At 41.3% G+C, this 1,153,433-nt stretch overlaps 3 protein-coding genes and 1 non-coding gene across 13 annotated transcripts in view; 3 read left to right on the top strand and 1 right to left on the bottom strand.

Annotated features, from left to right (window-relative positions):
• Positions 1 to 48,084: 48,084 nt before the first annotated feature.
• On the bottom strand, positions 48,085 to 48,159 carry Trnas-cga (transfer RNA serine (anticodon CGA)). Its single transcript has one exon. It is a non-coding gene; the product is annotated as a tRNA-Ser (tRNA).
• Positions 48,160 to 235,110: 186,951 nt separating this feature from the next.
• LOC126419675 (otoferlin-like) lies at positions 235,111 to 703,670 on the top strand. Its single transcript, XM_050086891.1, has 36 exons — positions 235,111 to 235,298; positions 235,413 to 235,614; positions 344,799 to 344,990; positions 379,826 to 380,148; positions 404,274 to 404,514; positions 415,420 to 415,632; positions 418,837 to 418,899; positions 426,479 to 426,563; positions 443,507 to 443,663; positions 460,842 to 461,028; positions 461,109 to 461,295; positions 471,637 to 471,851; positions 477,516 to 477,702; positions 477,795 to 477,985; positions 484,139 to 484,336; positions 490,579 to 490,695; positions 495,800 to 495,952; positions 504,936 to 505,136; positions 507,878 to 508,129; positions 508,225 to 508,386; positions 514,857 to 514,993; positions 543,991 to 544,159; positions 554,267 to 554,453; positions 578,111 to 578,226; positions 583,068 to 583,211; positions 591,858 to 592,106; positions 592,652 to 592,786; positions 593,336 to 593,607; positions 598,891 to 599,061; positions 601,426 to 601,595; positions 611,223 to 611,353; positions 645,085 to 645,272; positions 645,349 to 645,587; positions 653,060 to 653,238; positions 671,238 to 671,338; positions 703,490 to 703,670. The coding sequence occupies exons 1-36, from the start codon at positions 235,111 to 235,113 to the stop codon at positions 703,668 to 703,670; spliced, it is 6,483 nt and encodes a 2,160-aa protein (XP_049942848.1).
• Positions 703,671 to 741,009: 37,339 nt separating this feature from the next.
• On the top strand, positions 741,010 to 896,895 carry LOC126457958 (ATP-sensitive inward rectifier potassium channel 12-like). The gene is made up of 7 exons (XM_050094696.1): positions 741,010 to 741,059; positions 805,794 to 805,929; positions 854,688 to 854,858; positions 866,023 to 866,324; positions 871,239 to 871,455; positions 886,125 to 886,356; positions 895,590 to 896,895. Exons 1-7 carry the CDS (start codon positions 741,031 to 741,033, stop codon positions 895,661 to 895,663), a joined length of 1,161 nt encoding a protein of 386 aa, XP_049950653.1. The 5' UTR covers positions 741,010 to 741,030; the 3' UTR covers positions 895,664 to 896,895.
• A 98,539-nt stretch (positions 896,896 to 995,434) lies between these two features.
• The window catches only part of LOC126478532 (broad-complex core protein isoforms 1/2/3/4/5-like), a 352,226-nt gene continuing 194,227 nt past the window's right edge, over positions 995,435 to 1,153,433 (top strand). For all 10 annotated transcript variants that reach the window (XR_007587442.1, XM_050103717.1, XM_050103708.1 and 7 more), the window contains exons 1-5: positions 995,435 to 995,600; positions 1,051,519 to 1,051,719; positions 1,051,805 to 1,051,984; positions 1,079,076 to 1,079,562; positions 1,134,068 to 1,134,139. Coding sequence is in view for 9 of the 10 variants with exons in the window: in XM_050103717.1 (XP_049959674.1) it covers positions 1,051,528 to 1,051,719; positions 1,051,805 to 1,051,984; positions 1,079,076 to 1,079,562; positions 1,134,068 to 1,134,139 (931 nt within the window). In the remaining variant the exon portion in view is untranslated. The remainder of the gene's footprint in view (positions 995,601 to 1,051,518; positions 1,051,720 to 1,051,804; positions 1,051,985 to 1,079,075; positions 1,079,563 to 1,134,067; positions 1,134,140 to 1,153,433) is intronic.

Raw genomic sequence — 1,153,433 nt, forward strand, 5'->3', positions numbered from 1 at the left:
TTTATAAAATTTTGAACGATCTCTCTTATGAGTGCTACCTGAGGGGGCGTACACGTTAACAATCTGCACACCATTCACTCGAAGAGAAATGCCACGACCACTAGGCAGTCGCTGCACATCCGTAAATGGGATACCGTCGCGCAGAAGTATGGCAGTGCCTACAGCATCCTGGAGATTGATGTTATCAATGAGAACGTAACCGGGCACTTCTAAGACTGTGACTACCTCCTGTAGGAGGGCAATGTCAACGCTGGTACCATACATGAAATCAGTTAGCGAACGGAGTTTCACCGCACTTTGAATTCTATTGACGTTAAGTGTGGTAACGTTGTAGGTTTGGCTATCGCACATGATGGTTCAGAGGACATGGAGCTCTGAGTGTTGGATCGTCCTTCTCGACGGCTTTGAAAAAGAACTCGTCGGGAAAGTCTGGAGTACGAAACGAAATGTCAAAACCAATAACGGGTCAGTGAGTGGAAATGTCGCAGCGCGATGGTCATGCGCGAGAGCAGCTACTGCTGCATCTCCTCGTTCTGCTGCCACCACGGCTCATTGCTGTCGGGATGCTTCGTGGTGCGCGCGCCGCCCTGCCCGCCACCGCCGACTGAGTCTGTCAACGTGGTCGCGTCCGCCTGGCCACCACGCGGGGCTGCGAGGCCAACGAGAAATTCTCGTTGGCCTCGGCGGGGCTGCGACTGACGTCATGGAGTTCCTGCGGGAGCGCTGCTGCAGCTGCTCGCTACTCTGTTCGCTCTTCCTCTTAGCCGTTACGGTGCTCTGTTCCCTCTCAGCGCTCAGTAGTGCCTTCAGGTGTTTGGTTTGTTCACGGATGTGTTCTTGCCTCGCGGTGTCCTCGCAGCGCACGGAGCAAGAAGATTGAGATTCAGTCTCGCTGCCGCTTTCTGACATGTGTACGGGTCTCAAATCATTCGACTTTTCCTTTTTGCTAGTATTCCCTTTTCTTCTCCTTCGGCGGCCTTTCTTCGTTTCTGCTGCAGTTTCTACCGATAGGGGTGGTTCAAGCAAACTGATCTGCACCCGCTCCTGTATCTCACACGGCTCAGTTTCAGAGGTGGCTGGCGCATCGTTGCTATCCAGCGGTAACTGCCCCGGTGAGGATGACGGTGCCGAATCGACGTCCGTCCTACCGCGAATGTCTTTGGCACTGCATTCCACCTGAACTGGCATCTCCGCCTCGCTAACACGTTCCGGCTGCCGGGGTGGTGGTACACTCCCCGCGACTACCTCACTCAATAGCGGAACAAGCTTTTCACTACCGTCTGCAGGACGTTCCCGTGGAAGTTGAAATGGACGTCGACGTGTACAGTTCATCCGCAGATGTTCTGTTGAATGGCAGATCGAACAGGTAGGGGGCTGTCCAATGTAAGTTACCTGTGCACGACAGCCGCCAATGGCAACATACGAAGGTACATGCTTTTTTAAGTCTACACGTACACTTCGCACCCCGCTGTTAACTTGGTAGCGATATGCACTCGACCATTTTTCATTTGTAACTGACAAAACAGCGCCGTACAGTGACAGAGAACGTGCAATCAGGTCATTAGGGCACTCAGGTGGCACATTAAATACCCTGACGGTTCTCACTCCGTATCCCGAAGGCACGATTTGGACATTACTAATACTGCCATCATTATGACGAAATGGTCTCACACCAGCATGCTCCTCAACGAATTTCTCATAAGTGTCACTCGAAATAAATTTGATAAATAACGAGTACTGCACAAAGTCAAACTGGAACGTGTCGACTATATCTTCAGGCAATTTCAGATCCTCAAAGATCCACTCATGAATTTCAAAAGCCGTCGGTCGCAAGGCAGTGCGATTGAAAACACACTGAACGCTGTTCGCTCTGTTAATTGTCGACATCTTACTTACGATAGTTATACAGAAACAAACGTCAACAGCGCTCGCACACGCTGCTCAGCTCTCCACCTCAGCACTGCTCGCGACGTAAACACTGGCCCGCGCTACCGCCCGTCACCGCGCGATGTGCACTGGCCGAGTGCCTGAACACGACTGTGCCTTTCGGGGGCAAGTGCTCTGCCAACTGAGCTACCCAAGCACGACTCACGCCCCGTCCACACAGCTTCACTTCTGCCAGTACCTCGTCTCCTACCTTCCAAAAGGCAAAGGCCCAAAGTTCGAGTCTCGGTCCGGCACACAGTTTTAATCTGCCAGGAAGTTTCATATCAGCGCACACTCCGCTGCAGAATGAAAATCTCATTCTGGAATAGAGGGCCTGTGAACCTTCCTTGCGTAACACCGGATATTACTTCTGTTTTACTCGATAACTTTTCGCCTGTTACTACGAACTGTGACCTTTCTGACAGGAAATCACGGATCTAGTCGCACAACCGAGGCAATGTTCCGTAGGCACGCAGTTTCGTTAGAAGACGCTTGTGAGGAACGGTGTCAAAAGCCTTCTGGAAATCTAAGAACATGGAATCAATCTGACATCCCCAGTCGAGTATAAATGGCTAGTTGTGTTCCACAAGAATGTTATTTCTGAATCAGTGCTGACTAAGTCTCAATAAATCGTTTTCTTCGAGGTACTTCATAACGTTCGAACACAGTTGACGTTCCAATACCCTATCGCATATCGACGTTACTGATATGGGCCTGTAATTCAGCGGATTATTCCTACATCCCTTTTTGGGTATTGGTGTGACTTGAGCAATTTTCCAGTCTTCAGATACGGATCTTTCTTCATGGATCGTATCGTCAACTACTCTCAAACGATCTAACGTATCTTGCTGTCTCGTCTGACAGTAATTAGTCTGTATCTTTGCTGGTCTCTCCTACGTCAATTGCCGTACATAACCGTGTTATAAGTCTCCTTTATGTGATTCGTTTCTGTTGTGTCGGTATCTGGGCCGACACCGTGAAGTTGAGATGGCTAAAAAGGCAAGCTAGACTAACGCTGTAGCCGATAGGGCACGCAAGGCTAACGCAGACGGGCGTGAAGTCTGGAACATGAGAACTTATAAATGAATAAGAAGAAAAGTATGTAGATGCTTATTACTTATCTTTTTATTAGTCCTTGGAATACATCTCTCTTGAATACTCGTAAGCTATAGGCACTGATACAAATGGCGCCTTGCTAGTTCGTAGCCATTAACTTAGCTGATGGCTATTCTGTCTCTCGGCTAATGAGAGAGAAAGGCTTCGTACATCTGGTCGGTAGCTAGGTTCTCGTACAACTGGGCGGTAGCTAGGTTCTCGTACAACTGGGGCGAGTGCTCTCTCGTATCACGAGACCTGCCTTGGTGGTGGCGCTAGGTCTGCGATTACACAGTGGCGACACGCGGGTCCGACATGTACTAAATGGACCGCGGCCGATTTAAGCTACCACCTAGCAAGTGTGGTGTCTGGCGGTGACACCACAGTTTCCTTTTCAAATTTCGAAGAATTATTTCTGTATCTGTCTCATGTCGGCCACGTACCTTTAATTACTGTCACACCCGAACAATCAAAGAAAGTAGTACTAAGAGGTCAGTAGATGGCACTGTCTCAAATTACCATTACGTGGGAACGGTCAAAGAATGTAGTACTATAAACAAACAATAGACGCCGCTGATTGCGGTTCAGTTTTTTTTATAACATTAAAACGTAATTTCAATTAATGATATACCACAACAGCAACATTACTGTCTGCTCTGGCTGTGCATGAATTTCACAGTATTTGCAAAGTTTATTTATTCAATATGCATTTGCGTAATAATAAAGTGCACTAGTTAACTGCTGCTCCAACGTTACATTACTAAAGAATGCATTGCTATAACATGCTGTCTCCGCTCTTACCTCGATTCGAGAAGTCGTATCGTTTTTCGTCTTGCAGCTTCACTTCCATCCACCGCGTCGAAAATTTTCCGTTTATGGCACTAGTGTGTTGTCTAGCAACTTTATTACTCCTGCAGTCAAAGATTTTAAACTACAGAAATAAATATTAAACAGAGTATTTATTTACAATCAACAGCAGAAAAAATTAATTTTGCCGTAGTACATAATGCATTAACAATCGTGGTACCAATAATCGTTTACTACGGTCGCTTTGAGTTGGTAATCGACTTTCATACTCAGGAATTTGATTTTAGAATATATCGGCTGCAAAGGCTTAATTTTTAAATTTCATTATGCCGGATAAGTATCGGGTCACGTTCAAGTCTTCTTCGGCACACTGTAAGTATCATTATTTTAAGACATGCCCTAGAAATCATTCCGCCGCTGAAGTTGGCCACGTGGTCCGAGAACAGGCCAGCACAACAAAAGTTTAACATTAAATTCTACAAATATGAGGCCGATATTGGCTTTAATTAAATTCCTGAGTTTCGTGCAAGCTACAGAACACTATGTCTATAAAAAAATTTCCATACTAGTTACTCATGAACGTGACAATCGGCAATATAACTGACATCATACTCCCATAGATCAAATGTAAAAGCTATATGAAGTTATAACGAATGGAAATGCTGTTACGGTTGTTACCAGAACGAATGGACGGATATAGATCTGAAGGTAACTAATTATCAGGCGTAACCGGGTGTAAAAAGTAATTATTCCGATCAGGACATTTAAATTTGGTACGCAATTGCAAAGCCTTATCCCACTGTTTCTGATAGATATTACAATTTACTCCTACTGTATGAATTATCCTTTTAATAAGAAGTCAGGCAAAACACATCTAAAGATTTAATGAACAGAACACCGAAAGAGGTCGTCAGCACGAATTAAGTGAGGCATGTATAGTGTGAGCTGTGGATAATTTTCATACTTTCGTTCATATGCCGATAGTTCTATGACTAAAACTGACAGACTGTCCTCTTCTTCATGTTTATTTTTATGTATATTGAAAAAAAAATTTCCAGTAGTCTCGGTAGTGAACACACACAATGCAGCTGAACGAATCTTACGGTGTCGGACATTATTAACTGGTTTGATGCGGACCGCCATTAATTCCTCTCTTACGCCATCCTCTCCATTACAGAGTAGCATTTGCACCCTACGTCCTCCATTATTTGTCGGTTCTGTTCCACTCTCTGTCTTCCCCTATTGTTTTTACCCTCTATAGTTCTCTCTAGTACCGTGAGGTTATTACCTTATCCGGTAACACATGTCCTAGCATCCTGACCCTTCTTCTTGTCATTATTTTCCCTATATTCTTTTCTTCTTTGATTCTGCGGAGAACCTCATCATTCTTTAACTTAACATTCCACACGATTTTCCACAGTCTTCTGTAGCACCTGTAAACCCCCCTACAATATTTTTTTGTGTATGAAATTGTGTTTGCTTATGTAAAGGAACGTATAACTGATGCATCGATGAAGATGGTTGAAATGGCTCTGAGCACTATGCGACTTAACTTCTAAGGTCATCAGTCACCTAGAACTTAGAACTAATTAAACCTAACTAACCTAAGGACATCACACACATCCATGCCCGAGGCAGGATTCGAACCTGCGACCGTAGCGGTCGCTCGGCTCCAGACTGTAGCGCTTAGAACCGCACGGCCACTCCGGCCGGCATCGATGAAGAACTAGAGTATATATGACAATGCTTATACTATATGTACAAATACTGAGGGCGTGGATTTCAATTCTTTCTTCGAGGGCAGCTAGGAGACGTCTGGCTGTTTGCTTTTGTCCTTTGCCACTCGCGACATGTAAGCATCGTTGTCTGTAGCTCTGAATAATTTCTAACATATTGAGCTAACTTTCATTCATAATGTGTTTGAATACTTTATTACAATACCTGTCCACATTTTTATATCGATAATCATTGTGCTTCTAGCTTCATTTTCAGCTTTTTTATGGAGGAGATGCAACACTTCGACGTGGCACCTTCCGCCAGTGGCGTGACTTTGTTACTAATATTCAGTATCCTTTTTCTCTTACCGTACAACCTGATCCTGTAGTCATTCGAAGTGGTACTCCGAGAATTTTAACCACACAGCATATAGCTGTTATCAGATCGTGATATGCAATTTGTATTTTCAAATTCCATCGGTCCACATCTTTAGTTGGGCTCCTCCCATCACCAGGCTGGGATAATTACAACGTGCACTCATTTACTTCTTCAGTATTTCACTTAATGGTTGAGCGGTTCTAGGCACTTCAGTCTGGAACCGCGCGACTGCTACGGTCGCAGGTTCGAATCCTGCCTCGGGCATGGATGTGTGTGATGTCCTTAGATTAGTTAGGTTTAAGTAGTTCTAAGTTCTAGGGGACTGATGATCTCAGATGTTAAGTCCCATAGTGCTCAGAGCCATTTGAACAATTTGATCACTTAATGAGCAGAGGCGGATGCCAGCTCACTAACACATCTCAAACGCTTCTATTCTTTCAATTTCCCGTTTTCTGTCCATAGTTCACTACCGTACAAGACTGTGCTCCACAACGTACATTCTCAAGAGTTTCTTCCTCAAATTAGGGCCCGTGTTTGATTTCAGTAGAATACTCTTGACCAGGAATGCGCTCTTTGCTTGTGTTAGCCTATTTCTTATGCCCACGTTGCTTCGTCTGTCTTGGGTTATTTCGCTTCCAAGGTAGCAGAATTCCTTAACATCGTCCTCTTCATCACCACCGATTTTGTGTAAAGTTTCTCGTTATTCATATTTCTACTGTTTTTCATTACTTTTGTCTTTTTCCAGTTTACTCCCAATCCATACATCTTGCGCATTTGATTGTTCATTCAATTCGACAGAGCCTGTAATTCTTCTTTGTTTTCACTGAAGATAGCAACATCATCAGCAAATCTTACCATCGATATTCTTTCACCATTAATTTTAATCCCACTCTTGAACCTTTGTTTTATTTCCGCATTGTTTGTTCAATGTATAGATTGAACAGTGGTGAAAGACTGCACCCCTGTCTTACATCCTTTTTAATCCGTGCACTTCGTTCTTGGTCTTACACTCCCTAATGGTTCTTGTACATATTGTGTATCACCCATCTTTCCCTGTAGCTTACTCTTATTTTTCTCAGAATTTCGAACAGCTTGCGCCATATCACAATGCCGACCGCATTTTCTAGGTCAATAAATCCTATGAGAGTGTCTTGAGTTTTATTCAGTCTCGCTTATCAGAACTTCTTCTTGTGTCTATACACTTCCTAAAGCCAAACTATTCGTCATTTAACAGTTCCTCGAATTTCCTTTACACCGTTCTAGTCAGCAGCTTAGATGCATGAAATGCTATTGTGCCGTAGTTTTAGCTATCTCCGAATCTGTGTGGATGATATTTTTCCAGAAGTTTGATGGTACTTTGCCTGTCTCAGAGATTATATACACGACTCGAATAGTTGTTTTATTGCCATTTCCCTCAATGATTTTAGAAATTTTAAGTCGTTAGGTAAGTCGCCTCACCCACAGAGATCTTCAAAGTATTCTTTCCACCTACCCGCTCTGTCCTCTGCATTTAACAGTGGAATTCCTATTCCACTTCTAACGTTACCACATTTGCCTTTAACTTCACCGAAAATTATTTCGACGTTTCTATATGCTGAGACAGTCCTTCCTACGATCAGTCAAGTTTCGATTTCTTCTCATTTTTCCTGCAGTCATTTAGCTTTGGTTGCCTTCTATTTCCTATTTGTTTCATTCCTAAGTGATTTATATTGCTGTATTCCTTTCTTTTGCAGAACATTTTTGTAATTCCTCCTTTCGTCAATCAGTTTCTTCTCTTACCCAGTGTTTCTTCACAGTTATCTTCCTTGTGGCTATGACTGACAATCCAACATCTGTGATTGCCCGTCTTACAGACGTTTACTCCTCTTTAATTGAAATGCCCACCGTGATATTCCTTATCCCAGTAACCACATCCTTAGTGAACTTCAAACGCGTGTCGTCATTTCTCAGCAAATCAGTATGCCAGTTCCTTCCACACGGGTTCTTCACTAAGATTCTTTTAAACTTCAGCCTTCTCTTCATCATTACTTAATTGTGATCTGATTCTATATCTTCTCCTGGGTACGCCTTATAACCCATCATCTGATTTCGGAATCTCTGTCTGACTATGATATAATCTTCCTGGAATTTTCGCGTATTTCTGGGTCTTTTCCAACTTTACCTATTCGCTATTACCGTCTGCAATTTATTGCAGAAGTCAATTAACATTTCTCTTCTCTCAGCGCTACTGCTTAGATCATTTTCTCCTTTAATTCTTTCCTTTATTTCTTGCCCTTAAACCGCTTTCCAATCTCCCAGATTATTACGTTTTCATCACTTTTTCCATACTGAATTACCCGTTCAGCATCCTTATATACTACCTCTGTCTCTTCATCTTATGCTTGTGACGTTGGCGTGTAATCTGAACTATCGTTGTCGGCGTTGGACTGCTGTCGAATCTCAAGAGAATAACACTACCATTGAACTGTTCACAATAGCTCACTCTCTGCCCTCCTTTCGTATTCATAAGAAATCCTAGTCCACTTACACAAGTAATCTGCTACTGCTGATATTACTTCATATTCGTCTGGCTAGAAATCCTTGTCTTCCCTCCATTTCACTTCGCTGAAATCCACTATATGTACACTGAGCCTTTGCATTTCCCTGTTCAGATTTTCTAGCTTTCCTACTACCTTCAAACTTCTGACAGTCCATGCTCCGACACGTATAATGATACCCCTTCATTGGTTATTCCATCTTTTTCTCATGGCCACGTCCCGCTTGGAGTCTTGTCCCGTAGATCAGAATGAGAGACAAATCAAAAATCATTTGGCAATGGAGAGATCGTTATGACACTTTTTTCACTTAAAGGCAACGTGTACTGTGGATCCAGACCATACTCATGCCACTGATCATTGTTAATTCTTCCGCCTTTTAGGATCAGTTCCCCATCCCAAGGGAAAGAAAGTGCCCTTAACCTCTGTCCGGACCTCCGCCCTCTTTGACAGGGCCGTCGACATAAAATGGTGACTTTTTATGCCGGAAGTCTTCGGCTGCCATTGTTGGTGATTTTTATTCGCGATTTAAGCAGTGGCTGGGTTCGGAAACGGGATCCATGTCGGTTTGATTACTAGTCATAGACGCTACCCAAGACCAACGGGTTCATTGTGAATGCCCGTACGTTATACGAGGACGTGCTGAAAGTAATGCCCCGGACTTTATATGTAAAAATTCTTAAAGCTTTTTAAAGAAAAAAAGTGTTAACATTCTATGACTTTATTTTTCATGCCTACATGTTTCCGACCGTATGCAGCTAGAGGGTTCCGAACCGTAGCATATAACATGGCGACGAGTAATGCAACTACGCCGGTGCTTGAAAAACAACGTGCCTTAAATAGTTTGGAAATCCAACAGTTTGTTCAGACATGGAGCACCTTCTCCTTCAGCAAGACATGGTCAGGCTTACACAATAAATGCGACATCTGCAACAAGCCTTGGGTTCAGTACTATCGATCATTCTCCATGCAGTAACGACTTGACCCCATCTGATTTTCATCCATTTCCACAACTTAAAGATCTAAAGATCACCTTCGAGGACTTCACTTTCACAATGATGAAGCGGTGCAAGCAGAAGTGAGCTTGCGGCTCCGTCAGGAAAGTCAGACATCCTAGAGTGACGGTATCAACAAACTGGCCTCTCGTTGGGAGAAATGTATTCGTCGCCAGGGTGACTATGTTGAGAAATAAATATGTACACGTAAAGAATAAAGATGTAGAATATTCAAAACACTTGTTTTATTAAAAGGTTTTAAGGGTCTTTACTCAAATAATTCGAAGGTACTACTTTTCAGCAAGCCCTCGTGGATATGCGGTAGATATACAGTTCACTACGTCAGACTTCCCCATGAACCATGAACCTTGCCGTTGGTGGGGAGGCTTGCGTGCCTCAGCGATGCAGATGGCCGTACCGTGGGTGCAACCACAACGGAGGGGTATCTGTTGAGAGGCCAGACAAACGTGTGGTTCCTGAAGAGGGGCAGCAGCCTTTTCAGTAGTTGCAGGGGCAACAGTCTGAATGATTGACTCACCTGGCCTTGCAACATTAACCAAAACGGCCTTGCTGTGCTGGTACTGCGAACGGCTGAAAGCAAGGGGACACTACGGCCGTAATTTTTCCCGAGGGCATGCAGCTTCACTGTATGGCTAAATGATGATGGCGTCCTCTTGGGTAAAATATTACGGAGGTAAAATAGTCCCCCATTCGGATCTCCGGGCGGGGACAACTCAGGAGGACGTCGTTATCAGGAAAAAGAAAACTGGCGTTCTACGGATCGGAGCGTGGAACGTCAGATCCCTTAACCGGGCAGGTAGATTAGAAAATTTAAAAAGGGAAATGGATAGGTTAAAGTTAGATGTAGTGGGAATTAGAGAAGTTCGGTGGCAGGAGGAACAAGACTTTTGATCAGGTGAATACAGGGTTATAAACACAAAATCAAATAGCGGTAACGCAGGAGTAGGATTAATAATGAATAAAAAATATGTTTGCGGGTAAGCTACCACAAACAGCATAGTGAACGCATTATTGTGGCCAAGATAGACACGAAGCCCACGCCTACTACAGTAGTAGAAGTTTATATGCCAACTAGCTCTGCAGATGATGAAGAAATTGAAGAAATGTATGATGAGATAAAAGAAATTAATCAGGTAGTGAAGGAAGACGAAAATTTAATAGTCATGGGTGACTGGAATTCGAGAGTAGGAAAAGGGAGAGAAGGAAACATAGTAGATGAATATGGATTGGGGCTAAGAAATGAAAGAGGAAGTCGCCTGGTAGGGTTCGCAGAGCATAACTTAATCATAGCTAACACTTGGTTCAAGAATCATGAGAGAAGGTTGTATACATGGAAGAATCCTGGAGATACTAGAAGGTATCAGATAGGTTATATAATGGTAAGACAGAGATTTAGGAACCAGGTTTTAAATTGTAAGACATTTCCAGAGGCAGATGTGGACTCTGACCACAATCTATTGGTTATGATCTGCAGATTAAAACAGAAGAAACTGCTAAAAGGTGGGAATTTAAGGAGATGGGACCTGGATAAACTGAAAGAACCAGAGGTTGTACAGAGTTTCAGGGAAAGCATAAGGGAACAATTGACAGGAATGGGGGAAAGAAGTACAGTAGAAGAAGAATGGGTAGCTCTCAGGGATGAAGTAGTGAAGGCAGCAGAGGATCAAGTAGGTAAAAAGACGAGGGCTAGTTGAACTCCTTCGGTAACAGAAGAAATATTGAATTTAATTGATGAAAGGAAAAAATATATAAATGTAGTAAATGAAGCAGGCAAAAAGGAATACAGACGTCTCAAAAATGAGATAGACAGGAAGTGCAAAATGGCTAAGCAGGGATGGCTAGAGGACAAATGTAAGGATGTAGAGGCTTATCTCACTAGGGGTAAGATAGATACTGCCCACAGGAAAATTAAAGAGACCTTTGGAGAAAAGAGAACCACTTGTATGAATATCAAGAGCTCAGATGGAAACCCAGTTCTAAGCAAGGAAGGGAAAGCAGAGAGGTGGAAGGAGTATATAGAGGGTCTATACAAGGGCGATGTACTTGAGGACAATATTGTGGAAATGGAAGAGGATGTAGATGAAGACGAAATGGGAGATACGATACTGCGTGAAGAGTTTGACAGGGCACGGAAAGACCTGAGTCGAAACAAGGCCCCGGTAATAGACAACATTCCATTAGAACTACTGACGGCCTTGGGAGAGCCAGTCCTGACAAAACTTTACCATCTGGTGAGCAAGATGTATGAGACAGGCGAAATACCCTCAGACTTCAAGAAGAATATATTAATTCTAATCCCAAAGAAAGCAGGTGTTGACAGATGTGAAAATTACCGAACTATCAGTTTAATAAGTCACAGCTGCAAAATACTAACGCGAATTCTTTACAGACGAATGGAAAAACTGGTGGAAGCCGACCTCGGGGAAGATCAGTTTGCATTCCGTCGAAATGTTGGAACACGTGAGGCAATACTGACCTTACGACTTATCTTAGAAGAAAGTTTAAGGAAAGGCTAACCTACATTTCTAGCATTTTTAGACTTAGAGAAAGCTTTTGACAATGTTGACTGGAATACTCTATTTCAAATTCTAAAGGTGGCAGGGGTAAAACGTAGGGAGCTAAAGGCTATTTACAATTTGTACAGAAACCAGGTGGCAGTTATAAGAGTCGAGGGGCATGAAAGGCAGGCAGTGGTTGGGGAGGGAGTGAGACAGTGTTGTAGCCTCTTCCCGATGTTATTCAATCTGTATATTGAGCAAGCAGTAAAGGAAACAAAAGAAAAACTCGGAGTAGGTTTTAAAATCCATGGAGAAGAAATAAAAACTTTGAGGTTCGCCGATGACATTGTAATTCTGTCAGAGACAGCAAAGGACTTGGAAGAGCAGTTGAATGGAATGGACAGTGTCTTGAAAGGAGGATATAAGATGAACATCAACAAAAGCAAAACGAGGATAATGGAATGTAGTCGAATTAAGTCGGGTGATGCTGAGGGAATTAGATTAGGAAATGAGACACTTAAAGTAGTAAAGGGGATTTTCTATTTGGGGAGCAAAATAACTGATGATGGTAGAAGTAGAGAAGATATAAAATGTAGACTGGCAATGGCAAGGAAAGCGTTTCTGAAGAAGAGAAATTTGTTAACATCGAGTATAGATGTAAGTGTCAGGAAGTCGTTTCTGAAAGTATTTGTATGGGGTGTAGCCATGTATGGAAGTGAAACATGGACGATAAATAGTTTGGACAAGAAGAGAATAGAAGGTTTCGAAATGTGGTGCTACAGAAGAATGGGCAGATCACATAACTAATGATGAAGTATTGAATAGAATTGGGGAGAAGAGGAGTATGTGGCAGAACTTGACAAAAAGAAGGGACCTATTAGTAGGACATGTTCTGAAGCATCAAGGGATCACAAATTTAGCATTGGAGGGCAGCGTGGAGGGTAAAAATCGTAGAGGTAGACCAAGAGATGAATACACTAAGCAGATTCAGAAGGATGTGGGTTGCAGTAAGTACTGGGAGATGAAGGAGCTTGCACAGGATAGGGTAGCATGGAGAGCTGCATCAAACCAGTCTCAGGACTGAAGACCACAACAACAACAACGTCAGACTGTGGGTGGAATAACAGAACCTCTAGGGATTATAAAGACAATTCAAAACAAGTCAATTGGAGTGTGTTATTCGAGATGAACGTGATCATTGCTACGAGTATATTCTGCGTTTTTCAAGAAGAATTCTATCAACAGTAACCAAAAATTATTGATTCACTACTTATAAGGAGAATGCAACTAACGTATCATTCAGTAGGGACTGGAAAGTGTACTCAGCAGTGGCGGGTTATGGAGCCCCTCAGGAAAATAGCGGGTAGGTCGGGGAAGAATGCCAGTGTGCACTCGGTGTGCTTGCCGGGGGGTCTCGTCCGTAATGTGGAGGAGGCCCTTCCGGCAGCTATTGAACGCACTGGGTGTGACCGGCTGCAGATAGTAGCACATGTCGGAACGAATGACGCCTGCCGCTTGGGTTCTGAGGCCATCCTTGGTTCCTTCCGGCGGCTGGCTGATTTGGTGAAGACAACCAGCATCGCACGCGGAGTGCAAGCTGAGCTTAATATCTGCAGCATAGTGCCCAGAGTCGATCGCGGTCCTCTGGTTTGGAGCCGTGTGGAGGGTCTAAACCAGAGGCTCAGACGACTCTGCGACTATAATGGTTGCAAATTCATCGACCTCCGTTGTTGGGTGGAGAACTGTAGGGCCCCCCTAGACAGGTCAGGCGTGCTCTACACACCGGAAGCAGCTACTAGGGTAGCAGAGTACGTGTGGCGTGCACACGGGGGTTTTTTAGGTTAGAGGGACCACCCCTTGGGCGAAACGATAAAATACCTGACGGCTTACCAGAGAGGACATTATCATCGTTGATAAAGAACGTCCGTCCTCAGAGACCAAAAACAGGAAAAGTTAACGTAATATTGGTAAACTGCAGGAGTATCCAGGGCAAGGTTCCTGAATTAGTATCTCTTATTGAAGGAAATAGTGCGCATATAGTATTAGGAACGGAAAGTTAGTTAAAACCGGAAGTGAACAGTAACGAAATCCTAGACACAGAATGGAATATATACCGCAAGGATAGGATAAACGCCAATGGTGGAGGAGTATTTATAGCAGTAAAGAATTCAATAATATCCAGTGAAGTTATTAGCGAATGCGAATGTGAAATAATCTGGGTTAAGTTAAGTATCAAAGGTGGGACAGATATGATAGTCGGATGCTTCTATAGACCACCTGCATCAGCAACCGTAGTAGTTGAGCGCCTCAGAGAGAACCTGCAGAACGTCGTGAAGAAGTTTCGTGATCATACTATTGTAATAGGGGGAGACTTCAATCTACCAGGTATAGAATGGGATAGTCACACAATCAGAACTGGAGCCAGGGACAGAGACTCTTGTGACATTATCCTGACTGCCTTGTCCGAGAATTACTTCGAGCAGATAGTTAGAGAACCAACTCGTGAAGCTAACGTTTTAGACCTCATAGGAACAAATAGACCGGAACTTTTCGACTCCGTGAATGTAGAAGAGGGTATCAGTGATCATAAGTCAGTGGTTGCATTAATGACTACAAGTGTAATAAGAAATGCCAAGAAAGGAAGGAAAATATATTTGCTTAACAAGAGTGATAGGGCACAAATCGCAGAATATCTGAGTGACCACCATCAAACGTTCATTTCTGAGGAAGAGGATGTGGAACAAAAATGGAAAAAATTCAGAAACGTCGTCCAGTACGCCTTAGATAAGTTCGTACCGACTAAGGTCCAAAGCGAGGGGAAAGATCCACCGTGGTATAACAATCATGTACGAAAGGTACTACGGAAACAAAGAAAGCTTCATCATAGGTTTAAGAGTAGTCGAATCATAGCTGATAAGGAAAAGCTGAACGAAGCGAAAAAGAGCGTAAAGAGAGCAATGAGAGAAGCATTCAACGAATTCGAACATAAAACATTGGCAAACAATCTAAACAAGAACCCTAAAAAGTTTTGGTCATATGTAAAATCGGTAAGCGGATCTAAATCCCCTATTCAGTCACTCGTTGACCACGATGGCACCGAAACAGAGGACGACCGAAGAAAGGCAGAAATACTGAATTCAGTGTTCCGAAACTGTTTCACTGCGGAAAATCGTAACACGGTCCCTGACTTCAGCCGTCGCACGGACGCCAAAATGGAAAATATTGAAATAAACGATATCGGAATTGAAAAACAACTGCTATCACTTAGTAGCGGAAAAGCATCCGGACCAGACGAGATACCCTTAAGATTCTACAGTGATTATGCTAAAGAACTTGCCCCCTTTCTATCAGCAGTTTATCGTAGATCGCTGGAAGAACGTAAAGTACCTAGCGACTGGAAGAAAGCGCAGGTCGTTCCCATTTTCAAGAAGGGTCATAAATCAGATGCGAATAATTATAGGCCTATTTCGCTTACGTCCATCTGTTGTAGAATAATGGAACATGTTTTGTGTTCTCGTATTATGACGTTCTTAGATAATACAAATCTCCTTCATCATAACCAACATGGATTCCGCAAACAGAGATCATGTGAAACTCAGCTCGCCCTATTTGCCCAAGAAATTCACAGTGCCGTAGACACTGGCGAGCAGATTGATGCCGTATTCCTGGACTTCAGGAAGGCATTTGATACGGTTCCGCACTTACGTTTAGTGAAAAAAATACGAGCTTACGGAATATCGGACCAGGTTTGTGATTGGATTCAGGATTTCCTAGAAGAAAGAACATAACATGTCATTCTTAACGGTTCAAAATCTGCAGATGTAGAGGTAATTTCGGGAGTACCGCAGGGAAGCGTGATAGGACCTTTATTGTTTACAATATACATAAATGACTTAGTTGACAACATCGGTAGCTCCGTGAGGCTATTTGCAGATGACACGGTTGTCTACAAGAAAGTAGCAACATCAGAAGACTCGTACGTACTCCAGGAGGACCTGCAGAGGATTAATGCATGGTGCGACAGCTGGCAGCTTTCCCTAAACGTAGATAAATGTAATATAATGCGCATACATAGGGGCAGAAATCCATTCCAGTACGATTATGCCATAGGTGGTAAATCATTGGAAGCGGTAACGACCGTAAAATACTTAGGAGTTACTATCCGGAGCGATCTGAAGTGGAATGATCACATAAAACAAATAGTGGGAAAAGCAGGCGCCAGGTTGAGATTCATAGGAAGAATTCTAAGAAAATGTGACTCATCGACGAAAGAAGTAGCTTACAAAACGCTTGTTCGTCCGATTCTTGAGTATTGCTCATCAGTATGGGACCCTTACCAGGTTGGATTAATAGAAGAGATAGACATGATCCAGCGAAAAGCAGCGCGATTCGTCATGGGGACATTTAGTCAGCGCGAGAGCGTTACGGAGATGCTGAACAAGCTCCAGTGGCGGACACTTCAAGAAAGGCGTTACGCAATACGGAGAGGTTTATTATCGAAATTACGAGAGAGCACATTCCGGGAAGAGATGGGCAACATATTACTACCGCCCACATATATCTCGCGTAATGATCACAACGAAAAGATCCGAGAAATTAGAGCAAATACGGAGACTTACAAGCAGTCGTTCTTCCCACGCACAATTCGTGAATGGAACAGGGAAGGGGGGATCAGATAGTGGTACAATAAGTACCCTCCGCCACACACCGTAAGGTGGCTCGCGGAGTGTAGATGTAGATGTAGATGTACAATAAAGGGACTTAGAACGGGTACATCAGTTTAGCAATAGAAAGAAGCACATGGCATTAGCGAGAAAATGATCAAGTCTTCTGGAAAACTGTGGCTTACGTAGGATCAAAAGAAATTTTCGCTTATTTAAATCTAATTAGATGTATATAGTATTGTGTGAGATGGACATAGAACCCAACAAGTTATTTCGAAATGGGAAGGACATTTTCTTCAAGAAGGACGAAGGTGGAAAGGGAAGAGAGAGGCTCGAAATAAGTGAAGTTCGTGTCCCTGTATGAAAAGGGCCTACTAATATCAACGTGACGTAATAAAACTACACTTGCGCCAAATACAAAGTAATATTTTCGAACAGGATAATGATCAGCAACATATACTTAGAAAAATTGGAAGTTCTTTCCATTCAGTGTGCCATGGCAACCGAAGAGACCTCCATGATCAATTGACCAGAGTCAGTTGTAATTTAATAGAGTACATATGTAGTTCGTCAGTTGCAGTGACAAGAAGTTGAAGAAATATCGAATAAATATATTGAAACTCGCAGAATCAGTGACTAAACGCTCACAGCCGTAGTCATTACGCGTTATGATTCTATAATAGCAGCAGCTACATTAGTCAGCAATTTGTTACCCACGTTTTTATTCATTTCTCCTTTACTGCACGTTCAGAAAGTTGGTATTAACACAACAATACTTTTCTAGGCACGGTCCGATTCAGATGTATACCCTTTCCTTTCTGTAATGTTAAAAATAAGACTTGGTCAATACAAGAAGGAACTCAGGTTCGACGTAGACTCTAAACAAAGCCTCCATGTTGCATACACAAATCATTTGTAACGACGGAAGGAGAAATAAGTGAAACAGAGAAAGACTGTCTGCAGACTGAAGCTATAAAGTCTGGAACTGCGCAATGACTTATCGCAAATGAGTTTATGACTTAACTCCAACATTTTGATGTTAGAAATTTTAGCTTGTGGCACTAGCATAGGAGCGTCAGTAGTACGTACTCTGCGTTGTCCTGCATGAAATAACCGAAGGTCTTTTCATTCAAATGGTTCAAATGGCTCTGAGCACTATGGGACTTAACAGCTGTGGTCATCAGTCCCCTAGAACTTAGAACTACTTAAACCTAACTAACCTAAGGACATCACACACATCCATGCCCGAGGCCGGATTCGAAGCTGCGACCGTAGCAGTCGCACAGTTCCGGACTGCGCGCCTAGAACTGCGAGACCACCGCGGCCGGCGTCTTTTCATTAGTTGCTCGCTTAAAGTAGACTGCAGTTTCAGGAGTTTACATTTGCTGGAAAAAGATTGGTTGAGTAAATTATATTACACAAATTGCGCACCACATCCAAGTTTCAGATCAGATCACACAAAGGCTCTTGATATAACTAAGATTTTCAGATCTCCACAGTCAACGTGAAACTTACTCGCAGATTACAGTTGTGTTCTGAATCAGGGCTCGTATCCGAAATATTAGCCTTTCACGGGCAAACGCTCTACTGACTGAGCTATCCCAGCATCAAACACGAGCCACCCTCACAGCTTTACATTAGCTAGAACCCATTTCCCACCTTTCAAACATCACGTCAGTTCTCCTGCATATTATATGACATGTGGGACTAGCAATCCCGCAGCTGGTGCAAGTGAAGCTGTACGGGCGATTAGAGAATCGTGCTTGGATCGCCCAGTCGGTGGTACACTTTCTCGCGAGAGGCTAAGTTCCCAGTTTCGAGCCTCTGTTTCGACCCACATCTAATCAACCAGGAAGTTTCAAATCATCGCTCATTCCGCTGCAGAGTGAAAATTTATTCTGCGTCCAAAGTCGATTTTTCTGCAAGTTTACATATTCCCATAAATGCGGCCATGCTTCATCAGAGAAAGAGCACTTCAAGATCTCCATAGCGCACAGAATGCAACAGCCATTACCTGTAATTGGGTAGAGGAACAGTATATGAACTGGTCAACAACAGCTGTGTGCTGTACTGAGGTTAAACAATAGTATCTGCGTTGGCCGGTCGATGCACTACCGTCGCTTGTAAGGTATCAGCTTAAGTCTGTGCACAGTTCTGCAGCCGACACGCCAGTCTGTAGTGCTCAACGAATCAACCATTATGTCATCGCACCTCTCGCGATATGTGGTTACATAATGCACCCAAGAACATTGGCGAACATGATCGTTTCGGCAATCCAGGTGTTATGGTGTGGGGAGACAGGTTGTTGCATGAGTTTACTAACCTCCAAGTCTTTGAACACGGTATAGTCTCCGGTCATTGTTTTTGTGACAAGCTATACTTCTTCCTCACGTGTGTCTTTTTAAGGGTGCAGTCCCTGACTTCATTCTTTTGTACAACAATGCGCGACCGCATGTGGAGGAGCTTTTGGGAAGAGAGGATATTCAGCGAATAGACTGCCCTCACCGTTCCCCCACTTATATCCCAACGAGCAAGTGTGAGATGTGTTGGAGAGGCGTACTGCAGTACGTCCAATGCATCAACGACCATCCAACAACAGTCAATCGCTCTGGTGAAGAAATGGAACGTCCTGCCACAAGAACTCCTTACCAACCTTGTGTCTAGCACTGGAGCACGTAGCAGAGCATGCATTGCCGTCTGTGGTGGTCACACACCCTATTAAGAACCATGTCCCATCTTCTGTAATGGCATTGAGACCATCATGAAGCGTGGGGACTTCACTGTAGTTATTATCTTGTATAAAAGTGTCATTTCTGTTTGTCTTATTTTATATTTCTTTCAGGTACCTTCAGCACTGTGCTGTAGCAGCTGTTTTTACTTATGATTCGATTTTCATCGAACTATGTTATTTCGCACTGGCACAGCAAATGATAGTTACTTCCACATTTAAATTTTGCTCACCAGTATATTTTGACTTATTTACACTTAAGTATTGTACACTGAAGAGCCAAAGAAACTGGTACACCTGCCTAATATAGTGTAGGGCCCCGGCAAGCACACAGAATTGCCGCAGCACGACTTGGCATGACTAATGTCTGAAGTAGTGCTGGACGGAGATGACACCATGAATCCTGCAGAGCTATCGTAGATCCCTGAGAATACTCTGAACAGTACGTTGAAAGGCATCCCAGATATTCTCAATAATGTTCATGTCTGGGGAGTTTGGCGTCCATCTAAAGTGTTTAAACTCAGAAGAGTGTTCCTGGAGCCACTCTGTAGCAGTTCTGGACATCTGGGTGTCGCGTGTCCTGCTGGAATTGCCCAAGTCCTTCGCAATACACAATGGAAATGAATGGATGCAGGTGATGTACGTGTCACCTATCATAGTCGTTTCTAGACGTATCACGGAGCCCATATCACTCCTACTGCACACGCCCCACATCGTTACAGAGCCTTCACCAACTTGAACAGTCCCCTGCTGATATGCAGGTTCCATGGATTCATGAGATTGTCTCCATACCCGTACACGTCCATCCACTCGATACAATATGAAACAAGACTCGTCCGACCAGGCAACATGTTTCCAGTCATCGGCAGTCCAATGTCGATGTTGACGGGTATAGGCGTGACTTAAAGCCTTGTGTCGTGCAGTCATCAGGGGTACACGAGTGGGCGTTCGGTTCCGAAAGCCCATATCGATGAGGTTTCGTTGAATGGTTCGCTCGCTGACACTTGTTGATGGTCCAGCATTGAAATCTGCAGCAATTTGCGAAAGGGCTGCAGTAATAAGGAGAGGTGGTTCTGCTTTGAACACACACACTTTTTCTTCAGTGAACATCACACAAACTGTGAAACAGTGTGTGTTAGAAATCCTGCAGAAACACAAAAATGCGAAATGCACAAAAACTGAGATACTGGAAGGCAATAATTGTAGCTGCGCTGAAAATTCCAAACAGACTTGTGAACACCAACATGTAATAATAAGATAATAAATAATATCCACGAAGATGGAGAGAGTTTCTCGAAACATGTATGGATAATAAAACAAGAAAAATGTGTTTGCTCAAGGCAGAATCACATTTCCTTATTACATATTAGGAAGCAAACGCGGTCAAGAAAGGAGCTTCGACCAAAAAAGACTATATTAAAGACATTTGGAAAACATTGTTAATTGCTCAGTAATTGAATTTTGTATCTAGTTTTAATACTAGTTTCATGACATGTGAACAGGTAAGCCGTTCTTCGTCAGTCGTGCACCAATTAGTACCATGGGACATGTAATATTTGCAAATGAACTGAGTTTCTTTAAAGTCTTAACAATTATACCTATCTTGAAAATGGAAAATTGTCTTAGCCTCTAGTAGTTTCTATTTCAAAATGTATTTAACTTGTAGCTCGTGTCTGATAATACTTCTGCTTAATCTGGTTTCATTTACTGATTGTTCATGTGTGGTAGGGTAATAACGAAACAGACAGAATATTAAATAATAAATAAATTAATAAATTACGACAGACTCTATTTCAACACTTTTAAATTTCAGTATAGTACTTGTTGTTAGGTACATTACTTTGTTGCACTTCGCAACGTCTTTTCACATTTTGGGGAGGGCAGAGTGGGCAGGAGTCACCCGAGACCTGGCCACAGTTTCCTTCTCGCCCGTCGAGGTACTAGGAATGGTAAGTGGAAATCAGCAGTGGGAACAGTGGGAAAATTCCTGTTTGTTAAAGGTTTATTTATTTATTTTCATTTTTTAATTTTTTGTTTTTGTTTTTTATTATTTTAAATATATTTTTAATTTGTGTTTTCTTTGCACCACACTGAAAATACATGTACCTAGAACCGCATCGTGCACTAAGTAACCAAAACGAATATCTCAGTACGTTCCTAAACCGAGGTAATATATATGGGACAACGAAAAATATGCTTCGACACGATGCAGAAGGTTGCGTCGCTACTCTCCTTACGCTTCATCATCCAGGTATATTTTCAAGCATGTCGTATGTTATTCGAGCGATAATCGGACATGTTCTTGTCAGCTCAATCAGTGGATATCTTCTCCTACCTGTTGATGATCCAGCTGCTTGGAGGGTCGCATAGAGCACTCCCTAAGTAATTAGAAAAATATTGTCCATATTTTGGGTTTCGTACAACCTTGCAATGTTCTTGTAGGTAGTTCCAAAAGTCCAGTACATCTTTGGGTCCATCGTGAAATAACTAGTGTACCGCATGTCCACGGAAATACTGTTCATCTGGAAAAAGTAGAAGCCGATGTGTGATGTCTTCGAGGTCAATCATAGAAAATACGACAAAATTTGTCGCATCAAGTGCCATACGTTTTCTTCCGCGCCACATCTGAGACGGTGCTCGTCCGTGTCCGGTACCCTGCAGTCTGCACATAGAGGCGAGACGGCCATATTTATCTTATGGAGGCGTGATTGGGTGATCTGTTTACCGTTGACTGTGATGTACCATGTTGATCGAACGTCTATATCCAGTGTAACCTTATATATCGGCCGCCACATCACCTTCCAACTAACATGAGCGTGTTTGGCCTCAACGACGTTTCGTGGACGCCTCTGTTGTAGGATGCGATATATATCCCACGCCGCCTCCTGTTTCGTCGGCGGTTCTGCGACACTGACTTAACTGTGTTCATTGTAAAAGTGCCCGAAGTAGTATGTCTTGCGTCATCAGTAGGGGCGTAAGGGAGGACTGAGCTAAGGACTGCAGCAGCAAACCGGTCAAACTTTCCGAGTTGTGGCGCCACAGCTTGATGTGCGAGCTGACAAACAGGGCCACCGCTCTGTCGCGGACATGGGCTAGGCCAAGACCTCCCCCTTCTGGGGGAAGTGTCAGCCACTCATAACTGACTTCGAAGAGCATGCCTGTACTGACGTAGGCTCCGAATGCCGCTAATATACGTCGAGCCATCAGTAACGGTATTGGAAAGACACGCGATATGTGTGGAAGGCGTGATGGTAGGTAAACACTGACGAAGTGTGTCCTTTGAAGAATGTCGAGCGCCCTCAGACGATGGTTGGGGATCTATATCCGAAGTTGTTGCAATGATCAGCGGTAATTAAGGTCCGCAGTTCGCCGTATGTCGTCGTGTAACTCTACTCTGAGACATTTGATAGTACCACTATGTTGCAAGGGGTGGACACACTCAGGGGTCAACCTATTTCCTATGGGCATGGCGACCGATTTCGTGACGTTGAGACAGCTGCCTGAAGGCACACCGAATGTGGCAATCCATTCTAGTGCGCTGGTTACATCGTTACGACTGCAGGACCACGAGAACCAGGTCGTCTGCATATGTTGTACAGCGAAATGTGACGTCACGTATGGTGAGTCCGGTTAGGCATTGACGGAGGCCACAGAGGAGCGGTTCCAGTGCCAGAGCGTAGAGTAAGGTCGATAGAGGGCAGACCTGACGCACCGATCTAAAAATCGGGAAGGACTGGGCGAGACGCCCGTTAACGAGCACCTTGGAGGTCGCCCCTCGGAGGAGGCGCATCACGACTTCTATGAAGTGTTTTGGGTACTGCATGTGCCGGAGAACGGACGTCAGCTACACGTGATCCACTCGATCGAAAGCTTCGTTAAAATCTAGTGATGCCAGCGCTCCTGGGAGGCGGCGTGCTCTCGAAAAATGGTTCAAATGGTTCTGAGCACTATGCGACTTAACTTCTGAGGTCATCAGTCGCCTAGAACTTAGAACTAATTAAACCTAGCTAACCTAAGGACATCACACACATCCATGCCCGAGGCAGGATTCGAACCTGCGACCGTAGCAGTCGCGCGGCTCCGGACTGAAGCGCCTTTAACCGCACGGCCACACCGGCCGGCTGGCGTGCTCTCGCTAGGGGCATTATGTAACCAAATGGGCACAGTGCTGTGTGGATGTTATTGATAGCCCCTAGGGAAGATGACGTAAGGCAGGGTCGGTCGTATACGGTTTGCTAATAGTCTGGTGAATATCTTCATGTCGCAGCTGACGAGTGTCACCGGGCAGTAATCGTGTATTCGAGAGCCACCTTTCGATTTGTAAACCTCTATAATCATTCCTTCTACGAAGACTGCGGGGGGCGGCACCGCGCGGGACATAAGCTCCCGACAAATGTCTGACAGCTTGGGAGCCAGTAAATACTGGACTTGTTCACCGCTCCTTTACCCGTGGCGTCGATAGCTTCGTCTTCCGTAATGTCGTTCAGTAATTCAGTATGTAATTCCTGTGGGGCACTGCCATAAACCAATAGTGAGACTCCTGTCACGATAGTTGGGTCGGAACATTGAGCAAAATGAAGTCGTGCTTAATGGTTGAAAAAGGTTGCACCAATACTGCGTTGTGTCGTGTGGCGACAGCCACCCGCAGTGGTAATGGCTTGTATTAGCGCCCGTCTTCGCAGTTTACGTTCTCGAATGACGTGGTACATGATGCGTCGTCCCGTTGGTGGTTTGTCACGTGTTCGGGCTCGGGCGATCGTCCCTTCGAGATGTTGGCGCATATGGGCTACGATCTGTGCCTTCGCACGCTGTACTGTCATCTGTCGTTCCGATGTTGGTGGCAAGGAGGCACATTCGCGAGGATGGTGAAACAAAAATCGAGGGTCTGCCGTCTCCAAGCAGCGGTCTTACGACCATACGTAATCAAGGTTCTCTGTATGATCGGCTTGGCGCAGTTTAACCACCAACTGATCATTGTAGGATACGTTGGAAGGTGGCGGAAGCACGAACTCCACGGGGCCTCGATAGCGCGTCGACAATCCGGAGAAGCTAGATGAGCAAAGCTTAACTTCCAGGGATGTCGGCTGCGCCACACCCGTTGGCGGCGAAAGGTGACGCACACATATAGGCCACGTGATCAGAAAAGGCTACTGGCCACACCCCCGCGTCGCGCACTGTTGCTGCGATGAATGGGAGCTGTAAATCCTACCAAAGCGACTAGACGAGTGACTCGTGAAATCCTGGTCGAATTCCTTAGACAAGTTCCCATTGAAACGTCCCCTTTTGAACAATTATACATGACTGTGCTTAAACTGACATAAAATATTTTTAGCGCAACGCAATCTGACTATCAAAGATCCCTGCAAAAGAATGGCCCTGACTAACATTAACCTATACCTTTCACAAATCACTTACCTCACAAAAATCTTCGCTACTCAAGCTACTGCAATACAGCGAGCGCCACTACTGCCAGCTAAATAAAAGATTCAAACTACTGAAGGCACTAACTACTGATAGGGATAGTTAGCAAATGAAAGATATTAATAGAGAACAAACAATGTATTTACCTTAATATCATCACAAGTCATAATATATATATCAGTTCATGACAAATTACAAACCTCCGCCATCTCTCTCCCCACATCCACCACTGCTGGCGGCTCACCTCCAACTGCACAACGCTACGCACTGTTCACATCCAGCTGCCGCTGCCCAACACTACAATGGCAGACAACAATGCAAACTAGCCACAGACTGCACACAGCACAGCCAGTGATTTCCATATTGAGCGCTATGTAACGTTGCCAATAAGAAAACATAAACAGCCTACTTACATAGAGAAAACATAAACAGCCTACTTACATAGCCCCCATGCTCCCCACAAAAAATTTTACAAAATTTTTTTTTTTTGGGCAGTGGCCAATAATGATTTGATAAAATTTTTCATAATTACAATAACAAAGAAATCAAATGCACACACTTATTGATACAATGTTGGTCAAAAGCTAAAATTTTCTCACAGTCCATAAAGATAGTCCTGATCATTCATCATAATAGTAATTACAGGTTTTTTTTCACAAAGTCTCATTAGTAAAAGAAATTGCACACAGAAGTAGTGGATTTCCATGCAGTCTTGAAGAAGTAGTGTTGTCCTTCCAACGGAAAGACAGTGCTGACTCTTGACATGCTGACAGGTAATGGGCCACAATGGAGCAAACCCACAGCAGAGTCATTCGAAGTTTTGAAGAGTATTGGTAGGTAGGTCATCACAGAGCAGACCCACTGGAGTCCTGGTAGAGATAACGGTAGTGGTGGGCCACCACAGGTGCAGACCCACTGCAGTCCTTGTAGAAATAATGGTATTGATGGATCATCAAAGATGTAGACCCACTGTAGTCCTTGTAGAGATAATGGTACTGGTGGGTCATCAAAGATGAAGACCCACTGTAGTCCTTGTAGAGACGGCCAGCAGCCATCTGTTGCAAATGTGCAGGTGCACAATCACCATCGAAGAGTCTTGCGGACAATATAGCAAGTCCATAAACCACCACTTGTGCACTCACAAAGTTTCTGGAATTGTCCTTAGATCCAGCAATGCTGTTATCCAGTCCCTTGCTGAATCATTAACACACATGCAAACACTATCAGTCCCTACTTCTCACATATTGTCCATATAATATGACCAATGGAAACGTGTGCAGTGAAATGTAACTAACAAGTTAATAATATCATGAACTGGTGACAATTACAATTTTATAACATAAGAATACAATAAAGGTACAAAATACATCATTAAAACATAACAATATAGATAACATTTGTAGTACAGGCTTTACAAAAGAATAGAAATAGACATATACGTCAGTGTTACAGGAATTATGACATGAGTACATACATAGAAGATCAGAATAACTTGCGAAACATCAACTTCACCCATGAGCATTTAAACAGAATGAATAATGTCTAACATCTTTACAAAGTAAATAACATATTATTAATGACAATTATATTTGAGGATAACAGTATTCCTCATCATAGTGAATGTAGCTTAATATTAAAAGAGGAAAAAATTCTATGAAACTACACAGAGACAGGAAGAAAACAACTACACAAGGGTACACAAACACATAGGGGGATAACACAATGGAAAGGACAGGGTCCGTTTTCAGTGTAACTTTTGGTACTGCAGTATTTTGCGAACAAAACCTTTTTTGTTCTTGAAGATCTCCCTTCGTTCATCATTATTCCCAAAAAGTCCTATCTGTACCTCTTTTCTGTATTCTAACCATATTTCTTTCAAAAGAAATATGGCTCATTGTACAATACTCATTTAGGCCCAAATCGTTTTCATATAACTTTCAAAGCATTCTTTCCCTATTCTCCATAGTTAGGTTCTTATATAGTCTACCCCCTCTTAAGCTAACTTAAATCTACTGAGCTCAGATGCTAAACTAAGGGACGAGGCAATGCAGCAGCACATAAAACAATTAATATAAACAGCAATGAAAAAAATGGAAAATCGCAAAGCAAGCTACAGTAAATCTAAATTACCAAGCAATTCAACATTACAACTAATATGAGGCAATGCACAGCAAACAAAAAAATAAATCTGGCTTAGCAGAGTAACACAAATTAAAGTTCAGTAGCACTACGCCTGGCAAACAGCAGTAACTTATACCTAAACATGACATAGCTCAAACAGAAAAAATATTACAGTAAAAACAACAATGCAGATAAGGGAAATGTATATTCACATCTTAATGTCTAAGTAATTAAAGTGGTGCACCACAACAACTTATTGTAAAAGAAATATTACCATGTACTTGAAAAGAATATTATGTATGCAGTTACTGTTACTAGTCCCTTCTTCTTGTTCTTTCCTTTCCAAGTGCTCATTTTTTGAAGAATGTGGATCACAAAATTATTATTTAATAGATCTGTTGACAGAAAGTGTTCACATTAGCAAATGCATTTAATTTTATTTTATGAAACCAATGCTGCAACACAGCTGAAAAACAGATGTCAAATGAAATAAGCAATTACGCAAACCAAAGCATAAAAACATCATTCAATAGTCATGTGGCATTTCGTAAGTCAGTAGCTCTCAACTCTCATAGAAAGACACTTGTCATAATCAGGTGTGCAGATGTACGAATATTTCCCATCAATTCATAAGCATTGCAGTAATTAGCACAAAGTACGAGTAATCATATGTTTTCAGGTAATGAGCGTGTAATATTTGCGATGCTTTCTACAAAGGAATGTCAATAGCAAGGTTAATGGAAGTAATGAGGGTGTCGCATTTGCAATATTTTCTCTAAAGGAATGTCAATGGCGAGGATAAGGCCTGCCTTTTTTTTTTTTTTTTTTTTTACCTGTGCTTCCGGAAAGGCACACCCTAATGGCTTGTTCTCCAGGTGTTTGACACAGCTGCGTGCCCACAACGCATTACGTGCAGGTGGTCACTTAACTTTCTTACGGAAATATTTACGACACCAGTTTCCGCTACAGTGACAGTCTCACATAAAAATGTTTCACAGGTCAAGAATTAGCGTTGCAAATCTGTAGAAAGAAAATCCTATAAATATAAGTGTCCAAATAAAATATTCGTCAGCATTCTGATACAGTCACGCATTTACGCACATTTCATAACTCTTAAAGTACGATTCTTGGTTTCCAACATACTTCTTATTCCTCATATACGGTAGCATCATCTTATTGATCATAAACATATCTCAACAGCATAGTACACATCGTTGTCGTAATAATAACATCATAACACCTCAGTCAAATCTCAAAAACGTCGTAGCATTCTGCAATAATTTCAAAACCTAAAAAAAATTCTCTGCTCATTTCAATAGTGTCATCTACCTCAAACGTACTTTAAAATCATGCTCCCTTACCAAATATATCATTCAAAGCTCTCATAGTATCACAATGGTTCTGAAAAAATATGAACAGATCACACAGTACAGACAAAATACAATTTCGTAAGTGTGAAGTAATCCAACTCTGTAATTGCGTAAACATATGTCACTGATGTAATAAAAAAAGTTTATCTCTCAGTTACATGATCAGATAGCTGTGTAATTTGTGTGTTAGAGAAATATGGTACCGATGTGTAAAGTTGTATAAGCAAATACCATATTAGCTAGGGTTCCTTGTGGTTGCCACACACATGGTACACAAAGTAAGTGTGTACCCCCTGAGGATAAATGTAATTATACTCCCAGGTGTTACAAATTACAGCAATGGAATGAAATGTATCACGGAAAACTTTCTTTGTAATTAAAAAAAATCTTTAAAAATAAGTGTTTTAAGTATAAGATTAATCACTCAAATGCGTGTACTGTAGCGCTAAACTGTGCATCTTGTCGCAACATAATCTCTGTGGAAGTGTCGTAGTTATCGTCCTCCAAAAGCTGAGTTCTGCAGAAGGCAATGTACTTACCTCATGATAAACAAAAGTGAAATGCTTTGCGTATAGATATCGTAGTTATTATGCTTATTGGCGTGATGAAGAAAGTACTGTACAGTAACGTATTGTTGTGCTACGGAAAACCCTGTCTCATTGTAGCTATACTACAAAAGTTACTACTAAAACATGTTTTTCTTCCTAGAAGAATTCAGAAAACTGTGCAGATATAAAACAGATACACTGCAAAAGCAACATTGTGAATTGTCACTCATTAGTAGCATCATGATAAAATCGTGTAGCTGTCACATAAACTAACCACTGTGTCATCTGGTATCTCACAGAAAGTACTTTAAATTCAGAATGTATTTTCAAATTAACCAAAATTTGCATTAAAATCTCATTAGCAGTACCAGTATGTGTCCTAAGTATGTAAGCCTGATAGTCGTTACGTAATCGTGCAACTAACAAGCAAGAATGTACAATTAACAACACTGTGTCGTCTGTTCATTATAACAATGCATTCGTAATTTCTGTTTAAATAAGTTCTCTTGGTTCTTGACGGGATATTTCACTTCAAACATTGTTACATGTTAACAGATTCTAAATCTGACAAAGCATACTAGAAATGTGAAGTGAAAAGTTTTATGGCAAAGACGAAGTTAAAAAGCAGATTATCTCTCAATAAATGGTTTTACATGTGAAATGTGGTGTAAACCTTTACTCTTCCTAGTACTCAGAGTTTGAACTTGAATGCAATTATCATGTTGTATACATCGGTAAAGAATGCTAAAATTTTTCTCAAGGCTAGAGTCTTATGTTATTTTTCTCGGAGCCAGCGGGCGCACGCGGCTGCCTGCTGTGCGAGTCATTGTCTGTCTCTTTGTTGGCGCGCGTTGTTATTGGGATTAGGAGACCTAACTTCTACAAATTCGCCTTGCCGAGAGGGCCCAGCTCTGTTAGAATCCCGCCAGTTCTGATGAAATTCAGGTCTGTCGTTACGATCACATCGTCTGTCGTCATGTTGGTAGTTCCTGTAGTTTCTTTCTTGTCGGTTAAGTGGTGGAGAATTTCTCCCTGAATCGTAACTGCGCGCTGGACCGTTGCGTCTAAAGTTATTCTGTCTCCCGTAGTAATAATTATTTTGGTTCCCATATTGTCTGTTTCTCTGATTGTCTCTGTAATAGTCATTACCGCGGAGAGGTGATCTTTCCCTGTAATTATTACTACTCTGCCAATGGTTGTCATACGGGTGGTGTCTGTTTTGGTCACAATTTGTGTTGTGAGAATAGCCTTGTCGTGTCAAGTTATTACTTCTTTCATCGCATAATTGCGACGGATGTGACCTGTAATTGTTGTGTTCCTGGTTTCGCGTTCCGCGATTGTCAGTGTCAATTTCTAATTCTTGTAAGAGTCCCTGAAATGCTTCAATGTCGTCTTTGCAACGTCCTGCCAAAATAATATGTCGTAAATGTTCAGGCAGTTTGATTAAGCAAATGCGGATGAGTTCTGAGGGGCTGTATGGGTTTGAAAGATACTGATTCTTATGCAACATGTCTTCAAAATATTTCATAAAACTGGAAAATTCAGATTGTTCGAAACGTTTCATCATTATGATGCTATGTTTTACTCGGTCTTGTGTGGCTTGAGACCAATATGCTGAGAGGAAGGCATGGTAAAACTCTCCTTCACTGTGGCAATCGTGAATTACCGATCGCATTCTTACAGCTGGTTCATTCTCCAAGTAGCCACACATAAATTCTAATCTGTGTTCTAACGACCAGTTGGGAGGAAAACAATGAGAGAATTGATGGAGCCATGCATGTGGATGAATGTCGTTGCCAGAATTCTTAAATGTTTTGAATTTACGTGTAGTAATGAACAGCTTATAGTCAAAATCATCATGTCGGCGAGTCGCATATCGGTCATTGTTAGGTCGTGTCGGCCGTTCCATATCAAAATTCGGTGCACATTGCCAATTTCTTTCATAACTTCCGAAATGCCCTGTGTTATTATTTTGTGGCTGTTCCGTATTTCTGTGTCCCTCTTCCCGTATTGGGGCGCGAGTATCCTCTGAAATACGTAATTCTTGAATTACCTGTGTCAGCTGATCTTGTACTTCCCGGATTTCTCTTTTGTACTGTGTATTGATTTGATTTTGATTCTGTTTGAATTTTCTAATTTGTTCATACTCTTCTGTGTCACTGAAGGCTACAGGTCTTGTGTCATTCAGATCATCATCTACCTTTGTAGATAAGTTAGTGACCTGATCCGAAAGTTCGGCTACTTTCTCTGATAGTGTACTTATTTCCTCAGTGTGTTTTTCTGAACCAAGTTTCAGAGTATCTACTGTGTCCTTTAAGTTTTCCTGAGTTTTTGCAAGTTGCGTAACCGAATCGGTAGATGCAACTGAGTCAAATTTAGCTTGCAAGGTCTCATGATTTTCATGAACAATAATTTGCAGTTCTTTTATGGCTGGTTCATGATTCTGTAATGCATTTTCATGCCGCGAAAAAATAGGTTGAAAATGCTCACAAATTTGTGTTTTTACGTCATTACAGACTTTTTGACATTTCGATTCAATGTTATGTAACTCAGTAGTTAAATCCTCACGTGTTTGTTCAATAGTTTGCTTCAATGAGTCTAACTTTCGAAGATTTTGTTCCATTGTGTCTAACTTTTTAAGATTTTGTTCCATTGTGTCTAACTTTTCAGCTTTTGCTGTGTTTGTCTCTGATTTTGTTCCATTTGTTGCATTAGTTGTAATAACAATGCATTAGTGTCTGGAATCTGTTCCTCTACTCTTTTCGGCAGTGCATTTGCACCGGCAACATTCACATTTTGACAAGCTGAAAATGAGTCTTGACTTATTTGAGAAAACGGTGAGGACGCAAAACCTGAATCTACAGTATTTGTAAAATTGTGTCCTGTCATTTCGGATTCCTGAGGCGAGCTGTTGCCGACCGATCGATCGATAATGCTTCCCTGTTCACTACCTGTTTCACTGTCTACACCATTATTTACCGCCCGCTCCATTTCCCTATGCACAGTTACCAAATTACTACTTGGAACGTCTGTTAATTCACTACACAGTGGTGCTGATAAGCCACGCTCGTCGTCACTATTATTTCTCAGTTTACTTTGGAGCCTAGTGTTACGTTTTTCACACGCCATTATTGTCACAGTATTTCACACGACAACACAGAAGAACACAATTTGAAGAGCAAAAATAGGGGAACACATTAACATAGCACTGAAAATAATATCTAGTTAATTGCAGCTGCGAAATACTTAGTGCAAATCTACATGCATGCCACAACTGTTTTACTGTACAACAATGAAAGACTGCAGCTACAAAGGAGATTTTCTCTACAATTACGCGCTAGCAATAAACAAAATCTACACTAATTACACAAACTACAAGAAAAAAAAAATCAGAAGATTCCAGTGAGGTATCCTCGGCTAAGGGTCGACATATGAAACGTCCCCTTTTGAACAATTATACATGACTGTGCTTAAACTGACATAAAATATTTTTAGCGCAACGCAATCTGACTATCAAAGATCCCTGCAAAAGAATGGCCCTGACTAACATTAACCTATACCTTTCACAAATCACTTACCTCACAAAAATCTTCGCTACTCAAGCTACTGCAATACAGCGAGCGCCACTACTGCCAGCTAAATAAAAGATTCAAACTACTGAAGGCACTAACTACTGATAGGGATAGTTAGCAAATGAAAGATATTAATAGAGAACAAACAATGTATTTACCTTAATATCATCACAAGTCATAATATATATATCAGTTCATGACAAATTACAAACCTCCGCCATCTCTCTCCCCACATCCACCATTGCTGGCGGCTCACCTCCAACTGCGCAACGCTACGCGCTGTTCACATCCAGCTGCCGCTGCCCAACACTACAATGGCAGACAACAATGCAAACTAGCCACAGACTGCACACAGCACAACCAGTGATTTTCATATTGAGCGCTATGTAACGTTGCCAATAAGAAAACATAAACAGCCTACTTACATAGAGAAAACATAAACAGCCTACTTACACCATGTATCTACCAGTTAGAGATCGCTGATGAGTGTCCCAAGTTCGGGGCACGGTAAATAGTGTGGCAGCTGTTTGGTGCTATTGAAATCGCCCCCTAAGACCGCGTCATCGCGCCTGCCCTGAAAAAGCGGTGCTACTCCTTCCGCGAAGAAAAGCGATCGGTGGCGACGGCGATTCATTCCTGAAGGGGCGTACTCATTGATCAACTGGACGCCTAGCACTGTTACGGCCATTGCTCTAGTGTCGGGGAGATATCGTATTTCGTCTGCCTTGAGGCCCTATCTGAGGAGAACTGCGACTGCACTGTTAGTTGGCGAGGCGTGGGATACGTCAGCCGTATAACCATACGTACCCTAGAAATCGTCGACGAAGACTCTTTGGAGGAATACGATGTTAGCGTCTGCTGCATTGAGCATGTCTTGGAGCAGCGACAACTTCGTACAGTCCGAATAGTGTTAACGTTGATGGTCGCTAAGCGACAGGTCTGTAGATCGTCTCCTGCACAGGGGGCCGCCGTCAACGTCGCCGTGAATGTTAGGGCCTGTAATCTGCAGGCCGCGCCCGCGCCGTCATCTGTTGCTTCTCGGGAAGGGCCGATGTGTGGGAGAAGAGACCCCTCTCCTCATCCGCCACAGCGGGCCTAGAATTGTCTTCAATGTCGTCCGCCCAAGGTCTGCAAGTTAACCGGGGCTGCGGTAGAACACTTGCGATCTGAGTGACTAAGGGTGAATCCACATTTGTTCCGGGCTGCGTACCAGTGGCGGGCGCTGTGCTTGTAATCTGTTTGCCCGAGAGGAAAGTAACAGGTGACGGCGATCCTGTGTCATCCATTTTCCCCGTCTCGTCGGCCGTCCAGTCGTCAACAGGAGGCAATCGTCTGAGGGTGCACGACGCTTTTTATGTTTCTTCGGTGACCTCTGTTTGCGGACGTGAGTTTCTGTGTCCGAAAGAGTGTGTGATTTCTGCACCGCACCCCCCTCAAGAAGAAAAGCTGAGGTCGGTATAACCCTACCATCGAATTTCATTCTTTCGTCCGAATCTTCCTGTGGAGTCAATGGGTAGCTTTGTCCAATCTCTGAGGACTCTGTAATGGTTTTGATGTGCGTTCTAACGCTTCCTGTCTTCCTAGTGGTGTTTCGTCGTCTGCCACGACGGTCGACCGTGTCACCCCTGCGTAATTGGGGGGGGGGGGGGGGGGGGTGGCGTTAGCGTAGGAGGTGGCGCCATGTCACCTGGGGATTTCTGTAACCCGACGTTGAATACATGCCGAGCGCACGTGACCCTCCTGGCCGCAACCAGAACAAGTACGAGGCCGTCCATCGTACATTACGAGTGCTCGACATCCGGCTATGACTAAGTAGAGTGGCACATGTTTCGTTAATTCAATTTTGACTTGTCAGACACCACTGAGGACCGGGTACGTCTCGAAGGTGTTCCATTTTTCGGCCACGTGGGTAATTACCGTCTCATACGGTCGGTAAGCTGCGGTAACAACGTCCGGCGTCACTTCGAATCTGCTGTGGTGGTATTTGAACTTCGTCGCGGATGAGTAGTTCGATTTCATACGCTCGTGGTCTTGCGTGGTCGGGCTGGAAGCTGATCTTGATGGTCGCTTTTCTTTATGAATGAGCCATAGCGACTAGATGCCAACGGACGCAAGTACTAGATGCAGCGAGGAAGTAAACAAACCACGCGCGCTCGCTACTCTGTGGACGGTACGCAAACAAGATGTCCTCGCCTCTTACCTGCCGAAAGCAGACTCTTACAAAGCAGAAATTCTGACCATTACACCACCGCAGCACTATGGCCAACATTGCTGCACGAACTACCTAATTCGAATGCCTTCCCCATCACAAAATTCAATTCGTATCTTTACCTTATTTTCCCCCTAAACTGACAGAATTGTCAGGGCTCTCCGGCATTGGAATAGCTCCCCAGCGTTGGACGTAATGGGGAAGTCCTGTACCACAGGTGATCTTGTAGATCTTATAATAAAAATTCTCCCAGAAACATTTAAGTCTCATCTTTATCTACGATAATGATGGAAGCTGAAGAAATGAATTAAAATTTGTGCCACAGCCGGACTTCGAGTCCCGGCCGTGGCAATAATGACCATAGTGCTGTGGTGGTGTAATGGTCAGCATTTCTACATAGTGAGCAAGCAGACCCCTGTTCGAGTCTCGGCGATGACACAAATTTTAATTCATTTCTTCAGCTTCCATCATTATCGTAGATAAAGGTGAGACTTAAATCTCTCGGGGAAATTTAATTATAAGATCTACAATTCCGCTAGTTTTAATACGTGTCGGATAAATTTCTGTACACCTGAAAAAAAAAGTTCTGAGCTTCGTTCAAATTGGTCACCGATTGCTCCCGATAAATAGGAATATTTAAGAGTTTGTTACGTTTTACATGTGCTCATCGTGTATTGGTATATGAAATCTGAATGAGGTGAAATAGGAGGAGCACTCACCGTTAATAACGACGCTTAGCCGGTCAGACTGGCCTACCCGCACGTCCGTTGCGCCCTAAATCGCCCCACGGCGTGAGCACACCTGGATCAGACGGCGGCTTTCCAAGCGAATACCGGCACGGCACGACGGGCCGCCGGCCTGGACGCGATTACACGCGCCCCGCGGCTGACGGCGGGCAATCTCGGAGCCGCTGTGTCCCGGCTCGTGCACACCCGATACGTATAATCCACAACGCCAGTTTGATTACGCTAGAGCTACGAGGGATAGCTGCTCATATTGCCTCAAATGACGGAGTACGTACCTGGAATTCCATTCCCGGGGATGAACACAGACACGTAAATGCTCATTTCATTTAACAAAGCCAAATGCACGCATATCTGTTGCACTGCCCGCCGGGATATTCAAAGGAAACAAAATCTCTAGCAATTTTTACTCCTAACCAAATAACTGTTAAGCTTGTTGTACTGTCTATGTCAGAGTACTTATTTTTTGACTTCGTTGATTTTAATTTTAGCATCTGCAATGATGAGCCAAAACAATTTGACTACAGCCCATCTCGAGATTGAGTGACTCCTGGTGGTGTTACGGGCACGTGATGCAGCAAGAAAACAATGTAAGCGGAACAGAGACGAATAGGCAGTCATTATATTGAAAAAAAATGGCTCTGAGCACTATGGGACTTTACATCTGAGGTCATCAGTCCCCTAGAACTTAGAACTACTTAAACCTAACTAACCTAAGGACATCACACACATCCATGCCCGAGGCAGGATTCGAACCTGCTACCGTAGTGGTCGCGCGGTTCCAGACTGAAGCGCCTAGAACCGCTCGACCATCATTATATTGAAGATACGGGCCGCAAATGCGAAAATCCACTGATATAAGCCGTTTTGACAAAGGGCACGTTGTTGTGGCTCTGCGGCTGGAAACGAGAATATCTGAAACGGCGAAGATGATCGTTTGTTGGCGTACTACTGTCGTGAGCACCTATGGAAAATGGTTGAAGGATGGCGAAATAACGAGCAGGCCGTATGGTATTGCACGGCCACGCCTAATCACAAAACGTACAGGTCGGAGGATCCCCACTGTGTAATCAAGGATAGGCACCGATCTGTGGCAGATCTGACAACATGGTACAATGCTGGTGCAGGCACAAGTGTTTCGGAGCACTCCGTTGAAAGGCCAATGTTGAACATGGAGCTCCACACCACACGACCCCTACGTGGTCCTGTGTTGACCCAACGACATCGCCAGTTACGATTTCAATGGGCGCAGTATCACTGAGTTTTCACCGTGGATCAACAGAAACGTGTCGCCTGTTGAATGAATCGCATTTGTTGTTACACAAGGTCGATGGTTGGGTCCTTAGACGCCGTTATCAAGGCGAATGTCTGAGCGAAACATCCACCGCGGCACAGATGCAGGCCGGTGAGGGCAGAATTATGGTATGCGGTACATTGAGTTGGGCTTCCGTGGTCTGTGTGCTGGTGATCGAACGCATCATCACAGCACTGAACTACGTGGACATTATTGCGGACCACCTGCATCGCTTCATGTTTGAAGTCTCCCCCTACGGCGATGACGTCGTCCAGCACAGTAACTCTCCAAGTTTGCACGGTCAGAATCGTGGTGCAGTGGTTTGAGGGGTATTATAGTGAACTCATATTGATATCTTGGTCGGCAAATGCGCCTGACTTGTATCCATTGGAATACATATTGGGCGCCGGCTGCGTGCCCGTAAACCACCATCCAGTAATTTTCGGGATTTGCTTAACCTGTGCGTTGACGTCTGATGCCACATACTTCTGGAATCCTGTCAAGGGTTTGTAGAATCTATGCCAATTAGAATCTCTGTTGCACTGTGTTTTAAAAGTGGAATAACACGCTGTTGAAGAGGTGATCACAAACGAATGGCTCATCGGTGTATGTGAGGAACTGAAAAGTTTAAACTTTCTCACAATCAGAAATATTTCAGTCACTTCGACATTTGTTTTTTAATCTGGGATCTGGAGATGTCTTAGTGAGCTTTGCAATAGCTAAATTCACTCCTAAAATACGAGAAGTTATCGACGGTGGATTCGTATAAACTGACTAAGGAACATCACATCCAACATTGATCCATAATTTTGTGTGTGTGATTTTTGTTTGCTGTTTTTGAGTTCAATGAAATTTTCTCGGTTTATCAGCTCGATAAGAGCTTCGTCTTGAAGCCGATAGCTGTTCCCAGTCGTCAACTTCGGAGTGCTTCCTTTCTTCTGAAGAACTGAAGATGGAAAATACATTAAGGTGAATAGCATGATCCGTGTTCGCCTGAAGTGATGTCACGGAGAACCTTGTAGATGTATTTGTATCCTACTCCTGCCGAGTCAGAGCCCAGCCTATGATAGTTCATCATTAAACTCACTCCTCAGAGTTCAGATACCTCCGTTTCATTGTTATTCGCTTATTTGGTTTACAAATGATCACTTTCATCTCTAGCTCGTAACTGGCAATTATTATGTGAAATTTAAAAGCTTCGTAAAGTGGTTTGCGATATACAAATGGATCGATGTAAATACACTGCACAACAAACGTTCTGTGAACACCGCAGACGAGTCTCATTTATGTATTGTGGCAATAACTTGATACGTTGTGCACCCACTTCGCAAAAAAGAAATTTAAATATTGTTAGCCCCTATTGTTGGGAGCTAGCATGAGTTTTACTATTTATAAATATTTTTTTTGTATCTCTCAGAATACTCGGGCGTGATACGATTTGTACGAGAAATACATGACGACAAATGCTGATTGTACTTCAAGCATAATAATTTTATTTTCGTGGTTTTATTTCGTGCGATAAGCGGGAATAAAGTGCTCATGAACTGTTCTTCAGCCGCTCAATACCATTTCCCATTTCCACTCAGCGCAAACAGTGCTTTGGAAGATTTTTCTATTTTTTGAAAAGGGAAAATTAAAACAATATAGCTAGCGAGGAGCTGGAAGCGGTAAGCTCCCGGGTAAATAATCCAATAATATCTGTACTGAAGAAGACATTTCTTCATAAATACCAGACATGTACTTTATTCCTTAAAACTTTCTTAGCAAGTAAAAGAGCTTCAACACACAAAATGAAACAGGCAACAAAATTTTGCAATTTGAAATTGTACAGTGTAACATCAGTTGATTTTAAGCTCTCCAGTGGTTTTGTTCCACCTGTACGGGACAAACACACGTGAACTAAAATGAAGAAAACGTATTCATTAGCGAAATCACCTATTAGTAAAGCTAACACAAACGGCCTTTGGTCATCAGGTTTGACCAGACAGTTAGCTACAATGATAAACATTATAAGAACAGTGAGGAATTATTAAAACCAGTACAAGTAAAATTCACGACACAACACGAAACTGATTTCAATAATAATTCATGGGCACTAATAAGTAACTTAAAACAGAATGCTCACACTATAAGAGAAGTGGGAAATGATAAAAATATATGCAAGTGGGCATTAATAGTTAACTGGAACCAGAACGCCTACATCAACGCCGATCTGGTCTGGAACAGCAAATAATGAGTAACTGCAATTACTCTAACCCGAATCCCACACAGTTCCAATTAAAAAAAGAACAGCTTTAAATAAAGTGGGCAACGTTAAAAGATATGCCAATAAATGCAAAAACGCCCAAATCCACTTCCACTCACCGAATATTTGTAAAATAAACAGATAAAACTCTTAGTAAAGTATACGACTTGCACGCTTCGAAATTAATTAAAAATTATAAATAAAAGTAGAACATAACACCGCAGTGGGCTCAATATTGAGACAAGAAAATAGAATTTGTCTGCTCACTGGGCACATGTTAGAGGTACAACTCGCACTATTCGCGAATTATCCACAATGCACAAGCCTCAAAGGCCAGAGATGCACATAAGCGTAAGGTAAAATTCACTTCAGGAACGCCATCCGGGTTGGCCGAGCGGTTCTAGGCGCTACAGTCTGGAACCGCGCGACCGCTACGGTCGCAGGTTCGAATCCTGCCTCGGGCATGGATGTGTGTGATGTCCTTAGGTTAGTTAGGTTTAAGTAGTTCTAAGGTTTAGGGGACTGATGACCTCATAAGTTAAGTCCCATAGTGCTCAGAGCCATTTGAACCATTTTTTAACTTCACGAACGTAAATACCACTAAACAGTCCTTAGCAAGTGGGTCAACTGAAGCACAGAGTACAATCCACCTTCAGTACAGAATAAGATGTTCACCGAATAAGTTCATGTAATTCTGCCGCACCACTCTGCCAGTGTAACTGCAAGTAACAAACAGCATAGTGAAACCAAAGTCGTGTGCAATTCGAGTGCCATATTTCCCGACCAAGAAAATTTGGCAATCCAGACTTCCACTCAGAAAACGACCCTATTCCGGCAGGGCTTCCAGCCACGGGGTCCCACATAACTGCCAGTCGGAGCTGCTCGATGGCCTTCCTCCTACTAGTGGTAAGCAACATTGAGGCCAAACCGATCCTGAAGTCAGCGCATCAGACGGCGCCCGCGCGAGATGGCGGGAACGGTTCTTGGTGAACGGCAGAGAGGCTACACTGTCCTCTCGAAAGGAAGGAAGGAATGAATACTGGGTTGTGACTTCCCGTCGACATCTAAGTCATTGGATACGGAGCACAAGCTCCGATTGTTTCAAGGATGGGGAACGAAATCGGCCGTACCCTGTCAAAGGAATCATCCCGGCATTTGCTTGGAACGATTTAGGGAAATCACGAAGGTTTGTACCATCGTCCTCCAGAATGCGGGTCCAGTGCACTAAACACTTCGCAACCTCGCTCAAATTGTCCTTTCGATTAGATATCGAAAGCGCTCACGGTTCAAAAATTTCTTTCTAGCAACAGTTATATTAATATTGGATATTTGACAAATTTCAGTGGCATTTCTAGTGCAGCCTCAGAGGTAAACCAACCGTTTCGGTGCAAAAACCGATTACCCATAAATTGCCTCCCTGTCGATGTAGTAAAAGTAAAGTTAAGATATTCACACTTAACTTTATGCAAAATAGTTTATCGAATTCTAAGTTTTGTACTTATGTTAAGCAGAAATAAAGTCGGCTGCATGGAATCTACGGCTGCTCCAGTGCTCTATATTCGTATGACACTCCTAAGAAAACTTTCTTGTTAGAGCCGGCCGTTGTGGCCGAGCGGTTCTAGGCGCTTCGGTCTGGAACCGCGCGAACACTACAGTCGCAGGTTAGAATCCTGCCTCGGGAATGGTTGTTCGGTTAGTTGGGTTTAAGTAGTTCTAAGTTCTAGGGGACTGATGACCTCAGATGTTAAGTCCCATGGTGCTCAGAGCCATTTCAACCATTTTTTTTTTTTCCTTGTTAGAGGCTCGTCTCGAAGTCGACGATTTTTATTACACTTGTTTCATCCGTTGCTCATGCGTTAAAAAATTCTGGACGATTGTATCGTTCACGCACTACACTAAGTTACTATGTAATGTTCAAAATAACACCAGTTAGTTATTGTGTTGACATTTCCCTTACTTCATGCCCCTTACTTCATGCAGGTATCGCGAGGTGAACACCAACTGGAAGTGTTCGTTTCTTACGTAATGACTTGTATTATGACATTCTATTGCACGTTAATAGAAACATATGTGATTTACAGATACTAAATGATAACTGTTCGTTTCAATCCCGTATTAAAACAGAACCACAGTACAAACCTTTTCATTCATGGCAAATTCCTAATGAAAGTGTATGAATGTGTGGTCTCGCGGCCATATGAGTGAACCAATCTTCCCGGGTTTCCAGCCGTGTCAAGTAGTACATTTATTGAGCTGTAGGCTGAGTTTTCGTCGACGATTTACCACCTGGCAAAGGTCGCGGAGCCCTCGGCTGAAAGCGCGGCTGAAATGGCAGCTGGTAGCTCGACAAAATTTTGGAGTAATACTGTCGTAGTAATATTGTAATAAAGTATTGTTATAATCTTCTCAAGATCTTTAAAAGTCATAAAAAATTAAGCAGCAAGTCTGCATACAATAAAATATTGTCAACTTGTCAGTGGTATATGTCACACGAATTTCTTAAATGAGCTCTTAGCTGTAAACAGTTGGCCAAAAGAAGTCTCTTGATGCGATTTCTCGTTCAGTTCTGCGCATGTGCTTCAAGAATACGAGTTAAGAGTCAAGTTAACACAGTCGCTGACAACAAGTAAATGAGTTTCCTAACGTCGCCAAGCGAATAGCCTACAGCAGTAGCAAGAGGGAAATTAAGCACTGAAAACAGGAAAGTCGTAAATTAAATTTTCTCTAGTCTGTCAGAACGCAATAATTCTATGTCTTGTGAATTTCGATTTGTATAAGAAAAATACCGGCTTCAGCTGAGAGTCGAAATATGTGGCAAGAAAATGTTGAAATAAGCTACGAGAATCATATCTAGTGCTGCAAAAAAAATTATAAAATAACAGATAGTAAGTTATCAAATAATCTGTTCCAAATGAGTAATTTTGACCCATTTTAAAAGCATTTAATTTTTCTTAAGACGTTAACAAAACACTGAGTGTTTTCTGCTTTCTTTTCTGCATGATGTTGAGCATAATAAAGACGTGTTGTTACTTTTACCAACATAGAACGCTGAGGAAGCCACCGTCTTCTTGTAAAAGTCGAAACTAAAACAACTACTTACAGTTATTTAAGTGCCTTGGACAACAAAGTAAAAATTATAATGGGTGGAGTCTCAGGCCCATTCGTCATTAGAAGTCTTTAAAATCTTGAATTCAGTTTAATCGTAAAGGTAATGCTGTTACAGCTGCGCAGGCGTCCGTTCTCATGTTAATTATTCCACGTTGGCTCATAAATATGGAAAGTACGTATCTGAAAGCTATTAGCGAACGCTACGTCATAAATTGACGTTACTGTAGCGTACCAATAATATTTTGACACAATTTATGAAATAGCCATTCCGGCCCCTGAAAGCTATATAAACGTAGATAACGACAAACCTTTGATTACCCTTTCATTAATTTATTTTATTGAGTGGTTGAATGGTTTCAGGTAACGGCATATACAGGGTTATTACAAATGATTGAAGCGATTTCACAGCTCTACAATAACTTTATTATTTGAGATATTTTCACAATGCTTTGCACACACATACAAAAACTCAAAAAGTTTTTTTAGGCATTCACAAATGTTCGATATGTGCCCCTTTAGTGATTCGGTAGACATCAAGCCGATAATCAAGTTCCTCCCACACTCGGCGCAGCATGTCCCTGTCAATACGTTCGAAAGCATCGTTGATGCGATCTCGCAGTTCTGGCACGTTTCTTGGCAGAGGAGGTTTAAACACTGAATCTTTCACGTAACCCCACAGAAAGAAATCGCATGGGGTTAAGTCGGGAGGGTTTTCCAATCTCCTGTTTAAGAAATGCCGAACATCATGATGGAAGTGCGGTGGAGCACCATCCTGTTGAAAGATGAAGTCGGCGCTCTCGGTCTCCAGTTGTGGCATGAGCCAATTTTCCAGCATGTCCAGATACACGTGTCCTGTAACGTTTTTTTCGCAGAAGAAAAAGGGGCCGCAAACTTTAAACCGTGAGATTGCACAAAACACGTTAACTTTTGGTGAATTGCGTATTTTCTGCACGAATGCGTGAGGATTCTCTACCGCCCAGATTCGCACACTGTGTCTGTTCACTTCACCATTAAGAAAAAATGTTGCTTCATCACTGAAAACAAGTTTCGCACTGAACGCATCCTCTTCCATGAGCTGTTGCAACCGCGCCGAAAATTCAAAGCGTTTGACTTTGTCATCGGGTGTCAGGGCTTGCAGCAATTGTAAACGGTAAGGCTTCTGCTTTAGCCTTTTCCGTAAGATTTTCCAAACCGTCGACTGTGGTACGTTTAGCTCCCTGCTTGCTTTATTCGTCGACTTCCACGGGCTACGTGTGAAACTTGCCCGCACGCGTTCAACCGTTTCTTCGCTCACTGCAGGCCGACCCGTTGATTTCCCCTTACAGAGGCATCCAGAAGCTTTAAACTGCGCATACCATCGCCGAATGGAGTTAGCAATTGGTGGATCTTTGTTGAACTTCGTCCTGAAGTGTCGTTGCACTGTTATGACTGACTGATGTGAGTGCATTTCAAGCACGACATACGCTTTCTCGGCTCCTGTTGCCATTTTGTCTCACTGCGCTCTCGAGCGCTCTGGCGGCAGAAACCTGAAGTGCGGCTTCAGCCGAACAAAACTTTTTGAGTTTTTCTACGTATCTGTAGTGTGTCGTGACCATATGTCAATGAATGGAGCTACAGTGAATTTATGAAATCGCTTCAATCATTTGTAATAGCCCTGTACATGCAAAAACGAAAGTCAGGAAACATTTGACCACATTAAATTAACGCTGGTTCCTACTCAAACACAATTGAAAAGTTTCAGCTTAATGGCTGTACACACAGACTATTTTAACGAGAGTAACCAGCCAACGTGGTAGACTCATTGAAAGAGAAGTGAAGTTCAAAAGCTCCTCGTGTACTGGGTAAAAGTAGGGTGTAATTAACTTTCTGAGGGAGAACTAAGCAGTCAGTCGCGTAGGCGGCCAGACGTTCAAGACCATGTGGTTCAGTGTTTTCTTTACATATCCAGAAAGGATACGCTAGTCAGACAAAAGGGACTATATGTGTACTTCCATTCTCTAAGTAATATTATTTGGACAGGAAAGTGCGAACTACTCATTGAAGTTGCAAATGGAATTATCAAACCAATAATTATAGCAGCCCGAGGATAACCGAGGTATCAGTACAAAACGCCTCTGTCCTTTCTTTTTCTGGCAATCGATACAGTCGTCTCATCATTGCGGCTGAAGCACCCAGCGTGTGACTGCTGAGCTCGATTCCTCGTTCTGCCTCTGACGCCTGCTCCTGACCTCCAGTAAATGAGTCTTCTTGGCCTGATCCACACTGAGGAGACAAAAGTCATAGGATGCCTCCTAATACCGTGTCAGACCTAATTTTGTCAGGCGTAGTGCAGTAACTCGACGTTAAACTTCGGTTACACGATAAGTCAATCTAATCTCAACGCCGTAAATGCAACTAAATACCTAGGTATTACAATTACGGACAACTTAAATTGGAAATAACACATAGAAAATGTTGTGGGGAAGGCTAACCAAAGGCTGCGTTTCATTGGCAGGACATTTTGAAAATGTAACATACCTACTAAGGAGACTGCCTACTCTACGCTTGTCCGTCCTCTTTTAGAATACTGACTGAGTACATCGAAAAAGTTCAAAGAGAGGTAGCACGTTTTGTATTATCGCGAAATATGGGAGAGAGTGTCACAGAAATGGTATAGTATTTGGGCTGGAAATCATTAAAAGAAAGACTTTTTCGTTGCGACGGAATCTTCTCACAAAATTCTAATCACCAACTTTCTCCTTCGAATGCGAAAATATTTTGTTGACACCGACCTACATAGGGTAGAACGATCACCATGATAAAATACGGGAAATCAGAGCTCGTACGGAAAGATATAGGTGTTCATTCTTTCTGCGCGCTGTACGGGATTGGAATAATAAAGAATTGTGAAGGTGGTTCGATGAACCCTCTCCAGGCACTTAAATGTGATTTGCAGAGTATCCATGTAGATGTAGATGTAGTCATGGACTCAACAAGTCGTTGCAAGTCCCCTGCAGAAATACTGAGCAATGCTGCCTCTATAGCTGTCCATAACTGCGGAAGTATTGCCGGTGCAGAGTTTTATGCACGAACTGACCTCTCAATTATGTCTCATAACTGTTCGATGACTGACCAGATCATTTTCTCGAACTGTCCAGGATGTTCTTCAAACCAATCATGAACAATTGTGGCCTGGTGCCATGGCGCATTGCCAGCCACAAAATTTCTGTCTTGTTTGGGAACATGAAGTCCATGAATGGCTGCAAATAATCTCCAAGTAGGGAAACATAACCATTTCCAGTCAATGATGGGTGGAGTTGGACCAAATGACCCAGTTCATTCCATGTAAACATAGCCCACACCATTATGGAGCCACCACCAGCTTGCACAGTGCCTTTTTGACTACTTAGGTCCATGTCTTCGTGGGGTCTGCGCCAGACTCGGATCCCGCCATCAGCTGTTGCCAACGGAAATTGGCTCTCACCTCACCATACCATGGTTTTCCAGTCATCTAAGGTCCAATCGACATGGTCACGAGCGCAGGAGAGGCACTGCAGGCTATGTCGTGTTGTTAGCAAAGGCACTTGCGTCGGTCGTCAGCTGCCGTAGCTCATTAACGCCAAATTTAGCCGTACTGTCCTAACGGATACGTTCGTAGTATGTACCACATTGATTTTTGCGGTTATTTCATGCAATATAGCTTTTCTGTTAGCGCAGACAACTACGAAAACGCCGCTCCTTTCGGTCACTAAGTGAAATGTTCGAAATCGAATGACCCATGTGTCTAGCTCCAGTACGATTCGGCGTTCTGAGACTATTAATTCCCGTTGTGCGGCCATAACCACGTCGGAAACCTTTTCACATGAATGACCTGAGTACAAATAACAGCTTCCGCCAATGTATTGCTCTTTTATGCCTTGTGTATGCGATACTACCGCCACGAGTGTATGTGCATATCGATATTGCATATCGATATTCCATGACTTTTGTCAGTGTAAATGGTCTGTTAAACAACTGCTCTGGATCCGTAGGAGCCGCTAAGCAAAAATCTAATAAAGGGTGTTGTAGGCTATTGCTATCCTACCTGTGCTACTCCAAAGAGTAGTTACGCTTCTGAAATTCTTTATGGATTCAGTGGGTAGTGCTACTATAAGGAACTGCGTATTAGACAGTACAATATCAGCAATTAACAGTGAAGGGCATGAATAATATTACTTAACACGTTACTCAGCATTTACCATGATCATCCAGTCAGGTTGCTCACATGCGACGGAGGTAGTTAACGTCTTCTAGTAACGGTTGGAACACATTTCCTCAGCACTGCCGATACAGCAACGGAGATTAGCGAGTCGAAACTGCTACAGCCATTCAATTTATTTAGATACATTTCCTCTTTGTTAAAGCTATTAAAATAGATGGTAATATTTATCTCATATTTTATCGTCGAAGAGGATTGTTTTGTTCCAATTCAGTTGTGCAAATTACCCTAGGTATTACGTAACAATGTAATTCAGCATATGAAATACCCATAAAATTTTATTAGTAGTATCTGGAATATTCTGACAAATCTGATATGCTGTGACCCTCTTTGCAAAACAAAGTGACAAAGAAGTCCGAAAATTCATCAAAGCTCGTAAGAAGAGCTACGTTTAGTTGTGCGAGACAGGGGGCGAGTCAGACCCGAACGAATCCTCGAGACGTCTCGATTAAATTGCCTGACGTCTGTGTCAATAACAGGGAATTCCAGCAACGAATTTAAAACAAAAAAAATCGAATGTAACTCTTCATGAGACTAGCGGAACCCCATTCGACAGGGTAAGCACAAGGTTCAAAATGGTTTAAATGGCTATGAGCACTATGGGACTTAACTGCTGTGGTCATCAGTCCCCTAGAACTTAGAACTACTTAAACCTAACTAACCTAAGGACATCACACACATCCATGCCCGAGGCAGGATTCGAACCTGCGACGTAGCAGACGAGCGGTTCCGGACTGAAGCGCCTAGAACCACTCGCCCACTCCGGCCAGCTAAGCGCAGGGTAAGCGAGAGTTGTTATCCCACAACATTTTTACAAACAAGCCTGTATATCATTTTCAATAACATTTGAAACGTCCCCTTAGAAAAATCAATGAATTATTGTGCTGGTAAACCCCTTACGTTATTTGATTTTCAAACAGCTGAGCAAAACTGAACGTACTCAGACATTTCTCTCTTTACTTATTCTGATCATCACTAAACTCACACACAATGTTTTTAGCGCAACGCAATATGACTTTCTATAATCCCTACAAAAGAATGGCTCTGACATACAATAACCTACACCTTTCATGAATCACTTACCTCACAAAAATTTTTGTTACTCGAACTACTGCAATACAGCGAGCGCCAATACTGCCATCTAAATAAAAGATTCTAACTACTGAAGGCACTAATTACTCATAGGCATAGTTAGCAAATGAAATATTTTGATAGAGAACAAACAATGTATTTACCTTAATAATGTTCAAAAGTCATCATATATGTATCTATCAATTCATGACATTCATCTCTACAAATTTCCTTTTTCTGGCGGGCACACATCCAGATCGTCCGTTCTCAATACTCTGGCATCTCTCTCTCTCTCTCTCCACATATACCACTGCTGGCCGCTCACTGCCCAACACAACAATAGCGAAAATTACAACAATGCCAACCAGCCACAGACTGCAGACAGCACAGCCAGTGATTTTCATACAGAGCGCTACGTGGTGTTACCAATATAAAAACCTCAACAGCCTACTTATATATTGCTACATCAGTTGCTACCATTACATCATGAAGCATAGAAACTAGCCATTTTTCGGTTTAATTTCTCCTTGATGCGTTGTGGAATTTCATTTGACTTCAGATGGCGTCATGTAGCTACACATTTACGATAGGCACTAACTGTAAAAAGTAAGTTGACCACAAGCCCAAGTTGTACCGTTCTAAACAGTGTTTTTGAGATGAATATTTGTTTAATGACTGAGGAGTATTTTACTGACAGCAATACTAAGAATAGTTGCCGAATTCAAAATACAATCAACGTAAGAACAGTAACTATGTTGAAACTTCCTGGCAGATTAAAACTGTGTGCCCGACCGAGACTCGAACTCGGGACCTTTGCCTTTCGCGGGCAAGTGCTCTACCAACTGAGCTATCGAAGCACGACTCACGCCCGGTACTCACAGCTTTACTTCTGCCAGTACCTCGTCTCCTACCTTCCAAACATTACAGAAGCTCTCCTGCGAACCTTGCAGAACTAGCACTCCTGAAAGAAAGGATATTGCGGAGACATGGCTTAGCCACAGCCTGGGGGATGTTTCCAGAATGAGATTTTCACTCTGCAGCGGAGTGTGCGCTGATATGAAACTTCCTGGCAGATTAAAACTGTGTGCCCGACCGAGACTCGAACTCGGGACCTTTGCCTTTCGCGGGCAAGTGCTCTACCAACTGAGCTACCGAAGCACGACTCACGCCCGGTACTCACAGCTTTACTTCTGGCAGAAGTGTTGTGAGCAGATTGCTAGCAATAGCAAGCTGAGCTTCTGTTGAAGATAACTGTGAAACAAGGCTCGATTGTTGTGTTGGAGTTGGCAACAGTCCTGCTAAGCCACCACCTCCCCTTGGGTTCCCAGGTACAAGACCACCTTCCCATGGATTTACATTCATTTGGGATGGTCGGTTACCACCAAAGCCACCACCTGGGGCATTCATCTGGTAAGACTGCCTATCATTCCGGCGATAGTTACGATTCTGCGACATCTTTAAAATACCTCCTCGCTTTTTCAGTATCAGCACCGCAAAGCCAACCTGCCGGGTACGCGGGTACTTCTGGCAGAAGTAAAGCTGTGAGTACCGGGCGTGAGTCGTGCTTCGGTAGCTCAGTTGGTAGAGCACTTGCCCGCGAAAGGCAAAGGTCCCGAGTTCGAGTCTCGGTCGGGCACACAGTTTTAATCTGCCAGGAAGTTTCATATCAGCGCACACTCCGCTGCAGAGTGAAAATCTCATTCTAGTAACTATGTTACCACAATAGACCTTCTGATGAAGTCTGCAAACCCAAAATGAGTCATAGGGAAATAAAGTACAAAAATATGGTTGGCTGCAGTTTGTACAAGAAAATGCAAGGTCTAGTTCTTCTTCAAGATCCTATCGGTCACGAAATTAAAACCACCGTGAAAATCTGATGAAGTTTTGCGTAGATGTCGATCGCGTAGCGCCATACTTGTCCGTTCTGAGTGCACAGTGAACACGCGAAGATGTCCAGAAAAATAATGTCTCCCAGCAACTGTGAAGTGCGTGCTGTTATTCGATTTATTCATACTCAGGGAGCTCCACCTGATTTCATACATCACACATATCACAATTTTCCCTGTCATGCATGACAGCATAGTGCGGCAACAACTGAGGCAAAGCTTTGAAGCACAACTGAGGCAACGTTTTCCCAGCTGCGGGAATTTCCCGAAACGTTCCGCGCAAAACGTATGCGAGGCCGCGCTCCCCACTCGCACATTGCAAACATGCCAGACCGTTTTCCCAGGTGTGAACAACGCAGTGCCGCTGCGGGCTCCACCTGCGGGAAACGCTTGCGTGCTTCGGGGGGAGTTGTCCCACACATCGCAGTGATCTGCTTGGTGTAGTAGGAGAAGGGGAAGTCGAACTGAGAAGCAGCAAACTAGTAGGCGGCAGTTGCAGTAATTGTTGCACGCGTGCGGGTAGCATCAGGGAAGCTAATTCTTGCCGTCTAATTATTGAAACATTCACCAGACATGTGGGCTGACCGCTTCTCTGCCTTGGAGGATGAGTATCGAGCTGGCATCCGACCAACGTATTTTGTCGGACGTGGCTGACGCCGAGTTGAAAAACTAGATGCAAAAGGAGTTAATTTGGACAGAAATCGGAAGAAAAAAGAATTACACATGTAATAAAGAAATGTCTTTTATTATGTCCAATGCAATACTGTTGCAAATATATTTATACTGGGCCTTTAAACACGGTTACAATGAGTTGGGTGTTGGTATTTCGATCACTACTGTGATCGACTAATATATTTCGGCCCGTTGAAGCAATCAGTGAACCCGCTCCTCACAATGAATCCCTCAGTTTGGCGTAACTGCCGACACTTAACAAGGCTGTCATGTTGTCCTTGGACAGTTCATTAATTTCTGGTACGACTGCGTTATAAGTCGGTATGAAATGGCGTTCCTCCACATCGTCGAGCAACAGTTTTGCTACTAAAATGTTATACCCTCGTTCTTCTTCACGATGTAAGAACATTTGTGTGAGTGCTTTGGGCTTCCAATTCTCTCCCCAATAATATACAGTCTTCCTCCTCTTACCTGACTTCCATGTTCTTTCGGTTTTTAGATCGATCACTGTGCTGCATTTTTTGCCTTCGCTGCATCGGCTGCTACTGTCGCCCCACACTGCACTGCACCTATAATAGCAAAATATTCCTCGCAACGTGCTGGAACTCGCGTCACGACTATCAACCACACAGCAGTGTTCTCGTCTAGGCGAAACTGCCGTACCCACCGACTTCAAACAAACTGCGAAAACAAATTCAAACCTTTCTGGAACAAAAAGTGCAAAGGGAAAATGTTTTCCCTTACTATATTTCGGATGTTGGTTTGCTGAAAATTCCAAGTCATATGTCACATTTCAGTTCATTGCTTCACTGTTACTGACTCTACGGGCCAGAAAATTTGCACACGTTATCGACATGTACTACAGAAGCAAACTATAAAATTACGTTGTCGTAAAATAGTGAGTAGTGCGAAAAAACATCTTTTCGTAAAAACTTAAGTATTTCTCTTTTTCAGTAGCACAAAATTTTCATTACATTGAAAAAGCGTGTCAGGAAGTAGTTCCCGTATCACTCTATCATGTACAGTTGTCAAATTATATTAAAAAGCATTTTCAATTTTTACGTTCTGACGCGTACCGCCCCCGCGCCTAGGAAAACGTTCACGCAGCGTCCTGTGGCCCGCATCGTGCAGCGAATGACGCAAGCGTATACCGCAGCACTCTGCGATGAAATTCCACACATAGGAAACGGTCTCGACGCAGGCGGTCAGGAAAGGAAGCGAGTGTCAACCAGTGGATCACGCGATTCGTGAAAATCCTCTACGGAGGGCAGTTCAGAACAAGCGGAAAGGAATGTCCTTCTTCACGACAATATTCGGCCTCACGCTGCAGCTGCAACAAAGACGCTTCTGCAGCGTTATCTTTGAGACGTGTTTGATCATCCACCACACAGTCCGGACTTTGTTCCCACTGACTTCCATCCCTTTGCTCATATGAACCGCTGGCTGTAAGAGAGCGTTTTCGCATGCACAACTTGCTGCAGACCAGGGAAGAGAATTGGCGGAAAGCACAGACATTTGCGCGGTCTACGGGTTCTCGACAGAGCACGGCAAGAAAATAGCTTCCTCCTTTTAAGCAGGATCGTTTTGGCATTAGTGACTCTTCACGTTCAAGAAAACCTTCCGGGTTTGAAGAAGATCATGTAAACGCATTAATCCACAATTATCCACGCCAATGTACCCGGAACGGGAAAATTTGATGAACTGTGATCATTTCACCATCGTGTGACATTTGTTTGCAATGGGGAAGGTTCAAAATTCGGTCGTATGGGTACCGCATGCTCTAAGCCAAAATCACAATAATCAGCGCGTGGTCATATGTGCATGTCTACTTGCTCGTCATCAGTTGGCTCGTGACAGTAAAGACCATCCCTATCCTGCATCGTTCGGGGTAACGAGAAATCGTATCCTTACGCTAAGATAAGGAAAAACAAAACAAAGAAGCAACTCACCGTACAAAAAGACCTCCGCGCATCCACAAATGAAGTTATACAGAGTGAGACAAACAGAAGTAGCTTTGACGAATGGCAGCATTAACGGAGGAGGAAAAGAACTACATTTACTTCCAAAACGATGGAGCAACTGCACATTCAGCCGGCCGAACGTTGGAATACACTTACACAGTATTCACGCCTGACAGAGCTGTTATCAGAGATCAGTCTGGTCGCGGCCCTAGCTGGCCATCCAGGTCACCTGGACTGTCAGTGTACGATTACTTTATTTGGGGAGCCCTCGAGACTAAGTTGTATCGCAAAAACCCTCATAGTCTTCAAGATTTCTGATGAGACTGAATCAACACCAGCAGTCCAGCTTCGATCTGACTTCAGTAACTTGCTGACCAGGGCCCAAAACTGCGAAGAGATGATGGCGGTCTCTTCCGACATCTACTATAATCAGGTTAGTACTGTATTTCCTTTCCTCTGCTGTGTTTCTTTGTATCCTCGAACTCTGTGCCCCACCTGGATCTCTGATGAAAAAGCGACGGTGCAGTGTACTACGAATTGCTTCCCTGAGGTGTAATAATCACTGCTGACATTTATTGTCAACAAGTGAGACGTCTCGCAGACTCAGTGCAAGAACAACAACAAGGACGACTGCGTGAAGTGATGCTACTCCACGATAATACCTGCCCGCATTCTGCTAGACTGACAAGCACCACTATACAGAATTTGGGTTACGAAGTCATTCCTCACCTACCTTTTTCACCTGATCTTGCGTCCTCAGATTTTCACCTTTTCCGCTCTCTATCGAACAACCTTCAAGGAACTCCCTTTCCTGATGAAAATTTTCTACGAACATGTCTCGATGAGTTCTTCGCCTCAGAACCACATGATTTCTACAGTCGTGGAATCGAAAAGTTATCCCAGCGTTGACAGACTCTTGTAAACAGTGAAGGAAAGTATATTATCAATGGATAAAGTCTCTGTTATATGTTTTTGTGTTTATTTAACTTACAGAGAAACGTTACGAACCTACGAACCAACCCAATAAACTACCATAGATACACATTTGCTTAGATGCAAATCCTCAATCAATCTTGGAGGTGAGGAATCAGGATCACTTCATTATCAGAGTATGGGGAGGTACAGTCGATGACAGATTCATAAGGCCATACAGTTTACCAGACAGGTAAACTGGATGGCCTTATCGCAGGACAACAATTTTGATTTGTGCACGACAGGGTACCGCTCCGTATTCTATGGACTGCGCGACAATACCTCCCCAAAGCGTTTTATGAGGGATGGATTAGTCCAGAAGGTCCGGTAGAATGGCCGTCTCGTTCACTGGCCTGCAAAATCCATTGGATTTCTGGTTATGGTAAGATTTAAAAGCATTGTTGAATGCCCAAGCAATCGACAACATGCAGACTTTATAGGAGCCAGTGACCAATGCATGGGGCGCAATCCGAATGGAGCAAGGCGTGTTTGAAAAAAACGTGGTTCACTGTGAAGAAGGGTTGAAAGATATTTCTGGTCATGTGGTAACCACAACCAGCACTACGTATAGTGTCTGCTTCTGTGTAAGAGGGTGGTAGGAATGACAGCTTGGACCGTAGCTTAAGAGATATTGTTTTCCGGTCATATGACATTTTCTTCTAGTTTTGACTAATACCACTTTCTGAAGGAGACTTTGTTAAACAGTTATTTCTGCCATTAGTGATTCTTCAACTTTTCCTGGAGTAATGAGTACGCCAAAAGGTTTCAGGTAAAGTGGTCTGTGGATGTAGGACCACTTCTGTGCAGGGTTGGACCGTGGTGGTGCAGCCAGGTCGTCAGAAAAGGCCGACAGTACCTTTGTCAGATACCATCAAATGTCAAAATATTTTGTTAGCACACATTCGACTACACTGGTAACATGTCGGTGAAGGCAGCCATGCCCCTTCGCAGCAAGTGATGAGAACAGTGCGTGGCAGCAGCGAGCTTACAGCTACCGCGCGGTAACACCTCGCATTAGCTTATGCAGGCGCGCGTGGCCCTGTAAGAGGGTGGGACTCGGCCACCCGACGTCGGCGCCAGTGCTGCTGAAGACTGCCAAGTTACTTGCAGGGGATGTCAGACTCCGATGGTGGAGCTAGCCCCAGGCAGTGACGGTGCATGGCGCCTAGGTGCCCGCACTAGCATGGAAGGACTGGTTGGTGCACTGCCCGATCTCGTTCCACTGCACTCTTGGACACAAGTCTGGCAGCTGCTGCACTAGGCCAGGAGGCATCCCCCACACCCCCAACTCCCATACAGAGTAGTACCACGTCCAAACAGGAGGATTTGGCACTACCAAATGGTTCAAATGGCTCTGAGCACTATTGGACTTAACATCTGAGGTCATCAGTCCCCTAGAACATAGATCTAACCTAAGGACATCACACACATCCATGCCCGAGGCAGGATTGGAACCTGCGACCGTAGCGATCGCGCGGTTCCAGACTGAAGCGCCTAGAGCCGCTCGGCCACTCCGGCCGGCTTGGCACTACCAGAAGATATGGTGGTGGAAGCTACAACACCCTCTTTGGCATTTTAGCGAGAAGGAAGTACTTCTCTGGGCAGTATCACTAACCTGGTGTCTTGCTGTTTCGGTAAGTCCCTCGTAGCACAGTAGTAGCCCTCAGTCGCCAGGTTCCATGTAGGTTGCGATCCTGCTGAAGTGGAGTGTTTAGGGATGCCAGTTGTTAATTGTCAATAACGTTTGAACTATACTTGTTTTAATCCAGAAATTGCTTTGTCACACATGTCACAGAATCAGCTTTTGCAATATGGTGGCTCTGGACTACGCCGTTATATTCGACCCTTTACAAACATTAACACAATTTTCTGACTTTACATAATGATAGACACTGCCCACGACACGTGGCGTTCTTATAACTAATAATTTCACTTTATATCTTGCTTAACATCTGAAATATGCACTCGCGACCGTTCTTTTATAGCCGCCCCGGTTACTCGTCCGTGCGTTTTGCGTGGCTCTTCGCTACTTACTCGCCCTGTCTTCCCGAAGGACAAGAGAGACTACTCCACCTTTCTCTCTCAGCCAATGAGGACACTTCTCTCGCCGGCCGCGGTGGTCTAGCGGTTCAGGCGCTCAGTCCGGAACCGCGCAACTGCTACGGTCGCAGGTTCGAATCCTGCCTCGGGCATGGATGTGTGTGATGTCCTTAGGTTAGTTAGGTTTACGTAGTTCTAAGTTCTAGGGGACTGATGACCGCAGATGTTAAGTCCCATAGTGCTCAGAACCCTTTGAACCCCTTTGAACACTTCTCTCGTTTCATATACACTCCTGGAAATGGAAAAAAGAACACATTGACACCGGTGTGTCAGACCCACCATACTTGCTCCGGACACTGCGAGAGGGCTGTACAAGCAATGATCACACGCACGGCACAGCGGATACACCAGGAACCGCGGTGTTGGCCGTCGAATGGCGCTAGCTGCGCAGCATTTGTGCACCGCCGCCGTCAGTGTCAGCCAGTTTGCCGTGGCATACGGAGCTCCATCGCAGTCTTTAACACTGGTAGCATGCCGCGACAGCGTGGACGTGAACCGTATGTGCAGTTGACGGACTTTGAGCGAGGGCGTATAGTGGGCATGCGGGAGGCCGGGTGGACGTACCGCCGAATTGCTCAACACGTGGGGCGTGAGGTCTCCACAGTACATCGATGTTGTCGCCAGTGGTCGGCGGAAGGTGCACGTGCCCGTCGACCTGGGACCGGACCGCAGCGACGCACGGATGCACGCCAAGACCGTAGGATCCTACGCAGTGCCGTAGGGGACCGCACCGCCACTTCCCAGCAAATTAGGGACACTGTTGCTCCTGGGGTATCGGCGAGGACCATTCGCAACCGTCTCCATGAAGCTGGGCTACGGTCCCGCACACCGTTAGGCCGTCTTCCGCTCACACCCCAACATCGTGCAGCGCGTGTCGCGACAGGCGTGAATGGAGGGACGAATGGAGACGTGTCGTCTTCAGCGATGAGAGTCGCTTCTGCCTTGGTGCCAATGATGGTCGTATGCGTGTTTGGCGCCATGCAGGTGAGCGCCACAATCAGGACTGCATACGACTGAGGCACACAGGGCCAACACCCGGCATCATGGTGTGGGGAGCGATCTCCTACACTGGCCGTACACCACTGGTGATCGTCGAGGGGACACTGAATAGTGCACGGTACATCCAAACCGTCATCGAACCCATCGTTCTACCATTCCTAGACCGGCAAGGGAACTTGCTGTTCCAACAGGACAATGCACGTCTGAGTGTATCCCGTGCCACCCAATGTGCTCTAGAAGGTGTAAGTCAACTACCCTGGCCAGCAAGATCTCCTGATCTGTTCCCCACTGAGCATGTTTGGGACTGGATGAAGCGTCGTCTCACGCGGTCTGCACGTCCAGCACGAACGCTGCTCCAACTGAGGCGCCAGGTGGAAATGGCATGGCAAGCCGTTCCACAGGACTACATCCAGCATCTCTACGATCGTCTCCATGGGAGAATAGCAGCCTGCATTGCTGCGAAAGGTGGATATACACTGTACTAGTGCCGACATTGTGCATGCTCTGTTGCCTGTGTCTATGTGCCTGTGGTTCTGTCAGTGTGATCATGTGATGTATCTGACCCCAGGAATGTGTCAATAAAGTTTCCCCTTCCTGGGACAATGAATTCACGGTGTTCTTATTTCAATTTCCAGGAGTATATATATATATATATATATATATATATATATATATATATATATATATATATATATATATATATATATAAAACCTTCAGCCAATGACCGTTCAGATCGCTGTTGCTAGGCGGATCTGACGTCACATTTGCGGACATTGTGACAGAAGTTTGTCTCGGAACACTATCTCAAATTGTAAGATCATACTCCCGAATAGTCGGATCCTGTCCCTACTAAGGTTGCACAACATTGCCTCCTATTATTTCATCACTAATGTTCTTGCTGACGCTTAATTGTTAAATGTACATGTAGCCAGGCTGCTACTGAGCATTCCCGATCGCATAAATATGCATAATACTTGGTTTAAACAAGCGAAGGGAATGCACATATGCATTACAAAGCCTGAACTCGTAGTAGTTGCGTACTATCCCGTGTCGCTTAATTGTTCAGTGTGGCCCTGTTGTTCCTGTAGGCACTGCTGGACTGCTAATCACTATGCGAAATTAATGATTTTTTAGCTGTTCGCGGCCCACTTTTTCCAGTAGTGCTCGGTACACCAAATCCATGGTCTGAGAGTGTGACAACGGCTTGCCTCTCCCTGCGAAGCTCCATTTTCCTGCTGCAGTTGCAGTATTTCGGTGCTTGGCCACGTGCGACCCGTGCTGAGCAAACAAAAACGATGCTGTAATGGGGGTGCCTGCATGTTAGCGCCCACCGGCTGCCTTTCACTACGGTGGCTGAACTGCTAATTTCTGAGGTAACGCTCAAAAAATAGTGGCGGTTTTACACAGGGCTGCATCTGAATGATGTCGAAATCATCTTCAGGTGAGTGTTCTGGCTGTCAACCAAAATATTGTGACAAAATGTCGGCGTTATCCGTCTGCAATTGCGAAACGACATAGAATCTTCCATTACTGCTCATTGTATCTTTGTATCACGGACATATGAATCTTTAGAAGCAGTAGAACTAGTTGGAGTTAGGGCGACTGCACAGCGGCACAGGTACACTGCACATGTCAAGCATGTGTACTCTGTGCGTACATACTACAGTGGTATCATCATGAAAATGGATGGTTCAGGATCACACCCACTGCGTGACGGTCTTCAGGCGCGAAGCACCGTGAATTTGTCACTTCACAGCTTTGTTTCCGAGGTCTTTGGTTGCCACATACACACTATAGCAGCCAAGTGGTTCAGCGCCAGATAAATGATTAGAAAGAGCCTACGCGTAGTAACACAGTGGTCAGACTAAATAAAGAACTAGACTTCCGAAAACAATCTACAATTGTCATATCGAACATACTGACTGTTTTAAATCGTCTGTCCCATATTTAAGAAGAAAGGAATAACATAAATTCTTTAGAAATTCATGAACTGACACCAAAAACGGCCGTCCACTGTGGCCGAGCTGTTCTAGGCGCTTCAGTCCGGAACAACGCTACTGCTACGGTCGCAGGTTCGAATCCTGCCTCAAGCATGGATGTGTGTGATGTTCTTAGTCCAGTTAGGTTTAAGTAGTTCTCAGTCTAGGGGACTGATGACCTCAGATGTTAAGTCTCATAGTGCTTAGAGCCATTTGAACATTTTTTTTTTTTTTTAACACCAAAAGCTTGCGATATTTGTGAATCAATTGCATGCCGTATTACTGGTACAGTAATATCGACAGACTCTCCAGATGTGAGCTCGTGTTTTGATTCTCCGAGAAAAAGATGTAAACAAGAACAGAAACCAACGGATTTGATTATTCTATCAGAAAATTAAGCATACAACTTCACTTGGTTTCTACGATAGAGGAGAGCGTCCGACGGCTAGAGAAACAAACGCGGACATGCGTGGAAAAATTAATTATTCTGGTTCAGAGAATTCCTTTCTTTATCTTCTCTGCTCGTGATTCTCGATTGAGAAAGTGTAATGAAGGACGAAAAGTTTTAATGAAATGCAGAGACACCACAAAGGAAGACCGAAGTTTCTGCATATAATGTAGTTATTGCGTGCTGACGACGATAAACCTATAATACACTTAGAAATAACTTGGAATTCACAAAATCATACGAACAAATATACGAGGGTTGGAATTTTAATAGTGGCAACTATTTATTTACAGCTTGTACAAAATAGATACGTGTTTCAAAGTCTCACTGATCTTCAGAGTACTCACCAGCATTGTGTATAGCCCGTTGCCAGCGATGTGGAAGTCGTAGGATACTCTTAGCAGTGCCAATAGTGTTCACAGTTCGAGCGGCGCGGTCTATTGCCCAACGAATTTGTAGCAGTTCTGAAGCGAATGCCGTGGAGTGTTTCCTTCAGTTTAGAAATCAAGTTGAACTCACGAGGGCTTAAGTCAGGGGAGTGCAGTAGGTGGTATAGCACTTAGCAGCCCCATCAGTGAAACAAATCAGTAACAGCTTGCACAGTACGTGCTTGAGCATTGACCTGCAAAACGATGGTCGGGTCTAGCAGAATGTGTCATCACTTCTGCCTCTATGCTGTTCATTTTTGGAATACAACCTGCGATCAGTTTAGAGACAAAAAATATGACACTTTCGGCAAGACCTGACCATCATTTTGCAGGACAATGCTCAAGCACGTACTGTCAAGCTGTTAGTGATTTGTTTGACTGCTAAGTGCTATACCACTTACTGCACTCCCTTGACTTAAGCCCTCGTGAGTTCGCCGGTCGGTGTGGCCGTGCAGTTCTAGGCGCTTCAGCCTGGAACCGCGTGACCGCTACGGTCGCAGGTTCGAATCCTGCCTCGGGCATGGATGTGTGTGATGTCCTTAGGTTAGTTAGGTTTAAGTAGTTCTAAGTTCTAGAGGACTGATGACCACAGATGTTAAGTCCCATAGTGCTCAGAGTCATTTGCACCATTTGAACCTCGTGAGTTCAACTCGATTTCTGAACTGAAGGAAACACTTCACGGCATTCGCTTCAGAACTGCTACAAATTCGTTAGGCAATAGACCGCGCCGCTCGAACTGTCAACACTATTGGCACTGCTAAGAGTATCCTACGACTTCCACATCGCTGGCAACGGGTTACACGAAATGCTGGTGAGTACTCTGAAGGTCAGTGAGACTTTGAAACACGTATCTATTTTGTACGAGCTGTAAATAAATAGTTGCCACTATTAAAATTCCAACCCTCGTATTTTGCTCGACTTGATCGAAAATAGTCGTCTAAAAGTGCGTACAGCTATTTTTGTGTAGCGTATATCGGTGTTTCTGGTGATAGGTTGCAGTGATGAAGTGTCTGCAACAGCTGCAAATAAAAAATTTTCAGAAGGTAGGAAATATTCTCTTGCAGAGTATGTATGTAGACGTAGTTGTATGTAGATCTATAAACTCTGAGGCTGTTCATGTATTTTCTTCAGTCCAAATATGTTAGTGCTTTTGTTTATTCCTAAAGGTTGAAGTAAAAAATTATTTTTCTTGCAACGTTAGATTTTTTCCTTAGTGAGAAGCAAAACTTTAGTTTTGCAAAGCACTCCATGATATTGTACACTAAAAATAGAGGTGTGTAATTTTTACTGACATTTGAAATTATCAGTTATTGAGAATGGGATAAGTATACGAGATGATCCTGCCCCACCTAGTTTCTTGACGGCGACTATAACAAATACTCATACACTAGGACTGTCCCACAATTAAATTAATAATAGTACCTATCTCTCGTTTCCTTTCGTTGTATGTTCCCAATTGCGACACACACTGCCCCACTACGAGCACATCTCGTCTATCCGAAAAGTCCCTGACTCTTCGGTGGGACATTCCCTCCAGCCTGCTCAACATAGAGAATAAAAAGTATATAAAATATTGTTAAGATAGGACATCACGCAACGAAACTTTTCATTTATTTTTTAGTCTAACTGATTAACGTATTATTAATAACATTTATGATATGTTTAAAATCAGAATTCTGGTGAAATTCTCCTGCATCGAGCGTAAATAGATGTCCCCATGTCATTTGTACAAATACTTTGCCTGTAGTGGGCAGTTGAGAACATAAAACCATACCAAACATCTCGAAAACCTTGATCAGAACCGAGTGATGAGTACTATTTTTTAATTTAATTCTGGGGCAGTCCTAATGTCCGTGCAAGAATGTTTGTCATTGTGCTCGTCACGAAAGTAAACTGGTGACTGCTTTAAGGATGTGACGTAAAGGGTGCATTCGTCGCTGCGTCAGTTGGGAGCAGGGAAATATAGGTGCGAACCTGACCCCTCAGACCATTAAGCTAATGCGCTGGGCCTGCTGGCGACGTGGAGTGGGTAGAGTGGGATATACGGCGTACATTAAGAGCTCTGCACAGCTCCGTCCAGCCCGCGGAAACAAGACACCGGCTACTGGGCCACAGCTGGTGGACCCAGCACTGGGAAGGAGACGGGCTGCGTGGCTGAGGTACTGAGCCGTGGTGGAGCGTGTGTGGCCGCGGTATGCGTGAGATGGTCCCCCGAGGCGGGCAGACTTGAGAAATGGCTGCCAGCGCTTAGCGGAACTCCGCTCTAGCGGGCTCGGCCGCGCGGCTAACATCCCTATTCTCCTGGCACCCATTCTTCCCCGTGCCGCCTTCGCAACTTCCTTTTTTTTCGTCGCGTAGAGTCAGTGGCAAAATACTGGTTAAATAATGTAGCGCCGGCTGTTGTGCTATTAAAGTTAGCCAGCAACTTCAAACTGCATGCAACATGTATGCTTTAATCACCGCTTAATCCGAACACTCTGCTACTTGTCGGTGGATCTGTCTGAGTACCAGCCAGTTCCTGTAAGTCTGTACAGCTTGCTCGTGTGGTGTTTACAGGGCACCAACATGTTTGATAGACAGGCAGGTGTCGTGGCGAAAACGAGTGCCGAAGTTAACAAACAACGGTGTGCCATTAGTCTGAAACACGTGGTAGGCTGCCGAATATGAAGTAGCCAAGGAGCCGTCTCACTACCCTTCTCTCTGCGTACGTGCTAAAAGTCAATGCACTTTCAGTACGATAAGTGTCGGACCACAAACGTTTCTGAAATTAGACCCCATTCATTTTTCAATTAAAATGTGACCTTTGCAACTGCGAACCATTTCTTTGACAACAGTGTTCCACAATGAAGATGTAACAGCGAGAATCTTTCTATTGGACTGTAGTCTTTGCTACGACCAATGTACTTGTGTACAGGCGGTGCTCGGCAGCGCTCGTGTTCCCAGAAACGCCATTACCTTGGCCGCAGCAGACGGCTGTGGCAAGGGTTGTAGCAGTGGCGGATTTACCAGCAGGCTGCCTAGGCAGTAGCCTAGAGCGGCAGATTTAGGAGCGGCAAAAAAAGATTCATATTTATATACCTAATTGTCATCAGGTACACACAAGCAGTTCAACACATAATGTGGATCACCAATTAGGTAATTGTTTTTACAGTTTGCATAGTCATGTTCGTAGTTGCGGCGGGGGAACAAGTGACACGATCATTCGCTAAGTGTGTCTGGTCGAACTGAGTGCACGAGCCGAAACGTGTTCGCGCTGTTGTTGGAGTACGGCGCGTGGTGGCACTGCGTTCGAGAGAAATAGCTTTAGAGCGGTGATACGGGACAGTCCCGTCAAGTATTTCATTCAAAAACAAAAAAGCCGCCTCGGTTGATTGCGTCCTGCAATTTCTAAGACTATTTTGTCACGAAAACTTGACGATTCGCGTGATGGCCGCTGTGAATGGCCTTGCCTCAGCACTGAAGCTGTCGAAGGGATAGGAATGGTGGAGGGAAGGCTGCGTCTGCTGCTTGCAAGAGTGCTAACACCATTCAGATGGTTCAAATGGCTCTGAGCACTATGGGCTCTGAGCACTATGGGACTTAACATCGATGGTCATCAGTCCCCTAGAACTTAGAACTACTTAAACCTAACTAACCTAAGGACAGCACACACATCCATGCCCGAGGCAGGATTCGAACCTGCGACCGTAGCAGTCGCGCGGGTCGAGACTGAAGCGCCTAGAACCGCTCGGCCACTTCGGCCGGCGCTAACACCATTACCCTTAACAATGTGTACAGTACCACTTTGCGTCTGCGGGCAGCTTAACGTTGGCATCGCTCGGAGACAAATGACTGTCTTTCAACCAGTGCCGATTTTCTCTGCTTGTGCCAGCACAAGCGCAATCGCCAAGTTGTCGTGACTAAATAATACTCATGAATATTTCTCTGGCACATTTTTCCCGTTGTACGCTGTAATTTTTCGAAGTGTTTCGTGGATTGTATGAATAATTTCATAACATAACATCGCCGGTGCGTACAAACTTACAGTAGGAAAGAAATCATAATATACTACAATAAACCACCCGTAACTAACCAGTAAACGTAATTTAACTTGATAAACAGCTTTATCGGAAGTGAAGCAAATAAATTTTGATTTCTTCGTTATATCATACTTAAATAAATTTCTTGTGCTTATATTTGGTAATTATTTAATGTCTGAAGACTGAACAAAAGATACTGCTAATTACATACGAGGAATAAAACTACCAGTCTTTTTTACTCCAGTTCTTGGGTTATGAATTGTTAGAATGAATGATGAGGTAAAGCGACGTAGTGGAGCTGCGTATAAAAAGAAGGCCAAAATGAAAAAAAGAACAAGATTATCCGTAAAAAAAGCCAAAGTGGAAGTAGTGCTGAAAGACCGCTTCAACAACATGCACTGACACAATAGAATCTGGCAAAGGTGAAACGGATTTGAACTATGCGACCCAACAACAGTCATCTGTTGAATCATCTACTTTTGAAAAAAACGGATATTTATGTTTTTGACGAACAGGTGGTAGACAAATCATAAGTAACAATTGAAGATGCGTCTCAGTATCAGACGTTAAGTAATGACCAAGTACAAACAAGAGTAAAAGTAAACAAAGATGCAGATCTATGGGAAATCAACTATACCTTAAGGGAGAAGAAAAGCTAAACGCCTTAGCTCTTTTGCGTATAGAGTCAGAATTAATGAACGAGATTTCATATGACGATAAACCTGATGATTTTGCGAATAGAAAATCGTGCGAAAAGATATTGTAAAACTTTCATCACTTAATTTAATTTCATCGTCATCATCAACCGCATTGTTATCGGATAATTGAATATATTGTTTTTAAACTGTAAGTAAGTACCATAAGAATTATACAATTACGTTTACATCATTATGTATATCGTTGTGCTAGTAGTATTAAGGCATACCTTACCCCACTTAATTAGTACTATGTGATTGAGCTTTTGTTAACTCAGAAATATACCTAAAAGTTATTGCTTGTTCAATCTCAACTAAATGGTTGGTTGTAAAAATAATCTAGGAACCGACATATCAATCGCCTACTTCACAATCATATTACTTACGGAAAAAGGTGGTGTGATTGGGACGACAGCGTACAAATCATGAAGTTACAATTTCATTTTAAAAATTGTAATTAATATGATTGTGAAGTAGGAATCGAATGGCCGGGATCGGTACGGGCGTCAAAATTTGAATAGCCTAGCGGCGGCAAATGTGTAAATCCGCCACTGGGTTGTAGGGATATTGGGGTTATGTAGAGTGCACGTGGCTACCAGAATAGTAAAGCGTGAACACGTCAAAAACTGCCGTAGCTAAATATTAGCGCACGATATCTCCCTAAACTACGAAACATGTATTTTTTTTTTTTTTTCGTGCAGTTCGGATATATCGGATATCCATAGCACTTGCACCTGCAATGTATTTTTAGTTGTTTTGGTGTGTATCTCATGCATGAATAATCAATTTCGAAACAATATTGTATCATTTTCAAGCACAAACACAACATACATCTCATTTCGCACCTACAGATATTAGTCAAGTATGCATCACTTAACATATGTACATGCAAAACGCGACATAGAGTTTTCTGTGCGTAGAAGTCGTTTAGTAAATTTCGTGCTTTTGTTTTCAGCTGACGTTTCTTATTTTTTCTAGTGAAATATTTCAGTAAAATTTTCATTCAGTGTTTGAACTTCGTTGAGTGTTCCAGTGGCCGCTGGAATTTTTGGTTTTGGTATTAGTTGTGGTTTAGCAGTATTAGTAGTTGCTTCCTTAGTAGAGAGAGAATTTTGAGACCGCTATTGTTAGTTTTATAAATAGTTCTACTGTTGTAACTGAACTTCGGGAACGCAGTCGTATAGTTTTTTTAAGTAACTGTAAAATTTTACCGTGAGTGAGAAGTGTGGGCTCTGTAGTAGGTTTGTGAGTAGTGGGTTACGGTATGGGATTTGTTGAAAGTATTTTCATTGGGGGGAATGCAGTGCGGAAGACGGTGGGCATTTTAGCGACATCCTCTCCTGGGAATGCAGAATCTGTAGTATAAATAAGTTGATAGAGGAGCAGGAGTGTAAGATCTGTGGTCTTCAGGTGCAGTTACAACGCGCAAACGAGGAACTAGATAGGTTGAGGAGGATGAAGGGTGCTGGGGAATGGCCACTGGCAGTTGGCAAGAGGGCACCTAGGAGGAGGAGGTTTTCAGACAGTTATACTTTGTGTACATGCAATATAGATTTGACCAACAGTCAGACTTGAGTGGAGAGGAGTCTCTTGTAGCTGTAGGTGTATGGAACATGTAGCAGTCCTCAGCATTAGGAGGCCTAGGTCAGTTGCAAAGTTTGACAGAAAGAAGAAGGTTCTGCTGCTAGGTAGTGCGCATTGTAGAGGTGTGGGCCAGCAGTTGCAGGAAGTGTTGGGAAGTGAGTACCAGGTCACCAGCATTGTGAAGCCTAGTGCAGGTTTGGCTCAGGTAACTGACAGCATAGGGGCGTTATGTAGGAATTTTACGAAGGAGGATCAGATAGTGATAGTGGGTTGAGCAGGGAACAGTCTTGATAGGGACGGGGAATATGGTGCAAGTGGTGACCTGGTAAAGATAGCTGCTCAAACTGGTGGCACTAATGTGCACTCCGTGCAACTGTTTAAGCGTCATGATCGGCCTCATCTTATTGTGGGTGGTAGGCGCGTTAACATGGGGATGGACAGGGCGCTGATGGCAGAGGGCATGGGTCACATTTCACTGCTACCAGATGAGTCTGTCAGTAGATCGGGTCTCACTAGGCATGGCCAGCATCTCAATAGGTATGGGAAGGGGAGCCTGGCAAAGCTTATAGGTGACAGTGTAGTGGGTGTTGGTGGGACCACTCATGAAAAATTCCTGTAGTAGTTGGTGTTAGAGCTGCACCTTTTTAAGACTGAAGTCACCTGAGCTGTATACCTGATTAAAGGAATCAGCTTCAGAGGACATTATGTTTCGAATAGAGAAGGAATTACAATATTTGATCAGAATATAAGAAGTATTAGAGAGATAAAGTTAGTGAACTGCTTAGAGATTTTGACTCTGAAAATATTGGTATATCTGAGCACCACTTAAATAATTTGACAGATTAGCTGGCTGTTTCTCAAGGAGTTCCTTGCGGGGTGGAGGCGTGGCCATGTACGTAAAAAACAGTATTCCATTTCAGTCGATAGACGTATCACGGCACTGCACCGAACAGATATTTGAATGTTACTCAGGGGCAGCTGAATTTAGTGAAATTAAACTTCTAATTGTTGTTGTTTATATGTCCCCTAATCTTAACTTCAGAGCATATCTGCTCAAGCTAGAGAGGGTTCTTGATTCACTTTATAAGAAGTACCAGAAATTAGTTATATGTGGTGACTTCAGTATAAATATTGTATATGATGGCGCAAGAAAAAGGATGTTGGTAGATCTCCTAAATTCATATGGTCTGATGCAGATTGTGATTTTTCCAACTAGGGTGCAGGGGAACAGTATCACAGCCATAGACAATATTTTTATTCGTTCTTCGTTACTAGATGGGCATTCTGTTTGTAAAAGGGTGAATGGCCTTTCACACAATGATGCACGAATTTAAACACTAAAAGGCTTTTGTATTCTAACAAATGTCACATACAATTACAAACTATGTAGGAAAGTTAATCCAACAGCAATAAAGAGTTTTTTAAACCTCGTCAAGGAACAAGAGTGGCAGGGTGTTTAGAGTGCCGATAACGTAGGTGCCAAATATAATGCTTTCCTTAATACATTTCTCGTGCTCTTCGAGAATTGCTTTCCATTAGAACGTTCTAAACGGTCACTAGCAGTAAAAGGCAGCCCAGGTGGCTGACTATTGGGATAAGGATATCATGTAAAACAAAGCAAGAATTATATCAAAATGTTAGAAGTAGTCACAATCAAGCTACAGTAGCCCTTTACAAACGGTACAGTAAGGTGCCTAAAACCATATGGTCAGTTGTGAAGGAAGTGTCTGGTCAGCAGCACTTGGTCGACGATATAAAGCCAGTTAGCAGTAAAAATATTTCTGTTACTTATAAATCAGATATATGTAAAGCATTTAACAATCATTTTCTGATCACTGGTGGTGAATTAAATAAAAATTTAGTTTCTACGCGTAATCATATAACTCTCTTGGCAAATACCTTTCCGAGATTGATGTCTGAAATACTCCTCTATGACACAGACAATGGGGAGGTTCAGTCAATAATTAAATCACTGAAGACTAAAGACTCTCATGGACATGATGAAGTGACTAGTAGAATATTAAAGTACTGCGTTGCACATGTTAGCCCTATATTTAGCCATATCTGTAATTTTTCCTTTAGGAATGGTCAGTTTCCTGGACGATTAAAGTACTCAGCAGTAAAGCCGCTTTATAAAAAGGGAGAAAGGCATAATGTAGATAACTTTAGACCTATTTCTATGCCATCAGTGTTTGAAAACGTTATTGAAAAGACTGTGTATGCAAGGATAACTGATCATTTTATATCACACGATTTGCTATCAAATGTACAATTCGGCTTTAGAAGTTGTTTAACAACTGAAATTGCTATATTCCCTTTTCTCTGTGAGATACTGGATGGGTTAAACAAAAAGTTTCGAACGCTAGGCATATTTTTTTATTTAACTAAGGCGTTTGATTTTGTTTCACAAAATATTGCTCCATAAGTTGGATCATTATGGAATATGGGGAGTAGCTCACAATTGCCTTACCTCTTACTTTAGCAATAGACAGCAAAAGGTCATTATTCACAGTGTTGAGAATGGCTGTGATGTGGGGTCTGAGTGGGGTACAGTCAAGAGGGGAGTGTCCCAGGGATCAGTGTTGGGGCCACTCCTGTTCCTTATTTACATAAATGATATGCCCTCTAGAATTACAGGTAACTTTAAAATATTTCTGTTTGCTGATGACACTAGCTTGGTAGTAAAGGATGTTGTGTGCAACATTTGCTCGGTTTCAAATAGTGCAGCTCATGACATAAGTTCATGGCTTGTATAAAATAAACTAACGCTGAATTACAGTAAGAATCAGTTTTCACAGTTTCTAACACGCAATTCAACAAAACCTGACGTTTTAACACCATTTTGTTTGTGTGTGTGGGGGGGGGGGGGGGCAGGGGGGCGTCGCGTGTGATCTAGCGATGAAATGTTTCTATGGTAGTTACTGAAGCTTCACGCGTTACTCTTCTGGCAGCCACCAGCCACGTACACCTCGCTTATCCCTGCAATCCTTCCAGTACTATTTGCTGTGCTCAACATAACGGCGCTACTGGGAACATAAGCGGTTACCGAGCGCCAACTGTACCCTGGTTGTTCATGAAAATAAAATAGAAAATATGACTATAAGAAAACTGACTTTCATTGTAACTGAAATTAGGTTATATATAAAGACAGTCAAAGGCAAAAATAATATACAGAAACTTTTGGCACAGATAGGTACGAAAGTATAAAATATCAGAAGTAATGCTGAAATACTGAATCCGTCTTCTAATTGTCCTACACAATAACAAGTCAAGGGCTACTGCCACAATAGTGTTCAAATCAGCTTAAATCGCTAAAATTCAATAAGGAGATACGGTCCGGTCGAGTCTCTATGAAGTTCTGTAGAGAATTTTCAAGTGAATTAATTCTTCTCTTGCCCACACTTTATCTCAGGTCCCTCTACCAAGCATATTTTCCCCATGATTTGGAAAGAGCACAAGTCATTACACACACATAAAAACCGAAGTCTACTTGCTCCACAAAAATTTCACTCACATCCATCTAGAACATATTCTGAGTTCGGATATTATGGCCTATTGGAGCAAAATTATTATATCCTCCATGAAAAATATCATGCGTTGCTAAAACATTAGACACCAGCTACAAGTCCCAGGCGACGTAGGTGTTTCAGAGCAACGCTGCGCCGTGTGAGTTCAGCCGCTGCAGGAGCGTTACAAAGAACAGGACCCAGCACTCGTACGGTCTGTCACAGCGGCAATCTGTTTTCCATTACGCAGGAAATAGCATTCAGGATGGGTGAATTACATCTCGATTAAACCTGGCTTAACTACTTTCCAAAACAAATTAACTGATTTTCCAGTGGTTGCTGCAGTCCTGTTTTAAAAAGTCGAATGTCACAAAATGTGTAACTTAACGACCAAAGTGTCGAAAGTTCTCTTCTGAGCTAAATTTGTTCTGGGTGTCCTATGTGATCTATATTTTAAATTACTAGTATACTCAGTGGAAATATATATCTTGATACCCACAATGATCGACCGATAGAAAGACAAGAAACACATTGCGTAGTTTTTCTATATTAATAAAAACGACTTATGACATCTAAGCCTTTAGCCTTTATTTTTAATTCACAATCAGCACTGTAAATAGTAACCAACATTAGTATCTTCTGCCCAATAACATATTCCGATTTTAGATACAGCATTAAGTCGTTACGAATAACGTGAAGTAAATTTTAATGCCTGGTGTTATTGTTGATGCAAATTAACAGTGTTTTCGTTTAAGAGACCTACGGTATCCACATGCATTATCAGTTAATTTGATATCGACAATATCTATTTTAGGTTATTATGCACCAATGACAATGATAAACCAATTATTGTGTGTGCAAACATCAACTACGCGTTTGCGAAACAGCGTAGAAAATTTGATGTTTTAATTACAACGTAACAATTGGCAAATATAACGGCATAGATCCTCTATATCGAAAGTCCCTTAGAGACCGGGAAATAATTGTATACGAAACCAGCCCAAAAACTATGTGACAATTGAAAATTCCTTAAGAAAGGTTGCAGTGTTATTTATAAGCGACGGAAGCAGCGGAGGCGCACTCTTACTTTACATACAAATGTCGGATGTCGTTAACTAAACAAGTTTACTTTATGCACTGACTCACATATGAATCATGCTAGTATGACGTAAACGAAGTAGGAACGAGGAAACGAGAACCTGTGACGAGAATAAAAATATAAGACTTTGCACGAAAATGAGAAAAATAACATTCTAAATTAAATCCTAAAGAAAGAGCTCTAGTCGCTTGGTCCGCATCATCGTGTTCCGTGGAAGACCAAGGAAGACAGCGTTAAATGGTCTTACAACGCGCGACGCGTCTGATTGGAAACCGCTTGCTGACGTCACAAGGCCGCCCGTCGTTGCCGCGCAACGGAGGGTGTCACCTGGGAATTAGGCTGACGCAGCTGCCGACGCCAGTTTGCTCGTGCTGCAGAAGTCGGCAAGTACGACTGATACCGTCATTCTGCGCTCTCTTAATGTCGCTTCTTGTTCTGTAATCTATTTGTGAGACGCGTAAAATTACATGCTTAGAATTTCAAACCATTTGACAGTAACATCACTCCAAACCTTTAATAACACGTAATTAAATTACATTAATGCATAAAGTAAATGTTACGGATGTTTAGCGTGTTGTCTCGCTAAAAACGATAGGTTCCCTCATTTGTCGGCACATCAACGAAATTTTTGTTCAACATTGTTTAAAACCTGTTTATTTATACTAACTGTAAGTTGATTTTTTGATGTTGTATGTTACTCGTAAATGATTGCAAGTGCGTTCACAGCCGTCCACCTGTGGATCGTTAACTTACGAACTTCCCTTTTTTGGCATACACGTAGATCTTAAATGATTCAGAATGTAGAAGCAGATGATCAGTCAGCATATTCATGTTGAATGATGACTTCATAGCGAAATTTCGTATCTTTGCTAATAACCATCCACGAACAGCATGTTCCAATTGCGCCAGGACGCACACAAACCGAACTATGAGTAAACCACGGTAATTAATGTGATTAAATTTTAGTGTTCCGTTTTTCAACTTAAATATATTTTTGTTCCGACGTTTTAATTTATTTATTATTTGTTTCTTACTGCAAATTACGTTCTTTCTTTACAAGACAATAAATTATAATTATGTACACCAAGTCAACGTCGTTGTTAGATGGAAAAGAAATTCCCCTAATGATAAACAACCATATAAATTTGATCTCGAAGATTTTCGAAGCGGTATCATTTGCTGATAAGTCCCGAAATGCCCAAAGAACACTGTAGGCTGCGGCAACGACAGACTGTTGAGATAGCTTTAAATACAGAACACCGAAGGTGAAAAATTAGTTTTTACCCTTTATACCAAAGTACCTAATAAAAGTAGTCCGAAGTGGCCACTGTGAGGACATTTCCACAACTAAGTTTGGTAGTTGAAGAAGAATTTATTCCTGTCCTGCCTCCATTACGATGACACAGAGGAATTCAAGTACTTTTTCGAGGAGCTATTTTCCTCTGAACACATTCTGTGAATAATTTTGAATGATCTGTTTCCATTACTTTTTCTCCAAATTTAATCCTTCCTAATAGAAAACCACTGTTTCCTCGACTCCTCTCTTTCTTGATACCTCGACCATTCGCACCTCATGAGGTACTAATTTCGGAATGTCACTAACTTCATTTTCAGCTGTCTGTGTTTTTTATTCATATCTCTAGCTATACAAACAACCAAGGAAAAATTAGATTGCTTGCAGAATTTTCCTTCTGTTGTTAGTAAATGTGCCATTTTTCATCTTAACTGATGAAACATGGTGTCTCCTCAACATGGTTCTCTTTGTTCTTTTTTCTTTTATTGTTTTAATTTTTTTCACTTATCAGTGTTTCATTGTGGCTCCTCACAGCCTCTCCAACACACTATCGAACATTGTTATTTAGTTAAGGAAATCTATCATTTTATTACTATGCTTTGCTTGAATCGCATACATTTCCCGAAATAGTTACCTGCGCTGTTTAAAATTTTCATTTTCCTTGCCTTCTCAATACATACAATATATTTGACTCTTTACTTCTTCTTTTTCTTTTATCTTTTACTTTTATCAAGCAGTTACTCAACATCCATATAATTTGCATGTTTCTGATTGTTATTAAAAGAATTTTAGCAGTGAGAAAGGAGTATTTGAATAAACCCAAATGACCTACTTAACAACGGACTAAACTTAGCAATTTTTTCATGGTATTCTTTTTTAAAATTGTGTGGCTTCACATTAAATACTAATATTCGACAGAGAATTGTAAACAAGTTGTAACTGAATCAGATCGGGCCCTAACCCGTATCCTATCTCAGTCAAGAAACAATGCAGCATATAATCCGCAAACAATTAAGGAATTCATTCTTAGTTTATTTTTGTATGCAAGGCATACACAACGGTGACGTTCCTTCTGTTCGCTAATCTCCATTGGAAAGTATTTCAGCAGTTTCTAACTGGAAATACTGAGTAAAACAGAGATCGAAGAAAAGCGAGTTATGACTAGACCTATTTCTACAATATACTGTCTAAAATATTCCAAAGAATTATTTATTTCAATAATAATTTGTGAGACTAATAACATAATATTGTAAAATATTTAGTATTTGGTGGATACAAACTTGTAACAGTACTATGGTAAGCTCCAGTCAGCAACATTTCTGGTATCAAAAGTGTTGTTGAACACTGTACCCTCTCTATCGATTCCCCTTTCAGATTACTTGAGAATGTAGCTTACGGGTTAAGAAAACGCATTCCGAATGTGCTACCGCTATCCGCAGACGACTGTTTTGTGGTCTGGCCGTTTCGTTTCATCTCATCTTCGTTTCAACTGAATATCCTTTACCTAAAGGCATTTGACGATGTTAGCGACTCCATATGAAACTGAATTGGCATCGCCAATAGGGATAACATTTTAACACAGCTTGTAATTAAAACTGGGTGCACTCCCTTGCAGCATTCAAATTACGCATAAGACACTTTAGTGAACAGAACGTTGCCATTTTTTTTTCCATAGCGTCACTTGCTTCAAATAGAGAGTTCAACGCCCGATGGAACCCTATCATATCCCATCATAAGCAGACATCGATACGAAATTCACCCAGATGCTGGTCGATTCTGAATTACGTTTTGGTAGTTTTCAGGGTTTTTTAAGCAGCAAAATAACAATGAAACCTCCTGGTTGTAAAGGAATTTTAGTTGTTCAACAAATGCACACAGCTTAGTCGCAAAATTATGACCATCGTTCTACAGTAACAATGAGCACGCCTAAACCATCTAGAGTGCACGAACTACGAAAGAGACAATAAAAAAATGTCTGACTGCTATGAAAACAAATTTAATGTTCCTGCGTACGCTTCTCTGTGTAATGATTCGTGATTATTTTGACGGGTTTACTTAATGATCGTAAGACTAACGCACTTTTATACTTCAGCGGACCACTCACCCTTATTTTTCAGATGAGAGGTTATTGCTGTTTTCAAATCTCTTCGCTATTACTTGTGACAGTTGTGTAAATGAGTCGTGTTTTTGGACGTCTAAAAATGCAGTATCAATATAAAGAGAGTAATATTAGGCTACGGGGTATGCATTTGGATCAGTCGGTAATGTACATACTAATGATCAAGTGGTTAGCGTACTCGATTCGCAGATGACCGTTCAAACCCACGTCTGATATGTTTACCGTGATTTCCCTGAATCGCTTCAGGCAAACGCCGGGATGGTTCCTTAGAAAGGGCACGGGCAACTTCCTTCCCCATCCTTCCCTAATACGATGGGACCGATGACCACGCTGTCTGATCCCCTCTCGCCAAATCAACCAACCAAAGGACCAACTGGCCCAACACTTCGGGCTATAATGAATCTTCCACCTCCATCTGCTAAAACAGACAAGTACCCTGAAGTGATGGGAGGCTCTGTTTAGACTGTAGCAGATTTATCTATGAAAGGTGCTGCCAGTTAAGACACGTTTGTAAATGAAGGAAACCCAGATATTCCAGTTGATTTTGATGTAATATAGCACAAAAAGGGTCACACATCAAAAAGTGTTACCATTACTAGTTTGTAGAGAGCAAAGTTTTGGATTATGAAGTACTCATTAAGCATTGTTACCATTGTGCTTCTAATAAGGAAGACGAAGCTCATATCTGCGACAAGAATTATGAAGCTACAAGTGGAGGCATGGATATTGTAGCTGCTGTGACAATTTTTAACAGGTCTGAAAAGGAATGGTGAATATTTTGTTTCAAAGTCCTTGAGTATGGTAACCCCAACGCTCACTAAAGTGTGACTGAATCTATATTATACGTCAGTAACGCAGTAACTCAACTGGAATGCGTAGGTCAAGTTCGAAAAAGAAGGCACCCGTCTAAGGAAACTGAAGCTGAATCTAATGCGTAGAAGTCACTCATCAGATAAAATTACAAAATAATTAACTTCATCAATATTGTACTAAGTACAGTGGTAATAAGAAATGATATAAATGATTTGTAGGAAATGAGGCAAGGTGTATGGGCAACGTATTTACACCGAGCATCGACTGATGAAAATCCTCTTCATTTTGATTGCTCACGCGATCCTCCGTCATGGTGCAAATACATAAAAGCTCAGTGGCGGCTGTTGTGTAAGAGAACAACGAAACGTGAACACACCAACTCTTGACACCTTGCGAATTTATTGGTTATTTTTCTTTGAAGGCTTTTATACGTAATGTAGATGCGGTAACCTGAAATCACTGCACTAAATCTAACGCGCTGTGCTACATTGCTCTTCTACAGTCGGCGAAACTGGGCATCGGGGTCGCGAGCACACCTTCAGTTGTGCACGTTCTAAGGGGCTTTTGTGCATACACACATGGCGTGAGTTAATTGCTTTGTGGGTTGAATACATGCGGATTTGTAAACACCTTGCACGGTTCACGGCGTTCACAGATAGCCGTTACCACAAAACTACAAGTTTAAGTCAGTGTGACTAGGTAGAGGCACACCGCAGCAGATTTTTATCCTTGTTCACTTGGCATAGATCCCGTTAGACGGTAGCGCATTCCTCAGATACGCCAGTGCACTCACTATACAGAGTGGTCCTTGATAGTGACCGGCCCAAATATCTCACGAAATAAGTGTCAAACGAAAAAACTACAAAGAACGAAACATGTCTAGTTTGAAGGGGGAAACCAGGTGGCGCTGACTGGCCCGCTATATGGCGCTGCCATAGGTCAAACGGATAAAACTGCGTTTTTAAATAGGAACGCCCATTTTTATTACATATTCGTGTAGTAGGTAAAGAAATATGAATGTTTTAGTTAACCACTTTTTTCGCTTTGTGATAGATGGCGCTGTAATAGTCACAAACATATGGCTCACAATTTTAGACGAACAGTTGGTAACAGGTAGGTTTTCTTAAATTAAAATACAGAACGTAGGTACGTTTGAACATTTTATTTCGGTTGTTCCAATGTGATACATGTACCTTTGTGAACTTATCATTTCTGAGAAAGCATGCAGTTACAGCGTGATTACCTGTAAATACCACATTAATGCAATAAATGCTCAAAATGATGTCCGTCATCAGTCTGGAACCGCGTGACCGCTACGGTCGCAGGTTCGAATCCTGCCTCGGGTAGGGATGTGTGTGATGTCCTTAGGTTAGTTAGGTTTAAGTAGTTCTAAGTTCTAGGGGACTCATGACCACATATGTTAAGTTCCATAGTGCTCAGAGCCATTTGAATCATTTGATGTCCGTCAGCCTCAATGCATTTGGCAATACGTGTAACGACATTCCTCTCGACAGCGAGTAGTTCGCCTTCCGTAACGTTCGCACATGCACTGACAATGCGCTGACGCATGTTGTCAGGCGTTGCCGGTGGATCACGATGGCAAATATCCTTCAACTTTCCCCACAGAAAGAAATCCGGGGACGTCAGATCCTGTGAACTTGCGGGCCATGGTATGGTGCTTCGACGACCAATCCACCCGTCATGAAATATGATATTCAATACGCTTCAACCGCACGCGAGCTATGTGCCGGACATCCATCATGTTGGAAGCACATCGCCATTCTGTCATGCAGTGAAATATCTTGTAGTAACATCGATAGAACGTTATGTAGGAAATCAGCGTACACTGCACCATTTAGATTGCCATCGATAAAATGGGGGCCAATTATCCTTCCTCCCATAATGCCGCACCATACATTAACCCGTCAGGGTCGCTGATGTTCCACTTGTCGCAGCCATCGTGGATCTTCCGTTGCCCAATAGTGCATGTTATGCCGGTTTACGTTACCGCTGTTGGTGAATAACGCTTCGTCGCTAAATGGAACGCATGCAAAGAATCTGTCATCGTCCAGTAATTTCTCTTGTGCCCAGTGGCAGAACTATACACGACGTTCAAAGTCGTCGCCATGCAATTCCTGGTGCATAAAAATATGGTACGGGTGCAATCGATGTTGATTCACGCATTCTCAACACCTACGATTTTGAGATTCCCGATTCTCGCGCAATTTGTCTGCTACTGATGTGCGGATTAGCCGCGACAGCAGCTAAAACACCTACTTGGGCATCATCATTTGTTGCAGGTCCTCGTTGACGTTTCACATGTGGCTGAACACTTCCTGTTTCCTTAAATAACGTAACTATCCGGCGAACGGTCCGGACACTTGGATGATGTCGTCCAGGATACCGAGCAGCATACATAGCACACGCCCGTTGGGCATTTTGATCACAATAGCCATACATCAACACGATATCGACCTTTTCCGCAATTGGTAAACGGTCCATTTTAAAATGGGGAAGTATCACGGAGCAAATACCGTCCGCACTGACGGAATGTTGCGTGATACCACATAGCTATACGTTTGTGATTATTACAGCGCCATCTATCACAAAGCGAAAAAAGTGGTCCAACTTTAATATTCATTTTTCTTTACGGTTACACGAATATGTAATAAAAATGGGGGTTCCTATTTTAAAAAACGCAGTTGATATCTGTTTGACCTATGGCAGCGCAATCTAGCGGGCCAACCATAGCGCCATCTGGTTTCCCCCTTCAAGCTAGACGAGTTTCGTTTCTTGTAGTTTTTTTCGTTTCATGCTTATTTCGTGAGATATTTGGCCCGGTCACTATGAATGGACCATCCTGTATAGTAAAATTAGATCGGGCATCAGTATATGTCATAGTTATACTGATAGAAAAACCTATTTCGTGGGATCCTGAATGAGATATAATGTATTAAATTTCACACAGTAACCCATTTGAGGTGCTGATAAGCATAAAGCACATCATCATCGATTGTGAGGCTTCAGCATTTGTTCATGCTTCTGTAGTCTGTTGATCTTATGGTAGGTCAGGTTTATCTGTGCTGTAGGCCCACATTATGTATATGAACATCCAGGGAAAAGCTATCTCACTGGTTTGTCTGATGTTCACTTAAATGTTGGGTTGTAGACGGTGTGCTTTTGGCCCTTATTGTTCAGCGCCTCATTTGTATTCTAGTCAGGTGACCTTTGCTGGTAGATAGTGCTACTTGAATTTAATCATTTCTGCAAACGGCAGTTTGTGTTCGGAGTTCATCTACATCTACATTTATACTCCGCAAGCTACCCAACGCTGTGTGGCGGAGGGCACTTTACGTGCCACTGTCATGACCTCCCTTTTCTGTTCCAGTCGCGTATGGTTCGCTGGAAGAACCACTGTCCGAAAGCCTCCGTGCGCGCTCGAATCTCTCTAATTTTACATTCGTGATCTCCTCTGAAGGTATAAGTAGGGGGAAGCAATATATTGGTTGTTTAGCGTGCAGGAATAAGCCTTCCTGAGCTGTGTCAATGTAAACTCTGTTGAATCCGTTTTAACTGATGGCAGAAATGAAAGTTACAGGAAAAGTTAGCAACAAAGAAATTAGTGTCACCCACACCAGATCCGTTGTCTGCAAAGAAGTGTATAACAAGCGTAAGTTGTTGTGTGGTTACAACGTAAGAATGTCTGATTTTCAGCTCGGAAGTTAATTCGTTAATTAATATATCTGTAATGGATCTTGTACATTTGTCCAACAAAATAAACAAGCACGAAAACACCCACTTACACAAAAATGCGAAACGAAGAGTAGTGAAAGCTTAAACATTATTTCGTTCTTACCATAAATTGCACTTTATCATGTACAAAAGAACAAAATTCCACAACTACTCTTTTTTCAGACAAGTTATGCATATTATTATTATTATTATTATTATTATTATTATTATTGATAGCGGCTGAAATTGTATAAATATGCTTATAAGCATAATTCTTATACAGTAGACTCTATTAATTTCACAGTCTCATATTTAAGTGAATTTAAAAATGTGTGAACATGCAGAACGTATACGTCGATCCTTCACTGTAACAACTCAAGCTGTTGAAGTTCCTTTTCATCATAAAAATTCTATCTCAATGGATTTTATAGAAGCAATGAAGCTAATATATAGAGACATGTGGCACCCTGATCTTCTAAGTGGTTGTACCCAGAAACAAGTCGTTCAACAATATCATATTGTCAAGCGTGCCTAAGAATGTTTGAAATGGAGAGATGCTGTTGTTTTATTCAGTAGTGGTCATCTAGGTACATTAAAGGTCATGGAAAGGCTTGGCGTTGTTCCTGGCGTTAACATCGTCAAGGATCTTCAACTTCTGGACAGAGTGCTTGTAAACAAGGAACAGTAGGCAGCTGAATATAGTACAAAGAAAGCAATGGCAGCAAGAAGAAGAAAGCTCTTAGCTGAAGGAGAAGAACCACAAGATAACCCTGATAATTAAGCAGGACACTATTGATAATAAAATAAGAGGTATTTTTGAATTTCAGAATAAATTACTTTAACCGCATTTTCTAGCATTTGACATTTTCAGTGTTGTATGTGCCCTTATCTCACAAATCACTAAACCAATGCCATTCACATTTTCAGAAATGTTATAAAATAGTTAAAAGGTTCCACTGAACTAAAATCAAACTGGCTTATTCTCTGAGTCAGGGAGACCTACATGTAATTTCCTCCAATTAAAAATGGCATAAAGGTAAAAAGCTCATGAACATTATACCAACAAAAAAGAAACATTGATTAAGTTCAGTGAGCTAACAATACAGAAAAAAAGTTTAGCAGATTTAACATTGGCGAGATGGGGCGTTCCGACTCCGCTTAGGACTCTGGGGCAGAAATTTGCGTGTTATTACCTTTCATCGACAGAATTATTTTTTCTGGGAAATGAAGTACAAGCAGTAGCAATTACTGCGGCGGAGATTCCCTCGCGCTTGGCGAGAACAGTGATGACTGCGTCCGCTAAGAGCTTCTCTGCAGACTGCAAGCTGAATGACAACGTTGCTCATTAGTGTTAGCACACAATAGCGCTCCCACTGCAATGACGGCTGTTGTAGAGGTATTCGAATGCTGTAACAAAAAAAATCTGCTTCTCAAGCCCTTCAAATGCAGGTAACGAATGAGAGAAGCAAACTCAGTAACGAGTACATTAACACAGCATATGCGGCAGTACGCTACAATAGAGGTCTGTTCCTACAGCTCGATAATAAATGTGGCGTCGTTCAGTTTCAAAAAGCTGTCATTGTTCTGTCAAATTTCGTTGAGTCTTTATAATTGTCACGCCCAAGAAAAATACTTTTTTTTTTTTTTGGACGAATATAGCTGACTTTTGAAAGGGAAAGAAATACATACGGGTTTCCGTTTCAAAGCCTGATAAGTGATAAAAATCTTAGATTCTCTTTAAGACAGCACAACAGAATGCACACACACACACACACACACACACACACACACACACGTAAACATACATGCAGACACTCGCCCACTCAAGCACACAGAACGAGAAAGAGAGAGACGGATAGAGGACGTTTATTCACCTCGAGAACGTATCGATAAATACGGGTACGTTCGTTTTAGTTGACATCGAAGTGAGTACATGGCTACAAGACAGAGGAATGGATTCAGCAGTATTTTCGTTTGGGGAATCACTATGCCGTTTCCCTAAAAAGATACCGAGAAAACGCGAAGAATAAATCAACATGTTTGGATGGGGAAAAATCCATATTGTTTTATGATTTGGAAGTGTATAATCTCTGTCGTTCCCGTCTTAACTCTGGAACGGAACTGAAGTAGTTATTAATGCAACTATACATACTGTCGTTTATAATAGAAATATACAAGAGAGATCAATGACTCTTCGGATAAACACTTCTGACGGGAAGTTCTAAAGGTTCAAATGGCTCTGAGCACTATGGGACTTAACTTCTGAGGCCATCAGTCCCCTAGAACTTAGAACTACTTAAACCTAACTAACCTAAGGACATCACACACATCCATTCCCGAGGCAGGACTCGAACCTGCGACCGTAGCGGTCGCGCGGTTCCAGACTGTAACGCCTAGAACAGCTCGGCCACCCCGGCCGCCTGACGGGGAGTAACTGCTTCTGGAACGGACTGTATGATTCAGCGCTACTTGTTGACGCAGCACGCAGAAGTTTTCTATCCAGCGTCTAATCTGCGTTTTACGTATAGCAACTTGAGAAAAAATAAATTAAACTTATTTAATGGCAAAAATATCTGTTGTTGTTGTTGTTGTTGTGGTCTTCAGTCCTGAGACTGGTTTGATGCAGCTCTCCATGCTACTCTATCCTGTGCAAGATTCTTCATCTCCCAGTACCTACTGCAGTCTACATCCTTCTGAATCTGCTTGGTGTTTTCATCTCTTGGTCTTCCTCTACGATTTTTACCCTCCACGCTGCCCTCCAATACTAAATTGGTGATCCCTTGATGCCTCAGAACATGTCCTACCAACCGATCCCTTCTTCTAGTCAAGTTGTGCCACAAACTTCTCTTCTCCCCAATCCTATTCAGCACCTCTTCATTAGTTATATGATCTACCCATCTAATCTTCAGCATTCTTCTGTAGCACCACATTTCAAAAGCTTCTATTCTCTTCTTGTCTAAACTCTTTATCGTCCATGTTTCACTTCCATACATGGCTACACTCCATACAAATACTTTCAGAAACGACTTCCTGACACTTAAATCTATACTCGATGTTAACAAATTTCTCTCCTTCAGAAACGCTTTCCTTCCCATTGCCAGTCTACATTTTATATTCTCTCTACTTCGACCATCATCAGTTATTTTGTTCCCCAAATAGCAAAACTCATGTACTATTTTAAGTGTCTCATTTCCTAAGTGTCTAATGCCCTCAGCATCACCCGACTTAAATCGACTACATTCCATTATCCTCGTTTTGCTTTTGTTGATGTTCATCTTACATCCTCCTTTCAAGACACTATCCATTCCGTTCAACTGCTCTTCCAAGTCCTTTGCTGTCTCTGACAGAATTACAATGTCATCGGCGAACTTCAAAGTTTTTATTTCTTCTCCATCGATTTTATACCTACTCCGAATTTTTCTTTTGTTTCCTTCACTGCTTGCTCAATATACAGATTGAATAACATCGGGGAGAGGCTACAAACCTGTCTCACTCCCTTCCCAACTACTGCTTCCCTTTCATGCCGCTCAACTCATAACTGCCATTTGGTTTCTGTACAAATTGTAAATAGCCTTTCGTTCCCTGTATTTTACCCCTGCCACCTTCAGAATTTGAAAGAGAGTATTCCAGTCAACATTGTCAAAAGCTTTCTTTAAGTCTACAAATGCTAGAAACGTAGGTTTGCCTTTCTTTAATCTAGCTTCTAAGATACGTCGTAGGGTCAGTATTGCCTCACGTGTTCCAATATTTCTACGGAATCCAAACTGATCTTCCCCTAGGTCGGCTTCTACTAGTTTTTCCATTCGTCTATAAAGAATTCGCGTTAGTATTTTGCAGCCGTGACTTATTAAGCTGATAGTTCGGTAATTTTCACATCTGTCAACACCTGCTTTCTTTCGGGTTGGAATTATTATATTCTTCTTGAAGTCTGAGGGTATTTCGCCTGTCTCATACATCTTGCTCACCAGATGGTAGAGTTTTGTCTGGACTGGCTCTACCAAGGCCATCAGTAGTTCTAATGGAATGTTGTCTACTCGGGGGGCCTAGTTTCGACTTAAGTCTTTCAGTGCTCTGTCAAACTCTTCACGCAGTATCGTATCTCCCATTTCATCTTCATCTACATCCTCTTCCCTTTCTATAATATTGTCCTCAAGTACATCGCCTTTGTATAGACCCTCTATATACTCCTTCCACCTGTCTGCTTTCCCTTCTTTGCTTAGAACTGGGTTTCCATCTGAGCTCTTAATATTCATACAAGTGGTTCTCTTTTCTCCAAAGGTCTCTTTAATTTTCCTGTAGGCAGTATCTATCTTACCCCTAGTGAGATAAGCCTCTACATCCTTACATTTATCCTCTAGCCATCCCTGCTTAGCCATTTTGCACTTCCTGTCGATCTCATTTTTGGGACGTTTGTATTCCTTTTTGCCTGCTTCATTTACTGCATTTTTATATTTTCTCCTTTCATCAATTAAATTCAATATTTCTTCTGTCACCCAAGGATTTCTATTAGCCCTCGTATTTTTACCTACTTGATCCTATGCTGCCTTCACTACTTTATCTCTCAAAGCTACCCATTCTTCTTCTACTGTATTTCTTTCCCTCATTCCTGCCATTTGTTCCCTTACTCTCTCCCTTACACTCTGTACAACCTCTGGTTTAGTCAGTTTATCCAGGTCCCATCTCCTTAAATTCCCACCTTTTTGCAGTTTCTTCAGTTTTAATCTACAGTTCATAACCAATAGATAGTGGTCAGAGTCCACATCTGCCCCTGGAAATGTCTTAGAATTTAAAACCTGGTTCCTTAATCTCTGTCTTACCATTATATAATCTATCTGAAACCTGTCAGTATCTCCAGGCTTCTTCCATGTATACAACCTTCTTTTATGATCTATTGATAAAAAATGCTAAGCTCCTTTTATTACCAATATTCGCGAATTTTCGTAGACTTTTTTCGTAGACAGATGATACGAAGAAATCATATGCCGATAGCAGTCGTACCGTTGCTTCTTACTGTAATTATAGTGTCTCTAAAACTGCACGATTAAAATAAGCTATCTGAATGTACATGACTGCACTGAGGTGGATCAATAAAGTGAAGTATGATTAGATTTAGCAGATAGTGTTGCTATTTTTCTCACGACTACATAATCAGACACTCAATATTAGTTGAATTTTGTAAATTTCTGTCTTTACTATATGCGGCCCAAACTCGCAACTTCGTAATTCATAAAAAGCCACAAAGATTATTTGATTGTTTTCACCTCAGCGTAAAATCAGAAGTATTAGTATTTCATTGTATGTGGGTATTAAGGATGGTAAATGTAAAGTAGACTTATCACAGAGCAGTAATAAATCAGTACGCACAAAGTAATGAGGGAACAAGTGATATGCAAGTTTTCCGTAATTTACCGTCTAACGATGAGTTGGATGATGTAATCTGGGCGTATATCTTCAATCAATTCGCTCTTCATTAATGATAATCTCTTCTTTTGATTGTTCTCTACTTCATTTGACGTACTCCAAAAATCTTCAGCGAATGATAACGCAATATAAAAAAGTGTTAACGAAATACGTTTATGTCTTTCAAAACAGTCTCAATTTCATTTTAGCAACGTTCAGAAATCAGTCGGTAACTTACAGTGAAGTTGCCTTTTGCAATCGATTGATGTACTCACCTCACTAGTCAATGGATCTTAACAAAAATACTATTCGACAGCTATGGGTATACCTATCCCGCTCCAGATCCAGCTCGTTGCATCAGATCTAATTCCCTGTGATAATGGTTTGCAGAAAGAATGAATTTCGTTCGTGCATGTAAATGAAACCTTCAGCAGAATGAACCTTTAACTCTGCAGCGAAGTGTGCGCTGTTTTCAAACTTCCTGGCAGATTAAAACTATGTGCCAGATCGGGACTTGATCCTGGAACCTTCCGTTTCGCAGAAAATGGGGCACTTCTCAGGCCTCGCCCTCGTACCCAATACCTTTAAATTTCTCTGGAGCTCTGGTACATACATGCCGGGATTAGCACTCCTGGAAGATCTTCCGTTTACCGAAACATTCGTGAATGATGATAACACTGTGCGAAAGTGTACAGCAGCAGATGATTCTGCTTCAAGCTAGTGCTTTCGACAATACATTGAGCTTTTGGAAGCATTCCTTTATGTTCATTTGCATGAGCGTGCACGTATGTCGAAACATGTAAAACAGAGATTCAGGGACACAGACCCAAGCGCTCGCGCGCCCAGACACTCACATAAGTGAGGACATGTCATTCCCATCACTTCAAAAAAAAATTATCTGACACCCTCTCACTCAGCTGCACAATGCAAGACATATCACCTCGCCCCTAACCCGTATTTAATACACAGGGTGTCCCAGGACGAACGGTCAGGCATGTGACAGGAACGCCCATTGGAAGCCAAAGAGTCTGGTAAACAAGGGCTCTAAAATAAATACCTAAAGAGCGATGAGCACTTCTTCATCTTTGATACAGTGAAGCAAATCTCTTCAACTGCAAGCTCTTTGCTTTCCATGTTTTGGGAGGAGGTAGTATGGAACATAAGAGAAAAAAATTTCCGGTAAACATGGATCTAAAATGCATACTTTAAGAAGTATGAACAAGTATACTAGATTTCTGTTTTGTTTTTAATACCAACTCCCAAAGAGCTCGCAGTAGAAAAGATTTGTTTCATACTGTCGAAGGTGAAAAAGTGCTCATAGTTCCATATTTACTATACTTTTTTTCTAGTACGCACTGTACCATGCAGCCACAGTTACAGTATGTATTGAAAATGGTTTCCGTGTGCCTCAAAGCATGTGCGTGCGCGCCGTAGCATGTTCTGCCTCACACGTTCACATCGGCCAGGCTGCATCCGGACAGTGTCAAAGGCAGCATGAATACGCTGCTCCACTGTCTCCAGTGTGTCCAGTGTGTCCACATCTGTAACTGGCTCTGCACACACGATACTTTGAGACGGCCAAATAACCATAAATCACAAGGGTTGAGCAGGGGAACATTAGCACAGCCATAGGCAATATTTTTAATCATTCTTCATTACTAGATGGGCATTCTGTTAGTAAATGAGTGCATGACCTTTCAGACCATGACGCATCAATTTTAACACAAAGGCTTTTTTACTCAACTAAATGTCACATAATTACAAACTAAGTAGGAAAACATTCCAAATGACAATAGATAGCTTTTTAAACCTCGTTAAGGTACAAGAGTAGCAGGATGTTTATAGTGCCGACAACAGATGACAAATACAATGCTTCCTTAACACATTTCTCATGCTCTTTGAGAGTTGCTTTCCATTGGAACGTTCTAAAATGGGGTACTAACAGTAGAAGGCAGCCTGGGTGGCTGACTGGTGGGAGAAGAATATCATGTAGAACAAAGTGGGAATTGGTTCAAATGGCTCTGAGCACTATGGGACATAACATCCGAGGTCATCAGTCCCCTAGAACTTAGAACTACTTAAACCTAACTAACCTAAGGACATCACACACATCCATGCCTGATGCAGGATTCTAACCTGCGACCGTAGCAGCCGCGCGGTTCCGGGCTGAGCGCCTAGAACCGCTCGGCCACCACGGCCGGCTAAAATTCGAATTATATCAAAATGTTAGAAGTAGTCACAATCAAGCTACAGTAGCCCATTATAAACTGTATAAGGTGCTTAAAAATGTTATTAGGAAGGCAATGAGTATGTGGTACGCAAACAGAATAGCTAATTCAGGTCATGCAACTAGACCCACCCGTCCGCTCCATCGACCACGGACCCCACGACTGAGATGCGTCCGGGCTTTAAGAGCGAAGAGGGCCGGAGCACCATCATGTAGCAGCCACATAACCCTTCTAATCATCAATGGCACTCCCTCAAGCAGGGCAGACAAAGTCACCCGCAAGAAATGCCGACAATTCCGGCCTGTTAGGAGACGTGGAAGGAAGACTGGTCCCAAAATAGGGTCGCCAATTATCCCGGCCCACACATTCCGGCTGCACCGATGTTGATGCCTCACTGTCAGAGTACCATGGGGGTTCTGCATACTATTCCACAAATGACTGTTATGAAAGTTGAAGACACCGCTCCAGGTATAGGTGGCCTCATCTGTGAATAGGATGGATGAACAAATCCCGGAATCGTGGTTGCCCGTTGCTGAAACTAGTGAACTGCCTGGTACTGACACATCGGTCGCCTTCCACAGTATTAATCACATTTTCCTTCAAGTCTGGTGTCTGAACATTTCGGATACGTCCTTCATCATTTCCTGCTTCTTGAAACGACCCTGTCTCAGACAATGGCCAAAACACTGCTGCAGACATTGAATGCTGTGATCATTGTTGGCGGGGATAGGTCTCCTGTTACAACCCTGCTGGACGCCGCCCGTTGCCATTTGCCTTCCCGTAAGTAAACATCATGTTGGCAAGTTCACAACTCGAGTACGGAACGATTGTGCACAACGCTCTATCACATCCAATAACAAGGTGAGTCAGCAAGAGAAGTGAATCGGACGCAAGATTACCAATTACTATGGCAGGAGAGGACGTTAGGGCATGACGTATTAGGAAGAGTACCACACTCTAGAAGGAAACCATGCATACTGTAACCATGGCTGCTTGGTACAGAGCGTATTAGACTGCAGTCTCTGTAACAAAGTATGATTGAATAAATGGCCTCTAGCATGAAAATCATGCATTTCCGAACATAAGTTCATTAGACTTTTTTAAAAAAAACGTGCCTACACGGAGATCCGTACGCTATGGCTGCTCAGAGGGAACTGTGTTCGGTCGCGGCGGCGGCCGATTTAAATACCCCCGCCCGCGGCGCGCTCCCTCCGCTGTCCGTCAGTTCAACTGATGATGGCGACATGTATGATCGCCGAAATATTGTGCCCGTTGGACACTGTAGACCGGCAGTACACCCGTGGATATTTTGATTATCAAATATGCCGGGAGAAACTCAAGAATCACAGACTTTTTTTTGTTCAGTATCCTCTAGTCGATCAATCCCTGGAGTTTGTACACGGTGAAAAAAAAAAACAAAAACAAAAACACCTTGTCTGTATACTGAATGAAAATTCGCTTAATAGTGGTGTTAGGAGCACCATTATGGGGATGCAAATCAGATTTGCTTTAAATATATGCTGTAACGGTCGTGAGCGTCAGTTACCTTGAGACTGGACGTGGTGCATTGATGTTAGTAAAGAATGCCTTTAAGGCGACAAAGACTGTGAGTGTTGGTTGCCTTTGAGATTGGACGTGGTGAGTTGACGTTAGTGAAAAATTCCTTTGAGGCGACAAAGACGCCATTATCTACACGTCACTGAGTTTGAATGAGGTCGTGAATTAGAGATACGAGACGTTGGACGTTCCTTCTGCCATACTGCAGAAAGACTTGGCAGGAATGTAGCTAATGTGCATGATCGCTGGCAGCGGTGGTCACGAGAAGATCGGACTGCGGATGGCCACGTGACAGGACCGAGAGGGAAGACCATCCTGTTCGGCGTATGGCTCTGGCGCATCGAACGACATTTGCAGCAGTAATCGAGCAGCAGTCGGCACCACAGTGACATAACTAACTGTTACAAATCTGTGACTACAAGGACAGCTGCGACAACACATCCTCTAGCGTGCATTCCACTGGCCCAAAACCATCGTCATTTGCGACTTCAGTGGCGTCAATCGAGAGCTCATTGGAGGAAGGGTTGAGATCTGTTGTGTTTTCTGACGGAAGCTAGTTCTGCTTCGGTACCAGTGGGGCCGTGTGTTAGTTAGGATGAGCCTAGCTGAGGACCTGCAACCAACCTGTCTGCGTGCTACACACACTGGACCTACACCCTTAGTTACTGTCTGGGGTGCGATTTCGTATGACAGCAGGAGCACTCTCGTGGTTACCCCACGTACCCTGACTGCAAATATGTACGTCGATCTGGTGACTCGACCTGTTGCGCTGCCATTCATGAATAGCATTCCAGGGGGTTTTTTCTAACAGTATAACGCGCGACCACATACTGCTATTGTAACCCAACACGCTCTTCAGAGCGTCGACATGTTGCCTTGGCCTGATCGATCACCAGATCACTCTCCATTCGAGCACATGTGGACATCATCGGACGTCAACGCCAGTGTCAGCCACGAAAGGTATTAACCGGCCCTGAACTGACCGACCAGAGTACCCCATCTCACAAATTGACATTCGGCACCCGTGCAACACAATGCATGCACGTTTGCATGCTTACATTCAACATTCTAGAGGTTACAAGGGTTGTTAACATACCAGCGTTTAATATTTACAATGGATTACCTCACGCTTACATTAGTCTGTGATCTTATTGTTTGATGGGTCGATTTTTATCCGTCAGTCAGTGCATTGCACTTCGCCTCCTAAACCACTTCGTCGATTTCAACCAGTCTTAGTACCTCCTGATCATAGAGGCCACCACACACACACACACACACACACACACACACACACACACACACATATATATATATATATATATATATATATATATATATATATATATATATATATATATAATGATATGCATTGGTACCCCCATTAATTATTTACTATCCTAATCATAGAGGCCACCGTGATATGCACTGGCAGCATATTTTCATTGGACAGATGTCAGATCACTTCATTATTTGACGTTTTTCCCATATGAAGTTTTCTAAGTATTAGTTTTTATTCGTTTTGTTATGTTTTGTGATGTTTGTGATATTCGCAATCTTTTGTGGGGATCTAGTCTCTGTATGGCGCCAACGGCCTTGTCACAGTGGTAACAGCGGTTCTCGTCAGAACTGGGGAGAGGAGGAAATGGACCAAGTGAGGGGAGGAGGAATTGGAATAAGAAGGGGCAGCCATGTAATGCTGTTCACGAATGGCAGCACAACAGGCCGAGTCACCAGATAGACGTACACATTTGCAGTCAGGCTGCGTAGGATAATCACACGAGTGCTCCGGCTCTCATACGAAATCGCAGTGAGATGTTGATAAAGGCATCTTTGTTACCTCAAAGGCATTCTAGACTAACATCAGATCACCACGTCCAGTCTGAAAGTTACGTAACGCTCACGACCGTTGTAGCGCGTGTTTAAGGCAAATCTGATTTGCATCCTCATAGATGCGCTACTAGAGCCGATCTTAAGCAGCTGGCGCGAAATATGAATTGACATCATATTTCAGATGCAGAACCACGCCTACCAACTTACACACACGCACACACACACACACACACACACACACACACACACACACACACACACACACACGCACAACCACTATGTGATCAAGACTATCCGGACACCCCCAAAAACATACGTTTTTCACATTAGGAGCATTGTGCTGCCACCCACTGCCAGGTACTCCATATGAGCGACATTAGACATAGTGAGAGCGCAGAACGGGAGCTCCGCGGATCTGACGGACTTTTTTTTTGTTTTTTTTTTATTTTCTTTTTTATAAAAAAAACCTAAGTGCCACCGCCACTTGTCATTCTATAACAAAAAAAATATGATCCACTTCAGGCGTTGGCTCCTGAGTAAACCCACCCCAGAGAGCTGCCTATAGACCAGGGGAAGTATGGGAATCAAGGTTAGGGCTATTCGTTGCCACTTTTTCTTATTTTTTTATATGATTACATTTAGGGATCGTGTACAAATGAGAATTCTAGTAACTAAGTGTTACAAGTAAGTGTTACAACAACAAAGGTGGCATAAAAGAGTAATCAAAAAAATAAAAATATAAACCACTGATGTAATTCTAACTAAAAGGTTCTTCAATAATGTAACTGGTTCCACTTGGAGCCTTGCCATCGTTATCTGAAATCTCCAATAGCGCCTTTGAAGGGCATCTGCAACGGAGGCATTCTGCTTCGCTAGTGCCTCAAGCAAAACAGTATCCTTGCAGCAGCTTGTCTCTTCCTTTGGTCATGGCTGACAAGGCAGAACGTTGAGCCGTTAGTGTGATGCGGCACAGCACATTAACCACAGCCTGGCACTCCCCAGCTCAGTGGGGGGTTAACGAAAACGCTGCGTAAATAATTTGCGAAGAGCGTACGGTATTTTGGTGTGCGTTCGAGGGCACTGTGAGCATTTTGTAGGAACCACCAGTAATCAAGCTGCTCTTTCTCTCCGTCGCTAAAGATGTAGGCGACGGTAACTCCCTTGAACCATGTAAGCGCATGATATTTTGCAGCCGGAAAGTAAGTTTCATCGGGACAGAGTAGGGTCTGCGGGTCAATCATATCAGGTGTGACCCGGAGGTAACAAGCCAGTATCTTCTGTGTTAGTCGCCAAACTCCGAACGATGATGCGCAAGTAAAACGATGTTCATCGGTATCCAAAAGGTGACAATCTGGGCAATAAGGGGAGTCTGCCAGTCCAATAGTGTGAAGTCGCTGGCGTGTGGCATATTTTTTGTTGGCGATCTGATACCACTTCGAACGCACCGTGGATGACAGAAAGTGGTGGTGTATCGTTTTCCACACTCTTGGCCAGTGAACCGTAGGGTACTTGTTTTCCACCACGTTATGGTGAACAGCCCGCAGAAGGTTGGTATAAAAATCTTTCGCCTTCGGTGGACGTGTGGCGGAGAGGTTCAAGCTGACATAGCTGTAATCAAGAATGAAGGTCGACACATGGGAGAGCTGTGGTGCGACGTGCGCAACCGACACCGGCGGGACGTTAGAGGCTGGCATCAGAACCTGTAGTAAACGACCCGTGAGAGAGGTATATTGACTTTTCCATCGTTTCCTCATGTTGCTCATGTAAAGGGCAGCTGCTCTCGCCCTGACGTTGACCAATCCCAGCCCTCCTTTGTGCACTGGGAGGGTATCGTACTTTAAAGATATGACCTGCGGAAACGTAGTAACTGAAGGCCGCCTGAAGCCGGCGACCTATCTGCAGCGGTAGTGGGAGGACCTGTGCCACGTGGTTGAGTTTGGATGCTACGTGGAGGTTCAAGTATTCAACACGTTGTAGCTGATTCAAGTCCCGGAGCAGGTTCTGTCGCACCATTGCGCGTATGATCTGTAATAACCGTCGGTAGTTTGCTGCAGCTGTTTTACGTACATCTTTCTTGAACGTGATGCCCAAATATCGCAGATCAGAAACTGGTGGGAGGGGAGCGAGGGCTTCCGGTCCGAGACCACGCCCAATGTCCAACGCCGCCGACTTGTTGATGTTCAGAAGACTGCCTGCGGCCTGTCCGTATCGCTCAATACAGGTTAGTACGCTTTGAACTTCGTCATTGGAACGAACCAGCAGTAGCAGGTCGTCAGCGTATGTCCTATAGCGAAAGGTGACGTCCCGCAGCGTGATACCAGGTAGGCGGTGGTTAAGGCCCCCTAGGAGTGGCTCGACTGCGATTGCATAAAGGTAGGTAGAAAGGGGACAACCCTGTCGTAGAGACCTCGTAATGGGTACTGGTCCTACCGTCCTTCCATTGACCTGGACGTGTGAGCTGGCTGCGGTCCAAAGACGCCGTAGGGTGTCGATGAGGCCCGGGGGGAATCCCATACAGTCCATCACTCGTAGGAGGAAGTTTTGGTGCACTCTATCAAAGGCGCGGTTGAAATCGACGGAGACGATCGCCGCTCTCAGACGGCACGCAGAAGCGATCGCTATTAAGTCCCTGGAGTCACCGGTGGCCATGTGTATGTTGGCTTCTCCCCCCTGCGACGTCTGTTCTGGAGCGAGGATCATCGGCAAAGTCGTCTTAATACGGCTCGCCATAATCCTGGTGAAAATCTTGTAATCGGCGTTCAACATTGTAAGCGGCCGATAGTCGTTAATCGATAGCCCTCCACCTCGCTTGTGTACTGGTATGAGGAGACCTTCTACAAACGCTGGCGGCACAACACAGTCTGGAGACATAAGTTCGCGGAACATTATAACCCAGCGAGGCATCATGATGTCACGGAAAGTCCGTTAGAATTCGATGGGCAATCCATCAGGTCCAGGAGATTTATTGGCCGCACCTTTGTCCACGGCGTCTTCGACTTCTTCGAGTGAGATTTCCTCTGTTAGTGCATTCACGGTAGCCTCGTCGATAGTACGTGTTATCTGCTGTAACACTTCAGTAGCGGCCTCGTCAATGACGGTTCTTTCCTTGTAAAGATGACGAAAATGATCCTCCACCGCCTTTACTATGGTTGCTTGGGTCGTACATAAGCGACCGTCGTGTGTCCTGAGTTGTGTGATTAAATGTTGACGTTGTCGGCGCTTATCCGCCACAACGTGGTGCATAGTGGGTTCCTCTGCAACCGTTTGGTCGCGCCGTCGCGAGCGGACTACTGCACCTTCTAGTCGGCGCTTCGTCAACGATAGTATGTGAGCCTTGATTCAGCTTTGGTCATGTTGTCTCTCCGGGGAAGGGGGTAAGGCGTCGAGGTCCCTGAGTGCCGCGTAGTAAAAATCGAGGGTCTGTCGATGCCACGCAGTCACGTCCTTGCCATATCGCATAAGTGTCCTACGGATTGCTGGTTTGGCACAGAGGAGCCACCACTCCAGGGTCGAGGTGTATCGTGGGTGGCGGCGTTCACAGTCAGTCCACGTTGCTGCAACTTGCCGACGGCAATCCAGGTCCTGGAGATGAATTATGTTGAGCTTCCAAAAGCCATTGCTGTGCCAGACTTGTTGGGGGCGTAGGTGTATAGTGCAGATATAGGCACTGTGATCGGAATAGGCTTGAGGCCATAATTCGGCGTCCACCACACCTTGTGTGAGATCTTGTGACACATATATGCGGTCAAGTCGGCTGGCCGAATGACTGGTAAGATGAGTGTGGCCAGAGCGGTTACCGTGGACTTTTTCCCACGTGTCGCACAAGTGAAGTTCTTGGATCATCGCACCCAGTTCCGGACAAGGCATGTAATGTGGGATTTGGTCCTTGGGGTGAAGTACGCAATTAAAATCGCCGGCGAAGACGCTGTGGTCGTATCGTCCAAGGAAAAGGGGAGCGACATCTGTGGAGTAGAATCTGGCGCGGTCGTGACGTCTTGTGGTACCGGACGGCGCGTAAACATTAATGAATCGGGTGTTGAGTGCCGTAAATGCTATTCCTCGCGCGGAGGGAAGAAACGTGACGTCGGTAACTTCAATACCTTCACGCACTAATATCGCCACTCCGGTGTCTGCAGGGCTACCGGGCGTCACATGTGTGGCGTAACCGTAAAAGTGCGGGAGTGCAGTCGTTTCCACTTCTTGTAGGAAAGCAAAGTCAACTCCCATGGCTCGTATGGTTTCTTTCAAAAGTTGGATCTTGACAGGAGAACTGATCATGTTGATATTCATTGTCGCCAGGCGGTAAGCCTGGCAACGCGTTGTTTGGGCGAGGTTATCCATGTTGAAGTTGGAGCGAAGCGAACATCGGAAGTAATGTCACCCCCCGCCAAACGCGGTCCTCCCTGTGCTGCTTATGCTGCATGATCCGGCGGCGCCTCAGCTGGCCGCGGGTCGGGATCTTGTGTCTCGACGTAATCGGCCCACGAAGCGGGCGCGGATGTCTGTTCATGTTCCATAGCCTCGGAATGTTTGGTAGTAAGGGACCGGGCGACTTCGCTGCCTGCACTGGTACCTTCCCGCTGCTCACTGTTTCTGTCAATGGGCTGATGTTCGAAAGCTGCATGTTTTTCTGTCTGTTCTGCAAGGTTGGAGTCAGTGGAAACAGCCCCAGCTTCGCGGCTGGCTTCTTGAGGGGTCAGTTGTTCTTCCCCGGCCGAATGCGAACCGCTGTGTTCCGACACGGTCCGACGACGGCGCTTTCGGCGTTTCGGTGATCGCTGTTTCCGTACATGGCCTTCATTGTCAGAAGACGGCACTGACTCACGCTCCGCCGGAACAAACGCTTCGGTCGGTACAATAAGGGGATCAATTGCCATCTTGCCGGCGTCAATGTCTGTCGCGTTCGGTAGCTCCAGAGTCGTAGTACTATTTTCCACCACTGGCCAGGTCGGCGGATCATCCAGGTTTTTGTCCGTGGAAAGTGATTCTTGTACCGCTGAAGCGGTCGGCCGTGTCTGTTGTGTGGAGAACGTCGTGAGCGCCGCCGCGTAAGTCACGGGTAGAACAGTCTTCGCCGCTGGTGGTGCAGCGTCCTTCGGTGGGAGTTGTGTGATCCGACGCTGGAGGCACTCGGAACGAAGGTGTCCTTCTTTGCCGCATCCGGAACGCGTCTTCGGCTGGCCGTCGTAAATAACTATGGCCCGGCATCCTCCTATCTGTAGATAGGATGGCACGTGTCGTTGGAGATCTATGCGCACTTGGCGTACTCCATTGAGTACGGGATACGTCTTAAACTGGGTCCATTTTTCAGCCACGTGTTCATGTACCGTGCCGTAGGGGCGGAGCGCCGCTACAACTTCTGCCGCCGGGAGTTCAAATGGAAGTTCGAATATGCGGCATGGCCAACCTCGACGTTGCCAACATTGCCATCTGCGTGGCAGAAGCGGAGCTCTTGTTTCATCTCACGAAGCACCTTGTCGCATGTAGTTTCGTTTATGAGCTTTACATAGACCGTGCTACTGACGATCGAAAAGTGAATGCCGACAATATCGGCAGCCGGGATCTTGGCTTCCTCTTTTAAAAAGCGTTCGAGATCGAGCGCCTTTGGTCGGGTAAAGTCGTTCCGAAATGTGAATTTCAAGGTTGATCTTCTGTATTGGTTTGCCATGGTCTTGTAGCGCTACGGCGTCACGTTAGTGCCGGCCGAAGAAAGTAAACAAGGCGCGCGGGCTCTCTCTGACAGCGGAGAGCACACACCGCACGTCTGCTTCGCTCGGCTGCGAGAGCCGCACTGACTTCGAATGTGGTCAGGCGATTGGGTGTGACTTCTGTCATACGTCTGTTCGCGAGATTTCCACTCTCCTAACCATCCCTAGGTCCACTGTTTCCAATGTGATAGTGAAGTGGAAACGTGAAGGGACACGTACAGCACGAAAGCGTGCAGGCCGAACTCATCTGTTGACTGGCACAGACCGCCGACAGTTAAAGAGGGTCGTAATGTGTAACAGGCAGACATCTATCCAGACCATCACACAAGACTTCCAAACTGCATCAGATCCACTGCAAATTCAAATGTTCAAATGTGTGTGAAATCTTATGGGACTTAACAGCTAACCTTAGCCGGCCAGAGAGGCCAAGCGGTTCTAGGCCTTACAGTCTGGAAACTCGCGACCGCTACGGTCGCAGGTTCGAATCCTGCCTCAGGCATGGATGTGTGTGATGTCCTTAGGTTAGTTAGGTTTAAGTAGTTCTAAGTTCTAGTGGACTGATGACCTCAGCAGTTATGTCCCATAGTGCTCAGAGCCATTTTGAACCTTAAGCTTACACACTACTTAACCTAAATTAACCTAAGGACAAACACACACACACCCCTGCCCGAGGGAGGACTGGAACCTCCGCCGGGATCAGCCGCACAGTCCATGACTGCAGCGCTTGAGACCGCTCGGCTAATCCCGCGCGGCCTACTGCAAGTACTGTGACAGTTAGACGGGAGGTGGGAAAACTTGGATTTCATGGTCGAGTGGCTGCTCATAAGCCACACATTCCTCCGCTAAATGCCAATCGGCGCCTCGCTTGGTGTAAGGAGCGTGAACATTGGACGATTGAACAGTGTAAAAACTTTGTGTGGAGTGACGAATCACGCTACACAATGTGGTGATGCAATGGCAGGGTGTGGGTATGACGAATGTCCGGTGAACGTCATCTGCCAGTGTGTGTAGTTCGAATGTTCAAATGTGTGTGAATACCTATGAAACCAAACAGCTGAGGTCATCGGTCCCTAGACTTACACACTACTCAAACTAATTTAAACTAACTTACGCTAAGGACAACACACGCACCCATACCCGAGAGAGGACTCGAACCTCCGACGAGAGTGGGCGCCCGATTCGTGACACGGATCCTCTAGCCGCTCGGCAACTCCGCGAGGCAAAAAGCGTGTGTAGTGCCAACAGTAAAATTCGGAGGCGGTGATGTTATGGTGTGGTCGTGTTTTTCACGGAGGGGGCTTGCACCCCTTGTTGTTTTGCGTGACACTATCACAGCACAGGCCTACATTGATGTTTTAAGCACCTTCTTGCTTCCCACTGTTGAAGAACAATTCGGGGATGGCGCTTGCATCTTTCAACACGGTCGGGCATCTTTTCATATGGTTTCACGACAATAACATCCCTATAATGGACTGGCCTGCACAGAGTCCTGACCTGAATCCTGTAGAACACCTTCGGGATGTTTTGGAACGTCGACCTCGTGCCAGGCCTCACCGACCAACATCGATACCTCTCCTCAGTGCAGTACTCCGTGAAGAATGGGTTGTCATTCCCCAAGAAACCTTCCAGCAGCCGTTTGAACATATGCTTCCGAGAGTGGAAGCTGTCATCAAGGCTAATGGTGAGTCAACACCATATTGAATTCCAGCGTTACCGTTGGAGGGTGCCACGAACTTGAAAGTGATTTTCAGCCAGGTGTCTGGGTATTTTTGATCACATAGTCCATATATACGCTGGCACACACAGAGGACTAATATATGCGGGCCGATGTGGCCGAGCGGTTCTAGGCGCTTCAGTCTGGAACCGCGCGACCGCTAGGTCGCAGGTTCGAATCCTGCCTCGGGCATGGCTGTGTGTGATGTCCTTAGGCTAGTTAGGTTTAAGTAGTAGTAAGTTCTAGGGGACTGATGACCTCAGATGTTAAGTCCCACAGTGCTCAGAGCCATTTGAACCATTTGACTAATATTTCTACAGCTAGAAAACAAAAGAAAGTCGAAAGCATCCTGCAACGTTGAAAAAAAGTACACGAGTCGTAAGTGGATCTACAACAAGGAAAGGAAAATATATTCAGTGTCGGTGAAGGGCAGTGTGCTAAAAATCGAACAGCTATATGCAAAAGAACATTATGGATTAAGTAGGAAACTAAAAAATCGTGAGCAATAATAGTGTTCGAGCGTAGTAATTCAGAACATGAGAAGTGTTTACGATCTTGGCAAAGAGATTTGTAAGAAAATTTACATTGTTAAAGTGACCACAGAAGATGCTATGAAATGAAGTAAAACACTTATTGTCTAAATAAGATGTTTATTACAGGTTGGTTGGTTGTTTGGGGAAGGAATCCAGACAGCGTGGTCATCGGTCTCATCGGATTAGGGAAGGATGGGGAAGGAAGTCGGCCGTGCCCTTTCAGAGGAACCATCCCGGCATTTGCCTGGAGTGATTTAGGGAAATCACGGAAAACCTAAATCAGGATGGCCGGAGACGGGATTGAACCGTCGTCCTCCCGAATGCGAGTCCAGTGTGCTAACCACTGCGCCACCTCGCTCGGTGTTTATTACAGTCCCAAAAGACTGTACATAACCTGTTTTACTTGCATAACTGCGACTGCAGAAAACAGCATGAAAACAAAAAAGACGACATGTTTAATACCAGTCTTCAGAAATACTACGGCTATTCTGGGTGCCAATAACAGCATTTAGACTGATTCATGCAATTTCAGTATTGTCGTGATAGTCTTACAACAGCCACTTAGGGAATACCTACTGCTTCAGTTTATAAGGGCTGCACGAAGAGTATCTTGCAGACCTGTTTCACATACTTTCTCCCACAACACAGTATTCTCTTTTTCACTTTTTGACATTTGTTTGAACCTATTCGTACGGGTGTTCATCTCCTTTACGGTACAGGTTAATGCAGCAAGCACTTGGACAATTGTACAAGAGAATAATTCGAATGCTAGTACGTTGCAGGTAGAATGGAAATTTGTGGTAAGGTCTTATGGGACCAAATTGCTGAGGTCATCGGTCCCTAAGCGTACACACTACTTAAACTAACTTACGCTAAGGACGACACACACACACACACACACACTCATGCTCGAGGGAGGACTCGATTCTCCTACGGAGGGAGCCACGCGAACCGTGAGAAGACGCCTTAGACCGCGCGGCCGTATAATGGAAACTACGCTTCAACGGGGGACAGGTATTTTGGACCAGGTAATTAGTACGTTATATGTTAGAGCAAGCGTGGGACACGCTGCATGTCGTGCGGTCGCAGAGAGCCCCGGGACAATGCGTCATGCAACGGCCGGCGGCCGCGGCGCGACGTTCGATAAGCGGCGGGAGGCCGCCGCTGGCTGGCCGTGCGTGCTGTGCTGGGCGGCCCGCGACGCAGCGCAGTTGTCAACAAAGTTCACCAATTCCTGACGCAGCGGTTGACAGCGCCCGCCGGCCCGCGGTCGAATATTCATGAACCCAGACCGGGTCACTCGACAAGTTCCAGCGGATATCGCAAAACCACATCACTGTTATCACCGCGTCCTCCAGGGACGTTAACATTTCCTTGTTTCATTTATGATGTGCTCCAGTGATGATCTCAGTTACGGAATAAGCATAGCTTTCGAAACTATTTTACTTTTCCACATCAGTGGGAATGTCTCTCTTGCTAAGAATAATACTTTTGTATTGGAAAAACGTGTACTACTTGGTGAATAAGCTGACTCCTATGGACGGTAGGCTGATCGGTAAATACCAGTTATTTAAAAGAAGATTTGTACTACGGAAATGCCACAGGAAACCATGTGCTTTAACTACACTATGTAATCAAAAGTATCCGGACACCGGGCTGAAAATGACTTACAAATTCGTGGCGCCCTCCAACGGTAATGCTGGAATTCAGTATGGTGTTGTCTTAGACTTGATGACAGCTTCCACTCTCGCGGGCATACGTTCAATCAGGTGCTGGAAGGTTTCTTGGGGAATGGCAGCCCATTCTTCACGGAGTGCTGCACTGAGGAGAGGTATCGATGTCAGGTGCCGGCCGGGGTGACCGAGCGGTTCTAGGCGCTACAGTCTGGAACCGCGCAACCGCTACGGTGGCAGGTTCGAATCCTGCCTCGGGTATGGATGTGTGTGATGACCTTAGGTTAGTTAGGTTTAAGTAGTTCTAAGTTCTAGGGGACTGATGATCTCAGAAGTTAAGTCCCATAGTGCTCAGAGCCATTGGAACCATTTTTGTTTTTTTTAGGTCTGGCACGAAGTCGGCGTTTCAAAACATCCCAAAAGTGTTCAGTAGGATTCAGTTCGGGACTCTGTGCAGGCCACTCCATTACAGGGATGCTATTTTCGTGTAACCACTCCCCCACACGGTGTCCATTATCAACAGGTTATCGATCGTTTTGATAGATTCAGTCGCCATCCCCGAATTGCTCTTCAACAGTGGGAAGCAAGAAGGTGCTTAAAACATCAGTGTAGGCCTGTGCTGTGATAGTGCCACGCGGAACAACAAGAGGTGCAAGCCCCTCCATGAAAAACACGACCACAACATAACACTAATGCCTCCTATTTTTATGTTAGCACTACACACGCTGACAGATGACGTTCACTGGGCATAACCATACCCTGACATCGGATCGCCACATTGTGTACCGTGATTAGTCACTCCGCACAACATTTTTCCACTGTTCAATCGTCCAATGTTTACCCTCCTTACACCAAGTGAGGCGTCGATTGGCATTTACCGCGTGATGTGTGGCTTATGAGCAGCTGCTCCACCATGAAATCCAAGTTTTCTCACACTCCACCTAACTGCCATAGTACTTGCAGTGGATCCTGATGCAGTTTGGAATTCCTGTGTGATGGTCTGGATAGATATCTACCTATTACACCTTACGACCCTCTTCAACTGTCGGCGGTCTCTGTCAGTCAACAGACGAGGTCAGCCTGTATGCTTTTGTACTGTGCGTGTCCCTTCACGTTTCGACTTCACCATCACATCAGAAACAGCGGACCTAGGGCTGGGTTGTGTTGTTTGGGGGAAGAGGCCAGACAGCGAGCTCGTAGGTCTCATCGGATTAGGGAAGGACAGGGAAGGAAGTCGGCCGTGCCCTTTCGAAGGAACCATCCCGACATTTGCCGGGAGCAATTTAGGGAAATCACGAAAAACCTAAATCAGGACGGCAGGACGCGGGATTGAGGACCTAAGGATGTTTAGCAGTATAGAAATCAAGCGTACAGTCGTATGACACAAGTGACACCCAATCACCTGACCATGTTCAAAATTCGTGAGTTTCGCGGAGCTCCCCGTTCTGCTCTCTCACGATGCATAATGACTACTGAGGTCGCTGACATGAACTACCTGTCAGTAGGTGGCAGCACAATGCACCTAATATGGAAAAAAGTATGTTTTGGGTGGTGTCTGGATACTTTTGATCACATAGCGAAAACATATGTCTAATGGTCTTGATTAATCCATATTCAAGGGACATGGGCTTAAATAATTATCGATTACTGCATGTTTATTTCACAAAGGGTCTATATACATGGGAAAACTAAACGTGACGAACATCTTCGTTCAACAAATCAGCCGGCCGTGATGGCCGAGCGGTTCTAGGCGCTTCAGTCCGGAACCGCGGTACTGCTATGGTCGCAGGTTCGAATCCTGCCTCGAGCATGGATGTGTGTGAGTCCTTAGGTTAGTTAAGGTTAGTTAGGTTTAAGTAGCTCTAAGTTCTAGGAGACTGATGACCTCAGATGGTAAGTCCCATAGTTCGCAGAGCCATTTGAACCAATTTTTTCAATAAATCAAGAAACACGTGAAGTGTTAAAAAGTCTCAGTTGCAAGTAAAACGTGTATGGTGGGTCCGCAAAGTACTGGGAAACACAATATAAGAGATAGATCGCGACTGTATCGACTTTAAATCACATGGCAGAAATAACTGCTTTACGAATTGTTAAGGAGAGGTTAGAATGCACCGGAATTAATACAAACACTTTACAAGTTAAGTAGCAAGTCATAGTACCTCAAGAGTGTCTCTAATAAACTGAGCCCCGAATAGCGAAAGGACTGAAATGATAAAATTAAGACTGATGACTGTCCCTGTAAAAGGACTCTAACTTGATCGTAAAGTACCTAAACTTCACATAATGCTAACCCCGTACTGCAGAGAGCACACTTACCGTTCTGTGGCAATCTCTCTCGGTGCCTGAAAACTATTGTCCTCCATCGTTCTCGGAACCAGAGTGATCTCGCCACCAATCCCCGGAACAGAATCCCCTTGTAATTTATGATTCCCTAACTCTGGCGACCCATCAAAGATAATTCCCCTAAAATCCTGCGTCAGCCAACCAGGGATCGAGATTATTACCTGCCCTATCGAGAAAGGAACTTCTGGACTCAACTCCACTCCTCTTTTTTCTTACGAGCCTCAGAAAGATCCACACCACGCACCAGCTGCTAATGAGAGCTCTTGTCTCGACATTAGCCTATGACACATAATCAACTGCTCGCTTCTTGCTCTATCGTTCAGACTATTTTAGGAAGCATTTTAACTTCACCACGAAAATTCTCACGGTTCTCGCACGCACCTCTGGTGACTCTAAGTCTGGTGGAGACGTAACTTCATACTCAATCGGCATACTGTCATCTCTCAGCCGGCGGCGGCAAGTTTATTGGCGACATATCCCATCGTCTGTTACTAAGCTGCCTCCTCGCAGCTGGTGCTAGTGCATCTGGAGGAGGTGAGACTCCACCGTTAATCAGGTGGCTGTCCACCACAGTGCGTTCCATCAAAATCCCACTGTGCCGAACCCTTGGCACACTTGATAAGAACTCGTAAGGAACCATCCAGAACAGTGTGTCCTGTACTCAGTGCGTGAGGATCTCCATTGACTGAGAGATGGTTTGCTTCGCCCTTAGCACCTGAGTGAAGTCAGAAACTGGTCAGACGCAAAAATTAAATCAAACGGAAAAATACCGTTATTTCTATAAAATCTGACTTGCCCTGTTAAGAGGAGTATCGAATTATCTGTCTAGATTCTACTGAAAGGAGATAGCTACTAGGCAGGCTGATTGCAATTTTTTTTCCTCTGCTTATGCTCACACTTAAATTGCTGTTGGAAATCAAACTTAACGGAGCTTTATTTACAGCAGGTGGATGTCTCGCTCAAAGTGCAAGTAATGAGATATACGCCAACTTCTTCCTATACTTCCTTTGCTAATTTTGTTCTTTCACATCCATTTTCGGATTTGATTTTCATATAAGTTGGATTAGGAAAGGAATCAGTAGTGCAGAGCCAGATTATCATTTGTCAAACATGAAAATGTAAATGATAATTGACACACTTGTTTCCGCGAAGTTGATTATATTCGCAAACAGTTAGCAAGTGACAAAAGCAAATTAGAAGTTTAGAAGGCAAAAAGATGTGGGAGGGATCTGACATATCTCTCAATACGATCTGCGTAACATAGATTTTAATACCAGATGCCATAATAAAAATAAATGAACTCATGTAAATGCTATTAAAACCTATGCACCACAAAATCTATATACGTAAGTTCATTATGTCCTACTGTGTAATGGCCCAAATCTGTGGATTTAAACTAAGTTATGCCTACATGTAATACCCGATCCTCAGCTCCAGTCATCTAGATCCATAACTTCTAACGCCGCTTCAAGTGTGCCGTATGTATTCAGAACTTGAACATCACACTGCGCGCCACGTTTGCGACTACTGTGGGGCAAAATGTGAGCAACTGCCACTATTACTACTATATAAAGACAAGTTGTGTTTTAATGTTGTTAACAAAACACTCGAAAACGTCTGGACCGATGCTCTTAAGGTGGACCATTTATGATGATGATGATGTCCTCCTCGCCGTGTCCGGCGACAGCGACTCCGTCAGTCTTCTCTGTCCTTGTTGTGGTAGGCTCGGATGTGGCTCGCGAATCCGAATTTCTCTTTGAATATCCTGTTGCATGAAGCACAGTGAAGTTGACCAGCAGAGTTGTAAGTATACGTGTAGACAGGCTTGAGCTGAGATTTTCGGAGCTCTCTTTTAGCATCCAGGTTCATTAGACGCTTTTGCTCGAATTGTTCGATGCTCTTATGTACAGTTGATCGCCACTCCGATCGGCGCAATGCTAGCTCCTCCCAACGGTTGCTTGGAATGCCACAGGCTGCAAGGTGGCGTTTAATGGTGTCTTTATATCGCAGGTGTTGACCACCTTTCCTCCTCTTCCCGCACGAGAGCTGCGAGTAGAACACCGCTTTAGGTAGCCTACTGTCATCCATGCGTACTATGTGACCACTCCATCTCAGTTGATGTTTCATTATTAAAGCTTCAATACCAGCCAGTTTCACGCGGCGCAAAATCTCCGTGTTTGGGACACGGTCTTCCCATTTGATGCGCAGAATAGATCTCAGACATCGAAGATGAAATTTGTTTAGCTTCTTAATGTCAGCTTTGTAACAGCACCAGGTTTCCGAGGCATAGAGTAAGGTGGATAATACTACTGCTTTGTAGACTGCAATTTTTGTTTGTAGTTTGAGATCATGTGATTTCCATACTCGGTCATTAAGCTTACCGAAGGCTGAGGCTGCGCTGCCTATACGCGCTGCGATTTCCGTTATCAGGCTGTTGTTACTTCTAATTTGGCTTCCCAGGTATTTGAAATTTGGCACATTTTGCAAGGGTTTGTTATTTATCTCAATACTGGAGTCATCTGCATTAAGACCTCTAAGTGGCTGTTTGAGAACTTGCGTCTTAGTGATCCTAATGACTAAGCCAAATCTTCTGCAGGAGGCATTTAGCAGATTTATGTAAGTCTGAAGAGTTTCGCAAGAATTAGCCATCATGCATACATCATCCGCGTAGAGAATCTCTAAGATGGATAGTTTGGTTACGCGACTTTTTGTTCTGAGGCGAGAGATGTTGAAGACACTTTTGTCTGTCCTTGTGTCGAGACTAATTTGATTACTACAGGCTTTGGTCGCGTCTCTCATAACAACTGCGAAGTAAAGTGAGAAGAGTGTGGGAGCCAGAACATAGCCTTGTTTTACACCACATGTCACGCGAAACTGTTCTGAGAGCTTGTCCTCATGGCGGATTTTTGCCATCATGTTTTCATGAAACTGCCGAATCAAACTGACAATTTTGTCAGGGCACCCAGTTTTCTTTAGTATGATCCGGAGAGCTTCCCGTGGGACACGATCAAAAGCTTTTTCCAGGTCTACAAAGCACATGAACAAAGGCCGATGTTGCTCTAAGCTTTTCTCTTGCATTTGTTTGACAACAAATATGGCATCCACTGTGCCTCTGTTTGGGCGAAAGCCACACTTGGTCTCTGGTAGCAGTTTTTCTGCAAAGTGTGTTAACCGGGTGTTAATTACGTGGGCAAGGACTTTTCCCGCTGCTGAGAGAAGAGAAATGCCCCTGTGGGAGCTGCAGTCTGATATGTCACCCTTGCCTTTATAGATCTTGGAAATACAAGCATCTTTCCAGTCTTGTGGAATCATTTCATATTTCCAAATCCTTAAGATCAGAGCAAACAATGGTTTCTTGATGTTTGGCCTCCCATATTTATATAGCTCTGATGGCAAGTTATCTAATCCTGCTGGTTTGTCATTTTTCAGCTTAGCCAGTGCTGAAATGAATTCATCGTAGGAAGGGGCATCCGCAAGTTGTTCCTCAACTGGCAGGTCTTCAAGTGCTTCTATGTATGGAATATCGGTTGTCTGATGGTCGGGATTAAGAACGTCATTAAAATGTTCCGCCCACCGAGACAGGATGTCACTCTGTTGCGTCAGCCGACAGCTTTTATCTTTGTTATAGACTGGTGCTTTCTTCCCAACTCTTGGACCAAAGATAGTTTTCAGGGACTCAAAGAATCTGCCCGTTTGGTGTGTGTCGGCATATAACTGTATTTCATTTGCTTTATTTGCCCACCAACTGTCTTTGAGAGCACGTACCTTCACTTTCAGATTGTAATGCGCTGCTCTACGCTTGTTATCATCAGGGGTGCGAAGAGAGGTTCTGAAATCATTAATCAGCTTTCTGATCTCTGGATCTGAGTCGTCAAACCAGTCCTGGTGCTTCTTCTGAGGTTTTCCCAAGACTTCCGAAGCACAGCCACGCAGTCTGCTAGCGTATGCACTCCACTGTTCATCTACAGGGGCAGATTCAGATATCAAAAGGCCATCGACACCAAATTTTTCATCCAGTTTTGCTCTCATAGCCTGATAATTGGCCAAGATTTTGCAGTACAATTTTGTTGGTATTTTGTGTGAAGCTCGGCGTGGTGCCTTCAAAGTTATCTTTAATTTGGACCTCACGAGTCGATGGTCTGTCCATCCCTGAGCGCCTCTCATTGCACGTGTGACCAGTACGTCACCAAGATCTATCACATAATCCAGAAGGTGCCAGTTTTTAGATCGCGGATGCATCCATGTCGTTTTATATTTTTCAGGCAGACGAAAATTTGTATTTGTCACACAGAGTTCAAACTCGGCACATAGAGTTAGAAGATCCAAACCATTCGAGTTGCATTTTCCAATCCCATGGCGACCGAGGACTCCATTCCAAGCACTGAAATCATTCCCAACACGAGCATTAAAATCACCAAGTAACAGAAGTTTATCTGCAGAAGGAATATCCCTAAAGACATGTCGGAGGTCTTGGTAGAACTTGTTCTTCTCTTCATCCGGAGATGGCAATGTAGGTGCGTATACATTGATCAAGTGAAGATATTTCTTGGATGCCAGGTGAAGTCTGAGTGTTATTATTCTGTCACTGATACCTTTTGGGAGTTCTGTTAGTGAACATGCCAATTTATTGCGTATGGCAAAGCCTACCCCACTTTCCGCCCTTTCAGTGGATGATTTTCCGCTCCAGTAGTAGGTATAACCTCCGAGCGGTTCACATAACTGTCCAGAGTCACTAAGATGTGTTTCACTTATGGCGGTAATGTCGATGTTATATCTACCCAATTCCCTTGCGATAAGTCCTGTCTTTCTCTCTGGGCACTGATTATGGTCGTTATCCTGTAAAGTACGGATATTTAAGGTAACTGTTTATTTTATTACTTTTTTGACCGCATGTGTTAGTGAACAAGTGACCGCAGTTTGCCACTTGTGCTGGGTTGAGACGGGCTATGTTTAGGCCACCTTTTCTAGGCCCCTCCCTGGATTAGGGAAAGCAGAGCGATCCTAAATAGGGCTGCTTTGTCGTCTGACGAGCTGCCGAACCAGTCCTCCCGTCTCTCACGAGTACCAGAACGACCATCACCGTCTGACCGACTAACGTGCAGAGCACCAACTAAGGTTCAGGTACACCAAACCCTTGCCTCACCATCAGTACTCCATCGCCGCAGGACTTTCAAAGCTCATAGTCCATTGAAACTTTGCCGGAGTCATCTGCGCGTGAAGGTATTTAAAGTGGACAAGCAGTTGCGCAGATGCAGATGGGCTCTCTCGTCCTCTGCCTCTGGTTGGCAGTGGATCGTAGGGCCGATACGACTGGCAAGAGGCAGGGGATGCAGTGAATGGCCATATGCCACTGGAAGTATCCTGACATACGCCCTTAAGGCACATCACAGGTGCCTTGCTCCGTCGGTACAGAAGCCGTGAGTGTTTACCTATTGATATTACCCGCCTCCACCGATGAAGAGACTGACAGAAGGGAAGAAGGAAAGGGAAGGGACTGGAAGGGAAAGGGAGGAAAGGACGGTAGGTCGTTGTGAGGCACACTTCGTCTGGCTCCTCTGCTGAGACCTGACCGGCTACGTTGAACCTGCCAGTAGCTACGATACCACCGGTATAGCTCTCAGCATCACAGGAACACGCAAACTCTCCCACCCGCACGGACAGTGCTACGATAAGGTGGTGCCTCCAGGGGTCCATCTATAAACAAGGCACAATGTCTGAGAAAAGAGGAGATGGACAGAAAGAAGCGGGGAAGGAGGGGAGGAGAACAACAGAGAGAGGAAGGAGGAGATGCAGGGCAGAGGAGGGCAGAGGGGGGGGGGGAGGAGGGGGAGGAGGGGAGGAGGAGGAGGTGGACAGAGAGAGTCGGAGGCGGAGATTAGGACGTACGTCCAACTCCCACATATATTTAAGAATTTCGAATCATTGCTGGGTTCACTTCGTTCGCTAGCCAGCCAGATCATCATATTTCACGATGTTGTGCATCATACCAATAAACTTCTTAACGAGATTCCAGTCCACACTTACGTGGAAATGGTTGATGATGGTGGCCTCCAACATGATGTCCATATCGACGGTATGCTATAAATTTTTATTTATGTTCGATGTATTACTGTAAATGCCACATTTGCTGAGACATTTCATGAAGCACATATCAACATCCAGGTACATGGAAAATTTTTGGAAATTTGTGGTAAGTTCTATGGGACCAAACTGCTGAGGCCATCGGTCCCTAAGCTTACACATTACTTAATCTAACCTTAACTTACGCTAAGGACAAAACACATTCTCATGCCCGTGGGAGTACTCGAACCTCCGATGGGGAGAGCTGCGCGAACCATGGCAAGGCGCCTTAGACAACGCAGCTAGAATACTAGCTGTTCCCGACCACGCGTTGCCATGGCCCAGCCTGGTTAAATGAAGAAAAAGAAAAGAGAAAATACACGTTTCCAATACGTACAGGAATTAGGGTATACTCATCCTAATCTCCTTCTCTCCCCTATCCCAATTCATCTCCTTCTCTCCTTTGTCTCTGTTCATCTCCTCCTTCCCCCTGCCTCTCTCCATCACCTCCCCCCTCCCTCTGTCACCATCTCCTCAAACCCCCTCCCTATCACCAACTCTCTCTGTTCATTACCTCATCCCCCTTTCTACGTCCATCTTCTCCTACCCCTCTCAAAATCTTCTCTCGTCCGCTCTCTCGGTCCACCCCCTCCTTTCCGCTTTCTATCTACAGTTCCTCCCATCTCTCTGTCCATCTCCTCGTTTCCCCTTCTCTGACATTGAGCCTTATTTATTGTTATTGCATATTCATATTCTGTAGTAGTATTCTAACCATAACCCAATAATACAAAAACACAAATTTCATGTTTGCTGACAACATTTCACAATCGTATATTTTATGTATATTTACGTATTATACATCTTAAAAATATATAGCCCATATGTGACCAAATAATTATTACAGTAATATGTAAAAAATGAAGTAAATTGGTCGTTTGCTTTTGGAGACATTTTGTAACTAGTTTTCCTTTCACATATTACATATATATTTATATATTGTATTATTAAAATGCAATCTATGTTTGTCCAAATGTTCATTAGCCTGTTCTGTAAAAGACTGAAGTAACTCGGTGAAGAATTTTTCGACATATTTGGTAATAAACTTTGCTCTTTATCTATTCCATATTTATTTCTCTATGACATACAGCATTAAAACACAGATACATAAAAACAAGCGCGTATTCGAATGCAACGTTGTGTCAAAATTTCGAAGAAATCGGTGAAGAAACTTGGACATATAAAATTTTGAACATAGAAACTTGAGGCTCTTGTTTACAATGTATTCTCTTTATTACACGAGGGCTGTTCAATAAACAATGATAATTTTTTTTGGCAACATACCTTTACTCATCCTCATGATTTTCATCGTCCTTCTCAAAGTAGTCTTCAATGAATGCGATGCACTTGTCCCAGCGCCGGCCGGAGTGGCAGAGCGGTTCTAGGCGCTAAAATCTGGAACCACGCGACCGCTACGGTCAGAGGTTCGAATCCTGCCTCGGGCATGGATGTGTGTGATGTCCTTCGGTCAGTTAGGTTTAAGTAGCTCTACGTTCTAGGGGACTGATGACCTCAGATATTAAGTCCCGTAGTGCTCAGAGCCATTTGAACCATTTGTCCCAGCGTTTCTGTCAGTATTCAAATACATGCTGGAAACCATTTTTTTGAGAGGTCCTTCAGAATCGCCTCCGCAGCCTTCACCACTCCTTCTGATGACTGATAATGCCTTTCACGAAGGCGTTTCTTCATGTTAGGGAATAGAAAAAAGTCATATGGGGCTAAATCCGGACTATAGGGAGGGTGAGGGATGCACTTCGCGTTGATGTTTGCAAGATATTCAGCAACAACATTGGCAATATGCGTATTATCGTGGTGCAACATCCAGCATGCTTCACGAAAATCTGGACTTTTGCGCCTGATATGGACTCGCAATGTTTTTAGGACATCCCTGTAGTATTGTCCAGTTACAGATGTGTGTGCAGGTGCAACATGCTGATAAACCATTCCATGAATATTAAAGAATGAGATGACCATAACTTTCCCAGCAGAAGCAACCAATTTTGCTTTTTTGGTGGTTGTTGATGAAGGAGATTTCCACACTGAGCGTTGCTGTTTGCTCTCAGGATAAAAATGATGTAGCCTAGTTTCATCAACAGTGATTACATTTGAAAGAAACTCGGGATCCTCCTCTAACATCAGCTTTAACTGCATGCAGACCTGCACTCGAATGTCCTTTTGTTCGAAAATCAACAGTCTTGGAAACCATTGCGCACAAACACGTGTCATGTGTAATTTTTTGTCACCATCGTGTGGGTGGCACCCAATGAAATGTTCAGTATTTCAGAAAATCATCTTAAGGTAATTCGTCGATCCTCTCTCACAATGACAGCAGAAGTGTTGATGTTTTCTTCCGTAAGAGCAGTAACTGGAGCACCGGGTCCACCTTCCTTTGAAATTGATTATCTCCCCTCTTTAAACAGCTGTGCTGTAGGGGAGAACAGACTCTCCATAGGCCTCCTGTAACATTGTGTAGGCCTCAGCTGAAGATTATTCAGACGAAAACAGAATTTCAAAGCCGCATATTGTTCCTCGTGTGTTACCTCCATAGCAGCGGTAGGCGATACTGAACATGTCTGACCTTGCCCGCCTCTCACAGACGGGAACCAGGAGTCCCAACAATGGAACTACTACACCGTGTTTGTTGCACATAAAGCTAACAAAATATCATAAGATTAAATTTTAGCGCGAGAAATTATGACCATAAAAAAAATATGACCATTCTTGAATGAGATGTTTCCAGAATGAGGTAGGAGACGAGGTACTGGCAGAAGTAAAGCTGTGAGTACCGGGCGTGAGTCGTGCTTCGGTAGCTCAGTTGGTAGAGCACTTGCCCGCGAAAGGCAAAGGTCCCGAGTTCGAGTCTCGGTCGAGCACACAGTTTTAATCTGCCAGGAAGTTTCATGACCATTCTTTATTTCACAGCCCTCGTATATACAGGATCAACATTAATAAACCCAACAAACTGCAGGGACGTATTCCTGAATGGAAATGGAGGAAAAAAGGTCCTATTAACATAGTTCCGCAAATGTATCATTGCCACGGCAGATGGCACTGACCAATGACAGTTCCTATGACCAAATGCTGTGTGTTCCTTGTGTGTTGCAGGCTTTTTGATTGACGCAGCGTGCTGTAAGCAGCAGAATAGTCCGATATTCATGTCGGGTAACAAGCCAACATGGTGTTTGCGCACGACCAAGCAGAACTAAACGCTCGAGAAGTTGCACGACCGTACCAAAACAAATACTCTCACAGACACCAACCACATCAACATTTCAAATTCTTGTTGGCGTTTGTATGATCCTGGCTCCTTTCAGTGAGACGAACGTGTAGGGAGACAGTGGACACTGGACATGGAGCTTGTACTAGGGTTAGTACAACATCCTCTAGAACTCGGTCCACCAAATTTGGTGTACGCACAATCCGCCGCCTCCCTACACATTCGTCTGCCTGAAAGGACCCATGATCACACAAACGCCCACAAAGCTCTTGAATGTGTTGTGATGTGGTTGGTGTCTTTGAGGATACTTGCTTTAATATAGCCGTACTGCCTCTCGACCGTTTCTATCTGCTTGGCCGTACACATACACCATCTCGACTTATTCCCGACATAAATACCGAACCATTCCGCTGCTTACAGTACGCTGCCTCAGTCACACAGTCACGCGACACGTGGTTAGACTAAATGTTATTCATCAGCGCTATGTATCGTGGCAACGATGCACTTGCGGCCACATGCTCATAGGACCCTTTTTCCTCCATTTCTAGTCAGAAATCCGTCCCTGAATTTTGTCGGTTTTATTAGTGTTCATAACAATGTGGTAGATGTTTAAAAACATGCTCGTATTCCAGTACAAAACTCTGACAACATTTGAAAGCAGTCGGTGAAGAACTTTACGAGATTTACATAGATATTACCATACAGACTTTTTAGAGAACGTTTTCATCATAGTGGAAGCAATTAGTGTGAATGAGTGCACATATGGCAACTCAGTTTATGTCTTGCATTACCTACATTGGTTCTCCGAGAAGGATAATAAAAACGGTAACCTGTACATCTACGTACATATTCTGCAAAACCACTACATAGTGCATGGGGGAGAGTTAAGTTGTACCATTACTAGACATTTCCTCTTTTTTTCCACTTGCAAATGAAGCGTGAGAGAAACGACTGTGTAAAAGTATGTCTACGACCCTTAATTGCGCGTATATTATCTTCATGGTTCTTACTCTAAATGTACGTTGGCGACATAAGAATCGTTTTGATATCCCATCAGATGCCGGTTTTCTAAATTTACGCAACTGCGTCATGCGAATAGAGCATTGTCTTTCCTCCGAGTAGTTCCCCAGATTTCTCCAAATAAAATAAAAACGAGATTTCGCCTTGCCCGCTACCAACCTAGCACCTTGAGAAGATAAGAGAATTTTTACCTTAGGTACTGTTTCTGTGGCGACCCTACATAATATTGACTCACACCATATTTACTTAGCAAACATCCGATTGTCATAATGTAAACGGTTAAGACAGATTAATCTTTTAAACGACATTAAATGTTCCTTCATAAGATATTTGGAATTATAAATTCCATACAACCTTTAATACACTGTTATGAAGGAGACTTTACGTAAATCTAGCGAGGAGGTCTTTTTTAGTCAGTGCCACGTCTGTACTAAATTAAATAATTAAAATATGCAGTCGAGAGACCACAGATTTAACAGATAAAGGACCTATCGAACTGTATATCAGGGGGAAAAAACTCAGTGGAGTTGTTGACAAACGATGGGAATATCGATTCTGCATCTACATCTACATGTTTACTCTGCAATTCAAAATTAAGTGCCTCACAGAAGATTTATCAAATCTCCTTTAGACCTTTCCACTCTCGAGCAGCGCCCGAGAATAACGAACACCTATATCTTTCGGTGCGACGCCTGATTTCTATTTTTTTATTACAATGATCATTTCTCCGTATGTAGATGGGTGGCAACAAAATATTTTCTCATTCTGAGGAGACAGTTGGTGATTGAAATTTCATGAGAAGGTCCTGCAGCAACGAAAATGCCACTCCAGTTCGTGTATAATATCTGTGACACTCTCTTTCCTCTGTCACGATAACACAAAACGAGCTGCACTTCTTTGAACTTTTTCGATATCCTCCGTCATTCCTAGCTTATGTGCATCGCACACCGCACAGCAATACTCCACAAGAGGGCGGACAAGCATAGTGTAAGCAGTCTCTTTAATAAACCTGTTACATTTTGTAAGTGTTCTGGCAGTAAATCGCTGTCTTGGGTTTGCTTTTCCCACAACATTATCTCTCTGATGGTTCCAATTTAAGTTTTAGTAATTTTAATCTCTAAGTACTTATTAAGTTTAAGGCCTTTATATTTGTGCGATTTATCGTGTAACTGGAATTAAGCGGATTCTTTTTAGTGCTCACGTGGATGAGTTCACACTTTGTATTATTTAGTGTCAGTTGCCATTTTGTATACTGTAATCTCCCCTCTCCTTCCTACTTCCATCTATTGTTCTCATTAAACAATGACCAGTCCAAGTAATTAATAACCATAGTCTTTTACGAAGATTTGAAAGGAGTGAAGATTACAATAAACTTTCTAGTTTACTCAGCTTGTCATGTTGAGTTCGCTCCAGTTCTTCTTGTCCACGGGTCTGATCCTTGAAGCTGAAAAGCCACATCAGACCTTTACGGTTGGTTTGAGCTAAATAAATCTGAAGATTGTTGTAGCAGCAATTTTTTTACGTAAATATATTTTCTCACATGTTAGTATATTATTTTCCACATTAACAAAGGCGAAATTACATTGTTCGCACAAAAATACAAAAATACGTCCGATCACATCAGAGGCATGCTTACGACTCCCACACTCGGCGGAAATAACAATATTCCAAGGGGTTTATGATTTTTCTCGACAAATGAATTTCTACTGTTTCCGTAACATTATTGATTTCGATTATTATTTCATAAATGAACCCAGAATTAAACATAGTAAACAGTACAGGAATGCGCAATTAATAATAGAAGTTTTAAGTGTGCCAATACTTCGTAATTTTAAATGTTTCGAAACGTATGATTTCAACTGTACAATCAGAACAAGAACTAATCGATTGTAATTTCGAGATTAAATATTTTATAAAGTATTTGGTTCAAATGGCTCTGAGCACTGTGGGACTTAACATCTGAGGTCATCAGTCCCCTAGAACTTAGAACTACTTAAACCTAACTAACCTGACATCACACACATCCATGCACGAGGCAGGATTCGAACCTGCGACTGTAGCGGTCGCGCGGTTCCAGACTATAGCGCCTAGAACCGCTCGGACACTCCGGCCGGCTATAAAGTAGTTCCTTTTCATAAATTTTAGCTTGAAATATAACATACTGTGTATAAAATTATATGAAAGTTTTGAGAAAAGCAAATGAGATAATACCGACCTGCCCAAAATTCGAAAAATAGCACTAATATAGACAACTACTGTTGAGGAAAGGTAATGCTAGAGCAGGATGTCCCATTACAGTTCCTTACAGGTATCTTGTCTAAATCATATTGCAATTCGTTTCAATGATGTGATGACATCACAAGACGGTAAATGACAGCATCGTCTGCAAACTGTCGAAGAGGACTGCTCAGATTATCTTCTAAATCGGTTATGTAGATCAGCAACAACTGATGGCCTATAAACACTTCCTCGGGGAACGCCAGATATTACTTCCGTTTTGCTCGATGATATTCCGTCAGTTATTATGAACTGTGAACTTTCTGACAGAAAATAACGAATCCAACCTCAGAAATGACGCGATACTGCACAAGCACGCAATTTAATTAAAAGTCACTTGTGAGAAACGGTGTCAAAAGTTTTCTGGCAATCTAAAAAGTATGGAATCAGTCTGAGGTCCCCTGGCGCTAGCACTCATTACTACGTGAGAATAACGAGCTAATTGTGTTTCACAAGAACGATATTTTCTGAATACGAGTTGACCATTTGTCAATAAATCGTTTTCTTTGAGGTGATTTGAGAAAAGGTGACATTTAAAGCCGTGGAACAGCCAGTATCAGTTTTCAACGGGAGACAAGTGCCGGGAAAATATAATGTCAGCTGTTGTTATTTCATTAACCGAATGAATATTTACAGCCATATCGTTGTATTCATGTTTCATGTAGCATATGCATGAGAATTGTAAAGAGAAAGGAAGGGAGGTTAACGCCCCGTCGACAACGAGGCCATTAGAGACGGATTGTTTCATTGATGGAGGAGGAAATCAGTTGCGCCCTTTCAAAGGCACCTTCTCGGCACTTGCCTTCAGCGATTTAGGGAAATCAAGGAATACCTAAGTCTGTATGCCCGGATGCGGATTTGAAACGTCGCCCTAACGAATACGAGCCCATAGTGCTAACCACTGTTCTACGTCGCTCGACGGTCTGCATTATACTACCGCTTGTAGGCCCGAGACGAATCTACAAACAGTTTCATTGGACTGCGATTGCTCACCAACACGTTAGCGGAAATGATGTGCGTGAGAAAAATTAATTCCTTGACATGAGCGATAAGTTAAACACTTTAGCGGATCCTCATTGTGAATGTTCCTTCGCCAGCTTTTAACATCCCAGTAACATTACAGATCTAAAAAAGTGAAAATGAGTGTCTTCGCCGGCCGGGGTGGCCGTGCGGTTCTAGGCGCTACAGTCTGAAACCGAGCGACCGCTACGGTCGCAGGTTCGAATCCTGCCTCGGGCATGGATGTGTGTTATGTCCTTAGGTTCGTTAGGTTTAATTAGTTCTAAGTTCTAGCCGACTGATGACCTCAGAAGCTAAGTCGCATAGTGCTCAGAGCCATTTTTTTCATTTTTTTTAGTGTCTTCGTTAAACAAAATGTCTTCATTTTTTCCAGGAATAATGTACGTTATGTGGCGCAGTGTGTATGGTCTTCGTAGTACATGCACTTTGTGTACACATTTGAATAACGATCTCACAACAGAAGACGTGCAGCAGATAGTAATACGTACTATACTAAATTGGTGTGAGTTCTAAGAGACACCTCGATTTGAGTAATTTAGTACAAAACACACCACTGGCCATTAAAAGTGCTGCACCACGAAGATGATGTGCTACAGAAGCGAAATTTTACCGACAGGAAGAAGATGCTATGATATGCAAATGATTGGCTTTTCAGAGCATTCACACAAGGCTGGCGCCAGTGGCGACACCTACAACGTGCTGACATGAGGAAAGTTTCGAACCGATTTCTCATACACAAACAGCAGGTGACAGGCGTTGCCTGGCGGAACGTTGTTGTGATGCCTCGTGTAAGAAGGAGAAATGCGTACCATCCGTTTCCGACTTTGATAAAGGTCGGTTTGTAGCCTATCGCGATTGCGGTTCTACATCTACATCCATACTCCACAAGCCACCTGACGGCTTGTGGCGGAGGGTACTTTCAGTACCTCTATCGGTTCTCCCTTCTATTCCATTCTCGTATTGTGCATGGAAAGAAAGATTGACGGTATGCCTCTAAGTGGGCTCTAATCTCTCTGATTTTGTCCTCATGGTCTCTTCGTGAGGTATACGTAGGAGCGAGCAATATACTGCTTGACTCCTCGGTGAAGGTATGTTCTCGAAACCTCAACAAAAGCCCGTACCGAGCTACTGAGCGTCTCTCCTGCAAAGTCTTCCACTGGAGTTTATCTATCATCTCCGTAACGCTTTCGCGATTACTAAATGATCCTGTAACGAAGCGCGCTGCTCTCCGTTGGATCTTCTCTATCTCTTCTATCAAACCTATCAGGTACGGATCCCACACTGGTGAGCAATATTCAAGCAGTGGGCGAACAAGTGTACTGTAACCTACTTCCTTTGTTTTCGGATTGCATTTCCTTAGGATTCTTCCAATGAATCTCAGTCTGGCATCTGCTTTACCGACGATCAACTTTATATGATCATTCCATTTTAAATCACTCCTAATGCCTACTCCCAGATAATTTGTGGAATTAACTGCTTCCAGTTGCTGACCTGCTATATTGTAGCTAAATGATAAAGGATCTTTCTTTCTATGTATTCGCAGCACATTACACTTGTCTACTTTCCCTGCACCATGCGTCAATTCGTTGCAGATCCTCCTGCATTTCAGTACAATTTTCCATTGTTACAACCTCTCGATATACCACAGCATCATCCGCAAGAAGCCTCAGTGACTTCCGATGTTATCCTCAAGGTCATTTATGTATATTGTGAATAGCAACGGTCCTACAACGGTTTATCGTATCGCGACATTGCGGCTCGTGTTGGTCAAGATCCAATGACTGTTAGCAGAATATGGAATCGGTGGGTTCAGGAGGGTAATACGGAACGCCGTGTTGGATCCCAACGGCCTCGTATCACTAGCAGTCGAGATGACAGGCATCTTATCCGCATGGCTGTAACGGATCGTGCAGCCACGTCTCGATCCCTGAGTCAACAGATGGGGACGTTTGCAAGACAACAACCATCTGCACGAACAGTTCGACGACGTTTGAAGAAGCACGAACTATCAGCTCGAAGACCATGGCTGCGGTTACCCTTGACGCTGCATCACAGACAGGAGGGCCTGCGGTGGTGTGCTCAACGACGAACCTGTGTGCACGAATGGCAAAACGTCATTTTTTCGGATGAATCCAGGTTCTGTTTACAGCATCATGATGGTCGCATCCGTGTTTGGCGACATCATGGTGAACGCACATTGGAAGGTTGTATTCGTCATCGACCCCCCCCCCCCCCCCCCCCCATGAACCATGGACCTTGCCGTTGGTGGGGAGGCTTGAGTGCCTCAGCGATACAGATAGCCGTACCGTAGGTGCAACCACAATGGAGGGGTATCTGTTGAGAGGCCAGACAAACGTGTGGTTCCTGAAGAGGGGCAGCAGCCTTTTCAGTAGTTGCAAGGGCAACAGTCTGGATGATTGACTGATCTGGCCTTGTAACAATAACCAAAACGGCCTTGCTGTGCTGGTACTGCGAACGGCTGAAAGCAAGGGGAAACTACAGCCGTAATTTTTTCCGAGGGCATGCAGCTTTACTGTATGATTACATGATGATGGCGTCCTCTTGGGTAAAATATTCCGGAGGTAAAATAGTCCCCCATTCGGATCTCCGGGCGGGGACTACTCAAGAGGATGTCGTTATCAGGAGAAAGAAAACTGGCGTTCTACGGATCGGAGCGTGGAATGTCAGATCCCTTAATCGGGCAGGTAGGTTAGAAAATTTAAAAAGGGAAATGGATAGGTTGAAGTTAGATATAGTGGGAATTAGTGAAGTTCGGTGGCAGGAGGAACAAGACTTCTGGTCAGGTGACTACAGGGTTATAAACACAAAATCAAATAGGGGTAATGCAGGAGTAGGTTTAATAATGAATAGGAAAATAGGAATGCGGGTAAGCTACTACAAACAGCATAGTGAACGCATTATTGTGGCCAAGATAGATACGAAGCCCACACCTACTACAGTAGTACAAGTTTATATGCCAACTAGCTCTGCAGATGACGAAGAAATAGAAGAAATGTATGATGAAATAAAAGAAATTATTCAGATTGTGAAGGGAGACGAAAATTTAATAGTCATGGGTGACTGGAATTCGAGTGTAGGAAAAGGGAGAGAAGGAAACATAGTAGGTGAATATGGATTGGGGGACAGAAATGAAAGAGGAAGCCGCCTGGTAGAATTTTGCACAGAGCACAACATAATCATAACTAATACTTGGTTTAAGAATCATGAAAGAAGGTTGTATACATGGAAGAACCCTGGAGATACTAAAAGGTATCAGATAGATTATATAATGGTAAGACAGAGATTTAGGAACCAGGTTTTAAATTGTAAGACATTTCCAGGGGCAGATGTGGACTCTGACCACAATCTATTGGTTATGACCTGTAGATTAAAACTGAAGAAACTGCAAAAAGGTGGGAATTTAAGGAGATGGGACCTGGATAAACTAAAAGAACCAGAGGTTGTACAGAGATTCAGGGAGAGCATAAGGGAGCAATTGACAGGAATGGGGGAAATAAATACAGTAGAAGAAGAATGGGTAGCTTTGAGGGATGAAGTAGTGAAGGCAGCAGAGGATCAAGTAGGTAAAAAGACGAGGGCTAGTAGAAATCCTTGGGTAACAGAAGAAATATTGAATTTAATTGATGAAAGGAGAAAATATAAAAATGCAGTAAGTGAAACAGGCAAAAAGGAATACAAACGTCTCAAAAATGATATCGACAGGAAGTGCAAAATGGCTAAGCAGGGATGGCTAGAGGACAAATGTAAGGATGTAGAGGCCTATCTCACTAGGGGTAAGATAGATACCGCCTACAGGAAAATTAAAGAGACCTTTGGATATAAGAGAACGACTTGTATGAATATCAAGAGCTCAGATGGAAACCCAGTTCTAAGCAAAGAAGGGAACGCAGAAAGGTGGAAGGAGTATATAGAAGGTCTATACAAGGGCGATGTACTTGAGGACAATATTATGGAAATGGAAGAGGATGTAGATGAAGATGAAATGGGAGATACGATACTGCGTGAAGAGTTTGACAGAGCACTGAAAGACCTGAGTCGAAATAAGGCCCCCGGAGTAGACAATATTCCATTGGAACTACTGACGGCCATGGGAGAGCCAGTCCTGACAAAACTCTACCATCTGGTGAGCAAGATGTATGAAACAGGCGAAATACCCTCAGACTTCAAGAAGAATATAATAATTCCAATCCCAAAGAAAGCAGGTGTTGACAGATGTGAAAATTACCGAACTATCAGCTTAATAAGTCACAGCTGCAAAATACTAACACGAATTCTTTACAGACGAATGGAAAAACTAGTAGAAGCCAACCTCGGGGAAGATCAGTTTGGATTCCGTAGAAACACTGGAACACGTGAGGCAATACTGACCTTACGACTTATCTTAGAAGAAAGATTAAGGAAAGGCAAACCTACGTTTCTAGCATTTGTAGACTTAGAGAAAGCTTTTGACAATGTTGACTGGAATACTCTCTTTCAAATTCTAAAGGTGGCAGGGGTAAAATACAGGGAGCGAAAGGCTATTTACAATTTGTACAGAAACCAGATGGCAGTTATAAGAGTCGAGGGACATGAAAGGGAAGCAGTGGTTGGGAAGGGAGTAAGACAGGGTTGTAGCCTGTCCCCGATGTTGTTCAATCTGTATATTGAGCAAGCAGTAAAGGAAACAAAAGAAAAATTCGGAGTGGGTATTAAAATTCATGGAGAAGAAATAAAAACTTTGAGGTTCGCCGATGACATTGTAATTCTGTCAGAGACAGCAAAGGACTTGGAAGAGCAGTTGAATGGAATGGACAGTGTCTTGAAAGGAGGATATAAGATGAACATCAACAAAAGCAAAACAAGGATAATGGAATGTAGTCTAATTAAGTCGGGTGATGCTGAGGGCATTAGACACTTAGGAAATGAGGCACTTGAAGTAGTGAAGGAGTTTTGCTATTTGGGGAGCAAAATAACTGATGATGGTCGAAGTAGAGAGGATATAAAATGTAGGCTGGCAATGGCAAGGAAAGCGTTTCTGAAGAAGAGAAATTTGTTAACATCCTGTATTGATTTAAGTGTCAGGAAGTCATTTCTGAAAGTATTCGTATGGAGTGTAGCCATGTATGGAAGTGAAACATGGACGATAAATAGTTTGGACAAGAAGAGAATAGAAGCTTTCGAAATGTGGTGCTACAGAAGAATGCTGAAGATTAGATGGGTAGATCACATAACTAATGAAGAAGTATTGAATAGGATTGGGGAGAAGAGAAGTTTGTGGCACAACTTGACCAGAAGAAGGGATCGGTTGGTAGGACATGTTCTGAGGCATCAAGGGATCACCAATTTAGTATTGGAGGGCAGCGTGGAGGGTAAAAATCGTAGAGGAAGACCAAGAGATGAATACACTAAGCAGATTCAGAAGGATGTAGGTTGCAGTAGGTACTGGGAGATGAAAAAGCTTGCACAGGATAGAGTAGCGTGGAGAGCTGCATCAAACCAGTCTCAGGACTGAAGACCACAACAACAACAATTCGTCATCGCCATACTGGCGTATCACCTGGCGTGATGGTATGGGGTGCCATTGGTTACACCTCTCGGTCACCTCTTATTCGCATTGACGGCACTTTGAACAGTGGACGTTACATTTCAGATGTGTTACGACCCGTGGCTCTACCCTTCATTCGATCCCTGCGAAACCCTACATTTCAGCAGGATAACGTACGACCGCATGTTGCAGGTCCTGTACGGGCCTTTCTGGATACTGAAAATGTTCGACTGCTGCCCTGGCCAGCATATTCTCCAGATCTCTCACCAACTGAAAACGTCTGGTCAATGGTGACCGACCAACTGGCTCGTCACAATACGCCAGTCACTACTCTTGGTGAACTGTGGTAACGCGTTGAAGCTGCATGGGCAGCTGTACCTGTACACGCCATCCAAGCTCTGTTTGACTCAATGCCCAGGCGTATCAAGGCCGTTATTACGGCCAGTGGTGGTGGTTCTGGGTACTGATTTCTCAGGATCTATGCACCAAATTGCGTGAAAATGTAATCACATGTCAGTTATAGTAAAATATATTTGTCCAATGAATACTCATTTACCATCTGCATTTCCTCTTGGTTTAGCAATTTTAATGGCCAGTAGTTTATTTCATCAGAACTCCTAGGAGTCGCACGTAGTGTTTCAATCAGCGGCCGTCCTCGCTGGCCCTTCTGCCGCCGGCGTGTCTGCAGAGAACAGAGCGGGGGACAAAGTGGCCCGCAGTTCCGCCGTCGCATCGCGCACACAGCAGACGCCTCCGTCGCACCCACACACACGGCCTGCCCGCTGGCATCACACGGACTCCTCGTCCCAGGCCTGTCTTTTACGTTCCGGACTGCAGAGAGCATCTCGCCCTAACTCGTGCTTCCGGACTGCAGAGCACATCTCGCCGGAACTCGTGTAGTGTAAACCACTTTTGCAGGAGCCGCGATAGGACACTCTTTCCACGTCCTTTGTGTCCGTGCAAACTCGTGTCTATTGAGTTTGGAGGAGATACCGGTTCCAGCTATAGAGCACTGCATATCCACTCTACAAATTTCTTCCGTCGCCGAGCTCCTAGATAAAAATGGATCACAGATTACCTTTGAGAATTGAACAAGTCGGATATCTCACAGGAAAAAAAAATACCGTCTTCTGCAGAACCAAGCGGGACTCTCCCACGATATACCTCTTTGAACATATTTGTAGATGTACCAGTAACAAACACAGAAAATCCGATGTGAATACGGTTCTACACGATTCGCTCAATCCATTCACGAACATCAAAAGTATTTCTATGGCACTGGTATCGTTGTGGCAAAGGTACTAGGATGGACTTAATAGACTGTAGACATACTGGCACGTGAAGAAAAATTAATGTAACCATATATTTATTAGGCATAACATATCTGTAAAACATAACATTAAATAGGAACTAGTAGCAATTAAAACTTTTAATCCGTTAGTAAATATTGCTCAGGCAACGGAATTGATAGCAATCTACAAGTGAATGGCACGAATCTCAGTTCTTTTATCACTTCCATGCACAGCTATAACTTGTCACAAGAGTTTGCTAAAAGCCCTTGGCTACAATATTTCATGTGATTACATCCGGCAATGGATATAACATTTATGAAACTAACTTCTGTAATAGCATGTGGAAGTAACTCAGATATCATCCCGATAGTTCTTTTGAATACCGTTTTCTTACTCACTGCCGTAATGCTGGAGGTTTGCACTTACCTTCCTCCGAGATGGTAACTAATGAACCTAGCGACTTACGAAGCGATTCTACGCTTTAACATCCAATCATAATGGCATTCAACGCTGCTTGTTAGACATATACTGTACGAACAACTTCAAGAGAGGAACGCTCTGCATAGTACTAGAAGAACCGTTCGACCGACAGAATATGAGACTATCGATCTTCTGTTTTAGTTGCTTTATCTGTCCACGCAGCCACGATACACTCTCCCAAGCACCAAAAAGATTAATAATCACAAAAATTCATATTTATGCTATATAGAATTTGCAGTATCTGACAAAGATTTACAACAGAATTTTGTGCTACCACAAACCAAATGTTATTCAGGAACGTCTTTTGTAGCTGCAAAGTTTCGTAAATTCTGATAACCACATTTGCAACTTTTTAAATTATGTTTGCAGTGAGATTCAGCAACAATTGTTGATTGTTGGCACTACACTGCATCTTCTTGAGAAATGAAACACTATAGCAAGCGAGTATCTGAGTCTTGACAGGCGTCACGTCAGGAAAACATATCACTTAAACCACAAAAAACAATTTTATTTTTAAAGGAGTACTCCAAATAGTCATTATGTATTTCTTTAACTTGTAAAATCTGAAAAACTCAGATGACTGTAAGCAAATGAACAACAAAATTTTAAAACGGCATGGAAAATCTGAGAAACTCCGATGACTGTGAGAAAATGAACAATAAAATTTTAAAAGTAGAAAGGGGCCATTTATACCTCAGATATTAAACCGTTGAGTTTCAACCTACTCCTTTGATTCTTCTTCAACATATAAACGAAATTCAATGTAAACTAAAGCAGAGAGATAAATATTTCGATTTTCAAGTGTTTTATAATGACATATCCAACATTAATAAACATTTAGTTATCAGATTAGAACCCGCAATAAGTCACTATAAAAAAGGAAACACTGCGAAACAAATGGGCTACCATAAAACGCGTATAAATAAAATTTATAGAACAACAAACCGGTTGACGTATTTCCTTTTCCCTGTTCAGTAGGAGGCAATAGTGCCTTGAAACACGCCTGGGTATGGCTACGCTAACTCCCTCTCTAAACTCGTGTTCATTTCAAGGTGTGCGTCCTCCAGTCGTGCAGGGGCTTCAGACACAAACTGCTCTTCCAAACACTTGATTAAGGCGACGCATTGAACAAAGCAATGAATCTCGCGCTCTTATTTCACGCCGCTCGAGTTTCGTCCGTCAGTCGCGTGTGTTTTCCTTGTGCAGCGTCTGCGGTTACATTTTTAGAGTGTGTTGTCGGTTAATTTGGAATTTTTGATGGTCATACTGGGTGATATTGCGAACAATTTTTAAACTGTAAAATACGATGGAGACAATGATAGCTAACAACGTAAAGTTTGATGCTCTTTATCTTATGAAGGTGATCACGACGCAAAGTGTAGTTACTTCTTTGAAAAAAATCCGGAGTGAATTCAAATCAATTGCATTATGACGAGATCTTATTCACAGCAGATACGATATGATTTTAGAAAAGTATATAACTTTCATCTTTCGCAACGAAACAAAAAAAAAACAAAAAAACAAAGATAAAAAGTAAAGCGCGAGTAGAAACTTTAATTGTAAAGCAAATATAGGAATCTAGATTGTAAAAGTAACTAAGCGTATCTTAAACTGTCATCACTAATGAGACGGGGATTGAATGCCGTAAAAGAGATCAACTATAATCGTTCCCATCGAGTTAATGTCGCTCAAATATTGAGCCTGCTTCGTTGTTCTAAAGCCGCTATAAAACAATTTCAATCGCATATTGAAGTGATATGACAGCTGCAGCAGCCAAATTACATCATGACATGGCTGTCATTGAGGAATATGAGAGAAACATTTCCATTACGTTATGTAATGCGCAAAACAATCTACTTGACCGTCAAATTACGTATGTATGTGAATAACAGCGTCATCGAAACTGTGGGACGCGAAACAGCAGTGATGTTATCGACGTTTCAAAGCAGAAGAAGATGAAGTTATCCAACATGAATGTACGTAATTTTATCAAAGAGGAGCCGACTGTGTGCGTTATAATGACACTTATTATACAAAGAGGCAAAGAGTGTTTATAGCTGGTTTGACTAAGGAAATAGTACTTAATGATAAAAGCGGATCCTGTGATCAAACAAATACCTGTATTACATTTATATTTGCTGCACCGCAAATTGGTACTTCGCCTGTTGTTGTCATTTTGCACATAAGTCAGTCTCATGAAAATTACATATATGCCTTTCAGTCCGCAAAAGATTATTTAGAAGAGACCTGCCAGAAGGTCTCTCACCCAAAAATACTTATGACGGATGAGAGCAGCGCAGAAAGAAATGCCTTGCGAGCTGCACTTACAAATACTTTGTATCTTCTCTGCATATCTCATGTCAATTAAAACCTTCGGCGTTGGTTGTGGGAAAGTGAACATGACGTTAGTAAAGACGATCGACAAGCAGTTATAAGGAAATTCCTAACTGTAATGTATGGCAATACGATACAAGAAGCCGAAATCAGTATTTCTGATTTATTAAAAGTGGAGAAAGTGAAGAAAAATAAAAAACTGGAAAACTACGTAACACATTTGTGCGGACAGCATGAGGAGTTGTTTTTAGCGTATCGTAGCAATATTTTAACACGGGAGAATAACACAAATAATTACAGAGAATCCTCAATATGAATTTCTGAAAACGTAGTACTGCAGCGCTATACAGCTTTTAATACGTGCGCATTTGAAGCATATCACAAGAAAAGTTTAATTCAGTTTGCCAATAGGAAAACGAGAAATCTTAGGTTAGCATATGAAAAACTTTACCAAGCAAGTAGCAATACTGAAGATAATGGCCTGTCAGAGTGGCCAAGCGTTTCTAGATGCTTCAGTCTGGAACCGCGCGACTGATACGGTCGCAGGTTCGAATCCTGCTTCGGGCATGGATGTGTGTGATGTCCTTAGGTTAGTTAGGTTTAAGTAGTTCTAAGTTCTAGGGGACTGATGACCTCAGATGTTAAGTCCCATATTGCTCAGAGCCAGTTTTTGAAGGTAATGAATGACAACACTTACTTCATCAAAGAGAAGACTAATCTTACATGTTGGTTGTGAAATGGCAACGTGTGTTTGTCTAAATGGAGCTGAGGGCTGATTCTGTAAACATCTCTGTGCTGTAACAAAAAAATAAAAAATAAAAATAAAAAAAAGAACTGTCTCCGTTATACCAGGTGAAGTACGAGAAACATTTAAATTTCCAGTAAACCAAAAACAAAGCAGAATAACTATCAGTAATGGGAACGTTGACAGTATTGTGCAAAATATTGAAGCCCAGTGGCTGCGAGTTACTGATATCTTGAAAAGGAATTCAAATACCCAACATACAAAAATTCTCTCAAAGTTTGGATCTGATTTGTCGAAGATACAGACTGCATCGAGCATTATATTATTTATTGCCGAAAAAATAACCGATGAAGAGCTCGAAAAATTAATTTATAACCCACAGCGATCACTCGCTGCAAAGAAAGGGGTCTTCCACGTGGCAACGGAAAGACATTCAGAACGACTAGCCAAGTGGAAACTGATGAAGAGAAAATGTCATCACAAAATTGCGTCGAATATTGATAATAATTAATCTCGTGCTAAAAACACTGATTTTATATAAATACATTATTATATGTTTATACGTATCCAGTCACGTTGAATGCCTTATGTAATGTACACGTCTTTGAACATAGTTTTATTTTTATCCTACATAATAAAAATACTTGAAGTCTTGTGTTTTACTGCCAGTTTATCACATACAAACATGCCCCAAAAGAAACACGGATTTGTAGCGTTCGATCCGCGTAGATGGTAATTGTAAACCCGTGCCCGATTGGAGCACGCGCGTCTTAAACTGAACATGAGTTGAAAAAGGAAATTAGCGGTACAAATCTGAGCGTGTTTCTAGACACCGCTGCTTCCTATTGTACCGGGAAAGAAAATACGCAACCCGGAATACCACAAAAAAAATGGCTCTGAGCACTATGGGACTCAACTGCTGTGGTCATAAGTCCCCTAGAACTTAGAACTACTTAAACCTAACTAATCTAAAGACATCACACACATCCATGCCCGAGGCAGGATTCGAACCTGCGACCGTAGCAGTCGCACGGTTCCGGACTGCGCGCCTAGAACCGCGAGACCACCGCGGCCGGCGGAATACCACAGCCAGTACAATTAATAACATATGTTATGATCTTAATGTGTGTCTTCGTGGCTCATGTGAGCCGTCTGCTGTTCGGCAGTAGTGCGTGCAAGCTACCTGCCGCAATCGTGGACTCGAAACACGATTAATTCTACCAGCTATTCGACACCTTGTAGGTTAACCACACCACAGAACGACACTGTTAGTGATAACCATTCACGCTGCTCAATGCAGATGCAGGTTAATTTAATTATCCATAATTAAACCCCCAAAAATTCACAAACAAACGGAATGAAACAGTTATCTTTCCTGGTTAACGAAAAATATGCCAGATAATGGTGCCTTTTTTACACCGGAACGTCAATACAGTGACTGTACAGTTCAGGAATATAGATCCGTATAATCATACATATTTAGGGAAAAGGGTCGCCTCATTGAATGATTGTAGAGTTGTGAGTAACATATTATACCGGCTTGCAAGTCTCCTTAAGAAGCATGATGTGAGAATCTCTTATTCCACCCGAGATACTGAGCGACTTGGGGTCTACAAATTAAGGTGCTTACAAAACAAGTCCATAAGGCTCTGCAATCCCACTCTGCCCATGATTTCTGTATATACGAACAGCAGAGTCAGTATGAAGGCCATCTTCCACCAAACCCGATTGACGTGTTTCTGAAACATGTAAATTAGCAAAACACATCCTCCCTCAAAGTGATATTATGTTCCGGCAGTTGCTTACAGCGTCCATGTCCCACGTAACTGCCAGCACTTGCCAATGAATGTGCATCCTGCAGTTATCGGCAGTCAGCGACCAAGAGTGAGCTGACCTGGGCCGCCGTTAAGTAGGCGTGACAGGGAGTGCCTGTCCCCTTGCGGAACGTGAAAGAGATAGTTGCTTAGCTACGGGAAAAGAGGTTACTTCGCTCTTTCGATTTCATATCGAAATAGCGCACGAGCCAATAATCTACTGTGCACTTTGATAACAAAATTTTGACACTAATACTACTGAATAAATAAAACCATTTAGATTAAAACCAACTTAGAGAAATATTCATATAAAAACAAAAAGTAAAAATAGAAACAAAGTTAGAAAATACGAGGCAAGAAAACAGAGATAAATAGAAGAATCATCCCCCAACGTCAAACCACATGGTCGTAGTAGTAGTAGTAGTAGTAGTAGTAGCTTTATTCATCCGTAGATCTCTTTTTACGAGGATATAGGACATGTCAAAGTATTGACAAATTTAGATCAATTTAAAATAAGGTAATTCTTATACACATATTTACAGACTTCTAGTTAGAGACAATCATTAGATTTACTCCTGATATACAATACTTTTTTTTACAAATAACTTATTAAATAATGTAATGCCACATTGTTTACTATATCTCACTATCAGTCACTGCACACACTATACACACATTGTTTCATAACACTTCACTCACTAAACAAACAAACACACACACACACACACACAAACACACACACACACACACACACACACACACACTGGTACTGGCAACGGAGTAATCTTAAAATGAAATGGCGGCTTCTTGGCGGTTCCTTAACTGTTGTATGGTACAGTTTTACCACTACATGTGATGGTTCAAATGGCTCTGAGTACTATGGGACTTAACTTCTGAGGTCATCAGTCCCCTAGAACTTAGAACTACTTAAACCTAACTAACCTAAGGACAGCACACACACCCATGCCCGAGGCAGGATTCGAACCTGCGACCGTAGCGGTCGCGCGGTTTCAGACTGTAGCGCCTACAATCGCTCGGCCACAGCGACCGGCTACATGCGATGAACATCCTTAGTTGCATATTGAAACCCAACATAAAAGATAACAATCGTCTAAGTATTAGTCTTGGTATTAGTGTCTAAAGCGACAGTAGTACGTGTAGTGTAGTGCTCCATTGGAATAGCGGTGTTGCATGATTGTGATCCGCGACCGCCTGGGTCTTTGGAATGGCTATGGCGATAAGAGAGGCCGCGGTACAGAACGTTGATTATACACTTGAGCTTCGAGCTTAAATTGGCGCCACATCACCACACACTTAGAACTTTGGCGATTGGGTATTTCCTGCGCCAACATCTCTAATCGAGTGAACAATACTGGAAGACTGTCGTATATCGGTGAAGTCAATAGCATTTTTTCATGTACTGGAAACGATCGTGCCATGTTACCATTGCGGACTGTAGGACCCTGCTGCTTCCGCGTGGCTAGGGTCTGTACACGTCCTCTGGAGACCTGGAGTGGGACGTTCTTCCGCTAGCCGCTGGGGCCGTGTCAAGAGGCGGCGGCTAACGAGCCACACCAAGCCCATTGTGGTCCCCGCCGCGTAATGGCCGCCGCACGAACACACAAGGGCGTTATTTACTCGCGCGACCAGCTAATCACGACCCTTTCTCGCGCCGCCATTATACTCAGGATACTTGCGTGCAAAGTAAAGAACACCTCAGACCCTCCTGGTCAACGTTCCGTGTTCCACCGGATATAAGATACTGCTCTATCTTCTTCAAAGAGCAGAACGTAATAAAGGCATCAGTGATTACATTTGCATCCTACATCCCTGTCAGTATGTATACTTCGGTCCGTGTACAACGTGAACATTAATAAAACCGACAAACTGCAGCGACGGGTTCCTGACTGGAAAAGGAGGAAAAATGTCCTATGAAAATATGTCCGGAAATGGTCGGTGAACGTGCAACGACAACAAATCGTGCCGGAACACAGTACAGAGCTACTTCGCATCAGCATCACAACATATCTTCAAAGTAGCCTCCATGGGATTGCAGGCCATTGGGATAGTAGCAGTTGTCATGCAGGATATTCATAATCGTACTTTGCTTATACTATATCGGCGGGCCACTTGCCTGGAACTTTGACTGTGGCTCCTCTCAACATCTGTAGAACCGGTTGTTCAGATCTGGTGTACGCACAGTCAGCGCCTCCCTGCATGCTCATTTGTTTTAAAGGACTCATGATCATACAGACACGCCCAAAAAGGACTTCAAATGTTGTGTGATGTGGCTGGTGGCTGTGACGGTTCTCGTTTTGCTATAACCGTACTTCCTCTCGACCGTTTCCATCTGCTTGACCATACACAAACACGATCTCGGCTTGTTCCCGACATGAATACCGGACTTTCTGCTGATTACAGTACGCTGCGTCAATCACACAGACTGCAATACAGATAGGATACACGGCACGTGGTAAGATGAACTATCATTTATCAGCGTCATCTACCGTTCCAACGATGCAGTTCCAGACACATGTTCATAGGAACTTTCTTTCCCTGCATTTCCAGTCAGGAATCCGTCCCTTCAGTTTGTCGATTTTATTAATGTTCAGCTTGTATATTGAATGTTGTAAACTGCTTCGGAAGTTGCTTTGGAAATATTTTTCAATAGTTATGTAGGAAAGCATTTTTTTTACCTAAAATGATGTAATTTACCAACATTTCGCGCAGTGCTTGCCCACACGAAAACCCGTGGTAAACACGATTAACGGAGCACTCTGGAGCCGCAACTAGTTCCTGAAATACACTCCTGGAAATTGAAATAAGAACACCGTGAATTCATTGTCCCAGGAAGGGGAAACTTTATTGACACATTCCTGGGGTCAGATACATCACATGATCACACTGACAGAACCACAGGCACATAGACACAGGCAACAGAGCATGCACAATGTCGGCACTAGTACACAGTGTATATCCACCTTTCGCAGCAATGCAGGCTGCTATTCTCCCATGGAGACGATCGTAGAGATGCTGGATGTAGTCCTGTGGAACGGCTTGCCATGCCATTTCCACCTGGCGCCTCAGTTGGACCAGCGTTCGTGCTGGACGTGCAGACCGCGTGAGACGACGCTTCATCCAGTCCCAAACATACTCAATGGGGGACAGATCCGGAGATCTTGCTGGCCAGGGTAGTTGACTTACACCTTCTAGAGCACGTTGGGTGCACGGGATACATGCGGACGTGCATTGTCCTGTTGGAACAGCAAGTTCCCTTGCCGGTCTAGGAATGGTAGAACGATGGGTTCGATGACGGTTTGGATGTACCGTGCACTATTCAGTGTCCCCTCGACGATCACCAGTGGTGTACGGCCAGTGTAGGAGATCGCTCCCCACACCATGATGCCGGGTGTTGGCCCTGTGTGCCTCGGTCGTATGCAGTCCTGATTGTGGCGCTCACCTGCACGGCGCCAAACACGCATACGACCATCATTGGCACCAAGGCAGAAGCGACTCTCATCGCTGAAGACGACACGTCTCCATTCGTCCCTCCATTCACGCCTGTCGCGACACCACTGGAGGCGGGCTGCACGATGTTGGGGCGTGAGCGGAAGACGGCCTAACGGTGTGCGGGACCGTAGCCCAGCTTCATGGAGACGGTTGCGAATGGTCCTCGCCGATACCCCAGGAGCAACAGTGTCCCTAATTTGCTGGGAAGTGGCGGTGCGGTCCCCTACGGCACTGCGTAGGATCCTACGGTCTTGGCGTGCATCCGTGCGTCGCTGCGGTCCGGTCCCAGGTCGACGGGCACGTGCACCTTCCGCCGACCACTGGCGACAACATCGATGTACTGTGGAGACCTCACGCCCCACGTGTTGAGCAATTCAGCGGTACGTCCACCCGGCCTCCCGCATGCCCACTATACGCCCTCGCTCAAAGTCCGTCAAGTGCACATACGGTTCACGTCCACGCTGTCGCGGCATGCTACCATTGTTAAAGACTGCGATGGAGCTCCGTATGCCACGGCAAACTGGCTGACACTGACGGCGGCGGTGCACAAATGCTGCGCAGCTAGCGCCATTCGACGGCCAACACCGCGGTTCCTGGTGTGTCCGCTGTGCCGTGCGTGTGATCATTGCTTGTACAGCCCTCTCGCAGTGTCCGGAGCAAGTATGGTGGGTCTGACACACCGGTGTCAATGTGTTCTTTTTTCCATTTCCAGGAGTGTATGTCTGTAGTTCAGTCACACGTAACTGAAACGCTGTAAACCGTTACTTAAAGAATTGATCGGAAGCTTCAAAAAATGGAAAATGCGAGATGTAGTGTTAGAGTATTTATTAAAACATTTGAGTGCATTTGTATTAACATGTAGTTGCTAAATAGATCGTAGACAGCCGGCTGGAGTGGCCGAGCGGTTCTAGGTGCTTCAGTCTGGAACTGCGCGACCGCTACGGTCGCAGGTTCGAATGCTGCCTCGGGCATGGCTGTGTGTGATGTCCTTAGGTTAGTTAGGTTTAAGTAGTTCTAAGTTCTAGGGGACTGATGACCACAGATGTTAAGTCCCGTGGTGCTCAGAGCCATTTTTAGATTGTAGACAACGGAGCGTATAGTTACATTTTACTTCCATTCTCGTATACCTCGCGAAGTGACTACGACAAGAAAATCCGATAAATGTGAGCTCATACAGCAATTTACCGACAGTCATTCTTCCCATGTACCATTCGCGAATGGAAAATGTGAAAAAGAGAACGACAGCAGAATTATCCTACGGTTTACGTGAAGGAAGCTTCCCGAGTACAGATCTGGCTGTGCTAGGTCGAGAAAGTTTGTCTTTGATATAATACTTTCATCACTGCTACAGTTGAGCACTTTTTATTTACATAAAGCTATCTGACAGCTTTTAGATTTTTTCGTTTTTCGTGTTTGCACATCTCCTATCTCAGCGATACAGACGTGGCAAGTCATGCATAGTTTTGCAGATAACAAACGTTTCCTTAAATCAAAAGTAATAGTTATATTCTACGACAAGTACTGCTATGGTAGAATGGTCCCTGTACATACGTTTACAAGGGCGCATTCAGCGAGCGACAGCGAAGGGCGCATGCCTCCCACCCCCTCAGCTGAAAATAAAACCATGCTGGCGTCCTGCACAGCCGGACAGACAGTTCAGTATCAGTTTGAAGCAGTCCAGAATGCCCAACAAATGCCGATTATTAGCGAGAGCACCCAGAGCCATTTGACGTTAAATCTCAAAACTATCTCGGCATTCATGGCGAAACAAACAAGAGTTAAAGCGCCCGCTCCCCCCTCCCCGCCCCTCCCCCAAAAAAGAAGAAAAAAAGCAACGCTCTACTCTAGCTTGGGCCCTGTGTACGCTCTTGCAGCTTCGTATTAAATTTTGTATCCACTTAACCGTGGGGTAGTGAGTGTATGATCGAGTAGATTTCATTTGAAGTGAATCACTGGCCTGAAGAGTATTATGCAGATTCATTTCACTTCTGCGACTGCCACTGTTACTACAAAATATTGCATCTCGTGTAGGATTGCGTCACAGTGCACAAATACAAAAAACGGTATTAACATTCTTTTTTAAGCATACGGTACCCATGTCACAGTTCTAGTGATTCGGAAAGTAGTGTGCTAGTTGAATGTGCCTATGTGTAAAGAGACTACAGTTCATTAAAAAAAGGGGGAAAGGGAAATACTGTGTCAAAATATATGCAGTAGGAAAGTAGATTGTCACAAAATGTACTGGTCTATAACTGATGTCACTCATCTGTCTCTTCCATTAAACTCTGCTGTATAAATTACTTGTCTAAAACCTGATAAATTGTTTCATAAGTATTTATCTTACATATTTGTCTTTCGTACATTTATGTCCTTAAACACAACACTTAGCACAGCAATGTATGTAATATAGAGTTATCATACACCATTCTCTCCTTTGCACGAAAAACATATTCTACAGTGGTAATTTATGCATCGTCACTCGTTTCACCTTTTTATCTTATGATTGGAGAGCAGTAAGTCTGTTACAATGTTATATGTGCTAACCATGAAATACGGTAAATACATTGCCCCCATATGACTACATGATCGTGTTAAGATTCAGATGGAAAATAGCAATAGAAACATATTAACATTCTTATATATTGTGAAACTCGGTTTTTGTTTTCCCACGTAAAAACTCATTTCTTAATTAAAATCATAACAAAATCGCTTGCTCAAAGACTTTTCCTAAGGAGGCCAAACGGAAACGAAATCTGTATATGTTTGGTTGTAAAACAAATGATATGGCATTTCATTTCTTCTCACCAGTCTGTGGTGTCTTTTCTTGCGTGGCTGTTACAGAGTAAGCACACATTTCTTTGTACCTTGCCTTTAGCTAAAATATAAGATTTTTTTTTAAATGTGCATGTGGGATTTAGTTGTAGTATGAAACCTGATAATACCCCATCATAATATTCATAACTTTGGATGAATATTTGCATCTTTCTTTCTAGAGGCTGTAAAGAAAGGATTGGCGACGAATTTCTCGAGAGTAGAACGAGCGAAAAACATTACGAGTTCTTTCGTTACCTATTCCATATCGCTAAGCAGGATCACCATGAGATGGAGTTGCCGATCATTTCTTTCCATTCCTTACATATATCATGTTAGGTTGATCGGTCAGTTACCGTATAGAAATGTCGTCGTCAGTCGCTTCACGGGCTTGATGTATAGTGCCTCACGATATTGGTAGACACTAAACTCGTAATTACGTGAATACGTGATTAACTTCATTTATCTATGCTTTTTGCTCAAGTTTGCCAACTTTGAACGTTTCTCTTGCCCGTCATGCAATGCAGTTGCACAATAATCAGTACCTTTCTTTTCCGTGACGTACTGGGAGAAGTTTCCATAACAGTAATATCCCATACCTTTCTCTTGCACTACAAATTACAGAGGGAAACGTTTCAGTGTAAGCCCGAGGCTTTTAAAAACACAGAGAAAACTGGTATTTTCTTCAGGTAATACTTAGCTTCTGCTTATTTACTGCGTCGTTAGATGTGGCATAGTTACCAAGATTCAGCAGCGTTTATAAAGTTTTAAGGCGGTAGAAGTGATGGTCTCTAAAACAGACATTAATGTTCCAACAACTGCCTAATGTCTTGTAGGTCCTTGCCTGTCGACAAAACAGTTACTGCTGGCTGTAGAAAAAGTTTTTCTCGTTTTGGTGTTTCTCTGGTGGATTTACTTTTCTTGTCCGTGGACAGCCGTACATATATATATCTGTATACATATGTGTGTGTGTGTGTGTGTGTGTGTGTGTGTGTGTGTGTGTGTGAGTTGGAGGAGGAGGCAAGCTTCATTTTATCTGAATCGCTGAACTGAGCATTCACACGGTGTTAACCCAATTGCTCTCTTGTTGACAATAGGGACTGTCCATTCAGACCGCACAATGTGTCATTCAGCTGTGGATACAGCCCTGCCGGATTGCGCACATGGTACGGTACCATAATTCGCCAAGCCGTTTAAACGCCAACATTGAATGTCATTATTCTCCTGCACCGCGCGGAAACAACTGTGTGACGTTTTCGTTCAGGGATATTTGTGTTTCAGAGAGTAGTGACATGCGGACGTCAGCGGCCAGAATTCAGTTCGTACTCTGCTCTCTGAGGATCGAATATCAGAACACGACTAAAACCAACACCTCGACGGCATGGGGCTGCCCTGAGTGACCTTTCGGCGCAGTCCTGTAAATGTGCACAGACTATGTATGACGTTATATGATTTCCAAAGCGAGTTCTTTTTCTGTCTTATTTTTGACAATTACATGCTTTGTTTCACTGGCCGAATGTTGTTCCCTACAGTAAGGTACACCATATTACACTGGTGCTGTAATTCTGACGTAATACCTGAGACCTTATATTCGTATCCCAGACTCAGAGTAAATAGTAGTTTTTACTTAATAATTCTTCCCTGTTCTTGCCACAAGAAACAGACATCTGCCTGTCTTAGTGCTACTCTTCGTTTTAATTTACCAGCAGAGTTTTCTGCCACTTACGAAATGCTGTTCAAGTTTTTTTCTTGTACTTTTAGTATATTTTTAGCATCGTCCATAGAACTGGTTGTGGTCTACTGATTTGGAACTGGGTGGAAGGCTTTAACCACAGGCCTTGTTCATTTCAATATCATCTCGGATGCAAAATGCTTCGCCTGCGCAATCACATGGCGAAATGTAGAATACTTCTTCAGAGGTAAGGCGTGCGTTACATTCCAGGAGCACTTACTCTGATAACAGAGAACTACAAACGTTCGTACAGGGGATTTCAGACAACAGAAAACCCTCGGTTTATTTGATAGTCAAAAATGGTTCAAGTGGCTCTGAGCACAATGGGACTTAACTGCTGTGGTCATCAGTCCCCTAGAACTTAGAACTACTTAAACCTAACTAACCTAAGGACGTCACACACATCCATGCCCGAGGCAGGATTCGAATCTGCCACCGTAGCGGTCGCGCGGTTCCAGACTGTAGCGCCTAGAACCGCTCGGCCACTCCGGCCAGCTTATCTGATTGTCAATTGTAGTTCGCCCCAGAGTCATGAATGGGTCACTTGCAGTGGTTATGAAGATTTCAGGTCCTAAAATGAAAATGAATATTTAAAATTACTTTACTATGAGGAAACTTTCGAGGCAGAGTCGAAGGTCGCAGGATTAATCTCGCTCGTTAGTAGAACATGAACTTAAACCAGAAACAAATAATCTCTTAATGGAATACATACTGGAAGGATGAACCGGACACTGACGTCGCAGTCTTGTTAATTGGCTCAAAAATGTCGCATTGTCTAATGAGATAAATACAACATTAGAATGAGAAGTTAACAGTCAAAGCACGCCCAAAGGTCTCTATCGTCCCGCTACATAAAGTACTGAAGTGGCGGAATGCTTCAGAAAATGTTTGAAAAATATCTCGCGTAATTTGTACTCGTCAACATCAAAGTTATTACAGCAACACTGAGCACTGATGTTGAGCAAAAGGATTAAAAAGGTAAAAAGATGATTCCACTTAACAAGAAAAGGTAGCAGTAAACCGTCAGATATAGGGTGCAAAAACTGGAAAACATTTGGGCCAAATTCTCACGTGTTGTGTGCCCTGATAATAATTGTGTACTTGACGCAAAGGAACATTCATTTAAGCTGATATAATGTTGCTTTGACTTGAAGACGGCCCTTTGCCTAGAACCCGTTGTCCGATGAACAAATACACAGTTACTGCAGCTCTTGGTAGGTCGTGATGCCGTTCTTTAAATACACTGAAGTGAAGTACTGTTTAGGGAAAACATTTTGCACACTGTAGCATCAATAATGGCTCCAGTAAAAAAGCAGAGGAATGCACGTGACAATAAACGCTGCGGGTCCTTTCTTCACATGGTGTCGGAACATATTTCCCAGACGCCACATGTTTGTTTTAATATATTCATCACATCTAGAGTCTAATGCCTGGATAGCAAAACAATTGCTGAAGCAATTGGCAGCCTCGTACCTAGGTGAACTTTTGAACTTCACAAGCTTCTACAACACATCTCTCTCTCTCTCTCTCTCTCTCTCTCTCTCTCTCTCTCTCTCTCTCTTACACACTTGGAGACACACGCACTAAATTGTAATTATTCTTACCACTTAGCTGTTAGTATTAGGCTTTTTCGATCTACTTGAATTCTGAGCTTCTGAATTTGCAAGTAATCTTTCACCAGTTGTTTCATTTTAGAACATTTTTTATTAGTTTGAAAGTTGAAATGCAAATTTCGGTATGACCCTAAGATATTGTTATAAGACTCTTACTGTTTACGAAAGTAGCGTACAAAATTTTTTCGACCGATTCTGAAATACCATATGTCATTATGGAACCTTTACCAGGTAGGGTTACTACAGTAGAAAAGGTCTGCAGCAGAGCGGCGTGTTTCGGAATAGGCTGGTTTACTAAGCGCTCGGGCATTACGCTGATATCAACTGCAGTCGCAAACGCCACAAGAAACATCAAGCAACAAGTTATTTCGCCAAAAGTATACTTCATAAATTGACTATGACCACAAATCAGAGTTCATACCGGCATTGTTTCCCGCGCACCCTTCGAGAATTGAATAGTAAAAATTGAATAGTAGAGATAGTAAACAGAGTTATACCAAACTAACCTTCGTCCATATCGTGAGAGGTGGACTGTGGGTTACATAGGTAGGAGACTAACAACTATTTAGATACAACTGCAGATAAAAGGTAGTGAAGCAATTCCTTTTACCTACACATTATTGAACTGACCTGTACAACTTCATTCGCAAGGAAATTATCATTGATTTCAGATTCTGTCTTCCAAGACATTTCCAGAATTTATGAAAGAGGCAATAATCCAAAGTGGTCAGACGTAAGAGAGGGACCTAATCTGGTCAGACTAAAACGTAATAAGTAAATCAATATATACTACTAAAATGAGAATTACGGAAGTGCAAATGAACATCCGCTGAGTTGGAATATTCTGTGCAAAGACTGCACTTTTGTTTTATCTATGGCGAGGGAACTTGCTATTACTTTTCTTCTTCATTTGCCGTGAGTTATGTATATTTGCCTCACAAAGGCTGATATTTTTCGTAGGTAACCACAGTAGTAAATAAGTGTCCTAAATCTCTGGCCGGCGTAAATCATGTCATATCCCTGCATTTATATTCATTCTACATTTAAAACACTAATTTGATAATGTCATTCGTGTGTAGTTACAGTTTGACTCAATAAAATATTTGATTACTGAACAGCATATCTGAACTTCTAAAAAATGTTGTTGTTTGGAGTGATTAAGACAACAAGCAGTGTGCAATATCCGCGCTTTATCTTTCAATAAACAGCAGTTTTCCGTGCTGGCCAACAGAATATATTATTTAAAATTAGCCGCAGTGAAGTGATGATATTTTCTTACTGTGTGTATAAAGTACAATTTATACACTCAGGTGACAAGTCATGGGATAGCGATATGCACATATACAGATGGCGGTAGCATCACGTAGACAAGGTATAAACGTGCAGTGCATTGGCGGTGCTGTCATTTGTACTCAGGTAAGTCATGTGGAAAGGTTTCCGACGTGATTGTGGCCCCATGACGGGCATTGACAGACTTTCAATACGGGATGGTAGTTGGAGCTGAAGGCATGGGTCATTCCGTTTCTGAAATCGTAAGGGATTCAATATTTGCAGACCCACAGTGTCAAGACTGTACCGAGAATACCACATTTCAGGCATTACCTCTCAACACGGTTAACGCTGTCGCCGACAGCCCTCACTTAACGACCGAGAGCAGCGTAGTAGTCACTACAACAGACAAGCAACACTGCGTGAAATAACCGCAGAAATCAATGTATGGAGTACACGAACATATCCGTTAGGACAGTGAGGCGATATTTGGCCTTGGCCTGGTCAGATGAGTCCCGATTTCAGCTGGTAAGACATGACGGTGGGGTTAGAGTGTGGCGCGGACGCCATTGACCAAGTTGTCAACAAGGCCCTGTGCAAGCTGGTGGTGTCTCCGTAATGGAATGGACTGGGTCCTCTGGTCCAGTTGAAACCATCATTGACTGGAAATGGTTATGTTCGGTTTCTTGGAGTCCATTCGCAGCCTTGTATGGACTTCATGTTCCCAAATAACGATGTAATTCTAATCGATGGCAGTCCGCCATGTCATCGGGCCACAGTTGCTCGCGATTGGTTTGAAGAACATTCTAACATCCTGCAGTATTCGAGCGAGTGATTTGGCCACCCAGTTCGCCCGACATGGATCACGTCGAACATTTATGGTTCAAATGGATCTGAGCACTATGGGACTCAACTTCTAAGGTCATCAGTCCCATAGAGAACTACTTAAACGTAACTATCCTAAGGACATCACACACGTCCATGCCCGAGGCAGATTCGAACCTGCGACCGTAGCTGTCGCGCGGTTCCAGACTGTAGCGCCTAGAACCGCTCGGCTACCCCGGCCGGCGAACATTTATGAAACGTAATCGAGACGTCAGTTCGTGCACAAAATCGTGCACGGGCAACACTTCTGCAGTTGTGGGCGGCTGTAGAGGAAGCATGTTAGCCATGCATTCTTTCTGCAGAGGACTTCCAACGATTTGTTGAGTCTATGGCACGTCCAGATGCTGCACTAAGCTGGGCAAAAGAAGGTCCGGCATGAAATTAAGAGGTCTCCCACCACTTTTGTTATCTCAGTGCATTCCAGACAATGCTGTTATTTAGTGTTCACAATTTTAAACTAGCTACTGGCAAATAGGCATGTTAAAAATGTCTCAAAACTGATTGAATAGCTAATAAGCGTGCTATTTAACGACTTGAGAAACTGGCAGTCTGATTGTCTTCGTAATGGAAAGTGTAAAGAAACAGCTGACTGGTAACATTATGAAACATCCCCTTAGAAAAAAATTTATAAATGACAGTGCTGGAAAACCTCTACGCTATTTGACCTTCAAACGGCTGAGCAAAACTGAACGTACTCAGACATTTCTCTCATTATCTCTAAACTGACACACAATATTTTTAGCGCAACGCAATCTGACTTTCAATGATCCCCACAAAAGAATGGCCCTGAGTAACAATAATCTATACCTTTCATGGATCACTTACCTCACAAAAACCTTCGTTACTCGAACTACTGCAATACAGCGAGCGCCAATACTGCCAGCTAAATAAAAGATTCTAACTACTGCAGGCACTAACTACTGATAGGCATAGTTAGCAAATGGTAGAGAACAAACAATGTATTTACCTTAATAGTGTTCAAAAGTCATTATATATATATATATATATATATATATATATATATATATATATCAGTCTTACTAATTTCCTTTTCCTGACGGACACACGTCCAGATCGTCCGCTCAAAATTCTGCCATCTCTCTCCCTACGTCCACCACCGCTGGTGGCTCACCTCCAACTGCCCAGCGCTACGCGCTGTTCACATCCAGCTGCCCAACGCTACAATAGCGAATATTCCAACAATGCCAACCAGCTACAGACTTCACACAGCACATGCAGTGATTTTCATTCAGATCACTACGTGACGTTACCAACACAAAAACCTACACAGCCTACTTACAATTGTAACAGTCATAACGCGGCACATCCTCGATGTGTATATGAGGCACATATCCGAGAAGAATCAGGCGGTACACGTTGGATTTTTAGACCTGGACCTTCGTAGTAAGATGACCATGTAATTATGATTACACACAGTGTGCAATTTGTTAAATAAAGACTAAAAGTGCGGTACTATGGTCTCAACGTTTTTTTCTTCATTTCGCTCTACAGTGATTAATCTCTGTTGATTAACAGAACACATCGTAAGTTGAGAGGCTATAACACACGGGAGTTGGCCTGCCCCTGGCGGCAGCGAACGTCAAATTCAGGGTTGCTCTGAGTCTTAGCGGCGAAACGTTGGATAGCCGTCTGTAGGAGGTATGAAACACGTCGTGCTTGGAACTGCTGTTTTATACTTACTTGTTGTGTCGTTAGCCATTCTTTTTCTTCTGCCTTTACATCCTGTAGCTACACACAGTCGGCATGGCTATTATCGGATCGGGTACTATTAATATTAGGGGGTGGTAGTCTGCCCTTCCGGTCGTCATCTCTATACCCCCCCCCCCTCTTCCGCCCCCCCGCCCCCTCCCTGACGGACTTTGTGTACCCCAAGTGTCTACGTAGTGTTGTCCAAGAGAAATTGTACGTTCGTTTCCTAAACGTTTGCTAATCGTATAACTTGAAGCGGAACGTTTGTACCGTCCCCGTATTCTCATAGTCGGATGTGGCGAACCGCCGGGCGTATTCGATTCCGGGAAACCGACGTGCTGACACTCGCGGCTTCCCGCACGGGTTGAAAACGTTGAATATTGCTTATGGAGAACAAAACAATTGAAAGAACCAAATTACGAAGGAACTTGGAGATATCCTGATACAAAGTTCTTTTTAAAGCAAGTGTACCAGTTTGACAGCATCTTCTTTATTATTTACTGATGCTTAACTAAAGTGCGTGTCATTTATGTTGGCGGCCGAGTTTAGGTTCGTTCTGCGCATCTGATGTCACAAAACACAGTCAGCCAATGAACAGAGAACGACGTTGCCAGATCTCGACTGCAGTGCAGAGCATGGACGAGTGTCTTCAGTTTTAGAAACGTTCAGTCATAAATAAAGTAATAGAACAAAAGCAATGTCTTGATAGCAGACTTTCTTTTATAGAAAGTTTGGAAAAAGCATTCTTTATACCAATTGCTTCATATTCCATTAAGTAATTAAACCAAACAAGCAATAAGACTCCTAATTCAGGCGATAGCAAGGAAAGGTGTTTGTATCAATCTCAGGAACCGCTATTTCGCAATAAAGAACAGCGGTAATTGTTTATTTCCTATTGTACTTCGACGAAGCATGAGTAATTCATGGTCATACCAACAGCGTTTGTCAGTATTTTGCGTGACGTATTAGAAGCCTCAATGCATTCTGTAATCACATGGTTTGCGATAGCGTAACGGTTAAGGTGTTGGGTTTCTACGTGAAAGGTTACGAATTCAAACCTTGAGTGGTGCTTAATATTTTCATTATTTAAAAACAATATCGAAGTGCCATTCTTCACGAATTATATACGTTTGAAAGCAATTTTTTGAAATTTCTAGTGCTTTGTCTCTTCATTAACCCTTTCGCTGCTGCAGACACGTGCTGTCCGCATTCCGCGCTGTGTGTGATTTTGTCATCACTGCACCGCTCGCCTGTGCAGACACATGGTGTTCCCACTGCTTTGACACACTTGTCATTCGATTTCACAAAAACTATTTGGCCCAAAAATTTGATTTTTACGCGTCTTCTTTACTGATACCTTTCCCCCATAAATGACTTAATTTTGTTTCGATGTTCAACGCAGTTATTATGCAACATTAAATATAGTAAACCATTGCACGAGATTTTGAAGAGTTTGCAGAGGTATAAGTCCATAGCGTATACTTTCCATATGGTCGATTTTAGTTGCCACAATGTTGAGAGTGAAATGTGGACAAGATACCTAAATATCATGTAAAATTTACTGTATAACAATATCTCATTTAATTTAAGTACCACATAGGTGTCGTATGTAATATTGACAAATATTCCGTATTTCGCGACTGTAATAAAAGTTTTATTTACACCAGACGCGTTTGGCTTTATTTTAAAGCACTTCAATCAATAAAAGGTATGGCACATACACAATGGTACTCATGTTCTCTTTCTTGTTTTTGTTCCACAGTCGCAGTTTTACCAATGGTACTGAAATATATTCCTCTTCTGCAACTGTAATAAGAGACTTATTTAGACCAGACGCGTTTCTCTCTTTTGAAGCATCTTCAGTGGACAGTATTTTGTTTCCTCCATTGCCAAGTCACCTTTCGTAGTTTTGTGCTGTGGTAACACAATATTCAACGTTTGTGTTGGCTGATCAGTGTTTTAGCAAATAAATGATGTTTGTGTGTGCCACACACAAAAATTATATTTCACATAGCTCAGAGCACTTCACTGATAGACGGGATATTCAAGTCCTAATGTTTTTGTAAGGCCACAGTTTTGTTTAATGTATTTTGTCTACTTCCTTTTGATTGATTGAAGTGCTTTAAAATAAAGCCAAACGTGCTCAGTGTAAATAAAACTTTTGTTACAGTCGCGAAAGACGGATTATTTCTCAATATTACATACGACACCTATGTGGTACTTAAATGAGATATTGTTATACAGTAAATTTTTTTATGAAATTTAGGTATCTTGTCCACATTTCCTTCTCAACATTGTGGCAACTAAAATCGATCATACGGAAAGTATACTCTATGGACTTTTACCTCTGCAAACTCTTCAAAATTTCGTGCAATGGTTTACTATATTTAATGCTGCATAATAACTGCGTTGAACATCGAAACAAAATTAAGTCATTTATGGGGGGAAGGTATCAGTCAAGAAGATGTGTAAAAATGTAATTTTTGGGCCAAATAGTTTTTGTGGAATCGAATGATAAGAGTGTCAAAGCAGTCGGAACACGATGTGTCTGCACAGGCGAGCAGTGCAGTGACAAAATCGGGCACAGCGCGGAATGCAGGGAGCACGTCTTTGTAGCAGCGAAAGGGTTAATGCGGTCGTGGTGGCTTTACTTCATGAACTGCCCCCCCCCCCCCCCTAAACGTAAGCTTGCGAACTATGCTATACTATGGCGCTGCTTCTATTGGCGCGTGCGTCGTGTGCAACTGGAAACGCGGCAATCTCCCGCGTCTGGGCGGGCATGCGCGAGCCGCCAAGATAAAAGAATTGAACTATAGTGTAACACATGGAAAATTTATAGGAGCGCCTGACAGACAGCTACAATGGGAAACGATGTATCAGCTGTTACCCATACAGGAATACTAACAAATGATTTGCATCCCAACAATGAACGATCGCTTCTAGAGCCGTTAAAGCTGTTTCAGTTAATAACTTAGGCTGAAAACTTGTAAACGATGTTGATAACAGTAATGCAGTACCATGTAAAAGAGAACACCAAATGCCATAAGGATGACTGACGTCTCTATTGTACGTTGATATATTATTTCTAAAAGTTGCCATCTTTTCAATATGGATAATGTAGTGAATTGTGAATTTGTAATTATATCACAGAGCATACAAATTAAGAGTAAGATCGCCTCACGTTTGGCGCAAAAATGTAGTGAATTGAGAATCTTTGATCTAAAAAAATGGTTCAAATGGCTCTGAGCACTATGGGACTTACCATCTGAGGTCATCAGTCCCCTAGAACTTAGAACTACTTAAACCTAACTAACCTAAGGACATCACAAACAGCCATGCCCGGGGCAGGATTCGAACCTGCGACTATAGCGGTCGTGCGGTTCCAGACTGAAGCGCCTAGAACCGCTCGCGGCCGGCCATCTTTGATCTCTCGCTTAAATTGACATGCGTGTTACTATTTATACTGCCCTTTGTTGGGAGTCTATAATTGACATCAATAATTGAGTGAAATAAAGAAAAACAAAAGGTTATAAGATTAAGGGATTGATAAGTGAATGGAATAGAGTGTATCGGTAAATAAAACATGAAATGACTGCATTTATTTCAGTAACGTTTACACACAAAATAAAATGAAAGAAAAATTACAAATCTCTGGACCGATTTGACTGGGTGTGGACACGACTCAGCTATTAAGTGGACTTAGGGGTGGGATGAATCATCTCGCCATTTTTTTATGGTTATCTGCCGTGAGGCGCCAGACGTCGGCGCAGCCCGTCGCCTCGCAGCAGCGGCGACAGTGGGATGGATGGAGGAGCCCCCACGTCCTCTTGCTTCCGTGCTGACTCACCGACTACTCTCTTCGGTCTTCATTCATCTCTTACACCCAACAAACTGCGTGGGCTGGTGTGTGACACGGGAACTGGCGCCTCTCTCACGATTTCAGCGTCAAGACTGTTCCCAGCGTTGGTCACACATTTTTTTTATGTTTTCCTGCATTCCTAAATTGCTATAAAAGCAAACACACAACACTTCTTTCTAATGGTTATCTCTGCGTGAGGCGTGGACTGTCTCATGATGTGCTTCGACTAGAAGTCTGCTGGCGTTCGTTATTTATAAGCAATGTCCTTGTCTAAGCTCCGTTTATGAATGCAGGATCATTGAATTTTCAACACGTTCTCGGTTTTTCAGGCGGGTAAGAGAAACTGCTGCTAGGCCAGAAGACTCATACGCCTCCACTGGACATTCTTGAGGCATTTGTGTCTGCAGGAGTCCATCAGTTTTCGGCACGCTTCTCATTGTCCGCCAGGCTCTTTGCAAGGTGTCCATTGTTAAGCAACAAGAGGGCATCTGCCCGGCTACCCACTACGTGTTTGCAGAATGATTTCAGTGTCCGCCGCATGGGATCTAGCTTTCTCTTGGGCTGCTGGCGTCGTGAGTCGGCGAAGGTGACCCCTGGCGGGTGTATCATAATATGTTTATGGACAGATTATTGAGTGTTATGTATAGCTGACACGCAGGTATGAAAAGTCTGACGAACGACGAGAAAAGTCAAAGGACGATATCGAACAAGCCTACAGCCACACGATTCTAATAAAAATTGCTACAATTTGACTTAATGAGCCAAATGTTATCAGATAAACAGTAACGCAATCTCTAACATTTTTATAGTTTAAACTCATTTTGAGATAACAAATTTTTAGATGTATACAAGAATTATGTTCCTAGTTTCAGCTTATAGCTCTTTTATCCAGGCAGTTCTGAGAATAATTCTTCGCGGATCCTACCTTCTGCTAGTTGACCAAGAAATAAAGTGGCCTCCAAAGCATGCTGCTAATAGTGATTTCTTATGTTGTCGAGATCTGTAATTATGAGTGTTTATTTTTTTTTAAAGTTTCATACAGTTAAGAAGGCTTTTCACAGTATATCGCCGGAACTTATCAACACTTCTATCTAGCACATGATCATCATCCTCGTGAATCAGCAGCACCATATGAAAATGACGAGAAAGTGAGCTGTCGAAATATTCCAGAGCTTTAGCGACAGCAAGCAAAGGAACGTCCGAGACCGTCAGTAGCGGTTGCAACATCGGGTAAACGTTTAACATCGCAAAGGACGACGCCTTGTAGGCAGTTCCTGTGATAATAAAACAGAGATTCCGGGATGATGGAAAAGGGAAAATATATCGATTTAGAATAGGGAGCTCCTGTACAGTAATGATTTCATACAGTGGTATGATTTAGCAGCATTGGCAATGGAGTGGAACTGATTGCGAATATATATATATATATATATATATATATATATATATATATATATATATATATTCAGGCGCGGCTCGTGGTTTCTATACTGGGGAAGGCTGCGGCATTTATCAGTCGGAGCCAATATAGACCTCTGGTTACGTTAGAGATTAGTCTGACATAAACAACTAAGAATTCAGGGGGAAGGGGGGTGGGCAGATCACTCTCTACCCATAATTTTACGTACTGTGTCTTCTATAATCAGGTATTTATTAAATATCATTAGAGGCTAACTTCGAGTTAAAATCTTTGGTTAGTGTTTTTATACGTCATCATTACATTTTCTGACACTTTGCAGCAAATCATATGAAAAGATGCGTTTCGGAGAGATCTTTAATGCGATGAATGTTAACTTTGCGGCTGCTTAATATTTTTGGTGTTTTCAGTTCTAAATTTAAGGCGTTTATTGTAGTTTACCTCCAAAGCTCGAAGTTAAATGTTTTTCGCTGGAATTATGTTTTTTCACCTTTGCGGGAAAATTCTTTAAGTCAGTGATACCAGTTTCAGTCCAGGCACTGTCAGTACTATTTGTACGAAGACAGGTGAAACAGAAAAATGCATTTTTCACTTCACAACCACACAACCACTCGGCTGCATCGTACATTGCTCTATTAAAACTGCGGTTGTATCCTTGCCTAGATTTGCACTGTTTCTGTTCTTGATTGATCGTTAGATCGGGTCTGGGTGCACCAAGTTCTTTCACTTGTATCCTATGGCCGTGTTCCAAGTTTTTACCTATTAAATTGCACACTGAATTCATATTGCGCTGGTTTCACAAGCAAGTAAAACTCACTAAAATCTTGCAAAATACACTCCGAAACAGAAACTTGCTAATATCACACGATATCAACAAAAGCAGTCGGCATCAGCAAGCAAGGAAAGTAAAGTCACGGGACAAACTTCGCGCGCTTTGTCCTCTAATCACTTATGAAACTCTCGCTAGATGGCAGTACTGTTACGGTTAGAGAGCCTGTAGTTACGGTAGTCTAGTGCACTTTGGCGGGATATTTGCAAACTTATTCTAAATGTGGATAAAATAGCCAATGGTAGAAACAAAACAACAATGTAAAACATTGTCAAAACAATAATACTAAACGTCGATTAATAACGCATCGAAGCGTAGTAGAGATGTGCAGAGACAGAGATTGCATAGCGAAGTTTCGGCCACTCTGCATTCCTTTATTACATAGATAGTGGAACGTGAAAAACGTGTGGTGGTTGGTATGACACCCTTAGGCTGCAAGCTCTGAGCCTTGGGGTCGCCCATAAAGAGCGGTACTATGTAGAAGCCACGCCCCCAAACCGCTACTACATGCAGCTTACGAACGTTCCAAGGCGCAGCCTAAACACTACTAACCGTTCCGAAAACATCTATCGATACAAACAGTTCCAAAAACGTTGACCGTCGTTATTTTAATAGGAATGGGAAATGTGCGAAATTCTTCCTGATAATTTAAATTTTGTAATATGTTCTTGCGAAATATACTTTAACATATATTTTGGGGCGGCTCCGCCTCAGAGCCTTTAATTACGAGCCGCGCCTGTATATATTATTTGTGTTTTGCCCTTAAAGAGCGCATTTGCACTAAACTACATGGCCAGTTCCTTTTGCTGCCTTCCTTGCTGCCCAAACTTCCCTCATTCGCTCGCTGTGTTTCTGTTTCCGGTCCTCTGTCCATGCTTCTTGTCGGCTTTGTGTCTTCGGCTTCATCTTGATTGCCTTTTTGGTTGCCCATATTTCTTTCATCTTCTGGCTGTGATCTTGCTTGCGTTCTTCGGTCCATTTTATGCCTGTTCGTTTGTCGCATTGTATCTCATGTAGTTTACTTTTCTTAATGATGTTTCTGAACTTTATTCTGTCGTTTACTGTGTCTGCTGTTATGTTGAGCTGGTTCAGGTCGTTTTCTACCTCTGCCACCCATTTGTTGTTTCTAGTGGTTACCCAGTCAAAGATCTGTTTGGTCAGCCTGTGTGATGGCATTCTGTATAGGTGTCCATAGAATTGTAGTCTGCGTTTTCTAATCTTTTCTGTGATTGTCTCCGTATGTTTGTACAGTTCCTCTGTAGGTTTCTTGATCCATATTCCATTGTTGTTAGTTGCGCCAAATATTTTCCTAAGTATTTTCCTTTCTACTTTTTCTAATTGTCTGATACGTGTATGCCCTAGGATTAGTGTGGTCTCTGCTGCATATAGTGCCTCGAGGAGCACCACCGTGTCGTAATGGCGTAATTTGGCTTTTTGTGAGATAGACTTCTTGTTGTAATGATTCCACACTACTTTGTATGCCTTGTCCAGTTTAGTCTTTCTTTCTTCGTTTGAGTCTCTGTTATGTCCACTCATTTGTAGTGTTTCACCGAGGTACTTGAAGTTTGCCGTTTTGTAAATCGTGCCATACTTTGTGTTCAGAGATGAGAGTTTCTTTGTGCTCATAAACTGTGTCTTTTCGTAAGAGATCTGTAGTCCAGTTTTGGAAGCGATTTCGTGCAGTTTTTCAGTAGCGTCTTTTGTTTCCTTTATACCTTTCGTGACAATCGCCAAATCGTCTGCAAAAGCCAGGCATTTAATCTATAGGTTTCCTAAGGTTATCCCCTGTTGTGATGTTTCCCATTCTTTTATGACCTTATCTAACACCAGATTGAAAAGGAGAGGTGAGAGGCCATCGCCTTGTCGGACACCTGTGCGAATTTCAAAGGGCTCTGATAGCTCCCCACAGAACTTTACTTTGGAGGTCGTGTTGGTTAAAGTTTGCTCTATGATAGCCCCTGTTTTGTTGTCTACTTTGTATTCTGCTAGAATTTTGAAGAGAGTTTTCCGGTCGATAGAGTCGTACGCCTTTTTGAAGTCAACAAAGGTAATGATCAGGTTCTGTTTGTGTTGTAAAATCATTTTCAGGTTCCAAATTTGTTCCGCACAAGACCGCCCTTTACGGAAGCCTGCTTGGTATTCCCCAATCAAGTGGTCGGTTTGGCATTCTAGTCTGTTCAGTAAAGCTTTAGAGAGGATCTTGTATGTGACCGGTAGTAGGGATATTCCTCTGTAGTTGTTCGGGTCAGTCCTGTCACCTTTTTTGTGTAGTGGGTGTATCAGGGCAGTTTTCCAGTCGCCAGGAATTTTCATGGTCTTCCAGATGTCTTCCAAGATCCTGTGGATGTCTTTGGTGAGTTCTGGGTCTTGCAACTTCCAGATTTCCGCGATGATGCCATCTTCTCCTGGTGCTCTACGATTCTTGAGTGACTTTATTATATCTTTAACTTCTTCTAGAGTTGGAGGTTCACTATCTGGATTGTATGTGCTCGTTTCTGTCATCATTTCTTCCGTGGGGGGGTCCGTGTTGAGCAATTTTTCAAAGTACTTTGCCAGAATGTCACAATTGTTTTTGGTATTGGTTTCTAGGGTTCCATCCGGTCTTCTGAAGCACAAGTTGGGTGGTTGATATCCAGTTATATTTTCTCTGAACGTTCTGTAGAAGTTTCTTGTATTGTTCTTCATGAAGTCCGATTCGATCTCTGTCAGTCGCCGTTTGTCATACTGTCGTTTTTCACTGCGAATGATTTTGCTTGATTGCTTCTGTGTTTTCAAGAAGTTCATCCAATTCTCTTGGGATTTATGGCTACTAAATTTTTTCCATGCACAGATTCGTTGGTCAATAGCTTGGTCACATGTGTGGTTCCACCAACGGTGTTTCCGTGTTCGTGGCGCTTGTGCTAGTTTCATGGCCTCTCGGATTCTTCGTGAAAGTTGTGTCCAGTCTGTCGTTTTCTCCATTTTAATTTTGTGTAATATTTGTGTCTGGTTTAAAGTAACGTATTCTGGATCTGGTCTAACAATTTTGTTCTTCTGGAGCTTTTTCTTGGGCAAAAGACGAATCCTGATCTGTAGTAGGTGGTGGTCTGAGTCGAAGTAGCCTTTACGGGTGTCTATGTTCAAAATTTCTTTTTGTGAGTCTTTCTGCACTATTACGTGGTCGATTTGTAGTTCTTGCTTTCCACTGGGGAATTTCCATGTGGTAAGTTTTCGTGTTGGTTTCTTGAATTTTGTTGACATAATGGCGAGGTCGTGGCTTTTGCAAAAGTCTATCAGATGTTTTCCGTTTTTGTTGGTGTCCTTGTGTGTAGTATGTTTTCCTGTGATATGTCTGTATATCTTTTCTTTTCCGAGTTTGGCGTTGAAGTCTCCCAGTATTATTTTGACTCTATGTGCAGGAATTTTTCTGATTGTTTCTTCCATTGTCGTCCAGAAGTCATCAATTTCGTCCGGGTTTTTCCTGTTGTAGTCATTAGTCGGTGCATGTGCGTTGATTATTGTGTAGGATTTATTGGCTGATTTCACTGAGATGGTGCTGATTCTTTCGTTTGGTGACGAAAAGTCGATTATGCTGTCCGTGATGGACCTGTGTACTGCAAATCCTGTGCCAAAAAGCCTTAGGTTTTTCAGTTGTCTCGATGGTTTTCCTTTATATATTCTGAAATTCTCCGTGTTGAAATGGTCTTCGTCTGTGAATCGTGTTTCTTGCAGTGCACATATTTTGATTTGAAATTTTTCGAGAGTGTCTGTCAGTTGTTTCATCTTTCCTGTCTTCATCAGTGTGTTCACGTTGAGTGTGCCGATGTAGTGTTTGCGTTTGGTCTTGAGGGAGTTTGAGAAGCTCCGATTCTTCTCATGATGTCCGTGAGCCCCCGGAATCCGATGCTCACGACAATCCCAGTCTATTGACTGGGGCCCGGGGTAATGAGATTTTTCTCGTTGTACCATCATGATGTTTAGTAGTTGGATGTATGGCATGCTGCCGAGTACAACCTGACTTTCCAGATCAGGAGGTTGGTTGAGGCCGCCACTGACATGTGGAGCAGACGCCTTTTGTAGCCGCCCACTGTGGGAACAGACGCTACTAGTAGTTTTGGTCCGCCCCGAGTATTTCATTTCCTCGGTACCACCTATATCTAGGAGGCATTCCCCTATCCGCCACCTGGGGAGGCGCTCGGTTGCGGGTCTATTAACCGCCCCGAGATATATATATATATATATATATATATATATATATATATATATATATTCACTTTATTCGCAACGAGAAGAAATAGAACTCTTTTATAAACAAGAATGTGCCTGTTACTGAGATACAATCTGTATAAATATCTAAATAAATGTTCCTTTGTTCAAAATCATACACCTCCGAAAGTTTAGCACCGATTGCTTTGAAATTTATACACAACGTTGCATTCGAATACTAGCGTGCTTTCTATACACGTTTCTAATATACGTAATATGTAAGTAAATATGTAATATATAAAGGGGAAATATTATGACCGAAAATCTTAAAACTTTCTTGAACGATTTAGACGATTTACTTCAAATTTTTACACAGTTCTCTAAGGAACATTCGGACTGACTTGGAATAAAGGGGAAACATTGTTACCAAAAATCTCTGTGAGTATTCGACAGATTTACTTCAAAGTTCTACACGTAACTGTAATAAACGTTTGGATTATAATAAACTTTGTTGCCGAACAGGAAACTTGTGTTTATGGCTTACTGGGCTATGATTAGAATACTGCTACAGGACTCATTGTCAGAGAGAGGGAGGAAGAGGATAATGGACATAGGGGTGCTAGGATATGTACATAGAAAACGAAAAGGTGGAGATGGACAGAAAGAGGAGGCAGGAGGAGATGGAAAGAGGGGGAAGAAGATGAATAGAGAGAGGGGGAGGAGGTAGTGGACAGAGAGAAGGGGTGAGAGGGTAGGCAGGAAGAAATGGGGAGAGAGGAGAAGATGAACAGAGAAGGGGGGAGGAGGGGATTGATGGAAACATTGGGGGTGGGGGGGAGGAGAGAGATTAGGGTGTAACGGTATATCCAATTGCCATATGTATTAGAAATAGGTTCTTTCTCTTTTCTTTCTTTGCCATTTTCCCAAATTAAGCTACAGTAATGTGTGGTCGGGACACCTAGTAATAAAACAAAAATTAAATATGCACAAACATTTATACACAAGCTAAGTGACTGATATTAACAGCTATAATACAATAAAAAGAAAATATCCTCAGAGACCTATACATAAGAAACGCTATAAAAAAACCAGTAATAATATAAGAAGAATTAGGTATATACACAAGCAAAATTTCAGGCAACAATATCTTCAAAAATGAAGCATAAATAGAAGCACCGAATTCCGTAACTTCAACAAGAAATCAGAACTACTCTACGAATGTGGGTTGTAGTATCTAACATTCCACACGCACTGGCAGTAAAGTAGAAGAGTGTTTCACTCGGAGACTCATGTGCAGGGCACAGTCACAGGCACAGGCACTGCATGTGCATTCCAACAACAAGACTCCGCATGCAGCAGGTTCCAAACAGACCGACACGCTTCCATCGGCAATGTTGCGTGCGACGGGAACCGCTGTCCCTGTGCTTGTTCCTCCCTGTCCACGGCGCTGCCCCCCTGCTGCCTCGAAAGCCGCCAGCCAGCGGGCGTCTTCCTGTCGCCACTGCCTCGGTGAGCCACTCCTTCCGCCTCCTCCGACAGACAACAAACACACTGTCGCTCCGGTCGCCAGTTCAGTGACACCGGCGGCGCTAGCTGCGCAGTCCTCTGATGCTTCCAGTGCCCTCTCCCTCGCAGCGAGAAGACTTCCAACACCTCTGGCGCCACCTGCTGAACGGTGCAGGACCTCAGCTGTGCCGTAACAATCGTGGCATAGACTGAATCGACAGTTACAAACGAAGTAAGGAAATTTCACATATACATCTGGTCTGCCTGCGATAATAAGAAACCAAATAGAAACATTTCTGCTATCGTCACATTTATCTGCAAAATTTGTAAAAGTCCCTCCTTGTGCAATAGTTGGTCAAAGCAGCGGCCTGCTGATTCTATGCAGACATCGTATTGTGTTCCATCATACTCATTTGAACAATTATGTTGTTGACCAAACAAAGTAACAGGCAGTGGTAATTCTTACCACAAGACCGTCATTACTCTCGAGAGCCATTCCATACACAAAACTTTTTTTAAGAATCCACCAGAAGAACTGACGTAGTTTCAAGTAAAGTGAACGAGTTGGTCACAAAACATGACCCTCACTGACTGCCTACCCTCCATTAAGAGAACGTCTGATATAGATGTTGGTGAAAAAAATTTGCAGACTTGGCTGGGGTTCCATATTGGATCACGTATCTACACGAAGATAAAGTGGGATATCATGCAACGGTACGGCAGCATAAACTTATGTGTCTTCTATTCCTGCAGAATCCTTCTCCACTTTCTTATCCTCAATGCAAACTTATTGGAGTAACTCAAGTTTATTACAACGAGGAACCGAGAATTTCCATGTAACAAACAGATTTATTGCCATATTTCAGATACGTAGCGCTTTTCAACTTTAGACTTTCTCTTCTGCCCAAAATACATTCTTTTTATGTATAACACTGTTAACATTTCTCCAAGGAACGCCTTTGGTTGAAGTATTCCGTGAAATGACGTACAGCGTTGGGGTCTTTGCTGCACTTGTCCTGACGTCACAGCAACCTTCATTGTGTCCGCAACACAGCACGAAGAACAACGTATACTTCAAACAGAAATTATGAAATACAAGCAAATGCTTACTTTAGTACATGTTAGTTAAATGAATCATTGATTATCAAAAGTGAAACCTTTTTAATGGTTATTCATACTACATCAAAGTTATAATATATAACGTTTACTCTTTCTTGTTTAGTACCAAGCGTACAGGAATATTAAATTACAACCGTCTCCTACTAAAACTTATAAATTTCTGTACCCTCATAATCTTTGTGTGGAATGTCCCTTGGGAACACAGTGTACACTGTGGCAGTTAGGCACATGGACAACACGTATGGCCCTATTCACTAATTATTGAATATGCTGGGTCGTGAGTGGGGATTCTCGAAGGCCCATAATGACTATAGTGACTACTAGTCACTCCATATGTTGAAAAACAAGTTCCGTGCAAGAAAATTACATACGTAGTGAAGTGAGACCAATCACATAGCGTCGCGACTTCCGTCGTCTAAAAGAAACGAGGCTGAATTCGACAGCATATAAAAAGTGCACTTTCTATGAATAATAATGAAGATGTTGTTGCCCTATTAGTGTCCACACGCTGCTATGTACAACACCCATTCCAGTTCACCGAGTGCTAATGAAAGGGTCCTCGGCCTAGTGAACAAGCACTTATTCTTCTACGTTGGGAGTCCATGAAGTTCGTTCGTTGTAATACAGTCGGAACAGCCGTGTAAATATGTGCGTCGTATGTCTCCTACTTCGTTACTTGGTGTAAAAGAACATGTTAAATTACCACAATCAATTCAGTTCTGCAACCATGTACACTGCCATACCACTAAGCCTAATGATCGGTACACTTTATCTTGCAAACTCGAACCGCAGCATTACAGAGCGTTACAATAGGACTGGTCATGTCAGTATTCGCATTACTCCATGCATTCGTGGAGCTTCCTGTTTCTACCTTTAACTATGTACGCAGACGTGTGGGTTGGATTTGCCTACAACACTGTTCACGAGTATACAACCAACCACTTTACTACAGCGTGGAAACAACGAGTCCTAAGATCCCGCAGAATGTCTTGAAACGTCCCCTTAGAACAATTACAAATGACTGTGCTTAAACTGACACACAATATTTTGTTAGCGCAACGCAATCTGACTTTCAATAATCCCTACAAAAGAATGGGCCCTGACTAACATTAAACTATACCTTTCAGAAATCACTTACCTCACAAAAATCTTCATTACTCGAACTACTGCAATACAGCGAGCGCCACTACTGCCAGCTAAATAAAAGATTCAAACTACTGAAGGCACTAACTACTGATAGGGATAGTTAGCAAATGAAAGATATTAATAGAGAACAAACAATGTATTTACCTTGATATCATCATATATAAATATAGCAGTTCATGACAAATTTCAAAACTCCGCCATCTCTCTCCCCACATCCACCACTGCTGGCGGCTCACCTCCAACTGCGCAACGCTACGCGCTGTTCACATCCAGCTGCCGCTGCCCAACACTACAATGGCGAGTATTACAACAATGCAAAGCAGACACAGACTGCACACAGCACAGCCAGTGATTTTTATACAGAGGTGGCGTTACCAATAAAAAAACCTAAACAGCCTACTTACGTAGCCCCCATGCTCCCCACAAAAAATTTTACAAATTGGATTGGGCAGTGGCCAATACAAATTTGAAAAAATTTTTCATAATTACAATAACAAAGAAATCAAATGCACACACTTATTGATACAATGTTGGTCAAAAGCTAAAATTTTCTCACAGTCCATAAAGACAGTCCTCATCATTCGTCACAGTAAAATTGCAGTGTTTTTCTCAAAGTCTGAGCAGTAAAAGAAAATGCACACGGAAGTAGTGGATTTCCATGCAGTCTTGAAGAAGTAGTGTTGTCCTTCCAATGGAAAGACAGTGCTGACTCTTGACATGCTGACAGATAATGGGCCACAACAGAGCAAACCCACAGCAGAGTCATTCGACGTTTTGAAGAGTATTGGTAGGTAGTTCATCACAGAGTAGACCCACTGTAGTCCTGGTAGAGAGTATGGTATTGGTGGGCCACCAGAGGTGCAGACCCACTGTAGTCCTGGTAGAGATTACGGTATTGGTGGGTCATCAAAGGTGCAGACCCACTGCAGTCCTTGTAGAAATAATGGTATTGATGGATCATCAAAGAGGTAGACCCACTGTAGTCCTTGAAGAGATGGCCAGCAGCCATCTGTTGTGACTGTGCAGGTGCACAATCACCACTGAAGAGTCTTGCGGATAATGTAGCAAGTCCATAAACCACCACTTGTGCACTCACAAAGTTTTTGGAATTGTCCTTAGAACCAGCAATGCTGTTATCCAGTCCCTTGCTGAATCATTAACACACGTGCAAACACTATCAGTCCCTACTTCTCACATATTGTCCGTATACTATGACGAACAGAAACGTGTGCAGTGAAATGTAACTTACATGTTAATAATAAGATGAACTGGTGTCAATTACAATTTTATAACATGAGAATACAATTACAAAGGTACAAAATACATCATTAAAGAACATAACAATACAGATAACATTTGTAGTAAAACAGGCATTACAAAAGAATAGAAATAGACATATACGTCAGTGTTACAGGAATTATGACATGAGTACATACATAAAAGATCAGAATAACTTTCGAAACATCAACTTCACACATGAGCATTAACACAAAACAGAATAAATAATGTCTAAACATCTTTACAAAGTAAATAACACATTATTAATGCCAATTGTATATGAGGATAACAGTATTCCTCATCATAGTGAATGTAACTTAGTATTAGAAGAGAAAAAAGTTCTATGAAACAGTACACAGAGACAGGAATAAAAACAAATACACAAGGGTACACAAACATATAGTGGGATAACACAAAAGGGAAAGGACAGGGTTTGTTTTACTGCAGTATTTTGCATGGAGATCTCCCTTTGTTCATCATTATTCCCAAAAAGTCCTATCTAAGCCTGCTTTCTGTATTCTGTTCATATTTCTTTCAAAATAATTATTTCTGATTGTACAATACTCATTTGGGCCCAAATCTTTTTCATATAACTTCGCAATGCATTCTTTACCTATTCTCCATAGTCAGTTTCTTATATAGTCTACCCCCCTCTTAAGCTAACTTAAATCTACTGAGCTCAGATGCTAAACTAAGGGACGAGGCAATGCAGCAGCACATAAAACAATTAATATAAACAGCAATGAAAAAAAAAATGGAAAATCGCAAAGCAAGCTACAGTAAATCTAAATTACCAAGCAATTCAACATTACAACTAATATGAGGCAATGTGCAGCAAACAAAAAAATAAATCTGGCTTAGCAGAGTAACACAAATTAAAGTTCAGTAGCACTATGCCTGGCAAACAGCAGCTTATATCTAAACATGACATAGCTCAAGCAGAAAAAATAGTACACTAAAGATAACAATGCAGATAAGGGAAATGTATAATCACATCTTAATGTCTAAGTAATTAAAGTGGTGCACCACAAATTATTCTACAAAAGAAATTACCAAGTACTTGAAAAGAAAATTATAGATGCAGTTACTGTTATTAGTCCCTTTTTATTGTTCTCTCCATTCCAAGAGCTCCTTTTTCGAAGAATGTGGATCAGAAAATAATTATTTAATAAATCTGTTGACAGAAAGTGTTCACATTATCGGATGCATTTAAGTTTATTTTATAAAACCAATGCTGCAACACAGCTGGAAACCAGATATTAAACAAAATGAGCAATCTCTTAACTACAAAGACAATAGATGTAAAATGTTTCTAAACATTTCATTAGGCATTTTAGTAAATATCATAAATTACGAGCTCCACAGTATGCTTTCAACAAGGAAATGTCAATAGCGAGGACAATGGCCTCCCCTTTCTTTTTTTCTACCTGTGCTTCTGATGAGGCACTCACTAATGACTTGTTCTCCCGGCGTCTGACACAGCTGCGTGCCCACGACGCATTACGTGCAGGTGGTCACTTAACTTTCTTACGGAAATATTTACGACAGCATTTTCCGCTACTGTGACAGTCTCATATACAAAATTTCACGGGTCGAGAATTTGCGTTGCAAATGTGTAGAAACAAAACCCTATAAATATAACAGTGTCCAAAAAAATTTCGCCGGCATTGTGATATATTCACGCATTTACACACATTTCATAACTCTTAAAGTACGAATCTTGGTTTCCAACAACCTTTTTCACAAACCAGAGTCCCTAAACACTACTCATTATTCCTTACCTTATTCGTCAACACTTCTTCAGTATTTCATCATAAGAAATACGTAGCATAATCAAACTCCTCATACACAGTATCATCATCTTATTAATCATAAACATACCTCAACAGTATAATACACATCGTCGTCGTAATAATATCATAACATCTTAGTCAAATCTCAAAAACCTCGTAGTTTTCTGCAATAATTTCAAACCCTAAAAAATATTCTCTGCTCATTTCAATAATGTCATCTACCTCAAACGTACTTTAAAAATCATGTTCTCATACCAAATTCATCATTCAAAGCTCTCGTAGTATCACAATGGTTCCGAAAAATATGAGCATTTCTCAAAGTACAGACAAAATACAATTTCGTAAGTGTGAAGTTATCCAACTGTGTAATTACGTAAACATCTGTCACTGATGTAGTAAAAAAAATGTTTATCTCTCAGTTAAATGATCAGATAGCTGTGTAATTCTGTGTTAGAGAAATATGGTACCGATGTGTAAAGTTGTAAGCAAATACCATATTAGCTAGGGCTCCTTGTGCTTGCCAAACACATGATACACAAAGTAAGCGTGTACCCCCCTGAGGATTAATGTAATTATACCCTCAGGTGTTACAGATTACAGCAATGGAATGAAATATATCACAGAAAACTTTCTTTGTAATTCAAAAATCTTGAAAAATAAATGGCTTAAGTACAAAATCTCTCAAATGCATGTCCTGTAGCGCTAAATGTGCGTCTTGCTGTAAGATAATTCTGTGGAAGTGTCGTAGTTATCGTCCACCGAAACTTAAGTTCTGCAGAAGCCAATGTACTTACCTCATGATAAACAAAAGTGAAATGCTTTGCGTATAGATATCTTAGTTATTACGCTTTTTACCGTGATGAAGAAAGTACTGTGCTGTAACGCATTGTTGTGCTACAGAAAAGGCAGTCTCATTGTAGCTATACCACAAAAGTTACTACTAAACCTGTTTTACTTTCCAGAATAAAACAGAAAACTGTGCAGATATAAAACAGAAACTTTAGATTAAAGTTCAGTCTTGATCACGTTATGTCTGTTTTAATGAGTAACCGGTTTCCGTTTTTTCTATAAAACCATCATCAGACCCATTGGCTCCCTTGGGTTGGTAGGTGGAGCTCTCCTTGCTGCTGTGCAGTCAACTGATCAGTTGACTGCACAGCAGCAAGGAGAGCTCCACCTACCAACCCAAGGGAGCCAATGGGTCTGATGATGGTTTTATAGAAAAAACCGAAACCGGTTACTCATTAAAACAGACATAACGTGATCAAGACTGAACTTTAATCTAAATATAACAATTGATCACTGTATTCCAAAAATGTTTACCAAAATTGTAAAACAGAAACACTGCAAAAGCAACATTGTAAATTGTCACTCATTAGTAGCGTCGTGATAAAATCGTGTAGCTGTCACATAAACTAACCACTGTGCCATCTGGTATCACACTGAAAGTACTTTAAATCCAGAATATATTTTCAAGTAAACCAAAATGTTGCATTAAAATCTCATTAGCAGTACTGGTAAATGTTCTAAGTATGTGAGCCTTATAGTCGTTACGTAAAAGTGCAACTAACAAGCAAGAATGTACACACACAATAACACTGTGTCGTCTGTTCGCAATAACAATGCATTCGTAATTTCTGTTTAAAAATGTTCCCTAGGTTCTAGACTGGATATTTAAATTCAAACATTGTTGCATATTAACAGTTTCTTAAGTCTGACAAAGCATACTAGAAATGTGAAGTGAAAAGTTATATGGCAAAGACAAAGTTAAAAAGCAGATTATCTTTCAATAAACGGTTTTACATGTGAAATCTGATGTAAACCTTTACTCTTCATAGTACTCAGAGTTTGAACTTGAATGCAATTGTCATGCGGTATACATCGGTAAAGAATACTGGAATTTTTCTCAAGGTTAGCGTCTATGTTATTTTTCTCTGAGCCAGCCGGCGCACGTGGGTGCCTGCGGCGCGAGTCATTGTCTGTCTCTTTGTTGGCGCGCGTTGTTATTGGGATTAGGAGACCTAACTTCTATACATTCACGTTGTCGAAAGTGCCCTGCTCTGTTTGAATCCCGCCAGTTCTGATGCAATTCAGGTCTGTCGTTACGAATATATCGTCTGTTGCCATGTCGGTAGATTCCGTAGTTTCTTCCTTGTCCGTCACGTGGTGGAGAGTTTCTCCCTGAATCGTAACTGTGCACCGAACTGTTGCGTCTGAAGTTATTCTGCCTCCCTTGATAATAATTGTTTTGGTTCCCATATTGTCTGTTTCTCTGATTGTCTCTGTGATAGTCATTACTACGGAAATGCGATCTTTCTCTGTAACTATTATTACTCTGCCAGCGGTTGTCATATGGGTGGTGTCTGTTTTGGTCACGATTTGCGTTGTAAGAATAGCCTTTTCGTGTCCAGTTATTGTTTCTGTCATCACGGAATTGTGACGTATGTGACCTGTAGTGATTGTTTTCCTGTTTTCGCATCCGGCGACTGTCTGTGTCAATTTCTAATTCTTGTAGGAGTCCCTGAAAAGCTTCAATGTCGTCTTTGCAACGTCCTGCCAAAATAATATGTCGTAAATGTTCAGGCAATTTGATTAAGCAAATGCGGATGAGTTCTGAGGGGCTGTATGGGTTTGTCAGGTATTGATTCTTGTGCAACATGTCTTCAAAATATTTGACAAGACTGGAAAATTCAGATTGTTCAAAGTGTTTCATCATCATGATGCTATGTTTTACTCGGTCTTGTGTAGCTTGTGACCAATATGCTGAGAGGAACGCATGGTAAAATTCTCCTTCACTGTGGCAATCGTGAATGACCGATCGCATTCTTACAGCTGGTTCATTCTCCAAGTAGCCACACATAAATTCTAATCTGTGTTCTAACGACTAGTTGGGAGGAAAACAATGCGAGAATTGATGGAGCCATGCTTGTGGATGAATGTCGTTGCCAGAATTCTTAAATGTTTTGAATTTACGTGTAGTAATGAACAGCTTATAGTCAAAATCATCATGTCGGCGAGTCGCATGTCGGTCATTGTTACGTCGTGTCGGCTGTTCAATCTCAAAATTCGGTGCACATTGCCAATTTCTTTCATAATTTCCGAAATGCGCTGTGTTATTATTTTGTGGCTGTTCCGTATTTCTATGTCCCTCTTCCCGTATTGGGGCGTGAGTGTCCTCTGAAATACGTAATTCTTGTACTACTTGTGCCAACTGATCTTGCACTTCCCGGATTTCTCTTTTGTACTGTGTATTGATTTGATTTTGATTTCGTTTGAATTTTCTAATTTCTACATACTCTTCAGTGTCAGTGAAGGCTACAGGTGTTGTGTTATTCAGATCATCATCTACCTTTGTAGATAAGTTAGTGAACTGATCTGAAAGTTCGGCTACTTTATCCAATAGTGAAATTATTTCCTCTGTACGTTTTTCTGAACCAAGTTTCAGAGTATCTACTGTGTCCTTTAAGTTTTCCTCAGTTTTTGCAAGTTGCGTAACCGAATCGGTAGATGCAACTGAGTCAATTTTAGCTTGCAAGGTGTCGTGATTTTCATGAACAATGGTTTGCAGTTCTTTTATGGCTGCTTCGTAATTCTGTAATACATTTTCATGCCGCAAAAAAATGGGTTGAAAATGCTCACAAATTTGTGTTTTTACGTCATTACAGACTTTTTGACATTTCGATTCAATGTTATGTAACTCACTAGTTAAATCTTCACGTGTTTGTTCAAGTGTGGTGTCTAACTTTTGAAGATTTTGTCCCATTGCGTCTAACTGTTGCTGTGTTTGTCTCTGGTGTTGTTCCATTGTGCCTAACTTTTGAAGATTTCGTTCCACTGTGTCTAACTTTTGCTGTGTTTGTCTCTGATTTTGTTCCATTTTGTCTGACTTTTCAAGCTTTTGTCCCATTTGTTGCATTAATTGTAATAACAATGCACTGGTGTCTGAAACATGTTCCTCAGTGCTTTTCGGCAGTGAATTTGCACCGGCAACATTCACATTTTGACAAGCGGCAAATGTGTCTTGACTCATTTGAGAAAACGGTGAGGACGCAAAACCCGAATCTACAATATTTGCAAAATTGTGTCCTGTCATTTCGGATTCCTGAGGAGAGCTGTTGCCGACCGATCGATCGATAATGCTTCCCTCTTCACTAATTGTTTCACTGTCCACGCCATTGTTTGCCGCCCGCTCCATTTCCCTATGCACAATTACCAAATTACTACTTTGAACATCAGTTAATTCATTACTCGGTGGTGCTAACACACTGCTTTCATTTTCACTGTCATTTCTCAGTTTACTTTGGAGCCTAGTATTACGTTTTTCACACGCCATTATTGTCACAGTATTTCACAAGACAACACAGAAAAACACAATTTGAAGATCAAAAATAAGAGAACACATTAACATAGCACTGAAAATAATATCTAGTTAATTGCAGCTGCGAAATACTTGGTGCAAATCTACATGCATGCCACAACTGTTTTACTGTACGACAATGAAAGTCTGCAACTACAAAGGAGATTTTCTCTACAGTTACGCACTAGCAATAAACAAAATCTACACTAATTACACAAACTACAACAAAAAATCAGAAGATTCCAGTGAGGTATCCTCGGCTAAGGGTCGACATATGAAACGTCCCCTTAGAACAATTACAAATGACTGTGCTTAAACTGACACACAATATTTTGTTAGCGCAACGCAATCTGACTTTCAATAATCCCTACAAAAGAATGGGCCCTGACTAACATTAAACTATACCTTTCAGAAATCACTTACCTCACAAAAATCTTCATTACTCGAACTACTGCAATACAGCGAGCGCCACTACTGCCAGCTAAATAAAAGATTCAAACTACTGAAGGCACTAACTACTGATAGGAATAGTTAGCAAATGAAAGATATTAATAGAGAACAAACAATGTATTTACCTTGATATCATCATATATAAATATAGCAGTTCATGACAAATTTCAAAACTCCGCCATCTCTCTCCCCACATCCACCACTGCTGGCGGCTCACCTCCAACTGCGCAACGCTACGCGCTGTTCACATCCAGCTGCCGCTGCCCAACACTACAATGGCGAGTATTACAACAATGCAAAGCAGACACAGACTGCACACAGCACAGCCAGTGATTTTTATACAGAGGTGGCGTTACCAATAAAAAAACCTAAATAGCCTACGTACAGTCTGACTTCGTAAATTTAGACTCATTCATTTAAGGACTAAAATTTAAAATCTGCGTTTTATAAACTTGCACTTCTCCCAAAGCTCCGAAACTTTATCACCATGGAACATCCTATACACTTCCATCAGTAGCTGCCAAAATTTTTAAAGTGCTAAAGTAAGATTACTTCTAATTTGTCAGTTTATTGTATAATTTATCCATGTATGTCAGTTTGTGGATTTAACTACTTTCTTTGTTTGTTCCAGGCGTTTCTCATTATTCGAAAGTCTTTGAGGACAACGCAGAAACAGTCGCCTTAGATCAGGTAAGGTTCACTGCTTAAATTAAGCCTATTGTTTCCCTTAAATCACTGTCAAGAGTAATTGTCAATGTCAGTTTTTCGAAAATTTCATTCTTACATTTGCTTGAAGCCATGTATAAAATTTTTATTTTTAATATGAGAAGTTGATAATTTGGCAACGAAGCTACATATCGTACGAGAAAAAAAATTTAATAATTCACTAAAATGAATCTGATAATGTTAAAGAAATGTTAGAGTCCTAAGAAAATAAAAATGCTTCTAGAAATTTATTAAAAGCCGGCAACAACATAAGTGTTGCTTCATTCCCGGTGCTGGGAAAAATCTTATTGCATCAGTCTTGGACGAATCTGGCAAAGTTTCATTTCATACAATAATATGTTCTAGGTGATCCAAAGTTCGATTTTTCTAAATTTGCAGTTACATCGTGGATCCACAATGCACTAAGAAGTCTGTCCAGTACACCACTCTGGTGTCTCCAGGTGTGTTGCGCTATTAAAATGTCGTCAACACACCATGTTACCCGGCCACTCAAAGATTCCTCAATGGTACTATTCAAACCGCGAATAAAAGCTGCCGAAGATACAGTTGGTAGCAGTGTCCAAATACTAGGAAAGCTGTGTAATTTTCGGCAGGATGGTTCTAGTTCAGACTGCCAATACCCTGACCTCAAATCGACAGATGAGAAAACATGTACTCTCTTAAACTTTCGAAGTACCTCTTCCAGGCTCTCAGGACGTTCTCCCTCCACTTCATAACGCTGCTAATTTGGCATTAGTCCAAAACAAGCCTAATTTTACCATATTTCTTCGGGACTGTCAATAAGGGGCTGTTATAAGACGATACCATTGCTACAGTTATCCCTTGATCGATCCTGACCCAGATTTCTTCAAATACATTTTTTTTTCTTGCCAATAATATGGCATAATGGCGTGAGAAAAATTTAGTTGCTCCTTTACTTTAAATTTACATTGAAAGCTTTTAATTAACCCCAGTAAAGCCGAAAATACTCCCCAATTTTTTTTCCATAATCGTCAGTAGCTCCTTTTTATCTTCTTCTTTGATGCCCCGTATTCCAGTAACTATATCCCTAATTCTCGTTTCAGTATTTTTAGAGTCTTCGGAATCACATCTTATTCCTCCTCATGCCTACACAATCAGTATCCTCCCTTCTTCTGTGTCTACATCACTGACCTCAATAGAAGAATTCAGACAGTCTGAAGCGATCTGCACCCAAGTTGCCTGTTCTTCAGATCATATTGTCATAAATTCCCATTTTCTCAGAGTATTTTCACTACGTCCCAAGTTCAAGAAAGCCTCGTGTTCCCACATAAATCCATTCCAAATACTGGTATTACACTTACTAACAACTTTGAAAATACTCAGAAATTTTTTTCAGTGTTTGTCACTGACAAACTCCAACCAGACCTGATGATTCACCTCTGTACTATTTCCTGCTGTCGTCCCTTTAACTTCAATTTTCTGTAGAAGTAACACGGGGCAGCCCTTTTCCAGCAATCAACAGTTGAAAGCTTCTTCTGAGATCGCTGAAAGCTGACTCACTGCCCCTTTTATTGGAATAATAATGGCGTGATGCAGGTTCTGCATTCCCTCACTCTTTTTAGCCGGCCTCTGTGACCGAGCGGTTCTAGTCGATTCAGTCCGGAACCGCGCTGCTGCTACAGTCGCAGGTTGAAATCCTGCCTCGTGCATGGATGTGTATGATGTCCTTAGGTTAATTAAGTTTAAGTAGTTCTACGTCTAGGGGACTGATGACCTCAGATGTTAAGTTCCATAGTGCTTAGAGACATTTGAACCATTTTGAACCTCACTCTCTTTCTCCTCTAATAATTCATCTGTAGTATGGTCATATCCCAGCCAGTCCATGTTGCCGACCGCAAAACTATCGACAACTCCGCGTTGTTCCCTCGTCCCCATGGTATTTTCCCGTCATTGTTGACTTGCGTGACCTGACTATTAGGAGATCAAATCTCGACCACCTACGCCCTTTGCCTCTCTCCACCATGTCCATCATCTCATTTCTACCTTGTTACTCCCATTTCCCTTGAAATCACCGCAGGTTTTTATATTAGGTTGATTTACTGATTATGGCCTGCTCCCACGAGATCGATTAAAAAATGGTTCAAATGGCTCTGAGCACTATGGGACTTAACATCTGTGGTCATCAGTCCCCTAGAACTTAGAACTACTTAAACCTAACTAACCTAAGGACATCACACACATCCAAGCCCGAGGCAGGATTCGAACCTGCGACCGTAGCAGTCTCGCGGTTCCGGACTGAGCGCCTAGAACCGCTAGACCACCGCGGCCGGCAAGAGATCGATTACCCTCATTCTCCTATCATGGAGAATCTGTGGTGACGCGGTGCACCGCTGATTAACTCTCAGCCATGCGCCGGTATTACTTTCACTATTGACGCGCTATAACCCTTGTAGCAAGGACTTAGAGGTCTCTTCCCTGTCTGTGCACCGCGTACCAGTGTTTGTTGATAGTGTGGTAGCTACGTCATTCAGCACAACCGTATCAGTGCTGCAAGGCTTAACGGTGTGTCTAAATCTTGATTCTTACGTGACATTTGTTCAAATTACTTTACAGGCCACATATTTCAAAGCTCACAAAATTCCACGTCATCATTATTCCCTCCTTCACCCTTTTGTGCCTCCACAGACCTGCCGCTTGACAGAAATGCATCTCTGAATTCTTGATACATCTTACATCTACAGGCTACCTTTCGCATCCTTCCTGCAATTTCTCCTTCTAAATAACTGCAGATCTATTCAAATTGGTGGCGTAAGGGAAATATGGGAGGTAATGAGAAGCCTAATTGTTCAGTTGTTCTCCCTCAAGATCTGCAAATTTCTGACTATGAAACAGTGCTTATAATCGAAGGGTTCTGCTTCCGATGACTTCGTTGCGCTACAGGTCCCAGGATGCAGATCGGCATATGAGACGCCTGAAACGTAGTCCGCTCTAACCTCTGATGAATCAAAGATTGAGATGGCTCTGCCCCAGCTGCATAATCTACACATGATTGTGGGCCGGAACTCAATTCAGCCATAGTGCCTGCTGCCCCTAACACATGCCTTTGATTAATTGTTCCTTGCTGTTCCTTGAACCGTAAGAACTTCTTTATTTCTTCCGTTTACACATCGGAATTGGACATTTACCCTCGCAAGCTTCATGAACATTATCTACCGCCTCTGTCACCAGCTCAGGTTCGAATCATGCCTCGGGCATGGATGGTGTGATGTCCTTAGGTTAGTCAGGTTTAAGCAGTTCTAAGTTCTAGGGGACTGATGACCTCAGATGTTAAGTCCCAGAGTGCTCAGAGCCATTTGACCATATGAAATCTGACATTAATTCCGTCCCTAATCTCTCGCAGGACCTGCCTACTGTCCTATGAAGCACATTGATGGAATCACGCCCTTGTACGTCTAAGAACGCCGAAACAAAACAATGTGGTTAGACGAAACACACAAGCTGAAATAAAACCACAAATTAGGAAAAAATTGTGCTGGACCGTTCTATCACATGAAGGACAATTTGCCTGTAAAATTCTCACTTTTGCCATTGAAATCAGCAGTTCCGCCAAAATAATCTTGGTAATGACTCTAACGTTTGCTTGCCTATAAAATTTCTATACACGTTTCGAAAGAGCCTACAATTCTCATTAAAAATATCCAGGCAGGGATTCGCCTTTTATGTTAGTATGCCCTCTCGAGTTGTACATAACTTAATGTTCGCACCAGTTCTTGACATGCTGCAAGGGCCCCCATGAACTTCAGCGCTCACTAAATTTGTGAGCATTAGGGAAGCGGTATTAAGATGTTACTTGGAATTCAATATGCAATTCATAGTGGGCGGAATGCTACGTTGTGGTTGAAGGATCATATTAACATCAGTTGCTAGTAACTTAGGTAACTACTCAACCAGTAAATGGTTTTATTAATTAAGAAGCAATAGAAAATTCAGGTCACGACAAGCGGCTCATAGGGCTTGAAACACATTTTGTCATGTTCGATCTTTCATGGAAGAGAAAATAAGACTACATCAGTGTCGAATTACTCTGAAAAAAACTATGAAATATGACATGTAATTCGGAATAAGGAGGCAAGACTATGGTTGAATTTATAACCCTGGAATCGGTGTGAGATGGCGGTGGGGTGGGTGGACTGATTTCAGTTCGCTGCAGATTCCTTGAAAATATTCTCAGTTCAAAAATAATAAACTTTTTTTGAGACTGAGACGCTTATGTCCACGAATCAGCATGGTTTTAGAAAGCACAGCTCGTGCGAAACTCTGTTTTCCATTTTCTCACATGATAAACTGCGAACCGTGGATAAAGAGCAACAGGCTGGTTCCATATATCTAGATTTCCGAAAATCATTTGACACAATTCCATTGCAGTCTGGTAACGAAGAGATATGTGAGTGGCCTGAATACTTCTTACGTAATAGAACGCACATTGTTGTCCTCGACGGTGGGTGTTCACCAGAGACAAGGTTCAAATGGTTCGAATGGCTCTGAGCACTATGGGACTTAACATCTGAGGTCATCAGTCCCCTAGAACTTAGAACTACTTAAACCTAACTAACCTAAGGACATCACACACATCCATGCCCGAGGCAGTCGAACCTGCGACTGCAGCGGTCACGCGGTTCCAAACTGAAGCGCTTAGAACCGCACGGCCACAGCGGCCGGCCCAGAGACAAGAGTATCGTTAGGCTTGCCCCAGGGAAGTGTGATAGGACCGCTTTTGTTCTCTATATACATAAATGATTTGGTCGACCGGATGGGCAGCAATCTGCTGTTGTTTGCTGATGATGCTGGAGAGTACGGTAAGGTGTGGAAGTTGAGCGACTGTAGGAAGGCATAAGACGATTTAGAGAAAATTTATAGTCGGTGTGATGAGTGGCAGCTCGTGCTAAATGTGGAAAAATGTATGATAATGCGGATGCGTAGGAAGACCAAACCTATAATGCTCGGATACATTATTACCAGTGTCCTGCTTGACACTGTCGGGTTGTATAAATATCTGGGCCTAACGTTGCAAAGCGACATGAAATGGAACGAACATGTGAGAGCTGTGGTATGGAAATCGAATGGTTTACTTCGGTTTAATGGGAGAATTTTAGGAAAGTGCGATTCACATGTAAAGAAGACCGCATTTAGGACGCTGGTGCGATCCATTTTTGAGTACCGCTCGAGTGTTTGGCATCCGTACCAAGTCAGATTGATGGAAGACATCGAAGCAATTCCGAGGGGGACTGCTAGATTTGTTACCAGTAGGATCGAACAACACCTAAGCGTCACGTAGATGCTTCGGGTACTTAAATGGGAATCCCTGGAGGAACACTACTGAAAAAATTTAGAGTTCCGGAATCTGAAGCTGACTTTCGAACGATTCTAATGCCACCAACTTACACTGCGATTAAGTACCGTGAAGATAAGAGACGAGAAATTAGGGCTTCTGCGGAGGCATACAGAGTCGTTTTTCCCTCGCTCTATTTGTGAGTGGAACAAGGGAGGGAATGACTAATAATGGTACATAGAACCCTCCTTCATACACCGTACGGTGGCTTGCGGAGTATCTATGTAGATGTAGATGCCAAATATGGCTCCCAACCAAAATCTCCGTAACAATTTTGTGATCTCCCTCCAGTGCGACTACCAAAAAAGGGTTGGATGCACACCTAAAATTTTCCACTACTCCATTTACATACCTAGACACTAGCACTTTTTACCTCCCCCACACGAAAGCGAGCTAAAACAGAACATGTAGCTCCAAGTGGCATGAGGCTGGGAATGATTTTATCTCGGCCGAGAGCTCTGTTTCCTACATTCTTCGTTCATAAAAGCTTTTACGAGACTACATCTACATCTACATTTATACTCCGCAAGCCACCCAACGGTGTGTGGCGGAGGGCACTTTACGTGCCACTGTCATTACCCCCCTTTTCTGTTCCAGTCGCGTACGGTTCGCGGGAACAACGACTCTCTGAAAGTCTCCGTGCGCGCTCGAATCTCTCTAATTTTACATTCGTGATCTCCTCGGGAGGTATAAGTAGGGGGAAGCAATATATTCGATACCTCACTCAGAAACGCACCCTCTCGAAACCTTGCGAGCAAGCTACACCGCGATGCAGAGCGCCTCTCTTGCAGAGTCTGCCACTTGAGTTTATTAAACATCTCCGTAACGCTATCACGGTTACCAAATAACCCTGTGACGAAACGCGCCGCTCTTCTTTGGATCTTCTCTATCTCCTCCGTCAACCCGATCTGGTACGGATCCCACACTGATGAGCAATACTCAAGTATAGGACGAACGAGTGTTTTGTAAGCCACCTCCTTTGTTGACGGACTACATTTTCTAAGGACTCTCCCAATGAATCTCAACCTGGTACCCGCCTTACCAACAATTAATTTTATATGATCATTCCACTTCAAATCGCTCCGCACGCATACTCCAAGATATTTTACAGAAGTAACTGCTACCAGTGTTTGTTCCGCTATCATATAATCATACAGTAAAGGATCCTCTTTCTATGTATTCGCAATACATTACATTTGTCTATGTTAAGGGTCAGTCGCCACTCCCTGCACCAAGTGCCTATCCGCTGCAGATCTTCCTGCATTTCGCTACAATTTTTTAATGCTGCAACTTCTCTGAATACTACAGCATCATCCGCGAAAAGCCGCATGGAACTTCCGACACTATCTACTAGGTCATTTATATATATTGTGAAAAGCAATGGTCCCATAACACTCCCCTGTGGCACGCCAGAGGTTACTTTAACGTCTGTAGACGTCTCTCCATTGATAACAACAGGCTGTGTTCTGTTTGCTAAAAATTCTTCAATCCAGCCACACAGCTTCTCTGATATTCCGTAGGCTCTTACTTTGTTTATCAGGCGACAGTGCGGAAGTGTATCTAACGCCTTCCGGAAGTCAAGGAAAATAGCATCTACCTGGGAGCCTGTATCTAATATTTTCTGGGTCTCATGAACAAATGAAGCGAGTTGGGTCTCACACGATCGCTGTTTCCGGAATCCATGTTGATTCCTACAGAGTAGATTCTGGGTTTCCAAAAACGACATGATACTCGAGCTAAAAACATGTTCTAAAATTCTACAACAGATCGATGTCAGCGATATAGGTCTATAGTTTTGCGCATCTGCTCGACGACCCTTCTTGAAGACTGGGACTTCCTGTACTCTTTTCCAATCATTTGGAACCTTCCGTTCCTCTAGAGACTTGCGGTACACGGCTGTTAGAAGGGGGGCAAGTTCTTTCGCGTACTCTGTGTAGAATCGATTTGGTATCCCGTCAGGTCCAGTGGACTTTCCTCTGTTGAGTGATTCCAGTTGCTTTTCTATTCCTTGGACACTTATTTCGATGTCAGCCATTTTTTCGTTTGTGCGAGGATTTAGAGAAGGAACTGCAGTGCTGTCTTCTTCTGTGAAACAGCTTTGGAAAAAGGTGTTTAGTATTTCAGCTTTACGCGTGTCATCCTCTGTTTCAATGCCATCATCAACCCGGAGTGTCTGGATATGCTGTTTCGAGCCACTTACTGATTTAACGTAAGACCAGAACTTGCTAGGATTTTCTGTCAAGTCGGTACATAGAATTTTACTTTCGAATTCACTGAACGCTTCACGCATAGCCCTCCTTACGCTAACTTTGACATCGTTTAGCTTCTGCTTGTCTAAGAGGTTTTGGCTGCGTTTAAACTTGGAGTGAAGCTCTCTTTGATTTCGCAGTAGTTTCCTAACTTTGTTGTTGAACCACGGTGGGTTTTTCCCGTCCCTCACAGTTTTACTCGGAACGTACCTGTATAAAACGCATTTTACGATTGCCTTGAACTTTTTCCATAAACACTCAACATTGTCAGTATCGGAACAGAAATTTTCGTTTTGATCGGTTATGTAGTCTGAAATCTGCCTTCTGTTACTCTTGCTAAACAGATAAACCTTCCTCCCTTTTTTTATATTCCTATTAACTTCCATATTCAGGGATGCTGCAACGGCCTTATGATCACTGATTCCCTATTCTGCACTTACAGAGTCGAAAAGTTCGGGTCTGTTTGTTATCAGTAGGTCTAAGATGTTATTTCCACGAGTCGGTTCTCTGTTTAATTGCTCGAGGTAATTTTCGGATAGTGTACTCAGTATAATGTCACTCGATGCTCTGTCCCTACCACCCGTCCTAAACATCTGAGTGTCCCAGTCTATATCTGGTAAATTGAAATCTCCACCTAAGACTATAACATGCTGAGAAAATTTATGTGAAATGTATTCCAAATTTTCTCTCAGTTGTTCTGCCACTAATGCTGCTGAGTCGGGAGGTCGGTAAAAGGAGCCAATTATTAACCTAGCTCGGTTGTTGAGTGTAACCTCCACCCATAATAATTCACAGGAACTATCCACTTCTACTTCACTACAGGATAAACTACTACTAACAGCGACAAACACGCCACCACCGGTTGCATGCAATCTATCCTTTCTAAACACCGTCTGAGCCTTTGTAAAAATTTCGGCAGAATTTATCTCTGGCTTCGGCCAGCTTTCTGTACCTATAACGATTTCAGCTTCGGTGCTTTCTATCAGCGCTTGAAGTTCCGATACTTTACCAATGCAGCTTCGACAGTTTACAATTACAATACCGATTGCTGCTTGGTCCCCGCATGTCCTGACTTTGGCCAACACCCTTTGAGGCTGTTGCCCTTTCTGTACTTGCCCGAGGCCATCTAACCTAAAAAACTGCCCAGTCCACGCCACACAACCCCTGCTACCCGTGTAGCCGCTTGCTGCGTGCAGTGGACTGCTGACTGACTGCGACCACTGGCGCCAGGCTGCCAGTCGTATCTCAGTTAGGACCCCCTTGTGCTTAACTCGCGGTCAGCGCTCCATTGCACCCTACTTCCACTACTCCCTACTGTCTTCCAAACGCTAACGCCTGAGTCGGCGATCGGACCCTTCTATGAGATCCTCACAGTGCCAGCAAAACCAGACCGTGACTCCCTATTCGCACAGGTCTACCCGCCTGTCTTTCAGGCCCCGCTCGCCGGACAGTCCTCCCAGCAGGGTCTCGCAACAACTTTCCGTTTATTCTAGAGCAAGAGACGAAGAGAATTCTGCCCAGTTCCCAGGAACTCTTGCATCTCAGTAAATTCTAGAAGTTAAAGGCAGAAAGAAAAGAACTAAATTAATATCCCACTACTTGGATTTGTTGGACACTCATTGCGAGATACTGTAAAATAATCAGCTTAGTATAAAAGTTAACTCGTAACTCGTAATTATAATTTAGTATCGTATTAGTAGAAGTAGTAGAAATGACAACAGCGAGAAACTTAACATCAGGATTGATGGTCACGAAGTCAATGAAGTTAAGGAATTCTGCTACCTAGGCAGTAAAATAACCAATGACGGACGGAGCAAGGAGGACATCAAAAGCAGACTCGCTATGGCAAAAAAGGCATTTCTGGACAAGAGAAGTCTACTAATATCAAATACCGGCCTCAGTTTGAGGAAGAAATTTCTGAGGATGTACGTCTGGAGTACAGCATTGTATGGTAGTGAAACATGGACTGTGGGAAAACCGGAACAGAAGAGAATCGAAGCATTTGAGATGTGGTGCTATAGACGAATGTTGAAAATTAGGTGGACTGATAAGGTAAGGAATGAGGGGGTTCTACGCAGAATCGGAGAGGAAAGGAATATGTGGAAAACACTGATAAGGAGAAGGGACAGGATGATAGGACATCTGCTAAGACATTAGGGAATGACTTCCATGGTACTAGAGGGAGCTGTAGAGGGCAAAAACTGTAGAGGAAGACAGAGATTGGAATACGTCAAGCAAATAATTGAGGACGTAGGTTGCAAGTGCTACTCTGAGATGAAGAGGTTAGCACAGGAAAAGAATTCGTGGCGGGCCGCATCAAACCAGTCAGTAGACTGCTGACCAAAAAAAAAATCATATTGTAAGGGAGGAGGAGAAGCTCTCAGATGGACCGAAACCTGACATCATTGTACGAGAAACGTAATTTAATAATTCATTGACATTAACAGCATTTAATATAGATGTAGTAAAGCTGATAATTTACATGAAGTGTTGGATACGTCACTTCTACAATTTATTTAGCGATAGTTCTATGTTCCTCAGTTCGATCAATACAAAAATCATATTACTAAAGTCATTCTTGTCCGAGTTGGGCCGAGTATTTACTACCATGACAATAACTTTAAGCTTGTCTAAATCAGATATTTACACGTCTATGGACACACTATGAAGCGACACGCGAATAATCCAGCTAGTGCTACAGCTTCGTCAACAGGTGCACAGGCTCTCGTAGAATCACGACTAAAAGGTGAATTTTCTCATACCTTTAATTTCATGCGTACGTACATCAGGCGAGGCTGAACAACTCCTCACCTGTTATCACGGCCGTTTCTACCATTAGGCAAGACTAGGAGGCCGCCTAGGGCGGAAAAATTTACGGGCGGCAAAAGAAAGGGGAAGAGCCAGATCTTTTCGACAAGCACAATATCCATGTGTCACCGGGCATCGAAACCGGACTCATCTCGTAAGAATGATCAGAGGGAAATTGCTTGAACCACTTTGTCACGGGGGAGACTAATAAACGTTTCACAGCTCTCAATTTAAAATGAAAACAAGGCATCTTTTATTTATTTAATCGCAAGAAAGTGGATGCTGGAAAAGGTGAGGTTTACTCCTCATTCTACAAATATTTCAATTAAAACAGAAATGAAATAATACTAAGATAATCCTGATGACTTAGGTTGATGGTTTGACATGTCTCCATCAGGACAGCATAATTTCTAAATTCAAGGAAAAATTCGTTCACATCAGAAAATAGTTCCGCACTCTTATTGGTCCATTTTCTTGCAGTTAAATAAAGTAAATAATTCATACCAAATTTGATTGCACTGTTATATTCAGTTGAGTTCTAGCTTATAATGTTCAGCACATTATCCCAGTTTCAGTTATTTTGGATCATATCAAAAACTGAGGCTAAAAAACGAGAAATAGAGGACATTCGTTGTCCTCAATCGGTTTTAAAGGAATTGAGAGCAAAGCACGAAAACGGAGGACTGTCCCCAGAAAATGACACCATTGGTCCCTTAGGTAAATGGTTAAAAGTATAACAGGAGAGTTACATTGTTGTGCCGTTGGATGTTGTTGATGGAGGAAAGGGGGGGGGGGGGGGGGAAGGAGTATAGGGGTGGCCGATAGTAGGAAAACAGAGAGGGCGACATTTTTCAGTTCTCACCTTGGGCGGCAAAACACCTACCAACGGTACTGCCTGTTTCTGAGCACAATGTCTGAGCAGGAGCGCCCCTCCGCAAGAGCCGAGTCAACGGAGCCTGCAAGGTCCGGCTGTCTCCGACTACACAGTGCTGGTAGCGTGGTGCTGCCCTGCCGTGCGAGATGAAAGGCGCGCCACCGCTTCACTCACTACACACACAAAAGCGCCGAAACGTCAACCTGCCCTCCGACGGCGAGCCGAGCGGCAGCGTCATAAGAGCAGCCCGCATCCGAGACTCAAAGCGCATTCACGTCACTTGCGTTCGGAAGGAACCGTCGCGGTCGGAGGGTCAATATTGCCCCTCCCTCTGCCACTCAACGTTCCGAAGCATTTCCTCTCTTTTTTTCTCCGTCCGTCAACTCAGCGGCTGTTTCGTTACCCGCTCATACACCGTCTAAGAAGATAAAATGGTGGTGTTGAAAGGGACCTCCCACTGATGCTGCAACCACTCAGTTCTTGCCAGCCTTAGCGATAGTTTCAGTAGCATCCGTTCATTCTCCTGGACGTCGAGGCTGCTAACTCCGTTTCCGACAATCCCCGTGATTCAGCAATGTGAAACAGTACGACCAAACGATTTTCGTCCGTATTCTTGACATTTTGTAGTAATTAGTCGCCAACGTATGTAAAAAATATTTACTATAACCTATTTTGTCCTGGTGTATCAATCATCATCATTTACTTGCATAACGGATATACAAAGGAATGTGGATTTCAAAATACAAATATCTAAAAGTGTAACCGTCACAAGCAGAAAGCAGACCAAGTTCCGAGATTTGATAAACACTTAACAAACATTACGAAAGATAATCCATGAATACCTAAGCTTCACAAAATTTTTACGGATGCCCGCAGGTCAGTGCGACTGCACAAAAACACTTTTGGCAGCACAATAACAAACCTTTCACAGCTGACGACCAGCCAAGTACTACAATGGTAAGGCCAAAACAAGGCACATTCCTCGATTTTTACCTGAACGTACTTTTTGAGATGGGATTATAAACAAAAATTCTGTGCAGACGTTATCCTAACACCCCTCATGGTTGCTCATGACATGGTGAGATTATTTAGAACCGGGGCCAGTTTCGGTTGGCAGCCAGTGAAGACACACAACGTAAAATAGAAGGTAAAGTACATATATAATTCCAATAACAACAAAATACGATGTAACATATTTCCTAATCTAAACATTACCTCTATGTATGTTTTCAGAAAAACAAAAGAAAAAACCCACTGAAGCTGTCACAACTGTGATAAACATGTTTGAGTGTTAAGACAATAATTTGTGTACTTGCAAATAGCCGGACCCATCCTTAATTGATTAATATTACTATTGTTACCAGGCTTCTATTTCGGTTTACTAATTACAGCAGTATTCCTAGTGCTGCGAGTGACGTCTGTACCATTCCACTGGGTGTTCCCTACAGATAGTCTGCTTGAGTGTTTCATGAGACGTTCGTATGCGTGTGCTGACGACTCATCTATATTTGGTTATTCGGCGGTGGGGAACTTGGATCCGTCTTTTAGTTGTAAAAGGTTACTGAATAATGATATACATTTATTTTTTTATTTCTCATTCTTGCCTTAAGTGGAACACAAATTTCGGCAATCGGTTTTAAAAAATGGCTCCAGCTTAAATTTACCTGCAGCAGTGACAACTGCACATACAGCCTACAGCTGCCAGCACTTTGGTTATTGTTTCATTCACACCTTCATTTCGACCTACTACGTATTGTTCCCTATCACCTCCGTTCATTTATTACAAAATCACGTCAAATAGGCAGTTATATCATTACACAAGTGAACGTAGATCTGTTCTGACCAGCATTCACTAGTCCCTCCTGACCATACATAAACAACTCATAAAAAAAATGCTCTTGTATTTCTATGGGAGAAGATTGTGGAGACATTGGCATCCTGGTCGTCAGAGCTCATCGACAGAAACAGTAAAGTGAATAACATGTTCCAGTGTTGACTCATGACTATAAAAGCCTGTATGTGTAGGTGAAATAATTTCAAGTTCGTTCTTACACAGTTTTGCGATCTCTAATTTTTGTCCCGTTGATCGACATCGAAACGCGAATTTGTTGATCAGCGCCAGATTCAATACCTGTTATTAGGATTTAGTGCTCTTCTCCCGACGGTTACTGCGTGAATTCGTGATGCCCTCTTCGATTCTTGCAAATTTTTAAAGATGTCAGCTGCTTTGTATGTGTGCTACTGATTAATTTAATAACTTATATTTCCTGAGAACCACTAGCTAGTTACTGAATTTAGGAAGTGTGTTTATTGTTAATGAATCATATGAAATTTTATCTATTGTAGTAATGTATACCTTCTGGATGCTAAGATAATGTCGTCGTGGATGTGCTGCTCTTTCAAGTATTACAAATTATCTAGTTCAACCGCTTTAATTTCATACTGGCTTCTGGCATTCTAATTTTTTTAGTTCTGAGAAAAATGTTAACATTTTTTTTGAGACATCAGCCTTCTGACCGGTACCAACATCTCCATCTGAGAGTAGCACTTGCAACCTACGTCCTCAATTATTTGCTGGATTTATTTATCTGTCATTAAAGCTTAATAACAAGACCCGAAGTGTTGTAAATATTTGGTACCGGAATGAGCGATACAGTACGTCTCTTTCCAATAAAGTGTAGCTGTTTGAGGGGAAGTAGTTAAAGGTACATATTCGCAGTCACATGTGATTGTTCGATTAGTTTGTTTATTCTGACAGCTGGCAAGAGCGCAACAATAGTTGCAAGAGCAAGAAAATTTTCTTTTTGGAAAAGATTTTTAGTTCCACTTTGAATAAACCTGTGCCTCCCGACATGCTACAGCGAAACCATCGACTAGTATTAAGACAACTGTTAGGCTTTCATAACCATTTTACAGAGACAGCGCACTACAATTATGAGTAAAATTTATATTTGTAAGACCATAAAATTGTACGCGTTGTGTAAAAAAATAAACTGACGGAAAAAATTGCAACTCCAAAAAATAATGTAACGTATTAATAAGTTTACGACGTTTCGCACGAGCTATATACGTTATCTCGCATTTCTAGCTGCTTCTCTCACACAAATAATGATAAAAATTCAGAAATTCAGGGTCGCCACCAGCCCAAGCCCTTCCTAACCATTTAGAAAAAAAAAAACAGAGCAGGGAAAATTATTAGTTTAATTACTTTAATAATTTAGTTACAAGTATGCAAATATCTTTAAGTAGCCAGATAAATAGCACTCCATATCATGCATGAAGCAACTTGATTAATTCAGGCCTGCCGGGGTGGCCGAGCGGTTCTAGGCGCTACAGTCTGGAACCGCGCGACCGGTACGGTCGCAGGTTCGAATCCTGCCTCGCGCATGGGTGTGTGTGATGTCTTTAGGTTAGTTAGGTTTAAGTAGTTCTAAGTTCTAGCGGACTGATGACCTTAGAAGTTAAATCCCATAGTGCTCAGAGCCATTTGAACCATTTGATTAATTCAGGATTGGAAATCGGAGTAAGTGTGTAAGATCAACACCACAGAATTTATCTTTCACGTAGATTATTTATTGTATCTGAGTATTTGGTTGCACATCCTAACTACACATAACTGGTACCTGACTAGAAATATTTAAGTAAGAATTACGTGAGAATGTAACAGAGCACAATTTAACTACGGCAAGAAGAAACACAGAAAAAGGGGTGGGAGACAATGATACTATTATCTCCTTTGCATTCATACCATAAAAATATCTCAGTGAGATTCGCATTACGACTCTAAGCAAGTACCATTCTGAACAGAGGTTTAACCAATGCACGAGGTTGTGCGATAATTATTCAACATACTAACTGCGTCTGCTGCTTGCAAACGGCCGAACTAGAGCACGCGGTGCCTTCCGATTCAAACTGTTGTGCTGCTTTGTAGAAAGCGCACGAAAGAACAGATATTCTTGCAGAAATTATAGCTCATTAATCAAGCAAACTGTTAAAATAAAGCCTATTGCGGTGCCGTGGTGGACCAGAAGTGTCATTGACTACCAAAAACGTGGCACAAAATAGGGACAGAAAGAGAAAAGCAACTTCCACAAAATATAAAATTAAAAATCATACTCGCTTCCACACAGTATTACACTCACGTACGGTTGAAGTGATCCTAACCAGCTTTTCCTAATCAGCTTCACCGTTTGAAATTCTACTTCATCGTTGTTCAAAATGAACAAAGTTACTTCAACACTTTTAACTCAAACAACCAAAAATCGCCTATTTAAAGCAATATAATGATGGCACATTCGGAAAAATAACTCGCTTCACACGCTTCAGTTAAGATGAACTTCCTAAGTATTTCAACAGTTACACATAACGAAGTCCCAACTCAACCTGCTTCCTATCACCTGAAATCCCCCTTAAGAGCTACGATCCGTACTCACTAAGCGTTCACCGAAGAGTGCCGCTTTCTCTTTCGAGATTACCTAGCTCCCCATGCAGCTGTTTAGGAGCACTTCAACCGTATGTGAGTGTAATACTGTGTCTAAGGGAGTATGATTTTTAGTGATTTTTAATCTTATATTTTGTGGAAGTTGCTCCGTCACCAATTTCACACACAAAAACAGCCTTCGACACAGCTTTCAACACAGCCTTCGACTAAGATGGGTAACCCTCTCTGTTCAGGTATTGGAAACCTGAGTTGGTCATCCTGTGCTCTCCTTAGAACGAGAAGCAACATCGTCTGATCCCAGCACACGATGACCAACTCAGCATTTCCTACAAAACAAAACCGAAACCCCACATTAAAACACACATATAATATTCAACAGGCCTTATCTGAACAGGCCTTATCTGAGTGCTCAGTCTTTCTGGAAGAGTTCATGAATTGAGCTAAAATGAAGTAGTAAAGTGAATAAGTTGTACCGAATTCGAATAGCGTCTTATGAAACGACTTCACAGAGACGTTTCAATGAATGCAGAGTAATGCAACTCCTCAGATTGCTGCTGCATATGCCGTACGATGGTCCAGAGCCATACACCGAATACAGTGATTTTCCTCCTCGACAGTTCCATGTGGCCGTCTGGAGCCCGGTCCTCTTGAGACAGTACGTTCTCGTGACCACCGCCGGCAGCAATCATGTAAGGGTGGCTACATACCTGGCTAGAGTCTCTGCAGTGTCGCAGAAGGAACATCCAGCTTCTCGTAGTCCTATAATACACCCCCGTTCAAACTCGGTGAGGCGTTGATAATGGCGTCTTTGTATTTTTAAAGGCATTCTTGGCTAATATCAATTCGACACGTCTCATCCCAACGGTAACTAACGCCAACAACCGTTACGGCACGTATTTAAAGCAAGCCTGAATTTCGTCCCCGTAGTGGCGTTACCGGCGTCGCTCTTATGCGACTGGGACGAAATTTGAATAGACATCATCTCTCAGATGTATAAACAAGCCTACCAACATTCGTTTATGTCGCACAACTCTTTCCTGGTGTGGTGATTTTTCCGTCGGTACATTTATAAGTGTCACACTCAGGTAATTACTTCTTATATAATTTGAAAATGGACTGAAATCGGTTGTAAATAAGGAATAAGTCCAGCTGTGTAATTATAAGACGATGTTTGTTCAATACATAAAAGCTGTAGACCACCTCCTACAGAAAAATCTGCAAATCAGTTTACTAAGTAGGGTAAGGTGGGGTAAATCCGACCTAGTAGTTTATTGCAGCTATAAAACGCTTATCCAAGGTCGTATCTTAACGTTAAATACGTTGAATTATAGGTAATATAAAGGATCAACTGGTTGCAAAATATGTTTGTTATACCATCAACAGTTTTTGAGATGTCTGTATTTTAAGAAACGCCCATTTTTGCCATTTGCAAAAATGGCGGGGTAAATCCGACCTCCTATTTGTTTGGCTGATTTTGCACAGAAATAGTTCCAAATTAATGGTTTTTTTGGGAAATAATTATATGCAAATATGTTTTTTACATAAATGAACAAAAAGTATTCAAAAAATAACAATGTTTAGAGTACTAAATGTACTGAAAGTTAAATGAATGTAAATTTTAATTGAAAAAAGATTAGATTAGAGATTAGATTAGATTAGATTAATACTTGTTCCATAGATCATGAATACGACACTTCGTAATGATGTGGAACGTGTCAGGTAAATAAAAGATGTCTGTACAAGCTATTACATTATACAAAATATTGCATGACACTAATGTTTAAGTTTTTTTTATTTTGTATTTTTCCCCCCTTAATTTATATCTAAAAATTGAACCAATGAGTAGAAGGAGTTGTCATCTAGAAATTCTTTTAATTTATTTTTAAATGTTAGTTGGCTATCTGTCAGGCTTTTGATGCTGTTTGGTAGGTGACCAAAGACTTTTGTGGCAGCATAATGTACCCCTTTCTGTGCCAAAGTCAGATTTAACCCTGCATAGTGAAGATCATCCTTTCTCCTAGTGCTATAACTATGCACACTGCTATTACTTTTGAACTGGGTTGGATTATTTACAACAAATTTCGTAAGTGAATATATATACTGTGAGGTTACTGTGAGGATCCCTAGATCCTTAAATAGATGTCTGCAGGATGACCGTGGGTGGGCTCCAGCAATTATTCTGGTTACACGTTTTTGAGCAATGAATACTCTTCTACTCAACGATGAATTACCCCAGAATATGATGACATACGTAAGCAGTGAATGAAAGTAGGCATAGTAAGCTAATTTACTGAGATTCTTATCACCAAAATTTGCAATAACCCTAATAGCATACGTAGCTGAACTCAGACGTTTCAGCAGACCATCAATGCGTTGCTGCCAGTTTAACCTCTCATCAATGGACACACCTAAAAATTTTGAAAATTCTACCTTAGCTACAGACTTCTGTTCAAAGTCTATATATATCACTGGAGTTGTGCCATTTACTGTACGGAACTGTATATACTGTGTTTTATCAAAATTTAAAGAGAGTCCGTTTGCTGAGAACCACTAAATAATTTTGTGAAAAAGTCATTTACAATTACATCACTTAGTTCTTGGTTTTTGGATGTTATTACTATACTTGTATCATCAGCAAAAAGAACTAACTTTGCATCTTCATCAATGTGGAATGGTAAGGCATTAATGTATATCAAGAACAGTAAAAGACCTAAGACCGAACCCTGTGGGACCCCGTACTTGATTGCCCCCCCCCCTCCCAGTTTGAAGAATCAGCTGTTGTTTTAACATTACACGAACCGCTTATTTCAACTTTCTGCATTCTTCTAGTTAAGTATGAATTAAACCATTTGTGCCCTGCCCCCCTAAAACCATAATGATTTAGCTTATCTAAAAGAATTCCATGATTTACACAATCAAAGGCCTTTGAGAGATCACAAAAAATTCCAATGGGAGATGTCCGGTTATTCAGAGCATTTAATATTTGATCAGTGACAGCGTATATAGCATTTTCTGTTGAAAAGCCTTTATGAAAACCAAACTGACATTTTGGTAGTACTTTATTTTTACAAATATGGGAGGCTACTCTTGAATACATTACTTTCTCAAAAATTTTTTATAGAGCTGTCAGAAGAGAGGTTGGGCGGTAGTTGTTGACATCCGACGTATCCCCCTTTTTATGCAATGGTTTTACAATGGCATATTTCAGTCTATCGGGGAAAACACCCTTCTGCAAAGAGCTATTAAATACCTGGCTGAGAATCCTACTTATCTGTGGGGAACAAGCTTTAAGTACCTTGCTGGAAATGCCATCAATTTCATTGCACGGCGGTGCAACAGCAATGTCGAGCTCGGAATGTTAAAATCACGAGCGACAGCTCTTAAAGACATTCCCATTTGCACTGCCGCAACTACTCGGCGAATATCGTTCTGATTGCGTTTTGTTGTTTTTCGTTCGTAATTTCGTACCATTTTTACAAAATAAAAAAATTCACTTTGTTTCCGTAAATAGAAAATTCCGTAGATATAAACGATAAAAAATATGCGATCGGATTTACCCCACCATTTAGCAGTCGTATTTACCCCACCATGCCATTTTTCATTTAACACACATAGAAACAATTTACACGAAATTTCCAAACAAATTGATACATACACTGAACAGGTCACTAAATGTGCTATAAATCACTTACCGTTTGTTTTGATATAGTTCTATTTAATAAGGTAAATCTATTGATGCAATTTGCACAAAAATTAAATTCAAACAATCGAAAACACACTTGTTGTCTTTTGAGTGTCTAAATGTCAAATTCGGCAAAGCTGTCAAGGTGACATTTCGAATGCTCTATATGGTAACACTAATGCAAAATCGCTCCGCTTTGCCGTTTCTCACAATAGAGGGCGGTCGGGTTTACCCACCTGGTCGGAATTACCCTACCTTACCCTATATATACTTCCTTTTTTTACTTTAAAGAGAAAGCTTTACAGCACAAATGAGGAATAGTGAAGTGTATGATGTTTCTCGTTGCATAGAGACCTGCACAATAACGCAGTCTCCTGTTGCAGTTTTAAATGCGAATACAGATATACATTTTATACTTAAGCCATAAGGCATCAAACTGTAATCAAATTGGCGCTTGTGCCTCCAGTAAGTCAATGTTATAGCGAAGGCATTGCATTGGAAACGTAACTTGTTATGTTCTGAAGCAGGCAGCCAGGATGTGGTCCCGTACTGAAGACGCGTTAATTACCTAAGCCTCTGAAGCTCTGAGCTATGCTGCGCCCTCCGGCGGTTTCGCTTTGGCTGGCGCCACTGCCAAACTCTGTGCCACTCTCGCGTGTCCGAAACGGCACTGTTGTTCTGCTCTACGTTAAAGGGAACTCACGATCGCTCTCATACACAGAAAACACCCAATCAAAACAGCTCCATTATCAAGTTTACATTCCATAACTTTTATTTCAATTCCTTTAAAAATGTTGATTATTTGTAAATACTAATGCAGGTCTATATCAAATGACTTTCCCGTATCTGCTGTACTTTCAAACGACGGAACTGTTAATCTCATTTTCTGACGGGATAGCGAAGTCCATATAATATTTAAATATAACAGAAGTAAATAATCATATTTTGTGAATACGCAAATCATTTTCATTCACATATTAACTAAAAGTGGCGAGGCAAGTGAAGGACACCTCTTATGATTTAAAGTAGTGAATTGATGGTAGTTTATCTTGTGTGGAGGAATTAGACAAAGTGAGTCACATAATGGTCAGTGATTTCTGGGGCATAAGAACTGTGTCAGAATCTATAATCAAGAGGATCAGCAGTATCTGCGGAGAAGGTAGAGTCTGCGAAAAGACTGACAAACGTGTAAATAAAATTAATACAGTGATGAATAAATGAATCAAATATAAACGATATATCAGTACGCTTGAAGCAAGTCAGAATGTAAATTGCGCTCATTTATCGATCACGTAATGTCAAAAAAAGAAAAAGTAATAGAGCTGCGAGATTATTCACTGTCATCACCTATTGCTGATGAGAATTTACCTTGTGCCTCGATGAAGGACTGAAATTTATAAAACTGAACATGGCAAGGCGAGACACAGCTTGGAAAGCGCACAAAAATATTACAGAGGCATTTAATAATGATCAATTAGCAACATAGTTGCAAAACGCTGAAGTAATTTGTAATACGCGGATAAGAAGACACATGAAGCACATTTTGAAGTATCTGAGGAGGTAAACGAGCAATAGTAGATTAAGATCACAAGGAAGCCTATAAAAGAAGGCGGTATGCAACAAATCGTTTAAGACAAAAACAGGTGATATTAATTAGTCCATTTTTCGGGTTTTGAGCTCCGTGACTGTGGATTATACTACTTGAAGATGTACAGCAACCAGACACATTTTATGTATTTTTACTTATCCAAATGCCTGTTTCGGGCATTACCCATTTTCCCTGGGCTTCATACATATTTATATCTTCATTAGCACATCATTAACACGCCGACTGCATTTTGCATACTGCAGTTGCCTCTGTGTTCTGCATGTTATTGCTCCTGTTTCCCACATTTATAAGCGTGGCACAAACACGTTTTCTTTGTCTGATTCACAAAATCATCGAATTATTTGCCATGTTGCTAACTGACACATCCGTTTACGTCGGATAAACGGTTCCCCTGCAGCTTTAGAAGCGCCGGAAATTCAACGTAATAACAATCCTGACTTGTGACATCAAAGGACATACATGCATACGTCTCTTCAGTTGGGATTCGGCAGATAGCGCCTTATTTACTTAAGTTCACTCTTTCTGACTCTGGTATGCCCACGAGTGGATGAATGAGATTCAGTTTTTGCGCCTTTTGTCTGTTCCGTCATTGGACTCCAGTAATCAAGTTTTTCGTTAGGGCAATTCTCGCGTTATTACTAGGATGACATCAGAAAAACATTCAGTGACAAATTGGGCTATAGCGTAACGATAACATGTAAATGACGGCACAGTTCATTTTGTGAATAAGTCTATCTATTCTGCCTTCTATGAGTTACAGATCACAATTATTGCTTCGTGAATATTAAGAAACATGACGATTATCATGTAGTTACATGTAACAATTTATTGGTTCTGAACTGTAGTTTAAAACTGAAGAAACTGTAAAAAAGTGGGAAATTGAGGAGATGGGACCCGGATAAACTGAAAGAACCAGCGGCTGTAGAGAGCTTCAGGGAGAGCATTAGGGAACGATTGACAAGAATGGGGGAAAGAAATACAGTAGGAGAGGAATGGGTAGCTTTGAGGGACGAAATAGTAAAGGTAGCAGAGGATCCAGTAGGCAAAAAGACGAGGGCTAATAGAAATCCTTGGGTAACAGAAGAGATATTGAATTTAATTGATAATAGAAGAAAATATAAAAATGCACTAAATGAAGCAGACAAAAAGGAATACAAACGTCTCAAGAATGAGATCGACAGGAAGTGAAAAATGGCTATCAGGGATGGCTAGAGGACAAATGTAAGGATGTAGCGCCCACATATCACTAGGGGTAAGATAGGTACTGCCTACAGGAAAATTAAAGAGACCTTTCGAGAAAAGAGAACCACTTGCATGAATATCAAGAGCTCAGATGGAAACCCAATTCTAAGCAAAGAAGGGAAAGCAGAAAGATGGAAGGAGTATACAGAAGGTCTACACAAGAGCGATGATCTTAAGGACAATATTATAGAAATGGAAGAGAATGTAGATGATGAAATAGGAGATACGATACTACGTGAAGAGTTTGACAGAGCACTGAAAGACATAAGTCGAAACAAGGCCCTGGGAGTAGACAACATTCCATTAGAACTACTGACAGCCTTGGGAGAGCCAGGCCTAACAAAACTCTACCATCTGGTGAGCAAGATGTATGAGACAGGCGAAATACCCTCAGACTTCAAGAAGAATATAATAATTCCAATCCCAAAGAAAGCAGGTGTTGTCAGATGTGAAAATTACCGAACTATCCGTTTAATAAGCCAATGCTGCAAAATACTAACACGAATTCTTTACAGACGAATGGAAGAACTGGTAGAAGCCGACCTCGGAGAAGATCTGTTGTGATTCCGTAGAAATGTTGGAACACGTGAGGCAATATTGACCCTACGACTTACCTTAGAAAATAGATTAAGCATTTGTAGACTTAGAGAAAGCTTTGGACAATGTTGACTGGAATACTCTCTTTCAAATTCTGAAGGTGGCAGGGGTAAAATACAGGGAGCGAAAGGCTATTTACAATTTGTACAGAAAGCAGATGGCAGTTATAAGAGTGGAGGGGCATGAAAGGGAAGCAGGGGTTGGGAAGGGAGAGAGACAGGCTTGTAGCCTCTCCCCGATGTTATTCAATCTGTATGTTGAGCAAGCAGTAAAGGAAACAAAAGAAAATTTGGAGTAAGAATTAAAATCTATGGAGAATAAATAATAAGTTTGAGGTTCGCCGATGACATTGTAATTCTGTCAGAGACGGCAAAGGACTGGGAAGAGCAGCTGAACGGAATGGACAGGGTCTTGAAAGGAGGATATAAGATGAACATCAACAAAAGCAAAACGAGAATAATGGAATGTAGTCGAATTAAATCGGGTGATGCTGCAGGAATTAGATTAGGAAATGAGACGCTTACAGTAGTAAATGAGTTTTGCTATTTGGGGAGCGAAATAACTGATGATGGTCGAAGTAGAGGATATAAAATGTAGACTAGCAATGGCAAGGAAAGCAATTCTGAAGAAGAGAAATTTGTTAACATCGAGTATAGATTTAAGTGCCAGGAAGTCGTTTCTGAAAGTATTTTGTGGATTGTAGCCATTTATGGAATGAAACGTGGACGATAAATAGTTTAGACAAGAAGAGAATGGAAGCTTTCGAAATGTGGTGCTACAGAAGAATGCTGAAGATGAGATCACATAACTAATGAGCAGTTATTGTATAGAATTGGGGAGAAGAGAAATTTGTGGCACAAATTGAGTAGAAGAAGGGATCGGTTGGTAGGGCATATTCTGAGGCATCAAGGGATCATCAGTTTAGTATTGGAGGGCAGCGAGGAGGATAAAAGTCATAGAGGGATACCAAGAGATGAATACACTAAACAGATTCAGAAGGATGTATGTTGCAGTAGGTATGAACTAATAGGCGAAGTAATGGTGCTAAACTGTTCACTTTGACCCTGTGCGCGTAGTCATGTTGTACAAATGGAGAAGATGTCTCAATTATTGACGTCGCCTTTGGCACAATTGTTTTATTAATCTCCATTGCATGATGTAATTTTAGATTTTTTACTTCTCATGAAGGTATATTTATATGTACCGAAACCTTGGTCAGGAATTTTAATAAATTTTTATCCTGCAACTGTTTTTGGCTGTCATCCTTTATCGTGAAGAACTTCTAAGTTTCCCACAAGAGTCCGAGGTAGCAAAAAAATGGTTCAAATGGCTCTGAGCACTATGGGACTTAACATCTGAGGTCATCAGTCCCCTAGAATTCAGACCTACTTAAACCTAACTAACCTAAGGACATCACACACATCCATGCCCGAGGCAGGATTCGAACCTGCGACCGTAGCAGTCGCGCGGTTCCGGACTGAGCGCCTAGAACCGCTAGACCACCGCGGCCGGCTCCGAGGTAACACACACACACACTTAATTCCAAGTCCCATTCCGTTGGCGAAGACGTAGTCTTCCGTGGAGACGTCCTGAAGGTCGGTATTCGGCGTGAACTGTTTTTTTTTTTAATTTTTTCCTGTATTGGATTTCGATTCCCCCCAAAGGGGGCGGGCTGGCAGCAGCTTAGTATGCCAGATACCCGGTTCTGGTACTAGCCTTTAAATAGTACTGGCCAGCCAATCAGACGTTGGTGTAGTAATACTTCCTGCGGGCCATCCAGAACTCCCTCTGCAGGAAGTAGTACGCGGAATGTCTATTTCCAAAACAGACGATGTTTACCATTGCTTACGGCTTGGGCTTAGACAACCTCGGTCTTGTGTGGTGTTAGATGTGTTGCCGGCCCGCAGGGGCTACCTTGGCGAACGCGTGACAGCAACGAAGGACCATCGGTGTGGAAATGGCGCGTTACGAGGCGTTGTGACAATTTTTTGACGAGCATTGTTACAGGCGACGAAACGTTGGTGCGTCACTTCGGAAATGAAACGGCAGTCCATGGAGTCCTCGGAAGAAAAAGTTCAAAGCCGCACCGTCAGTAAAGTCGTGGCGATGGTCTTCTGGGACTCTGTTGCACTGATTCTGTTTGATGTCCTACCTCATGGTGCAATGATAGACTGTGTAGTGTAGTGTACCACATGAAGGAAACTGAAGAAACGACTTCAGCGTCTTCGTCGCCAAAAACGTGCAAACGAACTTATGCTTACCCATGACAACTCAAGGCCTCAGACGAGCCTGGGCACCCTAGAGGAGCTTTCAAAACTTCATCGGACTGTTCTTCCCCTTTCACCTACAGCCCGCTTCTCGCACCTTCCGACTTTCGCCAGTCTGGCACAACGAAGTATGCACTCCGCGGGAAGTAGTATGTGGATGATGCACAGATTATTGATGCAGCAATACGTTGGCTCCAGCGTCGACCATTAGAACGGTATCATGCGGGCATACAAGCCCTCCCGGGAAGGTCGCGTAAGGCCGTTGCATTGAAGTATGTTCAAAAATAGGGTTTTGTAGGCAGAAGACTGGGGAATAATATGGTGTATTGGGACCCTGAATAAAATCGACCTGTTTCCAGAAAAAAATATTGCGTTACGTATTGAACGCACCACGTATTTTGTAGAGCGGCAACAATGCCTATGATCATGGACAGTGAAAAATGCTCAGTAGAACGAAAATTTAATATAAGGTATGGAATTCTGATTCAAGATTGCAGAGATCGTAATTTTGTTGCCAATCATTAAAAAAGCATCGAAAAAAGTGTTCATAGCGCTGACCGTGGAACTATGCTAGGAATGAAGATTAAGTGCCAGTTTTCTTCCAAGACAAATTTCAACCACGTGCTGTTCAGTTTAACCGCATGTACTTGAAATGAAAGTGAAAGTGGTTTTAAATTCACTTTAGTCTCACCGGAGCTCTATACGTCTGCTTCGATACACAAGCGATGCTACATAAAACAGGTGTGACTCGTTACAGGACGAAATAGAATAAATGTCAGCGATATTGCTACAAGTCCGATTGCTATCAGTAAGACAGAGTAAGAAGGAAACGTTAAAAACAAATATCAGACATAGAAAAATTCACGAAGTATCATGGCAACAAAATATTAATTTTTAATATCACAAAAAATGGATTTAGAACGCGCTAATTGGTGGGAGAATGCGAAAAGGTGACAGCAGCTTCCTGTGTCCACACTGAGAGAGAAGCCTTTAACGACAGTGACGAACTAATGGTGACTTTGCTGGATCGAAGACGTTTGCTATTTATGTGTTGATCTCGAGTTTCATGTCGATTATTTCTGTAGCGTTAGCTAGTTAGTGAGCGTCTCAGTGAGAATGGGTCACAGTGGAACGGCGGCGGGCACAGGACGGTAGCGACAGCACCTGGCCGCTTCGCCTGCGGATGCGCCCACGAGGAGCTGCCCAGGAAGATGAGACCTCTGACGTCAGCGGTCGAGTTGTCACCTCGAGTGGCGGCGGCGCTGGGCGACTGCGGACTGGCCGGCCGGCCGGCGAGGGCCTCATTAGCGACGCCGTAATGAAGAGAGAGGGCGGGTCGCCGCCGTGAGGCCACGGCGGGCAGCACAGCGCCGGACGCCGCCGCCCTGCCGCTTCCTAATTGGACGTGCTTGCCGGCCCGACACCTCCGACATATGCAGCTGGAAATAGCGCTGCCAATTGGGACAGCTCTGCACCGTCTTCCCGAAATCAGGCATATTTGTGATTCATTTGCTCTGAAGATATTCGAGGGCAGCATTGCTTCCATAAGCTTCAACCCCATAAGATGGACAGTTATGTGAGAAAGTAGAAAAACGACGTTCTTGTCGACGCGGCACACTAGCACCAACGGACACTGCAACACTGTCACCATAGCGGACAACAAACGTCAGACGGGATGAAGTGTACCACATGATTAGCAATAGAAATGATTACTGTTTCACGGGAACTGCACGAAGTAGGCATCAGAAACGCCATCTAGACTACTGGCCATTAAAATTGCTATAGCAAGAAGAAATGTAGATGGACAGATATATTATACTAGAACTGACATGTGATTACATTTTCGTGCAATTTGGATGCATAGATCCTAAGAAAACAGTACCCAGAACAACCACCTCTGGCCTTAATAACGGCCTTGATACGCCTGGGCATTGAGTCAAACAGAGCTTGGATGGCGTGCACAGATACACCTGCCCATGCAGCTTCAACACGATACCACAGTTCATTAAGAGTAGTGACTGGCGTATTGTGACGAGCCAGTTGCCTGGTCACCATTGACCAGACGTTTTCAATTGGTGAGAGATCTCGAGAATGTGCTGGCGAGGGCACCAGTCGAACATTTTCTGTATCCAGAAGGGCCCGTACAGGACCTGCAACATGCGGTCGTACATTATCCTGCTGAAATGCAGTGTTTCGCAGGGATCGAATGAAGGGTACAGCCATGGGTCGTAACACATCTGAAATGTAACGTCCACTGTTCAAAGTGCCGCCAGTGTGAACAAGAGGTGACCGAGATGTGTAACCAATGACATCCCATACCATCACACAGGGTGATACACCAGTATTGCGATGACGAATACACGCTTCCAATGTGCGTTCACCGCGATGTCGCCAAACACGGATGCGACCATCATGATGCTGTAAACAGAACCTGGATTCATCCGAAAAAATGACGTTTTGCCATTCGTGCACCCAGGTTCGTCGTTGAGTACACCATCGGAGGCGCTCCTGTCTGTGATGCAGCGTCACGGGTAACCGCAGCCATGGTCTCCGAGCTGATAGTCCATGCTGCTGCAAACGTCGTCGAACTGTTCGTGCAGATGGTTGTTGTCTTGCAAACGTCCCCATCTGTTGACTCAGGGATCGAGACGTGGCTGCACGATCCGTTACAGCCATGCGGATAAGATGCCTGTCATCTCGACTGCTAGTGATACGAGGCCGTTGGGATCCAGCACGGCGTTCCGCATTACCCTCCTGAACCCACTGATTCCATATTCTGCTAACAGTCATTGGATCTTGACCAACGCGAGCAGCATTGTCGCGATACGATAAACTGCAATCGCGATAGGCTGCAATCCGACTTTTATCAAAGGCATCACAACAACGTTTCACCAGGCAACGGCGGTCAACTGCTGTTTGTGTATGAGAAATCGGTTGGAAACATTCCTCATGTCAGAACGTTGTAGGTGTCGCCACCGACGCCAGCCTTGTTTGAATGCTCTGAAAAGCTAATCATTTGTATATCACAGCATCTTCTTCCTGTCGGTTAAATTTCGCGCCTGTAGTACGCCATCTTCGTGGGGTTAGCAATTTTAATGCCCAGTGGTGTACATTTTATGTAATGGAAGATTACTCAGCGGGTTTCGTATGAGAACTAGCACTTGAATGTTGGTTGCTTGGCAGAACTGCTTGAGAGAACGTGTCATGTGTCGTATAAGAAGGAGAAAGATGTACCAGCACTTGCCGGATCCCGACAGCGGTAGGATAGCGGCCTACGGAGAGTTCCGCGATACTGCTGCTTGTGTTGGTTGATATCTCTCGATCGCCATGTAAATATCGATTCGCTGGCTTCGGGAGGATCACACTCAGTGCCATGCAAGATATCAACGGCTCTGAGAGGACATATTGTTTGCCCGGCCGTGAAAGGTGGCACTGCTACATCACATACCATGAGTCAAAAAATGGGCAATAACTCTACACACACAGACAGTGTAAGGACTATATCTGGAGCACCCCGGACTTCCAGCACTACAATGATTATTTCGATTTCCATTTGCGGCTGTCCGTTTTGTATAAGGTACAGTAGTTTATAAAAGGTTCATAACTGAGTCGGCAATGCAAGAAGCGACTATTGAATGACTGTTTGGTACACTAGACTCAATAGAATCACGTTAAAGAGATAACCAACTGAAATGGCGGAATACTAACAATGGTGACTATCGGACTTGCAGCACTAACTGTTAACTGGCTCCCGCCATCTACAGGTAACCCGAAATGTCATCGTGTGTCTTTGACCGTGGCAGCACCGGAGAACGGAATCTATATCAGGTGATTAAGCTGGAATCTCTCAAACACCGGAAATACAGATAAAATACCTTCTGCATCATCCAAAGTTTTTCAGCGTTTAATAGCCGTTGATAACTTGTACTGTACTTCTAATTCTGAGTCTGAAAGCTTTATTAAAGAAACTATATTTAAGATGCGAAGGATGTAACAATGTATTTACCTGTGAATGTGGATAATTGATTGTAATTATAATGCAAATATTGCAAATTTAATGTATCGACAGCAACGACGAAATGGTAGTAGCTGTGCCGTTGTTTATCTTTGCTTATGGAGAGTGTCTGTCGCACTGTGAGCGGAGAGAAAGCAGAACAGCGTGAGTCATGAAAGAGGGGGGCGCTCCTGCAGACGGTGTGTGAAGCTATGCTCGTGCCTGTCTAGGCGCGTCTAATTCGTTAACACGCGAGTACTGAGGGGACGGTAGAAGAGACAGACAGAGGAAGCTGCAGTTCTAACTACTGCCTGTCCCATAATTATCCATGGCTCTGGACATGACTCGTGGATCACAGCCAGTAGTCGCCAACAGTAGCAGCTCGACACTGTCGTCGTCTACATTCTTCGTCTTTGCACAGCTACTATAACGGAAGATTAGGGGACAGATATAATACAGGGTGTCCGAAAAGTCTTTCCCTGATTACATAAATTGATAACTAAGGCTAGATGTAAGATACAAATATGAAACTGGTGTCTAATTGTTTACAAACTATCAAAGTTTTTTTCACACATCAGTAAACTTCCACATGAGCACCCTTGGTAGCACGTAGCACATCTAGGCGATATTCAGTTTCCGTCCACACATTAGCCAACATCACTGGAGGGATCGATTCAACGACTGTGGCTATCCGTTGCCGCAGGGTTTCAAGATCTGGTACACGTGTTCGGTAGACCTCGTCCTTGACATAACCCCATAAAAAGAAGTCTAATGGGGTTATGTCAGGAGAGCGTGGAGGCCAAACCGTTGGCCTATCACGGCCAATCCATCGCCCGGGAAAGGTCATATCGAGATAGGCACGGACGTGCAAACCCCAATGAGGTGGTGCACCGTTTTGCTCAAACAAGACATCGGGGTGATACTGAAGTAGCTGAGGAGAGGCATACAGTTGCAACATGTCCAGATACACTGCAGATGTGATGGTAGCCTCAGCGAAGAAGAATGGCCCGATAATTCGATCGTGCAATAGCGCGCACCAAACATTCACCTGGACTGTCTCTGGTGCACTCCGTGATCTCGCCAGGGGGTTGTGAACCCCAAATGCGCACATTATGGCGATTCACTACTCCACTGACGAAAAAAGGTAGCTTCGTCGGAAAGGCAATTCGTCTGAGATAACCATCATCGTCCTCAATACGTGATAGCATTTCGACCGCAAAGTCATATCGACGTGTACTGTCATTGGGCAACAAGGCCTCAACGATTTGCACTTTGTATGCACGAAACAATAAACGTGTGTGTAAAATGTCATGGAGAGAGCTTTTTGGCATCTTTAATTCACGTGAGGCCCTGCGCATCGATTTCTTCGGACTTCGCAGAAAAGACTGTCTTACAGCTTGCACCCTGTCTGCTGAGGTTCTTGGTCGACCAGACCTCGGAAGGTCAGCAACCGATCCTGTGTTCTTGAACTTCTCATACCAGGCTTTAATGCTCTTGACATTAGGTGGATTCCTTCCAAATATTGTCTGGAAGTTTCTCTGCACTGTGGTTGTTAAAACAACAACGTTACCGCAGGCTCCATTACAGTGTGATTCGCCGGCAACATTAAAGAAGGCGATCTCCGATACAACTTCCATCACTGCGCAGGGCAACGCAGAATGTGAAGATGTGTGGATGGGTCAATTCGGTCGTATATGCAACGAACTAAACAATTAGAGACGATTGTATGGGAGATATGCTAATGGGGAGAGCGGACAGTACTTGGCGCTTCTGAACACGCATGAAATTATCGTTTATGACGAGACGAAAAGCTCTGTACCGAAGAGGCAGGTTTGCCCAAATGTCGCTGTAATTGAAGTAGCTAACCCCAAGAACTGGTCCTAAAGAAAACGGAGGCAATATTTCTGAAGAGGGGAAAGACGAGTTTGCCGATGATGACAGGGTACGACTAATTGAAAGCCACGTAGAATGTAACACTGCGAGGTTAAGGCTGACGTCATGCAGTCAGACGAGAGAGGTATGGGTTGCGTGAGCTCGGCAGAAGAATTAGAAGCAAAAACAGAGGACATTTCTCCAAGAAATTGGGAAGATGATAGCCATCTTTCCGAAGGAAATTTCCCTTACTTGACAGTTAGCGAATCGTTGGTAACACAAGGTGCGTTAATCGAAGAAATTTATAAAAAGATTACAGTATTGGTGTCAAAAAGGCTTCAACAACCGTAGAACAGGTAGACAGAAATTGAGAATGTCCAAGAACAGAAAATTAAGAAATCACCAAATAAACCGCTATCGGTATGAGAGCCTGACGGATTTTTTTTGGGTTGACCTTGATGTGGATGAGAACTTGTTAGGCAATATGAAGCCGAAGGTGTTCTGAAATTGTTCTACTTTCAAGACGTAGAAGGACGAAAGAAGATACAGAGTGCTTGTAAAAATATGCGTCGTTATCAAAGTGAGAACGAATGTTTGAAAGTAGTGAAGACAAAGTATGATGAAAAGAATAAATACGGAGAAAAGTGACAAAGTATTACAGGATTTACAACAACATATTGTATATACCCAAAGATGAGAATAGCGACACTTGGCGGGTGTGTTGGCGCAACAAGTACATCACCGAAATAGTAGAATATTATCACTTAGCCTATGGTCATTGCGGATCAAAGAAATGTACAGAGAAAATGGCTGAAGTTGTGAATTTTAACAACATGTTGAAGCGAATAACAGACAGCATAAAGACTTTCGATAAGTGTCAGAGGGCGAAAATGACCAAGTGCACAAATCGTGGTCCAGTGCAGAGAGTTAATGTGTACGGACCTCTGTGGCCCCTTGCCTAAGACCTCAGGTAATTTTGCCTACATATTAGTAGTGCTGGAAGCCTTTTCGAAGTTCATTAAGTTATTCCCGATAAGAAAAGCAACATCTAACAAACTTGCAAACGATCAATTTGTGCATATCCGCAAATGAAAAGCAATTTTGTCCGATAATGGGGAACAGTTTACCTCAAAATTATGGAACGAAGGTATGGAAAGCAGTGGGGTTGAAGTGATTCACTTAGCGACCTATTTTCCGGCCGGAAATCCAGCGCAACGATACGTACGTGAGCTGGGGCGACATTGCCGAACGCATTGGCACCACAATTACAGGGCTTAGGGCAAATACATAAAATATTTTGAAAAGTTATGAATGCTCTGACACACGAATCTACAGGATTCACTCCAAAAATGGTCCAAATGGCTTTGAGTGCTATGGGGCTTCACATCTGAGGTCATCAGTCCCTTAGAACTTTGAACTACTTAAACCTAACTAATCTAAGGACAACACACGCATCCCTGCCCGAGGCAGGATTCGAACCTGCGACCGTAGTGGTCGCGCGGTTCCAGACTGAAGCGCCTAGAACCGCTCGGCTACAACGGCCGGCGGATTCACTCCGTAGAAAAATTCTATTACACCATAAGTCTAAGAGTTTGTCGGAAGAGAGAATTTATTTTCCTCCGCGAGTTAGTATTGACATTGAAGTGATGAAAGAACGTTTACGAGAGTAATGAAAAAGAAAGCCGAGGCGCAAATACAGTGTCATGATGCGAAAGCGCGGTTTGCTAAATTTGCAATTGGTAACCTCGTTCTCGTCAAAGCGAACGAGATTTCAAAGTCTAAATTCATTTATAATGAAACATTTAAGATTGTCAGTGTACCTCACAGTAACGCTTTCTGTTTACCTTTTCCTAATTCTGCCAAACTGTCAGGTATAAGTAACATTGTTCACTTGAAGTTGTATCAATCAAGAACTGATTAATTTGAGAAATAATTTCCAGTAAAAAACTTAATTATTATTTTAATTTGAAATATGTATTCCAAATTTATTTCTTATACCTGACGGGCATCAACGAATTTGCAAAAAGGATAATGAGAAATTTAGTTTATAGAGTAGGCCTTCTGCAAGCAACTGAAATGAAAGGAAAACGCAAGCCATGACCGATGTGTATAGATGTCACTCTGGTCTGTGTATTATTTGTAATTTTGTAAATAAAATGTTGTAAAAATTCTTTTATACCATATTCCCATGTATTGTGTAAGCGAATACCGCTGCACTCAGACAGTGTATAAGTTTTAGGTCCGTGTATGACTGTGTATATAGACAATGTTGAGTTATCCACTGTGATAGAAACATATGAATTCCTTGAGGTTTCTAGGGAGTGAGTTTTCAAAGAATGCAATCAGCACACCAGCGTAAAGCTTTGTTGTAAACATATATGTTTTGTCCGAACGTTTGCTTGAAACACACAAACTCTCATAATGAGAAATGCAGTCTGTTTAGGATTATGATTTTTACGAAAAACTATGTAAAGTAAACTTTATAACCAGTGATTTGTCATCAAGTTTCTAATCCATTTACTCATTCTTTTGTATACCTTTAACTATGTTGCTTACGTTTTCTTGTACAGTACTAACATGAAATATTTATTTCAAACGCAATGATTTTTTGAAGTATGTGATTTTGTTGTACAAAATAGGTTATGGTATACAATGATGTTTTGAGCTCTAATGACAGTGTTATCATGCTAATTAAATGCAGCACATAATTCTGATAATTAATAAGAATTTAATGAGTGATTAACAGAATTTATGTAGACAAAATTGAATGCATTTACTCATCTGAATTTCCGTTTTTATTCCTTCAGACATACCCTGACTCTGTTTACCTTCAAGCAAAAGTTCATCGAGTGTGGGGCACATTAAGTAGTAGGAAGATGGGACTATGAGGGCACTTTTGATATCAAAATGATATGCAAATTAACAAGTTTGTTTGTGTCGCCATCTTCCGCAGCAAGCATATAAATACTTGTTTTGTAAATAAAACTGTCTTTTCCTGCTGCTAATTAATTTATGTATCCCATACGCGTTTCGCGTTTCGCCTGACTTTGTTCTAAGGCACCATCAGTGGGATTTGTAACTATACTCTTTTGTTAGTTTTAGATTATTAGACAGTTAACGTCTCGATTTTTTTGTAAAAGAGTAATTACTTACGATTTGCTGATTTGTGTTTCCTCACATCTGGTCTGGAGGTGGCACTACCACTTTTCTCACTGCCATATAATCTCATCTTTGTGTTCCGACCGTTCTGGTCAGACCATTGGCTCACGTGTCGGAAGAAACGCATTCATTTTACGTTCAACAACAAGAAGTTATAATCCAAGAGAATGTGGTTGTTTTTACACTATGGCAGGTCTCGTTTTACCAGTGTGATGCTATGACCTACCAGCATTTACGAAATAAATCATGAGCGCCTATCTTGTGCTGTGTCTCTGCGATACATGTACAGTCATCCAGGAAATAGAGTAAACGCACTGCATCTGTAGAATATGTGGTTGGCTGTGACTGGATGCATTCGAGAACGGTGCTGTACTATGCCGTCCAGTTAGAAAAACAGAGCATTCGCACTAGGTATTGACATCTGTACTACATTTACAAGCAATGTTAGAATACGTGGCAAGAAGTTATGTCACGATCCTATGGGCAGAAGTGACATATAAATTGATAAATGAAAATATGCCAAAATGCAGGAGAGGGGAGGGGGGGGGGGGAGGGGAGAGTTAAAGGTATGAGTGGGTAGATGTATGACTTCTACTTGGTGCAGCAAAGTTTTTCTCCATTGGAACGAGTATGTGTCAACAAGAGGAATAAGAAAAAAAAAAGACATGGAAGCACCAGGAACCAGGGAAACAGTAATTTCTTCATTAACAGTAATAAGACGGTTGAGATAGAATGTTTAACAAGGATGACCATCAAACGTAGAGTAATAAATTTATATATGTTGGGTCACAAGCCCAGGTGTGAACCCAAAGTTATTGGAAGCCGCCTTATAAATTTTTTGTAAGGTGTTCTTAGTTAAAGAGCGTTATATTGCCAGCTGGGGTGACTGCAATATACAAACGCAGAATGAATCATGTGTTTGACCCTATGCAGGTCCGTTTACGTTTTTTAATCTCTAGCAAACCATATTTGCTTCTGTGTTCTTCACGAATCATAGTCATGCTATGTGAGCTAACAAAAACCTTACAAGCAGTTGCTGCGTGGCTTCTTTTTTTTTAGCAAACTTCTACTGCCTGTCTATTGAGGTAATAGTGATACATGGAAGTTGACTGCTGTCTTTGATGTTTTCCTGGAAAAAAGAGCCATGTGTCTAAACTGACATAGATCTGCATGAAAGGATGATACAAAGTGGATGGAGTAGTAGGTTGAGAGGGGTTGTAGTGAGGTATGATTTAATGGTAGACTGATTATGCGCACTAGGGAAAGGGTGATGTTGCTGCATGCCGCTTATCATGTACTTAACCATTTTTTCCGTTGTTCTCTTGGGGTGTATCAGTTGTGTGGAAGACCCTGCGATCAACTATTAGACAATTGCTTGTTCTGTATGGGACTTAGAGCTCTGAGTAACTGCGGTCGTTAACAGTAAATATCTCCATTCCACAGTCATCAGAGGGCTTCCAATGCATGTATGACGATAAACATATCCGTGAATGGGAAACCTGTCTTGGTGCCCTCGTCTATACGAACGAAGATGTATCGATGTACTCCATTTCTCTGTCACATCTCGGACATAAATCGAGTCTTCAGTTTCGTTTAGGTTCGAAGTGACTTTTACTATACTTTTGATGTTCATCCTATCCAAAATGCATTCAAGTGGATCATTGGGGAGGTGGCAGAACTTTTTAGTAGGCTGGTGTATAAGATGCACAAATATTCTCGTAGAAAATCAAACAGCACATGGGAATGTCAGCAATATTATCATATACACATACGGAAAATTGTGGAAAATGATATATGAAATGACATAAAATCGGTAAAATTCGAGGACAACCAGGTGCAATCACGAAAAATTGATGTGAGATACGTAAAAATTGAGGTAAATAGCATGAAATATGTAAAATCGCCAAAAACCCCTTAAATTATGGAAACTGTTAGAGAATACATACAATTAGAGACAAATACCATCAAAAGAGTACTGAGAAAAACCAATAAAACTGCTTTTTCTGGAGGAGGAGAGTGGACTGATGTTACATATACACACCTTACTAGTGGAGAGAGGAAGCATTCTAGAGATGTGATGTCAAGGCGAAACGGCAATATTATCCTGCACATGAGCAACACAACCTAACATCAGGCCATAACTTCTGTGTGCAAGAGGAAGGTTATTAGGGGCGGTGGTAAACTGCAGTAAGACTACTAAGTCTCCTTTGGCTACTGACTGTGGTGTCTATAGGGCTGTTGTGAGCGTATCATAATTTCCGAACCATAATAGGACTTGAAATTCGTAAATGACAGGCGTCATATACCTCTGGAAAGCTATGTAGTGTTTTTGTTTCAAAGAATCGATGTTTTCTTTGACGTGCGAGACAGTAACTTTATACATTATAGTTTATCAACATATCCAACCATCTGCTATATCATCACAGCACTCACATATATGCTATACACCGATAATGGGTGTTAACCTCCTCGAAATGCGTGCATCTGAAGAGATCTTGTACACTTGGGTGGACACTGTGATTACTATATCAGATGACAGGGGCATGGTGATATCGAGTTCTCTGACAGATGACATTAGCGGAGTATTTATGGTTCGTAGTTTATTTCTGTTGGGTTGTACAAAATACCAAGGTGAAAGAGAATGTTTGGGTGACAGACATGAATGCACCCTGAAAGACGCAAATCTCCTTCAGAGTGCAGTACCTGTATGTAGTCTGGAGATGTACTGCAAAGCAGTAGCAAAATCCTCGTCCTTCTTCCGTGCCCTGTACGATGTGGAGTTCTCCTAATTTTCCCAATAAAAAACACTACCGTAACTGCTCGTACCATCTTACCTACTACCTTGTGTTGCAGGGGAAGCTTCATTTGACGCTGGCCTTACACAATGTAGACGGTTGGCGGAGTTATGACAACATGTTCCCATTTCCACCAAGTGCTCAAAACACGCTACTGTCGCATTAACTCAGCTCGCCCTGTTTCTCCATGAGATGCAGAATATCTTAGATATCGCTCTTTCCGACTTCCGTTCAGGTCCGATTTAAATTGGGACGATCACATGGATGTAGCTGCATGGAGGGTAGGGCAGAGACTGTCTAAAAGCAGCGCTGGAGTTTTTCTGTATGGGATCCTTAGCAGATAGGTTCGAAAAAGGTGACTCGTTTCGAGATATGAGAATGGCACGAATATGATTCACACATTCTGCGGATATTCTGCGGATATTTTTCCCTGATTTTACACAGGGTAGACATGTCTCTGAGGATCAGTTGTGATTGGTGGCAATGCACTTCATTTCACGTCACAAAATAATGAGATGCAAATTGTATCCCGCAGTCTAATGAAAAAAAAACACGATTTTCCTGATAAAATTAAAGGAAAATGAACTGCGCCTGCTGCGCCTGTTTTAGTGGAAAGAGGATATCTAGTATAGTCGCAGTTGTGTTCTCCTTTTTTAATAGATGTTTGATTGTAAGAGACGTGTTGATGCCAAATACAATTCTTCTCCATAGCAGAGTCGAATCTACTGTGAGTGGTCACCGGCCACAGCCGCGCTCCAACTAGGGGTGGCGCGGTGCTGTTAAATTCTGCTTTTGTGTTGGCAAAGGGCCATCGCCTCAAGGCAGGACGCATACCGCAAGCGGCCGCGGAGGATGGCGGAAGGCTAGTGAGGCCAGCGGTTGCAGGGGGATGGCAATGAGGCCGCAGAAAAACAGCAAAGTCCTGGGCAGAGCAGTTATCCGTTTGAAAAAGTGATCTGGAGCATTCTCCGGAATTTCGTAGTTGTTCCAGAGGGGTCCGCCATCTTGGACTTAGGTTATGTTTTTCAAATTGGAAGAGAATGTTGTGGCACATCATTTTGAATTACCTTTTGCTCAGGAATACACATGTGAAATCTGTTTGACCTGTTATACTTTAGAACACTTGTCAGAGTCAGCATTACAGCATATGCTCAACAAGACCTCCATTGCGCTGGACACACAATCGGAGCCTCTTTTGCCAGTCTTGCTGCACACATCGCAGAATCTGTGGGTCAACAAAGGCACCCACCTTCTCAACATGCCAGCAAAGATGGGTTACACTGTTGATTTTCGTCTCATACATTATTCGTTCCAAATTCCCCACAGATAAAAGTAAAGAGGTGTTAGATCAGAGAACCGTGGTGGCTATTCGATAGGACAACACCTACCTGTCCAATGACGTCAAAACTGCTGATCCAGAAACTTTCTGACTTCAGTAGCATGGTGGGAAAGTGCACTGTCTTCTTGGAAGAAGGTTGGGCAATCACCCTGCAGATTAAACAGCGTTAGAAGGACATAATCACGGGTCATGTTAAGATATCTCTCCCCATTCAAGGTTCCATCAGTAAACTCTGGATCCACGATTCTTGTGTCCCAAATCTCACACCAAGCCATCAATTTTTCACCAGCAGCATCCTAATTGGGATCCACCCACGAGGGATTTGCATCTGACCAGAAAAGATGACTGTTTGCTTACTTCTCCTTGTATATAAAAATTAGCTTCGTCACTCAACAACACCTGTTGTATGTAGTTTAGATTGCCGTTTGACTAATCCAATTGTAACCTGTACAGTTGCCATTTGTGTGTTTGCAACACAAGCGGAACTGAATGCTGACTGACAACAAATATTGCTTATGACCAGTTCATACTGCTATGTGAACTTTTCACAAACGAGGCCGCAGCTGCTGTTGCAGTCTCCTCGTCGGTGGCTGTTCTTGGACGTCCTCTGAGTGACTTGTCCGCAACAGAACCTGTTGGACGTAATTTGTTCAGTGACTTGGATACTGTCATATTGGAAATGTCGTTTCTCTCAGGATGCCGGACGTTAAAGTCAACAGCAATCACTCTGGCACTTCGTCAACCACTCATTAACACAATTTCAGTGCAATACTGCTGAGTAAGTTGCATTGTGGATCACCTGCAACAATAAACAGAGTTGATCATCTCCTCACAATTTCAAACTTTAACAGGTCATAACTCTTAAACAAATAAAGATATCTTAAAACAGATTTCACATGTGCATTCCTGAGAAAGAGGCAGTTCAAAATGATGTGCATCATGAGCCCCTTCCCATTTTAAACACTTATCCAAATCCAATATGGCGGATTGCAAGATGGCCGCCGCTGTCCCCATAGCTCCTATACATTGCCAACCTTCCCTCCCCCCCCTCCATACCTACGTTTACCCCATATCAGACGTTGTTATAATTCCTCGCACCGTTAGACTTTTAAAGGGGTGTATCCAGATTTTTGCCTCACTCAGTATAACCAACGTGGCGCTACAAAATTGTGTGGTCAGCTTCGCAAAACCGCTACTTTGACACACACACACACACACACTATTCTGATCAAAACTATATGCTTAGCCCTATTTCATATGGAAGTGACCACTAGATGTCACGAAAGTTGGGCCCACCATTATACTTGTAAAAGGAGGCGGGGAGTTTTGCGATGTCAGTTAAGAAGCAATAACACCAGAATGGGTCCGTCGGGGGAGTTCACTGACTTCGAACGTGGACTAGTCACTGCATGCCCCTCGAGTAACAAATCCATCAGGGATATTTGAAATCTTCTAAAGCTGCCGAAGTCGACTGTTGGTGAATTGATTGTGAACTTGAAACGGAGGGAACAACCACATCTAAACCAATACCAACCAAACCTCATGCACTGGCACACGGACACAGTCGAGTATTCCAGAGAATAGTTGTAAAATATCGCAAGAAATCAGCGGAAAGAATCACTCGAGAATTCCAAAACGCTACCGGCACCCCAACTGGAACAATAACTGTGCGCAGGGAGGTAAGAGGAATGGGGCACAACGGTCGAGCAGATCCTCATAAGCCTCGTATTTCATAGTCAATGCTAAGCGACAGTTGAGGTGGTGTAACGAGGAACGACTTGACAGTGGATGACTGGAAACGAGTGATTTCGTGTTATGAATCACGTTATATCCTGTGGCATGCGATGGAAGGGTTTGAGTCTGACGAATGTTGTCACCTGCAGTGCGAACAGTCAACTACAGAGGAGTGGGGATGTTTTCCGTGGTTAGAGTATAGACTCCCTTTGGCGCTTAAGAATACGCTTAATATTGAAGGATATAAGTACAACTCTTCCCTCCTCCTTTCAGCAATATTGTGTACTGCTTGCAGTAGAGGAACCGTTTGTTGACTATGTTTGTATCAGCATGACACTGCAGCCTGTCAAAACGCAGCCTTTCAGAGGCATTATTTTGTGGACAGTAACATTCCTGAAATGGACTGGCTCAGAGGCCCAAATTGGGAAGAGTTTGAAAGTGAACTTCATTCCAGACTCCAAAGTTCAACATCGTTACCTTCCCTGTTTTCGACTCTTGGGGAAGAACGCGCTCCCATTCCTTCAGAGATCTTCAGGCACCCCACTGAAAGTATCCCCAACAGAGTAAAGCTATCATAAATGCGAGGGGTGGACACGCCTTATATTAATGTCCACTAATAAGGGTTCAGGCACCTTTTTATCAGGTAGTGCATGAAATGGTATAAAAGGAGCTGTAGAGAACAACTTTTCAAATGAAATGTGTCCTCTTTAGTAGGTCCAGAATGTACGCCTCCAGGGCAAATTGTCAGTCAAACTTTTAGTTGGGAAAGAGTCAGGAAAAAGATGGCACGTGTGTGATCAGATATCGCTTGCAGCGGGATGCCACCACTAGATTTTTGGCAAAATTAGCATTTACAATGATTTTTTGTTTTCCGACACAATGACAAGCTACAAGCTCAATGACAGGATACTGGAACAGAATGACATCTGCAAGAGACGGTAGTCGATGTATAAATAATAGATAAGGACCCTGCAAACGTAAGAATGATGAGAACAAAAGAATAAATTCTGAGAGGTGACAAAGAAAGCACAAATTACGAAGAATCTATCAATGGTCACACCGAGATCGTAAGAAAATTAGAAGAACCGATTTCCGTTGATATCTGCGAGGTGTCCGAGAAGTCTCTAACTATTTCTGGGAAGGAGCTCATTAATTCAAATTAAACGTTTACGATATTAAAGAATGTAATTATAACATGGATGAAGACACCATGATTGAATGAAATCACTCCATTCGGCGTTATTGCCTTCCGTATCCAAGTAGAGTTCCCATCTCTCGTTGATGGTGCACCTGAACACACGTTGCAACATTCTGACGCAATTGCACGCACTGCTGCCGAAATGTGTTCACGTTGGTCCTGCAAATCCCTAATCTTCACCTTGTACACCTGACCGTTGAAGTGACCCCCTTGCAAATAAGTCCACAGCCATCAGTTCAGGCGAACGTGCTGCCTAGTAAAGTGGGGAGCCTCATCCAATCGGGCGTCCTCGTTGAGGTAATTACGCACAATGTGCGCGAAATGTGCTGAGGCGCCTTCTTGTTGGAACACTACCGAATCCAAAGTTTTGCTGCCAAACGACTGTGGTAGCAGGAATTGCTCAGACATGCCCAGGTACGATGACGATGTGATTGCTGATTTAACAAAAATAATTGACTTAAATGCTCTGTAGGGAAACGCCGAGTCACACATTTAGCTTCAGAGTGATTCGTTCCAATTGCATGGCGTTGTGTGATTGTTGATCAGCCCATATTCCTATTGTTGTGGACACTCAGGAGGCCATAGACCACTCAGAACGTTTGTCGTCACAAACTTTTCCATTTCGCTCGAACGTGTTGAACAAACCTCTAATGGTTGTTCCCATTGAGTTTTCTGGACGGTAATGTCGACGAACCGTTCCTGAACCTCAGCAAAGTGTGTCCACTGAGTCTCCAACTGACGATGCTGATTCGTTGCACAGTGGTCAACATCTTCCACACTACCTGCAATAAAGAGACAAAAATTAGCGTTGTCTCAGAAATGGATAAGGACCTCTCGGGTACCATTTATGATTCAGAAACTTGAATTTCTAGTTTCGTACAGAAAGAAACCACACCGTTGAGTCATACACAAATACCCTTCTCTCCGCTGATTATATTGAGCGTTTACACTTCCGAAACAGAATTTATACATGTCTTCCCAATTTTTTCTCTCTCGATACGCAAAATCACACGGTTGTATGAGGCTGATGCGCCAGAAATTGCTCTTCTCTGTCTCTCCTTTTAAACTTCACATGCACAGTTTAATCACATTAATGTGAGCACCACCTACGTTCAACGTCAACGTGCAATAACCAATCACATACGGCCGGTGCAGCGCTATAGTGGAGGGTATACAAGGTGTTACAAAAAGGTACGGCCAAACTTTCAGGAAACATTCCTCACACACAAAGAAAGTAAATATGTTATGTGGACATGTGTCCGGAAACGCTTACTTTCCAATTTAGAGCTCATTTTATTACTTCTCTTCAAATCACATTAATCATGGAATAGAAACACACAGCAACAGAACGTACCAGCGTGACTTCAAACACTTTGTTACAGGAAATGTTCAAAATGTCCTCCGTTAGCGAGGATACATGCCTCCACCCTCCGTCGCATGGAATCCCTGATGCGCTGATGCAGCCCTGGAGGATGGCGTATTGTATCACAGCCGTCCACAATACGGGCACGCAGAGTCTCTACATTTGGTACCGGGGTTGCGTAGACAAGAGCTTTCAAATGCTCCCATAAATGCAAGTCAAGAGGGTTGAGGTCAGGAGAGCGTGGAGGCCATGGAATTGGTCCGCCTCTACCAATCCATCGGTCACCGAATCTGTTGTTGAGAAGCGTACGAACACTTCGACTGAAATGTGCAGGAGCTCCATCGTGCATGAACCACATGTTGTGTCGTACTTGTAAAGGCACATGTTCTAGCAGCACAGGTAGAGTATCCCGTATGAAATCATGATAACGTGCTCCATTGAGCGTAGGTGGAAGAACATGGGGCCCAATCAAGACATCACCAACAATGCCTGCCCAAATGCTCACAGAAAATCTGTGTTGATGACGTGATTGCACAATTTCGGGCGGATTCTCGTCAGCCCACACATGTTGATTGTGAAAATTTACAATTTGATCACGTTGGAATGAAGCCTCATCTGTAAAGAGAACATTTGCACTGAAATGAGTATTGACTCATTGTTGGATGAACCATTCGCAGAAGTGTACCCGTGGAGGCCAATCAGCTGCTGATAGTGCCTGCACACGCTGTACATGGTACGGAAACAACTGGTTCTCCCGTAGCACTCTCCATACAGTGACGTGGTCAACGTTACCTTGTACAGCAACAACTTCTCTGACGCTGACATTGGGGTATGGTCAACTGCACGAAGAATTGCCTCGACCATTACAGGTGTCCTCGTCGTTCTAGGTCTTCCCCAGTCATAGGCTGGAATGTTCCGTGCTCCATAAGACGCCGATCGATTGCTTCGAACGTCTTCCTGTCGGGACACCTTCGTTCTGGAAATCTGTCTCGATACAAACGTACCGCGCCACGGCTAATGCCCCGTGCTATTCCATACATCAAATGGGCATCTGCCAACTCCGCATTTGTAAACATTGCACTGACTGCAAAACCACGTTCGTGATTAACACTAACCTGTTGATGCTACGTACTGAAGTGCTTGATGCTAGTACTGTAGAGCAACGAGTCGCACCGAAGTCAACATTACCTTCCTTCAATTGGGCCAACTGGCGGTGAATCGAGGAAGTACAGTACATACTGACAAAACTAAAATGAGCTCTAACATGGAAATTAAGCGTTTCTGGACACATGTCCAAATAACGTCTTTTCTTTATTTGTGTGTGAGGAATGTTTCCTGAAAGTTTGGCCGTACCTTTTTGTAACACCCTGTATAAAACGTTTCAGGGGGACATGGAAAACAGTGCAGTCGTTGTAATGCGAAAACAGGGCGATTCATCTGACGTCCAAAAGGGAATGATCATTGGCTTTTGACCGAGGGTGGAAATAATTTCGAAACGATTAAGCTTGTAAAGTGTTCGTGCGCTGCACATTGCAAGACGTACTCAGCTCTTAAGCAAATATGCTTCAGCACGGGCCATGAATGGCAGGGGTGAACGATGGCTGAGGAGATGTGTACAGGAGAGTAGACATGCAATTGTTGAGCAGCTGGCCGTCCAGATGATCCAAGGAACTACCAACAATGTCTCCTCAACAAGTCATCGAACATTGCTCCGTGTGGGACTCCACAGCAGATAACTTGTCTATGAAACCTTGCCAACTGCTATTCATCGGCGACGAAAACTGGAATTATCACGCCAGTACCGCAACTGGAGGTCCACTGAGTGGCGACAAGTGGCCTTTTCAGAAGAATCACGTTTCATGCAGCTTCACACAGATGGCCGTTGGCGTGTGTCGCGAGAAACGCCAGAAAGGAAATGCCCTACAACCAAGAGGGAGCGTTACGATCTTGGGAATGTTTTCGTGGAATTCCCTGGGTGATGTCTTCATTCTGGAAGGCACAACCAACCTAGAAAAGTATGCATCTCTCCTCGTGGACTCTGCCCTCCCCTACATGCATATTTTTAACCACAGCGGAATGGAAACTATCAGCAGGACAGAGCAACGTGTCACACAAGTCGTAGCGTTTGTGCTTGGTCTGAAGAGCACCCCAAATTCAAACCCAGTCGAAGTTCTGTGCCCTGTCGGTACCTTCCAGTCTTCCAGTCTTCCTATATGTCTCACGCTGCAAAAAGTGGTTGCTCAGGCTTCTGACACGTGGTCACATCAAAGTGACTGGATAGAGTAGCTGAGCGGGCTGTTTTGAGACCCACCCCAATAAAGCCACCTTTCGTACCAGCCAATTACCTGGTGAGCTGGCTGCAGTACAGAGGGGTTCCCAACTGGCAGTACACGAGAGGAGATTCCACTGCCGGCATTTGCCTTATTACCAACGGGAGAACAAAAAATAATGTGTGTGTGTGTGTGTCTGTGTGTGTGTGTGTGTGTATATATAGAGAGAGAGAGAGAGCACATACCTTCTTTCGTTGTGGCCACACTCTCGTTCGCCTGTGTCCAGGCAGGCAGGCAGGCAGGCAGGTGCGCTGAACCGCCAGAGGGCGCTGTGGCGTGTTCTCTTTGTGCCCCCTCGGCAGCGCTCTGTGCCGTGTCCGCCTTTGTCACTGCAGTGCGGAAGCGATTAAAGTTGTTGGCGACAGGAAGGCCGGCGTTCTGCGGTGTCGGCAAACCCGCCCTACCGCGCTCAGCTCTCTCAGCCTCGGCGGAAGCTTTGTCTCCCATTTTCTCGCCCTGACGCCACCACCAACTTCGTTACCTCGTACAGCCTGCACCAGTCTGGAAATCCAGCGTGTCCTTGTATGCCGTTTCAGTTTAGTTGTCTATGACAAAAATGAAACAAGGAACCAATTAAATATTAGGATTGGGCACTGTAAGTACTCCAACTCTGGCACGTGCAAAATTAATTGCAGCGACTGTGAGCAATAAGCGGACCTGCGTTGCAGCAAGCATGTGTGACCACAAAATAAGTAAGACTGCAATTTACATCTACACACATACACCAGAAGCTACCGCACGGTGCGCGGCGGAGGGTAAGTTGTACCATTACTAATTATTTCCCTTCTTGTTCCACTGGCAAATAGAGCAGGGGAAAAACGACTGTCTATATGCCTCTGGCTTGCAGAATCGTTCTAGATTCAGCTTCAGATGTTGGTTCTCTAAATTTTCTCAGCACCGTTCCTCGAAATAAAGTCGCCTTTCCTTCAGGGATTCCCACTTGAGTTCCCGAAGCATCTTCCTAAAGCGTGTTCAAAAATGGCTCTGAGCACTATGCGACTTAACTTTGGAGGTCATCAGTCGCCTAGAACGTAGAACTAATTAAACCTAACTAACCTAAGGACATCACACACATCCATGCCCGAGGCAGGAGGCGAACCTGCGACCGTAGTGGTCGCTCGGCTCCAGACTGTAGCGCCCAGAACCGCACGGCCACTCCGGCCGGCTCTAAAGCGTGTTGATCGAACCTACAGCAACAAATCTAGCGTCCCGCCTCTGAACTGCCTCGACGACCATCTTCAGTCCTACCTGCCGGGGATCCCATACACTCGAGCAAAACTCAAGAATGGTTATCACCAGTATTCCACTTGCGGTCTCCTTTATGCATGAACCACACTTTCCTCAAACTAGCCCAATAAACCGGAGTATGTGGCAAAAGCTGGTCACGCCGTTTATGATATCGAGAGCAATTTGCACATTCACAAGTCGTTCCCTCATGGAAAGGAATCAGATATCTATGAACTCAGGAGGAAAGAGTGTAAAAGAATTACCAATTTACAGACTGAATTTTTTCCTAATTCTCATTTTTCCCTATACGACAATGTACATTTAACATCCACCTTCTTCATCTGATTCCTGCTGACAAGCGAACGATGGTGACGTCGCTGTGTTGGTGTAATTTTATTTTTGCACTTCTTGCACCTTCAATTCGGGTCTGAAGATGGCATCAGAAACGGAAAATAATAATAAATTGATGTATTTTTGTAATCAAGCACTTGGATTAAAGACATTTCATAACAAAATTTCCCGCATCGCTTTTTTTTCTGCACTGCGAAGATGTAGGAACTCAGTAACACTAAAAATAAATTGCAGCCAGCTGATTAATTACTGATGGAATACAAGTGCGATTTCAGAAAAGAAAAATCATTCGTAGATGCCTGCCCGCAATGAAACAGGTATTAAATACAGAGTAACCTGCCCATCTATGTACCAATTTTGTACTGTGAAAATCTCATGACAGAACAACGATTTTGCGGAATATAAAATATTGTTCAAGTTCATGAACGATATCAAATCCTTATATGGACAGAGAGGCATAGTATTTAGAAAAAAACTGGAATGTTCTAAGAAGTCAATGAAGGATTAAGGCAAGGCTGTGTTCTGGCATCTTTATTGTTGTTCGTGGTAAGAGGCGAACCCAAAACGAATATTGTATTAAGTAAACGAAACATTTTTTAGCCATGTATCACAAACCTTGTTATTACTATCAAGACGAATATCTTCTGGAAATAATTATGATATTACGACGATCCGGTTCGCCGGCGACTTGATGCTTCTACCAGAACTTGCAAGGAAATGTAAAAAAAAAAAAACTGTCTAAAATAATACGTACATAACTATTACCGATTTATTAAAATATGGACCAAAAAATCAATAACAATGAATCTGCAAGGTAATAATTTGGCAGAGAGCGAAAATAGTAGTTAATGACGTAATAAAACAGCGGAAACTTTATTTACATACCTGGCTTTCCATCTAGAGTATTTTAACGTATCTAAAGTTGCCATAGAAGACAATATTCAGAAATGGATATATTAGTAGACTCATTCAGACACACACGCGTAAATATCACTCCAGTGGTCGCGTGTGATCTCTCAGATACAAAGCTACGTATTCTCGTACTAGTTGGCCCGCGCGTGTGCGGACCAAGCTCCCCATCTCCTATGCCTCTACGTAGTTGCGTATGGCCCAGATTCAATCTTCTTGTTTTATCAAAAACCAGAAACCTGTACTGTGTGAGATTCCAGCAATCGCCGCATTTGGTTATAAAGTCATTGAATGCTATGTACGTTCCTACATGTGCTTGACAAATGTGTTTAAAATTCATATTGTCTTGCTTGAAATCTGTTATAACGTTTTTTATTGTACTTCAACTGCTCAAGAAATGTTCAAATGTGTGTGACTGCTGAGGTCATCGGTCCCTATACTTACACACACTTAAACTAACTTATGCTAAGAACAACACACACACACACACACACACACCCATGCCCGACGGAGGACTCGAACCTGCGGCGGGAGGGATCGTGTAGTCCGTGATATAGCGCCTCAAACTGCGCGGCCACTCAACGCGACCCAACTGCTTCAGAGACCTATATGTTTGACTCAGATAAAGGATATCAACCCCAGTACGACGACTGAAACAGAAATATTTCGGTATGTGATCCTAGTTTTCCACAGCAACAACACCAAATACAAGCACAATGTTTAGCTTTACTCTTTCTGGTGTGATACGTCAGTGCTTTTTCTGAGGCTCACGTGTGTTACACAGCAACTACCTAACAATATCTCCTGTAATAGCTGGTATTTGGCTTGAAAGAGAGGTTTTGGAATCACTTTGAGATATGTTAAAAAATTACGTTACAACATTTATCTTGTCACAAATGGACATACAACAATCACTCTAGTGTTATTGGTAAGGAGTGTCCCATTTTTATCCTTCTCCTTCTTCTTCTTCTTCTACTTCTTCTTCTTCTTCATGGCTTCAGTAGTATTGCGGAACCAGTTAATTAGCATGAAGTCCTTCTGATGACGATGTTGCGTCCTCTCAGCCTTGGTAATGACTATATGTGCTACTTAGCGTACTAGGGATTTTATGGAGGAAAAATAAACTCAAAAATACGGCTCCTACAACTTTTTATTTATAGTCTCTTGCATATATCTGACTGTACGTACATCTTATATAAGAAAGTATTTCTCTGTCTACTTCAGGCATGGCTGGTACAAAAATATTCCACATACCAATGCACATCATGTATCGTGAAGTTCAGCAATGATATGATGTGTGCAGAATTTGGTGCACAAATTGCATCAAATTGGTCTATATTTTCTTAAAGAATTTGTGCCCTTATGGCTGTCAGTCGTTTGTCTAGAACATGCTGGAGCATGTAAGTGGCATACATTAAATTTTTAAATGAATTCTCATAGAGGAACGTGCTCTTTTCATCGTTAAAATGCTTAACCATTTGTGAGAAGTCCTTTGTGGGGTTTGTGTGACCGTCTCAGATCATTGAGTGAAATGAGCACTTCCAGTGAACACGGCGGTAATTTGCATTATATCACTTAGACGGTCATCCAAGAACAAAGTCACTTCAGTTTCACTGCATCCAAGAACATTGGGCAGAAGCCAAGATAGAACATCATTCCAATAATAACGATTTTAATGCCACTGCTCTTTCAACTGTATGTTGACTGAAACAGTATTAATTTCACATCAGATGGTTGCGACTGTTTTATCTCACCTGAACGAAAAAAATACTAATGACGAGATAGGTATATCGATATATATCCAGCCAGGGACTCCCAAGTACTAACAGAAATCAAGATTGTTATACACGGTGCTAAAGTGCAGTTTATGGAGATGGAGAGCGACTAGTTACGTGATAGGATTGAATACATCAGTGCTCAGTTGACGATGTAGCGTAATCCGTCTAATCTTCTTCCTAACGTCTTCTTCTTTAGCATGAAGATATCCACCATTGAGATGTATGGGCATGTAACACTGAAGGTAATATCTGCAGACTTCATTTGTTTACATCATTCAGCTGTTGTCAACTTTTGTGGCCTAAACTGTATATTATCGATTGTAGGAGACGTGCTGATATGTCAAAGCACTATTTGATAACTGATATATTTTTGTGAGCATGGCGTACATATGAATGATATACGAAATTGTATAAATTCATGTACTGATGGAGTCACAAAGTCTGCTGCTATTACATCTATAAGTATTAATCCATAAAAGCAGAGCTTACAGATGGATACTTAGGCATAATGCTGTTCCTATTGGTTTGGATTCAATACAGGGTGAATTTAAGGCATGTAAGAAATAGTTATTTTGGGAATACTGCAGTGTGTTTGATGTAGGAAAGAAAAATGATCCAAGTTTTAACGTTAGTGATTAGCAATGTATGAAAATATATATAATGCAATAATAGTTCTTACGAAAGTGTTTAATCTCATCCCACTTCAATCTGTCATTTAAGTTAATTTAAAAGTTTATGAAGATGTGCAATCATTTTACTCAGTCAGTGATGTCATTGCACTAAAATGATCTCATTGCTATCTGCCCCCAACTCACATTTTTGAAGGGGTTTTAAGAAGACCATGTATAATAGATTTCAAAACTTGCTTTATATCTTCCAGTTTGTAACCCTCATATAGCAGTTTAAATCCAAATGAAAATGCTTATCACAAGAATCAAACATCACTCTGAAGCAGTTGAGATAACTTACGAAATCAGTGTGAAATATTAGGCCCTACGTAAGGAGGGCATTCTTTTCTTAGGAAACAAGTAATAGTTCATTGTATCCAAATTATGGCACTCTTCCGTAAGAAGCAGTGAGGTGTGGCGCCTTATATGTCTCCTGTCTAGAGCCTGTGTATCGGGAGAATGACTCATTCGTGCGCACTGCAGATGGTCTGAAGCGGGTTCAGTAGATTACGTAGTTCAGATTTTCATTTGCTAGAGGACAGTAGCGGACAAGTCTAAACAGAAGGAACTATAATGTAATTAACAATTTTGACCACCAGACTCCAGTAGACATTCAAGTAACAGGTCAAGAGAATCCAGAATGAGATTTTCATTCAGCAGCGGAGTGTGCGCTGATATGAAACTTCCTGGCAGATTAAAACTGTGTGTCGGTCCGAGACTCGAACTCCGGACCTATGCCTTTCGCGGGCATGTGCTCTACCATCTGAGCTATCCAAGCACGACTCACTCCCCGTCCTCACAGCTTTACTTCTGCCAGTTCATATCAGCGCACACTCCGCTGCAGAGTGAAAATCTAATTCTGGAAACATCCCCCAGCTGTGGCTAAGCCATGTCTCCGCAATATCCTTTCTTTCAGGAGTGCTAGTTCTGCAAGGTTCGCAGGAGAGCTTCTGTAAAGTTTGGAAGGTAGGAGACGAGGTACTGGCAGAAGTACAGCTGTGAGGACGGGGCGTGAGTCGTGCTTGGGTAGCTCAGATGGTAGAGCACTTGCTCAGTCCGCAGCCCGTGGTCGTGCGGTAGCGTTCTCGCTTCCCGCGCCCGGGTTCCCGGGTTCGATTCCCGGCGGGTTCAGGGATTTTCTCTGCCTCGTGATGACTGGGTGTTGTGTGATGTCCTTAGGTTAGTTAGGTTTAAGTAGTTCTAAGTTATAAAAAGACAGTCAGCCTTCGGCGGCGCAGCGGTTCGGACGGTGTTGACGTCCCTGCCGCACGTCTGCGCGAGAGGTGTTTACGTTAAGTGTGTAGCGGTGTGTCGCGGTATACATAGAACGAATCATGGCCTTGTCGTTCCGCAAATCGACACTGAAATTTAGTTTTGTTAACGAATATGCTCGACCGAAGGCTTACGAGATCGAACGTTATTTACGGGACGAGGTGAACATCGAACCTGACGTTCTAGTTGGAATACACTTATCTATAGTCAGCAGCGTGGTTTATGTCAAGCTTATAAATGAAGCGGCATGTGACGAACTACTACTTCCACACCGACAAGGACTTCGTTTCTGTCATTCGGACGGGAATGTTGGAGCGGTAACAGTTGAACACGCCGGCATGGGCCTCCGAACGATCCGCGTCTTTGAGCTTCCATTTGAAGTGCCAGAAGAATTGGTGACAGACGCCCTGCGTCCTTACGGAACGGTCCTATCCCACGTGGCTGAAAAATGGGCGAGTTTCAAGATATATCCTGTCCTCAATGGCGTCAGACAAATACCGATCGAACTCCGAAAACACGTCCCGTCATACTTGTACATCGCCGGTTGTAGGGCGATTGTCATTTACGACGGACAACCAAGGACGTGCTCTGGATGTGGGAAGGAGGGACACATACGTTCTGAGTGTGCTCAACGAAGGTTATTACAGCTGCCACGGGATGATCCACCCCTCACGCCGCATCCGACTGTGCTCCCCATGACTTACGTCGCCGCATTACGCGATGACGTGGGCCGCGAGACAGACGCGTACCAGAACACACAGACAGCGGCGGATCTTCGCGAGCCATAGAAAGACGAAGTTGCGCTGGACCGCCTGCAGCAGTCACAGGACGCCCTCTCTTCGGTTCCGCTTGCGGCCCCTTCAGATAAGGCACTTGGAGACGTCGATAATACGACGGCGCACGATTCCGACGTCCCCCACGAACAACTGGAGACCATGCTGACCTCTGATTCCGAGGCCCGGCAACGAAAACAGCGATCACCAAAACGCCGGAAGAAGCGCCGCCTCACAGAGGAGGACGACCACTCTGATCTAACAGACAATTCTGAGAAGTTTACGGGTACAGAACAGACGACCATGGATACAGAAGAACTGACTAGCGTGGATGCACCGGTGGCCAGCGGGACGGCGTCACGACCGACCGCTGACGATGCGAGGAGCTCGGTAGACGGCAACAGGCTACTGAGGAGGCTACGGCGCCTACACCGCACGACAACGGTGGGACACTAGGGGACTGGTCAGAAGAGCCACCCCGTGGGGAACAGATGATGCCGGAGGAACCGCTCCCACGCACTCTCCCAGTGTAAGACCGGCAGAGTGCACGGAATAATGGCAGACCATATGAGGGACGGCGGGGGACGTTAGTCCGACAGCAGCCTATGTACGGCAAAATTAGCGACCGTACGGTACCCTATCTACGTTGACCGCCATGCAACAAGCTTATCGGATAGGGTCTGTTAACATCAATAGCATTGGGACGCCGGTAAAAATCAAGATGCTCAGTGAATGATAAAGGCTGCGGATTTAGACATCGCACTATTACAAGAAGTTCGGGTACTTCCCCCCTCGGACTTTTACGGTTACGACATTCACTGTTCCCCGTGTGACGAGAGGGGGTTGGCACAGCTATACTATTAAAGGAAGGGATACGTGCAGACGAAGTAGAGTATTTGCCTTCTGCCCGTGGTACGGCCGTGACCATAGGAGGAATACGTTTGATCAACATATACGCACCGTCAGGCTCGGATAAGAGAAGGGACAGAGCAGATTTTTACGCCCATGAGGTTGCACCGTTGTTCCAGGGACGATACGATGGTTGCATACTCGGCGGAGATTTTAATTGTGTGCTCGACAGAAAGGACCAACAACCTAACTATACTACTAGCCAAGAACTTAGGGAGCTGGTCAACGGGATGGAATTAGTCGATACATGGGACCTGAAGTATCGCAACCAACCAGGATATACATTTTTTACTAGCCACTCCGCGGGCCGTTTGGACCGAATCTACGTTTCAAGGGCGTTAGCAATGTCGACGGTGGACGCAGAAATATGGCCGACAGCGTTTACAGACCACGAGGCATATATTTGTGCGGTTAACCTTGATAGACAGCAGGTATGGAGACGGAGGGGTAATTGGAAGATGAACGTCTCCCACCTGCCAGATGCAGAATGCCGACGCATGGTGGAGGACGCGTGGCGTGGCTGCCTCCGTCGACGAAATTCTTTCGGTTCTATCATGCAGTGGTGGATCGAGTGCGCGAAGCCAGCTATACGGAGGACGTTAATAGGTTACGGGAAGGAGGTTTCTCAATGGCAGCGCACGACCACTGAGTTTTACTTTACGGCTCTCCGGGAACTGTTAGCTCAACCACCTACACCAGAACGCCAGACGGCCGTCCACCGAGTTAAGGCGAAGCTGGTACAACTTGCGACGCAGAGGATGGCAGGATTTCCTGCCCAACGAGGTTCCCTCTATGCATTACGTGATAAAGGAAAGACGAAGAAGACGCAGGAATTTAATACATGAGATCGATCTCGGCGATAGCCGTCGTTTTACAACACAAAGGGGCATCGCACAGGCGTTCACGGATCATTTTAGCAGATTCTATGCGAGCAACGGGGAGGGTCAGAGGGAGCTGGGTAACGTCCTGGAAGAGATCCCAGACGCGACGAGTGTGAACGGGGAAGCAGACGGGTTATCTGAAATTTCGTGGGAAGAGCTGGAGGAAGCGATTACACGAGGTGCTTGCAACAAGTCCCCAGGTCCAGATGGATTCCAGTTGGAATTTTACCGTGTCTTTGTGACCATTATGAGACCGATGTGGCTATGTATGTTTAATGAGCTTCTGCGGCAAGAAGTACCGGTTCACATTCAATTCACGGAAGGGCTCATGATACCGATACCGAAGCCCCGTGGTGGCAAACGGCCTTGTGATTATCGCCCCTTGACCCTCCTTAATATTGACTACAAGATCTTCATGCGCATCCTGGGAAGTCGTATCAAAAAGTCGCTGGAGAATCGAATACATGCCGATCAGACTTGTCTTGGCGGCATCAGTAATATCCACACAGCCTTGGGAGACTATCGAGACGTCGTCGCCCTCGCGGCTGCATGCCGCCTCCGGGGGGCGATGGTTGCAGTAGATTTCGATCATGCTTTTGATCGCGTGGATCATGTGTACCTCGCGGCGGTGATGAACAGGATGGGTGTCTCGCCATTATTGACCAATGCTGTGATGCGGCTGTTGCACGGCGCCAGATCAGCGATGGTGGTCAACGGAGGGAGAACTGAGTATTTTAAGATCTTAAGATCAGTGAGACAGGGTTGCCCCTCGTCGATCCTCCTTTATGCGATCGCCTTAGAACCGTGTCTCGCAGGCCTTCGCCGCCGTCTTACCGGGATCTCCCTACGGCATTTATCATTCAAATGCAGAGCATACGCGGATGATATTGTGTTCCTCGTACGGAATGAGAGGGAGACTCAAACAGCACTGGATTGGCTACAGACGTATGGGATAGCAGCTGGAAGTGTGGTCAACTACCGAAAATCACAATTCATGCATGTGGGGCGTGGAGTAGAACCAGGAACGGAAGGACCCTTACCGGCGGTGGAAACCCTCCGCTGTTTGGGTATCACCTTTCATAAAGAGACAGCGAGAACGGCTGCGGACAACTACCGAAGACTGTTACTCAGAGTCCGCACGGCAGTACGACTAAACGCTCTACGGTCGATGGATATGCTGCAGCGAGTGTTACTCGTCAACCTTTATCTCGAGCCCATGATGTGCCACATGACACACCTTCTCCCCTTGACGCGCACGATGGCTATGAGGATTCAGGCGGCTTTTGGGTGCTATGTGTGCCTGGGACAACTCTTTAAGGTACAGTACAACACGCTTACCCTTCCAGCGCGAGGGGGGGGGGGGGGGGGGTGTTGGTTTAGTGAACGTGCACGAGAAGGCGCGTGTCATGTATATTAATACTATGCTCAAACGGTGACGCAACAGGAATCACTCGCTTACGGGAACGATCATCGAAGAACTCGTTCCAACATCGCATCTTCCTCCAGTCAGTGTCGGTCATATATCGCCCCCTTTAACGTATGTGCGCACGTTCATCGTGGAACACAGTTACGTTCGAGAGCGTTTACCGACGACCCGACAGTCGATATCGAAAGGACGTGTACCATCTGCTTCTTCGACAGATCGCCCGGAATAGGGTGGAACGCAAACATCCAGCTGTTAATTGGCACGTGGTGTGGCGCACAGTCCACCACTCCCACCTACCTACATCAGTCAGATCAACATGGTACATTGTCGTCAACCAAAAATACCCTACAAATGATAAAAAGTACGCAATACATTTGGCGGATTTGCCCTTGTGTCAGCAATGCGGCGTGCTGGATACGGACGACCATCGGCTGGTCTGCGGCGAGGCATTGACTGTCTGGACTCTCGCAAGAAAGATAATTGCATTCATGCGGCGCACTATCTATACAGCAGTCTGTTCTGACATATTATTTTTTCCAAAGGAAACGTATTTTCCGCGTCTTAAGACGAACGCAGTGGCGTGGATCACAGGTATGACGTCCATTACATCTACAGAGGCACACGTCAGAACGTACTGAACGTCCTGGATTACTGGCAATACTTGCAAGATGGACACACAACACTATTACAGCTACAAAAGTACAATGATTGGTATGCCAATTTCCTAGTAACGGTTTTTGCGGACCCGCCATATACTTGGGGTGTGCCGGGTGCGCAAAGATGAGCGGCGGTGCTTTCGTCGTGAAACCGACCAAGTAAAGTGATCGACTAAGAATACTATGCAAGTATGCGACCTACGAAAAACTCACGCTTGAACAGTTAGCAAATGGATGTACTTCAAATTTTGTTTTCATATCCAAAATACTTTTCTTTAGGGCGCCGGAGGTGGCCACACTTCGATTTTGTTGTTATTTCATGCTGCATGGTAGGACGGCAGCGGGGTTCCTTCCAGAACAGTTTTCATGTGTCAGGACGTACTACGTTTATTTTGTGAATAATAAAGGTTTCTGTTTCTCCTACCTTCCTTCATATAAAATAAATAAATACAAACCCTCACTGCAGACATTTTTAATTTGCCAGTAAGTTTCAAATCAGCGCACACTCCGCTGCAGAGTGAAAATCTAACTTTATCTACATACGTGGCTTTCAATCTCGAGTGTTTTAACGTATTTAAAGTTGCAGTAGAAGACAATATTCAGAAATGGACATATTAATAGACTGATTCGGAAACACACGCGTAAATAACACTCCAGTGGTTGCATGTGATCTCTCAGATACAAAGCTACGTATACTCGTACTAGGGGGCCCGCGCGTGTGCGGACCAAGCTCCCCATCTCTCCTGTTCCTCTACCTAGTTGCGGGACGACTGCCAGTCGTGCGGTGACCTTGTCCGCTTCAGTTTGATGGGTGTGAGGCCGTTTTGTATCGCAGAGACACCACACAGCTATATTATCAAGTAAGTGCACTGTGTCTGCTTTCCGATTTTCGTGCTCGATGTAAGTTGTTTACATAGTGATGTCTCTAATTTGTAGTTATTTACTCGCCGATAAAATACCGTAGCCAAATAAGAACGCATATATCACAGATACAACGCGACCACATATGTTACACGTGATATATGTACTGTCTTTACGGCTATCTATGGTTCAAATGGCTCTGAGCACTATGGGACCCAACTGCTGAGGTCATTAGTCCCCTAGAACTTAGAACTAGTTAAACCTAACTAACCTAAGGACATCACAAACATCCATGCCCGAGGCAGGATTCGAACCTGCGACCGTAGCGGTCTTGCGGTTCCAGACTGCAGCGCCTTTAACCGCACGGCCACTTCGGCCGGCTACGGCTATCTATGAATGTTTCTGGATGGCAATATACTATCGTCGACTTGTGACAGGTCAACATGGACACTGGACCAAAATATGATCTCAATAATCCTTCCGAACTCGAAAACATACACCAACTCCTTTTTGACGGATGTGACATGAGTCCTAATGACATTTAGAGTTTCTCGGGTTCCGCACCAGGTCCTTCAGGCCTGGTACCAAGCCTACGGCACACAGTGAGCGATGTACCAGAAGAAAACTGACACGGATGCGAAGGAAATAATCGACGAACGTCAGGACAGTTCCGAAACGGAGCAAAGCGACACGAATGTTTCATCTGAGGGCGAAGAGGACGATGAATTCTATGTTTGCCATAAAAAGAAGAGCATGAAAGTCATCGACTCCATTTCCTGGAAAAAAAACTCCTTATCGTTCGTCGAAAAGGGGGAAACATAGCCTACTTAGGAAAATCCCGGGTCCAATCGGTAGAGCTCGGGACGTACACACAATTTTAGACACGTGGGCATGTTTATTTGATGGCAACATGTTTTACATCATTGTACGTTCCACAAATCAATATATCGATTCCGTGAAGGATCATTAGTCACGGGAAACAGACGTCAGTCCTACTGGTCAAACAGAGTTGAAAGCATTTGTTGGGCTTTTATACACTCCTGGAAATGGAAAAAAGAACACATTGACACCGGTGTGTCAGACCCACCATACTTGCTCCGGACACTGCGAGAGGGCTGTACAAGCAATGATCACACGCACGGCACAGCGGACACACCAGGAACCGCGGTGTTGGCCGTCGAATGGCGCTAGCTGCGCAGCATTTGTGCACCGCCGCCGTCAGTGTCAGCCAGTTTGCCGTGGCATACGGAGCTCCATCGCAGTCTTTAACACTGGTAGCATGCCGCGACAGCGTGGACGTGAACCGTATGTGCAGTTGACGGACTTTGAGCGAGGGCGTATAGTGGGCATGCGGGAGGCCGGGTGGACGTACCGCCGAATTGCTCTACACGTGGGGCGTGAGGTCTCCACAGTACATCGATGTTGTCGCCAGTGGTCGGCGGAAGGTGCACGTGCCCGTCGACCTGGGACCGGACCGCAGCGACGCACGGATGCACGCCAAGACCGTAGGATCCTACGCAGTGCCGTAGGGGACCGCACCGCCACTTCCCAGCAAATTAGGGACACTGTTGCTCCTGGGGTATCGGCGAGGACCATTCGCAACCGTCTCCATGAAGCTGGGCTTCGGTCCCGCACACCGTTAGGCCGTCTTCCGCTTACGCCCCAACATCATGCAGCCCGCCTCCAGTGGTGTCGCGACAGGCGTGAATGGAGGGACGAATGGAGACGTGTCGTCTTCAGCGATGAGAGTCGCTTCTGCCTTGGTGCCAATGATGGTCGTATGCGTGTTTGGCGCCGTGCAGGTGAGCGCCACAATCAGGACTGCATACGACCGAGGCACACAGGGCCAACACCCGGCATCATGGTGTGGGGAGCGATCTCCTACACTGGCCGTACACCACTGGTGATCGTCGAGGGGACACTGAATAGTGCACGGTACATCCAAACCGTCATCGAACCCATCGTTCTACCTTTCCTAGACCGGCAAGGGAACTTGCTGTTCCAACAGGACAATGCACGTCCGCATGTATCCCGTGCCACCCAACGTGCTCTAGAAGGTGTAAGTCAACTACCCTGGCCAGCAAGATCTCCGGATCTGTCCCCCATTGAGCATGTTTGGGACTGGATGAAGCGTCGTCTCACGCGGTCTGCACGTCCAGCACGAACGCTGGTCCAACTGAGGCGCCAGGTGGAAATGGCATGGCAAGCCGTTCCACAGGACTACATCCAGCATCTCTACGATCGTCTCCATGGGAGAATAGCAGCCTGCATTGCTGCGAAAGGTGGATATACACTGTACTAGTGCCGACATTGTGCATGCTCTGTTGCCTGTGTCTATGTGCCTGTGGTTCTGTCAGTGTGATCATGTGATGTATCTGACCCCAGGAATGTGTCAATAAAGTTTCCCCTTCCTGGGACAATGAATTCACGGTGTTCTTATTTCAATTTCCAGGAGTATATATTGCTGGATTGCTGGACTCTACAAAGCTGGGAAACTAAACCTCGAAGATTTATGAGCTGACGACGGATTCGGGATTGAGATTTTCCGACTCACCATGACTCTCGTGCGGTTCCGTTTCTTACTTCAGGTTCTGAGGTTTGACAACAGAGAAACAAGAGAACAGAAAAACGCTCTATATCGCCTTGCCCCTATTCGGGACATTTTTCATAAGTTTATACTGAACTGCAAAAAATGTTATTGTGTAGGTGAATATGTTACAATAGACGAAAAGTTAGAGGCCTTCAGAGGCAGGTGCAATTTCATCCGGTATATATACCGTCAAAGCCCGCAAAATACGTGTTGGTGATACTAGCTGCAATAGACTCAGTTGTATACTATACATGGAACATGGAAATTTATGAAGGAAGGCAACCCGACGATCCTTTCTAGGTTAGCAACAAACCCGTAGACGTGGTTGAACGTCTGGTTACTCGTGGACGTGGTCGATAAAATATCCTTTGTGTACAATGTTCAATGAGGCACAAGACATTGGCCAATGGTTATTTTTTACGCGATGTTGAATGTTGCTGACATAAATAGTCAGATCATATGTCTAGGAAACGGAATCGAAATGCCGGCCCGCCGAATCTTCCTCTGTAATCTGGGAAAAGAACTAATAAGAGGCCAGATGCTAAAGCGTTCGCTGCTGCCCCTCTTGCCACGGACTACTTCATTCCGGCTTCGAGAACTTCTTCCCCAAAACGAAGCACCCGCGACACTCAATAGCACAACTGCCGAGGGCACCAAAAGCGATGCCAAATATGTTGGGCGAACAAGACTACAAGAGTCACTCAGTACAAGTGCAAAGAGTGTGGTCAATATTTATGTCCGCACTCCGCAGCACTGAGCAATGTTTTGTCCCAATAGTTGTGACGTTGATGAAGACATCGAAATCGGTGACTGATGATATATCTTCCACTTTTATTTTACTTTCTCTGAAAGGGACGTTATTTTGTATTAATTTCCCACCTATTTCATTACTACATTCTAGATACAAGTACTGTATACTGAGTGAAGTTTCTAAATGTTAATACATAAAGATTCTCTTTCTAATTTTCATAAATTAATTTTCTGTTGTTAACATTAATATATACATGGTTTGTTCTGTACGACTGCGCAAAGTACCGAGCTTACAAGCGATCACACACATAGAAAACTTCATATTAATAAATGACTGCCAAAATAAAGAAACGGTTGTCACATTTACAAAGTATGACTCAAGACCATTTCCTGTGACAAGCATATTTTTGTAAAGGGAAGACTGAAGTACTTTGGAAGGAACAAGCTATGAGTTTTGAACCACGGTTCCCACTACTTTCAACATAGCACGGAAATTTTTATACATGTCCGCTTTTTAATGCGGACGTATTGCCAACAAGAACCCGAGCTCACACAGTCGTTCGACTGTTGCAGAATACATCCCAATTTGTACAATATATTTCTATTACAAGGAGTTTTGTGAGTTAGTGTTCCACTAAGCTCTCATGGTTCGCTTTTCTTGATCCGTCTGAAAAACTTCAGTGTCGTAACCTAGACAAAAACATTACACTTTCACAGTTACAGAGTTTACTGGTCATCAAGCGTCGATACACCTTAAAACGGCGCGTCCTTGTATCCGAAAACAATGTCCACAAGAACGTAAACGAATGAGAAGCAGCCGACAACTGAAATTCCTGAAGTTTAGCATCTACTGCAGGATGCTGTCATTGACACATTATAATAAAACGAGCAGATTTTATTTGTGTTCCAGAGGGCTGATAAGACGAAAAAGAAAGAGACAAATAGAAACACAAAGAGTAAAGTATGACATCAGACAGCAAAAAAAAGAGAAGAGGAGGCTGACGTGCACAAGAGGAAAAGACAAATACAGAAATATAATGATCATGACAAAACATAAAGGCTTATTCGAAATAATGGACCCACTTATATACACAGGAAGATATATTGTTTACAAACACAAGTTGTAAATGTTCAGTGTGCCCAGCCGTTGCTGCACGGCACACATCTAAACGGCAGATCAGCAAGATGTCGCAGTCGGCACGCGCTTCATCAATTGCAGTGACTAAAATTGCTTACACCTATGGTTTATGCTTCTCGTAGTTGGTGGTTCAATACAGAATTGGAGACGAAATATCCTCTGTACAGAAATTGTCGCTCACTTCTTCCGCCGCTACGGTCGCAAAAATGGTTCAAATGGCTCTGAGCACTATGGGACTTAACAGCTGAGGTCATTAGTCCCCTATAACTTAGAACTACTTAAACCTAACTAACCTAAGGACATCACACACATCCATGCCCGAGGCAGGATTCGAACCTGCGACCGTAGCGGTCGCGCAGCTCCAGACTGAAGCGCCTAGAACCTCTCGGCCACCAGCGGCCGGCCTACGGTCACAGGTTCGAATCCTGCCTCGGGAATGGAATTTGCAATTACAGGAAACAAAAGAAAAGTTCGGAGTAGGTATTAAAATCCATGGAGAAGAAATAAAAACTTTAAGGTTCGCCGATGACATTGTAATTCTGTCAGGGACAGCAAAGGACTTGGAAGAGCAACTGAACGGAATGGGCAGTGTCTTGAAAGGATGGTATAAGATGAACGTCAACAAAAGCAAAACGAGGATAATGGAATGTAGTCGAATTAAGTCGGGTAATGCTGAGGGAATTAGATTAGGGAATGAGACACTTAAAGTAGTAAAGGAGTTTTGCTATTTGGGGAGCAAAATAACTGATGATGGTCGAAGTAGAGAGGATATAAAGTGTAAAATGGCAACGGCAAGGAAAGCGTTTCTGAAGAAGAAAAATTTGTTAACATCGAGTATATCTTTAAATGTCAGGAAGTCGTTTCTGAAAGTATTTGTATGGAGTGTAGCCATGTATGGAAGTGGAACGTGGACGATAAACAGTTTAGACAAGAAGAGAATAGAAGCTTTTGAAATGTGGTGCTACAGAAGAATGCTGAAGATTAGATGGGTAGATCACATAACTAATGAGGAGGTATTGAATAGAATTGGGGAGAAGAGGAGCTTGTGGCACAACTCGACTAGAAGAAAAGATCGGTTGGTAGGACATGTTCTGAGACATGGAGGGATCACCAATTTAGTATTGTAGGGCAGCGTGGAGGGTAAAAATCGTAGAGGGAAATCAAGAGATGAATACACTAAGCAGATTCAGAAGGATGTTGGCTGCAGTAGGTACTGGGAGATGAAGAAGCTTGCACAGGATAGAGTAGCATGGAGAGCTGCATCAAACCAGTCTCAGGACTGAAGACCACAACAGCAACAACATCTGAATAAATAAAAATTAATTAAATTGGGTCCATTTTTTTTAATAATCCTTTATTTTAAGCGACCTAAGAAAGCAGAAACACTGCCTTTCGATAACTATAAATTGAGAGGAGTCATCACCGGCCTCATAGAGAAGCTACATCAGCTGTGAGGAAACATTGGAAATAAGTTGCCTTAGGAACCCAGCTGTTCATGACCTACAAAATGCGTGATCTGACAGCTGCAGATAGAACTCAGGCAATTATAAATGATATATTTTGCGTCGAAATCGAAAGTCATTCATCATGATAATTTAAAAAGATATTCATATCACCAACGATGCTTTCCTAGCCACTGACCATTATTTTATAACAAAAGTGAAAGGTGCCTGGCGTTTCATTGAGACTCATTTCTCGTCACTCTTCACTGATTAATAATATATCACCGTTTCCTTATACGGAATTAGCAAGTCACATACAGCAGAAACGCCAGTTTCTCACTGAAACTCATTCATGAAGGTGGAGTGATGACATTATTGATTGAAACCCCTCGCCTTTATTGTAAATGTCACAAAAATAATGTGACCTCCGACAACTACATAGAAAAATCATTATTTGCAAATCACTATTTATGAACATAGAATATCTACATTTTATCAGGTGTCTACTTGAAAAATATGTAGGACTGACATACTATGAGCATGTGAAGAAAACTGATTTCCTATAATATCACTAAATAATTTTTTCCACCATTTTTCGTTCCTGGTTTTCGTACTATTATATCTACTATCCATTTTTTATCCATCTGCCGCATCACTCACTCACGAGAGGGCACGTTTTCCTATCTTCTGCCACACATATTTGTGAGATTTTTTCCCCCACGTCCTTACCCCCAAAATATTGACTCCCTGTGGGTTTTCCAAAGATTTTAATACGCCTGAATTTCAATATTTCTACCCTTTTGATTAGACAGACTGATCTAAAATGTGAGAAGATGTATACTCATTAACATGAATGCTCTGAGAAAATTGAGCACAACAGTAAAGGGTATAACCGACACAGGTTTAAGCAACCATAACGAAACACAGTAAGGATCGAGGAACGCCAATCGCCGCAGAAATCAGTTAAAATATAATAGAAGATGAACTGTGCTTCAAGTTGCTGTTTCTGCCTTAGTCTGTTCCAGAAAAGTGTAAGTGGAGTTCATGAGCAAATCTTCTTGTCGTGTACCGTTGTCGCACGATAAGAGAATAGGAATGTCCTTGTTTTTTTTTTTTTTTATGCCGTTGCTCAAAATACGTCTGCGGTATACATCGAATTCGGATTACTGAAAAATTTTTCAATGTAGTAATATCATAATCATTCCGGGCGGGAAGGAGCGCCTGGTCCCCGGCACGAATCCGCCCGGTGGATTTGTGTCGAGGTCCGGTGAACCGGCCAGTCTGTGGATGGTTTTTACGCGGTTTTCCATCTACCTCGGCGAATGCGGGCTGGTTCCCCTTATTCCGCCTCAGTTACACTGTGTCGGCGATTGCTGCACAGACAAGTTCTCCACGTACGCGTACACCACCATTACTCTACCACGCAAACATAGGGGTTACACTCGCCTGGTGTGAGACGTTCCCTGGGGGGTCCACCGGCGGCCGAACCGCACAATAACCTTGGGTTCGGTGTGGGGCGGCGGAGGGGTGAAGTGGACTGCAGTAGTCGTCGTGGGGTTGTGGACCACTGCGGCTGAGGTGGGGACAGAGTCTCTTCGTCGTTTCTAGATCCCTGGTTAACATACAATACAATACAATACAATTTCATAATCAAATATATTATTACAACTCTCTGCATTATAGTACAAGGAATACGATAATGTTGGATAATGCTGAAAACTTTTTCTACACTCGCAAATACAAATACGTATCCGAGTTATATGAGGGTCGCCCAGAAAGTGATGCACCACACTTTTTTTTTTGTCACCCAACAACTGCGGTACGAATGCGAAACTTTAGGTATGCATTATTTCAAGTTTCCGGAGTGCACGCCGAAATTTTACGTTAGTTTAGCTGAAGCAGTGTTTCAAAATGGCGTCTGTAAGTGATGTATGTTACACGAAGCGTGTCGTCATTGAATTTCTCATTGCGGAGAAGAACCTGTTGGGAACATTCACAAACGTTTGTGAAGAGTTTACGGAGCATCTACACTCGACAGAAGCACAGTCTATCGCTGTGCAGAGAGGGCCAGGCAGTCAGAATGCGGTTCGGAGCTCTGTGATTTGCAGCGAGCGGAGGGACCGCCCACGACTGTCACACCTGACACGATGCAGCCTGCTGGTGTGCTTCCTCGCGAGCACTGAAGCATGACGACCCGGCCGGCCGTGGTGGCCGAGCGGTTATAGGCGCTACAGTCTGGAACCGCGCGACCGCTACGGTCGCAGGTTCGAATCCTGCCTCGAGCATGGATGTGTGTGATGTCTTTAGGTTAGTTAGGTTCAAGTAGTTCTAAGTTCTAGGGGACTGATGGCCTTAGAAGTTAAGTCCGATAGTGCTCAGAGCCACTTGAACCATGACGACCCGGCAGTTGGGTCTGAAGCTGTCAGTCAGCAAAGGAAGTGTGGATGCAATCAGCTCCTCTTGATTACTCAAAAGTGTGTGCACAGTAGATTCCGCACAGGCTTACGGTGGAATACACACCTCTCAGAATAAAATATTTCCTCTGAGTTTCTGCAAAGTTTTGAAGCCTTCTTGTCCCGGATTTTGACAAGTGATGAAAACTAAATTCACCATTTTGAGCCCGGAAGAAAACGATATAGATGGAATGGCGTCATCCTTACTCCCCTTAGAAGAAAAAAATCAAAGCAACTGCTTCTGCCACCGTGTTCGGGGACTGTGAGGGTGTGATAGTTATTGATGTGATTCCAAGATTCAGCACCGTATGTGAACACTTTAATCAAACTCAAGAAGCGTCCCCAGTGATTTAGACAACCCAGGTGTTAACTCGATTCATCATGACAGCGCTCGGCCTCCCCGAAGTTACGGAACTTCGGAACAAATCATTAAACAATATTGGACAATGTTACTCCATCCACCCAACAGCCCCGACCTAGCTCCCACTGACTTTTACTTGTCTGGGTCATTAAAGGCTGCCAGTCATGGAAGATGTTTTAGGATGACGAAGAGATGATTTGCACAATGAAGAAACAGCTTCGTGATGAGAACAACGAGTGGTACCAACAGGGCATACAGGCCCTTCTGTCTCGCTGGAGGAAGCTCATAGAACGAGGAGGAGATTACGTGGAAGAGTACACCGTGTAGAACAAGCATCGGTTTTCTGGTATTACATTTTATTGTGTTCAATAAATAATTATTCAAGAAAAAAAATGTGGTGTGCTACTTTCTACGCGACCCTCGTAGATTCCATACTCAGGTTACAAAAAAATCTTTAGTAAGATATAAACTATGGAAAATTAAAAAAAAAACTAAAATGGTTGTCCTGGGCTTATTCTAAACGTTCAGCTACTCACTTATGTCAAATCGCACTCACACCACACACTATAAACCAATTTAACTTTTCACTTTGTAATTAATATTAGTTTCTTACCAATGACTATCGCATTTTTCCAATAACATTGTGTATAATTTAGAACTAACCACAAAGTGTCTGTTGTGGTTGTTTACTATTATTTCTCTCCTCGTTCACCTTAGAGCAGTATAAAGTTTTGTTGAGGACTGTCACTCTACTGCCAAACGAGACAGTAACACAAAATCTTCCGCACGTTAATATAAGAATTTCGTGGAAGAAGCGTTGTAGAAATGTATCTGTCTGTGTGGTTTCCTGAATTCAAACTAAATATTTAACTCAAAAACTACTCTCACAAAAAAATGTTAAAAAATTCGATGACGCAAAAATTAATTACATATAAAACTGAGGAAAGTAGTTCTGGTAAATAGCAGGCAAATTCTGCAGACCTAAAGATCTGTAACACATTGTGTTAGTTAGTTAATCTCACGTTCCATGGCTCATTTTGCGTGGTAAACAGTAATGATGTCCAACAAGTCATTTTACATTCACGTCGCAAATTAATTTATACGTATGGTTACATGCTGAACATTTCTAAGGCTTTTTTTTATTTTTTAAGACAAAAGATATACATTTGTGTATTAGTAATTCCTATCCACCACCTTTTACACGCTAAACTAGTAGAAGTTCTTCTACGGAATAGAACGAGTTGCCAAAGAGAAACTTCCTCAGTTTGTTTTCAAATGTTACTTTGGCGTCTGTCAGACATTTTATATCACGGGTAAGTGATAAAAAAATTTTGTTGCAGTATTGTGTAGCCCTTTTTGTGTTAAAAACAACCTGCATGAGGAGTAATGAATATCGTTTTTTCTTTCTAGTACTGTAATTACGTACATCACTGTTTCTTCTAAACAATAGTGGATTATTTACAATAAACTTCATGAGGGAATAAATATACTGTGAAACAGTAGTCAGAATGCCCAAATCATTAAACAGATTTCTACAAGATGATCGTGGGTGGGCACCACAAATTATTCTTACAGAGCGTTTTTGAGCAACGAACAGTTTCTTTCTTAAAGACGAGTTACCCCCGAATATTATTTCATACGACATTATTGAATGAAAATATGCAAAATATGTCAACTTACTGATTTGTCTCTCCCCAAGATTTGCAACGATTCTAAGTGCAAATGCGGCTGAACTAAATTGTTTTAAGAGCTCCAAACGTACTTTTTTCCAATTTAAATTCTCATCGATATAGACATCGTAGAATTTTGAAGTTCCCATCCCGTTTATTATTTCCTCAGTGTAGTTCCTATTGGATGTGCAGAAGTGAATATGTTGTGTCTTTTTAAAATTAAGGTTGAGACCATTCGCAGAAAACCCGTGAAAGGTACTTTTAAATGGACTGTTTACCATGTCTTGTGTTTCTTTCAGTATGCTTGAATTGATTACAATACTACTGTCAACCTCCAAAAGAATTAGTTTTGTTTGTTGTATATTAGCCGAAAGATCTTTTACATATGTGAGAAACATTAGTGTCCTAAAACTGAGTCTTGGGCACCGTCATACATGATTTCTCCCCAGTCAGAATTATATTCCCAATCCATATTAGTTGAATTACTAAATACAGCTTTCTGTATTCTTTTGATTAGCTACGACATCATCCATTGGTTAACTAAATCATCAAATGCATAAAACGTCGATTTATCTAGGAGAATAATGTGATTTACACAGACAGATGCAGAACACACCAAACGGCGCTATTTTACTGTTTAATACTTATAAAATTTGGTGAGTGGACATGTGAATGGCATTCTCAGTAGAGGAACTCTTCTGAAACCTAAACTGTGGTTTGGTGGGGATATTATTGTTCATTAGGTGAGATACTATTCTAGAATGCATCACTTTCTCAGAAATTTTGGAAAATGATGTCGACAGTGAAACGGGTCTGTAGTTATCTATGTGTCTGTTGTCACCTTTGTTAAAGAGAGGTTTAAGAATGGCATATTTCAGTTAAATTTAGTTTGACTTGGATGCTTAATCCCAGTAGTAGCGACTCTTTAGTATTCACTTACTTCAATGTTGTGATGTTGAACGTGTCAGTTGAACAAAAAATTGAAGTAATACGTAAACACTATTTCTGTCCGACAGATACTGTATTTCAATGGGCAGATTATCAAAGAGTTTTATATGCAGAAGAGCCAAAGAAACTGATACTCCTGCCTTATATCGTGTAGAGCCCCCGAGAGCAAGCAGAAGTGCCGCAATACAACGTGGCAAGAACTCGACTAACGTCTGAAGTAGTGCTGGAAGGAATTGACACGATGAATCCTGCAGGGCTGTCCATAAATCCGGAATAGTACGAGGGTGTGGAGATTTCTTCTGAACAGCACGTTGCAAGGTATGCCAGATACGCTCAATAATGTTCATGTCTGTGGAGTTTGGTGGCCAGCGGAAGTTTTTAAATTCAAAAGAGTGTTCCTGGAGCCACTCTGTGGCAATTCTAGACGTGTGGGGTGTCGCTTTGTCCTGCTGGAATTGCCCAAATCCGACGGAATGCACAATGGACATGAATGGATGCAGGTGATCAGACAGGATGCTTACGTACGTGTTACTTGTCAGAGTCGTATCTAGACGTGTCAGGGGTCCAACATCACTCCAACTCAACACGCCCCACACCATTACAGAGCCTCCAATACTTGAAAAGTTCCCTGCTGACATGCAGGGTCCATGGATTCATGAGGTTGTCTCCATACCCGTACACTTCCATCCGCTCAATACAATTTGGAACGAGACTCGTCCGAGCAGGCAACATGTTTCCAGTCATCAACAGTCCAACGTCGGTGTTGATGGGCTCAGGCGAGGCGTAAAGCTTTGTTTCGTGCAGTGATCAAGTGCACACCAGTGGTTCTTCGCCCCCGAAAGCCCGTATCGATGATCACAAGGTCGTTGTAGCTAGACTCAATACCGTTTCTTCCAAATCCACCAGAAACAAACGCAAAATAATTGTATTTAAAAAAGCGGATAGAGTGTCACTAGAAGCCTTCCTAAGAGACAACCTCCATTCCTTCCGAACTGACTATGCAAATGTAGACGAGATGTGGCTCAAATTCAAAGATATAGTAGCAACAGCAATTGAGAGATTCATACCTCATAAATTGGTGATAGATGGAACTGATCCCCCGTGGTACACAAAAGGTCCGAACGCTGTTGCAGAGGCAACGCAAAAAGCATGCGAAGTTCAGAAGAACGCGAAATCCCGAAGATTGGCTAAAATTTACAGACGCGCGAAATTTGGCACGAACTTCAATGCGAGATGGCTTTAATAGGTTCCACAACGAAACATTGTCTCGAAATTTGGTAGAAAATCCGAAGAAATTGTGGTCGTATGTAAAGTACACAAGCGGCAAGACGCAGTCAATACCGTCGCTGCGTAGTGCCGATGGTACTGTTACCGACGACTGTGCCGGTAAAGCGGAGTTATTGAACGCAGTTTTCCGAAATTCCTTCACCAGTGAAGGCGAATGGAATATTCCAGAATTTGAAACACGAACAGCTGCTAGCATGAGTTTCTTAGAAGTAGATACCTTAGGGGTTCCGAAGCAACTCAAATCGCTTGATACGGGCAAGTCTTCAGGTCCAGATTGTATACCGATTAGGTTCCTTTCAGATTACGCTGATACAATAGCTCCCTACTTAGCACTCGTATACAACCGCTCGCTCACCGATAGATCTGTACCTACAGATTGGAAAATTGCGCTGGTCACACAAGTGTTTAAGAAGGGTAGCAGGACTAATCCATCGAACTACAGACCTTTATCATTGACGTCGGTTTGCAGTAGGGTTTTGGAGCATATACTGTATTCAAACATTATGAATCACCTCGAAGGGAACGATCTATTGATACGTAATCAGCATGGTTTCAGAAAACATCGTTCTTGTGCAACGCAGCTAGCTCTGTATTCGCACGAAGTAATGGCCGCTATCGACAGGGGGAACTCAGGTTGATTCCGTATTTCTAGATTTCCGGAAAGCTTTTGACACCGTTCCTCACAAGCGACTTCTAATCAAGCTGCGGGCCTATGGGGTATCGTCTCAGTTGTGCGACTGGATTCGTGATTTCCTGTTAAGAAGGTCGCAGTTCTTAGTAATAGACGGCAAATCATCGAGTAAAACTTAAGTGATATTAGGTGTTCCCCAGGGAAGCGTCCTGGGACCTCTACTGTTCCTGATCTATATAAATGACTTGGGCGACAATGTGAGCAGTTCTCTTAGGTTGTTCAGGGATGATGCTGTAATTTACCGTATATTAAGGTCATCCGAAGACCAGTATCAGTTGCAAAGCGATTTAGAAAAGACTGCTGTATGGTGTGGCAGGTGGCAGTTGTCGCTAAATAACGAAAAGTGTGAGGTGATCCACATGAGTTCCAAAAGAAATCCGTTGGAATTCGATTACTCGATAAATAGTACAATTCTCAAGGCTGTCAATTCAACTTCAGTTGGAAAGACAACATAGATAACATTGTGGGGAAGGCGAGCCAAAGGTTGCGTTTCATTGGCAGGACACTTAGAAGATGCAACAAGTCCACTAAAGAGACAGTTTACACTACACTCGTTCTTCCTGTGTTACAATATTGCTGCGCGGTGTGGGATCCTTACCAGGTGGGATTGACGGAGGACACCGAAAGGGTGCAAAAAAGGGCAGCTCATTTTGTATTATCACGTAATAGGGGGGAAAGTGTGGCAGATATGATACGCGAGTTGGGATGGAAGTCATTAAAGCAAAGACGTTTTTCGTCGAGGCGAGATCTATTTACGAAATTTCAGTCACCAACTGTCTCTTCCGAATGCGAAAATATTTTGTTGAGTCCAACCTACATAGGTAGGAATGATCATCAAAATAAAATAAGAGAAATCAGAGCTCGAACAGAAAGGTTTAGTTGTTTGTTTTTCCCGCGCGCTGTTCGGGAGTGGAATGGTAGGGAGACAGTATGATTGTGGTTCGATGAACCCTCTGCCAAGCACTTAAATGTGAATTGCAGAGTAATCATGTAGATGTAGATGTTTCGTTGAATGGTAGGCACACCGACACTTGTTGATGGCCCAGCATTGAAATCTGCAGCAACTTGCAGAAGGGCTGCACTTCGGTCACGCTGAGCAATTCTCTTCGGTCGTCATTGGTCCCGTTCTTGCGGGATCTTTTCCCGGCCGTAACGACGTCGGAGATTTGATGTTTTACCGGATTCCTGATATTCACGGTACACTCGTGAAATTGTCATACGGGACAATCTCCACTTCATCGCTACCTCCAGATGCTGTGTCCCTTCGCTCGTGTGCCGAGTATAACACCACGTTGAAACTCACTCAAATCTTGATAACCTGCTATTGTAGCAGCAATACCAGCTCTAACAACTGCACCGGACACTTGTTGTCTTATATAGCCGTTGCCGATCCGCGCCGTATTCTGCCTGTTTACATATCTCTGTGGCCGGCCGCGGTGGCCGTGCGGTTGTAGGCGCTTCAGTCCGGAACCGCGAGACTGCTACGGTCGCAGGTTCGAATCCTGCCTCGGGCATGGTGTAAGTAGGCTGTTTAGGTTTTCTTATTGGTAACGCCACGTAGCGCCCTGTGTGAGAATCACTGGCTGTGCTGTGTGCAGTCTGTGGCTAGTTTGCATTGTTGTCTGCCATTGTAGTGTTAGGCAGCTGGCTGTGAACAGCGCGTAACGTTGCGCAGTTGGAGGTGAGCCTCCAGCAGTGGTGGATGTGGGGAGAGAGATGGCGGAGTTTTGTAATTTGTCATGAACTGCTACATATATTATGACTATTAAGGTAAATACATTGTTTGTTCTCTATTAATATCTTTCATTTGCTAACTATCCCTATCAGTAGTTAGTGCCTTCCGTAGTTTGAATCTTTTATTTAGCCGGCAGTAGTGGCGCTCGCTGTATTGCAGTAGTTCGTGTAATGAAGATTTTTGTGAGGGAAGTGATTTCTGAAAGGTATAGTTTAATGTTAGTCAGGGCCATTCTTTTGTAGGGATTTTTGAAAGTCAGATTGCGTTGCGCTAAAAATATTGTATGTCAGTTTAAGCACAGTCTTGTATGAATTCTTCAAAAAGGGGACGTTTCAATGGATGTGTGTGATGTCCTTAGGTTAGTTAGGTTTAAGTAGTTCTAAGTTGTAGGGGACTGATGACCTCAGATGATAAGTCCCATAGTGCTCAAAGCCATTTGAACCATTTGAACCATATCTCTGTATGTGAATAAGTACGCCTATACCAGTTTCTTCAGTGTAGATGAGTATTGCACTCCTTTCTGTGGCTAAATTAGATTCACCAGAGGGAGTTAGTTTGTCGTTCTGATATTGTACTGGTGAACACTCTGTTACTTTCATGCTGCAGAGGATTGTTGGTAATAAATATCGTAATGGTTGGTCCTTAATTACAGGCATGTATAGCCGTTTTACGTAAATACTCATCAAACAAGTAACTGTAAAAGGTTTCGAACAGTAAAGTGACCCGAATGTTTTTGCTATTAGCATCACTATCAATGTAAGTGACTGTAGTGTACGAGAGGATGAGGAGACGCTGTAAAGGCGGCGAAGCAGCTGCTCCTCGTCTGCGGAGTGACCCGTCTGGCACTGGAAAGTGGGTGCTGAAGGTGCGAGTGCCGCGCGCCGGCAGCGCTCGCTCGTCTTTACGGCAACACAGCACAGCACAGCACCCCACTGCAGGTAATGAAACCCAGCAGGCAGTGCCGCGGTCGTGCTGCGACCCTTCACACTTTGTCGCTGCTGCACGTCGACAGCCGCGATGTTGCAGTGCCACGTGCCGGAGCGCGCACCCTGGCACCCTGCGCGCGGCCGCTTAATATTTCAGCGCCGCCGCAAGCTGTCTCGGCTGGGCCGCCGCGCTGTTGACTCTGCAGAGCAGCCGCGCCGCGTCTGCAAATATTTTGTCCGCCGCAGCCTCGCTGGGCGGAGCGCCCGCCTACGAGAAGCAGCAGCTACTCAATACCTACACCGGTCAGCTTAACTCGAGGTTCAGCCCCACTGCCGCAGAGGCTTCTTACGACGTCGATGTGGGTAGAATAGCAGTGCAGTGCCGCGGGAGGAGAAGGCAGAACGGAGATTATACTTGAACGCTCTGTCGAGGGTAATTTTATCAGAATCAGAGGTGAGGAACGAGTTTGGCTTCTTATAAAGACTATCGCTAACTTAGAAAAACGACGGATGACTGGGTCGGAAGAAGATTGCTGCACTATGCTGGCTTTTTTTATCAGTCTTATAACTAGTTTGATGAGGTCCACCATGACCATCTAATGTTCGACACCATTCTAACAGGTGTACCGGTGTGAAATGAGCGTTTATTTGTGAAAATGAAACACTAAATTTGAATTGAAAAGTAAAAACATTTTATTCAAAGTACTGACCATTGCTTTCTATACATTTTGACCACCTTTCTGGCAATTTGTAGACACCACGCCATTAGAAATGTTCGTCTTTTGAAGCAAACCAATCAGACACCCAATTTTCGACTTCTTCGTAGGAATCGAAGAGTTCCCGAGCCAATGTGTGTCCCATTGATGAAAACAAATGGTAGTCGGAAGGGGCCAAGTCTGGTGAATACGGCGGGTGAGGCAGCAGCTCCCCGCCAAGTGTTTTGATTGTATCCTGAACCAGTTTTGCTTTGTGTGCAGGTGCATTGTCGTGTAAAAAATTACTTTGCCATGTCTTCTGACCCATTCTGGTCTTTTTTCGATCAATGCATAGTTCAAATTGATCATTTGTTGTCTATAGCGATTAGTATTCACAGTTTCACCGGGTTTTAGAAGCTCATGATAAACCACACCTTTCTGATCCCACCAAACACGGAGCATTGTCTTCTTGCCGAATCGATCTGGTTGATGGTTGTCCCGGATTAACCCATGATTTTTCCCGTTTAGGATTCTTAAAATAAATCCATTTTTCATCGCCAGTAACAACTCGATGCAAAATTGATTTTCTTTCATGTCTTTGAAGCAAAATTTGACAAATGGTTTTTCGGTTTTCTATCTGTCTTTTATTCAATTCATGTGGCACCCATTTTCCACACTTTTGGATCTTTCCCATAGCTTTCAAATGGTCAGAAATTGTTTGTTGTGCAACATTTAGCATTGCTGCCATTTTCTTCTGACTCAAGTATCATCTTCATCCAATATTGCTTGCAATTCGGCGTCTTCGAACTTTTCTGGTGGTCTTCCACGTTCTTCATTTCTTACATCAAAATCATTATTTCTGAACCGTTGAAACCATCTTTTGCAAGTTGCTTCTGATAGAGCATGATCACCATATGCCTCCACAAGCATTTGATGCGACTCTGCAGCACTTTTTTTTTCAAATGAAAACAAAAAATTAATGCTTTCCGCAAATCATCACTTTCTGGTACAAAATTCCACATTGTTAACACGATGAAAACATATGATGTTGTTTGTTCCATGACTTGATGTATACTAAATATCTTTGACAGATGTCATACCAACCAAACAAAAAGAAAATAAAATAAAGGCTCGTTCACAACAAATGTTCCCTATCGACACATTTGTATCTTAACGCTCATTTCATACCGGTACACCTGGTATCTGCGGCTGATCCCGGCGGAGGTTCGAGTCCTCCCTCGGGCATGGGTGTGTGTGTTTGTCCCTACGATAATTTAGGTTAAGTAGTGTGTAAGCTTAGGGACTGATGACCTTAGCAGTTAAGTCCCACAAGATTTCACACACATTTAAACATTTAAACATCGTTCTATCAAACAATATCGCAAACGAAACGTTTATATACAATGCTACATTGCAGGGAAAAAAATTACCAGCCTACGCTTTTTTAGCGATTTCCAATTCAGTCAGGATTTATCGCTGCAACAGAGCATAAGGAGTACATGAAATGGTTATATTTACAGATTAATATCACAAGCGGTTCTGAGGTACCAGGTACCGACCCATGCTAAAACATTCTTATCGCTACGTTGTGTGGCCTCTATGGACAACAATTCAGGCGCTGCCTCTGGCATCCAGTCGATCCGCAGATAGTGAATACTGTCCCGGTATAAGTTAGGCACGGCTGCTCGACATGTTCATATGGTTCTGTAAGAGTTGTTAGTTGATGAGTCACATGAGTCACTTCTCGACTGGAGACAAGTCCGGAGATCGTGCTGGACAGGGAAGTTGCTACACATTGAGTTTCACGGGCAGTGTGTAGACGAGCATTATCCTCTGTTGGAACAACGCATCACCATCCCGTTGCAAGAATGGCAAAAGAATGGGTCTAACAACATTCTCCACCTACCGAGCGGTGGTTAGTGTCCTCACCAAATGGTTCAAGTGGCTCTAAGCACTATGGGACTTAACATCTGTGGTCATCAGTCCCCTAGACTTAGAACTACTTAAACCTAACTAAGCTAAGGACATCACACACATCCAGGCCCGAGGCAGAATTCGAACCGCCGGCCGCTGTGGCCGTTGTGACTGAACGGTTCTAGGCGCTTCAGTCCGGAACCGCGCTGCTGCTAAGGTCGCAGGTTCGAATCCTGCCTCGGGAAAGGATGTGTGTGAAGTCCTTAGGTTAGTTAGGTTTAAGTAGTTCTAAGCCTAGGGAACTGATGACCTCAGATGTCAAGTGCCATAGTGCCTCGAGCCATTTGAACCATTTGAAGGATTCGAACCTGCGACCGTAGCAGCATCGCGATTCGGGAATGAAACACCTAGAACCGCTCAGTCACAACGGCCGGCTAGTGTCCTTTCCAGAAACACCAATGGTGAACGAGAGTTGTAGCTTATCACCCCCCTGACCATAAGGCTTTAGAAGGATGCATTCTACGAGACGGCCGAGCGGTTCTAGGCGCTTCAGTCTGGAAGCGCGCGACCGCTACGGTTGCAGGTTCGAATCCTACCTCGGGCATGGATGTGTGTGTTGTCCTTAGGTTACTTAGGTTTAAGTAGTTCTAAGTTCTATGGGACTCATGACCTCAGATGTTAAGTGCCATAGCGCTCAGAGCCATTTGAACCATTTTTTAACTCTACGAGACAGCTCACGCTAGGACTATGTCGTAAGGGCAAACGACTATCACTTGCGTGCGGGCACTATCACCTTTCATCGCTGAAGACCACGGCGCGCCACTCCAACCCTCTGAAGGCACCAGTCGAACAGCCAACGTCGATTCTGTTGCGTGACTGGAAGACAAGTTAGAGGTGTGTGTGCCCACAATCCCACTGCTGGTAACTGGTTCGCGACGGTTTATGTTGAAGCGTTCGGGCTCACAAGCTCTCTTATCTGTACTGTGGTATTTGTACAACCTACCACTCCTGCCATTACAATATGACGAACCTGGCTGGCGTCTGTGCTGCTTGAACGTCCCGAACTTCGTCTGCGGATGTAATAATGTTCCTGACCACCAACACCAGCGTCAGTGCACAACGATGCAGAACGTCCAACTTGTGTGGCAATTCTCCCAAAAAGACCATCCCGCCGCTCGGAAAGCCACAATTTGACCCCTTTCAAAGTGACTTATTTGACTGCAAGGAAGCACTAGTGCGTTCCCGTGGCGTGGTTTATCATTTGCTACACACGTTCGCATCACACTGACCCTTCTGGCTGCGAGCTTTCTCTGTGAAAGGGTAGACACAGATGCCGCCTAGAAGCTATGCCACTACGCTATCTGTTGTTGGACGACGGTGAAACCATTATCAGTACATTTACTAACCCCCCCCCCCCTCCCCCCCAGCAGTGTATGTTGCAAACGTACATCCTCAGAAATTTCTCCCTCAATTTAAAGCCCATGTTGATGCTAGTAGGTTCCTTTTGGGCAGAATGGCCTCTTCCCCTGGGCGAGTCTGCTTTCTGTATCATCCTTCCTCCGTGCATCTTCCTCTTCCTTCGCTTCGTCTACTTCGTGGTCCCTAATTTCGATGGTAAGTTTATCCGCTAATCTCATTTCTGTTTCTCCTCATTAGTATAATCTTTCTTAGGCTTACTCTCAATCCATATTGCTTGCTCGTTAGGCTGTTTATTCTATTCAACAGGCAGTGCAATACTTTTTCACGTTAACTGAGGGTGACAATGCTATCAGCAAGTCTTTATCATTGACGTCGTTTCACCCACAATTTTAATCCCACTCTTCAACCTTCCTTCCATGTCCGTCTTTGCTTCTTCGATGTGCATGTAGAACAGTAGAGGCGAAAGACTACATTCATGTCTTACAAAATTCTTAATTCCAGCACTTTTATTGTGGTCTTCCATTATTACATTTTTAGACATTATACAGGGGAGTCACTAACTATTGCCACCTAGAATAACTCCGAAAGTATGATAGTAGCTGAAACGTTTGTGGGACAAATGCTGCATGGGACAATGGGGACCATAATATGACGTTGATTTTTTGTTGCTAGGTGGGGTCGCGTCAGAGATATGAAGACCGACTTTGTTTCTTTTTTTTATGAGATGCTATAGTTTGAGTCTTATTTTCTGATAGCGGCTATCGATACGAATCCAATGATGTGAAACAGTAAAGTCTTTGAAGGTCAACGATGGTAACAAAGGTGGCATGAACGTCCATTTACTGTTGGTGTTCGAAGTGATGACCATTGATATCAATGCAGTTCTGCAATCTTCTTATCATGGATTGAGTGGTATCCCTTATCACTTCGGCACTTATCGAAGCACATGCTCTGACAATTCTCTGTCGTAAATCGTGCATATAATAAATATTCGCCGAATACGGCGTATCCATCTAACGTGCCATTGACATGTAAACACCATTCGACCGTTTGGCAATACAACACTAATAGGAACAGTGAGACTAGTGTCGTCGAATCAAGCGAATGTGAATGATGTATTCCTTCGAAGAACAAGTCGATATGCTTCTTATTTATGGAGAATGCCCACGAAATTCAGTGACAACTAGAGACTTATATGCTGAAAGATATCCTCAACATTCACTACACGTCGTACATTTAAATTTGTGTATGATAAATTGAGAACAACTGGATCTTTAACGCTTCGGAAACATATCCAGCAAAGGAAAGTTACTAACGAGGAAACGGAAATTGGTACTCTTGCCACTGTGATTCGAGACCTTTGTGTTACTTTGCATCAAATCGCAAGGGAATCTGGCATCAGCCAGAATAGTGTTGTTCGTGTTGTGCATCGCCATAAATATCGTCCTTACCATATCCGTCTCCACCAAGAATTAACTGGTAGGGATTGTATGAGTCATATTGAATTCTGACGATGGGCTCAAATTCACGTTCAGAGGGATGACACATTTATTAATTTGATTTTATTTACTGACGAGGCTACATTCACGAACCATGGAAATGTTAATTTGCATAACATGCGTTATTGGGCAGCTGAAAATCCACGTTGGCTGCGGCAAGTTACACACCAAAAACCATGTTTGGTGAATCTGTGGTGTGGGATTCTGGAGAACAGAATTATAGGCCTCTATTTCATAGAAGGAAATTTTAATGTACGAATTACTACACATTCCTGCAAGTAACATTAGATCTGTTATTGGAAGAAATACCTTTAGGAATGTGGTATCAACACGATGGGTGTCCGGCACATTTTTCGCTGATGACCAGAAATGATTGCACAGACAATTCCCAAATCGTTGGATTGGACGCGCAGGAGATGTGTCTTGGCCGGCTCGTTCGCCAGACTTGACGCCTCAGGATTTTTTCTAATGAGGATTCGTAAAAGACGTTGTTTATAAAGACGTTCCAACTACACCTGAATACATGCGAGAGAGAATTGTCAGAGCATGTGCTTCGGTAAGTGCCGCTGTGATAAGGAACACCATTCAGTCCATGATAAGAAGATTGCAGCACTACATTGGTACCAATGGTTATCACTTCGAACACTTTCTGTAAATGGACGTTCATGCCACCTTTGAGACCTTCGTTGACCTTAAAACATCTTATTGTTACACACAAATTGATTCGTCTCGATAACCGCTACCAGAAAATAAGTACCAAACGATAGCATTCCATTTATAAAAACAAAGTCGACCTTCATATCTCTGAAGCGACCTCGACCGAGCAACAAAAAACCAACGTCATATTATGGCTCCCGTTGTCCCATGCAACTTTTGTCCCACAAACTTTTCAGCTCCTATAATACTTTGGGAGTTATTCTTGGTGGCAATAGTTAGTGACTCACCCTGGATATTACCCGTATTTTCCTATGTCTTAAACCTTTTTCCTGTAAATTTCGAACACTCTTTCAATTTTACATTATCGAACGCTTTCTCTAGGCCGACAAATCCTGTAACTGTGAACTGTGACTTGATTCGTCTTTGTATTGTATTGATTTGTATGGAATTGATGATCTAGTAACGACGGAGAGGCTTCGTCCCCGCCGTAGCCCGCAGTGGTACACAACCCCACACCAGGCTACAGCAGTCCACTCACCCCACCACCCCCCACACCGAGCCCAGGGTTATTGTGCGGTACGGCTCCCAGTGGAATCCCCCTCTCCCCTCCCACCTCGGGGACGTCTCACACCAGACCAGTGTAGCCCCAACGTTTGCGTGGTAGAGTACTTACGCTGTACGCCTACGTGGAAGAAGTGTTTGCGCAGCAATCGCCGACATAGTGTAACTGAAGCAGAATAAGGGGAACTAGCTCGCGGCCGGCCGAAGTGGCCTTGCGGTTAAAGGCGCTGCAGTCTGGAACCGCAAGACCGCTACGGTCGCAGGTTCGAATCCTGCCTCGGGCATGGATGTTTGTGATGTCCTTAGGTTAGTTAGGTTTAACTAGTTCTAAGTTCTAGGGGACTAATGACCTCAGCAGTTGAGTCCCATAGTGCTCAGAGCCATTTGAACCATTTGAACTAGCTCGCATTCACCGAGTCAGATGAAAAACCGCCTTAAGCCTGTGGTGCATGAATTTCACTGCAGTGGACAACTGTTAATGGTGAATTCTCTGGCGTTTTCATCAGTCATGAGGCTGCAAATACATGAAGGACACAACACCAGAAGGGGTGCCCACTGCCGTGAACTGTGCGCATTTGCAGCCTCAGGACTGACAGAAAATGCCAAAGAAGCGACCATTAACAGCTGTCCACTGTAGTGGACGCTATGTGCCACAGGGTTAAAAGGTGTCCACAGATTAGCCGGGCAGATTCGAGCCGGGGACCGGCACACCTTCTGGCTGACCGGAGTGGCCATGCGGTTCTAGGCGCTGCAGTCTGGAGCCGAGCGACCGCTACGCTCGCAGGTTCGAATCCTGACTCGGGCATGGATGTGTGTGATGTCCTTAGGTTAGTTAGGTTTAATTAGTTCTACGTTCTAGGCGACTGATGACCTCAGAAGTTAAGTCGCATAGTGCTCAGAGCCATTTGAACCACTTTTGGCACGCCTTCTCGCCCAAAAAGCAGTGCGTCAGACCGTACGGCTAATCGGGCGGGCTTGATTCTTCTTTACTCTTCCTTCCATCATCAGTCACAATGTCAGAATAGTCTCTCTCGTACCTTTACATTTCCTAAGGCCAAATCGATCGTCTAACAGATCCTTAATTCTCTTGCCCATTCTTATGTTATTATCGTTGTTAGAAACTGCTGATTGTATGAATACGTGGTGTCCGTCCTTTCGGACATGTCTGAATGGGCAATGAATCTACCATCTTCAGTGCCGATGCACAATTACCTACGACCTCCTGCGGGAGTCTCAAAGTAGTGAACATAGAGGACATGGAGCTCAGATCGCCCACAGTAAAAACAGTCTCCGTATGGCGCAGTGGTTCACGTACTGCCTAGTACGTAGGAGTCATTGAGTTCGAGTCTCGGTCCGGCACACATTGTCACTCGTCGCCGCTGATTCCGCGTCTTGTCATAATGTTGCTGACACCAGTAACTCTTTCTCTTTCCTTTCCTTTCTCCCCCTCCACTTTCAGTTTACATAATAAACTGTTACACTGATTTTGCTATAATTCTTGGTCTTGTCTCCTCTTGCTATCTTCGGGACTGTGTGGTCGTATTTTTCCGGAAGTCCGATGGTACGTTTCCAGCCTCGGCCCTTGTTCTCCCGTAACTCTGTCCTCTGTTCCTTCCCCTGCTACATTGCTCATTCACTAATTAGTATTAGATATTTATGTTTCTTTACATACTGACATACACACGCAATGTATCTATCCTTAAATACTTTTATTTTCCCTATCTCTTCTGCTTATGCTTGTGCCATTGGCATGTATACGGAACTATTATTGCTGGCGTTGGTTTGCTGCCGATTCTGAAGAAAATTGTCCACAATAATTCACACTCTGCCCTACTTTCCTATTCGCGACGAATTCAACTTCTGTTTCACTAGTTTCTGCTGCTGTTGACACTAACTTGTATTCGTCTGATCAGGGATCCGCATCTTTCTATTTCACCTCACTGACCACATCCAGATTAAGCCTTTGCATTTTCGTTAATCTATTTCCTAGTCTCACTATCATATTCAGATTCACGGCATTCCACAGCCCGACTCCTACAACGTTAACCTTTACTTGGTTATTCAGTCTTCTTTGGCCGTCCCCTCCAGAAGATCTGAATTCGGGACTGATCCGGAATCTTTTCCCATTTCGTTTTTCAATTACCGAGCCACAAGTTCTGTGAGTACACACTACATGTCTTCAATGCACTGATTTCCATTTCGTTCTACATCCACACACCGTTGAGCATTGCTGATTCTCACGTCTTTTAGGGGCAGTTTCAGATCCCAAGAGTATGGCTCTGAGCACTATGGGACTTAACATCTGAGGTCATCAGTCCCCTAGGGCTTAGAACTACTTAAACCTAACTAACCTAAGGACATCACACACATCCATGCCCGAGGCAGGATTCGAACATGTGACCGTAGCGGTCACGTGGTTCCAGACTGAAGCGTCTAGAACCGCACGGCCACACCGGCCGGCGGAAAGGAAATTGCCGAGTTCTGTCCAAGGTCATTATTCCCCATATATGGTGCTAATGTTTCTGGCTGTTTCCGTTGCTATAACCTCTCTACTGAACTCAAACAGAAGAATACGTCGTAAATGTTCCGAATTCTCCACGTGGCACTCCATTTTCTAGTGTCCTCAGCTCCACTCATTATCTCCAAATTATAAAACGACAATTAGTAAACTCAAACAGCACCAGTGAACTACAAATAAATATGAGAATCTATAAATAAACTTACAGCAAGCGGAATACCAACATGCAAAACAAAAACGCTACGAACTTATGCACAAACCTAATATATGCAGCATAATGCGGGACAGGCCACACAAAGTAGACATTTCATATACACTGATCAGCCAGAACATCATGAAGACCGATCTACTATCGCTATAAACCCGTCCAGGCGATAGCAGCATAAGTGCGCTAGGTATGACTGCTGGTCAGACACACGCATGGGGCATGTAGTATTAGTGAGCGTGCCGTCCTGGTATAGAATGGGGAAGACACGCGATCCGTCTGAGTTCGACCAAGGGCAGATTGTAATGGCTCGGAGGCTCAGCACGAGCATTTCGGAAACTGCACAACTTGTCGGGCGTTCGAGGAGTGCTAAGGCGAGTGTCTGAAACCACGTCCATACGTCGTGGGATTGTGCAGCCACGCTTCACTATAGCTGTCGGACGTCTTTGGCCGTGCAGACTGGTAAAACAGGACCGGCGGCGAACTGTGGCGCAACTAGTATCAGACATTAATGCTGGGCAGAGTACAAGTGTGCCTGAACACACAGTGCACCAAATACTCCTTACGATGGGCCTCCACAGCTGACGACCCATGCACATGCCAATGTTAACACCCTGACATCGGCAACTACGACTGAAATCGGCAAGTGACCATCGGCGTTGGACGTTGTCGGAGTGGCAGAGCGTTGCATGGTCTCAGAAATCCCGATACCTTCTTCGTCATAGCGATGGGTGGGCGCGAATCCGACGTCATACAAGGAAACAGCTTTCAGCCTGTATTACGGGCCGGAGACTCTGGGGAACATTCAAGTGGGCATCTATGGATCCAGTGGAGCATTGCAAGGCACCATGACGGCCAAGCGTTATCCTACACTGGTTGCAGACCACAAATACCCTTTCTTGATGATCATGTTCACCGACGGCAGTGGCATTTTTCAACAAGATAATGCGCCATGTCATAAGGCCAGGAGTTTAATGGAGTGGTTCGAGGAACACAGTGGCGAGTTCCATTTGATCTGCTGGTCCTCCAACATGCGAGATCTGAACCCGATCGAACAAGTCGGGGATGTGATTGATCGTGGAGTCAGAGCTTATCGCCCCCTCCCAGGAATTTACGGGAATTAGGTGACTTGTGTGTGGAGGTGTGGTGCCAACTCCCTCCAGCGACCTACCAGGGCCTCATTGCTTCCACGCCACGACGTGTCGCCGCCGTTATCCGTGGGAAAAGTGGACACAGCGGCTGTTAGGTAGGTAGTCACAATGTTCTGGTTGGTCAGTGTATTTGCAGATACAATATACGGTATAATTTCTCAGCTATATGAGTGACACGGAGACGTTTTGAGTAAGAGAAACAATTACGTTCTTGTGGACGGTGAGAGTTCATTAGAGACAAAGGTAATGTCGAGAGTGTCCCACGGATATATGATCAGGCCGCTCAGTTCCCCATGTACATAAACGATCTGTGCGATAGGGTGGGCATTAATCTAAGACTGTTTGCTGAAGACGCTGTTGTGTACGGAAAAGCTTTGTCACCTAGTGACTTCATAGGACTTCTTATTGACAGAATTAATATTCGATGCTATGGATGGCAGATCGCTTTAAATACGAATTAATTTAATGCGGATGGGTAGGAAAAACATCTCTGTAACGTTCACATACAGCAATAATGATGCAATCCTTGACACAGATCTAAAATTCTTAAACTGCGTGTAATGGAAAGAGCACATGAGAGCGATTGTAGGGAAGACGAATGACCGACTATGGTTTACCAAGGAAATTCTGATAAAGTGTAGCGCATCTATAAAGGAAGAGGTTGAGAGAAACAGTCTAGAATACTACTCAAAGGTGTGAGATCTCCATCACGCATTCTTATAAGAGGACATCGAAGCAGTTCCCCGGGTTCGATTCCCGGCGGGATCAGGGATTTTCTCTGCCTCATGATGACTGGGTGTTGTGTGCTGTCCTTAAGTTAGTTAGGTTTAAGTAGTTCTAAGTTCTAGGGGACTGATGACCACAGATGTTAAGTCCCATAGTGCTCAGAGCCATTTGAACCATTTTTTTTTTTTTTTGAAGCAGTTCAGAAGTGCGGTGCTAGATTCGTTACTCGTAAGCATCCTCGGTGCAAGAGTGTTACGGAAATATTTTTCGTGAGCTTAGGTAAAGATCCGAGGGAAGACGACGATCTTTTCGCCAAAGGCTGCTGATAAAACCTGCATTAGCATTTCAAATCGTATTAGGACGGTGAGGACTAGTGATGCTATAAGAAGGACGACCCTCCTTCTTATACGGTCGATACTCGAAACTTATCTACCATTGGTTTATTAGATGGAACTCCGTCAGTTTTATTAGTACTTTACAGCATATGGAAACAGAAGATTAGTAACTAGAAGATTAGTAACTAGACACACTGAGACACCACATGGCTTGGGATCTTTTTCTCTACTCTGCGGATCGGCTAAGACGAGAGCCACGAAAGGAGATTCAGTCTTGACCCTTCGTAGACAGTTGACTGATGTCGTCTACATCTACACCTATATCTACATGGATACTCTGCAAATCACATTTAAGTGTCTGGCAGAGGGTTCATCGAGCCACCTTCACAATTCTCTATTATTCCAATCTCGTATAGCACGCGGAAAGAACGAACACCTATATCTTTCCGTACGAGCTCTGATTTCCCTTATTTTATCGTGGTGATCGTTTCTCCCTATGTAGGTCGATGTTAACAAAACATTTTCGCATTCGGAGGAGAAAACCGGTGATTGGAATTTCGTGAGAAGATTCCGTCGCAACGATAAACGCCTTTCTTTTAATGATGTCCAGCCCAAATCCTGTATCTTTTCAGTGACACTCTCTCCCATATTTCGCGATAATACAAAACGTGCTGTCCTCCTTTGAACTTTTTGATGTACTCCGTCGGTCCTATCTGATAAGGATCCCACACAGCGCAGCAGGATTCTAAAAGAGGACGGACAAACGTAGTGCAGGCAGTCTCCTTAGTAGATCTGTTATATTTTCTAAGTGTCCTGCCAATAAAACGCAGTCTTAGGTTAGCCTTCACCACAACATTTTCTATGTGTTCCTTCCAATGGCCGAAATGGAGGAATTAGGATTAATTTAGTAGCTGCAGTTGAAAAAATAAAACTGTGACCGTGATGGTGATTAACAGGAAAGGGCAGCGAGCACAAATAATATATTGCAAGATTCCAACAAATACATTCCACAGCAGTGGAAGCACGCAGTGATACTCCCTATATTCAAGAAGTGAGACCGGTCAGAATTCGAAAACTGTCGAGGTATAAGCGTATTGAACACAGTCTGCAAAATATATTGCTAAACCATTATAAGAAAAATCAGTAAGTTTGCTGAAGTCAAAAGAAGAGCAATCAAGAGTCAGAAGAGGAAGGAGATGTATTGGTAACACAACTAGTTTCAATTTATTGAAAAACGTAGGAAATCTATTAAAGCTTTTGATCGTATCAAAAGAGGCTAGTTCTTCCACTTTCTTAAACATTAAAAAGTCGTAGAAAGTGAGTATGAAGAGTCGCATATATCTATCTTATTCAAAAGCAATCGAGATAAAGAGAGCATCCACCTAGATCTAAGAGGAGGGTGCAGTTTATCACCTGTGTTTCTGAACCCCTATTTAATCGAAATTCATTTGTGATGGATAAATAAACTCCCTTTTCATTACTTTAATCATAAAATTGCAGACTATGCACTGGACGCTGTTATTTGCAAATAACAAAATAATTACTGCTATCACTGCGTAAATCTACAAAGAGCAGCATATCAACCACAAATAATCTATGCTTAACACAACTGCGGATATCTGATAACGAAAGAAAAATCATGGCATTTTATGGGAATAACCAAATAAGTCCGAAATGAGAAAATAGTAGAGCAAGTGATACATTTCAAACACTGGGATGTAAAACATCTCTTGACTTTCAACATAACACAGAGAAGCTTAACTTAATGAATAGTATTGTTAGACAAAGGAAAGTGATGAATGAGAACTATTCTGAAATTTCACAAAGTGCTTTCATTTCCAGTTATAATGTACGGAAGCGAAACACGGCTAACAAAAAAAGAAGAACACACTAAGACTAAAGAGTGCGGAAACAAGACTTCTCGGACATGTAGCAGGATACACAAGATAGAAAGCAAAATACAAAAATACGAGCCGGCTTAATATTAATGTCTTTAAATGAAAAAATAGAGTACAAAAGCACACGGAAAGAGCACAGCAGTAGCATGAGAGGAAGACAGACTAGTAAAAATGTTATGAAATACTGTGAAAATACAAAAAAAAGAAAATAGGACAACCAAATATCGGGAGGCCAAAACCAGTTATGTGTGCGTAACAGGCACAGTAAAACATATATAGAAGATAATGATGATGGTTCCAAATTCAAATGGCTCTAAGCATTATGGAACTTAACGTCTGAGGTCATCAGTCCCCTAGACTTAGAACTGTTGAAACCTAACTAACATAAGGACGTCACACACATTCATGCCCGAGGCAGGAGTCGAACCTGCGACCGTAGTAGCCGCGTGGTTCCGGACTGAAGAGCCTAGAACAGCTCGACCACAGCGGCCGGCGATGATGGTTCCAACTTGAACTCAATGAGGAACTGCCAAATACAATGACGGAAAATAATCGCAACACCAAAAAATAATTAATGTAGAGGGATGAAATTTCGGGTTTCCATTGGTCTAGGTACATATTTAAGCGATTAACATTGCAAGATCACCGGTTAATGTAAGCGTGAAATAAGCCACTGCAAATGTGAAATGCTGGTACATTAAAAACCGGTGTAATGGACAGAATTGCCGGTCGGAGTGGCCGAGCGGTTCTAGGCGCTACAGTCTGGAGCCGCGCGACCGCTACGGTCGCAGGTTCGAATCCTGCCTCGGGCATGGATGTGTGTGATGTCATTAGGTCAGTTAGGTTTAAGTAGTTCTAAGTTATAGGGGACTGATGACAGAAGTTAAGTCCCATAGTGGTCAGAGCCATTTGAACCATTTGAACAGAATGTTGAATGCAAGAATAGCTGGTATAGGATGTTAGTTTGCAGAAGGAAATCCATGCTTGTTGCACTTGATCGGTCAGGGACGTTTGTTGTTGCATGTGGATGACACTGGAATTGTAGGCCTATGATGTCCAATATGTGCTCGATGGAGACAGATCTGGTAATCGAGTAAGCCAAGGCAACATGTCGACTCTCGGTAGAGCATGTTGGGTTACAACAGCGGTATGTGGGCGAGCGTTGTCTTATTCAAAAATATCCCCTGGAATACGGTTCAAGAATGAGAGCAAAACGGGTCGTACCACCAGACTGTCGTACAAATTTGCAGTCATGGTGCGTGAGGTAACCGTCATACGAAATCTCACGCCATACCACAACTCCAGATGTAGGTGAAGTGTGTCTAGCGCGCAGACGGGTTGGTTACAGAGCATCAACTCGTCTCCTTCTAACCAACTCATGGCCATTACTCGCCCTAGAGAGATCCAGCTTCCATCAGAAAACACAACAGACCTCCACCTTGCCCTCCAATGAGCTCTCGCTTGACACCACTGAAGTCGCAAATGGCGGTGGTTTTGGACCAGTGGAATGCACGCTAGAGAGTGTCTGTCTCGGAGCTGCCCTTGAAGTAACCGATTTGTAACAGTTAGTTGTGTCACTGTGGTGCCGACTGCTGCTCATATTTCGGATTGATACCGAGTAGCTGAAATTACCAAAATTACTTCCTAATTATATCTAATATCTTCCACAATTCGTTTCACATATTGTAACCTTCGTCGCCGCGCATTACAATATTTCATCTCTACCGCACTTGTATATCAAGTTCGCATTAGCTGGGTGTCGCAGCAGATATTCTGCTGTGCCATTCTTTCTTTTACTCAAGGTTTTCATGAGTCAGTTGTTTTTAACACCATTACCTTTCTTCCTTATTCATCCACTAAGTATCTGACGCTATTTCGTATCAGCACATCTCAAATTTTCCACTTTCTTCTTCACCGGATACCCAACAGCCCACGATTCAGCCATGCACAATACTGTTGAAGAAAGCCTTCTCTACTTCTCATATATTCCTTCCTTTTGCCACCCTTTGTTGTATTGCTTCCACCACAACATCATTTTATGGCAAAATACTTTAAAGCTAACGCCGAGTTGGTTTCTTTGAAAATGCACGGCCATTTGCTTTCAGTACTATAGTGAAAATTATTCCTAATTGGTTCTGGTCTGTAATTAAGTCGTCGTCATCGTCATCGTCGTCACCGTCGGGACTTTAAACCCCAATATTTCTTCCTTTCTGTCTATGACACATTAAACTAATATCTCCTCGAGGAGAACAGTTCTTTTTGCCAGAATAACAGAGCTCTACATACTAACGGCTTGGGAAGACGTACACCGTATCAGAGAAGCGAACGTAAGAGCTACAGGTGAATAAGCATTGGCGAAGCAAGAATATTTTGACATTAGCGAACGTTTGGAATTATTTAAGGCGGCACACGCATGGGAACATAAATGCAACTAAATGTAACAGTAAACAATACAGCTCAGTGGTACGCAGATGACCTATCTGCCACACCAAACCGGAAAACTGAAAGCGTTTTTCCGAAAAAAAAAAAGCGCTGTGTTTAGTGTGCAAACAAAGAGCGCGGCAGCCCAGCAGCGGAAACGACCTGGTCTGCTGCAGTCGTGTGTGTGTATCCGCGCTAATTACTGTTTTTTCTGCATGGTCCACCAAGTTCCTCCCAGACCCATCGACAACACAGAGCACTGCAGAGACCAAGTGCACAAAGCACTACCTCAGCTATCGTAGCAAAATAGAACAATAAGCTTTCTTAAAAAAAACACACATATAGAGTACTAATCGATTAACAAAAAAGAAACTACAGATTTGTGATAATGAGAATTTGGCTCTATATGAAAGTACACCCTTTCAGTCAAAATGGTAATGTACAGAATTTTAATTGAGTGCCTGTGGAATCATTAATTCAAGTGTGGCTGCCGGAACAGATACAATTATATCTTGCATTAATCTAGGAAATAACAAAGTCGGGCAAAAATACTCATTTGTTTTTATCTATCTGTGTCAAAATTTGAATTTGTTGCTTCATTAAATACAAGGATTCTAAAAATATTAACAAATTTTGGCGATGTACTAATATGCTACAGAATCCGAGCCGGGAGTTAATGATCTTTTGCTTACGTTGACAGAGTGTATTATCAGTTTACGTAGAATTATTGATAAACTTAAATACTTGCACCGTGTCACGCACCTAACTATATTCTGTTTCGAGCTTTCCGCGCCAGCTAGATTATGTTAGATCCGACAGCATAACCAGTTTCCACCATCTTTTATACAAATGGTCCAAATCACAACCTTCTGCCAAGTAAAAAATGTCATTTATTTGTAGAGGAAACATTTAATCCGTATGGGGTACGTACTTTGAGGAGGACATGCAACAAGTCCTATCCAAAAGTGCACGATTAAGGGAACTGTTCAGCGCAATTGTGACGTCCACCCTGAAACGTGGTGATACATCGTCTCTTTTCATTGCAACGTAATCATTTTCTTCCCGAATATGTGGGGAAGCTACATATCTAGATAGTTGAGACTTCAGGTAACGTCGTATAAAGCTTACGTAACTTACCCCACAGCCCACGGAACAACGTAACTACCTACAGGTACTTTCAGACCAAAATACAACCCCTGTGTCGATTTACAGAAATAAAAGATTAAGGTTTTTCCGTTGTCATCCATATTCACAGTGTAACGTTCGTTAAGGTAACGATTAGTGTCTTCGATTTCAGTACGTAACTGTGTTTCGTAGGCGTCCGGCCGCATCACACTGTGGACAGACGTTATCGGAATAGCAACCTGCAAAGAAGGTCGGATACAAAATTCTTTGCTCTTCTAACTGCTCGGAACTAGTCGAAATGCTTGCCGTTCCCATCGCTTCTGCATACTTCAACCACAAATTTGTAGTCTTCATGTTGCTCTGTATATGCAGACGCATAATTTTCAGTCGCATTTCCATATCGAAAACTATTACTGAATATGCAAAATCCACAGAGCGAGGTGTCGCAGTGATCAGCACACAGGACTCGCATTCGGGAGGACGACGGTTCAAACTTGAGTCTGGCAATCGTGATTTCAGTTTCCCGTGATTTCCCTAAATCGCTTCAGGTTAATTCCGGGATGCTTCCTGTGAGAGGGCACGGCCGACTTCCTTCCCCACCCTTCCCTAAACCGATGGGGCCGACGACGTCGCTGTTTGGTCCCCTCCCCCGAATCAACCAACCAATCCATGCTAAACTCATAACTTACCTTAACGATACCAAGTTGCAGACACATTTCAACGCGTTTCTAATTAAACGTTACAACTGCGCTATGTCTTGACGTTTGTTTACTGAAAATGTTTATCTAATTGACAACTTAGAGTAAAGGAATTCGATGTCGTAGAAATTGTTATGAAGTTTCGAATTGAACGAGCCAGAGACATCGATTATGTTCTATTCCAAAATGCTTCTTGTATCTAATAGAAAGATGTGTTTGCTCGAAAAAAAACTCGCTCAGCTTAATTAACTCATTAAAGGAAGTTCTAAATAACCATTTTCGGTTCTGAAACCACTCGCTGACTTTCATTTCAAAACAACGTACTATCCGTAAATAAAATACTACACTTCCAGTAACTTCATTATTGTTCATGTGACATATGATTCTTTTCGGCGTGTTAGAGCGTGTTTGATGATTCTCTCGCACAAATTTATGAATTGGTGGAGCGGATGTATGTTTCTATTCGTACATTTCTTCTTTTATTTTCCGTCACAGTCGCTCTAACAGATCATGTAGATAGCCGATTTCACGTATTCACTCATTATTATATTGAAAGGCTGCCAGACATGGCATAACTGCAAGTCACTTAGCATTCCACAGTGCCAAAAAATACAATTAGAACTGCCATGAAGCCAAAGACATGCTTTTCAAGAAATGTAGCAAAACCTTAATAGATGTTTCTCAGTAACAACAATAGGGGATACTGTTAACCATTGCTGCTACACTTGCGGGGCGGGACGTGACACTGGCTTCTTGGCGGTTTCAAGTGCGCTAGGCCCGACAAAGTACTGTGCAGAGTGTTGGCTGACGGGCTGCAGCTCCTCCTCCCAGAGCCTCCCACACATACTCCACAGTATTCAGATCAGAAGACCCCGCTGGTCGGCCCATGCAGTGGATGTCCTCACTGAGACATATGTTCACCAGAGCAGCTCGTCTTGAAGGGATTATCGTCCATGAAGAGAATTTGCAGACGACCTGTATATACGAGTGGTGTTCCGAATTTATGCGAAAACTCATAAAACTTTTCAATAAAAATAATGTTATTAACATTCTACGTTTTTATTCTTCATATCTAAACATTCATTTCTCGACACAATACCCCGGCGACGAACGCATTTTTCCAACGAGAGGCCGGTTTGTTGATAACGTCACTGTCGAAAGTCTGACTTTGTTATCGGAGCCACAACTTCAGCACTGCTTGCACCGCTTCATCATTATCAAAGTGAAGTTCTGGAAGGTGTTTTTCATGTTCTAGAAACAGATGAAAATCAGATGGGGCCAAGTTGGAACTGTATGGAGTATGATCAATGGCAGTGTACCCCAGGCATCCGTTTGTTGCAAATGTCGCAGCACTCGTGTGTAGTTCGGCATTGTCGTGCTGAAGGAGGGGGTGTTCCATGTGAGGACGCACTCTTCCAATTCGAAATTCGGTTACAGCACGCAGTTTGTCACGCACCGACATAGTCACGTTACACACCGCCATGTTACACGCTACAACTCGGAATTCTATAGCGGCAGAGGGCTGCAAATGTGCAGACATAAAGAATAAAGATATGGAATCTTAATAATATTTGTTTTCTTTAAAAATTTTGATGAGTTTTCACGTAAAAATTCATAAGTATTACTTTAAGCTCGCCCTCCTATGCAAAGTCGGACAGGTTGTTGCACTGTTTTATTTTCTTTTACCTAGGCGTTGACTTTATGCCTGAGTTCACGAAAAACTGACGTGAAATCCCATACGCTCATTAAACAAGACACCTTTCCATGTAATAACTCCGACACAACTTGTGAATTGATTCCTTTTCCACGATGTACCTGAAACTGTTCGGGATAGCATATTCGGCTGTTCCGTACCTTCCAAAGTGCTGGGCACACACCGTGGGACGTCTGCCAAAAAAGTAGTCTACTCCGATCATTCATAAACAGTTTTTTTGCGAAACTACCACTCTTGAGGAACTTGTCATGCTAATGTAGTCAAAGAATATGTTTTGGTCTCGGGACCGTCCAATAAGACCTCAAAATGACTCACTCGTGTCCCGTTACCAGAGGTTATCGTCTGTAACTGATTGGTTTCCGAGGTTTTCCCTGTGCGTCCTCGTGATATTTTTGTTCCATTACGCAGTAAAATTTTCTGAGAGACTACAGGCTGTTCGCAACTGAAGTACAAACATGACTGAGGCATTGTGTGTCATGCAATTCTTTTCCGTTACCTTTGGTAGTTCCCTTTTCTTAAACAAGTAGCATTATTTCGGTAAGCGGAAAAATCTTAGCTTTAACTGGCCTTTTTCTTTCCATTTTTTTTCTTTTCCCTCTCACACTTAATTTTTGAACAGTAATGTAACGTATTTCCTGATACCAGAAGGATCACTTGCATATACGAGGTATGTCAAAAAGCAATACTTTCTACTTTAGTCTCCTTCATTGATATGGTTAAGTACGAGGATCGTTCAATAAGTAATGCCCCATATTTTTTTTTAAGCCGTTAAAGAACATAGACACATTTGACGTTTGTTCTGAGCACCGGTGAAGTTTCGAACCGTTCTGGTAATGGCAGAGCCGTAGTACAGCGTCAAAACGACGTCTACATACGACTCACGTTACAATCAACGTGCTGTTAGCGAATTCTTATGTGCAGAAAAAGAAACCTTGATGAACACCCATAAACATTTGTGTGCAGTGTATGGCGATGCTGCAGTTGATAGGAGTACAGTTGGGAGATGGGTAAAAGAAGTTACAGCCTCAGGTAATGCATAAACAGAGCTCCATGATTAGCCACGCTCGGGACGTCCTGTCACAGCCACTGATCTAGACGTACTGAATCGTGCGCATGCCATTATTCGTGCCGACCGGCGCTTTAAAACTCAACAATTGGCTCTACAATTGTCGGTCAGCATTGGAAGAGCATCTGCAATGATCGAAACTCTCGGATATTCAAAGAGGTGCTCACGATAGGTTCCACGAACGTTCAAAGCGGACCACAAGATTCAAAGAAAGGCCATTTCATCTCAATTGTTGGACCGTTTTGAGACCGGCGAGAGGCCTTTCTGTCACGGATCGTTACGTGGGACGAAAGCTGTGTGCACCACTTTGCACCGGAAACAAAAAGGCAGTCCATGTAGTAGCATCATCCTCATACACCATAAAAGAAGAAATTCAAGACAACCCCTTCTGCCGGAAAAGTCATGGTGACAGTCTTCTGGGATTGTAATGGTGTCATTCTCGTGGATGTGATACCAAGACGGTCAACCATCAATTCAGAGGCGTACGTGAATACTCTGAATAAACTCAAGAACCGTTTCCGATGTGTTCGATCGGACAAGAATCCAGCAGAAATCTTGCTCCAACAGGATAATGCAAGCCCATACACAAGTCTGGGAACCCTGGAACACATCGCCAAATTGGGTTGGACATCATTGCCTGATTCACCCTGCAGTCCAGACCTGGCACTCTCGGACTTAACTTCTCTTTGGACCGCATAAAGTGTAACAACTATAACGGCTTTTGACACTAAATGTATCAACTATAACGGCTTCTGACATCAAATGTAACAGTTGTGTTACTAAATGTGACAGTTCTGTCACTCAATGTAACTGGGTTTTCTCTTTTGATGCTGTCAGTTGTCAGGATGAGCATTCTAAAGCATTCTGTCAAGGTGAAAATATTAAATAAATTAACTTTTCCCTCTTACAACATGTGGGCAGGGTGGGTTCTTCCTTGGCTCGGGTATGAGGTCGAATGAAACATCATTTTTACATAAGATAACTTTTATTGAAAGTTTCGTACAACTGTATCTTACTGGGACGTTCTGGTTCGGAGAGCGGCAGCCGTGTCGTTTGCGTAGCCTTCTGCTACGGCAGCGGCGGCGGCGGCGGCGGCGTCTGATTACGCGTAGCGGTGTGTATCTCGTGTCGCCGTCTCGCCCAGCTGACCGGAGACGCGCAGCGCGAGGTGGCCCGTTTAATTATTGCGAGCGACGTCGTGCATCGGATGGTGATACCTTGAACGTGACGTCCCAGTGTTTCTCTTCCCTAAGCGGCCGCGTGTGTTGTGCGTCGACCAGCGGAGCGGCGCGGCGAGGCAAGGCCAGTGTCCCGAACTCGAACCACGGACTCCCGCTTGCCAGTCTTCGGCTGTCAGGTCTTCATCCCAGCTCACAGGTGACTACTGATGTGAGGCCGTCTCCTTCCCGTCCTCACGAGTCACCCGGGTATGTAAAAACCAGACTTCAAATACCTTTTAACTTCTGTCTTCTGGCGTCGCGGCTGCTGCTTGCTATTCCATTACAGCGGCGGACTTGGTGTGTCTGTGTATGAAGCAGTCTCTTCTTGCATGACGGTCTTCAGCACCGAAACTGACTGAAAACTACTGCTGCTCTTCTTTTCTTCCTTCGTCTCTCGTCTTCGTCTCCGTCCCCGTCTCCGTCTTCGTCTTCGTCCCCGTCTTCATCTGCCTTCCTCTGTCTTCATCTCCCTTCATCTGTCTTCAACTGTCTTCATCTGTCTTCAACTCCCGGGGCCACCGCGTCTCGTGTATTTATTCACTTCAGTTCACTGGAGGTGAACGACTTCACGGCCATTGCCTCTTCTGTCACGTTGAAAAGCTTCTCGAAGAATCTTCTTGACCTGGGTCATTGGCTCTTGGAATGTAGGCGGGGGCCTCTGATCGCATGTGACGACTGAGAAACACGTGAGCCGGTCATTGCCTCTTCCGTCACGTTGAAAAGCTTCTCGAAGAATCTTCTTGACGTCGGTCATTGGCTCTTGGAATGTAGGCGAGGGCCTTTGCTCACATGCGACAACTGAGAAACACGTGAGCCGGTCGGGCGATGCCCTGACGGCTGAATCGACAGCGCCCGCTTATGTGGAACTGCTGACTTCATGGTCATTGTCTCTTCTGTTCTGTAGAATATCTATTCTACAGTATTGTTTATTTTAACAAGAGACTGTTTAATAAAGAATGAAGTACAATAAAAAAAATTAATACACTAATGCTCAAAAGTAACTACTGAAGTACACCAGTTAAGAATGTGGTATCCATTTAACAGGGATTTGATGAAGTGGTATATTATTATTTGGCTTATTTTTTCGTCTTAAATAAAAGAAAACTGTACAAAGCAGAAACACCAACACAAAGGTTCCAGATATTCCCGTTCCTAGCATTATAATTTTAGTTTTGCGTTCACCTTTTAATTTTAAGACATGTTGCATCATAACATTGGCATCAATTTTGCCTTGCTGTGAGTTTATGAACATATCTAATGACTTCAGAAGGGAACTGTCAAGGGAGTCATTGAGGTAGGACAGGTTTTGTGTAGGAAATGCTTGCATGGCGTTTTCTGAAAAAAGCAAACATGGTTATAGACCTACGAACCTAGTAAAAACAACAATAAAGAAAAGAGGAAATACTTTGTTAACTACAAGATCTACCTGTTTCTACGTTCAACTTTTTTTCTTAAAAAATAAACCATTATCATTTATTAATTATTTACATATGTATACTACAGTCTACTAAGATTCAACTAGGACATTCGCACCCTTGAACGAAGATTGTATGGTGCCATGTCTGTATGTTGTGCTGGCGTGGCCACTCCTTTTCCTTTACGGGAACTTCCTCCACCCTTCGGAAAAGCAGACACTATTGTTGAAGGTATTACATCTGGAGCGCCCTTAAAAGGTTTTAAACGACTTGCATGGACAATGGTAGTTCGGGTGGGCAGTTGCAATTTAACGTTGACTGGTGACGTGATCTCAATAATTTGAAAAGGACCTCTGTAGTTTGTTACAAATTTCTTCGTTTTTCCTTTGGCTATATAAGGAGTTGAAAGCATAACCCACTGACCGATTTTGTAATTTGGATATTTAGCTTGGGTATTACCTAATCTTTCCTGTCGTTCCAAAGCCTTTGTATTAGATTTTTGAACCTTTTTCCATACATCCTTCATCATTCGACTGAAATCTCTTACTGTTTCTCCGACTGTTCCGTTTTTCTGCCTGATTACATCAAAAGGGGACGGCATTTTTCTCCCATAGACCACTTCATAAGGTGACATGCCAGTGGCTTCATGCGTTTTGGCGTTGTATACCGACACGATTATTGGTAAATACGTATCCCAATTAGAATGTTGTTCGTTAATATAATAACTAAGCATCTTGCCAATTGTCCGATGAACTCTTTCTGTGCGCCCGTTGCACTGAGGGTGTAACGGAGTTGTGCGTAATTTGCGTATTTTTAATAAGTGGCATAGCTGTTTCATTAATTCAGACATAAAATTAGATCCCTGATCTGTGATAATAGCTTCAGGTACTCCAAATTTAAGTATCCAGTTGTTAACTAAAGCTTGGGCAACTGTATTTGCTTGCTGATCTGGGAGACTCACCATAGCTAGATAGCGTGAAAAGTGATCGATAATTGTAAGAACATACATATTACCAGCAGGTGTTTTATGAAAAGGCCCGTAGAGATCCACTCCGCAGATTTGAAACGGACATGAAGCCTCGGGGAGCCTCTGTAAGGGTATTTTTGAACGAGAAAGTTCAGCTCTTTGTGCGCACGCAATGCAATTACGAACGTACTGCGCAACATCCTGCTTTCTGGTTTGCCACCAAAATCGCTCTGCTACTCGTCTTTCGGTTGTCCGCTGTCCACTGTGTCCTGCAAGGATATGATCGTGGGCCTCTGCCATTATTTCTTGTCTAAGGTGTTGGTGAACAACAATTCGCGGTCCAAGTTTTGTTTTACGGCATAATACACCATCTTCAAAGCAAAATTGTTTTTGAGTTGCGTATTTTTTACATTCTGTATCCTCATCTTGTGCCTTTTTCCAGTCCTCAGTATCTCGGCCTGTTGCTTCCAAAAGTGCTATTTTCCGACTTAGGCAATCTGCATTCGTGTGTTTTTTGCCTGGTTTATGGATAACTTCGAAATCCATTTCGGAAAGACATAGGGCCCAACGGGTAAGACGACTAGATGGATCCTTTAATCCAAGCAACCATTTTAAAGCTGCGTGGTCTGTAATGACCTTGAATTTTCTACCATACAAGTAGCATTTAAAGTATTTGATACCATAAATAACACTTAACAATTCTTTCTCCGTTGTGGAATAATTTCTTTCTGCCGTTGTTAGTTGTCTCGAAGCGTAGGCTATGGGGTGTTCGGCGCCATTAATATTCTGACTCAAAACAACTCCTACTGAATGACCACTTGCGTCACAGGATAAAATAAATTCTTTATTATAATCTGGGTAGGCTAATACTGGACTGTGTGTTAACTTATCTTTAAGGGTTTGAAATGCAGATTCACAATCTTCAGACCAATGAAATTTTGCACCCTTTTTTAATAATTGGGTTAAGGGTCGGGCAATTTCAGCAAAATTTTGAACGTATTTTCGGTTATACGAGGCGAGACCAATGAAACTTTGTACCTCCTTAACGCGTTGTGGTGTTGGGAAGTCCTTAACTGCCGAAATTAATCGAGGATCTGTTTTAATTCCTTTTTCACTAATGACATGCCCTAGGTATGTAACCTCTGTCAATGCAAAACTACATTTTTCCATATTTAATGTTAATTTAGCTTTTCTAAGTCTCTGAAAAACATTACGCAGACGTACAGCATGTTCATTAATGTCTCTGGAGAATACAATAATATCGTCTAGATATACACAACATTGCTGAGTTTTCAGTCCTCGCAATACTCCATCGAGTAGTCTTTGAAAAGTTGCTGGTGCATTTTTCAAACCGAAAGGCATTCTTTTAAATTGCCAGTGGCCTCCAGGGGTAGAAAATGCTGTTTTATGCCTATCTTCAGGCGCGACTTCCAATTGATGATATTCGCTACGTAAATCGATTGTTGAAAAGTATTTACTGTTACCCAAACTGTCAATGATATCTGTAATGTTTGGAAGAGGATAAACATCTGAGATAGTTTGTTTGTTAAGGTGTCTGTAGTCACAACAAAATCTATATCGTTTCGTACCGTCGGGAGACTTCTTTGGAATAATTACGATATTTGAATTATAAGGCGAATCAGAATATTCTATAATTCCATCTTTTAGATGCTGTTCTATAAATTCATCCAGTACTGGCTGTAAGTGCTGCGGAACTCTATAAGGCTTCCTATAAACTGGGGGGCTATTTCCTGTTGGGATCCTATGCTGTATGATGTCTGTTGCTGGCAATGGACCTTCTGCATTAAATAAATCTTGGAACTCAACTAAAACTGCTTCTATCATGTCTCTATCCTTTCCTTTCAAATGCTCAATCTTCTGGCGCAATGCGTTTTTATAGGCGTCTGGTTTCTGACCATCATTAATATCTGACCAAATGAAATCTTCCTCTTCAAAAGTACTGACTGTAGCTACTAATATTCCCTTATGCAACTCTTTGTCTTCCACTCCGAAATTGTCAATATGTACCGGTACTTTTCTTTCTCCCTCAACGTCTTGAACCCGTACAACACTCCTACGTACAAAACAATGTGATACATCTAATTCCTCATTTTCCTCTAAAGGCTCTATTAGACACACTGTATCTGTAGGTACTTCGTGGTCAACGGTCATCCAGAGAAGTTTTCCTGAGCCAGATGGTATCTGATCCCGCGAATCAACCTTCAAGGACGTTGCACGCAGTATAGTTGATTTCGCCTTCCGGTTAGGGAAATCTTGCGGCAGAGGGCCCTTTGCAGCGGTGTCACCTAGCCGAAACACTATTCCGCTAAGTTCTACAGTTTGCTGTCTGAGGTCGATTTTAGCGTGATGTTTATTCAGGAAATCCAACCCTAGGATCGCGTCGTACCCGTCAGTTACCTTTGTTACCACTTCGACATCTTCCTGAAATTGTACACCGTGAATATAGAAAATCAGTGATGTACATCCTAATGACTTCACTGTACCTCCTCCTACTCCACTCAATCTATACCTTGGAGGGTCATATTTCTTTTCTCCAATACATTCATTACTTACTATTGATACGTTTGCGCCTGTATCCACCAGTATCCTTGCCTCTTTATCCTGTATGGTAGCAGATAACCAGCATTCCGCCTTCACATTCGCCTTAATGGCATGAAATTTTATTGGGAACGCCTGGCGGCGGCTCCGACATTCCCGTTTGTGTTTAACTGATTTCTATTTCCAAAAACTTTCTTAGACCTGCATTCCTTGAATGTGTGACCTATTCTTTGACAATTAGTGCATTGAGGCTGTCTGCAATTTTTTGCTATATGTCCGTGTCGATCGCACCTAAAACATCGTACTCCTGCTGAAAATATATTTCGCTTCTCCTTGTATCTGGTGGCAATGTCAATTTCTTCAAAAGCTGTCGCCACAGATACAGCTTCTGCTAAATTTTTAGGAAACTCTGCCCTGACACGACGGGACGTTTCAGGAGGTAACCCACGTAAAAATGTATCTAGAGCTCTATTTTCTGCCTCGTGTAAAATAACCTTATTTGCTTCATCACTAGTTGTCAACTGATAGGTGTTAATATTAACTTTTCTAATCCTATCTACAAAGCTTTCTAACGACTCGTTTTGCCTCTGAGTGATAGTGTGTAATTTTTCCCTATAAAATCTACAGCTGTTCTGTTTTTGAAAACGTTTAAGCAATCCTTTCTTCAATTCCTCAAATGTTGGAGCATTCCGTAATATTTCATGGTATAATACGTGTGCTTTAGCCTCTCCTGTCAATCTTAACTTTGTCATTTGTAAGAGCTGTTCATCTGACCATGATCCTAACTTTGCAGCTGCTACTAAATCATCAAAAAACGCTGTTATGTCCTCGCCAGGTTTACCTGAAAAAGGAGTTACTAAGGCTGCTGCTGAGGAATCTAGGGTGGGAGGGATTGAATTGGTTTGCCTAACCTCACTCAACTGTTTAAATAATGTATTATTATCATCTTTAAGCTGTTCTATCTGATTAACTAAGATCTGAATAGCTTCATCAGTAGAAACCGCTTGTGGTGCTGACTCTGACTTTGTACGATTTCGTGTCATCATTTTACAAACTGTTATTTACACAATCTTCCTATACTGAATTTAAAAGATGTTTAAACATTTCCGACAAACTCTTAAAATCATGAGAGAAAATACACTTCTAAATAAAGAAAATATTACGACTGCTATGCAAACCTCTATTCTTTCACACATTAAACAATACTAACTGTGGACCTTTAGTGACTGTCATTCACACCTCATATTGAGCCAAGGGTTTTTTCTCTGACACCAAGTGTAACAACTGAAACGGCTTCTGGCACTAAATGTATCAACTATAACGGCTTCTGACATCAAATGTAACAGTTGTGTTACTAAATGTGACAGTTCTGTCACTCAATGTAACTGGGTTTTCTCTTTTGATGCTGTCAGTTGTCAGGATGAGCATTCTAAAGCATTCTGTCAAGGTGAAAATATTAAATAAATTAACTTTTCCCTCTTACAACATGTGGGCAGGGTGGGTTCTTCCTTGGCTCGGGTATGAGGTCGAATGAAACATCATTTTTACATAAGATAACTTTTATTGAAAGTTTCGTACAACTGTATCTTACTGGGACGTTCTGGTTCGGAGAGCGGCAGCCGTGTCGTTTGCGTAGCCTTCTGCTACGGCAGCGGCGGCGGCGGCGGCGGCGTCTGATTACGCGTAGCGGTGTGTATCTCGTGTCGCCGTCTCGCCCAGCTGACCGGAGACGCGCAGCGCGAGGTGGCCCGTTTAATTATTGCGAGCGACGTCGTGCATCGGATGGTGATACCTTGAACGTGACGTCCCAGTGTTTCTCTTCCCTAAGCGGCCGCGTGTGTTGTGCGTCGACCAGCGGAGCGGCGCGGCGAGGCAAGGCCAGTGTCCCGAACTCGAACCACGGACTCCCGCTTGCCAGTCTTCGGCTGTCAGGTCTTCATCCCAGCTCACAGGTGACTACTGATGTGAGGCCGTCTCCTTCCCGTCCTCACGAGTCACCCGGGTATGTAAAAACCAGACTTCAAATACCTTTTAACTTCTGTCTTCTGGCGTCGCGGCTGCTGCTTGCTATTCCATTACAGCGGCGGACTTGGTGTGTCTGTGTATGAAGCAGTCTCTTCTTGCATGACGGTCTTCAGCACCGAAACTGACTGAAAACTACTGCTGCTCTTCTTTTCTTCCTTCGTCTCTCGTCTTCGTCTCCGTCCCCGTCTCCGTCTTCGTCTTCGTCCCCGTCTTCATCTGCCTTCCTCTGTCTTCATCTCCCTTCATCTGTCTTCAACTGTCTTCATCTGTCTTCAACTCCCGGGGCCACCGCGTCTCGTGTATTTATTCACTTCAGTTCACTGGAGGTGAACGACTTCACGGCCATTGCCTCTTCTGTCACGTTGAAAAGCTTCTCGAAGAATCTTCTTGACCTGGGTCATTGGCTCTTGGAATGTAGGCGGGGGCCTCTGATCGCATGTGACGACTGAGAAACACGTGAGCCGGTCATTGCCTCTTCCGTCACGTTGAAAAGCTTCTCGAAGAATCTTCTTGACGTCGGTCATTGGCTCTTGGAATGTAGGCGAGGGCCTTTGCTCACATGCGACAACTGAGAAACACGTGAGCCGGTCGGGCGATGCCCTGACGGCTGAATCGACAGCGCCCGCTTATGTGGAACTGCTGACTTCATGGTCATTGTCTCTTCTGTTCTGCTGTTCTGCACGCTGAATGCCAGTATGTAACTCTATAAACTAAACCAAGTTTTCCATTTATATTCTAATTTCTAGTTCACTTTGATTTCACTAATTTATTTACTTAAGTACCACTCAACAAAAGATTTGCTACGGGGAACACATTTTGACGATGACGAGAGTGTCAATCATGCAGTGAAAACATGGATACAGGACAAGAGCTATTACCAGCAGGGAATACATGCTCTTCCACAACGTTGGCGTACGGCCGTAGAACGTGATGGAGACTACGTAGAAAAATAGGACATGTACAAGACATATTGATGTACATTGTTACCAAATTCTGCCTCTTAACAATAAATATGTTCTGAGAAAAAAAAGTGTGGAGCATTACTTATCGAATGACTCTCGTAGTAATCCTCAATTTGGAGCACTTCGCAAACCTTGTTCTACAGCCTCTCCAGTAACAGCGTCCTATGTCAACAGATGGCAGCACTGTATAAATTTAAAAAATGGTCGGCAACGAAGTGCATATAGGTCGCCGTTCTTTGATTGAATTCCTTACTGCAGAAGGTGAAACACTCAGTTGCACTCATGAAAGGCTGAAGAGGTATGGAGACGCTACAGTGGAAGACAACCCCGCTGGACGATGGGTTCTTTGCTACAAAGAATCTGTAAGGCAAACACAGCTGGCCGATACAACGTGAAGCGACCGACCAGCGACTGCACTATCTTGATAAAACGTCCACTGTGTCGAATAAATCAAGCCTGATGACCACTGGGTAAACACATACGAACTGTGTCGCCAATTATTCATCAGCAGAGGCAATGTGATCGTCATTGTTGAAAAACTGGGCTACTAAATGGTTTGTGCAAGCTGGGTGCCGAAAATGTTTACTTACTACACTGGTGTCCAAAATTAAAGCAACAAACGGAAATTTTGCAAGGTTGCGTTTATTTTGCCACAGAATAGTATACCAAGTGATAGTTGAGTAGAATAAAGAATACGGAACGTAAACAACTGCAACATGTATAAAGGTAGACAACAATATGCTTCATTTCTTAAAACTTGACGGTTTACACCTGCATTCCGACAATTGCTTAATGCGCTCATTAGGGGGTGTGACCTCCTCGCATCCTGACAAACGACTGGGCAAGCTCTGAGTGATGTCATCAATATCATGTTGAGGCAATAACGCCCATTCTTCCTGCAGCGCTGCTCGGAAGTGTTGGAGCGTGATTGCTGGATGCTGACGTCATGCAGCCCGTGTCCCTAGTGCATCCCACATGTGCTCTAAGGGATTTAGGTCGGGTAAGTGATCAGGTAAACATACGTGCAGTACCTTCCGTTTCCAAGAAAACATTAACCACGCGTGCTCTATGAGGTGTTCGAGCGTCCAGAACAAATTGGGACTCATCTGTCAAAAGAACACTAGCCCACAGTTCGGCCGTCCAGGTGGCATGTTGCCGGTTCGACTCCAGACGTTCCCTTCTGTTAAGGCTCGTCAGACGTACACATATAGCAGGTCTTCAACAATAAAGGCCACTCTGCTGAAGCCTTCCGTACACCGTTTGTCTCGATACAACACAGTGGATGCTGCGAGGTCAGATGCCAATTGCCGTGCAGTACTAAGGCGGCACCGTCCAGTCTTTGCAGCCATATAACGGTTCTCTCTCTCTCTCTCTCTCTGATGTAGCATGTAGTCGGCTGCGCCCTGGTCTTCGGGATACAGTTTCGGTCTCCATAAACTGTCGCCATATCCGAGAAACAACAGAGCGATTCACATTAAGCCGGCGGGCCACATCAGTTTGCGACTGTTCTGCTTGCATTCTTCCCGTGGCCCACCAAAGCACAGAGCCTGGTAGGCTCTTCTCTGCGCCATATTGCACCGTTCGTGACTCTGTACACAGCTTGTGGATGTGGGACTACCCGGCAAACACCATCCCGTTTGATAGGTGCCATGACGTCATCGATGGCGTGGTTGAACATTGACCAGAATGCGATCTTGCGTGCAGGACACGATCGTACGGACATCTGTTGACAGTTTGTTCATTATATCGTGAATTAGACACTGGACGGGGAAATAGTGATTTGTTGCTTTAATTTTGGACACAAACGTGGAATAAAGATGCAAGGAAAACAGCTGGATCAAGTCCGTTGCAGCGCTTCAAAAATGGTTCAAATGGCTCTGAGCACTATGGGACTTAACTTCTGAGGTCATCAGTCCCCTTGAACTTAAAACTACTTAAACCTAACTAACCTAAGGACAACACACACATCCATGACCGTGGCAGGATTCGAACCTGCGACCGTAGCGGTCGCGCGGTTCCAGACTGTAGCGCCTAGAACCGCTCGGCCACTCTGGCCGGCGGCAGCGCTTTAGTTTTTGGCAAAATCTGTGATTATAGACGAGATGTGCCGCAGTGGCTGAGGCAGCAGGACCATAATATTTACCGCACTGGTATGCAAGCTCTTGTTTCAAAGTGGGAAATAAACCGTGGGAAAAAATTGCAATTTTTTTTAAAAAGTGACTAATTGTATACGGCGTTTGTTTTTCTTGTGAAATAAAAATTGAAAAAAATTGAGTCTCTGTCTTCTGACTAACACTTGTAGTTTGAATTTTTAAGAAATGGAAAGATATGCAGCCCGGACTTGCGTACGCAGCAGAGTCAGAATGTCAGCTGAAAATGAAGAAGTCGCAACGCTGGCAGCAGATGGAGAGCGACTCGCTCAGAATCCCCAGCTAACCTGATTGCCTGTTGCCCTTAAGTGCGAGTCTTCCAGCTAAAAACCCGGGACCACTTGCCCGCCGCAGCCGGAGTGGTGACTGGAATCGATATTGAGCGCGGGTCGCGGCCAGATTACTTGCAGAAAGCGGCGGAGCCCGTGGCGGCTGCTCTGGGCCGCATTACCCCGCATCGTTTCCCCGCGCAAGGCCTCCGCCCCTGCCATATCTCTGCTCACGCGCTTTTCCTTTCTTTCCCCATCCAACCCCTCTGCCACTTCCTGTCATTAGTCTGCCTTGCACGTTCTTTCCGCAGCTACTGTATTGCATGAACAGCGCCGTGAAAATTCACAAGCAAGTCATTTGTAGTCCACACTGGCAATTCAGACCTATTTACTCAATAACAGATATGTTTTGCTAAGCTCTAAAATCATTTCTACGTATTTACTACTGTACCCTGAACGCCAGAGGTGGTGTTCTGTGTACCAAAATAATTTTCCGTTTACTGGTTCGTTCGTGGCTGTTACACGTGTAGGAGGACTGTAGCCTAAATTTCTGTAACTCTTACCTCGTGGTTAGTATGGGACGTATAACTTCTAGGAAGTAATGTTTCTTGACTCTTACTGGTGGATTGACTAAGAGAATTTAGTAAGAATCTCCATCAGTATAGCGCCCATGTTTATGCTGTGTTCCTTGACTTCACAGTGACTTCACAGAGGCATGTGATAAAGTTCGGCGCTGTTGTTCAGTGAGCAAAATACAAGCTTACGGAGAATCGGAACAAATTCACAACTGAATGCCTTGCAGATATAACGCAACACGTCGCTCTTAACAAAATATACTCAGCAAATGCACAGGTTAATTTCGGAAGCACCCCAAGCAAGGTGTGACAGCAGCGTTACTGTTTACTATATACTGAGGTGACAAAAATCGTGGAGTAGCGATACGCACATATACATGTGGCGGTACTATCGCGTACACAACATGAGTCATGTGAAAAGGTTTCCGACTTCATTATGACCGCACAACGTGAATTAACAGACTTTGAACGTGGAATGGTAGTTGGGGCTATATTCAATATTCCAAGAACCACAGTGTCAAGTGTGTACCGAGAATGCCAAATTCAGGCATTACCTCTCACCACGGCCAACGCAGCGACGTCTGTGTAGAGCTGTCAGTGCTAACAGACAAGCAACACTGCATGAAATAACAGAAGAATTCAATGTGGAAGGTATGACGGACGTACCTGTTAGGACAATGCGGCGAATTGTGAAATTAATGGGCTGTGACAGCAGACGACCGACGTTTCGAGTGTGGCGAATTCTACACAAAGCCATGAACCCAATTTGTCAACAAGGCACTACGCAAGCTGGTGGCGGATCCATAATGGTGAGACCTGTGTTTACATGGAACGGGCAGGATCCTCCGGTCCAACTAAACCGATCATTGTCCGGAAATGGTTATGTTCGGCTACTTAGAGACCATTTGTAGCCATTCATGACAACGATGTCATGTCATCGCATCACGATTATTCGCGATTGGTTTGAAGAACATTAAGAACAATTCGAGCGAACGATTTGGTTATCCAGATCACCCCGACATGAATCCCATCGAACATTTAAGGACATAATTGAGAAGCGAAATGTCAATTCGTACACAAAGTTTTACACCTACAACAGTTTCGCAATTATGGACGGCTACAGAGACAGCATGGGCCCACATTTGTGCAAGGGACTTCCAACGACTTGTTGAGTTCATACAACGTCGAGTTTCTGCACTACACCGGGCAAAAGGATGTCCTAAACGATCGACACGATATTAGGAGGTATTCTTCGACGTTTGAAAACTCCTCTCACTAGTGCTATTAAACTGTACCTTGAGGAAGCCGTAAAGGGAATCAAGAAGGAATTTGGAAAGGGAATTGAAGTACAGATTTAAGAAATTAAACATCGAACTTTACCCATAACATTTGTTGAATGGAATGAGTAATATCTTGAAAAGGCATTCTAACATTAACATCAACGACATTAAAACGAAAGTAATGGAATTTAGTCGAACTGAAGTAGAAGATGCTGATAGAATTTGATTACGAAATGGGACACTAAAAGCAGCTGAAGAGTACCGCAGCAAAATGGCGATGACCCATGAGAGACGATATATTTACAGATACCAACAGCAAGGAAAGCGTTTCTGAAAAAAAAAAATTTTCAACATCCAATAAAAAATGAAATCTTACGAAGTATTTTCTGAAAATGTTTCTATGGCGTGACTCCTTGTACGGATAGAGAACGCAAACAAGAACAGAGCAGAAGTTTTCGAAATGTGGTGCAGAGACTGTTGAAGAATGTCGAATATCAGTTGGGTAGATCGAATAACTAACGAGAAGGTACTGAGTTGAATTGCAGAAAAATAAAATTTTGGTTGGCTCTGAGCACTATAGGACTTAACTTCTGAGGTCATCAGTCCCCTAGAACTTAGAACTACTTAAACCTAACTAACCTAAGGACAGCACACAACACCCAGCCATCACGAGGCAGAGAAAATCCCTGACCCCGCCGGGAATCGAACCCGGGAATAAAATTTTGGCACAGCGTGACTAATACCAGCTGATTGGACACATATTGAAGTGTCTTGCATTCGTCAATTTGCTGATGGAAATGAAGTGTAGATTTGGGGGAGAAGGGTGGGAGGTTGCAGATGGAGACCAAGACTTGAGCAAAGCAGGTTCAACTTGATATAGGTTGCAGCATTTATGCAGAGACGAAGAGGCTTGCACAGAATAGACCATTGTGGAGACCACCGTCAAACCAGTCTTGACTGAAGACCACAATGACATATTTGTAAATGATCCAGTACAAAACGTCAGCTGCTCGATGAAGCTTTTCGCAGACGAAACAGCTGTCTGTAAAAGAGTGGCACCGCCGCAAGACTGTAGTGGGCTGCAGGATGTCCTGCAGAAGATCGATGCCTGGTGCGGAGCAAGTATCAGATCAGACTGTTCTAAAGTAGAATGACTACTTAAAAGAAACTGTATGTTTTCATTGACAGAATCTTAAGGAAATGTAATTCATCCACGAAATAAAACACTTTTCTGACCGGACTTTTAGTATGGCTCATGAGTCTCGGACCCTTACCAAGTATGATTAATAGAAAACACAAAGAAGATCCAATGAAGAGCAGCATGTTTAGTCTTGGGATCTTTTAGTCGATGCGAGAGTGTTACAGAGAAGCTCAAAAAATTCCAGTGGTAAACGCTATGACAGAGGCTTTGCGTACCACGGAGATGTTTACTATTCAAATTTAGACAGAGAACGTCCCAGGAAAAGTTGGGCAACATATTACTACCTCCCAAATACGACTCGTGAAATGACTACAACGATGAAATCGGCGAAATTAGAGCTAACTTGCGAAAGGAACCGTGAATAGAGGATCAGTTAGTGGCACCAGAAATATCCTCCAACATACATCCTAAGATGTGTCTCAGAACGTAGATGTAGATGTAGAGCGACTTCCCTGTAGCGTTAACTATTGCAGTTTGTTTCGATAGCGTACACTCCATCTCGCTTTCCAGATCTACCTATCTTGCTCCTCCCGAAGCCTGTGTGTACCTGTTAATTTCTCCTCTTTGTTCTCCTACGCTGAACATCTTCGGACTTCCTGCACTTCCACCAAACTTGACACTAACTATCCTACTGTTTCATTTCTCTTTATCAACCATCATATTATATTCGACACCACTTACACCAAACAACCCCAACATTACGCCGACACACTGTCCATACCCTAACCCAACGAAACTTTAACTACTCCATGAAATCTGCTCAAAGAGCTATGCATACATCCAGCTTTAAAAGAATATTCCTTCCCCTGTCTATATTTGGGCTACTCCTTTTCTTCTTTCCTCCCATTCGAATAATGTTGGAAAGGAGAACATTTTAGTGACTGGGAAGAAAACACGAAAGGAATCTTACAGGGTTCAATTTTGGGTCCATTCCTATTCCTTATATACGACAATGTGCATTCCTCCTTAACATTCATCAAGCAGAACTGGTACATTTTTGCAGACGATATAAATGTTGTAATACATTCCATTAGAAGGAAAGCAACAGAAGAGAGTGTTAGTTATATTTTTCAAAGAATTATTTAGTGATCATCTGAAAATTAACAGTCACAAATTTTTGAAAAACGAAAAACGCACTATGTTGTTCTGTACGACAAAGAGAGTCGTACCAACCATTCCTGAAGCACAATTGATGAAAATTTGAACTGGCTAAAGCATCTCTGAGCCACTCAAATAATCAAGTTCAGCTACTTTTGCAACTGGCCAGTTGCAAAAATGACTGTGTGGACGATGTGGCCTATTCTACGCCTTATTTTAGATCTATGTGACGGTGTTGTACTGAGTATATTTATATATTTTCGCGATGCCATTACGGCCTTATCACATTAGGACATGGTATAGAGCAGATCTGAGGATGGTCGTTACGGACTGAAACCGGTCATCGTCAAAATAAATGATATTGTGATCAAAGACTAGAATAAAAAACATTTGACAGCATTGGATCACTGTTCATACTCGCGACTATGTCGCAACTGGTGAGTGTTCTCTTCTATGCTCTTAGGTGAGACAATACCTACACACAGTGGAGATACTATCAGTCAATGTTTATTTATATCTACCTATCACAGTTTGAATACATTTACACGAAACACCCACATAATACGTAAAGGAACTCCACGTGGTCTCTCCCAACAATCTCAGCAGCTTATGACTTCCGTTAAACAGAGGTACTCGTAGAACAACATGACTGTCCACTCACTGTCGAATTGACTACCAACATACACTATCCGCGCAACGGACAGACGCATTAAAATCCACCTTAGAGCTCAGGTTTCACCCCTCGACAGTCAGTGGCTATAGGCTTGGCGTAAAGTTAAATAGCTTTAAACATTTTCTGTGGTAGTGCACCGTAATATCATAATTTGACATCAACATGATGCACTATGCAGTGAAGTTTACAAACCACAATGCCATATTGCAGTGAATGGAAACATAATCAAATGGCTCTGAGCACTATGAGACTTAACATCTTAGGTCATCAGTCCTCTAGAACTTAGAACTACTTAAACCTAACTAACCTAAGGACATCACACACATCCATGCTCGAGGCAGGATTCGAACCTGCGACCGGAGCGGTCGCGCGGTTCCAGACTGAAGCGCCTAGAAGCGCTCGGCCACACCGGCCGGCTGAAACGTAATCGATCGATACGCAAGCTTCATCGTGTTTAATGCAGCCTGATTTATGGCGGCTGCATCAGTGTCAGACTTCCTATCGACATGTTTCTCCCTTAAAACTCGCTGACACGTGAGATGAACCGCTGCCAACGACCTGTCGAATAAAGTAGCACATCGAAAGTGCATTTCATCACTCGAGGCGTCAAACAAATGAAGCTCTGAACTATTATTCTAGTTGCACGACAAAGGCTTTCGACGTCTTCGCTACAGTGGGAATGTCAGCCTGATGAGATTCACGTATTTTATGGCAGGCTCGAGTTGAGGGCAGAGTTAAGATTTGTTCAGTTTTTCCTACTTGTTACAGTATTAAAAGAAATTTGTCAGAAAAATAATCTGGATGATAGTAAAGTGGTTCGAAGAACTAAGACTAACGACTAAACATAACTCCAGCAAACACATTAGATATCAGTTTCAGAAACAAAAAATGAAAAATTATTAAGTCCGACGACAATACATCTAAACAAGGTAAGAGAAATAATGTACAATCTGCATTATTTGAAACGTCATTGTATTGTAGAAAAAGTCACCTGATTTACCACAGAAATGAAGTATGGTAAGATTATGTAACAGTAAATGGAACAGAGGAGTGAGAAACAATAATCTCGAATAGTAGATTCGTTTGTTAATCAAATTTTAGCTTTAGTAAACGTTCACAAACATGTCATATTTGCCTTGTAACAACGTTCTGTATTTTAAAAAAAAAGTAAATATGTGATATTAAGAGGCAGATATTTTGTATAGAATCCGTGCTTTCTTTGCGTTACAGATAACTAAAACACGAGGATTGGAAATTTAACAATTGCAATTATTTATTTGCAGCTTATAAAAAATAGATGCATGTCACAAAGTTTTATTGTCCTTGAGAGTAGACGCCAGCATTGTTTATAGCCAGTGATTTGGAGCTCGTAAGATGTGTAAGTGTCAGACGTCTTGTACACTGAGTTGGCTAGTAATAATACAGTTAATCAATTCATTCTGAGTAGGTAATACTTTATTAATTACAACAAAATTATCTGTAACTGTGGAACTGCACACGCGGACTTGCGGTTCAGGGCACACTAAATAAGAACCGATTAATGAGTGGCGAATTGTACAAATTCAGAATGGCCGTAGTGTGGCTTCATTACTAGAAAAGCCAGCTCGTACACACTTGTTGACAGTGTTCTGACAGCGCTGGCGCGTAGGCACTGTTCACAGGAGACGGAAGTCTCTTCACTCGGCTACGACTGACACTGGCTGTGTCACGTGAGTAGACAGTGCAACGACGTTACTCCGACAGGAACTTCCTGGAAGTCGGCAGGGTCCGTGTTGTGTTGGCTGAAGAGCCAACACCGTGTTACTAGAGGAGGCCGAAATGTACCCGTTTTAGCTCACGCTGGCTGGCGTGAGGAGGGAAGAACTATATTGACGTGATGTCCGGAACATGACAAGGAATTAGAATTCAGAAAGCGGACGTAATTAGTTTGGTACTTAACTTCAATCCATTAATGACGAACGTCGCTCTTGACGGTACATGATTCACAATATTGTCTGTTCAGAATTCATTCTAATTACTGAATATGGCACCTTGCTAGGTCGCAGCAAATGACGTAGCTGAAGGCTATGCTACACTATCGTCTCTGCAAATGAGAGCGTATGTAGGCAGTGAACCGTCGCTAGCAAAGTCGACTGTACAACTGGGGCGAGTGCTAGGGAGTCTTTCTAGACCTGCCGTGTGGCGGCGCTCGGTCTGCAATCACTGATAGTGGCGACACGCGGGTCCGACGTATACTAACGGACCGTGGCCGATTTAAAGGCTACCACCTAGCAAGTGTGGTGTCTGGCGGTGACACCACAGTCCGCCCTCGAACAGAACTGGCCTCTGGGGACAGGACAGAGGCGCGGCGGTGTCGCCTCGAACAATGAGACGAATGACTTCTCCCTAGCATCTCAAAAATGGCTCTGAGCACTAAGGGACTCAACTGCTGAGGTCATTAGTCCACTAGAACTTAGAACTAGGTAAACCTAACTAACCTAAGGACATCACAAACATCCATGCCCGAGGCAGGATTCGAACCTGCGACCGTAGCGGTCTTGCGGTTCCAGACTGAAGCGCCTTTAACCGCACGGCCACTTCGGCCGGCCTTAGCATCTCATTAGCGCCTCGTGATACTACAGTCATGCTCATAAATTAAGGATAATTGCAGAATGTGGTGCCACACAACGTGGCACTACACAAAACTGGCGCTAATAGCATAACCACATAGGGAACACACACGACACAGATCTCTAAGTCCACGGTATTGGTGATATGTTGAGAAAACCGTCCCGAAACACATGTGTTACAAAACGCCACTGTTTCCTGCGCATGTACCCCGACATCAATATGGGATTTGATCACCATGCACACGTACACAGCCCGCACAACGGGTTGACATACTCTGGATCAGGTGGTCCAGCAGCTGCTGGGGAATAGCCTCCCAGTCTTGCACCAGTGCCTGTCGGGGCTCCTAAAGTGTCCTAAGGGTTTGAAGACGTGCAGCGATACTTCGACTGAGTGCATCCCGGATGTGCTCGATGGGGTTTAAGTCTGGGAAACGGGCAGGCCACTTCATTCGCCTGATATCTTCTGTTTCAAGGTACACTTCCACGATGGCAGCTCTGTGGGGCTGTGCGTTATCATCCATCAGGAGAAAGGTGGAACCCACTGTCCCCCGAAAATGACGTCCCGATACCCCTGACCTGTTACAGTTCCTCTGTCAAAAACATACAGGGGTGCACGAGCACCAATCATAATCCCACCCCACATCATCAAACCATGACCTCCATACAGGTCCCTTTCAAGGACATTAAGGGGTTGGTATCTGGTTCCTGGTTCACGCCAGATGAAAACCCGGCGAGAATCACTTTTCAGACTATACGTGGACTCGTACGTGAACATAACCTGGGACCACTGTTCGAATGACCATGTATTGTGTTCTTGACACCAGGTTTTACAGGCTCTCCTGTCGCCAGGGATTAGTGGAACGCACCTTGCAGGTCTTCGGGCGAATAAACCATATCTGTTAAGTCGTCTGTAGACTGTGTGTCTGGAGACAACTGTTCCAGTGGCTGCGGTAAGGTCCCGAGCAAGGCTACCTGTAGTACTCCGTGGCCGTCTGCGGACACTGATGGTGAGATATCGGTCTTCTTCTTGTGTTGTACACTGTGGACGTCCCGTACTGTAGCGCCTGGACACGTTTCATGTCTGCTGGAATCGTTGCCATAATCTTGAGATCACACTTTGTGGCAAACGGAGGGCCCGTGCAACGACCTACTGTCTCTGACCAGCCTCCAGTCGCCCTAGTATTCTACCCCTCATAAGGTCATCAATATGTGTTCTTTGAGCCATTTTCAACACACAGTCACCATTAGCACGTCTGAAAACGTCTGCACAATCACTCGCTTTACCGTACTCTTTCATGCACCAACACGCCTCTGCGTGTGTGGACTGCTGCCAGCGCCACTGTGCGACGACCGCAAGTCAAATGCACCTCGTGGACATACCCCGAGGTGATTTAAACCGGCAAACCGCCCACCAGAGAGTTGTTTCACCATGTATCAGCATTATCCTTAATTTATGAGCATGAGTGTACTTTGCTGTGGAGCATCTTATGCGGTGGTCGATGCTTCCTGCTCCCGTACTCGACGAGACCGCAGGATACCCGTAGCAGGGTACCCTAGTGTTGATGTTCGGGAGTAGTTGTCTATTGCCCTACGAATCTCTTTAACAATTCTAATGCGAGTGCGATGAAGGGCTTCCTTTAACTTAGAAATCAAGCTGAAGTCACAAGAGCTAAGTATGCGAAGTGTGGTAGGTGTTAGAGCACTTTCCAGCCCCATCTTCCGAACAAATCTGTCGCAGCTTGCGTCATATGCCCCAGAATAATGTCCTTCCGAATGATTGACGGGTTCTGCAGAAAGTGTCGCAGCTTCGTTCATTTATAGAACACAACCTGCGACCAACTTAGAGAAAGAAGAGGTAACACTTCAAAACATGTAAAACAACTATCAGACTTCAAACAACTGAATATGGTGAACAATCACTTGGCATTATAATTTTGTGTCCCAGTACACCAATAACAAAAAGTCCGACTGTTCACTTACGAAACTGAGCAACGACAGAGTTGAGACAGGTTCGTCTCTTATCTCCACAGGTTAGATCACTTTTATTGCTGCTGCGTATCAGAAATGCACAAGTTCCAAAAAAGCACCTTTGTTTTCAGTATTGATGCATAACTGGAAAAAAACATTAGTAATCAATTATTATTGGTTTCTCCATCTGAAGCTTAGTGCAATTAATTAAAGAGAATTTTACATCAGATGCGTTTTGATTTAATTTAGAAAGCATTTTCTGTGGTCATTCTGGAAATATGGATACATTTGCTTGTACATTTTGGCTGTTACCGATTAAAATCAGTATTTCTTTATAAAGTCGGTTTCCGTTCTTTACGGTGTTTATACCTCTTGTTCACTTATCCTGCAAACCACCGCTTTCTTTCCTTCTCTGCTAACAATGAAGAAAAAAATGTTGTGTCTATACAAGACAGCCTAGACACAATGAGAGGAAGCCGAAAGGTACGCGCTAAGTTAAAGCAGGATGGCGTGAGGTCTGAAACAGGATACGTAATGAATGCTATAAAGAAAAGTACGTAGCTTCTGGAATACTTAACTTTAATCCATCCTTTTGGTACATCTGGAGATTGTGGCGATACAAGTGACACTCTTTAGATACATGCAATGTTACTAATGGCGCCTTGCTAAGTCGTAGCCATTGACTTAGCTGAAGGCTATTCTAACTATCTGCTCTGCAAATAAGCGAGGCTTCGTCAGTATAGTCGCTAGCTACGTCGTCCGTACAACTGGGGCGAGTGCTAGTCAGTCTCTCAAGACCTGCCTTGTGGTGGCGCTCGGTCTGCGATCACACAGTGGCGACACGCGGGTCCGACATGTACTAATGGACCGCGGCCGATTTAAAGCTACTACCTAGCAAGTGTGGTGTCTGGCGGTGACACCACAAAAAGTAGTGGTTTCCAGAATATGTGAACTACAGGCAGAAACACCGTAAGTAAACCGAACACCTACTTCATAAACATATATTGTTTTTAATCTATAACAACCATAATTTACAAAAAGATGTATCCATATTCCAAAATGAACACAGAAGATGCGTAGTAAATAAAAGCGAAACGCGTCTGGTATAAAATTCTCTTTAATTAATTGCAGCAAACTAAAGACTGAGACACCAACAATAATTGATTATAATAGCTGCTGCGGGAGATGGCCTTGCAAACTCTGATGTTATTATTCAAAACCAATTCGTTTCTTATTCTTACATAAGCTTCTCAATGACAATGTTACGTGCAAGGTCATGGTAGAAAAAAACGCTATGTGCTGAAACGGAACTCAAAGCTAGGACATTTGCATTTCGCCGGCAAGCACTTTGCCGACTGAGCTATCCGAAGACGACTCAGGATCCATCGTTACAGCTTTGCATCCGCCAGTACCTCAAGGCAAAAGAGAAATGTTCTAGTCTCGGTCCGGCACAGAGTTTTAATCTGCCAGCAAGTTTCAGATCAGCACACAGTCCACTGCAGAGTGAAAAATCATTCTGGACAACCCCCTACTTCCACCCACCCCCCCACCACATTGTAGCAAAGCCTTGTCTCCACTGTATCCTATATCCTTTCTTCTAGGAGTGAAAGCTCCAAAAAATATGCAGGAGAACTTCTGTGAAGTTTTGAATGTAGGAGATGAGGTACTGTCGGAAGTAAAGGTGTGAGGGCGGATCGTTCATCTTGCTCGGATAGCTCAGTCGCTAAAGTACTTGTCCACGAAATGCAAAATCCACAGGTTCGATTCTTGAACCTGCACACAGTTTTAATCTGCTAGGTAGTTTCAAATCAGCGCACACTTGACTACAGAGTAAAATTCATCCTGGAATGTTACACAGCTTGGAGATGCTATTTCGACGTGCAAATGTGTGGTGCTATTATTTCTAATCGAAGCTAATTCTCTTCATCTCGAAAATACAATGCGAATTGTAAGGATAGCGTTATTTAGGCGAACCTTACTAAATAATCGATCATAACCACCTACTTATGGTGGATACCATATCGCTGGCCTTTTAGAAGCTTTCAGAAAGCAACAGCTCGCGCCAACAGGCGGTGATTCCAGTCTCATGAATCGCGCAAACTTGGCCAGACGCTGGAGAAGCAGTTGAATCTGGGATGAGCGGCCATTGACGATGGTCTGAGTGCGGCCCTAGTGTCGGAACGGTTTTTGTTAGTAGAAGAAATATTCGGAGGATTAACATTTTGAGGAGTTCAGTGAATGGAGGAAGTAAATCTGTAACTGCGAAAGGAGTTTTGTCAATATATTTGCTAGGAATCAGAAGTAATAAGCGGAAGTAAGCTCCCCAAATATTACGTGTGTTGCCGCCATTAATATCCATGTTGGCGTTTCAACACTAATAAGATGACTTCATATCAAAGGATAATGGAATAAGTTATACTGTGTGCAAGTGTGTCTGTTTCACCCTCCAGAACGTAATTTTGAAGTTAAATTTTACGTTGTGGTTAGACGGAGTGAGTGCTATGAGTTTGCGCATCAGACGGATTGGGAATCATTTACTATCTCAAGAAATAATAAACGTTGTTTCTATATAGTGACAAATCATTTCAAAAGCAAAGTTAAATATAGATCCTTATGTTCTCAGGAAGCAGTGGGCAGATTTCAGGCACAGGGCAGAATACAGTAACCCTCTACGTGTCTGGATGCAACCGTCAATCCTCTTTTCTCATTTGTGCGAAAGCCAAGAGAACTTTTAAATAACAAAGGGGCCAGTTGCGGCCTCTATAGTTCTCAGCAGACATGAACATGTGAAGCATATGCTCGCTTGGAATGAGATGTTCTAAACACTGTTACATTTATTCCTCACACAGCCGCAGATGCTGTTTTACCTTATTGTAGTGTGAAGATGTCACTCAGAGTGAGTGATTTGGTACCTGAAATCCTACACTATCTTGCAATACTACTAAAATTGAGATACTTTCATAAAATTTTGCATCTAATGCAGTTAAACCAGTTAAGGTTGTCTGCTAAAAATGACTAACACCTGAGGAGATAATCCCATCAACGTGAACGCTACGTATATATTTTTGTATACTTCATTTCTATTCGATCGCCCAAAATTTTCGGGCTTCATATACACTGAACAATGTTTCTCGGAAACCATTTCTTGAAGATTTATTGCCTTCTTTTCTATTTTTCTAAGGTCTTCTGATAAATATGTAGTTATAGTTGCGAATGTTACGTTGAGCTTTCACGTACATATACACTGAAAGTTCTCATTAAATCATTATGTTCACAGCTTAATATTGGATGCACGTTGACATTTACGCAGGAAGCCAAAGGATTTAAGTGGCGCCTTCATACTTTTAATCTTGAAGAGGGGAAACAGGCTATGTAACATGGAAACGAAATGTTAACTCTAAAGTACTCCGAATGCATTTGCCAAGCTAGGCAACTCACAATAAGCACTAAGCCGGGAAGAAGTTGCCGGCCTGAGTGGCCGTGCGGTTCTAGGCGCTACAGTCTGGAACTGAGTGACCGCTACGGTCGCAGGTTCGAATCCTGCCTCGGGCATGGATCTGTGTAATGTCCTTAGGTTAGTTAGGTTTAATTAGTTCTAAGTTCTAGGCGACTGATGACCTCAGAAGTTAAGTCGCATAGTGCTCAGAGCCATTTGAACCATTTTGAACCGGAAGAAGTTCTTTGTATAGTAGTAGTAACAGTTTCAGTCAACTGTGGATCACTTTTGTTGGGCCTCGTATTATAAACTATTCCGGAATTTGCTTGAAACATTTTAGAGAAATCGCGAAAAGCTAAAATCCGGATGGCTTGATAGGCATTAGAGCTTCCATCCTGGTGTTTTTGAAACAGCGAAGCCTCTTTCGATTTATTTCTTCTTAGTTTCATAATCGAAAATGCTAGTGCCACACATTTCACTCATTTCTCAACATCGGTTACGGCACACTATTTATTACAACAAAGGCGAAAACTTTAAAACTTGACGGTCGTGTTTCAAGAACGTTCTACGGCTCCACCTTTGGTTGCTATCAAACGCAAGGGGGCGCCATGTTTACGCCAGTCGAGTAGCATTCAAAAATAGTTTTATTCAAATCCCCGCCTGACCAGGCAGCATAAGTTTTAAAACCAGGCTTACTAATTAGCCTATGTGATACAACTACAAAGTGAGCAATGCGTCTCTCCCTCTCGTTGGGCACTTCAAGCGAAAACCGGAGTGGTGGCGTGCATGGAAATGAGGCGGCGCCTCTCTCCGCTATTGCGGTCAAGTTGTCCGCGTCTGGACGTGTCAGCGATAGTCCTGTGATGTGCGCCTGTAACGACGCCACCGCGGAGCGACTCGGTTGTTAATCACAGTTCTAGAGGTGAGCATAGAGGGGGTGGGGGAGGGGAGATGATTGATGGTGGCTCGCTGCTTTCTTGCATGTCGCAGTCTAAAAGCCATTCTGAGGTCAGAGGAAAGTGGGAAAGCCCTTCCGTCACGCTGAATGTTCTTATTAAGGTCTTTCCGAAAGCTGTTATTTGCGACTTGATATCTAATTGCAGTCTTATCCTGAAATCGGCCTATTGTGTCTATCTTTACGTAAATATGCTAATTTAGTGCAGTGAGAAGTTGGTAGATTTTGATTTTCAGTTGACCTACACCAGTCTTTCAAATTCTGGAGGTCGCAGGGGTAAAATACAGGGAGCGAAAGGCTATTTACAATTTGTACAGAAACCAGATGGCAGTTATAAGAGTCGAGGGGTATGAAAGGGAAGCAGTGGTTGGGAAGGGAGTGAGACAGGGTTGTAGCCTATCCCCGTTGTTATTCAATCTGTATATTGAGCAAGCAGTAAAGGAAACAAAAGAAAAGTTTGGAGTAGGTATTAAAATCCATGGAGAAGAAATAAAAAGTTTGAGGTTCGCCGATGACATTGTAATTCTGTCAGAGACAGCAAAGACTTGGAAGAGCAGTTGAACGGAATGGACAGTGTCTTGAAAGGTGGGTATAAGATGAACATCAACAAAAGCAAAACGAGGATAATGGAATGTAGTCGAATTAAGTCGGGTGATGCTGCGGGAATTAGATTAGGAAATGAAACACTTAAAGTAGTAAAGGAGTTTTGCTATTTGGGGAGAAAAATAACTGATGATGGTCGACGTAGACAGGATATAAAATGTAGATTGGCAATGGCAAGGAAAGCGCTTCTGAAGAAGAGAAATTTGTTAACATCGAATATAGATTTAAGTGTCAGGAAGTCGTTTCTGAAAGTATTTGTATGGGGTGCAGCCATGTATGGAAGTGAAACATGGACGATAAATAGTTTGGACAAGAAGAGAATAGAAGCTCTCGAAATGTGGTACTACAGAAGAATGCTGAAGATTAGATGGGTAGATCACATAACTAATGAGGAGGTATTGAATAGAATTGGGGAGAAGAGGAGTTTGTGGCACAACTTGACTAGAAGAAGGGATCGGTTGGTAGGACATGTTCTGAGGCATCAAGGGATCACCAATTTAGTACTGGAGGGCAGCGTGGAGGGTAAAAATCGTAGAGGGGGACCAAGAGATGAATATACTAATCAGATTCAGAAGGATATAGGTTGCAGTAGGTACTGGGAGATGAAGAAGCTTGCACAGGATAGAGTAGCATGGAGAGCTGCATCAAACCAGTCTCAGGACAGAAGACCACAACAACATACACCAATAACAAAGTTTATGCACTGATTTCCACAAACGATGAGACTTGTTGCCGAATAGCAACTACGTGTCAATAATGAAATATAGCTACTGTGTGGCGACATCGGCTAGTTCCCGGAGTTTTCACTTTTCTGTATGGCTACTCAGAACTTGGAAACTCAATTTTCTAATGTTAATTACAAGAATACTACCACAGCACAAAAGAAACAACGCTGCTCACATGAATAAGGAACCATTTGTCTTGGTGAATTAGTTATCAACCGGTCTCTTACATTTAACTGTGTCGCTACGCTGCCACTACTTTCATTATAATCGACAAACCCGCTGACTGTGGAATACCAGTTTGTAACAGAAAAGTCCTTGCATTTCATCGAAAGATATAGTAACCGAGGGATGCCACGAAAGAAACGAGAGTTGTCCATCAAATTTATGTACTCACACCAAACGCTCAATTAGAGCGGTCTTCAAATTGTCTTCAAATTGTCACCCAATTGGGCCCCCACACATCTGCATTTGTTCCTTCCACTGCTCAAACTATTTCTACATTTCATTTACCGTAAGTCAGAGCTGGAGCACAATTGTTTTAGCCTTCTCGGTAGTGCGAGCAGTCCATACTTTTTTTATTCTTTTTTGAAAGAACCTTCCTGGCGCTTGCGGGCTTTCAAAAATGAAAATGTGAAATTATGTTAAAATGAAAATGAGGTGGTCCTCAACTATGTACCCTCCGACTCAGAGTTGCAATATTAATAATTTGGGCTGGTTTCGTTGTCTAGGGGCTGGGATACGTAGTTGCTGCATTACAGGCCAAATACTGCTGAGTCTACAGTATATGATAAGAATACACACATGAATCGAATGGTCGAAGGTTTCTATCACTCGGCAATTGCGAATTATGAATGTAACATATGAATTTATAAATGAAAGACTGCAATAAAATAAAATCTGCAGTTACTATCTTAACGACTTTAAATGATGAGTACGATAGTAGAGGTACTTTTGAGAATGCGGTATATTTCTGCAAAACACTTATTGGTGTCGATGGGAAAGAAATTAAATAAAATATAAGTTGAATAACAGAGAAGCAATAAATTCCTACTTCACGTAATTAGTTATGAAGAACAACATAGCTCAGGAGATATTCACTTCTGAATGCATACTATGTCTTCACTGCAGAAGCCACGGAAATCACACAAGAGCACAGGTCGGCCCTCCGAAATATTTCTATCCTCCGCGACCACGCGCAAACTGCTCCACTGTCCAAGTCTTTCCGCCGACTGTGCGTCCATCGCGCCGTCGCGTCCAGCCCTCTCCGTGTCCTGTGCCACTGTCCCGGACTCTCCCGTGTCCTCTCCCGTACTGCCCCGCACGCTTCTCCCGCTTCCATCTAATCTCCCCATTCACGAGCGCTATGATTGGCTAGAGCGCTCGCGCCATGTCTTCAAGCCAACGAACCCACACAAACATAATGAAACACTTCCGAAATACTTAATTTACATTTAAATAACTTGAAATTAAATAAATATTCCTACGGCTGGACCATAAACACGCTCTAACACACATTATTAAATACATAAATAAATTAAATAGGCATATATCAAAGGAATAGCAAGCAAAAGTAGGTCAGTAGCCTAATGTCTCTGTGCTTTCTAAAACACAGTAAATAATTGACCAATTTCTTCATGAATAGTATATATCGCATATAAACAAAGACATAGGTGAATAAATAAATTTATAAGCATGCTGCTACCGTTTTTTCATGTAACTGTGGAGTACTTATGGCCTGACGCGATCGAAAGTAATCGGCCACTTTGACCTCCAACAACTCATGTACTATTAAAGTTACATGCCTGTAATTTACACCAGTTTAGGTTTATACTAATAGCTTTCTAAAGACATGTCGATCGACGAAATCGGATGAAGCGTTTACATTTTGGAAATTCGTTGCTGGGTGTTACTTGTATAACTTACAGTCAGATACTAAACTTTAAACTAATAAAGATATTGAAAATCTGATTACACTATCAGAATCGTCGTGCAAATAATGGTAACGTTTCTTTTTGAGGTATCATCATTCAGCTGGCTCCTGTTATTATCTATACGAACTGTGAAATGTCTGCCGTTATGGTTTCACAAAGTCCTCCATCTTGGGCTCTTCCGGCGTACAAGTCTCTTTCATCGACACAGTGTCACCAAGGAATTCTCAGCCACGTGCTCGCTGGACCAAGCGCTGGGGCTACCCCTGTTGCTCAGCTAACCGTCGGCACCACGTGGCCGCTGCCGGGACCCGGGCTGCCGCCATGCGGCCCTGCCAACTCCGAACTTAGAATATTTCCAGGGCGCCACAACTCGCCCCAGGGGAGGGATGGGCAAAGTGAACAGTGTTCGCAACTCGAGGCCTAGCCACCATGTACTCGCCTCCACCACCCCCCTCCCCCGCCCCCCAGGAACCATGGACAGTGTAGGGAACGTTGACTAGAGGTGCAAAGAATATCAATGATTTATTTATTTATTAATTTTCATTTTTTATTTTATTTTTGTAATTTTTACTAACGCTTCCGAGAACACCAGGAAACCGGCGTCGCTAGAGCCTGCGGGACTATCGACGCTCAGTTTTTCGGAGAAGAACATTCCGATAACCAGAGAACAACTGGTTGTAAGAGTGGTAAAAGCGTCGACCAGCTCCTCATTGCAGGAACACCCCAAATCTAGGGTGGGTTAAGAAAGACTCTAGAAAGGATACTGGAGAAAAATTGTGTGTATCTGGGACTCCAGACAACTGCACGATGGCGTTCATTAATAAAGTGCCAAAACTCAAGGACATTTTTCTCGCTGTCTGCGCAACGTTGGTGAACTGCGTGTCCACAAATCCACTTCACGGAGTTCGTCTTCTTTTGTGCGAGGCACCCCGAGTCCGGAAAGAGGAGCAGACGAGGAGGTAACTGATGAAAAGTCATTCGGGTAATTAGGGCCAATATCTGTCGCACCAAGAACCAGACAACTTATCGCCGGACCACACGATAGGCGGTGCTCGTCCGTTTCCAAAACATCACAGGTGACACGCAACGGATTGTCTGCAAGGGGAATCCCATGAAGGCGTGACCGGCTTATTTGCTTTCCATAGACCATAACGTACCATGCAGACTGGACGTCAGTGGCAAGATGAGGTGCGCACACTGATCGCTAGTCGTTGGGGCGATGCTTCCCCTCAAACCATATTCAGTGACCTGTGCTTCTGAAGAAAGCCACAGATCGCCTTCGTGGATGCCATCTGCGTTGGCAGTATCCGAGTACTGACACAGCTCAGTTTGAGGAAAAAAATGGTGGAAATAAAATAAGAGGGTGGGATGCCCGAAAGCTGGATAGGGGCTGAGAGAGAACGTAGTGCAAGGGCATCCAGCAACCAGCTGGTAAGGTACGTGAGACAACGGCCCACAGCACCATTTGAGAGCTAACGAAAAGGGCTGTCACTCTGTCAGCTGCATGACGCAGGCCTAAATTGCCCCTGCACCCGGGAGGGTGAAGGTCTCGTTGGTTATCTCGAAAAGCAAGCTGTGGCAGACATATGAACCTAACGCCGCTAGCATGCGGCAGGCCTTGGACGGTGAAATAGGAAATGTCTGTGCCACGTGTGGGTTTACATTACGCCAAATAGACATTTACATAGCGTGTCCGTTGCAAGAAGATCGAGATCTCGTAAATGATGATATAGGAGCCCAGCTCGTAGTTGGGACGGTAGGCGTCGGCAGTTGGGGGAGGGGGAGGGGGCAATCTTGCGTCACAGATCACTTGCGCAATCGAGTTCTAAACATCGGAGAGTAGCAGCTGTACACTGTGGAGCGGTGCTGAGCGCAGATAGCCCCGATCGTACAACCATGGCGCTCGATTTGCTTACTTTAAGGCAGCTACCAGAATCATCGCCATAGGTGGTAACCCACGCCAGTGACTCCATGACCTCATCACCGCCACGGGAAATGACGTCGCGATCGTCCGCATTAGCAGTTCAGCTCAATACATGGCCACTGCGAGTCATCCCAAACAGACGTTGACGGAGGCCACAGAGCAACGGTTCTAGTACGAAAGCATACACCAGTGCAGAGGGCGGACAGCCTTGACGCGACGGACGATGGATCAAGATAGGAGGAGGGAGACGGCCGTTGTAGAATACACGGCCGTAGCTCCACGAAGAAGACGGTAGTATGAAGGTAGCCCAAACTGCGGAGGAACCGTTCCAGGTAATCGTGATCGACCCGATCGAAAGCCTGTCTGAACTATAAGGCTACCCGAACACGTGTCACGAGCAGACTCAGATTTCCATATGTCGTCACTCATGTGTCTAAAACCTTCACTGGTATAGCCATTATGTAGATCCCCGTACAAGGGAGACATTGTAATTGATAGTCGTGTGGCCGCTATCGGGGGAAGGAATGACGACAGTCAAAATCTTTGCTGGACAAGGACTCGAGCTCGGATTTCTGCTTATCGCATTTGTTGTCAACCGTGATTGATGGCATATGGAAGCTTGAGTCTGGCCGTGACACGTGCACGGTTAGCCTAATGGTAAGGTGACCGCTCACTATCAGCGGGAAATCCGTAGGACATCTGCAATCTTCTGTGTAGTCCGACACCATTGGTCTAAATCTGGCAGAAGCTGAACTGGGGAATTACCGTACCATACATTGGCTGCCGATAACACAAACGGCTACGTTTGGAATTTTGGCACGACGAGAAGCTTCGACGACTGATAAATGGCGTCGCATGTGTTCAGTGAGGAATCGCGGATCTGCGTTATCCAGATCCATACTCGATAGCTCATGTGTGGGACCATCTCGGACGTCAATACCGTCCCACTGCCAGTATCCAGGATATCAACGACCACTTGCAACAATTGTAGGCCAGGTCGCCCCAGGAGAGGATACAACGGCTTTAGACAGCTTTCGAAAGGAATCAGTGCATGCTAGAGTGCGTGCAACGTCGTAGTGATAAGTGGGTTCATACTGCCAAGTTCTTTGTAAATCACTGCAGTAGCACCACATACCCTCTCAAACTCGTTTCGTTTCTCCTCTTCACTCGAGAAGGTGTACTGGCATGGTGTACAGCCAGAAACTGTCCGCTTCCATTTGAATTTTGACAGACTACAGGAGGATCGAACACAGACACCTTGGAGAGAGCCGTGATCTTGGGAAATTAAAAAATATATATATATAATTTGCTGAACGATATAACGTTAAATGTAATGCACGTATTACATACACTCGTGATAGTTGTGCTCTGTTGACAGAAGCACTACAAAGTAAGCAGCAGGAAGTATATGTGGAAAGGGCTTGGAGATACGAAAAGATTTCATCTGGCTTACATCACTGTCAGACAGAGCTTCCAAAATAAAATATTAGATTAGTTAGATCTCAGTTTAACAATAATGAAGAGTAGAGTGAGGCTTCACAGACTTATTCGGAAGAAACAAAGTAGATAGAAGTGGAATATTGAAGTACTGAGGAATTATGACATGCGTTTGAAGTACTCTGAGGCTATACATACTACGATAATAAATACCACAACAAGCAGTTCAGTTGAAGAGGAATGGACATCTCTGAGAAGGGCAATCACGAAGTTGGACAAACATAGGTACAGGGAAGATAACTGCGAAAAAACTTGGTTAACAGAAAAAATGCTTGTATTGCTCGAAGTACAAAACTGTTCAGGGAAATTCAGAAATGCAGAAATATAAGTCGCTTAGGAATGAAATAAATAGGAAGCGCAGCAAGTCAGGGCGAAATGTCTGCAGGGAAAGGTGAAGCAATAGGAAAAGAAATGGTGGTCGGAACGACTGATTCAGCATATACTAAAACTAAAACAATCTTCGGTGGGATCAGTCAAAGGCATCAACATTAAGAGTTCCATGGGAATTCTACTGTTAAACGCAGAGGGGAGAGCGGATGGGTGGGAAGAGAGTGAGTACACTGAAGGCCTCTACCAGGGGTAGGACTTGTCTGATGACGTGACTCAGGAAGAAATAGAACTGGATATGCGAGACATAGGGGATCGAGTATTATAGTCGAAGTTTAATAGATGTTTCGAAAGCTTGCGATCGAATAAGGCACAATGGGGAAATAACATACCTTCAAAATTTCTGAAATCATTGGGGGGATGTGTCAACTAAGCGACTAATCAAGTTGGTGTGCAGAATCTATGATATCCCGAAGATAGCAGCGGCAGGTAATGGAAGAACTATCACACAAACAGGTTAAAGGCGCTTTACCCACGTTCCTGACAATAATAATACAGAATATAGAAGAAAGGAAGAGAAAAGAAAGAAGATACTTTAGATGACAATACATCTGGCTTATGGAAAAATGCACAAAAGAGGCTCTTCTGGCATTGTGATTGATAGTGGAAGCAAGACTTAAGAAAAATGAGAAAACGTTTATAGGATTTGCTGACCTGGAAAAAACGTTCAGCACTGTAGAATGAAACAATGTGTTCGGAATTCTGAGAAAAATACGAGTAATCCAAATCGGGATACGGATAACATACAACATGTGCAAGGTTTAAAGCACAGCACTCCGTCTTCAAGCCACAAGGCCCATCGGAACCATCCTACCGCCGTGTCATCCACAGCTGAGGGTGCGGATAGAAGGGGCGTGTGGTTAGCACACCGCTCTCCCCGTCGTTATGATGGTTTTCTTTGAACGGAGCCGCTACTATTCGATCGAGAAGCTCCGCAATTGGCATCACGAGGCTGAGTGCACCCCGAAAAATGGCCACAGCGCATGGCTGCCCGTATGGTCACCCATCCAAGTGCTGGCCACGCCCGAAGCGCTTAACTTCGGTATGAAATGAAACGTCGTGTGGCTAGGGCCTCCCGTCGGGTAGACGGTTCGCCTGGTGCAAGTCTTTCGATTTGGCGCCACTTCGGCGACTTGGGCGTCGATGGGGATAAAATGATGATGATTAGGACAACACAACACCCAGTCCCTGAGCGGAGAAAATCTCCGACCCAGCCGGGAATCGAACCCGGGCCCTTAGGATTGACATTCTGTCGCGTTGACCACTCAGCTACCGGGGGCGGACTTAACTTCAGTGATCCGACGGGAACCGGTGTATCCACTGCGGTAAGGCCGTTCAAGGATTAAAGGGACTAATAAAAATGGAAGACCAAGAACGAAGTGCTCGGATTAAAAAGGATGTAACACAGTAATGTAGTCTTTCACCTCTGTTGTTCGATCTATACATTTGAGAACCAACGACGGAAAGAAAAGAAAAGTTCATGAGTTAGTTTAAAATTCAGGGTAAAGGATTTCCAATAATAATATTCACTGTCGACACTGCTATTCTCACTAGAAAATAAGAAGAATGACAGGATGTGTTGATTGGAATGAACAGTCTAATGAGTACATGATACGGATTAAGAGTAAACCTAAGAAAGGCCGAAATGGAAATCTAAGCCCTTGTCAGCTTGCTTTGCTTTTTCTTCACCCTCCTTCTCGTCATATCACAACGATTTTGGCAACTATCATGATTTTGAGGGTGCAGTACAACCAATCTCAACAATTCAAAGAACCCAAGCACATCTGTTAAGGAAAGGAAAACGTTAGAGAGCATTTTCATAGGAGCTTCAGGAATATTATGTGAGTTCATTTGTATGCTAGCAAATGGGCGTATTTATAAATGTTCATAAATTTTTGATTGCCATAAGAAAGTAGTTTTTAACCGAGAATTTCTCGTTGTCAGATCATCTGCATACATTCTCTGTCATAGATTGCCTCTTCGAATATTCTCCATTATAGAATGCCGCGTCGATTGCTTACATTCAAGCACGTACACCAGGTTCTCATTCACTTTTTAAGGGCTACACTCACCTGCTATCGGAAACTGTTACACGATCCTAAACTGTTACAAGAAAAATGTAGTCTGGATAGACGTATACAAAACACAGCAGTATACAGTAACTAATGCCATTGCCTGGCAGCCATCAAGAGAACACTTGTGTCATCCAGCGTCAAAATATTTACGTATTCATTCCTGGTTTTATTCATCTTAGTGATCATTGTTTTCTTGGGTGTGAGAGTCTGGTAAGCTTTCCACTCAAACCCAAGACGTCAGATGAGAAACAGCTCGATTTAATTAGAAGTGATACTAACGCATGAGTCGTCTAAGTAGCGTCAAATCAATAGGCATGCACCACGTAACATTTGCTTGCAAACAGGCTGTAATCTATCAATGAAACCAGCTACTTTTAGATAATTGGAAGATATCTGTACCGTCCCTGACGGACCCACCTTTTTTTCTCCACCGCTCGCCATCTGCCCTCCAACAAGGCCTCCGCCCAACCCGCTGGAAGATTTTAAAAATGTTTCTAGCCACCTCCAGCCTCCAATATTTACTGACCACACCAAAGATGTAGTGCATTCGCTGGTATCACAGCACTCTGGTCAGAGAATCGTTTGAGAATGTTTGCCTTCGAAGTTTTTCTGAAGGGTGAATTACTCCATCGCATCAACCCTCAGCATGGAGGACCAGTCTTTGTAATCGTGCTTACATTTCCCAGGAAGAAGATTGGCTTCACTTCATCTCAAGAGCCCATCTTCCACTTGACAGCCGCTCACTGTGGAACCGACGCTGCAATGTTGTAGATTGCATTTCGGTTCACTCACCATTTACCAGTCGGCAAGCTAATGCAAAGTTCCCCGGTTGATCGTCTGTTTCTTTGCTACTGTATCCCTCTACCAGCGACAAAGTTACCTCCAGTTTTCTTACCTCAGCTTGTACCAACATAAAAAAATTATTTTTGCTCTCGTATTTTCTTCGTCAAGACAACACATTTGATTCATTCACAACGTTAGGGCACACTAAGTCATTAGGAAGTAATATTGGTCCATCACGTCTAAAAAGTAGATATTTTAAGTAATAGACCGCAGTACGCTGTCCTGGACAGCGAGCGTGCATGAGAGACAAAGGTATCGTCAGGAGTACTCCCGGGGTGTTTGATATCACCTCTCTTGTTCTCTACATAAATGAACAATCTGATGGATAGACAGCAATCTGATGCTCTTTGTTGATGACGCTCTACGATACGTCTAAGTGTCGTCGTTGAATTACTGGAGGGGGGTAGAGGATGACTTGGACAGAGTTCCTATTTGGTGTGATAAATGAAAGCTTGCTCTAGGTGTGGAAAAAATGTAAGTTAATGCAGAAGAGTAGCTAAACTACCCTATAATGGCTCTGAGTACTATGGGACTCAACTGCTGAGGTCATTAGTCCCCTAGAACTTAGAACTAGTTAAACCTAACTAACCTAAGGACATCACAAACATCCATGCCCGAGGCAGGATTCGAACCTGCGACCGTAGCGGTCTTGCGGTTCCAGACTGCAGCGCCTTTAACCGCACGGCCACTTCGGCCGGCCTACCCTATAATGTTCGAATACAATGTTAGTGGTGTGCTTCTTGATACAGTCAAATCGACTACATATTTAGGAATAATGTCTCAAAGCGATATGTAATGTGCGCTTAAGGTCGGTACCAGGGAAGGCTTCGGTATACTGCGAAAATTCTTGCAAAGGGTAGCTCATCTATGAAGGAGATCGCTTACAGAACACTTGTGCGATCCATTCTTCAGGACTGCAGGAGTTGTTGGGATTCCAACTGGATAAGATTCAAGGAAGATATAGAAGCAATTCACAGGTGTGCTGCTAGATTTATTACCGATAAGTTTAACATCCTAGTATTACGGTACTTCTCCGTGAAAAATGGGAATCTCTGGAGGGAAGCTGACATTTTCGTGAAACACAACTAAGTTTAGAGGACTGGCATTTCTGACAGATTGCAGATCGAATCTGCGGCCACCAACATAAAATGATCAGCCAGAACATTATGACCGCCGACCTACTATCGATATAAGCCCGTCCAGACGATAGCAGCGTCACCTGGCGAGGAATGACTACACGCACGTTGCATGTAGTATCGGTGAGCGTGTTGTCCGTGTGTAGATGGGGAAAGGTGAGTGATCTATCAGAGTTTGACCGAGGCAGACTGTAATGGCCCGGAGGCTCGGGACGAGCATTTCGGAAACAGCACGACTTGTCGGGTGTTCGAGGAGTGCTGTGGTGAGTGTCTTCAATACGTGGAGAAAGTAAGTTGAAACCACAACCGGACGTCGTGGAGTAGGGCGGCCACCCGTCATTACAGGTTTCGGACATCGTAAGCCGGACAGATTCGTAAAACAGGACAGGAGGCGAACTCTGGCGGAACCAAGACTTCAATTCTGGGCACAATACAAATGTGTCTGAAAACACAGTGCACCCGAAAAATCCTAACAATGGGCCTCCACTGCCGACGACCCATGCATGTGCCAATTTCAACACCATGACATTGGCAACTGCAGTTGAAATAGGTACCTGACCATCGGCACTGGATGTTGGCGCAGTGGCAGATCGTTGCGTGGCCTGATGAATCTTGATACCTACTTCGTCATACCCATGGGAGGGCGCGAATCCGTCGTCTTCCAGGGGAACAGCTCCTTGACACCTGTCCTGTGGAACGGAGATAAGCTCACAGCGGCTTCGTTATACTCCGGGGAACATTCACGTGGGCATCTGTGGGTCCAGTGGAATGTGTGCAAGGCACCATGACAGCCAAGGGGTATCGTACAGTAGTTGCAAAATACGCACACCTCTTCATGATGATCATGTTTTCCGAAGGTAGTGGCATTTTTCAGCAATATCTTGCAGCAATATCTGCTGCTTATGAGCCGTGTCACGAGGCCAGAAGTGTGAAGAAGTGATTCGAGAAACACAGTGGCGAATTTCAATTGATGTTCTGCCCCCGCCCCCAACTCGCCAGATCTGAACCAGTTTGGTTGGGATTTGATTGAACGTGGCGTCAGAGCTCATCGACCCCTCCCCGGAATTTACGTAGATTAGGTGACTTGCGTGTGCAGATGTGGTGCCATCTCCCCCCATCGATCTACCAGTGCCTCATTGCTTCCATTCCATAAGGATTTGCCGCTGTTATCAGTGTCAAAAATGACATACCAACTATTAGGTAGGTGGTCTTCAAGTTCTGGCTGATCACTGTATATCTGCATAAGGGCCGTGGAGACAAGAGAAATTAGGCATCCTAGGGAAGCATACAGACAGTTTTTCCCTCCCATTTGCCCATTTGCGTGCGGAACAGGCGAGGGAATAACTAGCAATGGTACAAGATAACCTCCAACATGCAGAAATGGAGTCGTAGATGCAGATGTAGATAACAGCAGATGTCACATTCGATCCAGGGGCATCAGCGTCTCCATGCCGACGTTTTTGTAGAGCTAGTTCGGGCGATGTCTCTGAACAACGGTCATTAATCCGGCGGGCAGATTTGGATCAGTTCCTGCTCTATCTCCCCCCCCCCCCCCCTGCCACTCTCCCCTACACCTTGAAAGCTAGTGGCAGTTAGTGTGTAGCACTACCTGTTTCCTCAACGTGACAACCTGATATCGACAGTAAAACTTATTCTAACTATTATAACTCGTTTTTACAGGTTCGTCTAACTTGGAACGCTGCTGCAGGTGAATAATACTTGGAAAGAGATTTTCTTTTTGTAGCACTCCATGTCAAAAAGTAATACCATGTAGCGGTTCTAGCAAAATGGTTCAAATGGCTCTGAGCACTATGGGACTTAACATACATGGTCATCCGTCCCCTAGAACTTAGAACTACTTAAACCTAACTAACCTAAGGACATCGCACAACACCCAGTCATCACGAGGCAGAGAAAATCCCTGACCCCGCCGGGAATCGAACCCGGGAACCCTGGCGTGGGAACCGAGAACGCTACCGCACGACCACGAGCTGCGGACGCGGTTCTAGCAACAAGTGCACAACAGGCCTTCAATTTTCACAGAGTTGTTGGAACTGTGGTCAAGGAGTAGCAATACTTGCGAAACCGATCGTCTTCAGGTCTGGTGCAGATTTCCCGAGGGTCCGCCTGACCCCTGAACTTCTATTATAGCGCGATGGTACGCGCCTCACGTGGTTCAGACGGGACCGCTATTGAGGTAGGCGGGTCTCGGCAGCTGCCCGAGGTAACAGTGTGTCCGTGATTCCAGCTCTGTGCCACAATATTCCGCTCGCGACTTCTTAATGTACCTCCACCGTCAAATGGATATAACTGTGGCGGTTAGTTTTACTGTTAGTGATATTTTTCCTCATCAGCATCGACGTCCATATCTTCATTTTTAGAGGACTAACTACACCCTAACTTATTAGAGCTTGTAATTAACCTCAAAAGCTACAAAAGTTATGAATATTGGTTGATGTTTGGACACCAAGGATAAAGTATTATATATCAAAATTTCAGAGTTATTTTATATTCCGTTCACATTTTTAAAACAGTTTCGTTCGTTACGCTATGCGGCGCACGTATTTGAGAATTAATTCTCGTTGTTAAATGATAATAATTTACTGTGTTGCATCAAACTGCAGATTTTATTTTCATTTATGTATAAATTCAAAAATACCAGGAACGTCTTAGGCCAACATATGTATCTGCCAGTGTGACGACATGATTTTTGAAATAGGAATAAATAACAATAAAAATTTGACAGCGAACAACGATGCCTTACTCATTCCTTCCTGAAATTTCATTTATAATTAGCTACAGCCATTTATTTCAATTACAAGATAAGTTGCGTACCTATTTTTCACCTGCAGCATGCTGCAAGTTCGTAGATATGATTTTTCTTGGTACTGCTGACAAACATCACCAATTTTATGTAATCCAAGAAAAAAGTTAACTGCGGACAATGGTACCTTACTCCTTCCTACCTGAAATTTCGTTTATAGTTAACGTGGTAGATAGTGAAAGAAATCAAGTTTATAGTACTGTAAACTGATTGCGTACTTCCTAACCGTCTTCACGGAGAGAAATGGTGGGATGGACAAGTACCTTCGGCACCTAGTGCTGAGTGGCTAGTGTGTGACGATTCCCTTTCGCGATGTATACACTAACGTATGTCAACATACAGAGAGGATAGTTCGAATGAACTTTAAGAATGAGTCTTAACAGTGAACCAACAAAAGTGATTAAGTTTTTAGAACGATTGGTGCTTGTACAACCACGCGGGATTAGCCGAGCGGTCTGAGGCGCTGCAGTCATGGACTGTGCGGCTGATCCCAGCGGAGGTTCGAGTCCTCCCTCGGGCATGGGTGTGTGTGTTTGTCCTTAGGATAATTTAGGTTAAGCAGTGTGTAAGCTTAGGGACTGATGACATTAGCAGTTAAGTGCCATAAAATTTCACCCACATTTGAACACCTTTTTTTTGTGCTTGTACGGTGAGTTGCACTCTGCCTTGTGAAAAAGGTCAATCATACAGCAGTGTTGGAAACGAAGAGTCATCAAACATGAAAGCTAATGCCAGAGTGCCTGGTTGGAGTCAAAGGGTGCAAATTCAGTATGTAAATCAGTACGGAAACAGCAACAGTTCTTTGGGAAAACGGTGTTCCACACCGTAACATTCTGAACCATTCAGGACATGCCTATTCGCGTTGATCATAGAACCACTGTGTACAAGAAGTTTGCATGCAGTTATGTGGGGGTACTGAACCGTTCATTGTGACAACCGCTGTGTCCCCATGACTACTATGGTTCCGTAAAGATTCAAACACAGCACTATCTGAGAAAGTCGAGCTATCCGACAGATATGGGCCTGTTTGCGTCGGCATTTTGACGCAGTTTTCTGCGGGCTGTACAAGTAGCACGTACGCTCTCGCTTCAGTAACCAAAAGCTCCTCACACCGTAATAGCCACGTGAACGCCGTCGCTGGTGCATTGAGTCGGAAACGTAGCATTTTCAGGCGAGTCTCACTTTAACATTCCCCACAGCGACGTTTATGTAGGCGACAAGATCTAAAATGGTACGTGCAGTCTACAAGCCTGTGTTATTGAGCGGGGTGGTGAACAGCCAGTAAAGGAAGATTGATTGAAAGTTCACTATACATAACGTGCTCTTCCGATACCTACGCACTGAGCTCAGTTTGGGAAATTTTATATTCCTATGTACTGTCCCTCTCTCAGAGAAAGTTACATGTTATATTACAGCAGAAAAATATGTAGTTACATGCGGAGTGAGAACTGTAAACCTCCTACGAAGCTAGACGGGTACCACTGCTCCCTGACCCGAACGTTCTCCTGACTCTCACCCACATAACATAGTAGGGTTTCGTTGGATGGCAACATATTCGTAATACTCCTTGAGCAACCACTAAAGACGCTATTTGGACTCTCACAGGAACCACATGGCGAGAGAATCCTCAGGAACAAACGGAGAAATTTGAAACCATGTGATGACATTTAGAAGCTTACGTCGTAGCTTCACGTAATGGCTCAGTTTTCAAAGATCATGTGCCGCAGTTCTAAGGATTTGTACAAAGGGCGTTCAAAAAGTTTTGTACAGTCGTCTCCAATTCTTTCTTTATTTTTTGCAGGAGAAGAATGAAATTTTTTGTGAACATACTTGGAACATTAGCTATAAATTGGTATATAAAGTATTTTCTTTTATTTACAGGTGACCCATAATGGACCGTGAAGTAGATGTCAGGTTGCGACAACGGTTGGTGATGGAGTTCCTCTTCAAGACCGGCGATGACTCTGCCACATCCATTCACAGGAAATTGCTCCCTGTTTATGGGGGGGACACAGTGGATCGCAGCAATATCCAGCGGTGGTCGCAGAGGTTTAAAGGTGATTTCTCTCTACTGGACAATCCACGACGGCAGTGAGTGATGTAAGTAAGGAGACCATTGATCAAATCATTCAAAATGACAGATGTGTGACGACACGACAGTTTGCTGAAATGACTCGTTTGTCATTGAATAGTGTGGTATCACTGGTACAATCACTAGGGTACAGAAAAATCAGTGCACGTTGGGTGCCTATATTATTGACAAGAGAAATGAAAACGATGAGGAAGAATGTGTGCGAGGGTCTACCGCATCGTGGATTGTCCAATAGAGAGAAATCACTTTCTTTAAACCTCTGCAACCACCGCTGGATACTGCTGCGATCACTGTGTCCTTCCCATGAACAGGGAGCAACTTCCTGTGAATCTATGTGGCAGAGTCATCGTCGGTCTTGAAGAGAAACTCCATCACCGACAGTTGTCGCAACCTGATATCTACTTCCTGACATCTACTTCAGGTTCCATTATGGCTTACCTGTAAATAAAAGAAAATGCTTTTATACACCAACTTATAGCTAAATGATCCAAGCATGTTCACAAAAAAAATCATTCTCCTCCTATAAAAAATACAAAAAAAAAGAGACGACTGTGCAAAACCTTTTGAACGCCCTTTGTATATTGTCATGTAGTAAATCCATAACGTACAGTTGTTTCTGCTGTTTCGTTTTTGATGTTCCAATTTTCACAAACATTGGTTGTACGAGCCTGCTATCCTGTTACACTATTAAATAGCTGAATTAGGAGAACAACACAGACTTTTTTGGATGCCGCATACTTAGCTGGGCGTTCATATAATTTTGTCCAGTATATGTGGAGTAACCCAGGGAAGGGATAGTCATCACTTCCAACTGACCGACATTTTTAGAGGTGAATACTTACCGTATTCAGGAAAATAGATCATATCGAGTAGTGGTTGTGGAAACGTTGTTAGCATTAAGTAAACGACACAGCATCTGACGCTTAATGAGGATGGAACGAATTACAGGTTGAGCCGATGAATCTTGCAGAGTGTGTGACTGAACTGAAACTGAGGTAAAATCCTTCATTGAAAATCCTCCACTCGTCTGTCTTATGCGAGATCTTGGTTCACGAAACAATGATCATATTAATGGCAGTTTTTTCAGGTAGAAAACTTATATCTTTCGGTAGAATCACACAGTTCATTCGGATTTCATGACATCGAGTGAGTATTTGTTCTAGTTCTATCTTTCCAAGAATTTAGAAATCATAGTTTCCTAAGGAGATTGGTTAATTATATTGCTTCTCCTGTAGGTTCACCGATCCCCACGGACCAGTTCCGATTGATTGTAATCTAGAATGACATGAACTGGCAAAAAAATTTAAAATATTTGGCACCAATATGACGTCCATTGCCCAAAATAAAATGGGACACGTAACTAATTGTATCCTTGTAAAATACTTGCTGTATTTAATTCCTAAATTCCATTGTCATCTCCCAGTACTAATTGTAATCTAACGGTTGCCAATTCTGCAACTTTAATGTTAAAATATACATACTTAATCCAGTAACATCAAAATTTTGTACGTATAGAAACGCTATCCTTTTAGAACAGGGATTTCCAACACGTGGCCCGCAAGCTGCATGCAGCCCAACACAAGTATCAGTGCGGCACAAGAAGTGATCATAAAAAAGAAATCCGATGAAATTTCATTTATATAATGCTATGGTAAACTTTCAGCAGTTATGTTAATAATGTTAAGTATATTAAGTGCTGTCATCTCCCAGTGTGACCCAGGTAAGTTATACAGTTTGGCACCACTGTTATAAAGGATAGTTCAGTTCGACCTCTAGTCGTGTTACGTTCACGTAATGAACGATTTCAGCGTTGAATATTGGCTTTCATTGACGACCCTGTTTTCGAAATTGTTAAGTCGGTCGAATTACCATATGATAATAGCCCGTTATGTCTAAACAGGGTAAACTAGAACTGCACCGACAAAATTTCTGCGTTTCCTAAGGATTATTTTCTGAGTATTTTGGTATATGTGACCTGTAGTCTTCGATAGTTCGTTACAGAGTAATAGACCTAACGTAATTATGATTTATTAGATTTGCTATCCCAGTTACTTTTGTTTATGTGAAAATACCTTCACAACAGAAAAAAAGCACGGCCATCGACTTTCATTCAGACGTGGAAGAACCTAGTTTTTCGTAGGGGCCTGTGTAGAGATGCAAAAGTACTGAGATGTGTTTACCTTTGTTGCTTTGAAATACCTCTCTTCTACACAACCAGTGCTCATAGCTCTTAAGGTATGCATTTTAGAGGCCACGTTTTTTTTCTGCGTTTGCCCATACTATCGCCTCTAAAAGTTTGACGGAGGAGCTCTGTTTATAAATTTTATTTACATTTTCACACAACAACTCTCATTTTTACACGTGCACCAAAATCACAGTTAACTTATCAGCCTACATTTTCATTTGGAAAGCAGATATTTTTTTTTTATGAAAAACATAAAATTTCTTTAATTGTTCAGCAATAAGCTCCATTCCGCTCATTGACGGATAATAGGAAATCTTGCAAGTGACAGTAGCACCATCACTGTTCTGACAGGTTCACTCAGAAATCATTGGTTCGTATTTATCAGCACACATTTTCGATCTGAGTGCAGGAAATGAAGGCAAACTCTTGTGTTCAATATTCGTCACGCCAAATACTGGTAGCCGTGGTCCGGGTGTAGTGTCTTTGACTAGTAATCAAAGGTTACGGGTTAGAACCAGTTCTAACCAGATTTTGAAAAACAAAAAAAAACAAAAACAGCAATGATGGCCAAAGACTTCTGGCAGCAGAAGTCACCCTCGTTCTGCCAATGGCCTTATCAAAGATGGCGGAGAAGCAGACAGAGATTCAGAGCACACTCTTGCCCCTGGAGTGGAAAACTACTCCTAAAACATGGAAGAATCAGCAGTGACCAACGGTATGAAGATGCGAAAGGCAATGGGAACCACTTCAATAAAGACACATAAAGTGTATCCACAGGAGATGTGGTATGTAATTGAAAAATTGTCATGATGTTTTTTCTATTGGCAAAATACTCCGGATTAGTCCCCAAGCCGGATCTCCGGGGGGAGGGGAGGCGGATTGCGAAGGGGAGGTGGGCATGAGAAGAAGATGCAATAACAAACGAAAGGGTAACGTTCTTTGAGTCACGGCGTGAAATGTCACAGGTCTGAACGTGGTAGAGAAGCAAAAAACCTGAAAACAGAAAATCAAAAGCTTAAACTAAATACAGTGAGTATCAGTGAAGAGAAATGGAAGAAGGTATATGATAGATAGAAGGCAGGTAAATGATTAGGTGCCTGGAATAATTATGCCCAGGATATTAGCAAAAACGTTTATTTAGCTTAGTCTTCTACCAAAATAACAAACATACGATTTACCAACATTTACTCAGTTCAAAAACTAAACAATCTCCGTGAGATTAATAAGAAGAAAGCTTCTGACTCACAAAATTAGTTAAACTACTTTTACTTTTACTTTTACATACGTCTGGTACACATAAGCCCACTGGAGCCTTGGGATAATAATAACATTTATTCAGGATCAGTAATAACGCAGAACTATAAAAGAGAGGAAGAAACACAACTAAAAAGTTGAATTCAGGTCGTTAAAGCACCAATTCAATCAAGACCTCGAAATATTTGAAGGTTGCACAGAATATTAATAAGAGACCATTGTGGTTAAGCGCTGCAAAAACAACGTTCTGCTAAAGCACTCCCGAGTTTATCATATAACTTCAGAAACACAAACAATGGCTGCAACAACTCCTCAGCAGAAATAATAAAAATATTTAATACACTACTGGCCAATAAAATTGCTACACCAAGAAGAAATGCAGATGATAAACGGGTATTCATTGGACAAATATATTATACTATAACTGACATGTGATTACATTTTCACGCAATTTGGGTGCATAGATCCTGAAAAATCAACCACCTCTGGCCGTAATAACGGCCCTGATACGCCTGGCCATTGAGTCAAACAGAGCTTGGATGGCGTGTACAGATACAGCTGCCCATGCAGCTTCAACACGATACCACAGTTCATCAAGAGTAGCGACCAGGGTATTGCGACGAGCCAGTTGCTCGGCCGCCATTGACCAGACGTTTACAATTGGTGAGAGATCTGGAGAATGTGCTGGCCATGGCAGCAGTCGAACATTTTCTGTATCCAGAAAGGCCCGTACAGGACCTGCAACATGTGGTCGTGCATTATCCTGCGGAAAGGTAGGGTTTCGCAGGGATCGAATGAAGGGTAGAGCCACGGGTCATAACACATCTGAAATGTAGCGTCCACTGTTCAAAGTGCCGTCAATGCGAACAAGAGGTGACCGAGACGTGTAACCAATAACACCCCAGACCATCACGCCGGTGATACGCCAGTATGGCGATGACGAATACACGCTTCCAATGTGCGCTCACCGCGATGTCGCCAAACACGAATGCGACCATCATGATTCTGTAAACAGGACCTGGATTCATCCGAAAAAATGACGTTTTGCCATTCTTGCACCAAGGTTCGTCGTTGAGTACACCATAGCAGGCGCTCCTGTCTGTGATGCAGCCTCACGGGTAACCGCAGCCATGGTCTCCTAGCTGATAGTCCATGCTGCTGCAAACGTCGTCGAACTGTTCGTGCAGATGGTTGTTGTCTTGCAAGCGTCCCCATCTTTTGACTCAGGGATCGAGACGTGGCTGCACGATCCGTTACAGCCATGCGGATAAGATGCCTGTCATCTCGACTGCTAGTGATACGAGGCCATTGGGATCCAGCACGGCGTTCCGTATTACCCTCCTAAACCCACCGATTCCATATTCTGCTAACAGTCATTGGATCTCGACCAACGCGAGCAGCATTGTCGCGATACGATATACCGCGATCGCGATAGGCTACAATCTGACCTTTATCAAAGTTGGAAGCGTGATGGTACGCATTTCTTCTCCTTATACGAGGCATCACAACAACGTTTCACCAGGCAACGCCGGTCAGCTGCTGTTTGTGTATGAGAAATCGGGCAGCCCGGTGTGGCCGTGCGGTTCTAAGCGCTTCAGTCTGGAACCGCGTGACCGCTACGATCGCAGGTTCGAACCCTGCCTCGGGCATGGATGTGTGTGATGTCCTTAGGTCAGTTAGGTTGAAGTAGTTCTAAGTCTAGGGGACTGATAACCACAGATGTTAAGTCCCATAGTGGTCAGAGCCATTTGAACCATTTTTTGAGAAATCGGTTCGAAACTTTCCTCGTGTCAGCACGTTGTAGTTGTCGCCACCGGCGCCAACCTTGTGTGAATGCTCTGAAAAGCTAATCATTTGCATATCACAGAATCTTCTTCCTGTCGGCTAAATTTCGCGTCTGTAGCACATCATCTTCGTGGTGTAGCAATTTTAATGGCCAGTTGTGTAGTACTGTCCTGTTGTCATTGCACCCAGAGGGAAATACGGTAAATGTCATAAGACACAATAAATGATACTGATAAGCTGAAAAACTAAAACTCCCTCCAAACAAGCCTCGGAATATCCACCGGTACCGACCGACCGCCGTGATAGCCGATAGGCGTCAGTGGATGCAGATATGGAGGGGTATGTGGTTAGCACACCGCTCTCGCGGCCCTTGTCAGATTTCATGACCGGAGCCCCAACTTCTCAATCAAGCAGCTCCTCAATTGGACTCACAAGAGCCGAATCCATCCCGCTTGCCAACAGCGGTCGGCAGACACGAACGGTCACCCATTCAAATACTACTAAACATAATAGTGTAATACCGGCCTTAACCATTATTTCGTCAAGCATTAGTTCCATAATTAATCCATAATATGATTGTTGATTACGAAAAGTAACGGGCTGCTGTTATAACACCCAACAAATAGTTTGGACACTTTTGATCATAACGCCAGTTTACGTAAAATGCAGATCGCTTGGATGGTTTTAAACATGACGGAAAATTCAGGTGCTTTTGAACATGAATACTTACGAGCAGCAGCGGTAGTCATCGTACCTGAGTGTTTCACCGCGCGCAGCGTGAGCTGTGCGTCTGTCAGCTCTCTCGTTTGATAGACGCCACGTGCGCCTTCAGCTGTCTTCCACATCCAGTGAGAGTGCTGCATATTTTTTCTCGAGAGCACCTTATTTCTATCTGCAGGTCCCCCACCGTACTGGTTCCAAATGTCGCCGTATAGTCGATGTGCCTCATCCATTATGCAAACAACATCTTCTACATTTGCGCCTTACAATGCATATACCATCAGCTGCGAGACTCATCGATTTCCTGTCTTTCAGAATTTCGCAGCAAATGTTCCTCGTCACCTCTTATGGGAGCTATAAATGTCACCATATTTCGCAAACTGCCTTAAAGACGGAAAAATACAACCAACTGAAACCATTACGCGAGAATCAACAGCGTTACAGCGTTGTCTTTGCGGCACCAACAATGAATAATTCTCACGACAATTTGCTGCTATTGGTAAACGGATGTTTAATCAAAATGCGTACATATGCAGATTATTCAGTAATTCCATCCACACTTATTTCGATATTCTCTTTGCTCCCATTCGTGCAATATCTTAAAACGTTCGCATTTTGTGACACGATGCAACATATTATTAAATCCTTCAAAGTTTTGCTCTCGCTATGTTAATGACATACGAAAAAAATAGAAATGTGTTTTACCAAAGATCTATCATGAGCAATGACAGCTCTTATTCAGTCAGCAAGCAAATTATGCAAGGCAAGCGCCTAAACATTGGTCAATTGAATGTATTCTCGTAACAGAATATAAATGTTGATAATTTAGTCAAATTTTGTGATCGATTGGTCGTGACATAATTTTCATTAGAGCGAAACGAAATATTTGCCTCTTTGAAGGGCCGGCCGGTGTGGCCGTGCGGTTAAAGGCGCTTCAGTCTGGAACCGCGTGACCGCTACGGTCGCAGGTTCGAATCCTGCCTCGGGCATGGATGTGTGTGATGTCCTTAGGTTAGTTAGGTTTAAATAGTTCTAAGTTCTAGGGAACTGATGACCACAGCAGTTAAGTCCCATAGTGCTCAGAGCCATTTGATTTGAACCTCTTTGAAGGTACGCGAGCGCGCGAAAGAGAGAGAGAGAGAGAGAGAGAGAGAGAGAGAGAGAGAGAGAGAGTTAGAGAGAGAGAGAGATTTCTGGCACTGAATAACATCGGTTTTTATATAAATCGCCAATTTATACAATTTACGGAAGAAACTTTCATTTTTCTTTTGTCTATAGTGTTACTGATGATGATGCAGTGCACTCATGAGGCAGAATTTTAAGTGATTGCGTATTTTGATAAATAATGCGGATTTGTCAATGTGTGTATGTGTATGTGTGTGCTGAGGTCACTTTTGATAAATCGTGGTGAAGACACTTTTGAACATGGTCGGCTTTTGGCAAAAATTATAATTAGCGCACTGTGATGGACTGTTTATTTTTTAATGGACGCTAAAAAAAATTTCCACGACCATGTTTTCGCATTTTTTTAAACCTACTGCCAACCGAGATGTTTGATTTTTAAATTAACTGCCGTCTCTCGTCTTTAATTTTTAGATTTACCGCCGTCACCATTTTTAATTTTTTGCCATCTAGGATTTTTAAATTCCATGCCTTCCGCCATACTGATGACGTCATTGAAACGGGGTGTTGTTCCTGAAGTCACAATGGTGACGTCTTAGATAATAGGTCTGACGTCAAGGGTATAGCACTGACCTGGAGAAGATGACCTCACAAATGTAAGCAAACTTGTCCAAAGAGGTGGTAGCCATAATACTGCATGGCACAAGCAAAGAGCCATTCGTTTAGTTACACAGACAGACCTCATCTACAAGAGAGCTACATTTATCGCTCAAGGCTTTCCATATTTTCTTCTGTACCAGAGATCCGAATTTTAGCATACTGCACTGTACTAACGCTCAATATTTTCGTGCTTGTATGTTTTTATATAAACACATTAACATCGTGTACGATGTTTTGTTTGCGCGGAATGCGATTTTTTATTTTGTTTTTGTGGCTTGACATCACTGCTATTCCGCTGAGTGTTTCTCTCTCTTTCTCTCTCTCTCTCTCTCTCTCTCTCTCCCTCCCTCCCTCCCTCTCTTTAACATTAATAAAACCGACAAAATGCAGGGACCGGTTCGAAAATGGAAATGGAGGGAAAAAGTCGTATTAACGTGTCCGGAAGTGCATTGTTGCTTAAATAGATGGCGCTGATGAATGGAAGTTCTGACCACGGGCCGTGTGTTCTTTGTGTATTGCAGGCAATGTTATTGACGCAGCGTACTGTAAACAGCAGAATGGTACGGTATTCGTGTCGGTAATATGCCGGGATGATGTTTGTGTACAGCCAAGCAGATGGAAACGGTTGAGAGTCAACACGGCTATACCAGAACAAGCACTCCCAGAGACACCAACCACATCACACAATATTTCAAGTATTTTTTGGACGTTTGTGTTATTATGGGTCCTTTCAGAGAGACGAACGTGCAGTGAGGCGGCTGGCTGTTCATTCTCCAGATTTGGAGGACCAGATTCTACAGGATATTGAGACGAACCTTAGTACAAGATCCAGGCAAGGGGCCCACCAACATAGTGTAAGCCAAAGTACGATTCTGTATATCCTGCATGAGTACCCCTATCACCTGCAGAGAGTGCAAGAATTATCGGCAACGGCTTTCCCTATACGGGAAGGATTTTGTCGACGGTTTTTGTACCAGACCGTGACAGTTAAGGGATTTCCGTCATCAGTCCTCTTCACTAAAGCAGCGTCATTTACCGGAACTGGCATCATCTGTCTGCGTAATCGTCATAGGTGGGCTACATACAATTCCTGCGGAATGGTTGGGGCATTGCATCAGCATCGGTTCAGCAATAGTGTGTGGGCAGGGATTCTTGGCGACCACATACTTGGACCGGCTATTATTCCAAACGCCTCTACCGACGAACGTATCTGGACTTCCTGCGGAATACTGAGTCTGGACTGCTTGAGAATGTGCCGTTGGCAGTACGACAGGTTATGTGGATGGGCATGATGGAGCACCACACCAATTTCGCATTACAGTTCGCCGATACCTCAACACATCAAAAAAATGGTTCAAATGGCTCTGAGCACTATGCGACTTAACTTCTGAGGTCAGCAGTCGCCTAGAACTTAGAACTAATTAAACCTAACTAACCTAAGGACATCACACACATCCATGCCCGAGGCAGGATTCGAACCTGCGACCGTAGCGGTCGCTCGGTTCCAGACTGTAGCGTCTAGAACCGCACGGCCCTCAACACATCTTCCTCAGACGTTGTATGGGAAGCGAACGCCCTACAGCACGGCCTGCTAGATCACTGGACTTAAAGCCGCTGGATTTTTACCTCTGGAGGCATCTGAATAGCGTTCTGTATGGTGAACCAGTTCCTGCTATGCAGACCCTTCAACTGCGTGTTCACAACGCCTACGACGCTACTTGTAGGGCGACCGGAGCGTGCGAAAGAGTGCGCCAGTCCATGATGCGACGCGTGAACGCGTGCATTGGTGCATTGCATCCCAAGGAGGCCACTTTGAACATGTGTTGTGACTCGGATGCGATGCTGCTCTGTACTGTGTTCTGGGACGATCTGTTGTGGTCGCTCGCATGCCGCCCATTTCCGGACACATGTTCACGAGACCTTTTTTCCTCCATTTCCAGTCTGGAATCCGTCCCTGCAGTTTGTCGGTTTCATTCATGTTCACCCTATATCAAAATAACTTTTTCCATCGTGTGCAAACTTCAGGGAATGATTGATGGGAGGGTACGGAATAAAAAAGGTCTAATGGACTTATGCCCGGAAACGCATGGTTTACATACTAGAGACTGTTTATTCAACCATATATTGTTACAGAGCTGCGGTATAATCGCGCTACACCATGCAGCCACATTTACAGTATGTGTTGAAAACTGTTTCCATATGGCTCAACGTATGCTTGTACGCGCCTTAGCCTGTTCTGTCTTACACATCCAAATCGGCCAGGCTGCATCCGAACAGTGTCAAAGGCAGCAAGAATACGCTGCTCCATGTCTCGATATCTGGAATGGGCTCTGCATACAAGATAGTTTTCAGATGACCCCATAACCAGAAATCGCACGGTTGAGATCCGGTGAACGAGCAGACCATGCAACTGAACCCCCTCGTCCGATCCATCGACCAGGGAAGACACGACTGAGATGCGTCCGGATGTTAACCGCGAAGTGGGCTGGAGGACCATCATGTAGCAGCAACATACCCCTTCGAATCAGCATGGGATACAAAGTCACCCGCAAGAAACGCCGATAGCTCCGGCCTGTTAGGCGATGTGGAAGACAGGTCCCAAATTACGCCCGCCAATTACCCCTCCCCATACAATCCGGCTGCACCGATGCTGATGGTTCGCACACTAGCCCACAAATGATTTTTATGGAAGTTGAAGATACTACTCTGCGTAAAGGTGGCCTCATCTGTGAATAGGATGGATGACACAAACCCCAGAATCGTGGTTGCTTGGTGAAGAAACCAGTAACAAAATTTGAAAGTTTGTCGTTAGTTAGCCCTGCAAGCGCTGTAAGTGACAAGGGTAGTAACAATTGTCATGGAGAATGTTCCATATCGTCGTCTGGTTTACCCTGCACTGGCGGGCCAACTGCCCGGTACTGACACTGCGGTCGCCTTCCGCAGTGTTAATCACATTTTCCTCCAAGTCTGCTGTCTGAACATTTCGGGTACGTCATTCATGATATCCTGCTTCCTGAGACGACATTGTGCCAGACAAACGGTGAAACACTGTTGCAAACGCTGAATGCTGTGGTTAGTGTCGGCGGAGATAGCTCACCTGATACAACCGTGCCGCCCGCCGCCCGTTGCCATTTGCTTTTCCGAAAGTAAACACTATGTCGGCAAGCCCTCTGTTTGGATACGGAACCATTGTGTACAAGGTGAGTCAGCAAGAGAAGTGAATCAGACACAACATTACCAATTACTATGACAGGAGAGGGCTGACGTATGAGGAACAGTACCCTCCTCTAGGAGGAAACCATGCATATTGTAACTGTGGCTGCAAGATACAGCGCGTGTTAGACCGCTGTCTCTCTAACAAAGTACGATCGAATAAATGGTCTCTAGCATGGAAACCATACAATTCCGGACATAAGTTCATTAGACCTTTTTTGTTCCGTTTTCTCTCATCGATCATTCCCTGGACTTTGTACACGGTGGAAAAGTCACCCTGTATAGATACACTGAAGAGCCAAAGAAACTTGTACACCTGACTAATATCGTGTAGGGCCCCCGAGAGCACACAGAAGTGCCCCAACACAACGTGGCATGGACTCGACTAAGGTCTGAAGTAGTGTTGGGGGGGGGGGGGGGGGGGGAAGTGACACCATGAATCCTACAGGGCTGTCCACAAATTCATAAGAGTACGATGGATTGGAGATCTCCTCTGAACAGCACGTTGCAAGGCATCCCAGATATGCTCAATAATGTTCGTGTCCGGGGCGTTTGGTGGCGAGCGAAAGCGTTTAAACTCAGAAGAGTGTTCCTGGAGCCACTCTGAAGCTCCTCTGGATGTTTGGGGTGTCGCATTGTCCTGCTGGAATTGTCCGAGTCCGTCGGAATGCACAATGGACATGAATGGATGCAGGTTATCGGACAGGATACTTACGTATGTGCACCTGTCAGAGTGATCTAAATGTATCAGGGGTCCCATATCGCTGCAACTGCACACGCCCCACACCATTACAGAGCCTCCACCAACTTGAACAGTTCCCAGCTGACTTGCAGGGTCCATAGATTCATGACGTTGTCGCCATACCCTTACTCGTCCATCCGCTCGATACAATTTGAAACGAGACTCGTCCGAGCAGGCAACATGTTTCCAGTCATTAACAGTCCAAGGTCGGTGTTTATGGGCCCAGGCGAGGCGTAAAGCTTTGTGTCGTGCACTCATCTAGCACACAACAGCGGGCCTTCGGCCCCGATAGCCCGTATCGATGACGTGTCGTTGAATGGTTTGCACGCTGACACTTGTTGATGGCCCAGCATTGAAGTCTGCAGCAATTTTCGCAAGGATTGCACTCCTGTCACGTTGAATGATTCTCTTCAGTTGTCGTTGGTCTTGTTCTTGCAATATCTTTTCTCGGCCGCAGCGACGTCGGAGATTTGATGTTTCACGGGATTCCTGATATTCACGATGCAGTCGTGAAATTGTCGTATGGGAAAATCCCCACTCCATCGCTGCCTCGGAGACGCTGTGTCCCATCGCTCGTGCGTCGACTGTAAGAGACCCTTGTTGTCTTATGTAGACGTTGCCGACCGCAGTGCCGTAGCCTGCCTGTTTGCATATCTCTGTATTTGAATAGGATGCCTATACCAGTTTCTTTAGCGCTTCAGTGTATTATTATTATTTTCCATTATTCTCTTTCAAGAGAGCGATTGAACTTTAGTAGTCATGGTTTCTTCTTCTTTCTTCATTCTTCCCAAATCGTCTTCATACGTTCACTGAGTTCTCTCTTGCGTTCTTCCGACCATCTTTTTCCCATTCTGTTCTCCATGTGTTCTTGTTTAAGTGCGCGTTTCTTTATGATATTTCTAAACTGATCTCTATTGTTTATGTTATCATGTGTGAGTCCCAGTTCTTTAATTACTCCTTCTGTTTCAGTGATCCACTTTATCTTGTTTTTGCTCTTGTTTACTGTCTCGAAGATTTGCCTTGTGAGCCTGGTTTTATTCATCCTGCTGTTATGTCCATAAAATTTCATCCTTCTCTTTCTAATGGTGTCTGTTATTGTCTCTATGTCTTTGTAATCTCTCCAGTTGGCCTCTTCATTTAAATTCCTTCCCGAAACACTGGTCCATATATTTTCCTCAAATTTTTTCTTTCCTGTTTTTCAGTCTCTCCTATCTTCGTATGCCCATGAATCACTGTAGTTTCTGTAGCATAATGTGCTTCTGGTAGGACTACTGTGTTGTAATGCCTTAGTTTCACACTGACAGAAATAGATTTCTTATTATAGTGATTCCAAGTGATCTTATATGCTTTTTGTAATCTGGGGATTCTATATTTACTGGATGCTGAGTTCAGTCCTGATGGTTGTATTGTCTCTCCCGGATATCTGAAGTGGGCAATTTGTGCCACTTTCCTGTATTGAGTAGTAATGGAGAGGTTATCTACAGGTTTGTTTTCCATGTACTGTGTTTTCTCGTAGAAGATTTGTAGCCCAGTTTTCTGTGAGATTTCGTGTAGTCCTTCCAATGCAAGTTTGGCTTCCTCTCTATTGTTCGTTAGAATGGCAAGATTGTCCACGTAAGCCAGACACTTCACCCTGTTTCTCTGCTCTTTTTCAATCCCAAGCTGAATTCCGTTTATTTCCTTTTCCCATGTCCTCACAATTTTTTCCAGAAGCATTTTAAATAGAAGGGGGGGGGGGGGGGCGCTCCATCTCCTTGGCGACCACCAGTATGGATATGAAATGCTTCTGATGTTTCTCCCGTGAATTTCACTTTGGACGTTGTATCTGTTAATGCCTGTGGAATAACTGACCTTCTTTTCCTGTCAATCCTGAACTCCTCTAAATTGTGGAATAATGTTTGCCTATCTATTGAATCTTAAGCCTTTTTAAAATCGACGAAAGTTACCACAGTATTTCTACATCTTCTCATTCGCAAAATTGTTGTTAAGTTCCATATCTGTTCGATGCAAGATCGACCTTTGCGAAGCCCTGTCTGATAATCCCCTATTAACTGGTCCGCTTGTTCTTCTACTCTGTTTAATAGGGCCTTTGAAAAAATTTGTATATTACAGGGAACAGTGAAATTCTCCTGTAATTATTTGGATCGGTTTTTGCACCTTTTTTGTGGAAAGGGTGAATTAATGCACATTTCCACCCTGCAGGTATTTGTTCAGTTTCCCAAATGTTTGATATAATTCTGTGGGTTGCTTGTGTGAGATTATTGCCATTTAGTTTCCATACTTCTGCTTTGATTCCGTCTTCCCCTGGAGACTTGTTGTTCTTCAAAGAATTGATTATTTCCTTTACCTCTTTAAGTGATGGTGGATTTTAATCGGGACTGGATGTGGGTTTTTCGAAATCTAGTTGTTCTGTCGGAGGCTTGTAGTTGAAAAGTGAGTGAAAATATTTAGCTAAAATTTGACAGTTCTTTTTTGGGGTTGATTTCCAGTGGTCCATCGGGCCGGCGAAAGCCTGTTACGTTTCTTTCAAAATTTTGTAAAAATTTCTGGAGTTGTTCTTGATAAATTCTTGTTCAATTTCTTTAATCCGGCTTATATTATATCTACGTTTTTCTCTTCGTATTGCATTGGATGAGTTCTTCTGTATTCTCAAAAATTCCTGCCTTTTTCTGTAGTTTTGTTCCTACTGAAAGTTTTCCAAGCTTGTATTCTTTCCTTCATAGCGTGATCTCATGCGCTGTTCCATCATCTGTGTTTTCTCTTTCTTGGGAGTTTGCCAAATTTCATAGTGTTTTTCAGTACTTCTGCTACTTCCTTCCAGTTCGTTGCGTTTGATTGCCCAATTTCCTAGAGAATTTCCCTCTTGTTAAGTTTAAGGTATTCTGGATCAATTCTGACTGTATTGTTCATTCGTGGTTTCTTTCTGTTAGGTTGAAATCTAATCTCTAATTGCAGCAGATATTGGTCTGACTCAAAAAATCTCTTTCTTGTTCGTACGTTGAGTATTTATATGGTATTCTTATTAGATAAGGTAACATGGTCTCTGAAATTCACCCGAATTTGAATTTGATGATTTCCATGTTGTAAGTTAGTTTACAGGTTCAAGGAATTGTGTAGACATGATTTTAAGATCAAAATTTTCGCTGAAGTTTATCAGTCTTCGCCGTTTTTATTTGTTCTCTTGTGAGCTGTACGATTTCCCGTTGTTTTCCTGTATTTTTTCTCTTTGCCGAGATGTCCATTGAAATCTCCTAACATAATTTTCACTTGTTGACTAGGCATTTTATTTGAGGTTTCCTCCAATAGTTCCCAGAAGTCGTCTATTACATGTGAATCTCTTCTATTGTAATCAGTTGTGGGGGCATGTGCATTTATCAGTGTATATGCCTTGTTTCCAGATTTTACTGAGATGGTGGAGATTTTTTCTGATGCTGAATGAAAGTTTATTATTGAATCTATAATTGATTCGAGCACAACAAAAGTTGTGCCAAATTGTATGGATCCCTTGTTCAGCTGGACTGCAGGTTTTCCTTTGTAGATTATGAAGTTTCCTGAATCAAAATTATTTTTGTCAGTAAATCGTGTTTCTTGAATCGCAAGGATTTTTATGTGGAATTTTTCCATAGTATTTGTGAGTTGTTTGAGTTTGCCTACTTTGGAGAGTGTGTCTGTGTTGAGAGTTCCTATGAAGTTCTTCTGTTTTGATCTTAGTGATTTTGAGAAGCTCCAACTCTTTTGTGCATGACGTTTCTGGTCCTCCAGAATCCGATGACCAGGAAAATTCAGTCTAGAGACTGATGTCTAGGGAAGTGGATTTTTTCCTTTTGTTTCATCATGCTTATTCAAGATGAAACTTGTTTTGTGGTGATCTTCTATGAAGGTCACATGTTTACGACTTGATTGCTGAGATCAAGAAGAGCATGGAGCACCCGCACCAACTAGGTGAATGGACGCTGACCACTACCCGCTGGATTCCAGAACAGACGGTAGTGGATTTGGGCTGCCTATTCCGCCAGTTCCACCGTACCGATGATTTTCATCTCCGCCTTCACTGACGTTGAGGTCTTCACCGTATCCTTGGCAAGGGGCCCTCACTGGGCACTATCACCTGGGCAAGGTGAACCAATTTTCTTTAACGAGGTGTTACTCCTCCCCCTCCTCCTTTTTCAACCAGGTTTGGGACCGGCTTTGCCGGAGTTGCTTCAGTATATATATACAGGTTGGTCCGTTGATCGTGACCGGGCCAAATACCTCACGAAATTAGCGTCAAACGAAGAAACTACAAAGAACGAAACTGGTCTAGCTTGAAGGGAGAAACCAGATGGCTCTATGGTTGGCCCGCTAGATGGCGCTGCCATAGGACAAACGGATATCAACTGCGCTTTTTTAAATAGGAACCCCCCCCCCCCGCCCTATTTTATTACATATTTCAAAAAATGGTTCAAATGGCGCTGAGCACTATGGGACTTAACATCTATGGTCATCAGTCCCCTAGAACTTAGAACTACTTAAACCTAACTAACCTAAGGACAGCACACAACACCCAGCCATCACGAGGCAGAGAAAATCCCTGACCCCGCCGGGAATCTAACCCGGGAACCCGGGCGTCGGAAGCGAGAATGCTACCGCACGACCACGAGATGCGTGCTATTACATATTTGGGTAGTATGTTAAGGAATATGAATGTTTTAGTTGGACCACTTTTTTCGCTTTGAACATTTTATTTCGGTTGTTCCAATGTGATACACGTACCTTTGTGAACTTATCATTTCTGAGAACGCATGCTGTTACAGCGTGATTACCTGTAAATACCACATTAATAAAATAAATGTTCAAAATTATGTCCGTCAACCTCAGTGCATTTGACAATACGTGTAACGACATTCCTCTCAACAGCGAGTAGTTCGCCTTCCGTAATATTCGCACATGCATTGACAATGCGCTGACGCATGTTGTCAGGCGTTGTCGGTGGATCACGATAGCAAATATCTTTCAACTTTCCCCACAGAAAGAAATCCGGGGTCGTCAGATCCGGCGAAAGTGCGGGCCATGGTATGGCACTTAGACGACCAATTCACCTGTCATTAAATATGCTATTCAATAGCGCTTCAACCGCATGCGAGCTATGTACCGGACATCCATCATGTTGGAAGTACATCGCCATTCTGTCATGCAGTGAAACATCTTGTAGTAACATCGGTAGAACATTACGTAGGAAATCACCATACATTGCATCATTTAGATAGCCATCGATAAAATGGAGGTCAATTATCCTTCCTCCCACAATGCCGTACCATACATTAACCCTCCAAGGTCGCTGATGTTCCACTTGTCGCAGCCATCGTGGATTTTCCGTTGCCCTATAGTGCATATTATGCCGGTTTACGTTACCGCTGTAGGTGAATGACGCTTCGTCGCTAAATAGAACGCGTACAAAAAATCTGTCATCGTCCCATAATTTCTCTTGTGCCCCGTGGCAGAAAATACACGACGTTCAACGTCGTCGCCATGCAACTCCTGGTGCATAGTACTATGGTACGGGTGCAATCGATGTTCATGTAGCATCGTCAACACCGACGTTTTTGAGATTCCCGATTCTCGCGCAATTTGTCTGCTACTGATGTGCGGATTAGCCGCGACAGCAGCTAACACACCTACTTGGGCATCATCATTTGTTGCAGGTCGTCGCTGACGTTTCACATGTGGCTGAACACTTCCTGTTTCCTTAAATAACGTAACTATCCGGCGAACGGTCCGGACGCTTGGATGATGTCCAGGATACCGAGCAACATACATAGCACACGCCCGTTGGACATTTTGATCACAATAGCCATACATCAACACGATATCGACCTTTTCCGCAATTGGTAAACGATCCATTTTAACACGGGTAATGTATCACGAAGCAAATACGTCCGCACTGACGGAATGTTACGTGATACCACGTTCTTATACGTTTGTGACAATTACAGCGCCATCTGTCACAAAGCGAAAAAAGTGGTCCAACTAAAACATTCATATTTCATTACGTACTACACGAATATGTAATAAAATATGGGGGTTCCTATTTAAAGAAAACGCAGTTGACACCCGTTTGACCTATGGCAGTGCCATCTAGCGGGGCCAACCATAGCGCCATCTGGTTTCCCCCATCAAGCTAGACGAGTTTCGCTCTTTGTAGTTCTTTTGTTTGATGCTTATTTCGTGAGATATTTGGCCCGGTCACTATCAATGTACCATCCTATATATATATATATATATATATATATATATATATATATATATATAATTTTTGTTGGTGTTTGGAAAATGGGGAGAGAGTGGAATGTGCCCTAACTTGTGCCTGCACGTGAGTACTTGTGTTTTCTATTTGGAAACTAGACACCTGCGTTAAAAACATACATTCAGTTTTTAACTAATATAATGCGCTTATGAAACTCACAAGAACATTTAACCAGGCTTATTTTTTTTATTTTTTTAAAGTTACATCTCAGCAAGGTATTGATGAGCATCATGGCAAGTTTTGAGAAAATACAGTTCCTGTTTTATGTGAAAGACAATGTTAAACATTATTAATAGTTTTCAATAGGTTTTTCTACTGCCGTTCCCATTGGTGTACATGCCAATGACGGATGCACTACTTATATACTTATATCAAATATTATCTCGTATTATCTGATGAAAATATTAATTTAAAGTTGAATTTAGTATACAAGTAGATAAGATTATGAAATGTTTATGTAAATACCAACGGAGCTGTTGAAGAACAGGCTGTGACGTAAGAGGTCGCAAACGACAGACACTAAGAGAGAGTCTCTTTCCTCTGAACATAGAATCTATGTTGGACACAATTTCATTCATCAGCTCTGTGAGTAAAGAGAAAAGCGGACATACACTTGACCCCAAAAGCACTCACGGGGGTACAAAGACCGCAAAATAAATTCAGTTAACTGTCCAAAAAAATTACATAACGTCGCAGAAGACGAGGAAATAATCTGGAGATGTCGAAGTTCTGGGTGGAAACTCCTTGCTGATACATAGGTGGATTTTGTAGGGCGGATGAGGAAACCCCAGCTACGCGTCAGTGCTTTTCATTTGCATTCTGGTCTTCCGCTTCCATTCATTTCCTTTCCACGCCCTCTTTTATTTTTTCGCTGTGCGCGCTGCATCTGGTGGCCGGCCCTGAGGGGAAGGTCAGGGGTCGCCCTACACTGCTGATGTTGCAGTAGAGGCCCCACCCCCGCCGCCGCCCCCCCTCCCCCCCTCCCCGTGTCTCCTCTTCCACCTACCCCTTTCTCCATTGCCGTGACCCCTGCCATCTCACTGCACAATGCATCCTGGCCGTAATTAGTGCAAATCATTTAGAAGCCAGCGAGGTCTACTAGCTGCTACCGAATACTTTCTACTAGAAATTGGGCGAAACTTAAACCATCGCGGAAGCGGATAACGTCTCACTAAAAATGAGGGATGTTTCTCGTTTGCTTTTCAGTCACTCACGCAGGTTGCTATTATTGTTCCCCAAAATGTCGCATACTGTAAATCGAGAACAATTTAACCCGAATTATCTTAAAGCAATGTTAACGACTCTTCTTTCCCAAGTGATATTCATACAAAGAAATGTCGCTGTTGTATACCTTACCACAGAGACATATCTTTGTATGAATCTCACTTGGGAAAGAAAAGTCGTTAACATTGCTGAAGATTTCGCGCAATGCCAATAATTTCGCGGCAAACTACACAGTATAGATCATTTTTTCGAAATCAGGCGCTTGCACAATGCTCATAGTGTTCAAAATATCTCTGTTTCGAATATTTATACGAACAGTATTATCCAGGTAAATGCACCAAATCCCAAATCTTTCTGAAGAATAAAGGTACGAATAAAATGTAAAAATTAATATAAGAATTGACATAAGAATAAAATATAAGAGTATGAGAATGTATAAATGTTGTAACGCTTGAAAATACTGTATACACAAATACAATAAATGTATAACACCGTGAAACGCAGTTGTAATTTCACAGTAAATATAACTGTCTTGTGTCCTCCAATTTGATATGAAACATTTGTATAGTTACCTTTCCTCAAACATGGGTAGATAAAAGAAATGAAATAATATACAATCTTAAAAAAAAAACGTGTTAAGAACACGGGGTGCGAAAGTGTGAATCCGCCACGGTAGCCACCGCACCACTTCCGGTGTGGCTAAAGACATAGAAATAACGGCGAAAACTTTGGTCGTTGTTTTCTCGAGACTTTTGAGTATCTACAGATTAGCCGAGAAACGGGTTCGATTATTTTGACCTCTCTTCCACTGGGCAAAGTTTCTGGAAAATCGGGTTATGGCACTTGTCGTTTTCTCCTCGTGAGGCATGCTACTGAAATAAGACTCTGGCCGCGAAAGCCTATTCGAGCATGTTACACTTTATTATCTTACCACGTACCATACCACCCACTCGAACAATTAAAAAATTATGTTATATATGACGGTAGTATCTGTACCCGAAAGAACAGTTACCGTTGATGACCTTGCAGCTTTGCTATAAATGAAATGATAAGTAAATGGACACCCTAGCTGCAAACAGGCGTTGATATCCTTCATTGGGGACATGTTGAAAATGTGTGAGGCCGGCCGGAGTGGCCGTGCGGTTCTGGGCGCTACAGTCTGGAACCGAGCGGCCGCTACAGTCGCAGGTTCGAATCCTGCCTCGGGCATGGATGTGTGTGCTGTCCTTAGGTTAGTTAGGTTTAATTAGTTCTAAGTTCTAGGCGACTGATGACCTCAGAAGTTAAGTCGCATAGTGCTCAGAGCCAAAATGTGTGCCCTGACCGGGACTCGAACCCGGGATCTCCTACTTACATGGCAGACGCTCTATCCATCTTTTTTTTATGATCTCGTTTTGTTCGTTTTCGTTCTTTGTATCTACTCATGGCGGACGCTTCAAGACACCCGTTTCAGTTCGTCGTTGATCCATTAACTCAGTTTTTTTATTACAGAGGGCAGCTAAGCCTCTTTTTTTTTTTTTTTTTTTTTTTTTTTTTTTTTTTTTTTTTTTTTTTAGAACAAATTGTGAGGAATAATAAGGAAAAGTTTTTTTTTTCGAAAGAAAACAAAGACTCCGATTATATACTGGTTTCTCCTTCCAGTAAACAAAAATGAAAAAAATGAGTCTCCTTCGTCTTGTTGGCGAAGAAGCAATCCTTTGGAACAAAAAAAGTTTCTCAAAGTCAAAATCAAATTTCTTTTTCCTTTAAGAACAAACTATGAGGAAGAAATAAGGAAAAGCTTTTTAAGTCGTTATGGGACTTGTAGTTAAAGTGCAGTTCTTACAGGAGCTCCTGAAGTGTATCCGCCTACAGCATGCCAGCTCGTCCAAACGTGTCTTCTCATGGCGTAGGCGTGAGTTCTGGGTAGCAGATCAGTTCGGATCGGTTAATACAGTTTTCAGCTTCTCAGGGCTTGGACGTTCCAGCTACGAGGCGGGTCATCGAAAGCGCTCCGTAAGAAATTAGAAAAATATTGTCTATAGCGTGGGTTGCGTATCAGGACGCAGTGTCGTTCGTTGAGATAAGTCCAATATCCTAGCGTAGACTTGTCGCCTGAAGTAAAAAGATAGCGGATCGTGTGGCCACAGATCCAATTCACAGAGTTAGTTTTGGCGGAGGGGTAGAAAGTCTTATCGGGGTACAAAAGCATGTGGACGTCGATCTGAGCCGGTGTCTGGCGACTAAGAAACGCCAAAATTCGCCGCGCAAGTGTCCAGACTTCTAGCGCTGTGCCACAGTGGAACCGGTGGACATCCGTGTCATCCACGCCACAGTGGGTGCAGAGGGATGAATCGGCGAGATGGATGCGGTGCAGACGATCTCGGTTAACATGTTTGCCATTCACGGTGATGTACCACGCTGATTGAACGTCGGATTCGAGAAAACGCGCATGGATCGCCTTCCATATGTGTCGCCACACGTACTGTGGATACTTACGTTCGATAGGGTTGGACAGGCGGCACTGTTGTAACAATTCGGAGACTGTTTTCGTGAGGTACAATCGTGTAAGTGGTAAGGACCGGTAGATATAACTGAACTCCAGGAAAAATCGTTGGATGTAATAAAAGGGGGTTGGAATGGTCGATATCAGTACTGGGGCGGACAAGGAGGCCGGTGCAAAGTTGTGAAGCAGGAGGCTAGTAAGGCTCTGCGGGCAACGATGCCAAAGTGTGAGTTGGGAGCTGACGTATAGTGCCTTGACACGAGTCGGCACGTGGATGAGTCCCACCCCGCCACGATCTCGTGGCAGTGCAAGGGATTCATACTGCACCTTGAATAACATCCCCGAGCTGACGAAGGAGCCGAAAGCCATCAACAGTCGTCGCGCCAGGAGATTTGGGACTGGTAGTACTTGAGCCACGTGTGGTATACGGGAAGCATGATACATGTTCACGTATTGCGCGCGTTGGATAACGTCGAGAGCTCGTAGCCGGTGATCTGCAAGATTTGCTCTGATTGTCTGTAGCAAGCGTCTACCATTGATAGCCGCTGAGCGGCGCAGGTCTGCTGTGAAATGAAGTCCAAGACACCGTACGGTGGCGGCGACACTAAGGGGGGCAGCGCATCTCTCCGGCAAGCCCTCACCAATGAGCAGGACCTTGGATTTTGACACGTTGAGGCAGCTCCCCGACGCTTCGCCGTAAGTCGCCACCCATGTCAGTGCTGCTCGTACTTCATCTTCACTGCGCAGATATAGTACTATGTCGTCTGCGTAGGCTGTACAACAAAATCGGTGGCCTTGCACAGCCATGCGTTCCAAACGTTGGCGCATGCCCTGGAGCAGGGGTTCCAAGGCGAAAGCATACAAAATCGTGGAAAGAGGGCATCCTTGCCGTACAGATCGTGCGATGACCAGGGACGGTGTGAGGCGACCATTGTACATGATTTTAGAGGTTGCACTACTCAACAGGCGCATAACCACTGTTAAAATACCGCCAGGAAAACCCATATGCTGAAGAACTGTCCGTAAATAGAAGTGGTCAACACGGTCGAAAGCCTGGCTAAAGTCCAGTGAATCCAAGGCGCCAGGGAGACGCTGATGATGCGCTAATGCTATCATGTCTCTGTAACGGCAAAGGGCCGTACGGATGTTGTTGTCGCCTCCTAGGGAAGTCTGGTCGCAGGATGTGACGTAACGTGCGACCTTCTTGAGTCGCGATGCCAATAGCCGTGTGAATATTTTCATGTCGCTGTTGAGCAAAGTAATGGGTCGACAGTCCTGGACCCTCGATAACCCGCGCGGTTTATGTACGGGGATAATAATTCCTTCTAGAAAGGCGCTCGGAACCACTGTCCTCGGTGACATCAGCTCTTGTGCGATTGCCGTCCACGTGGAAGCCAACAAATACTGAAAACTTTTATAAAATTCGATGGGTATACCGTCAGGTCCAGGAGACCTGTTATCGGAACCCGCCTTGATAGCATCTACCACTTCATCTGTGGTTACGTCGTCTTGGAGGTCATGCACTGCATCCACCGGAAGAGTGTTCGTAGTGAGCTGAGCGACTTCTGTGATCAGTGCTGCAGAATGCGGTACGGCTGCGTATAGCCCGGCAAAATGAGCATGGAGAGCACGACCGATGCTTTGTTGGGTGTCGTGCCGGCGCCCTTCCACATCAGTGAGGACTTGGATCAGAGCTCGTCGTCGTCGTTGTCTTTCCTGAAGGAGGTGGTACATCGACGGACGTTCTTGAGGGATTCGATTAGAAGCTCGAGAACGGACTACAGTGCCTTCCAAGTTACGCCGCATGATCAAGGAGATCTGCGCCTTCGTGCGATGGACCATCGACTGCCGGGCTGGCGAGAAAGGCATCGTCGCACAGTCACGTAGAATGGTGTAGTAGAAGTGCAGGGTATTAGTTTGCCACGCCTTTAATTCCTTCCCAAAACTCATCAGAGTCTTCCTGAGGGTCGGCTTTGCACAGGAGAGCCACCATGATAAGGTGGAGTCATAGGCTGCTCGACGATGGTGGCAGCGTGCCCACGCTTCTTCGACCATACGGCGACAGTCTGAGGAGGTCAGGTGAGCGACATTGAGTTTCCACAGACCACGACTATGCCACACTTGCTGTCGGGCGAGAGTGACGTCACAGAGGTATGCATCATGGTCTGAAAAGGCCAAGGGCCAGACTTCCGCATGACGTGTGCCATCAGCAAGGGAGCGGGTAACGTAGATGCGATCTATGCGGCTTGACGAGTGAGAGGTGTAGAATGTATAGCCCGGTTGAATTCCGTGGAGCTTCTTCCATGTGTCAACAAGTCGGAGACGGTCGATGACCACTGAGAGAGATGCACAAGGGGAATGTCGCGGGAGTTGGTCCGCGGGCTCTTGTGTCGAGTTAAAATCCCCACCGAGTACCAAATCGTCCTGCGGACCGGTGAAGAGGGGTGTGACGCTTTCGGCAAAAAAAGTTTGTCGGTCATGACGGCGGCCAGTGCCGGACGGAGCGTAGATATTAATAATACGCACGCCGAACAGTGTGAGGGCCATACCTCGCGCAGTGGGGAGGTAGATGACGTCCTCTGCAGGGAGTCCGTCGCGTAGCAGGATGGCGACGCCGCTACCGGTATCGGATGCGGGGGAAACATGGGCGTTGTATCCGGTGAGAACTACGAAATCAGCCACAAACACCTCTTGTAAGAGTGCTATATCCACATCCGCAGAGTAAATAATGTCTCTGAACATGGCCAGTTTGTGGGGGGCACGAATGGTGGCAAGATTCATCGTGGCGATACGATATTGCTGTGTGCGTCCATCCTCAGTATTTGCAGAACGTGCGGTAGAAGTAGCCGGCAGGTGGAGACCCGCCGGTGGTCCCGCAGTGGTGATAATTACTGGCGGGGCGCCAGCCCCAGTGTCGCCGAGGTGGACTCCTGTGCAGACAAGCTGGCAGTCTGTTCCTCTTCTTCTTCAACGTCATCGGCCCAGGAAGCTGACGACGTGGACATGTGACGGTCACGTAGTTCCGGAATGGGTGTTGTAGTTTCCGCAACATGAGTGGCAGGGGGACCGCCGTCATCATTCGTTGACAACGGCGAGGACACGTCCCTGGCTGGGAGAGTAGGCGTCACAGGAGGGGCTCCTGTTGCTGCCACATCGCGTGACTGGACGCAATGTGGGAGATCACCGTCAGACATCAGGTCGACATCTCGTGGGGCCGTCTGAGAAAGGGCGTCATCGGAAGGCGTTCGTCGTCGTTTCCTGTGTTTGCGAGGCGACCGCTGTTTTCTGATGTGGCCTTCTGAATCAGAATGTGCTCGCCCGTCGTCTGACGCCGAACCCGTCTGGACAAAGGCAGACGTCGGCACGACACCGAGGTCGACGTCCATGGTTCCAACAGGAACATCGGTTTCGGTCTGCAAACCGGACGGTCCTGAAGCGAGCACTGGAGGTGACGCCGTGCTTGTGTCCTCGGCGCGTTGTGCTGCGGCGGGTGGCGTTGACGATGCTGCTGGCGCAATCGAGATTGGTACGACGGGGTCCTGTGCAACCTTGGCGTAGGTGATGGGTAAGGACGTGACCGTCGAAGCCTGGGTCTCTTCACGTAACGGCGTCAGTATTAAACGTCGGTGTAAGCATTCGGAACGTACATGTCCCTCCTGGCCACATCCTGCGCACGTTCGTGGCTGTCCATCATACATGACGATGGCCCTCACACCGCCAATCAGCAGGTACGATGGGACATGTTTCGTCAGCTCAATTTTTATTTGCCTGACGCCATTTAATACGGGGTAGGTCGTAAATGTTTGCCACTTCTCCGCGACGTGACCCAAGACGGTGCCATATGGTAGGAAAGCGGCAATGACCACATCCTGAGGCACCTCGAACGGGAGTTCAAACACCCGCAATGTCCGGAGACCGAATCCAGCATGGGCGACTGTCACAGCACCCATATGTCCATCAGAGTGTTTAAATTTCAGTCCGGTGGCATGACGGTGAATTATGTCATTGCAAATTTCCTCCGTCGACATCTTGATGTAGACAACACTTCCAGTGATGGAAAAATGTATGCCGATTACGTCCTGGGGGTTCAAACGTAGATCCTCACGTATGAACTGTTCGACTTCGAAAGCTCTGGGTCGTGGATGTTCGGCCTGAAACGTTACTTTGATCGTTGCACGGCGGTACGAGTGCGCCATGGTGTACGTTAGGACGGGACTCGATAGACACAAACACCGCGACGCGGAAGTAAACACCGCCGAGAGCGGAGCGTCACACGGCGCGCGGAGCAGCTCCGCACGCTAGCACGGCTGCGAGCCGACTGTCTCTGACCGAACACGCTGAGTTACCGTGCCGGCTTCCATCCGAGCCACCGAGATTAATATGCCACGAGTAATGAGTATGATGGGCAAACATCTATTAGGCGCACTATGAATGCAGTGGTGTGGACATGTTGTGAATGTGGGTCTCACGGGGAGCGTGCAAGGCATAAGTCCCTGCAGGCGCACTGTCCTCTGTGCCCTCGGACCTAGTCGGCTCTCAGCCGTGGCAGCGTGCGGACGGCCCCGCGCGCCGGCCAGTGCTCCGCTGCCGGCGTTGTTTACTTCCGCGTCGTAGCTTTAAGGCTTGGTCCGTCCGCCGTGAACATGTCGAGCGCTTACCGCCGTGCGACCCTTAAAGTTTCCTTCCCAGCTGAACATAAGCGACCACGTGCACATGAAGTTGAAACGTTCCTACGTGAAGAAGTTCGTTTAGACCCTCACCACACCGAGGTGTGTGAAGATGTTATTCGCCGACGTGCCAATGGACTTAAGTTCAAATACTCTGATGGTCACGTCGGAGCTGTAACACTTGAACTCGCAGAGTAAGGTCAACGCATGATTAGGGTGTTTGAACTACCTTTTGAAGTGCCGAAGGACGACTCTCTGCGTTACAACCATACGGTAGCGTCATCGGTTACGTAGAGGAAAAACGGCAAACCTTCACCACCTACCGTGTCCTTAATGGTGTGCGTCAGATCAAAATTGAACTAAAAAAACATATACCGTCATACCTGACAGTTGGCGGGGTGCGAGCCATTGTCATGGACGACGGCCAACCCCGAACACGTGCGGGTTGTGGACAAGAAGGCCACCTCAGATCCGCCTGCATGGAAGCCGCCTGATCCAGACGCCGGTCGGCGAGGAAGCGTCCCCAGCGGTGATCACTCAGATACCTGTCACATATGCCAAGGTTGCCCAGGCAGGTAGAACCTCTACACAGGGTTTTCCTGCTCCGTTGACGTCGTCTGATCAGATAAATGCAACCGCTACTGAGATTCCTTCCGAGGTGCCACAGAAGCCAGATCCTGACCTGCCGAATCTTCGCAGCACGGTGACTGAAAATGCTACTGAGATGAACGTTGATCCGGGAGTGGTACCTACTTTTGCTTTCCTTCAGACTGGTCCGGAGTCAGACGAAAGCCACCCGCAATCGGACTCTGAACGACATGTTCGAAAACAAGGATCGACACGAAAGAGAAACAAACGTAGCCGTACACCCGCTGATGAATCTATTCTACGGATGGATAACAGGGATGCAGACCCGAAGATGGATGACAAACCGATCTTTGATGACCAAAAGTCTGCTGCGAACGACCCGCCACAGGCGATCACTGGCAACGAACACCCCTCCTTACTGGCGCCGTCGCCCCCCCACAGGTCGACATTGAAGAGAGCCTAACCGCTGAGCCGAAAACTACGTCTCCTCTCCACGTGGATGATGAGCACAGCCGATGCCCTACCGCAGTATCAGTCTCCTGGGCGGACGACGTGGAGATCGAAGGGACTGGGATGGACGGTGCTGATGATGGAGCGCCCCCATCGGTTGCGCCCGCGCCCGCAAACTCTCCACAATAGCAGCCTCTTCAGCGGACCGGCAAGATCGACGACCTCTCGCTCCTGAAGAAGGAGCCCCTCCTGTGCCTGTGGGACTCCAACACCAGCATTATCGTGTCGCAACGATTAACCTCGCGACCATTCGTGCGCCCCACAAACTAGCGCTGCTCCGCGATATGATTTATGATGCGGACATAGATATTGCGCTTTTTCAGGAAGTGCATGTCGCCTATTTTTCACCACCGCAGGGCTTCACGGCGCATCTTTCTCTCGATTCAGACACCGGTAGTGGTGTGGCCATCATCGTACGAGAAGGTCTTTCTGCCGAAGATGTCCTATACCTCCGCAACGGCAGAGGTATGGCCCTTATTCTCTTTGGTGTCCGCATAGTCAATATTTATGCGCCGTCGGGCTCCAACTACCGTCGTGAACGCAATGTCTTCTTCGCGAATGAAGTTACGCCCCTTTTTATGGGACCACATGACGACTGGGTCATGGGTGGAGACTTCAACTGCACCCAGCGACCTCAGGATCAATTGCCGCGTCACTCACCATGCGCAGCTCTGGAAACAGTCGTCACGCGACTACAATTTGTCGACACGTGGAAACATGTTCACGGTGATCTTTTGGGCTTTACGCACTACACTGCGCACTGCTCTAGCCGACTGGATCCCATCTACATCTCGCGATCCCTAATTCAACGTACTCGACAGGCTGAAATCTGGCCTGTTGCTTTCTCAGATCATGAGGCTTACTTCTGTGATGTTGTTCTCACAAGACAGGCAGTATGGCACGGACATGGTTTATGGAAACGGAACACGGCACTTCTTAATTCACCTGACTGTCGACTTCTAATAGAAGACACTTGGATCACATGTAACAGACGCCGTCCCACGTGTCCGTCTACCATATCCTGGTGAATCCAGTGTGCAGAACCTGCTTTCGAAAAACTTTGATCCGGTATGGCAAAGATGTTGTCGCCTGGAGGAAGAGCACTATGGACTTTTACAACAGGATCCTACGAGAATGCTCCACGATGGCAGCCTCCCCTGAGCGCCGTACAAGGATGAACCATGCTAAGGCCCAAATCTCCAATCTCATGCGAAGGCATTTGGAAGGAGCCATAGTACGATCTCGTACTGCTGATCGAATGCCTCATGAACATCCCTCGATGTACCATATCATCCAAGAACGCCAAAATCGACGCCGAAAATTGATTCACGTCCTAACAGACCAAGAAGGGCGTCGCTACGTAACCCAATCTGCAATAGGGAATGTGCTTCACGCCCACTACCAGCAGCTCTACGCCGCGATTCCACATTCCCAAGAGTTAATCGAGGAAGTCTCACAGCTCACCTTCGGTGGTCTCCCAGGAGATGCGGCGATTGACTTGATGTCCGAGGTCACTGATGATGAAGTCCGCGATGCGATCCGAGCAGGAACCTTCAATCGCTCCACAGGACCCGACGGTCTTCCCCTCGAATTTTATCGCACCTTCCGTGATTTGTTAGAGTCCACCTTCACCTCCATCTGTCGGGAACTGATGTATCCGGAAGTACCTGTGCCGGACGCTTTCATGGAAGGAATTATTATTCCTGTACATAAACCGCATGGTGGCAACAATATCAGTGATTATCGGCCCAGCACCCTCCTTAACAGTGATATGAAAATCTTCACGCGCCTTTTGGCGGCACGACTTAAAAATGTTGCCCAATATTTTGTGTCGCCAGACCAAGCATCTTTGGGAGGGGATAGTAATATCCGCACGGCTTTATGCCGCTACAGGGATCTGATCGCCGTTAGCCAGGCACAACGCCTCTCTGGGGCACTTATGTCTTTGGATTTTAGTCACGCTTTTGATAGGGTTGACCATTCGTTCCTTACGGCCGTTCTCCACCATATGGGTTTCCCAGCCGCCGTTATCACGGTAGTGATGCGCCTTCTTCGGGGCGCCTAATCCGAGATTATGTACAGTCATGCTCAAAAGTATCCAAACGACCTGAATTGCATTTCGCCTAATTCGCATACAACCCACATAACGCAGCTGTCTATCAGGTCCTCTAATCGCTCCTTGGTACAGTCGTTTGACTATTGAAAATGGTTCCAACAAGTCACCACTAGAAAACACTACTCTGTATCGCAATAACTCTAGATGTAAAGTAATATTACGATACTACAAATATCAGGGAACACCTTATCACAGGTAAGACTGTCCTTAAGGCTTGTAAGCTCATATTTATTACAATAAATGACATACCTGAAATGTTACCACTCTCATTATTACGTCAGATAGGTAATGCAAGTAGTAAGTTCGTCGTATTCATGATTTCCTCTTCAAAGTAACATACCGTACTTATTATTTAACCCAAAATGACATTAAAAATTTAAGTTATTCACGAGCAGCTAGTTGAGAATATGTATGAACTTCAAATGACACGACGAACCGTTTCGTTCTGCATATGGATTCAAACCCAGGTCAGGCAGATTAAGCAAAGATTTCGTGACTGACGTCATTCCTGATTAGACATACAGAGAGTGATATACCTCGATTTTAGACAGTATCAATTAGCAAATACCAACTTTAAATTACATTACGCAAACATTTTAAACGGACCCGAATTCCTACCCAGCTCCTATTGTCCCTGTTAGCGAACTACAAAAGATGTTAAATATTGCTTCTTAACGAGTAACTTATTTGAAATGCCGTGAGGTAAAGCTTTTTGTTGGACAGGGATTCGAACCCAGAACCTAATCGGATAGATACCGAAGCACAATCAACTGTGACATTTCGCATTTTCTGAGCAGTAGCTGGATGTTTTAACTGAAATGACGAGACGAAACATTAATTTTTTCCTTCCCAGGACTCCAGCCCGGCACCTATCGCTGTTATATTCCAGAGAAAACGAACGTTAAGTATGGGTTTGTTGCACCAGCAGCGACATGTGAGCATGTTTGAACTAGAAATAATATGACGAAGAGTTCAGTGCTGACTGGGAATAGAGCCCCAAACATATCGTTGGTGACTACACGCCAAGAGACGTCAGCTACCGATTTTTTCTCCACCAGCAGCTCGGAATAACATCTTGTTGAACTTACAGTGACCTCGCAAATAGTTCTGCGTCTCACTGGGAGTTAAAAACGTCAAATATCGTTGGTGTTGACAACAAATGAAAATACATAAAAAATCGAAATTATTATCCACCAGCAGATAGGTGTTCTCATGCTAGATCTTGATAATACATAATGAAATCTTCAGTGCCGGGCCAGGATTCGAACCCATTCACGCGCAGTATGTGGAGATGTTGAGGAATCTGCAGTTTTGAACAAACAACAAATTGTAGTCGAGCTGTATTGCCACGAAGGGAACAAATTCCGCGTTAAGGGCGGTCTGAGTTGCATTCCCAGTTCAGAAACAATTCTATCGACATACAGAAGCTCAAATCAAATATGGAATAAGTGTCCTGTGAGCCTACATAGCGTTTGTTTCGTCACTAGAAATAAATAACTAGTATAAGAAAGGTTACTGGTGATAGAGTTTCTACATGTCGCCACTCCAGGCTTTACTGTGGCTGAACCTAACGTCTACTTGGTAGAGAAGGAATATCATTTGTAATGTGAATTTCAGACCACAATGCCATTATATCTTCTTCACTTGGTGTAGCCAGAAGAGAATGGAATCTGTCTCTCCCTATATAAAATCACTGACCGAAGTTGGAATCGAACCCAGACCATAGATATATGAATCTCTCATCAGCCCAACTGACCACCAAACCCTCTTCTGAGGGTCTAATTTTTCTGTCATAACGCCGTTGTGCCACACTGGTTCAGAATTCTGACACACAGGCTCCCTGTATCAATTTGCAGCATGTTCAGTAAATTCATTTACTGGGTTGACCGAATCACCATGAACTAGCTGCCTCGGCTACCCAGTACATACATTCAACTTTATTTTGTAATCACCAAAATAAAATCACGTAACTGCCACCAACACAGAACTGCCAACAGTGTAGGATGCAGAAAATTAAATGGGAAGTGTTCCTTTCCACTTGAGCTACTCTATTGCGCTATCTGTTTGTTGAAAACGTCGTGCAGTGCAAAAGAAAAGGTATAACTGTTTGTCTCTCATAAGTATTGACCTGGCCACATGCATTACCCCACAGCGCTGTGGACTGCAGAAGTTCTGGAGGAATTGGTTTTGACTTCTGGAGCTGTTACAGCTATGTGTCGGCTAGTAGCGTAATGTCAAGTATCGCGCACGGTAGGTAAGATGTCGCGAGTTGGAGTACATTCACTGCTGTATTTTTTAAAACGCAATTCTGCTGTCTGCTAAAGTTATCCATCTAATGGAACTAGTAACATAATTACCTTCACTTATCAACCCAAAATAGTCGTATTGGAAAAAGGGCTAACTTCTGCGACATTTTGTTCTTTTCAGGTTTAACAGACAGCCAGAGAGTAGATGCATCTCGAAACTTTTGTATTATGTATGGGTAGAGCGCATCGTGCCAAAATACGTCGGAAAAGTATTTTCTATATCAGCTGTCACCTGGTAGTGGCATTTTATTCTTCTTCAAACCTTGTTTGAGAGCTTTAACGCAGAACAAGTTCTCTACATGCATGTAATCAATAAACTGCATGTGCATTTTCAGGCTGTTATAGATAACATCAGAGAATTCGCATATATCGTTGATGATTAATATCTCTCTCATGTTTACTATTGTTTTAACAACATTAACGGAAACCTTACGAAAATTGTGAACTGCATTATAAAAAATGAAATAAAACTACCCACGATAAACTTACGACGAAAGTCTGTTATAATACAACTGAGTATCTGTACACAAGCGTGCCTCTATCGACATGAATTGGTATAATACTACTCACTTAGATTTTGATTGGGTTAGAGTTTAATTGGTATGCTGTGTCATACTCAAGATGTATGCAAATGTGGCATTTCATAACTAAAGTTATGTATTCCTAGAAACCCAAAATTTGCTTGTCATCAGCAGAAAGAGGCGTTACCTGTTGTGCAGCATTGTAAGTTTTTCACCATTGCACTATGAGCCGAAAGTATTTTCTTGCGATTTCCTTATCGATGTTTGATCTGACTGTTTGTAGCTCTTTCATAGAAGGGATAAAAACGCTATACTCACTGAGACTGGAACTGTGCACCATAACAGACGCTGTTTCACAGGTCAGCACATTACCACAGAGCTGGCGACGAAGTATGTGTCTCAACTTCCTCTCACGAGACCAATAGTGGCTACAACTCGTGAACCGCTATTTGAAGGACGAGATTAGTTGCGATTTCCACGTGCAACGACTTTCCTGGGCTGAAAACCGTAAATTTACAATATTTTGTTACACCTCAAGCGATAACAAGTCAGATTTTTCAATGGAAATAACAAGTAAAATCAAGTGAACTTTGAGGCTTAATTCCGTGCACACCAGGAAGTAACTCGTCGATCACAGAGTTGCCAAACATACATTGCCTTGTTGCCAAATCTCAGTTACAATACCAGCAGGAAGAAGACGAACCGATGTGATCTGACAGCGGGCTGGGAAGTGACCATAGCTGGTGTCTCCAAGTCGCAGCTGCAACGGCTTGGAATACGTAATGCGTCTGATTCGCATCTCTGTAGCTAGGTTTAGGGACTGGAGCGTAGTTACTAATAATACTCAGAACTGACTGCAAACTATGCATCATGAATCAGTAACTCTCGTAGTTGTTTTTATATTTCTTTCGTTAGTGTACTCAAAACTAAGAAATTAATTTACAGACGTTTTCGTGCCTCGCCGATAGTCGAGCGCAACAAACAAATAAAAATAAAAAAAAGAATGTGTGTGTGTGTGTGTGTGTGTGTGTGTGTGTGTGTGTGTGTGTGTGTGTGTGTGACAGAGAGAGAGAGAGAGAGAGAGAGAGAGAGAGAGAGAGAGAGAGAGATAAAAATCAAAAAGAATGAGAGAGAGTAAAAAATTGTAAAGAAATTGAATCATGGAATCCAAAGAACTCTTTCATTAAAATGACACGTTCCACATCATTACGATAATCGTGTTCATGATCTATGAAACAAGAATTAATCTAATGTAATCTAATCTAATCATATCGTATTGATGACTAGCCATGAAGAGTCATGAATTACCGAAGTTTTTGCCAATACCAGTAACCAAATTTAACCTTGAAAATAAAAGACGACAATTTTTGTAATAAACCGGGACTTCTGTCAAGACCCTTTCGTCCCTGTTAATTAACCACGAAAAATGTCTGATATACCTCTATTCTGAAGTAACAAAGTGTGCATTCATTTAAAGATGAAGTGCATGATGTGAAGTTCCGTGACAGAGATACGAACCCATCATGGTTCCTTCCCTGTCTACGGAATACTTTTCAGCTTAATAACAAACATCAGTAATTACTCGTAGATTACATTAAAACTAAAGTAGTTGATGAAGACGTTACTTGATAACAAAAACGCGGTGCCTTTCTTCATTTACTTGCGCCTAGAAATGGCTATCGAGTACTGCCAAACCCAAAGGCAAGAGATCTTACTGCCTTCCGACATACGTCGCTGTCAGTTCTTCCATATGATTTGGTCGACATAACCTGTTTCAGGTTGTGTATGACAGACAATGTTTTAGAAAGTCAGTTGTTTTCCTTTGCAATAAACAGAAAGATTTTCATTCTAAGTGTCCAAGTACAAAATTTTCGCAATATTAGTTCATATTTAATATTCGCTTCTATAATGTAGGAAAGTATTTCACAATTGCAAAACTGGCATCCGACTCATTGACCTTACACTTCGTCGCTGACCATAAATTCTGGCTCAGAGTGACACCAGATTAAGTAACCTAATGTAGCGAAGACTATTTGCCAGTTCTCTTTCTCACCGGAAAATATGCAATTCACTCATTGGGCTCCATAAGTACACTGTAACAGTAATTTCTGTGTATATGCAATGCATACGGGTTAGAATTTAGTGGTGGTCTCTCTTCCACTTCTGTATACAATATGCCTGACCTGAACGGGCCCCTTATCATTACAGGCCCTGGGCAGTGCAACATCATGCTGACAACAGTAATGTGCTTATACTGACAACCTGACTCATCGTTTTATCTGATTTTGTAATCATTTAAATAAAACAACATGACCTTCCAGTGGGAGACATTTCGTCCCTCTTTTCCTTTTGTGAAATTTGTCAGTAAGCTTTTTGCCTTTCAATCAGTGAAATGCGGCAGAATTCGTCCGGTAAATGATTCACAAACGACGATTTAGTGCCGTTAAGACGATTTCTTTAAACGTCAGAAGCCTGCACATAGGTGCAATCGATTTTGAGGAGCAAAGTGTTTGTTATCGTACTTTTGTGACAGGTGGGCATACGTGATTTCAAAGGACTTTTTATTGTACTGAAATAATATTTTGTCGCAGAGCAACAAGGTAAGTGTTTTTTCCGTATATATTTTGTAGGAAACTGTAATCGTGATGGAAGATTATACACCTGAATGTTTGACACAACTCGTAGGAGAAAACTCTGCATATTAAACGAACCCCGCGCCTCCTCTCCATATCCTCCTATGACACGAGCACGTGATTCTCCTCGCATACCGCTACAGAGCTGTTCCTAGCACAGCTGAGAATTGGCAACATCGTCACAATCATTAGGCAAAACTGTGACAGTGCAATCACTTCCGCGTATGGTACTGATGTGACTCGCTAAATTCACTTGATATCCCCTTTCCTTTTGAATGACTCATGCTATATAATCCTCGTGTAAACTAAGACACTGAGACAGAAAATTCACTTTTTGTGCCTAAAGAAATACTATTCTTCACATAAGTGACAAGTGATTGAAAGTAAGGGGGGAAACGCAATGGAAATAAATGAAAGGTGCAGAAAAGCAGGGCAGTTCTACAAATGCATTAGGGGGCTTATTTGGAGCAAGGAGGTGCCACAGAAATCCAAGGGAATTATATACCGAACCTACTTTGTCCCCATATTGGCATACGGAAGTGAGACATGGGTAATGCACAAAAGCGACAAAAGTAGAATACAGGCTAGTGAAATGAAGTTCCAGAGGAGCAGGTTGGGTGTAACAAGACGAGACAGATTGCGAAATGTGTATGTGAGGGAAAGACTAAAGGAGGAACCAGTACAGGACAGTATAGAAAAATCAAGACTGCAGTGGTATGGACACATGAAGAGAATGGATGAGGGAAGAATTCCAAAGAGGATGTTTGATCTGCAACTGGAGGGGAAGAGGCCCAGAGGAAGACCAAGAGATAGATGGGTGAAGGGAGTGAAGGAATGTGTGACGAGAAGAGGAGAGAACTGGACGAAGGTGGAAGAGGAGGAATGGTGGAAAGACAGAACACGATGGAGAGGCTTGTGTTCCCGACAGACCCAGCCAGTGGCTGGAAACTGTCCAAGATGATGATGATGATGCGTTATGAGACTGAACGGCAAATACCAAGATGAGTGTGGCGTACAGGCAGCAGTGTGTCCGTAGCCCGGTCGTACCGCCCGTGTCTTTGGTCAGAACGGCTCAATCAGTCGTCAGTTGTAGCCTTGGTAGGGGCCAGCGTATGCGAGCTTTTTTTTCTGGTATATTTTATGGAGCTGCGAATTTCCAGAAAAAATTCTGTATCGAAATCGGAAGAAAACCTTTAGACATCAAATCCTCTTGGTAGCTCGACTCAGTAAGAACAAATGGTCATAAATCCTGGCTTTCTGACTGACAAGGTGCTTCACAATCCCAGCGTCTCTGAAGAAATTCGAATCGACCATCAGCGATACGAATTTCAATATTGTTCTTCACTTAAGACTCACATGCCAGGGTGATAAGTATGAAGGAAATGAACCTCTTGATTACTATAGGGCCTCTATGCTAAATTTCCACAGAAGCAATTAGGAACTCCCTGCAGACATTTGCTAACAGTGGCTCTAGCAACTTACTTTTTCTCTGGGTAGCTTCAAATATGGGCAATTTTGTCGCCTTAAATTCAATTGAATATTTTAAATATCACTTGTGAACAGCGTTCACTTCTCCATTGATTAAGGTATAGACCTCAAAACAAGCAATTTGCCTGAGTAGCTATAGAGCAGGTTCTAATAGGTATTGACACAATCTTTTGCATCCATTTACCATAGAGAATCAAAGAAAGAAATCAAACACATTACATCGCATTTACTCTCTGTGCCTTGACTAACACATATGAATCCATGACAATAATAAATTATTTGAGGAACCTCTCGTGAAAGGAAAAGAACTGAATGTGACGCTTTAACTGTAGTGCACTGGATCAGAAACAACGAAATTAATTCTGTGCCACATTGATGTATTGCATTCTAGTATAATAAAATAATCATCAAATAAAAACGGTTTTGTGCCTCCTTTGCTATCAAGAGTGAAACACAAATCGAAGGCCCTTCAGTCTGGAACCGCGTGACCGCTACGGTCGCAGGTTCGAATCCTGCCTTGGGCATGGATGTGTGTGATGTCCTTTGGTTAGTTAGGTTTAAGTAGTTCTAAGTTCTAGGGGACTGATGACCACAGATGTTAAGTCCCGTAGTGCTCAGAGCCATTTGAACAAATCGTAGACAGATTTTATGGGTCACCACTCAACAACATTGAAGCATTTTACATGGTCGAGAGTGCGGAGTGGAGCAGACGTTGTCGGCAGAAGGCGAGACAATGCAGTGTCTCAGCCCCCGCCGGTAGGCAGCAAACGGGTCCCAGAGAACTCAGACACATGCGGTGTTCAGAGGCAGATGGTCGGCAAAGAAATCTTTCACTAAAACGTTGTTGGACCAAACTGTTATTACCAGTGTGACAGAAAGCGAAATCTATTGTAGATTCGCTTGAATTACACTCATAGCTTCAGTACCGAGAGGAAAGGGGCGATAAAAACTTTGTAGACGTGTGCTTTTAGTTACCAGACGTCGTATCAGCTAGTCTCGCGTTTTACCTCAAGACTACCGTCGTAGTCAAGAATAAAGTACTAAGACTGAAGTCAAGACTTCCTCTGGGAAGTGCCGCAGTCTACAGTGTTGCCAGATCGAGCATATTGCCGGACATAGGATTCTGAGAGGAGCACGACTGTATTGCCCACTTTACGTGAACGACTCGGCGGTCAGCTTTTTGCTCTAAGACTGTATCTGCAACACATATTGCACGCTGAAGACCCAGAAGAATTAAAAAACAAAAGTAGTTTATGAGAGCAACGTTAACTATAGCGTTCATGGTATTCATAGTATTGGATACGTGTGTGCAAACGCCTTCCAATGCCCACTAAAGGAAGACAAGGATACACAGTCTAGCTTCGATATTATAAATTCGCGTCAGTTTTCGGATAAACTCAGACTTAGGTTCATAATCATTTAGAATATTTAGCAGTACTGTACCCATTGGGGTTAAACTCGTTTGCAACCAATGATTCTCACAGCTACAGGAACACTACTTGTGATACCTCATAGACCAAATACTTAAGCAGTGCTATCAGACGAAAAGATCAACCTGACACAAACTGTGGGAAGTTTCTTTTACAACCTTCGTACCTGGATAATGAGCTTTTTCCTATTTGAGATGTCTGTGAACATTGCTGATTGAGACGATTTAAGACGAAACTAAATTCCTTCAGCTACGACAATGTTTCAAGAAATCGTCTTAACGGCACTAAATCGTGGTTTGTGAATCGTTTACCGGCCGTACTCTGCCGCATTTCGCTGGCTGGAAGGCAAAAGGCTTACTGACAAATTTCACAAAAGGAAAAGAGGGACGAAATGTCTCCCACTGGAGGGTCATGTTGTTTTATTTAAATGATTACAAATTCAGGTAAAACGAAGAGTGCCGGCCGAAGTGGCCGAGCGGTTAAAGGCGCTACAGTCTGGAACCGCACGACCGCTACGGTCGCAGGTTCGAATCCTGCCTCGGGCATGGATGTGTGTGATGTCCTTAGGTTAGTTAGGTTTAAGTAGTTCTAAGTTCTAGGGGACTTATGACCACAGCCGTTGAGTCCCATAGTGCTCAGAGCCATTTTTGAAAACGAAGAGTCAGGTTGTCAGTATAAGCACATTACTGTTGTCAGTATGATGTTGCACTGCCCAGGGCCTGTAATGATAAGGGGCCCGTTTAGGTCAGGCATATTGTATACAGAAGTGGAAGAGAGACCACCACTAAATTCTAACCTGTATGCATTGCATACACACAGAAATTACTGTTACAGTGTACTTATGGAGCCCAATGAGTGAATTGCGTATTTTCCGATGAGAAAGAGAACTGGTAAACAGTCTTCGCTACATTAGGTTACTTAATCTGGTGTCACTCTGAGCCAGAATTTATGGTCAGCGAAGAAGTGTAAGGTCAATGAGTCGGATGCCAGTTTTGCAATTGTGAAATACTTTCCTACATTATAGAAGCGAATATTAAATATGAACTAATATTGCGAAAATTTTGTACTTGGATACTTAGAATGAAAATCTTTCCGTTTATTGCAAAGGAAAACAATTGATTTTCTAAAACATTGTCTGTCATACACAACTTGAAACAGGTTATGTCGACCAAATCATATGGAAGAACTGACAGCGACGTATGTCGGAAGGCAGTAAGATCTCTTGCCTTTGGGTTTGGCAGTACTCGATAGCCATTTCTAGGCGCAAGTAAATGAAGAAAGGCACCGCGTTTTTGTTATCAAGTAACGTCTTCATCAACTACTTTAGTTTTAAAGTAATCTACGAGTAATTACTGATGTTTGATATTAACCTGAAAAGTATTCTGTAGACAGAGAAGGAACTGTGATGGGTTCGTATCTCTGTCACGGAACTTCACATCATGCACTTCATCTTTAAATGCATGCACACTTTGTTACTTCAGAATAGAGGTATATCAGACATTTTTCGTGGTTAATTAACAGGGACGAAAGGGTCTTGACAGAAGTCCCGGTTTATTACAAAAATTGTCGTCTTTTATTTTCAAGGTTAAATTTGGTTACTGGTATTGGCAAAAACTTCGGTAATTCATGACTCTTCATGGCTAGTCATCAATACGATATGATTAGATTAGATTACATTAGATTAATTCTTGTTTCATAGATCATGAACACGATTATCGTAATGATGTGGAACGTGTCATTTTAATGAAAGAGTTCTTTGGATTCCATGATTCAATTTCTTTACAATTTTTTACTCTCTCTCATTCTTTTTGATTTTTATCTCTCTCTCTCTCTCTCTCTCTCTCTCTCTCTCTCTCTCTCTCTCTCTCTCTCTGTCACACACACACACACACACACACACACACACACACACACATTCTTTTTTTTATTTTTATTTGTTTGTTGCGCTCGACTATCGGCGAGGCACGAAAACGTCTGTAAATTAATTTCTTAGTTTTGAGTACACTAACGAAAGAAATATAAAAACAAATACGAGAGTTACTGATTCATGATGCATAGTTTGCAGTCAGTTCTGAGTATTATTAGTAACTACGCTCCAGTCCCTAAACCTAGCTACAGAGATGCGAATCAGACGCATTACGTATTCCAAGCCGTTGCAGCTGCGACTTGGAGACACCAGCTATGGTCACTTCCCAGCCCGCTGTCAGATCACATCGGTTCGTCTTCTTCCTGCTGGTATTGTAACTGAGATTTGGCAACAAGGCAATGTATGTTTGGCAACTCTGTGATCGACGAGTTACTTCCTGGTGTGCACGGAATTAAGCCTCAAAGTTCACTTGATTTTACTTGTTATTTCCATTGAAAAATCTGACTTGTTATCGCTTGAGGTGTAACAAAATATTGTAAATTTACGGTTTTCAGCCCAGGAAAGTCGTTGCACGTGGAAATCGCAACTAATCTCGTCCTTCAAATAGCGGTTTACGAGTTGTAGCCACTATCGGTCTCGTAAGAGGAAGATAAGACACATACTTCTTCGCCAGCTCTGTGGTAAGGTACTGACCCGTCTGTTATGGTTCACAGTTCCAGTCTCAGTGAGTGTAGCGTTTTCATTCCTTCTATGAAAGAGCTACAAACAGTCAGATCAAATATCGATAAGGAAATCGCAAGAAAATACTTTCGGCTCATAGTGCAATGGTGAAAAACTTACTAAGCTGAACAACAAGTAACGCCTCTTTCCGCTGCTGACAAGCAAATTTTGGGTTTCTAGGAATACATAACTTTATTTATGAAATGCCACATTTGCATACCTGTTGAGTATGACAGCATACCAATTAAACACAGACCCAATCGAAATCAAAGTGAGTAGTATTTTACTAATTCGTACCGACAGAGACATGCTTCTGCACAGATACTCAGTTTTATCAAAACAGACTTTCGTCGTAAGGTTATCGAGGGTAGTTTTATTACATTTCTTATAATAAAGTGCACAATTTTCGTAAGGTTTCTTTTAGTGTTGTTAAAACAGTAATAAACATGAGAGAGAAATTCATCATCAACGATATATGCAAATTCTCTGATGTTATCTCTAACATTCTGACAATGCACATCCAGTTTATTGATTACATGCATGTAGAAAACTTGTTCTGAGTTAAAGCTGTCAAACAAGGTTTGAAGAAGAATAAAATGCCTCTAGCAGACGACAGTTAATGTAGAAATACGGTTGTGACTATTTTGGCACGATGCGCTCTCCCCACACATAATACAAAAGCTTCGAGATGCATCTGCGGCCTGGCCGTCTAATAAACTTGAAAAGAACAAAATGTCGCAGAAGTTAGCCATTTTTCCACATGAGGCTATTTTGGGTTGAGAAGTGAAGGGAATTATGTTCAAAGTTCCATTAAATTGGTAACTTCAGCAGACAGCAGAATTGCGTTGTAAAAAATGTAGAAGCGAATGTAATAGAACCCACCACTTTTTATCTACAGTGCGCGACACTTACCGTGACGCTACTAGCTGTCGTCTAACTGCAGCACCTCCAGAAGTCAAGAAGAGTTTCTCCAGAACTTGCGCGTTCCACAGTGCTGTGGTATAATGCATATGGCCGGATCTAGACTTCTGAGAGACAGACAGTTACAGCTTTTCTTTTGCACTGCAGGACGTTTTCAACAAACACATAGCGCAATAGAGTAGCTCAAATGGAACGGAACACTTCCTATTAAAATTTCTGCATCCTACACTATTAGCAGTTCGGTGTAGGTGGCAGTTACGTGATTTTATTTCGGTGATTACAAAATAGTCGAATGTATGCACTGGGCAGCCGAGGCAGCTAGTTCATGGCGATATGGTCAACCAAGTAAATGATTGTACTGAACATGCTGCAAACCACTACAGGGAGCCTGTGGGTCAGAATTCTCATCGAGTGTGCCGCATGGTTGTTATGATAGATAAATGAGTTGTATGGCAGAGGAGTTGGTGGTCCGTTGGATTGATGCCGGGTACCTGTGCTGCTGGTGTGGGTTCGATTCCAGCTTCTACCGACGATTTTTAATAGGAATAGATAGACTCTGTTCTCTTCTGGCTACTCAAAGTGAAGAAGATATAATGGCATAGTGATCTGAAATTCACATTAAACATGATATTCCTTCTCTACCATGTAGACGTTAGGTTGAACCACAATAAGTCAGGATTGGCGAAATGTGGGAACTCTATCACCAGTAACCTTTCTTATACTAGTTATTTATTTCTAATAACGAAACAAACGCTATGTAGGGTCACAGGACCCTTATTCCATCTTTTATTTGAGCTTTTGTATGTCGATAAAATTGGTTCTGAACTTGGAATGCAACTCAGACCGCCCTTAACGCGGAATTTGTTCCCTTCGTGACAATACAGCTCGACTACAATTTGTTGTTTGTTCAAAACTGCAGATTCCTCATCTCCACATATTGCGCGTGAATGGGTTCGAATGCTGGCCCGGTACTAAAGTTTTCATTATGTATTATCAAGCTCTAGCATGAGAACACTTATCTGCTGGTGGATAATAATTTTGATTTTTAATGCATTTTCATTCGTTGTCAACACTAACGACATCTGACGTTTTTGACTCTCAGTCAGACACACAACTAGTTGAGAGATCACTGTAAGTTCAAGGATGTTATTCCGAGTGGAGAAAAAATTCGGTAGCTGACGTCTCTCTGTGTGTAGTCAACAACGATATTTGTGGGGTTCGATTCCCAGTCAGCACTGAACTCTTCGTCATATTATTTCTAGTTCAAACATGCTCACATGTCGCTGCTGATGTAACAAACCCATATTTAACGTTCGTTTTGTCTAGAATATAACAGCGATAGGTTCCGGGTTGGAGTCCTGGGATGGAAAAAAATAATGTTTCGTCTCGTCATTTCCATTAAAACATCTAGCTACTGCCGCGAATATCCGATATGTCACAGTTGATTGAGCTTCGATAACAATCCGATTAGTTTCTGGGTTCGAATCCCTGTCCAACACAAAGCTTTACCTCACGGCGTTTCAAGTAAGTTACTTGTGAAGAAGCAATATTTAACATGCTGGGTAAGAATTCGCGTCCTTAAAAATGTTTACGTTATGTAATTTAAAGTTGATATTTGCTAACTGATACTGTCTTAAATCGAGGTATATCACTCTCTGTATGCCTAGTCATGAATGACTGCTAGTTTCCGTCAGTCACGAAATCTTAGTCTGCGTGACCTGGGATTGAATCCATATGCAGAACGAGACGGTTCGTCGTGTCATTTGAAGTTCATACAAATTCTCAACTAGCTGCTCGTGAATTACTTAATTTTTAATGTCATTTTGTGTTAAATAACAAGTACGGTATGTTACTTTGAAGAGGAAATCATGGATACGACGAACTTACTACGTAATAATGAGAGTGGTAACATTTCAGGTATGTCATTTATTGTAATAAATGTGAGCTTACAAGCCTTAAGGACAGTCTTATCTGTGATAAGGTGTTCCCTGATATTTGTGGTATCATGGTATTACCTTACATCTTGAGTTATTGCGATATAGAGCAGAGTTTTCTAGTGGTGACTTGTTGGAGCCATTTTCAATAGTCAAACGACTGTACCAAGGACCGATTAGAGGACCTGCTACACAGCTACGTTATGAGGGTTGCATGCGAATCAGGCGAAATGCAATTCAGGTCATTTGGATACTTTTGAGCATTATTGTACAATGGCAGACTCACTCCTCCGATAAAAATAGGTCGATCCGTACGTCAAGGTTCCCTCTATCAACGATTTTGTACGCCTTTTAGAATCCTTGCTATGTGGACTAAGACAACGTTTCGTAGGGTTGTCCATAGATCGCTACCGATTCTGTTGCACGGCCTATGCTGACGATGTAGTCATCTGTTTACGTAATGCCGACGATGTTCGAGCTGTTATGACGTGGGTAGCGACTTATGGTGAGGCGTCGGGTAGCGCTTTAAACGTACGTAAGTCACAAGTTATGTTCATTGGCACGGGACTTCCCGTGGAGTGCGTTACACCTCTCACCACTGTTGATACCATTCGCTGTTTGGGAATAGATTTTTCATCTGATCTCCGGCGTTCAGCCACCATCAACTGCCGACGCCTCCTTTTAATGATCAGAGCAGGTCTTATGGACCATCGCCGTCGCTCCCTAGACATTCTCCAACGAACCCGGTATGTCAATATACACTCCTGGAAATGGAAAAAAGAACACATTGACACCGGTGTGTCAGACCCACCATACTTGCTCCGGACACTGCGACAGGGCTGTACAAGCAATGATCACACGCACGGCACAGCGGACACACCAGGAACCGCAGCATTTGTGCACCGCCGCCGTCAGTGTCAGCCAGTTTGCCGTGGCATACGGAGCTCCATCGCAGTCTTTAACACTGGTAGCATGCCGCGACAGCGTGGACGTGAACCGTATGTGCAGTTGACGGACTTTGAGCGAGGGCGTATAGTGGGCATGCGGGAGGCCGGGTGGACGTACCGCCGAATTGCTCAACACGTGGGGCGTGAAGTCTCCACAGTACATCGATGTTGTCGCCAGTGGTCGGCGGAAGGTGCACGTGCCCGTCGACCTGGGACCGGACCGCAGCGACGCACGGATGCACGCCAAGACCGTAGGATCCTACGCAGTGCCGTAGGGGACCGCACCACCACTTCCCAGCAAATTAGGGACACTGTTGCTCCTGGAGTATCGGCGAGGATCATTCGCAACCGTCTCCATGAAGCTGGGCTACGGTCCCGCACACCGTTAGGCCGTCTTCCGCTCACGCCCCAACATCGTGCAGCCCGCCTCCAGTGGTGTCGCGACAGGCGTGAATGAAGGGACGAATGGAGACGTGTCGTCTTCAGCGATGACACTCGCTTCTGCCTTGGTGCCAATGATGGTCGTATGCGTGTTTGGTGCCGTGCAGGTGAGCGCCACAATCAGGACTGCATACGACCGAGGCACACAGGGCCAACACCCGGCATCATGGTGTGGGGAGCGATCTCCTACACTGGCCGTACACCACTGGTGATCGTCGAGGGGACACTGAATAGTGCACGGTACATCCAAACCGTCATCGAACCCATCGTTCTACCATTCCTAGACCGGCAAGGGAACTTGCTGTTCCAACAGGACAATGCACGTCCGCATGTATCCCGTGCCATCCAACGTGCTCTAGAAGGTGTAAGTCAACTACCCTGGCCAGCAAGATCTCCGGATCTGTCCCCCATTGAGCATGTTTGGGACTGGATGAAGCGTCGTCTCACGCGGTCTGCACGTCCAGCACGAACGCTGGTCCAACTGAGGCGCCAGGTGGAAATGGCATGGCAAGCCGTTCCACATGACTACATCCAGCATCTCTACGATCGTCTCCATGGGAGAATAGCAGCCTGCATTGCTGCGAAAGGTGGATATACACTGTACTAGTGCCGATATTGTGCATGCTCTGTTGCCTGTGTCTATGTGCCTGTGGTTCTGTCAGTGTGATCATGTGATGTATCTGACCCCAGGAATGTGTCAATAAAGTTTCCCCTTCCTGGGACAATGAATTCACAGTGTTCTTATTTCAATTTCCAGGAGTGTATGTATCGCATCCCGAGTTTCCCATGTAGCTCAAGTTTTGCCTTTCCCGCTTACTGTGGCACGTTGCATGTTGGCAGCTCTGGGCTGTTGTTCAAAGTTAACTATGCAACCCTTACTCTTCCCCGTGAACGAGGTGGGATAGGTCTGTTTCACGTGCCGGATAGAGCTCGCGCCCTTTTTGTTAGCTCCCAGATGACGGTATGGACACGTTGCCCTACGAGCCTCACTGGTCTCCTCCTGTCGGCATATACGCCGGTCTCACTGTCAGCCCCAGTGATGATCTCGGATGTTCCGGACCAGTTCCATTATATAAGATACTTCTTTCTTGAACTCAGTTATCTACGCCTCATCTTACCAAGACAGCTTTTACTCAAGACAAAGGCAGTACACAATGTCCTCCAATTAGGTCGTCCACCAATCTCCATTGAACAAAAGTTCCCCCAGGTTGACTGGCGTCATATATGGAGCGCGGTGTTCGCCTGTTACCTTGACACGAATGTTCAATCTGTCTGGTACATAACTGTCAATGGTAAGCCTACCAACCAATCTCCCCTTCATCGTATCCATCTCGCCCAATCACCTCTATGTTCCAGGTGTGGAGTGCCAGACAATGACGAACATCGGTTTGTTTGCGGACCGGCGGCGGAGGTTTGGCAATTGATTCGTCGTATTGTTGGTTTTCTAACGCGGGTCATTCCGCATCGGATTACTCCCCTTTCATTATTATTTCCGAAACGTGACTATTTTCCTCGGACAAAGACCAGTGCTGTGAATTGGATTCGCGGGAATGCCATTCACTACCTATTTGGACAAACTGTAGACTCTGTACTCGATTTTTGGACATACCTCAATGACCGTCATTATGTCGTTGTCCGTCACACAAAATACAGAGAATTTTTCTTGAACTTCCTTTGGAGTGCTTTCCATGACCCGCCTCGCAACTGGAATGTGTTAAGCCAAGAGAGAAGAAGGTTTCCTGTTTCTGAACAACTGAACGGAACACATCAATTTCGAGAAGACGTGACTCAGCATATTACCAGCGGGGCGTAGATGGCCTCTGATCAACTACACAACAAAAATAAACAAAAAATAAATAAATAAAAATAAAAATAAATTTCAGAAAAAGGAAGATTTTGTTTTGTTTGTAAGGATAGCCCTAACCTTGATTTCCCATATTTCCCCTGGTATATAGGCAGCTCTCTGAGGTAGGTTTAGTCAGGAGCCAACGCCTGAAGTGCACCAGATTTTTTTGTTATAGGATGAAAATTGGCGGTGGCACTTGGTTTTTTTTAAGTTCCATTTTCTAAGGGGCTTTAAAATAAGAGAGAAAAAAGCGGTAAAAAACAAAAAAATAAAAACAAAAAAGTTAAAAAAGATGGATAGAGCGTCTGCCATGTAAGCAGGAGATCCCGGATTCGAGTCCCAGTCGGGGTACACATTTTCAACATGTCTCCAATGAAGTATATCAACGACTGTTTGCAGCTAGGGTGTCCATTTCCATATCGTTTCAAAAATTAATGTGGCTATTCTTTAGCACATTATAGTGTTCCGTTTCAGTAGCCAGTATCTGAGAACTGCAGACTTCATCAAATTCTTCCCTCTGCTTAGCAGATAGAAATGTTTGTTTTTTTGTAAACATCAAGTGGATGGTGCTGTGTAATGGAGGCAGACGCTATTTTAGCTCGGCAGAGTTGGTACTTAGAAAATGCCAACCTGATGAGGCGTTTCTCCATCCTTACAAGTCAGTGCACGTTGCTTGTTACAGCCCTTGCAGTGGCTTGTAGCTCACGCAGCATAGGCTGGCCAGTCAGTGATGCTAATCCGCTGCAGCTGAGTTGGAAAGTACTTCACGCATTAAGCGCTGCTACTCATTACGAGCAAGTATTGGTTGCAGCAATTCATGTAGCCAGTGGGGGGGAAGAGGAGGCTGATGAGAGAGTGAGCTTCCACCACAATGTCATCGCGGGCTTCACCAGACGCCACAAGTGAAGAGAACTTTTTTTGGCGGTTGTTGCAGCACTTCGAGTGGCCGCTAGCGCGGGCGGCGGAGGCGGGCGAGGCGGTGACTCTGACGCTGCTGCAGCACAGCCGCTACTTCGGCCGCGAGCGCGCGCTCGGCGCCTACAGCCTGCTGCTGCAGCAGGTGCTGCGCGACGGCCGCCTCGCGCTCTGCGACACCATGCTCGACTCCAACAACAAGCCGCTGCCCGTGAGTACATTCAACCACTCTAATAGTACTTCAGCAATTCAGCTATGCGTTTCGAGAGACAATGACTTTTCAGCATCTCGCCAACCGGCGACGTTATTGTGTTCAGTGTAGTGTGTGTGTGTGTGTGTGTGTGTGTGTGTGTGTGTGTGTGTGTGGCCTGACAGCAAATGAGTCGTAGCTGTCAAGCAACTTCCGCGCCAACCGCCAGCGGCGCTGTGTATCATAATAAACACATATCAAAAAAAGTTTTACGTCACCTCGGTTCCGAGAGTACCGGAACCAGTACAGAAAATTGGAATAGAGGTCAACATAAACAACATTTCCACCGTTTTTATTGCTCATGAAAACCACACATTCCATGTTGTACCACAACACAGCGAGATCTTCAGAGATGGTGGTCCAGATTGCAGTACACACACGTGCTTCTAATACCCAGGAGCACGTCCTCTTGAACTGATGCATGACTGTATTCGTCGTAGAATACTATCCACAAGTTCATCAATCTACTGTTGGTCCAGATTGTCCCACTCCTCAACGGCGATTCGGCGTAGATCCCTGAGAGCCGTTGGTGGGTCACGTCATCCATAAACAGTCCTTTTCAATATATCCCAGGCATGTTCGATAGGGTTCATGTCTGCAGAACATGCCTACCACTCTAGTCGAGCGACGTCGTTATCCTGAAGGAAGTCATTCACAATATGTGCACGATGGGGGCTCTAATTGTCGTCCATGTAGACGAATGCCTCGCCAATATGCTGCCGATATGGTTGTACCATCGGTCGGAGGATGATATTCACGTATTGTACAGCCTTTACGGCGCCTTCCTGACCACCAGCTGCGTACGTGGTCCCCAACAGATTGCCACGCCAAAACAGCAGGGAGCCACCTTGCTGCACCTGCTGGACAGTGTGTCTAAAGCGTTCAGCCTGACTGGGTTGCCTCTAAACACGTCTCCGACGACTGTCTGGTTGAAGGTACATGCGACACTCATCGGTGAAGAGAACGTCATGCCAATCCTAAGCGGTTCATTTGGCATGTTGTCGGGCCCATGTATACCGCGCTGCATGGTGTCGTGGTAGCAAAGATGGATCTCTCCATAGACGTCGCGAGTGAAGTTGCCCACAATGCAGCCAATTGCGCACATTTTGAGTCGTAACACGACGTACTGTGTCTGCAAGAAAAGCATTATTCAACGTGGTGGCGTTGCTGTCAGTGGCCATCTAATGCACCCTTGGGTGGCTTGAGCGAGGCAAGTCATCAACAGTTCCTGTCTCTCTGTATCTCCTCCATGTCCGAACAACATGGCTTTGGTTCTCTCCGACACGCCTGGACATTTCCCTTGTTGAGAGCCCTTCCTGGCACAAAGTAACAATGCGGACGCTATCGAACCGCGGTATTGACCGTCCACACGAGCCGTGTACCTCCTTCCAGGTGGAATGACTGGAACTGATCGACTGTCATACCTCCTCCGTCTAGTAGGCGCTACTCATGCATGGTTGTTTACATCTTTGGACGGGTTTAGTGACATCTCTGAACAGTCGAAGTGACTGTGTCTGTGATACAATACACACAGTCAACGCCTATCTTCAGGAGTTCCGGGAACCGGGGTGATGCAGAACTGTTTTGATGTGTGTATTTTTACATTCTCTCGTACTGTTTAGTCTTTGGCATCTGAATGTTCATATGATTTTGTATATTCTATGTTTTTAGATTGTGTGATCATTTATGTCACTCCAGAATACAGTGTCAAGACCGTTCTTCCGACTTGCTTCTTTCTTATGAAAAGAATAGATTGCTACTGATCATACGGTGGAGATGTTGGAGACAGGCACAGCAAGAGGGCTGCTAAACAAGTAAGCTTTCACCCAAAAGACATTCTGAACTAGACAACATTCACTCACGCAAGCGCAACTCTCTCACACACACATAACCATTATCTCTAACTGCCGAATGTGTGGGAGTGTGCGTTGCGACATACACTCGCGCGAGCGCAACTCCCACACACATACTCATACACACAGACACACACACACACACACACACACACACATGACCACTGTTCTGGCAGCTGAATGTGTGCGTGTCTCCGAATGTGTGGGGGGTACTATCGAATGCTACCATTATTTTAACTTACTACACCATTGTTAAAGTTTTTTTTTTTTTTTTTTGTAATATGTTACAATACAGCATCACCGGTCTACTACGGTCTAACTGTGTTGGTGAGGCAGTAAATTTCCACAGGGCAGTGACTGCGTCACTGCAATTCACTTTGGAGGTGTGGCGGTGGGACTTGTAGTCCCGTACCACCCTCTGACGGTGACAGTACTACATGAGTCAGGCAGAAAAATTTAGCCTAACATGGACAGGTATGATTGGAAAGTATTGGACGTAGAATGGGGGCTAGTCCCGCCAAAGGATGCGTCCGTGGTGGGCGTGCCAGACCTATCGTTAGCCATGGTCGGAATCCGTTTCCTCTAGGATGGTTAGGGGAACCGGATGTCGATGCCAGCGGCGTGGAAGTGTGGTCCCAACGTGGCGTAACCCATGGACAGTGTCCCGCAAGGCATCCACTTTCTCATAGAGCCGCCGCGCGTTGTTGCGTATGGTCGTCTTTAGGGGGATGATATCCGCTTCCTCGTGGAGAGTGACAATTCTCGTGAGTGGCGGGGCGTGCAGGCTCTACCTGAGAACTTTGTTCTGCAGGCGCTGCAACGTCCGCATCCTGGTGACACTAATCGTGGCCCATGCAGCAGATCCATACGTGAGGGCAGGCAGGATAACTGTTCGGTAAATGCGGAGCTTGGTATGCAGGTTAAGTTCCCTACTGCGAAAGAGCGGGTACAAAGCCCTGGTTAGCTTTTGCCCCTTGTTGGTGACATACTCCGCATGACAGTGGAAGAGCAACTTGTGGTCCATCTGGACCCCGAGATAGGTGGTTGTCGGGGACCAGGGCACCTGCACACCTGCAATCGAGATATTGCGGAGGAGGACTGGGCGCCGTTTCGTGAAGTAAACTGCCGTAGTTTTGGCGGCATTGAGAGCTATTTTGTTTGTCCGGCACCAGGTGACAGTGGCGTCCACCTGTCGCTGGAGGCGGGCGACGACGGCGTCAGTAATGCGGCCAGTGGTGTATAGCGCTGTGTCGTCAGCGTATTGTGCAAGGTGGCACTCGGGGATGACCGGCATATCATTGACATAGATATTAAATAGGATGGGAGATAGCACCGATCCTTGCGGAGTGCCTACCGACAACTCAGCAGACACTGTTACCATAATAAAGAATTTTGTTCCGTTGAACCCTCCTTTAAAAAAATTCAAGACGTATTCATGGGATCTGCCGACCCACAAAAAGAGTTTCACAGTGAAAAATGATGCAAAATGTTCGAAATTCTCAGGATAACAAGTATAAGATATAGTGGAGATCGGGTAATACACATCGTGTACAAGAACCAACAATATGAATGGAAGATCAAGAACGAAAGCCTCGGATTAAATAGAGTGTGAGACAGTGCAGTCTTTTGCCTCTGCTGTTCAATTATTACATCGAAGAAGCAACGATGGAAGTAAAAGAAAAGATGATAGTTTGGCTTAAAATTCTTCTGTTAACCGATATTTTGGTGGTGATTGACCTGTCTGTATCATAATAAAATAAGAAGACGTGGGCCTTAATCCAAGCCTCTTGAACTGATCATGACAGCGAGGCAACTCGTCACCGAAGTCCCGGTAACACTAAGAATTTATGGAGTACATGAGATCTATAACGAAAGCAGTCCGCTCAAGGGATCGACTCCTCAAACTAGCCACCTCATGGGTGTGATTCCTCAAACTACAGTCTGGTGAAATATCTCGCTAGGAAACTACATCCCACCGAGGAACACACAGAATTGTATGAGAAGGATCAAATAATTTGTTCGACTTATACAAGGTCAGCAGTTCATATGTTTATCAGCTTTTGCATAATGTCTCTCTTGAACGTAACAATAGGACGGTTGTCATAATTAAGTGCCAATACTACCTGGTGCAGTTATGTTTATCATCTCCCTGCTTAAGCTAGTTTGGTAAATATTATGAACAAACAGACAGAGTGGCAATGGCATCCCGTCTTTCTGCACGAATTAGAGGCTTTGCGCAATTCCGCCTACGCTCCACGCTGTAGACTGCGACACGTAGACGAAGCATTGATCATTTAGCCGCTTTGGCTGAATGGAAAAGAAGACCTGCATAAGTTTCATCACCATATAACAGCTTGCATAAGAACATCCAGTTCAAGATACAACAAAAAAGGAACTGTGCTATTCCGATCCTGGACGTGAAGGATTAAAGAACTCCTTAAGGGACAACTGGAAGACGAGGTTGGCGGAAACTTATCCACAAAATCCGATATCTACACTTCCAATTCCGTCATAATTCGGCTCAGAAAAGTTCCATCCTACACCTGCTGAACGCTCGAGCCCACCTCACAGTGCTAAAAACATTCTGAAACAAGAACTGAGAAACCTGCATGACACCTTCCAAGCTGCCAATGAAACAGTGAGAGGAGACTTAAAGTTCAGTAAAAAGCTGGATACACAAAATGTAAGAAACGAACAGCTCTCGTGCTTCACTGGAGAGGCATCAAACCAGTTTTCCGAAGTGTCCGGAAGATTAATGATTTATAAACGCTCTCAAAATCACATATACAAACGACATACCGTGTGAATGTGATGCCACCTACTTTGGAGAAACCAGAAGTAGTCGTATAGCAGAGCATGAACGCAATGTTCAGTCGTGGTAGCAGAACGGAATGGCACTAGAAGAGCAGACTATTTTGTTTCAAGAAGCACGAATACTTGCTGTGGATGTGCATACGCAAAATAAGAGAGGCAATCGAAATCACGAAGCAGCCTGCCAACATCAGAAGGGAGGACGGCTACAGGCTCCCAGCTTCCTTGCTGCCAGCAATCCCGGTATGACGGGCCGCGTGTGGACACCGTGTAGCGGCCTCATAGCACACTGCGCCGATCGGCTAAACTAAAAGCCTGTGTAAAACAGAGTCGCTTCTCCGCAACTAACGGAAGGAAATGCGGACCCCATGAGTTGATCGCTGATTCGTAGCGGGTTACGAACTACCAGCAAGCCATGTAGCTCAGAAATAGTCAGTCACGTACCCCCTCCCTAATACCCTACAACTTATTTTAAGCACAATAAAAACTAGTAAATGCGACGTCGGTGGTCTAGCGTTGATATAAAAGCGATATACTGAAGCACCCACTTCTCATATAATTACTCTTTGTCCTGAGGAAGGCCAACCTAACTTTGGTGACCAGTCAGTTTATTATAGCACTTCAAGTATTTCGGAAGATGACACGTGACAGTACATCCATAATAATTTTAATGAGACAGATACCGGTCGCAGAAACCTATGTGTTTTAGCTCTTGGTAGCTTTCCCAGATGTCTACTCACAGGTCACGTAATGCCCGTACATTATGGCACGGTTGTTTGTGGACGTGGATGAGTTCGTGTTCACAATGAGCGAATTTGGTGGCTAAGACATCAAGTCACTGTAGTATGATTCTGGCTTAGTGATACGGACAGTTATCCTTCTGAAACATGCCATCGCCATCGGGGATAACGTCAAACAGGAAGAGATGTAGATGGTCTGCAATAATGGTCACGCATTCCACTGCTGTCACTTGCCTTCGATTAGTGCGGCAGGTCCCATGGAAGGCCAGGTGACAGCCCCTCACAGCATTATACTGCCACCATAGAACGGTTTGCCCCGAAACTCTTGTGTCTGCAGCAGCTCTGTACTCTGTCGTTAGATCTGCCACAGCTCGCTGCCTATCCTGTATTACAGTACACACAAGCCTCCGACCACAGCGTTCTGTGATGACGCGTGATGTCTAACATCGGGTCGACTGCTCGTGTTTAATATAGTAGAAGCACACGACTGGAGCTCGCGGACAACCGACCAGTTTCGCCGCTTTTGAGGCGCTTGTTCTTATGCGCCGTGCGCTAACAGTCTTCCCTTTGTCTCACCCTCGCTTAAACGCTTTCCTTATCTCATTATATGCCAGCAACGCCAGTAGGCGGCATTCAGCCTCGCTGTGGGCGACGGTCGTAATGCTTTGGGTGGTCAGTGTATTTACATTAAGCTAAATTTAGAGATCGCGTAGCGGGGAAGAGTAGATTGAATACCTCTCTGATGGGGAGGACTTGTCCGATGACATGACAGAAGAAGCTGCAGTCGGTACGGAAGACATAGGAGAACCAGCATTTGGAGTCAGAATATAAAGGGGCTCTGGAAGACATTAGATCAAATAAGGTTTGAAGGAATAGGCGACATTTCATCTGAATTTTTAAAATAATTGGGAGAAGTGGCAACCAGACAACTACTCTCCTTGGCGTGTAGAATCTACGAGCCTGGCGACGTACCATTAGACTTCCGAAAAAATACCATCCAGACAATTCCGCAAGTATATAGGAGGGGTAGGCGAGAGAATTAGCGCACAATCAGCCTAACATATCAAGCATCCAAGCTGATTGTGTTAGATGACGAACTGTTTGCTTTTAGGAACGGTAAAGGCACCAGAGAGGCAGTTCTGACGTTGTGCTTGATAATGGAAACAAGATGATGAAAACTTAAGACACACTCATAGGATTTATCGACCTAGAAAAAGCGTTCGACAATGTCGGATGGTGCAAGATATTCGAAATTCTGAGGAGAATAGGGGTAAGTTATGGGGAAAGACGAGTAACATACAACATGTACAAGAACCACGAGGAAACAATATGAGTGGAAAAAGATACAATCTCTCACCCCTACTGTTCAATCTATACATCGAAGAAGCAAGACTGGAAACTAAGGAAAACTCAAGTGTGGGATTAAAATTCAGAGTGAAAAGACGTCAACGATAATATTCGCTGAAGGCACTGACGTCCTCAGAGGAGGTGAAGAAGAAATATAGGATCTGTTGAATGGAATAAACAGTCTAATGACTAAGAATATGGACTGAGGATAAAACGGAGAAAGACAAAAGTAATGAGAAGCAGCATAAATGAGAATAGTGAGATCCTTAACAGCAAAACTGATGATCAAGAAGTAGACGAAGTTAAGTAATTCTGCTACCTTGGTAGCAAAATAATCCTTGATAGACGAAGCAAGGAGGATATAAAAACGAAACTAGTCCATGAGAAGTTTGCTGGTATCAAACATAAGCCTTAATTTGAGGAAGAAATTTCTGAGAATATACGTTTAGAGCACAGCAGTGTATGGTAGTGAATCGTAGGCAGTGGAACACCGAAACATGGCAGAACGCAGCGTCTGAGATGTGCTGCAACAGGAGAGTGTTCAAAATTGATAAATAAGGTATGAGGAGGCTCTCCGCAGAATCAGCGAAGAAGGGATCATATGGAAAACACTGACAATAAAACGGGACAGGACGATAGTACATCTTTTAAGACATGAAGGAATGACTTCCATGCCACTAGACAGAGCTGCAGAGGCCAAAAACTGTAGGAGAAACAGAGATTGGAGTACATCTAACAAATAATTTATGACGTATGGCGCAAGTGCTACACGTATGGTGCAAGTGGTACTCCAAGATGAAGAGGTTAGAGCAGCAGAGGAACTCACGGCGGTTCGCACCAAACCAGTCACAACACTGATGGCTAGAAACAGCTACGACAGCTATGAAGAAGGTGGTGTGTATAAAACATATATCATTTCACTCATCTCCCTGTGTTTCATCGTCACTTTCTAACGTCTATTCACGCATTTATTTATGGTCACTCTATTGCGTATCGTATCACGACACTTACTGTCTCACATCGAAACTACTGACGCACTCACATCTCCCCGTCATTGACACCCGCGCCTTCAGTCAATGCTTCTCTTTTGCTCACTTCGCTTAGATACGTGCTACTGTCTCTGTTGTTATATATTCTGTATTTGTTTAGTTCAATCCTAGAGTTGTTGGTTATTACAACGTTCAGTAACGTAAATGCAGGCCCGTCCGGTTGGCCGTGCGGTCTAACGCACGGCTTTCCGGGCGGGAAGGAGCGCCTGGTCCCCGGCACGAATCCGCCCGGCGGATTTGTGTCGAGGTCCGGTGAACCGGCCAGCCTATGGATGGTTTTTATGCGGTTTTCCATCTGCCTCGGCGAATGCGGGCTGGTTCCCCTTATTCCGCCTCAATTACACTATGTTGGCGATTGCTGCGCAAACAAGTTCTTCACGTACGCGCACACCACCATTACTCTACCACGCAAACATAGGGGTAACGCTCGTCTGGTGTGAGATGTTCCCGGGGGAGGGGGGGGGGGGGGGCGTTTCCAACGAACCCTGGGTTCGGTGTGGGGCGGCGGAGGGGTGAAGTGGACTACGGTAGTAGTCGTGGGGTTGTGGACCACTGCGGCTACGGCGAGGACGGAGCCTCTCCGTCGTTTCTAGGTCCCCGGTTAACATACAATACAGTACAATACAATACAATAATATAATATCAACCCTCGACTTCCACATGGAAGGACACCGCCAGGGAAACAGCAGTGTGATTATGGACAACGATAAGACATTTGCAATAGACTGTCTAACGTGGTTAAGCTCCAACTGTAAAAATAATAGCAAATTTATATGTCAAATCACAAGTCCATGAGTGAACAAAGATATTGGTAACCACATTACGGATTTTATAAAGTGTACAGACATGGAACTATGAGGAACTTTTAGATCTTCCTTGGCTAAGCAGCACGGTATTACCTAGGTTGGAGGCTACAATATGCAACTACAGGATGGATCGTGTATTCGACCCTGTGCAAGAGTGTTTACGTGTATCAGTCACCAACAAGCTGTATTTACAATGTGTTCCACATTACACTGTGCCACTTGTTTCCATGTGGCGTCAGTTAACGGATAACGTACAGAACAACTGTTGTGTTTGATACCGTTCTGCAGTTTGTCTACTGGGGTAATATGAATACCCGATAATTGACTGGCGTGTAAGTAAGTAGCCGGCCGTTGTGGCCGAGCGGTTCTAGGCGCTTCAGTCCGGAACCACGCGGCTGCTATGGTCGCAGGTTCGAATCCTGCCTTGGGCATGGATGTGTGTGATGTCCTTAGGTTAGTTAGGTTTAAATACTTCTAAGTCTAGGGGACTGATGACCTCAGATGTTAAGTCCAATAGTGCTTAGAGCCAATTTAAGCATTTTGCAAGTAAGTCTGCCGGACTCTCAAGACCAAGGAAAGCTTATAAGTTATGCTCTCTCTGCAAACAGTTTTAAATATCTACCTATAAACTACATGGAGATTCTTAACTCTGACTCTAACAGAGACAATATAAGTGTTACACAAAAGCGTTCTGTTACAGGAGGAGAAACTTATTTTTCTTAGTCCAGAACTTTTTTCTTCGCACTACCGTCCGATATAGATATCGCCAATTTGGGACTGGTTCCCACAAATAATGTTGTATCACAATTCTTAAGCAAAAGACCCAATGTATGAAACAGACACAAACCATACCCTATTTAAGAAACTACTCCTTTAAGTGCAGGTAACGTACTAAGTGTACGGAAAAGAAAACTGGAAATGGAGGACCTCAAAGAAAAGAAGAGAAAACTGGAGTATATGGAGAAAACAATCGCCATAAAAAAAGAATATAAGCTGCAATTGGAAAAGGAAGAAGCTGTAGCGGATGTGCAGGCCAGTTTTACATATGGATTTAAACACACTGTGTGGAGAAATCTGGCTACGAAGGGGCAATATAAAATATTGGCATTTGCAGTGATCATCAATGGAAAGTGGTTACGTGTTGGAATACTGGCCAAAATCAGTGGAATCGAGAATGTTTACTATATTAACGGGTACAAGAAAAATGTGTTTATTAAGCTATATTCCGATTTGGATTGGCTTAAAAAGGATCTAAGTGTAGCCAGCTGGATTTTGTCCACCTAGCAACAGAATAGACATTTTACGAGTTTAAAACTGGCGGAATAACTACTTTAATAGACACCCGTTTGCAGAAATTGTAAAATCAAAAGTTCTATACAGAAACTGCTCAAGAATATGGGGCAGAAGAGTTGCCGAAGATGTGGAATTCTTTACAATAGCGTCATCGTGGAGATAAGAGGAAAATAAAATCCCTGTGTGCTCTCGCCTAGAAGAACTGCAGGAAGAAACTGAGCTTATAGTTAAACCCATAAAACATGTATTTTACAGGAAGAATATTAGATATGTATTAGAATTCGGGAATATTCCATCTCTCTATTTGTCAAATTATTTGTTGGAGAAAGAAGTAGATGATTCAGAAGAGGCTTAAGTTACAATTAAAAATTAAATTGGACATTACTAAAATTACACCTAAAAATGAGGAAAGAGTTGTTTTCTGTGTGTAAATATATATGCAAAAGTTAATAAACATTTTGTACTAGAATATTCACGTCTTACTCATTAACGTACCAAAAATCCTAAGGTTTTCCTATACACAACGATATAAGTGCATGTGTTTCGGTTGTGGGAAGTCGGTGGTTATATTACCCTGAAAAGTAATTGAAACTAGGTAGCTGAAAGCGTAGCGACCCACTTTTCTTACCTATATGAAGTGATCTTCCACACAAATACCACGAAACTGAATACAGATGGTGATCATTGTGATTCATATTAACAGACAGAATCGAGGACACACGTCGCTGGCGGTGTAGGCACGTAATAAAATCACCAAATTTAGAAAGTGATTTGGTTAAGGAACATGATATTAAGGCGTTAGTTGCAACTCCCTCATGCCGCTGCTAGATATTTCTTATGCTAACAAACAGCATTTGTAACGCATTCTATCCCAACGCCATCTCAGAGGTTTTGCAATACATCCACTGGGTTATAGGTTAGGGAGGTTAATGGTTAATTGAGAATGATCACATACAGTAGACGGGAAACTATGGGATGAATCACTTTAAAAAAATGCAACGCTAGATCACGGTCATAAAAAATGTACAAAATACACTGGCTCTTCAGGTCCGTAGTGTTATGCTTTCTGGTAGAAATGCTGTCTGCGATTTGGAATCAAGTCTTCCCATTCAACCACACCTGCACTGGACATGTATTTTAATGATTACAGCTATTGGTTAATCATATTTGTAGCACTCTAAACAAGTCACCCTTTTCGAACCTAACTGCTACAGTAAAACTCCAGCGTGGTTTAAGACAGCCCCTGTGCATCTTGTAACTGTTCCTCAGTTTCTACCCTGCCCTCCCTCTCAGCTTTATCGATGTGATCATCCCAATTTAAGTCCGAACTGGGTAGAAGTTGGAGAGCACTATGTCTAAGACCTTCAGCAACCCGTGGAGGAACAGGGTGAGCTAAGTTAATGCAACAGAACCATGTTTTTTGATCACTCGGTGGAAATGGGAGCATGTCGTTGTAGCTCCGCAAACTGTGTACGATGTGTAAGGCCAACATCAACGAAATTTTCTCCTGCAACACAAGATAGTAGAAAAGACAGTACATGCAGCTATGGGAACTGGGAGAAGGTCGAGGTTTTTGCTACTGCATTGCGATGCACCTCCAAACTACATACAGGTATTGAAGTCTAAGGAGATCTGCATCCCTCAGGCTGCATTCCCATCTGTCACCCAAATGTTCTCTCTGTCATCGTTATTTTGTACCATCCAACAGAGAAAAAAATCTACAAACTACAGAAACCCCACCAACATCATCCAGCAGAGAACTTGATAAAACTTTACCGCTTCCCTTCTTCCGATATACAGGGCGTTTCAAAAAGAAAGAGCAGATTTCAAACATTTATTTCTCAAAAACTACAAATGATAGAAACACAATTCAAACGTTTCTTGTCAGAGAAAGGTTCAAAGTTTTTCAATGGTCCGCGCAGAAGTTCCATGCAAATCCGCAGTGGCGCTGGCGTTTGTTTGTAGGAAAATGGCGACGACACCACAGGAACGATCATTTTGTGTGCTGCAATTTGCAAAGTTAGAGTCCATTGTTGGTGTGCAACGTGCATTCCGCCGTCAATTCAACAAACAGCCGCCTCGTCATAAGCAAATTTATGAGTGGCATCACAGATTCGTAGAAGATGGTTGCATCTGCAAGCGAAAAAGCACGGGTCGTCCACGCACATCGGATGAAAATGTCGAGCGTGTCCGTGCAGCTTACGAAAGGAGCCCTAGAAAATCCACGACACGGGCAAGTCACGAACTAAACATGTCTAAAACAACGGTATGGCGCGTTCTGAGTAAGCGTCTGCACATGAAGCCGTACAAACTGCAGTTATTGCAAGCATTGCGTCCTGACGACCACAACAAAAGGTTCGAATTTTCAACTGCAATTCTACAGGACATGGAAGAGGACAATTTTGCCGAACGATTAATTTTTTCAGATGAATCAACGTTTCACATTTCTGGTAAAGTTAATCGGCATAACGTACGAATTTGGGCGAGTGAAACTCCGAGGGACGTTATTCAACATGAAAGAGACTCACCAAAGGTTAACGTCTTTTGTGCAATTTCGGTAAACAAAGTTTATGGACCTTTCTTTTTCATGGAGAAAACTATCACAGGAACCATTTACCTGGACATGTTAGAAAACTGGCTATTTCCTCAACTTCAGGAAGATTCAAATCACTTCATCTTCATGCAAGATGGCGCCCCACCACACTTCTCTGAACCTGTACGACGGTACCTAAATAACACCATTCCAGGACGGTGGATTGGAAGAGCAGGAGCACAAGATCAATGTCATCGTCTGTGGCCTCCCAGGTCACCAGACCTTACTCCCTGCGATTTTTATTTGTGGGGGTACATAAAGGACTGTGTTTATGTCCCACCTATGCCCGCTACTCTTCAAGAGGTACGACATCGAATTGTTGCGGCCGTGAATTCGGTAACTAAAGACCAGTTGCGTCGTGTGTGGCAAGAAATGAGATACCGGTTTGATATTTGTCGTGTAACAAATGGTGCTCATATTGAGGTACAGTTTTGATATTTGTTGTGTAACATTTGGTACTCATATTGAGTGAAGGACCGTTGGAATTGTGTTTCTATCATTTGTAGTTTTTGAGAAATAAATGTTTGAAATCTGCTCTTTCTTTTTGAAACGCCCTGTATATGTATATCAAAAACAAATACTGTCTGTGCCCTGGTATCCAGCATATATGGAGATCCTATTAAATATACAGGTTTGATCCATTGTAGCAGGTGACCAGTGATCGAAGTCACCTGCACAAACAAGTGAAATGTTTCATCACCTGTACCGTAGGAGAACCATGTCCCACAGACTATCAGTCGCAAGAGAGGGTCCCCATTTTGTTGTTTGCTACATTGTTTTTTCTGCTATAGCATGTCAAAGCAGTGTATGACTACAGCTTTGTACACTGCCATACATTTTGCTTCTTCCACCATGACTTTGAGGTCTGTCTCAGGTTTTAAAGTGACATGAACATGTTTCGATCGTTTGGCTCTCACAGTAAACTGGACATCGGACGGTGTAAATTATGCTGTTGCTCCCACAACACACATCCAGGATGACTGAAATAAAAGACAGAAGCGATGTCTCTTATTGAGAAAAATGCAGAAGATATCACAGCATATGGAAACTGGAAGAGTTCTTTGGCATTGCGGAGCACTTCCAAACAGCTGTCCGAAGATGATGGATGAGCTTTACATTTAAACTCATCTTTGACAGTGATGAGGTAGCAGATGGCTTGGTGTTCTGTTTTGACTGAATTCTCCTATTGCGGCCATGTATCTGAGCACTGTTTCAGTGCTAGCCGTCCCCAAAAGGTGTTGCCACTCCACTAAGACTCTTTCTCCATCTCAAACAGGTGATATTGGTCAGTAATTATGTGGTAATCCACATGTACCAGTGGATGGATGGGTTGGAAAAAACACTGTCGATGTACTGTAGCAAGCATCAAAGTTGATAGTGCGATCAATTTTAGCAATTTTACCAATTTTTTTCTGTAATTTCAGCGCTGACCAATGAATAAGCAGCATGTTTCCCAGTTTCTGTATCATTGCCATACCACCGCTCCTCTACTTTGTGAGGACCATATACTAGATTGCGAATGTAGATAGAATGACTTTGCAGTACACCCATTCATTGTTAATTATAGAACGTAAATATATATTCACCAAAGTATAACAGACAGTACTCTACATATTTCTAGCACTTCAATCATAGTGCATAATTTACGATTGCCCATCTTTCGCTAAGTGGATGGGAGTCACAGAGCTTTCTCGCATTCTTCGAAAAAAGTTAGAGACTGAAAGATCTCCTTGCAGTGTCTTTGTCCAACTCTCCCTGCAACACTGTCACCAATTTAATCTGCAGCTTAAATCTTATGAAGGAACAGAGCGAGCCAAGTCCATAACTGCTGTTCTGCACCAATCTTACTAATGGCACCTATCCAAGTGCATAAAATCTCTCCAGATGCGCGGTGTCAAGGATTTTAGCACCCCTTATCGGTGTATAGCAGATATGAAAGTGTTGTGATGATATGACAGACGGTTAAGAAGAAGAAAATGTGGGGTTTTATGCATGATGGAGCTCCAGACGAACGGAGTTTGAAACATTCTACATAAATCAATCGTGCTATCAATGCCAAAGTATTGTTCTAGTGTCTGGTATCAGTACCAAAAAGGTATTGGTAAGAGAGAAATGATCATAGAACGTAAACAGAGGACATAAAGTCCAGCAATTGACATACATCCGTTGTGCAAGTTTTCTATCCGACTCACTATGGTGACAAACTTTAAGAAGATAGAACTACTTCCTTGAAACATAGAGTATTTGTGATACAAGCATAATATAGCTTTCCAGAGGTGCATAGCCTCGACTATTCTCATCCGATCATGGTTGAGAGATTATACTATGCTCACATCAGTCCAATAAAAAAGAGAGTTAGAAGTGGCGAATGCCTCTTCCAAGGAAACAGACAAATGCAGCGGTGTTTGACATCTGAAATTACACATCATGTTGCCACTAACTCCGTAAACAGGAAATTGTCAAGCAGGTGTTTTCACGGGGATTGCAGTACCTCACAATCACGTATCACTAACTATAGCCGTAGCCTTCCATGGCTATTGTCACATTCAATAAAAAATGTTCTGGGTTTGTGACCGCATTGTCAATATATATAAAACTACTGCCGTTTCGGTCCCTGTTGCAAGCAACCTTCTTCAGGGTGTTTTCCATTCGCCGATTTCCACCAATCACAAGTAGTAACACCAATCAAAACGTCGGGTTTCCACCAATGAAAAGAATTAATGAAAACACCAATAGAGACTTTTAACATCCCACCCCTTCATCCTAAGCAGCCTATCAGAATTAGATACCAGCCATGTCTGCAGGTATATAAGAAACAAAGTTTTCTCATTCATCAGCAAACAAATGAAGGAGGTCGCTTGCAGCGTTGGTGGTTTTATACATTTTGACAATATGGTCACAAACCCAAAAAATTTAATTGAACCTATCACAAACTTAGAATCACCGTAGTTATGAAACTGAAGACTCGATTTTGTGCCCCAGGATGCGGCAGGGAAATTGAGTACGTCACATAAATCTTCATTTGTCTAGAGGAGGGTGCCGAAATAGGATGGACTTGTTTCATCATCATCATACATGAGTTGGAAGTCCTCTGATGACTGTGGTATGGAGAGGTTTGCTGTTAACGATCGCAGGTAGGTAGTGCTCTAAGTCACTCACAGAACATGCAGAAGTATACGAGTCGAATGCAGGCTATGCCACGCAGCTGATACACCCTGACAGAAAAACTGAAAAAAATGGGTTAAATGCGAAATAAATGCCCTGCAGCGACATCTCTCTCTTTCTTTCTCTCTCTCTCTCTCTCTCTCTCTCTCTCTCTCTCTCTCTCTCTCTCTCTAGAGTGCACCATCAGTCTACCATTAACTCATACCTTATTACAAGCCCATCTCAACCGATCACTCCATCTACTTTCTGTACTTTCTGTCACCTTTTAAGGCAGATGCAGATCAATTTAGAGGCAGACGATTCTCTTCTTTCCAGGAAAGTATCAGAGACAAGAGTCAACTAACGTGTATCATTATTATCTCAATAGACATACAGTAGAATACTGTCATGCAGCAACTCTTTGTTAGCTGACACCGCAAGGTTGTGATTGGAGGAGAGGACAGACAAGCACATTCTAAATACTGTTTGTTAAGATTTAAAACACCAGATCAGTCCAGCACAGGGTCAAACACGCGATCCATTCTGTGGTTGTATATTGCAGTCCCACAGCAAGTACTACAACGTTCTTTAACCAAGGACACTTTAAAAAAATGTATAAGGTGTTTGCTGATAACTGTGGCGCCACATCTGGGCTTGTAGTCCGACATATACATAAATTTATTACTCTACAACTGGTGCTCAATCACTTTAAACATTCTGTTCCAATTGTCATAACGCTGTCGACGAAAAAATTACTGTTTCCCTAGTTCCCAGTGCTTCCATGTCAACTTTTTTTCGTATTCCTGTTGTTGCCACACCCAAGAATTGTCCTGCACCTAGCAGAAGACATCAAGTACTCCTGCATTTCGGCGTATTTTTCCCCCAATTTATACGTATTTTTCCGTCAATTTTTTTATAATTTTATTGATTTTACTTCACTTCTGCTCACGCCATCATGACATCACTTCTTGCCATGTATTCTAAAATTTTTTTTTAAATAAGCACAGTGCTATTTGACTGTACTGTTGTTTATTTAATTACATCCCAGGTTTCTGCCTTTTAAGCCATTTTGACATGATTGAGTTTATGTCATTAACATATATTGCAGGACATCAAACTTAAAATTAGCCATAATGAGAAAGACATTCACTTCTTACGATATGTCAGATGTAAAATCATCGTCTTGTAAAAGGATTAGTAAATAATAGTGGGGAAACGTCATAGTTAATAAAAAAGAAAAAAAACATGCTCCAATTTCCATCCAGTCGTCAAAAAAGACGGTCCTGTTGGATTAACTCAGCTCAGCCTGTTCCTCCACGGGTTTCTGAAGGTCTTAGATACAGCGCTCTCCGGCTTCTGCTCAGTTCTGACTTAAATTGGGGGGGCGGGGAAGAGACAGAGGAACAGTTACAAGACGCATAGGGGCTGTCTAAAATCACGCTGGAGTTTTACCGTAGCAGATAGATTCAAAAAGGGTGACTCGTTTCGAGATAGGAGAGTGCTACGAATATGATTAACCAGTGACTGTAGTCATTGAAAGACATCTCCATAGGACGCAACACTGGTATGTGGTTGAATGGAAAGACTTGATTTCAAATCACAGAGAGTATTTCTACCAGAAACAGTAACAGTACGGACCTGAAAACTCAGTGTACTTTGTACATTTCTTATGATCTCAATCTAGCGTTGTAGTTTTTTATGTGATTCGTCGCATAGCCTACTGTCTACGGTATGTTATCATTCTCAATCAACCATCATCCTTCCTAGCCTGTAACGCAGAGGATGTATCACAAAACCTCTGACATGGCATCGAGATAGAATGTGTTACAAACACTGTTTGTTAGCGTGAGAAACACCTAGCGGTGGTGTGAGAGAGTGTTAACCGAGTCGCTTTCTAAATTCGGTGATTTTATTACGAGCTTGCACTGCTAGTGACGTGCATCCACGCTTTCGGTCTGTTAATACACACTCCGCGATCACCGTCCATATAGGTATTTGTGTGGAAGACCACTTCAGAAGCAATACCGTAACTCGACTTATAAAGCTTGTCTAGTTTTTAACATGGATATCGTTAGTGACACTTGTCGGCACCTGTAGGACCAAGACCGCCTTTTATGCAGGGCAATAGTAATATAACCGTTGCTACCGTGTTTTTAACATCTGGTGGCTTGTAAGACGATTACATCACTCTTTCTAAGACACAGTGGTACCACTCGCAAGAAAAACAAATGGGGCATATCCATTGATCGCAGATCTTCGCTCAGTATTGTTTGTTTCCGCTAGCATTCAGTTATCGACGAAGTATTATATTTAGTAGGGGATGTGCCGTTATGGATTCGCTATGATCAGCGGACTTCAAATGGTTCAAATGGCTCTGAGCACTATGGGACTCAACTGCTGAGGTCATTAGTCCCCTAGAACTTAGAACTAGTTAAACCTAACTAACCTAAGGACATCACACACACCCATGCCCGAGGCAGGATTCGAACCTGCGACCGTAGCGGTCTCGCGGTTCCAGACTGCAGCGCCGAGAACCGCACGGCCACTTCGGTCGGCGATCAGCGGACTTATAAACTATATGTACTATTGTCTGTGTTCCAACAAGTGCAAAGAAAATTACTATGTCCTGTCGTAAGGGGAGGTATGGATCTGATGTGGAAAACTGCGATAGCCATAAGAGGAATGAAATCGTTTTTAAGTGAAAAAATTTGTCCAGTCATAAGAAGGATATAGATTTTTATATTTCCACAGCCACAGCCCTCAGGAGGTGGTATTTCTGATGCTTCGCTCATTGTCAAATGTCGTCAGATTGAGACTGCAATCTTAATATTTATTTATAAGTACAGTGCTAAATATGTGACTGGTTTCCTAGGATGATTTTGCCTAGCACTTGTGTAAACATACCTCTACAATGCCTGTGCGACGTGGTTATCGTCGCCGTTGACGGCGCAGTGTTCCTTTGTATAAGTCTTTGAAAGTAATAGACATTGACCTTGCTGGCCAATTCAATAAGGAGCAGCTTATTGGTGGTGCTAATGTCTTTCGTGGACTAAGGATGCAGTTTAAATGTGATATCAGGGCTGTCTTTGGGTGCTGTACATGGTTGACCTTGGCTGTTGTATGGGGTAACCATGCAGATTATGGTGGCCTTGAAGCTTTCCCTGATGCACACATTTGGCTTGGAAGACGTGGAGTATAGCGGATAGTAGAGACCTACTAGCTAAGGCTCCCTTTGGTACATTGGTTCCAGACAAGCCCTTTACTTTGTCTACAAGAAGAAAGAAGAAGCTAAATGCTGACATATAGCTCTTTATTTGGGCCAAAGTGGGCAATAACAATTGTAAAATAAATATTTCTGGTGACTGTATGTTGTATTATAGACCATAAAAATTCCTCCTTTCCTAATTCCTTATCTTTCCAAAAAACAAAAATACATTCACTTACGTACGCTTTCAGCACATGATTATGCGCTAGGCGTAGTGTGACCTTGAGGCAGCTGATGTGTTTTGTCTGGTGACGAGGCACCAGAGCGGACTTACCCTTTGGCACGGCCTGGGCGGGGAGTGCCTATGGCCGGAACAACTGACATTTACAGCTTACAGCAGCACCCATCTGAACTAGCTGGGCTGGAGTATAAGAATGTAGCTGACCTAACCACGTCTCCCTCTAGGCGTGCGAACAGCGAACTAATTCTCATCCTGTGCTGGCCAGCCTTCGTGATCGCATGTGTACTCCATGGAAATTTGAGAAGATGTAATATGGACATGCGTTTGTGCTGGACAGTTATCCCCTCTTTTGTAGATTGAACGGTTGACTTCTTCTGCACATTTCTTTTGTTTATTTGGTTGAGAGAACATCGATTGTAATGTGTGTTGTGTACATCTAGATCAGGGCCGGCCAAACGCTGCACAGTGTGCAGACGTGCGGAAGTGCTGCACATGTGCGCACGTGTGCGACAGCGTGCGACAGCGTGCGACAGCGACATCTGTTTTTAGACATGTGTCCTAAATGAACGGCGGCGGCTCCACTTCCCTGTTTATGTGGTACAAGCAAGAGCGCAACATACCCAGTCTCGTTTATCCCTGGTAACCGTAAACTTAACAGAGAAGTACTGAGAAATGGTAGGTACTGTGAAAAAGCAAAGGACAAGAGATCTATGTTCTCAGTCGTTTAAAAATGACTGGAAAACACAATGTTTGCTATGCCGCCGAATAATAGGCGGCCAGCGTAAGTTTTCAATTGAAAGACACTACAATACATACCACAAAGACGAGTGTAGTGTACTCAAGAGTGAAGAACGGCAAGTAAAATTAAATGTCCTTAAGAAAATGGATGAGACACATCAACTCGATATCATTTCTCATGACCAGTGATAAACGTGTTTTGATTTATTCCTTTCATAATTAAAAATTATTATTTAGTAACTGTGCATTAGTGGTTCATTCTGTTCCATGTTACATTATTATTAGGAAAATTGGTCATTAAACCGATTGTTCCAATGTATACTTCCATTTAAGGTTTTTTTTTAATGTGTGAAGGGCTACGCTCAGCTGAACTCGATAAAACGTGACATTCATCTAATTGTCGGTTATTATGCAGATTTCAGACGGAGTTGATGAAAGATGTAGCAATAATGGTATTGAAATAACAGGTGATCATCGACAGGTCTGCGGTTATCGTTCTGTTCAGAGGTCAGTGAGACAGAAATTATATGGGTGTAACTGAGGGCACCGAGAATTAGTTATAGGAAACCTTGAATTAGTTTAATGTTATTTGAAATCATGAATAAGGTTCATTGGAAGTCGCTAAGTGCTCTCTCTCTTAAATAGATCAAAAACATTACTCGTATTTACGTGCCGTCAGTCAAGCTGCCTTAATAAAATCCCACGGTTGTTAACTGTATTACTTGTCTTACTGGGTTAAACTGTTAACATAAAAGTAGACGTCTCAATGAGTAGACTGTGACAGTATTTTAAATGTTTAATACGCGAAATACCTTCCCATCGTTGGCTTGCAATCTGTGGAAAGAGCACTAGAATGCGCCGGTACAGAGTATCCCAGCAAGTGGATAAAGCGACATCTGTGGGTAGAAACACTACATGAACGCTGACGGCTGCGGCGTGCACGCTGTGACCCGGAAGTTGCACATGTGCAGGAGCACCGCACGCGTCCAGAATTTCTGGCCAGCCCTGATCTAGATGGTGAGAAACAGATGGAAGCGAAGTTTCCTGCTTCTCTAGACATGATAAATACCTTAGTTGACTTTGTAAGGTACAAGGATGATTTGCAATATGTTGTATCATTGGAACAAGTATTCATTAAAAAATACGCGTGGAACTATTGGTTTCCTCTATTTTCTCGTGTTTTTGCGTGAAGATTTTCACAAACGAAGTAAGTTTATACTTACTCAGTGGTTTGCAGGGCATCCACCTCGCTGCATCTCGTTAAAGTTTCAGACTTCTAGAGATACAATTCCCACTCTTTATCTTCGGAATTATAATGTGCAAGCGATCAGTAGCATACTGCTATGTGGCTGATATCGAGAACTATCGCGCAAATGATATGATCTTCTGGCAAACCATGTGAAAATACATATGTTCTTGTACTCCCAGGGTCTGGACATAGCTGTAGAAAGCACAGCAGCAAGCAAGCAAGCAGGCCAGGGCCAGAAACAAAAATCCCTTTGAGCCGGGGGAACCAGCCAAGCCTTTGTACATAAGTTCAGAGAGTGACTATAGCAGAGCAGTATAATTGAGGAAGTGTCTGGCTGTAGTTTCCATATTTCGAGATTTGTAGATCGCGTTTGCAGGGTTTAGCTCTCAGTGCAATAAGGCTACTGTGTGTGGTTTTTTTTTTCGATCTGTACAAAATAATTTTGCTCATGGAAATCTCGTGATTTGTCTGTATGCGAAATGGCGGATGGTGCTCCCGCATTGGCAGCAGCAGTTTGGCTGGTAAATTCAGAAAAAACCAATCAGAATGCTCCATTCACAAGAAGTTCCAGGACAACATAGTGTCACCAGAAATCCTTTGTGTGTGATGTAGGACTAGGTTGAACAAGATGGCGGCAATGTATTTACAGAAAGTTCTATGACGTCTGAGAGTCACGTGATGTGTTCTTTCTTTGAGTGTTCAGAGACAAGTCCAAGCAGACCATCCTCCTCTGTTTCAGACAGGCGGGATGCTGCCCCAAACCCGTCATTGTGGCTTTAGAGCATCTCCAGGCCAGCAGCTGTCGGACATCGAAAATTCACCAAAAATTCCAGCCTTGTCCTCATCTGTAAGACAGTGCCTCGAATTCTGTTTGTCTGATTGTGCTGTTAGTGGAGGTAGCCTGATTGATCTGATTGTCTGCCATAATTTGAACTTCGCACCATGAAGTCACTGCGACATTTCCACATCTATGGCCGCCATCTTGGATCTACGATTTTGAATAAATTTGGCAGCATTACAGAGAGGGGTGATGCTCTCTTTGCCCTACTGCTTAATACTGAACTTCTGAAACGATTAAATTCAGTTACTTTAGTTCTTCATTGAATTGCTAAGTTTGGAAACAAACGTATCAACCTCCTGACATATTTTGCTTATTTCACACTCAGTAATGTCACACTGAATAATTTTCTGGAATAATTCATCACTTAGAGAGCGAAAATTGATTGCAAAAATGCGAGCAGTAAAAATGATATGTGGTGTTCACTCACAGACGACATATAGGTATCTCTTCGAGGAGTCAGACATCACAATAAATATATTCGCTAATTAAATTCGTTATTAATAATCTATCATAATTTGAAAAGAACAGTGATGTTTGTACCTGCAACACAAGAGGAAAATATGAGCTTTATTATCCTTTACATAGCTCTCAGTGACTCAGAAAGGAGATCAATATACAGCAACAGAAATTTCTGACCGTTTTCCCAATAACATAACGTCTGACAGGTAGGAAAGCAAGTTTTAAATCTGATCTAAACTCATGTTTCATGAATAATTCCTATCTCATGGACGAATCTGTTTGAAAACTGGTAGGCTGCCAAAAAAATTAAATAAACAAGAAAACCCTGGTTTTTAAGAGTGATTGAATGAGTAGGACTAAATAATTATTTGTTCATTAATGTTAACATTAATCAGGTATGCATATCCTGTAAACTGACTTGTTCCGCATCATTTCAGTAAAATAATCGCTCAAATGGTCTGTGGAATATTTAACTACCTACCTAACTAAGTAATTAAAAAAACGGTTTATGTTCTGAATATGGCTAATAATAATTATGGGTATTTAAGAATATAAAATTATACGAACAGATTATTATCAACACACTGAAAATAAAAATTGGATTTTCCTTTTACATTATTAAATCCACTTATGATTTTGTGTCATAGTTTGCAACGATACTGGTGTCGGACGTTGCCAACAATGCTCCAACTGCTAACATTTTGCTAAGAAATTGCTATCATAATGCAGCTCGTGGAATGTTGCTGTGTCACGATGTCTCTTGGTATACGAATAGTGTTCTATTCACTAAATCGTGTGTACAAGCTTTTCAGTCCCTCACGTTATTGTCATGTTGGTTCATGTTACCCTGACTGAACTAGCAAATGATGACAACGAAGAGGCAGCGATCCTTAACACTCAGAAGACATTAGAATCATAACTTATTCAGACGAGGTACATGGCTCCCAAGATATCTAGAACAGACATGACACAGTGTTATGAATATTATAAAAACTATAACAAACCGGACACAATATTGAAACTGTTAAAACTTATCGAATGTCATTTACAGCCTGCATGCTGACTTACATATGAAAATCAGTTATTTCCAGAAACCGTGATTTATAATAAAAATTAAGAAATATATGGTGTTTATTAATATCCATCTTGCGACATTATATTCAGGAAACTAGCAAACTCGATATCATGTGGAAAATTCCTAACTCATGCATGATGTGGCCCTGCGAGTATAAGCGTTTGTGTTGGACTACAAATACTAGAATCGCTCCGACTGACGTAAAGAAGTTATCATCCTTAACGGTCTAAATGGCCTGTAAATTTTTACAATGGGTGTACTGACGTGGAAAACTTACCGCCCTCATGTTACGATCCAATAAGGCAGTACGAGCCTTCCGCTTCTCCCCGTGCGACCGATCCTCCTGTTCCACACGCGACCGTAACATCCCAGGGCTGTTATTTCCCGCTGCGCGCTGCGGTTCATCCATTTTACGTCTGTGAGGTCTCTAGATGGTACCACAGAAGTGAGAGTACTAGAGACTTTAAAAGATAGTAAGCGTCCAGGAATTTCCTTGGTGTATTCGATAATGTGAGCGGAGCTTCAAGCTGAACATCTCATGGTATTGCTCAGTGTGTATGTTAGTGTTTGTAAATAAACGAAAAATATATTTGTATTAAAAACCTGTTTTGAGTAACTGTGGTGTCCTTATACATTATTTAACACGGCTTATCGGCAGAGTTATCAACTGACTGAAGAAAATAGGTATCACAAAAAACAAAACAAAAAACGGTAAATGATGAGGTCATTATCAATGCATTCTGCAAGTATTTTATTAAAGGGAACACTCTAAAAAATGTTCAAATATGTGTGAAATCTTATGGGACTTAACTGCGAAGGTCATTAGTTCCTAAGCTTACACACTACTTAACCTAAATTATCCTAAGGACAAACACACACACCCATGCCCGAGGGAGGACTCGAACCTCCGCCGGGACCAGCCGCACAGTCCAGGACTGCAGCGCCTAAGACCGCTCGGCTAATCCCGCGCGGCGGAACACTCTAAAACAAGTAATGAATCACCGAGGATGAAGTGTTGAGATTTTATATATATACATGGATTTTGCTCTGTAGATACTGACTTTGTTGTAAGCAGTGTACATGTTTCATTCTGCAGAATACGTACAAATGCCTTCTTGAGAAGGCGTCCGATCGTTTTTATGAACATTAGAAAACAAACGCGAGGAATAGAAAATGTAAGTGATCTGAAGTCACGTCGAAATACTGTGCATAAAAATGAAATCGTTCAGTCGTTTGTTCGTCCGTGTGCACAACTATCAATCAGGCTGGCAAAATTTCAGCACCATCTCTCTGTACCGTGAGCCGTCAGCTGCTGTGGCTAGGTTATGTGGCAAATTGCTGTTTCGCCCCGCCTCTTGTTATTTAATTGCTCATTTCATTGGTAGCCACATATCAAAAGATGTAATGGGTTATCATACGTCATAGCACTATGATGGAAAATGTATCTATATGATCTGTAAATGCAAGCAGTTAACTTTATTTTGACATTCGCCTGTTTAGGGAGCGCCTGCATGAGCAACAGTGAGCGTAAAAAATAAAATTGCAAGCAACCATAAATGTCGTACAACTTATTATAATTTGTTTCTACATTAAATGTTCCCGGCTGGGTACAGCACCGCCGTCTGACGTTTATATGCTATACATATTTTATTCATCAGTTTTTTGTGAAGCTGTTCTTACATTTTCATCATAAACAGGATTGTTTTTACTCATATGTTCATATGTGCATTTCACCACCTGAATAGTAGGACTAAGTACATTATCAAAATCAGTTACAATTATTTCATGTGACAAAGGAATAACAGTGTCAACTTGAAGTATTTGTAGGGTATACATACAAGCCGTTGTCTTACTCTTCGATGACAGCTGTTTTACAATATTATTTTTTTAAAATAACTGAATCATGTTTGCCGGTTAATGTCACCTAAAAACAGCTGAATATATTCAAAAGTCGGTCCTACTGACATTTTCTGTTGTGACGGCTGCAAGCCGATAGAAACTTGTCATCATGAGAGGGATTATTTCAGTTACATCCGGAGTCGTTGATGCACATGAATCTTTACATAAACTTGAGGATAGCTTGTACTCTGGTCGCTGACAGAAGGAGTTGGAGTCATTGCTGTAAATAATAAACGGTAAGGAAGGAGGATACATGCATGGCTTCGAAAATAAATGATACATTTCTGATGTCTATGCAACATTGTAATGCACTCTTGAGTACGTATTAGATGTGTTGATACATCTTCCAAACATGTCAACTTAAATGCAGCGATGGCAATGGTTAGAGTTCTGAGTGGTGAATTTATGCTTAAGGACTGCTATTATTTCCGAACGCTATTTTTTATTTTGTGCCTATTTCGAAACTTTTTCAGTTAGATCAGAGTAATATACCTCGGCGAATGTTATTCAACCGTCTATATGCTATGCGTATTAAGAGATCTGCGGTCATGAAACGCACATCGCCCTCGAATTATCGTTGATCCAGCTTCCTGAACAATATTACTCTATGTTCTCACAGTAAAGGACACTTTATTCGAACAAAAATTGAAACAAATCTGACTTTGCTAGGTCGGGGGTAACAGTAGAAGTGTCCTTTAGTAACTTACAGATGTCATTGAAGTCTTTCATTTACAATGAATGACTTTTTTGATCTCTAACGGAACCTACATTATATTTTGCAACCATTCTAAGGCGTAGAAAAACCTGTTACCACGAAAATGTGGATTATTCTACACTCGAGCGAGGTTTAACCAGCACCGAAAACTAGTATTAAACTAGCGTGAGGCTTCGACAGCGCTCTGCTGTTGTTTGGCATAGATAGTTAATTCATTCAGTTGTGACTTAATCTTGTTTGCAGCATGTGATGGTTATCAAATTAAAGAAAATATACTCAGAGGATTTCCATTGGTTCTTGTCCTTGGCAACTGCTGCTATTTATTAGTAATTAACAGTAATCGTTCTTAGTTTTGGCGTCCAAATATAGTTATCTCCTCGTACTGTGTTCCAACGCCGGCCGGAGTAGCCGAGCGGTTCTAGGCACTACAATCTGGACCGCGCGACCGCTACGGTTGCAGGTTCGAATCCTGCCTCGGGCATGGATGTGTGTGATGTCCTTAGGTTAGTTAGGTTTAATTAGTTCTCAGTTCTAGGGGACTGATGACCTCAGAAGTTAAGTCCCATAGTGCTGAGAGCCATTTTTTTGTATTCAAACGTACGACCTCCTGTTCACATTATGTTCGACTTCCCTGCCCTTCTGTCTGGAAGCTACACCAAAAGGTGCAAAGGATAGTTCACAATCGTAGTCGACTGGCGCGTAGCTGGCCTATCATAGGGGAGTTAGCCCAAGCTTCAAACTCGAGGGCATTTGAGTTGTGGTTTGTATGAACATGTTTGAGTGTAAATGCCCTTATTGTCATCGTCTTTTACACTGTAACCTACGGATATTTGATCTCCCGTTCCCAACAAACCATGCCTGACATGATATCGCTAACTTAGTATCTTCAGTCATCGTAAACGTTCCTGCGCTAGCTAATTCTGAATATGCAGAGTACGCTAGGATCGACAATAGCAGCATCGAAGATCACTTAAAGAAGTTCCCGATGCAACATCTAGGTGAACCACACCGACATTCCACCTGAGCAGGGAAACCTCCGTCCGTGACGCACTGACTTCGTCAGTTATTCCGTCCGTCAATGGTGTTACCGAATTCGGAATCAGTCACATCACTCTCATGTCGACGTAGTCGGATGATAATGAATGCTGCAAATATAGTGAGCATAACTGTTATTCATTACAGTAAAGGAAATAAACGCGGCTGCATTCATCATAAACGTGACTGGTGCAACAGCAGTAACCAATAGTAATATGCATATGTGAGGGGCGTTCAATAAGTAATGCAACACATTTTTTCTCGGCTAATTTCAGTTAAAATAACGCGGAATTTGTTGTGGGACATAGGGGAATATTTCTGCTGCAGCCCCTATAGATTCATGAGGTTCCGATAGATGGTAGCGCTATACGTAGTCTTCAAAATGGCGTCGGTGACGGAGTTGCGCTCCAAGCAGAAAGATATCATTCTTTTGGTGGAAAATCAGAGCATTGCAGATATTCATAGGCGCTCGCAGAATATCGACGAGGACCTGGCAGTGAACAAAAGCACGGCGAGTCGTTGGGCGAGACGTCTGTCATCTCGCAACAAGTTCGCGCAAACCTGTCCGATCTCCCGTGTATCGGCCGTCCGCACACACTCTCGGGAAATTGAGGAAACGACTTCAGCGAATTCATCGCCACAAAAATGCAAACGAACTTCTCCATGACAACGCAAAGCCTCACACTAGTCTGCACACTCGAGAGGAGCTCAAAAAACTTCACTGGACTGTTCTTCCTCATCCATTCAACAGTCGGTATCTCGCACCTTCGGACTTCCATCTCTTTGGCCCAATGAAGAATGTACTCCACGGGAAGCAGTACGTGGTTATTGATGCAGCAAGACGTTGAGTCTCATGTCAACCAGTAGAGTGGTACCATGCGGACATACAGGCACTCCCAGTAAGGAGGTATAAGGTGAAGCGTATTGAATGGAGACTATATGAAAAAATGGTTACTGGAATCCTGAATAAAATCGACCTGCTTTCAGAAAAGAATGTGTTGCATAACTTGCTGAATGCTCTTCATTTATGAGGGTTGAAGGAAAAGTAATGCCTCCACCTTCGTTAATTGGGTTTGGATGGGAATATTTTAATAAATCAGACGCAGAGATAATCCTTAGAATGTGATCTTTAATTACCAATATTCATTTTTCCTTCATAATCACCAGCCAACTGGATGCATTTCTGCCAACAATGAACAAGTTTTCTGAAGCTGTCACGAAAGAATTCGATACTCTGTTTACACAATCACATTCTCACAGTTCTCTCAAAATTTTCATCAGAAGCATAATGATGTCCCCGCAGATCGTCTTTCATTATTAGGAACAGATGAAAGTCAGACGGTGCTAAATCTAGACTGTATGGAGGATGCCGTACGTTGGTGAAATTCAGTCTCTAAAACTTTGCTGTGGTGGCGCGTGAAGTGAGTGGTTTGGCATTGTCATGCTGCATGAAAATGTGTGACCCACACGTTCTTGTGAAATGCCTATTGTGCTTGCAATTTCTCTCTGAGTGATGCGACGATCGTCCTGTATCAATCTGTCAACATTTTGCTTCTGAAACTCGGTAGTTGCTGTCACTGGACGTCCAACTCTCTGTTTGTCTCCCAGGTCAGATGTTTCCGCCTCAGCATCTTTAAACTTACTCACCCGACAACGCACAATACTCACATCAACACAGTCACCATAACTGCCTTCATTCTCTGATGAATCTCCATGGGGTGACACCTTCTGCTGTCAAGAATTCAAACTGTACGTTGGTTAAATCGCATTGACCGACCGTCTGCGCAGGGTTCCATACTTTACACTGTAACAACTCAATCGTTCAATGCTAAGGCTTCCCGTCAACTGAAGCTGTAGAGAAGAGACTACGGAACAAGCCAGTACATGCCGCATACCAATGCTGTCAACTGTTGAAGAGATACGAAGGTGGAGGCATTACTTTTCAGTCAACCCTCGTATAAAGACAAAACAGTACAACATATTGCAGAACATGAATATGCAGAAACATATCTGAGAACATTATGGGCCGTTCAGAATCTGGCAGTGAAGAAGAGTTGTTAGGAAGTAATGGAAGCTCAGTGAAGATGAAGAAGGGGTACTGGTATTTCACTAAAATTCAGGGACAAGTTTGTGGTTTACAGACGACATTGTATGCTGCAAGGCATACATCATCTATGATATTTGTGTCCCTTGATTGAGAAGTGAGAGAAAGACAAGTGCACAAAACTTCATGTATTTGAAGTAGTAGAAAAATTGAAGTGTGCAAGAAATTCTCTAGGCGCAGAAGTTCTAGTAAGGGATATTCGTTCTTGGCATTTGGAAAAGATCCGTGAAGTAGGACTTACTGTATTCAATGGATCTATCCATAGATAGGTTACCAGGTTTAAAACATTGACTACCGCACTCCTAGTGATGGATCTTTCATCACTAGGCCACTGCGTTAGGTGTAAGGCTCTGCTGTGACCGCCACAGTAAGGTAAATCCCTTAATGAACAACATGACATGTATGCAAATACGTAATAACAATCAAAGTGTTATACAGAAAGAAGTTCACTTACCACGAACTCTACATTTGAAGAGAGAGAAGTTGGTAACAAGTACGGTGAGAAGACAGTATGCAACAACAACTCATTCTCACACCATCCAATGTGCTATGACAGAAAGTGCATACGTGTTTCCAAAAATGATGATAATTTACCAAGAACCAACAAGTCTGTTTGAAGTGTGATTAGTGCAACACAATCTGAAATCACAAAATATATTTCAAGTAATCTCAAAGTCTGACATAATTACGAAACAAATCCTGATGAAATTCTTTCAAGACCTCTGCTTCCATCATTAGGAGTGTCCAGTGTACTGTGTGTACACCGGAGTGGCAGGTTCAACAGCTGATACTAGTTTAGTATTCACTGTAGTCGATTGCATTGCTCCAATGCATATGAACATGCATCGAAATTGTATGGTATGAAGCCTGTGAAGTGGACATTTCGAAGCATGTAATTTAAAAAGCATCCATAATCAGTGAATGGGCAGATGAGGCACTTGTACATTTGAAAGCTGTTTGTCTCTCCATTAAGAGAGCATCAGTTGTCCTCTGTGGCAGTGATGTGCTAGTCCTCATACTATAATGATTTGTATAATTTACTTATAAGGTCCAAGAAAGATTATTAACGATATCTGATTTGAAATGAGTGGACACACAATGCACCTATCATATTACGTGGAACAGATAATAAAGGGCCAGCATATCTTATTGCAGAATATACACTCCTGGAAATTGAAATAAGAACACCGTGAATTCATTGTCCCAGGAAGGGGAAACTTTATTGACACATTCCTGGGGTCAGATACATCACATGATCACACTGACAGAACCACAGACACATAGACACAGGCAACAGAGCATGAACAATGTCGGCACTAGTACAGTGTATATCCACCTTTCGCAGCAATGCAGGCTGCTATTCTCCCATGGAGACGATCGTAGAGATGCTGGATGTAGTCCTGTGGAACGGCTTGCCATGCCATTTCCACCTGGCGCCTCAGTTGGACCAGCGTTCGTGCTGGACGTGCAGACCGCGTGAGACGACGCTTCATCCAGTCCCAAACATGCTCAATGGGGGACAGATCCGGAGATCTTGCTGGCCAGGGTAGTTGACTTACACCTTCTAGAGCACGTTGGGTGGCACGGGATACATGCGGACGTGCATTGTCCTGTTGGAACAGCAAGTTCCCTTGCCGGTCTAGGAATGGTAGAACGATGGGTTCGATGACGGTTTGGATGTACCGTGCACTATTCAGTGTCCCCTCTACGATCACCAGTGGTGTACGGCCAGTGTAGGAGATCGCTCCCCACACCATGATGCCGGTTGTTGGCCCTGTGTGCCTCGGTCGTATGCAGTCCTGATTGTGGCGCTCACCTGCACGGCGCCAAACACGCATACGACCATCATTGGCACCAAGGCAGAAGCGACTCTCATCGCTGAAGACGACACGTCTCCATTCGTCCCTCCATTCACGCCTGTCGCGACACCACTGGAGGCGGGCTGCACGATGTTGGGGCGTGAGCGGAAGACGGCCTAACGGTGTGCGGGACCGTAGCCCAGCTTCATGGAGACGGTTGCGAATGGTCCTCGCCGATACCCCAGGAGCAACAGTGTCCCTAATTTGCTGGGAAGTGGCGGTGCGGTCCCCTACGGCACTGCGTAGGATCCTACGGTCTTGGCGTGCATCCGTGCGTCGCTGCGGTCCGGTCCCAGGTCGACGGGCACGTGCACCTTCCGCCGACCACTGGCGACAACATCGATGTACTGTGGAGACCTCACGCCCCACGTGTTGAGCAATTCGGCGGTACGTCCACCCGGCCTCCCGCATGCCCACTATACGCCCTCGCTCAAAGTCCGTCAACTGCACATACGGTTCACGTCCACGCTGTCGCGGCATGCTACCAGTGTTAAAGACTGCGATGGAGCTCCGTATGCCACGGCAAACTGGCTGACACTGACGGCGGCGGTGCACAAATGCTGCGCAGCTAGCGCCATTCGACGGCCAACACCGCGGCTCCTGGTGTGTCCGCTGTGCCGTGCGTGTGATCATTGCTTGTACAGCCCTCTCGCAGTGTCCGGAGCAAGTATGGTGGGTCTGACACACCGGTGTCAATGTGTTCTTTTTTCCATTTCCAGGAGTGTATTTTGTAAGTAAACAGATTTAGAAAAGTAGCTGGTGTGACTGTCTTGTGTTAGCTTCATGCTTGTATTGATACACACTGCAATGGGAATGTTGCCATTCACAGCAGTCCTATGTTCAGCAACATTAACCGATGCAGCCTCACCATACTTGATGGCTGAAAATAATTAACTGCTGTACAGATAAAGTATGGTACATTATATTATCTGATCCGCTCTTGTCTCGTGACACAGTCTTCAGATCATCAACCTCACCTCATTTTTTCTAATGTCTATCTAATTTTAGTTCAGCAAGATGGCTGCCGTCTCCGTTCCATGCATTTAAGTATAAATGTAAGTTATAATTGGTTATTCAGCACGACACTTTGAATCAAGTGAACATATTGTTCTTCATCATTTGAAAACACACGATTACAAATTCATAATGAGAATTGTGACTAGGTTTGAGTTTACAGAACAATCTTAAAACTCAGAAGCATAACCTGGGCTTCTGAACAAAGTACATTTTCTCTTTAACATATAACTTAGTATGGATAAATCTAATACAAAACAGAATCAAATGATGCAGTAACCTGTTTCTCGATACCTGAAGATTCGTAGTCTCTCATAACTTGTACCACTGTGTATACACATCAAAAAAAGTTTTGCATCACCTCGGTTCTGAAAGTTCCGGAACCTGTACCGAAAATTGGAATAGAGATCAACATAAAAGTCATTTCCGCCCTTCTTATTGGTCATGAAAACCACACATTGAATGTTGTACCACCATACAGCGAAACCTTCAGAGGTGGTGGGCCAGGCTGCTGTACACACAAGTACCTCTAATACCCAGTAGCACGTCCTCTTGCATTGATGCATGCCTGTATTCGTCGTGACATACTATCCACAAGTTCATCAAGGCACTGTTGGTCAAGATTGTCCCACTCTCCAACGTAGATTCCTCAGAGTGGTTGGTGGGTCACGTCGTCAATAAATAGCCCTTTTCAATATATCCCAGGCATGTTCGACCGGGCAGCATGCGGACAGATGCGCGCGCACTTTAGCAACGGCTGCTGCTTCGTTCACATGTAGTTATGCTTATAATTTCCTTAATGAAACTTAGTATGGTACTTTAAATTAGTAACTTTAAAACTAGTATGACAGAAAATGACACAAAATACTGTACGTTACATTAACAGCTGATCATGCATGTTAAATTGTCTCTATCTAAATACAAAACTTAAACTAAAGATAAATCAATACGTAACAATAACAATGATTTACTCCTAGTTATAGAGCTGTGTGTAATTCATGTGCTCGAGAGGGGAAACATCAAAATAAACTGCACACGATGAGAAGAAAATTGTATTTCTACCGCTTAGTCTACCCAGAAAGATTCAGATTTCACAATTAGATCTCTTCTTCTCGAATGAAAATAGTAAGTTAGAGTAGACCTTAATCTACGTATATGACTGCAAAGTTTTTATGTTCAAAAGAATTCTCCGATTTTACAAGAGTATTTTGCAAAGACGCACATAATACGTTGGGGTACTTTTTACAATTACGTTTAGGACCAAAGTTTCATTTACTTTGCATCGGATGCATGACATGCATCGAGACGATAGTCAAACTCCTCACACACTTTTGCAAACATGTCTGGAGTTACTGAGCTCACTACTGTCGCTACACTGCGTACAGTTCTCTCTAAGTAAGGCACAAACCCCCACCATAAAAACGGCAGTCTGTTGCTAAGGTAGAATACTCAAGATTGATGGTTGTGTGCATTGATGAGAATTTGAACTGGAAGAAACACATCGATGATCTGCTGAAACAGTTAGGTACAGCTACTTATGCTATTAGGGTTATTGCAAATTTTGGTGATAAACATATCAGTAAATTAGCCTACCGTACCTATTTTCAATCACTGCTTTCATATGGCATCATATTTTGGGGCAATTCGTCATTATGAGAGAAAGTATTCATTGGACAAAAGCGTGTAGTCAGAATAATAGCTGGAGCCCACCCAAGATCACCTTGTAGACATTTATTTAAGGAACTCGGGATATTCACAGTACTTTCGCAATGTATATATTCACTTATGAAATTTGTCATTAATAACCCATCCCAATTCAAAAGTAACAGCGAAGTGCAAAGCTACAACACTAGAAGAAAGGATGATATTCACTATTCTGGATTAAATCTCACTTTGGCACAGAAAGGGGTGAATTATGCTGCCACAAAAATTTTCGTTCATTTGCCAAATAGTATTAAAAGTCTGACAGATAGTCATCCAACATTTAAAATCAAATTAAAAGAATTTCTGAATGACAACTCCTTGTACTCAATAGATGAATTCTTAGATATGAAGTAGCAACTGGAAAAAAAATTAATTAATTAATTATTTTGTGTAAAGAAAACTTATGTTGAAGTGACACGTTCCACATCATTACGAAATGTCGTATTCATGATCTATGGAACAAGGATTAATATATGTATGTATGTATCACGTTCTGTGAGATCAAGGTCATCTCTGAGGCCATTGGTGCAAAATGACGGACGGTGGACGCATCGTTGAGACAGCTCATTGTTAAAATCACATAGTATAGTTGTTACTGAAGTGCACCTGTTGAATCGGAGAAGGCAAATAACTTTTGGTGTTGTGTTGACGTCGTCTCCACACGAAGTGCGATGTGTACTGAACGACGGATCGAGCGAGATTGTTCCACCAGAGAGACCTCTACCATCAACTACCTGAAGCGGCAACTGGCACCAAGGTAAACGTTTAGTTCTGATGCACAAATTAAAATTTATCTCAATATCCTCACTTGATTTATGCAAAAGATATAGTCTTGCAAACTCGGATGAGTCCTCTTGAAACACCCTGTATTTCCAGCTCTTCCTACTAAACTGACAGCCCGAGATTTGGTCACACTTTTTTCTGTCCGTATTCTTTACAAAATTTGTATATTCCGTCTTTGTACGGCAGCTTGAGTTTAGGATGGAGATCATTGTCGCAACATTTTGCCTTTGTGTCCACAGACCCGCATCTCGTTCGAAATCGCGTACACGCCGCCAGGTGGCGCGGAAGTGGCAGGAGACGCAGTATTCGACGCGCTAGACGACGACCAGCAGATGCTAATCGACATCGAGCAGAACATCGCCAACCTGGAGCGCAACCTTCAGCTGGTCGGCCGGCGCGGCTCCTGGCAGTCAGACGACGGCGGCGGGGGCGGCGGAGGCGGTGGGGCCGGCTGCGGAGGCGGCAGGGGCGCGCGCGCCATGCGCGTGCTGCGCCGCGGCACCTCGCTCACCAGCCCCACGGCCGCAGCACCCGACAAGTCCCCGGCGCCAGAGCGCAAGAGGTAAGCCACGGTACCTGCTGCATTCATCGATGGGTCACTTTACTCACTGGAGGCGAACGCTTCCACTCGTTAGAGACTTTCCAGATGAGTTTATTAATATTATGTAGCGGCGCTGACCAGCACAAGTCACTGCTGGCATAACTGCGCTGGTCGCAGCAATTAGCTGGCGCAGCATTTCACCGTCACGGTTGGCCTAAGTACGTTGGCACAACCACCCGTTTAGCAGCCATTAGTGGTGATTTCTCAAACTGGGGAACAATCAAGAATGGGGTGCCGTAAGGTTCGGTCTTGGGTCCTCTGCTGTTCTTAATATATATTAATGACTTGCCATTCTATATTCACGAAGATGCAAAGCTGGTACTTTTTGCCGATGATACAAGTATAGCTATCACAGACAGACAAGAATTAACTGGTGAAATTGTAAACGATGTTTTTCAGAAAATCATTAAGTGGTTCTCTGCAAATGGGCTCTCATTAAACTTTGACAAAGCACAGTACATTCAGTTCCTCACAGTAAATGGAATGACACCATTAATAAATATAGACTTCAATCAGAAACCGGTAGCTAAGGTAGAATATTCAAAGTTTCTAGGTGTATGTATTGATCAGGGGTTGAACTGGAAAAAACACACTGAGGATCTGCTGAAACGTTTGAGTTTAGCTATTTATGCTATTAGGGTCATTGCAAATTTTGGCGATATACATCTGAGTAAATTAGCTTACCACGCCTATTTTCATTCTCATCTTTCGTATGGCATCATATTCTGGGGTAACTCATCATTGAGTAAAAGAGTGTTCATTGCACAAAAGCATCTAATCAGAATAATTGCTGGAGTTCATCCACGATCATCCTCCAGACACTTATTCAAAGAGCTAGAAATCTTCACTGTAGCCTCAAAATATACAGGGTGAGTCACCTAACGTTACCGCTGGTTATATTTCGTAAACCAAATCAAATACTGACGAATCGATTCCACAGACCGAACGTGAGGAGAGGGGCTAGTGTAATTGGTTAATACAAACCATAAAAAAATGCACGGAAGTATGTTTTTAACACAAACCTACGTTTTTTTTAAATGGAACCCCGTTAGTTTTGTTAGCACATCTGAACATATAAACAAATACGTAATCAGTGCCGTTTGTTGCATTGTAAAATGTTAATTACATCCGGAGATATTGTAACCTAAAGTTGACGCTTGAGTACCACTCCTCCGCTGTTCGATCGTGTGTATCGGAGAGCACCGAATTACGTAAGGATCCAAAGGTAACGGTGATGGACCTTAGGTACAGAAGAGAAGAGACTGGAACAGCACATTACGTCCACATGCTAACACCTTTTTATTGGTCTTTTTCACTGACGCACATGTACATTACCATGAGGGGTGAGGTACACGTACTCACGTGGTTTCCGTTTTCAATTACGGAGTGGAATAGAGTGTGTCCCGACATGTCAGACCAATAGATGTTCAATGTGGTGGCCATCATTTGCTACACACAATTGCAATCTCTAGCGTAATGAATGTCGTACACGTCGCAGTACATCTGGTGTAATGTCGTCGCAGGCTGCCACAATAGATTGTTTCATATCCTCTGGGGTTGTAGGCACATGACGGTACACATTCTCCTTTAACGTACCACACAGAAAGAAGTCCAGAGGTGTAAGATCAGGAGAACGGGCTGGCCAATTTATGCGTCCTCCACGTCCTATGAAACGCCCGTCGATCGTGTACCTCACCCCTCATGGTAATGTACATGTGCGTCAGTGAAAAAGACCAACAAAAAGGTGTTAGCATGTGGACGTAATGTGCTGTTCCAGTCTCTTCTGTACCTAAGGTCCATCACCGTTCCCTTTGGATCCCTACGTAATTCGGTGCTCTCCGATACACACGATCGAACAGCGGAGGAGTGGTACTCAAGCGTCAACTTTAGGTAACAATATCTCCGGATGTAATTAACATTTTACAATGCAACAAACGGCACTGATTACGTATTTGTTTATATGTTCAGATGTGCTAACAAAACTAACGGGGTTCCATTTCAAAAAACGTAGGTTTGTGTTAAAAAACATACTTCCGTGCATTTTTTTATGGTTTGTATTAACCAATTACACTAGCCCCTCTCCTCACGTTCGGTCTGTGGAATCGATTCGTCAGTATTTGATGTGGTTTACGAAATATATCCAGCGGTAATGTTAGGTGACTCACCCTGTATATATTCACTTACGAAATTTGTTATTAACAATCCGAACGAATTCAAAAGTAATAGCAGTGTACATGGCTACAACGCTAGGAGAAAGGATGATCTTCACTACTCAAGGTTAAATCTGACTTTGGCTCAGAAGGGGGTAAATTATGCGGCCAGAAAAGTCTTTGGTCACTTACCTAATAGCATTAAAACTCTGACAGATAGCCATATAGCATTTAAAAGGAAATTAAAAGAATTTCTTAATGGCAGCTCCTTCCACTCATTAGATGAATTTTTGGATATAGGAAGTGGGTAATTTCCCCCCTCCCAAAAAATTTAAAAATATTGAGTGTCATGTAATATTTTGTCTAATGTAATATCTTGTATAGACAACTTTTATTAACCTGACACGTTCCACATCATTACGAAGTGTCGTATTCATGATCTATGGAACAAGTACTAATCTAATCTAATCTAAAAGAAATCTAGTCCAATTCTGCATCGTTGCAACAGACGAACTACGCGGCCGCTGGGAATTTACATGTTAACACATCTGGCCCTGTTGCTTATAAATACTGTCCACGCAGTCGGTAAAAGGCATCTAACTCAGTGACAGCGCTGTGCAGCATGCTACCGCCATGTGAGCCACAGAAGCAACGTCACTCTACCGCCATCTGCTGGTGTACTCACTCATGTCAGTCACTCTACAGGAACCCCACTGTGCACTCCAGCATCAGGTTCGATGGGTCTGGACTCGAATTAGGACCCCTCTTGTCACAGACGCATTTACTGACTACCAGCGAAAGTTCGTCACCATCTAGACTTCGAGAACTGGGGTTCACTCCTTGGATGACACAAGCCAGCTTGAAAGCCATCACATGGTCAGATAGCAGCATCACTCAGACCCCACAGACCGTGAAGCACGACTGCGTAACTAACATAACTATCACTAACTCAGCACCAGCAGTGCCAGGTGCCTTCCTAACAAGCACACATCTCTCCAAGCCCCACTGCCTGTTTATGTAAGCTGTGGCTGGAATCCTCATAGGACAATGCTGCCATGGACCATGGATTCGACAACCACACCCCACTTGCTGGACGCTGCCATGGACACTCTGATATATGCTGTACCAAAGAAGTAAATCAGTTAGTTTCAACCTGACTCTGATTGAATCTGCTCCTGCTCCCATTAGAGAAACCACACACATGTGGCGAGGTGGACATCCACACATCTTCACAGGTATGCTCCTCAGCCTCCAACAGGATCAATGCTATCCAGCACTCTTGACTTTGCTACAGCTATTATCACCTGTAGACAACCATTTCGAATTGTGGTGGAGGAATAAACTTTATTACCAGTATAGTGCCAACAACAGGCAGCTGCTATGGAGTTCGTCACAGCATTGTGTGCCAATGACTAGGATTTATTTCAAATTTTTTTCGCATAAGACAGTTATGATTATTATTCCTTGAAATGGGGATGTTAAATCAAATTTCCACATGCGTTATAATACTCCACAGGCATACTACCATCGTGAACTTTCTGCATTCTTACCAAACAGGGCGTATCCTGCTGTCTGTTTGGCGTTACTCTCGGAAAAGTCAGAGCCGCTTGTTCATTTCATTTACCTCACTACCGACTACTGGCTTCAACTGCTGCCAGTAGGTGGCGCCATAAGTAGCTCATTCATTCATTTAGTCCTTCGTTTCCTTCCTTTTTATTTGCTTTATTCCCTGAATGAGATAAAACATGGCGGTATGATATATGAAACTGAATCAGATTTTTCAATTTATAATTAGCACAGCACAGTGCAGGACTTCAGAGGGACTAGAGTTTGGCTGGGGGGGGGGGGGGGGAGGGGGAGGGGTTCTTCAGCAACTTTAATTTAACTTTATTAACAGGCTGGGGGGGCCTCTTCAACAACCTTAATTTAAATTTATTAACAGTATGAGTCATACAATTACCAGAGCACATGCCACAGGCAAAACAAACAAGCAATTTGCAACCAGTTTTCTTGGATTCACACATAGTATAGTAAAACAATTCAGGAAAATAAGCTCTCACTCCACAACAATAATAAAAACCTTAAGGTGATGGAAATGAATATATTATCTGATAATCTTATCCAAACAATCATATATCATCCAAAGTAAACACTTCACCACACTGAGATTAACTTTACAACAGAGGCACTCAGAATAACTTACAGCGACACATGATAGTCAACAAGGTGCAGAAGGGCACCCCAGTACAACCAACACCTTAAGGCATACAACATGGACAACATAAACATTCTACAGTGACACAATAATCAAATGTACATCAACTACCAAGGTACATAGAAAAACAACTACAGTCACCAAAACCTTATCACTAAAATGCAATTCCTCAGATAATTCATTGCTTTACAATATTCAGGCCCACACAATCAGAGTATGTCTCATCAAAATATTGTATGTACACTTGAGGAAATTACGGGCCCAATAGCAGCCCCGCCATTTCATTGATTCAAAATCTTGCCAATACATTAATATCATCACAGCCTCAAAGACCAGCACAACAAAATGGTGCAAATCACTCTTATGCACAGCCTTCCATTAATAATAATGGAAACCTTTCTACCACAAACACTTCCTTGTTCCTAGGTGCTGAATCCTCCAGACGTATGGAGGCAAAACCATCTGCTGCTCCAGCCGAATGATGCATCACATTAGCAGCAGGCCTCTCACAGTGTTAACAGCCCACATCTCCCTGTCCTGATGCTTGCATCTGGCTCCATGTGGCACTGTCAAACTTCCTACAGCATGTCTTCACTTTCACCATCAGATTCCAGCTCTGTTCCCCTGCAATTGCCTCACACTGACCTGTGATCACCAAACCTCCATCGCACATAACCATGCAAGTACTGGCACATCCGGGGCTGACCCTGCCAATACCAAGCGAACTTGGCCATCTTGCAAATGCCTAGGCCCAGCAGACTAGTCCATTGCTTCCTACAGCAATCTCTCGCTCGTTCCCAGAAGGTATAGCTGTTTACATTCTAATCATGCAAATCGTCTACACCGAATAGTGTTCACTGCACCAGGTCCATGAGCCAACCACACTGATGCAAAGCAAGCTTGGCTATCATGTACTGTGAGGCCTGCCGCATTGCATCAAGGCTTTTCAGGGCCTTCCATAGTAGTCAGGCCCATGCTCCCAGTACCAGTTTTCACTACAGTTTCATACTTCAGACTGCCGTTACCTGCCCCACATCGCCATAGCAAACTTCAATATGGTGCTGTGTCAGCCAACTTGCTGATACCTGCACACTCTAGCATTACTGAAGCACCTTAAATCACTGGTCAAAGGGAATTCAAGTATGCTGTGAACAAAATATTTTACAGCACTAACCCCACCCCCACCTCCAAAGGTGATCAACACCCTCATCTCATAAGAGGAAATGACACAGACTGAACAGCCATTGCAATAAAAATACAATTTCACAAACATGACTAGAATACAAAGCAGTGTCCACCACCAAGGCACCAAATAAGATAAGCATGCACAGATAAGTCAACTTGGGTGAGTGCTTCGGCCTGGCACTCACTTAGCACCCGATATAACAACATAAAAATTCATAAAATAAGCTCAAGCCCCACAATAATAATTAAAACTGTAAGGGGCATAAATGAATGTACAATCTGACAATCATAAACAAATATTCATACATGATCCAAAATAAACACTGCACCACACTGATCAACTTTACAAAGAAGGTACTAAAGTGTAACCTACAACAAAACACGTTAGTCAACAAGGTAGCACTATGGGCCCCACTATGCCAGCACCTTAAGCAACTACAGACAGACAACACAGACTACTTACACAATTTAGAGTGAAACAATAAAGAAACATACATCAGTGATCGTGGCATATAGGAAGGTAACATGAATCACTAAAAGCTTACCACTAAAACACAATTCGTCAGATAATTCATTGCTTTACAATAGATAGTTAAAATACAAAACATTCATGTAAGGCACTGCTCCTCAAATTATAGGTCCGATTGTGGACCCTCCATTTCATCGATTCAAAATCTTGCCATACACTAATGCTACTACAGGCTCAAAGCCCAGCACAACACAATGGCACATATCACTTATGCACAGCCTTCCAAACATCATAACGGAAATATTTCTTCTGCAAACACTTCCTGGCTCCCAGCTGTCATATCTTCTGGATGTACAGACGCAAATGCTGTCAGCTGATCCAGCCAAACAACGCCTCACATTATTAACAGGCCATGTCCAGTGTTGACTATCCACAACCTCACTTCCTTGCCCCTTGCTGTCTCCACGCTATCCACTCTAAAGCCGCCCATTCACAAGCCTTCCCCTGACGAGCTAGTCTGCCGTGACACGTTTGCCTTTCTGTTGTATGATTTTATAGCGGTCGGGTCCAGGGTCTGGGTGTGTCAGCTCTACCAGCACACCACTACCTGCCACCCCACACCAGTCTTCTCTCTTCTGTTCTGGCACGGTGTAAACTGCGTTGCGTCTGGGCGCAGGTAGGGTCCACCACACAGTGGTCGGAGGGAGGGACGGGGGAAGGGGGGACAGAGGGGATTGGCCGACTTATCGGCCTGTGAATGGGCAGTTTAAGTCGAGTGTGAGGAGTGTGTTCACTTTCACTGTCGGATTCCAACTCTTGTCCACTGTGGCTGATACACGCCGACCAGTTGTCGCCCATCTTCCATCACATATACCTGTACAGCCACCAGAATATCCTGGGCTAGCCTAGCGAGTACCAAACAAGTTCGGCCTTCACGCTAATGTTTACCGTCAGGGACGCACTGCAGACTCGTCCGTCACTTTCCGTGGCGAGCTAGCGCTGGCTCGCAGGAGATGTGGCCGATTCCGTAACAGTCGTGTAACTCATGTACACTGAACTGTGTTCACTGTGACAACTCCATGAAACAGCCTTGCGTGTGTACAGGAAGCTCAGCCAACCTGCACTTCAAATCCCCGGCTGCACTGAGATTTGTCAGCTGCTGCCAACAGCAGTCAGGCATAGCCCCCCAGTCCCACTTACCACTCCATTTTCGTACTTTGGACTGCCCTTCGATGCCCGTTATCGGTACGGCGCAGCTTGGGCGCAAATCGCCCACTAGGAGCGGAGTGGCGCGCCTTACCTGCATTGGTACAAACTGGTGGCTGAGGTCCCATTTTAAGCATGCTGTGAAATAGCCATTTCACAGCGCGTGTATGACGAACTTATTTCTCTTTTGCCTATTGGAGATCCAAACATCATCCCTTTCAATTATGTACACACATCTTTTAACCAGTTTTATACTGGACTGCAATACGTCTCTTGTATAAAATGCACTGCACATTACAAGTTTACCAAGGAAAAGACGGCTGCAGAATCTAAGCTGTATTGAAACTGGGGGGTATCGCATAGACTCTATTCAAAAGTAATAAATTTTTTTTACATAACGGTATATGGCGTGAAAGCTTGCTGGATAAAGATTGTCAAACACTAAGCAAGTGAATTTGTAACGTATTACGTTATTATCAGCTGCTCCATATCTACCACTGTTGAAAAACAGTGTGTATCTGGTGCTGTACTTGTTGCTGTCAGAGGTGATAGCTGAGAATGAGGGACTAAAGCAGACCATATATTAATGTTCCCTCCAAAATATATGCACCGTAGACTCACATAGCCAAAAACGTTTTGCAAAGGAGTTTAGATGGGCTTCATTTTAATGTGGCAGCAGTCTTCAGTAATTTTTTAAGTGCCTATAATTAATTAGACTTGAACGTTAGTTGATTACTACTTTTAGTGTGTATACCCTCAACGAAATACGAGTAGGCTACCAGGAGCTGTCATCGGTATTTGGGTATCTACATCTCACAGTATACGTGAGAAGACATGTGACTAAATTAACACCGCAATTGTGTAGCCATGGAGTTCAACAGCTGATACTCGGTCTAATCATGGCCAGCTGCAATTTACTTCTTACATTAGTACCTATTTGAATAGCGTAAAATACAGGAAAAACTCTTTCCAAATTTCCATAAGTCACACGAAAAAACACGACTTAGAAGCAGATATCAACAATGGCTATGAGAGATTTTACATACTAATTACAACGATTTACTTCACGGGTATTTTCGCTTAATTTGTCGTGTATAGACTGCAACATATGTTTCGGCAGCCGCAAAAACTGCAACATATGTTTCGGCAGTCGCAAACTAGATTTGTGAACATATCAATAGAATCGTAGAACTAATACTATTCTTTAATACGACAATTAGGCAGAATCTGAGAGTGCAATGTGGCTTATCGGTTAAGTAATGAGAAGTATTTAAAGCAAGTAACTGCACAGCAATGCAGTATAAAAATAATTAAAAGAAGTTAAACGCTTTGTTGCACCCCAAAATGAATTCAGTGCTCATACTTAGATTTTTTTAACTTTTCACTCGACGAGCTTCGAGCCAAGCATGTCAGTACCAAACTGGTGCGGCAGTCAGTGTGCCAACACAGCGTACTTCCAATGCAGCACAAGGCGAGTCACTAGTTGAGCTTTGCTACGGAACCTCCGAGCGAGGGAAGCAAAAGACCAAACACCACAATACATGCTAACAGAGCGGTATGAAGAGCTCACCGACATAACCAGTCATGTCACTATTCTGTCCGTGCTACCAGTACCAGAGGGAATGACAGACTTTTGAGTATCATTGAAACCGCAACAAGCTGATCGAAGATGGTCTGCCTGCTACTTGCTTGCTGGCTTCGACGCCGAGATACAGCCATTCTGATGCAAGCCACAGTTGTGGCTTGCTACTGCAGTTTCCTCGGACAATGTGGATGAAGACAACATTGCTGTGCCAGTATCCCTCACTACCGAAACTCGCTCGTGGATGATCTGCAAGCTGTCATCCTCAAACCGTCCATGCATGGAGGTGGACACTGCGTGAGCATCTGCTGCTGTCTTGGTCGTTCCATGGTGGGAGACCAAGGTCTATCCTTCAACGACAACGGCAGCCACCTGATGCCTCAGAAGGGTTGGAATAAATTTAAGAAAAAACATCTGGAAGGTGGACCCACATATTTCGTCATTTCTCATGTCATGGAATACACTTTATTGCTTAACAACAATTATTATGATTAAAAATTAAAAACCTTGTAAAAAAATGAATGACATTGCCTGCAGTAATTTAAAGAACATAAACAGGATCAATTCCTCAGTAAAACACTTTAACAATTTGTACCATTAAGAACACGGCTTAAAACCAGGAATATACGAAATACAAGTAAGAAGTCACACCAACTAGACGTGACTGCAGGATGGTTCAATAAACTGACTTTTACCGGTAAAATGAATTGCAAATGACTGCCACTAAAAGTATAACATTTCCCAAGCATGGATACAGCTTGAAAAAAAGAAATAACGCACACCCAGAGTATAGAAAGGATAACAAGTCACGCCACTGACTGTGGATGTTGGAAAGCCCATAAAATTTATAAACCTTAGTAAAACCCCTTAAGCAATAAAATACAATCCCCAAAATACACGAAAAGCGGGAAGACATACAATTTAAATGTGACTCCCGACTGGAACACACCAGAAGAAACATTAATAATGACCCTTAAATCAATATACAATCCCTAAAACCACAAGAAAAGTGACAAATCACAGCAACCAGTTATCCCAGCAAACTGGCAGCAACCACGCAAGTTTGACAATGAATGGAGTGAGCTAACGACTGCAGACAAAAAAACTCAACAGTTCATACTCAAAGTAAAAGTCGTTAAAACTTAATTCGCCCCAGAACTAGCAAAATGGGGACTGCAGGATTTAAACATGTTGTTAATGGGGAAATATAATCAAAAGGGGCTTTGGACTTGCAGAACACACCTTAAGGCTTGTCTGATTGCGCAACTATCAACATCTGAGTAGATCATTAGTTCCGGAATTTAGTGGGCGATACTCCGGCATGACATGTACCAAAACAATCAAATTTACTTAACCTGAGCTAACACGAGGTGTCTGGCTGTGGGCAAACCTAGCCGTCGAGGGACGGAAGTGTCGCCACAGCAGAGAGTATTCATACACTTGCAGTGAATACGATATGAAACAAGCAGATTGAAATCCGCACACTGATCGGTTACCATCCACACAATCACTCGCAGGCATAAGGAACATGACGAGTCCAGTTCAACATTAACACAGAAGTGGGCTCATGATAACATGTATCAATAAAAGATCAACATTTGACTTCATTCAGGGGCAAAGGAGCCTTGAGTTGCAGGATTCCAAGCAAGGGTGTTCTTACTTCTAACCCGTGCACATGATCGACAGGTGTCGTAATGTTTAAGCCTCCAGGGTTGGCCCAGTGCTTGCTGACAAGGTGGCACGCGGCGTCAGTTGTAAACTGACATTGTCACCACTTCACGAGCTCCAAGCCCGGGCAGTACGACTGCTGCAAAAACCAACTCGCTAGCCACGTGGCCTCCCACTAACTGCCGGTGCCACGGCCCCCCAAACCCAACAACACATTCCTTGACTAAAAATCCTTGCTCTGGAAATACGACAAGTTCGATATCGGCTGTACAAGTAGTTAGTGGCGCCAGCGCAGTGGCCTGCCCGCCAAAATTAAAGCCACCACGGCTCATCACTTAAGAGCACACTGCGATGCACACGAGAGCGATGTGGTGTGGAGTCGCCCTGTGCTGCACAAACGTCTGGAACAGTCAACACCTACTCATCTTCCCTGCTGCATCCTGCATGGCGACTCGCCCACGCCGCTCACTGACCTATGGCACTAGCGCCACTACTAGTTAGACAGTCCACGTGCAATGGAAATATTTTAGATCTTGTAGCTGCAAACAGGCCTGACGTTATCGATGGCGTCAGTAAAGGGACAGGAATTAGTGACCATGATGTCATCATAGCGGCTACAGTTACTAAAGTTAATAAAACAGGAAGGTTAAGTAAGTACGCTGGGGTGACAAAGTCATGGGATAGCGATATGCACATATACAGATGGCGGAAGTATCGCTTACACTAGGTAAAAAAGGGCAATTCATTGGCGGAGCTGTCATTTCTGCTCAGGTGATTCATGTGAAAAGGTTGCCGACGTGATTGTGGCCGCACGACGGGAATAAACAGACTTTGAACGCGGAATGGTATTTGCGGTTGGACACATAGAAAATTCCATTTCGGGAATCGTTAGGCAGTTCAACATTTCGAGATCCACAGTGTCAATAGTGTGCTGAGAATACCAAATTTGAGGCATTACCTCTTACCACGGACAACGTAGTGGCCGACGGCCTTCACTTAACGACGAAGAGCAACGGCATTTGCGTAGAGTTGTCAGTGCCAACAGACAAGCAACACTGCGCAAAATAATCTTAGAAATCAATGTGGGACGTACGGCATGGCGAACATATTTCTTAGGACAGTTCAGCGAAATTACGCGTTAATGGACTTGGGTAGTGGAAGGCCGACGCGAGCGCCTTTGCTAACAGCAAGACATCGCCTGCAGCCTCTTTTCTGGGCTCGTGACCCTATCGGTTGGATCCTAGACCCCACAAAGCGATGGACTCAAGTTGTCAACAAGGCACTGCGTAACCTAGTGGTCGCTTCCTGATACTGTGGGCTGTGTTTACATGGAATGTACTGGGTCCTCTGGTCCAACTGAACCGATCATTGAATGGAAGTGTTTATGTACGGATATTTGGAGACTATTTCCAGCCGAACAACTATAGAATTTTTGTAAATGACAATGCGCCATGTCACCGGGCCCCATTAGTTCGCGATCACTTTGAAGAATATTCTGGATAATTCGAGAAAATTGTTTGGCACCCAGATCGCCCGAGATGAATTCCATCGAACATTTATGGGACGTAATCGGGAGGTCGGTTTGTGTACAAAACTCTGCATCGACAACACTTTTGCAATTATTGTTGTCTGAAGGGGACTTGCAACGACTTGTTGAGCCCATGCCACGTCGAGTTACCGCACTACGCCGAGAAAAGGAAGTCCCACGCGTTGGTAGGAGATATCCTGAGACCTTTCTAACCTCAGTGTATTTTTGACAGAGAGAGCACAGAAGCAATTGTTAGAATTCCACTTAGACAATGAATTGACGTCTTTTAGTTCCAATATGACGAACGTTGAGGAATTATAGGTAAAGTTTGAGCGGATTGTAAATCGCGCACTGGAGAAGTATGTGCCAAGTAAGTGGATTAAGGGCGGAAAAGGCCCCATCGAGGTTTAACAACGGAATTCAGAAATACTGAGGAAGCAAAGGCTGTTGCATTCTCGGTTAAAAAGAGAATGCATGAATGACGGTAGCCAAATGCTGGCAGAAACTTGAGCGCTGTCAAAAGATTAACGCGCGAATCATAGTAATACCACCTGAATGACTTAGCAAAAGATCTTGCTGAGAACCCCAGAAAATTCTGGTCCCGTGTTAAATCGTTAAGCGGGTCTAAGGCTTCTTTCTATCCAATAATTTGTTGACCAGTCTGATGTAGCAGTAGAAGACTGCAAAAGGAAAGACAAAGTTTTAAATTTTGCATTTAAGAAATCGTTCACGCAAGGGAATCGTACAAACATACCGTTTCACCATCGCACAAGCCGGTTGCTGTGGCCGAGCGGTTCTAAGCGCTTCAGTCTGGAACCACACTGTTGCTACGGTCGCAGGTTCGAATCCTGCCTCGGGCATGGATGTGTGTGATGTTCTTAGGTTAGTTAGGTTTAAGTAGTTCTAAGTCTAGGGACCTGATGACCTCAGATGTTAAGTCGCATAGTGCTTAGAGCCATTTGAACCATTTGAACCTTCGCACACACTCCCGTATGGAGGACGTAGCAATGAGCATTCCTAGCTTAGAGAAACAACTGAAAGAGTTGAAAGCAAATAAGTGACCAGGTCCAGACCGAATCCCAGTTCGGTTTTGCAAAAAGTGCACTATGGTAGTGGTCCCTTACTTAGCTTGCATTTATCGTGAATCTCCCGCCAAGCGCAAAGTCCCAACCGACTGGAAAAAAGCGCAGGTGACTCCTATGTATAAGAAACTAAAAGAACAGCCTCCCAGAATTACAGACAGTATCCTCAACATCGGTTTCTGTAGAATTCTTGAACATATTCTCCTTTCGAATATAATAAATTTCCTTGAGACGAAAAAGTTTATGACCACGAATCAGCACGGTTTTAGAAAGCATCACACGTGTGAAACTCAGCTTGTCCTTTTCTTACATCATGTCTCGCGAACCATGGATGAGAGGCAAGAGGCATTCCATATTCCAGATTCAATAATGCTAGATTTCGGAAAAATATTTGACTTAGTGCTCCAGTACAGACTGTTAACAAAGGTGTGAGCATAAATTCCCAGTTATGTCAGTTGCTCGAAGACTTCGTGAGTAATAGAACCCATTAAGTTGTCCTCGATTGCAAGTGCTCATCAGAGACAATGATATCGTCAGGAGTGGCTCAGGTAAGTGTGATAATACCGCATATGCATAAATGATCTGGTGGATAGGGTAAACCACAATCTGCGTCTATTTGCTGATGGTGCCGTGGTGTACCACATACCATAGCACCTCCAGTCTTCAGTGGAGGATTTCATAGATCAGCATTTGTCACAAGCGATAACAGATCATTCCGACAGTCCATTGGACGCAGCAATGATCATTGTAAAAAATAAATCACCAGATGATACAAATAAATACAGATTTTGTTGTGGTTGCAGGTACCTCAACTCTAAGACAGCGACTAGCACATACCTGATTCCAAACATTACAGAAACGTTGGACAATTTAGGAGAGTGCAAGTACTTTATAGTGATGGATCTAAGAAACGGATGTCACCAGGCAGATGTAGGCCTGGAGGAGAGACTAAAGACAGCATTCGCAGTACCATTGGGTCTTTACCAATACCATAGGATGCTGTTTCGGCTCAAAAACACACCAGCCTCTTTCCGGATGTTATTAGATGGAGGGCTACATGGACTGAAGCCTAAAAAATGCCTGGACTATTTGGACAATGTCATTGTATTATCAGTAGATATGCTGGAACATGCGAAACGCTTGGAACACACGTTCAGCAGACTAAAATCAACATGTCTGATGCTTAGCACAGGTAAATACCATTCTGTGCCGAAACAGGTGAATTACCTTGGACATGTGTCTAGCGAGAAAGGTGTTCAAGCTGATACTTGCCTAATAGAGGCAATTTGGAACTTTACAACACCACAGTCCTCAAAGGAGCTGCCCTTGTTTCTGGGCTTATGATAAATATTATCGACAATTTGTAAAAACTTTTACACAAATTGCAGGACTATTGAATCAGTTATTAAGGAAGGATGTAGGAAGGATGTGAATATCCAGTGGTCAGCTGAATGTAAAATTGCGTTTGAATCGGTGAGGATAGCATTAGTTTCTGATCCAGTATTGATCATTCCTGATTCTGAGAATGAATTTATCCTCTCATGCAACGACAGTAACGGGATGGTTGGTTCTACTTTGGCCAAAATATCGATGGAAAGGAACATCCAGTAGCATATGCATAAGGACAGCTGAACAAAGCTGAGTGCAGCTCCTCCACTGCAGAGAAGAAAATGCTAGCCGTTATAAATGGAATAGCATATTTTTAATATTATTTATATGAATAGAAATTGAAGGTAATAAAAGATCATGTTTTTTGGTTCAAATGGCCCTGAGCACTATGGGACTTAACTTCTGAGGTCATCAGTCCCCTAGAACGTAGAACTACTTAAACCTAACTAACCTAAGGACATCACACACATCCATGCCCGAGGCAGGATTCGAACCTGCGACCGTAGCGGTCACGCGGTTACAAACTGAAGCGCTTAGAACCGCACGGCCACACTGGCCGGCGATCATGTTTTTTGTTATTATTTATAGGAACAGAAATTGAATGTAATAAAAGATCATTAATCCTTGAAATAGCTGTTAGGGCTGAAAGATCCTTTGAGTTGATTAATAAGATGTACACTCACACTCAGTGAGTTCGATTATGAGGTTTTCATAAAATAAACATGATGATTGTAACGTACCTACACCAAATAAAACCTATATTCTTCTGTGAAAATGGACGCGATAAGCAACCTGAGCTATCAGTAATCGTAATCTAACCTGCATAACACTGTGAGCGTGTTGTATGAGTGTCGGTTTCACTGTCATTTAAGCCCTCAACAAATCGTTACATGAAAAAGTTAAAACTAACATTTGGATAAGCTATCTCAGTGCGTATTTGAATAAGAATTTACAAGTCAAAAAAATTTGCTTCTGCAACGGAATTTACTGGATTGGAGTACATAACATGTTGTGGTGTGCCAGTGTCACTGGTTTGGCCCTAAGTTTTGCACTCACATCTTTAGATGACTGCCTTTTTCCAAGTGGTTTACATCAATTCGCAGCACATGCAGCAGCAGTGCTAAAGCTTATTGTTACTAAGAATGAATTTAATAAAAAGGGGTTTGCTTGGGACTTGTTAACTACTACATAACTTCTAAGAAGGGTTTTCATAAATTAAGTGTATTCAAAAACTTCAGAAATCATCAAGACCAATAATAGTTTGACAAGTATTAATAATGACGAAATGTCTGACAATGACCTTACAAGTATCAATAATGGCTGAGTGGCAGTTTAAAAATTTATTTCAGTTTCAAAGTTACATTAACATTTAGTAACCACAGCATATTTATGAATTAGACGTGGAGAATAATTATTATTATTTTGAGGATAAGGAGTCTTCTTTAACTGGCAAGCAAAACATGGGATTATTTCAAACTCGGACTAACAATCACGAGCCTAACCCTGCAATTGCTCTTTAAGCTATGCTTGCGAATTTCACCTTGAATTTCATCTTCAAGCATAGTTAAGCCACCTAAATCTGTCCTGGCCATATAAATTATATCAGGCCTTGAGTTTGGTAAGGTCTGCCATCACCGACGTGAGAGCATCTTGACACGTCTTTTGTCTCTGAGCTCTCTACCAACACCACTGAAATTTTACTCTCTTAGACAGACCTCGTCTCACAACAACGCTTTCAGTCGCGTTCCCACGTTTTGCTATCAAATTGTTACTATCGATATCAGAGTGATTATTTATTTCCGAGGACTATCACCAATCAGAGCTGTGTACAGCAGGAAAATGCTGTTCCCCTATGGCATGATCTAACTGTGAATCAGAGAAAAGATACGTGAAGAGGATAAGTGTGGTGTCGCAGAAAGCGAAGTGAACCAACACTAAAGCCTTGGAACAATAAGAGCAGTTGGATTATCATGTAGGACAACTACCTCAATACTGAGCGTGTGAATGGGTGTTAGTCACTATTTCTTACATGACTAAGGGAAGGATAAAGAAGTTCTTGACAAAGTTGAAGTGTCATTATGAAGTCACTGAGATTACTTCACAGTGAATCTTAAACTGAAGTTTCCAACAAAGGCGTCTACTATCCATGTTGAGTTAAACCTTTTAAAGGAGTGGTGGATCTATTTCTACAAATTCTAGCAACCTAGTCAGTGCATATGAAAACGACCAAGAAAGTCAAGAAGCATTTACCAGTAGATAAACATCATACATATAGGGTATCTTATATGTTGAGCTCACATGACAATTAGTAATATCCAAGTTTTATTACGTCCAGATCTATTCAATATAACTTCCATTTTTTTTAAATTCTTGTTCAAGTGCTGTTGTGATTTTATATTTATCTTAGTTACCACGGGTCGTTGAGTTTGTGTTTTTAATAAGTGTTATTTCATAGTTGATTTGTTTTGTATATGCGTTTTCGAAGGAGAGAGGGAATGATTAAAGTTGCTCTCCTCAGGTGGCAGACTAAGAGATGGTTTGTTGCAGTCCTACATATCACCAGCGGACGAATGATGCATACAGTTCACAATTAGCCATAAGAGTCAGGTGTGCTGTTCGCCAGACAGATGTATGTGCTGCTAACCAATCACCAGTGGACACTAAACTTGACTTTTTATTTGTGGGAAATGAGGAACAACGTTCACAGGTTAAAAGAAGCATTCGTAGAGCTACAGAAAGAAGAACAAAAGGACAAAGTTTTCACCAAGATACAGGGCGAATCCAAGAACTGAGGCTGTCACATCGCAAATTCAGAGTTCACCTTGCGAAAATAATTGACGTTGTACCACAGAGGCTAATTCATTAAGAAAAAGAGAGTGATTGGAAGCAGGAGGAAGTGTATTGGAGAAAGTATTCGAAACAGCGGATGACGAAGATACATTGAAGTTGAATGACATGGCTGGGCAAGTACACTGATGGCACGCATCACTAAAACTGCAGTGCGCAGAATGGCATACTACGCAACTGTCGAGTTTAGAACAGAGTATTCTAAACAGCACCAAGCCGGTACGTGAGCTAACACTGAGTTAGCGCTGAACACACAGGGTGCAATGAAACAGTAAAGAGCAGTTTGGGAAAAATACAGAATTGGCTGAGCATACTAGACAGTAGCTGGATTTTACGAGCATTAGCAGATAGACTCAGTGGTGCAAGAACGAGGGTAGCGTTATTACAAGAAGCAGTTTGCCTTGTGGTAAACAGGCATCCGAGTTCGGCACTATTGCCGCCTCAACAGTTCTTGACTGAGTTGAACCTAGCGAAAAAAGAGTTTCCTGCAGAACTGCAGCATGTGACGGAGACGACAGAAAAGAACTTGGAACTATTTTAGTACATAGCAACTGTAGAACTGAGTATGGACACAGCAAGATTGTATGTATTGAACCGATTGTTGGTAGCAGGAATGAATGCAAGGTACCAGTGTTATGCAATTCATCCTTATCCAGGAAGATGGACTAATGTTGTGAAGATGGGACGCGTGTTGCACCCTCGAATGAGTTCTGCATTCAGTCCTAAACGTGTTCAAATTTTTACTGGGTGAGTTCAGAGGCAAGCGGGCCAGCTCAGAACCGGTATGTCAATTAGGATGTCAACTTGGTTTTCCGATAATGTAGCAGAAGGCAAGGCATTAGCCGAACGTTGCCACGCAACCTCGCAGCGAGGGAAGCAAATGAGCAAAAATGTATCTCCAATCACCACAGCGCCACTGCAACACTAAAATGTTGAAGAAAGACCTGATCTCAGCAGCCAAGAACAGTTACTGAGCCACCACAATAAATCCCAGAACGCTGACAAGTCCAGTAACCCAGGGCAAATTCGCTCTTTCAGCTAGAGCCTCTGTGTCAAAGGTGAGAGTTCTGCTTCTTAAACAAATGCTCAGAGCTCACAGACGCATTCGGTCAGGCTACCATTCTGTCGCTATCGCCAGTAACAGAGAGAATGACAGTCTCTTGAGTTTCAGTGAAACTACGACAAGCCAGCCGATGATGGTCTGTCTGGTACCTGCTTGCTGACTTCGACACCGAGACACAGCCATTCCAATGCAAGCCACAGCTATGGCCTACCACTGCAGCTTACTTGGTTTTCGCAGATGAGGAGATGATTAATATGCTGCCAGCCCTGCACCACTGAAGACCGTTCGTGAATGTTCTGCAAGCTGTCATCCCCACACTGTCCAGGCGTGGCACGTCCACACAGGCCCTGGGCATTCCGTGAGGATCTGCTGCAATCTTTTGTTTGTTTCACGGCAGGAGACCAGGGCCTGTCCTTCATGACAACCGTCGTACTGGATCCCGCAGTCGGCTACATTCACATAAGCGCACAAAGGGCTCTCCACGAGAGGTGTAGAGCCACCCTGTGCTACAAAAACATTAAATAACAGACAAGAGCTACTGATCTTCCCCGCTGCAATGCGCCAACGCCACTTACTGACCTGCAGCACCAGCATTACGTCTCAGTGATGAGGTGCATCAGGGGTTCACCACAGCATGCCGATGAGACTGGACGCCCGATAACACTACGAAGCACCAACTTTACTCTGTGCCTTCATCCTGACAATAAAATTCCATTGCAGATATCATAGTGCTACTGACGCTCCGGAGTTAGTATCTTACCACTGCCACGCCACCACTCGGCTCCCTGACCCACAGTGGCCGTGGACAACCCGGTTTGCTGCAGCTTATAAAAGACAGGACTGGTACTGTTAATACTTCCACACTAAAGATGAGTTTAGTTATGTTTAATCACTGAACACGGAGGAAATGAATTGTGATTCTCTTCACATAAAAGGTGTTTATCGCATTATTAAGAGAAATTGCAATGTAACATTCGATTTCATTTCAGTTTGTATGAGTAGTTCGGGCTTGCACAACCTAACATAGCCGTAGCAACAGCATTTACTAGCGCAAATTTTGTTGTCAGCGGAATTAGGCACACGGTTAATTGGTAATCATTGGCACATGTTCATCAGGACAGACTTCATTACAGATCAATTATCGCAGATGTTATGCTCATCGCAGCTTTTTGTTCAGCTGCAGGCATATACTTCCGTACAGTTTGAAGGTTACTAGAGAACTCTCTCGCGCACAGCGATCAGCTGTACTGTTTTCTATGTAAAAAAAATTTCTTGTAGTAAAAAATTCCTATCCGACGACAAATATGAAGTCAACACGTTTATCACTATTTCTTACTGACTATGTAGTTTCTGACTTTATCATTTTGTTGACTATGTTTCCACAGTAAAGATGTTGCATACATTTTGTAGTTCACTACTTGGTGACAGAGACCACTAAGCTATATCGAACAGCACTACACACCTGATACGTAGGAAATATTTGTAACTGCTGTTTCATTAATTTTTTAGGTGTTGAATGTTAATACGAGGTAATTTAGGGTGTTAGTTGATTAGAAACAACGGTCGTAAGTGATTGGATAAACCACGTGCAGACGAGTGCTGCAGATAGTTCATGCAATAATTATTGCCTTTGTTCTGGCAGTGTTTACCTCAAGAATCAAGAAGCAATGATTATATGAGGAAGTAAAATAATTGAGGTACAGATGCAGGGGGGATTTTGTATTACGCTCGAGCTTTTAAATTGCTCACAAATATTTTTGCACCACCATCATGACTTGCGTACTTTGTTTGAGTAGAGCACATTTTTTTTCTTCAATAGTGCACGGGGTCATGCAGTTTGTGTAAACTACCCAAGATGAGAACACGGCTAGTGCCATATGGCGATTTCCCAGAAACTTCGCTCAGTGGAAAGAGAGTCAAAATATGCGAACACGTACCTCAGGTTATCCAAAGATACTCGATCGTTTATGAGAAAAGTAAGGTAAAGGTTTTCTTCGTAATTTAGATGCCTTTTAGAGCGCGACAGCTTCAGCCGAAGTTGTAGCACAGTGACTAGCGTCGCGACCTCTGACTTTTGCTCCCCATGTTCGAAAAACTATTTTTATTTTATTTTATTATATTTTATTCAGTTATCTACCCATGTCCGTAAAAGGTTTCTACACGAATGTTTCTTATGAACTCTGGGGATGCAAGATCTTTATTTTAATTGTAAAATTACAACTGGTTTCACAATAAATGTCTTACATTTGTTACATGACATATGTATGTATTGTATTTTCAGGGATTACAATATTTTTCAGTTCTCGTGCTCTTATATTTCATTCTTATAGCAGTTCTTACATAATTATTATGTTTATTCTTCAGGAAGATTTGGTGCATTCCCTTGAATGATAGAAACCAATTGTAGAAAAATTCGAACATAGAAATTTCGAACATCACGAGCATGGCGCCAAGGCACGTTTTCTTCGTGGGGATCTCACTCGGGAAAGAAACTTCGTTAACATTTCTGAAGATTTCACGTTTTGGCAATAATTTCTCAGAAAATCACTGGTAACGGATCACTTTAGCCAAAACTGGTGTTTGCAATTGATCATGAATCAACATACAGTACAGGAAGTTCACCGAACACGATTAACAAATTGTTTTCTCTTTCGTTTATTTTATACAGGAAGTTCACCGAACACGATTAACAAATTGTTTTCTCTTTCGTTTATTTTATTATAGGAATGCGTGGTGTCTGTCCTTTCGAACATGAATCCACAACCTTCAGTGCGGACCCACATTTACGTTTGGTCTTCTAGGGAACCTAAAATCAGTGAACATGGAGAAAATGGACGTGAACTATGGGAGTGTGGGTCGGCCAGGGAGCCGGCCTTCGCAAAAACACTGTGTTCAGGTGGTGCAGTGGTTAATGTAACTGCCTAGTATGCAGGAGATCCCCAGCCGGGCACATTTTTTCATTAGTCGTCACTGATTCCGCATAAAGTTTTGATGCAGCTGGTATAATTAGTTCCTTTCCTTTCCTTTCTTTTCTCCCGCTCCACCGTCAAATTACGTAATATTTATTTGTTTTTACTCTTTAAATTCGTTCACCAGAGACACCATCACTAAAAGAATGAGGACAACGTTATTTCAAAATACAGTGGAAAACATTCGCGTAGTCATCTTCAACGGACAAGGGTAGATAAATGAGAAAGGAAAATAAAAACCATAATCGGATTTCGAGCATTGGACGCTAAAGTGTGAAGATACGATGCTACGCACTGTGCCACTGCTCCAGTTGAACTACACTCATGCTCATAAATTAAGGATAATGCTGATACATGGTGAAACAACGCTCTGGTGGGCGGTTTGCGGGTTTAAATCACCTCGGGGTATGTCCATGCGGTGCATTTGACCTGCAATCGTCGCACGATGGCGTTGGCAGCAGTCCACATACGCAGAGGTGTGTTAGTGCACGTCAGAGTACGGTGTAGCGAGTAAGTGTGCAGACGTTCTCAGACATGCTAATGATGACTGTGTGTTGAAAATGGCTAAAAGAACACATATTGATGACGCTATGAGGGGTAGAATACTAGGGCGACTACAGGCTGGTCAAAGACAGCAGGTCGTACCACGGGCCCTCCGTGTGCCACAAAGTGTGAGCTCACGATTATGGCAACGATTCCAGCAGACAGGAAACGTGTCCAGGCGCTACAGTACGGGACGTACACAGTGTGCAACACCACAAGAAGACCGATATCTCACCATCAGTGCATGCAGACGGCCACGGAGTACTGCAGGTAGTCTTGCTCGGGACCTTACCACAGCCACTGCAACAGTTGTCTCCAGACACACAGTCTACAGACGACTGAACAGACATGGTTTATTCGCCTGGAGACCTGCAAGGTGCATTCCACTGACCCCTGGTCACAGGAGAGCCCATAATCCCTAGTGTCAAGAATACAGTACATGGTCATTGGAACAGGGGTCCCAGATTATGTTCACGGACGAGTCCAGGTATAGCCTGAACAGTGATTCTCGCCGGGTTTTCATCTGGCTTGAACCAGGAACCAGATACTAACCCCTTATGTCCTTGAAAGGGACCTGAATGGTGGTCGTGGTTTGAAGGCGTGGGGTGGGATTATGATTGGTGGACGTACACCCCTGCATGTCTTTTACAGAGAAACTGTAACAGGTCAGGTGTATCGGGACGTTCTTTTGCACCAGTATGTCCGCCTTTTCAGGTGTGCAGTGGGTCGCACCTTCCTCCTGTTGGATGATAACGCACGGCCCCTCTGATCTGCCAACGTGAAACAGAAGGTATCAGGCGAATGGAGTGGCCTGCCTGTTCTCCAAACCTAAACCCCACGAGCACGTCTGGGATGCTCTCGGTCAACGTGTCGCTGCACGTCTTGAAACTCCTGCGACACTTCAGGAGCTCAGACAGGCACTGGAGCAAGAATGGGAGGCTATACCCCAGCAGCTGCTCGACCACCTGATCCAGAGTATGCCAACCCGTTGTGCTGCCTGTGTACGTGTGCACGGTGATCATATCCCATACTGATGTTGGGGTACATGTGCAGGAGACAATAGGGTTTTGTAGCGCATATGTTTCAGGACGGTTTTCTCAATTTATCAACAATACCGTGGACTTACAGATCTGTGTCGTTTGTGTTCCCTATGTGCCTATGCTATTAGTAGTTTTGTGTAGTATTGTATTCTATTGTATGTTAACCGGGGACCTAGAAACGACGGAGAGGCTCCATCCCAGCCCCAGCCGCAGTGGTCCATAACCCCACGACGACTGCCACAGTCCACTTCACCCCTCCGCCGCCCCACACCGAACCCAGGGTTATTGTGCGGTTTGGCCCCCGGTGGACCCCCCAGGAAACGTCTCACACCAGACGAGTGTAACTCCTACGTTTGCGTGGTAGAGTAATGGTGGTGTACGTGTACGCGGAGAAGTTGTTTGTGCAGCAATCGCCGACATAGTGTAACTGAGGCGGAATAAGGGGAACCAGCCAGCATTCGCCGAGGCAGAAAACCGCCTAAAAACCACCCACAGACTGGGGGATTCGTGCCGGGGACCAGGCGCACCTTCCCGCCCGGAAAGCCGTGCGTTAGACCGCACGGGCAACCGGGAGGGTCAGTTTTGTGTAGTGCCACGTTGTGTAGCACCACATTCTAGCCGGCCGGGGTGGTCTCGCGGTTCTAGGCGCGCAGTCCGGAACCGTGCGACTGCGACGGTCGCAGGTTCGAATCCTGCCTCGGGCATGGATGTGTGTGATGTCCTTAGGTTAGTTAGGTTTAAGTAGTTCTAAGTTATAGGGGACTGATGACCACAGCAGTTGAGTCTCATAGTGCTCAGAGCCATTTGAACCACATTCTACAATTATCTTTAATTTATGAGCATGAGAGTATATACACACTAAAAGACACGTACAGCACTTCGAAATTTTTGACAGTCGTTTTCTCACAGCCTGTCGAGTACCTACGGACAAGTCGAGACACCGTGTTCACTTATTTTGACCCCTCCTACACTGAGCGAAGTTTCGGCTTATGGCACTTGCCGTGTTCTCCTCGTCACTCTGTCAGTACGTAGGACGGTTTCGCTGTGGGCGCATTGTCGTATTACGGTAAGATGTGTAGAGAGAACAGTTGGGAACGCCGTCGAGGCGGGCAGCTGCAGGCGGATAACACATGACCGCGCGGTGCCGCAGGAGCTCGACGCTGAAGAGCGTGCGCAGCCTGATGCGGCTGGGCAAGCAGCGGCCGTCGCGGCACGACTCTGACGGCGAGGAGGGCGGCGAGGCGCGCCAGCGGCTGCTGTCGGGCGGCGACTCTGCGGGCGACGCGCGCTCCCTGGGCGGCCTGTCGCGGTCGCGCTCGCGGCCCGGCAGCCAGACCTCGCTGTCCTCGGGGCCCGCAGATGCAGACGCCGACGCGCCCACCAGCCCCGCCGCGCCGCCGCCGGACCAACGCCGGCCCTCCCTCTCCGCAGTGGGCTCCCCCACCCAGGTACTGCCAGCAGCCTCTCTCCACACTGTACCTTCCCTAACGAATTTCAATCCTCCGTCGCTTCCCACATCTCTTGAGAAGCACACCTGACAAAAAAAATTTGAGAAAATGAAACGTCTACAGCCGTCCTTATATTGTAGCAACCAGTTTCGGCGCTTCAGTAGCTACGGAAACCATCTGAAAACATTCGTGTCAGCATTCCAACCATTGAGTGATTGGAATGATGATACCAAAGTTTTCAGATAGCCTGCCTAACCAGGTATGTTGGCCACTGATGCGCCATATATACAGGATGGTCCCTTGATCGTGACCGGCCCAAAAATCTCGCGAAATAAGCGTCAAACGAAGAAACTACAAAGGCGAAACTTGTCTAGCTTGTAAGGGGAAACCAGATGGCGCTATGGTTGGCCCGCTAGATGGCGCTGCCATAGGTCAAACGGAAGCCAACTGCATTTTTTAAAATAGGAATCCCCAGTTTTTATTACATATTCGTGTAGTACGTAAAGAATATGAATGTTTTAGTTGGACCACTTTTTTTGCTTCGTGATAGATGGTGCTGTTATAGTCACAAACATATGGCTCACAATTTTAGACGAACAGTTGGTAACAGGTAGGTTTTTTAAATTAAAATACAGAACGTAGATACGTTTGAACATTTTATTTCGGTTGTTCCAACGTGATACATGTACCTTTGTGAACTTATCATTTCTGAGAACGCACGCTGTTACAGCGTGATTACCTGTAAATACCACATTAATGCAATAAATGCTCAAAATGATGTCCGTCAACCTCAGTGCATTTTGCAGTACGTGTAACGACATTCCTCTCAACAGCGAGTAGTTCTCCTTCCGTAATATTCGCACATGCATTGACAATGCGCTGACGCATGTTGTCAGCCGTTGTCGGTGGATCACGATACCAAATATCCTTCAACTTTCCCCACAGAAAGAAATCCGGCGACGTCAGCTCCGGTGAATGTGTGTGCCATGGTATGTTGCTTCGACGACCAATCCACCTGTCATGAAATATTCTCTTCAATACCGCTTCAACCGCACGCGAGCTATGTGCCGGACATCATGTTGGAAGTACATCGCTATAACCCGCCAAGGTCGCTGATGTTCCACTTGTCGCAGCCATCGTGGATTTTCCGTTGTCCATTAGCGCATATTATGGGGGTTTACGTTACCACTGTTGGTGAATGACGCTTCGTCGCTAAATAGAACGAGTGCAAAAAATCTGTCATAGTCCCGTAATTTCTTTTGTGCCCAGTGGCAGAAATGTACACGACGTTCAAAGTCGTCGCCATGCAATTCCTGGTGCATAGAAATATGGTACGGGTGCAATCGATGTTGTGTAGCATTCTCAACACCGACGTTTTTGAGATACCCGATTCTCACGCAATTTGTCTGCTGCTGATGTGCGGATTAGCCGCGGCGGCAGCTAAAACACCTACTTGGGCATCATCATTTGTTGCAGGTCGTGGTTGACGTTTCACATGTGGCTGAACACTTCCTGTTTCCTTAAATAACCTACTATCCAGCGAACGGTCCGGACACTTGGATGATCTCGTCCAGGATACCGAGCAGCACACATAGCACACGCCCGTTGGGCATTTTGATCACAATAGCCATACATCAACACGATATCGACCTTTTCCGCAATTGGTAAACGGTCCATTTGAACACGGGTAATGTATCACGAAGCAAATACCGTCGGCACTGGCGGAATGTTACGTGATACCACGTACTTACACGTTTGTGACTATTACAGCGCCAACTATCACAAAGCGAAAAAAGTGGTAAAACTAAAACATTCATTTTTCTTTACGTACTACACGAATATGTAATAAAAAATGGGGGTTCCAATTTAAAAAACGCAGTTGATATCCGTTTGACCTATGGCAGCGCCATCTAGAGGGCCAACCATAGTGCCATCTGGTTTCCCTCTTCGAGCTAGACAAGTTTTGTTCTTTGTAGTTTTTTCGTTTGATGCTTATTTCTTGAGATATTTGGCCTGGTCACTATCAATGGACCACCCTGTATAGGGTTCGTGTCAGCCTCTTCAGCATCAACTACAGTCTGAAGATGACGCATTGAAACCCCGAAACTAGTTGCTACAAAATAAATAAAGTCATAAGGTCGGCTGTAAGCTTTCCGTTTTCTCTCCTGTCAAAATGGTGGACATACAGAAACTCGATAAAAAAATTGTCACCTCCAAGAGACATCTCACTAACACCGTGTAAGACCACCTCTACCCTTGAAAATGACCTCAGTTTGGCGAGGAAGAGAGTCTACACGTTTCTTCGCACATCCCATATCCTCCTGAACCCACTCACTGTTGAACAGATATTGTACTGCTATTGAATTGTGCGCATACTGAGTCCTACGTTGCACACGCTGTTCCTGGTAGTTCCAGACTTTTTCCTTGGGACTACACAGTGTGTCCCAGTCCCGTTAGGACTGCTTTTGTGAAAATCCAAACTGAAATGCAATGTTGTGGTGAGATGCAGCGTTACGATCCTTGAAGTTGCAGCAGCACCTGTGTAGAAGCTCAGAGAGCAGCAGGCGTCCTGGCCGCGAATGTAACAGTGCGTGTCTGACACTCGTCGGAAAATGACGATGGAGCAACCAGGCAACATCAAATTTCGTGTTAAGTAAGGTAAGTCATCCAATGAAACATTTGATATGATGAATAGTGTTCGTGGTACCTCTTGTTTAAGTCATTCAAATGTTTTCCGGTGGTATGCTGTATTTCGTGACGGCAGGGGGAACGTTAAGGAGACACGACGAGCGTCAAAGGTACGAAACCGTGCAAAAAAATAGCTGAAGTCATGGCATCAGCTACACGTGTTTCTGCACGACTCATCGAGGAAGTGTCAGGAACACCGGAAATAATAGTGTACAGAATTTTGACCGAGAATTTGGACAACACGAAAAGTCTGAATGCGGTTAGGGCCGCACGCACTTTCAGGCGACGACAAACATGGCAGAGTCCAACATTGCAAAGACAGCTTAAAGGCAACCCAAAGTGATAGTAATTTGACGAAATCGATTGTAACTGACAATGAGACATTGCGTTTCTAATACGTGCCCCTTACAAAACGGCTGAGTGCAGCCTGGCTGAGCCCACAGAAGCCGGAGCCAAAGCAAAGGCGCCCGCAGAAGAGTCGTGCTAACCGTTTTCTTCTATTCCAAAGGTACCATTCACAAGAATTTTGTACCAGAAGGTCAAACCGTTAATTCTAAGTATTATCTCGGGGTCCTCCATCGTTTGTGTGCGAGAATTCCCCGAATTCGAGCCGAATACCGAGAGGTCGGCTCCTGATCGCTCCACCACGACAGCGCCCAGCCCACAAAGTGAAGATCATGCGCGAGATTTTGGTTATGGAACGGATCACACACCTGTATTACCCACCTTATTCACCCCGTTTTCCCCAGACGACTTCTGCTTCTTCCCTATATTGATGCTGGCAATGAAAGAGGGTTGTCCAGAAAGTAAGTTCCGATAGGTCGCGAAATGGAAACCACAGTGAAAACCAGAAACGTTTTATTTGCAACAGTTAGGTACACTATCCACCAACTTTCTACATAGTCGCCACTCCAACATCGAGTTTTGTCGTAGTGTTGCATAAACTTTCCAATATCTTCATCTTAGAAAGCAGCCACCTGTACTTTCGGCAAGTTATCTGCATTGGTCTGCAACTCGTTGTCTGTGAAAAAATTTTGTCTTCATAGCCAGCGGTTTTGTGAGCAGAGATAAGACTCAGGGGGAGCCAATTACGGACGGTATTGTGGGTGGTCAAACACTTCTCATCGGAAATGCTGAAGCAGCATCTTCATTGCCCCTCCAGTGTGCGCCAGAGAATTGGCGTGAAGAAGGAACTGCTCGACAGTTGTGATATGTGGGCTGCATGACACAGGCGAATTCTCTAACCAGGCCCGCATACTTGTTCGGGAGACGCTATACCCTACGCATCTTTACGTGCTCACTGTTCACTCAAAACTGAAAAGAGCGACGCAACACGATCGACGGGCATACTAGAGACATTGCCCAGCACATCTGTGCAAAGCTTAACCGGATTTTCCCAGTGGTTTCCATTTCGCGAGCGATCGGAACTTACTTTCTGGACAACCCTCGTTTACTAAAAGGCAAGCGAGATTAGGTTTTAAAGGCCCGTCTTACTAGAGACGGAGCGAAAGCTTGGAATGCTTCAGGGATGGGAAACGAAATCGGCCGTGCCCTTCCAAAGTAACATTCCAGAATTTGCCTGGAGCGATTTAGGAAAATCACGGGAAACTTAAATCTGGATGGCCAGATGCGAATTCGAAATTATATACTCTACAGATATTACGAAAAGAAAACCACACCTCTGTCAGCTCAGCATTTTGGCACTTTGAGCTCGCTCCGACCCATGTTTGATATGTAAAGACGAACTCAGTCACGCATATTGTTTGCAGCAATCAAATATCGAAAACCAGAGTGAGAAGCATAACGCACAAATGCAAAATTAGGCATAAAATGGAACTTGTACTTTTAAATTCGAGTAATGATTCTCAAATACACCAAATATTGACTTAATTGTACCAAGCTAAATTTAATTTACTTTTGTTGACTTCATAACTGGAGTTAGTTTCTTAAATGCGGATTTAAGTTTTCGGAGCTACGCAAAAGTTTTTATTTTACTGAAAATTACGTGCAGACATCAAATTCGCTCCTTCCATTCAACAATGAGATAGGCTGACGTTTTTTCTTCGTTCCTTTCTAGTGAAATAGGACCCTGGGCAGACTAGATGTAATACTTGTTTACCGACCACCCAGTAAGTTACATTCGTTCCTTTCTAGTGAAATAGGACCCTGGGCAGACTAGATGTAATACTTGTTTACCGACCACCCAGTAAGTTACATGCTGAACATAGTGCGGACCTCAGAGTCCGTAGAATTATCGTCATTGCTTAGTATACAAACATCTCCAATACATTCATCATATTGCTTTGACTACATTTAAGAAAGTTAACAACATTTAGACCACATGCATGGTGCAATATGACCTGCTATGTAGCATGACACTGTGTAACTTAATCGAAGAACAGAGAAAAAAGCAATCAGGGCCGGTTCGAGAACGTATTCCCACACAAGTGACGTGTCACTTGGCTCTTTCCCCACCTACCTCTTCTCGTGTGCTTTCCTATGTGTTAATTTTCGCCACTGAAGCGCCAAAGAAACTGGTATAGGCAAGCGTATTCAAATACAGAGATATGTAAACAGGCAGAATACGGCACTGCGTTCGGCATCTCATACGTAAGACAACAAGTGTCTGGCGCAGTTGTTAGGTCAGTTACTGCTGCTACAGTGGCAGGCTATCAAGATTTAAGTGAGTTTGAACGTGGTGGTTTAGTCGGTGCACGAGTGATGGGACACAGCATCTCCAAAGTAGCGATGAAGTGGGGATTTTCCCGTACGACATTTCACGAATGTACCGTGAATATCAAAAATTAGGTAAAACATCAAATCTCCGACATCGCAGCGACCGGAAAAAGATCCTGCAAGAACGGGACCAACGACGACTGAAGAGAATCATTCAACTTGACAGAAGTGCAACCCTTCCGCAGTTTGTTGCAGATTTCAATGCTGGGCCATCATCGAGCGTCAGCATGCGAACCATTTAACGAAACGTCATCAATATGGGCTTCTGGAATCGAAGGCTCACTCGTGTACCCTTGATGATTGCACGACACAGAGCTTTACGCCTCGCCTGGGATCGTCAACATCAACACTGGACTGTTGATGATTCTAAACATGTTGCCTCGTCGGACGAGTCTCCTTCGAACGTATGGACGCGGACGGGTATGGAGACAACCTCATGAATCCATGGACCCTGGATGTCAGCGGAGGACTGTTCAAGCTGGTGGAGGCTCTGTGAAGTTATGTGGCTTGTGCATTTGGAGTGATATGGGACCCCTGATACGTCTAGACACAACTCTGACAGTACGCACGTAAGCATCCTGTCTGATCATTTGCATCCATTCATGTCCATTGTGCATTCCGACGGACTCCGGCAATTACAGCAAGACGATGCTATACATCACACGTCCAGAATTGCTGCAGAGTGGCTCCAGGAACAATCTTCTGAGTTTAAACACTTCCGCTGGCCACCAAACTCCGTAGACATGAACATTATTGGGCATATCTGGGATGAGTTGCAACGTGCTGTTCAGAAGAGACCTCCGCCCCCTCGTACTCTTACGGATTTATGGACAGCCCTGCAGGATTCATGTTGTCAATTCCCTCCGACACTATTTCAGACATTATTCGAGTCCGTGCCACGTTGTGTTGCGGCACTTCTGCATGCTCGAGGGGTCCTACACGATATTAGGCAGGTGTACCAGTTTCTTTGTCTCTTCAGTGTATGACACACCTTGTACACAAATTTAGCGCTTCAGTACAGAATCGGTTACAGTAAACAGTAACTGTAAGATAAAATTATTTGTACTTTATATCACTACCAATAAATCCCACCTCTCCTCACTCACACTGAACGTCTCCGAAGAACTTAGCCGCGCGGAGTAGCCGAGCGGTCGGAGACGCCTTTTCACATTCCGCGCGGCTGCCCCCGTCAGAGGTTCGAGTCCTCCTTCGGGCATGCGTGTGTGTGTTGTTCTCAGGGTAAGTTGGTTTGAGTTAGATTAAGTAGTGTGGACGCTTAGGGACCGATGATCTCAATAGTTTGGTCCCCTAAGACCTTACCACAAATTTCCAGTTTTCCGAAGAACTTACACCAATCGCAAACGTGACTCCGATAACCTTATAGTTTCCTCTCAAATTTTGGATACTGGTAAGCTGCCGTGCATCTATCTACACACCCCACAAACCTTGCACGTGCATACCCTCCACATTCTCTGCCAAAGAAATTTCAACCAGCTCTCCCTCCCAGAGAATGAAGTCCGTCCCGACACTTGCCCACCCTACCAACCCTAAACCAACCCCAGCCATCCCACCTCATCAGGCTCGCTTTCCCTCCCCTTCCTACATTTCCCTAACTCTTTTTCCCTTGCACTTTTTTTCCTAACCCCTTTTCCCCATCATATTATACCCTCACCGATATGTCCATCCACTCCTCCCTTCTTGTTCCTGAACAGTCACTCCTACCAGTCGTCCATCCTTATACCGCTATCCTCCTGCACCTCTCAACGACCAGCCTTTTCTTCTTCGACAACCGTCTACCCATCCCAGGGAATGTATTTCAGGTTTTAGTGACAGTGAAGGGTTTCTCATAAAGATCATTGTTTTATATATCGTGCTTTAGATGTACTCTTGCTGCTTTTCATTTTACCCTGTTATTATTACTGTTTTCAAATTAAACATGAAGAAAGCTATTTTTCTTACATAAGAGAGGTAATCGGAAAGTAAAGTCTGACTGGGTGCGGAATGGAAACCAAAGTGACAATCCGATGAAGCTTTGCACAGATGTGTTGGGCAGCGCCTGTAGTATGCCAATTCATCGCGTCACATCGCTCTTTTCAGTTCTGACCGCACAGTGAGCACGTAAAGATGCCTAGAAAATTGTGTCTCCCGCCAAGTACACTAGTGCCCAAAATTAAAGCAACAAACCAAAATTTTGCAAGATTGTTTTATTTTTCCACAAAACAGTATAAACAGTTATAACAAAGTAGAAACAATATAAAGAATATGGAACGTAAACTTTACGCACAAATTCCGACAACTGGTTACTGCGCTTAGTATGGGGTGTGACCACCTCTGGCAGCACTTCAGGCTTGCCAAACGACGGGGCATGCTGTGAATGATGCCATCAATCTCATGTTGAGGCAATAATGCCCATTCTTCCTGCAGCGCTGCTCGCAAGTCCAGGCGCGTGATTGGTGGATGCTGATGTGATGCAACCCGTCACCCTAGTGCGTTCCAAATGGGCTCTATGCAATTCAAATCGGGAGAGCGAGCACATCATACCATGCGTGCAATATCTTCCGTTTCCAGGAAAACATCAACCACCCGTGCTCTATAAGATCGAGCAATATCGTGCAGCAATACGCAGTCTGGGCCCACAGACATTGCAACAACCGCACGTGAGGTCTCAAGATCTCGTCACGGTACCTGACAGCAGTTAAACCTTGCCGATTTAACCGTACACGTTCATGAAGAGGTGTTCGAATGGTCAACAAAATCCCTGCCCACAACGTTAGGAATCCTCCCCGATATGGGTCTCTCTCCACAATGTTTGAGTCCCGAAATCGTGTTTCACGTTACCTCCAGATGCTGTCCAGACCAAATCGGGACTCACCTGTGAAAAGAACATTGGCCCACTCTTCCAATCGCCCATGTGGCATGTTGACGGCACCACTCTAGACGGTATCTTCTGTGAAGACTCATCAGAGGTCTGCGACAGTAAAGGTCACTCTGTGAAAGCCTTCTGCACACTGTTTGCCTCGATACAACACGTCCAGTGGATGCTGCGAGGTCAGATGCCAGTTGCTGTGCAGTACTAAGGCGGTACCGTCGTGCTCTTACGGCTAGATAACGGTCCTCTCTTTCTGGTGTTCCTCGTAGTCGGTCCCGCCCTGGTCTTCGGGATATAGTTTCGGTCTCCATAAAGTGTCACCATATCGAAAAAACAACAGAACGATTCACATTAAGCCATTGGGCCACATCAGATTGCGACTGTTCTGCTTGCATTGTTCCCGTGGCCCTCCATCACAGAGAGCCTGGCAGGCGTCTTCTCTGTCCCCTATTGCACCGTCCGTGACTGTCTACATAGCGACTCCGTTTGACAGGTGCCCTGACGCCATCGATGGCTTGGTTTTCCGTTGATCGGAATGGCATCTTCCATTCAGGACACGATCATAAGGACATCTGTTGACTTGAAACTTTCCTAGCAAATTAAAACTGTGTGCCGAGGCGAGACTCGAGCTCTGGACCTTTGCCTGTCACGGGCAAGTACTCTACCAACTGAGCCACACAAGCAAGATTTAATTCCGCCACTACCTCGTTCCTACCTTCCAAACTTCGCTCAGTTAGTACACGTGCCCGCGAAAGGCAAAGGGCCCGAGTTCGAGTCTCGATCCGGCACACAGTTTTAATCTGCCAGGTAAGTTTCATGTCAGCGCACACTCCGCTGCAGAGTGAAAATTTCATTCTGGAAACATCCCCCAGGCATTCTGGAAACATCCCCCAGGCTAAGCCATGTCTCCACAGTATCCTTTCTTCCAGGAGTGCTAGTTCTGCAAGGTATGGAGGAGAGCTTCTGCGAAGTTTGGAAGCTAGGAGACGAGGTACTGGCGGAATTAAATCTGTGAGGACGGGTCGTGAGTCGTGCTTGAGTAGCTCAGTTGGTAGAGCACTTGCCCGTGAAAGGCAAAGGTCCCGAGTTCGAGTCTCGGTCCGGCACACAGTTTTAATCTGCCAGGAAAGTTTCATATCAGCGCACACTCCGCTGCAGTGTGAAAATTTCATTCTGGAAACATGTGTTGACAATTTGTACGATTATATCGTGAATTAGACACAGGACGGGGAAATAGTGGTATCTTGCTTTAATTTTGGTCACCATTTTATAAGGACCTGGCGAGAGACTTCGCCTGATGTCCTGTAGCCCACATAACGTAATTATCATGCGTTTTCTTGTTCATGACAATCTCTGACTCACTATGTAGGGGCAAAGAAGAAGTTCCTGCAGCGTTTTACGTGGAAAGTGTGTGGCCAATGCAGCCCGTAATTGGCTTCCCCTGAGTTTCATCTCTGCTCACATGATCCGCTGGTTATGAAGACAACACTTTGGCACAGACAGCGGGCTGTAGACCAGCGTAGATAATTAGCGGAAAGCACAGGCGGCTGCCTTCTATGATGAGGATACGGGAAAGTTAGTACAACGCTATGACAAGTGTGTAAGTCACAAAGGCGACTATGTAGAGAAGTAGCTGGGAGATGTAGCTAACTGATGCAAATAGCCGGCCGGGGTGGCCGAGCGGTTCTCGGCGCTACAGTCTGGAACCGCGCGACCGCTAAGGTCTCAGGTTCGATTCCTGCCTCTGGCATGGATGTGTGTGATGTCCTTAGGTTAGTTAGGTTTAAGTAGTTCTAAGTTCTAGGGGACTGATGACCTCAGAAATTAAGTCCCATAGTGCTCAGAGCCATTTGATTTTGTTGCGAATAAAACATTTTTTATTTTCACAGTGGTTCCCATTTCGCGACTAATCGGACCTTACTTTCCGAAGAGCCCTCGTATATAAAAAACATCCACAACTATCACCTTTACAAAAATTTTTAAATCGCTTGTAAATATCTCACCTTTATGTTAGTGTTTTTTCATCTCAGCTAGTTTCACTTGTCATTTGTCTGAAGAGCGGGTTTAATGTACCGCTAACAGCCTCCCACCTCCCTGCCTAGCCTATAGGGAGTGAGAGTGATGAAATAACAATAAAGGAAAAACAACCAATAAACCAGCATCTGTCCCGCCTGTTTCAGTATTTTGTGTTCGACTTCCACTAATCTCCAATGAAGCTCTCCTATAACTTGCTTGCCCTGCGTCTAATTGTAGCTCAGAGGCGTTAGTTGTCAACTGAGAGCGGCTCCACTTGGACGTTTCTTTTTACTCGGCGCTTTTTTGTACAAAAAGGAAGTGCGAGTAGTAAGAAATGGTCAAGTGGAGTGTCTCCGGTCCCACATCTTTGCACTAAGAGCAGACGGGAGTCGGGATGAAAGGACAATCACAGACGGAGACACTGTCAAAGGAAGAGGATCTCGGGAGAGAATAGGGCCGCCGCAGCGGCAACTGAGGCGGGACTTTAGTGCTGGCGCGGCGCGGCGGTAAGCTGGTGTGACGTACGGTTTGTGGCGCAGGGTGCGGCCAGGTCCCGGCCTCGGACGCCGCTGGTCAGCGCGTCGCCGCACGCGGCCGCGCTCAAGGCGCAGGACTTCCAGCTGTGCGTCACCGTCATAGAGGCCCGCCAGCTCGCCGGCCTCAACATGGACCCCGTCGTCTGCGTGCAGGTCGGCGACCAGCGCAAGTACACCAGCGTCAAGGAATCCACCAACTGCCCCTACTACAATGAGGTACGTCGCTTCTCCACCAGTTTCTTTTCTTCTGTGGTGACTCTCATCACCCTTCCAGATTAGCACCTTCAATCCTTCTCTTACATCGGCTCACGAACTATACTCACCAGTAGTTATACAGCGTAGGCCTCACCCGTAAAACACCAACAATAATAACTTTATAGTTCGATTTAACAGGTTCGCGCCGGAGCTGGGAATTGAGTTTCTCGTTGCGGAGCAGCAAGCGTGTTCATGCTTTCCTCCATGTGGCAGGAATGCTTTTTCTGTTTCTCACCTTAGCATAACGAACGTACTCAAACGCCCTAGGCTACTATTTCAATATTAAGTTCGTGCATACCTTCATAGCATTCTTCCGTAAGTTTAATAAACACAAAAGATACACATAACAGAGACTTCAGTCATCAACAACATACACTACTGGCCATTAAAATTGCTACACCAAGAAGAAATGCAAATGATAAACGGGTATTCATTGGACAAATATATTATACTAGAACTGACATGTGGTTACAGTTTCACGCAATTTGGATGCATAGATCCTGAGTAATCAGTACCCAGAATAACCACCTCTAGCCGTAATAACGGCCTTGATACGCCTGGGCATTGAGTCAAACAGAGCTTGGATGGCGTGTACAGATACAGCTGCCCATGCAGCTTCAACACGATACCACAGTTCATCAAGAGTAGTGACTGGAGTATTGTGACGAGCCAGTTGCTCGGCCTCCATTGACCAGACCTTTTCAGTTGGTGAGAGATCTGGAGAATATGCTGGCCAAGGCAGCAGTCGAACTTTTTCTGTGTCCAGAAAGGCCTGTACAGGACCCGCAACATGCGGTCGTGCATTATCCTGCTGAAATGTAGGGTTTCGCAGGGATCGAATGAAGGGTAGAGCCACGGATCGTAACACATCTGAAATGTAATGTCCACTGTTCAAAGTGCCGTCAATGCGAACAAGAGGTGACCGAGACGTGTAACCAATGGCACCCCATACCATCACGCCGGGTGATACGCCAGTATGGCGATGACGAATGCACGCTTCCTATATGCGTTCACCGCGATGTCTCCAAACACGGATGCGACCATCATGATGCTGTAAACAGAACCTGGATTCATCCGAAAAAATGACGTTCTGCCATCCGTGCACCCAGGTTCGTCGTTGAGTACACCATCGCAGGAGCTCCTGTCTATAAAGCAGCGTCAAGGGTAACCGCAGCCATGATCTCCGAGCTGATAGTCCACGCCGCTGCAAACGTCGTCGAACCGTTCGTGCAGCCGGCCGGTGTGGCCAAGCGGTTCTAGTCGATTCAGTCTGGAACTCCGCGACCGCTACGGTGGCAGGTTCGAATCCTGCCTCGGGCACGGATGTGTGTGATGTCTTTAGGCTGGTTAGGTTTAAGTAGTTCTAAGTTCTAGGGGACTGATGACCTAAGATGTTAAATCCCATAGTGCTCAGAGCCATTTTTTTTTTTGAACGTTCGTACAGATGATTGTTGTCTTGCAAACGTCCCCATCTGTTGACTCAGGGATCCGTTACAGCCACGCGGATAAGATGCCTGTCATCTCGACTACTAGTGATACGAGGCCGTTGGGATCTAGCACGGCGTTCCGTCTAACCATCCTGAAACCACCGATTCTATATTCTGCTAACAGTCATTGGATCTCGACCAACGCGAGCAGCAATGTCGCGATACGATATACCGCAATCGCGATAGGCTACAATGTAACCTTAAACAAAGTCGGAAACGTGATGGTACGCATTTCTCCTCCTTACACGAGGTATTTTGGCAATCAATGAAAAAGATATTCCATTTAATTAACTAGTTATAGAGATATGACGTATTAGGTTTATGCAGTAGCGCTCAAAAGTACTTTATATCAAGCCTTAGTTGCAGTTACATAAAGGTAAGCGTGTAATAGAAAAAAAAACTGCCAGTAGATTATTGAAAAGTATGTAATTATAATTCATCTAGCACAAAACTACATTTAGTTTATACAAAATTAATTTACATCAAAACAGAAATTACAATCTGCCTAGCTCAAAAGTAATTTGTATCTTTCATTATGTAAGTTGGTGATTGTAATTTCGTGAAAAGATTCCGCCGCAACGAAAAACTCCTTCGTTTTAATGGTGTCCATCCCAAATCCTGCCTCATGGCCGTGACACCCTCAACCCTATTTCGCGATAATACAAAACGTGCTGTTCTTTTTTGAACTTTCTCGATGTACTCCATCAATCCTATCTGGTAAGGATCCCAGATCGCTCAGCAGTACTCCGAGAGTGTACTCATGGCCTGCAGAACATCTTGTCTCACATCAAGCGAGTATGCTTTGTGTTTTGGCATGCTTCTAGTTGTTTCTACAAATAAACAAACACTGAATGCCTAATTTATATTTGTTAATGAACTCCGCTCCGCCAAAGTAAATTACAAAGTACTTTTGAGCTAAAAGAATATGTACTTATTTTTTTATTTTATGACGTTGCTTCTTTACTAGACATGTAACCACAGCGGGTGATGGAGTGACACAGTTAATACGCGTTACCCTGTTGTGACTGTATGCAAACAGCACTAACAACATAACACCGCAACCACAAAATACTTTAGAGCGCTACTGTAACTGTTTCCTTGGAGGGGAAAAATTTCAACTGTTTCAAGAAAATATAACTTTGAATCTAATTACAATTAAGAACAGACTTTTGAAATGCTTAGAGACATTACAGAACTGTACATACCGTACTTGAATTACAGTTTTTTACGTGATTTTTTTTAGGACACAGAGACTTGAAAGTGATTTTCTATCGCCGAGGGCACCGAAGCTCAGCGATGTTTTCCTGCAGTCTGACTTTTTGAGCTAGATCGCACAAGCCTCTCCTACATGACCGATTCTTCATTGACTTTACAAACCATCCTTAGATTTCCTTAATAATTACATTATGTGATATTTAAGAAAAACTACCGATTATAAAATTAGTTTACTACTACCGTTCTGAGGGTTTATCCCACTGATGTGTAGTCTACTAGCATGCGCTAGTTTTTCAGGATGTGCATTGAATGGTTCAAAAACTTATAAAAATCTCTTTCATATTTTCTCGGCAGCAAATCTTAGGATTCAATTAAGTATTCGTAACACAAAAAAGTAACTCTAAAATAAAACTGTTTGAACATCCTATTGTCAAAAAACTAACTTGTGTCTTGCTTGTTCCAGTATTTTGTGTTCGACTTCCACATGCCTCCAATCATGCTCTTCGATAAAATCATAACACTTTCAGTAAGTATACAGTCATGATTTTGCTCTAAATTTAATATTCAGTTATACTTTGGTACGAAAATTCAAGAAGCACATTACTTATATTGCTTTGTAAAATGAAATTGATTCTGCTCGATTATCTTTCATTAAATTCGATAATGAAAATTCATCTGAAGTATGACACAGAATTTTCTCACTCTATCTTTGTTATAGATTACGATAATAAAGCTTTAGACGCAAAATCCAGATGTGCGCGTAGCTGTTGATCTACTCCAATATTAACAAGGGGTATGTCTGAGTCAGACACGTCGAATCGATTCGGCTCATATTTGGCAGATGGATTGTGTACAACATAAAATGAAAGACTATAAGATATTTTGTCTCTATGTCACTCCAGTTTCTGAGAAAACCACACCTAAAGTTCATGACTCGTAATCGACTCAAAACTGACGGTATCGTTGGTAATTGAAAGTTGAGCATTTTTCATCATCATATGGAGGGTCCGCAAACGCGTAATTTCCTCGAAATCGAGGAAAAAAATCTTTTATGACCGGCGATTAGCTACCCATAAGAAAAACTCTGTTTAATGAAAGCGCCCCTGATGTAGAATGAGGAGATCAGTGTTTAACGTCCCTTCGACAGCGAGATCATTAGAGATGAAGCACAAGCTCGGATTAGGGAAGGATGGGAAGGAAATCGGCCTCACCCTTCCGAAGGAACCATCTGACATTTGCTTGATGTGATTTAAGGAAATCATGGAAAACTTAAATCAGGATGGCCGGACGCGGGTTTGAACAGTCATCCTACCGAATGCGAGTCCAATATGCTAAACACTACTCTACCTAGCTACTCCTTGGTGTAGGAACCAATGCATCTGGCTGGGGAGTAGACAATCTGTGTTCGATTCCCACATTCATTCTGCAGATTTTTTTTTCTGTATCGGCATTGGTAAGGTAATTAATCAGGAATAACAACAAGGTAGGTAAACAAATTTTTCAAACGACTTGGATTACTAACGAATCAAAATTTTAATCCTGGTTGCCTCACAACAGTGGTAGTTAACATTGTCTCTGCCGCCTACTAGTGGACGCTCCAGATTCCATGGTGGTGGTAGGCGGTAGGAGTTTTAAAAACCATTTTCCTTAGGTTGTCATAAATTTTGACATTAAGTATTTGGTAAGTAATTATTATTATTACATGCCTTAACTTGCTACAACTGTACTTTACAAATTTTATAAAATAAAATTACTTCTCTACTTCATCAATCACCATTACTGTGGAACGCGTGGGCGGTTAGAAAAATTTACTGGCAACAGAGATACTCGTAAAAATAGTGGGTGGTGTGTAAAAAAGGTTGATTACCCCTGTCTCAAAGTGACTCTTTTACTCATTCTATTACGTGTCCTCACTTTCTTTCGGACAATTACATGGATGTTATATTATCATCCTACTCGTGGCACGAAGGAAATCTAATGAATGCAGTCTTCGTGCAACAACACCGTTGTTTCTGGAAATTTGGCGGATATTGACTTGGTTTACATTTTAAAATACTTCTTTCTCGAGATTTAGTTTTAATGCATACAATAAAACCATCTGAATAAATGGTTCTTGGTATTTTAATTCTTTGTTAATCCGAGTCATTGAGAAAATTATTTGCCTACCTTGTTACTATTCTATATTGATTAGCTTATTAACTCTTCTGTTTCTATGAATATCGATAGGGAAAAATACACAAATTTAAAAAAAATTGCAGAATGTGTTTGCGAATCGAACACAGGTTATCTGCTTCCCAGCCACAGGCCGTGATAGCTACGCCAGCGGCGCTTTCGGTGACCAGCATTTATCTTACACATACATAAGCGACAGTCGTAGCAGCTTCTTTCCTCGATATCGAGGAAAATATTCATTTGCGGACCCCCAATGTTGTGTTGTTGTGGTCTCCAGTCCTGAGACTGGTTTGATGCAGCCCTCCATGCTACTCTATCCCGTGCAAGCTTCTTCATCTCCCAATACGTACTGCAGCCTACATCCTTCTGAATCTGTTTAGTGTATTCATCTCTTGGTCTCCCTCTACGATTTTTACCCTCCACACAGCCCTCCAATACTAATTTGGTGATCCCTTGATGCCTCAGAACATGTCCTACCAACCGGTCCCTTCTTCTAGTCAAGTTGTGCCACAAACTCCTCTTCTCCCCAATCCTATTCAATAATTCCTCATTAGTTACGTGATCTACCCATCTAATCTTCAGCATTCTTCTGTAGCACCACATTTCAAAGGCTTGTATTCTCTTCTTGTCCAAACTATTTATCGTCCATATTTCACTTCCATACATGGCTACACTCCATACAAATACTTTCAGAAACGATTTCCTGACATTTAAATCTATACTCGATGTTAACAAATTCATCTTCTTCAGAAACACTTTTCTTGCCATTGCCAGTCTACATTTTATATCCTCTCTACTTCGACCATCATCAGTTACTTTGCTCCCCAAAAAGCAAAACTCCTTTACTACTTTAAGTGTCTCATTTCCTAATCTAATTCCCTCAGCATCGCCCGACTTAATTCGACTACATTCCATTATCCTCGTTTTGCTTTTGTTGATGTTCATCTTATATCCTCCCTTCAAGACACTGTCCATTCCGTTCAACTGCTCTTCCAAGTCCTTTGCTGTCTCCGACAGAATTACAATGTCATCGGCGAACCTTAAAGTTTTTATTTCTTCTCCATGGATTTTAATACCTACTCCGAATTTTTCTTTTGTTTCCTTTACTGCTTGCTCAATATACAGATTGAATAACATCAGGGAGAGGCTACAACCCTGTCTCACTCCCTTCCCAACCACTGCTTCCCTTTCATGTCCCTCGACTCTTATAACTGCCATCTGGTTTCTGTACAAATTGTAAATAGCCTTTCGCTCCCTGTATTTTACCCCTGCCACCTTCAGAATTTGAAAGAGATTATTCCAGTCAACAGTGTCAAAAGCTTCCTCCAAGTCTACAAATGCTAGAAACGTAGGTTTGCCTTTTCTTAATCTAGCTTCTAAGATAAGTCGTAGGGTCATTATTGCCTCACGTGTTCCCATATTTCTACGGAATCCCAACTGATCTTCCCCGAGGTCGGCTTCTACCAGATTTTCCGTTCGTCTGCACAGAATTCGCGTTAGCATTTTGCAGCCGTGACTTATTAAACTGATAGTTCGGGAATTGTCACATCTGTCAACGCCTGCTTTCTTTGGGATTGGAATTATTATTTTCTGCTTGAAGTCTGAGGGTATTACACCTGTCTTATACATCTTGCTCACCAGATGGTAGAGTTTTGTCAGGACTGGCTCTCCCAAGGCTATCAGTAGTTCTAATGGAATGTTGTCTACTCCCGGGCCCTTGTTTCGACTTAGGTCTTTCAGTGCTCTATCAAATTCTTCACGCAGTATCATATCCCCCATTTCATCTTCAGCTACATCCTCTTCCATTTCCATAGTATTGTCCTCAAGAACATCGCCCTTGTATAGTCCCTCTATATACTCCTTCCACCTTTCTGCTTTCCCTTCTTTGCTTAGAACTGGGTTTCCATTTGAGCCCTTGATATTCATACAAGTGGCTCTCTTTTCTCCAAAGGTCTCTTTAATTTTCCTGTAGGCAGTATCTATCTTACCCCTAGTGAGATAAGCCTCTACATCCTTACATTTGTCCTCTAGCCATGCCTGCTTAGCCATTTTGCACTTCCTGTCGATCTCATTTTTGAGACGTTTGTATTCCTTTTTGCCTGCTTCATTTACGGTATTTTTATATTTTCTCCTATCATCAATTAAATTCAGTATTTCTTCTGTCACCCAAGTATTTCTACTAGCCCTCGTCTTTTTACCTACTTGATCCTTTGCTGCCTTCACCACTTCATCCCTCAAAGCTACCCATTCTTCTTCTACTGTATTTCTTTCCCCCATTCTTGTCAATTGTTCCTTTATGTTCTTCCTGAAACTCTCTACAACCTCTGGTTCTTTCAGTTTATCCAGGTTCCATCTCCTTAAATTCCCACCTTTTTGCAATTTCTTCAGTTTTAACCTACAGTTCATAACCAACAGATTGTGATCAGAGTCCACATCTGCCCCTGGAAATGTCTTACAATTTAAAACCTGGTTCCTAAATCTCTGTCTTACCATTATATAATCTATCTGAAACCTGTCAGTATCTCCAGGCTTCTTCCATGTATACAACCTCCTTTTATGAATCTTGAACCAAGTGTTAGCTATGATTAAGTTGTGCTCTGTGCAAAATTCTACCACGTGGCTTCCTCTTTCATTTCTTAGCCCCAATCCATATTCACCTACTACGTTTCCTTCTCTCCCTTTTCCTACTACCGAATTCCAGTCACCCATGACTATTAAATTTTCATCTCCCTTCACTATCTGAATAATTTCTTCGTCATCTGCAGAGCTAGTTGGCATATAGACTTGTACTACTGTTGTAGCGTGGGCTTCGTGTCTATCTTGGCCACAATAATGCGTTCACTATGTTGTTTGTAGTAGCTTACCCGAACTCCTATTTTTTTTATTCATTATTAAACCCATTCCTGCATTGCATTTGTATTTATAACCCTGTATTCACCTGACCAAAAGTCTTGTTCCTCCTGCCACCGAACTTCACTAATTCCCACTATATCTAACTTTAACCTATCCATTTCCCTTTTTAAATTTTCGAATCTACCTGCCCGATCAAGGGATCTGGTATTCCACGCTCCGATCTGTAGAACGCGTTTTCTTTCTCCTGATAACGACGTCCTCCTGAGTAGTCCCCTCCCGGAGATCCGAATGGGGGACTATTTTACCTCCGGAATATTTTACCCAAGAGGGAGCCATCATCATTTATCCATACAGTAAAGCTGCATGCCCTCGGGAAAAATTACGGCCGTAGTTTCCCCTTGCTTTCAGCCGTTCGCAGTACCAGCACAGCAAGGCCGTTTTGGTTAATGTTACAAGGCCACATCAGTCAATCATCCCGACTGTTGCCCCTGCAACTACTGAAAAGGCTGCTGCCCCTTTTCAGGAACCATACGTTTGTCTGGCCTCTCAACAGATACCCCTCCGGTACGGCTATCTGTGTCGCTGAGGCACGCAAGCCTCCCCACCAACGGCAAGGTCCATGGTTCATGGGGGGGGGGGGGGGGGGGACCCCCAATATGATGACCCCCAATATGATGACCCCCAATATGATGACGAAAAGAATGGTCGATTTTCAATTATCTGGCGACTCTCAATTTTGAGTCCATTGCGCGGTATGAACTTTAGAGGTGCTTTCTTCAAACAGGAGGGATGTTGAAACGAAATATCTAAGAGTGTTTCGTTTTAATTTGCACACAAGCGACCTGCCGTATATGAGCCGACTCGGTTGACCGTGTCTGAGGATTCCCCCTTGTATTTTCAGGGACATATCCAACCTTGTTTGTTATCCAGTACTATATTTCGTACTTAAGAAAGGAATTATTACCTAGAATACTCACCCGCCCCCATAAAATTTCTTTTTGGTCTAAGGTGGTGCCTTACAGTATCTGAAAGTCCTATGATATTCTGCCAGCTACACCATATTGCATTAGTCCCTCATCTCATATAATAAGAAGTACAATTTAGTACTTACGGAGCAAGTTTAGAATTGCAGGCGACTTTGATTAGTGTTTGGTGTTACATGCATTTGTTATGAAGTAACAATCTTAGTCTGAACAATAATATTTCTCAAAATATAAGTAGCTTGTTATTTTGTTTCCTTAAAGTTTGTAAAACTATACTCATATTTACAGGTCAGCACAAATTATGTATACGTGAAAAGGTATATTTATGTTAGATATAGCCAAAGGGAATATGTTAGGTAATTAAGATGCCAGAGTGAACTTCAGCCTAATGTTCACTGCAACAATCATCACTTCTCCAATGCATTTAAATGTATGAATACAAGATATTATGCTTTTTATGTACAATAAACAGGGTGATTTCGTGACGATGTTACAAACTTCCAGGGATGACGGACAAGGGTAAATGTAACAATTTGAGATAAAAGACTCCGGTCCAGAAACAACCGAGTCAAAACTTGCAAGCAAAAATGGTTCTCATACCTCTCGCAGTGAATCTATTTTACTGCAAGCTTTTTGCGTTCCATATTTTGGGAGGAGGTAGTATGGACCAGAACAAGAAAAAACTGCCGGTAAACATGGGCTCTAAAATGTATACTTTAAGAGCTATGAGTACTTGTTCAGTAGAAGAGGTGTGCTTCTCCAGAGTAGCCAAGATGAACAACTGTTCATTGCTCCTAAGGTGTGCTCGTTAGAGCCCTTATTTACTCTACATTTTTTCTTGTAATAGTCCATACTTCCTCCTCCCAAAATCTGGACAACAAAGAGCTTGAAGCAGAAAATGTTCACTGTCAGAGGTAGCAGAACGATTTTAGCTTGTAACTTTCGACTCAGTCGTTTCCTCACCACGGTCATTTACTTCAAATTCATACAGTTACCCTTTCCTATCATCCCTGTAAGCCTCTAACATCACCACGGAATCACCCTATATATAATAATGATATAATCAAGCAAATTTTATATCCTTAGTTCTTATCTGAACTTTTAAAAAGTTAAACTGTTATCTCAGGCCTCAACTGATGTTAACTTCCGATTACACACGCCTGTGGTTGGAAAATGAACTTTTGGAAACTTAGCATCCTTATTGTTTCAATCCTCAGAGAAAACTGTTTACTAAATTAACTTCTGTTACATTCGATGTTCAGATGTAGTTCGAGGCCAGCAGTAATTAAGATAACTCTCTTACGTGAAATCGAAATTTACAGAAACTATATTTCTATGCATAAGCGTTTTTTATACTGCTAAAGGGAAAAAGAGACTTGAAATTATGTATCTACTAATGAATTCATTCTACGAGTGATAACGATGAAAATTTTTCAAAGTCACACATCACCTTAATGTAGTATTCATCGCAAAATATATATTTTCTACTACTACATACAAAAAGAAAGTAGTTTGCAGTGCTTGTAGAGAACAGTGCTCATCTAAATATCGTGTATTTCAGAGCATCTTTGGAGCATTAACGGAGCTAGTAAAGTCACAGCAAAAATTAATTTTAAAATATGCATAACATCATGTTATATGTGCATTCACATATGTTTTATGTTTCTTTTTTAGGTATTGCATTCTAGAAAATTATTGTGCTCAGGAACAGTTGTGGGTGCTTTCAAGATTGATGTGAAGACAGTCTATGATGCACCTGGTATACCAAGAAGCCAATATATTGAAAATGTGACAACAGAGACGAAATGAATGTGGGAAAACCAGTTTTATCTTCTGTCACACAACTTAATAATAACTGCAGCAACTGATTCACAATTTATGAACTTAAATAACCTGGCATTATCTATACTTACTGATACGTCACTGGAATGTTACTTTAGACTTATCCCACAGTCAGAATTCTCTGTTGTCACATTTGAAATTACTCTTTTTTATTCAGGAATTGTGCACTTTCATTTTTATTTTCGAACTTTTTACTATTTTGTTTTTTATTCTTTTCCTCCCACATTTTAAGGTATAATTTTCTAACTATCACAGGTTCTACAATCAAGGAACATTCTCAGATCCAACAAAATGTTGGGAAGCTTTAAGTTAGATGTGGCGACCGTATGGGCACAGCCAGGTAGGCATGCTGCTGTGCATTGCTACATCTTCGCCATGTGCATAACAAGAAAGGAACAATTTGTATTCTCTGCTTCCAGAAATATTTTTTGAAAAAACGGAGACTAATCAAAATTAACTCCCCAGATTCATTTTAAAATTTCTTCGTGTTATGTAAAAGTTGAAACGGAATTCAAGCCTACCGCCTCCACTGAAGTAAATCCACCAAGAAATAAAACTTGCTGCTGTCAAACTCATTAAACCAAAGACTTACAACAACTGTAATAAAATGTTTACACGCAGCGTAAACAGCTGTTAGTTCAGTATTTACTTCAAATAACGTTAATTATGAAAGCTACACAATCAAAAAACGTAAGACATTTTTTACAATGTTTAAGAAGTCTAAGTTCACAATTTTTTTCTACTGCTTGACATATTTTTTGCACCATGAGCGTAGGAAACGAGTGACGTGACTGACCACAAACTTCATTACAGTAAACCAAAGCCTTTTGAGTATATTAAAATGTTTACACACAGCATAAACAGCAGTTGGTTCAGTATTTGCTTCAAATAACGTTAATTATGAAAACTACACAATCAAAAAATATCAGTCATTATTTTTATGAAGTTTAAGAAGCCGAAGATCATGATTTTTTTTCCACTGCTTGGCACTAGCTTGACACATTTTTTGCACAATGAACATAGGAAACGAATGACATGACTGAGCACGAACTTCAATTTAGTGTCTTTTAATGATTTTTCGTTAAAATCCCTTTGCTTTATTGACTTTGCTGTAAAAATAACCCATTAATCCAAATTAGCTAAAATCCCACAAAAATTTTCTCGTGTACTTTAAGTCGCCATCGTAGTTTCAATTTCATAATTAAAAATTGTTCATAAAACTGATAGAATATTGTGTCAAATACCCTGAAAGAGAAATGAAATACATGATATTATGGTTCAACATTTGGTTATAAAAGTTTCGAACTACCTGTGCATTTCTGAGATGAAACATTTAGCTTTGAAAGCAGGGAATATAATTGATCCATATTGCCAGTCACAATGTAGTGATGGCATGCAGTTAGACTACTAGAATAACCAGTAGTAAAGTTGCTTACTCCCTGCGTATTGTAAATAGTTTTTGCTACCTGGATAGCTGTCATCAAGTATATTGATTTACAACAACCACATATAAGCATATTTAGTAAATGATTAGTATTTTCTTATCGGACAATCGCTTTAAATGAAATATTCAGCCTAAATGAAACTCTGTACATATTTCATTACTGCTGATGTAAGACTGCACCAAACATCTTATGTAAAATAAATGTTAATGTGCTAGAAATAGGCACTATGGCAAATGTCTGCCGTCTTGGAGGCAAAGGTTCGAAGTTGGAGTCTCGGTCCGGCACACAGTTCTAATCAGGCAGGATGTTTCATATCAGCGCACACTCCGCTGCAGAGTGAATATTCTGGAAACATCACCCCCCAGGTTGTGGCTAAGCCATATCTCCGCAATATCCTTTCTTCCAGTAATGCTAGTCCAGCAAGTTTTTCCGGAGAACATCTGAGAAGTTTGGAAGGTAGTAGACGATATACTGGCAGAAGCAAAGCTGTGAGGAGAAGTTCTGCGTCGTGTTTTGAGAGCTTAGTTGATAGAGCCCTTACGAGCGCAAGGCAAAGGTCCCGAGTTCTAGTCTCGATCAAGTACACAGTTTTAATCTTCCAGAAAGTTTCAACTTCGCTACTGTTTTAGACAGCTCTCTACTTGGAAAAGAATTGAGTGTGATGTGTTCAGACACAGTTTTGGAACGATTAATAAATCCTCAGTGACGGCGAATGGGTTCACCCAGAGCCATAGACGAAACTATCTATTACACAATACTTTGTGAAAAAAGGAGTTTGGAGGTTACAGAAAAAAAAAATCGACGAAGTGCTACCTGTTGTCGACCTAAGAAATTGAACATCCCGAGGACTCTGCCAACGTTTGAAAAAGAGCGAACTTGGTCACAATGGCCACAGAATTCTACTTCCGATGGCATTAACCCCAACCCTGAAGCGACGATCCTCACTCCTCCTTCTGAAATTGGACACGAAACATCCAGCATGTTATTTTAATGTATTGTACATATGCAACAGACCATTAACATCGACAAGATTATATAAGCTGCTAAAGAAAGGAACCGTAATCATGAATGCCGAAAAGCGTGAGCAGAAGATAAGCAAGCTTTTGCATTCGAGAAGGAGCGGTCAACTTAACGCAGGTCTATCAAGCTAGATAATACAAAACAGAAATGAGCTGAACAAGGAGTCTTGCCTCTGTGGGACACAAAGAACATGCGTAACACAAATATTCTGCCATCTCCCTTATATAAGAGACCACAAGCCCACAATTATGACATTGCATTACATCTGCATCTACACCTACGTAGACTATCCGCAAGCCACATTCCGGTGCGTGGTGGAGGGTACCCTGTACCACTACTAGTCGTTTCCTTTCCTCTTCACTCGCAAGAAGAGCGAGGGAAACCGCTATCTATGCCTCCATATGAGCCCTAATTTCTTGTATCTCATCTTCGTGGTCCTTATGCGAAATGTACTTTATCGGCAGTGGGCTCCAAATGATGGTTCTCTAAATTTTCTCAATATTACTCCTCTAAAGAACGTCATCTTCCCTCCAGGCATTCCAATTTGAGTCCTTGAAGCATCTCCGTAACATTTGCACCTTGTTCAAACCCACTGGTAACAAGTGTAGCAGCCCGCCTCTGAATTGCTTCGATGTCTTCCTTCAGTCAGATCTGGTGCAGTTGCCAAACACTCGAAAATTATCCAAGAATAGATCACAATAGTGTCCTATATGTGACCTGCTTTACAGATGAACCACGCTTTTCTAAAATTCTTCCGATAAACCTTCCCTACCACAGTTCTCACATGCTTGTTCCATTTCATATGGCTTTGCGACGTTACGCTCAGATATTTAAACGACTTGACTCTTCGTTAACGACGCTAGTAATACTGTAGAACTGTAGACGAACATTACATGTTCGTCTTCCTACTCATCCGCATTAACTTACATTTTCCCACATTTAGAGCTACCTGTCATTTGTCGTACTATCTAGAAATTTTGTTTACGTCGTTATGTATCTTCCTGCAGTCACTCAACTTCGACACGGCACCGTACACCACAGCATTATCATCAAACAACCGCAGATTGCCGCCCACCCTGTCCGCCATCATTTATGTATATAGAGAACAACAACGGTCCTATCCCACTTCCCTGGGGCACTCCTGACGGTATCCTCGTCTCTGATGAATACTCGTCATCGAGTACAACATATTGGGATCTACTACTTAAGAAGCCTTCGAGCCACTCACATATCTGTGAACTTATTCTGTATGCTCGTATCTTCGTTGACAGCCTGCAATGGGGCACCGTCTCAAATGCTTTCCGGAATTCTAGAAATATGGAGTCTTTCAGCCATATTTCGCAGAATATCACCTGAGAAACGGGCAAACTGAGTTTCGCACGAGAGATGCTTTCTAAAACAGCGCTGATTTGTGGACATAAGCTTCTCAGTCTCAAGAAAGTTTATTATATTTGAGCTGAGAATATGTTCAAGGATTCTGCAGCAAACCGAAGTTAAGGGTATTGGCTGTAATTTTGCGGGTTTGTTTTTTTATCCTTCTTATACATTGGAATCAACTGCGCTTTTTTCCAGTCACTTGGGACTTTGAACAGAGAGAGAGATTCATGATAAATGCAGGCTAGCTAAAGGGGCCAATGTGTAAGGTACTCTTTGTAAAATCGAATTCGGATTCCATCCGGACCTCACGATTTATTTGCTTTCAAATCTTTCAGTTGTTTCCCTACGCCAGGGATTCTCATTACTATGTCGTCCATTCGGGAGTCTATCTGATGCTCAAATGACGGTACGTGTGCACGTTAGTCCTGTGTGAAGGACCATTTTAACGAAATTTAAAACTTCGGCTTTCGTTTTGCTACCTTCAACTGCCAGAAGGGTCTGGTCAACAAGGGACTGAATGGAACCATTAGATCATCTTAGCACTTTTACATAGGACCGAAATTTTTTCAGGTTCTCTGCCAGATATTTTGCTAAGGTGTGACGGTGGCAGTTGTTGTATGCATCGCACATACATCTTTTCACAGATGCGCGAATCTCTTCTAATCTCCGCTTGTCGTCATTTTTGCGTTTCCTTTTGACTCGAGAGTGCGTCAGTCTCTACTTTCTCAGCATCTTCCAAATTCAGCTATTAAACCATGATGGATCTTTCCCATCCTTTATCCACTTACTATGCACTTAACTCTCCAGACCACGATTTACAATCTGCTTAAACTCTGCCAATAATTCCTCTACGTCCGTGTTACTGGAAGTAAGTGATGTCAATCCACTGACTAAGTGAGATGCTAACAACTGATTATCTGCTGTATCTAGCAGAAACACTCTTATTGACTGATTTATTAACTTTCGTAACCATAGTTGCTATAATGACATCATGATCGCTAATCCCCGTTTCTATACTGACATTGCTGATAACGTCCGGTCTATTTGTAGCTACAAGGTTCAAGATATTTCCAATGTGTGTAGGCTGCCGAACTAGCTGCTCAAGACAGTTTTCAAAAAACGTATTCAAGAATATGTCGCATGACTGTCTTAACCCCCGCAATGAACCCATAGACATCCCAGTCTATACCAGGTAGGTTAAAGTCGTCTCCAACTAGTATTGCATGATCTGGATATTTACGCGCTACTGACCGTAAACTTTTTTGGGTGACTCTAGTTCCAGTACCACTGGCAAGCGCTCCCGGTTCGCCGCTGGATATACAACAAAAACCATATGGCCACCTATTATGGCTGCCTATGCGAGAGACACGATGAAACGGGAAAATTCACAGATAACGAGGAAAACTGATCGCTATCGCACATGAAAACCTAATCAGTTTTGATAACATTTCTTTATTCTCGACAGTGCCACTAATAGACTGTCTGTAGCATATTGGCTCCGTTCACAATAATATCAGAATACGAATAGCAGCTACCTTTCCTGGGCGTGCTCATCACGAGCAAAGTTGACATTCCAATCTACAATGGACTGCAACGTTTGTCTGCTCGTATAGCGCAACGCGCAGCCCGATTGACTGCGATATGGGGAAGTGAGTGAACCCGGATCGAATCTGCGTGCCGGCTTAGAGAGTATTACGTGGTACCCAAGTAGCCTGAGTGTGGTTTTTAGGCGGTTTCCCACGCTCGTTTAGGTAAATGCTGGCATGATCCCCAAATTCCGCCTCAGAGAATGCGATGCGCCAGTACCTGGGACTATTTAAGGAACAGTTCCTTAACTCAGATTGGCCTACTCTCAGCCAAATTCTATACTATTTTAGGTATGTAGATGATAACCTCATGTTGTTAGATGACAGCCACGCAGATATCGAAAACATCCACCAAAAATTCAACCAACTGCACCCTAAAATTAAATTCACAATGGAAACAGAAAGACAACACAATTAACTTTCTAGATCTCAGAATTGGCAAAAATAATAATCGTCATACATTTGATATCTATAGAAAGAACACCACTTCTGACAATATTATAAATGCCAATTCCTGTTACCCAGTGTCTCATAAACTAGCATTTTTCCGTTCAATGATTAGTAGATTAAGTAACCTCCCATTATAAAAACCAGCAATTCAAAAAGAACTTAACACACTTTGTTATATAACCTATACAAATGATTTTGACCCCAACATAATCACAAAATTGTATTAGAAATGTAAAATACCAAAGCACAACACAATACATAACGAGATACGCCTAACTTGGGAAACGTAACCGACACAGAAAATAAGAAACGTACCAACAGTCTACGTTGGCAGAATCTCCAACAGAATTAATGCACGTTTTAAAGCCGTAAATATTCAACTAAGTTTCGGACCAATAATAACCTATCAGTTAAATTACGTTCTGCCATCATTAGAACATCGAAATAAGATAACCCAAGCATATATAAAATCACATGTGGCAGCTGTAATAGCTCTTACATTGGCCAAACATGAAGAAATTTCAACGTAGGATATAAAGAACACACTAGAAAGAGCGAATATAATCAGTCGAGCTTCTTTCTACATTTGAAAAATCAAAATCACACTGCTGATACAATCGAAAATACACTACAGATTCTGCACAGAATACCGAAAGGTTTTGCAATGAACGTTCTTGAGGAATTAGAAATTTATATCTACACGAGAAAATACCCAAAAAAAACGAACATACGAAATTTAGACACAAGTACTATCTTAAAAACGTTATTGAACTTTTAGCACAAAACAATGGATAAATTGGAAGTAACATACGCAACAACCAAAGATAATCGTAATAATTTTTAGTTAATCGAATAAGATCGTTGTTCATCAGCACAACCTTGTAAACATACAGCGTCATAAGAGTGGAACTGTCAAACTGCTGTCACGCCGTACTTAACATTTAATTTCAACATCTAGAAGCCATTTACGATCTTATAAATGCAGCCACAGTTACAAAACGGTCCACTAACGACGCAATATGGACGTCCAATCAATCTAGATGTGAGTACAAGACAGATACTTTCATATGAATGACAATGTGTATGTTCAAATGTGTGAAATCTTATGGGACTTAACTGCTAAGGTCATCAGTCCCTAAGCCTACACACTACTTAACCTAAATTATCCTAAGGACAAACACACACACCCATGCCTGAGGGAGGAGTCGAACCTCCGCCAGGATCAGCCGCACAGACCGCTCGGCTAATCCCGCGCGGCAATGACAATTGAATCCATACCTGTTCTCACCAATATTGTAACTGCAGGTACTTGAAAATGTCAACCAAGCCGAAACAGTCTGTCGTAAATAAGGGCTACTTACTATAAGCAGCTATTTGGTGTACCTACTATAACAATATTTATGGAACACTTTGAATGCTTTCCGGGGAACAGTGGGTACTCCACTGAACAAGTCGAAAGGGACACCAAATTTAATCCCAGACAAAGTGATGCACTCATGAGGAAATGTTGAGAATGGCGGACATTCACTACATACGGTAGAGAGAGACTCTGTAAGCGAAACGACTCGCATTGTTAAGAAGCTACTTATCATGACGTATGATTGCACAAATTTTTCTCAAAATCAGTTTAGAACATCACGACAAACAATTCCTGAGTTACGCAAGCAGCCTCGCTTCTTTTGTGTTGAGGTAATAAGAGCTGTGTTCCAGTCCTAAGGTCTCCGATTTTCTTTTTAGGACTGGAAGTAGACAGGAAAATGCGATCTGACTTAAAATATGTGAGCATTGTGTGTATGCGTGGCATAGCTGGCAGCATTATGTGGTACACCGAACTCGAGCAGCTGCAATGAGAGTGAGAAATGATTATGGTAATAGAAATAGCGGCTTTTTCATTACAAGAACGGTATACAATCACTCGTTTTCGCCACTTGCTTGATGACACACACTGAAATTCATCACCAGCTGAGTGAGACGTGTTGGTTATGTCATGAAAGAGAAGAAGGAAGAATGTGCATTCGGGGTTGTGACAGTTCAAAGATAGTCGAACGTCGCGTGACCAAAACAATTTGGGACTAGCACCAGCCCGTCTGGTAACACGGTGACGTGAGTAGAGACAGTTGTTTTGGAAGATCGCCGATTGAGTGTGAAAGATATCGCTCCCGTAGTTGACATTTTTGTGGTATCTGGGCACGCAGTCATGTACGGTGACCTGAAAATGTGAAAATGTCCTCTTGGTGAGTGCTACAAACGCTGTCAGGCGGCCTCAAGTTGCTCGTCTGACAATTTTCCAGATGCAATTGACCCATGACGAAGGCACAAATGGAGCTTTCTTTTCGACGGCTGTGACAATGAATAAGACACAGACGCCGTTTCTGAACCCTGAAACATAGCGCCAGTCTGCTCATTGGAAACACACACATTCGCCGCCCCAAAAAACATTTCAGAAGTAAATTTAGGCACACACGAGACCGTGCATACGGATACCTATTCCCTGGTCCATCTGCGAATGCAACCGGCAAAAATTACGATTTGCATGGATAGTAGCAAAAATTTCACGTTTAACAGCGGAAAACATGGGAAGTTATAAGAAAAAGAACAACTGAAATAGGAGTAAATTACGAAACGCAAATAATTATTACGCACATAATTTACGTAGAACTGAAATAAAAAACGGAGACATGTGTAATAACGAAACTTCCTGGCAGATTAAAACTGTGTGCCGGACCGAGACTCGAACTCGGGACCTTTGCCTTTTGCGGGCAAGTGTTCCACCATCTGACCTACCCATGCACGACTCACGGCCCATCTCCGCAGCCTTGCTTCCGCCATTATCTCGTCTCCTACTTTCCAAACTTCACAGAAGCTCTCGAAACATCCCCCAGGCTGCGGCTAAGCCATGTCTCCGCAATATCCTTTCTTCCGGGGGTGCTAGTTCTGCAAGGTTCGCAGGAGAGCTTCTGTGAAGTTTGGAAAGTAGGAGACGAGGTACTGGCGGAAGTAAAGCTGTGAGGACGGGGCGTGAGTCTTGCTTGGGTAGCTCAGATGGTAGGGCACTTGCCCGCGAAAGGCAAAGGTCCAGAGTTCGAGTCTCGGTCTGGCACACAGCTTTAATCTGCTAGGAAGTTTCATATCAGCGCACACTCCGCTGCAGAGTGAAAATCTCATTCTGGATGTGTAATAACGTTTATTCTGGGGAAACATTATTCTAACAAACTAACACGTTGGGGTACATATTTAATAGCTAAATTAAACTGTCCACTCATAAGAACAAATTTAATCGCCCCAGAAACGATTCAAGACTCACAAAAACCTCGCAGTCTAACGTGAAGCAGTCGGTATTTCCACCAAATGCTTCCGGTGGATACTTCGTTTACCAGATAACAATGAAAGTTCGTAGTTCTTGTCAGCAGCTAGACGTGTTCTATGAGAACTACTTTTATCGTAGTTGTAGAATGAGTCTCGACGTTTCAGGTGTCATCTGTGGAAATGGCTGGCTGCTATTGCTAGCCGATGCAATCCAAACGTTCGCTGACCCTTTGGACATCCCTCTTCTGTAACATTTGGAATACTATACATACACACGTCACTAATTTCCTGTCGCACTCGTCTCCTGGCCTTGTAAGAGACTACGGGCCGTATTAGCAATAGCACTTCGCAAGTGATAGCCGTAACATATTTCAACGAACATGTCATGTTTTATTCTTCCAGTTCTCAAATGTCAGATAAGATGCCTTCGAAATATTTAAAATCAATAGGGGAAGTGGCAAATAAACGACTATTGAAGATGGAATGTAGAATTAGTGAGGTTGGAGACATACCATCGGACTTTCAAACAAATATCATCCACACAATTTCAGGAACAACAACAACAGATAAACAACAAATAATCACCTTGACAGATCATGCAAACAAACTGCTTTCAGGAACACTATACACAAAACTGGAAAACAAAATCGAGTATCTATTAGATGACGATCAGTTTGACTTTCAGAAAGGTAAGGCACAAGACAGGCAGTTCTGGAATTGTGATTGTTAATGGAAGAAAACCTTAAGAAAGGTTCGCTCATAGAATTTTTCAACCTGGTAAGAGCGTTCGACAATGTAAAATAATGGTTATATTCAATATTCTGGGAAAAACTGGAGAAGCTCTAGGTAAAGCCAGGCAATACACAAATTGTATAAGAACCAAGAGGGAACAATACGACTAGAAGACCAAAAACAGTTTTCGGATTTAAACGTATGTACCACCGGGATCTAGTCTTTCACCCTATTCGCTTAAGTTACGAAGAAGCCATGACAGAAATAAAAGAAAGATTCGGGAATGGGATCAGATTTAGTGTGGGATATATAAGAGACAAGATTCGCTGATGATATAGTTATCCTAAGTGGAAGTGAAGAAGATAACGAGTACAGAATAAAAACTGATGGTAAACTGATGAAAGACGAAAGCGGTAAGGAGTAGCGGAAATGAGATTAGCGCCGGCCGGGGTGGCAGAGCGGTTCTAAGCGCTACAGTCTGGAACCGCGCAACCGTTACGGTCGCAGGTTCGAATCCTGCCTCGGGCATGGATGTGTGTGATGTCCTTAGGTTAGTTAGGTTCAAGTAGTTCTAAGTTATAGGGGACTGATGACCACAGAAGTTAAGTCCCATAGTGCTCAGAACCATTTGAAATGAGATTAGCGATAAGCGTAACATCAAAATTTACAAACCGAAGAAATACTGCTACCTTGGAAAGAAAATAACAAGAGACGGAAAAAGTAGGGAACCCATAAAAAGAAGACTAGCACAGGCAAAGGGCGCATTCGTGGCCAAAAGAAGTGTACTAACATCAAACATCAGCTTTAACACGAAGAATGAATTTCTGAAAATGTAACTTCGGAGCACAGCATCGTATGGTAGTGAAACATGGACTGTTGTGCTACAGAAGAATGTTGAAAATTAGGTAGATTGATAAGGGTTATGATGATAAGGCTTGTGTTAGGACATGAGGGAATGAGTTTCATAGTGCTAGAGGGAACACTAGAGGAAGACTTGAGATTGGAGTAGGCGGAGACTAAGATTGGAATACACTCAATAAATAACTGAGGATGTAGCGTGCAAATACTACTCTGCAATGAAGAAGCTGGCACAAGAGTGGAATTCGGGGCATCAAACTAGTCAGAAGTCTGATGACCAAAATAAAAAATTTCGTTTTTGATCCTCAAGTACACTATTTCGGTCTGAAATGTCCGAAGCTATTCACGTTCAGTCTCTTATCTAATGGCACAAAGCATTTTCCACTACCTTCCTCTTATTCACGAAGGAAGGTTATCGAGCCAAGTTGCAATGTCGTCCTTCTTGTTTCGAATCCTACAATTCTACGTCACTTCGGATCACCGCCTGCTAACAAGTTGGTGGATACCATTCGTCAGCGCGCTGCACAATTTACTCTATCACAGTTTTAAGTTATATACGACTGCCGTTAGAGGTGCAATGATCTTACACGAATTAATTTAATAGTGTATACAAACGGGAAAATGATCAGTAACAGATCTGCTACCAAAATCAAGAGGAAAAAACGGGACACTAAGTCCTGCGAATCTCAAAATTGCCAAATACAATTTAAGGGGCAGTATAGGTGAAAGTGATAATTTTCTTATTGTATCTGTGCATTGGTATTGAACTCACACACACACACACACACACACACACACACAGACACTACATAACACTTAGAAAGCCTAGTCATTTGGAATATTATTTTCGATAAATTTTGATAACTGTATGTACAGATAAACAACCGCATCAAACAAATCACTCTCAGTCATTTGTGAACAGTCGCCGAAAAACGTCTGTAAACTGCATGCACAGTAAAATTTATTTTGTGTATATCATATGCTCACCTACTGTGTACTGGTATTGTCTGATGTATATATTTATTTAATCAGACATAAGCAAAAGATATGAAGTCATAATAAGCTAAATTGATTCAAAGTTTCTCAAACAAGTGTTCATTTTCATATTTCCGATAGACACTTAATATTTAAGAACTCTTTCTCATTTTTGATTAATTTTAGAAAATTAAATTTCACATAGACAGGAGAAAAACTGACTTTAAAGATCTAAACGCAGCGAAAAAATAATGGTGACGTGATAGGTAAAACAAGACGAGCTCTTAATAGGGCCTTAGAAGATGAAAATCTAAAAAATTCGAGAATGTTAACACATGTTTTTCACCGTGTGATATAATTACATTCATATTTATCACTTTTGCAGGCAGATCAGACGTATTTGACAACTACTGATGTGCGGTACACGGAAGAAACATGTAGCCTTTCTGTCACTCTCAGTTGCGGAACGTTAAGTTTAGATAGTATGAAATAAATTACCGATATGGGCTATCCCACGTAAATTACGTCTACAGGAAAAACTAGAAGTCAAAAATGTGTTGACATAGAAGTTTTCTGGGTATGGTACCGCGTCACATTGTATAAAACTACTGCTGGAGAAAACCACGGTTGCAGACCCAGAAGAGGACCGCTGCAACCGTGGCCGAAACGTTGGTTTTCACCAGCAGTAGTTTTATACAATATGACGCCCAGAAAACTTCTATGTCGACTCTGGCCGCGGAAGCCTACGCAATTACAAAAATTTGTTGTTTAATTCTTTCGTCGTCAACTTTCTTCCCAGAAATGTTTCAGCCAACGAGGGAGCAATCTCAGTCGCATATGGTTTGTTGTACACTCATATGATTTACCACTGTTCCCCCTTTACATGGCTTCAGCAGACAGAACAACAATATCTTTAGAATTATATATTAATACCTTCAGCTGCTGACGGCGTTGATATATGTCAACGGGGACAGGTGAAAACGTGTGCCCTGACCGTGACTCGAACACGGGATCTCCTGCTTACATGGCAGACGCTCTATCCATCAGAGCCACCGAGAGCACAGAGGACAGTGCGACTGCAGGGACTGTCTCGCGCACACCTACCGCTAGATCCACATTCTCACCTGGTATGTCCACACATTACATTCGTAGTGTCCCTACCCAACACACTGATTACTCGTGGAAGACATTCTTACCAAGTCCCGTAAGAGTTCGGGTAATATGTGTGCATCCACACAGAAGAGGAAGGTCATGGCCGGTATTGCCAGATTTATTTGCTTATATGGATATGTCAGAAAGAACAGACATCATATCGATGTAAGGCATATCTTTGGTATTCTGGTTGGTTGGTCGGTTTGAGGCAGGGGTCCGACAGCGAGGTAATCGGTCCCATCGGATTGGGGAAGGATGGGGAAGAAAATCGGCCGTGCTCTTTCAAAGGAACTATCCCGGCATTTTAGGTATTCTGGCCTTGCCCTTGTGACACTTTCGACACATTGGCAAACTAACTTAATCACGTTTGTTGGCGTTTACAATGATTCGAGTGACAGCGGCAGAATACGGTCGGAAGTTGCACGCCACCAATGCATGGTAAACGAAATCTTTCACGAAGTGGGTAACGGAATTGGTACTGAGATGGCAGCTTCCCAAAAAGAAAGCCTTCTCTCCTATCACAAAGCTGGGTCAAACCTCGCATTGAGTGTATCTAATTACTTCTACGTCGTGCTTCTGCCTTTAGTACGGTCAGTCTGGTCATTTGTTACAAAACAATGTTGTGTGCCATGATTTCCAATACCAACAGCAAAATCTATACTTTACGTTTGCCAACGGCCTTGCTGCAGTGGTAACACCGGTTCCCGCCAGATCACCGAAAATAAGCGCTGTCGAGCTGGGCTAGCACTTGGATGGGTGACCATCCAGTTTGCCGAGCGCTGTTGGCAAGCGGGGTGCACTCAGCTCTTGTGAGGCAAACTGAGGAGCTACTTGATTGAGAAGTAGCGGCTCTGGTCTCGGAAACTGCAATAAGGCCGGGAGAGCGGTGTGCTGACCAGTTGCCCCTCCAATCCGCATCCAGATCCGCCTATGGGATGAGGATGACACGGCGGCTGGTCGGTACCTTTGAGTCTTCACGGCCTGTTCGGGAGGAGTTTAGAGTTTAGTTTTTTTTGTATTTGACGTTTTACTAAATATTAGGCATTTCGTATAACCCAGGACGTAACCATAGCCAATGGTTGTGACACGAGTAAGTGCACTGATGACTATAAAAACTTTAGCACCAGAAAGGATAGCAAATAACGAAATTTTAATTCTTGTGTGTATACAGTGCGATAGAAAGAATGCATTTATAAATGATTTACGGATATACTGGGCCCAAGATTTTGCATGTAGGTCTTCCACTACTGGCAGCAGCAATAGCTCTGACCCGGTTGAGTATCGAGTGGAACTGAGTTTGTATGACGGGTACGGGTACATCATTCAGTGTTGCCACAGCCGGCGAGAGGTGGCGCGCGCGTCTCTCGGCAGCCCGTGATCAATTGTTTTCAACGAGTCGGAGATACGGAGAAAATCCTGGCCGGGACAACAATCTAAGAACCTCTGAATCGAGCTAGGATAGCAAAGTACGGGTAACATGCGGTCTTGCTTTATCTTGTTGAAAGTTAACGTCACGGAGACCTATAAGACAGAGCTCAGCCACAACTGTTAACACCTCACAAATTATCGACAATGCGAAGCAGCGATAATCATCTTTTGTACCCACTGGTATCCCATAGCATCATGTGAGGTGCTGGGCGTCTGTGACAATGACGAATGCAGTCCACCAACGTCTGTCTGTTGTCCACGGAGGCTCCGCACACGGATTCGTGTATGGTGATACTGTGCATAGAACTGAGATTCGTCTGAAGAGACGACATGCTATTTACTCCTGCTCCCGGTGTTATTTTGGGCTCACCACTGTTGGCGCGCCTTTCTCTGCTGATGAAGGGAAACCGCAACAATGTTAGCCGCACTGACAGTCCGTGATCCCCCACATATTCCTGCACTCTCGGTGCGGACACTTGTCTTGGCTGTAAACAAGCCCATTTCCTGACTCAAGTTATGTGACGTGGCTGTACGATTCTGCATTGCCAAGCGAACAATAAGTCCGCCCTCTCGGGCGCTTGTTCGAATGGGGGCATTGAGATATCCTGGATGGTGTTAGTACGGTCCTCCTGAACCCATCGATTTCATATTTCCATGACACTTGTGGGATCCCGACAAACGAACGCAGTAATATGGTGGAACAATAACTATCTTGAGAGGCTACAATTCTACTGTTGTATAATTTCGACACGTGCTGATGAACTTTTCTCCTTATTACACGAGGCACAACACGATCTTTTCATAAACAAACAACATTCAAATGCAATTTATCAATGAAAAACCCACTGTGTAACGGTTCATTATGTACAGAATGTACATGGTGTTACTCTTTATGCGGTTGTGCTGAAGTGCTAATCATTCGCATATCCAAGCATGTAGTACGATTCATGAAAATTTCCCGTGCATTGCATGCCGTCAGTGCTCAGTAATTTTGATGCCCAGCAGTGTAGTTCGATGGTACACGGGTGACAAGAGAGTATTTATTGTGCTGACAAAAACATCCAATAGTTACTGTCAAATTTTCTTTTTTTTCATGTTGAACCGAAATCTATCATACAGTTTGTAAGATGTATTACTGGCAGAATGAGTTTTTAGGCTTTTAGGTAATTAATTTTCACGTTCCCTACAATACGTTGGTGCTAATGTACGTCAAAAGACAGTAACCTCTTGCTCTCGCCAGTTGCTTAATGTTGTTCCCACAGCTGAAAGTTGTTCTGGGAGGAACTTCATAATAATCTGCCTGCACGTAGCCCTTCATGGACATCCAAGTTCGTCGTAAACACAATGAGTGTATTAACCTCAGCGTATGTAAGAAACCTACACATGGAGATCTTTATGTCCATGCTTTCACCACCATTCGCAACAGACAAGCAATACTCAGAGGTCCATAGCACAAGAAGCTGTAACCATTTCAAGAACCGAGAATCTAAGTACTTACTGGCCTAGGGAAAGTATTCAAAGAATATAGTTACAATGATCTGCTGGCTTCTCTCGTAATTTAGGACAGCACCAGCAAGACTAACACTGACGAGGGCCGCGGTTAAGCGTTCCTATCGTTCTGTGGGCCAGTGATTGCATAGATAAGCCTTTCTCAACAGACAAAATATCAAAACTATCTCTGAGTCTTCGTTCAAATGTCCTGTTATCTCCAGAGGCCATTAAAGGATGCTATGACCTAAAAACGTATACAAAATTTCGTGCGACTGCGTGGTTGGTTCCGACGGATAAACAGAGCGCATAGCTACAGAATACTGAAACGAACAAGGTACGCCTAGAAATAAGCCATAGTAGAACACGCCCCAGAAAACATCATCGGTCGTTTTTGATCGTACCTCTGTCGCCAGACATTCAAGCGTCTTTTGGGACAGTATCACGTGCAAAAATTTTAAATATCAGAAAACGGCTGTAAGCGATAATGACGCAAGCAAGACCCAGCTGTCGCGAGGTAAGCATTCATAGCACTTTACTCGTGTATGGCAATGCTCTGAATGCCAATAAACTCGCGATAATGCGTCAGCTGTGCAGGTACGTGCAGTAAGCAATTATTACTTGGCAACGGTTAGAGAGTATCTCGTCGAAAGTTCTTGCTGTTTCAGGATTATAGGCGTCTCGGTGTCAGAAGGAAATTTATTAGAGCAATTATTATTTGTAAAACTTACACCGCCGGATCCAGTATTCAGACGAAGCAGAAAAACAGACTAATTAAGTGGCAGTTTCTAGGTGTCATTGACGGAAGATGCATAGTAACAGAGTTGAGGAACATATGCATTTTAGTTTTCTGTTGAGTCTAGTATCCTCAGTTCACGCGATTACATTTTTACTGTATGGAGAGAAAACGGATGTTGAACAAAATGTCCGTGAGAAAAGGAGTTGGTGTGATGCAAACTGCGATTAAGTACCTGGAGTACTGTAACTGCCACCTCTCCTTCAAGAAAGACGTCAGCTTGGCTTCCTGACAGACATTTGTTATTACAAGGTAGAGCAAACAGAATTGGAGACAGCAACTGCATATACAAAAAAAAAGACCTCACCTTTTGTTTCCGTTTTCTGTAAGAGCACAATGAGCACTTTCACTGCATGTTAGTGCACCTATTTGCACACATTTATTTCTCGCATGATCTCTGGCTCCTAAGTGCATTTTGTTTTCTTAATTCCTAACCCATTTCACATACAGGAGATATATTAGTTTTAAATTTGTATATATTAGTATTAAATTTGTATAAAAATGATGTAAAGGTACGCCCTGAATCGCATCTGCACGTTTCCTTGTGACATACAGTTTCTGTATTGTTTCATAAGAAAGTCTAATTCCTATGATGCTTGCATGAGTCATGACCACTGACTGTAACGGGTACTAGAAACAGCGATAAACAAAAGAAATTCACATGTTTCAGATCATCAGTTCTACCACAAGTGGGCGCTGTTGACTGACCCCGATGACATTGCTGGCGGGCCTAAAGGATATCTAAAATGTGATATTGCTGTCATCGGCAAGGGTGACAGCATCAAGGTTCCACCGAAGAGTGAGAAAGACGAAGATGACATTGAAGCGTAAGCAGTTTCTGCCGTGACATATAAGGGCTGTCGAATGAAAACGAGACAAATGGAAAAATGTTAGTAAATTTTCATTATTTCAAAAGTAATCGCCATAACTGTTAATAAAGGCTGACAATTATTGAACTATATGAAAAAAGGTAAATTAGTTACAAACTACGGCGAGCACACACTTTATTCAACATGTAAACGTCACTACAGATATTCGGATTTAAGTTATGACATGTTCGATGTACCTGCCATCATTGGCGATGACGTGGCCCAGATTCTGCATGACACGCTGAAGTGTCGGAACATCGATGCTGTCGATGACCTCCGGAACGGCTGTTTTCAGCTGAGCAATGGTTTTGGAGTTATTGCTGTACACCTTCTCTTTAATATAGCCCCACAAAAAGGAGTCACATGTATTCAGATCCGGAGAATATGGCGGCCAACCGAGGCCTATGCCAGTGGCCTCTGGGTACCGCAGAGCCAGAATGAGGTCCCCAAAATGCTTCTCCAGGACATGAAACATTCTTCTGCTACAATGGGGTCGAGCTCCGTCTTGCATGAACCACATCTCGTCGAAATCAGGCTCACTTTGGATAATGGGGTTGAAATCATCTTCCAAAACCTTCATGTACCGTTTGGAAGTCACCGGGCCATCCAGGAATATCGCATCGATTATTCCGTGACTGGACACTGCATAACACACAGTCACTCGTTGAGGTTGAAGAGACATTTGGATCGCGAAATGTGGATTATCTGTCCCCCAAATGCACCAGTTTTGATTATTGACGAACCCATCCAAATGAAAGTGGGCTTCGTCGCTAAACCAAACCATGAATGCACATATTAATTCCCATCATGCCCCGCGGCCAACAGTGCCGTTTGAATGTCCTAACGCAAACCGTTTAGAAGTTATAACGATTTTATTTCATACAGTTCAATAATTGTCACCCAGTACATTTATCCCACTGTGAGATAAGACGGCCAATGCCTTCATGGAAAAATGTTTGCGGTTGCCTACGGAACCATGATTGTACCCAGGTGTGCAGCATTTCGTTAAAGCAAATCGCGCCCATGAATGTTTTTCTTCATGGCTTCAAAGATATGGAGACCCTTTGGGGAGAGATCGAGACTGTTTGGAGGATGTGTAAGGGCTTCCTAGAGAAACTTTTTCAGTGTAGTCGAAACAACCTTGGCTACACGTCGTCCCGCTACTTTTGAAATTATGAACAGTTTACTTACTGGTTTCCCATCTGTCTCGTTTCCATTTGACTGCCCATTATACCTACGTTCGCTATACAGTAAAAGTTAAATAACTGAAATATATAATGTTATCATCAACAAACAGATGTTTATACACCTGCTTCAAATGCGTCTGATCTAGCTCCATTTACAACGTAGGAGGCATCCAGGTAATAATCTACTTTTCTCTCAGCCCTCTCCAGGTGATCTCATGTGGCGTTCTCGATGCTCAAACCACAAGGGAAGAGTCATGCAATGGAACACGGGGACGTGGTGACCACTTACTGCCGGGAACAGAATTCGACAGACCCTCGTCTTTTGTTTATGCTCAACTGCAAAGCTTTGCTGCCCGTTACGCAGCATGACAGGCAAGGAGACCAACATACTGTCAACTCATATGTGTTGCTAATGTGCGTTGCAGGAAACAAAAAATGGTATTCCAAGTGACGGAAGTTAGGAGATAACCAAAGATGAAATTTAAGAAAAAGTGCTTTAGCAAAAGGGTGCATTTTTTCTGTTATAAAACGAGAATGGGAAATAGTTCTCTAACAGCATCAGAACCAGTAATAACGACATTCTTCATGATATATACCTTTTTATATGACAGATTGTAGATCTCTGCAATTTTGCTTTCACTATAGCGTCTAAGCTCTTCACTACCGACATGTGCACGCTTTTTACATTCTTATCATTGCCGTTTCAGTGAATGGAGACAGCAACAGACCTGAGATGCCGCTGTTCGGATATATTAGCTAGACATTTCTTACACATTAGAATTGCTGCTCACATTACATGAAATTCCGTGAATTAGATAGTGCAGAAAACTATCGACAGTAGCCAATAATCCTAAGTTTCTGTCACGTTGATCACAGCACACGAAGGAGATGGACGTGCGGTGTGTCGCTAAGGAGCCAATAGTGACAGCTTTAGAGAAGTATGAGACGAAACACGTATTTATCAGTATTAATGTGATTTTATGTCAATATGCGAACCATGTTGTGTGTTAATATAGTCCTCGTTTTTGCACTGAATTCATGATAAATTTTTCCTGTTGTTCCTGTCAAACTTTTAAGAAAATGAAATCAGCTAAACAGCTGCACTAGTGCTAAGAGCACTTATTCGTTGGCGGTAAAGACACAAGGGATCCATCCGTAACGAATCGCTACAGGCCTCAGAACCACACCATTACTAGACCGGCCGCGTGCCAGTTTCCAATTACCGGATAGGATGATAGGAAGGCGACAACTTTTTGGCATAGCGGTCTCTGATTGTTTTCTCAAAAGAGAAGGTTCCATTATAATTGACGTCTCCACTAGTTTTAACGCTTGCGCAAGACGTATTGGCTAAAATATTAACGCAAATGTAACACAAATATAAACTAACTGTGATGACATTGCTGACAGTTTCCTTTATACTAACATTACTAATACAATAACTCACACGCGGTGTCCCGAATCAATATAGCACCCAAAGAAAAACAAACTTTTGGGAGTCATATTACATCGGTTACTAGTTTTATTAATAGCTCGACTACAAAGTGTGGGTAACAGAGAAACGAATTTCTAGTTTCCGAAATTAGAGCGGCAAACTTAGCTCGCTTCCTGTTTACAATTCCCATACATTAATACCCGTAACTTAAGATTAAGAGTCTTGACAGCTGCAGATAATTGATCAAAAATCGACATTTTATAAAAATAATTAATGACAACTGTGTGATATCATTTTGGGACGAAATGCTAACATATACGATTATTTTAAATGACAATTCATAGAAGCGAGTTTTGCTAAACAGATAAACTTACTTGTTTACTCTTATCAGCTGACATAACACTCATCAGCAAACACAGACACCAGCGGTTCATTTCCTGCTCATATGGTTTTGTTCATTTCTGTGTACTGCTCAATATGATTTTACCATCTCAAACAAAACCGCGTATTTAATTTTCATAATGCTGAGTATCGCAAGCGCTGTGAAGAAACTATAGAGGTCACCCACAGTCTTGTTCTATAATCTCGAAAAAACAGAGAACTGTGTAGGACCAAACGAATTTCTAGAAGCAATCAGATGGCAAAAAAATAACAGTTTTTTCAATAAGACACAAAAGCTAAATTACGTGTGTACCGGTAAACAACTTCAGAGTTATTACCTGCGACATCCAATTCTCCAATTCTGTCACGGTATAAACCGGCTTCATCCTACTTGTTGGCGAGACACAGGATGTTAAAATAATGAGATGTGAGAATCAATAACTCAAATGAGAAACGTAAAGACATTCTTTTGGAGGAATATGCAAAAACCAAACCAATCCACCAGGCCACCTGAGAAAAAAGAAAGAAAGAAAAGTAAAGAAAAAAAAGAAACCGAAATCGACCATCTACTTATATTGAAATTAGACGAGAGTTAAACCCCACTGCTTCCTTTACTTTCTAAACGGCATTTCATCTGCTTAAAGTGTCAGTGTGATGGAACTGAAAATACGCTGAAGAGCCAAAGAAACTGATACACCTGCCTAATATCGTGCGAGCACACAGAAGTGCCCCAAGACGACGCGGTAAGGACTCGACTAATGTCTGAAGTAGCGCTGGAGGGAATTGATACCATGAATCCTGCAGGGCTGTCCACAAACGCGTAAGAGTACGAGGGTGTGGAGATCTCTTCTGAACAACACGTTGCAAGACATCCCAGATATACTCAATAATATTCATTTCTGGGGAGTTTGATGGCCGCCAGAAGTGCTTAAACTCAGAAGAGTGTTCCTGGAGTTACTCTGTAGCAACTCTGGACGTGTGAGGTGCTGCATTGTCCTGCTGGACTTGCCAAGTCCATCGGAATGCACAATGGACATGAATGGATGCGGGTGATAGAACAGGATACTTACGTACGTGTTACCTACCGGAGTCGTATCTAGACGCATCAGGGGTGTCATATCACTCCAACTGCACACGCCTCACACCATTACAGAGCCTCCACCAGCTTGAACAGTCCCCTGTTGACAGGAAGATCCTTGCATTCATGAGGTTGTCTCCTTTCCCGTACACGTCCACCCGCTCGATACAATTTGAAACGAGACTCGTTCTACCAGGTAACATGTTTCCTGTCATCAATAGTGCAGTGTTGGTGCTGACGGCCCGTAGCAAGGGGTAAAGCTACATGTCGTACAGTCATCAAGGGTACACGAGTGGGCCTTCGGCTCCGAAAGCCCATATCGATTATATTCCGTTGAATGGTTGGCACGCTGGCACTTTTTGATCGTCCAGCATTGAAATCTGCAGCAGTTTGCGGAAGGGTTGCACTTCTGTCACGTTGAACGATTATCTTGTATCGTCGTTGGTCCCGTTCTTGCAGAATCACTTTCCGGCCTCAACGGTGTCGGAGATTTGATGTTTTACCGGTTTCCTAATATTCACGCTACACTCGTGAAATGGTCGTACTGGAGAATCGCCACTTCATCGCTACTTCGGAGATGCTGTGTCCCATTACTCGTGCGCCTACTATAACAGCACGTTCAAAGCCACTTATATCTTATTAGCGTGCGATTGTAGCAGTAGTAACCGATCCAACAACTGCTCCAGACACTTAGGCGTTGCCGATCTCAGCGCCATATTCTGCCTGTTTACATATCCCTGTATTTGAATACGCATGCCTATACCAGTTTCATTGGCGCTTCAACGTATAATTTACTGTGCTTCCTAAACCGCCAATACTAACCACAATTTCCAGAAACATTTCCTCCAAAGACCTCGTGGCTGCTTGACAGTTTCTTCTCGACGCAGCGGACGACAGCCAGCCGGCGCTCACCCAGACGATCGCCACGATTCGCACCTTGCGCCAGTGACATGACGTACAGCGCAGTTTGCTGCTCTTGCATTGAAAAACGTGAAATCATTTTTTATTGTGTTTAATTTTCCGAGCTGAATGCCTGCTACAATCAGAGTGCAACATCAATGGTTTGACCATTGCTGTTGCAGGATATGACGCAACAGTTTTGTGATCGACCATTACCGAAAATTTTACCTGAAATAAATAGGTTGGTGAATAATGTCGTGGCGTTTTTGATTGGCTTGTTGTCACGCAGGTTGCTATAAGTGTATTTATCATCTGTTCTTTTCTATTTTAGGTTCTAGTATCATTCTTGTATCTTGCATACTTGAAAGTTATGGACAGTGTCGCTTAAGCGTTAGGAAACGGAGCGTCAAATAAAGACTCTCTAACTTTTTCAGCATTACGTTCACTTTGATTATTGTTAGACGAAGAGGGAAGGAATGTTGTACGGTGGACATGGCTCGTAACTTTTGTTCGCTTCAAGTACGATCATATTCTTATGAATTATTCGTCATATTCGGTAGGAAAGGTTCAAAAGTAGAGGAAAAAATAAATATTTGCATTATCATCCCGTAGTACTTGCCTTATGCAGCTTAGGGGAATCTAAATCAGGATAGCCAGACACTGATTTCTGCCATTGTACTCCTTAACAAAGTGTAAGAGAACTGCGTTCTCTAATTGGAAACAACAATGTGCTATAAATGCGTTCTTGCAGAAACGTTGTCAGCTGCTTCATCGGGCTTACCTATCGAATATCTTATGATGACGAGATATGGTGCCGTATGTTAAGTGCATTGAAAGAAATTGTTGGCTGAGACCTTACAAAAGACACCTCATGTTGTGACCTGTGTGAGCCTACGACGATAATGTTATGCATCTTGCACGAAAATTTGTTGCTTACTGTGAAGTCCTTCCAGAGGTATTTCCATCGCAGTTAGCCATTATTGTCAATAACTGAGACCCTTTGCGGTTCAGTATTACGAAAATGCATCGGTGGCGCAACTTCTGATTTTACAGAGGAGCTATCCAGGAGCTCTCTAAGTAAGCTATGTCGCACCACTCTTATTCTTCTGATCTTACACCCTCAAATATTTACCTTTTGTGCTCCTTATCGAACAAGCATAACACAAATGAGGTTAAATTTCGCCTTGACGATAGCTTCAACTGAAAAGTTACAGGTTGCTAAAGGCGCAAAACCGAAAAACTATCCCAGCATTGTCAGACTTGTACATACACAGATCAAAAAAAGTTTTGCATCGCCTTGCTCCCGGGAGTTCAGGAACCTGTACAGAAAATTGGAACAGAGATCAACATAAACGTCATTTCCGCCCTTTTTATTGCTCATGAAAGCCACACATTGCATGATGTACCACCAGACAGCGAGACCTTCACAGATGGTGCGCCAGATTTCTGCGCACGCCGGTACCTTTAATAACGAGTAGGATGCCCTCTTGTATCGATGCATGCCTGTATTCGTCGTGGCATACTATCCACAAGTTCATAAGGGCACTATAGGTCCAGATTGTCCCATTCCCCAACGGCGATTCAACGTAGAGCCCTCAGAGTGGTTGGTGGGTCACGTCGTCCATAAACAGCTCTTTTCAATATATCCCAGGCATATTAGATAGGGTGCATGTCTGGAGAACATGCTGGCCACTCTAGTCCATCGATGTTGTTATCCTGAAGGAAGTCATTCACAAGATGTGCACGATGGGGGCGCGAATTGTCGTCCAAGAAGACGAATGCCTCGCCAATACGCTGCCGATATGGTTGCACTATCGGTCGGAGGACGGCGTATCGTATTCACGTATCGTACAGCCGTTACGGAGCCTTCCATGACCGCCAGCGGCGTACGTCTGCCCCACATAATGCCACTCCATAACAGCAGGAAACCTCCACCTTGCTGCACTCGCTGGACAGTGTGTCTAAGGCGTTCAGCCTGACCGGGTTGCCTCCAATCACGCCGCCGACGATTGTCTGGTTGAAGGCATATGGACACTCATCGGTGAAGAGAACGTGATGCCAGTCCTGAGCGATCTGTTCGGCATGTTGTCGGGCCCATCTGCTCCGTGCTGCATGGTGTCGTTGTTGCGAAGATGGACTTCGCCATGGGCGTCGGGAGTGAAGTTGCGCATCATGCAGTCTATTGCGCACATTATGAGTCGTAACACGACGTCCTGTGGCTGCATGAAAAGCATTATTCTACATGGTGGCGCTGTTGTCAAGGTTCCTCCGAGCCATAATCCGTAGGTAGCGGTCAACCACTGCAGTAGTAGCCCATGGGCGGCCTGAGCGAGGCATGTCATCGACAGTTCCTGTCTCTCTGTATCTCCTCCATGTCCGAACAACATCGCTTTGGTTCTCTCCGAGACGCCTGGACACTTCCCTTGTTGAGTGCCCTTCCTGGCACAAAAGTAACAATGCGGACAGGATCGAACCGCGCTATTGACCGTCTAGGCATGGTTGGGCTAGAGACAACACGAGCCGTGTACCTCTTTCCTGGTGGAATGACTGGAACTGATCGGCTGTCGGACCCCGTCCACCTAATAGGTGCTGCTCATGCATGGTTGTTTACATCTTTGGGCGGGTTTAGTGACATCTGTGAACAGTCAAAGGGACTGTGTCTGTGATACAATATCCACTGTCAACGTCTATCTTCGGGAGTTTTGGGAACCGGGGTGATGAAAAACTTTTTTTGGTATGTGTTAATATGTAGTAATACTTCTCTTTTACGTTTATCTGTTATTCTCAATAAACTAAACAGAAAACGTTTTTCAGTATACCGTACACCATAATAATATTATTAATGATTTACAATTCATCATGATAACTTTTCGGCGAAAGCTTCCATCAATAAAACAAAATATCCCTAACATATATGTACTCATATCTTCATGAATCAGAAAGAAATTATGCACTGTTGACCCCAAAACTTTCTGTGTCTACATGCAGTCCCAGTCATACTGAATTAACACTGCAGGACTACCACGAAAATCTGAAACTGTAGCGGTTTGAGTAGACTATAACTAAATCCAGTTAATCAGTTAGTCAGCGTCGCAATTTAATCAACAAAATTGCGCATTCACAAAAATCTAAAAGTTATCTTTGCAGAAGTTGAATAGTGTAGGCATTAACAATTAACAATTTTTCACTTTTAGATATACAGTGTGTAAACTTTTAGATGGCAGACCTCTCCCTAGTCCTGAATCGGTAGAAGTCGGTAAACGTCGGGAGGCTTCGGTAGGCACGCAGTTTCGACTGCTGCCAACATTACGTAGCTGACTGTGTTGTACAAGGTAGCCATTGTAGTCTGCTTCGTTATTGTTTTGCGCTGTACTGTTCTGCGTGTCTTTATTGTACAGTTGTGCTAAACATTATCAAAATGAGTGAAGAGGCAGTTGCTGGCCCATCTCGGGAGTCGCCAAGAACCCCTACCGGTAGGCCTACGGTTAGAAGGAAACCAGTATTACGTAGTGATGCTCGCAAAATTATATTGCGTGTGATTGAATGCTGCGAAAAGGAAAGGGAGCAGAAAAAATTGCTTCACCCCATTTACAAATCTTCAGTGAGAGATGCTACATACACAGAACAAAGCATGCGTAGCACTGGAAGATTCAAACAGTTTTCCAAGAATCATCCTGGCGTATCACCACAAACGCCTGGCAAGAAAAGGTGAGTTTCCATTTCAGATATTTTGTTCGCGATCACTTTGAAGGAGCCCCCTATTTCGTCCGAATTACCTTATATTTCATTTTTCCTTGCTGCTGAATTGCTTTGTATGGAAACACCACTGGTTACTGTATTATTTCGAAATACATTCATATTACAGTACATTTCCAAATTCCAAAAAATACATGCAGTGCAGAAGGCATTTTCTTATAAATCTTTCTCTCTCTTTTGACTTAGTAAAAGAAATGGAGAAATCGAAGTAATGATCGATGATTTCAACCAGCGTGTCATTCGCGACGCGATAGCGGAATTTTATTCAGTGCGGAAGATTGTGCCGAGCCTGCGAACACTGCTTCCAGTTTTGCACGACAAAATAGGCTGGAAATAGAGTATTGACTCGTTGAGAAAAGTACTTTTGTCTATGGGATTCATATGGCGTAAGGTGGAAAAGAAGAGGAATGTGTTGTTAGAACGTCCAGACATTGTGCACTGTCGATCTCGTTTCATTGTTGACATGAAGAACTTCAGGGAAGCAGGCAGAGAAATATTTTATCTCGATGAATCGTGGATCGATAATAACTTAACGTTTAATAAATGTTGGCAGAGGAAAGGTGACTTACGTGAAGAGAGTGTCGTTGGTGTCACTACATGGGGGAGCGCATAGTAGACAAACATACATACATTCATTTTTATATATAAAGATTTTAATGTACATGACGATTTCAGTTTCGTTTACGAACAACATTTAAAGCGAGTTTTACTTCCAAGCCTTTCGTCTGCTTTCGTGTAAGCATGACACGTAATTTGTAGTGCCAGCACTGCAACTGGTAGGCGTGCCTTGTCCCCTCCTCGACGGCTCCTCTCACCTCGCCAGCCAATGCTTGCTTCCTCCTCTCCCCGCACTCCCTTCGCAACTCTGCCGTCTTACAGTTAACACACTGTACATGGCACTGAATCATGGTAGCCTGGAGACTTATGAGGAAGAAATTTTCTTAAAATTTCCTTACTCATTGTTGATCTGGCTGGTTGCAGCTCTATCACAAAAGAGGTATAATTCTCGTCTTCAGCGAGAACAGAACCGCTACTACTACAAACTTCACTCTGAGGTACCTCAAAAAAAAATTAACAGTGGCCAACGAACAACTGCTGTACAGTGCTCCCACATAACGTTAGTGAGGGCTAAGACAGATAATTCAGAATGTAAAAGACTTGATCAGCTGTAGTTGTTGCTTGGAGTGAGCTTGCTGGACTCAGAACCATAAATTTACTCTCGTGATGTCACCCCTTAAGTCAGACTCATTCAGAATATTTCAACAAATTGACAAGAAAATATAAAGTGAACATTGCAGAATAATTTTTAGGCACTCCAGGAAGTAAGCTGACGATCGCAGAGTTGCCAAACATGTACTGGGATGTTGCCACGGCTTAAGGTAGCGGCAGGAAGTAAACGGTTTCGACAGCTGAGCTGTCTTCTGGGCGTCTCGAACTTCTGTTACAAAAACGCAGAGCAGGCAACTGCCAGGATGATCAAATGAATAGGCCAATGAGTTTTATTCGGATATCTGCAACCAGAGTTTGGAAACTAACATGTGATTATGAATGATATTCATAGTCATCGACTGCAACCTGAGTATCATAACTTAAGAGCGGTAGGATTGATTTGGGAGGTCCTCTTCAGTAGCTGTCGTATGCATTTTTGTTTTTTCTGCCTTAAGAGTCCAGAAGACCGAAAACTCATTAGCCAGATGTAATTCAATAGCGGCCATTTGTTGCATCATTATAAACCAAACTTAAACGCTGTCTGGTCGACTGGGCGTCATCTACTGCATCGAGAAGAAACTCTCAAGCAGAAGTTGTGGTGCACAGGCTGATCAGGCAGCCGCAATCTCTTTGGTGCGAATGTTTCCGGAAGATTTTGCTATTACTGGCTATTTAGCAAAAAAAGAAAAAGGCAAATCATATCTGCAGATCCACTGGGCTGATACTTTTAGCAGACAACACGCAGTTTAAAATATAAAAAGAGTAGTGGGCCTGTATTGTTGGCTGATTTCAATATAAATCTATCGTCGATAAGTCTGTGTTTCTCCGCATGGTTTTTTTCCGTAACCAAGTGGGTTGAAGCCGATTTAGACCATGACGGAGATGAATATCGCAGCTAATGAAAACTCTGAATGTTACTTAGACACAAAATTTAGTTTTGTGTCGTTATTGAAAAATGTGAAATAAACAAAGTCATTATTCGTTTGCGACTAGACTGCATCAAAATATTCGTTTAGTGTTACACAGTTTTCTGTTTCTCTGTATACCACCCAAGTTTTTTCAGGCAGACAGAATAAGACTGTGAGTGACTACAATAATTTTCTCGTAGTGTTTACGAGTCTCAGTATTATTAAAATTCCATATGCGTTTTTCTTTGGATGGCAATCACAAATTATAGAAATGAGCAAAAACATATGAGCAGGACACGAGCTACTGACGTTTTTTCGTTATTTGATCAATGTCATAGACCATAGAAAACATGGACTGCGCGTGGCGTCATTACACTGAAACCAACACTAAGTCATATGACTCGGGGCAGGACGCCGAGTTTCTGTTATTACGCACTGTGTTGAGTGGAGTTGACAGTCACAGTTTGTCTCATTTATAGCTGAAATCAAGCATTGATTCTGATAAGAAAACAATTTGCCTTGTTGCTGTTGCACTTCTAGTAGTGCAGATAACCTGATTTCTCCCAAATTCCTAATATTAATGTGATGATTTTAGTTTTTACTGGCGGTCAGGTGAAACGTACTAAGAGTTCTGCTTACAAGCTATAGAATTACAGGTCTTCAGTGAATACTTGTGAATACTTGTTTTTGTTGCACAGACAGCCTTTTAGTACACCGTTTTCCCAGGAATGGAACACAAAATATCAGTTTGGCAGACAACATTACTTTCCTGGTGGTTTTTCAACAAAACGTGTGAAATATTTAGTTATGCTTTTATAAGAACTGAAATCCGTTTACAAGTATAACGTCCGGTTTTTTCGTAAAATAAGCGTTTATATTTTATGAAGTTTGCACTTACGGATGCCGTTATGTAAAGCAGTTTATATTAAAAGAATGTCCTGAGGGAACTTAACTGGTTCACTCAAGAAGAACAGATTTTATAGGTATAATTAACAGTCTACATTCATCTTTAGTTGTGTATGACGCTGTCAGAAGTAGATCTGCACCACGGAGATCTTTCTCACTGGCATATAAACCCACAAAAGACCTGCTGGTAGTGTTTATCTTAATGCTGTAATAAATCGTGGAAGAGCAAAATATCAATCCAGCAGTCTAAAACTGCTTCCAAGACATTTCTGGTACACTTTCAGGTTGGTACATCTACTAGTGCTGATTACTCTGCCATTTTATAAATAACGACTATGATTACATACATCATCCAGCTTCTTACACTTCGTAGCTGCGAAACTGAACAAAAAAAAATTGGAGTGCCACATGTAGCAAATTTCACCGTTTTCTAAAATTTCTATTACCAGTATCTTGAACTGAAAAAATAGTGGTGGCTTATCTATTATATCGAATGATCATGTTTATCCGTGCAAAAAGGGCCAGAAAGTATTAGACAAATTTCTGTTTTTAATGTGAAAAAACCCTTTTCAAGAAATTAGTTACCTCAGCTTTGCAGGACATACGGGATAACGTTTTCCTTCAGCTAAATAAACATGTTTCAAACAGTCCTCCTCTTGATAATCACATACATCAACAGAAAAATAGCTCTATTGCTTGAGTACTGTAAAATAAAGCTACATGATGAAGACTACACAACAAGAAGCGTCACTATTCTCTAATCAGAGGTGTCTACACAAAATGGTTCTGCTTAATAGTCAGTGATTTTGTGATTGTTTTGAAAACAGTTACATACACAAGTGGTGACCACTACAACTGCAGAAATCAGTCCACCTGCAGCTGAAATGTAGTTTTTGAGTCTGTGTGAAGTAAATTAATGAAATTTACTCCCATTCTGTGAACTTCTTTATTTTTCTTGTTGCCTAAGTCAGAAATTAATGCCTTATATTTGTTTCAGTGTGTAATTCAGAGTATCAGTTTACAAATTTCTACGCCATAAAACTGCGTTATCGTGTTAATTTTTCTTTTCTTTTTCCCCATCTTACAGAGTTCCCATTGCAACAAAAACTGGATTAAATAAAGCTGAGTCTAAAAGATCTACTTTAAATGATACAGTAGTACAAGGATATAAGTTATGCAAAAGTGCTGTTTTTCTGAAATATATTAAGAACTTGTATTAGTGTGTGTGTGTGTGTGTGTGTGTGTGTGTGATAGAAAGAGAGAGAGAGAGGTATGGTATTCAGCAAGCTCCAATCTAACATAAAGCAAGAAATTGAGAATTTCTACTTATTCAAAAGAAAATTGTACTTAAATTAGCTACCCTTTTCATTATTTGACGATCTAGAGTCAATAGAGTCAATAATTAAAAATTTCTGTTGGTTACTTGGTAGGTACGAATGTGTGTTGTAAAGCTATATACTAAATAGCAATGCACTGTGAGCAAAACTCAGTTTTTTTCAAATATAAGTAACTATTTTGTTTGAAAAATTCAAGTGTAATCAAGTTAGTATTAAGCTACCAATGGGAGGCAAACAGCAAGTATTTGGTGTACTGTGGATGCACCAGTTTTTTTCAAACTAGCAACTTTCTTTTTACTTTAATTAATTAGCTGCTGTAGGTATGAACATAACTGTGCAATGTAGAGATAGGTACATTAATGTTAATACAGATTGTCTACGATTTTCTTGCTGTTATTGTAGATCTTTACTCATTCCACATCTCTGAGGGTTCTCCATCTATAGTTATTTTTGTTACAGATCAGATCTTGTGCTTTGTATCAGCAGCATAATTAATAACCTTCATATCTGTCCAGAGAAGTCTTCTTTTGACCCTAATACTTTACAAACGGATGAAAATCTCAATTGTGAAAGGAACCTGTTTCAAAATCCTTGCAGAGGCATTTCCATGAGTTGAAAGTTAGGATGTATAATGATCCTTGGATGTAAAACTTGATAAATGACTAAGATTTTGAGACGACATGTTGTTAATGTCTGGCACACTACACATGTACAATCAGTATATTTTGCTTCCCATCTTGAAATTCGTACTGGATTAAGCGAAAGTCAGAAAATATATGCGCTTATTTTCTGTAAGTGCCTGATATTATGCACATAAATGAATTTCCTTTCTTACAGAAGCATACTAAAACATTTCACGCATATTCTTGTGGAATCGTTAGAAAACTAACGCTGCAGGCGCAATTGTTATTAAGCGGCGAACTACAAGAATTCACAGTGGAAAAAAGAACAAATATTCACTACAGAACAGTGATTCAGTCGCTTGTTAAAAAGAGCTGTCAATACGTTTCAATTTGACCACATGTAATACGATAACCATTGCTTTGTTATCAGGAATTTCGGAGAAACTAGGTTAACTGCACTACTTCATGTGTAACAGTAGTACAACAGTTCGCTGAATTGTCAAAATCAATGCTTGATTTTATCTATAAATGAGAAAAACTGTAACCGTCAGCTCCACTTCATACAGCGCGTAATGACATTATCTCGGCTTTCTGCCCCGAATCTTAGATAATGGTTTCAAGCCTTAACACGACAAAAACAGGGACATGCGCGGTCAATGTTACATATAGTCTATGATGAAGGTTATGACACTTGATCAGAGTTGACAAGTAAGTTTACCTTTTTAGCTGTCATTTAAAATAATCACGTGTTAGTATTAGGTTCCAATATGCTATCGCACGATTATCACTAATTATTTTAACAAAATACCGATTTTGCGACAACTAGCTGCAGTTTTAAAGGTTCACAGTCGATTGTCAACAATTTTAGTTGCGGGTATTAATGTATGCAAATTGTAAACAAGCTATATATACTTGAAGGAAACTGTCACCAATGTCATCACAGTTACTTTATTATTGTATATATTTAAACTAATATTTTAGTTCGGTGAAATTGTATCTCATTTTTTTGTTTGCTATAATGTACAGAGGAATGAAATAAATAGGAAGTGCTGAGCAACCAAGGTGAAATGGAGCCGGAGAAACGTGAACAAATGGGAAAAGTAAGTATGACTCAGTACATAGGAAAGTCAAAACAGCTTTCGGTAAAATTAAAAGCAAGGATGGTTACATTAAGAGTGCAATATGAATTCCACTGTTTACAGCGAAGTAGAGAGCGGATTGATGGAAAAAGTAAATTGAAGGGTTATTTAATGGGAAAACTAGTCTGATGACTTGACAGAAGAAGAAACTGGAGTCGATGTGGAAGACATAGGGGATCCAGCACTATAGTCAACATTAAAAGAACTCTGCAAGACTTGAGATCAACTAAATCAGCATTTCATAGGAATTCCTAAAATTAGTAGAGGAAATGGCACCTAATGACTAATGGTTGGTCTGTAGAATCTGTGAGATGGCAATGTACCATCAACTTTCGGAATAATATCATTTACACAATTATGACGATAGCAAGGGCAAAGAGTTGCGGTAACTATTGCACAATCAGCTTAAGAATTCGTGCATCCAAGCTGCTGACAAGAACAAAATACAGAAGAATGGAAAAGAGAATTGCGGTTCTGTCAGGTGACGATCAGTGTGGCTTTAGGAAAAGTAAATGCACCAGAAAGTCAGTTCTCAATTTGCTCTTGCTCATGGAAGCGTTCGGCAGTGTGAAATGGTAAAAGATGTTCGAAATTCTGAGAAAAGTAGGAGCAAGCTACAGGGAAAGATGGGTGATACACAATATATACAAGAACCAAGAAGGAACAATAAGACTGGAACACCAAGAACGAAGTAGTCGGATTAAGAAGAGTGTAAGACAAGAATGCAGTCTTTCGCCCCTATTGATCAATCTATGCATCGAGAAGCAATGACGGAAATGATAGAAATGTTCAAGAGTAGGATTAAAATTCTGTGTCAGAGGATATCAGTGATAAGATTCGTTGATGACATTGGCATTCTCAATGAATATGGAGAATTGAAGTATCTGTTGGATGGAATGACCGGTCTAATGAGTGCACAATATGGATTGAGAGTAAGCCGGAAAATAGACAAAAGTAATTTACCTGTACCAGAAATGATAATAGTGATAAACTTAATATCTGAAATGGGGATCACAAAGTAGATGACGTTGAGGAATTCTGCTACCTCGTTAGCAAAATAACCCATGATGGACGAAACAAGGAGGACTTAAAAAGAAGATTAGCTTAGGCAAAGAGGGTATTCCTTGACAAGATAAGTTTAATGTGTCAAACATAGGCTTTAATCTGTGAAAGGAATTTCTGAGACTGTATATTTGTAGCACAGCATTGTATGGTAGTGAAAAATGGTCAGAGGGAAAAACGGAACAGAAGAAAATTGACGCGTGTGACGTATGGTGCTGCACGAGAATGTCGAAGATCAGGTGAACTGATAGGGAGTGAGGTTCTTCGAAAAATTGTTGAAGAAAACTCTTACGAGAAGAAGGAAGCAGCCGATAGAGCATGTGTTAAGGCATCGGGGAAGAACTTCCACGATGCTAGAGGGAACTGTAAAGGGTAAACGCAGTAAGGAAAGACAAGAGATTGGAATACATCCAGCAAATAATTGAGGACGTGGGTTGCAAGTGATGCTCTGAGATGAAGAGGTTGGCACAGGAATGGGATTCGTGGTGGGCAGCATCAAACCAGTGAGAAGATCGATGACTAGCATAAGGATACCGCAGAGGCACATGAGAGTTGACTCTATGTATAGAGCACTGAGTCTCCTTACTGTTGTACTGTGCAGTAGAGTGTAAAGTTCTGCAGTGGAGCATAAGGAACTGATGAGAGGCCTCGCGACTTCCGTTTCCGGCTGTCCAAAAGATGTACGACCAGCTCAACGCAGTGTCGCTAGCGGCACAACTGGAAGTTCATAATCAAATGAAATGGACGCCAGTGTTGCTGCAAAATATCATGCCGTAGCCTTACCTTCCTCCTGAGTAATAGCAGTAATTTGTATTGTAGTAAATACTAAATAACAAGTATTTGATAATGATCGTAGATTCGAAAGGATTGGTGTTCTAAATCTGTAACTTTCTTCAATAATTTTACTCTAACCGAGCCTGTGCTCACGCTTTAATAATTCATTGTCGACGAAAAGATAAACCAAAACTTCCTTCCTGTACGTAACTTACCGTTGTATTACGTCTGTTACTTTAGGGCTTTCAATTTTTATCCACAAATGATTTTAGTGTCATCATATTGCCAAAAATTTAATGCAACTATGTTTCCCCAACATTTACTTATCGGAAGCGATAACGTAATTCAGTTTCAGTTCCGTTTTTACGTATTTGTGGCTTGGATAGTTTTCTCTTATAGTACGAAAAGAAAGTTTAATAGAGAAAAGATTTTTTTTTCTTTTAGGAATCTTCTGTTACCAGACGGGGTACCAGTTGAAAGACAAAGAGCACGCTTCATAGTACGGATCTACAGGGCGGACGGCCTTCCGAAGATGAACTCATCTATTGTGGCTAATGTCAAGAAGGCGTTCACAGGAGAATTCAAGGACTTGGTGGATCCGTATGTCCAAGTGTCATTCGCAGGCCTGACTGTGAGTATTTCAGTAGTTACACTTCTACCTTAATAACACTGTACTGTAATAAACACTGAGCTTTCTGCTTACATTTCTAGGGAAAAACAAGCGTAAAAAAGCACAGCTACGCGCCTGTGTGGAACGAGCAGATAGTCTTCACAGAAATGTTTCCACCACTGTGCCAGAGGATAAAGATTCAGCTCCGAGATAATGATCCAGTAAACAACACTGTGATTGGAACACACTTTATTGACCTGAAGACCATCTCCAATGATGGAGAGAAGGGTGAGGCATCTCAGGTAGTTCAAACACGACGATCTGAATGTTGCCGTCGCACAATTGCGCCGTTTTCAATATTCAGAATAAGAAGCAAACAAACGAATATTTTTTCTATGAATATAAACACGTATTTGTTAACATAGGGTAAAGAAAACAAATGAAGAGAAAAAGTTATGAAAAGGCATGGATGGAATTTGAGTCGAATTATTCGAAATAAATTAGTTTAAATCCAGCCCTCTCTCCAACGAAAAACCTTCCATTATAACAGGAATCCAGACCAGGTCCTATGCGTTGCACTTACACACACTGATTTGTTCAGGGAGACAGGACGACGGGGAGCTGATGACACATATGAAGCGGATGAAAAATTCATAGGCCGACTCGACAGCAGTGCATGATCAAAGAAAGAAACGCTTAATTAATGGAGAATATGCACTGAGGGAGGATGGCACCAGGGATTATGACTTCTGTAGCTCTGTGATAAATTTCCATCACTTGTAGCGAAAATCATCTTCCGAAAAAACAAGACTAATGTGAGAAATAACCTGGAAAAATGGGTAACATGGACTGAACAAAGTTATGATTAGAGTAAAAACAAAATACTAGGTTGTAAAGCGCACCAGTATACAGATATGGATCCAAATCTTTTCACAGTAGATTTAAACTGGAAACAATAAAGAAAGCAGAGCACGCCAGGAAGTGGAATATAGTACATTCGGTGAAGAATGAACCGAAATACAAACCTGACGATGTGACTAAGTAAATGCGTTGATTGGTGTTAATTAAAGATGAGCAGAAAGGAACATAGAAGGGAATAATTAAAGTTGGACAAGTCGCGTTAGGTACAGTAAAATCTAACGCTAAAAATACAGGCAATATTCTAACATCTGTACCCAGTATGCATTCGTACGACGTGAAAAAAGAAAATGAAGCATACAAAGACTGAATAAGAAGCGAGTGGTATGGGTTTCTTGGAAAAGAAACTAACAGGAATGGCATACATTTACACTCAATAAATGAAATGCTGCTTACAAAAGATTAAACATAAATTTTGATATGTAAAATTAACAGTCGTCAGCCTAAAGTATTTCAAACGCATATCCTCTTTTAACTGAAGAAGAAATCGCAGATAGATGCCAAAAGTATATCAAAGGCCCATACAGTGAAGAAGTACTGTCCCAAAGTGTGGTGGATAACATGGTCAAGTGTGGAAGAGCACTGACTGCTCTGACATCAAACATGTAAGTAGCAGTCGATGAGATGCCTTCGGATTTACTAAAATCAGTTGTATTTATCGCGTATTAAAAATTATTGTATCTAGTATCAAAAATTTGTAGAGCATTACATCACACTACAGAAATAGGAATGAGTAGGCAAACTGAAATTTCAGGCGATAATGTGACAGAAGTAGAAAGGAAAACATTGGAGAAGACGGTGTAAACTGAAAAGAAAATAATCTATCTATGAAGTATTATTGCACAACATGGTCGAAGCAGATGACTTACTAGAAATAGACTGAAGATGGCGAAGAAAAGTTTCTACAATGGAAGAGGTGTACTAGTATCAAATATTGACATGAAATTGAGGAGTAAATTATGTATCTGTAGCACATTATTGTGTGGATGTGAAACGTGGGTCACAGGAAGATAGGAGCTAAATAAAGTAGAGGCATCTGAAATGTATTGCTATATACTGATGTCAACAAACACGCAGACAAGTACTAAAGTAAGAATGTTTGGAATGGTACATTAGGAAAGAATTTTCTTATGAACTCTCGCCGGAAGAACGTCTCCACCGCCTTCCAGGAACGGCAAATTTGACGCTAGAAGGATCAGTAGTGGGAAAATTGTGATGGAAAACATAGATTAGAAGATTTAAAACGGGTTGTCATGGTTACTGGGTATATTAACTAAGATACAAGACAGGCATAGAACAGGAAGATAGCATCAAACCGGTCGAAACACTGATGACTTAAAAACAAGAGAATCACTAAACCAACACAGGAGGTATCACACTCTCCACCCATGACTTAAAGGGAACATTCGTTTCTTTGCTGACCAAAACTTTTCCATTGTATTTGGAAAATTATGTTGGGCATCTGAATTAATTCCCACTGTTTGTTGGACAGTAAACTCTGTCTATTTTAATAGAATGATATAATTTACTGAAAGTAGTGTCCTTCGGTGGCTACCAACTTTTCCCACATTTCGGGTAACAAATAGATTCAACAATAAAAAAAATCAGGTTCTTTTCAGGTGATCCACTCATGGAGCCAATTTTAGAGATCGTTAAAAGATGTGAGATGTTGTTCAGAAAGGCCATGCTGCATGGACCGAAGCAAATGGTTCTCGAAAGGGTCGAAGTATGGTGATTGTGGCTGGTAAGGTAAGACATCCCCTCAAAGCCCCTTCAAGGCTTCCCTCAGTCGGTTTAGAACATATGGTTTGGAACTGATATGAAGCAGAACGACTTTCTCATTTCTCTGAGCATACTGCGAAGGTTCGACTTTAACTTGTGCCAATCAAATTGAGCAATTATGCTTCACAGCGTGCAGCACTCACCGTTCCACCCGGTTGCAGAAGCTCACGGTACATCACACTGACCAGAACACATTTTGCCATTCATTACAAAATCGTTGTCTTTGAATCTCTGCATGTTGTTTCCGGCAGAGCATGTTCTCCACGCGCTACCATTAACAAACGATGATTTTCCGCAGCAGATTTCTTGAGAAGAAAGCAGGAGAGTAATACTTCCCGCAAATGCTACTTTGTAGGTTCAAAACCCGACATTTTCAAGGCATTGAATAGGTATGTTACTTCACTCCACTCGAAACTCATGTGAAAATATGAAAGCCTAACGTAGCCTAATGTTTCTACAGTTAAATAGGTCTCGTGTCACTGTCCACTATGCTGCACTGGTACAAGTACTGCCCACACTTTGACTATGGCGGGAATTAATTCAATCTCCCAGTATGAATCAGCTGTGTTACTAGTATTCAACGAAAAATTTTGCGTATAGAACTTCATGAAGAAGATTTCCTTGAATCCATCGTAGATACTGAGTGAGATGTCAGTGCTTAAGACTAGATTCTTGAACAGAAAAAGTGGATTTTAAACCCAGTGCGCCATCCTCATATTGGTTTTAAGTGGTTTACCCAAATCATTTCACGTGAATGCCTCGATAGTTCACGAAACAAGCCCAAGGTATGTTTCCTTTCCAATCCTTGTCGAATCCGTATTACTACCACGTCCCCAAACAAGTAGCCGTTGACACGATGTTAAAATTTCATTTTCCTTATGTCTTTTGTCGTGGATTAGGCTTCAAACACTTCTGACTCTCCCTCTCTGTTTCTCCTTGTTGCTGAATAGCTATGCCTCTGTCCTGTGTCTCAACACTGGCAAGCTAAACACCAGTTATATATAAGTATATGAAGATACTGAAATCATCACATACAGTACTGAATTTCAATTTGTAAATGGAGAATTCCTGCTGTTCGTGTTCACGCTTCTATAGCGTCCACGGCGCTTGACAGTACTATTTCGAATTCCTCGGGTTGATTTTGAAACATTGTGTCATGTGTGGTCTACAAAGACTCAGTAGTTAGCGAGAATTACAAGAGGGCTAAAATCAGCATTTTTTTCCATTTTCGGGATCAATAAAATCTTTCTGAAATCCATTGTTGTCAAATCTGAGGAGCTAGGTGGCCATGCAATTGGCTCTTCATGGCGAATCCACCGACCTCAAAAGTGATTTTAGAGGAAAACTTGAACTGCTCCAAGGAAATGATGTGGTGCACCGTCTTGCTGGTAGTAAACGATCCCATCTCAGTCATCTTCATCAATACGTGGAATTGAAACGTTTCATGAAACAAAAGCAGCGAGCACGTTACGACGGTACTGGTCACTACTGCTAGCCCAAAAAGGACTAATTTGTATTGATAGGTCCTGCATTCAAACACGAACATGGCATGCTTTCTGCTTTCCTCTGTTAAAAGCACCTGCCAAAACCCAAATATCAAATCCATAGCTGTTAATAATTTTACGTTTCTGAATCCTAAAATCAATTCATCCATATTCTCATGGTGGTCAGTTTCCCTTACAATTATTTTGTTCAACCACCTAGCATGTAGAACCAAGCGCACCTATTTCTCCTTCTTCTTGACACTACTACTGGTTTGCAATATTCACTTCTGCACTGTACCACGATTCCCCATTCTAACATATGTTGTAGTTCTCCTCTAACTGTCTCCCTCTCTGCCAATGATATAGGGTATGGCCTGACCTTAATGGGTTCATGTGGATCCGCCCTGAGTGAATACTCAAAATCAGTCACCTTCCCTAGATTTTCAGAAAACACATCTTTGTTTTTACTCAATAATTGATATAATTCTGCCTTCTCATCCTCAGAAATCCCCTTTGTACCATTTACATTACTCCTTATATCTTTCTCAGCCTCCATCTCATCCATCAAGCACTGTGGTACATGTGAACTAGCCACCAAATCTTCATCATAGAGTGCATCTTTGAATTTAATCCTTTTTCTTTCCTCAAAAATATTCAGTTCCACCATCTGGTCCTTAAAATCTCCATATGCCTCACATTTACTCAGGAAATCAATCCCCAAAAACGTCATGCTTAAATATTGGACCACCAAAAATGGGTGACTAAATACTTCACCTCCAATGTTTACACCTAAAACTATCTTCTTTCTCACTGGTTTACTGAAAGTTCTTGTAACATTTTTAATTCTCACCACCTGTGACTGGAAATTCCACTGTTTCCCTGTTCTTAATATGATCATAGAAGGTCTCTGCCAACCCAGACACACAGAACTTCCAGTATCGACCAAACCAGTTTCAAAGACCGCTGCCACAACAACAATTATTATCAGCTGCAACCTTTCAGTAAAATCATGCTTCAATTCTGTTTCAGCCAACAAGTCCTCCTATATCTCATGTATGCAATCTTAAGTCATGGTGCACACCTTCCCTTCACTAAAAGATTTAATATCCTTATCCCCTGAAAACATTAAATCAAAGGCCTCTTTAATTGCAGAGTTTCTTAAACTCATTGCCTCTAGCTCTCTCCCTGGTCTCCGGCATCAACTGCTGCTGCAACTTTGCAAAATTAACCCAGCCATCAGCATCATAATCCCACTCATCTTTCCCCATCCATTCAGTATTTAGCTCCTCATACATGGCTACCTGTTGGTCATCATTATACACTATGAAATTTTGGATTTCGTCAACATCCTCACTAACTGTATCACTATTCACAGTATTATCATCACCTATACCATCTTTTTCCCATCATAAATAAACAATCTACATGCGATGATTTAACATCTTTATGCCCATTAACTATTTCCTTGTAAGCATGTTTGAGCACTTCACTTTCCCTACATAAATCCCTGATTTGCCTGGCATAATCATGCTTGCTAATCTCCCAACCCTCAGGTGCCCACTTCGAAACCATTTTGCTCTGGCTATCCAATCATCACAATCAAAATCACTTTCTGCCTTATTCTTGCATGCTTCCTTGAAGAAATGTGTCTGCCCAGCTTCTTCACTCATACCATTAGCAGCAGACATAAATTCACTTGAATCAACAGAATCCCTCAGTGTTTCAACCACAATACCAACACCTGCAGCTCCATTCTTCACATTAAAAACTTCACCTACAACTACTGCTTGTTGATTGGCTACAGGAACTATAGCCTGCTCACTAGCACATTCCCTATCATTACTGGGGTGAGTGCCTCCACATACATTAACAACACATGCAGCCTTGTGCCACTTATCAGCATCATTACCCATGACAACATCTGACACAGGATCTGATGAATGCTCACTATTTAATACATTCACATTGCTGGAGCACACACCTTCCTGTATATTTCCATCTACAACAACTTTTGACTCAGGCACTGTGGCCTCCATACAATTAATATCTTGTACCACTGGTGAAAGTTCCATTGAATTCAACACATTGCTATTTCTGCTTTCAGTCACATACGCACTCGCAACATCACAGCACACACTTTCTCCCACAGGTTGCACAGCTGATATATGCTCATTACTTAACATGATTACGAAGCCAATATTATTTTCATCATTATCCCCCACATCCATTTTATATAACAGACCCTAACATTTATTTCTCCCTCCCAATTCCAGCATTTCCTATTATTTTTACTTCTAAAGGCCCTTCTCTTATCATGCTGACTAAACCAGTCTCCAAACATCTCATCATTACCATTACACAAATCCTTTCTTCCCTCCCTTGTTTATTTTCATCATGATCAACAGACCACTTGTTAGTTTGCCTGTAAATCTTATTCTGTACTTTCTCTTCCCTTCTCCCACTGCTTTTGCTTTCATTAAAAATCTCCCATTATTTTACCAGAAACTATTAAAAGATCCACCACTATTTCTCCCAAAATTATTTACCCATCTCATGGTCCTATTTCCTGCATGGTTTATTGTCCCAAATTGGACCCTATTTGGAACAAATCTCGGTTTAAAGAATTTTGTACCTGTGGTGCCCTTGCATTAATTTCTCCTCTCCCATCTCTCTGTTCCTGCATTGGCCTTTGATCACTCCTGTTTCCGTTTCCTGTGCACCTCTCTGGTACCTTAAATCATCATTAAATATTTCCCTGTTATCCCTACAAGTTTCATTATTAATTCTATCTCTGTTTCCTCTCCAATTACCATTCTGATTTCCTTCCCTGCTTGATTTATGGTGGTTATTACCCCAACTCACATTATTTCTTCTCTCTTCATTATTCCTCTGATTATACCCTGAATCATTACCCCCTGAGTTTGGCTTATAGCACAATGCCTGGTCCATCCTCTCAATAAAATCCCAGAAATTTTCTATAGAATCTGTTGGACGATGTATCAATTCCACTGTACATTTTCAGGTATCCTTCTCCTTAAGGTAGAAATCTGTCAGAATTCTCAAAGGCCTATCCAGATGTACCAACTTACTTAATTCCTCCTAACAAAATTCTCTCATAGTTTGCCTACCTTCTCTGTAAATTGGCCCATTCAGAAAATCATTCTGTAATCTGAATTGTTTTGCTTGGCTCCAATATCTATTTAGAAACTTCTGTTCAAATATACTATATGATCTTTATTGTTCACTACATTGATTCGCCCATGTCTGAGCAGAATCCTCCTCAATAAAATAATTCTTGCATGCTGCCAGAAAATCTACAGCATGGTACTTGCTTTCCCCTGAAAAAGTCTTACCACTGGGTAGTTGTGCCATAGGACACCCCATACTTCCATTAGCCCCAAATAATTCTTCATTACTTAATCTACTATTAACTTTGTCAGTTTCTACATTACTCTTTGCAGTAACAGCAACCACATTTTTAGTTTCCTTTCTTAGGTCGCTAGCTGTCTCTGTCAGTTGACCCAGTAATAAAGTTTTGATTTTATCACAACTAGTCACAATCTTCTGATCCACATCAATCAGAGCTTGCCTTGTCAACATTCCTTGTGTCCCACAACTGACTGCCTGAATCAATTCTACCCCTGATGACCTCAGCTGTTAAGTCCCATAGTGCTCAGAGCCATTTAAACCATCTACCCCTGAATTAAACAGCAACTGCATCAATCTTAGCATTGAAATTTCCTTCTACCTCCTCAAATTTTTCTTATAATCCCCCAGTTGATCATTTAATTCTCTGATTTTTGCCCCCAAAGAACTTTCCGTATCCCACATATCAGTTTTTAACTCAATATTGAAATTCCTCATATCAGTTTTAAATTCAGTTCTGAATTACCCCATTTGGCTCATTAATGATCTAAGCATAGCCACTACACTAGCTTCTGCTTCTTCATCCTGTCTGTGTGGGCTCAGAGGCTCACTCCCACTCCCCATAGACTCAGCATCACTAGCTGACTTCTTTATTACCGTCTCACTAAATTCGGACTCCATAGCTAAACTGGCTATGAGACAGAAAACTGAGAAACTAATGTGCCTGCTGCCAACACTTAGCTTTGTTGGGACTATTGCTGTGTGAGGACTGCTGCCTGATGCTGTCAGCTGCCATTCGGTGAGGTGCCGTGTGATGTGAAACGGCTGGTGTCGGAAGCGGCAACGACGCCAGCGGGTCGATGTTTGACAGCCAGTGACGCTTCAACTCCCACTTTGGTGGCGACGTCGGACTCAGTATACTGCTCGGCGATTGGTATTGTGTTTCTCCCAATCTTCTTCACTTTCAAACTTAATCCTGCACTGCGTACCCAACATGTTCAGGTAAGACAATCCCGGCTGAGAAACCCCATATTACGACGGTACTGGGGAATATGCACTGCAAAAATTCGCTGAAAATGATGAAAATGTTTATATAGTTGCTGTTGATGCTGTTCGCCGATTTTTGATAAAAAAAGTTACTTTATATTCAATAGTTAGCTCGGGCCCCCACGTGCTATGGCACGAAAATATATATATTTGTTATACTCAACACTCAGTTTAATTGAGCGGCCTGAAGAGATGTAGCTGGTCTGAATGTCTGGCTACGTTTTTCGTCATTTTGTGCCAGCTCACATCTATCGTAAACTCAGTTTTCAAACTGAAATAAAAATATATTAAAAACAAACAATGCAGGCAGGTATTGTGGTGAAAGTTAAAATATTGAGTCACTCACGTAGATTTATAATTTGAACAAGTAGTTTATTTTGTAATTTTCAACGAATAGTCTTCAATATATTGACTAAATACTTAAAATGCAGTCTGAGGGACTTTTATGTAAACACGACCATTAATAACTGATGCTACAACACTTCACTATAAAATTCACATGTCGCGATCACAGCACTCAACAGTCTGTTCACAGTTCACAAAATACACTGTTGTCTGCTCTCCTAAGTCACTATATTGCGCTCAACTTGATTGTTTTCGAGCGTCACTACATACATACTTGTCTCCGATCGTGGCTATACCCAATAGTACCCCCAGATGGGCGGCACGTCCGACCCTTTGCGTCACTCAAACACTACTCCCCCAACGATGGCCGCCCTATACAACCTCGAAACGACTGCCCAACTCAAACAATGTTTGACAAAAAAAATACGACTATTCTAAAACTAAACACAAAAACACATGTAATACATTGAAAAATATGGAAATTTTCCGGGTGATAACACTTTAAAGTCCAATTTTTTGTATCTGCAACCGTTTTTTCACAGATAATGTTCTTGTGGCGTGATTTTGGTTTTCCCGGATTTTTTATAGTAAACATAAATAAATAAAAATACATACTTAATTACTCATCTACCTCTTTAAACTTTAGAATGCTGCCGCTAGTTTCACCTCTTTAAATTTGTTTATTACCAAAAACACAGTTTCTCTCTGTCAAGTCCCATATTCCGCCCTCTCATTCAAAAATGGTACATATTCTGCTAAATCGGCTATGATTACTCGATGCAGCTCTACTAGCCGCATCCATAGTCAATTGTGTTCGTATTAATCGACCAAAGCATTGCCGAGATATTAGCTTTTGAACTTTCATAAATTTACAATTTTTAAGGCAACAATAACTTTTAAAATATTATTTATTTTTGTGGCGCGTCTAGATAATTTAGCTTTAAGTATTTTTCTGTCAATGAGTGCCAACTCGCTCCTCACTGTCACTCTTAGTTCTATTTTTATTAACTCTTCTCTGGCATATAAATTCCTCCAAGCGCGTAAACAGGGCCATACGTTCGTTCGTTTTCCCAAGGCTGCGTAATCGCTAGCCGCTCGCCAAGGTCCCGTAGAAACTGCCTGCCACGTGCTCTGCGTCTCAGAAAACTGCTGCTCTATCTCATCCCACAGCTTGTACGCTCACAACGTTCCGCACCACTGAAAGTAGCCATTTTAACTGTACACTACACTAGAGCTCCTGGTGGTGGTATGGGGTACCGATGCACTATGTGAATCAAACTTGCGATTGTTTGCTACAGAATGACACATCTACCGATTCTGTAAGTTATATCACAGTAAATTTCTGTATCATTCCAAAGCCGTAAACTCCTTTTTGAATCACCCTGTATATTTCATAATTGCTTAACTGTTTTAAGTGAGAAGATGTAAATATACAAATTAGGAATCACATCGGCTAGAGGCAAATTATCAAATTTTCACTTAGCAAAGAACACAAAGAAAACCATACTCTTGCAAGGTTCTGAGTCCTGTCTTTCCATAACTTCAATCTTAATTTGATTAGTTGAAATCAAACTTCGTCTTGGCACCAGGGAATTTGATACCATTCAGGTTACTGCTGTTTGTTTTTTAGTCCCATCATCTTGAAAATGTATACTCATCTTTGAAACTTTTGTTTCTCTCTTTTCAGGTTTCCTTCCAACATTTGGACCAACATTCATCCATTTATATGGCTCGACAAGAGATTACAGTCTCATAGACGAACATTCAAATCTAAATTCAGGCCTAGGAGAAGGGGTGTCATACCGTGCGCGATTGCTGGTAGCCATACGCACAGAAATCACAGACACTATCGATCTCGCCCCTTCTGAGGTAGAAGTCGAACCAACGTTCCCCATTAATGAAGTAAGTATTTCGAAGTTGACACCTCAGTTTTTTTTTAATTTATTTTGACAGAATGTATGCTTTTGCGCCAGAGACTATTTCAATAAAATTTTGTTGAGTGTGTGAGAGGTTCCATCGGTTCTTGTGGCAGCTGATGGTCATCCAATGGGCCGAGTTTAGTTGCGACTCTACCGCATCGTGTGTCGTTCTAAGCTCCATACTAGAATTTTTTTCTTTTTTTTTCAGACATCAATCTTATGACTCGTTCGATGTTGCCTGCCTAGAATTCCTCTCTTGTGCCAACTTTTCCACCTCAGAGTAGCACTTTCAACCTACGTCGTCAATTACACTTGTGTGGAAAACTAAATAACGAAAGTAGCTTTCGCGTGATGTGTCACTTCCAAGCAACATAGCTCGATGGAATTTGGACCATACATAGAAAGAACTGTTGCAGTGTATCGCAGAAGGTAGGAAGTATGCAGTGAGACGAACAGAAATGATACTTTGACTCAAAGACAATTATTACCCTGAAGTTACCACGATTCATGATGGTCTGCTGGACATTAGAAAAGGCAGCACATGATTCTCAATTCGATGTGTGATACCACGGATGGCTATGCATACTTTGCAGTGTGATCCCATGATATATATACAATGCTGGTAAGGAGTTCTCGTGGTAGGGCGTTCCATTCCTCCGTCTGTGTTGTCGACAGATGGTCGTCGCTACTAGTGGTCGTGCTGCAGTACGCCTCCCCAATGCATCTCTCACATGCTCAGTGGGATAAAAGTCGGGGGAATGGGGAGGCTAGTCCATTCGCCGAATATCTTCTCGCTCCAAGAGCCCCTCTGCCTGCACTCTTTGATGCAGTCGTGCATTGTCATCCATAAAGAGTAAGGGCCGAATGCAACGCTGAAAAAATGCGATGTCACAATAACGTTGACTGATGATTGTACTGTAAAACGATCATTTTCGACCATTTTTGTGGGTGCATTATGTGTTACCATCTTTCGCTATGAGGGTACGTCCAGCACTGTCACACGATCGTTCAGGTGTTCTGTGTGTTACGTTGTGGGAAAGCATGATGTTGTATGGGCGTACTGACCTCCACACCTTTGAATACGGTACAGTCACCTCTCAACGTTATTCCCCATATGCGTCTTTCGAGGGGTGCTTTCGGCACTGACATTATTTTCGTGGATGACAATGCGCTACCGTATCGAACAGTGCAGGTAGAGAAGCTCTCGGAAAGAGAGGATATTCGGCGAACAGACGGGGCCTGTCCGTTCCCTCGACTTAAATCCAATCCAGTGAGTGAGGGAAGCGTTTGAGAGACGTACTGTAACACGTCCACATGCTCCTACGACCATCCAACAGTTGTCAACCACATTGGTGGAACGCCCTACGACAAGAAGTCGTTATCAACTTGTGACCGGGATGGGAATACGTTTCAGAACGTTCGTTGCGATCTAACACCCTATTAACGACCGTGTCCCGCTTTTTATCTTTCCCAGGGACCACCATAAGTAGCGGCGGCGAGTTCAATGTAATTTTTGTCTTTCAATGAAAGTGTGATTTCTGTTCATCCTATTGCGCACAGATGGTGGACAAAAATATGGAAACACTAAAAACACATCACCGATGTAGTAAAAACTTCGGCATTCAAAACGGCTACCAGTTGTTTCAGAAAGGATAAACACGTGTCCTGTACGGTTTTCATGGGAATCTTACACCATTCTTCCCGCAAAATATTAGAAATTTCCGTAACGATGAAATGAAATGTCATGTGGCTAGGGCCTCCCGTCGGGCAGACCGGTCGCCTGGTGTAAGTCTTTTAGTTGACGCCACTTCGGTGACTTGCGTGTCGATGGGGGTGAGACGATGATGATGAAGACAACGCAACAGCCCATCCCTGAGCGAAGGAAATCTCCGACCCAGACTGGAATCGAACCCGGGCCGCTTAGCATGGCATTCTTTCGCGCTGAACACTCAGCTATCGAGACGGACTCCGGCAACCATGATGAAGATGGATAGCGACTGCACTCCCTGCTCTCCAAGAAGGCCACAAAAGCTCAATAATATTGAGATCTGGTGACTGTGGTGGCCATGGAGATGCGATTATTGATCCTAAGCTTGCAAAATCAGGCCTGGACGAAGCAAGCTGTGTGAATAAGGGCCCTGTCAGTTTGGAACATAGCATCATCGTTGGGCAACAAACATTGTACCGTGGGATGAACTTGATCAGCCAAAACGGTCACGTATTCCTTGGCAGTAATGCGACCTTGAGAGGTAACTGTGGGGCCCATGGAACACTACGATATGGCTGCCTACATTATCACCGAACCCCGCCATGTTTCATTCGTGTGACGTAAACTCGGGGAGAAGTTGGAAGCAGTGTGAATTAAGGCTCATCCAACCAAATGTCAGTCTTCCATTGCTCCATAGGTCCAGTTTTATGGCTTCGGCACAACGGTTTCCTGTTACCGGTTCGAGCATTTGCATCACTGATGAATGGTTTTGGAATTCCAGCTCGCCCACCTTAAGGAATTCCCTTCATCTTAATTTCGTGCGGACAGCAGGGTTCACGAATGCGACAGTCTGCGCTGCAGTGACTTTAGTAGCTGCCGTCCTCTTATTTTTTGTCACAGTCCTCTTCAGTGACTGTCCCTCACGATCACACAACAACCCTCGTCCACATTGAGATGTAGCGGATGATGTTTTTCGGCTTTTCCTGTATGCGGTCTTTTGACACACCAAGCACTTCGGCCACCTTAGTTACGAAGGCATCCACCACAAAAGAACCAACAATTTGCCCACGGCACGAATGTACTTGAGCTCCGACACAATGTACTCAGAACTACACAGACCACTGTTCTCGCGTTGACTGACACTTGCAAAGTATTGAGGACATTTCACAGGTGCCACTCGTGATCATTTACAACTGGACAATCTGCAGGTTTGGCTAGCATCTGCATTTATGTTCAACAATACATTTCTCTCGATGTTTCCATATTTTTGTCCACCACCCTATCTTTTTGCAGTTACCTACTCTACTTACACCATAGCAGTTCTTTCTATGTATGGTCCAAGCTTCAGAGCTATGTTACTTGTCAGTGACACATCATGCGAAGTTACCTTGGTCTTGAAGTTTTTCACACCAGTGTCTTTGTTGGATGTACAGCAATTTCTGTCTTCCCCTCAGCTTTCACCCTCTACAGCTCCCTCTAGTACCATGGAAGCTATTCCCTGATGTCTACACATATCCTGTCATCCTGCCCTTTCTTCTTGACAGGGTTTCTCACACATTCCTTACTTAGCTGATTCTGTAAATGACGTTCTCATTCTTTATCTTATCAGTAAACCTAATTCCCAACATTCGCCTGCAACACATCTCAAACGCTTAGATTCTCTTCTTTTCTGATTTTCCTACGCTCCATGATTCACTATCATATAATGTCGTGCTCCAGAATACACGTCCTGAAAAATTTCTTCTTACGAGGTGCATTCAAGTTCTAAGGCCTCCGATTTTTTTTCTAATTAACTACTCACCCGAAATCGATGAAACTGGCGTTACTTCTCGACGTAATCGTCCTGCAGACGTACACATTTTTCACAACGCTGACGCCATGATTCCATGGCAGCGGCGAAGGCTTCTTTAGGAGTCTGTTTTTACCACTGGAAAATCGCCGAGGCAATAGCAGCACGGCTGGTGAATGTGCGGCCACGGAGAGTGTCTTTCATTGTTGGAAAAAGCCAAAAGTCACTAGGAGCCACGTCAGGTGAGTAGGGAGCATGAGGAATCACTACAAAGTTGTTATCACGAAGAAACTGTTGCGTAACGTTAGCTCGATGTGTGGGTGCGTTGTCTTGGTGAAACAGCACACGCGCAGCCGTTCCCAGACGTTTTTGTTGCAGTGCAGGAAGGAATTTGTTCTTCAAAGCATTTTCGTAGGATGCACCTGTTACCGTAGTGACCTTTGGAACGCAGTGGGTAAGGATTACGCCCTCGCTGTCCCAGAACATGGACACCATCATTTTTTCAGCACTGGCGGTTACCCGAAATTTTTTTGGCGGCGGTGAATCTGTGTGCTTCCATTGAGCTGACTGGCGCTTTGTTTCTGGATTGAAAAATGGCATCCACGTCTCATCCATTGTCACAACCGACGAAAAGAAAGTCCCATTCATGCTGTCGTTGCACGTCAACATTGCTTGGCAACATGCCACACGGGCAACCATGTGGTCGTCCGTCAGCATTCGTGGCACCCATCTGGATGACACTTTTCGCATTTTCAGGTCGTCATGCAGGATTGTGTGCACAGAAATGCCAACTCTGGAGGCGATCTGTTCAACAGTCATTCGGCGATCCCCCAAAACAATTCTCTCCACTTTCTCGAACATGTCGTCAGACCAGCTTGTGCGAGCCCGAGGTTGTTTCGGTTTGTTGTCACACAATGTTCTGCCTTCATTAAACTGTCGCACCCACAAACGCATTTTCGACACATCCATAACTCCATCACCACATGTCTCCTTCAACTGTCGATGAATTTCAATTGGTTTCACACCACGCAAATTCAGAAACCGAATGATTGCACGCTGTTCAAGTAAGGAAAACGTCGCCATTTTAAGTATTTAAAACAGTTCTCATTCTCGCCACTGGTTGTAAAATTCCATCTGTCATACGGTGCTGCCATCTCTGGGACGTATTGACAATGAACGCGGCCTCATTTTAATACAATGCGCTTGTTTCTATCTCTTTCCAGTAAGGTGAAAAAAAATTGGAGGCCTTAGAACTTGAATGCACCTCGTAAAATTAAGTCCTGTGTTTGACGTTAGCATACTTCTTTTGGCAAGAAGTGCCTTTTTTGCCCATGCTAGCTTACTTTTTATGTCCCCTTTGCTTCTTCCACTATGTGTTTTTTGCTTCTAAAGTATGAGGATTCCCTAACTTCGTCCACTTCGTAATCCCCAGGTTTGATACTAAGTTTATCGCCAATATCATTTTTGTTACTCCTCATTACTTTCGTCTTTCTTCGATTTACACTCGGTCCATATTCTGCACTCATTTAGACTGTTCATTCCCTTCACATGTCAGGTAATTCTTCACTTTCACAAAGGATAGCAATGTGATCAGAATATCTTGTCATTAAATTCATCCTGAATTTTAACCACACTGTTGTACCTTTCTTTAATTTCCAGAATAAGAATCACTAAGCGTACTATGGTGCTGATATCTGTTTCTTACTTATTTCTTCTTCTTTCTTTCTTTCTTCGTTTGGGTCATCTAAGGACCACACACCCATTTCAGAGCTTCCTTCTTTGTTGTTCTTTCTTTTTCCTCCAGTATTCTTTCATCTTTTCACTATGTATTCTTTTTCTCTCCTCGGACCATTTTGACCCTGTCTTCTTCTCCCTCTTTCCTTGGAATCCTTCCATTTTTAACACTTTCCTCTTGAAACTCTCTCTTTCTGTTGCATCTTTTTCACTCATGTTGTTTCTTTCCAAATCTTTCCTAACTTCTTGTATCCAGGTTATTGTTGATTTTTTGTTCCAAAGATATTTAAAAAATCTGTTTGGTTAACCTGTTGCTGTTCATTCCGTATAAGTGTCCATTGTACATATTATAACACCAAACCCATTCTAAAGCAAAAGTAAAGACGATAGTCACTAACGACAATGATTTGTTGCAGTCATCATATGCAAAAAATGAAGAATTTTTTCTGTTTGCGACAATCCTGGAAGCGACAATGATCGACAAAAAATTGGGAGACAAACCAGTATATTTTGAACTTAGCATTGGAAACGCAGGTAACTCAATTGACGGTCACAATGAAACGGCGAAAGATTTCGCTGACTCCGACAGCGATGACAATTTAGGTAAGTGAACGATTGTTTATTTTTTTTCAGTTTACTTTCTTTACTCAAAAACAGTTTACTGACATAGTGCCTAAAATGTTTCTGTTTTTTAGAAGTGGTAACATCAGAACTACCTTCCTGGCAGAGCACCACGCCGCCAGCCAAACCAATGACCCATGACCGCATCTATTACTTCCTCCCATACTGGGACGACAAACCATGTATGCATGTGTACTCGATATGGCCGGACCACAGAAGGCGAATGTACAACTCGAATATCATTGCAAAAATTATTGACAAACTGGTGAGGAAGAGTTTCACTTGAAAAATTCTAAGTAGGCCTTTTTTCATTAAAGCTACATTAAGTTGGTCCGGCACTTTCTCAGAATTCGTCATTAGTGTAATGATGACATCCAGAGACTGTAAGTCAATATTAGGAGGAGACAAGTAAGAAATATTACACACAATTGATGGCTTGAAGTAAATAGGGGTCTAACTGCCATTTTTTTCAAAAAAGTGTAGTTTTACCAAAAATGGGATCTATGTACCAACGCCAACAATTTAAATGGCGATTTAAGTGCCAATATGGCTCCTATTAGTTACAGCGATGATTAACAGAATGCACTGGGTGTATGCTCCACAAGATCGAACGTATAAAGAGACAGTCGGAATAAAATAAGAAGCTGAGAAATGGTGGCAACTGCTGCTAACACTATAGTAACGGCGAAGGCTGTCCCATCCCAACAAACTTTTATATGTAAATACAAATACAAGTGCAAATGTATACCCGACGACCAAAAACTTTTACTCTTTGATGAGTTTTATAAATTGTAAACAAAACAAAAAAAACATCTTCTTGACCTAATGCAAGATAAACGTTTTGCAAGACGCAGACATGGTACATATGCACCAAGCAGATGTCAAACAACGGTGATGTACACTGTGCTAAATGGCGAAGAGAAAATTGTGCAAGTTTTTAAGAATATTTTCTGCGATATTTTTGCTACCTCTGGTAATAGGTGCCAGCTTTTAATGAAAATCAAGCAGACTACTAACTCAGTGTATGTTGTAAAAAGGAGTAATGAGAAAATTTATCGAAAATATACTCATGACGACAAGGCTTTTGTCTATGTGAGCACATACGATCATTCCCAAGACATGTAAGCCACTATAGGAGGCAGGATTCAGGGAAGGAATATCTTTCACGGGTTTTGAACAAATCAATGTTTTATGAGGCTTTTAAGAAACAATATCCTGACAGCACTGCGTCGTACCGTTTTTATTATGTGGTGTTTAATAAACGTTTCAAAAATAAACTATCGTTCCAGCAATCTAGAACATACAAGTGTACAACATGTGATTTGTTAGTTTCTCAAATCGCAACATCCTCTGGTAGAGTGAAAACAGATACCAGAAATAAACTAAAACTTCATCATTTGAAAGCTGCAAAACCAAGAACAAAAATGATAAATGATTTCAACGAATCTGAAATTCCTAGTTGCTGTAGTGTGACATTTGCATTTGATTTAGAAAAATTATTATCATTACTGGCTTTGACCCATATTAACATTACAGAAGATAAGAAGACTGATTTAAAAAAAAAAATGATTGAATTACTATCATTGAATTGGTAAAACCTGAAGACAAACTATTTAATGGAAGCATCATATCTTTAAATTCAAGTCATGTTCAAAAGGTTTTTATTATTCCAATATTATTGTAATAATGGATTTCAATATAGTTGTATTAATAAACTTGAAGATTATTTAAAAAGATGTAAGTTTTTGTATTACGGTAACAGTTTCTTTCTGTTATCATCACAGCCAAGAATAGGGAGCAAATAGCTATTCTATGATTAGGTATTATCCGGTGAAATATTTGTATAAAGGGATGTAACTGCCTGAGGCACTTACGTTCTATTTTAGGTCAAATATTGTGGACGTAGGATTGATTGCATGTTATGGCTTTTGCATTTTTTACTGTCCTTGATTAATTTCTGTTTTTTAATGACTGAGCACAGTGTAATATGTCTTCAGTTAAATATAAAAACCTATTTTGAATTAGAAAATTAAAAGACAAAAGGCATTTCCTGTAAAATGTTGAGAATGGCACTTAGGTACCCATTTACTCCAAGCTTTCAGTTGTTAAACCTTTTATTAGAGCAGCTGTCCTGCAGTTTTTGTACAATAGTTGACCGGCAAAATTTTTCGGACTGTAGTTGTATTATCTTAGATGTATCGGCATGTTAATTGATTTTCCTCTATTGTTTACAACTTTTTCCTGTGGTTCTATCTTCCTCATAGCACAGACAAGTATGATATAGTCCGACATTCATCTTTGCTGTGTTTGTGTAAAGTGATTCACCTCTACCATAGTTCTCATAGTAATGTTTCGTTTTATGAAGAAGTGAAAAACATTAACTGCTTCAGCCAAAGACCATCCCGAGCACATTTTTTTCCCCCTTGAAACACATATTTTCAACTTTTTTTCCTTCGAACGTTTCATAGACATCAATCATAGTTTCATTTTTTTTGCTTCACCGTCCATCTATGTTAGGATATTTGCTACACAAGAACGTTATTTACATTCTTTAATACCCGCCGAGCAGCGTTGGCTACCTTCCAGTATTGGCACTCACATTTTGGTAAGTGTTAGACGTTCCAATGTTTCCACTCGCATTTTAGTAGGTCTTCTTCTTCTTTAGTATTCAGCGGTGAGTCTGGTTTGCAGCAGTACGCTGTTCCATTCTTCTTTCTGCCTTCCTGTTCATTTCCGCGTACTCACATACATAGCACACTGCACTTCGTAATTTGCTGCAAGTATGACATCCTGGGTTGTCTCTAGGAATTTTTTTCCATCAACAGTACTAACTGTTCCAATGATCTTATTATACCTCAGAATGTGTCCTACCAGTTTGTCTCTTTTTGTTCGGATGTGCCTCCAGAGAGGCCAGGTCTCCTGTGATCTTATCAACATCTCTTAATTGGTAACTCTGTTTCCCCGGCTGATCATCACCCTTCTGTAGCACCAAAACTCCAGGGCTTCTAGACGTCTTCTTTCATGTTTTCCTACTGTCCAAGTTTCGCTGTACTCCTAAGAAATGCTTCCATGATGCGCCTCCACATTTCCAGGTTGATGTTTTTGCATTTGAATAAGTTCTTTCCCAAATGAAATGCATTTATGGTGTGCCGTATTCTGCGCACAATTTCTTTCCGTCTTTACCATATCTTGTGATATTTCTGCTCCAATAGAACTCCTCTATCACTTCTAACTCCTCTCTTCAAGTTTTCGTTCTTAGAGGTTCACAACCCTCTTCATTACTGCATACCATCACTCACATCTTCCTCTTCCTTATTCTCACAACGTACCGATTACAGAAAATCCTTTTCCGTTGTGCTGCGGATCTTCTCTAGATCTTCTTTCGCCTCAGTGACCACAGCAATGTCGTGTGGGTAATGCGGTATGTCTGTCTTCTGTCCATTAAATTTGATCCCCACTTCAGTTGTTTCGCGAATTTGGCCTACAGCTTCCGTGGTGTAAGTAGTGTATACAGGGTGGTCCATTGATGGTGACCGGGCCAAATATCTCACGAAATAAGCGTCAAGCGAAAAAACTACAAAGAACGAAGCTTGGCTAGTTTGAAGGGGGAAATCAGATGGCGCTATGGTTGGTCCGCTAGATGGCGCTCCCATAGGTCAAACGGATATTAAATGCGTTTTTTTTAAATATTAACCCCCATTTTTTATTAGATATTCGTGTAGTACGTATTTTTTCGCTTTGTGTTAGAAGGCGTTGTAATAGTCACAAACATATGGCTCACAATTTTAGACGAACAGTTGGTAAAAGGTAGGTTTTTTAAATTAAAATACAGAACGTAGGTACATTTGAACATTTTATTTCGGTTGTTCCAGTGTGATACATGTACCTTTATGAACTTATAATTTCCGAGAACGCACGCTGTTGCAGTGTGATCACCTGTAAATACCACATTAATGCAATAAATGCACAAAATGATGTCCGTCAATCTCAATGCATTTGGCAATAAGTGTAACGACATCACTCTCAACAGCGAGTGGTTCTCCTTCCGTAATGTTCGCACATGTATTGACAATGCGCTGACGCATGTTGTCAGGCGTTGTCGGTGGATCACGATACCAAATATCCTTCAACTTCCCCACAGAAAGAAATCCGAGGACGTCAGATCCGGTGAACGTGCGGGCCATGGTATGGTGCTTTGACGACCAATGCACCAGTAGTAACATCGGTAGAACATTACGTAGGAATTCAGCATACATTGCACCATTTAGATTGCCATCAATAAAATGGGGGCCAATTATTCTTCCTCACATAATGCCGCACCATGCATTAACCCGCCAAGGTCGCTGATGTTCCACTTATCGCAGCCATCGTGGATTTTCCGTTGCCCAACAGTGCATATTATGCCGGTTTGTGTTACCGCTGTTGGTGAATGACGCTTCGTTGCTAAATAGAACGCGTACAAAAAATCTGTCGTCATCCCGTAAGTTCTCTTGTGTCCAGTGGCAGAACTGTAGACGACGTTCAAAATCGTCGCCGTGCAATTCCTGGTGCATAGAAATATGATACGGGAGCAATCGATGTTGATGTAGCATTCTCAACACCGACGTTTTTGAGATACCCGATTCTCGCGCAATTTGTCTGCTGCTGATGTGCGGATTAGCCGCGGCAGCAGCTAAAACACCTACTTGGGCATCATCATTTGTTGCAGGTCGTGGTTGACGTTTCACACGTGGCTGAACACTTCCTGTTTCCTTAAATAACGTAACTATCCGGCGAATGGTCCGGACACTTGGATGATGTCGTCCAGGATACCGAGCAGCATACATAGCACACGCCAGTTGGGCATTTTGATCACAATAGCCATACATCAACACGATATCGACCTTTCCCGCAATTAGTAAACGGTCCATTTTAAAACGAGTAATGTATCACGAAGCAAATACCGTCCGCACTGGCGGAATGTTACGTGATACCACGTTCTTATACGTTTGTGACTATTACAGCGCCACCTGACATAAAGCGAAAAAGTGTCCAACTAAAACATTCATATTTCTTTGCGTACTACACGAATATGGAATAAAAAATGGGGGTTCCTATTTAAAAAGACGCAGTTGATATCCGTTTGACCTATGGCAGCGCCATCTAGCGGGCCAACCATAGCGCCATCTAGTTCCCCCTTCAGGATAGACGAGTTTCGATGTTTGTAGTTTTTTGTTTGATGCTTATTTCGTGAGATATTTGGCCCGATAACTATCAACGGACCATCCTGTATGGGAGGAGATAGGGTATCACTCGCATATCTTTCCACTTTAGAGCTGCTTCCTTCTGCACTCTGAACGTCTATTGCCAGATAATATTTTCAAATCCGTTTTCCAGATCTATAAAGGCTCCTCGAACGTATCTGCGTACTCTCCACTTTCCCACTGTCTGGATCCCCCTCACCCCATGGTTGCTCCTCTCCTCTCCTCTCCCATCCCCGTCCCCTGCCACATCTTCACTGTTGTGTCCCCCCTACCCTCCACCTCTACACCCTTCATCTCCTTTCCCAAGGTGGCTTCCACCAACTCCCCCTCCCGGATGATGCCCTCTCTCCCTCCATTTATCCCTCCTATCTACTCTGATCCTCACCCTCCCTCCTTTCCTCCGTCTTTTCCCTTGGGCTCCCTCTTCCCCCCCTTCCATCCGGTTTTTCCCCATCTAACCTCTCCCTATCTCCCTTCTCCCTCCCCCCCGAGTCCTTTTGTATTCCCCTTCTCTGCCTTCCCCACTCCCTGTCGTGTCTGCTCGCACCCCCTACCCCTCTTATGGTTCCTCATCCTCCATCAGCTTCTTTCCCCCTCCCCCCCTTCGTTTTTCCTCTCCTTCCCCCTTTTTATTTTCCCATCATCTGTCCAATTTCCCATCACCTGCTCTTGGCTGTGGTATGTCATATTTGCCAACTTTTTAGTGCAGTGTTCAAGTGAATGTTCAGTGTTGTTCGTCTTTCCAAAGTGTTGCGAACAGAAACCATGCTGTCGCTGGGTGTGAATTTTATGTCTTTTTGCGAACATAAACCAGACTGTCGCCGTGTTTTTTTAATTGTCTGTGTATTATTTTACCTGTCTGCTTCATATGTATTTTATTAGCATCATCATCCCTTTGTTCTATGTTTTAAGTTCCACGATTTTTTCGCCATGTTACCATTTAAGTCTCCGATTTTATCGCCTGTTTTTATTATTTATTATCTTCATCTCTTTAAAACAAAGTCTGTAGGCTGAAGAGCGGCATACTAAGCTGCTGCCAGCCCGCCCCCTTCGAGAGGAATCGAAACTCAATAAAGAAAAAAAAATCTATAAAGGCAATATAAGTTGGTTTATTCTTCTGCAAGCTTTATAATTAGAAAGGGGTCGGGCCGCACTAGCGCCGTCTATGTTCCCAGGAAGAAGGCCTGTCCGAGGTGCAGCTGCTGACGGAGCAGGAGGACGGCGCGGCAGAGCGGCGGCTGCGCGCCGTGCTGGAGGAGCTGTCGGCCGCGTGCGCCAGATACGTGTCCATCGCGCGCAGCAACAGCGCCACCGCCGGCATGGGCAAGACCAAGCTCGACAAGGAGCGCATCAAGCTCTGCCAGCGAGACGTCGTACGTAGCAGCCGGCCTTCCCGCCTCTCTAGTCATAGTTCACTGATGATGGCAGTGAAGGTCGTACTATAACAGCACAACAATGATGAATGCCTTGATTCTCTCCACTGCAGAGTAACTGTGTGCACCAGCTAACTGATCGTATGTGTGACAAATGCGTTACTTTCTTTATTGAATTTTTGTAGAGCAACAATTTCTGGGACCGAAATTCTTAAGACACATAAAACATGCCTAGTTGTTTTCACGATAACATACACAAGGGACAAAAAGCTAGTCACCCCCAGGAGACACGATCTCGGTAGCGCGTAACTGCCTCTAGAACTGGCGACTCATGAGTATACATTTTGGATGTCCACAAATTCTTTAAGTCAGATAAAGTTGAAAGTATCCAACAGCATCTGTTGTAAACAGTCATCATTATTCACAAATTTGTACAACTGCGTCAACTACCAATCATAGCAATAATAAGAATAGTAATAATATGGTAATAATGACGTCTGATCTAATTTTACTACATAGGGTGTCCCTTTTATCTTCACTACCCTAAATAACTGTTTGTCCAGATGCAAATTACAAAATGTTTCAAGCAAATATTCTTTAGCTGTCAGGGCGACATCAATCAGCATGATTGTCTTCGTTGTAGCTTTGTTTTTTACAAAGATGTGAACAGTAGTATGACTTTTTTAAATGGGACTCTGTATTTTTTATTCGGTAATTCATTTCCTCTCGTACAGATCTATTCAAAAATGTATCACAGTATACCATCCACTGAAACTCAACGTCATTAATTACATAACACAACATTGACTTTGAACCAGGCATCACAACTCGTCCACTTGCTGCAGGTGTCAGAAAACAAATGAAAACCAAGTAAAAACATAACACAAAATTGACTTTGACTCTCCTGTACTATTGCCCAGGAGTAGAACATTCAAAGGTGTTCAAAGTGGTGACCTGGTCACCAATACACTGGTGCACTCGTTGAATGAAAGAATTATTTACTGCTTACAGTGTTGCTTGCTGAAGAGAATTACTACCAAGCACAATACGTTCCTGCATGTCCTCTGGAGTTGTTGGAATATCGCGACAGACAACGTCTTTAATGCATCCCCAAAGAAAAAAGTCCAGAGGATTTAAATCATGAGACCTAGCAGGCCAAGTAACTGTTCATCCTCGACCAATCCATCTGGCAGGATACCTTCAGTTCAGAACACGACGTGCACGAAAAGCATTATGTGTTGGACATCCATCGTGTTGATACAACATAAGCATACTGGTTCTTAGCGGCACTTCATCCAGAAGAGGAGGAAGAATTCGTCTGAGGAAGTTGGCATACGCTGTGCCTTTTAGACTACCATTGATGAAATAAGGGCCAACAATTGTAGTACCAAACATCCCACACCAGACGTTAACTCACCATTGACGCTGATGTTCCACCTGTCTAAGCCATCGTGGGTTGTCGCTCGACCAATAAAGCATGTTCCTTGTATTTACCTGTCCTTTGTTTGAGAAGGAACATACATCGGTAAATAGAACATTGGAGAAGAAGTTCGGCTTGGCGATGATTTGCTGCTGTGTCCACTGACAGAACTGTACACGATTCTGGAAATCATTCTCATGCAATTCTTGACGTAGGTGTACGTGGTAAGGATGGAACCGGTGACGTGTAAGAATACGATGCCAACCTCGTAACCTCGTGTTCAAGCTGTCGTGTGCTCCCGTGTGGATTCATAGCAACGGAAGCGAGAACAGTAACTTCGGCAGCTTTGTCTGTGCTTGTGCTACGACGATTGCGTTGTCGTGGGTTGAAACTTCCCGTTTCCTGAACCCTCGCAACAAGACGAGAAAACACCCGTCGGGAAGGTGGTTCTTGTCAGGATATCGCTCTCCGTACAGTTCTGCTGCCTGCGTAGCATTTCGCCTACCTTCAACAACAATGAAAGAAACGTTACGTCGATGCAGTTTGTAGGAAGGACAACCTTTACTGTATGCCTACTCAACACAATAGTATTTAAAAGGACTAAACTACTGTACTAAATGTACCCATACATAAGAAAACAGTAGAATTTTTGCTGCAAAAGGAAAAACAAAAGGTTGGTGCTATAGCGAGTTCTGAGCGTCGAATTCATGTGACTGTCGTAGCGCGTTGTAGTTCCAGTGGACAGTACTTTCCACCTGCATTAATATTTCTCAAAAGTAGCTGAATCCAAAGCTTTACGATGAAGCTCCACTGAGCACCCTGCGTCTGTACAATGAAACTGGTTACATAACTGCAGAGTTATTCGTGGAATGGCTGCAACACTTCATTTCCACAGTGAAGCCAACAAAAAAAGAAAAAATACTGCCAATAATAGATGGCCATAGTAGCCATAAGAGCATACATGCCCTTGAACTGGCCAAATTAAATGGGGTTGTTTTGTTGTGTCTTCCGCCACATTGCACCCATAGGCTTCAGCCCCCAGACTTGACATTCTTTGAAACCACTTGACACATACTTCAACAAGGAAGTGAGGAAGTGAACCCAGGAAGAGTAGTTTCAGTTTACCAAATTGCCAAGCTTTTCCACGAAGCCTGTTTGCTAGCAGAAACTCCAAAAAATGTTTCTGGAGTATTTCCATTTAATCCATATTTATTTCCGGAACATTTGTATGCACCCAGTAGAACAACAAATCAGCTACCTCCTATAATAGATCAATTCACCTTATCAACAACTGAGCTTTCTTTCATTCATGGGATCTAGTGAAGCAGGGGATGCAACCCGTCGGCTTTGACCAATGACGTCATACATTACTCATAGATAATAATGTCTCCACTTTCAGCCACAAATAATACAACAGTTCTGTGTTCCGGATAAGCGCTATCGTTGTACATTAAAATAATTGAGTGTGATTTTAAAAGAGATCGCTACATATTGCTCACAATATTCTTCGTGTGCATTTATTTAAATAATTGGGTTGTTTGCAATTCATTCCGTACTTACTTTCAATCTTAGTTATATTGAGGTAATTTGGACTATTATTTTCTAATTTTAGGACGACTTTTACTATCTCATTTTCGTTTGTAGTTATGGATTTATATGTTGCTAAGAACCTGGATGAATTGAGAGAGGCTATGGGCGTAGAAATGTTTACCACGATTTGTTTCTTACAAATGTGTGGTCCCGTTGCCGAGTATGTTCGATGTCGTGAGTGCGGCGAACATATGCGCCCCACAAGTGTATCTCGGCGCCGTGCTAACGACTTATTCGTATGGCGCTGTAGCAGAGATCGGTTGTGGCGGTCCATTAGACGAGGGACGTGGTTCGAAAAATCTAAGTTCGCCGACAGAGACATTATGAAAGCTAATTGAAGATCACGTTGCAGAGGGTTCCATTACAATTTCAGATGGTTTTTCTTCATATAGGGATTTAAGGGAGAGGGGTTATCAGCATCTCGTAGTTAATCACAATATTGAGTTCAGATCATTATCCACAGGGGCTTGCACAAATAGCATAGAGGGTTATTGGTCAGCTGTGAAATCTCTTGTAGGGAAGGGGAAGCGCCGGCTTTCGACACTTCGAACACTTCAAAGTCGTCCGCAGCTTGTGGTCGTGCGGTAGCGTTCTCGCTTCTCACGCCCGGGTTCCCGGCTTCGACTCCCGGCGGGGTCAGGGATTTTCTCTGCCTCGTGATGACTGGGTGTTGTGTGATGTCCATATGTTAGTTAGGTTTAAGTAGTTCTAAGTTCTAGGGGACTGATGACCATTGATGTCAAGTCCCATAGTGCTCAGAGCCATTTTTTTTTTAACTTCAAAGTCACTTGGACGAATATTCACGGAGGCGTAGTAATCCCCAAACAAATTTCCCTTTTAAATGTTTTGTTAAACGTGTTGGCCAAATGTACCGTCCGAAATACGTTAGCTAATTTCACATTAGGATGGTGGGGGGGGGGGGGGGGGGGTGAGTGTGTGTGTGTGTGTGCGTGCGTGTGTGTGTGTGTGTGTGTGTGTGTTTTCGTAATGTTTGGTTTGTTGTGTATGTGGGAATGTGATTTTTGTTGATGTCTTTCTAGGCGAGCTTCGGTTCTCTCTAGAAGTTCCCACGTTGTAAGTTCAGTTTTCCATTTTTTTTTTTTTTTTTTGTTACTGCATTTGACTATTTTGACGTATTTCGTTGTTGTATTACACTATTACGTGTTTTTGTGTACTCCAGTACGTCACAGCTGTCGTTCTTCTTTCGTTTCCCAGCATGATTTGCAGTATGATTTTGTCGAATCTGTACTAGGAATATTAACGGCGAAACTCCCGACACAAAATTTGCATCCTGTCCTTCAACTGACCTTTATACTGACACTACCTATTCGAAAAGAACGACAGATGCAACATTGATTAGATTTACTTATATATGTCAACTCGAGAGCGGGATACAAATGTTGTATATAGCTCAACCAAAGAGTGGGATACTATTGTCACTGCTGTGATGAAAACCATAACTCTCAGTCGATATTATTAGCAGCGAAGGCGAAAAAAAAAAACCGTACCTCATAGTGAAGTACAGGATACAAATTGTATGTGTGTCGTCTTATTGCCTCTTCGCGTAGTTCAAATGAGATACAGGTTGCAAATGTAACGTGCGTCCATTTCCACGTTTTCGTTAGCAGTGTACATATGTATAGGTCAACTGAAGTATGGGATACAGATATTATGTACGTAGCTCCTTCTGCCATCGGTAGTACTACTATCTACGCAAGAACAGACTGTTAGTGGCTGCGAAGGCGAAAGAAACAACGCATGTAAAATTTGTGTCCCGTGCTTCAGTTGACCTACATAGTTGAACTGAACAACAGGATACTAATGCTAACGAAAACGAAGAAATCGACGTACGCTAAACTTGTATCCCATACTGCAGTTAACCAATACAGTTCGAATTAGGTTGGACATACAACCCATATACATGTGACGTGAGGTATTCTGTGCTACCAATATTTCCATCCTTTTTTCCCCTTCATTTTCCACAGAAATATTACGATACAAACACGCGATATCCTTAACGTGAAAATACTACTTGCCTTAATATATATGTCAACCATATTTTTCGTGTTTCGTATTCCTTTGTTTCTGAACAGTCTTGTCAGCTCTTTCATCTGTGTAATAAATGCTATCTGGCCAATTCTGACGTCATTGGTCAAAGCCGACGGGTTGTACCCCCTGCTTCACTAGACTCCATTCATGGCATCAATGAGTCAGTCACAGAGAGTGCAGAGACAATCCTCCACGAGATTTCTCAAACTTCTTCCAGTTCGGTACGCCTAAGGAACGCAGAGCTGGTGAAGGCTGCCAGGAGCTCACTGCAACACCATATCTGCAAGTTCTGAAGGAAAAGTAGCTCCAGAAAAGGGAAAAGGAAAAGAAGCTGAGAAAATCAAACCGGCTACTGTGAAGCGACATTTGGCCAGGGCTTCCCTCTCGCCCCTCCCCCCTCCCCCCAGATGAAGAAGTAGCAGACATAAACGTCAGTACTGATGAAGAAGAGGACGCAGCTTGTATTTACTGTTGTGATTTATACAGGCGATCAAAAGAAACTGTATGAGCTGCTCAAAATGGATCTGTGCTGATTGTTCTGGACTTCCCAAGCGTACAAAAAAGTTTGTGCGTGAGTTGTGGCAATAACATATTTTTTTCTAACTAATTGAATTGAAAATATCATCCATCGGTTGAATACTCTTCAAATTTTAAATGTGATTTGTAAGATTCTGAGTTCCTGGAAACAAATTGCAGTATATTTTGGTACATTTTACTAATGCACATCCTTAATTTGGTAGGATTACATTTCTAAGACTTAATTAAACTATAATATATGTTTATGCTATAATTTATGCATATGCTAGCAATTTATTAGTAATAATTGAGGAATTATCCTGCTAAGAGAAAAGGTGTGTCATTTTGCCCTACCGGGTAGCCCAGAATGAAACGTTGACAACGTTTTTCAAATTGTGAATTCATAGCAAAATGAATTATTTTATACTGAATTCCTTATGCATATGCTACTGTAGAAATCCCAGTGAAATTTAAAATTGTATTTATATAATTTTAATAGGCAAATATGAGCCGTGAAAGACAATTAACTTTATTGTATGTCGTTTTGGGCCACTTTCCCCTACTTAACCGACACTCATAAATTTTATTCATCTTTTGGTTTTCTAATTACACAGTTCATTTCTGATTATAGTAATTGTTTTCTTACATTACGACTGCTCTTTTCCAGGAACACATAGGTGTCATGTCAAGGAATCTCAAGGCCTTGGTCACAAAAAACTCCCTTAAGGAAAGATACAAAACTGCTCACACATATTTACAGAAGCTCAAGTTCCTTGTGGAAGATGTAAGTACCAGCGAAACAAGTTAAACCTAGTGTAAATTTTCGTAGAATCACGACAATTCACGACTAATGGAAATTGCAATTCGGATGTAGAAGCACTGACGAAACCTTACGAACTACAAAAAACTGTAGTGGCCATGTGCCGACAAGCACAATACTATCTATCATATCCTGTGTTTGTTCTTCTCGACCGTTGCACTCCCTCTTATTTATCTCCAACTCTTACACTATACCTGAAAAGCACAGCAGAAATACTCGTTCTCAACAAAGTAAAACCACTACATAACACAACAATCTTCTCAAAAGTTATTTTCTGCACAGGAACCGGACTCTGAACGTTCTTCGTCTGATTATAAGAGAAATTAAATTCCTTCCAGACTTCAAAAGATGGCTAATGGTCAACTTTTTATTATAATAGATTTCTTCTGCATACACTTACTTGTCTGCAGCTCACTCTGGTCAACCCTCCTCCACCATCACTTTTCCTTCCCCCATAGTGCGGAGTGCTCTATTAAAAAAAAAGAAAAAAATGTAAATTTATGGTAAGATCTTATGAGACCAAACTGCTTAAGTCATCGGTCCCTAAGCTTACACACTACTTAATCTAACATAAAACTAACTTATTCTAAGGACAACACACATACCCATGCCCGAGGGAGGACTCGAACCTCCGACGTTGTCTTTGACAATTCAGTCTTCTTCTCTTTCATTATACCTTCCGTTTCTGATGATACTAAACGTTAAGGTTATCAGTATTATTCTTATTCTTAGAATTATTCACTGTTATTATTTGCATTGCTAATTATAATTGATCCTGTAATAATTTCACAGAGGTACGTAATTGAGAATGTTTCGTAAATTTTTTTGAAATGTGTTGTTCCTGGTCCCTTATGGCCCTCATCTCATCAGACTGAATAAATAGATCATGACTGCCAGTTTCTTCGCTCAGAATGTCTACAATCTGGCTTTCATTGTTTCGTAACGATATTGTCTATTGGGTCTGATGTGCAGTGTGGAACAACTTTGCCAGTTTTTGAAAGCAACTATATAATTATGGTGTTCTGCTAATTTCCTGAATCGCACGCACAAGACATTTAATTATTACCATTTTGCGTGTTTTTTGCATTGTTATGTGTTTACAGAACGAATCGATGTTTTTGGTTTCGTGTTGGGCGAAATTATTTTTTTATACCTGTAGTCTAAAACTTAGTGTCACTCCCTGCCCTTTCATATCGTGTAAAAACTACTTTTTTGACTTAATAATGCATATATTTATCTTTCAGAATTATTTTTGTATTAAATTTTAGCTTGCTTTTAGGTTAAATAATATCAGGATAGCTTTCGTCACGAAAATAGGCACCTCAAGCTCATCCCATAGTCCTACAGTATTACCAATTAATGTTTGTTTCAAATATTAGTAGAAATTTCGAAAAAAGTTAGGCATCTCTATTGTTGTAATGGAGTATTTTCCAAAATAAAATTCTTCTTAGATGCTACGAAAAAACGTAAAAATAAACACTACAAGAAATTTTGAAGAAAAGCATTTTATTACTTCAGACTGTGGAAAATTAGAATCACAAACATATTTGTACTGAAAATAATATATGAACATTCTTGAAGTTTATCGATGCATGTGCTACATATTTCATGTGAAAACATTAAAGTATTCCGAGATAAAAAATAAAATATCTGAAGAGGTCTGACACTGTTCTGCCTGTGTAACGAAAAATGTCGTCGTTGGACCTTGTAGAAACCGCCAGCGAGAAAGTTGATACGAAATCCACGACATTAAAATTGATAACATCTGAGACATCATTATTGTATTGTGTCACGTATGAACGAATTTAATTTACGAGGATCCGTGCTCAACAGCGCCCGATTATGCCGCCGCCAGGATTTTAATTCCGACGGCTCGCCTCAGTACGACTGAAAGCAGCCTTTCCTACTTCCTGAAACATTTTTGGTTGCCGCTCTTACTAATCCTTCGTCATTGCATCCATCACCCAAATCGCCCATATAGCTACACAAAAGTCACTGTAGGTTCTTTCATGTCAACATTTCCGTTGAAGTCGAGGAAAATAATTTTTGCGTGTAATTTTGTGAAACCCAAGTTTTATCGAGGTGTACTAGAAGTATATTTCATCAGCATGCAGCAAGTGCATGTTACACAAAGCTTCTTCCTTGCTGCTGCAATGTCTTGGCATTCCATTAAAATTTTGTATCTATCACTATACTTCCTGACTCGGAAACCAAGTGAACGGAGAAGACAAAGAACGGAAGTCTCTGAGCCAGAATAATTAGTTTTTCCACAGAGATTCCTCTGCATTTTCCTAGCCGTCTGATACTCTCCTCCGTCATAGTATCAAATCACAGGTAGACGCTCTAATATTTTGCCAAAATCTTCTAATTTCCGTTTTTATTTACATCCCTTTCTTGGAGGGTGAATACACATCTTAAAATTAGAGAGTCAGCCGGTGTTACTACCCTGTTAATACGGTATATCGTAGGTTCGGAAATACTACAAGGTTTTCTTGTCATTTTATGAACTTGTGCGAAATTTGTAATATTCCTGGTTTCTTTTTAGATCTGCAAAAAATCTTCAGTACGTTCAATACGACGATTATAGATTGTTTCCGGATGTCATTTCACCCTTCATGCACAGCGATCTGAGTAGCGCTAATTGTAGGCCCTTGCTCCTGAATTTCGCTCACTACCAGACACACGTCAATACACCGTTCCACAGCAGCCGGAAACCACACGTGAACACACGAAATCACAAAAGAAACAAAACATTCAGCTGGCGCTAACATACTGCGCTGTTAACAGTGTACATGCTGTAACAAAGCTATGAGACGCACGAGTGACTTTGAGACGTATAATTTATTGTACCATGAAGCTTGATGAAAACGTTACCGTACAACTTTGTCAACGTAGACTTTCGTAAATTTCTTACATTTTTCCGCTATTGTTCAGATCTTGCGTTTTTCGTTTTGTTTTTCAAAATGCCAAGACCCTTTAGGAATAAGCTAAGAGGTCGTAAGTAGTTCTGCGAAAGCTATGATGATATTAATCTGCTACTTGCTACCTCCACAGTGGTAAGGAAATAAGCAGTGGGAAACGAGATGTAAAATGCTTCCATTCAAAACATGATGACCGCAGACTGCGTTGATTAGTGATGAGAAAGAAGAGAGCAGAACGAGTTTTTGTGGGTTATGTGGAGACGGATACGTCGAGTTTCCATTTCGTAATTACATATCTTAGAACAACTGACAGAGGGAAACGTTTTTATTTCCCAAATATACTATGCTTTTGTGTAATTCATTAAATTAACTCCTCTTACAATGGAATATGGGAAATTTTACATTTTCTGATAAAAATTTAAGAATTTTCTTTGAAATGTGTGACACTGGTTTTAATGTTTTGAATACTTACATCTACCGTAATATGTATTTCCTACAAAAAGTTTTCATAATTTAAATAATCTTTTCACTCTTAATTTTTTGGCATTTTTCCTTGCCCAACACCGTTGGTAAAGATGCCCCGTTTCTGAAGTAACTTTGCCATTGTTGTTTGCACTTTTCTGATGTACGAGGTGCATTCAAGTTCTAAGGCCTCCGATTTTTTTTCTAATTAACTACTCACCCGAAATCGATGAAACTGGCGTTACTTCTCGACGTAATCGCCCTGCAGACGTACACATTTTTCACAACGCTGACGCCATAATTCCATGGCAGCGGCGAAGGCTTGTTTAGGAGTCTGTTTTTACCACTGGAAAATCGCTGAGACAATAGCAGCACGGCTGGTGAATGTGCCGCCACGGAGAGTGTCTTTCATTGTTGGAAAAAGCCAAAGGTCACTAGGAGCCAGGTCAGGTGAGTAGGGAGCATGAGGAATCACTTCAAAGTTGTCATCACGAAGAAACTGTTGCGTAACGTTAACTTGATATGCGGGTGCGTTGTCTTGGTGAAACAGCACACGCGCAGCCCTTCCCGGACGTTTTTGTTGCAGTGCAGGAAGGAATTTGTTCTTCAAAACATTTTCGTAGGATGCACCTGTTACCGTAGTGCCCTTTGGAACGCAATGGGTAAGGATTACACCCTCGCTGTCCCAGAACATGGACACCATCATTTTTTCAGCACTGGCGGTTACCCGAAATTTTTTTGGTAGCGGTGAATCTGTGTGCTTCCATTGAGCTGACTGGCGCTTTGTTTCTGGATTGAAAAATGGCATCCACATCTCATCCATTGTCACAACCGACGATAAAAAAAAGTTCCATTCATGCTGTCATTGCGCGTCAACATTGTTCGGCAACATGCCACACGGGCAGCCGTGTGGTCGTCCGTCAGCATTCGTGGCACCCATCTGGATGACACTTTTCGCATTTTCAGGTCGTCATGCAGGATTGTGTGCACAGAACCCACAGAAATGCCAACTCTGGAGGCGATCTGTTCAACAGTCATTCGGCGATTCCCCAAAACAATTCTCTCCATTTTCTCGATCATGTCGTCAGACCGGCTTGTGCGAGCCCGAGGTTGTTTCGGTTTGTTATCACACGATGTTCTGCCTTCATTAAACTGTCGCACCCACGAACGCACTTTCGACACATGTCTCCTTCAACTGTCGATGAATTTAAATTGGTTTCACACACGCAAATTCAGAAACTGAATGATTGCTCACTGTTCAAGTAAGGAAAACGTCGCCATTTTAAGTATTTAAAACAGTTCTCATTCTCGCCGCTGGTGGTAAAATTCCATCCGTCTTATGGTGCTGCCATCTCTGGGACGTATTGACAATGAACGCGGCCTCATTTTAAAACAATGCGCATGTTTCTATTTCTTTCCAGTCTGGAGAAAAAAAAATCTGAGGCCTTAGAACTTTAATGCAACTCGTATAAATATTTTCTTAACTTGCCATATTTCTGCAAACGGTGAAAGAAGAGTTAATGATGGTTTCGTTTTCGTACATAGACCTATTAGTTAACATAGCAATTGAAAGAACGGAAAAAAGTGGCAAAGTTGTCCCAGTTGATGTTACTGGTGCTTCAGTTATTCTAGTTAATGTGTATTTACTCTGTTGTAACCAATTTCATCAGATTTTATTTTTACAGCCGCAGCATTCAATGCCTGATATTTTCGTATGGATTATTAGTGGAGGCAAGAGGATTGCGTACCAAAGGATTCAGTCACGAAACTTGATCCATTCCATCGTCGATGAAGAATGTGGACGCGACTGCGGCAAAGTTCAAACACTTTTTCTCAGGGTGATTCATTTACTGACAGCATGTCTTTTCGTCAAATATCAGCATGAAATAACTGTTAAAGAAGTCGTAGTTATATGTAATACAGTACCCGGAAAATTTCAGGCGCGGATCCTCCTCTGCAGGGAGTGGGAGGTCATAGTTTGTTATTGCCTGCTTCCCCCTCCGCCCCCTACCTCAACATCTTACCATAGCAGTCATGCGCCCTTTTAATATACTGCAGATGCCTACATTTTTAATTGTATATAATTTTCTACTGACGTTGTGCATACTATGGTATAGATCTCCTACCTAGGTAATAACCACTGCTGATTTAACTTCCAGTTTTTCAAACAATTTTGCATTCGATCAGAGAGCTATTGTTTCTAAACTTATGACCACTTTGTTCCAGCTCTCTTTTTTGTTTTCTCTGGAGATGGGAATCAAAAACCGTTTCTTGGAACATATTTCAGAATTTCATTTTATTCAATTTTGATTCCATATCATTACTGACATGTTAGGTCCACTCCAGAGAGACTTCCCCTGTTGATATGTTCAAAAATTCACTGGGCATACGTTGTTTTCATTCAGTGAAAACAGATGACCAAAAAACATCATTCTACTTTACGTTTTCTGAATTTTACATTTAGTTGTTCATTTGTCTCATGTAAAAAAATGGTTCAAATGGTTCTAAGCACTATGGGAATTAACATCTGAGGTCATCAGTCCCCTAGACTTAAACCTAATTAAACTAAGGACATCACACACATCCCTGCCCGAGGCAGGATTAGAACCTGCGACCGTAGTAGCAGCATGGTTCCAGACTGACCACTACACAGCGGCCGGCTGTCTCATGTAGATCTTCATTATTTCTGTTTGTGTAATTACCATTGTGTTCCATTGGCTCCAGAATTTTTCATTGTATTTTCCTTTTTCTTTTCCATGTCTTCTATTTCGTATGTCTTAATTCATATTAACAATCTGGCTTCATTCTTGTAACATAATGCTGTGACTTTGCTTCAGGGGAGATGATCTGTTATTGAAATTTGGAGTATATTTATATTTGCTGTTTTTTTATGCAGTTTTCTTCCAAGTGCTGATTTTTCTTGTTGCAATTGCAAAGTCTCATGGCAGTATTGCATGACTGTTAGCACAAACAAGTAAGGTAGTTTTGTCCATCTGTATATCACTTTTATAAGGACATGGCTTGATATTACCATTTACAAACAACAAAAATAACATAATACATATATACAGGCACTGACATATTCACACATCTGTCAGACAAGGATAGGACAGGTAGTTGGACATAGCCTTAGCGTAGGATCCATCACAGCATTTGCCTGAAGTAATTTAGGGAAACCTTGGAAACTCAAATCAGAATGGCCTGATAAGAATGGAACCTCCATCCTTTTGCATACAATGCCAGTCTGTTTAAAACAGTCCTACTTCATTTGCTTTTTCCGTATTGCACATTTCTGTTTTTCAAGCAAGTTATTTAATTATGTAAAAGGGTAGTGCTACACTTTTCATTAATTTCTCACTCTCAGACACTGCAAACACTACACATACAATACACCCATTGTTTCATAATTAACACTAAACATATTATCAGGACCATAGCGATGATGTCTGGTTTTCATTTTGTGTTCTGCAACTTTCCACTTGACAAACTGGAAAACTGAGTCAGCATCCCCCTAAAGTGCGTGAGATGTTCAACTCACCAAGAGAATAAGGTGTTAGCATTATCCATTGCATATCTTTGAGAGTAAGCTTCCCCTGAAAAAGAAAAAAAGAAGGAAATAACATAGTGTGACAGTGTTATTTGAAATAATAATGTTTTATTATCATTTTTATTGTTTGTATATACTACATTTTTTACCGAACCTGTACTCTGTATTATTTATCTCCTTCAATGTTTAAATGGATTGCTTAACAGATACTTTTTGGCTACCTTTTTTAAAGGAGTGTGTTTTAGTTATCCCTCCAGTCTCCTTGGGCAGTTTGTTGTACAGTTTTATTCATTGGCAGAAAATGCTGTTTTGAGTTTTATTTCTATTCTTACCAGAACATATAAGTTCAGTCTGGCTAGTGCTCTATGGTCTAGCACAGAGATGTGTGTGCAGTAATTATGAATGTTATTTTTCATGTGTACAACTGATTGAGTAATTAACTCATGTGGTATAGTTAAAATCCCCGGTATTTTGAACATGTCTTTACAATGTTCTTGACTACTGTTTGTCGCTATTACTCTTATGACACTTTTCTATAATTTGAAAACTGTGTTCATATTGTTTACATTTGTTCCACAGAAAAGAATTCCACAGCTAAGAACTGAGTGTACATATGAACAGTATGTAACTAAAAGACACTGGTTGTTACACACTGATGGCAGAACATACTAATGACATTCTGTTTGCAAGTATCATTTTGTGTTCACATCATTGCAACTGATAATAAATATTCATTCATAGAAATTCTGTGTTTATTATATTTTGTGTTTATTATATTTATTTAATAATGCCATTTTCCCTCTTTGACCTGAAATACATATAATTTGTTTTCTTCATATTAATTGTCACTTTATTGCATATTGACCAATTGTAAACTTCTTTGTTGGTGTCATTTGCTTTCTCTGCAAAGAGCACTGTTGTTTTGCCAGTGATTATAGTATTGCTGTCATCGCCAAGGAGAAATGTTGCCCCTTGACTAATGCTACTGAGAAAATCATGGATGTATACCAGGAACAGTAGTGGCTGCCCTGAGGAACTCCTTGATATTTATGTATTTTTAATCTAAGCATTTTATTAAAATTTTGGACTTATTTGAGTACTGGTATATGTTATCTGTATTCTTTGTATCCTATCTGTAAGATATATTTGGAACCAGTCATTACCTACATCTCTTACTCCTAATGCTTCTAGCTTATTTAGTAGAATATCACAGCTAACAGTACCAAAAGCCTCAGAAAGATCTAAAAAGATTCCTGTGACACATTAATATTTTTCAAGAGCATCAAGTACAGCTTTTGTGAACTATGTTCTACCACTTCAGCAACCAAACAGTGATTCATTTAAAAGGTTATATTTATACATTAATTTGCCTCTCATAATTGCGTCTCTTATTTTTGAGAATGGTGACAACAGGGAAAATGAGCCAATAGTTTTCTATGTCTTCTGCATCACTTTTCTTTAGCAGAGGTACAACTCTTATCTGGAAATTTCTCAAATGTGTGTTATTCATTTATTATGCTTCTTAAAGGAGCTTACATTGTTTCAGCACATACCTTGGTATTTCATCTATTATGTTTTGTACAGTTTTACTGACTTAGTAGTGACATCATTGTTCTTAGTGCGCAATTATTTACAGGGGATAAATTTTTTTGGGAGTTTTTGTTGTAATTTCTCTGTAGGCTGCTTGAAAAGTAATTAGTCACATATTTTGATAAGTGGTGTGGATCATTAAGGCCTATTATTTTATGCCACACCCTTATCATTTTGTTATTGTGCCTTGTTTTGTCTCTCCCTGTTTCCTTTTTAAAGACTGTTCACACTGTTTTGCATTTGTTTTCTGAATTGTGTGTTATTTTCTCATGAAACAACTTTTTTTTGCATCAGTCAGCAATTCATCATAATACTCTTTGTACCTGTAATAGAAATTTAGGAATATTCGCTCATTATGACTCTTTTTCAAGGAACTGGCATATGTAGGGACTTGGGAGGATTTCTTAATACCAGCTGTTAGCCAGCTGTTTTTGTGAGAGATTGATACTGATGTTGGTAATTTTGGAAGTTTTTTTTTTCAAAATTCTGTTTAAATAATGTCGAGAACTTACAAGGAGAGGACGCCTACTTATCATTGCCAAATTCGTCCAAATTTATGGTACTACTTATCAATTGTATCTTTGAGATTGTGATTAGGAAGGGATGTTTGAATCAGTGGTAAAAGATCAGATTCATTTTGAAAAGGTCGCAGGTTTGACTCTTCCCGATGGCAAATATTTTTGTGCTCCTTGGTAGTGCATACACTGCTGACATCACCATTAAGTGCAACATTATATAGATTATTTTATTAATTTATAAAAGCACAAAAAGTATAGGCATAGGATGAAATGCGGGTTAGTTGTGATGTCAGTATTGTACGCATTGCCAAAGAGCACAAAAATACACTCCTGGAAATTGAAATAAGAACACCGTGAATTCATTGTCCCAGGAAGGGGAAACTTTATTGACACATTCCTGGGGTCAGATACATCACATGATCACACTGACAGAACCACAGGCACATAGACACAGGCAACAGAGCATGCACAATGTCGGCACTAGTACAGTGTATATCCACCTTTCGCAGCAATGCAGGCTGCTATTCTCCCATTGAGACGATTGTAGAGATGCTGGATGTAGTCCTGTGGAACGGCTTGCCATGCCATTTCCACCTGGCGCCTCAGTTGGACCAGCGTTCGTGCTGGACGTGCAGACCGCGTGAGACGACGCTTCATCCAGTCCCAAACATGCTCAATGGGGGACAGATCCGGAGATCTTGCTGGCCAGGGTAGTTGACTTACACCTTCTAGAGCACGTTGGGTGGCACGGGATACATGCGGACTTGCATTGTCCTGTTGGAACAGCAAGTTCCCTTGCCGGTCTAGGAATGGTAGAACGATGGGTTCGATGACGGTTTGGATGTACCGTGCACTATTCAGTGTCCCCTCGACGATCACCAGTGGTGTACGGCCAGTGTAGGAGATCGCTCCCCGCACCATGATGCCGGGTGTTGGCCCTGTGTGCCTCGGTCGTATGCAGTCCTGATTGTGGCGCTCACCTGCACGGCGCCAAACACGCATACGACCATCATTGGCACCAAGGCAGAAGCGACTCTCATCGCTGAAGACGACACGTCTCCATTCGTCCCTCCATTCACGCCTGTCGCGACACCACTGGAGGCGGGCTGCACGATGTTGGGGCGTGAGCGGAAGACGGCCTAACGGTGTGCGAGACCGTAGCCCAGCTTCATGGAGATGGTTGCGAATGGTCCTCGCCGATACCCCAGGACCAAAAGTGTCCCTAATTTGCTGGGAAGTGGCGGTGCGGTCCCCTACGGCACTGCGTAGGATCCTACGGTCTTGGCGTGCATCCGTGCGTCGCTGCGGTCCGGTCCCAGGTCGACGGGCACGTGCACCTTCCGCCGACCACTGGCGACAACATCGATGTACTGTGGAGACCTCACGCCCCACGTGTTGAGCAATTCGGCGGTATGTCCACCCTGCCTCCCGCATGCCCACTATACACCCTCGCTCAAAGTCCGTCAACTGCACATACGGTTCACGTCCACGCTGTCGCGGCATGATGCCAGTGTTAAAGACTGCGATGGAGCTCCGTATGCCATGGCAAACTGGCTGACACTGACGGCGGCGGTGCACAAATGCTGCGCAGCTAGCGCCATTCGACGGCCAACACCGCGGTTCCTGGTGTGTCCGCTGTGCCATGCGTGTGATCATTGCTTGTACAGCCCACTCGCAGTGTCCGGAGCAAGTATGGTGGGTCTGACACACCGGTGTCAATGTGTTCTTTTTTCCATTTCCAGGAGTGTATTTGCCGATGGGGGGGAGTCGAATCCGCATACCTTTCAATACCAATTCGTTCTCTTACTTCTGAGCCAGACACCATTTTATGAACATATTGTCACAGGGACAATTGATAAGTTGCACATGGTGACGGATCCGTGTCAAAATTCCTTTCATTTCCTAAACACTTGGCCATCTGAAGTTCCCACTTGGGGCACTTTCATGCGCCACATGTTGCATGAATTTGGACGAATTCAGCGACTATGATTAGGCACCCGCTCCTTGTTAGAAAATTTTGAAATGACATTGTACACTTCATCACAAATACAATTTGCTAGTTTTCTTGAGAAATCTTGAATCTTGGTTTTTGACAAATGTTTTTTGTATGCCTGAAGTTTAGGTTTCTTTTTCCATACCTGATTTTACTGTTATTGTTCGAGAGAAATGGTCTGAAAGCCCAAGCTCTTTTACAGTTACACCAAACTTTTCCCTGTGTGTATTTGTGGCTACATGGTCATTTACTAATGCAGCCCCATTGCACTATTGACCAACAGTGACATACCAAAATTTTTAAGGTTGTTTTTTGAGGGTGATGGTGCTACTAGTTTCATTTATGATATGTGTTTATGTTTGTCTCCATACAAAATTATGTTGACTTTTATACTTGAGACTTGACCTTGAACTTTTGTTAATTTATTGGAAAAAGTGTCAATTTCCACTGGGTGATTGATATGCACAAAATTTCATTTCTTGGTGATATAAAGTCCTGCTAGTTCAATAGCTAATATTTCTTTGTGTTTGTGTTCACTGACTATGCTAAGGTCACATCTTGATTTAAATTGTGTTCTTTCTGACATAAGGGTATGATCCCCCACTTTCTGAAGTGGTCCTAGAGTAAGAGCCTATCATTTCATACAACAATAATGCTACATGTTGGATTTCTGGGTCTCTAAACCAGTGCTCAGTGATGTAAACTACAGTGCAGTTCAAAGTCTGGAGCTTTATTTTTTATTGCTTGGTATGTTTTAATGTAAGATTGTTAAATCAATGAAAAGTCCCAGGCTAATTTTTCCAATAGTTTCTTTTGTTATGACAGTGTGTGTGTCTTGTGAGAAATTATTTCAGAATGTTTTGGAGTGCTGCAGACTTTAGTCATGGGATGTCTGGATTTATCCTAAAGAAGATCTCACCTTTGACAACAGATATTTGACAATGCATGCCTTGAGATCATCCATCACTAGTTAAATACTAAATTCTAAAAATTCTTCGTATAGCCCATCTGCAGCTGATCATTTATTCCACATATTTTGAGTTCTTCTTGGCATTCTTGTATCACCTTTCCAAAGACACAATGGAGCAAAATAGGCCACAGATCATCTCCCTGTCTAACATCTCTTTGTACCTCAAAAACATTAGATGTCTCCATTAATAAGTTTTAAAATAATGATAATAGAGCCCAATTTGTTTACATCAGTACTTTCCTAACATAATAATAATTTGTTCACAGTATTACCCGGTAAATATCCTGTATTAAATTTATCTTGTAATTTATTGTATTCTTTAGCATTTTCGAGACTCTTAGTTTCCATATGGAAAATTCTATGAAAATTACCTGTAAAATTTTAGAGATTGATAAATGTAAAAATGTAAACACTTCTACTGAAGTGTCTTTTTAGGGACATGGGACATAACCTCCGCCCCCACCGAGACCCCCCCCCCCCCCTCGATCTACGCCTGCTTTCGGCTCCTTCTTCTAAATTGTTACAAATAAAAGCTTTGTGTTGGTAGTGTTTTGCCTGTGACCACTGTGGAAACTACGAACAGTAGCCAAGATCAAGGACTGTAGCATTGTAGAAGTTATTAGCAAGAATCCTGAATTCAAAGTCTTACATGATTTTTCCACAGCAAAAAACTTCAGTGCCTACTATCACTTATGATTACATGAAACATATTAATATTCATTGCTTTCTTTGCATTACTCCTATTTCTTGGACACTCTTTGTGCTGGAGGGAGCTTGCTTCACCCACTCAGTATAGCAATCAGTTTCTATCAGTGCCCAAGCAAAGGCTTACCAGTATCACAACATTATAATATTTCATTGTTAGTAACATAGTTATCCAAAAATTCCTGCTCAGTACTATCATTAAAACAAAGTGAGTGAATCACTTACTAGGCAACCGTACAGTAAAAAATAGTAAGGGTATTTCAAAACCTAAACTGGTCTACAAGTGAAATGGTTTGTATAACAATTTGGATTATTGTTCCTTGAAAATGATTAATCAACTATAGAGACTAAATTAAGTGGTCAATCTGCTCTACATTTTCACAATTGCCAATACTTTTGAAATAATAGTTCTAATTTGGTTTCATAGCCCATGTCATTTTGCAGACAAATGTTGCATCATCTCTCTCTCTCTCTCTCTCTCTCTCTCTCTCTCTCTCTCTCTCTCTCTCTCTCTCTCTCTTTCTCTCTCTCTCTCCCTCTCTTAAAAAGAAGTCTGATAATTATTACAGAAGCATTGAACATAAGCAGAAGAAAACTGAAGTGTGCTAAGACTTCGGACAACTATTGTTTTCTGTCCAGCCACTGGCAATCAAATGAAAATTTTGCACAGTAGCAGCAGCATAGTAGTCATTGTTAACTGCTGTATTGCAGTTCACTGTGCTGCATACAATCCTTTTGTGCTAGAATGAATGTGTCCTGACTGTGACTGTTTCTCAGAACAGAAAATTCATTACCCACAGTAAGGACACATGCATAGTTTAAGAACACTCTCAGGCACTAGCGTGAGCATTTGATGAAGGATCTTACACATCAATTTGATCACAAGTGCCTCCAGCACTAAGAATCATAGGCAGAAGTGCAGGTTCTGATCCACCAATAAAGAGGCAAGGATCACTTTATCCCACCGATCTGTTTTGACCATGTATGTTGACATTCCATTTGCTTGCCCACAATACACCACACTTGTGGATTTTAGTATGTGTCAGGATTAATATTCAGATGGATTTTTTTTTTGCTGGTGCTGGAACTTTTGCTTGGGATTTGGATTTTGTTAATATTAACTTTTAATATCTTGTAACCTACCTGATGAAACACACCATATACTCAGTATAAATGCTAGACACAGATCGCTTTTTTCGCTGCTTGTACCCATACTTGTCACAGAGCACAAGACAAAGTTTAGACTCTACTTAGAATTGTGATAGAAAACAACAAGAAATATACTGCATTTAATTATGAATTCCTCATTTCCTATAATGATGTGAGACCCATCATACTGTAAAGAAATTACACACAGTAAAGAAGTAATGTAGAGAGACATGTGAATCAAGAATGTGTGTATCTGCTATGTGCTAATATTTTTAATATTATATTCTTAATGACATCTCCATTAATGAAGTTAAATATATTTATTTCAAAACCTTGTTTGTTTTTCCAGCTCCCTGGAAAGAAGGGTGTTGGTCCTAGTGGATGGGCTATTCAATCAAAATTGCAAATGTATATGTGGTTGGGAATTCTTAAGCACAAGAAAAATTGTTTCAATGGGCTTCCAAAAGGCTATGAAATATCACATGAAATTCGAAATGCTGAGAGACCAAGAGCACTCCCACCGTCTGTCATACATTATTTAGAGAAATATGTAAGTGGATTATTACTTCCTATTTTTAAATCCTAATGTTGTCCAAAGTGGATATAGTACTTAGAAATGCCACCTCACATCTTCAGACTAACTCTTAAAGTGGGGTAATTTCTCTCATATGTCAGCTTACAGTAATTGTTTTAGTTGTCAGTTGTTCCAAGAATCATGACACACAGTAATGGATTATTATGTGGAATGAGACAGTATATTACAAAGACAGTGTTCTGGATACATCTTCCAAGCATTTCAGTGGCAGGCAAAACATGTTGTTGATCTTAGACCTATTTTTCCCACAATTATAAAAAATTAAATAAATTCCTCATTTAACATTTCAGTATAAATCACACACAGTTCTGTATGGTATCACTAGTTATGAAGTTGTGGTGTGGAGTAAAATGAGTTAGAAAGGTATGATTTGAATTTGTTCTAACTGAAGAATACTGAAACTTATTGCTCAAACAGTACACACACATGGAAGACAGGGTACAATACAATTAGCAACACACGAGTGGCTGGTGTATCCTTGACCTCTGACCTATACAGACATTAGTTCCAATAGAAGGCATATCTGACAGGCTGCAAGTGCAACTGCTGTTGTATTAACAGGCATGGTGGCATCTAGTGACCAAACCAAGCACAAAATTCACGTGTGAACTATGAAGTGGTACATGTACATGACTGGTAACTACAGCAGATTTTATTATTAAAATGTTTTTATTATTTGTTACACCATTTATATATCAGATGTCACCAGACTTGAGCGACAAAAGTTGACAGCAATATCCTGTGCATGACAAAGTTATACAATTGGCATCCAGAAATCTTTTCCTGGAGAAGATTTCTTTCACTTTTTCTCTGTTGGTCACTGTTGTTTAGTGCCACAGAGCCCATCACATTTTAAAGAAGTTACAAGTAGTAAGCGTGTAGGCCTTTGCGGCAGCAGTCAGATATGGAGAACTTCTTTTGGGTTTGTTACTGTATCAGGCTGCAATAAGAACTGACATTTCAACTGTGGTGCTATTGTAATTGACAATTTACAAACACTGATTTGTATTAAAATAAAACAAGGTCACAAAAACGAAAGTAATCAGTTTATTCTACTTCTCATCTTATCCTTAGTTAGAATGTTTAAAAAGGAGGAAATCAAATATCTTTTTAATTCTATGTGTTTTCTTCATATATGTGCAGTTCATTTGTCACCTGCACATGTCCAGTAAGTATCTAGAGGAAGTAACAGAAGGAAGAAATACTGTTCTTTGTACTGTGTGACTCTGTTTGATTATTTCATGTTGATAAATCTATACAGATTTCTGTATCAGTGATCATTGCTGCAATAGGTATCACAGGTTTTAAAATTTTTGTATTACACAGTGTTTTCAGAATCCATAGTATTGTGTAAAAAGTGCTGATTTTACACCCATGTAACTGTAGCAGATATAATGGAACTTGAAAAGTAGGAGAGCATTTACAGGAGTGAAGCAGAAAAAGTTGCATAAGATCCTGTACAGAATGAGTAATGCACTTGTACTCTGTGAGTTAAAAGGTGGGAGTTTAGAAAGATTTTACCTGTGCAACATTAACGTTTAAACACATGGAAATAGTACACCAACAAGTAAGAAAATTGAAGGCATGTAACAGACAACATATGGGGTACACTCTTTCTTTGATGAGTGCTGTAGCTCCTCAATGCATTGGACTCAACAAAAACCAAAAGTACTGGTCATCCATGCTGATCATCGAAAGCACAAAGGCTACTCACAGGTATTGACCAAAGTAGGATCCTACCTACTTGCAATACCTTTCAATAGCACTGTGTGTATGCTCAATATTCAGTTGACGTCAGGGACTAAGTAGGTAGCCCCCTGCACAAAAAGAATTCATCAAATAATCTTGCTTTCGTTCAACAGAAACTAGCTGGCACATTCTCTCAGTAAATAAATGTGTCTTTAAGTGTGTGTTCTCAGTTAGGAAATAGGTGAACATTGTCTAGTAATGGATCTCTGTATCTTACATTTGGCAACTGGACCAAGTCCTACTGGTAAAAAACAGCTGCCCATATGGACTGAAGTCCACAAACCAGAGCTGTACTATGGCAACAAGAGGCATTCCATGTGCTTTCTGACACACCATACTTTAGGATCAGTGTGTACAAAATCTTTCATGGTACATCGGCCAAAGTTTCCACACTTTGAGCAGTCTATAGAAGCAATTCTGTGCCCATGCTCAAGTGATGTCATTTCTCAGCATTCTCAAATGATCTGGTTATTCGTGATTAAACTGACAGATATTTTGCTGCACTGTTACAAACTGGACCAGCCAGTGACGGTGCTTTCTACTCATATAGCTCTGACTATTGTAAGAGATCCTTGTCATTGCTGTTCTACCAAAATCACTGTATTTATTGTAGACTCGACATGACTTCAGAGATTGAGAGCCCATGCAACAGGCTCCTGTGTTCTGGTGTTGATCAACAGTGCTGGTCTCTAGGATTTTTTAGCATCTTGTGCACATTTGTTGTACAGAGTGAGTTCAGGAATGAAAATGATAACAGAGGCATGAACTTTCCAATATAACAACTGTCAGATTATTTTAATTCAATGCATAAATTATCTTTTATGAAATAATACTTTTTATTGATATTAATTAATGGTGTGAATATAATTTGTAATATTATTTTAGCTACTATCAGCTACAAAAAAACTCATCAACATAAAACTGACATTTGAATTTTTATCCCACAGTCCTTCCAACTTCGGGCACATATGTATCAAGCTCGCTCTTTAATTGGATCAGATGCATCTGGACTGTCAGACCCATTTGCAAGAGTAGTGATTGGAGAATACTGTAAAGTGACTCAAGTTATTGATGAAACTCTCAGTCCAACATGGGATGAGCTTCTTGTCTTTAATGAAATATTAGTATTTGGTACAAAAGAAGAGATAAAAAATGATCCACCTTCTATCATTATTGAGATATTTGACCAGGATAAAGTGGTATGTAAATGTGACTTAATCAGAAAATCAGAAAAATAATTCTCAAAACTAATTATAACTGCACACCCAATGCTAAATATTCTCTAAATTTGCAGGGAAAATCTGAATTTATTGGAAGAACTGTTGCTAGACCACATGTGAAACTTGTGGATGAACCTTACTCTAAGCCTAATTTCCCACCCTCATTGGAATGGTATGAACTAATGAGAGGCCCTGATCATGCTGGCGAGCTATTAGCAACATTTGAGTTACTAGAGGTACTGTTATACTAAATTATGGTCTTTGTTAATGTAGAGTTTCCTGTGTATAGTGCTGATGAAATTAATCAGTTTTCCAGCAGGATGTCAGTGTAAAAATACATGATGTTTCAATGAGTTTCATACTCATCATCTTCTGGTAAACTGTCAAATACTTTGGATTTACCATTGTTTATAAGCCCTCCCCCCTGGCTGTGAATGATCCAGGTCATGTGCAGCCAGTGGCTGATGGGGCATGGAGTGGATGGAGCAATGTGGATGGGCCTTGTACAAGTGCTGCATTGAATCTCCTTGGGGCATCCTTGAGCTACTTTGCATACTGCCCACTGATGAGTACACTCTTATTACATAACCACTAGCTCACAATATTTACTAAGCTAAGCTGATAGCCATCATCCCTGTTGATGAAATTCTCATGTTTTCTTACTTCTTTTGATTCTTTTGTGATGCTCTCCCAGTAGCCTTTGTCTTGGCAAAAAGACTTGGTGTTCTCAAAATGAAATCTATGTTCAACAGTGGAAAATTTAGGATAGAATAATGACAACATTATGAAAAGGATAGTTGCTACTCACCATATAGTGGAGATGTTGAGTTGCAGATAGGCACAAGAAAAAGACTGTCAAACAAAGCTTTCAGCCAGACAGGCCTTCATCAGAATTAGACAACACACACCCACCCACCCACCCACTCACCTACCCACCCACACACACACACACACACACACACACACACACACACACACACACACACACACACACACACACACATATACACAAACACAAACACAACTAACTCACACACAAATGTGTGTGTGTTGAGTTGCATTTACGTGTGTGTGTTTGTGTGTGTGTGTGTGTGTGTGTGTGTGTGTGTGTGTGTGTGTGTGTGTGCGCGCGCACACACGTTGTCTAATTCTGATGAAGGCCTGTTTGGCTGAAAGCTTTGTTTGGCAGTCTTTTTGTTGTGCTTATCTGTGAATGAGCATATCTGCTAATGGTGAGTAGCAACCATCCTTTTCAAAATATTGAAATCTGTGTGCTTCACTTAGACTGTGCCCAGCCCTCATTGATTTATCTGTGTGTAATGCAGACATACACACCTAATATGTTCCTTGCAGAACTTTGAAATACAGCACCATATTTGCCCAGTATATTGGCCATCACATTCAGTGCTGTATATGCTTCTCTTAGGAGTGTGTGACGTATGGGTGAATGTGTTTCTGTTGCCCTATCCATTTCTATTGTTTGATCCTTCTCTCTTCTTCCTCAAAGTCTTGTCTATGTGTGAATATTCTAACAGAATTTCAGTCGTGTGAATTTGGTGATCCTAATTCATTAAGGCCTTTTTCTGTTTGTTTTTACTGGTTAGATTATTAATCTTGTTTTCAAGAATTTGTTAATCTGTTAAGGTCCATTTTTTCAAGGTGTCATATGAGCAGGAATCTTCACATACACTTTGCAGTGGTAATCTTAAGGATTTTCCTATAGATTTCAGCATTGGATTTTGGGTGATATATGATCAACTTATTTTTCGCAAAATTTTATGTTATTCATGTTGGACAGACCATAGCTCTGATGCATAGAGTGCTTCTAATGTGATCACTGTTGTGTAGTGTTAGATTTCATAATTCCAGAAAAGGCAATTACTGCTACAAATATTCTTTCCAATCTGTAAAGCAGTTTCTACCTTCTGAAGACTGGATTCTGTATCCTTCTTTTTGTTACACTTTTCAGTGATCAGCTCACCTACGTATTTAAATTCTTTATGGTAATGGAAATTTCTGGTAGAATTTAATTACTTTAATATTAAGGTTACAACTCACCAAACAGAAGAGACAGTGCTTGATTTCTGACACTATGCATTGGTAATCTGTACCGGTACATCTGACCAAAAAAATCAGAACTGCAGAGTTTAAGAAGTGTTACAGTAGAACTTTATTTTTTACTAGGAAAATGTTATATCTACACTTACAAAATGTGGAGGAAAGTATTAAGATAATGTTTTAAGAAATCTAAATTTCAAAAACCATGCTGATATTTTGAGATGTGGTTGCACCCACCAACACAAGGAACAAAATTCCAATAAACATGGGCTCTAAAATGCTTACTTTAAGAGCTGTAAGCCCTTACTCATATTTGATATTGTGAAACACATCTCTGCTGTTGCAGTTTCTTTGCTTTCCATGTTTTGGGAGGAGTTAGCATGGACAAAAACAAGAAAGAAATGTTCAGTTGACATAGGCCCTAAAATGCATAACTTAAGAGCTATGAGCTCTCGTTCCATAGAAGAAGTACGTTACACAGCAGTAAAGATGAAAAAGTATGTGTTTTAGAGCCGATATTTATTGGAAGAGCTTGCAATAGAAGAGATATGTTTCACGGTATTGAATGTGAACAAGTACTCATAGCTGTTAAGGTAGACATATTAGAGCTCTTGTTTATTGGACTTTTTTCCTTGTTTTGGTTCGTATGTCCACCTCTCTAAACATTTGACACATCTTTTTCACACCTTATATACAAAGCAGTATCCATCATTTGATTCAGTACCTGTTTCCTTCAAGCATTCCACCCTCTTATTACCAGTTATAACATAATTTTATGTTCTTAAAATTTACTCTGCTCCTGTGAGTTTACTTTATCCACAGAAGTATTAATTTGATTTAAACTATGTTGATAATACAAAATATTCAGGCACTATCTCATGAATTTATATCTCAGTTAATTGTAGCCAAATTATTGGATACATAACTTGAGGGTACTGTGTTCTAGTGCTCCAAGTGGGACTCATTTTTATCGTCTTGAAATTAATTGCAGCTGAGATCAAAATGTGGAAAACTATGTATCTGCTTCTGATTTTCACACATACAAACTCATATGTTGGGTGTAATGATCGCGCAGTTGAGTGCCCCACAAACCATACATCATCAACATCATCATCACACTCATGTTGTTGTTTGTTGTGGTCTTCAGTCCTGAGACTGGTTTGATGCAGCTCTCCATGCTACTCTATCCTGTGCAAGCTTTTTCATCTCCCAGTACCTACTGCAACCTACATCCTTCTGAATCTGCTTAGTGTATTCATCTCTTGGTCTCCCCCTACGATTTTTACCCTCCACGCTGCCCTCCAATACTAAATTGGTGATCCCTTGATGCCTCAGAACATGTCCTACCAACCGATCCCTTCTTCTGGTCAAGTTGTGCCACAAACTTCTCTTCTCCCCAATCCTATTCAATACTTCCTCATTAGTTATGTGATCTACCCATCTAATCTTCAGCATTCTTCTGTAGCACCACATTTCGAAAGCTTCTATTCTCTTCTTGTCCAAACTATTTATCGTCCATGTTTCACTTCCATACATGGCCACACTCCATACGAATACTTTCAGAAATGACTTCCTGACACTTAAATCAATACTGGATGTTAACAAATTTCTCTTCTTCAGAAACGCTTTCCTTGCCATTGCCAGCCTACATTTTATATCCTCTCTACTTCGACCATCATCAGTTATTTTGCTCCCCAAATAGCAAAACTCCTTTACTACTTTAAGTGCCTCATTTCCTAATCTAATTCCGTCAGCATCACCCGACTTAATTAGACTACACTCCATTATCCTTGTTTTGCTTTTGTTGATGTTCATCTTATATCCTCCTTTCAAGACACTGTCCATTCCATTCAACTGCTCTTCCAAGTCCTTTGCTGTCTCTGACAGAATTACAATGTCATCGGCGAACCTCAAAGTTTTTATTTCTTCTCCATGAATTTTAATACCTACTCCGAATTTTTCTTTTGTTTCCTTTACTGCTTGCTCAATATACAGATTGAACAACATCGGGGAGAGGCTACAACCCTGTCTTACTCCCTTCCCAACCACTGCTTCCCTTTCATGTCCCTCGACTCTTATAACTGCCATCTGGTTTCTGTACAAATTGTAAATAGCCTTTCGCTCCCTGTATTTTACCCCTGCCACCTTTAGAATTTGAAAGAGAGTATTCCAGTCAACATTGTCAAAAGCTTTCTCTAAGTCTACAAATCCTAGAAACGTAGGTTTGCCTTTCCTTAATCTTTCTTCTAAGATAAGTCGTAAGGTCAGTATTGCCTCACGTGTTCCAGTGTTTCTACGGAATCCAAACTGATCTTCCCCGAGGTTGGCTTCTACTAGTTTTTCCATTCGTCTGTAAAGAATTCGTGTTAGTATTTTGCAGCTGTGACTTATTAAGCTGATAGTTCGGTAATTTTCACATCTGTCAACACCTGCTTTCTTTGGGATTGGAATTATTATATTCTTCTTGAAGTCTGAGGGTATTTCGCCTGTTTCATACATCTTGCTCACCAGATGGTAGAGTTTTGTCAGGACTGGCTCTCCCACGGCCGTCAGTAGTTCCAATGGAATATTGTCTACTCCGGGGGCCTTGTTTCGACTCAGGTCTTTGAGTGCTCTGTCAAATTCTTCACGCAGTATCGTATCTCCCATTTCATCTTCATCTACATCCTCTTCCATTTCCATAATATTGTCCTCAAGTACATCGCCCTTGTATAGACCCTCTATATACTCCTTCCACCTTTCTGCTTTCCCTTCTTTGCTTAGAACTGGGTTTCCATCTGAGCTCTTGATATTCATACAAGTCGTTCTCTTATCTCCAAAGGTCTCTTTAATTTTCCTGTAGGCGGTATCTATCTTACCCCTAGTGAGATAGGCCTCTACATCCTTACATTTGTCCTCTAGCCATCTCTGCTTAGCCATTTTGCACTTCCTGTCGATCTCATTTTTGAGACGTTTGTATTCCTTTTTGCCTGTTTCACTTACTGCATTTTTATATTTTCTCCTTTCATCAATTAAATTCAATATTTCTTCTGTTACCCAAGGATTTCTACTAGCCCTCGTCTTTTTACCTACTTGATCCTCTGCTGCCTTCACTACTTCATCCCTCAAAGCTACCCATTCTTCTTCTACTGTATTTATTTCCCCCATTCCTGTCAATTGCTCCCTTATGCTCTCCCTGAATCTCTGTACAACCTCTGGTTCTTTTAGTTTATCCAGGTCCCATCTCCTTAAATTCCCACCTTTTTGCAGTTTCTTCAGTTTTAATCTACAGGTCATAACCAATAGATTGTGGTCAGAGGCCACATCTGCCCCTGGAAATGTCTTACAATTTAAAACCTGGTTCCTAAATCTCTGTCTTACCATTATATAATCTATCTGATACCTTTTAGTATCTCCAGGGTTCTTCCATGTATACAACCTTCTTTCATGATTCTTAAACCAAGTGTTAGTTATGATTATGTTGTGCTCTGTGCAAAATTCTACCAGGCGGCTTCCTCTTTCATTTCTGTCCCCCAATCCATATTCACCTACTATGTTTCCTTCTCTCCCTTTTCCTACACTCGAATTCCAGTCACCCATGACTATTAAATTTTCGTCTCCCTTCACAATCTGAATAATTTCTTTTATTTCATCATACATTTCTTCAATTTCTTCGTCATCTGCAGAGCTAGTTGGCATATAAACTTGTACTACTGTAGTAGGTGTGGGCTTCGTATCTATCTTGGCCACAATAATGCGTTCACTATGCTGTTTGTAGTAGCTTACCCGCATTCCTATTTTCCTATTCATTATTAAACCTACTCCTGCATTACCCCTATTTGATTTTGTGTTTATAACCCTGTAGTCACCTGACCAGAAGTCTTGTTCCTCCTGCCACCGAACTTCACTAATTCCCACTATATCTAACTTCAACCTATCCATTTCCCTTTTTAAATTTTCTAACCTACCTGCCCGATTAAGGGATCTGACATTCCACGCTCCGATCCGTAGAACACCAGTTTTCTTTCTCCTGATAACGACATCCTCTTGAGTAGTCCCCGCCCGGAGATCCGAATGGGGGACTATTTTACCTCCGGAATATTTTACCCAAGAGGACGCCATCATCATGTAATCATACAGTAAAGCTGCATGCCCTCGGGAAAAATTACGGCTGTAGTTTCCCCTTGCTTTCAGCCGTTCGCAGTACCAGCACAGCAAGGCCGTTTTGGTTATTGTTACAAGGCCAGATCAGTCAATCATCCAGACTGTTGCCCTTGCAACTACTGAAAAGGCTGCTGCCCCTCTTCAGGAACCACACGTTTGTCTGGCCTCTCAACAGATACCCCTCCATTGTGGTTGCACCTACGGTACGGCTATCTGTATCGCTGAGGCACGCAAGCCTCCCCACCAACGGCAAGGTCCATGGTTCATGGGGGGGATCACACTCATATGTTTCATTAATTACCATATGCTTTTTTTAGAGTTACAGTGCAACAGAGCTGAATATCTTGCAATAGTCTGCCTAAGAAACCACCTCCAGAATTCTAATTTATCAGTACTGAGAGCTACCTTGTTACCACCCTTCCAAATTTTGCATGTGTCAGTAAAGATTACCTAAAATGTTTGTATACAAGCTAATGTTCATTTTCGAATTCTGTTTCATAAATAGCTGGGAAATATGACTGACCCATCTGTACTGCCACAACTCCCTGAACCCAAAGAAGCAACAGAGATTCTAGGAGACTCAGACACAGGTCCCATGTTACCTGTGCCCAGAGGAATACGTCCTACACTCGCAAAATACAGGTAATATCACAGACAAATATTTCATGGACTACATCACTATCAGTTTGTTTTGACTAGTTTCTAAATTTTGACACTCAAGTGTATATAACTACAGGATGGTACATTCATTGATTATTGAGTTATGTATGGAGGTCCTAAGTAACAAGGTACAGTAGTCTCAAATTATTATTGCACTGATATCTTCAGACATTTTTAGTGTTTTGTTATTATCTCATTTATTTTGACCTTGACAATATGAGCTTCTTTCAGTAGCTTGCCATTTAAGTTCCATATTGTCAGAAGCTGTACACCTGGATGTTAATGTATTTGGGAACAACCATTGATCTTATGTAACAAATAACGTGATTCATGCAACTTGATGATATGTTTCCATTGACTTATCATCCAATCTTGGTTATCCTGGCCCATATGCAAATGTAACACACAGTGTTATTTAGTCACCATAGGAACATGTAAGGCTCATCTGTTGTGATGCACCATGGTCAACAATATTCACTGAATAGTGTTTTCCAAAACACTTGTGCGTGCGCCACCTGTCATCAGATTTGCCACAGGTTACCACGTATCCTGCTTCACAGAGTGGACAAGCATCTGACCACCACATTTTGTGATGAGGCATGGACATCCAAGATCTTGACTCATACTCATGGTTTCATCTTCCTCGAACTGACCAGCATCACCCATTGCAAGATGCTCATTCCCAGGCACTAGGCCATAATGAGCTGCCGTTTGTCAGTCACTTATGTCACTAGATTTCCTCTTTTGCTGTCCATATCATTGGTGGAATGTTTTCCCATTCATATCTGCTCTGCTTATATTCTTTCCTTATCAGAGCACATGTCCATAATGCTGCTAGCTCATTAGTCTATTGTCCCAGTCACCATCTCCCCTTTCAGGGAGTCAATGACTATCTAAAAAACAGTCATAGGTTGCACAGTGTTCCTTATTAGGTTACAAATAATGCATTTTGCCTGGATAGGGCATCATCACAATATCTGAAAATGTAAGGGGACAGCGAATAAATTCAGTTTGGTCCTACTCTGGACCACTATAAAAGCAAAACAAGCTTCAAAAACTGACCAAATAAAATTATATAGAGAAATGCAGTGTCATTCACATTAAAAAATTAGAAATTTTCTGCCAAAAAGCAACCATCAAGAAGAGATGATACTGAGTAAAACGTACTAAAGTAAATGTTCACTAAGAAAGGACACGTTAAGCATAATTCCACCTTCACTGAGCGTTTTAAACCCAGTGACCACATGTATACTTCGGAACTTAAGGGCTCTGCACCGTGTTCGCAAAGGAAAGAGGCTCAGTCTGCTTGAAGAGATTGAAGGTGTTGAATATTCATATGCCAAGAAGGATATGTTACTCAGTAATCAGTTGTCAGGCAAAAATTAATTTTTCTATGATTGCATGTTTCCCATTTTTAAATAATGTGTTAGCTTTTAGCTTTTTATTATCTGGGCATTGGTCACTTGTCATGCAAATGTAGCTGTATTTTATCTTCATGGCATTCTTCCCTTTTAGCCATGTATTTGAAATCTAATCTTTATTTTATTGCTATATGTATTTTACTTCATTATTCATTTGCACTACTTTTGAGCACAAGGGTTTTCTATGTCTCTGTGCATAGCTTTTGATCTAGAATGTACTGCATTGTATATATTCGCATTTGCTCTATTATTTTTTTATTTGTTTCTTAATTTATCCATTACCATTTGAATTTAATGCCTGCTGTTATCACACTGTACACCCAGTGGCAATGCCGCATGTCATCCGTCATTACTATTAGCCCAATGTTTTGCATGAGCTCATGTCATTCATATGTATGAACTATGTGAGTACAGATGGGACTCTTGGGTTGTTGTTGTGTATGGCTGTGTTCATGGTTTGCATCTGAGGTCCTGTTCTGTGCTGCTGTTGCCATTGTGAGGTAAACATATTGTTCTCTACTCATGCCTGATCCCAGTGATTTTATTTCATTAATTTTTGATATTTTTTCTGTATAAGTTGCCTTTTAGTATATTTTATTTGGTATTATGTATTCTTGATGGATGCTTTATGGCATAAAATTTCTGATCTTTTAAGATGAGTATCATTACATGTCCCTCTGTAATTTTATTCGGTCAGTTTTTGAAGCTCATTTTTCTTTACAGTAGTTCTGGAGAGGACTACTTTGAATTTATTGTAATATCATCTTCCCCTATATTTTCAGGTAACCTGATGATGCCCTATCCAGGTGAAACACGTTGTTTGTGAATTAATAAAGAACATTGTGCAACCTATGACTGTTTTTTAAATAGTACCAATAGAAGGCTGCTGTACCATAAAACTAAGATGCAATGGAATAATTTTTAATCATTGACTCTTTTAAAGACAGGTCTCATCCTGAGTAATACACTTGACACATTCTGTAGTGAAAATAATTTAGTATAGTTGTTACTTATAAAATTGATCATCTGGTTTCAGGTGTCCTGGCTGTGGATTTTTAAGAAACTTTACTGAGCATAAGATTATCATATGTTTGCCTTTACTCATACTTGTTACTATTCCTCTCTTTTTAGTGAGTGGATCTTTCTTAATTGGAAGAATTTCAGTGCTGCCAATATGCAGTGAAATTCCAAAGAAGATACACATTTCTTTTATACTACAGTTTTGCAGCTGAAATCCATGACTCATTCTTTTTATTTTCACTCTGAAATATATTTAACCACAAAATGAATAGTGTTATTTATAAACAGTAGCCCAAAGAAATCCATTGGTGTACTGCTAGTGCGCTCTGTGTGTAATTTTTTTTAAGACAAAATATGTAGTTGCTACTGTGTGTCATGTGGTTCATTATGCCAAGTTCTTGCTTGATCTATTTAGTTTTGTCAGAGTGAGTTCTTGGTCATGACTGATTTCATCCCGACCATTGCCCATTGCTCTGCAGTGTCATGAGACATACATGAGAGTTATGTTACCACACTACCCAAGTTTATGCATTCTCGAGAGTCCAATCAACCATTTCTGATTTGTTATCTCTGAGTTCATAATGATTATCTTCTAATACAGTCCTTAACTTCTTGTCAGCAAATTTTTCATTCGTCCTTCTAGTTTTCACATTGGAAGATCCAGGCATCAGCTAATTAGTCACCATTTCAAACAACATATGTCAAAGTCAGATAAGCACAAAAAGTGATACTGTTGGCAGAAAACCCCACTCTGAGATTTTTTTGCTAGTTCACAGCTGCAGAACTAGAATGAATATTACACTTGTGAATATGCATGGGTATGAGCACCTGCTACATAGACTCACTGGTCATGGAAATGGCTATAAGTGTCATCTGCACTGAAATCCTGACTTGCATTGACATTTATGAATGTCAGCCACAGTAAATGTGTTGACACCTAAACTGATACATGATGATAAGTGTGGTACTAATAATAGGTTTTGGGTCATTTTTTAAAAAATGGAACAAAATAAGAACAATCTTCAGTACAGGGAACACTAGAACAAAAAAGTGAATACACATGTCTGCCTGATCAATAAACTATTAATGAATGAGCTAGTCATTCTGCAACAAACACAAATTTCCCATCTAAAAGTTTAGGCAGGAGTTCAGACAATACACAAAATTTTAAACTCTGTACAACACTTACCTTGTTTGCTGAAACAGAGAATAGAACTTCACACTTGTGTACCAATGCCCAGTGAAAAATTCATTAATATATGACATACCTTAGAAAATATGTCACAAGCATAAGAAGGTGGGTGCTGTTACCGTGCATGTAAAACATCATGTGTCAAATAAATGCCTTACTGGATAAGCTTTCTAACCTCTTTATTACTGGAAGGAGAAATGACACTGCCAGACAGTTAACTTCAAGTCACAGTTTATAAGTCTGTCACTTTGTGCTGCTCTGTCTCTCACTGGTGCATGAATTTTTGGCTCACAGCAAGCCAATAGATTGCAGGGAAACTGCACAATATCCAGCTTTCTTGATGAATATGCCAGCTTTCTCATTACATGTGGATTTTGACACAGTCTTACTTTTGTTTTAGGAGAGGGTGAATACTGTGTCATTTGTATCATTTTCACTGCTAAGTAACTCCAGCAAATTGATTGATTCACAACAAAGTGCAGGGATCTGGAGCACTCATAAACACATAAAACTATGCACAGAAAGGTAGCTAAAATCTGAAATTGACAGTAGTGATATCTTTTGGATGAATTGAAATGTGTATCAAAAGTATAGACTAATGGGAGACTGAGGTTATGTATTTGTCACAGTAGACAAGAAAGTCAAGTTCCCTGAGACAGAAATTGGAAACTGCCTGGGAGATCATAAGAGCAAGAGTGAGTTTCAAGGATGAGCAAAATCGTATAGTTGGATCATTCTATTAACCATTAGCTCCATCCCCAGTAAACTTGACAGACAACCTCATCTCTCTGCTACATATGTTCCTCAATCATACGGTCATCACTGGAGGTGATGCAACAATTGATTGTGATAACTGCACATTTTTAACTTGTGAGGGTGGCTTCACTTTTTACAAAACAACACTAAATGAATTTTCATGAAACTACTTAAAATGATACTTCAGAAGGTTCACTCATAGTGAAAATATATTAGATAACAAAGAGACATGAGCACTTTTCGGATGCACCCATGTAAACTGATATCGGGTAACAATGAAGCACTTAAGCAACAATGAACATCAAAGCACAAAGGGTAACTAAAACAATTAGTAACACAGGAGTACAGCATTATACACCACTTAGGAATGAAATAAACACAAAGTAGAGGGAAGCCAAGATGATACAGCTGTGGGGAAAATTGTGAAAAAATTGGAAAAGATGAAGTCTTCAGCAGGACTGGTTCAGCATGTAGGTAAGTTATGGTATGGTACAAAAGCATTCAGTGAATTTTAAAGCAAGAGTGTCAACATTATGATTGTAATGGAAATTCCACTCTTTAAGTGCAGAGGGGAGAATGGGAAGAGTATTTTGAAGGAATCTATGAGGAGGAGACACTGTCTTATGATGTGATAGAAGATTTAATGAGAATCAATATGGAAAACATAAAAAAGCCTGTATTAGAGTCAGAGTTTAACAGAGATTTTGCTGCCCTGCAATCAAATAAAATGGAACACATAGATATTTCTTCAGAAATGCTTATATCATTTGGGAAGGTGGCAAACAAACCACTTTCCAATTGGTGTGTGGAATCTATGAGTGTGAAGTCATACTATCAGACTTTCAGAAAAATATCATACACACCATCCTGAAGATAGAAAGGGCACCTCAAGCAGCCAAGTTGCTGATGAGAATAGTACACATAAAAGTGGAAAGGAAAATTTAGGATGTCTTCAGTGATGATCAGTTTGACCTTCAGAAAGTAAATGGTACCAGAAAGGCAGTTGTGACATTGTGCTTGATAATTGAAGCAAGACACAAGAAAAATCAAGACACATTTATAGGAATTGTCAAGCTAGAAAGTATTCAGCAATGTAAGATGGCGCAAATCTTCAAAATTCTCAAGAAAACAGGTCTAAGCTATAGGAAAATATGGATAATATAAAATATGTACCAGAACTAAGAGGGAAAAGTAGGAATGGGAGACCAAGAATGAAGTGTGTGGGTTAGAAAGGATGTAAGACAGGGATGTAGTCTTTCATCCCACAGTTCAATCTATACTATACCAGAGTAGCAATGATAGAAATAAAAGTTTAAGAATGGGATTAAAATTAAGGGTGAAAGAATATCAGTGATAAGGTTTGCTGATATCATTACTATCCCCAGTGAAAGTGGGGAAGAAATGAGCATGCTGTTGACTGAAAGCAAGCTGAAGAAAGACAAAAGTAATGTGGGGTAGCCAGAATGAGCTTAGTGATAAACTTAATATTACATCTCATGTAACAAGATAATAGCATTCCTGAAGAAATGCCTGAGATGTGCATGTTCTTTTCAGCAACATGTGAAGCCTATGGAAAAATTGGATGTCAACCTAACATGGGAACTGTAAGATTATCACAGCTTGAAGAATCCGTAACACTTATGCAAGGTAAGTGTAGGCTGATCAAACAAAATCCAGGCTCATGCTAGCATGTGACTGACATTGGAGTCCACACGGCACTGCCCAACACATGAAATACCATGCCACTGATGGATGACATGCAGATCACTCTGACTCTCAACCACAAAAGACTCCTTGTCTAATATACACAAGTTTGGTGGAGATAACAAATCTCTCTGCCCTTAATCCTCTTTAAGGGGCATGTAAGCCCGAAAATACCCAGGCTTGTGCTGGAGTCACCAAGTGAAGAGACGAGAGGCAACAGGGATCTCTGCCAGCAGTTCCACCTGCACATCATGGGTGACACTTGGGATGGTTATTGGCTGAAGATCAGTGGTCAAGCACTGTTGAGGACTTGAACTGAGGTGGGGAGAGGGGATGGAGGAGCAACTTCTGATGGCTGTGGCTAAGATGGATTGGGGTACTTCACCTTCATCAGATTCTCTCCCCCTCCCCGCTCCAGCAAACAGCTCAGTGGACGGTTACTCCAGGCAAGGGTGTAAACTATATGGTAAATGGTGCATGGATGATGAGAATGTCTTCAGGTGCCATTTAGTGCTTGGAGTGATGGCTGTTTGGTTCCTCCCACCTTTACTGTCTCCTGTTTGTCTAACTTGCGGTGTCCATTGTTCAGTTTACAGAGAGTATGTGTTTAGTGTGGTGGGGTCAGATGTTGCTGAACTGCAAATATATATCATTGTCAGCCCTTACATCCCAGCATGCTGCCTTCACCCACTCAGGTGTCTGTCTGAATATTTGTGCCTAAATGGCAGAACCTTGCCAATGCCATGACATGGCTATTAAGTCAGGGGTGCATGGTGCTGATGCTATAGGTTGAATAGACCATTTGGCTGACCACCATGTAGTACCTCAACCAGACCCTGCGTATTTACTGGAGTTTCTCAGTAAGTCACCAAAAAAGTGGACAGGATATTGTCAAAACTGATTTCTTTAGTTTCAGTTTAAATGTCCTGACCAACTACTTGAGCTCTGTCTTTGGTGCCTGATAACCCAAAAAAGAAACCTGGCACCTGACAAGAGTAATTTTAGAGGGCTTGATGGTTAACCCAGTGTTATGAATCTTTGACAACACTTGTCCAAGATGGAAAAGGTGCTCCACAAATCAACTGCTCTAAATGACACATATTGAGGTAGTTAAATACACAGACGAACTTCAAATCCACCAAGATGGATCCAACAAACAAGAGAGGACAGCATTTCCAGTGGTCAACCCAAAGAGCATCCTGTTGAACTCTAGGTGTTCCAGTTGGTGTAAAATGCTGTGATGTGCTTAGATTTTTTGGTAAGAGGGATTTGATAATAGGCTTGATTTAAATCAAGCACAGTGAACTACTTAGCCCCAGAGAACCACATAAAACAGTTGTGAAGATCAGGCAAGGGGACTGACTCTAAAACAACCTTTTTTTTCAGCAGCCTATAATCCACAACCATCCTATAGTCCTCACCTTGAGCCTTGGGGCAAGAAAAATGGGCAAAGCATAAGGAGAAGCACAAGGCCTGATCACCCCATCGTACAACATATTAGTTAACTTATGCTTCAAGATTTTCATTTTAGGGGGCGAAAGTCAATAGGGTGACTGCCGAACCAGAACATCATCAATGAGACTTCTGTCATGGTCGATTGCAGTAGTTACTCCTAACTTATTACATAAAACATCAAGAAACTCCCAAAAACCAAATGCAGCCTGGTCTGATTGAAGATGAGCCACGTCGAATTCCCCCCGTCTTGCAAATTATAAGATCAGTCACACTTGGACGGTGACAAGAACAGAGGGCTACCTTGTCACCTGGTGAGAATTTAAAGAAGATGGCACGACTAGGAAAATCAATGACCAGTCCAGTTCTTTGAATAAAATTGCATCCAACTAACAGATTAACTACTGGGTCCTTTGCAACCAGGTGAGTAACTGGCCAAGAGAAATAGCAAATGGACAAGCTGCAACGCACCTCCCCAATCAGAGGCAACGCTTTCCCATTGGCCACATGACATCTCTGAGGGCAGGGGCATGTGGGAATAATTTACACAAATGGCTGAACTCCAAATACAACTTATTGTCAAGGAACGAGACAGAACTACCGGAGTCAAATAATGTGCACAGAGGTTTCTGTCCGACATGGGTGCAAACATAAGGGAGGGATGATCTTGTCACAGCATGAATACTTGCATACCAAGTGGTTGACCTTCTCTGACAAGTACAAACCCTCTCCGCCCCATGGCGCCAGCCATTATACCTAGGAGCCCTCGCAATTGGACTCTCGCACTCAAGATGGTGGTACATGCCAAAATGCCTGCATGCAAGTGAATCAAATTGAGAGTGGCTTTGTCACCCCTGGAAACTGAAAGCACCAGTGCTGAACCCATACCTACTCTACACTGCTCATCAGCAAAAGTGAGAGCCTCAGTAGAATCTACTAATTCATGCAATTCACCAAATTTGGTGGGACAGCAAGCAAGTACCAAAAGTGACTGATCCTCAGGGTGCATGCCCTCTAATATGTTACAAAAGCTATCAGACTCAGTGACGGATGTATTGAGAGCTAGTATGGCCATCGGCACTCACTCTACATATAGGCCCAAAGTCTCAAAGAACCCCTATACCTGCCAATAATACTTTCGACCAAGATGTTTGCGCTTACCTGCTTACAACATTCTGCCTATAAAAAGAGCCCTGAGCTGCCCTATAGAGTCATGATGTCTCAAGATTGCCAAGACCAAAGTACCCAATGTCCCTTTTGCTAAAGGATAAAGCAAGGATAGAATCATGTGGTGTGGTATGCGTAAAGCATCAGCATGAAACCCAAACCGCACAAGCAGCCACAAGATTTGCTCCACTTGATTTAAACTATTAACAGACAATTCAGAAATACTGGACAGAAAGCACATAATCAGATTGCGTAACATAGCAAAGTGATCAGAGGGTGAACTACCTACACTTTGGGCCTTGGAACACTTATCATCCTTCCTTTCTAAACTAACGAATCCTACCCTAATGTAAGTCCCTTGCCTGGTCACTCAACTGCTTAACTAATGGGGATAAACCAAGACCCTTCAGTTTCTCATTATGGTTAAGCTAAGATGACTGAAATCCAACAAGGGATTCCCTAAATGCACCACATATGCTTGAATCCCAGTGACCTGCCTAGTTGCAAGTTGGCTATCCTCCAGAAAGGAGAGATTTGGCCTTATGTCATCTAACCCATCTGAAATGTTATGAAAAGAGGCACCTACCTCCCCAATGATGTCCACCGAAATTCTAATCGGCTTGTTCAGTGCTGCACACAACCTGTTCACTGATTCCAGGATGCTACCTTTGGTTGGAAGTTGACATATTTGGAGTTCATACTGAAAATACTCCTTTTTCAAATATAAAATTTTGGGACACCCTCTGGAATCCATGATAAGTAATGGCTCCCTGAAAACAATGAAACAACATATGAGTACAGTACCTTGAAAAGGAGAAATATGTTACCACAATAATCACAAGAAACAACAAGTGACATCAAATGGTAGACAACTCTAACCCTTCCTCCCACTAACCAGAACGTAACCACACCCTGCCTATACCAACGGATACCTCAAACTAGGTTTGGGATAGCCTTAAGGGAAAAACATGGAAGGTGGACCCAAATATTTGTCATTTCTTGTTTCACATAATACATTGTATTACCTTAACACAATGTTAACATCACAATTTAAAACTTATTACAAGAATCAAAACTGTTACCAAAACTTGAACAGGCTCAAATCTAAAAATTAATATACATAAAAAAAAACACTTAACAATTGCACCATTAAGAGAAGGGTATGAAAATCAGAAGTACAGAGTTCCCAAAACAGGAAAAGTCACATCTACTGGGCGTGGCTGCAAACAGGTTCAACAAACAATCTTACCAACCAAATCAATTACAATAACAGCTGTTAAATGTACTAACAAATTGCAACCTTGGGTAAATGTTACGCAATCAGACAACATTCATCCAAATATGGGAATGATCACAAGACACTCCACTGATTGTAGTTGTTGGAAGGCTGCTTGACCATGCATAACCCTTAATATGAAAATCCCTTAAACAATAAAATACACAGTCCCTCAAACAGACCAACTACAAAGGTATAAATTTTAAACACAAATGGCTAACTGTATTTTGCAACTGAACATTAACAACAACCCTTAATAAATATACAATTGCCCAACATTCATGATAAGTTGATGTACATGCAATTTAAATGTACTTCAACTGGTACACACCAGAAGAAACTTTGACACAACCTTTAATAATGGCACAATTGCCCAAAATTCAAGATAAGTCAAAGTACATGCAATTGAAATGCACTTCAACTGGTACACACCAGCAGAAACTTTGACACAACCTTTAATAATGGTACAATTGCCCAAAATTCAAGATATGTCAAAGTATGTGCAATTGAAATGTACTTCAACTGGTGCGTACCAGCAAAAACTTTAATAACTATACAATTGCCCAAAATTCAAAGTAAACTGAGAGTACAGCAGATGGGTATCACACCCAACAAGGAACAAACAGCCAAATTTCACAGCAAGTTTAGTGGCTAAAGACTGTTGATCACGGTAAGGTTCGCTTTATGCTGATAAGTAACAGTCTTAAACTTAATGGGCTGAAAAGTAGCAATAAGAGTGCCAGCTTTAAAAGAACAGTTACAGAGGTATAATGAGGAAGAACACCAGGCTTGCCAAACATGCTTTAACCTCCTGAGCTTTTTAAATTCACCAAACAGATGCAACTACTGATTCCCACATAAATGGTGACACTCTGCTGTACATACATGAAATGATCAAGTTTACTTAAGCTGAGCCACCATGACACAAATGGAAGGGGTAGCAGACTGCCAGTCAACCAGGACACCGTGCGACGATGGGGGTGCCACCACATCAACAAACAAACATGCCTTTGCTTGGGGCCCAGGAAACAAGAATGTGTCATTTGGTGCCAAAGCTGCCCTGCAAACACACATGAAAAGGAACAGTAATCTGCACAAATAAAGCTTCACGCAAGAATGGCCAGAAAAAATTAATGGCAAAAGATGGTTAAACTTAACGTTCCTTAAAAATTACTGGTATTCACAAGCAATCATATCAGCATCTTCTGGTACAATAACACAGACATGCACATATACCACCTTGCCTTCCACACAGATCTAGCCACAATTTATTCCCTTCATGAAACCTATCACTAACACTGAATGATGGTCATGCACTCAAACACTAATAGATGTGTAAATATAGCAGGTCCAATTCTGTGTAACACAGGCATGACCTTACAGTATCAAGTACCCAGAATATGAAAACAACACTTAACTCCAATCAGGTGTGAAGAAGCCACTACTTGATCATTCCAGCCAGGGTGTTATTGCCTCCAAACCACACAGGTGGTAGTCTAGGTGCTGTAAACCTTAAGTTTGCAGAGTAAGCCGCGAACCTGATGACTAGGTTGCACACAATGTCTGCTTGCCACTACTGATTCTTAAGTGAGCCAGCCAGGCTTGCCCCTGAGCAATTTAACCTTATGCCACTTCTCGAGAGCTGCACCAGACAGCCAGAGCCCCCAACGGTCACAACTTGCGAGTCATGTGCCCCTCAGCCAGCTTATTCTCCATACCCCACCAAACCCACCACACACACACATCAACCAAAAGACCATAGCTAGTGACATGCAATAGAATCAATATTGGCAACCTAAGTCTTAGTGGCACCAGTGGAATGTCATAATGCCAAGGTTAGAGCTGCCAAGGCTCAACATGCTTTCGTCAAAAATAATTTTAAGCAATTAGTTCAGGAGCCCATTGGAAGTGTAAATGATTGCAGAAACATACTTGACTTCTTATCAACAAATAATCCTTAGCATATAAGGAGCTTCATGATGGATACAGAGAGTAGTGTCACAAGCTCATTATAGCAAGAGTGAATATGTAACACCAAAACCTACCAAGAATAAATGTAAAATGTAACTATTTAAAAAAGCAGATAAAAATTCCCCTGACACCTTCTAACTGATAGTCTCCATTCCTTCTGAACTAGCTGTGTAGACATAGACCAGATGTGGCTTGAATTCAGAAAAATAGTATTGACAGCAATTGAGAGACTTATACCAAATAAATTAATAAGAGATAACCCCTGTGATATGCAAAACAGGACAGAACAATGTTTCAGAAACAGTGAGAAAAACATGCCAAATTTAAAAGAATGCAAAGTCTCCAAGATATGAAATTTTTACAGAAGCTCAAAATTTAGTTCAGACTTCAATGCGAGATGCTTTTAATAATTTCCAGTCAAACTCTGTCTCAAAATCTGGCAGAAAATCCAAAGAGATTCTCGTCAGACATAAGTACACCAGTGACAAGATGCAATAGCTTCAATTCACAATAGTGATGGTAATGTTACCAGTTACAGTGCACTAAAATGGAGTTGCTGAATATGATTTCAAATATTTCTTCATCAAAGAAGATGAAGTAATGTTACAGAATTTGAATGATAAGCAGTACTAGCATGAGCAACTTAGAAGCAGATATTGTCGATGTGGTGAAGCAACTCAAATCACTTAATAAAGATAAGTCATCCTGTCCATATTATACACCAGTTATGTTCCTCTCAAAATACTTTGCTATAATAGCTCCATACTCAACAATCATGTACAACTGCTTACTCAATGAAAGATCTGAACCTGACGACTGGAAAGTTGCACAGCTCACACTATTGCTCAAGAAAAGAAGTAGCAGTAATCTGATGAGTTACAGATCCATATCACTGACATCTATTTGCATTAGGATTTTGGAAGATATGCTATGTTTCAAAATTATGAATTACCTTGAAGGAAATGATCTATTGATACATAGACCACAAAGGTTCAGAAAATATTGCTCTTCTGCAACACAATGAGATCTGTATTCTCATGAGGTAATGAATGCTGTTGACAGTGAATCTCATAGATTTCAAGAAGGCTTTTGATTACCATTCCTCACAAGAGACTTCTAATTGGGTTGTGTGCCTATGGAGTATCATCTCAGATGTGAGACTGGATTCATGAATTCCTATCAGAAAGGTTATGATTCATATTAACTGACAGAAAGTCAATGAGTAAAAAGTAAAACATAAGTGATGTCTGGCATTCCACAAAGAATCTATATAAATGATTTAGGAGACAATCCAAGCAGCCCTGTAAGACTGTTTGCAGATGATGCTATCATTTACTGTCTAGTAGTCATATCAGAAGATTAAAACCAATTACAAAATGATTTATACAAGATATCTATATGGTGCAAAAAGTGGAAATTGGCCCTAAATAACAAAAAGTATGAGGTTATCCACAAGAATACTAAAAGGAACCCATTAAAAATTTTTACATAGTAAATCACACAAATCTACAGGCTATCAATTCAACCAAATACCTAGGTATTACAGTTACAAACAACTGAAATAAAATGATCACATAGATAATATTAGAGGGAAGATGAACCAAAGACTGTGTTTTATCAGCAGAACACTTAGAAGATGCAACAAATCCACTAAAATGATTACATTTGTCCATCTTCTGCTAGAGTACTGTTGTATGGTGTGGGATCCTTAACAGGTAGGATCAGTGGAGGACATCAAAAAACTTGAAGAAGGGCAGCTCATTTTGTACTGTCATAAAATAGGAGAGAGAGTGTCATGGATATGATAACATGAGTTGGGGTGGCATCCATTAAAACAAACGTGTTTCCCATTGTAGTGAGATTATTTCATGAAATTGTAATCACCAGTTGTCTGCTATGAATGTGAAAGTATTCTGTTGATGCACACCTACTTACAGAGAAGTGATCATTGTAATAAAATAAGAGAAATCAGAGCTCGTGCGAAAATATTTTAGTATTCTTTTTTCTGCTCTCTGTTTGAGAGTGGAACGGTAGAGAAGTGGTGTGAAAGTGGTTCCATGAACCCTCTGCCAGGCACATAAGTTTGAACTGATGAGTAGTCACGTAGATGTAGATATAGATCTTGGACCAGGGACCAAGTAGTAGGATGAGTAACCTATGGTCTGTATGGTGGCGAAACTTTGTGCCACACAAGAGCACATGGAACTTCTTTACTAAATATATGATCATAATTGCCTCTTTCTCAACCTGAGAATAATTTCTCATTGCTGACAACAAGGTCTTGTTAGAAATAACTGCAGTACACTGCTCCAAGCCATCAGGAATTCTATCAGAGAGCATGGTACCAATGCCATATTGAGATGTGTCAGTGCCCAGAGTCAAAGGCTTACTGGGTTGAACATGGTCAGAGCTATTGCTTCAGTTTCTGGAATGTCAACTGACACTTCTTCAACCACACAAACTTTACACCTTTCTTGTGATGCTGGTTTAATGGATGATAAAAGTGGGCAGCCCATGGAATGAATTTTGCATAGTAATTTATCTTCCCTTAAAATGACTGTAGCTCCTTAATATACTTAGGAGCTGACAAATTTTTAGTCATGGTAATGTGTTTTGCTTTTGATTTGATATTGTTCCTAGATAGCACATTCCTTAAGTACTGCATTTGAGAAGCAAAAATACTATACTTATTAAGCTTGCAGTGCAACGTGTTTTCTATCAGTGAAAAACTACCTATAAATTTTGCAAACCTGCAATTTTGGAAACAATAACCCAAATGTTGCCTAAATAGTTGATAAAGCAAGGAATATCTTCCAAAAGTTGTCAATCAAATTCTGAAATATTCCTGGACCAAAAGCCATGCCAGATGGCAAATGGTTAAACTAGTACATCCTGAAATGAGTATCTAATACAAAAATCTGTCAAGACTCACCTTCCAATGGCAACTGCAAGTATGCATCTCTGAAGTCAATTTTGAAAAAATACTGATCACCAGCTAACTTAGCCAGCAGCTCCTCAGAACATGGTTTGAGATAATCATGTATAGTATTTCACCTTGTGCATTGATCGTGTGTTTGAAATCTTCGCAAAGTCCAATTGCCATTGGATTTCTTGATCAGAACCATGGGGGGTATCCCACTGGCTTGATGAAACCAGTAACACCACTTTTGAGATTTTACCATCTGTTGTGTTCTGCATTCATTTTATCTCCCTTAACAAATGGTACGGAGCAGGCTTGACAAAAATTAGGAGCTACCAATTGCTTCAGTGTTATGTGGGATTCAAAACTGATGGCCCTAACCAGAACCTTACTAAAATGTTAATGGAATGATGACAGTGATACATCCTAGTCTGAAATGGTACTCCCTGAGAGGCAAGGTTAGATTTATCGACTACTTCAAATCCAAAAACAGTGGAAGCATCAACCCTGAAAATGTTTCCTGACAACTGTGAATTTACAACCAAAAGTGTGAGAAAGTGTTCCATATTTTTGTATATGGCTGTGACAAGTAGTTGTCCTGCAAGGGACTCCACTGCCCATTATAAAATACTACTTAGTACTGAGAGTGCTGTAAGGGGGAGGGAGCATCCCATATGTTGATAAGTATCTAAATTTATCATACTGACTGATGTTCCTGTGTCACTGAAACTTGTCCAACTCCCAGCTATCCCCAACTCTCTAATGATAAGGTGCAGCCATAGGCCCACTGACGTACACAGGGGTTGATTGTGAACATGGGAATTTTGTCTCATGACAATGCTCTTTGTTGTTTCCTTCACACAGCTACTAAGACAGACTCAATAAGTTGCAAAGAAATAAAGGCATTGTCTCCTCTTGTGTAAGGACCAGCAATCTGGGCAAGACACTTTACCTATGGGGGTAAGTCCGATGCTGTGGAGGGTTGGCACTCAGCACCTGCCGTGGACTCAGTGGGTGAGTCTAGAGCCAGAGACTGAGAGTGTTCCAGGGCAGCCACCACCTTCGTAGCCAAGTGGTACTGAGTTGCAGGAGAATGGTTGATTGACCATCTCGAGAACACAACCACTAAAAATTGGACAGCCATTAAAGGCGTCCTGTCCTGCTGGCATGACTCATCAAGTTTTGTCATCTCCAATCATCTGAAAACACATTTTGCACTGCAGCAGTCAACTCCTCTGACTCTGCAATTGGTGTTACCTTGTCTAACGTCAGTTACAGATGTGCTTCTGCTTTAGTCTGTACTGCTTTGTCTACTGCTGGCCATACCACTGCATCACAAATGGGGGAGTCTGCAGAGGAAGTGCTACATTGTTTACACTCAAAATTACATCTACATGTTAACCCCTGTAAATCAGCCATCCACACTGTGTATGACTGCCTGGGACACTTACGGCGTTGACTGAGCTGTAAGCAAGTAGCTACCATGTGTGTTTGTCTACCATAGTAGTTTACACAACTAGTAATTTACATAACTCTGCAAGTCTTCTTTTGCAGGGTTTGTAAGGAGCTGCAATTTCTGAATGATCTCATACAAACTATTACTACTAGGCAGCAACAAAGTTTTCTGATCTACAGACTCAGTGATGTGCCTTACCTGGTAGTACAGCTTAAAGTGTCATAAGCAGTTTTCTCATCTTTCCACAGTGTCATCAAAACCAGTGGAAAAGGCTGCTCCACTGGTGTCACTGGCTGTTGGTCAACAAACAGATGAGTTCCTGCATTTGATCCTGCTGCTGTTGTTGCATCTGTTGTTGTCATTGTTCCTATTTCAGCTCCTCCTCTTGCAGCTGCATTTGTTGCCTCCAACACTCCAAAACTGGTGACTACAATATACAACTCTAACACCATTGTAAACATGCTCGCAAGACCAAGGTATCATCACCAATGGTCATATCTTGCATAGTGAGATGGTATCATCCACAAAAAAAAACCACTCAGGATGAGCGGAGCATACCACAATATGTGACTTCTGCAAAAACACCTGGAGTCAATCAAGCAACTGACCAAAGATTTTGTAGATGCAATCAGGACAAACATGGAAACCACAAGAGCACAACAGCATGAAGAATTCTCAACATTTATCAAGATGAGCATAGGCCAAGTAAACACGATGCTGGCTGGTGCTAGTATGCAACTGACTTTGGAGTCCATGAACCGGGAAACCTACAAGTCCAGAGGTACTAGCCAAAACATGTGACACTCACATCTCTTAAGGTGAAGTTGCAGACCACTCTGACTTTCAAACGTGAACAACTCCGCATCTGACATATTTGAGTCTGGCACTTTGAATGAAATGAACAGCCTAATGAGTACAAAAAATGGTTCAAATGGCTCTAAGCACCATGGGACTTAACATCTGAGGTCATCAGTCCCTTAGACTTAGAACTACTTGAACCTAACTAACCTAAGGACACCACACACATCCATGCCCGAGGCAGGATTCGAACCTGTGACTGAAGCAGCAGTGTGGTTCTGGACTGAAGCATCCAGAACCACTTGGCCACAGCGGCCGGCTAATGAGTACACATTTTGGTCTAAGAGTAAACACAAGGAAGACAAAATTAATGAGCTGTATGTGGAATGAGATTAACAACACACTTAACATGTTAACTGCTGACTACAAAGGGGGAAACATGAGGGAATTCTTCTAGCTAGCAAGCAAACTGATGCATGGCAGATGAAATAAGGAAGACATGAAAAGTAGAGTATCACATGCAAAGAGGGTGGTCCTAACCAAACAAAGCCTACTAATACCAAACATTGGCTTTAATATGAGGAAGAAATTTCTGAAAATATACCTTTAGAGCACATTGTGGTATGGTAGTGAATTGTGGACTGTGCAAAAACCAGAAAAGAACTGAAGTGTTTGAGATGTAGTTCTATAGAAGGATCTTGAAAATTAGACGGGCTGATAAGCTGGGGAATGAGGAGAGCCCTTGCAGAATTGCTGAAGAAGGGGATATATAGTGCACACTGACAAGAAAAAGGGGCAAGGTGATAGGATGTGTGTTAAGACATCAAAGAGTAACCTCCATGGTACTAGAGGGAGCTGCAGAAGGTAAAAACTGTAGGGGAAGCAGAGATAGGAATATATCCAACTTGAGGAATTGTGGGTCAGGTTTAGAAGCATGGACAGGCATCTGTCTAGTCAAACTATTCATAGTACATGCTACAGTTGTTGTAACAAAACTTCTTAAGAAACAAAAACTATTGAAAAGTAGCTTAAATCAAAGTATAGGGCTGTAAATAGAGAGGTGATAAATGTTGTTACATGTTTGGCTGTCAAAAGGACAATGTGTGAATTTCAACAGCTACTGTAACAGATTCTTTCTTATCTATGAACCTCTCACAAAATCCAAATAAATTCTGCCCTTATGTTAAGGGTAGTAACAACATAATGAGTGTCCACCCACTCATGGACAATATTTGAACAAAAATTGATTGTAGGAAATCAAAAACAGAAGTGTTAAATTCTATTTTGATATATTCATTTACAAACAACGATCCAGGATTGCTGCACCAGTTTAAGTGTCATACCACTGCAAGGATGAGTGACATAAATATTAGTCACGGTGGTGTTAAGATGCATCTGAAATCACAAAGGTTGATGAGGCCACAGTTTATAATGGAATCTCTGTCAGATTCCTTACAGAATTTGTGACCAGAGGAGTTCACACCCATCCACCAATAGGGAACCAGAAGTGATCCACAAAACCATTACGCAATATCATTAATGTCCATCTGTTGTAATGAGCAGAAACTGAAAGTTTTGGCATTATAAATCTTTCAAGTAGGCAAGCAAAAAGGCATTATAAATAGCTAAAATAGGCAATAAAGAGTAATACAGAAAAACTTAATGTCATACCTATTTATTTACTAAATTATAATATTATGAAAAGAATAGTTGCTACTCACTATATATACGATGCTGAGTCACAGTAAGGCTCAACAAAAAGAAAGTGAGCTTTCAGCCAACAAGGCCTTCATCAGAAATAGAGAAACACACACACACACACACACACACACACACACACACACACACACACACACACACACACACAGTTGACTACAGTCCGTGGCTACTGAGGCCACAGTTGGCTCAATGTGCATGCCTGTTGCCTGTTTCTGATGAAGGCCTCGTTGTTTCACTTTCTAGCAATCTGTGACTCAGCATCTCCATTGTATGGGGAGTACCAACTATCCTTTTCATAATATTGTTACACTCCATCCTGTATTTTCCATGTTTGTTTGTTTTATTTACTAAATTGCACTGTTCAGACATCACATGGTTGGCATATTTATGTTAACATTGTATTGCCAGAATGAATTTCCGCTCTGCAGCATATATGCTGTTATGAAACTTCCTGGTAGATTAAAACTATGTGCCTGATTGTGACTCAAAGCTGGGAGCTTTGCCTTTCACAGGCAAGTGTTCTACCATCTGAGCTACCTGGCAAAGGTCATGGGTTTTGAGTCTCAGTCCTGCACACAATTTTAATCTACCAGAAAGTCTCAACATTGTGTTGTATTATATTCTTAAAGTAACTTCAAAGTTTTAAACAAAATAATAATTGTATTAGACAGAAAAATTAAATTCTTGTTCTTTATTTTTTTATTTTATTTTATGTTTAAAAAAAACACTTGTGCATTACAGTGCTTTATTGTCTTGCACATGACAACCAAATGCTTTTCTAAATTTTCTGGTGTCATGTTGAGTCTTCTGTCAGATAACACATTTTTCATTGGAGAAACTGACCTCTCACCATTTATACATTGAAAACTGGAGTAAATCTAGAAGAGTGAACTATTGCAGGATCCATTTCAACTGCAGTAAAATTTTTGCCACCTTGTAGAATTTTTGATATGTTTCTACATTTGCAAGATCAGGATTATTTGAAAACACCATTTTACACTTTCCCATAACTAATGAACCCCATTTCCCTGACACACTCTCCAATCTTGGCACTACACAACCTGTAGACATCTAGTCCTGAACAATTGAAAGCAACAAATGATCTACTGTAGAACCTCATCATCATACTCTGCTTGTAGAAATACTACACAAAGATTGGATTGCAACATTTCAGTTGCACGGATGCATGTTCACTCATCACGGACAGTACATCCTTTGCACCAAACACAAATTCATTCGATCTGCCTTTGCTGCCACTGGTTGCCTGGATTTCAAACTGGGTATGGAAATTAACATTTGGTACAGACTACCCTCAAACCCCACCTGTGATTGGGGACAATTTATTTCTCTGACTTTGTCAAAGGCTGCCCTGTTTCTTGAATCTGGTAGATTGCTTTTCGCAGGAAACCTAACTTGGCCTCTGCTGTTTAGTAAGCACTGTTCTCTGTTCATGTGGATGTCTCATGTACATTGTCTTTAGTGAAGTGTTATTACTCTACATACAGATCGTGTATTAGATATTCTACACCTGTCCATATCCTGAGATCACACATTGGTGACCACAAGAACTCGTGAAAACTACTTACAAGGTAAAATTCACCTCAATATAGTTATGACATTGCAACCTACAAGTAACCATTGACAGCAAAAATTCACAGGCCATTCCGATGATTTCTATTCTGGACAGTGCAGTGCTTCTCAGTCGATTCTTCCCCTGCCTTTAGACATCTAGTCCTGAACAATTAAAAGCAACAAATGATCTACTGTAGAACCTCATCATCATACTCTGCTTGTAGAAATACTACACAAAGATTGGATTGCAACATTTCAGTTGCACGGATGCATATTCATTCATCACGGACAGTACATCTTCTGCACCAAACACAAATTCATTCGATCTGCCTTTGCTGCCACTGGTTGCCTGGATTTCAAACTGGGTATGGAAATTAACATTTGGTACAGACCACCCTCAAACTCCACCTGTGATTGTGGACAATTTATTTCTAACTAAGATCAAGAACGTACATCGACCACAACTACGCCATCACATTTTTGTTAAAAATGCTCACTGTCATGTGCCACAGCAACAGCCTTGGCATCCTTCCTTCCACACAGGAGCCAAGGCCAACTGACTTCACCTGATTGCTTCTAATTCTGACTCCACCATGTCCAGCTGGAGCGGCAGCCCTTGCACGTCAACAAACCCCCACCTCCCAGTGATTTGCTCCACATCCGTGCTGCCTGTGCAAGACATTTGCCATCTACGTTGTACCTCAGCCTGTGCAGAATTCTTCTGAGCATGCCACTCCCATGCCTGTGCGGAAAATCCCCATCTGTGTCATGCCAGGGCCTGGGCAGAATGGCATCAAAAATGCTATGCTTTCACCTGGACAGAACATTGTCAACTGCACCACACTCACTCAGTTGCCATACGCAGCTGACTCTACTGCATCCTGGCTGGATCACTTCTGTTGGCATTATGCAATGTATATCCCCATCACAGATTGGCACAGTGACCTGCAACCCATCAAAACAAAAGACTTCAAGCTGTGCTGATACGTCGACTCACAACTGTCACTCAGTTTGTGATTACTCAATAGTGTTTGCAACAGATTTATCTATTCGAGAAGACTATCCTAGTCACCTCAACATTCTGCATGGCTGAAAATCTTATCTCACTCCACTGACAATGACGGTTACCAGATTTCACATCTCCAATTGCACACATGAATGTGATCTTTTCACTGACTCGAACTCTGACGAGTGTTCTGTGAGGCTTCCAACTCCAACCATCCCATTCCCAATTAACCATTCTCTGGTGGATTTCACCTCTGACATCAATTCGCTACTGCTTGATGGTTCATAACAATGGAAGAACCTATAGCATTGCAACCACAAGAAGCTCCCAGCTCATCGATTACATTTCACAGATCCATGACCCGGACTCTATTTGTGTCTTTGTCTCACTGCCTCACATGGATATTCTCTAATAAGGACATCATAAAACCAACCTAGCAATTAACTTTTTATGCTAATTCCACCTCCCCTTGTTTGTACATCATGCTGCACTTCTGTACTTCATTTCGGACTGCTGCATCCCAGAATCTTTTGCCCTGGCACCTCTGCCCCTACCTGGTATATCAACCACTCAAATAAACAACAGGAAGATGCAGTGTGCCTCCTCAGCTGATGATTTCTTGATGATTCACCAACATTATGTTGACTGCTGTGTGTCATCGGATGCACTCTGTATGGAGATCATGTTGATCCCGTGACATAATAACAACATATCCGCTGCCCTCACCACAGCGTGTGAGCAGCTCATGGTCTTGACACACAAACATCATGACAACGAGTGTGGCAGCACACAAGTGACCCCAGTTCTGCTGACTGATCATGTCTACCTGACATCCTACCATGTCCATTCCTGACTCCACCCGGCATCTGTACTGTCACTAATCCTGGACATAAAACGAAACAAACATGACAGTACACTGTGTTTTGGCATGCCCCTCCACATGGACAGCACACTGTCACCATATCTCTTCCACATGACTTACCAGAATGCAACTCAATCTCTTTCCATCCCTGATTTTCATGCAACTTCAATGACTTCACTCGCTACGTTCATCTGGTTCCACATTCCATTACTGCACACCTACCACAAGTTGATGATGTTCTAAAACACCACATTAGGGATACATTGGAAGAACTGGATACAACATGATGCTGGTGCAACCACTGTCAGTTGCACTACTCAGCTCCAACTGTCACTGACAACTTCAGTGCCCTTTCTCGACACAAGTTCAACACAACAGTGCCGGACTCTATGACTGCTTCTCCACCTACAGTCAACTTCAACTACAACCCAAAATGGATCAGTACCCAGCATTCCTGCCTCCTCTCAACCTCTATCCTGTCACAGACCATCTGCACACAGGCCTTCAAAGTTCACACTGGCTAATAAATCAGTGACTCACGTCAGTTGCACTGCCCTCTCAACATACACCGCCACTTTGATCAGATCATAGTCTCTTTGGTACGTGTGGCCTCCACATGCCAACACCCTCACCACCGACACCATACATCTCCACTCTTCAGTCACACCACTGCCATCCCGTGTGGACCCATCAGATGTTTCCCATGTCAACTGCAGATACGCCACCTGTTTGCATTTGTATGACTCCTACCATGATTTCGAGAAGTGGCCTAGTTCTGTCTCGCAGAAGTGCCAGCTACTATAAGGCTGGTCATGTGATTCTGTCGCTCCTACAAGAAATGGTCAATCTGTGCCTGGTTCCTACTCCAGCCAAGACAAGGTTTGTCAGAAAAGATTCACACCTGCAAGAAACGGTCTAGCCCCATCTCCTTTCTGAGCCAGCAATGACGTGGCTGGTCAGGCAGACTTGACACACGTGATGCCCAATGCTGACCAACCACCACTTCATCTTGTGGACCTTGGAGCCGCTCCACATTGCCGAGAGGGGGGGGGGGGGGGGGGGGGGGCTCTGAGACAGCTGTCATCCACAACATCATTGACCAGCAAGGGCAACTTTGTGGACTCTCTCTGACTGTTTAGTGAGCACTGTTCCATGTTCAAGTGAAGATGTCTCATGTACGTTTTCTTTAGTCTCAAACTGAACATTGTCACGTGTACATTGTGTTCAATAAAGTGGTATTACTCTTTTTGCAGATGGTGTACTCAATAGTCTATACTCCTCCATATCCCTAGATCCCATATATGATACATTGGTATAAGGCTGGCCTCTCATGTGAGCAGGTAGGTCATATGTCATATGTTTGGCACCCAAATCATGGACGATGTTTCACAAAACTTTAAGATTTTTTTGTACCAATTGTGAAATCAATAATTATTTTGCATTGCTAGTAAAAGGTGCTTTTCATTTCCTAAACTGTTTTACATCCACACCTACACTCTGCAGACAACTGTTAAGTGCATGGCAGGTGTATGTCCCATTGTACCAGTTATTAAAGTATTCCTGTCCCATTCAAATTTGGAATGCGGGAAGAATGCTTGTTTAAATGCTTCCATGTGTGCAGTAATTAATCTAATCTTGTCCTCATGATCCCTATGGGAGCGATATATAGGGGCTTGTAGTATGTTCCTAGAGTTATAATTTAAAGACAGTTCTTGAAACTTTGTAAGTAGGCTTTCTCAGGATAGTTTATGTCTATCTTCAAGAATATGCCAGTTCAGTTTCTTCTGCAACTCTGTGATGCTCTCCCAGGAATCAAACCAACCTGAGAGCATTCATGCTGCCCTTCTCCATATACAATTCAACAACATTAGCCCTATTTGGTACAGGTCACAGACACTTGAGCAATATTCTACAATGGGTCACATGAATAGTTCATAAGCAATCTCCTTTGTAGACTGATTGCATTTTGCCAGCATTCTGTCAGTAAACTGAAGTCCACCACTTCATATCTCTACAAAGTGTTACACTCAGGAATTTGTATAAGTTAACCAACTCCTCCAATTGTGAAACATTGATATTACAGTCATAGGATATGAAAATATGTAATATTTTCATTTTGTGAAGAGCACATTTTCACATTTCTGAACATTTAAACAAAGTTGCCAGTCTTTGCACCACTTTGAAATCTTATCCAGATCTGACTGAACATTTGTGCAGTTTGTTTCAAGCTGCACTGAGGTTGCTATTAACATTGTACAAAAGCTAATTAGTCCTGAAGTTACTTATACATCTGTTGATAAGTCTCCAAGATAGCTTACTGCATCCTACCTAATAAATAAAACTTCAATCCAGCCACAAATTTGATGCCCCATATAGTCATACTTTTAATAATAAGTGTAGATGTGGTACAGAATCAAATGCTTTTTAGAAATAAAGAAATACTTGAATGCCATGCTCCAAAGTTTTCAGTATATCATGTGAGAAAAGTGCAAGTTGGGTTTCACATGCTCTGTGTTTTCAGAATCCATGCTGGGTGGCATGGAAGAGATCATTCTGTCCAGCATACCTTCTTATGTTTCAGCTCAGAATATGTTCTAAGGTTCTACAACAAATTTATACCAAGGTAATTGGATGGTAGTTTTGTGGATCATTACTGCTGTCCTCCATATAAAATGCAGCTACAAATTCACTGTAGAAACTGATAGGAATTCCATTGGGCCCTGGAGTTTTGTTCAGTTTTAATGATTTCAGCTCTTTCTCACTACTACTGACAACAACAATTTTTTCACTCCTCTTTTCATTGTTCATCATCATCATCTTCACTTCAGTCTTTAGACCCTTTTTGTTTTGCTTCTTACCCGTTGTTTCCTCGGTCTTCTCCCATCTGAGAAAAATCTTCTTACCTGCAGTGGTAATCTTTCTCCACTCATTCTTGTTTCTCCAATTATTTTGTATTTTAGTCAGAATGTTAAATATGTTCAGTTCTTTCCTAGTTTTAAAATTTCAAAATCTATTAGCTCTTGTGCATCTCTTTACTGCTCTTAGAAACCTCATCTCTGCTGCTTGTATTCAGCTTTCTTGATGTTTACATGTAACCCACAATTTGCCTCCATAAACAAGCGTTGGAACTATCATTGTTTTATAAAATTTCAATCTTGTTTCTTTGCTTATTTTATTTTTTAAACATCTGTTTATTGTTCCACATATATTCCCCAACTTTTCTAATCTCTTCTCTACATCTTCATCATACTCGTATGTGATGTCACAACCTAAATAGTCTAAATATTTGACCTGTTCTACTGTTCAATTGTTGATAACAATTTTTTGTCCATACAGGATATTTCCCTTTCAAAGTCACTGATTTTGTTTTCTGTTTGTAAATTGTCAGATGGTAGTTTCCACAAACCTTAGCTAAATGGTTCAAATGGCTCTGAGCACTATGGGACTCAACATCTTAGGTCATAAGTCCCCTAGAACTTAGAACTACTTAAACCTAACTAACCTAAGGACATCACACACACCCATGCCCGAGGCAGGATTCAAACCTGTGACCGTAGCAGTCCCGCGATTCCGGACTGCAGCGCCAGAACCGCACGGCCACCGCGGCCGGCAAACCTTAGCTAATAAATGTATTCCCCTTCATAGGTTGTCTTCATTATCCACCAGCAGTGTGGCACCTTCGTCATATAAAAGACAGTTCAAGTGGGAATTATTGTTAATTTTAAACCCCCCATTAAAAATTTCCTTCCATTTCTGAATTGCATTATCTGAATAAGTGTTAAGAAGTGTGGCTGAAATGCTGCATCCTAGACTTACTCCTTTGTTTGTGGCTATAGGCCAGGTTAAAGTGCCATTTTTGTCCAAAATTAGAATCCTGTATTTTACAGACTTTTTGACAGATTATTAGGTGTTTTGATCACCTTCTTTTCCTCATAATTCTCCACAGTTACTTTCTATCAACATTATCAAATGCCTTAATAAAATCAATGAATGCTAAATACATTTACCTGTTATAATCTCCCTGTTTTTGGATCATTTGTGAAATTAGGGCAGTAAACCTTAAAAGAAAATCAGGCAGATTGGAAGGCCACAAAGTGGCAGTCCCGTTGTCCAACTATACTTGCATAGCTCTTGTAAGGTTGCCAGGTGAATTTTCTTAATTACTACTACTATCCAAAACGGCCTCAGATCAAGGCCTTTTCAGTAGCACGAGGATTAAATTGGGGCCCCCTCTGGATTTTCCTTTGTGAAGGAATGTTTGAAAACAGAGTTAAACATTTGCGCTTTTGCTTTCCTGCCCACACTTTCAGTTCTTGTCTCATCTGTGATTAACTGGACACAAATGTTGGAGCCACAACAGCTTTTACAAATGACAAATTTCTTTGGTTTTTGTGAAAGATCATTTGACAGTATTCTGCTATGGTAGTCACTGAAGGCTTCATGCATTGCTGTCGTGACAGCCAAGCATATTTCCTTTAGCCCTATAGCTTGTTTTATGCTTATTATGAAGTAGTCTCTGTTTTTTAGAAATTTATTTACAGTGGCTGTATACCATGGAGGGTCCCCCACATACAAACTGTTCTGCTCTGTAAATACACTATGTGATCAAAAGTATCTGGACACCCCAAAAACATACATTTTTCATATTATGTGCATTGTGCTGCCACCTACTGCCAGGTACTCCATATCAGTGACCTCAGTAGTCATTAGACATCATGAGAGAGCAGAATGGTGCACTCTGCGGAACTCACGGACTTTGAATGTGATTAGGTGGTTGGGTGTCATTTGTGTCATACATCTGTATGTGAGATTTCCACACTCCTAAACATCGCTAGATCCACTGTTTCTGATCTGTTAGTGAAGTGGAAACATGAAGGGACATGTAAAGCATAAAAGTGTACAGGCCGACCTCGTCTATTGACTGACAGAGACCGCCGACAGTTGAAGAGGGTCGTAATGTGTGATAAGCAGACATCTATCCAGACCATCACACAGGAATTCCAAACTGCATCAGGATCCACTGCAAGTACTACGACAGTTAGGCGGGAGGTGAGAAAACTTGGATTTCATGGTCGAGCGGCTGCTCATAAGCTACACATCATGCTGATAAATACCAAATGATGCCTCACTTAGTGTAAGGAGTGTAAACATTGGATGATTGAACAGTGGAAAAATGTTGTGTGGAGTGACGAATCACAGTATACAATGTGGCAATCCAATGGCAAGATGTGGGTATGACGAATGCTGGGTGGACATTATCTGCCAGCATGCGTAGTGTCAACAGTAAAATTTGGTGGCTGTGGTGTTATGTTGTGGTCATGTTTTTTGTGGAGGGGGCTTGCACTCCTTACTGTTTTGTGTGGTACTATCACAGCACAGGCCTACATTGATGGTTTAAGCACCTTCTTGCTTCCCACTGTTGAAGAGCAATTCAGGAATGGCAATTGCATCTTTCAACGTGATCGAGTGGTTACACAACAATAACATCCCTGTAATGGACTGGCCTGCACAGAGTCCTGACCTGAATCCTATAGAACACCTTTGGGATGTTTTGGAATGCTGACTTCATGCCAGGCCTCACCGGCTGACATCGATACCTCTCCTCAGTGCAGCACTCTGTGAAGAATGGGGCGCCAATCCCCAAGAAACCTACCAGAATGTGATTGAACATATGCTTGCAAGAGTTGAGGCTGTCATCAAGGCTAAGGGTGAATTCCAGCATTACCGATGTAGGGTGCCACAATCTTGTAAGTCATTTTCAGCCAGGTGTCCAGATACTTTTAATCACGTAGTGTATGTATCCAGTGCATGGTCAACTATGGTATTTTTTTAAACTTGATGCATAGTTCCTCTACATGCCTCTGTCCTGTGCTACAAGTTTCAAATTCCTCATTGAGATGTGGAACTATTGCTTTTGTGTCTAGCTTGTTGATCATGTATATCATTATGCTTGTTTCAGTTGCCAGTTGTACTTTGGTTATCTTTGTTGCCACAACTGCCTGATGATCAGTGATACCAATTCAAGTTGCCATACAAGATTCTGGCACATTTTTAATTAGTTACAGATTGACAGATATTGATATACATTAATAGTATTCAGTGACTTATGGTTCCCTTCATTTGTTCAAAAGAAGATTGAAAGGTTTGAGGAAATTAAAGTTTCCAGAGATTAAACTTGAAATTTGATTAGGACCCTGGTCAAGGCATATGCAAAGAAGGTATTTTAAATGCTAGCAAAAGATGAACTACACATTCCTGGCAAATCAAAAGTGTGTGTGTGTGTGTGTGTGTGTGTGTGTGTGTGGGTGTGTGTGTGTGTGTGTGTGTGTGTGTGTGTGTGTTCAAGCAGCATAATTGCTTATATTCAATCTAAAGAACTGCTATCAACACTGATAAGAGTAATATCACTCTTCCTCCAAATTCTGAGTGCTTTTGATTTCAGCAGGTACTGTATGTGAACCTTTTTTTGTGTTTACTAGTACTAAGATATCAAAAAATGATGCAAATAATGTTAATTGTTTATATGCATTACAGACAACTCCTAATTTTTTTAGCCTTAACATAGTGATTCTATAATAAACCTGTGTTTGGATATAAAAAATTAAATTGATCTTTGAGTCTTTGATAGTGATTGTTGACAGCTTGGGCTGTTTAGTGTAACATGATATTAATGTTAGTTGTTTATAGGATTGAAGTGCTCTTTTGGGGACTAAGAGATTTGAAACGAGTTCATCTCATGACTGTGGATAAACCAAGGGTGGATATTGAATGTGCTGGACACATTCTCTACTCTTCTGTAATACAAAATGCAAGAAAGAATCCAAATTTCAGTACTCCTGTCAAATTTCTTGAACTGGTATGTACAATAAAACTTTTGAATTTTATTTAATCTTTCTGCAAGGCACAAACAATGTGTTGTTTAAGCAGTAGTTGTCAGAAAACATGTAAGGCATTCAGAAATAAGTGCACTAGCCAATTTTTAAATCTAGTGTGAACTTTGAGCAATATTTATTACTTGAACAAAAAGCAAAATGTGGTGAAAGTCAGTTTTTCACCTCCAGGTGACTGAATGGTGATGCACAGACACATATAATAGTTCAAAATGATGTATTATGTTTTGAACTTATACTGCATTTCTGTTACAAATATACACTTTCTCTTTTTCGCATGCAAACTTTGTGGACCTCTGGAGCAGGAGGGATGGGGGGGGGGGGGGGGGGGGCTAGATATATGGAGCAAGTAGGAATAAGGAAGTAATGGGCAGCAGGAGGGACAGGGATGGTAGGAGGCTATTGTTATCTGTGGTGAAATAAGGCCTAATTTTGATAATAATCACAAACAGAGAGAGAGAGAGAGAAAGAGAAATAGGAGATGAAAAGCAAATTACTTTGTTCATACAAGGGAGTAACGATATGGAAAACAACAAGGAAGGATGTGGTTGCTATTTGCTTTTCCTCCCCCATTTTATCTCTTTCTTTGTGTTATGGTTGATACTATCAATAAGCCTATAGTTAAATATGGACAGTGAGTGCCATGTATTTCACTCTCCTTTGCCACCATATAGTTTTGTTTTGTATCCTCACCTCTCTTCGTACATCTTTCACCAGCATTTTCAATTATTTCTTGGACATATTAAAATCTTTGTCTTGTCCTACAGCTTTTACTTCCTTAAGAATGCTGGAGATTATTCAATAATGTCTTTCCTTTCTTTGCTGACTCTGCAGTGACTCTCCTCATTCCTTTCTTATCACTTCACCCACTTTTCAAGATTCTTCTATAGTGCCACATTTCAATCACTTCAGTCCTATTCTTCTCTGGTTTTCCCATGGTCCATGATTCATTACCATACAATGCTGTGCTCCAAAAATATTTTCAGAAATTTCTTCCTCATATTAGAGCTGATATTTAATATTAGTAGACTTTGTTTTGCCAGGAATTCCCTCTTTACCTGTGCTAGTGTACGTTTTATGCTCTCTTTGCTTCATCTGTCTTGAATTATTTTGCTTTTGAGGTAACAGAATTCCTTCAATTTGCCTACTTGATAGTCCCAAGTTTATCACTCATCTCATTCTGGTTACTGCTTACCACTTTGGGTTACTCTTAATCCATAATGTGTATTTATTAGACAGTTCATCCCACTTGGCAGGTCCTGCAATCGTCCCCCATTTCACTGATGAGAGCAATGTCATCAACAAATCTTATCATTAATATCTTTTTACCCATAATTTTAATCCTTTGCCTAAATCTTTCTTTTATTTCCTTCATTACTTTTTGATGTGTAGATTTAACAGTCTTACACCCTTTCTAATGTGAGCAATTGATTCTTGGTCTTCCATTCCTATTTTCCCTCCTTTGTTCTTGTACATATTTCATATTTCCCATATTTCCCTATAGCTTACACCATTTTTCTGAGAATTTTGAACATATTGTACCATTTTACATTGTTGGATGCTTTTTATATGGTGGCAGACCACACGAATGTGTGAAATAAATGGTTGTAGCTCCATCATAAGCTTTTTTTATTTCTTATGGTGGCTACTTTTGGACACCTGTGTCCATTTTCAAACCATCTATAAAGAAAATTACAGTTAACATGACAATTTTATATGAATGAGGCACAGATTTGCAACACAGTTACAGTACACTAATATACATGAAAAAAAACCACTCACCAAGTGGCTGCAGGAGAACACATATGCAAAGAAAGCCCTTACCCATGCATACCCCGAAATCAACAGCTTTTCCCTCCAGCAGATGGGCCAAAGGGGAAGGAAGAGGGGTGAAGGAGAAGGAACTGGAGAGGTCTAAGAAAAATGGGTAGAGGGTGGAAAAGTCACCCAGAAGCCCAGGTCAGGGGTGACCCACCAGACAAGAAGAGGAGGAAAGACTCTCATTCAGTCTGGTGGTCTCCCCTGACATGGGGCTCTGTGTAACTTTTGTCGCTAAACATTTTGTCTTTGATGCAAGCCACTGTCAGCAGCTTCTAGAGTTTTACCTGGGGTAAATTGGCAGCCCTGTAGGTTGCACACTGTTGGAAGGTCACCAAGGCTGGTATGGGCTACTAGTTTTACATTGCCCATGCCGCACTAGAACTCTGTCAAGGCCGCTGATGTCACTGCGTGGCATGCTATTTAAAGTTGAATTCTGGGAGAATGTTTCATTCTGCAGCCACACGAGCAGCCGCACTGATGTTTTGTCGACGTTATCATTGTCAGCGTTTGCGTCCGAGTGTGTTTAAGGCTTGTAAGAGTATTAATATCGTTCCCAACAATACTGGTGAGGTCCAGATTTTGTTGGGGGCTCGTAGGTGGATGGGATTTGTTGCAAGGTTTTCTTTGATGAGTACAGTTCAAGTTGAAGGTAATGGGTGGATTACTATTGCTTTGGTTCGTTCTTCTAACACAATCAATACCTTCACTGTGCAGTAACAATGGTGAAGTCACTGATGACAGTGCCACTAAAGTAGAGTTATTAAACACGATTTTCTGAAACTCCTTCACCAAAGAAGATGAAGTAAATATTCCTGAACTCCAATCAAGAACAACTGCCAAGATGAGAAACATAGAAGTAGATATCCTCGGTGTAACAAAGCAGCTTAAATCACTTATAAAGGCAAGGCCTCCGGTCCAGATTGTATACCAGTCAGATTCCTCTAAGAGTATGCTGATAAAATAGCTCCATATTTAGCAATTATATACAACCACTCGCTCACAGAAAGATCCATACCCAAAGACTGGGAAATCGCTCAAGTCACACCAATACCCAAAAAGGGAAGTAGGAGTAATCTGCTGAATTGCAGGCCTATATCACTAATATCGATTTGCAGTAGGTTTTTCGAACATATACTGTACTTGAACATTATGAAGTACCTCAAAAGAAATGATTTATTGATGCATATTCAGCATGGATTCAGAAAATATTATTCTTGTGAAACACAACCAGCTCATTATACTCCTGAAGTAATGAGTGCTATTGACAAGGGATGTCAAATTGACTCCATATTTTTAGATTTCCAGAAGGCTTTTGACACTGTTCCTCACAAGCGTCTTCTAACCAAACTGCGTGCCTACGGAGTGTCTCCTTAGTTGTGCAACTGGATTCATGATTCCTGTCAGAAAGGTCACAATTCGTAGTAATAGATGGAAAGTCATCGAGTAAAACAGAAGTAATATCCGGCATTCCCCAAGGATGTGTTATAGGCCCTCTATTGTTCCTGATCTATATTAATGACAAAGGAGACAATCTGACTAGCTGTCTTAGACTGTTTGCAGATGATGCTGTTATTTACTGTCTTGTAAAGTCATCAGATGATCGAAACAACTTGCAAAATGATTTAGATAAGATATCTGTATGGTGCAAAAAGTGGCAATTAACCCTGAATAAAGTAAAGTGTGAAGTTATTCACATGAGTACTAAAAGAAATCAGCTAAATTTTGATTATGCAATAAGTCACACAAATCTGAAGGCTGTAAATTCAGCTAAATACTTACTTACTTACTTACTCACTGGTCACACCAGACTCGAGAGTCCATTACCGCAGCAACATATTTTCACCATCTGTCCCTGTCTTGGGCTATTTCCTTCCATTCACCTTCAATACCTAGGCTCCTCAAATCAGCCTTCACATTGTCCTCCCATCTATGCCTCAGACTCCCCACAGGATGTTTTCCTTCTAGGTGCCCTACCAGTACTCTGCGCACTGCCCTGCCCTCATCCATTCGAGCTACGTGACCCGCCCATCGCAGCCTACATGACTTAATAATACTGATTATGTCAGGGCTTGAATAGAGTTCATGAACCTCTTCGTTATGCAGTTTTTGCCACTCTCCGCTAATGTCATCCCTTTTTGCTCCAAAAATTTTCCTCAAAATTTTGTTTTCAAATACTCAAAACGGCTTTTCATTTCGCACAGTGAGAGACCAAGTCTCACACCCATACAGCATAACTGGTAGAATAATACTTTTGTATATTCTAATCTTTAAATTCCTAGACAATATCTGTGATGAAAGTAATCTATTCAGTGAGAAGTAGCATGAATTTCCTGCCCGTAATCTCTTCTTCAGTTCGGATTCAATCTCATTTCTCGAAGTGATGTCCAGGCCTGAATGCTTAAATGTGTTCACTTTTTCAAACTGCATGTCTCCAACTTCTAACATTTCCTGATCTACTGCTGTTGGCATTCTAGTAGTAACAAGGTATTTAGTTTTGTCTTCACTTATCCTTAGACCTACATCTTCACTAGCTGTGATTAACGCATTCGCACTTGCTGTTACAGATTCTTTCCTATCGCTAATGATGTTTAGATCATCTCCATACCCTAATATCTTAATATTTCCATTTAACTCCACACCCTCTGAATTATCTGCTGCCATTCGTCCACTATATTCTAGGACTAAATTAAAAAGTAGCAGAGACAGGGCATCTCCCTGCTTAAGTCCGTTCTTTATTACAAATTCTTCTGACTCCAATTTCCTCACACTTACTCTACCTTTTGTGTTTTTCAAACTCGCATCTATAATTCTAACATACTTCTTTGGTATTCCAAGTTCCAAAAGAATTTTGTACAATTTTGACTGCAATACTGAATCATATGCTTTTGTAAAATCTATGAAAAGATTATGAACTGGTTTATTGTATTCCCATTTCTTTTCCAAAATTTGATGCAGGGTGAATATTTGGTCTATAGTTGATCTGTTCCTCCAAAAGCCAGCTTGGTAATCCCCCACAATTTCATCTGCATATGGTGTAAGCCTGCTTAGCAGAATATTCAAGAAAATTTTGGAACATACTGGTAATAGCAATATCCCTCTATAATTACTACAGTCAATTTTGTCACCTTTCTTAAAAATTGGGATCAGAATCGACTCCTGCCACTCTTCAGGTATCATCTCTGAGTTCCATACTTTAGTTACAACTTTGTGAACTACTTCCACCAATTTCTGTCCCCCATTTTTAGCTAATTCTGCAGTTATGCAATCTGATCCTGGTGCTTTATGGTTTATCTATTTGTTGATTGCATCTCTTACTTCCTTTAACGATGGCTCAGGTATCTGGGGTTCTGCTGTATGTATTTCGTACACCTGCTCATTTCCTGCTTCCTGGTGTACATTTAATAGATGCTCAAAATACACCCTCCATTTACTTAATATAGCACTGGGGTCTGTCAGTATTCCCACAGCATCCCCTCGAAGTGCATTTGTCCTAGCCTTGAAGCCCTTCCTATACCCATTTATGTCTGGGTAAAGTTCCCTAATGTTTTTTGTTTTACTGTTTGTTTCCATTTTTGTAATTTGATTGTTCAAATAATCCCTCTTCTTTGCCTGTAGCCTACGACCAACTTCCCTTCTCAAGTTCAAGAACTCGTCTCGTTTTCTATCTCCCATTCTATCCCAATCTAATCGCACTTTTCCCCTTTCCTCTACCAATTTCTTGCATTTCTCATCAAACCACAGTTTCCTCCTGTTCTTCTTAATTGTACCTATTGTGACCTTTGCAGCCTCTTTGATATTATTCCTCACAGTGATCCACTGTTTATTTACATCCTTGTCTTGATCTTTGTGTGTCCTGAGAGCATCAAACCTATTTGCAATTTCTATCATGTACCTTCTTCTAAAGTTTTCATCATTTAGCTTGTCAGTGTCGAACCTAACAAGTTCGGCATTGTGACACCTTGATGTTGCTGTAGATAGCTGTTGGTGAACTTTGGCAACTCCAAGAAAATGATCAGAATAGCAGTCTGCTCCCCTGAAAGTCCTAACATTTTCGATACTAGTATGCCATCTCCGATCTACAAGAACATGATCAATTTGGTTTCGGGTGTGTTCATCCAGAGCGACCCAAGTTGCTTTATGAATGTCCTTCCTTTTGAAATATGTGCTCTCAACAATCATGTCTTTTGAAACAGCAAAATTAATCACCCTTGTGCCATTATCATTCGAAATATTATGCAAACTTTCTTTCCCAACAGTAGGCTAAGTACTTAGGGATTACAGTTACAAATAACCTAAATTGGAACGATCACATAGATAATATTGTGGGTAGAGCAAACCAAAGACTGTGATTCATTGGCAGAACACTTACAAGGTGCAACAGGTCTACTACAGAGACTGCTTACACTACACTTGTCCACCCTATTCTGGAGTATTGCTGTGCGGTGTGGGATCCGCATCATGTGGGACTGACGAATGACATTGAAAAAGTACAAAGAAGGGCAGCTTGTTTTGTATTATCATGAAATAGGGGAGGTAGTGTCACAGACATGATATGTGAACTGGAGTGGCAATCATTAAAAAGTTTTTCATTGTGACGGGAACTTCTCATGAAATTTCAATCACCAGTTTTCTCCTCCGATTGCAAAAACATTCTGTTGCCACCCACCTACATAGGGAGAAATGATCATTGTGATAAAATAAGAGAAATCAGGGCTCACACAGAAAAAATTAAGTGCTTGTTTTTCCCGCGTGCTGTTCAAGAGCAGAACGGTAGAGAGACAGCTTGTCAGGTGGTTCATTGAACCCTCTGCCAGGCACTTTATTGTGAATAGTGGAGTAATCACGTAGATGTAGATGTGGTGGCTGCTGCACTTTTTAATTTTGGGTTGTTGTAACTTTTTAGAGTCTGGACTTGAATTATGTGTAATGCATAACAGTATAACTAATGGGGACAGCTCATACAACTGCAGCATGTTCTGCGGGTGATGTAATGTCATGATTTAACACATAACAGTTTGGTGTAGTTCAACCTACTGGAGACCAATGAGTGGTCTTAGCAAAAGAATTTTTGGCATTTTAGAGTTTTGCAGTCTATATTAAGTTAATAAAAAGAAAAAGAATGTATTGTTTGTCATTAAACATTTTATCTTCAAAGTGCACTGCTGTCAGCTGCCTCTAGAGTTTTACCTGGTAAACACTGGTGTCTCTGCACACGAGTTCTCTAATGTCCATCCTATGTGGTGTATTTTACTGTGGCTGGGTCAGCCATTGTACTGCTTTGATCACTGCAGGGGCACTTTTTGTACATGGGCTACTGCCAGTATTTGTCACACTTACAGTGTGTCATGTAACTAGTAAGGCACCTTGTAAAACTAAACCATAACACATTTTTGTATGTTACATGTATATTAGTGTACTATAATTGTATTGCAGATATGTGCCTTGTTTCTATAAAACTGTCACATCAACTATAATTTTTTATAGTATAGTTTGAAAGTGGACATAAATGTCTGAAACTAGTCATCGACAAGAAATACAAAAAGATGCTTCTCAATACAACTGTTTATTTCAGTTACAAGACAAGTTGTGGACATATTTTCCACCTGCACCATGCTGCAAGTTCATATATAAATGTGTCTTTATTTTTCTTAAATCTTGGTTCCAGCATCAAGAACAATGTCAAAAGTGCCTTTCTGGTGCCTTTACCTTTTCAAAGCCAAAATAATCATCACTGAAGAGGTTCTCAATTTTCCTTTCCATTCTTCTGCATTTTATGCATCTGTAACTTGGATAAATTAGATGTTAAGCTGATAGTGGGATAATTCTTGCACTGTTCTGCCCTTGTTATCTTTGGGGTTGTGTTAACTGGAATATTGTTTGGTTGCCACTTCTCCCAGTTACTGTAAAAATTGTGATGGAATGTTATCTTTTCTGCCTCATTTAATCTCAAGTCTTCCAAAGCTTCATTAAGCTCTTATTCTAATAATGGATCTCTTATGTCTTTTGTATTGACTCCTATCTCTTTTACTGTCACATCATTAGACAGTTCCTCCCCCTCAGGCCTTCAGTATACTCATTCCACATATCCACACTCTCCTCTGTGTTTTTCCCCTTGTACACTTCTTAATGTTGACACCTCCAGTTTCAGTTCCACCAAACACTGTTTTAGTTTTTCTACATGCTTTATTAGTCCTTCAGATGGCCATTTCTTTATCAATTAATTTACATTTTTCTTGTAGCCATATCATCTTAGCTTCCCTGCATTTCCTAATTATTTCATTCCTAAGTAACATCTATTGTTGTATTTCTGTATTTCCCTGAACATCCAAATATACCTCCTTCCTTTGTGAATTTTGAACAGTTTAATCTTTCTCCTCTCTTATTCCTATTACTAATCCCATAATCTCTCATAACTGTGTCTTCTCTTCCTTTCCCTACTACCATTTTCCAGTTCCCATTGATCACTAGATTACTATCTCCCTTTACACACTGAGTTATCCATTTACTAGCCTCTTACACTTTCTGTATTTCTTCATCTTCTGCCTGTGACATCAACATGTAACCTCATATATGAGGGTCATTTGGAAAGTGACATTTTGCTGTGACACATGAGAGCACCCCCCCTACCATCACCACTGACCTTAGTACTCGTCCACTTCTGTTTGGCAGCAGCTATGATCCAATACAATTGCTTACTGTTAGTTGAATGATTTTAAAATGTTTGACAAAATTGATGATCCCATCAAATGTGAGGTGAGAAGTGTCATCCACTTTTTAAATGTGCAAAAGTCTGACCCAACGAAATTTATATACAGATAACCGAGATTTATGGCGGTGTGATGAACAAAGCATCAGTTCAGAAGTGGTGTATCATGTTTAATGATGGACAGAAGAATGTTCACAATGAAGATTGCTTGGGCCAGCCCTCAGTGGTGATCAATGGACTCACAGCAAGGACAGAACCAAAAATCCAATTAGTGGACTACAATCGTTCTTTCCAGACATTTCAAGGCAGTGTTTTAAGACATTGTTAGTGCAGATCTGGTTTATAAACAAGTGTATGCCTAGTGGGTCCCTCAAATTTTGTCAGATGAACACAAAACCAAACAAATGGCAGCTGCATTGACATCTCTCAGTCATTATGAAAAGGATAGTGATGAATTTTTTAATCACATTGTCACTAATAACGAGACTTGGATTTCACACCAGAGATAAAGGGCCTTCAATGGACTGACATCATTTGCAATCCTCAATAAGCCCAAAAGAGATCATAAGGGTCTCCTTTATGGACTATGTGCCTAGAGGTGAGACCATAAAGGCAACAATTTACAGTCAGACACTTTAACGACTTCACCACACCATTAAAAACAAGCGGCTGGAACACTAACCAGTGGAGTTATCCCATGACAGTGGATGTCCATGTGATTATCACTTATTCCCCAAATTGAAAGACCTTTTGAGTGGACAATGCCAGTTTGTCAGTGATTCAACAACTTGGTGGCAACTGAGTAAGCAGAAGGTATAGAAAAACTAGTGAAATGGTACAGGTATCTAAATTTGAATGGTGACAACATAGTAAAGTAGCTTGGGTATCAAACTGTAGATAAAATACAGTTTATTTAATTATATCAAATAAAAATCTCCATAGAAAAGAATGTTCTTTACTTTCCGAATGACCCTTGTACTTTCGGTATTTCTTCATGATCTGCTTGTGACATCAAAACGTATACCTTTACTATTGTTGTTGGTGTTGGTTTGCTGCCAGTTCTGATGAGAACAACCCTAATACTGGACTGTTAACAGCTACTCACACACTGCCCTACCTCCACACTCCAGTTTTACCATTTTCTGCTGTTGTTGATATTTTCCAATATTGATCTAAACAGAATAATTGCTTGTATGCAGCCAGTATTGACATGGCTTGGCCTTTCATTGTTATTATGATAATAATAATTATTATTATTATTATTATCTGTTGCATCTTCCCCTACCCCACACAACAGTACTGTCTGCAAGTGAAGGATTGGCTTGATTTTTTCTCTTTTTTTGCTTTTGCTTTTCTCTCATTACTGTTGTGCTATATTCAAACAGTTAAATATTATTATTATAATTATAAATTTCTTGTCATAATTTTCAGTTACTGAAGTTATATATCAGAATGTAGATTAACTGTGATATTGTACAGTAAAAGATGTTGAACATATGTTAAACTTTATCTGAGACCTTCAGTAAATTCTTTTCCTACTTTTCAGGAACTACCAGAGCAAGAACTCTACCGTCCACCCCTAACAATCCGTGCAGTAGACTGCAGAAGTTTTGGACGGTACACTCTAGTTGGCACTCACATGATTAACTCCATACATAAATACATGTACGTGCCAATGACAAAGCGTGAGAGAGAAGCAGAGGAGCGTAAAAAATCACTGCAACAACTGCAGAGTAAGGTTACCTCATTAACAGGTTAGGTTTACTTACCAGTTTAAGTTTCGTAGATCAGAGTAGGACATAGCAGTGGTTCACAATAGCTTGAGATTTCTCCCTTCCACTGCTTATGGAGGAAGCATTTTGCTATTTAGAGCAAGTGCATTGGATTTAGTGATGCACAGTTAGTGCTAAATTAATCCACAATTAGAAAACTGTGTATTTCGTGCATGGCACCAGTAGACTACAGGTTAGTGCCAGAATGTATCACTCTATGCTTTTTGGGTATTTTAAGAAGTTCTTCTCATAAGTTTATAAAGGAGACTCATGGGTTGTAATGTGAATGTAGAGTTTTTACATTTTTTGATAAATTCAGTTCCTATTACATATAAGAGCAAAAAGAAAATTATGTGTTTTAAATGATAAGGGGTGTCAACAGTAGAATATAAACTGTAGTGTAAACAAATACAACCACTCACTATGGCAAGAAAGTATTGACCACGTAAATGGTATGAGTCCATAAACATGAAGCTGAACAATGTAACTCGCATTTCACCAGCAATACCTTTAGCGTCTGCCGTGTACTGTCCTGCAGCCATTAGATGTTACATCTCTAGTGATTAGTAGTTCATCCACAAATATGCTGAAAGCCACAGACACTAGCACTCTAAACCTGGCCCCACAGACAAATCTATCCAAATATTCCTAATCCATACCTATTAATCAACCCCAAAGTGGCATCATCTCACTTTCCATTACCTAACACCACTGCAGACAGAACAGCTGCACCATGTTCTGTGCCACACATTTGAATATACGAGGGCAGTTCAATAAGTAATGCAACACATTTTTTTTCTGAAATAGGGGTTGTTTTATTCAGCATTGAAATACACCAGGTTATTCCCCAATCTTTTAGCTACACAACACTATTTTTCAATGTAATCTCCATTCAATGCTACGGCCTTACGCCACCTTGAAATGAGGGCCTGTATGCCTGCACGGTACCATTCCACTGGTCGATGTCGGAGCCAACGTCGTACTGCATCAATAACTTCTTCATCATCCGCGTAGTGCCTCCCACGAATTGCCTCCTTCATTGGGCCAAACATATGGAAATCTGACAGTGCGAGATCGGGGCTGTAGGGTGCATGAGGAAGAACAGTCCACTGAAGTTTTGTGAGCTCCTCTCGGGTGCGAAGACTTGTGTGAGGTCTTGCGTAGTCATGAAGAAGGAGAAGTTCGTTAAGATTTTTGTGCCTACGAACACGCTGAAGTCGTTTTTTCAATTTCTGAAGAGTAGCACAATACACTTCAGAGTTGATCATTTGACCACGGGGAAGGACATCGAACAGAATAACCCCTTCAGCGTCCCAGAAGACTGTAACCATGACTTTACCAGCTGAGGGTATGGCTTTAAACTTTTTCTTGGTAGGGGAGTGGGTGTGGTGCCACTCCACTGATTGCCGTTTTGTTTCAGTTTCGAAGTGATGAACCCATGTTTCATCCCCTGTAACTATCTTTGACAAGAAATTGTCACCCTCAGCCACATGACGAGCAAGCAATTCCGCACAGATGGTTCTCCTTTGCTCTTTATGGTGTTCGGTTAGACAACGAGGGACCCAGCGGGAACAAACCTTTGAATATCCCAACTGGTGAACAATTGTGACAGCACTACCAACAGAGATGTCAAGTTGAGCATTGAGTTGTTTGATGGTGATCCGTCGATCATCTCGAACGAGTGTGTTCGCACGCTCCGCCGTTGCAGGAGTCACAGCTGTGCACGGCAGGCCCGCACGCGGGAGATCAGACAGTCTTGCTTGACCTTGCGGCGATGATGACACACGCTTTGCCCAATGACTCACTGTGCTTTTGTCCACTGCCAGATCACCGTAGACATTCTGCAAGCACCTATGAATATCTGAGATGCCCTGGTTTTCCGCCAAAAGAAACTCGATCACTGCCCGTTGTTTGCAATGCACATCCATTACAGACGCCATTTTAACAGCTCTGTAAAGCGCTGCCACCTGTCGGAAGTCAATGAAACTATATGAGACGAAGCAGGAATGTTTGAAAATATTCCACAAGAAATTTCCGGTTTTTCAACCAAAATTGGCCGAGAAAAAAAATGTGTTGCCTTACTTATTGAACTGCCCTCGTATTTCATCATTCCTTGAAATGAGGAATATTTCTTCAGAATCCATTCTTCAGCTCACAGAGTGATACAATTCCCTTCATTCAGCCTGTAAAAAATGATAAACTTTTTTTTTCCACTGCTTCACCCCCTATCTCCTCAGTTATATTCATTTAAAGTTCTATATGTAAATTTGTCCCATGTACACACGCAGGAAGGTCCTACTCCACTTCTGTTGTATAACTTACCAGATGCAAGGTCTCCTTCTTTTGTGCCCATCCCTTCCCACATACCATATTTACTCGAATCTAAGCTGCACTCAAATCTAAGCCGCACCTGAAAAATGAGACTCGAAATAAAGGAAAAAAAAACTTCCCGAATCTAAGCAGCACCTGAAATTAGTGACTCAAAATTCAAGGGGAGAGCAAAGTTTTAGGCCGCACCTCCAAATCGAAACAAAGTTGGTCCATTGTAATATGAGACACGATTTACATCGAATGAATGACGATACAGTGACAGTAGTTTGGTTCGAGTCATAAGCTTAGCAGTTAAGCTTTACCAGGTAGCCATTGCTATGCGTCAGGCGCTCCGTCCGTATTTATACGAGGACCCTTCCTTTTTCACATGCTCTGTCTGGTTTTATCGATTGCTTATTTTGCTTTGATCTGCTAAGTGCCGTTTTCTTTGTTATAGGTGTTTACGTCACACTAAGCTGAAAATGCATTACTGTGCTGTGTCTGATAGTGCACGTTTATGGCCTGTTGCTGCTCGCGGCACGGCTTGCTTTTGTGTGCGCTATCGCCGCTTACAATTACAAAAAAAAAAAAAAAAAAAAAAAAAAAAAAAAAAAAAAAAGATAGGAATCGTCTCATTAGTGAAACAATGGCAAGAGACTGCTATTTGTTGTTACTTACACTGCTGCTTTCTTTGATGATGATCAACAAGAACCAAATAATAGACTGCATATGAAAGAATCATGAAAGAAGGTTGTATACATGGAAAAATCCTGGACATACTAGAAGGTATCAGATAGATTACATAATGGTAAGACAGAAATTTAGGAACCAGGTTTTAAATTGTCAGACATTTCCAGGGGCAGATGTGGACTCTGACCACAATCTATTGGTTATGACCTGTAGATTAAAACTGAAGAAACTGCAAAAAGGTGGAAATTTAAGGAGATGGGACCTAGATAAACTGACTAAACCAGAGGTTGTACAGAGTTTCAGGGAGAGCATAAGGGAACAATTGACAGCAATGGGGGAAAGAAATACAGTAGAAGAAGAATGGGCAGCTTTGAGGGATGAAGTAGTGAAGGTAGCAGAGGATCAAGTAGCTAAAAAGACGAGGGCTAGTAGAAATCCTTGGGTAACAGAAGAAATATTGAATTTAATTGATGAAAGGAGAAAATATAAAAATGCAGTAAATGAAGCAGGCAAAATGGAATACAAACGTCTCAAAAATGAGATCGACAGGAAGTGTAAAATGGCTAAGCAGGGATGGCTAGAGGACATATGTAAGGATGTAGAGGCTTATCTCACTAGGGGTAAGATAGATACTGCCTACAGGAAAATTAAAGAGACCTTTAGAGATAAGAGAACCACTTGCATGAACATCAAGAGCTCAGATGGAAACCCAGTTCTAAGCAAAGAAGGGAAAGCAGGAAGGTGGAAGGAGTATATAGAAGGCCTATACAAGGGCGATGTACTTGAGGACAATTTATGGAAATGGAAGAGGATATAGATGAAGATGAAATGGGAGATACAATACTTCGTGAAGAGTTTGACAGAGCACTGAAAGACCTGAGTCGAAACAAGGCCCCAGGAGTAGACAACATTCCATTAGAACTACTGATGGCCTTGGGAGAGCCAGTCCCGACAAAACTCTACCATCTGGTGAGCAAGATGTATGAGACAGGCGAAATACCCTCAGACTTCAAGAAGAATATAATAATTCCAATCCCAAAGAAAGCAGGTGTTGACAGATGTGAAAATTACTGAACTATCAGTTTAATAAGTCACAGCTGTAAAATACAAACATGAATTCTTTACAGACGAATGGAAAAACCAGTAGAAGCCGACCTCGGGGAAGATCAGTTTGGATTCCATAGAAATATTGGAACATGTGAGGCAATACTGACCTTACGACTTATCTTAGAAGAAGAGTAAGGAAAGGCAAACCTACATTTCTAGCATTTGTAGACTTAGAGAAAGCTTTTGACAATGTTGACTGGACTACTCTCCTTCAAATTCTAAAGGTGGCAGGGGTAAAATACAGCGAGCGAAAGGCTATTTACAATTTGTACAGAAAGCAGATGGCAGTTATAAGAGTTGAGGGGCATGAAAGGGAAGCAGTGGTTGGGAAGGGAGTGAGACAGAGTTGTAGCCTCTCCCCAATGTTATTCAATCTCTATATTGAGCAAGCAGTAAAGGAAACAAAAGAAAAATTCGGAGTAAATATTAAAATTCATGGAGAAGAAATAAAAACTTTGAGGTTCGCCAATGACATTGTAATTCCATCAGAGACAGCAAAGGACTTGGAAGAGCAGTTGAACGGAATGGACAGTGTCTTGAAAGGAGGATATAAGATGAACATCAACAAAAGCAAAACGAGGATCATGGAATGTAGTCGAATTAAGTCAGGCGATGCTGAGGGAATTAGTTTAGGAAATGAGGCACTTAAAGTAGTAAAGGAGTTTTGCTATTTGGGGAGCAAAATAACTAATGATGGTCGAAGTAGAGAAGATATAAAATGTAGACTGGCAATGGGTAGGAAAGCATTTCTGAAGAAGAGAAATTTGTTAACATCGAGTATAGATTTAAGTGTCAGGAAGTCGTTTCTGAAAGTATTTGTATGGAGTGTAGCCTTGTATAGAAGTGAAACATGGACGATAAATAGCTTAGAGAAGAAAAGAATAGAAGCTTTCAAAATGTGGTGCTACAGAAGAATGCTGAAGATTAGATGGGTAGATCACATAACTAATGATGAAGTATTGAACAGAATAGGGGAGAAGAGGAGTTTGTGGCACAACATGACTAGAAGAAGGGACCGGATGGTAGGACATGTTCTGAGGCATCGGGGTCACAAATTTAGCGTTGGAGGGCAGCGTGGAGGGTAAAAATCGTAGAGGGAGACCAAGAGATGAATACACTAAGCAGATTCAGAAGGATGTGGATTGCAGTAAGTACTGGGAGATGAAGAAGCTTGCACAGGATAGGGTAGCATGGAGAGCTGCATCAAATCAGGCTCAGGACTGGAGACCACAACAACAACATGAAGGAACATGTTCTCAATGAAAGTTAGGCGAAAATTTTTCTCCGTTTGAAAATCTTTGCGGCCGCTTCTTTAGTACATCAAATTCTGCACAAAAATTAGAGTCATCTTAGATTTAAAAATCTAGTCAGTTGCTGTGCTTCATTTCTGACTGTATCACTACTAGGCATAAGAATAATACGAATATAAACATAACACGATATGTATATTCTTCCGCGTTTGCTGTTGTCTCACTCTAGTTTCGTAGTTTATTAGGCAGACTGGATTTAAATGAGATAGCAGCAAACACGAAAGAATACATGGCAAAATGTCTATATTTGTATTATTCTTATGGTGAAGAGAATACTGCATGTGATTCACATTTCATCAGGTTCCTATTAGCAACCATCTCTTCTCACGGGTAGGAAAAAATTCAGAACGTAGAGTTGGCCGTATTGACAAACATCCTAAACAGTCTTGCCAGTCGGATTTTTGTAGTACATTGAAATTTTGCTACATTTGAAGATGAACAATACAGAATTTGTATTTACTTCATTGGATAATGTATGAAAATGCAGTGGTCGAAACTCGGGGTGGACAAAAAAAAGCTCGTCTCCCACCTTTCTTTTTTTTTAATTTATTTACTGATGCAGAGGTTTTGGCGCCAGTATTTATCTTTGTGCCTACAAAGCATGCCTGTGTAGCGCTACATATATTCGACAACAGAAGTTAGTTGTAGTGGCACCTACCAACATTTTTCAACACTTCTGTTTGCTTTGCACTCGATTCTAAGCCGCAGGCGGTTTTTTGGATTACAAAAACCGGAAAAAACGTGCGGCTTCGATTCGAGTAAATACGGTATAGTCCTCCCTCTCTCCTTGTGCCCTAGTATGCAGAATGCAACAGCCCCAGCCTGAACCTACATGACTTGAGGCCAATTCACTCTTCTTATCATCTTCTCTCCCTTTCCCTCCATATTTGTAGCTCTTGCACTCCTCTACCGCTCATCTTTTCCATATTTATCCTATCCTTTCCATCCCACTCCAGGCAGGAAACAGGAAATATTTTGATTGTGTCTGTCAGCACACAGTGCTCTGGAGAAGAATACAACAGAAAAGGTGCCCGAAAGAAACTGCCCACTTCTGGGTTACTACAGAGCAGCAAATAACATGGGTAATATTTTGCTGCATGTAGCACAGGCTGTTTTCCTGATAAACTTTGTGATTTGTAATAAAGGGTCATTATGATTAAAGTTAAACTTTCAAACTGTTGTAGAAATAACACCACTGGTCAGAATGACATCAAATTGCAATGGATATTATCAGAGAAGGGAAAAACGTATGGAAGAAAAAAAAAAAAAATAGTTACAAAATGTAGTAGTAGATGGCACTGTAAGCATCATAATTTAATAGTGGTCAACACAAATGACAATTGAATCATACAACAATGCCTAAGGTGTATGTTTGACATTAAACAAACTGTACTATTCAGTGTGCATGGGTGTACAGATGTGATACTGTTAGTTACATAAGCCCATCCACGACAGCAAGGTCATATCACATCAGATGGTAAAAATCAGTTTTTAATTGTCCTGAGACCTAAAACAGTATAAAAATCATCAATCACATCGGTTTTTAATTGTACTGAGGCCAAAAACCACATAAAAAGCATCAATCACATTGGTTTCTAACTGTCCTGAGGCCAAAAATTGCAGTAATAAGTCGAAATCGAGAAACAGCATGTTCCACAACAGATCAATGTGTTTCTGGGGTCATGTTCAGAATGTGTTGCACAATGTGGGCCTGCAATGCAGCTAAGTTTGAAATCTGAACACTGAACACAACATCTTTCAGACAGCCCCACAGCCAGAAGTCACATGGATTAAGATCAGGTGATTGGTATGGCCAATCTGTAGGGAAATGGTGGCTGATAATATCCGAAATGGCACTTCAGCAACTGCTTAATTGGATATGCAATGTCTGGAGATGCACCATCTTGCATAAAAATGATCCCATCCATGCTGCTGGAGAGCTGGAATGATGTGGTTGCACAAAAGACTCACTCAGCACTTAGTAGTGGCGGTACAGGTAACATGGAAGGAAGCACCTGTATCTTTAAAAAAAATATGGCCCTATGATAAATGATGCCATAAACCTGCACCACATAGTGATCTTTTCAGGATGAAGTGATACTGATTGATTTGCATGTGAATTTTCCATTGCCCATATTCGACAATTCTGTGTATTGACATACCCTGTCAGATGGGAGTGGGCTTCATCTGTCCACAAAATCTTCCTTGGTCAGTCGTGGTCCACTTCCATGTGAGCAAGAAATTCTAAAGAAAAGGTCTCTCTTGCTGGAAGTCAGCTGGAAGCAACTCATGCGCATGGGTAATTTTGAATGGATAGCAAAGAAGGATGTTTCATAGGATTTTATGCATGGTGCTCACAGGTATGTCCAGTGTTCAGGCGATTCTCCACGCACTACATGTTTGCACACCACCACTTGTCTCCTCCTGCACTGCTGTGGCCATTGCTTCCACTGAAGTCGAATCAATTTGTTTCCTCCTTCTACCAGGTTACACACCAAAAGAACACGCCTTTTTGAATTTCTGAATCATTTTCTCCAGACCTACGGCAGTCACTGGACCAACACCTTTTTTCAAACCCTTCAATGTTTGGAACTTCTGCAGAGTGATGCGTGCACAGTTATCATTCTTGTTATACAGATTTAGAAGCAGAGCGCAATCCTGCTTTGAGACAGAATGTTGCAGACGTGAAAAGGGGAAAAGCCATGTACCCGGTTTGTTTATACCAACTTCAGTGGGTTGTGCATGTGACAGATGTTTTCATTTACGTATTCTGACACATACAGCACCATCTATTCATCAATTTTCACACTATTTTTTTTCTTCTGCCCTACGTTTTCCCCATTCTTCAATAATATTCCATTGCAATTTGATGTAGTTCTGAACAGTGGTGCTATTTCTACAGTGTTTTGCAAGTTTAGCTTTAATTATAATCACCCAGTACTTTGTTTGTGTAACAGTTATGCACTGTTTCCAATGATATATTATGAAGTAGGTTTACAGCTGTGTATGTCACTTCTTTACAAATCAGTGAGAGTCATTAAATACTGGTACTGTACTAATACATTTTTCATTGTCACTATTATTCACAAACTGTTGTCAATTGCTGATGACAACCTAATTTGCCATTCTGCTGATTGTATCAATTCAGAAGTTGATTTATAACGTTCATCTCCTTGTTTATGCCCATAATTGTTTAATGTTTCCTAAACATAGTTAATCACTCATCTCATTATTTAGTAAGCTTTACTTAGAAAAAAAACATCTGAAGCATGATAGAAAAAATGCAAATAAGCAGCAAATTATTGATAAAATTATGCAAAGTTCTCAAATGATAATTTACTTGATACAGAGTTCATTTGGCATGCCAGCATTTTCTGCAGGTGCTATAACTTACAGCAAGTAAAAGCATTTTTTATTTTGACTCAACCAGCTTGTATATTTAATACATTTTCACTGTAAACAAACATTATTACAATATATGGTACTTCTTCAATGTTTGAGGGCTTGAAAATTTTTCCAAACAGGATATTCACCAGATATCCATTGACTCATCCAGATTCTCTTTTTCATCTACTCATACTTATTATTTAGTGCTTATTTTGGTGGAATGTACAATTGATAAATGTTGGGGTTTATGTCTTTGAGAAATATTTCAAATGTACAAACATGTTCTTAGCTTCACTGGCTGTGAATTGACCTGGACTGTTATGCTGCAGTGTCAGTATCTTTGATGATATTCATCTGTGTCTGGTTAGATTTGCAGGCTTAGACTTACCTAGGAACAGGATATAATGTCTTGTGAATATTAATGAATAAACCATGACTCATTATTCTAATCTTTGATGCATCAAAAGAACTGCCAGTTTTTAAGTATCTGTTTGTTATTCATAAATTGCTACTACAGAGCTGCAAATAATTTTTGGTAATAGCCACATGTAGAGCAGGCTGTTGTCCTGCTAAGTTTATGATATAAAATCCAGGATGAAATAATGACAGAGTTTTGATATTGGTAGATTGCTACTCACTATACAGGGTGTTACGAAAAGGTACGGCCAAACTTTCAGGAAACATTCCTCACACACAAAGAAAGAAAATATGTTATGTGGACATGTGTCCAGAAACACTTACTTTCCATGTTATAGCTCATTTTATGACTTCTCTTCAAACCACATTAATCATGGAATGGAAACACACAGCAACAGAACATACCAGCATGACTTCAAACACTTTGTTACAGGAAATGTTCAAAATGTCCTCCGTTAGCGAGGATACATGCATCCACCCTCCGTCGCATGGAATCCCTGATGCGCTGATGCAGCCCTGGAGAATGGCATATTGTATCACAGCCATCCACAATACGAGCACGAAGAGTCTCTACATTTGGTACCGGGGTCGCGTAGACAAGAGCTTTCAAATGCCCCCATAAATGAAAGTCGAGAGGGTTGAGGTCAGGAGAGCGTGGAGGCCATGGAATTGGTCCGCCTCTACCAATCCATCGGTCACCAAATCTGTTGTTGAGAAGCATACAAACACTTCAACTGAAATGTGCTGGAGCTCCATCGTGCATGAACCACATGTTGTGTCTTACTTGTAGATGCACATGTTCTAGCAGCACAGGTGGAGTATCCCGTATGAAATCATGATAACGTGCTCCATTGAGCATAGGTGGAAGAACATGGGACCCAATCAAGACATCACCAACAATGCCTGCCCAAACATTCACAGAAAATCTGTGTTGATGACGTGATTGCACAATTTGGTTGCGAATTCTCGTCAGCCCACACATGTTGATTGTGAAAATTTACAGTTTGATCACGTTGGAATGAAGCCTCATCTGTAAAGAGAACATTTGCACTGAAATGAGGATTGACACATTGTTGGATGAACCATTCGCAGAAGTGTACCCGTGGAGGACAATCAGCTGCTGATAGTGCCTGCACATGCTGTACATGGTACGGAAACAACTGGTTCTCCCGTAGCACTCTCCATACAGTGATGTGGTCAACGTTACCTTGTATAGCAGCAACTTCTCTGACACTGACATTAGGTTTATTGTCAACTGCATGAAGAATTGCCTCATCCATTGCAGGTGTCCTCATTGTTCTAGGTCTTCTCCAGTCACGAGTCATAGCCTGGAATGTTCCGTGTTCCCTAAGACACCGATCAATTGCTTCGAACATCTTCCTGTCGGGACACCTTCGTTCTGGAAATCTGTCTCGATACAAATGTACCACACCACAGCTATTGCCCTGTGCTAATCCATACATCAAATGGGCATCTGCCAACTCTGCATTTGTAAATATTGCACTGACTGCAAAACCACGTTCGTGATGAACACTAACCTGTTGATGCTATGTACTGATGTGCTTGATGCTAGTACTGTAGAGCAATGAGTCGCCTGTCAACACAAGCACTGAAGTCAACATTACCTTCCTCCAATTGGGCCAACTGGCGGTGTATTGAGGAAGTACAGTATGTATTGACGAACTTAAATTTGCTCTAACATGGAAATTAAGCGTTTCCAGACACATGTCCACATAACATCTTTTCTTCATTTGTGTGTGAGAAATGCTTCCAGAAAGTTTGGCCGTACCTTTTTGTAACACCCTGTATAGAGGGGATGTTGAATCAGAGACAGGCACAACAAAAGAATTACTAAACATGTAGGCTTTTGTCCAAAAGGCCTTCTTCCAAAATAGACAACACAGAGTGTGCCTCTGGTGTTCACGGCATCGATCCTCGACGGTACGCATCGTCTAGCCAATATGTGACTTGCCACATTGACACGGAATTTGGTACACGCCAGCCTTCCTCAAACCGAGGTCATCTTTGGCGCTCCCCACCAGTGCACGAGTTTTATTTGGAGGACGAAACACAGTTCCGACCCGGTCTTTCTTCAAAATGCAGGCGATTGTCCCCGAGAATGCGCCTGTATATGGAATAAGCGCAGTGCCTACCTCCTCCCTCATGATTTCATCCATCTCCACAGGTTCTGCTGTAGTGGTTGGGCAGAGAGCACGTTGAATCTGCCACTCTGAGTACCCATTTTTTCAAAATACAGTTCTCAGATGTTCCAATTCCTGTGGTAGACTCTCTGCATCAGAGATAGTGCGCGCCCTATGTACTAGAGTTTTAAGTACCCTATTCCTCTGTGAACAGTGGTGGCAGCTGTCTGCGTGCAAATACAGATCAGTGTGCATTGTCTTCTGATACACCCCATGACCTAGGGTGCCGTAAGCCCTTCTTTTGACCAAGATGTCAAGGAAAGGTAATTTACCCTCCGTTTCAGTCTCCATAGTGAATTTGATGTTGGGGTGTATGGAGTTTAGATGTGTAATGAAGTCAAGGAGTTTATCCATACCATGTGGCCAGATGACGAACGTGTCGTCCATGTAACGGAAAAAGCAAGTAGGTTTCCATTCGGATGACAACAGGGCTTACTCCTCAAAGTTCTCCATGTACAAATTCGCTACCACCGGTGAGAGTGAGCTACCCATGGCGACTCCCTCCATCTATTCGTAGTATTCTCCATTAAAAAGAAAATATGTGGAAGTCAAGACATGCCTAAAAAGTTCAGTGGTCTTCTCGTCAAACTTCTGACTAATCAATTCTAGTGACTCTCGCAGGGGTACCCTCGTGAACAGGGAAACGACGCCAAAACTCACCATGATATCTGACTCATCCAACCTGAAGCTATCAAGGCGTTTAACAAAATCCACAGAATTATGGATGTGATGAGGGCATTTACCCACATAGGGACTCAATATTCCCGTCAGGTATTTGGCCAACAAATATGTAGGTGCCCTGATGTTGCTGACAATGGGGCGTAATGGTACCCCCTCTTTGTGAACCTTCGGGAGTCCATATAGTCTAGGTGGTACCGGACCTTGGGGTACACCTACATCTACATTTATACTCCACAAGCCACCCAATAGTGTGTGGCAGAGGGCACTTTACGTGCCTCTGTCATTACCTCCCTTTTCTGTTCCAGTCGCGTATGGTTCGCGGGAAGAACGACTGTCGGAAAGCCTCCATGCGCTTGAATCTTTCTAATTTTACATTCGTGATCTCCTCGGGAGGTATAAGTAGGGGGAAGCAATATATTCGATACCTCATCCAGAAATGCACCCTCTCGAAACCTGGCGAGCAAGCTACATCGCGATGCAGATTGCCTCTCTTGTAGAGTCTGCCACTTGAGTTTGCTAAACATCTCTGTAACGCTATCATGGTTACCGAATAACCCTTCTATGGATCTTCTCAATGTCCTCCATCAACCCGATCTGGTACTGATCCCACACTGATGAGCAATACTCAAGTATAGGTTGAACGAGTGTTTTGTAAGCCACCTCCTTTGTTGATGGACTACATTTTCTAAGGACTCTCCCGATGAATCTCAACCTGGTACCCACCTTACCAACAATTAATTTTATATGATCATTCCACTTCAAATCGTTCCACACGCATACTCCCAGATATTTTACAGAAGTAACTCCTACCAGTGTTTGTTCTGCTATCATATAATCATACAATAAAGGATCCTTCTTTCTATGTATTCGCAATACATTACATTTGTCTATGTTAAGGGTCAGTTGCCACTCCCTGCACCAAGTGCCTATCTGCTGCAGATCTTCCTGCATTTCGTTACAATTTTCTAATGCTGCAACTTCTCTGTATTCTACAGCATCATCCGCGAAAAGCTGCATGGAACCTCTGACACTATCTACTAGGTCATTTATATATATTGTGAAAAGCAATGGTCTCATAACACTCCCCTGTGGCACGCCAGAGGTTACTTTAACGTCTGTAGACATCTCTCCATTGATAACAACATGCTGTGTTCTGTTTACTAAAAACTCTTCAATCCAGCCACACAGCTGGTCTGATGTTCTGTAGGCTCTTCCTTTATTTATCAGGCAACAGTGCGGAACTGTATCGAATGCCTTCCGGAAGTAAAGGAAAATGGCATCTACCTGGGAGCCTGTATCTAATATTTTCTGGGTCTCATGAACAAATAAAGCAAGTTGGGTCTCACACGATCGCTGTTTCTGGAATCCATGTTGATTCCTACAGAGTAGATTCTGGGTTTCCAAAAACGACATGATACGCGAGCAAAAAACATGTTCTATAATTCTACAACAGATCGACATCAGAGATATAGGTCTATAGTTTTGGCATCTGCTCGACGACCCTTCTTGAAGACTGGGACTACCTGTGCTCTTTTCCAACCATTTGGAACCTTCCGTTCCTCTAGAGACTTGCGGTACACGGCTGTTAGGAGGGGGGCAAGTTCTTTCGCGTACTCTGTGTAGAATCGAATTGGTATCCCATCAGGTCCAGTGGACTCTCCTCTGTTGAGTGATTCCAGTTGCTTTTCTATTCCTTGGACACTTATTTCGATGTCAGCCATTTTTTCGTTTGTGCGAGGATTTAGAGAAGAAACTGCAGTGCAGTCTTCCTCTGTGAAACAGCTTTGGAAAAAGGTGTTTAGTATTTCAGCTTTACGCGTGTCATCCTCTGTTTCAATGCCATCATCACCCCAGAGGGTCTGGATATGGTGTTTCGAGCCACTTACTGATTTAATGTAAGACGAGAACTTCCTAGGATTTTCTGTCAAGTCGGTACATAGAATTTTACTTTCGAATTCACTGAACACTTCACGCATAGCCCTCCTTACGCTAACTTTCACATCATTTAGCTTCTGTTTGTCTGAGAGGTTTTGGCTGCATTTACACTTGGAGTGAAGCTCTCTTTGCTTTCTCAGTAGTTTCCTAACTTTGTTGTTAAACCACAGTGGGTTTTTCCTGTCCCTCACAGTTTTACTCGGCATGCACCTGTCTAAAACACACTTTATGATTGCCTTGAACTTTTTCCATGAACACTCAACATTGTCAGTGTCGGAACAGAAATTTTCATTTTGATCTGATAGGTAGTCTGAAATCTGCCTTCCATTACTCTTGCTAAACAGATAAACCTTCCTCCCTTATTTTATATTCCTATTAACTTCCATATTCAGGGATGCTGCAATGGCCTTATGATCACTGATTCCCTGTTCTGCAATTACAGAGTCAGAAAGTTCGGGTCTGTTTGTTATCAGTAGGTCCAAGATGTTATCTCCACGAGTCGGTTCTCTGTTTAATTGCTCGAGGTAATTTTCGGATAGTGCACTCAGTATAATGTCAATTGATGCTCTGTCCCTACCACCCATCCTAAACATCTGAGTGTCCCAGTCTATATCTGGTAAATTGAAATCTCCACCTAAGACTATAACATGCTGAGAAAATTTATGTGAAATATATTCCAAATTTTCTCTCAGTTGTTCTGCCACTAATGCTCCTGAGTCGGGAGGTCGGTAAAAGGAGCCAACTATTAACCTAGCTCGGTTGTTGAGTGTAACCTCCACCCATAATAATTCACAGGAACTATCCACTTCTACTTCACTACAGGATAAACTACTACTAACAGCGACAAACACGCCACCACCGGTTGCATGCAAACTATCCTTTCTAAACACCATCTGTGCCTTTGTAAAAATTTCGGCAGAATTTATCTCTGGCTTCAGCCAGCTTTCTGTACCTATAACGATTTCAGCTTCGGTGCTTTCTATCAGCGCTTGAAGTTCCAGTACTTTACCAATGTAGCTTCGACAGTTTACAATTACAATACTGATTGCTGCTTGGCCCCCGCATGTCCTGACTTTGCCCCGCACCCTTTGAGGCTGCTGCCCTTCCTGTACTTGCCCGAGGCCATTTAACCTAAAAAACCAACCAGTCCACGCCACACAACCCCTGCTACCCATGTAGCCGCTTGCTGCGTGTAGTGGACTCCTGACCCATCCAGCGGAACCTGAAACCCCAACACCCTATGGCGCAAGTCGAGGAATCTGCAGCCCACACGGTCGCAGAACTGTCTCAGCCTCTGATTCAGACCCTCCACTCGGCTCTGTACCAAAGGTCCGCAGTCAGTCCAGTCCTGTTGACGATGCTGCAGATGGTGAGCTAGTGAGACTGGCAGTCTTCACCAAATCAGATAGCCACCGGAAGCCAGAGAGGATTTCCTTCGATCCATAGCGACACACATCATTGGTGCCGACATGAGCGACCACCTGCAGATGGGTGCATCCTGTACCCTTCATGGCATCCGGAAGGACCCTTTCCACATCTGGAACGACTCCCCCCGGTATGCATACGGAGTGCACATTGGTTTTCTTCCCCTCTCTTGCTACCATATCCCTAAGGGGCCCCATTACGCGCCTGATGTTGGAGCTCCCAACTACCAGTAAGTCCACCCTCTGTGACCGCCCAGATCTAGCAGACTGAGGGGCAACCTCTGGAACAGGACAAGCAGCCATGTCCGGTCGAAGATCAGTATCAGCCTGAGACAGAGCCTGAAACCGGTTCGTCAGATAAACTGGAGAGGCCTTCCGTTCAGCCCTCCGGAATGTCTTTCGCCCCCTGCCACACCTCCAAGATGATCTCCCACTCTACCACAGGTGAGGGATCAGCCTCAATGTGGGCAGAATCCCGGGCAGCCACAGTCGTAGTCCGATCGGGGGATGCATGGGATGAGCTGGCCGTCCCCGACAAACCCCCATCTGGACCCCCACAGTGATGCCCATTGGCAACAGCCTAAAGCTGTGTGACCGAAGCCAACACTGCCTGAAGCTGGGAGTGAAGGGATGCCAACTCAGCCTGCATCCGAACACAGCAGTTGCAGTCCCAACAATTTCTTAGCGTCACCCTCCAGTAAATCTGCGTCCTTGAGAAGTGACCTCGTCTTGTTCTCCACCTTCCTTGTAGGGTCAACGCTGATCTTCCGGTAGGAATCGTCATTTAGCAGGCTCTGCATCTTATCAGTGTAGTCCTTATGGGAGACAACAACTGTAGCATTGCCTTTGTCAGCCAGTAAGACAACAATTTCAGAGTGCTCCCTCAGATCGTGAATGGCTACCCTCTATTTACTGGTGATATTTGACTTCATCAGCTTGGATTTCATCAACACACGACAAGTTTCACGACCTATTTCCTCACCTGATTCAGGCGGAAGTCGAGCTGCAACCTGCTGTTTGGAATACTGCCCTTGAAGGTCAATATCAATTGCCTTCAAACTGTGATACACAGGTACACTGCGCCACCAGCAACGACGGTAACCACGTCACAGAGGCATTGCTGTGGCACATTAACATGCAGATTTACCAGAGGGTGACGCTAAGAAATTGTTACCCCAAGGTCCAGTACCCCCTAGACTATATGGACTCCCGAAAGAGGGGGTACCATTACGCCCCATTGTCAGCAACATCAGGGCACCTACATATTTGTTGGCCAAATACCTGAAGGGAATATTAAGTCCCTATGTGGGTAAATGCCCTCATCACATCCGTAATTCCGTGGATTTTGTTAAATGCCTTGATAGCTTCAGGTTGGATGAGTCAGATATCATGGTGAGTTTTGACGTCATTTCCCTGTTCACGAGGGTACCCCTGCGAGAGTCACTAGAATTGATTAGTCAGAAGTTTGATGAGAAGACCACTGAACTTTTTAGGCATGTCTTAACTTCCACGTATTTTCTTTTTAATGGAGAATACTACGAATAGATGGAGGGAGTCGCCATGGGTAGCCCACTCTCACCGGTGGTAGCGAATTTGTACATGGAGAACTTTGAGGAGGAAGCCCTGTTGTCATCCGAATGGAAACCTACTTGCTTTTTCCGTTACATGGGCGACACGTTCGTCATCTGGCCACATGGTATGGATAAACTCCTTGACTTCCTTACACATCTAAACTCCATACACCCCAACATCAAATTCACTATGGAGACTGAAACGGAGGGTAAATTACCTTTCCTTGATGTCTTGGTCAAGAGAAGGGCTGACGGCACCCTAGGTCATGGGGTGTATCGGAAGACAACGCACACTGATCTGTATTTGCATGCAGACAGCTGCCACCACCATTCACAGAGGAATGTGGTACTTAAAACTCTAGTACATAGGGCGCGCACTATCTCTGATGCAGAGAGTCTACCCCAGGAATTGGAACATCTGAGAACTGTATTTGAAAAAAATGGGTACTCAGAGTGGCAGATTCAATGTGCTCTCCACCCAACCACTACAGCAGAACCTGTGAAGATGGATGAAATAACGAGGGAGGAGGTAGGCACTGCACTTATTCCATATACAGGCGCACTCTCGGGGAAAATCACCTGCATTTTGAAGAAAGACCGGGTCGGAACTGTGTTTCATCCTCCAAATAAAACTCGTGCACTGGTGGGGAGCGCCAAAGATGAACTCGGTTTGAGGAAGGCTGGCGTGTACCAAATTCTGTGTCAATGTGGTAAGTCACATATTGGCTAGACGATGCATACCATCGAGGATCGATGCCGTGAACACCAGAGGCACACTTGACTGATGTATCCACGCAAGTCAGTGGTCGCTGAACATTGTTTGTCAGAAAATCACGTTATGGAGTATGAACACATGAGGATTCTGGTACAGACGTCGAGATACTGGGTCAGCGTTGTTAGAGAGGCCATCGAAATTCGCACCAATGATGACCTCATAAACCGTGACTGCGGCTATAATCTTAGCAAGGCTTGGGAACCAGCGATTGGGTTAATCAAGAGTAAATCGAGCAAACGTATAGTTGTGATGACCATGGCGGACAGAGCCACCACACCGACGTCATCTCAGACTCCGTCACAATCTGTTCCACCGCGCGACTGTGGCGCGGGGCGCGGATGGCGGAGTGAGTGCGCCGCGGGCGAAGGGTATTTAAATCAGCCGCTGCCACGACTGAACCCAGTTCCCTCTGAGCAGCCATAGCATACGGATCTCCGTGCCTGCACGTTCACAGGAGCTCAGTCCGTCAGTTCACATGATGATGGCGACATGTATGATCGCCGAAATATTGTGCTTGTTGGACACTGTAGACCGGCAGTACACGCGTGGATATTTTGATTTTTGGAAAATGGTTAAAAACACATAAAATATCATGTAACACCAATATTCAGGAATTTTGTAACACTTTTCTGTACCAGTTTATTGCTGACTGTAGCATCAACCCAGTTTTACACAAATGACACCATTTATGCCTACCACCTCCATTAACCACATTCATTCCATATTACACAACACAAATCTCAGAGTAAAAGTCCACAGTGCTGAGGTTTTTGGGAGATCAGATTTCACATTTGATGGGTTTTAAGTTGTAACACTTAGATTGAATGGCTACTGTAGGCAAATGTTTCCAGAAGAGAATAGTAAAGACAAGAGAAGAGGATCTGGCAAGCAAGAAAGAAGCATAAAGAGTGGTGGAGGATGAAAGAAGAAAGTGGATGGAACAGTGGACCAGAATGATGGAGGAGTACAGTGAAGGTTCAAAAAAGGTGTTATATGGGATAATTAAAAGTAAGAGGAAGAGTGGTATGACAGATTACGCTTGAATGGTGAAACAAAGTGGACAGGATGTAGAGAATAAAGAGGAACTCAAGAATATGTGGAAGGAGTATTTTGAAGAACTACTGAACCCAAATGGAGACCTGGATGAGGAGGAACAAGCTGAGGAGAAAAAAAAGAGTTGGAACAGCAAATAGAAAAAGACCTTACATGGGGAGAAGTGGAAGAGACATTGGACAAGATGAAGGGAGGGAAGTCACCAGGTCTGGATGAGGCTAAGTGTAGAAATGGTGAGAGCAGCTGGATACGTCGGGATACAATGGCTATATCGAGTAATGAAAATTGTGTGGAGACAGAAGATGATCCCAGAAGACTGGAAGAAGGGAATAATTGTCCTGATCTTTAAGAAGGGAAATAGAAAAGAGTGCAGGAACTATTGGGAGATAACATTAATGAGTCATTGGGCAAAGATTTTTGAGAAAATTTGGAATCACGAATTCAGGCAAAATTAGAAGGAAGAATGAGAGAAGAGCAACATGGCTCCAGAACAGGAAGGTCTACGGTAGGTCTAAAGACAACTGCAGGAACAGCACTATGAATATGGAATAGATCTACTAATGACCTTTCAGGACATTGAAAAAGCGTATGATAGTGTACATAGAAGCAAAGCGTGAAAAGCCCTGGATAACAGAGGAGTAGCAAAACAAATTATTTGGAGGATAAGGGAAATGTACCATGGAAATGTGAGCTGTGTGAAAGTGGGAGGAGAGAGATCAGCTTGGATTGAATGGAAGAATGGCTTGAGGCAGGGAAGTGCACTTTCACCATTACTCTTCATTGTAGTGATGAATGATATAATGAGTACAGTAGCACAGGTAACTGGTGAAAGGAATATGAAAGCTATGGTGTTTGCAGATGATTTGATGATTTGGGGGAATAAGGATGAGGAAGTACAAGAGCAGTTGGACATATGGGAATGAACAGTACAAGATTATAGGATGAAATTTAGTATAAGTAAGAGTGAGATGATTAGCACAACAAGAAAGAAGAAGAATAACCGTTGGTGGGGCACAGTTGAGGAGAGTAGAGAGTTTCAAGTACCTAGGAAGCCTGATACAGGAAGATGGAAAAAATGACAGAGAAATAAACGAGGGGGTGAGAAAAGCAGAAGCATTTCAGAAGAGTGTCAGAAGCCTGATATGGAGCAAGGATGTACCTCAAACCAGTAAAAAGGTTATATACCAGTCATACTGTGTCCCGATTCTGACATATGAATCAGAAATGTGAGTTATGAAAGGAAGAGAGAAAAGCAAAGTACAAGCTAGTGAGATGAAATTCTTGAGAAACAGTATTGGAGTGACAAAGATAGACAGGTTAAGAAATGATATGATCAGAGAGTTAATGAAGGTGGAACCATTACAGGAGGAGATAGAGAAACCAAGGCTGAGATGGTATGGACATGTTAAGAGAATGGAGGAGAGGAGGATACCCGGGAGGATACACTAAATGAAACTGGAAGGAAAGAGACCAAGAGGAAGACCGAGAGATAGATGGCTGAAAGGAGTAGAGGAATGCATCCAAAAGAAAGGAGAAGACTGGACCAAGGTGAAGACGGAGAGATGGTGGCAAGACAGAAGACGATGGATAGGCTTATGTTCCATACAGACCCAGCCAGAGGCTGGAAACTGTCCAAAATAATGATGATGACTATAGCAAATGAAATGCAACATGTCTGTCTTGCTATTGCAGCTGTAAGCACACTCACTTAATGCACGAATCACTGTAGTAACTATTCTGTTGCCTCCACTACTTTCCATGTTGAATGAAAGTAGACATTATTTCCAAATATCCTTTATATTACACATTCATACCATAGTTATCTCATGAAACTGTTTGTTCTATACATGATAGTTATCAATTATTCATCCCATAATGTTGACTTTTATTAAAAACATTATCAAGTTAGGGGATCAGGTCTGATGAATGCCGGCCGGTGTGGCCGTATGGTTCTAGGCGCTTCAGTTTGAAACCGCGTGACCGCTACGGTTGCAGGTTCGAATCCTGCCTCGGACATGGATGTGTGTGATGTCCTTAGGTTCATTAGGTTTAAGTAGTTCTAAGTTCTAGGGGACTGATGACCACAGATGTTAAGTCCCATAGTGCTCAGAGCCATTCTAATGAGTGGGAAAGAAGAACAAAATTAAATTATTTATGTGAACTAATGAAGAACAAAGAAGGTAGAAAGAAATGATTACACATTTGTTAAATTTAAGCAGTAGAAAGTCTGGGATGGATTGTAACAATATTATGAGAAGGAAAGCTGCTACTCACCTTATAGTGGAGATGCTGACTCTCAGATAGGCACAACAAAAAGGCTCTCACAATTAAAGCTTTCAGCCACTAAGGCCTTCGTCAACACTAGATGCACACACACACACACACACACACACACACACACATGCACACTTGTGCAAACACAACTAACACACATGACTGCAGTCTCAGGCAACTGAAACCACACTACAAGACTGAAGCAGCAGCACCAGTGCATGATGGGAGTGGCGACTGGATGGGGGTAAGGAGGAGGCTGGGATGGGGAGAGGAGGGTTAGTATGGTGGGGGTGGTGGACAGTGAAATGCTGCAGGTCTGATGGAGGGGGGGGGGGGGGGGGGAGGGAGCGGGGGGCTGGCGAGAGGGGGTTGGGAGGAGAATTAGCAGAACAGGAGAGAAATAAAAGACTGTGGTGGTGGAATGACAGCTGTGTAGTGCTGGATTGGGAACAGGGAAGGAGCTGAATGGGTGAGGACAGTGAATAATGAAGGTTGAGGCCAGGAGGGTTTCAGGAATGCAGGATGTATTGCAGGGAAGGTTCCTACCTGCACATTTCAGAAAAGCTGGTGTTGGTGGGAAGGATTCATATGGCACATTGAAATGAAGGGCATCATGTTTGGTAGTGTGTTCAGCAATAGGGTGGTCCACTTGTTTCTTGGCCACAGTTTGTTGGTGGTAATTCATGTGGACAGACAGATGTTGGCTGTCATGCCTACATAGAATGCAGCATAGTGGTTGCAGCTTAGCTTGTAGACCACATGACTGGTTTCACAGGTAGCTCTGCCTTTGATGAGATAGGTGATGCTAGTGGTCGGACTGGAGTAGATGGTGGTGGGAGACTGTATGAGACAGGTCTTGCCTCTAGGCCTAGCACAGGGATGTGAGCCATGAGGTAAGGGATTGGGAGTTGGGTTGTATAACCTGCCCCTCCCACAGCGGTCTTCCGCTGTCCACCGAACCTACACAATATACTTGTCCATCCTTACACAACCACTGCTCCCAATCCCTTACCTCATGGCTCATACTCATGTAATAGATCTAGATGCAAGACCTGCCCCATACATCCACCCGCCACCACCTACTCCAGTCCGATCACTGTCATCACCTATCCCTTCAAAGGCAGGGCTACCTGTGAAACCAGTCACGTGGTCTACAAGGTAATCTGCAACCACTGTGCTGCATTCTATGTAGGTATGACAACCAACAAGCTATCTGTCTGCATGAATTACCACAAACAAACTGTGTCCGAGAAACAAGTGGACCATCCTGTTGCTGAACACACTGCCAAACATGATATCCTTCATTTCAATGACTGCTTCACAGCCTGTGCCATATGGATCCTTCCCACCAACAACAGCTTTTCTGAATTACACAGGTGGGAACCTTACCTGCAATACATCCTTCATTCCTGTAATTCTCTTGGCCTCAACCTACGTTAGTCACTGTCTTCACACATCCAGCCCCTTCCCTGTTCCCATTCCAGCACTACACAGCTAGCATTCCACCACCACACCCAGTCTTTTTATTTCTCTTCTTTTCTGCTATTTCCTGCCCCCCCTCCCCACCTCTGTCTGACCTGCAGCACTTCACTGTCCATCACTCTTACCAAACTATCCCTCTCCCTCCCTGCCCCAGACTCCTCCTTAGTCCCATGCAGTCGCCATTCCCATCATGCATTGGTGCTGCTGCTCATAGTGTGGTTTCAGCTGCCTGAGACTGCAGTTGTATGTGAGTTGCATTTGCGTGAGTGTGTGTGTGTGTGTGTGTGTGTGTGTGTGTGTGTGTGTGTGTGTATGTGTGTGTGTGCGCGCGCGCGCATGTGTATATCTAGTGTTGACTAAGGCCTTAGTGGCCAAAAGTTTTAATTGTGAGAGTCTTTTTGTTGTGTCTCTCTGCAACTCACAATCTCTGCTATATGGTGAGTAGCAACTTTCTTTCTCCTGATATTGTTACATTTCTTAATTTTGTAATATTTATGGATAAAGAGCTCCTCTGCATGGTATATAGAGCACAACACACAGTGTTCAGTACTGAATACATTAAAATTAAAAGATGTCTTCTCAAGCTTACTGTTGGCTCTTGTGGCATGGGAACAATGAAATTATGGTAAGGTAGGCTGGTAAAAGAAAGGACAGCTTAAAATTGTGTTGATCATTTTGTGTTGCAACCATTATACTTGTCTGAAAGAAGTTTAGATAAACAGTTGGTTTTATATCTTAGGCCAAGAAATAGAATTTTGATCACATGGATTAAGCCAGCTGGACATTATCTGTCTCTGTCCTTGCTCATGAAACGTCCTTAAAATCCCAGAAAGAGAGAAAATAGGACCCCTGTTTATATAAAATAATTCTCTTATTGAATCACTTACATTCTAATATGAAGCAACATCTTTTTTTTTTTGTCCAATATCCTGGGGACTACTAGTTTTTACAAATGTTTTCACTCCTAACATTGTAATTTAAGTATAAAATTTTCATTTCAGACATGGATCCAAACAGCTCAGGTCAACAAGGAGGAAACAACCTTGTCATTATTGACAATGACAATAAGGAAAACAGTCCACTTCTGCCAAAAGATATGCCTATCATTTTAGATTATGTAAGTATGTTGCAAGCTTGTAATTTCCAATAAGTTGCAATGAAGTTCATTTGTGTGTAGCTTTACTGATTGAGTTGTGACAGCAAACAAAAAATCTGTGTCTGACACAAGTGAAGTGGCATAGTAAGAAACAAGTAATTTATGTTGGATGACATTTGTTATCCACCTTTGGTCTGTTGTTTTAACATTTTAGTTTGCATAGCTGTTATCATTAACAAATAATGCTAAAATGCCATTTACAAATTGAGAATGATGTTGCAGACATTGCTAAAAGTCAGGTACCTGTTTAGATGTCGCGTCTCTCAATATTGTGGTTAGCCAAGAGAAAAGCATTATGTTGAATGACTAATTCCAGGACTTAATACATAACTGGTGCAAGTGGAACGGCCACACAAAGATGTGGTCAACGCAGTATGACTAAAACATTATGAAATAATTAAAAATGAGATTTATTATCAGTAGTATCTCTCTGCCCATCTAATATGCAAATCACTATAGATTTCCTGAATAGCTATAAGGTTAACAGTGGGTATACACTGGTCACTGTTATGTGGTGTGGTGAAATCTTGACTGTAGTTTTGTAATAGTGGAGTCTACATTGAAAATAAGGTTATAAATCAGAAATATGTAAAGCTGTTACATTCAGCAAATACCTGTGCATGTATGTGGACAAGCAATGGAAGTGTTAGGAGTCCATTTTTAGGGTCAAAGATTCTCAAAGATTCTAGGAACATCCCTAAAGATGAGTCATGAGTTACCATTAACCTTTGCTAATGTACGATATCAATGACATCCATAAAACAGATTGTTAGAAAATGCTGCATTCAATTCATGCAGAATTCCTACATATATCAAGTAACAATACTGCAGAATGATAAGAGTCCCTCTACTACTGGAAAATTTATATCTGCTGGATGTCACAAAACATAGTATAGAAACAAGTTTTTGTAGCAGCTGTATACAAATTGCAGTATAAAAGAAAAATGTCTTTTGTTTTTTATTTATCTTATAAAAGTTAAATAAATAACTTAACTTGCAGCAAGCAAAAGGCATGTTTCTTTGAAGCTATTACAATAGAGAAATGCTGTTTTGGGATAATTGTAGTAGTATACCTGAAAAATGTCATATTTCTGACCCAAATTGTCATGGATAGTTCAACATGAATCTCTCATAGGATACATAAGGTCAAATGAAGTGTTTCAAACAGAATGATTTCCTCCATACCAACCAGCATGGATTTAAAAATACTGTCATGCAAAGCCCAACCCACTTTTCCTCACGTGATATCCTGGAAACCATCGACCAATAAAATCTGGTGGATGCGGTACCTCTTGACTTATAAAAGCATTTGACTTGGTACCACACCAACATTTATTAAACTTGCATGTAAAACTGTGCACTCCGCCAGATAAAAAAAGTGCCCTATGACCAAAATATCATTGAGTCACAACTGGAATTGGTCGGAGTAATAATTTGTATGGATATTAAATGGAATGATCACATGTACGTAAAACAGGTAGCAGGCTTTGTTTCATTAGCAGGATACTGCAAAACAAAGAGTTATCAAGGGTAATTTCATTAATGACCTCGAAGTAAACCACATTGGTACTACAATAGAATGCCAACAGAATACTGAAATAACTTTAATGAATATTTCTCTTCTGCTGGTAAATCTATCAGTGATGTGTTCAGTAACCTTAAATATAAGTTTAAGGGTAATGCTTCTATACACAGTGTGTTCCTCACTGCAACAACACCATTGAAATAAAAAGCATAGCAAAGGCGTCATGAAATTCTAAGGCTGTGTGGTATGCTGGGCTAAATATGAACAGCCTAAAATTCTGCATTGGCATCATGTCTGGACCCCTCTCCATTCCAATTAATAGTATCTTAACATCAGGAAATTTTCCTAACCTGTTGAAAATAGCGCTGCTGACACAAGTTCGCAAGAAATGAGTCTGAGTGAAAATAGAAAACTACAAACCAGTTTCTGTCTTTCCCGTCTTCTCAAAGATCATAGAAAAGGTCATATACAGTAAAATTGTCACATTTAAAAAAAAGCATAAACTAATCATTGAGACTCAGAATGTCTTCATCGGAAACAAATCAACTGTGGTAGATGGTGGACAGTTTATTGATGAGGTATCATCTGCTATGGAAAAGAAGGAATATGTTATAGAAATAATCCTTGATCTTGAAAACCCATACAACTGTGTCAGTATAACAGTACTCCTAGAACAGTTTGGGAACATAGGCATCAGAGGCATTAATCATTATCTAATAAAAACTTATCTAACTAAGAGAAACCAGTTTGTGCTATTAAAAATTGCAAATGGTACAAACAGATCTGATATAAATTATGGGGTACATAATTCTATATGCTTGAGGTACATCTGTTGTAAGCAAGCATAAATATTATGACAAATTAGAAATATTGTGCAGCTGTATCAAAAATGAAATAATTCAGTACTTCAGTGAAAGTCATCTTAGTGTCAGCACCAAGAAAACAGCAGCAATCCCGCAAAAGAGATCGATTTTGAAATTCAGTTGTGTACTGAAACTGACACTGCCATCAAAGAAAACTATGTAAGATTCATGGGGTTAACAATACAAGATACACTTCAATGGGATATGCATGTTCACTCTCTGGCAAGCAAACTGGCTAAAATTGATACATTTGCAATAAATATGCTTATAACATACTGCAATGATACACATGTACTACAACCTACCTCCTTGCCCTAGATTGCTAGAGCTGGGGCACTGACTGTTATAAATATGTATATTTTTAAATCAATCTTGTTGGCCTGAACACTTAATGTAAAATGTAAATTATGAGCTGCACAAATGCAACACCAGAAACAAAGATCGGTTTCATCCCACTAGAAGTGTACTTTGTCAAAGAAGCCCACTGTATTCAGGATTGAGGCTAGCCATTGCATTACCAAGATCAGTCACATCACTCCCCAGAGCAAAATTTAAAGCCAGACTATAAAGAATATTGCTTGCCAACCCACACTACCAACTAGATGAGTATCTTTGTTTTGCATGTAATAAAGGAAATCTTATGTAAACTTTATGTCTGAGTAGTATCATTCAATATAAACATTTGATCATCCAGTTGAAACAATGACAAGTCCGAGGTGGAATATCAACAATATTATGAAAAGAATAGATTGCTACTCACCATAAAGATGACACATTAAGTTGCAGACAGCCACAACAAAAAAAGTGTTACACTTTGATATTTCAGCTGAATCTTTATTCAGGAAAGAAACACACATACATTCACAAAAGCAAGCACACTTGATGCACACAACTGCTTTCTCTGCTGCTCCAGCCAGAATTCATCTTCTTCTCTTAATCGTGTACACACTGGAAACTTTCTGTCATTTTACTGCTTATCTTGACCTTAGCTTTTGCATCATTGAAATTTATCTCTACTGTTCTCACCAATTTCTTTGGTTTGCCATATTATGTCATAACTGTAAAAAGACACAGTCTATGGACACTATTGTAAGCTTTCTTGAAATCTGTGAAGGGATGATATAATTCTCTGCCATATTCATATGTTTTCTCACAAACCTGTTTCAAGACAAAGAATTGGTCCATAGTTCCAGTTATTTCTTTGTCAATGGTTTGATTCATTCTAGTAGACAGCTGGAGATCATCTTGTAGCAGATGCTGAATAGTGCGGTGTTGTTATGTTGTCACATACCAGTTTATCTTCTTTTTATGTGTGGGATATATCACAGCTAACTTCCTTTTCTCTGGTATTGACTGATCTTTCCAGACTGACGCAATTAGCTTGTGGATTTTGGAGAAGAGGGCTCTGTCTGCAGCCTTGAGAAGTTCAGCAGCAAATCTAGTCTCTTCTGGACTCTTGCCATTCTTAAGGTTTTTAACCTGTTCCCTTATGTCTGCAATGATCAGTGAAGTATTTTCTGGATGCACTGTTATTGGGTCAGTAAACTTGAATAATTCAGTTGGTCCTTTGCAATGTAATAGATTCCTGAGATGTTCAACTATCTTCTTCCAGTGCTTTGATCCTCTGTTAGCATCCTTCCATTGGTGTCTTTCCTAAATTGGTGTTGGTGCTTTGAACCTCCCTTAAACCTCTTTGCTTTCCTACATAGTTATATACATCTATTTCCATCAAGTCTTGCTGAGTTTCCTCCATTATGTTTCTTACAAATCTTCTCTTTGCTTTCTTCAGTGTGGCCTATTACTGCTGTTGTATTTCTTTGGACTTCGATTTTTCTTCTTCCTGCATACTACTTGTTACTTATAGTAAATTTGTGTGCTGTCTCTCTCAGATAGCTTCTTCACATCCCTCATCAAATCACCCTTGTTTACCCTTAATTTAATTTGGAATTACTTCCTGGGATTTTTTTTTTTTTTTTTTTTTTTTTTTTTTTTTTTTAATTGCATCTGCGACCACCTTCCAATTTTGACCTATCTCTGTGTTTCCATTCTCGTCAATCACCAATTCTTCAAAATTGTTGATCAGTTTGATCTTGAAAGTACCTCTTATATTATCTTTGTTCAGGCTTTCCTGAGCATATTGAGTGAAGTTTTGCATTCCTTTGCATTTCCTGACTGTTGTCATCAATATTCTGACAAGATAGTGGCCCACTCTACATCCAGCACCTCATGCTCTCTTGACATTTTGACTCCTCTTCTTTCATACATTCATTATAGTGTAACACTAGATGTGATAACTAAGATATGTTTATGAATTGAAAGTTGTTCATCGTTACAATTAAATTATGGTGTATCTCCAAGGTTACTTGATTAATTGTTATTGTATTACAAAATCCAAATAAACATTTTATTTACAGGGTACAGGCCATATACCATCAAAAAAGGACCTGAAAACAGAGGCAAACAGAAAAAGAAAACAAAGTATTGATGAAGCAGATAATGATGAAAGCAATCGTGACTGGTGGACCAAGTATTTTGCCTCTGTGGAAGCCATGATAGAGGTATAAACTCTTCACTAATCTTATTTTAAGAGATAAATAAATCAATGAAAGACAGTGGCAGTGGTGGTGTGTGTTTGTGTGTGTGTGTGTGTGTGTGTGTGTGTGTGTGTGTGTGTGTGTGTGTGTGTGTGTGTGAAATTAATTTCATATTATATTCGGGAGTCATTGAAACTTCTAACTTATTGTTGTTTCCCAGCATGTATTTCTGCTTTGCAAAGCCAGTTAATGTTATCTCTAAAACTGAGCTGACATATATGAACTTGCCCTAACTTCCCCTTGTGAGACTTCTGCAAAATTCCAATTTTGACCATGTTTCTTGACTATGCTATATTACCACTGCAAGCATTAAAAAGACGATGCTGCACAATCACTTACAGCTATTTTGCCTGCAAAAGGCAAAACCCTGTGTTTAACTTTAGTCAAGCACACCTAGTGTCCACAAATCAGGCCTTCCTAGTTCTGCAATTAGTAGGCAGGATTTACCTACCAATCACCACAGATAAACTTACTGAACTAAAGAGGCAAACTGTGCAACAGAAGAAAGTAAAATTGTATTAAGAATAAATTTACAAACAATTTATAATCGTAGTTGGATGTGTGGCCTCAAAAAATAATGACAGCATGTCCATTATTACATCTAATTAACAGACAAAGAGTTGTTCTCTACTCCACAACTGAATTTGATGTTTAGATGTTACATGAATTACATGTTACATAAATTAGATTTTACGCATATATGGTTCAGGTGTGCACTACACATCAGAGGCTTGTACCATGGTAGCTGATTGTGCATGAGGTGCACACACAGATTTTTTTAGATTTGGCTATTCTTCATACCATCTAGATAACAATAGCTGTAGGAAACACAGAGGTATTGGTGTAAAATCCAAAGAAACACACTCCACAGCTAACAGTTTTGAAATCCTAATGGTTAACTGCCAAAGCATTCACAACAAAGCACCAGAGTTTTAAGCTTCCCTAAAAGGCAGTGAAGTTCAAATAATATAGGTACTCAAAGCTGTTTAAAACTGAAAGTTGATTATACTGAGATTTTTGGGAAAAATTTAAGCATACACCAAAAGGATACACTAATGGGAAATGGAGGTGGTGTATTTGTTGCAGTAGGCAACTAAATCAAATCCATCAAAATAGAAATTGAAGCTGCGTATGAGATTGTTTGAGCAAGACTCAGTATTGAGGGTCCACATAAAATTATAACTGGATCTTCTATCGACCACCACTGTCACCTCTGCTTTGCAAAGCCTGTTAATATTGTCTCTGAAACTGAGCTGATATATTAACTTGCCCTAACTTCCCCTTTTGAGCTTTAGAAAAATATCAGTTGGCTCATTCGAAAGTCTCTTAAGCATAATATCATACTATAATCATCAGAAGAGACTTCGCCCATCAACAACCATTAGGGCTACGTTTTGTTGGTGGTAGACATGACAAGACACAATACTTGACCATGAGACAGCAGTAGCAACAAAGAATACCAAAATACAAAGGCTAACTAAAACAAGAAGAAAGATCTGTACGTTCAGTAATGTAATGGATAAATAAAAAATCTGCTCACCAAGTGGTGGCAGAAGAAAATGTATATAAAGCTTAAGTAAATGGCAAGCTTTTGGAGCTGGTGGCTCCATCTCCTAGCAGAAGGTTACATGAAAATGGATAGGACTGGTGAGGTTTAGGAAAAGAAGGGAGTTCAAAAAAGTTGCCCAGAAAGCAGTTGAGGGAAGACTCAGTACATGGCCTGAGAAGGAAAGACTATTCAGTAAATTAGACAGAAAAGCAGTAGTGTCATAACTGAATGAGGAACTTGAAACTTTTAGCTCAACACAGAAACATGTAGAGGAACTATGGCTCAAATTCCAAAGACTAACAAATTGCCTGTTTGCTTCTGTCTTAGGTTCTTCAATCAGCATTTGTTTAATGATTTTTCTAATGTTTCACCTGCATGAGAGAGTGGTTGGCATTGTAAAAGCTTCATCCTCCATTGCTCATGGTTAACTGGAGTTGAGCTCACAGCTGTAGATGTACCTGGCACTCCAGGTCAAGCGTATGGCCATTACCACTGCATTTCTCTCATTGCTACCTGCAACAGTTGTTCACTGCAGCACAGCAACCAGGGATCCATTCTGCTTGAGGCTTCCTTCTTTCTTTTTCAAGCTGTTGTCACGTTTGTGCATTTCTATAGCTCCTCTGAACAAGTGGATGTGATAACTCCTCTCTACAGTAAAAACTTCTGTGTCATCATATTTTACTAAGTGTTTACTCTTGCATAGGAAGCGCTCCACAACAGCTGATTGCTCCACCTGTCCCAACATGCAATGCCACTTATGTTCAATGCTCCTGGTGTTGATTGATTGTCCAGTCATTTCAACAATTTTTTTTTTCCATATGTACATGATATACAGTATATGCCTGACTTTGCAGCCAGGTCCCATTCCTCCTTTGCCAATCTGAGACACTCTTTGAGCATCTCTGTCAGTTCAAAAATGGTCTTTACACTGAATATGCACTATATACAGCCAACTATGTACATCAGTCTGGAAATGTGTGGTAGAAAGGCTGCACCCAAATTTCTTTTTCTGATGTGTCATTCTACTGAGTGTTAGATTCTGTGACACTTGTTATGTAACTGGAGAAGTACCCATTGCTCCTCAGAACTGTTTCTATGTGTTGTATCTCATGCCTGGGGTGCTGTGGCTCACATATTCATCTTGTTCACATTATAAGGGCATTAATCTTGTCTCTTTTCTGGCTCGGGTGGTGACTTCACACTTTGTACAGGTAATGGTCCATGTCTGTCAGTTTTAAACCCACAGTATGTTCCAGGTTCTCACCACTCCTCATGATCAGCACATCTAGAATAGGTAACTGTTGATCCTTTTATACCTCGAGGGTAAATTTTATGTTGGCATGGAGACTATTCAGATTTCTTAAGAAGTCATAAAGCTGTTCCTCACTATGGTTGCACACAATGAAAGTACCATTGACACATCTGCACCACACCTTAGGTTTAAAAGATAGCAAGTCCAGCACCTGTGCTTTGAAATGTTCCATGAAGAAGTTGGTCACTACTGGACTGAGTGGACTACACATGACAATGCCTTCCTGCTGTTCACAGAAGTTGGCATTGCACATGAAATAGCCATGGTGAGAGATATGTAAAAGCCTGATGATGTATTGCAGGAAAATGGAACTGATATACTGAGTGGCACTTTGCTAAACAAAGAAACAACATCGAAACTGACCAGAATGTCATTTAGTCCAAGTTTTACTTTTGTCAACTTCTCAATGAAATATCCTGAGTCCTATATGTGTGTGTCAGTCTTTCCCATGTGCGGCTGGAGCAAAGAGGCCAATTGTTTTGCCATTTCATACATCGATGAGCCTGGAGAACTAACAGTCAGTCTTAATGTAACATTATTTTTACGGATTTTTGGTAATCCCTACAAACAAGGTGTTCAGCCTTCAATGTTGCTCATTGTCCTCTGTATCTATGCTAAGAGATCTGCTTCACTGGATCTATGCCTAGTATTTGGTTCACAGAATGCAGAGGAGTGACACACTGGAACAAGAAATGTTGGTTACAGCCTTTTTGCCATACAGCCCCAGTGTGGCTGACATAATCGGCCATATATTGTGCAGTTACAGCAGAAAGACTATTTATCAACTGACAAAGAAGGTCAAAGACTGTCTCAAATCAGGAAAGGAGAAAATGGACCTACTTGCAGTATTGGGAATATACAGTATACCATGTACATGTGTAAAAGAGTATGTTGGAATGACTGCACAACAACCAACACTGGGATCATCCACTGTTAGTGGTGTTGTAGGATGGGACAGGTGGAGAAATTGGCTGTGGCAAAGAATATGCTTTGTGAGACCATCCACCTAGTAAAATTCACCAACACAGAAGTTCTCACTGTAGAACAGTGCTATCACACCCATTTCTTCAGGGAAGCAGTAGAAATACAAAAATATGACAATAGCTTCAACAAGAAAGCAGAAAGCCTCAAGGTGAATGAGACCTTGTTTCCCATGCTGGAGCAAACAACTGTTGCAGGTATAAAGGGAAGAAAACTGCAGCAGTAATGGCCACAGAAAGGCCCTTGGACATTGGAACACCAGGTACATATAGTCTGTAGCTGAGAGCTCTGATCCAGTCCACCACCGGCAATGGAAGGTGAAGGTTTGACAATGCAGAGGAGCGACACACTGGAACAAGAAATGTTGGTTACAGCCTTTTTGCCATACAGCCCCAGTGTGGCTGACATAATCAGCCATATATTGTGCAGTTACAGTAGAAAGACTATTTATCAACTGACAAAGAAGGTCAAAGACTGTCTCAAATCAGGAAAGGAGAAAATGGACCTACTTGCAGTATTGGGAATATACAGTATACCATGTACATGTGGAAAAGAGTATGTTGGAATGACTGCTGGGGGAAACACACACACACACACACACACACACACACACACACACACACACACACACACACACACATCAAACAAGCATCAGTCATACAATTGTAAAGTAACTTCCAGAGAAACAGAGACTACTGAAAAATGAATGTAAAACAAAGCATAGGGCTAAATGAAACATGCTTGGCTGTCAAGAGAGTGATGCATGAAGCCTCCAATGATTACCATAGCAGGGTTTATTAGTAGTGAGAATGCAGCAGTTTTATCTTGGATGGAGAATCATTTTCAAATGTAGAGGTAACCATGGGTGTACCCCAGGGAAGTGTTTTGGGTCCCTTCCTGTTGATGTTGTATACTAATGATCTTGCAGACAACGTAATAGTAACCTCAAACTTTTTGTAGATGATGCAGTTATCTGTAATGATGTTCAATGTGAAAGGAACTGCACAAATATTCAGTCAGATCTTTATGAGATATCAAAGTGGTGCAAAGATTGAAAACTGGTTTCAAATCTTGAGAAATGTAAAATTGTGCCCTTCACAGAACAATAAAACATACTATCCTATGGCTATAATATCAGTGAGTCACAACTGGAATTGGTAAACTCGTACAAATACCTGGGAGTAGCACTTTGTAATTATTTGAAATGGAAGTATGACAGAGGCTTAGTCATGGGTAAAGAAGGTAGCAGTCTTCAGGTTACTAGTAGATTACTAAGGAAATGCAGTCAGGAGATTGCTTACAAATCAGCAGTGTGGTCCATCCTAGAATATTACTCAAGGGTGTGAGATGATGCAGTTATCTGTAATGATGTTCAATGTGAAAGGAACTGCACAAATATTCAGTCAGATCTTTATGAGATAGCAAAGTGGTGCAAAGATTGAAAACTGGTTTCAAATCTTGAGAAATGTAAAATTGTGCCCTTCACAGAACAATAAAACATACTATCCTATGGCTATAATATCAGTGAGTCACAACTGGAATTGGTAAACTCGTACAAATACCTGGGTGTAGCACTTTGTAATTATTTGAAATGGAAGTATGACAGAGGCTTAGTCATGGGTAAAGAAGGTAGCAGTCTTCAGGTTACTAGTAGATTACTAAGGGAATGCAGTCAGGAGATTGCTTACAAATCAGCAGTGTGGTCCATCCTAGAATATTACTCAAGGGTGTGAGACCCGTTACAGACAGGTCTGATGGGGGATATGGAAAATATATAAATTAGGGTAGCATGGATAGCCATAAGTTTGTTTGGCCTGTTGCAAAGTGTCATAGACTTCAAAAGAACTGAACTAATATAATCTTGAAGATAGACGTAAACTGTCATGAGAAAGCCTACTTCCAAAGTTCCAGGAACCAGATTTGTATGATAACTCTAGGAATGTACTACAAACCCCTACATATCACTCCCATAGGGATCATGAGGACGAGATCAGACTAATTACAGCTTGCACAGATGCATTTAAACAGTTATTCTTGCTGCGCTTCATACATAAATATAATGGAAGAAAACCATAATAACTGGTACAACAGGTGTGCCCTGTGCATGCACTCCACAGTGTTTTGCAGAGTGTGGGTGTTAATGTACAGTATAAATTCTGCCTCGGCCCATATCAAAATACAGGACATTGTCTGGCAAGATCATTTCCACTTTGTCTTAACTGTGGTATCTCAAGAACATAATTTTTACTTGGGGAAAAGTAAGAAAGAAGATCAATAAAATAATGAAAATGTAATGTTAGTGGTGAAACACAAGCTGGTAAAACTTTGGTATCAAAGAAAGAAGGATACTCAAAAGTAAAATAGTAAAGAGAAAGACAAAGCACCATTATTGAAGCATGAACAAGCAACTGAAGGAAATGATGAATCCTAAAAAAATCACATTTGATATTATTAGATGATGATGCAATGATAGCATAACAAAGTAGTTGCTGTATTGTAGCAAATATTCTGCAAAACAATCAAATTTTGACATCATTAGTATTCATTTGAAGTCAAATGTCTACATTCTGTGATATGCTTAAGAATGCCTTTATTTCATGGTGTAATGTGTTCATTACATAGCTCACAACATCAGTGTTTATTGGAATGCCAACCAATTTTGATTAACATGATTTTTCAGTTTCTCATGGCATATTAATTAAATGAACAGTCTGTAGGTGTACTGGTATGCAGTGGACACAATATTTCGGCAGTCAGATATGTCACCATTATCAGGTGCACTGACAAGTTGACCTCCTGGGGGCACATGGTTTGACTTCCACATATTTTCTTTTTAACAGAGAATACTGTGAACAGAAGGAGAGTGTTCCAACGGGTAGCCCACTCTAACCTGTGGGTGCCTGTCTCTATATGGAGCACATTGAGGAAGGAACCCTAAAGTCATACAAATGGAAACCTGTTTTTTTTCTATTATGTGGATGACACATTCATCATCTGGCTCCATAGCAGACTGTATGGAGACTGAGACAGAGGGAAGACCATTTCTGAATGTCATTTTCAAGAGAAGAACAGATGGCACCCTGAGCCATTGTGTATACCAGGAAGCAATGCACACTGACCAGTATCCACCTCCATCCTGCACAGCGAAGTGGGATGCTCAAAATGCTAATAGACAGGGCACACATCTTTGCAGATTCAGAGATTCTCACCCAGTAACTGGAACATCTCAGAACTGTATTCTGAAAAAACGATTAATCAGAATGGCAGATCAGGCACTGTCTGTGTCCTGTCACTGCCGTGCAACCTGAGGAGGTAGAAGAAGTTACGGAGAAAGAGGCAACCATAGCCTTTTTACAATACAGTGGTGTGCTTTGGAGAAAAAATTGGCACATCCTGAAAAAGCACTGTGTACAAACATTTTTCTGTATGCCCAGTAAAACATGGGCATTATTGGAGAATAATGAAGCTGACCTAGGATTATTAAAGGCCTCAATATACCAGATTCATGCCATTAGTGGAAGATTTATATTGGACAAACATTGCTGCTGAGAACACCAATGGCACAGTTGACTAATATATTCTAACAAGTCAGTAGTCACAGAGCACTGTTTATCCAAGACTCTTGCAATGGAATATTAATGCACTGGGATTTTAGCACAAATGTTAAAATTCTAGAACAGCATTGTTTGAAAAGTCATCAAAATACACACCAGCGATTCTCTTATCAACTAGGACTGCTGCTGCCTCAGAAAGGCTTGGGAACCAACACTGTGTCTGATTAAAAAGACATCAGTAAACACAACAAACTGGTGGACAGGGCAGACAGAGTGCCTACATCCATGCTGACACATCGAGCAGATACATTCACCAACACAATTGCATCTTTGACTATCAACACTTGCACTATGGCACAAGCCACGTGTGGGGCATCCTGCAGAAGAAAGAAATTTGTCAGCCGTGCATCCCTAGAAGGTCAATTCATCAGCACACTGGATGATGATGACATGTCTGATCACCAGAATATTGTATTCACTGGACACTATGTACTGACAGTACACCCATGGACTATTCAATTTTGGCTGAGCTTCAAAAATTTATTACTGATGGAAGCATGGCCGCAATTAAATTCTGTAAACCAATTGTAAATAGTCCATTCTGGAGATAATTGATTACCAAAAGTTTACCAAAGTGGCAGGAGGCATTATTGTTGAGTTTGACCTTTACAAAAATTATGAAAAATTATCCAATTAAAATCTTCTTGCGGAATTTCTGTTTTTTCTTATACCTTTTTTTTAAACACTCTCCGTAAAAAAATAACCTGGCCAATTTTTGGGCTGCTATTGCTAAAACAATAACAAATGTTCAAGTTGAAAGCAGTAGTAAAGTCACATCTCAGTAGTGCCTTCTAGTAGTTCTGTGTAAAACCTTAAAATGCGATGTTTGGATTTATCTATTTATTTTCGTCACTGTTCTTGCATTTGTTCATGCTGTTGAAATGAATGGACAGATATGTACAGTTTCTTTGACTTAAATGTTATGATCTAATTACTTTCAATGTATTTAAAAATATTAATTTGTTACAATAAACTATTCGGGTTGGTAATTAATTTTTTTAACCATCAGTATTTGTTGTATTTTTTTAGATAGTGTATACCCATTGAATCAGATGCTACTTTATGTTATTTTTAACTTTAAATCTTTAATTTATATGTTGACTATCAGTTATTGTTTGTATCAACAATTATGATGCTGTAAATAATCTGTCCAGGAAAGTAAAGAACATCGTAAAGAGGTTGCACAGATGCACAGTCAGCAAAATGGATCTTTGCCAATATACTTTGAGGAAAATAGTGGGTTTCAGCCATCTAATAGAGATATTTCATGGACTGGCAGTGATAGAAGCACTGAAAAAAAGAAACACACATTGAAAGGAACATCAACAGCTGCAAAATTTGTGGCTCGTCTCAGCCCTAAAAGTATGAGAAGGAGAAGTGAGCTTCAAACTGCAATAATGAAGGCAAGAAATATATTTTTTTATCACCAGCCCATGTAATTGTTTTTTCATGTCTGATTAAAAATAGCCCATAATATCAAATATTTATTTTGCAAACTCAAGCTGTAACAATATTTTGCAATACAGATAACCATAAATATTGCAAGGCCATTGCAAAGTCTTCACTCTGTTATTTACTTTTCAGTGTATTTATTCTTTAATGATAATTATGATTAACAGTAACAATGTAAGATAAATAAAACAAGTGTAATTCAAAACATTACTATCAAACAATGGAAAATCCAGGATGGAATCTAACAATACCAGAGAAGGAAAGTTGCTACTCACCATATAGCAGAGATGCCGAGTCGCGATAGGCACAATAAAAAGATTCACACAATTAAAGCATTCAGCAATTAAGGCCTTTGTCAGCAGTAGACACACACACACACACACACACACACACACACACACACACACACACACACACACAAATGTATATATGCACACAAACCTGTGATGATGCTACATATGTTGTAACAACAGCTTTTATTGATTTTTCTTGGCAGATCTATCCAAATGAACTTGAAATGCAGCCAGAGTACAATGGTTTTAAAGAATGGCTTCTCACATTTGACCTGTACAGAGGAAAAAAAACTGGTGATGACACAGAAGATGAAAGCCGCGTTGTTGGAACATTCAAAGTAAGAACCATCAAAACAAAAATTTAAGAATTACATAACAGAAAAAGAAAACATTGTAAATAGTTAAAATGAGTAGCAGATAGATAATAAAATAAGACTTTAGTCACTGTGAATGAAAAAAAAACATGTAACTGTACATTTAAGATCTTAACTTTAAAAAATTGGAAAAAAATGTGTACCGTAATGTAGTCTGACCTGTTTCTCCCTGGACATCCTGTGTAGCTCTAACTCTTAACTCTCTCCAGTGTCTAATCAGTGTCTCAGGATTCATGACTGGTTTTCTAATAGTTATTGATAATATAACTCAGTGAAGGCTTTCACAGCTGATACTTCTGTTAACAATTCTGGTCAAAAGAGCGTGGCCAGTGCACAAAGATATTTGCTGACTTTTCATCTCTATTTGCAGAGGACATCTTCAAAGATGAAACACTGGTAGCTTCAATTATTGTTGTTTCATCTTGGAAGATGTCTTGGCTGGGAAGTTTTAATGAAAAATTTTTGATATTAATTGAGAGGAATGAAACTAAGAATAAGTCTATTATTTTACAGGGAGCTATCAAAGTTTACAAGTGGCCATTGCCAAAAGACATTGAAGATCATACAATAATGGGGTTTGATCCACAGTATGGATTTTTCCAAGGTCTTCCATCAAATGACCCAATACATGTACTTGTCCGTGTTTACATTGTGAAAGCTACAGATCTTCATCCAATGGACCTAAATGGGAAAGCAGATCCATACATTGTTCTTCAGCTTGGGAATAAGAGAATTAGTGATAAGGAAAACTACATATCCAAACAGCTGAACCCTGTTTTTGGGAAGTAAGTATCAATCACAGTAAAACTTTTTTTGATGATTATTTGTGCTCAGTTACCCAACAAGTGTGTTTCTATAATTAACACATTATTGATGAATGAAGCAGGAAATAGTTAACTGCTAAAATGTAAAAACAATAAAATAAAATAATGTTTCTCCCAGTAATAACAATTACCTTTGTAGTTTCATACTAATTATTTTTAAATCTTCTGAAAACATTACTATCTTAACTTGGTAATTATCAATGTACAACAGTACAGCTAGTATTTTGATGATTAGCATTTTTGATATAGCATTTTATTTAGCTCAGTTTGAGTGCTGTTTTTTTGTACATGTATATGAGAACTTGAAGTAGTATTATAGTGATGCACTACTATGTATTCATTCCCATTACCTATCTGCTCTAGCAGACAATCTCATGCTGCAGCAGACAATGCATTGCCCAGCAACAAATGCAAAATGAACTGTATGCATTTGAGGACAAGAGTTTCCTTGCCACATGCCTCTTCGCTGCAGTGCATGTGTGGTTTTTGCTAACATGTGCTACAGGAAGCATCCCCAACTCCCAACACTTCCTGCAACAACACCGAGCTGTCAAAATGACAAATGCAGTAACATAGTGTTTCTTTTGTGTTGAATTTATGTACAAGTTATTTCATTATCAGAACTGAACAGCTTGCCATAGTGCTATCAGATAGGCACAGGACCCAGGAAGGCATCAGTGGTGAGTTGTTTTTGTGTTTCTATAAAGTGAATAGCATTGCAGGATTCCATGACATCTACAGAGAAGTAGTAGGCGAGATTGATACCATACTTCAAGAAAACATTGTTCAGCTCCCGCCTTGTGGTCTCATGTCCTGAGTGTAGAGTATCCACTTCACGCAACCAGTTAAATTATAGCAAGTGTGACAAGATCCAACATCTTCTTGTGAACTATGTACAAACCACTGTGGCACCACAGGTGTGGCCTACAAAGACTGAAATCCCCAACTGTGTTAGATTAGCTTCATCCATGAACCTCAAGGTCATTTATTTGCATTTTGTATTTGCATTAGTCACCATGCTAGATTAGCTCCATTTAAGGTACCTCAAGTTCATTTATTGTGTATTGTATTTTGCTTTTATCACTATTTTAGATTAGCTCACCCACTGTACCTCAAGTTTATTTGTACTGCAATTGTATTTTGTTTTAATCACCATGTTAGATTAGATACACTTACAGTACCACCAAGTTCATTTACTTTTATTTGCATATTTCCTTGATCACAGTGTTAGATTAGTCCCATTCACCATACTTCAAGAACATTAACAATTTTTCTGACATTGTCCTAAGAAAAAAAAAATGGATAAATTGATTCCCCAAACATGGAAGTGGGTACCCCTTGTGCGTACTTGTAATACTTTCATAAGTGATGGGGACTTGGTTGAGAGTTTTTGGTCATAGGCATTTTTGTGGTAACTTGCCTCTGTAAATGCATTCAGAAATTAATTATGCATGTTAACATTCCAATAAACTGTGTAGTATTTGGACATCTTTTGTTGCATTATACCTCCATTTTACCCTCCATATGTAGCAAACCCATGATATCCACTTGTTTTCGTCAGTGAGGAGCACCATTCTCACATTGGTGATGCCAGCCGAACATCCCCCCTCCCATCCAGGCCTAGTTCCACACCGCAATGCATCTGGCCACCCCAAGTGGCTGCTGATGTCTCATTCCTCACCCACTTGGAGGCAGGAGAATACATCCTGGAAGTACCAGGAGGTACTCCTAACAGGCTGCATGTGTGCACACTGAGTGACTGCCAATGAAACATTTCCCCCCCCCCCCACTGGAGTAGGGCTCACCACACTAGGTTGCATGCATAGTGGAGTGCACTACTCTACCATTCCAGTGCTAATGTAGTGAGTGCAGTGCCATCTCACAGTTGAGTTTGTCCTGGCTTACCACTATGTTCAGTTTTGCCCAGGCCAGTAACCCTCATCTATGAGCCCTTGTGATCTATAACAGCATATGATCAGGTTCCGCACTTGTCTCAGTCACTACACGCCACTTGCAAGGACTGTCACCTCCCTGGTGCACACCCCCTCTCTCATTCCCCACCTGGCCTGTGCCGCCGCCGCCCACTAGCTCACTTTCAACTCCCGTGACTACTGGCTGCAATTCACTTCTATGGAGGCAATATTCCCAGGCTTCTTGATTAGCAGCAACTCTACACAATACGCCTTAACAGCTATGTAGTTTGAGTCTTTGGTTGCTGCAGAACCATCTGACATCATCTTGAGCCTGCCACAGTCAGGCAGATTTGGTACCCTGAAACAGCAGCTGACACTGCAGCTGGTCACAATGCAAATTCAGCCCACATGTGCACTATTTTCATCAGTGGAATGTGGTGATATGTGGCCATTGCAACTCCTCCAGCACCTCTGCACACTTACTGAGTTTACAGTCATTCCTGGTATGCTGCTGCTTATGAACTGGTTCATGCATCTGTCTGCCACAGTCTGCCCAGTGTTAGCCATGCACAACTATACAAACATACATTGGTGTGACCTCTGTTACGGTGGACAGCGTCTTCGAGTACCTAATCCCACACACAGTATCCCACATGTACAGTCCATATCAGCACCCATGCCCTCCCTATCCCATGAACCCTGCTGACCTCCTCATTGAATTTCCTCTCCTCACTCTCCCTTCCAGGAGCTGCTGGGAGCTACACCGTGATATGTTGCACTACATCATAATTATGCCAAGCCTTCCAGTTTTTTTATGCCTCCTCTGCCTACCACTGGGTAAGTGAAGAGCCATACATGTTGAAATAAAGGAAGCGATCACTACCAATGAGCACCACCCCTCAAAAAGCCCATGAGCCTCTGCCCTACAACGTGTCCCAAGAAAAGAAGGCAGTTGGTACCCAAGCAGTGACTTTCAGGCCTTCAAATTCAAGATGATCTCCAACCAGTAGCCAGTGCCCCTCTTGCACAGCCACAGTGATAATGTGCCTGATGCAACAATCTTCAGCAAGATGGTCTGCATAGAAACATTTACTCAGATTATTATTGTCCCAGAGAACATGGAGAAGATGGGAATAATCACCCCCTTCAGTCCTTTCAGAATATCAGTAGCTGCTCAAACAATTTTATGGAGTATATGGGCAGCATACTCAACCCCTGTCGTTCCACGGCTGAGTTGCACTTGCAGTTTAGTAAAAACATAGTTCTGACCTTTTCTTTCAACACCAACAAAATTGAAATTAGTATTATTAGCACACAGCCCAACAACTTTTTCTTGTAGACCATTTTCTCTGAAGCAATCTGTTAAATAGTCTTTCACATTTGTCAATGTTTTTCCAGGCAATGATTTTAATTACAATATTCTTACCTTTACACAAGTTCTGTAATAAAGAAACTAACCAGGAGAGGAAAACTCTTAATCTCTTTGTGGTTAGACGCATCAGTTAGAAGTGAAATAAAAGTCACCTTTCCTGAGTCTCATTCGAACGTGGATAAAAGCTTGAGGAGCTAACACATTCATAATTATGGCCTTGGTTTTTGTACATACACATGCAAGATGTTACTTGAAGAATCTTGATGTACAGTCGTAGACCTAAAGCTATGATTGTGCTGGACTGTGTAAGGACCAATCAAATGAAAACAAGGCAGATGGAAAAAAAGTAAGTAAGCTGTTTATTACTTCAAAAGTAATCCCACTGTAATACAAGACAGGCAATGGTTCCTTAGAAAAATGTTTGTAGTTGCCTACAGAACAACGATTGTATCCCAGCATGCAGCTCTTTGTCTGAAGCAAATTGACAGTCAAAAATTTCTTCCTTCAGAGTTCGAAAAAAAAATACTAAATAAATAAAAATTTTAAAAAAGAAATCTCTTAAGGAGACATCAGGACTGTATGTTACTCCCCAGCAACACTTCTGCAGTGTACTCAAAACACTCTTTGCAATATGTAGCAGTTTTAGAAATGACATCAGCCTCTGTATTCTATGATGTCACACTGCTGAGGGCTGGATCTACTGCACAGTACTTGACCTTGCTGAGTATGCACAGTGCTTGACCTTGCTGGGTATATAATGGGTTGAAAGTTCCTGGTAGATTTAAACTGTGTGCCGGACCAAGACTTGAACTCGGGACCTTTGCTTTTCACGGGCAAGTGCTCTACCATCTGAGCTACCCAGACATGTCTCATGCCCCATCCTCACAGTTTCACTTCTGACAGTACCTCGTCTCCTACCTACCAAACTTCACAGAAGTTCTCCTCCAAACCTTGCAGAACTAGCACTCCTGGAAGAAAGGATATTGTGGATACATGGCTTAGCCACAGCCTGAGGGTGATTCCAGAATGAGATCTTCACTCTGCAGCAGAGTGTGCACTGACATGAAACATCCTGGCAGATCAAAACTGTGTACCGGACTGAGACTCAAACTCGGGGCCTTTGCCTTTCGCGGGCAAGTGCTCTGCTATCTGAGCCACCCAAGCACTACTTATGAATCTCCCTCACACCTTTACTTCTGCCAGTACCTTATCTCTTACCTTCCAGACTTCACAGAAGCTCTGCTGCGAACCATGTGGAACTAGCGCTCCTGGAAAAAAAGATATTGCGGAGACATGGCTTAGCCACAGCCTGTGGGAAGGAGACGAGGTACTGGCAGAAGTAAAGCTGTGAAGGCAGGGCATAAGTTGTGCTTGGGTAGCTCAGATGCTAGAGCACTTGCCGAAAAAGACAAAGGTCCTGAATTCGAGTCTCGGTCTGGCACACAGTTTTAATCTGCCAGGAAGTTTCATATCAGTGCACAGTGTGCTGTAGAGTGAAAATTTCTGGTTTCTTGTGTGTGTGTGTGTGTGTGTGTGTGTGTGTGTGTGTGTGTGTGTGTGTGTGTGTGTGTGTGTGTCTGTGTATGTGTGTGTGTTCTTTTCAAGCTGTGATTGTTTAGCACATAAACATACTCTGCTGCACATTGTACACAGTGACAAAACTCAGTTACTTTCAGTGGTAGTCAGATACAAAATACACGGTTCACTCACCTGTAATTTTATTACAGTCCTTCAAGAGGATGTAGGTACTCAGAAAAATGTCAATATCGTGTTATCAGCATCATCAGAATTACTGACTCATTAAATTACAGTTCTCTTGTATTTATAATCAACTCATATTAGTGTACTTACAGCAGAATTTTAAAGCTGTGTGAAGTACATTAGAGTTTTAACATTTTACACATTATTAAATGATGATTTAATTTTCATTAGTAATACATTAATGTTTTGTGTTTTCAGATGTTTTGAATTTGAAGCAACTTTTCCCCAAGACTCAATGCTGACAATTCAGATATTTGATTGGGACCTGGTTGGCTCAGATGATTTAATTGGAGAGACAAGGATTGACCTAGAAAACAGATTTTATAGCAGACATAGAGCAACATGTGGCATTGCTCAAAAATATGAGGAGTAAGTAATTTTCATATTCACTTAGATTCTGATATACTCTATCAATCAAAAGTGTCTGGACACCTGTTAGTAGATATTAATATGGTGTGTGTCCACACTTCACCTTCACAATGGCTCGAACTCAGCTGGGAACATGTACAATTGAGTGTTTGAATATCTGTGGAGTAATGGCAGCCCATTTGACCTCAGAAACCAGAGAAGGTGATTGTGTTGAACCCTGGGATATGGATTGAAGTTGACATTCCAGCTCATCTCAGAAGTGTTCGATTGCTTTCCAGCCTGAACACTGGGAAGGCTAGTCCATTTTGGGAATTTTATTGTGTACAAATGATAACCTCACAGATGATGATTTGTGACAGGGTGCAGTGTCAAGCTGTCACAGACAGTTTATTGTCTCCTAACTGCTCCTCTACTGCACTTGGTACACAATGCTGTAAAATATCTTCAGATCCTTCCACATTTAGAATGTTCTTAAATACATTAAGGGGACCACACCTAACCATGGGAAATATCCCAATACTGTAACAACACCCTCTACATACTTCTCTGTTGGCATTACACGTGATGGTAGGTAACGTTCTCAAGGCACCTTTCAGTTGAGTTGCCACAGCGTATAGTGTGATTCATGACTCCAAATCACCGGATTCCAGCAATCCACTGTCCAGTGGCATTGTTCTTTGCGCCACTTCAAGCATAACTTAGTGCTGAATACAGAACTGTGTGTCTTACAAGGAACTGCTCGACCATTGTATATAGTTGTTTTTAACACACAGCCATTGTACCAACTGAACTGCTGGTAGAACTTTGGAACTCAAGAGTGTTCCTTCTGCAAATTTCATGCAATTTTTTTTACAATTGCCCCCTGAAATGTTCGATGATCCCTGTCTGTAAGGACAAGGTCTTCCTTGTCTTGGCTTAGCTGTGGTTGTTCTGTCTTGTTTCCACTTTACAATTAGTCCACCAAGAGTCGATGTAAGCAGTTTTAGAAGGGTTTGAATGTATTTCCAGATGCAGTAAAGCCTCACAGGGGAGGGTCAGGGCTACATGATAAGTGCCTGAGACCTCTGAAACATACTGTGGATTAAAATTAACTTACTTTTTTTTACCAATTACCTCTTTCTTTACTGTGTTCTCCATATTAACCATTTATAAATAACTTAACAAATGATTACTGGTGATTTTCTCTGTACACATCATCGACATTAGTATGTGGATCTCGTTTATCTATACACAAGTTCTACTAACCTCAGATGGTCGCCAATTTGTCTGGGTTCCCAGAGCATGCAGAAATCTTATTAATTGTTGCATTTTCCTTGGAGAAGCTGGAAATCTGTATGAATACCAACAATTATTTTACGTATTAATGCTATTCAAATAAAATCTATCACTTTTGGATTTTAATTATTCTTGTATATTTTTTTGAAGTATATGTTTCTTAATTTTTGTTCAGTATTGTGAAAAAAATAGTTTCTACTCACCATATAGCGGACATGCTGAGTTACAGATAGGTACAAGAAAAAGGCTGTCAGAAAGTAAGGTTTCAGCCAACAAAGCATTCATTGGAGCTAAAATGTACACACACACATGACTGCAATCTCTTATCTGCTGAGGCCTCAGTAGCCAGTGACTACAGTCATTTGTGTGTGAGTTTCATGTGTGTGTGTGTGTGTGTGTGTGTGTGTGTGTGTGTGTGTGTGTGTGTGTGGGTGGGTGGGTGGGTGGGTGGGTGGGTGTGTGTATGTTGTATTCCTGTTGAAGTCCCTGTTCTGTTGAAACTTCCTGGCAGATTAAAACTTTGTGCCAGACAGAGATTTGAACTCAGGACCTTTGCCTTTCGTAGGCAAATGCTCTACTGACTGAGCTGCCCAAGCATGAGTCACAACCCATCCTCACAGCTTCAATTCTGCCAGTACCTTGTCTCCTACCTTTCACACTTCACAGAAGCTCTTCTGTGAACCTTGCAGAACTAGCACCCGGCTTCAATTCCCGGCACTGCCAGGGGGGATGATGGGTGCACTCAGCCTCGTGAGGCCAACTGAGGACTAATTAGTAGTGGCTCTAAGGTCAAGAAACCCAACAGTGATCAGGAGAGCAGTATGCTGACCACATGCCCCTCCATACTGCATCTGATGACTACTTTCAGAGGACGATATGGTGGTCAGTTGGGCATGATTGGCCATGACATAGAACTTTACCTTTACTTTACCATAACTGCCTATATGATGATGTCATTATTTCATTTTAATCTCTTTTTAAGGAAATAGGAAATATAAACATAGTATTTGTGAACTAGATTAGTGTATTCCTGTATTTACATATGTTGTTTTTGTTACTAGCTAATGAATATGGTTTTTCTCATAATAGGTATGGTTACAATCAGTGGAGGGATCCAATGAAACCAACACAAATATTAGCCAAACTGTGTAAGGATGGCAAAATTGATAGCCCTTCATACAGTCCAGGAAAAGTCAAGGTGGGACGGCAAGTTTTCTGCCTTCAGTCTGAAGATCCAGATGTTAATATGAGCACAAGAGGTAAACAAAATATTTTTTGTTACTATAGGCTATCCGTCTTGAGCTGACTGCAATCTAATTAAAAGGAATTACATCAGACATGTTTTGCTTTTATTTAGAAAGTATCTTCCGTGATTATTCTGTAAATTGGGTACATCCTTTTGTACTTGTTTGTTTTAGGCTGAAAACAGCATTTTCTTTATAAAGTTAGTCTACAAGTTACTTATGGTGTTCCCTTACATATTCTGCTCCTTCCCTCCTTGCTAACAGCAGTTGATGTCGAAAGGATTCATTTCACATTTGCACATTGCAGTTTTTGGCATTCTGCAGTATTCCCTGCACTGCATTATTTCCCTTCACTTTCTTAAACTATTTCTCATTTCATGTTTATGTCTGTTTGTTTGTAATGTAATTTTTTGTAATGAATGTGGTGGATTATTTCCTCTTCATTTTTAGTAGAACAATGCAGCTCCTTTATTATTTGAAATTATATTAGGGGGAGCACACTTCATTACATTGCTCCAAGAAGTTTTATAATGTTACTACAATATCTTTTTTACTGTATTTAAGAGATTTCTTCCTTTAGCTATGTACATGATAATGTTATCAAGGTTTTACTGTTACTGCATATAATGGAAATATTAAACTTTAATAATAACATGATTAGAAAGTCAGTACCAGCCAAGAAAAAATATTATAATACTGTCGAAAAACTTCAGAAGTGAAAATACATTAACAATCCTCTGTAGTCAAAAGTTGATTGAACATGAAATAAGGAGATTAAAATAATTATGGAGGAAACTATCCACCATGCACAAACTATTCTGAAAACACAGCTCATATGATTTTTATATGTGTTTTAAATAATAATCTGCATTCAACTATTCTAATAACAATATAAATAACCAATTAGTCAATGAGCCAAGCAGAACAGTTCACGGCAGAATATTAATCAGAACAGCAAGAGAAATTATTTGGAAATTACTCCAGATCGAAAAGCAACATCCAAGCATGACTTAGCCACATAACATATATTTTGCAATCACAGTTCCATACAGGCAAGAAGTGCTGGAAAACACAAATTCATTACCTATCTCATTAAACAAATACTAAACAATCATAGCATTGCGGAGTACACAGGCAGAGATGAGTCAGATAACAGCAAACTGAGGCAGATGCAGTCACCAGGTGGCATTTCGTTTGGCCCATACAGATGCCCAAGTGACCGGTCTGCAGGGTTCCTGCCATAGGCACCTTCAGCAGATGTGTGCAACACTACACATACCAGTACATTTGTACTATTCATTTGCATATGAACTGCCATATAGTGGTAGCACCTGGATGGCTGGTGCAAGGGTTGGTGTGGCTGAAATGGGTAGGAGTTGGGCAGTGTCATGATGGAAGGTTCCTCAAAGTCATTGAGGACCACTGATAGTTCATGTGCTGGATCCAGAGCTTCTTGCAAAGGCCCATAGATGTTTAGAAGTGGAGACACCACTGTTGAATGCAGTGGGTCTCGTGATTCAGCCTTCAGTGAAGCCAGATTGATGTCCATTCACATGTACCACAACTCATGGAAGTAAGGGATGTGTGGCTATCCTCCAAGACAAAGAAGTGGAGAAAGCTGTTAGGTGGCTGAGGCAGAGGAAATGCTGGTCTCTTTAACAAAAGAGGCCACTGTCCAGAGTGCCACAACTGGAACTACTGGTTGTGGTATCAGTGCAGCATCCCATATAGTGTGGATGCTAAAACCACCTGGTGCCTCTGTTGTTCTGGTACAGACTCCTGGGTGTACTGTGGATACCACCCAAATGTACACGCATAAATTGGGGCATCCACACATACTTCGTTACTTAGTTGTTAGTTACTTGTTCCATAGATCAGATTCACAATATATGATGTGGAATGTGTCACCAGAACAAAAACAGAACACTTGTATACAAGTAAATAAAAATAATGTTTACTTATTTATTTTCCTATCTTAAATAATTAATTATCTCTACTCAAGAATTCTTCTATGTTATAGAAGGAGTTGTTAAGGGGAAATATCCTCTTTAAATTACTTTTAAAACATTTCTGCTGTCTGTCAGTAGATTGTCAAAGAGTTTTGTAACAGAATATTTCACCCCCTTCTTTGCCAAAGTTAGATTCATTAGAGAGTAATGCAGACTGTGTTTCCTTCTAGTGCTATGCTGCTCTCAAACTTAGATGAATCGTTGACAATAAATTTCAAAACTGAATGAATGTACTGTGAAACTGTGGTTAACATACCCAGATGCTTACAGAGTTACCTGCAAGATGTATGTGTGTGAACTTCACACATAATTCTGATTACTTTCTTTTGTACAATGAATAATTTGTGCACAAGTGAGAAGTAATCCCAGAATATTATCTCATAAGACATCAGTGAATTGAAAATATGCAAAATATGTCAACTTACTGACTTCTATATCCCAAAAGCTACCAATTATTATGGCAAAAGTAGCCAAAATTAAATGTTTTAGCAAATCTACTCTGTGGTTTTTCAGTTTAAATGTTCATCAATATTTATGCCTAAGAACTTAATAATGCTTTGTTGGGATACTATATCAACAGGATGTGTGACATTTTTGGCAGCACAAAATTGATTGAAATCTGTTTTTTTCAAAGTCTAAAGCTAGCTCATTTGTGCAAAACCATCAAGTAACTTCCACAAAAATATCATTTACTGTTTTCTTTGTTGATGCTTCTTTGTTAGGTTTCACAACAATGCTTGTATCAACTGCAGGCAGGGCTAATTCTGCCTCTTGATTCAAATAAAATAGCAAATCATTAATAAAAAGCAAGAACAGTCGTGTGCCAATGATTGAACCCTAGGGGACTTTCACTGTAATATCACCCCATGCAGATGATGTAGTGTTCTTCTTTACATTACTCTAATAGAAACATTCTGTTTCTAAAATAAGAGCAAAACCAGGCATTAGCTGAACTACTTATCCCAGAATGTTATCATTGATGCAATCAAATGCCATTGATAAGTCACAGAAGATCCCAACTGGTGATGTTTCATTATTCAGATTTTATCATGTGCTCAGTAAACGTATAAATAGGTGAATAAGTAAAATGATCCTTTTGAAAATAATGACATGGCTGCATCTGCTGTAAGCTCACAGCAGGGTCCGTTGTTGATCACCAGCATGTGGGTGCACCCTCTATGGCGAAGAGTCACTGTAAGCTTACCACTGTGGCTGCCATTGTTGTCAGAAGGAGGCAGATAACTTATGGGAAATAGGAGAAGTAGTTCACTATGATTAACTAGCATGTCAGCAGTGGGGCTAGCTGTCCTGAACTGGAAAGATAGGGACCCGGGAGAACTCCGAATATTATAACAATCCCCATAGCCCACAAGTTCAAGATGCCATCTTTCACTTAAATTAAAAATGAGCTAGTGAGACTCACTTCATCTGTTGGAAATCAACAGTGTCCTGTGTCAAGAGGAGACAAACACAACAGGGTAAGGGTCTATTAATTGTTGGCAGTTCAAAAGTGTGGTGAATAATGGTACCCCTTCCAGAATTGGTAACAAGATATGAGAAGGAACACCAGGTACACCCAGTGTGTATGACTCAGAGCCTCATCGTTGAGGGAACGGAGTGCTACAAATTGTAGAGAGTGGTACATTTCGAACAAAGGATGCCGGTTGTCTGGTCTCTGAGGTCATACTTGGGTCATTACGGTGACTGGCAGGGAAGACTGAGAAGGCTAGCCTTGCACGTGAAATTCCAACAAAGCTTGCAATTTGCAACATTGTCCCCATGAATGATCATTGCCTCCTGGTTGTAAGGTGAGTGGCAGGACTGAACCACAGAGCTCACAGGTTCTAGACTAGTGCCATAAGTTTAAGAACTGTAGAGTCCTCCTAAGTGAGTCAGGTGTGCATTACACATCAGAGGCCACTATGGAGATAGCTGACTGTGTGTGAGGCACATACAAGGTGTCTTTTTAAAAAAAAAAAAAAAAAAAAAAAAATGTCCCCTAAAGGTAATAAAATGCCAAAGCACTTGCTTTTGAAAAGCTGTGGGGCTCTCATTATATGAGGGTTGAATGAAAAGTAATGCCTCCACCTCAGCATCTCTAAACTTACTTGCCCAATGACGCACAGTACTCACATCAACACAATCACCCTAAACTGCTTTCATTCTCTGATGAATCTCCTTTGGGGGTGACACCTTTTGCTGTCAAGAATTCAATGACTGCACATTGCTTAAAATGCGTTGACTGATCATCTGTGTAGGTTTCCATCTTTTACACTGTAACAACACAGCCATTAAATGCTAAGGCCTCCTACCAACTGGAGCTGTAGAGAAGAGGCTACAGAACAAGCCAGTACCTGCCGCATACCAATGCTGCCAGCTGTTGAAGACTTATGAAGGTGGAGGCATTACTTTTCAGTCAACCCTTGTACTAGGTACAAAAGGGTGGTTAATATCCAAAATTGATAGCTGTGAGATATTTGGGTAAAACTTAAGCATATATCAAAAGAATAAGCTAATGGTAAATGTAGATGGAGTATTTGTCACAGTAGATGAGAAACTCAAATCCACCAAGATAGAAATTGATACTACATGTGCAACTATCACAGCAAGAGTCAGTGTCAAAGGCTGACAAACTTACAATTGGATCCTTCTATTGAACACACCAGACTCACCTTAAGAGAAAACCGAAGTTGACTAGTACATAATTTTCTCAATTGTACTGTCATTATTAGAGGAGACTATAATCATCCAACAGTTTGTTGGGAAAATCACAGTTTTGTAAATGGTATGCATGACAAGATGTTCTGCGTAATATTACTGAATGCAACCTCTGAGGAATATCTAGAATAGATTGTTCATAAGGCCACTCATGATGGAAATATACGGTCAAAGCACATTAATGTGACCACCATATCTGTTTGATTTCAAAGTACAGTAACCACTAAAACACAGCACATGGCAGCACTAGCAGTGGAGGGTGTATAAAGTGTGTTGGGGGAATGTGGAAAACAGTGCAGTATTGTTGTAATGTGGAAATGGATAAATTTATGTGACTTCCAAAAGGGCATGATCATAGGCTTTTTGGCCAAGAAATGAAGCATTTTCTAAATGGCTAAGTCTGTAAACTGTTCATGTGCCACCACAGTTAAAGTATTCCATCCATGGCAATATGGCACTACCCAAAACTGGCACTGAGACAACAGTGGTACACCATTGGCCATAGATGAAATGAGTAAATGATAGCTGTTGAGATGTATATGGGCAAGTAGACATGCAACAGTTGAGTAGCTGACTGTGTTGCTGTGTATGGACCTCTGCAGCAGGCACCTGGTTGATGCACCCATGCTGACTGCTAATCACCAGTTACAAAGGCTGGAATTTGCATGCTAATACTGCTGCTGGATGACAACTGAGAGGCAACAGTTGGCTTGTCCTCTGCATCATGGCATCTGTTAGGAGGACAATGCAATGTGTCACACAGCTCACTTAGAGAAAGCTTTTGACTATGTTGACTGGAATACTCTCGGTAAAATACATGGAGCAAAGGGCTATTTACAATTTGTACAGAAACCAGATGGCAGTTATAAGAGTCGAGGGACACGAAAGGGAAGCAGTGTTTGGGAAGTGAGTGAGACAGGTTTGTAGCCTCTCCCTGATGTTATTCCATCTGTATATTGAGCAAGCAGTAAAGGAAACAAAAGAAAAATTTGGAGTAGGTATTAAAATCCATGAAGAAGAAATAAAAACTTTGAGGTTCGCCGATGACATTGTAATTCTGTCAGAGACAGCAAAAGACTTGGAAGAGCAGTTGAACGGAATGGACAGTACCTTGAAAGGAGGATATAAGATGAACATCAACAAAAGCAAAACGAGGATAATGGAATGTAGTCGAATTAAATCGGGTAACGCTGAGGGAATTAGATTAGGAAATGAGACACTTAAGGTAGTAAACGAGTTTTGCTATTTGGGGAGCAAAATAACTGATGATGGTTGAAGTAGAGAGGATATAAAAAGTAGACTGGCAATGACAAGGAAAGCGTTTCTGAAGAAGAGAAATTTGTTAACATCGAGTGTAGATTTAAGTGTCAGGAAGTCATTTCTGAAAGTATTTGTACGGAGTGTAGCCACGTATGGAAGTGAAACATGGACAATAAATGGTTTGGACAAGAAGAGAATAGAAGCTTTTGAAATGTGGTGCTACAGAAGGATGCTAAAGATTAGATGGGTAGATCATATAACTAATGAGGAGGTACTGAATAGGATTGGGGAGAAGAGAAGTTTGTGGCACAACTTGACTAAAAGAAGGGATCGATTGGTAGGACATGTTCTGAGGCATCAAGGGATCACCAATTTAGTATTGGAGGGCAGCGTGGAGGGTAAAAATCGTAGAGGGAGACCAAGAGATGAATACACTAAGCAGATTCAGAAGGATGTAGGCTGCAGTAGGTACTGGGAGATGAAGAAGCTTGCACAGGATAGAGTAGCATGGAGAGCTGCATCAAACCAGTCTCAGGACTGAAGACCACAACAACAACAACAAAAAGAAGTAGGAAGATTTATATTTTTAACTAACTACATTGTATCTCAATAGGGAACTCAGTACTTTTATCTCTTGATAGCAGAATGTACAGAACTTTGCATGAGGTTCACAAGAATAGTGCAGTTGACAGATACGTACCTAGTAGAACAGTTCATGATGGGATGGGCCCTTTATGTTATACAGTCACTATAAACAAACTTCTAAAGAAACACAGAATACTGAGTAATGGGTGTAAAGCATAACACAGGGATAGAGATAGGGTCATCCTGAATTAAACATATTTGCTGTCAAGAAGGCAATGCTTGAACCCTTCAACAACTATCATAGCAGAATACTGTTGTAGAATTTGTCTCACAAAAGAGAATATAGTAGACAATGGTAAGACAGCTTGTCCTGAAAATACAGCATGAAGTATGCTTGATATATTTCCCGGGTTCTGGTGCCTTGTTATAGGCTGAAAGGCTGAGATAACTGACAGTGTCTGTTGATTCTTTATATTGGTGAACTAGTGAAGGATTTGAGGGATAACAGATGCTGTTTTCATTGTTGTTCCTTTGAAGAAATTAAGCACATAATTAGCTGATGTTGCTGCTTTAGCTGTGCTGCCAAAGCTAAATAAATCTGGCATCCATGACAGTGTGTGATGATACAAAATTGCACCTCTTCATCGCCAATGTTATAATCTTCTCTTTCACTCACAACATTTATTTAACATAAATAAATATTTCCTAAAGAAAATGTGATTACCACAAAACCCTCTTTTTACACTTTTCAGTTGACTGAACCAAAAAGTGTAAAATGCAGCACTGTGTAAAATACAGGAAGCAAAAGTTATTCGTGAAACCAAATTAAAAAGATATTCGTGTTCTAATGTGAGAGTTATTCTTGATAATAATTATAAAATTATGGTAAATAAAACTTAGAACACAATATTGGTTAACCCATTTAAGTTGGTGTTCTTGATAAAGAGAGAACAATAGACACGAAATCTATAGCTTGTTGCAGACAAGGTCACTAAGTTCAGGGACATCCAGGGGGAGACAGAAGATGAAAATTGTTGTGTTATGGAGCATCTTCAAAAGGAATGTATACATCTGATATCAGGTCATACCAACTTAAGACTGTGTGCCTAGTATGGATTAGCATATTTCATGCGAAAGTAACAATGATTTGTGAGAGCCCATTATAGAGAAGCTGTCTTCAAAAGTGGTGTTTATTTGTATAAATGACTGTAAAATTAAATTAAAGCTGTTGTAATACAACACAATGAACAGAAGGAAGGTTGCTACTAGAGTCACTGTCGTCCGATCGTGATTATCATTAAGGCAGTGACTCAGCATACTTTCCCACTCTTCCAAACACTGTCAAACTATACAGGTGGTTGTGACCCAATATGCTAACAATGGAAATTTTCTTACCATTCCAACACAATATTACATGATCATTCTGCATGTAATCTGTGTTTTCTGCTTTGTTCCAAGGTTGACTTTGAGCAGGAATATGATGCACTTTTTACAGAAATCAATTGTAAATCAATGTTAAATGTCAGTAAAACATCAATGAAAAATTGAAATGCCAGAAATTTTAACATGTAACATTAATGATGGGGAAGTGTTGAATTGAGAGAATAGGATTTGTGTTGGGACTGACCAAAATGAATATAAAAAGCAGGAAAATGGAAAATGTGAGGACATAAAAGTGGGGTTTTATTGTACTCAATTAGTCCATGAACAAAGCAGGACAGTTCATGGGAAAACTACAATAAAAGTTATTCAGAGATTGTTGCAAAGTAGAAGAATAATGTCCAAGCATGACTTCGCTCAATAACATGAATTTCATTATAAACTTAACTCAAACACACCCTCAGTGATATCTAACTCATAACACCAAGTGCTGATAAGATGTGGAAACCACAAGTTCATCATGATCCACCACACTAAACACATAGTAAACAGATCATAGTGTATGGAATCCACAGCAGAGGTCAGTCCAATAACAGCAAACTGATGTAGGGACAGCCACAGAGCAGCTTTTTATTCAGCACAAAATGGATGCTCAAGTGATCAGTCTGCAATAATGACCATGTTCCTGCCATAGGCACTCTCAATGGACACGTATGGCCTTACACCTATTGATATGTCAGTAACATTGATTTTCACATCCAGCAGGGGTATTAAATCAACAATATGCCAGTTTCAGAAATATCAGTACTACAAAGTAGATACTGCTTCTCTACAACTTCCTGATATAGTTTCTGTACCACAGACTATGTGTGTCATCTTAAGCAATTCTACATCTTAACCAGCATACCTATCCTCCCACCATGTTATAAACATCTGACTATGAAGAACAACTTGCAGATGTGGAACTGGTGTAGGTGTCAAAAGTGGAGCATCTGTCAGAAACTGTTTGTTAAACTGCAGTTATCTATCATAGTTTGCTTACGCTCAAGTTAATGTTGTAAAATTGACAGAAAAGCTGCTACTTTGAAGAACAGCTAGAATTTACCCACTAAAATTAAACAGCTAACACCTGCTGTTCATCTGCTGCCACAAACTTAACTCCAACACACCCTCAGTGATATCTAACTCATAACACCAAGTGCTGATAATTGATGCTCGGAGTTAAATATTAGTGTGGGCATATTGCTGTTAAGCTAGTGGTAGTACATAAACAAACAAAGTGGATTTAAGCACAGGCTCATCAGCAGGTATCGAAACACTAAGGTTCACTAATGGAAAGTTTCTGTAGCAAAACTGTACCAATAATTTTACCAACACCCATGAATATCTTCACCTGAAGTGATTTTAGTATGCAAATCATGAACACTGAGAAATAATGATAACCACCTGGAATTTTCTGCTTTTAACATATAAATACAATAATAGTTATAGTGCAGTTTAGTATATTCTGCAGAAGTAGCCATCAATGGCTGTTTCTGTTTGTTGATGTATAAATTGGTTTGCTGCTCATCTTTAAGCACCATAATCCATAATGGGATTTACGAACACAACATGTGAATGAATGAACTGAATTAATGTATGTTGATGTCAATATAAAAAGTCAAAACTGTGTTGTCTGCATTTCTTCAAGGAATGGAAGAACATATGGCATTGGCAGTGTTACATAGATGGCATGAGTTTCCTCGTATTGGTTGTCAGCTGGTACCAGAACACATTGAAACCAGGCCTTTGTATCATGTGGACAAGCCTGGTATAGAACAGGTAATAATGCAGCAGCTTTGAACAAAGATAGATCTCATTTTTCTAGCAATAATTTGATTCTTTATTAGTTGTCTTAGTAGTTCATTATGGCCAATGCCATTGCCGCTGTGGTAACACCGGTTCTCATCATATCACAGAAGTTAAGCACTGTCTGGCTGAGCTAGCACTTAGGTAGGTCTGCCGAGCACTGTTGGCTAGTGGGGAGCACCCAGCCCTTGTGAGGCAAACTGAGGAGCTATTTGACTGAAAAGTAGTGGCTCTGGTCTCGGAAACTGACATAAGGCTGGCAGAGTGGTATGCTGACCACATCCCCCTCCATATCCACATCCAGTGATGCCTGTGAGCTAAGGATGACATGACGGCCAGTCTGAACCATTGGGCCTTCATGGCCTGTTCGGCAGGAGCTTTTTAGTTTAATTCAGTATTTCATTACACCTTTTGGAAGCATTTTTGTCACTTGTTTTGTAAATCATACAAAAGCTTTAAAATGTTGACTTTAGTTGATAAGAGATCTGATGATTGTTGTTTTATTTATTTATTTATTTATTTCTTACACCATGGAACCAACTGTGACAATTTCACATGGATGTAGTGTGTGTCAATTTTTACATTGTCAATGACAAGTACTAGTACACTATGTTTACAGGTAAAGAATATAAAGTTACTTAACCACTACAATGATCCATAACACAATATAATGGAATGAGAATCCTTAGACCTACAGATTACAGGTATAAAACAAAGTAAATTAAACCTGAAAGGTCATATAACCCAGACTGTTAAATATAAGCAGTTAACACTAAAAGAGTTACATATGTGACAAGAATGTTCAGCTTAATGTTCAATTTATATGATAATACATCTTATTTTAAGGCCGTTTCTCACTGTGTTTCATAAACTCTTCCAAACTGTAAAATGACATGGCTAAAAGAAATTGCCTCAGAAGCTCTTTAAATGTAGATTTGTTGGCAATTTCACATTTGATTTCTGGAGGAAGAGCATTAAATATCTTTATACCAAAGGACTGTACACCCTTCTGCACAATCTTCAAATTTTTACCTTCAGTGTGGAAATCATGTTTCCTCCTTGTGTTATACTGATGGTATTCACTGTTACATTTGTATAAATCAGTGTTTTTACTTATGAAACACATAAGTGAGTATATATATTGAGAAGTAGTTGTAAGAATTCCCAGATTCCGGAATAGGCTTCTGCAGCTGCATCTAGGATCTACACCAGACATCACTCTTACAACACGCTTCTGAGCAATGAATATTTTCTTTGCAAAGATCTAAAATGTGATGGGACCAGTTTACTCTACAGACAATCTTCACGCCTAGAAACTTTGTTACTTCCACTCTTTCTATGACCTGTGTGGCATATTTAACAGTCATTTCTTCCTCAGTTTTGGCAGTTGGGGTGAACTGAATATAATTAGTCTTACTCAGGTTAAGTGAAAGACCATTTGCAGTAAACCATTTCATTAAATCTATAAGAATAGTATTAACAGACTCTTGAACATTTTCACATTTAAGACCATTAACCATTATGTTAGTATCATCTGCAAATATGGTAAAATTGCACTGAATCATTGAAGAATAAGGTAAATCATTTATAAATAACAGGAACAGTAAAGGACCAAGAATAGAGCCTTGTGGAACTCCACAATTTATGTCTCTCCATTCCGATGAAATCATTCCACCACACAAATTGTCTGACTTATCTAAGACTACTTTCTGTTTCCTCTCTGTCAGGTATGACTGATGGAAGAAGATTTCACAGTACAAGTATTTTAAGTTTTTGGGGTTTTCTTGTCTGAAGAAGACACTAGACATTGTGTGTGTGTGTGTGTGTGTGTGTGTGTGTGTGTGTGTGTGTGTGTGTGTGTGTGTGGATGTGTGTGTGTGTGTGTTTCTAAATGAGATGAAGGACTTTTGTTTGATAGCTTAATAATATGTAACAGCCAACTGTTAAATGTGCCTGTCTGCCACTCAGTGCCTATCCTAATTTGTATAGTTACCATTATTCCATCCCAAATTTTCCATTGTTTGATTAGCCATTCCAGAACTTAGTTTTGTATACTGTCTATGGTTTCTCAGGTATATGGCAAAAAACTGCATAGATGAATCACTTGTATCTTAACGACATACCATTAAATATCAGCTCCCTGTCAGTTCTGTTCACAGATGATATTTCTGTGTTAGCTGAAAGTCAGAATTCATAAAAAATTCCTGAGTCATTGCTCAGTACCCTCAGTGCCTTATAAACTTGGTTTCAGCTAAATGGGTTCCATCTAAACATATCTCAGACCCACATGATGGAGTTAAAAAGCAAACATTCAAAATGTGAGTAGATTAAGATTATTCACATCAATCAGATTATGTAAGGAGCCGACTCAGTCAGATTCTTAAGACTTGATCAGGATAAAAATGTGAGCTGGCAGGCACACATTGGCTATCTGGCAAACAAATTGAGTGGTTTTGCTTGTGCAGTGCAAATATTATCAACTGCAGCTGACATGGACACAAAAAAGTAACAGATACACTATGTGATCAAAAGTGTCCGGACACCTGACTGAAAATGACTTACAAGTTTGAGCTGCCCCCATCAGTAATGCTGGAATTCAACATGGTGTTGGCCCACCCTTACCCTTGATGACAGCTTCCACTCTCACAAGCATATGTTCAATCAGGTGCTGGAAGGTTTCTTGGGGAATGGCAGGCTATTCTTCATGGAGTGCTGCACTGAGGAGAGGTATCAGTGTCAGTCGGTGAGGCCTGGCATGAAGTCGGCATTCCAAAACAATTGAAAGGTGTTCTATAGGATTCAGGTCAGGACTATGTGCAGGCCAGTACATTACAGGGATGTTATTTACATGTAACCACTCCATCACAGGCTGTGCCTTATGAACAGGTGCTTGATTGTGTTGAAAGACACAATCGCCATCTCTGAATTGCTCTTCAACAGTAGGAAGCAAGAAGGTGCTTAAAACATCAGTGTAGGCATGTGCTGTGATAGTGCCATGCAAAACAACAAGGGGTGCAAGCCCTCTCCATGAAAAACATGACCACACCATAACACGACTGTTTTACTGTTAGCACTACACATGCTGGCAGATAATGTTCACCCAGCATTCGCAATACCCACACCCTGCCTTCAGATTGCCACATTGTGTACCATGATTCATCACTTCACACAACATTTTTTCACTGTTCAATCGTCCGATGTTTACACTTCTTACACCAAGTGAGGCATTACTTTGCATTTACTGGTGTGATGTGTGGCTTATGAGCAGCTGGTTGACCATAAAATTCAAGTTTTCTCACCTCCCACCTAATTTTCATAGTACTTGCAGTGGATCCTGATGCAGTTTGCAATTCCTGTGTGGTGGTCTGGATAGATGTCTGCCTATTAGACATTACAACCCTCTTCAAATGTCGGCAGTCTCTGTCAGTCAACAGATGAGGGCGGCCTGTTCACTTTTGTGCTGTACATGTCCCTTCGTGTTTCCACTTCACTATCACATTGGAAACAGTGAACCTAGGGATGTTTAGAAGTATGGAAATCTCATGTACAGATGTATGACAGAAGTGATACCCAATCACCTGACCATGTTTGGAGTCCGTGAGTTCTGCGGAGCACCCCATTCTGCTTTCTCACACTGTCGAATGACTACTGAGGATGCTGATATGAACTATCTGGCAGTAGGTGGCAGCACAATGCACCTAATATGAGAAATGTATGTTTTTGGAGGTGTACGGGTACTTTTGATCACATAGTGTACAAACTATTTTGAATCCATTACTAAACATGGTACTGTTTTTTGGGGTAACTTGGCAAAGCATGGTGCACTGACACTGTCTCATTGGACAAATTCATGCTAGAGGAACTGGAAATTTGATCTGGTTACAAAGCGTTATATACCCCAAGAATTATCATTTTAGTGTTATTTTATTAATTATTAGTGTAAAACTCGTTGTAATTGCATTTAAAATTTTTCTCATCTCCTGTAAGCAAACAAAATGTATTGCAAATGTACATAATTAGATGAATAAACCACAGTTCTTCTGATATCATATGCCTTTATCAATTTTAGGATTCATTTTTGGTTTACCGAGGTGACTATTTTTGTCAGATGCATAAATATATCCATTGTCTTTATCTTCAAGTAGACAATGTTTTCTATGTAACAGCTGCCTAACTGTTTCAGTCATGTTTATACCTTTCCTAAAGCCATACTGACTCTATAAGCAGCACGTGTCTCAAAAAGTTTTGATTTCCTCCTTGAGATATAATGCTGCTGCCTGTTGATCTGTTTTAACTATCATATGAATCTTCCCGCATGTATTAGTTGCCCATTATACTTTAGTAATAACTGTTGCTATAGTTTCCTTATATACACTGATTTCAGTTTCAATGTGGACATGCTCATAGAGGTCAAATTTGTTTGTTGCCGTTAGATTTAATATATTTCTGTCATGATTGGTGTAATCTATCCCCTCTTTTCTGCTTGCAGCTATTGTCCACAATAAGCAACATCTTCTCTGAAAAATTTGAGAGGAGTGAAGATTACAATAAAGTTTCTAGTTCACTTAGCTTTTCATGTAGAGTTGACTCCAGTTCTTCTTGTCTAGGGGTCTGATTCTTGAAGCTGAAAACTTCACATTTTTAGGTCCTCATGGTTGGATTGATCTAAATAAATTTGGCTTTGCTAAGATCACAAAAGGTAGCCTGAGCAAAATTTTTTCCTTCATAAGTATTAAACACTTTTTTAATCAGGGGGTCAATGGCATGGACATGATGTGACTTACCAAACAAAAGTGCTGGCATGTCGACAGACACACAAACAAACACAAACATACACACAAAATTCAAGCTTTCGCAACCAACAGTTGCTTCATCAGGAAAGATGGAAGCAGAGGGAAAGATGAAAGGATGTGGGTTTTAAGGGAGAGGGTAAGGAGTCATTCCAATCCTGGGAGCGGAAAGACTTACCTTAGGGGGAAAAAAAGGACAGGTATACACTCGCACACACACACATATCCATCCACACATGCGCAGAAACAAGCAGACATTTGTAAAGGCAAAGAGTTTGGGCAGAGATGTCAGTCGAGGCGGAAGTACAGAGGCAAAGATGTTGTTGAATGACAGGTGAGGTATGAGTGGCGGCAACTTGAAATTAGCGGAGGTTGAGGCCTGGTGGGTAACAAGAAGAGAGGATATACTGAAGGGCAAGTTCCCATCTCCGGAGTTCTGACAGGTTGGTGTTAGTAGAAAGTATCCAGATAAGACAGACAGTGTAACACTGTGCCAAGATGTGCTGGCCCTGCACCAAGGCATGTTTAGCCACAGGGTGATCCTCGTTACCAACAAATACTGTCTGCCTGTGTCCATTCATGCGAATGGACAGCTTGTTGCTGGTCATTCTCACATAGAAAGCTTCACAGTGTAGGCAGGTCAGTTGGTAAATCACATGGGTGCTTTCACACGTGGCTCTGCCTTTGATCGTGTACACCTTCCGGGATACAGGAATGGAGTAGGTGGTGGTGGGAGGGTGCATGGGACAGGTTTTACACTGGGGGTGGTTACAAGGGTAGGAGCCAGAGGGTAGGGAAGGTGGTTTGGGGATTTCATAGGGATGAACCAAGGTTAGGTGGATGGTGGAAAAACACTCTTGGTGGAGTGGGGAGGATTTCATGAAGGATGGATCTCATTTCAGGGCAGGATTTGAGGAAGTCGTATCCCTGCTGGAGAGCCACATTCAGAGTCTGATCCAGTCCTGGAAAGTATCCTGTCACAAGTGGGGCACTTTTGGGGTTCTTCTGTACCAAAGGTCCACACTCAGTCCTGTCGATGATGCTGCAGATGGTGAGCTCTGCTTTCATCCCGCTAGTGAGACCGGCAGTCTTCACCAAATTAGATAGCCGCCGGAAGCCAGAGAGGATTTCCTCTGATCCAAAGTGACACACATCATTGGTGCCAACATGAGTGACCACCTGCAGATGGGTGCACCCTGTACCCTTCATGGCATCCGGAAGGACCCTTTCCACATCTGGAATGATGTCACCATCAATCACTATACTATATTTCTTCTACTGAGGACTAAGAAAGAAATTTAGTAAGGTCTCAAGTTTCTTAAAAAATATTAGTGTACTTCCGTCTGGTGATCTATAAAGAGATGCAATAGCAATTTTTAAATGAACCAGATATACACTTCAAAATGTATCTCACTGCACATAAATCCTACAGCTAGTTCATTACTACAATTTATTAATTCTTTCTTGATGTAAATTGATATACCCCCATGAATATGCTGCTCTGTGCTAAAGCTGTTTGCTAAGTGGAAATCATCTAGTACATGAAAAGATATTTCATTTCCTTTACACCAGTGCTCACTTAAGCATAATGCATCAAATAAGTTCCCCCCATGAACCATGGACCTTGCCGTTGGTGGGGAGGCTTGTGTGCCTCAGCGATACAGATGGCCATACCGTAGGTGCAATCACAACGGAGGGGTATCTGTTGAGAGGCTAGACAAACATGTGGTTCCTGAAGAGGGGCAGCAGCCTTTTCAGTAGTTGCAAGGGCAACAATCTGGATGATTGACTGATCTGGCCCTGTAACAATAACCAAAATGGCCTTGCTGTGCTGGTACTGTGAACGGCTGAAAGCAAGGGGAAACTACAGCCGTAATTTTTCCCAAGGGCATGCAGCTTTACTGTACAGTTAAATGATGATGGCGTCCTCTTGGGTACAATATTCCGGAGATAAAATAGTCCCCCATTTGGATCTCCAGGCAGGGACTACTCAAGAGGACATCGTTATCAGGAGAAAGAAAACTGGCATTCTACGGATCGGAACGTGGAATGTCAGATCCCTTAATCGAGAAGGTAGGTTAGAAAATTTAAAAAGGGAAATGGATAGGTTAAAATTAGATATAGTGGGAATTAGTGAAGTTCGGTGGCAGGAGGAACAAGACTTTTGGTCAGGTGAATACAGGGTTATAAATACAAAATCAAATAGGGGTAATGCAGGAGTAGGTTTAATAATGAATAAAAAAAGAGGAGTGCGGGTAAGCTACTACAAACAGCACAGTGAACGTATTATTGTGGCCAAGATAGACATGAAGCCCACCCCTACTACAATAGTACAAGTTTATATGCCAACTAGCTCTGCAGATGATGAAGAAATTGATGAAATGTATGATGAGATAAAAGAAATTATTCAGGTAGTGAAGGGGGACGAAAATTTAATAGTCATGGGTGACTGGAATTCGAGAGTAGGAAAAGGGAGAGAAGGAAACATAGTAGGTGAATATGGATTGGGGGTAAGAAATGAAAGAGGAAGCTGTCTGGTAGAATTTTGTACAGAGCATAACTTAATCACAGCTAACACTTGGTTCAAGAATCATAAAAGAAGGTTGTATACATGGAAGAATCCCGGAGATACTAAAAGGTATCAGATAGATTATATAATGGTAAGACAGAGATTTAGGAACCAGGTTTTAAATTGTAAGACATTTCTAGGTGCAGATGTGGATTCTACCACAATCTATTGGTTATGAACTGTAGATTAAAACTGAAGAAACTGCAAAAATGTGGGATTTTAAGGAGATGGGACCTGGATAAACTGACTAAACCAGAGGTTGTACAGAGTTTCAGGGAGAGCATAAGGGAACAATTGACAGCAATGGGTGAAAGAAGTACAGCAGAAAAAGAATGGATAGCTCTGAGGGATGACATAGTGAAGGCAGCAGAGGATCAAGTAGGTAAAAAGACGAGGGCTAGTAGAACTCCTTGGGTAACAGAATAAATATTGAATTTAATTGATGAAAGGAGAAAATATAAAAATGCAGTAAATGAAGCAGGCAAAAAGGAATACAAATGTCTCAAAAATGAGATTGACAGGAAGTGCAAAATGGCTAAGCGGGGATGGCTAGAGGACAAATGTAAGGATGTAGAGGCTTATCTCACTAGGGGTAAGACAGACACTGCCTACAGGAAAATTAAAGAGACATTTGGAGAAAAGAGAACCACTTGTATGAATATCAAGAGCTCAGATGGAAACCCAGTTCTAAGCAAAGAAGGGAAAGCAGAAAGGTGGAAGGAGTATATAGATGGTCTATACTAGGGCGATGTACTTGAGAACAATATTATGGAAATGGAAGAGGATGTAGATTAAGATGAAATGGGAGATACAATACTGCGTGAAGAGTTTGACAGAGCACTGAAAGACCTAAGTTGAAAAAGGCCTTGGGAGTAGATAACATTCCATTAGAACTACTGACGGCCTTGGGAGAGCCAGTCCTGACAAAACTCTACCATCTGGTGAGCGGAATGTATGAGACAGGCAAAATACCCTCAGACTTCAAGAAGAATATAATAACTCCAATCCCAAAGAAAGCAGGTGTTGACAGATGTGAAAATTACCGAACTATCAGTTTAATAAGTCACAGCTGCAAAATACTAACACGAATTCTTTACAGACGAATGGAATAACTGGTACAAGCTGACCTCGGGGATGATCAGTTTGGATTCCATAGAAATATTGGAACACATGAGGCAATACTGACCTTACGACTTATCTTAGAAGAAAGATTAAGGAAAGGCAAACCTAAGTTTCTAGCATTTGTAGGCTTAGAGAAAGCTTTTGACAATGTTGACTGGAATACTCTCTTTCAAATTCTAAAGGTGGCAAAGGTAAAATGCAGGGAGCGAAAGGCTATTTACAATTTGTACAGAAAGCAGATGGCAGTTATAAGAGTCAAGGGGCATGAAAGGGAAGCAGTGGTTGGGAAGGGAGTGAGACAGGGTTGTAGCCTCTCCCCAATGTTATTCAATCTGTATATTGAGCAAGCAGTAAAGGAAACAAAAGAAAAATTTGGAGTAGGAATTAAAATCCATGGAGAAGAAATAAAAACTTTGAGGTTCAGTGATGACATTGTAATTCTGTCAGAGACAGCAAAGGACTTGGAAGAGCAGTTGAACAGGATGGACAGTGTCTTGAAAGGAGGATATAAGATGAACGTCAACAAAAGCAAAACGAGGATAATGGAATGTAGTCGAATTAAGTCAGGCGATGCTTAGGGAATTAGATTAGGAAATGAGACACTTAAAGTAGTAAAGGATAGTAAAGGAGTTTTGCTATTTGGGGAGCAAAATAACTGATGGTCAAAGTAGAGAGGACATAAAATGTAGACTGGCAATGGCAAGGAAAGCGTTTCTGAAGAAGAGAAATTTGTTAACATCGAGTATAGATTTAAGTGTCAGGAAGTCGTTTCTGAAAGTATTCGTATGGAGTGTAGCCATGTATGGAAGTGAAACATGGATGATAAATAGTTTGGACAGGAAGAGAATAGAAGCTTTCAAAATGTGGTGCTACAGAAGAATGCTGAAGATTAGATGGGTAGATCACATAACTAATGAGGAGGTATTGAATAGAATTGGGGAGAAGAGGAGTTTGTGGCACAACTTGATGAGAAGAAGGGACCGGTTGGTAGGACATGTTCTGAGGCATCAAGGGATCACAAATTTAGTATTGGAGGGTAGTGTGGAGGGTAAAAATCGTAGAGGGAGACCAAGAGATTAATACACTAAGCAGATTCAGAAGGATGTAGGTTGCAGTAGGTACTGGGAGATGAAGGAACTTGCACAGGATAGGGTAGCATGGAGAGCTGCATCAAACCAGTCTCAGGACTGAAGACCACAACAAACAAAAACAAGTTCTCATTTGCAAATTCGTTTAAAATTACATGTCTTCCAATTATACTTTCAATATTGAGATAACCTATCTTGAGAGACAAAGTTGGTGAGTAATTTTTTTTGTGGGGGGAATCGTCATTACTGATATAATTCTCTCTAGTGTTAGCGACATTTATTATATTATTCTTAACTTTAATCTGGTCATCCAGTGTGAATCTGGGCAAACCTGTTAGTCTCAGCCCTTCTTTGCTACCTCTAAAAATGAGTTTTCCCTAAATCTAAGTGGTATTGACTCAGAGCTATCAATTTTTGCTATGCCTAACTCATTGGCTACTTTTATGATTTGATTACTCCCATACTTCTTTCCAAGTTGATTCGGATGGAGACCATGAGCAGTGTGGAATCTTGTACCTAAGTTAGTCATGTTTACAAAACAGACATTTTTAAAGTATTTACAAATTTTCTTCATTTCTTCATTTACTCTCCTCACTTCAACATTCACACTAGACCAGGATGGAAGATCATGCCGACATGCTATTGAAAAGATGAGGATTTTTGTATTTTGTAGTTCCTGCAGTTTCTTCTTTAATAATAGCAAGAAGTCTTTTCCTTCATTTCTCGCTACATCATTTGCTCCAGCCAGAAAAACTGCCAGTTCCATAGCTTCTGCTGATGGAGAACCTGCTACATCTTTAAATTTTGCACTAGGTTTTATTGTGGCTGAGATATGGTGGCTTGAATTGTTCTCAACTATATTCCTTAATTTCCTTCCTTGACTGTCTGCATATAAATGTATTTTCACAGGCCTCTAGGTCTGAAATTGCAGCTTGCTTTCTTGGGGTTTTTGGTTTCATTATTTCTATTGACAGTTGACTTAATATTTTCACTGCGCCCATTATTCACTTCACTTCACTTCTATTGACAGTTGATGTAATATTGTTGCTACACAAATTACTCACTTCACTTTCATTAACCTTTCTTGTGTTAAGCACCTTGACTTGTGAGTCTACTTTAATGTTTTTTCCTGTAACATCAACATGCTCAAGGACACTAAATCTGTTTTCCAAGGGTGGGAAGTTTACACAGTCTCTACCGGGTTTTGTGACAGAGAGAGCCTGCTATTGTCTTTGTAGGCAGTCTACTGGCCTACATTAATTGCTTGGTTCTGTGTACAGGATGCTAACCTCTTCTTGGGAGATTTATTTAATGGTTCTCGGAACAGGAACAGCAGCATCACATGGAATTTGAATATCTCCTTGTTGAAGTTCAGAAGCGGTAGTGCTTTCAGAAAGAGTTACTGTAGCATTTGATGATTGAGAATGTTCTGTATGAGCTTCAAGAGCATCATTGTTACTATTTACACTGAGCACTTCAAATCTGTTTGTTAGTGGGATATTTGCGGCCCTTCTTAGTATATTGGTAGGCCTACACGTCTTACACTTCCACATTTTTGTAAATTTCTCATTTCCTTTCAATGAGCAGTCCACCTTTGCGCATCAAAAGTGATATTTTGTTTCACAATTTACACATGCTATACCACATTTAGTGGTTTACCCGCATTTTTTCAGTTGGTAAAATATTTGTTACCAGCAGTTCTAGTATCATCATCAATTACAAGATCGCTGTTTGTTTTATACTCACATTGACAGTTACTGGTATATTTGTATTTCAAGCTGTGTGCCTCTTCTAACAGCATGGCAATAATTTTGACTTTGCAGTCACTCTTCTGTAGTCCTTTGTCTAGGCCATATTCATTACATCTCCTGCAACACCATAGTTTTTGTCTTGGATCTGCCTTTACACACGTGAAATGGTATACAGTTTTACAGTTTATGCATGTTATGCCCTTCATGGCGCTCGATTTGCAGAAGCAAACTCTTTGTATTGGCTCTCGTGATTTGTAAGACAAGGTACTAGTTCCATGTGCGATTTCAGTTTCACAATTTTGGGCCACCCCATGTCTTCCTTCCAAAACTTTTTTAATAACAAAACACGCGATACACATATCATCATGATATACATCAAAGTTTTTACATGTTAAACACTTTTTAATGTTTATGTTGAGTTTATTCTGGTAATTAACACAACCACAATTTACACTCGGCGCCATCTTGTATTGGTTCACAGGCTGGTGGGCAGATGGTAGTAAGTGCTTTTCCTCAGGAAAGCATTTAATATTGTTTGGCAGGACATACTGCCATGACCATCACTTCCAACACTGAAATTTTCTCAGTTAATTGTTGGATGAGTAAAGTCTCCTTCATTAATGACGATGTGACTGGAAAATGTGCTGGCTAGCTTAGACTTTTTGAAAAATGTTGTGACAGGAAGAGAGTTTGGGGATTAATAAAAGGACCCATTTATAAGTTTATGCATCCCCATGATACTGACTCTTGCATAAACAACCTTGCAAGCTGCTTTAGCTTTCATTCCAGTGGATTTGAATTTCTTTTCCAACTGGGATGAATACATTATCTTCATTTATCATTAGCCTATCCTTCTTATGTACATGTAGATTTACCCCAAAAATCTCAATACTGGCATCAGCCCCCGATCCAAAACCTGTCCCATGCACCCTCCCACCACCACCTACTCCAGTCCTGTAACCCGGAAGGTGTACACGATCAGAGGCAGAGCCACGTGTGAAAGCACCCACGTGATTTACCAACTGACCTGCCTACACTGTGATGCATTCTATGTGGGAATGACCAGCAACAAACTGTCCATTCGCATGAATGGACACAGGCAGACAGTGTTTGTTGGTAATGAGGATCACCCTGTGGCTAAACATGCCTTGGTGCACAGCCAGCACATCTTGGCACAGTGTTACACCATCCGGGTTATCTGGATACTTCCCACCAACACCAACCTATCCAAACTCCGGAGATGGGAACTTGCCCTTCAGTATATCCTCTCTTCTCGTCATCCGCCAGGCCTCAATCTCCGCTAATTTCAAGTTGCCGCCACTCATACCTCACCTGTCTTTCAACAACTTCTTTGCCTCTACACTTCTGCCTCGACTGACATCTCTGCCCAAACTCTTTGTCTTTAAATATGTCTGCTTGTGTCTGTATGTGTGGATGGATATGTGCATGTGTGCGAGTGTATACCTGTCCTTTTTTCCCCCTAAGGTAAGTCTTTCCGCTCCCGGGATTGGAATGACTCCTTACCCTCTCCCTTAAAACCCACTTCCTTTCGTCTTCCCCTCTCCTTCCCTCTTTCCTGATGAGGCAACAGTTTGTTGCGAAAGCTTGAATTTTGTGTGTATGTTTGTGTTTGTTTGTGTGTCTATCGACCTGCCAGCACTTTTGTTCGGTAAGTCACCTCATCTTTGTTTTTATATATAATTTTTCCCACGTGGAATGTTTCCTTCCATTATATAGAGTATAGATATAAATGTAAATGTGGTCCATCATGATTTACTCTCTTGTGCCAGTTTCTTTGTCTCAGAATAGTACCCAACATACTCCATTACATATTGGATACATTCCAAATCCCCTATTGTTTTTGCTCTTGGCAACATCCTTTTGTACCATGGAAGTTATTCGTACATGCCTTAACAAATGTACTGTCATCATCCACTCTTCTAGTTATTGTTTTCATATATTTCTTTCCTCACCAATTACATTACATTAGTCATACTCTGTGGACCATTTGGATGATGTCTGTTGGATATGCAAAGACTTTTAAAGATGTAGGCCCATATTTAATTTATTGTAATAACAAGACAATGAAATGACTGAAGACTCATGTACAACAGATATACATTCTCAGACATTTCTTTCTTAATTTAAGACCATGTTTGATACTTGAAGGCCCTTGTTAGTGAGAAATGCCCTATTTTCTCTTTGCCTGTACCTGTGTGTTTCCATACCCTCCTTTCGTCCCCCTATCTGCATTATTTTGTTTCCAAGGTTGCAGAATTCCTTCACTTCATCTACTACATAGTCCTCAATTTTTATGTCAAGTTTGGTGTTAAGTTTGTTGTTAATCCTATTTCTGCTGATCAATAATATCTGCATATTTCTTTGGTTTCCTCTAATCCACATTCTGTGCTCAGTAGACTCGTCATTCCATTCAACAATTCCTGTAATTTTCCCCCCTTTTCACAGAGTGTAGCAAAATCATTTGTAAATCTCAACTCTGTTATTGCTTCACTCTGATTTCTAATCCCATTTTTGAAGCTTTCTTCTATTTCCTTCTTTGTTTCTTCAGTATACAGGACAAATAGTAGAAGAGAGAGACAACACTGTCATGTTATGAGCACTTCTCTCTTGGTTTTCCATTCTTATTGTTTCCTTCTACTTCTTATGTGTATTTTAAACTACCCAACTTTCTCCGTAGTTTATACTTATTTTTTTAGAGGATTTTGAACATATACTACCACTTTAAAAACACTGTAAAAAAGTTTTTCAATTTTTAGGTCAACAGATCCTATGCATGTGTCATTTCCATAACCTAGTGTAATGTCAAAACTGCATCTCTGGTGCCTTTCTTTTACTAAAGCAAAATTGATTATCATTTAATTTTTAAATGAAGGATATATAGAGGAAACATTCAGATAACAGATGACTCCACCAAGGAAGGCCCTGTTAATATACACACCTCTGCTGTGAGAGTCCAGTACATATAAAGTGTTGCACATCTGACAGCTTGCACCATGTACATTGTGGATATATGTTACATTGAAAATTTAGTTGGGAGGACCTTCAAAAATTGTACTCACACTTTGTAGCTGGTATCTTTCAAAAAAAAGTAAATGCAGACCTTGCACGGTATCAAGTACAATGTTCTCTCAGCTAGTGGTGATTGCTGCATGAAATCAGTGGTAGCATTTCGTAATGTTAAGTAATTTCAAGGTGTTGCACTTAAATAAAAAGTACACCCTTGAGTTCTTTACACACCCAAAACACCCCTCTTTACAGTATACATGGAATATGACTGATGTAAATTAATTGCATGCATGCTTCAAGCAGAAGGTAGTAAAAGTATCATAGAAATACAATGATGATCTCAAAATTAAATTGAAACTGAAGCATCAACAAATTGAACAATTATAGGTGCCTGTAGTTATTTTAAATCTGATGGTACTGCCCCTGTGCACACAAACTACAATACAGGTACATTGTACAAGAACAAGTCCATCAGTCAGCACTGTAAATTTCAAACTCCAGTGACTATAGCCCACACTGGAGGCTTCATCACTGCAAATGCATTGAAGAAATAGATAACAAGCATGAAAAGTTTGCCAGGAAAATTTGGCCTGACAAGGATCATCTTAAACTGAAAGAGTGCGGCCATACACATGGATCAATTGAATAAAGCTGGAAACAGCCACACTTGAGTGTTCTGGATCCCTGTAAATCAACATGTTCAGGTAAACATGGAAGTAAATTTAATAGGAGAAAGCATGTGGTGTAATCTGTCATTGTGATTTCATTGCTCTGTTTTTCTTTGCTATAATAGGTCAGATGTATCTTGAAATGCTTCAGACATCAATTGTCAGTGTGTTTCATGGACTTTTTAATAGTGCCATGAGCAATGCTGTGTAGCGTAGTGGTTAGCATCGCTGGCTAGTGTGCTGCAGGTTGCCATTTCAAATTTGACCACAAGCTGCTGTATATGGGCAGATATTTGTTATTTAGTATTTATAATTTCTGCAAGATTCTTGAAATATCTTGTATTTGTTACATTTGTATATCGAGGAATGGAAAATCCAGGTTGGAATTTAATGATTTTATGAGAAGGAAAGTTGCCATTCACCACATAGCGGAGATGCTGAGTCGGAGACAGACACAACAAAAATACTGTCACAAGTAAAGCTTTTGGCCAGCAAGCCCTTCATCAAAATTAGACAACAGGCACATACCTCACACATGTGTGACTGCAGTCTCAGGCAACTGTAGCCACAGCGACTCAGCATCCACTGTATATGGTGAGTGCAACTTTCCTTTTCATAATATTTATTTATTATTGATTATTTGATATTTGTATAAATACTAGCATTCTGGAATATTCAATGCTTGTATTCTAAGTACCTGCACTCTCTGTCCAGAAGGCCAGTTCTGCTCTGGCTGTACACTGATGTCAGTAAGAAACATGCTTTCAGTTTTAAGTGTTGTACTTCACTGGTGACCCTGCCTTCGAATTCGGACTTGATTGTGGTTTCAACAAGACACTGTTTGGTGGAGACTCTGGGAACTTCAAGAGGTCTTTGAGGTCTATTCAGAAAATTCCAGAACTTCATCCACAAATTTTTTTCTGCACTTACCTTTTACTTACTGTGCATGGTCTCCTTCGAAATACTCTCCTCCACAATTGATACGCCACCCCTAATGCCATTTCAACTTCTGGAAGCAGTCTTGGTATGCCTCTTTCTGGATTGTGTGAAGTGCTGTCTGCAAATGTTCTTTTATCTCATCTATTGTAGCAAATCTTAGTCCTTTCAACAGTGTTTTCAACTTTGGAAATAAAAAACATCTGTAGGAGCCAAGTCTGGAGAGTGCAAAGAATGAGACAACACAGTGATTTTGTTTCTTGTGCAATAGTCACACACCAGCAGGGATGAATGTGTGGGTGTGTTACTGTGATTCCATATCTATGAATTGTCTCACCACATTTCAGGCCATTTTCTTCTCACATTTTCTCACAGGCATCGTAACACATCCCAGTAGTGCTGTCGATTAACAGTTTGTCCCTGTGGCATGAATTCATGATGAACTAATCATTCAGAGTTAAAGAAAACTATCAGCATGGCTTTGACATATGACCTGACCTGATGAACTATTTTTGGTCTTGGAGAACCTTTCCCAGTCAATTGTGAAGATTGTACCTTGATCTCAACATTGTAACTGTGGACCCACATCTCATCACCAGTTATGATTCTCTTAAGAAACGCCTCATTCTCAGTTGTGTGATCCAAAAAACTTCACAGATTGTGAGACAAAAGTCTTTTCTGTCTTGACTCATGAGCCATGAGACAAACTTGGCAGCAACACAATGCATTCCAAGATGCTGTGTATTGGATTTCATGACATGATCCAACTGAAATGTTTCATTCTTCTGCAATCTCTCAACAGTCAGTCTTTTACTGGCATGCACAATTTTATTGACGTTCCTGACATGAGCGTTGTCAGTAGACATCGAAGGGCATCCTGAATGAGGGTCATGTGTAACTTCGGTCTGACCATTTTTAAACCATATGAACCATTTGTAACATTAAATATGGCATAAGCACTCATCACCATAGGCTTTCTGCATCGTATGGTGTGTATATTGACATGGTTTCAATTAGACAAGGTAAAAGCCATCGCCTATATGGAATAGAAGTTGTACATGGTTCCTAAGATCACACCCACATCAAAAAAAATTTTGCATCACCTCGGTTCCCAGAGTTCTGGAACCTGTACAGAAAATGGAATAGAGATCAACATAAACATCATTTCTGCCCTTTCTATTGCTCATGGAAACCACACATTGCGTGTTGTACCACCATACAGTGAGACCTTCATTGGTGGTGGTCCAGATTGCCGTACACACCAATAACTCTAATATCCAGTAGCACGTCCTCTTGCATTGATGCTTGCATGTGTTCATTGCGGCATACAAGTTCATCAAGGCACTGTTGGTCCAGATTGTCCCACTCCTCAGTGGCAATTTGGTGCAGATCCCTCAGAGTGGCTGGTGTGTCACATCGTCCATAAGCAGCCCTTTTCAATCTATCCCAGGCATGTTTGATATGGTTCTTGTCTGTAGAACATGCTGGTCACTCTAGTCAAGCGATGCCGTTATCCTGAAGGAAGCCATTCACAAGAAGTGCCCGATGGTACGGCGCCTTCCATGACCACTGGCGGCGTACATCGACCCCACATAATGCCACCCCAAAACAGCAGGAAACCTCCAACTTGCTCCTCTCGCTGAACAGAGTGTCTAAGGCATTCAGCTTGACTGGATTGCCTCCAAACACGTCTCTGACAATTGTCTGGTTAAAGGCAGCTGCATGGTGTCATGGTTGCAAAGATGGGCCTCGACATGGATGTCGGGAGTGAAGATGTGCATCATGCAGCCTATTGCACACAGTTTGAGTCATAACATGATGTTCTGTGGCTGCATAAAAAGCATTATTCAACATGGTGGCTTTGCTGTCAGGGTTCCTCCGAGCCATAAGCTGTAGATAGTGGTCATCCTCTGCAGTAGTAGCCCTTGGGCAGCTTGAGTAAGGCATGTCATCAACAGTTCCTGTCTCTCTGTATTTGCTGCGTGTCTGAACAACATAGCTTTGGTTTACTCGAGATGCCTGGACACTTCTCTTGTTGAGATCCCTTCCTGGCACAAAGTAACAATGCATACATGATCGAACCACATTATTGACCATTTAAGCATGGTTGAACTACAGACAACACGAGTCATGTACCTCCTTCCTGGTGAAATGACTGGAACTGATCAGCTGTCAGATCCTCTCCATCTAATAGGTGCTGCTCATGCATGGTTGTTTACATCTCTGGGCAGGTTTAGTAACATCTATAACAGTGAAAGGGACTTTGTCTGTGATACAAGATCCACAGTCAACGTCTATCTTCAGGAGTTCTGGAAACGGTGCTGATGCAAAACTTTTTTTGATGTGTGTATATTCAGGAGATGGATTCCAGGATAGCAGTAAGTCAGCTGCACATGAGCCATTCGCTACTGTCTTCCAGAGGTGGTGGTCAAGATCCAACAAAATGGCTGAAAGCATTTGACTGAGTTGTCAAATACAACAGGTGGGATGACATGATGAGTCTAGCGAATGTATAATTATAACTAGACAGCACAGCTCAGCTGTGGTTTGAGAACAATGAAGAGAAGCTCAACACCTGGGACAAAATCCAGGCTGAGTTGAAGAAGATGTTTGATCATAATCAATAGGAAGTACACTTAGCAGGAGATGGCCCAGTCTCGTAGCAAAATGATGCAGTCTTACATACAGAATGTTTTGGCCATTTGCAACTTTGTGTACACGAATATGACAGAAACCAACAAAATCTCACATGTGATGAAAGGAGTAGAAGACACATTCCAAGCTCTTCTAGTAAAGGATGTTGCAACAACTGAGGAGTTCATCAGATGGTGCAGCACATCAAGGAAATGTAACAGAGAAAGAAGCATATGAAAGAGGTATGACAGATTCCCAGACGTGGTCCCTAAGGCAGGTGCAGAGGGCTACATTGACTCCTCTTCTCTCATAAGGCAGGTTGTAAGAGAAGACATACAACATTTCATCGTAGCCATAACAATCAGATCTGTAGGATGTTGCAAAATAAGACATGAAAGGTACTGCACAAAGATCAATGTCAACAAGTGATTAAGAAGACATCTCAATTACTAAAATGATGAAACTACTATGTACAAAACATTGATTAAAATGACTACACTTGTACAGACAAAACGCAAAACAGTCTCAAAATTAACAATTATAGGAGAAAGACACTTACAGATGTGATGGTATTAGGTGAAAGAGTGGTGTGGTAAGAGTAGTCAACACCAGACAAAGTCACTACCTTTTCCCAGGGTATCTACAGACACAATACCAATTTTTCCAATGCAGTACTTGGAGTTATTTGGCTCTCATGGGAGAAATGGTCAGGGCGACGTTTTTCGTCATGGCAAGATCTATTCGAGCATATACTGTATTCAAACATTATGGATCACCTTAAAGGGAACAATCCATTGATACAAAATCAGCATGGTTTCAGAAAACATCGTTCTTGTGCAACGCAGCTAGCTCTTTATTCGCACGAAGTAATGGCCGCTATCGACAGGGGATCTCAAGTTGATTCCGTATTTCTAGATTTCCGGAAAGCTTTTGACACCGTTCCTCACAAGCGACTTCTAATCAAGCAGAGGGCCTACGGGATATCATCTCAGTTGTGCGACTGGATTCATGATTTCCTTGTAGGAAGGTCACAGTTCATAGTGATAGACGGCAAATCATCAAGTAAAACTGAAGTGATATCAGGTGTTCCCCAGGGAAGCGTCCTGGGACATCTGCTGTTCCTGATCTATATAAATGACCTGGGTGACAATCTGAGCAGTTCTCTTAGGTTGTTCGCAGATGATGCTGTAATTTACCATCTAGTAAGGTCATCCAAAGACCAGTATCAGTTGCAAAGCGATCTAGAAAAGATTGCTGTATGGTGTGGCAGGTGGCAGTTGACGCTAAATAACGAAAAGTGTGAGGTGATCCACAGGAGTTCCAAAAGAAATCCATTGGAATTCGATTACTCGATAAATAGTACAATTCTCAAGGCTATCAATTCAACTAAGTACCTGGGTGTTAAAATTATGAACAACTTCAGTTGGAAAGACCACATGGATAATATTGTGGGGAAGGCGAGCCAAAGATTGTGTTTCATTGGCAGGACACTTAGAAGATGCAACAAGTCCACTAAAGAGACAGCTTACACTACACTCGTTCGTCTTCTGTTAGAATATTGCTGCTGTTCCTGATCTATATAAATGACCTGGGTGACAATCTGAGCAGTTCTCTTAGGTTGTTCGCAGATGATGCTGTAATTTACCATCTAGTAAGGTCATCCAAAGACCAGTATTAGTTGCAAAGCGATCTAGAAAAGATTGCTGTATGGTGTGGCAGGTGGCAGTTGACGCTAAATAACGAAAAGTGTGAGGTGATCCACAGGAGTTCCAAAAGAAATCCATTGGAATTCGATTACTCAATAAATAGTACAATTCTCAAGGCTATCAATTCAACTAAGTACCTGGGTGTTAAAATTATGAACAACTTCAGTTGGAAAGACCACATAGATAATATTGTGGGGAAGGCGAGCCAAAGGTTGCGTTTCATTGGCAGGACACTTAGAAGATGCAACAAGTCCACTAAAGAGACAGCTTACACTACACTCGTTCGTCTTCTGTTAGAATATTGCTGCGCGGTGTGGTATCCTTACCAGGTGGGATTGACGGAGGACATCGAAAGGGTGCAAAAAAGGGCAGCTCGTTTTGTATTATCATGTAATAGGGGAGAGAGTGTGGCAGATATGATACGCGAGTTGGGATGGAAGTCATTAAAGCAAAGACGTTTTTTGTCACGGCAAGATCTATTTACGAAATTTCAGTCACCAATTCTCTCTTCCGAATGTGAAAATATTTTGTTGAGCTCAACCTACATAGGTAGAAATGATCATCAAAATAAAATAAGAGAAATCAGAGCTCGAACAGAAAGGTTTAGGTGTTCGTTTTTCCCGCGCGCTGTTCGGTGGTGGAATGGTAGAGAGATAGTATGATTGTAGTTCGATGAACCCTCTGCCAAGCACTTAAATGTGAATTGCAGAGTAATCATGTAGATGTAGATGTAGATGAATGAAAGGCTCACAGTTTCACATGGAGTACTGGTAGTGATAGTGGAGCTTGGAACTTGGTCAGCAGCCATGTGGGCACTAATGCTCATAGATCAGAATATCTTGCAGCTCGAAACACTGATTTACTCACTGAGCTGTACAGCAGGTGTGGGAACAGGGTGGCGCATGTCAGTCTTATACGTTACAGTGAATATCTTGGTTTGAAGCACATTGCCGTGCGCATGTGAGTGTTAAAAATTACAGTGAATATCTGAATATGAAACACATTGCCATGTGGCATGTGTGTAATGGGACAGGCACTGGGCCAAAGTTGATGTTGACACTACAAGTAGAAGACCAAGGCTGGTTGTGAGATTGGGTCAGGGGAAGCCTTGCTACAAACCAAGCCACTGCTCTGTACTAGTACCCAGCAACTGTAGAAGGTGGGTATCTGATCATATGGCAGAATTGACAGCTTGGGGCAGAAGTAAACACATGAAACATGAAACTCACTGCCTTAGCAGATGGTTGTAGCACACTAGGAACATTAGGAACTGCTCAGACCAATATGCGGCAAAAGGCCATCGCAGATCAAGTACACAAGAGAAAGTGGCCATGAACGTCAGCCCCATTCTAAGAAGGTAATAGAGCACGCTGAAGAGAAGGTGTCTCAATCTTTGGCACCAATCTCCGTCAAAAGTCAAAAGTACCATGAAGAATTGGCCTGGTTAACATAGACTTGCACCGCCGACATCAAACAACAACCCAGCTGTGCCCTACTGTAGACAAAGAAGATGAGTGTTCGACACTTATTATGCCACATGACATGCAGTCAACAGCAGACATTTGTAGTGACCCTGGGGGCCAAACCTCTTGACCATATCCTGAATAAGGTTGCTCCCCAACATGTCATAGCTGTTACCCATTGACACACAGAGGTACTAGCTATATGCCTAGCCACCGAATTCAGAAAAACCTAGCGAGGCAACCATCCAGGGAGGCTGCCACAAATGAAAATCTTCCATGGATGACAGTTACTCAGATGAAAGGCTATCTCATTGACAGACAGTCAGTCTACACACTAGACGACACAGGAGCTTCTTTCCTGTAATGCCAAATGCTTATTCCCACCAGCTAAAGAAGATTACTTTCCTTGACATGAAAGCATTTGTGCTGAAGGTTGCCAGTCAGAAATACAAGGGGTGATCAAAAAGTATCCATTTGAGGGTGTTGCAACATAGCAGAACTGGGATGTCGATGTATAAGAACCGACATGTTGACAAGGGATCAGTGGGGCACTCATGGCTTTCTGATGTGTGTGTTACTGCAGGTAACAAAAGCTGGTTCCACCACTGGGAAGCAGAGTCAGAACCATTGATGCAGCAGTGTCATCTGGCATCCGCTTGTCCACAGAAGTTCAAGAGCCAGCCATCTGCTGGAAAGGTGATGTTCACCCTGTTCTTTGATTAACATGACAAGGGGTGCAGCCTATTCATGATGATACATGTCCCCATATTACCAGTGTTGTACTGACACAATACCAATTTTTCCAATGCAATACATGGAATTCATTGGCTCATGGGAGAAATGGCCAAGGCATGGTCTGAATGAAAGACACACAGTTATCACGTGGTGTGCTGGTAGTGATAGTGGAGTTTGGAACTTGGACAGCAGTCACATCCATGTCTCTTCACTCTATTGGCCTGATCTCTCCCCATGCATGTAACTCTCCTTCAGTCCCTTAAAAAGGGCCTTGAAGAGTCAACGAATCTTATAGGACAGCAATGTGCAGCTGTCAGTTATGGATTTCTTCATGCAACAGAACATGGTGTTTTCCCAAATGTGTATCTTCAGTGGGATGATTGCCTCAATACACACACTGATTTTGCCTGATTGGAATACCGATTCTGGATTGTATGACCTTCAAACAGAAACTTTTTGATTGCCCCTTATGCATTCAGCCAACAAGAGCACGTGTTACAAGGGTAACTATGACGCAAGCCTTTGAATGTCCTTTTAGCAGAATTTAGTCATGATGTAAGCGAGCGATGAGGCTCCTTGCAGGCATCACAAAATAATAACTCCAGACTGATGAAGCTGTTCCAACAAATGTGCTTAGCAAATATTGCTCTGAGTGTTTATCTGCTGTTGAAGATATTGGTTTCCTGCCATCAACAACAAGATGAGTCCCAGTCATCGTTCGAGACATACAGTTAAACTATGAAGCTTTTATCAATTGCAAAAAGTTACTCAAGCTCACAAAAGAAATCTTCATGCCAGCGTTGATCATAAGCATTGCATGTGATCAACAAGAATTCCTGACCAATGTTAGAAGCAGTGATGACTCATCCCTAAAGGTATGAGCATAAGTACAGCTGAACCAGTCCAGGAGGGGCAGCATAGTGTCATTGATGAGTAATTGCACTCTAACTACCATTATATCCAATGCTGGAGAGGATGCTGCTATCAAATTGCCAGTAGGATCTAGCCTGATAGAAACAACATCAGCTAGTAACAGCATTCTGCATCAATTTTTGGATGCTTTCAAATCAGGCTTGGAGAAAAGAGAGACCAGGCAGCCCACAATGAAAAACTATATCAGCTGGGGTCATCCACCAACTAGCCCATGCTCATGTACAATCCCACAGCTGAATGATGGATAATCCAGGAGGAAGTGGAGGAGGTGCTGCAATATTGCATAATTGAACTTTCAGAGAGTCCTTGGTCCTCTCCAGTAGTCCTTATGAAGCAGAAGGATGGCACACAGCATTTTTTGCTTCAGCCACCAGCAATTGAACAAAACCACAGAAAAAGATGTATATCCATCACCATGCATTGCTGACACCTCGACTGTTTAAAAGGAACAAAGTATTTCTCAACTATGAACATGCAGATAGGCTTCTGACAAATTGAGGTTAATGTGGCTGACAGGGAAACACTGCCTTCAGAACTTCAGATGGTCTACATTAGTTCAAATTTATGTGATAAACTTCTTTTTATTTTTCAATGTACCGTATTTACTCGAATCTAAGCCGCACTTTTTTTCCGGTTTTTGTAATCCAAAAAAGCAAGCGGAAGTTCTGAAAAATGTTGGTAGGTCCCACCACAACTAACTTCTGCCGTCAAATATATGTAGCGCTACACAGGCATGCTTTGTAGGCACAAAGATAAATACTGGCGCCAAAACCTCTAAGTCAGTAAATAAATTTAAAAGAATAGGTAGAAGACGAGCTTTTTTTTCTCCGCCCGGAGTTTCGACCACTGCATTTTCACACATTATCCAACGAAGTAAATACAAATTCCATATTGTTCATCTTAGAATGTAGCAGAATTTCAATGTACTACGAAAATCCAACTGGCAAGATTGTTTGGGATGTTTGTCAATATGGCCAACTCTACGTTCTGAATTTTTTCCTACCAGTGAGAAGAGATGGTTGCTAATAGGAACCTCATGAAATGTGAATCACATGCAGTATTCTCTTCACCATAAGAATAATACAAATATAAACATTTTGCCATGTATTCTTGCATGTTTGCTGCTATCTCATTTAAATCCTGTCTGCCTAATAAACTACGAAACTAGAGTGAGACAACAGCAAACGCGGAAGAATATATGTATCGTGTCATGTTTATATTCGTATTATTCTTATGCGTAATAGTGATACACTCAGAAATGAAGCACAGCAACTGACTAGATTTTTAAATCTAAGATGACTCTAATTTCTATGCAGAATTTGATGTACTAAAGAAGCGGCCGCAAAAATTTTCAAACGGTAAAAAATTTTCGCCTAACTCTCGTTCAGAACATGTTCTATCATACGCAGTCTATTATTTGGTTCTTGTTGATCATTATCAAAGAAAGCAACAGTGTAAGTAACAACAAATAGCAGTCTCTTGCCATTGTTTTGCTAATGAGACGATTCCTCTCTCTTTTTTAAAAAAAATTGTAAGCGGCGGTAGCACGCACAAAAGCAAGCCATCTCGCGAGCGGCGACAGGCCGTAAACACACACTATCAGAATGCGACAAACAATGCATGACACAGTATAGTAATGCATTTTCAGCTTAGAGTGACGTAAACACCTATAACAAAGAAGACAGCACTTATCAGATCAAAGGAAAATACGCAATCGATTCAAACCAGACGAAGCACGTGAAAAAGGAAGGATACCCGTATAAATACGGACGGAGCACCTGACGCATAGCGATGGCTACCTGGTAAAGCTTAAGTGCTAAGCTTACGACTCGAACCAAACTACTGTAGCTGTATCGTCATTCATTCGACCTAAATTGTGTCTCATATTACAATGGACCAACTTTGTTTCGATTTGGAGGTGCGGCCTAAAACTTTTCTCTCCCCTTGAATTTCGAGTCTCAAATATCAGGTGTGGCTTAGATTTGGGAATTTCTTTTTTCTTTTATTTCGAGTCTCATTTTTCAGGTGCGGCTTAGATTCAAGTGTGGCTTAGATTCGAGTAAATACGGTAGTCTCCTTGTAGATTAATGCACTTGGTCCAATGATATTCCAGTGCCTTATCTCATCTCTAAAATCAGTTTCCTTCAGTCCTGCAAAATAATTTACAACTCTGGCTAACAATTCTTTTTTTTAAGTGAATCCTCATCCACCAAGAAAAATTTTCAGTTTTGGGAAGAGATGGAAGTCTGACAGAGCCATATCAGGTGAATAAGACATTTGTGGTAACTAATCACACCTTAGTTCACGTAATTTTGCCATGGCAACAGCACATGTGTGCGGGAGCACATTGTCTTGATGGAAGATGTTCTTCCTTTTAAACCTAGCCTTTTTTCATGTATCTTTTGTTCATCTACATGGTTACTCTACAATTCACACTTAAGTGCCTGGCAGAGGGTTCATCGAACCATTTTCATACTACTTCTATACCATTCCACTCTCAAATGGCGCATGGGAAAGAGGAACACCTAAATCTTTCCGTTCAAGCTCTGATTTCTCTTATTTTATTATGATGACCATTTCTCCCTATGTAGGTGGGTGTCAACAAAATATTTTTGCATTCAGAAGAGAAAGACGGTGATTGAAATTTCGTAAACAGATCTCACCGCAAAGAAAGCTGCCTTTGTTTCATTGACAATTTGCGTATCATGTCAGTGACACTCTCACCCCTATTGCGCGATAACACAAAACGGGCTGCTCTTCTTTGCACTTTTTCAATGTCTTCCGTCAATCCTACCTGGTAAGGATCCCACACCACCCAGCAATATTTCAGCAGATGATGGACAAGTGTAATGTAGGCTGACTCTTTAGTGGGTTTGTCACATCTTCTAAGTGCTCTGCCCACAAAGTGCAGTCTTTGTTTCACCTTCTCCACAATATTATTTATGTGGTCTTTCCAATTTAAGTTGCTCATAATTGTAATTCCTAGGTATTTAGTCGAACTGACAGCCCTTAGATTTGTGTGATTTATCGTATACCCAAAATTTATTGGATTTCTTATAGTGCCCATGTGGATGACCTCACACTTTTCTTTGTTTAGTGACAATTGCCACTTTTTGCACCATACAGAAATTCTCTCTAGATCATTTTGTAATTGGAATTGATTGTCTGATGATTTTCCGAGGCAGTAAATTACAGCATCATCTGCAAACAATCTAAGGGGGCTGCTCAGATTACCACCTAGATCATTTATATAAATTTGGAACAGCAGAATGTGGAATGAGAGATACCACTTCTGTTCTAATCGATGATTTACCATCTATCACTACAAACTCTGGCCTCTCTGAGAGTAAATCATGAATCCAGTCACACAACTGAGATGATACTCTATATGCAGGCAATTTGATTAATAGTCGCTTGTGAGGACTTGTATCAAAAGCTTTCTGGAAATGTAGGAATGCAGAATCGATCTGAGATCCCTTGTCAACAGCACTCATTACTTTATGGGAATAAAGAGCTAGCTGTGTTGCACAAGAACAATATTTTCTGAATCTGTATTGGTTATGTATCAATAAGTCATTTTGTTCAAGGTGATTCATAATGTCTGAGTACAGTATATTCTCCAAAATCCTACTGCAAATTGAGGTCAGTGATATGGGTCTGTAATCCAATAGGTTAATCCTATTTCCTTTTTTTGAATATTGGTGTGACCTGTGCTACTTTCCAGTCTTTAGGAACAGACCTTTCGTCAAGTGAGCGGTTGTATATGATTGCTAAGAAAGGCGCTATTGTGTCTGCATACACTGAAATGAACCTGATTGGTATACCACCTGGACTGGAAGACTAGTCTTTCTCAAGTGATTTGAGTTGTTTTGCTACACCTAAGATATCAATTTTTATGTCACTCATGCTAACAGCTGTCCTGGTTTCAAATTCTGGAATATTTACTTCATCTTCTTTCATGAAGGAATTATGGAAAACTGTATTTAGTAACTTCACTTTAGTGGCACCATCATCAGTAACATTTCCATCGCTATCGCGCAGTGATTGTATTGACTGTTTTTTGCCACTGGTGTACTTTACATATGACCAGAATCTCTTTGGGTTTTCTACCATATTTTGAGACAATGTTTCATTGTGGAAACTATTCAAAGCGTCTCGCATTGACGTCCGCACTAAATTTCAAGCTTCTGTGAAACTTAGCTAGTCTTGGGGATTTTGCATTCTTCTGAATTTGGCATGCTTTTTTTGTTGCATCTGCAACAGTGTTCTGTAGTGTTTTGTGAACCATGGTGGATCAGTCCTGTCTCTTATTAACTTATGCAGTTTGAATCTACCTATTGCTGTTGATACTGTATCTTTGAATTTGAGCCATATCTGGTCTACACTTACATAATTAGCTTGGAAGGAATGGAGACTCTCTCTTAGGAAGGCATCAAGTGAATTTTTATCTGCTGTTTTAAATAGATATATTTTGAATTTATTTTTAAACTACTACCAACAGACACAAACACACCACCACCTGCTTTATTTAATCTATTCTTTCTGAACACGGTTTTTGCCTCTGTAAAAATTTTGACAGAATTTATCTCTGGCTTTAGCCAGCTTTCTGTTCCTATAACGATTTGAGCTTCAGTGCTGGTACTTTTCCAATACAGCTACTACAATTTACAGCTACAATACCAACTGTTGCTTGGTTGATTCTTGTCGTTTCTTTGCCCTGTACCCTTTGAGACTGGAGCCCTTTTTGATCTTTTTCAAGACTGTCTAACCTAAAAAAACGCCCAGCCCATGCCACACAGCCCCTGCTACCCATGTAGCCACCTCCTGTGTGTAGTGGACAGCTCACCTATTTAGTGGAAGCTGAAACCCCTCCACCCTATGGCGCAAATTGAGGAATCTGCAGCCTACACCATCACAGAACTGTCTGAGCCTCTGATTTAGACCCTCCACTCAGCTCTGTACCAAAGGTCCACAATCAGTCCTGTCAATGATGATGCAGGTGGTGAGCTCTGCCTTCATCTCACTAGCAAGCCTGGCAGTCTTCACCAACTCAGACAGCTGCCGGAAACCAGAGAGAATCTCTTCCAATCCATGGTGACACACATCATTAGTGCCAACATGAGCCACCACTTGCAGTTGGCTGCACACTGTACCCTTCATGACATCCGGAAGGACCCTTTCCACACCTTGGATGACTCCCCCCAGTATGCACATGGAGTGCACATTTTGTTGCAATTTGTCCAGGAGGTTAGCATAATATTCTCCAGTAATTGTTTGCCCAGTGGGGAGATAATCTACAAACAGAACCCTTTTCGCATCCCAAAACACTGATACAATGACCTTCACTGCCGAAAGAATTGTCTTTGCTTTCCTTGGTGGTGGAGAATCAGCATGTTTCACTGCTTTGACTGTTGTTTCATCTCTGGGGTATAGTAGTGCACCCAGGTTTCATCTGTGTTCACAAACTGGTGAAACAAATCTTGTTTGTTTCTCCTAAAATGAGCCAAAGATTATTCTGAATGTCCATTCTCAAGCATTTTTGATGCAGCATCAAGAGTCAAGGCATCCATTTTGCGGATATTTTTTTCATTTCTGGTTCTTCAGATAAAATGTGATATACCCTTTCAGGTGACATCTGGCTAGTGTGAGCAATTTCACACACTTTCAATCAGCAATCCTCCATGGCTGTTTTGTACACTTTTGCAATGATTTCTAGAGTAGTGATACATCTTGGCTGACCACTACGTGGATCATCATCTAAGCTCTCACAACCAAATTTAAATTCATTTGTCCACTAGGCAACAGTTGAATATGAAGGAGCAGAGTGTCCCAGTGTAATCTGGAAATCAGTATGAATGTCCTTTGCTTTCATACCTTTCTTTACGAAGTACTTAATAACTGCTCGAATCTCGATTTTTTCCATGTTTGCAAATCGTTACGTGGGAACAACAACAGAGCCACATCACTGTCACAGCTGTCTTCCAAGAGCACTGATGTGGCACGTGTTTGCAGGCAACAGTCCAATGAATATCACATGAACAACTCATTGTGCTAGTGCTGACCTCTTGTGGTGATTCCAAGAACTTTTCAAACCACCCTTGTATAATAGACAATCTGCTTTGACAACTTAAATTGATATCTGGGTGACATTTGAAGAACTTTGAAGCTGACTGACAACCATGTTCACATGTGTTTGGGCTGTAGATATCCACCTGAATCTGAAAAACTGCCCATTCATTGCCCAAGAAATAAAAAGTCTTTGGACACTTAGTGAATAATGGTGGAGTCCATCCTGTTCCTGAGAAAGCAAGAGCAGTCACTTATTTTCCTACTCCTCAGCATATTCATGATGTGAGAAGCTTCCTCAGAATATGCTGCATGCCCCTAGCAAGAACTATTGCAGGGTGAAGCCAGATTTTCCTGAAACAAGGCAGTAGAAGGACCTTACCTTGTCCTTATGGAGGCACTAACATCTTATCCAGTCCTGAGAATACCAAGACAGAACTTCACACTGATATTAGTGGTTTTGGTATAGTGGCAGTTCTGTTACAACTTCAAGAAGATGCTGAAAAGTTGATAGATCATCCTTCCAGAGTACTCTGAAATGTAACAGATTGTTTTTCATTTGATTTTGAGGCAAATTCAGGTTTCATGATTAGCTGCTATGTCAGCAGGTAAGACCCATATAAATAATCTTGCCTTTTGAAATCTATAACATAATTTTAAACAACTTCATGTCAAAGTACTCATTCACATTATGTCCGTCCACAGGTAGGAACATGTACTGTCAACTCATTTAGTTTACATTTATGAATAATCGATTAACAAAAGAGATACCAATTATATACTGTAATTACGAGTATAATGTTTGAAATGGTTACTACAACAACATATAACTACCTATAATCCATAAAGTGAAACCATAATAACAATGTGAACAAAAAATTATGTACTCATATTTGAAACAGGAAACATGGTAGGAGTGCTTGGAATAATGTAGTTTCAGTGTAATTAACAAAAATGTAATTTTCGTTGTTCATTCGTATTATTTTACTTATTGTTCTTGAAAACAAGAGATATGTAATCATCTTTCTTATCACATTCCATGCATTTTAATTCTAAGCAACAGATGATAACATTTTTTTTACTATCAACAACTTATGTAACTGTAATTAATGAATTTACTATAGGCAATGATACATCAGTTGTTAGTGAGTGTATATAAGACCAGTAAGAAAACTTGTTGGAGGTCCAGCATTATGCGAGATATTGAGCAGCACTCTGTGACATAATAAATTGTACAGCTGAAACAATAATTGACTTTTCATGTCTTTTGGGAACCATAGTGTTCTCTGGCCTGTTTTCACTTACAAAAAACCTCAACTGCAGTGAATTAGCAAAACAAAGATAAGTTGTAGACAACATTTATTATTTTGAACAAATTGAGTTACATCCACCAAATTTCAAGAATGTTTATTTCAGCTACCATTGAAAGAATTAATGTTTGTAAAGATGATCACTTCAAAGTTTTTTTCTGTTGACAACATTTACCCCAGCAAGACTGGTGCATGGCAACCCTCCATGTCCAAGAAAAACTATTCTTCAACCAAGAAAGAATGCCTTGAAGTTTGGGCCATCAACAACTTCTGGCCATATTTATTTGGCAAACCATTTGTTGTTGTTATGAATAACTATGCTTGCTGACTAGCCTGAAGGATCCATCAGCCCGAATGGTGAGATGAACACTGAGGCTTCAAGCTGCTGATTTAGGTTGCCCAAGATTTCTCTAAATCACCCTAGGCAAATACTAGAATGGTTCATTTGAAAGGGCATGGCCAATTTCCTTCCCCATCCTTGAAACATTTTGAACATGTGCTACATCTCTAATGACCTCAGTGTCACCAGGGTGTTAAAGCTTAATCTTCCTTCTGTCATCACACTATGTTTTAAGCATGAGAACATACTTGGATGATAGTCAACAGTGAAAATGGATATGTCCTAGAGATGGTAATGAGTACCCCACCATGGTTTCCAGGTCAAAAACCTATTACCCTTTACACTTGAGATGCCTTGAAGGGTGAAGGCTATCAAGATAGGCCAGCTACTCTAAAGACACAATAAGCATTGCGTGCAGCCATCACAACAATCACTTCCTTCAGCAGTTCAGAAGCTTCAGAGGTGTTTAGTGGCTGATGGTGAACATGTATTACAATGTCTCAGAAATGAGGAATAATGATAAATATATTTTAAAAACTGAAATACACATTATTGATGGTTCACAATAATGTTTATTTTATATTTTATTGTTAACCAGCTTTCAGCTTTGTAGACCATCCACAGATAACTTATCTGAGGCTGGTCTAAAAAGCCAAAAGTCAGTTCACAATTAACCATAAAACTGTAATGCTGCCACTATTTTTTTTATTTTTTATTTTTTATTTTTTACTGTGGAAACTAGTTGTGCATTACTGTGGAAACTAGCAGCTCAGCCGAAGCAGTTAAAGGAGCCATAAGCAGCCAGTGGACACTAACATGTCCGCATGCTGTTTGCAGCAACAGGGCTGTTTATACGTTAGGAGGCATGCCAGACCAAGCACTGTAATCCTGCTAATGAAGCAGTAAGACAGGGCTCTTGCAGAACAGACCAGGGAGTTTCTACATCACCAGGCCATATATTTGTTATTCCGAGCATGAATGGAAGCAGTATGTGGGCACAAGAAGTGAGCTCCTAACTCAAATAAATGTTAATTTTAGCAGAGCTATCTGCAGTTAAGCAGTGCCTACTACAATGAGAGGGCTACTCCAAGTGCCGGAATGATATGGGATAGCAAGCAGTCACAAGTTTGGGCATCCACAACCACACCATCTTCTAGCATAATGTCCTCCTTCCTGGGCTTGGTGTCTCTTCACTGATGGGCCACTCCCAGGCTCATTCCAGCAGAAGCCAGACAACTATCTCGCATGGCACCAGATTGAGACTTGGGCTGTGTAGTCACACACCCTTCTGCACTGGTTCGGGTGTCCTGTTGCCTAGCACAGTCACTCACACAATGGAAATCCATCAACAGTGCCTGTCATCCCCTGAAATCATTATGGTGGTCTTCCTCAATGCTGGTGCCTCTCATGAGCAACCATGTAGCATCTAACTGGGATGCACTGCTGAGCATGTTGCTGGTATCAGCATTCTGGGGAACAGACATAATGGCCTGCAGGCCTGCAGCTAGATGCACGCCACACACTGCCCTCATCACGTGCTGTAAGGGGTGTGGCATGGCCACTGAACCATGACACTACAAGCAAAATATTTTACTTTCCAATGTTGTTTCTCTGAGCTGCCCAAGGACTGCATCCTCGTCACGACCCACTGTTGCTATCCTGCACAGAAGTGGCCCATTTCAAATAAATATTATTGTAGAACATGTATACAGTGTATTTCAGTTTTTAATGTGTCAATGCTCCTATAAGTACTGATGAATACATAAATGTGAATACATTTTGTGACCTGCTCAGAATATGTTTGAGATATTGAGTTGCAGACAGCCACTATGAAAACACTATTACTAATTTAAGCTACACACACACACTTTCACACAAGCACAACTTACACACACATGACCCCTGTCTCTATCCACGAGGTACCAGTGTTCACCATTATGAGTGTTATCATTTGCATAAGTACATCAAATGAGCAAGCATTCATCCTCAGAGAGTTCCGATAATCATTTGACATGCTTGTCCTTAAGTCAATAAGAAAATTTTCACACATCAATTTCCCTCTCTTCTTACACCACTCCTTCAGCCATCTACACTTCCCCTTTTCCTTACATGAGTGCAAAGCCAGTCCAAGAGCCAAATAACACCTGGCATCCCTATCCGCCATATTTGCACATCATATTTCACACATCAATTTCCCTCTCTTCTTATACCACTCCTTCATCCATCTACACTTCCCCTTTTCCTTACATGAGTGCAAAGCCAGTCCAAGAGCCAAATAACACCTGGCATCCCTATCTGCCATATTTGCACATCTGAGATTTGTCACTAATATTGCATAATATCAATTCACTGTCTGGAACCAACCATCGATGTAATGCATAGTATTACTGTCCATTATTATTAATAATCTACAGGCACTTTAGTCTCAAAAATTTTACAAAGAACTAAATGATTACTATTTTTTCACTATTGTGTATTCTTGAATTACTGTGGCACTCCTTTCACATAATAGTTGATGTGTTATACATTAAGAGTATGTTACAAGAACTTTTGTAAAATCTTTTAGGGGAAATTGGAGATGTGGGTGGATATGTTCCCAATGGATATGCCTCTCCCAGGTCCATCACTTGACATTTCACCTCGGAAACCTAAATCATATGAACTTCGCATTATCATCTGGAACACTGATGATGTTGTGCTTGAAGATGATGCTTTCTTCACTGGAGAGAAGATGTCTGACATCTATGTTAAAGGGTAATAATATACTGCACTCAGAATTGTGGAGTTACATTCTTGTTGCTGTGAAATGGAGTTTATTTAATTTTTTCAGGTGGCTGAAAGGACAAGAAGACTGTCAGTGCACAGACATTCATTATCGATCTCTCACTGGTGAAGGAAATTTCAACTGGAGATTTATATATCCATTTGACTATCTGGTAGCTGAAGAAAAAATTGTTATTTCTAGGAAGGAGTCATTGTTCTCCTGGGATGAAACAGAATGCAAAATACCAGCAAGATTAGAACTTCAAGTTTGGGATGCTGACCATTTCTCAGCTGATGATTTCCTAGGTAAAGTAGGAACAGAAGGACAGCTACAAATTAAACTTTGATTGTAGATTGTATTAATATATACTCTGATCATCTTTATCTAAATATTTCCTTGTAGAACTTGACGGAAGGAGAAATTGGGAAAGATAGATAACAGTATATAGCAGTTTAAGACTTTAAGCAGAAATTGCCTTGAATAGATTGCCAAATGTTCAACAGTGTAATTTCAAACATGATGAATTCACACTGCAGAACAAAAGGTAGTTTCAGTTAGCAGCAGACATGAGGAAAAGTGCTTCACTGTCAAAAGCAATTTGGCATTAAACGAAGTAGTGCACTTAACAGAAGCTTAATGGCAAGATTTACTCATTATTGTGGCCTTGAAAAGATGCACACGTGAAAGTAGATTCCTTAATATTTCATGGACTGTGATGTAAAAAACTGCAATTTTGTGAAATTTTGTGCCATCAGTACAGGAAATGTCGAATTTTTATTTAGTTGTTTTCTTTAGTATGATTTTGTTACTTAGCACCCACATTTTCTTATTTGTCCCCAGGGCATTGGATAAAGAGTAATTTTTTTCTCTTGATTCATAAGACAGAGTTTACTGCAAGTAATAATAACTTATCTTCCTGCAATTATGTATGGACATAGTAGCACTGAGTCTGGTTTATGAGAAATAAGAAAAAATAGTTCACTGGATACTGAAAACTGAAAGATGATCTGATTCCTGGGATTTTCTTAAGAAACTCATAGACTTGTTGAAGTAATGTATTGGCATGCTTATGAGATTTTTGGAGTTGGGGCCTTTTTTGTATTATTCCTATATATATTTACCTAACTACTCGTTACATATTATCTTTATCTGCATACCCCCCACCCCCCTACCCCTTTCTCTCTCTCTCTCTCTCTCTCTCTCTCTGTCTCTCTCTCTCTCTCTCTCTGGTTTTCCCCATCTGCTTTTCTACTTCCCTTCTTGTTTTTAACCGTATTATACCCCCCACCCCCTTCCCCTTTCTCTCTTTCTCTGGTTTTCCCCGCCTACTTTTCTACTTCCCTTTTTGTTTTTAACTTTACTATTTATGTATTGTTTCTCTTACTATTACTCCATTTTTGCCTCTCATGTTGTCGTTTTAACTTCTCTAGACTGAAGCACAATGTTTATAAATGTACTATGTGTGACCCGCGTCCCCCACTAATACCTGTCATTTCAACAATACCACCCACTTTCTTACAATTTGTGGATACCTCACAACCAAGGGTCTGAGTGACCCGTTCCTCCTTTCCAACCTTCCCAGGCTATCCCTTTTTACTTCTTGAGGAAGAAACTAGGTATTTTAAAAGATGTGACAGTTCTTGTGTACTTTTACGTGTACCTATCAGCAGTATTTAAAAGTATACCTATTAAATTGCTGGCCAGTCATTCTGCCTTGTTATTTTTATTTGAATATTATTATTTAATATCTTGTCATCATGTTATTCTCAAATCTTCATTATTACTCTTTCAAATTACTCTGTTTATGCACATTACTATGTCTCCACTTATCATACTGAGCACCGTGGGTTTTGAATCCATGCCAGACAGCATGGACCTCCATTACCACTAGAGGTTTCTGCAGCCATCGCACCATAAGTTGTGGCTGCACATGCTCCTGACCTGCGTATAATGTGAGGGCGCCACTGTGGAGCACGTGGTCCCAGCAGCCAATAGTGATGTACCCTATCATGTATTTAAGCACCTGCCTCTCACTCAACAAGGCCTCTCACTCAACAAGGCAGTCTGATATTCATGGGACTCTCTTGATATCTCGCTTACAGACATCATGTTTGCTTTGCTTGTTTCTGTGTCCGAGTGGATGTTGTTGATTTCATGAGGTTTTCTCTTGTGACTCCATTGCTGCTTGTGTGTTGCTCTTCTTGGTGTCTTGCTTGGTCGTCCTTTGTGTGTGTCCATTCCTTCACTGTTCGTCTTTCTTGTTTGTTCACATGCCTCTCCCGTTCGGTCCTGCTGCACTTTCATTCACGGCCACTCCACAGTTACAATATTTTGGTGACAAAGTAAACGGTGGTAGTTGTTAGTATGGGGTCAAAGTTGGTCTTACTTCTGGAGAAACAGCAGCAGCTCATGCAGCAGCAGCAGTAGCCCCAGTTTATATCTTACAGTAGTCACTGCAGTTACTAATGGACAAAGTTGATGCAAGGGACGCACTGCCACATCAACTTCTGAGTCCTCAGGTGTCCGATGCTTTCCCATGTCTGCCATCATTCCCCCCATTTAATGACGCTAAAGAAGACTGGGAAACATATTTACATCAGCTGAAACAACATTTTGCGACTTTTCAAGTCACAAATGACTCCTTGCAGCAGTCGTTGTTTTTGTCTTGGGCCTCCCCAGACACGTTCTTTCTTATCCGCAAGCTGGCACCATTGTCTGATCTTGTGGCCCTCTCTTTCCAAGAAATATGCCTTTTGCTGACAAACTATTATTCACAATGCTACCACGTGTTCGCCTCTCAGATGGAGTTCCACCAGTACCATAAACAGCCTGGTCAATTGTATCATTCATGGGTCACGGATCTGCAGGGTCTCAGCTGTCGATGCTATTTTACGTGCACCAATCGGCAGTGCAAGGCTTCATATGTGGACTCTCTCATCTGGAATTTGGTGGTTCAGCTGGCTTCTAATCCTGCAGCACTGAAGCTCGATACCCCTCCTTGGAAGAGATTCTCCGCATTGGCCACTCATTTGAGATTGCTCAGGTGGCTAATGAGTGTCTCATGGCACGGCCACAAGTGGCGTCAATCGACACGTCTCGGTGGGTTCCGCCCTCGTGACGTCAATGTCGCCCAGCCACCAGAGGCCAGCACTGTCAGGACTCCTCTTTGTCCAACATCTCTATGGCAGTGGCGCCTCCGGTTGCCCCCCATCACCGGCCCACTTCCATCTTGCCCACAGTGCTTTACCGCACATTATGAAGCTGATTGTCCCCACCATTGGAAAACATGCACGATGTGTGACAAGGAGGGCCACATCCAATCGGTTTGTCACAGTCACTTGACTCGCTCCAGTCCTGCCCCTCCTGGGCCTCAAGATACCGTACATGCTCTGCAATCTGTCGTCCCACTGGATGACCCATCAGCGCAGAAGCTTTTCCTCATGCTCTGCCTTTTCACTGAGAATGTCAGTTTTCAGGTCAACACTGGGGCCACCGTCTCCCTGAATAATATGGTGACATATGCCAGACCGGGCTCTCCCCCTTGGCGTTTGGTTCCATTCCCCTTCTTGGGCAGTTCATCATCCAGGTGAGGTAAAAATATTTTCCCTGGCTCCTTACCCTATTTTTTTGTTGACCATCCATTGGCTTCAAATATTTTTGGTGTGGATGCATTTCAACTGTCTGGCTTTTCAACTTCCGATGAAGTTAACGTCATTTCCAAGGCTGTTGGTTTTCAGGACTTGGACGATCTGTGCTCAGTTTTTGAATAGTTATTTGCACTGGATCTCAGACGTGCTTTTGATTTTCAGGTGCACGTCCCACTTCAACCAGATGCGCAGCCTCACTTTTTCCAGGCCCGACTCCTTCGGGTGGCCTTATGGCCAGCAGACAAGTGAGAACTTGATCAGCTCCAGGCTGCTGGCGTTCTGGAGCCTGTGACATACAGTGCCTGGGTGACACCATTGGTGGTAATATGGAAACCCAATTGGTCACTTTGGCTGTGTGGGGACTTCAGCACTACTGTCAATGCTGAGTCCCTTGTAGATACTTACCCCATTCCCCAACAGGAAGACCTTCTTGGCAAGCTTGCCAGTGGAGAGTACATTCCAAAGATTGACCTGGCTGAGGCATACCTTGGATGTTGATTCCCAGAACATCTTAGTTATCAACACGCCTTTTGGATTGTACAGGTACAAGTGCCTTCTGTTTGGTGTCTCTTTGGTGACGGCCGTTTTCCAGTAGTTCCTGGAGCAGCTTATGCAACCTATTCCTGCCTGCATGAATTATCTGGATGACATCTTGGGCAGCGGGCATTCCCCCCAGGAACATTTGCAGAACCTCAGTGCCTTATTACACGCTCTGCAATCTGCAGGTTTATGCTGTCATCTGGACAGGTGTTGTTTTTTTCAACGGGAAGTGGAATACTTAGGCCACTGCTTAGCAAAGATGGCATTCGCCCTTCGGGTTGTAATGTTGTGGTCATTGAGGCCCTTCCTCGTCCCAAGGACTTATGTGAACTCCAGGCATTTTTGGGCAAGGTTACTTATTACTTCAAGTTCTTACCCCAGGCTGCTTGCATTGCTCAACCCCTAAATCACATGTGTTGCAAAGGGGTACCTTTTGATTGGCTCCTGCCTGTGACCAGGCTTTTTTCCATTTAAAGGTGATGCTGAAGTCCGCCCCTTGCCTTACTCCCTTCTCTCCGGACCGCCCCTTGGTTGTGGTAGCTGATGCATCGGCATACGGCATGGGGGCCATTCTCATGCATTGGAATGCTGGTGGCTGAGAACAGCCCACTGCTTATGCATCTAAGACGCTGACCCCAGCACAACGGATCTACTCCTAGATTGAAAAGGAGGCCCTGGCAATAATGTTCGCTGCCAACAATATCACACTTATCTCTTTCGGGCAAAGTTCACCCTCCTTATGGACCATGGCACTGGGGTATGTCCTGCATGAAAGTTTTGGCTCGCCAGCATGTGTATTGTCCCGGCATTGATGGCAATATTGACCGCCTTGTCCATGGGAACACTGTGTGTGCATGTCACCACACAAGCCCCCCTCAGTCGTTCGCACCTTGGCCTGTGCCTTGCCAGCCCTGGGATTGCCTCCATTTCGATTTTGCGGGCCTGTTTTTGGGGTCCTTGTGATTACTTATCGTTGTTGCCTACTCCAAATACCCATATGTCATTTGCATGGCGTCCACCACCACGGCAGCCACACTCATGGCCCTGGCCCAGGTTCTAGCCATTGAGGACCTGCCTCACACATTGGTCTCCGATAATGGCCCTCAATTGATGACATCCTCCTTCCACGACTTCTGTTGGGCCAACGGTATCAAACAAGTCTGTAGCCTGCCTTTCCACCCTTCCTCCAATGGTGTGGCAGAGAGGCTTGTCCGCACATTTAAACAACAGTTGACGAAGGCAGTCGAAACATCTCCCACCTCGTTGGCCCTCACCCTGTTCTTGAGCCCCTATCGCACCATGCCAATTGACAGACTTAGTCCAGCAGAGCTCCTCCATGGGCGACAGCTGTGGACCCTGCTCCATTTGCTGATGCCATCCCCCTCCCACCCTGCTTCCAGCCCTCTCAGCTTTACACCCCCAGCATGGCTGTGTGGGCCCACGTGTACGGGAGCAAGGTGAGTTGGACACATGCCAAGGTCGTCGCGTCCCAGGGGCGGCATGTGACGTCAGTGCAGATGTCAAAAGAGTTGCAGCACCACCATCATAACCAGCTCTGTCCACGTATTCCTGCGGGACTCCCGCTGCCACCTTCTCCTCCACTGCCTCCTTCAGGTACAGATGTGGTCCTCGAGTCATGCCACTGCCCTCAGTTGCTGTCTCCCCATGAGCCTGCTGCCGGCCCTCCCTGCCCCCAGGTGGATCGGCAGCTCCCTCTGCCGACATGGCCTCTGGGTCAGCCATCATGGACATCTCAGGTGTCCCTTCCTTGCCGCCAATGGCGGTTGACAAGCCCGGGTCCTCTCCCATCTGCCGACCACCGCAGCACTGTCCGGGGCATTTCTGCCCCTATGCACAGGTTTCAATGGGAGGGGGGGGGGGGGGGGGGGATCTGGCACCGAGCACCGCAGATTTCGAATCCTCACCAGATAGCATGGACCTCGATTACCACTAGAGGTCTCTGCAACTGTCGCGCCATATGCTGTGGCTGCGTGTGCTCCTGGCCCCGCGTATAATGTGAAGGTGCTACTGCGGAGTACGTAGTTCCAGCAGCCAATAGCGACATACCCTATCATGTATTTAAGTGCCTGCCTCTCTCTCAGTGAGGCAGTCTGGTATTCGTGTGAGTCTCTCAATATCTCGCTTACAGACATCGTGTTTGCTTTGCTTGTTTCCGTGTCCGAGTGGACGTTGTTCATTTCGTGAGGTTTTCATTTGTGACCCCGTTGCTTCTTGCGTGTTGCTGTTCTTGGTGCCTTGCTCAGTCGTCGGTCATTGTGTGTGTCCATTCTTTCCCGTTCATCTGTCTTGTTTGTTTGTGGGCCGCTCCCGTTTGGTCCCACTGTGCTTTTGTTCATGGCCACCCCACAACCCTTCCAGTTGTGGGTACAACACCACTATTCATTATACATCAAGTGAATTGGAACTATATTTTCTCAGAAAACAGCCTCTTCTTCTCCTCTGCTCTTGGCTAAATTTTATTACATTGCAAGTACTACATTCTATTTGTATTCAATTTCACTTCTACATGATCCAAACTATTCCTTCATCAAACCTAGACACAAGTATAAAATATTCTGGTTAATGCATGCGATAATAAAATGAGAAGTTAGACATTCCAAAAGTAGTACAGTTCTTGACTTAACAAATAATATTAGTGAACTAATAACAACTGAATAATGTTTCAAGTTTTTAGTACAATATGACCAAATTAATTTATAACATTTTAGGAACTATGAGCTAACATTATCAGCATACACTGTCATTAGCTTCCATTAGCAGACTGATCCTCTTGCTGTGAATTGTTAACTGTTTCTGTGTTTATGTGTAACTGATGCCACATAATTTTAATGTAATGGCAGCATACATCTAAAATTTATTGTTTGCTACCTTCATTCCTACTAAAGCTGTCTCAAGTCTGTAGTTTTTTGTCTAGTGTCTGGATAAACAAATGGGGTAATTGGTACTTAAACCAAAATTAAGTGTAGAAGGAAGTAAATGTTAATAAAGTCCACATTAGTCATGATTACTCTCAGTTCTATTTTAAATATATGCCATGCCTTATTTTATGTGAGCTTAGATGCAACATTAAATATGGCAAGTGTGAAAACTAACAACGAGAATCCCATTGAAATCATAGGGTGTTCACAAATGGTAATGAACCAACAATAGTCAAACTAGCATTAAATTATAATAATTGTTCTATCACCCAATAATACATAGCTTCTGGCTGAGTCTGACAGATGCTGGAGGTATTTAGTTATTAATATGGTGATAACCTTAAGATTACAGTAGAAAGCTTAAAAATGGTGGTGTAACAATATTGTCATTGTTTTATACCACTGTTGTACTATAATATCTACATGGAAACACAATTCATCTATGCATCTTTACTATCTCCAGCTGTGGCAATATTTTCAGACCGCTAACAGAATCTAACAATACAGGACGATTGCTACCATGTAAGAATATTGCATACTGCCATCAGACAGTGTTTAAAAATCCTGAGCAATTTGAATAGCAATAAAATGCTTCACTGCTTTCTTATTGAAATTGTAGTTTTTACTGAATATTTTCAAATCTCTTAACAGGTGCAATTACACTTGATTTAAATCGATTCCCACGAGGAGCCAAATCTTCAAAGCTATGTACACTGGACATGTTGAAAACAGATGGTTCTGTTCCTATGGTCAACATTTTCAAGCAGAAGAGAGTAAAAGGCTGGTGGCCTTTTTATGTTAAGAAAGAAAATGAAGAAATGGAATTAACGGTAAGAGCAATGATTCTTTTTCAAAAATAAAATTTCATTCATTTTGACTAATTTTGGTTTATTTAATGTGAGAACTTTGTGTTTTCAGCTGTACAAATTTCTCAATATAAAGCACTCAAATGTTGTACTTTTTGTTATTATAACTTACAAAAGGCAGGAACAAGCTTTGGTGGCCTACGGGTCTCATTCACATTACTTACTTAAGCTTGTGGGCCATCTCTTCATGTGACATAACAACAGTGCTCCTAGCTCCTAGAATCCACAAGGTTAATGTTTATGGAGTAATGCACCAGTATGAAAGGGACCCCTTTGCTGGCATGCAACACCAACAAATTATCCCCCAAAATACACATTTTGTGTTCATCTGGAAACCATTAAAAATTGATACCACTGATAAAAAAGTGAAAAACTATGAAATACAGTAATGTTGTGCAAAACTAACATGATGGATGCTATGAACTAGGTGAATGGCCAGTAAGAGGACTTCCTAGCAGCACCCCTACTGAGTAGAAGTGAATAGTGCTGTTTTACAGTATTTGTAATTTTTAATTTAAAACCAAACAGCTCACAACCTAGTACCACTTCCTGGGCTGTTTATGGTTGTATAATATTTTTAACTCAGTGCCTGGCTGCCTGACAAATCATCACAATAACTTATACTTCAGAATACATCTCTTCAGGAAAACATGAATATTTTTTCACATAAAAACTCATGTGTGAAACATAGAGACTTTGTCTAAATCCAATACATAAGCTCTTACTCATCCAAAATGATTGTTTTGCTTTGAATATGACAGCATGATCACACAATTTTATTTTTTTTAATGTCATCACTGATCATATCAATTTGACAACCAACTGTTCATCTTGATAAACTTATTTGTTTGAACTCTTTCTTTTATTATTGTTATTAACATTGTTATTATCAGAACATAGTATATCTGTAATGTCCAAGAGGCATAACTTTATTTGCCTTCAGCAAAGGGCTTTCACAATCTGTCAATTTTTCTACTCGCTATAAAACTAGCTTTAACCAAATTATCACGCTGTGTCCTTGGTTTGGTAAATTAAAAATTAATGTTTTAATTTCATCTTTCTGCAATTCCCCTGCAAGCTGTTGCTGATCAGCATGTTTTGTGTGCATAGAAAACTCCATTTTCATATTATACTCCTTCACAACAGATTGTGATCAACTACACTACAAGTAAATAGATTTACTTTTTAACATAGTACAAAGATAATCCTCCATCCATTTCTCCTGGAATTGGAAGCAGTTAGCATCTAATTTTCTCTTCTTAAGGCCATAACTTTTATGAATACTCTCAGTAAAGACACATGGGCCCACTTTCACAAAACTGATGAACAACTATCACAGAACTTGACATGTGAAGTGACAACACGTAACTAGTTTGTTCACCAAGTTATATCCCCTGCTCCTGTTACTTGAATTGGCACATTTAGCAAGTGGTTGCTAATTTTTGTGCCATTGTTACCTACTACCAACATTTGCAATATATCAGTGTGCAGTACAGACTTGACAGTAAGAAGTAAGTAACATGCATGCTATTAGCTCTTATCCAGAGGTGGAAATACTTCTTCCTGCAAGTCTTCAGAGTGATGAGCTGCTTCCACTACTCTCCACATGAACAAAAACCAAAACTTCACGCTGATAGTGAAAATGTGTTTCTCTTTGTTGTCCAAATCCAGTGCTAGGGAAAGGGCATTGTGCATGTGTGGAGTAAGCAGAATTTTCACTGGTCTGTGGCATGAGCTGCAAACATGAGGTAAGCTGAGCATTGGCAGAAATATCTGAAAGTGCATCCTGGCCCGAATACAATGTGAGTGCCTTCCTCTCTCACCCACAGATTTCTTTGATGTGCTGGGTTGAAATCAATCACAGGCCAGATCCAGCCCATGGGCCACCAGTTGCACACCTATGATATGAAATGTAGTTATAAATAAAATTTTAATGTAAGATAGTCATTACATTATTTCCAAAGCGTTTTGTAGAAATTCAAACTATTATCATTACTCAGTATACCAACATCCTCAGTTATTTTTTATTGCAAAGTGTCATAATATAAGTGCAAAAATAAGAGATCCTTTCATGAAGAATCAAACAGAAACATAGTGAATTACAATATCATGATGACATTCTCATATTAACTGCATCAATGCCTGTAAGTAAGAACTAAGTTTGCTCTCTGTGTTACTCATTCAAAATTACAATCTTGGCATATATTTAGCTGTTCCTTTGTAAGCACAAACGAAACTCCTTGATTTGGATATGATTTAAGTTGTTATTACCTATTGTAGTCAAAAACATGGCACTCATTTTAAGGATTTATTACTGTGTCCTTCTTCTCTCACATTCGCCTACTCCTACTGAGTGTAGCTTTTAAGAGTGACAAATATGGATAAATTTGATAAGATTCGAAAGGGCAAATTTGTTATGAAAGTGTAAATGATTACAAACTTCAAATTATGAAAACACTTGGCTGCAAAATAATTGATGTGGTTTTTAAAATCCATGTTTGCTCCTGTCAGTTTTTCATCTCTGGTATATTGACTCATCCAAAAAGTGATATAATAAGATGAAAACCATTAAAGATTACCATTGTGCATGTATCACATTAATATTTAGGACAATTTTATGAAAAGGATAGATTAAACAATGGAAAATCCAACACACACACACACACACACACATACACAAATGCAACTAGCATATATATAACCACAGTGTCTGGCAACTGAAGCCAGACTGTGAGCAGCAGTGCAAAATGGGAGAAACAACTGTCTGGGGGTAAGGAGGAGGCTGGGGTGGGGAGGGGGAGGGATAGCAGGGGATAGTGGGGGACAGTAAAGTGCAGCTAGTGGGAGCATGCAGAGTCAAGATGGAGAGAGGGTAGGGTAGCTGGTGCAGTCAGAGGGGAGAGAGGAGGGGTAGTGCAAAAGGAGAGAAGTAAAAAGACATGGTGCATTGGTGGAATAGAGGGCTGTGTAGTGCTGGAATGGGAACAGGGAAGGGGCTAGATGGGTAAGGACAATGACTAACGAATGTTGAGGTCAAGATGGTTAGGTGAACATAGGGCATATTGCATGGAGAGTTCTCCCTGTGCAATTCAGAAAATCTGGTGTTGGTGGGAAGGGCCCAGATGGCACAGGCTGTGAAACAGTCACTGAAGTGAAGAACATTGTGTTGAGTAGTATGCTCAGCAACAGCGTGGTCCAGTTATTTCTTGGCCACAGTTTGTCAGTGACCATTCTGGCTGACAGACAGCTTGTTGGTTTTTGTGCCCATGTAGAATGCAGCACAGTGGATGCAGCTTAGCTTGTAGATCAGGTGACTGGTTTCACAAGTAATGGGAAATGTGATGTTTGTGACCAGTTGGTTATGGGAGGATGTATGACACAGGTCTTAGATCTAGGTCCATTACAGGGATATGAGCCATACAACCAGGGCTAGGAGGAGGGGTGTGTAGGGTTGGATGGGGATATTGTGTAGGTTCAGTGGGTGGTGGGATATGACTGTGGGAGGTGTGGGAAGAATAGTGGTTAGGACATTCCACATTTCACAGCACAATGAGCGGTAGTTGAAACGCTGGTGGAGGATGTACTTCAGTTGCTCCAGTCCTGGGTGGTACTGAGGCATGGGGGAAATGCTCCTCTGTGGCTGGATGGTGGGACTTTGGGAGCTGGTGGGTGACTGGAAAGATAAAGCACAGGAGATCTGTTTTTGTATAAGGTTGGGAGCATAATTACAGTCTGTAGGTCTCAGTGAGACCCTCAGTACATTTCAAGAGGAACAGCTCATCACTATAGACACGATGGCAATGAGTGGCTACGCTGTATGGAAAGGCTTCCTTGATATGGAATGGGTGGCAGCTGTCACAGTGTAGGTATTGCTGGTGGTTGGTAGGTTTGATATGGACAGAGGTTCTGATGTAGCCAGCTTTGAGATGGAGTTGAATGTTGAGGAAGGTGGCTTGATGGGTTGAGTAGGACCATGCGCATTAGGGATGTTAGGGCAAAGGGAGGTACTTCTGTAAAATATCTGGGAGTATGCGTGCGGAACGATTTGAAGTGGAATGATCATATAAAATTAATTGTTGGTAAGGTGGGTACCAGGTTGAGATTCATTGGGAGAGTGCTTAGAAAATGTAGTCCATCAACAAAGGAGGTGGCTTACAAAACTCTCGTTCGACCTATACTTGAGTATTGCTCATCAGTGTGGGATCCGTACCAGATTGGTTTGAAGGAGGAGATAGAGAAGATTCAAAGAAGAGCGGCGCGTTTCGTCACAGGGTTATTTGGTAACCGTGATAGCGTTACGGAGATGTTTAATAAACTCAAGTGGCAGACTCTGTAAGAGAGGCGCTCTGCATCGCGGTGTAGATTGCTCACCAGGTTTCGAGAGGGTGCGTTTCTGGATGAGGTATTGAATATATTGCTTCCCCCTACTTATACCTCCCGAGGAGATCACGAATGTAAAATTAGAGAGATTAGAGCACGCACAGAGGCTTTCAGACAGTCGTTCTTCCCGCAAACCATACGCGACTGGAACAGGAAAGGGAGGTAATGACAGTGGCAAATAAAATGCCCTCCGCCACACACCTTTGGGTGGCTTGCAGAGTATAAATGTAGATGTAGATGTAGATGTAGATGTAGAATGGGGGAGAAAGTGTTGAGGTTCTGGAAGAATGTGGATAGGGTGTCCTCACATTTGATCCAGATCAAGAAGATGTTATCAGTGAATGTGAAGCAGATGAGGGGTTTGGAATTATGGATGTTTAGGAAGAATTCCATCAGATGACCCATGAATAGATTGGCTTAGTATGGTGCCATGCAAGTGCCCATAGCATTAACCCACATTTGTTTGTAAATAATGCCTTCAAAGAAGAAGTAATTGTGGGTGAGGATACAGTTAGTCATGGTGACTAGGAAGGAGTTTGTTGGTTTGGAATCCATTGAGTGTTGGGAAATGTAGTGTTCAATAGTGGTAAGACCATGTGCATTAGGGATGTTAGGGCAAAGGGAGGTAGCATCAACATAGACTCTCTCAGTGGGGGCACAGTAACTGGGCGCAATGGGGCATCCTGGATGGTGAGGTTTGTGGAGTTTAGGAATCATGTAGAAGGCAGAAGTGTGGGGAGTAGCAGGGGTGAGGAGAGAGATAGACTTTGGTGAACAGTTCTGGGATAGGCCTAAGAATTTGAGGAGAGACTGGAAATCCTATTGGATTTCTGGAATGGATTTACGCTGTTGGATAAATCTGACACCTGGTTGAGTCTTTCTGCCTGGTAATCCTTGTGGTTCAAAACAGCAGTGCTGGAGCCTTTGTGAGCAGTTAGGATTATAAGATAAGGACCAGTTTTTAGGTCCTGGATTGTGGTTCTTCTGCAGATGTAAGGTTGTTTTGCACATCAAGGGATTTGGGGGATGATGGTGAGGCAAGGTTTGAAGTTAAGAAATTTTCAAAAGTTACAGGAGGTGATTTGGGGGCAGTGGGATGGAGGAGTAACAGAGTCAGGGTTCAGTATTAGTCTGTGGTTGAGTTTGGTAGAGTTGGTGGCGAAAAATTGTTTCCACTCTAGGGGCTGGGAGAAATAGAGGATGTCCTTGACAAATCCTGCATTACTGGATTTGGAAGTTGGGCAAAAGGTGAGGCCTATGGAAAGGACTGATACTTTTTCAGGGCTAAGGGTTTTGGAGGAAAGGTGTTTCAGGTCTGTTGAGGTACTGGTTTCTGTGTGGTGGTGGGAGGGAATTGTAGAAGATGGGGTAAATGCGGTAGGGGCAGGGTTTGTCAGCTATGAGGGGATGTGGAGGAAGTTGGAGGTTGTTGTAGATACAAGGGGGGACCCAAAAGAAACCGGACTCTGAGGGTGCTGCCACTCATAGACATAGTGCAAGGCTCTCATGATTGATGGTGTTAGTAGAGACCTTCATGAAACAGCTGTGCAGATGGTGTCAGTGTAGAGCTGAATGTGCAAGTGTGGTATTGTGTTTCTCTGACTGTTGGCAGGTTACCTCTGTGAGGTTGTTATGGCAACTTTAAAAGAACAAAGAGTGTGTGTGAAATTTTGTTTCCTGCTTAAAAAAACTGCAATGGAGACACACCAAATGCTTCAGGAAGCTTTCCAGGAGGACTCTATGAGCTGCAAACAGGTTTTCGAGTGGTTTGGGCACTTTAAACGTGGTGAGATGTGTGTTGAAGACCAATCTCGTTCTGGACGTCCTTCAACATCGCGAAATGAGGAGAACATTGAAAAGGTCCACCAAAAGATCAACGAGGATCATCACCAATATGATTGACCAAATTTCAGCAGAGACAGGAATCAGTTGGAACTCGTGCCAGCGGAGTTTGAGTGAGGATTGGCACATGAGACGTGTTGCTGTTAAGTTTGTTCTGTGCCTTCTCACACAGGAGCAAAAAACCATCCGCATGAATGTGTGTCAGGACTTGAAAACAGAGATTGCACGTGATCCAAACTTCTTGAACAAAGTCATTACAGGGGATGAGAGTTGGTGTCACAGGTATGACCCAGAAACCAAGCAAGTGTGAAGCCAGTGGAGGACTCCCAACTCCCGCAGATCAAAAAAAGCAAGACAAGTGAGGTCAAATGTGAAGACGATGATCATTGTTTTTTTTTTTATGTTTGTGGAATTGTGCATCGGGAATTTGTACCCCCTGGCCAGACTGTTAACCAGCACTTTTATTTGGATGTTTTAAGGCATGTGAGGAGGAAACGCCCAGAACTTTGGCAATCAGGTGACAGGTTCTGCATCACGACAACACTCCAGCACACACAGCCTTACAAGTGACCCACTATTTGGCATCTCAGAGGTGGTCTGTTATTCCCCACACTCCGTGTTTGCCGGACCTAGCCCCGTGTGAATTTTTCCTATTTCCATGAATGAAAAAGCACTAAAAGGGGAACGTTATGACAATGTGGAGGTGGTAAAAACAGCTTTGCAAGGGGCACTGGACAATATCAAACTTGAAGAGTTCTAAACATGCTTCCAACAGTGGGAAAAAGAGACTTGACAAGTGCATCGCATGTAATGGAGAGTATTTTGAAGGTGACTGAAGTAATTTTGTTAAAATGTTCATAAATAAATTTTTTATGACAGCAATCCGATTTCTTTTGGGTCTCCCCTCATATGATGGACAGTGGAAGTGAGCAGGATGGAGAGTTTTCTGAGATGCCATTGTGCATGTTCCTCTTGTTCATGGAGGGCAAGAATTTCAGTGTGTGGTATGGGTTCCAGGAATTTAGGATTGCATAGCAGGAGAATTTCACAGATGGAGAAAACTTATTATAAGGAGGTTTGGGCTAGATTGATATGGTTTTCCATGACTATGTTACAGGGGATAAGAATTGGTGGAATCTGAACAGATGGAGCTCATTGTGGAAGTACAGGTGGCAGCCAGACATGGGTGATTGGATGGTAAGGCCATTTGAGGGACTCCATGAGCCGAGCAACAATACAGGAATATTATGTGGGACTCGGTCCTGGCTAGGGATAAGGAATCTTTTCTGCATTAACACAGATGGAAGGAGCAAGGTTCCATGGCATTGGAGAAAACCCGTAAAAATATGTAAATAATGTAGAATTCATCACAAAAAATTCCCAAAAATACATGCAAACATGTTGTGAAAAATCACAGAAAGAAAAAAATGGATGAAATATGGGGACACAAGGTAAAATCGGAGAGATAGACTAATAGTGAGAGGTGAAAACCAACTGCAATTGGCATGAACTCACAGTGAGATCAAATTAAAAAAATGTACAATTCTTGTAATGTGGGTTCCAGATCTGTGGGTTGGCTTAGTGTGAAGAAGGGGGATGGAAGACATTACTAGATTAGGTGAAATTAGTACTTGTGAACTGGAATATGGAGGAGAAAGAGTGGGGGTGGGAAGGGGTTGGTATGTTCAGATACAGTCTGTGTGACCCAGGAAAGGTATGGGAAATAACATGTGAAAATAAGTGAGAGTGATGCAGGGAGAGTGAGCAATTTGAAAGTAAAGGATTATTGATATCAGTGGGAGTAATGTGGGAAATGAGATGCTGCTTCAACAGTCAGTGCTGTCTTGTAGCTGCCTCTTGTGCATGGCTGAGAGGGGTGATACAGTGTGGCTTGTAACTATAGGGTGCAGTGTGGTTTGTAAAGTGACAAGAGAAAAACAAGAGAGGAGAGAAATAAGGATTGACATTGAGTATAGTAATGCATCAGAAAATAATAACAAAAGGAAATAGCATTGGGTTAAGGATGGAAGAAAAGCCGCCAGGCAAAATAAAACAATGGAAAATACAGGATGGAATGTAACAGTATTATAAAAAGGATAGTTGCTACTCAGAATATAATGGAGATGCAGAGTCGCAGATAGGTGCAACAAAAGACTGGGAAAGTGAGCTTTCAGCCAATGAGGCCTTTTTCACGCAAAAGCGACTAACACACACGACTCCACAGTCACTGGCAACTGAAGCCAGACTGCGAACAGCAGCGCATGATGAGAGAGGCATAAACAGGAGCCTGAGGCAGGGAGGGAGAGGGATAGCAGGGAACAGTAAAGTGCCACTAATGGGAGGGGGCAGGGATGAAGTGGAGAGAAAGTAGGGCAGCAGGTGTAGTTGGGAGGTTAGATGGAGGATGGTGAAGAGAGGGAGGGGGGGGGGGGGGGGGAAGGAGAGCAGAAAAAAAGCAAAAAGACGGGGTGTGTTTGTTGATTAGAGGGCTGTGCAACACTGGAATGGGAACAGGGAAGGAGCTAGATGGGTAAGTACAATGACTGATGAAGGTTGAGGCCAGTAGAGTTACCAGAATGTAGATTATATTGCAGGGAGAGTTGCCACCTGTGCCACACAGAATAACTGGTATTGGTAGAAAGCATCCGGTTGGAACAGGCTGTGAAGTAGTCACTGAAATCAAGAATGTCATGTTGGGTGGCATGCTCAGCAACAGGATGGTCCAGTTGTTTCTTGGCCACAGTTTTTCAGTAGCCATTCATGTGGATAGACAGCTTGTTGGTTGTCATGCCACATAGAATGCAGCTCAGTGGTTGCAGCTTAGCTTGTAGATCACATGACTGGTTTCACAGGTAGCCTTTTCTTTGATGGGATAGGTGATGTTTATGACTGGACTAGAGGGGCGGGAAGATGTATGGGACAGGCTTTACATCTAGGTCTATTATAGGTATATGAGTCATGAGGCAGGGGGTTGGGAGCAGGCGTTGTGTAGGGATGGAGAAGGATATAGTGTGGGTTCAGTGGGCAATGATATACCACTGTGGAGTGGGTGGGAAGGATAGTGGGTAGGACATTTCTTATTTCAGGGCATGAGGAGAGGTACTCAAAATTCTGGCAGAGAATGTAATTCAATTGCTCCAGTCCTGGGTGATACTGAGCCATGAGGGGAATGCTCCTCTGTGGCCAGACAGTGGGAATTTGGGAGGTGATAGATGACTAGAAAGATAAAGCACAGGATATCTATTTTTGTACAAGGTTGGGTCAGTAATGATGGTCAGTAAAGACCTCAGTGAAACCCTCGGTACATTTCGAGAGGGCCTGCTCATCATTACAGATGCAACAGCAGTGGGTGGTTGTACTGTATGGAAGGATCTTCTTGGTATGAAGTGGGTAGCAGCTATCAATGTGGAGGTATTGCTGGTGGTTTGTAGGATTGATATGGGCAGAGGATAGGTTTGATATGGACAAGGATACTGATGTAGCCGTCTTTGACATGGAGGTCAACAATGAGGAAAATGGCTTGTTGGATTAAGACCAGGCGAAGCGAATGGGGGAGAAGGTGTTGAGCTTCTGGAGGAATGTGGATAAGAGTGTTGAGGTTCTGAAGGAATGTGGATAGAGAGTCCTCACTCTCAGTCCAGTTCACGATGCCATAAATAAACTTGAACCAGGTGAGAGGTTGTTATTCTGGGTGTTTTGGAAGGATTCCTCTATGTGGCCCATGAACAGGTTGTAGTAGGATTGTGCCATACAATTGCCCATAGCTGTACCCCTCATTTGTTTGTAGGTAATGCCTTCAAAGGAGAAGTAATTGTGCATGAGGATACAGTTGGTCATGGCAACTAAGAAGGAGGCTGTCGGTTTGGAATCCATTGGGCTTTGGGGAAGGTAGTGTTCAATAGCAGTAAAGCCATGGGCATTAGATAAGGTAGTGTAAAGGGATGTGGCATCAGTAGTGATGAGCAAGGCACCGTGTGCGAAAGGAACAGGAACTGTGGAGAGTTGGTGGAGGAAATGGGTGGTATCTTCTATGTAGGAGGTTAGGTTGCAGGTAATAGGTTGAAGGTATTGGTCTATGAGAGTGTAGATTCTCTCAGTGGGGGCACAGTAACCAGCCACAATAGAGCATCCTGGGTGGTTGGGCTTATGGACTTTAGGAAGCATGTAGAAGGTGGAAGTATGGGGAGTGGTAGGGATTAGGAGAGATGAACTCTGAGAAGAGGTTCTAGAGTGGGCCTAAGGATTTGAGGAGAGACTTGATGTCATGCTGGATTTCTGGAATGGGTTCACAGTTGCATTGTTTGTAGGTGGATGAATCTGACAGCTGGTGGAGTTCTTCTGTCAGGTAATCCTTGCAAGTCAAAACAACAGCGGTGGAGCCTTTGTCAGCAGGTATGATTATAAGGTAGGGATCAGTTTGCAGATGGTGGATTGAGGTTCCTTCTGCAGATGTAAGGTTAATTTGCGTAATGAGGGATTTGGGAATGTTGAGGAGTTTGGGGAATGATGATGAGGCAAGGTAAGAGGTTAAGAAATTCTGGAAAGTTGACAGGGGGTGATATGATGTTCAGTGGGGGATGGATGTAGGAGTGAAACAAGGCAGTCAGGGTTCAGCCATGGTCTTGGGTTGAGTCTGATTGGTAGGGTTGGATGTGAAAAAGTGTTTACACTCTAGGGACCAGAAGAAGGAGAGGAGGTCTTTAACAAGCCCAGCATGACTGAATTCGGGAGTGAGGCAAAAGATGAGGCATCTGGAAACAATTGATACTTCTGCTAGGCTGAGGATTTTGCAGGAAAGGTTAATGATGGTGTTTCAGGTCTATTAGGTTCTGGATTCTGTGTGCTTGTGGGAGGGAGGGTTTTTTTTTTTTTGGGGGGGGGGGGGGGTCAATGTAGTAGGCCTGTGAGACAGGGTTTGTAAGCTCTGACGAGACATGGGGAAGGTTCAGAGGTTGCTGAAAATCTGAAAATGTGGTGGACATTGGTAGTCCAAGGCAGGAACAGGAAGTTCACAGGGTCCATCATGAAATATACAAAATAGATCTCCTGTGCCATATCTTTCCAGATATTCACCAAGTCCCAAAGTACCACTGTCTGACCAGAGAGGAGCATTCCCCCATGACTCAATATCACCCAGAACTGGAGCAAGTAAATTACAGTCTCCACCATGACTACCTCTCATTGTGCCCTGAAATGAGAAATGTCCTACCCACTATCCTCATGCACCTCCCACACTGGAATTCCATTGTGCAGCAAACCTACACAATATCCTCATCCACACTTACACATCCAGTTTTCCCAACCCCTTGCCTCATGGCTCATATCCATGTAATAGACATTCTCCTACCACCACTTACTCCAGTTTGGTCACAAATATCACCTACTCCATCAAAGACAGGGCTACCTGTGAAACCAGTCATGTGATGTACAACCTAGGCTGCAGCCCCTGTGCTGCATTATTCGTGGGCATGACAACCAACAAGCTGTTATATCCATATGAATTGCCACTGACAAACTATGGTCAGTAAACAACTGGACCACACTGTTGCTGAGCATGCCGCCCAACATGGCATTCTTCATTTCAGTGACTGCTTCACAGCCTGTGCCATCTGGATCCTTCCCACCAACAACAGCTTTTCTGAATTACGCAGTTGGAGACTCTCCCTACAATATATCCAACATTTCCGTAACCCTCCTAGCATCAACCCTTGTTATTCATCATCCTTACCCATCTAGTCCCTTCCCTGTTCCCATTCCAGCACTACACAGCCCTCTAACCCACCAACACACCTAGTCTTTTTGCTTTTCTTCTCTTCCAGTGCCCCCTCTCTTCCCTGCCCTCCATCTAATCTCCCAAATGTACCTGCTACCCTACTTTCTCTTCACCTCATCCCTGCACAATCCCATTAGTTCCATTTTACCATCCTCCACCCCTACCCTGCTATCCTTTCCCCTCCCTGCCACATGGTTTCCTGTCGCATAATGCGCTGCTGCTCATAGTCTGGCTTCAGTTGCTGGAGACTGTGGTGATGTGTGTGTGTTAATTGTGTTTACATGAGTGTTTGTGTCCATGTTGTCTCCTTTTGACAAAGGCATTGTTGGCTGATAGCTCACTTTCTCACAGTCTTTTTGTTGCAACTATGTGCGACTCGGCACCTCCGCTATGTACTGGATTGCAACTATTCTTTTCATAATATTGTTACATTCCATCTTGTATTTTCCATTGTTTGATTTTACATGACAGTTTTTCTTCCATTCTTAATCCAGTGCTGTTTCCCTTTGTTACTATTTTCTAATGCATTACTGTACTTAAAGCCCATCCTTCTTTCTCTTCTCTCCTGTGTTTCTCTTGTTGCCTTACAAGCTGCATTGCATGCTCTGCTTATGAGCCACACTGTATCACCCCTCTCGGCCATGCACAACAGAAGTCTACAAGACCACACTGACTATTGATGCAGCATCTCATGTCCCATATTACTCCCACCAATATCAATAATCCTTTACCTTCAAAATGATCATTCTCCCTGCATCACTCTCGCGTATTTTCATGTGTTATTTCTCGTACCTTTCCTGGACCACACAAACTGATCTCATCCTGCCACCCCCTCCCCACCCCCACTCTTTCTCCTCCATATTCCAGTTCTAATGAACTAATTTCACCTAATCTAGTAAAATCTTCCATTCCCCTTCTTCACACTTATCCACCCACAGACCAGCTACACACATTACAATTTTTTTATACACTTTTTCTTTGATCTCACTGTGAGTTCATGCCAATTGCAGTTGGTTTTTATCTTTCACTATTAGCCTTTCAGATTTTATCTTGTTTCTCTATAATTCATCCATTTCATTCTTTTCATGATTTTTTCCCACGTGTTTGTGTGTATTTTTGCCTATTTTTTGGGTGAATTCTATGTTATTTACATATGTTTACCCATTTTTTCTACCACTATGGATCCTTGATCTGTTCATCTGCTTCACTATAGAAAAGTCTCCTTATCCCTAGACAGAACTCAGTCCCACTTACTGTTCCTGCATTGTTGCTTGGCTCATGGAGTCCCCTGATATCGCCTTACCATCAAATCATCCATCTCTGGATGCCTCCCTTCCTTCCACAGTGACCTCCATCTGTTCAGATTCCACCAGCCCTTAGTCCTCACCAACATAGTTTTGCAAAACCATATCATTTAAGCCCAAACCTCCATGCATTACCTTATCTCCATCTGCCAAAGGCTCCACTACTGTTGTTTTGAACTGCAAGGATTACCTGGCAGAAGGCTCCACCAGGTGCTGATTCATTCACCTACAAATCCTGCCACTGTGAACCCATTTGAGAAATCCAGCTGGGTCTCCAGTCTCCCCTCAAATCCTTAGGCCCATCCCAGAACCTCTCCTCAGAGTCCATCTCTCTCCTTACCCCTACCACTCTCCTTACATCTACCTTCTACATGCTTCCTAAAGTCCATAAACCCAACCACCCAGGATAAACACTTTCTCCACTATTTGCTTCACCTGCTCCTATTAAATCAAAGATGCTTACTTCCGTACCTATGTCCACATCAAACTTACTAATCACCAGCACATCAAACTTACTAATCACCAGCGATGCCTCCATTTCAATAGCTGCCGCTCATTCTTTACCAAGAAGCCCCTTCTATACAGCCTAGCCACAAGTCACCATCAAATCTGTAGTGACAAGCGGTCCCTCCCAAAACATACTGAGAGTCTCACTAAAGCCTTCACAGACTGTAATAACCTTGTACAAAAATAGATCTCCCACACCTTATCTTTCCAGCCTCACACCAACTCCAAAAGTCCCACTGTTCAGCCACAAAAGAGCATTCCCATCATGACTCTGTACCAACCAGGATGGGAGCAACTAAATTATAATCTCTGATAGGGTCTTGACTACCTCTCATTGTGCCCTGAACTGAGAAAGGCCTGACTCACTATCCTTCTCTCACTGAACCTATGCAATATTCTTATCCCTCCCAACCTCTTGCCTCATGGCTCATGTCCCTGTAATACACCTGGATGCAAGACCTGTCCCATATATCCTCGCACCACCACCTACTCCACTCATGTCACAAACAGCACCTGTCCCATCAAAGGCAGGGCTACCTGTGAAACCAGTCATGTAATCTACAAGCTAAGCTGCAACCATTGCACTACATTCTACATGGGCACGACAATCAATGAGCTGTATGTCTGCCTGAATGGCCAATGACTAACAGTGGCCAAGAAATAACTGGACCACCCCGTTGCTGAGCAGGCCGCCCAACACGACATTCTTCATTTCAGTGACTGCTTCACAGCCTGTGCCATCTGGGTCCTTCCCACCAACAACAGCCCCTACAATATATCCTACATTTCCATAACCCTCCTGGCCTCAACCTTCATTAGTCATTGTCTTTACCCATCTAGCCATTTTCCTGTCCCCATTCCAGCACTACACAACCCTCTATTCCACCAACGCATCAAGTCTCTTTACTTCTCTCCTCTTCTGCTAACCCTCCCCCCCCCCCCCTCTTCCCCACCCTCCATCTAACTTCCCAACTGCACAATTTACTCTACTCTCTCTCCACCTCATCCCTGTATGCTCCCAGTAGCAGCACTTTACCATACCCCACTCTACCCTGCTATCCCTTCCTCTCCCCATCCCACCCCTCCTTACCATCACCAGGCCACCTCTCCCACAATGCACTGCTGTTCACAGTCTGGCTTCAGCTGCCAGACCCTGTGGTGAAGTGTGTGTTGGTTGCATTTGTGTGTGTAAGTTTTCTATTTTTGCCACAGGCCTCATTGGCCAAATCTTTCTTTCCGACAGTCTTTTTGTCATGCCTATGTGTGACTTAGCATCTCCGTTATTTGGTGAAAAGGACATTGCTAATCATCATATAGTGGAGATGCTGAGTTGCAGATGGGTACAACAAAAAGACTGCTAAACAAGTTAGATTTAGGCCAAAAGGCCTTCTTCTGAATTATACAATATACACACACTGTCATGCAAAAACAACTCACACATGCATGAGCTCTGTCTCCAGCCACAGAGGCCAGACCACGTGCAATAGTGCATGATGGGAAAAGCAATGTGGATGGTGGGGGGTAAGGAAGAGGCTGAGATAGTGGGGCAGAGAGGGGATTTGATAGTAGGGTAGTGGTGGGGACAGAAAAGTGCTGTTTGTGGAATCATAAAGGGACAAGATGGCGAGAGGGTAGGGCAGCTAGGTGTAGTTGGGTGATTAGGTGGAGGGGTGGGAAGGGGCACAAAAAAAATTGGTGGAATAGAAGTCTGTTTAATGCTAGAGTGGGAACAGGGAAGGGAATAGGTGGATGAAGGATGGGGACTAACAAAGTTGAGGCCAGGAGAGTTGCAGGAATATAGTATATATTGCAGGCAGAGTTCCTACCAGCACAATTCAGAGAAGCTTGTGTTGGTAGGAAGGATCCAGATGGGACCAGCTGTGAAGCAGTCGTTGAAATGAAGAATGTTCTGTTGGGCAATGTGCTCAGCAACTGGGTCATCCAGCTGTTTCTTGGTCGCAATTTGTCAGTGGCCGTTCATTTGGACAGACAGCTTGTTAGTTGTCACGCCCACGTGGAATGCAGCACAGTCATTCCAGCTTAGCTTGTAGATATCATGACTGGTTTCACAGTTAGCCCTGCCTTTGATAGTATCGGTGATGCTTGTGACTGAACTGGAGTGGGTGCGGGTGGGAGGATGCATGGGACAGGTCTTGCACCTAGGTCTATTACTGGGATCGAGTAGGGATGGATGAGGATATTGTATAGGTTTGGTGGGTAGTGGAATACCACTGTGGGAGTTGGGGAAGGGATAATGGGTAGGACATTCCTCTTTTCAGGGCATGAAAAGAGGTAGTCATAACCCTGATGGAGAATATGCTTTAATTGCTCCGGTCCTGGGTGGTACTGAGTCATGAGGGAAATGCTCCTCAGTAGCTAGATGGTAGGACTTTGGGAGGTGGTGGGTGACTGGAGAGATAAGAAATGGGAGACATTTTCTGTACAAGTTTGGTAAAGTAATTACAGTTTGTTAAGGCCTGAGTGAGACCCTTGCAGATGTAACAACCATGGGTGGCCAGGCTGTATGGAAGGGACTTCTTGATATGCAGTAGGTGGCAGTTATCAAATGGGGATATTGCTGGTGGTTGGTAGGTTTGATATGGATGGAGGTAATGATGTATTGATGTAGCCATCTTTGAGGAGGAGGTCAGCATTGAGGAAGGTGGCTTGTCAGGGTGAGGAGGACCAGATGATGCAAATGGAGTAGGTGTTGAGGTTCTGGAGGAAAGTGGATAGGTTGTCCTCACCCTCAATCCAGATCATGAAGATGCCATCAGTGAATGTGAACCACGTGAGAGGTTTGGGATTTTGGGTGGTTAGGAAGGATTCCTCCAGTTGGGCCATGAATAAGTTGGCATAGGATGGTGCCATGCGGGTCCCAGATTTCTTTGTAAGTGATGACATAATGATGATGATGATGATGATGAGGTCCCATACTCCGAGAAGCATAGGGGATGATGCGGGAGACCCGCACCACTGTACCAGGCAAGGTACTAGTGGAGGTGGTTTGCCATTTCCTTCTTCTGACCATAATGGGGATGAATGATGACATAAACCCTTGGTATTGTGGTTTAAATGACTGCATGTTTGTGATTTGTTATATGCAGAAATAAACATCATGGTACTGAATTTAGTTTCTGGTATATTATTTAAATTACATTAGTACAGCTGTGCCTCTTCTTCACTTGTCAAAGAGATATATATGTTTTGTGCGTCAGTTTTACTTCCTGAAAGAGAAGTATTACAATTTCCTCATTCATGATGTATTATAATAAACAATGATTAACTGTCCTGGGTCTGAAGTTAAAATGAGGGCACTCATATTTAGTCTATAACGAAGCAAATTATTTTCTTTGTGATTGCTTCTTTACGACCTTCCTACTTGTCTGATAATGGAAAGGCTTTTCTTTAAAGCTCCATATACATTGATTCTATAATATAACCATATATCTTATTTATTTCTCTTTATGTTATGTATAACACAGACCACAGAAAGCTCACTTCTGTAGCCTTGAATCTGTATTCTTTTTCTTAATACCAATGGATCACTGATACATACATGCAGTGTACTTATTATAATTTTCATAGTGTCCTTCTAAAAGTCCTTTTTTCCTATAGTTCTGGTAATCATTACACACACACACACACACACACACACACACACACACACACACACACACACACACACACACACACACACACACACACACACACCTATCCTTAAGTTTTGATTTGAGATTTTATGTTTCTTATACTCTTTTTCGTTTAGTAAGTTCACATTGTAAAATAACTTCCTGAATCTGATGTGATTGAAAGACAATATCTTGCTCATCTGTAGGCCCATTTCATACCAAGGATCTATGCAACATAGTAAGTTAATGAAAATGTAAATGGGCACTTACTGTGGGATATGCTGAGTGGGTAAGCACTCGATCACTGCGTGGTACGTGAGCTGCTGTGAGAGAGGAGAGTATGGAGCAGGCTGCGACTAGCTTTGCTGCCTCCTCACAAAGCAATCAGCACACTGGAATCAACACTGCATTTCACAGATTTCTGTGTCTCTTCTTAAATTCTGTACAAATTTTCCATCGTCTATCTTTACTTGTAATAAAACTTTGTATCATCAATTAAAATATCTTGATATTTTAAATGCACAGGGAAAGGTGGAGGCTGAAATCCATTTGCTCACAAAAGAAGAAGCAGAGAAAAATCCAGCTGGTCTGGGAAGAAATGAACCAGATCCTTTGGACAAACCTAAGTGAGTTCTGGAATCTTCAGTTGTGTGTTATACATCTCACTAATTCCATTAATGTTGCAAAACTTACTATTTTATACATCATCAGAATTGCAGTTTTCTTTTCATTCACTCATTTATTAACACATTATGTTCTACATGGTCCATTATGATGAAGAACCTTCAAGGGTGTAGAACAATTAAAGAAATGCATTGCCTGAGAGTAGCACCTTTTGTAGAAGGGTAGGTTGAAAAGAAATGCACACATGCTTGTAGAATGTGACCTAAATGATATTGAGAAATGTACCAGATGGCATGCAGTAGGTAGCGTGCATCTCCGTATGCATGTTCAGCTTGAATGCATTGTGTTCATCCGACGCATTCTGAGTAGCAGAAGAATGGAGACGTGTTCTATTGCTATGTCAGTGCAAGTAAAACAGTGTGCCGTTGCTGAACTTTTAATGCTGAAAAAATGACTAGTGAGATTCATGCTGTTTATGGTGGTGGTGTTGTTGACAAAACTATTAGAAATCGATGGGCAAAAAAATTCTTGGTTGTGAGCCTGGAAAAGACGTAATAGTTGATGAAATGCATAGCAAACATCTGATCATTGCCACAGGTGAAAAACATCATGAACTCATCAATTATTTGATTCAAAATGACTACTGAATCACTAAAAAGCATAAGGCAAACCACATTGGAATATCCAAGGAATATGTCAGCTTCATTATTGAACAATTAGGATACTATAAAATCTATGCACAGTTGGTACCATGTCAATCTACAGGTGAGAACAAATAGTATTGATCACAATCTGTAAGCAACTTTTGCAGCACTACTGTGTTGGAGATGATGATTCCCTTGTGAATATTGTGACAGGGCATGGGTTGTGGGCCATCATTAAAACCCAGAAGAGAAAAGACAGAGAGCTGATTATTGACATCTGTCCTCTCCTCAGGTGAAAAAGTTAAAAACCAAACCATCTGGGGAGGGGGAATCACATTAGAGGCAGCCTGGTGCTAATATTCTTGTGATATGACAACATTTGTCCACACACCTCACACCCAACTGAAGAAGCTCTGTGAAACCTGAAGTTTAAACCGATGCCACATCCTCCTCACTTCCTTGATCCTGAACCTTGTGATTTTTGTTTCTTCCTCCACTCAAAAGTAATCTTTACACATCAGATGATGTGTTTTTGTTCATCTACAAACATGCGTGCACTACTTTTTAGCCTACTTCTGTAACAGCTTTTTGTGACATTCATGGTAGTCTGCTCATGTTATTAACTTAGACTGTTGTCAGTGTATCATTTGAGCAGAAAACGCCTGCACAAGAACCTATTAGTAATTTACTATATACAGAAGTATTTACTGATGATTTTCAAGTTATAGCATTCATCTGCGTATATCTGGCACAGCGAACCTCACATTAATACAAGGAGTCTTCATGGTCATTAGTGGGTGTCTCTAACTTGTGCAGCAACAAAGCACAAAATCATGTTTTATGTTATAAGTTATCTGCAGCAAATTGTTTGTCAATCAAAGAACTCTGTATAATAGGGATCAATCGAATGAGGCAGTGCTGCTGCTAAGAGATTGCTCTCATATTCAGGAGGATGCAGTTCACTTTATTCGGTCATCCTGATTTGGTTTTTCTGTGGTTTTTCTAAATCACTTCAGGCAAATGCCAGGATGGTTCCTTCATCATGGTCACAACCATCACTGTGTGTCTACCTATGTTTTGACCTAGTGGTTTTCACTGTATTACTGTGACACTGTATCACTGTAAGATGATTCTTGGATGAACAAAAATAAATGGAGGTAAATAAATAAAAAGAATTACAGCAATCATGAAACTTGGATGAACAAAAGTAAAGGCCACTAGATAAATAAAAAAATAAAGCAGCCATCAATTCCGGAACTGATTTGTGCTTGTGCTTTTGTAAACATAATCCTATAGGAGATAATATATACTCGTATTTCCCTGTCTTGTGTTCAAGTCACCCTAGGATTTAACAGCTGTAGTTTCCTCTTTCTTTCAGCCAGCATTCATCAGCAAATAATCCAAACTGTTGTTCCTTTAACTTCTGAAAGTCCATCTGCCATGCCCCAATTCTGGAACCATATGTTAGCCTGACCTCTGCACAGAGGCTCCTCTGACATGATAGCACATGCAGCTTGGCTATATGTAAAGGTGTGCCCAAATGAGAAGAAAGTTTAATAACAATATTATAATTACAGTTCATCTGGAACAGTACAACTGTGCATAATTGCTATTGACATTAATAATCCAATCCCAAAGCATAGGAAGTAAGTGGATAGCTTCAGTGTAAAATCTCCTTGGTTGCTAACAGATCCAGTTTTCCGTGGTGTCCTTCACTTCCTTTTCACGGGTGAACCTCTGACCTTTCGGAGATTGTTCTAAGTGGCCAAAGATATAAGGGGAGATATCAGGGCTGTAAGGAGGATGTTCTGGGACCTCGTCAAAGTTACTGAAGGAGCTTGTGGGTCTTCTTGACCATGTGAGGCATAATGTTGTTCCGGAGGAGCACTATCTCAGCTGACAGGACGCTCCTGAACTTGTTTTTGCCTCAACAACATGTTTTTGTACTATTCAGCATTAACTGCTGCATCCTGTGGTAGCCATATGATAAGCCGAGTTCCTTCTTTGCTAAAAAAAGTAACTGTGCGTCACTTTTTGGGTCTTCAGGGAAGAGTGGAATTTTTTTGGAAAGGAGAGTTGGAATGCTGCTGCTCCATGCTCATCCCCTTGGAAGCAGGGTTGAAGTGGTAGCAGCACATTTCATCTCATGCCACAATCTGATCAATGAAATCCATTCCTTGCTCCACATATTTCAACAAATGGCTGACGCAAACATCCATTCTCAATGTCTTCTGATTCCCTGGAAGGTGTTTTGGCACCCATTGTGCACAAACTTTGTCACAATGAATCTTCTCATGGATTATGTGATGCACAGTTCCTTTGTTCACTGACAGTTCAGCAGCAATGACACACCTAGTGATCCGACAATTCGTCTATGTGAGCCCCCACACAGCCAAAATCATGGCACTAGTGTTGACAATTTGTGCCTGCCCATGGCATGGCATCTCCTTGATGTCCTCATCATTCCCCTCTTTCAACTTGCAATAAATTTGTGAAGTGTGTTCCCCTTTTGTCCAAAAATTGAATAACCACTCTTTGTGCTGACTGGGAGGAATCAATCATGCAATGAACTGCAGAAACAACTCTCCAGAAATGAGGAAATTGCAGTGAAGCCATCAACTTCTTTTGTGCAGCTGGGAACACCACCAAGCCATCTCTCAGCAGACACATTCACCCACTGGGATTACATACAGTGCCACTACAGAGATGATCTCCTTTTCAGCTGGGCATTTATCATATCTGAGGTAAACAAGTTTCCACACCTCGGCAAGATCCATGGTTTGTGAGGGCTACTAAAAACGGCACTGAGAAGAGCAGTAAGAAAATAATACAGGCAGATGATGGAGAATCCAGGGTCAGAGGAAGAGGCAAAGACAGGAAGATACAGGTCACCTGGATGGGAAGAGTACAAAGGTGGTGTACAGGGAGAAGGTTGAGGTGGTATAAAGAATATGTTAGAGACATAGGAGCCCAGGGATTAGCAGAGAAGGTCAGGGTACTGTGGGAACAAAGAATACATTGAAAGGGTAGTTCACAGTGGTGCAATTAAAAAAAATGGTGTTAAGGAGTGCAGTTAAAAAATGTTGTTAGGGAGTAATACTCACATGATATGGGTTGTGTAGCTGTCAGTGTAAAATGTTCTTGGTATTGTTGATGCATCAAATTAGAGTAAAGACTTAAAATGATTACCTACTGCATTGTCTTTGTAAGGAGAACCTGTTGTGATTGCTGCTGTGGTGACCTTTTATAACCACTAGTCAGCCTGTGATTGCTCAATCTGAGTCATCATAACATCTTGTGCTAGAGATTTTTTCAACGTTCAGTCATAAGACATCCTCAACAGCCATTAACAAATTTCATCATCATAGTATTTATGTGTCTGCCTCTGCAGCTCAGTGGTCTGTGTGCCTGGCTGCTATGCAGAGGACTCAGGTTCGATTCCCAGTACTGCCATGAATTTTTCATTGGTGTGAGGACTGGAATGGGGTGCACTCAGTCTCATGGTGTCAAATGAGGAGCTATTCAATTGAAAAGCAGTGGCTCCAAGGTCAAGAAACCTGACAACAGCAACACGGGTGATGTTTCCTCAATGCTCCTCCATTCCACTTCTGAATTACGCTACTGACAGAGGATAATATGGTGGTCAGTTGGTTCTGATTGACCCCATCAGGACCAGAATATGGAGCTTTGGTTTAGTATTTGTGTTTACTTACAGTCATGACATTAAAATTACCTTGTGCAGTTTCAAATAACATATTAAAAACAACACAAGTGTTGATACACTGCAAAGGGAACTATTGGACATCACGGGTATAACCATTCATAAATGCTGGTATGATGAAACACTTTCTTGTCTGATGCTGATACATTACAATTTCAAAAGGTTTCAAAATTATGTGGTTTATGACTGCAGCTATTGGTGTTCAGTATCACTAGCAACACATACTTAAAAGCTCACTAAAAATAATTATGTTAAAGCAAAAATCTTGCCCCTGCCTTCTGAACTTGGTCATCAAAGAGGCCACAGAGAGCAGAATATGAAACAATGACTTTTACTGAGACTGTAGCATCTTGACATTGAGCAACTACAGGGACATTTAATGAGATGTTTATGTTCTTACAAGAGCTGTGGCTGAGTCGGTCATTAATGCAAAAATATGTAAACTATTTTTTAAACTAGAACACTCATTTTGCCAGTGCCAAGAGTTTGTGCCGATTTTATCGGGTTGTACTGATTAAATACATTAAAAAGGGCTGTTGTGCACATTAACATTTTAATAGAGTAAAAAGATGTAGCACAGCAGCCTTTGACAGCAAGTTTCTGGATCCAATAATATAGACAAGATTGCAGTAAATTATGTATCATACATGGTGTTTGAATGTTAACAGTAAAACATGCTACTCAGTTACTGTTAGATGAATTCCCAGTTTACGATAACCTATCAAGCACTTAACATTATTACATTAATTGTATTTCACGCAGACAGATGTTTGAGATGCGGAAAGAAGTTTAATCTGTTCATTTTATTTAAGTGAAATACAAGTAAATGACTTAACATTATACAATGGAAAATCAAGGAGGAAATAATGAAAATAATATGGATAGGATTCTTGCTACTCACCATATAGTGGAGATGTTGAGTCACAGATAGGCCCAACAAAATGACTGTCAGCAAGTAAGTTTTCAACCAAAAAGGGCGTCATCAGAAATAGGCAACATAAGCACATACACTCATCCAAATGCAACTCACACACACATAACCACAATCTCTGGCTGCTGTTGGAAAGTAATAGCAACCAGCTTGGTGAATTTCTCTGTAGTCTCCCAATGTCAATAACTCATGAGGAACAAAATTTTTATTTCATTCTGTAACTTCTGTTTCCTCATGTAACTATCAAAATTAAAACTCCTGGCTGCATTTCATTTAAATTGCATTGAATGTCCCTGAACTTATATAAAATGTTTAAAAACAAGCATTAGAATTAATTATAACTCTTTTGTTTTTTCACTGCAATCTAATTGGCATTGTTGTAGCTGATGATTACACAGTAACTTCACATCCACTGCACTTCCTTAGCTTCAGGTATCTTGTTATGAATAATTAGATAAATTGAATACTTGTGTCTTCATTTCTCCAAACATATGTATCATTCTCATTCTCTTTGCTGCATTTTTAACCTTCTTAACGTAAATCTTTCCACCAACTTCTTCAAATTATGTGTTTTGATATTCACATTACAGCTTTCCATTAAGTGGTTTATGTTAGGACTGTATGCTGTGAAATCCACCCTAGGAGCTGCACCCAACAAGTTGGTGCAAAACTAAAATAAATTCATGCAGTCTAGTGTTTAATTACAATGTCAATTCATGAAATTTGTATGCTCATAATATAATCCTACTGTTGTTTTACAAAAAAAAGCTTCTCAGTTAGTTAATACTCATTCACTTACTTCAGACTTTTTTAAGTTTTTCTTTATTGCATTTCATTTGACTAACTATGCTGTTATAATGGGTCCTTTCATTTCAAAATTTTAATATAATAATTATAAATTATTGGATTTAACAAATTAGAAAACAGATTATAACATTCCCTTCTATTAACAAATGATGAAAATAACAATCCATCTGGCCCGTTTCATTTTATCAGATCATATGACCTGTTTCATTTTACCAAATCATATCCACGTTATGTAAGAAATAGATGTTTACTTTGCTATTAAAATGACTTACTTACAGCTGACTAAAGCAAAACCTTAATGCAGGTACCAGTTTTTGTGTATAGGCCCACATTTCAGCACCTGTGAGTCCTTATTCAAATCAGCACATCATCAGTCACTTTCTAATAAAGTACTCAATCCAGTACAACATTCCACAACCAAACATAACTAGTTTTCATTATGTGCTGTCCAAAAACTTTTAAATATTTATTGGAAGTCATGTTGAACATAAACAACTGCAATGATCAGTCACTTTATCTTGACACCAGTTTTAATTGTCCCAGTTCGTAAATCTTATTCCATTTCAAGAAAACAAATGCCAATACAATCTGCACCATTACTAAAATGAAACAAATTAAAGCAGGTATAAAATGAAAATCAATTTACAGTGAATAGGTATGGTTGAAATTATAAGACCCTGTGAAGAAAATTCTGTAGTAGCATGCTTAGTAATAGAAAGTAAGGGACCAAATGTACAGACTTTATTTAATTTTGGAAATGACAGATGCATGCCAAAAGACATTACTTCCAAATATGTACGCTCTTAAGAGATTCAAAATATTTGTTATATTGTCAAAGACTTGTTATGCCACTAACAGACTCTTCTATCCATGAATATGACCCTATAAAGGTATTTAGTTCTTTCATACTGGGTGCCACAGCCACAAATCTTTTTAAAAGGTGGAAAATGGAGTTGTCTTTTATTGAGTTCTTGTGCTGTTTTGGTCTGGCCCTCTTTGAGTTATTTTTGTAATTAGCCTGTGGCTCAGGACATAGTCTGTAGATATGGAGGAAGAAAATATGGAGGAAAAGTTTGGAAAGGTAATGTACAATAAAGTATTAAGTCACTCAAAGGTAATTACAGACTTAATTGATATGCATTGAACAAACTCAGTAAGAAGCAGCAGCGAAGAAGAAATTATCTATGAGACATGAAACTTGATTTGTTCAAACAGAATGTCTTTGAGGAATCCATGTCTGTAATTAGTGGCAACATAAAATGAAGGCCAGTGGGTAATTAATATTTCTGTATGACAAATTTTGCCATCAAAAAACAATGCAATAGGCTTGGAGCAGTATTTATAGACCCAAACAAATTTCTGAGTGATAATTGCATAGGGAATAGTAGTCTACATTTAAATAGATTGGGGCCTGTAATATTCAGGAGGATGTTTACTGATGTAGGTACTACAAAGTTTATGATCACTCACACTGGTGGTAATGCAGAGACTGGTGGGACAACACAGGTGGTTCTTGGGGTTGATGACAGCAGAGTTCACAAAGTGAGTGGATTAGATTAGATTAGATTAGATTAATACTAGTTCCATGGATCATGAATACGATATTTCGTAATGATGTGGAACGAGTCGAATTTTCCAATACATGACATAATTAGGTTAATTTAACAACATACTTAAGTTAATATAACAACTTTATTTTTTTGTGTTTTTTTGTTTTTCTTTATTTATTTTTTTTTATTTTTTTAATATTTTTGTTTTTTTTTCTTTTTTTCTTAATTTATATCTAAAAATTCCTCTATGGAGTAGAAGGAGTTGTCATTCAGAAATTCTTTTAATTTCTTATTAAATACTTGTTGGTTATCTGTCAGACTTTTGATAATATTTGGTAAGTGACCAAAGACTTTAGTGCCAGTATAATTCACCCCTTTCTGTGCCAAAGTTAGATTTAATCTTCAATAGTGAAGATCGTCCTTTCTCCTAGTATTGTAGTTATGCACACTGCTATTACTTTTGAATTGGGTTTGGTTGTTAATAACAAATTTCATAAGAGAGTATACATACTGAGAAGCTACTGTGAATATCCCTAGATCCTTAAATAAATGTCTGCAGGATGATCTTGGGTGGACTCCAGCTATTATTCTGATTACATGCTTTTGTGCAATAAATACTTAATTTCTCAGTGATGAATTACCCCAAAATATGATGCCATATGAAAGCAATGAGTGAAAATAGGCGTAGTAAGCTAATTTACTAAGATGTTTATCACCAAAATTTGCAATGACCCTTATTGCATAAGTAGCTGAACTCAAACGTTTCAGCAGATCATCAATGTGTTTCTTCCAATTTAATCTCTCATCAATGGACATACCTAAAAATTTGGAATATTCTACCTTAGCTATATGCTTCTGATTAAGGTCTATATTTATTAATGGCGTCACACCATTCACTGTACGGAACTGTATGTACTGTGTCTTATCAAAATTCAGTGAGAGTCCGTTTACAAGGAACCACTTAGTAATTTTCTGAAAGACAGTATTGACAATTTCATCAGTTAATTCTTGTTTCTCAGGTGTGATTACTATACTTGTATCATCAGCGAAGAGAACTAACTTTGCCTCTTCATGAATATAGAATGGCAAGTCATTAATATATAATAAGAACAACAAAGGACCCAAGACTGACCCTTGTGGAACCCCATTCTTGATAGTTCCCCAGTTTGAGGAATGTGCTGATCTTTGCATGTTACAAGAACTACTTATTTCAACTTTCTGCACTCTTCCAGTTAGGTACGAATTAAACCATTTGTGCACTGTCCCACTCATGCCACAATACTTGAGCTTGTCTAGCAGAATTTCATGATTTACACAATCAAACGCCTTTGAGAGATCACAAAAAATCCCAATGGGTGGTGTTCGGTTATTCAGATCATTCAAAATTTGACTGGTGAAAGCATATATGGCATTTTCTGTTGAAAAACCTTTCTGGAAACCAAACTGACATTTTGTTAGTACTTCATTGTTACAGATATGTGAAACTACTCTTGAATACATTACTTTCTCAAAAATTTTGGATAAAGCTGTTAGAAGGGAGATTGGACGGTAATTGTTGACATCAGATCTATCCCCCTTTTTATGCAAAGGTATAACAATAGCATATTTCAGTCTATCAGGGAAAATGCCCTGTTCCAGAGAGCTATTACACAGGTGGCTGAGAATCTTACTTATCTGTTGAGAACAAGCTTTTAGTATTTTGCTGGAAATGCCATCAATTCCATGTGAGTTTTTGCTTTTAAGCAAGTTTATTATTTTCCTAATTTCAGAGGGAGAAGTGGGTGAGATTTCAATTGTATCAAATTGCATAGGTATGGCCTCTTCCATTAACAGCCTAGCATCTTCTAATGAACACCTGGATCCTACTATATCCACAACATTTAGAAAATGATTATTAAAAATATTTTCAACTTCTGACTTTTTGTTCGTAAAGTTTTCATTCAATTTGATGGTAATACTGTCTTCCTCTGCTCTTGGTTGACCTGTTTCTCTTTTAATAATATTCCAAATTGTTTTAATTTTATTATCAGAGTTGCTGATTTCAGACATGATACACATACTCCTGGATTTTTTAATAACTTTTCTTAATATAACACAGTAGTTTTTATAATTTTTGATAGTTTCTGGGTCACTACTCTTTCTTGTTGTCAGATACATTTCCCTTTTCCGGTTACAAGATATTTTTATACCCTTAGTAAGCCATGGTTTGTTACAAGGTTTCTTACGAGTATATTTAACTATTTTCTTGGGGAAGCAGTTTTCAAATGCATTTACAAAAATGTCATAAAAAAATTATATTTTAAATTGGCATCAGGTTCACGGTACACCTCATCCCAGTCTAACTGCTGTAGGCTTTCCCTGAAATTTGCAATTGTTAAATCGTTGACTGAACGTACTACTTTGGAGGACTGTTTAGTATTGCTGAATGGAGCTATGTCATATATTGTAACTAGCTGTGCACCATGATCAGAAAGACCATTCTCAACAGGCTGAGCATTTATCTGGTTAAACTTATCTTGGTCTATAAAGAAGTTATCTATCAGTGAGCTGCTATCCTTTACCACCCGAGTAGGAAAATCAATAACGGGTGTCAAATTGAAAGAACCGAGTAATACTTCAAGGTCATTTTTCCTATTACCCTCTTTCAGAGAATCTACATTGAAGTCCCCACAAATAATAATTTGCTTCCCCCTGTCTGACAGATAGCACAACAAGGAGTCCAAATTTTTCAGAAATAGATGAAAATTTCCTGATGGGGACCTATATACAGTTACAATTATAAATGTGCCTTTATTTAATTTAAGCTCACAGGCACATGCTTCTATATGTTTCTCTACACAAAACTTTTTTGTTTCTATACTTTTTGCACAATGATAACTTTTGACATATATGGCAACTCCTCCTTTCTCCATATTTTCTCTCATTACAAGTGCAGAGAGCTTATAACCACTTACATTTACCTTATCCATATCAGTAACAATGTGATGCTCAGACAGGCATAGTATATCTATTTCATTCTCAGCTTCTAAATCTTCTAAACAAACCAGAAGCTCATCTACTTTATTCTTTAAACTCCCAATATTTTGATGAAATATACTTACATTATTTTTAATTATACTTTTATGAGAACCTTTCCTTATTCTAACATTTGCAGTACTCTCCTGTCTGAGTTTCTCATTGTGCTTAGGCCTAGTTCCTATACCAGTGGTCACGTGGTGTTCAGAGAGGCAGATTATGTCAATTGGGTTGGGTGACTTTAATTCATCATGCAATTACCTAGGACTGAGATACAACTTGGTGGAGATAAAATTTCTGGTGATTGGTGAAAATTTATAATTGATAGCTGTGATTGGTGATCCAATGTGCTAGAATTGTGCTTTTTAATTTCTTTTCTAAACTGAAGATTTGTTTCAATCCTGACCTCTCATAGAACTTGACATCTTTCTGTCTTACCTATCCTAAAAAAGGTGCTGCTCCAACACCTGTGGGTAACCAAGAACAAGTCCAAAGCACAGCAAAGCTGTGTTAAGCAAATACAACAGTCCAGGGAGCAGCCCAAATCACAAACAGGATACAGGCAATGTCAAAAATCTACTGTTCAATGGCACATAATTAAATGCTTCAAAGAATAGTAAGAGACTGACTGACAAATGTTGGACCACAGTATTCACAGGGAGTCTCTTGTTAGTGGACAGCAACACCTCATGTTTGTTGCAGAGGCACCTCGCATGGAAGCAAGCTGTGTCTGGAGAATGTAGTCTGAGTATATCTGACCTGTTCCCTACAAAGAGACTCAGGCTGGGCAGGGAATCTGAATCACTGTCAGATACTAAAGATAAACTCATCAGAAAATAAGAAAACTAATATGGCCTATTAGGGGTAAAAATGTCAGAAGTGCCATTTGAACCAGCCATATATTATCACTGCACACAAAATATGTACTGCATAAATGCTCTCATCATACATTCAACAACATGGAATTCAGCAAAAGGAAAATCAGATGAAAGTACTACATCAGACTGTTCAATATATTGGTAACGAAGTAAAAGTAAATGAAATACAAGTACTCCTACGTGTCATGCAACCAGGCATATCATGTATTGACATCTAAAACTAAATCTACTTGACTACTGTGCAAGTGCCTGGCAGAGGGTTCTTTGAACCACCTTCAGACTATTCCATTTCCTCTCTAACATTGCATTGGAAGAATGAAAATATTTCTGTATGAGCTCTGATTACTCTTATTTTATTACGATGATCATTTCCCCCTATGTAGGTTGGTGACAATAAAATATTTTCATTTGTAGAGCAAAGCGATGGTGATTGAAATTTCATGAAAAGATCTCACCACAGCAAAAAACACCTTTGTTTTATTGATTGCCACCACACTTGCTTATCATATCTGTGACACTGTCTCTCCTATTTCACAATAATACAAGACGAGCTGTCCTTCTGAATTTTTAGATGTCATCTGCCAGTCATATCTGGTAGGATCCTACATCACACAGCAGTACTCTAGAAGAGGTGAGACAAGTGGTGCATGGTTAGTCTCTTTAGTAAACGTACTGCATCTTATAAGTGGTCTGCCAATAAAACACGATCTTTGGTTCGCCATCTCCACAACATTATCTGTGTGAACGCTCCAGTTTAAGTTGTTTGTAATTGTAATTTGTAGGTATTTAGTTGAATTGACAGCTTTTAGGTTAGTGTGATTTACCGTGTAACAGAAATGTTATATATTTCTTTTTTATTTATGTGGATGACCTCCAACCTTTTCTTAATAAGAGACAATTGCCACTTTTTGCACCATGCATATATCATGTGTTAAGTCATTTTATGATTGGTTTTGACCTTCTGATGACTTCAGTAGATGGTAAATGACAGAATCTTCTGCAAACAATCTAGGAGAGCTGCTCAGACTGTCTCCTAAATTGTTAATACAGGTTAGGAACAGCAGAAGGCCTATAACACTTCCTTGAGGAATGCCAGACACTTCTGTTTTACTCTATGGTTTTCCTACAATTAGTATATATTGCAACCTTTCTGTCACAAAATCATGAATTCAGTCATTCAATTTTATTATATGGACTCAATTGGAGATCCCCCATTGATAGCACTCATTAAATTATGTTAATAAAGAACCTTTGTGTTTGACAAGAATGATATTTCCTGCTTCTGTGTTGATTACATGTCAATAGACCATTTTCTGTGAGGTAATTCATATTGCTTGAACACAATATATGTTCCAGAATTCCACTGTAAAGTGGCCATCAGTGGTATGGGTATGTAATTCCTCAGATTACTCTTATTTCCTTTCTTGAGTACTGGTATGATCTGTGCAACTTCCCATTCTTTTGGTATGGATCTTTCATCAAGCAAATGGTTGTATATGATAGCTAATTATGAGGCTATTGTTTCAGCATACTCTGAAAGGAACCTAATTGGTGTACTATGTGGACTGCTTTTTTCGAGTGACTTGAACTGCTTTGCTGCACCAAGAGTAACTACTTCTAAGTTACTCATCACAAGACAATAAAATGAGTGTTTCACCAAACAGCTGTTCATTTCTTCTCAAATCTCTGAGTGTACAATGAAGGCTTCCAGACTTTTTGTGCATCATAATACATCATCCTATATAATGAGGCAATGTGACTGAAGTACTTCCCTGTTTCAGAAATTTTGTTGTATTCCATATTGGTATATCAACTGATTTTCATATTCAGTGTCAATTTTAGTGCTGAAAGTGCTTTTTGGCCCACATCCAACAGAACTGCCACAATTACAGATATTGCAATTGCCAGTACAGTATTTTTTCATGATACTGTGGGTTTCAAAATAAGTGAAATGAGAAAAATTTGCCCCATGTCTTTGTGTATATCTAACAAATACAATCTGCTACTTTGGCTCATAACTGCATTCATAATGCTGTTATATGTCATGCATTGTTCTGGAACCAGTTTCAGAACATTTGTTTGAACAAATGTATTCAGTTCACTCACATCAAAGTGTGTTTCTCATTGCAAATCATGATCAAAAGGCTGTTTGCAGATTGATCCATGTGATTTGTTAGTCCTCAATTGAAGTAATGCCTCATTATATCTGACTGGAGTATGTCTTCATTCATTTAGTCTTTGTATTTTGCTCAAAGATCTTTTGGATTGGATGGGAAACATGTTGCCAATATGATTGTAAATAACATCCATATTTGCTGTGGTTGATGGTTATTTGATGAGTAGGGACAGTTCTCAGTTCTTGGAAATATGTTGATCCAGATACATTTTATAACTGGAATCACAAGTGAAAGCATTCTGTGTTGTTTGGTTGAATAATGTACAGATGGCATAATGAATCAGTCAGATATAAGTTGGGTGGTGGTGGTGGTGGTTAGTGTTTAACGTCCCGTCGACAACGAGGTCATTAGAGACGGAGCGCAAGCTCGGGTTAGGGAAGGATTGAGAAGGAAATCGGCCGTGCCCTTTCAAAGGAACCATCTCGGCATTCGCCTGAAACGATTTAGGGAAATCACGGAAAACCTAAATCAGGATGGCCGGAGACGGGATTGAACCGTCGTCCTCCCGAATGCGAGTCCAGTGTGCTAACCACTGCGCCACCTCGCTCGGTTATAAGTTGGGATTTCCTACATCTGCTATACCTTGTTGGTGATACTGAAACTTCTTCATTGATGCTCTCTATGTTGGTGTCATGGCACTTCAGAGTAGAGTAGCATCTTAGCAAATGTATCACCCACACACGATGAGAAAAATGCAGTTAAGATTATCGGTGGTTGTGAAAGTGCTCTTGCATTTGCATCTTCTGTTGTGTCCATTTTCAAGGTGCAATGTCAGATTGACAACTGCTGGATGTTATTCATGGATTGGTAATGATAAAACATGCAATAATGCTTCATTTCTCCTAACATACTGTCCCAGTTGATATTGTCAGACTTCATTGATAGGTACTGTTTCATTTTCTGCTCCAAAAACAGCTGTATCACTTCTTCTGTTAACATATTTGCAAATTTACTCGAGTGTTTCCCCTATTGCAATACTGAACATTGGCGTATGCTTTGTATGTTTTCAAGAGTAATGATGACTGTGATACAACCCAACATTTATCAACTTCATCATCTTTTTTTAGTACTTTTAAAGTGGTGGATTTGCCTCCATCATCAGTTGATTGTTGACAATACTGTGGATATCCATCATTACCCATGGTAACCTTGGCAAGTAAGTCTCTTGGCTGCAGTTTTCTTATATCAGACATGCATGGTGAATTAAAAGCCACATAGACCATAAATCATGTGTTTGGTGACGACTTCAAATAAGGATGGATCAGTGTAAGCACTGATATTGATGCTGAGATGATTTGATCGATTTGATGTGGTGTTTCTTTTTCAATCAACCAAATTGAAATATGTGCATGTGTCAATCTTATTTGATGTGGTGTGACTTTTTTCATCAACCAAATCAGAATTTGTGCATGTGTGAATCTTATTTTTGCCATTCGGTGGAACACATCCAACAGCATGTCTCTCCAAAATCATGATCATTGACAGTGAAATTAATTGAAGATTTCAGTTTTTCTTTGAACACGTGTGCTGAGATATCATGATGATGCAGTGATCCCTGTCCATGGCTTCTGCTTCCAAGGCACTTCCTAGTGCACCCAACATGGTGGATCCTCCCTCGCAGCAGGGTGAGTGGTGGGTGGCAATGTGTTCACATCACTCAATGTGGAGACTGGGTGCCTGGCCTCACCCATTCACCCTGTGAGTGGACAGGTGGCCACTACTTCAACAGGATCTGAGCAGGCACACAGAGGGAGGGGTTTACTAGTTATTGGGAGCTCCAATGTTAGGCATGTTATGGGCCCCCTTAGGAAGATCGGATTCAGAGCTTGAAAGGAAGCCAATATGAACTCAGTATGTCTGCTGGGGGGCCTCATCCGAGATGTGGAGGTGGTCTTGCCTATGGCTATCGAGCATGCAGGGTGCAGCCATTTGCATATTGTGGCTCACATCGGCACCAGTGACACCTGTTGCAGGGGTTCTGAGGTGATCCTCAGTTCTTATGGGCTGGTGGAGGTGCTGAAGACTGCTGGCTTCACGTGCAGGGTGCAAGCAGAGCTCGCAATTTGCAGCATTGTTCCCAGATTGATTGGGTTCCTGTGGTTTTGAGCCAAGTGGAGGGTCTCAACGAAAGGCTTCATCAACTCTGGGACCATCTTGGCTGCAGATTTCCAAACCTGCATTATCATATGGGAATTTGTAGGAGTCCCCTTGATAGGTGAGGGGTGCACTACACAAAGGTAGCAACCACCCGGTTAGCAGAGTACTCGTGGTCTGTACGTGATGGTTTTTTAGGCTAGGCAGTAATTTGAGGTGCTCTGATGAACACTCGACAGTTAGTATAAAGCAAGGAAAGTCAAACAGCATTCAGAATAAAGACACTTAAACTGCCACTGTTTTATCAGTAAAATGGCAAAGTATTCATAATAAAGTTCCCAAATTTACTGCCCTCCAGGAAATTTCTCACACTCAAATTATTCTTGAGACCAAGAGCTGGCTGAAACTTGAAGTGAAGAGATCTGAGATATTTAGCAAGTTGTGGAATGTATACCAGAAAGACAGATTAGAGGCCATAGGAGGGGGAGTGTTCATTGCAGTTGACAAAAATATTGTCTCTATTGAGGTCGAAGTTGAGTATGACAGTTAAGTCATGTATATCATGTATAGGTGTAACCAAGTTAATTGTTGGATGTTTTTACTGGCCACTCAATTATGCTGTGACAGTTCTAGAGTCATTCAAAGGAAGTCTATGGTCAGTAGCACATAAATACCCAGATCATCAAATACTAGTTGGAGGCGACTTTAACATGCCAAATAGAAACTGGGATGTCTATGGCTAACCTACCAAGTATAGACTAGGATGTCTATGGATTCATTGTGGGGGGCACAGGGAGACAGTCATGCAAAATATTTCTGAGCACATTTTCTGAAAATTGTCTTGAGTAGCTAACTCGGCAACCCACACAATGGAAATATCTTTGGCCTTGTAGGTACAAATAGGCTGGACCTTATTGATAATGTCAGTATAGAAACAGGGATTAGTGATCATGATGTCATTATAGCAACTATGATTACAAAAGTTAATAAATTGGTTAAGAAAGCTAGGATAGTGTTTCTGCTAAATAGAGCTGATAACAGTTATTAGCATCTCACTTAGATAGTGAATTGGTGTCACTTAGTTCTAGTAAGATGGATTTAGAGGAATTATGTGCAAAGTTTAAGCAGATTGTAAACTATGATCTGGAGAGTTATGTGCCTAGTAAGTGGATTAAGGATGGAAAAGACCCACCATGGTTTAATAATGAAATCTGGCAGATGCTGAGGAAGCAGAGGCTGTTTCATTCTCATTTCAAAAGGGAATGCACAAATGATGTCAAGCGAAAGTTAGTAGACATTTGTGCATCTGTGAAAAGATTTACACATGAAGCATACAACAACTACCACTGTCACATCTTAGTGAAAGATCTGGCAGAGCACCCAAGAAAATTCTGGTCTTACGTAAAATTGCTAGGTAGGTCTAAGGCTTCCATTCAGTCCCTTGCTGACCAGTCTGGTGTGGCAGTCAAAGACAGTGAAACAAAAGCCGAAGTTTTGAATTTCACATTCAAGAAATTGTACAAACATACCATCATTTGTCCTTTGGACAGACTCCCATAAGGACAACATACACTCCTGGAAATTGAAATAAGAACACCGTGAATTCATTGTCCCAGGAAGGGGAAACTTTATTGACACATTCCTGGGGTCTGATACATCACATGATCACACTGACAGAACCACAGGCACATAGACACAGGCAACAGAGCATGCACAATGTCGGCACTAGTACAGTGTATATCCACCTTTTGCAGCAATGCAGGCTGCTATTCTCCCATGGAGACGATCGTAGAGATGCTGGATGTAGTCCTGTGGAACGGCTTGCCATGCCATTTCCACCTGGCGCCTCAGTTGGACCAGCGTTCGTGCTGGACGTGCAGACCGCGTGAGACGACGCTTCATCCAGTCCCAAACATGCTCAATGGGGGACAGATCCGGAGATCTTGCTGGCCAGGGTAGTTGACTTACACCTTCTAGAGCACGTTGGGTGGCACAGGATACATGCGGACGTGCATTGTCCTGTTGGAACAGCAAGTTCCCTTGCCGGTCTAGGAATGGTAGAACGATGGGTTCGATGATGGTTTGGATGTACCGTGCACTATTCAGTGTCCCCTCGATGATCTCCAGTGGTGTATGGCCAGTGTAGGAGATCGCTCCCCACACCATGATGCCGGGTGTTGGCCCTGTGTGCCTCGGTCGTATGCAGTCCTGATTGTGGCGCTCACCTGCACGGCACCAAACACGCATACGACCATCATTGGCACCAAGGCAGAAGCGACTCTCATCGCTGAAGACGACACGTCTCCATTCGTCCCTCCATTCACGCCTGTCGCGACACCACTGGAGGCGGGCTGCACGATGTTGGGGCATGAGCGGAAGACAGCCTAACGGTGTGCGGGACCGTAGCCCAGCTTCATGGAGACGGTTGCGAATGGTCCTCGCCGATACCCCAGGAGCAACAGTGTCCCTAATTTGCTGGGAAGTGGCGGTGCGGTTGCCTACGGCACTGCGTAGGATCCTACGGTCTTGGCGTGCATCCGTGCGTCGCTGCGGTCCGGTCCCAGGTCGACGGGCACGTGCACCTTCCGCCGACCACTGGCGACAACATCGATGTACTGTGGAGACCTCACGCCCCACGTGTTGAGCAATTCGGCGGTACGTCCACCCGGCCTCCCGCATGCCCACTATACGCCCTCGCTCAAAGTCCGTCAAATGCACATACGGTTCACGTCCACGCTGTCGCGGCATGCTACCGGTGTTAAAGACTGCGATGCAGCTCCGTATGCCACGGCAAACTGGCTGACACTGACGGCGGCGGTGCACAAATGCTGCGCAGCTAGCGCCATTCGACGGCCAACACCGCGGTTCCTGGTGTGTCCGCTGTGCCGTGCGTGTGATCATTGCTTGTACAGCCCTCTCGCAGTGTCCGGAGCAAGTATGGTGGGTCTGACACACCAGTGTCAATGTGTTCTTTTTTCCATTTCCAGGAGTGTAGTATTAAGTATACCTGGCACAGAGGAACAACTGAAAGATCTGAAAGCAAATAAATCACCAGGTCTGGATGGAATCCCAGTTAGATTTTACAAAGAGAACTCATTACTAACTTGCATTTATCATGAATGAATCTCTTGCCTAGCACTAAGTCCCCATTATACAAGAAGGATAAAAGAACACAGCTGCAAAATTACAGACCAATATCCTTAAATTCAGGTTTTTGCAGAATCCTTGAATATATTCTCAGTTGCAATATAATAAACTTTCTTGAGACTGAAAAGCTTATGTCCAAGAATCAGCATGATTTTAGAAAGCATCGCTCATGCAAAACTCAGCTTGCCATTTTCTCACATGATATACTGAGAACTATGGAGGAAGGGCAACAGGCAGATTCCATATTTCTAGACTTGCAGGAAGCATAGTGCCTCATTGCAGATTGTTAATGAAGGTAGAAAGATATGAAATAAGTTCACAGATATGTAAGCGGCTCAAAGACTTCTTAAGTAATAGAACCCAGTACATTGTCCTCTATGGCGAGTGTTCATCAGAGACAAGGGTTTCGTCAGGAGTGCCCAAGGAAAGTGTGGTAGGACCACTGATGTTCTCTATATACATAAATGATTTGGCAGACAAGGTGGGCAGCATTGTGCAATTGTTTGCTGATGATGCTCTGGTGTACGTTAAGGTGTGGAAGTTGAGTGACTGTAGGAAGATGCAAGACAACTTAGACAAAATATCCAGTTGGTGTGATGAATGGCAGCTAGCCCTAAATACGGAAAAATGTAAGTTAATGCTGATGAGTAGGAAGACCAAACCCATAATGTTTGAATACAATATTACTAGTGTCCTGCTTGAAAGTGTCAAGTCATTTCAAAATCTGGGCATAATGTTACAAAGCAATATAAGGCAGAATGAGCATGTTAGAGCTGTGATAGGGAAGGTGAATGGTTGACTTCAGTTTATTGGTAGAATTTTAAGAAAGAGTGGTTCACCTGTAAAGGAGACCACATATAAGACTCTGATGTGACTTATTCTGGAGTACTGCTCAAGTGTTTGGGATTCGTATCAGGCTGGATTGAAGAAAGAAATTGAAGCAATTCAGAGACAGGCAGCTAGATTTGTTACCGGTAGGTTCAATCAACACTTACATATTACGGAGATGCTTTTGGAGGAAAGGCGATGTTCTTTTTGAGCAACGGAGTTGAGAAAATTTAGAGAACTGGCATTTGAAGCTGACTGCTGAACAATTCTATTGCCACCAACATACATTCCGCATGATGACCACGAAGATAAGATACAAGAAATTAGGTCTCATATGGAAGCATATAGATAGTCATTTTTCCTTTGCTCTATTTGCGAGTGGAACAGAAAAGGAAATTACAAGTAGTGGTACAGGGTACCCTCTGCCACACATCTTACAGTGGCTTTCAGAGTATCTATGTAGATGTAGATGTAAGTGATTGTCTAGTTCACAGAAGTTCTTTTGCATCATTCCATGTAACATCATGTGCATGTAATAAGAAATCTAGGTGGGCATATCCACAAATGTATTATGTCATTGCATCTTGTGCATATTCACACATGTGTTGTGGGCTCCCTGTAAATGTGGTTAGAGCATGACTACTTTCTCCAGTTCAAAAGGATTCACGCTGCCGTCATTAACAAGTGCATCATGTAAATGAACCCTTATATACCAACATTGTATTGAGAGAACAGTTGTAAACATTTTAAGATATGATTTTCAACCTTTTCACAAAACATCAGTTGATATGAGAAATGGCTCCATCACATCTCTGTCCACATTAAACCCACCAATCACCTGCATTTTGACAGCTGCCATCCCATCCATATCAAAAAATCCCTCCCATATAACCTGGAATGATGTATCTGCAGTGACAAGAACCTCTTTGCCCAACATGCTGAAGATCTCACAAAGACCTACACAGACAGGCGCTGTCACTCAGACCTATTTCACAAATTTCCTATGCCCTATCCCCATGCACCAAACTGAACCACGTCCTTCATCAGGGCTTTGGTTACCTATCATTGTGCCCTGAAATGAGGGATATCTTGGCCAAGATCCTTCCCAACCCTCCTAAAGTGGTGTTTTCACCCCTCTGACCTCTGCAACATCCTAATCCATTTCTAACCACCACCAATTGCAACACCTTGCCCCAGGGATCATATCCTAGTGCAAGATATGCCCAATACATCCACCCAGAAATTCCTTATCCAGTTCTGTCACAGGATTATCCTACCCCCTAAGAAGCCAGGCCAGCTGTGAAAGCAGCAATTCATTTACCATCTCTGCTGCAATCAATACACAGCTCTTTATATTAGTATGACTATGGGCCAGCTGCCCACCAGGATGGTTGGCCACTGCCAAACTGTGGTCAAGAGCAAAGTGGACCACTGTGTGGCACAATGTGCAGCTGAACATAACATGCTTAATTTTAGTGGCTGCTTCAAAACCCAGGCAACCTAGATCCTCCACTCCAGCACCAACTTTTTTGAACTGCACAGGTGGGAATTGTCCTTATATCCTTACAACACATTCTTCGCTCCCAAAATTATCTCAACCTCAACCTACAATAACCTACTGTCCCTCCACATTCCACCCAACAGTTTTTTGCCCCATCTGCCCTATCACCTCCTCCCAATTCATGTCCTGTCACCCTTATTGTGTGTCACTGTCTGCCAACAAACCTACCAGTTTTTTCCCCTTCTCTGCTCCTCTCCTTTTCTGCTCCCCTTTCCTTGCCCCTGGTCTTCCATATCCTCCTGACACTGTGCATGGCAGCCTTGTCTGCCATCTTCTAGTCCCTGCATGCTCTGCCAGACAGCCATCTTCTCTGCCCCCACCCACACCCTCCTATCCCTCCCCCTTCCCTGTCCCACTCCAAATTACTCCTTTCATTCAATGCTACAGTTGAAGTCTGGCCAGAGCAGCTGGAGATAGCAGTCATGTCAGTGAGGTGTGCCTGGTTATGTGAATGTGTCTGTGTTTTCCTTTCTTTTTTGAAGAAGGCTTTGGCAAAAATCTAAGGGTGTAACAGTCTTTTCATTGCGCCTGTCTGCAGCTCAGCATATCATCTTCATGGCGAGTAGCAATCTAGCCTGTTCATAATATTGTTGACATTCTGATGTGGACTTTCCATTGTTTGATGAATAGTAATTTATGGTATTGATTCTTTTACTTGTTGCATCATTTGTTGGTCCATTTCTTAGTTTAATATTGAAGTGATACACCCATCTTCTCCTTGCTAATACAAAATAACATATTGCAATCCATCATGCAAGTGATGAGTTTCTGAGAGTCATGGAACATGACCATTTCTGTGAGGAAGAATTATATCATGTGAGTTACATTCTTTGTAAGCGATAATGATTGCCACTGCATCACATTTTGTTGCATTGTCTCCTTCGTGTTGGCAAACATGTGGTTTGTCTATGCTAATTAAACTTTGTAGCCTTCAGCTGGCATCTGCCCAATGGCAGTTCTGAATAGTCAGATTAATTTGTTGTGCTGATTTAATAAAGTTTGTAATGCAGTGATAAATTTTTAGTGCCCATATTGAATCAACAGTGTTCATCAGTTTGTTCAACAGGGTTCCTCATAAAATAAATTTGAACACATTTATGATCTGTGTTTGGAAATGATCCTGCATGTTTTGCTGTCCCAAATGATTTCATTTGGAAACATGAACTGTACTTGTGTATGTTTACCAAGAAATACTTTGATTGACTTATGTCACTGGAAACCAGTGTTGATAATAGTACAAGTGATAAATTTGATTCTAACAAATTCACTTTGAAATACATGCAGCACATTTCTGGTGTTTCATTCTTCAGTTTGAGGTTACAACAATACACACATAATTATCCATTTTCAAGTGAATACTGGGTGAAGGCTGTAATCATAATCAGCATTGTAACAGAATGCACCAAGATGTAAACCAGCATCCAGCATTCGTCTGAATTGGTCATTGCATATTGGAATGTTATGCAGTCTTGTTTCTTGTTGCTCATCTGTTTCAGATGAACAAGCTCAAGTATTGCATTCTCAAACAAATTTCAATCTTGCTTCCAAGTGCTCATCCATTTCTGAAGCTTGTGATGGCTTTTTCTTTCATGTGTAAGGTGTAGATCGACCAACTGCTTGTTGTTTGGGTCACATAACAGATTTAGTGGTGAAAATAATGCTTTTTGACAAATTACTCAGAAAAAGGAAAGAATATGTGTGTGACATCTATTATTTATTATTGACTGGAACTTGGAATTTCACAGTTAACACCATTCGTTATGTCACACACGAAATGAAATGTCACTTTTCGTATTCGATTCAACTCACTTATGTCCTGTAAACTGTTTGTATTTGATTCAATCTGATAATTTTGTGTGCTTACCTGGTACATCAAAAATACATAGCTTAACTCTATGAAATACGCGATTTGTTGAAATGACTTATGAACCACATATTATAAAATTGATGTCATAATTAGGAAAACTTCATATATATGCACAAAACAACTTGTCACAGTTTTATTGTTGAAAGGACTCATGTACCACCTATTGTAAAGTAGTTGTACTAATTCAGAAACCTTTGCAGATGTGAACACAACTCATCAAATTTCAATACTGAAATGACTCACACACCATCTATTGTAAAATGGTTATACTGAATCAGAAACCTTTGCAGGCATGTCCACAACTCACCAATGCTTCATTGCAGATGGATGAAGAACAATTAGGGTTTAACATCCTGTTGACAGCCATGCCTTTAGAGACAGACCACAAGCTCAGAATGTCTCCAAAAGGGGAAGGAAATCTGCCAGGCCCTTATAAAGGAACCAACCAAACATTTGCCTGGAGCAATGTAGGGAAATTACGATAAACCTAAATCTAGATGGCTGGATGTGGATTTGACCCATCATCCTCCCAAATGCAAGTCCAGTGCATGAACCAATGTGCCCCCACATTGGTGCAATCATATGAATTGTATTGGAATGGCTGCAGAACAAACAAAGAAACATTCATGCATATCTGTATATACTGAATCATGTGATACAGCTAGTAACTGGCCAAATAATAACATTGCTGGGTATGCAAACAGCTCTTTCAGGAATGGAATTTTCCAGAAAAAGTGAAGATGAGCAGGATGGTAGCTGTAGAAGAAAGGGGACAAAGATGAGATCAGCAATTACAGACCAGTTTAACTGATATTTGGTTTCTTAAACATCCTAGAAATGCATAAGTTTTTCACAAATACAAAATGCATGTACCTTCACAGCATTATTTCAGAGAAGTTAAATACTCAGTGTCATCAGTTCTCAGTTTGATATGTTCCACCATCATTAGAAGGTGACAAAGTTATACCTAGAATGTTTTTATATCTTCCCAAAGCATTCAATGCTGTTGCTTTTGAAATAGTGATATAAAATAAACCTAATATCAATTATGAGTTCCCCACCTCAGTGGAAAGATAATTGAAAAGTAAAACATCACCAATAAAGTGTTTCCTATACTCTGCTGACTCTGAGATTCTTGAAACAGGGTAAAACTCTGTATTTGTTAGTCACCGTTGCAGTGCAGGCATCGTAAAGGACATGACTTCTAATAAGTCTTACCCTTAAAGGTCCTCAACTTTGCCTTTTTTTCATAACTTTCCTGCCCATCCATTCCTTTCTTGTGAAGACTTTAATGTATATGATGTTCTATGAATTTGTAGCACTAGCTGTCCCTCTAATGGAATCATTCACAGTCTCAAGCCCTCAGAAAACATAATGCCTTCAAAATAAGGACAAGAGCAGGCACTCCAGTGTGACTGTTCTCCACCACCCGTCTGTCATTAGGCCGCCCTGCCACTACTTACATAGTTCAGTAGGAAGTAGTAGATCATTGGAGTTCACTGATCTCTATCTTAGTTTGATACACCTACCATGTCAAGCAGATTGAAAGAAAGCTGTAAAAATTGATGTTCATGAAGGCAAAATTGGACACTGTACACCCAGATATTTGTGTCTGAATATCAAAACACCATCCAGTCATGAATGGATAAAATTACAAACGTGATTTCTTGTTATATCCAGACCACTATCCTATGGGCAGCCATGAAGAACAATTCCCCCTTGATGAAGTGATTAATCATTCTTTGCAATCAGATGTAGGCCTATGGATCTGTGGAGATTCATATGTCAGTCTACAACAGAGAACCTTGTAGCCTGTTGCGTAGCAGTAGTGAAATGTCAACAAATTATTAAAGAGAATAAGAAGATACATGGTCCAGTCACATTAATTTGACCACCACCCATGTGTAATGTCAACATGCAATAACCACTCACAGACAGCAAATGGCAACACTAACAGTGGAGAATATATAAAGATTTCAGAGGAGTGGTGGGAGGGGGGGAGGATATAAGTGGAAACCATTGCAATCAGTGTTGTAATGTGGAAACAGAGAAATTTTTCTAATGTCCAAAAGGGCATTATCATTGGCTTTCAGGTCACATTTCGACATTTTGTCATTTTCAAACATAGTGAGATGTTGAAGTCCACTCTAGAATATTAAATCATATGTTGGTACATATTTTCCATAAATTCAATGCAAATACTTGTATATATGATGGTATAAGTATACATGCTTCCACACATCATGAGAGCACGAGCCATGTTGTGAGCACAAAATCATAATTCTACTGATATAAAAGTGAAACATACATAGAAATCAATCACCCACATAACCAACACTGTTAATTGTGGATAATGTTTCTAATTTCATGTTAGTGGAATCTGGCTTTTGTGCTTACTACATGGCTTATTCTCGCATCTTGTATGGAAGCATATCTATACTTATACATAATATGTATTCGTATTCAGACTGCTGGAATACAGTTAATGCTATAGAGGGGGTTTAACATCCCACTATGCTTGAAAATGACAAAATGTTTAAACTGCAGTTGCAATAAATATTTTCCTCAGTCATAAGTGAAATGACTACATTCAATCAGTTTCATCTGCTGGAAAGATTATGGACAGTGTTTTATGGATTGCAACTATCATATTATGGATAAAGCAAAAACTGGCAAACAATACACTAGTGTACAGGATTATCTGCATGAAAAATAGCCAAGAGGAGCTGAGGATTACAAAAGGGAAAACAAATCTGTTGTCAGGATAATGCACTCACCCACACAGATGCTTCAATAATCTGAAAACTGAGAGAGATGGAAAAATACATGAGAAGTGCAGATTACAACAGAAAAAGTAGCTATCGTCAGGATAAGGCACCTATCCACACCGGTGCTTTGGTAATGAAAAAATGGATGGGTTTGACATAAAAAGTGTTGGAAAGTCGATGTCATTCACAAGATAGGCAATTGCTGACTTCCATCTGTCCAAACATCTAAAGAAAGATCACAGAATGTTCACGGCAATCTGAGAATTGTTACAAAAGGTAGTTTCCCTTCCCTGCCTCTTCCTTAGCTGCTAATTCTGCTGAAATGCAGAAGTCTTTCCTGTTCTGCTGCTTGGAAAATAATCGTCTAAAATGTTTTTGGTGGTTGAAATTACTTAAAGGAAGGACATCCACATGAAAGAAATTAATTTTATGCTGTTCTTTGAAAAATCAACCATCACACATATTTATTAACTTGAGCATTAATGTATCAAGGAGTTTAATAAAATTATTTATCTCATAGTCTTATCAAATCTTAAATCATAGTAACAGTATGAGGGGCAGACAGGCACAATAAAATGACACTTAACACATTAGCTCTTGGCCAAAGCCTTCTTCAGAAAACAGGCAAGCACACCTCATGCACACGATTACTATCTCCAGCAACTCGAACTGGAGCATTCCGTTCCGAGCTGCCAGAAATGGAGTTCATGTGTGCCAAAGGTGTGCTTGCTTGTTTGAATGAACATGTGTGACTTTCCGTTTTTCAAGAAGGCTTTGGCCAAAAGCAAATGTGTAAATGTCTTTTTGTTGTGCCTGTCTGCAAGTCAACATTTCGTCTTTACACTTAGTAGCAATCTATCTTTTCCTTACATTATTGATAGTCCAACATGAAATTTCCATTTTTTATTCTAACAGCATGAGGGGATAATTAAGATCCACCAATGAGGTTCTTATTTGCATGCCGAAAGTGTGAACACAACAAAAAGTTTTCATCTAATACTAGTAAAACACTGGTAAATCCTTGGTGGAATACAAATAATGGAAGGAGCACTGAAACCACATTAACATTGTAGCTAAGCTTTCCAATGATGTTCCGCCTCAGAGCTGACTGAATAATAAAAATGAAGACAGCTACATTTTCAGAGTTGAAGTCCTGCTTCCTAGTGAAACTGGAAAATGCTTATGATTTTCACTTGATATTAAAACTTGAAATATTTTTGAAAATGCATTCAGTGCATGAATGAGGTACATTTGGGGGAAGCACCAAACTAATCACTACATTTATAGTTTTTACTTAATGAGGCTATAACTTTATGTAGCTTCACTAAATGACCTTGTCTATTTTGTATTAACACTCAGAGTTTGTGCGTGTAATACTCTTAGTACTCAATCTATTAAGAATGTGGTTGAAAATGAAAAAGTATAAAATACAGAATGTGGCTCCAAATAATGAGAATATTTAGAAATTGCATTTAGGGCATGTGTTTTTATCAAAATTAAATCTAATAATAAAGTTTAAGTTTTGTAGCGATCGTTTTCAACACCCACCAAAACATCAATAAATAATCATTAATTACTGACAAACTAATAAAGAAAAAAATATGAAATTATGAATATCTGACATTTGAAATATTCTCCACAGAATTACTGTAAATTTAAAATGTTACTGGTTGTCATACAGGCTGTTCCTTGCATAATGTGACACCTATTTCCAATAATGCAGGATATCAGTACAGCTCTCGAATATGCTTTTTTGCCTGTGATCAAGTGTTTTGAAATACTTTTGTGTTTGAGGGTAATCAATTGTGTGGTCACTGGTGTTTCAAATGAAGAATAACACAGATAGTTTTCTGACAATAGAATATTAGATGAAAAGATTTTCTCATATTCTTTACACTTCTGATAATGTCTTAATATTCACCAAAGCACATTCCTTCTGAGCATGAAAATCACAAACATGCAAGAAAGTGCAGTCATTCATAAGTCATAGGATGTAATTTGTCACAATCACACATTTTTCCAAAGTTCAGTGTTCTTTGTACTCTGTGTAAATGTTACTTAACTTCAGCAGTGGGTCTGTACTTGAGCAGGTTCAAATGTTCAAATCTGCCTTTTATGCCAGTTTTTTGTCTGAGCAGATCAACCAAAAGCTCTGTCCATCTATTATCTGTCTCTTAAGAATTGCTCAGACATTGGTCTATACACTTTGGGCCACCAAGAGAAAGGATATAGCAGATAATGACTTGGCTACATTTTTGTTTTTATTCTAAAATGAAATTTTCACTCAAAAGTATACATTATGTGGTGGAACACAGGGAAGTATCTGCAGCAAGGTACTGCAGTACTGGACATTTACCAACAAATTGCTAATATGTAGTTCGCAGTTTCAATCCAAGAGCCTACACAGTTTTAATCTATTACAAAAGTTCACTTTTCTGCAGTTGTCTCTGCCAAGTGGATGTTTTGTTCTGAAACTAATTCTACATTGCCCTATCGTCGCTAGGCAATGAAAACCTCGTAACTCAAATTGGTCAAATTTTACAGGAGAAGCAAAAAACTAATTATAGAAATCAAATGAGGACCTGATTAGTCAAATTTAGTGGTTTCTTCTACTCAATATGGATCCAGTCATTGGTACATAAGACTTTATTATGCACTTCAAATTGTCTGCCGGTTTTTGGAGTTACGAGGTTTTCACAGTTTTTTTTTGGTAGTGATAGAGATAAGAGGCATGTAACGAGTGCACGGTTAAGAATTGAAATGAATTTATTTTAAAAAACTTACTTAAATTTTGCATTATTTGTGTATTATGAAGCATCTGTAACGATACATTGTTACAGATGTAAAGTGAAATGAATAATTTCACATTGATCAAAATATTCGAATCTGGATGTTAATAAATTACAGTGTTTAAAAAACATAGAAACAATGTTGTTAGCTTTAATTAACCTTTTATTACTGTAAACATTTATGCAGTTCATTAACATTTATTATTGTTACTATTGCTGTTACACTGACAGTCATAGGTGGCTGTAAACAAGTTTATTTTCGGCTGCATTTTTTTAGACACGGACATGTTCTCTCAGTACAAATGTGATGCAGTGTGTCATAAAATGAATGCACATCCTTAGGAAGGAGCAGCTTTAGTTGTTGCAAATGCGCAAACTTTTCTGCGCTGATCTTTAGTGGTGAATTGTAGAGAGGGGGCACTGTAAATGAGCTGGGTATGTTTGACATCCTTCTTGGAAGTGGTTCCCATGTATCGCTGAATTTCAATTTATATTCCATTTTTCCGGAGGGATCATACTTGAGACACCGGAGATCAGTCACTGTTGGATCCCCAATTTTGGATCCTGGCCGAATAGACGAATACAACGAGAGTTTATCATAGGACTTGCAAAACGTGTGGTCCAAATAATTGACAACATAAGGTCTAGGACTTTGTCTTGTGGTAGCACAGACTTCTACATAGCCAGCAGGAGTATGTGTCTGTTTTTTAACTTCCTTTCTATGGTGTAGTGCATAGAATCACACTCCATTTGAATGTGACCTTTCTCCAGAAATTTTTGCACTGTTGTAATGCCTTTCTGATTGGCGAGATGAGCCAGTGCATTACTCATGACTGAGTTTCGATTCTGGTACGTGCATCCATCGCTGTAGAAAATAGCTTCTGAATGATTTTGGACGAATGTTTCTATAAAATGCACGAGTATACTGGCAAATTCCGAAGCTGTTAGTCCACCTTCACTCTCGTGCCAAAGGTAACAATAACCATTGTTACTTTTTAAATCATAGATGGCAAAGTTGTGGACCTTCAGTTTACTTTTATAGTACAGTGCAGAGGCTTTTAGTCTGGGAGAAAGCAGAAGTGCTTGAAGGTCCATTGTAAACACTCTAGCTAATTAATTTATCACGATTTTTCGCTTCCCTTTCCTCAGTTTTTCGGGCCATATGCGAAGAGTATTCATTGTCTGAGAGATTGCCTGTCTAGTGAGAACAACAAAGATCGCACTGGTCCTTTTTAGGTGAAAATAAGTTAAGATTATTTTCATCGAATACCTCGCAGAACTGTTTATAAGCAGCTGGGATTTGTCCTCTTTTCTTGCAAAATTTTATATATTCCCTATGTAGTTCTGATTTACTCTGCCAGTTAGGTTCCAAATAGAGTTTTGTGGAAGAATGACGGCAGTAATGCGATTCCAGTTATGGCAACTCTGCAAAAAAATCTGATGCTGATTGTCGTCCACCTGAAACTTTCGTTGGTCTCTCCTGCATTTGAGGCCCTTCTGCAAGCGTTCTTCCTGATGCACTAGATGCCCATGTTCTGACACTCCATTCGCCTAAGCACAAACTATTCAGAAACATAGTCGTGCAGACAGTTTTTCTCTGTCCTTCTATTACAAAATTGTAATATAGTGTGTTAGAACGGTGAGATTTATTAGATTCTGAATTATTTCTGCGTCTTTTAACTGGAACGTAGTAGACATGGCTTCTAACAAAAATTTTTCTTTCACCCCAAGACATATCCTGCCAGAAATGATTAAATATTAACTGTCTCTGCTCTTCTGTAATATCCTTGCAATTCCTGTTCCGATTTAAGGAAGAATGTTTACAAGTACATCATGGTCTCATATCCCTCCTACTTCTGCTCATTGTTGGTCTCTTTTTGCCAAACTCATCTTTTTGCATTCCTAAATAATCCTTCCCCTCATACGTTTTTCTTTCTGCAAAGTGTGAAGTGATTGATTGCTTTTCCTTTTACAGCGCTGCTTAGTACCTTTTACTCCCGCATCTACTTCGTCATCGTCCTCTTCCGTGTTGTTGTTACTGCTATGGTCATTTTTGTTTTTATCTGGATCGTACGCATCACAATTGCCACTGGAGATATCATCCTCGCTGCTGTGTTCGAAAAGACTTCCAAACTCAGAAGTGGAATTCGCCTCTGTATTGGCTTCTTTTTCCGCATTATCTGTAGTGTAAACCATAACGTCATCAATAACATTTAAATAATTGAATCACCTCAGCTTCCAAACAAGGATATTACTTCAAGTTACAACAATATAAACTACGGTTTACCTTCATTTTGTAGGTCTACCCTTTCTTTTGGTGCAGGACAAGGAGGAACCTGACTTCCGGTGATTTTATACGATATGATCCGTTGTCGGCTTGTTTCACAAGGTGAAGAGTGAATTTACTCTTTCTACACATAGCTGAAAACAAAGTAGTTACTGTAGAATGTATACGATTCTGTTCAGTTCTGAAATTAGAACCTCGTATGTACCGAGTGCAGTCTGCTTTACGCGCGATGAAAAACTCAAAGTCAATATTGTATTTAACGAGGTCATTATTAATTCTGTATATTAAAATACAATACATAAATACCTAGAAATACTAACACGTACCTGTAGCAATAAAGCAGTGTTGGGTCTGTCAGTCAAAAAAGTTACTATCACATCAAAAAGCGTTTTAATCTCGGAGTATGTGTTCGCCCTGCACACTAACAATGGCAATTATCGGAGATGCGAGGTTTTCAGCACAAACTACATATCGCTGGAGATGTGAGTTTTTCATTATTGCCGCTAGATGGCAACACCGTTCAACTCGAAGAAGGAAGGTTTCAACAGCCTATGTGGCATAATTTTCTACATTTGGTAATGCAGTTATGTGGATTTCATTGTCAGATGGAGTTACGAGGTTTTCATTGCCTAGCGACGCTATATGTGTATAGACACTCCAGGTATTATGTTCTTTTCCTTCATAGCTGTTTCTTTTAAGAGTAAGCCATTTACCAGCACAGATATGTGCAGTTCCCACTAAAATGCATTTTAATTACTGTACTTAATGATGTAATTAATAAGCAGTAGATTATGTTTAAATGAAAATTTACATTTGTTACTTATTAATGAATGATGGGAAGTAAACAACCTTTCCCCATCCTGCATAACGATTAACACAGATTTATTTATCTCTCTGTTGAATAGTTTTGCTATTATTTGCCAACTGATTTCCACATAGGAAAAAAAAAACATAGGCAATTTGTAAATTGTCAAGGAGCACAACATAATTATTAATGATTTGCATTTAGATGAGAACAGTAATAAAGATCTTTCATGCCTCTTATTAAGAAATGTTATCTGATGTGCACAATTATTTAATCTTTTTCAGCCGACCAGATGCCTCTTTTATGTGGTTCCTCAATCCATTAAAATCCATACGTTACATCGTATGGCACAATTACAAGTGGGCAATACTGAAGATACTGGTAATACTTGCTTTAGCAGTAGTATTACTACTGTTCTTTTATTCTGTCCCTGGCTACACAGTCAAAAAGATGTTAGGGGCATAAAAGAAAATCACATGCAGTGCAGTAGCAGTATCATCTAAACTATGACTTAATCTGACTTCTTTTCCTTTTTACAAATAATGGTCTTAGATAAATCTGTAAATGAAATGTTTCTGAAGGTATGAAAGCTTAACTATATGAAAAATCTTCATTACAAGAATAAATCTCACATAATGAGAAAGAACACAGACATGGAGGAGTCTCTGAACAAAGTCATCACCATGCCAAAGCGTTCAAAAATAGTATATGCAATTAATTATATCCTCAATTAAATTTTTACACTGTCATTTTACTGGAATACAATGAAAAGTAATTTAGTTACATATTTTATGAATATGATTTGAAATGTTCATTTTTCTCTTTGTATGTTTAAAGAAGAAGCATAGTTTTGCTCTTATTCTATGCTGATTACTATTCCCAAATGCTTTATAAATGTACCTTTTATTTAAACAGCTTGGTGTAGCTTTGCAGAACATGAAAGGGACAAATTTACTGTGCAAATTATATTATACAACAGTGCCCCTTTTTGTCAACAACAATTTTCACAGGTCACATATTTTGCGTTATATATTTCCTTATCTGGAGGCCTATTCATGAAACACATTATTAAATTAATTTTCAGAATATTGTAAGTTAATTGCAGCGTAAAATAACTGACAGAGTATGTTGATTTTATGCATACTTAATAATACTTTTATGTGACAAACACCTGCTCTTGTTTGTAACATTTTGAATTGTTTATTCTTAAATGGTCAAACTGTTAACAATATCAGAGTCTTAATGTTGAAATCTATACAGAAAATTACTAATTAAAATTAGTGTTAATTTTTCTTTTCTTTTTTTTAGGTTTCTGTGTTATGACTAATTAAATAGAGTATCCACAATAATAGTGTTAGTGCCATCACTATAGGTAGCACACTAGCTCTTCATTTGACATTGTGAAAGCATGATCAAACACAGCTGGGTAAAATGAATTGAACAGAATATTTTTGTCATAGTAAATAGCTAATAATTAAAATGCAAAATATAATTATTTAACACATTTTGTATACAAATTTTGCACAAATGAATCTCTAAATTAGTCAGTACAACTTTAATTCTGATAGTTCACATTCCATATTCAAACCCTTCTGTAGTGACAGCTACATCATAACAATCAACATCCCAAGAGTTATTGATATACATTTGGAAAGATAATTATGTCCTTACATTATATTCTGAGTAACGATGAACAGGTCTAGTGAATAAGTCCCACAACTAGAAACACCAACTTTTTAGAAAAAGTTCAAACATTATGTATGTAAGTAAAATGTTTGCTAAGTGTAAATACCAATATGGAGCCAATTAACAGAGACATAAAAATTTATCAGTATTGTATCTTGATAGTTGAGATGCAAAATTTCACCAGGAAAGAATTTGCAGCTAAACAGAAAGGACAATGAGAGGGTATTCTGTCAAGAAACCCAGCTCCAAACAGATATGAATAAATAAATAAATGTAACAAATGCACACAATGAAAAAACTCTCCAGAATGACAGTACAAATATATTTTCCACTTTCCAAAGCAGTGCATTCATGAGTATGAACAAAAGGTCAGTATTTTAATTTGTGTGGCCCTTTCTTCCAGCAAAACATAAATCATGGTTGGAGAAAATAGACAATTTTCACTTCTGCTAATCTTCCCTCTATTTCACCACATAAAGGAATCTCTGAGTCTCTGAGTCCAAATTCTAGTATTTTTGTCTGTCTTTATTCATACCTGTGTCTCCTTTGTCAACATAAATACAATGAGTAATGTTATGGAGCCAGAAACATTAATTACAACAACTAAAGTACAAAGTTCTCAAGACCATACTGGGGAAGGAGTAAACAATCCAGATATGCAGAAACAAAAATATATTTGTAAAGGAAACAGATAATTTTTCACTTTTGCTAAGCCTTTCCTCTATGTCACCACATGAAGGAATCTCTGAGCCCATATCCTAGTATTTTTGTCTGTCTTTATTCGTGCCTGTGTTTCCTTTGTCAGCTTAAACACAATGAATAATATTAAAGAACCAGAAGCATTAATCATAAAAACAAAAGTACATAGTTCTCAAGATCATACTGGAAAAGGAGTAAACAATTCAGATATGCAGAAACAAAAAGATGTTTCTAAAGATCTCCTTCAGATGTGTAATTTTGTCGCATAAAGACATTATTGGAGTCTGTGGCTATTGTTGTTGTGGTCTTCAGTCCAAAGACTGGTCTGATGCAGCTCTCCATGCTACTCTATCCTGTGCAAGCCTCTTCATCTCCGAGTAACTACTGAATCTGCTTAAATGTATTCATCTCTTGGTTTCCCTCTATGATTTTTACCCCCCCCCCCCCCCCCTCTACTGCACACACACACACACACACACACACACACACACACACACACACATCTCTCCAGTGGTGATCCCTTGATGCCTCAGAATGTGTCCTATCAACCAGTCCCTTCTAGTCAGGAGGTTATACCATAAATTTCTCTTCTTCCCAATTGAATTCAGTACCTTCTCATTAGTTAAGTGATCTACCCATCTAATCTTCAGCATTCTTCTGTGGTACCACATTTTGAAAGCTCCTATTCTCTTGTTGTCTAAAATGTTTATCATCCATGTTTCACTTCCATACATGGCTACACTCCATACAAATACTTTCAGAAAGGACTTCCTGACACTTAAATCTATACTCGATGGTAACAAATTTCTCTCCTTCAGAAACGCATTTCTTGCCATTACCAATCTACATTTTATATCCTCCATACTTTCACCATCATCCGTTATTTTGCTTCCCAAGTAGTAAAACTTGTTTACTATTTTAAGTGTCTCATTTCCTAATCTTATTCCCTCAGCATCACCTGATTTAATTCAACTACTTTTCTTATCCTTGTTTTGCTTTTGTTGATTTTCATCTTACATCCTCCTTTCAAGACACTGGCTATTCCATTCAACTACTTTTCCGAGTCTTTTGCTGTCTCTGATATTTCTTCTCCATGGACTTCAAGTCTTTTGTTTCCTCTACTGCTTGCTCAATATACAGATTGAATGACATTGGGTATGGGCTACAACCCTGTCTCACTCTCTTCTCAGCTACTGCTTTCCTTTGGTGCCCCTAGACACTTATAACTGCCATCTGGTTTCTTTTCAAATTATAAATAGCCTTTTGCTCCCTGTATTTTACCTGTTCTACCTTTAGAATTTGAAAGAGAGTGTTCCTATCAACATTGTCGAAAGCTTTCTCTAAGTCTACAAATGCTATAAACGTAGGTTTGCCTTTCCTTAACCTATCTTCTAAGATAAGTTGTAGGGTCAGTATTGCCTCATGTGTTCCAACATTTCTATGGAATCTAAACTGATCTTCCCTGAGGCAGCTTCTACCAGTTTTTCCATTCGTCTGTAAAGAATCTGTGTTAGTGTTCTGCAACTATGACTTACTAAACTGATAGTTCGGTAATTTTCACACCAATCAGCACCCTATTTCTTTGGGATTGGGGTTATTGTATTCTTCTTGAAGTCTGAGGGTAGTTCTCCTGTCTCATACATCTTGCTCATCTGATGGAAGAGTTTTGTCATGGCTGACTCTTCCCTAGGCTATCAGTAGTTCTTATGGAATGTTGTCTACTCCTGGGGCCTTGTTTTGACTTAGGTAATTCTGTGCTTTGTTAAATTCTTCATGCAGTATTATATCTCCCATTTCATCTTCATCTATGTCCTCTTCCATTTCTATAATATTGCCCCTTGAGTACAACACCCTTGTATAGACCCTCTGTATACTCCTTGCACCTTTCTGCTTTCCCTTCTTTGCTTAGGACTGGTTTCCATCTGAGCTCTTGATATTCATACAGATGGTTCTCTTTTCTCTAAAGGTCTCTATAATTTTCCTATAGGTAGTATCTGTCTTACTCCTAGTGATACGTGCTTCTACATCCTTGCATTTGTCCTCTAGCCATCCCTGCTTAGCCATTTTGCACTTCCTGCCAATCTCTCTCTCTTTTTTTTTTTTTTTTTTGAGACACTTGCATTCCTTTTTGCCTGCTTCACTTACTGCATTTTCATATTTTCCCCTTTCATCAATTAAATTCAATATCTCTTCTGTTACCCATGGCTTTCTACTAGCCCTTGTTTTTTTACCTAATTATCCTCTGTTTCCTTCACTATTTCATCTCTCAAAGCTACCCATTCTTCTTCGACTGTATCTCTTTCCCCTTTTCTTGTCAATAATTCCTTAATGCTCTCTGAAATTCTCTACAGCCTCTGGTTCTTTCAGTTTTCCCAGATCCCATTCCCTTAAATTCCTGACTTTTTGCAGTTTCTTCAGTTTTAATCTACAGTTCATAACCAATAAATTGTGGTCATAGTCCACATCTGCCCCTGGAAATGTCTTATGGTTTAAAACCTGGTTCCTAAATTTCTGTCATTATGTAATCTATCATAAACCTTCCAGTGTCCCCATGCTGATTCTTCCACGTATACAACCTTCTCTCATGATTCTTAAACCAGGTGTTAGCTATGATTAAGTTATGCTCTGTGCAAATTTCTACAAGGTGGCTTCCTCTTTCATTCTTTTCTCTCAATCCATATTCACCTACTACTTTTCCTAGTCTTCCTTGCCCTACCATTGAATTCCACTCCCCCATGAACTATTAAATTTTTGGATCTCTTAACTATCTGAATAATTTCTTTTATCTGATCATACATTTCCTCAATTTCCTCCTCATCTGTGGAGCTAGTTGGCATATAAACTTGTACTATTGTGGTGGGTGTGGGCTTTGTGTCTATCTTGACTACAATAAAGCACTCACTGTGCTGTTCATAGTAGCTTATCTGCATTCCGATTTTCTTGTTCATTATTCATCCTACCCCAACATTACCCCTATTTGATTATGTATTTATAACCCTGTATTTACCTGACCAAAACTCCTGTCCCTCCTGCCACTGAATGTCACTAATTCCCACTGTATCTAGCTTTAACATAGCTATTTCCTTTTTTTTTTTTTCAATCCATAGAACACCCGTTTTGTTTCTCCTGATAACTATCTCTTCCTGAGTAGTCCCTGCCCAGAGATCCAAATGGGGGACTATTTTACCTTTGGAATATTTTACCCAAGAGGATGTCATCATCATTTAACCATACAGTCCAGCTGTGGCTATTATGTTAACTAAATTGTTGATAATGGACAGCAGTCACCCACAAACTGGTTTTAGGTTACTTTATTCAAAAAGTTTTTGGTTCCAAATTTATACAATTCTTCATCAGATAGCTTTCGTCAAAACATATATACAGTATACTGGTTTACTGGCGAGCTGCACTAGTATTAACAATAATACACAGTTACAAACATGTAACAAAGATGGTTCTGCAACACATTCATGTAAGTTCCATTCCAACACAAATCTGTAGTGCAACCATCTTAGTTACATGTTTGCAACTGTGAATTATTGTTTATCCTAGGTCAACTCAACAGTAAATCAATGCACCATATGTTTTGATGAGAGCGTGAAAGCTGTCTGATGATGAACTGTATAAATTCGAAGGTAACTACAAATACATTTGTAGCTGGTTGCTGTACATCATAAACATTTAATTTCTTCAGATATTTCCTTGCTTTTAGGCTCTGATTGATAATCTCCTTTGTGTTTCAAATACAGACTTCATGAAACTTAATTTTATATATTGCTGTCAGGTGTACGTGTGACTTCAATGCTTGTTCATGAAGTTGCTTAAAAAACAGTCTCGAACACATGTTACTGCATACATTATATCTTGCAGGCTGTGTGGGTGTATTGCCAGGTTCAAAAAAATTATTTTTAGGCTCTCTGCAATCATGGGTTAGTCAGAGTTGTGGGAATGTGCACTCCCGCTGTGAAAGCTGTATATTTTCCTTCTGACTGCTCTCCTCCAGTTATTTAATTTTTTATCATTGTTGTTGTTGTTGTTGTTGTTGTTGTTGTAGTCTTCAGTCCAGAGACTGGTTTGATGCAGCTCTCCATGCTACTCTATCCTGTGCAAGCTTCTTCATCTCCCAGTACGTACTGCAGCCTACATCCTTCTGAAGCTGCTTAGTGTATTCATCTCTTGGTCTCCCTCTACAACTTTTACCCTCCACACTGCCCGCCAATACTAAATTGGTGATCCCTTGATGCCTCAGAACATGTCCTATCAACCGATCCCTTCTAGTCAAGTTGCGCCAGAAATTTCTCTTCTCCCCAATTCTATGCAATACCTCCTCATTAGTTACGTGATTTACCCATCTAATCTTCAGCAATCTTCTGTAGCACCACATTTTGAAAGCTGCTATTCTCTTCTTTTCTAAACTATTTATCATCCATGTTTCACCTCCATACAGGGCTACACTCCATAAAAATACTTTCAGAAAGGACCTTCTGACAGTTAAATTTACACTCGATGTTAACAAATTTCTCTTCTTCAGAAATGCTTTCCTTGCCGTTGCCAATCTACATTTTATATCCGCTCTACTTCAACCATCATCAGTTCTTTTGCTCCCCAAATAGCAAAACTCATCTACTACTTTAAGTGTCTCATTTCCTAATTTAATTCCCACAGCTTCACCTGATTTAATTTGACTACATTCCATTACCCTTGTTTTGCTTTTGTTGAGGTTCATCTTACATCCTCCTTTCAAGACTCTGTCCATTCCATTCAGCTGCTCTTCCAGGTCCTTTGCTGTCTCTGAAGGAATTACGATGTTGTCAACACACCACAAAGTTTTTATTTCTTCTGCATGGACTTTAATTTCAACACCAAATTTTTCTTTTGTTTCATTTACTGCTTGCTCAATATACAGATTGAATAACATCAGGGATAGGCTACAACCCTGTCTCACTTCTTTCCCAACCACTGCTTCCCATTCATGCCCCTCGCCTCATAATACTGCCATCTGGTTCCTGCACAGATTGTAAATAGCCTTTCGCTCCCTGTATTTCACCTCTGCCACCTTCAGAATTTGAAAGAGGACATTCCAGTCAATTTTTATCATTATCTTTCATTAACAATGTATTAATTTCAGTTTTATATTGTAACATTCTGTAATTCTCTTTCTTTCTAACTTCCAAAACATACTGCTATTAGTTTCAAAAGATTAATCTCCAGCGCCTCCTTGAGATGGCAAATGAGCTTTGTTCCATTCCACTCAATTATGTCACCTTCTTGCTGTTCCAAGATTTTACTTTCTCATCTGATTTCCAATGAGTTAGAGAGGAGTAAGCTTTTGTTCAGTCATTACCAGAATTATGACTGGAATGGTCGTAAACATTGATATAAGGTAAATACATGTGCTGGAGCCTAAAAATGAAGAATCTGTTGTACAAACATAAAGCATAATTGTTCTGTGTAGAAACTCTTACACATCTTTGGTTAGAAACCTGTTCATGTTTGTGTCAGTGACTCTGTAAAGGAAACTTTCTTCATGCCACAAACCTTCATGTGTTTTGTTGAGATATGTGTAAAGCCCGGTCCACAGGCAACCATCTGTCTGCGCAGACATCGGCGCAGATGTCTGTACATGCAAAAGATCGCTGCAAATGTGGTGTGTTCACATGACACAAACCCAAATCTACTACTTGCCCGCCATCTGTCGGTCCCGAAAAGAAATATCAGTGGCAAGCGACTACGTTCCCTGTAAACGTCAAAAATTTAATTCAGTATTTTGAAATATGGAAATGGAGGAAGTTCTGTTGTGGTCTGTGTTCACAACTTGTGTTGCAAAAAACATTCAGACCAACCGCAGGAAACAGAGAAAGCGGTCAAAATGGTGTAGACAGTGGCTGCTAAAGCGAAAGCAGTTTTCTCACGTAAATTTACTGCGAGAGTTGCAGGGCGAACCTAATGACTGGCGAAATTATTTGTGGATGGATGTCAAAACTTATAATTATCTCTTACAGCTTGTAACCTCTCATATTATGAGAAAAAATACTTGTATAGAGAATGGCAATTTCTCCTCATGAACGGCTGGCGGTAACATTAAGATTCCTAGCAACAGGAAGGAGCTACAAGGATTTGGAATTTTCAACTGCAATATCGAAACATGAGTTGAGTTAAATAATACCCGCAATTTTTCAATTAGAGCATTGTATGCTGCTGTCGTTTTGTCTCGGTCACTATATTCTTTACTTTAATCTTCCACAAACATGGGTGGTTTCTATATATTCCAATGAATTCACTTACAAACTCTCGAGAACACTGACGAGTATCAGCCATTTTAATGCCCTGTGCACACAAATACAAACACTAGACTGAGCAAACAGCTGTTTCACGCCATATTTGCGGCAATCTCCTGTCCACATGCTCCAACTTGTCTGCGCAGATGTGGTTTGAACCCACAGATTTGAGAGGTTTCACTCAAACCTCCAACTCCAACTTCCAGGTTTGCACACACCTCAGGTTGGTGCAAATCTTCTGTCTACATGCAACGATCTGTCTGCGCAGATGTGATGTGCGCAGATATTTGCGCAGACAGATCGTTGCGTGTGGACGGGCCTGAAGCATTTTCCTGCACTGAGGTGTTGTCATATGTTTATTTTAGGCTGTCACTGATATGTCTCTGATAACATTGTTTGTGATAATTTGTTAGTACCTCGTTACTGTTATTAAAGACTGCCTGCAGTTATTGTAGTGTGAATTTGGGTAATTGTACTTCCTTCTTTGAAAACATAGTCAAAGTCTCATTACTGCCACACACAAAAAGATCTCAAAATTAGAAAAAAACAAGCAATGACAGTGTAACAGGATAGTTAAAATGTCATATTATTAAGATTTCAGGGATATGGAAATTTGTAGGAATTTTTCCTAGGTTGGTGAAAATGTCAGAAAAATGATGACCACTTAAATAAAAGGAGAAAATTGGTAACACTTGCAAATAAATCAGACTAAATAATATCATGTTGTTAGATCCATCTAAAACACAAAATTTTTAATCATAAACCCCATTATTAACAGTAAGATGACAGAGGTAGTATATTGCTAAAAATCAGCATATAATAATAAATTTACTGTAGCATAAAATATTCTGTACTGTTAGGTGGCACTATCTTCAGTTGTATTTTGAGAGCACTGCTGCAGTTGTATTCATGTAACACTCTGAGCATTCTATTACAATTTAAATAAGTGTATAGAAGAATGACTGTCACATCCTATGAAGAGGGCAGCATAAGTGACACCCAAATTTAGATGCAGATTTTAACAGAAATGAGGCATTACTATCACTCAGTAGTATAGTAAGTTTTATCTGTGTGATGAGTCAAGTGAAGAATTGTCTCACAATTTCAAAAGCATTTCTTTTGTTAGTTCAACTTTTTGTCTTAAAACTTGACACTTAGTTAAAAGTTGTCTACAAATTAGCCTTCCACACAATTATGTTCCTTTGTCAGTGTAAGAAATGATATGAAGGCCTGTTTAAATATCCTCACCCATAAATTTATTTGGAACAAAGGAAAGATTTCTGAATAGAAAATTTGTTGTTGCATTGAAATAGCATATCTAACAGTTTCTCATTTTACCCAGTATGTGTGAGGACACATACATTTAAAAATATTAAATAACTTACATAGTGTGCTTTTATGATCCAACAACAAAGTTACTGAGGTTTCCTGACTTTGTTGCTCTCAGTTCTGAAATGATATTCATTAAACAAAAACACAATTAGTGCACATTTGTAAAATGATAAAGTAATATAATGATATTTTAGTAAATATTAATTATGAATTTGTCTAAAAGTTTAATGAAATATATATGTATCATTAATGAGTATGTATCATTGATGTTTAATAATGCACTTCAAATTTTATATCTCATGTAATTTGTAATTCTAACCACGCTGTGTAAAGGATAGACTGCTACTCACCATGGCAAGTAGAAATCCATCTTTTCCATAATACTGTTTTTATTCTATCTTCGACTTTCCATTGTTTAATATTTAATTCTTGATGAGTTAGTTCAGTATGACTGAAGACCAATCATCTACAATTCTCTCTATTTTATTTCTCTGCTTTAAAAACCAATAAATGATTATAAATAGTATTTAAATACATTATTTACAAAATATAAGCTAGCCAGAAACTAAGATACATAGCTTAAGTATTTTAATGCTAACCAGAACACAATTCACAAATATTGGTGGAAAAAGATGTGCTGATGTAATTTTGTACAATAATATTGTTATGAAAGAAATAATTGAAACACACTGCTATGAGAGAGATAAAAGTACTAAAATTATTTTAACTGGCTGGAGTATACAATATGTAACCACAATTCTGCATGCCAGTATATGTTCACTAATAGTTCTGTGCATGGTCACTGACAGTTTTACATTGGCGTATGCATTACCTTATGATAGTACATTTAGTTTACAAAATGACAAAAAATATATATTGGCAAACTCAGAAACAAGAAGAACTGCAACATACACAAGAAAAAATGTATTTTGCAAAGACTGCTATCTAATCTTGGTTACACTGTACTTGGACATTTCACGCAGTTGATCAAAATATTAACTGAGTATGCTTTATGGTGACAGTTCTTGCAGATATCTTAAACATCATCCAGAATCTTTGTAGAATGACTTACATGACTTGGCATGTATAAATTAGTGCTACAAATCAATATATGCTTATTATGAATATGCCAGTGAATCACTGTCACTATCAATTACAAAACCTTTATTTTGTGATTAACTAGAATTTCAATTTTGAATACCATCACAATATAGCAGTTTGCTTAGCTTACATTTCTTTATATTGTTTAGAAATAACATTATGGGTGGGCAGAGCACATGGAAGGAAATAACTGTATATACCATAAATGCCTATTCCCATAAGTATTATGCATTAATACCAATACATATGTTTACTACATACTGGGCTGATTGAAAGTAACAGCAATGTTATCAGTTTTCTGATCAACTTGTGTAGTAATTCTAACTGTTTATGCTGCATTTACCAGTTATTTTGTAATCACTCAAAGTATTCCAGACTTATGCTTTAAATTCATCTGTTCCTACTGGCAACCCCACCTCTGGAAGTTAAATGTCATCAAGACTGCTATCAGCTAGCTCATAAATTTACACTAATACATTTATTTCTTTAATTATTTGTACATATAGTCCTCTTTTCACACCCACTCAACCAATCACACACACATGCACAAACACACCGTGTGGTGTGCTTGCCTCACAAGCGAGTAGAAGCATGTGTCATCCCATCTAGTATGGGGTGACTGTTGTGCCCCTGTGCACACAATTGAGAGGCATGAGTCACTTTTCATTGATGCATGTGGCTCCTTGCCTCTTTGGGCAATGGCTGCATGTGGCTAGTGTGCACAGAAAACTGTACAGGTGTAAAAACACCTTTAGGGTACCAGGGCATCTTACACCAAGAATATATTTTTCCAGCTAGCAAACATATGTAAAACAATTTTTGTTGAAATTGCTCCAGATTTCTAGAATTATGATTACATGTAACTGCTTTCCTACTCCCACTCCACAAATAGGAGGGCTAGAAGTATTTTACCCTCACAATCATTATCTCCTTCTATGTCAGATGGGTACCATGCTTTACAGTGAGACTTGAAAGTAACCCAGAACCTAAGAGGAGTGGGAGGGAGAAAGGCAGCAGATAGGATGAAATGAATATCAGATATGTATGGTAGCACATTGTCACTATCTACCAACTGAAAGAAGTGGATTTACTTCCCCTTAAATTTTCATGTCAAAGACAGAAGTTTCTGAAACAAAAACAAACTGCCATTAATTGAAAACAGTGTAAAAATGAAAAATCTTATGGTTCTTGTGTGATTAGTTTTCTAGTTAACTGGACAATATCAAATTTGAACTATCTAATTTTCTGAATTATTATATGCATGAAAATTTGACGAAGTCATGAACTGATATCACACCTTATTGTGGGTCAAAAGTAAGTGGAGCTTTTTCTTGTGCCAAACTTGGGAAACCATCTAGATGGGAAAATGCTGTCTGTCTCTTCTTTCAGATTTTCATATGGTCACGATAAATGTAACACAAAATATAGGATGCAGTTTCATTATAATCTAATAATAAACAAGAAAATCAAAATTAGATTACATTAATATGTGTGTTCAAGCAAGATAAAATTTATAATGTAGTGTATAATACATCCTAGTACATTTATTTTCATAATACAACAGTGGTAACACAAATGAAAATAAGATTGCTTTTTGAAGTCTGTAAAGCATTAACCATCAGTATAACGGGTCTAGAATTTGCTGATGCATTAAATTGTAACTTGAAGACATAGAACAGTGCTATATGGCTGGTCCATTAAGTATTTTGCTGGCAAGATACATTGTATAACATAAGCCATCTTGCAATTTACTGTATTTCCTACTGTGTCCTGAAAATAGGCTATTGGAGAATTTTATGCTGTGATTGTAATGTGTACAAATGAACATGTATAGCCAAACATCATAAATGTGAGTGTGTGTGTATTTTGTTTTTCTCTAGAAGAATGGGTGTTTCAGTAAGCAAAAAATGAAATTGTAAACTTTGTGGTACTTACACATTTTAACTGAACATTAAAATAGCAGTGAACTTGTAAATATGTGTATATTATAAACATAAATATTTATTTTTTAAAATGTATACTATCATTATAACACTAAAGTCTTGTTAAGAAATTTAAATTGTTTATATATATATATATATATATATATATAAATATATCAGGTTGTAAATGCAAATACAAATTACAGATGTAATGCCTCTTAAAGAAGCAGTATTTATGCACCAAACAAGATATCTGAGAACACCAATACTTTTGTAATATGTATATATCCTGAACTTTGAGATGTCTCATTGTATAGAATTATATCATATTTTGAATAAAACAGGTGAAATACATTAACTGTTTCATCATTTCATGTATTGCCTGTGTTAAAAAGTAGTTCATGAACAGTGCAGAATTCTCAGTGACTACATATTTATTTCTGTAAGGTGATGAACTTGGAAAAATACTTTGTTGTGTGTGTTAGACTTACTTAATCTTGTACTTTTCCTGGTGAGGTAAAATAGTAAAGGAAATAGATTTACTGATGGAAGGGGGAGAGTGTAATGAGATTGGTGGTTTAGTTTTTAGTAGCACTTACACATAATGTCCTGAATTATTTGTTCTACATAATATTCCAATTTATGCTGTTCTGTATAATTTTTGCTCTCTGTGGATACCTATAGGACCATGGAAACTATCCCTTGACATCTTTACTCATGTCCTATCATCCTGTTTATTCTCCTATTTATGTTTCTTGCTCACTCCTTTCCTTGCCAATTCTGTGGAGAACATCCCCATTTCTTATTTCATATAGTTTTTTCAGCATCCTTCTGTAACACGACATTTCAAATTATTCATTTCTCTTCTTTTCCATTTTCCTCACAGTTCATGATTCACTTTGGTACAATGCTGTGCTCTAAATGTACCTTCTCAATCGTATGCCACCCTTGATTCATCTGTCATGTGTGGTAAGAGAAGACTTTTTATGTTAATTAGTTATTTTCATGCTATATGTATCATGTTCGCTATGAAGTCTAACTTGTCAAGTGATTCATAGAAATGATACATTTCCTCAGTAAAATATGGCTGAGTGATTTAAAAATGAGTTTATGTAGTATCTATGTTTGAATTAATTAAATGAGACTCATTCAAACATGTTGTATGCACCAGATGCTCTTGGTATCAATCAAAAATTGTTATAACACACAATTGAGTCTGATACCAAGTCCATGTACATAGCTGGTGCCAAGTAAACAATCCGAGATCCATGAGCAGAATGTAGTAAATAGACACATATAACACTACAAAATGAATAATATTGCGCTCTGTTCTAGGGTTAAATAGCCAAATCATAGTTGTCTCCATGTGGTGGCCCTCATTGCATGCACCATTCAGATCCACACCTGTCAATAGCCTCTGTTCCTGCACTCTCCGCCAGACACCATTCATCTCTCCACGCACCTATACACTACTATCCCATCCCCTTCCCTGCCCCCTCCAGATTGCAGCTTGCATCCACCGTGATAGTTTCAGTCATGTATGCGTGAGAGAGACTTGTTTGTGTTTATGAATGTTATGTGTTTCTGTTTTGCTGGTGAAGACTGTGGCCAAAAGCTTTTTTTATTGTCTTTTAATTGTTCCTGTCTGCAACTTAACATGTCTTCTTTACAGTATGTAGCAATCTATCTTTTTCTACCTGGTTGATATTTCTACTTGGATTTTCCATTGTTAGACACTGTAAATTAGTTATTCTCATTGTATTGCTTTCCTGATTACATAAAGTCTGCAAAAGTTCTTCCTGTGCATACAGAAAGTCCAGGAAATTACAGACCAGTTTCACTGCTGTCTTCCTTCTCAGAAATAATACAAACTATTATGAAAAACAGGTTTATGGATTATTTAAATAAATATCAACTTCAGTGCAAAGAATAGTTTGGTTTCAGGTCTGGAAAGCGAATAGAAGCTGCTGCAGCAAAACTTCCAAAAATAATTTTAGAGGCCCTAGGGTAACGGAGAACAAGTAACAGGCATTTTCCAAGATCTCAGTAAATCATTTGACACAGTCGATCATACAATACTTCTAGCTGAACTTCAAACAATAGAAATAAGGAGGGTTGTAAATAAACGCTTTTAGGTCTTACCTAACAGACAGAGTGCAGAGGATAGAACTACCCCAAATTTCAAGTGGCTCAAATTATATGATGAAAAATCTTTTAGATGAAGAACATCTGAATACTGGAGTACTGCAAGGGAGTGTATTAGGCCCAGTACTGTTTATCATTTACATTAATGACTTCCCACTATGGGTAATATAAGGAGAAACTGTTGTAGGTAGTGGGGAGCAGGCATGGTAATTAAGAGTACAACGATAAATAACCACTCAAACTTCCTTCACTTACTATGAAGACTTTTATTCTCACTGCAAATACACAGTGCATTTAGCATAGAGTGTGTACTACAGAGAACTGATCTGACAAAGATACAGTTGTTCTTTCTGTGATAGGGCAGTGATATTACTGGGGGGGAGGGGGGGGGGGGTAGAGCCAGTGGTTCTACATCCCCAGAGAGGCCCCCCCCCCTCCAATTAGTTATTCTCATTGTATTGCTTTCCTGATTACATAAAGTCTGCAAAAGTTCTTCCTGTGCATACAGAAAGTTCAGGAAATTACAGACCAGTTTCACCGCTGTCTTCCTTCTCAGAAATAATACAAACTATTATGAAAAACAGGTTTATGGATTATTTAAATAAATATCAACTTCAGTGCAAAGAATAGTTTGGTTTCAGGTCTGGAAAGCGAATAGAAGCTGCTGTAGCAAAACTTCCAAAAATAATTTTAGAGGCCCTAGGGTAACGGAGAACAAGTAACAGGCATTTTCCAAGATCTCAGTAAATCATTTGACACAGTCGATCATACAATACTTCTAGCTGAACTTCAAACAATAGAAATAAGGAGGGTTGTAAATAAATGCTTTTAGGTCTTACCTAACAGACAGAGTGCAGAGGATAGAACTATCCCAAATTTCAAGTGGCTCAAATTATATGATGAAAAATCTTTTAGATGAAGAACATCTGAATACTGGAGTACTGCAAGGGAGTGTATTAGGCCCAGTACTGTTTATCATTTACATTAATGACTTCCCACCTATGCGGAGCATGGTGACTGGTGTACGTCATGATGCATTGTCCTGCTGGCGATGGTGACGCCAACATATCATACTCCGCCAGGTGCCTGGGCAGCCGTAAAGGGTGGCCAGCCCATGATTTCAGCAGTGGTGCCAATGGGGTGGTGGTAGTGTCTGTTGGGGTGCTGGTGGCTGATGGCATGCTGTCCATTGAGGCTGTCGGTCTACCGGTGGTGGTTCCAGTGTGTCAGTCATTGTTATGAAGTGCTCTAGGGCTGACACGAGCATGTAGCCATTCAAAGAAAGAGTCGATTTCAGATCTGCTGTGTCGGTTGTAGGCGGAAGAGGCATGGAGTGCTCTAATGATCTCGAGACCATGTCGTACCCCGATTGTTGGATTTGGCCCTAACCATGAGTAGTGAGTCCTGCAGAGTTACAGAAATGTCTTCTGGGAGGTAGTCTCATAGGTCTAGATTGACTGTAAATTGGCTTGAAGGGCCTGCAGCGGGGGCCAGTGGAGTTTTAACACAGGTTTTAGGAGGTTCAGTCACTGTTATCATTTTTCAGCTTGCAAGATAGCAAAAGTGTTTGGCCCTCATTTCAACACCTTGTATGGGCCACCGTATGCTGGGTGGAGGGCAGGTTTGAGGGCATCAGTCCTAAGCATTGTGTGTGTACACCATTGAAGGTTCTTGTGCACAAAGATGGTTGATTTAGTGTGGTGGGATGGCAATGGGATACTGACGTGGTGGATGTGGTCCCTGACACATTTTAGTAGGTCTGGCAAGCTGACGTCCATGGGGTCAGTGGTTTGTGATATGAACTCTGCTGGGAGGGGGATTGGTTCCCCATAGAGCATCTGTGCCAACAAGGCACCATCATGTCAGGGTCACCACTGTAGGTAGTGGGGAGTGGGCATGGTAATAACAAAGATAAATAATCATGTGAACTCCCATTATTTACTATGAATACTTTTATTCTTGCAGCATATACACAATGCATCTAGAATAGAGCATGTACTACAGAGAACTGATCTGGCGAAGATACAGTTGTTCATGCTGCAGTAGGGCAGTGATATTATTGGCAGGTAGATCCAGTGGTTGTATGTCCCCACAGTGAGTTACTTGCTGATGTCAGCAACATAATAATTACAAGTAAGACACCAGAAGTAAGAACTGAAAAGATACTTATGACAGTCTCTAACCAGCCAAATAACAATGAAGTATCTCTTAATGTAAAAAAGACTAATAACATTCAATTCTACATTAACAAAAAACTTAAAAAATGTGTGTGAATTGCTAAGGGACCTAACGGCTGAGGTCATCGGTCCCTAGACTTACATGCTACTTAAACTAACTTAAAGTAATTTATGCTAAGAACAACACACACACACACATCCATGCCCAAGGGATGACTTGAACCTCTGGCCAGAGGGATCGCACAATTCAAGACATGGTGCCTCAAACTGCGCGGCCACTCTGCACGGCAATATAAAACTGAATATAGCAAAACTTAAAAGTACATAATGAAACCATATGGTATGTAGCTGGCACAAAATTTTTAGGTACGTATGTTGGTCAGCAATTAAAACAGGATGAACATATCACAGTTATTGGAAAAAGAATTTGCACGGTATGCTATGCCTTATGAATATTAACCATAGCGTGTATTATCTTGTTGTCAAGAACAACATACTTTGCACATATACATTCTGTCATCAGTTGTGGCATAATTTCTGGTGTGAAAATGATTAGAATGTGTTCAAACTGTAAAAATAAGCCATTAGCATAATGAGCAAGAGTTACAAAAGGGCCAACTGCATCAAGCTATTCAAAAATGGGGTATTCTGAAAGCCCCACGTGAATACACATTTCAAGCTACAGTTTTTATACAAAAAACAAAGAGTAATATGCAGGAAACAGTTCCATATAGGATCATCAAACCAAATACAGCAATTGCTTTTACATAGATAGAATTAAAAAAGCAAAGAGTCAAATCACTAAGTTTTACTAACTGCCAAAAGAGATGAAAAATATAAAGGAACTGTATAAATGCAAAACATAGCTTAAAGAATATTTACTAAAAAATAGTTTCTGCTGCAATAAAGAGTTCATGTGTGATAAATACAGTTTTCCGTAACTACTTCACAAAAGAAGACAAAGTAAATATCCCAGAATTTGAAACCAGAACAACTGTTAGCATGAGTGACATAAAAGTAGATATCGTAGGTGTTGCAAAACAACTCTTATCAGTTAAGAAAGACAAGTCTTCCGGTCCAGATGGTATACCAGTCAGGTTTCTCTTGGAGTATATAAACACAATAGCGCCTTCCTTAGCAACCATATACAACCACTCACTTGACGAAAGGTCTGTTCCTAAAGACTGGAAAGTAGCACAGGTCACACCAATATTCAAGAAAGGAAATAGGAGTAACCCATTGAATTACAGACCCATATCACTGACCTCAATTTGCAATAGGATTTTGGAGCATGTACTGTACTTGAACATAATGAATCACCTTGAAGAAAATGACTTATTGATACATAACCAACATGGATTCAGAAAATATCGTTCTTGTGCAACACAGCTAGCTCTTTATTCTCATGAAGTAATGAGTGCTGTCGACAAGGGATCTCAGATTGATTCCATATTCCTAGATTTCCAGAAGGCTTTTGATACCATTCCTCACAAGTGACTATTAATCAAATTGCGTGCCCATGGAGTATCGTCTCAGTTGTGTGACTGGATTCGTGATTTCCTCTCAGAGAGGTCACAGTTCGTAGTGATAGGCAGTAAATCATTGAGTAGAACAGAAGTGATATCTGGTATTCCACAGAGTGTCACTGATATGATATGCGAGTTGGGGTGGCGGTTTTCTTTGTGGCAAGATCTATTTACGAAATTTCAATCACCAACTTTCTCTTCCGAATGCATAAATATTTTGTTGATACCCACGTATGTAGGAAGAAATGATCATCATAATAAAATAAGAAAAATCAGAGTTCGCACAGAAAGATTTAGGTGTTCCTTTTTCCCACACGCCATTCGAGAGTGGAATGATAGAGAAATAGTACGAAAATTGTTGGATGAATTGCAGAGTAACCATGTAGATGTAGATGTAGGTGTAGGTGAAAATTGTTATAAATAAATAATCAGGTTGACCTCTTACAAAGTAGCCAAAAAAGCTAGAGTGTGCATGTAAGCAACGCAATACATCGTAGTTTGTAATTTACTTCATGCAGTCTAAATGAAAGTGTATTATCAGAGGAATTTTATGATTCATTTCTCTTGTCTGAAGTAGTGTGTTTGTGTGTGTGTGTGTGTGTGTGTGTGTGTGTGTGTGTGTGTGTGTGTGGCTCACAAGTGATGAGGATGATTCAGTACATAGCATAGGTGACATTCCATTGACTTACATTCACTTCAAAGACTCTGGAAGTGGCACAAACAAATTACTGTCAGATTGAGAATGAGGCTCTCATGATTGTATTTGCAGTCAAGAAATTTTATGATTATGTTTATGGACATAAATTTATCCTACTCACAGGCAACACTCCATTTGTGGGCATGTCTGAATCAGACAGTAGTGTCCAACATTGACAGCTCAACTTTTGCTGCACTGGACACTACTTTTGTTGAATTATGGCTACAAAATTATATTCAGATCCACAGTACAACATGCAAATGTGGATATGCTTCCTTATCTGCCAATGGGGAAGGACACCAAATTTTGCTCCTCAGCTGATGTTTGGTTTTCAGTAGGTATCAGCAAATTTAATTGCTCAGCTTGTGTCTAAAGATATTGTTTTATCTAAGACCAAACAGTACATTCACTGATAATAAGTTACTTTATCAACCAGAGATTAAATCTGATTGGGCTATATGACATGCACATGCCATGTACAAAGATATCATTCTGGCAGACTCAGAATGAGGTAAGAAATGAGAGTTTATTCATGCGGTACTCAAATCTAAGGCACTACAGATGCTACATTAATGCCATTGGAGCATAGTTCATACCAAATACATTGCCAGAGAGCATTGATGCTGGCTATATGCCACTTATGTCAGAAATAACAGTTAGCTCTGCCTCGACAATATTATCTGTGGACGCAGGCAGCAGAACCCTGGCTGTGGCTGCATACTGATTTTGCAGGACCATTTCTCAGGAGCTACTGGATCATCCCCACTGATATTTTCCATAAATTTTTATATTTTGATACAGGTATCATCAATATCTTGAATGAAGATTATTCAGGCTTTGTCAGAGTCTTCTCTATTGAAGGACTGACAAAATCTTTTGTCACTCACAATGGCACACAATTTTCCTCTCGGGAATTTAATGACTCTGCACACTTTTCTGGCTGAGTACAACAGATTTACTGAAAGATTCACATGAACTTTCAAGTGAAGCATGACAAAGCTGGTTCAGCAGTAGAATAAAGACATTGCTTTATTGCTCTTCCTTTCTCAGTACAGAGCCACTCCACACAGCACACCATCTCCAGCTGGGAAGCTACATGGAAGAACATTTCAAACATTAATGTCAATTGTAATGCCACTTGTGCAAACACAATCTGAGATTTGACAACAGGCGAAACAAAAGTTTTTAAATTGACTGGTATGGTATTCAATACACAAATATGGGAAAAAGACATGGGTACCAAGCATAATCATAGAGCTGTTCAGCAAAGTCATGTATAAAATTAAATGTGTACATGGGGTCTCAACATGCTTCTAAAATCAAATCAGGCCACATCTCGCTCACTTGCATATATGCAGAACTCCTAGGCAGTTTTCTTTTACACAACCCAACGATGTGTAACACAGCCAACCCTCTGAGGGATTTTCTGATGCAGCCAGCAGTTGTCCCCACCAGTGCCTCCAGCAGCAAGGTCCAGCTGCATCCACGAGCAGTGAGCTGTTGGAAGTGGACACTGCATTTTACCCCTCAGATCAGCCTATGGAAGTTGAAATGCCAAATGCTTGACAGGGCACTCATTCACCATGGTATTTTGTGGGTTACCCATGGTACTGTGGACGCATGCCAGGGGACACACCACACGTGCACCCAATAAATACACTGGCAAACAGGGAAGCAGAATTCTAATGAAAACAGCCGGCTTGCCCCTCCCCCTCCCTCCAGGAGAGGGATGTTGTGTACCACCCTTAAGAAGTACACAACCATCAGCACATTGTAAGCATCCACCAATACTGTTGTCATCTGCCAAAGAGAGCACTGTGAACCAGGCACTAAACTGCTTCCACCTAGTAGTGGGAGGGACTGAACTCCTTCAACTAACAGGCAGAAAATATGACATGTTGCAGACACTCTCCCGCTTCCAATCCTACTGTCAGACAATTCAATGCCTGTAGACAGCTGAGACACTTCTGGCAATAATGCTATAGAGCAGGTACAGTGAGTTCCATCGACAAGACTATATTCCAACTTTGCAGTCATTATTTACAGAAAATTAGAACAGTCAAATGAATGTCTGCACAATTACCTTCAGTCATACCAACAATATCGTAAACTGTAAGAGACAACCAAGTTATTCAGATTTCACTGTGTAAGGTATAGGACATCTAATGCCAGGCATAAAACTGTTACTGAAAATTAAATAAATTTTGTATCATAACTCTTGAGACATGTTTTTGACTGTGTCTTACTGTGTTATCACATTCCTGTTCTATTGCTGTCATGTCAAGCATAATATTCCACTTTATCAGTGGAGTGCATGATTTGGTTTTGTCTCCTCTAGTGGTATGTTATAGTGCAGTGGTGCAGGGACTCAATATGTACCAGGACTACAAACCTGTACCTGCAAACAAAAAGAAAGATAATTATGTAAATGTTTGTATTTGGGTGATAATTAAAACATTTGCTATTCCTTGTATATGACAAGGTGCAGGTGCAGCTTCTGTTAAAGGTAAACTGCTCTGAAAGTACAAGTATTATAAGGGATTTTACATCTAGTGATAATGTTTTACTAGTAGATCAGGTCCATAGTGAGCCACCTTCAATTATTGATGTAGTTCGAAGTCAGTTTCCAATAGCATGATTATATGCATGATTGTAAAGAGTCCATGTGACAGTTCCACTCACGATATCACAAAGAATAGTGAAGTACATTTGGTGTATGATGTCCCAAATGATACACCTGTTCCTACAGGCAATAACTGTATTGTTGCTCCTCATGGCATAAATGTTGCAACTGTGTTGCATTTTTATGAAAATACCAGTGAGGTGGATGTTGTAGGAAATGAAATTGTTTGGCAGATTATGTTCATGAACAAATGGAGAGTACATGAAAAGTGAGAGTGCTTGTGAACCAATGGTGAGTGTGGTCCAATTAAAATTACTTGACAGTTGATGTCTGTCACTTGCTGCTACAGTGTTGCCATATCCACTGCCACCTACTGCTCAGTTCTACAGGACACACAAGCATAGCGAGTCACTTCACAAATGCTGTTAATGTTTAACACGGAGCAATGCTGGAAGTGGCCAGTGTGAGATGTGATGGAAATTGGAGATGCTATGTTGACAGCTGATTTTAAGTGACCAATGACTGAGCTGTAGCAGGTTATGGGTTTTGTAGCCCTGCATTTAAACTTGTGTCCTAATCTAACCACAACACTGTAATGTGCAATGCAACTGAGAAAACAGTAATCAATGATCTGCTGCAGAACTAAATTCAGCCATATTCAACAGAAAAATTTCAGTTTTAGTGCTAAAAGCCCTCACTGTCATTGGCTACCTGAAACTATCCTCACACTGGCTACATGGGATGTGGCAATACCAACCAATACCTGGATGGCACTTGGTTGCTGATTGTAGGCAACACAAACAGAATCCAAATGAAAAAAATGATAGGAAGAAATATAATAGCAAACAAAAAAGTCAATATGATGATGATAAAAAACTTACAGTTCAACCAATTAACTGAATAAAAATATCATTGAAAATCTTTTGATATAAATTAGAAAAATAAGAACTTTTGCTGCATTTGACAAGATTCAAACCTTTTACATGCTACATGTCAAGTTTACATGTTAACCACCATGCTATGCCACTGTACAGCAAATGGCTGTTATATTTATGACTGGTGTCTCAGTCACAATGATTAGTTAACAGCCGTCAAAAATTCAGCTTCATGCAATGTCATGTGAAGCTTATCTATTGTTGCTGTTGTGGTCTTCAGTCCAAAGACTGGTTTGATGCAGCTCTCCATGCTTCTCTACTCTGTGGAAGCCTCTTCATCTCTGAATAACTATTGCAACCTACGTCTTTCTGAATCTGCTTACTGTCTTCATCTTGGTCTCTCTCTATGATTTTTACTGTCCATATTTCCCTCCAGTACTAAATTTGTGATCCTTTATGTTTCAGAGTGCATACTACCAATTGATCCCTTCTCTTGGCCAAGTTGTGCCACAAATTCCTTGTCACCCCAATTCTATACAGTACTTCCTCATTAGTTACATGATTGTACTTTAGTTCCCACTCCAATTGTTCTTTTGTTTCCTTTACTGCTTGTTCAATGTACACATTGAAAAACATTGGGGATAGGCTACAAATTTTCAGGTTCTAAAAGTATGGACTGTTATTGGTTATTAAATAACATAATTAAAAAGACAATACACTCAATCGCCAAACCATTAGCTTATATTTTTAATAAATGTGTAGAATTTGGAGTTTTTCCGGATGCACTCAAGGTATCAAAAGTTGTCCCAGTTTTTAAAAAAGGAGACAAACGTCTCCCCCAAAGCTACAGACCAGTCTCCATTGTTCCAATATTCTCAAAGGTATTTGAGGCACTGATACACACACAAATAAGCAACTTCTTTGAAAAACACAATATCCTATGTAACAATCAGTTTGGCTTTCGAAAAGGGAAGAACACAACAGGGGCCATCTTGGAAATCATTGATCAAACCTTAACAGCTTTTGAAAATAATAACATGGTATCACTGGTATTATGTGACCTAAGCAAAGCTTTCGATTGCGTTCCTGTTGACATATTACTGGGGAAACTAGAGTTTTATGGGGTGAGAGGGAGAACTTTATCTGTGATAAATTCTTATTTAAGTAACCGAAAGCAATTCGTTTCAGTCAGAAATTTAAATTCTTCCATCATGGAAATCAGCACAGGTGTACCACATGGGTCTATCCTTGGACCCTTCTTCTTCATTGTCGCTATTAATGATTTACCTAAAAATATAGCTCACCCTGTTGTGTGTTATGCTGACGATACAACACTACTTACCACACATCAGAACATTTCAGATCTGAATAACCTAACAAAAGAAACACTAGATAAGGCCCTGGACTGGTTTGCAGCCAATAAGCTCCTATGCAACCCTTACAAAATACAACAACTTTTAATGGGAACATCAAATGAAGTAGGCAATAAGTCAGTAAAACTCTTAGGTTTTCACATTGACTCAAAACTATATTGGGAGGAACATGTCAATCATGTATGTGAAAAAATATCTCGGGTGGCATATCTTCTCTTGAAACTAAGGGAGGTAGTGAGCTTGGAGTACCTCAGGGTGACATACTTTGGGCTATTCCAGTCACATATTTTATATGGTCTTATTATATGGGGGCACTCCCCTCACATAAAAAACGTATTGAAATTACAAAAAAAGGTCATAGGGAGCACTGTCGTCCTCTTTTCTCCAGACTCAGAATACTTACAATTATAAATTTATGCATCTATGTGTCTGTACTCTATATTAAAAATAATATTTCAGAATTTATTGCCAGAAAGGAAATACACGAACACAACACCAGAGCGAACGGTAGTTTAGACATACCGCACCACAGATTAGCGAGAACAGGAAATTCCCACAAAGTTAACCCACTCAAAATGTTCAATAAACTGCCAATTCATGTTCAGTCTATGGATACAAATTCTTTTAAAATTAAGTGGTACAGCTGGCTGTCAGATCATCCATTCTATGACATTAAAGAATTCTTTGAGATGCCTGAGGAGAATATAAGCATTTAAAAGTTGTCTGTAGTTAAACATATTATTTTGTGCTGTGGTTAATCGTGTGTAATTACAAAGTTTATACTATAAACAATAAAATACCTTATTATATTAGATTATAAGATAGCTTGTTGCGTTAGCTTTTAAAAGCTATTCTTTGTAATTTGGTACACTGCCATGCTTCAAATGTATTTATAATGTATTGACAGAAGTTTATTTTGTTATTCTGTATGTACTAGTACATCTTGTATGACGAAGCCAATATCATTGTAAAATGATCTATGGTGAATAAAATTCTTGAAATTCTTGAAATTCTTGAAACCATCTCACTCTCTTTTCAACCACTGCTTCCCTTTCATGCCTATTCCTTTCTTCAGTAAATAATTCATGTTATTATTTTCAACTATAAATTATTAAACTGACAACTTGGTCATTTTCACACCTATCAGCACCAGCTTTCTTTGGAATTGGAGTTACTGCATTCTTCTGGGAGTTTAAGGGTATTTCTCCTGTCTCATACATCTTGCACACCAGATGGAAGAGTTTTGTCCTGGCTTTCTCAAGGCAATCTGTTTCTGACAGAATGTCGTCTGCTCCTTGGGACTTGTTTCATATCTTTCAGAGGTTTGTCAAATTCTTCTCACAGTATCATCTCTCCCATCTCATCTTAACCTACATCCACTTCCCATAGTATAATATCGCTTTCAAGTTCATCTATCCTGTATAGGTCCTCTCTATATACTCCTTCCACCTTTCAGCTTTCCTTTTTTTGATTAAGAGTGGTTTACCATATCACCTCTTGATATTCATACAGCTGCTTCTCTTTTCCCCAAAGACCTCTTTAATTATCCTGTAGGTAGTATTTATCTTTCCCCTAGCGAAATATGCTTCTAAATCCTTACATTTGTCCTCTAGCCATTACTGCTTAGCAATTTTGCACTTCCCGTCAGCCTCATTTTTTAAGCGTTTGTATTCATGTTCATCTGCTTCATTTGCTGCATTTCTAAATTTTCTCCTCAGATCAGTTAAATTCAATATCTCTTGTGCTACCCAAGGATTCCTACTAGGCCTTTCTTATTGCCTATTTGATCCTCTGCTGCCTTCATTATTTCATCTCTTAAGGCTACCCCTTCATCTTCTACTTTATTACTTCCTCCTTTTCTAGTCAAACATTGTGTAATGCTTCCTCTGAAGCTTTCCACAATCTCTGGTTCTTTCAACTTATCCAGGTCCCATCTCCTTAATTTCCTACCTTTTTCCAATTTTTTTTTTATTGTTTTTAATCTACAGTTCATAGCCAATAAATTGTGGTCAGAGTCCACATCTGCCCCTGAAAACGTCTTAGAATTTAAAATCTGGTTACTAAATCTCTGTCTAACCATTCTATAATCAATCTGAAACCTACCGGTGTCTCCTGGTCTCTTATATAAAGTAAGCCAATCTCTGTGATTATAATAAATGTTTAAATCACGCTAAATCACATCTTGTCAGGAAGGATCCAATAGTGCTTTGTTAGGGCTGTGTATGAAACATGTGTATTTTGTTAGCATCGTATTGTTTTTGGTGTGGTTATCATGTGAGGTGAAATATGAAATAAAAGGGCTAGGAACAGGATTTGGGATCCAAACACATCAAGAAAGAAAGCTGGACAAGGAAATGGAAGTGAACTAATTGTTGTGACATTTTGGCAATGGCAAAGAATTCGAGCATGACACTGAGTTCTCTGACTGGAGGAAATTAACTATGACATGTGTAATGTCAATTGTCAAGTAATTTTAATTGAACTACAATGAAAAACATTTTCTCCCAGACAGCATGTTCCAAGCATCTGATCAACTGTGTGACTCCATCGAGCAGAGCAAAGTGAAGAAGCAATCTTATCCTTTCATTTGGGTTGAAGTATACTGAACTGAACTGTTTTTCAAGGGAGCAGATGCTAACAGCAGCCATACAACAATATTTTGTTGCCAAAAAATGATTAATCTTAGTGCACAAAATCATGAACTCCTGTTCATTGACATGGAAATAGAATGCAATTGGAAGCATATGAGCCTGAAGCACAACTAACATTTAGTGTTTAGAAACTGTTGTAAACCTGGTGTACACAGACTAATACGTATTCAGTAGGGAATGTTGAGTGTCTCTTATTCATACATTAATTAATAACATTTTATGTGGGGGATATCCTAAAATTACTTCGAGCGCACCACATCCCTAATACACACATCAAAAAAAGTTTTGCATCACCTTGGTTCCGAGTGTTCCGTAACCTGTACAGAAGATTAGAATAGAGATCAACATAAACATCATTTACACCCTTATTATTGCTCATGAAAACCACACATTGCATTTTGTACCACCATACATCGAGACCTTCACAGGTGGTGGTCAAGATTGCTGTACACACTGGTACCTCTAATACTCAGTATTCTTTTAGATAAGCTAAATCATTATGGTTTGAGTGGGGCAGTGCACAAATGGTTTAATTCATACTTAACTGGAAGAATGCAGAAAGTTGAAATAAGTGGTTTATGTAATGTTAAAATAACAGCTGATTCCTCAGATTGGGGGGCTATCAAGTACGGGGTCCCACTGGGTTTGGTCTTAGGTCCTTTACTGTTCTTGATATACATTAGTGACTTACCATTCCACATTGATGAAGATGCAAAGTTAGTTCTTTTTGCTGATGATACAAGTATAGTAATAACATCCAAAAACCAAGAACTAAGTGATGTAATTGTAAATGATGTTTTTCACAAAATTATTAAGTGATTCTCAGCAAACAGACTCTCTTTAAATTTTGATAAAACACAGTATATACAGTTCCATACAGTAAATGGCACAACTCCAATAATAAATATAGACTTTGAACAGAAGTCTGTAGCTAAGGTAGAATTTTCAAAATTTTTAGGTGTGTCCATTGATGAGAGGTTAAACTGGAAGCAACACATTGATAGTCTGCTGAAACGTCTGAGTTCAGCTACATATGCTATTAGGGTTATTGCAAATTTTGGTGATAAGAATCTCAGTAAATTAGCTTACTATGCCTACTTTCATTCACTGCTTTCGTATGGCATCATATTCTGGGGTAATTCATTGTTGAGTAGAAAAGTATTCATTGCTCAAAAACATGTAATCAGAATAATTGCTGGAGCCCACCCATGGTCATCCTGCAGACATCTATTTAAGGATCTAGGGATCCTCACAGTAACCTCACAGTATATATATATTCACTTATGAAATTTGTTGTTAATAATCCAACCCAGTTCAAAAGTAATAGCAGTGTTCATAGCTATAATAATAATAATAATTATAATAATAATAATAATAATAATAATTTTATTGTCATTCGGCCATTACAGCAATAGACAACGTCATATACATACTAAAATACAATTAATAGTTTGAAAGAAACAACAGGTTTCTTGTTAACATTATAGTATTATATTACAGTTGATAAATTCTCTTATGTCATAGAATGGGTGGAGGACTAGCCAGTCATGAATTGTTTGTTTGAATAATTGTTCAGGTAATTCTTGAACAGATTGAGGAAGTTTATTAAATAATTTGTACCCCATGATTTCGTAGCTGTTGAGTGACTTTGACAACCTGTGGTAAGGAATATAGAGGCACCTATTCCTTCTTGTATTGTGGCTGTGTACATTTTCTCTGGTTTTTGTTTCTGGTAATTTCTTCTTCGTATAAATTAGAACATAGTATATGTACAAGTTTATAACAGTCATGATTTTCTGTTCACAGAACAATGGTTTACAGTGTGCCTTATATGCAGAACCAGTAATTATCCTAATAGCTTTTTTTTGCAGTATTAATATGTCATGTACACAGCTAGAGTTCCCCCACAAAATAATTCCATATGTTATTATACTCTGAAAGAATGAAAAATAGGATGTTCTAACATATTTTTCAGGAACACAATCCATAAGTCGCCTTAACAGGTAAATAACTCTAGACAATTTACCACTAATATATTGTACATGTTGACCCCAAGATAATTTATCATCAATGTATACCCCCAAAAATTTGACATAACTTGGATCATCTGACAGAAGCTTGTCTCTAAGACTACAGACCATCTGCTGTGTTTTGTTTTCATTCAGCAGGAATCCATTTGCCTTGAACCAATAGGATGCTTGGTCAATTGTCTTTGCTGCACAAGTTTTAAGGCTATTGAAATCCTCACTAGCATGAAGAAATGTTGTATCATCTGCATACAACACAGTGGTGGACTTGATAAATGACGGCAGATCATTTATCATTATCAGGAACAAAAAGGGGCCCAGCACAGATCCCTGCGGAACACCTACCTTGACTTGCTCTATACTCGACATTTCCCTCCCTACACAAACAACTTGCTTACGATTCTGATGATATGATTTTATTAATTTAAGGCTGTTATGTCTAATTCCATAGAATTCCAGTTTTTCTAGGAGTGGCTTATGCTTTACACAGTCAAAAGCTTTGCTTAGATCACAAAATGTGAGTTGAGCATAGCCCTTATCCTCAAACACTTGATGTAAGTATTTGACTACAAAGTCTATAGCATCCACAGTAGACAATTTTTTCCTAAAACCATACTGAGATTCACTAATTATTCCTAATTTTTCAAAATAGACAGATAGCTGTTGGTAAATTACACATTCCAGTATTTTAGAAAAAGCTGGGACTATGGAGATTGGTCTGTAACTGCAAGGTGAGTTCATATCTCCCTTTTTATATATTGGAATTACCCTAGCCACTTTGAGTTCTTCGGGAAAATATCCTTCAGATATGCATTTATTTATACAGAATGTTAAGGGGTACACAATATAGTCTATTACTTTCTTTAGTAAATTACAGGATACGTCGTATATATCTACACTGTCTGAAGATTTCATCCGTTTTACAATGCTTAGGACATGACTAGGTGAGACCTCGGAGAACATAAACGTACCTGTGTCTGTTGGTGTTCTGCAAACATTTTTAGAAAGTAACTCTGATGAATTGATATCAGGTTTGATTATAGGATTTCCTACATTTTCAGCAGATTTAATAAAGAAATCATTGAATTTTTGGGGACTTATATTAATTTTTTTGCTTCTTACATCTTTAGCAACACCATTTATTAATTTCCATGCAGCTTTGCACTTATTTGTAGAATTATCAATGGTATTGAAATTATGTGCTTTTTTGGCTTCCACGATGGCTTTTTTATACTCATTCCTGCATTTTATATAGGCTAATCTGGCATGTTCTGTTTTAACACCAGGAGAAAGGATGATCTTCACTACGCAGGGTTAAATCTGACTTTGGCACAGAAAGGGGTAAATTATGCTGCCACAAAAGTCTTTGGTCACCTACAATACAGCATCAAAAGCCTGACAGATAGCCTACTAACATTTAAACATAAATTAAAAGAATTTCTAGATGACAACTCCTTCTACTCATTGGCTGAATTTTTAGATATAAATTAAGGGGAAAAAAAACAACTTAAACATTAGTGTCATGTAATATTTTGTGTAATGTAATATCTTGTACAGACATCTTTTATTAACCTGACACGTTCCACATCATTACGAAGTGTCGTATTCATGATCTATGGAACAAGTATTAATCTAATCTAATCTACATCCTCTTGCATTAATGCATGCTTGTATTCATTGTGGCATACTGTATACAAATTCATCAAGGCACTTTTGGTCCAAATTGTTCAACTCCTCAACGGCGGAAATTATTTCATTTCCATCTCTCAAAGGTGCTCTGCCCAACAAACAACTGGATGATAACTCATCCTGACCTTCCTTCGATCCCTGTCTATGACGGCCGGAGTGGCCAAGCGGTTCTAGGCGCTACAGTCTGGAACTGCGCGACCGCTACGCTCGCAGGTTCGAATCCTGCCTCGTGCGTGTATGTGTGTGATGTCCTTAGGTTCGTTAGGTTTAAGTAGTTCTAAGTTACAGGGGACTGATGACCTCAGCAGATAAGTCCCATAGTGCTCAGAGCCATTTGAACCTGTCTATGTTTGCCATCAACATAGACATCCACAAGCGACATTTGGAGAGGGAGGTTTTATTCACTTCTAGAAGTTAATATTTTTTGCTGTTTAATTTTAAAATGTACGTGACAAGAGAGTTTACGTAAGCTATAGACAACGAACTTAACTCTACTCTACGTGCGACGGCAGTGCTATACACATGGCAAGGATGGCGGCGTTGTGTGTGCAGATAAATAGTGTTCCAGCGAAAAACGAAAAAAAGACGTTAAAAGTAAAGTGTGTGCGAACTATAGGACCGAAAACGTGACGTTAAGGGAGTTTCTAGCCTTCAGTTAATTATTAGTGCACTGAGTAGTGATATCTCTGAACTTCGAAAAGAACTGAGTGAACCGTTAGGCAAAGAAAGGTCCAATTCTTTTCCGCTTAAAAATTCAAAAGAGTGGACTAGAATACTACGTAAAAACAAAAGTTAAGCAGATAAAAATCGCCAGAAAGTGAAACCATCGGACAACTGGTACTTAAAAATAAATTTCAAGCTCTTTCCGTGAGTGAAGTGAGTGAACCAATATCGATTATGAAAATGAACATTTAAGACCACCGTGCCGCGCGCTCAGGGCGCCTTGCCACGGTCCGCGCGGCTCTCCCCGTCGGAGGTTCGAGTCCTCCCTCAGGCATGGGTGTTTGTGTTGTCCTTAATGTGAATTAGTTTAAGTTAGATGAAGTGGTGTGTAAGCCTAATGACCGATAACCTCAGCAGTTTGGTCCCATAGAACTTCCAGGACGAATTTAAGTAAAATATCTGCAGGTACTCTGCCTATAATCTCCAATTTCAATTTACAACAAAACAATGACATCAGAACAAAGATTTTAGGAAATGACAAAATATTTTTTATTCATCAGAATATAATGGGTCTAAGAAACAAACTGGACCAGTTGTTTGTTTGCATTAATGACACTGATGCAATTAACAATACCCATATATTACGTTTTACTGAATATCATCTGACAGAAAAGATTGAAATGGTGCAACTATGTAAGTACAACCTAGCAGCTTATTATATTAGAAATATAAGGAATAAAGGTGGAGTAATAATGCATGTTAAAAATAATATAGTGTGGAAGTCTGTAGATGTAAAAAGTTATTGTGTTGATCAACATTTTGAGTTTTTTTGCATTGAACTCCACGCTAATACTTTGCCTGTTTATGTGATTACTGTTTACAGAGCACCCTCAAGAAAGCTTAGTATATTCCTCAAACGAATAGAATCACTTTCAACTCGTCTGTTCTCAAAACACAAGGAAATTATCATTCTTTGCGATTTTAATGTAAATTTCCTTACCAGTGATAATGATAGAACAGATTTTGAGAATGTAATGAGCTCTTTTAATCAGAGGGCAGTTGTTGACTTTCCCGCAAGGTTGACTAAGAACTGCACAAGTCTGATTGACAATATGTTTGTAGACAATAATAGAATTGATAACATACATGTAACACAAATCTTAAATGGCCTTTGTGATCATGGTGGACATTTGTTAAAAATGCATGATGTAAGTCCAGCTAGTAGTTTTACCAGTAGAGCTTTTAGACTAATCAATAGTGAGAATTTGGAAACCTTCAGCAGCCATTTACAGCAGTTGGAATGGAACACAGTATATCAGGCTACAGATGTCAACGATGAATTTAACATATTCCTGAATGAATTTGTTACCATTTTTGATGCTGTGTTTCCCAAAAGAATTTCAAAACGCTCCAGTCTGAGTGATTACAGGAGACAATGGCTCACTAAGGGAATCAAAACATCCTGTAGAACAAAGAGAATGCTTTATATCTCACTCAGAAATTCTAACAAACATCAGGATAGGGAACACTACAAATTATACTGTAGCATCCTAAAGAGTGTCATTAAAAATCCAAGTGCATGTTTATTAAATCTGAAATTAACAATTCAAATAATAAAATAAAAACTATTTAGAATGTGGTCAAAAGGGAGACAGGAAAAATTACAGAAGATGCAGACAGTATCGAAGTGTGTAATAATGGAAACATGGTAGATGAAGGCGATATAGTTGGCAGTATTAATGACCATTTTTAACAGTAGCAGATCAAATTGGTTGTAAAGGGACTAGAGTTGAAGCAATGATTATTCTACAAAAATAGTGCTGAACAAAATTAATCAGATGCATGTACTCTATATTACAACCGAAGATACTGAGAAGGTAACAAGGCAAATGAGAAATAAAAATTCCACTGGCATGGATAATATATCTATCAACTGCTGCAGATTTAGTGTTGAAGTTCTGTGTCACAAATTTAATGAGTCCGTAAATCAAGGTACTGCCCCCAAAAGACTCAAATATGCAATTGTAAAACCAATGTTCAAAAAAGGTGAAAAAATGATGTTTCCAATACCAGCCTATTTCATTGTTAACAAGTCTCTAAAATCCTAGAGAAACTGATATTCAAAAGAATCATGGATCATCTTTCAAAAAAATAAAATTGTTATCAAATATCAGTTTGGATTCGAAAAGGGTACTTTAATTGAACACGCCATTTTCTCATTTTTCAACTAACTCCTTGAATCCATAAACAATAAAATGTCACCAATTGGAATCTTCTGTGATCTGTCTAAAGCATTCGACAGTGTAGATCACAAAACTCTACTTATGAAGGCTGAGAACTAGGGATGACAGAAGGTAGAAGGTAGTACTGAACAATTCTGCAATGGCATCTACTTACTCTGACTGGGACACAGTAAAATGTAAAGTGCCAGAAGGCTCAGTGCTGGGTCCATTGCTCTTCCTCACCTTTATCAATGATCTGCCATGTGGTATGACACAAAAAGCACACTTCACACTGTTTGCTGATGGCACAACCATTATGATTGACAAAACACCCTATTGCAGTCTAGAAAACACTGCAACCACTGTATTCAAAGAAACTCTAGATTGGTTCACTTCAAATGATCTTTCACTCCATGTGAACAAGACTCAGTCATTCAGTTTCAAACAGCAATTGAAATAAAATGTGGTGGCAAAGAAATACTGAGAGTTGAGTCTTCCAAATTCCTAGTATTACACATAAACAACAATCTAAACTGGTCAGTTCACGTCAACGACCTTTGTCAAAGACTGAATTCAGCAGCATCTGCCATTCGCTCAATTTCATCTGTTTGTGACTTGGGAACAATTAAAACTGCACACCTAGGAAATTTCCATCCACTTATGACATATGACATGATATTTTGGGATAACAGAAAAGAGTCATCAGAACTATGGCTAGAGTGCACCCCATATGCTCTAGACGAAACTTATACAAACAGGTCAGGATCCTTACGATGCCATCTCAGTACCTTTTTTCACGAATGTGCTTTGTGAGCAATAGTCATACAATTTACAAAACGGACAGAGAATATCATGATCATGATATAAGAAGTAAACATGATCTCCACAAAGACATAAAAAATCTCAGCATGATACAGAAAGGAGTACATTATTCAACATAAAACTATACAACAAACTTCCATTTCATGATAAATCAATCATTGGGGATATGACTAAATTCAAAAAAACTGCTGAAAGTTTATCTTTTGAATAGTTCTTTCTATTATTTACAGGAACTTTTTGACATCATTTAACAATTAGTACAATGTATTTAATTTTAAGCATTCATATAAGAACTGATGATGTAGCAATGGCGTATCATTGATGACAGAACGTTTTTTATGTGTATTAGAATGTGAGACTTATAATTTGTCTGTATAATCATTGTTACTACCATAATCTGTGTTGTTGGTTAATCACTTGAACCCCATGTATCCGTTTATATATGACTCAGTTTGTAAGCCTCATGACCATTTAGACATTGTTATTACTGTAATAATCTGACACGTTCTACATCCCAGCGATACCCTCGCATCAAGGATCTATGGAACATGAAAGTAAATAAATAAATAACAGCCCGATATTTGTAATGTATTGCCCAACGCTACAGAACATAAGTGATAGCGCGAAGGTATCTGTGAATTTATTTTGTTGAATGGTAGTGTAACAAATTGCATTTCCGTAGTTCTGAAGATGAGCGTGCTGGTCGAGTGAAACAAGTCAGAATAAAAAAAAAAGTTCCACTCGATTTGTAACTGCTCTGCATTTTTATTATCCAACGGTCGCTGTTCCCCTGCAGACAATGCCTGTGTTCGCTAAACTACTGGAAGTGAGTTCCCGTGATCCCGCTAAATCTCGTCTAGCCAATTGTGTAGCCTCAGTTGCCTGCGACTGCAGTTATGTGTGTGGGAGTTGCGTTTGCGTGAGTGTGTATTTGTCTGTTTGTCGTCCAAGTTTTGACGAAGGCCTTACTGGCTAAAAGCTATATTCTTGACAGTCTTTTTATTGTGCCTGTCTGCGACTCAGCATCTCCGCTATACAGTGAATAGTAACTTTCCTTTTCACAACATTGTTACAATTGTAGATTTACGTTGTGTGTGTCTTGACACGTCTCGAAACAATTTTAGTCTTGTCCTTCCTCGCCCCACTCCTGGATAAATTCCTGCTGACGCTCATGGCCGTCACATAAAGCTATGTCGCCCCCTCTCTAATCTTGGGAAGTTTAGATCCGGAGTTTCTCTTGATCGTCTCTAGGATCTAAACGGTATTTCCTAGATCCCTTCAGAGGGAAGTGATAATATTATCTTAGGAATTAGGCAGGTTACGTTGTTAATGTGTCTTTATCGTTACTCCACGTCAAAATTTGTATCCAGAAATTAATACCGATATCCTGTATTTAGCTAGATTTTTTGTAAGACCTGTGAAAAAACTTCGATATCACTGTCTAGTGGGCGGTATACAGCTGCATACCACTAGAAGTTTTAATGTGAGCATCAGCACTGCAGCTGTGCAGTAATCATCAACAGTAGAGGTACTAGATTGCAGATCTGTGTCATTACTAACACACATCGAAGCTGTACCTACTCCTCTCCACCCCCATCCTACTCCTCCCCATAGTTTTGTGTTCATCTGTAGTAACCTGTAACTAACCCAAAGGTAGGTGATTGTGTTCATCAATATGCTGTATAGTTTTCCTGTCCGTTCATCTCTACATACCTAGCGATAAAAACGAGTCATTACCACAAAAGGATAGAACTGGTTCTGCTTCTGTAGCAAATTACTTTGCTCAGTTTCGGTGGGCTGCATTTTCTGTCTCATGAAGTTTGTACACTAATAGCTAAGATGTCTACAAGCATCCGATCGTAAAGTTCGAACTGCCTTTGAGGCCTGCCTTCACACAATTTACGGTGGGATTCTGTAACAGTCACGGCAGGCATAATCGAATTCTCTACAGCTGTTACCATGCATATTCTATATTAGGAGTTTAATATTTAGATGCTATCCACATCTTTTAGCCAGCTTTGTATTTTCTGCCCGACCTGGGCATTATTATGGTTCAAATGGCTATGAGCACTATGGGACTCAACTTCTGAGGTCATTAGTCCCCTAGAACTTAGAACTAGTTAAACCTAACTAACCTAAGGACATCACACACATCCATGCCCAGGGCAGGATTCGAACCTGCGACCGTAGTGGTCACGCGGTTCCAGACTGCAGCGCCTAGAACAGCACGGCCACTTCGGCCGGCGGGCATTATTAGATTTAATATGTAGAACTAATTCAAATTTATCAAGAACACAGTTAACTAAAAGCATATTAACATTTCCTATATCTGTTGTGTGATTAACACCATATTAAAATTTTTCTTTTCTTCCCTGAATACTCAATGCGCTTGATCTGCTGCTCTCTCTACACAAACTATGTAATTAATCATAGTGTTAATGGGAGAGGCAAGGGTTTCTTTCACTCAAACACTGAAAGAAATTCATAGACGTAAGGTCAATGAAAAATGGCTAGAGCATAGGGTAAGTCACATATTTCCAGAAAGTATTTCTGAAAAGTTGTGCCTTTAATAGATTTTTGACACACAAAAGATTCTCTTTTAATTATCTCTATCAATTCTAAAACGTTATCAGCGAAGATCTTTGACGCTTAATTAACATAGTAGGCACAAATGGAAGTCGACTAATGGTCTCAGTGATACTGCCAGACATTGCTGGTTGAGCGTGACGATTACGTTTCTTACTTTTGACGTTTAACATCCTTCGCCGATTACGGGCTACACAGAGCATGCGAGCAAAATATCCGCAACTCAACCTTATTAAACTGGATCTCCTGACACCCCAACTGTTTTGCTGCTAGACAGAACACACATTCTCACAGCGTGAATGTACTAGACTTACGAAAAGCATAGTATCAATTACGTAACATTCTTTCTCCCCCTTTACTGGCGACTGCGTTGCTTATTCTTCCGTTATCTGTACACAAGCACCACACTCACTGCGATATCTTAAACAGTGGTGAAATTACGACCGTTTTAAATTACATCCAATTTCGTGACGATTCGTAGCCGTCGCGTGCCGCATGCACGTGAGAGTGTGGACAAAATTTATAGCGATCGCACGATGTGAGTTACTAATAACTGGTGGGACAGTTATAAAAGCCTTGTCTCGTAGCAGGACTGGCTGTCAGCTCCTCCGCAGAAGTGTTTGCTCAGATCGCCGCGAGGATGCGCCTAGGCAGGCTGTAGACGCCCACGGTAGCAGCCGGCGCTACTGAATTCGCAGTCGCTGGCGGGTAGTCGGCAGCTCGGGAGTGGCATGGAGGAGGACAGTGCTATAGTCATGAGGTGGGTGACCCAGATATTCAAGTGTACCAAACACGTTTACACATAAAGGTGCTTCGATGCAAGAAATGTTCTGCGAGTTGCAATGCGCAAGCTAAAAATCGTATGCGGCATTTGTCACCAGTTCTGTGCTTTATAAATGCGAGATATCCGTTTGGGAAACGTAGCACTCGTTTTGCAATTAATTAACATGCTGGCAGAATGAAATTTTCACTCTGCTTTTCGCGAGCAAAGGTCCCGAGTTCTACTCTCGGTCCGGCACACAGTTTTAACCTGCCAGGAAGTTATCATAGTTAACATGCTGTTTGACAAGGAGTGTGAGACTCAGTAAGAACAAAGCTTTTCCATCTCCAAGCGACCTTACAGGTCGGTGTGAATCGAATTTTCAGAGACGTCTAATTCTCGTACTCAGTTTTGATAGATGAGATTGCTATACCTTATTAACATATTTCACAAATACCTACTTGATGTCGAACAAAATGTTTTGCCGCTAACTCTGCACCAGTGGTTTGACTGCTTATCCACTAATATCAGAGACAGGCTATTTAGGTGTAATCCTGTTGACTAATGATAGCTAGGTCAATATTGACGCGAAATCCGGTCTGTATGAGATCACGCTCAATACTTCCCAAAATACACTGGTGGACAATAAAAATGCCGCATCATCCAAGAATCAGCAGTATTAAAAAAAATGTTACGTCATTCCTGGTTAATATAGGCACAAGCCAAATATTTCAGATTCATGTCGTTACAGTCACATCGCTGATCCAATTCTCCGCCCCCGCAATCCGCCAAAAAATAAAGGAGAATCGTCTTTGCGATCCAAGCTGTAACCGTATTCTTCACGTGAAAAAGCAAAATCAAATTATCGTTTGAAGTATCTCTGAGGTTTTGCGTTGCAGATGGCTTCAATAAGATTCTCTGTTTCGTTGATGATATCTCTTGGTGATCCAGCTTGTGAGTAACCCCATCACATGCGTTTTCAGTCAAGAAACAATCAAGAACGCTCTTGATCTGCAGAAAGATGGAAGAAGTGATGAAAAGGGCTGGGCAGAAGACAGGACACTTTTGTGGAACTGTAATGATTGCATGCGTTTTTTACTTTCGTTTTTATCTGTTATTTTATGGCCTCACTACACAGGAGCGGGGAACGGGCTGATAATTTTCCAGCTCTTCAGCCAAGTGATTTTGAAAACAAATAGTATCTACAAACTTCAAAAATATAAAGTAAAGAGCATTCAAAATGGTTCAAATGGCTCTGAGCACTATGGGACTCAACTGCTGTGGTCATAAGTCCCCTTGAACTTAGAACTACTTAAACCTAACTAACCTAAGGACAGCACACAACACCCAGCCATCACGAGGCAGAGAAAATCCCTGACCTCGCCGGGAATCGAACCCGGGAACCCGGGCGTGGGAAGCGAGAACGCTACCGCACGACCACGAGATGCGGGCTAAAGAGAATTAAGATGATTGCCATTTCACGATTTAACTTTAATGAGACGATTTTTTGATCATTTACATTAAAAGTAATAAGGAAACTTACATTGTTTACTGAAGAAGAAAAATATTGTGGTTATGTTGTTAGGGAGTTGCACAAGAGGGTAAATATTTGGGAAATAAATAGGTGGAATAATGGGCTATAGGAAGACGGTTATTCAGCAGTGTCCGAGTGGTCTGTCTGGAGTACTATGTGGAGATTTCAGATGGGGAGGGAAAGATGGGATGACATGGTCGTGTACGGAAATGAATGGAATAGCTTTGTCCTCTCCAGCCGCTCAGATATTGCATCCGCTACGTGTATTAATTTGATTCGCCTACGATATCCCTAAGTCCACAGCTCCACTTTTCCTTCCATTCGTTTACTAAGACGTCAAAAAATGCAGATATATTGTCATTCATTCATCGTCATGTGTTAGTAAATGTAAACCAAGATTATCGAATCTTTTCAGATGAAGTAACACAGTGGCAACTTGTGATCAATAGCGGTACTCAAGCGGTTGTTTAACCTTATCCATGGCGTTCAGGGTCATATCCAAGAAGCGTGTCAGACCATTACAGTGGACAAACACTGGGCCTGACTGTCCCGAAATGTAAATACTTCCGACATAGAGTACCATTCAAGTGGTGCTGTAGTTGACAAATTCATTTAATTCCTTTAGCACATTAATGCCATTATACTGTATTTTGTCTCACACTATCATCGACAAACGTTCCAGGATATGTCTTCTCGGGGAGCTGCAAAACAATGTTTTTCGCCTTGTCCGTTTTTCAGACGTGTAACTAATTACGAGTGCGTCACTCAGAAATGTTCTACCTCGTCCCCCGACACTCATTTTCAATGAGCCCTAGATTTTAATCGATGCAGATGCACGTAACTCCTCAAAACACGTTGATACTGAATCTGTTACTTCATGTTTGTGATCTGATTGCTTCATAAAATACCGGTTCTGTATCAGTAACAAAATCGGATGGCAAGAAATTTCGTTTTTGTGTTGCTATTAATTCCATGTAGCAACAGTCGCACTTTTTCACAATAGCCCGTTGTTCCTTCCTGAAGTATTTTTAGCTTTCTTTGCAGAAAGTCTACTCTCTAGGATTTTTACACTTCCCATTCATCTCATACAAAAAAGGTATTGGGAATACACAGAGCGATAGACAAACAAGAGCTTTTGAAATATGTACTGGTACGCCTTATTCAAAAGGTCTTTCTGCCCATTTGATCGCCTGCTGCCTTCACTATTTCAGGTCTCCAAACTACCCATTCATCTTCTCTGGTATTCTCCCCCCCCCCCCCCCCCCTCTTCCCCGTTTCAGTTAGTCGTTACCTAAAACTCCCTATCTCTCGGATTTTCCTGTGTTTATGCAATTTTTTCAGTTTTAATCTGTTGCTTATAACCAATAAATTGTGGTCAGAATCCACATTTGGTTCTCACGTCTCTCTTCCACGTGTGCAATATCCTTTCGTGATTCTAAGCTTATATTCGTCTTATAAGATATGTAAAAAGAAATGGTTACCGGTAGTGGGCAGACAGGAATCCTAATCCATTCATCAACGACCTTTATACAGCTGTAATTTGACAGGGCGGTATCTTTTCCATTAAGCGGCGTCATAGGACTTTCCTTTTGAGAATGAGGAGGATATTACACTATTACTTTGTATCGAAATGATGAGATGCTACAGTCTCCTGTTGCATCTGCATGCCACAATTTTCAGCGAACTTTACCACGTCTGCCTTCAACGAGATGATGCGAAGTCGCAACTACAAAACTATCAACTAAAACTGTGCGAGAATATTTTTCAGTAACAGTGTCGCCTCACATTTCGGTGATATTTCTCCAGGCTCGCCAGATTTGTCTACATATTAATTTTTTTTGTGTGGTTGCCTGTTTTTGTATCTATTAGGCATTAGTAACTAAGTTCATACAATCAGTCAGATTGTTTCCGACTGTTAGTCTATTGACTAATTCTTAAAGCTGCTAACACATAAATGCGTGATTGCTAACGCTCGACTTTCCTTGGTCTGCCTTTTCATTTTAGTAAATGTTGCCTTGTGCTTTCACTCACAGAAGTACTACATTCTTTCCTATAGCTTCCAGTCCCCATGCGACTCTCAACACACTCCATCTATAAGGGTTATGACTGCGCTGGAAGTGTACTTTTTTGCAGGGATAATGCTGATCAAGAAACCGACTAAACCGCAGTAGTATCGTCTGGCGCTTCTTTCTGCGTATCTTAAGTTCTCCAACACTGCTACCTATGATGTTATTGTCACTGCCGATGACTGTTTGTATAATCCAATCCTTTTGTGCGAACATTAGAGTTCGCTTCGTCAAATATTGACCCGCAGTGTATAATAATCCCATTGTTCTGCGGCTACTCAAGAGCTCATGTTGTATACAATGTTTTGGTTGTCAGAAGTTGCTCCGTTACACAGAAGTCGTGTTATCTTTCAAGTTCGCACATTTTGTCCACAACTTTGACCTGTTAATACGAGGCCTGTTCAGAAAGTAAGCTCCGATTGATTGCCAAATTGAAACCACAGTGAACATCAGAAATGTTTTACTTGTAACAATTAGCTACACCTTTCAGCTACTTCTCTACGTAGTCGCCGTTCTGACTTAGACTTTTGTCATAGCGTTGTACCAACTTTTCAATAGCCTCATCATAGAAGGCAGCCGCCAGTGCTTTCCGCCAATTCTCCACGCTGGCCTACACCTCGTTGTCTGTGTCAAAATGTTGTCTTCAAAGACAGCGGTTCATGTGACCAGAGATGAAACTCAGGGGGAGACAATTGCGGACTGTATTGTGGGTAATCTCACATTTCCATTTGAAAACGATGCAGGAGCATCTTCATTGCCCCTGCAGAATGCGGCTGAGAATTGTCTTGAAGAAGAAACAGCACGACAGTTATGTAATGTTAGCTGCATAGCTTCAGGCGAAATTTCTCACCAGGTCCTCGTACTTGGCGGCAGACACTATTTTCTAGACATCTTTACGCACTCACTGCGAGTTCAGAAATGAGAAGAGCGACGTGATGCTAACTGGGGTTATACTAGAGACATTACCCAACACATCTGTGCAAAGCTTTATCGGATTTTCGTAGTCGTTTCCATTTCGCGACCGATCGGAGCTTACTTTCTGAACGCCCCTCGTACTACAGGTGACTGAGCTATCGACGACTAATTTAAATAAATATATTTGTTATCGATGGAAATCACTTCTTTACGGAATGGTGGGTCGATATGAGTCGTATATTGCGGATTGCTTAAATGAAGGAATGATTAGTCACTTGGTCATATTTTAAGTGTAGTTGACAGGCTCAAGCGGCGCAAATATAACGACGGTTCTGTAAAGCGTCAAATTCATGGCTCCAGGGTGTCTTCTTAGCGCTTTATTTCGCATTCTATTAATTTGGGCGAATAGTGTTTGTAACGTCCACTCGTAGCATAGATACCCAAAACCAAAATATGGTCTGGCAGCGCTCTGTACATTTTAGTTACTGTGTTGCACAGTCAAATTCTATTTCAAGTAGGACACTTCACGAAGAATATTGATTCCTGTTCCAGTCTTTTCTACGATTTCTTTTATGCACCTGATCCACTTACGTTCATTGTCTATTAATATTCCCCAGTATTTTTACTGCCAGTTTGTACATCCCTACGTTAACGTCTTGGCGCATTCCTGTTCAATAATGTGTGAAGTAGATTAAGGGAACCGATTTGTCTACTGCAACCATAAGAGCTTTTGCCGGCATCCATTTGTGTAGACCACTGAGTGTTGTTGTCTTTCTCCACAACTAAGTCAAGATTGCAGTACAAATTAAAATACCAAATTCATTAAGAAATTGGTGTTATTCCAGCTGGGACAATTCAACGAGTAATTGTTGACCTCAACGACAAAAATGGCCGCTTTACTTCACGTAGTTTTTGATGATTTACATTTCTATCTCTTAAAAAGCAAGTAATAATGATTGAGTTTCTTGCAGTGAAATATTTTTGCTATATTTGTGATGTTTATTTTGATTTATTCAAAAGATTTCTTTTCTTCATATACTGTAAAATTTTAAAGGATAGCATTTCTCCAGATCACACACGATAACAGAATGCCATAAGATCAGGTGGTATTCTTGTTAGAAGTCAGTTACATTCAAAAGTAAACAACTTGACGTACTGTTATAAAATGTGACAGTTCTGACTTGTTCGTTTTGAGCGATTCTCTTCGTATTGTAGAGAGCCTGCATAACTTCAACCTAGAACTGAATATCACTTTGTCTGTTTGAGCTCAGCGACAGCATAATGCTTCTCTTTTTGTAAAATTTAACCTCCAAATCCCATCGCAATTAAAAAAAAATGTTAAGGTCGGTTTCCTTCCGCGTCCTTGTTCCATCCAAGGGCACAATCTTACTGAAGGGATCAGCCTGTAATTCACATTGTGTGATTTTGATTACTGATGTATAATTACAAACCTGGTGACAAAATTAGGGTTTGAACCAACATTTCGCATAAACTCCTGCATTTTTTTCCAATACTTAGCTCAGGAGAAAATGCAAGTGAATGGAATTAAAAAGACGGCAATTCAACTTGCAAACAAAGATAGCTTTTAAAGACTTTGTGAAAGCGTTATTTAAGTAAACTGAAAATTTGGACAATAATGAAAAGCAGTGGATATCTATTTTAGCAAGTTTATAAAAACTTCAAAAGCCTATACAAGGATCACAATATTTGCACGCCAAACAAATATTAGTGAAATATTAATAAACACAAGAGTTACACAAGGGTGCCCAATATCTACCTTGATGACATTATCCGAAATTGGAAGCAACCTTTACATAAATGTAGCAAAATATCAAGACACTGCACTTCTTATACACTGAAGCGTCAAATAAACTGATATAGGCATGCGTATTCAAAAACAGAGATATGCAAACAGGCAGAATACGGCGCTGCGGTCGGCAACGTCTGTATAAAACAAGCGTCTGGCGCAGTTATTAGATCGGTTTCTGCTGCTGCAATGGCACGTTATCAGGATTTAAATGAATTTGAATGTGATGATAGTCTGCGCACGAGCGATGGGGCAAAGCATCTCCGATGTAGCGATGAAGTGGGGAGTTTCCCGCAGACCATTTCATGAGTGTACTGTGAACATAAGAAATCAAGCAAAACATCAAATCTCAGAAAAAAATCCTGCAAGAACGGGACCAACGACGGCTAAAGAGAATTGTTCAACGTGACAGAAGTGCAACCCTTCCACAAACTGCAGTAGATTTCAATGCTCGGCCATCAACAAGTGTCAGCGTGCGAACGAGGCATCATCGATATGGGCTTTCGTAGCCGAAGGTCCACTCGTGTACCTTTGATGACTGCATGACACAAAGCTTTACGCCTCGCCTGGGCCCATCAACACTGACGTTGGACTATTGATGACTGGAAACAAATTGCCAGCTCCGACGAGTCTCGTTTCAAATTATATCGAGCGGATGGACGTGTACGGGTATGGAGACAATCTCATGAATCCACGGACCCTGCATGTCAGAAGGGGATTGTTCAAGCTGGCGGAGGCTCTTTAATGGTGCAGAGCGTGTGCAGATGGAGTTATATGGGACCTCTGAGCCTGTCTGATCACCTGGATCCATTCATGTCCACTGTGATCTCCGACAGACTTCAGCAATTTCAGCAGGACAATGCGACAGCCCACACGTCCAGAACTGCTACAGACTGGCTTACTTTCAACATGCATCTGTAAAGCAAAGAGGCAACGAAGAGGCTGAAAACAAATGGTATCGAATACGAGCTCGAATATGGTTTTATCCCGAAATACGAGAATGTGGGCGAAACTATAGAACATAAGCTAGTCTATAGGACACATTACAGGAAGCAAAATATTTCAGCGCTCTTAGCACGCTGTCTCCGGCGACCTGGAGATCGTCAATTATTTATAACTGCAGCCTTGTGATTGCGCTATTCACAGGGTGAATGTGCCAGTCAGCTTATACACAGCAGGATGATGTTTCATTAAATGGTTCACGCAGAATTACAACTTGATATTTGTATGCTATGCCCAACTATATATGTCCTTAAATGGCTGGCTTACACTGAGATGATATGAGCCTTAGGATCTACATCTAAATTTATACTCCGCAAGCCACCAAACGGTGTTTGGCGGAGGGAACGTTACGTACCACTGTCATTACCTCCCTTTCCTGTTCCACTCGCGTATGGTTCGCGGGAAGTACGACTGCCGGAAAGCCTCCGTGCGCGCTCGAATCTCTCTAATTTTACATTCGTGAACTCCTCGGGAGGTATAAGTAGGGGGAAGCAATATATTCGATACCTCATCCAGAAACGCACCCTCTCGAAACCTGGACAGCAAGCTACACCACGATGCAGAGCGCCTCTCTTGGAGAGTCTGCCACTTGAGTTTGCTAAACATCTCCGTAACGCTATCACGCTTATCAAATAACCCTGTGACGAAACGCGCCGCTCTTCTTTGGATCTTCTCTATCTCCTCTGTCAACCCGACCTGGTACGGATCCCACACTGATGAGCAATACTCAAGTATAGGTCGAACGAGTGTTTTGTAAGCCTCTTCCTTTGTTGATGGACTACATTTTCTAAGGACTCTCCCAATGAATCTCAACATGGCATCCGCCTTACCAACAATTAATTTTATATGATCATTTCACTTCAAATCGTTCCGTACGCATATTCCCAGATATTTTACAGAAGTAACTGCTACCAATGTCTGTTCCGCTATCATATAATCATACAATAAAGGATAACGATATGCACATACACAGATGGCGGTAGTATCGTGTACACAATGTATAAAAGGAAAATGCACTGGCAGAGCTGTCATTTGTATTCAGGTGACTCATGTGTAAAGGTTTCTTACGTGATTATGGCCGCACGACGAGAATGAAATGAGTTTGAATGCGGAGTGGTAGTTGGAACTAGAAGCTTGGGACAATCCATTTCGGAAATCATTAGAGAATTCAGTACTTTGAGATCCACAGCGTCAAGAGTGTGCAGAGAATACCAAATTTCAGGCATTACCTCTCACCACGGACAATGCAATGGCCGGCGGCCTTCACTTAACGACCGAGAGCAGCGGCGTTTGCGTAGAGTTGGCAGTGCTACCAGGCAAGCAATACTGCGTGAAATAACTGCAAAAATCAATGTGGCACGTACGACGTATCAGTTACGACAGTGCGGCGAAATCTGGCGTTAATGACTACGGTAGCAGACGACTGACGCGAGTGCCTTTGCTAACAGCACGACATCGCCTGCAGCGCCTCTCCTGGTCTCGTGATCATATCGGTTGGATCCTAGATGACTGGAAAACCATGGCCTGTTCAGATGAGTTCCGATTTCAGTTGGTACGAGCTGATGGAAGGGTTCGTGTGTGGAGCAGACTCTACGAAGCCATAGACCCAAGTTGTCAACAAGGTACTGTGCAAGTTCGTAGTGGCTCAATAATGGTGTGGAATGGACTGGGTCCTCTTGTCCAACACAACCGATCATTAACTGGAAAGCCATTCGTGGACTTAATGTTCCCAAACAATGATGGAATTCTTATGGACGAAATGCGCCATGTCAGTGCATCACAGTTGTTCGCAATTAGTTTGAAGAACATTCTGGACGATTCGAGCGAATAATTTGACCACTCAGATCAGCAGACTTGAAACCGATGGAACATTTGTGGGACATAATCAAGAGGTCACTTCGTGCCCAAAATCCTGCACCAGAAACACTTTCGCAATTATAGACGGCTGTAGATGCAGCATGGCTCAATATTTCTGCAGGGTCCTTCCAACGAATTGCTGAGTCCATGCCACGTCGAGTTGCTGTACTACGCCAGGAATAAGTAGGTCCGCCACAATATTAGAAGGTATTCCATGACTCTTGTCACCCCAGTGTATTCAAAGTTTAACACTGTGGCTCATTATGAATGAACAAATGCAGACAACTAATAGGCACATACTTTTTGTTTTACAAGAATTTCGAAGGGTGTGTATTCTTTAACTGCCTAATCATCATAGAGACAGCATGGTGTATCACTGTGACACCGAACAAAGGAGCAAATTAAGCAACGGAAACTTGTGGTTCAATACCGCCGAAAAAGATGAAAACCCAATCAACATCGAAAAAGGTTTAACTGAGTGTTTTTTGGACTTGCCATGGTGTGCTGCTAGCAGTTTAAGCCCACAAGGAGCAAACCGCCTCAGGAACATACTACCAAAGTCATCTGATTGGGCTGCAAGAAGCGTCGCGAGAAGCTGTCCAAGAGGCTTTTTTTGCTCCACGACATAGGCCCAGCTCATAAGGTGCAGGATGCAATCTTACAAGTTGCTTCTGTGGGTTACCAAACTTTGCGTCACCCCCGTATTCTCTTGACATGGTACACAAATTCATCCAGTTTCCTTGAATGAAGAAACCATTGCTTGGCAGACATTTCCATAATGGCGACTAGGTGATTTTCAGGGTGGAACGCTCCCTGAAGAGCCACAAAGCAGGCTTCTACAGCCATGGTCTCCGTCAAGTCATGTACCGCTGGAAGAAATTAAAGGTGAGTATGTAGAGGAACACTCACAATCTCAGCAAGCATCAAGGTCAAACTTCATTTTTCGAGGCCAAACTTCATGATTATCTCTCGTAAGGATGCTTTGAAGCGTTTCAGAAGTTCTATGTTGACAATATATTACATGTAGTCATATGAGTAAGAAGGAGCTTTGTATTAATTTTTATAAATTTTCGAGATTACTGACAAGAGTGAAATTGGATTAAAATTTGATGGTACTTCTTTATCTCCTTACTAATACAGAGAATTAACTCCAATATGTTTCAGTCAACCATAAAACGTCTCTGGTTAGACTGGTTACACAAACAACAATTTGTTTCTAATGGAACGAGAGGTTCGTCAAAAGCAGATCAGATAAGAAACGACACAACGTGGTAGATGCTAAGACTGGAACAAGGCTGATGGTAAAATAGTGTATACACACACCGCTTGACCTTGTGCAAATACACCGCAGAACTGTCCAAAATAGTATTGGATCAAGGCAGGTGTGCAGATGCAATATTTATCGATTTCCGAAAAGCATTTGATTCAGTACCACAACTACAAATAGCAAAAGTACGATCATACTGGGTATCAAGCAAAATTTGTTACTGGATTGAGGACTTTTATTCTTTTTTGTAGGAAGGACACAACAAGTTATCTTGGGTGGAGAGTCATCGATATGTGTAGAAGTACGGGGGCTGTTCATAAAATAAGGTCCGTTCGGTCGCGAAATGGAAACCGCAGTGAAAATCCGATGAAGCTTCGCACAGATATGTTGGACAGTGTCTCTAGTATGCCCATCGATCGCGTCACGTCGCTCTTTTCAGTTCTGAGCGTATAGTCAGCAGGTAAAGAAGCGTAGCAAATAGTGTCTCCCGCCAAGTATGAGGGCCTGGTGAGAGATTTCGCCTGATGTCATGCAGTTCACATAACGTAACTTTCACGCATTTCTTTCTTCATGACAGTTCTCGGCCGCAATTTGCAGGGGCAATGAAGATACTACTGCAGCGTTTTCGATGGGAAGTGTTTGATCACCCACGAGACCGTCCGTAATTGGCTCCCTCTGAGTTTCATCTTTGCTTACATGAACTGCTGGCTATGAAGACAACATTCTGGCACAGACAACGAATTGTAGACCAGCGTAGAGAATTGGCGGAAAGTACAAGCTGTTGCCTTCTACGATGAGAATACTGGAACGTTGGTTAAATGCTATGACAAATATCTAAATTGGAGCAATGACTATGTTGATAAGCAGATGGAAGGTGTAGCTCACTGTTGCAAATAAAACATTTTTGGATTTCATGGTGGTTTCCATTTCACGACCGATCGGACCTTACTTTCCGAATAGCCTTCGTAACTTTAAATGTGCTCCATGGAAGTATGTTGGGACCCTTGCTGCAACATGCTTGTTCATGACTTTGTCGACAATATTAATAGTAACATCAGACTTTTTGCAGGTGATGCAGTTATCTATAAGGAAGTTTTGTAAGCAAAAACCTCCAGAAATATTCAGTCAGATCTTGATGAAATTTCGAAGTGGTGCGAAGACTGGCAACTTACTTTAAATGTTCAAAAATATAAAATTGGGCTCTTCACACAACGAAAAAACTTAGAGATCTATCCTTTGACTATAACATCAGTGAGTTACAGTTGGAAGCGGTCAACTGATACAAATACCTGTGGAATGTGGAATTAAACGATAGCATGGGCTCAGTTGTAGCTCAAGCAATTGGCAGACTTCGGTTTATTGGTGCAATACTAGTAAAATGAAATCAGACTACAAAGAAGGATGCTTACAAATCATTCGTGTGACACATCGTAGAATAACGCTCAAAAGTGTGGGACACATACAGAATATAACTAACAGGAGATACTAAACGTATAAAGAGAATGGCAGCACGAATGGTCAGAGGTTTGTTTCACCCGTTGAAGAGTGCAGCAGAGATGCTGAAGAAACTGAGCTGGCAGACTCAAATTACGCTTTCTCAGGATTGTTTACGTTTATCTTTAAAATTTTCAAGAACTGGCTTTAAATGATGACTCAAGGAATATACTACAACCCAGTACATATCACTCCTGTAGGGATCGTGAGGAAAAGGTTAGTTTAACTACAGCGCACACAGAGACATTTAAAGAGTCATTCTTCTCACGCTTCATGTGTGAATGGAAAGGCAAAAAGCCCTAATAACTAGTACAACGAGACTTTATTCTAGCACGCACTTCCAATGGTTTGCTTAGTGTAGCTTTAGACGCAGAAATTCCTCTTAACTACGCATTGGAAACAACCTTAGCTGCAGTTAACAAGACCAGAAGTGCGTTTGCTGATGGGAAACGATATTGATCCCATTCCCGTGTGTGCATTTTTTCATATCTGCTGTCAAAATGCCCTTGGTTACAGCACTACAGGGTGTTTCAAAAATGACTTCACAACTTTAAAAAATTATATAAATTTATTTAAATAAGATATAGAGCTGGGTTTAGTGTTATTTTGTAGGAAAACACATAATTTTACCTTAAACTAAAGATGTTCTGTATGGTTTCCGTTGGTTATCCTGCACACATCCCATCGGAGGTCAATTTCTACCCAAACTCGTTGTACCATTGCAGGTGTAACTTCCTCATTGGCAGAGTAAATTCTTGCTCTCAGTTAGGTAGAGAAGCTGGCACAGGAGGTACAAATACGATATCCCTGATGAATCCCCATTAAAAAAATGGAGTGGTGTCAGGTCTGGAGATCGTGGGGGCCAGACAATTGTGGCATTATGGCCAATCCATTGACCAGGAAAGCCATCACTGAGAAAATCCCAACGTCAGCCAGGTACTGGGGTGGTGCACCATCTTGCATGAAGTAAACATTTCGTTCTTGGTCATCCTCATCGGTCAGTGACATCAAAAATTGTTTAACATATCCAGATGCACTGTCGCATTGATGATTCTCTCACGGCAAAGAAAGAGCCTGTACACTTTGTTATTGCTCAATGCACAAAAAATGTTCAGTTTAGGGTTATAACGAACATGTAGGCAAGTTTGATGTGGATTTTCACTGCACCAAATCCTACAGTTAGATATGTTAACTTAGCCACTTAAGTGAAAAGTTGACTTGTCAGAAAAATTGATTTTGTCAAAAAAAATGTTCATCCTCATATATATATGCACAGAAGTTCTTGTGAGCAATTTTATCAGTGTCTTTCATTCCTTGTACGATCGTCAATCTGTACAGTTTCAAATGCAAACGGTTTCTCAACACACGCCAGTCAGTCGTATGTGGGATTTGCAGTTCGTGAGATGCACGCCGTCCGCGCGGCTTCCCCCGTCGGAGGTTCGAGTCCTCCCTCGGGCATGGATGTGTGTGTCGTCCATAGTGTAAGTTAGTTTAAGTTAGATTAAGTAGTGTGTAAGCTTATGGACCGATGACCTCAGCCGTTTGGTCCCTAAAGACCTTACCGCAAATTTCCAAGATGAACGCCAGGTCGATGTCGTAGGGCTGTTGATCGATTTCGTAGGGCTGTTGACAAAACGTCTCACTCGCTAAATGAAGTCGTCAGATGTGCTTGGACGACCTGATGATTCCCCTTGTCTTACCAAGCACCCTGTTTCTACTCATAAATTGTAGGCCTACTAGGAGGATCTTTAGCGTACTTGGTACGAAAATTAGCTGAACTGTCGCCGTCGACTTCGATTCTTCATCCCAAAATACACAGATAGCACGCACAGGTCCATTGAAGGCAGCCATTTTTAACGCAACTGCCGCTAGCGCTCCTTAAGCCTAGTTTACACGACGACATTGGGTTGCGCCACTCGTTGCGTGGAATGAGTTGCATGCAAATGGTTTCATATTTGACTGTAGACACGGCGAAGCCAGTGTACACTTCGGTTTCGTCGTTTTATGGGTCCCTGAGTCGTGTCTGAAATAAAAGTTTTGGCTGCTGCACATCGCACGAGTTATCATGGAGTTAACGCCTGTTGAGTGGAATCGCTGCATAAGAAAAAAAATAAGAAACGTGTTTCGATTCGTGACTGGTCAGCTTGGTTGCTCAGCATCCTTGCTGAAATAATGGAAGACGCAAAAAGTTCTTATAATTATCTTAGAATGTCACCTGAACTGTTCACGTTTCTTCTAAATAGAGTTCATTATGCGACAAGGAATAAAGATACTGTAATGCATGAGGCACTGTCGCCAGAACTGAAATTACATACCACATTGCGTGCATTACAATCGAGAACACTCGGCACGCTATATGATGCGGTTTTAGTTGGTGATGACGCTTTTTCGTTAACACCAATACTTATTTACATTAACAGTAATAATTATTGACATTAACAGCAAGCAGTAATTATTCGAAACAGGCCGCATTAAGAAGAGAATGGTTTGCAAACTACTCTCTTGAAGATAGACCTGTACAACGGCAATATTTCAAAATTCAAACATCTGTGAATGGGGAGCACTGCTGCGACGTTTTAAATAGGTAAATATTGAATAAAGTATGCAGCTTCTTGACCTGTGTAGCCTTCCCTCCTGTCAACAAAATTCCCTAAAAAAAAAGTCCGCCAACTCGAACTATGGGATTTTAGTATTGTAGATGAGAGCATTTTCACAGCTAGAATTACATTTGCCTGTATTTTTCTTAATTCAGTTGTATATGTGCTTCTAATTCAATAAATTTTGCCCTGCAGCTCAGATATTGTAAAAATACCTGTGTTCTGATCGCATGTGAAGGTCTCAGAAGCAGCAATATATTGCTTATTTTTGTTCAAAAATGATTCAAATGGCTCTGAGCACTATGAGAGTTAAAATCTTAGGTCATCAGTCCCCCAGAACTTAGAACTACTTAAACCTAAATAACCTAAGGACATCACACACATCTATGCCCGAGGCAGGATTCGAACCTGCGACCGTAGCGGTCGCGCGGTTCCAGTCTGAAGCGCCTAGAGACGCTCGGTCATTGCGGCCGGCGCTTATTTTTGTAATCACCATCACTGAAATCCCACAAACACCTATGCAAAGCATAGATATCCAAAAATCGAACATTATTCTCCGTTCCTCACTGCATATTTTAGTTTGTCTTCACTCTATGTATACACATAACCTCAAATCTCATGCAACTAGTGTCGCCAAAGTTGGAACACGCCGAAAGTGTTTAGTTTCACCGGCGAGTTGTGCAACCGCGAGGAGCGCATGCGCAGTGACCGGTAGCGCAGTTGCATGCAACCTAGTGTCGTCGTGTAAACTATGCTTTCCGGTGCTATTCGCCACTCTCTATGAATACACATAACCTCAAAACTGATGCAGCTAGTGTCGTCAAAGTTGGAATACGCTGAAAGTGTTTAGTTTCACCGGCGAGTTGCGCAAACGCGAGACAAAACCTGATGTATTTCCCTACAAATTGACACTACACTCACCTCTGTAGTTACTATGAATTAATTTATATAGATTTTCAAAGTTGTTAAGTCCTTTTTGAAGCACGCTGTATTTCAACAGACACACCACTACAGAAGCTCTTCCTTTCACCATTGTTGTTACAGTCTGAGCAGAAGAACATTCTGTCAGCTAAAAGAACTACGGTACCGGTACATTTTGAAGTAATCGAGAAGCTGTGTCCAGAGTGTCTTTCTTTCTCATTCTTGTGTATTCTCTAAATGGCAACTGAAGGGAGAGTTATCAAACAACGTAATGACTCAGTTACACATTATTATCACGGAGAAGTAGCTAACAGAATTTGTCGTCCAAAATGTTGTAAATTATCCTCTTACTAGCAATGCTGATACTTTTAAAACAGCTGCTCCTCGTTTGCACATACATTATTCCACAGTTATCGAGTTAATACTATAGATGTAACAACTACAAAACAATCAGAAATTGCGCAAGTACAGTATGTTACGTAGTATACACATGTAGGATTACTTACAATGAACTTACTTTCACACAACGCTACCGATAATTTGCAAATCTAGAGTCGAAATATTTGAACAGTTGATTACAGGAGTAACTAGAAGATATGTTCTTAATTCATTTATGAATTTCTGTATGTTTCATATTCCTACCTTATGTCTGGGGGCTGCTTGAGTCAATATTACATTCCTCTGCACTCCTACGCTGCCGCCAATTTACCTTCTCAAACAAGAGAAAATAATTTCCGTGCTCGTAATGATCTAAACCCAATAATCCGAATCTGCAGCTCAGATTTTTCAACAACGATTGTGTTTAATTTCTCTGACATCTTTGACGAAAGTCTGTGATCTTTGATGATTCTAATCTCTCACATCTAACTAATCAAATAATAATGCATACTGAAAAGCTCTAATTTTGCTATGAAGTATCTATTGTAACTGTGGATATTAATTTGTTATCAACAAATAAAATTACGCCAAAACCGAAATATAACAACAGGGATAATCTAAACATGCGATGTTGCATCTGCTGTATTACATCTTTACATTCATAGGTAGTTAAACACATTCAGTCTATACGCGAGTGAAACATATGTCAAATTATTGCAATTAATACTCATATTTTTTCATTTTCCTTTAGATCTTTTGTTACACAAAAAACAACTTCGGCTGAATAGGCCCACCGGTACCTACTGGCAGCTGTGTCATCCTCAGCCCACAGGAGCCACTGGATTCGGTTAAGGGGAGCCGGAGGTGCCTATGCTGCCCATGTTAAAATCACTAAGTTTGAGGAACATTTATGAATAAACTACCAAATAGAAAAAATTGAATTTTTTTTTTACATATAGAGTGGTTTACTATTGCAGTTATGACAGAGGGATTTTGGACTATCTTTTCTAGTTTCCTACCAATTATTTTTTTTATTAATGACCCAATTTTTTTTTACAAATAGTTGCTTTATAATTAAACTGAAATGAAAGTACTGAACATATTGCCAAATGGCTGTGTTACAATGTACGTTTCACCACTAGGAGTGCTGTATAAAAATTTCATCTCTATAGCTTGAGTGGATTTTGAGAAAATGTTCCTTATATTCGAAAAATTCTAATTTACGGGAAATGGCTATTAAAGTTTCTCAATACATTCCTGCACTATAGGATGAATTATCAGGGTCTTCTTCTTCATCCTCCAAAAGCTTCCTCTTCTGTCTTCTTTTCTGGCCTGTTGTTCCATCAACTTCATATGCCTTTCTCTTCTTTCTGCTCCTCTTATCCTTTCTCTGTCAATATTTCTTAGTGCTTGTACAGTGTTCACCCCAGCTGTAAATCCTAATGCCTTCAGAACTTCACACTTCACACTGTTCCCTTGGTTGTAAGTTGCTATTACATCATAAATGCCAAAGTGCAGTGTTTTTATGCTTACAAACACCCTTTTAGGAATCACTTTCCAAATCAAATTGCTTACGCTCTCATTAGGATTCTGCGTCTTTCTGTGTAGACATTTGTGTAACAATTCTGGCTGTGCTAAGTTATGAAAAATTGGTTTTATTGCATTTATCACAGCTGCTGGCAAACCATGTTTGTGATCATAGTCCTTTTTTTCATTATATTTGCACCAGGAATCTTTTGGGCAGAGGCTGTGTTGAGGGTATTCGTTGGAAGAGGCAGTATGAAGGAACAATGCCCACACTGCTTTTTGCATGTCACTAACATTACTAGTATTTTGCCTTATAGCATACCCATAGTATCTCTGTAGACGTTCAGTCACCTCATTAGTAAGCCTGCCTCTCCCTCCTATCGTCTTTCCATCACTGAGCTTACTTGAACCCAAAGTTTGTTTGAGCCTTTGAAGCCGTGCACCCATACACTTTTGCACATGCCCAATGCATTCCAACTTTTCAACTACAAATTCATTTCCATATGGTTTCAGTTCCTCTATAGTCTTGAAACCTTTGGAGTCACCATCCCCAAGGTAATATTTGTACCTAACGTTGTATCTGGGAACTGAACATTCAAAAATTTGTTTCACTCCATCCACTTCCATTGCTCCACTTGATCCACTAAAATTTGCCTCACGGGTTCCACTGTGCTCTCCTTTGATTTTATTTTTGCACCTACAATGTTTTGATAATATTGCAACATCTATCACTTTTGCACTATCACCACAAGTAGCCCACTCAGGGATTTATGAGCCCTCTTTTGCCAGGAACCATCTAATGCCACTACCAAATCCCTAGAACCACAGTTCATTTCTACAGATTCCTCCACTGCTTCCTTCATGGTTTTCAAAGCCACATCTTGAACAGAGGATCCTACCAGTTCACAGTAGTACCCAAATTTGCTTGGAGGCGATGGCAAGTTCATAATACCACAAAACAGTTTACCAGCAGCGGACCCTTTTCCAATGGATCGAAGACCATAAGCAAGTCGAACATTCACATCAAAGCTCTAGATCGTCCATTTTCACCAAAGAGACTGGCATGTGAATTGTAGAAAGTCACTTGATACTTGCAACATGCACAGATTATCTTCATCTCACAAGCTAAACCAAAGTGCTTTGTTATCTCTAGTCCCACTCCTACACTTGAACACATTTTTCACAGAACACTTTCTTTCAGCACAGAAGATAATAATCAAATATTCAGTACTTCGTTAATATCATCACTATCACTAACATATTCACGAAATCTGTCACTTCCACCAGTCAGCTTCTTGCTAGAAGATGTCACAGGGCTATGGCCGGCCATGTGTTGCTTAGCAGAAGAACGCACTGTTTCAGTAATTGTAATATCGCAACTTGGTATAAGTGTTAATTTTCTTTTCCCTACGTTCTTCCTCTTCTTATATACACGGTTACTAAAACGTGGCATCGTGACCAGAACAACGCTTTACACAAGAAGTATAATACTACCAACAACAGGCGCAACACTGAACTAATTCGAACGGTAAACAGCAAAGAGACGATGTTCCGCGCTCTTAGCGCTTCATTTGTCACAGAAAACAATGTAGCCAACCCTTGCACACTCGCTGTATGCGTAACATAAGGCGTTGTATGCGTAACAGGCCGAGAAAATCCCAAGCAGTTCGCCAGGAAGTCACGAGTGGGTTTTAGATGCATTCAGCGACCGCCCATTTCCTCTGCAGGTGTGGGGGAAAATGGTAATAACTCCACTTCTAGGGTGAGTAGAACAATAGTTCAAAGTTTACATTAAAGAGGAATGTTCCAATTAATTTTCGGTAGCAAAAAAAAAAAATCGTAATTTTTTGGATTTGACCACCTCCGGCTCCCCTTAACGATGGGCATAGCACACCGCTGTCCCAGTCGTATGTCAGTTTACGAGACCGGAGCTCAATCAGGTAGCTCCTCAGTTTGCTTCACAAGAGTTGAGTGCACCCCGCCTGCCAAGAGCGCTCGGCAGACCGGGTGGTCACCCATCCAAGTGCTAGCCCAGTCCGACCGCTCAACTTCGATGATCTGACGGGAACAGGTGTTACTTAAGGCCGTTGGCCTGTTTTGTTATAAACATCTTAAAAATTTACACCACAATAAAAAATTGAATCTTACACACGGGATAGGACAGCAGAGGTCATATGTAAATTATTGTTACATATGTAAATTTTTGTTATGTAGTGCAGCGTGACCGTGTATATCACAAGTCATTCCAAAGCTACTGCTATGCATATCGTTGAAGAATAAAGTCACTGTCATCGAAGTAAGAGAATCATTCTACGGGCGGTAAAGTGTTATACGTGCTGTCTCAGTTTTAATTTGTTCGGAGTACACGAACAGTTTCACGAATTTTCGTTCCATTACAAATAGAGCCTCCCACAAACTACTTACTTCACTTCGTTGGATTTTAACTTCTTGGGCTGGGATCACTATGTTATATGTTCAAAGAACGTGAAACGCATCCAACAAGGCGAGAGTACTCGCAATAAACTTACGGTTGCAATGGACTGACTACGATGTCGTGTTACAATTTATCTCCTGTACAACTCTTGCACATCGATTTCAATCGATGTTTCTTTATCTGACCTTTGGGTAACCATCATTTATCAGACTGCTTGCACCTTAATTTATTCTTTGTTTGCTTCTTTACAGAAATTCCAGATTCACAACTGTCTCTGCAGTCGTTTCTAGAAATGATGAACCTTCAGTTATCCCCGATTGTACAAATACATGTTGTGCTGTAAACGTGGTACATTTAATCTGGATGTCCTTCTGCGTGATGTGCGGTGCATCACCTTACGTCAACTTCAAGTTGGGCTGGTCGCATTATCACAGAGGTTTGTTGGTCATGTCAACAAGTGCAATGATCTAAACAGCCACAAATCCTGGACCCAGCATCGACCAAGATAAAGCAACAAAGAAAGTCAAGACTTAGCAGAATTAATCTTTCATTCTGCGCGGAATGTTCGCTGATGTGAAACTTTTTGACAGATCTGCGTATGTACATAACAGATTGAGACTTGAAAAGCTCTCTGGAACCATATATATAGTTTTATTTGATAGATTAAAACTGTGTGCAGCATCGGACCTAGAAGTCTGAACCTTGCTTTTCACTGGCAATGACCCCAGCGAATGAGCTGTCCAGGGACAGCTCCACTGTTTTAATTTATTCTACCGTTTCCCTAGCTCTTCCAAATATATTGCTGTACAGTCACACGTATCAGCCCTTGGATATTAATTTAGTAATATTGCAATATTTCCAACGCATAATGCAGCTCTTTCTAGAAAGGTAACTAGAATGACACCTTTACGAGTATAGTACTTATTTGTGAAAAGCAACTTTTCATCCTTTGACATAATTAGCAGCAACAGTTACTCCCAACTGCTGTTACTTATAAACAACTATGTAAAAACAGCACAAATAAATTTAATATTAAAGTTTAAGTCTCAAATCAAAATGTAAACAAACGGTGATATACGTAAGACACGTGATAATTTCGGTTGAATATTGGCGGCATACGCAGGACGCTAGCTTTCTCTTTAGATGTTCCTGCTCTACGGTTGTTCGAAAAAAACATGGATGATCGGTATGTGACAGAGACATATTAGGCATATACAAGACTGCAGTACATTCGATTTTATATCAACTGTGAAGAAGAACTTTTCCTGATGTACTCCGCATTGTTCGACCCAAGATCAAAAAGAACTCCTGTCAGTTAGTAAAATCAGTTGTTGACAAAATCCAACTGACGAAAACCACGTACACCATCGCAACAGGAAGCGAAACTTCGATATATATTCTCACGATCCAGAAACGTCACCTGTTTGGGTGGTCCACGACTGGTCGTCAATAAAGGCATTTCAAAAAATATTATCTCTGTTTCTTTGCATACACCGTACATGTGGCGACCATTGCTTTAGAGGAACGAAAAATAGATAATTTTGAATGATTTACAATACTCTGTGTGCAACAAGGCATCGTTGAAAACGGAAACATCAACTTGAAACGGAGCATCATGACAATAATTTAGTTACAACAGGTGCGACAGCCGTAGTAGACTTCTTGAAAGAAATAAGTTTCCCGCATGCTGTTTTTCAATTCTAATTTAGTTTGATTATGTACACTAAGATGTCTCGGCTGTTTAGCCATTTTCAGGCGGTTGTACACGTATCAGGAAAAACAGAATTAAAACACAAAGTACAAAGCAACCATTGTCCCTAGTCATCAGAATTAAACCAGAATAAAAAGAACACTTACGATGTTTAATCCGTTAACGACGTATGTTTTGGGTTACACTCAAATAATTTCTTGGGCAGGCCAAGGTTGGCCTGACATGCAGTAAAATAAAATAACAACTAAACACTGTGTAAGTACAGGTAAAATAGTATGGAGGCAATAGTTGAAAACATCTTATAATACTATAATTTATAAACATTAACGGGCTTGTGTGCTATACCCATGATAATCTGATCGGTACAAACCGTAGCACTTAGCTAAGCCATGTTTACTACTGTGACGGAGCGCCGAAAAGCATGCAGCTACACATCTTCGTAAACACGTTACAAATAACTTGGGATGTGGGAGGCCAGATACCTCCTGTGTGTGGTCTATGTTATCTGAGTTAAGATGAATATTAGGAGGGGATGGAAGGATTATTTTCTCTTTATTCCATGGATACTATCGAGAAATAACAACAATTCACGGGGCCCACGTCACTCAAAACTGTTTAACACTTCCTTCTCACGATGTCCACGTCAGTATTAATTCCATACTGTATTCGGAAAGTAGGTGTTGGTCGGTATTTGGCGTACGTTTTACTCCAACATGAACTCGATCTGCCATTTGCATACACACGAACTGGCAGTCGCCCTGTCTCTCACTGTTCGACTCTCTCACTAGCGATAAGGCTCTCTTCCTCTCTCTGTCTCTCTCTCTCTCTCTCTCTGATTTTCACTGCTCTGAGATCACTTTCCCTTTCCACAAGTCATACAATTCATCAGAGTTATTTCAATGATTATCATAAGATTAAAATTACTGCTTACTCCTGAAACAAATGGTTCAAATGGCTCTGAGCACTATGGGACTTAACATCTATGGTCATCAGTCCCCTAGAACTTAGAACTACTTAAACCTAACTAACCTAAGGACATCACACAACACCCAGTCATCACGAGACAGAGAAAATCCCTAACCCCGCCGGGAATCGAACCCGGAATCCGGGCGTGGGAAGCGAGAACGCTACCGCACGACTACGATTACTCCTGAACCCTCCCCCCCTCCTCCTCCTCCTCCTCCTCCTCCTCCTCCTCCCTCCCCCCCCCCCCCCCAGGATGAAGACAAACATGTCAATAGGAAATTTGTATCATAATATAATGAAAGCAATTCACAGTTACATTTTATATGATAGACAATATATATGAACAAACAAATATATGTACAAAGTGGAAAGAAGAAGATAAAATAAATTGCCGCTATGAGTTAGCAATATCTTCACAGTGAGACAATAGTGTGAAGAAATTGCCCATAACGAACCTCACTGTGTACTGACTTACAACTTTTTTCTCCACTGTCATTTTTTAAGTACACAACGCAGATGCCAATTGTTAATTAAATTCGCTCTTATATTGTGTCTGGAGTTTTTTTTAATGCCATTTAACTCATTTCTCTCGTCAACTCTCGTTACACATCTGAAATCGTCTTATGCTTTAAAAAAATGGAAGATGTATTTATTTAATAGCCGAATGTGGCAGTATTCGGAAGTGGAAATCGACTTGTGGACGAATCGATGGTCTCTACAGTTACACTCTTAGATCCTCGTAAAATTTATGAAATGAACCACAGAAACAGAATATACCTTCCTTCCGAACGTGACGAAAATAAACATCTATGTAAACGATTTTCCTATTATATTTTTCAGCTGCAAGTCACTCAAGTGATATAATTTTTCGTTCTCTTTAAGCAGGCTATACTGCTAATAAATCGAAACCTGTTATGATACCGAGGCCGAATATGCTTTCAAATGCGTGTAATTGCGTGTAAAACTTAGTTTCATTTTGTAACTTAGTTTTACAGCACTCAACGATCCCCCTTTTTTTGTTTTTAAACAGATCGTCTGATGATGACTTACTAAGAAGTCGAAATCGGTTAGGGTATCATTTGCGTGAGCTGTGGCTGAAAAATATAGTAGAAATAGTGTTTACAATACGGTCAGTGTGTTCGTCACTGTGTTCCCTTAAAGCAAGATACCTAGTCCTCGTAAGACATGTATGTGCTGTGGCATGTCGTTCAGTAACAACCGAGTCACTACATGGAGTCTTCGTAGGACGATCATTCAACATCAGCATCTACATACACAGTTACTTGACGCCAATATATCTCCAACATCAAAGAAGAGTGACGAGAGTGCATTCCGAAGAAATAGATAAACTGCAATTGGCCTTATAGAGACATTAAGAAACTATGAGCAATAGAATCCAAAGTTAAGAAACTGTGAGTAACTGAAAGCAACAGTGTGAAACCATGAGTACCAAAAACTAACATCAGCACACGCCGTGCAGAAGCGAATTCCTACTTTAACCAGTAAGCATAAAACTGAGGTTTAAGATTAATGTATAAATTCTGTGTGCTGTACATCTGGCATTTAGTGGAAACCATTTGAAATGAGTGGCATTTTATGTTACAGTAACCCAATCATAAATTACCGAAAGTGGCCGATGGAATATTTAATAAATAATTATTTCAGAGATGCAATACAATCACGAAGCTCACAGTCACCAGAGTTAGCCAGTCGCCGCAGAATATGCGTGGTCTTTTACTTCCATTGTTCAGAAAATTTGCCTTATTCCTTAGCACACATTACATCACCAACTCCTTGTCACCTCTGACCTCTTTATTTGGCGACTCCTAACGATGCCTTAATGCCTGTTGGCAGAGCTAATCCCACGTAATAGAAATGTCGCTCGTCGTCTTATGTACTGCGAGTTGGTTCCTAAACCTTATCAGTGACAACTATATTTAGACAGCAAGTGGCTGTCTGCCTCATGTATTTGTTCTTTTACATGAACCTACAGAAGATAATGAATATTTATTTACGAGTTGTTGTTGTTGATGATGATGACGACGATTTATTGCCCCATTTTTCTTCTTCCCTTTTAAGTCGCTCAACATTAAATTTTGTCTTCATTTTTCTTTTTCTATATTTTTCAGTCAGTCAATTATGTCTCCTATCAAGAGGGCATTATTTTCATTGTTGTCCAATCTGGTAACGTATAAACATTTTTCAGACAGTTTCCAATTGTTCTCTGTAGCAAAATATTGCCAGTCCGGGATCTATGAGTCAATTGGATTAGTTCAAGTGTATTTTCTGCTTGCCTTGTTTATACGGTACCATGTATTTCCAGTGACTAAGGAGTTACTTTTAAAGAAGTCCACCAAGAGCTCTTCCCTCTCATTCCTTTTTCATAATCTGTATTTTTCACAGCTTTTCCATCTCGATCTTCACCTACTACCGCATTTCAGTTACCCATTTTATTAACCCTTTCCTTTCTTTAATACGTCCTCAACGTTGTCATTGTTTTCGTTTACTTCTCCTTCGGGTAGTCCGCTGTGTGACATGTGTGTTTGTAGTATCACTAGATTTTTTCTTTTCTTAGGTTTTCAGTATCAATCTGTCGCATGTGTATCTCGCTGGCAGCACGTTATCCTTAGCTTTTGGTCGTAATATTATGTCAGCAGCACGAATTCCTTTTTAAGCTCCTCCAGAACAAAATGCCCCGATTTTGTCACTTATAAATTCTTCGTTCTCTTCCCACCTCGTTTCAGAGATTCGCACTATATCCACTACGTTTTTTTTTTTTATAATTTCCTCCTTTAGTTTCTCCAACTTACCAGCGTGTAATAGGGTCTTGACGTTCCATATTCCTACGCTTAAACTCCTTTTCCCTGCTTGTTCCAATGTGACCTCTCTCACCACCTCCCTCATGATCAACCGAACACGAAGATATTTTACGTCCGGAATTCTCATCTTGGACCCATCATGCTATTTATACAATTTTGTGGGAAGTTTGAGATTGTTACATCTTCCCATTACTTTCCGCGAGTCATAAAAAGCCGCCCCTAGAGTGGAGAATAGACGCCACCGGGTGTTTTACAGTGATATTTCCTTTACTCATCTGCTCAAAGCTTTTGCTTCCCGTTGGGTAACGGCTATTTACCGCCACCCATCTCCGACAACCGTGGAATGAGCAATGGAGGAGTTTATTTACAATTTAGTATACTCATTCATTCTTGTTTGGGATATATTCACCTAATGTATCTGACCTATATTACGCTCAGCAACAAAATATACTACTTAAGTCCAAGGATAACGTGACAATAAAAGTTCTCTGTATTTCTAATTTGTCATTTTAGCCCAACGACGCCGTAACACATGGGCGGGGTTGGGGGTGATGTCATAGCAACAGTGACTTAAGTAACTCAAAAGAGCAACTGGGGTATTTAAAGTCCAGCGTTTGGTAGAGCTAAAAGATCTGCATATTTTACTGATGCAATGTTATTCTTTTGTAAAGCATAGATAGATAGATAGATGCTAATACACAAGTAATAGTTAAAGCAGATCCACTGAATCTTAAGCCAATTTACCTGTATTTCTATTCTTTCGGATTCTTGTGTTAATCTAAAATCATCACGATATATTTCATATCAACAAATACATTTCAGTTTCGAGCTACTCAAATAGAATTGTAGCAGGCAAATAGTATCTACAGAATTCTGTTCTTCTAGTCTCGTTGTTTTCATTATAGTAGTCTTTCAGTATGAAATAATGACGAAAAGTAAAAAGAAATGTATAATTTCTGCCTGAAAACTGGCGTAGCAAACCATCTACTTCCATGCGAGACAATATGTAAATAGTATATTTGCCCAATGCATGACTTGTTGAAAGCAACAATATCCTTTTCATCGGTTGCTTGAACGTCCAAATTATTTATTGGGCGATTAGTTTCATCTTTAAATCATTTGCATTTTTGGGCTTCATTCCAAACACATGAAAGATTTACTCAAGGTACGTAGAGTTGGATTTACCAATGGATAGTCGTATAAAAGCACCAATGATCATATCAATCACGGTTACAGCAAGAAGAAGAAGCAAAGGCAATGACATAATTTGTCGAAGTCACTTACATCATTATTGCTGACTAATTGACTGACTGACTGATACTTTTGACGTGCCCCCGTTTACAAACGCCGTATACACGAACTTAAGAGGTATAAGACGTGCATCACTGTTAAGGAAGAAAAACGACGATGTGTATAAAATAGATCACTCAGAGTCTGGAGATAACTAACCCGAACCCTTCGAAAATAAATACATAGCCGTTCTTATATCAATATGAATGCAAATAAAGGATACATTAAGAAAACTGCTACTCGAACAGTCTTACGTAAGTAAATGTATCATCAGAACACGAGCAAAATAATTGTACTAGATAGTGAGCATTACCAACCACTACAGCAAAGCCAACATTTTATGTTCAAATATGCTGATATTTTACGGAGCGACAGTCTATTTTGTACCAAAGTCAGAAACTACGTGCATTCTACGGCGTATGGAACTTCGCAGAAACAATATAGAGACGTAGATAGACAGCTAGTTATTAAAGCAACGGTATAGCTTGATAAAATTTATCGTTAACAGTAAAGTAAAACACACTTTAAGTTACTATGCTGGTTGTATGGTAACTAACTACTTAATTTTGACTAGTTGTAATTGTTAATGATTTTGACTGATTTCATTTATGATTACACACTTACGAGGACTTGACTTTGTTTCCTACGAATTTTATTTTCATACAAGTACCATCGCTGGCAATATATTTCTTTACAGGATCTGCTAAGTAAACAATTGTCAACAGAAGCACTGTGCGTAGAGGAGATCGTTGATTGCAGTTGGTTCAAGGTTTTTGGTTGAACTGCATATTATTATTCTTTGCCCACCCTGTAAGGTAAAAGTCGTATAATATCTGGTCTGAGATTCGACTATATGTGTGTGACAAGTCTTACTAACAACCTGCAAATATCCTTTCCGATATGTGGTGTTGCATCAGTTGCGCACCGATGTTCCACTGAAAAATTACATGCCCAAACACAATCTTGCACCATTTTATTCATTTAGATATGGTAAAAGGAAACATATGGTAAAAGGAAACTCACCCCGTGAACCACAGACCTTGCGTTGATGGGGAGTCTTGCATGCATCAGCCATACATATAGCCGTACCGTAGGTGCAACCACAACGGAGGGGTATCTGTTGAGAGGCCAGACAAACGTGTAGTTCCTGAAGACGGGCAGCAGTCTTTTCAGTAGTTGCAGGGGCAACAGTCTGGATGGTTGACTGGTGTGGCCTTGTAACACAACCAAGACTGCCTTGCTGTGCTGGTACTGCGAACGGCTAAAAGCAAGGGGAAACTACAGCCATAATTCTTCCCCAGGGCATGCAGCTCTACTGCATGGTTAAATGGGTAAAATATTGCGGGGGTAAAATAGTCCCCCATTCGTATCTCCGGGAGGGAACTACTCAGGAGGACGTCGTTATCAGGAAAAAGAAAACTGGCGTTCTACGGATCGGAGCGTCGAATGTCAGATCACTTAATTGGGCTGGTAGGTTAGAAAATTTAAAAAGGGAAATGGATAGGTTAAAGTTAGATATAGTGGGAATTAGTGAAGTTCGGTGGCAAGAGGAACAAGACTTTTGGTCAGGTGAATACAGGGTTATAAATACAAAATCAAATAGGAGTAATACAGGAGTAGGTTTAGTATTGAATAAACAAATAGGAGTGCGTGTAAGCCACTACAAATAGCATAGTGAACGCATTATTGTGACCAAAATAGACACGAAGCCCACGTCTACCATAGTAGTATAAATTTGTATGCCAACTAGCTCCGCAGATGACGAAGAGAGAAGAAATGTACGATGCGATAAAAGAAATTATACAGATAGTGAAGGGAGACGAAAATTTCATAATCATGGGGGACAGGAATTCGATAGTAGGAAAATGAAGGGAAGGAAAAGTTGTAGGTGAATATGGAATGGGGGTAAGAAATGAAAGGAAGCCGCCTGATAGAACGTTGCACAGAGCACAACTTAATCATAGGTAACACTTGGCTTAAGAATTATGAAATAAGGTTGTATACGTGGAAGAGGCCCGGAGACACTCGAAAGTTTCAGATAGATTATATAATGGTAAGACAGAGATTCGGCCGTGCGGAGTGGCCGTGCGGTTTGAGATGCCATTCACGGATTGCGCGACCCATCCCGCCGGAGGTTCGAGTCCTCCCTCGGGCATGGGTGTGTGTGTTGTTCTTAGCATAACTTAGTTTGAGTAGTGTGTAAGTCTAGGGACCGATGACCTCAGCAGTTTGGTCCCTTACTATGTCACACTCATTTTTGAACAGAGATTTAGGAACTAGGTTTTAAACTGTAAGGCATTTCCAGGGGCAGATGTGGACTATGGCCACAATTTATTGGCTATGAACTGTAGATTAAAACTGAAGAAACTGCAAAAAGTTGGGAATTTAAGGAGATGGGACCTGGATAAACTGAAAGAACCAGAGATTGTAGGCAGTTTTAGAGAGAGCATTAGGGAACGATTGACAAGAACAGGGGAAAGAAATACAGTACAAGAAGAATGGGTAGCTTTGAAAGATGAAATAGTGCAGGCAGCAGAGGACCAAGAACGTAAAAAGACTTGGGCTACTAGAAATCCCAGGGTAACAGAAGAGATATTGAATTTAACTGATGAAAGGAGAAAATGCAGTAAATGAAGCAGGTGGAAAGAGTATATACAGGGTCTATACAAGGGCGTTGTACTCGAGGACAATATTATGGGACGTAGATGAAGATGAAATGGGAGATATGATACTGCGTGAAGAATTTGACAAAGCACAGAAAGACCTAAGTCGAAACAAAGCCCCTGTAGTACACAACCTTCCATTAGAACTACTGATAGCCTTGGGAGAGCCAGCGATGACAAAACTCTACCATCTGGTGAGAAGACGTATGAGACAGGCGAAATACCCTCAGACGTCAAGGAGAATATAACAACTCCAATCCCAAGGAAAGCAGGTGTTGACAGGTGTGAAAATTGCCGAACGATCAGCTTAATAAGTCCCGGCTGCAAAATACTAACGCGACTACTTTACAGACGAATCGAAAAACTGGTAGAAACCGACCTCATGGAAGACCAGTTTGGATTCCATAGAAATGTTAGAACACGCAAGACAATCCTGACCCTACGACTTATCTTAGAAGATAGATTAAAGAAAGGAAACCTACATTTCTAGCATTTGTAAACTTAGAGAAAGCTTTTGACGATGTTGACTGGAATACTCTCTTTCAGATTCTGAAGGTGGCAGGGGTAAAATACAGGGCGCGAAAGGCTATTTACAATTTGTACAGAAACCAGATGGCAGTTATAAGAGACGAGGGGCGCGAAAGGGAGGCAGTGGTTGGGAAGGGAATGAGATAGGGCTTATCCCCGATGTTACTCAATCTGTATATTGAGAAAGCAGTATAAAGGATACAAAAGAAAAATTTGGAGAAGGGATTAAAATCCATTGTGAAGAAATAAAAACTTTGAGGTTTTCTGATGACATCGTAATTCTGTTAGAGACAGCAAAAAATCTGGAAGAGCAGCTGATCGGTATTGACAGCGTCTTGAAAGGAGGATATAGGATGAACATTAACAAAAGCAAAACGTGGATAATTGAATGTAGTCGAATTAAATCAGGTGATGCTGAGGGAATTAGATTAAGAAATGAGACACTTAAAGTAGTAAATGAGTTTAGCTATTTGGGAAGCAGAATAACTGATGTTGGTAGAAGCAGAGAGGATATAAAATGTAGACTTTTAATGGCAAGGAAAGCGTTTCTGAAGAAGAGAAATTTATTAACATCGAGTATAGATTTAAGTGTCAGGAAGTCTTTTCTGAAAGTATTTGTGTGGAGCGTAGCCATGTATGGAAGTGAAAAATGGACGATAATTAGTTTAGATAAGAAGAGAATTGAAGCTTTCGAAATGTGGTGCTAAATAAGAATACTGAAGATTAGACGGGTAGATACGTAACTAATGAGGAGGTAGTTGGTTGGTTGTTTGGGAGAAGAGACCAAACAACGAGGTTATCGGTCTCAAAGGATTAGGGAAGAATGGGGAAGGAAGTCGGCCGTGCCCTTTCGTAGGAACCATCCCGGAATTTAGGGAAATCACGGAAAACCTAAATCAGAATGGCCGGACGCGGGACTGAACCGTCGTCCTTAGGAATGCGAGTTCAGTGTGCTAACCACTGCGCCACCTCGCTCGGTGAGAAGGTAGCGAATATCTCGCCACTTTCCTGAAATGATGTGGATAACACAAACACCCAGTCATCTCGAGGCAGGTGAAAATCCCTGACCCCGCCGGGAATCGAACCAGGGACCCCGTGCTCGGGAAGCGAGAACCAGACCACGAGCTGCGTACCAGTGTCGAAGAGTGTGACATCACAGTATACTGCGTATCTCAAATCAACACTTGGTGTAACAACGTTAGACGTAACGACCTTTATCTGCTCCACTCTTGTATTACCTACGCATGCCTAGTGCTCACGCAAATTGGGTTTCCGACATCTATTTGCATTACGAAATGCTACGGTTGCAGGTTCAAATCCTGCCTCGGGCATGGATGTGTGTGATGTCTTTAGGTTAGTTAGGTTTAATTAGTTCTAAGTTCTAGGCGACTGATGATCTCAGAAGTTAAGTCGTATAGTGCTCAGAGCCATTTGAACCATTTTCGAACAGTGTATTTAAGTGTAACCACATAATAACTGTTGTAGTTTGTAGATTATTTATGAAATAGGGATGCCTTTCAAATTTACGACAGACGAATAAGCCAATACGATGTTTATTTATGGCAAATGTGATGGTAATGCTACGGCTGCAGTTAACGATATCGCGTACGTTATCCAACTCGGAGGATTCCGAATGCACGAACCATTAATGGAGTATTTCGAAATGTTACGGGAGACAGGTTCTCTACCTAGCGTTCATCATCAGTACGACGATGGTTCAAAATGGTTCAAATGGCTCTGGGCACTATGGGACTTAACTTCTAAGGTCATCAGTCCCCTAGAACTTAGAACTACTTAAACCTCACTAACCTATGGACATCACACACATCCATGCCCGAGGCAGGATTCGAACCGCGACCGTAGCGGTCGCGCGGTTCCACACTGTAGCGCCTTTAACCGCTTGGCCAGCCCGGCCGGCAGTACGACGATGATGAGGATATTATGGATGCTGTTCAATGTAGCCCGGGTACGAGTACACGACATATCTCTTAATGATTAGGCATTTCACAATCTAAGGCATGTCGTACACTGAAGTACAATAATCTACATCCTTATCATAAACTGAAAGTGTATCATTTACATCCGGGAGATCTCGCCCTTACCTTGGAGTTGTGCAACTGGTTAAATACTAATCGGCAGTCAGACACGTACATTTTATTTACTGATGAGGCACAGTTTACTCGAGATAGTATAAACAATTTACATAACGAGCACTTATGGTCTGAAGCAAACCCACACGCAACAGTGCGACGCAATTTGCAGCAGCGATTTAACATAAATGAGTGGTGTGGTACAATCAACACACACTTTATTGGACCAATCACTTTCCCAGGACGTCTGACTGTCGAAACGTACTTACAATTGCTTCAAGAAGAAATACCCTGCTTGCTCGAAGATGTCTCACTTGCTACGCGATTGCAAATGTAGTTTCAACATGACAACGCGCCTCCACACTTCACCAATGCCGTTACTACAAATTTAAATGAACATTTTCCCCAGAAATGGATTGGACATGGCGCTACACGTCTGTGGCCACCCAGATCACCCGATTTAACACCAACGGATTTTTGTGTATGAGGATAAATGAAAGAAATAGTTTACGAGGACAAAGTCAATACACGTGAGGCATTACTTGCTCACATTATTAATCAATAGACGAAATTAAGAATAGCCCTCTGAAACTGAAACGAGCAACAAATTCTCTTAATGCAAGTGCATCTAAATGCACTGAACGTGGTGGAGACATTGTTGAACATTTATTATGAATGCATTGTGAAATTGTATGTAAATTGTACAACTTCCTGAACACTGCGATTTGTTTTTTTTTTTTCGGTTTAACATGAATTCAAGTGTGTTATGGTATTAATAAAAGCAGATTATCTGGCACATTCATACAGTTTCAGTTAACGTTATTACCATCATTTTTCCAAAATTAAATTCTGTAGAACTTCTATTGAAAACTTTGAGCAATTGTCTGGAATTTAAAAAACAAATTGGGCCAAGTAGTTAATAAATTAAAATTTTTACGAAATTACTTCTTTGTTTCTCTGGATGTTCTGGAAAACTACTGCAGATACACGTCTGGGACATGTTTACTTACACATATCAGAGAAAAATTTTGTATCACCCCGGTTCCTAGAACTCCTGAAGACAGACGTTGACTGTGCATATTGTATCACAGACACAGTCCCTTTGACTGTTCAGAGATGTCACTAAACCCACCCAAAGATGTAAACAAACATGCATGAGCAGCGCCTGTTAGACGGAAGGGGTCCGACAGCCGATCAGTTCCAGTCATTTGACGAGGAAGTAGGTACACGGCTCGTGTTGTCTGTAGTTCAGCCATGCCTAGACGGTCAATTCCGCGGATCAATCGCGTCCGCATTGTTACTTTTTGCCAGGAAGGGCTCTCAACAAAGGACGTGTCCAGGCGTCTCATAGTGAACCAAAGCGATGTTGTTCGGACATAGAGGTTCATATTTGCAACCACGACACCATGCAGCGCGGTACAGATGGGCCCAGCAACATTCCGAATGGACCACTCAGGATCGGCATCACGTTCTCTTCACCGACGAGTATCGCATATGCCTTCAACCAGACAATCGTCGGAGTCGTGTTTGGAGGCAACCCGGTCAGGCTGAACGTCTTAGACACACTGTCCAGCGAGTGTAGCAAGGTGAAGGTTCCCTGATGTTTTGGGGTGGCATTTTGTGGGGCCGACGTACATCGCTGGTGGTCATGGAAGGCGACGTAACGGCTGTACGATATGTGAATGCCATCCTCCGACCGATAGTGCAACCCAATCAGCAGTATATTGGCGAGGCATTCGTCTTGATGGACGACAATTCGCGCCCCCATCGTGCACATCTTGTGGATGAATTCCTTCAGGACAACGACATCGCTCGACTAGTGTGGCCAGCACGTGCTCCAGACATGAACCCTATCGAACAGGCCTGGGATAGATAGAAAAGGGCTGTTAATGGACGACGTGACCCACCAACCACTCTGAGGGATCTACGCCGAATCGCCGTTGAGAAGTGGGACAATCTGGACCAACAGTGCCTTGATGAACTTGTTGATAGTATGCCACGACGAATACAGGCATGCATTAGTGCAAGAGGACGTGATACTGGGTATTAGAAGTACCAGTGTGTACAGCAATCTGGACCACCACATCTGTATGATGGTACAACGTGCAATGTGTGGTTTTCATAAGCAATAAAAAGGGCGGAAATGATGTTTATGTTGATCTCTATTCCAATTTTCTGTACAGGTTCCGGAACTCTTGGAACCGAGGTGACGCAAAACTTTTTTTGATGTGTGTAGATTCACCATATCAACAACAACAAAATAAATGGAAATCGTGCTTTACTTTAATCTCGTACAATTTTGCGATGGCTTCATATTAGCGAAGTTGCTAAATTTTAGGCAGACTCTTTTATTAGCAGTAACTCTGTAACTAAACATTTGCGGATCTATGTTTATATGAACTCTTTCTTTAGTTTTACGTGTAGGATAACATATTAAAATATTTGCATAACTTCGTGAACCACCCTGTATATTTGTTTTTGTCTCCTGTTTAATCCCTGTTAGGTTGAGCGCTGTATCAATGAATAGTCTGTGTATATGTGTTTAGTCTTTCGGACATGTTCGACAGAAAAGCGCCGCTTATACATACGTGTGTGTATGCATATCTTACTTGTCTATGAACGCGACGGCTCTTACAATTATTTCAATGCGGATGCATATTATGTCCGAGCTCCTGTGGGAATTAGGGTGAGCTGTCAGCAGGAAAATGGACACGAACGCTACTTGAGTACGGCAAGATGGGACTTTGGGGCGGCTGGGAAGCGTGTCAGAACAGCGGAGGCGGTCAAGGTGATCGCTCGCGTTAAGCGGGTAATCCTAGTTCGATCCCCAGTCTGGAATAAATTGTAACCTGTCGTATTTGGATGTATCTCAAATCCCGACTGCATATGATGTTACTGGTGTCTCTCAAGTTTATTTCACTCTTCCTGGTCCTGCTTAATGTTCTCTGTCAGTTGTTCCTCTCAAATGCAGCCTGCCCACCTCGTTTTTGGCCTTCATTTTTCCCTGACCCTCCACTCCGTTACTCTCCTTGCAACGCGACTTTGGTCTCTTCTCATGAAGTTCATATCAATGGAATCTTCTCTCTTGTATTGTCTTGAACACTTCAAAAACTTTTACGGTTCCTCGGAATTTGGTAAATTCTGGTGACTCCATACACGTACCGCAACATTTTCATATCATTTAATGAAAAGCTGCTCTAGTTGCTTAATTAGACTTTATTAGGTCCACAAGACCGGTTTCGGTGTTTATATTAGGCCATTATCAAGTGTATCTGAAAATTACGCTGTAGAGGAGCGGCGTCAATCATTGTTTGACAAATTTCATGATATATTCAAACTGCCATTTGTTTCATATTTATTTTATGAGTCTTAATCGACATACACAGGTTGATGCCACCACTGCCAAACATAATACTTCATTTACCAAAGCAGAACTTTTGCGACACAGTGGCATTCGAAATACAGCCTAAAATTGCTTTGTAAATCGTTCGTGTGTGGCGGGGTTGAAGCGAGTGATCAACTGCCGGCGATACTGCCAGCGATCCGTCGCTCGTGTGTGGGGCCCTAAATATGCCTATAGTCTGTGTCATATATGATTACATTAAAGAGATGATCAGGCATATTCACATTCGCGGCACCCACGGCAGATTTATTTACAATAGAATACGGCGTCGTAAAATAAATTTCTGATGCAGATGCTCGTGGCTTCCATAGCTCAAAAGTTACTCTCCAGTAGAGCGGGAAACAACACTGTTTAACTATGTCATGCTATTTCAGTTAATCGTTGCAAAGGAGTGTTTAACTACGACAAGCTTCTTCAGTTAATCGTTGCAATGGAGGATTACATGAAAACCACACAATTACTGGAGTGCACGACGTAGTAGCACGTCATAAAAACCGTGTACTCAAGTATCTATTAATACGTGCTAGTAGATTATAAACAGAGTTATTACACAACATGAAATAGAGCTTAAAGTTAACAAATATATGCGCTCCTTTTAGAGCAGGTAATGAATTTAGTAGGGGAGTTCCGTTATGTCAAAACAGAAAATCAATTTAATCTGTCACTGCGAGTGCAACAAACGCGGTTTCCCAGAGCTGTTATTTGCATAGGCGGCTTCCAGTACAGCATGAGATGACGAACTTCCGTCGCTTTGTGTTCTGCTCCGAGGACGCCAATGGGTGCAAGGTGACGTCAACGGCAGCGGCTTTGTCCAGCGCCGGCACGCCATCCACCGTGCCGATTGCAGCGGTCAGAAGTGTCCAAGCTCACGACCTACGCCGCTCGTGGCACGTGTATCACGCTGGTGTACACGATATTTATAATTCTGATGTGGTAATCGAGGTGCAGTAGTTCTGCTCCAATTCAATTTTATCGGTAAGAATAAGTAGTAACGTCAGTTTCACAAATGAGCGTAATTATGAAAATGAGAATATCAATGTCCACTTGAAAAATTTTCCAAATACTGTTTAAAAAACCAGAATACTTTTATGAGCAGTTGCATTGACAAATAAGTTTAGTTGTGGAATACCATGATCTACAGCATGTGGGCTGCCTGGTTCGGTTATTAATGGTGCAAAAAACAGGTTATAATACAGTTCATTACTCGCCAATTCAGCACTGGACAACCAGAGTGAGTAGCCGTACGATTAAGAAGCACCTTCTCCCTGTGGAGTCCTGAAGTTACTTGCTGTATGAGTATCCGTGATAATCGCACGTTGCAGGGCATTGGTGCAGGATTACTGCCACTGGATGCTCGAATCACGAATACGCGAATTTGTAGATAGTTGAGCCGCAGTATGTACCAGTTACAGGATAGTATGAGTTGGAAAGTGTATCATGGGAGGATCATTCTTGCCAACAGGGCAAAACGAATTCTGACGGTAATATCATGATATTGGACAATGACCACATGAGATCAGTCGGGACTCTTGGAATGTCCACCACTGTCCGTAACAGGAGAATCAGCAGTGTCCTGATGCACTGCTGCTGCTAACCCTTGATCTTTGTTGCAAGTCACTGTGTTAATCGCCACGGCTCTTCTGCTGTCTTTGAACGTATCCCGATTCATGAATCTCCATAGTATCTGCTACTACTGTGCTATTACCTCCTCACAGCCCTTTGTGGGAACCCAGAGACATCTGTCTAACCATTCTAAACTGTCAATTCAAATAGCCTCTGATCTGCATTGGTTTTTGTCGATACGTTCGTAGCTTGTTCACGTAACAGCGTTTTGTCGCTGCTGGCTATAGGGTTCTCAGAGGATGGCTATTATAGATTTACAATCACCTTATCGAAATACTCGACTAAGCGGTCCTCAAAAACGTAGCGTCTATATTTGAGTGTCGTGTGCCCCTTGGACTCTGCGTTGACCAATCTCCCTGAAGTGTCAGCAACAGACAAGCGGCCACGGATCAGTCTGTCATGTTTTGAGGAAACTTGTCGTTGTATCTTCAGTCCGAAGACTAGTTTGATGCAGCTCTGGACGATACTTTATTCTGTGCAAGACTCTCCATCTCCGAATAACTACTGCAACCTACATCCATTTGAACTTGCTTCCTGTATTCGTCTAGTGGTCTCCCTCTGACCTACCACAATTCCCTCCAACAGTAAAATGATTCCTTGATGTTTCAGAATATGTCCTATCAACCGAACCCTTCTTGTAATCAAGTAATGTCGAAAATTTCTTTTCTTGTTAAATGTTGCAATAATTCAAATCGCCATACTAATGTACCTAATGTTTTCATAAATATGTGATTGACTCTTATCATGTTTGATAGAACCCACAAAGATACTGTGGATCGACAATGTTCAACAGAAGAGAAATTAGCATATGGTGTGTGTTTTGGAACCGCTAATGCCTCGATATGCATAGGAGATTCACTAGATATATAGTTCACCTATGATGTGTGTGTAAAGAAGTAACGTCGGTAAATGACTGTAAAAAAAAAAAAAAAAAAAAAAAGGAGGATGACGAATTATATAATAGGCTATTACCAACTGGTATATTATATGGCAGATTTTTCAGTTTCTCAGGTTGGAACTGGAATTGAAATTTGAGTTTCTCAACTTTTCTTCTTGTTTCATTACGTATTCTGTTTCTGTGTTCAGGTTTTCTATTATCTCGTGGCACATGTTTGTAATGAGTTAGGGGTGGGTCTGCCTTTTTGGGATTACCCAAACATGTTTGTGGCAACCTCAATGGACTTTTTCTTTTATTTTTCTGAAATACAGACGTGCAAGTTATGTTAGATTAGGAAATGTGTTACATCGGAATTTGTTGTTATTAAAGTGCCTTTTGTACTTTACCTTTTATTTTGCATTGTGTGTGTATGTCCAGTGGCTGACAACCGAAATCAGCCACAGTTCTAAATTAGTACATCATGTCTTCTGCAAATATAATGGATGTTATAATATTATCTGCATTGAACTATTGCTTATAATCCAACCTTTAAAATATTTATTCCGATAAAACGCGTGGCTTATGCTCGGTTTTGGCCTTACCATTACTGAATTTGGCTTGTCCCGAGCTGTGGCTGTTTTGGATATGCATATGGAAAGGGTTTACGTTGTTTTTGTGTAGTTGGACTGACCTGTGGACGTCGGTAAAATTTTTGTTAAGCTATGGCATAAAGTACTATTCGTTGTTGTTTATTTATCCATTATGTTTCCTATTTTGAAAGTGTTTACTCACGTTTTCTCCTGCTCATTTGTGAATACTGCGTCTTGTTAAGGTGGCCACACACGTAACTGCATGCTTGACAAGCTTGCTTGCATATGCGTGCTTGAGCAAGGATGTGCAAATTCTTGACGCCTACACGCGGTTCAAGCATGTTCATGCACGCGATAGTTTGCTTACCAGAAAATTTCGAGCTCAGACCACGATACGCTGGTTGTGGCAACCTTTTCACGAGTGTTATGAAAGAAATAAAAGATGAAACGTGCTGTTTGGGGTAAGGAATGGTTAAACAAACGAAAAGATTATTTCCATATTAGCTGTTCATGGTAGACACGATATGGAAACTATCTCACAGTGCTGTTGAGTTTTCTTCTCTCTTTCTCCAGGTAATATTTTATTCTTTCACTTGACCTACAGTATAGTACAACCTTTGTACAGAATGTAATTTAACAGACCAAACAAAAATTAAATCAAACCGGATCACTGACAAATGGTTGCACAAGTCTACCTATTCTTGTTACACATGACCAAGCATACACATACTTGAACGTTTACACAAGCACCTATAATCGAAATTCATCAAGCACTGAATTGCTTATAGAGTCCTGAACGTTGCGAAAATTTATCCTCTCCATGATCAAGCATGCTTGGGCAAGCACACTTGCACAAGTGTGCTTGTCAGACATGCAGTTGCGTGTGGGCCGCATTTAGATGGCTGTGGCTTTGACACACTTTTCACTGCACAAATTTATGTTTCTGATGCGCTTTTGATTGTTGTTTGTTTCACTGTTTTGTTTTGGTTTGACCTCGGCGAACATTGAATTTGTTCCGTTTGTTTTAGTTTTCTCTTTATGTTGTGTTTGAGTCCCTGCTTTTTTAGTTCTATGTCAGTAGAATTGACAAGTCGGTCATGGAACTTTTTTGAGCATCCATTCTGCTTTCTGTATTCATTGATGTGGTGAAGTTCATGGAGTGATCCAGTTTATTGTTTTGTGTTTCTTTATTCCTGTTTGATAGTGTTTCTGTGTATGGTTTGATTTCTTGAGCGATGCATAGAAATGGGCTGATGTTTTTATGAGATTAGCTTTGGCTAGGAAGGAAAATAATAGGGCCAGACCAATTGGGGATTTGGCACAGCTCATTCACTGGTGCAACATACAAATTTATTTTGAACAGACTGAATTACAGAAAATGCCATTAAGAAGTTAACTAAACAACAGTTTGAATATTGAACAACAATCAGTGATGGCAGAGAATGTCAATTATAACGCACATACAGTCACTGTTTGCCAGACCATAAGATGGAAGAATAATGGTGCAAACTTCAAGCCAAATTTAAATGGCCATAAAAATTAACAAAACTTAATGCGCGGAAGACATTGACAAAAAATTTAATAAACTGAACCGGTCACATGATAGGCCACTGCAAAAAAATTCTTATACTAAAATACAAAAAGACCAAAGGAGACCAAAAGATTTAAAACCTCATAAAACAGCCATGGTAGCAAGGCTTACAAGATTCCAATAATTATTAAAATTTACGTTAAATAAGAACGACCGTTGAGATCTCAAGCACTAGTAACATGTTTAAATAACTTTAAGAAGCAGTAAGTTTATAAAAAGGGAGCCTTTTTTAATAAAAAAAATAGGCAGACTTAGAACTGCTCTAGAATTTCACCTTAACTTCAAACAGCAGCACTGAAGGCCACGGCTGTGCTTGAAAGGAGTAACAATGCAGAAGACGGACAGCGCGAGCATTCGCTGCCCAAGGTTGCGCACAGAATGGGATAAACAGGTGGCTGCGTAATTCGATTGGGCACAGAATGAGTGGGCCTGACAAGGATTGGTAAACAGCAGCGACGCCAGAGCACAAGCAGTTTTAGCAAAATTCCCTGTGGCGTAAATAAATTCCAATATGTGCAAGCTCAAGTCACAGCCATAATTACAATAATAATTATTACAATAAATGTTGATTATGCTCCCAATAGTTAATGCAATTCCTTGCGGAGCGATACTCGAAATTTAACTTTCTTCTAAAAAGTTAGCAGAAAATTTAAGACACTACTTACAGTAAGCTTAAGCAAATTTCAGAATTAATCAGTTATACCAAATCCTGCTGGAACAAATGGTTAAGCCAATTCCGAGCCAACTGCGCAGAATTAAATGGCTCCTGGGCACGTACTCAGTCCATGCCAAACCAAAAACGGCCAATGTGTCGTGATACAAACAAAACTTTGCGTATAAGCCACTTAAATAAAATTAACACACGACATACATGACCTGAAGCAGAATAAGCAGTACATTAGCCTCAATGAATAAGACACAGTGGAGTCAAGTTCAGAAAGACGGTTAATGTTCCACCAAACGACAACTATAAATTGAACACAGCATTTACCCAAAATGTTCAAATTAAACATGAGTCGCCGGCCGGTGTGGCCGTGCGGTTCTAGGCACTTCAGTCTGGAACCGCGTGACCGCTACGGTCGCAGGTTCGAAAGGGGACTGATGACCTCAGATGTTAAGTCCCATAGTGCTCAGAGCCATTTAAACATGAGTCACACGGTTCTTAACACTAACCCTGATAACATTCGCGCAACACGAAAGTCCACTTTCACACCAGGAATAGACAATCAGTCATAATACTAAACATCGACCAATACCACGCGCCAGAACTAATATCAGCTGATAGTCATTTGCCTCAAGAAAGGCAAGAATTAATAACAGGCAGGTAGACGCCCTTAAACATACATAAATACTACACTGCCAATGAACTTCACAACAAACCTCCTTGTAGAGAGGAACACTAATATTAACTCAAATTAAAGGCGCCACAGACAAATTTCACAGGTCAGACTTCCAGTGAGATGCAATATATGAAAAGATCTAATTAAAATATTTAACAGACCTTTTTAACACATAAATTATTGCTCATACAATTAAGTCTGCAAATTCCATGAAGGCACGGACTTCAGTACCAATAAACTGAACCGAAGCATCCAGAAATTCTGGTGAACACGCTTCTAACAACTCTGCGCGTTTTTAGTGACCCGCTCCTGATGTTTCTCGGCATTGCAAGCCAAACACACGTCAACATGACCCCTGCATAACTTTCCCAGTTTCCATCAACACACAGACAGGTGGATGGCGGCAAAAGACCCCCTTTCCTCTTGGTTGTTCCACTGATACTCCCATCATCATACTAACACTCATACCGTCCTTGTGGGCACAGAAAGCCAGCCCTCCAGGCCACGCCAGAGGGAGCTGCCCTCGCTGGGCAACACCTTAGAACCAAAGATAAGAGCATATCGATATCGATACAGTACAAGAAGCCACCATGGCTCACGGAACTGCTGGTTTTTAGCATAAAGGAAACGAAATTCGTCTTCCAACCAAATAATTTCCGCTTTCCTTTTCATGATTTGTACCGCAGGTGACTTGCTGTTTGCACTGCTATTACAGTACCAGGAAGTACGTAATTACTCAGACAGGTTTTGTTAAATTTGATGTTGAGGATAGTTTTATGCAACAGTACTGCTGTATTCTTGAATTTGTTGCGGAGATTTGTAGAATATGTTGGCAAGGTTTTGCAAGAATCATCTTGCTCAGGGTGGAAGCTCCTCTTGACATTCTTCCGTGCTGCAATTGATTTTTTTAAGCTGGTTTATGCAAAACACTATTCATTTCTTTTTATTCCACTATCAATTACATTGTCAAAAAAGGCTTCCAACCTGAGCAGAGTGATTCTCTCAAAGCCATGCCAATTATTTCCCACAACTCTCTGCAAGAAATTCAAGAACACAACAGTACAGTTGCACAAAACTATCCTCAACATCAAGTTTAACAAATTCTGTTTGAGTAATAACATAATTCTTGGTTTCGTAAAAATCAATGTAAACAGCAAGTCACCTGCAGGACAGGTAGCCAGAGGAAAGCAGAAAAGAAATTCGTTTTCTATACACTAAAATGCAGCACCTCGATGTTTAGTTATACAAAAACCATTTTGAATTAGCTAATCTCATAAAAACATTAGACCACTTCGATGACATCACACAAGGAGTCAAATCTTACACAGAAACATTAATAAAAAGGAAGGGAGAAACAAAAAACCAAATAACTGAACCACCTCTTGAATTCCACCATACCAATGAATACAGAGGGCGCAATGTGAGACCAACACAAGCTTCAGGACAGTCTTGTCAGTTTAACTGACACAGAATTAACAAGACAAGAAAGGGAATTACTTGTAATTGGATCAGACACCCTACACACAAACATGTGACATGAAATAATAGAAAACCTGAACACAGCAACAGCATACGCAATAAAACAAGAAGATAAATTGGGGAACTCAAACTTCAATGCCAACTTGACAAAGAAAGTGGTAGCGGAATAAACAAATAAATAGTGTTTTATGTAAGACGAATTTTTAAAAAAAGAAGAAAAGGTTTCTTCAGATGTGTATAATTATAACGCCCAGACAAAAAGAAACGAGTTGATGGTATCGTATTACAAGATACTATATCTTTTAAGTTTCTGGTACTTATTACGTATTTTAAATAATTACGAATGATACTACTAAGTGATATGAAGTAGGATGAACATGTGACATACACAAAGGAAAGGGGAACTATAGAATGTCACTAATATTGGTACCAAGTGCTGTCTGCCGTCGACAGTAGAGGGGCTTACAGAGTTTATACGTTTGTGTGGATCAGGTACGTGGGTAAGGTCGACAGAGAAGCATGCTGCTTGGGAAGTGCACTTTCTTTTGATCAAAGAGAGGAGATCAAAGAGAGGAAATTGTAACGCATAATATATCGTTCCATTAATTCAAAGGCAATTCACTTAAATTGTAGTCGTCCAACACACAAATACTCAGTGACTCCTGGGTCTTCTGCATGAGTACACATTACAGAAAATCTCTGACATACTATCATCAGCCGGTGGTGTCTGGTAATTTCCGACTAAGGCCAACGCGAAATCCGACGTTTCACAAGTAACTGATAAGCAACTATCTTATGAGACAGAGGCCGTCTTACCACTGTGTCGGATGTTTGCAGTATGAGATACGCTTCCTTATGAGCTTTGCTATGGCTGCTACTGTCGCTTTCTCTACAGCTTTATACCTAAGACTACGCAATGCAGGGAGTTCGTAATGTTTCTGAGAAACCGAATGCTGGCTGTGCAAGCAAATGAGATGATGATGTTTGGTTTTATTGAACGCTCAACTGCGCTGTCATCAGTGCCCATACTAAGTCCCAGTGTTTCACACAGTCCAAATTCTTTACTCAGTCCAGTTTCGCCACTGTCACGAGTGATGGTGATGATGAAATGATGAGGACAACGCAAACACCCAGTCCCCGGGGGCAAATTAGAACCAGAATCTCACCCTCTTCTTCCATAACCACCTTTTATCGTATCCTCAGTAGAGCATTTGCAATAATTAAGACCCTCTCGCATTTGGAACAAGCAACGCCCATATCCTGGTTTACCATCTCATTGTAAGATTTGTGTGTGTGTGTGTGTGTGTGTCTGTTTTCAAATACTGCAATGGATACTGCAATAATATGACCGCCACATTGTCTTAACATTCGCTAGCTATTAAAAAAGTTTGTGGTCTAGCGATATGCGTCGCTACCTCCAGGCCGTGGAGGTCCAGTTTCGACTCTCGACGGATAGGAGATTTTCTTCGCTCGGGGACTGGGCGTTCGTGTTGTCCTAATCATTTCGTTACATCTTTATCGACACCCGAGTCAAATAGAAAGACTTGCACCGGACGCTCGAACAACTCCAGAGAGGATCTCGTGGCCCACAATACAAAACGACCAGCTCATTACATTTCGAACTTATACTCACTTGTTTCCAGTCGTCAATTTCAGTTTTCTATACTGTGTGCAAAGTGTGTCTTTCTTGAACATATCAACAAATTTCAACGAGTCACGAGTATGTAGGCCGCTCAACAGACTGTTGCTAAGTTAGCTGCACCGAAAAAGCTATCAGCGCTGACTGTCGCTGTTCGATTTCTATCGTAACAGCTACTCTAAAGGAGTAAGGACGGAAGCTTTAAGTCTCGTTGACAGCTTGGTCCTTAGTGACAGTGCATAAGCTCGGATTAAGAGATGATGGGGAAGGAAATTGGCTGCGCTCATTCAAAGAAACCATCTTGGCCTGGAGCTATTTAGGGAATTCACGAAAAACCTAAATCTGGATAGCTGGACTGGGATTCGAAACGCCGTCCTCCCGAACGCGAGTACAGTGTGCTGAGCACTCCACCACTTCGCTGCCTTAGTCAGCTACCGCGTTATAGCTCTTGTAGCGGTGAATAAGACGCAAGTCAAAATTATGCTATGTATTCCCTGTCCCCCGAATCCCCCTGTGGTGTCACCACCAGACACCACACTTGCTAGGTGGTAGCCTTTAAATCGGCCGCGGTCCGTTAGTATACGTCGGACCCGCGTGTCGCCACTATCAGTGATTGCAGACCGAGCGCCGCCACATGGCAGGTCTAGAGAGACTTCCTAGCACTCGCCGCAGTTGTACAGCCGACTTCGCTAGCGATGGTTCACTGACAAATTACGCTCTCATTTGCCGAGACGATAGTGAGCATAGCCTTCAGCTAAGTCATTTACTACGACCTAGCAAGGCGCCATTACCAGTTACTATTGATGCTGTAAAACATGTACCGTCAAGAGCGATGTTCACCGTTTATGGATTAAAGTTAAGTATTCCACAGCTACGTCTTTTTTTGCTAGTCTCATTTTCTTGACCTGTTCTAGACCTCACGCCAGCCTGCGTGAGCTAAAACGCGTGCCTTTCGGCTTCCTCTCATAGTGGGTTGGCTTGTAAGTAGGCTGTTTAGGTTTTTTTATTGGTAACGCCACCTCTGTATAAAAATCACTGGCTGTGCTGTGTGAAGTCTGTGGCTAGTTTGCATTGTTGGCTGCCATTGTAGTGTTGGACAGCGGCAGCTGGATGTGAACAGCGCGTAGCGTTGCGCAGTTGGAGGTGAGCCGCCAGCAGTGATGGATGTGGGGAGAGAGATGATGGAGTTTTGTAATTTGTCATGAACTGCTATATATATTATGACTATCAAGGTAAATACAGTGTTTGTTCTCTATTAAAATCTTTCATTTGCTAACTATCCCTATCAGTAGTTAGTGCCTTCCGTAGTTTGAATCTTTTATTTAGCTGGCAGTAGTGGCGCTCGCTGTACTACAGTAGTTCGAGTAATGAAGATTTTTGTGAGGTAAGTGATTTCTGAAAGGTATAGTTTAATGTTACTCAGGGCCATTCTTTTGCAGGGATTTTTGAAAGTCAGATTGCGTTGCGCTAAAAATATTGTATGTCAGTTTAATCACAGTCTTATGTATAAATTTTTCTAAGGGGACGTTTCATATGTCGACCCTTAGCCGAGGATACCTCACTGGAATCTTCTGATTTTTCCTTGTAGTTTGTGTAATTAGTGTAGCTTTTGTTTATTGCTAGCGCGTAATTATAGAAAGAATTTCCTTTGTAGTTGTAGTTTTGCATTGCTGTACACAGTTGTGGCATGCATGTAGATTTGCACCAAGTATTTCGCAGCTGCAATTAACTAGATATTATTTTCAGTGCTATGTTAATGTATTCTCTTGTTTTTGCTCTTCAAATTGTGCTTTTCTGTGTTATCTTGTGAAATATTGTGACAATAATGGCGTGTGAAAAACGTAACACTAGGCTACAAAGTAAACTGAGAAATAATAGTGACGACGAGCGTAGCTTATCAGCACCACTGTGTAATGAATTAACAGACATTCAAAGTAGTAATTTGGTAATTGTGCGTAGGGAAATGGAGCGGGCGGCAAACAATGGCGTAGGCAGTGAAACAGGTAGTGAACAGGGAAGCATTATCGATCGATCGGTCGGCAACAGCTCGCCTCAGGAATACGAAATGACAGGACACAATCATGAAAATACTGCAGATTCAGGTTTTGGGTCCTCACCGTTTTCTCAAATGAGTCAAGACACATTTTCTGCTTGTCAAAATGTGAATGTTGCCGGTGCAAATGCACTGCCGAAAAGCGTAGAGGAACAGATTCCAGACACTAATGCATTGTTATTACAATTAATGCAACAAATGGGACAATCTTCAAAAGTTGGACACAATGGAACAGAATCTTCAAAAGTTAGACACAATGGAACAGAATCTTCAAAAGTTAGACACAATGGAACAGAATCTTCAAAAGTTAGACACAATGGAACAAAATCTTCGGAAGTTAGACACCACACTTGAACAAACACGTAAAGATTTAACTACTGAGTTACATAACATTGAATCGAAATGTCAAAAAGCCTGTAATGACGTAAAACTCAAATTTGTGAGCATTTTCAACCTATTTTTTTGCGGCATGAAAAAGCATTACAGAATCACGAAGCAGCCATAAAAGAACTGCAAACTATTGTTCATGAAAATCATGAGACCTTGCAAACTAAATGAGTCAGTTGCATCTACCGATTCGGTTACGCAACTTGCAAAAACTCAGGAAAACTTAAAGGACACAGTAGATACTCTGAAACTTGGTTCAGAAAAACACACTGAGGAAATAAGTACATTATCAGAGAAAGTAGTTGAACTTTCGGATCAGATAAATAATTTATCTACGAAGGTAGATGATAATCTGAATGACACAAAACCGGTAGTCTTTAATGACACAGAAGAGAGCGAACAAATTAGGAAACTGAAACAAAATCTGAATCAAATTAATACGCAACACCAAAGAGAAATCCGGGAAGTACAAGATCAGCTGACACAGGTAATATAAGAATTACGTATTTCAGAGAACACTCACGCTCCAACACGGGAAGAGGGACTTAGAAATACGGAAAAGCCACAAAATAATAACACAGGGCATTTCGGAAATTATGAAAGAAATTGGCAAGGTGCACCGAATTTTGAGATGGAAACGCCGACACGACGTAACAATGACCGATATGCGACTCGCCGACATGATGACTTTGACTATAAGCTATTCATTACTACACGTAAATTCAAAACATTTAAGAATTCTGGCAACGACATTCATCCACAAGCGTGGCTCCATCAATTCTCTCATTGTTTTCCTCCCAACTGGTCATTGGAGCACAGCTTAGAATTTATGTGTGGCTACTTGGAGAATGACCCAGCTGTAAGAATGCGATCGGTCATTCACGATTGTCACAGTGAAGGAGAATTTTATCATGCCTTCCTCTCAGCGTATTGGTCTCAAGCTACACAAGACCGAGTAAAACATAGCATCATAATGATGAAACGTTTCGAACAATCTGAATTTTCCAGTCTTATGAAATATTTTGAAGACATGTTGCATAAGAATCAGTATCTTTCAAACCCATACAGCCCCGCAGAACTCATCCACATTTGCTTAATCAAATTACCTGAACATTTACGACATATTATTTTGGCAGGACGTTGCAAAGACGACATTGAAGCTTTTCAGGGACTCTTACAAGAATTAGAAATTGACACTGACAGTCGCGAAAACAGGAAAACAATCACTACAGGTCACATCCGTCACAATTCCGTGACGACAGAAGCAATAACTGGACACGACAAGGCTATTCTCACAACACATATCGTGACCAAAACAGACACCACCCATATGACAACCACTGGCAGAGTAATAATAGTTACAGAGAAAGATCGCATTTCCGTAGTAATGACTATGACAGAGATAACCATAGAAACAGACAATATGGGTACCAAAACAATTATTATCAAGGGAGACAGAATAACTTCAGACGCAACGGTCCACGGTCCAGTTACGATTCCAGGAGAAATTCTCCACCACATGACAGAGAGAAAAGAAACTATGTAAACTACCGACATAACGACAGACTTGAATTTCATCAGAACTGGCGGGATTCTAAGAGAGCTGGGCCCTCTCGGCAAGGCGAATTTGTAGAAGTTAGGTCTCATAATCCCAGTAACGACGCACGCCAACAAAGAAACAGACAATGACTCGCACCACAGGCAGCCACCTGCGCCCGCTGGCTCCGAGAAAAATAACATAAGACGCTAGCCTTGAGAAAAATTTTAGCATTCCTTACCGATGTATACAACATGATAATTGCTTTGAAGTTGAAACTCTGCGTACTAGGAAGAGTAAAGGATTGCACCACATTTCACATGTAAAACCGTTTATTGAAAGATAATATGCTTTTTAACTTTGTCTTTGCCATAAAACTTTTCACTTCACATTTCTAGTATGCTTTGTCAGACTTAAGAAACTGTTAATATGCAACAATATTTGAAGTTAAATATCCAGTCAAGAACCAAGAGAACTTATTTAAACAGAAATTACGAATGCATTGTTATTGTGAACAGCTGACACAGTGTTATCGTGTGTGTGCATTCTTGCTTATTTGTTCCACGATTACGTAACGACTATAAGGCTCACATACTTAGAACATTTACCAGTACTGCTAATGAGATTTTAATGCAACATTTTGATTTACTTGAAATTTGGTGTATCATGAGGTAAGTACATTGGCTTCTGCAGAACTTAGCTTTCGGAGGACGATAACTACGACACTTCCACGGAGATTATCTTACAGCAAGACGCACATTTAGCGCTACAGGACACGTATTTGAGTGATTAATTTCGCACTTAAAACATGCATTTTTTTAAGATATTTGAAGTACAATGATACAAGGGTTTTCTGTGATATATTTCATTCAATTGCTGTAATCTGTAACACCTGAGGGTATAATTACATTAATCCTCAGGGGGGTACACGCTTACTTTGTGTACCATGTGTTTGGCAAGCACAAGGAGCCCTAGCTAATATGGTATTTGCTTATACAACTTTACACATCGGTACCATATTTCTATAACACATAAATTACACAGCTATCTGATCATTTAACTGAGAGATAAACTTTTTTTACTACATCAGTGACACATGTTTACGCAATTTCACAGTTGGGTAACTTCACACTTATGAAACTGTACTTTGTCTGTACTTTCTAAACTGTTCATATTTTTTTCGGAACCATTGTGATACTACGAGAGCTTTGAATGATGTATTTGGTATGAGATCATGATTTTTAAAGTACATTTGAGGTAGATGACACTATTGAAATGAGCAGAGAATTTTCTTTAGGTTTTGAAATTATTGCATAAAGCTACGACGTTTTTGAGATTTGACTGAGGTGTTTTGATGTTATTGTTACGACAATGAATATGTATATGTGTAATAAGGTAAGGAGTAATGAATAGTGGTTAGGGAATCTGATTTGTGGAAAAGGATGATGGAAACCAAGAATCGTACTTTAAGAGTTATGAAATGTGTGTAAATGCGTGAATGTATCACAATGCCGGCGAAAATTTTTTGGACACTGTTATATTCATAAGATTTTGTATCTATACATTTGCAACGCAAATTCTCGACCTCTGAAATTTTTATATGAGACTGTCACTGTAGCGGAAATTGCTGTCGTAAATATTTCAGTAAGAAAGGTAAGTGACCGTGACGTAATTCGTTGTGAGCAGCCAGGTGTGCCAGCCGCCTTGAAAAAAAAAAAAACCATTAGGTGGTAGAAAAAAAAGGGGAGGCCATTATCCTCACTATTGACATTCCTTTGTAGAAAGCATCGTAAATACGACACCCTTAAACTTGAAAACATGATTACACTGTGGAGCTCTTAATTTATGATATTTACTAAAATGCCTAATGAAACGATGAGAAACATTTCACGGCTATTGTCTTGCTAATTGAGAGAAATGCCATATGGCTTGCCTTTATGTATTTATTTACTCATTTTGTTTAATATCTAGTTTCTAACTGCACTGCAGCATTGGTTAAAATAAAATTTTATACATGTATTAATATAAATATTTTCTGTCTACAGATCGAGTAAATAATAATTTTTTTCAAAAAAATGAGGGAGCACAAAAAGACATTTACCTTCACAGGAACTGCGTTCATAATTTTCTTTTCAAGTACTTGGTAATTTCTTTTCTAGAATAAATTGTGATGCATCACTCTAGTGTTAAGATGTGATATAGGTATTAGACATGGCCATTTTTACTGCAATATTTTTCTGCTTGAGCTTTGTCATGTTTAGATATAATTTATTACCTTTGCTTCTGCTGTTTGCCAGGCATAGTGCTACTGAATTTTAATTTGTGTTACTCTGCTAAGCCAGTTTACTACTGATTTATTTTTCTTGTTTGCTGCTCATTGCCTTATATTAGTTGTAATTTATGCTGCTTGCTTCGCCATTTGTATTTTTGATCATTGCTGTTTGTGTTAATTGTTTTGTGCTGCTGCAGTGCCTCGTCCCTTAGTTTAGCATCTGAGCTCAGTAGATTTAAGTTAGCTTAAGAGGGGGTAGACTACATAAGAAACTGACTATGGACAATGGGAAAAAAAATGCATTGAGAAGTTATACGAAAAAAAGTACAGAAATCAGGTATAGATAGGACCTTTGGGAATAATGCTGGACCAAGGGAGATCTCCATGCAAAATACTGCAGTAAAACAAACCCTGTCCTTTCCTTTTGTATTATTTCGCTATGTGTGTATGTACCATTGTGTATTTGTCTTTTTCCTGTCTTTAAGTGTTTAGCTAATAAGATTTATGTTGTAGAATTTTTCTAATACTATGTCATTTACTTTGTAAAGATGTTTAGACATTTATTCTGTTTTGTTTTAGTGCTCATGTGTAAAGTTGATGTTTCGAAAGTTATTCGATCTTTTATGTATGTACTTATGTCATAATTCATGTAACACTGATGTATATGTTATTTCGATTCTTTTGTAAAGCCCATATTACTACAAATGTTATCTGTACTATTATGTTCTTAAATGATGTATTTTGTACCTTTGTAATTGTATTTTCATGTTGTAAATTTATAATTGTATAGACACCAGTTCTTCAAATTAAGTTACATTTCACTGCACACGTTTCTGTTGGTCATAGTATATGGACAATATGTGAAAAGTAGGGACTGATAGTGTTTGCACTTGTGTTAATAATTCAGCAAGGGACTGGATAACAGCATTGCTGGTTCTAAGGACAATTACAGAAACTTTGTGAGTGCACAAGTTGTGGTTCATGGACTTGCTATATTATCCGCAAGACTCTTCAATGGTGATTGTGCACCTGCACAGTCACAACAGATGGCTGCTGGCCATCTCTATAAGGACTACAGTGGGTCTGCACCTCTGGTGGCCCACCAGTACCGTAATCTCTACCAGGACTACAGTGGGTCTGCTCTGTGATGACCTACCTACCAGTATTCTTCAAAACTTCGACTGACTCTGCTGTGGGTTTGCTCTGTTGTGGCCCATTACCTGTCTGCATGTCAAGAGTCAGCACTGTCTTTCCGTTGGAAGGACAACACTACTTCTTCAAGACTGCATGGAAATCCACTACTTCTGTGTGCAATTTCTTTTACTAATGAGATTTTGTGAAAAAACTGTAATTACTATTATGATGAATGATCAGGCCTGTCTTTATGGACTGTGAGAAAATTTTAGCTTTTGACCAACATTGTATCAATAAGTGTGTGCATTTGATATCTTTGTTATTGTAATTATGAAAAATTTTATCAAATCATTATTGGCCACTGCCCAAAACGATTTGTAAAATTTTTTGTGGGGAGCATGGGGGCTATGTAAGTAGGCTGTTTAGGTTTTTTTATTGGTAACGCCACCTCTGTATAAAAATCACTGGCTGTGCTGTGTGAAGTCTGTGGCTAGTTTGCATTGCTGGCTGCCATTGTAGTGTTGGGCAGCGGCAGCTGGATGTGAACAGCGCGTAGCGTTGCGCAGTTGGATGTGAGCCGCCAGCAGTGATGGATGTGGGGAGAGAGATGATGGAGTTTTGTAATTTGTCATGAACTGCTATATATATTATGACTATCAAGGTAAATACAGTGTTTGTTCTCTATTAAAATCTTTCATTTGCTAACTATCCCTATGAGTAGTTAGTGCCTTCCGTAGTTTGAATCTTTTATTTAGCTGGCAGTAGTGGCGCTCGCTGTACTGCAGTAGTTCGAGTAATGAAGATTTTTGTGAGGTAAGTGATTTCTGAAAGGTATAGTTTAATGTTACTCAGGGCCATTCTTTTGCAGGGATTTTTGAAAGTCAGATTGCGTTGCGCTAAAAATATTGTATGTCAGTTTAAGCACAGTCTTATGTATAAATTTTTCTAAGGGGACGTTTCAGGCTGTCTTGCCAATCTACACCCCCCCCCCCCCCCCCCGTGTTTACTGTTACATAATCAGAGTCTCATACAGGCGGAACGTAAACCACTCCTGATAATAGGAGTACGTTCATTCTGAAGACGTGAGGCTCCCACATCGGCACACTAGCGCATCTAACTTGTAGTCGAACACCAAAATGTCAAAATTCAAATGGCTCTGAGCACTATGGGAGTTAACATCTATGGTCATCAGTCCCCTAGAACTTGGAACTACTTAAACCTAACTAACCTAAGGACATCACACAACACCCAGTCATCACGAGGCAGAGAAAATCCCTAACCCCGCCGGGAATCGAACCCGGGCGCGGGAAGCGAACCCGGGCGTGGGAAACGAGAACGCTACCGCACGACCACCTTTTTTTTATCTCATTTTGTTCGTTTTCGTTCGTTGTATCTCCTCGTGGCGTACGTCGAAAGACACCCGTTTCAGTTCGTTGTTGATCCATTAACTCAGTTCTTTTTTTATTACAGAGGGCAGCAAGCCCTCTGACCGAACACGCTGAGCTAAAGTGCCGGCTCCCACGAGCTGCGGACTCCAAAATGTCAGATTTAATGCGTATCTGATAATGAAATCAACGACGAGCTGGAAAAGTAAAAAACTTCAAATGCTATTTAGTAATATATGAAAAAAGGGCACAGTTACTCGCCTCAGAAGCCATTATCCGAAAGTTATACGAGAAAACGAGAAGCAAACAAATATCACGCAAACATAGAATATTTTATCTGTCTGAGGAATGTGTAATGTAAATATTGTACTTAAAGCCAAATACTGGAGCCAATGAAGATAGTATTTACTGTCAGTTGTCTAGTCATAACTCGAGTCCTTCCACTTCTACAGTGATTCCGTAGCTATGAAGTCATTCATGTGCCATATTTTCTCTTCTTCTTCTACGACAAGCCATTCTACATGCCGCCAGCATTCTTAGTGAGTTCCGATAGAATTTCATGCATTAATATCAGAACGTCTAGTAGACTGAATGATTTATCCTTTCTAGCAAGATATCATTCATGCTGGTTAAAAATAGGCTCCATAGATTTCAAGTCGCAGTGATGACAACCTAACTTGTGTCATTGTATCAACAATGTACCGGCCTACAACGCAAGCTCCAATTTGATTAATAATTCGGGTTTAATTTCAGTACCATCGACATCGATATCTCTTTCTGACCAGCTATTCTGTAATGTTTTGCTTTCTCCAGAAATTCTGTGGCCAGGATTCAGCCTTGACATTATGATATGGAACATTTTCTATGCTTATAAGACTGCAGGGTTCCAGCGTCGGCGCAGCATCACTAAAACATTTTAAAACATTTCACAATTCATGTCTTCATGATAAGTCCAATTTCCTTGATTACAAAACCAAATGAACACCCTATAGAAATAACTGTTGTCGTCTATATGCGCCATAAAAAGTATTCTACCTTTTCCCATCGAATCTTTGTACCCTGAACCAGACGTGTAAGAAAAACTAGGCTCTTTTCAGTCTCTGTATTCTCAATCCATGCAACTGGCACACTTTTACACGAGAATTCCGGTAATCACATGCGGTGTCGTCGAGTACCGAGAGCGCTGTAAGAAGTATCGATCACCGCAGAGATACTGCACCCAAAAGCAGTATCAAGAGGTGACAATGAGATGCTAGGAGGAAACCGTACTAACCGTAGTTCGAGACGGCACCGCCACGCCTCTGCCCTGTAATAGCGCCGCCTGAGTCCAGGAGGGCAGTTTCAATTCACGGTCGAATCCTTCCCACTTCCAAGAAGATCTTGTCGGTGTAAAGTCGATTGTGCTGCTTACCCGCAGCGGCACAGCCCACGTCAGCGGTCGGAAAGTGGAGACTTCCATCTCCTGTGAACTGCGCCTGCGTGTCAACACTCCCATAACTATGTCAACAGGTATCCACAAACTTGTGTTTTCTTGTGACAGTAGTGAACACAGACGGCCATTGAACCAGTTCGCCACTCAGTAATCATGGCTCATTTAGTATGTTCTGATCTACAAGCCCACATGTACAGTTTCTTAGCTACAGCCGACCAAAAAGTCTTGTTGGAGTTACTTAAGTATTACTTACTCAGAATGTTCTAATTAAGTTTATTAACTTTATTTATTAGTCATCTCAGTGCCCAAGAAGTCGGAAACAACATGAAATGTTGCTTTTTGAGCAATTAATAAAATGTCCCAAACGTTTACTTACTGCTAAAAGACATTGAGAATGAATTTTCTCTGTGTAGGCCTAAATAAATCTCTAAATTAAGGAGAAAATGTCATCATTCAATACAAAAAAAATGTATTTTCTACTATTCATATAAAGAATGTTTAGAGAAATGTTTATATATCGAAACATTATAAAAGATATTCTGTAAAGCAAGTTCATGGCAGTCGTTGTAATTTGTTTTGACAGTATAAAAGTAGGGGCCGGCCCCCTGTTCGCTCCCTCTCCTTTGTTATTGGTTGCCGTCTCATAAAAACTAAGTGTCGCTGTCGTATCTGTAACTTCTGGTTAAATAATTACGGTATTTTAATGGTAACACCCGTGTTTGAATCAAGTAACCTACTTTCGTCTTCCATTAATGCCAAATCTCAATTTATTATGTTGCATTTTAGAACTTTTTCAGGTTACAGCGAAGGAGAGTTGACGACGAACTGTTTGGTAGCCACAGCCGAACGTTGCAAGTGTTCTACTGACATTTAGTTTATCAAACTTTAATTTTAGCGAGCCTAAGATCTCTTTTACTGATATTTTTTTTAGCACTACTCGGGCTATGTAATTAGGCAAACTGCGTAATTTTGAGATCGGTCACTAGCCTTTGAACAACGTTTTCGTCGGTCTGATAGAAATCCGATGCTGGATGGAGGAATGCAAATCAGTTAATAAGCAAGTAAAATTTTTCTATGCACCGTTGTACCATTTCAGAAACTTTGCCACCAGGAGACGTGTTTAAAAGTTCTATATTATTATAAACTAACTGTTTAATAATCAGTTAATGTCTTTTGGGGAGTGGAATTAATTTTAATCAGAAATATTTAAAGAAGATATCAGAAGTTAACTTCCACAGCTAATATTAAACTCAATGTTTCAAATTAACTCCCCTCCCCCCCCCCCCCCCCACCCCACCTCACACACACACACACACACACACACACACACACTTTAAAAAATTGTAATATAATATTTTTAAAAAGTAATATTATAAACACCTCAGATTTTACTTCGGCCGTATTAATGGCGATGGATTTTTCCTTAACAACGGTTTGTTTCTCGTCTCTTTTTAACGGTTTTCCGCGCCTGTGTTTCACTGTACAACACAAAACAACTTTACTCAATTTCACAGCTCATATGAACGACTAGACAAAATGTATGTGACTGTCGAGATAGAAAAAACCCACTGTCACATAAGATTTTGTAGAACATTGATAGAACATTTACCATGATACGTGCGAGCATATGTTTCCGCGAGCGTTGTTATCTTCAACAAAACGTTTACAGGTATGTTATCGTGTCGCCACGTCGATTTTTAGACCTATATGTCCGCCACTGATGCAAGTTGCATTCATCATCGAAGTGGCATAAATTCACTAGATGACGCGGCTCATATTCTGACGAGACTTGTTGCATGTATAAGATGATGATTAGCCAAACCCCTGAAGATTTTCAATGTTTTAACGTACTTCACTGAATCATTCGCTGTGGAAAGACGAATAAACATCTAATACAGAAGGGGGGACTATTGACAGCGCCATAAAACAAGCGGTGGGTGAATGCTGCGACCGAGGACCAACAGCGGAGTATGCGTGGTTTTACCCCCCCTCCCCCTCCCCCAGGGTTGAACATAACGATGAACAGTTTAGCTTAACGTTTAGTTGTAACGCACAGTTATTAAGTATCGCTTACGTTGTGCTTCACCTTAAACTAGTCTATTTCCATACGTTAAATATTAAATCTGCGTCCGGGAAACAAATGATATTTATAAAATAATTTTTCTGTTTCAGCCACTTTTTACTAATATTCATTAGAGCGACTCGCTTATCATCATGCTGCTGCCATCATCAAGTGCATTACATCTCCACTGATGAGCCAAAACATTATGACCGCCTGCTTAGAAGCTTGTTTGTCAGTCTTTGTGACGAAATATATCACTGATTCTGCGTATCAGGGATTCGACAGTTAGTTGGTGTTCGTGGAGGTATGTGGCATTAGATGTCTACTCAAAGGTCATGTAATTCATGTAAAGAACGGGCCGCTGATTTGCATAGGCGGTGACGACGCGCGGTAGCGTCTCAGGTGGGTTCCATGGGATTTACATCAGTCGAATTTTGTCGCCGAGACATCAGCGTGAGTTAATTCTGTTGCTTCTCAAACCACTGTAGCACGGTTCTGCCTCCGAGACACAGACAATTATACTGCTGACAGATGACATCAAGCATGGTTCGCAGCTGTCAGCCTTAGATTACTACCACAAGTCCCATACATGTGCAGGAGAATGTATCCCATAGCATAATAACGCTCCCATCAGCCAGCATCCATGGCGCTCTGCACGTTTCGAGCCGCCGTTCACCTCAATAACGGCATTTGTGGAGTGTAGCAAAACTATGATTCACTCGAAGAGCTGAGACGTTTCCATTAATCGACGGTCGAATCCCGATGGTCCCTTGCTCAGTGAACCGTAATTGGCGATGTCATTGGGTCAACATGTGAACAAGTAGGGGTGGTCTGCTGTGGAGCTCCATTTGCAACCATGCACAATGAACGGTGTGCTCCGAAACACTTGTGCGTGGACCAGCATTGTACTCTTTCGACAGAGACACAGATCACCATCTGTCCTGCTTTACAGAGCAGACGAGCCTCCGAACCTCACTTGCTGTGAAGAGCCGTGGACGTCCAACCATTTAGCGTCTACTCGGATTTTCACTGTCCTACCTCTTCCCGTAGATGCTCACGACAGTAGCACGTGAACATTCGACCAGCTTCGCCGCTTTCGAAATACTCGTTTACAGGCTCTGCGCAATAATAATCTGCCCTTCGTGAAAGTCGCTTATCTCAACGGGTTTCCTCATTTGCAGCCCATATCTTCGTTATGGCCGCGCGGGTTTAGCCGAGCGGTCAGGGGCGCGGTAGTCACGGACTGTGCACCTGGTCCCGGCGGAGGTTCGAGTCCTCCCTCGGGCATGGGTGTGTGTGTTCGTCCTTAGGATAATTTAGGTTAACTCGTGTGTAAGCTTAGGGACTAATGACCTTAGCAGTTAAGTCTCATAAGATATCACACACATTTCTTAATTATGATGAACCCCCGTCCGTGTCTGCTCCGCTCACATACTTTTGTCACCGTATCACGTGCCACCAACGCCACCACGCGGCATCCAGCGTCGCGGTGGGCAGTGGTCACAATGTTTTGTCTCATCAGTGTACGTGTAACGTATATTAATTTTTAATCATAGATTCTCTTGAAGGTTGACAAGATCTGTTTGGTGGGTATGCCAGTTAGGCTATGTACCGTAATTTATCCTTTTCAATAAGATTAATTTGAGGGAGTACCACAAGAAAGTTGTATGTTTAAATCACATCGTTGATGTCGTCACTTATATTTTTGCTGAATACACATTTTCCTTAGTACACTGAGCACAAGAACAAACGCATCCTCAGCACTCAAAACTGTTGGTGCGTTCGAAAGACTCTTAATTTGTAGGACGAAATTTATTTCATAGTTTAATATTGTATTGTATTTTTATTGTTTGTACATTCTTAGTAACCGAAATATATTTTCATTGTTTATTGTTACTTGCTGATCCGCTTCGTTTCATACATGTTATCATTCAAAAATGGTCACTAACATAATGCAGTAGTTCAACACACACACCAAAACATACAAATATATATTTACAGAATGAGATTTTCACTCTGCAGCGGAGTGTGTGCTGATATGAAACTTCCTGGCAGATTAAAACTGGGTGCCGGACTGAGACTCGAATTCGGGACCTTTGCCTTTCCCGGGTAAGTGGTCTACCAACTGAGAGACCCAAGCACGACTCACGCCCCATCCTCACAGCTCTACTTCTGCCAGTATCTCGTCTCCTACCTTCCAAACTTTACAGAAGCTCTCCTGCGAACCTTGCAGAACTAGCACTCCTGAAAGAAAGGATATTGCGGAGACATGGCTTAGCCACAGCATTCGGGATGTTTCCAGAATGAGATTTTCACTCTGCAGCGGAGTGTGCGCTGCTATGAAACTTCCTGGCAGATTAAAACTGGGTGCCGGACTGAGACTCGAACTCGGGACCTTTGCCTTTCGCGGGCAAGTGCTCTACCAACTAAGAGACTCAAGCGCGACTCACGCCCCCTCCTCACAGCTTTACTTCAGCCATCAGCGCACACTCCGCTGCAGAGTGAAAATCTCATTCTGGAAAAATTCCCAAGGCTGTGGCTAAGCCATGTCTCCGAAATATCCTTTCTTTCAGAACTGCTAGTTCTGCAAGGTTCGCAGGAGAGCTTCTGTAAAGTTTGGAAGGTTGGAGACGAGGTACTGGCAGAAGTGGAGCTGTGAGGACGGGGCGTGAGTCGTGCTTGGGTCTCTCAGTTGGTAGAGCACTTGCCCGCGAAAGGCAAAGGTCCCGAGTTCGAGTCTCGGTCCGGCACCCAGTTTTAATCTGCCAGGTAGTTTCAAATACATATTTCTCATAACATTTCTGGCAATCAAGTATTTTCGGTGCCAAACATACTTTTTCCAAAGACAATACAGTTTTTGTATGTACATTTACTAATGAAGGTCACTGATAAATATTGCAATGTATACTAAATATCAAATAGATCTATAATAACAAAAAATACGACAATATCCAGTGAGATTAGCACAGAATCAGAATGTGAGATAACTTGGGTGAATATAAGAGTTAAAGAGGGATCAGTCATGGTTATCGACTGCTTTTAAAGACGCCCTGCCTCAGCAACTGTAGCCGAGGAACAATGAAGTGAAACTTGGGCACTATTCCGCGTAAATTTCCCGGGCACTTTATAGTTTTAGGTGCAGACTTTAACTGAAGTTATAGACTGGGAGACTCAAGCGATTAGAACGGTTTTACAAAGAGTACACTACAGCATTGGCACCTTATTCAGCTTGCATTTACGGTGAATCCCTCGCTCAGCACAAAGTCTCATGCGACTGGAAAAAAGCGCAGGTGACTCCATTATAAGAGCAAGGTAAAAGAATGGACCTGCAAAATTACAGACCAATATCCCTTACTCCGGTTTGCTGCAGAATCCTTGAACATATTCTCAGTTCGAATATAATAAATGTTCTTGAGATCGAGAAGCTTATGTCCACGAATCAGTACGGTTTTCGAAAGCATTGCTCGTGCGAAACTCAGCTTGCCCTTTTTTCACATGATATACTGCGAACTATCGATGAAGGGCAACAGGCAGATTCCATATTTCTAGATTTCCGGAAAGCACTGAGACGGTGCCCCATTGCAGGCTGTTAACGAAGGTACAAGAATATGGAGTAAGTTTACAGATAGTGAGTGGCTCGAAGACTACTTAAGTAATAGAACCCAGTATGCTGTCCTGGACGGCGAGTGTTCATCAGAGACAAGGGTACCGTCAGGAGAGCCCCCGGGATGTGTGATAGGACGGCTGCTTTTCTCTAAATACGCAAATGATTTGGCGGAGAGGGTGGGCTGCAATCTGCGGTTATTTGTTGATAATGCTGTAGTATACGGTAAGGTGTCTAAGTGGAATGACTGTAGGAGGATACAAGATGACTTAGACTAAATTTGTAGTTGGTATGATAAATGGTTCTCCATGTGGGAAAACGTAAGTTAATGCGGATGAACAGGAAGATCACACCCGTAGTGTTCTGATACAGCATTACTAGTGCCTTGCTTAACACAGTCACGTCGTTTAAATATATGGGCATGTTGTTGCAAAGTTATATGAATTGCAAATAGCCTGTGAGGACTGCGATAAAGTAGGCGAATGGACTACTTTGGTTTATTGGGAGAATTTTAAGGAAGCCTTATTCATCTGTAAAGGAGACTGCACATGGGACGCTTGTGCGACCGATTTTTGAGTACTGTTCAAGGGTTTGGGATTCCTACCAGGTCTGATTAAAGGAAGACATCAAAGCAATTTAGAGGCGGGTAGCTAGATTTGTTACTGGTAGGTTCGAACGACATATGTTACGGAGATGCTACGGGAACTCAAATGGGAATGCCTGGAGAGAAGGCGACCTTCTTTTCGAGGAACACTATAGAGAAAATTTGGAGAATCGGCATTTGAAGCTGACTGCCGAACGATTTTGTTGCCGCCAACATACAGTTCGCGTAAGGACAACAAAGACAAGATACTAGAAATTAGAACTCATACGGGGGCACATAGACAATCGTTTTTCCTTCGCGGTATTTGCGAATGAAACAGGAAACGAAATGACTAGTAGTGGCAGAAGATACCCTCCGCCACGCCCCATAAGGTAGCTTGTGGAGTATCTGTCCTTCAAAAACAACATGCGAGGTTTTTTTATTCTCTCGCCAGCTGCGGGCAAACTATTAGCCCTACAGAAAAATAGGAAAGACCCGTTTTGTAGGAAATTGAATGCAGTTAAATTTTGTACTGGCAGCCACGGTTTTCGAGGTTTCAGGAAGAACGTACAAAAGTGACCTTCAAACGCACCTCCGTCTCTATACTCATCGCTCACCAATCAGGGTTTCTAATATTTCGTTCGTGGCGAAAAACCAGGGTGTCGCAGACATTCGTAGGTGTTCGCAGAATGTTTACAGAGACATGACAATGAAAAAAAGTACGGTGAGTCATTGGGTGAGGAGTCTGTCATCACCGCAACATGGTAGAGCAAAGCTGCCCGATATTCCACGTGCCGATTGGCCGCATACTGCTGTGACGCCTTCAGTGTTGGAACGTGCGGACACTTTCATTCGAGATGATCGACGGACCACAGTCAAACACCTCGCTGCTCAACTGGACGTCTCTGTTGGTAGCGCTGACACACTAGTCCACCAGTTGAGGTACTCAAAGGGGTGTCTGACTGCTGGGTTCCCCGCCACCTAACAGAAGACCAGAAAGAGCAACGAAGGGCCATCAGCGCAGAATTCCTTGCGCTTTACAAGCCTGATCTTGACAATTTTTTATCAAACACCATCACAGACGATGAACCATGAGTTCATCACTTCGAACTGGAAACGAAACGGCAATCAATGGATTGGCACCGCGCACCTCTTCTCCAAAGAAAAGGTTCAAAGCTGCGCTCCTCGCCGATAAAGTCGTGGCGACGGTCTTCTAGGCGTCCGCAGAGGCTAATCTGTTTCCTATCCTCCTCCAACTATCCTGCAACTATCAAGTGTGAAGAGTATTGTTTTACCCCCAGGTAATTGAAGAAACAATTTCAGCGTGTTCGTCGACACAAAAATGCAAACGAACTTCTCTTTCTGGACTACAACGCAAGGCCTCACGCAAGTCTGCTTGCCGAGAGATCAGAAAACTCCAGTGGACTGTTCTTCCTCATTTACCCTCCAGCCCAGATCTCGCAACTTTCGACTTCCCTCAATGAATTATGCGCTTCGCGTGTATTAATGCAGCATGACGTTGGCTCCGACGTCTACGAACAGAGTTGTACCATGCAGGCATTCAGGATCCCCCAGTAAGACGGCGTAAGGCCGTCACATTGAACGGAGACTATGTTGAAAAATAGGATTTTGTAGCGAAAAGAGTCGGGAATAATATGGTGTGTTGGAATCCAAAATATAGCCAACCTGCATTCAGAAAAAAATGTTGCATTACTTATTGAACGGCCCTCGAATATTGATATATGTATGTGGTCAAAAACATGGTTGTAATTACTACCCATCAGAAACCTTTCTTTCTTTCGTTCGTTAATACATGAGGATATAAACATTATGCGCCCGGGCGCGGACGTCTGTCGGACCGCTTCCTCCACATCGCTGACGTAGCAGAGCTGACGGCTATCTCGAATTATTGTACTCGGTGCCGCATGTGATATGGTACCTTGAGATTTTCAGAAAAATTTGGCGTTAGATCCTTCAATGATTTTAGCCGTAGAAAATTCTTCGATTAATAAGGTTCCGCCGTCGGCTAGCTTATTAACGGTTTCAGTGTCATTTTCAGTCGAACTGCCCTCACAATCGAACTTACTCAGCTCTCCTGTGCCTCAATTTTCGCTTGTAGGTTGAGACAGCCATCGTATGGGGGCGAAGACCAACGTATAGATTTACCTATTTCTTTTTTTGGATGGTACAATACAGAAAAACGGAACAGCTCACTGTTCGACGTTACATACTCTGAAACAGTAATTTAAAAACTTTTTCATTGCCCATCGGTAAAAAGCTATTACTAAAAAAACAACTAATGTAAAACATACTCTTCACATCCTCGCTGCAGTGGGTCACATGATGCAACAAAAGTGTTCCATCAAAGAGCCAAAAACAAAAGTGGACTTGTACCATGGGGAAGTAGGTCTTATGGATTAGTTGCTGAATACAGTCGAATCCGTACCTCCGTGTGATTTCATTTCATACATCACTACACTTCTATTTCAGAGTCCTCCATCGCTTTCCCTCCAGTACCTCTTCCTCCTCCTTGCCCATGCTGCCCCACCTCCTTTGCAGTGCCCCTTCACAATTTTACTTTTCCTCTTCCAATTTTTTCATCCATCACATATAAGCCGCTCAGAGAAATGGCGCTAACGCACGCTTCGCAAGTGCTTTACCCTAGTTGCAGTGTTGAACCAAATCTGATGTATGGTGCTGTCACAAGACGTGAATCAGGTGTTCCTACGTTTTTGCATATGAATAGTCTGTTGAATCCTGAGATATTGGTTAATTGTTCATCACACGTACAGTTACTCTTTCATTATAAACAATTACCGTTCACACAGTGACACTGATTGTAGCGTTGATGACCCTATTCGAAATATTCTCGTCATGCAATAGAAATTCTTTTTTAATTCCACGTTCTTCAGAATAAATACCAAATGAATGTAAATCTTTGAAACAGTAACAAGTAACAACTATTATGTGATTTAAGTGAGTGCGGTCGATTAGATAAATTACGTGTGTGATAAAATACTGGGTGATCAAAAAGTCAGTATAAATTTGAAAACTGAATAAATCACGGAAAAACGTAGATAGAGAGCTACAAATTGACACACGTGCTTGGACTGACATGGGGTTTTATTAGAACCAAAAAAATACAAACGTTCAAAAAATGTCCGACAGATGGCGCTTCATCTGATCAGAATAGCAATAATTAGCATAACAAAGTAAGACAAAGCAAAGATAATGTTCTTTACAGGAAATGCTCAGTACGTCCACCATCATTCCTCAATAACAGCTTTAGTCGAGGAATAATGTTGTGAACAGCACTGTAAAGCATGCCCGGAGTTATGGTGAGGCATTGGCGTCGGATGTTGTCTTTCAGCATCCCTGGAGAGGTCGGTCGATCACGATACACTTGCGATTTCAGTTAACCCCAAAGCCAATAATCGCACGGACTGAGGTCTGGGGACCTGGGAAGCCAAGCATGACGAAAGTGGCGGCTGAGCACACGATCACCACCAAACGACGCGCGCAAGAGATCTTTCACGCGTCTAGCAATACCTTGTTTTTTTTTGTTCTAGTAAAACCCCATGTCATTCCAAGCATGTATGTCAATTTTTACCTCTCTATCTACATTATTCCGTAGTTTAATAAGTGATCAAATATATACTGACTCTTTGATCACCCGGTAGAATTGATGTCTGATGTGAACCAGTAAATTCTTCTACCTCCTCCGCATTGTGCGAGACGCACTCTTGAGTCCAGCCTGTCAGCGGCAGAACTGGAGCGCGTCTAACTAAAGTTTACAAGAGGCTTTAGATTTTGTAGTCCTGGTTTGAGTGGTGTAGCTGTTTCTCGTGCTGACTGCGTGACGGTCGGTTGTTCGCAGGCGAGCAGGCGACGCCGTGTACACCGGGGTGGCGATCCGCGACTCCGACGCGGCCAGCCGGCGGCTGGTGCTGCGCTCTGGCGAGTGTAACATCACCGGCTGGTCGGCCGGCAAGCGGAGGATGCGCTTCCTGCAGGTCAGTCGCCAGTTGCCGCGCGCCACTCCACTACACCCCTGAGTCGTATCTTGCACTTGCCACTGCCGAAGAAGTTTCCTGAAGACAAAGCGTCTACAGAACCAAACGTAGCAAAGCCGAACGTCGCATTGTGCGATGAAATAATCTTTACTGGAATTTTTCACGTAAGAAACAGAACGAATTTCTACTCCGTCTGGGGACTGAACCTGTAATTTAGGTTATTTTTTATGATCTTTATGAAACCCAGGTAACTCGTTCAGGATAAGAAAGGATCAAACCTCAACACGTGGAAGGGAGATCCATCAGATAGTTCGTCATTTTCACCAAATTTTACACTTATTTAAGAAAAACATACTGATCAATTAAATTCCGGATTAATAACATGAAAACCATCGGAATTATAGTGACATATAAAGCGACAAACTACTGAAATTTACCAATATAAACGAGAGAAAACAGTATTCAATAAACACAAAGCATCTGAGTTTATGAACAGTAAGAATGAGTCCGCAGCTCGTGGTCGTGCGGTAGCGTTCTCGCTTCCCGCGCCCGGGTTCGACTCCCGGCGGGGTCAGGGATTTTCTCTGCCTCGTTATGACTGGGTGTTGTGTGATGTCCTTCGGTTAGTTAGGTTTAAGTAGTTCTAAGTTCTAGGGGACTGATGACCATAGACGTTAAGTCCCATAGTGCTCAGAGCCAGTTGAACCAGTAAGAATGAAATTTGAATAGATCAGTAAAGGGTAACTACATTTACCAAATACAGAGCACATTCGATTTTATGATGAACAGCTACTAGAGAATTTGAACGCTCTTAGCTCAATCGATTTTATGAGGAACAGCTACTAGAGGATTTGAACGCTCTTCTTTTATGAACAGTAATTTACAAAAGTTTATGAGTTAATCCCGCTAAACTCCGAAGCCCACAAACCTGGCAGCAATCGCCCAACCCAGGTATAGCTCCAAGGAACAAGACAACTACTCAACTTTTGCTAGATGTGACAGACGACGCGGCAAAACGCCGCCACGGCAATAACTTAGACCTCGGGCGTCGGGCAGAATGCCGCCAAGGGAGCGGCCCGGAAGTCACAGCTGCAAACACCAAGGTAGACTCGCGTGTTTCGCAATCAACTGTGAACATAAATCACACGCGAGGCAGCACCCTCAAACAATAATAGAATACACACTAACAAATGATGAGACTTGCTTTAGGAAGATAAATACAACTCGTAACCTTAGATAAAATAAATAGTTAAAGCCAAACCTAAATAAATAACTAATATACAGGGTGTGCCACTCAAACCTCTCTGATTTCAAAGAACCAGAAGAAAAAACACAGTAGATACGACAATGAAGAATGCATCACATTGTAGAGCATCTCAAATATTTATTTATCGTTAATACACCTCTACATGTGAACCATTTGAAGCACAAAGAATATCAAGTCTATATTCAATTTCTTGCCAAGTTCTTTGTAACATTTCCTCTGTTATTGTTGCAATCGCATTAGTGGTACGATGTCGCAACGTAGGAATATCGTCCACTTTGGTCGCATACACGCGGTCCTTCACGAATCCCCCACATGAAGAAATCAAGTGGCGTAATGTCGGGTGAACGTGGTGACCAGGCAATGGGTCCTCCGCGTCCGGTTCGATGATTGGGAAATTTCCTATGCAGGGACTTGGGAACAGCCGTTGACCAATGCGGCGGAGCTCCATCTTGTTGAAAAATGATGTTGGGTTGCAAGTCTTGTATCTGAGAGTACACAAACTGCTCCTCCATGTCCAGATACACTGACCCACTCACTGCTAGTTCTGCAAAGAAGAACGGTCCAACAACCCTGTCATGCATTAGCCCCCACAGGACGTTTAGTGTAGGGTTATCACGACCATGTTCAATGACAATGTGCGGATTTTCCGAACCCCAAATCCGAGCATAATGCCTATTAACCCTTCCTGATAGATGAAAGGTTGCCTCATCTGAGAATAAGCATTTTTCCAGGAAGCTGGCATCCATAAGATTGCGCTGCAGCATATCCGCAGCAAAATGTTGTCGGCGTGGTTTGTCGTTCGGCGTCAGATGTTGCAGAATTTGCACACGTACGAAGACGCTGGGGAACTACATGATGCAATGTTGATCGAGGTATATCAAGTTGCCTAGATGCTTGACGAATTGACTTACGTGGGCTTCTGAGAAACGTTTGTCTGATGTCCCCCACTGTCTCCTCTGAAACTCCGTAACGTTCACCGACAGAATGTTTCAGAACACCTCCTGTTGCCAGAAACTTCCTATACCATTCCTTAATTGTTTTCACATCAGGTGGATCACATTCACACACACGACGATAATTCCTTTGCACAGTAATCGGCGATTTTGTTTCTGAAACCCACACTACTGCTTGTGTGCGTTGCTGTGCAATCACCATTTTCACTTCATGCGACCATGCTCCACTCTAGCGACAATACTTGGCACTTCTGACGTAGGATTATAAATTCTTTGAGATGCTCTACAATGTGGTGCACTTTTCATTGTCGTATCTACTGTGGTTTTTCTCTTCTGAGTCCTTTAAATCAGAGAGGTTTGAGTGGGACACCCTGTATATGCGAGGGGCGTTTGAAAAGTCCGTGCAAAAATAAAAACTACTTACGTGTTTGGGGTAAACCTTTTTTATTTTTCGACATAGTCTCCTTTTAGACTTATACACTTCGTCCAACGCTGTTCTAATTTGTTGATCCCTTCTGAATAATAGGAATTATCCAAGTCTGCAAAATTGCTATTAGTTGCTGCAATCACCTCCTCATTTGAATAAAATCTTTGTCCCGCCAGCCATGTCTTCAAATTGGGGAACAAATAGTAGTCCGAGTGAGCCAAGTCTGTAGAACAGGGGGGATGTGAAACGAGTTGGAATCTTATTTCCATTAATTTTGCGACCACAGCTGCTGAGGTGTGTGCTGGTGCATTGTCGTGATGGAAAAGGACTGTTTTGCGGTCCAATCGCCGTCGTTTTTCTTGCAGCTCGGTTTTCAAACGGTCCAATAACGATGAATAATATGCACCTGTAATAGTTTTACCCTTCTCCAGATAGTCGATGAGGATTATCTCTTGCGAATCCCAAAAGACAGTCGTCATAACCTTTCCGGCCGAAGGAATGGTCTTCGCCTCTTTTGATGCAGATTCTCCCTTGGTAACCCATTGTTTAGATTGATGTTTGGTCTCAGGAGTATAGCAATGTATCCATGTTTCATCCACAGTGACGAAACGAGGTCCTGCGGGTTCTTCCTGAGCAGCCGCTGGCAATTCTTGCAACACTTCGCACGATTCGTTTTTGGTCAAGTGTGAGCAATCGCGGAACCCATCTTGCGGATAGCTTTCTCATGTCCAAATGTTTATGAAAAATATTATGTACCCGTTCATTCGAGATGCACACAGTACTAGCAATCTCACGCATCTTAACTCTTCTGTCATCCATCACCATATCATGGATTTTATCAACGTTTTCTGGAGTCGTAATCTCCACACGGCGTCCAGAACGTTCAGCATCACTTGTGCCCGTATGGCCAGTCCAAAAATTTTAAAACCAATTAAAAGCTGTTCTAATCGAATGTGCAGAGTCACCATAATTATTATCAATGTTCTCTTCAGTCTCCTGAGGCGTTTTGCCTTTCATAAAGCACTGTTTAATCACGACACGAAATTCTTTTTCGTCCATTTTTTGACAATCACTCGACTTCATTGATTCACACGAATGCCAAACGCAAAGAAATAAACCAATATGGCTGAAACTTGGTGTGCGTTCCTTTCCAAAGGTACTACTAACTAAACATGACCTCGATACGCGCCGGTAGTGCCATCTCTCGGACTTTGCACGGACTTTTCAAATGTCCCTCGTATATATATTCTTTACCAGGCTTTTAAACAGATCAGGGAAAACTCGCGAAGACTGACAGAGATCATTATAATAGATTTTGTTGCACAATAAATAGGTAGGACGATAAACGTGTACATGTAACTGAGAAGGTGCAGGTACAAACAGAGCAGTTGCAGTTAAACCCCCTGAGGGACGAATAAGTATGCTAAAACGCATTAAGAAACATAGTTAAGGTGAGCTTAAGCAAAGCGGAATATTTCACACAGTACTAGCCCTATGTAATTCAATTGTGACTAAAGTACATCAACGTACGTTAGAATAAATACACTTTACTAAAACACAATTAGATTTCAAATTCATACCCTGTACCTGATGCAGCACCATGACATTGCCACCGGGTACAGTGCCACTCACCGGTGGTATCACTTCAATTCCTAACGTCGCACCCCAAGTGGATGCACACAAGCGGTTTATGATGTAACAGAAACACGTTGCTTCAAAGAAGACGCTCTATTGGCCACTCACAAGCCAAGGTACACTTAGAACAAACAAATACATATTATTCAGAAATGATAATTAATTGAAACCCTCAGCTGCCAACAGGTGTTGATGATATATCTCAATGGGAACACCTGAAAATATGTGCCCCTACCAGGACTCGAACCCGGGATCTCCTGCTTAAATGGCAGACGCTCTATCGATCTGAGCCATCCACAACACAGAGCATAGCGCGACTGCAGGGACTTATCCCTTGCAGGCTTCCTGTGAGACCCACATTCCTAAGTGTTCACAACCTGCATTTGTAATGTTCCTAAAGGATATTTGCCCATTCACTCATTACTCGTACCAACTAAGGTGACGATTCCCGTAAGAGTTCGGGCAAGGTGTGCGCATTCGCACAGAAGAAAAAAATGGCTCAAATGGCTCTGAGCACTATGGGACTTAACATCTATGGTCATCAGTCCCCTAGAACTTAGAACTACTTAAACCTAACTAACCTAAGGACAGCACACAACACCCAGCCATCACGAGGCAGAGAAAATCCCTGACCCCGCCGGGAATCGAACCCGGGAACCCGGGCGTGGGAAGCGAGAACGCTACCGCACGACCACGAGATGCGGGCTCGCACAGAAGAAGGTCGATGGCCGGGTAGCCTTTAATTATATGAAGATAGTAACTGTTGCGAAAGAACCAATGATGACCACGCAGCTTTTCTAGAAAGAAATGATAATTAATCGCAACCCTCAGCTGCCAACAGGCTGGCACGCCAATATCGCAACTGGACGTCCAACTGGACGTTTATTATTTTGTTATAATGTATGAAAACCCACTTTTCTCACTTATCTTACCCTAAATAGTCCACGATTGGGTTGAGAACAAGGTAAATAGTATGCATTGTCGATAGAATGGGAGTGGATATTGAAACAAAATTATTAGAATCATGGCAAGGCAATGATGTATCGATATGCAGTGACATGAGAGTTTTCTGAGGTAAGGGTCTCTCTCTGACATTGGAGAGAAGGGGGCTAGGTTTGTCTGTATTCTTACGTTAAGCTAACTGAGTAGAAAAGCGCGGGCAGATTTCATTGTGTGCTGGGAAGAAGACAGCCGGGAGTTTCAAATGCTTTAAATTCTGGAGCCTTGATTGGCCTGGGTGCACATCACCCTCGCCGTAGGCAAGAGGAGAGCGGTAGCATGATAAGAGAAAGGCACTTGCCTGGGGACGACTGAAGCAGCCGGATGGACTGAGGAAGTGGCGGAGCAAAATGCTCTCCGCAAAGGGAAAGTAAATGAGTTATTTAAGGCTCTAATGTTCCACCTTAAGTGGTAACATTCTCTTTCAGAGTATATTTAATTTAATATAATATTTTTGAGGGAGCCAAATTGTTTATAGACAGGTAAAAGATAGGCAAATGTGAGAACACTATGTCGCGACCGCGAAGAGTAACTTGAAAGTTAACGGAATTTGATATTTCGATTGAGTAATTCGGTGAACAGTAAAGTGTTAGAATTCAATTGTAAAGCAGGTACGACACAAATAAGATACATGTGACGAGCTATTATAGTCTAAAGACCTGGCACTCACCACATGGGGCTGATGAAGAAAATGATTAAGAGTTGATGACTGAGTGCTATGAAACATTAGTATATAAGTAGGAATGTGTTGATTTACCGTAATTCTTTTTAGTAATGGTCAATTTAAATTGATGATTCTGGTTAGTTTGTTTCAAAATCTGATCTGGAAGTGTAGGAAAATATTATCTCGTGGCTTTAACTAATCAAGCTGCTAACAGGAATTCATGGTAGAAAGTAATGCTCTTAATTTTGATCTGAAAGAATTAGTTTTCAAAGAAGCCATTTGTAGCTTGCGTGTGTTGTAATTTGTAATTTAAAGAGTTTCTGAAATTCATGGATAAAGGCAAGGTTGCTAATTTAATATGAAAGAATAAGAAGTCATCTTTGGCGGAATGAGTCAGTAGAAATTTACGTGTGAAGCTGATTTTTAGAACAACTGGATCTGAAAGATACGTGGGAATCACTGAGATCGCTTTCCTGAATTAAAAAAAGGGGAAACAGCATAATAGTAATTCGTGTTGCCATGCTATCCACGCTATACACGAACTGTAAGTACTGTGAAAAGTTCTGTTTGTGTATTTATGTATCTTTTGAAGGGGAGGCTTTGGATGGTATATTATTTAATGGTGCCGACATATAATTAGGAAATCAGTCTAGGTAACTTGTGGAGGGTATTTTTTCAGTTGAAATAACGTGCCGCGCACGAATATGAGGGAACGTGAATTTCGGAATCTAGACCGCGTCAACTTTCCAGCCACGCGGGACTTAGTTAACATCGAGGCACGTCAATAAATGAGAGGTTTTATTGAAGAAGTTAGACTTTTTCTAGTACTGGTCCTCGTGGAGATACGATCATTGCTTTGCCCAATGGTAATAAGAGTGATAGTGTGTTGCTGTGACATTATGAATCAAGAATTGGGGGCTATCCTCCATTCCTTCCCGTGGGTGAGAAACCATAGGACGTAAAATATCTTTATATGTGCTGTTACAAGATCAACTGTTAGGAAATTTTATCCTGTATGTTACTGGTAATACCGTTATGTTTTGAGAGATGAAAAGAAATAGCATACAGAACGGAGGGCAGGCCCAGTTACGATTCCTGTTACTTACGTATTTTCTTTTAACACAGTCGGCTGATTAACAATGTACCAAATTTGGGGTTAATATTACAAAATTAAACATTTATACGTTGCGCGTACATTTGTTTATTTATTTCTTTGAGTAAAGAATTTAATTAGTAATTGTTATGTGTAAGAATCACGTAGTGACACATTTAATGAGAATACACATGGACCATTTAGCATTAGTAGGATCTCACATCCCCCCCATGAACCATGGACCTTGCCGTTGGTGGGGAGGCTTGTGTGCCTCAGCGATACAGATAGCCGTACCGTAGGTGCAACCACAACGGAGGGGTATCTGTTGAGAGGCCAGACAAACGTGTGGTTCCTGAAGAGGGGCAGCAGCCTTTTCAGTAGTTGTAAGGGCAACAGTCTGGATGATTGACTGATCTGGCCTTGTAACAATAACCAAAACGGCCTTGCTGTGCTGGTACTGCGAACGGCTGAAAGCAAGGGGAAACTACAGCCGTAATTTTTCCCGAGGGCATGCAGCTTTACTGTATGATTACATGATGATGGCGTCCTCTTGGGTAAAATATTCCGGAGGTAAAATAGTCCCCCATTCGGATCTCCGGGCGGGGACTACTCAAGAGGATATCGTTATCAGGAGAAAGAAAACTGGCGTTCTACGGATCGGAGCGTGGAATGTCAGATCCCTTAATCGGGCAGGTAGGTTAGAAAATTTAAAAAGGGAAATGGATAGGTTGAAGTTAGATATAGTGGGAATTAGTGAAGTTCGGTGGCAGGAGGAACAAGACTTCTGGTCAGGTGACTACAGGGTTATAAACACAAAATCAAATAGGGGGAATGCAGGAGTAGGTTTAATAATGAATAGGAAAATAGGAATGCGGGTAAGCTACTACAAACAGCATAGTGAACGCATTATTGTGGCCAAGATAGATACGAAGCCCACACCTACTACAGTAGTACAAGTTTATATGCCAACTATCTCTGCAGATGACGAAGAAATTGAAGAAATGTATGATGAAATAAAAGAAATTATTCAGATTGTGAAGGGAGACGAAAATTTAATAGTCATGGGTGACTGGAATTCGAGTGTAGGAAAAGGGAGAGAAGGAAGCATAGTAGGTGAATATGGATTGGGGGACAGAAATGAAAGAGGAAGCCGCCTTGTAGAATTTTGCACAGAGCACAACATAATCATAACTAACACTTGGTTTAAGAATCATGAAAGAAGGTTGTATACATGGAAGAACCCTGGAGATACTAAAAGGTATCAGATAGATTATATAATGGTAAGACAGAGATTTAGGAACCAGGTTTTAAATTGTAAGACATTTCCAGGGGCAGATGTGGACTCTGACCACAATCTATTGGTTATGACCTGTAGATTAAAACTGAAGAAACTGCAAAAAGGTGGGAATTTAAGGAGATGGGACCTGGATAAACTAAAAGAACCAGAGGTTGTACAGAGATTCAGGGAGAGCATAAGGGAGCAATTGACAGGAATGGGGGAAATAAATACAGTAGAAGAAGAATGGGTAGCTTTGAGGGATGAAGTAGTGAAGGCAGCAGAGGATCAAGTAGGTAAAAAGACGAGGGCTAGTAGAAATCCTTGGGTAACAGAAGAAACACTGAATTTAATTGATGAAAGGAGAAAATATAAAAATGCAGTAAGTGAAACAGGCAAAAAGGAATACAAACGTCTCAAAAATGAGATCGACAGGAAGTGCAAAATGGCTAAGCAGGGATGGCTAGAGGACAAATGTAAGGATGTAGAGGCCTATCTCACTAGGGGTAAGATAGATACCGCCTACAGGAAAATTAAAGAGACCTTTGGAGATAAGAGAACGACTTGTATGAATATCAAGAGCTCAGATGGAAACCCAGTTCTAAGCAAAGAAGGGAAAGCAGAAAGGTGGAAGGAGTATATAGAGGGTCTATACAAGGGCGATGTACTTGAGGACAATATTATGGAAATGGAAGAGGATGTAGATGAAGATGAAATGGGAGATATGATACTGCGTGAAGAGTTTGACAGAGCACTGAAAGACACGAGTCGAAACAAGGCCCCCGGAGTAGACAATATTCCATTGGAACTACTGACGGCCGTGGGAGAGCCAGTCCTGACAAAACTCTACCATCTGGTGAGTAAGATGTATGAAACAGGCGAAATACCCTCAGACTTCAAGAAGAATATAATAATTCCAATCCCAAAGAAAGCAGGTGTTGACAGATGTGAAAATTACCGAACTATCAGCTTAATAAGTCACAGCTGCAAAATACTAACACGAATTCTTTACAGACGAATGGAAAAACTAGTAGAAGCCAACCTCGGGGAAGATCAGTTTGGATTCCGTAGAAACACTGGAACACGTGAGGCAATACTGACCTTACGACTTATCTTAGAAGAAAGATTAAAGAAAGGCAAACCTACGTTTCTAGCATTTGTAGACTTAGAGAAAGCTTTTGACAATGTTGACTGGAATACTCTCTTTCAAATTCTAAAGGTGGCAGGGGTAAAATACAGGGAGCGAAAGGCTATTTACAATTTGTACAGAAACCAGATGGCAGTTATAAGAGTCGAGGGGCTTGAAAGGGAAGCAGTGTTTGGGAAGGGAGGGAGACAGGATTGTAGCCTCTCTCCGATGTTGTTCAATCTGTATATTGAGCAAGCAGTAAAGGAAACAAAAGAAAAATTAGGAGTAGGTATTAAAATTCATGGAGAAGAAATAAAAACTTTGAGGTTCGCCGATGACATTGTAATTCTGTCAGAGACAGCAAAGGACTTGGAAGAGCAGTTGAATGGAATGGACAGTGTCTTGAAAGGAGGATATAAGATGAACATCAACAAAAGCAAAACAAGGATAATGGAATGTAGTCTAATTAAGTCGGGTGATGCTGAGGGAATTAGATTAGGAAATGAGGCACTTAAAGTAGTAAAGGAGTTTTGCTATATGGGGAGCAAAATAACTGATGATGGTCGAAGTAGAGAGGATATAAAATGTAGGCTGGCAATGGCAAGGAAAGCGTTTCTGAAGAAGAGAAATTTGTTAACATCCAGTATTGATTTAAGTGTCAGGAAGTCATTTCTGAAAGTATTCGTATGGAGTGTAGCCATGTATGGAAGTGAAACATGGACGATAAATAGTTTGGACAAGAAGAGAATAGAAGCTTTCGAAATGTGGTGCTACAGAAGAATGCTGAAGATTAGATGGGTAGATCACATAACTAATGAGGAAGTATTGAATAGGATTGGGGAGAAGAGAAGTTTGTGGCACAACTTGACCAGAAGAAGGGATCGGTTGGTAGGACATGTTCTGAGGCATCAAGGGATCACCAATTTAGTATTGGAGGGCAGCGTGGAGGGTAAAAATCGTAGAGGGAGACCAAGAGATGAATACACTAAGCAGATTCAGAAGGATGTAGGTTGCAGTAGGTACTGGGAGATGAAAAAGCTTGCACAGGATAGAGTAGCATGGAGAGCTGCATCAAACCAGTCTCAGGACTGAAGACCACAACAACAACAACAACAGGATCTCACAACTGGTTTGGCTTTTATTTTTCTTTCAATACTCTACCCATCCTCAATCGTTGTCTATGATTGCTCGAAGGCGTCGGGGAAATGATAAGGCTAAATTCATCGAGAGATTGTGATGATCGTTTATCTCACACCATGTATTCTCTATTTTTTCCCAGAGTTTCTGAATTCCTTGACACAGTGGTAACGACCTCGTAACCTCCGCCCACATATTTCCGCCGGCCGTTGTGGCCGAGCGGTTCTAGGCCCTTCAGTCTGGAACCGCGCGACCTCTACGGTCGCAGGTTCGAATCCTGCCTCGGGAATGGATGTTTGTGATGTCCTTAGGTTAGTTAGGTTTAAATAGTTCCAAGTTTTAGGGGATTGATGACCTCAGATGTTAAGCCCCATAGTGCTCAAAGTCATTTTTGAACCACATATTTTCAGTGGGGTTGAGCTCCGGTGATTTTGGCACGAAAGGAAGAAGTTTTATTCTCTGCAGACCTTGGAACCAGTTCTGGACGGCTCTGCTATTATGAATCGGGCTATGGTCCTGTAAAGAAATGATCATCCATTAACTTAGAAATTAAATACTTCTGACTAATACTATGAATTTACATACTGTGAAAAAATTCGACAACTGCATTGGCTGTGAAGTCTAAGCCACAGGTTTATAAATTATTCGGAGGATTCCACATTGCAAAATCCTTTGCTGATAGCTGTTGACAGAAACCTACATTGACAAGGGGAAGGTGCTGGGACGGGGATCAGAATATAGTTTAAGGCGTCAGTTATAAGACGCAGGTAGGACTTCTTTCAGAATATGCCGTCCTCCTATGCTTTGGTAATGATGAGGTGGGGTGTAAGTTGTTCAATACAGTGCAGCAGTCTGTTGAACTGTTGGACTCTGTTGCATGGTTGTAAAGCTAATCTGCATCGCTTATTCAAAACGATTGTTAGCCTTCACTGTACAATTCTTTTTTCTATCTTTCCACTGACAAAGATATATAGAAGAAAGAAATCTGTTTTATAGCGAGATATTCTCTACGGACTTTACACGTGCTCGTTCGCTCAGTGTGTTGCATTTACTGAGGGAGACCGTGGCCGCTGACGTCGCCTGTTCACACCTCGTGTCAACGCGGCCCGCGCTCAGAGTAAACGCCTACAGTTGAGATAAACAGCTGATTTCATGAATGTTAGTGAAATAAGTCATCCCTTCATATTAGTGAGAACTAAATACCACTACGAGTACGTATCTTTCTTTATGCAATGCTCGTTGCTCAAGAACAATTCGTGTATGCAGCGTTGCTGTTATGACTAAGATCATAAAATTTGTAAATCGTAACCCAATTCATATATTTGCATGAGTCTACGGAATATTAAACATGAAAACAATTTGTTTCTTTGTCACAGAATTTTTAATCAAGGCAATGCAGGCAGTTGTCACCTGGTATCAAAATTGAATGTAAAGGAGGAATAAAGAAAAAGATTTACGAGAAACAAATCTCGGGAACAACTGTGTACTATCTTGGAAACGTGCTGATGCGGCAATTTCAAAGGAAGAGAAACCCATCCTGTCCACTTTCAGAGGACGATATTTCCTGACAGAAAACACACTAGGGTGAACGGCTTTAGGTTGAGACACCAGGAACCACAAACTACGTCACCAGTACGTTCACTCTCCGATTCCTAGCCCCGTCATCAGGCCCTTCCCATGTCAAAGTGGATGTCAGGAACGAGCGCGAACGACCTGGGATTAGGTGATACACACCTCGCCTATCCTGTTCGACAGATGTGTTATCATTCACCCATGCCAGGAGGTGAGGAAATACACTTACGAAACGTTGAACACATTTTAATTTTACATGTGGACATTACTGCGCAATTATATTCTAAGTTTCGAGAAGCGACCTGGAGAAAAAGAGTATATCTTGGGGGATATGTTATAGTTCATGATTGTAATGTTAGTAAAGTATATTTTATCTTATGCTTAACTTTAAAAGAAAAATCAGCCAAGGCATTCAACAGTGAAAAGTACAGCATGCCTCCAAGAAACATACGAATATTGTACAATTTTAATAAAAGGAAATATACATAGGTTTATTGGGGCAGGCCTATTAGGGAACAAAATAAGAATAACTACATCAGTTACAGGTTTGTATGTGCTGCTAGTTAAAAGAGAAAAAATGAACCGATAAAGAAATAATTTCTTCATTGATATAGGAATGGTTAAAAATGGAAGGTATTATTTTACTATTATAAAAAACTGGTCTGGTCTGAGTTGATTGGTTTCAATTTTTGAATACATTAGAGCCCAATAACAAATACAAATGGAATAAAATAGGAGTATAAAGTCTGGAAATGAGTATGGACGTCCTTTGTCTACATATCTGCTTCGAATACAGGATATTAAAAACAAGTAATCCACGTTTTGAGAGCTGATAGAATGGACAGAAACAAGACAAACATATCCACTAAACAAGAGAAATGAGTCTGAAATCAATATCTTAAGAGCAATGAGCACTTCTTCACTTTTACTACTGTGAAACACATCTGTTGTTCTACTTAAAACACTTCTCTTGTACTGAAGAAGTGCGTGTAGCTCCTAACAATATGCAGGTTGTCTTCTTTTAGTCCATACTACCGACTCGCAAAGTATGGAATACTACTTTCCTTAACACCGCGTGTATATATATACATTACAGGAGCAATACAAGCAACGGAACAGGAAATATTAACAGTTAAATTCAATTGTGAAAAGATACGCTGCATCACATTTGTCAACAATTTCCTAATAGTTCCAGATTTAGACAGAATAAACAACATTTTGCAGGTATTATCCGAAAATCGAGAAAAGAATAACACTGGAATGTGAGAACAACAACAAATGGTAATGGCAATGAGAAAAAGTAATAAACATATGAACACAGCAATAAAAACTGATGGCATTAAAAGGACAGCACTTCAGGACCAGAATGAGAGAGAAATAGATGCTTAACAAAAGTAAAGCGAAGAACAGCGATAGGAAACCATTTATGTTTACGAATAATATTCTTTGGAGTAAACATACAAGTGATAGAAATATAGAAACACACTGTAAAATGGATGATGTGGAGCACTCGTTTCTTTGGAAGTGAAAGATGGGATCTGAAAAAATAAAGTATGGTCCGCCTACAGGTCACAGGATACTGAATGTAGCGGAAAATGACCAAAACAAGGTAGAAGGAGATAGAAACGAATCGCAGAGTCGTATAAGAATTAACTGTGGGGAGAAGCCTAAGAAGAAAAAATGTAATGGCTGAAAGCATTGTCCTCGTGGGCGGTATACCAAAGGTTAAAAACATTTGCGTGTTAATGCAAATATTCACAAATTCAAGGGTCACATTTATTTATCAGATGAGGGATGAACTACTAAAATCATGATATATGGAACTGTTTATATTTATTATTTTGTGCCTACTACAAATGTAAAGTCACTAACAGCATAAACTAATAACTTTATGGAGGAAATTTCGTGTCTCACTTGAACATGGGCGTCGCTACAGGAAGAAAATATTTTATCATCCGAAAAGATTACTCTACTCAGTCAAAGTCGATATATTCTGCTGAAAAAGCCATGTGGTCAGCCCTCTGGTAATCGGTTAATTGCTACTTTATAACAGCTCTCTGACAATATAATCCGACGTCTTTCAGTCTCCTCGTAACAGTCTTTCCGCTGCCGGGAAACTGAGATAGCTCTTTCAAGGCACGGCTACTGAGGAATGGATTAGCACGTATATTCACCAAAACACGTTGATCATCTGCTGCAGTAGACACACAGAACCGTCCACTTCCTCTTTTCCGCCATATATAGCCCCTTTCCTTGTATCCTTTCCACCAGCGCCTAGCTGTTCTTGCCGGTACTCTCTCGATTCCACTGCGACTGCATTGCGACAGTTGCCCTTCTGACGCTACTACGCGTTTTATAAGGAGAACCATTTACAACTCAGTGGAGAAAGGAAGACTGACAAAATAAAATATCTTTTTTCAGTTATCTGTCACACACAAATATAAACTTCGTTGAAATGCATTGTCAAGGATCACTATTAAGAAAGAAACGACAGTCATTAGGCAAGATATTAAACGAAGACTTTGTTTGATGTCTTGTGCTGATGCTGTCTGAATAAATTATGCCAGTGGATAAAAAACGGTTTAGTTTGGAGACCTAACCCTCGAAGGGGTCTGCTTAATGAATTTCTAGCAAATACACAAAAAACAACTCGGGAAGGGTTCGAACAACTACTTTCATGCAGAGACATGCATTTGGAATCTGTTCATCGTTTAGGGGCCAAACAAGAGGATAACATCACGGAAACAATGATTAGGCTACTTAGTATATAATAGAGCATACACATTTCAAGAAGGAAACTTACAAAGACGCAGACTTCCTCTTTGTCCATATGTGCGGCATATCTTTCGTGTTAACGAAAGTAATATCCCGCTTTACTTCTTCTTAAATCTCAAACGAAATGAATGCCATGTGGAATAGAATATTTGTTGACTGCGTCTCTTCTTGCTTCCATCCCTACTAACGTATTTATTAAGACTCGTGGTAATCATGACATTCTATGTGTATGTTGCAAAAGATTGCACGTGGACACATTCGACATCGAGGTGCAAAGTGTTTGATATCTTACATTATATTCAATTAAAATAAGCTTTCGATTTATTTTTACTTCGTTTGTATTTTGAGATGATTATGAACATTGCGGAAAATTATCTCACATGCTTTATGCTGAATGAGAAACACTGAATCATCCGTTTTGCTTTCCCTGCGTTGTAATGATATAATGTCGGCGTCAACTGCCTTCTTCCACACCGGAAGCTGAAATTTAATTCATTCTGGATTAATGATAATTGAATGCCTCAAATGTATAGATAGTCCACAAGACGACGCCAGAAACTATCAGGGGAGAACGCCGCATAAAAACCAAACGTGCGTGCCCGTCTCCCCTCTGAAGAACCGTATCGGACTGTAAACGCTGCGCTAATGCACACGATACTCATTAAAGCCTGTACTATGTTAAGTTGACGGGCTTCACCTTATGAGAAAGGATTTTTGTATAGAAATTGACCGCGTGTACCTGAATGGAGGCAAATCAGACTTACACCCACTCTGTAATAACAATGATACGTCAAGCAAGTCCGAAATGCAACTACACGTCAGGATGGACAAGAAACAACACAGAATATGCTACCAATTTGCTAATAATACGGTCGCCAGCCTAATTAGGCATTAACTGAGTTTCTTCCCTGTACAAGTTGATGTACGTTCATACAAAACAACACGTAATAACACTGCATAATATGGTAAATTTTAGAACCAGAAAATCTCCTGAACTGATAGTTTCACTTTCTGTACTAATATGGATAAACGATATATAAATAACATTACACTATAATGTTTACTACAAAACTTCGTACTGTCTATTGATCTGATTAAAATCGGGCATAGGTTACCCTAGAAGTAGCACTTTCGAAACACACACACACAATGTCAATTTTGATAAAGGTAAAACACTGATAAATTTTGGTTTCTATTTTGGCTTTGACTTTGCTGGTCAAATCAGTTTAGAACACTTCAGAATTCAAATGAATAAAAAGGGGGGGGGGACCCTGAAACTGTTATGATCACTGTATTAAAACAATTAATTTCTGAAATCATTATGCCCTCAAGATTTCCAATATATGATTTACTACTCTTTTTGTCTTATTTCCTGCTCCTTTAAATACCATTATATCTGTCTCGAAATAATTAAGCTTCATTACTAAATCAATATCAAAATTATCTTCCAACTTTGTCAGACCTTTGTTATTCGTCTATGAATTCATTAAGAAAAAAGTTCTTTAAACATCATTCTAACATAGCTAGGTCTGCAGGTAATTACTATTAACATAAACTTTAATTCTTCATTTCGGGACACTCGGAAAGCACAACATTTGGAAAGGACCCTGGCTAGGTTAGTTGTGAGGATAATTAAATGATAGGACAGTTCTGGTAAAATTTAAGTTGTTATTGAACAGTATGGAACAAAAGTAACACTGGTCCACACGAATACAGTACTAAAAGTTTCAACCTGTTCGTATCGATGCGGCGGTTGGCGGGCGGCGAGATGGCGAGGCACGGAGCACACATACAACCACAGCAATGGCTCTTGATGTGTCGGCACTTTAATTCTTTTTGGCGTCGCAATACTTTTCCATTTAGTGCCTATGGAATTTTGCCATGCTGTACAGGCGTCGGAACGGCATATCCGAGGCTCAATGAAACTACGTCTTCCAGGAGAGCCTCCTCGATCCAGAACGTGTTGCTCAGACCAATGCCCAACTACGACTACTACTGCTGAGCCCGTTATGCCGTGCAGTGCCCGTGTGCATTTTCCCGCGCTCGCCTGCCATCCACCTTTTACCGCTCCCCTACAGACAGGGTATTCACCCGAGGTTTTGCATTCTACATATCCTAATACATTGCCTATGTATGGACCAGACGCACAGTTACAATTTTAACATCTTACAATAGTTTCAACGTTTGTTACATTTCAATTCTGTTATAATATTGCTTGAAATTTGACATAAACATTAATATTCACATCGAAAATAGTTTACAGTTTCTTTAACATAATGGCATGAAACAAAAAAGAAATGAAATCAGAACATCGATTAAACTAATTTATCAAAAATCAGAAGAAAAAATTATTATATATGCAATAGTACAGCGTTGTTGTTGTTACAGGACAATCACGACACGCAGTGCGGAACCGCGCGACTGCTACGGTCGCAGATTCGAATCCTGCCTCGGGCATGGATGTGTGTGATGTCCTTAGGTTAGTTAGGTTTAAGTACTTCTAAGTTCTAGGGGACTGATGACCTCAGAGTGCTCAGAGCCATTTAAACCATTTTGAACAATCACGACAAGCATTTCGCTAAAGAGCTGTCTCGTAAGGGAGCTGAGAATTGGCAGCGTCGGAGCACGTATTTGTCAAACTGTGAGAGTGCATTTATTTCCGGGTGTAGCCCGGCATTACGTCGCTAAATTCACTTGCAATTCGTTTTTCACATCGAAGAATCATAATCCACTGTGATATGAGACACTTAGAAAGTATATTTAATTTATGGACTCCAAGAACGGCATTCTTCGCATAAGTAACACCTGTTTGTGTGTTTAATGTTGCGTTTTGAGGCTCAGGCAATATTGCAATGACTATAGTCCGCCTGTTGCCGCCAGTGTGTTGTTAGCTCAGCGATTTCCTTATGCGTTGCGATGCTGGTGCTACATGACATGGCAGTTCCAATCTCATTGAAGGCCGGTCAACACAACGTTTTATTTTCCGTTTTAACTAATGGAGTTGCAAACTGCTAAATCTGAAGAATGCCTTTACACATAAATCTTCTTGCAATTTCGACTTAGTAAATTATGTTAGTATCATGAATGTCTGTTTTGCAAATGCCAAGGTGCTTCACTGTAAAATAGTTTCCGAAAAGATTCAAACCTAATGTCAACAATTCGAATTTGAGCTTTGTTCGTCATATAGGCCTAACATGTCAGGAGGTTGTTTATGAAGTGAACATGTAGATAAATATATTTCCTCACTTCTAAATTTTGCAATAGCATTTAACTGTAGACGTTTGCTGACACCGGCGTTAGCAATTCCTTTCCATTCTATGAAACCTCAAAATCGATAACTTTTTCTGGTTTAAATCTGATGACCTTAACTATCACTTCCGATCAACGTTAAATACTTCCTGAATCCATACATGGAACTCCAAATGTGCAGTGTTCCTGCACTGCTACAGAGCATGCATTGCAAGGTATTCACACACTTTATCGCATAGACTTACCATAAGGAATGAAACAAAAACTGTAATACACTTTACACCACAGACGCTCAGTCTGGCTTGACGAAAACATCCGAATATCGGCCAAAAGTTGCACAAATAACGGACTTTGAAAGGAAAAGAAAGAGGTATGAAACGTTTATAAATTCATCGAATGTAGTGAGGTGGTTTAATTTCGTCTAAGTCTTTCAAATTAATTTCGGACCATACGCAGCTCTTGCCGTTTAATGTAATACAGTCTTGGACTGTGCGGCTGGTCCCGGCGGAGGTTCGAGTCCTCCCTCGGGCATGGGTGTGTGTGTTTGTCCTTAGGATGATTTAGATTACGTAGTGTGTAAGCTTATGGACTGATGAACCTAGCAGCTAAGTCCCATAAGATTTCACACACATTTGAACATTTTTGAGTGTAATACAGTACCCATCTACTAATCAGGGCGCCCGTCTATGTTGCTTTCGAGCGTGAATGGAAATCGTAGAAATCTTCTATCGAGCAACGTTTAATAATAACAAAGCGTTTTAAATTATCAAAAGCTATGAGAGGTAGCAGGTGCTTTCGATAAAGAACGGGGGAGTGCTGCGCCGCTGCTGTCGCCACGGCCGCTGCCAGTAGCCAGCAAGTGGATCCCGGAGCTTTGCCGCGTGCGACGTCCAGAGGAGGACACTCTGCAAGAAATCTGCCGCAAAATGGTTACTGGATAAAAGTTTGTTATCGGTGTGATAGATAGTGAAATAGATTGAATCAGCATTACCATTACATTTATCAGTTGGAAGAGGCTATAAAAAATTTTTTTGCGCCAGCTAGTTTCAACCCACAGACAGAAACAACGCACGGTACCGCTACACCACGGGCGTATACACTGTATGGTATCTCTTTTATGGGACAAGACTTCCTCCAGGAAGTGCCGCAGTCTACAGTGTTGCCATATTGTGCAGCTTGCCGGACTTAGAGAATTAGCGAGTTGGCCAGTTTATTTGTCCCATGTCGCGATCGGCGCGGACTTCGCCTCTGCAGCGGCCGGCCGCCGATCGAGTTTTATGTCAAAGAGTGTACATATAGTCTGCGGCCGCGAGCTCGGCTCCAGTTCACCACCGGCAATGGAGGGTGAAGCTTAGACAATGACAACCACTCGTGCTGGCGAAACGTCAGTAAAATCATTAGATGAACGTCGGCCGAAGAACCCGAGACAGAAGCCAATAGGCAGTTTGTCAACAAGTGGCCACGAAAGCCTTAACAATTTTGACTGGACAGTGTTTTACACCATCATTAACAATACAAGATTTGGAGCCACATATGCTAACCAAGTGGCTGAGCAAACTACGATATGGTTCACATAAAGGCACAATTGCTGAAATGCATACCAAGTGGTAATAGTTTCACAGTGGAGAAAGCATCAACAGTGTCATGTCTACAAAGAGTAAGACTAACTTGGACAAGGAGGTGAAACATTCACACTCTTCTACCATATGGGTAGTGAGTCATCCAGCATATGTATGAAACCTATCCATAGTATGCAACCATGTGGGTTAAATGGGAATGTTCATTTAGTGTGCATGACGAAATAAAATACAATCTCCCCCATCAACTCACCGAAAATCAAAGTTCTAAACTGTTCACAAGTTCTATATTAGCTTCGAGACCCCACGTGCTACTGCATGAAAAGATTTGTCCACACATAACACACCACAAACACTTCATTGGGCCCCTATAAATGTGGTTGGACTTAAAAAGTTCGCCTACATTTCATCTACGAGGCACTAACTCACATTCGTCGCAATATACCCAATGTTCCACAGAAGTATTTAATATAAATGCAGGCAGCATTTGTTGTGCAAAATTCACATAGGCACTCACATACTTTTTAGTTTCACAAATCTAGGTAATTTCCAAAAACAAAATAGAAAAATCGAAAGTCACAGTTCACAGTAAGTTAATATCAGACCCCAACTGAGTTTCTTAAGATCTTCGAGGTGGCTGAATGAACCACAAGCCGGCTGCTGTGGCAGAGCGGTTCTAGGCGCTTCAGTCCGGAACCGCGCTGCTGCTACGGTCGCAGGTTCGAATCCTGCCTCGGGCATGGATGTGTGTGATGTCCTTAGGTTAGTTAGGTTTAAGTAGTTCTAAGTCTAGGGGACTGATGATCTCAGATGTTAAGTCCCATAGTGCTTCGAGCCATTTGAATAAACCACAATTAACTGCTTGAGTTACCTTCATAAAACCGTTTAACTTCCACAGCATCTTGAATTACAAATTTCACAAACACTTGACACTGAAACCTTCTAAGTGTGGCTTGTATCACGCGCAGCTCGAAAATAACAATTCCATCAGATGACTAAAAATGTCTATGTCTGAAAGCTGGAACTCTGAATAATTCAGACACATGAACTAGCGGCTACTTCACAGGTCACCATACAAAACTTTTTCAAAACACAAATACAGCCTGACTGTCTCCAGCATTGTACAAACACAGATTCCTTCCAAAATGCCGTTGTACACCCAGAAGATCTTGATCAAGCACCACTGAAGTCAGTTAAACCACTGAACATGAAAGTTCTTAATTTTAACCTTTTATACATAGATGATAGATCAAATAACATGAAAATTTTCTGAGAAATATTAAGCTGTTATCAGTTTTATCTGCCATAGTTTCTTTATAAACAATAATTTCTATGGTTTTCCTCCATTTTCGGATTTATAAGTGCAAATACTAACAAATAATTTAAATTATACATTAAATAATTTCCTATATATCTAAATTTTTCAGTACTGTGGCTACTTTTAATGTTTCTCTAGTTATTTAGTAGGAAACGCTGATTTAATAGCGTAAAATCCAGTTTTAGGCCTCTCATTTAAATATGTGAACAACTTCAGCAATTCAGTAAATCTACTGTCACAGTCCAATACAGTTCTACGAGATGTATCCATAGACGTCTTGTCTGTCGCAATCGCACAATGCGTTGCCTAAATTTTCACTTTTACAGTTCTCGAATTATTTATAACATTTAACTTAGAATAAGTTATAAACTAATGCGGAAATTGAAGCACGTCTTCACACGCGTAATCGACCATCTTTTACACTTCAAATGAGCGTACTTGTTCTTCAGCGAAACGTACAGTTCAGCATTTATTAATTCTGGGGTAAGCTTTAATTTTGCATTATATGTGAAAAGGGGCCATGAGAAATTAGCAGCCATTGTGGTGCCCAACAGACAGGTTTCCCAGTCACGCGGTCACCTTAGAAGCCGATGGGATTCCAGAGACAGCCCCCACCTGTGGAGCATAGTGTGAAACTGTCTCTTCATGAACTCCTGTCAAGCTGATTTCAGCTGTCAACACGAGTATGATCCGATCTTAGCCGTATGATCCGATCTTAGACGCGTCCTGTGCGTCTGTGGTCGCATGTTTGTGAGTGAATACAGTGTCTCTTCCCTTTATAATAGGCTGTCGTGTTACAATACGCCTACTTGCTACACCACATACATAGGAAATGTGGTGGCATGTAGTACCAAAGACAGTACTGGATTGTTAGAAATAATTTATCCCAAAAACTTCCATACAAAAACTAAAAGAACTTAACGAAATGAATATAAAAATGAACTTATACAGCAGCACTTTCCCTCTTAATCTAAACATAATTCTCCTAAACAGATATGAATAAAATTACACTCTCTGTCAAACAATAAGTGAATAAATTAATGCCTGTGGACAAGTTACACCGTCAATTTAACATCGCACTTTTATTTATTTATTTCACTGTAAAATTTGCACAAACACTACAGAACACCTTCGTTGTCCTCATTTGTGCCTCATCGTAACTGTGATGCAGCTTATACCTCTGGCGTACTTTTCCAACCTCTCCTGCCAGCCAGGTGGCATGACACTAGCAAGAAACAAAAATCACACAATCAATTTCCTGTCAGCAGAAGCGGCTGATTACCAAGGATCGGTCAGATTAAAAACTCACCCCGTTTGCCATCCAGACTTCACACAATCCAAACTAAGTTTCAGGGCGGAAACTAACACAGATTAGAACAGATGATCGTGTGTGCAAGGAATGCATGCTAGGTACAGGTTTCTCATTTCGGTAGCAACAGCTTGTTCTATTCAAGGACAGAAAAGAGCAAATCATCTAACCGATCTGAATAAAGTAACCCACGAACATACAGATAGAAATCTACATACCACAAAAGATTTTGTCAATTCATAAAACTTATTGTATACTATTTCATTTTCATCCTCTGACTAGTCAGTCCCATCTCAACTATAAATTTCACCGCCACGCGCCAAAAAGAAACTTAGTGTGTGACAAGAAGTACCATCTACACAAGAATTCATTTGTATTTGTCACATTCCCAAATAACAGTAAGTAAAATTTCATCCACTAAGTTCCTCAACATTCTTCCCTATCCAATCATACTCATATGTTGCACAGTACCACAACTGCTGTGGCTCGTAGCACGCCTAGTCTTAAGTTCTCTACTAGCCATGGTAGAGTTCAAGAACCTTATTGATCTAGCCTTCTGTTTCCTTTGATTGTTCCTTTGTTCTCAGTACTAGGTCACCAACCTTGTACTTTGTTGGGTTATACCTACACAGTTTTCTCTGTGATGCCATTCTTGCCATTTGCCCCGCAATTAATTTCTGTCTCTCTTGTTCTGAGACAGGTGTACCTGGTGGGAAACTCATTGCCTCAGCTGTCAGGTAGGCTGCCTTCTCATTTCACATCACTTCATGTGGTGTGAACCCCGTAACACTATTTTTCACACTGTTCATCACATCCTCAAACGTGGCTACATATTCTGCCGAGGTGGTACGTCTGTGGCTGCAGTAAGTCCAGCACAAAGGTCCAAGTTCGTGCATATACCCTTCAGCCGGATTCTGGGTCATAAACTGAGATTTGCTTCACGTCTGCCTGCTCCATGAAATTTTCCCATGCTTTCGAGATGAATTGGGATCGATTGTCAGAAAGCACTGCCTTTGGCTGACCTAGGTTCTTAAATTAAGACTCCCGTTTCTTTATCATAGTTCCACTAGCGAACGTTTTCATTCCATACCACTTTACATGTTTGGAAAATATATCTACAACAAGCAGAATGTATTTTTGTCCACCCCTACTGGTTGGCAATGGGTTGAACACATAAATTGCAAGAAGTTCTCTCACATTTTTGTGCAAGATGTTCTGCATTTCTCCTTGACTCACAATGGTGCTTTGGCCCATGTCACATGTACCTAGTTGCTCCCGCACTCTACAATCCTTGCTGTTATACAGTACATGGTTCTATAACACTCCTACACATTTCTGTGCCCCATAATATCGATGGCTCAGATGCACGTAATTTATGAGGGACTGTACATATTCCTCAGGCCAGCAATGTCGCCACTCGTCTTTATTTTCCTTCTTTCCGCAGAAAAACATCCCTTGTAAATCTTATAAAACCTTTTCAACTTCTCTAGCCCCTTGGTTCCCAAGATGATATTTACTAACTTCAAATTAGGGTCAGTATTCCGTTTCCGTCTCATGTCGTTGTATATATTTCTCATGTGTTTTCCCCTTCTACACCCCCCCCCCTCCCCCATGTACACCATTCTAAACTGGCTCCTCTCTTCCACTTCTTCATTTCTCCCATCACTTCCAACTGGCAAGCTAGAGAGTAGAGAGTGTATGGGCAACCACATTGCCAGTGCACTTGACATACTCTATCTGATACTGAAATCTTTGCAAGAACATCGCCCACCAAGTGAGCCATTCATTCAATAGGTTACAGTCCTGCAAGTAACTAAGAGATATGTCATCACAATGGTCTCATGTCCTTGCAATACATGAGAAATTTAAAGAATCCCGATACCACTGCGCTACGGTCGCAGGTTCGAATCCTGCCTCGGGCATGGGTGTGTGTAATGTCCTTAGGTTAGTTAGGTTTAAGTAGTTCTAAGTTCTAGGGGACTTATGACCTAAGATGTTGAGTCCCATAGTGCTCAGAGCCATTTGAACCATTTTTGATACCACTGCTGGTAATTCCTTTTCTGATCTGCCATAAGCCCACTTATGTTTTGTTAGCATCCTACTAGCAAATGATAAGCTCTGTTGTTCCATCTTTCCATCCGCTAACTTCGTCTGAAACAGAGCAGCAACTACTCCACAGTCTGCGCTGCCTTTGGCAACATACAATGGGAGAGACTTGTCTGGGTAAAAGAGTAAATTATTATTTCTCAGACTATTGTTATTTTATTAAAACCCCTATCACAGTCAGCTGTCGACCTTCCGCAAACTGAGACCGTCTTTGACGTTTTCCAATAATGCTCATGTTTTATTGGGTGAGCAAAAGACAGTTTCTACTTGGTGCTTCTTCAATATGCTTCCAATATTTCCCAATAGTGGGCCAGAGTAAGGTATAAAGGCAGTGGCTGCCTCTTCTTCTGTGGCTTCTTCCACCTACAAAGATTTGCGGAAGGCCGTCGTATACCAGATTCCATGTCAATTTGGGAAACATATATTGGACAGATAGAGCGCAACATCGAAGACCGTTGCCTAAAACACCAGACAAATTCGACTGATGGTATCCCAACAGGTCAATGGTCGCAGAGCACTGTTTGTCCGAGAATCACACGATGGGGTACGAACGTACCAGAATCTTGGCACAGATTTCCAAATACTGGGACAGCATCGTTAGAGAGGGTTGATCTCATCAACCGAGACTGCAGCTACAAACTTAGGATGGCTTGGGTACCAGCACTGACTTTAATGAAGAAGACTGTCAGCAACCAAAACGATCTGGCGACCAGGGCGGACAGAGAACTTACATCAGCGCCATCACAAACGCCGACGCTAATGTCTCTGCAACCGATGACGACGATGTGCTGCCGCGCCCGTGCACCGCGGACGGAGCGGCTTCAGGGAGGGGACATTAGTCGGCCACGCGCCCTCAATAGCTCAGTTCGTCAGCGCACCTGACGATGGCGACATGTCAGATCGCCGAAATATTGTGCCCATTGAACACTATCAACCGGCTGTACACCCGGCTACTGTTCATTCAACAAATATGCCAGGAGAAACTGAAGAATCACAGGAAATTGGTATATTTTCGTTTTCCACTATTAATGGGACCTGCCAAAATTTGACGGTCAGTCCATAGCTGTTTATAGTTTTTCATTTTTGAAACCTAAAATCAGTTCATCAATATCTTTGGGATGGCCGTTTCCCTTACAATTATTTTATTTATCCTCCTAGCATCTACAACCAGATGAACAGACTTCTACTTCCTCTTGACAATTACTATTGGGTTGCAATGTTCACTTCTGCATTGTTCAACAGTTCCCATCCCAACATTCGCTGTAACTCTATTCTAACTGCATCATGTCTGCTAATGGTATTGGATATAGCCTGATCTTCATGGGTTCATGTGGTTTCACCTGGAGCAAGTATTCAAAATCTGTCACCTTCCCTGGTTGTTCTGAAAGTACATGTCTGTTTTTAATTAATAACTGATATAATTCTATCTGCTTAGTTTCAGAAACCCTCATAGAATTGTCCATGTCTCCTCAACCTCCATTTCATCCATTAAGCACTGTGCCATATGCAAACTAGTCACTGAGTCATCATTGAGTGCACTTTTAAATTTTACCTTTTTCTTCCACCTGACAGTATCAAATTCCAACACTTGATCATTACAGTTGACATATGCCTCATATTTACTTAAAAAATCAATCCTAGGCACTAGATCTACACTCAGATTTGGGACCACCAGAAATGCATGACTAATTAGTTCTTTACCAATTATTAGCTCTAATGTCGCCTCCTTTCTTATTGGGTTACTTTAATTCCCCATGGCATTTTAATTCTTATCCCTGTGACTGATACTTCAACAGTTTTCTTGTTCTTAATGTGTTTATAAGAATATTCTGCCACACCACATATAGAGTTTCCTGTGCCCACCAGACTGGGTTTACAAACTCCTTCCACTTCAGTATTTATTATTGGCTGTACTTTTTCATTAAACTCACTCTTCAATTCAGTTTCAGCTAGCAGGTCCTCCTCTGTCTCATGTTTTAGTCATAGCATCTTCACTAAAAGTTTTTATACCATCATATCCTACAAATATTGCTTCAAAAACCTCTCTAAATTTTAAATTTCTTACACTCAACTCTACTACCTTCCTGGCAACACTACGTTTCTCTTCCTCCCACGTCTCTGGTATTAACTGCTGGTGAAACTTTGAAAAGTTAGTCCAGTCATCAGCACCGTAATCACACTCATCCTTCCCCATCCGTTCAGTATTTAAATCACTCTCATCTATAACTATTGTTCATCACTAGGAATAAGAAAGGTTTCTTACCACTACCATTAACTAAAGCATTACAGTCTGGAACATCATTACACACATTGTCTTTTCCTGTCATGAACACAGATTTTTCTCCCTCTAACCCAAAATCCTTATCCCCATTGAATATTTATTTAATTACAGTTTTATACTCATGATTCCCTTTATTTAATTCCCTAATTTGCCTAGCATAATCGTGCTTGCTTAGCTTCCAGTCCTCGGGTACCACTTCTGAAATCATTTGGCCCTGGCTACACCATCATTTGTATCACAATCACTTTCCCTTTTACTCTCTCAAGTTTCCGTAAGTAAATGTGCCTGTTACACTTTTTCATTCACACCATTTACAACAGAAATTATGTCACTGGATTCTGTAGAACTACTCACAGGACATATCACAATTTTATCCTCTGCAGCTCTGTTCTGCACATCACAACCAAACAAAACAAACAAACACCATCCAAACAGGCCGTGAAGGCCCAATGGTAATGATCACCCTCTGCGTCATCCTCAACCCTTAGGTGTCGCTGGATGTGGATACAGTGGATCATGCTGTCAGCAAACTGCTCTAGCAGCCATTGTCAGTTTTTGTGACCAGTGTCGCTACTTCCCAATCAAGTAGCTCCTCAATTGGCTTGACAAGCGCTGAGTGCACTCAGCAGATACAGGTGGTGACCCATCCAGGAGCTAGCCAAGCCCGATAGCACTTAACCTTGTTGATCTGAAGGGAACCAGTGTTACCACTGCAGGAAGACCGTTGGTGCGCATCATAGCCAATGTCAATAAAATATTTATCTATGTAATGGGTCTTTAGCCTGTTCAACACCATCACCATTCTCATTACAAACCACATCTCCAGCTATAATAACACAAGAAACAGGCACTACTGCCTTCACATAATTAACACCACCTTCCACTCCAATAGTCTCAGCTTCAACCAATTCAATGTTTTCCATGTCTTCGTTCGCACACTCATTCTCTTCCTCACAGCACACATGTACTTTACCTGGTTGCACAGCTGATACATTTTCATTACTTTACATATGTGCCAAGCCAGCACTATTTATTTCACTGTCTACCACATTGTGAGCTCTCCCATTAAACAAACTCCCACATTATTGCTATTATCATTTCCATTCCTTGTTTCCTGGGTGTTCTGTTAAAATTTTTTCTGTTAAAAATTTTCTAGTTCAAAGAATTCTGTTCCTCTTGCCTTCTATTATTCATCTACCCTCTCCTATCTTCCTGTACTGACCATTGCTCAATCTGGTAGTCATTCTCCCTGGACCAAAGTGGTTCCTATTTTCAGCCCTGTCAGTTCCTCTGTTTTTTTCTTAAATTTTCATTTTTTTCTATCACTGTTCCTGTTTTCCCTACAGTTTTCATTTTGATTTCTGCCTCTGAATTCTGGTGATTGTTACTCCAACTCATATTGTGTCTTTTTTCCCCATGCCCCCTATGATTATTTTCTGTATTATTATCTCTGAGCCTGGTTTATAGCACATTGCCTGATCCATTCTTTCAATGAAATCCAAAACGAATCATCGGGGCAATGTATAAGTCCCCACTGCATGTTCTCCGTAATCTTCTCCCTAAAGGAGAGTTTTCAGTTAACACTCCCCAGCGGTCTGTCTATATGTACTAACATCCTTAATTGGTTCAAATGGCTCTAAGCACTATGGGACTTAACTACTGAGGTCATCAGTCCCCTAGAATTTAAAAATCTTAAACCTAACTAACCTAAGGACATCACACACATCCATGCCCGAGGCACGATTCGAACCTGCGACCGTAGCTGTCGTGCGGTTACAGACTGTAGCACCTTCGGTAATTCTTCCTAACAAAATTCTCTCATTGGATATTTACCACACTTAATGCACTGGCTCATTATAAATTCATTCTGTAGCTTACTCTGATTTTCTTGGCTCCAATACCTGTTTAAAAACGTTTGATCAAACGTTTCATATGAGATGAACTGTTTAGCAAATTAATTAGCCCGTGTCTGAGCAGGACCATCCAACAATCTCATAACAAACTTCATTTTACTGTTATCACTCGTTCCCTGTATGAAACAGCCTTTGCATGCTGCAAGTAAATCTACAGCATGGTACATACTCTCCCCTAAAAATATTTTACCAGTAGGTGCCTGGGTCATTAGCCAACCCGCATTTCCAAAAGCACAACATAATTCTAAATTACTTATCCTATCATTCACTTTTTTAATTTCATCATTATTAACAGTAACTACATCCTCCATTTCTTTCCTCAGATTACCAGTTGTACCTGCCATTTCACCTATCAACAAAGTTTTTGTTTCGTCACAGCTAGCCACAATTTTCTGTCCATCTCAATAACAACTTGCCTTGTCTTCTCATCGGTTCCATTACACAACTGTCTGCCTGAAACAGTACGAACCTCAATTCAGCCTCAATTGTATCAATTCGGACAAACACATTCTTTTCGAACATCCCAAATTTTATCGATGAATCCTCCACTTGACTGGTTAATCCCTCAATTTTACCACTCAGTTCATCTTTTAAACTGGTTACAGAACTACCCATATCGCCCATACCCTTTCTCAGATTTCCCATGTTGCTCATCAGTTACCTGAGCATGTTAATCATGGTTGTAGCCCTTACTTTTTTCCTGTCTCTGTGGGCTCTGAGGCCCACTTCCATTAGCCGTGGATTCACAATCACTAGGTGATTCTTTGATTTCCCCTATTTTGTGCTTCATTGCTCTGGCTGGCACAAAAGCTGAAATTGCAAAGGAAATTGCGCCTGCTGGAACACTTACATTTTAACTACGACTCTGCCACTGCTGCTGACGAATGCTGTACTGCTATGCTACTGTCGCTGTGGGATATGGAGCGGCTTTCTAGTGGCTGAGTCAGCGGCAGCTGTGATCTTTGGGTCCAGCAGGCGGTCATGGCACATGGCACGTCGTACAGCGAACTGTCTAGCGCTGGCTGCGATCTCGGCTACAACGGCTGGTGGATTCCACGCAGAATACCATGGCTGGTAGATACACAGATGGCAGGGCATTCAAGGGAGAGTAGTAGTGGTAGGGGCTGTAGGCAGGCGCTGTGGGGAAATGTCGAGTGCTGGAGTGGAAGTGCCTTTCTAAACTGAAGTCCAAACACACAAAAATTGGAACTTTGGTTAGTATCTAAAAAGTATTCCGCCGAAAACGCAGCTATTTATTTTCGTGTGGCTTGTTGACCATTTTAACATCCAGTCGTGAAAGCCTTCATTGTATGATCAGCCACTTCTTATTTATGTAGTCGTGCTTTCTATCTCAGATGTCCTAGTCACAGATAAAACAGTATGTGGTGAACCCAATATGCATTCGCAAGATAACATTGATCGCTTTTAAATCAAATAGATAGATTATTTATATCCCTAACAGCGTATATTTTCAATAAGTAGGTCCCTTTCAGGGCGGGAGGAATTCCAAGCGGTACAGGCAGATATCTATTTCAGTTCTGTATTTTTTTTTTTTTTTTTGTGTCATCAGTTTCTGACTGGTCTAATACTGCCCATCACGGCAACTCATCCTTTGCCAATCTTTTCATCTCAGCGTGGAAATTGCACCCTGCATCCTCACTTATTTATTGGATATATTCCAGTCTCTGCCTTTCCCTAAAGTTCCCCTCTACAGCTCCATCTAGTACAATGGAAATTATTCCTTAATGTCTTAACACATACGTGTCAAATCATCTTGTCCCTTTTTCTTATCGGTATTCTCCATATGTTTATCTCCTCGCCATTTCTGTGGTGAACCTCCTCATTTGTTATCAGTCCATATAATTTTCAACAACCTTCTATGGCACCATATTTCAAACACTTTGAATCAGTTTTTTACCGGCTTTCTCACAGTCCAAGATTCATCTCTATTCAATGCGATTCACTCATAGAAATTTATTCCGCAAATCAAGGCCGATATTAGATACTAATACACTTCTTTTGGCCAGGAATGCCCTCTTTGTCTGTGTTAGTCTGCTTTTCGTATCCTCTTCGCTTCGTCCGTCATCTGTTATTTTGCTTCAAAAGTAGCAGAATTCTTTCACTTCATCAACTTCTTGGTCACCCGTTTTGATGATAAGTATTCCGTTAATCTCATTTCTGCTGCACTTCCCTACTTTGGTCTTTCTTCGGTTTACCCAATCTCCATCCATATTCTGTACCTGTTAGACCGACCATTGCCTTTAACAAGGCCTGTATTTCGTTTTTGTTTTCAGTGAGCATGGTAATGTCATTAGTGAATGTTAGCGTTGATATTCTTTCACCCCGAATCTCACTCTTGAACCTTTCTTTTGTATCTATCATTGTTTCTTCGATGTTCAGACTGAACAGCAGTGGCGAAATACTACATTCCTGTCTTATAGCCCTTTTAAGTAAAAACTTCGTTCTTGGTCTCCGAAAGAAATTGATATCACCAGTCCTTCCCTAGCGTTACATGTATTTTTCTGAGAATTTCGAACATATTTACACTACGTTACTTTCATGAACGGTTTTCCTAGGTTGGCATATCTTGTGAACGTGCCTTGATTTTTTATTAAATATTGCTTCCATTATCAAGCGCAACGTCAGAGCTGTCTCTCTGGTGCCTTCACCTTTCCTAAAGTCAAACTGATAGTCATCTAAACTGGTTCTCAGTTTTCTTTACCATTCTCCTGTACATTATTCTTGTCAACAGCTTCGACGCAAGGGCTGTTAAGTTGATCGTATGATAGTATTCACACTTATCTGACCTTGATATCTTCGGAATTGTGTGGGAGATACTTTTCCGACAATGATGGTATATCTCCAATCTCGTAGATTCTACAAACCAACTTGGTTAGTCGTTTGGTTTCCACTTCCCCTAAAGATTAGAACAATTCCAACGGAATGTTGTTTTACAAGTCGTTACACTCAAAACCCGTTCGCTCACAACACCGTGCACCTCTTCAACCACACAGCCATCAGGCTAACGCCATCAGTTGTGAAAACACTCAGGTAGTGCTCCTTACGACCAGCAGAGGCCGTTTCTTCTCAGTTTTCTGAATACTGTACAGCTGGCTAGGTAAAAAGAGCAACTGCTCCGCCGCGTGTTTGTCCACACTGCAGCGACAACCACGCAACCAGTCGTCTCGTCCGGCAATCGTCCCGCATACGCCAGTCTCCGAGGCTCCATCGACTTGGCTCCGCCGAAGACTCGCTGCTTCGTGTCACTCCAGCAACTGGAGTGAACCGCCACAGACTTCACTTCGCTGCCCGTCTCCAACCACAACCCCAGACACCAGCCTCGGTCGCTGGCACAGTCCTCCACTGACTGTCGACGGCGCGGCGCAGGCACCGACCACGGGCACTGCGCTGGCTTTCGGGAGACGCTGCTTGTCTCGACCGCGGCAGCTGTGCCCATCGTCGCTTGCGCCTGTCCACAGCTCGGCTGCGACGGCGCTCTCGTCCATCACATGACCCCTCCGACTGTCCTCTCGCGGCACAAGCGCAGACCATGAATGTAAACTAATCTCTGGAGCTGCGGCCGTTCGAAGCGTTGCGTGACTGTAGCAGGTTTGGCGTTTGTTGGTCCGAGTGACTGCTGCAGCACAAATGCGCAAAATTACCCTTTTTTTATGCACTGGGGATACGATGGAGGAGATCGAAACTTTTCGGATTGCTTTGCCTCTGCAACTACACTTAAGACTATTAGTGTTAGAGCAGTGTGCAACTAAACAGCGGCTGTTCGATCTGTGTTGTGCAAAGACGGAAAATACTTGATCGTGTCGTTACTCTGGTCCATGTCTGTAGCCCTGCTCAACACCGTACACTCACCGTCCTCTACTCTGGCAACTGAAAACGCTGGCGTAAGCACCATGCCTTGGAAAAAGATATACCTGGAATACATTTGTTATCTTCTACACAAAATTTCTCGGTTGTAGACAGGTACAATGATGAACCAACAGTTAGGCCGCTATTGCAAATGGCCTTCAGCAGCGTACGTAACGCAACTGGAGCGTTCACTCTTGAACTCTGAAAACGGCCTGTCCTGCCTCAATAATGCCCATAATGGGGCCTTATTACGAGTACATTCTGTCATACGCCTGAATGCCTAAAAATGCGAGAAGGGAAACTGCTGTAGTCTACTGACTGTAATTTACTGACAAGGGAACTTCCCCATCGCACCCCCCTCAGATTTAGTTATAAGTTGGCACAGTGGATAGGCCTTGAAAAACTGAACACAGATCAATCGAGAAAACAGGAAGAAGTTGTGTGGAACTACGCAAAAAATAAGCAAAATATACAAACTGAACAGTCTATGCTTAGCATAGGCAACGTCAGGGAAACTGTGCACTTAGTAGCGCCGTGGTCCCGTGGTTAGCGTGAGCAGCTGCGGGGTGAGAGGTCCTTGGTTCAAGTCTTCCCTCGAGTGAAAAGTTTAATTTTTTATTTTCAGACAATTATTATCTGTCTGTCTGATGAGAGGTTTTCGGCAAATGAAATACTTTGTGAAAAGATTCTATGATTCTGCGAAGCTGCACAGGTACACAGAGCAGTATTGTTTACGTGATCGTGTGTCAATTATCAAAGTTCAGGCACTCACACATAATCAATTTCGCTCTCCAAAATTCCAGGACATGTTCAGATTTGCTTGGACATATGCAGGATTTGACGGTCTACACACGGAAAAATTTGAAAACGTTAAAAACATATGTTTTGACAAAGCACGGCGAAAACTGTGCGACTGCGAAACTGTTGCATTCATTTGTTGCAGTTTATGTGACAAACTCTTATGTTTTCATCACTTTTTTGGGAGTGATTATGATATCCACAAGAAAACCTAAATCGAGCAAGGTAGAAGAATCTTTTTACCTATTGGCCAAGTGTAAAAGTTAGGTGGGTCGACAACATATTCCTGTCTTGTGGCGCACATGCCGTCACCAGTGTCGTATAGAATATGTCAGACGTGTTTTCCCGTGGAGGAATCGGTTGACCTATGACCTTGCGACCAAATGTTTTCGGTTCCCATTGGAGAGGCATACGTCCTTTCGTCTACTAATCGCACGGTTTTGCGGTGCGGTCGCAAAACACAAACACTAAACCTGTTACAGTGGACAGAGACGTCAATGAACGAACGGACAGACCACAACTTTGCGAAAATAAAGAAAGGAAAATTTTCACTCGATGGAAGACTTGAACCAAAGACTTCTCGTTCCGCAGCTGCTCACGCTAACCAAGCGACCACGGCACACCTGAACTCGTAGTCTTCTTGATGTTGCCTATGTTGGGATGGACTGTTCAGTTTGTATATTTTGCTTATTTTTTCATAGTTCCACACGACTTCTTCCTGTTTTCTCGATTGATCTGTGTTCAGTTTTTCAAGGCGTATCCACTGTGCCAACTTATAACTAAATCTGAGGGGGGTGCGATGGGAAGGTTCTCTTGTGAGTGCTAGAATTTTACTGGCTAACACGTACAAGTAATGAGAGACTTCACGTTTTTCTGGTAACAGTTAATATGGCTCATTGCGTTGTGTATCTTCGGTGGAACTATGAAGACGTAATGTCATCGACACAGTCAATCCGAAGGCCGACAACTGCTGCCAATGAAGTCGATGGATGTCTGTAGCCATGTTAAAGTGCTGCTTGAATCTCTCGATTACCATCCGAAACTTTCTTTTACAGGTAAGTGGCTACCAAACTAGCACACGAGTCTCCTCTGTCCTCGGTCTCTATGTGTTTCCTGCCTTCATTTCAGCGTTTCACCAACATCGATTAACTGTAATGTCCTGTAGCTGACACTTGATTTTCGTAGCTACCTGTTGGTAAATCGTCAGGCACGGTAGGCTTGGTTTCTAGTGGATGAATGGTCACAGTCGCAGTTTTTGTCTCCACTCCACACCAAATATTACTTACTGTCACACATACTTTTAACGTACCACATCTGTCTAGGATTTAATAACACAAATAATAAAAAGTTTTCATATAACAGTAACTCGTTTACATTAATGCTTAGACGTAGCTTTCACATAAGTTGCAAAACCACTTATTTACAGGATATAAAATGGAAGTGCGCACTCACAATTGTCAGTATTTCACTTAGCACTACAATGGTCTACAGACTTTGGCTACGTGAGCATGTAAATGAGAAGAAAGCTGCTTCTTTCCGCCATTCCCACCTACGGTTAGGAGAGTCAGCGTTTCTGTAATCTTTTCCCCCTTACTGAAGGGCCTTTGCCTCTCTGTCATCCCTCATTAAACCTGCTGTCGTTTCCCGGTCCTACCAGAGGATCCCCTGGATTTGCACCGAAAGTCGTCTCTCCGTTGCAATCAGCATTGACAGTTGACTTTGTAAACTCGGTTTGTCCAGCGAATCCACATCATCTTTGGCGAATGCTAGCAAGCATTTAATTTGTTGCTGTTACTTGTAAAACGGCAGCCTATTGAAAAAGGGATAATATCGGGTCATACTCGTGTTGACAGGAGTAATGAAGGGCCAGTTTTACACTATGCTCCACAGGTGGTGGTGTTTCTGGACTTCCACCGGCCGCTAAGGTTACCGCGTGACCGAGAAATCCCGTCCGTTGGGCAGCGTAACGGCTGCTCGTTTCTCACGGCGGCTTTTCATGTATAGTGCAAAATTAAAACTTCCCCCACAATTAATAAATGCTGAACTGTATGTGTCATTGAAGAACAAGTATACTCATTTGAACCAGAAAAGATGGTCGATTACTCATGTGAAAACGTGTTTCGGTATCCGCATTAGTTTATAGCTTATTGTAAGTTAAATGTTGTAAATAATTCCTGAACTGTAAAAAATAAGATCTCGGCAACGACACAGGCGACTGCGACAAACGAAGTGTCTTTGGATACACCCTGTAGAGCTGTACAGACTGTGATAGCAGATTTATTGAAATTATTCACATATTAAAATGAGAGTCCGAAAAGTGGATTAACAGCTAATTTTACTAAATAAATAGAGAAACATTAAAAGTAGCCGCAGTACTGTAAACTTTAGATGCATAGGAAATTACGTAATCTACAATTTAAATTGTTTGTTAATATTTACACTTACAAACCCGAAAATGGAGAAAAATCGTAGAAATTAATTTTTATAAATAAACTATGGATATACAATGAAACTGATAACAGCATAATATTTCTCGGAAAATTTCAGTGTGATCTGATGTATCATATGTGTTTAAAAGGTTAAAATTTTCATGTTCAGTAATTTAACTGATTTCAGTGCTGCTTGGTCAAGGTTTCCTGGGTGAACAGAGGCATTTTGGAGGGGAGTCTATGTTCGGACTCCGTGGGGAGGCAGTCAGGCTGTGTTAGTCTGTGTTTCGAGAAAGATTTATCTGATGAGCGGTGAAATAGCCGCTAAATCGTGTGTTAGAACTATTCAAAGTTCCTACTTACGGACATAAAAAATTTTCGTCATCTGATGGACTTGTTATTTTCGGTTTGCATGTGATACAAGCCACACTTATCAGGTTTCAATGTGTAGACTTTGTGAAATTTATAATTTCAGATACTGTGGTTCAAAAATGGTTCAAATGGCTCTGAGCACTATGGGACTTAACATCTGAGGTCATCAGTCCCCTAGAACTTAGAACTACTTAAACGTAACTAACCTAAGGACATCACACACATCCATGCCCGAGGCAGGATTCGAACCTGCGACCGTAGCGGTCGCGCGGTTCCAGACTGAAGCGCCTATAACCGCTCGGCCACTCCGGCCGGCAGATACTGTGGAACTTGATCGGTTTTCTAAAGGTAACTCACGTAATTAACTGCAGTTTATTCAGCTGCCTCGAAGATCTTAAGAAACTCAGTCGGGCACTGAAATTTATGTTAAATATTAAACACTTTCGTGGAACACTGGGAACATTGCGGCGAATTTGAGTTGGCGCCCCATAGATTTATTTCATCGTATGGTGATTTTATACAATATACAGTAATAAAAGATGAGTGATTTTATACAATATACAATATACATATGATATAAGACAAGATTAAACCTTAAAGTCCGTGTTTTTCAACCAGTTAATTAAGCTGGGTGTGAGAGTGAACAAGTCGTCGGGAATTCCAGGGTATGAATGAAATGGACAACGTTGGACTATATGTTCAATTGTCTGCTCTTCTTGATTACATTCACACATTGGTGAACTGAACTGATCCAGCCCAATTTGTACCTGAAGTAGTTACAACAACCATGTGCAGTCCTTAACCTGTTGAGCAGCACCAGAGGTTCCTCGGTGGGTCAAAACCTGTTTGCTTCTTTGTGGGATCAAGATGCTGGGCGCTTGTTCCCAATGTTTTTGTTGAAAGTTCATGCTTCTAGCTTTCATTTAGATCAAAACCATCCGCGATGAGTCGTCCTGCGGTAACACTTGCTGGTCTTCTTGATCGCAATCGTTACTTTGGCGGATGACAGAATTCTGGTGCAGTGATAGAGAGGGTGATGCAGAGATTTACTTGACCTCCGTCAGTAGAGCTTGTTTCCGCCTTAAGTGAGGTGGAGGGATGTGACTCAGTACAGGTAACCAGTGGCATGGGGTTGATTTGATGGAACCAGTAATGCAGCGCATTGTGTCGTTCAGTTTTGTGTCTACCTTCTTCACATATACACTTTCCAACCAGACAGGTGCACAGTGCTCGGCTGCAGAGTACTCGAGACTGATGTCAGTTAAACGCAGTCAGCAGCGGTTCCCCAGGTTGGTACCACTGAGCTTATGAAGTATGTTGTTCTTACAGCAGCTTTATGAGAAAGCTTGGTGCTGTGCTCTTTGTAGCTCAGGGTTCTATCTAGAGTCATTCCGAGATATTTTGGGAAAGGATTGTACCTCAACGTTTGTCCATTGAGCAGAACTCTTGGTTTGTAGTTCGCAGCACGATACGCTGGATGGAAACAAGAGACTTCAGTTTTTGATGTGCTTGGGATCAATCTCCAGGTCTTAAAGAAAGTTGACATCTTCTCCAGATTCTCCGTAAGAATTCGTTCACCATCTTCGAAATTACTGCTCTGCGCTACCAGTGCGATGTCATCAGCATAGATGAATTTAGTTGATGTGGTTGGTAAATCATTAACGTATAAATTGAATAGTGATGGGGCTAAAACAGATCCCTGTGGTAGTCCATTATTTAGTTTGTGGCTTTTAGAGCTGCCTAGAAACATTTCAAATTGCCTTTCACTAAGCATGTTGGATATTAGATCCACAATTTCTCGACTTCGTACAACTTGCAGTAGCTTGTAGGTCAGTCCCTGTCGCCAGACAGTGTCATACGCGGCTGTCAGGTCGATGAAATGTAGCCAAACTTGCAAGTCCAACCTCCTTTACAGGGGCCACTGAAATGTTTGTGCTGTGTAATGTGTGGGTAAATCTTTTCAAGCAGTAGCACATGGAGGCTCCAAGCTGATAGAGAGCTTGTGAACACTTTAGAACTTTGATTTTCGGCCAGTTGATGAGAGATATTTTTATTTCCTTATCCACAACCCATGCAAATTCCGATACAACCAGTATGGTCGTACATGGAGGCTCGTTTGGGGTAGTTCAGAGTGAACAGATCCGGAATGTAGTGAAGAATTGCATTATGTGAAACCTCAATACTACAACAGTTTTGTCGAACATCGCTACACGCCAGCGCGCCATGGCCACTGCCGCGCTACACGTAGAGTCCGCGCAGGATATGGTGGCCCATGCGCAGTGACTTATGTTCGTCCAGAGGACTGAGTGAGTACATTCCTTTGTTCAGAAGGGAAGGATGACTCTGTCTGCTAGCTTTCAGCTGGTCGGCAATGACAGAATCGAGGCGCAGCGCCTGCCGTCTTTCTCAAACGGTTTTACGGAAACCATTAGATAAATAAATTTCAATTTTGTTTTATTTATATTTTATATCTCATGTTCATTATGATGTGCCCATCATTTCGTTAATGGTCATAGTTATTTTGATATTTATGAGGAAGTAAGACACTACGTGAAATTAATCAGAATTTGCAATGGAAAAATAGGGTTCGCTATGATTTTGCGTTCGGTGCATATTACACAATATGTTTCTGCCTATGAAAGCTAGCTAACATATTTAATTTTTCTTTAGACTTGGGAGGAGGTCTCTTATCTGTCACCATTCTCGAGAAAATTGACCTGACATAGCGCACTCATTTGGGATCGCGCCGCGCTAGCGGTAAAGCCAGTGTGAAATATCCACAACATTCCTCATGTTTCATAAACAGTTTGCTATATCGAAATGAGATTTTAGCAAATGATAGCACGCAAAGAGGAGAGTGGTTATTATCCAAAGTTCCATTACCAACCGTATTATTCCACTAGCTACAGACTTTTGTATTGAAAAAATGTAATTTTTAAGGGCCATCGATAGCTGATGAGACGAGAAATGCTATGAGTTTTGGAACAAAAATAAGCGAAGACATTACACGTTTATTTTGTACCGAGAATGTGCTTTTTCATAAGATATTGACGCTACTTTTTCTCAATTCCTCGCTTCATAAACTACTGTCTCGCAGCTCTCTCGTAATGGCGTCTGCACAACTTGTAGTGTTACGAGACTGTGTAAACTCCACTGTGTTTTGGCAAAAGAATCAGATTTTAATATGGCAACATGAAATGTATGGGTTTTACTCAAAATTCACCACTCATGTCAGAAAAGAAGAAGCCATGAATTTCAGCGATATATGGACAGTGGCGATACAGAATCGATGAGAAGTTTTTATCTTTGACGTACTATGAACGATAGTTATATTTCATCCTTGACAAGGTTCATCTCTATCACGTGAAATCCAGACCACGCCCACATTCCACGGTATTTAGGCCGTTCTTCGACGCACGACTCGTCAGTCGGCAAGACTCACCACAACCAGGAGCACCTCTGAAGATGTCCAACTTAGCTTTGGACGAAACGTCAGGGATAGAAGAGTTCCATAGACCACGGCCATACAACCCACAAGAAGTGGCTGGGCAAAGATAGAATGCAGCCAGCAAGTGAAAACTTCGTTCACGTGCCGTTGATTGAGCGTTACAAAGTTATAATGCCACCGCTACATATAGAGATGGGGTTCATAGAGAATTACATAAAGGCAGCAGCAAAGCCCCGGTGATTTTCAATATATGTGCAATAATTTTCCAGAGTTGAGTTACGCGAAAGTGAAAGAAAATGTATTGATAGCTCTACAAATAAGAAAGATCATTACTGACAGCCACTTCCAAGATATACTGAGTTGTGATGAAAGGCATGCATATTTACTGTTTAAGTATGCCGTAGATGACTTCCTTGAAAAGTCTTAGAAATTACAAATGTCTTTGAGAAAGTTGTGCAGAAGTGTGTTAGTGTGTACAGACAGCTAGATTACAACATGTCCCTCAATTTTTTCTTCTCGACTCACGCCTTGGTTTCTGTCCTTACAACCTAGGTTCAGTCAGTGATAAGTATTGCAAACGTTTTTCTCAAGACATTTCTTTGATAGAGTCACTCTATCACGGTCCACTTGAGTGCAGTAAAGTTGACTATTGTTGAACGCTTCAGCGTGGCATGCCAAATGTTTAACACAAACAGAAATCTACAACCAAAAAATTCAATCATAACACTTTTGGAATTAAAGAAGCATATTCCATAAGAGTAGGCATGTATTTTGTATATGTATTATATCTAGAGGCATATTCATTAGCACTCCAGGCACTGTATCGAAAGCCACGTCCGTTAATATTCCATGTAGTCATGAGCGCTCTAGTGACTACTGCTTGTGTATTTTTGCCTTTTTCCATTATTACACATACACATATCAAAAGAAGTTTTGCATCACCTCGGTTCCGAGAGTTCTGGAACCTGTACAAAAAATTGGAATAGAGATCAATATAAAAATTATTTCCACAGTTTTTATTGCTCATGAAAACCACACTTTGCTTGCTGTACCACCATACAGCGAGACCTTCAGAGGTGGTGGCCCAGATTGCTATACACACCAGTACCTCTAATACCCAGTAGCACATCCTCTTGCATTTATGCACGCCTGTATTCATCGTGGCATACTGTCCACAAGTTCATCAAATGCCCTGTTGGTCCAGATTGTTCCACTCCTCAACGGCGATTCGGTGTAGATCCCTCAGTGTTTCGTGGGTCACGTCGTCCAGAAACAGCCCTTTTCAATCTATCCCAGGCATGTTCGATAGAGTTCATGTCTTGAGAACATGCTAGCCACTCTAGTCAAGTGATGTCTTTATCCTGAAGGAAGCCATTCACAAGATGTGCACGATGGGAGCGCGAATTGTCATCCATGAAGACGAATGCCTGGCGGAAATGCTGCCGATATGCTGACGATATGGTTGCACTATCGGTCGGAAGATGGCATTCACGTATCGTACAGCCGTTACGGCGCCTTCCATGGCCACCACCAGCGGCGTACGTCGGCCCCACGTAGTGCCACCCCAAAACAGCAGGGAACCTCCACGTTGCTGCACTCGCTGGGAATTGTGTCTAAGGTGTTCAGCTTGACCGGGTTGCCTCCAAACACGTCTCCGACGATTGTGTGGTTGAAGGCATATGCGATACTCATCGGTGAAGAGAACGTGATACCAATCCTGAGTGGTCCATTCGGCATGTTGCTGGGCCTATCTGTCCCGCGTTGCATGGCGTCGTGTTTGCAAAGATGGACCTCGCCATGGACGTCGGGAATGAAGTTGCGCATCATGCAGCCTATTATGCACAGTTTGAGTCGTAACACGACGTCCTGTGGCTGCACGAAAAGCATTAATCAACGTGGTGGCGTTGCTGTCAGGGTTCCTCTGAGCCATAATCCGTAGGTAGCGGTCATCCACTGCAATAGTAGCACTTGGGTGGCTTGAGAGATTCATCGACAGTTCGTGTCCCACTGTATCTCCTCCATGTCCAAACAGCATCGCTTTGGTTCACTCCGAGACGCCTGGACATTTCACTTGTTGAGAGCCCTTCCTGGCACAAAGTAAACAATGCGGACGTGATCGAACAGCGGTATTGATCGTCTAGGCATGCTTGAACTACAGACAACACGAGCCGTGTACCTCCTTCCTGGTGGAATGACTGGAACTGACCGGCTGTCGGACCCCCTCCGTCTAATAGGCGCTGCTCATGCGTGGTTGTTTACACCTCTGGGCGGATTTAGTGACATCTCTGAACATTCAAAGGGACTGTGTCTGTGATACAATATCCACAGTGAACGTCTATCTTCAGAAGTTCTGGGAACCGGGGTGATGCAAAACTTTTTGGATGTGTGTATATTAACGATTGATGTAGCACATCTCAAGAACCGTGGGAGATGCAAGCAAATGGTGCTGGATACCTAGGTATCTACCGAATTTATTTTTTATTTATCAGTGTAGATTTCCTTTCAGGACTTACGCTTTTTGCGTTAATATTTCCTTCAATACATAAGATTTCAAGGTGAACTTTTTTCGGTGTGGAAGGATGGTTATCTTTGAATTAGGTGGACTGTCTTGGGGAGTAAAAAAATCTGGTGATAAATATATTACAAGACAATTTATAATTATGTATTTTGGACTGCGTAATAGTATTAACTGTGGTAACACGTGGAATCTCGACTTCTTGAATCTAAAGTTAAGTGTACATATTTCCTGGGTGCTTTGTTCATGACTACCGTGTTATGTGGAGATGTATGTACAGGTTTCAATCCGGTACAAGTTAAGCGTCACAAACACTACTTGTGTGCAGCAGTGCGTAGGAGACATGAGAAGCCGCCCGATTAATTCCTGCGTATTTATCTTCAAATTTGTGCCGAACACGTTGACCTCCAACAAAATTTTGCTCTGAGAAGGGATTCAATTAAGAAATTGATACTGTCGTGAGAATGAATTATTTTTCCAAGCACGTAGTCTTCAAAGGGCTAACTGTTTAGGATAAGACATTAAGAGTCACATTATCAAGACCCTACAGTAGTGTGCTCAGTTGATTTACTGTTATGCTAGTTCCTAAACATGTTTTGTGCAATTGACCCAAAGTGTTTTCAGACAATCATCCGTCCGTCGACAGGATGAGGTTACCCGCTAACCTCAACTGCGAGTGAAGTGACGTAATGGTTAAGGCACTGCATTTACATTTATGAGGTCGGTATTTGAATTCCAATCCTGCCATCCATTTTTTTCTTTTCTGTAGTTTTCCTAAATCGCTAACTACAAATTATGGGATGGTTCCCTTGAGAAGAATGCAGTCAACTTTCTTCTCCATTCGAGCTCATACTCCGTCTCTACTGACCTCGTTGTCGACCGGCCTTTATATCACTTCTTGCTAAATGTCACCTCCTGTGCCTCATAAAGTAGCTCGAAAAACTTACCTCATTAAAACAGTTGAATCCGCAATAGAGCAGAATGTTTAGCCACAGGCACTTGCGAAACACTTGGTGGCCAATTTCTCCGAACGACCTGTGTAGTGGTAGTAGACCGTAGACTGAGGATCAGTGTTGGTTAGACCTACCCAATGTTGGTCTAACCAACACCGATCCTCGGTCCACAGTCTACTCCAGATTCTTAGTCTGTGCAGATCTGAACACAGGCGATGTGGTTTCAACGTGAACAGGGGGCAGGGGAGGGGTGGGCTGTCCTGGGTATTGGGGATGGCCTGAAATATCCAGCTGCCATTAGATTGCACTCTTAGTAGCTTAAATCAGTCTCGAAGAGATGCAAGGGAACTGTCCGTTCATCTCAAACCAAAGGAGTGACATAAGACACACAGTTCATGCGAGACACACGTAGGAGCCAAACAGGGAGGTCCCAGTTTTGTACTGCCGTTCATTAGGACGTCGCCGTCCTTATTCACGACTAACTTCCCTCACGTTGAGGGCCTCTTCTTGCCCACCGAATATGATTTAGCTAATGGTGTCTCTGGGTCCCAGCAGATTGTTCATCTTACTTGATAACAAACGGGACAGTCATCTAATTCATACCAATCACATTTAAACTTTGGAACAGAGGATTTTTTTGTCATCAGTCTTGTGACTGGTTTGATGCAGCCCGCCACGAAACCCTCTCCTGTGCCAACCTCTTCACCTCAGAGTAGCACTTGCAACCCTTGTCCTCAATTACTTTCTTGATTACAGCAACTACAGTAGTATATAGGCACGAATATTTATCAGAAAATTAAAACTGTGCACAGTGTATATGCAGTAGCATCAGATCCAATATATTGACAAACGCAGTTAAATTGTATCGCATTTTATGTCAGTAGTACAATATATAGCAAGACATCAACGATTCATGTGGTAGAGGATGGAGCTCAATATAAAGGCAATCGGCTGTGTGCGGTGTTAGTGTGTGCGTATGTGCCTTTCCTGCAGATAGGAAAGAGACACCATTAAGTGACAGTGCGTATTGTGTCCGTAAACCACTATTGTCATACTGTCACTCGGAAAACAGTTACGTGTGAAGAAAAAGGAAAAATCGGTCTGTAGAAGAAGAAGGCGCTCTAAAATCGTCAAATAACGAAGAACTTGAGCCGTTCAGGACAGTGATTTATAATTTCGTTAGAGATTGGACCCATGATACTGACAGAACGGAAAATATGCGCAAACTAGAAAATTTTCTGAGACACCGAAACGGTTACTTTCGCTGATTTGCAGTAGCCAGTAATTGCCACATGTGAACGACAAATTTTGGCAAATGACAAACATCTTACATTCAAGAAACGACTGCAGACACCTGCTCTAACACCCAAACGTAAACAAGTTAGAGTAGAGTTTGCTGAAAAACATATGTAATGGACTTGAGAATGGGACAAAGTGATCTTCAGTGATGAGAAGAAATTTTGGATGGCCCAAATGCAGTTAAATATGACTGGCACAATCTGAGAATAGAGCAGCAAGGAAGAATGAGCAGAAATTTTGTTGGTGGAAGTGTTATGACTTGGGCAGCCTTCTGCAGTAGAGGCAAATCACGTATTGCTTTGGTGTAACGTATCCCCCCGGTCGTTATGACTGGTCCTTACCACACGGCATGCACGGAGATATCTGACCGAACTAAAGTGCCTATGAACCCAGGACCTGCAAGATAAGGAGATCCCAGATCATGTCACAATTAGAGATCAGAATAATAGCCGTCGTACGTGCCCTAAAGTATTTCAGTGAGGAAGGGGTAGCCTCTAGTCTAGAATACACAAACAACTGCTAGCTGTACTAAATGTTTCCATTACAGAATCACCATACACTTTAGGTTCAGGTGTATAGCTGGTGACATTGGAAAATCCTCTATAATTAGGAAGATCCTGACAAACTAAATTAAATTAATCGTAACATGAACATGTAACAACCTTTCAAAAGCGTTCCTACATGAGAAAAGAGCCCCTAGCGTAACTTACAATACAATGATCGCAAAACAATTCACCCTCCAAAATATTACACTCACAACATTTCAGTATTCCCTATGCTATTTTAGCCGGACAATAACGCATATTTACCAATACATTTCTCGACTTTTAAGCCCCATGAACACACACACGATTCGTGGCTAGCATGGACACGAGGGAATGAGAAGAAAATACGTAACATAACTCCAATCTCCAATAGAACTGAAGTGCACACACAAGCTAGTGCCTCCCTTACTGAGCGCCTGAGCAAACGCCATATTTACCATGCTTTACCGGCGGCTGCTGTGGTCGGCAGTGGCATATTATGATGGCGGCACGTCAACGCTGTGCGAACCTGTAAACCTCAATACTATTCTGGCCTTGACTATATCAGCAATCGGAAACTGACCTGAATTTCCGTGAGGCGAAAAACTGTGTTTTTCCCTAGCTAAACTATTGGCAATGTCCACTCGCTCTGGCTTAGCAACGTGTACAACTTTGCCCTCTTTAATTGTTCCGCAGAACATAACCAACTCAGGTCGAAATCTGTAATCTCCACTCCGGAGATGTTACGAGATTTTCGAACCCTGTGAACGCAAGTGTTCACTAAGAAGCTCTTCTACGCCGACAGAACAGGAAGTGTTTCATCTATACATGGCGCTGGTCTAAAGAGATTTTTCTTCCTTCTACCCATGGCCCCAGTCTGCACATGCTTGTTAGCTAATGGTATCTGAGTCTGAAGAGATTTTTCTCCCTTCTACCCATGGCCCCAGTCTGCATATGCTTGTTAGCTAATGGTGTCTGATTCCCAGCTGCAAAGGGTCGGCTTTTTTTATGGCTCCTCTCGAAATGCGTTCCATGTTCTACTTCTCTAGAAGGCTGGGAACTACATGCGTCAACTTCAATTCAAAGTAATTGCGATATTACGTGACTATCAACACGCAAAGTAGGGAATGCTTGTTAGTATCGATTTCATGTCAGCTATATATGATGAATACTCTCCATACTATTCAAATTAGTATCACTTTACTTGAAGTAGGGCATGTGTGCTATCAAACGTCTTGGCTTCGTTAGTAGAACAGTATGTTAAGGGACAAAATTATGACGCTACCTTACAAGGTACGGAGACAGAATAGATCAGAATGTATGGGGACCTAGAGGACGAAATTCTAATGTTTCAATAAGATGAGGCATCTGTGCACGTTTCTGCTACAACAAAGTGTTTTGAAGATGAAGATATCGGTGTCTTCTCCTAGCCTGCGTGTAGCCTGGACTTGAACCCCGTGGAAAACCTTTGGGGGATACTCGCAAGATGTGTTTATCGCAATGGAAGGCAATTTGAGACCATATATGAGCTGGAAAGAGCGTTACGTGAAGAGTGGGCGACAATTTCACTGCAAGAACTGGAAATCCTAACAAAATCAACGCTGATGAGAATTTTTGAGGTAATTAGGAAGAAGGCAGGTTGAACAAAGTCCTAACAGTGCAGGCACAACAAGACAGTGAGTGCCTTCGTACCCATTTCCATCCAGGAAATGCAAACGCCTTACTTTGTTACTTGTGTTATGAAGCAAACTTTGTAATTCCATCACGACTGTTTATGTCTTATATGTATCTACTACTTTTATAATAAACTCGATGCACGTATGTTTGTGACATTGCTTGTTACTTTCGTAGGAACCCCGCTTTTATGCTGATTTCCACTATTGTGTCTCTCCTTACAATAGAGACAAGATTCTAAAAACAATTCAACTTGGAAATTTCACCTCACAAGACCAATATTCCTTAGCGTCTTCTTTACTGCCGCTCTCCTGAATTTAACCAAGTGCTGCAGAACAGTAGGCGGCTTTTTAACCAAACTAACCACATGAGAAGATAAATATTTGTCCATGATAGTCCAATAGGCAGATAAACCAGAACAGTTTTCTAAATCATTTTAACATAATGGTTCATCAGTTCCGTTGTCTTTCCTGTTGGGGAATACGCTCGAAACTACCGAAGCTCAACGGTGAAATTGATCCTACCACTCACTGCGATGAAATAAATTCTGCAGCAAAATGTGGCGCAACATTCGGTACTTCAACGGACTGTCGCATTCTTAGCATACGGGTCGGACTCCCTCTGGAAATGATTGTTGCAGCAGATATCATATGCAAACAGAACTTCAATGGAAATGTTGCCTTGTTCATGTTGTGCACGCGACAGAGAAGTCTTATAGCAATTAGAGGTGGAAATATGCGAGGATCAACACATTGAGTGGCATTTTTGCTGTTTCACAGGACCAGCATTATGTGCAGCTGAAATATTTTGTATTGTCAGGAACTTGTTCCCTCGAGACCCCGTGACTAAAGACCGCCTCTCTCTGCAGGTCCACGCTTAACGGGAGGGGTACGATGCCGCATCTGCTGAGAAGCATAAGCTGTCATATAACTAACGGAAGAAAAACGCCCTTTTTTTGTATCCCGCCTGGATAGGCGGTGCGTGGGTCTGCTCCTGTGAACTGCTTCTGTAATACAGGCCGAGAGTTACGGAAGCGAGTAGGAGCAGGGGAGGTGAAGCACTTAGGTACTGCATGTAACTCTAATACCTTTTACAAGAGTAAAAAAAGCACTCCGTCTTCAGGCCACGAGTCGCCTACCGGGACCATCCGACCGCAGTGTCATCCTCAGAGGAGGATGCGGATAGGAGGGGCGTGGGGTCAGCACACCGCTCTCCCGGTCGTAAGATGGTATTCTTGACCGAAGCCGCTACTATTCGGTCGAGTAGCTAGCTCCTCAATTAGCGTCACGAGGCTGAGTGCACCCCGAAAAATGGCAACAGCGCATGGCGGCTGTAAGGTCACCCATCCAAGCGCCGGCCACGCCCAACAGCGCTTAACTTCGGTGATCTCACGGAAACAGGTGTATCCACTGCGGCAAGAGTCAAAAACACAAGTAAATAACAAATGCATACATAACTTTGCCTAGGATGAGCACGAAGGTGTGAAGATGTAGTCCATGTCTAATCAAAGTCTCAACAGCATGCTAGCCCACTCGGTTGTCGAAGCGATGTTTCAAGCCGTCTGCTCTTGGTTAAATGGGCCGAAATCAAGAGGGCACTCGCTGAGCTCCACAGCGTCGGCCAGAAGGCGCTGTGGTCGGTGTAGTTTGTCTTCTCTCGTAGTGCTAACTTACGAGAGCGTGCACCTACGTAGTGACATTGTAACTATCGACGCCACAACCTTGTCACACACAATCTCTGTTATTAAGGATCATCTCACAGGAGACCATATTGTTGGTACCGAAAGGAAAAAAATAAATTAGCTTTAATTTGTTCACTTATACAATTCGGCTTGAAATTTCACATCGTACACGTCTCAGTTAAATTTTGGGACTCTGTTCGAAAAAGATTTCACTGTTAGAGAAACCATGAGAAACACGCTGGGATTAACTTTTGATTGTAAGGTGCATGCACCTGAACTCTGTATTTATGTCCAATGAATTTTGTCAGGAGCAGGTGGTTTGGGTCGCGATGTGCGTCAGAAAGAGGAATGTTTTTAGATAGATGCAATTTCTGCACTACTCCAGCAAGGTCGTCGCATTTCCGTAATGAATTTTGCGTCATTGAAGACCGAAGCTGAAAAACTCTCTTTTACTGTGTGCCACTGACCTTTCCTGCGTGAAGATACCAGGACGCTGACTGGCCGCTGACTTGCCGCAGGACGTGTTCACGACGATAGTGGACCTGCCGTGGCGCTGGCTGCTGCTGCTGCTGTCGCTGAGCTTCTTCCTCACGTGGCTGGGCTTCGCGTTCCTCTGGTGGCTCATCGCGTTTGCCCACGGAGACCTCGAACCGCAGAATCTGCCTCCCTTTCAAGAAGACACGGGATGGGTAAGTTTTTCTTTTCCACAGCTTATTTTCAGTTACCTTTGAGGATAAATTCTCCACTTGGAAGTGATCGAGTCATCAATAAGCTTGTCGGCCCAAAGAGTCGGTTACGGTTGTACAATGACGGACAAAAACCGCAACGCTAAGAAGGAGTTGTATGAGATAAAAAATTTAGTTTCTACAGGAAATCACATAATTTTCTTGGCAAATGCCTTTCCGAGATTGATGTCTGAAATACTCCTCTCTGAAACAGACAAGAGGGGGATTGAGTCAATAATTAAATCAATGAAGACTAAGGACTCTCTTGGTTATGATGGAGTGTCTAGCAGAATATTAAAGTACTGTGCTGTACATGTTAGCCCTGTATTTAGCCATATTTGTATTTTTTCCTTTAGGAATGGTCAGTTTCCTGAGCGATTAAAGCACTCAGTAGTAAAGCTGCTTTATAAAAAAGGAGAAAGGAATAATGTAGATAATTTTATACCTATTTCTATGCCATCAGTGTTTGCAAAAGCTATTGAAAAGTCTGTGTATATAAGGATAATTGATCATTTCATATCACACGATTTACTATTAAATGTACAGTTCGGCTTTAGAAGTCGTTTAACAACTGAAAATGCTATATTTTATACTGGATGGGCTAAACAAAAGGTTTCAAACGCTTGGCATATTTTTTTATTTAACTAAGGCATTTGATTGTGTTGAACACAAAATATTGCTCCAGAAGTTGGACCATTACGAAATGTGGGGAGTAGCTCACAATTGGGTCACCTCTTACTTTAGCAACAGGCAGCAAAAGGTCATTATTCACAATGTTGACAACGCTTTGATGTGGGGTCTGATTGGGGTACTGTCAAGTGGGGGGGGGGGGGGGGGGTGCCCCAGGGATCAGTGCTGGGGCCGCTCCTGTTCCTTATTTATATAAATGATAGGCCCTCTAGTATTACAGGCAACTCTAAAATATTTCTGTTTGCTGATGACCTGATGACACTATCTTGGTAGTAAAGTGCAGTGCATGACCTAAGTTCAGGGCTTGTAGAAAATAAACTAACGCTAAATCACAGTAAGACTTAGTTTTTACAGTTTCTAACACACAATTCAACAAAACCTGACGTTTTAGTTTCACAGAACGGGCATATGATTAGCGAAACTGAACAGTTCATATACATCTACATCTACATCCATACTCCGCAAGCCACCCACGGAGACCTCGAACCGCAGAACCTGTCTCCCTGGAAAGCCCACCTTCAGGATATTGTTCAAATACTTAATACTGCCATTTTTATTATTCGAGCGGTATCTGAAATGAGTGATTGTTCGACACGAGAATTAGTCTATTTTGCTTATTTTCATTCCCTTACATCGTTTGGTATTATATTTTCGGGTAACGCTTCCCATTCTAAAAGGATATTTTTGGCTCAGAAACAGGCGGTTCGGGCAATAAGTGGTGTAAGTTCACGAACCTCTTGTCGACACCTGTTCACGAGTCTGGGTATTTTGACATTATCCTCTCAATATATATATTCATTACTGTCATTTGTTGTTAACAATATTGGCTTATTCCCAAGAATAAGCAGCTTTCACTCGGTTAATACTCGGCAGAAATCAAACCTGCATTTGGATCTGACTTCCTTAACTCTTGTGCAAAAAGGTGTGCTGCATCCATTTTCAATAAGCTACCACTCGAATTCAAAAACCTAGCAGTAATCCACGGGCTTTCAAATCGAAAGTGAAGAGTTTCCTCACGGGTCACTCCTTCTATTCAGTTGAGGAGTTCCTTGAAAAATTAAGCTGATTCATATTTTATTGTTGATTGCGTTTACTTAAACTTACGGACTAACTTTTTTCGGGTCATAATCATTTATTTTTGTCTGTTATTACTTCCATGTTGCAATTTCTTGTACTGACACGTTCCATGACTTGGAGATTTGCTCCTCAATTTGTTCCTACGGAACTTGACGTGTAAATAAAAATAAATAAAATAAAAACGGAAGTCTGTAGGCGTATTTCTACATCTGAAAGAGGGTGTCTATTCAAATTTAGGGCCAGTCGCTTAAGTGTGTCGCTAGTACCTCCACTATGAGGATGCAGATCACGTTCGCTTTCAATACATGCTGTAACGATCGTGACCGTTAGTTACCTTTGAGACTGGCCGTGGTCATTTGATGTTAGTCAAAAATAGCTTTAAGACGACATTACCACCATTTCACTGAGTTTGAATGAGGTCGTGTTAAGAAACTATGAAAAATTGGATGTCGTTTTTGCGATATTGCAGCAAGACTTGGCAGGAATGTAGCAACTGCACATGATTGCTGGCACGGTGATCACGAGAATGTACGGTAGCAAGATGACTGGGCTCCGGAAGGCCACGTGGCACCACCGAGAGGGAAGATCATGGTGTTCGGCGTATAGCTCTGGCACATCGTACTGCTTCCGCAGCAGCAATTTGTGCACCAGTTGGCACCAGTCACGCAGCGAAGTGTTACAAATCAGCTACGTCAAGGACAGCTATCGACACCGTTCCTCACAAGTGTCTTCTAACCAAACTGCGTGCCTACGGAATATTGCCTCAGTTGTGCGACTGGATTCGTGATTTCCTGTCAGAAAGGTCACAGTTCGTAGCAATAAATGGAAAGTCATCGAGTAAAACAGAAGTAATATCCGGCGTTCCGCAAGGAAGTGTTACAGGCCCTCTATTGTTCCTGACCTATATTAACGGCATAGGAGACAGACAATATGTGTAGCCGTCTTAGATTGTCTGCAGATGATGCTGTTATTTACCGACTTGTAAAGTCATCAGATGATCAAAACGACTTGCAAAATGATTTAGATAAGATATCTGTATGGTGCAAAAAGTAGCAATTGAGCCTGAACAAGGAAAAGTGTGAAGTTATTCACATGAGTACTAAAAGAAATCGGCTAAATTTCGATTACGCGATAAGTCACACAAATCTGAAGGCTGTAAATTCAACTAAATACTTATGGATTACAATTACAAATGACCTAAATTGGAACGATCACATAGATAATATTGTGGGTAGAGCAAACCAAAGACCGCTATTCATTGGAGAACACTTAGAAGGTGCAACAGGTCTACTAAAGAGACTGCTTACACCACAGTTGTCCGCCCTGTTTTGGAGTATTGCTGTGCGGTGTGTTATCCTCATCAGATGGGACTGACGGATGACATCGAAAAAGTAAAAAGAAGGGCAGCTCGTTTTGTATTATCGCGAAATAGGGGAGATAGTGTCACAGACATGATACGTGAATTGGAGTGGCAATCATTAAAACAAAGGCGTTTTTCGTTGAGACAGGATCACCAGTTTTCTCCTCCGATTGCGAAAACATTCTGTTGGCATCCACCTACATAGGGAGAAATGATCATCACGATAAAATAAGAGAAATCAGGGCTCGCACAGAAAAATTTAAGTGCTCGTTTTTCCCTCGTACCGTTCGAGAGTGGAACGGTAGAGAGACAGCTTGAATGTGGTTCATTGAACCCTCTACCAGGAACTTTATTGTGAATAGCAGAGTAATCACGTAGACGTAGACGTAGACGTAGACGTAAACTCCGAGCCAGACCCCTGCAGCGTGCATTCCACTGACCACAAACCACCGCTGTTTGCTGTTTCAGTGTCGTCAAGGGATATATCGTTGGAGGGCAGAGTGGAAGTCAGTTGAGTTTTCCACCTCGGTGCCAGTGATGGTGGTGTGTTGGTTAGGAGGAGGTTGATTGAGGGCATCCAAATAACCTGTCTGCGTGCTAGATGCAGTGGACCCACACCCGGTCTGGTGTGCGATTTTGTATGACAGCAGGAGCACTCTCGTGGTTATCTCACGCACCATGACTGCATATCTGTATATCAGTCTGGTGATTCGAATTGTCGTGCTGAAATTCATGAACAGCTGTTTTCCAACAGGATAACGATCGCCCACATACCGATGTTGTAACCCTATATGCTCCATTGAATGTCTGTATGTTTCTTTGGTCCGCTCGATCATCACCTCTGTCTCTAATCGAACACATATGGGACATCATTGGTTGACAACTCCGACGTCATCCATGAACAGCATTAACCGTCGATGTACCGACCGATCAAGTGCAGTAGGCATGGAACTCCATCCCACACAATGGCATACGGCACCTGTACAACATACAGCTGCATTCTTAGTATCCCGTTTTGATTCTATCTGTGAAAATGGTATTACAGCAGAAGTCCAATGGAAATCTTGCTTTGCTCACATTGGGTACAGTACGCGATAGAGAAATCTTCTGGCAATTCGAGGCGAAACTTTGCGCGGATCAACACATTCGGGGGCAACACAATCGAAAAGTTCATCAAATATGCGGGCCACTGTTGCTGTTTCACGGGACATATGAAATATTTTATATTATCTATCGCTTGTTCCCTCGTGATCCTGTGACTAAAGACTGGCTCTCCCAGCAAGTTCATACACAACGGAAGGGGTGCGATGCTGCACCTGTTGAGAAGCATCAGCTGTCATACAACTAATGAAATAAAAACGTTTCCATGCTTGCATTCAACATTCTGGCGGCTACACCGGTTATTAATGTACCAGCATTTCACATTTGCAATGGCTTATCTCGCGCTTACATTACCTAAACAAATATGTTCACGAAGTTTCGTTACTCTATATTAGTTGTTTTTGGTGCTGCGATTTTTGTCCCTTCAGTGTATATGAATCTGTTACAGTTATTCTTGTCCAACCAGAGTTCTTGATATATTACCTTTTGTACATTAATGCATCTATTTCCAATACTTTCGAGAGTTCATTTCCTCAAAAGTTTCGAGGTTTTTATAGTTCTTTATCTGTTTTCTCTCTGGGTCCGCGTCAAAGCCGTTCTCTTCGTGTAAGTACAATAGCAGTATCCGCCGCCCCATTTAAATTCCATGTAATTGTCGTACGTAAGTATTTTCTGGTGTCTTGGAGAAAAGAGCGGAGGAAGTTTATTTAATTTGCCAGGAGATGAGAAATGATTATTCTGGAGAATATTATTGCTTCTGACTCATACCTCAGTAGCGAAACACAATAAGTTTTGTATAGAGTGAGCGTTCAAAGTCACAAATTCTGCCATACAGTATCTGGTTAATAGAGTGTTAGCATTTGTTGTTTGTATTCGATTGCAGTACTTCTTATTGTAATAATGCCAAATATTATAAGTATCCATAACAGGACTTGAGTATTTTAACTTCAGAATAAACTGAATTTCTACTTACCGCTCGGACAACGATCTTGGTTTAGTTATAGCCCGTGCCATTCTCTAAACTTCGTTTTTCCACAGAAATGGTTTGCTCTGCCCATCTGCTTCCGTTCCCCTCATATCCTTAAATCACTTACAAATACTATGGTGTCAGCTGTAGGAGCCTTCCTCTTCACTGAAATGATTATTAATCGACTATAGTGATGAAATACATTTCATCCTTAAATTAAAATCAACTCTCGCGGATCAGTTTTCATTTTTTGGTTCTCTAAGTTGTTTAAGTGAGTAACAAAAATGTTTGTGACATAGAGATTGTGTCTTAAGTAAAGTGCACATTAGAGTATTTTTCATATATAATACGAGATTCTTATCCTACAGCTAACTGTGTGGTTAAAAGCGCCTTTGCCCCTGAAACGCAAACGTAGATATTGCTCTTACATATATATAGTGCTCTACTCATTCTAGGACCGATGGTTAGGTCTTCTATTGTCGCTAATTAGGTCTGCCGTAAACTCTCCACTGTTTTCACTACTGTCAAACGAAGTAACGTTGGGCATCTTCCCTTTGCGAAGTTCGAGTACTGTGTTTCATTCGGATGGCTACTGATTAAAAAAAATAGTAGTAAAAAAAGAGCTTTGGTTTGGATCAGTGGCTAAGAATCCGCTATAGCGACATACATGGAATCGATCATTGCATTAGGCTCTCATCAAAGACCTACATTTAATATAATGGCGAACCCATACAATGAACAAGACAGATTAAAAGATAGTAACACTGTTCTCCTTCCCGCCATTGCATGAACGCTTGAATGACAGATGTTGAGTCAATGATATCGGAATCGAAATGTAGATAGGACGACGCCACTGTGATGACCACACACACGCAAAATAACGATTTCCAGGTAGCACAGTACAACAAGCAAATTTATTCCAACACAGAACAAGGAATAATTCAATGATAACAGTCCATATGGGATGTAAGTTCACGTAAGTCTGAATGACACACAAACGAATAATTACTGAATAGGTTCCAAAACAGAATAGAAGCCACTGATAACAGGTTCACTAGTTAGGAGGAACAAACACTTGATTTTCCAAAGTCCTGTGCGACATCAGTCATTGACAGCAACTACGTGAAGTCTGCACAGGTTCTGAAGTCGACCGGCGGCATTGTGTCTCTGAATCACAGAGCCCAGTGAGTCCGTGGTCTGCAGAGACCGCAAGCATCTGGGCGACTGCTTGGCTGCTCGTAGTGGTGCCCCTGGTCGATCACCCGGGACTGGTGCCGCGGCTGGAGCTTCCGTGGACACAACAAAAACAGATCCTGGAGTGGCTACGCGAACAGAACTGGTCGTCTGGTGCTGGGTGTTCACTGAAGTACAGGCCCGGTATCTGGACACTTGCCTCGCACTTGGAGGACACATGAACAGCATAAGTTCGGAAAATATTCCTCCGCTACCAGCGATGCTGACAACACACATTCTCGTGGAGCCATCTGCAGGCTAGCTTGTAAACACTTTGTCCAGTCATTGTGTGTTCATGGACCGTTGCATTTGTTGACATTCAATGTATGCCACCCAATGTTGTGATTCCTGGCAGTAGCCACTTAACTAGCGTGGCAACCGTCCGCCAAGACTGCTGTGTAACAGCTTTCTTAGGAGAAGCGTATGAGATATGGCATGCACTTTTATGACATGCCTGTACTATCCTACAGAGATTATGTGAACTGACTTCCTCCCCCTCTATCAGCAATTTATGATAAGTTGTTGGTACAATGCGGCGACCCAAGAGATTGCGAAAAACATATAAGTAGGTCATTCATTTTCTTAGAAAGTTCACCAGGCAAGTGCACATTGTTATATGCATATATCATATACTTTGGTCTGTTATAGAATAATGGAACATATTATATGTGCGCATATTAAGACTTATCTGAAGAATTAAAATTTTCTCTGTGGGAATCAATATGGATTCCATAAACAGAGATCATGTGAAGCTTACCACGCACTGTTCGTCAATGAGATCCAGAGGGCCGTAAATAACGGTGCCGATTTTGTTGCTGTTTTTCTTGACTTCAGAATGTCATTCGACACAATTCCACAATGACGCTTAGTGAACAGAGAAACAAATTAACGGAAAATTGGAACAGTTTTCTGACTGGATTCAAAACTTTTTAACAGGTAAACCCAAAACGTCGTTCTTAATGGGGCGAAATCATCTGAGATAAAAGCAACAACAAGAATGCTGAAAGAGAGTTGATCCTGGACAGAAGTAAGTAAAAGTATTCCTCGCAAATAAGTGAAGAGATAAATTGCTGTTCAATTACGCTATTGACGATAAATCACTGGAAACAGTAAGCACCTTGAAATACCCAGGAATAATGAGACACTTAAAGTAGTAGATGGGTTTTGATGTTTGGGAAGCAAAATAACTGATGATGGTTGAAGTAGGGATGATATAAAATGTAGACTAACAATGGCAAGAAAAGCGTTTGTGAAGAAAAATTTCTTGACGTCGAGTATAGATTTAAGTGTCAGGAAGTCCTTTCTGAAAGCACAGGGTGTCCCGCTCAAACCTCCAAGATTTCAAAGACCCAGGAAAACAAAGAGAAATGCATCACATTGTAGAGCATCACAAAGAATATATTTATCATCAATACATCTCTACGTGTGAACCATTTGTAGCACAAAGAATATCGAGTCTATATTCAATTTCTTGCTAAGTTCTTTCTAACATTTCCTCTGTTATTGTTGCAATTAGTGATAAGAGGTCGCAACATAGGAACATCGTCCAATTTGGTCGTATACACGCAGTCCTTCATGAATCCCCACGTGAAGAAATCGAGCGGCATAATGGCGGGTGAACGTGGTGGCCAGGCAATGGGTCCTCTGCTTCCGATCCAACTATTCGGAAATTTCGAATAGCTGTTGACCAATTTGGCGGAGCTCTGTCTTGTTGAAAAACGATGTTGGGTTGCAAGGCTCTTCTATATGAGGGTACACAAACTGCTCCAACATGTCCAGATACACTGACCTATTCACTGTTTGTTCTGCAAAGAAGAACGGTCGAACAATCCTGTCGTGCAATAGCCCACACCAGATATTTAGTTTAGGTCTATCGCGAACATGTTCAAGGACAACGTGCGGATTTTACGAACCCCAAATCTGATCGTCATACCTATTAACCCTTCCTGATAAATGAAAGGTCGCATGGTCTGAGAATAAACATCTTTCCAGGAAGCTGGCATCCTATCAATACGCTGCAGCATATCTGCAGCAAATTGTTGTCGGCGTGGTTTGTCGTTCGGCGTCAGATGTAGAATTTGCGCTTTGTAAGCACACATAGGAAGACGCTGGTGAACTACATGATGCAATGTTAATCGAGGTACATCAAGTTGCCTAGATGCTTGACGAATTGATTTACGTGGGCTTCTTAGAAACATTTGTCTGATGCCCTCCACTGTCTCTTCTGAAACTTCGAAACGTGCACGGCCAGAATGTTTCAGAACGCTTCCTGTTGCCAGAAACTTCCTATACCATTCCTTAATAGTTTTCACATCAGGTGGATCACATTCATACACACGATGATAATTTCTTTGCACAGTATTCGGGGATTTTGTTTCTGCAAACCACACTACTGCTTGCGCATGATGCTGTGGAATCGCCATTTTTACATCATGTGACCATGCTGCAGTTTGGCGACGATACTTGGCACTTCTGATGCCGGAATGTAAATTCTTTGAGTTACTCTACAATGTGGTGCGTTTTTCATTGTATTTACTGTGGTTTTTCTCTCCTGGGTCCTTGAAATCAGGGATATTTGAGTGGAACACACTGTATTTGTACGGGGTGTACCCATGTATGAAAGTGAAATATGGACGATAAACAGTTTAGACAAGAAGAGAATAGAAGTGTCTGAAATGTGGTGCTGCAGAAGAATGCTGAAGATTATAGGGATAGATCATGTAACTACTGAACAGAATTAGGGAGAAATTTGTGGTACAACCTGACTAGAAGAAAGGATCGGTTCGTAGGACACATTCTGAGGCATCAACGGATCACCAATTTAGTACTGGAGGGAAGCTTGGGGGGTAAAATCGTAGAGGGAGACCAAGAAATGAATACAGTAAGCAGATTCAGAAGGATGTTGGTTGCAGTAGTTACAAATCAGTCTTTGGAATGAAGACCACAGCAACAACAACAACAACGACAACTGATGGGAGCGACCTAAAGGAAATGACCACAAAAAATTAGTTACAGGAGAAGCAAATGCCAGAGTAAGATAATTATGATTCATAGACAAAAGAGTTTTTTTACCAGACATTCGTTCAACCAGCTATTGTGTATTAATCCTCAACCTGCGACCCAGACGAGGCAAGAGTAATACGAAGTTGTGCTGAAAACTAATGTCTACGAATTTTTATGTGAATACTCTTAAAGATTTTTAAATAAAACAAACGTTATTAACATTTTAAATCTTAATTTTTCATTTCTACATACTTGCAGCCCCTGCCGAAGAGATTTCCGAATTGTGGCGAGTAACATGACGATGTCTAACGTAACTATGTCGGTGCGAGAGAATCAGCGTGTTGTTATGAGTTTCGAACTGTAGAGTTCGTCCACACATGGACCACCCTGTCCTTGAGCATGACAATGTCAGACCAGACACGAGCGTTGCTAAGTCTGCAACAGTACAGCGCCTTGCATTCACTGTCATTGATAACCCTTCATAAAGTCCCAACTTGGCCCCATCCGATTTACATCTCTTTCCTTTGAGGGCCTCGTTTGTTAGTGACCAAGCGGTGCAAGCAGAGGTAAGGTTGTGGCTCCGTCAACGAAGTTAAACTTTCTACGGCGACGGTATGAACAAAATGGTTCTCGTTGAGAAATCATTATGTAGACATGAAGAATAAAGATGTAGAATGTCGATTAAGATTGATTGCTCAAAAAGCCTTACGAGTTTTCACATAAAAAAATTGGAGACATTACTTTTCAGCACGGTTTCTTAGAAGAGAGAGAGAAGATCAAAAGAAGAACGGCACTTTGCCTTACAGGTTCGTTCAGTAAGCACAAGAGTGTTACGGAGATTCTCATCGACCTCTTGTTTGAAGCATTACAAGAGAGACCTCGTGCTGTTAAAATTTCGAGGGTAGATTTCCAAAGAAGAGTCAGAAAAGGTATTACTTTCTTCCACAAACATATCACGAAATGATACTTATAGGGAAGTCAGAGAAAGTAGTGCTCATCCCACGCATCATTTGCGAATGGAGTAGGGAAGGGGAAGGGGGGAAACGATTGAGGTATCGGTGTTTATCCAGCTCGCAAATAATGTGAGACAAGAATTAAACAACGGTATTCGTTTCCTGATCCAAATGTTCATCCTGAATACAGTTTCGCATAATTTTCCTATACAATTACACATTCAACAATACTGTATGCGGATACACCTCCCGCCCTCACCTTGTCCAACTAACCAAATATCTGTAAATCTGTGGTAAGGTCTTATGAGACCAAATTGCTGAGGCCATCGGTCCCTAAGCCTACACACTACTTAATCTAACTGAAAGTAACCTACGCGATGGACAACACACACACACCAATGCCCGAGGCAGGACTCGAACCTCAGACGGGGGAGCCACAAGGACCGTGACAAGGCGCCCCAGACCGCGCTGACCAAATATTCCTCCAGTGCTCTCGATGTGGGTGAGACATTATAACTTTAGCCTTCATTGTTTTTCCTTAAGATAAGTAATATTGCTCCCCATCTCTGTCGCCATTGTTGTTAATGAGCTATTAAAACCAGAAAAAACCACATTTATTAATATCTGTGCACTCGAAATACTCATTACTGTTTGTTTTCATCCCTCCAAGACTAAAATGGTTTTTATCGTTGTGATCTGAAATACTGATGCGCAACGAAAGCCTACTATAAACGTGCATTGCAGGTGCCGTGCGTGACGCAGATCTACAACTTCACGTCGTGCTTCATGTTCAGCATGGAGAACCAGCACACGACGGGCTTCGGGGCGCGCATGCCGACGGAGGAGTGCCCCGAGGCGATCTTCCTCATGTGCGCGCAGGGCATCGTGGGCGTGACCATCCAGACGGCCGTGCTGGGCATGATGTTCGCCAAGGTAGTGCGCCCCAAGCAGCGCACGCGCACCATCGCCTTCAGCAGGCACGCCGTCGTCTGCCGCCGGGACGGCGTCCTCTGCCTCATGTTCCGCGTCGCGGACATGCGCACCAGGTATCCCGAGCCAATGTTGCAATCTTCCCACATATCCTATTAATCTTCTTCCCGTCTATTACGGGAACCACTTTTTCAGGATTTCACAAATTTTATTTTATTGTTTAACTTTGTGGCCGGGTACCCTTCCCGAAGCCACAGTCGTCAAGGTAGCCTAAGGGAGGAATTCGCGTGCGCCAACTGCCCGTGATTCGTGTAAATGTTATTCAGTGTGTTAGGTATTTTAACTGTTTCGTGACATATTCTCTGAGGCGTAATTTTCTGCCAACGAGCGGGGGAAATCGCCTAAAAAGGACACGGAGGATGGTCAGTGTGCCAACCCATGCTCGATAACCCGCCACCTGCCTGTCTCGGACGCTAGCACGCTACGAATTACGTTATACGAGCAGGTCTTTCCCTCATATTACCCGCGCAGTCCAAGCTAATACTACACGCAGTGGCTGATGGGGACAATCAGGCTGACACTCGGCATGGTGGCTGTTGGGAGAAATCGTCGAGGGTTCCAACTTATACGGTCGCTCCCATCAGTCACCGCACAGCGTGTCAGCATAGACTGCGCGATTAGTAGTGTTCAGGTTTAGCGTTTATTTAGGTATTGCTTGCTTCCTATATGGACCCGGTAACACAGCCGGATAGCCGCAGGCATTACCACACTGCTTCCGGGATTCGGGGAAGTGCGCCAGCCCCGGATCGCATCCGCCCGGCGGATTAAAGACGTGAACAGGTGTGCCGACTAGCCTGGATGTGATTTGGACGGTTTCCAACGTCCAACTACCTGAGTACCGGGCTAGAATACACTCGTATATCCTGGCTCAAACACCTAGAAGACATTCACACATTCCTGGGGGCGGGGAGGGGGGAAACGGCTACCGACAGGAAGGGTATCAGGCCGCCCTCTATCACTAACATCCTCAAATCCAAAACTTAACATGCCGAGCCTGTGGTTACAGGACAAAGACAAGGAGAAGGAGAAAGAAAAAGGACCCAACTGCAAAAATGTGTGAGTTCTTAAGGGACCAAACTACAGAGGTCATCGGTCCCTAAACTTACACTCTACTTAAACTAACTTAAACTAACTTATTCTAAGAACAATACACACACCCATGCCCGAGGTTGGACTCGAACCTCCTGCGGGAGCGGCCGTGCAGTCAGTGACATGGCGCCTCTAACCGCGCAGCCACTCCGCGCGGCTGGACCCGACTACCATTAGGAAAAACTCATTCATTCATACAACAGAGCAGTCCAACCAACACTCTGCGTTGCAGAAAAGACACACATTTTCTTTTAGTTCATGTGCTCACTGTACTTTTTTTAAAACTGTGGTGAGCAGTTCCTTGCCATTTTTATGTGCAAGAGATCACTAGAATGACGTTACATGTAACTCTTAGTTACTAATATCCTGCTCGGTGACTGCGATATTCTGGTGTCTGGGATTATGATTCTTTCATTGTTACCCATGTAGGTCTCCGAAAATTTTGTAATGCTACCATGGCTTTTATATTCTTATTTCGGTTGTGGAAACTTGGGCCTTTTAAGAATCGGTATGATGATGGTCAGTACGCCAAAACTGGTAACATGTTAATAAGTAAGATTTGCGACTTGGACTTTCATTTTCTTTACATGGTGAGAGGCTTGTACTGTAGTACTTTCGCTTTCTACATATGCGTGCAAATTCCAGGCGAGTGGAATTATTTTACCCGCACACATGCAAATTTATGAGCATGCAGAGTTGCTAGACACACAGTTTGCTACATTCCTCACCTTCGACAATTTTTTAATACATTTTCTTTCAGATTGTTTTTCACAATATTCTGGCGGAGAATTGATGTACCTAAACGTGAACTCACGGAGCGGATTATTTGCTTATTCTCGACCTCTTGTGCATAGTACCAAATATCCACGATAAACGAGCCACATTACTTTTGTTAAATTCATGCACTGTGTGATCTAAAGTATCTGGATACTAGGCTGAAAATGACTTACAAGTTCGTGGCGCCCTCCATCGGTAATGCTGGCATTCAGTATGGTGTTGGACCACCCTTAGCCTTGATGACAGCTTCCACTCTCGCAGACATAACAATGATATTGGACGAATATATTGATGGGCGAAACGATCACAGGGTTGTTCATCTTATCGGAGAGTGTTTTGGACATTGAGGGGAAAACTAAATTGGTAGGTTCTTGAAGAGATTCTAAAATTACCTTGATAAGCCTACTTACTAGGTTTCATCTATAAATATTGTTTAACCAGGAGCTGGAAGGTTTTGTTGTGGAATGGCAGCCCTTTCTTCACGGAGTGCTGCACTGAGGAGAGGTATCGATGTCGGTCGGTGAGGCCTGGCACGAAGTCAGCGTTCCAAAACACCCCAAAGGTGTTCTAAAGAATTCAGGTCAGGACTCTGTGCAAGCCAGTCCATTACAGGATGTTATTGTCGTGTAACCACTCCACCACAGACCGGGAATTATGAACAGGTGCCCGATCGTATTGAAAGATGCAATCGCCATCCCCGAATTGCTCTTCAACAGTGGGTACCAAGAAGGAGCTTAAAACATCAATGTAGCCCTGTGCTGTGATAGTGCCACACAAAACAACAAAGGGTGCAAGCCCCCTACATGAAAAAAACGACCACAGTGTAACACCACCACTTCCGAATCTTACTGTTGGCACTACACCCACTGCCAGATGACGTTCACCGGGCATTCGCCATATCCACACCCTGCCATTGGATCGCCACATTGTGTACCGTGATTCGTCACTCCACACAAAGTTTTTCCACTGTTCAATCGTCCAATGTTTACGCTCCTTACATCAAGCGAGGCGTCGTTTGACATTTACCGGCGTGATGTGTGTGGCTTATGAGCAGCCGCTCGACCATGAAAACCAAGTTTTCTCACCTACCGCCTAACTGCCATAGTACTTACAGTGGATCCTGATGCAGTTTGGAATTGCCGTGAGATGGTCTGGGTAGATGTCTGCCTATTACAGATTACGACCCTCTTCAACTGTCGGCGGTCTCTGTCAGTCAACAGACGAGGTCGACCTGTACGCTTTTATGCTGAACGTATCCTTTCACGTTTCCACTTCACTATCACATCAGAAACAGTGGACCTAGGGGTGTTTAGGAGTGTGGAAATGTCGCTCCAGACGTATGAAACAAGTGACACCCAATCACCTGACCACGTTAGAAATCTGTGAATTCTGCCGAGCGCCCATTCTTGTCTCTCACGATGTCTAATGACTACTGAGGTCGCTGTTTTGGAGTACCTGGCAGCAGGTGGCAGCACAATGTTTTTGGGGGGTGTCCGGACACTTTTGATCGCACAGTGTACATCAGCACTAGTAGAACGATATTTGAATACACTTTAATGTCTTTTTCCTTAAGTAGCTTTGCTAAGTAGTTGAAAAATTCACTGAACAACAAAAATTGTGGTAACATACCAGTACCGAACGGTACAGAGACTGAGCAACTGTGCTAGTCATAGAGGGTTTGTGTCACTGTGACACAGTGCTCGCAACCAACCACACTATAAAGAGCTGCTTGCGAAGGCTTGCGAGGGTGCTTGCAGTCGGGTGCTGACCGCTTGATCGAGGACACCAGCTGTTGCATATAAAGTTTATCTGTTTATGGTAAGGTTAACTTACTGCCACAAATACGAATAAAAGTTCTTTGGAGTTGCGATACACTAGATACTAAGAGGAATAATAATGATAACAATCATACCAAAAACTCAGTTAATGTGCTCAAACCTTGATATCCAAAAACTGTCCGCAAAACATTGTCGAATCGAAGGAATCGCGTAATTCAAGAACCTGGAATCTGATAGAGGAGAAGAAAACGTCACAGAAAATTTGCCTACAGAAATTCAAGTGAACTACAGAAGAATTCACGACATCTAAAACAAAAAATGTCACTACAACACAAATGTCACACCAGAAAGCCAGAGGAACTCTCACTTGACGTAAAAGACCACATGTCAAATACCGCGAAAAAGGAACCTTAAATTGGAGAAAGTTTCTTAGCCCTAAAAGAAGGTATGTCTACAGACTAAAACCCGGAGAAACAACAGAAAAATTATCCAACGTCGCGGCGTACATCCGAAAGGCAAGTAGACCTCAAGCAACACCACGTACCCACAAAGAAGTGCAGTATGAGAGCAAAGCTGGAGGGAAAAATTTGGGCTGAAGATAAAGAAGAGCTGGATGAAACCTGATAATATTGATATCGCCAATATCTGCTGATGATAATTAGTTTATTATACAAGCAGTTTCGGTCCACAGACCATTGCAAGGCACAACAAAGAATTTACACCAACAAAGGAAATATTATCATTCCTGATGATGGTCTGTGGATCGAAACTGCTTCTGTAAAACAGAAATTTTTATCAGCAGCTCTTGGCTGGAAATCATGACGTTATATAGCCTTCTGCGTTGGTCCATCATGGCCAGGGAACATCGGCTGGTAAGTAATTTTCAATGTCAATAAAATTCATCAACAGCCGTATACTTTAAGATATTTCATTTTGTTCTGAAAGCAACCAATAAAATAAAATATCTTAAAGTTTACAGCTTTTGGTGAATTTTATTGAAATTGAAAATTATATCCCCTTTGTTGGTTTAATTTCTTCGTTATGCCTTGTGATGGTCTGTGAACCGAAACTGTTTGTATAATAAACAAATTCTTATCGGAAGATATTGGCTATGAAGCACGTAGGATTCAATGGCACCTAGTAATAACAATAGCTAAAGTAAGTAGTAGCTTCCATTGTTTGATGGTGATGGGAGGAGCAATTTCAATCTTTAGTACAGTGCTACATATTATACTTTTGCAGCCCTCAACCTAACTAAGGGAGATTTTTGTGACACAGTAATGGATCGTATATAGGATGTCTTAAGGTGCGCTTTCGGCTACGCAGGTCTCACATCATCGAAGCGAAGATGAACATTCTGCTGGTGGGCGAGAGGAAGACGCCCGAGGGCGAGCATCTTCTGCCGTACCACACGGAGCTGCGACACGAGGTGGGGCACCGGCGCTTCTTCTTGCTCTGGCCGGAGACCGTCGTGCACCGCATCGACGCCCGCTCGCCGCTCTACCGCATGTCTGCCGCTGACATGGCCGCCTCCGACCTGGAGGTGCGTATCACGCGTGTAGCTCGCACACATTAATCCCTTCCTGGCATTAGTCTACTTTCAGAAGTTACAACTACTGCAAGAAACCGGCTAAAGGGTAATTTTTATCATTTCTGCACCTACATCTACATTTATACTCCGCAAGCCACCCAACGGTGTGTGGCGGAGGGCACTTTGCGTGCCACTATCATTACCTCCCTTTCCTGTTCCAGTCGCGTATGGTTCGCGGGAAGAACGACTGCCGGAAAGCCTCCGTGCGCGCTCGAATCTCTCTAATTTTATATTCGTGATTTATTTATATTCGTGATATTCGTATAAGTAGGGGGAAGCAATATATTCGATACCTCATCCAGAAACGCACCCTCTCGAAACCTGGACAGCAAGCTACACCGCGATGCAGAGCGCCTCTCTTGCAGAGTATGCCACTTGAGTTTGCTAAACATCTCCCTAACGCTATCACGCTTACCATATAACCCTGTGACGAAACGCGCCGCTCTTCTTTCGATCTTCTCTATCTCCTCTGCAAACCGAAGTGGTACGTATCCCACACTGATGAGCAATACTCAAGTAAAGGTCGAACGAGTGGTTTGTAAGCTACCTCCTTTGTTGATGGACTTCATTTTCTAAGGACTCTCCCAATGAATCTCAACCTGGCACCCGCCTTACCAACAATTAATTTTGTATGATCATTCCACTTCAAATCTTTCCGTACGCATACTCCCAGATATTTTACAGAAGTAACTGCTACCAGTGTTTGTTCCGCTATCATATAATCATACAATAAAGGATCCTTCTTTCTATGTATTCGCAATACTTTACATTTGTCTATGTTAAGGGTCAGTTGCCTCTCCCTGCACCAAGTGCCTATCCGCTGCAGATCTTTCTGCATTTCGCTGCAATTATCTAATGCTGTAACTTCTCTGTATACTACAGCATCATCTGGGAAAAGCCGCATGGAACTTCCGACACTATAGTAGGTCATTTATAGATATATTGTGAAAAGCAATGGCCCTATAACACTCCCCTGTGTCACACCAGAGGTTGATTTGACGTCTGTAGACGTCTCTCCATTGAGAACAACATGTTGTGTTCTGTTGCTAAAAACTCTTCAATCCAGCCACACAGGTGGTCTGATATTCCGTAGGCTCTTACTTTGTTTATCAGGCGGCAGTGGCACTGTATCGAACGCCTTCCGGAAGTCAAGGAAAATGGCATCTACCTGGTAGCCTGCCTTCAAAAATGGTGCAAATGGCTCTGAGCACTATGGGACTCAACTGCAGAGGTCATAAGTCCCCTAGAACTTAGAACTACTTAAACCTAACTAACCTAAGGACAACACACACATCCATGCCCGAAGCAGGATTCGAACCTGCGACCGTAGCGGTCGCGCGGTTCCAGACTGTAGCGCCAGAACCGCTCGGCCACCAGCGGCCGGCCAGCCTGCCTTCTCTTCCGAATACCCTCACAGCACTGAGCAGCAGCATGGTGTAAGCTGCCCTCCACTGGCCACAGGCCCAGTCACACCACTTAAACCTCGCCCTTACACGAGACGTTTTTCAAGTAACAAGTCTTCCACGTCAGAACGTTTGCTCTGTTGTAAGGGAGTTGACAAAGTTTTAACTATCACCTCGAAAAATGAAGTTACATAATTATGTTTTGTTAATTTGCTGATATATCTCTACACATACTACTCTGCCACATTACCATGCCACAGCGATAGAGAAGCCGAATTAAAATGGGGAAGCCCAATGATAAAGGTGAAATGGACTGGGCCTTTTTGTTTTGCAGCAACAGAAGTAGACATTAATGGCTATAAATTAATTGAATCGCGCTTTATAAAATTTCTTCAGATCCATCTGGATAAGTTAAAGTGGAGTCAAAACATAGATGAACTAAGCAAGACTAGTTGACCTGCGCGAATAATTCGCACGGTATCCTGATCAGTCACCGACGTGTAATTAAGTGATGAAGAAGTAAATGCAAGTATTTGTTAACAAAAGCCACTATGTTTTGAATAGCAGTAACAAATATTAGTCTCACTAACAAAAATCAGTATAATTAAGCATACAACAGAGTTAATTGTAAAACATATGAAAATCAAATATTCTGTTTATCAGATTAACTTTATTTCTTAAAAATTCTTTACTTTACAAAATTTCTTTGAAAACAATTTCAGCAATTATAATGTGTGTGTTACTTTTTGGCTGTATGTATCTTTAACACAAATATTAAATCATTGAATTTGCGAGCTCGTCAAAAATCATTCGAAAAGACAGGTTCTGGTAGATACAATTTTGCCCTTTGAAGCGTCTGACTTTGTGCTTTATTACTGATCTTAGCGTAGGCTACTTTTATTGGGGACTGCTTTCTTAATGTTTGGAAGAAACGGTATTGTGAGGTATGAGCACAGTTTTATCGAGTCAATGAATTTAACGGTGATGATGTACTCAAATATGTATGTTGGCACTAATCTTGCACCATTGTTTAATCAATCCCTGATCAGTGTTAATATTTCTAATTACAATAATAATACCAATCTCTTTAAAAGCAGTTCATAAGGTGGTGAACTAGACGGATTTTAAGAGTTCAAGATTTCTACAGGGTAACATTAAACTTTCTTTATTTCTTCACCTGGGCAGAATCAGAACTGAGATAAACCTTTGCCTCTCCAGATAACAAATTGGAAATGATGTATTAATTAATTTTTGTGATTAAAATCATCAGTTGTTGGACATAGAATTGCCGTTGGATAGAATTTCTAAACATTTCGTTCACTGATTTCTGTGGCATTGAATACGATGGTAAGAAACTGTCGTAAATACAATAACAATGTTTAGGATTTTTGATCGCTGCATTGAAGTAATCTGTTTGATTTCTTTCGTAACCGAGACCCAATTTTAGCAACTATCGAGTAAAAACGTGATCGCAATTTGTCCTCATATTTTGAGTCAATTTAATATTTTTATAATCAGACCGTAAATATGATCGTTTAACTGTAGTTTCAAAAATGGCTCGTTCTCTTGGAATGTCTAACGCCAGTAATACTTGACGGAAATCTCCATCAAACAGAATTATTTTGCGTCCATAAGGGAGGGCACCATTCATGATGTCCCTTAAAAGTCGACTGACAGCGCTTGGAGCGTGTTTGGGAACCACTGGCATCTCGTTCCTAACGAAGAGGTTGCAGTCACAGAGAAGCTGTGCATCCATGGTGTGAGTGCGAATCGGTGAGACCGATGTGTTTAAGATGGGTGCAGATAGTCTGAAAACAGAATGTGATGCGTGTCCCCCTGAATTGCCAGAGATTGGCGACAAACTGTGACACACAGTCTGTCAGTGAAGTAACAACTGGGATCGTATTTCTTGCAGAACGTAGGACTTCCTCGGCTATTGCGTTCTGTTCTTCGTTTAGCTTCTCATAAGCTGTCTTGCCATTCGTGCACTGTTGTTCTACTTTGTAGATATCTGTTGTGTGTTATGCGACGATCACAACAGTTGTCGGCAGACTGAATTGTTGGAAGGGTTTGCCATAATATTTAAAAATATTCTCCAATCCTAATAGCGTACAGTTTTAGCCTTCAGACGACGTGAGCTGATCCTGAAAATTTTCTGAAAGTCCTAAAATGTTGTCCTCAGCTCAGATATATTGGCAGAACAGAATACGAGTATACATATGATGGCGAAAAGCCACAATGTTTTCAAAATATTTTTAACAAAAGCAATAAGTTTAAACTAATTGTGTAATTTTCGTCGTTAGTGGTGAGCAAAATCGTGGACATGATGTATCAATCATTAATTTTGATTAAGTAATATGGGAGATGAAGCGTACCCACTAAGAACACCATTGAGAAATAATATTCAGGGTCTTTGTCATCCCAAAGTTGTAAAATCCTTTTCGACTCATCCTGTTATGGCGCTCAGTTTAGTGTGTTATCTCTCAATGTGTTGGCCCAAAATCGAGAGTGCTGGCTGATTTAGCATATTTTCGCTTCCAGTTGTCTTATAGAATCTTCTGGGGTCGTTCACCTAAAATAAATGAGGTGTTTGTTCAGCAGAAGCGAACAAAAAGAATATTATGTTAAGCGTTTTTAAGGAATACTTCCACTAAATTCCCAATAAATTTACTTCATAAAAAATGGAGAGAACATAGCGAATGCCATATCTCTTTCCAGTTGCGAGTAAATAAATGTTTTGACGTTGTTTTGGGATCATCAGCAGCAACATGACTTACACAGTAAAAAAAATAAAAATAAAAAGTAAAAAACCGGTGTGTCAAACCACTATAGGGGGACCCTCTCTTGCGACTGATAGTCTGTTAGAGATGGCCCTCGCACAGTACGGGTGATGAAACTTTACACTGGTCTGTGGAAGCGACATCGATCACTGGTCACCTGCTCCAATGGATTAATATCTGAAATTTATTAGGATCGGCGCATATGTTCGATGCTGGACGTATACGGTATTTGTTTTTGATATATCAAAAGAGAGAGATGCGGTAAAAATCAATCGGACGAAATTAGAGGAGCTTTCATAGTTAGTAATTTTTCTCTACTGGATGCTACAGAATAAAGGTGAAAGAATGTTTTGGTGATAGACGTGAATGCACCCTAAGAGAATCGGATCTGCTTTGGACCGCATTATCTGTGTGATGTTGTGTCTTCCTAAGTTTCCCGATAAGAAACACCAACATAATTGTTCGTACTGTCTTTTATACTACATCGTGTTGCAGAAGCAGGCTTCATTTGGCACTGACCTCGCACATCGCACACGGTTGGTGCAGTTATTATGACATGTTCCCATTCCCACTGTGTGGTCAAAACATGGTCCTACAGAATTAACTCAGGTTACTCTGTTTTTACACAGGTTGCAGAATGTGGTAGGTATAGCTCTCTCCGACTTCTGGGTAAAATTGTTAAAACTGATCTTGCTATCAACTGCAGTGTATATTACAGTACATCACCGCATATCAATGGAGTCTTTCCCATATCAACCATCCACTGGGTATGCTACTGATTACCGCATAAAGATTGACTGACACCACTCAGTTGACATGGAGGGAGCCTTGGCGGAACACTGGATATGTGCTATTTGTCGCTGTGGAACATGGGATTAAATGTAGAGGTCATCAGCTTAATATACAGTTGTTTGGAAGCGTTCCTCATTGCTACAGACTCATCCTACATCCATATGCTGCGAACCCCTCCACATGTTTTTATTTTTAATTTTTTTCACAGTACCTGTTTTTATTTGTGCTACCTCACACGTGTTGTGAACAGTAACTTCTGGCGAGGGTCAACACCGGAACAGTAATCATGTACATGACTGCAGAATGAAGGAACAATGCTTTTCGAAATGGAGCACCGAGACATCCATTACCCTATCGATGGGGAAGATGAGGTAACTGTGCAGGTCATCACCTTCGAATAGCTGTTGGAATCACTCTACAATACTGCAAACTCTTCCAGTTTCCATATGTTGCGATGTATTCTACATATTTGTCAATGAGAAACATAGCATTATTTCTACCAGCCTGTGTTGTAGTAGCTACATAGTTTATGCCATGCGATGTTCAGCTTTCCATGAGAGCCAGAGGATTGAAATGTGCTAATGTCAGTTTAGCAGCAGCTGACATGGACCTCTAAGTCATGGTAGAAAAAACAAAGCTTACGGCAGTGTACATTCATTGGGTGTGTTACCACCGAAAAAAAAAACAATATATTAAACTGCTTATGAAGGAACAATACAGGAACACTCTTGTGTGATTGATGGTCCGTTAGATAAGGTCCTCCTACAGTACAGGTGATGAAACACTACAACGGTCTGGGGAAGCGACTTCGATCATGAACCACCTGCTCCAACGAACCAATACCTGTATTTTAATAGGATCGCCACATACGGTCAATGCCAGAAAGCAGACCGTATTTTTTTTTCAGATATATCAGAAGACAGGATATGGTAGTATCTTGTCAAGATGACACAGGTGGAGTTTTTATAGTTTGTAGGTTTTCTCTGTTGGGCAGTACAAAATACCAAAGTGGGAGAGAATATATGGGTGATAGATATGAATGCACCCTGAGAGACGCAGATCTCTTTTAGACTGCGGTACCTGTTTGTAGTTTGGAGATGCATCGCAATGCAGTAGCAAAATCCGTGGAGTCTTCCTTACTTTCTCAACAAGAAACACCACCGTAACTGCTAATACTTTCTCTTCTACTACCTCGTGTTGCAGGGTTAAGCTTCGTTTGGCGCTGACCTTACACTGTTGGCAGAGCTATAACAACATGTTCCTATTTCCACCTATGGGTATGGGTCAAAACGCGGCACTGTCGCATTAACACAGCTCGTCCTATTCCTCCCTGAGATGCGGAAGGTTTTAGATATAGTACTCTCCAACTTCCATTAAGGATCGACTTAAATTGGTACAATCACATGGACGAAGGGGTGGGGGGCAGAGACTTACGAGCAGTTACACTGTCTAAAAACACAGCATTTGAGTTCTAGATTTGTAGGATTCTTTGCGGATAGGTTCCAAAAATGGTGACTAGTCTTGAGATACGACTGGGACACGAATATGCTTCACCAATGGCTGTAATCATTAAACGACGTCTCTACAAGATCCAACGCAAATATGTGGTTGAATGGATAGACTTGATTCCAAATCGAGGACAGCATTTCTACCACAGAGCATAACGCTATCAGCAACCCGTGTGTGCCTGTAGACTCAAGACTGCTTTTTACACAGGGTGACGGTAGCATAGTCGCTACTATCATGTTTTTGATAGTGCAGTCCTTACGTGAAATGTATGTTGTGGGCTGTGGTCAGCCTCAGATGTAGTTTCTCAATAGTGTTATAGTGTTCCTCAAAAAGAACATCATGTTTCCTCTGTAGATTCCCAGTTGCCCTACCTGACGAGTGTAATCCGACTACTGAAAAAAAAAATTACTCGACATGCAAAGTGACTCTCATGATCAATTTAATTACTTAGCCTATAAATAGGTATCAATGACATGCCACCTGTTGGGTGGAGGAGATGGCTAGGGCACCACAAAATAATTCTTGACAGGTGTTTCTTTTTTCTTTTCTTGTTGTGGCGATATCTTTTAACGAAATTTCAATCTCCCACCTACACAGGACGAGACAGGCCACCCGATTTGTTTCGTAAATGCTAGTAGGACATAGCATCACACTGCTAAAACGGGACCTGTCATAATGTAAAAAATAATTATGTTCTCTTGAATTATAGCTTCTTGTTGTTGAATGTAAAATGAATGTGTTTTTTCCCAACATGTGAGCCAATGCCGTGAATGATAGTCTGAAATGTTTGTAATACACACTTGCATGACAGTTTATTTACAGACGCTGAACGCGAGAAACGCTCTCAGGTCGTGTAATTTGTTCAACAAGCTGAAAGAAATTGCTTGATATGGATTTTTCCTTTGGATTTTAAAATATCACTTTTTCTTTACTCTGATGATGGTTTCGAGACAACAAGGACATTCTGCGGTGATCGGTAGCTGTCGCAGCAAAATAGTCAAAGTTTTCTTTTCCCGATTTTACGCAGGGTGGACATGTGTCTGCTGATCATTTGTGATCGGTGGCGGTACATTTCATTGGACGTCACAAAATAATGAGATGCGAATTGAATCCAGCAGTTGAACATAAAAACTATACGAATTTTGCTCAAAAAAACTAAAATAAAACGGACTTTGCCTATTTTCTTGGAAAGAGAATACTTATCAGCGTGCCTGTGTTTTCCAATTTTTAATAGTTGCTTTATTACAGGAGTCGCATTGATGTTAAATAGTCCAGCGCAGAACGGTGACCTGTTGCCGGTGAGTTCCCTAAGAGGTCACGGCTGTCCCTTTAGATAAACAACCCTCGGTTGGGATAGCACTCGTTTATCATGGTTTTGTTCTGAGGAATGCCAGCATCGCACTTAATGTACTGAAGCGACTGCGGTGTGAGGCTGCACTTGCTATAGGCGGGAGGGGCTTCCTGTTTTGGAAGCAGCTGACTTATGAAAAAGCCGTCTGGAGCTTTCTCCGGAGGGGCGGGGTTGTGCTGGTAAATTTCCCTTTTGTGCTAAGTGGTGCTGCCTCAAGGCAGGCCGCGTGTCGTGAGTGACCACGAACGGTATCGGAATTCCTGGTGTGGCCAGCGGCCTTACAGGAGTGGCCGTTTGAAAAAGCCTGCATCCTTCCTGTAGGCGGATAGAGGGAGGCAGGGGGAGGGGGGAGAGAGGCGTGAGGGGAGGTGAGAGGGCCTCAGTTTTCAGCAGTTTATAATTGTTGATAGAGGAGAACTCACATTCATTGTGTAATTAGCCTGATCTTTATGATTAATTACAAAATTAGGACCTATCTTTACTTCGCTTCCCCAAGCAAAATAAATAAAATACACTAACCTAACCTTCCTTTCCTGCATGTGGACAGTTTCCACGTGTTGGGGGTGCACTTGCGCCTTCCATCCAGTAGAATCAGTGTTAGAGTCCCAGAAAGGGCATTGCTAATTTTAATTTCCCATCAATTCCAAGCGCCTCTGGTGGTATAATTGTGTTAGGAGAGTGCACTTGGGCTTTCCATCCAGGAGGACCAGGGTTCGAGTTCTGGAATGGGTACTGCCAATTTTAATTTCACGCCAATTCGTAGGTGACGGTGCGGGGTGGGACGTCAGCACAGCCATGGGCCAAAGAAATTCCCGCCGAAATTCAAAATTCCCGCCAATAGGATAGTTTGTGCGAGGGGGAGGGTGGAGAGGAGGGGAGATGGCTGGGGCAATGTGCAGCCTGAGAAAAACGCGTGATATCATCCGGAGGGGGGTGGGGGTGGGTGGGGGGAAGATGATGGGCATGGTCTCGAGGGGGGTGGGCGCAGTCACGGGGTGATTAATTGATCAATTTAATTAATTTGCATATAAAAATGGACTCATAACCCCAACTCCCTACTACGCACAAACTGTCACTAATGCCATTTATGTTACACCCGACGTGTTTTTCGGTGTCAGATTCGATTGATTTGTCGCCTTGTAATAAAATGTTTGCTTTCTCGAATGAAAGCCACTTCCTTTCGACTGCTAATAGACCAGTTGTGGAGAATCAGCTGTCATTATAGGTTCCTTCCTTACACCTCGCTATTGCAAAGGTATGTTACACCACACACAAACAAAAATTTGCATAAAATGAAACAAAAAAAGTGCACTAGGTTTCACCTGCTTGGCATTCCAACACTGTAACCATCTAACCACGACGCCGTTGCTTTGTAAGTATGCTCTATATTGCGCGTTTTGTCCTCGGACAGTTCACTGTTTCTATTTTGCGTTTTTTTTTATTTTTACAGTTCAGTATGCCTTCTTCTTGTTTTTCTGCTTCATCTGTGTTCAGTTTTTGATGGACTGTCCACTGGGCCCTCTTATGACTATATCTGTGGGGGGGGGGGGAGGTGAAATGGGGAGTTTCCCTCGTAAGAAATCTATGGTCCAGTCATTTTCGGTGTGGTATCGAGTATAAAAACTTCTGGAAGTAAAAAAAAACTATTACTTTAACCGGATTGCCATGTTCCATGTTTTTCAGAATGAGATGTGGGTGAGACGAAAGTACGAATTGTGTTTCACATAACCGTCGTTCTCGGGACCCATTCTGGTCGGCATGGAGGAGATGATTCTGTCCAAGACACCTCATTACTTTCGAGCCCAGACTATGTTCTAAGATTCTACAACATGTAAATGCCATGGGCATTGTAGGTTAATTTTGTGTATCGCTTCTGCTACCCTTATAGTACTCTGTTCGAAAGAGGAGCTAACTCAGAGGCAAAGTCCGTACATAATATGATTGGAACTCCAACGGGGCCTGGAGCTTCGTTAAATTTCCGTGGTTTCAGCTGTTTTTCATCGCCACTGACACTAATACGTGTGTGATTCAAATGGAAACCTGAATTATTTGTTATTATGCAAGTAAGGTAACACAGAAAAATTACACGTACATAATTTTTCGATGTAGCCTTCATAACATGTAATGCGCGCATTCCACCGATTCGGAAATATATCACTTCAGAATGCATTAGGTTGTCAATGCATCTACTTCTGCATTGTGCTCTTCATCTATTCGTCGCTTCTGAAATGTTTGCCTCTTAGAATTTCTTTCAGCTGTCGGGTATATGAAAGTTACTCGGCACGAGATATGGTAAGTAAGTGGGTGTCCGATATTCAAATTTCATGTGCTGTCTTGTTGCTACGGGTCAACGGGTAGTATGAGGACGAGCATTGTCGAGTTGCAACAAAACATCTACAGCCCCAAATCCTCGTCGTTTGTTAATGATTGCAAGGCTTTCGCAGCAGATAAGAGTAAGAATTACTGGAGACTGTTAATCCCATGTAATCTTACACAATCCTCAAACATTACCCTTATTGTATTCTAAAATAGAGTAAGCTTAATTCTTCCTGTCGATGGTTGAGTGTGGAACGGTTTGGCTGTGGCAAAGAGTGTGGTATTATTTCTCGCTCGATATTTTCATTTCAGGTTTGTGATAGTGTACCCAAGTTTCATCTCCTGCAGCAGTTCTGTCAAAAAATCCATTACCTTCGATCTGCAAACGAAGCAAAAGATCCTCACAGGCTTCAAAGCGATAATCTGTGAATTCCTCAGAAAACTGGCTTGTTATCGGTCTTGAAGACATTCATTGACTCGGAGCACATTGCGAATGTGTGCTGAACCAACACTAATATCTTAAACGGTGGCTACATTTACATCTACATGGATACTCTGCAAATCACAATTAAGTGCCTAGCAGAGGGTTCGGCGAACCACCTTCAGAATTTTCTATTATTCCCATCTCGTATATCGCGCGGAAAGAACGAACGCCTATATCTTTCCGTACGAGCTCTGATTTCCCTTATTTTATCATGGTGATCGTTTCTCCCTAAGTAGATCGGTGTCAACAAAATATTTCTCATTCGGAAGAGAAAGTTGGTGATTTGAATTTCGTGAGAAGATTCCACCGCATCGAAAAACGCCTTTGTTTTAATGATGCCCACCCCTAATCCTGTATCATTTCAGCGTCACTCTTTCCCCTGTTTCGCGATAATACAAAACGCGCTGACCTTTGAACTTTCCGATGCACCCCGTCAGTCCTATTTGGTAAGGATCCCACAACGCGCAGCAGTATTTTAAAAGAGGACGGACAAGCTTAGTGTAGGTAGTCTCCTTAGTAGATCTGTTACATTTTCTAAGCGTCCTGCCAATAACACACAGTCTTTGGTTAGCCTTCCCCACAACATTTTCTGTGTTCCTTCCAATTTAAGTTGTTCGTAATCGTAATTCCTAGGTATTTAGTTGAATTTACGGCCTGTAGATTTGAGTGATTTATTGTGTAACGGAAGTTGAAAGGATTCCTTTTAGCACTCATGTGGATGACCTCACACTTTTCGTTATTTAGGGTCAATTGCCAACTTTCGCACCATATAGATATCTTTTCTAAATCGTTTTGCAATTTGTTTTGATCTTCTGATGACTTTATTAGTCGATAAACGACAGTGTCATTTGCAAACAGCCTAAGACGGCTACTCAGATTACCTCCGAAATCGTTTATATAGATAAGGAACAGCATAGGGCCAATAACACTACCTTAGGGAACGCCAGGAATCTCTTCCCTTTTACTCGATGACTTTCCGTCAATTACTACCAACTTTGACCTCTCTGACAGGAAATCACGAATTCATTCACATAACTGAGACGATATTCCATAAGCACGCAATTTCATTACAAGCCGCTCGTGTGGTGCTATGTCAAATGCCTTCCGGAAATACAGAACTACGGAATCAATCTGAAATCCATTGTCAGTAGCACTCAACACTTCATGCGAGTAAAGAGCTAGCTGTGTTTCACAAAAACGATGTTTTCTAAATCCATGTTGACTGTGTGTCAATAGCCGATTTCTTCGGGGTAATTCATAATGTTCGAACACAATATATGTTCCAGAATTCTGCTGCAAGTCGACGTTAATGATATGGGCCTGTAATTTAGGGGATTACTCCTACTATCTATGTTTCGTGAAGGCATGTCGGAAAGGCTGTGCTTAGTAACTCTGCTTTGGCACCACTGCCTTTGATAGTACACTACTGGCCATTAAAATTGCTACACCATGAAGATGACGTGCTACAGACGCGAAATTTAACCGACAGGAAGAAGATGCTGTGATATGCAAATGATTAGCTTTTCAGAGCATTCACCCAAGGTTGGCGACACCTACAATGTGCTGACATGAGGAAAGTTTCCAACCGATTTCTCATACAGAAACAGCAGTGGACCGGCGTTGCCTGATGAAACGTTGTTGTGAAGCGTCGTGTAAGGAGGAGAAATGCATACCATCACGTTTCCGACTTTGATAAAGGTCGGATTGTAGCCTATCGCCATTGCGGCTTATCGTATCGCGGCATTGCTGCTCGCGTTGGCCGAGATCCAATGACTGTTAGCAGAATATGGAATCGGTGGCTTCAGGAGGGTAATACGGAACGCCGTGCTGGATCCCAACGGCCTCGTATCACTAGCATTCGAGATGACAGGCTTCTTATCCGCATGGCTGTAACGGATCGTGCAACCACGTCTCGATCCCTGAGTCAACAGATGGGGACGTTTGCAAGACAACAACCATCTGCACGAACAGTTCGACAACGTTTGCAGCAGCATGGACTATCAGCTCGGAGACCATGGCTGCTGTTACCCTAGACGCTGCAACACAGACAGGAGCGCCTACGATGGTGTACTCAACGACGAACCTGGGTGCACGAATGGCAAAACGTCATTTTTTCGCATGAATCCACGTTCTGTTTACAGCATCATGATGGTCGCATCCGTGTTTGGCGACATCGCGGTGAATGCACATTGGAAGCGTGTATTCGTCATCGCCGTACTGGCTTATCACCCGAGGTGATGGTATGGGGTGCCATTGGTTACACGTCTCGGTCACCTCTTGTTCGCATTGAGGGCACTTTGAACAGTGGACGTTAAATTTCAGATGTTATGACCCGTGGCTCTATCCTTCATTCGATCCCTGCGAAACCCTACATTTCAGCAGGATAATGCACGACCGCATGTTGCAGGTCCTGTACGGGACTTTCTGGATACAGTAAATGTTCGACTGCTGCCCTGGCCAGTACATTCTCGAGATCTCTCACCAATTGAAAACGTCTGGTCAACGGTGGCCCAGCAACTGGCTCGTCACAATACGCCAGTCACTACTGTTGATGAATTGTGGTATCGTGTTGAAAATGCACGGGCAGCTGTACCTGTACACGCCATCCAAGGTCTGTTTGACTCAATGCCCAGACGTATCAAGGCCGTTATTACCGCCAGAGGTGGTTGTTCTGGGTACTGATTTCTCAGGATCTGTGCACCCAAATTGCGTGAAAATGTAGTCACATGTCAGTTCTAGTATAATATATTTGTCCAATGAATACCCGTTTATCATCTGCAATTCTTCTTGGTGTAACAATTTTTATGGCCAGTAGTGTATCTCCATTGCTATCGCTCAGAGAAGGCATTGGGTGTGTCTTGCATAGTGTCTAGCATACTTCACATACGACCAGAATCTCTCTGTATTTTCTGCCAGCTTTCGAGACAAAGTTTCGTTGTGGAAACTGTCATAAGAATCTCGCATTGAAGTCCGCTAAATTTCGAGCTTCTGTAAAAGATCGCCTATCTTGGGGATATCACGTATTTTTAAATTTGCTATATTTGTTTCGCTGTTTCTCCAACACTGTTCGGACCCGTTTTGCGCACCAAGGAGGATCAGCTCCGTCGTTTGTCAATTTATTTAGCATGAATCTCTCAATAGCTGCCGATACTATTTCTTTTAATTCAAATGGCTACTTTGTTTACAGAAATAAGCCTGTTTTCCTTCACAAGCTCTCGACTGCGGTAATTTTTTCGATCACGTCTCTGAGATGTTCTGGGCTCGAGTACGGGGCACCCTCTTTAGAAGTTACGCCTCTTGCGCTTGTCGCAGGAACATAAACGAATCAACATACTATGTTTTCACCCTTAGATACATTTCCACAGGTTTAACAGCTTCACTACTCAAAAAAACGTGTCACATATCGCTACTCAAACGCAGTGCCAGTCGACAATGGGGCGGTCATCTTTGCAATGACAGCTTTCTTTTCTGTGATGCAATAATTAGCTGCTAAAAGTTGGTCATTTGCTGAAACGCAAGGATAACTTGTAACTGACAAATCTGCAGTAAACTTTATTTCGTTGCCCTTTTAAGGTCCCCATCTGGTTTCTCCGTCAGTCATGTTTTGCAGTGATGCAGGTGTTGAACTGGTTTAATACTCACAGATTTTCCTGTGGACAGGGATATTTGGTGATTTGGCGGTTAGAAAATTAGTTTGGCTCTGAAAGTTCTGTGTTTAATCCTGGATAGGGCGCAGATTTTTCCTCGCTCCAGTCCCTCCAGGGCGGTGTCATATCCACTCAGCCTGATATCAAATGTTTAGCGATGATCTTTCCAGGGGGTAAAGGTGGCCGATGTGATGAGCCCGCCACCCTCTCCCTCCTAGTGCCGTACAGAAAATAGGCTGGACCCTAAGTGGAATGAGGCCAACATCCCGGTCACGGGGTTGCGCGACAGACTTTATGTTCTTTATAGGGATGTTTGATAATGGAGCATGTGTGTTGTAGGTGATTGCTATCCTGGAAGGAACCATCGAGTCGACAGACCAGCGCGTGCAGGCGCGCACGTCTTACCTGCTGAGTGAGGTACTGTGGGGGCGCTGCTTCGAGCAGGTGGTGCGCTTCAGCCCAGAGCGGCGCTGCTACATGACCGACTACCGCGCGCTGGGCGCCACGCGGCCCGTGGACACCCCCACCTCCTCTGCCTGCGACCAGGAGACCAACAGGACGCTCCCAGAAGGTACAGCCGACGCTCTTTACTTCTCTGGTTCGGGTCGCAATGTTTCATCACGTCAGCTATAGAAAATTACTTCAGTCACTGAACAAACTGAAAATTTCTTCTTACTGCCCGGTCGACTATCATGGACGTCCGTAGGAAACCATCCAAGAGTAGACAAGATTCTGAAATTTCCATTTCTGATAACTGATTTGGTGAGTTTGATAATGTGTCGTGCTCTAACTATTAAATTCGCCTGCAACTATAGAAAAGTATTAATTCAAACCTTTAATAGCTATACACTCAACATTTTACTTACAAGGTAGAACGCATTTCATTAGTCCTCAAAAAGATTCCAATATTTTAGAGGATCTAGTAAGCAACAAAGGAAGGAAAAAAGTTCGTATAAACAACGGTCGTATACTTCATATTTTCGAAGTAATCGTCCGCTACCACTATTATCAATGATCACCACGTCTCTGTGCCACTCTTCGAATGTGCTCGACGTGACTGTCATCCATTGGAATGCAGCAGCGACCCTTTTGGAAACACGCATTCGTTAGAACACCGCTGGTCGTTGCCGGATTGCGTCCTAGACATTGAACACAAGTTCTCTGCTTCCATCTGCTTGCCCGTAGTAGAAAACCTTATCTGCCACCTCATGTGTTGAATTGGGAGCTGTACGTCCACTTACGGACACGGAAACAGATTATAGTAATGCATTGTTGTGTTACAACAAGCAATACACCATATGAACACTAAGGGTACACCGGATGAATCTGACATACGCAACACAGTATGGTACGTCGTGGAATTGATTGCTTGATTTTAACAGGGAACCTAAAACAGCTTAGGTCTGACCTGCCACTGCCCGCACCAAAACTAGGTTTATTGTGCGGTATCGCTCCCTGTATATCTAGTAAAGCCAACCAGTGCCCTTAAATAGTGCGAGGAGTCCCTCTACCAGTTTTTTGTTCGGCAATTTCTTCAGGTCTAGTTGTCCCGAAGATTCTGTATCTTTTACTCTCCAATGCCATGCATTCGAAGATTAGGTGTGATGCAGTTTCTTCACCCTCAACACAGATCCTACATTTAGGGTCCTTTTCCGTTATACCCATTGTGTGTAGGTGTTTTTTGAAATTCCCATGGGGGGTATAAGTCTAGTCATGAGTTTGATCTCTTTTCTGTTCAATCCCAGGAATACAGAGCTTCTTTTAAAACGTGGCTTCGGCATCATTACCTTACCATGTTTTTGTTTACGGACCTTGGTCCAATATCCTACGTGCTGTTTCCTAAGCCAGTTCCGTAGTTCTAATTTGATCATAGCCTTGGCGATTGTCAGGACAGGTTCCGGTCCAATAAATGGAGTTGTTGCCACCATCCTAGCCAATTTACCGGCTTGTTCATTGGCACAGATCCCTGAGTGGCCAGGGATCCACACTAGGTTCACCCTATTGCTTCCCCCGAGCTTCACAAGAGCCCTGTGGCAATCTGCAACAATCTAAGATCTTGTTGCAGGAGCTGCCAATGATTTCAGGGCTACCTGGCTGTCTGAATAGATGTAGATGCTGCGGTCATTGTAGCACCTATGCATGTTCTCCTCCACACATGCCCTGATTGCAGTAATTTCAGCTTGGAATACAGAGGCCAGTTTTCCTAGAGAAATGATGCTCTCCAGTCTTGGCTGAACCCCGTACACCCCTGCCCCAATGCCTTGGTCTGTTTTCGACCCATCGGTGAACCAAAAGATGTCCTCCGTACGGTGTCGATCTGTTTTCCTCACTGCTCCATACTTACAATTATTGTGTTGTAAGGCTTGTCGAAGCAGTTGGGAGTTATTATATAGTCAGCAGGCATTTCCCCAGCCATTCCTATATTTACCTCACTCACTGTTAGTGTGTGATTCTGGATATCTGAATGAGACCCAGTTTTTGCCAGTTTTAAGTCTGTGTGCCCCAGCTGCTGCCTCCATCTTGACCCAATGGTGAAGTGGAGGCATATCCAGCATGGCTTCCATTCCAGCGGTTGGTGTGCTGCTAATTCCGCCCGTTATGGTTAAGCAGGCCAATCTCTGCACCTTAGCAAGCTCCTTAGCAGCAACCCGCTGTTCTACCTTCTTCCGCCACACTACAGCCCCATAGTAAATCCTATGTCTAACCACTGTGGTGTACATCCAGTGCAGACCCCTGGGGTTCAAATGGTTCAAATGGTTCAAATGGCTCTGAGCACTATGGGACTTAACTTCTGTGATCATCAGTCCCCTAGAACTTAGAACTACTTAAACCTAACTAACCTAAGGACATCACACACACACATCCATGCCCGAGGCAGGATTCGAACCTGCGATCGTAGCGGTCGCGCGGTTCCAGACTGAAGCGCCTAGAACCGCTCGGCCACATCGGCCGGCATACCCATGGGGCACGTGGTGGAATACTGTACGTGTTTTTGTGTTGGATGTGTGCTTGATACCAATACAAACACTACGGGGACTGCTGGGCACAGCACTCTGGCAGTTTGCAGTAGGACAGGCACACTGCCTGACAGCGGAGCGGTGTGGGGCATTGTAGCGGGGGCCAGCGGGGCGCCCCCTGAACTCATCTTTGTGGATATGGTGTGGCTCAGCATCCTCGGAAAGAGAGACGCGCTTAGGCTTGTACACTTCTGATCTTCCGCATAGTAGTTGCCGTGAAGACGGAAGCCCAGGGCTCCCTCAGACCCCACAGGAAACAGCCAGGAAGGCGGTACATGTTCAGTCTGCAAGGCGGCACTCAGACGCCCACCAAGCAAGTGGAAGATGGAAGCCTGCAGTCAGTCGGTTTGACTCTTCGACAGAGGAAGGCCCAGTTGGTCCGCATCTTCTATCAGTCACGGCTGTGAACAACCGGTAGCAGCAACGTGGAGCGCTGAAGTCCAACCACGGGCAGCAGGTCGAAGTCTCGTAGCTGAAGTTTTCAGACAGGCAGCAAGCAGCACATCACGTTTCGGCAGCAGAGTTAACCTGCAACTGACGAGACTGTCGATCCGTCGGTATCGGCGATACAGACGGAATGACCAGACACTGAAGATGAGATGTCTGAAACAGGGGTTTTTAAAGCCACACATCACGTCATTGCAGCAGGTTAACCAGAGGTGTCAGCGGTCCTGTCTGCACCGTGATGTCTCAGCTACGGGCGGGTTTCCCTGCCTCTGCATTTACAGCCAGTATTAGAACGCCTTGGGCTAGCGTAGCTCGTATGTTACACGTTATCACTCTGTATTGTACTGCAGAGCTTGCGGAACGACATTCTGGATGCCGCAATACTGCACCGCTACTACTTTCTATACCTCTGCTCGCTGTGTGGCAATGAGTTACGAACGTTGCCCTGCTTTTCGCGGACTGGCACTCTTCGCGTGCTCTAGGTCATGATTGTGACACGTAGAGTCACACTTGGTTCTTCTACTGTCCGTGTCGAGCAGTAGCTTCGAAAATTCATTAATGCACCTGGGAACTGCATTGCTGTGCAACAATATTATTATAATGAACATAGATACGAGCTTTTTGATTCAACCATTTGTAATTACATCCTCATATGTTAAAAACTTGCTTGTCCAAAGAGGTAGCAAACAAAGATAGAAAATATTTATAAAAGGTTATTCGTATACCAGTAGTGTTCAGTTTGTACCGAACGATAAGAATCTGAAATTCAAAAACGAAATCAGATCTATTAAGGAATTCCTGTTGGATATCAACCAACAAGAAAGGCCATCCTGTAATACTCCTCAGAGTGGAGATAACGGAAGCAAACTTTTAAAAACGCTTATTCAAGTTTGAACTGATCTACAAAGTTTTTTACCCGCAGAACTTAACATTTGATGATTTATCGCATTTTTTCCATGTTTTATTTTTTGAATTTTGAGTAGCATAATAAAGTTTGAATAAGATGTTTTAAAAGCTTTATTTTTTTTTACTTTTTTGGTTGAAATATAGCCCGGGGCAAGCATTCTACGAGATGAATATGAGAAACTCCAAAAAGAGCCCTCAACAAGCTCTCTAGAAACGACCCTAAACAGCCTGGAACTGAACCCAGCCCACCCTTGTCTGCCCAGTTTGACACGCTGCACAGCACTGAAAACTGGGCTGTGTAATTCGTAGCTCTGACTGCATGTTGCGCTGTGTTGCATCCCGTACATCTTTTCGACCCTGAAATATTGCATTTTTTGTCTTCACTTCTAGCGGGAAGTTGTGATACCTCTTTTCTGTGGTCGTAAACGAATTGTAGATGACCACAGCTGCACTGTAACATTTAGTTTTCCACCTCTAACAAGACAAACTTCGATAACGACGCTTCACCATGCGCGGTGAATTTTTTTGCAAGAAGAATCTTACGAAGGACATCAGGCCACTGAGTTCTAATGCGACTGAGGTGGACGGTGGGAGATGAAAGAGAAAAGTTCAAAGGAGTCACGAATAGACCGCTGGACACTTGTTCTGCTGCTCATTGCGTCCACGACGTTGTGGCTAAGAACTAAAACTATAATGCCGGTTGTCTCCCACCAACCGTCTTCATCACCCATAACTTTGTGTGACTTTTTTTTCTTCCTCAAAATTGAAATCAAATTAAAGTAGTGGAAACTGAATGCAGCTCGGGAAATGGAGCAGGTTCACATCTTGAAAAGAAGATTTACAGTTGCATTTAAAAATAGTTGCATCGATGAGCATTCTGAAGAGGACTACTTTTAAAGATGGTGGAACTAAATATATTGATAGTAAAATGTAAGGTTAGGTATAACCCCTTTCGAGAATATTTTACATAGCAGTCCGTATTGTCTAAACCATACTGAGTTTCTTTTTTCATTTGAAATCAAGGTCGTGTTCTGTATCATCAGTTTCATTAAAACACATCACTTAAATTATACATTCTTGTGAGATAACACTGCACAGCATTTATTTTCTGGGCGCGAAAAGATGTTTCTAATAGCATTCGAACAGGAGCATTTTTTTAAGCATTAGACTACCGCCGTATTCTTGTACACTGAACAGCAGCAAAATTACAAATATTTGGTACATGACGAAACGAATTATGCGATTGAATTGTGCCTTACAGTTTCAGTCTACACAAGTAGCATATAACAAATTTCTTAAATTTTCTGCAAATATCCAACATTTTAGTTTGTAATTATAGCTCTGCTTTTGATTCATATGTAAATCTTGCTAAGCGGAACTGCACATAAGGTGCCTTATGGAGATTACAAAAGTTGTAAATAGAACGCCAACAACTCGTGAATCAGTCTGTGTTTCACGCGAATTCCGTCGCTGATTATGACACATTTGACATACCAAATTCTGCTACGAAGTCTCTGGATACAGCGGTTTTGCAGCGGGCAGCTGCCAACAGTCTTTTCATTTAACATTATCGCAATAACAAAAACTTGGCACTTCGGTTATAAATTAGCGAACAGTTTCGTAGAGGCGTTTCTTCACCACCACTAACTGCTACTAAGCCCGCCCGGTTAGCCGTGCGGTCTAACGCACGGTTTTCCGGATTGGGAAGGAGCGCCTGGTCCCCGGCACGAATCCGCCCGGCGGACTTGTGTCGAAGGTCTGGCGAACCAGCCAGCCAGTCTGTGGATGGTTTTCAAGCGGTTTTCCACCTGCCTCGGCGAATGCGGGCTGGTTCCCCTTATTCCGCATCAGCTACACTATGTTGGCGATTGCTCCGCAAACAAGTTCTCCACGTACGCGTACACCACCATTACTCTACCACGCAGACGTAGGGGTTATACTCGTCTGGTGTGAGAAGTTCCGTGTGGGGGTCCACCGAGGGCCGAACCGCACAATAACCCTGAACGAGTGGTTCGGTGTGGGGCGGCGGAGGGGTGAAGCGGATTGCGGTAGTCGTCGTGGGGTTGTGGAGCACTGCAGCTGCGGTGGGGACGGAGCCTCTCCGTCGTTTCTAGGCTCCCGGTTAACATACAATACAATACAACTGCTACTACATCATCTTCCCATAACCTGATATTTATGTTATTATTGCCGAATAGAAAGATCGAATATTCCAGTTAGTCATTTTTCGCATATGCCATCAAGTGAGAAAGTAGTATGTCGTAGTTTTTTAAGAACATTGCGGAGTTACCGATTAACCTTAGCTAAGAGCTGGAATACGAACAAAGAAACCATTTACTTGCGGTTGGATGCATATTTGAACATCAGCTTGGATGTCGTGCTCTTCCTTAAACGTCTGGCCAAAGGATGCTGTGCCAGCAATTTCTGTAAAAGGGTTGCAGCTATTAATAAGGAAAATAAGTGTAATACGGAAAGAAATAAGTGACGATAAAGTGGAGAAAGTTTCTTCAGAAGCTCGCAGAAATCAGTGCTGAGACGGAGACAACAGTACAACAGTTGTCGACGCACACGCAACCGGTGAATCTTGAACAAACTGAAACTGCTGCACCAACTTCAACGGAAATGGCAGGAATTTTGCGACTGCTTTATGGCCAGGATTGTACGATGGTTTTTCTAGAACGACACTGAGAGACAAATGGTTCAAATGGCTCTGAACACTACGGGACTTAACTTCTGAGGTCATCAGTCCCCTAGAACTTAGAACTACTTAAACCTAACTAACCTAAGGACATCACACACATCCATGCCCGAGGCAGGATTCGAACCTGCGACTGTAGCGGTCGCGCGGTTCCAGACTGTACCGCCTAGAACCGCTCGGCCACTCCGGCCGGCACTGAGAGACAAAACGGGTTTCCATTTGCCAAGGGAAATACAGTGGAACATTATCCAGACTCTTAGGTGCAACTGTCCCTGGTAGCAGCTGGGTCGTACGTGAAACCTGGAAAGTACAACTGTTATACGTCTCTTCTAGATAACATTTACACTCCTGGAAATGGAAAAAAGAACACATTGACACCGGTGTGTCAGACCCACCATACATGCTCCGGACACTGCGAGAGGGCTGTACAAGCAATGATCACACGCACGGCACAGCGGACACACCAGGAACCGCGGTGTTGGCTGTCGAATGGCGCTAGCTGCGCAACATTTGTGCACCGCCGCCGTCAGTGTCAGCCAGTTTGCCGTGGCATACGGAGCTCCATCGCAGTCTTTAACACTGGTAGCATGCCGCGACAGCGTGGACGTGATCCGTATGTGCAATTGACGGACTTTGAGCGAGGGCGTATAGTGGGCATGCGGGAGGCCGGGTGGACGTACCGCCGAATTGCTCAACACGTGGGGCGTGAGGTCTCCACAGTACATCGATGTTGTCGCCAGTGGTCGGCGGAAGGTGCACGTGCCCGTCGACCTGGGACCGGACCGCAGCGACGCACGGATGCACGCCAAGACCGTAGGATCCTACGCAGTGCCGTAGGGGACCGCACCGCCACTTCCCAGCAAATTAGGGACACTGTTGCTCCTGGGGTATCGGCGAGGACCATTCGCAACCGTCTCCATGAAGCTGGGCTACGGTCCCGCACACCGTTAGGCCGTCTTCCGCTCACGCCCCAACATCGTGCAGCCCGCCTCCAGTGGTGTCGCGACAGGCGTGAATGGAGGGACGAATGGAGACGTGTCGTCTTCAGCGATGAGAGTCGCTTCTGCCTTGGTGCCAATCATGGTCGTATGCGTGTTTGGCGCCGTGCAGGTTAGCGCCACAATCAGGACTGCATACGACCGAGGCACACAGGGCCAACACCCGGCATCATGGTGTGGGGAGCGATCTCCTACACTGGCCGTACACCACTGGTGATCGTCGAGGGGACACTGAATAGTACACGGTACATCCAAACCGTCATCGAACCCATCGTTCTACCATTCCTAGACCGGCAAGGGAACTTGCTGTTCCAACAGGACAATGCACGTCCGCATGTATCCCGTGCCACCCAATGTGCTCTAGAAGGTGTAAGTCAACTACCCTGGCCAGCAAGATCTCCGGATCTGTCCCCCATTGAGCATGTTTTGGACTGGATGAAGCGTCGTCTCACGCGGTCTACACGTCCAGCACGAACGCTGGTCCAACTGAGGCGCCAGGTGGAAATGGCATGGCAAGCTGTTCCACAGGACTACATCCAGCATCTCTACGATCGTCTCCATGGGAGAATAGCAGCCTGCATTGCTGCGAAAGGTGGATATACACTGTACTAGTGCCGACATTGTGCATGCTCTGTTGCCTGTGTCTATGTGCCTGTGGTTCTGTCAGTGTGATCATGTGATGTATCTGACCCCAGGAATGTGTCAATAAAGTTTCCCCTTCCTGGGACAATGAATTCACGGTGTTCTTATTTCAATTTCCAGGAGTGTATTTGTCCCGTTTCCCTTCACTGAGTGAACTTGCACAAGAGAAGTGTACGCAGATAAGAAGAGAAAACGATTAACTCTGCTGTACAGGTTTTGGGAAAAGGAACTTGGCTGATTTTTTATAAACCCATCGATAACATCATGTCTGACCGAGTTTGCTGAAGTGAGACTGAAGTTTTTCGTATTACACACGCAATTCGGATTGAGTATCGTTGAAGATCTAGTCTCATACAATTGTCTATGATTTTATTATCAATATCTGTTATCAGAAAGAACAGTAGTTGCATATTTTCTAAGAACAATAGATTTTCTCACGAAGGTACTACAGACACTAGCTGCGAGTGAGCATTGATTTAAATTAATGTGGAAAGTCGAAAATATGTGCCGAACTGGGATTCGAACCCCAGTCTAGGCAGATGCGCCGACCACTGCGCTGCTCAGACACAATGGTCATCGCCACTGCACGAACTACCCTAGCACGCCTCCCACCAAACCAAATTTTCAACTTATGCAGCCGCGGGGTTTGAGGCGCTATGTCACGGATTGCGCGGCCTCTCCCGCCGGAGGTTCGAGTCCTCCCTCGGGCATGGGTTTGTCTAGCGCTCTTAGCATAAGTTAGTTTAAATAGTGTGTAAGTCTAGGGACCGATGACTTCAGCAGATTGGTCCCTTAGGAATTCATAAGCATTTGAACATTTTTCAACTTATCCACACACCCTTGCCCATTATCCTCATTATTCGTGGCATCCCGCCGATTCCTATAAGAGTTCGAGCCTGATGTGCATCTGCAGTAAGAGATCATTGGTCGACCTGTCTTAACTGTTTGTATGTGTGAGGTGTCTGCTCTTTCGGACATGTCCGATAGAATAGGCACCACATATAAATAAGTTTTCTTTTTATACGTTAATTACTTTCACCGTGTTTGTGTCACTAATAAACTATGAGAAACAGCTGGTCTTACTCTGATGTTTCAGGAGAGATCAAAGAGTCACGTCACTCCGCTGGTGATGGCCACATCATCGTTGGACACGAGCTGAAAGCTGCCTGAGTGCAGCCAGCCCTTCCATCGATGTCAAGTGCTTCACTTGCCAGACAGGTGCAACGACGTCCGTCGTCAAACGACTGGAGGAGTTGCAGTAGCGAAACGTTGCTACTGTGTTAGTACATTTCGGGATTATGATAGTAAGAATAGTTGGAAGTGGACGGCAACTCATGTTGGGATATTTAACGTGGTGAACTGCACTATAGAGACTGTTTTCCGCAAGTCGTTTCCGCGGGCAAATAAAGCTCATGAAACGCAGTAATTTTTTTGGATTACAATTATTAACAGATTGTTTGTTTTGAAGAGTGATGAAACGTGTGTTTCTTTTAAGTGTGACGGTATGCTGACGTCTTTTACATTCAGTTCGCCGCATCTTATAGAACCCTGTGTGACTCCAAACTTAAAGTGTCAAAGACGCTCCTCTTACAAAAATTATAGCAATACAAGTAGTGTTAGTGCTGCAAAAGTGGTTAAGCAAAATGAGAACAGCTTTGACATGAGAAATGTATTGTTGTCTCTGTATTCCATATAGACTGTAGTTTCAATAGTTAAGGCTTTCTTTTAAATGGTACTTGTATTACTGTCCATGTTTAACACCTCTTGTAGTTGTCTCATCAAATATTGTTCGTATCTTACTTCGTTCATTCATTTCATGCTAACTGTTACATAGCCACTCTTTTGAATATAATGTTAATGTTAAAATGCACTACTATCACACTCTCAAAGATTACATTTACTGTACGTTCCCTCAAACACCCCCACTTTCCTGCATTTATTTATTTCTGTTTATATTATTGATATTGCTTAAGTTCCTTATGTAACCTGTAGCTACATTGATAATTGTGTCTTCTTTTAATTGGTTTGTGTATCACTCTCCATGTTTTATACCTCCTGATGTAGTCTTTCAAGTACTAATTTTATTTTATTTTATTGGTTTTCTTTATTAATAGAACCTGTTATGTAGGCATGCTGTTCCTATTTTGTGTTAAAGTTTTTCCTGTCTACTGCATTTTTATTTATTTACTGTTCAATTTTTCACTTTTTGATTGCATAACCACCACTCTGTCAAAGATGTTACTTACTGTATGTTTCTGCTTCAGACTAGACGTGTTACTTCTCTTCCAATGTTGTTTGCAAACATTGTAACTTCTTTGGGAACAATACTCAGTAAATGTCTGAAGACAGCCTCGTAAGACGAAAACCAGTTAACAAAATAAAAGTAATATTGTAAAACAAAAGTGACATTCATGATTATAACAGCTATCTTTGGCACAGAAAGAGGTAACATAAGCTGCTGTAAAACTTATTAGTTAATTACCAGATGAAATAAAATGTCTGACAGACAGCAGTAAAAGTTTCAAAAATAAATTGAAATCGTACCTCTTGACAACCCTTCTATACCATAGATGAATTCTTGAATAGAAATAAATAAATCTATAGGTGTAATATATTCATTTTTGCCATTTAAGAGAATGGGGTAGGTAATAAAAATTTTAAGCTTTAAAAAAAAACGAACCAAGATTCATGAATGCTTTTCTTAAGCAATTGACACATTCCACATCATAAAGATTACCATGAGACAAGTAACTAATTAATTAACTAACTAACTATGGTGCATATCGGACGAATCCATCAATTTAAGAGGGCATCTGAAGCCTTGCCTCAATTACCAAAAGCTTCCTCGAATAGGGGGCAGTAAAGTAATACGGCAGAAAGGTAAGACACAAAGTAATGAATGAATTGCTCCTATGTTTACTCCAGATTCTCTGTACACCATAAGGATACGGGGTGGTCTAGCAAACTGACTGATGATTTCCTGTTCCTCCAGGGCTCAGACCAGATCCGATCCAGGGCCAATTTTCTGAGGACAGCAGATGGCAACGTTGCATTAGGCCACCAACTAACGGGGAAAAGGAATTGTTAGTGCAAGAACCATCGTTATAGTGGCGTTCTCGGGTCTGTTTAGCAACTATGGGATGAAGTGGTCCCTTAGGGTATGTCCATTGAAGAGCCACATGCTTTTTGCCCAGCAATCAGCTGTGATATTATCTAACCATCAATGGACGTCCAAGATGTACTTCAGTATCTTGACACCAAAAAGCGAAACAGGGCAGTTGGATGTTACTTTTGAGAAGTTACATCTCATGATTCCAGACAAATCATGGCAAAGGACACTCAAGTGCAATATCAGATATTATGGTCCTTCTTCAAATGCCTTAAGATGTAACTCCAACAGACTTCATAACTTCTACTATGAGTCCAGCGTTGGCAGAAGTGAGGTTGTATAGCTGTAGGGAGAGGGGGAGGATTTTGAAAACAATCTTTATTATGGCTGATGTGGAAGACTTGGGAAACGTAAATTCACTTCTGCGTAAGGTACATACCAATGTAGAGGATAATAATTGAGCTTTACACCATGCACTTATTAAACCTCAAGAAGGATGTAGTAATTTAGTAAATAGCACTCAGCATCTTCATGTTTTGGCAGTACTGTGACAATGTATGATCGTGGTATCATGTGAACAACGAAGGAGCAGCCAGCACCAGTCATGCTTTGGACATAACATTCTCCTGACATTCAGTAGACCAAGACTTCGCAGTTGTCAGGGCCTACCTTGGCATTATTGACACCCAGTTGGTCGTCAGGGGGCTTTTCAGACTCTTTCAGATAGTCTCACTGATGGCTAAATTGAGGCTACTGAGCTGCATGAAACGCTCAAACATGGTACTTGTGGGCACCCGACCCCAGTCCTCTTACCCTTAGGACAGTTTCTCAAGGGACTGTAGTAAATTTAGGAAGGTTTAGCGGCACCTCTGGAATCGCTAGTGTCACTAGACGATGGGTCCTCACACTTGTATTACCATATGGCCGATTTTGACACTACCCAGGACGAAATTCTGCTACAGGTTTGGGTCCAGATACCTATGTCACGCAAAGAACTTCTTTTCGAGTGCTATCTCAGTCTCTCCTATCTGGTAACATGGGGACTCTGAAGAAGTTGATACGATTAAAGATACATGATGTACTACTAGTCGTACCCAACCAGAAGACCCATATGCTTCTTTCCGCCTCAGAACTGCTGCAGCGTCAGGCTGTCACAGCATCCTCTAAAAGCTGATGCCTACAGTGTCATTGTCTTGCGAACTCGACCTCTTCCATGCAGAGAAACCTATATATTAGTCGCTTCAGGAAATGATTATAACTAAAACTGATGAAATGGCCTAGCTGTATAGGACTACTTTTGCGCGCAGTTAGGCCATGGCAGTGTTCTGAGGTGAGGGAATAGGCCACTGGTTGCTTAAACAAATAGCATCAGAGTCAAAACATTTTGTTAACACTCCTTTGACTACACTCATAATATCTCGGTGGATGTGGCAGCCACACTGCCATTGCAGCATGTGACGAAGATGGTGCATGGTGACAGCGATCTGACAGTCACGTTGGCGACCAAGAATGCTGACTCTATAAGCTTGAATCTCCCCCCTGTGAGCAACAGCGTGTGGCGCCTAGGCTCTCACATCCACATGGCTCTGCTGTCCTTCAGGGCAGTTCTCTGGTCGCTGCTGGAGTGGGCAAGGTATGGAGAAGTACCAAGGAGAAGGACTTGGCCCTAGTAGATGGTGCAGCAGTGGATTCCCAAACTTGTAGTGGCTGCGTGTCGACCCATATCACCTCGTATCCTGGTGTAGTCATCTCGTCCCATAGGCTCTGATAGACTGCTGGTCCCTCTGCTTAAATTAATGGTTATTTATACTGATTCATGGCCCCCTTATCGTGCCAACGTATTTTTTCCAGTTGTACTCGGAACAACAAATCCTCGAATTTAGACAACATTTTCCATGGAGCACAATGGTCTGCTGCAATACACAGGTTATTATGACTGGTTTCGGCTTATGTTAAACCCATCCTCAGATCTTTTCGGTCCCCTATGGTCAGTGCTGGTGGCTCCTCGGTTTTTCATGTGACACCATCATCGTACTGTGACATTGTACAATCGCGGTATCATGTGAAAAACCGGGTAGCCGCCAACACCAGCCATAGGGGGGTCAAAAATATCTGAGGACAGCTTTAACATAACTCGAAATCACTAATAATAATAAACAAATATTAGTGCGATCTCTACTGTTGCTTCAACCAAAACGAATTCATTGCCTGGTGGTGTGGAATCAGTTTGAGTTATTCTGCAAGAGTTCCATTTTACCATTGTGTTGCATTATCGTGATGCTTTTCCTAGCCTGCCTCAGAGGTTCTGGCACTCTGGTCCAACCCACCCAGACGATTGGCCCCATCACTTCTGGGCCTACTTACTTTCACATCCGGGCAATTGGTCTCCACTGTCGTAACAAGTGTTACACAATCTAATAGTGTCTAAGGGTGTATGACGTTACAAGCTCTGAAGCCTAAAGACTCCAGGCACAAGGCCTGGCATTTTCAGTCCTCTGAATTTTCAAGTAACTTCGCAACTACAAGAAGTTTCACAGTTTGAGGTCTTACCTCTTACCCTACCTACCTCCAGCTCCCTGCCACCAGTCCCAGGGTTTGGGCCCCTACATGTGTAATTAGTAATGTATGAAACATGTGAGCTCATGGCTGTGCAGAAACATGCCTCAGGGTTTTTGGATCTAGAAAAGGGGGCAGAAAACTATTCAGGCAGCTGACTCAGTAATTACTATTTTGTGAAACAGGACACGCCCCCAACCTCAGGCTGTGTCCAAAACAGAAATTTCATTAAGTACCCTTCAAAACTTTTGCAGCAAGACAGGAGGACAGAAAACAAATCATACAAGCTGAAGTAGAAATTACTGTTTGGTGAAACAGAAACCGATTGCAAAGCTGTTCCGGCGCTCAGAAATAGAACGTGACGGCTGCAAATAGTAAAAGGGAAGTTCATTTCGCTGAACATTATACGGTTGTTCATAAATCGATTAATTTGAAGTCACATATTATGCTGCATGGGTCAGCTTATGAGAACAATTCGCATATGATAGATTTAGATTTCAGAAGCATATTGAAGATGTAGGAAAAATAATAGGGCCCATATTAGAATAGTCTCATAGATGAGAAATGTGGGTGAGGCTACAGCTCTTATCAAGCTATCAAAATTAAACTATTTGCTGTCTGGGATCTTGTGCACATAAGCTTCAGCTCTGAAAACTTTTTAAATCACACAAACCATTAGGCTTGTGGTGTTTGCTGAAACTTGATGCAGTTCGAGATATTAAACTATTTATGCATGGTGACATAATTATGATGGGGCTCAGGGCCCGAGCAGGATTAATTTGCATTTATACAGGCCACAGGCGCTTATGATATTTCGGAGTTTAGTTGGTGTAACATTTACGTGAAATTGCATGAAATACAATCCTTTGCATTAATTAATTTACATATGCAGGGATCGAACCTAAGGCCTAGAGGGCAGGAGGCCTGTGGGTTTGAACCTTCACACTGAGCATGGGTGTAAAGTATGTTGCAGTATTGATTTGTAGCTACACATGACAGAGGTACTTATGTATGACATCACAGTTTTGTTGCAACATTTACGCGAATTTGCTTGAAATTACGGTATTTTGTTTTAATTAATTATCTGACATATGCAGAGACTTGCGATATTTCCATTAAATTATATGACAATTAAGATAATTGCACATGCTGAGACTCGAACCCGGAACCCTTAGGCTACATAGCTTGTGAAATCATGCACCCTTAGACACCTACGTTATTAGATTTTGTAACACTTACTGTGACAGTGGAGGCCAATTGCCCAGATGTGAAAGGTCAGTTAAAGTGAAAATGACCTTGAGGATGACCAGAATGAACTAACTCTCTCCACTGGCCTCGTGCTATATGAACAGCCCTGACGCTGCAGCTGGTGTGCAGACATTTTAGTGCCCAAGTGGTGCCTCCGGCAGCTGCTGCTGAATGGCTAGTTCCTGTGGTAATAAAGCACTCCGTTTTCAGGCCACAAGTGGCCCATCGGGACCATCCGACCGCTATGTCTACCTAAGCTGAGGATGCGTATAGGAGGGGCGTGTGGTCAGCACACCGCTCTCCTGGTCGTTATGATGGTTTTCTGTGACTGGAGCAGCTACTATTCGGTCGAGTAGCTTCTCAATTGGCATCACGAGGCTGAGTGAACCCAGAAAAATGGCTACATCGCATGGCGGCCTGGACGGCCGCAAGCAGTATATTGCTCACTTCTATTTACATCTCGCGAAGAGACCATGAGGATAAAATCAGAGAGATTAGAGCCCACACAGAGGCATACTGACAATCTTTCTTTCCACGAACAATACGAGACTGGAATAGAAGGGAGAACCAATAGAGCTACTCAAAGTACCCTCCGCCACACACCGGCAGGTGGCTTGTGGAATATGGATGTAGATGTAGATCCAAGTGCCGGCCACGCCCGACAGCGCTTAACTTCAGTGATCTGACGGGAACCGGTGTATCCACTGCGGCAAGGCCGTTGCCCACCTGTGGTAATACCCAGACAATAATAGCGGCGCTACACCAGATACTCAGCGTTCAAATCGGCTCTTTTAGATGGCAAACCTTTTAATTGTTATCTACACGTGCTAAAACAAACAACGGTTATCTATCATGCAACAGTTGGAGCTACAAGGACAAGATCTAACAATCAGTGACACCTGTTGTGATATATCAGGCCACTCGTTTCGGCTGCTTGTCAGCATTATGGGAACCACATCTGTAAATACTGCCTATTCAGTTACTCCATCTACCTGAACTTCCTTTCGAAAATCTTTCAAGTGAAAACCTGACCTATCTGAACTCTACCCTCAACTCACACTTCCCACCTCTCTGGACCAAATTCTTGCCACGCAGAATGGTTGGATTTCAGTGGAACAATGATTTGCACATATTCGATAGTACCATAACAAATGTCAGCATAGACAAGTTTGAGAACCTTCACATCAGTCACATTTTAAATCTTCTTGATACTAGGCATAATAAATTGTTACCTCAAGCATACACCCCGCCATCGTGACGGTATCGTGACGCCAAAGTGACGCCAGTGAGACTGTTGTGAAGCCAACGTGACATCGGTGTGATGTTAGTGTGACGCCATCACAATGCCAACAAGAAGCCATTGTGACACCAGACATTGATGAGACACCATCGTGATGCTGGTGTGACGCCATCGTGATACATTGCGCCATTATGACGCCAACAAGACACTGCACATAAGGTACCATGCGCTGTACAAAAACTTCTGGAGTATTTGCTCAGATGTAAGGTGTTGTCCACAAGAAAACAGTAGTGAACTCAATGGAAATCTAAGAGTAAATAGGGCTACACCGTCATCAGAAACATTAACTGTAGTACACGGCCAAAAGTTTCAAAATTGGCTCAGCATTCCTGGAATTGCTAACATCAGCATCAGTTCTTTCCCCAGAATTGCTGACGACAACACCTGGTGTTGAGGTTGTTGTTGTTGTTTGGAGGAAGAGACCAAACATCGAGATCGAGGTCATCGGTCTCATCGGATTAGGGAAGGACGGGGAAGGAAGTCGGCCGTGCCCTTTCAAAGGAACCATCCCGGCATTCGCCTGGAACGATTTAGGGAAAGCACGGAAAACCTAAATCAGGATGGCAGGACGCGGGATTGAACCGTCGTCCTCCCGAATGCGAGTCCAGTGTGCTAACCACTGCGCCACCTCGCTCGGTGGTGTTGAGGCAATGACATTATTCGTCCACCCCATCTGTCTGTAGTCAGTGGCATTATATGTTTTGTGTAAATATAGGATGGCTTTATAGTTCAATTGTTTGAGTACTGTCATTTACTATCTGCACATCCATCCAGTATGAAGTGCCACCAGCAGTAGCGATCCATTGGGAAGAAGAAACCTATTTGTAGGTATTTGTCAATACTGTCTGTTGTGCTCGGTGTTAATATATTCATTTACCGTCTGCACGTCCACCCAGCATGTAGTGCCACCAGTAGCACCAATCATCTGGGAAGAAGTAGCCTATCAGTAAGAATTTGTCAGTTTCTTTTGCTGTAACAATTTGGTTATTGGCGTGTGTGCAACATAGCACTACAGTGTTATAAGCTAACTTTACAGACGCTCTGACCTTATGTGATACGTTAATAACGTTCATACTTACGTTTTTGTTGCTGGTGTTATAGATAAGTGACCTGGTGTCATTCGATTAGATTAGATTAGATTAGATTAATACTAGTTCCATGGATCATGAATACGATATTTCGTAATGATGTGGAACGAGTCGAATTTTCCAATGCATGACATAATTAGGTTAATTTAACAACATACTTTATTTTTTTGTGTTTTTTTTGTTTTTCTTTATTTTTTATTTTTATTTTTTTATTTTATTTTTTATTTTTTTAATATTTTTTTTCTTAATTTATATCTAAAAATTCCTCTATGGAGTAGAAGGAGTTGTCATTCAGAAAGTCTTTTAATTTCTTCTTAAATACTTGTTGGTTATCTGTCAGACTTTTGATACTATTTGGTAAGTGACCAAAGACTTTAGTGCCAGTATAATTCACCCCTTTCTGTGCCAAAGTTAGATTTAATCTTGAATAGTGAAGATCGTCCTTTCTCCTAGTATTGTAGTTATGCACACTGCTATTACTTTTGAATTGGGTTTGGTTGTTAATAACAAATTTCATAAGAGAGTATATATACTGAGAAGCTACTGTGAATATCCCTAGATCCTTAAATAAATGTCTGCAGGAAGATCTTGGGTGGACTCCAGCTATTATTCTGATTACACGCTTTTGTGCAATAAATACTTCATTCCTCAGTGATGAATTACCCCAAAATATTATGCCATATGAAAGCAATGAGTGAAAATAGGCGTAGTAAGCTAATTTACTAAGATGTTTATCACCAAAATTTGCAATGACCCTTATTGCATAAGTAGCTGAACTCAAACGTTTCAGCAGATCATCAATGTGTTTCTTCCAATTTAATCTCTCATCAATGGACATACCTAAAAATTTGGAATATTCTACCTTAGCTATATGCTTCTGATTAAGGTCTATATTTATTAATGGCGTCACACCATTCACTGTACGGAACTGTATGTACTGTGTCTTATCAAAATTCAGAGAGAGTCCGTTTACAAGGAACCACTTAGTAATTTTCTGAAAGACAGTATTGGCAATTTCATCAGTTAATTCTTGTTTCTCAGGTGTGATTACTATACTTGTATCATCAGCGAAGAGAACTAACTTTGCCTCTTCATGAATATAGAATGGCAAGTCATTAATATATAATAAGAACAACAAAGGACCCAAGACTGACCCTTGTGGAACCCCATTCTTGATAGTCCCCCAGTTTGAGGAATGTGCTGATCTTTGCATGTTACGAGAACTACTTATTTCAACTTTCTGCACTCTTCCAGTTAGGTACGAATTAAACCATAGTGGCTCTGAGCACTATGGGACTCAACTGCTGAGGTCATTAGTCCCCTAGAACTTAGAACTAGTTAAACCTAACTAACCTAAGGACATCACAAACATCCATGCCTGAGGCAGGATTCGAACCTGCGACCGTAGCGGTGAGTCCCATAGTGCTCAGAGCCATTTTTTTGCTAATTGTAAACTGTTGAAATAATCTATTGAACAGCCTACAGAACTACAAACTACTGATGAATCACAGTTCACTGATGTGCAGACATGCTCACTAATTATAAACTGTTGAAATAATGTACACAATTTATTTAGGGATGGGTTTCAAGTAGCTTATTTATTATACTGATACAAAACACTCACGCTGGCGTGCTTGAGGTCGCATTACATAATCTACAGATCTGCAAACTACTCGTAAATCACCAAAATAATGCAGTATGCTAATGTGAGGAGAAGCACACATCTCGTAAATTGTCAAAATAATGCATGTAAAAGACTCTGCAAACATGCTTGCCAATCTTCAACTATCGAAATCATGCACTGCACAGCCAACACATCTATTCACAAAATAATGCAACAGACACGAAATCACTCACAAACTGTCAAAAGATAATGCATGTGTAATGCTGTACAAACATGCTCACAGTGCTTAAATACCTGAAAATAAAGCAGTGCACAAACTCTCACTGCACATAAAAAACGCTTTCGAACTATCATCAACCATGACTTTTCAGCGAACTGCCCTCCTACAGAACTCCAAGGCACCCACGCCAGATGGAGCGATCACGCCGATCCCATATTCAAGATGCCTCTGGGTCGTGCATGCATGTTTACCATTGCTGGTGTAATACCTCTCTGCCTGTGGATACTGATGTCACAGGTCGCGCTATAGAAATCTGTTCCAGTGCTTCACAGAACAGCACAGGGTGCATTGTTCCTAGCGATCCTAACAGGACATCTGAGTTACGTGTAGCAGTGCACAGGTTTACCAGCAAAGTGTGGGTGATGCATCGCAGCGAAATGCTCACATAGCTACACACAATTGCAAGCACATCTAAAAGGTTCTCAATGTTATACTGATGTCACATATCTATGTAAAATTAGAGCCAAGTCGACCTCTCAGGAATTGTATAGTGCCCTTGAAATAGTTAACGGTCACTTTTTCAGGAGTTTTCGTGATTTTTCAGCTTGTCTGCATGGAAATTCTTGTCCTAACAGAACCTGTTTACGAAAACAGCGCAGAATAACGCCGAATGCATTCCTCCAGATACTCCTAACATGGCATCCCATCCGTCATGTGTTACCCATCCTGAAAATCAACAAACATAACCGAAATGCAAATGTTCTCACTGTCTTGTAGAGACTCCTATGTCCCGGCACAAAGGATGTCATGTGAATTATGATTGGCTGTTATTGAATTTGCCTGCCAAATTACTGATGCCGCTGGTGTGGAAGTAATGTGTGCCTTTTTTTCTTTCAGCAGACGAGACTATCAGTTGCAAAAAACTATTTTGTACAGATCATCATATTGCACCGACAATTAAACCCTGCAAAGTGGCCTAAAGATCGTCAAATATGGGAAGACTCTTACTCAATTACACTGCTCTGCCACTGAGGATAGAAACTTGAATATTAGAGTGTGAAACCAATCTCCAACACGACAATATATCACCGTGTACCGTGTCGATGTAGTAAACATACAATTCATATCTTGCGCCATACAAAATCGCCCCTTTTACATTATTCATATATCTATCACATGCCAGACACTCGCACATACACCATGAAGACAGACAGCATAAGCACACGCACCATAGATGTACTCCTTGCTGCACTAGATATTTCCCATAAGGTCAGGCAGTCATCCATTCCCAATGCTTGACCAGAGCGCCCTCAGTGGACCGAAGTCACTCTCAGAACTGTTCTACAAATTTGGGGTCAACTCCCCTTGGCACCAAGGCGTTACTGTTCTGACCCCAACCTCCTTGCTTGCTTGCTTTCCTACACCCATTTCCAGACTCTGGGATTACAAGGGGAGATGTAATTTCGCATGGTTCGCCAGAATATCATACCATTTTCTCCAGAAACCCGAAACTTTAGCGAGGTGGAGTGTGCTGTAAACCACTGAGTAACCAGAAATTTAACCCATCTGTGAAGACCTTTACATGAAAACTCGAAAAAAAAGTAGAGGAAACTCGTATTTTCACTCGTGAATACCGATGTAACAGATTCCAAATCATCCCTATAAATTACAAAGTCAACTAAGATGTTTCTCATGTCTAGAGAACCAGCAAACGTGTCTTCCACCTGCCTTTCACCTGCTAGATGTACACACCACAATCGATGTTCCCTCAACTAAATAAAGGTGCAAAATGTGCAGAAGTAGTCAACCGAACAATTTACATAGGAGGGAATAATGGTTCAGCGCAAACACACGTTCATATTGAATATGCTCAAATTTCTCTTTAATTTTCCTGTAGGCAGTATTCTCTTACCCCTAGTGATATACGCCTCTACATCCTTACATTTCTCCTCAAACCATCACTGCTTAGCTATTTTGCACTTCCTGTCGATCTCAGATTTGAGGCGTTTGTATTCCTCTTTGCCTTCTTCTTTTACTGTATTTTTATATTTCCTCCTTTCATCAAGGAAATACAGTATATCTTCTGTTACCTAAGGATTTCTATTAGCCCTCGTCTTTTTACCTACTTGATCCTCTGCTGCATTCACTATTGCATTTCTCAAAGCTACCCATTCTTCTTCTACTGTATTTTTCCCCCCATTCTTGTCAATCGTTCCCTAATGCTCTCCCTAAAACTCTCTACAACCTCTGGTTCTGTCAGTTTATCCAGGTGGCATTTCTTTAAATTCATAACTTTTTGCAGTTTCTTCAGTTTTAATCTACAGTTCATAACCAATAGATTGTGGTCAGAGTCCACATCTGCCCCTGGAAATGTCTGACAATTTAAAACCTGGTTCCTAAATCTCTGTCTTACCATTATGTAATCTATCTGAAATCTTCTACTACCTCCAGGCCTCTTCCATGTATTCTACCTTCTTTCATGATTCTTAAACCAAGTGTTAGCTATGATTAAGTTATGCTCTGTGCAAAATTCTACCAGGCGGCTTCCTCTTTCATTCCTTACCCCCATTACATATTCACCTACTACGTTTCCCTCTCTTCTTTTCCCTACTATCGAATTCTAGGTAACCATGACTATTAAATTTTCGTCTCCCTTCACTATCTGAATAATTTCTTTGATTTCATCATACTTTTCTTCAATTTCTTCGTCATCTGCAGAGCTAGTTAGCATATAAACCTGTACTACTGTAGTAGGTGTGGGCTTCGTGTCTATCTTGGCCACAATAATGCGTTCACTATGCTGTTTGTAGTAGCTTACCTGCATTCCTATTTTTTTATTCATTATTAAACCTACTCCTACATTACCTCTATTTGATTTTGTATTTATAACCCTATATTCACCTGATCAGAAATCTTGTTCCTCCTGCCATCGAACTTCACTAATTCCCATTCTATCTAACTTTAATCTATCCATTTTCCTTTTTAAATTTTCTAACCTACCTGCCCGATTAAGGGATCTGATATTCTACACTCCAATCCGTAGAACATCAGTTTTCTTTCTCCTGATAACGATGTCCTCCTGAGTAGTCCCCGCCCACAGATCCGAACGGGGGACTATTTTACCTCCGGAATATTTTATCCAAGAAGATGCCATCATCATTTAACCATACAGTAAAGCCGCATGCTCTCGGGAAAAATTACGATTGTAGTTTCCACTTGCTTTCAGCTGTTCGCAGTACCAGCACAGCAGGACCGTTTTGGTTAGTGTTACTAGGGCAGTTCAGTCAATCATCCAGACTGTTGGTCCTGCAACAACTGAAAAGGCTGCTGCCCCTCTTCAGTAACCACACATTTGTCTGGCCTGTCAACAGATACCCCTCTGTTGTCGTTGCACCTAAGATACAGCTACCCGTATTGTTGAGGCACGCAAGCCTCCCCACCAACGGCAAGGACCATGGTTCATGGGGGGAGGGTGATAGTAATATGGTAAGTATTATACCTAGTAATAGGGAAAGCGTGATAGGTTCGACTTCGGCATCAGCCTTATAAAGTATGTGTGTGTGTGTGTGTTCCAATATGTGCAAAGGAAATGACTATGTCCAATAGTAAGGAAGGTCTTGATTTGACGTGGAATACTGTGACAGCAAACTGAAGAGTATGTCAATTAATAAGAATGGTACAGATATTTCTGTTTCCAGAGCCACAGCCGTCAGCTGGGTGTATTTCCGATACTTCGTTCGTTGTCAAATGTCGTCCAATAGCGACCGCGATTGTAATATTTAATTGTAAATACCGTGATGAAATATATATATGTGGTCAGCTTCCTACGACAATGACACTGTCTATGCGTGCTTGCCATTCAGCCACCTGTGGTGGGAATGATTCATATTTCCGGTTAACTGTAGGAGCTGTCCGAATGTAGAGGCCTGTTGGGGTGCAGGAATGTAGCTGACTTACCTGTGTCGTCCTCTAGACTGTCAAATGGCGAACTAATAGTTGGTATGTGTTGGACAGCTTTCGTGATCGAGAGGAAATCTGAGAAGATTCGATATGAACGTTGGTTTGCGCTGAACCATTATTCCCACCAAAGTAAATGGTCCGGTTGACTATTTCTGCACATTTCGTACCTTTATTTAGTTGAGGAAACATCGATTGTGGTGTGTACATCTAGCAGGAGAAAGATAGGTGGGTCCGCAGCTCGTGGTCGTGCGGTAGCGTTCTCGCTTCCCACGCCCGGGTTCCCGAGTTCGATTCCCGGCGGGGTCAGGGATTTTCTCTGCCTCGTGATGACTGGGTGTTGTGTGATGTCCTTAGGTTAGTTAGGTTTAAGTAGTTCTAAGTTCTAGGGGACTGATGACCATAGATGTTAAGTCCCATAGTGCTCAGAGCCATTTGAACCAAAGATAGGTGGAAGACAGGTGGAAGGCACGTTTGCTGGTTCTCCAGACATGAGAAACACCTTAGTTGACTTTGTAAATTATAGGGATGATTTGGATCTGTTACATCGGTATTCACGAGTGGAAATACGAGTTTCCTTTACTTTTCTTTCGAGTTTTCATGTAAAGGTCTTCACACATGGGCTAACTTTCTAGTTACTCAGTGGTTTACAGCACACTCCACCTCGCTAAAGTTTCGGATTTCTAGATATATAATTTCCAGTCTATATCTTCGGAATTATGTTGCACGAGCGATACTGCTACGCAAGAGATATTGCTATGTGCTTGATATCGAGAAGTATCGTGAAAATGGTATGATATTCTGGCAAACCATACGAAATTACATATCTTCTTGTAATCCCAGAGTCTGGAGATGGGTGTAGGAAAGCAAGTCGGGGTCAGACACAGTAACGCCTTTGTGCCAAGGGGAGTCAACCCCAAATTCGTAGAACAGTTATGCGAGTGACTTCGGTCCGCTGAGGGCATGTTTGCGCAGCGTTGTCTTTTGTCAATTTACGAGTGATTTCGTATCTGTTGCATTATTTTATGAATAGTTGTGCAGGCTGTGCAGTGCATGATTTCGACAGTTGACGATTAGCAAGTGTTTTTTCAGAGCATTATACATGCATTACTTTGACAATTTACGAGTTATTTCCATGTCTGAACATCGGTGTACTGCATTATTTCGGTGATTTACGAGTAATTTGCAGGTCTGTAGGCTGTGAATTGCGACCCCAAGCACGTCAGAGAGTGTGTTCTGTATCAGTGTAATAAACAAAGTACGTGAAATCTGTCCATAAATAAATTGTTCCAAAATAAAAAAGTACCCATCTACCTCACTCCAGCAGCCCAGCACAGGTTGAGTCATTTTCCCCCAGATCACCATGGGATGAAACCACACTCTGATGGCAGTTGGACTCCAGACCTCATGGTGGACACACTGGATGGAGCTACTGCCTCAAATCGTTTAAATAAAGACTGCCTGCAAAATAGGGACTCATGTTCATCCTATCCAGTAGCCCAGCACAGGCTGAGTTCTTTTCCCACCAGTTTTCCTCCCCAGACCGCCATCTTGGATTACATCACAGAAGGGATGACAGCACTCTCTGGTGGTAGTACTGTGTACTATGTCAGTTGGACTCCAGATATCATGGGGGACACACTGGATGGAGCTAATGCCTCAAATTGTTTAAATACTGACTGCCTGGAAAACAAAGACTTATGTCCATCCTATACAGCACAAGCTGAGTCCTTTTCCCATCAATTCCTAGGAAAAGGTGGTGTTCGGATGACCTAGGTTAGTGGAGGTAGTCCAAACTTGGACTATTTTCCTGCAATTTTCTTAGTTTGGTGAAGGCAGCTATGGTGTGTTGCATTGTCCTGCTGGATGTTGAACTTCCCGCGATTTTCTGGGGTGGAGGTGGGAGGGGGGAGGGGAATGGGTTTGGTTGTTGGAGGTAGCCCAATTGACCTATCTTCCCACCAAAATTTGGACTTCCCACCATTATGTCATTGCGATGTTGGCATATCTATCGCCGCCATCTTGGATCCGCCATCTTGAATAAATTTAGCATAAATCGAGAGTAGGGTCGCACCGCCCTTGTTCCACTACACCCATTGCCACAGACACGACGCAAGTAGTACATTTGCAAATGTATATGTCCTAAAATTGTAGGTTGGATCTAATGTGAGGAGTAATTGTGGGTATTTTGTTTTATGGCAAAAAGTAGTCAACTTAAAAGTTCTACACGAAAACTGCACCAAAATGTGCAGCGGACGAACTGCCAACGTATAATCAGACAGATGTGGAGTGTTATAACAGCAGTGTAATGCAGGACAGTAAGAGGTAAAATTAAGCATCGGCTGCTCTTGGCTAGAAGGTTTTACAGTTAGGAATAGAACTAATTGTTAAACGCTGAAAGAGATAGTTCACAGGAAACATAAGATAAGTTTTGCAGTTTGAGCAAAAAACTGCTGGGAAGGTAGTTAGTGCGTTTTTACCAGCCATAATAACTGCAAATAGCCACAACCTTGGAGTAGCAAGGCTCACCTCTCTCTCCCCTCTCCCCTCACCAGTCTAACATTAAGATTAATAATATAATATAGTGCCTCCACTAGAATTTTTACTACACACCAAGGAGATGATCCATTTGGAGTTTAAAAAATGTTGAAGTAAGATACTTTGGTGCTGCAGTATGTATGTGAAGTCATAGCGTATTCCGCAAAATGCTTTTAAATATTGATGTAAGACATTTTAACATAATTTTATGTGCGCGAATCTACTCTAAATTTTAGTCCTGTAGTTGAATTGTTTGTGCCGCTGAACCTAAAAATAGTTGCAGCTAATATTACCATATTTAACGCATTTTGTATCTGTCAGCAAAGTACTGGAGATTTTCAGTAAGCTCTCCGTAAATATCGTGACCATGTTATTTATTTACATTAAATATCCGGTTAGATATGCATTAGCGATCGCATTGCACCGATACCTGCTGATGACATTAAATAAAGTGATCATTTTTATTTGCTGAAACATTTTTGAGTATACGCAATGACTTTGACAGTGGTGTGCATAAAAAAGGATCTAAAATTAATTTAAGAATAATGTCGATAACATCGACATGGAAATTGTATAACAATAAAGAATCTTTTTGTTCTGTGTAACTACAATCAAAAGATTTTATTTGTTAATTACTGAACAAGAACAATGAATTCACTATTAGGCTTCTCTTGTTCTGGAATGGTCGGCCATTAAGAACATTGCAAGTTTGTAATAATTTAATAATAGGTAAAGTATATAGAAAGAGTTATTGTTGTCACATTTAAGTAGGCAGTCCTTTCCCATGCAGGAAGCTTAAATTTTCTGTTTTCCAGTGACACCAGCAGCACGGAAAGGTCGGGCCAATAAGAGTCATTGTTGACCTCCATTACCGGCCGTAACATTTCTTATAACATTTTTCTTTCACAGACCTTACATGAATATATTAGTCACTTAAAAGTATTTGCCGTAATTTGTGGACCATTAGTTCAGTGATTCGAGTAGGCCGCTTCACGGCGATCGATTGCCATTTCAAAAGACAATATTTTGAGGTAAAAAACAATAAATAATGTACGTTGTCTTACGAAGAGACAACAATATTTCGCCACGCGACACCCACGGATTTTCTAATGCTTAAGTATACCAAACACATAGTTAGCTTTTCGATAGATCACGTAAACATTTTACGTGTAACATTTTAAGGCGCCTCACGCTACGCATCCGAAGAAGCTGTGCGCTGTTATTTAAAACAAAAGTTATTTTACTTAAAGAAACAGCATATTTCACTATATTGCCCCCCATTTGTAACTGTAACTCTATTCTTTTCTGTAAAATATGTTTCACTGCAGTACTTTTCAGTATAATTCCCCCCCCCTTTTTTTTTTTGATAGATGCCGTAAAAACAGTACATTAAGGCACCAGTACATTGGCGCCCAACGTGACGCCCTACCTAGTTCTATTCTTTTGCATAGGATTAGATTTAGTACACTGAACCACAGCGCCGTGAGGCTCGAAAAATTCTTGCCGAACTTTCAATATTTGTACGTATTGTAACATTTGATTTGTTCGTTTTCATGTACTTAAAATTGAACAACATGTAAAATCTGAGTGAACGACCATAAATGACCAGAGAAATTTAAGCAAGGAAATAAATAATTTGTGGAATAAGCTCTGAAAGTTCGACGTCGCAACCTATACCTGCAGCTACGCATCCCTTATCTGCTTAACACTAAACGTATGGATACGTTTGCATGGACTCCCAAGCTTCAACATATTAAGCAACAGATACCTGGAGACTATACAGAAAGCTAATCTTTGTTATTAACTGCTACAGTTAAATAATTTTTGCTGAATCTGTACAATCAGCTGTGCAGAATGAGTAAAGTCTCTACTGCTAAAGAAGTGTTGAAGTTTCACAGTTAGATAACGTTAATACACAAGAACGAATAATTTCTGTGGAGAACTGTATAATCAGCTATTCAGTATCGTAGTTTTAATTTTTTTTTCAAGAATTACTTGAAGTTCTGAAAAGTAATTGAACATTATTGTATTTATTAGTTAGGCTACACTGGATTGAGTTACTTGTGATACTGTGTGTTTTCATAGGTACAGTGTCATTGCGTGTTTTTGTCCTTTTGAATTAGTATTGTTTTAAACATGGGTAGACCCTGTAGGAAGGATAAAGCAGAAACAGATGCAACATCAGAGCCCGAGATGACTGAAGATGTGCAAGAATGCCATATACCGAACTTGATGAATTGGAACTCTAAGTCATGAGAATAGAAAATGTGCTGCCTGGATCTAGCACTGAGATGCTAGAACACCAGACAGGCGTCAGATTAGCTGACACCCAAGACAAAGTCGGTTGTGGCTACAGCTGATGTTCTGTCGCTGCAGGCGTCTGCAAACGATTTTTGTTCGTTGGTGTTAGCTAAACTTGAACTAAGGGAATGTCAAAGCGGGAAAAGGGAAAGAGTAGATAAACTGGAAAAGAAGAAAGGAAAAGAGAGAGAGAGAGAGACAACAAAGGGAAACGGAAAGGGACAATCGTTGTGTTGATAAGGTCAGTAAAATCTTAGATGGTAAAGCTATTACTGATCATCTTAAGAAAGCTTGCGTGATCAAGCTGCGGGATTGCTTCGTCGGAATGAAGATATTTAAAAAAAGGTGGTAGACTTGGACTCGAAAGTGACTAAACTTGACAGTACACAGAAGGCACTGGAGAGTCAAGCCAAGACACTCACTATTAATGTAATATCGAGCTTAAGGTAGAAGAGAGATTAAATATCGGTGTGGAACGAGAAATTCAGGATTTGAAAACACGACTGTCGCCAGAATTAAACGAAATATATCAGCGCATTTCAGATTTGGGGATGGATATCAACCAAAAGAAACAGAATAGTTAACCGAATGTTGGAAATGTACCGATAAAGGCCGTAAACAGTGACCAGTTATGTCGCTGTTGCTAGAATATGGGCAACTACAGTCCGTGCAGTAATGAGGTATTGTTGGTGCCACAGAAGTTTTTGTGTTACCAACTGCTGCACAAGTAAAACATGAAGAATCACTGATTAAACATACAGTTAGAAACGTTCACATAGGAGCGGAAATCAGTGCACCCCGTGATGTTCATCAAAAGCTTCAGGAAGGTTTACCCCTTTCAGGGGTAGAACGACAGAAAATAAAATTTTTCGTTTCTTTCATAAATGGTGATGCCTCTTAATGGGCAATGGAGGTTACTTGTCAAACGTTTCTTTCATAAATGGTGATACCTCTTTATGGGCAATGGAGGTTACTTGTCAAACGCATGCGGCGTTTGAAATGATGTTCCTTTTGCGCTTCTGATCTCACTGTGTACGGTAAAGACTAAGAAAACATATCTACAATTGTGAACCATACAACCTCAACCAAGGAAACCTACGAAGACACAGGGTTTATCAAAAAGAATCATCTGATTAGGCATGTCTATATTTCTGAAACGAATAAACATATACACTAAACTTTGTTTTTGATGAACAGGGAACCCAAAAAGGCTTTTTTTCATATCTTTGTATAAGTGTTCAATATGCCCTCTTGAGATGCACGGCCTATGTCAACGTGGCATTCGAATTGTTCCCCCACTGCAGTGAACATATATTGAGAATGAGATTGTCACTCTGCAGCGGAATGTGCGCTGATATGAAACTTCCTGGTAGATTAAAACTGTGTGCCGGACCGAGACTCCAACTCGGGACCTTTGCCTTTCGCGGGGTAGGACCTCTACCATCTGAGCTGCCCAAGCACGACCCACGCCCCGTCCTCACAGCTTTACTTCCGCCAACTCTCCTGCGCAGGAGAGCTTCTTAAGTGTGTAAGGCAGGAGACGAGGTACTGGCGGAAGTAAAGCTGTGAGGACGGGGCGTGCTTGGGTACCTCAGGTGGTAGAGCACTTGCCCGCGAAAGGTAAAGGTCCCGAGTTCGAGTCTCGGTCCGGCACACAGTTTTAATCTGCCAGGAAGTTTCAACATATCTTGAGTTACAGCTTCCACAGCTGCTTTTATGTAATGTCTCAGTTCATTCATTGTTGTTGCTAACGGAGGCACATAAACAGGCTCTTTTTATAAATCCCCACAACAAATAATCACATACAGTCAGGTCCGGTGACCTTGCGGGCCAGTAATGTAAGGCTGAATCATTTGGTCCAGTGCGACCAGTCCATCGTTCAGAAGCCCCTTGATTTAAAAATTCCCGCTCTTTCAAATGCCAGTGTGTCGGTGTCCCATCCTGTTGGTAAATGAAGTCGTTCGAATCAGTCTCCAACTGTGGGAAAAGAAAGTTCTCAAGTATATCGAGGTATGTGCTTCCTGTAACAGTGTTCTCAGCAAAGAAAAATGGACCACACACCCTTTCCCTTGAAACTGCACAAAATACATTAAATTTTGGAGAGTACCTCTCATGTTGTACAACTTCATGTGGTTGTTCCGTACCCTATATTATCTCATTACGACGGTTCACCTTTCCTTTTAAATGGAATGTTGCCGCGTCACTAAACACTAAGCGTGGAAAAAAATTGTCTCCCTCCACCTTGCCGAGAACGAAATTACAGAACTCCACACGTTGTTGTTTATCACCTTCACGAAGAGTTTGCAGTAGCTGAATTTTGTATGGTTTCATGTGTAAACGTCCACACAACACACACCAGACGGACATCGGGGGCATGTGGAGCTGTCGAGCTGCACGGCGAACGGATTTCTGCGGACTCCTGAAACTATGGCGGATGCGTTCGACGTCTGTGTCAGACACACGGGGGCAGCCCGACTATTTGCCTTTACACAAGCAACTATAGCTCGGAATTGTTCATACTATCGTCTAATGCTCTGTGCTGTAGGATGATCCACGTCATTCCTAGTACGAAGGTCACGCTGAACTGTTATTACTGATCCGCACCTCGCAAAACGTAGAGCACAAAACGTTCTGTTGCCCTGACAGTTTTCACTAGAACTGAAGTGGGCGCACACTGCTGCTACCTAGCGGGAACCATGTAAAACTCGAGAATTTGCTCTTTCCAACAGTATATTGTTCGCGCTGATATCTCAAATAACATAATAATTGCGGTTGTTTTTAAATCGGATGATTCTTTTTGATACACCCTGTACAGCATTTCGAGAGGTACCTAAATAAAACGCGATTTTTGAAGGAGATAGTGTTGGCAAAAGACGTGTTCCTTATACAGAAAGGGAAGTTACCGATCTCGATACGCGAGAAACTAGTACATGTCCCTGATACGGACTTCGAGCAGTTTATGGCTACCATAGACTCACTCGATCTGATGCAGGAAGACGCAAAGCAGATTAAGTTCGGAAATGGTGGCAGAGGACAAAATAATAGTCATAAGCAACGAAACCAAAATGAGAATAGCTCACGAAAGGACGGTTACTGAAGAGACAACGATTACCACACTTACAGCAGTGGAAACAAACAAAACGGGCATGGTAATCAGAGTAAAACACAAGTACCAATGCGAATAGCTCCTCAATTAAAAATGGTAACAACGGTAACTTCAATCGCAAAAGGCGAATGGAGGGGAGCTATAGCGCTTCCTTTGCAAGTAAAACAGGTGGACGGCCAATGAACAGTGGCAGAAACCTGGCCCTGCGAATCAGCGAGCACAGCAAAGCCCTTCCGAAAGGAATGTGCCTGTGAACAATACAAATGTAATACCAATGCCGCCGCCTAATCAGCAGCAATTTGGTCGCCACCACCGCAATATGTACAACCTCTAAAACAACAACACGAAACTGTGCGCATTGTGAAGGCTGTAGACGGATCACAACATGGACACTAATGCGTTAAAGTTAAACCTACCGACGTAAGCCTTCAGCATTTTTGATCGGTAAGGCGCAGAAGGGAGGCACACTAAGTGTGGAAGCATACGTGTTATGCTATAATGAGGGCATGGTTTTTAGAAAACAATTAATTGCTGACCTGCAGCAGTGTAGGCAGCAGTCGACTGAGTTTATTCAGGCTGCCATAAAAGCTAACATAAATGGAATATAACGTCAATGTAATAATTGACACTGGAGCTAGTGCGTCGGTTATGGACCCTGAGTTCTATAAATGTGTCAATCAGGTGAGAAGGTTACCTATACTGTCGATTCAAAACTGTAAAATTGTGGGGGCAATACATGGTCGTGTACAGTTGATCAACACCCAGATGCAGGTCGTGATAGATCCAGAAAACGAAGTGATTAAATGCTCATTCTTGGTGGAGAGGAACTTGCCTGTTCCACGTATCCTAGGTTTGGATCTATTGCGAGAAAGGGACGCAGAAACAGATCATTCTCGTACTGAGTGCCCATTAATAGACAATGGAAAGTTAGTAGAACTGGCGCTAATAAAGAGTACTGCAATACATAACAATTATTGCAGACATGTCAAAGAGACGTTTGCAAAACCGAACATATTGCACATAGGGAGTAACTACTTCATGGAGGGTTACCATGATATGGTTGATCACTATGAGCCTGAAGTAAATTCAACAGGAAGTAGTGGTCAAAAGTTGATGAGTCGAGTTATCACGACAATAATCAGCAACATGAATTAACTCCGCTTCCAAATAAATATGCCTGAGTGCTTTCAGACAAATCTGGAATCATTAAAGGGTATATTTATGATATGCAAGGAAGGCCACATCAAACGTTTTGTCGTGCCACATACTCTGTGCTGTGGTCAAAAAGAGAAGCAGTATCGAAAGAGAGCCAAAAGGTACTCAGCTGCCAAATAATCAAGACTTCTTTGCACCCTATATTAATCCACTGCTAGCAGTAGCTAAGACAGATAGCAGTATACACCTCATTCTTGACACATGTGATATTAACAAAATCATTATTCCATGCACACTTGCCCATTGCCCAGTAAATCTTGAAGAACAAATACAGAAATCTGAAGCTGTGAAATTTCTTATTAGTATAGATCTGAAAGATTTGTACTGGCAGGTCTTTTTGTCGGAGACACTATGGAAGAATACAACTTCTATATTTGCCGGCCATAGCTGTTATTTTAGAGTGTTACTATTTGGGCTCAATGTGAGTGTGGGAGTTTTCATTGCATCTTTGGACACTATTCTAGATCAGGATTTACTAGATAAAGTAACACTCAATGTCGATGACATTTTGATAGTCTGAATACCTCGGAAGAACACCTTGAATTGTTGGACTGTGTGTTAAAAAAGTTTGCCTAGATTAGAGTTACGGCGAACTTCAGAAAATCGGAGTTCGTCCATGCTGAAACATAGTTTCTACGTCACATTATTTCGCCTATCAAGGTAAAGCCCCAGCCAAATAAGTTGGAAGAAATACAACAGCTTCCACAGCCCAGCATGAAATAGCAATTGAAAGCTTTTCTTGGCATTTCATCATTCTTCCGACATTTTGTGCCAGCACAATTGCTCGGTAAAGATGCACTACTATGGTAAGTCTACTTCAGAAAAACAAACCATGGTTTTCCTCGGAGAAATGCGAGAATGCCTTTGATGATATTAGAGATGTTCTAGTCAACTCTAGAGATCTTATATCATCCCAACATGTCTAGATTTTTATCTGACAATGGATGCTTCATTTTGTGGATTAGACGCATGTCTGTTCCAACAGGATGAAACTACGAACACATTGAAGGGAAAGAAATAGGCTTTGAGAGCCAAGTATTAACAGGATATGAATGTGCATATTCAGAGCCTTGGCCAAAGTTTGAACTCTTAAAAAATACCAGTATTATGTTCATGGAAAATATGTAGTAGTTTTCTGCGATCACCGAGCGCTGTGCTAATTGCTCTCATGCAACACAACATTAACAAAGGGGGTGTTAGCATTATAGGACTATCACTTTCAAATTAAGCATGTGGAGGGAAGGAACAATGTAGTAGCAGATGTATTGTCTCTCTTGTTCAAAGAGCTGTCCGAATTCACGGAATTATTAGAACAATATGAAGAATGCAAGATTCTCCTGATCAAGGATGCAACTGCTGGCAGGCACATTTGAGAATGTGTAGAGATATGCAAATCCTGCAAGAGGCGGGCCAGTTGTAGAAGGGAATAAAAGCTACATTGGAAGCAAACCACCAAAGTGACCTAAATAAATATTGTAAACTGCAAGACAGACTCTTGTTTCACCGAAATTAGACAGAATCTGAACAATGGTGTGTGTGTGTGCATCCCACCAGTTACCACTGACAATGCAATACGGTGCACTCTCCATTGTTGGGCCATTTCTGGATTAAAAAGTGTACGAGTGAGATAGAGACATTCTGCTATTTTCCGAATTTGCGGAGGCATGTCAGAAAAGACCTGAGTAGAAACAAGGCCCCGGGAGTAGACAACATTGCATTAGAACTACTGACGGCCTTGGGAGAGCCAGTCCTGACAAAACTCTACCATCTGGTGAGCAAGATGTACGAGACAGGCGAAATACCCTCAGACTTCAAGAAGAGTATAATAATTCCAATCCCAAAGAAAGCAGGTGTTGACAGATGTGAAAATTACCGAACTATCAGTTTAATAAGCCACAGCTGCAAAATACTAACGCGAATTATTTACAGACGAATGGAAAAATTGGTAGAAGCCGACCTCGGGGAAGATCAGTTTGAATTCCGTAGAAATGTTGGAACACGTGAGGCAATACTGACCTTACGACTTATCTTAGAAGAAAGATTAAGGAAAGGCAAACCTACGTTTCTAGCATTTGTAGACTTAGAGAAAGCTTTTGACAATGTTGACTGGAATACTCTCTTTCAAATTCTAAAGGTGGCAGGGGTAAAATACAGGGAGCGAAAGGCTATTTATAATTTGTACAGAAACCAGGTGGCAGTTGTAAGAGTCGAGGGACATGAAATAGAAGCAGTGGTTGGGAAGGGAGTGAGACAGGGTTGTAGCCTCTCCCCGATGTTATTCAATCTGTATATTGAGCAAGCAGTGAAGGAAACAAAAGAAAAATTCGGAGTAGGCACTAAAATCCAGGGAGAAGAAATAAAAACTTTGAGGTCCGCCGATGACATTGTAATTCTGTCAGAGACAGCAAAGGACTTGGAAGAGCAATTGAACGGAATGGACAGTGTCTTGAAAGGAGGATATAAAATGAACATCAACAAAAGTAAAACGAGGATAATGGAATGTAGTCGAATTAAGTCGGGTGATGCTGAGGAAATTAGATTAGGAAATGAGACTCTTAAAGTAGTAAAGGAGTTTTGCTATTTGGGGAGCAAAATAATTGATGATGGTCGAAGTAGAGAGGATATAGATTTAAGTGTCAGGAAGTCGCTTCTGAAAGTATTTGTATGTAGTGTAGCCATGTATCGAAGTGAAACATGGACAATAAATAGTTTGGACAAGAAGAGAATAGGAGCTTTCGAAATGTGGTGCTACAGAAAAATGTTGAAGATTAGGTGGGTAGATCACGTAACTAATGAGGAGGTATTGAATAGGATTGGGGAGAAGAGAAGTTTGTGGCACAACTTGACTAGAAGAAGGGATCGGTTGGTAGGACATGTCCTGAGGCATCAAGGGATCACAAATTTAGCATTGGAGGGCAGCGTGGAGGGTAAAAATCGTAGAGGGAGACCAAGAGATGAATACACTAAGCAGATTCAGAAGGATGTAGGTTGCAGTAGGTACTGGGAGATGAAGGAGCTTGCACAGGATAGATTAGCATGGAGAGCTGCATCAAACCAGTCTCAGGACTGAAGACCACAACAACAACAACAACAACAACATGTCAGAAAAATGATACACATCTGGTTAATTTGTGTGATATATTTTCAAAGTACTAGAAGTTGTATCCCACCAGGAAGTCAACGTCAACTACAGTAATACGGAAATTGACTATAAACCTGTGACGGGAGGCTAGTTACGCTGCTGTCAGACAATGCCGCTTACTTTAGAAGTAGTAAGTGAAAGCAGTTGCTGAGGGAAGAGAATGTTAGACACATACTGATCATACTGATGTCCTGACTTAGCTCAAGTGCAAATCGCATGGAGATGACGTTTTGTCTGTTTAATAGGTTTGTGAGGACATATTCTGCTAATCAACACATCAAATGCGCAGAATATTTACCACATGAGTCAACCGGTTAACTAGCTGAAATTGTGATGTAGAGTCAGACAAATGGGTGAAACTCTTGCCACAGATACTAGGCAAGTCACCTAAGAAGGAAAGATACAAGTGTGTATATGGTTAAAAAAACATGTTGACTTGAGGCAGAGAAAATATACGTGAGGTGACGTGACTAGTGTTTCTACATCTACATCTACATTGATACTCCGCAAGCCACCCAACGGTGTGTGGCGGAGGGCACTTTACGTGCCACTGTCAGTACCTCCCTTTCCTGTTCCAGTCGCGTATGGTTCGCGGGAAGAACGACTGTCTGAAAGCCTCCGTGCGCGCTCTAATCTCTCTAATTTTACATTCGTGATCTCCTCGGGAGGTATAAGTAGGGGGAAGCAATATATTCGATACCTCATCCAGAAACGCACCCTCTCGAAACCTGGCGAGCAAGCTACACCGCGATGCAGAGCGCCTCTCTTGCAGAGTCTGCCACTTGAGTTTATTGAACATCTCCGTAACGCTATCACGGTTACCAAATAACCCTGTGACGAAACGCGCCTCTCTTCTTTGGATCTTCTCTATCTCCTCCGTCAGACCGATCTGGTACGGATCCCACACTGATGAGCAATACTCAAGTATAGGTCGAACGAGTGTTTTGTAAGCCACCTCCTTTGTTGATGGACTACATTTTCTAAGCACTCTCCCAATGAATCTCAACCTGGTACCCGCCTTACCAACAATTAATTTTATATGATCATTCCACTTCAAATCGTTCCGCACGCATACTCCCAGATATTTTACAGAAGTAACTGCTACCAGTGTTTGTTCCGCTATCATATAATCATACAATAAAGGATCCTTCTTTCTATGTATTCGCAATACATTACATTTGTCTATGTTAAGGGTCAGTTGCCACTCCCTGCACCAAGTGCCTATCCGCTGCAGATCTTCCTGCATTTCGCTACAATTTTCTAATGCTGCAACTTCTCTGTATACTACAGCATCATCCGCGAAAAGCCGCATGGAACTTCCGACACTATCTACTAGGTCATTTATATATATTGTAAAAAGCAATGGTCCCATAACACTCCCCTGTGGCACGCCAGAGGTTACTTTAACGTCTGTAGACGTCTCTCCATTGATAACAACATGCTGTGTTCTGTTTGCTAAAAACTCTTCAATCCAGCCAAACAGCTGGTCTGATATTCCGTAGGCTCTTACTTTGTTTATCAGGCGACAGTGCGGAACTGTATCGAACGCCTTCCGGAAGTCAAGAAAAATAGCATCTACCTGGGAGCCTGTATCTAATATTTTCTGGGTCTCATGAACAAATAAAGCGAGTTGGGTCTCACACGATCGCTGTTTCCGGAATCCATGTTGATTCCTACATAGTAGATTCTGGGTTTCCAGAAATGACATGATACGCGAGCAAAAAACATGTTCTAAAATTCTACAAGAGATCGACGTCAGAGATATAGGTCTATAGTTTTGCGCATCTGCTCGACGACCCTTCTTGAAGACTGGGACTACCTGTGCTCTTTTCCAATCATTTGGAACCCTCCGTTCCTCTAGAGACTTGCGGTACACGGCTGTTAGAAAGGGGGCAAGTTCTTTCGCGTACTCTGTGTAGAATCGAATTGGTATCCCATCAGGTCCAGTGGACTTTCCTCTATTGAGTGATTCCAGTTGCTTTTCTATTCCTTGGACACTTATTTCGATGTCAGCCATTTTTTCGTTTGTGCGAGGATTTAGAGAAGGAACTGCAGTGCGGTCTTCCTCTGTGAAACAGCTTTGGAAAAAGGTGTTTAGTATTTCAGCTTTACGCGTGTCATCCTCTGTTTCAATGCCATCATCATCCCGTAGTGTCTGGATATACTGTTTCGAGCCACTTACTGATTTAACGTAAGACCAGAACTTCCTAGGATTTTCTGTCAAGTCGGTACATAGAATTTTACTTTCGAATTCAATGAACGCTTCACGCATAGCCCTCCTTACGCTAACTTTGACATCGTTTAGCTTCTGTTTGTCTGAGAGGTTTTGGCTGCGTTTAAACTTGGAGTGGAGCTCTCTTTGCTTTCGCAGTAGTTTCCTAACTTTGTTGTTGTACCACGGTGGGTTTTTGCCGTCCCTCACAGTTTTACTCGGCACGTACCTGTCTAAAACGCATTTTACGATTGCCTTGAACTTTTTCCATAAACACTCAACATTGTCAGTGTCGGAACAGAAATTTTCGTTTTGATCTGTTAGGTAGTCTGAAATCTGCCTTCTATTACTCTTGCTAAACAGATAAACCTTCCTCCCTTTTTTTATATTCCTATTAACTTCCATATTCAGGGATGCTGCAACGGCCTTATGATCACTGAATCCCTGTTCTGTACATACAGAGTCGAAAAGTTCGGGTCTGTTTGTTATCAGTAGGTCCAAGATGTTATCTCCACGAGTCGGTTCTCTGTTTAATTGCTCGAGGTAATTTTCGGATAGTGCACTCAGTATAATGTCACTCGATGCTCTGTCCCTACTACCCGTCCTAAACATCTGAGTGTCCCAGTCTATATCTGGTAAATTGAAATCTCCACCTAAGACTATAACATGCTGAGAAAATTTATGTGAAATGTATTCCAAATTTTCTCTCAGTTGTTCTGCCACTAATGCTGCTGAGTCGGGAAGTCGGTAAAAGGAGCCAATTATTAACCTAGTTCGGTTGTTTAGTGTAACCTCCACCCATAATAATTCACAGGAACTATCCACTTCTACTTCACTACAGGATAAACTACTACTAACAGCGACGAACACTCCACCACCGGTTGCATGCACTCTATCCTTTCTAAACACCGTCTGTACCTTTGTAAAAATTTCGGCAGAATTTATCTCTGGCTTAAGCCAGCTTTCTGTACCTATAACGATTTCAGCTTCGGTGCTTTCTATCAGCGCTTGAAGTTCCGGTACTTTACCAACGCAGCTTCGACAGTTGACAATTACAATACCGATTGCTCCTTGGTCCCCGCATGTCCTGACTTTGCCCCGCACCCATTGAGGCTGTTGCCCTTTCTGTACTTGCCCAAGGCCATCTAACCTAAAAAACCGCGCAGCCCACGCCACACAACCCCTGCTACCCGTGTAGCCGCTTGTTGCGTGTAGTGGACTCCTGACCTATCCAGCGGAACCCGAAACCCCACCACCCTATGCCGCAAGTCGAGGAATCTGCAGCCCACACGGTCGCAGAACCGTCTCAGCCTCTGATTCAGACCCTCCACTCGGCTCTGTACCAAAGGTCCGCAGTCAATCCTGTCGACGATGCTGCAGATGGTGAGCTCTGCTTTCATCCCGCTAGCGAGACTGGCAGTCTTCACCAAATCAGATAGCCGCCGGAAGCCAGAGAGGATTTCCTCCGATCCATAGCGACACACATCATTGGTGCCGACATGAGCGACCACCTGCAGATGGGTGCACCCTGTACCCTTCATGGCATCCGGAAGGACCCTTTCCACATCTGGAATGACTCCCCCCGGTATGCACACGGAGTGCACATTGGTTTTCTTCCCCTCTCTTGCTGCCATTTCCCTAAGGGGCCCAATTACGCGCCTGACGTTGGAGCTCCCAACTACCAGTAAGCCCACCCTCTGCAATTGCCCGGATCTTGCAGACTGAGGGGCAACCTCTGGAACAGGACAAGCAGCCATGTCAGGCCGAAGATCAGTATCAGCCTGAGACAGAGCCTGAAACCGGTTCGTCAGACAAACTGGAGAGGCTTTCCGTTCAGCCCTCTGGAATGTCTTTCGCCCACTGCCACACCTTGAAACGACCTCCCACTCTACCACAGGTGAGGGATCAGCCTCAATGCGGGCAGTATCCCGGGCAACCACAGTCGTAGTCCGATCAGGGGATGCGTGGGTCGAGCTGGCCGTCCCCGACAAACCCCCATCCGGACCCCCACACTGATGCCCATTGGCAACAGCCTCAAGCTGTGTGACCGAAGCCAACACTGCCTGAACTTGGAGCGAAGGGATGCCAACTCAGCCTGCATCCGAACACAGCAGTTGCAGTCCCTATCCATGCTAAAAACTGTTTTGCAAAAAAAAACGTCTGAACTAATCTACAGAGAGCGCAAACAAATCGACAAAATTTAAACGGTTATTAAAATACAAGATTGCCTAGTAAATGCAGTAATGCTGCTACTTGCGCACTGCTGACACTGCTCGGTGGCGGAAGGAGACTAAGCGAAATTACACTATTCAGGTACTAAAACGCGATGCTACACTCTCAAATACTATAAAACGCCCGAAATTTATGAATTAAACAATGCAAGTACCAAAAACACGCAAAGAAATTAAGAATTAAACTATGTAACAAACGAGTGAGCTAGGAGTATACGACTTGCTGCTCAGCTGCTTATCCAACGGCGGCAGGGAGCACACTGACTGTGACCAACCGACACTGGCCGTTCAAAACAAAAACAGTAGACAAACGACTACGCGAATTTACACTATTCAGGTACTAAAACGCGATGCTACAACTCTCAAATACTATAATACGCCCGAAATTTATGAATTAAACAATGCAAGTACCAAAAACACGCAAAGAAATTAAGAATTAAACTATGTAACAAACGAGTGAGCTAGGAGTATACGACTTGCTGCTCAGCTGCTTATCCAACGGCGGCAGGGAGCACACTGACTGTCCCGTCGACATCTAGGTCATTAAAGACGGAGCAAAAGCTCGAATTAGGGAAGGATGTGGAGGGAAAGTGACTGTGCCCTTTCGAAGGAACCATCCCAGCACTTGCCTTAACCAATTCAGGGATGTCATGGAAAACCTAAATCAGGATGGCCAGACGCGAGTTTGAATTGTTGCCCTCCCGAATGCTAGTCCAGTGTGCTAACCACTGCGCTACTCCGCTCGTGAGAAAAGATAATAAACTGTTAAGAACTGTGCACGAATACAAGGAGGGAGAGTTGTTCCTGCTTAGGACACATCCAAAGGCCGCCAGCGTTAACAGGATTAACAAAACCTGTCAATTGTTACATATAGGACCATATCTGATCATAAAAATAGCTTATGAAGGATGCTACCTGCTGGCACATCCAGAGACATTAAAGTTGAGAGGATTATATCCTCATAAAGATATAAAACCTTTCATACCTAGAGATGGGAAATAGATTTCATTTAAAGGTGAAGCCTAACCTTCTAACTTTGTAAATAGTTATCTTAATGCCAAGTGCATTTTATTATGTATGTATAGGAGGAGGAGATTAGTGTTTAACGTCCCGTCGACAACGAGGTCATTAGAGACGGAGCGCAAGCTCGGGTAAGGGAACGATGGGGAAGGAAATCGGCGTTGCCCTTGCAAAGGAACCATTCCGGCATTTGCCTGAAGTGATCTAGGGAAATCACGGAAAACCTAAATCAGGATGGGCGGACGCGGGATTGAACCGACGTCCTCCCGCAGGGGAGTCCAGTGGGCTAACCACTGCGCCACCTCGCTCGGTATGTATGTGTATTTTTTATGCGTAGCCTTTTAGTATTGTGTATCAGTATGTGTGATTTGTTGTATAACTGAAATGTGTCCAAGTATGTCACATGAAAGAAAGTCTGTATTTTGAAGGTAATGACTTTGTCATTAGCATGAGAGGACCATGAAGGTTAAAATATGATCGGAAAATAAGGAAACTGTATGGTTCTCAGTGTAATTGTTGCTTGTTTCCGGTCTACAACATAGATATGAGTTCAGAGATTATTTACTTTTCATGAAAAATTTGTCAAGAATATATTGTAACCCAGTTGTCTTGTTTCTCGCGAAAATTACAAGATCGATCGTAAACAAGAAACTTGGGAGTCATGACATTGTATACTATCATGAATAGGTAATAACGAAACTACAGAATGATTTTCTGTTGAATGTAACAATGTCTGTAAATTCACATGAACCGAGTAGCCCAGGTGAACAAATGGTCCTAGTTTTCTGCATGAGGGGAGAGCTGGTTGCTTATACAAGCTCAAAACATAACAAGATTGTTGTCGAGAAATATGTACTGTATGTACAGATTAATGTATAGTACTTAGAGTGAACTTTCTCCATGTGCGATGTACGAACTGTGTGAGTAAAAGAGCATTATAAGTGTTTAAATCAGGGATGACACGCAAGCGATGGAAATGTGCGAACTATCCCACTGAGTGAAAAGAAAATTCAGTTAAATGTTCCCGTGGACGAAAACTGAACTTATCCACAGTGAACGTCAGATAAATAACTCTGAACAGTGATAATGACTGTTTGGTATAAATGCTTTTATAAGTTAAAGGCATACGACCGTTGCGTGTGAAATTTCCATATAAATACATTAACTGTGTAGTGTGTGCTTCGCATACGACAGCAAGCCGCACGTTATTACGAAACACCTGAATGTTGAGACTACAGGGGTACCAACATGAAAATGTAAACTTACTAATTTTCCTCATGTCTGTGTAGAACAGTCGCCATAGTGAACATACGCAGTGCGTGCAAGTGAAGACTAGTGTGAATCAAACCATGAAACATAGTGTTTCGCAAGACTGTGATTAGAGCAAGTAGTCTACGACCTGAGTTTTAAAAGTACTTGGCTAGTGACGTTCAACACGACTCACACAGAAACAGTTTTTGACACACATTGATGGCTGGAGGGCGAATGACTAATAATAACACCCTCTTTCCAGCTATCATGTTAACAACTGTGTGTGATGAGAAAGCTGATGCTAGTTCGACGGTTGTTTCATGTTCACACACGCGGGCGGGATTCGCTCCTCAAGCCAACACAGCCCTTTTAAATAAACTTGCGACTCAGCGCAGCAGTCCGTCGGCCAACGACCTGCCAAAGGGGGGAGGGGTTTCCCTGACTATCGCGCCGCCACCCTAGCAGCGTCACTCGTCGAAGAGCATCGATCTACAGTACAAAAATATTGTTCGAATGAACTGTATTAACCAGAATTGTAAGCTGAAAAAGTGCTAAGTCTCTCGGCTAAATATTTTCAAAACTTTAATCTTGTAGAGGACAATTATTTTTTAAATTTTCAAATATGTGTTTATGAAATAACGGATACAATTTGCTTGTGAAGCACAGTTGCAAAATACAAAAGATAATTTTAATTCATTAAAGAGGCATTAAAGGTAAATGTTTATGCCTTCATAACTGCTGTCTGAGAGTATACTAACATAAACATTCACTTGTGTTTACACGCAATATCATTTTCTCCGAAAGCTCAAGTGAGAACAATTTGAAGACTCCCGGTGGGGTAAACGCCTGGGAGTGAATAAATAATTTACCTTTGAAAGGCCTCTTATGCATATACAAGTATTAGTAACTTTAAGCCAGTTGCAGTATTTATTGTAATTTGTGTGATTCAAATATGTCGATTCACGGCTATCGATTACCATTTCAAAGACAATATTTTGAAGTAAAAAAAAAAACAAATAATACACGTTTCCTTAGGAAGAGACGACAATATTTCGCCACGCGTCGCTCGCGATTAGTGATATTTTCTCATTCTTAACCCTCGATCAGGCGCGCCTGTGTATACAGTGCGCCAACCAAAAATAAAATGATTTTGTGCCGTTCCATTTTTGTTTCACAACTGCAAACCTATACCTATTCATTCAGTACTGCTTCACGTAACACAGCGATAAATTATGTTGTCGTACGTCCAAGTGAGCAGCAGTAATATAAAATACAAAGAGAGCTAGGCGAGAAAAATTTACGATCAGTTCAAAAAATGACCCCAGTTATCAACTAGTAACATAATCCCACGTTGAGGCAGTTGCCTACGAGATAAATAGTGCTCGAATAAGCAGCTGACCGAGATCTGATGCAAATGAACTGCTTAATGCTTCGAATGCGTCATTACTGTCTCTGTAACACCTGTCCTTGGCAACAGAGAGTTATAGTGAAAATTTATTTCGTTATTGTGTAATAAAACAGTCGTTTAGTAAGTTTATTTTCTCCTTGTTTAAATAAACTGAGATCAAAGTATTATTTCTATCATACTTGATTTAACTTGGTAACATAGGGAAACCTATGATTTTCATGTGTACAAAGTGCGCCGCATGCCCGCTCATGTTATGAAAAACGCCGCGCCCGCTCGAGTGTTAAGTTTATCAAATATACCCTGAGGGGAGTTTCATAGCCTGAGAAGTTTGCCTTTTCCATAGATCACGTAGAAATTTTACGTGTAACATTTTAAGACGCCTCCTGCCACGCATCCGTAGCAAGGCGGTGCTCCGTTATTTAAAACAAAAGTTATTTTAAATAAAGAATCAGAGCAATTTCATTATATTGTCCCCCGTGTGTGACTGAAGTTCTATCCTTTTCTGTAGTAAATATTTCACTACAATACCTTTCAGTATAATCCCCCCCCCCCCGTCAGGATAGATGTAAAAACCAGCATATTAAGACACCAGTAGAGCGTATCTCAGAGTATTGTTGCGTCTCTTGATAGTATCCACAGCGGACACTAAACATTCGTCCAAGTTCTACCTTGGCAGCTCCTGGAAGCCGAACAGCTTGTGTCAATGACCAGTAGGCAGCCAGCTAGTTGAGGCAAACGTAGAAGCTATCGCAGCGTGGAGGAACGGCCGAGCGCGTTAGTCAGCAAGCAAAGCATAATGAAATTACGATAGCCAAGAGAGAGAGTTTACAGGAGATAGTTTACAGGAAAAATAAGATATGTTTTGCAAATACAGCAAGGAAAACGGATGGGAGGCTAGTGTTTCTTGCCAGCCATAGTAACTGCAATATAAAAGGAAGCCTAGGTAAAAGGCAACGATAAATATTCAGGTGCCGAACCAGCACAGCGAGGGAAAACCAGGACACGTGATGTCATAGGCATCCCAACAGCCTCAAAGCCTACGAGAAGTGGCAACATAAATGCATCACCCTTCATAACAAAGGTCTGATTGTTGAGTGCTGACTGCTGACTGTTGTAATGTAATAAAATAAAAATTATTTGTGACTCTTTTTCTTTGCTATCAGCGTAATATAATAGAATAAATATGAGCCGTGACTTATATGTATAACAAAGAAACACACATTAATGCAATGGCTCAGCATAAAAGAGAAATAACTAATGTAGGAATATTACAACATGTGTAATATGCTGTTTAATTTAGCCTGACGTGTATAAGCACTCAGTAAACTAGCTCAGTTCTCAGCGTAGTTATGTAATCGTCGATAATTAATTGTCCTTTTCTTATTTACCTAACACTGCAGATATTATTCCAGGCTCGTGAGAAGTGGTGTACTTACTACACCAGAGAATATTTGCCAAGTCTTTTCGATGCACACTACTGCAATACGTAACTTAACATCGTGGTTTCGTCTCGATTCCCCAATATGAGACAGCAAGAATAGCATCTACTAATGAAATCCTGTAATGGAAATGGAATCCTGTGACCAGACCTTTTTTAACTGGGATGTAATCTCGTCATATAAAGAAAATGTGTAAGTAAAATTGTTAAATTATTAGCAGTTGCCACCGGTCTTGTGGGATCTGAAATAAGGTTAATTGTTCTAACCGACGGCAGTCTCGTAGATGAGCTAAAAGAAAAAAGTTAAAAGATTTTTCTAAGATGGGGCCTAACAATGAAAATTCTTTGTTAAGGCCCATATCTACTTAAGACAACCCAGATATCAGACTACCAATTTATTGACCACATACATAAATTATTTGACAAAATAACCATTATATATTTCGGGTTTTAAGTACAACTTACATTATCAGCTGGTACAGCAAGATGAGCTTTACACAAGAACGTCCTCTTCGGTCCAAATCCAAGCAGATAAGATAAGTGAAAGACAAAGGAAAGGCAGTTCATGCATATAAGCGCAAGAATCCATGAGATAACATGTCCATTATAGTTCTATCTCTTTTTCTTTGGAGTACTTGTCGATTATTTATAAAATTTATCGTAATATTTAGTTTACATTTTTTTTAACCGAAGTCCACCCAGGAGAAACAGTACACTGTCCAGTGTGTAATCTTACCCCTGGAGTCAGTTTTATTAATCTCGTGTCAGAAACACACTTAACACACAGTTTATACAATTATTGACAGATCAACACAGATCTTTGACCCAAATTTGGCCACTTTCAGTGCATTTTCTGTTACCAGGTGAAAATAACCTTCTGTGCAGGCTGCTGGACAAAGTCGACACTGAAGCATATGTTGAACAGTCTGATCTTTCCCACAGTCACATTTTTTTAATGTACCCCATTTTGACGGGCTAGTCCACGATCTGCCCACTCCTGACCTCAGCCTATCCAAGGACTTCTGTATTGGCCAGTTCTCATGATAACCAGGGGGTAAAGATTGTGAAAATATTTTCCAACCAGGAGTGTGGGATGTCTAAGCCCTCCATAGTTGCAGTCTGGCTTCTTGATTAGTGGTTGTTAGTTTCTCCCATGTTCTGAGAAAACTTTTCTTTGAACTTAGCCGTTGTGGGTAGGGTTGTCGCTCATGCATGTATGCATTTTTTCCTAATCCAGTTTCGTTCTTCCCCAGGCTGCTGCAGTACCTCTTCGAACAGGAGTGCTGCAACTCCTGTAAGATGGTAGAGCCATTCTACTGGAGCTGACTTCAAGCGGCCTGTTGTAACTATGCAAGTGTTGTTTGGAGCAATATTCACCTGTTTGGCATGTGTTGACTTATATCAGACAGGATAGGCATACTCCGCAGCGGAGTACCATAATGCCACTGTAGAAGTTCGGACGGTTTGAGCTTGGCTGTGCCACTGTGATCCAGCCAGTTTTCTCAGTATTTGTTCCTGGTGGAGACTTTTATTTGAAATTCATGCAGAGTTTTTTGAACGTCAGAGATATGTCGAGTGTCATTCCAAGGTATTTTGGGGTGTCACAGTGTTCCAATTTAACTCCTGACCATTCAACCTTTAATTTGCGGGTGGCCTCCCTATTTCTTAGATGGAAAGCACACACTTGTGCCTTTGATGAGTTTGGTTTAAGCTGGTTTGTTCCGTAGTATTTTGACAGATCTTCAAGAGCACTCTTTAGGGTGATTTCTAGTGAATCGAAGTTTGTGCATTGGGTTGCCAGAGCGAGATAATCAGCGTACAAGAAACTGCTGTAGTTGGCGATATAGGTTGGATTGTAGTATATACACTACTGGCCATTAAAATTGCTATACCACGAAGATGACGTGTTACAGACGCGAAATTTAAACGGCAGAAAGAAGACGCTGTGATATGCAAATGATTAGCTTTTCAGAGCATTCACACGAGGTTGGCGCCGGTGGCGACACCTACAATGTGCTGACATGAGGAAAGTTTCTAACCGATTTCTCACACACAAACAGCAGTTGACCGGCGTTGCCTGGTGAAATGTTGTGATGCCTCATGTAAGGAGGAGAAATGCGTACCATCATGTTTCCGACTTTGATAAAGGTCGGATTGTAGCCTATCGCGATTGCGGTTTATCGTATGGCGACATTGCTACTCGCGTTGGTCGAGATCCAATGACTGTTAGCAGAATATGGAGTCGGTGGGTTCAGGAGGGTAATACGGAACGCCGTGCTGTATCCCAACGGCCTCGTATCACTAGCAGTCCAAATGACAGGCATCTTATCCCCCTGGCTGTAACGGATCGTGCAGCCACGTCTCGGTCCCTGAGTCAACAGATGGGGACGTTTGCAAGACAACAACCATCTGCACGAACAGTTCGACGACGTTTGCAGCAGCATGGACTATCAGCTCGGAGACCATGGCTGTGGTTACCCTTGACGCTGCATCACAGAAAGGAGCGCCTGCGATGGTGTACTCAACGACGAATCTGGGTGCACGAATGGCAAAACGTTATTTTTTCGCATGAATCCAGGTTCTGTTTACAGCATCATGATGGTCACATCAGTGTTTGGCGACATCGCGGTGAACGCACATTGGAAGCGTGTATTCGTCATCGCCATCCTGTCGTATCACCTGGTGTGATGGTATGGGGTGCCATTGGTTACACGTCTCGGTCACCTCTTGTTCGCATTGATGGCACTTTGAATAGTGGACGTTACATTACAGATGTGTTACAACCTGTGGCTCTACCCTTCATTCGATCCCTGCGAAACCCTACATTTCAGCAGGATAATGCCCGACCGCATGTTGCAGGTCCTGTACAGGCCTTTCTGGATACAGAAAATGTTCTACTGCTGCCCTGGACAGCACATTCTCCAGATCTCTCACCAATTGAAAACGTCTGGTCAATGGTGGCCGAGCAACTGGCTCATCACAATGCGCCAGTCACTACTCTTGAAGAACTGTGGTATCGTGTTGAAGCTGCATGGGCAGCTGTACCTGTACATGCTATCCAAGCTCTGTTTGACTCAATGCCCAAGCGTATCAAGGCCATTATTACGGCCAGAGGTGGTTTTTGTGGGTACCGATTTCTCAGGATCTATGCACCCAAATTGCATGCAAATGTAATCACATGTCAGTTCTAGTATAATATATTTGTCCAATGAATACCCATTTATCATCTGTATTTCTTCTTGGTGTAGCAATTTTAATGGCCAGTAGTGTATATTGAACAGAACTGGAGCCAACATACTTCCCTGGGGAAAACCATATTTCTATAGCCTCTAGAGGCTGCGCTGTTGTTGGAGGTCAATGAAGAATCGTCGGTTCCGCAGAAGAGAACTGATCGAGAAAGGTGGGAATCGAGGCCGTTTACTGCATTAAGGAACATACACTGGGGTGACAAAACTCAGGGGATATCTCTTAATATCGTGTAGAACCTTATTTTTCCTTGTATAGTGCACCAGCTCGACGCGGAATGGACTCAACAAGTCGCTGGAAGACCCTTGCAGAAATATTGAGCCATGCTGCCTCTACTTTGTCCATAATTCAAAAATGGCTCTGAGTACTATGTGACTTTAACTTCTGAGGTCATCAGTCGCCTAGAACTTAGAACTAACCTAAGGACATCACACACATGCATGCCCAAGGCAGGATTCGAACCTGCAACCGTAGCAGTTGCTCGACTCCAGACTGTAGCACCTAGAACCGCACGGCCACCCTGGCCGGCTCGTCCATAATTGCCAAAGTGTTGCTGGTGCAGGATTTTGTGCGCGAACTGACCTCTCGATTATGTCCCTTACGTGTTGGATGGGATTCATGTCGGGCGCTCTGGGTGGCCAAATCATTCGCTCGATTTGTCCAGAATGTTCTTCAAACCAGTCACTGACAATTGTGGCCCAGTGACATGCGCATTGTGCAGAGAACAAAGACGTCCACGAATCGCTGCAAATGGTCTCCAAGTACCTGAATATAAACATTTCCGGTCACTGATCGCTTCTGTGGACCAGACAACCAAGTCCATTCCATGTAAACACAGCCTTCAACAGCTTGCGCAGTGCCTTGTTGACAATTTGGGAACATGGCTTCGTGGGGTCGCTCTGCACCACACTTGAAACCAACCATCAGCTCTTAGCAACTGAAATCGGGAATCATCTGATGAGGCCACGATTTTCCGGTCGTCTAGGGCCCAACTGATATGGTCACAAACTCAGGAGAGGCGCTGCAGGCGACGTCATGCTGTTGGAAAAGGTACTTGCGTCGGTCGCCTGCTGCCGTAGCCCATTAACGCCAAATTTCGCCACATTGTCTTAACTGATACGTTTGTCGTACGTCCCACACTGATTTCTGCGGCTATTCCACGCAGTGTTGCTTGTTTTTTTAGTACTGGGAACTCTACGCAAACGCCGATGCTCTCGGTCGTTACGTGAAGGCCATCCACAACTGCGTTGTCCGTCGTGAGATGCAATGACTGAACTTTGGTATTCTTGGAGTACTCTTGACATTTTGGATCTCTTGACACTTTGGATCTCGGAAAATTGAACTCCCTAACGATATCCGAAATGGAATGTTCCCCCTCGCGTAGCTTCAGGTACCATTCCACGTTCAAAGTCTGTTAATTCCCTTCGCGCTGCTACAACCACATCGGAAACCTTTTCACTTGCATCACCTGATGACAGTCCCACCAAAGTAGTGCCCTTTTTATACCATGTGTAAGCAACACTACCGCCATATGTATATGCGCATATCGATATCCTATGAATTTGGCACCTCAGTGCATACATGTTGTTCTATTCCAGTAGGGAGACTCACTGTATACAGTTAAACGGCAGGAGACTCACTGTATACAGTTAAATGGCAGTCTATGTGTGATTTTCTGCAGTTTGACGTCTTGAGTAATTAGTCCCTAAAAGCACGGTTAATGTGTTATATATAAGAAAAAAGGCTAAAACTACTGACTAGGTACTTTGTGAGTCCCATCTTGTCAAAAAAAATATTCCATACGAGAACCATTGTAGCAAACGGAATATATCATCTTTTTGAAATGAAATTTTCGCCATTTGGCTATTAATTTTTCATTTATTTCACAAAATCACGATTTCTGCTTGATGCCGTTCTCAAGGGCATTTGAAAAGTTAAAATGTGTCTGACCTGTCTGTGACGTGTTATCGTCATCGTCAGACAAGTCAGGCATATTTGAACATTTCAACATGCACTTGAGAATGGCTACAAAGCCAGAATCATGGTTGTGGAAAATAAACGAACAATTAACAGTCAAATGGCGGGAATTTCTTTCAAAAAATTTTTAATGACTATGGTCCCCAGCGAAGGAAGTATTATCATCTATCTGTCTGCAGTTGTGTAGAGGTTTAAACACCGGTCTTATGTAGTAAATGCTCTGCGCGATGTGTTTCTACATGGACGGTGAGGAGCAACTGGGCTGCATACTGCATATTTCATCATCTCAAAACGTTCAACGAAGGAAAAAAAAAGTACGACTGTTGAAAGCAACCAACGCGCAAATGTATAATTTCAGAACTCGAATCACATCACCAGTCTTCTTTTTCAGTCAGCTTGCGGATACCGCATGTGGTTTAGCTAGCTGTGCGCATACGCTCAGTTTTAGGAAGTCGTGTGCTGTGCGGCACTGCGCCCGGAAATGGAATAGTGCCGGCATAAGTAACTTACCGCAGCACGGTGGTCGCGACTGCAGTTGCCCATGAGCGCCATCGGCGGGCAGACATCGGGGAACATGGAGAAAAAGAGTGCCACTTAAAAAAGATCTGATGGAGCGGCAGTTATGCATTGATATTTCTACTCCCCAGAGATAGCGAGCGTACGCTTCTTCGAGGAAAGTTTCACTCCATAAATTGCTGATTTTTTCTCGAGCTTCATACACTGAATTAAAGTCTGTTACAATGCAGGCCGTGCAGTGGTTAGCACAGTGGACTCGCATTAAGAAGCAAGATGCCTCAAATCCGTGTCTGTAATAATATCCTTTGGAAAGACGAATATATTCCATACGTCTTAAGGTCTATGTTAAAACTACGTAACCCGCTGAATATACATGCAAAGCTTTGAATATAAGTCTGCTCACTTACTGAGCAATTTACTCACCAGGCAAAGAAAAAGTTCCAAGTCACTTGTAAGGATTTCATTAACCCTAAACTGCGAAAACAGTGTCTCTTCTGACATACAAAGGAACTGATCTGCTGGCCGATTCTGAGGCCCATGATGAGGAATGAAAAAATACAAAAACCAGTTTTCCTGTTATACAACAAAAAAGTATCTCTAGGCCAAGATGAAAAAGTTAAACAACAAAACAATTATTCTGGTGCTTTTTGATGAATGGTGTCAAAAACCGCGTAACTTTAATGGATGCGCGATGACGTGGAGAGCTCCAGGTCAGTCGATGTCTCGGCGGTAAGCTGATGGTGGACAGCGCCGCAGCTGCTATGATGGCACTGGAAAGAGCGCCTAACTAATGAAGAGCACAAGCTCTCAGATCCTGTCCGAGGTGGCTCACTCTGTGTAAACACCTCTGAGCCTTGTCACAAGCCTATATAGGTCGCTCACTCCATGATACATTTGAACTATTTCCAATTACATGTTGTGTGGAAAAAAGTTAGTTCATGTGCACCAAGACCAACTCTGGTGCATGTGAGGCTGCCTGGTGACCGCCAATGAGATACTACTGCACAGCAAGACCAGCAAAGCTGATCCACACTCAGTACAGGGCCGACCTTAGGAAGCTTTTCAGCAGGTGGCCGGTGTTGCAAGTGCTGGGCCTAGACATATTGCCCCTTCCCCCTCCTCCCTCCCCCCATATGGGTAGAGAAAGTCCAGTGGATCTCAATGTCCTATGGTTCCACCAGACTTGTGTCAGTGGTCAGGGCAGATGGTATGTTGGGCTCCATGTCCATGTTTTGGTCGCACTGATGGTTGAGGAGATGTGAAGGATGTGGGCTTTGCAGCAATGCCAGGCCCTGGTAGAGCGAGCATCTTGAGCTCCCAGGGAGATGGAGACCTGAGGAGGGTGTCACATTAAACTGGTATCCCCCCTGTGGTGGGTTCACAACTGATTAACATATTTACGACATGTAGGGCCCATAAGTAAGGTAACCTCCACCATGCCCTCCCCTAGCAAGTGGAGATAAAACCAAGGACCCAATGGAGACGACCTATTGGGTAGATAATTGGGTCCTGGATGGAAAGTCAGTGACTCAGGCCCGCTGGTTGGGGATGGAGGTGGGGAAAGGTGCATCAGAGTGCGCAATGACCGATGGGCATGCCCATGTAAGCTTTCTTCAGCGTAGAACTGTCTTTGGAGTAAACCAGTAACTTGCCAAAAAGAGTGACAACACTGTCTCTAAAGGATGGCGGAAGATCAGCTTGGACATCTGCATTTTAAGTGTGCAAACGAAACGTTCTCCTCAGCCTTTGGAAGAAGAATGGAATGGGGTTATGTGGAGAAGTTCAACGCCATTTTTGGAGCAAAAGTTGTAAATTCTGCTGATGTGAATAGAGACCCATTGTCAGTAACAATAGTGTCAGGCAAATCTTCAATGGCAAAGATGCAGCTGTGCACCTATGGGAGTATTGGACATTTGCGAGATGAACAGAAATCCGTTACTGGTGTTGACCAAGAAGAGCCAGGAGCACCCAAGAAATGGCCCCACAAAATCGATGTGGAGGTGGAACCAAGGGATTGAGGCATCACGCCAAGGAAGGAACTGATGCAGGTGTGCTGCTTGCCTACTCTGACACATGAGACAAGAAGTAATCATTGTGATGATATCTGTGTTCATGCCCTATCAATAATCACGTTAGTGGCCCAGTCCCTTAATAAGCACCACCACCCAATGTTCCTCCTGGAGGTGAGTGGGGACCTGCTGCTGGATAACCATGGAGATGATGACCATGGTCTGCCCAGTGTTGCTCTGGAGGAGAAGGACCCCCCATAGGTGATGCATTGTTGTTGGACCTGATGTGCGTCCAGTGGAGAATCTCCCACAGGACTGGGAGACGAGCTTGGCGTCCAGTGGCAGGTTGGCGACCACTTCTTCTGCTGCAGTGTCTAAGTGGAAACACAAGCAGGGATCTTCATTGAATGGCAAGTCTTGTCCAAGAGGTAATCAAAAAAGTTAATCAGCAATAGAATGGTGGGAGATGAAGCAGTACTTTCCAAATACTTTATTATTCATTAATTTACAGAAATCTGTTTCAGATTTGTTAGCTGCATCCTTTTTCATATATGTCTTAAAATCATAGTATTTTATCTACCAAATAGGGTGTTCAAATGATAAGATTCTGTGAATTTTCGTTAGTTTTAAAACAGGATGTAAACATTGTTTAAGATTTCTATAATGAAATACACATTATTCTTATTATTTAATGTTGTTAATGATTTTATTAGTGTATTATTTCCTCCTTTTGGTCCTAATGATAAATCTTTATGTAAATCATGTAATTTTTTGGATATTTTAAATCGACTTCCAAAATATTACAATATTTATTATTGTCTGGTATTTTAAATATTTTTCGAAATGGAACATTTTGGATTTAACCAAGTGAAATCTATAAATGGTAAAAACTGATACATTGCTCAATCATATAAAATATTTACGTCTAAATATGCAATACAATTTGAATATTTTTCTGACTCAAAATTATTCATAGATTTTTTATTTGATTTAGCATATCTTTTAATACTTTGAGAAATTCCACCTCAAATTCCTTTTTGAAGATATAAAATCATATCATAATATTAAATCGAATTCAACTTTTGTTGTTTTTAACATAGAATCCCAAGGTAAACTAGTGGCTGTAAAATACCAAGATGGATCAAGTTTATAGGATTTGATAGATGTATCTCTAAATGTTTCAAAAATATTTGTTAGTATTAAAACATCAGATTTTGTATATTCATATAAATATTTATTACTTAATTTGTTTTTAGTTTAGTTTTGCCAGGATTATAGTCTTCATCAGAAACGTTTCATTCGTCAAGTTTTGGATAAAGATATTCTATATCATGCAATTTTGTTTCTTTTAATAGTTCTTCTCAATTGATATATTCTTAAGGACAAAACTCCTTTCCTAATCATTAAATCTAATTGTTTACCTTTAAAATATTTTGCAGTTTCCCTAAATTATTCTTTTGTAAGATTTTAAGTTAATTTATCAATACTTCAGGCCATAAATTTAAACATATCTAAGAATTTTAACATAATACTTGTTCAGTCTTTGTACTAAAATAAATATATTTTATTTATTAATTGGAATAGTATTAATATCTTAATTATTTATTGCTAATTGTTTGATAAACAAATGAACAACATAATTTTCTAAATTATGAATACAAACTGGAATTAAATTAAGATTAAGATTCTGACAATTAACATTACAATCTAGATGTTCAGATCCTTGATATTTTCCTGTTTAACAAAAATTGTCTCTTCCTTTTTTTTCTCCTTTAGTGTATTTTTCACAAAAAAAACAAGTTTTTGAATTTATTTTAACTTCATTTGTCATTTCATTGGAATATTTCGGTCACATATTTCATCTATCTTTCAAGTTTCCTTTTTTAACATTTCAACAAATTTTTTTGTTGCATCTATACCAGTATGTGTAACGAGTGTTTTAAAGTCATATAATATTTAATATAACAACTAAATGAAAACAGAAAATGTTTTTGATATTTACTAATATAATATGTCACAGAACTTGGTTTGTAAACTGTTAACTTCTTCTAAGAGACATTCGAAGTATGCATAAATTACAAAAGACACTTATATTGAAATATAATTTGCAAATTCAATTTTTTCATCTTCTACGGTCATATCTATTTTTACTTCTTTATGTTCTTTGCAATCGTATCTATGTTTGTCTTTTCCATTGTTTTTAGTCATCTGTAAGCTAATTAATCTAGATAATTTATTTGCCCTGCAATAATGCGAATTATTTTATCTCAAATTAAAAGAAATTAATATGTTTTTCCTGTTAATTTTTTGTATGTTACACAAGATGAACAACAAACTGTTCTTCCTTTTCAATGTAAATATAAGTGTAAGCATTAATGGGAATATTTGATTTCTTTTCAAATTTTGGTACATCTGTTAATTTAACAGGGAATTAAATTTTCTTTCTTCCAAATATTAGACCTAAATCACCTCCAATATTTTTTGTAATTATTAAACCTTTCTATATGATCATTTGCTGATTTCATTGAATATACAAAATATATTTCAGCTGTATTTTTTGTATTAATTTCTGCTTTTTTGTCTTTCATTTCTATTGGCAAATCGATATAAGGAGTAACAGTTATTGGTTTGTGTCCGCGAATACTTAATTGTAAACTATTTATGTAAAATAAAGACCAACCAGATGCTTTTTTTTGAATTTCTTCTGTTTCAGTTAATAGTTTATTCATTAATTTTTGATAATAATCTTGTAAGTTAGATGCCCATAATAAAACTTCATTACTCGTTTTAATATTAAATTCTTCTGTTTTGTCTTGTCTTTCAAAATTAAAATAAAGTTCCATATTAGTTTTACTCATGCTTCTTCATATGAGAAGATTCTTAAATTTAGTTATAACTTCTTTAGTTTAATTAAGAAAGTTCTGTGGTTGAATAATATCACCAACATTAATGATTACTGAAGTCATAATTCTATATTAAAGCACAATATTTTCTATTCACTTGTTTAGTTGATTTAAAAAAATCATCCTAATCTAGAAAATGTTACTTGAAATATTTTCAGATAGTACTTTTGTTTAATTTCTTGATATTTCTGTACTAGATGCTTTTGAAAATAACTCTCAATATCGATATTTATATATTATCATATCGATTAAATGTTGTTTATGAAGTTTGTAATGTATTTTTAAATTTTTAGTTTTACTCATTTCATGGAGTTCTTTTAAAGACTTTTATTGAATTCGTTATCGTTGTTATTTATGTTGTCAACAGGATTTCTTGGTTAAGTTTAGAATAATTTAATAAATTTTTGTTTCACAATTTGCATGAAGTCCTTATATATTTTTATATCTTAGTTCTCTCTTCTACATTTCTTTCATATTAAAATAATCAGTAAATTCCTCTGGATCTTGTCTGGTTACAGTTGAATAAATTTTTCCCTTATAATAATTTTCTGTATGTACACAACTAAATCCAAGGTTTTCTTCACAATAAATTTCTAAGTTTTTAAACAGTTCAGTTTTGGAGCACATTTTTGTTTTGCCTTTATTTATACAAAAAATTTAGATTTTTAGAACTTATAAAGTTACAGTTGAAATAAACCTTTGAGTTTTTAAATGAAAATTACAATCGTTGTAGAGATAGATGATGTTTGACAGACCTTACTTATATAGGAAAAATTTATTAGGTTCTTTATTTTTTAAATAAAATGAAAGTTTCGGTCTTTTGTGTATAGAGACAAGTTTTGGTGTAACTTATTTATAAAGAAAATATTTAATAGGTTTTTATTTTTTAAACAAAATAGGAGTATTGCTTGTTGTTAAAGACAAATGTAATGTATGAGAACTTATTTGAGCCATAGGGGAATCACTGCCACCATTGATTCTCTTTCTAGTTGGGGCAGCAATCCAGGTGGTTCTGGCACACGTTTTCCCTTTGGTTTTCATCTTCTGGCTGCTATTTAAGTGCAGAACTTCCAATGAGGCGAGTCTTGGTTTTCCACTCCAAGGCAACAGAGGTCATGCTTGCCTGTGGTATAGCAGTAGATTCTGTTGGTGAGCCTCACAGTGACTGTTACATAGAGCGTTGTTTGCTCGCGGCGCCATGTTATGATTTGCAAAATGTGTCTGTGCCAGACTTATGGCGATGGTTTCTAATGTACTAACAAGAATATATATAGTATGGCTTGCTGCCGGATGTGTATTGTGGTGGCAATACGTATCATCAACATGGACAAATGCAATGAATATGGATGATATGATACTCTATGGTATTCTGCGGTTTGAGTTCACTCTGATATTTAGCAGTTACATTGATTTGATTTTGTAAATGATAGTAACAATATTATACATATGTATAATGCAATATTCATACTACAACTTCTCCCAGATAATTATTTTGTTCAAATTGCACAAGAATTCCACTTGATGTAGTGTAATAATGTTGACTGTAAGTTGTGTTCATATCACTAAAATTACAGATCGTACATCAGAGCTTTTACAATTTTTATCTTCGATGGATTTCATTATTCTTAGCAAATTGATCATGAAAAGGAACCACAGAATACCACCCGCACACAACACTGAGGTATGGTACCAGAAATGTTTTTCTCCTTGATTTGTGCATAGTTTAATTTTGGCCTCATACATCAGCAATGAAATCTTGTTCAACAGTAACTACCATCAGCACTGTTCTTAGAAGATGCAGTGTGATTCGATTAATTTTTTTTTATAAATAGAATTCAGTACCACCGGTGCAAATTTATTTCTTACACATCAGAATATTGTTTGCAGTTTCAAGTAATTTAAATTTGCCGCTGAGATAAAAGTTAAGATAGCGGCCACCAAAAGATAGAGGATTTCTTTTTTAATTAAGATTTTCATTTGCTCAATAAATAATTAATCATTTCAATTGATGCAACCAAAAAAATTGTTAATACTGCTTTGCAAATTAGTTTAACACAAACCCTTGATATTTCGACCAGAAGTACAGACTAAGTTACTATATAATTGCAACTAACAATGGCTGCACTTTCAATAATTAATCATAAATAGTTTTAACACATTTGGCTCTATTTGTTGTTTTTTTTACCAGCAAATGAGCATAAAACTACAATAATTTTACATTAAATGTTTTTCATTCAACAGACCTCAATCGATTCGCGGCTTGAGTCGGCGATGTACATCAGAAGAAGATGACAAAAGGATATAAAGCAAAAGAAAAGAATGACATAGATTAACAAAGAATGTGAGACAAACATTGTCTCTGTTTTACATAATTATCATCTTTTTAAGAAATAATTACATAATTGAGTGAATATTATTGAGTTACATAATTTTCCACACGTTCATATTCCACTCGTCACATTATAAGTAAAAAAATATATATATTGTGGATGTTATATTGCCCTTTGGGCTGATAAAAAAATAGTTTATTCACCATGTTTATTTCTCCTCACCCTTTTTTGTATCAGTCCACATAATCCACGAAGAGTCATTGTTTTTAATGTCCGAATATTTGATTTCAATGTAACTTGACACACAAAATTGTATTTGAATTGAGCAATGAAAAAAAAAACTCTGTGACTGTATTGCCTTGGAAATTGCTTCGGATACTTCCTGTATTATCTTATTCACCCCTCATTTCGGGTTAGCTGGAATCGGAAAACCGGGATCAAAACGGTCCAAGGGGCTTGAAGACGATACACTCACCTACTATTCACAGTCAGGCTTGACATAGTTGAGATTGTACATACTGGAACACGATTTTATGTGTCTGTCATATGTTTGAAATACATTGAAGTTTTATGACTTTTTTAACAGTTTTATATATTTCTTCGGTATGACATGACAATGTGTCGTTGACGTTATAAAAATTTCTTCCACGTCACCCCATTTTTTTGGAGTATGTCCTGTATCTTGACACTGTTCAGCACAATGTAGTGATTCATTTCGGAATTCATCACAATATGCACATTTCAATCATGGCAGTGTTAATCACACACATGTCCATAGCGTGCTTTGTGTATACTCGGAGAAGGTAGTTACACTTTCTCTCTCGTGACACGCTGTGAAGCCAACGTTGCATTGTTTTTGCGCAATGCAGCTCGCTGTACAGTCAGTCACATAATATTTTACCTGCAAAGATGCTCCAAATCGAATTGTTAGAGGTCACGAGTTCCTTTTAACTGATATTATTGGCAACGGAACTTAACGTCCATAGCGTTGCTGTTAACTTCGACACTACATGAGTGTTCTTAAGGTTTCTTGATCACAGTTTATCACAGTTCACATTTTTCGCTAAATACATCAGTGTCCACTAGACTTTTGTGCAGTTCTTGTAAGACACAGATCTACGTTCTGACTGCTATGAGTACATGTCCACAGTACTTACACAGAGTCTATATGCGAACGACACCTTTCATGAAAAGAGGCAAAATTTTATCCAGTTATGTAAACATAATACGGTATAAAACTTTAGGAATCTGCTACATTGTTGTGATCATTAGATCATTCTCGAACAATCGAGACAACAGTTCATTTCCATGTTCATGGCAAATACACATATTTTATCATTTCTTGGGACAGAGATCCATGTTTGACTTCTTTTAACTGGAATGTCTCTGATAAGTTAGTTTATATGACTTCATACTGAAATGTGTACATTAATTAGTACACAGTCAGATACTATTCGAGAGGTGGCTGACATGATCACACAGCTCACACATGACCAACACTCGTTGCATGTATGGGACTATATGGCTCAATCTCATTTAAAATACTTTATGCATTTCATTTATATGTACGCTAAATCAAAAAAATAATAAAATTTATTACATCTAATACAATAAAATTTAAGTGAACTTTTATGAAGATACTGATTTCTTTTATTAAAATGTGTTTATCATGGAGATTCTTTACTCCTTGCACAAATAATTCAAGAATATTATATTGTGACACTTGACGTGTAAACCTACAAACTAACAAACATATAACATCATTGAATTACTAAAACTAAACATCACATTTATTAATGTTCGGTACATTAGCACCTCTTATTAGTCCTTTCTAAATACAAACATTGTATTGCAAATATTTTTTTATGTCTTTATGGCAATATAGCCCCTTACTCTTCCCTGTATTCACATCCTCTAGTATGTAGCACCCCTCGTGTGGGATGTTAGCTATCTTATAAGGCCCTTCATACAGTAATCGCCACTTTTTGTTCATTCTTTTTGTTATTGATGCCTTGGGATGTGTCTGCAATAATACCAATTCTCCAACACAGTATTGTTGGGTTTTAGTGAGTTTTTTTATCAAACTTCGTTTTGCAGATCTCCGCTTTCCGATTTATATTCTGCAGAGCTGTAATAAGCTTCTACTGGTAATTTAATTGTTCATTTTCAATCTTCGGAATCGGTTTAACCCATTGGCTTTCTTCCTCCTCCTCTCCATTCATTAATTCACAAGGTGTGAATCCAGTTGTCATGTGTGGCAAATTATTATAGGCTTGCATGAAACTATTCAGTTTTTCCACCCACTTAGTATGCCTGTTGTGGGCGTACGTTCTTATAAATCAGTTGAATTCCCTGAAAATTCTTTCAACCGGGTTACTACTCAGTGAAAAGCGTGAAATTAAAATATGCTTGACATTATGTTCATTCATGAGGTTTCTCCATCTTTCACCAGTGAAGTAAGCAGCATTATCTGTTGTGACAATGGATGGGCAACCGACAGATTTGAAGTAATCGCTTGCTAGTCTCTTTGCAATAGTGCTGGCAGTCGGTGCTTTAAGTGAGTACATTTTCACGTATTTGGAAAATAAATTGTATACTGCAAGCAAGTGTTTTACTCCTCCTCTGGCAATTGGTAGCGGTCCTGCGACATCAATGACTGCAATCTGTCGCGGATGTTTTGCTATAATAGGATGCAGCTCAGTTTCCCTGCAAATATTGCTCGGTTTGGCCTTTTGACAAATTTGACAGCTTCTGATAAGTTCTTGCACCTTTCTTCTTAAATAAGGATAATAACAATTTTGACTTATCTTCATGCAACATTTATTAATACCAAAGTGCCCCCATGCCCAATGCGTCAGCCAGATTAAATCATCGAGCAGGTCTAATGGAATGCATACTTGCCATCTACTATTAGGACGGTCAGATTTGAAAAATATAACTTCATTATTCAGCTGGTAATATTTGTGGAAGGCACTAACAGCTTGCTGATATTTTTCCACATCAGATCCTTCTTTTGACATTGTTTCAGCTTTTTCCACAATGCTAAATATTTTTGCCTATTTGCTTTGTCCTTCATAAGTAGAATTTTGTACTCCGTTGAATTTTCAACTAGATTTGCAAATGCTGGTAACCCTTGTGGTAATCTAGATAATGCGTCAGCAATAATATTACCTGGTCCATGAACATGTCTAATCTCAAAATCATACTCTTGCAAAGCGAGAATCCATCGAGCTAACTGCCCGTGTAGTAATTTACATGTCAACATGAAACTCAGAGCTTGGTTATCTCATAACACGTTAACATGTTTCGCATAAACATAATATCTAATTTCTTAAAATGCAAACACCACAGCCCGTGCCTCAAGTTTAGTCATGGTGTAAGCACATTTGCATTTAGTTAAAATTCCACTTTCAAAACCGATCATCTTGATCTCGAGTTTATTGTTGAGGGTTTCTGTTTTAAAGAGACATGCTCCGATCCCATAGTTTGATGCATCAGTTGCGATAAAGAATCTTTTGGCATATCTGATGGTGTAAAATTGGTGCATTAATAAGTGCTCTTTTGATGCTGTGAAAATCTTCTTCACATTTCGAGGTCCAACACCATTGTGCGTTTTTCTTTAGTAAACCCAATAATGCTTCGCTATTAAGTTGTTGAGTTGTTAAAAATCTTCTGAAAAAAGATACCAATCCAATAAAACTTTTAAGCTGTTTCTTCATGAGTGGGCGTGGAAAATTTTCTGTTGCCTCCAGTTTGCTAGGTTCTGGTCTTATTCCTTGCGGTGATATTACATGTCCAAGGAATTTGATTTCTTCTCTAGCGAATTTAGATTTTTTTAAATTTACTGTGACCCTTCTTGCTTGGAATTTGTCTAACACATCTCGTATTAATTCAAGGTGTTCTTCCCACGTTTCTATTTCTAGCAATAGATTGCCCACATACACTGTGACTTGATCTAATAACTGAGGTCCCAGCATGTCATCTAAGGAAGGGCGCGAAATTGATAGCTCTGACCTCCTAATACGAAAGCTGTGTATTTCCTAGATTCTTCTGATAGCAAAATTTGCCAGAACGAAGAACACAAATCCAATGAGGTTAAATATTTCTTTCCAAAGAACTTCTGGATTTGTTCGTCCAAATTCTCTGGTCTCATCTGCACGGGCACTATAATTTTATTGGCATCTCGTGCATCGCGGACGAGGCATATACTCTTGTCTGCTTTTGTAATTGCTAATAGAGGACTGCTATGTGGCGAATCAGATGTTTCAATTACTCCCCAATCCAGCATTTTGCGTATTTCTTTCATGACTTCGTTCTTCTTAGTCCAGGGAACCGAGTAAGCTGCTCTACAATAGGTCTTGTGCGGGAATACATTCATTTTATATTGATAATCTTTTATGATACCAGGTTGTTCAACGAATACTTCATGATATTCAGACAATAATTCGGTCAATTGCTTAGCTTCAGAAGTAGTAATGCTTGTCTCCTTTATTTTTTCTTGTATTGTTGCCACGATGTCTTTCGCATTGCTGGGTACATCGTTATTTCGGTTTTGACTACACATCTGTGGGTGCTCTTGGTTCAACATTAACATCTTCTCTTTAGTGACAGAAAGGTGTACCTTTTGCATTAATGGAAGGTTTGCACCGAACTCCCAATTCAACATCAAAGTTATCGGCCGCTGTTGGTGATTAAGATCATACATCCCCCGGGCGAGATTAATTATACCTTCATTTTCCCAAAGGAACTCAAGTCCAAGTAGCACTGGTATGGATACGTTATCTATCAATAGGAACGTGCATGTCAAGCGATCATTTCCTAAGGTAACTTCCGCCTGTGTCTGGAATTTTATGGTTTGTGTCTTCTTTCCTAATGCTCCAATAACCTTGCAATTTGCGAAGGGTAAGATCGGTAATTTTCCTAGTTGCGAAACCTTCTTGAAAAATTGCATATTCATTACGGATACATTTGCACCTGTATCGAGCAGAATTGTAGTTGGTATCCCATTTATACTCCCGGTGATGCTTGAATTATTTCCTTTTCTATCTTATCAGAAATGACAGGTTCTTGATATAAATCATCTTCTAATTTATTTCCATCCTGATATCGAATCATGTTTATATTGTGCTTCTTCGACCTATTGCCTTCCTTGTTGCCCTCGGTCGCCTGGGGAAGGCCTACAGGGACCGCAATTAGTCTGTTGGCTTCTGTGAATTTTGTTTGGCATCAGAAGGTACCTCTGTTATTTTCACATTTTATGAATTTTCTGTTGGAGTTGGAGGTGGCCTGTTTGTATCCCACCACTGTGGATATTGGCTGTTTGACATCGGAATAGCTTGGACATAGCTTATCGGCTGGCCTGTATTAAAAGAACCTTGCAACGGTTGCCAATGGCTTGGTCCTGGTTGCCGCCAATATTCGTTATCTCCGCGCATATTCTTTGGATTATCTTTGTATGGACTGTCTGGTCTGTGGACATTCCGTCTTTTTTGGTTATTAATGTCACTATGAAAATTTGAATTCTGTTTGTGATGCTGCCTTGGATTACCACTCGGCTGTTGGTATTCTTTGGCTTTCCTATAATCCTTGTTATTATTATCATTGTAACCACAATCTTGGTTGTATTGGTTTCTATTACTGTTATTGTTGTAATTGCTGTTTCCATAAGATTTATTTTTATTTTGTTTAGGACTAGCTTCACCTCTATTTCCATCGTTTGAATTCCATGAATTCTTTCTGTTCGGACTGTTTGTATTGCTGGTGATATCAGAAGTTTTTCTGGCGTCCTTCTACAAAAGATCCAAGGAATCGATTACAGACAGAAATTCTTTAAGTCGGTGTCTGTATCATTGAACAGTTTCTCTCTAATGTGGATCGGAAGTCTGGCTTTTAGTACTCGTAACAAATCTCTAGTGGTAACTGGCTCATCCCAGTATCTGGTCATGTTAGTATATTTTTCAAAATATTTCCTTAATGAACCTGATTTCGGATTATAGACTTCGCCATCGTAAACTATATTACGAAGATGCTCTTGAATAGACGCCGACCAAAATTGATCTAAAAATGCCTTTTCAAAGTCATGAAAGGTTTTACAAGTTTCTGCGGCATTTAATGCCCATAATGACGCATCACCAGAGATATGTGATACCACAAATTGTATCTTTTGTTCTTCTGACCATGATTTTGGGAGAACACTTTTGAAATTACGGATAAATACAACAGGGTGTACGTTTCTTTTGTTTTCTTCATTGAAGATCTGAAACTGCCGATGCTTGATGAGACTCTCTTTATGCATCAGAGTTGTTAGCTGCATTGAACTGCTATCATTTGCAGGTGTTGCATTTATCTTTTTACAAGTACACTCTGCTTCGTTATCATGATTGTTTCTTGTTGTCACGCATTGCTGTGGCAAAATCATTTGACTACCAAAGTCTGGTTTTCTTTGCGGTACAACAGGATTTGGTGTAGAATGTTCTGTGTACGTTTGCCTGTCAGCATCAGTGTTGTTATTGCTTCATACTGACAGATTTTGTGGGTTGCGATTTTCAGGATACATCGCTCTGGCTAACTCGGTTTTGACTTGCCTATGAATTTCGGAAGGAATATCTTCCTGCAATCTTTCGACAGCTGTGGCTAGAGCTTTGAATCTATTTTCAAGTTTATCCACATCAGTTTGAAGGTTGCTAATCTGAACTGGAATTTTCACTAATGGTTCGATCGTGGATTTCACTGCATTGATCTCGTTTCACAAGTTAGTAATTGCACTACCCTGTTCGCTTAAAGTTTGATTGATCTGGTGGACAATTCCCTCATCTTTTTTAAGAAATATGTTGTTTATATTTTTAACTAATTTCCTTTCCCTTTCTTGGTCTTTAATTTCTTGTTCCTGTCTCTCTCTAGCCCTTTCTTCCCTCTGCTGGATAGTAAATTTTTCGAATAATGCTGTTTGACATTCCATCTCTCTAGCTCTTTCTTCCCTTTGCTGGATAGTAAACTTGTCGAATAATACTGTTAACATATCCTGTAACGGCATAGCTTGTGCATTGTGCACTTGTGCCCCTGGGCTGGTACAAATAGTGTCTCTATTTTCTAACTGATTGACTGGTGGAGTGCCAGTTCGCTTTGGCAGCTCTTCAGTCTCACTACCTGTCATAACATCATCTACAAAATTGTCATCGGTAATAAAATTCTCTAATGACTGAGTAGAAGTGTGAACAGATTGTTCTACTGGAGGATCTGATATCATTTCTGCCTCCGTATCCTCACTAGGTTTAACCAGTTTCCTTGGCCTAACCCTTTTATACACAATATAATACAACAAGTCTACATATATCACTGACACATATACATCAACACAAAATAATCTTATGACTAACACACATATACATATATACATTAACACAGAAAACTCTTTAGATCTATGTAGAGAATCTTTTGCAAACTGTTCTGCAAATTAGTTTAACACAAACCCATGATATTTTGACCAGAAGTACAGACGAAGTTGCTATATAATCGCAACTAACAATGGCTGCGCTTCTTGCAGCTATATAAAACAATTAATACGAAGTTATAATTAAAAGAGGAAGTGATTTTTCAATAATTAATCATAAATAGTTTTGACGCATTTGGCTCTATTTGTTTTTTTTTTTTTTTTTTTTTTTTTTAACCAGCAAATGAACATAAAACTATTATAATTTTACGTTAAATGTTTTTCATTCAACAGACCTCAAATTGATTTGCGTTTTGCGTCGGCGACGTACATCAGAAGAAGACGACAAAACGGTACAAAACAAAAGAAAAGAATGACATAGATTAACAAAGAATGTGAGAAAAATATTGTCTCTGTTTTACATAATTATCATCTTTTTAAGAAATAATTACATAACTGAATGAATATTATTGAGTTACGTAATTTTTCCACACGTTCATATTCCACTTGTCACATTATATATATATATATATATATATATATATATATATATATATATATATATATATATGCAATTTGAGCTCATTATCCCTGTTGAGGCAGAAATATGGAATTCGCTCTTGGTTCCAGTAGATATATTGTATATTGAACAGTGGTGTTTAGGCTATAAAACACTGCCCAGTGACGATAGTACTAAGCGTGAGTAATGTGAAATCTGCGTGAGTCATTCTAGCAAAGCACACAGGCCATGTTTTGTATTAAGACAGTGGGTTTCTAATGTTCTTTAGTATCTTGTAATTTATACTGTGGTCTCCATTTGAATGGGCTGTGACTTTTGTGTCTTGTATTATAGTTTTAATATTCTTGGTTTGGCAGGCTGTTGACTTCTCCTGACTTTATGCTCGTTAATGGGGGGCCGGGAGGCAAGGCTGTCTGCAAAAATTTTGAATTATGAAAATTAAGAAGCAAATAATTTTCCATGTCATTTATTTTAGGTTTTCTTGCTGTTGAGGGTGTTAAATTTAAAGGTGGTATAACCTTTACATTAGAGTGTTTCGTGTTGCCACTTTTGGTCTGATTGTCTGTCCTTCTCTTTTTTTTTAAATGCTCCATTGTATTACCAGCAGCCACCACAACCAGTTCTGGATTGACCGATACAGGGGGCCGTGCCTTGGGCAAAATGTGTCCGGTTGCCATTAGCTTGGCCAGCTACATTTTGATGATGTTCCACACTACTTAGCTGTATTCTGTTAATGTCACTGCTTGCACCAGTAGTTAACAGAAGTTGAGTATTTTTCTCTCACTATTATTTAGGGGATTTCTGTCATTAGGGTGTTCGAGTTGCACCAAGGTGCATCCCCTGATCCTAGTAATCGGTTTCTCATGCATCTGCCTGGGTCATCCGTCAGGTGTGCCCCCTGTTATGTGGAATTTAAAGTGACTATTAAAATAACTGTATAGCATATATTTGGCGTTATATGTTGATTAGGATTCCACGAGTGAGTTCAGTGTAACAGTCGCCATATTGTTAATGGAATTCGGTTGATCTGTTTAATCGACTAAGCTTCCCATTGCAGAAACTGCTCTTTAACAAGTTGTCATTAAATTTTCTATACTCTTGTTTATGCACCTGTGGGGATTTTGTACTAGTAAATTGCTGTTTCCTTTGTGGGGAATTGCGACTATCATTCATATTCATTGGGGTCCATTTGTTTGTTTAATTAAAAAGGACATATCTTTACTTAACCTGTTTCATTCTATTAACTCATGTAAAGATTGTATAAGGGCTTTGATTATCCTTGTTATTGGTGTCTGTTGGAGAGCCGGTTTTTTAAAAGATTTTGTAAAAATGTTTTGGGGATATGTGTAATAAATCTTTGTGTACTACAAGCCTGTGTTGGTGTTTTCTTACGATTGCTCTTGGTGACTGTTGAAGAACATCATGTCCCAGCTGGTAGCAGAGTTTTATCTACACAAGTGGTGAGACCTCCTACGAAATGAAATGAAATGATCGTATGGCATTGTTGGTCGGGAGGCCCCATGTGGGGAAGTTTGGCCGCCGTATTGCAAGTTCTTTTTAGTTGACGCCATTTCGGTGACTTGCGTGCGTCAATGATGATGAAGAACACACAACACCCAGTCATCATGAGGCAGAGAAGATCCCTGACCCCGCCGGGAATCGAAACCAGGACCCCGTGCGCGGGAAGCGATAACACTACCACAAGACCACAAGTTGCGGACAGGCCTCCTATGTTTTCACAGGACTTGTAGTTCTATTTCACTTGTCTTTCTCCTTACAATTTTACTGGTTTCCTTAGGTTAGTTAGGTTTAAGTAGTTCTAAGTTCTAGGGGACTGATGACCTAAGATGTTAAGTCCCATAGTGCTCAGAGCCATTTGAACCATTTCTCAGATATTTATCTCTGTCCCTTGTTTACAGGAGACCATTGCCACCACAGCCACACACACACACATGCCTGGGGAATAGCATATTTACATAGCAAGCATCTGGTATATGAACTGTGCGTGCACGGCCATTGATGTGATGGAAGTGTTGCAGACCTTGCAGCCTGTCTCCATGCAGCAACCAACGCTCCTGTAACGATACCAGATGACATCTTCACTGATAGTGGTGAGTTCATATCACGTCTTTCTGCTGCTATAGATGGGCTCTCTCATACTGTAACCTTATTAGAATCCGCTCAACCCACCCATCGGCAAATTTGTCGATTTCAAGCACATCATTGTTTAGCTGGTTTCACCTCACTTAGCTTGCCACAGTCCCTTTTAGAAACTCATACCCGCTTAGCGGACACCGTACGTGTTTTGCAATCTCGCCTGTTGGCGTTTCATTTAAAGGGGGGAGGTTTGGGTTCTGAACCCAGCACTTCTGTGCCAGCTGCTGTCACGGCGTCTCCTTCCCTGGTTACATTATCAGAACAATTTGCTAAACTGCCTAATCCTCTTGCCGCTTTATTGAAGGAAGTGAAAGAGTTGTCAATGGAGACATTAGGTCAGATTAGATCTGTTTTGTGGTTGCTCGTTCATCTGCAACTTCATGCAGATGCCCTTCAGATGCCGCATCCAGTTGTAAGTGGCCCTTATTTTGAGCTCTTGCTAAAGGGGTTCTCAGTACCATTTTTTCTGAAGTTTTGCGATCTCAGGCAGCTTTGGCAGTCAGTAGTGGGGAGAAAATTGTCAGAGCAGTTGCGCGTGAAATTAAAACAGGATTTCTATTGGCGTGTGCAGGCACCAGATGTACCCTAGCTCGGTACTTCGACTGTGTACACACATCTGAGGTAGCCCTTGATATGCAAGTGTCGGAAGAGAGTTGCATCGAACATATGATTGAGGAATGCGGCCTCAGGACCAGTCACGTTTCATTTTTTCAAGGCGGCCCAAGCCGTTACAGCAGTTTCAGGAACTCATTGACTCAGCTGAAGCTTTAGCTTTTGGGGACGAACAACGAGAGGTGTTGTCATGCACGCAGCTTCCTGGGGAAGGAAACATCCAACAGGTTGTCCAGGTTAGCCAACACAGGGAGCAACCGTGTCAGTGTTACTGTTGTGGCTCCCAGATAATTTCGTCCTAGCAATTGGCCAGTGAATTGTAAGGGGTTCTGTGTACCGAAGACTACTTCCTTCCCCTACATCTGCACCCAGTTAGGTCAAGAAGCCATCTGAGCTTTACTTCATTCTGGTAGTTCTGTCTGCCTAATTGACCAACAGTGGTATCTTGAATTTCGCCATTTATGTAGACTGTCTGCCCCGCATTCTGTTGAGCAGAAATGTCAGCTCATTGGTGGGCAATAGTTAACTCTGCTAGGGGAAAAAATGGTTCAAATGGCTCTGAGCACTATGGGACTTAACATCTGAGGTCATCAGTCCCCTAGAACTTAGAACTACTTAAACCTAACTAACCTAAGGACATCACACCCATCCATGTCAGAGGCAGAATTGGAACCTGCGACCATAGCAGTAGCGCGGTTCCGGAATGAAGCGCCTAGAACCGCTCGGCCACCGCGTCCGGCCTGCTAGAGGAGGTGCAGGGTAGTTTCTCGGTGCACGAATTTTCTTTGGCTAGTTTCTCTGATTATAGCTAAGAGGTTGAATACTCCCCTGATTCTGGGATGCGATTTTATGCAGCGTACTGGTCTCATTTCCGACTATGCCCAAGGGAGTTTATATTACAAGTTCTGTCCTGACAAGAACTTTGTCTTCTGCTCCTGTAGGCATCGGGTGGCATTAACGGTGCATCTCAGGAAGGGATTCAGGTTGATGTGAGTCGTCTCAGATCAAAACAAACTAGGCAAGTCAGACAGCTACGTAACCGCTATCCTAACGATCTATTGGATAGGTTGGGGGTTACGCATCTGTGGAGTACAACATCCAGTTAACTGATAATATTTTGGTGCGTCACGCTCCATACAGGCTCTCTCCTCCGGAGATGAAGGTATTGTGTAATAAGATTGATCAGATGCTGCAGGACAGAGTCATTAGGTGCTCCACGTCTCCTTACGCCTCGCCGATATTTCTCGTCCCAAAGGGGAAATGGGGGGATTTTCGAACTGTGATGCATTACTGGGCCCTGAATAAGAAGGCGATCTTAGAATCTGTGCCCTTACCTGGTCTCCATAATTGCTTCATTTGGTTTCTCGAGGCTGTGGTTTTTACTGTCATGGATTTAAACCAGGTCTATTACCAGATTCCTCTCGTGGAGGCGTCAAAGCCGGTCACCGCCTTTTACACACTGGAACCTGTTTGAATATAACTGCGTTCTGTTCGGTCTGGCCGCAGGGGCGGTGGTCCTATCTCGTCTTTTGCACAATGTGTTGGGTGACCATAAATTTGCCTGTGTTTACAATTACCTCGACGACCTGGTTATTTTCAGTATTTCCTTCTCTGATCATCTGGATCATTTGGACCAGGTTTCTGCTCAGTTGCTCTCGTGGGTCTTACTGCAAACCATCGAAGATAACCTTGTGTAGGTCTCGTATTTAGTTCCTGCCACACCTGATTTCAGCTGATGGGATCTGTATTGACCAGGACAGGACCAAGACTCTTAGGGAATTTCCTCCCCCTCGAGACAAACGCGGTATTGTCTGTTTTGTGGGAATGGCAAATATTTTTAGGAAGTTCATTCCATATTTTTCCCAAATAGGGGCTCCTCTTAATGACTTGCATAAGAAGCACTGGCAGTTTGTCCTGGGGACAGGAGCAGCAGGAGGCCTTTCAAGCTCTCAAAACCGCCGTTGCTAATCCCCCGGTCCTGGCCATTCCCTATTTCAACAGTACCTTTATTGTTCAAACAGCTGCCTCTCATTCTGGCATTGGTGCCATCCTCCTCCAAGAACAACGTGGTGAGAGACACCCAGTGGCCTATGCTTCCTGGCGACTTACCGACCCAAGTGTAAATTACTCCATTTACAAATGTGCGACTCTGGCGGTCCTATTTGCCCTGGAAAGATTCAGCTTTTATCTCGAACACCAAGAATTCATACTTGAGACATGTAACCAGGCTATGAACTGGGTCTTGGCCAGGCCCCACAAGATCAGTTGTATTGCTCGCTGGGTGGTAAGCATCTCAGCCTTTCGTTTTCGATTGCATCACATAAGGGGAACTCATAATTACGTCACCGATGTGCTTAGTCGCATGTTTGCGGAATAATTGGAGGAAGGGGAAAGTAATACCGACCCGGACCTCTGGTTTAACACTATTCACTCTGAAACATCCCGGCTCTTCTGCGATCTTAGTACCAAAAAGTCCCAGGATCCGATTTGGGGTCTGCTCTGTAACCAGTTGGAATGGGGAGAGGTGCTACCCAGGTTTTTTTTCTATGGAAAGGTGTTCTTTGTAAGCAAGATGGGGCTGGTTAAGAGTGGAAGATGTGTCTCCCGAGGAACTGGTCGGGATGGTACTCTGCTGCATCCATGACTCAGCAGTGGGTGGACACCTGGGCCTGTATAGCACTGTGAACAGGGTCCGTGAGACTTTATTCTGGCCTATATTGTACCGGGACGTTCAGCACTTTGTCAGTAACTGTGACCAATGCAAACAAGCCAAACCTGATTTGGGACTGCATAGAGGATTCCTGCAATCCAAACGGGAGCAATACCCTCTGGATCGTATATTTAGTGATTATATCAGTGTTCCACCTCGTACCAGAAGGGGCAATAAGTATATCCTGGTTGCTGTGGATGCCTTATCCCATTTTGCGTGGTTGCTACCTATGTGGGGAGTCACTGCTGGGATCACGGTCCAGCAACTAGCTAAGATCATTTCTTGGTTTGGTCCTCCAAAGAACCTGGTGAGCCCTAATGCTCCGGCTTTTCTCTCCAAGAACTTTAAAGGGTTATGCTTTAACAATGGGATTAAACATATTACAATCATCCCATACTCCACCAAGGCATCGAGTGTGTTAACAGAAACGTCAAGGCCTCACTGTGCATTTATCATGCTAGAATGCCCACCCAATGGGATACTACCTTGCCTTGGCTTAACCAGACCTTTAATTCGGCCAGACATCAGGCAACTGGGTCAGCTCCAAGCTCTCTTATGTTTGCCTACACCCTGAATTCTCCATTATCCAGTCTATGGAACTTCAATATCATCTTGCCCCTCGCAATTACTCTGGAGACACTTCGGGAGAATTGGGCACAGGCAAAGCACAATATTCACTTGGCTCAGCAAAGGCAGTTCATCAGATATAACAGAGGTCGGTGTCATTTTTGGGGGAAAATAGGGGATATGGTCTTTACTAAAAACATTGCGATTACTTTCAGCCAAGAAGGTAGGGGTAAAATTGAAACCACACTTTCAGGGCCCCTGTCACATTATTAAAATTCTTACCTCAGTGAATATTGAGGTTTTTGTTGGCGTCTGGCAAGCGTTTTTGGGTCCACCTGAGTCAGGTGAAGGGCAGGGACAGGACCAAGTAGTGGGCTCTCCACAGAGCTACCCCCTTGTTCGTGTTTGAGTGGAGTAGGTTGAACTGTGGGGGAATCACTGGCGCCAATGATTCTCTTTCTAGCCAGGATAGCAATCCAGGCTGTTCTGGCATGCATGTTTCCTCTTTGCTTTTCATCTTCTCGCCACTATTTAAGAGTGGCACTTCCAGCGATGTGAGTCTTGGTTTTCCACTCTGGGGCGATAGAGGTCGTGCTTGGTCATGGCATGTGCATAGGTTGTGTTGTGGAGTCTTGCAGTGACCGTTACGTAGAGCGCTGGTTGCTCGCGGTGCCGTGTTATGATTTGAGAAGTGTGTCGGCGCCAGATTGATGGTGATGGCCTCTAATGTACTAGCAAGAGTGTATATAGTATGACTTGATGCTGGATGCCTATGTAAGCTATGTGGATCTTGTCGCTTGTTGCTACTAACGGTGGCCACCCACTATTTTCTTTGAACTGGCATTGGTGATCAATCTTATCGTAATTTGTATTCACAGACAGAAACAGTGCTTGACTGATTATCCCCACTGAAGTGGAAATAAGGAATTCACTCTTGGTTCCAGTAGATATATATTAAATAATGGTATTCAGAGTATAAAACACTCTCAGTGGCAAGAGTACTAAGCATGAGTAGTGTGAAACCTGCGCGAGTCATTCTAACACAGCGCACAGGCCATGTTTTGTATTAAGACAGTGAGTTTCTAATGTACTTAAATATCTTGTAATTTATACTGTGGTCTCCATTTGAAAGGACGGTGACCTTCATGTCTTGTATTACAGTTTTAATATTCTTGGTTTGGCAGACCGTTAACTCCTTCTGACTTTATGCTCGTTAATGGAGGAGGCGGCCTGTAAAAAATTTTGAATTGTGAGCTGTAAGAAGTGAATAATTTTCCATGTCATTTATTTGAGGTTTTCTTGTTGCTAAGGGTGTTAAATTTAAAGGGGGCATAACCTTTAAATTGGTGTATTGTGTTGGCACTTTTGGTCTGGTTGTCTGTCCTTGTTTTGTTTCAAAAAATGGTCCAGTATACTACCAGCATCAGCCACAACCAGTTCCGGATTGACTAATACAGGGGGAAGTGCCTTGGGTGAAATATGTTCGGACGCCATTAGCTCGGTCAGCTACGTTTTGGTGATGCTCCACACTACTTGGCTGCATTCTGTTAATGTCGCTGCTCACCCCAGTAGTTAACAGAAGTTGAGTATTTTTTTTCACTATTATTTGGGTATTTCTGTTGTTAGAGTCTTCGAGTTAAACCAAGGTGCGTCCCATGTTCCTAGTAATTGGTTTCTCTTGCATTTGTGTGGGTCATCTGACGGGGGTGTGCCCACTGTTGCATAGAATTTAAAGTGAATATTAAAATAACTGTCTTGCACATATTTGGTGTTATACTTAGAAGGAATTCCATGAGTGAGTTCAGTGGAATAGTCATTATATTATGTGCACCAAGCAGAAGACATGCAAGCATTCACTCATTCCCCCTCAATTTCCCCTCGCATTATGGCGTATTTTTCCTCCATTGACATATATTTTCCGTAATTTTTTCGTAATTACATCTACTTTATGTCACTTCTGCCCATATGATCATTAAATGACTTTTCCCCATCTATTCTAAAATTGTTTGTACATGTACTATAGTTATCTACACCTAGCACAAATGGCACTGTACTCAAATGCATCCCGTCACCTCCAACCACATATTCTACAGTTTCAGTGCATTTCCTTTGTTTTCTGTGTAACTGTGTCTGTGCATGTGTCGCAGATGGCTCTTATGACCCAATACTCCTTCTGGTGGATCCAACTACTGAAATAGAACACATCTCCAGACATAACACGTGGTGGATCCACCTTCGAACCCTGTCCTAGAGTACCATATTGTGGATCCACGTCCAAATGTTGCTCCTTATATGAAGTGTGGTGGATCCACACATGAGCACTAATGTGAGTCTATTCTGGGTGAGGGGAGACATCTGTGAGATACACACCAACACAGACATACAGAAAACAGAGTAAATGCACTGCAACTGTAGAATCAGCTGTAAATTAAATCGAGGACAATGTTGTAGAGAGGGTTGGTCAGAAATAATGTGGGGCAATCTTTCAGTCTCCAACTTTATTCTATGAATGCGAGAATGCTCTGACTTTCATCCACATAGGGAAGGATGGGCAATCATAATCATAAATTACACACTTTGAGTGAAGTGTAAGAAATGTGTAGATAACCTAATTGCATCAGTATAGGGCGCTGTCTGGTATACTTTAGTGTATATGTTGTAGAATTAACCACACATGCACATACTGTACAGTCATCTATGTACATTTGCAGTCTACTATGTAGCACTATATAGTACATGCAAAGTAGGGGAGTGGTAGGTTAGCAATGATACAGAAACAGGGAACCATGCTGTTGTATCGTTGGTCAGCGTTGACATTACGGAAAAACCGGTAAAATTGGTCATACTGTAAACTGTGGTGCTTATTACAGTATATCACCCCATATTGACAACGTCTTTTCCATCCCATACATCCAATGGTACATTGTTCATTACCACATAATGACTAATTGATATGACTTGTTTAAGGTGGAGAGCATCTTGGTGGGAGCAGCATCTTCCGAGGATGGCCTGCACAAAACTGAGATCGTGTACATAACTGTAATATGTGAAATCAATCGAAATGGAACGCCTAGACCTCTGATACCATAGCACTGTGGAAGATGAGTTTAAATGTGAAAATCATCAATCACGTTTGGGCAGATGTTTTGACACACCAGCCGGCTGGAGTGGCCGTGCGGTTCTGGGCGCTACAGTCTGGAGCCGAGCGACCGCTCCGGTCGCAGGTTCGAATCCTGCCTCGGGCATGGATGTGTGTGATGTCCTTAGGTTAGTTAGGTTTAATTAGTTCTAAGTTCTAGGTGACTGATGACCTCAGAAGTTAAGTCGCATAGTGCTCAGAGCCATTTGAACCTTTTTTTTTTTTTTTGACACACCTCACAATGCTGCAAACTCTTCCAGTTTCCATTTGTTGTTATGTTTTCTACATTTTTGTTAATAAGAAACACCATCTCTATCTTTCATTTCAACCATCCTGTTTCTTGTGGAGCAGTATAGTTTACACAATGCAATGGTCAGCTTTCAGTGGGAGCCACTTGATTGAGAAGTGTTCATATCAGTTTAGCAACTGACACAGACCTTGAAGTTGTGGTGGAAAAAAACAAATTGATGGTTGTGTACTAAGCAATTGTACTAAGCTGTAGTCATACTCTACTTGGATGTGTATTGCAGAAAAAAGACAATGTGTCAGACAACAACAGAGGGACTGTCTCTTGCGACTGATAGTCTGTGGGATATGGTCCTCCTACAGTACAGGTGACAAGTTTATACTGGTCAGTGGAGGTGACTTCGATTACAGGCCATCTGCTCCAATGTACCAATATCTGTATGTTTAATACGACTGCCACCTATGCTCAATACCAGCATACAGACAGATTTGTTTTTGATATATCAAAATAGAGGGATGTGGTAATATCTTACCGAGTTCTCTACTGGATGTCAGCAGAGATTTTATAATTTGTAGTTTGTCTCTGTTGCACGGTACAAAATGACAAGGAGGGAGAGATTGTTTGGGTGGCAGACATGAATGCACCCTGAGAGACTCAGATCTTCTTCAGACTGTATGTACCTGTATGTAGTTTGGAGATAAACTGCAAAAAAGTAGCAAAATCCTCATCTTTCTTCTAGTTCCTGTATGATTTGGAGTCTTCTTAATTTTCCCCATAAGAAAACCACCACAACTGCTTGTACTGTCTTTTCGACTACCTCATGTTGAAAGAGAAAGCTTTGTTTGGCGCTGGTCGTACACATTGTACATGGTTGGCAGAGCTACAGCAACATGTTTCCATTTACACCAAGTGGTCAAAACATGATCCTGTCACATAAATTCAGCTCACCCTGTTTCTCCATGGAACGCAGAAGGCCTTACATACAGCACTCTCCAACATTCAGTTCTGAGTTAAATTGGAATGGTCACGTGGACAAAGCTGCAGGGAGGGTAGGGCAGACGCTGAGGAAAAGTTGCAAGATACAGACTGCCTAAAAAACGTCACTGGCGTTTTGCTGTGCGGGGTCCTTAGCAGATAGATTCGAGAAAGGTGACTCATTTTGAGATATGAGAGTGGCATGAATATGATTCACTAGTGGCTGTAATCATGAAGACATCTCCACAGACAGTTGAGTGGATAGACTTGACTGCAAATTGCATACAGCATTTCTACTAGAAAGCGTAACATCAGCAATTCACGTGTGTCTGCAGAACCACGACCACTTTTTATACAGACTGACAGTAACACAGTCGTAGTGATCATGTCTTTAATAGCGTGGTCCATACACAAAACGTAGGCCTACTGTATGTGCCAAGGGTAGAATTCTTCTACGGTCAGCTTTAAATGTAGGTTCCCAATAACGTCCTTCAAAAAAAACATCGTCTTCCCTCCAGCGATTCCCATTTCAGCTACCTAGTGAGTGTAATCCAATAGTTGAAAAGTAAACAATTACTCACCATGCAATGTGACTCTCATGATCAATTTAATTAATTAGTCTATAAATTTGACTTAAATGATGTGTCGCTTGGTGGGTGGAAATGATGATTAGAGTACAACAATATGATCCTTGAGTTAGAGCAGTAATCAGCCATTTTTTTCGTTGCGGAGATATCTTTTAACGAAATTTCGATCTCCCATCCACACAGGAAGAGACGACTATCGTAATAAAGTTAGCTGTAATACTGAATTTAAAAAGTGATGTTTACAACTTCACAGTGCTGTTACTTTAAGAGACTTTGTATGTGGTGATGCATTTGTTTACTTCATGGTAGTGAGGAAGCATCCTGTGGCAGAGATAGTTCTTACAATGCTGGCATGAGCGGTTTAATATTCTAGGCCTGTGATGCATGACGTAACAGATACTGAGCTCATTAGAACAGATTTTTTTCTACCTAATAAGAAAATACTTAGAGGAAATGTAGCCCATGCCATACTGTTATAGAATTTTCTCAACAAGTAAGCAGCGTGAAACGAGTCTATAAACATGTTTTGTTCTGTCTTCGAAAATAACATGTACAAAAGGGGGTAACCTACAAATCTTCGTGAGACATTCAAGGTATATAGTCAACAACATCACTCTTGGATTGGGTTCAGCGGATTTTTTAAACTGGATGGTCTGTTTGGGGGTGGAATTGGTTAGAACTACTGTATAAATCCAAGCCACAGCTGTTTGTTTTGCATTGTAGTGTGGTTGTCAGTAGGGGTGGTCATGAGGAGTCGGCGATCGGAAGTAATGGATCAGCTCAGCCTGTGATAGGCGATTAGGTACGAAGAATGCGCGGACCTGTCCACTCTTGCCTGTGGCAGCAGGGGCTATAGTCCGCAACAGCGTTAATGGCCTGTCGCCGCGCCGCGCAGCTTCCAAGGAGTGCTGCGTTGTCAACTGGGCGCTGGGCGAATTGACGGCAGCTATGCTACGGACAGCTGCTTTAGCCGATGCTCCACCTGTCTCGCTACTGTCAGATTCATGGTGCTCTACTCCCCGTTCCGTGCTAAATTTATTAAATGTACCTAATAACTGGGACATATACATAATAGAATGGAATGTCTATTCTATCTTTCCCAGTCATAACTACATTACGAAATAGTGATACATACTCTCTCACTGCAGAATAGATTCTACAATAAATTACACATTACAGAAAGATAACGCCTTCCGTTCCTCTTGCTTTATAAATAAAAAGACGAAAGAATCAATTCTAAAATACCCACCCCAGTCCCCAGGGCGAACAGCATTTTAATCTGCGTTATATCATAGAATAGAGAGAGAAGTAAAATAAACAAATTTGTTTGAATGGCCAATATCTGCAGCAAGTATATAAATAATCGTTTTTGGAAGTAAATGCCTTTTCTAGCTGCAATCTGTTTTATTAATCCCGATGCGTTCCACATTTTATTTTAAGGCATTATCAGTGGATATCATCTGAAATAGTACACTGTGGCTATATGCCATCATTGTAGATTTAAGAACAGTTCACGCCCTTATTTTTGCATATAATCGTAAGTAATAATTTATTTATGCAAAGATAAGGGTGTAAACTGCTTTCAAATCTACATGACGGCGTATAATAGCTACAGTGTACTACATCAGGTGATATCCAACGATGATGCCTTAAAATAAAATTCTACACGCGTCTGGATTAATAAAACAGATTGCAGCATGAAAAAGCGTTTAATTTAAAGAAAAAATGAAGTAAAATAAAATTGTCATTACAGAATAGATTTCCACTGAACTACTTTCTACGGCACAGACAGCTTGAGAAGAAAGTAAAAGTTTGTGATAATTACAGAGTAAGTTTACAGTCCATTCACATACCTTTTTACTCGGAGCTTTCATTGTCTCTGCCTTCGGAACTGGAGTCGCTGGATGTGAGAGCTAGACTGACGATCAACGAATCCATTATTTCGTCTCTGACAACTTTTTTTCTGGTAATCTTCTTCTTGCAGTTTGTCAGTGTGACGCACGCAAGCTTCCCAATCAGCAACAGTGATTTTCTCTATTGCTTCATGGGTGAGTCTTTCAGTGTCGGCTATTGTAAATGTAGTATTTTTGTCTGCCACGTATTTCTTCACCTGTGCCCACACTAGTTCAATGGGATTATAATGGCAATGATAAGGAGGTACTCGTATCACTCTGTGTCCATGTTGCTTAGCTATAGAGTCAATTTCGTAGTTTTTTACGCTGGTCTTTGACATATTCACCAGTTCCAAAAGCTCTGCTCTTGTTTGTGTTTCACTGTGCATTACATTATTATTTCGCAACCAAGAAACAATATCACTTTTCCTTGTGCTTGTAGTGGGAGGTGTGATGATAACAACAGGGTGATAGCTTGCATTGTCCACAACAATGACAGAGTCTGGATGCAAATAAGGCAACAGCTGATTCTGAAACCATTCTCGAAATGTTTCTCCATTCATTTCGGTATGGTAGTCAGATGTAGCCTTTGATTTTGATATGAAAATAAGTTTACTTTCTGGCACAAACCCGGTAGCAGCAGAACCAGCATGGCATATTATAAGACGCCCTCCTTTTCCCACTGGAACTTTCAAACCGCCTTGTCAATCTGCTGTTTGCCAAATAAATTTTCTAGTATGGTTTTGATTCACCCAAGTCTCATCCAAGTAATAGACAATTGACGTTCCTTTTGATCTGATGTCATGCATTTTTCTTAGAAACGTAATCCTATCAGCAGCAATATCATTACGCTCCATTAAAAATTTGCGCCCATCACTGGAGTTAACATATTTAAATCCGATGTTCTTCAACATTCTTTGCATTGATCTTGAACTTCCATCAAATCCAGTAGCTTCGTGCATAACAGGGCACAATTTCGCTGCTGTGGGGAACACGCCTCTTTCATAAAATTCGAAAACCTTGCGACGTAACACATTTTGATCAAAGTTGTTGATTCCTGTTACCCTCTTTGGTACGCTATGTTTCTTCCCTGGAGACCAAAACACCACATTGCCAACTGCCTGCTGTGATGGTTTCGCCTCCTGTATAACTCACCTGACAGTTCACACACCAATATCGCCACACGCCGCTGCAGTGCTTTCCTGCACCTTGGCAACCTCGCAGATCGGCTCGCCTGAAACTGCCTCACGCTTGAAGAAAGAGTACACTCTAAAAATAAGGTCTCTTGCCTGTTTGTGAAACACTTGAAGAACGTTTAGGTGTTTCAGCTATTACGACAAAACTCAGAGAAGACCCAGTATACAACAGAAATCGGCTAACCGCACTTTTCCGCAGGTAAAACACGGTAGAATTCTGAAATATGACAGAGCTTCAGACAGTATGAGGCGCGGAAACCGAATGAGCGCTCATTGGCCAGCTGTGCAGCTGTCTACTGCGCATTGTTGGCCGAGAGGCCATCAACGCTGTCAGGAAGTATGGCGAAGTAGCCAGTCTGCTGGGTAAGCAGCGACAAAAGCGGATGTCTGTGTTGCGTGAGAAGATTCAAAATGACAGGTGTTTACACTGGATGATTATTACTCAGTATGCGTTAGATTGCCTTTTCGAACAAGCGTGTTGCGAGTATACTCTGTGGAAAATTGAACTATTCAATATCAAACACTGGCAAGTGTCAGCAATGGAAGTATTGGTAGCATTTGTATTCCTACTACCCCACCCTTCCTGGAGACCCTCCATGGCTGGTGGTCCTCTCTCTCTGGCTTACCTGTGCTCCTGCAGCTGCAGATAAGGGCTGTGTTTACAGCTACGGTTTCTACTACATCTGCGCAATTGCACTGGTGCATGGGCACACTGCGAGTGGATGTCCAGAAGGTTAGTATGTGGGATGTATGAGTGTTTTCAGCAATCTCAGACACTAGCCATGAATGGATCGTGTTTCTCAATACATCACAGTGGTATTTAATGTTGAATGTTTTTGTTCTTACTACCTTATCACATGACAGACCCTTTTCCCCCTCCTTCTTTGTCCTGGTGTAACTGAAAAATTCCAACTATCATTTTTTACATCACCGCTTCCAGTCATGACATCAAATAATAGAAATTTCTCGTCAGAAATATAACACTGTTGTACAGTATCGACTTTTTTTTCGTTTTCTAGTAGTTTTAAACTGTATGTGAGTGTGAAGCAAGTTGTTTAAATGTGTATATTAACAATTTAATTAATGTTTCCTGTAGCACATCTTTTGAAAACATTGGCAGAGTTTTTTGACAGCTTCAAGATGTGTGTGTGTTTGAAAATATTCTGCACATTGTCTAACACCAGATTTAATATCTCCTGAAGCAGTTCATGTTCAACGGCAAGTGTACCATAAAGAAAGTGCTCCAAGAAGGCTGGGGTGGTTTAGAGTCCAGAGTCCAAGGCAGGATGAAAAAGCGTAAAAGCAAACTACAACTCTCTCTCTCTCTCTCTCTCTCTCTCTCTCTCTCTCTTTGTACCCAACTTTTAGTCCCAATCTTTATTAAAGTGTATTTTGAGTCAGACTGCTGCTAGTTTTGTGACAATGTCAATTTGTGTGAGTGAAATAGCTGCTGCATCCGCCGTATATCCCCTAATCACTATCGTGTGACTGAAAATTAATTATTTATTGACTTCAGCAGTATTTCTGGATCGATTCCCAGTCAGGCATTTGGTTTGGAAGGAAGGAGTCTCGCATGCTATGGTTCAAAAATGGCTCTGAGCACTATGGGACTTAAGTGCTGAGGTCATCAGTCCCCTAGAACTTAGAACTACTTAAACCTGTCTAACCTAAGGACATCCCACACATCCGTGCCCAAGGCAGGATTCGAACCTGCGACTGTAGTGGTCGTGCGGTTCCAGACTGAAGCACCTAGAACTGCTCGGGCACACCGGCCGGCCATGCTAAGGTACCCGACAAGTTGATTCATGCATACAGACTATTTGAGATAGCAGATGTTGACAGAAACTGTGCTTTCGTTCCCAGGGATTCGCTCCCTGCTATTTGCAGTAGCCAGCACAGACACCACTAGCAGAGGCCTGCACAGTGAGGCAGCCAACAGCTCTCATGGGCCCTGGGGCACGCGGCTGGGGCAGGCTGCATGGGTGGTGAGATGCGAGAAAGTTTTTCAGTATGTTTAAGTGGTCTGTGAGAATTTAATTACATGTTTCCTTAAGCAATTAGAATGCAAAAGTGCTGCAAACATTCCATGTACTGCAATCGATTTCCTGACGAATTCTTTAAATAAACTACACTCCACACACAGCCAATAATCCCATACATTGTTTAAATAAACAATATTCCACACACTGTCTGGATTGTTTAAACAATATTCCATGCAATCAATCAATATTTCCAGAAGGGAGGGGCAAGAAAAATTGAAAAATATTGATTTAATTAATTAGCCCATCAGTTTGATACCAGTATAGTGGGAGGGGGAGGGTATTCGAATAACCTGAAGCAGCTCATGAATATCGAAAGTGGTACATCTGAGCTATTTCCTGCCAATTTTTTCAATCAGTTTAATTAGTCAGTCAATTAATTTCATATAAAAAGTGGGCTAGGTTTCCGAGGTGCAGGGGAGGGGTGCTGGCGACTTGGAACACCACCTAACAGAACAATAGGTTAAGGGCTGATATGGAGCAGACCAATATGTTTGCCCCTGAATGTGTGCTTATCCCTGGTTTAGGCAACCCAAAATGCTTGCTGACACCAGCCATGCCCCATTATCAGTCCACCTAATTTTCAACATTCGTCTGTAGCACCACATCTCAAATGCTTGGATTCTCTTCTGTTCTGGTTTTTCCACAGTCCATGTTTCACTAGGACGCAATGCTGTGCTCTCAACGTACATTCTCAGAAATTTCTTCCTCAAGCTGACACCTATTTTTGATAATAGTAGACTTTTCTTGGCCAGGAATGCCCCTTTTGCCAGTGCTAGTCTGCTTTTTGTGTTCTGCTTGCTCGTCCGCCATTCGTTATATTGCTGCCCAGATAGTAAAACTTCTTAAGTTCATTTACTTTGTGACCATCAATCCTTATGTTAATTTTCTCATTGTTGTCATTTCTGCTACTTCTAATTACTTTCGTCTTTTTCCATTTACTCTCAATCCATATTATACAGGGTGTTACTAAAAGGTACGGCCAAACTTTCAGGAAACATTCCTCACACACAAAGAAAGAAAATATGTTACGTGGACATGTGTCCGGAAACGCTTACTTTCCATGTTAGAGCACATTTTATTACTTCTCTTCAAATCACATTAATCATGGAATGGAAACACACAGCAACAGAATGTACCAGCGTCACTTCAAACACTTTGTTTCCGGAAATGTTCAAAATGTCGTCCGTTAGTGAGGATACATGCATCCACCCTCCGTCGCATGGAATACCTGATGTGCTGATGCAGCCCTGGAGAATGGCGTATTGTATCACAGCCGTCCACAATACGAGCACGAAGAGTCTCTACATTTGGTACCGGGGTTGCGTAGACAAGAGCTTTCAAATGCCCCCATAAATGAAAGTCAAGAGGGTTGAGGTCAGGAGAGCGTGGAGGCCATGGAATTGGTCCACCTCAACCAATCCATCGGTCACCGAATCTGTTGTTGAGAAGCGTACGAACACTTCGACTGAAATGTGCAGGAGCTCCATCGTGCACGAACCACATGTTGTGTTGTACTTGTAAAGGCACATATTCTAGCAGCACAGGTAGAGTATCCTGTATGAAATCATGATAACGTGCTCCATTGAGCGTAGGTGGAAGAACATGGGGCCCAATCAAGACATCACCAACAATGCCTGCCCAAACGTTCACAGAAAATCTGTGTTGATGACGTGATTGCACAATTGTGTGCGGATTCTCGTCAGCCCACACATGTTGATTGTGAAAATTTACAATTTGATCACGTTGGAATGAAGCCTCATCCATAAAGAGAACATTTGCACTGAAATGAGGATTGACACATTGTTGGATGAACCATTTGCAGAAGTGTACCCGTGGAGGCCTATCAGCTGCTGATAGTTGCAGGTGTCCTCGTCGTTCTAGGTCTTCCCCAGTAGTGTGTCATAGGCTGGAATGTTCCGTGCTTCCTAATACGCCGATCAATTGCTTCGAACGTCTTCCTGTCGGGACACCTTCGTTCTGGAAATCTGTCTCAATACAAACGTACCGCGCCATGGCTATTGCCCCGTGCTAATCCATACATCAAATGGCCATCTGCCATCTCCACATTTGTAAACATTGCACTGACTGCAAAACCACGTTCGTGATGAACACTAACCTGTTGATGCTACGTACTGATGTGCTTGATGCTAGTACTGTAGAGCAATGAGTAGCATGTCAACACAAGCACCGAAGTCAACATTACCTTCCTTCAATTGGGCCAACTGGTGGTGAATCGAGGAAGTACAGTACATACTGACGAAACTAAAATGAGCTCTAACACGGAAATTAAGCGTTTCCGGACACATGTCCACATAACATATTTTCTTTATTTGTGTGTGAGGAATGTTTCCTGAAAGTTTGGTCGTACCTTTCTGTAACACCCTGTATACTCATTAGACTGTTCATTCCATTCAGCAGATCATATAATTCTTCTTCACTTTCACTCAGGATAGCAATGTCATCAGCAAATCGTATCATTGATATCCTCTCACCTTGAATTTTAATCCTACCCATGAATCTTTCTTTTATTTCCATCATTGCTTCTTCGGTGCACAGATTGAATAATGAGAGTGAAAGACTACATCCCTGTCATATACCCATTTTAATCTGAGCATTTCGTTCTCGATCGTCCACTCTTATTATTTCCTCTTGGTTCCTGTACATATTGTATGTTACCCATCTCACCCTTTAGCTTACCTCAATTTTTCTCAGAATTTCAACCATCCTGCACCATTTTACATGGTAGAATGCTTTTCCAGGTCAACAAATCATATGAAGGTGTCTTGATTTTTCTTTAGTCTTGCTTCCATTATCAACTGCAACGTCAGAACTGCCTCTCTGCTGCCTTTACCTTTCCTAAAGAAATACTAATCGTCATCTAACACATAGGCCTACTCAATTTTTCTTTTGCATTCTTCTGTATATTATGCTTGTAAGCAACTTGGAAGGGGTGAGCTGTGAAGCTGATTCTGCAGTGATTCTCGCACTTTTCAGGTCCTGCTGACTCGGAATTGTGTGGATGACATTTTCCTGAAAGTGAGGTGGTATGTCGTCAGACTCATACATTTTGCACACCAACGCGAATAGTCGTTTTGTTACCACTTTCCCTAATTATTTCAAAAATTCTGATTGAATGTTATCTACCCCTTCTGCCTTATTCGATCTTACATCCTCCAAAGTTGTTTTAAATTCTGATTCTAACACTGGATCCCTTATATCTTCTAAATCAACTCCTGTTTCTTCTTCTATCACATCAGACAAATCTTCCCCCTCACAGAGGCTTTCAATATATTCTTTCCAGCTATCTGCTCTCTCCTCTGCATTTAACAGTGGAATTTCCGTTGCAGCCTTTATGTTATGACCCTTCCTTTTAATTTCACTGAAGTTTGTTTTGACTATCCTTCTGATAATGATTTCTTTTTGGATTTCTTCACGCTTTTCATGCAGTCATTTCACCTTAGTTTATTTGCACTTTCTATTTATTTTATTTCTCAGCCACCTGTATTTTTGTATTCCTGAATTTCCGTTAAGATTTTTGCACTTCCTTCTTTCATCAATCAACTGAACTATTTTTTCTGTTACCTATGATTTCTTTCCAGTTACTTCTTGTTACCTATGTTTTTCTTCCCAGCTTCTGTAATTGCCGTTTTTAGATATGTCCCTTCCTCTTCAACTGTACTGCCAACTGAGCTATTTCTTATTGCTGTATCTATAGCCTTACAGAATTTCAAGCGTATCTCATCATTCCTTAGTACTTCCGATCCCACTTCTTTGTGTATTGATTCTTCCTGACTAATCTCAAACTTCAGCCTACTTCCATCACTACTAGATTGTGATCCGAGTCTATATCTGCTCCTGGGTAAGCAGTTTTTACTAGCTGAAATTTATTAGATAACTCAATTAGTGTTTCTCCTCTCTCATTCCTTGTCCCAAGCCCACTCTCCTGTTATCTTTTCTTCTACTCCTTCCCCTACAAATTCCAGTCCCCCATGATTATTAGATTTTCATCTCCCTTTGCAAACTGTATTACTCTTTCAATATCCTGATACACTTTCTCTACCTCCTCATTTTCAGTTTGTGACATTGGCATGTACGCCTGAACTATTATTGTCAGTGTTGGTTTGTTGTCAATTCTGATGAAAACAACCCTATCACTGAACTATTCATAGTAACTTACTTTCTGCCCTACCTTTGAATTCATAATGAATCCTACACCTGCTGTACCATTTTCTGCTGCTGTTGATATTACCCTTTATTCATCTGCCCTCAAATCCTTAAGTCTTCTTTCCATTACACTTCACTGACACCTACTAAATCTAGACTGAGCCTTTGGATTTCCCTTTTATAGCTTCCCTATCACATTCAAGCTTCTGGCATTCCATGCCCCAACTCTTAGAACATTGATGGTGTTAGGACAGCAATCATCAACATTTGTCTTCAAACAACAGTCACGGTCTCCATCGTGTCATCATATGACAAAACTTCATCTTACAACATTACCTTTTCATTGATTATCCAATCTTTTTCTTAAGGTCACCTCCCCCTTGGCATCCCCTCCAATAGATCCGAATGAGAGACTATTCTGGAATCTTTTGGGAATGGAAAGATCATCATGACACTTTTTCAGTTACAGGCCACATGTGCTATGAATGCACACTATGTGTCTTTAATGTAGTAGTTTCCATTGCCTTCTGCATTCTCATGTAGTTGATCATTACTGATTCTTCCACCTTTCGGGGCAGTTTCCCACCCAAAGGACAAGAGAGTGTCCTGAACCTCTGTCTCATTCTCTGCCCTGTTTGGCAAGGCCATTGACAGAATGAGAGCGACTTCTTATGCTGGAAGTCTTCAGCCAACAATGTTGTTTATTAATCAAAATTTAAGTGGTGGTGGGTTTTGAACCTGAGATCAAGGATGTTTTGATTACTTCAAAGATGCTACCCAAGACCGTGAGTCTGCACCCATTGACAGCCCACTGTGCAATGCTTGTCCTGATCGAAGTCTGAACCCACACTGTCAGAACTTCAGCACCCTTCAAGATCTGATGTTGGAGACCAAGTGCCACAAAAACTTTGCTTCTCCACTCTCCTGAACGTTCTGTGTAAAACAGCTCCACTTAAACTCCTTCAGCCAACCAAAACAGGTCACTAGTGGTCAGCTAATGATGAGCAGAGATCCACACTTTGAAACCCTCTCCTAACAAAACATTTTGAAAATATACTTGTGGAAGTTTCCATGCATGACAACAGAGGGAGAGGGAGCTGTTTTAATGACCAGTATGATGCCAGCTTGTTGCTGCGTATTGCTCCTCAGAAAGTTTTGAAATTCCATCAGGCACCATGTGAACACCTTGATCATGGCCTGCGAAATGGCGCCAGTTAAGGGTTGCGCTCCTCACTCCAGCTATTCAAGCTGTAACTGGGCAAGTCTTTACAGAAATAAGGGAAAACTTACAAGTAAATGATCACTCCTGGCACTGCACAGTCATGATGTACCCATGTGCAGATAATTCCCTTATTTGTAAGCAACACATTCACCAGTACACAAGAGGATGACATATCTTAAAAGTGCTGTGAACCATTATAGCACTAGCCTTTACAGCCAGAATATGTGCTTTTTTCTGCAGCTCTCCACCATCACAGCAGTTGAAAGCATAACAAGCCATAATTCTGAATGAAAATACAAACAGACGTCGACCATCAGTCTGCAGCCAGCCTTGGACATGACAGAGCTGAGCTCACATGGTTTGTAACAATAACAATAGCAATAATAATAATAACAATAATAATACCCGTGGAGGCCCGGGAAAAGAATAGACCTCCGGTATGTTCTGCCAGTCGTAAAAGGCGACGAAAAGAACAAACCACTAATAGGGCTAACCCCCCTTCTAGTGCGATTAGTTGGTTCAGGACAGAACTAATGAAGCCTCGGACAAGCGCTGTCATGGTCGGGTAACGACACTGCTAGCCACACGGAAAATGATTTAAATCCAAATAGAGGTGTTTTCCAGGATATGCTTCCTGCAACCACTCTACAAGGAAAACAAAGACAGAGGATGAGATGGTCAGATGAAGTTAACCAACACCTTATGGTCTGTTATTACCAAGCAACAAATATAGGAACCAACACAACTGGATACTGATCACAAGAATACACAACATTTATTACCAGATACCCAGAATTAAAATTTTTAACAGAACAACGACTAGCTGGTCAGATCCGTGTAATAATCAAAAATAACAGGATACCACAGTCAGAATTAGAAAACATCAAACAAGTACAACAATTACTGGAACAAAATAATGTGCAATCAGAAGAAGAAAATACAGTAATGGACTCAAATATCCCAGAGCAAACAAACAAAGAACAACACACATCAATTAAACAATCAGAGGAAAACGAAATCTTAAGACAGCCACCAGAACAAGCACAAATAGAACACGAAGTGACACAGATGTTAGATATAGAAGAAAAATTTCAGCTGACATATATAGAATACAAAGACACAAATACAGACATTAGACCATTCTTGCATAGACCACCAAATAACCCACAAGTCGAAACAACAATAACAACTGTCAACACAACCACACACAACAAAATAAATGAAAATACAACTATGGAAGAGTTACAGCTACTGGTTTATATAGGAGCACTCACTACACTAAATACACACGCTATGCAGAGATCAGAACCAACCAACACAAAGAAGAAACCCACAAAACCAGAATGGCAACACAGGCTACAGATCAGAATAGAAAAACTGAGAAAAGACATTGGACAGCTAACACAATTTATAAGAAATGAAATGTCAGACAAAAAACGAAAAAGGTTAGGTAAAATCTCACAACAAGAAGCAATAGAGCAATTAGATGAAAAGAAGCAGAAATTACAAGCATTGGCCAAAAGACATAGAAGATACAAAAAAAGTCAAAATATAAGGAAACAAAACCAAACATTCAACACAAATTTTACCAGACAATAGATAATACACACATTCAAATAGACAATCCACCAAACATAACAGACATGGAACACTTCTGGAGCAACATATGGTCAAACCCGGTACAACATAACAGACATGCACAGTGGATACAAGCAGAAACAGACACATACAAGATGATACCACAAATGCCTGAAGTGATAATTTTGCAACATGAAGTCACCCAAGCAATTAATTCTACACACAATTGGAAAGCCCCTGGAAAAGATAAAATAGCAAATTTCTGGCTAAAGGAGTTCACCTCAACACATTCACATCTAACTAAATTATTTAACAGTTACCTTGCACACCCATACACAGTCCCTGATACACTTACACAAGGAATAACTTACCTGAAACCTAAAGATCAAGCAGACACAGTAAACCCAGCAAAATATCGCCCCATAACATGTCTACCAACAATATACAAAATATTAACTTCAGTCATTACACAGAAATTAATGACACATACAACACAGAACAAAATTATAAATGAAGAACAAAAAGGCTGCTGCAAAGGAGCACGAGGATGTAAAGAGCAACTAATAATAGATGCAGAGGTGACATATCAAGCTAAAACTAAACAAAGGTCGCTACACTACGCGTACATTGATTACCAAAAAGCTTTTGATAGTGTACCCCCACTCATGGTTACTACAAATATTGGAAATATACAAAGTAGATCCTAAGCTGATACAGCTCCTAAACATAGTAATGAAAAATTGGAAACCCACACTTAATATCCAAACAAATTCAAATAATATCACATCACAGCCAATACAGATTAAGCGTGGAATATACCAAGGAGACTCATTAAGTCCTTTCTAGTTCTGCCTTGCTCTGAACCCACTATCCAAATGCTAAATAACACAAATTATGGATATAATATTACTGGAACATACCAACACAAAATCACACATTTGCTGTACATGGATGATCTAAAACTACTGGCAGCAAGAAATCAACAACTCAACCAATTACTAAAGATAACAGAAGTATTCAGCAATGATATAAATATGGCTTTTGGAACAAACAAATGTAAAAAAAATAGTATAGTAAAGGGAAAACACATTAAACAAGAAGATTACATATTGGATAACCACAGCGATTGCATAGAAGCGATGGAAAAAACAGATGCCTATAAATATCTAGGATACAGACAAAAAATAGGAATAGATAATACAAATATTAAAGAAGAACTAAACGAAAAATATAGACAAAGACTAACAAAAATACTGAAAACAGAATTGACAGCAAGAAACAAGAGAAAAGCTATAAATACTTATATGCTATATCAATATTTACCTACTCATTTGGAGTAGTGAAATGGAGTAACAAAAACCTAGAAGCTCTCAATACACTTATCACAATGCCACAAATGTAGAATACAACACATACATTCAGCAACAGAAAGATTCACATTAAGCAGAAAGGAAGGAGGGGGGGGGGGGGGGGGGTTTATCGACATAAAAAACCTACATTATGGACAGGTAGACAATTTAAGAAATTTCTTTATAAAATGAGCAGAAACTAGTAAAATACACAAAGCAATCACTCATATAAATACATCGGCTACACCATTGCAATTTCACAACCACTTCTACAACCCTTTAGATCACATAACATCAACAGATACGAAGAAAGTAAATTGGAAAAAGAAAACACTACATGGCATGCACCCGTATCATCTAACACAGCCACACATCGATCAAGATGCATCCAACACATGGCTAAGAAAAGGCAATATATACAGTGAGATGGAAGTATTCATGATTGGAATACAGGATCAAACAGTAAACACCAGATATTACAGCAAGCATATTATTACAGATCCCAATACCTCAACAGATAAATGCAGACTTTGCAAACAACAAATAGAAACAGTAGATCACATCACAAGCAGCTGTACAATACTAGCAAATACAGAATACACCAGGAGACATGACAATGTAGCAAAAATTATACATCAACAACTTGCCATACAACATAAACTAATAAAACAACACGTTCCCACATACAAGTATGCACCACAAAATGTACTGGAGAATGATGAATACAAATCATACTGGAACAGAACCATTATAACAGATAAAACACCACCACATAACAAACCTGACATCATACTCACCAATAAAAAGAAGAAATTAACCAACTAATCGAAATATCCATACCCAATACAACAAATATACAGAAGAAAACAGGAGAAAAAATTGAAAAATACATCCAACTGGCTGAGGAAGTCACGGACATGTGACGTCAGGATAAAGTTGACATTATACCAATTATACTATCAACTACAGGAGTTATACCACACAATATCCACCAGTACATCAACACAATACAGCTACATCCAAACGTATATATAAAACTACAGAAATCTGTAATTATAGATACATGTTCAATTACCTTAAAGTTCCTAAAAGGAAGTCACGCTTGATCAAGGTCCGCGTCACTTTCCATTTTTAACCAGACTTAACGTCTGAGAAAGAAAAGAAATAATAATAATAATACTTTATTCAACATCAAATGATTAGGTGCATACGTATAAAAAACAGGTTAAAATTCTTGATACATAGCACAATAATACAGTCTTCTGAATACATAATTGATTAACAAAATGATTAAATTACAAATAAAATGATTTGCTTAACACCATTTACATATTTTTTTGAAGCACTTCTTATTCTGCAAGTAAGTATGGTATTCTTTTAATGTGTAAAATGGATGTTGTAATAGGAATTTCTTTAGATGAAATTTAAGCTTCGTTGTGGGTAGGACTGTGCATTGGCTATCTTTAAAATTGAATATTTTCATAGAGTGCTGTTCTGTGGCTGCTAAAGTAAAATTTTTCTTTATTTCTGGTATTGTACTGATACAAATTGGAACAAATGTTGGGCTGCAGTCTTTTAACAAGTAATACGGCTTTTAGAATGTACATGTTTACTATGGCTAGTGCACCAGTGTTTGGAAACAAGCCACGGCATCATTCCTTATATTTTGCTCCACAGATGATTTTTATAGCCCTTTTATGAAGTAACAATAGCTTATTTAGATTTGCTTTGGCTGTACTCCTTCCATCCATCTATCCATAATTCAGGTGAGAGAAAAATAAAGCATGGTATGCAGTCTTTAGCACAACAGTGTCTTTGCAGAACTTGCAAATCATATTAATTGCAAATATATTCTTAGAAACTTACATGCTAGAGTGTTAACATGCGTGTCCCCACTTTAGATTGCTTTGACTTGTTAAATCAAGGTATTTTACAATAAATTCTTTTTTACTAATCATTTGCTATGTATAATTAATTTCATCATTAAAAATACTGTTGTTAAACTCCATGAGACATGTTTTACTACTGTTTACATTTAAGTGACTTTCATTAAAGTACTGTTCAATTTCATTTGTCGCAATTCCTTTTTTATACACAATGGATGTATCGTCCACATGCAGAACTATTTGGAATTCTCAGTGCAATAAGAGGACCCAATACTGAGCACTGGGCAATCCCATATTTTATATTAGTGATTTTGGATTTGGTGAACACTACTTTCAGAGTTAAGCAGTACAAACTGATTTCGGTTACTCGTATAAGATTTTATTAGGTCATGAGCAGTGCCTCTGATACCAATGTTCCATAGCTTTTCTAATAGGATTGTGGTGTTCACTACAGTTAAAAGCCTTCTCAAGGTCGAGGTATATACTTGCAACATGTTGCTTGTTCTTGATGCCACTTATCATCTCTTCAATTAAATGAGCAGCTGCTGTGCAGGTTTATTTACATTTTAAGAATCCATTTTGATTTTCAAACATCAGGTTGTGAATCTGCATAAAGTTTATAATTCTGCTGTATATGACTTTTCAACTATTTTGGAAAAGACTGGAAGTACTGGAGATGAGTCTGTAGTTTTGAATTTTGAGTTTGTCCCCTTTTTTAAAGATTGGTGTTACCTGAGCTATTTTTTGTCTGTCTGGGAAGGTGCCTGACTATTATAATATTTACTGTTATGGACAGAGGTACAGACACACTTTCTCTGCACACTTTTTAATACATTAATACAGAGGCCATCCTGCCCAGCGAACTGGAAGATTTGAGAGGGCTTATGATGTTAATTATTTCTTTGCAATTTGTGGGGGCTAAATATATGCTAGCTTAGATGGATGATTGCCTTTAAAATTATACTGCAGGTTATTATGTTCATGACTGATAGCTTCCCCTACTGAAGAAAATTATTTATTGAATATATTAGCAATTTCAAGTTGATCTTTTGCTACCATCCCACTGAGGTCAATATTAAAGCCCATACAGCATTTGTCTCTGTCTGTTCTAAAACTGTTTATCATTCCCCAGACACCAGAAGTAACACTTGTAACCCCTGACACAGCACTCGTTAAAGCCTGTGCTATGGTAAGTGAGCGGGATTCACCTTATGAGAAAGGATTTTCGTATAGATATCGACCGTGTGTACCTGAATGATGGCAAATCAGACTTACATCCACTCTGTAATAACAATGATCCGTCAAGTAAGTTTCGAAATGCAATTACACGTCAGGATGGATCAAAAGCAACACAGAAGATGCTACAAATTTGATATAATACGGCCACCCAGCCTAATTAGGCATTAACTGAGTTTCTTCCCTGTACAAGTTGGTATATATTCATGCAAAACAACAAGTTGTAACACCGCATAATATAGTAGAATTTTAGAACCAGAAAATCTATTGAACTGATAGTTTCACGTTCCGTACTGATATGGAAAACCATGAATACATAACACTACACTATAATGTTGTACTACAAAACTTTATACTGTCTATTAATCTGATTAAAATCGAGCATAGGTTACCCTAGAAATTGCACTTTCGTGCCACACACAAAATGTCAATTTTGATAAAGATAAAACACTGATAAATTTTGACTTTTATATTAGCTTTAACTTTTGCTGGTAAAACCAATTTAGAACACTTAAGAATTCAAATAAATGGGGGGGGAGGGGGGGGGGGGGACTCCAAAACTGTTATGATCGCTGTATTTAAAAAATTGATTACTGAATTTATTATGCGTTCAAGATTTCCAGTATATAAGTTACTACTCTTTTCATCGTATTTACTGCACATTTAAATGCCTTTAAATCTGTCTCGAAATAATAAACTTCTTTACTATATCAATACTAAAGTTAGCTTTCAACTTCATTAGACCTTTGTTATTCATTTACTGGTTCAGTAACAAAACATTTCTTTAAACACAATTCTAGTATAGCTAGTTCTGCAAATAATTATTATTAACACAAATTTTAATTTTAATTTCGGGAGACTCGGATTGCATGACATTTGGAAAGGACACTGTCTAGGTTAGTTGTGAGGATAATTAAATGATGGAAAAGTTCTGGTAAAATTTAGGTTATTATTGCACCCAAACAAACACAGTTCACTCTCTGATCCACACGAATACAGTACTAAAAGTTTCAACCTGCTAGTATCGATGCGGCAGTTGGCGGGCGGCAAGATGGCGAGGCACAGAGCACACATACAACCACAGCTATGGCCCTTGATGTATCGGCATTTTAATTCTTCTTAGCGTCGCAGTACTTTTCCATTTAGTGCCTATTGAATTTTGCCGTGCTGTGTGGGTGTCTGAACAGCATACCCAAGGCTCAGTGGAGCTATGTCTTCCAGGAGAGCCTCCTCGCTCCAGAAGGTGTTGCTCAAACCAATGCCAAACTCCAACAACCACTGAGCCCGTTGTGCCGTGCAGTGCCCGCGTGCATTTTCCCGCACTCACCTGCCATCCACCTTTTACCGCTCCCTGACAGACCGGGTACTCACCCAAGGTTTTGCATTCTACATATCCTAACACATTGCCTACGTATGGACCAGATGCACAATTACGATTTTAAACATCTTACAACAGTTGCAACATTTGTTACATTTCAATCCTATTACAATATTACTTGACATAAACATTAATATTCACATTGAAACTTATTTACAGTTTTCTTAACATAATGGCATGAAACAAAACGAAATGAATCAATTACACAAGTTTATCGTAAAATCAGATGGAGGGAGAGAATTACTTATGTGTACAATAGTAAGAGTCGTCGTCGTTACTCACTGTGTGAAGCCTGAAGCTTGTTTGCAACATAGCTGCTCCTGGTCTGTATTAATAATTCTTTATAGAATTCTTGATAAGTTTTGAAGGCCTCCTTTAGCTTGAGATTTTGTCTATTTATTCAATATTGCACTATTCAATAATTTTAATGTTTCCCTTGCTTCAATGACATCATTATTCATCCAGATACTTTTGTTTATATTTTTAGTTTGTTTAACTTTTGTGGCTACAACTGGGCATGTGGCATCAAAACAATAGAAGAAGTCAGCAGCAAAGCTCTCTTAGAAAAACCTATCATTCTCAAACCATGGTATGTGTGCTAACATGCAGTTCAGCCTATTGATGTTATCATTATACATAATTCTTTTGCTTACATATAGTTTCTTTTTAGTTGTAAAGGGCATCTCATTTGCCTCCAATTGAAGCTGTACTGCATGGTGATCAGAGATGGCTAGCTCTAGAATAGCTGTACTGTAGGGAAGATGGGTCATGTTTGTTATTATATTATCCAGACATGTTTTGCTGTTGCCACTCTCTCTAGTTGGCTCATGGATAAGTGGCGTCAGATTGAATCTATTGAGTAGGAGATGTAGCTTTTTGGTGTTGTGATCAATGGTTGATAAGTATATATTTATATCCCCTATTATTATAGTATTTACATGGCCATTTAACCTAGAATATGTACTGTATATATACAGGGTGCTACAAAAAGGTACAGCCAAACTTTCAGGAAACATTCCTCACACACAAAGAAAGAAAATATGTTATGTGGACATGTGTCCGGAAACGCTTACTTTCCATGTTAGAGCTCATTTTATTACTTCTCTTCAAATCACATTAATCATGGAATGGAAACACACAGCAACAGAACGTACCAGCGTGACTTCAAACACTTTGTTACAGGAAATGTTCAAAATGTCCTCCGTTAGCGAGGATACATGCATCCACCCTCCGTCGCATGGAATCCCTGATGCGCTGATGCAGCCCTGGAGAATAGCGTATTGTATCACAGCCGTCCACAATACGAGCACGAAGAGTCTCTACATTTGGTACTGGGGTTGCGTAGACAAGAGCTTTCAAATGCCCCCATAAATGAAAGTCAAGAGGGTTGAGGTCAGGAGAGTGTGGAGGCCATGGAATTGGTCCACCTCAACCAATCCATTGGTCACCGAATCTGTTGTCGAGAAGCGTACGAACACTTCGACTGAAATGTGCAGGAGCTCCATCGTGCACGAACCACATGTTGTGTCGTACTTGTAAAGGCACATGTTCTAGCAGCACAGGTAGAGTATCTTGCATGAAATCATGATAACGTGCTCCATTGAGCATAGGTGGAAGAACATGGGGCCCAATCAAGACATCACCAACAATGCCTGCCCAAACGTTCACAGAAAATCTGTGTTGATGACGTGATTGCACAATTGCTTGCGGCGTCAACTGGCGGTGAATCGAGGAAGTACAGTACATACTGACAAAACTGAAATGAGCTCTAACACGGAAATTAAGCATTTCCGGACAAATGTCCATCTCAGCAAGTCAGATAGATTTTTGAAAAATGTATCTGTACATGCCCCAGGTGGCCTATATGCACTGATATTTGCTACATTTTCTCTACCCCATTTTAGATTTATTGCAGCAAATTCTTTGATTCCTTCTATGCAGAATGTACTAACATCAATAACACTGAAATTTCTTGCTTTAACAGTGAACATTTCTAGGCCACCCCCAGCCTTTTTTTCCTACAAGAAAGCAGAACAAAATTTCATGGAGTGTGGTTGACTAATGCTAATTACGTCTTCCGTGTACCAGTGTTCAGTTATGACTAAAATATCAGGTTTATCATGACATGTAATAATATCCAGATCATTGTGCTTGTTTTTAAGACTACCAAAATTCTGGTGTATTACATTAAGTCTGTTTCTCCTGCTGGACTATACAGGATGATTTAGTGCTACCAAACTGTCCAGCAGGCTTTACAAGTTTCCCAGGCTCACTACCCCTGGAGCACTGGCCAGAACAAAATTTAACTATGAGCAAAAATCTCTCTTACTTTATTAACGATTAGAGAGACCAAATTGCAATTAGAAACTGGGACATGAAAGGTGCCAGTTACTTGTCTCTTTCAATCAATATTGTTATCCTTGAATTCCATATTCGTTCTCTCTATAAGAGTGATGCAAATTGGTATCACATGAAACAAATCAGCCGGGCAATGCGTGGAAGTATTTTACATTAACAGAAGATCTGCAGTCATCCACATGCAGCTCATGTATGATGAACCTATGTGTCTATCAGGAGAGTTTTTGAAACAAGAACCCCCCCCCCCCCCCCACCCAAATTGTGATTTTTTGCTAAAGATTTTCTCATGGAAGTCCAAAGCCAGATGGTGGCCATGTAGTGAGTGGAACTGCACAGCATGGAAAACAGGCTGCCTTTGTTTCCAAAGAGCAGGCAATGATGAAGCACATTTTCCTCTGAAGTGCCAATTTCACAATTTACTGGAGCTGCCCTAACAAGGTCCATACACAGTTATGGGATGAAATGATAAAACACTCAAACTCCACCCTAAAACAGTAGATACAGTAGTGTCCATTGACAGATGCAAGTGAGCCAATCTATGTGCAGAACACACCCCCAAAACGAAGGCCACCACCAGAGACAGGACACCCACCACACTGCAACTACCCACACTGAAGTGTCATCCATAGTAGTGCCACCCACATGGCAACTAACAGGCAGCCACCAACCCAGATGTGGCAGTCACCTTGCAACAGCAGCCAACTTACCAGCATCCAGCAACAAGTAAAATTCATTATGGATGAAAAGTGCAGTTCTATTTCAATCCAGCAGATATTTCACAGAGCAAATTAGTTATTTTTAATTTCTATTTTCTTTTTGGGGGTGGTAGAGTGACATCAACTCATAAGTTATTCCACAACTTTCCATTGGAAATATAACAAAAGATCACTGTTAGAAAACTGCATTCTCCACTCAGTTGTGCCTCATTACTTCCCATGGCACGAGGATCAGAATGCATGTAGTTGCCAGTCATCATTACATAAAATAACCACAGGATGATAATAGTATATTTTTGATAGTAGTTATTTATTTTGTTGTTGTGCAGACCAATAAAGTGTCTTATCTTTAAACAGAGTGTACCACTGATTAACTAAATAACTCTATATGTCATATAAAGATACCATCCACAATAATTTTTAATAAATAATATGCAGTTCTGAATATTTTGAGTCAAGAACTTCTTACTTAATTACCATTTTAGTTCTTAAAGCTTACTACTTGTTTAAATTTACTCAATGCTCTGATCATTTTTTCATGTTAACTTGACATTTGTATGTTAGAGCATGGTACTCTTTAGAGCTATTCATATAACAAGCAACAAATGATTTCCATTACCATCTGATATACAAAAATTTTGATCCAATGAACTAACAACTGTCTTTCGGTTTGGTCTCATTTTCTGGGTGAATTCTTGGAGACTGTATTGTTGTATAACATTATGATTAAGCCTACATGTATTTATTTTGAACAAAATTAAATATGAAGGTACATCTTAAGGAAGATAGTGACTAATAGGTAGGACAACAACAACAAAAAACAGAGAAAATCATAACTATTTTGAATTGTTCCTGAAGCCATGATGTAGAAAGGATGTTACCACAGCATCCTCTCATTACCAACCTATTTGTATTTTTCCTGCATTGTCCAATGACTTAGGACCAGCTAAGGAACTACCTAAAAACAAACAACCTACTGGGCATAAACCAATCAGATTTCTGTAAACATCACAGCAGAACATCTAATTAGTTGGGTAGCATATGACCAGAAGCTTGCCATGGATGCACAAGAGACAACTATCATGTGCTTCTTAGACCTCAGCAAAGGCCTTGACACTGTAGACTTTGACATTTTGCTTGCCAAATTCAGCAGCCTAAATTTCTCATGAAGTTTAGTGCAATGGTTTTGCTCGTACTTGACATCTCATCAGCAATGCATCATGTACGGCACCATAAAGTCACTAAGTAATTCGATTTGTAAGATTACAATTATTATTCCTTAAGTAACTATTATGTACAAAAGGTACTGTATGTGTCAGACCCATGTCTGAAGTAAAAAAAAGGCCTGATGGTCCTAAACAGATCTGGTTAAATTAATAAATAAAGAAAGAAAACTAACTTTCTGTTTTTCACTCTTTTAATTAGGCATTACTCTTAAAATTACGCATCTCCTGCATAACGAAAATGAATACTTTGAAACTAATTAGCATAACACCTTTTGAGATGAATTAGCATTTGCTTGCATACCAGAATAAGAATTTCGACATGACTACCCATAAGCATTCTAGAATAGTATCCCACCTTAGCGGCAATAGCATTCATAGTAAATCAAAGTTTGTATTTCAGTGGAGTTGTTCAACTGTGAACGCCATTTAAATGTTCATTCACCAAATTTTACAAGCCTTAAATAAGTAAATAGTAGTTGTGAACTATGTCAGTCAAAATGTTGGCCTAGATAAACTTAGATTTTGTGGAACTGATGGTGTACTCAACAAATACATATCATATCTAACCAAAAGAATGCAGAAAGCTGTAGATACTTAATAATGCAACTACTGTGATCAGGAGACTCTTCTGACTGAAGAGAAATCACGTATGGGGTGCCAAGTCTCATTATTAAGTCCACCATTGATTCTCATACATGCAAAGACCTATCTAATAAACGGCAACCAGAATCAGGTCTTTTTCTTTTCAGCTGACACTGGAGTTGTAATCAATCAGCAACAGAAGAAAAGGTAAATTATGTCCTTGAAATGAGTATTAAATTGTTTACTGCCAATGGTCTCATTCTCAATCTCAGAAACACATGACTTTTCATCTCTGCACATCTGAAGGTGCTACCAATGATAAGAATATCACACAGTGAGGAAATAATGACTATGGAGGAAACTTTAAAATTGTTTGGGCTCCAAACTGATGAGAAATTAATGTGGGGGAAAAACATTTGCACTTCGAATTATTGCAAATATCAGAGAGAAACAAATCAGTAAGCTGATATATTTTGCATATTTTCATTCAATAATGTCATATGGAATAATGTTCTGAAAATCTTTAAGAAAGAAGGACTTCACTGTCCAAATATGTGCTGTGTGGTGCTCACCCACAATCAACTTGTAAGACATATGTTTCAGGAGCTAGGCATTTTGACTACTCTTCACAGCAGATTTATTCTCTCAGAAAATTTGTTGTAAGTAATCCACTAAAATTCAAAAGCAGCAATAATGTACTGGTACTTAATTAAAATAATAGTGCCATAAGAAATGAATGATATTCATTATTCCACATTAATTTTGTCTTTGGCAAAAAAAGGGCGTTCTCCACTCAGCTGCTACTCATTACCTCCCATGGCACAAGGATCAGAGTACATGTAGTTGCCAGTCATCATTACATAAAATAACCACAGGATGATAATAGTATATTATTTAAAAGTAGTTATTTATTTTGTTGTTGTGCAGATGTGCAGACCAATAGAGAGTCTCATCTTTAAGTAAAGTGTACCATTGGTTAAGTACATAACTATATGTGTCATATAGAGATACCATTTGTTATCATTTTAATACATATTTTTCCAAGCATATTGTTTCCATTTCTGATATATGCAGCTCTGAAAAATTTGAGTCAAGAACTTCTTTCTTAATTACCATTTTAGTTCTTAAAGCTTACTACCTGTAGAAACCTTCTCAATGCTCTGTTCACTTTTTCATGTTAACCTGTCATTTGTATGTTAGAGTATGGTACTCTTTAGAGCTATTCACATAACAAGCAACAAATGATTTCCATTACCATCTGATATAAGAAATTTTGATCCAATGAACTGACAACTGTCTTTCAGTTTGGTCTCTTTTTCTGGTTGATTTGTTGGAGACTGTGTTGTTGTGTGTCATTATAATTAAGCCTACATTTATTTATTCTGAACAAAATTTAAATATGAAGGTACAGCTTAAGGAACAGAGTGACCAATAGGTATGACAACAACAACAAAAAACAGAGAAAATCATAACTATTTTGAATTGCTCCTGAAGCCACAACATAGAAAGAATGTTGCCACAGCACCCTTTTATTACCAACCTATTTGCATTCTTCCTGCATTGTCCAGTGCCCCAGGACCAGCTAAGGAACTACCTAAAAACAAACAACCTACTAGGCATAAATTAATCAGATTTATGTAAACATCGCAGCAGAACATCTAATTAATAAGGTAACACATGACCTGAAGCTTGCCATGGATGCACAAGACGCAACTGTCATGTACTTCTTAGACTTCAGCAAACGCCTTGACACTGTAGACTTTGACATTTTGCTTGCCAAATTCAGCAGCCTGAAGTTCTCTTGAAGTTGAGTGCAATGGTTTTGCTCATACTTGACATCTCATCAGCAATGTGTCATGTGTGGCACCATAAAGTCACAATGAAGGCAGGCAATATCAGGTGCCCTAGCACCAATAATGTGTCATTAGTTTTGTTCCACTGAAAATTCGAAATGTACACTATTGACCGCCAGTTGTATCTCAGGGCAAATGGCAAACCAATGAATCTTAATTTTGACCTTTGTTCACTATCAAAATGAATGCAGGATACAGGGTTAAAGCTCAACCCATCCAAAACCCAAGTGGTACAGGGTGGACACTCAAGGCAAATTAGCCACAAATATTGAGAATCCCTAACATCCTTAACCCTAAATGGAACAAATACCAATTTCTCTCCCTCAGCAAAGAGTCTAGGAGTAATAATAGATGAAAATCTAAATCGGACTGAGCAGGTGACTGCAGTGTGTAAGGAGGCATCAGTGTCTCACATGCTACAAAATACAGAGTACACCAGAAAAATGTATACACTCTTTGTCAGGCTCTATTGGGATACTAATATTGTTGTTTGATTTGAGTTACAAGTGTGTTGTAGTGCGGTCTTTGGCTCAGCAGAAGTTAGTACTTTCATATCGGTACTGAGAAAACAAGATGGCTAGACCACGCTTAATATTCGATCAATGAAAATGTATTGTGAACTGGTTTTCCAAGTTTGAAAATGCTATTGAAGTGCAACATCAGTGAAGACAGGAGTGTGAAACAGAACCGCCAACCTGCCTAACAATTAATCGCATCATTGACAAGTTTGAATTGCATGGAACAATTTGCAATATTCACAAAGGAAGACCAGGAAGACAGTGTACAGCTAAAAGTTCTGCTTCATTGACTCTCTTGTTGGAAATGTTTGTTAATTTTCCACAGAAGTCTACTATGCAATGTGCACGTGAAGTGGGGGTTAGCAGTATAAGTGTACAAAGAATTCTGAAGGCTGCAAAATGGAAAGTTTACATTCCATGATTACTGCACACAATTAACAATGACAATTCTGATGGCCAAATGCAATTTTGTGAATGGCATCAGCAAATGGTAACTGATGATGAACAATTTGTGACAAAGATAGTGTGGAGCAACAAAGTACAATTTAAATTTTATTGAACCATGAATCACCATAACAGTGTGTAATGGACACCGGAAAATCTGCATGTTTATGTGGATAAAGTGGTCAATCTCCCAAGGGTTCATGTGTGGTGTGGAATATCATCTAGGGGCTCAGCAGGACACTTTTTCTTTGATGCTACTGTCACTGGAGAAGTGTACCTGGAAATGTTATGCACATCAATTTTGCCAGGTATCGGTGCACTTTATGGAGCTGCTGAAGAGGTATTCTACCCACAGGATGGGGTGCCAAAACACTAACGACCTAGCCATATGAGTTTTCCTGGATGACAATTTTCTGGAGCATTGGATTGGACAAAGAGCGTGCATTGAGTTCCCTCCAAGGTCACCAGATCTAACACCTATGGACTTCTATTTGTGGGGAACTGTGAATGTCTATCAACGTAAGCCACGCCAACTGGAGGAACTTTGCCAGGAGATTACAGCGGCATGTGCAGTGATCTCCACTGTAAAAATGACTGACGTAATTGCGGTGACTGCTAGTCACCAATGGTGAATATTTTGAGCATTTAAAGCAACCATGAACTGAACTGAAGGTTGTACAACATGAGTGATCAATTATTAAATGTAAAATAAACACATAAGTAATACTTTTTGTTCCTTAACGTGTGTGTACATTTTTCTGGCGGACTCTGTATAAAAACACTCTTCCCTCTTGAACTGAAAAAGAAACATTTCCTAGCACTTATACTTCTGATTATTTATCACATCAATGTTACCCTACAAAGTCTTTTTCAGAAAAGCTCATGGCACGTGGAACGTGTTATGAATGCATTATATCTGTGATGTCTGACCCTTTGATCATATTTCACCATCATATGTACAGCTACCCTGGCTGCATGCAAACAAGTGCAGAGACTTCCATACCCTCTGTGTTCTCTAATGTCTTATCAACATACAACATCCCTCATAATTCTTCTGGAACCTAACGAACTTGTCTGAACAACATGAAAGAAAGACCCATATCCCGCAGAGCAAAAATCCTTTCTGTCCCACTGCATAGTTCAGCCACTTTCTCTAAGTCCTTCTCAGTAGCAGGAATCTTACACTGGCATAACTTTCTGGATAATATTAGAGAAATAAGTACCATATCCAGCTTCAAAAAAACAGTTGATGACTTATCTACTAAAGCAACAATAATGATAACACTGTCCATGTACACACTCGTTATCCTTGTACATGCTTCTTTCCAAAAAGATTTTCTTCATTTCTCAGTATTCTTAGCTGATGCAGTCTCCTTAAATCTCATTTCCTCAGTACTATTATTATTGTGTGTGTGTGTGTGTGTGTGTGTGTGTGTGTGTGTGTGTGTGTGTGTGTGTGTTGTTGACAAAGGCCTTAATGACAGAAAGCTATAATTGTGTGAATCTTTTCATTGTGCCTATCACGATTCAGCATCTCCGCTATATGATGAGTAGCCACTTTCCTTCTCTAATATTGTTACATTCCATCATGGATTTTCCATTGTTTGATTATTATTATTATTATTATTATTGGTATTATTATCATTATTAGGGGCAGCTGCAGCAGTATAATTACTGCCAGTATTAACCTTATTAGTTCACAGTCAGGATTATTTACTGACATTGTCACTGTGACAATGGTCATTAGCATACATGTGCTATTTTCAGGATGGGACAAAACTAATGACACGTTATTGGCACTGGGGGACACCTGACATTGCCTGCCTTCATTGTAACTTTATAGTACCGTACATGATGCATTGCTGATGAGATGTCAAGTATATGTGAAACCATTGCTCTCAACATCATGAGAAACTTAAACTGTTGAGTTTGGCAAGTAAAATGTCAAAATAGACAGTGTCAAGGCCTTTGCTAAAGTCTAAGAAGCACATATTAGTTCCCTCTTGTGCACCCATGACAATCTTTAAGTCATCTGACACCTTATTAATTAGATGTTCTGCTGTGATGTTTACAGAAATCCGGTTAGTATTTGTCTAGTAGGTTGTGTGTTGTCAGGTAGTTCCTTAGCTGGTTCTAAGGCGTTGGACAATGCAGGAAGAATGCAAATAGGTCGTCGTTAATAAGAGGGTGCTGTGGCAACATCCTTTCCATGTTGTGGTTTCAGTAGCAATTCAAAATAGTTATGATATCTCTGGGGATTTTTTTTTTGTCCTACCTATTGGCCACTCTGTTCCTTAAGCTGTACCTTCATATTTAAATTTTGTTCAAAATAAATACATGAAGGCTTAATCATAATAACAAACAACAACACAGCCTCCAACAAATCGACCAGAAAATGAGACCAAATTATTGTAGTTCTATTTCTAATATTAAAATTATTATTCCTTAAGTAACTATTATGTACCAAAGGTACTATATTTGTCAAACCTTGTGTGATGTAAGAGAGGGCCTGATGGCCCTTATCAGATTCGGTTAAATTAGTTAATAAAGAACAAATTATAACCTTCTACTTCTCACTCTTTTAATGAGGACTTATTCTTCAAATTACACATCTCCTGTGCAACAAAAATCAATACTTTGAAACTAATTAGCATAGCACCATTTGAGATGAATTAACATTTGCTTGCATACCAGAATATGAGTTTTGAGATGACTATCCATAAGGATTCTGAAATAGTATCCCATCTTAGTGGCAATAAAATTCTTAGTAAATCAAAGTTTGTATTTCATTGGAGTTGTTCAACTGTGAATGCCATTTAAATGTTCATTTGCCAAATTTTACAAGCCTTAAGTAAGAAAATAGCAGTTGTGAACTGTGTCAATCAAAATTTTAGCCTAGATAAACTTAGATTTTGTGGAACTGATGGTGTACTCAACAAATACATATCATATCTAACAAAAAGAATGCAGGAAGCTGTAGATACTTAGTAATGCAACCAATATGATCAGGAGACTCATCTGACTGAAGAGAAATCACATATGGGATGCCAAAAGTCTCATTCTTAGGTCCACAATTGATTCTGATACATGTAAAGACCTATCCAATAAACAACATCCAGAATCAGCCTGTTTCTTTTCAGCTGACACTGGTGTTGTAATCAATCAGCAACAGAAGAAAAGGTAAATTATGTCCTTGAAATGAGTATTAAATTGTTTACTGCCAATGGTCTCACTCTCAATTTCAAAAACACTTGACATTTTCATCTCTGCACATCTGATGGTACTACACCAATGATAAGAATATCACACAGTGAGGAAATAATGACTATGGTGGAAACTTTAAAATTGTTTGGGCTCCAAACCGATGAGAAATTAATGTGGAGGAAAACACCTTTTCAAACTCCTAAAACAAGTATTCAGCCACATTTGTACTTGGAATTATTAGAATCTGAGAGAGAAACAAATCAGTAAACTGATATATTTTGCATATTATCATTCAATAACGTAATATGGAATAATGTCCTGAAAATCTTTAAGAAAAAAGAGCTTCACTGTCCAAATACATGCTGTGTGGTGCTCACCCACATTCATCTTCGTAGACATATGTTTAAGGAGCTAGGTATTTTGACTGCTCTTCACAGCAAATTTATTCCCTTAGGAAATTTGTTGTAAATAATCCACTAAAATTCAAAAGGAGCAATGATGTACTGATATGTAATTATAATAATAGTGCCAGAAGAAATGAATGACATTCATTATTCCACATTAACTTTGTCTTTGGCACAAAAAGGGGTGTTACATGCTAACACCACAATTTTTGAACATCTACCCAATGATTTTTAGAACAGCAAAGATAAATTTGAAAATGAAATGAAAACCCTTACCCTTGATAATTCTTTCTATTCCAAAGAAGAGGTTCCATTTTTGTATTGTGTAAAAGGTCGTGGATAGGAATTACTCACACTGGAATTTTGTAAAAAAAGAATCTGTAAATGGTCAGCATGTAGTCATATTAACATATGCATTCAGCATGAATGGTCAAATGTTTGTTTAATTTGTTGGAGTGTGTCACAGAGAACCTGAAGGAACTGAACTGGAAGACCCTTGAAGACAGGCGTGCACTGTCCCAAGAAATTCTGTTAATAAAGTTTCAAGAATTGGCTTTAAATGATTACTACAACCCTCTATGTATCACTCACATTTGGATCATCAGGATAAATTAAAGTAATTACTGCACACACAAAGTCATTCAAACAATCATTCTTCCCACACTCCATACATGAATGGAACAGGAAGAAACCCTGATCACTGCTATAATGGGATGTGCCCTCTGCCATGCATGTCATAGTGGTTTGCAGAGTATAGATAAATCATCCATGGATCATAATACTACTAAGTAACATTCCAAAATGGTATCAAAATGACTAATATTTAAGAACAGGTGGAAATACTGAAAGACAATGAAGCTACATGAAAGTCGCTAAATTCATGTTCAATTACATAATGGAACATTCAATGTTAATAGTGGAAGTGCCCTCATCTGCAAATTGTAGGAAGTAGGGAGAATGCACATTGTTGGGATCTTATAGATGTCTTCACGCTCAAACCAAAAATTGATAGCCTGTTGAACTATCAAACAATATTTTCTGCCATTCTCAAATTATGCACGAACTTACGTCTGTGTTGGAGTTAGCCCTTTGCAATAATTCGTCCCTCAGTTTTGATGAGTCCAATCTTGTACCGTAAGTTGAAAGAAGGAGCCTAATACTTGTAACAAAAAGCGAAGGTTCGAAAAAAGTGATGGAGTATTAGGTAAAAGGTATTGCTCGCGAAAACAATGTTGACACTCACTCAGCGCGCTGGCTGATGAGAGCGACAGTAAAATGTAGATGCGAAATGCCTTTACAGTCGCTTCCATCAGCCACGGTGCCGTGTTAGCTTTGCGCATACACATGGCACCGTGCGAACTGGCGCAGTGGTTAGCACATTCGGGAGGACAACGGTTCAAATCCGTGTCCGGCCATCCTGGTTTAGGTTTCCGTGATTTCCCTAAATCGCTTCAGGCAAATACCGGGATGGTTACTTTAACAGGATATGGGCCGCCTTCCTTTCCCATCCTTCCCTAATCCGAAAGGACCGACGACCTCGCTGTTTGGACCCTTCCTCCAAATTAACCAACTAGCATACACGGTACATTCTTAACATCATAGAAATAACCTGGGGCGTGTGTCGTGCTTGGGTAGCTCAGTGGGTAGAGCACAGAAAGGCAAAGGTCCTGAGGTCGACTCTCGGTCCGGCACACAGTTTGCCGGCACGGTAGCTCAGCGTCTTCGGTCAGAGGGTTAGCTGCCCTCTGTAATTAAAAAAAAAAAAAAAATTGAGTTAAAGGGTGAACGATGGACTTTAACAAGCATCATGGGGCGTCCGCCCCAAACAAATAGAACGAACACTAAATAACAAAATGAGATAAAAAAAACTGCACGGCATAGTCTTAATATCATAGAAATAACTTCTGCAGAAGTTGTCATGTATGCACCGGTTCTCTAGATTTTTCATACACATACGTAGGATTATTAGAAACTTAAATACTCAATATCGATGTTCTACAAGGATAGACTAGGTAAAAACATATTAGGCCTATACATGTTTATTTAATCTTGCCCTTTGCGACCTGCAATGGAGGCAGGTATAGAATTAGAAATACAGAAGATGTGTAGATAGAAGCTAATTATACTCTTGTAAATCATTGCAATCTTTTTCATGAAACTGATAGTTCGCTGCACAGTTCCGACACACCTAAGTACTTGTTTTCTTTTCGTAACTGCCGTCTTGTTATGATTTTATTTATTGAACTTGGATAGTTTAAGCATTTTCCATGCAATTGATGTTTTAAATAATATTTGTATAGCTGCATAATAAATCATTTTTATCATGTTGGAGGCATATATTTGTTTTATATTGGACACATTCAATAATCATTAAATGTAAAAACGTCATACAGAATGAAAAAAGGAGAAACTATGTGTTACCACAAAGCAACGACACATCTATCGTAGACAACAAATGCAGGCCGAAAAGCTACACGCTACACCCATTACTTTCAATGTTGTCTTGAAATCTCCTCGTTGAGAGAGTACTCAGTCCACAGAACCACTACAAATAGTCTTTCCTTAGGGGTGGAGGACCATTTTTATGATGCAGTTTGCTTTCGGATACTAATTCGTTCTTAAGCATTATTTCTGTTACTACTAAGAAAATAGACGGATTAATTGAAAATATGTATTATCTGGAAACCAGAAAATTATAAAACATTCAAATAATTGCAGCTTACACCATTATTCTTGCTAGTGTATCACATCAATTTTTGACGTTTGTTGCCGTGGGGGGAGGACCAATCAGAGTTGGCTGCACTGGTTGTTGAAACGAAGAGAGGGACGCCTTCGCTCTCAGCCGGAATATTGTTTATATTTTGTATTTACATTTTCCTATGAGTGCATATGAACAAGGGGAACAGCTTTACTTGGATAGTTGCACTTTAAAGAATTCCGTTGGATTTCCTCGGACTTCTGGATTTTGTATGTGAGTATAAGGACTGAAAATAAATGTTTAAAGATGTCGGTTAATGGGCGCTTTGTAGATATATTATTTATCTTACGAATTTAGGGTGTGCTACAGTTAGGTTCTACCTCATTCTGTCGTGTATTATTATATTAAATGAGAATGTTCAGTGTGCAACAGATGTGATCAGAGCGAAAGAGCAGCGGGACCCATTGTCTTTCAGATTAACGCAGTAGTAGATGCGCTGGATTCGGAGCATGAATTTGAAATGTTTTGATGTTGTCAAAAAACGAATGAAGCAGAAAGTATGAAGATTTAGAGGTGTAACAAGTCACATATTACACCATTGTTTCATCATCGACATCAGTATTGGAATGTAATATATACTGTAATCAATCATAAAATTTACTACCGGTGCCTACATAGCACTTAAACGAAGTATCTATTGTGGTTGGTAAATTTTATTTACGTAGTAACTACATCCTGCTACTGTTGCTTTATGTGTTGTTGTTGGTGAGCTCCAATAGAGCAGTGATTTTTTGAAAGATCAGTAAAAATGAATTTAAGTTGTAATAAGTAGTATAACTGAATACTTGAAAGAGAGTGAATGATACAATTAACATAAAGAGGTAAATTTTATAACTGAACATTCTCACAAATCAATTAATGATGTAGTTCAACATACTTTATTAGTAAACTTTTTTTATATTTATTTAGAACTGATTCAGACTTGTGCTTTCACTTCTAAATCCATTTTTTTTTAAATCTACATTCTTCTGAACTGCTATTGTTATTTGGTCATGTTTGACTAGTGTAATGTATTTTGTGGTTCTTAATGGCCTGTAGAGACGGCTATTGTCCCGTGACATAAACATGTTGTGTCATATGATACCTCACATACACAATCATGAAGAGAGCAGGGCAATGGCAACAATTTTTTTTTTAATTTTTTTTTAAATTTTTTTTTTTTTGCATTTGTATTAGTTTTGGGAATTTTGGTTGGATTGACAGATTGATCTATGGGTCATTCCATATCAAATCACCCAATAAAAAATAAATTTTACACCCACCCCCTTAGATTTTCATGAAATTTGGCTCAAATGGCTCTAATACCATCCTGACAACACCTGCAAATTTTTTTTTTTTTTTGCTGTATCTCTTACAGGTTTTTTATAAATTTTTAAAGTTTTTATGTTTTGCGTTTTCTGAACCTTCGGAAATGGTCAATTTAATTTGTATTCAAAACTTTAAATTTGCTTATCTTAAAAACTCTTTTAGATATAATCATGAATTTTTGCAGCAAGTTTATTTATTATACATATTTGAAGATAAAAATGATGCTATTAAAATATATTAATATTTTCTATGAAAAAAATATATATATGTGTATTTTTTTCTTATTTTTTTTAATGGATGTTTTGTTTTATAAGAATTGCAATATCTAGAGTCTCAGACCTGATAGAATGCTCAAATTTGTTTTAATTTACTCTTAAACATATAGGCTACTTGATAAAACAAAAATAATGATGGCTTTTTAACATGTTTATTAATTATAGTAGATTACATTAGAATTATGTACAAAGATAGTTTACTTACGACACTTATGTATAACCCAACTGATTGCTTGAAACATTGAATTTTTTGAGTAATTTTGTCTTTTTAATAAACATTAATGCTGATTCAAACTGTTTTTCCACTTCATCCAAGAGCTTTCAGTTCTTTTGATAGTCTTTTTTGAAGTAATACATTCTCCCAGTGCTGCTTGATTGAGGTGCGTCTACTATACAGACTATGTGCTCCAAAGGCACTATGCAGGAATCTTCTCTTTCAGGCCAATAAAATGATGCAGCGGGTCCTGAAGGATGTAGAAATAGAATTTCTGCATCTTCTTCATCATTGAATATTGTTTTTACCAGTCCAAAGTACCAGTTACCATCATAATTTGCAGCCACATAGCTATTTATGGATGGTTCAACACGAACCCAATCAGAAGAAGAATGGAAAGAAAAGACTAAGGAGGGTTTTACACTATCTGTAGTCCTACTAATTTCAACATTGTTTGTTGGAAGTGGTTTGAAGTTATGAAAACTTCTTGTTCCAGGAATGGTTCGGGTTGCTGAAAAACGTTTTTCTAGTTTTAACCGTAGCAAATCAGCTTCTTTTTTGTCAATAAAGTGAAAATGAATGTTTTCAATATTTTTTTCACAAAACTTATACACATCGATTGCTGTCATTATTTGTTCTTTGTCTGAAAGCTGTAGACTGGCTTTCCTTAAAATTCTTTTAATAGTTCCTCCTAGGCCATCACAAATTGACTACCCATTACTTGTTGCAAAAAAAGTGTGTTGGGCCTTCAAATTAAAGTCTCTCAAGTGTTCAGTCAAATTTTTAAAACTGTTTCTATTTTTGTACTGCCCAGCACAACCATCTGTAAAGTAGTGAACTGAGTCAATGTCAGTATGATGTAATGACAGCCACTTTGTAATTTCTTTTTGTACAAAGTTAACAAAACCAGTGTCATGTTCTTGGTCATCACTAATAAAACAGTGGTTGGAAACAAAAACATTGTTTTCCTCATTTCTTAGAAAAACTCCAACTGGGTGTAGAGTACAACCACCTCTATTCCAGTGGTAACTTTGGATCTCATTTTGTATAACAAAGGAATAATTTTCACTGAAATCCGTCACAATAATTGCTGTTTTGGGTGGTGGGTCTTCTTTCAATCTTTTAAAGGCTGCTGATTGGGATTTTGCTATAAACGAGTGCGGGGTGAGCTTTTCCAATGACCTAACCAATAAAGAAATGTAGTCTTCAACACTGATAGACTGTTTTGTCATTTCTGCCCTGTCTGTGTTAACCCACTGACTGATTATAATTTCTTCTTCTAAATCATAATATTCACTTAGTTTTTCAGTTAAGCACTCTGTTAGTGCAGTATTTGCAGGACAGCTGTTGCAATGATGTAGCATGCAGTTTTGGTTTTCTGTGTTGCACAAAAGCATCTTAATTAGGTCTTTATAAGCTTCTTCAATTTTCACAGCATCCAGTAATAGCTTAACATTCTGGTGGATACTGCATACACATACAGTGTGTGTGCCTGCAGCACCAGCAAGGATACATCATTTAGGTCTCAAGAAACAAAATTTTGAAAATCCTACTTCTACCTCGGGATTCTCCCATTTGAAAGAATAATAGAGTTCTCTCAAATTACACAAAATGAGTCTTTTTTGCATGTACACATTTTTTTGAACACTTACTTTGTCTTTTGTTCCAAGTAGCACTCTGGAACTTTCACCCTTTTCATAAAAATCTGTTACAAGTCTTACAGTATTTTCAGAAAGAGTTTTACCTTTTTTTGGACCAGGAGTTTCCAAAATACCCTTTTCAGATTTTAGCTTTCTAGCTTGTCGCACCATGTACTCACTTACATTAAATTCTTTCATCACTTTATTTCGACTCCAAGAATCTGGAGCCAAGGTCAAAATCTGCATTTTTCTAGACCTCCCAACAGATGAAATCTTCTCTTTCATAAGAGAAATCATTACATCAAAATCCTTTGCTTTCTCAACCACACTTTTATCTTCTTCGTCATCATCAGAACTTGGTGCATCATATTTTAATGCTTTTGAAACCGCCCTTTTTTGCAGTCTTTTCAATACTGCTAACCTTCCTTTTAAAATAAGACCCTTTACTTTGTTCTGACAAGCCATGAAGCTTTATCGGTGTTAAACCTAAATAATCAAGAGCAATGTTTGTTTGTACGAGGGATTCATTTCTGGATTCCAATGATTCTAATTCAACCATGACTTCATCATCTGTTTCACTTTCATTGACTTCAACTCTTAATTTTTCCTCACAAATGTTACGGCATGTTGAGCAAAGCTTTTGTCCAGGTTTTATGCTAATATTTTTTGTCAGTAATTGTTTAGAAAGATCCAAGCCTACACTTCTCAATGATTTTTTGATGGGCTTTTTGTGTTTTTTTTAATGGGTGTACATATGTTGTTTGATACTTTTCAAAAACATTTAAAAAGTAGTATCTGTGGTGTGAACATACATTCTTAAACTCACACAGATTAATTCCAGATCGTAAGTGGATCAAACCTTTTTCTTCCTCACTCAATTCTGATACCGGTTGTAACTTTTTGGAAGGTGTGTAGGTTGTTTGGAAACAGTAAGTTTTTTTAAATAACCCTACACTACAGGTTTGAATATCTGACATACTGATTTCACTTTTGGTCTGATTACTGTTCTGGTTACTTTTATAGGATATTGGAAAAGAATCTCTGTAAACTAAGTAACAGTACTTACTGAGAGTTGGAGTAAACTTAATAAAATACTATCCAAGCACTATTTAACATTGTAATAATTTTTTTACTTCAAAACACAGGAGTAACAAAACAAAATCCAAGTGTACATTGTTACTCCGAGAAGACAAAAACTTATTTTCGGTGTCCAAGTCACTTGGTATTTTTTATTTTTAAAAAACAATTAATATTATTTTAAAAATTAGATAACAATTAAACAGGTTAAAAAGCCAACATAATTTTTCTTTTATCTAATAGCCTATACAATTAAAAGTATTTTAAAACAAATTTGAGCTTTCTATCAGGTCGGAGACTCTAGATATTGCAATTTTTGTAAAACTGAACATCCATTAGCTAAAAAAAATAAAAAACTTGTAAATTTTTTTTCATTTGGAATATTTTAATATATCTTTATGGTAATTTTTTTTTAACATTTAGATATAATACACAAACTTATTCCAAAATTTCATACTAATATCTTGAGTATTCTTTAATATACAATTTTTTTTTAGTTGTGAGGACACGTTTAAGTTACAATTTCCGACTGCTGAAACAATGCCAAATCTAAAAACTTTAAAAATTTATAAGAAAAAAACTATAAGAGATAGAGCAAAAAAATTTTACAAGTGCTTTCAGGATGATAAACGAAGTAATTGTACCAAGTTTCATCAAAATCTGACATGGTTGGTGTCAAGGCCTGGGTGACTTGACATGGAATGACCCCTATAGCGTAGTCCATAGCAAAGGTTAGGTTGGAAGGGTAATGATTTGACTGTGAATTGGTGAAGACAACAAATGTGACAGTTTGGTAGGGATTAGCTAAAGCAGTATTGAAGTATTGAGTTAATTCGATTGTGGTACTAAATGTTCATTTTTCCTGATATACTTAATTCTTTGATGATTAATACTTTTCATATATCGAGGTTTTTATTGTTTTAACTATGGCTGTCTGAGACATTTTGCACAAACGTTTGATGTCAGTTCTTAAAGTTCCTTTCATCATTTTGTTCTGTGGTGGTTTCAAATTCAGCTCAGTCTACAGGTTTTTGAAAGGATTTGTGTTTCATCTGGTTTTACTTTGTGATACAGTTGCTATCTCTTTAGACTGCTAGAACTTTACTATGATTTCCTTGCTGTACATAATTGTGGCTTGTTATTTGTTTTGTATTTTTACTGTGAGAGGATGAAATTTCTGATTCACTCCAAAGTATTCTTAATCCTCATTGTGTGGTACTGATAATGTTCAGTATTGATTTAAAATGTAAGCAGCAACATTTCACTTTTGTTGTTGTTATTGTGGTCTTCACTCCTGAGACTTGTTTGATGCAGCTCTCCATGCTACTCTATCCCGTGCAAGCTGCTTCATCTCCCAGTACGTACTGCAGCCTACGCCCTTCTGAATCTGCTTAGTGTATTCATCTCTTGGTCTCCCTCTATGATTTGTACCCACCACTCTGCCCTCCGATACTATATTGGTGATCCCTTGATGCCTCAGAACATGTCCTACGAACCGATCCCTTCTTTTAGTCAAGTTGTGCCACAAACTTCTCTTCTCCCCAATCCTATTCAATACCTCACCATTAGTTATGTGATCTATCCATCTAATCTTCAGCATTCTTCTGTAGCACCACATTTCGAAAGCTTCTATTCTCTTCTTGTCCAAACTATTTGTCGTCCATGTTTCACTTCCATACGTGGCCACACTCCATACAAATACTTTCAGAAATGACTTCCTGACACTTGAATCTATATTCGATGTTAACAAATTTCTCTTCTTCAGAAACACTTTCCTTGCCATTGCCAGTCTACATTTTATGTCCTCTCTACTTCGTCCATCATTAGTTATTTTGCTCCCCAAATAGCAAAACTCCTTTATTACTTTAAGTGTCTCATTTCCTAATCTAATTCCCTCAGCATCACCTGAGTTAACTCGGCTACATTCCATTATCCTCGTTTTGTTGTTGTTGATGTTCATCTTATATCCTCCTTTCAAGACACTGTCCATTCCATTCAACTGTTCTTCCAAGTCCTTTGCTGTCTCTGATGGAATTACAATGTCATTGGCGAACCTCAAAGTTTTTATTTCTTCTCCATGAATTTTAATACCTACTCCGAATTTTTCTTTTGTTTCCTTTACTGCTTGCTCAATATACAGATTGAATAACACCGGGGAGAGGCTACAACCCTGTCTCTCTCCCTTCCCTACCACTGCTTCCCTTTCATGCCCCTCGACTCTTGTAACTGCCATCTGGTTTCTGTACAAATTGTAAATAGCCTTTCGCTCCCTGTATTTTACCCCTGCCATCTTCAGAATTTGAAAGAGAGTATTCCAGTCAACATTATCAAAAGCTTTCTCTAAGTCTACAAATGCTAGAGATGTAGGTTTGCCTTGTCTTAATCTAGCTTCTAAGATAAGTCATAGGGTTAGTATTGCCTTACGTGTTCCAATATTTCTATGGAATCCAAACTGATCTCCCCCGAGGTCAGCTTCTATCAGTTTTTCCATTCATCTGTAAATAATTCATGTTAGTATTTTGCAGCCGTGACTTATTAAACTGACAGTTCGGTAATTTTCACATCTGTCAACACCTGCTTTCTTTGGGATTGGAATTATTATATTCTTCTTGAAGTCTGAGGGTATTTCGCCTGTCTCATTCCTTTTGCTTACCAGTTTTGTCAGGACTGGCTCTCCCAAGGCTGTCAGTTGTTCTGATGGAATGTTGCCTACTCCCGGGGCCTTGTTTCGACTTAGGTCGTTCAGTGCTCTGTCAAACTCTTCACACATTATCATATCTCCCATTTCATCTTCATCTACATCCTCTTCCATTTCCATAATATTGCCCTCAAGTACATCGCCCTCTATATATTTCTTCCACCTTTCTGCTTTCCCTTCTTTGCTTAGAACTGGGTTTTGATCTGAGCTCTTGATATTCATACAAGTGGCTTTCTTTTCTCCAAAGTTCTCTTTAATTTTCCTGTAGGCAGTATTTATCTTACCACTAGTGAGATAAGCCCCTATATCCTTACATTTGTCCTCTAACCATCCCTGCTTAGCCATTTGGCACTTCCTGTCGATCTCATTTTTGAGACGTTTATATTCCTTTTTGCCTGCTTCATTTACTTCATTTTTATATTTTCTCCTTTCATCAATTAAATTCAATATTTCTTCTGTCGCCCACGGATTTCTACTAGCCCTCGTCTTTTTACCTGCTTTATCCTCTGCTGCCTTCACTACTTCATCCCTCAAAGCTACCTATTTTTCTTCTACTGCATTTCTTTCCCCCATTCCTGTCAATTGTTCTCTTATGCTCTCCCTGAAACCCTGTACAACAAACAAACCCAGGTGAGTTTCCTGAGAGCCACCCGTTCTTTACATCATTTTGTTTTACGGTGGTGGTAGTTTTACATTATGTGTGCATTCCATGCTGTAGGAGAGTTCCGACCTTATAAGTTAAATATTGCAGTCGAGTAACGTGAAACTTTAAATTTCTGAGTACTACAATGGTGCTGCCAAATGGTAAGACACTGGACTTGTGTGTGATAGGACGGCAACTAAAATACCCTTTTAGCCTTCCGGATTTATCTTTTCCAAAATTTCCCTGGAAAGTGTTGAGTACGAGTTATGGGAATTTTCCACTGAAAGAGTATGGCCAGTTTTCTACCTGTCCTCACCCACTTTGAATTTCTGCTCTGCCTCTAATGACCTCATCGTCAGTAGGATGTTAACTGCATCTCTACCTTCCCTTTTTTTATACAGTTGCGCTGTACACAGTATTGTTTGGCCAATATCTACATGTACATCCATACTCTGTAAATTACCCCAAAGTGCATGGCAGAGGGTACTTCCCTTTGTGCCAGTTATTAGGGTTTCTTCCTGTTCCATTCACATATGGTGCACGGGAAGAATGATTGTCTGAATGCTTCTGTGTGCACTGTAATTATTCTAATCTTATCCTCATGATTTCTACACGAGCAATACATACGACATTGTACTATATTTCTTGGGTCATGATTTCAAATCAGTTCTTGAAAAACTGTTGGTGGACTTCCTTGGTATAGTTTATTTGTATCTCTAAGAGTCTACCAGTTCAATTTCTTCATCATCACTGTAACACTCTCCCAGGGGTCAAACGAACCTGTGACAATTCTTGCCGCCCTTCTCTGTAGTGTTCAATATCTCCTGTTAGTCCTATTTGGTACTGGTCTCACACACCTGAGCAGTATTCTAGAATGGTTCACACAAATGACAAATGACCTATAAGTAGTCACCTTAGTAGACTGATTGCACCACCCTAGTCTTGCACTAATAAACCAAAGCCTACCACCTGCTTTACCAATTGAGCCTATGTGATCATTCCGTTTCGTGTCCCTACAAAGTGTTACATCTAATTTTATTTGTATGAGTTGGTCAATTCCATCTGTGTCTCTTTGATATTATAATCATGGGATACTACTGTTTTTTTCATTTTGTGAAGTGCACAATTTTACATTTCTTAACATTTAAAGCAAATTGCCAATCTTTGCACCATTTTGAAATTTTGTTGAGATCTGATTGAATATTTATGCAGTTTCTTTCAGATAGTACTTCATTATAGATAACTGCATCATCCGCAGAAAGTCTGAGATTTTTAGCAACATCTTCTGCAATGTCATTAATATACAATGTGGATTAGAGTAGATTAGATTAGATTAGATTAGATTAATACTTGTTCCATAGATCATGAATACGACACTTCGTAATGATGTGGAACGTGTCAGGTTAATAAAAGATGTCTGTACAAGATATTACATTACACAAAATATTACATGACACTAATGTTTAAGTTTTTTTTTCCCTTAATTTATATCTAAAAATTCAGCCAATGAGTAGAAGGAGTTGTCATCTAGAAATTCTTTTAATTTATTTTTAAATGTTGGTTGGCTATCTGTCAGGCTCTTGATGCTGTATTGTAGGTGACCAAAGACTTTCGTGGCAGCATAATTTACCCCTTTCTGTGCCAAAGTCAGATTTAACTCTGCATAGTGAAGATCATCCTTTCTCCTGGTGTTATAGCTATGCACACTGCTATTATTTTTGAACTGGGTTGGATTATTAACCTCAAATTTCATAAGTGAATATATATACTGTGAGGATCCCTAGATCCTTAAATAGATGTCTGCAGGATGACCGTGGGTGAGCTCCAGCAATTATTCTGATTACACGTTTTTGAGCAATGAATACTTTTCTACTCAACGATGAATTACGCCAGAATATGATACCATACGAAAGCAGTGAATGAAAGTAGGCATAGTAAGCTAATTTACTGAGATTCTTATCACCAAAATTTGCAGTAACCCTAATAGCATACGTAGCTGAACTCAGATATTTCAGCAGACCATCAATGTGTTGCTTCCAGTTTAACCTCTCATCAGTGGACATACCTAAAAATTTTGAAAATTCTACCTTAGCTACAGACTTCTGTTCAAAGTCTATATTTATTACTGGAGTTGTGCCATTTATTGTACGGAACTGTATATACTGTGTTTTATCAAAATTTAAAGAGAGTCCGTTTGCTGAGAACCACTTAGTAATTTTGTGAGAAACATCATTTACAATTACATCACTTAGTTCTTGGTTTTTGGATGTTATTACTATACTTGTATCATCAGCAAAAAGACATAACTTTGCATCTTCATCAATGTGGAATGGTAAGCCATTAATGTATATCAAGAACAGTAAAAGACCTAAGACCGAACCCTGTGGGACCCCATACTTGATAGCCCCCCCCCCCGTTTGAGGAATCAGCTGTTGTTTTAACATTACATGAACCACTTATTTCAACTTTCTGCATTCTTCCAGTTAAGTATGAATTAAACCATTTGTGCACTGCCCCCCCCCCCCCCCCCTCAAGAGGAATTGTTGCATGGGACATACGGATAAATTGGCTATAGTGAAACACCTTTGCCAGAGGATGACCACGAAATAAAATGCACCGAGATGAGTGTCATATCGAAAACATCGCATTGTCATGTGCATATGTATAGAGAGGCTATTGAAATTTATAAACACCATAATAATTTTAACAGAAAAGAAGAAGGTGTTAAATAAAATAAAATGTGGATGTCAACATTGCAACATAAGAAAGACAGCCGATCACTTTCAATTGAGAATTTTGGCATTACCAGAGATAATCTCATAGTCGACGATGGACTTTGGCGCCCTTTATAACGCGCATATATTTGGCACTCTCTCAAGTTCTTGTTGCAGTTCACCACTGTACCTGTGAAGATGTCTCGCGCAGTCAGAGAGGAAAAATTAAAAGAAGATGTTGTACATCGATCATTTTACAATATTCTAGGCCTATTACAGTAGTTACTGAAGGCTTCATGCATTGCCTGCTTGACAGCCAAACATTTCATTCAGCATCTCTCTTTCTGTAGTCCCATTCTTTGTTTTACACTTATTATGCCGTAGTCTCTGTTTCTTTAGATGTCTCTTTACAGTGACGGTATACCGTCGGGGCCCTCCCATTATGAACTTTTTTACTGGGTACATATCTATCCAACATATGGTCAACTATTTTTTTTAAAGTTGAGCCATAGTTCATCTACATGCTCCTGTCCAGTGCTGAAAGTTTCAGGTTCCTCATTGAGAGATGACACTATCAATTTTTTTACACAGTTTTTCCTTCTTGTCTAAGTTGGCCTTTGTATTTCAGTAATTATTGTTGCCACAACTGTTTCAAGATCGCTGGTAGCAGTTTCGATGTCAGTACTCTCAGAGACATCAGGTCTCCTAGTTTCCATTAGATCCAATATATTTTCATTATGGGTGGGGTTCCTAACTATCTGTTTAGGTAATTTTCAGGGAAGGCATTGAGTGATGTTTCATATGATGTCTTACCACACCTAGCACTAACAAAACTATTATTTTCCCAGTCAATTGTTGGATGATTAAAGCCTTCACCATTGATTACTGTATGATTGGGGAACTTCCATGCAAGTGAACTGATGTTATCTCTAATGTTTTTGGCTACATTAGGATATGAGTGTGGTGGGTGGTTGGAAAGAGTGGGCTTTGACCTAACACAAAATGCCAGTGATTCGATTCAATTAGATTGTTTGGGGGAAGAGACCTAACAGCGAGGTCATCGGTCTCATCGGATTAGGGAAGGACGGGGAAGGAAGTCGGCCATACCCTTTCAAAGGAACCATCCCGGCATTTGCCTGGAGCGATTTAGGGAAATCACGGAAAACCTAAATCAGGATGGCCGGATGCGGGATTGAACCGTCGTCCTCCCGAATGCGAGTCCAGTGAAAATGCCAGTGATCTGAAATCTTGCGACATATATTGGTTCACAGCTCAAGAGCATATACTGTAAGTACTATGGTTCTGAATGTACAATTGTGAATTGTACTTGCCTATTGCATTTCATTGTCACAAACATTAGAAGGATTTTTGCACTTGGGTGTGTACCCTGTGTTAGTCTCTTGTTGCTCTACCCTGTTATTTCTCAGTTTAAGAAGTCCAAAGATTGTCAGCGATGCTTTTTCGTTTCCCTGTTTGAAGTTAGCCATTATTGAATAATTTATTTGTTAAATTTGGTTTGAAGATCTCCCAAACAAAGGGAAGTTGCAAATGCTGAGATTAAGAGTGTTATTACATTAGGAATGTCAGCAGTATATGAAATGTAATGGGGATAACGGGGAAATCATTTTTTTTTTTTTTACAACTTGTTCCGCTAAGTATTTATTTTTGCAACCAAGGTTTCGTGTTATTAGTGCATTGTCTAGCATTACTGGCAAAAATGTTAAATGTGTGAAATCTTATGGGACTTAACTGCTGAGGTCATCAGTCCCTAAGCTTACACACTACTTAACCTAAATTATCCTAAGTACAAACACACACACCCATGCCTGAAGGAGGACTCGAACCTCCGCAGGGATCAGCCGCGCAGTCCATGACTGCAACGCCTTAGACCGCTCGGCTAATCCCGCGCGGCGCAAAAATGTTAAAACATCTTTGCCTGTAATTCTAGGAAATGAACAGATAATCTAAATCCAAGGTAAAAAAAAATTAATGAACTAGTGGCTATAAAATATGTTTTTTCCTTTATGTTTCACCTAATAAAGTCAACAGAAATTGTGAAATGTAGTGCCTGCCAAATATCTTTTTATTTAATTATTCTTCTAGGAATCAGCTTATAATGTATGTCATTTGTCATCATAATGAAGTGAAAATAAAAATATGTATAAGAACAACTTTTACTAGGATAGGACAGGTTTTTGGCTGTGATCTTCTGAAGGAACATGAAATGATTAAGGGAAACCTGAGTAATCAAGTTGGCTGGACAGAGCAAACTCCATCTTCATGAATAAGGGGCCAGTGTCTTGAAAACTGCTCTGTGTCATTCAATTGATGCCTATGGTACAATATTATTTTGTTCATACACAAGTCGCACAAGAGGAGTTGTGATGTAAAAGATAGTTTTGCATTGTTTCTTTGCATCTATTTGTGCCATCATTGCACATACTTTGAACACCCGCAAGTGACTCCATAACCATGAACTTGCTGCTATGTCCCTTGCATTCTTATAAGTCTGTGTGGAAAATTGAGTTCAGGACCATAAACATGCTATCATGTGCTATGCACATCTCCATTTCTTTCCTCCAACCCACATGGAATACTGAGTTGTGAGTCAGCTGTTGAACTCAGGACAGTAACAGACGTTACTAATTATACAGTATAGATCTTGGGCACATTATTTTCATGTTAAAAGCATTTCACTGTGATCATATATGGTAATTTGGCAATGTAGTGTTGTCTCCTTTTGTCAGTAAACCCTACTTTAAGTTTTGTAAGTAAGTACAGACAGCAGAAGTGAACTAGTATCATTGTTTGGGTGTTTCAGTCAATTTCAGTAGTCAGTTTTCTAACTTGTGTACAGCAGGGTAGTAGGACACTGACTGATAACATTTTTATAGATGCTGCTCAGGCTGAAACAATTAATGTGTATCAAATTGCCAAAGGACTATTTGATCATGATGTGCTATTAATGGAAATAAACAATATTGCACATTGCAGCCTTGAGTCAGATTCATACAAAGCAGTAAGACTTATTAATGAGAACAGGCTGTAATGTTTCAAGATAAACTTAAAAGAGGTGGTTTGGGATGAGATGTGTATAGAAAGAGATGCTGTCAACAAATTCAATTTATTCCACAGTAAAGTTGTATTTGTATTTGAAATTTGCTTTCATAAAAAGTTATCCAGAAGATCCATCAAGGGAAAAAGAAGTATGTCATAGGTAACTAAAGAAATTAAAATGTCATGTAGGAGAAAGAGGGAAATATATAAAGGCCAGAGTGAGTCAAAGTCCTGCATTACTTCCATACTCCAAAAACTACTGTAATATTTAAGTAAAGTCATCAAATGTCAAGAAGTATGCACATCCTGACATAATAATGCCGATAATAAAATTATTGTCAAATGGGAGACGGGATAGCCAGTCAGTGTAAGAGATAGAATACAAATTAACCCAGTTCCATTTGAATTAGTTTTCTCTTCTGAATTTTACAAATTAGATATTTATTTGTATATTGCCTCTAGTAAACATGCTACAACAAACTAAACAAAAATATTAATAATTTAAGCAAAAGAGGGTGTAAAATATATTCACACTAGACAGAACCCAGATGTGTAAGTGAAATATTTGACAGTAAATAAATAGGCTACAGCACTTGCTTTGTGATATGGTACAAGACATTCTATGTGCAGCCCACATCACATTTACTGTGTATTGTTCTTGGAGTTCCTTTCCAATTTTCTTCAGTGCAGCATAATTTTTTTTCTTTTTTGCCATAACTACCAGGTGATTTTTTTCATTGTGTCTGATGTCATGCAACAGTCTACCTTTGTATGAATTATTAGCAGGGCGACAGGACTTCTAGGAATTATAGCATTGGATGTCAGGTAACATTTCACAGTGCTGTGTCAAAATTGCAGCTGTGGCATATTCATACCTGTCTTTCTGTAGAGAATCCATGTATTATTTATAGACACATCCAGTAGCCATGGAAAAATTAGCCACCATCATTTCTTTTCTCTGATGCTCACCTTGTATAGTGCTATATTTTCATCCATTCGGTCAGTTCCCTCTACATTTTTGTTGTAGTCTCCAATAACATTTGGCTGAGGTGCAAGGATTCTTTTCTTCTCTTGTCTGGAATATCAGTGCACAGAGCTTACTGAATTGATTCCATGGCTGGTTGAAGTAATTGTTACTGTAGAATTATCTAGCCACCTGGTAATAATCATTCCACTTTCTTGCCGCTCTTTTAATCAATATCACCACTCTCATTCCTTTGGAACATTGTGTTAGAGGCTACAAGTGGACATTCCTTTGGCAGACTATTCTCACAGATAGTGCTTGTTGCACCACAAACTTGTTCTTTTAGATGAGCCAACATTGTCAGTGATGTTTACAGGTTGTCAAAATGTGTAGGGTCAGTTTTTACTTTTTTCAGGGAGTGAATCAATCACATTTTACAAATGCTTTCTCATATACTTTGTTCCATTGGGATCAGTTCTGTGACATATCTGAATATCCACTAGGTATCCCATATTTGTGTTTCAACACCACACTTTGTACTCATATCTAATGGTTTTACCTTTCAGAAATTGTTTGCATTCATGACTGCCAAAATACTTCATCAAGCTCTCATCATAATCCAAATCTGCCCAGGTGAAAGTGGAGAGAAAACACTTCTCAGCAGATCTATTAATGGACAAAGTTTCCACATTTCACCATTTACGTTGATTTGTGCGTTATCAAATGATGAATGAATCTCATAATTGTTCCAAATCTGTCTCTTCTCATCATTTGATGTCTCATATCCAGCCCTGAATCCCAGCAACATTTTCTGCTTAGTAGAGGATTATAGCCCAAGAGAATTAGAAATCCTAGAAAACCTTTTATTTCTTCATGTGTTATTTTGGGATCTGGACAAATCTTGAATAAAGCATATTTTGTTGGTTTGGTAACGAAAACTTTAATTGTTTCATCATTACAGAACAGTTCAAAGCACCGAACTGGAGACAAGCTCCTGTATTTATGATAACTCTCAGGAAGCAAAGTGTTATCACTTTTCAGATCCTCCCTTCCACAGTCTCTGATTACAGTTTTTTAAATTTGTAGCTTTTTGGTTCCATTTGAATTGGTGTTTTCTTGATTATCACAAGAGCAATCACTCTAAAGTTCACAACGTAACCTGTTACAGTTGGTCAAAACTTCTCCTGCACCAGAATGAAGTTGGCTTAGTCCAAGATTGGCTATCTTTCCACCCCTATGTGCTTCACCAGAATCTTCATCTGACTCCACATGACTCCACAATAGCTTCAGGAGACTCAATAAATATATCTGTTGCATCTTCTTCCTCCTCCGCCTTCAAAATAGCCAGGATTTCACACACAGGCAAGTCCCTGAGAAAGAAGAAACCATTATATTGATTGTTCTGGCTAGCGTAACATGTGTAACACACAATTAAAACTAGGATAGGAACCATAATAGTGAATTACATTTTGTGACTAACCTGTATCATTAATTTCAGCACTCCTGCATTACAGTCAATCAAAACTCTTAAAAATTGTGTGTTCTGTTGCGACAGAAAGTAATACTTACTTCTTATTTCAAGACATAATCTTATTCATAAAAAGTATTCAGTAATTGAAGCACCAACCTTGTACAAAAACAAATCTCCCATGCCTTATCTTTCCAGTCTCCCACTACTTCCGAAAGTTCCACCATCTAGCCGCAGAGGAGCAGTTCCCTCGTAACTCAGTACCACTCAGGACTGGAGCAACTGAATTACATTCTTTGCCAGGGTTTCTCGTCGTGCCCTGAAATGAGAAATGTCCTGCGCACTATCCTTCCCACCCCTCCCACAGTGGTATTCCACCATCCACTGAACCTGCACAATACGAGGAGCTATCCAAAATTTTCTGGACTGGTGCTGCCATCTGTTGATAACCTCGCCTTTGGACTAATGGTCACCATCACCCTCGAAGTAGTTCCCATCTGCATGTACACACTGGTCCCAGTGATTCTGCAACTGGTCAAACATTTTTTGGAAATCCTGTTCTTTGAGGGTGTTTATCACCACCAGCAAAACTTCTTAAATCCTCTCTAGAGTGTTGAACCGACGGCCTGTCAGCTTGAGTTTCAGTGTTGGGAATAGCGCGAAGTCACAAGGTGCCAAATCTGGCTAGTATGGTGGGTGGGGTACGACCGCCATTTTGTTTTTTGCCGAAAAGGTCCTGGTGAGCAAGGACGTGTGACAGGGTGTGTTGTCGTGATGCAGCAGCCAGTTCCCTTGATGCCAAAGTTCAGGCTGTCATCGCCACACGTTTTCATGGAGGTATCGCATAACGTCACAGTAGTATGCGGAATTCACTGTTTGGTTGGGTGGGACAAATTCTTTGTGCACGATTCCTTTGGTATCAAAGAAAACAATGATCATGCTCTTCACTTTGCTCTTCATCTGTCTCGCTTTTTTGGGTCTTGGAGAGCCCGGGCCCTTCCACAGGGACGATTGTTGCTTTGTCTCTGGGTCATAACCGTAATCCAGCTCTCGTCGCTGGTGATAACCAATGACAAGAAGGTTGGATCATCAGATGCAGTCTGATGAAGGTGCGTGCACACTTCAACACGCTGTGCCTTCTGATCGGCAGTCAAGATCCTAGGCACAAATTTTGCGGCGACATGATGCATGCCCGATTCATCAGTCAACATTCATTGACATGCCCCATAACCAATACCCGCTTCATCCACGTGGTCTTGAAGGTTTGACGTCGATCCGTATGAACCAGTTGTTGAAGTTTGCCAACCATGTCTGGTGTTGCATGGCTAACGGGCTTTCCAGTGTGAGCATCATTTTCGACGTTTGTACGGCTGGCCCTGAACTGATCATGCCACTCATAAACACATGCGTATGGCTCATGCTCTCTCCCCCAAACACTAGTTGAATCATTGCAAGGGTCTCCGTAGCACTTTCCCCAGGATTCGCACGGAATTTGATACACACGCGCTGTTCTGTTAGCGGATCCATCGTAAAATCGCCACACCCCAAATACAGAATATTATGAAATTGCTGTGGACACACAACACGTCCTCCTAGCTGAATGCCACTCCGCACACTGACTCATCAGATATGCAGCTCTCGCCACCTAGCGGTGCAAAGATCTGGTACTCCTACTTTCCAGATGGCAGCACCAGTCCCAAAAATTTTGGATTCCACATCGTATACTTGTCCATCCTTACACAACCCTAGCTCCCAATCCCTTACTTCATGGCTCGTACCCCTGTAATAGACGTAGAGGCAAGACCTGTCCCACATGTCCTCTCACCACCACCTACTCCAGTCCGGTCACTAACATTACCAATCCCATCAGTGGCAGGGCTATCTGTGAAACCAGTCATGTGATCTACAAGCTAAACTGCAACCACTGCTCTGCATTCTATGTGGCAAGACAACCAACAAGCTGTCTGTCCGCATGAATGGCCACCGACGAACTGTGCTCAAGAAACAAATGGACCACCCTGTTGTTGAACATACTGCCAAACATATCCTTCATTTCAATGTCTGCTTCACAGCCTGTGCCATATAGATCCTTCCCACCAACACCAGCTTTTCTGAATTGCACAGTTGGGAACTTTCCCTGCAATATATTCTATGTTCTTGTAACCCACCTGGTCTCAACCTTCGTTAGTCACTGTCCTCACCCACCCAGCCCCTTCTCTGTTCCCATTCCAACACTATACAGCCATCATTCCACTAGCATACCTGGTCTTTTTATTTCTCTCCTTTTCAGCTAATTCCCCCCCCCCCCCTCCCTCCTCCCAACTCTCCCCTGTCCTCTGTCTAACCTGCAGCACTTCACTGTCCTCTGCCCTCACCATACTATCCCTCCCCCTCCCCACCCCGGCCTCCTCCTTACCCCCACCCAGTCGCCACTCCCGTCATGCACTGGTGCTGCTGCTCGCAGTGTGGTTTAATGTAGTTTCAGTTGACTGAGACTGCAGTCGTGTGTGTGAGTTGCGCGCACGCGCGTGCATGCATGTCTATTGTCGATGAAGGCCTTAATGGCTGAAAGCTTTAATTGTGAGAGTCTTTTTGTTGTGCCAATCTGCGACTCTGCATCTCCACATCTCCGCTATGTGGTGGGTGGTAACTTTCCTTCTCTTATTATTGACACCCATTTTAGGTTGTCCTGGACAATCATTGGAGAAGGTTGTAACATTTCTGGTTTTGTTGTGTGCTCCTTTTTTGCCTTCCTTAGCAAAAATCCTTTTGTAGCACAGTGTGCAGTGTTGCCAAAATATTGTTGCCGGTCCCTCAATTTTTCCCCAAGTATGAGCTTGCTTTCTTGTTGGAGGAATGGCACAGGGAGCAAGGCAATGGACTCCAAAAATTTGGAAATGACATTTTTCACCCCAAAGCGCTCATTTTACAATGCAGAATCCAAGAATTTACTACAGAGGCCCCTAGTAGAAGTACTGTTGCAGCTTTTCTCCAACATTTCACCCCTTCAGGAACCATTAAAAGCATTAGTGTTCTCCTTTTATCTGCACAGTTAAAACTTTTGACTATTATTGTTCTCTGCTCCAGATATTTCCTCCTTTTTAAGTTCCTTCTGCACAATATCCTTGGGAAGTCTTGCTCTATTTGGATGAATTATCCCACAGAAAAGCACAAATTTATCCAACAAGTCATGTACTAGAGAAATGCTTGTATAGAAATTTTCAACAAATGAATTCGAGCTTTTCCAAAAAGAGACTCTCACATTTTCGTAGTGATGCCCCAGCACCACCGCACCTTACAGTTTGTCATCTTTCATTTTTATAGATACGCAAAGTGAAAGTATAGCCTTACTCTGTACAAATTTTGATCAGTCTTCCACCATACTTGTGAGACTTGTTAGGGACCTTTTGCCTAAAAGTCAATCTTCCTCTCCAAGGAAACATAGATTCATCAGTTACCACTTGTCTTCCAGGGGTCAGAACATTTTGAAAGTTACTGGGCAGATGTTCAACTAACAACTGTACTTTGTAACTTGTGTCATTTACATTTCTAGGGGCATCATTATCAACTAAGTGGCAGCAGGATCATGTCAAGATAATGGTAGAAATCTGTCACAGTTCATAGTGGTTTTTATGCTTTATTTTCATACAATAGATTCTTTATTGATCAAAGTGAAATCTCTGGGCTCTTGTTGAACCTCGTATTAGTATTATGCCAATAAACTTGCCCGTTTATTCCTCATAAGCGTCAATCCTGTTGGCTAGTTGAGACCTCTTTTTTGCCCAGTATTTCCAACAGTTTCTGTGCTGCCTATCTGTTTGTATCCAATACCATGTTGTTAATATGTTTTGTGTTATCATCATTTTTAAACATAGGAAGGGATATCAAAATTAATGGAAATATTAACTTCTGAATCCCAGTTAAAAATTACTCGTATTATATTTAGTCCATTTTGTTCCCAAATTGGGATATCATTTTCAGCTATGACATTACCATTATCAGAGTTACATACAATAACATGAACTTCATCAGAACAGGAGTCATCACCACTTACATTTAAATCCAAAAACAATCTTGAATCATGTGGATTGTAAGCTGGATCATTGTCTGATGCGGGAGAAATGTCATAGTCACGGGAGTCACTTTTATTTTGGCACTAGTTCAGATAGTAGAATAGTCCCTCCTCAACTAATGGTGCACTACATCTTTGTTTCTTCGTTACTAGCAGCCCAGAAGTAGATGGATCCATTTCTAGCGAACTGTGCAGTGAAATGTTATTGCAACTGGTGTCAGCTATAATTGTTGTAGATGATAAATATCTCTTAACCATAAACAAAATTTTACTAAATACCTTAAAGCAGCTATTCTTGGCTGCTAGCACTAACAAATGATGATGTGTGTCTTCACAGAGACTATTCTTGCCTACTAACACTAATGAACGGCGGTGTGTGTATTTTAATGTAAAACAATAAGTGACCAGTTTTCTGTAGCGTTTGGTGCTAAAAGAGTGCAGCACAGCAGTTGGGACACAGCGTGGCCCAAAAAGTTGAAAACCCCCCCCCCCCCCTCAGGAAAGTATTATCAATCAGGTCATTGGTGGGACTGAATTGAAGCAGTAACATATTTCAGTTATTTAGCTCATGCTAAATACATATATACCTTTGAGCCTTTTGCAGCTTAGAATTGGACATAATCACTTCTGCAATTTTGGGAAGTCACCGAAATTCATGCCAATCGGATGGAAAGAATTGCATCGGGGCATGTGGTGTACTGAGCCACAGGGGATGTGTTAACAGAGGTAATAGAAATACAAAGTGACTCTGACATCTTTTTTTGAAAATTTCAGGTGGTCACGGCAAGATTTTAGATTTTCTGCTTGGGAAACTGTAGCAATGAAGCTGGCAAGAACATTTCATTAGCTGGTAACTGGTGACTTACATGCCAGTTTGAAGTATGTATTTTGCATTTTCTAAAACTGGGAAGTATGTAATGGATGTTCTCAGTTTTTATATGAAGGATAATTATCTTTCAGTATGTCATTTGTATTTTATTTTATAAAATAGTTGTTGATGCAACTTTTATTATAAAAGATTATTCTTAGGTTATCATCCTCTGACTCGGCAAATCTGGGAATGTCACAGACCCTAGAATCTACTAAAATGGATATTCCATTTGCCAATTTCATACCTTTTGCATATCAGTGCCCTCTTTCAATTTCTATGAATTCGCTGAGGAGCTACACACATCCCAGCTTTTCTTTTGTTCAGAGGCTCTTCAGTTGTGCGGTAAATCACAATGACATGAATATATGTCCATTGTTTTCATATATGCTTTCCATACATTTGTAGGCTGCTGCTTCTCTGTTTTCCCTCTTCTAGACTTGTAACATTCTGTACAGCCATATGATTGGAGACTTTTTTTCTAATACTTAACGTATCACATTCAGACGATCTACTGAATTGGTGTTCCATATGACTTCACTTTATCTGGTGAAATTTGTAGATGCATGAACTGCAGCATGCTTTATATGGATTTAACAGACATTGTACTTAAAGCATAACCACAACATACTATATAAGAAAACAAAAGTGGACTTCAGTTGCCTGTCATCTGCTAAACAGCCCAACAGATTCCCACGTAACCCAGGAAGCAATGCTCCATTACAAATGGCCTCATTTTTAGAAAATTGTGCACACACAAATGCATATGCGTAGTTGTGCTGTTGGAAATTAAGTGCATGCACAAAGTTGAGCAGAAGAAAGACATTGTATGGATGCACCTATATACAAATACACTAAAGTGGCAAAAGTTGTGCACTACCTCCTAATATTGTGTTGGATCTCCTTTTGCCCAGCATAGTTTGGCAACTCGATGTGGCATGCACTCAGCATTTTGTTGGAAATATCCTCCAGAAATAATGAGCCATGCTGCCTCTGTAGCCACCTATATGTGCAAAAGTGTTGCAGGTGTGGGATCTTGTACACGAACTGACCTCTCATTATCTCCTATAAATTTTTGATGAGATTCATGTCAGTTGATCTCGTGGCCAAATCATTCACTCAATTTGTCCGGAATGTTCTCCAAACCAGTCATGAACAGTTGTGTGCCGGTGACAAGGCGCATTGTCATGAGAGCATGAAGTCCATGAATGGCTGCAAATGGTCTCCAAGTTGTCAGTTGTTGCTTTAGTGGACTAGATGACCCAGTCCATTCTGTGTAAATGTAGCCCTCACCGTTATTTAGTCCCCAACAGCTTGCACAGTGCCTTGTTGGCAACTTGGGCCCCATGATTTAATGGGGTCTACTCCATACTCAAAACCAACTATCAGCTCTTACCAACTGAAATTGGGACTTATCTGACCAGGTCATAGTTTTCCTTCATAGGTTTCCAGTTGTCGAGGGTCCAACTGATGTAGTCACAAGCCCAGAAGAGGGACTAGAGGCGGTGTCATGCTGCTAGTAAAGACATTCACATTGGTCGTCTGCTGCCACAGCCCATTAAAGCCAAATTTCAGCACTCTGTCATAATGGATACGTTCATATGTTCCACATTGATTTCTGCAGTTATTTCACACAGTTTACTTGTCTGTTAGTACTGATAACTCAATGCAAACACTGCTGCTCTCAGTTATTAAGTGAAGGCTGTCAGCTGTTACATTGTCTGTGGTGAGAGGTAATGCTTAAAATTTTGTATTCTCAGCACACTCCAGATGCTATGAATCTTGGAATACTGAATTCCCTAATGGTTTCCGAAATGGAATGTCCCAAGCGTGTAGCTCCAACTACCAATCTGTGTTCAAAGTCTTTTAATTCCCATTGTGAGACCATAACCACATTGGAAATCATTTCATGTGACTTACCTGAGTACAAGTGATGGCTCTGCCAATGCACTGCCCAGTTATACCATGTGTTTGTGACAACCGCCATCTGCATATGTGCATATCACTATCCCATGACTCAATTGCCTCAGTGTACTTACCAAAGTCAAAGATAGTTGCTCTGTGAATCCCAACAGCATACCTAAATATTTTAGTAAGACAATTGAATAAATCCTTGAAAATAATTGCTAGGAATTAGGAGCTGATATAAATCTCATTTAATTGTAAGGGAAGTTGTCTTGACTTGGAATAAGCATGCAGGATGGACTTGGTTGTGCCAAACTAAAGTCTTGGTTCATTCCGTATTCTTAGAATTCCAGAAAACATTTGACATGGTGCACCCCTGCAGACTGTTAATGAAGCTCTGAGCATATGGAATGGGTTCCCATATATGTGAGAGACAGACTTCTTAAGTAATAAACCCAGTATGTTGCCCTCAACAGGGGTGTTCATTTGCTGATAATACTTTGGTGTACAGGAAGATATCATTAAATGACTGTAGGAGGATACAAGAGGATTCAGACAATTTCCAACGTGAGTGATGAATGGCAGCTAGCTTTTAAGTATAGGAAAATTTAAATTAGTGCTGATGAGTAGGAGGGCCATTTCATGTGATGGAATGGGGCATTTCAAAGGTTTTGTTCATTCTGGATTGTTATAAAAATAATGTAACAAATTATAAATATTTATTTTATTAACAGATAAATTGAGTTCTAAGGCTAATGCAAAAGCATTAAAGATAAAATATCTTGTTAGCTGAAGTAAAAATATGAAGTTTTGTGAGTTAAAACAACTCTGAAGTTATGTTAAACTATTCAAATGTGCTGTCTCATAATTTCAGTAATTAATAGCCACATATCAAGTATTAATATAAGACTGTGGAGAACTATATGGAAATCATTGCTTTAGTTATTTTTTTATTTATGAGATGGAAAGGGACAGCTACCAAATGAAAACTTCTAAAGCTTTGCCTTTCATAAAATAATTACTAGTGTCACAGTTTCAGCATTCTTTATCAGAACTTCCATTATGATACATAAGTGATGTCTACACTGGGAAATAGAATCCCTGGCAATTATCAATATCAGGAACCGAAGTATCTCACATTCAGTATTTCCAAGTTGTAAGATTTGTCCTATGAAATTTTTAGCTGTAATTTGTCATAAACCTCACCACTACAAAAGCACGTATTTGAACATGTTTCGATCTGGACACATGTGCCTGTCATAAAATTAAAGTTGAAACTTTCTTGTGGACGAAGCATACCACATTATTTGGGGATACAGCTTTAGAGTGAGTGTCAGGTATCACTTTAATGTCGTTAACACTGGCAACAAATTGTGGCTTCTGTTGATCCGCTTCTTCATTAGAACAAAATATCATCTCCAATAATTGACACTTTCTTGGCACACCATTAAAAAAGACTCTGCATCGGTAACCAGATGTTTTTTACCTAATACTCAATGCCATACTAATTTCTTCAGTTCCTCACCAACATAATTGACACTGCTTGTCCCATGATCTGTAGCTAGAAAGTTCCATGTTAACAGAACTTTGAACCCTTCCTGAAGGTGAGTTAAATTACAGAGAATGTTATAACTTCAAGTTGAACAAATATATTTCAAGGAAGACACAATACATGAAAGTCACAGAGTAAGACATGTGTACACTTCAACAGTCAAATCATACTGAGTCCAAGTCTAGCGGCCACTGGCCAGCTGGCCACTTAGGTGGCGCTGTTGCTGCATGGCTGGCAGACAGCGCCGCATGTAGAGGACGCACATAACTGCGCGGCAGCACTTTGAAAGATCTGCGAGTCACAACACTTTGCCCCTCTTTGAATTTTTTGCACAGGTCTTGATGGAGGTGGCCTGTAGATTGCTAACATCCATAGGTGTTGTTTGACTGGCCGTAAAGTCTCGAGGAGGCGGCTTCCTGTATGGACGGAAGTGTCCCCGATGATAACAGGTCGAGATGACAGGAGACATGGGGGTTGAATCTGATGGAGCCTCGTGCACCAATCTGCCCATTGCAGCAAGTCTGTCTGTTGTAACAGGAAACATGGGCGATGTGTGCATGTCCATAGGAGAAGGAGGAGAGTAGAATTGCTCCGACAGATGATGGTCATCTGGTTCCTGCATGGGCACGTCTCCTGGTGGCGTCAGTGCTTGTGCTGGCACCGATATGATGGTGAAAGAACTGCGTTGTGAGTAATGAGAGATTCCAGTATCCAGAGCGTCAGGTAGAGCCAAAGGTGGTATAGCGGCATCCAAAATAGGTGTTGCCAGCACACGAGGTCGAAGCTGGTCCAAATGACGCACTGCAACACCCGTGTGCATCTGGATTTCAAACAGGCGTCGGCCATGGTGTCGTAAGAAGCGGCCAGGACTCCATTTTGGCCGCCTGCCATATCCCCGTACCCATTCAAGGTCATCGGCGGTGAACCGGCCGAGCGAAGGCACCTGCGACCATGAGGTGGAAGGCCGCAGAAGATGAAGTAGCGTGTGGGGCTGTCGGCCATGTAAGAGCTCAGCCGAGCTGTGGTCGCCCATGGGGTTGAAACGGTAAGAAGCCAGAAATTGGAGAAACGCATCAGCAGAAGAAGTCAGGAGTTTCCTCATCTGAGCCTTAAGTGTGCGGACCAGTCGTTCAGCCTCACCGTTTGACTGTGGATGGAACGGAGGAGCCGTGACATGCATGACGCTGTGACGGGCACAAAAATCCGCAATATCTGAAGAGGCTAACTGCGGACCATTATCAGTAACAAGAGTAGAGGGAAGGCCTTCCAAAGAGAAAATGCGAGCTAAAGCATTGGTGGTTGCCGTGGTGGTAGGCGACGTGCAACGGTCAACGAAAGGAAAGTTAGAGTAGGCATCAATAACGAGAAGCCAATAAATACCTAAAAAAGGTCCCGCGTAGTCAGCATGAATATGCTCCCAGGGCTTTTCAGGCGAAGGCCACAGTGACAAAGATGACTTCAGGGCGGCGGCCTGTGATGCACGAAGGCCGCAGGCAGCGACCATGTATGCGATTTCAGAGTCGATGCCGGGCCAGTAAACATGACAGCGCGTCAGATTTTGTGCAAGAGACACCCCAGTGCCCTTGGTGAAGGAGGCGCAAGACTGAAGCATGCAAAGACCCGTAGTAGTTCCGCAACAGATCAGAAGTCTTAGTGGACGGACGGTCTGGCCAACCCTTCTGAATACAGCATAAAACCAGGGAGAGGATAGGGTCAGAACCCGTAGCAGCCGGTCCCCGGTGATGGGGAAACCGTCCACAACCCGCTGCTCGGCAACATCCAGGTGGAAACACAAAAGTTCGTCCCTATCGAATGCCAGATCAGGACCCATGGGAAGGCGAGACAGTGCATCAGCATTCGCATGGTGAGCCGTCGGCCGGAAATGAATCTCATAATTGAAACAAGTAAAGAGCCCAACGCTGGAGGCGGTGTGCAGACTTGTCGGGAAGTGACGTTGATGGATGAAACAAGGAAACAAGTGGTTTGTGATCCGTAACAAGATGAAACTTGGAGCCATAGAGAAAAACACCAAATTTATGAAGAGCATAAATAATGGCTAAAGCTTCTTTTTCAATTTGAGAATACTTTTTTTTTGTGGTTTTAGGGCGCAAAACTTCTATGGTCATTAGCGCCCAGCCCGTGACGTAGAAAACAGGAAAAAAACGAAATTTAAAATCAGCAGCAATGGGAACAAAGTCATAAAATTTGAGAAACTAAAGGCAGAAGGAATGCTTAAAAATCCACTATAGAAAGGGGTTGGTTGTCCCCAAAAAAAGCTTCAAATGACTGACGACATTTCACTGTCACTAATAAACTGTAGAACGCGGTCAGCTGAGCGCGTGTCATCTGCTAAAATCGACGATAGATCAGGCGATAGCTGTAGACGGGAGCGTAACGGATTAAAATAGGGGCATTCAATTAAAAGGTGTCTGACCGTCCACAGCTGAGAGCAGTGGGGACAGAGTGGGGGAGGATCACTGCTTAAAAGATGTCGATGACTAAAAAGACAGTGCCCTATCCGGAGTCTAGCTAAAATTACCTCCTCCCGACGGCGCGTTCGGGAGGAAGAGGTCCAAGCGCAAGGAAGGGCTTTCACTTCCCGCAATTTATTATGGGGAAGTGTTGACCAATGCGCATGCCATAAATGAGCAACTTGGCGACATAAACCGCTCCGTAGATCGGTAAACGGAAGAGACTGAATAGCTGGCCGAGGAAGAGAGACTGCAGCCTAGGCCGCTATATCGGCCGCCTCATTCCCACAGATACCAGCGTGTCCCGGGAGCCAGAGGAACGCCACTGAGACACCCCCCAGGTGGAGCAAGCGCAGACAGTCCTGAATCCGGTGGACCAGAGGGTGCACAGGGTAAAGAGCTTGGAGACTTAGGAGAGAGCTGAGAGAATCTGAGCAGATTACGTACTGTATCCGCTGATGGCGGCGGATGTAGTGGACAGCCTGGAGAACAGCGTAAAGCTCCGCAGTATAAACCGAACACTGGTCGGGAAGCCGAAAGTGATTTGGGGTGTCGCCAACAATATAGGCACTCCCTACACCTAACGATGTTTTCGAGCCGTCGGTGTAAATAAATGTGGCTTCCGTCATTTGTGCACATAGAGAATACTTTTGTTGGGCATCCGTGAGCGTTTTGGAGACATAAGCAAAGGGTTGTTCAGAACCGTCAGAAAAACGTTGCGCAAGGACTGCACCGAACCCGTATTGAGAGGCGTCCGTGGCAAGAACAAGATGTTGACCAGGTCGATAAGTAGCCAGGCACGTGGCCTGTTTCAGCAAAGTCTTCAATTTCTGGAAAGCCGCATCGCATGACGCGGACCAGTAAAAAAGGCACGTTTTTATGCAACAGGCGATGCAACGGTTGAGCCACCGAAGCAGCAGACGGTAAAAACTTGTGATTGTATGCTGTTTTCTCCAAGAAGGCCTGCAGTTCCGTAACAGATGTAGGGCGAGGAAGGGCATCGATCGCAGCGACAGTTTGCTGAAGCGGACGAATACGATCCCGAGAGAGTTTAACAGGGTGTATACGACCCGGGACATCCGGAAAAAACCCGGGAATTTTTCATTGTTTTTGTTTTCAGTTAAATTTTTGTAATTTTGACTGGCAAAAACCGATACTCTAACAAAGGATATTACTGTATCCCGCTATTGCAGATAATACTGCAGCAATAAAACGGGAAGTAGAGAAAAAACGAAAATAAAACTTAAATTGCGTAGGAAATGCGCCAGGTACAGCAACAAAACAGTGCTCATGCTAGCGTCTACCAACAGCAAAATATGTCAAAGACTATAGGAAGACTATGCAGTGCTTCGTAACAACAAAGTGCCTCCTATGAGTGTAACGTCACAACTGTTTACATTAGATTCGTTTTAGCAGTTACGAGTGGGATCAAGTGCATGTGCAGTTGAATAGTACCTTCTCCCGCTTCTGGCTACAGGAATGTGGCTGTTGGCTGTGTGAGCAACCGGGAAAAATTTTACTGGCGCGCGCAAGCTGCCAGATTCATGCATGCGCAGCAGGTCCAGATCTAGGTGGGGGTGGGAGCAAATTCATATTCTTGAGGGGAAAAACCTTGTTTCGCAAAGCGACTAGCATCCAGCGCACGTTAGTCTATCTATTATTCATATGACTTTGAAACGCACCCCTGTCGGTTTTTAAACATTTTTGAACACATTCTAAGTTGATTTCGGAATGAATCGTAAGTTGCTTTGTAAATGCGCGCGTAGTGTACATGATGTATGTGAGGGGAATCCTCGTCGCATGTAGAAACAAACTTTCCTACAGACAAAAGCGGCTATACGAGCTGACCTGCGTAAAGCCGAACGGCTGAATGCCAACCGCTGTATGTGTGGTTGATTGGGTTTGCGAATGACGAACGTTGTTGTAATTACTAGCGAAATCCATATATTCGGACCGCAGGAGTGGAAATGAACAACAGGTAAGAAAGATTACATATTACCTTCTCGGTGTATCGAAGAAAATTAAATTTTGATGGAAAGTTTTTGGACAGATCGCTATACTAGTAAGGGCCAGTTGTACAGTCCCCAGCTAGCAGCCGCTAGCAGTTCTATTCTGGAAGAAGCGCGGAAAACGCGCTGTACGAACATGTAACAACGCCTAACCGGAGAATAATCGCGGGATAACTAAACTGGTGATTCGGGCGGGATTATTGAAGTTAACCTGTGAATAAGCTTTGACACTGGCAGGAATAGTTATAGAATTAGTGATAACAAGACTGCTTGTTATAACAAGAAAGGAGAGGAAGCGGGGACATCACACAAATTATGGAACGATATGACGATTCCAAGTATGTATAAAAATTTCGTACTACTACTTTTCGATCTCATGTTTGAGAAACTGAAACGTATGAATGAAATGTGAAGCTATTCTCTAACGTGAAACTTTTTTCTTGTATAGGCCTAATAGGCATTTGATATTGGTACTTTGTGAAGTATATTCTGTCGTTACAAAAAAGACCGTGTGTGTTACAATTGTTGCAGTATTAGAAAGACCTAGTTTGTTTTATCTAGCAGACAGTGACAAAATAGACGTAATCAGATAGGGAAACCACACCAGTCTTGGGTCCTGTTCGTATTAACAGCTTTTTCAGTATTAGACAGGGACATTTCGATTTTTCGTCTAGCAAAACGTTTGACGAAATTTAAGGTAATAGATTCTTTCGCAGAAAGGAAAGCACGCCATATAAAGCTGTAGCAAGATAAGAGAGAAAAAAATTCTAGAAGCTAAGGATTGAAGAAATGTGTATTGCCTTGTTTGTCTCATGTCTATACTGGGTCTGTGTATCCTATATTTAATATTATGTCAAAGAAAGCAGCAAGTTGTTAGCTAATAGGGAATAAAGAGTGCAAATTTTCTGAAGAGTTCTTTTTTTTTTAAAAAAAGAGGGACAGGATGTGAAACCGGCTGACTAACCAGGAGAGGCACCACAGGACTTTAATTTCCACTGTCCTGAATATGGTTTGATGACATCCAGTACAAAATACATGTTTTGATTCCACAGACCGAAATACAGTGACGTGCGATAGAAGAATGCTGTGTGAGGAGGCGAGGCACTGCACTTTGGCACACTTAAGATCAGATAACATGTCTTACAATTCCTCGGACACATACGTTTTATGCATCAGGCTCTTCAGAAAGCTGTGCACTACAAAATTAATATATTTTTGAAAATTTTGGACGCCCTATCTCAAACGCTCGAGGGAGTGGCGGGGTATTGCCCCGGTTCGGAAATATCGTAGACCCGGGGCTGATGCGCAGAGCAGTCCGAGTTATAGTGGGGAAGTGGGTAATCTCCACGTTACCTGTGTTTACATTGAGTGATTTTGCTATTTCCTCTTCATTTACTGCTCTCACGTCAAATGAAAACAAAACAGATTTCTGTGGCTGGCAGCTATCAAGTGAATTAAAATACATTCACATAATTATGGAAGGCTAAAATGTGTTGTTAGTAGCAGATTTTATTTTATTTCCACCTTCCTGACAGTCAAACAATTGCCTTGCAGAACAATGACATTTTTGTCGGTTTGCTAAAGAAATTTTTCTTTTATTAATCTTTTCCGCTGAGGCAGACAATATATTTGAAACGAAGTCTAATTCCACGCACTGTTCGCTGCATTTCAAGTGCATGTTTTCAACTTCTAGCACGTATGGCATTGTGCCATAATAAACAACCAAACATGAGATAACACAGTACTGGTACTCCAAGAAAATTTCCATCCCGAAAACCACATTGATACGCTTAATATCAGGTCGTGGCCTACTTCACTGGGAATCTGGACATACGAATGTGCTCTTTAAATGTGCACATTTTAGTATGGGTCACGAAATTCCGATGCTCTTGGAGTATCCTCTGATGTCTTGTTTCTTTTATGACATAATGTAAGATCTTTTAATGTTTTACACGTACAAAAAATGGGCTCCCTAAACGCATTGTAGCTGCGCAAGCACGGTGACGTCTGTCATCTGGCAACTGCAGAAACGAAACTACTACTAACAGGTCGTGGGAAAATATTCCGAATGGTGGTTTGAAAAGCATTACCATCAAAGTAAATTTCCTTTTACGCAAGTTGAACAATGTGCGAGAATGTACGATGAATTTCTTCCACCACAGAGCGTTTGACTCGTTTAAAAAAAATTGATGTCGAGCCATTTAGATGAATTTCGAGCCCAGAAGATCAGACGCTTATGTCATTATTAAAAATTTTACTGGCACATGTGTGATGTATCGTAAATTGTAATACGGGCATAAAAGACCAACATTATATGTGACAGCGTATTAATCTTATAGACCAATATTATATGTGAGAGCTTTTAGTGTCGTGTAGCAACACTGTGTATATTAATTTAAACCATTAACTTTTTCTGCTTGTGTGTTCGCGCTACTTGACAGTGATGTTGCTATTGGCTGACTACATCACGTGTCCTAAGGTCTGAATACCCGCTGTCATCGGCTGGCGAGATCACGTGGCATGAGCTATGACTGGCTTGCAAAAGCGCATCGCAGTCTCGATTTCAATGCTTCGGAAAGTAACATGCGGTGTTTGGTGGAATTCGAATTTAAAGTTTCGTAATACGAAAATATGCAGCGTACATGTTGCTGCACATCAAAGATCTTTCCGAAACGTGGTTTTTTCCCGTGTTTAATTTTGTAAAGCGCCGGGAAATTCTACGCCCGTGTATAAAACCATAATCATTCAAAGGACTGATAAGTCACAGTTCCGAGAGAAAATATACTGTCAGTTAACAGGGAAAAGTGTTTTTACCCGGGAGAAAGTATTTTTAACCGGGAAATCCGGGAATTTTTTTTCCTTGACTACATATACACCCTGTTGAAACCCCCAAGTACGTGATAGATGCCTGAAAAAAATTTTGATTTCTGAAGATTACACTTAAGACCGGCAATCTGTAAGACATGAAAAAGTGTGCAGAGATTTTGAAGATGTTCGTCAGGGGTGGAGCCAGTGACAATGTCGTCCTGGTAATTTATACACCCAGGGACAGTGAGCAATAATTGTTCCAAGAATCGTTGAAAGATAACAGGAGCACTTACGACCCCGAATGGCAATCGTTGGTATTGATAGAGGTCAAAAGGCGTGTTAAGGACCAGAAACTGCCGGGAAGCAGCGTCGAGAGGAAGTTGATAAGCTTCTGACAGGTCAAGTTCAGAAAAATACTGTCCTCCAGCAAGTTTAGTGAACAATTCTTCAGGCCGAGCCATAGGGTAAGTGTCGATAAGGCATTGAGCATTTACAGTGGCTTTGAAATCGCCACAGAGACGAATTCACCATTTGGCTTAGCAACGACAGGAGAGGACCACTCACTGGAAGTGACAGGAAGCAAGAACCCTGAAGCAGTGAGACGATCCAGCTCCCGTTTGACCTGATCACGAAGGGCTACAGGAATGGGACGAGCCCGAAAAAACTTAGGCCGAGCAGTGGGTTTGAGCTTCAAAGTCGTTTGCACGGCCTAACCCAGGAGAGAGGAAGAAGAAAAAAAAAAAAGGGACGAAAATGTCGTCGACGAGGAATCCAATTGAGCATAAGGAATAGCATCAGAGACGATATTGACAGTCATCTATGGAGAACCCAAAAACGCGAAAAGCATCGAAACCCAAAAAGATTCTCGGCGTTACTATGGTCGACCACAAATATGGGAACAGTGCGAACGACAGATTTGCAAGATACCTCAGCATCAAATTGTCCCAAGAGAGAAATCTTTTGTTTATTGTACGTCCGTAATTGCCTAGTGACAGGTGACAGGATTGGAGAAACCAACTGAAGATACGTCAGAATTGATGATCGTGGCAGCAGGACCAGTATCCACCTGCATGCGAACATCTCGACCAAGTATTTGGACAGTGAGGAATAACTTCCCTGAAAGGGAAGAAGTACAATTGACAGACAACACAATCAATCAGCGTCATGTTCATGAACATCATGTATGCGGTCGGATTTGCAAACGGATGACACATGACCCTTTTTTTTTGCGCCGGCCGAATTGGCCGAGCGATTCTAGGCGCTTCAGTCTGGAACCACGCGACCGCTACGGTCGCAGGTTCGAATCCTGCCACGGCCATGGGTGTGTGTAATGTCCTTAGGACTTTTATCCATTGTGGATGTGGAACACTGCGACTGTGGTGTGAAAAGGTTTTCAGAAATTACTGCAACCAGTCGCCTTTTATGTAGATGTATTTTATTTAACCATGACCGGTTTCGAGCTGCCTAGCAACTCATCATCAGATGGTATATACATTTAGTGCTTTTTTTGTACCCATTGTGTGGGTGGTTGAGTATCTGTGGCTAGACAGAAACGAGAACAAATAATCGCTACATGTGGTACAGTAACACGAAATATTTACAGCATAATTTATGTTTAACGTATAAGAGCAAATAATCACTACATGTGGTACAGTTACACGAAATATTTACAGTTTAATTTACGTTTTGAGGTGTTACTTACAGATAAATCTTTCTGCAGGTATATATATATATCTCTTTTAGGACGTATTTTTGAAACCATTGTGTCTTGTTTTTCACAATTTCACAAGTTAAAACTTTCACTAGATGTATATTACTTTTATGAGGCACTGTTGGAAACATATATCTTGTTTTTCGTAAACATCGCTGAACACACTTAGCCACAGATATGAATACAGGATTTACACATTATAAACAAGCCAAAGATTGTAATATAACTACAGTATCAAAGATTTCAAGTTGACCAGAGGCATTATTAGTCATCACACACACTGACAAGAGATTTGTCTGTATTACATAGAAAATAAATGTAAATTAGCTTAAACTAGTAAAATGTTTATTTATAAATTAACTGTGCAATTTTAACAGGTATATAAAAAACTAGATTTTTTACATTATATTTCAGTTACATTTAAGATTATTGGTATTGAGAGTATTATGACAGCTAATTTCTTGCTCCTTCCATTGGCTGATCTTGGCATATGATGTCTGGGATGAGAGGTTGATGGTTAACTTGAAATAATAAGTGATGCTGGTACTTGAAAGGGTGTGGAAAAGGAGTTGGCGGTGGGGGGGGGGGGGTTTATAGGAAAAAGGAGAGGGGGGGGGGGTTGAGAGGGTGATGTGGAGAGAGAAGAGAGCTGAAGGGGGGGGCAGAAGTGGTACAAGCTTTTATGTGTGTGTGGGGGGGGGGGGGCATTTTGTTTCTGAATGACTGTTTAGTTTTTTAAGTTCAAAGAATCCTTAAAATTCTGAAAGAAGGAGTTATTCGCCAATTCTGTCTGCTCATTTAAAATGGTATGTGGGGAATTATGTTTGTGGGTAAAAATCTCTAATTGTTCGAGAAGATCCATCTTGAATCCCTTGTCTACAATGTGTACCATCTGATGATGAGTTGCTAGGCAGCTCGAAACCGGTCATGGTTAAATAAAATACATCTACATAAAAGGCGACTGGTTGCAGTAATTTCTGAAAACCTTTTCACACCACAGTCGCAGTGTTCCACATCCACAATGGATAAAAGTCTTATTTTGCTACCTAGCCAGGTAAAAGGAACAATGAACAAATACAGGAAGTGCAAAGTGAAACTAATGAAAACTATTCTTGCCATCAAATTTAATAAGCAATGTATCTTAGAGAATGTAACTCCTAATTACATAAGAGTTGTAGTTAAAGACCAGAGTGAATCTGCACAAGCAGCCAAGAGAAAATGTGAAATTGTATGGATCAAAAATGAAATTAGATCACATTACAAACGAAAAGACTTGTTAAACAGGGACATCTACATGCTGCACTTAGAGTTAAGCAACTATCTCACTCTAAGCCAAATCACGAATTTCTTAGATCTAACCCAACTAAATGTGAATAAAGAGATGTTGAAAATTGCACATAAACAAAAAGAAAAGCTCACTCCTGATTGCCAAAAAATCCCCCATTCCACCAAATGAATGCCCTCCCGTGCAACATAAATTCTTTGAGAGAGTAGTTAACACAACAAGCATTAATTTCAATAGCACAGAATTAAATTTGTTAAATAAGGGACTTAAACATAATATTGCCACAAAACTTGATTACAACAGTGTTAAAGACCTAATAACTAACACCAAAATAGCATGTATAGCATCAAAACTAGATCAGAATGATCAAAATGCTCTAGCCCATGATGCAAACAAAATAATAAAGAAAACCATAGATGCACAAAGGCTCCACAGTAATGAACATGATGAATCTGCAACACTGAAACAAATTAACAAAAAGCTAACAAACAGTAGTGCCCTTGTTGTTAAATCTGACAAAGGCAGCACAGCCGTGATAATGTACGAGTCTGATTACATTAAGAAAACCCTAGAATTTTTCAAGAATAATAACATAACTGAGTTGAAATCTGACCCCACTCCCAAATACCAAGCTAAAATAAAAGACATGTTAAAAAATTGTAACTTTCTGCTGACATCCATTGAAGCCAAACAATGTGTTATAATGAACCCTACAGCACCAAAGCTTAGATCACAACCTAAAATTCATAAAGATGGACACCCAATACGCCCGATTGTGAATTCCATAAATAGCCCAGGGTACAAAGTGACTAAAAAACTGCATGAAATACTCAAGAAATATTATACATTCCCAACCAATTATTCCATAAAAAACACCTATGATTTGATTGACAGTATCAGAGAAATTTCCATTCCCAATGCAGCTAACTTTGCATCCCTTGATATTATCAACCTGTACACAAACATACCTATAATAGACACACTTCGAATAATAAAAAATAACTTATTACAACATAAAAAGTTAAGTGACATGGAAATCTGTGAGCTGATGGATTTACTTGAATTAGTGCTGTCCCACAATTACTTCACCTTCAACAACAAAATATATATTCAACATGATGGTCTAGCAATGGGCAGTAGTCTAGCTGGCCTTCTTGCTGACATCTACATTAATGATCTCGAAATTAAATTCTTTAAAGCAAACCCAATAGAAACAGACAAAATCATTTATTATAAACGATATGTTGATGACACCCTGATGTTATATGATTGGACAGCCACTGAAATTGAGGCCTTAGCTGGTAAACTTAATAATGTTCACCCCAAAAATACAGTTCACAGTAGAACACCAAACCCAAAAAGGTATCTATTTTCTTGACCTAAACATAACACATCACAACAACAAACATAAATTTCAGATATATAGGAAACCCACCACTTCAGATGTCATAATAAACAATACATCATGCCACCCAAATCAGCATAAACTAGCTTTTTTCAAATCAGCACTTAACCGTATCAACAAGATTCAAGCTGATCCTACTGCAAAAATTAATGAAATCAATATATTAAAAACAATAGCATCAAACAATGCTTATGACCCAAGCATAATTGAAAAATTAGATAAAAACATTATATCTAACAAAGCAAAACCAGCAAGCCAGACCTCAGTAGCAGAAGAAACCAGATTCGTTTGTATGCCGTTTCTCGGCAATATCTCGTACAAACTTGCTAAGCTATTCAAACCACATAATGTCAAAATAAGTTTTCACACTAACAACAAAATACAGAACAAAATAGTCCACAACACCAAAAGAGCCAGCACACCCTACCAAAAATCTGGTATATATAAATTAAGATGTGACAGCTGCTCCTGCTACTACATAGGGCAAACAGGTAGAAATTTTGAGATCCGATACAAAGAGCACACTGATGCACTTCGCCTAAACAACTTAAATAGATCCACTTTTGCTACCCATCTAGCAGATAATAAACATTCCATAACAGACATTAAAACTAACCTTCAAATCCTACACATTGTAGACAAGGGATTCAAGATGGATCTTCTCGAACAATTAGAGATTTTTACCCACAAACATAATTCCCCACATACCATTTTAAATGAGCAGACAGAATTGGCGAATAACTCCTTCTTTCAGAATTTTAAGGATTCTTTGAACTTAAAAAACTAAACAGTCATTCAGAAACAAAATGCCCCCCCCCCCCCACACACACATAAAAGCTTGTACCACTTCTGCCCCCCCTTCAGCTCTCTTCTCTCTCCACATCACCCTCTCAACCCCCCCCCCCCTCTCCTTTTTCCTATACACCCCCCCCCACCCCCCCCCCCCCCACCGCCAACTCCTTTTCCACACCCTTTCAAGTACCAGCATCACTTATTATTTCAAGTTAACCATCAACCTCTCATCCCAGACATCATATGCCAAGATCAGCCAATGGAAGGAGCAAGAAATTAGCTGTCATAATACTCTCAATACCAATAATCTTAAATGTAACTGAAATATAATGTAAAAAATCTAGTTTTTTATATACCTGTTAAAATTGCACAGTTAATTTATAAATAAACATTTTACTAGTTTAAGCTAATTTACATTTATTTTCTATGTAATAAAGACAAATCTCTTGTCAGTGTGTGTGATGACTAATAATGCCTCTGGTCAACTTGAAATCTTTGATACTGTAGTTATATTACAATCTTTGGCTTGTTTATAATGTGTAAATCCTGTATTCGTATCTGTGGCTAAGTGTGTTCAGCGATGTTTACGAAAAACAAGATATATGTTTCCAACAGTGCCTCATAAAAGTAATATACATCTAGTGAAAGTTTTAACTTGTGAAATTGTGAAAAACAAGACACAATGGTTTCAAAAATACGTCCTAAAAGAGATATATATATACCTGCAGAAAGATTTATCTGTAAGTAACACCTCAAAACGTAAATTAAACTGTAAATATTTCGTGTAACTGTACCACATGTAGTGATTATTTGCTCTTATACGTTAAACATAAATTATGCTGTAAATATTTCGTGTTACTGTACCACATGTAGCGATTATTTGTTCTCGTTTCTGTCTAGCCACAGATACTCAACCACCCACACAATGGGTACAAAAAAGCACTAAATGTATATACCATCTGATGATGAGTTGCTAGGCAGCTCGAAACCGGTCATGGTTAAATAAAATACATCTACATAAAAGGCGACTGGTTGCAGTAATTTCTGAAAACCTTTTAATGTCCTTAGGTTTAAATAGTTCTAAGTTCAAGGGGAACTGATGACCTCAGATGTTAAAGTCCTATAGTGCTCAGAGCCATTTGAACCTTTTTTTTGCATTTGTGACACGGCCCAACGTAGTGGACAATCTTCTCGTGAATGTTTCGTAAAACACCGCGGACATGAAGGAAGTTGCCGTGGGTTGTACTGCAGTTTCTTAGAGGTTTGTTTACGGTTAGGCCGAGGCTGCGCTTGGGAGCGTACTGCGGCCACGTAGGCCGGCGGGGACGTCACACGCTTCGTCGACATCGCCCAGAGGTTGTATTTCCCCGACATCGCCCCATGCCTCTATTTGCGCTCCAGCGGCGCGAGAAATTTCAAAAGACTGAGCGATGCATAGGACTTCATCTAGAGTCGGATTCGCCAACTGAAGGGCACGTTGCCTAACTGCTTTGTCGGGCGTCGATCGGATAACAGCATCCCGTACCATGGAATGGAATCTGCGTGGGATTCTTTGTGAACTTCAGTAACAAATTGACACTTTTTACTGAGGCCGTGAAGTTCAGCAATCCAAGCGTGATAGGATTGATTCGGTTGTTTTTGACAACGATAAAAGGCAACACGAGAGGCTACCACATACGTTTGATTTTGAAAATGGACAGAAAAGAGCACATTTCAGCAAAGGACAAAGACTCAGGATCTTTCAAAGGAGCCAGTTGCGACAACAACAGATACATTTGAGGTGAAATCCATGAAAGCAACAGAGACTTACATGTTTGTTCGTCCGCGACCTGAAATACCAAGAAGTGCTGTCGAAGTTTTTCGTAATCAGACCCGTCTTCCGCCGTCTCGTCGTAAGGAGGAAAAGTAGGTTGAGGCAACGACGAGAGACGCCCCGCATTGGATGCCGCGACGAAATCACGAATCGCATTTGTGAGCAGCGTTTGCTGTTCTACGAGACCTTGCAATAGTTGCTCTAAAGTAGCCATGGAAACATGTGGGTCAACGATGGAAAGGAAGAATCACTACCTCATCTCCAATTGTGATAACTTCAAGTTGAACAAATATATTTCAAGGAAGAGGCAATACATGAAAGTCACAGAGCAAGTAAACAGAGTAAGACGTGTGTACACTTTAACAGTCATATTATAACTGAGTCCACGTCTAGCGACCGCTGGCCGGCTTCCCGCTTAGGTGGCGCTGCTGCTTCATGGCTTGCAGACAGCGCCGCATGTAGAGGACGCGCGTAACTACGCGGCGGCACTTCGAAAGATCGTCGAGTCACAACAGAGAATAACTCTGTGTTAAGTGGCTTGCTGCACCATCTGAAAAATGTTTATTATTGATGCCTCTGGGAAAGTCTCACTGACCACAGAAATCAGTCTTCAAAGGAATATGTTGACAGCACATTCATCCTGTGACATTTCATCACTAACAATTATATAACTTTGTACCATTTCAGGACTTATCCAGGCAACTGCTGTGAAGATTTTTCTCTGCCACGTGATGACTGGGTGTTGTGTGATGTCTTTAGGTTAGTTAGGTTTAAGTAGTTCTAAGTTCTAGAGGACTGATGACCATAGATTTTAAGTCCCATAGTGCTCAGAGCCATTTTGCTGTGAATATTGTAATCTGTCGAAGAGTTCCAGTGCGTAGATTGAATTTCGTTTTGAAATCTGGCAGTGTAATTTTTGGCAAAGTTGATCTGTACTAAGATTTCTGTACCATCTACAGCACCTATCTTTCTTGAAAATATGTATCCTGAGTTTCACCAAGAATCAGTGTTTTAAGAACTGGGATATTTTTTCAGCAAGTTCTTCAAATGCTTCAGAGACAGTGTTTTCCTTCAGAACCTTTTCAATTTTTTCTTCAATAGTTTCCCAAACAAACCATGCTAAATCATTTGTATCATCGGAAATACGGAAGCGTCCGATCCCGCCCGTCTGCTTTGACCCATGATGTCACAAATATGGCGGGAACGACCATAAACCACGAATCCAATATGGCGCAGATAAAGTCGTTACGTACACATTATGAGGACGAAAATACATCGAAAAACAAACACACACGTTCCACAAAAAGCCTGATGACACTAACGGGACAAGCGCGGGAAATAGGGGTTTTTTGGGTGGGGACAAACTAAATATAAACAAATTTAGTACCCACCCGATACAAAACCACGCAAAACGACGAAAAAAACCGACATCACAAAACTCCCCGAATACCACTAAACACATCATCTGGAATTGGACACTTCCCTTGACCTGTTATCCTTATGACATCTCTACATACAGCCGTCCCAGGTCTGAGACGCCGGAACTTACAGTAAGCCTCATTTATTCATGGCATACTGAACATTTCACGACTTGATCCAAAAATCCGAATAGTTGAAGAAATTTTATTAGAGACAACGCACTGTGCCCCATCATAGCCAACAACTGAAAACTGTGGACCCTGTCAGTCATATCCATACCTACCAAAGACATAAAAAATGCAATTTGCCAAAATTCACACACAACGCTACACTCGCAAACTAAACCAAAAACATCACCTAACACACCAACAGAGAGCACCACCGATCACATCAAAACGACACCTACAAACACGCCACTCTCACTAACTAAATTCTGCGCAGTCTTGACGTCACACACCACAACAGCCTTACGTTACGGGTCAGAGCCAACGGGTTGGATCGGACGCTTCCGTTGACCCGTATCATCTCTTAAAGAATTAAGCTGACTGAGCAGATTTCTAATACCACAACTGACTCGTGTTTGACATGCAGATTTCATTTTCAGGATTGGATACTAAAATAGTGATTAGTCCTGATGATGTTTCAGGAATATCCTTCTTATAACCACTTAGAGCAGTCAAGAATAAATTGACTTTCTCATGATAGTGACACAACAGCTGTGATGAGGCATTTTACTGATTGGAGGGACAATATTTGGTTGCAGTGAAAAGAATTTTGATTTCCCCACATTCTTATAAGGGTTTTCCTTTTTAAATATTTGATATGACTCTGAAATAGTGGTGTACCTAAATATCTTCTGAAATTTTTCCTATTCTTCATTCACTCATAGTGTCACAACAATCTTCTTCTGAGGAACTTGCAGTAATATATCATCCCTTTGATAAAATTGCTTCACTAAATCATTAATCTCACACAGGGCATTGCTATTCTGTTTTTGTTTTATTCCTGGGGTTATAGAGACGCAATGAACATTGGTGAGTTCTGTGATCACACACCGAATCTTCCTTAGACTTACAGGAAGTGACTTCAATGCCATTTTGACATCCTTTGCTGTAGTTTGAGGGGTGGAATAAACAGGTGCAACACAAGAAAGTGAATGAAGTCCTGCAGGCTCTAATGTCTTCTCTTTTAGTTTCTTCTCAGTTCCTCTTTTTCAGCTTCTCTCCTGCTGTACCAGTTATTAGGGTTTTGTCCTGTTCCATTCACATACGGAGCATGGGAAGAATGATTATTTGAATGCCTCTGCGTGCATTAATTATTCTAATCTTATCCTCATGATCTCTATGTGAGCGGTACATAGGGGGTTGTAGTATATTCGTAGAGTAATCATTTAAAGCTGGTGCTGGAAACTCTGTTAATATACTTTCTCAGGTTAGTTTACGTCTACCTGCAAGAGTTTTCCAGTTCAGTTCCTTCAGTATCTCTGTGGCACTCCCCCATGGATTAAACAAACCTGTAGCAGTTGTGCTGCACTTCTCTGTATATATTCAATATCCCATATTAATCCTATTTGGTAGGGGTCCCACACACTTGAGCAATATTCTAGAACTGATGACTCTCAATCCAAGATAACGTGCTGTATGCTCCCTACCAAAAAATCCTCAATCCAGTCACAAATTTCCTAGGATACCCCATATGATCATACCTTTGACAGTAAGGTTAGATGTGGCACTGAGTCAAATGCTGCCTTAATACAAAGCTTTCTGTATGTCTTGTGAGAAAAGTGCGAGTTGGGTTTCACATGATTGATGTTTTCTAAATCGGTGCTAGTTGGCAGTGAGAAGGTCATTCTGTTCAAGATACCTCTTTATGTTTGAGATCAGAATATGTTATAAGATTCTACAACAAATTCATGTCAAGGATATTGGTCGGAAGTTTTGTGAATCACTTCTACTACATTTCTTGTAGTTGGGTGTGACCTTTGCCTTTTTTCAAGGACTGGACACATTTTCTTGTTCAAGGTATCTATAATAGATCACAGTTATAAGATGGCCTAACTCAGCCACAAATTCAGTATGAAATCTGACAGGGATTCCATTGGGGCCTGGAGCTATGTTCAGTTTTAACGATCTAAGTTGCTTCTCAACACTGCTAACACTAATACTTATTTCATTCATCTTTTTAGTGGTATGAGGATTAAATTGGGGCAATTCTCTTGGGTTTTCCTTTGTAAAGGAACATTTGAAACTGGAGTTAATCATTTCAGCTTTTGCTTTGCTACCCTCAATTTCAGTTCCTGTCTCATTTGCTAGGAACTGGACACTACCTTTGGTACCAGTAAAAGCCTTTGCATTCAGCCAGAATTTCTTTGGGGTCTGTGAAAGATCATTTGACAGTATTCTGGTACAGTAGTCATTGAAGGCATCATACATTGCTCTCTTGACAGCCAAATGCGTTTCATTCGGCAGCTGTCTGTTTACAGTAATCTCTGTTTCTTTAGAAGTTTCTTTACAGTGATGAATGTATACCATGGAGGTTCCCTACCATTATAAACTGTTTTACTGGAGACATATCTATCCAGTGTATGGTCAACTATTCTTTTAAACTTGAGTTCCACTACATGCTCCTGCCCTGTGCTGAACGTCTCAAGTTCCTCATTGAGATATGACACTACTGATTTTTTATCCAGTTTACTGAACATATATATCTTTCTGCTTGTTTTAGTTGTCCTTTGTACTTTGGTCATCATTGTTTCCACAACTACGCCGTAGTCACTGATACTACACAACTGGCCATTAAAATTGCTACACCAAGAAGAAATGCAAATGATAAACAGGTATTCATTGGATAAATATATTATACTAGAAATGATATGTTATTACATTTTCACACAATTTGGGTGCATAGATCCTGAGAAATCAGTACCCAGAACAACCACCTCTGCTCATAATAACGGCCTTGATACGCCTGGGCATTGAGTCAAACAGAGCTTGGATGGCGTGTTGAGGTACAGTTGCCCATGCAGCTTCAACACGATACCGCAGTTCATCAAGAGTAGTGACTGGCGTATTGTGACGAGCCAGTTGCTCAGCCACCATTGACCAGATGTTTTCAATTGGTGAGAGATCTGGAGAATGTGCTGGCCAGGGCAGCAGTCGAACATTTTCTGTATCCAGAAAGGCCTGTACAGGACCTGAAACATGCGGTCGCGCATTATCCTGCTGAAATGTAGGGTTTCACAGGGATTGAATGAAAAGTAGAGGCACAGGTTGTAACACATCTGAAATGTAACGTCCACTGTTCAAAGTGCCGTCAATGCTAACAAGAGGTGACCGAGACGTGTAACCAATGGCACCCCATACCATCACGCTGGGTGATACGCCAGTATGGCGATGACGTATACACGCTTCCAATGTGTGTTCACCGCGATGTCGCCAAACACGGGTGCGACTATCACGGTGCTGTAAACAGAACCTGGATTCATCCGAAAAAATGACCTTTTGCCATTCGTGCACCCAGGTTCGTCGTTGAGTACACCATCGCAGGCACTCTTCCCTGTGATGCAGCGTCGAGGATAACCGCAGCCATGGTCTCCGAGCTGATAGTCCATGCTGCTGCCAACGTTGTCGAACTGTTTGTGCAGATGGTTGTTGTCTTGCAAATGTCCCCATCTGTTGACTCACGGATCGAGACGTGGCTGCACGATCCGTTACAGCCATGCGTATAAGATGCCTGTCATCTCGACTGCTAGTGATACGAGGCCATAGGGATCCAGCACGGTATTCCGTATTACCCTCCTGAACCCACCGATTCCATATTCTGCTAACAGTCATTGGATCTTGACCAATGTGAGTAGCAATGTCGCGATACGATAAACCGAAATCGCAATAGGCTACAATCCGACCTTTATCAAAGTCGGAAATGTGATGATACGCATTTCTCCTCCTTACATGAGGCAATCCGACCTTTATCAAAGTTGGAAATGTGATGGTACGCATTTCTCCTCCTTACACGAGGCATCACAACAACATTTCACCAGGCAACACCGGTCAACTGCTGTTTGTGTACGAGAAATCGGTTGGAAACTTTCCTCATGTCAGCACATTGTAGGTGTCGCCACCGGCGCCAACCTTGTGTGAATGCTCTGTAAAGCTAACCATTTTCATATCACAGCATCTTCTTCCTGTTGGTTAAATTTCGCGTCTGTAGCACGTCATCTTTGTGGTGTAGCAATTTTAATGGCCAGTAGTGTAGTTTCGATGTGGACATCTTCAAAGAGGTCAGGTCTCTTTGTTGCCATTAGATCCAATATAGTTATTCTAGGTAGTTCTCAGAGAAGGCATTTAGTACAGTTTGATGGGATGTCCTATCACACCCACCACTAACAACACTAATTTCCCCAGTTAATTGTTGAATGAGTTTAAGTCTTCACTGATGATTACAGTATAATTGGGGAACTTACATACAAGTGAACTGAGGTTATCTCTAAAGTTTTCGGTTATATCAGGAGATGAGTCTGGTGGGCAATAGAAGAATCTAAATAAAATCTTCCCAGTTTTTGAGATATGTCAGTTTCAATAAAATTCTCAAACTATCGATGGATAGCTCTGCCAACGTCGCCAGGACTCCTGACAGTGGTGGCAGAGGTAGCCGTCGAAAGCTCAAGAATTTTATTGAAGACTCGGAGGACAGATATAAGGATCCAGTAATCATTTTATGCCCATCCCTGACACTGACTAATGCCCAAACAATCTCTCATGCAGCTAAATTTTTATCTCAGTGGATTGAGCTTCTTGTCTACTGTGACAAATGCACCACCTGCATTTCCAATTTGCTGAACCTTTCGATATACACTTAAATTTTCCTCAAAAATCTCTCTGCTATCAATTTAAGGTATCAGCCAGTTCTCTGTACCTAGTGTTATATGAGCCTCACTGCTTTTCATGAGCGCTTCAAACTCTGGCACTTGGTTGTGAATGCCTTAGCAGTTTACCATTAGGATTTTAATATTCTCACCTGTGAGAGGCATTTCTTTCGATCTTACATGATACTGCTGGGTTTCCTACAGTTATCGTTTTCTAGATTGGATTGAGAGTCACCTAATCTAAGAAACCCTTGTGTGCACCCCACACACACAATCAGCTGCCTCAGTAGCAGCCTCTGATGTTTAATGCACACCTGACCTATTTAGGGAACCCTACAGTTCTCAACACTATGGTGCAAGTCCAGGAAGCTGCAGCCTAGTTTGTCACAGAACCTTTGAAGTCTCTGGTTCAGTCTTTCCTCTTGACTCAGAACCAAAGGGCCACAATCAGTTCTGGGGACAGTTGTGCAAATTATGAGCTTTGTTGAAATTCCATGCACAAGGCAGTTCTTCTCAACCTTCTCTGCCATTCGCAGGAGTGACCCATGAATCACCCTGGAGCCCAGACGACGGGCATCATTTGTTCCAATGTGTGGCACAATCTGCAGTTGATTGCACCCTGTTCCCTCAGTGGCTGCCTGAATAGTCTCTTCAACGTGCTGAACGTGGCCCCCAGTCATACACACTGAGTGCATCTGTTGCCCTTCTCTGTCCCTTCATGCCATTTCCCTAAGGGGTACCATCATTCGCCATATGTTTGAACTGCCGAAAATTAATAGACCCCTGCTCTTTTGTGTTTGCCCCCTGCTGACATTGGACAAAACAGGTTTCCCCCAAAAAGGTGAAATGAGTCCCTCTGGCTCAGTTTCAGTGACAGACAGCACCTCAAACTTGTTGCTTAGGGGGATCGGTACAACATCCTGAGTCCTCCGTGATCCCTGTCCACCCTATGTAGGACGCCTAGATTTCCATTGACACGCCACTCATAATTAAATGGATGGGTAATGACAGATCCTGTACTTTTTGCGGAAGACACAGGATCCATAGGAGAGGACAGTACTTGAGATACCTCTGGTATGGGTATCACAGGTATGTGACTCTTGTGAGCTCTTCTGACAGACTGATTATATAACAGTAGACAGGGCGATTTCCTGCTGCTTGCGAATGTCAACAAACGCATCACGTATTTGAGAACAGCATTCACAGTGGGGTTGCATTTTGACTGGTGTAATGTATTACAAGACAGTGAACAAATAACATTAAATTAAGTCTGCTGATTATCTTTTAATCTGTTAAGTTGAAAAGTTGCTAATTCCCTATAAGAACTGAAGCAGATACACAAAAATCAGATTTCTGTTAAGGCAACGCAAGAACCTGAGGTAAAAATTGCTACAGTAGTTTCCTAAAAAGTTTTGATGTTAATTATAGTTGTTAGCAAACTTGAAAATAGAATTAATTTACAATAAATGCAGATAATATATAGGGATACTCCTCTTTAAGGGGAAACTGGATGTAACACATTATGTTCGTTAGAAAATCTGCTACAGTATCTAAATCACAAACATCAATTCGCAACAAATTGCTCGTAGGTTATGCAATTTTATTTGCACTGATGTACAAGGAAATTCACGGGTGATCTATTCTTTGGCTGAACTGTAAACCACAAACACTTACTTGGTACGAAATAAAGTATGTATTTGAAACTCTTCCACTGGTAACTTATGAAAATTTTTAAGCGTCCAAAAATCCTAAAATTAACCTGTTTCTCACTGACTTGTACAACGAAATAAGAGAATGATTGGTTTGAACCAAGTTAGGCCTTCCATTCTGAAATTTTTTTAAAGTAACACAGTTTAGTTTAGGCCTACAATTGCTGATAACAGCACTAGTTTATCGTGGCACTTGTGAATGTTCAAAATTTCAGAGTATTGTCAATTCAAATGGGTACTGATAAAATCAATGAAAATTTATGTGAACAGTAATGTAGGCAGATCTAGAACTTTAAATCGGTACACAATATTGTACACGCTGTCTTGCACAAGGTAAAATTCCTAAGTCGGCTGTTATGAATAAATAAATGTGCATATTGCATGGACTTTTCACTTAACTGATTCAGTGCACACTTCTATACTGGCATGCCAAAGAAGAACACTGCAGCCTAAGTTTATCTTCTCTTCAGCCTATTTCAGCTAACAATGCTGTCCACTTTGTACCTCTGATATTCTTCAGTATTTTCTTTCAAACATTTTCTTCTCTCTCTCTCTCTCTCTCTCTCTCTCTCTCTCTCTACCCCCCTCTCCCTCTCTATACCTCCCTGTCTTTCTGCTGCAGTTTTACCCATCTTCTCACACACAGTGGATAAAAAAAATATCTATGTTCAGCTTCGTGACCCAAGAAAATGGCTGAACAGATTTGAATAAGTCACCAGATACAACAGGTGAGATGACTTGATGACGATGTGCTTGGCAAGTGTGTACTTTTACTTGGACAGCACAGCCCAGCAGTAGTTGCAGAACAACAAAGAGAAGCCCAATTGCTGGGACAAGTTCCAGGCCAAAATGAAGAAAACATTTGGCGATGATCATCATCAAGCCCATTTAGTGGAAGACCAGTTGGAAAACAGGATGCAGTGTCATGGAGAAACAACACAGCCCTAACATACAGAATTTTTTGGCCCTGGGCCACATTGTGAAACTAAATATTACAGATGCTGACAAAATCTCACACTTGATGAAATAAATCACAAGAAGGCATACACCACGCTCTTCTGGTAAAGGATTATGCAACAGCAGGAAAACTCATACAGTGGTGCCAGTGAACTGACAAAATGGAACAGAAAATAATCAGATGAAAGAGGCATGATTGACTCCCAAATCTGGTCCCTGTGGTACTTGCGGAAAACCATCATGACCTCACCTCTCTCATACATCTGGTTGTAAGAGAAGAGATAAAGTATTTTTGGGCAGCCAGAAGTGCCAGACTGAGTAAGCAGAAGATAGGAGCTGTGAATGTTACTCCAGAAGGCACAAGGTAATAGAGATTGTTGCGGGAGTGAAGTATCAATCTTTAGCACTAGTCTGCATCACCATTAGAATGTGCCAGGAAGAGTGGACTCTGCAGCTCAGACTTAGAGACATTGTCCATGCTCTGCGTATGAAGCACAACTACAGTCCTGAGGCGCAGAGTGACAGAAGGGCTTCTTGTTCAAGGAAATTGAAGACCCAATGATCACAACAAAGCTTTGGTGAGAGGGGCCTCTTTCAATGCTTGTCATAGTGAAGAGGATGTGACAACACCACCATAATGTGAGAATCCTGATCATTGTTTGTCCAGGAGAGGGAGCGGTGTCATGAACTGTGTTGCATGCAGTCTGGCATAATGCTTAACGTCACTGGCTGGTGTGCTGTTGGTCCCCAGATCAAACTCGAACACCAACAACTATTTGTCATTTAGTATTTATCCGTTCCGGAAGGTTGTGGAAGATTCTTGTTGTTGTCTTCAGTCCCAAGACTGGTTTGTTTATCTCTCAGTACCTACTGCAACCTACATCCTTTTGAATCTGCGTAGTGTATTCATCTCTTGGTCTCCCTCAACAATTTTTACCCTCCACGCTGTCCTCCAATACTAAATTGGTGATCCCTTGATGCCTTAGAACATGCCCTACCAACCGATCCCTTCTTCTAGTCAAGTTGTGCCACAAACTTCTCTTTCCCCAATCTTATTCAATACCTCCTCATTAGTTATGTGATCTACCCATCTGTCTTCAGCATTCTTCTGTAGCACCACTTTTCGAAAACTTCTATTCTCTTCTTGTCCAAACTATTTATCATCCATGTTTCACTTCCATACATGACTACACTCCATACAAATACTTTCAGAAATGACTTCCTGACACTTAAATCTATACTCGATGTTAACAAATTTCTCTTCTTCAGAAACGCTTTCCTTGCCATTGCCAGTCTACATTTTATATCCTCTCTACTTTGACCATCATCAGTTCTTTTGCTCCCCAAATAGCAAAACTCCTTTACTACTTTAAGTATCTCATTTCCTAATCTAATTGGCTCAGCATCACCCGAGTTAACTTGACTACATTCCATTATCCTCGTTTTGCTTTTGTTGATGTTCATCTTATATCCTCCTTTCAAGACACTGTCCATTCCGTTCAACTGCTCTTCCAAGTCCTTTGCTGTCTCTGACAGAATTACAATGTCATCAGCAAACTTCAAAGTTTTTATTTCTTCTCCATAGATTTTAATACCTACTCCGAATTTTTCTATTGTTTCCTTCACTGCTTGCTCAATATACAGATAACGTCGGGGAGAGGCTACAACCCTGTCTCACTTCCTTCCCAACCACTGCTTCCCTTTCATGCCCCTCGACTTGTATAACTGCCATCTGGTTTCTGTACAAATTGTAAATAGCCTTTCGCTCCCTATATTTTACCCCTGCCACCTTAAGAATTTGAAAGAGAGTATTCCAGTCAACATTGTCAAAAGCTTTCTTGAAGTCTACAAATGCTAGAAATGTAGGTTTGCCTTTCCTTAATCTATTTTCTAAGATAAGTCGTAGGGTCAGTATTGCCTCACATGTTCCAATATTTCTACGGAATCCAAACTGATCTTCCCCGAGGTCGGCTTCTACTAGTTTCTCCATTCGTCTGTAAAGAATTCGCGTTAGTATTTTGCAGTTGTGGCTTATTAAACTGATAGTTTGGTAATTTTCACATCTGTCAACACTTACTTTCTTTGGGATTGGAATTATTATATTCTTCTTGAAGTCTGAAGGTATTTCGCCTGTCTCATACCTTTTGCTCACCAGATGGTAGAGTTTTGTCAGGACTGGCTCTCCCGAGGCCGTCAGTGGTTCTAATGGAATGTTGTCTACTCCCTGGGACTTGTTTCGACTCAGATCTTTTAGTGCTCTGTCAAACTCTTCACGCATCTTCATCTACATCCTCTTCCATTTCCATAATATTGTCCTCAAGTACATCGCCCTTGTATAGACCCTCTATTATATACTCCTTCCACCTTTCTGCATTCCCTTCTTTGCTTAGAACTGGGTTTCCATCTGAGCTCTTGATATTCATACAAGTGGTTCTCTTTTCTCCAAATGTCTCTGTCACTTTCCTGTAGGCTGTATCTATCTTACCCCTAGCGAGATAAGCCTCTACGTCCTTACATTTGTCCTCTAGCCATCCCTGCTTAGCCATTTTACACTTCCTGTCGATCTCATTTTTGAGGTGTTTGTATTCCTTTTTGCCTGCTTCATTTACTGCATTTTTATATTTTCTCCTTTCATCAATTAAATTCAATATTTCTTCTGTTACCCAAGGAGTTCTACTAGCCCTCGTCTTTTTACCTACTTGATCCTCTGCTGCCTTCACTACTTCATCCCTCAAAGCTACCCATTCTTCTTCTACTGTATTTCTTTTCCCCATCCCTGTCAATTGTTCCCTTATGCTGTCCCTGAAACTCTGTACAACCTCTGGTTTAGTCAGTTTGTCCAGGTCCCAACTCCTTAAAATCCCACCTTTTTGTAGTTTCTTCAGTTTTAATCTACAGTTCATAACCAATAGATTGTGGTCAGAGTCCACATCTGCCCCTGGAAATGTCTTAACAATTTAAAACCTGGTTCCTGAATCTCTGTCATACCATTATATAATCTATCTGATACCTTTTAGTATCTCCAGGCTTCTTCCATGTATACAGCCTTCTTTCATGATTCTTGAACCAAGTGTTAGCTATGATTAAGTTGTACTCTGTGCAAAATTCTACCAGATAGCTTCCTCTTTCATTTCTTAGCCCCAATCCGTATTCACATACTACGTTTCCTTTTCTCCCCTTTCCTCCTACCGAATTCCAGTCACCCATGACTATTAAATTTTCTTCTTCAATTTCGTTGTCATCTGCAGAGCTAATTGGCATACAAACTTGTACTACTGTAGTAGGCGTGGGCTTCGTGTATCTTGGCCACAATAATGCGTTCACTATACTGTTTGTAGTAGCTTACCAGCACTCCTATTTTTTTTATTCATTATTAAACCTACTCTTGCATTACCCCTATTTGATTTTGTATTTATAATCCTGTATCCGCCTGACCAAAAGTCTCGTTCCTTCTGCCACCGAACTTCACTAATTCCCCCTATATCTAACTTTAACCTATCCATTTCCCTTTTTAAATTTTCTAACCCACCTGCCCTGTTAGGGGATCTGACATTCCACGCTGCGATCCGTAGAACGTCAGTTTTCTTTCTCCTGATAACGACGTCATCTTGAGTAGTCCCTGCCCGGAGATCAGAATGGGGGACTATTTTACCTCAGGAATATTTTACCTAAGAGGATGCCATCATCATTTAACCATACACTAAAGCTGCATGCCCTTGGGAAAAATTACGGCTGTAGTTTCCCCTTGCTTTCAGCCGTTCACAGTACCAGCACAGCAAGGCCGTTTTGGTTGGTGTTACAAGTCCAGTCAATCATCCAGACTGTTGCCCTTGCAACTACTGAAAAGGCTGCTGCCCCTCTTCAGGAACCACGTGTTTGTCTGGCCTCTCAACAGATACCCCTCCGTTGTGGTTGCTGTGGTTGCACCTACGGTACGGCTATCTGTATCGCTGAGGCACGCAAGCCTCCCCATCAGCGGCAAGGTCCATGGTTTACGGGGGAGGGGGTGGGGGGGGGAAGTTTCTTATGTTTGTAATTTTTGTATATTGTTTAATATTTGATATTTGTATGATTAGCTGGACTCTCCATCCAGCAGTCAGTTCGTGTTCTGTTCTGGCTAATCGATAGTGTTCACAATAAACATGCTTCAAGTGCTGAGTGTTGTACTTCATTGACAGCCCTGCTTTCAGATTTGATCTTCATTGTGGTTATGTCAGGACAATATAGCCCAAATGCCAGTGAAAACCAACATACACAATAAACATAACAAATTCAGACAAGCATAGTGTATCTATCATAGAACTGAATTATGAAAACATTACAAAAATACGAGGAAAAGCTATACAGTTTAACATTATTCACATAAAAGCTTTTTATAAAGCTGGCTTCTGAAACAAGGATTGTTGTTAAGGTCTGGTGAGGAAGATGATCTCTGATAATAACAATATAAGTGTCAAAATGATGCTCATTACCAATATTAAGAATGCAAAGCAATTTGAGCCTTATTTGCATCAAGTTTACTATTCTTGGAGGTTTTCTGGAGGGTTGGATAGGAAGGGCAACTTAGTGTCAGCCAAGATATTCCATGTGCTCAGCAGATTTAATTTATATTTTTGGCATACAATTACTCAGATATTGTGCTATTTTAAATACTGGTTAACTATTTTATTTGTCTTGAGTAGCAATTTTTGTGGAAAATTATTTATTTTTGTTTCTGTACAATTGGCTTACAGGACAACCCTAGACATACTTTAGGACTGTATGCTTTCATTGAGTAATATGCTATCCTCGGTGCCCTGTCTTCATCTTATTATCTGTCCTTTATAGTGATACTAAATGCTAATGTGCTACTTTTTTATTTTTACCTCTAATTTAGGTCTCTCACAACATGGGCCATCTTCATGAAGTTTTTGTTGGAATATATTTGCATACAAAAGTTGGGCAGTGATATCCATAAAAGTCATCATTTAATTTGTATGACATGGGGCATTGATTTTTTTAAACTACAAATAGGCTTGTACTGGTTACTAAAGGTTGGCGTTGCAGGTGACACATGTCTGCTGTAACGTCTTGATGTATTTGTTGTCAGTTGGTACCTTTTCTATCGAAAGACACTGTGACACACAAAGCACGTTAGGTATTTTAATAATTTTCAATTCCCAGTATATTTAGCCAGTTGCTATGTGCCTGCATGATATGATGGTATTGCCATTGAACGTTGTCACAAATTTCCTCGTTTTCATGTTTCAGCTTAATTTTTATTGTGTCCTGTAAGATAATAAATAATGTTGCAGACCTCTGTCGTTGGTCCCAATGCTAAAGAAAACAAACAAATAAATGAATGAGTATTAATAATTATTATTTTCTACTTCAGCTCCATTATTAGGATATTGTGACTGTTACGATACTTTTTGCCTCTATTGGCTGCCTAGACTTTTCCTCCTCTCCCTCTTTTTTGAGCTAATCTGTCTCACCATTATTCATTTAATGTATTCATTTACTGACTTGAATTTGATTCTGTTAGTTTACTGATCTCTCTAACCTCCTCCTTTCTTAGTTTGGCTAGTAAATTTCCTTTTACTGCTCTAGAACATATTAATCAAAACAATTGAACGTGGCTGTCTGGTCCTCTTTGTTTATAATTCATATCATTGTAATTCTGCTCAAACAGATATTATTGTTTTCCCACTTTTAATTTTTACTCATTTTTCCTGAGTTACCCCCCCCCCCCCCCCCTCCCCTCCCCTCCGAGGGGACAGAGCGGGCTACATAGTGCAAGTTTTCTTTTGGTTATTAACAATTACGATGATATTTTGATATTTTAACATTTACCCGTACAATGATATTTTAACAATTTATTTTGTTAATGTTACATTACAGTTTCGTTTTCCTTCAATTAATTTTACAATGCAATTTGTTCTTTGTCATTAATAGTTTATAATTACAGATATTTTATAATACAGGTAATTACTTATGCTACTATACATATGCAATTATTTTACATTTGTTGTTTAGTGTGTAGAGTGAGGGAGGGGGAGTAGAGGGAGTTAGGTTAGGTATGTTTTGATGGTTCTTTTGTGGGCCATGTTCTTGTGTGCTTGGTGGTGTTTGTGTTTTATTCTTGAGTTCTTTCGTCTAGGTGTGGGAGGGATGGTGGTATTTGTTGTTAGTGGTGATAGGATTGGGGCGAGATCGGGGTACGTCTTTGCTATGTTGTGAGCGATTGTGTGGGAGGGTGTTGTGTATTTGAATTTAGGTTTCCTGTTTGTTCTGTGGTTGACTGTGATAATGTCCTCCATGTCCGGTCTTTTGTTTAAGATGTGATTTCCGTACCTGGCTCTCATTTTGGCTAATCTGGTTTATAGTGGCTCCATTCTGGTTGCCTCATATACTTCGTTGCTCGGTGTTATATACGGTAGCCTTGCGATACTTCGTAGGAGTCTGCGTTCCGTGCTGAACAGTCTTTTTGCGATCGGCACATGTATGCCTCCCAGGGGGGCTGCTGCATACTCCAGAGCTGGACGAATGAAGGTTTTGTACATATGTATTTCTGTTTGGGTGTTGCAGCCATGGAAGCGTCCATGCACTTGTCGTATTAGGTTTTGTCTGAGTCGGGTTTTGTTAAGGAGGTACGTCAGGTGGGTTTTCCAGTTGAGATGTTTGTCTAGGTATACTCCGAGGTATCTAGCTGTGTCATTTAGTTGTAGGGGGCTATTCCAGAGGGTTAGTCGGATGTCGTGTTCGTTCTGTTGTTTCTTTTTTGTTAAGTGTCTATGTCTGAAGAGGACTGTCTGTCTCTTGGTTGGGTTAGGTCGTATCCTCCATTTTGCCATCCTGTTTTCTAGACAGTGGAGGTGTGTGGAGTTACCTATTCACCAGTCCCTGTATGCTTCAGAAATTTTATGGTCTTTGATCTTTTCTTCCCCAGAAAGATGTTTCTTTGCATTGGTCTTATCCTTTTAAATCGTATTGTTTATACATTTTGTGTCAATCCATGTTTGTAGTTTATTTTCCACCAGCAGTGTAATATTATCTGTAAGGAAGGAGAAGGAGAGGCAGAGACAGTGAGAGAGAGAGAGAGAGAGAGAGAGAGTTGTGGGGTAGGAGGTGTGGAGTAATCAATAAGAAACTTCACATTGAAGTCAATTTTACATTAAGAACTAAAAAAAGAAAATGAGAATGTAACACTGTACTTCAATGATTACACTGAGATGATCATTCATTCCATATTGCAGTAATTTCATGTAGTTTATAGTCATTACTTTATGCAGGAAAATATGTCTACCAGAAAAATAAGTTTTTCTTTTATTTTAGATGGGTGTAGTCTGAATTAAGAGTTCTAACATTCTCCTAACCTACTAGAAATTTTGTTATGTTATCTTATTACTTGAAGACTACCTCCTGTGCTGATAGAAAAAATTACTCTTTTTTTCTGCCTTTCAGTACTTCTGTACCAATACTATTGTTGTGGAGGTGTAAGATTAGGTCTCTCTCACTCCCCACCTGCCCCCCTGTCCCCTCAGGGTAAGTATTATGCTTTGATGCTTTGCCTTTCAGCAGTAATAGCTAAGATGTTTTAAAATGCTTTAAATTTGGGCCTGCAAAGTTTTGATGCTTTTATTGAACAGTCTTCTCTTTTAGTCGAAAATCCAGCAATATGGACCTCTAACACCCAGTATGGAACAAAAGTTTGCTAGTCCTTAAATAAAAAGTGTCAGGAATCGTTGCTTGGTGCTAGTGTATATAATTTCTCATGACATGTAGTGCCTGCATGTGGCTTTCACTAAAATATAAATGTCATGTGACTAGGGCCTCCTGTCGGGTAGACTGTTCGCCAGGTGCAAGTCTTTCGATTTGACACCACTTCAGCGACTTGTGTGTCGATGGGGATGAAATGATGATGATTAGCACAACACAACACCCGGGCCCTTAGGACTGACATTCTGTTGCGCTGACCACTCAGCTACCGGGGGTTGATGGCTTTCGCTAACAGCTTACCTTATGACTTGAAAATGACTAGACTAGTAGATGATCGAAGTATTACAGACTTGTAAATCTTTGCTTTGAGCTAGCCTTAATGAGGTTTAAAATTTTCTAATCACTCTTTTGAAAGCAGTCGATGTTCTGATCATTCTGATCAACTTGTTATTCCTGTGTTATATGTCTTGTGTGTGTAGAGAGAGAGAGAGAGAGAGCATTTCATAAGACATTTACTGTCAGTGTGCTATTGTTCATTGTATAAGTGGTACGCAAGTACAAATCCACCCTTGAGTGTTACCTGCATTTGTTTTTTGCAGTTTGATGATGTGAAAAGATCCTTTGTGCAAGGGGGGGGGGGGGGACATTTTATAACTACCAATTTTATTATTACATATGCAGATTGTGAACAAAATATTTGAAATTTATATGTTCCTGTTTTTCCTTTGCTTGCAGATTACAGTCATGAGTGCAGTTGAAGCTGAACACTTTTCTCTTAGGTGGAATAATTTTCATAGCAATTTAGCTACTGGTTTCCATGCTCTGTTAGAAGAAGTTGACCTCGTTGATGTTACTATAGCTGCTGAGGGACAGTTTGTGCAGGCTCATAAGATAGTGCTGTCTGTTTCCAGCCCATATTTCAAAGAGCTATTTAAGGTAAGCCAAAGGCTAAAAATAATCTTTTTTCACTCTTTTTATGCTTATGAGAATCATTTTTACATTTTATATATGATTTTTTTAGGTCAATCCATGCAAACACCCAATAGTAATACTCAAAGATGTTTGCCACAAGGAATTAGTGGCAATACTACAGTTCATGTACCAAGGAGAGGTGAATGTGAGGCAAGAAGAACTGGGAGCTTTCTTGAAAACTGCGGAATTACTGCAGATCAAGGGACTCACTGGGAATGAACCACCTTCAGTAAGTGAATGACAGTATCAACCAAGCACATGAAGTTCAGGTGTTACAAATTCTATAACATTTTTAGATAAAATGTCTACTCAGCAAGTGGTGACAGGAGAAAACACATAAAAGCTTAAGAATATTTGCAAGCTTTCAGAGCCAGTGGCTCCTTCTGGCAGAAGGATTGATGGGGAAGGAGGGGGGATGACAGAAAAGGACTGGTGAGGTTTAGGAAGTGGGGGAGTTTGGGAAAGTCACCTGGAATCCTGGTTCTGGGTAGACTTACTGGATGGGATGAGAAGGAAAGAGTGATTGATGGGAACTGCATCAGATGAGATTTGAAAACCTGAGAGCTTAAAGGTGGAAGATTGGGTAGTAAGCAAGACAGAGATTACTGTAAAACATTGTGCAAGAGTAAATAAGAGCGGAAAGTTAAGTGCATTGTATATGGTAGAAGTCGTAGATGGAGAAAACAGACAGGTTCTATCATTCTGATGACTTAAAGTGTGAGTGTTGATCTGGGTTATATTGGCTTATTCCTCCAAACCACCTTCCACTTCTTTAAGAGGCGACTTACTTGGAATTTGCAGCCACTCTTCTTTACTGAATAGCCGGCTCCTGCAAATCCTCTTGACTACTACTCTGTCGAATAACACTAGACTCTTTCTACTTATGAAATAAGTAGGCATACAAACTTAACTTTTCGTCATCTAACGATGTATTTGATCTCCATACACAATAAAAAATTCACTTTCCTCATGAATATGTAACTTCCTGCAAGTCTCTCATACAGTCGGACATTAGAAACAAATTGAGTTATAGTTAACAGAAAGATGGCTTGTATACCAAGACCTTTCTTGACATGAATCATAAAATGAGTCTTGCCTCTAACAAAGTTGCGTCAAGAGTCTACAAGAGTACTTTTTCAACTGTTCTTGTTTTACTAATAATATGTAACTTCCTGCAAGTCTCTCATACAGTTGGACGTTAGAAACAAATTGAGTTATAGTTAACAGAAAGATGGCTTGTATACCAAGACCTTCCTTGACACGAATCATAAAATGAGTCTTGCCTCTAACAAAGTTGTGTGAAGAGTCTACAAGAGTAGTTTTTCAACTGTTCTTGTTTTACTAATAATATTCAGTGACACAACAAGCACAGAGCTGTGTATAAACTCCATGGTTCTTCCTTACACACTCACTAAAACATCTATGGATTGCCCGATAGGTACTTGTTGGTGCCGTCCGACCACCGCATCTACTTTCTTCCAGCGACTGATCTTAAACGTGCACACACAAACATGTGATGCACAGTAGATAGGATTCTACCATCCCACACTCATATCCAGAATATTGTGTGTTCGAGACGGTAGAAGGCTGAGTGCTTCTAGAATTTACACAGATATTCTCGAATCATTACAAGGTCAGAAAATAAAAGCTGTAGAAAAATAAAAGAGGCTGAAGAAAGGAATAGTTACTAGGAAGAAATGCTGAGACCTAAGAAACTAATGTAAATTAAGTCCAGGTGGGTGGTGAGAACCAAGGATATGTTGTAACATCAGTTCCCACCTGTGGTTTCTGAGAAATTGGTGTCTTTGGGAAGAATCCAGATGGCATGTCTTGTAAACAGGCACCGAGGCTGTGACTGCCATCTTGTACATCACACTCTGCAAAATGATATTGTGTGTTGCCAGTAAAAACCCTCTACCTGTGCCCATACATCCTAATCGCTAACTTGGTGGTAGTCATAAGGCCAAACAGTGTTTATGTAACTGATGTCACACAACGTGTCATATCGTAGGTGGCACTTCCTTTGATAGTGTGTGTTTTGCCAGTTGCAGTGCTGGTATAGATGATGGTTAGGAGGGTGCATAGGGGAAGTCTTATTTGGGGGGGGGGGGGGGGGGGAGGGGTCACAATAGTGGGAGCAGTAGGGTAGGGAAATAAATTCAGAAGGAGCCTAGGGTCTGATCAAGATGTTGTGGAGATTGGGGAGGGATTCATGAAAATCTATTGTAGGTGCTGCGCCTGAAATGATGGACAGAATAATCCTCATTTCAGGGTATGATGTTAGGAAGTCATAGCCTTGTGGAAGTAGGTCACCTTTTCATGGGTCACTTGGATGGGGCTTCAACCCCTGGTTTGGTTTAGATACTTTGATGACATATTTATCATATGCACTCAGATTGAGGCTGGCCTGTTATAATTTTTGGAATCTCTAACCATGTTCTCGCATCTTAATTTCACGTGATTCTATTCTGAATCCTATGCCATTTTTCTTGATGTTCACCTCATCCTCGCCAAGGGTCAGCTACGCAATTCTGTTCATATTAAACCTTCGGAAAAACAACAGTACTTACATTATGACAGTTGCTATCATTTACATGTCAAATGTTCCCTCTCATACGGCCTTGATGTTTCAGGAAAATGTATTTGTTCGGATGTAGACTCTTTGGCAGTATTCCACCATTCTCTTCTCATCCTTCGTTGGGTATAATTACCCTGCCAGCCTAGTTCAGAAGCAGGTTTCCTGGGCCATCGCACCCTATCCTGATACTGCTTATCACTCCAAAAAACACCTTAGGAGTACACTTCTCGTCTCTCAGTATTATCGTGGTCTTCATTGTATTAAACAGCTACTTCGATGAGGCTGAGACTTCCTAAAATCATGCCCAAAAATGAGATCCATTCTGCCTGATATTTTGCCCGCAGCACCTATAATAGCTTTTTGTTGACCCCCTTCACACAGTTCCCGCAATATCCTAGTCAGACACCATGCTCCTTCTGTACCCATTTACTTCCCGTATGGCTCCCACCCCTGTGACCATCCCCGCTGTAAGACTTGCCCTATGCATCCTCCTAACCACCACCCATACTAGCCCTGTAGCTGAAATAAACTGTCAGAGGGAGAGCAATTTGTGAAATGGTCATGTGCCACCTGTTATGTAAACAGTGTTTGGCCTTTTATGTTGGTATGACTGCCACCATAGTAACAGGTTAGGATGAATGGGCATAGGTATAGTTGTATGCTAGTAGCACACAATATCGTGTATTGTGTCATCCTGTAGTAGGTGGAGCATGCTCTATAACATGACAGTCACAACCTTGGTGCCTGTTTCACAACACATACTATCTGGATTCTTCCCACAGACACCAGTTTCTCAGAACTCCACAGGTGGGAACATGTGTCCCAATATCTCTTTGAATCTCGCCACCCACCTAGCCTTAATTTACATTAATTTCTATAGTCTCAGCATTTCTTTTCTATAAGCATTCCTTTCTTCACACCCTTTTATTTTTTTGTATCTTTACTTTTCCAAACTGTCTTCCCCCCACCCCACCTCTACCACAAACAATGTACTTAGCTTTCCCCTCTTATTAACTCTTGCACAATCTTTTGTCGGTAATCTATGCCTTGCATACTTCCTTGTCTTCCACTTTTTAAGTTCTCAGGTTTTCAAACCTTGTCCGGTGCAGTCTCCAACAATCGGTCTTTCTTTCTCATATTGTCCTGTGGACGTACCCCGACCTGGAATTTGGGGTGACTTTTCAGAATTCATCTCATTTCCTAAGCCTCGCCAGTCCTTTTGCTTCATCTTTCTTCCTTTCCCTTCAACCCTTCTGCCAGAAGGCTCCCAAAGCTTGCAAATTTCCATAACGTTTATTTGCTGCTGCTACTGGCACTTAGTGAATTGAGTTTTTATCTATCCAGTTATGTTATACTTTCTAAAATTGAATATTTTTGTTAATCTATTACATTTTTAGTTTTTTAGTTCTTGATGCTTATGTGCTCAACACTGAAAGCCAGCTAAATGTTGTCAGTATGCTACAGAAAGGTGAGAGTACTCTATGCAGTCAGGTGGTTGAGGTTTAGATTCCTTTTTCCACAGAAAAGGAGAAACATCTGCAGTATTAATTAACAATTGTCTCTCTTGCTCCATTAGCTGATACCAGTAAACCTCCAATTCTTTGAAGAATCGAACTACCTTGTAGAAAAAAAAAACTCTAGACTCTCACTAATCTGGCCATTCCTTGCACATGTGGGTGCCAGATTAGTGGCAGTCCCAGATTATTCAGAGTATCTGAAATTTATTTAAAAATGTAGGGGATAAACTTTATTAAATCCAAAAATACATTCATTTTTTTAAGAAAATTTTGTCCTTGAGTGTTTACATAAGTATACAGTAGTATCACTCACTGTGAAACATGTCTCGAATTTTTAAATGTCCCAACACTGATATGCAACAGCGGCATGCTTTATCATGGAAATGCTTTACAAGCATTACATCTGTACTGTATGTATCTGATTGTTGCATAATATACTCCAGGAAGACGCCCACAGCTTCAGCACCAGCAGTGTGAGACATCTTCATGCTCTCTCTTCCTATGTCCTTTTCGTCACTTCCATCAATATTTTAATACATACTTTTGATTATTTCTTTACTTGCTAAAGTTTGATCTGTCTCACAGTTTTTCTCATTCAGCCACTTATCAGTATCATCATCATCAGTTTCTCCTCCTCCTGAAAGTTGTGGATTGTGTCAGAGTACAGGGTGTCAGCAATTGATAATTCCGAATTGATTGGCTCATTACTGTCAATCAGTATTGGATCCAACTCACATCAATGCATGGTCACACTTTTCTCCAGCTCTTCATTATGATAGCACTTTCCACTTCAACCCATGCCTCATGTGCTTGGAAAACATCATCATATAAGTTGATTTCCTTCCAAGCCTTCAGCAGTGTCTTGGTATAGTCATCTTCACATTCCTTCAGCAAAGAGACAAGATGTGCATGTCAATAAAGATGTTTAATTGATTTCAAGATTCTCTGGTTCATGGATTGAATCAGGGCTGTCTCATTGGGCTGAAGAAAGAGTGCTTGTATACCATTGGACTTTAGAGTCACATTGGAAAGATGACCAGAGCATTGTCAGTAATGATAGCTTTCAGTAGAAGCTTTTTCTTTTTCAACTCCTATGTTACAGCAGGTAAGGATGTTTTATGAAACCACTGAGAGAATATTTCTTTGTCCATCCAGGCCTTCTTCTGAGCCCAATATTGGACTAATGGCATATTTATGTCACTTTATTGAAAACAACATGGATTTTGGGATTTCCTGATCACCATGAGCAGTAGTTTATGACTCCCATTTGCATTACAACACACCATTAAAGTGAAATATTCCTTCTGTTGCTTGTACCTATGACCTCCCTTCTCCTTCTTGGCAGCTAACATTTTTGAAGGAAGCATCTCATAAAAGAGTCAGGTTTCATCAGCATTGTATAAGGCATCAGCAGTTAAATCTTCTTCCTCTGTTATCTTCTGCATCTTATTTACAAACTCATGTGCATCTTTCTCGTTATCTGAGCAACTTCACACAGTGATTGTCAGCTGTCAAATGTCATGGCATTCTTTTTAGTTTGATAGCAATCCTCGCTTTCTGCAAACAAGTTACTATTGCCAAATCACTTGTTAAATGCAGATGCTTTTCCTTTATTATCAGGTCACTGACTGGAATTCCTTTACTGTGTTGTATGAACCATCTATAAACAGCTGTGTCCAGAACTTCATTCTTACTCGACATAACCTTCTGTTTTCCCATTTCATGATCCATTTGGGTTACATACTGCCGAAAAACATCTTCGTTTGTGGTGTCATAAGTAGTTGCTCTTACAACATTGTACTCAGCAACAATTGCTTTCTGCGAAGAGCCTCTGTTTAACTTATTTAAATTTCAGAGTTTCTGTATGAGGTCTAAGGTAACATGTTTCCTTTTAGAAGATATGGAACTGTAAAGAATGCCACAGTTTCAAATTTCTATAGCATTGTTTAAAACTGTAATTCACCAACAACATTGTTGCACATGATAACTCATTGCTGTACGCCACTTTGGATGTGGTCGGATTACCGAGAGGCCGGAGTACTGAGGGCCGGATTAGTGAGAGTTTAGTTTAGTTTCGAACGATTGATTACTTTACAAATGACTTAATGTGTTAAATATTTGATATTAAGTATATAAGTGAGAAAAACTTTAGAGAAGGTTTGAAATTTTGTTTAAACGTCATTGAAAGTTGCCAATTAATTATCAAACACTGGATGAGTTTAGCCTGGGTATTTTGCACTCCATTGTAAGAAACAGCTAGCTTTTCATTTACTTCAATGTTTATGATGGTATATCTCCTGGAAACTGTGTTGTACAATTATATAATTTTGCAGGTACTTTCAATGGTACTGTCCATAAAAAGTGTTGCAAATAGAATTTGTAGTAAGAAAGTACTAAATTAAATTGGCATACCTGATGTCGTAATTTCACTGCATGAACAGGGAAATTCACCATTTTGTGGAGGTGTTTCAGTGAGAAAAAGTTTTGTAAAGGTTTGAAATTGTGTAAGTTTTTATACAAGTCACTAAGTGCTCTCGTTCTCAAGTACTGGAAGGATGTGATCTGGGTTTTTGTGTGCTGTGGGTTATGCTGCCTTTAGACAAATACACAGTTTCTAACTGTGTTACTTGTGTTATTGTGTTAAACCATAACATAGGATTAAACCTCACAGTAAGTACCTGGGTCTAGGGGCAGCCGGCGCGGTAGCTCAGCATGGCTGCCCTCTATAATAAAAAAACTGAGTGGTTGGATCAATGATGAACTAGATCGGGTGTCATGGGACATCCGTCCTGAGCAAATACAATGAACAATAATGGAAAAAATTAGGGTGAAGGGGGGGGGGGGAGGTGGTGTCTTTAATTAGTAATCGAAATGTCCTCAGTCCCAGGTTCGAAACCTGTCATCACTTAAATTTTAGTTAATAATCAGTATTAGTGCCCGAAGACTTCTGGCATAAGATGTCCACATTCTGCCAAAGGCCTTGTCAAACAGGGCAGAGAAGTGGACAGAGGTTCAGGGCACTCTCTTGCCCTTGGGGTGGGAAATTACCCCTAAAGGCAGAAGAATCAGCAATGATCAACAGCATGAGGATGCAAAAGGCAATGGAAACCATTGCATTAAAGATGCGTAATGTATGTCCACAGAACATGGGGTCTGTAATTGAAAAAGTGTTATCATCATCTCTCCATTGGCAAAATATTCTGGATTAGTTCACCATCGGATCTCCAGTAGGGGGCTGCCAAGGAGGAGATGATCATGAGAAAATGATTGAATAACCAGCAAAAGGATAACATTCTACGAGTTGGGGCGTGAAGTAACAGAAGCTTGAACGGGGTAGGGAAGCTAGAAAATCTGGTAAGGGAAATGCAAAAGCTCAACCTAGATATAATAGGAATCAGTGAAGTGAAGTGGAAAGAAGACAAGAATTTCTGGCCAGATGAGTATATGGTAATATCAAAAGCAGCAGAAAATTGTATAATGGAAGTAGGATTTGTTACGAATAGGAAGTTACAGCAAAGAGCATTACTGTGAACAGTTCAGAGATATGGTTATTCTTATCAGAATTGACAGCAAACCATTGCTGACAATGATAGTTCAGGTATACATGCTGAAGTCATGAGCTGAAGATGAAGGGATAGAGTAAGTATATGAGGATAATGAAAGGGTAATACAGTATGTAAAGGGAGATGAAAATCTAATAATCACGGGGAACTGAAATGCCATTGTAGGGCAAGGAGTAGAAGAAAGATTACAGGAGAATGTGGTCTTGGGACAAGGAATAAGAGAGGAGAAAGACTAATTGAGATCTATAATAAATTTCAGCTAGCAATAGCAAATACTCTGTTCAAGAATCACAGAGGAGGAAGTAAACTTTGAAAAGGCCAGGGGATACGAGAAGATTTCAGTTAGATTACATCATGGTCAGACAGAGATTTCAAAATCAGATTCTGGATTGTAAGATATATCTAGAAGCAGATACCACCATGTAGTAGTGATGAAGAGTAGGCTGAAGTTTAAGAGATAAGTCAGGAAGAATCAGTATGCAAGCAAAGAAGTGGGATATGGAAGTACTACAGATTGATGAGATATGCTTGAAGTTCTGTAAGGCTATAGATACAGCAATAAGGAGTAGTTCAGTAGGCAACATAGTTAAAGAGGAATTGACATCTCTAGAAAGGACAATCATATACGTAGGTACAAAGAAGGTAACAGTGAAGAAACCATGGGTAACAGAAGAAATACTTCAGTTGACTGAGGAAAGAAGGAAGTACAAAAATGTTCCTGGAAATTCAAGAATACAGAAATACAAGTCAGTGAGGAATGAAATAAATAGGAAGTGCAGGAAGCTAAGATGAAATTGCTACATGAAAAATGAGAAGAAATCAAAAAAGAAATGATTGTTGGAAGGACTGACTCTGCATATGGGATAACCAAAACAACCTTCAGTTACATTAAAAGCAAGGGTGGCAGCATTAAGAGTGCAACAGGAATTCCACTGTTAAATGCAGAGTAGAGAGCAGATACGTGGAAAGAGTACTTCAAAGGCCTCTATGAAAGGAAAGATTTGTCTTATGTGATAGAAGAAGAAACAGGAGTCAATGTAGAAGAGATAGGGTATCCAACATTAGAATCAGAATTTAAAAGAGCTTTGGAGAACTTAAGGCCAAATAAGGCAGAAGAGATTGATAACGTTCCATCAGAATTTCTAAAACAACTATTCACGTTGGTGTGTAGAATGTATGAATCTGGTGACATACCATCTGACTTCCAGAAAAGTAAATAATATACAGAAGAATGGGAAAGAAATTTGTTAATGTCTTAGACGACAGTCAGTATGGCTTTAGGAGACAATTCTCACATTGCGGTTGATAACGGAAGCAAGACTAAAGAAAAATCAAGACATGTTCGTAGGATTTGTCGACCTGGAAAAAGCATTTGACAGTGTAAAATGGTGCAAGATGTTCGAAATTCTGAAAAAAATAGATGTAAGCTATGGGGAGAGATGGATAATATACAGTATGTACAAGAGTCAAGAAGGGAAATAAGAGTGTATGACCAAGAATGAAGTGCTCAAATTAAAAAGGGTGTAAGACAGGAATGTAGTTTTTCTTCCTACTGTTCAATCTGTATGTCAAAGAAGTGGGGATGGGTATAAGATGAAGGTTCAGGAGTGGGATTGAAATTCAGAGTGAAAGGTTGTCAACGATACGATTGACCGATGACATTGCTATCCTGAGTGAAAGTGGAGAATTACGTGATCTGCTGAATGGAATGGACAGTCTAATGAGCACAGAACATGGATTGAGAGTAAATTGAAGAAAGACAAAACTAATGAGAAGTAACAGAAATATGCAAAATTATACATAGATAAAACCACGAAGCGCTGGTAGATAGACAAAATAAAAAATAAAAAACACACACACACACAAATATCAAGCTTTCGCTTTCGCAACCCACGGTTCCCTCTTTCCTGATGAAGCAAGCGTGGGTTGCGAAAGCTTGATATTTGTGTGTGTGTTTTTTATTGTGTCTATCTGCCAGCGCTTTCTTGTTTGGTAAGTCACAGCATCTTTTTTTAAATCTAACTTTCACAACAAACTGTTGCCTCATCAGGAAAGAGGGAAGGAGAGGGAAAGACGAAAGGATGTGGGTTTTAAGGGAGAGGGTAAGTAGTCATTCCAATCTCGGGAGCGGAAAGACTTACCTTAGGGGGAAAAAAGGACAGGTATACACTCGCACACACACACATATCCATCCGCAGACACAAGCAGACATTTGTAAAGGCAAAGAGTTTGGGCAGAGATGTCAGTCGAGGCGGAAGTACAGAGGCAAAGGTGTTGTTGAATGACAGGTGAGGTATGAGCTTCTTGGTTCATCCCTATGAAATCCCCAACCACCTTCCCTACCCTCTGGCTCCTACCCTTGTAACCGCCCCTGGTGTAAAACCTGTCCCATGCACCGTCCCACCACCACCTACTCCAGTCCTGTAACCCGGAAGGTGTACACGATCAAAGGTAGAGCCACGTGTGAAAGCACCCACGTGATTTACCAACTGACCTGCCTACACTGTGAAGCTTTCTATGTGGGAATGACCGGCAACAGACTGACCATTCAAATGAATGGACACAGGCAGACAGTGTTTGTTGCTAATGAGGATCACCCTGTGGATAAACATTCCTTAGTGCATGGCCAGCACATCTTGGCACAGTGTTACACCGTCTGGGTTATCTAGATACTTCCCACTAACACCAACCTATCAGAACTCCGGAGATGGGAACTTGCCCTTCAATATATCCTCTCTTCCCACTACCCACCAGGCCTCAACCTCCGCTAATTTCAAGTTGCCACCACTCATACCTCACCTGTCATTCAACAACATCGTTGCCTCTGTACTTCCGCCTCGACTGACATCTCTGCCCAAACTCTTTGCCTTTACATATGTCTGCCTGTGTCTGTATATGTGCAGATGGATATGGGCGTGTGTGCGAGTGTATACCTATCCTCTTTTCCCCCTAAGGTAAGTCTTTCCGCTCCCGGGATTGGATTGACTCCTTACCCTCTCCCTTAAAACCAACATCCTTTTGTCTTTCCCTCTCCTTCCCTCTTTCCTGATGAAGCAACCGTGGGTTGCGAAAGCTTGAATTTTGTGTATGTGTTTGGGTTTGTTTGTGTGTCTATCAACATGCCAGTGCTTTCGTTTGGTATATGCCTCAACAAACACTGGCGTGTGAAAGATTAAATCACAGTTTTAAACAAATTAGAAAAATTTACAATAGCTAACAGTTTTTGTAGGAAAAACAGAACCTTTGGTGGCTCCTGTATCATGGTTAATAACTTGTTAGAATATAAAGAAAGGCACTATTTTAATTTACTTAACGAAGAACTTATATTTGTAAGTTGCTGTGTAGAGCTATAACAACATAATATTATTATTATCACCTCATTATACAGGATTCTGGGTAGTGATGCGACTAAATTATTTCCAGTGTCTCCTACATAAACCCACAAAAGAAAAGAGGAAAAAAATTGTAATTGTTACTGATTTTAACATAGATACAGCTAGTGAAACAAGCTTGTCAACCAAGTTTGTTGACTGAATTGAAGAATATGGCTTTAGACTAAATTTAACTGATGTCACCAAAGTAAGTGAGCAAACTGCAGCGTGTACAAACAATTTTGTAACAAACAATACATTTAATGACATTACCAAATTCTCATTAGATCTACGTATCTCAGATCACTCGGCTTTGCTTATTGAATTACTAAAAATAAATAAAGAAAGTGGAAGGAGGTGTTTGATGAAAAGACAGTTCAGTGAAGAAAACTGACACATGTTCTGTTGTAGACTGTGCATGGTAAATTGGTCATTGCAACATGAAAGCTCATGTCCAAAAAGATTTTGACAAGTTTTTAAACAGCTTTTTACATGTTTTCAATTAAACTTTTCCACCTTTAGTCTGTCACAGAAAGGCAAGTAGTAAACTAAAGTGGTTTACTACTGGCATTTTAATATCTAGTAATAGAAAGAAGCAGCTGCATGCTGAGCTGAAATCCAGTAACAGTACTGAGTTCATTAACTATGTTAAATCATATTAAAAAATACTGTATTTAAGAAGGTAGTCAAAGTGGCAAAGGAAATGGCAAATACTAAATTTATCTAAAAGCACAGTTCTCAGATCTGAACTTGGAATCAATCCTAGCCACCAAGAAATTTCTAAAAGACAGAATAATTATAAATCCTGCTCAAATATCAGACAATTTTAACAAATTTTTTGTAACAGTAACAAAATCTGATGTTGATGCAGATGCAGACTCCTATCAAGATATGTACATTTATTTGGATCAAGTCAAAATTTCACAAAGCAACAGTAAAAGATGTAGAAAAATCTATATTAAAGCTAAAACATAAAAATTTTACGGGAGTGGATGAAATACCTGCCAAAGTAATCAAAGCAGGTTCAGTTACAATAGCACACCCACTGTCCGGAATAATTGATCAATCACTTGAAGAAGGCTACTTTCCAGACATTCTAAAATATGCAGAAATGAAACCATTATTTAAAAAAGGCTCCAAAGAAGATATGAGAAATTACCACCAATTTCCCTTCTTCCTGTGTTTTTTAAATATTTGAAATGATTGTTGCCATCCAAATTCAAAATTTCTGTCACAAATTTAATGTAACATCAGAAAATCAATTTGGTTTCCAAAAGGCAAAAGTATAATCTGCGCAGTTAATGAGTTCATAAATAAACTTAGGTCCACTTTAGATAAATCACAAAAAGCTATGGGTATCTTCTTGTGACTTATCCAAAGCAAGTTATATAAAATGCAAAAATACGTAATTATGGGCAGTGCCTTATACTAGTTTAAGTCATATTTGCAAAGAGACAGCAAAGGGTAGTCATGAAATGAGACAAAGGAAAGTACTCCTCAAAATGGGGAACTATCTGACAGAGATTACCTCAAGGATCAATTCTAGACCCAACAATTCTTCTTTTACACATAAATGACTTACCCATAAATATAAATCATCATTCAGTTTCATTCGTTGATGAAACATCAGAACTGATAGAAAATAAAAGTGCAGAAGAAATCCATGAAAATATCATTAAAACTCTAGAAAATCTAGGTGTATGGTTCCATCTATATGGCCTAAAACTAAATATTTCAAAAACATAGCTTATGTAGTTTAAAACAAAACAAAAAATATTCAAATTATTTGAATAAATGATATTCAAATTATGCACAGAAGCTGGAACTAAACAAAGTAGAATGTGTTAAATTTTTAGGAATGCAGTTGGACAGAAATCTGTTACAGTCCTCATATATAGACTATTTAAAAAGCAATCTGAACAGCCTGGCATTTGAAGAAGGTAGCATACCATAGCTACTTTGAGGCAATAGTGAGACACGGAATTGTCTTTTTGGCAAATGCTAGCAATTTGACAAGAATATTAAATTTACAGAAAGAAATCATAAGGAACATGTGTAGTGCAAAGTCAAGTGAATATTGTCGGCCACTATTAAGAGACCTAAATATATTAAGGGGACCACACCCTGCCTATCAAGCCCATGTTAATTTAGGCAAGTATTTGACCCATTTGTGAAAAAACTATTTGATGCAGGACCTTAATACTTTTACTGTATGTTACATGATGCTGATAGAGTCAATTGTACTAAAATCTACTTTATCCATATTATAGTTTTTAAGAAATACTTTTGTAAATTTGTTGTTGTTGTTGTGGTCTTCAGTCCTGAGAATGGTTTTATGCAGCTCTCCATGCTACTCTATCCTGTGCAAGCTTCTTCATCTCCCAGTACCTACTGCAACCTACATCATTTTGAATCTGCTTAGTGTATGCATCTCCTGGTCTCCCTCTACGATTTTTACCTTCCACCCTGCCCTCCAATACTAAATTGGTGATCCCTTGATGCCTCAGAACATGTCCTACCAACCGATCCCTTCTTCTAGTCAAGTTGTGCCACAAACTTCTCTTCTCCCCAGTCCTATTCAATACCTCACCATTAGTTATGTGAGCTACCCATCTAATCTTCATCATTCTTCTGTAGCACCACATTTCGAAAGCTTCTATTCTCTTCTTGTCCAAACTATTTGTCGTCCATGTTTCACTTCCATACATGGCCACACTCCATACAAATACTTTCAGAAATGACTTCCTGACACTTAAATCTATATTTGATGTTAACAAATTTCTCTTCTTCAGAAATGCTTTCCTTGCCATTGCCAGTCTACATTTTATATCCTCTCTACTTCTACCATCATCAGTTATTTTGCTCCCCAAATAGCAAAACTCCTTTACTACTTTAAGTGTCTCATTTCCTAATCTAATTCCCTCAGCATCAACCGACTTAATTTGACTACATTCCATTATCCTCGTTTTGCTTCTGTTGATGTTCATCTTATATCCTCCTTTCAAAACACTGTCCGTTCCGTTCAACAACTCTTCCAAGTCCTTTGCTGTCTCTGACAGAATTACAATGTCATCGGCGAACCTCAAAGTTTTTATTACTTCTCCATGGCTTTTAATACCTACTCCAAATTTTTGTTTTGTTTCCTTCACTGCTTGCTCAATATAAAGATTGAATAACATCGGGGAGAGGCTACAACCCTGTCTCACTCTCTTCCCAACCACTGCTTCCCTTTCGTGTCCGTCGACTCTTATAACTGTCATCTGGTTTCTGCACAAATTGTAAATAGCCTGTCGCTCCCTGTATTTTACCCCTGCCACCTTCAGAATTTGAAAGAGCGTATTCCAGTCAATATTGTCAAACGCTTTCTCTAAGTCTACAAATGCTAGAAACGTAGGTTTGCCTTTCCTTAATCTAGCTTCTAAGATAAGTCGTAGGGTCAGTATTGCCTCACGTGTTCCAATATTTCTACGGAATCCAAACTGGTCTTCCCCGAGGTCGGCTCTTTGTAAATTTATCAACAAAAAATATTTAAGTTTCTTCTGCAGAAAATATTTTTTGTGAGCTTCCTAATGGGGGAATATTAATAAATGTAGTACCAGAGGTGGCTTTTTATGTTGTGCAGAGTCTCTGAAAATTTCATTCATTTATCTATGATAGTTTCTGATATAATGGGGCATATGTACTGAAAATTTTAGTTTGTGGGAAATTGACTTTAAAGAAAAAACTTTTCAAATTTGTTACTTACAGTTAATTAGAACTGTCCTGCTGCATATGATGGCTCTTCTTTGGCCTATAGGAGGCCTTCCAGCTTCTTTTTCACCTTCCTGGATGTTTATCTTGCTTTCTTGGCCTTATTAAATGAAGACCTGTCTGCATCGGCTATCCTCATTTTATCACAATGTTGGAGCCCAATGATCGTATTTTCACCAGGATTAATTCCCAGCTTTTTCAGTACCCAACACTTTCCAATATTACCACAATTGATTATAATAACAGCATCATGAACTCCTAGTTTCTTTGTATGCATGCCTACAAATACAGTTTTAGGAAGGTGGTTCCAAATTATGCTGTTGAAACATTCATTTGGGATCTGTGTCTGCCCATGCAGACATTTCCTTGGAAGGTCAGGACGAGCCAAGTCTGTGAAAGTAGGTTTAATTGCTGTAATGACAGCAGCAGGAAGAGAATGCTGGTGAGAATAAGATTCTCCAGTTACCTGAGCCCTATTGTATTTGCACCACGAATTTTCTCCTCATGGACACAATCCAAGACATGGCTTATCATCAGTACAGGACTTATGGAAGAATATGGCCCAAACATCTCTCTTGATTCCCTCCAGATTTTCTTTATTTCTCCTAATTGCCTGCCCATAGTATACCTGCAAGTTTTCTATTTCAGTTTTAGTTAACCGACTGTGTCCGGTCAACAGTTTTCCATCTTCTAATTTTTTTTTCCTTTCATATCAACAGTTAGTTTTCTTAGCCTTGTTCCCAAACGTTTTTGAACATGGCCTACACATTATATTTTGCTAATAATGTCATCTCCATATGGCTTAGAGTTCACCACATTGTTGTATGCCTTACTGTCACCATCACCCAAATATTTGGTGTACCTTACGCCTCTTGTTCCTACAGATTGATGAAGTATTTGTTGTAATCCATGAACTTCCATACCACCACTTGTTCCTTCACAATTAGCCACACAATTGTGTTCTTTATGGTCATTGACTTTACAACATTTGCAATATTTAGACATTATATCCACATATAACACTTTACCGCTGTCTACATTCATGGCAGTCACTACTCCATTCAGAGAAGTATGTCCTCTTTTTCTGCCAACTTCCATCTAGTGCAAGTGCAATATCCGAACATCCATCATTTTCTTCCACTGCTTCCCTAGCAGCCAGTTTCATGCTTTCCTCACTGACCTCACATACAGCTTTCTCTAATATTGCAGTCAGTTTTTCAAATTTATTTGGTAGTTATTCATCACTGAACAAAATGTTCTCACTGTAGCCATGCCTTTGCCAATGGATCGTAAGGCATAAGTTAATCTAGTATTGACTTCATGAGGGCGACTTGCATCTGCTTTTGAAGAACTCATAAATGAAATAACAGCTGAGCATTTAGTGTAAATTAAATCCAAAGCAATTGCTAGGCCTTTTCTCCCACTGGCACTCTCACAAATTTTCACACTCTGTGACTCACCACACTGTCTACATTGTACAAATTTAGAAATTACATCTGATAATATTCTCAAATTTGTAATAATGTTACTGCACCCCTTGTCACTTACAGTAAATTCGTTGTAACTCTCTTGAAATGGTGAGAGCTTCTTTGATGCTGCACTTGTTGAAGAATTACAATTAGGAACATCGTTGCAAGGTGACATAACCTCTTGTACAGAAAGCTTTCTAAACATGTCTCCTCTAAATTGTCATTTCTTGAAAATGCCTTTATGTTTCGTCATCTTCAATAAACACAACAAAAAACATGTAAACAAGCACTGCAAATGTAAGTATGGTAACTACTCGCAACCACACTTGAACAAAACCAACTGTGTGTATGAAAGCGTGTTGTTTACAAACAGCAGAAACAAAAGAATACCGACCGTTGCATTCCAAGGATAGCCAACACACTCGGGAGTAAAAAAAAAAAAATCCCTAACGTTCAATGTAGGGGATATAAAGATCTAAAATATATACAGAAAAGTGGGTGACAGAAAAGTGGGCATGGCACATAAACACACGTAGGAAAATGCAAAATCTTTTTCGGAGTACTTAAATAAAACCTTAATGTATCGAAATATGATGAAAACCAAAAATCGATTTTTTTCAATGTGAACCACGGTGTGGTCCCCTCACTGTATTTGTATGGAATAATTCTTTTCACAAATAATAATCCAGAGTTGTTTGATCCAGATGACTACCGGCATGGATATGAAACTAGAAACAAAGAAAGCTTCATGTTTCCTACACATAGACTCAAGTTTTTTGGGCAGACCCCATAATATGTCGTCATTTATTGCATTTATGGGCCTTTATGCCTACAGCAAAATAAAAAGGATACAGAACATAATATAAAAAGAAGACAAACAAACTGCACATTATAAAAATTTGCAAAGTTACACATTACAAAAAGAAAAAAGCACCAGTTAGTCACAGTCTCAGTATAAGAAACATTTATTGCAGGTGGTGGTACATTGCTGTCGGTGTTGGTCTCCAGCCTCATCTTGTACCGCTGTTGGCTCCATTTGTTTGACTATTGCCAGTACCTGAGCCTTCCATTGTGTCCTTGGTCGTCCCTGTGGGCGTCTCCCAGCAGATTGGGAAAGAAGAACACAGTTAGGGAGGGATCCACCAGCTCGGAAGATGTGGCCAAACCACTGTATCCTCTTCTGCACCAATATACGTCCGATGTTTGGTAAAGGTCTTCTTTTGTTCTTTGTTCCCATTTATCATCAATGGTATTGTAGATGGGTCCATATATCTTTCGAAATACCTTCCTCTCGAATGCACAAATTGCTTCTTCAGTTGTTGAAGTTTCCCAGGTTTCACAACCATATTAAAATACAACCATACTAATGTCATCTACAGCCGAATCTTGGGTTTTAGCAAAATCAGCTGAGATTGAAATAAATTGTTTAGGCTGAAGAAAATGTGATTAGTGTTTGTTATTCGCTGCTGCACCTCTTTCGTCTTTTCTCTTTTATTAATCAGTATGTATCCCAGGTATTTGAATTCTCTTAGTTGTTCGAAGGCATGCCCATCAACAATAATGGAGGGCAGAGGAGCTTGATGTTGCGAGACGACGAGATATTTTGTTTTACTCTCATTCACTACCAGCCCTATTTGTTTCGTGCTACACAGGAATCTTAAAGTGTCAGCACTCACTTTCTCCTGGGTGTTGCCAAGGATTACAACATCTTCAGCAAATGCCAGGATTGTGTCTGTTCTCGCCATCTCCATATCTCTGTTTCGACCAGCCTTGCGGCTTACTTTTTCCAAGGCCAAGTTGAATAGTATTGACATCAGTGGATCTCCTTGTCACAATCTATTTTGAATACCAGGTGGTCATGATAGTTGGCTGCTGAACGTTACTTGGCAGTTTCATTGGGAGTATCAAGCTGCTATCAGTCGATGTATTTAGGTGAAATGTCGAGTTCTTCAATGTTTTCCTTAGCATAGAGCAGTCAGTGCTGTCATATGCTTGTTTAAAATCAATGAAATGTTGTGTGGCTAGGGCCTCCCGTCGGGTAGACTGTTCGCCTGGTGCAGGTCTTTTGAGTTGACGCCACTTCAGCGACCTGCGCGTCGATGGGGATGAAATGATGATGATGATTAGGACAACACAACACCCAGCCCCTGAGTGGAGAAAATCTCCGACCCAGCCGGGAATCGAACCCGGAAGCTTAGGATTGACATTCCGTCACGCTGACCACTCAGCTACCGGGGCCGGACTTATGAAGATAAAGTGTAGTTCCCAATGAAAGTCGAAAAAATTTTCTGTTAGCTACCTCAAGGTAAATATGTGATCAAGAGTTGACATCCAGAGATGAAGCCACATTGATAAGGGCCTATAATTTCTTCAGCCAATGGTTTCAAGCAGTTTAGGGGCAGCATTGTAAATACTTTGTACCCGATCCCAAATAGTGAAATCCCGCGGTAGTTGGATGCTTGTGTGGCATCTACCTTCTTGAAGATAGGACATACAGCTACACCCTTCCATTCTTCAGGAATTTTTTCCACTGTCCAGATGGTAGATATTAATCGTTTCAGTGCCTCCGTCAGTGCTTCACTCCCTAGGCGTAGCATCTCAGCTGTGATACCACTACCATCTGGAGCCTTGTTGTTCTTGAGGGCCTTTAGTACAACACTGATTTCTTCCTCTGATGGTTTAGGGATTTCCTCTCTACCAAATTGGACCCATATCTGAGTTATCAACACTGTTGGGCTGCCATAGTCCAATAAACACTCAAAACATTTTTTTAATTTTTTTTTTATTTTTTTATTTTTATTTTTTTTTTTATGTTTGTCTGCTCTAATGGTGATACCACTTCACCAGTCTCACTCGTTAAAACCAATGTATGTTGCTGGTACTCACCTCTGGCAAATCCTGAGGCCCAGAAGAAAGACCATGATGACAATATATGGAGACGAAAATATGCACCAAGTTAAAAAAGACGAATTTTCAAAAGATTGAAACTGATTCAATAAAAAGAAAATTATATAGCACTTGGTGCCAAAATGCTATTACTCTATTGATGAATTTTTTTAATGATGATCTGACCACTGGAGCAGGATAAAAATTAATAGTATACATATTCAGATATTTTATAGTTCTAGTAAATGTTGTATTCCAAGGACAATCTATTATAGTTACAAGCTTGACAAGCCTCCTGTGCACTAAATCAATGATGTAACATGTATGTTATGAGACAGTCAAATTCTGATCCTTATCCTGAGATCAGTGAGAAACTTACCATCAGGATGGATGGTCACAAAGTAGATGAAGTTAGGAATTCTGCTACCTAGGCAGCAAAATAACCGTTGACAGATGGAGCAAGGAGGATGTCAAAAGCAGACTAGCACTAGCAAAAAGGGCCTTACTGGCTAAGAGAAATCTACTACTATCAAACATAGGCCTTAATTTGAGGAAGAAATTTCTAAGAATATACATTTGCAGCACAGCATTGTATAGTAGTGAAACATGGATTGTGGGAAAACTGGAACAGAAGAGAACAGAAGCATTTGAGATGTGGTGCTACAGATGAATGTTGAAAATTAGGTGGGCTGGTAAGGTAAGGAATGAGGAGGTTCTGCACAGAATGGGAGAGGAAAGGAAAGGAATATGTGGAAAACACTGACTAGGGGAAGGGACATGATGATGATCAGACATCTGTTAAAACATCTGGGAATGACTTCCATGGGACTAGAGGGAGCTGTAGAGGGCAAAAATGCCAGAGGATTACAGAGATTCGAATGCATCGAGCAAATAATTGAGAACCCAGGTTGCAAATGCTACTCTGAGATGAAGAGGCTGGCACAGAAGAGGAATTCGTGGTGAGCTGCATCAAACCATTCAGAATACAGAATTTCTAAATTCAGTTGTAAAAGCACAAAATATTGAAAATAAATTTTTGTTGCGCTCTGGAAGCCATTAGAAAGACAGCTTGCAACTGGGACCATGACCATGAACCAGGATAACCATCTAGTAGATACATGACTCAATTTCAGTGAATTATGATCAGGATTCAATTTCAATGAGTTATGAACAGAGATTTAATTAAAGATTATACAGTAGTTAGAAATAGGTGTATGGGTTGCAAGCTATAAAAGTAATGAGACTGACTTACTTGGAACTATGAATTTTGTAGTTTTTACATGTCATAGTTTTAAAGTTGTCATGAAGATGTTTATATTTAATTTTTTCCCCCCATTCTTCATAGTAGTTGTGGGAGGCCTATACTTGAATACCTCTCAGCTCATCACTTTTGAATTGAAACTACCAAAATGACCCCTTTTGAAATAATTCTTAAGCACTAGGGAAAAAAGTAGTCACAGATACTACTTGTGAACAGGGATACTGAGAAATCGCAGGAATGCTATTTAGTACCAAAAATTCATTGATGTAAATTACTGTGTGACAGGGGAATTCTCATAGTGCAGCATCCAAGATTATGCAGTGTCTTTTTGCACATGTATTTTTTCCCCTCAACATTAAAAATAAATAAATAAATAAAAAAGGACCAGTCATTTGAATTTGGTTTTGAACAGTCTCCCTTTCCTAAGATGGGGAGAGTTTGCAATATACTGCTCCCAGCTGTGCATTACATGATATTTGGGTGTAAATGATTTCTTGTGTCACTCAAAATTTCTGAGTCTCTCTGGAGGTGGTCCTGAAGAGCAAGAGACACATTCTCATGATTTTCCTTCTGTCCAATTCTGAAGTTCCCTGGAACACTCATTGCTTACACTTTCCCATGTTCACACCGTGTGTTAAAATTCAGTGGCTACCAAACACGTTTAAACTTTGATCATTCATACCATCTGGTTACTATCAAACCTCATAAGACACTTTACTCTTTCCACATTGTCATCCATTCTTGAGGTTAAAAGTCATCCCACACGAGCTTCATTTTCCACCTCTTCTCAGCCTACCAGAAAGAACTTGTACCCTCTGAACACTTGGACCCTGGACAAGGAATGTTCTCCACAAAATATCTGTAAATCTCAGTAGCGGTTTCACCAAACTTAACCAAAATTTGATAGCAGAGTGTGTTGCTTGTACCTCTCATGTTCCATATTGATAATACACTTAACAAGCACAATTATGCTTCAGATGCTCTCAGAACTCTTCCAGCAACTGTAGCAAATTCAAACTAATATTGAGTAAGGGCGCATTTTAGCCTAACTGCTGGTTGGAAGAGGAGGAGGTGGAGGTGGCAACAGCATCATTGGTTCGTGCACATTGTTGCCAGTCTCATTGCTTTTCTAACACACTTTCTAAGTGAGAAAAATCATAGAGAAGAAGGAAGAAAGGCAGAAGGTTTCCATAAAGAAGAATACAAAAATGCATGTTAATACTAAAATTAATTAATTGATGTGTCAGCATGCTAAAGAGGCTGTGAAAGTACTGTCAGTGTTAGGTGATCGCTAAGACATCTATTTGAAAATGGGAGAAAATAATATAGTTTGCATATAGAAATAAACAAAGTTTTGGAAAAAGCTAAATATTGAAGGAAAGATGGATTTTAGTAAAGGAGGAATTAACAGAAGATTAGGATATTAGTGTTCACATGCCATTGGCAGTGATGTTGGTAGTGATGGGAGACATCCCAGTATTGTCTTAAGTTGACCAGGAGAAAATCAAGAAAAGGAAGAACAATAAACTGAACATCGATTCTTCGATTTTGGAAAAGCAGTCACTCCAGTTCAGTGTTGACAATAATTTTTTTACTTTAGATATTAAATATATGTCAACTATAACATGAATGTTCATTGCTGTTCTAAGAACTCCACACAAACATCAGAAATACATTACAACAGAAATGTCATACTCTGGCATACGTGAAACTTGTTGGTAATTCCTTGTTGTACTGGTAATTCCTTGTTGTACTAGTTGTTTAGTTGCTTTTAAAGTTAGTTTTAATGTAAACAAGTTGGATTAAATGTGGCAGAATTGTGGGTCACTTTTTGATGATGTGATGTAATTGAACAGATAAAAAATCCGCTCACTAAGTGGCAGGAGGAGAAAAAACACGAAAAAAAGGTTTTACTTATATAAGCTTTCGAAGCTAGTGGCACCTTCTTCTGGCAGAAGGGTTAAAGGTAAAGGACTGGAGAGCTTTAGGAAAAGGGGCAGAGTTTGGAAAAGTTGCCCAGAACCTCGGGTCAGGGTAGACTTACTGAACGGGATGAGAAGCAGTCACCCAGAACCGTGGGTTAGGGTAGACCTACTGGTCAGGATGCAAAGGAAAGTCTTTCCTTCTCATCCCATCCAGTAAGTCTCCCTTGATCCGGGGTACTGGGTGACTTTCCCGAACTCTGCCCTTTTCCTAAATATCTCCAGTCCTTTTCCTTCACCCCTCTTTCCTTCTCCTTCAATCCTTCTGCCGGAAGAAGGAGCCACTTGCTCCGAACGCTTGCATAAGTAAAAGCTTTTTTTTTTCTGTGTGTATCTTCCTAGTGCCACTTGGTGATTAGATTTTTTATTTATCCAGTTACATAATACTGTGTATCAGTTTGAATATGAAAACAGAAATAAAGTATCTTTTAGTGAAATACTCAGAAATGCAGTTGTGTTGACTACCAAAATTTGAGAATGTCATGGATACTTGTTTGATGGACGCTTTGAGTAGGAAGTACCGTTCAAAGAAATTAATTGATTTCCCTAACTGACCCAAGTAACAGTGGACTACATACAGTGGTAATAATGAAAATAAAGACTATTCCAATCTAAACTGGATTTGTTGATTTCCTGTGGCGAGTGATACGTTCAAGTACTGAATAGTGAGAATCTGGAGGTGGAGTTTGCCATTATACATTTTTTGCCATAATATCTGGCACTGTTACGGCATGTGAGCAGGATTTATTGTTATGAAGTCCAGTACCAATATGACCCTGTATCTGGCACCAAGTGCAAATAGCCTGCAGTTGGGGAGAATCATTTCCCTGATTGATGGATGAGTGAAGGATTGGGTTTTGGCATTTCAAATGTAGTAATACTGAGATCACAGAGTGACTTAAGCAAGCTACCAGGTAGCTTTTGTTGCTGTTGGAGCTATATATGGGCTGCAAGGATGCAACTTTTCTGGTAATAGTGATAAATGAGTGGATCAGACACCACTGAATTGCAAGGTTATTGGATCAGCAGTTGGAGCCAGTTTTCCAAGAAACTGAAAAATCATGACATCAAACAAAGATTAGCAAAATGCTCTCTTCAATACGGAATTTGTTACTTTGCATGTGCTGTAAATTAAAGGCATAATGAACTCGAGAAGTTAGTTTGAGCAGTACAATACTTTAGTAGGCATGGTCCTATTGGAAGTGGTATGTGCTTGTCTTCATATAATATTTGAACTGTCTTACTCAACCACTTGTAGGTGGACTTAAAGCTCAATGGTGGACTCCAAGCCACAGTGCAACTTGTCATTTTTCATAATAACAGACATTGCCAAAAATAAAAAGAAGTGATAAGTGACAATACCAGAGAAGTAAAGTTGCTATTCACGATGTAGTGGAGATGCTGAGTCACGATAAGCACAACAAAAAGATTCACACAATTATAGCTTTCGGCCATTAAGGCCTTTGTCAGCAGTAGACATACATACATTACAATGTAGTTTCAGCTCTCTGAGACTGCAGACGTGTGTGCAAGTTGTGTTTGCATGAGTGTGTGTATGCGTGTCTACTGCTGACAAAGACCTTAATGGCTGAAAGCTATAATTGTGTGAATCTTTTTGTTGTGCCTATCACAACTCAGCATCTCTGCTATATGGTGAGTAGCAACTTTCCTTCTCTGGTATTGTTAATTCCAGCCTGGATTTTCCACTGTTTGAAGTGATAAGTGACTTATAGAAATCCCGACACCATCTGTGGATGGAACCCCAGACGTTTGGATCCACATAGTCTGGTGCTCAACCAGTCAACGATGAAGAATTGCCGTAGTTGGTGAATGTGTGATTCCCATTCCACCGCTGTTTTGCTAAACATACTGAATGATGTAATAGAGTTACGGAGCAGCCACAGTTCTGGCTGTCGTGAAGTTGGGTTGACAGTGTTTGTCCATGTACTCCTTTAGCAGTTGGGACTGCTGTTTATGCAGTTGTTGCTAAATTACATCTGCTGTTGATGTCTTTTCTCTTGCTGCCTGATGAACTGAAGGCTAGCAGGATACATGATTTTGTTACACATGGAGAAGTTTCTTAATTGTCCTCACCACTTCTACGTCTTTTCAGCATGTTATTGCTTCAGCCCCTCATAATACGAGGCCTGTTCAGAAAGTAAGCTCCGATTGATTGCCAAATTGAAACCACAGTGAACATCAGAAATGTTTTACTTGTAACAATTAGCTACACCTTTCAGCTACTTCTCTACGTAGTCGCCGTTCTGACTTAGACTTTTGTCATAGCGTTGTACCAACTTTTCAATAGCCTCATCATAGAAGGCAGCCGCCAGTGCTTTCCGCCAATTCTCCACGCTGGCCTACACCTCTTTGTCTGTGTCAAAATGTTGTCTTCAAAGACAGCGGTTCATGTGACCAGAGATGAAACTCAGGAGGAGACAATTGCGGACTGTATTGTGGGTAATCTCACATTTCCATTTGAAAACGATGCAGGAGCATCTTCATTGCCCCTGCAGAATGCGGCCGAGAATTGTCTTGAAGAAGAAACAGCACGACAGTTATGTAATGTTAGCTGCATAGCTTCAGGCGAAATTTCTCACCAGGCCCTCGTACTTGGCGGCAGACACTATTTTCTAGACATCTTTACGCACTCACTGCGAGCTCAGAAATGAGAAGAGCGATGTGATGCTAACTGGGGTTATACTAGAGACACTACCCAACACATCTGTGCAAAGCTTTATCGGATTTTCATAGTCGTTTCCATTTCGCGACCGATCGGAGCTTACTTTCTGAACGCCCCTCGTAAATTACACTCGACATATACAGAGCCTAAAGATGCATAATGACAACTAGACTGATTACAGTCAAGTCATCTCCAGTAAGGTACAGGCATGATGGACAATCAAATTCAGAATATTTCTATTCTAATCTTATCTTAAAAATTTATATACTTTTTCATAACAAATACAAATTCAGGGAATACTTTAGTGTGGATAATGTGAACTTATAAGGTGTAGTATATCTTTTAAGATACAAATTTTAGGAAAACTATTTATGTGAAATTAGAATTGCCTACATTTATGCATTTCTGTAAGCTGTGAACTTGTTGAAACAACAACAACAGGTTACAGCTGAACAATCAGTGTATATATAAAAGCAATTATAGTGGAACTTCAATTTTACGTTCACTGATTTTAAGTTTTTTTCTATTCCACACCATAAATTTGTAGCCCCTGTGAAAAACCACGTAAGATCAATGCTGAACATTCCCCAATTTTACATTTCTTCCTAGTAAGGTTTACCTCAATTCTAAGTACTTATTCCAAGTCTAGCTTGATTTCGTCCTGTTTCCTTCTTATTGAAATTGGATAACGTGACTGAAGAAGTTATTAGTGGCACAAAATACAGATGGTTCATACCATGCGTGGTGGGGGATTTAAGGGAGTATTTTAGATCGTTATGGATAGGGGAGACGAGAGAGGAAATGCTGACGTAATCCAGTCAGTGTTGCCAGCACAACTTATTATATTTAGCTTCACCACACAGTTATGATACAACTACCATTAGGTTGCAGTGGTAACTGAAAAACAAGACAGTTGAAGCAAAGTGTTCTGGACCGAGCCAATATGTGATGAAGGGGTCCAGCCACCGCCTTTTATTGTGCCACTTATAACTCAAGTGTCACATTTTCCCACGTATTTCACATGTATTGTATTCAGCAACAGTATCAATCATCAACCTTTTAAATTCAAACACTTAGGCTCGAAGAATATGCTTGGTCATAATTAAGGGAATGTCGCCATTTCTGGCTAATGAACTATTATTGGCTGGTGACACCCAATAGGCAATGTAACTGCCACACCACACTAAAACACGTAAAATGAGATCACCTACTGGATATGTGGATAGGGGGTTGCCCTTCGATGATGGGAGTGCAGGTAGCTGTGAAAGCATTTTGTGAAGTGTTGAAAAAAATATACTTTTCATGCAGATGATGTGGAATGACAGACACGGAAATTGAAAAAGGATTTTGCAACAGCACATTTTAAAGACTTTCACATTCAAATTTGACACTATATAGTTGCAACAACTACATACACTACTCATGTATATACTTTGCATCACATGCACCCCACACTGTAGATCGTAAAGATTGGCAGCAGTGATAGAGGGCGTGAAGCAAAACTGTAGCACCTGAGCTTTCTTTCAAATTTACATTTTACGCAGTTTACAGCAATTCACTGAGCCAACTTCTAAGAAGTTTGTAACATCAGTTGGGGAAGTAAACTCATTTTTTCATATCTCTGTTTCTCCAATCAAGCCTAAAGTAACACAGTAATGGTGATGAGCAGATGAAGTACAGCTCATAAAAAATGCATTAAACAACAGCAATGGTGCCAAAGTTTGTCATTAAGCAGATGTTCGCATTTATGCTTATGGTTTAACCACGTAACTGCTATGATGTTTTTGGTTTAATTCAACATGTTCATCAGTTTTTGCTTTTTTCTGGGTGAGCACAAAGGATGATCTCTCAAAAATGTGCGTTTTGGACATGTAATTTGTGGTCATAGCATGTCCAAAAACAGCTCCATTACCTTGTACGCAGATACCAGTTTCAATTTTTTGATAAGTTTTTACTTGCTGTTATGAATCTTTGATTTTCTTAAGATCAGATGAAATTCATTACCACAGATTTTATACAAAGTATTGGAGAGGACTGCGATTTTTTAATCATGTATGCCAATTACATGTATTTTTGCTTATATTTTGTGGGGCTTTAACATTTTTCTCGATTCTGGATTTTTCTCAATTTTGTGTTTTTTAACTCTGGACCACACGAAAACGTAAAATAGGGGTTTCGTTGTGTTGTGTTGTGTGTGTGTGATTGTCTGTATCTATATACTTTTGTTCTGTACAGTTTTTTGTAAGGACTTAATTTTTAGGAAGATGTACCACCAACGCCCAGGATGCGCATGAAACCTGATCCTCCCATCAGCTCAGAAGAAAATGCACCTCGTGCCTACAAACGTCAGCGTACTGAAATGCCTGTGCAGAGTGCTATGAGGACACCACCGAACACATCATCTCGTGTCATGTCACCAGCACCACATCCGGCTCCGCCTCCAGTGACAACTCAGCCTCCAACACCAGCCCAGCCACCGGCGCCAGTACAAGCTCCAGTACCGCCTCCAGCTTCAGCCGCAGCTCCCAATCCAGTTAGTGTTCCAAAAGTAGCACCACCGAGTCCCGAAACCATTGCAGAAGAGTCACTTCCATTTGATATGCGCGATGAACACAGACCGAAGGAAGAACCGGCTGATTATGAATCAGACATTGAAGAAATTGAGTGCAAAGTGGTACAGAGTAGCAGCTCTCTGAACCAATTACTGCATGGAGAGAGCAGTATGCTGAGTCAGGGTTCTCCACAGAGTAAGTATTATCACTGACATGTCATTTCATATAAGAATTAAATAATGTTTGTTACTTGTTTCAAGCTTTTTTTTTTTTTTAACACAAATTTTAAAATTATGCATACTTCTTGACTTTTATAATCAGATAGTGTTGCTCTATCTCATAACTGACTGTTATTTTACTTTCTGCTTCCTTTTTTTGCCTGACAGGCAAACGCATAATGTAGTCCATTTCCCTGTTCCTCTGGAAGATGTAATACTGTCATAGATGGATTGGTGATGTGTGGCCTTACATTGTCCTTCATTAAGTAACCCTAGGTATTTTTGTTAGTTGTTAGTCTCCTGGAAAAGCTTATGGTATATTGTTGACATAATCGTTAGAAATTAAGATTTGGTGGAGGTATATTGATCCAATAATTTACATTGCACTGATTGCACACTGCACTCCTGTTAACATGTTGTGTTGGGCCTTTCGATATAACTGATGATGATTTTCAGAAGCCCAATGTCATTGTTATGAGGATTCATGTTCTTCAGTAAGTGCAGCCATTCTTCTTCTGAAGAAAAGAGCATTTCAGGTTCAGCCTCTCCATCATGCACATACCGCAATATCCATTTACAGTACTGACATCAAACATTACTTTATAGGGTTTCAGTTTTAATTTGTACACAGCCCTGTCAGCAGATGCTACTGACATACAACTCTGAAGTGCTAAACTATTGAAATGTTTCCTTGGACTTGTTTTTAAGGCCACTGCTAGCTTAGATACTCCAGCTAAAGGCAATAGACTAAAATCCACCTTACAGGGAGGAGGATATCTGCTTATCAGAGCCTACCTGCTTTATATTGGTTCCTATGCAATGCTTGACACAGCATGTGCTTCACATATGAATACCTTGTGTTATTGGTGAATCAAAAGCAATGTAGCACAGTTTCCATTGGTATATGTGACTTTTTCCTTAGAGGCCATTTTAAGTTGCCTTATACACTGGAGCTATTGTTTTTACAAACCTTGTAAACCATTTATAATGTATAGTGGACAGTTATGCATGTTATTCATAACAGTCTTGTATATAAAATTCCTTTCATTATGTACCTCAGCTGTATGTATCGTGCAGCTCCGGCATGTTTTCTGATACCATTCTGTTAGGTTAGCATCTCTTGGAATCCAATAAGGAATTTCCTTGGCCCATCTATCATACATTCTCCTTGCTGCGTGTGATGCCTGCCACAATTTCATTTTAATTGCAGTCATAATTCTTTCTTCCACTCCAGTCTGCTCTCTGACCCACTTATTAGTGCTCCTCGTATTTCCTGTACAGGGTATATGTGAACCAGCGCAACCAGGAGAGCCAGGAAAAACGTGGAAATTTTTTCATCTGGTGAACACCTGGGAATTAATTCATCTGGAAAAAAATCGGGAAAAACCCAGGGATTTTTTAGAATCTGAGAATTTTTCATTGTTTTAGTTTTCATTTAAATTTTTGTAATTTTTGTAATTTTGACTGATACAAACTGATACTCCAACAAAGCATATTACTGTATCCTGCTACTGTAGAATAATACCGCAGCAGTAAAACATGAATGAAAGAACAAAACGAAAATAAAACTTAAACTGCAAAGGAAATGCGCCATATAAAACAATAAAACGCGGTGCTCATACAAGGGACTGCCAACAACAAAATGTGTCAAAGGCTTCATAACAACAAATTGCCTCCAATGAGCTTGATGTCACAACTGTTTACGTTAGATTTGTTTGAGTAGTTACGAGCGGGCTCATGCGAATGCGCAGTTGAGTTGCATATTAGTCGTATCTTGTCCCATTTATGGCTACAGAAATGTGAAAAATTTTACTGGTGCGCCCAAGCTGCCAGATTCATGCATGCACATCAGGCCTGGATCTGGGCGGAGGGCAAACCGGGCTATGTGAACCATGTGGCAATTTGGGGGGGGGAGTGATGACGCCAAATCCATATTCTTGAGGGAAAAAATCTTGTTTCACAGAGTGCCTAGCATCAAGCACACGTTGGTCTATTGATTATTCATATGATTTTGAAACACATCCCTATTGGTTTTTGAACACATTATAAGTTGATTTCTGAATGAATCATAAGTTGATTTTTGAATGCGTGCTTAGTGTATGTGATGTCTCTGCCAGGGGAATCCTCGTCACATCTGGAAATAAACTTTCTTGCAGACAAAAAGGGACAGAGCTATACGAGCTGAGCAGAATAAAGCCGAACGGTTGAATGCCAATCACTGTTTGTTTATGTGGTTTGGAAGAATATTACGATTCAAAATTTATACAAAAATTTTGTACCACTACTTTTCGATTGCAAGCTTCAGAAACTGGAACGTATGAATGAAATGTGGAACTATTTCCTGACATGAAGCTTTTTGCTTGTAGTAGGCCAAATAGGCATTAGATATTGTTGTGTTATAAAAACAACCATTATTGCTAAGTCAGTCTCTCTTATTTAGTGGGTGTTACAATTGCTGCAATATTAGAAAGGCCTGTTTTATTTTATCTAGCAGACAGTGACAAAATAGATGTAATCAGATCGAGAAACCACACCAGTCGTGAGTACTATTTGCATTAACAGCTTTTTAAGTATTAGACGATGACATTTCGATTTTTCATGTAGCAAAATGTTTGACGAACTTTGATGACGTAATAGATTTGTTTGCAGAAAGGGAAGCACGCCATGTAAGGCTGTAGCAAGATGAAAGAGAAAAAAATGCTAGGACCCAAGGATTGAAGAAATGTGTACTGTCTTGCTCATCTCTTGTCTTTACTGATTTTATGTATTCTATATTTAATTTTATGTCACACAAAACAGCAAGTTATTAGCTAATAGGCAATTAAGAGTGCAAATTTTCTGAAGAGTTCTTATTCTCCTAGTTAGAAATGATCCCATTCAGTATTAATTGCAATTTTTTTTTTTGTAAGAGGGGCAGGATGTCAAACCAGCTGACTGGGAGCAGTAGAGGCACCAGAGGACTTCTAATTTTCATTGTCCTGAATATAGTTTGATGGCATCCACTACAAAATATACGCGTTTTGAGTTCCACAGAACGAAATATAGTGACATGCTACACAAGAATGCTGTGTGAAGTGGCGTGGCACTGCACTTTAGCACAAGACCAAATAACATGTCTTACGTGTTATCTAACACATGTTTTATGTATCAGACTCTTCAGAAAGATGTGTGCTACAAAATGAACTTTTTTTTTTTTTTTACGTCCTATCTCAAACGCTCAAGGAAGGGGAGGGGGGAGGAGCCACTATCCAGTCTTGCCGCAGTTTGGAAATATCATAGACCTGGGGCCGATGCGCAGAGCAGTCTGCGTTATAGTGGGGAGGTGGGTAGTCTCCACGTGACCAGTGTTTACAGTTAGTGATTTTGCTGTTTCCTCGTCATTTACTGCTCTCACGTCAGATGAAAGCAAACCGAATTCCTGTGGCCAGGAGCTATCAAGTAAATTAAATACATTCACATAACTACAGAAGGCTAAAATTTGTTATTAGTTTCAGATTTTGTTTTATTTCCACCTTTCTAGCACTCAAGCATTAATCACCTTGCAGAATAATGAAGTTATTTTTGTTGGTTTGCTAAATAAATTGGCTTTTATTAATCTTGTCCGCTGAGATAGTCAATTTATTTGAAATGAGATGTTTAATTCCACACTATTGGCTAGTTTCAAATATTCGCTGCGTTTCAAGTGCACATTTTCATCTTTGAGCACTTATGGCATTATGCCATAATAAAGAACCAAACATGAGATAATACAGTACTCATACTCCAAGCAAAATTTACATCCGGAATACTATATAGGAAACCTTAATACCAAGTCGAGACCTACTTCAGTGGAAATCTGGACATACGAATTTGCACTTTAACCCGAATTATACTTTTTAGTATGGTTGATGGAATTCTGGTGCTCTTAGAGTATCCTCTGATGCCTTGTTTCTTTTATGACATAATGTAAGATCTTTTAATGTCTTACATCTACGAACATACGGGCTTCCTACATCATCGTAGCTGTGCAAGCGCGGTGATGCCTGTTATCTGGCACTCTCTGGCAACTGTTGAAACAAACCTATTTCTAACAGGTCACAGGAAAATGTTGCGAACTGTGGTTTGAAAAGCATTATTTTCAAAGTATATTTCCCTTTACGCAAGATGGACTATTGAGAGAATGTACAATGAATTTCTTAAATCACATAGCATTTGACTTTCGTTTAAAAATCAACTCTTGACAAGCGATTTAGAAGAATTTCAAGGCCAGAAGATTAGACATTCATGTCGTTATTACAGATTTTACTGTAACATTTGTGTGATGTATCTTAAAGTGTAACATGTGCAAAAAAGATCATTATATGTGAAAGCTTAGCTTCTCTTGTAGCTTATTAATCTTTGAGACAAATATTATATGCGAAAGCTTTGCTTTTCTTGCAGCAGCACTATGTATATTTATTTAAACCATTAACTTTTTCTGTTTTTCTGTTTGTGCCACTCAGTAGTGATGTTGCTATTGGCTGAATACATAACGTGTCCTATGCTCTGAATATCTGCTGCTATTGGCTGGCGAGATCACGTGATATGAGCTATGACTGGCTTACAAACACGCGTCAATGCTTCAGAAAGTAACATGCGGTGTTTGGTGGAATTCAAATTTATACTTTCGTAATATGAAAATATACACCGTACATGCTGCTGCACATTAAAGATCTTTCCAAAACATGTTTTTACCCCTAAATTTCATTTTCTAAAGTTCCGGGAAATTCTACGTCGCTGTGTAAAACAATAACCATTCAAAGGACTGATAAATTTTACAGTTCCAAGGGAAAGTATACTGTCACTTAACATGGAGGAAGTGTATTTTTACCCAGGAGAGAGTGTATTCTTGACCTGTAAATCCGGGAAAAGTCCGGAACTTTTTTTTTCCTTGTCCGCTTATATACCCTGCTATAATACCTAAAATGCATTGTTCCAGTGCTTGCTGAGCAACTTGTGTTTTTGAATGGTACTCCCATTAAAAATATGTCTTAATTTAAAACTGGCTATACACATTGATTTTAAACTTTCATTTTGATACACATTGGAGGCTTAGCCTTGAAAATCCTATTTAGTTTTCCAATAACATTCCAGTGGTATAGTGGTTAGCACACTGGACTTGCATTCAGGAGGATGACGGTTCAATCTCATGTCCAACCATCCTGATTTAGGTTTTCCGTGATTTTCCTAAATTGCTTCAGGCAAATGCTGGGATGGTTCCTTTGAAAGGGCATGACCAACTTACTGTAGTCCATTCAGGGTTGAATAATTATTTCTCCACTTTTCCTATTATGTTTGTTGAGGTTTTGAACTTTTTTCCTTCATAGCCTTTCTGGTTTGTTCATTGTTATTTTTGTTGTGGTACTGCTGGACAGTACTGGAACCACATCACAGGTTAAAGATTGTTGTAGTGCTATATTCACCACATACTGATAGGCAGAAATGGTCAAATCACAAAGCACAATTGCACTGAGTTGATTTACTGCTGATTTACCCACAAGTGGATTTTCTTTGGCACCCGAATCTTCATATTACGCTATCAGTTGAATTAAGAGGAAAGCATAATGTTACATTCACAGCACTATTTGGTACTTAATCACTTGTTTCTAAAAGATCCACAAGTTCCAACAAACAGTGTACATCATTCTCTGAGTATAAAATGACAACATATTAGCCTTATGTCCTTCTGGTTCAAAAAGTCATTGAATAACAATTGACAAAAACTTCCAGTTGTAATATAACCTTATAAATAATACATTTTGTTCCTGTTAGATCGTGTATTAATAGTATCAGAATTATTGACGCCATATGAGAGAAAATATGGATACCCAAGACACAATTTCTCAATAACTGCAAATGATAGTGCCAAAATTACAGTCACCCTACGCTAAAGTATTTCATTTAAATATGCGTTACAGTCTGTTGCAACAATGCACTATTCATGGAAATAAATAATTTCAGTGCAGAGTGACATCATCCTTCTAGAAGGATGTTAGATCTTGGTCAAGATCTCACTAGTTAACTGATCCGTTGAAGCTAGAAAACATTTGGAAAACATGCATTTTGTAGAATAACTGTGAAGACTCCAATAAATGATCACCTAAGGATGTAGCAGTTGCTGGAAATTGTACCCGGCTGTAAACAGCAGCTGAATATCAACGAATACTTTGCAGTCTCGTTGGAGGCAAGCTTATGGCACCTGAAGATGAGGACTGTGTTGGCCGTTGAAATATTGTGAAAAAATTCCAAGACCGTATCAAAATATCTACAATAGTTCCTCAGACTAGCCTTGGAAGTATAAAAAGAAGTGAACAGCGGTCTTCAGTATATATATGTAAATATAGAAGATTTAATAAAATGTATTTTATTTACTTAATAAAACATGCCTACAATTTACATTTTACGTTTGCATGCAGTGATGTTAATCTATTATGCTTTTGGTGGATGATGAATGCAATGTATGCTCTAATGGCAGAAAGATATTTTTTATGTGATGTAATACAACTTTATGATTCTACGTCAGCAGGAGATACCCTGTAGGTTTTGATAAGCAGTTTTGCAAGTATCAAAATCTTTGACATAAATGGCCTCATTTTTTTGATTGTGTTAAATTTAGAAGCTTAAATTTTTTACTCTGCCAAGGGAGTGCAGACCTTAGTATGTGACATAAATTTTGAATTTGATATGTCAGCTTGCCATGAGAAAAAGGGGCTGTAGCAGATGGATGGATGGATGGACGGACAGACAGACAGACAGACAGACAGACAGACAGACAGACTGACTGATAAAAAATGAAAAACAAAATTTTTTGTGTCATATAATTACAGATTAACAGTTTTCGGATTTTTTTTCCTTTAACTGTACTGTGAAACGTTGCTTCTTGCCAAATTTCATAATTCCCAATCAACGAGAAGTATGTTATAGGTTTTGGTGAGTCTATTTTCGAATATCAAAGTATGTGACATAAATGGTCATATCTTTTGATTGCATTGACTTAGAAGCTTAAGATTTTTATGGTGTCAAGGGACCATTTATTTTAATATGCAACACAAATTTGAGCTCAATATATTATTTAATTCATGGAAAAACGTTTGCTTAACAGTTGGACAGACATACAGACAGATAAACAACAAAGTGATCCAATGAGGGTTTTGTTTTGAAGCATGGAACGCTAAACACTTGGAAATTATGTCTCTCGTAACTAATTAATTATACTCTATAGCAGTTTGCTCAGTTGCACAATCATAGTGTTGGTCTGCCTGGTTCCAGCTTTTGTTCGTTGTCACATGACATTGGTTTTCTTTAATTGTCACATCCATGAAGGGCATCTTGTACATCCATGTGCATGTGCCACTCAGTTGGCAATGAATGTCAGTAGGATTCGTGCCTTGCAATTGACGAAAATTAATAATAATGTGCTCTTCTCATAGTATGAACTTGAGCACATTGAAGTGTAAGTGCATGTATGTTTCTGCAATCAACCACCAGAAAAAAAATGGGAAACCTTAGATCCTTAATGCACCTTCTAAGTATAACAGACCACATGAAGGGCTGGCAGTAACATATTGAGAAGTGACAGGCTGTAAGTGTCAGTAATACTTACTTCATGTTTTCTTTTATTAGTGAGTCTGTGCCAGCACATTTCAAATTAGATGGCTATGGTTGCAGTTATGTTTTGCCCAGAAAGCTTGAGATACAAGATCAAGTACACATCCCAATGCATTGTAACTCACAGGCTTTGCATCTTTGTGTATCACATTACATTCAGTTGACAGACACTTCTCATCTACTAAAGTTCTTCCCACAGTGACCCCCATACCTGTGCTGGTGCAAACCACCTACCAATGCATCATTGTGAAGAAAAGGATATCAGTGGTGCTATGCCTAGTTCACAATAACAAAGTAATTGGCAGACAATAGCTCAGCAAAGAAGGAGGTGTTGATATGGATTTTGCATTATGTGTATCCACAGTAATGCTGCAGCAGTAACAGCTGTGCAATTGAGTAATGAAATTCATGTTTTTACTTAAAATACAGTGTGGGTTCTGCATTACAGGATTGTAATGATGTAATGACTTCTCTGCTCCTAACTTCAGACTTTTGTTGTGTAAAATAAAATAAACTCATTATAGAGAAACAAAGCAAAATATTAAAACAAATCACAATAGCTACGTTAGTGGCTGCAGTTTTTCACTCACAGTTGCATCTGATAACTGGAACCCGTGGTAGCAGTGTGATATCATAACAGTGAATAGAACAGAAATTGCGACCTAGCTCACTCGTTGACTGGTTGTTGTTATAGTAACTTTTGTTTAAACAACTGTGGTGTGACTGACTTTTAGCTATCTGTACAGTGATGTAGATTAAGATCCTATGTATCATACAAAGCAGCCATTCACCCTGGTGGGCCCTCATTTGCGAGTAAGTGAAGGAAAAAAAAAAAAAAATTTCAGAATTTTGTGTGACACTCCAATAGCGTTTAAAAAAGTTGTGTTGCATAGTCTGATCACATGCCAGCACGGTTAACTCAGCGTGTTCGGTCAGAGGGTTAAAAAAAAAAAAACTGAGTTAATGAATCAATGACGAACTGAAACGGGTGTCTTGCGACGTCCGCCACGAGCAGATGCAACGAACGAACACGAAAAGAATGAGAGCCAGCGCGGTAGCTCAGCATGTTCGGTCAGAGGGTTAGCTGTCCTCTGTAATAAAAAAAAAAAACTGAATTAATCGATCAACAACGTACTTAAAACAGATGTCTTAGGACGTCCGCCCCGAGCAGATGCACGAAGAAAAAAAAAAAATAGTGCAGTGGATAGGGTAACAGCTTTGCATGTAGAAGGTTATGGGTTCAAATCGCACCAGGGGCAGTAATTTTTTTTTATTTTTAAATGTTAATTAAAACAACTTAAATCATCATTTTTATTCAATTAATTGATTTAAAAGTAATTTTTTAATTCCATTCCTTTGCCACATAATTTTAATCATAATATCAACTTCTGCATTTGCTCCCATTTTTCTTCCTAACTTTCTTTCTCCACTTGAAATCTTTGTATATGTGTTTTTAATTAATTTTTTGCATTAATTTCCATTTAATTTCTATTGTTTTATCATTTTTTTTCATCCACATTATTGCGTTCATTTTGTTGATCTCTCATTTTGCTTGAGTTGTGTTTTGCTTTCATTTAAATTTTCACCTGTGTTATTTTCTGCATAGTGCATTAAGTATTTAGGTTATTTTTTAAATGTTTTTATAGCGGTTACTGTGGGGGAAAAAGTACATTTTTCTCACCATTGCACAAATATAAATAGATTATTTCATCTTTTTTTACTGGTAGATTGAATTTTCAAATAATTGAATATTATAATTCATAAATATAGTTCATATTCACAAAAATTGTAACTGAAAATAAAGAATGATATACAGAAAAATGAAACAAATGAAAAAGTTCATACAGTGATTAAAATGATGTGACAAAGAAATAGAAATAAAAAGTTAATTTTAAACCAATTAATGGAATAAAATTAATGATTGAAGTAATTTTGATAAAGATTTAAAAATAAAAAATAAATTAATTAATTAAATAAAAAAAAGATCTGTGCCGGATGAGATTTGAACCCTCAACCTCCTGCATACGGAGCTGTTATCCAACTTATTGTACCATGCAACCAGACTATATAATGTAACTTTTATAATGCTATTTAGTATCACACAAAATTCCGAATTATTTTTTCATCAATTAGTCGCAAACGAGGGCCCACCGGGGTGAATGGGTGCAGTGTGTGATCCCTGTGATCTTAACCTACATCACTGTATACATAGTTTCAAAATGTTGGTCACACCGCTAGGGACCTCTTCTTGAGAGTATAAATATACGAGCTGCTGTCAAAATATTTTGACAGCGTCTGTATTTACTTACTTGATCTGCTTCTCCATCCACCCTATGTCCTACTGCAGTAAGCAGTAAGAAAATGAGATTTTGTGTGTGAGCAAAAATAATGACAGAAGTGAAAAATATTAAATATTTGTAAATTGCCTGATTTTTTTATTCAGATAAATATACTTGGTGAAACTTCCTGGCAGATTAAAATAGTGTGCTGGGCCGAGGTAGAACTCGGGACGTTTGCCTTTCATGAGCAAGTGCTCTACCAACTGAGCTACCCAAGCACGATTCACCGAGCGGAGTCTTGGTCCGGCACACAGTTTTAATCTGCCAGAGTGAAAATCTCATTCTGGAAATATCCTCCAGGCTGTGGCTAAGCCATGTCTCCACCATATCCTTTCTTCCAGGAGTGCCAGTTCTGCAAGGTTCGCAGAAGAGCTTCTGTGAAGTTTGGAAGGTAGGAGACAAGGTACTGGCAGAATTAAAGCTGTGAGGACGGGTCGTAAGTCGTGCTTGGGTAGTTAAGATGGTAGAACACTTGCCCGCAAAAGACGAAGGTCCTGAGTTCTAGTCTCGGTCTGGCACACAGTGTTAATCTGCCAGGAAGTTTCATATCGGCGCACACTCCGCGGTACTGGCAGAATTAAAGCTGTGAGGACGGGTCGTGAATTGTGCTTGGGTCACTCAGTTGGGAGAGCATTTGCCTGTGAAAGGCAAAGGTCCTGAGTTCTTAGTCCCAGTCCGGCACACAGTTTTAATCTGCCACGATGTTTCATAGCAGTGCACACTCTGCTGTAGAGTGAAAATCTCATTCTGGAATATACTTGGTGCTGTATACCATTTTAATACACATATGTTAAAGACATTGGTAAGTGATTATTAGGTTCAAACCTTCTTATGAATGTATGTCCTACCATGTTTTGGTAACAATGTTTAGGCAATGCCCAAAGGCTGAATGGCCATCATATCATATTGAAGAGTGTGATGCCTGAACCACCAGCAGATGTGCCCCTGACAGTTGATGTGTGATATAGCTCAAGCAACTGTAACTTTGGACATACTCTGGTTTCTGGTCAACATCTTCCCAAAGCAATGAATCTCACATCAAGGTGTAGTGCATTGGCTTCTACAGTCTCTTTAGTTTAATCCAATGGACTGGTATTTTTTTTTGTTTTTAGTTTTATCCAGTGGACTGGTTTTGGGGAAACATGAGAAGTTTGATGTACATGATTATAGCTAATTGGTTTTTCTTTAATTTTATCCAGTGGACTGGTTTTGGGGAAACTTGAGAGGTTTGAGAAGTTTGATGTACACTACTATAGGGTTAATCCATATGAAGTGTGCCAGTGATGATTGCTCGACCATTTTGAAATATTTTAATTTTTTTATTTGTGATTGCCTTATATTTGAGAAGTTCAAAACAGTTTTTTAAAGTAATTTATCTTGCACCTTTAGTGGCTCGCAACCATTTTTATTTGTAGGCACGCGACGGTTTTTCTGCCTGGAGACCTTTGCGAAAATTTGAATATCTCTGCACTGGGTTAAACAACATTGCAATTGACATGATGGTTTTTAGAAAAGTGTATTTTACAACATTGTCTATTACACCGAATACCTTGTTGTTGTTGTTGTGGTCTTCAGTCCTGAGACTGGTTTGATGCAGCTCTCCATGCTACTCTATCCTGTGCAAGCTTTTTCATCTCCCAGTACCTACTGCAACCTACATCCTTCTGAATCTGCTTAGTGTATTCATCTCTTGGTCTCCCTCTACGATTTTTACCCTCCACGCTGCCCTCCAATACTAAATTGGTGATCCCTTGATGCCTCAGAACATGTCCTACCAACCGATCCCTTCTTCTGGTCAAGTTGTGCCACAAACTTCTCTTCTCCCCAATCCTATTCAATACTTCCTCATTAGTTATGTGATCTACCCATCTAATCTTCAGCATTCTTCTGTAGCACCACATTTCGAAAGCTTCTATTCTCTTCTTGTCCAAACTATTTATCGTCCATGTTTCACTTCCATACATGGCTACACTCCATACGAATACTTTCAGAAATGACTTCCTGACACTTAAATCAATACTGGATGTTAACAAATTTCTCTTCTTCAGAAACGCTTTCCTTGCCATTGCCAGCCTACATTTTATATCCTCTCTACTTCGACCATCATCAGTTATTTTGCTCCCCAAATAGCAAAACTCCTTTACTACTTTAAGTGCCTCATTTCCTAATCTAATTCCCTCAGCATCACCCGACTTAATTAGACTACATTCCATTATCCTTGTTTTGCTTTTGTTGATGTTCATCTTATATCCTTCTTTCAAGACACTGTCCATTCCATTCAACTGCTCTTCCAAGTCCTTTGCTGTCTCTGACAGAATTACAATGTCATCGGCGAACCTCAAAGTTTTTATTTCTTCTCCATGAATTTTAATACCTACTCCGAATTTTTCTTTTGTTTCCTTTACTGCTTGCTCAATATACAGATTGAACAACATCGGGGAGAGGCTACAACCCTGTCTTACTCCCTTCCCAACCACTGCTTCCCTTTCATGTCCCTCGACTCTTATAACTGCCATCTGGTTTCTGTACAAATTGTAAATAGCCTTTCGCTCCCTGTATTTTACCCCTGCCACCTTTAGAATTTTAAAGAGAGTATTCCAGTCAACATTGTCAAAAGCTTTCTCTAAGTCTACAAATGCTAGAAACGTAGGTTTGCCTTTCCTTAATCTTTCTTCTAAGATAAGTCGTAAGGTCAGTATTGCCTCACATGTTCCAGTGTTTCTACGGAATCCAAACCGAATACCTTAAATTCAAAAATAACCCATTCGGGAGGACGACGGTTCAATCCCGCGTCCGGCCATCCTGATTTAGGTTTTCCGTGATTTCCCTAAATCGCTCCAGGCAAATGCCGGGATGGTTCCTTTGAAAGGGCACGGCCGACTTCCATCCCATTCCTTCCCTAATCCGATGAGACCGATGACCTCGCTGTCTGGTCTCCTCCCCCAAAACAACCAACCAACCAAAAATAACCTGTCAAAATGAACTCCAAATTGACCTCCAAATTTTCAAAAATCCACTTTTTAGGCCCAAAAATAACAAACAAGGAGTGATTTATGAGAGTCTCTTTTTTCCTAGAGTTAGATATCGTACACTACTAACCTCATGTAGAGCAAGTACACTTACAAATGTTTCCTTAATTTTTTATGAATTTTTGAAATTTGAAAAGTTTCACTTTTGTTAAGTTTGTGGTTAGTTATCTCAGGTGGGACTGAATATAAAAATATGACTTTTGCACAGTTTGTACACCTATATGATAGCAACATACTGTAAAAATTTCAACATTGATATCTGACTGTGAGAAAGATATGAATTTTTGAAAATGAGGAAATAATCAAATTACTCTACAACTGATCTTATGGTTGTTACCTATTTAAATGGTTTATTGTTTCATTGTAATAAAATTTAATTGTGACATATATTTAGTTACCACTATCACCCAATATTCATTTAGTTTATTTATTTTTAATAATGCATTATTAAACAATAGAAGCTTTCGCTTTTGTTCTATGGCAATAAAAATGCCCATTTATGTTTGGGTTTATTGTCAATAAAGAAGTACATTATTGCTGGGTGTGGCACTGGAGAAGTACATTATTGCTGGGTGTGGCATTGTTGTAGTCACTCTGTTCTGAAACCTCTGTTACAGTGGATGTACATACTTCATCAAGAGTGTAGAATGTGTTATGTGCTTTTTTCTGTGTGTAATTTGTAATTAATTTTGAGAGATTAACTGGAATGCAATGGCATGGATGAACAGTGCTCTGTTGGGCAGATAGCAAATGAAGTGTGCAACAAAACAGTTTACAGTTCAGTTTCAAAAAATTTGAAAAATGTCAATGACTTTGATGAAGTTAGACAAACTTTGTTTAAATTTCGAGTGAGTTCTTCTGTAACATCAGTGTGTGAGTATCATGAGAAGAAATATATTCTGAAGTATAACCACATTTTTGGAAGAAAGTGCTGTGGTCCACTTAAAGTTCATAAAAAGCCTATTACTAAGGGTTTGCGGGAAATAAAACTTTAACATTTGTCCTTGTTATGTGAGAGTGAAGCAGCTTCCCAAGTGAAACGTAATGTGATTCCTGAAAATTCCCTGTGCCCAAATTGTTACTCAAAAATATTTGTTGTGAATCCAGAACCAGAATCATGTAACCTTGTTAATGACATTTATATTCCTAATGAAGAAGCTGTTAGCATATTGGATTTTGCTTGTTCTAAGTTGGACGTATCTCCTGCTTCGAAAATAATAAAATTAAATAACAGAAAAAGAAAGCAGCTATTGAAAATAAGGTACAACAAATTTCGGGTGTAATTAGAAAAGACTTGGAATCCTGCTTTAATAATACAGATACCAACATTATTTCTAAAGAAGAAGAACACCTACCGTGAGCATCATCTGACACTGAATATTTGAGCTTAATAGAGAAATTAAAAATTAAATGTTCAGTGACATCTAAAGTGCAAAAAGTTAAAATTTGGAAGTTTGCTCCCTGACTCATGGTCAAGAGAAAAAATAGTTCATGAATTCAACGTTTCTCATCGTTTGGTTAAACTAACCCGAAAATTAGTGAAAGGGCAAGGCATTCTTCCAGTTTTAGGAAAGAAAAATGGAGTAGGTATAAGTGAAGAAACAATTAAAAATATCCAGCAGTTTTTTGAAGATGATAAAAACAGTAGAATGTGCCCAGATTGTAAAGATAGCAAAAGAGTTGTTATAAATGGAGTTAAAGTAACAAAGCAGAAACGACTAGTGCTGTCAAATTTAAATGAACTTTATGTAGCTTTCAAAAATTCTCATCCTGAATGCAAAATTGGAAGGTCAAAATGTTGTGACCTCCTCCCTAAGTGGTGTATTTTGGCTGAATCCTCAGGGACACATTCCGTATATGTTTATATCATCAAAATGTCAAACTGATGATTGCGGGTTCAAAACTCAGTGAGCTTAACTACAAAGAGTTACTAGATGTAATGGTTTGTGACACTAACAGTTATAACAGCATGATGAGGTTGTGTAATAAATACCCTGGTAAGGAAATCGTTATTGAATTGTTTCACGAATATGATGAGGAAATGCCAGACAGTACCTTCAAACACTGGGTCGCCACTGACAGGGCAGAAATGATAACAGTGGTTAAATCTCAGGAAGAGTACTTGGAATCTTTAATTGATAATTTACAAAACTCAGAAGTCACCACTAAGTTTCTAAAATCCAAAGTAAGTTTTTGAAGGACAAAAAAGCACAACTTCATGAAACTGAATGCATAGTGCTATCTGATTTTGCAGAAAATTTTACATTTGTGATTCAGGATGCAATACAAGGGTAACACTGGGTCAATGACCAGGCAACAGTGCATCCATTTATTCTCTTCTTTAAAAATAAGAAAGATGAAGTTTGCAGTTCTTCAATTTGCATTCTCAGGGTGTATACGACCCGGGACAACCGGGAAAAACCTGGGAATTTTTTCATCCGGGAGAAAACCGGGAATTTTTCGGAATTCCGGGAATTTTTCATTGTTTTAGCTTTCAGTTAATTTTTTTTTAAATTTTGGCTGCAGAATTGATTCTCTAGCAAAGAATTTTATAGTATCCTGCTGCTGTAGAATGATACTGCAGCAATAAAATATAAACGAGAGGGGAAAAAAATTAAACTTTAGTGACAAAGGAAATGTGCAATTTACAACAGCAAAAAACCGTGCACGCACAAGCGTTTGCAAATAGCAAAAATATGCCAAAGGCTGTAGGGCGCAGACTGTAATTCTTCGTAACAATAAACTGCATGCTATGAGCATGACGTCACAACTGTTCACATTAGGTTCGTTTGACCAATTGCCAGCGGTCTGTTGCGCATGCGCATTTGACTCGCGTATAAGCAGTACCTTCTCCCGCTACTTGAAGTTTGGCTGTTAGCTGTATCGGTAGCAGCAGCAAGCAGCCAGATGCAAACGAGAAAAATTTTTCTCGCGCGCCCTAGCTGCCAGATTCACGCTTGCACAGAGTTGTAGTGGGGAGGGGGTGAACCTCCACATGACACGTGTTTACGTTAAGTGATTTCGCTGCTTCTCTTCGTGTACAGCTCCCAAGTCAAATGTAAACAAAACGGATTTCTGTGGCCAGGAGCTATCAAGTGAATTAAAATACATTCACATAATTACGGAGGGCAGAAATATATTATTAATTTCAGTTTTCTGATTTTATTTTATTTCCAAGGTAGTAGCAGTCAAGCATTAATCGCCTTGCAGAACAGTGAAATTATTTTTGCAAGTTTTCTAAAGAAATTTAGCTTTATTAATCTTTCCGCTGAGGCAATCATTTTATTTGAAACGAAGTGTTTCATTCTACAGTATTGGCTAGTTCCAACTTTTCGCTGAATTTCAAGTGCACGTTATCATCTTCTGCCATATATGGCATTAGGCCATAATAAAGCACCAAAAATGAGATCGTAGAGTACTGATACTCCAAGAAAATTTACATCCCAAAAACCACACTGAAAAGCTTAATATCAGATGGGACCTACTTCATTGTGAATCTGGAAAAAGCCAATTCGCACTTCAAGCCGAATTATGCATTTTAGTATGGTTTACGAAATTCCGATGCTCTTTGGAGTACCCTCTGATGCCCTGTTTCTTTCCTGGTGTAATGTAAGCTCTTTTAGTGCTTTATACAAACGAACTTCCTACACCACTGCAGTTGCACACGCACAATATGCCTGTTTTCTGGCGCTCTCTGGAAACATAAATCGAACCTATTTCTAACAGTCTTCGTATAGTATTGCGAACGGTGGTTAGAAAAGCGTTACTTTCAAAGTAAATTTCTTTTTACGCAAGATGAATTATGTTACGTGTGAGAAAGTGGGATGGATATCTAAATCACAGAGCGTTCGAAACTGGACAGTTTGAGGACCAGCCACTTACAAAAATTTCGAGCCGAGGCATTTATGTCATAATTTTAAATTTACTGGCACATTTGTGTGATGTATCTTAAAATATAACACACGCAAAAAAGATCAATATTACATGTGAAAGCTTAGCTTCTGTTGTAGCGTGTTAATCTTAGAGACTAATATTATATGTGAAAGCTTAGCTTTTCTTGTAGATATACGGTACTGTGTACATTAATGTAAACCGTTAACTTTTCCTCTAGCGTGTTCGCGCTATGTAACCAGTGATCTTGCTATTGGCTGACTATAACACGTGTCCAATGCTCTGAATAGCTGCTGCCATCGGCTGACGAGATCTCGTGGCTTGAGATATGACTCGCTTACAAAAGGACATCGCAACCTCGGTTTCAACGCTCCGCAAACTAACGCGCTGTGTTTGGTGCAATTCGAATTTATACTTTCGTAATACGAGAATATGGAACGTATATGTTGCTGCAAATCAAAGGTCTTTCCAACACTTCTCTCCTTTTTTTAAAATTAAAAAGTCTCTCCAAAACTTCTCTGCCCGTCTTTTTTTTTCCGGGAAGTTCTACGCGATTGTATAAAACGTTAACCATTCAAACAATTGATAAGTTTTACAGTTCCGAGGGAAAATCTACGGAAAACCTACTGTCACTTAGCACAGAAAAAGCGTATTTTCGCCCGGGAAAAAGCGTATTTTTTAAACGTGATATCCGGGAGAAATCCGGGAATTTTTTATCCTTGTCCCCTTATACACCCTGATTCTAAGTGACTACTTCGAGCACAACACTTTGGCTGTACATGTGTTTCTAAAGTATGTAATAAATTACATAAAAGAAAATTTTCCCAACATTGAGAAGCTGATATATTTTTCAGGTGGAAGTGGTAGTCAGTATAAGAACAAAAAGAATTTTTCAAATCTGTGCAGCCAGAAAGTAGACTTTGGATTGGAGGCTGAATGGCATTTTTATGCATCTTTCCATGGTAAAAATGCATGTGCTGGAATAGGAGGTACAACAAAATGTGAAGTAAGTAAAGCCAGCTTACAAAGACCAACCACAGACCAAATGCTCACAGTCCAGGACATGTATGTCTTTTGCAAGGACATATTAAAGGCATCACCTGTTTTCTGATCAAGAAAGATGAACTGGTTCTGCATATGAAACCAACACTTCAAACCAGATTTGAAAACTGTATAGCAATAAAAGGAACAAGGCATTTCCACAAATTCCTGGGCATTGCAGAAAACTTAGTTTGATGCTATGTAACATCAGAAACCGAAATTTATGAGGATCATTGTGTCAGTAAAATTACATCTCTGTCTTTAACGTTGAATGACATAGTGGCATGTGTGTATGATGGACGGTGGTGGCTTGCAGATGTTGAAAGACAAAGTTTGGAGAACAATGATGTTTTTGTGCATTTTTACCACCCTGTTGGCTCAAGGACATCAGTCAAGAAATCTACCAGTGACAAAGTTTGGATACCAATGAAAAATGTTTTAAGGAAACTTTCAGTGCTTGAATTTACCACAGCAACTGGGAGGTCTTATTCTATATCACAGAAGCTGTCTAAAGAAATAAGTGTTCTTAACATTCACCACCAGGTTTAGGAACAGTTGCATCTCAAATGATGTAAAGTATGTCAAAATAATATAAATGTTAATTTTAGTGATGTTTCCACTTTTTGTATATAATTCAGTACCTTACTTCAATAATAATTGATTATATCCTGCCAATATCACACATGAATAGGCAACAGCCATAAGATCAGTTGTAGAGTAATGTGAAATATCTCCTCATTTTCAAAAATTCATATCTTTTTCACAGTCAGATATCAATGTTGAAATTTTTACAGTATGTTGTATCATATACGTATACAAATTGTGCAAAAATCATATTTTTTTATTCAGTCCCACTTGAGATAACTAACCCCAAGCTTTACAAAAAATGAGAATTTTCAGATTTCGAAAATTCATAAAAAATTAAGGAAACATAAGTGTTCCTGCTCTATATGAGACTAGTAGTGTATGATATCCAACTATAGGAAGGAAATAGACTCTCATAAATCACTCCTTGTTGATTATTTTTGGGCCTAAAAAGTGGAGTTTTGAAAATTTGGATACAAAACTTTGGAGGTCATTTTGACTGGTTATTTTTGAATTTAGGTTATTTTGTGTAATAGATAATGTTGTAGAGGATACTTTTCTAAAAACCACCATGTCAATTGCAGTGTTGTAACTTAACCCATTGCAGAGATATTCATATTTTTGCTTATGTCTCTAAACTGAATCATCGTCGTGCGGTTACAAATGAAAATGGCCACCATTCAGTGAAGGTGCAAGGTAAGATTTTTTAAAAAACTGTTTCAAACTTACCTTTCATAGTCGCAGATGTTATTGAATTTACCATATGTTTAAAATTCAGGAATAAGTAAGGAACATGTATTCTTTTTTGTTTTCTCCCAAAAAAAAAAGAAAAGAAAAAAAAAAAATTCTTACCTTGAGATACAGGCCTCCAAAGATGATACTGTCAACACCATTGTGAAGATGTGAATTTCAGAAATTTTTTTTGAAATGCTGTATCTCTGTAACAGTTCTAGATATTTTGTAAGAGTTTTTTTATTTGAAAGATAATTGACTTATGATTACAATGGTATCCTCCATTTGGACATTTCTGTCAAAGTTCTTTTACTGTCACCTTTGGAATTTTTTTTTATAATTTACAGAAAAAATTTTTTTTTCAAAGATGTCAACCCAGAAAAGCTAGATTTTTTTCTGTTGATTAGTACCATATTCTCTGTAAATGAGAGCTTCCACTTTTAAGTTGGACAGGTTTCATTTTAAAAAACTCATTTTTTTAACTTTCAAGGGTAATGTATGCCGTCACTGTATTTGTTTCTCACTAATGTCTTTGTTACAATGATTATGTCTATTGTCTTTGTTGCAATTTTTTCTTATCACTTTCTTTGTTGCAGTTATTTCCATTCACTTTCATTGTTGCAGATATGTCTTACACTTTGTTGTAGTTTCTTGTCAGTTTCTTTGTCATGGTTGTTCATTGCAGGTTTCTGTGTTGTAGTTGTTTACTGAAGAGGCTTCTAAGAAATCTGAGACCATCCGGTGTGTTCTGTGTTTTCGTGAGGAATTTGCCATTTAGCATGGTTGCATTGTGTTTTGTCAAAAGGATTGTTTGAAATGTCTTCTGACTGGGGCACAGGATAGTGAAGTGTGCAGACTGTTTGCATATCCATAAAAGAGTGATATATAAGACAAAGAAAAAAACTGACTTTGTTCAGGTTGGGAATAAGTGTTCTCATTGGAAGACTCTGTTTCAAAGTGAAAATGTTTCCAGTGACGACTTTTTGTGTTCTAAATGTTTTGACAGAATAACAACAATGATATTATCTGAACAAGGTGAAGCCTCTCATGGTGCAGATGATGCAGATTTTGCATCAGTTGGGGAAGAATTAAATACCCTGAATCAGTCAACTACAGAGGTAAGTGTTAGCCCTGTTAAGAAACTGTGATCACTGAAGTCAAGTCATAACCTCTATGCATCAAGAAAGTGCAGAGAAATTACTAAAGCTGTGGATGGATACACTACAGCAAAACTGACCACACTCTTCAAAGTAGAAATTCCATCTTCAGAAGAAAATGAACCAAAGCACTCTTGCACACCTTCCCAGGAATTTTTCACAAATATCAATTCAACTGTTTAATATTGTGCATCCTACGGGAAAAAGGTACAAGTTTTAACTATTGTTCCAGACATTCTCAAAGAAAACAATTTTGAACCATATTCCATCAGTATCAAAGTACAAAGTAGACAAAACAAGAAATGTGAGGTCTATAAAAGGAGTCTTTGGAAGGCCAGATCCCTATTATGGTCATCCCGTAGAAGCAGCTCAAGTTCAAATAGTGCAGTCATTTTATCTGGAAGATAAATGGGACTGTTTTCACCAGAGTGCCAACAAAAAAGACAATATAACTGTAACAGTTGAAGGTCAAAAAGTTGTGAAAGTGAAGAGGTACATGTCTTGAAGTATTAAAGAAACTTTTGCAATTTATAAGGGCAACTATACAACTTCACATATTGGAAGATCAAAATTTTATGCACACCCACCTAGAGATGTCTGTTTGTGTGTAGTGCGCGAATTTTGAACTTTATGTGGTAACTTTGAAGAACTTACTGGAGCACCTGACATATGACACCTTGGTTGGGTGTGTGAAATCATTAGTAGTCTGTGATGTAAAGTGAGAGACTTGTTTGTTTCAAGAAATATGGTGACTGTCCTGGAAAAAGAGGAGTATCTTTACAGACACTTGGACTGGAATACGTAGCAGATAACTCTGCAGAAATTACATATGCAACATGGGAGGAAAATAAACTAATTAAGAAAACTGTTGCCTTTGACAGTTTCATTGAAGAACTTGGTAAATGGTCAGTGAAAGCAGAAACACACCAGCATCTGAAGAAATTCAGCAACGCATTGCAGAAGTGAAAGGGTGTGTACAGGCTGAAGAACTATGTTTAGTGCTTCGCTGTTATTTTACTGTAATTCTCCCACAAGAAGTACAAGGGTATCATTGGAGTAATGACCAGGTTTAAATTTTTACAGGGGTGACATAATTTTAAAACAAGACCACAAGTGTTGCAGTTATAATGGATGACACAGGAAATGACTCAGCACATGCTTTGCTAGCAATGCACAAAATTCTTCAACAGCAAACAGGGGCAGACAAGATGATCATTATTTCTGATGGTGATCCTAGTAATTTTAAAAATTCTTACCAGCTGTTTGAATCGAGTAAGTTGCTTGTGCCAGTTGACTGGGTATACAGTGCTAATGGCCACGGGAAGGGGCCTTGTGATGGTGCAGGAAGCCTGCTGAAGTGCCATGCTACAAAACGTAATCTTTCCAGACCAAATACAGCTGTGATTCAGAATACTGAGGATTTTATGAGAATAGTGAAATCTTACACATCCACAGCACTCAGTCCAAAGAGGAAATCGAAGAATTCTGTGAGCAGAAAAAAGAAGAATGGTCCAAACAAACTACTCCGGTGAAAAGGAATTCAGAAGACACATTTTTGGTCTCAAAGTGATGGGCGAACTCATATTGCACGCACTTTAAAAAAGAAAAAAGAAGAAATTTTGTTCATTTGGCCAATAACTCGGAAACAGCAGGATAATATTCAAATTCACAACCTGAGAATGGGGATGTTTGTGGCATGTGTGTATGACATTGACTGATGGAATGCAGAGATTATAGACACCAGTTATGAGTTACACAAAATTGTAGTGAACTTTATGCTACCACATGGACCAGCTGCTGGATATAGGTTTCCAGCTGAAGGACAGCAACAACGCCATCAGTGCTCACCTCCTGTTCACAATGTTTTGAAGATTGTAAGTGCTCCAGTTCCCATTGGTTCAACAGGAAGGCATCACTCTATGTCAAAGGAAGATACTGAAGCTGTGGAACACATTTTTAGTTCATTGACTGGCTAATTTCAGTACAAAACAGAGTGCACACAAGTTATATAAATTGAAAGCTTTAAGTCTTTGTATAAATTGAAAGCTTTAAGTCTTTGGACCTTTCACATACATTTTGGAACCATTTAAAATGCTTCAAAAATGTGTCTCTTACTCGTCTTTCAAAACTAAAATTATGTTAAATGAGGCTGTATACATGGAAGAATCCTGGAGATACTAAAAGGTATCAGATAGATTATATAATGGTAAGACAGTGATTTAGGAACCAGGTTTTAAATTGTAAGACATTTCCAGGGGCAGATGTGTACTCTGACCACAATCTATTGGTTATGAACTGTGGATTAAAACTGAAGAAACTGCAAAAAGGTGGGGATTTAAGGAGATGGGATCTGGATAAACTGACTAAACCAGAGGTTGTACAGAATTTCAGGGAGAGCATAAGGGAACAATTGAGAGGAATGGAGGAAAGAAATACAGTAGAAGAAGAATGGGTGGCTTTGAGGGATGAAGTAGTGAGGGCAGCAGAGGATCAAGTAGGTAAAAAGACGAGGGCTAGTAGAAATCCTTGGCTAACAGAAGAAATATTGAATTTAATTGATGAAAGGAGAAAATATAAAAACGCAATAAATGAAGCAGGCAAAAAGGAATATAAACGTCTCAAAAATGAGATTGACAGGAAGTGCAAAATGGCTAAGCAGGGATGGTTAGAGGACAAATGTAAGGATATAGGGGCTTATCTCACTAGTGGTAAGATAGATACTGCCTACAGGAAAATTAAAGAGACCTTTGGAGAAAAGAGAGCCACTTGTATGAATATCAAGAGCTCAGATCAAAACCCAGTTCTAAGCAAAGAAGGGGAAGCAGAAAGGTGGAAGGAGTATATAGAGGGTCTATACAAGGGTGATGTACTTGAGGACAATATTATGGAATTGGAAGAGGATGTAGATGAAGATGAAATGGGAGATACAATACTGCGTGAAGAGTTTGACAGAGCACTGAAAGACCTGATTCGAAACAAGGCCCCAGGAGTAGGCAACATTCCATTGAAACTACTAACAGCCTTGGGAGAGCCAGTCCTGACAAAACTCTACCATCTGGTGAGCAAGATGTATGAGACAGGCGAAATACCCTCAGACTCCAAGAAGAATATAATAATTCCAATCCCAAAGAAAGCAGGTGTTGACTGATGTGAAAATTACCAAACTATCAGTTTAATAAGTCACAGCTGCAAAATACTAACATGAATTCTTTACAGACGAATGGAAAAACTGGTAGAAGCCGACCTCGGGGAAGATCAGTTTGGATTCCGTAGAAATGTTGGAACACATGAGGCAATACTGACCCTACAACTTATCTTAGAAAATAGATTAAGGAAAGGCAAGCCTACATTTCTAGCATTTGTAGACTTAGAGAAAGCTTTTGACAATGTTGACTGGAATACTCTCTTTCAAATTCTGAAGGTGGCAGGGGTAAAATACAGGGAGCGAAAGGCTATTTACAATTTGTACAGAAACCAGATGGCAGTTATAAGAGTCGAGGGGCTTGAAAGGGAAGCAGTGTTTGGGAAGGGAGGGAGACAGGATTGTAGCCTCTCCCCGATGTTATTCAGTCTGTATATTGAGCAAGCAGTAAAGGAAACAAAAGAAAAATTCGGAGTAGGTATTAAAATCCATGGAGAAGAGCAAAGGACTTGGAAGAGTTGTTGAACGGAATGGACAGTGTCTTGAAAGGAGGATATAAGATGAACATCAACAAAAGCAAAACGAGGATAATGGAATGTAGTCGAATTATTTCGGGTGATGCTGAGGGAATTAGATTAGGAAATGAGACACTTGAAGTACTAAAGGAGTTTTGCTATTTGGGGAGTAAAAGAACTGATGATGGTCGAAGTAGAGGGGATATAAAATGTACACTGGCAATGGCAAGGAAAGCGTTTCTCAAGAAGAGAAATTTGTTAACATTGAGTATAGATTTAAGTGTCAGGAAGTCGTTTCTAAAAGTATTTGTATGGAGTGTAGCCATGCATGGAAGTGAAATATGGACAATAAATAGTTTGGACAAGAGGAGAATAGAAGCTTTCAAAATGTGGTGCTACAGAAGATTGCTGAAGATTAGATGGGTAGATCACATAACTAATGAGGAGGTTATTGAATAGAATTGGGGAGAAGAGGAGTTTGTGGCACAACTTGACAAGAAGAAGGGACCAGTTGGTAATACATGTTCTGAGGCATCAAGGGATCACAAATTTACCGTTGGAGGGCAGCGTGAAGGGTAAAAATTGTAGAGGGAGACCAAGAGATGAATACACTGAGCAGATTCAGAAGGATGTAGGTTGCAGTAAGTACTGGGAGATGATGAAGCTTGCACAGGACAGAGTAGCATAGAGAGTTGCATCAAACCAGTCTCAGGACTGAAGACCACAACAACAACAACAACAACAAGGTTAGGTTTTGATTTTTGAGAGCCTGTTATGTGATAATGTAGTAATAAAACAGGTTTTATGTATGGCAAAAGTTTCAATTGTTTATAAAACCTGTTCAACCTAAAAGTGGAAGCTCTCCTTTTCAGGGAAGTAGAACTATATGGTCCTAATCAACAGAAAAAAATCAAAATTTTATGGATTGTGATTTTTGTAACACAACATTTTTTCCATAAATTATAAAAAAAAAGTTCAGAACACTATAGTAAATGAACTTTGATGGATAAGTCCAAATGGAGGATTTCTTTGTAATCATAAAGCAATTTTCTTTCAAATAAAAAAAAACCCAACAAAATATTTAGAACTGTTCTAGAGATACAGCATTTTAAAATTTTTTCCAAAATTTGCATCTTCATAATGGTATGTGCAGTGTCATCTTTGGAGGGCTGTATCTCCCAGCAGAAATTTGTTTGGAGAAAACAAAAACAAAAAAAAAAAAAATTGTTCCTTACTTAGTCCTTCATTTTAAAATATGCTAAATTCAATAACATCGAAGACTATGAAGGTAAGAATTTTTTCTAGACTGCCTGAATTGATATGGACTATGCCAGTTATGCAAAGAATCAGAAACCCGGTCTGGCCAACTGTGCTGAATGAGGTGAACAATTCGATTCAAACCGGATTGAGAGTGACCGCAGCTATGATCTTGGAGCCCTTAATAAGAAACCTTTTCACTGTATGTCATGCCTCAGCATCTAAGTAAAAACAAAAGAGTCCATCATGATCAATTGTAGGATCTGGCCCATCAGAGACTGGGACAGCACATTGGTATTTGATTGTTGCACTTAAGGCCAAAAATGTGTTTCATAGTTGTAGGGAAACAGAAATTAGGTCTAACACTGGAAGCGATATGCTGAGTTGTCGGACAATGAAACGTAAGGATTAAGCAACAAAACCAAGTGCTTGCAATATTAATGAGATGGAACGTCCGTCCATACAAGAACACATGGAATTTTTTTAGGGCATACACAGTAGCAAGCGTTTCCTTTTCAACTTGGAAGTAGTGCTGCTGAGTGGAGTTGAGCGTTTTTGTTGCATAAACTATCAGATGTTGGAGACGACCTCATGTCGATGTGTCACAACAGCCCTAGGTCAGTAGTGAGAGGTACCCATAGCCAAAACCAGATGATGGCAAGGATGGAAAGTAGCCAAAAAAGGAGTAGAATGTAATTTAGATTTCAAAAGTGTGGATGCATGCTTGCAGGCCATCGCCCACTGAAAACAAATGTTCTTGTTGAGCAGCTTGTGGAAGGTTTGGGCCAACACGGCCAGACCCAGAATGAGTTTGTGATAGTTAGCAGTTTTATCTAAAAATGCTTGGAGTTCTTCGACATTTGTAGGTCAAGCAGAGCTGTAACTGTTGCTACATGATGAAGTAAAGCTTAGCATCAACCCAAGACATCACAAATCCCAAATACACACTGTAAGCCTGACAAAAGTGTGACTTGGCCAAGTTGCATTTCAACTCTGCAACATGTAAAACAGTGGACAAGTTGCATAAATCCTCTTCCATGGCTACAGCCCTCGTGATGATGTCATTGAGGTAGTTGATGCACCGGAATGGACATTGTCAGTTCTTGCAAAAAACACTGAATAATTACGGAGGTGCTAGCCACAACCCAGAGAGTGTTTACAGAACATGAAATAGGATTCAGATAAATCAATTTTGGAGCTTAGCCAATAACTCGTGCAGAGGGGCCAGAGGGTAGATGTCAATGATAGACTGAGCATTAATTGAAACTTTATTTAAAGTTGCTGCAGAGGCGAAGTTGACCAGTCAGTTTTTAAGCAATAGCAACGGGGGTAGACCACTCACTTGATGTAATGGGCTGTGTGGCTCCCAACAACATTACAACTTTAACCTGTCCAATTCTGATTTCATTTAATCACACAAAACCATTGGAATAGGACATGCATGGAAAAAGTGCACCTACATCAAAAGTTTCGGTTTAATGTGGGCTGCAAAATTAGTTGCACAACCAGACCCATCTGAGAAGAAAGAGGAGATCTTGGAACACTGAGAATCTAACGGCTGGTGAGGAACCTGGTCAGAAACAAGGTGCACCACATAAGAAATGGAAATGCCAAAAGCATCCAGATTGAACAAATTGTGGTACCAGCATCATCCAATACCAAAAATAGTCAAGGAGTGAACCACAGATTTAGACATAGTGGAAGCCATAAATTGCCACAGAATTCAAATATGCTGCTTTTTGCAAATCACTGGATGTTGAGTAACCGGAGAAAAGGCCTAGATCCCAAATCTGCATAAGTTTGTGAGTTCAGTAAAGTCACGGCTGCACCCTGTCCACTTGTAATCTGAGCACTTTCCATCACTCGCACTTCAATAAATAGTTCATTGTGATTCGTAAGCACTGGAGACACAGAATTAACATCCATGTCTAAGTTGAACAAATATCAGACAGCACCTGAAGAAGACTGTGAATCACACAGTTGAAATATCGCACAAGAAAGACTGGAATAACTGACAGCAACCCAATTGTATAACATGACAATGCCTTGTCAGGAAAGCCTGGGGGCTGGGAATGACACACAGACACTATATGTCCTTTTTGCCTACAGTTGTTGCAAGTTGCCCAGCACTTAGACCACATGGCCCTGTTATATTGCAGAAACGGTATGGGCAAGATGGGAGTCCTGCCATTTCTGTGGTAGTTGTTTGACATGTCACTGTCCAGTATAGCCCAGAGGCTGCATTTGTACTGCTGCCACTTCTGTCACCCCTCCCCCTCTCCCCCCAAGAAGTGACAGACAGCGAGGGACAGGATCCACAGCGGTGATGTCACACCAAGCCTCAGTGTTGTCAGCGGTGATGTCACACCAAGCCTCAATCTCATCACCAGCAGCAGGAGATATCTTGCAGTATTTAACTCAGCCAAACATGGATTCTCGCACTTTGGTGCACATTGACACACCACCTTGTCAGGAGACAACTGAATGATGGTGTCAGGGACAAGAGAAGCAATCATAATGAGCTTCAGTAATAAACTGACATTTGTGACTGAGGCTGTGGAGTTTGGCTGCCCAAGCCCGATAGGACTGGTGGGGCTGTTTACGGCAGTGATAGAACTCTACATGCACTGCAGTGACATGCATTCATTTATGGTGATAATTTGACAACAGCTTACACATTTTGTCAAACAAAAGTGATGCAGGTTCCTGGAGTGGAGGTATTTGGCACAACTGGTATATCCAAGGAGAAATCCAAGAAAGGAACAAAACCTTACACATGTTCACATCAGTGATACCAAAAGTGAGGAAGTGTTGCTGAAGCTGCTTCTTGGAAGCCTCCCAGATCTCGGTCACATCGTCGTAAGGGAGAAAGGGCAGCAGGCACAGCTGCGTAGTCAATGTGGTTGACAAGTTCATGATTGCAACCATAAGAGCCTGTAGCACTGCTTCCATCGACAGATGAATTTAAAGATCAACCAGGTAGATTGTGCATATGGTAGTGAACACCAGACTTATCGCCAATTGTGCTGTGTTGTAAGACACAAACAACAACATGGCCACAATGAAGAAGAATTTATTCTTCTTCCACATACAAGGAAAGAACAGTTGAGAACATAGGCATAAACATAGAAACAATCCAGGTACTAATACAAGCAGCTGCCGACAGTAAGTGTGAACACTATATGAGGACAAGTGCCTGCTGCACTGCACTTATAAAGAGGGCGGCTCTGGTAAATGGCGTGGCGGATACAATGCCATGTGCACAAGTCATGTGGCCCACCGCAGGCAGCTTCCGATGACCGGTGTGCACAGATGCTGTTGGCGGAATATTCAAAGTGTATTGCACTGATGGTCTGGTGCCGCAGTGCATATGCAAAGATTACTATTATTGATTGAACACTGTTAGCAAAGGTTAGGCTCATGTCAATGTAAAATGGAACATGGGTTAAAATGTTCACTTAAGCCATGGTAACATAAAAGGACATTTTTGGTTATACATAATGTGTCAAGAATTCTTAGATAAACTTTGGGGACAAGTAAGCCAGATTAAAACAAGGAAAACATGCCATTGACAATATATCTGCAAATTTTTCATTTCATTATTAGTATATACCGAGCAGGGTGGCGCAGTGGTTAGACACTGGACTCGCATTCGGGAGGACGACGGTTCAATCCCGCGTCCGGCCATCCTGATTTAGGTTTTCCGTGATTTCCCTAAATCACTCCAGGCAAATGCCGGGATGGTTCCTCTGAAAGGGCACGGCCGACTTCCTTCCCAATCCTTCCCTAATCCGATGAGACCGATGACCACGCTGTCTGGTCTCCTTCCCCAAACCAACCAACCATTATTAGTATAGAAATATCATTAAATTATATGGTGACTCATTATCTGTTCCCATCTGTGAACTCATAATTTTTTTTTAAAAATCCATCAGTCCAAAAAAAGCTCATAGTTTTAAAACATCCTCCTATTGTTTCTACACATGTATGAACTTATCCTGCCATGGGCAGACACTCCCTTTTTTAAAAAAAACTCTCAGATTATGTTGCAAGAGTTTACAGGTATCTGTGGTACATTGATTAAATCTTTTTGTATATGGAATGTCTGATGCATGTACCAATCTTGTTGCATATTCTCTCAACTTCTTCTCCTCCCTCCCTCCCTCCCTCCCTCCCTCCCTCCCTCCCTCCCTCCCTCCTTTCTCTCCCTTTTACGAAAGTTCTCTCATACAGGATATCAAATGAAATTTGGCACTGGGCTGAGAATTTATTAATTGCGGGAATGCTGTTTGTTATCTTGGATGGAACATCATTGTGAGAATTAATGATCAGACACACAATATCACAGTAACCTTGGACTTTTTGTAGATGAAGCAGTTATCTATAGTGCAGTACTATCTGAAAAAAGTTACACAAATGTCCAGATGGATCTTGATATAATTTCTAAGTAGTGCAAAGATTGCCAGTTTGCTCATATTGTTCAGCAATGTAAAATTGTGCACTTCACAAAATAACAAAATGTTGTAGCCATTTTACTACCTTTATCTAATAATACAATTTGAATCAGTCAGTTGATACAAAATGCTTGGGATTAACAATTTGTGGGAGTATCAAATAGAATATTCACATATGCTCAATGACAGTAAGGCAGATTGTGACTTTGGTCAATTATTAAGATACTTAAAAGATATTATCAGTATAAAGGCGATTGTTTATGAAAACACTCAAGTCATCAGTCTTAAAATATTTCTTTAATTAGGGGGTCACATGTCAGATAGGACTAACGGAGAACATTGAGTATGTAGAAAGCAGAACAGCAAGAATGGTAACAGATTTGTTTGACTCATAGGACAATTTCTCAGAAATGCTGAAATCAGGAACTGCCAGATGCTTGAAGACAGGTGCCATCTATCGTGTGAACGCTGCTTGCAAAACTTCTGCAACCAGTATCTAGTGAGGAATCTGCTACAACCCTGTATTTATCGCTCTTTTAGACCAATTAAGCAAACGTAGTGTCATTTAAGCAGTCATTCTTTGTGCAAGCCATGTGGGAATGGAATGGGGTAAAACCATAATGCGTGGTGCACTGGCATGTTGCTCTGCCATTGGAGAGTATGAATGTACACGTAGATAAAAGTCCGAAGGATTGACATCATGTGAAGTGCAGGCTATGAAACTGATCCTCCCCTACTAACCTGTCTACCATTGTAGATGTTGCCCAATGGGGTTGCACATATATTTCACATATTCTGGAGCCCCCTTGATTCATAAATGGCTTATTACATGGAGCATGTGTTGTTGAACATTTGGAGATTTCTTTAACTGGTTGACTGTTTTTGTCAATGTATTTGATTATTTCGGCAGTCAGTGGGCTGTGCTCACACAATTGCTTTCAATTCTTCAACACTTTTCTTTTACCAACATACCTTCATTATTGGGATGTCTCTCATTTGCTTTATCTAAGAAAATGTTTTTTGTTTTTTCTTCTTCTCATATGTGGCACACATGCGACCCCAAGCTTTTGCAGGCTTTTTTTTTTCCTTCTCAGGCTGCTTTCCCTTCCCCATGCTACTCCCTTCCTAGCCCCTAGTCCTTCCCCTCTGCCCCCCCCCCCCCTTCCCCTATTTCGGTGTACTTGCTTTCATAAGCACAGCTATGCTCCTGGTTTCAGCTACCCCTTATGGTATTGTTCCTTTTTTCCCCTCTTTGGGGTTTGACCTGCCGTTCTAAATTTTGTATCTGTAGTGTGAGCCAACAGGGAAAGATTACCTCACACAGCATCTTCGGCGTGTGGCCTTAACCGCCTCTTTCATCTTTTCCTCAAATGCTAGATAGCCAGCCAGTCTGAGTCATGGTGTCATTAGGTACCCCTTCAGTTGAGCCTCCTGTTAACACTACCAATCACACTTTTGGTACCTGAGCTGCTACCTCCCCATGTATACCTAGGAGTGGTTGCTTGTTATTCCAGAACACTGGAACTCCCAGCAACAGCTGCCATGCCAGATGGCCCTTGCTGTTGCTGGGTGGCACCCACAGGTAGATCCCTGATCGGCGTGGGTTATAGCAGGCTGAAAGTTTTACCTTGAACCGTATTAAGCTTCAAAACACTGGCCATTCTTCTACGGCAATATCTTCAGTTGGGTACGGATCCTTTATTGTTGCTTCTTATGACACTTATTAGGTCCTGTGGTCTTGATGGTAGTGTCTTTGATTCATAATCAAAATGTCTTCAGTCGTGGGTTCGAATACCGCCACCGCTTAGATTTTGATTAATAATCACCTTAGCAGCCTAAGACTTCCGACATAAGAAGTCATCCTCATTCTGCCAAAGGCCTTGCCGAAGAGGGCAGAGAAGTAGACAGAGGCTCAGGGCACTCTTGTCTTTGGGGTGGGAAATTACCCCGAAAGGTGGAAGAATCAGCAATGATCAACAGCATGAGGATGCAGAAGGCAATTGAAACTACTGCTTTAAAGACACATAACATGTACCCACAGGACATGTCTTCTGTAATTGAAAAGGTGTCATGACGATCTCTCCATTGGCAAAAGATTACTGATTAATTCCCCATTGGATCCCCGGGAGGGGGCTGCCAAGGAGGATTTTGGATTGTTTGGGGGAAGAGACCAAACAGTGAGGTCATTGGTCTCATCGGATTAGGGAAGAACGGTGAAGGAAGTCAGCCGTGCCCCTTCACAGGAACCATCCTGGCATTTGTATGGAGTGATATAGGGAAATCACAGAAAACCTACATCAGGATGGCCGGACGCGGGATTGAACTGTCGTCCTCCCGAATGCGAGTCCAGTGTGCTAACAACTGCGCCACCTCGCTCGGTGCCAAGGAGGAATAGGAAGGTACAGCAGAGAGTGTGTTACGGTGAACAGTTCAGTGATAGGGCTATTCTTATCAGAATCAACAGCACTTCTTACCAGCACCAACAACGATACTTCCGGTATACATGCCGATGTTGCAGGCTGAAGACGTAGAGACAGAGAAAGTGTATGAGAATATTAAAGGGTTGATACAGTATGCAAAGGAAGATGAAAATGTAATAATCATTGGGGACTGGAATGCAGTTATAGGTCAGGGAGTAGAAGAAAAAGTTACAGGAGAATATGGGCTTGGGACAAGGAATGAGAGATGAGAAAGACTAATTTAGATCTATAATAAATTTCAGCTAGTAATAGCAAATACTCTGTTCAAGAGTCACAAGAGGAGGACATATATCTGGAAGAGACCAGTTGATACAGGAAGATTTCAGTTAGATTACATCATGGTCAGACAGATTTCAAAATCAGATTCTGGATTGTAAGACATACCTAGAAGCAGATATCACCGTGTAGTTGTGATGAAGAGTAGACTGAAGTTTAAGAGATTAGTCAGGAAGAGTCAATATGCAAGCAAAGAAGTGGGATACGGAAGTATTAAGGGATGATGAGATACTCTTGAAGTTCTGTAAGGCTATAGATACAGCAATAAGGAGTAGCTCAGTAGGCAATATAGTTAAAGAGGAATAGACATCTGTAGTAAGGATAATCATAGAAGTTTGAAAGAAAAACGTAGGTACAAGGAAGGTAACTGTGAAGAAACCATGGGTTTGATTGATGAAAGAAGGAAGTTCAAAAAGTCACTGAGGAATGAAATAAATTGGAAGTGCAGGGAGCTAAGATGAAATGGCTACATGAAAAATGTGAAGAAATCAAAAAAAGAAATGATTGTCGGAAGGACTGACTCAGCATATAGGGATGTCAAAACAACCTTTGGTGACATTAAAAGCAAGGGTGGTAACATTAAGAGTGCGACAGGAATTGCACTGTTAAATGCAGAGGATAGAGCGGAGAAAGAGTACTTTGAAGGCCTCTATGGAGGGAAAGGTTTGTCTGATGTGATAGAAGAAGGAACAGGAGTCAGTGTAGAAGAAATAGAGGATCCAGTATTAGAATCAGAATTTTAAAAAGCTTTGGAGGACTTAAGATCAAATAAGACAGAAGGGATCAATAACATTCTATCAGAATTTCTAAAATCATTATGTGAAGTGGTAACAAAACACTATTCACGTTCGTGTGTAGAATGACTGAGTCTGGAAATATACCATCTGACTTTCGTAAAAATATCATCCACACAATTCCAAAGATTGCAAGAGCTGACAAGTGTGAGAATTATTGCACAATCAGTTTAACAGATCATGCATGCAAGTTGCTGACATGAATAATATACAGAAGAATGGAAAAGAAAATTGAGGATGTATTAGATGAAGATCAGTTTGGCTTTAGGGTGAAAGGTTATCAAAGGTACAATTTGCTGATGACAAATTGCTATCCCGAGTAAAAGTGAAGAAGAATTACATGATTTGCTGAATGGAATGGGCAGTCTAATGAGTACAGAATATGGATTGAGAGTAAATCGAAAGAAGACGAAACTAATGAGTAGTAGCAGGAATCAGAACAGGGAGAAACTTAAAATCAGGATTGATGGTCACGAAGTAGACTAGGTTAAGGAATTCTGCTACCTAGACAGCAAAATAACCAATGACGGACGGAGCAAGGGGGACATCAAAAGCAGACTAGCACTGGGAAAAAGGGCATTCCTGGGCAAGAGAAGTCTACTAGTATCAAACATAGACCTTAATTTGAGGAAGAAATTTCTGAGAATATACGTTTGGAGAACAGAATTGTATGCCTGTGAACATGGACTGTGGGAAAATTGGAACAGAAGAGAATCGAAACATTTGAGAAGTGCTACAGACAAATGTTGAAAATTAGGTGGACTGATAAAGCAAGGAATGAGGAGGTTCTGTGCAGAATCACAGCAGAATGAAATATGTGGAGAACACTGACCAGGAGAAGGGACAAGATGATAGGATGTTTGTTAAGACATCAGGGACTGACTTCCAAGGTACTAGAGGGAGCTGTAGAGGGCAAAAACTGTAGACGAAGACAGAGATTGGAATACATCCATCAGATAATTGAGGACATAGGTTGCAAGTGCTATTCTGAGACAAAGATGCTGGCACAGGAGAGAAATTTGTGGCAGACTGCATCAAACCAGTTAGAAGACTGATGACTCAAAGAAGAAGAGCCTGCAGCCTTACCTTCCCTGGTTACCCACAGGGAGGAGAGTTAGGCATGTCCATGACTCCTTACTACCCATTGAGTATGGTTCAGTGTCATTTTTCATAGGAACATAACCTTCAAATTGATAAACTGTGGGCCAGTCTGGAATGGCAGGGCGTTAATTTTGTTTGCTATGTTCAGAAAGCCTGTTGTGTCCAGAAAGCCTGTTCAGAAAGACTGGTGTCTTTATTCTGGAATTCAAGTGGGATACCCACTGGGAGAAGTTCAAGATCAAGGTTTATCGGTGTGATGTGAAGCCATACATCCCGCCAATCATAAGGGGTTTTTGGTGTTTGTGTTTCAGGCATATGTCTTCCCGCTGTACAGCAATGCAATGCGTGTGGATGCCTACTCCGTGAGGGGAGCTCCTGTGTTCATGACTATCACTCTCCACACTCGCCAGATTACCCAATTTATAAGAAGGAAAAACAGATACAGGAGTAAAAGTCCCTTGATCTTTTATCCTACCCTGATGCTTGTCAGAAATATGACTGTCTTCACCCAACTAAATTTCTCTGTTATGACCTTCACCCCTCTTCCCTTTTCCTTACCCCAGTCCCACCCCCTCTCCTCTCCCCTGCAGTTCCCATGCCCTCCTCTCCAGGTTCCATTCCGCCTACCCAGCTGGAGAAGTGTCCCCATTCTTCAGCATCTGCTGGTGATGGACCTGCTTCTGTGGCCCATCTCCACCCTTATATTCCCCCCTCCGCCCACACCTGTCTTCTCTCAAACTGGAGGCCTGCTGTGCTGCACGTCGGCTGCAGTACAATACCCAAAGCCCGTGTGCCCCAAGGTTGCCTCCTTTATCTCATCACCAGATCCCTACAGATATTGTTAGTACATGGATCTCCTTTCGTACCAAATTGGAAGTGGTTGCCATCCGGGCCCATTTGGACTCTGTGGTCACAGTTTGCAATCTCTGTCTCTCTCCTGAGAGGCCACCTATGCCTGCTGCCTTTTGATTTTAATGCCCATTACCTCTTGAGGGAGAATGTTTTTTCTTGTCTAATTGGGGTCTCCTCATAGACCAGTTTCTTGCAGACCACGACCTGTGCCTTCTTAATCATGGTTCCCCTACCCATTTTACTTCCACTTGTGGCGCTTTCTCTGCCATTGCTCTTTTGCTTATTTCCCCTGCCCTTCTCACATCATTATGTGATTGCCACACAATGACCTCTGCAATAGTGACTGCATCCTGTTTCTTGTCACATTCATTTCCTGCTTCCTGATGGCTAAGTCACCTCACTGAGCTTTCTGATTGGCCTCTATATTCCTGCTTGGTGGTGAGTAGCCTTTTGCTTTTACTTAAAGGTAAAAGATTTTGCATTGTTTTCAAAAATTGCAGGTAGGGTGTGAAAGTCTTTAGAATATTTACGTTTCTCTATTTTCCAATCATCAAAAGCTTTTCTTTACATGATCCTGTCATATTTACAGCAACTATAACTGCGATTCTTGTCTTGGACATTTTCCATTGCAAACACTGTTCACCTTTAAATTTCATTGTCTCATCTGGGGTCATGTAAAACAGACCAATTTAATCTGCATTGAATATATAATCTGGCTTGTAACATTCACATAAAATAGGCCACTTCTTAGATAGCTACTCATCTGTTATGCCATCTGGTAGAGTGGAGCTTCGCTATAAATTATCCTGGCTTGAAAAACAGCTCTATTATTTGATCTTTGCCACTTAAACTATGGATGTAAAACTTCTTCAGTATCTTTGTATTCAAGATGATCTCACCTGCTCGATTTTTAAAGAACTGTGTTTGAAATAAGACTGTATTTTCTCTCTGTCCTTCCAAATTGTAAAAATCATTTAGTGTGAGGCACATCATTTCTTGGCAATGCTGACATTTGTTTCCCTTTTTTCTAATCTTCGTATTATGTGCAACTTTTCTTCAATATTAAATACTTTTCTTTTTTACCAACATCTTTGTAGCAATGCTTGTTTTAACTGTTTAACCCACATACTGATTTGAAACTAACAGTCTACAGAAAACATGAAATAGAAAATAAACATTACTTCATTGTTAGTAATCCCCATGGATGTAATAAACAAAGATGAACATTGGACCCTACAGCCGATGTATTTCTCCAAAACTCCGGGGATTGGGTGTTTGTGTTGTCTTCATCATCTCATCGTCATCATTCATGATAGTGGCTAGATTGGAGTGCGAAAAGATTGGGACTTCTATACGGGCGCTGATGACCGCGCAGTTGAGCGCCCCACAAATCAATCATTATCGTCATCTCTCAAACTCTGATAAGAAATACATCAGTTTTTACAATAAGTAGCAATAAATGATGTTGTACTAAGCGGTTTTTTAAATATAGCATTTACATAGGATTTAGATAGGACTGTTGTTCACTGTTATAGCCAGTAAGTCGGCAGAATCGACATCAGTGTAAATGTTATTGACAGTACCAATATAAAAATAACACTCATGTCTAGCAGATCGATACGTGGAGCACAGTAACAAATAACAGAAAATAGAATCCACAGTAGCTTTCAAGCACTAGCTCTTTTTCCAGCACTACTACACCTATTCACTAACACACAGACACCCAAACACATGTTCCTGTGGCCAACAAAATACAAATTATTGTTGCTCAGTCATTGAAAGCAGGTGTGTGAGGTGATGGGGAGGGGTAGGGAAAGACACAAGGGGGGAGTAGTACTTCACACCGTCACACATATTCCACAGTCTTACTCTGGCCAAACCTTTGACGATAGATATACAGGCAGTGATGATGATTATCTGTCCACAGTTATCACTTGGATGAACACACACATAACCGACACGATGCGGGTGATTGTTGATGAAACGGAAAGGCGATGACCGAAAGCATAATCTCAAGCTTGCTACAAGACACGGTCACTCGATTGCTCTCCTTTGTGGTAAACTATTTTACTGATTCAGGTTAGTTCATTCAGGGAGGCTGAACACAACACAGATGATTGATGTTGTACAATATGAGACGCGAACAGGCAGATACTCAAATACGTTATCGATGGCACTTTTCATTTGTAATTACTTCTTTATGCACTTTTCACTGAATGCACTTCCATATCTCATTACTTCACAATAATAGTACTTGCAGCCACACTTCAACTTCCATAATAATGCCTTTCCCACGCAGAGCTACCCACAACACAATATAGCAGCTCCATCTCCCATGTCTCAAAAAAAAAAAAAAAAAAAACCAGCTGCTCACAAAAATACTCCCAAACCAAGCCAGCAATATGACAATACGCTCACAAAGTTAAGGTGAAGAGGAAGAAAGGAAGGGGAGAGAAGGGAGAGGGGTTCAAAGATGGAGGAGATAAGAGGGAGAGGCAGACTGCCCACATGGTGAAGGGGGAAGGGAGGAAGAGTGGTGGGAGAAGACAGTGCATGATCTGGATAGAGAAGCTATGGTACAGGCAGAAGAACTGAAAGGCAAGAAGAGCAGTGGAAACAGGTTATTGGTTTTAGAGGAGCAGATGGTACGCAAGATTTGTTTATGGATGAGTTTTGAGGATACTGTCTGTCAGTGAAGACTCTGGTAAGGTTATTGGTGTATTTCAACAACTCTGTTTTCCATTGCAGATGTACTGTCTACTTTTTGACCTGGGATATGGATAGACAGAAACTCCTAGTCAATCCCTGCTCCATATCCAGCACACCATGGGTTGTTCCCATGTAGTCTGCCCAAGTGCAAGACCTTCTCATTCACTCACCCGGTACTTCCTACCACAGTCCAGTCACAGGCATTTGCTCCCCAGTAAAAGCAGGGCCACATGTAAAAACAGTCATGTTGTTTATCAGGTAAGCTGCAGTTACTTACCAACATTCTGTGTTGGTGTTACAAGTAACCAACTGTCTTTTTGCATAAATGGCCAACTGCCAAACACTGGCAAACCACAAACTCAGCCATCCAATTGCCAGATATGCTGCACACCACAACAAAAATAACTTCAACAGCTGCTTCACTACATGGACCATGTGGATACCCCCTTCAATCACAAGTTTCTTTGAACTATGCAAATGGGAATTGTGTCACAAACACATCCTGCATTCTCATACTCCACCTGTCCTGAATCTCTGCTAACTTGTTCTCACTGCCTCACTTTGCTCCTCTCTTCTTTCTTCTGTCCACTTTACTGCTTCTCCATCAGGTCACACACCACTTTCTCACGCCACTCTTCTTCCCCCGACCCTCATGTGAGCATTTTCCCTCTGCCCCCTCTTTCTCTCTCTGTCCCCCTCCTCTCCCCCTTTTCAACCCCTCTTCTCTCTCTCTCTCTCTCTCTCTCTCTCTCTCTCTCTCTCTCTCTCTCTCTTCTCTCCCTCTCCCTCTTTCTGTCTCTTTATCTTCAACTTTCTCTCCCTTTTCCCTCTCCTTTTCTCTCTTATTTCATTTCACCCATCTCTCTCTTCTTACATCTCTGTTGTACCTTATGTACTTTTTTCGTCTTGTTATATGGCTACAAAGTCCAAAGCTGCCTCTTTCCCATTACCACCTCCTTACATCCTTCTCTATCCCCTCCCCATCACCATCATATTACACAACTGCTTTCAATAATTGAGCGTCAATAATTAGTCTTTTTGTGGTCATGGAAGTGTGTGTTTGAGTGTCTGTGTGGTTGTGTGTGTGAATGTGTGTACTATTGCTGGAAAATGAACTAGTGCTTGGAAGCTAGTATGAATGGTGTTTCCAGCTATGTGTTACTGTCCACACTTTTATCCATTACAGGTGAATGGCTGCCTTTCATAGATATTGCTCCAACCAGGAATTTCCATTATTAATGTAAAAATATCTATCTCCACAAACAACAAACTTGGACACTGCTTGCCTCACACAGAAAACATAAAGCCCACAATAATAGAAAACAGTGAATTATACAGGGTGAAGAAAAAAAGCCACACTTGGGGGTCGGCATGTGATTCCTCATTCCAGTTCAAGACAAAAGTGTATCTAGAAAAACCAAGCCCAACCAGTAGGTTTAACAAAAATGTGATTTAAAAAACTAGGCTTTGGCAACACTGTAACTGGATGCAGTGTGACCAAGAACAGCTAACATGAACTCTGCATTGTGCCAGAGCTGTCCCATTAGCTAACTAAGGTGAGGGAGCCACAGCTGCAGGTAACAAATGTGCAGACCAGCCAATGTTAGACATACTGGTTCAGGCCAAACTTTTTTTTATGATTTAAAGCATCAAATTGTATCCAGTTTACACCTCCACAATGTGATATCTTGTGTATTTCTTTCTGCTACTGTTACGTTTATCTAAACATTACAACATAACATGAACTTCTTACAGACATAAATGAACACTTTCTTTCTTCCATGACACAAATAAAGCCAAAAGAAAATAATAGTGGATATGGTAACATTGTCTGTATCCAATGAAGTGCAGAAAACACAGTAGGCAGGCTACACTAGATTGCACATTATGCTATGCGCAGTAATTCCATTCTGTAACATTTGACATCCAGGCTTATCTTCACTGAGTCAGTACGTACACATACAAGCAGCACTCACTTTAGAGAAAGTGTTCAAAGCAACCAACTTCCACTTCCAGACATATTTCCACTTGCTGTATCATACCTCGCTAAACCGTTCGTGACACACCTGTCTCCACCATTGCTGAAGCAGTGTGCACATGAGCTATTAGGTTATATACATCTGTGGGTGGAGTAGTATAAAAGTGATGCTTTAAGTGTCTGCACAAATAAATATCTAGTGAATTAAGGTCCATGAAACGTGAAGAACAGAATGTTGGACCTCCACGACCAATCCACTACCCTGAAAACGTTTCATTTAAATAGTTACGCACATTCATTTCAAAGTGAGGCAGTGCACCATAACACTGGAGTGGCATCTGGGTCGTGTTCTGGCCAATACCCTCACAAGGGAAGCTAGATTCGTCAGTCAATATCATTTTATTTATAAAATTTTTGTTATTTTCCACTGGTTCCAAAGCCATTGATAAAGCTGTACTCATTGAAAGCGGTCTTCTGGCTGCTGGTATGGAAGTAACGTGTAATGATATGGATACAGTTCACCATTGTATAGCACTTCATAACCAGTCTTTTAAATATTTGGAACTGTCTTGCAGTATCATGTGTTTTTCGCCAAGGTGTTTGGTGAATGGCGTTGAGAATCATGTCCTCTGTTTGTGGAGTATAGACAGTCCTTGGACAACCTGTGTTCATTGCTTATGGACTAAGAGTACAGTTTTCCCAAAGGTGTTGCTTCAGGCAACAAAAAAATTCTTATAGGGATGGTGTCTTTGAGGGTACTGTCCAGCATACACACAAGGAGCAGTAGCAGCTTGATTATTGTATGCACCCTGCATCGGAAGCATATCGATGAACTTGTCGTTTGTGCACTCCGTCGGGAAGGCTCCTTACATGAACTTGACAGAACCAGTTAATTAAATTTTGTATGAGTAAAATTTTTCTATTTCTATACAGTCATAACTATAGTTCCTTTACCTAACACAAATTAAAACATGAGTAACTTTAATTCTGACTGAAAAATTATTGTGTCATATTTGTATTAGGGATACAATTTGTTCTTAGCTTTAATACGTAAAAATAGCTGTCTTTCAATGACTAGAATTACTGGAACTTAAGTTGTTAATTACTCCATAATTAAAATAGCAAAATTATTCGTACCGTGTGCCTGAAGTATGTATAATGTACAAATTATGATGGTACATCAGCTTTTAATCCAACATATTTCCTTCGTTCTGCATATTGGTGAGGCCCAACGTAAACAATGTCACAACAATAGCTTAAATTGGTGCAAATTACTAATTTGCTGTAAAAGAAAATCGTCATTGTATTTGAATCCAGATAACCAGAAACGACAAAATCAAAGCAGCAGTTTAAAGTGGTGTAAATTACTGATATTACACATATTCCTTCTTCAGGAGAGTGGGGACGAGACTGGAAAAGGATACAGGCTCCCAAAAAGAGTTGTGGTATTACAACACTGATGCATTCCATCTCAACCACTTTGTTAAATCCTCTGTGGCATACCATATGTACATAAATAGATAAACATAGGACATTCACAACATACCACCTGAGCTCCTCAAAGAAAATAATTGTAGAAAACTTGATCTGCTGGACATACTGTCACACAAAGAAAAAATTTACAGCAACATGTTAAGTGAAGAAACAGAGGTTAACAGCTACAGGATCTTCAGCAATTTTAAAATTTTAGTTTTTTCTAAAGAGATGAATATTTAACAGTACAACCATTTCATAGCAAAGTGTTACATCTGATATCTACACAAGTAACTGTTTTACAAATGACATACTTGTCTACAAATAATAATGTAACATCTTTGTGTGACCCTAGAAATAACACCTGTGTGTATGTAGAAGTGTAGGACATTTTCATTTGGATATTTTTTGATTTGTTTGATCTGTGTTTACAGATGTGCAGTAGGATGAAAAGTGTGTATACATATTTAAGAATGTTTACTCATATTGTACTTAAAAACCTTGTAACCACTACTAGAAACAGTAAACAAATTTTTAGTGTTGTCTTAGTTTCATAAAAATTGTGGGGTATAGTGTCCTAAAACTGATACAACCAAAACTTTCCAAAAAATTATGCACCTAGTCCATTCATAAGGAAACCATAATTATCACAAATGTTAAAACTGTTAATTATGCTGCCGTTGTTAGTTATAGTTTTTTCCGATAGAAACTTCACTTTGGAGGTAAAAATTGATTTTGACAAATGGCACTTACAGACTGAAAATAAATGTGCACACTGTTCTAGAACATTTGCTATATGAACAAAAATGAAAGGGAATATTTTTCAGGAGTTACAAAGAACATTCCAGATCTTAAAATTATGTCAAAATTTCATTTATCTTCTAACTTTTTCTTAAAACGAATGCAGAGGGATGAATGCCAATGCTCTGGTAGGCAATTGTAATATATTTTCTTGGCGTTATGTTAAAATTTATGTAGCGAACATGTAGGCTTTCTCAATATTTTGTAATAATCATAAATCAACATCTAACTAATACTTTGTTGCTAATATGGACAAAAATTGAACATATTGTGGCTGTTTTCCAATCTCTTTGGTGTTATGCTCCACACATGGTTCATTCTTTGATACATGTTGACTAACTATATATGTCAGAATAGAGCTTCTTGCTGATTTCTTCTTTTGATCGTAATGGTAGAAATTGCCTTAGGTCATGCATTTTTTTCTTGTTTATGAGAGCATGACCTTGATTAGCCTGACTTAGAGGGCTTAGTGGAATTGCAGTTCAATCAGCCAGTTGGAACATGTGCTCTTCTGCCACTTGAATCAATGGCCTAACTTTAACAACACCAAGCATTTCTTGTGAACAGCAGAACTACATCAATTGTGTTACATGAGAGTACTGTTTGTTATTTCCATGTGTGGCCCTTCCTCGAGTTTCAATGGAAATATTATTCTTTTGGTATAACTTTGACCACCATTGCTTAAAATTTAGCGCTTCTTCTGGTTTTGATATATTCACTTCAAAACTCGTTTTGTGTTGGAGTCTATTATTAATTCTGCATATTCTTTTAGCAATGTACCCTGTCCAACTTTCTGATTTCCTTTTCACCATGCTGAACTCTGTCACAAGAAAAGAGTGGCCTCTTACCGGAAAGTAGTGGGAGATGCACTGAAATCTTCACTGTGCTACCAGTATTAAACAAAATCTCACCATTATATAGTTTTCATATTGGTCGACACAAGAGTTGGAGAACAAGTGAAGGTGTTAAACATGTTGTCCAACATTTTCATTTATATACTCAAAAAGAAATGAACAGACTTCATTGGGGCTTTTTTGTGCTATTCCTTCATGATAGAGATAAGACCTGGCTCTTCCATTCCGTAAGTCGTGCACATTAAAGACATTTACTGAAAGCTGGTGCAAGAAAAATATAGCTTATATCGGTATCAGAGGCAACTGCAGGTTCTGCATAAAATCAAACAAGAGGCCTGTAATGATAGAAACAGTTTCAGTTTTCGTTTTGATTGCATGTAATTTCCTGAAGAATTTATTAGCACACCTCTTGTGCACCATTAACTCGGTTATTGTTGCTCTTTTAGCAACATCATTCAGAGAAGGACTTTTGATTTTTACGCCGAGCTCTTCACATATGCAAGACATATCCACTTGTGGTTACCCAAATTTTAAATTAAAATGCCCTTGGAAAATTTTGAAATAATATTGATAGTCAATTGGAATGTTTAATGTTTCTTAACATCTGCCATGTAATCTTCACATTAAGTTTAGGGTCAAGATAATTCCATTCTTCATTGGTATAATGTTGTTTCCTCACTGGACACAAGTTGATGTGATTTTTTTATTTCCAATATTAAAGCTACTGGTTTTGCATTTCCAGGATGACATTTCCCTCTCTTATCTTGTGGAGATTTACATTCTTTCAACAGATTGCTCAGGTGCCTTATTCGGTCACTGCTGACACCAAAAACACTTTGGAAGGCAGTTTTACAAACCTGGCTCTTACCTTCAGACTATGATAATCAATAAATGTAGGAATGTCCTTCTCTTGCAAGTGGTTTTACTTTGAAGGAATCCATCCGTCCTGCCCTTCGTTATCTTAGTTGTAATACATTTCATCTGACAGTTGGAAATAAAATTACATTTTCAGTTGAATTTAATGCTCTACATTATAATATCCACTGCGGTAATTAAACCTTAATTTGGAAGCAATATTAGAATTCAGGTTAGAACTCGCCTGCAGTCATTACTGTGATGTTTCGGTTGAACTCTATTCCCTTTCCAATTTGTATATGCTTCATTTTTTGCTCTTGCTTGTCTTATGGTTACATGTTCTGGAAATCCCATTGCATTCTTTTTTATTTTCGTTTTTTCATTACTTCCTGAAGTTAGTCACAAGCATCATCACTGTCTGACATTTTACCACTGATAACAATATAAATCGATTCAGTCAAATAGTAAGAGGCAATATTTACTATTCTCTCTGTTTAAAACAGTACATCAAACTTAAATTTTTGAGAAAGCCAATATCTTTTGTACTTGTGGGGTTTCTCTTCAGTTAAGGTGATACAGTGGCTGCATAACAGTAAAAAATAAAAAGCCAGAACATATGGGATACCATTATTGGGCTGTATGTTTAAAGTACAAAATCATAGGTAACTCAGTTCTGTCAAAAAAATGACATGGAGGTTTCTGAATATTCCCATTTTAGTATTTACCATATATGTATCAAATTTGTGTTACATACACAGAAAATTATGCTCTTATCTGCTGAATTATTTATTATTGTTACATTTATTATATGGTGATACTTATTAAACAATCAGTATAATCCTTAAATATTTTACCCTCCGCTCCAAAATACGATACTGTTGATACTGTCGCTAATGGTCCAGCCACACAGCGGTGTACTGTGGGTTGTGGCCCTTCTTGTACACCAGCAACACAAATGCGGGAGACCATACCTCCACCAGTACACTAATTGCAGGAAAAGAAAAGCCTCTAAACCAAAAAGGAGTAGGACAAAAGTAGGAGAGCCAGAATGCTATGCCTGTGACCAAAGCTATAGCAAGTACACAAATAGATAGGAAATGGAGAAGACTGATTGTGATTTTGACATTCCTTCAAAGAATGATGACATTATGGATGATGTTGACTCCCACTCCTACATCAAATATCTGTACTCCACAAACCATAATAGAGGGCAAGTTCCATTGTACCAATTATTAGGCTTTCTTTATATTCCATTCATGTATGGAGTGCAGGAAGAATGTTTGTTTAAATGACTCTGTACATGCTGCAATTTAATCTACTCTTGTCCTCACAATCCCTGTATCAGTGATAATTAGGAGGTTGAAGTATATTCCTAGAGTCATCATTGGAAGTGGGATAAGAGTAGGTATGGACAAGGATATTTTGTAGGTTGGGTGGGCTGCAGAACGTTGGAAGTAGGCTTTCTCAGGATAGTTTCTATTTGTCTTCAGTACTCTGCCTGTTTAGTTTCTACAGCATTTATACTGTACTTTTCTGTATATGTTCGATATCCCCCGTTAGTCCTATTTGGTACCATGGGTTGCACACACATGAGCAGTATTCTAGAATGGGCTGCACGAGTGGCTTGCAATCAATCTCCTTTGTAGGCTGACTGAGTTTTCCCAGTATTCTACCAATAATCTGAAGTCAACCATCTTCTTCACCCTTAACATAGCCTGTGTGATCATTCTATCTCATATTGTCTGCAGCTCGTGGTTCGCGATCGTGTTCTCGCTTCCCGAGCACGGGGTCCCAGGTTCGATTCCCGGTGGGGTCAGGGATTTTCACCTGCCTCGAGATGACTGAGTGTTTGTGTTGTCCTCATCATTCATGAAAGTGGCGAGATGGGGCTGAGCAAAGGTTGGGAATTTGTATGGGCGCTGATAACCGCGCATTTGAGTGACCCACAAACCAAACATCATCATCATCATCATCATCATCATCATCATCATCGTCAATCTCATATCCCCACAAAGTGCTACACTCAGGTATTTGTATGAATTAGCTGATTCCAGCTGTGACTCATTGATATTATAGCCATAGGAAACTAGGTTTTTCTCACTTTGTGATGTGTACAGTTTTACATTTCTTGACATTTAAAGCAAATTGTCAGTCTTTGCACCTCTTTGAAATCTTTTTAAGATCTATATATTTATGCAGCTTCTTTTAGATAATACTTCATTGTAGATAACTGGAATGTCAGATCCCTTAATTGGGCAGGCAGGTTAGAAAATTTAAAGAGGGTAGTGTATAGATTGAAGTTAGATATAGTGGGAATTAGTGAAGTTTGGTGGCAGGAGGAACAAGAATTCTGGTAAAGTGAATACAGAGTTATAAATACAAAATCAAATAAGGGTACTGCAGGAGTAGATTTAATAATGAATAAAAAAAATAGGGCCATGGCTAAGGTACTTCAAACAACATATTGAACGCATTATTGTAGCCAAGGTACACATGAAGCCCATGCCTACCACAGTAATACAAATTTATACCCCAACTAGCTCCGCAGATGAAGAAATGTATGATGTGATAAAAGAAATTATTCAAATAGTTAAGGGAGACGAAAATTTAATTGTCACGGGGAACTGGAATTCGATAGTAGGAAAAGGAAGAGAAGGAAAAGTAGTAGTGAATATGGACTGAGGGTAAAGAATGAAAGAGGAAGCTGCCTTGTAGAATTTTGCACAGAGCATAACTTAATCATAGCTAACACTTGGTTGAAGAATCGTTGTATATGTGGAAGAGGTCTGGAGGTACTGGAAGGTTTCAGATAGATTTTATAATGGTAATACAGAAATTTAGTAGCCAGACTTTAAATTGTAAGACAATTCCAGGGGCATTTGTGGACTCTGACCACAATTAATTGGTTATGAACTGCAGACTAAAACTGAAGAAACTGCAAAAAGGTAGGAATTTAAGGAGATGGGACCTGAGTAAACTGAAAGAACCAGAGGCTGTAGATAGTTCAGAGAGAGCATTAGGAAACAATTGACAAGAACAGGGGAAAGAGATACAGTCGAATAAGAATGGTTAACTTTGAGAGATGAAACAGAGAAGGCAACAGGGGATCAAGTAGGTAAAAAGATGAGGGCTAGTAGAAATCCTAGGGTAACAGAAGAGATATTGAATTTGACTGAGGAAAGGAGAAAATATAAAAGGGCAATAAATGAAGCAGATGAACAGGAATACAAACTTCTCAAAAATGAGATCTACAGGAACTGCAAAATGACTAAGCAGGGATGTAGAAGCGTATATCATGAGGGGTAAGATAGATACTGCCTACAGGAAAATTAAAGAGGCATTTTGTGAAAAGAGAACAACCTGTATGGATATCACTCCAGATGGGAAACCAGTCCTAAGCAAAGAAGGGAAAGCCGATAGGTGGAAGGGGTATATATAGGATCTATACAAGGGTGATGTACTTGAGGGCAATATTATGCAAATGGAAGAGGATGTAGATGAAGATGGAATTGGAGATATGATACTGCATGAAGAATTTGACAGAGCACTGAAAGAGCTAAGTCGAAACAAGGCCCTGGGAGTAAACAACATCCCATGAGTACTACTAATAGCCTTGGGAGAGTCATTCATGACAAAACCCTTCCATCTGGTGAGCAAGATGTATGAGAGAGGCGAACTACCCTCAGACTTCAAGAAGAATATAATAATCGCAATCCCAAAGAAAGCAGGTTCTGACAGGTGTTAAAATTGCTGAACTATCAGTTTAATAAGTCACAGTTACAAAATAATAACACAGATTCTTTAAAGACGAATGGAAAAACTGGTAGTAGCGACCCAACGACTTAGGTCAGAAGATAGCTTTAGGATAGGCAAACATATGTTTCTTGCATTTGTAGACTTAGAGAAAGCTTTTGACAATGTCAACTGGAATACTCTCCTTCAAATTCTGTAGGTGGCAGGGTAAAATACAGGGAGTGAAAGGCTATTTACAGCTTTTACGGAAACCAGAGGGCAGTCATAAGAGCCGAAGGGCATGAAAGGGAAGCAGTGGTTGAGAAGGGAGTGAGACAGGGTTTTAGCCTATCTCCGATGTTATTCAGTCTGTATATTAAGCAAGCACTAAATGAAATAAAAGAAAAAATTGGTGTAGAAATTAAAATCCATGCAGAATAAATAAAAACTTTGAGGTTTGCCGACAACATTGTTATTCTGTCAGAGACGGCATAGGACCTGGAAGAGCAGCTGAATGGAATGGACAGTGTCTCAAAAGGAGGATATAAGATGAACCTCAACAAAAGCAAAACGAGGATAATGGAATGTAGTCCAATTAAATCAGGTGATGCTGAGGGAATTAGATTAGGAAATGAGACACTTAAAGTAGTAAATGAGTTTTGATATTTGGGAAGCAAAATAACTGATTACTGTCGAAGTAGGGAGGATATAAAATGTAGACTGGTTGTGGCAAGGAAACCATTTCTGAAGAAGAGAAATTTGTTAACATCGAGTACTGATTTAAGTTTCAGGAAGTCTTCTCTGAAAGTATTTGTGTGGAGTGTAACCGTGTATGGAAGTGAAACATCGACAATATCTAGTTTAGGCAAGAAGAGAGTAGAAGCTTTTGAAATGTGTTGTTGCAGAAGAATGCTAAAGATTAGGTGGGTAGATCATGTAACTACCGTTAGTGAGAAGGTACCGAACAGAATTGGGGAGAAGAGGAATTTTGACTAGAAGAAGGGATCGGTTGGTACACGTTCTGAGGTATCAAGGGATCACTAATTTAGTATTAGAGGGAAGTGTGGAGGGTAAAAGTTGTAGAGGGAGACCAAGAGAGGAATACACTAAGCGGATTCAGAAGGATGTTGGTTGCAGTAGTTATTCAGAGATGAAGAGGCTTGCACAGGATGGAGTAGCATGGAGAGTGGCATCAAACCTGTCTCTGGACTGAAGACCATAACAAAACAAGATAACTGCATGATATGCAAAAAAAATCTAAGGTTGATATTAATATTGTCTTGAAGGTGATTAATATACAACATGAACAGCAAGGGTCTGAACAAACTTCTCTGGGCACACCTGAAGTTACTTCTACATCTGAAGATAACTCTCCATCCAAGATAACATGCTGTGTCCTCCCTACCAAAAGTCCTCTATCCAGTCAAAAATTTCATTTGATATACCATGTTATCGTACGTTTGATGATAAGCATAGGTATGCTACTGAGTCAAATGCTTTTCGAAAATCAAGAAATACTGCATCTGTTTGACTGCCTTCATCCAAAGCTTTCAGTATGTCATGTAAGAAAAGTGTAAATTGGGTTCCACATGCTTGATGTTTTTAGAAACATGCTGGTTAGCATAAAGGAAATCATTCTGTTCGAGATACGTCATTATGTTTGAGCTCAGAGTATGTTATATGATTCTACAACAAATCGATGTGAAGGATACTGGATGGTAGTTTCATGAATCATTTGCACTACCCTTTCTGTAGATGAGTGTTACCTGTGCTTTTTTTCTAGTTACTGGCCATAATTTTTCGTCCAAGAGCTCTACAATATATTATAGTGAGAAGAGGGGATATTTCAGTCACAAATTCAGTATAGAATCTGGTTGGAATTGCATCGGACTCTGGAGCTTTGTCCAATTTTAATGATTTCAGCTGTTTCTCAACACCATTGACAATAATACTTATTTCATTCACCTTTTCAGTTGTACACTGATTAAATTGGGGTGATTCTCTTGGGTTCTTCTTTCTAAAAGAACGTTTGAAAACAGAGTTAAGCATTTCGACTTTTGCTTTGCAACCCCCAATTTCAGTTCCTGTCTCTTTCCCTATGGCCTGCACACTAACTTTGGTGACGCTAGCAGCCTTTACGTATGGCCAGAATTCCTGGGGGTTTTGCGAAAGATCAATTAACAACATTCTGCTGTGGTAGTTGTTGAACAGTCAGCTGTTCTTGTAAGTGTGAGCCATAGTTCCTTTGCAGGCACCTGCCCTGTGCTGAAAGCTGCAAGTTCCTCATTGAGATATGATTCTACTACCTTTTGTATCTTGTTTATTGAACATGTACACCTTTTTGCTTGTCTTTGTTGCCCTTTGCACTTTGGTAATCATTGTTGGAAAATCCACACCAGGTCCTATTGTAATTACTAATCCAGCATGTGTAGATGGAGGAGATTACATCTTGGCTAAATTTTGATAAGTAAAGAGGAAGTCATTCAGCCACAGATTTATCTGCACCATACAAAAAGCACTAGGAAATGACCGACAAGTTATGACTCTAGGGTCTGTGGGCTGTGACAAAATAGCTTTTACATGAAATGAAAAAGACATCCCTCTTATTAATGAGTGATGTGACAGGAAAATGGCCAATTCCTCATGTTGCTTTTGAAGTGGGAAATATCAAATGAGGAATCTGCTTTATGTTTAACAACTGTATTGATGTTCACAGGGTTGAGAGGAGGCCAGTTTAGGCAGTGATCCTCTTCTGTGTTTCTTTTATTTTTGTATTAGTTTCAATATATGAAGTATTATTGTAAACAGTTCCTGCCCATAGCTGGTTGACTGTGTGGTATTAAAAATAAGAGAAACAAATAACAAAATTTCTGTAGTTCACTCTGAAGTATGTTTTATGCCATAAATATCCTAGAAATATGCCCCGCAGAAAAAATAAAACAGTTTACCATACGTATCATTGTGTGAGTGTTTTTTTAAAACCTCAATCTTTTACATTCAGTGTATGTCATAATTTAGACCAGCCATATCATATTTGAGAAGTTCAGTCCAAAAAATGATACATTGTTTTTATTTTTTCTAGTATACTTCTATAATGTTAAAGAATTAAATACAATATCAGTTAATCTTTTTTTTTTTTTTTTTTTCAAAAATACAGACAAATTTTGTGATTTTACGCCATATTTATGTCACCTAACCCTAGTCACAATATGCCAGTTAGTGATACACCTGTGTTCTCTCAACAAGATGTAGATTGATCAAGCACCTGAAATGAGCGCTCAGGGCTCGAAATACATCATGCATTGAAATGAAAATCATGGTTTGTGACTGAGGCATGTTTTTAATTTTTTTATGTTATGCTCTTTGTTTTGCCTAGATTCATTCCAGTCCTAACTTCCATGTGGCTCCTTCTAATGCAGTATAATTAACCTTCATAACTGTGACACTCCTTGCAACTAATGCTATATCATCAGAGTATACCACCAGGTGGATCTGCTGGTTAAATATTGTTCCTCCTGGATTTGCTGCCATTTGCTGGATTACCTTCTCTAGTGCTACATTACAAAGTAGCACAGAGGCACATTTTCCTGCTGGACCCCGCTTTCTACATGGAATTCTCCTGACAACTGATGTTCTATTCTGAACATGCAAGCTTTTACTTTGTTATTCCCATCAACCTAACAATTTTAATGGGATTCTAAAATATTTAATACTTTGGAGAACCTTATTCCTGCATGGACTGTCCTATGCTTTTCTTAAAATCAGTTTACAACTGATGAGGTTCCTTGTCATCTTCATAAAATTTCTCTATCACATGTCTCAGTAAAAATATCTGCTCCATAGTGGATCTATTTTTCCTAAACCCAGCCTGATAATGAGATGGTGAAATTTTACTCAACACCTTATCTTTGTATACAACAGAGTAATCCTGCAGTAGCTGTTGCACTCTGACATACAGTATTTCTTATGTAATGGACAGATTATTCCCATGCTCCAGTCCTTACACATTTCTTATTTACCAATGTTTCCTTTTTTAATCCCTTAACAACTATCTTCTATATCTTCCCCCCCAAATTTTAACATTTTTGTCTCTATGCTGTATTCTCCTGCTCCTTTATTATTCTTTAAGATTTTTCGCCGGCCGGAGTGGCCGAGTGGTTCTAGGCGCTACAGTCTGGAACCGCGCGACCGCTATGGTCGAAGGTTCGAATCCTGCCTCGGGCATGGATGTGTATGATGTCCTTAGGTTAGTTAGTTAGGTTTAAGTAGTTCTAAGTTTAGGGGACTGATGACCTCAGAAGTTAAGTCCCATAGTGCTCAGAGCCATTTGAACCATTTAAGATTTTTCACTTCCTCTGAGTCTGGTGGTTTGACTTCTTGCTACTCTGGCTCTAATCATAATTCCAGTTCCAAATCTGGTTACTCTTCTTCCACATTCAAGGCTTCCTCTGTTAACTCCCCCTATTCTTTGAGTAACTCTTCCCAAAGCTTTGCTTTTACCTCCAATTAGGTTTACATCTTTATCTTTACAGAAGACTGCTCTCAGTTTGCATCTTCTCTTCAGTTGTCTAGGTCTTTTACAGTACTTTTGTGTCTCATTTTTGTCTCCCATTTTATCTAACTGTTCTATCTTCCTCTTTTCATACTGCCTTTTCTTTACTCTGCGTTGTGTGTTCGCTCTTTTCCTCTTCCCTCTTCTGCTGCTAGTCTTTTTTTCCTTTGCTGCTTCCTGCCTTACTTCCTTTTTATCTCGGATTGCACCCCTGAACACTACATGCTGAACCATTTACCTGTTCTTTTGCATTCTACCCTCCCCAGTACTACTTCTTTTGTGGCCACACTGTTGGCTGTTCTCAGTATTTTCCATCTAGTTTCAACATTTCCTGCCTTCCCTGCCTTCTTTCTTGTCCCAAAAAATCTTCTGATCCCTTTTTTTTAACTTTGTGTATTGTATTTCACTTCTCCTCTTTTCTTTTTATTTCTTGCCAAAATTGATGGTTCCCTTGAAAGGGCACGGCCGATTTCCTTCCCCATCCTTCCCTCACCCGAGCATGCGCTCCGTCTCTAATGACCTCGTTGTCGACGGGATGCTAAACACTAATCTCCTCCTCCTCCTCCTCTTGCCAAAATTATCTTCTGTCTATATCTGATTGCAGTAAGTGATGCTTTGTCTCCATCTGCAGCTACTAACTTCCATTGATTCATGCCGTTTATCTATAATTACTTGATCTGTTAGCTTTCTTGTAGCTCTGTATGGTGACACCCAAGTATACTTCTTAGTATCTTTCGATATCTTTACTGACTCCATGCAGGCATTAGTTTTTCTATTATATTTCTGTAAATTTCTTCTTTCCCTGTTTTGGAGTAAAATGCACCCATCTCATCTTCATCTGTATCTTCCATAGCCGCATAGACAGACATCATGGTAACATTAAAAAAATTTGCCTTTAATCTCAAAGAACACAATCTATCGCTAACTGCTATTAAACTAATTATATTTGCCTTCATGGCCTATGTATAAGTAAGCTGGAGCCATGATGGTCTGTATCCCCTTCATGAACTAGGAATAATGGATTTGCTAGTGTTTTGACACAATGTGAATGCTGTCTCCATTTTGCTTTCTCTTTTTTCAACTGCTTCCTTCTAATTGGTGAATTTTCATATTTTTTGGTTCCACCACACTTTGTTTTTAATGTCAAGATTGGATTTTTTGCAGATATGTCCTGTACTTCATCTTTGAATTCTGTATTTCTTTTGGGAATTCTATTAGTGTTGTTGCAATGCCCTTTTTCTTAACCCTGCTTGGTACTTTTCTATGTAACTTTCTATTCTATTCTATTCTGCAGTATTGTGATGTATCTTGTATGTGACTGGAACAGCTTCTATTACTCTGTAGTCTTTGACATTTGTTATCTCCCCTTTTTTGTCTAACAGGTGAATGATGTTGAAGTTTTGATCTCAGCATAGTTAAGAAGCGTCTCAGTGATTGTATTCTTGCCAGATGTTTTGTTAGTTTTTATATTTCTTTTTATCTCTGTTTATTTCCTTTTTATCTGGTGGTATTTTGTCAGTAAGTTTAATCATTGATTCTTCATATGTAAGATTATTATACAGAGTTTCACATTTGAGTAGGTATTAGAAATGTTTAGACAGATGACCACTGTTCTGTTTGTTGTTAAAAATTTTATTATTGAGATAATTCTTAAAGCCGATGCGTGGTGGTAAGTAGCCTTTTTGGTTTTACTTAAAGGTCTGATAGAAATAAGTGATGTTTTTCTTGAAATTCTGGTCAATTTGCCATAGTCGGCCTTTCCAAATTTTCATTTGGCTTTTCTTAAGGTCTTGTCTGTTGTTTCGTGTTTGGTCTTGAATTCTTCACAGTCCTCTCTAGTATGATTTGACTTCTTCTACGCTTCAGAACATTTTCTGACAGGTTGTCAGGTTATCACACTCATCATTCCACCATTGATGTCTCTCTCTCTCTCTCTCTCTCTCTCTCTCTCTCTCTCTCTCTCCCTCTCCCTCTTTTTTTTTTAATTGGATGGTTGTTCACCTCGACACTTCTTGGAACCCAGACATGCAAGTACCTGAAATTTTTTCATGTTTTATAGTAAGAACCCATCTCCAGTGTTTGTCCAAGCATTTGTGATACACCATTGTGTCACTGTTAATAAGTAGTAAGAATCTTGTATTACCTATTTTTTGAAACATAATTTTGTGGAAAAACTTATGAAGAGTAAAGTTCTCAGATTCTTAGTAAATATGCAGCGTGTTTCTGGCTCATAATTTAATTGATTCTCCTTTTCCAGATTCATCAAATTTATTTGCGTCACTAACTGGGATTTCACAAGATTCTGGCAGTTCTCAGGATGGTGCTCAAGGTAAGCTACATCATTCTTTTATTTATTTTGGAGTATTCAAACACTGGTTAAAAGGTTTATTCTACCTGTACATTAATGACATTAATGTTGTGAGTGAATGAGGAGTACTTTCCCCAATAAATTATTATCTCAAAAAAGGAAACCTTTACACTGTATAAAGAGGAAGAAATTATAATTGCTCAGTGTAGCTTCTCTTTTTTAAGGTGTCAAAAATTTGTTGATCTGTAAGTGAAATTTTATATTGAATGGAAAGTAAACTTTAACTGTTAACCAGTTTTTGAATACTTTGATAATGATAAATTTGAATTCTTTTGCTGATGGGTGCATGAGCAAGAAGTTACAAGATTATTTGTTTAATTTAATCACTATGAGGAATATCTCAGACTATGAAAGGGTTTTTCAGTATTACCTGGAGATCTTAAATATTTAATTTAGCAGTTAGATTTACTTGCTGTTTTGTGTTGGAGCATTGAGGTGCTTGAAATGGGGTGGTGGGATTTACTGAGAATTTAATGAGGTGTTCAGATCTATAGTAGGCTGCTGCACTGAAGAATAGGGTGTCAGATGTGTTTGTCAGACAGTAGTGGTTAAACAAAATGCAGATCACTCTTCATGAAACTAACTCTTTCAAACTGCCGGAGAGGTTATCGCATTAGTGTGTCTGCCCTTTCATACATTTCTGTGACTTGTTGATGTATGAAACTAACTGCTTATTTTTTTCCCCTGTTAACTGACATTAAGAAGGGATACATAATGTTCATAATTTCACATAATTTATGTTAAATTACCTATTTTCGACGGTAGTACATGCAAAATAGTAAATTTTGCATTTATGTAGCAGACATTACTAAATATGTGATCTAGCCAAACTTCTCAGCATCAGTCATAGTTTAGTATCTAATTATTATTTTTACAGCACATTCATTGTATTTTTCAAACCATAAAATAATTTCCATGGGTTCAGTGTCAGAAGCCTCTAACTCACAAAGTGGAATTGTTATTTCTTAGGAAGATAATTTTGTCTTAGAAGAAGAATATAAATCTTTCTTACCTTCTAACCAACAGTTTGAACTAAATAAGAAGATATAAATTCTGTTAATAATGTTGTAAGATTTTGTAGCTAAAGGAGCCTTGTTCTCGATAAGAATGGGAGGGGAGTTATTTATGGGAGACAAGCCTAGAGAGTTAATTAATAGTTAATTCAGAATTTCCAAGAGAAATTTGATTTGTCAATATAAGGCAGGAAGATAGAATGGAATGTGTGTGCGTCTCTCTCTCTCTCTCTCTCTCTCTCTCTCTGTGTGTGTGTGTGTGTGTGTGTGTGTGTGTGTGTGTGTGTGTGTGTGAGAGAGAGAGAGAGAGAGAGAGAGAGAGAGAGAGATGAGGGGGAGGGGAGGGGCAAATTGGGAATTTCAGAAACTAGTTTTATATTAGCTGTTATCTGTAGTTTAATCAGTAGCTCATTCTGTTCAGATGTCAAGTTTTCTCCTTTGTACACATTTGCTCTGTGTCTTCATAGAATTTTGTTGTGACTTATTCTTTTTGAGATTTTATTTATTAGAAATTATCATCTTACATTTACTTCTTTTTCTTCAGATGCATATGCTGTGAAATTTGTGTCCTACGTCTCTGAAACTATAGCTCTGGCTATGTAGTCAGTGTGTTCTTAATTACAACCTGCTGTAACAGTTTTGGATACTTATAATTTTGTCTGATTTGGTTCAGTGTAGATTAAATCACCTTATCACCTTAAATCACAAAATACTACTTCGATTTCTCATGGTGTATTATGAAACTGGGGAACTGCTTGACCATTTTTTTGGATACATGTTATTTTTCACACTTCTTTTGTTTCATATTTTTTTCCTCACAAATTTTCATCTTTCATTTGAAATTGCTTACCTCATTGATTATGAAAGGGCTGTAAGTTAGCTTGTGTGTGTGTGTGTGTGTGTGTGTGTGTGTGTGTGTGTGTTTTACACACTTCGCTATTAGCATTCAGGTAGGTCATTAATGCAAGAAGTACAGAAAGCTGTTATACATTATGTTCAAGAAAATTTTTTTATATTTTAGCCTGCGTAATGAGTATCTTGTTTCCTATAGCTAACTTATCACAAATTCTAATAGGAGTTTCTACATTCATTAGATTCATACCTTTTTTCTCCTAGACTTTATTATTAGTACTGTACATTCATTGCTGGGACATAATCTTAAATAGAGTAATGAAACAAAGACTGGATTTCTTTACCCAAGAAACATATTTTGACATTGAATACTTCTATAGTTCACATAGTGCAAATCAAATGTTGCTGAGTATAGTGAAATTTACTACTTACTGTATCAACTGAGCTACTCATGGAGTTTACATATTTTCTACCATGTGTAGTTACTCTTCGTTTGCAATACACACAGTAGAACTTCTGGTAGTTTGTAATTGACCCACATACGATATTTTCTTAAAAGATTTTCTGTTATTAAAATCTTTCCAGTTAAGAACTGAATATAATGACACAACATTTTGTTGTGTGATGAAACAACATTTATTCATTTAGTGACATATTTTCACTGTAGGGATTCGTACTTCAGCTCTGTCCTTAGCAGAGCCTTATGAAGAATATTTTAAGTGTGCTTGTGTGTTGGGGCTCTTTACCTGATTGATTAATCTTGTTTAGCTTTAACCATTTGTAACAGACGTATGAGGGTAATATTTAGAAGATTCATATTGTATTAAAAGAAAAGTTATATGCTTAATTTTGGGTGCATATTTTTTCTAAAATTTTATGTTATGTGTGGTACATGTGGGACAAGCAGAGAAAAGATTGTGAAGTACACATGTGTTGCTAAAGTGGAAGCAAATCATGCAACTAATGAATATACTGAACAGACTTTGAGGATAAAGTTGTGTTTCTGCAGATTATTTTGTAGAATTTTAAAAACTCTTCACTGCCAGGCACTTTATACCTTATTCAAACTTTTGATCAGTTTTTCATATTGTATCCATTATTTGAAATCATATCGCATGACTGAAAACTAGTTATGGAAACTGTCAAAATTTATTCCAAATTGCAGTCATTGATATCAATGTTATGAGTAATTAATACAGCAGGGACTGTTGATCTCTCATTCATGTCCCTACAATAATATTTACAGAGGTACAATTACAAGTATTAATTCATTTCTGGCATTTGAATGGATAAATTCCAGTTTGTGTTACATTTTACAGCTAAATTTTTGTTTACAGTAAGTGATTTACAAATAGGCAACAATCAAGGATACTAAAAAAATTAAACAAAACAAAGAAGTTCACAAACTGTGACCAGGTTTTCTTTAACTTGACCTTATCACATTGCTTACTTACTCCATGCAGTCACATAATTTATGCAGTTAATGAACACAGACCACCAGCTAACTAGAACTTTTAATTAAGAATGTACTGAATGCAATGATTGTTTACATTCAGGTGATCACCAGAAACCTGAGTACTGAATGCAATGATAGTTGATGCTAACACGTTTGGGTGCACATAGATAATAGTGACATAATACTGTTTACTAATGTGGAACTGTCATAGTAAAAGGTAGCTCACTCCTTATGTGCACCATCCATAATCACTACTAAATACCTAAACATGTGGTTGTATTTTTACTTTTAATTTGAGCAACATTTACGAAGCTATGGTAATCAACTGACATTGGTTCAGCCAGTGCCTAACAGAATTCCCTGAGCCTTTTGGGAATTTTGGAACAAAATAAGCAGTTCCATCATAATTGTGTTGTACATGTTCTTTTGGAGATTTATTGTCTTATTACAAAATGAAGATACATATTGGTCACCGAGCGGGGTGGCGCAGTGGTTAGACACTGGACTCGCATTCGGAAGGACGACGGTTCAATCCCGCATCCGGCCATCCTGATTTAGGTTTTCCGTGATTTCCCTAAATCACTCCAGGCAATTGCCGGGATGGTTCCTCTGAAAGGGCACGCCGACTTCCTTCCCCATCCTTCCCTAATCCGATGAGACCGATGACCACGCTGTCTGGTCTTCCCCAAACCAACCAGCCAACATACTGGTCAATTTGCAGAGAGAGGAAATTCCTCCTTGCACACCTAAACGAATCTGCTTTGCTAGTTATGGTGTGTGTTACATCATTTGATACAAAGTTGTGGAACTATAATCGAATGAATTGCATCAAAAAGACACAGAGCAGTAAATGTTTGTTTACTTACATGTCTGAATGAAGTGACATTGTTGACAATCTACAGCTACCTTGAAATTTATTTGCTAACTGTGAATTCTTTGATATAAGCTGTATTAGGAATAGACATACTACTCATTTGCAAATTTTTTGCCAGACTGGGACTTGAATACATTTTTAAATATTTTATACAGCTGTGGATCATGAACAGTGTCTGCTCATTCAGATATGCAAGTAAACGTTACAAGCTATGTGGGCATACAGCCTCATTCTTCCTGCTGCCGGAATCCAAGTAGTGTTGTGAACATTGGGTTATGAAAATAGTGAAACATGATACAAGGATGTAGACAGAGTGCCATATGAAAGTTTGGGTCAATCATGGGAACTCGTACAGATAGCTGAAGTGAAACATAATATAAGGATGTAGACAGAGCGACACATGAAAGTTTTGGTCAATCAGGGGAACTCGCATGGATAGCTGAAGTGGTTAAGGTGACAGCTAACAAATCAGGATTCAAATATCATTAATGGGTAGTATAGTCATACATAATATAAATGATGTCAAAGAATTCACAGTCAGCAAATAATTTTGAAGTATTTATGTAGTGATAGTTGAAAAACATGTTAAAATACATTCAGACCGTTACCAGCTCTTCTGTATATTCTCAATATATGAGTCAATGGCTACATTGAGTAGCGTCTGTGGAATATGTATTACCACAATTACTGCAGTTAGTAGTGCCTCCGGAAAACGTATTGGAGCCTGATAACCATAGCGGTAGTCTTTCATATACTCTGGTGTGCAAAACTTAATGGTGGAGATAACTTTTGCATGATGTGTCACTGCCAAGCAACACAGATTGATGAAACTGAGACCAAACATAGGAGGAACCACTATGCTATATTACAGAAGGTAATTGAAAGAAATACACAACAAAACAAACAGGAATGACATGTTTATTTAAAGATAATAATTGCACTAAAGTCTCTCTGATTTATGATGGTCCCCTGGACGTTACAAAAGGTGGTACATGGATCTTAATAGAGTGTGTTATCACTATGGGCTGCAACGCATGCTCTGTAGCATGCTTCCGTGCTGGCCACAAGGTTAGTATGGAGATCTCGTGATAGTGTGTTTCATTCCTTCACCAGCATAGTTGATGACTGCCAAACGGTGCTTGGTGCACATGGATATGCTGATATGTTTCCCCAAAGCATCCCAAATGTGTTTGATGTGCTTTAAGCCAGGGGAACAGATAGGCCAGTTCATTCACTGAAAATCCTAATGTTCGAAGAGCTCGTCCGCCTGTGCCATCTGATGCGGTTGCACATTGTCAGCCTTAAAAATAAAATAAAGGCTGAATGCATCCTTGACACACATGGAGGGGAGTACAGTGCCACAATAACATTCACCAGGAAGTGTACCATGTTCAAAGATTTTGAGGTTAGTACACCCATGCTACATTATGCCTCCCCACATGATAACATGCGGACCACCAAAATGGTCAGGTTTGCCGATGTTCCTGGATGCATTACGTGTTTTCACCTCACACCATATGAGGGTACATCCTGAATCACTATTCAGACTGAGTCTGCTCTCATCTGAGAAGATCATGTGACCCATTCCTCATTGGTCCATTCCCTCTGTCCTTGGCATCATCACAAATAGTGCCCCCAATGTACGGGTGTAAATGGAACATAGTGTACTGATAGTCAGGCAAGGAAACCACTTCCATGGAGTTGAGTCACTGGACTATTTTGCAGCATGAGATTGAGTGTCTTGAAGTCCTGTTAAATTTCATTACAAATGCAGCTTCCTGGCAGATGTAAACTATCTGCCAGATCAAGACTCTAACTCAGGATCCTTGCATTTCGTGGGTACATGCTCTACCTACTGAGGTACCCAAGCACAACTCATGATCCATTGTCACAGCTTTACTTCCACCGATACCTCATCTCCTAACTTCCAAACTTCACTGAAGAAGGTAGGAAATGAAGTACTGGCAGCAGTAAAGCCGTGAGGATGGCTTGTAAGTTATGCTTGGATAGTTCAGTTGGTAGAGCACTTGCCTGCAAACAGCAAAGGTCCTGAACTCAAATCTCAGTCCAGTACACAGTTTTAATCTGCCAGCAAGTTTCATATTAGCACATACTATGCAGCAGAATGAATATTTCATTGTGGTGTCAATTGTACCCACTGTTTGACATGAATCCCTTCTTGCCTGATGCATCTGCTTCTGTAGTTAGCTGTGACTGACCACTCCCTGTCCTTTGGGCAGCAGTGCCTATGGTTCAGAATGCTCCCCTGCACCTGAAAGAATGATGTGAGCAGTTCCAAACTCCTGGGCTACACTCGTCATAATTCAAACTTCCTCCATTTTCTCGATGATTCTTCTCCATGTGAAGTCCTCCAAAATATTAGGAGAACGATAGATTGCTACTCACCATAAAGATGACCCATTGAGTTGCAGACAGGCACAACAAAACGTCTGTTACAAGCAAGCACACTTCACATACACAAGACCACTACCACCAGCAGGTCCAACTGTCATGGAGTGGGGCAAGGAAGGGAGACAGAGAGCAGGGTATGGGTGGAGGGAGAAAAGAGCACTGTCCAGCGGTACATGTGGGGACTAGAGGCAGTGATGCGCAGCATTGGGAGGTGGCATGTTTGTGTGGGGAGGGGCAGGGAATGGGGAGCAGAAAAGGAGAGAAGCAGAAAAGGGAGAGGTGTTGAGAAGGCGAAAGAACAGGTGCATACATTGACAGAGGGTGGCGCCCAAAGAGGGTGAGAAAATGTGAAAAGGAAGGTGGTGATAGGACGAGGGGACAGAAACTGTTGGATGGTGATTATGGGGACAATAGATTACTATAGGTTAAGACCAGGACAGTTTCAGGAGTGGAGAATGTGTTGTAAGGGTAACTCCCATATGCACTGTTCAGAAAAGGTGATGATGGAGGGAATGATCCAGATGGCCCGTGTTGTGAAGAAAGCATTTTGTTCAGCTACATGTTGTGCTACAAGGTAATCTACTTGCTCTTGGCCACAGTTTGGCCGTGGCCATTCTTTCTGGTAGACTGCTGGTTGGTAGTCATACCAATACAAAAATGCTGTGCAGTGGTTGCAGCAGAGCTGGTATACAACGTGGCTGCTTTTACAGGTGGCTTGGCCTTTGATGGTGTAAGATGAGCCTGTGACAGGAATGTAATAGGAAGTATTGGGCAGGTCTCGCACCTGATTCTTCCATAGGAATATGATCCCTGTGGCAAGCAGTTGGGATTGAGAGTGGTATAGGGATGGACTAGGATGTTGTGGAAGTTGGATGGGCAACTGAACACCACTTTAGGAGGAGTGGGAAGGAGCTTGGGTAGGATGGCCCTCATTTCAGGGCATGATGATAGATAATCAAAGTGCTGATGAAGTATGTGGTTCAGTTGTTCCAGTCATCTCATGGTATTGGGTGATGAAAGGGGCTCTCTATTGTAGCTGGCCCTTGGGGATGGTGGGAGGACGATGTGTGCATGGGGGAAATGATATGGGAAATCTGTTTGTGGACTAGGTCCATATGATACTGCATGTCTGTGGAGGCCTTGGTGAGAACCAGTTTGCTGAAGCTCGTACCAATGCCTTCACAGACAGGCACTATCCCCCAGACCTAATCTGCAAACAGATTTCCAGTGCCATTTCTACACGCACCCAATCCTCCCCCAACCTTAAAGAGCCAGCTACAAAAGAGTGCTGCCTTCAGCACCTATTACCACCCCGGATTGGAAAATGGAACTATATACTTCATCAGGGCTTTGATTATGTTATATCATGCCCTGAAATAAGGGATGTCCTACCCAAGACACCCCTCCTAAAGTGGTGTTCCATCGCCCATCCAACCTCCACATCATGCTAGTGCATCCCTATGCCACTCCCAAATCTCCTTGTCCATCGAAGGCCAGGCCACCTGTAAAAACGGCTATGTTGTATACCAGCTGCACTGTAACTGTAGCACAGCTTTTTGTATTGGTATGACTACCAAACAGTTGTCCACTAGGATAAACAGCCACCACCAAACTGTGGCCAAGAACAGAGTAGACCACTCTGGCACAACCTGAAGCTGAACATAATATGCAGGATATCAATGGCTGCTTCACAAAACAGGCCATCTGAACCCTTCCCTCCACCACCAGCTTTACTGAACTGTGCAGATAGGCATTTTTCTAACAACACAACCTCCACTCCTGAAACTTTCCCAGCCTCAATCTACAGTAACATACTGTGCTCTCACTCTCCACCAAACAGCTTCCGCCCCCTCATCCTGTCAGCTCCTCACTTTTCACATTCTCTCACCATCTTTGTGTGCCAACTTTTGTCAATGTACCCACTCATCCTTTCTCCTTCTCCATTCCTCTACTTTTCTGTTCACATTTTTTTCATCCACACTCCACCTCCCAGTATTGTGTGTAGCAGTTCCTATACCTTGCATGCCTCCCCTAGATAGTGATCTTTTATCCCCCCTCTCATACCTTGCTATCCCTCCTCCCCCTTTCCTGCTCCACTCCAAATTGCTGTTCACATAACAGTCGCATTCCAATCGGAGCTGCCAGTGGGAACTGTCATATGTGCATGGATGTGCTTGATTGTGTAAATGTGTGTGTGTTTTTCTTTGCTGGAGGAGGCTCTGGCTGAAAGCTACCCACTGATTGGCCAGTAAATTATGTCCACCTACCTAATAGCTGGTATGTGCACCTTTGGCATGGATAACAGCAGCAACATGGTGTGACGTGGAAGCAAAGAGGCCTTCTTAGGTCGCTCGAGGAAATTGGCACCACATCTGCACATGCAAATCACCTGATTCCTGTAAATCCCGGAGAGGGGGTTATGAGCTCTGATGCCACATTCAGTCACATCCCATATGTATTCGATCAGGTTCATATGTGGTGAGTTGGGAGCCAGAAAATCAATTGGAACTCACCACTCTGTTCCTCAAACCATCCTTGCCACTTTTGGTCTTGTGATACGGCATATTATCTGTTGAAAAATGTCACTGTCGTCAGGAAACATGGTTGTTATGAAGATGTGTACGTTGTCTGCAACTAGTATGTGATACTCATCGGTCGTCATAGTGTCATGCACAAGCCACACTGGACTCGTGGATGACGTTATGAATGTTCCCCAGAGCAAATGGAACCGTCACCAGCTCGTCTCTGTACCACAGTACAGGACTCAAGGAGCTGTTGCCCTGGAAGATGATGGATTTTTGTTCTTCCATCCATGTATGATGAAGGAGGTATGGGTATTCGTGAGATCATGCAATGCTCTTCCACTGCCCATTTCAGGTCTAGTTGCCGATGTCGTACTGTTAACATTGGCACATGCATGTGTCATCGACTGTGGAGGCCCATCTTTAGGAGTGTTTGGTGCCCTGTGTTCAGGCATATTGTACTCTGATGCTAGACCCTTCATAGTTCGCTGCCTGCCCTGTTTTACAAGCCTGTCCAGCCTACAATGTTCGACATATGTAATGAGGGCTGGCTGCCCAACCCCACAACATCTGGATGTGGTTTCACCTTGGTTTCTCAAGTCATGCAGTTTCTGAAATGCTCTTGCCAAGCCTCTGACCCATCATAATCTGCCCCTGGTCAAACACAGATAGATTTCTCCCCTTCCCCATTTTAAACACGGACTGCACACTCACTGATAGTACATCCACCGTGCATGTGTCTGACTAGCAGTCGTTCCTCACCAGGTGACACTATTATCGTCTGGACAGATTTGTATTGGTAGTAGGTTGGTGGTCATAATGTTCTGGCTGTTCAGTGTATGTGTAATAGTCTTTTCGTAGTGCCTGTCTACAACTCAACAGGTCATCTTTATGGTGAATAGCAATCTATCCATCTCCTATTATTTTAGATATTCCAACCTGGAGTTTACTTTGTTTGAAGCTATCCAAACGTTGTATCTGGGCCCTTAGTAATGAAGACTACCACCACAGTGTATCATATCTGCTTACTGATTGAGGCACACTGTCTTTTTCCCATTCCTTCAAGACCAGCCCCATTTAGTGCTTTAGTTCTCACACCATGGGAGTCAAACTTTTCTTTACACAACTGGGAGACTTATGGAAACATGATCCTCCACTTTCATTCATTCCCACAGTGTAGTTAATAAATTTTTTTACTGTATCTGTATCATCCTTAAGTTTTGCAGAGCAGTGTGTAAAGATTTAAGATGCTGTACTGCAAAATGTGAAAATTGTGGGAGTCTCAAGAATACCAACTTAGATATTGGATATTGAGCTTGTGGAACTGGTGCTTCTTGCTTCTGGAACTACTGATGTAAAGTGTACTTTTGAAGTAGTGGAATAAGTCAAATGCAGTCAGTCAGTTCTGCCACATATTCATATTTACTTACCACAGTTGTTGTATTTAATTTTATTCATGTCTGCTTGTACTTATTTGGAATTTTATATCTGTAGCAAAATGAACATGTTTCCAGGTGTCTATACTGTGGTTAATTGAAGCTTTCTATCATAAGACTCTGGTCAGCCTATTTTTACTTCCCCATCCCGGAGGCTGAAAGCCTTGTGTTAACTTGGCGTTTTGATAACTTGCCTCTGTATATCAATTTCACACATAACATAATTCTGTTTCTTACAAAGTGCTCAAAATCTCACATTTATGCATCTTCTTCCAGATATCTTTTTAGTTTTATTTATTGCATGTAGTTAATTTAATAATGGTATTGACTAACTCAGCAATAGCTTTGTGAAAGAAGCATTGTTTCCTTTAACATTCTGTAGTAAATAATCCCTATTATAACAAATCTAGTTATAGGTAGGTATAAAACATTAGATGAACGTTTCAAGAATATTTGTTGGCTATCCCCATTTGGTGTATCAGGTTCAGGTGTAGAATGCATGTAAAAGCAGAATGAATATCGTTAATAGCATTGCATGCTCTTGTGTATCTGTTGGTACCAAATTAAATGCTTACCTGATTATTTTCATCTCATCTACCTGATGGTATATTGTTGAATAAGTGTATAGTTTTTGCAAACAGTTGATTCACACAGTCGTATTTTAAACAATACAGCAGTACTTGTTAACAGTGCAGGTATTTTGACAATTTAGAACAAAGCTTAAAAGAATTTTTTCATCATGAATTTGAATTAGTATGTTCAGTAGAATAATGCTTCTGTGTGTGGTGTTTTTTTTTTTTTTTTTTTTTTATTTTTTAAAAGAAGGCTTTATCTCATATTGTTACTGCTGAAGGTAAGTTCTTCAGAAATTGAAAGAAGAAATACGGACAGGAAAAAAAATGGTAAGATTTGAATTTAAAAAATTGTACAAGAAACAGAAAACAAAAGAGAACATTGCCAGAAAATGTGATTAGAAATTGGATTAGTTCATTTAGTAGCCAAGATAATGAAGAATGGCAAAAAGGGAAGAACTGGGAATAAAGTTGTAAACAAAATGCACCGAAGTGATGCTTAATAGAAAGTTCTTCCGCAAAGTATGGCCCTTCTGCATCATTACACATTTGCCAGTGTGATTTCCATGTCTCATAAGCTTTCTGTAACTCCTCAATCGGGATGCTCTTCAGGGAAGCTGTCAAAGTAGCTTGCATGTAGGATGCCTGCGACACCGTTGTGACACTGATCCAGGTCATGTAAGCCATGACAACAAAGGCAGTGTGAGCTGATGCGTTGTCTTGGTGCAGTTCCCACGAAGCGTGGAACTCCTTTTGGAGAGTGACTGACCTTGTGATTCAGTCTGTGGAGCACTTCCTTGTAAAATTGAGTGTTGGCAGTCTGGCCAAGAGCTATAAACTCAAGGTGTACTCTATCCCCTTTGTCTCAATAAAACAATGAGCATGGACTTCATCCTGGACTTGCTCATGCGAGCCTCCTTGTGGTGCGACGATGACATTGTGTGCCATTCTACACTCTGCCTTTTTGACTCTGGACTGTACTGAAAGATAGATTACTCATGCCCAATGATAATGTTGTTCAGTAAATTTGGATCATCTTCACAGACTTGCTTGAATTCTTCACAAGCTTCCACTCAGTGTTGCTTTTGCGAGTCAATCAAAATACTGAACACACATTTTATGGAGATCTTCCACAAGGCCAAGTCCTCCAATACAATCTTGTGAACAATTGTCTTTGGCAAGTCCATTAATTCCGACATCAAGCAAACACTCGTTTGCCAGTCTGAATTCAGTTAGGGACACACAAAAGTCCCATGGTCACCCATTCATGATACTGAGGGGTGTCCTGCATAGGTCTCTTGAGCGACCTCCTCCTGACCTTCACTAAATGCCATGTGTTCAGTTGTGATCTGGACAGTCAGCTATCTCTGAAGGCTTCATTAAGCATTCTAAGAGTTTCCAGTAGCATCTCGTTGAGCTTCACGCAAAACTTAATCACCTATCATTGCCCTAAAGTTCTCTCCATTATAAGTTTGACGCAACTGCTACATAGAGATTCAAAGAAGAAGCTGTCCTAACACTCCAAGAGTACGGATGCAATTGAGTAACCTACCTCTGAGAAGCTGAGGCCCTGTCAACCACTCTGTCTGCTCTGTGACAAATAGTCACATCACAAAAAATATGACACGTTACTTTCCGGACACACCCTGTACATCATGGAAATGTGTTTACTTATATATGATGATGTTTATGTGGCTGAAAAAATAAAATGACAGCCACCTCCGAGATACTAGTAGCAAGAAATAGGTAATAATCAGCTGCAGCTTCAAAACTGGATATTTTGTTTGAGTATGTTGAAAATGTGATACTGGGCTGGAATGCATTGCATGCATTGGACTGCCTGCCATCTCAATGACTCAGTCAGGTTGAAGTTAAGCTTAAATGTCAGGTAGTTAGTGTTACTGTAGAAAACTATAATACTGTTCAGTTACCGCTTTGTACAACAGATAAGACATAGCTAAGGGTAGTTAATGATGTTAGGAAGAGCTACTTTCTGCTTTCTGTAGATGGCTGAACTCGTGTAATTGGACCAAACCCCCCCCCCCTCCTCCAAGCTCTTTCTGGATCTTTTCCCTTCACTTTTAACTCTGTGCAATTACATAGGTTGGGGATGTGTTGATTGAAGCTCAGGTGTTAGGCAGTTAATGGAGCCCTTCAGGGAAATAGCAGACAGATAGAGAAAAATGCAAGTGTGCACTTCGTATGTTTGCTGAAAGATCTTGTCTTAGATGTGGAGTAGGATCTGCTAACAGGTGCAGCAGAATACAAATTGTAGCTCACATCACCACAAATGACACTTGCCGCTTAAGTTCTGAGGCTATCCTAGGTTCCCTTACTCAGATAACTGAATTGGCGAAGGCAGCTAGCAAACCATGCAAGGTGCAAGCCGAGCACACTGGACTCACATTTGGGAGGACTACGGTTCAATCCCGTTTCCTGCTATCCTGATTTAGGTTTTCCGTGATTTCCCTAAAATCGCTCCAGGCAAATGCTGGGATGGTTCCCCATCCTTCCCTAATCCGATGACACTGATGATCTCACTGTCTGGTCTCCTCCCCAATCAACCCAACCCAACTCAACCTATACTATCGAGTGGACAATTTTAGGGTCTGCCTCAGTAGATCAGATGCGCACTACATAAAGGAGGCTGCTACTCAGGTAGCGGAGTGCCTCCTGTGGTGTGCACCTGGTCTTCTTTTAAGTGCTATGATGAAATGCCTGCTGAAATCAAAGACATGTCAGCCATATGATAATGTTTTGTTAGTAAACTGCTAGAGCATCCTTCGTAATGTTCCAGAATTAGTCTTGCCTATTAAAGATAAGAATAATCACATAATATTACTAATGAAAAGTTGGTTGGAACGAGAAGTGAACAGCAGCAAAAAAACTAAAGTTAGAATGGAACGTATATCACAAGGATAGGCTACATGCCATTGGTGGTGGCATATTTTTTGCCATAAAGAACTCTATAGTTTCTACTGCTGTCACTACAGATTATGAATGTGAATTAGTCTAGGTAAACATAAGCATCAAACGTGGTTCAAATGGCTCTGAGCACTATGGGACTTTACATCTGAGGTCATCAGTCCCCTAGAACTTAGAACTACTTAAACCTAACTAACCTAAGGACATCACACACATCCATGCCCGAGGCAGGATTCGAACCTGCGACCATAGCGGTCGCGCGGTTCCAGACTGAAGTGCTGGCATCAAACGTGGGTCAAACATTGGATCTTGATATCGACTACCTGCATCAGGAGCTGTAGTGACAGAATGCTTCTGAGAGAAATTGCAGGATATTGGGGGAAAAATTCCTGATCATGTTATTGTAACAGTGTGAGACATAAGTTGCCAGCTGTAGAATTGAAAAGTCGTGATCAAAACTAATGTCGGAGAGAGATTTGTGTGAGATTGTTCTGAATGTCTTGCCCAAAACTTACTTTGGGCAGATTTTTAGAGAGGACACAGTCTTAGATGTCACATCGACAAACAGACCTGAACCTTTCTAATCAGTAAACATAAATGTGGCTATCAGTGGTCATAAGCCTGTGGTAGCATCAATGAGTGCTATAGTCTGATAAACTTACTTGCTGGTTGACACTTCACACATTGGAGCTGGTTTCCTCCAATGAGGGCACTCAATGTTATGCCTGCACTGTTCATAATTGCCGCATTGTCGCAATGAATGGTCAGTTCCTTGTGCAGCTTTCTTTCTTGATGTGTTAGGATTCCGAATAGTGGGTATGCCCCTTCTATTTCGCATTTCATCAGACATGATAACCACACCAAAAGCAATACACACAAAATGATGGTAATGAAATATGCAGTAACGGAACACTACTGAATCCTTTTGTACAAGATGCAATTTGATGTTATATGAACAATTATCATAATCACAGAAGTTGGTCTACATTAGATAAGGTATGTACGACATTACTTGTGGCCGAACTACATGAAGGTAGCAAATCACAGTTGCTACTGGTCTTTAGAATCATAAACATAACGCTGCACTGCAGAGTGGTGGTGTAGCATAGTGGTTTAAGTTACATACCAAATGCCTAGAAGATCATGGGTTTAAATCTCAACCAACCGCTTTAAGTTTTTTTTATTTTTAAATATTTATCAAAATGACTGGTTATTATTTTTATTCGGATAATTCGTCCAGATGTTACTTTTTATTTGTAATCCTTTCCCTCATCATTTTCATCATTGTATTGACTTTGTTATTTGCTCTTATTTTTCTTCCTATCAGTCTTTTTTTCTTTTGTAATCTGCCTGTCTCGCCTGTAACCTGTAATGAAGTGCCAACTAAGACAGTTCATCAATTGATAATGCATCAGCTTGTATAGCCAGTGTGAGGATAGTTTCAAGTAACCAATGAAAATGAGCAATTACAGCTTGCTTTTAGTGCTAAAACTGAAAATTTTCTATCTTGAGTTTGCCCGTAGAATTTTGTTTTAATAGCTGTGAACAAAGGTAATGTGATTGATAGTCCCACTGCTGTTTTCTTGGATATATTGCATGTCACGAGGTTGTGATTCGTTAGAACATAAGTTTAAATTCAGGGTTACAAAGTGCATCATCTGCCCCAGTTCACCTGTCAACAGAGCATCTCGCATTCCAATCATGCATCATGGCGCTGCTGCCAACATGTCACCACATTACACATAGGTAACAGCACTTGTGAAATGACCCATCCTGTTTGTGTATTGCCTACAACCGAGCAGCGACCGATATGGAAACACCATACTGGCAAGTGACAGACGTCAGCGAAGAAGTAATTTTAATCATACTATAGTGTTACAAGAAAGGTTAAGAAGGTAGGAAAATAATGGTAGGATGCAAATTGCAGAGTATGTGAGTAGTGAACATCAAATATTTGGCCCTGAGAACAGAGATGTGGAGCAGAAGTGTATAAAATTATAAAGCATTGCCCAATACGCCTTAGGTCAGTATGTTCCTCAGGAAAATTTAAAGATTGGGAAGACCTATTGTGGTTCAGTACTGTGAAATCAAAGAGAGCTTCATCACAGTTTTACTACTATAGAGTTCTTTATGGCAATAAATATGCCACCACCATTGGCACATAGCCTATCCATGGGATATATATTCAAATCTAACTAGCATTTTGCTGCTGTTCACCCCTGGCTTCCGCCAACTTTCCACTCCTAATACTATAAGATTATTCTTACCTTTAATAAGCGAGACTAATTCTGGAACACTACCAAGGATGCTCAAGTCTTGCTGACAAACAAAAACTGAATAGAAAGAAAATAAATATTAAGAGAACAAGAAATGTTCAATGAATTTGAAAGTAGGATTTTACTAACTGAAAATGCTAAGAAGTTTTGGCTTCCTGTCAAATCAATAAGCAGAACGAAATCATCTGTTCAGTCTCTCAGTGACGGTACTGGCTCCAAATCAAAAGAAATACTGAGTCCAGTCTTCTGAAACTGTTTCACTACAGAAGGTCGTAAGACAGTTCCTCCTTTTAATCATTTCACCAACACTGAAATGTCAGTTTCTGAGCTTAGTCATTGTGTAATAGAAAAGCATCTACAATGGATGCACCTGTGGACTGGATGAGACATCTCTGTTTGTGTAGAGTACTTGCTCCTCTTCTAGCAGTAGTTTATTGTTGGTACAGGAGCACCAAATGGTACCCACCAGTTGGAAAAAAATGCGGATCATTCTTGTTTTGAAGAAGGGTCATAGGACAAACGCACACAATTCCAAGTCTATGTTGTTGACTCCAGTCTGTTGTAGAATTAAGGAATATGTTTTGTGCTAATTTATGATGATATTTTTGGATTACAAAAATCTTTTCATTATAAATCAACATGGATTCTGTAAACAGAGATTTTATAAAACTCAGTGCTCTATGTTCATCTGTGATATCTAGAGGCCTGTAGACATTGGTACCTATTCCTTGACTTCAGAAAGGCACTTAATATGGACACTTCCTGCCAGATTAAAACTGTGTGCCAGACAGGGACTCGAACCTAGGACCTTCGCCTTTAACACGCAAGTGCTCTACTAACTGAGCTACCCAAGCATGACTTATAAACCATCCCCACAGCTTTACTTCTATTAGTACCTACTTTGCAAACTTCACAGAAGTTCTCCTTTGAAACTTCAGGGACTAGCTGTCCTGAAGAAATGATGTTGTGGAGACATGGCTAGCCACAGCCTGGGGAATGTGTCCATACTGAGCCGTGCTTGGGTAGCTCAGTTGTTCAGTAACAAATGTTTCGCATTTTAACATTTTGGTATGTGCTAAAAATTAATAAATACTTATATTCTACAAAATTTTCCCCGTGCATAATATCCAAGTTTCATTTTCTGCATTTTAACTACTCTCAGATTTCATACTTTTTCCCGTATTTAGCCTAAACTATAATTTTATTGAAAGTCAATACTGGTTTACCTGTTTATTAAGCAACTGAAATAAAACTATCATGAAAAACTCAGTCATTTTCTGAAGTATTCCATTTCCTTCATTCATGAATTAATGATTTGTACAAGAAAAATTGTTTGTTGGCACTCTCTCTCTCTCTCTCTCTCTCTCTCTCTCTCTCTCTCTCTCCCCCCCCCTCCCCCTCCTCCCACTCCCTCTCCCTCTCCCCCCACCATCTTCCCCTTCCACCTCCCCCACTCCACATCTCCCTCCCTGTGTGTGTGTGTGTGTGTGTGTGTGTGTGTGTGTGTGTGAGAGAGAGAGAGAGAGAGAGAGAGAGAGAGGATGAGATCATTCCATTATTAATAAGCTTGTAAAAGTCGCATATTTAGTTTCTGTCCTGGCACTGTTACAGACTGCATTTCTGAATGTGTGTCAGTTTTGTTCCATTGATTTCATATTGTTAGAAACTGGACTAGTAATCTTTCTAAATGCGCCAATGTGCAGCTAGAATCTTACTAGCAGTGTTTAAGTAAAAATAAATTCTTTTAAGAAAACTGTTGCAGGTAAGTTAAATGACATTTCTTTTTGTGTATTAAACTAAAAGTGCATGTTATCAATCTTACTGAATGATCTTTGTTCATGGTAATATTTATATCTTCCTGGGGATTTTTTGTATTCCCATTTCCTGCATTCCACCAATTTTTCAGTTGTAATATTTGTTCCCAAACAACTGTTTTAAGGAGTAAATTATGTAAACTATTTTCACTTTCTCACTTTTTGTATCAGTTTTATAAACCTTCATAACTGCATTGTTAATGAAACATTATGTACTTTAATGTATAGTAGAAATATGGATTAATTCTGTGTACACTTCATATCATGCTGATGTTTGATGTCAGCCAGTGATCCAAATAATGCTTTTCCTTCTGTATCGCTCCCTTTCTTTTGGCATTTAATTTCAAAAACATGTCGCAAGAAATGAGTGAGAATATGATCATACATCCTTATAGATATGTAAAAGTAGAATTAATATGCAACTCAATATATCCTTTCATCTATTCCTTGAAGTTGACGTTTTGTGTAAAGCGTAGGATTCAGATATTCATATGATCAGCTAAACATGCAGGGTTTGTTGCGAGTCTAATAGGAAGTGTACAAATTGGAAATTTTTCAGTTTCCTGTCTTTGAAGTCTAATTGTCATTCCTGAAGAGAAAGCTTCTGTTGCATGTGTTATGACTAAAGAAGAAGATAAACTGGTTGTTTTTGAGCTGTAGACATTAGTGTGTGAATACTGCTTTCTCATTTGCATGTAATGGTATGACCATTACTGCTGGATTACATTTTCTGTAGTTAAAAATGATTGAAGATTTGTGTACACCAGTACAGAAATTACCAACACAAAATGAATGCCATAGCATAAATAGATATTGCTCGACCACATGATGTTTTCATAGAGAAAATATATTCACATTGTGCTGGCGTGAAGCTACGGCACAACTGTTACAATTTTTTAATCATGAAGGAGCGTCATTTTCTCGTGAAATTGGACTGCATTTGAAAATCAGTTGTTGCTGCTGGCAGAACGTGTAGCGGCTGGTGAAGTAATCCTGATGGACATATATTTCTCAAGGTATGTAACTGAAATATTTGTTAACCATTGGTAGTGAACTGAGATTACAACACGTTTTCCATGATAACTTCTGACTTTTCTTCTTTT

Source organism: Schistocerca serialis, chromosome 1, assembly GCF_023864345.2.
Source record: "Schistocerca serialis cubense isolate TAMUIC-IGC-003099 chromosome 1, iqSchSeri2.2, whole genome shotgun sequence".
Classification (NCBI taxonomy): Eukaryota; Metazoa; Arthropoda; class Insecta; order Orthoptera; family Acrididae; genus Schistocerca; species Schistocerca serialis.

What these genes read in the sequence shown, in the direction of transcription:
- LOC126419675 (XM_050086891.1), top strand. Translation starts at nt 235,111, where the DNA reads ATGAGGAGACGCTGTAAAGGCGGCGAAGCAGCTGCTCCTCGTCTGCGG. An exon ending in TTCAAACACTTTTTCTCAGG is followed by an intron (nt 495,953 to 504,935) that starts GTGATTCATTTA and finishes TTGTTTTTCCAG; the next exon opens with CTCCCTGGAAAGAAGGGTGT. An exon ending in TACATTATTTAGAGAAATAT is followed by an intron (nt 505,137 to 507,877) that starts GTAAGTGGATTA and finishes TTTATCCCACAG; the next exon opens with TCCTTCCAACTTCGGGCACA.
- LOC126457958 (XM_050094696.1), top strand. Translation starts at nt 741,031, where the DNA reads ATGGAGGAGGACAGTGCTATAGTCATGAG. An exon ending in GGAGGATGCGCTTCCTGCAG is followed by an intron (nt 805,930 to 854,687) that starts GTCAGTCGCCAG and finishes GACTTGCCGCAG; the next exon opens with GACGTGTTCACGACGATAGT. An exon ending in TTCAAGAAGACACGGGATGG is followed by an intron (nt 854,859 to 866,022) that starts GTAAGTTTTTCT and finishes CGTGCATTGCAG; the next exon opens with GTGCCGTGCGTGACGCAGAT.